We start from the raw sequence: 1,153,433 nt of genomic DNA, 5'->3' as shown, positions 1-1,153,433 counted from the left end.
GTCAACATTGTTAAGTCCGCCACGAAAACATCTGGGAAACTGGTGTCCAAATATGAAGACACCATGTCAGAGAATCATATCTTACAAGTATGAAGGGCTTTACACCAAAACATCGACTGCACTCTTTTTCATAAATGCTGCCTGGTCTGCTGAGTTCCTCCAGCATTTTGTGTGTGCTACTTGGATTTGCAGCATCTGCAGATTTTCTCTTGTTTATAAGTAAAGTGCCAGATACCTCCATAACAATTCCTGTGTACATCTTGAACCTCTAGCAGGCCACAATCTCCAGAAGGAGGAAGGGGAAGTCTTCAGAATTGCAACATTGATTCTGGATTCCGTTAAGTTTCATGGAATGTCATCAAACATGGTCCAAGATGCCTCCAGTAAAAATAGGAAATGCTGGAAACATTTAGAGATCAGGCAGCATCTGAGAAAAAAAATCAGTTAAATTCTCAGGTTAAACCAATATTTGTCAGATCGGTCAAACAAAGATCAAAGACCTGAATTACAGAGATGAGATGGGAGTGACTGTTTTGATGACAAAGCAGCTTTGGATTGAGTGCAGCATCAAGGCATCCTGGTAAAAATGATCAATGGTCATCAAAGTGGTAGAATCTCCAGAACAAAGAAGGTGATTGTAGGAGTCAGAGGTCATTCATCCCAGGCCCAGTTGTGTACATACATCTACTGATGCCTCTGGACACATCTTCAGTGGTGTTTCTGGAATCATCGGGTGTTTCAGGTCTTTCAGCATCATACACCCTCCTCCAGGTGACCCAGCCGGGGCGGATCAGACTCCAGCTTTTGTCCAGATGGCTAGCTACTTATGACTCCATCCTCTCTTTTATGCCACAGCCATCTTGAGGCCCTCTCTGCCGCATCGGTGGTACTGCGGGTGGCTCTCCTCTTCCTCTCTCCCTCGATGCCCAAATTGCTGAAGGCTCTAGCTAAGGAATGGGCTACGAACCCCCTACAACCAACCTCCACTGGGAGACACCTCGCTCTCCATCCAGCCTGCTGACAGTTGCTGACCAGTCCTGTGTACTTGGAGAGCTTCCTTTCAAAGGCCTCTTCCAAGCGATCTTCCATGGGACTGTCAGCTCCAGCAGCACCACTTGCTTAGTAAACTCAGACACTAGGACAATGTCTGGTCGCGGAGTGGTGGCTGCGATATGGTTGGGGAACTTCAGTTGCCGTTCGAGGTCCACCAACAGCTGCCAGTCCCTTGCAGAGGTCAGGATGCCTACAGATGTTCTTTTGGCAGGTATTGGCTGCTCCCCAGCTCTGACAAAGGCAATGGTCTGCTTGGATGGTTGGGACCGCTTCGCCCACTCAACTCCTGTGCTGATGGCTTCGGCGATGGTCTTCAGGACCTGATCATGCCTCCATCAGTACCGTCCCTCACCAGGTGCCCTTGCGCAGCCGCTGAGGATGTGCTCCAGGGTTCCTCTCTTGGAGCACAGTGGGTACGCAGATGACTCTGCCTTGCCCCATGTGTGCAGGTTTGGTGGGCTTGGAAGCACATCGTACACTGCCTGGATGAGAAATTGGATGCGGTGTGGTTCGGCTTTCCAAAGATCAGGCTTGGTCACTTTCCTCCCAACCACATTATCCCAACTTGTCCAAGCTCCCTGTTGCTTCTTTCCCACTGCCTTACAGATTCTCATATCCTCCACTACTGCTCTCACCTCCTCCTGAACTAGACGACACCTTTCCTTCCCTCTGGTGTCCATTTGGGGAGTTGGAAAGGATCCTAGTCCAGCTCGGCCTCGTGTGACCACTCCCACCATCCTCCTGTGACGCAGCCTTGCCTCTGCTTCCTGAACAGTTTCCTCTGCCCTCCACTTCCTGCTAGTCCTCACTTGGATCCCTGCTCTAGCCACCTTCAGATCACTTGAGTCCATATACTGCACCACTTCTCTGGCCAGAATATAATTGTAGGAGTTCCTCAGAGCAGTATCCTTGGCTGCAGCTATGCAGCGAAGACCTTTTGATTTTGCACATAGGTGTGAATTTGGGATATTTGCACAATATACACTTAGAGTTGCAATTTGTCAACAAATAGAGCAGACTATGCAAGCATACAGAGAGACCTGGACGATGGCAGGTGTGGACCAGTGACATTTATATCTCAAAGATCCAAACAATGGCCCCTTCCATCAAAAGAGAGTCTGAACACCCACTCTTGAAATAACCACTAATGAATCCACCTCCACCAATGTCCTGGGGATTGCTATTGACCAGAAAATCATCTGGACCAAAACATAAATATCACAGCTGCAAGAGCAGGTCTGAGGCTGTATACCTTATGGCAAGTGACTCACCTCTTGATGTCTAAATCCTTTCCATCATCTACAAAGCACAAGTCAAGAACATGATGAAATAATGTTCACTTACCTGGGTAAGTGTAAAGCCAATAACTCTCAAAAATCTTGATATTATCCAAGATGAAGTAGCCCACTTGACTGGAACCCTATCAACAACAAGAAATATTTATTTCCTCCACTAATAGCTCACAGTTGCTGCAGTCTAAGAACCTACTAAAATACATTGCAGTTATTTGCCCATATTATTCCAACTAAACCTCTCAAATCATTGATCTGTACCACCAAAGATGACAAGAGCAGGAGGTGGTTCTGAACATCACAACTTTTTTCTCCCTTCCAAGTCACACACCTTTCTGACTTGAAAATACTTCATTGCTAGATCTAAATCCTGGAACACCCTCCCCAACAGTACTGTGGGAGTATCTTCACCAGATGTCCTAGAGTGGTTCAAGAAGGCAGATTGCCACCATTTCCTCAAAGGCAATTAGGGATGGACTACAAGTACCGACCTTGCCAGCTGAGTCTGGAGCACAGAAATTAACATTTAAAAAAACAATGAATATACTTGTTTCATCTTGGAATGAAATGCATTGGGTAGTTGAAAGCACTCAATTGGAATAGTTTGTCCTCATAAAAATCTTTTGCCATTAAATATTTGACAGTCACAACAGTGAAACACCTGCATACATTTCAACAGCCATTACACAATTACACTTCAAAGGAAAGTCCCTTGTTGGCTGCAAACTCTAAAGTCATTCTGAGGTCATGAAATAAATGCAAGTCTTCCTTTTCTTCTTTTACTTTTAGTACTTTTACATATCACGTTGTCGCTTTTGCGTACTATTTTAAATTCTGACAGAACTTCATCTAATTGGAATGCCACAAATTAAAATTTTAACTGGGTCACGTGAATTAAGGTTGACAACATTTCTAAGGCAGAATCAAATATTTCAGTAAGGCCATCTTATGGTTAATTAGTAAGAACTTAAAATATACCGAAGTGTTCCAGGAGAACCATTGCTCTGAATGTATTCCACTAACAGACTTGCAATGAATTCAGTTCAATCAATTCATTTCTTATCCATGCTCCTGAAAATGATGGGTAATTTTAGTACAGATTTATTTCTGTATACTTCTGTTATACTATTACTGAAAGCATGAAACCATTCAAAAAATCAATGCATTACATTGCAAGCATCAATACTACTTTATAGTAAATGCAGCACAGAAATGTGCTAAGTATTATAAAGTAAAAATTCCATAGAGTGCTCTTGATTTCTTGCCAAAACACTGTGGAAATCCACCAGAAATCACATAAACAGCTGAGTTTCCTACAATCATCCAATATTTCATTTCTATCAGGAGAATTGTTATGAAACTTCCTGCTCTTGTGATACTACATATTAATGTGCTCACTGTGAGGTGGGTTACATTGTTTTTTAAGGTATAGTCCTTTCAAAATTATCTTCTTCTTCATGCGTCATCATCCATCAAGGTCTCTTAAATGTCAACTGCTAGGGACATGTACACGGAAATCCCTACTGGCATCTGGGGATTTATTCCCTTCAGTAAATGCCGATGTCCTGTCCTTTGGCTCTTCAGTGCAAACGAGCATTCATTGGCAATGCAAATGTAAAGAAAAATTAATGCGAACCTATTTCTCAACATACATTAATAGAGCATTAGTACTCATGGCACTAACAGTTAATCTAATGCTTTCTTTTTATCATTTTCTGATATGTTTGGCCGAAATTCCACACCGGAAAGTAACTGGCTGCAAACAGGCATTGCGAAGACCAAACTTTGACAGAAATTTTTGATTTGAGCTGTTACTTTATACATTGCTAAATGATTGTTCTGTATGTATCCTAAGCTTTTTTATAGGCATCTGTTAGTCTCGTGAGACCATGGATTTGCACCTTGGAAGGTTTCCAGGGCGCAGGCCTGGGCAAGGTTGTATGGAAGACCGGCAGTTGCCCATGCTGCAAGTCTCCCCTCTCCACGCCTGATGTTGTCCAAGGGAAGGGCACTAGGGCCGATACAGCTTGGCACCGGTGTCGTCGCAGAGCAATATGTGGTTAAGTGTCTCGCTCAAGGACACAACACGCTGCCTCAGCTGAGGCTCGAACTAGCAACTTTCAGATCACTAGACGAATGCCTTAACCACTTGGCCATGCACCAACCTTTATTGTAAAATATTAATTATGGAGCAGAGGTAATGTATTTGCATTAAAATATTAATGGATGTGAATGTGCACTACAACTTAAAGGCGGACTGACAAACTGTAAGCTATATTCCTACTGTGATTCAAAAGCTAAATTGCCAGGTTATATAAGCCCACCCACCCCCTACCTTATTAAAGGTAGTCTTTACTTGGTTGAATGTTCTTTTCTAATGAGGTGTAGTAACATTCACTATTCGTTTTGTACCACTGTTCGTTTTACATTAACTGTAAAACTGCGCCAGAGTAGGTTTACAGTATACACCATCAATGGTGCATGGCTAACAATAGGGGCCAACACAATGGTGGATCTCATAGTTCCAGTGATCTGGGTTTGATCCTAACCCATGGTGCCGTCTGTGTGGAGTTTGCAAGTTCTCCCTAAGATTATGTGATGTTCCCTCCCCCATGTGCTTTGGTTTCCTCCCACATCCCAAACACTGTGCAGAGTGGTAGGTTAACTGGCCACTATACATTGTGCTGAGTGTATAGGTGAGAGGTAGAATCTGGGAAGAATAAAATGGGTTAGGATTAGTGGTTGGTAGTGGTGCACACTCTATGAACCAAAGGGTCTATTTCCATGCTTGCTGATTCTGCCTGAATAAATACTTCGTCAATTGCTGTAAAAAAAATTCACGTTAATATACCAGTTTAAAATAATCAACAATTTGCTCAAAAGTCTGCCTATTCACAGCCGGTTGAGGCCTAGATACTGTCCAATCCCAGTTCCTTAGTCTGAATAAACTTCCAAACAATGAATTTCACTATCCTATTGTTTCAATTACCTCTGAAATTGTTTGTATATTACTTGTCAGAGTCTTGGATCCAGGGACTGTTGAAATGTGACCTCTATTTTGTCAGCTGAAATCTTGAATGTTCTAAACTAGAGCACAGAACAGGCAGCAAAAGAACAGGCCCTTCAGCCCACAATCTTGTGCTGAACCAGCTAAAAAGTACATCAATCCCCCCACAAAGCTAATCCCTCCTACCTACACAATGCCCATACCCCTCCATCTTCCTCACATTCATGTGCCTATCTAAACGTCTCTTAAAAGCCTCTAATGTATTTTCCTCTACCACCACACCAGACAGCGCATTCTAGGCATCCATAAATCTCTGAATAAAAAACTTACCCTTCACATCTCTCTTGAACCTACCCCCTCTCACCCTTAATGCATGTCCTCTGGTATTAGATATTTCTATCCTTGGAAAAATATACTTGCTGTTTATTCTATTTCTGCCTCACATAATCTTATAAACCTCTATCAGATCTCCCCTCAGCCTCTGCTGCTCCAGAGAAAACAACCCAAGTTTGTCCAGCCTCTCATGATAGCACGTGCCTTCTAAACCAGGCAGCATCCTGGTGAACCTCTTCTGCATTCTCTCCAAAGCCTAAACATCCTTTCTAGAGTGGAGCGACCGGAACTGTATGCAATACTCCAGATATGGTCTAACCAGAGTTTTACAAAGTTGCAACATAACCTTTTGACTTTTGAACTCAGTGCCCTGACTAATAAAAACAAGCATTCCATCAGCCTTCTTAGCCACCCGATCGACCTGTGTAGCCACTTTCATGGAGCTATGAATTTGGACCTCAAGATCTCTCTGCTCAACAACACTGTTAAAGATCTTACATTTGACCTACCAAGGTGCAACAGCTCTCATTTATCTGGGTTAATCTCCATCTGTCATTTCTTTGTCCATATCTGCAACTGATTTATATTGCACTGTATTATTTGCCAGTCTTCTACACAATCCAGATCTCCACCATTCTTGGTATCATCCACAAACTTACTAGCCCACCCATCTACATTTTCATCCAGGTCATTTATATACATCACAAACAGCAGAGGTCCCAGCACATATCTCTGCAGAACTCCACTAATTACAGACCTCCAGCTTGAGTAAGTCCATTCACCACTACCTCTGCCTTCTATGCACAAGCCAGTTTTGAATACAAACAGCCAATGTGCCATAGACCTCACGCATCTTAGTCCTCTGGATTAGCCTCCCATGAGGGACTTTGTCAAACTCTTACTAAAATCCATGAAGACAGCATCCACTGCCCTACCCTCAATCTCTCTCATCCCCGGTCAAAAAATTCAATCAAGTTGATAAGACACAACCTGTCCCATACAAAGCCATGCTGGCTCTCCCTAATTAGATCATGGGTTTTCAGATGCTCATATATCCTATCCCTAAGAATTTTCTCCAGCAACTTCCTTACAACTGATGTGAGACCCACTAGTCTATAGTTCCCAGAGTTTTCCTTTGTTCCAATCTTAAATAGTGGTATAACATTGGCCACTTGCCAGTCCTCCAGGACCTCACCTGTGCCTACAGAGGACACAAAAATACTGGTCAAGGCCCCAGCAATCTCATCACTTGCCTCCTTCAGTAACCTGGGGTAAATCCCATCAGGCCCTGGCGACTTGCCTGCATTAATACTCATTAGGAGTCCAATACTTCCTCCTCCTTGTCCTCTAGGTATCCTAATACTTGTATACACTCAACACTGATCTCCTGGTCCTCCATGTCCTTTTCCTTGGGAAACACTGGAGGAAAGTACTCATTAAGTATCTCCACATCCAAGCAAATGTTCCCCTCTTTATTCTTGTGGTCCTACCTTCTCCATAGCTATCCTCTTGCTCTTGACGTATGTATAGAATGCCTTGGGATTCATCTTAATTATACTTGCCAAGGATTTTACATGGCCCCTCCTAATCCCCTTCTTTAATTCTTTTCTGGCTTCTTTATAATCTTCAGGTGCTCCATTTGACCCTGACGTCTGAAGCTTAACATACTTTTCCTTTTTCTTCTTGACTAAATTCATTATCTCTCAGGATATCCAAGCTTCTTCTATCTTTCCATCTTTGTCCTTCCTTCTAACAGGAACATAATTTTCCTGTACTCTGAGCAAATGATCTTTAAGCACCCTCCACATGTCTGAAGTGGACTTGCCAGGAAAAAAGGTATTCACAATTAATTCTTCTTATTTCCTGCTTAATGCCCTTGTAATTTGCCCTACTCCAATTTAAAACTCTCCTGCAAGGACTAGACCTATCCTTATCGATAGCTATCCTGAAAGATAAGGAGTCGTAGTGACTGTTCCCTAACTGCTTAGCCACAGTATGAGTGACAGCCACTGCCATGGCAGTAGCTAACTGACCTCCTTTCACCAGTATGCTTTGGACTTGGTTTAGTAGCCTTGGATATTGTTACTGCTTTCAGACCGTGGATAAAATTCTGAAGCATCGTTGGATGTCATTTCTGTTAACACAGCAATTTTATGTGTAGGTTCAAACAATCAATACTTCTTGACTGAATTTACTTGTTTATTTTTACACGTGGAAAACAGCACGTAATGGGTAAAGTTAAACAATCTCATAGCCAAAGGAATCAGATTGGAACTTCACTGTGCTATTACGTGAGTTGTAGTGGAGACAAAGCAGCTAGTAGAAGGAGGTGGAAGAAAATTTCCATACTCAAGAATAGCCCTTCATTTAGCAATGGCAGTGCCCAGAATGTGACTGCTGGAGACAAGGCTGAGCATTTACAATTGTGTTCAACCATGGATGTTCCATCTCGGTGTCCTCCTGGGATCTCATTCTCACCGAAGGCAATAGCAAAGAGTATTGGATACAGTAAAGACTTCAGGACAAGAAAATAACCTGCTTGTGTGGATGACGGTTTGGGCAGCAGAGGTAGAACTTGATGATAATTATGCAACATTGATTCTGTTCATAACTCCTCAGCAAATAAAGCAGTTCATTACTTGTGTACGACCAGATCCAGGCAACACTAACTCATGGGCTGATTTGGAAGTACATCCAGAAGTGGGGGGATCCTTTATTGCAATACACCTTAGGTGCTGGGTCTAAATACTCAAACTCCTTCCCCAACAGCATTTTAGAATTATTTTCACCAGAGGGGCTACAATGTTTCAAGAAGGTAACACCTTCTCAAGTGCAGTTAGGGATGGACAATATACCTCCCGGCAATGCCTTGATCCTAGAAAATTGCAAAACGCAATCTAAAAAGGCACCTAAATTACAGCGCAAGAATAAGTTCTTTAACAAAACACGGTGCTCAATAACTATATCACACAGCTTTGGGTAAAAGTAATCTCTAAGTTTCCATACAATACCTTTATGCACAGCATTCTTTGCAAATATTAAATCAGACACCATATGATTCTATTCCATTCTCCATCATCACTCCCTCCTTTTTATTCCCATATATCACATCATTACAAGTTCTTCTCCTTCAACCCCCATGATGCTGTTCATTTTAAAAAATTGTGCTCATTTGTTCAATATATAATGGTTCACAAACACAGCCATAAGTTGTCCACAAGGCAACCTTGTTGACTCTTTCTATTCAATAGCCAACTGAGGTGCGAGCAAAGTCTTGGCTTTCAACACCAATATTCCTTGCAACGTGACTTTCATGCCATGCAATCTCATTGGATGTCTTAGACAAAGTTCTACTAACTGCTCGCCAGATAGTTATATAGAAAATTAGTTTTGATATGACAAACTCAATGTGAGAGTCACCATTCCTGAAAAAACAGCATTCATTAATTTAAAATGTCTTAGCATTGGTATTAAGGCAGAGATTACATAGTACATATTTATCAAAGTTAGTGATTATCTGAAAGGCCAGTCTCTTAAACTGGCCTAAAACGTTGAGCCTTTCTGTTTCAACAGATTGAATGTCTGCACCAGGTTGTCCAATATGTTCACTGATGACAGGAAACTCGTGCGGTAGAGTTTTTAAAGTGGAAAAGTCGTTGTACTGGGGCAGTTCCATTCTCTCGACCTCAGAAGTCCAAGTCCTGTGGTACGAACAAGCATCACAAACTGGGGTCTTCCTTGGTGCAGTAGAAGACCAGGTCATCTTCTGAGTCTTGTCATGCCCTTCACTGTCCACAGCGCAGTACGGTACCATTTTCCTGGCAGTTGGATCTCACTGTAGATCTCATTTGCCCAGTCCGCCAGAGCTGACTTTGCATGCTAGGATGGGCACATCCGTATTGCACTGGGGTATGTAGCCTGCCAGCTACCCTCATCCTCACCTGGTTTAGCCCACCTATCAAGGCAGTGTACCGGGGTATGGCTGCTGTCATATGCAAACAGCTACAGATGAGAGATGAGTGTGTGATAGGGACCAAAGGTGAATGAGCTGCCCCAGAATGGACACAACAAGCCCCTTCAACATAGGCCAGGGTTTCTCAACTGGGGTTCCGCAGAACCCTAGGGCCAGTGAGAGGTTGCTAAGGATTCCACGAAAGGTCGTGACGAAAAAATAATAAACATTATTTTTTGAATTTCACGCAATGTGCTCACAGGGGTGAGCAGTGGCCAAGCAGCCCTGTTAGCAATCTCAGCCTAGTCTGGCAGAGCACAGTCAGACCGTGTTTATTTGGTTGGATCCATTCTCAGTTTTTGATGCAAGCTGGGGAAGGCTGGTGATAATTGGTGAGCACTGTATTGCATGGAGGGGGAGGACAGCAGGCTGATAATTGGTGAGTGCTGTATTGCACAGAGGTGAGGATGGTAGGCTGTTGAGGAGCGTGAAGAAAGTTTTCTGAGCATTGAATGGACTCACCCAACTTGGGCTGTGATGTCAGCCTCTCCCTCCTGAAGTTCCTCCCTTTACATGCTGTCAACTGACTTAAGGGAGTGAACAAACTTCCAGTGTGGTAGGAAATTGGAGGGAAACTTTCATTTTTGAAGAGGAGGTGAGAAATGGAAGAGCAGGGTTCTAGGTCTAGGCCTACAGGCAATACTGATAAGGTTAATGATGAAGAATTATAATCTTCTGAGTCATTTCACTGCACTAGCGCAACAACAGACACAAGAAAGTCTATCTTTACAATGAAAGCTACTCATCAATGGGTTTTACATGGACTGGTGATCCAAGTTGTCCTATTCCATTGTGCCTAGTCTGTGGCACAATTGAATAATTGGCTCCAGCAAAATTGAAAAGACACTGAATCACAGTCATATGACATGTAAAGGTCATGTTTGTTTTAAATGACTCTTGGAATCTCAAAAGAAACAGATTAAAGTTTTTGAAAATAAAGTCGCAGTCAGTAAAAAAAATTCAGGAAGCAAGTTATTTAGCAGCTTTAAGACCAGTTCCCTCGAGAACGTTTAAAAAACTGTGAAAACCTGGACAAAGCACTCCAATCCCCTGCTGTGTACAGAAATCGGCAGCTTAACAGAGGAAGAATTCTTAACAGGGTGTTTGTGCTGAAAAGTGAATTGCAGGAGTACTTCCAAGAAAATAGTAGGCCAGATTTTGCTAAGTATTTTGATTATGAAGAATGGCTGCAGAAATTAGCCAACTTAACTGGTTCAACTGGACCAGTTGAATTGGATAAAATGCTTTGATTTCAAGTGACAAGATTCTTGCATTTAAAAGGAAACTGAATCTTTGGAAAAACCATGATGCAAAAGGAAATCCTGAAATGTTTCCACTGTTGCTTGGGCTTAAGAGTGAGGAAGAATATCAGAAAATCTCAAGTCTTATTGAAAACCACCTGGAAAAACTGTAGAACACAATTGAACTGTAATTTTCCTCCCTTTCAACACAAGTGTATGATTTGGTGAGGGACCTTTTCTCTGAATCTTCTGCTCAGCCTGAAAACTTGACTTTAAGAGAAGAGGAAGAACTTTGTGAGCTGTGCTCTGATCATGCACTCAAGATGAGATTTACTGACCTGCCCCGGACAAGTTCTGGATTTCTGTGAAAGAAGAGCATCCTGCCATTCATAGGAAAGCAGTTTTCAACTTCTTACATGCATGAGCAAGCTTTTTCTTGTTTAACAAGCACCAGGAGCAAGGATAGAAATTGTCTCATTTCAGTTGAAGGTGAAATCTGTGTGTGCTTATTTCAAGTTCGACCCCGTATTGAGAAATTTATTATGTTTGGCTTCTGAGTTTTTAAAATTTATGAAAGGGAAAGAAATACATTCTCTACTCAAAAGAGCAATGACAAGTATTTTCGGATTGTTCTATCTACAGCTTACTGATCACATTAATGCCATGAGCTCTAGATATAATAATTTTTATGCAGAGGCTCCTTGAGACCTGAAAATTATTTCAAGCAGTCCTCCAGGACAAAAGGGCTGCTATAGGTGCTAACATTATTACACTGTCAAAAGCAGGCACACCTCATGTCTGCCATGGCCATCTGGAGCTCGCAGTTACAAACCATCTGAATGCTCCTTCCCACTCCCACACCACCTGTCCGTCCTTGGCCTCCTCCACTGTTAGGATGTGGCCTGATGCAAACTAGAGGAAAGCACTTCATATTCTGCCTGCAAATCAACAGCATGAACCTTGAATGTTCCAATTTCAGGTAAGAAGCTCCCCCTCTATCTCTGTCTCTCTCCTTCTACCTCGCCAGACCTTCCTTTGAATAGCCATCTTTCTAACCTCCAGTCCCTTACCATCTAGTTTCTTTCCTGTCCCTCATCAAATCCATTTGCCTGTCATCTACACACACACTCTCTGTTGGGTTTCCCTCCCTCCAGTGTTGCCACCTGACCACCTTATTTAGATCCATACACCACCTACCTTTCCTAACAGATTCTGACATCTGCAACACCTCATTGCCTATACCTATCATCTCGCAGCCTCTCCACCCTTCCCTTCCCCTCCTGAATCCACCTGACAATCAACCATTCTTCACCTAGATCCATCTATTGCTCCAACCCTCCCCTCTCCCCTCACCTTTTTATGTTGGCAATCTCCCTTCTACTCTTTTGGTCCAGATGAAGAATCTCAGTCTGAAATGTCGACTGTCTCTTTCCTTCTACAGATGCTGCCCGACCTGCTGAGTTCCTCCAGCAGTTCATTTATGGCTCCAGTTTCCAGCATCTACATTCTCTTGTGTCTCCTGTGACCCCACATTGATGCACATAGATAAACAAATACAGCATGTCCATGCCACCAATAATGCCAATTGTTTAGTTTGGTGTCACTGTTACAGAGTTAGATGATAACCTCATCATTCTCAACCTGCAAAACCACTGACCTGCTCTTGAATCAGATTATATCTAGTAAAGAATGAAGTTTCCTATCCTGCAGTTCTGCAGTAAGATTTCAACAGTCTCCTTCAAAGAGCAAGTGTCCTGGGAAGCCACTGCTTTGCTCCCAGCTTCTGTTGTTTAACCATTAAAATAAAATTGGTTGCCCTTTCAAACTGCTGCAGATCTTATCGTGCAAGTATTGAATATGAGCCGATCACTTCACATCCCTTTGTCACACTAATAAGTTGAATCAGGAAATACAGCCTTTAATTCAGCTTGTGCAAATCTTTACTGGGACATGTGGGACATATAAAGATTGATCCATGGATGGAAGATTAATTCGAGAGGGAATCATTATAACCAGAATCTGATTATTATGTTAGGGCAAATATCGTCAGTAATAAAAACTCTGGTTTGCAAGATTTGTAGCACAGTCCGCTCCATGAGGATAGGAAATTGAATTTTCATTTTCTTAACAATACAGAATATGCATCAAAACTAGTGCTTTTCTCTTCAATAAATTGTCACTTTCCGATATCAGGCCCTGTTTTGGTTTCAATTTTCAGCTTAGTATTGAAACTAATAAGCTTTGAAACCTTGAAAAAATTGACATTTATCTACTCAAAGATAGGAAATGATAGAAATGGAAAACCCAAGAGTCATATGTAGTCTTAGTCTCTGTTTGTCTGAGGTAATAGACTTCAAGTACCAATTAGACCCAGATACTTGCCCACCATCTTCATTTGTGGGAATAAAATGAATACAATTGTGTACTGGAGGCAAAACATGAAGGTCAACTTCCATAATTATACATAAAAGAGCTTTGTCTTCTTTCGGTCTTGAACTACTATCATCAGAATTAATCATATCAACGAAGTACTTGGATTATCTATTTGCTGTCTGTAGATAGTTATCGTAAGAATTATTTAGTGGCTTAATATCTAAAAACAGCAACAACCGCAAATTATATTTGCTATATGGGTGGAGCTTGTCTATTTTATCAGCTTTGCTACCAACATCCCCCATACCACAATTTCACTGGGCCCATCTCCAACACTTCTCTCCTCTTTTTTTATCTACCTGCCTCTATCTTGGAAGACAGACTATCTACTGATATGTTCTGTAAACATACTGATTTCCATGGTTATAAACACAAGAGATTCTGCAGATGTTGGAAATCTAGTATAAAGCACACAAGATGATGGAGGAACTGAACAGGTCAGGCAGCATAATGGAGGGGAATAAACAGTCGATGTTTCAGGCTGAGTCTATTCATCAGGACTGGAAATGAAGGGGACAGATGCCAGAAGCCCCCTTCCTTTCTAGTTTTGATGATGGGTCTCAGTCCAAAATACTGACTATTTATTCCCTTCCACAGATGCTGCCTGACTTACTGAGTTCCTCCAGCATTTTGTAACTGACTTCCACAATTACCTTGCCTACACCTCTTCCCAACCTATCACTTAAATGCTAGGGATACAATTTCCTTCTTTCAGTTCCTCTGCCTCTGCTGTATTTGTTCTCATGATGAGGTTTTCCATTACAGGTCATCCAAGATGGCCTCTTTTTTCAGAAAACCGTGTTCCCTTACCCACTGCTAATGGTGTAGCCCTCACTCCATCCCAGACATAACAGGGATACAGTTCCCCTTGGCCTCACCTACCATCCCACAAGCATTGGCATCCAACATATCATTGTCCACAACTTTCACCATCTCCAAAGTGATCCCGCCACTAGCCTTATCTTCTCCTCCTCTGCCCACTTTCCACAAGGATCGCTCTCTCTGTGACTCCCTTGTCCACTCATCGCTCCCCACCAATCCTGCTCCGGGCACTTATTCCTGCAACCGTGCTAAGTGTCAGACCTGCTCCTACACCTCCTTCCTCATCACCATTTCAGGGCCTTAAACAGTGATCATTCAGCAATTTATATTTATATTGCATTTTCAGTGTGGGTGCTTCAGAGGTGTAATTATAATATAAATATAGGCAAAGGTATGGCAAATCAGACATAGCTTAGTCACAGTGGTGAGCTTTAAATGAGAGAATAGTGACAGTGCTTGATGTCAGCCAAGAATTTCAGAATGTGGACCCATTCAGCAGAAGGCATGGCTGCATTTGTGGAGTCTATGAAAGTAAAACACACAAGAATCGTGGGACAGGAAGAGATTATAGAGACATGAGAATATGCCATTGAGGATTAAAATTTTAAATTTGAGGCTGTGGATGATGAATGAGAAACATATGAAAAGAGTCAGGATATAAGTTACAGAATTTTGAAAGAAGAAGTTGATAGAGTGAAGGACAGAGCTAAGTTGGTTCGGTCCAAATCAGTGATATTTTTTCCAATCGTACAAAGGAAAACTTCTCAAGTTGGAGTAGCTACTTTATTCTTTATTCAATATTTAATATGATTATTTTAGCTATAAAACCCAATAAATAGCTAGATACTCCTTTATATTGATGCCTATATCAGCAACACAGCATGTGGTAGGAAGGTTTTAAAATGTGGGAAATATCTCAGGGTTTTTAAATTCTAAACATATTGAACTGCAGTAGCGGTTTTCAACTCCCCCAATTCTCTACTAAACCTACAAATCACTTTGTCTTAGATCCAGATATATTAGTTCCATTAATTATTTGTCTACTTAGTAATTTATACAACATATTGGGCAGGTACATTTTATTTCTCTTCCTTCATTAATGCTAATAACTCCGTGTTTATAATTTAGAACTCAGAGTGAATCATTTGACTTACACTTAAGAAAATCTTGAGTTGAGTCCTAAAGGCTATTAACAGCCTAATGGAAATTCAGAATAAATCTTTAGTCATTACTGCTTGGCACTCTTAAATTAAATAGGTTTGGACTGCAAATCCTTTTATTCTGTAAATCTTCCTACTTCCCTTGGACTGTAAAAAAAACTTCAAAAGGCCTAAAACAGTACTTTTTAAGGCTATAAGATAATGTAAAGAGAGGATAATGGATTCTTCCATGAATTGTAAGGCAGTAATCCAATTTTAGGATTCAGATGATGCCATAAATCACAAGGTTTTTCCCTTACTGGGGGGTCGAAAATGGAAGTATTTCATCAATAGTTTTTGAGCTAACTATTAAGTGCATCTCTTAGTTTGGACAGCTGTCAAGCATGGCCTAATGCAACTTGTTCCACAACACAGTATAGCCCTAGGGAAATTTAACAGCTGCTGTATCCGTTCATGTTCCAATCGAGGCTATGTATTTCCAGCGAGGACTGGCTGGAGCACAGCTGCCATCTACCCTAATCATAATCTCAGAATTTGGAGGGAGAAGTCCAGGGATGTTTGCATTCCTGTACATAGGTGACAGATGCAGAATGATTGAATAAAAAATGGTTTTGATGCCATGCAACTAAAAACATTGGCACTCTATCTCAAATATATCCAATTCAACCCTATTCATCCCTCTTCCACTAAACCTTGCTGGCAGGGTGGACCCAAGATATAGTGGACTTTTGGACCTATAAGTTAGTTTTCATTTCTATGCTTCCTCCATAGTGTATTAGACAAAAGCTCACCAAGTCAATATTGCCAATTGTTCTTAGACCCGTGTAATTTGGGAAAATGAGTCCCAGGCACAAATAATAGGGTAGGTTTTTAAGAACCATAATAATTTCATCAAGACAACTACGTCATGAATATGATGGCAGAATATAGCATTAATGGTAAGACTCTTGGCAGCGTGGAGGATCAGAGGGATCTTGAGGTCCAAGTCCATAGGACACTCAAAGCTGCTGCGCAGGTTGACTCTGTGGTTAAGAAGGCATACAGTGCATTGACTTTCATCAATCGTGGGATTGAGTTTAAGAGCCGAGAGGTAATGTTGCAGCTATATAGGACCCTGGTCAGACCCCACTTGGAGTACAGTGCTCAATTCTGGTCACCTCACTACAGGAAGGATGTGGAAACCATAGAAAGGGTGCAGAGGAGACTTACAAGGATGTTGCCTGGATTGGGGAGCATGCCTTATAAGAATAGGTTGAGTGAACTCGGCCTTTTCGCCTTGGAGTGACGGAGGATGACAGGTGACCTGATAGAGGTGTACAAGATAATGAGGCATTGAGCGTGTGGATGGTCAGAGGCTTTTCCCCAGGACTGAAATGGCTAGCATAAGAGGGCATAGTTTTAAGGTGCTTGGAAGTAGGTACAGAGGAGATGTCAGGGGTAAGTTTTTTATGCAGAGAGTGGTGAATGCGTGGAATGGGCTGCCGGTGGTGGTGTTGGAAGCGGAAACAATAGGGTCTTTTAAGATACTCCTGAATGGCTACATGGAGCTTGGAAAAATAGAGGGCTATGGGTAAAGCCTAGGTAGTTCTAAGGTAAGGACATGTTCGGCACAGCTTTGTGGGCCAAAGGGCCTGTATTGTGCTGTTTTCTATGTTTCTATGAACAACATTGGCCACATAACACTGTTACATATTGACGTGCTTTATGTTTATGGTAAGCAATTGATCATTCATTGAAGAATTGACTAATCATACAATTTGACTCACCAAAGCAGAGACTGTAGAGGTTGTTTCCATCATCTGAACCCTCTAGGCCATTACCATTAAAATCAATGAATGGATGGGTGAAAAATCCTTGGCAAAGGTCCAGGATGCACTCCATATGTGCTCTACTCCCTGCAGGCAGAGGTTAATTTCTGAAGAACCCTCCATGTTTCGAAGATTTTGGAGACATGGGGAAAAGGAATTATTGACACTGACCAATAATGGTTTTGAGACAGTGTACAAAAACCTACATAATATAAAACAGATTACAAGTTACATTCTAGCTGTTAATACTTCCAAGATTTCCATCTAATCCTTCAAAGATCTGTAAAATGAAAGCCAATTTAAAAAAGACTTATTTCTCTGATTTGCATTTTAAGCCCATGATGAATTTTTGACAAGTGAGTGCTTCTGCTTACTGCTATAAATAACTTTGGTGGTATAACTGCTCCAAAGATGCATGGCATGATTACTGTTAATTGCTGTCTAACACACAATTAAAATATCTAAGATATTGGTTAATTTTGAGTATTGTTATCACAACTTTTGAAACTTGTTACGAGAATACACATAAAATTAAGATGTTTGCTGGCCTGGGCTAGCATCAGTGGCATCAGCAGTTGGTCTGCCACCTGCCCTCAGGGGAAGGAGAGATAAGGAACAATGGAGCAGCGTCTGGAGATGTGTAATGAAGGGATGTGGGAGGAAGAGCTGTCTGGAGCGGCTCCCCCCTTTGAACCCTGAACTGTTTGAAGTGATGGACAGGCGATACCCCAGCAGGGGGATAAAAAGGGACAGGTTCGCTAAGACAGACACACACGCCACCCGAGGTAACGAGACCCTGGAAGCGGTACGCTTCTCACGAGTGGTGAGAAGTACCGGACAACGACAAGGGTGGAAAGGTACGATCAGCGGGAACCCGGTGTGTGTCCGCCCTTGCCTGGGTGCCGGGTTCACTGCAGAGGATCGACCGCATCTGGAGGAGGGGTCACAGTCGGTGACCTCAGGTGACATCACCAAGGACCCGCCCAAAAGCTGTTTGTGAGCCATCTCGCTGGTCTGTGAGCCATCTTGCTGGTCTGTGAGTGAAGCCGTTCTGAATGATGAGTTGTTCCTATTCTATCTCTCTCTTCCCCCACGTTGTCCACCGCCATGGCAACGATTACTGCGAACTGAACTACTAAACTGGACTGAACTTTGAGTCATTTTGAAATTGGTCATTTACCCCTAGACAACGATAGAGCTTGATTGATGCTGTTATCTTAATTCTGTGCACATGTGTGGTTATCATTGTTGAATTGTTGCATTTATTATCCTTTCGATTACTGTGTTGCTTGTTTCTTTAATAAAACTTTCTTAGTTCTAGTACTCCAGACTCCAACTGAGTGATCCATTTCTGCTGGTTTGGCAACCCAGTTACGGGGTACGTAACAAACTTCAGAAACTATGTCTTTGCAGATTTCTCACTGAATTATCCTGCTTAGATTTTGAAATGTACATAAATCATACAGTAAATTATATTTCAAAGAACTCAAACACTTAGCCTCAAGATTCGGGGGAATAGATTTAGGACAATGATTAGGAGAAACTGCTTTTCCCAGAAAGTGGTGAATCTGTGAATTCTCTGCCCAATGAAGCAGTGGAGGTTACCTCAGTAAACATACTTAAGACAAAGTTGGATAGATTTTTACATAGTAGCAGAATTAAGGATTATGGCGAAAAAGCAGGTAGGTGAAGATGAGTCCATCGCCAGATCAGACATGATCCTGTTGGATGATGGAGCAGGCTTGATAGGCCAGATGGCCTACTCCAGCTCCCATTTCTTATGTTCTTATATGTTCTTAGACAAAGCCTCTCCCTGGAGAGAAAAATCAACCACTGGAGCCCTCACCAGAAGATGTTAGAAGCTTTTTAAAAAAACAGGAACCTATTTCTATCACGATACGATATTTAATGCAATAATTTAATGTAAATAATTTAATTTTAATGTAATATATTTAGAACTCTTTGGGTCCAGATGTAGACATCTGAGTTAGCACCACAAGTGCAGGTTAGCACAGTTCACAACAACGATACTGGTCCAAATTGTTTCTGCCAGGTTGGAAAGGGAGGAATTAATATACACAAAATGCTGGAGGAACTCAGCAATGGAAAAGACTAAACAGTCAACATTTTGGGCCAAGATCCTTCATCAAGACTGTAAAGAAACACTCCCTAAAAGTAATCTATTTCTTGAAATTCATGCACAAGTATAAGAAGAGCATAGTTAATTAATTGATATTTAAATTATTTTTAAATACGAGGTAATTGCTGTACTCACTGTACACCCATGATTGTGTAGCCAAGTTTCCATCAAACTCAATATATAAGTTTGCTGATGACACAGCAATTGTAGGCCGCATCTCGGGTAATGATGTGTTTGAGTACAGAGAGGAAATTAAAAACCTGGTGGCATGGTGCAAAGACAATAACCTATCCCTTAACGTCAGCGAGACGAAGGAATTAGTTGTTAACTTCAGAAGCAGTACGGACCGCACGACCCAATTTACATTGGTGGTGCGCAAGTGGAACAGGTCAAAAGCTTTAAGTTCCTCGGGGTCAATATCACAAGTGACCTGACTTGGTCCAACCAAGCAGAGTCCACTGCCAAGAAGGCCCACCAGCGCCTTTACTTCCTGAGAAAACTAAACAAATTTGGCCTGTCCCCTAAAACCCTCACTAATGTTTATAGATGCACCATAGAAAGCATTCTTCTGGGGTGCATCACAACCTGGTATGGAAGTTGTCCTGTCCAAGACCGGGAGAAGCTGCAGAAGATCATGAACACGGCGCAGCACATCACACAAACCAATCTTCCGTCCGTGGACTCACTTTACACTGCACGCTGTTGGAGCAGTGCTGCCAGGATAATCAAGGACACGACCCACTCAGCCAACACACTTTTCGTCCCTCTTCCCTCCAGGAGAAGGCTCAGGAGCTTGAAGACTCGTACAGCCAGATTTGGGAATAGCTTCTTTCCAACTGTGATAAGACTGCTGAACGGATCCTGACCCGGATCTGGGCCGTACCCTCCAAATATCCGGACCTGCTTCTCAGTTTTTTTGCACTACCTTACTTCCCATTTTTCTATTTTCTATTTATGATTTATAATTTAAGTTTTTAATGTTTTTAATATTTACTATAGATTTGTAATCCAGGGAGCGGGAAGAGCAGAATCAAATATCGCTGTGATGATTGTACGTTCTAGTATCAATTGTTTAATGACAATAAAGTATAAAGTAAAGACAAGGGAACACAAAGCAATCCTCATAGAGTAATCAGAAATGGGGAGAATGAGTAATTTCATCTTTCTGTGTGTTAATATCTTTGAGGACCTAACCTGGATGCAACATATAGCAGCTATAAAGAAGGCAAGACAGCTACTATATTTTATTAGAAGCTTGAGGAGATTTGGTTTGTCAATGAAAACACTCGAAATTGTCTACAAATGGACCATAGAGAGCATTCTAACTGGCTGCATCACCATCTGGTATACGGGTGGGGGGGGGTTTGGTTTATTACTGCACAAGATCAAAATAAGTTGCAGAAACTTAGTTAGCTCCATCATGAAGCACAAAACATCGACTGTTTACTCTTTTCCATAGATGCTGCCTGGCCTGTTCCTCCAGCATTTTGTGTGTATTACTTTGATTTCCATCATCTGCAGATTTTCTCTTGTTTGTGGAAAGGGAACAGCTGCTATCACTGAGCTCCTTTCACCTTATCTCCAACTTTTGTGCTGGTATTCTTGGTTGTGTCAGAAGGAGCTTTGTCCTACCAAGACCCATCAGAAACATGGGTGAAGTTCTGTTCACTTGGCTTGGAATTTTTTTGTGATCTTTGTATTCCATCCTGTACCTCAAGCATAGCATCAGAATAATTACCAGAGTATAAGAAGGCCATATTGCAAAGTTGGGTTGTCTGGTCATTCTGTATATAACTTTGCCCAATAGTTGGCAAATCTCCCATTCACAATTAATTATATAGTCATTGAGTCTTCTGCAGCTGTTTGATGGCCTAATTCCATTTAGTTGATCTCAACCGTAAATAGCAAAACATAAGCCTCAGCTGTAGGCTTACCGATTGTAACCACAAAGGATTATAATGTTTTTGAATATTTCTGGCAAAAGCATAAAAAGAATTAAACATTCCCTTAATCTAAAACAAAAATTCTTAAACTTATCATTTAATATCATCTATATTTTGTTAGAAGAAATAAATTCTCATTGACAATCACATTGCTTTTGAGGAATGCTCAACATAGAATTCATCTGCAGAAATGCTAGCAGCTTTGTAAAGGATTGCTGGCACTTACCTGAAACTCTGTAATTCCTGGCAAGCATGGAAGTCCTCAATATTCATATATACATATCTGATTATCAAGAAGTTCCTGATTGCATTTAGCATGAAATCCTACGATGAAGCACAAACTTCAGCAGTTCTCCTAGGATTGAGAAGAGAGGATAAATATTTTTATTGAATTTTTTTTTGATATTTACTGATTTTTGCATTTTTATCCTTAAGACTTTCTGTTCTAAATTAAGGGAATATTTAATTCCTTTTATGTTTGTGCCAGAAATATTCCAAAGTACTCTAATTAATTGGTAAGCCTGCAGTTGAGGCTTATGCCTTGCTATTTACAGCTAAGAATCAACTACACACACTATCACAATATATTACCTCATATCAATAAGCTCCTAGGCAACATGTATGTGACATATCAACTGCAAAATTAAAACTGAAACAAATTTTTTTGATCAAAAAGAAATTCAAAGAAAAAGAAATGTCCACTAGTGACTTTAAGATGTCAGATTTTGCTTGTTTTTATCTCTGATCATTCTTAGAGTTGTTCCCTTGAAGTTTGCTATGCCGAAAATTGCTTGACTCTTTCATTGCTTTGCAATTGACTGTCAGCGATCCACTGTTGATTGCTTATTATATACTGGTGTAATTTTAACTGTCCATTGGGATGTTAAGTCATTATGAAAATATTAGACATGAAAGTAAGATAAATGATCAAGGGTCACATATTGTACTTTAAGTTCTCACACAAAAGATCTCTCCTAAAGGATGTCAGGTCAGAAATAGCAGAGCAGGTGGCCTAACCATTGTGATCAATGCCAACAAAAATCCTACTCTGCAACCAACATTCAAAAATATACGGTTTAATATAACAAAAGGCTATAAGAAATGTAAAACTGTGTGTCAATGGGAGAGAGTATAGACAGCTCCTACCCCACTGTTACTAGACTCTTGAATGAACCTCTCATCGGCTAAAAGATGAACGCTTGATTTTCCAACCTACCTTCCTGTGATCCTTGCACCTTATTTGTCTAACTGCAATACACTTCTCTGCAACAGCAACATTATAATCTACATTCTCTTTTCTTTTTACTACCTTGATGTAATTATGTCTGGCATGATCTGCCTGGATGGCGTGCAAAACAAAAGCTATCTTGGTTTACTCTATCTTGGTTTATGTGACAATACAATAACAAGCCAATACCAATTTCATTCAGAGAAATAGCTCGCAATCCAGGAAAGAAATACTCCCTCAAAGTAATAGAAACATTGAAACATAGAAAACCTACAGCACAATACAGGCCCTTCGTCCCACAAAGTTGTGCCGAACATGCCCCTACCTTAGAAATTACTATGCTTGCCCATAGCCCTCTATTTTTCTAAGCTCCATGTACCTATCCAAAAGTCTCTTAAAAGACCCTATTTTATCCACGATTTCTTGAAATTGATGCACAAATATAAGAAGAGCATAATTAATTTATTGATAGCTAAATTATTTTAAATACGAGGGTAAGTTGAGGGAACACAAACCAATCCTCATAAAGGGATCAGAAGTGGAGAGTGTGAGCAATTTCAAATTCCTGGGTGTCAATAATTCAGAGGAGCTAACCTGGACGCAACATATTGAAGCAGCTATAAAGAAGGTAAGACAGCAGCTATATGTCATTAGCAGTTTGAGGAGATCTGGTTTGTCAACTAAACACTCAAAAACTTCTACAACTGTACCGTGGAGAGCATTCTGACTGGCTGCATCACCATCTGGTATGGGGGGGGGGGGGGTGCTACTGCCAAGATTTAAATAAGTTGTTGAAAGTTGTAAAATTAGCCAGCTCTATTAAGGCACTAGCCTCCATAGTATCCAAGACATCTTCAAGGAGCGGTACCTTAGGAAAACAGCGTCCATCATTAAGGATCCCCACCACCCAGGCCATGCCCTCTTCGCACTGTTACCATCAGGAAGGAGGTACAGAAGCCTGAAGGCACACTCTCAGCGATTCAGGAACAGCTTCTTCCCCTCTGCCATCCGATTTCTAAATGAACACTGATCCCATGAACATACCTCACTACTTTTTTATCTCTTTTTTTGCACGACTTATTTTAACTTAACTATTTAATAGACATCTATATACTTAATGTAACTCAGTTTTTTTTCTTCTGTATTTATATAGTTCTTCTATATTTCATGTACTACCGCCATGAAGTTAATAAATTTCATGACATATGCCGGGGATATTAAATCTGATTCTGATTAATAGTCATGACAAAAATACAGGATTTTTTCAGTATTTATATCTGTTTTTGTAATATTCTGGTTATATGACTTTGGACAGATTAAATAGGAAATTAAACAGTTATGCAGGATTTTAAGTGAATGTTAATTTTGGACTAGCCTGCCACTTGTCCTATCCAAATAATGTTAGGATCTTAAGAACATACAAATTAGGAGCAAAGGCAAATCACTGACCACTCAAACCAGCTCCACCAGTCAATAAGATAATAGATGATTTTATTATAACCTCAACTCCAAATTCATGTCCATTTAAATCACCTTTCACCCCTGTTTATCAAGAACCTATCTACCTCTGCCCTTAAAAAAAAATTCAAAGATTCTGGCTCCACATGAGATGAGGGAAGTTGGAAATAGAAAACACGAACACTGGAATACAGAAGCTATAAAAGCAAAGTTGTAGGAAATGCTTGGCAGGACAGGCCAAAGTACTGCCCAAAGTGCAAGGTTTATTCTTTTAGGCTATGTCACAGTAAAGGGAGGGAAAGGAATACCCAGTTAAACTGCATTTATTTTGATGCATGAGGTTTAACAGACGAAATCAGAGCATGGATTGGCCCCTGGGACTGGGCTGTTACAGTATACCCATAACAGAAATATGGCTGAAAGAAGGGCAGGGCTGATGCAGCTGATTTGAGTGGTCAGTGATACAAATTCTATTCCAGTATTCCAGGATACAATGCTACAGGCGTGTCAGAGGTACAGGTAAGTGGGGAGGGATTGTTTCCTTTCTGATAAGTGAGGACATAACGGCAGTTCTTAGAGATGACATTCTTTGGAGATTGTCCAGTGAGGCCATGCTGAGTAGAACTTAGAGCAAGAAAGGAAGATTCACTCCAGACCCCACCCCCAATATTCAGAGGGAGCATGAGGATTAGATGGGTAGAGAAACTGCTCATAGCTGAAAGAATAATTGGATTATAGTAATTTTAATTTCCCCAGTATTAACTGGACTACCTAGAATGTTAGGGGCCTTGGTAAGGTGGAATTTGTGAAATGTGTCCAGGAAAGTTTCCTGAGTCAATATATCAAGGGCCCTATTTGGAAAGGTGTAGTACAGGGCATGTGCAGTGAAGGAACAAGGCAGGACAGGTCAGTCAGGGAACACTGCTTAGAGTGAACATTAATTTTATGATTATAATTCTATTAATTTTAAGATGGTAATGGATAAGGATAGGACAAGTCCAGAGATTAGGGTCCTAAATTGAAGCTGGACTAACTTAGGAGGAATTAGGCAGGATCTAGCAAAGGTCAATTGGGTAGCCTGTTTGGCTGAAAGGAATTAATTTCAAGTGTGATATTAAGCATCCAGGAGTAGTATATTCCTGTTTGGGTGAATGGTAAACCTGGAAAGTTTAGGGAACCTTATCTGATGAGAGATATTGAGCTCTGGTGAAGAGACAGGAAGAAACATTCATTGATTTTAAGATGTCAGGGACAATAACTATAAAAAAAGATTAAGAATACTCTTAAGAAGGAAATTTGGAGGGAAAAGAGAGGGTTTGAGATGGATCTGCCAGATAAGGTTAAAGAAAATAGCAAGGGGTTCTATAGCTATATTAAAGGGTAGCTAGGGAAAGAGTAGGTCCTGTTAGAGTTCAGCAGGGCTTCCTATATCTTGGGGGATTTTAAATGAATATTCCTTCCCATTATTTACTGAGGAGAAAGTCATAGTTGCTCAAGTGATAAGGGAAACAAGTGGGGATGTTTTGGAGAATATTTGTATTACTAGGGAGGAGGTATTTATGACCATAAGACCATTTGGCCCATTGTACCTGCTCTGCCATTTCATCATGGCTGATCCAATTTTCCTCTTAGCCCCAGTCTCCTGTCTTCTCCCCATATCTCTTCATGCCCTGGCTATTCAACGATCTATCAACCTCTGCCTTAAACCTACATAAATTCTTGGCCTCCACAACTGCCTGTGGCAAAGAATTCCAAGGTTCACTACTCTGGCTAAATTCCTCCTCATCTCTGTTCTAAAGGGCACCCCTCTATTCTGAGTGCTACACCTATCCCTACACCTCCTCTCTTGCCACCATTCAGGGCCCCAAACAATCCTTCCGAGTGAGGCAACACTTCACTTGTGGAGTCTGTTGGGGTCATCTATTGCATCCGGTGCTCCCGGTGTGGCCTCCTCTACATTGGTGAAGCCCGACACAGATTGGGGGACCACTTCGCTGAGCACCTCCGCTCCGTCCGCCAAAACAAACAGGATCTCCCAGTAGCCACCTACTTCAACGCTGCTTCCCACTTCCATTCAGATATGTCCATACAGGGCCTCCTCTACTGCCATGATGAGGCTAAACTCAGGTTGGAGGAGCAACACCTCATATACCGTCTAGGTAGTCTCCAGCTCCTTGGTATGAACATAGAATTCTCCAACTTCTGGTAATTCCCTCCTCCTCCCTTCCCCTATCCCTATGTCACTCTGTCCCCTCCCCCAGCTGCCTATCACCTGCCCCATGGTTCCGCCTCCTTCTACTCCCCATTGTATTTTCCCCTATTCTTTCTTCACCTTTCCTGCCTATCACCTCCCTGCCTCCCCTCCCCCACCCCTTTATCTTTCCCCTTACTGGTTTTTCACCTGGAACTTACCAGCCTTCTCCTTCCCACCTTCTTGTACAGAGCCTCTGCCTCTTCCCTCTACAGTCCTGATGAAGGGTTCCAGCCCGAAATGTCGACCGATCTTTTCCACGGATGCTGCCCGACCTGCTGAGTTCCTCCAGCGTGTCGTGAGTGTTGCTTTGACCCCAGCATCTGCAGATTATTTTGTGTTTTCTATTCTGAGGCTGTGTCCTCTGGTCTTAAACTCTCCCATCACAGGAAACATCCTCTCCACATCCACTCTATCAAGGCCTTTAACCATTTGATAGGTTTCAATAAGGTCACCCCTCATTCTTCTGAATTCTACTGAATACAGGCCTAGAGCCTGTACACTCTTCATATGATGAGCTATTCAATTCTGGAATCATTTTCATGAACTCCTTTGAACCCCCTTCAACTTCAACACATCCTTTCTAAGATAAGGTGCTCAGAACTGCTCACAATACCCCAAGTAAGGCCTCACCAAATCCTTGATTTTATATTCTAGTCCTCTTGAAATGAATGCTAACATTGCATTTACCTTCCTCACCACAGACTCAACCTACAAGTTAACCTTCAGGGAACCCTGCACAAGGACTCTGAAGTCCCTTTACACCTCAGTGTTTTGTATTTTCTCACCATTTAGAAAATAGTCAACCCTTCCATTTCTTCTACCAAAGTTCATAACCATACACTTCCCAACACTGTATTCCATCTGCCATTTCTTTGCCCATTCTCTTAATCTGTCTATGTCCTCTGTAACCTCTCTGCTTCCTCAAAACTACCTGCCCCTCCTCCTATCTTCATATTGTCTGCAAACTTTGCAACAAAGCCATCAATTCCATCATCCAAATCACTGACATATAATGCAGAAAAAATGGGTCCTAAAACAGACCCCTGTGGAGCACCACTAGTCACTGGCAGCCAGCCAGAAAAGGCTCCCTTCGGTCCAATTCTCTGCCTCCGGCCAATCTCATACTGGACAAAATGGATGCAGTTTAATTATGGATGAATATGACCATTTTCTAAAGCAATCCAATTTAGTCCCCATACTGGAGCACAGTTTCTTGAAACCAACTTCAGGATCAAAGTAAATGTCAAGAAACCATGGCTGTGAACTTTTAGGTTACTGATTTGTTTTGTAAAATAGGACAGCAGCTATTTAAATTTTTAAATTGGTCACCTCTAAAGTAACCTTGCCTCAAGTCTTCAGTTCATTAACTTAACTGAGATTTTTGAATCTACAATATTAAGCAAAACAGACTAATTGTTGAAATAATTAATTATTTTCTGCTTTTATGAGTATAATAAGTCTGATGTTCTGTTTTACTCCATTAAAATTATTAGTAACCATATGATTAAAAACAAATTATTAAATTCTGTTCAGAGAGCAAGTGGGACACTTGTTCCTTGGGCTTCCATCAATGCTGTTCTGCAAATTAATGTTTGGGGTGATTAAAAGCAGCTTGAGATGACTCACTCTGCTAAGAATATACAACTGCAAAAAAAAACAGGTTGAAATGAAAACAAAACCCATATTGGGAAATACCTTGTTCTCAGAATCCTGTAACTAATTCATATTCAGTGTTAGCTCACAAAGCAATGATGGTTATATTTGTAAGGAAAAATTTACAATTCCCTGAGGCCAATAACACTAACAATTACATTAGGGTGGAAATTCATTTATTTTTGTTGGTAGTACTTGAACAGGTTAAAGTCCTAAATGGATTGCAATGGGAACCCAATACACAATAGACCCAATGATCTACTTATGAGCTACCATTTTACTTCATTTGGTTTCTTTTTCTTTCTCAGTTTATTTCAGAAGACAGGAAGGCTCTACCAAACGTATCAACACCGCCAGCATACCCACCATCAAGGACATACTGTATATACAGTAAGGTGCCAGAAAAGGGCCAATAACATCATAAAGGATCCCACCCACCCTGCTCATGGATTGTTTGTCTCAGTCCCACACGGGAGGAGGCTACATAGCATCCACACCAGGACCACCAAACTCAAAAATAGTTACTTTCCTCAAGCAGTAAGGCTGATCAACACCTCTACCCACCACCACCATTTCCTGTCAGTCACCTTATGTACAGGCATTCCTGTGCCTAGCATCACTTTATGGACTATAATCAATCTACTTATATAAACTATCAAATGTATTTATATTTATTATCTTTTTTAATTATTGTGTTCTTTATCTTATTGTGTTTTTGTGGATTTTTTGTGCTGCATTGGATCCAGGGTAATAATTATTTTGTTTTCCTTTACACTTGTGTACTGGAAATGATATTAAATAATCTTGAATCTTGATCTTGAACATTGCTATAACCAGCGCACTCATCGTGAGTTAGAGAGCTCCGAGAGAGAAGGCGGTGCACAGGGCCAGGAGTGAAGTTTAAAAGGAGAAAGCTTCACGGGAACTCAGCTATAACCAGCACACCGATCATGTGTTGGAGAGCAGGGGAGGTTCAGGCATAAAAGGGAGACACTGCCTAGCAGAGCAGTCATCAAAGGAGTGGTCTGAGGCAGAGTGGTAGGACTTCAGCGAGGTAAGTGGACTTTGCTTTTTCCTTGCAATTTTTTTTTTGGAGGAATAGAGAGCATGTCTGTAGGGTTAGAACTTTGCCCTGGGTGTCAGATGTGGGAATCTTGGGAATCTTCCAGTCTCCCAGATGGCCCCATCTGTGCCAGGTGCACCAAGATGCACCTTCTGAGAGACCGTGTTAGGGATCTGGAGCTGTGGCCTGATGACCTACAGCTTATTAGGGAAAGTGAGCAGGAGATAGATAGGAGCTACAAGGAGTTAGTCACCACAAGGCTGCAGGAGTTAAATAAGTGGGTGTCTGTCAGGAAAGGGATGGGAAGATCTCAGATAGTACAGAGCACCCCTATGGGCATCCCTCTCAGTAATCGTTATCTCGTTTTGGATGCTGTTGCGGGTTGGGGAGGGTGACCTGACAGAGGACGACCATGGTGATCGGGTCTCTGGCACTGAGCCTGGTTCCATGGTGCAGAAGTGAAAGAGGAAGATGAGGAATGTGGTGGTCATAGGGGATTCCATAGTGAGGGGAACAGGCAGGAGGTTCTGTCTGCCTGATAGAGATACCCACATGGTATGTTGCCTCCCTGGTGCCAGGGTACGGGACGTCTCAGATCGAATGCAGAGAATTCTGAAGGGAGAGGGTGAACAGCCAGGAGTCTTGGTACACGTTGGTACCAATGACATAGGTAGAAAAAGAGAGGAGGTCCTGAAGAGAGAATTCAGGGAGTTGGGTAGGAAGCTGAAAAGCAGGACCTCCAGGATAGTAATCTCAGGATTGCAGTCTGTGCCATGTGCTAACGAGTGCAAAAGTAGCATGATCAGGCATATTAATGCGTGGTTGAGAGACTGGTGTAGGGGGCAGGGGTTCAGATTCCTGGATTATTGGGGCCTCTTCTGGGGAAGGTACAACCTTGTACAAAAAGGACGGTGTACACCTAAACCCAAAGGGGTCCAATATCCCAGCAAGCAGGTTCAGTAAAGCTGTTAGGGAGGGTTTAAATGAATTTGGCAGGGGGATGGGAACCAGAGTGATAGGGCTGAAGAAGGGGAGAACAGAAATAAATAAAAGATAGTGTGGAACAGAGATGATAGAAAGGGCAGGCAGGAGATGAGGCATAATCACAGCCAGTGGGATGAGTTACAACAGAAAGCAACAAATACTGGACTGTAAGTGTTATATTTGAATGCACACAGCATAAGAAATAAAATCGATGATCTTGAAATTCAGCTACAGATTGGCAAGTATGACTTTGTGGCCAGCTCTGAAACTTGGCTGAAGGGTGGCTGCCATTGGGAGCTGAACATCCAAGGCTATACGATGTATCGGAAAGGTAAGTGAGTAGGCGGATGGGGTGGTGTGGCCCTATATTTAAGAAATAATATTAAATAATTAGAAAGGGATGACATAGGATCGGAAGGTATAGAGATTCTATGGGTTGAGTTAAGAAACGGCAAGGGTAAAAGGAGCCTAATGGCAATTGTATACAAAACTCCAAACAGCAGCTAGGATGTGGATTACAAATTACAGCAGGAGATAGAAAAGGCATGTCAGAAGGGCAATGTCATGATAATCAATGGAGATTTTAACATGAAAGTGGATTAGGAAAACCAGGCCAGAACAGGACCTCGAGAGAGAATTTGCAGAATGTCTAGGGGATGGCTTTTTAGAACAGCTTGTTGTTGAATCCACTAGGGGATTGGCTGTGCTGAATTGGGTGTTGTGCAATAATCTGGAGGTGGTAAGAGAGTTTAAGGTTAAGGAACCCTTAGGGAACAGTGATCACAATATGATCGAGTTCACTTTGAAATTGAAGAAGGAGAAACTAAATTCCAGTGTGTCGGTATTTCACTGGAATAAAGGAAATTACAATGGCATGAGAGGGGAAATGGCCAGTGTTGACTGGAAAGAGACACCAGCAGGAAGGACAGCATATAGAGAGGCTTTGAGGAAAGAGAAGCAGAATAAAGGGTGTAAAGGTAGTAAGGCAGAAGGGCTGAAGTGTGTGTACCTCAATGCAAGACGCATCAGGAACAAAGGTGATGAACTGAGAGCCTGGATACATACATGGAATTATGATGTAGTGGCCATTACAGAGACTTGGCTGGCACCAGGGCAGGAATGGATGCTCAATATTCCTGGATTTCAGTGCTTTAAAAGGGATGGGGGCGGGGGAAGGGGAGGAGGGGTGGCATTACTGGTCACGGATGCTATTACAGCTACAGAAAGGGTGGGTAATGCAGCAGGATCCTCTTTTGAGTCAGTATGGGTGGAAGTCAGGAACAGGAAGGGAGCAGTTACTCTATTGGGAGTATTCTATAGGCCCCCTGGTAGCAGCAGAGATACAGAGGAGCAGATTGGGAGGCAGATTTTGGAAAGGTGCAAAAATAACAGGGTTGTTATCATGGGTGACTTCAACTTCCCTAATATTGATTGGCACCTGATTAGTTCCAAGGGTTTAGATGGGGCAGAGTTTGTTAACTGTGTCCAGGACAGATTCCTGTCACAGTATGTGGACAGGCTGACTAAGGGGAATGCCATACTAGATCTAGTACTAGGTAATGAGCCGGGTCAGGTCACAGATCTCTCAGTGGGTGAGCATCTGGAGGACAGTGACCACCACTCCCTGGCCTTCAGCATTATCATGGAAAAGGATAGAATCAGAGGGGACAGGAAAAATTTTAATTAGGGAAGGGCAAATTATGAGGCGATAAGGCTAGAACTTGCAGGTGTGAATTGGGATGATGTTTTTGCAGGGAAATGTACTATGGACATGTGGTCGATGTTTAGAGATCTCTTGCAGGATGTTAGGGATAAATTTGTCCCAGTGATGAAGATAAAGAATGGTAGGGTGAAGGAACCATGGGTGACAAGTGAGGTGGAAAATCTAGTCAGGTGGAAGAAGGCAGCATACATGAGGTTTAGGAAGCAAGGATCAGATGGGTCTATTGAGGAATATAGGGAAGCAAGAAAGGAGCTTAAGAAGGGGCTGAGAAGAGCAAGAAGGGGGCATGAGAAGGCCTTGGCATGTAAGGTAAAGGAAAACCCCAAGGCATTCTTCAATTATGTGAACAAAAGGATGACAGGAGTGAAGGTAGGACCAATTAGAGATAAAGGTGGGAAGATGTGCCTGGAGGCTGTGGAAATGAGCGAGATCCTCAATGAATAGTTCTCTTCAGTATTCACCAATGAGAGGGAACTTGATGATGGTGAGGACAATATGAGTGAAGTTGATGTTCTGGAGCATGTTGATATTAAGGGAGAGGAGGTGTTGGAGTTGTTAAAATACATTAGGACAGATAAGTCCCCGGGGCCTGACGGAATATTCCCCAGGCTGCTCCATGAGGCGAGGGAAGAGATTGCTGAGCCTCTGGCTAGGATCTCTATGTCCTCGTTGTCCACGGGAATGGTACCGGAGGATTGGAGGGAATGTTGTCCCCTTGTTCAAAAAAGGTAATAGGGATAGTCCGGGTAATTATAGACCAATGAGCCTTACGTCTGTGGTGGGAAAGCTGTTGGAAAAGATTCTTAGATATAGGAGCTCTGGGCATTTAGAGAATCATGGTCTGATCAGGGACAGTCAGCATGGCTCTGTGAAGGGCAGATCGTGTCTAACAAGCCTGATAGAGGTCTTTAAGGAGGTGACCAGGCATATAGATGAGGTAGTGCAGTGGATGTGATCTATATGGATTTTAGTAAGGCATTTGACAAGGTTCCACACGGTAGGCTTATTCAGAAAGTCAGAAGGCACGGGATCCAGGGACGTTTGGCCAGGTGGTTTCAGAATTGGCTTGCCTGCTGAAGGCAGAGGGTCATGGTGGAGGGAGTCCATTCAGATTGGAGGATTGTGACTACCAGAGTCCCACAAGGATCTGTTCTGGGACCTCTACTTTTCATGATTTTTATTAATGACCTGGATGTGGGGTAGAGGGGTGGGTTGGCAAGTTTGCAGTCGACACAAAGGTTGGTGGTGTTGTAGATCGTGTAGAGGATTGTCGAAGATTGAAGAGAGACATTGATAGGATACAGAAGTGGGCTGAGAAGTGGCCAATGGAGTTCAACCGGGAGAAGTGTGAGGTGGTACACTTTGGAAGGACAAACTCCAAGGCAGAGAACAAAGTAAATGGCAGGATACTTGGTAGTGTGGAGGAGCAGAGGGATCTCAAGGTACATGTCCACAGATCCAGGAAAGTTGCCTCACAGGTGGATAGGGTAATTAAGAAAGCTTATGGGGTGTTAGCTTTCATAAGTCGAGGGATAGAGTTTAAGAGTTGCGATGTAATGATGCAGCTCTATAAAACTCTGGTTAGGCCACAATTGGAGTACTGTGTCCAGTTCTGGTCGCCTCACTATAGGAAGGATGTGGAAGCACTGGAAATGGTACAGAGGAGATTTACCAGGATGCTGCCTGGTTTAGAGAGTATGCATTATGATCAGAGATTAAGGGAGCTAGGACTTTACTCTTTGGAGAGGAGGAGGATGAAAGGAGACATGATAGAGGTGTACAAGATAATAAGAGGAATAGATAGAGTGGATAGCCAGCACCTCTTCCCCAGGGCACCACTGCTCAATACAAGAGGACATGGCTTTAAGGTAAGGGGTGGGAAGTTAAAGGGGGATATTAGAGGAAGGTCTTTTACTCAGAGAGTAGTTGGTGCGTGGAATGCACTGCCTGAGTCAGTGGTGGAGGCAGGTACGCTCGTGAAGTTTAAGAGACTACTAGACAGGTATATGGAGGAATTTAATGTGGGGGGCTTATATGGGAGGCAGGGTTTGAGGGTCGGCACAATATTGTGGGCCGAAGGGCCTGTAATGTGCTGTACTATTCTATGTTCTATGTTCTATGTTCAAAGCCGGAACGGCTGGAGTTTCTGTGAAAAATGAGGGAAGTGTAAGACAGATTTATTCCAAATAAGAAGAAATTTTCGAATGTAAGAAGGACACTACAGTGGCTGACAAGTGAAGTCAGAGCCAAAGTAAAAGCAAAAAAGAGGACATACGAGGAAGCCAAAGCTAGTGGAAAGATGGAGGATTAGTAAGCTTTTAAAAATTTTCAGAAGGAATCTAAGAAGGTCATTAGGAAGGAAAAGATGAATTATGAAAGGAAGCTGGCAACTAATATCAAAGAAGATACTAAAAGCTTTTTTAAGTATATAAAGGGTAAAAGAGACTCAAGGGTAGATATAGGACCAATAGAAAATGAACCTGAAGATATTGTAATGAGATACGCAGAGATGGCAGAGGAACTAAATGTGTATATTACATCAGTCCTCACAGTGGAAGACATCTGCAGTATACTGAACATTCAAGAGTGTCAGGGAAGTGAAGTGGGTGCAGTGAAAATTATGACTGTGAAGGTGCTCAGGAAGCTTAATAGTCTGAGGGTGGGAAAATCTCCTAGAGCTGATGGAATGCATCCTCGGGTTCTGAAGGAAGTAGCTGGAAAGATTGCGGAGGCATTAACAATGATCTTTCAAGAATCGATAGATTCTGGCATTGTACCGTATGACTGGAAAATTGCAAATGTTACTCCGCTATTTAAGAAGGGTGGGAGGCAGAAGAAAGGAAACTATAGACCTGTCAGCCTGACATCAGTGGTTGGGAAGTTGTTGGAATCAATTGTTAGGGATGAGATTACAGAATACCTAGAGGCACATGACAAGATAAAAGCCAGCATGGTTTCCTGAAAGGAAAATCCTGCCTGACTAGCCTACTCCAATTTTTTGAGAAAATTACAAGCAGGGTAGACAAAAGAGATGCAGTAGATGTGGTGTACTGGGATTTTGAGAAGGCCTTTGACAAGGTGCCACACATGAGAATGCTTAGCAAAATAAGAACCCATGAAATTACAGGGGAGTACCAGCATGGGTGGAGCATTGGCTGGTCGGCAGAAAACAGCGAGTGGGAATAAAGGGATCCTATTCTGGTTGGCTGCCAGTTGCCAGTGGAGTTCCACAAGGGTCGGTGTCGGGACCACTGCTTTTTACGATGTATGTCAATGATTTGGACTATGGGATTAATGGATTTGTGGCTAAATTTGCCAATGATACAAAGATAGGTGGAGGAGTGGGTAGTGTTGAGGAAACAGGGAGCCATCAGAGAGACTTAGATAGGTTAGAGGAATGGGCAAAGAAGTGGCAAATGAAATACAATGTTGGAAGGTGTATGGTCATGCACTTTGGTGGAAGAAATAAACAGGCAGACCATTATTTAGATGGGGAGAGAATTCAAAATGCAAAGATGCAAGGGGACTTGGGAGTCCTTGTGCAGGATACCCTGAAGGTTAACCTCCAAGTTGAGTCGGTGGTGAAGAAGGCGAATGCAATGCTGGCATTCATTTCTAGATGTATAGAATATAAGAGCAGGGATGTGATGTTGAGGCTCTATAAGGTACTTGTGAGACCACACTTGGAGTATTGTGTACAGTTTTGGGCTCCTTATTTTAGAAAGGATATACTGACATTGGAGAGGGTTGAGAGAAGATTCACAAGAATGATTCCAGCAATGAAAGGGTTACCATATGAGGAACGTCTCGCAGCTCTTGGGCTGTATTCCTTGGAGTTCAGAAGAATGAGGGGGGGATCTGATAGAAACATTCCAAATGATAAAATGCCTGAAAAGATTAGATATGGCAAAGTTATTTCCCATGGTAGGGGAGTCTAGGACAAGAGGGGACGACTTCAGGATTGAAGGACGTCCATTTAGAACAGAGATGTGGAGAAATTGCTTTAGTCAGAGGGTGGTAAATCTGTGGAATTTGTTGCCACGAGCAGCTGTGGAGGCCAAGTCAGCTGGGTGCATTTAAGGCAGAGATAGATAGATTCTTGATTTGCCAGGGCATCAACAGGTATGGGGAGAAGGCAGGGGAGTGAGGATAACTGGAAGAATTGGATCAACCCAAGATTGAATGGTGGCACAGACTCGATGGGCCGAATGGCCTACTTCTGCTTCTATATCTTATGGTCTTATGGCCTTATTTACATCGATTACTACCCTTGCAAAGGTGGATTCATTTTTTTGTTTTGCTATGTTGTTACAACAGTCATTTAGGGGTTCCGTAAGACTGGGACTGACAAATTCCTTCAGAAAATCCTTTCAATTAGAAGACTGTACTCTGTCAAATTGTTGTGGCAGCATGCAAAACATCCATCATTTCAAACCCTAAATATGCTTGAGATTTTCACAATCAGGTTATACGCAAAATGGGATATCCCCAACTCCCACCCCCTGCTCAATAATCATTTGGAAAATATATTTTAATATGAGTTTATGGATATGATTGCACAACCTATAACATTTAAGGATGCATGATCTTGCAATATTAAAATCCCATACATTCATTCTTCAAAATTTGTCGCTGCCTGATTTCTTTGGTGAAGGAATCATGTTCATAGGTGGATTACCAATAATGAAACATAGCCTCAGATGAAAATCCAAAAGCTTACCCAAGTGGGCAACAAAAGAATGCTCAGTGAAGGTCAAGCCTCGGACAGAGATGGGCCTTTGTAGAAAAACACTTTCATTGTACGGACACACTGCTGCAGATCTTCATTCTCCTGCAGCTATTCTTTCAGGTAAAGAAGTAAAGTTGCAGTTCAAAGGACAGGCACCAAGAGTATACAGAAGATAACTAGCTGTTCTTTGAATGGTATTCAGTGTAGCTTTTGCAAGGTGGCTAGATAATATGAAGGTCAGTGCCAGGGGGAAGACATAGAATGCCAAATGAATTGTTTATGGATTGTCCAGGCAAAACAGCCTGTCTCTCCTCTTTTCACTCTTCTCCATCCCCTCCCATTGGAACATACTTGGTAATGGGCTTTTAAAGCATATGACAAATCACCATGAATATTGAAACCCATTATGTTGAGTATAACAGGCTAGAATAAGCAGAGAAGTCATTATTTGTGTGGCATCATGACATTTGCATAATGTGTAGTGTCCATTTGACGATATTTGATAGTTTGCATACCATTTCCAACCCCTTCTGGTTTGTTATGATGGTTCCAATGCTAATCAAACAGTAAAGCACTACAGAATAAACACAATATAATTGGTACTCATCAATGTGATGCATAATGTATGGTCTCACAGTGGTTCGACAGTTAGGGAGTGGAATCACTTTTGTTTGCATTGCATGTGTTACGTGCCCACAGTTTCGTTTTCCTGGGAGTCCATAGTTTCGTTTACTGTGGGCATCATGTGTCCCCAGTTTGGTTTTACTTTGAGTCCACAGCTTTGCTTCTGTGAGCATTACCTTATGACGTATGCCGATGGTATAAAAGAAATGTGGGCATAGTGCTGAGAAGGAGTCAAAGGAAAGAGAGAGAGAGTGAAGATCGCAGGCTTCGAGCTGTCCGGGAACGGCTCACGATCGAGAAGGGTAAAGTCTAATGCTTATCCAAACCCAAAGGATTGGGTTAATCAGCGACACACTGTGCATTGTGGAGACGCGTCTGTCCTCCGTATGATCCATGGGCATGAATTTCGTGACTGTCACTTTGTGAAATCGCTCTTCATGGACTTTTGAACAGTATTCCTCGGCTGGGATCTTCAGTAACCGTTTCTTAATTCACCAGCCGTGGAATCTTTGGAATTCGTCGTGATCGCCTTGTCACTGCATTGTGAATCCACAAGTCTCTCCTCACACCTCTTTCGTGAATTACTGGGATTCTCTGAACTGCCACTTTACGACAATACATGAGTAAGATTTGTTAAGAACGTTTGACTGTAAGGGCGCTATAGACGCATAACACTGTTAACTTCTGTTTAAGAAAGTCGTTTACTTAATTTTCTATATTTTTGAGTAGATGTAAATAAATATGGTGGTTTTAATATTAAAACCTGACTCAATTTGTCATCTCTTGCTGCTAGTACATTACGAAATCGTGACACATTTCAGTGATTAAAAGTTGCAAATTGATGTGCGAGCAGTCAATGGCATCAGGCAACACTAGAAAACAAATTACTTGTGAAATTGCTAGTTGGAAGATCAAAGTAAATTTATTATCAAGATATGTATACATCACCATATACAGGTTGTCCAGAATTCCAAAATCCAAGAACCTCTGAAATCTGAAATGTTTTTTGAGCGCTGACATGACATCACAAATGAAAAATTCCACAAGGCACTGGGAAGGTTCCCAGGTGATGCGTAGGTCTCTGCACACCACAGACATATAATGTCTGAGAAGTGACCTCACACATGTAATGAACAGAAGTTAATGAAAAATAGAAAAACACTGCAAAAAGTGAAAAATTAAGATCTTGATGATGTATTGAAAGAGTGGATTTGTCAGCATCGGAGTGAACATATCCTGCTTAACAGTATTCAGAAAGGATGTGCTGAAACTAGAGAGGGTTCAAAGAAGGTTCACAAAAATGATTCCAGGATTGAATGGCTTGTCATTTGAAGAGTGTTTGATGGCTCTGGGCCAGTAGAATTTGGAAGAATGAGGGATGACGACATTGAAACCTATCAAATGGTGAAAGGCCTTGATAGAGTGGATATGGAGTGGATGTTTTCTATGATGGGACCAGAGGACAGAGCATCCAAATAGAGGGGTGCCCTTTTAGAACAGAGATGAGGAGCAATTTCTTTAGCCAGAGGATGATGAATCTGTGGAATTCTTTGCCACAGGCAGCTGTGGAGGCTAAGGCTTTATGTATATTTAAGGCAGAGGTTGATGGATTCTTGATTTGTCTAATTCTGCTCCTATATCTTTTGGTTTTATACTCTTATTATATAGATGCAAATATTCCAAAATCCGAAACACTTCTGATCCTAACCATTTCAGATAAGGAATGCTTAACCTGTGCTACCTTGAGATTTATTTTCTTGCAGTAAAACAAAGAAATACATCAGAATCAGAATCAGGTTTATTATCACTGGCACGTGTCGTGAAATTTGTTAACTTAGCAGCAGCAGTTCAATGCAATATATAATCTAGCAGAGAGAGAAACATAATAATGATAATAATAAATAAAATAAAACATAATAAAAATAAACAAGTAAATCAAATATGTATATTCAATAGATTTTTTAAAATGTGCAAAAACAGAAATACGATATATTAAAAAAGTGAGGTAGTACCCAAAGCTTCAATGTCCATTTAGGAATCAGATGGCAGAGGGGAAGAAGCTGTTCATGAATCATTGAGTGTGTCCCTAAAGCTGTCCTGGGTACTTTGTAGGCCCAAGATGGAGCTGACTAAATTTACAACCTTCTGCAGCTTCTTTCAGTCCTGTGCAGTAGCCCCTCCATACCAGACAGTGATGCAGCCTGTCAGAATGCTCTCCACGGTACAACTATAGAAGTTCTTGAGTGTATTTGTTGACATGTATCGTCAGCAAATTTGTGGATGGTATTTGAGCTATGCCCAGCCGCACAGCCATGTGTATACAGAGAGTAGAGCAGTGGGCTAAGCACACACCCCTGAGGTGCGCCAGTGTTGATCGTCAGCGAGGAGGTTATGTTATCATCAATCCACACAGATTGTGGTCTTCCGGTTAGGAAGTCGAGGATCCAATTGCAGAGGGAGGTACAGAGGCCCAGGTTCTGCAACCTCTCAATCAGGATTGTGGGAATGATGGTATTAAATGCTGAGCAGCATCCTGACGATGAGCAGCATCCTGATGTAGGTGTTTTTGTTGTCTAGGTGGTCTAAATCAATGAAAAATTATCCAGAAATAAAGACTGACAAACAATCAATGTGCAAAAGAAGGCAAACTCTGCAAAATAAATAAATAAAATAATGCTGAAAACTCGAGTTGTAGAGTCCATAGGTTATAGAATCAATTCATAATTGAGCTGAGTGAAGTTATCCACACTGGTTCAGGAACCTGATAGTTGAAGGGTAATGACTGTTCTTGAACCTGGTGGTTTGGGACCTATGGCTCCAATACCATCTTTATTTATACTATTTATTTATTTAGGGGTACAATACAGAACAGGCCCTTCTGACCCAATGAGTCACGCCACCCAGCAACTCACCTATTTAAACCATCTTAATCATATGACTATTTACAATGACTAATTAACCTAATAACCGGTACGCCTTTGAACTGTGGGAGGAGACCAGAGCACCTGGAGGAAACACATGCAGTCACGGGGGAAATGTACAAGGTCCTCATAGGCGCTGCTGGAATTGAACTCTGAACCTGGGACCATGGCACCATGAAGCAAGAAGAGTGTATGGCCTGGATGGTGGAGTCCTTGATGATGGTTGCTGCTTTCTTGTAGCAGTGTTCCTTGTAGATGTGCTTAGTGGTGGGGAGGGCTTTGCCTGTAATGGACTGGGCTGTTTTCAGTGTTCCTTCTAAGTTGTAATGACCATTCTGGGCAAAAGTCTGCTGCTGTGCAATTCTTTGCCCAGTGATAACAACATGTGTGCACTGAATTTTATATACTTTATACTTTATACTTTATTGTCGCCAAACAATTGGTACTAGAACGTATAATCATCACGGTGATATTTGATTCTGCGCTTCACACTCCCTGGATTACAAATATTAAATATTAAAAATAGTTAAAATTAGTAAATATTAAAAATTTAAATTGTAAATCATAAATAGAAAATAGAAAAATGGAAAGTAAGGTGATGCAGAAAAACTGAGAGGCAGGTCCGGATATTTAGAGGGTACGGCCCAGATCCGGGTCAGGATTCGTTCAGCAGTCTTATTACAGTTGAAAAGAAGCTGTTCCCAAATCTGGACATATGAGTCTTCAAGCTCCTGAACCTTCTCCCGGAGGGAAGAGGGATGAAAAGTGTGTTGGCTGGGTGGGTCGTGTCCTTAATTATCCTGGCAGCACTGCTCCGGCAGCGTGTGGTGTAAAGTGAGTCCATGGACTGAAGATTGGTTTGTGTGACGTGCTGCGCCATGTTCACGATCTTCTGCAGCTTCTTTCAGTCTTGGACAGGACAACTTCCATACCAGGTTGTGATGCACCCTAGAAGAATGCTTTCTACAGTGCATCTATAAATATTAGTGAGGGTTTTAGAGGACAGGCCAAGTTTCTTTTCTCAGGAAGTAAAGGCGCTGGTGGGCCTTCTTGGCAGTGAACTCTGCTTGGTTGGACTAAGTCAGGTCACTTGTGATATTGACCCCGAGGAACTTAAAGCTTTTGACCTGTTCCACTTGCGCACCACCGATGTAAATTGGGTTGTGCGGTCCGCTACTCCTTCTGAAGTCAACAACCAATTCCTTCATCTTGCTGATATTGAGGGATAGGTTATTGTCTTCGCACCATGCCACCAAGTTCTTAATTTCCTCTCTGTACTCAAACTCATCATTATTCGAGATACGGTCTACAATTGTTGTGTCATCTGCAAACTTATATATTGAGTTTGATGGAAACTTGGTTACACAATCCTGGGTGTACAGTGAGTACAGCAGGGAGCTGAGTACACAGCCTTGTGGGGCACCGGTGCTCAGAGTGATTGTAGAGGAGAGCTTGTCCCCTATTTTTACAGCCTGGGTCCTGTCTGTGAGGAAGTTGAAGATTCAGCTGCAGATCTGAGTGCTAAAGCCCAGGTTCCGGAGCTTAGAAATCAGTTTCTTTGGAATGATGGTATTAAAGGCAGAGCTGTAGTCAATGAAAAGGAGCCTTATGTATGCATCTTTATTCTCCAGGTGTTCTAAGGAGGAATGTAGGGCCAGAGAGATGGCATCTGCCATTGACCTGCTGCTCCGGTAGGCGAATTGCAAAGCGTCAAGGTTGACCGGTAGGCTGTGGTTGATGTGTGCCATAACCAATCGCTCGAAGCATTTCATAGCAATTGATGTCAGAGCCACAGGTCGATAGTCATTCAGGCATGCCACCTTGCTCTTCTTCGGCACCGGGATTATCGTTGCCTTCTTAAAACACGAGGGGATCTTAGACCGAAGCAAGGAGCAGTTGAAGATGTCAGCAAACACTCCAGCTAGCTCGCTTGCACCGGCCTGGAGAACCCGTCCTGGGACGCCATCTGGGCCCATCGCCTTCCTTTGATTTATTTTCAGGAAGACCCTTCTAACGTCCTCTTTGGTGACGATGAATCTCGATGCCACCAGGTCCGGTTCATCTGGAGGGAGCGGGACGCTCCTCTTCTGTTCGAGTCTTACGTAGAATACGTTAAGTTCGTCAGGAAGAGAAGCGCCGAAGTTATTGATATTCCCAGCCTTTTCTTTGTGCCCAGTGATCTCATTTAGACCCTGCCATAGTCTACTGGCATCCCTCTGGTTAGCCTGGGCTTCCAACTTGGCTCGATATTGCCTCTTGGCACCCTTAATGGCTTTCCGGAGTTCATGCCTGGATTCCGTGTAGCAACTGATATCCCCGGACCCAAAAGCCGCAGCTCTAGCCTTTAAAAAGGACTTGACCTCATAATTCATCCAAGGTTTCCAGTTAGGGAATACCCAGATCATCTTGCGAGACACACAGTCCTCTGTGAATTTCCAAATAAAGTCCGTGACAGCTGAGGCATACTCATCGAGGTTAGCTGCCGAGTCCTTGAATACTAACCAGTCCACCAATTCAAAGCAGTCACGGAGGACCTCATCCGTTTCCTCCAACCAACGCGACACTACTTTTGACACCGTGACCTCCCGCTTCAGTTTCTGTTTGTAAGCCGGGAGGAGGAGTACGGCCTGATGGTCCGATTTTCAGAAGTGAGGTTGTGGGACGGAATGGTAAGCATCCTTGACTGCTGTGTAGCAGTGGTCAAGTATATTCAGGCCTCTAGTGGGGCAGGAGACATGTTGGTTTAACTTTGGCAGGGCCTTTCTGAGTTTGGCCTGGTTAAAGTCCACGGCTGTAATGAGCAAAGCCTCCGGATACTATTGGAAAATGTAAACGCATACATTGTATTTTCTATGTATTACAGTATTTACAATATTTACTCAACAGTATTTCAGTATTCACTCAAATGCACACATTATATTTTCTATATTTACTATGTAACCACTGCTAGCTGAATAGAGGGTATTCACTATGTAGCCATGACTTTTGACCTAATCACTATTAATTCAGGAAGAGAACTAGAATGAAACCAAGTAGGAAGATAACGGTGGCGAGTAAGGTAATGAAGTATGAAGCAGTATGTCAAAACAAGACCAATTAAGAAATAACTGTGGTTAGGGATGAGGGGACACCTGGTCTAAAAAGTAAACTAGGACATAATTAAATTGGGGAGTAAAACAATAGTGGAAGGTCGAGAGCGGATGTATTGATGATACGTGATCACAGGCCGTCTGGATATGATAATATAGCTAAGATAGGAGATTGCTATAAAAAATGCTGTGTACAAGCCTCGATGGGCAGTCAGCTACTAGCTTTCTGATTGTCTCAGCTTTGATTTGCAAATTAAAGTTTAAAACGTCTTGAAGGATTTTCTGCGTCTCCTTGTTGTTTGTAAGAAACGAGAAACCACGACAAAATTGGCGTCACGATCAGGATCGGATAGAGACCCGCGAGGAAGGGAACGGCAGATTGGGATGCTTCCCGGTCCCTCGGGGACCCTCACGACGCTAACAGAATTAAGGGTGCACCCAAAGAAAAAAGTGAGCGCTTTTTGCGATAATTCGGACTAAGAATTCTGTTGGTTTTGCGGGGTCTCGGGGACTCAGAAGTGTGAAGCCACTGCTGAAAGGTCTCTCCGATCCAAAGAATCTGGCAGAATCGGGGATAAAAGGAGGCTCAGAGGATTAATCAAGAGCACGGCAGTGGGGGTAAGTACAAGTTAAGTAAGAAAATTCCACGTGGTGTTGGTAAGTCCTTGTGGATACCGCTTCGCACGAAACGAAGGTCTGAACAGGCAGAGAAGGAGAATTAAAAATCCTCGTGAATACCGCCTTAAGAAGTGTAAGGGTCTGCATAGGCGAGGTGCAAATTAAAAATCCTCGTGAATACCGCCTTAAGAAGTGTAAGGGTCTGCATAGGCGAGGTGCAAATTAAAAATCCTCGTGAATACCGCCTTAAGAAGTGTAAGGGTCTGCATAGGTGAGGTGTAAAAGGTTCTGTGGATACCGCCCTAAGTAGGGGTCTGCACGGGCAGAACGTAGTAAGAGACAAAGATAGTTTAATAGAGAATTCAGACGCTGGTGAGATAAACCATAAGGCTAGGCATAGAAATAGAGTTAGAAAAATAGTACTATTAACTAGGCAAGTAGTGAGATTCTAAAAATACCATAATAGAAAAAGGAAAAAGAGAGCAACATGACAGAGAAAGGAACAGCAGTAGAAATATTGAGCAGAAAATTCCCGGTGTGTCAAGATAAGATCGCGGAAATTTCAGAGAAATGGGAAAAAAGAACTAAAGAACTGGTCACGAAATGGCCAAGAGAAGGAACGTTTGATGTAAGCTTATGTGAGGAAATGGAAGTGCTAATTAAAAATCACAAACCCAAAGATAAATCTAAGAAAAGAGAAGGAAAAAGGGAACAAGAAATGGAAGTGTTAAAACTCTTTAGGATGGAGGGAGAAAGGTTAAGAAAGACGGGAGGTATATTAATAGTAAGTAAAAAAGACACTGAGAAACGAAACAACCAGTATACCTACACTAGAATGCCTTAAGGATTTAAACATTCACCACACGTATTTAATCAAGTGTTAAAGGCGGACTTAGAGGGCATATCGTTGGAAAGTACATTGATACAGTATGTGGAAGATTTGTTGATTTGCTCCGAAAGTGAGGGACAGTGTGAATAGGATACCATAGCCCTTTTAGAGAGACTGGCGCATGGAGGGCATAAGGTATCTAGAAAGAAGCTGCAATTTTGCAAGCAACAGGTAGAATACCTAGGTAGAGTGATATCCAAGGGAGTGAAGGCGATAGCGCCGGATCAAATTGAGGCTATAACTAAAGCTCCCAAGCCCCAGACAGTGAGACAGATGATGACGTTTCTGGGACTGACAGGATATAGTTCAGATTGGATTGGGGAATATGCTGAAATTGTAACGCCACTAAGGAAAATAATGAAGGAAGCAGGACATACAAGCTTGAAGAGTAATGTACAGTGTGGAAACAGAGAGGTTTTAAAAAGAGCAATGGAGATCCCATACAGCACTGTCAGCAGATTTTAGATCTAATAAAAGCGCTGATGAAACCTAAAGCACTGGCTATAGTAAAATGCCAGGCACATAAAAAAGGAAACAATGCAGTAACAAAGGGAAATCAAGCTGCAGATGAAGCAGCCAGGAAAGCGTCTGGGTGTACATCCGCTGTTATTGCACCCCAGGTAAGTCTAGAGCCGGAACCTATGGTAGTGGACCTAATTGAAATACAGGGAAAGGCAACTTTGGCAGAACAAACTCTGTGGAGACGAAGGGGGGCCAAGCAGAACCCAGACGGCCTATGGACCACGGAAGATGGCCTACTGGTAGCTCCCACCCCTTTACTGACTATCCTGATCTCAGAAGCACATGGGATGGATCATTGTGCAAGGGGGGAAGTAATAAGGAAAATAAAAAAGGATGGATTTTGGTCGCCTTATTTACAGGCTTCAGTAGACCATGTGTTGTCACAGTGCGAGGTATGTGTGCAGAATAATGTTTGGAAAGGAATTACAACCCCAATAGGTCATATACCCGTACCTGAAGGGCCATTTAAGCACCTAGTGATTGACTATGTAGACATGATAAAAACAGTAAGAGGGAAAAGATACATGTTGGTGGTAATCGACAGATTCAGCAGATGGGTAGAGGCAGTACCCTCGAAAGACCAAGGGGCAGGAACAGTGGTGAAATTCCTGACAAACGAAGTGATCCCAAGGTTTGGGATACCGACAGAAATTAGCTCAGACAATGGTTCAGCTTTCACTCAAAAAGTGGTCAAGTTAGTTCTGCGAGCACTGAGAATAAAGCAGAGATTTGGATGTGTGTATCACCCTCAGTCGCAGAGTATGGTGGAAAGAATTAACGGGACCTTTAAAGCCAAACTAAACAAAATCTGTACAGATACTAAACTCAACTGGGTCCATGCACTACCGTTAGCATTAATGAGTTACCGCATGCAGACTAATCAGATGACGTGTCTAACACCACATGAAATGCTAACCGGAAGGCCCATGCCAGTGCCCCGGTGGAGAGAACCATATAAAGGGCCTAGTTTGGAACAATTGGAATTGGAATTAAAACAATACATGCAACAATTAACTATGATACTTAAGTCTATTTATGCACAGGAAAAACAGAAAGAGCCAGAGATTGATCAAGGGGAAGGACCAATCAAGCCAGGCGATCAGGTCTACGTGCGAGCGTTTCGAAGAAAGTGGAACGAACCCAGAAGGGAAGGGCCCTTTACAGTGACCAAAGCATCACCCACCGCAGTTCAAGTGGAAGGACGCTCCACCTGGTATCATCTCAATCACTGCACTAGAGCAATCCCGCAGGTACAGTCCGGTGTGCCAACCGAGGTAAGTGGTGAAGAGGAACAAACAGTGGGGGACAGGCAAGAGCAACAAGAAGCTGACACTGAACCGCAGGAACTTGACCAAGTAATAAGGGAAATTTTTGGTCCTGAGGACAGGCCCGAAGACCCTAAGGATGGGGTTATGGATGGTAGTACTCTTTCAGATAATGGGGACGACTTGGGGGTGACCAGTCCCGCCCCCCCCCCCCCCGGGAGGATACACTCAGATACTCTTGTGCAGATTTGGAGACCATTAATTTGGCAGATGTGGCATGGGACTGTTAGGATCCCACCAAATCTGAGAGAAAGGAGTAAGAGGAGCACAACGGTTACCTCCGTACCATGGTACCCGAACATGTGGTACCAATGGGCAAATTATATAGCAGGAATGATGAAGAGACAGAATTGTTATCTATGCTCAAGGGCAAATCCAGTGCAATACGTAGCCCCCATGCCTTATAACTCTTCCACCTGCACGCAATGGCGAAAGGAGCGAAGGGGGCAGTGTGCGCAGCAGTGTCCAAGTATAGTCAAGACCTGCAGTATGGGGATTTGTAGCGGGATAGATCCTCGTTATCGGAAATGTATTGATAACACACCAATGTGCCCTTATTGGTGTATGTTATACCAGGCTTCCTCGCAGTATGATCAAAACAAGCTTGCCTCTAACTGTAATTACAGCAGACCGTGGGCTATGAATAAAAGAAGCCAGACACCCACTTTGGGAAAGCTCAAAGTGCAGGAGCATTTGAGTTATGAATGTTTCACACGGACGGGTGATCTCTTGGTTGCACATTTCAGTGGTAACTGTGCTGAGACTTGGGATGTAACCCCAGGCCAGAGATACAAGACAGGTACCCCTCCGCCCGATGGTGCACTGGATGCCCAGACCATCCCGTTAGCAGATACCTGGTGGCTCTGTGGGAAGGAGGGAAGTCTGAGATCCACGCTCCCCCTCGGTTGGACAGGTACATGTACACGAGTTATGCTGATTCAAGAAGTTGTAGTATCCCCTGAAGTACAATTTGAAGCTCCGAAGCAGCAGATACTGCGGCGGAAGAGGCGAAAATATGAACCTGATCGAACAGTCCAAATCGACAGTATAGGACAGCCGAGGGGTATACCTAACGAGTTTAAGGCAAGAAATGAGATTGCTGCGGGCTGGGAGGCACTTACACCTGTAATAGGGGTTAGTAAAAATGTTGAATGGATAAATTATATATATTATAATCAACAGAGATTCATTAACTACACTGATGATGCACTAGAGGCTTTGGGACAGCAGCTAGATGCAACCAGTAGAGTGGCGTGGCAGAATAGACAGGTACGAGACTGGCTATTGTCAGAGAAAGGAGGAGTTTGTGTAATGTTTGGGGAACAGTGCTGTACTTTTATACCGAATAACACTAGTCTGGAGGGATCATTTACCAGAGCAATGAATAAACTGAAAAATTTAAGAAAGGAAGTTAAACAAAATGCAGGGTTTGGACATCAGTTCTTTGACTGGTTAAATAGTAAACTAGGAGGATGGGGAGCATGGCTGATCAAGATTGCAGTAACCATTGGTGTTGTATTGCTAAGCTGTGCGGTCATTCTGTGCTGTTTTCTTCCATGCCTCAAGTCGCTTGTAGTGCGTGCTGCAATGAAACGGTTTCCGATGCTCCTGGAAATTGTTGGGTCGAGCCCTATGGAGAAGGAGACACCGATGATATATTCGTACAGTTTACGAGACACACAGGACAAACAGGAGAGAGATGAAATATGTGGGGATTAGGCTGTGAAGGCTCCTGAGTCTTTTTCCCTGTCTCAGATACGAAGGGACGGGTTTTTGGCTCAGCGGCCTAGGGAGTTAGGGAGAGAACACTTTGAGTTTTAAGCACAGGAAACTATAGTTTAACCCAAATTTGGGAGTAAATGCGTGGCTTTATTTGAGCTTTTGTGCATAGACTCTCAGTCCTCTCTCTCTCTGTATGAGACCCTGTGGGTCTCAAAAGGAGGATTATATTGGAAAATGTAAATGCATACATTGTATTTTCTATGTATTACAGTATTTACAATATTTACTCAACAGTATTTCAGTATTCACTCAAATGCACACATTATATTTTCTATATTTACTATGTAACCACTGCTAGCTGAATAGAGGGTATTCACTATGTAGCCATGACTTTTGACCTAATCACTATTAATTCAGGAAGAGAACTAGAATGAAACCAAGTAGGAAGATAACGGTGGCGAGTAAGGTAATGAAATATGTGGCAGTATGTCAAAACAAGACCAATTAAGAAATAACTGTGGTTAGGGATGAGGGGACACCTGGTCTAAAAAGTAAACTAGGACATAATTAAATTGGGGAGTAAAACAATAGTGGAAGGTCGAGAGCGGATGTATTGATGATATGTGATCACAGGCCGTCTGGATATGATAATGTAGCTAAGATAGGAGATTGCTATAAAAAATGCTGTGTACAAGCCTCGATGGGCAGTCAGCTACTAGCTTTCTGATTGTCTCAGCTTTGATTTGCAAATTAAAGTTTAAAACGTCTTGAAGGATTTTCTGCGTCTCCTTGTTGTTTGTAAGAAACGAGAAACCACGACAATACCTGGTCTCAAGTTCACTGATGTTGGCATACAGTATGTTCAGAGCACACACCACGTCTGCTTGGGGGGGAATGTAGACCACTGTCAGTATGACCGAGGTGAATTCCCGTGGCAGATAGTAGGGACGATACTTCACCAACAGGTGTTACAGGTTCGGGCTGCAGGAGCTTGTCAGTGCCACTGTGTCTGAGCACCACACAGTGTTGATCAGTAGGCAGACACCACCTCCCCTCATCTTGCCCGAAGACACCGTGCGGTCCATCCAATGGATCGAAAATCCCTCCAGTCGGATGGCACAGTCGGGGGTGGCAGGGGAGAGCCAGGTCTCGGTGAAACAGAATACACAGCAGTTCTGCATCTCCCTGCAGTAGGTGAGTCTCCTTTTAAGATCATCCACCTTGTTCTCTATGGCTTGCACATTAGCTAGTAGGATGGTGGGCATAGGGACCCTGAAGCCCCTCAGCTTCAATCTGACCAGCAGCCCAGTTCTTTTCCCATGCTTCCTCAGTAAGTAGTGCATCTTTCCAGGTTTCCATCGATGCAGCGTGTTGTTGTCAGCTCTTTGAGGTTGGTGGACGCGTCCCGCGGGAATCGATCGGCTAGTCCTGTCGTCGTGCGCTCCGAGTCGGGCCGAGTAACGGGGAGGCTCCGCTGCCACTTCCAGCTGCCGGGGGCCCGGGCTGCCAATTGGGTCGGGCCCCGAAGCTGACACTTAATCCCAGATGGCTGGGCCCCTTACTGAAACAAGTCCTCTATATCTAGGCGTATTTATTTTAACAGCAAGCAAAACACTGTCAATAAGAAATTTGATCTCTTCTGGGTTTGATCGATTTTGCTTTTGCTCATCTGCACGCTCACAAAACATATTGTAGCAGGCCTGTAGCAGGTAATGAAGGTTTTTCTCACCAGAGCTTTTGCACACTGTCCATATGCGATTTGCTTGCTAAATGGTGCTTTAAAAAGTCAAGTTCCCAAATATCTCTCCGCTTCTTCCCACTTGCAAATTCATCAGCAACTTTTGCATTGCGACAATACAGGCAGGTAACACCAGTTTCAGTATTGTACAGAATTGTTTCTGATAGCTGCACATACCTGACCTCATGAGTTTTTGGTGTTACAGTTTCTTCTGTTTCATTAAGCCATCCTGCTTTAAATGAACTAGCACTTCTTTTAGGTTTTACGTCCTTTGCTTCTTTGGAATTTGACATAGTGAAACAAGAATTTCTTCAATAAAAACAGTATTAATAAGCCAGTTCTAAAATCTGCAGACAAAGCTTCGCAAACTCCATATTGTCAGCACCGTCAGCATCAGAACCCAGAAAAGAAAATGTGATTTTGTACGATCGTGAAATATACTTAACATGCCAATAAGGTAGGGGTTGACAACCTTTAGTGCGCTAGAGGCAACAGATGTGTGCGCGGGCATACACACACACACACACACACACACACACACATGCGCGCGCACCTTAGTTGGAACATTGGCTGTTTCCATCACCTCTTGTAGATTTTCCTGATCTTTGGCACTGGTGTTGTTATGTTTTGTAACTCCAAAATCTAATTGAAAGAAAAACAGGAACCATAAAACGTGTCTATTTAGCTTTTCTCCATTCAGGCGCTCACATACGTTGTGATGTAATGATGCACGCCATTCATGTACTTCTTGTGTATAACCCATAATAAATTACATAAACTAATGCTTAATCAGACAAAATATTGTGGCGAGCATTTGGTCCATAATGACAGACGAGGAAGCTCTTTAACTCAACGACAGTTTTATTGTGATAGACACAAAACAGACCAGGCACCATGACCCGGAGAGTGAACCCAACCTGTCTCACACTGATGGGGGAGGTGACCATCACACACCCCGGTTACAGTTAGGGTGACCCACAAATAAACAAGCAGATAACTGTATAACCCAAGCTAAAATGTAACAATAAATGAACTGGAACGTCCCACCATAATCCCACAAAAGTATTTTAACACAAGAACAATAAAAACTACTGGCCATTAGAAATGCAGGAGCAGGCTGTTGACTATGCTCCCACCCAGAATGTCACACTGCTCCCACCCAAGGGGTCAGCCATCCCCGGCAACCCCAGAGTCCATAGCAAGGTCCAAAAGTTCCGGTGGGCGTAGACACTGCCACCTGTTTATGTGACGCAAGGGGAAGGGCAGTCAGAGTGTCATTTCCTTCCTTCAGCCTCACTGGGTTAATGGTGGCCAAAGGCTGACACGGTGCCAGCTCGTTCCAGTGCAGCACGACTGCCTTCCGCAGCTCAGGCAACCGCACCCGATATACCACATTGAAGATGCGGTCGAGCACCTCTCCCGGCCCCTTCCAGTGGCTTCCAAGCCTAGGGGGTAGTCCCTTCTTCCGGGAGGGGCTGTAGACCCATACTGGGGCCCCCACTGTGCACTGCTGCATTGGCACCGCAGACTGTCGGCCTGGCCCCTTCTGGGACTTGCAAGTGTCGCAGCGGTGCACAAACACATCCATGTCCTGCCTGTACCCATGTTCACGCAGCCTACCCAACGCCTCTGCAACTCCGAGATGGCCAGCCCGCGCACCGACCGCAGCACCAATGTGCGGAGCCCCCGGGGGACCACCAGCTGCAGGAGTCTGTCACCATCGGACAACTGCCACCGCCTGAAGAGCAACCCATTGCAGACCTCCAGCGTTCCCAACTGTGAATGTAGGGCTTTGGTCGCTGGGTCCAGGGTGGAGACCTCTGCCCACTCCGGCCGTCATGCCACACTCAGCCATTCCCTCACTCGGCCCAACACGGCATCGCTCACCTGTTCACTGCGCAGCTGCAGGTCCATGGTGGGGAGGTCATCGCTGGCTGTCACTGTCACTTGCCCGTGGTTCAGCTGTGTGGTGTTGGGCTGTTGCGAGGTGTGCAGCACTGCCGCGGTCCGCTGTGAAACTGGCGGTGGTTGCTGCCCCCGCTGGGACCGCCTCCTGGAGCTGCCCTGCTGGAGAGCCATGGCTTCAGCACCGAGGTAGAGTGTTGCCCCTGACACATCCACATGGGCTCCCCAAAAGGACAGCAGATCCAGGCCAAGGATGCAGGACTCACGAATGTCAGCGAGCCACACCTCGGGCTCCACTGCATTTCTCCCCACTGTGATGCGCAGCCTCCTCTTCCCTCGCATCGCTGCACGGTCACCGGTGACCATCACCAGTTGGACTGCCGTCGTTGTCCACCCAGGCGGGGATGGCTGGTCTGTGTTGGGGAGAACACCGGGAAGCACGATGGTGATGGTTAGCCCTGTGTCCACCAACACACAGCATCCAATGCCCTCCACGTTGCAGTCCACGTATAAGCCTTGCTCTTCACCCAAACAGCCCACTCAGAGGGGCGACAACGGAAGGGTTCTGCTGGAGGATTCGGGCAGCGCTGCCCACTTGGCGTTTCCCTTTGGCAGTGCTGGGCTGTGGCGTGGTGCTGGTATGGGGCGGTCCCTGGCCAAATGACCTGCCTCACCACACAGGTAGCAGAGGTCATTTCATGGCTGACAGTGGGGTCGGCGCAGCGTTGGTTGGAACTGTCTCATGGGCTCCTCCTCTTCAGTTTCCTCCTCCACCTAGGTGACACAAGCCTAGATTCATTACATGTGGGGCAATGCTGGAACACTTTGGGGCGGGGGGCTATGATCGCTTCTGCTCTCCCTGCCTCGGCCAGTGCCTCGTCCAGCGATGATGGCGACATCAGGCAAGCATGCTGCCAAAGGCGCTCTGGTGTCACCATCTTTACAAAGACAAGGAGGGCAAACTCCTTCTGGGCCATGGGAGGGAACTCAGGGTAGCCATGCCAAGCACAGTGGTGGAGATCTGCTGCAAGCGTCCCCAATTTTTCTCCCATACTGCGCCGTCTGCTGCACAACTCTTCCCTCATTGCTTCCGTCCACTACCTCTGCTTAAAATGTCGCTTGAGCACCACGACAAGGGCCCTGCAGTCACGCTGCTCTGCTGGCATTAGGTCGAGGAGGGCCCACAGGGCATCTCCCTCCAGTGACAAGGCAAGGTGCACCGCCATCTCGGTGGGGCTCCACCCATTGTGTCATGCAGCAAGTTTGACTTGCGCTGGGTAAGGCTCCAGGCGACTGGTACCATCGTATCTGGGAGCTTCAGGATAGACCAGGAGGCGCAAATAATCAAGGCCTTTTGATCTTCCTGTTGCTCTGGCGGCGTCTGCCATCGTGCCCATCCTCCCATGGTTGTGGCATCTTGGGTTCTCCGGTGTGGGTCACTACACGGTTCCCAGGTCCTCCCTCCAGGTCCTGTCTTCACAAGCCCTACCCATGGGTGCAGGGGAGGCATACTGCTCAGTCCCTCATCTTATTCCCCAGGTCTTAAGGCACTCTATCCAATGTTGTAGCTCTTCAATCTCATTGTCTATCTCACATCCCAATCCTGACACCAATGGGCAAGCATTTGGTCCATAATGACAGACGAGGAAACTCTTTAACTCAACAAACGTTTTATTGTGATAGACACAAAACAGACCAGGCACTATGACCCAGAGAGTGAACCCAACCAGTCTCATACAGGTGGGGGAATTGACCATCACACACTGCAGTTACAGGTAGGGTAATCCACAAATACACAAACAAATAACTGTATAACCCAAGCTAAAATGTAACAATAAATGAACTGGAACTTTCCACCATAATCCCACAAAAGCATCCACCATAATCCCACAAAAGCACTTTAACACAAGAACAATATACAGTACTGGTCATTAGAAATGCAGGGGCAGGCTGTCAACCACGGCCCCACCCAGAACGTCACAATATTTATAATATCACTCTTCCCTGTTTAGATGTAAGCTTGTGGTTGTGAAACAATCTTCTGGGGTCTCCTCCTCCCTCATGGTGGTTGTAGGAGTCGACGCTGGACCTGCAACAAGTGGTTCTGACAGATCAGGACACTTTTCTTCTCTAACAATTGACAATTAACTATTGACCAAGGTGCCGTCTCCAGATGACATCAGACACAATTTCCACTGCATAGGTTCAGTTCTGTAGAGAGGCACTTCAGCTCTCAACTTGGATGATACAACTCTTAATCCCCATAAAAGGCAATCTCCATCAAGGGCAAGTTCATCCCGGTATTGAGAGAAGTGGGGGAACTGGAATTTCTTCTGCACATTCCAGTCATTCTGGGTTGCCATGTAGACCTGAGAAAGTGTGGGGTCTTCCCTGGTTTCCCTTTGTATCATGTTTGTCGGAAAAGGGAGAATTCGTCGAGGAGAGTCCTCTTTTCTAAATTTTTCAGTTATTTCCTTTTCCAAGGGTAAAGGGACGATCCATCAACAATTCCATGATTAGTTGTCCTCTAGAATTCAGTCTTGTATTTGTGAATTCCAAGAAACGGAGCCCACCTCTGCATTCACACTGCTGCTGTGAGTGGAACACTCTCCTGGGGATTGAAAATGGACACTAGTGGTGGATGATCAGTAATGAAGGAACACTCTCCATACAGGTACTGGTTGAAATCCTTTACACCCCAAACCAGACTCAAGGACTCTCTGTCAATTTGTGCATACTTTTTCTGCAGCAGTAAGGGAATATGATCGGCATTCACTCATGACATGTGACACAGCTGCACCGACACCATAAGGTGAGGCATCACAGGCAAGCTTCACTGTACAATGTGGATCATAATGTGTGAGTACAGTGTCTGACATCACCATTTCCTTTGCCTTTTGGAAAGACACCACACTGCTTTGTCTATTGCCATTTCTTCCTGATCTGTAGTAATGGGTTCAAGGGGAGGAGCATAATAGCCAAGTTTGGCAGGAACCTGTTATAGTAATTGACAAATCCTGAAAAGGACCACAACTGTGACATGTACTTTGGCCTTGGGCCATCCTACACTGCTTGAATTTTCTCAGCACATTTGTGTAAATCTTGTGTGTCAAAGGTGTGACCACAGTAAGCGATGCTTGGTTTAAAGACATCTCACATGTTGTGCCATGCTCCGAGCTGATAATCTTCTAATCATTTTAACACTGTCTTGAGATTTTGGAGATGTTCCTTGTCATCTTCACTGATAACAATGATGTCATCCAGGTAAAACTGAGCGCCTGGACAGCATTGCAACTCCTGGTCCATAGCTTTCTGCCAGAGTGCTGATGCAGATGCTACTCCAAAAATAAGCCGATTATAATGATAAAGCCCTTTGTAAGTGTTTATGGTGAGAAATACTTTGGAGTCTTCTTCCATGTCCATCTGTAGGTAGGCTTCAGCTAAAATATTTGAGTTTTCTAATGCCATCCTTGAACACTGCTATGGCATCATCCAATACCTTTCTTAATTCACTTTCAGTTGACTCTATTGCAGAGGATGTCACATGCAAATGGTGGATGAATCTCAAAGGATTCAAAGGTTCAAAGGTCCAATTTAATGTCAGAGAAATGTATACAATATACATCCTGAAATGCTTTTTCTTCACAAACATCCACAAAAACAGAGGAGTGCCCCAAAGAATGAACGACAGTTAAATGTTAGAACCCCAAAGTCCTCCCCCAGCTCCCCTCCCTCCCGCGCGTTAAGTGGCAGCAAGCAACAATCCTCCCTCCCCCCACTGGCAAAAAAAAGCATTGGCACCTGCCACCGAGCACTCAAGCATGAGCAAAGCAACAGCAAAGATACAGACTTGCAGTTACCCCAAAGACGTCGCACTTCACCTGGTATACAACATACCACAGGCTCCCTCTCTCCCTAATAAGGGAGAAAGAGGTGTCTCCATTTTCCCAGCGTGCAGGGAGACATAACAAACAACTCACTGGTTTACGATGTTAAAAGTCTGTTACGTCGCTTTTTTTGAGCTCTGTGCTCAAAGGTCTCAAAGATCTCGGGTCTCTGGGCACACAGCCGTAGATATTTCGACTCCCCCGATGACACACGGATCTCCTGCCGTGACACAGATCAAGTTGTAGTTGTCTCAGCCAATCATATCCCCAAAATGCTGCCCCTCTTGTTTTTGCCACATACAAGCCCGATGTGGCTTGTTGGTTGATTTATCTCACTGTTACAATGTCATTCCCACAGGAGTTACCTTTTCCAGTGTAAATTCTTAGTTGGATATCTGCAAGCTTCAGTTCAATATCTTTGAAATGTCATTCAAACTAATTTTGTGGAAGGACTGAAACAGTCAAGTCAGTGTCCAAATCCATTTTAGTTAATTGGCCATTCACTTCTGGTATAAGTCTTATTGCTTGTCTATTATTAGTTTTAACAATTTATATTTAAAGCCTACCCAGTCCTGTGTCACTCTCATCATTATCAGGTTTTTCATTAACTGCTCAATTTTTCTCTTCCCTGTGCAGCCTATTTATTTTTGTCTGCCCAACATGCTCATTGTATGTGACAAACACAAAATGCTGGAGGAACTCAGCAGGCCAGGCAGAATCTATGGTAAAAAGTAGAGTTGACGTCTTGGGATGAGGACTATATTTAAATCTTTTTTTCTCCAGTACTGCCGAAGGGTCTCAGTCAGAAACCTCAACTATACATTTTCCATAGATGCTGCCTGGCCTGCTGAGTTCCTCTAGCATTTTGTATGTGCTGCTTTGATTTCCAGCATCTGCAGATTTTCTCTTGTTTGTCATTGTATGTGTCCTACTTTGTTGCATTTTCTGCAAGTTTCTCCTTTGAACCTGCATTGGTCTGATGTATTTGAGCCCCAGCCACAATGGTCAGTCAATTTGTTTGACCAGGCAGGTTTCTAATTAGACATTGCAATTATGTTCACACTTACATTCGTTCCTGACTGAAACTCAATTGCATCTTTGGCTGCTGTTTTTTTATTGATATAGTGATTTCAACTGCTCTTTTAAATGTGAGTTGTGTTTCAGTTAGGAACCATTTTTTAATGTTTTTTCTGTAAGATCCCTCAAACTAAACAATCTCTCAGTAATCATTAAGTCCATCACTGAATTGACAATACCCGAACAATTTCTTCAGTTTAGCCATGTAACCTGAAATGGAATCCCCTTCCATTTGATTCCGCTTATGAAAACTAAAGCGTTCTGAAATCAACAGTGGCTTTGGTTCTAAATGTTTCTGCATTAACTCACGATATCAGCAAAGCTCATTTCAGCTGGTTTAGTTGGAATAGTCAAACCTCTAAGCAAACTTTTTGCTTTTCCACCCATTACACTCAGTAACACTGGCACTCATTTTTCATTGGCTGTTTCATTTGCTTCAAAATACTGCTCAATTTGTTCAGTACAAATCATCCAGTTATCTGTTATGCAATCAAATGCGTCTGTCTTTCCGATGTAGCCAGCCATTTCTGCTTTTTAAAATTTATCATTATTATCACTCATTATTCACTGTTTATGAACCCACAACCATACCTAAATTTTGTCCACGTTATTTATTTTTTAATTTCGACTGTCTCTCTCCCCTCCTGAAGATACGCGTGCTGCTCTTTTTTTTTAAACTAGAATGTCTTTCTTCCCCTTCAGAAGAAAAATGTTCTGCACTTCAACAGGTTGGTAGTTGTCTTGGGCTCATTTTAAAACTACTTCGTTGTCACTGTTATGTTTTGTAACTCTAAAAACTAATCGAAGGAAAAACACAAGATCCAGAAAAATGTGTCTACTTAGCTTTTCTGTAGTGAGGTGATCAGATTTGATGTGGTGGTGTAATGACATATGTCATTCATGTACTTCTTACATATAACCAATCACAAATTATGTAAATGAACAAATAATGCTTACTTAAACAGTATATTTACAATATTACTGAAATATTAAATATATATATTTTTATTAAGTGCAATCGTGAACAATAGCCAGATCAGAAATGCTGATCAAGTCTACCAATTCCCAAAAAGAACTCTGATAGGCCAATCAGATGGTTCACTGCTGCTCAGCGATAGAACACAATAAAATCTTATGTCAAGTACATAGAACAGGCACAAGGGTCGCTAGCCCCTGTACCCCAGAAACACACCTGAGCAGTGCGGCGGAGGTATGTGCTATGCATGACCTGATCTGAAAGTATCATGTCGACTCATCACAGATCATGCTCACAATGGAACAGCTTAGTCAAGGATAGGGTGATCAGCACAGATGGACAAATTATACCTCCACTACCCCGAAAACCCCGTGATATTTAATATCTAATTTAATTTATATATGTTTCCATTCCAGGGCCGTGATGCAACCTGTCAGTTTATGCTCCACTGTGCATCTATAGAAGTTTGTCAAAGTTTTAGATGACATGCTGAATGCATGCAAACGTCTAAAAATGTAGAGGCATGTCATGGCTTCTTTGTCATGGCACAAGTGCTATCACAAAGAAGGATTCAATCCAGTCCATTGCAGGCAGGTTGCTGACTCGCTCCACCTCTAATTTATGCTATGAAATACCAACTTTAATGCAAATGCTATACTGTTAACATATGACTTGCCTTGGTCAAGAAATTGCCATTGATTTCAGAATGTGATGCTGTAGCATTGGTTTAGAAAGCACTACTGTTGCAGTGATTGAATAGTTGCCTTACATTGCCACCTTGTGAAATGTCGGGCTCCTCCATTAATAAAAACAATTTTTACTTAAGGGTAGTATACAGGTGATCACTGATTACAAAAGCTATCTATTACAACCCCAATACACATTTCAAAATATCATTTTACATTTCTTGCATCTTCTCCAAACAACCTAAATATTAAAACAAAATTAGTCCATCCAGGGGTTCCCAACCTGGAATCCACAGACCCCTTGCTTAATGGTATTGATCCATGGCATAAGAAAGGTTGGGAACCCCAAATGTGGCAAAGCTATTCAGTAGTACTTTTTTCATCTAAAAAATTAGGCAGATGTAAAGATAATTATTCTTGAGACAAGGTTCCTTTTAGTGGCATCACAAAACTAGTTTCAATCTACATAAATAAATGAAGATTTCAACCAGATATTATTGTTTGCAAGATCAAATTTAGCTAGGTGGAATAATTATATTATTTTACAAAACAGGCAAGAAAAGTAGAAACAAAATACCTTTAAATGTCATAGTCCGGTCCGTGAAGTCCCCATTCCTGTTCACGGTCTGGTCCGTGGACTCAGGACTCCGGGTCTTCCAGCTGACCCTTGTTGGAATTAATCATAAGCACCTGATTCCCATCTTTGGGCTTGCAATATAAGTAGCCTTGGGGTTGAGTGTCGGCTGCTGGTTTGTCTTGTCAGTCCCCCTTGGTGCAACTTGCTGATGGAAGGCTAGTGAAACCATTTGTGATCTCTAGACTTGGATGTAGGACCACTGCTTCATGGAGCCTTGTTGCCACTTGTTGGAGTAGTCTTTGTGGTATGGATTTGGCTGTTTCCCGGGCCAGCTGAGTGGAGCCTGCCGGCCCCGACGCTAGCAGGCATGAACTTTCAATTGCGGCCCCTGCCATTGATCTCGGCGGCTCCAACACCTCAGGACATATTCAAAACCCGGACTCCAGCAACGACCATGGACACATTCGAAATGATTACGCAACCACCAACTGCGACTCCAGCCTTGAACTCCAGGCCGGGTCTTTATGTGCTGCTGTTGTGACTCCCGTCTCCCCTTCCCCCACCACCACTCTGCAACCCCGTCTTCCTCAGATCCCACCGTCAACTCCTGGGCCCTCAGAGGCTCCATCTTCCTCTCACCCCAACCCTCCCCTCTCCATTGACACCCCCAGCCTCCCCCCTCCCCCCTCTGATCCCAGCTCTCATCTGTGCCGGGTCTTTACCATCCCCTCCGACCTTCAACTGTCGGAGGCAGAACGCTCTGTTCTCAGTAAGGGCCTCACGTTTGTCCCCCTTCGCCCACACCTCAGCGAGTTCCGTGTTCACCACGATGCGGAACTTTTCTTCCGCCGTCTCCGTCTCCGAGCCTACTTCTTCGGCAAAGACTCTTCCACCCCCACCGATGACTCCTTCTCCCGTCTTCAACCCTCCTCTTCTTCATGGACACCCCGCTCTGGTCTTCTGCCTGCTCTGGATCTCTTTATTGCTAACTGCTGACGGAACATCAACCGTCTCGACTTCACCGCACCTTGTCCCCATTCCAACCTCACTCCTTCGGAACGCTCTGCTCTCCACTCCCTCCGCACTAATCCTAACCTTATTATTAAACCCGCTGATAAAGGGGGTGCTGTTGTAGTCTGGTGTACTGACTTCTACCTTGCCGAGGCACAGCGACAACTCGCGGATACCTCCTCTTATTTACCCCTCGATCGTGACCCCACCAAGGCCTTATTATTAAACCCGCTGATAAGGGGGGTGCTGTTGTAGTCTGGCGTACTGACCTCTACCTTGCCGAGGCACAGCGACAACTCGCGGATACCTCCTCTTATTTACCCCTCGATCGTGACCCCACCAAGGAGCACCTGGCCATTGTCTCCCACACTATCAACGACTTTATCCGCTCAGGGGATCTCCCATCCACTGCTACCAACCTTATAGTTCCCACACCCCGCACTTCCCGTTTCTACCTCCTACCCAAGATCCACAAACCTGCCTGTCCTGGCCGACCTATTGTCTCAGCTTGCTCCTGCCCCACCGAACTCGTTTCTGCATACCTCGACACTGTTTTATCACCCCTTGTTCAATCCCTTCCGACCTATGTTCGTGGCACTTCTCACGCTCTTAAACTTTTCGATAAGTTCCCTGGCCCCCACCGCTTTATTTTCACCATGGATGTCCAGTCCTTATATACTTCCATCCCCCATCAGGAAGGTCTCAAAGCTCTACGCTTCTTTTTGGATTCCAGACCTAATCAGTTCCCCTCTACCACCACTCTGCTCCGTCTAGCGGAATTAGTCCTTACTCTTAATAATTTCTCCTTTTGCTCCTCCCATTTCCTCCAAACTAAAGGTGTAGCTATGGGCACCCGTATGGGTCCTAGCTATGCCTGCCTTTTTGTTGGGTTTGTGGAACAATCTATGTTCCGTGCCTATTCTGGTATCTGTCCCCCACTTTTCCTTCGCTATATCGACGACTACATTGGCGCTGCTTCCTGCACGCATGCAGAACTCGTTGACTTTATTAACTTTGCCTCCAACTTTCACCCTGCCCTCAAGTTTACCTGGTCTATTTCCGACACCTCCCTCCCCTTTCTAGATCTTTCTGTCTCTGTCTCTGGAGACAGCTTATCCACTGATGTCTACTATAAGCCTACTGACTCTCACAGCTATCTGGACTATTCCTCTTCTCACCCTGTCTCTTGCAAAAACGCCATCCCCTTCTCGCAATTCCTCCGTCTCCGCCGTATCTGCTCTCAGGATGAGGCTTTTCATTCTAGGACGAGGGAGATGTCTTCATTTTTTAAAGAAAGGGGCTTCCCTTCCTCCACTATCAACTCTGCTCTTAAACGCATCTCCTCCATTTCACGTACATCTGCTCTCACTCCATCCTCCCACCACCCCACTAGGAATAGGGTTCCCCTGGTCCTCACCTACCACCCCACCAGCCTCCGGGTCCAACATATTATTCTCCGTAACTTCCGCCACCTCCAACGGGATCCCACCACTAAGCACATCTTTCCCTCCCCCCCTCTCTGCATTCCGCAGGGATCGCTCCCTACACAACTCCCTTGTCCATTCGTCCCCCCCATCCCTCCCCACTGATCTCCCTCCTGGCACTTATCCGTGTAAGCGGAACAAGTGCTACACATGCCCTTACACTTCCTCCCTTACCACCATTCAGGGCCCCAAACAGTCCTTCCAGGTGAGGCATCACTTCACCTGTGAGTCGACTGGGGTGATATACTGCGTCCGGTGCTCCCGATGTGGCCTTTTATATATTGGTGAGACCCGACGCAGACTGGGAGACCGCTTTGCTGAACATCTACGCTCTGTCCGCCAGAGAAAGCAGGATCTCCCAGTGGCCACACATTTTAATTCCACATCCCATTCCCATTCTGACATGTCTATCCACGGCCTCCTCTACTGTAAAGATGAAGCCACACTCAGGTTGGAGGAACAACACCTTATATTCCGTCTGGGTAGCCTCCAACCTGATGGCATGAACATTGACTTCTCTAACTTCCGCTAGGCCCCACCTCCCCCTCGTACCCCAGCTGTTACTCATTTTTATGCACACATTCTTTCTCTCACTCTCCTTTTTCTCCCTCTGTCCCTCTGAATATACCTCTTGCCCATCCTCTGGGTCGCCCCCCCCCCGTCTTTCTCCCTAGGCCTCCTGTCCCATGATCCTCTCGTATCCCCTTTTGCCTATCACCTGTCCAGCTCTCGGCTCTATCCCTCCCCCTCCTGTCTTCTCCTATCATTTTGCATCTCCCCCTCCCCCTCCAGCTTTCAAATCCCTTACTCACTCTTCCTTCAGTTAGTCCTGACGAAGGGTCCCGGCCTGAAACGTCGACTGCGCCTCTTCCTATAGATGCTGCTTGGCCTGCTGCGTTCACCAGCAACTTTGATGTAGGTAGGGAGCTGGCTGTTTCCTTAGCCAGCTGAGGTTGCTGGCCGAACTGAGACTTGGAGCTTCCCCGGAGCAGAGATGGAGCTGTTTGTCGTTCTTTGGTGTTTGTCTCTTCTTGTCCTTGCCTCTGTGGGGTAAGCCAGGCTGTTTTGCCATTGTCCTGTGGGGGGACCTGTCTTGTCTTGTCCTTGCTTCTGTTGGGTAAGTCCGGCCATTCTGCCATTACCTGACAGAAACCTGTCCCACCTTGGTGTGGAGGTAAAGTTGAGTCCTGGCTTGTCGTAGGATAAGTCCCGGCTCTATGTCTGTGTTCTGTCCTGTCTCATGTTTGTGTTGTGTTAAAGATGAGTCCTGGCTTGTCGAAGGGTAAGTCCCAGCTCTATGTTGATGTTCAGTTCCCAGTATGTCTCTCAGCTCCACGTCTCTGAGTTATCAGCCTCCGCATTTCAAGACGAAGATCCCAAGCCAAGCTCCAAGAACCCAAGCCTCGAGGATCCCAAACCAAGCTCCAAGAACCCAAGCCTCAAGAATCCCAAGCCAAACTCCTGGAACCAAAGCCTCAAGGATCCCAAGCCAGGCTCAAGACCCAAGACCCCAGCCTCAAGCCATGTCATGTCCTTGCCTCGGTTCTGGGGTCCGAGCCCAAGGCAAGACCTAGGTTCTGGGTCCTTGTCCAGTCGGGCTCGGAGTCCAAGCCTTGTCTTGTCTCCAAGCTCAGGCCTCTAGACCCCAGCCACGTCCTGTCCTGAAGCCATGTCATGTCCTTGCCTGGTTCCGGGGTCCGAGCCCGAGGCAAGACCCAGGTTCTGGGTCCTTGTCCACTCTTGGGCTCGGAGTCCAAGCCTTGTCTCCTAGTCCATGGTTCCTGGTCCTGGTCCCGCTTTCCCTAGCCCAACTCTGCGTTCTTGTCCCTGCTCCTTGCCTGAATCCTGGCACATCCCTACTCGAGTCCTGTTCCTTGTACTTCAGTGTCTGTGTCTCGCATTTGGGTCTGTTTCCAGCACCCCATTGTGACATTAAAATATTCAACAGGAGAGGCAGCATCCAGTAAAGCAGCTGGTTCAGACAACATTCCTGGAGAAGATCACAGAGCAGACCTGGACACTACAGTAGAGATGCTGTATCTTCTCTTTCAGAAGATCTGGGAAGAAGAGTAAGTACCAACAGACTGGAAAGAGGAAGATCTTGTCAAGATTCCAAACAAGGGAGTCTCAGCATCTGCTCTAACTACAGAGGCATCAAACTCTTTTCAGTCCCAAGGAAAGTTTTCTACAGGATAATACTAGAGAGGATGGAAGATGGTATAGACATTAAACTAAGAGATGAACAAGCAGGTTTCCACAAGAACAGATCATGCACTGACCAAAAAGCACACTACACAACATAGTTGAGCAGTCACTTGAATGGAGTTCATCCCTGTATGTTGACTTTGTCAATTATGAAAAAGCCTTCAATAGTGTTGGCAGAGAGATCCAGAGGAGAATATAGAGTACCAGGCAAGATGGTCAGACTGTCAAGAATTCGTATGAGGGCATGCCCTGCAAAGTCAAGCATGGTGGACAGCTCACCAGTAGCTTTCAGATGAAGACAGGAGTCAGACACGGGTGCTTGATGTCCCCTTTCCTGTCCCTTCTAGTCATAGACTGGATCATGAAGACATCTACAGCACAGAAAAGGAAAGGGGTCCAGAGGATCCTATGAAAACAACTGGATAACCTGTACTTTGCTGATGTTATAGCTCTCCTGTCTCTTAACCTCAAGCAGATGTAGGAAAAAATAACAGACCTGGCAACCACATTAGTGCAAGTCAGCCTTAACACCAATAAAAAGAAAACTAAAGTCCTCAAGATCAACTCAACCTTCATTGACCGAGTCACTCTCGAGGGAAATCCACTTGAAGAGGTGGAAGCCTTACTTGAGTAGTGTCATGACAGACAGAATGACACTGATGCAGATGTCAAGGCAAGGACTGGCAAAGCTAAAGCAGCCATCATCCAACACTAGAACATCTGGTGCTTCAAGGAAGCATCACACTGCTGTTTAATTCCAACATGAAGTCAGTTCTTCTGTACAGGGCGGAGCCTTGGAGGACAACAAAGACTACCGTCAGGAAAGTGCAGACCTTTATTAATAGCTGTCTGAGAAAAATCCTCAGGATCCACCGGCTAGTAGTCATCAGCAACACCAATCTATGGCAAAGAACACACCAGCTACCAGCAGAAAAAGGAGTAAGGAAAAGAAAATGGGGACGGACAGGACACACGTTGTAACCCAAGTACCAACAAGCGCTGATGTGGAATCCCCAGGGAAAGTGGAAGAGAAGCTTGCCAAAGAATACTCGGCAATGCAACCTTGAAGCTGACACCAAGAAGATGGGCTACATCTGGGAACAAATTGAAAGACTGACCCAGGACAGAGGACTCTGGCAAGCTGCTGTCAGTGGACTTCGCTCTGGTCAGGGTGATGGGCTTAGCTAACTAACAGGCAGCGTCCATCGAGAAAATCAAAATTAATGACAAATAGTATCTAGTGCTTTCCTGGCATGTGTGACAAATAAACTTTTCTCTGGCTTCCAGCCGGGTATAAACATTCATTATAACCAATGTTTTGGTGACAAACTCTGTCATCTTTATCAGCGATAATGCTTGGACATGTCCAGTTGCTGGTATTTATACCCCTGTTGTCTGTCCCTCCTGATTGGTTAGACCTCATCCAATCAGGTTTCTGCTCTCCCACGTCGTTTACTGGAATTCAATTGTATAACCTTGTACAACAAATGATGCCGGTATTAATTATGATTTTAGTCTATAATATTTTATGTAATTATATAATAAATTGAAAGAGTTAAAATCTTAATGGGATGTGTTTATTTAAAAAGAACACCTGCTAATACAATGATAAATTCAAGTCCAATAAATGAACTACTCAGACTGTCACATATTAGTGTCATATTTACTCAGGGTTTTGCCTGTCATTAGGTTTGACAGTGCAACTGGTTAAAACTACAACTTATGTCATGAATACATTTGCAGTTTCTGAAACTAATTAAATTCCTAGCCATTAGTGAGAGAATTTGGCAGTGCATCTCTGCTCACTGCCTATATTAATCTCAGTTCTTACTCAGCCCAGAGAAACTGAGTCAGGGAATATAGCTTACTGCTGTGCAAATATCCTTTGTGGAATGTAATAGAGCTTACAAAACTTAGCATTAGTCTTCCCAAGAGTACTTATTACTATTGTTGCTGCCTGCAGCAGTAAAATAATGCACTATTTTCTGAAAGTATCATTTCTCGCCATTATTGACACAGAAGTAGCAGAGCTTCTTCAAATGCAAATGAGCTATTTGTGCTTTAATTCAATATTGGTTTCAATAATATCATGTACTATATGTTTTGCTGTGGATCCACTGAAAAAGGCAAATCGTGGTACAGTATATGCGCCTCAATAAGTTCTAGATCCTGTCAGATGCATTATTATCTTTTAAGCAACTTTTCTCAAAACATTTAAAATAAAAATAAGAAAACATTTTCAAATACTTATAATTCATATTGAAAACTTCAGGTGGGAATTAAGTAGCTTGTGATTACAATGGACAACAAAGATTTTGCTTCCTGAATACTTTTGGGTTCATCTTAGGGATTTGGGGCTGCTGATCGTGAAAATCACCATGAAACTTCCCTATCATGAACCATGTTTTTGAAATTGTCTGTATATGTTATTTCAATTCATAATTCAAGTCAATTAAAATGTTGCCCATATAGTAATCTGAAAAGTATTCTATCTTGTCCAGGTATGCTTAGGCAGGGCGGATGCTGGATGGCAGAACAAGGTTTAGAAAGACTATAAAAGCATCACGCACACACTGTTCTATGCATTGCATTTACATGTATATTAGTTTGCAATAATGTTGATGTGCATGCTCTACACACGTAGCATATTGTGTGCACTCATAAAAAAGTAATTGTATTTTCGGGAGTATTTGTGATAGCAAAATGTCTCACCAATGTTGCAATACTTTCTGTTAAATTTGTGATGAGTATTTGCTTAAATCTCAAAGACAGAGCATGACTCTGCTTATTAAGAAAGCCTATGAGCTCTACTTTGGGTGTAAAATTGGCGACCAAGACAAAGCCTGGACTTCTCACATTTGTTGCACAACATGTATTGTCAATCTTAGAGCTTGGCTCAGAGGTATTTGAAGTCAATTCTGTTCACTCTCCCGATGATATGGCAAGAGCAGAGGATCATGTGACAGATTGCTACTTTTGTCTGACCTGTGTGTCTGGTTCCTCTGCTAAAACAAGAAATCCATAGAATACCCCAATCACCCTTCAGCCATGAGACCTGTGCCACATGACAATAGTCTTCCAGTACTGAAGCCACCGGAGACATGGAGTCTAGAGGAGGCAGACAAACATACCAGGATGCGCAAGCCAGCGATGGAAAATGACACTGATGCGAATACAGATTTTGAACACTTTATGTCGCATGAACTTCATCTGATAAACTAATCTGAGTTGAATGACCTGGTCAGAGACTTCGGTTTGTCAAAGGCAAAAGCAGAATTACTGGGTTCAAGACTGCAAGGATAGAATCTGTTGTCGCCAAGCAGAAACCTTATCAATACAATCATCCACCCTAGGGATAGGGTAAGCATCTGTCCTTGTCACTGCATTTATTTTCCTGTAATTGGTACAACATCTCACACTACCATCAGGCTTAGGCACAATAACAAGGAAGAGGCCCAATCAGATGTTGACGGCGTAATAATACCATTTTTCAGCATGTATTCAATCTCTTGCTCAACCAATTTACTCTTTTCTAAATTCATCCGGTAGGGGTGCTGCTTAATTCAGTCAGCTTGGCCTACATTCACATCATACACAGCGGCGGTGGTTTGTTTGGGCACATTGGGAAATAAATTCTCTTACTCAAGAAGTAACCTTTTCAATTGTTTTTGCTGCTCCGGCTCCAGATGGCTTAATTTGGTATCTCGTCGGTGGTGGGGAAACTGCTGGAGTCAGTTATCAAGGATGTGATAACAGCACATTTGGAAGGCGGTGAAATGGTCGGACAAAGTGTTTGTGAAAGGAAAATCATGTCTGACGAATCTCATAGAATTTTTTGAGGATGTAACTAGTAGAGTGGATAGGGGAGAACCAGTGGATGTGGTATATTTGGATTTTCAAAAGGCTTTTGACAAGGTCCCACACAGGAGATTAGTGTGCAAACTTAAAGCACACGGTATTGGGGGTAAGGTATTGGTGTGGGTGGAGAATTAGTTAGCAGACAAGAAGCAAAGAGTGGGAATAAACGGGACTTTTTCAGAATGGCAGGCGGTGACTAGTGGGGTACCGCAAGGCTCAGTGCTGGGACCCCAGTTGTTTACCATATATATTAATGACTTGGATGAGGGAATTAAATGCAGCATCTCCAAGTTTGAGGATGACACAAAGCTGGGTGGCAGTGTTAGCTGTGAGGAGGATGCTAAGAGGATGCAGGGTGACTTGGATAGGTTGGGTGAGTGGGCAAATTCATGGCAGATGCAATTTAATGTGGATAAATGTGAAGTTATCCACTTTGGTGGCAAAAATAGGAAAACAGATTATTATCTGAATGGTGGCTGATTAGGAAAAGGGGAGGTGCAACGAGACCTGGGTGTCATTATACACCAGTCATTGAAAGTGGGCATGCAGGTACAGCAGGCGGTGAAAAAGGTGAATGGTATGCTGGCATTTATAGCGAGAGGATTTGAGTACAGGAGCAGGGAGGTACTACTGCAGTTGTACAAGGCTTTGGTGAGACCACACCTGGAGTATTGTGTGCAGTTTTGGTCCCCTAATCTGAGGAAAGACATCCTTGCCATAGAGGGAGTACAAAGAAGGTTCACCAGATTGATTCCTGGGATGGCAGGACTTTCATATGAAGAAAGACTGGATGAACTAGGCTTGTACTCGTTGGAATTTAGAAGATTGAGGGGGGATCTGATTGAAACGTATAAGATCCTAAAGGGATTGGACAGGCTAGATGCAGGAAGATTGTTCCCGATGTTGGGGAAGTCCAGAACGAGGGGCCACAGTTTGAGGATAGAGGGGAAGCCTTTTAGGACCAAGATTAGGAAAAACTTCTTCACACAGAGAGTGGTGAATCTGTGGAATTCTCTGCCACAGGAAACAGTTGAGGCCAGTTCATTGGCTATATTTAAGAGGGAGTTAGATATGGCCCTTGTGGCTACGGGGGTCAGGGGGTATGGAGGGAAAGCTGGGGCGGGGTTCTGAGTTGGAGGATCAGCCATGATCATAATAAATGGCGGTGCAGGCTCGAAGGGCCAAATGGCCTACTCCTGCACCTATTTTCTATGTTTCTATGTTTCTAAGATAACGGAATTTATGAGCCGCACTGGGACTATATTTAGCTTGCCGCACTGGGACTATATTTAGCTTGTTACAGTTCTCTGATACATCAACTACCACTTTCTCAAGCTCTCCAGTTTCGTGTCTTCCCACAACAATACTCACAGGTGCTGGTTCTGAGTCATAATAACGTTTTATCATATTGACGTGTACTACTTGAGTGGGCTTCCTACGGTCGAGTGTTCTAATTACTGTTACGTACCCCGTAACTGGGTTGCCAAACCAGCAGAAATGGATCACTCAGTTGTAGTCTGGAGTACTAGAACTAAGAAAGTTTTATTAAAGAAACAAGCAACACATTAATCGAAAGGATAATAAATGCAACAGTTCAGCGATGATAAACACACATGTGCACAGAATTAAGATAACAGCATCAATCAAGCTCTATCGTTGTCTAGGGGTAAATGACCAAATTTCAAAGTGACTCAAAGTTCAGTCCAGTTGAGTAGTTCAGTTTGCAGTAATCGTTGCCATGGCGATGGACAACGTGGGGGGGAGAGAGAGATAGAACAGGGACAACTGATCATTCAGACACTGCTTCACTCACAGACCGGCGAAATGGCTCACAAACAGCTTTTGGGCGGGTCCTTGGTGATGTCACCTGAGGTCACCGACTGTGACCCCTCCTCCAGATGCGGTCGATCCTCTGCAGTGAACCCGGCACCCAGGCAAGGGCGGACACACACCGGGTTCCCGCTGATCGTACCTTTCCACCCCGGGCGTTGTCTGGTACTTCTCACCGACTCGTGAGAGGCGTACCGCTTCCAGGGTCTCGTTACCTCGGGTGTCGTGTGTGTCTGCCTTAGCGAACCTGTCCCTTTTTATCCCCCTGCTGGGGCATCGCCTGTCCACCACTTCAAACAGTTCAGGGTTCAAAGGGGGAGCCGCTCCAGACAGCTCTCTCTCCCACGTCCCTTCATTACACATCTCCAGACGCTGCTCCATTGTTCCTTATCTCTCCTTCCCCTGAGGGCAGGTGGTAGACCACTTGCTGATGTCACTGATGCTAACCCAGGCCAGCAAACATCTTAATTTTATGTGTATTCTCGTCACATTACATAATTCAAAGAATCAACTTTAGAGATTATTTGGTACAGCCCGCTAAACTTTGCTTGAAGCAGGTTGGTCAACATTGGAAACAGCACCAACACTTTGTCTCCCACGTGATATGTCTGTTCTCAAGCTCATCTATCATACCAGACCTTCATTTTGTTTTGAGAACTCTGTAGGTTCTGTTTTGCAAGATTACAAACCCTGTTGAGTCTATCCTTGAATTCCAAAACATAACTGAACAGCTGACATGCACCTTCTCATCAGACCACTGCTCTCTGAGCAGGGTCAAATGTCCTCTCGCTCTGTGACCAAATACAAATTCAAATGGACTAAACCCCAACAACTTGCTGGTACAGCAGGCGGTGAAAAAGGCGAATGGTATGCTGGCATTCATAGCAGGAGGATTCGAGTACGGGAGCAGAGAGGTACTACTGCAGTTGTACAAGGCCTTGGTGAGACCACACCTGAAGTATTGTGTGCAGTTTTGGTCCCCTAATCTGAGGAAAGACATCCTTGCCATAGAGGGAGTACAAAGAAGGTTCACCAGATTGATTCCTGGGATGGCAGGACTTTCATATGATGAAAGACTGGATCGACTAGGCTTATACTCGTTGGAATTTAGAAGATTGAAGGGGGATCTTATTGAAACATATAAAATCCTGAAGGGATTGGATAGGCTAGATGCAGAAAGATTGTTCCCGATGTTGGGGAAGTCCAGAATGAGGGGTCACAGTTTGAGGATAAAGGGGAAGCCTTTTAGGACCAAGATTAGGAAAAACTTCTTCACACAGAGAGTGGTGAATCTGTGGAATTCTCTGCCACAGGAAACAGTTGAGGCCAGTTCATTGGCTATATTTAAGAGGGAGTTAGATATGGCCCTTGTGGCTAAAGGGATCGGGGGTATGGGGGGAAGGCTGGTACAGGGTTCTGAGTTGGATGATCAGCCATGATCATACTGAATGGCGGTGCAGGCTCGAAGGGCCGAATGGCCTACTCCTGCACCTATTTTCTATGTTTCTATGTTTCTATGACTCCTGCACTGAGTCTCTTATGGCAAACAAGAGCAAATGTACCCCCTCATCCCATTCTTTCCCATTCTCAACACAGTATGTCCTAACTATTGTTTTAAGGGTAGAATGAAATCTCTCCAACTCTCCTTGGGATTCCGGGTGATAGGCAGACGACGTAATTTGTTTAGCTTCCAGTTCATAAACTATCTGTTGGAATAATCCTGATGTAAAATTGCTGCCTTGGTCAGATTGAATCTCTTCGGGCAGACCAACCAAAGTAAAAACCCTAATGAGAGCTTTCACAACAGTTTTAGCCTTAATATTCCTGAGAGGGATCGCTTTGGGGAACCTAGATGCAATGCACATAATGTTTAACAGATACTGATGGCCAGCTGCAGTCTTTGGCAATGGGCCAACACAATCTACTATGACTCCGGAAAAAGGTTCTCCAAAAGCTGATATCGGCCAAAGTGGGGCCACTGGGATGGCCTGGTTGGGTTTACTGACAACTTGACACTTGCGACAGGTCCTGCAAAAGGTCACATCTTTCCTTAAATTAGGCCAGTAAAATTCCTTCAAAACCCTTTTTACAGTCTTATTCACTCCAAAATGTCCACCTAAAGGCATACTATGGGCCATGTTTAAAATTTCAGTGCTGTAAACCTTCGGGACCACAACTTGGAGTACAATTGCCCAGTCCTCACTCACAGGCACAGTAGGTGGTCTCCACTTTCTCATTAACACCCTGTCCTTGAGATAACAGCCGACTAGCACATTCTGAATCTCATCATCTGAGAGAGCTGTTTCTTTTAAAGCTTCAATCTCAGAATCTTGATTCTGTTCTGCTAGAAATTCCTTCCTAGACAAAGATAAATGTTTCCCATCAGACTTACTACTCACATCCTGTTGAAACATAGAGGGTAGAAAAGTCTTTGATAAATCATAATAACTTGAACCCCAATTTTGGCTATCATGGGCATCAGAATCAACCTGCCCAGAACTGTCTGTGTCAGTAGACCTTCCAGACATGCTTCACATTGCTGCGCAGGCGGGATTAATATCAGTATCCTTGCATGGATCGTCTGTGGCAGGCTTGCTTGTTGGCTGCACTGCTGGATAAACATCATCACCTGCAAGGTCACTGCCCAACAACAAAGAAACATTCTTCAGCAGTAGTTCAGGTTGTACCCCTATCTTAACCTGTCCTGATACCAATCCAGACTCCAAAATCACCTTATGCAAAGGCACGTAAACTGTCCCTTTCCTAATCCCTCTAACATTGTTGACTTCATCAATTTTTGTCTCGTCACCAAACTTCAGAACACTGTCCAATATAAGGGACTGAGAAGCCTCAGTATCTTGAAAAATCCTCACTGGGACTAGGGTTGACCCCTCGTTTATGGACACAAACCCATCTGAAATGAAACGGTCGAATCCCTCCTTAACTTGGTCAGTCCCCTCAGTTCTTAGCAGTGCCACAACAGACAGAACACAGGCATTTGAGACTGCCTCCTTTTCCTTTTCCTTTTTCTTCTTCAGAATGAAACAATTAGTCATCATATGACCAGGTTTCTTACAATAATAACAAGTAAGACTGGAAGATTTCTCCCTCAACTGCTTCCCTTCATCCTTACTTTTGTCACTAGTCCCTGATTTAATTTCTGATTTACCCTGCGGGTTATCGCTGTTATTCCTTTGGAAGCTCCTATGCAGGGTAAACCTAACCTTATGGGTTAAAGCATACTCATCTGCTAGTTTAGCAGACTCTTGCCAAGTGGTAGCATCCTTTTCATCTAAATATGTCCTTATCTCATCAGAGACACACTTCTTGAATTCCTCAATCAAAACTAACTCTTTCAAGCTGTTAAAATCATCATTTACATTTTTAGATGCGCACCAACGATCAAAATACACAAACTTTTCATAAGCAAATTCCACATACGTTTGGTTCATAGACTTCCTCAAATTTCTAAACCTTTGCCTATAAGCTAAAGGAGGGAGGAGAAAATGGCAACGCAATGCAGCGTGCGCGGCCATTCCGAATGAATATCGATATGTGTACCTCGGGGTGCCGTGCACAATCCGGAATTGATGGGGACAGTCGTGAAAATGCATGGGAACATCTGGAGTAACTTCTGAAATGCCTGCTTCGTTGCCACTGCTACTGTGCAATCGAGAATCTCCGGAGCCGAAGGCACCAAATCCTCGGCTTTGTGTATGGCCTGTTGCCGGGGCCAGGGCCGGGGTCGAAACGCTCGGCAGAGATGGTGCTCGGTGCTCGGTGTCGAATAGGCGGTCAGAAGCTCGGAGTTTTTCGGACGGACTCGGGGTCGGACTGTGGTCGGATGCTTCCGGGATGCTGCATCAGCAAGTTGACGGCACTGGAGGTTTACCGCCTGCGTGAGATGATGGGACTGTGCCATGGTCTGTTCTTATCAAATTACAGTATTGCTTTGCACTGTTGTAACTATATGTTATAATTATGTGGTTTTTGTTAGTTTTTAAGTCAGTTTGAGATGTGTTTTCGTGATATCATTCTGGAAAAACATTTTTATCATTTCTTAATGCATGCATTACTAAATGTCAATAAAAGCAGACTGTGTGTCCTCATAATCATCATCATAAGCTTCCGGAACCAACTCATAAGCTTTAAGCACTGCCCGTTTCACAGTGTCATGATCAGCTACATCTTTAAGTGATAGGGCCGAATAAGTTTGTTGGGCTTTACCCTTAAGTACACTTTGTAACAACACAGGCCATTCGTCTCTCAGCCACTTTCGATTTGGAGCCATTTTTTCAAAATGCAGGAAGTATTTATCAGCTTCTGCTTCATCAAGTGGAGGTACCAACTTAACCTCTCAACTGGCACTAAACCTATCACCATGGTTTAGCGCTAGACCTCCTTGCTTCAATCTCTCCATCTTTTCCAGCTTGAACTCCCTCTTTTTTCTTTCTCCTCAGCTTCATGCTTCCTCTTTCTCTCTGCTTCCTCCCTCTGCTTTTCTGCTTCTGCAGCCTCAAGTTCTTTTACTCGTAACTCAAACTCTAACTATTGCTGTCTTCAACTATCCTCAGCCTCCATCTTTACTTTTTCTGCCTGAAACTGAAGCTCAGCCTCAGTAGGTTTACTTTCAGCAAACATCTCCAACACATCTCTCTCAAACTCTCCCTTGGATACATAATACTCCGCTATTAACGTCTGTATCTGAGCTTTCCTCATTCTAGTGTTCACCATAAATTTTAACTTTTGAGCAATTTCGAACAACACAGCCCTCTTAGCATTATCCAATGCTTCAGGAGTTGGCTTTGCCAGAAACCTATTAACCTCCATTGCTGCCGATCTTCTATTCTAACAAATCAAAAGGGATTTCCCCAATCAGATCGATTTTTGATTAATCAATAAGCCCCCAAATTTCTTCATATCCCGGATGCAGGCCCCAATTATGTTACGTACACACAATGGTTTAAAAGAACCAGCAGCAATAGAACACACCTGGAGTCTGGTTTTGATGTTAAAAACCACTATTTATTAGTAACTACTTAATATAGTAATTTAAACCAGGTAAATCAAAAGTTAGCAGTGTTATACATGCATATGTGTGTAAATATAATTCCCAATCTCATTCAAGCTCAGGTGGCAAGATTTAAAGTCTTACGATGGTAATGTAAGAAAGTTCAGTTCAATGCACGGAGTTGTTATTATTGTGAGAGAGAGGTATTTGTAAATCAAGGTGAAATCCACGATAGGAGAAGAACAAATAAACAGGTGCCATTGGGTCCTCCATCGTCAGCTCTGAATTCACTCTTGAGTTAACCAAACGTAGCTTATCACAAAGGGTACCGTCTTCAAGGGAAAACTACCACCCAAGCATGGGTAAACACACTGGTAGCCTCCACAGGGTCACCCCTTTTACACTCCGTGATAGCCACTGATCGATTCTCCCCATCGATCCTCAACTCACCCTTGTGGGCACTCGAAAGTTTCATCCAGTGACTCTTCTGTCACTGGCTTCCTTTTCGTTGACCGGTCCTTAACCGGTGCTCCACTGTGTCTCTGTCTGTGAGAGCCATCTGCCTTGCTTAAATAAATATGCTGCGAAGCAACCATAACATCAAACTGTCGATCAAATAACTCCACCACTTTCTTCACCATGGCAACCCAGAAGCAGTCAGCTGTACTGTAGTCAGCTTCTCTCTCTCTCTTAAAGGCACAGTCCATATCCTGACATGGTCCAACCAAGCAGAGTCCACTGCCAAGAAGGCCCACCAGCACCTTTACTTCCTGAGAAAACTGAAGAAATTTGGCCAGTCCCCTAAAACCCTCACTAATTTTTATAGATGCACCATAGAAAGTATTCTTCTAGGGTGCATCACAACCTGGTATGGAAGTTGTCCTGTCCAAGACCGGAAGAAGCTGCAGAAGATCGTGAACACGGTGCAGCACATCACACAAACCAATCTTCCGTCCTTGGACTCACTTTACACCGCACGCTGTCGGAGCAGTGCTGCCAGGATAATCAAGGACACGACCCACCTAGCCAAAACACTTTTCGTCCCTTTTCCCTCCGGAAGAAGGCTCAGGAGCTTGAAGACTTGTACGGCCAGATTTGGGAACAGCTTCCTTCCAACTGTGATAAGACCGCTGAACGGATCCTGACCCAGATCTGGGCCGTACCCTTCAAATATCTGGACCTGCATCTCGGTTTTTTTGCACTACCTTACTTTCCATTTTTCTATTTTCTATTTATAATTTATAATTTAAATTTTTAATATTTACTATCGATTTGTAATCCAGGGAGCGGGAAGCGCAGAATCGAATATCATTATGATGATTGTACGTTCTAGTATCAATTGCTTGGTGACAATAAAATATAAAGTAAGAAGTATAAAGTATATCCATCAGAACAATACAGGCCCTTTGGCCAACAATACAGTGCCGAACATGTACTTACTTTAGAAATTACCTAAGGTTACCCATAGCCCTCTGTTTTTCTAAGCTCCATGTACCTATCCAGGAGTCTCTTAAAAGACCCTATCGTATCCACCTCCACCACCGTTACTGGCAGCCCATTCCACGCACTCACCACTTTCTGCATAAAAAACTTACCCCTGACATCTCCTCTGTACTCCTATTTCCAAGCACGTTAAAACTGCGCCGTCATATGTTAGCCATTTCAGCCCTGGCAAAGCCTCACACTATCCACACGATCAATGCTTCTCATCATCTTGTACACCTCTATCAGGTCACCTCCCATCCTCCGCCACTCCAAGGCGAAAAGGCCAAATTCACTCAACCTATTCTCATAAGGCATGCTTCCCAATCCAGGCAACAACCTTGTAAGTCTCCTCTGCACCATTTCTATAGTTTCCACATCCTTCCTGTAGTGTGGTAACCAGAACTGAACACAGTACTCTAAGTGGGGTCTGACCAGGGTCCTACATAGCTGTAAAATTACCTCTTGGCTCTTGAACTCATTCCCGCGGTTGACGAAGGCCAATGCTCCGTATGCCTTCTTAACCACAGAGTCAACCTGCGCAGCAACTTTGAATGTCCTATGGACTCAGACTCCAAGATCCCTCTGATCCTCCATACTGTCAAGAGTCTTACCATCAATACTATACTCTGCCATCATATTTGACCTACAAAAATGAACCACCTCACACTTATCATAGAAACCATAAAAACTACAGCACAGAAACAGGCCTTTTGGCCCTTCTTGGCTGTGCCGAACCATTTTCTGCCTAGTCCCACTGACCTGCACAAGGACCATATCCCTCCATACACCTCCCATCCATGTATCTGTCCAATTTATTCTTAAATGTTAAAAAAGAACCCACATTTACCACCTCGTCTGACAACTCATTTCATACTCCCAACACTCTCTGTGTGAAGAAGCCCCCCCTAATGTTCCCTTTAAACTTTTCCCCCCTCACCCTTAACCCATGTCCTCTGGTTTTTTTCTCCCCTTGCCTCAGTGGAAAAAGCCTGCTTGCATTCACTCTATCAATACCCATCATAATTTTATATACCTCTATCAAATCTCCCCCCATTCTTCTACGCTCCAGGGAATAAAGTCCTAACCTATTCAATCTTTCTCTGTAACTGAGTTTCTCAAGTCCCGGCAACATCCTTGAAAACCTTCTCTGCACTCTTTCAACCTTATTTATATCCTTCCTGTAACTTGGTGACCAAAACTGAACACAATACTCCAGATTCAGCCTCACCAATGCCTTATACAACCTCATCATAACATTCCAGCTCTTATACTCAATACTTTGATTAATAAAGGCCAATATACCAAAGCTCTCTTTACGACCCTATCTACCTGTGATGCCACTTTTAGGGAATTTTGTATCTGTATTCCCAGATCCCTCTGTTCCACTGCACTCCTCAGTCCCTTACCATTAACCCTGTATGTTCTACCTTGGTTTGTCCTTCCCACATGCAATATCTCACACTTGTCTGTATTAAACTCCATCTGCCATTTTTCAGCCCATTTTTCCAGCTGGTCCAAGTCCCTCTGCAGGCTCTGAAAACCTTCCTCACTGTCTACTACACCTCCAATCTTTGTATCATCAGCAAATTTGCTGATCCAATTTACCACATTATCATCCTGATCATTGATATAGATGACAAATAACAATGGACCCAGCACTGATCCCTGTGGCACACCACTAGTCACAGGCCTCCACTCGGAGAAGCAATTCTCTACTACCACTCTTTGGCTTCTTCCATTGAGCCAATGTCTAATCCAATTTACCACCTCTCCATGTATAACTAGCGACTGAATTTTCCTAACTAACCTCCCATGCGGGACCTTGTCAAAGGCCTTACTGAAGTCCATGTAGACAATATCCACTGCCTTCCCTTCATGCACTTTCCTGGTAATCTCCTCGAAAAACTCCAACAGATTGGTCAATCATGACCTACCACGCATAAAGCCATGTTGACTCTCCCTAATAAGTCCCTGTCTATGCAAATGCTTGTAGCTCCTGTCTCTTAGTACTCCCTGTAGATCTTGTCTCTTAGTACTCCCTTATCTGGATTGAACTCCATCTGCCACTTCTCAGCCCAGTTTTGCATCTTATCGATATCCCACTGTAACCTCTGACAGCCCTCCACTCTATCCACAACACCCCCAACCTTTGTGTCATCAGCAAATTTACTAAACCATACCCCCACTTACTCATTAAGGTCATTTATAAAAACCACAAATAGTAGGGGTCCCAGAACAGATCCCTGAGGCACACCACTGGTCACTAACCTCTATGCAGAATATGACCCGTCTACAACCACTCGTTGCCTTCTGTGAGCAAGCCAATTCCTTGGATCCCATGCCTCCTTACTTTCTCAATAAGTTTTGCATGGGGTACCTTATCAAATGCCTTGCTGAAATCCATATACACTACATCAACTGCTCTACCTTCATCAATGTGTTTAGTCACATCCTCAAAAAATTCAATCAGGCTCGTAAGGCATGACCTGCCTTTAAAAAGCCATGCTGACTATTCCTAATCATATTATGCCTCTGGGGTATATGGGGTGTCAGAGAGGGGTAGCACCTCTGGTGGGGGAACATGTCGTGTCCTTTTCAGGGTGGTTAGTCCACCCTTGGTCCCCACCTGGCACTCATCTCTCACCTGTGGCTCCCCGTAGCTGTTTGCATGCGACAGCGGCCACACCTCGGGCAACGGTTTCGACAAGCCGGCTAAACCAGGTGAGGGTAGCCGACGGGTCTCAAACCCTCGGTGAGATAGGGAGTTGTCTATCCCAGCATGTGAAGACAGACTCCGGCGGATTGAGCGGGCGAGACCAATGGAAGGCCCAACGGTCAAGAAGGCGGTCTCTGCAAATGTCGTGGAACGTGTAGAGCAGGACAAGACACAGAAGATGTCCTGGTCATCCACTGCGCCTAGTCCCATCTCCAGCCGTCTAGACTCTGTCTTGCCACTGGACCCAGATGGGAATTGGGAAGAGAGAGTGAGGCTGACGCTGCGCAACTCTCCCTCACTTAAATCCAAATCACGCGCTAGTCTCGACACCATCATTATGGTGTCGAGGTCCTCATCGACGTCAACGATGGACGAACAACAACATATTATGCCTCTCCAAATGTTCATAAATCCTGCCTCTCAGGATCTTTTTTATCAACTTACCAACCACTGAAGTGAGACTCAGTGGTCTATAATCTCCTGGGCTATTTCTACTCCCTTCCTTGAATAACGAAACAACATCTGCAACCCTCCAATCCTCTGGAACCTCTCCTGTCCCCAGTGATGATGCAAAGATCATTGACAGAGGCTCAGCAATCTCCTCCCTCGCTTTCCACAGTAACCTGGGGTACATCTCCTCTGGTCCTGGAGACTTATCCAACTTGATGCTTTCCAAAAGCTCCAGCACATCCTCTTTATCAATGTCTATATGCTCAAGCTTTTCAATCCGCTGTAAGTCATCCCTACAATCGCCAAGATCCTTTTCTACAGTGAATACTGAAGCAAAGTATTCATTAAGTATCCCTGCTAGCTCTTCCAGTTCCATACACACTTTTTCACTGTCACACTTGAATGGTCCTATTCTCTCACGTTTTATCCTCTTGCTCTTCACGTACTTGTAGAATGCCTTGGGGTTTTCCTTAATCCTGCTCGCCAAAGCCTTCTCATGGCCCCTTCTGGCTCTCCTAATGTCATTCTTAAGCTGTTTCCTGCTAGATTTATAATCTTCTAGATCTCTATCATCACCTAGATTTTTGAACCTTCCGTAAGCTTTTCTTTTCTCCTTGACTAGATTTTCAACAGCCTTTGTACACCATGGCTCCTGTTCCCTACCATCCTTTCCCTGTCTCATTGGAACGTACCTATACAGAACCCCACGCAAATATCCCCTCAACATTTACCACATTTCTGCCGTACATTTCCCTGAGGACATCTGTTCCCAATTTATGCTTCCAAGTTCCTGCCTGTTAACTTCATATTTCCCCTTATTCCAATTAAACGCTTTCCTAATTTGTCTGTTCCTATCCCTCTCCAATGCTATGGTAAAGGAGATAGAACTGTAATCACCAGCTCCAAAATGGTCTCCCACTGATAGACCTGACACCTGAACAGGTTCATTTCCCAATACCAGATCAAGTTCAGCCTCTCCTCTTGTAGCTTATCTACATATTGTGTCAGGAAACTTTCCTGAACACACCTAACAAACTAAACACACCCATCTAAACCCCTCGCTCTAGGGAAATGCCAATCAAGGCATCTCAGCAAGGTACTTGACAAGGTACCCCATGCAAGGCTTATTGAGAAAGTAGGGTGGTGTGGGATCCAAAGGAACATTGCTTTGTGGATCCAGAACTGGCTTGCCCACAGAAGGCAAAGAGTCATTGTAGACGGGTCATATTCTGCATGGAGGTCAGTCACTAGTGGTGTGTCTCAGGGATCTGTTCTGGGACCCCTTCTCTTTGTGATTTTTAAAAATGACCTGAGTGAATAACTGGTTTAGTAAATTTGCTAATAACAGGAATTCTGCAGATGCTGGAAATTCAAGCAACACACATAAAAGTTGCTGGTGAACGCAGCAGGCCAGGCAGCATTTCTAGGAAGAGGTGCAGTCAACGTTTCAGGCCGAGAAAGGTTGGAGGTGCTGTGGATTGTGTGGAGGGCTGTCAGAGGTTACAGCGGGACATTGATAGGTTGTAAAACTGGGCTGAGAAGTGGCAGATGGAGTTCAACCCAGATAAGTGTGAGGTGCTTCATTTTGGTAGGTCAAATATGATGGCAGAATATAGTATTAATGGTAAGACTCTTGGCAGTGTGGACGATCAGAGGGATCTTGGGGTCCGAGTTCATAGGACACTCAAAGCTGTTGCACGGGTTAACTCTGTGGTTAAGAAAGCATACGGTGCATTGGCCATCATCAATCGTGGGATTGAGTTTAGGAGCAGAGAGGTAATGTTGCGGCTATATAGGACCCTGGTCAGACCCCACTTGGAGTACTGTGCTCAGTTCTGGTCACCTATCTATAGGAAGGATGTGGAAACTATAGAAAGGGTGCAGAGGAGATTTACAAGGATGTTGCCTGGATTGGGGAGCATGCCTTATGAGAACAGGTTGAGTGAATTTGGCCTTTTCTCCTTGGAGCGACAGAGGATGAGAGGTGACCTGACGGAGGTGTATAAGATGATGAGAGGCATTGATCGTGTGGATAGTCAGAGGCTTTTTCCCGGGCTGAAATGGCTAGCAGGAGAGGACACAGTTTTAATGTGCTTTGAAGTAGGTACAGAGGAGATGTCAGGGGTAAGTTTTTTATGCAGAGAGTGGTGAGTGCATGGAACAGGCTGCCGGCGACGGTGGTAGAGGTGGATACAATGGGGTCTTTTAAGAGACTCCTGGACAGGAATATGGAGCTCAGAAAAATAGAGGGCTATGGGTAACCCTAGGTAATTTCTCAGGTAAGGACATGTTCAGCACAGCTTTGTGGGCCTAAGGGCCTGTATTGTGCTGTAGGTTTTCTATTTTTCTAGTATTTGGGAAACTAAAATCGCCCACCACAACAACCCTGTTATTATTACACCTTTCCAGAATCTGCCTCCCTAACTGCTCCTCAATGTCCCTGTTACTATTGGGTGGTCTATAGTAGAGTTATTGACCCCTTCTTGTTTCTAACTTCCACCCACAGGGACTCAGTAGACAATCCCTCCATAATTTCCTCTTTTTCTGCATCCATGACACTATCTCTGATCAGCAGTACCACGCCCCCACCTTTTTTGCCCCCCTTGCTGTCCTTTCTGAAACATCTAAAGCCTGGCACTGAGCCATCCAAGTCTCTTTAAAGACCACAACCTCATAGCTCCAAGTACTGATCCATGCTCTAAGTTCATCCACTTTGTTCATGAAGCTTCTTGCATTAAAATAGACACATCTTCAACCATCGGTCTGAGCACGTCGCTTCTCTATCATCTGCCTATCCTCCCTCTCACACTGTCTACAAGCTTTCTCTATTTGTGAGCCAACAGACCCTTCCTCTGTCTCTTCAATTTGGTTCCCACCCCACAGCAATTCTAGTTAAAACTCTCCACAATGGCCTTAGCAAAGCTCCCCACCAGGATATTGGTCCCCCTCAGATTCAAGTACAACCTGTCCTTTTTGTACGGGTCATTCCTGCCCCTAAAGAGGTCCCAATGATCCAGAAATCTGAATCCCTGCTCCCTGCTCCAATCCCTCAGCCATGCATTTATCCTCCATCTCACTCTGTTCCGATACTTACAGTCGCATGGCAGAGGCAGTAATCCCAAGATTACTACCTTGGAGGTCCTGCTTCTCAACTTCCTTCCTAACTCCCTGTAGTCTGTTTTCAGGACCTTCTCCCTTTTCCTACCTATGTCATTGGTACCAATATGTACTATGGCCTCTGGTTGTTTACTTTCCCACTTCAGGATATTGTGGACGCGATCAGAAACATCCCCGACCCTGGCACCTGGGAGGCAAACAATCATCTGTGTTTCTTTCCCAAGTCCACAGAATCGCCCGTCTGACCCACGAACTATAGAGTCCCCTATTACTGCTGCTTTCTTCCTTTCCCTATCTTTCTGAACCACAGGGCCAGACCCTGTGCCAGAAGTGCGGCCACTGTTGCTTCCCCCAGGTAGGCTGCCCCCCCCCCCCAACAGTACTCAAACAGGAGTACTTATTGTTAAGTGGGACAGCTATAGTCGCTCTCCTCGAAGGGGCCGCTGGTTTTGAGTTGCTCTCCTTGAAGGGGTGGCTGGGTTTGAGTTGCTCTCTTCGGAGGGGCCGTTGGGTTCAAGTTGCTCCCCTCAGAGGGGCCACTCCGTTTGAGCTGCTCTTCACAGACAGGCCGCTGGGTTTGAGTCGCTCTCCTCGGAGGGGCCGCTAAATTCCAGCTTTCGCTCTCCTTGGAAAGGTCACTGGGTTTGAGCAGTTGCATGCAAAGATGTTATTGAAACACTGAGATTTATGGATTGGACTGTAGTTCATATTAGTCTCCTTCAGTTCTATGTTTTTTTTCCTGAGCTTTCACCCATTCTTTCTTGTTGCCGATTAGCAGGCTGGGGGTTTAGAGTTTGATGTTCTTGTTGCTGTTTCTCCGTGTGGTCAATATGTTAATTTTTTTGTGTGCAAGAAAGGAGATTGAGGCTTTTATGTTATTGTTGCTGTTTTTCCAAGTTCGAAGATTCATTTATTATCAAAGTATACAACTCTGAAATTGTCATAAGGAGGTGGCTGGGAACGGACCCAAGTGCAAGACACAGACACTGAAGTACTAGGGACAGGACTAGGATACAGGGTGAGGGCTAGGACATGGATACGAAAACCGGGAACCCAGAACTGGACTGGACAAGAGAGCTAGGAGCCCGGGCTTGGACTCTGAGCCAGAGACTGGACAAGGACCCAGAACCTGGGTCTTGCCTCTGGCTCGGACCCCAGAACTAGGCAAGGACATGACTTGGCTGGCAGACAGGACGAGGCTGGAGTCTTCAGACTTGAAGCGAGGCTGGAGACCAGAGGCTTGAGACCAGAGACTTGAGGCGAGGCTTGAGACCAGAGACTTGAGGCGAGGCTTGAGACCAGAGACTTGAAGCAAGGCTTGAGGTCTTGAAGCTTGGCTTGGGGCAAGGCTTGAGGCTTGGGGTCTTGAAGCTCCTCCTGGGTAGGGTGTGGTACTCCTGGGCAGGGCGCGGTACTCCACCTGACAGAGGCAAGGGACAGGAGGGGACAGAACCAACCGCGGGATAACGGCAAGACAGCCTGACTTACCCAGTGGAGGCAAGGGACAGGAATGGACAGAACCAACCACAGGTAACAGCAAGACGGCCTGGCTTACCCGACGGAGGCAAGGGACAGGAAGGGAGCTAGGTACAGGGTGGCTCCAAGACGAGACTACAGGAGAAGCGAGGTGAGAGTTACTGGCAAGACAAGGCAGGGCTTCAGGTGAGGAAACAGAAGGCAGCGGAAGGGATACAAGGAGACAAGGAGTAAGGACAAGAACAATCCAGCAGCCACGCCCTGGTCTCGGGAGGTATTTATGCAGCCAGCCCCAACGAGAATCAGCTGCCTCAATTAGTGCTCAACAGGAACAGAAACAGGGTAGACAGGAAAACCTGGACCGGACCATGAACCGGAATGCAGACTTCACGAACCGGACCATGACAGAAATTCTTCTTCTCCAGATAGCCATAAAACCAAGAAAGAAAAGAATGGCAGCACAATCATCAACCCCCAAATCCCTCCCCCTCGCACAAAAAAGAGAACAAAAATAGAACAGGCACATCAACCCTTCAAATCTCCCTCCCCTTCACACACAAAAAAATGAGAAAGATTGGGTGAAGAATACAGAATACAAAAAAATCCCATAAGAATGAAAAAAGGTTCATAGTCCAAGTCCACATCCAAAATGCAGAAAACCTGGGCAACATTCTCCCTCTTCATAGCAGAGCGATCTCACCAGTGATAAAAAGTCAGTCTCCCATCTTCGTGCAGAGCAATCTCACCAGCAATAAAAAGGAAGTCTCCCCTCTCAATGCAGAGTGATCTCACCAGTGATCAAAAGGCAGTCGCCCCTCTCTGGCAGTAGAGTGATCCCCCTGCAATAAAAGCAGGCAAAGGGCATTTCAATCTTCCTCACCACTTTAATTGGTGAAATGGAGTCCAATATCGGCTCACAGCCTCCTCGCCATGAGGTTCCTGCATGTTACCTATGCCTTCCGGAATCCTCTCAGAGACTGCAGAGTGCTGAAACACCCAAACGATCTCCAAACTGAAAATCACAGGTTCTAACAGTTCCAGGATCACAGTCAAGATAAAAAATAAACATTAAAGGCATAAAGGAGTGAAATATATGGTTTCATGATCTATTTAGAAGAATTCAACCAAAGGAGTGTTGTACGCATGCACCATCTTGACCAGACCAGACTAATCTGTAGGTGTTCTGTTAATTTTTTGTGTATGAGAGAGGGAGCTGGGGGTTTGTTGTTATTGTCACTTTTTTTTCCCTTGTGGGTGATACATGTTAGGTTTTTTTGCAAGGGAGGAGGTTCGGGTTTTGGAGTTTGATGTTCTGGCTGCCGTTTTCCAGGTGGGTGATCTGTTAGTTTTTCTGCGAGGGAGGGGTTGGAGGGGTTGGGGTTTGCAAGCTTTTGTTCCTTTTCTATTCATGTAGGGAAGATTGAATAGGGAAGACTGCCCATTTAGACTTCTTCCCCGCAAATCTTGGCACTGTTAGTGACGAGTGTGGTAAAAGGTTTCCCTAGGGCATTGTAGTCATGGAGAAATGGTATCAGAGCAACTGGAATCCATCAATGCTGGCTGATTATTGTTAGACACTGAAACGAGAAGCCTCAGACACTGAGTACAAATAAAAATCATCAACAAAATATTTTTGGTTTAGTTGAACAATTGCAAAGCGTCAGCACTGTTGTGCAATTAAACGCATTATATTCAATATAAATTCATTTCTTATTTCTCCAAATTCCTACATGATACAAGTAGTCTGGATTCTCAAGGACGCGCTCATGGAGTGAAGTTACTTCTTGGCTTCGCTCCATTACCGTTTCATTTTATATTCATGAGCACCTTTATTTAATCTACTTTTATCTACACTAAAAGACTCATACAATAGAATTTTTTTCCTTCTCTTTTGTGTTAGTTTGGATTCTGAATCTTGAAGATATGAGTAAAGAACCAAGTACAAAATCTAAATTTCAAGACCCTAAACCTGCAAAAGATGCCGATGACAACGGGAAAAGGAAACCTGATCCCAAACTACCTGAATTAACCTACAAGATATTGATGAATCTGCTCCGTGAACTATCGGAAGAAATACGCCAATATGTCAGAGAAGAAATTAAATCAATTATGGATTCGATTAATGTTCTGGATCAAGCAGTTACATGTCAAAAAAACAAGATTACCAATTTGGAGGAGGAAGCGCAGAGCAGAGATCGAAAAATTGAGAGTTTGGAATTATAAGTCTCTTCGAAAGACAAACAGCTGGAGAGTCTTAAATCTAAGATTATTGATCTTGAAAACCGATCCAGACGACAGAACTTACGTTTAATTGGTCTTCCTGAGGATGTCGAGAATGGAGATCCTACAGTATTCTTTTCTAAACTTCTAAAGGCTGCGTTCAGCTCTGAATTTCCGGATGATCCTCCATTGCTCAATCGTGCTCATCGTACTTCACATCAAAAACCAGTTTCTTGGATGAACTTGAATCAGATGCCACAGTCTAATTTTTGCTCAATTCATGCAATATTGGGTTTCGATTCTTCTGTTTCTTTTCCAAACCTATAATTCATTTATGAAGATTGATCTTTATAAGTTTAAGTTTTCTGGTTTTGATTGGTAGTGTTGGTATTTTTTTCATATTTTACCAAAATTTTCCCTTATTGGAGGATTCGTTCTTTTTTCTTTTCCTTTTAATTTCTGAATTTATAAATTTATGATTTCCAAAACTGTTACTATCGGTCGGATTTTTAAATCTCTTATTTTATGAGGGGGAATATTAAGTTTTTTTTGTATAACCATCATGGCATTTTGTCTTCTTCTTCCCACAATACCTTTTGTTTTTTTTTATTATTCTGCCTTTTTTTTTGGATTCTTCTTCCTATAATACTTTTACTTTTCCGGATGACCTTTTTTTTTCATTTAACTATTGTACTCTCCCTTAGAAATATTCAATATTCAATATTTTATAACATGTACTGGTATCTTTTTTTCCTATTATTATTTCAGAAAATACTTGTATAATACGTAGGTTTTTTTACTGTATTTGTTAAATTTTTGACTTTCTTGTTGTCATAGTGTAGTTTTTTTTCTTTTGTTTTGGATCTTTGGTGCTCTTCTTAACAACAAATATTTTGTGAGCTGCCTTCTTGAGAAATGGGGGTAGAATTAGTGTTAGTTAGCTTTCTGGCTTTTTCTTGGCCTAGTTTGAGGTTTTTCGGGTCGTTGGTGAGGGGGACTTTTACCATTACTATTAGTTTTTTCAATTGGGCTAATCTAGAACTACAAAAATGTCTGCAGTGTCGTAACCTCCGTTTCCTTTCCAAACGCTGGTTCCTCCTCCGCATATTATTTTTGCTCAAGAAACTCATGAGGAGAGTGGATAATCAGCGCTTTTTTTTAAGTTTTAGAAGGAATAACAATATCATTCAAACTTCCAAGCTAAAGTGAAAGGAGTTTCAATTTTTATAGATTCCTCAATGGCATTTGTGCATCAGAATACTCTCTCTAATCTGAATGACAGATTTTTAACAATTACTGGTTTACTTTTTAACAGAAAAGTTGTTATGGTTAATGTTTATGCCCCAAATGTCGATTATCCAGAAATTTTAAGCAATTATTCACCTCCTTTCCTAATCTAAATGATCATATGTTGATAATGGGTGGTGATTTTAATAACACACATCAAAATTGCTTGTGAACACATGGTCAGTCCTGACGAAGGGTCTCAGCCCGAAACATCGACTGTACCTCTTCCTAGAGATGCTGCCTGGCCTGCTGTGTTCACCAGCAACTTTGATGTGTGTTGCTTGAATTTCCAGTCTGCAGAATTCCTCGTGTTTACATGGTGATTTTAATTGTTGTTTAAATCCTTCGATGGATAAATCTATATCTACTCAGGCTTTACCGAGCAATTCAGCTACTCTTAGCAACTTGTTCCTGATTGATTCGGGAATTTCAGAGATCTAGAGATTTCTGCATTCTCAGGATAAAGAATTTTCATTCTTCTCACACGTACATCATACTTATTCTAGAACTGGCTATTTTTTATAGACTTTCGTTTAATTCCTTCCGTGATTGATTGTAACTATGACATTATTGCTATTTCTGATCACGCACCTTTGAATCTCTCTATCAAGTTAACAGGCATACCCTCTAATGCTAGACAATGGCGTTTTAATTCTACTTTGCTTCAAGACTCAGTTTTTGTAAAATTTATTAAAGATCAAATTGATTTCTTTTTCTTAACTAATGATACAGATGAAATTTCCAGTGGAGTTATATGGGATACGTTTAAAGCATATCTTCATGGTCAGATTATTTCTTACTCTGCTGGATTGAAAAATCATATTAAGAATGAAATACGTCTGTTGATTGATAAGATCAAAGATATTGATAAAAAATATGCCATTGCTCCCAATGAGGAGCTTTACAAACAGAGAGTCGAACTTCAAATGGAGCATAGTTTACTCTTAACATCGTTAATTGGAAACCAACTAATGAAAACAAGAGCTGAGTTTTATATACACAGTGATAAATCTGGTAAATTATTAGCTAATTAATTAAAAACAGCTTTGGCCAAACATCAAATTACTAAAATTCGTAAATCTGATCACACTCTGACAGTTGATCATGACGAGATAAACAAATCTTTTCAAGAATTTTTTACATATTTATATCAGTCAGAATTTCCTCAAGATCCCAATGAGATGTATGACTTTTTAAGGAAATAGAACTTTCCAAAATTGACGTCTGAAGAACGTTTAAAATTATAAACACCTATTATGGATGAAGAAATAAAGAGTGCTATTTCTTCAATGAATTCTGATAAATCACCCAGTCCAGATGGTTATACAGTAGAATTTTTTATGTCTTTTACTTCCATTCTTTCTCCTTGGTTGTGCAGAATTTTTAAAGATGCAATTAGTACAGGCAAACTACTACAATCATTTTATGGAGCCTCTATTGCCCTAATTTAAAAAAAAAGGATCCTATTGATTGTGCATCATATAGACCAATATCCTTGCTGAAAGTAGATTCTAAGATTTTTTGTAAAATAGTAGCATCTAGGTTAGAAAAGGTATTACCTCAAATTATTTCTGAGGATCAAACTGGATTTATTAAAAATTGTTATTCATCTTTTAATATTAGGAGATTATTGAATATTGTTTATACTCCTTCACTTAGAACTCCAGAATGTGTCATTTCATTAGATGCTGAGAAAGCCTTTGATAGAGTTGAATGGCCATATTTATTCAGTACGTTTGAGATGTTTAACTTCAGTCCAATATTTATATCTTGGATTAAATTGATATATCATACCCCTCTAGCTTCGGTTTTACTAATAATCAAAGTTCTCCATTTTTTCGATTATTTTGTGGTACTATACAGGGTTGTCCTTTAAGACCTTTATTATTTGATGTCGCTTTAGAACCCCTAGCAATTGCTATCTGAGATTCACTAAATATTTTAGGTATTGCTCGTGGGAATGAGATACATAAGCTATCATTATATGCTGATGATTTATTACTATATATTTCTGACCCAGAGAAATCCATTCCTGCAATTTTATCTTTGTTGGCCAAGTTTAGTAAATTTTCTGTCTATAAACTGAATCTTAATAAGAGTGAACTTTTTCCGTTGAACATGCAGGTTCCAAATTATGAATCCTTACCATTTAGATTGGTTACTGATTATTTTACTTATTTAGGAGTAAAAATCAACAAGAAGCATAAGGATTTATTTAAGGCTAATTTTTTTCCTTTATTTGATCAGGTTAAATGTTTGTTTACCAAATGGTCACCAATGACGCTGTCTTTAATTGGTCGGATCAACACCGTCAAGATGATGATTTTACCTAAGTTTTTATATTTATTTCGAGCATTGTATTCCGAAATCCTTTTTTGATAATGTTGTTTCAAAAATTTCTTCATATATATGGCAGAATAAAAATCCTAGACTAGGTAAAAGATACTTACAGAAGCCCAAAACAGGGTTTTCATTAGGTTCTATGTTAGGGTCTCCGCTTCCTTTTGATTTTTCTAAAGTGAACAAACATATGGATAACCCAATAGTTAAATATACTCCTCAAATATGGTTTCAGTTTTGAAAATTTTTTGGATTGAATTAATTTATTTTAGTAAGCCCTATTCTACTTAATTTTCTTTTTCAACCCTCTTTTTTGGATCAAGCCTATCTAGTCTGGAAAACTCAAGGTATAGTATGTTTTTCTGATTTATTTTTAGATAATTGTTTCATGTCTTTTGAACAATTATCTAATAAATATAATTTACCTAGATCTCATTTCTTTCGGTACTTTCAGATTAGAAACTTTTTAAATACTGTTCTTACTACCTTTCCGATTTCATACTCATCAGATATAATGGAAAGAATTTTAGATTTAAATCCTTCTCAGAAAGGTTCAATAGCAATTATTTATAATATGATTATGAAAATAAATCCAGATGTATCGAATTCAATCAAGAACAACTGGGAAAGGGAACTTAAGCTTACTTTACCTATTGAGAAATGGCAAAAAATTCTTCAATTAGTTAATTCTTCTATATGCGCTAAATACACGTTGATACAGTTTAAAGTAGTACGTAGAGCTCATATGTCCAAGGATAAATTAGCTCGCTATTGCTCTCCTATAAATCCTGTATGTGACAGATGTCATTCTGAGCCAGCTTCGTTAACTCACATGTTTTGGTCATGCCCTTTGCTGAAAAAATACTGGGATGATATCTTTGATATTATTTCAACTGTTTTGAATATTGATTTACAACTCCATCCTATTACTGCAATCTTTGGTTTACCAATGATAGAACAACATCATCTGACTCCTTCAGCTTTTCGGATGATTGCTTTTGTTACACTAATGGCTAGAAGATCCATACCATTTAATTGGAAAGAGATTAATCCTCCTATTATATTTCAATGTTTTCGCAAACTATGGCTTGTTTAAATTTAGAAAAAATTAGAAGCGTCATTTACGACCCTGCTATTAAATTTGGAGACCATTTATTCAATACTTTCATATGATATAATTTGACCCTTTCCAATTCTACTTTGTTATTTTATATACGGGGAGAGGAGCGGAGTTAACAACACTAATGGTCTTATCTGAGGTATCGTAATAGCTTATTGTTTTTCTTTTTCTTAGTTTTTCTTTAGTTGGTTTAGATTTTTTTTTCTTTTTTGGGGGTAATTTTTTTTTCTTTTTTTCCTCTTTTTTCATGATATTTATAGATAGATTATAGATTATGAGGACACACAGTCCTCTTTTATTGTCATTTAGTAATGCATTCATTAAGAAATGATACAATGTTTTTCCAGAATGATATCACAGAAACACATGACAAACCGACTTAAAAACTGACAAAAACCACATAATTATAACATATAGTTACAACAATGCAAAGCAATACTGTAATTTGATAAGAACAGACCATGGGCACAGTAAAAGTCTCAAAGTCTCTCGGAAGTCCCATCATCTCACACAGACGGTGAACCTCCAGCGCCGCAGACTTGCCGACGCAGCATCCGAACACAGTCCGACTCCGGGTCCGTCCGAAAACTCCAACCCTCCGACCAGCTCTCTGACACCGAGCACCATCTCTGCCGAGCACTTTGACCACGGCCCCAGCAACAGGCAATAGGCAAAGCCGAGGATTTGCGACCTTCTCCTCTGGAGATTCTCGATTGCACAGTAGCAGCAGCAGCGAAGCGGGCATTTCAGAAGTATCTCCAGGTGTTCCTCTGTGCTTTTCACGACTGTCTCCATCAAATCCGGATTGTGCACGGTCCCCTAGTTAACACATACGATATCATTCGGAACGGCTGCGCGCGCTGTGTCGCACCGCCATCTTCACCTCCCTCTTTTTCCATTTTTACCTTATATTTCCCTATATTAGAGCTGTACTTTTTGAGATTTTGGGAGGCTCATGAATTATGTGTCAATTGAGGTTATGTACGTATAAACTGTTTTTTCAATAATGTAATCCCATTTCTCTGTTATCTATTTTTCTGTAATGTATATGATGCTGAAACTAATAAAAAGATTGAAAAGATACAAGTAGTCTGAAATTACATTTGTGTTCAGTTTCAAGTTTGGCATCTGACCAGTCTTGGAATAGCATTTATGTTTTGTAAGGTAATATGAAAAATCTTTAATTTAAACTTGACAGCAGAAGTCCAATTTTATGTGCAAGAGAGAGAAATTGGACACTTTACTGGGTGCTATTATTCCTTTCAATGTTGTTACACCTAAGCACAGTCCTGACACATATTGGACCTGATATGCCTGAAATATATTTTGGGTTTGCATCTGGTGACTGCTGCAACCATGCAAAACAGGCAGACACTAATGTAATAACAACACAACCAATTTTGTGCTCAATATGTTACGTTAATCTTGTGCAACTAAACATGATCAGAGTTGCACATATTAACCTCCAAACGAAAGGGATCTGATTGGTCAATTATTTGTCTCAGCAGTTCTGCTTCAGGAATTTTACCTTAATAAGGAGTTGCACTAACAGCGATGGGAAATAATCCATTGATATTGAAACTTTCCAAACTACCAAGGTTCGATAGCCTACTTTAGATGACCTGCTGGAACGTTGATGAAACACCATAAATACTAGAAACTAAATATTCTCCATCATCATTCTTACATTATCTGTTCAATAACATCAGCAATATATTTTGTAAATTCTATATTGAGGTGAGGAACATTTTTGGAATAATTACAATACACCATTCATTAGTTATCTCAAAAAATTGGAGATGTGTTTCTGCTAAAGATAGCACCACAAATATTGAGGTTATTGTTTGAAAACAAAAATGCAACAAAGATCAAGCTACTTCAGTCAGGTGTATGTTTGAGACCCGAATTTACGAACTGTAGATGAAATTGAGACTGCACTCCCCAGAACTGCCCAACTAAATGATTTTTCTTTAAAGTTCCTTCTTTGTCTTATCTCTCCTCTTATGATCCTGATCAGTGTGAGGTGAGGCATTTTGGAAGGACATACACTTTGAATGACAGGATCCTAGTATGTAATGAAAAAGAGGGGATCCCTCAAACGGCAACACAGTTAGGGAGATAAAGAAGGCACATGAAACACTTGGCTCCTTTAACTGGGGCAAAAATATAATCTGATAACTTCACCTGCAAGAAGTGCATCTAGCAGCAGCTTCTAATACTCCACGCTAAGGAATTGGAGCTGGAACTGGATGAATTCTGAATCATTCAGGAGGCTGACGGGATGATAGACAGAATGTATAGAGAGGTAGTTACACCCAAATTGCAAGACTAAGGAAACTGAGTGTCAGGACAGGAGTGTGAAAGGGGTTAAATGGCCAGTGAAGAAGACCCTGTGGCCATTCCCTTCAACAACAGGAATACCACTTTGGATACTGATGGTGGGGTGGGGGTAACATAGCAGAGAAAATCCACAACGCTTGGTCTCTTGGCACTGAGTCTGACTCTGTGGCTTAGAAAAGAGGGAGAAGAGGCAAACTGTGGTGATAGGACAACAGAAAGGAGGTTCTGTAGATGAGAACAAGATTCCCAGATGGCATGTTGACACCCCACCCCAGTGGCCAAGGTCCAGGACATAGAATAGTACATCACAGTACAGGCCCTTCGGCCCACAATGTTGTGCCGACCCTCAAACCCTGCCTCCCATATAAGCCCCCACCTTAAATTCCTCCATATACCTGTCTAGTAGTCTCTTAAACTTCACGAGTGTATCTGCCTCCACCACTGACTCAGGCAGTGCATTCCATGCACCAACCACTCTCTGAGTAAAAAACCTTCCTCTAATATCCCCCTTGAACTTCCCACCCCTTACCTTAAAGCCATGTCCCCTTGTATTGAGCAGTGGTGCCCTGGGGAAGAGGCGCTGGCTATCCACTCTATCTATTCCTCTTATTATCTTGTACAGCTCTATCATGTCTCCTCTCATCCTCCTTCTTTCCAAAGAGTAAAACCTAGCTCCCTTAATCTCTGATCACAATGCATACTCTCTAAACCAGGCAGCATCCTGGTAAATCTCCTCTGTACCATTTCCAGTGCTTCCACATCCTTCCTATAGTGAGGCGACCAGAACTGGACACAGTACTCCAAGTGTGGCCGAACCAGAGTTTTATAGAGCTGCATCATTACATCGCAACTCTTAAACTCTATCCCTCGACTTATGAAAGCTAACATCCCATAAGCTTTCTTAACTACCCTATCCACCTGTGAGGCAACTTTCAGGGATCTGTGGACATGTACCCCGAGATCCCTCTGTTCCTCCACACTACCAAGTATCCTGCCATTTACTTTGTACTCTGCCTTGGAGTTTGTCCTTCCAAAGTGTACCACCTCACACTTCTCCAGGTTGAACTCCATCTGCCACTTCTCAGTCCACTTCTGCATCCTATCAATGTCTCTCTGCAATCTTCAACAATCCTCTACACTATCTACAACACCACCAACCTTTGTGTCGACTGCAAACTTGCCAACCCACCCTTCTACCCCCACATCCAGGTCGTTAATAAAAATCACGAAAAGTAGAGGTCCCAGAACAGATCCTTGTGGGAAACCACTAGTCACAATCCTCCAATCTGAATGTACTCCCTCCACCACCACCCTCTGCCTTCTGCAGGCAAGCCAATTCTGAATCCACCTGGCCAAACTTCCCTGGATCCCATGCCTTCTGACTTTCTGAATAAGCCTACTATGTGGAACCTTGTCAAATGCCTTACTAAAATCCATATAGATCACATCCACTGCACTACCCTCATCTATATGCCCGGTCACTTCCTCAAAGAACTCTATCAGGCTTGTTAGACACGATCGGCCCTTCACAAAGCCATGCTGACTGTCCCTGATCAGACCATGATTCTCTAAATGCCCATAGATCTTATCTCTAATAATCTTTTCCAACAGCTTTCCCACCACAGATGTAAGGCTCACTGGTCTATAATTACCCGGACTATCCCTACTACCTTTTTTGAACAAGGGGACAACATTCGCCTCCCTCCAATCCTCCGGTACCATTCCTGTGGACAACGAGGACATAAAGATCCTAGCCAGAGGCTCAGCAATCTCTTCCCTCGCCTCGTGGAGCAGCCTGGGGAATATTCCGTCAGGCCCCGGGGACTTAATGTATTTTAACAACTCCAACACCTCCTCTCCCTTAATATCAACATGCTCCAGAACATCAACCTCACTTGTTCATATTGTCCTTACCTTCATTAAGTTCCCTCTCACTGGTGAATACCGAAGAGAAGCATTCATTGAGGACCTCGCTCACTTCCACAGCCTCCAGGCACATCTTCCCACCTTTATCTCTAATCGGTCCTACCTTCACTCCTGTCATCCTTTTTTTCTTCATGTAATTGAAGAATGCCTTGGGGTTTTCCTTTACCCTACTCCCCAAGGCCTTCTCATGCCTTGGATTGAGTTCAATTCAGCATATTGAATGAGAGGGTGAAAAGCCAATGGTCATGACATTTTCCCTGACTAGTAACCCCACCCCTCCCCCTTTAATTCCTCTCACTCTGTCTAAATGGTCCATTTAGGTAACAATGATATAGGGGCAAAGTTCTGCAAGGTAAATTCAAAGAGTTAGATGCTACGTTAAAGGACAGGATCTCCAGGATTGTGACCTGTGCTACATGCTAATGAGGCCATAAATGGGGAGATCATATAGTTTAACATGTGGCTAAGGTTTTTGTACAGGAGGGAGGGATTCAAATTTTTGAATCATTGGGCTCTCTTCTAGGGAATGTGTGACAGTTTGCTCCTAGACTGGAGGGGGACTAATATCCTAGCAGAAAGGTTTGCTATTACTGCGTGGTGGTGTTTAAACTAGAGTTGCAGGGGCTGGGAACCAGAGTGCCAGAACAGTTAGTGGAGTGGAGATGTTGTTTTGACCTCAGAAAAAAGTCATAAATCAAAAGGTTGAGCATGCTGGGACTAATGTTCTGAGTTGCATATATTTCAATGCAACAAATATTGTAGGAAAGGCACATGAGTTCAGAGCATGGATCAACATATATTGAAGCCACTATTGAGACTTAGTTGCGGGAGGGGCAGGACTGGCAGCTCAATATTCCAGGTTTTTGTTGTTTTAGATACGACAGAGTAGGAGGGACTAAAAGGGGAGGGGTGGGGTTACTAGTCAGGGAAAATGTCATGCAAGTGCTTACTCAGGACAGACTGGAGAACTCATCCAGTTAGGCTTTAGACCATAAGATCATAAAACATAGGAGCAGAATTAGGACATTTGGCTCCACCATTCAATCATAGCTGATCCTTTTCTCCACTCCTCAGCCCCACTTTCCAGCCTTCTCTCTGTAACCTTTGATCAATAACCCATCAAGCTCTGTCTTAAATACACCCAGTGATCTGGCCTCCACAGCTGCCTGTGGTAATAAGTCCCACAAATTCACCACCTTCCGCCTAAGAAATTTCTCCGCAGGGTGGAACTGATGAATAAGAAAGGTATGACCATGTTAATGGGTCTATATTATAGACCATCAATGGTCTGTGGGAATTAGAGGAACAAATTTGTAGTGAGATCACAGACTGTTGCAAGAAACATAAAGTTGTGATAGTAGGTGATTTTAACTTTCCACACATTCACTGACACTCCTGTATTGTTAAAGGACTAGATGGATATAGTTTGTCAAATGTGTCCAGGAAAATTTCCTTAATCAGTATACAGAAGTACCTACAAAAGAGAGTGCAATACTTGATCTCCTATTAGGGAATGAGAACAGGGCAGATGACAAAAGCTTGTGTAGGGGAACACTTTGCTTCCACTGAGTTTCAAGATAATTATGGAAGAGGACAGGTCTGGTCCTCGAGTTAAGATTCTAAATAGCAAAAAGGCCAATTTAGGTGGTATCAGAAAGGATCTGGCAAGTTTGGATTGGGACAGGCTATTTTCTGGCAAAGGTGTACTTAGTAAGTTGGAGGTCTTCAAAAGTGAAATTTTGAGAATACAATGTTTGTATATTGTGTATTAGAATCAAAGGTGTAGGGAATCATGATTTTTGAGAGATACTGAGGCCCTGGTTAAGAAAAAAATAGGAGGTGCATAGCAGGTATAGGCAGGTAGATAAAAATGAGGTACATGAGGAGTATAAGAAATACAAGAAATACAAGAAAAAAATCAGAAGGGCTAAGGTTGCTCCAGCAGACTAAATGATGGAGAATCCTCATGGATTCTATAGATAGGTTAAGAGCAAAAGTATTGCAAGGGACAAAATTGGTCCTCTAGAAGATCAGAAATGTAGTCTATGCATGGAGCCAAAGGAATAGGGGGAGATCCTAAATGGATTTTTTGCATCTGTATTTTCTTGGGAGATGGACACAGAGTCTATAGAAGTGAGGCAAAGCGGCAGCTAGGTCAAAGACCCTATACAGTTTACAGAAGAGGAGGTGCTTGCTGTCTTGAGGCAAATTAGGGTGGACAAGTCCCAGGGACGGACAAAGTGTTCCCTCAGACCCTGTGGGAAGCAAGTGCAGAAATTGCAGAGGGCCCTATCAGAGATATCTAAATCATTCTTGGTGACAGGTGAGTACCAGAGGATTAGAGGATAGCTAAAGTTGTTCTGCTGTTTAAGAAAGGCTTATTATAGGCTGGTGAGCCTGACATCAGTAGTAGGAAAGTTATTGGAATGTATTCTAAGGAAAGAGATATATAAGTATTTGGATAGACAAAGCTAGATTAGGTAGAGTCAGCATGGCTTTGTGCGTGATAGGTCGTGTCTCACCAATGTTACAGAGTTTTTCGAGGAAGTTACCAGGAAAATTCATGAAGGCATTTCACAAGGTTCTGCTTGTTGGTCAAGAAGGTTCAGTCACTTGGTCTTCAAAGTGAGGCTGTAAATTGGATTAGACATTGGCTTTGTGGGAGAAGCTAGAGTGGTTGTAGATGGCCTGTGACTAGTGGAGTGCTGCAGAGATCGGTGCTGGGTCCTTTGTTGTCTGTTATATCAACAACCTGGATGATACTGAGGTTACCTGGATCAGCAAATTTGTGATAACATCAAGGTTAGGGGTATAGTGGACAGCGAGGAAGACTATCAAAGCTTGCAGCAGGATCTGGATCATCTGGAAAAATAGGCTGTAAACTGGCAGTTGGAGTTTAATGCAGTAAGGTGTGAGGTGTTGCTCTTTGGGAGGACCAGCCGGGGTAGGCCTTACACAGGAAGGGCACTGAGGAGTCTGGTAGAACAAAGGGATCTGGGAAAACAGGTCCATAATTCACTGCAAGTGGCGTCACAGTAGAGATGGTTGCAAAGAAAACTTTTGGCACATTGGCCTTCATATATCAAAGTATTGAGTACAGGAGTTGGAAAGTTATGTTGAAGTTGTACAAGACGTTGGTGTGGCCGAATTTGGAATATTGTGTGCAGTTTTGGTCACCTACCTACAGGAAATAAGTAAATAAGATTTAAAGGATACAGAGAAAATTTACAAGGATATTCCTGGGACTGGAGGACCTGAGTTATAAGAAAAGATAGAATAAGTTAGAACTATATTTTCTAGAATGTAGAAAATTGAGGGAAGATTTGATAGAGGTATACAAAATTATGAGGGGTATAGATAGAGTAAATGCAAGTAGATTATGTCCACTGAGTTTGGGTGAGACTACAACTGGAGATCATGGGTTAAAGGTGAAAGGTGAAATATTTAAGGGAAACATGAGAGGAAACCTCTTCCTCTCCACTGAGAGGGTGGTGAGAGTGTGGAGTGATCTGCTCACGCAAGATTTTGATTTCAACGTTTAAGTGGTTTGGATAGGTACTTGGATGGGAGGGATATGTAGGGCTATGATTTGGGTGCTGGTCAATGGGACTAGGCAGTTTAAATGGTTTGGCATCAATTAGATGGGCTGAATGGCCTCTTTTATGCTATAGTTTTTTTTTATGGTTCTAACCTCACATTTGTTCCAATGTAATTTTATAGAATATTATCTGGAGTTTTGTGCAATTCTGGTCACTCACTATTGCTATGGGTGGGATATGATTGCACTGAAGACGGTTTAGAAGAAATTCATTAGGACGTTGCCTGGAGTGGAAAATTTCATTGTAAAAAGAGACTGGAGAGGATGGATAGGGACAGGGTGAACATGGAATAGAAGAGGCCACAAGGCAACCTGATAAACAGAATTATGAAGTACATACAGTATACTATTTATGACAGAAAGCAGGAACAATTTCCCCATTACAAAGGAGTCTAAAACTGGAAGGCATAGATTTTGGTAGTCAAGTCAAGGTTCACGGGATAGGAGGGTGAAATACAAAGCTCTAGAACATACTGAAGGCAGGTACTCTGACAACATTTAGGTTTCAAAGCAAGCATTTGAATTACCAAGCACAGAAAGCTACTGACTAAGTGCTGGTAAATCGGTGTAGATGGGTACTCAGTGGGCCAAAAGAACTGTTTTCATATTGTATAATGTTCATGGAGAATTCTACAATCCAAAAATCTACCTCAATATTGAATCAGCTTGATAACTATATCTACTGCCCAGTAGAACTGAGACTTCCAATGATTCATACTTTCAAAAAGAATTCTGAGATTTCATATTGGCCATTTATCCTGATATGCTGTCTCCTACTTCAAGATCCTCCTATCTGGGGTAGTATCTTCAACACATTGAAGCACCTTCAATTACTCCAAAAGACTGAGGTTTGGTAAAATACTGAAAGGCTTTTATTCGCTGTACAATACGACCTCCACAGTGAGTGTCTGCCCCCGGACTGAGGGGGAGGGGCAAGGCGAACACCTTTATACAGGACTCTGTGGGAGGAGCTACAGGGGCAGTCAGCAGAGGGGTGTGTCCAGACAGGCAACCGAGTTACAACATATATACATGGTTTACCACATTCACCCCTCCTTTTTCTAAAAAGAGTCCCACGGGGTGAAGTGACTGACAATATTTACAAGAAGTATATTTACAGGTTAAGTCTATCAGGCGGTCGAGTCCGTCGCTGTGATCTACGTAGCACCGGCGATGGCGGTTGTGCTGGCTCCGGCCTGACTTCAGGTGCCAGCACGTTAGGCGTCGGTAATCCCTCGTGCGTGTGCGTCGCGCCTGGTATGGGGGTGTCGTGTGGTGTCTGTATAGGGTTTGGGATGCACGGTGTCTCGTAGGTACATACATTGGTGGGTACGGGGTCAATAGTCACCACTGAGTGTTCAGGGTAGGGGCCCGGAGCTCCTGCGGGCGCCAGGTCCCGGATGGAGACCATGTCCTCCCGCCCATCAGGTAAAACCACGTAGGTGTACTGGGGGTTCGCATGAAGTAAGTGAACCCTCTCGACCATCGGGGAGTATTTATGGCTCCTCGCATGCTTCTGGAGCAGCACTGGCCCGGGGATGTCAGCCAAGTTGGTAGGGTGGTTCCAGTGGTCGATTTTCTGGGAAAAGAAAAGAGCCACTCATGAGGGGTGGCATTGGTGGCTGTGCAGAACAGGGAGCGGATGGAATGGAGTGCCTCGGGAAGGACCTCCTGCCAGCGGGAGACCGGCAGTCCCTTTGACCTGAGGGCTAAGAGTGTGGCTTTCCACACTGTGCCATTCTCCTTCTCTACCTGTCCATTCACCCGGGGATTATAGCTCGTGGTCCTACTGGTTGCAATTCCCCTAGCCAGTAGATATTGGCGCAGCTCGTCACTCATAAACGAGGACCCTCTGTCACTGTGGATATAGCATGGGTATCCGAACAGAGTGAAGAGCTTGCGCAGGGCTTTTATAACTGACGTGATAGTGGTGTCGGGGCAGGGGATGGCGAAGGGGAACGGCGAGTACTCGTCAATTATGTTAAGAAAGTACACATTGCGGTCGGTGGAGGGAAGGGGGTCCTTGAAGTCAACACTCAGTCGCTCAAAGGGGCAGGTGGCCTTGATGAGTGGTGCCTTTTCGGGTCGGTAGAAGTGCGGTTTGCACTCTGCGCAGACTTGGCAGTCCCTGGTCATCATCCTGATCTCCTCAAGGGAGTAAGGCAGGTTCCGGGCTTTCACGAAGTGGAAAAGCTGGGTGACTCCCGGCTGGCAAAGGTCTACATGTAGGGCGTATAGCCGGTCGATCTGCGCGCTGGCACATGTTCCCCGGGATAGGGCATCGGAGGGCTCATTGAGCTTCCCAGGCCTGTACATGATGTCATAGTTGTAGGTGGAGAGTTCGATTCTCCACCTCAGAATTTTATCATTTTTGATTTTGCTCCGCTGCTGATTATTAAACATGGACGTGACTGAGCGCTGGTCAGTTAGCAGGGTGAACCTTTTGCCGGCAAGATTGTGCCTCCAGTGCCTTATAGCTTCCACTATGGCCTGGGCCTCTTTCTCTACCGCAGAGTGCCGAATTTCAGGGCCTTGAAGGGTACGGGAGAAGAATGCCACTGGTCTTCCTGCCTGGTTGAGGGTAGCAGCCAGCGCAAAGTCGGAGGCGTCACTCTCTACTTGGAAGGGAATGGCCTCATCCACCGCATGCATTGCTGCTTTGGCAATGTCCCCTTTTATGCAGTTGAAGGCCGTGTGGGCCTCGGCAGAGAGGGGGAATGTGGTGGATTTGACCGGGGGCGGGCCTTGTCTGCATAGTTAGAGACCCATTGGGCGTAATATGAAAAGAAGCCCAGGCACCTTTTGAGGGCTCTGAGGGTATTGGGAAGAGGGAGTTCCAACAGGGGGCGCATACGGTCGGGGTCAGGGCCAATGACTCCATTCTCCACGACACACCCAAGGATAGCAAGTCGGGTGGTCCCAAATACACAATTGTCCTTGTTATAGGTGAGGTTGAAAGATTTGGCCGTTTGGAGAAATTTTTGGAGGTTGTTGTTGTGATCCTGCTGGTCGTGACCGCAGATGGTGATGTTATCCAGATATGGGAACGTGGCCTTCAGTTGGCACTGGTCCACCATCTGGTCCATTGCCCTCTGGAAGACAGATACACCATTCGTGACGCCAAAGGGGACGCGCAGGAATTGATAAAGCCTGCCGTCCGCCTCGAAGGCAGTGTAAGGGCGGTCCTCCCGGCGGATGGGGAGCTGATGGTAAGCGGATTTTAGGTCTATGGTCGAGTACACCTTGTACTGTGCTATCTGATTGACCATATCCGCGATGCGGGGTAGAGGGTACGCGTCGAGCTGCGTGAACCTATTGATGGTCTGGCTATAGTCCATGACCATCCTATTCTTCTCCCTGTTCCGAACAACAACCACCTGTGCCCTCCAAGGACTTGTGCTTGCCTCAATGACCCACTCCCTGAGCAGCCGCTGCACCTCCGACTTAATGAAAGCTCTGTCCCTCGCGCTGTACCTCCTGCTTTTAGTTGCCACAGGTTTACAGTTGGGGATCAGGTTGGCGAACAGCGGTGGGGAAGGGATCCTGAGGGTGGAGAGGCTGCAAGTGGTGTCGGTAGTGTGGCAGTTGGCATGATGTTGGGTGGGATGCGCGGGTCGGTGTGTGTGTGTGTGTGGTCAGTAGCGGGGTACGTGACATATCTCTACAAAACAGGGGATTTATGACAGTAATTGGTGGGAGGGGCCCATCATACTTCATTGTCACGCTTTTCAGGTGGCTCCGGAAGTCCAACCCCAACAGCACAGGGGCACACAGTTGAGGCAAGACCAGTAACTTAAAGTCCCAATATTCTGTGCCCTGCACCACTAGCGTCGCTGTACAACCCCACCGGATGTCTGTTGTATGTGACCCGGAGGCCATGGTGACCCTCTGACTTACCGGCCGTATCATGAGTCCACAATGCTGCACCGTGGCCGGGTGGATAAAACTCCCCATGCTACCTGTGTCAAACAGGCAGCTTGTCCTGTGCCCCTCCACCAGGATGTCCATCATTGACCTTGCGAGCTGGTGGGGAGCGCTTTGGTCGAGGGTCACGGAAGCCAGGGTGGGGTCGCTATCTTGGTCCAGCGCGGTGGGGTGGCCCGTGAGCACCCATTGGTCGTAGGCAGTGGGAGGTGGCGCCGACCAAGATGGCCGCCCCCATGTCTCGCACGTGGTGGCGGCGTGCAGGGAAGATGGCGACCCCCATGTCTCGCACGTGGTGGCAGTGTGCAGGGAAGATGGCGACCCCCACGTCTTGCACGTGGCGCTGCCCGATCCCGCTCGCGGTTTTGACTTACAGACCTTGGCGAAGTGGCCCCTCTTTCCGCAACTGGAACAGGTAGCTTGTTGGGCCGCGCAGCGTTTCCGGGGGTGCTTCTCCAGTCCGCAGAAGTAGCACTTCGCGGACTCACGACTGGCTGCAGCCGAGGTCAATTCACCGGCGGGTTGCGGGGTCTGCGGCACCCATGAGGCCATCGGGGGATCGCGTGCCTGGAGAGCCTCGGAGTTATGCAGAGCAGCCTCCAACGTATCAGCCAGCTCGATCGCTGAACTTAGGGTAAGATCAGCTTTTTCCAGCAGCCACTGGCGCACGTACACTGACCTGGTCCCCGTAACGAAGGCGTCTCTCACTAGGAGTTCTGCATGCTGCGCCACCGTCAGCTCCTGGCAATTGCAGGCCCGCACGAGTGTCTGTAGGGCCCGGACAAACTCAGCACTCGATTCCCTGGACCGTTGTTGCCGTGTCGCTAAGCAATGCCGGGCATAGACGCTGTTTATCGGCCGCAGGTATTGTCTTTTGAGTGCGTTCATCGCGCCGTCGTAGTTCGGCTGGTCTCTGATCAGCGAATAAACCCGTGGACTGACCCTGGAGAGTAGAACTCTGCGCTTCGCTACGGGGTCGGTCGCTTTAATCTCCTCTAGATACGCTTTGAAGCAGGCCAGCCAGAGTTCGAAAGCGTTTCCAGCGTCAGGCATTTGCGGATCGAGATCTAATTTGTCTGGTCTCAGGGCCTGTTCCATGTTTTAAAATGTACAGCGAATAAAATTGAAGCACCTTCAATTACTCCAAAAGACTGAGGTTTGGTAAAATACTGAAAGGCTTTTATTTGCTGTACAATACGACCTCCACAGTGAGTGTCTGCCCCCGGACTGAGGGGGAGGGGCAAGGTGAACACCTTTATACAGGACTCTGTGGGAGGAGCCACAGGGGCAGTCAGCAGAGGGGTGTGTCCAGACAGGCAACCGAATTACAACATATATACCTGGTTTATCACACACATTGATCGTCAATTTCCCTTAATTCATCTAATTTTTCTACACTTCAGAAGATTAAGCCTCATCCTTTCCTCCCAGCCGCTCCCCATTCTCAGAATCAATCTGGTGAACCTTTTCTACATTTCCTCTAAGGAAAGTAGATACATTCATCCACCAGTGCGCTAGATGTATAACTTCCACAGCCTTTAGTACTAAAAGAACTCAAAAAAATCATTCTCATACAGCATGGGAGATAAAAGTTTTGTACAGTTATGATAAGACTTTATTACTCTTACAATATTGGCTAGCTTTTATGCTATATGTTGTTAAACTTTACATGCCTTCACAATTTCTTATACAAAAAACGATTGTTTTCCTCCCAGTGTCCACATTTAATAGTTTTACAATTTTGACAAATACTTCGCTTTTCTATTCCGTTTGCCTCAGTGAATAATCTCGTATTTCCTCACATTTCATCTTATTCATTTATCTTCCTCACTCAACTCGCCTGCTTTTCTAGTTCTAAACTCTGGGGTTTTCTTTCATTCTCCTTCCCACTCTAATCGCAGGGCTACAATCCCCCGTTTTCCAGCTCGTACGCTCCTTGTTGTTGCAAACACACTTTCAGGGTCGGGCGGAAGTGTCGTGCGGAGCCACTCCTTACTCCTGGTGCGGCGACGTCAGTGTGAACCGAGCGTTTGCGATTTGAAAGGTACTGTGGTTGCAGCATTCATCCCATTATTTAATTTTAATTACGCTTTCAAACATTGCAATGGGAACTAAAGGCCTCTCAGGCTTTCTCCGTTAGAACCCGCTGCCCGTGCACAGGGCGCAAGAAAGCGAATCCATGAATCGCCGCTTGTGCTTAGCTTTTGGATATTGTGGAGGAGGCGGGTTCCTTGTTCACGCCATTTTTTATTGAAAGGACTTTTAAAAAAATAAATATGTGATTTGAAGCAATATTATTTGTACCATATGGGATCTTTGTCAGATGAGAGCTGGGAATAGAAAAGACACACGCTCTCGTCTTTTTTTTGGGGAAAAAAATTATGCTTTTCAACCTTGAAAATAGATTTTTTTAAATTACCTCTTGGACTGAGAAGATCAGTGGTTCTTTTTGATTGAAAGCTGCTTCCCCCTCCATAACCTGCATTGTGTCCATGTGAGTGTGTTTGTGCAGGAGCTGGGCAGACCTGTTTGTCGTTATTCACCACGTTTGATCAAATTTGTGCATCTCCTATTGTTGGGGGGGGGGAGGAGGACAAGCAAAATTCCTAACGGGACTCTTATGAGATGGTCGTTATTGAAGTTTGTCTTCCAAAATTAGGATATTTAAAAGTTTAAAAGCTTCAGTATTAATATTGCAGTGAATAGCCTGTCAGTGGCCAATTCTGTAGGCCAGATGTGCTGATACTGCTTTTAAAGTGGCTGTTATCTGTATACTCTGAGGAGGAGGAGTATGGCTCTTTTTGTGTTTCTAAATAGGGATTGCTGCATACGGTTGCATACGGTTGAGAAGAACAAGCCGATTCCTCTGCGGTAAATTTACAACAGATTGTTTTGCATCAAGGTGTTTTATTTCAGGAAATGTTACCAGATCTTATGATTTCTTTTGCCATCTAGACTTGTTGATGATTACTCTTTTACTGTCTGCATTTTTTGAGCTCACAAAGTACAATTGTCATTCTTTAGCTCTGCAACCAACGACTTGTTGCCGAAGTTTTTTTCTGATAAATGTTAGCCTTCATTGGAAAGAGTAACGCAGCTAGTAGAGCTGTTGCTTCATGGCTTCAGAGACATAGGTTCACTCCTGATCTTGGGTACTGCCTGTGTGGAGTTTACGAATTCTCTCTGTCATTGCTTGTGTTTCCTGAGGGTACTCCTGCTTCCCCTCACATTCCAAAAACCTGGGGTTGGTGGTAACTGTTGAGAATATAAGAGTTTGCATAAATAGTTGATGGTCAGCTTGGATTCAGTGGGCAGATGAGCCTGCTTCCATGTTTGTTTATTTATTGAGATACAGTGCTGTTCTGAAGAAATTGAAATGCAAAAATAAGATGGGAGTATGTTTTGTTTGCATGTAGTATTAACGTGAATAGTGGTGTGAAGGAATAAAAGGGTTTTATAGCCTGCAAGTTCTTCATAATTTATAGTTCATGATCTGAATCCACTGTAAAGAAATTCATAGAAAGGAAATGACTTATCTGGTAGTAGAAGAGTGACTTGGGGAAAGCAAATTGTGTGCACCCAAGAAGTTGTTGTTCGTCCATCGCGTCGATGAAGACTTCGACACCATTAGTGTCGGGACTAGCGCGTGATTTGGATTTAAGTGAGGGAGAGCTGCGCAGCGTCAGCCTCACTCTCTCTTCCCAATTCCCATCTGGATCCAGTGGCAAGACAAGTCGAGACGGCTGGAGATGGGACTAGGTGCAGTGGATGACCAGGACATCTTCTGTGTCTTATCGTGTTCTACACGTTCCACGACGCTTGCAGAGATCGCCTTCTTGACTGTTGGACCTTCCATTGGTCTTGTCCACTCAATCCGAAGGAGTCTTCGCATGATGGGATAGACAACTCCCTATCTCACCGAGGGTTTGAGACCCGTCGGCTACCCTCACCTGGTTTAGCCGGCTTATCGAAGCCGTTGCCCGGGGTGTGGCCGCTGTCGCATGCAAACAGCTACAGGGAGCCACAGGTGAGAGCTGAGTGCCAGCTGGGGACCAAAGATGGACTAACTGCCTTAAAAGGATGTGACATGTTCCCCCTGACACTCCATACACCCCACCCAAGAAGTAGAGGTGTCATGTCAGCAGGATGATACCAATGACTTCTAGGAGGGAAAATAGTTGAAAATATGCATAGCAATCAACAGAAACTAAGTCTGTTGATGATTAGTTTTAGAATAAAAAATATAAAAAGCTATGAGCAAAAGATCAATATTTAAGATCAGCGTTATTTTTCTCATGTACCCCAGAACATCAAACATACAGTGAAATGTATTGTTTGTGCTGAGAATATGCAGGGCAGCCCATAAATGTCACCATGCTCTGGCACAAACAAAACATAGCATGCCCACAGCTCACTAATCCTGACCTGTATACCTTTAAATTGTGGAAAGAAACAAGGGCACCCAGAGGAAACCCACACAGTCACAGAGAGAACATACAAACTCCTTACATATAGCATTGGGAATTGAAACCTTATCTTACAGCTGGTGCTGTAAAGCATTACTCTAACTGCTACGCTGCATAGGCCTTAAAAAAAGGTGAATACTTCAAAGTGCTGATCTTTAAAGCAGTCAAAACTACATAAAGAATGAATTATATATTCTCAATGGGAATAGTTGTCAAACAAAATATAAATAAAACAACTTGAAAAGAGAATGACCAAGCTTTTGGTCTTTTGTCCCAAAGTAATACCTTTTTTAGGGCTTTGGATCTGGAGGCATCACTGTCAGTGATAGAACATTAAGTTTGTTGTTGGTTGATTGGCTAGCCACAGGGTGTAATTTCACAGCGCCAGAAGGGGTGTAAAAGATGTAGAAGAATCAGAAAGCAAGGAACAATTTTTAAATTGAGTTGCTTGATATGAAGTGACAAAAATCTGGGTGCTCAGGATGATGGGTGAATGGTGACTTTATGTGAGTTAAGACTGCAGTGTTTGTATCATCTCAGGTTTATAAATGGTGCAATACAGGAGTACATCAGTCAACTTAAATCTTGATGAGGTTTGCAGAACCAGATGAAGGTAGGCATGGATATGAGAGTGATGGAAATTGGTAACTTTAGTCATGTGTGGCCCTAAAGTCATTTGGAATCAAATGCCCCACATGTGTCAATGAGGATTTTTGACAAGCAGAATAGAGAAAATGTGATTTTTAAAAATTATTAGACTTTAGTGTTTTGAAGTTTTTTTATGAATGTGATAACAAAACTGTTAAAATGCTTTATCACTTTGACACAAGGCAAAACTGAAATTCCATCTTTGCTTTCTGGAGGTGGCTCATCAAGACTGCTTTACTTGGAACCTACTATCCTACATGAGTGTGTGCTGGCTGTCCTTATCCGGCATAGGTGAGCAGAGGCAGGTAGGGACAACAGATGATGGTCCAGAAAAAAAAAGGGTGGTTACAGCTGGTGGGCCTGATCCAGGAAGGTACAAATCAGTGGCTTTGCTTTTCCAAATACATGGTTTCTCCTTCCTTTCCCTCTCCTCATCGCCACTCTTGAGAGATTGAGCAGGTTGGGACTGTTTTCATTGGAGCATCAGGGAATGCGGGTGATACTATTGAGGTGTATAAAATCATGAGGGCATAGATAGGGTTGAATGCACATGGTCATTTACCCAGGGTTTGGGATTCAGGAAGGAGGGAGGGAAAAGGTTTAATAGGAGTCTGAGTAATTTTTTCACCTGGGACGGGGTCAGTATATGGAATGAGCTGCCAGAGAAAGTGGTAGCAGCAGGTACATTATCAAAATTTGAAAGGCACATGAACAGGAAAAGTTTTGAAGAATTAGTTTAGAGGAAGTGGGGGAGGATCTCATTGAAACCTACCGAATATTGAAATAACCAGTTAAGAGTAGAAGTACAGAGGATGTTTTGAATAGTGGGAGAGTCTAACCTAGGGCACAGCCTCAGAATAGAAGGATTTCCCTTTAGAACAGAGATGAGAAATTTCTTTCTTTAGCCAGAAGGTGGTGAGTCTGTGAAACTCATTACCACAGTGACAGTGTAGTCCAATCAGATGGTACATTTACATGAGCCAAATGGCCTAATTTTGCTCCAATGTTTATGGTCTTTATGGTCAACACAGGTTAAGAGATGTGTGTCATCAACATATGGAAATTGAAGGTGTTTGCAAGTGATCTTTCCCAAAGGGCAGAATCTAGATGAGAATTTATCCAAAAATAAATTTTCAGGAAACAGATGTACCATTTGGAGTATGGGAAGGAAAGTCTTTGCAAGTGATCAAATACTTGTGTCTAAATGGGGTCAGAATTAATTCTAGTGTGGTTCCCTGCTGGAATAGAGTAGAAAATGTTTATTGAAGGGAGATACAGTTTTCACCAATGTTGAAGGCTGCAGGTGGACCAAGATGAAGGATTAATCATTTTTGTTACGATCATCTTTGCCTGTCAGAGCCAGTTTGGTATTGTAGCAGAATGGGAACACTGATGAATAATTCTGAAGAGTTGCAGAAAAATAGGTACCAGTGTAAGAGGGCATGGTGTTGCAGTCAAAAAACAGTAGTACAGACAAAGAAACATGCAGAAAAAGTATGAGTAAACAGTGCTGGAATTGAAATAATACTCAAAGTAAATGGAAACAATGTTACATAGAATTTCAAGGGAAAACCAAATAGAGAACTAATCAAAAGTAGAACCTGAGGGCAGAATTGTTCTAAAAACTGGAGCTCAGTGGGAAGCAAATTAAGAAACCGTGCGGTGAAGATAATGAGTGAACGAAGAGAGCAAATAATCTACTTTGAGTGTGCAATTTTCTTTATATCAAAAATCAGTTCATACAGAGGAAATTAAGGGAACTAGACAAAATTACAATATCTACCATTAATGATTTGTTTTAGCAGTAAAAAGTGAATGTTCTAATTTCAAAAGTACTTTGAAAGCAGTATCAGCACATGTTCTGTTTATTAATGCTGTGCCTCTCTTAACACTTCACGTGTGTTCTTTATTTTCAGTAATTGAATTTTTAAAATACTGTGGAGACACATGCTAGTATTGTTACTGTTGAACAACTGAGGAATTGCCAAAAGACCTGGTTTTAAATTTTAAAAAAGTGATATAGTTTAGTATCTTTCCAGCTCTATCCTCAATCCTTTTTATTAAGTTTGTTTCTCATAAAATATACATCTCTTTAGAACAGAGATGAAGAGGATTTTTTTTAACCAGAGGGCAGTGAATCTGAGGAATTCATTGCCACAGGCAGCTGTGGAGGCCTAGTTATTGGGTATATTTAAAGCAGAGGTTGGTAAGTTCTTGATTAGTAAAGGTGTCAAGGATTCCAGGGAGAAAGCAGGAGAACAGGATTGAGAAGGTTAATAAATCAGCCATGATGGAATAGAGGAGCAGATTTGATGGGCTGAATGGCCTAATTCTGCTCGTATGTCTTATAATATTAGTCAAAACCTTTTGGCTCTGTCATAAACATCAAAACATCAAAGGTGTGAACTGAAGTCTTGAAGGGGCAGGGCGGTTGTGGCGAAGCATGTACAACTGAGTTTTGATTGATTTAAGCATCGGGCTGAATTGGAAAGGTTGGGCCGAATCGAGGTGACAAGGGCCCAGGCCTGAGAGCATATCGAAGTAGTTGGGCCTGGGTCTGAGAGTGAGGAACAACCTGAGATTTGGACAATTTAAGTGCTGAGCCAGGTTAAAAAGGTCAGGGTGTTGGGGGCAGAGACTAAGGATGGGCCAGTTCAAGTCGCTGCTTTGCGAAGTTTACTCGTCTTTGAGCTAAACTAAGACTACAGTGATGACTGACCTCCTGGTTGTGGACACACCTTCATAAACCGCAGTTGATTGCTTGCTTTTATTCTTTGCACAATTTGTTTTTTTCCTGTACATTGGATGTTTTTCTAATGGGTTCTATTGGGTTCCTTTGTTTTGTGACTGCCTGTAAGGAGACGAATCTCAAAGTTGTATGCAGTGTGCGTACTTTGATAATAGATAAGACTTTGAAAATGCTCTTGTTATGCAATAGAGCTATTGTAATAACTTATAAGTGGTTCTTTCCAAGCATTACTGCACTATTTATTTTAATAACATATCAAAATTTAGTCTCCAAAGCAATGCATTTGGTTTGGTGATTGTCTTCCCTCTTTCTGCCAGATTCCCATTGCCTAAATACGTGCATTTCTCTGGAGAGTACATGTTGATTGGCCTCAGTGAAGCTTTTATTCATAAGAATCTAAACAATGAACCTTTTATATCAGGAGAGAGATGTGGGACATCTCGCAACAGTTTGAGGAGATTTGGTATGCCACAGAAGTTACTCGCAAATTTCTACAGGTGTACCATGGAGAGCATTCTAACTGACTGCATTATTGTCTGGTATGGGAGACCATGGAACAGGATTGAAAGAAGCTGCAGAGGATTGTAAGCTTAATCAGCTCCATCATGGGCACTACTAGCTTCTCCAGCATCCAGGAAATTTTCAAGGAGTGATGCCTCTAAAAGGCGGCATCCATCATAAAGAACCCTCATCACCCAGGTCATGCCTTGTTATTGCTACCATCAGGAAGGTGGTACAAAAACTTGAAGGCACGCATACAGTGATTCAGGAACAGCTTCTTCCCTTCTGCCATCCCGTTTCTGAATGGACATTGAACCCATAAACATTACCTCACTGCTTTTTTATTTCTATTTTTGCACTAATTTAACTACACACACTGTAATTCACAGTTTTTTTCTATTATTATGTATTGCTTTGTACTGCTGCCGAAATTTCATGACATATCCCGGTGATATTAAACCTGATTCTGATTCTGACATCAGTTCCAACTTTGTTCCTTTGTTCACTTGGCATCCACCATTGATGAACTTTATTTTAGGATTGGGAGTAAAAGCTGGCCAGTGCCAACAACACACATTTAAAAAAAAGAATAAAGGAAATCTATTGTGATCTATGACCTGCATAATTTGGCTACTCGGCAATAATGGGTAATAATTTTGGATTTCTGTATCCCTTGTAATTGCTACTGTTGCAGGAAGGAACTATGACCTTTTCTTTGGTTTTTTGGGTAAAGAAAACAGGAAGATGAATTCTGGTGGTTTTGCTTTTATTTGTGCATGTGCGATATTTGTTCTTTGATCATTTGCTAAAACTGTCATGTCTATAAAATATCATTTGATGTCTTGAAGTTCTTGTAAACTGTAATGCTGATTAACATGTATTAGTCGTGTTTGTGGGCACTGGATTACAATGTGTATTGTCTTGTGGACCTAGCACTGAGTTCTGTTTTTTAAAAAAAACTTACTTTCAGTGCTTTTTATTAATGTAACTTGTGATACTCTCATGTAGAAATCAGGAGGAATGTAGGTATGTATGATCCCTGGGCAAAGTGCTGTAAGGTATGTTAGCTGGAGTACGGTGGATTCTGGTTAATTGGGGCAGCCTCTTATTTGGAACGACTCTTAAAGAACAAAAATTAATGGAGAAAATAGCCAGGATTTACTTCATTTATGTGGGACACTATGCCACAGGAGACTGTTGCCAAACAGTGTTAGTTTAAACAGTTGCGTGCACTTGCGTGGCCATTAGACACTACACTGTGCTTCGAGCAAAGAGTTTTTAAATAGCATTAGGTGCGTGTGTTTGTGTTCAAAAAGCAATGATTTTTGTCACTGATAATTAGCAAGAAATAAGAATTCAGACAATTCAGAATTGTTTTGCGCACTGTCGCTTCAAGCATTCAGGTTTAGAGATGTGAGAAATGGCCAGGAGTGAAAATGAAATGATTTCACTACTTTAGCAAGTTAGGAACTACAACGAATGTGAAGGTGTCAACATTCATCTTGAATGTTACAATGGAAATGAAGATTTGGAGGATGTAATTTTTGAAAGCATTGTGTGAAAGCAGTTCATTATCTGCACTAGGTGCCTGCACTGATTTTGTTCATTTACAGTCAATCATAAAAATACAGAATGTACACTGTATGAATTCCTCCATCGAGAACTATTAAGAAACAATACATAGTTTTATGGTACTTGTTTTGAGACAAGTTTCCATGAAACTTCAGCTAATTTGGGCAGCTCCTTAATTGGGCCAAAATGTACTGTTCCTGATGTGTCCCAATTAACTGGAATCCACTGTACTTAATTTCACTGAAAACCACAAGTACAGTACTTGTCAGGTAAGGTTTGAATTGGAAACATGAGAAAATCTGCAGATGCTGGAAATCCAAAGTAACACACATAAATGCTGGAGGAACTCAGCAGGTCAGGCAGCATCTATGGAAAAGAGTAAACTGTTGATGTTACAGGCCGAGACCCTGGAATGGAAAGCAGAAGTCCTGACCTGCTGAGTTCCTCCAGCATTTTTAGTGTGTGTTGCGAAGGTTAGAAGCTGGCTCAGAAAAATCACTGAAATCTACACTGTTTGTCAACTGTAAGCTGAAACAAAATAGTGGAAATGCCATCATGAATAAAAAGCACATGATGTACTAGGGCAGAAGAAAATTGCCAAAGGAGTGGAATAATGTTGTTAGAGAAAGGGCATAATGCATTAATCATTGATAACATCTGCTTGTAAATCTATCTTTTGTGCCATGCAGAAGTTATTTTTGTTTTGTTTTTATTAATCATTTCTTTGAAGAATGAAAATGTTAATTCTCTAGTCTCCCTTGATTTAATGCTTAATTTTACTTTTGGTATTTAGGTGAACTGATTATAATGGCTTCAATTATAACAGCAGTGTTTTATTTCATACCCTAATAACCCTAGAGGGGAAAAAATCCTTCAGATATTCCAATGGTGTTTCGAGAACTGGTCCTATAATAAAACCAAACAACAGAATTAGGACATTTGGCCCATTGAGTCAGCTCCTGCTTTGGATCATGGTTGATTTATTTTCCCTCTCAACCCTAGTCTCCTTTCTCCCTGTAACCTTTGATGCTGTTAATAATGAGAACTTGTAGACCTCCACTGTAGATATATCCAGTGTCTTGCCTCAACAGCCGCCTGTAGCCATCAATCCCTTATAAAAGAGTTTCAGATCATAATATCATTTTTTTGTTCTAGCAATTCCTTGCATAACCATGAACAGCTGTTAAATTCATCCATTAATATTCCTTGAACCTGAAAATGTAGCCATTTGCATTATATTCTTATTGTTTGTGGTTCCTTTTCAGCTTCTTGTGATGGCACAAAAGAACAAGATAAGCTCTGCTGTAGAGATTTCAAGCAAGAAGTTGTTGAAATCAAAACACAAGACAAAAACACAAGGTAAATTACAAATGTGATCTTCATAGATGTGGCTTTATTAGTGACTGGGTTTTAAACTCTGTTACTCACTTCAAAGAAAATTATTTGAGTTGATTGGAATCTAGCAATAAAGCTGCATTTTAGAAATGAAGTACAGTACAATGAGTTGATACTACTGTGTTGTATGTTTAACTGTTCATACTGTTCAACTAAGAACAAATCTGGTCTTGAATACTAAAAACAAATTTAATTTGTAGTGTCCTATGAGACTTTTTGGCTTATTTGGTATATATAACATAAAGACGTAAGACACAAGAGGTTCTGCAGGTGCTAGAAATCTAGAGCAATGCACACAAAATGGAGGAGGAACTCCGGAGGTCAGGCAACACCTTTGGAGGGAAATGAACAGTTGACATTTTGGGCCGAGACCCTTCATCAGTATTGCACTTACAGTTATACATAAAGATGCAATTATAGTTTTGAAATAAGTAAACTACTATCAAACAAATTACTTTGCAAGTTTGCCCCAGTTACAGACTCCACCGTATAATGTTGACTTGGGGAGTTATAGATTTTAATGCTCCATATTGTAAGGATACATCTCAGCCATGAGAAACCAAAACGTGTGATTTACTGAGTTTGACAGGGTTAATGGGGTTATAATTAACTGAACTGTTAAAAGAAACATCTTTTCAAAGTGTGATCTGACACACATACTTGTTGTCACTAGATATAACTACTACCTATCCAGCCTGTGGAGGTTGCAGAACCTAATATAAAACTCCCACAAGACAGTGCCCCACCTTTGATCAGACACAAATCATTAATTGTTGCTCACTGGGTTTTCTAGATATTTAAGCGAGGATATTTCAGTGTGTGAGTGGGCCAGTGAAGGAGTGGAGCTTTGAGGCTTCGACGAGAAGAGACGGAGGACGAGCTTGTTCCCAGTTAGTTTTTACAATGTCTCCTGAGATGGTGATGTGCCTCTCATGTGAGATGTGGCAGTCTTGGGGAAACTCCCCTCTCCCGCAGAGTCACATCTGCCAGAAGTGCATATGGCTGGGTGATCTGGAAGACCGTGTAAGGAATCTGGAGCAGCAGCTGGATGACCTTCGACTCATAAGGGAGAATGAGGCAGTCATAGATGAGAGCTACCGGGAGGTAGTCACACCTAGGCTGTCGGAAGCAGGTTGTTGGGTGACAGTCAGAGGGGGGAAAGCGAAGGTGAGTAGACAGGTAGTGCAGAGCACCCCTGTAGCCATTCCCCTGAATAATAAGTTTACCTTCCTGGATACTGTTGGCGGGGACGACCGACCAGGTGTGAGCCACGGTGGCAGGGCCTCTGGCACTGAGTCTGACCCTGTGGTGCAGAAGGGTGGGACGGAGAAGAGGAGAGCTGTCGTCATTGGAGACTCTATAGTTAGGGGAGCAGACAGGAGATTTTGTGGACGTGAGAAGGACACCCGCATGGTTTGTTGCCTCCCGGATGCCAGGGTCCAGGATGTCTCTGACCGGGTGCACGACATCCTGGTACGAGAGGGAAAGCAACCAGAAGTCGTGATACATGTTGGAACCAACGACATAGGCAGGAAGAGGGATGAGGTCCTGAAGTGTGAGTTTCGGGAACTAGGCAGAAGGCTGAAGAATAGGACCTCAAGGGTGGCGTTCTCAGGATTGCTGCCAGTGCTACGTGACAGTGATGGTAAAAATTGGAGGAGATGGCAGTTGAATGCGTGGCTGAGGAGTTAGTGCAGGGAGCAGGGTTTTAGATTTTTAGATCATTGGGATCTCTTCTGGGGAAGGTGGGACCTGTACAGATTGGGTGGGTTGCACCTGAACTCGAGGGGGAGCAATATCCTTGCAGGTAGGTTTGCTAGCGTGGTTCGGGAGGGTTTAAACTAATTTGCGAGGGGGATGGGACCCAGAGTGATAGAGCAGTGAAAGAAGTGCATGGAGTAAAGCCAGATCTAACATATAGAGAGGCTTTGAGGAAAGAGAAGCAGAATAAACGGTGTAAAGACAGTAAGGTAGAAGGGCTGAAATGTGTGTACCTCAATGCAAGAAGCATCAGGAACAAAGGTGATGAACTGAGAGCTTGGATACATACATGGAATTATGATGTAGTGGCCATTACAGAGACTTGGCTGGCACCAGGGCAGGAATGGATTCTCAATATTCCTGGATTTCAGTGCTTTAAAAGGGATAGGGAGGATGGAAAAAGGGGAGGAGGGGTGGCATTACCGGTCAGGGATACTATTACAGCTACAGAAAGGGTGGGTAATGTAGCAGGATCCTCTTTTGAGTCAATATGGGTGGAAGTCAGGAACAGGAAGGGAGCAGTTACTCTATTGGGGGTATTCTGTAGGCCCCCTGGTAGCAGAGATACAGAGGAGCAGATTGGGAGGCAGATCTTGGAAAGGTGCAAAAATAACAGGGTTGTTATCATGGGTGACTTTAACTTCCCTAATATTGATTGGCACCTGATTAGTTCCAAGGGTTTAGATGGGGCAGAGTTTGTTAAGTGTGTCCAGGACGGATTCCTGTCACAGTATGTGGACAGGCCAACCAGGAGGAATGCCATACTAGATCTAGTACTAGGTAATGAACCGGGTCAGGTCACAGATCTCTCAGTAGGTGAGCATCTGGGGGACAGTGACCACCGCTCCCTGGCCTTCAGCATTATCATGGAAAAGGATAGAATCAGAGAGCAAAGGAAAATTTTTAATTGGGGAAAGGCAAATTATGAGGCTATAAGGCTAGAACTTCGGGTGTGAATTGGGATGATGTTTTTGCAGCGAAATGTACTATGGACATGTGGTCAATGTTTAGAGATCTCTTGCGAGATGTTAGGGATAAATTTGTCCCGGTGAGGAAGATTAAGAATGGTAGGGTGAGGGAACCATGGGTGACAAGTGAGATGGAAAATCTAGTCAGGTGGAAGAAGGCAGCATACATGAGGTTTAGGAAGCAAGGATCAGATGGGTCTATTGAGGAATATAGGGAAGCAAGAAAGGAGCTTAAGAAGGGGCTGAGAAGAGCAAGAAGGGGGCATGAGAAGGCCTTGGCAAGTAGGGTAAAGGAAAACCCCAAGGCATTCTTCAATTATGTGAAGAAAAAAAGGATGACAGGAGTGAAGGTAGGACCAATTAGAGATAAAGGTGGGAATATGTGCCTGGAGGCTGTGGAAGTGAGCGAGGTCCTCAATGAATACTTCTTTTCGGTATTCACCAATGAGAGGGAACTTGATGATGGTGAGGACAATATGAGTGAGGTTGATGTTCTGGAGCATGTTGATATTAAGGGAGAGGAGGTGTTGGGAGTTGTTAAAATACATTAGGACAGTTAAGTTCCCAGGGCCTGATGGAATATTCCCCAGGCTGCTCCACGAGGCGAGAGAAGAGATTGCTGAGCCTCTGGCTAGGATCTTTATGTCCTCGTTGTCCACGGGAATGGTACCGGAGGATTGGAGGGAGGCGAATGTTATCCCCTTGTTCAAAAAAGGTAGTAGGGATAGTCCGGGTAATTATAGACCAGTGAGTCTTACGTCTGTGGTGGGAAAGCTGTTGGAAAAGATTCTTAGAGATAGGATCTGTAGGCATTTAGAGAATCATGGTCTGATCAGGGACAGTCAGCATGGCTTTGTGAAGGGCAGATCGTGTCTTACAAGCCTGATAGAGTTCTTTGAGGAGGTGACCAGGCATATAGATGAGGGTAGTGCAGTGGATGTGATCTATATGGATTTTAGTAAGGCATTTGACAAGGTTCCACATGATAGGCTTATTCAGAAAGTTAGAAGGCATGGGATCCAGGGAAGTTTGGCCAGGTGGATTCAGAATTGGCTTGCCTGCAGAAGGCAGAGGGTGGTGGTGGAGGGAGTACATTCAGATTGGAGGATTGTGACTAGTGGTGTCCCACAAGGATCTGTTCTGGGACCTTTACTTTTCGTGATTTTTATTAACGACCTGGATGTGGGGGTAGAAGGGTGGGTTGGCAAGTTTGCAGATGACACAAAGATTGGTGGTGTTGTACATAGTGTAGAGGATTGTCAAAGATTGCAGAGAGACATTGATGGGATGCAGAAGTGGGCTGAGAAGTGGCAGATGGAGTTCAACCCAGAGAAGTGTGAGGTGGTACACTTTGGAAGGACAAACTGCAAGGTAGAGTACAAAGTAAATGGCAGGATACTTGGTAGTGTGGAGGAGCAGAGGGATCTCGGGGTACATGTCCACAGATCGCTGAAAGTTGCCTCACAGGTGGATAGGGTAGTTAAGAAAGCTTATGGGATGTTAGCTTTCATAAGTGGAGGGATAGAGTTTAAGAGTCGCGATGTAATGATGCAGCTGTATAAAACTCTGGTTAGGCCACACTTGGGAGTACTGTGTCCAGTTCTGGTCACCTCACTATAGGAAGGATGTGGAAGCATTGGAAAGGGTACAGAGGAGATTTACCAGGATGCTGCCTGGTTTAGAAAGTATGCATTATGATCAGAGATTAAGGGAGCTAGAGCTTTACTCTTTGGAGAGAAGGAGGATGAGAGGAGACATGATAGAGGTGTACAAGATAATAAGAGGAATAGATAGAGTGGATAGCCAGCGCTTCTTTTCCAGGGCACACAAGAGGACATGGCTTTAAGGTAAGGGGTGGGAAGTTCAAGGGGGATATTAGGGGAAGGTTTTTTACTAAGAGAGTGGTTGGTGCGTGGAATGCACTGCCTGAGTCAGTGGTGGAGGCAGATACACTCGTGAAGTTTAAGAGACTACTAGACAGGTATATGGAGGAATTTAAGGCGGAGGCTTATATGGGAGGCAGGGTTTAAGGGTCGGCACAACATTGTGGGCTGAAGGGCCTGTACTGTGCTGTACTATTCTATGTATGTTCTATGATTTTTTTTAAGAATGTTGAACAAACACATGGCAGAATTTCTTTCCACGGAGATCTTTTCTCAAGTCAGCCAGAGCATGCTGGAAGTGATTATGAATTTCATTATTAATGTCTGCCTATGTTGACAAAAGTGATCCAAGTTTTCCAGCATCTTACAGCGTATTAATGCTGGGGGCAGTGTTGTGCAATGGAGGTAAAAGATCACTGCCTTCACTGCCTGTCTAGTGTAAGGCTCATCATCCTGTGCAAGAGTTGACTTGAGAGTTCAACGTCCGGATGTGATCATATACTATAAATTTATGGCAAACCTTGGGGTGGTCTTTCTTCTGGAGTGGAATTGACAAAGGGCTACAAGCTTAGAGGGAGGGGGTTGATGGGAAGGGTGGGGTATTTTGGAAGGAATAGGCAGTCAGCAAAACTATGAACATTGTGTGTCCATCTGTCTATGAGAGTGGAGAATGTGCAAGTTGAGTATATGCGGATGTTGCCCACAGTTACATGTTGCACAGCCCTGGGACAAGGCCTGGTCTCCAATTGCCTTACACTTCCTTGCGATAATTTTAAGACCTTGCTCTAACAAGTGCATGTTGCAGATGATGTGTAACAATGTGTAACAATCAACCTAGGTTATAAGCATTTTGCTAAAGGAATTGTGCATTCTTCAAGCTCAGCTCTATTTTGAACTCATTTACAATTGCATGAACTTCAATTGAATGTAACCCAGAGTATGAGCATGTGCTACTGTACAGAGTGCAATAAATAGCAGTCATAGAACTTGTGTTTAAAAGTTAGACAATGTTGGACAGATATATAAGCAACTGAGGGAGAATTTACTCTGTAATCCTAGGTGTATTTTGCAGCCTACGACATAAACATTTTTATAACCCTTTATCCTAGAAACACTTATTATGATGGGTCTTATACTAGATAGAGGCAATTTGAAGTTCCGCTCATAATATTTTATAGCCTTAAGCCTTGGAAGTGTAGCTGCTGTCTTTGGAGTGCCCCAGCTAAACAAAGCGAGTCCAAAATATGGCCTTTCTGTTGAAGATTGTTCCATGGCCTTTTTTTTTGGCTTTTTCATTTCAGTCACTTGGAGGTTCTGACTTGTATAAAGTAACATAGAACAGTACAGCACAGTACAGGCCCTTCGGCCCACAATGTTGTGCCGACCCTTAAACCCTGCTTCCCATATAACCCCCCACCTTAAATTCCTCCATATACCTGTCTAATAGTCTCTTAAATCTCACTAGTGTATCTGCCTCCACCACTGACTCAGGCAGTGCATTCCACGCACCAACCACTCTCTGAGTAAAAAACCTTCCTCTAATATCCTCCTTGAACTTCCCACCCCTTACCTGAAAGCCATGTCCTCTTGCATTGAGCAGTGGTGCCCTGGGGAAGAGGCGCTGGCTATCCACTCTATCTATTCCTCTTATTATCTTGTACACCTCTATCATGTCTCCCCTCATCCTCCTTCTCTCCAGAGAGTAAAGCCCTAGCTCCCTTAATCTCTGATCATAATGCATACTCTCTAAACCAGGCAACATCCTGGTAAATCTCCTCTGTACCCTTTCCAATGCTTCCACATCCTTCCTATAGTGAGGCGACCAGAAATGGACAATTTCTTCAAAGATCCTTGCCATTACCCAGTATCAGAGTTATCCCCATCTCAGTCCATAAGGATGTTGTTTTTTGCCATAATAATATTAGAGTAGATAAAATTTGCATATTGTTAGTGCATTTCACAAACTTTTAAGGAAATGTCAATGAAACAGAAGGATGAAAACATTTTAATTTTTTTGAAGAGTTGCTAAAAAAAAGAATCAAATGAGTGTATCACGTTACAATACATACATGCATCACTACTGCATAAGGAATGAATATAGCTTAAAGTGTAAATCATCCTTTTTGAAGAACTGTGCAGTATGTGCATCAGACCATAAGACATAGCAGAATTAGGCCATTTGTCTCATTGAGTCTGTGCCACCATTCAATCACGGCTGATCCCTTTTCCCCTCCTCAGTACCACTCCCCGACCTTCTCCCTAAAACCTTTGATGCCATGGCCAATCAAGAATCTATCAGTCTCCATCTTGAATATACGCAACGAACTGTGGTAACAATTTCCTTAAATTCACCACCCTCTGGCTAAAGGAATTTCTCCACATCTGTTTTAAATGGATGCCTTTCTATCCTAAGGCTGGGCCCTCTTGTCCTAGACTTCCCCACCATGGGAAACATCCTTTCCACATCTACTCTGTCTAGGCCTTTCAGCATTCAAAAAGTTTCGATGAGATTACCCCCCCCCCACCCCCACTACCTTCTAAATTCCAGCGAGGATAGGCCCAGAGCCATCAAACATACCATATATGATAACCCTTTCATTCACAGATCATCCTTGTGAACCTCTTCTGAACCCTCTCCAATGCTAGCACATCTTTTCTAAGATAAGGAGCCCAAAACTGTTCACAGTACTCAAGGAGAGGCCTCACCAGTACCTCATAAAGCCTCAGCATCACATCCCTGCTCTTATATTCTAGACCTCTTGAAATGAATGCTAATATTGTACTTGCCTTCCTTACCAACTCAACCATTAGTTTGCATTGTTAATTATTTATCAGGTCATTTTTAGTTTTTGCTATTTCAGTCCTTATTTTTCATGTTAGCAATTGCAGGTGGAAAAATGTGAATATAAAAAGTATGAAATTCCTATTCCATCAATTCAGATTTTAAAACTTAGTTTTTACTTGTTTATCAGCAGGAACTATAAAAGAGACTAGGAGTGAAGCAAAAGTGACAACAAAAAATACAAACAATTTGGAATTTCAGGTAAGAGTCCATTTTCTCTTCATTTTCAGTCACGTAAATCAATACTCCTTGGCCACACTAATCAAATTGCAGCAAAAGGCCAGAGCAATTGTTCATTGTTGTCTTTTATTTAGAGCTTTTCCATGTCATGGCAAAGCCAAAACAATAATACTTTTAGAAAGGATTATACCACATGTAGCTAGTTTCATATACCTGGCTTTTACAATTTGTATCCAACACGTTAAAGTTTAGTAATTACTATTTACACATTTTATATTTTACCCTCTGAGGGTGGAAATTTGTTTCCTTAAGTAATTGTGAGGCTCACATCGGCTCGAATAGTGATTGTAAGTGGGTTAATGCAGCTGATTTTCTGAGCTGCACTTTTTGTTACTGTTGATTTTCAGCAGCGCTGGTGTAGACTTTTAGCATGTCCTTCTCTTAGATATTGCACTGCCTGTGTATGCATGGCTTGTTTTAAATTCACCCGCTCCACGTTCCAAGTAGTAAAAGAATTACTGGAGTACATGTGAAAAATCACATTTACAGTCCTACTGTAGCTTCGAGAATTAATCCCACAGATTCAGTAGGTTACACTAGGTACAGAAGATTACAATTACAAATGTACCTTTTGTCTGTTTTCCATCTAGTCGTAGCTGTTTTTACCTAGAACCATAGAAACTACAGCACAGAACAGGCCTTTTGGCCCTTCTTGGCTGTGCTGAACCATTTTCTGCCTAGTCCCACTGACCTGCACACGGACCATATCCCTCCATACACCTCCCATCCATGTATCTGCCCAATTTATTCTTAAATGTTAAAAAAGAACCCGCATTTACCACCTTGTCTGGCAGCTCATTCCATACCCCCACCACTCTCTGTGTGAAGAAGCCCCCCCCAATGTTCCCTTTAAACTTTTCCCCCCTCACCCTTAACCATGTCTTCTGGTTTTTTTCTCCCCTTGCCTCAGTGGAAAAAGCCTGCTTGCATTCACTCTATCTATACCCATCATAATTTTATATACCTCTATCAAATCTCCCCTCATTCTTCTATGCTCCAGGGAATAAAGTCCTAACCTATTCAACCTTTCTCTGTAACTGAGTTTCTCAAGTCCCGGCAACATCCTTGTAAACCTTCTCTGCACTCTTTCAACCTTATTTATATCCTTCCTGTAATTTGGTGACCAAAACTGAACACAATACTCCAGATTCGGCCTCACCAATGCCTTATACAACCTCATCATAACATTCCAGCTCTTATACTCAATACTTTGACTAATAAAGGCCAATGTACCAAAAGCTCTCTTTACGACCCTATCTACCTGTGACGCTACTTTTAGGGAATTTTGTATCTGTATTCCCAGATCCCTCTGGTCCACTGCACTCCTCAGTGCCTTACCATTAACCCTGTATGTTCTATGTTGGTTTGTCCTTTCAACGTGCAATACCTCACACTTGTCTGTATTAAACTCCATCTGCCATTTTTCAGCCCATTTTTCCAGCTGGTCCTAGCTATATATTTTTCCATCAATCTAGCTTTTGTCAACCTGAGAATCAAGTTGACACTTTGATATGAATTGCAACTTTTCATTACATACAATTACATGGATTGCATTGAAAATGTAGAGTAGAAATGTTTACTTCAGCTGATCCATACCTGTTCATGATTCCAACACTTAATGGCATAAACCACTTTTTTCACCTATTTTACCTATCTTCCTCTTACGCTTTGCTTTAATCTCTCAGGTTGTTCTGTGTAAGTACATTAACCTACCTGGGAAAAGGCATACCTGTAAGGATGAAATAGCCCAAAGTCATATATAGGATTTTCTTAATGTATCAGTGCTGCTTCTCCTTAGGCCATTTTTAGATTCGGAGAAGGCCTGCTTCGGTTCCTACAGATTTCCTCCAGGTGCATCTATTGAATGCAGTGTCTTCCCGTTTTTTAGATGTTATGCTGAAGTGTTTTGACCATCGGGCTCACTGACCTTCCTTCAAGTGGGTGCAAAGGATCTGTTTGGGGAGACATGAGATAGGCATCCAGATGACATGACTATCCCTCGGAGCTGTTGTTGCTTTATTGTGGTAGAGATGTTCATGTTGGCCTCCTCCAGTAAGCTGCTGTTAGTGCAGATGATCCTCAGAGTCTTTCATAAGGATCTTTGGTGGTACTGTTTCTGAGCTTTCAAGTGCCTACTGTAGATTGTCTCATGATTCAGCTCCATGTAATAACGTAGGAAGGAAGACTACTCTATAGACCAAAAGGTTTGCTTGGACCTTAGATTATGGTCTTCAAAGACTCTCTTCCTTAATCTTGCATAGGGTCCAGTAACATTATTCGGGTGGTGGTTGATCTGAATCAATGTCTGCTTTTGAGGAAAGAATACTGCCAAGGTTGTGAAGGTGGTCTGCATTTTCAAGGACAATTATATCAACTTTTATGGAAGGCTGGATGAACTTGATGTAGTAGAAGTGGAGGTAATGCACTCCTTCCACTGTTTTCAAAGTAAAAAATTATTATCAGAGTACATACATATCACCACATGCAATGCTGAGATTTTTTTTCCTGTGGGCATACTTAGCAAATCTATAGAGCAGTAACTGTAAATAGGATCAATGAATAAAGAATCTTTCAAATGAGATCATTGGTTTTGGGAACACCAGAAATAGAATGTTTGTAGTTATCCCTTTTTGTTTAGGAGTCTGATGGTTGAGGGGTAGTAACTGTTCTTGAATCTGGTGGTGCGAGTCCTGGGGCACTTGTACCTTCTATCTGATAGCAGTGAGAAAAAGAACATGGCCTGAGTGGTGAGGATCTTTGTTGATGGATGCTGCATTTCTACGGTGTTTCATGTAGATGTTGGGAGGGCTTTACCCACGATGAACTGGGCTGATTCCACTACCTTTTATAAGACTTTCCACTCAAAGGCATTGGTGTTCCTATGCCAGGCTATAATGTAGCAGTCAGCACACTTTCCACAAACATCTATAGAAGTTTGCCAAGGTTTTTGATGACATGCCAAATCTCTGTAGACACCTGATGACGTAGAGGCGCTGTTGTGCTTTCTTTGCAATTATATGATGGATGCAGGACAGTCGTCTAAGATAGTGACCTGCAGGATTTTAAAGTTTCTGATCCTCTGATGAGTGCTGGCTCATGGACCTCTGGTTTCCCTCTCCTGAAGTCCACAATTGGTTCCTTAGTCTTGCTGACATTGAGTGAGAGGTTGTTGTTATGACACCACTCAATCAAATTTTCAATCTCCCTCTTGTATGCTGATTCATCACCACCTTTGATATGACCCATAACAATTATACCATCAGCGAACTTGTAAATAATGTTGAGCTGTATTTAATCACACAGTTGTAGGTGTAAAGCGAATAGAGCAGGGGGCTAAGCACACATCTTTGTGGTGCTCCTGTGCTGATGGGGTTGTGGTGGTGATGTTTTTGCCGATCCAAACTGACTGTGGTCTGCAGTTGAGAAAATCCAGGATTTAATTACACAAGGAGGTATTAAGGCTCAGGTCTTGAGTTTACTGATTAGTTTTGAGGGGATGATGGTGTTAAAATGCATAAATTTCATCCTGATGAAATGCATCTTTGCTATCCAGATGTTCCAGGGTTGTGTGAAGAGCCAATGAGATCAAGTCAAATCAAGTGGTTTATTGTCATTTAACTATATACATGTACATAACCATATAAAGTATATAGAAATGAGACGTTTCTCCAAACCAAGGTGTAAAGCACAGTAGTACACACAACACAAATAACACAGGATAACTTAAAAAGATAAGGATAAAATTTATAGATGGATCACACAGGAATAACAAGCTAAAGTGCATTAATATTAAATATTGTAAGGTATGGAATAGATTAACCAGTGACATTTTGAACACAATGTGGCGGGGAGTTCAGAAGCCTAATGGACTGGGGAAAGAAACTGTTTCCCATCATGACCAGTCTTGTTTTTATGCATCAGAGTCTCCTGCCTGATAGTAGAAGTCATAGAGGATACTGGATGGATGGGTGGAATTCTTAATAATACTAAGGGCCCTGCGTATGCGGCACTCCTGATAAATGCCCCAATGGATGTTAGGGAGACCACTATTATCCTCTCAGCTGTTATCATAGTCCTTTGTAGGGACTTCTGGTCCGATGGCTCGACTGCTCCCATACCGGATGGAAATGCAAATGCAACTTGTCAGGATACTCTCAACGATGCTCCTGTAAAACACAGTTAAGATGGCGGGGTAGGTCTTACTTGCCTCAATCTTCCTGGGAAGTGGAAGCGTTGCTGTGTCTTCTTGTTCAGGGAGGTGATATTAAGGGACCAGATGAAGTCATCCGTGATAGGAACTCCCAGGAGCTTGGTGCACTTTACTCTCTATACAGAGGAGACATGTATTCGCGGGGGGGGGGGGGGTGGTTCATCTACACCTTTCTTAAGTCTACAATGATTTCCTGTATCTTCTCCACGTTCAGGCACAGGTTGTTCTTCTCACACCAATCCACCAGCCACTCCACTTCCTCTCTATACTCCGTCTCATCATTGCTCTTGATAAGGCCAACTACTGTTATGTCATCTGCAAACTTGATGACACAATTTGAGTTGGATCCCGTCATACGTCAGCAGTGCGAACAGCAACGGACTGAGCACACAACCCGGAGAAGCACCAGTGCTCAGTGTATTGGGACGAGAGACATTGCTGCCCACATGAACTTTCTGTGGCCTTACTGTTAAGAAGTCCAGTATTCAATTGCAGAGGGAGATGTCGAGATGCAGTTTCACCACCAGTGTCTGGGGTATGATGGTATTGAATGCCAACTGAAGTTGAAAAACAGCAGATGGCATCTGCTGTAGACCTGTTGCTTTGGGAGGCAAATTGGACCGGATCCAAGTCGCCACTCAAGACAGGAACTGATATGATCATATGATCATAAGACCAGAAGGTATAGGAGCAGAAGTAGGCTATTCGGCCCATTGAGTCTGCTCCGCAATTCATTCATGGGCTGATTCAATTCTTTCAGTCATCCCCACTCACCTGCTTTCACCCCATACCCTTTGATGCCCTGGCTGATCAAGACCCTATCTATCTCTGCCTTAAATACACCCAATTACTTGGCCTCCACAGCCAACAAATTCCACAGAATTACCACCCTCTGACTAAAGTAATTTCTCCGCAGCTCAGTTCTAAAAGGACGTTCTTTAATCCTGAAGGTGTGCCCTCTTGTCCTAGAATCCCCTACCATGGGAAATAACTTTGTCATATCTAATCTTTTCAGGCCTTTTAACATTCCAAATTTTTCTATGAGATCCCCCCTCATTCTCCTGAGCTCCAGGGAATACAGTCCAAGAGCTGCCAGACGTTCCTCATACGGTAACCCTTTTATTCCTGGAATCATTCTCGTGAATCATCTCTAAATCATCTCCAATGTCGGTATATCCTTTCTAAAATAAGGAGCCCAAAACTGCACACAATACTCCAAGTGTGGTCTCATGAGTGCCTAATAGAGCCTCAACATCACATCCTTGCTCTTATATTCTATACCTTTAGAAGTGAATGCCAACACTGCATTCGCCTTCTTCACAACTGACTCAACCTGGAAGTTAACCTTTAGGGGACTTTGCATGAGGACTCTCTGTTTCCTCTACCTATCTTTGTATCGTCAGCAAATTTAACCATAAATCCATTAATACCGTCGTTCAAATCATTGACATACATCGTAAAAAGCAGCGGTACCAACACAAACCTCTGTGGAACTCCACTGGTAACTGGCAGCCAGCCAGAATATGATCCCTTTATTCCCACTCGCTGTTTTCTGTTGACCAGCCAACGCTCCACTCATGCTGGTAACTTCCAGGTAATTCCATGGGCTCTTATCTTGCTGAACAGCCTCATGTGTGGCACCTTGTCAAAGGCCTTCTGAAAATCCAAGTACACCACATCTACGGCATCTCCTTTGTCTACCCTGCTTGTAATTTCCTCAAAGAATTGCAGTAGGTTTGTCAGGCAGGTTTTCCTTTCAGAAAACCGTGCTGGCTTTGGCTTATCTTGTCATGTGCCTCCAGGTACTCCGTAATCTCATCCCTAACTATCAATTCCAACAACTTCCCAACCACTAATGTCAGGCTAATAGGTCTATAGTTTCCTTTCTGTTGACTCCCACCCTTCTTAAATAGCGGAGTAACATTTGCAATTTTCCAGTCATCCGGTCCAATGCCAGAATCTATTGATTCTTGAAAGATCATCGTCAATGCCTCCACAATCTCTCCAGCTACTTCCTTCAAACCCGAGGGTGCATTCCATCAGGTCCAGGAGATTTATCCACCCTCAGACCATTAAGCTTCCTGAGCACCTTCTCAGTCGTAATTTTCAATGCACCTACTTCAGTTCCCTGACACTCTTGAATGTCCGGTTTACAGGTGTCCCCTGCTTTACGAACGTTCGCTTTACGCCACTTTGCTTTTACGAAAGACCTACATTAGTACCTGCTTTCACTAACCGAAAGAGGATTTTCGCCTTTACGAAAAAAGACACCTGCTTTAAACTTGTGTTTACCCCGAGAAAGAATACCATGACTGTGAAGCCTTGCGTGGGCAGGTGTGTGCGCATGCGTGTGCGTGCCGATATTTTTGTACAAATCGGTTTTGACTAAATCTTCCCGATTCTGTTAAGTGAAACTACACTGTACATACATTATTTCTACTTTATATAGGCTGTGTATTTTATCATATCATTCCTGCTTTTACTATATGTTAGTGTTATTTCAGTTTTATGTGCTATTTGATATGATTTGTAAGGTTATTTTTTGGGTCTGGGAACGCTCAAAAATTTTTCCATATAAATTTATTGTAATTGCTTCTTCGCTTTATGCCATTTTGGCTTACGAACGGTTTCATAGAAACACTCTAACTTCGGATAGTGGGGGAAACCTGTACTGCAGACATCTTCCACTGTGAAGACTGATGCAAAATATGCATTCAGTTCCTCTGCCATCTCTGCATCTCTCATTACAATATCTCCAGCATCATTTTGTATTGGTCCTAAATCTTCCCTCGACTTTCTTTTACCATTTATATATTTAAAAAAGCTTTTTGTATCTTCTTTGATATTAGTCACCACCTTCCTCTCATAATTCATCTTTTCCTTCTGAATGACCTTCTTAAGTTTCCTTCTGAAAGTTTTTAAAGGCTCCCTAATCCTCTATGTTCCCACTAGCTCTGGCTTCCTTGTATGCCCTCTCTTTTGCTTTTACTTTGGCTCTGACTTCACTTGTCAGCCATGGTAGTATCCTTCTTCCCTTTGAAAATTTCTTCTTATTTAGAATATATCTGTCTTGCACTTCCTTCATTTTTTGCAGAAACTCCAGCCATTGCTGCTCCGCTGTCTTTCCTGCAAATGTCCTTTTCCAGTCAATTTTGGCCAGTTCCCCTTTCATGTCATTGTAATTTCCTTTATTCTGCTGAAATACTGACATATTGGATTTTATTTTTTCCCTCTCAGATTTCAATGTGAACTCGATCATATTGTGATCACTGTTCCCTAAGGGTTCCTTAACCTTCAGCTCTCTTATCACCTCTGGATCATTGCACAACACCCAATCCAGCACAGCTGATCCCCTAGTGGGCTGAACAACAACCTGTTCTAAAAGCCATCCCTTAGACATGCTACAGATTCTCTCTCTTCAGGTCCAGTACTAACCTGGTTCTCCCAATCCACTTTCATGTTAAAATCCCCAACATTTATCATGACACACATCAAAGTTGCTGGTGAACGCAGCAGGCCATCATGACATTGCCTTTCTGACACGCCTTTTCTATCTCCTGCTATAATTTGTAATCCACATCCCGGCTGCTATTTGGAGGCCTGTATACAACTGCCATTAGGGTTCTTTTACCCTTGTCATTTCTTAACTCAACCCATAGAGACTCTACACCTTCCAATCCTATGTCATCTCTTTCCACTGATTTAATATTATTTCTTATGCACAGAGCCACACCACCCCCTTTGCCTAATAACCTATCTCCCATATACCCTTGGACGTTCAGCTCCCAATGGCAGCCATCCTTTAGCCAAGTTTCAGAGATGGCCACAACATCATATTTGCCAATCTGTAGCTGAATTTCGAGATCGTCCATTTTATTCCTTATGCTGCCTGCAGTCAAATACAGCATTCTCAGTCCAGTATTTGTTGCTTTCTGTTTTAACTGCACAATATCTCTATTGCCCTGTAATTCATGCCACTGGCTTTGATTAAGCCTCATTTCCTGCCTGTTCTTTCTATAATCTCTGTTGCACGCAATCTTCGATTATTTCTGTTTTCCTCTTCCTCAGCCCTATCACTCCATTTCCCATCCCCCTGCCAAATTAGTTTAAACCCTCCCTAACAGCTCCATTAAATGTTCCCGCTGTCCTTTTTGTACAGGCCATATCTCCCCCAGAAGAGACTGCAATAATCCAGGAATCTGAATCCTTGCCCCCTACACCAGTCTCTCAGCCACACATTAATATGCCTGATCATGCTATTCTTGCACTCGCTAGCACGTGGCACAGGCAGCAATCCTGAGATTACTGCTCTAGAGGTCCTGCCTTTCAGCTTCCTACCTAATTCCCTGAATTCTCTCCTACCTTTTTCTACCTAGGTCATTGGTCCCAACGTGTATCAAGACTTCTGGCTGTTCACTCTCTCCCTTCAGAATACTCTGCACCCGATCTGAGGTATCCCGTACCCTGGCACCTGGGAGGCAACACACCATGCGGGTATTTCTATCAGGCTGACAGAACCTCCTGTCTGTTCCCCTCACTATGGAACCCCCTATGACTACTGCATTCCTCATCTTCCTCTTTCCCTTTTGCACCATGGAACCAGGCTCAGTGCCAGAAAGCCAGCACCAGCCTCTCGAAACACTTCACCACTGTGGATATAAGTGACAATGGGCGATAGTCATTGAGGCAGGTTTCCACGCAATTCTTGGGCATCAGTACGATTGAACCTGCTTGAAGCAGGTGGGTACCACCCACTGCCTGATCGAGAGGTTGAAGATATCCTTGAACACACCAACCAGTAGGTCAGCACAGGTCTTCGGTACTCAATCAGGTGTTCCATCCGACTGGATGCTTTCCTTGGATTCACTCTCTCGAAGGCAGCCTGCATGTCATCTTCAGATATGAAGATCAAAGGATCATTGGGAGACATGGGGGTTCCTCCCTGTTTTGGTGATCGAATCGAGCATAGAAGGCATTAAGCTCATCTGGAAGCAAAGCTCTGCTGTCCCCTATCTCTCAAGATTTAACTTTGTACGAGGTTATGGTATTCAAGCCCTGTCACAGCTGTCGAGCATCCCTCATTGATTCCAGTCTAGTCCAGGATCTCCACTTCACCCGTGAGATAGCTGTTCAGAAATCATACCTGCACCTCTTGTAACATTCTTGATCTCCAGACTTGAATGCCTCTGATCTAGCTCTCAGCAAATTCCGTATTTCTTGGTTCATGTGGGGTTTCTGATTGGGATAAACCCTGAATGATCTTGTGGATACTCGCTCATCTATAGCTATTTTAATAAAGTCTGTTTCAACCCTGGGGTAGTCATTCAGATGCTCAGATGGGTGCTTGAACACTGCCCAGTCCACTGATTCAAGGCAATCTTGTAACTGTTCCTCTGCCTCCCATGACCACCTCTTAGTTGTCTGATCTCTAGAGCCTTGCTTTTTAGGCTCTGTCTGTATGTGGGTAGTAGGAGTAGAGCCAAATGGTTCGATTTGCCAAATACAGTCTTGGGAAGGAACTTATCGTAGCATAGCAGTGGTCTGCTGTGTTGGGACCTCTGGTGCAGCAAGTTGCATGCTGGTGATAATTGGGCAGGGTTTTCATCAAACAGGCCTGGTTAAAGTTGCCGACTATAATTTGAAATGCGTCGGGATAGGCTGTTTCTTGACTGCAGATGATATCATGCAGTTTTGCGAGTGCTTGCTTATAATTGGCCACTGGTGGTTTTCAAACTGGTGATATATTCACATGTTCCTTATGAAGAGACTCTGTTCTCAATAAAAACCTGGAAGTTGCTCTTCAACTTTAGGTGGACATGGACCACAATAGACACATCTGTGATAATAACAGCTGTGAACTCCCTAAGCAGCCAGTAAGGTCTACACAGCAGCACCAGGGTACTCCAAATCCAGGGAACAAAAGGATTTGAGAGCATGCACGTTCTGGGGGTTGCACCAGGCATTATTAACCATGAAGCATACCCTACCTCCTAGGGCACTAAGGCTCTGAATTTGCCATCCTCAGCGGTCTTATTTTCTCTTCCTTGGGTTTTGTAGTTTTACTGTTGAGGGATGTTTTTTCCCAATATCCTGACAGCCTGGACCAGTGATGAGGCTGGAGTGCATAGTTGCTGTGGAATAGAGTCAAGGACTTTAGGATAGAGGACAAGATCTAGACTGAGAACTCTGGTTCTTTCTACAAACACGGGTTACCTTTCTCTTCTTGATGGGCCCTCCTTATCGGGGTAGGCCTTTCAGTGTTGGGGCTTCATATGGTCTTGACTATACTTGGAACATTTATATTTTTTGCAGTTATCAGTAGCTGCTTGATCTCCAAGATTTTTTCCACTCTGTTCGTTTATTTTGATCACATCTTTTTTGGACTTTAGCTTTGGTTTAATAAATTGATATAGTGATCATCTAGTAGAAATTATCCATCAATTCACAAAATGTTGAGAAAGTGGAAGGTAATCGCCATTCTGCAAACTTAGGGGAGCCCATGGTCTCCTTGTAAATAATTTTGAGGAGTAAATGTCACCTGTAGAATGTGTCTTGCTCACAACAAAGCACGTTACAGAAACCAGTATTCCACTGCATGGACTCTGTCTAAACTTTGTGCTGCCTCCGTAAAGCAGCCAGCATAATCAAAGACCGCATCCATCCACAATATTCTCTCTTCTTCACCCTCTCAATGAACAGACAATGGTCAAAGGCAGCATCTAGTCCACTGTTATAAGTCTATTGAGCAATGCTGTTTCATTTCGTTGTAGTATGTACAGTCAGATGAAATAAACTTGAACTTGAATGGTTCCCCAGTACGATAAGATGGATGCTCAATCTCACAATCTACCTCATTATGATCGTGCACCTTAATGCCTAACATTGCTGCACTTTCTCTGTGGTTGTTGCATTTTATTCTGCGTTCTTTTATGGTGTTGCCTCAATGCCCTATGTAATGATTTAATCTGTATGAATGGTTTGCAAGACAAGCTTTTTACTCAGTATATGTGACAACAATAAACCATTTCCAATTCCTAAAAAAAAACAGAAAACTGAGTGATGGCATACAGAGATAAAAATATTAATACAGCAGCATCATTTTCTTTTCCCTGTGAAGTGGCAGATCTGCACCGTCAGTAACTGGAAAATATGATTTATATTATTTATGAATGTAGTGTTCACCCTGTTTTATGGGAGATAAAGTTGCCTATCTCTTGGGATACTGATTAAAATCTTAGACCACAGGAGTGATGGTGAATACCCAAGTTAAATTAGTACCTTGAAGCCAGCTACGAAAACATTATTTATTTGGCACAGTTTGGGCGGTCGGTATATTATCTGCATAATTATGTTAATGAGGTTCTTTACAGATCCTGCCTGCAGATGCCAAGCTCAAACATTTATGCCTGGATACACAACTTGATTCCCAATCTGAAAGTAGTTTTTTTACAATGTTGTGCAGTTAAATAGATCTCCCTTCTTCTATGTTCCTGCATTTCCAAATCTCTGTGTCCTGTTCTTTCTTTTTCCACTGATCGTATCTCCTTTCAAATGTGCAATTATTTGAGCATTTGTAAGCTTGCACCAGCTCAGAATACTGTAATATCGTTGTTATTATTAAGCATTGAGAAGTGAAAAAGTGACTAACATCAACTTGTATGATGTGGACAGAATTATACAGAGAAGGCATGTTTTAAGGTACATATTTCTAGTTGCTAAACTAAAGATAACTTGAACTTAATAGATCATAGAAGATTACTTTCAGCATCACCCACTGAGAGATAACCTGCCTAAATGAGTTTTCAGCCTGATACATGGATTATGTAGAAAGAATATAATGTTAGAAGCTCTGCTCTTGGTCATTGTTTCAGTTCTTCAATAATATGTTGGAAAATTTTAGAAAACTCATCTGGCTCTTCAGAAAATTTTAAACGTGGTATATGTTATGGTAGTGAAAAATTAACTGCAAGGCCAACATACTTTTTGACTTTGGAATTATGAATTTAGAAAGAAAAGGTGTACTGATTCCTTGAACTAATATTCATTCATGAACTATAGAAATCTAATGGAGTTTGAATAACATGTTATGAAGAATAATACAATTTGTTTTGGAGAGTACCTAGCCAATTTGATTTTTATCTCTGTGAAGTATACTACAACTGGGTGTGCATTCCACGATCACTTAATAAAAATTTGAGGATTTTCTTTTCAGACTACTGAATCTCCTGAAAAAGACTTGGAACCAAGAATTCAAAAGATAAAGATCACTTTGGGAGATGAAAAGTACGTATAGTTTAAGAGATTGAATAATTTTGTTTTTGTTTAAAATTCTGAAATAGGAAGTTTTATATTTGTTTTTCAATAGAGTATTTCCCTTCAAATCATTAGTTAGCTATCTTGCAGATTTTTATGTTTAGTCTTTAATGAAATTTTTTACTTTCCTGTTGAATTTTGGCAAAAGAATCAGGAGTGACGTAAGAAAGTATTTTATAAATCAGTGTGTTGTTCTTATCAGGACTGTCCTTCCTGAAAGGGGGGGTGGAAGCACTGAAAATAGTAAAATTGAAAATAGTAGCAAAGTGAGATTATTTGGAGAAATCAACCACAGCTAGCAAAGGCAAAATAAGGTGAATAGCTCCTCCTTTTATACTGTAATAACTTGCACTTATGTGGTCTCCTTTCAAGCAGAACCAGCACTTTTTAAAGTATTTGGGACATAGACATAGACCTGAACTCCACATTGACATCTTCCAATCTCTTTGTTCTTAACCCCAAAAGCAAATCCATTTACGTTCTTTTCTCGCTGGCTTCCCGCTAAATGCATCTAGGTTTTTATTACCTTAACTGCCTATAGTAATCAATTAACTTTCTAACCATGGTCCAGATAAAAGTTTCTCTTTAATTCCCTATTTGATTTACCAGTTTTTTTTAATATTCATCCTAGTTTTAGTTTTACCAGAAAATGGGAATTTCATTTTGAAATACACAGTGAGGATTCCAAATAGTGTGTTTAATAATTTGTTCCAAATAAATTGTCCAGAGCAATTAGTTATCTCTTTAGTATTTCTTTCCACTATTTAAATGTGCTTGTATCATAAACCAATCACAAAGTTTACTTGAACTTTTTTTTCTTATTAGGGACAAACAATACAAAAGTAACTTTGTTCCCAAAGATAGCCAAGAGGAATCTTTCAGTGATGCTTCATCTTCAGCCTCAGAAGATAAAGCTAATGGAGAGGATGATGGACAACTGGCAATTCGCAAGCCAAGATACTGGTTAGAGATGAAGGGAATGGAGGCTTATGTAGAAAATTGTAAGCAGAAAGGGAAAGGTAAATTGTGTAGTTTGTGCAGAATCTCTGATCTTCATAAACTTGAAAATGGGTAGATTACTTTGCATCAGAATTGACTCTGTAAATTATTTAACTGCAGGAAAGATTTACATTTCTATCACCAGCATTCTTAATTCTCAAAGAATGATTTTAGTACAGTTGGAAATTGATTTTATATAAATTAGCTAAAAAGTATTTGCATAATATCAATTGATATTTCAAAGATTCTCTATTGTACTCCAAATCCCAAACAAAACAGCATTTTTGGGCAGTATACAAAATATATTTGAATTTACTCTCTGGATATGAGAATGCTGAGCTCTTTTTTAAATATTCCTCCTTTGAATTGAATTTTCTTAGAACTTAATACATTCTGGAAACATGTTTAATAGGTGAAATGTGTAAAGAAAGCACACATATATACTAATGTAGTAGTTAAATTACTGAATTAGCATCCAGAGGTATGAACCATTGATCAGAAGATGAAAGTTCATAGATTTACATTCAGTTTTTTATTATTAATTCAAAACTAAAAGGTCTATATACTGTTGATAGCTATGACGCTACCAGACTGCTGTGAAAATTCAAGTGCTTCGATGATGTCTTTCAGGAAAGGAAGTCTACCAAGGTAGTACTATAATGTGTACTACAGATCCACTAACATTGTTATTCTTGGCTTTCCTCTAAGTGACCCAGCAAATGCTAAGTACAGCTTTGCTAATAGAATTTTTGGAGTAGGTCAGGGGAACTACTACAGCAGATAATTATTTAGTTTAATTCATACTGTTTAAATGTTCTAAAAAATTTTCTTTGTTATTCTGCAGACTACTTCTTTAATTTGTTTAAAACAACTGTGATGAAAAGCAAAATGGTTATTGTATTTCCCCGTATCTGTTTGGTTCTGATTGTTATAAGAGTTGTATTTACAGTTGCAAGAAAAAGTTTGTGAACTCGTTGCAATTACCTGGTTTTCTGCACTAATTACTCATAAAATGTGATCTGATCTTCATCTAGGTCACAAACACAATCTGCCTAAATTAATAACACACAAGCAATTGTATTTTTCACGTCTTTATTGAACGCATTGTTTAATCATTTGTAGTCCAGGCTGAGAAAGTATGTGAACCCTTGTATTTAATAACTGGTGGAACCTCCTTTAGCAGCAATAACCTCCACCAAACATTTTCTGTAGCTGCTAATCAGACTTGGACAACAGCGAGGAGGAGTTTTAGATCATTCCTCCATACAAAACTATTTCAATTCGTCAATATTTCTGGTAAGCTTGCATGAACAGCCCTCTTCAGGTTATGCCACAGCATGTCAATTGGGTTAAGGTCTGGACTTTGACTTGGCTATTACAAAACACAGATGTTCTTCTTTTTAAACCATTCTGTTGTTGATTTACTCTTATGTTTTGGATCATCGCCTTGTTACATCATCCAACTTCTATTAAGCTTCAGGTGACGAACCACTACCCTGACATTCTCCTGTAAAATGTCTTGATACAATTTTGAATTGTAATGACTGCAGACTGCCCAGGCCCTAAGGCAGCAAAGCAGTCTCAAACCTTGATGTTCCTTTCACCATGCTTCACAGTTGGGATGAGATTTTGGTGTTGCCAAAAAGTTCAACTTTTGTCTCATCTGTCCACAGAACCTTCTCCCATAAACTTGTGTTGGTCTTTTGTAAACTTGAGGTATGCAACAATGTTATTTTTGGAGACCAGTAGTTTCCTTTGTGGGGTCTTTCCATGACTCCATTCTTGTTCAGTATTTTTCTTATAGTGAACACATGAACAGAGACTTTAGCAAGTTCTAGAGATCGTTGCAGGTATTTTGCTGTTACCCTTTGGTCCTTTTTCACCTCCTCCAGCATTGCACAATGTGCTCTTGGTGCGATCTTTGCAGGATGCCCACTCCCATGGAGAGTTGCAACGGTACTGAATTTTTTTCCATTTGTAGGTCATTTCTGACTGTGGTCTGATGAACACTCAGATCTTTAGAAATGCTTTTGTAGCCTTTTCCAGCTTCGTGCATCTCTACAATTCTTCTAAGGTCCAGTGAAAGTTGTTTTGATCGCAGCATGGTGCACATAAACAGATCTTTCTTGAGAAGAGCAGGCTCTGTCAGTCACCTGACTCTGTGTCTTTTATAGGGCAGGACACTTCTACATCCCACACCTCCAATCTCATCTCAATGATTGGAGCACCTACTCCAAATAGCTTTCGTAGAAGACATTACCCCAGAGGTTCACATACCTTTTTAAACTAGACTGTGATTATTTAAATGGTGTGCACAGTATTGACGAGAAGTACAATTGTTCGTGTGTTAGTAGCTTAGGCAGATTGTGCTTCTCTATTATCATGACTTAAATGAAGATCAGGCCACATTTTATGAGTAAATAATGCAGAAAACCAGATAGTTGCAAAGGGTTCACAAATTCTTTCTTGCGACTGTGTTATGTAGTATTTTAACAAATCCATACATTTGTCATATTCCTAAAGCTAAAACGTACTTTTAAAAGTTAAACTAGGTACTTTTATAACAGAGAGCAAAGCCATGCAGAAGAAAAGAAAAATGAGAAGTACTGATAGTGAAGATGATGATGACGATGTATCTTCTCATAAAGGAAGAAAGCTAACAGGTATAAAATGCGAACAGATTTAAAACATTCAATTAACAGTTATTTCGGATGCTTCATTCAAGCTTAACTATGCTTTAACATGTGTGGAGCAGCAAAGGGCAGTTAGTTAGATTTATATATGAATTTTGAAGCTTAGATTTGCTGTCACTGGGGGCCAATTGGATTGTGACCCTCTAGAGGGTGTACATAACTTATGAGTGATCATGTTGAAGAACCTCATTAAACCAAGAAATATAAATCAGGGAACTTACAGCAAAAAAAAATCTTGTAGACAAGGTGGAAATTATTTTTAAAAAACGGAGTCAAGAAGAAGAAAAAATACCTCAAAAACGGATTCAAAATCTGGAGAAATGAAAGTTCAGATTTGTAAAAGTATATTATGAGCTGCAGAATGATATTCAGCCAAGTAATGATTAATCAATAAATAGTCATCCATTAGAATTTGCCATTCCTGGCTCCTTCAAGAGCAATTAATTTGTTAATATTGTGCAAGTTACTTACTTCTGCACCCCATAATAGTCATTCAAAGCTCATGTTCCTTTGTTCACTGGTATATTGAGCATATGGGAGAAAGAGAACTGGTGTAACTTAAAATTCACAACTCATGGCCAGTACCATCCAATGCTCCTGTTGCCCATCATAGATGTCTATTTTCTTGCCAATATACAAATGTTTAGCTATCACTACCTGAGAAATCCAAGTTAGATCCATGCTCCTGATCAGTCAGTATCTGATCACAGTGAATTCAATCAATATCACATCTCTCCTTTAGGCCATTTATACTCATCAGGTCTGTTATTTGTAGCTACATTTCTTCTGTTGATCATTTGTGTTAGCAAACCTATTGCCTGTTGTTTCACTCCTGCGACCTAAGTTGTTTCAGGAGTAAGCCCATGGCCCCTTTATCTTTTTTTCCATCCTGCAGCTGTTCTATACTCTGCCGATCCAAAGTTAATGAGTCAGATTAGTCTTCCGTCCCTAAGTTCTGTATCTTTATCTGGGTTGCCTTGCTTAACCTATTCTTAATAGTGACCTGCAGCCCCTAATTGCCATGAATATTATTGCAAAGACTGCAACAATCCAGTGAATTGTTTATCTTCAGGAAGATGTTCCAGTGGACTCCTTATTACTTATGGTTTACTGTAATCAGTAAATAATCAATAGGATGGATATTTGTTCTACTGAAACGTACTTTATACCTGCAGCATCAGGACCCAAGTACCAAAAAATAAGTCTAAAATATTTGGTAAAGCTATAGTAAAGAAGGAATAAATGAAAGATTTCTATAGTTATGTTAATTTTTGCAACCTTAGGGTATCCAGAGTGCCATTGAAATCCTTCTGAAATGCTGTCTCTGTTGTATTAAAAAATGTACAACAGCCAGTTTGTGTGCAGCAAACTTGCAAACAGTGAAAAAGATGGGAAAATTTTTCGGTGGCCAGATTGACGGATAGATAGTGAGCACTGGTAATGTCCCCTACCCCACCAAAGAGTAATGGTTTAAGACCTTTTATTCCCATCTGGGAAAACTGACAAGCCATTACTTTTGCATCAAATAGTGTGACTATGAGAATGGAACACCCTTGCCTGCTTCGAACATCTATATAAAGCATCTGTGTGAATTTAATATGTTGCATCCATCGGTTACTTAGAATGTTGAGCCTGATACAGGTTGTTTGTTCATTTAAAACTCTTCTTTCATTTACAGTAACAAATACATTTTCTAAAAAACAAAAGTCCTTTAAAGTCAATGCCAAAGTGCAGAGTCAAAAATCTGGAAATCGTTCTCGGTATGTGCGAAAGGAACTTCCTTCGTATCCAGCAGGTAGGAGGTAAATGCTAGCTGTGTTGAAATTAACATTGTTGCAGGGTTTCCCCTTTTATCGAGATATTCCTCCCAGGTGTTACCTTTGTAGATAAAGGAACTGGTTGTAATATTTGAACAGGTCAGTGCAAAATATGTTATGAGGTAATATGCTTGTCCTGTGATTAATGTTGAAGCACCTCCTAAAATTTGTAACAGTAGGCTTGTTCAATTCAGTCAATTTTTATTGTAAGCTCAACTACAGGGAATGTATTTGAAAACTTCATTTTCAACCAGATAATTCTGATTAATCTATTATGGAAATTTAGATATACAAAAAGATTCAAGTTGCCTGTGCTGCTTTATACCATTAGTTTCAAAATGCATCCTACTGCTCTTTGATCTCTTTGCTCTGCACCTTATAATCTTTACTTTTTATAAACTTTCAACAGCTCTCAGCTCTCTGCACTCTTTATAATCATTTTAGTTTGATGATCATTCTTAACCAACTCCCCAGCCAGATGAGATAGTGAAAATTCATTTTATTTGACCAAATGTTTCAGATTTCTGCTCAGAATTTCCACTCATACTGATGAGTTAATGCTGAATAAGCTGATACAGATTTATTGCAGAGCTGGTACATTAAATAATGCAATGGTGGTGAGATTCATCACTTGGTTTGCTTTGTTGCTGGACTCCATGTGGACTTTAGCAGCGAGCTAGAGTGAATCTCCTTTTAGATTCTATGGTACAGGATCTGAGACTTCATTGAATATTTTAGAGAAATATTGGTCTGCAGGATGTGGTTAATCCCTCTGCATCCAGCCGAGTAAGTGTGAAAATGGATAGCCTTGGAGCAGCAATTCAGGCCTTTATGAAGCGGCCAGTTATTGTCTATGTACTTTTGAATATCTTTTTCCCTGTCAGATGTTCTTGGAAGGGGCCCTGGAGTGTATATTCTTGCCACTTCTTTTTCATTACCCAAAGAGATTTAACTTTCATATTTACAGCAACCCAGCGGGACTTACATACAGTGGTATACCAGAGGACAGGAGGAAACTTCCTCTGTCTGTAACTACCTCAGTATAGCCAAATACAGAGAAAGACTCTCACACTATGCTTGAAACTCAAGGTGACAGAGACTGTTGTTATCATTCTTAAACGTCAGACACTGTAAAACCCAACTCTACAAACTTTATTCTGCATTGTCTATTGAGTTAGTAAACTGAACAGTTTTCATTTGTGAGCTGCAAGACCCTTCATATAAAAATAAAACTATTTTTAAAAACTGGTATAGTTTAAGATTCCCAAAAAATTATAACCTTATATTACTGCTTGCAACTGGATCAACTAGTTCCACTGTGTTTTTATAAATTTATCTGTATTTGAACTTCATATCCATACCTAAAATTTTCAAATTATGAGATAAAAGTATAACTATCCTTTATTTAATCTCTTCCTCATAATATTTTGCATTACATTTCTCCATGTTAAGTTTCATGTCTATTTATAAGCCACAATAAACTTGCTAAACCATCTGTCACTTATTTTTGATTTTGTGTCATGCTTGACTTTTATATACTAAGCCTTATACCTAAGCGCTAACATCCATTGAACACTTTAATGAACCCCTGGCTCCCATAATGCGTTTGGTATCACACACTTCAATTTTCCTGAACAAATCACCTATGCCGAATATTTTCAATGTCTTTTGAAATTTATAGATTTGGATATCTGTATTTACCTAATTAATAGACCCATTGTTGCTTCAAAAATGAGTTGTGTTGGCTGATGTTAATTATGACCTCCCAAAGCTTATCCCTATCAACGTAATAAGAAGTCAATATTATATATTCCTTTCTGAACTGCAGTACCTCTTATCAATGCTGTATGAGTGTTTCTGGACAGAGATTTTAACTTATTTTCTCTGGGATGCACATTAGAGGAAACTGCTGCAGCTTTCACATACAGAAAGCATGAGGAGTTTTCTTACCACATGATAGATGAACCGCTTTTTATTCGCCCAGGTGTGGGTTTATTTTCACCAGCACACTCTTCTGTGAATTTCTCTTCTGTATCTCTATGATATTTTCTTTGATTTTATTTGAACCTCGAGTAAGCTGCCTATACCTCTATTTTTGGCACTCTTTAAGTTCCTTTTTTATTTTTGATATATTCTGACATTCTTCATGTTCTCTTGTTGGTCTATTGCTTTCGTTTCATTCCTTCTTTCATCTGTATTCCAATTGAATTTATTGCCACAAGATCTGTTATTTGTTTTTTTTTACTTATCTAATTTATTAAAGTCATTCAAATTAATTTCCAACTCTTACCATATTCATTTGTGTAGGAAGGAAGGGGACTTGAAATGAATTTTAATTTAAGGTAAGGAATTTCTATATTAGTTCTATTGATATTTAAATATGATTGGATTAAATTGGCAGGAAGTCAGGAGGAACACTGGTATCTGGAAATTCTGGAAAAGGGAAAGATTACGTGCCCTACGTGTAAGGCTGTAATGAGGAAGACAGTGGAAGGGCTGAAGAAACACATGGCCAACTGCAAAGAGGTGCTTATAAGTTTTACTGTGTAACATGAAACCTAGAGAGAGTTGTGCTACAGGCTGATCAAATAATTCAAGTCTTTAATTGATTGTCATCTATATCACAATATAACTGCAGGCAGTTTGTCTGTGGATTGATAAACGTAGCTACCATTTGGAGTTCTAAGCTCTTACTAAGGTTGAAAGCTCTGGCAAATTAGAGTATATTTAGATTAAATCTTCATAGAATTAAAAAGATAAATTATAACATTTATACATCTTATCACTTGTATTTTGTATAACCATCGATTTGCTCTTTTTTAAAATACTGCTTTTTCCATTCTGATTCTTTTGACTTCTGTCAAAAAGAATATTGGAACCAGTACTTAATGTAACAGTGGAACTTCAGGATGGATGATTCATTTCCCACAGAATCTTCCAGGGCTCCAACAGTAAATTAGCTTTGCTGCCACTTGGAGGTGTATTAGGAGCAAGAGAGAAGACCATTCTGTGAAAGCAAATTTTCTTCATTTCAAACCTTTTCTTTCTGTGGTTTTCCATTTGCTGCTGACATTAGTGTCAATTGGAGCTTTTGAATAAAACTGTATCAGTATGTGATTACAATGTAAAACACTGGTAATTCAGTTTGTTCTAAAACTGTTGACCAGTGGATTTTCTGTAACAGCATTTTAACAAAGACAGTGAGATCCCAGTAAAAATATAACAAAGAATAATAGATAAGAAGAGTTTGTGCCTGACTGTAATGGTTTTGGAAAAGTAAAAGCTGGTTAGCACTAATTGTGATGTTGAATGACTGTAAGGTACAATTCAAACAATCAGATACCAAATAATTTATAATTAATTGCTTGTTCTGATTTGTATGCCAAAGGTGTGTGAAAATCATTGCAGTTTTTATCTGCTAAGCATTTGACAAATGTTATTGCCTAAAATTGTATTGTAAAGAACACTTTAAAAAGTTGTCATCTTTCTGTTTTACACTGACATACTCTACTTGCATTAATAACAATAAAATAAAGTAACAGAAATCTGGGATTCCATTCTAAGACTGACTTCTTTTCATCTAGGAACCATTTGTATGCCAACACTGTGGAAAACAGTTGAAATCTTTAGCAGGGCTCAAGTATCATTTAATGGCAGACCATAACAATATGGTAAGATAGTTAAAATCTAAACTGAACTTTGTTTGCTGTGGCAACGCATCACAGAGCCAAAAGGCTCTCCTGTTCCTTTTTCTTGGAATAGAATTATATTTGTGGGTTATGATCAGGAGATGTTGCTGGACATCTGAGATGTTCCTATCTATTTGTCAGAAAAGCACATATTCAAGCTAGCCATTTCTGCCAGTTCATATTCTGGATCTTGATCTGGTAGCAGGTGATTAATTTTAAACACTTAAAGAAATGAATAGCAGAGTGTTGAAGTTTGAAAACTTGTGAAAGTCAGCCTCATGAGTTTTAAAAAAAATCATTATGTCAGAGTTTGTCATTTATGGTAGTCATCTTTCAATCCATCGCTCACCATATAATCTCCCTGTGGTGTGAGCTCCATGTACTCTTTGCACAGTTTTGATTTGGTGGTTGACGCCTGTATGTATGTAGTGGTATGATGGCATTTTGTCATTGCTGGGCAAACTAGTGGCATCCAGGATTCTGCCTGGATCGTTATTTGACATCAACAAAGTTTGCAAATATACTTACAATTTTTTTCAATTTCTTTTCAGCCACTTTTGAAAGATGGGGATGTGGTTGATGAGCAGACTGATAGAGAAAGACTTCGAAAGGTTTTGAGGAGAATGGGGAGATTGAAGTGTCTTCGTGAGGTAAGGGTAGAAAATGAACTTACTGATTTTGACTTCTTGGAAGTTGATTTAAGAAGAAAATGTGAATACACTAAAAATATTGCTTAAGGGATTACATTTAAAACAAATATAATGTATTATGAAGTATTTTATTTCTGTATGAGAGCAATGGGTCTTTGTATCAGGTTGTCCCACTGGTATATAGTAGCATTGTGATTATGCTACTGCTTTAATATCCAGGAGTCAGTTGATCTGCAGACTCAAATTGAAATCCCATCCTCTGGGTAATTTAAATTTAAACGGAAATTAAACAGCCTAAAGTAGGAATGCTAACCGTGAAGGTAGCACACTGCAATATTGGCTTACTTATGTCCTTCACTTTGGTCTGCATCTAGCTCTCAACATACCGATTTAATTGATTCTTACTAGCCCAACAAAAACAGTTATGAATAGAAAATAAACGCAACCCTTGCCAGCAATGGAATGAATAAATAAAAAGTAATGATTCAGATCTCTTTATGTTCAGCCCAACATATAAATATTTAAAGTGTCATTACTTATTTGTGTATGAACTTGTAAACTAGTTAGCTGTGGCGTTATAGCTACAGATAGAACTTACTTTTAGTGGAAGGGTAAGAAAATTACCAGAAGGTATTTTAAGAAGTTTGTTTTGCTCAGCCCTTTTTACTGTGCCTGTAAGATATTTTACTTTTGATCAAACTATGATACTGCATCTGAAATGAGATGCAACTGATTTGTAATGTTTAAAAATCAATGTACCTGATGGAATAGAGGCCATTATGGATAAGTTTCTCAAGTAGCTTTGTTCTTTGCAGATGTGTCTTGAAATCTGGAATAGTTTTCATACTTTGTATATTGAGATTTTGAATAAAGTATGTTGAATATAATGTGATCTCTTGAAGTGACATCAGTCTTAATTGAGTGTGCGTGAAATGACTGACAGAATAATGAATGAGTTGGACACATTTCTTCAAGTTCTATGGTAACCTGAGGTGTATAAGATGATGAGGGGCATTGATCGTGTGGATAGCCAGAGGCTTTTTCCCAGGGCTGAAATGGCTAACATGAGGGGGCATAGTTTTAAGGTGCTTGGAAATAGGTACAGAAGGGATGTCAGGGGTAGGTTTTTCACACAGAGAGTAGTGGGTGCGTGGAATGCACAGCCAGTGGCGGTGATGGAAGTGGATACAATAGGGGCCTTTAAGAGCCTCTTAGATAGGTACATGGAGCTTAGAAGAACAGAGGGCAACGTGCTATGGAAATTCTAGATTAGGTTACATGATCGGCACAACATTGTGGGCCGAAGGTCCTGTAACGTGCTGTAAATTTCTATGTTCTAATGATGCCGTCTTCTTTCATTGAGCTCCACTAAATTACTAATGTTGTATCTTTATGATATTCAGGATTGTTCTGCCAGCTTTACTAGTATAATGGGTTACCTCTATCATTTGAAAAAGTGTGGCAAAGAAGAATCAGAATTATTGAAACAATTATTTAAATGCCAACACTGTGGAAAGCTGTACAAGTCGAAGGCAGGTCTGGATTATCACTTGAAATCAGAGCATGCACCGGTAATCAAAATTTCTACAAAAGCTATTCTCATGTTTGCATAGTTGCCAGTCTTGGACCATAGACTTGCATTGCTATTACCATTTCTGCAAAAATACTAAAAATGTTTATTAGATACCTAATCATTACCTCATTGGTAGTTCAGATTGATGGTGATTAATAAAATCTACACAATACTGTGCTAAAGTCTTAGGCACATATAGCTAGGGTGCCCAAGACTTTTGCACAGTACTGAACTTGATATTTTCTCTCTCCCTTTTTGCCATTTTCATCTTGCATTTGTGTGGATTTAAATTAACTGGTACAAGATATCATTTGCACATTGTTAGTAATGTGCCATAACACACAATTTTGAATTTCATCTGGACTTTATAGTGCACAGAACGGTACATCACAGAAACAAGTCTTTCAATTGACCAAGTCTGCACAGAACACAATGCCAAATTAAACACAATCTCTTCTACCTGTACGTGATCCATATCCTTCCATTCTCTGCATATTCATGTATCTATCAAATAATCTCTTTAAAATGTCATTATCATATGTTTCTTCCACCACCACTGATGGTCCATTCCAGGCAACTACTACTACTGTGTGTATAAAACCAAACTTGCATCAGACACCTCCTTTAAACTATCCCTTTCTCACCTTAAATATATGTCCTCTGTACGACGTTTTGTACCCTGGGAAAAAGATTCTGACTGTCTGTACTAGTATAATCAATGCCTCTCATGAACTTTTATCAAGTCTGCTCTCAGCCTCCAACACTGCAGATAAAACAATCCAAGTTTGTCCAATCTCTCCTTGTAACTGATCCTCTAACCCAGGTAACATCCAAGTAAACCTCCTTTGCACCTTTTCCGAAGTCCCCACATCCTTCCTGAAATGGGGCAACCAGAAATGTGCTGTTTAACCAAGGTGCAACATGACTTCCTTAATGCCTGAACTAATGATGTCAAATATGACATATTTCTTCTTTCCCATTCTATCTACTTGCATGGACACTTTTCAGTGAGTTATATGTTTGCACCCAAGATCTCTTGTTTGATATTAGAAATACTGAGTTAAAGGCATTCCCTTCATAATTCCCATCACTGTTACCTACCTAGCTGGGCAATTAGATTCACTATAGGCTAATTTGCTCTAACCAAGATTTGCAGTCCAGTTGTTATGAAATATGATTTCTTTAGTACAGTGTTGACAACTGTTAGAATCCACAATCTCTGGTGGTCAACCATTGCATGCGTTTGTGTCTCATTGACTAGTCTCCAGAAACTACAGATGATGAGGCTGCTGAAAAAGAAAGTGAACCAGAAGTGGAAAGAACGTCCACTGGAAGAGTACGAAGGAGCTCTGCCAAGCTAGCTGCATACCACCTGCATGAAATCGTGGCAGACGAACTTGCTCGGGAGTCACCTCGGAGGAAAATCCAACGTGACCTGGTACCAGATGACGATAAGGTAAAAATGATACAGCAAAGGCAAATATCCCTGCAGCTAACCATTTTGTTTTTTCTTTTAGGCAAGTGGGCCCATAGATACCCGGATCATTTACTCCTCAAGTCACATAACTAATTGTCTGTGTCAGTGGATGCATTGGTCATGATCTTTCAAGAATCACTTGATTCTGGCATTGGTCCCAGAGGACTGGAAGATTGCAAATGTCACTCCACTCTTTAAGAAGGGAGGAGGGCAAAATAAAGGAAATTATAGGCCAGTTAGCCTAACCTCAGTGGTTGGGAAAGTGTTGGGAGTCCATTTCTAAGCATGAGGTTTTGGAGTACTTGGAGACTAATGAAAGTCAGTTTCTGTAAAGGGATATCTTACCTGACAAATCGGTTAGAGTTCTTTGAGGAAGTAACAAGCAGAGTAGACAAAGGAGAACTAGTGGATGCCATTTACTTGGATTTTCAGAAGGCACTTGATAAAGGTGCCACACATGAAGCTGCTTAACAAGATAAAATCCTATGCTGTTACAGGAAAGATACCGGCATGGATAGAGGAATGGCTGACAGGCAGGAAGCGGCGAGTAGGAATAAAAGGGGCTTTTTCTGGTTGGTTGCTCATGACTAGTGGTGTTTTTCAGGTATTGTGTACTTTTCACATTGTTTGTCAATGATTTGGTAATGGAATTGATGGCTTTGTAATGCTTTGCAGCAGGACTTGGACGAATTGGAAGAATGGACAAAAAAGTGGCAGATGGAATACAGTGTGTGATAATGCATTTTGGTAAAAGGAACAGTAGTGCAGATTATTATCTAAATGGGGAGAAGGGGTGCAGAGTGACTTAGGAGTCCTCTTGCAGGACTCCCAGAAGGTTAATTTGCAGGTTGAGTCTATGGTAAAGAAGGCAAATGCAATATTGGCATTTATTTCAAGGGGAATAGAATATAAAAGCAAGGAGATAATGCTGAACCTTTATAAGACACTAGTCAGGCCACACTTGGAGTATTGTCAACAGTTTTGGGTCCTATTTCTGAGAAAGGATGTGTTGTCATTGGAGGGAGTCCAGAGGAGGTTCACAAGGAGATTCTGGGAATGAATGGGGTTAACATATGAGGAGTGTTTGACAGCTTTAGGCCTGTACTCACTGGAATTTAGAAGAATGCATGGGGATCTCATTGAAACCTACCGAATGTTAAAAGGACTAGATAGGGTGGATTGGAGAGGATGTTTCCTATGGTGTGGGTATCCAGAACTAGGGGCACAGTCTCAAAATTGAGGGACAATCTTTTAGAACAGAGGTAAGGAGGAATTTTGTTAACCAAAGAGTAATGAATCTGTGGAATTCTCTTGCCACAGACTGTGATGGAGGCCAAGTTCGTGGGTATATTTAAGATGGAAATTGATCATTTTCTGATCGGTCAGGGCATCAAAGGATATGGCAAGAATGCAGGTGTTGGAGTAGGGTAGGATCTGGGATCAGCCATGATGGAATGGTGGAGCAGACTCAATGGGCTGAGTGGCCTAATTCTGTTCCTATGTCTTATTGTCCCAGTTAGACCACATGTTTTGATGAGCCACTGGTAAAGAATTGGAATAAAATACCATCATCCACACTGAGTTGCAGCGGCCACGTAGTTCAGAATAAATAATAGTATATTTTACATTTTTATTCCTGTGAATTGTGACTTGTTGAATTAGATTTGAAAATGTATAGGCATAATTTTATATGACAGTAAAATGTTTGGTTTGTAGATGTGCCTTATTTTCACATATATTAAGTTTTGCTTAACATTAGTGTACTTGAGTCTTAACTTCTTTTTTTTAAACAAGTAATATTGTTTCCTGCTAAATTGTACATTCTGTCTGTTCACAATTTTGTTTTAAAGTTTCTCCAGTATTTTTCAGAACAAAATTCTGGGAAAATGTGAGATAGAAGGTTACGATCTAGCTGCCTGTATGACAGTTGTGTTATAGTACCATACTGTATGTATATTGAAATTTGGCTCAATTATAATCATAGGAATCTCCATTATCAAAACAAAATTCGCAACTTAGGAAAAATTTCTACCCTATGTGCGTTCGTAATTTTTGGCTTTTCTTTAGTTGAAGTACACACGGCCTGGCTTGCCTACGTTCAGTCATGAAGTGCTTTGCAAGTGGAAGAATGAAATGAAAACCTATAAGAGAGTGCAATGCCCAAACAAGGTAAAAACAGCAACTACTTGTATACTTCAGTGTTGCCAGTTATGAAGAAATCACATTCTGACTTCATCGCACTTGTACCATTGGTATTAAAACTAAAATTCCTCCCCTACCCTCCTCCCTCACCCATGTTATCCACAATACAAACAGCTGTGCTTCTCATTTCAATTAATTAATGCATTTACTAAAGATAAAATACTAATTTAGTGGAATAAACTAGTTTACCAAACTATAGTCAACAGTTGTTTCTTTCACACATTTTGCCCGGTCATTTTGTTTCTTTGGACAACACTTCCTCATTTGATATTCTTAGTATTGATTGGAATGAGTTACTATTCAAAATTAGTGCATAAGAATTCATTTTCAATGCATTTGGAATTATTGTGAGTTACGTCTATGCTGTGGCTGTTTTATCTAGCAGTTCCCTCACAAGAATTCTATCATTTTCCTGGTAATATAAAAATTATTCCATTTATTTATAATTGAGCAGTTACGATTTCTTTCAAGCTATTAACTTCTAAAATGATTTGTATCTGCAAATCAGTTTGGTAGAACATGAATTTGTAAAAATGAATGTTCTTTGTAATATATGTCCTGACAAACACATAATGCTATATTAGGTCAGAATGGATTCTGCTGCAAAGAGCTGGCTTTCTTGGTAAGTTTGTTTGTTTTACGCTCTGATTTAGTAATGGAATACAGAGTAGCCTGATTTAATTGATCTGCGTCCACAAACTTACGTACAATGGAAATGTTTCCCTTAATATTTATGTCCCTCTCTGGTAGTCTTAATCACGAAACAAGGAAATACTTGTCCATACCTCCTACTCGATAATAAATGGTCTTAGCAATGTTGAGTACAAATAAGGGACCACTTTGTTGAGTAAACAATTTCAGTTAAGTGGCATAACCTTATACTGTGCATCTTTTTTGGTAGATGTGATCTTGTTGATAATTTTAACATTTATTCCAATCTAAGAGAAGTATTATACTAAGATTATACAATTTCCACCCCAATAAATTTCTGTTAACAAATTTAAAAATAAACTACTAGGCATGCTACAGCATCATAATTTACTTTTTAGCAATTCATTCATGTAGGATGGTAGCTGTCCTGGAGAAGAGCAAGAAAACTTGAGAAAGGCTACTGCTTCAGTTCAGCTGATTGTTAAGTTTAACACAGGTGCATTGTTGGAATATATAGTTAAGCATTAAGGTCACAGGTGGGGCATAAATTGTATTCAGGGTCTAAAGTAATACTTGTCTGCTTAGTGCTGTACTTTGTGGCTTCTTAGAGAAGGGGAGAATGCCACTTTGAGGAAAAAGTATAGTTTAACTTTAATTTGTTTGTTTACCATCTGGTGACTGATTCTTGAAGCAGAAAATTTGTGAACAGACAATCCCTTTACATTAGTCAACTATTGTAGTAAACAAATAATGGAACTGAAATAAAATCATTATAGATGCAACATTTCTGAGCTAAACTGAGTTTAGATCAGAAATTTCATATAGCCTGACACTTTCATTTCAGGAATGTATTTCTTGGGCATCCTTTGTGTTAACAGTGTACTTAAATCACAGAAAATTTAGATTACGTGGAACAGAAATTATCAAGCTTAGCAACATCATATGTAATTGTATTTAACAGCTAATCTCTCTTTAGGATTGTGCTTCTTATTATACCAGCGTATCAGGATTGAAGGCTCATCTTGGTTCTTGTACAAGGGTAAGAACAACTTTCGATTTGATATCCACAGTAGGATTTTAATCTCTTAGAGTTGGATGATCACTTACCAAAATGGTAAAGTGGAACACGAGCATTTTATTTTTTTAGAAAAAGGAGTGCAGTCAAACAAATTTTAAGTGAAGTTTGTTGTTCTCATCCACAATTCAGTTTTAACATCTTGAAAAGTTTTATTTTTTTAGAAAAAGAAGTGCAGTCAAACAAATTTTAAGTGAACAACAGGAATTTTGCAGATGCTGGAAATTCAAGCAACACACATCAAAGTTGCTGGTGAACGCAGCAGGCCAGGCAGCATCTCTAGGAAGAGATACAGTCGATGTTTCAGGCCGAGACCCTTCGTCAGGACTAACTGAAGGAAGAGTGAGTAAGAGATTTGAAAGTGGGAAGGGGAGGGGGAGATCCAAAATGATAGAAGACAGGAGGGGGAGGGATGGAGCCAAGAGCTGGACAGGTGATTGGCAAAGGGGATATGAGAGGATCATGGGACAGGAGGCCCAGGGAGAAGACGGGGGGGGTGGTGGGAACAGAGGATGCAAGGGGTATAGTCAGAGGGACAGAGGGAGAAAAAGGAGAGTGAGAGAAAGAATGTGTGTATAAAAATAAGTAACAGATGGGGTACGAGGGGGAGGTGGGGCATTAGTGGAAGTTAGAGAAGTCAATGTTCATGCCATCCGGTTGGAGGCTACCCAGACGGAATATAAGGTGTTGTTCCTCCAACCTGAGTGTGGCTTCATCTTTACAGTAGAGGAGGCCGTGGATAGACATGTCAGAATGGGAATGGGATGTGGAATTAAAATGTGTGGCTACTGGGAGATCCTGCTTTCTCTGGCGGACAGAGTGTAGGTGTTCAGCAAAGCAGTCTCCCAGTCTGCCTTGAATTTCACCAATATATAGAAGGCCACATCGGGAGCACCGGACACAGTATATCACCCCAGCCGACAAGTGCTACACTGCCCTTACACTTCCTCCCTTACCACCATTCAGGGCCCCAGACAGTCCTTCCAGGTGAGGTGACAGTTCACCTGTGAGTCGGCTGGGGTGATATACTGCGTTTGGTGCTCCCGATGTGGCCTTTTATATATTGGCGAGACCCGACGCAGACTGGGAGACCGCTTTACTGAACACCTACGCTCTGTCTGCCAGAGAAAGCAGGATCTCACAGTGGCCACACATTTTAATTCCACATCCCATTCCCATTCTGACATGTCTATCCACGGCCTCCTCTACTGTAAAGATGAAGCCACACTCAGGTTGGAGGAACAACACCTTATATTCCGTCTGGGTAGCCTCCAACCTGATGGCATGAACATTGACTTCTCTTAACTTCCGCTAATGCCCCACCTCCCCCTCGTACCCCATCCGTTATTTATTTTTATACACACATTCTTTCTCTCACACTCCTTTTTCTCCCTCTGTTCCTCTGACTATACCCCTTGCCCATCCTCCGTTCCCCCCCAGCCTCCCCCTTGTCTTTCTCCTTGGGCCTCCTGTCCCATGATCCTCTCGTATCCCTTTTGCCAATCACCTGTCTAGCTCTTGGCTCCATCCCTCCCCCTCCTGTCTTCTATCATTTTGGATCTCACCCTCCCCCTCCCACTTTCAAATCTCTTACTCACTCTTCCTTCAGTTAGTCCTGACGAAGGGTCTCGGCCTGAAACGTCGACTGTAGCTCTTCCTAGAAATTTTAAGTGAAGTTTATTGTTCTCATCCACAATGCAGTTTTAACAACTTGGAAGTCACATGACAAGGGAGTTCGTAGACAGACACACTCAGTGATGACAGAGTGAGCTTAGCTTTAGGCTGGTTAAATAATGGATCGAAGAAACTTTTCTCCCTCTGCAACTATCTGTGTTGATGCCACTTCTGGTCCATTGATGCTACCTTCAACCTCATCAGTCTGCCCTGCTCTCTCTTAAGTAGCTGTCCTACAAGGACAGGGTTTAATTTTTTTTTTTGCTGACTAAGTCAAATTCAATTGACATCATTCTACCCTCTTTAGTCTCATGTCTCATCCTTAGGGACAAAGCAGATTGTACTAAATCCCTCATTGGGATGTTTCAGGTCAGGACACTTGTTCATTAACTACTTGGTTGTTTCTTTAAACCACCAGGGGGAGTATGTGGCTGGAAAGTACAAATGCCTGATATGTGAAAAGGAATTCAGCTCTGAGAGTGGAGTAAAGTATCATATTAACAATGTACACTTTGAGGTAAAAAGAACTTACCATCGTCTGAATTGTTTTGATAACCAGCATTTTCTTCACCTAAATTGTCAATTTCTGAATAGCCCAGGGATTTGTATTAAGTAATAATACATGTATGTGCATAATGCAGGATAACAGTATAATTCCAGTTTCAAAAATAAATGCTAACATAACTGAGGACTTGGAAGAGTTTTCTTTTCATCCCTTCCTTCAGGATGAGTGGTAGAGCTATATTTATATTCAGTGCTCAACCATGTTTGAATTTATGTTTCAAAGCAAAATATTGTAGTAATTGGAAATCTTAAAAAAATGTTAGAAACAGTGGTGTATATATATTGGAATGTGTTGGTGGAGAGAGAAACAGTTAATTGGAGACGGCAAATGTTTTAATGTGGATTTTAGGGATGTGATGATTTTAGAGGATAAGTACAAGGTTTTTTAAATTATTTTGGCTTTATTTTAAATCTTTTATTTAGTTCTAGTTAATATCTTTTAAAATGTTTAATTCTCGTTTTCAAACTATTTGCTTAAATTTTAATATTTTTATAGATGTCTGAATGACATTTTAAGACAACTAAATCAAATGTACATTTTATGGACAGCTTTGCTGCGTACTAGCTTTAAGAGATGAATTATACCGACCCAACATTTTAAGCCAGTATTCATTTTGCAGAAATAGTAAAGCTGAACAGGCTTTAATCAAGAACTGTCAAAATCCTTCAGCAATTATGAAGAAAGTTAATTGACATGACGATGAACCTGATCCTCAGTTTAAAACCCCTAAATTCATTCGGAAGTACTGCCTTTTATCTATTTAACTGGCCAGAAACTATAGACTCTTAAACATGGGATGAAATCCAACCTGCTGCTTCATTTAAGTATTGGCTGCAGGGCACCTCTGCAGTGCTATGGTCTGATCCTAGGGCCGAACAATGGAACACTAACTTTCTTGGATTGCATAACACTTGGGCACAGAAAATATATTCCCATTCTAAGTACATAAATTTAACAGGAAGAAACAGTTGGCCACATAAATGTACATAGAAGTTAATACTTCTTTTAAATTCAGCTAATTTAAATACATTTATTTAAGGTGTGTTTATAAAATTCTGGTGGTTTAATAAACTTAATTTTAATTTGTAAATTAGTTTTTATTTTTCTATACTGTTTCAATGTTTGGAATACCTGTAAATAACATTGACCTTTGCAAGATTCAGTTAACATTCCAGCTTTGACAGTCCTGATTCTGAATGCAGGGCCTCATCTACTATCAGTCTCCTGGGTAAACATGACTTTTCTGCTTGGAGAGGATCTACTTTGTCTTGGGCCTCTCGGATCAGCTGAGTAATGGCCTCTCAGTGGAAAACGATACCCGAGAGATTGATGCAAAAAGAGCTTGCATAGAGGGTCAGTGGAAGATTACATCCAACTATCCCCCCAACTCTTAGATTTGTTTCTCTTTTCACATGGTGTCTGAACTGCTGATATTGCTGTATTTTCAATTTTTATTCTGGATTTTATATTCTGTTTTAAAAGTTTTCTTTCACAGCTGAATAATTCCTTCAAGCCTGTATCTGAAATATGGAAATTATATCCAGAAATGAGATAAAGGATGTGAATTATAATTTAACTCTTACAAATGAATCTTTTTGGAGGAGTTGCATTGAATAGCAGAATACTAATAATTTTTGATGGTGAATCAAAAGATTGTAAAAACTAGTGAATTTATTTCATGATTTATGTACAATTGATGGTCAGTAAATTGATGATTATTAATATTTTGGTGCTTACCACGTTCTGCTGATTTATTTCCACATTCAGGACTGGTTTCTTCCTACTTCCAAGGCGGCTAAAGAATTCAAACCCTTGATGAAAGTAACCAAAAAACAACCTGCAACATCAAACAAGAAAAAATCATCTGCAAAAGTTAGCAAGAAACAAAGTGCCCAGATAGTATCAGTGAATGAAGTTTCTTATCTCAAAAAGGTGTGTGAACCTTCAAGAGAATCTGATCAGTACAGGTTCACTGATAGTGAAGAAGATGAGGACGAGCAAGAAAATATAGGGAGCTGGCGCCTTAAAAGGCCGAGTGCAAAAGCTGAATTAAAGACCGATCTTTCCAGGAAATAAGCAAAACTGGAAATTAAGATACTGAACAATTTGTGTAGCTTTACAGTAAGAAACAAGTGAAGGGCATTGATTAAAACCTAGCAAGTCTTTAGGTATAATTTGAAGTTTTTTGTCTACAATGTTTTTTTAATTTTTAAATTGTGCCCTTATCCCCATTATTGGATAATAAGCAATTAGTTTGTACCAGATCAATTTTTATTGGGCACAAGATCAGAAAAAGAAACTAAAAATACTTCCAAATTGTAAATGTAGACTTAGTAAATAATGTTAATGTGGCTTTCTGTAAAGTAGATTTCCTCCTTGGATGTCCTTAATAGTTGTAGTTTAATGTCCACGTAATGGAATATAGTGCTATTTTTTTGGAAGGGAAAAAAATTATCACAAGGTTATCTTCACCTTTGTATAATTATGAACGAAGTTTGTTGGTTTAAAAAAATACAGTGGGTTATGTGTTCAGCATTTGTCCACTAATGGCATAGAAAGAGCTAAGTGTCACTGGTGCTGTGTTTTAGCAAAGGTGAGGTTACTTTGTAAATTGCTGCTTTGTGCAAGGGAAGAATTCAGGCTAGATATTCCAGTTTGACTGAACACCACTTATTTAGACAGAGATGGGGGTTGGGGTGGCTAATAGTGGAGAAATTTGTGTTTATTCGTTAGCGCTAAGCATGTGTATGGTCATCAGTCCTCCCTACATATGGGTCCATATGTCGTGAATGTGTCAAGGTGAGCTGTCAGATGTGTTTAACGCTACCGACCAAAGCCAGATTTCTTATCAACATCTCTATTTAATAAAAAGCATTTTTGTGATAAATTTTAAATTTTAGAAATGTCTTCTTGCAGTGATTAGTTACTAAATTTGTGCTCATTGTAATGCCTTAAGTCTTCAGGGTTCATGATGGGGAAGAAATAGATCAACGTGTTTTTATTTTGACATATTTTCCTACAAGAAGAAATTGTTGATTTTCAGTAGTTTTGTTGGGTCACTGGTAACGTTTCAAAAAAAGCAAGAAAATATTACAACCTTGAAAGTAGTAATACATACACTATACTAAATGCATTAATTTGGCCTGCTTTATCCAGTTGTCATCTATGAGGGTATATAAAATTATCAGTATTACAATATCCTCTTTATTTCACTTGACATGTATACCTCAAAACTCCTGATTAATGATGAATAAAACTTCTTATTTCACTGTTCTCTGCTATTTTTAGGATAAGTAGATGTAAGATACATCGTTTTCTTAAAAAAAACTGAAGTTGTTCCATTTAGTGTGTATGATATTGAAACAGTGGTAGTTTAAGCTGTATTGAGTTCTGAGGAATCAAATATGACATACAGATAATTGGATCACAAAAGAATATGCTTTTTGATATGAAATGGTGTTCATTATTTACAGTGTGGAATCTTCACATCACATGGCAAAGCAGGTGTTTCTAGTAAAAATCCTTTTTACCAAATTCTCAATTTTAGTGTTAGCTTTGGCGATGCCAAGAGAAAAAATTAAACAATGTTGTTAAATTCATATTAAAAGTGGATCTTTAACATACCTGCATTTCTAGTGTCAAAATAAATATATTTCATTGCCTTGATAATTCCTTACTGACTTCAGTGACTTTTTTTTCATTAAGGGACCTCATTAAAGTACACCAACCTATTACCTATGCTCATTTTTCTTTTGCACTCTATTAATGCAGTTTTTTAAGATTTGAGAGGAGAACTGTTAACACCATGTTCTTGAGTGTTGGCAGAGATGATGCAATCTGTTAAAGCAAAAATTAATTTTATGGTGCTGAATTAGACTGAATTTTTTATGGTTGTTTACATGACCCTCAAAAGCAAAACAAAAAGCAACATTTGATTACATGCATTAAAATTAGTTTTTAAATCTTTGTATTCTGATTGAGTTTTATCATTTACAATGTTGAAACCATAATAAACAGGTATGATATGGAAATGTATGTTTAAGGTCTCCAATCGTAATTCTTACTTCCCTTCGAAGCTGCCGAGACAATAATTTGCTGTTAAATATAATCTTCTAACATAACACATATGGGCCACTGTATCCATGCTGTTCAGCACCTCTCCTGCACTGATCTGCTGCCCACTTACACGCAAGGGCATTAACAGTAACCAATTAACCTACCAACTAGCACATGTTTGGGAACTACAGCATGAGGGAAACCCACATGATCATCAAATATGCAAACTCCATGCCATTTGGCACCCAAGGTCAGGACCCTGTTTGGACCATTGGAGCTGCATTTGGACAAACACTCACAAGGTAAGTAGTAGACTTTAAGGAGCACATTGAAAAGGTAGGGATGAATTTTGAGAGCCAGTATTGGTGAGAAAGGAGAGTTCTAAAGTCATGGTCCAATTTCATGAAGACAAAGCTAAAAATGATGGCATTTTGGAAATTGAGTGTAATCACAACTTTTAAATTGGTATCATTGTAATCTGGACAGTAGTGTTCCTTTTTGATTGACCTTTCTTAACCTAGAAGCTGTATATTATTTTGTGGTACCAGTGCTGTGAGTAAGCACTCAGAGTGTATTGGGTGTATTTAAGGCAGAGATAGATAGGTTCTTGATTAGCCAGGGCATCAAAGGGTATGGGGTGAAAGCAGGGGAGTGGGGATAACTGGAAGAATTGGATCAGCCCATGATTGAATGGTGAAGCAGACTCAATGGGCCAAATGGCCTACTTCTGCTCCTATATCTTATGGTCCAATTCAGCACATTTGCAGGTAAGCATCTCCTTTTAAAATATAGTAGTATTCAAAGGTTCGGTACTATCAGTGCTCCAAGCTACATTTTTTAAAAAAAATGTGGCTAATGCACAAATACAAATGACAGCAAATCGATTATTTTAGACATGTTCACTCAGCAATGTGAATATGAAATTCTCAACCTAAGACATTAATTGTTGAGCCTCAGTCTTGGATGTACTCAGTTTTTAGAAACCAGATAAACCAGTAATTTGTGGGAATAGAATGGGGAAATCCTGTTTGGGTAAAAGTTTGGCAATGATTTTATTGAACTGCCTAATCACACTGAATTTCTTACAGACATGTCTTCAGTTACTCATTCTTTCTAAGTTAACAGAGGTAAATGAATGCAAAATTTTGTGATGTAGCTTTAACTGAATGCTAACCTTGGAACGGGTGTAGTATTTTTATTGTTACTTTTTTTTTATTTTGGTAAAGCCAATAAATACAAAGTTAAATTAGTTATGAGTTGGTGCTTTTTTACATAAGATAAAAGCCACATTAAAAGCTCTTCCTGCCCATTTTGTTTTAAGCACAATATTTTATCTAGAATCAGTTTAATTTCAGTTATTGCATTTTATTCTTTGATGCTAAAAGCACTATACTACAATCTTAAATGACATTGAAGGTACTAATGTTATTTTCCGTCTCAACAATCTGCTTCCATTGAGCTTATGTACATATAATCTCATATAAATATAGGTTTACAATTTAACATATTTTATTTTCATTTCTTTATTGAAAAAGACAAATTTTACTTTTTTATTTTGCTGATATTGTTTTTGATCATCTCAGTGATGGGGACAGTTTCATTTAAGTAATAATGATTCTGAAAATATATGCTTTGGTGCATGTAGCAATCAACGTACCCGTGACAGCTTGGGTGCTGTTGCTAGCATGTTCATACATTTACTCCCAAGCCCAGGATTCATTCCCTTATTGCCCGAATTTATTACCACACTATTTTTACCCACCAAATAGTTTCTATCGATTTTACAAGGATTATCTGATTCTGTGGAACTGCATTCACACCTATATGCTAATGACAATTAAAAATTTGACTGTAACCACAAAATGTGAAAGTGAGTTTGTTTCAGAGAGTTCTGATTTTGTATGGGTGAAGTAGAGGCAAGAGCAGATATTCAATGAAAAACTTGTACTGAATATAAAGTATTCAAAATGTGATAAGCAGAGCAGAAGTATTGAACAGTATTTCAGCTCCAACTATTCAGTATCTTATTTTTTTAATTTCCCTACTTTGTTCTCAACTACATTTCCTATCCTTAGAATTCTTCAGTGCACTAAATAAAAATGGCACCAACTCATGGTCATTCTCAAAGATAACATGTAAGGTTTGAACCTTTAGCTACAGTTAATTCCAGACTTGGTTCAAAAATGTGCTCTCGTTTCTAAGAAAACTTGTTGCATTCACGCAGGAGCAAAATGAAGACATAAAATTGATTGAAATTAAATTGTAATTTGATTGCAGATGTTACATTTTTTTAAACCAGAAGTGACAATTGATGAAATTACTTGCCAGCAAATTACTAAGCTCTGAAATAAGAATGTAAAATTGAGTGGTATAGTCAGTCTTTTTCTGTGAGTAGAAATATCAAATGCTAGAGGGCAAGCTTTAAAGTGAGAGAGGAAATGTTTAAGGGAGATTTTATGAGGCATCTTTTTTATTTTACGCAGAGAATGGTAGGTGCCTGGAACATACTGCTAGGGGGAGTGGTGGAAGTAGAAGCAATGGCAATAAGAGGCATTTAGTAAAACACAAGAATGGGCAGGGATTGGAGAACATAGACCATGTGCTGGCAGATGGGATTAGTTTGGACTGGCATCTTGGTCAGCACAGACATTGTGGGCCTGATCTTGTACTATTCTGTTCTATGCTTTATCTATTCCATGAAATGATTCAGTGGGCTCTCGGACCTTCATCTGAAATTTCTGCCTTCACGAATTTAACAATGAGATTAACACATTCCCAAATGATAGGTTAAAAGGCTAGTGGAGAATTTCCATTGATACAACAGAAAGGTTATTTATTTACTGTGTTATTGCTAAATAAGTAACAATTAAACAAAAATCAATAAAGTTTCAAACAAGTACATTGTAATGGCAATGTTTATCATCGTATGTGAAGTAAACTTCCGGCTTAGAATAAAGGATCTTATGAGCTTAAGTTGAATAGTTATGTTAACTCTCTGACTGCATTTTCTAGAAGTTATTTTTAGAGATTTCCTTAATTCTTCGACACTATGTCATTCAGCCAATCAAAACCATGCTGGCTCATGGGACATAACAATCAATCTAATTTGCCTCCATTTAGCTCTCGGTAATGTATCTATTTCTAATGCCTATGTATGCCTGATACTTCCGCTGCCCACCTAAACAAGAGGCAATCTTCCATTGTCAGTTAGCCCATCAGTATGTCTAGGAAATCAGAGCACCTGGTAACAAGTCGACAAAGGAAGAATATGCAAGTTCCATAAATGCACCACTTTATAACAAATCACCTGCAGCTTCTGATAAGTGCTGTAATTAAGACATTCGTTTGTAATTTGTACAGGGAGGATGAGAGTAAGATTGTAGGATGAGGAAGTGAACACTTCTGGAATACTTCAAGAGCAAATCTCTTTTTGGAGAATGCTGTATTTATGTTACGTTCCACTTCTTGGTAGTAAAAGCCAAGTATGAAGTTGCCTGGAGCTGCTTTAGAAATTGTTGGCTTTGATTTTTGCAAGCTTCTTGATTAAACATTGATGTCTGATCACTTGTTTATGTATAACTTTATTGTCGCCAAACAATTGATACTAGAGCGTACAATCATCACAGCGATATTTGATTCTGTGCTTCGCGCTCCCTGGAGTACAAATAGATAGTAAATACAATAAAAATTTAAATTATAAATCATAAATAAAAAATAGAAAAGGGAAAGTAAGGTAATGCAAAAAAAACCGAGAGGCGGGTCCAAATACTTGGATGGTACGACCCAGATCCGGGTCAGGATCTGTTCAGCAGTCTTATCACAGTTGGAAAGAAGCTGTTCTCAAATCTGGCCGTACGAGTCTTCAAGCTCCTGAACCTTGCCCGGAGGGAAGAGGGACGAAAAGTGTGTTGGCTGGGTGGGTCGTGTCCTTGATTATCCTGGCAGCACTGCTCCGACAGCGTGCGGTGTAAAGAGTCCAAGGACGGAAGATTGGTTTGTGTGATGTGCTGTACCGTGTTCACGACCTTCTGCAGCTTCTTCCGGTCTTGGACAGGGCAACGTCCATACCAGGTTGTGATGCACTCTATAAGAACGCTTTCTACAGTGCATCTATAAAAAATTAGTGAGGGTTTTAGGAGACAGGCCAAATTTTTTTAGCTTTCTCAGGAAGTAAAGGTGCTGGTGGGCCTTCTTGCCAATGGACTCTGCTTGGTTGGACCAAGTCAGGTCGTTTGTGATATTGACCCCGAGGAACTTAAAGCTTCTGACCTGTTCCACCTACGCACCACCGATGTAGATGGGATTGTGCGGTCCGCTACTCCTTCTGAAGTCAACAATCAATTCTTTCGTCTTGCTGACGTTGACGGATAGGTTATTGTCTTCGCACCATGCCGCCAGGTTCCTAACTTCCTCTCTGTACTCAAAATCATCATTACCCGAGATACGACCTACAATTGTGTCATCAGCAAACTTATATATCGAGTTCAATGGAAACTTGGCTACACAATCATGGGTGTACAGTGTACAGCAGGGGGCTGAGTACACAGCCTTGTGGGGCACCGGTGCTCAGAGTGATTGTAGAGGAGAGCTTGTCCCCTATTTTTACAGCCTGGGTCCCGTCTGTGAGAAAGTTGAAGATCCAGCTGCAGATCTGAATGCTAAGGCCCAGGTTCCGGAGCTTAGGAATCAGTTTCTTTGGAATGATGGTACTAAAGGCAGAGCTGTAGTCGATGAAAAGGGGGCTTACGTATGTGTCTTTATTCTCCAGGTGTTCTAAGGAGGAATGTAGGGCCAGAGAGATGGCATCTGCCATTGACCTGCTGCTCCGGTAGGCGAATTGCAAAGCGTCAAGGTTGACCGGTAGGCTGTGGTTGATGTGTGCCATAACCAATCGCTCGAAGCACTTCATAGCAATTGATGTCAGAGCCACAGGTCGATAGTCATTCAGGCATGCCACCTTGCTCTTCTTCGGCACTGGGATTATCGTTGCCTTCTTAAAACACTAGGGGATGTTAGACTGAAGCAGGGAGCAGTTGAAGATGTCAGCAAACATTCCAGCTAGCTCGCTTGCACAGGCCCGGAGAACCCGTCCCGGGACACCATCTGGGACTTTTTAGAGGAATATGTTTTTACGTACAGAATTAACAATCTGTGGATTCTGTAAATCTGAAATAAAAGCAGAAAATATTCAGTGGTTGAGATATCATTTGTGTAGTGAGAAAATAAATTATTTGCCTGTGAGTGATATAGTATGTAGTTTGTTCTACAAGGGCAGCAGTCTGAATGCCTATCAATTTTCAGACTGTAGTCCCTTGCCGGACTCACCATAGAACTCAGTGGTATCCAATAATAGAATTCCCTAAGTGGAAAATTTACTCCAGATCCTGCCTGTTTTTATCACCCATGAACTTATTTGAAGGGACATCTACAACTGCGAAGAAGAAAGATGTCTTCCACGATATTGTAAACCCTTGAATTCAATGGGTAGCAAAGCTAGGTATGAAGATGCGCCTTAAACAGGTTTTAATGAAGTCAGTAACAACTGTGGTGTACTCATTCAGACTCAAAGATGAATCCTTGAATACGACGCGAGTCCTGTAAGCTCTCCTGCGCCGTCCTCGCCCATACCTTCTTGGTCCTCACTATTGGTGCTGCGGTCTTCAGTCTCGGGGAGTAGTAGTGTAGCCAGGTGATCAGATTTTACAAAATGTGGGCATGGGATGGCATAGTAAGCGCTTTAATGGTAGTAGAACAGTGGTCCAGTGTGTTCGCTCCTCTTGTCCCACAAGTGATATGTTGGTAATAATTGTTCAGATACTTTTTCAAGCTGACCTGGTTAAAATTCCCCCAAATGATGGGGAGGGCATCAGCGTGTGCTGCTTCATGCCTGTTGACTAAGTTGCTCAGTTCGGCTAGAGCCTGTTTGACACTGGCTTGAGGCGGGACGAGATGATCACTGAAATCTTCCGCGGCGGATAAAATTGGTGACATTTAATTGCGAGTTGTTCCAGTCCAGATCGGATGAGCAGGACTGGGATAGCACCAGCACACCACCATAAGAAGTTGTTTATAAAGTATACTCCACTTCCTTTGACTTTGAAAGACCCAGCAATCCAATCTTGGCAGTGAATTGTGAAACCATCGAGCTGTAGACTGCATCCGGAATGGCGGGCGACATCCAAGTCTCCGTAAAACAAAAAAAACCGCAACAGCTTTTAATATCCTTCCAATATAGCTATCTCGTAGATCATCGTCTTTGTTTATCAGAGCCTGTACAGTTCCCATCAGGATGGTCTGTATTGGAAGACGAAAGCCGCGTTTCCTTAAACAAACTTAAACCAATATGGAAACAACAGGAATTCTGCAGATGCTGGAAATTGAAGCAACACACATCAAAGTTGCTGGTGAAAGCAGCAGGCCAGGCAGCATCTCTAGGAACAGGTACAGTCAACGTTTCAGGCCGAGACCCTTCGTCAGGACTAACTGAAGGAAGAGTTAGTAAGAGATTTGAAAGTGGGAGGGGGAGGGGGAGATCCAAAATGATAGAAGACAGGAGGGGGAGGGATGGAGCCAAGAGCTGGACAGATGATTGGCAAAGGGGATATGAGAGGATCATGGGACAGGAGGCCCAGGGAGAAAGACAAGGTGGGAGGGGGAACTCAGAGGATGGGCAAGGGGTATAGTCAGAGGGACAGAAGGAGAGAGAGAGAGAAAGAATGTGTGTATAAAAATAAATAATGGATGGGGTACGAGGGGGAGGTGGGGCATTAGCGCAAGTTAGAGAAGTCAATGTTCATGCCATCTGGTTGGAGGCTACCCAGACGGAATATAAGGTGTTGTTCCTCCAACCTGAGTGTGGCTTCATCTTTACAGTAGAGGAGGCCATGGATAGACATGTCAGAATGGAAATGGGATGTGGAATTAAAATGTGTGGCCACTGTGAGATCCTGCTTTCTCTGGCGGACAGAGCGTAGGTGTTCAGCAAAGCGGTCTCCCAGTCTGCGTCGGGTCTCGCCAATATATAGAAGGCCACATCGGGAGCACCGGACGCAGTATATCACCCCAGCCGACTCACAGTTGAAGTGTCGCCTCACCTGGAAGGACTGTCTGGGGCCCTGAATGGGAGTACTTCCTCCCTTAAGTGCTACACATGCCCTTACACTTCCTCCCTTATCACCATTCAGGGCGCCGGACAGTTCTTCCAGGTGAGGCGACACTTCACCTGTGAGTTGGCTGGGGTGATATACTGCGTCCGGTGCTCCTGATGTGGCCTTCTATATATTGGCGAGACCCGACGCAGACTGGGAGACCGCTTTGCTGAACACCTACGCTCTGTCCGCCAGAGAAAACAGGATCTCCCAGTGGCCACATTTTTTAATTCCACATCCCATTCCCATTCTGACATGTCTATCCACGGCCTCCTCTACTGTAAAGATGAAGCCACACTCAGGTTGGAGGAACAACACCTTATATTCCATCTGGGTAGCCTCCAACCTGATGGCATGAACATTGACTTCTCTAACTTACGCTAATGCCCCACCTCCCCCTCGTACCCCATCCATTATTTTTATACACACATTCTTTCTCTCACTCTCCTTTTTCTCCCTCTGTCCCTCTCACTATACCCCTTGCCCATCCTCTGGGTTCCCCCCCCTTGTCTTTCTCCCTGGGCCTCCTGTCCCATGATCCTCTCATATCCCCTTTGCCAATCACCTGTCCAGCTCTTGGCTCCATCCCTCCCCCTCCTGTCTTCTATCATTTTGGATCTCCCCCTCCCCCTCCCACTTTCAAATCTCTTACTAACTCTTCCTTCAGTTAGTCCTGACGAAGGGTCTCGGCCTGAAACATCGACTGTACCTCTTCCTAGAGATGCTGCCTGGCCTGTTGCGTTCACCAGAAACTTTGATGTGTGTTGCTTAAACCAATATGGCATCCTCGCTTCCACTCTTTGAAGGGGAACAGCACCAGTGACCAGAATCTGTTCAAGATTCGTCATTTTTGAGTTGCGATAGAGATTCTAATCGCCTTTAAACCATGCCACGTTACTTACTATATAGTCCATATATGTAGCTGTGTACTTCAGCTGTAGTAGTTCAAAACAGGAATATCTTATGATTTCCTATCAGAGCTGGTCACACGAGTCACTTTAATGATGCCTCAGAAGTGCAACCACTACACCATAGTCCTATATAATAATAGAGTATCTTTGCTCTTGTACTATTGTGACAAGAATACACATAGATTAAGATGTTAGCTGTCCTGTGTGACCAGCAGTTGGTCTGCCACCTGTCTTCAGGAGAGAGAGAGATAAGGAAAACAATGAAGCAGCATTTGGAGATGTCTAATGAAGGGACGGGAGAGAGAGTAACAGAAGGAGGGAGCTGTCAAGAGCGGCTCCCCCTTTGAACCCTGAACTGTTTGAAGTGATGGACAGGCGATACCCCCGCAGGGGGATAAAAAGGGACAGGTTCGCTAAGGCAACACACACACGACACCCGAGGTAACGAGACCCTGGAAGCGGTGCGCCTCTCACAAGTCGGTGGGAAGCTTTTAGACGGCTGATCGCGGGATCAAGCCATAGACGCTCAGGGTGGAAAGGCACGATCAGCGGGAACCTGGTGTGTGTCCACCCTTGCCTGGGTGCCAGGTTCACCGCAGGGAAACGATCCGTATATGGAAACGGAGGGGTCACAGTTGGTGACCTCAGATTACATCACAAAGGGCTCGCACGAAAGCTGACTGCGAAGGTCTGTGTGTGGAAGCCGTTTGAATATTCATTCGTTTTGCTCTCTCTCCTTCCCCCCCACTGTCTGCGAACTGAACTGAACTAAATTGAACTGAACTTTGCGTCACTTTGAAATTGGTCATTTACCCCTAGACAACGATAGAGCTTGATTGATCCTGTTATCTTAATTCTGTGTACATGTATGTTTATCATTGCTGAACTGTTGCATTTATTATCCTTTTGATTAGAATACTGTGTTGCTTGTTTCTTTAATAAAACTTTCTTAGTTCTAGTAATCCAGACTCCAACTGAGTGATCCATTTCTGCTGGTTTGGCAACCCAGTTACGGGGTACGTAACACTATCTATAAAATCATAAAGTTTTTTTTTCTTTTTGATTGATTGCTGTGCCTTCATGTTAATTTTTAGAGGTTCATTCAGAACACTAAGGTCCCTCTGAACACCATCACTTTTCAATGCTTCACCACACCATTTAAAAGAACAACTTGTTCTTCATTTCTTTCTAACAGTGAGTCACTCCACAATTTTTACACATTTATTTCACCTGTCATCACTTCATCCATTCAGCATTCCCTCTTTTGCATCCACCTCACAACTCTCACTGCCAGTAACAGAATCAGAATCAGGTTTATTATCCCCGGCATGTGTTGTGAAATGTGTTAAGTCAGCAGTAGCAGTTCAATGGAATACATAATATAGAAGAAAAAAAATAAGTAAATTACAATAATATTGAATAGATTAAAAATCGTACAAAAAACAGAAATAACATGTATTTTAAAAGTGAGGTAGTGTTCAAGGGTTCAACAACCAATCTGCTGGAGGAACTCAGCAGATCAATCAGCATCTGTGGGAGGGTTGGAGGGGGGGAGGGAGGAATTGTTGACATTTCAGGTCCAAACCCTGCATCATATTCCTTAATTTATCACCAAGTACCGATAAAGTTGATACATTTCAGCTTGAAACATCCAGAAATCTGCTCCTCTCACAGATGCTGCTTGACCCACTGTATTCATCTGATAGATTGTTCTAGATTCCAGCATCTGCAATCTCTTTTGTCCCCCTGCAATCAGCTTTGATTGAACAAACTGAATATATCACAAATCAATAAAAATCATAGATACAGATTGAGAACAGTTGCAAACATTGATTTCCATTAACTGTACATGCAAACTGAAAATGACCAATTTATTCCTTCCAGTTTTTTGTTAATTAACCAATTACTGATGTCTCACAAATCTCTTTATTATGTTCCTGAACAAAGTTCAAAGTAAATTTATTATCGAAGTACATCTCTCTCTCTCTCTTTCTCTCTCTCTATCTATCTATCTATCTATATATATATCACCATATACAACCCTGAGATTCATTATATATATATATATATCTCACCATATACAACCGAGAGATTCATTTTTTCACAGGCATACACAATAAATCCAAGAAACACAATGGAATCAATAAAAGACTGCACCAAATAAGATGAACAAACAACCAATTACAAAAGACAACATAATATGCAAATACAAAAGAAAAATACTAATAAATAAGCAATAAACATCAAGACCTGAACTTTCCTAATATTGATTGGCACCTGATTAGTTCCAATGGTTTAGATGGGGCAAAATTTGTTATGTGTGTCCAGGACAGATTCCTGTCACAGTATGTGGACAGGCCGACTCGGGGGAATGCCATACTAGATCTAGTATTAGGTTATGAACTGGGTCAGGTCACAGATCTCTCAGTGGGTGAGCATCTGGGGGACAGTGACCACCACTCCCTGGCATTTAGCATTATCATGGAAAAGGATAGAATCAGAGAGGACAGGATAATTTTTAATTGGGGAAGGGCAAATTATGAGGCTATAAGGCTAGAACTTGCGGGTGTGAATTGGGATGATGTTTTTGCAGGGAAATGTACTATGGACATGTGGTCGATGTTTAGGGATCTTGTGCAGGATGTTAGGGATAAAGTTGTCCTGGTGAGGAAGATAAAGAATGGTAGGGTGAAGGAACCATGGGTGACAAATGAGGTGCAGAATCTAGTCAGGTGGAAGGCGGCAGCATACATGAGGTTTAGGAAGCAAGGATCAGATGGGTCTATTGAGGAATATAGGGTAGCAAGAAAGGTACTTAAGAAGGGGCTGAAGAGAGCAAGAAGGGGGCATGAGAAGGCCTTGGCGAGTAGGGTAAAGGAAAACCCCAAGGTATTCTTCAATTATGTGAAGAACAAAAAGATGACAGGAGTGAAGGTAGGACCAAGGTGGGAAGATAAAGGTGGGAAGATGTGACTGGAGGCTGTGGAAGTGAGCGAGGTCCTCAATGAATACTTCTCTTCAGTATTCACCAATGAGAGGGAACTTGATGACGGTGAGGACAATATGAGTGAGGTTGATGTTCTGGAGCATGTTGATATTAAGGGAGAGCAGGTGTTGGAGTTGTTAAAATACATTAGGACGGATAAGTCCCCGGGGCCTGACGGAATATTCCCCAGGCTGCTCCACGAGGCGAGGGAAGAGATTGCTGAGCCTCTGTCTAGGATCTTCATGTCCTCCTTGTCCATGGGAATGGTACCAGAGGATTGGAGGGAGGCGAATGTTATCCCCTTGTTCAAAAAAAAGGTAGTAGGGATGGTCCAGGTAATTATAGACCAGTGAGCCTTACGTCTGTGGTGGGGAAGCTGTTGGAAAAGATTCTTAGAGATAGGATCTATGGGCATTTAGAGAATCATGGTCTGATCAGGGACAGTCAGCATGGCTTTGTGAAGGGCAGATTATGTCTAACAAGCCTGATAAGAGTTCTTTGAGGAGGTGACCAGGTATATAGATGAGGGTAGTGCAGTGGATGTGATCTACATGGATTTTAGTAAGGCATTTGACAAGGTTCTATGCAGTAGGCTTATTCAGAAAGTCAGAAGGCATGGGATCCAGGGAAGTTTGGCCAGGTGGATTCAGAATTGGCTTGCCTGCAGAAAGCAGAGGGTCATGGTGGAGGAAGTACATTCAGATTGGAGGATTATGACTAGTGGTGTCCCACAAGGATCTGTACTGGGACCTCTACTTTTCGTGATTTTTATTAACAACCTGGATGTGGGGGTAGAAGGGTGGGTTGGCAAGTTTGCAGACAACACAAAGGTTGGTGGTGTTGTGGATAGTGTAGAGGTTTATCAAAGATTGCAGAGAGACATTGATGGGATGCAGAAGTGGTCTGAGAAGTGGCAGATGGAGTTCAACCCAGAGAAGTGTGAGGTGGTACACTTTGGAAGGACAAACTCCAAGGCAGAGTACAAAGTAAATGGCAGGATACTTGGTAGTGTGGAGGAGCAAAGGAATCTGGGTGTACATGTCCACAGATCCCTGAAAGTTGCCTCACAGGTAGATAGGGTAGTTAAACATAGAAACATAGAATAGTACAGCACAGTACAGGCCCTTCGGCCCACAATGTTGTGCTGACCCTCAAACCCTGCCTCCCATAATATAAGCCCCCACCTTAGATTCCTCCATATACCTGTCTAGTAGTCTCTTAAACGTCACTAGTGTATCTGCCTCCACCACTGACTCAGGCAGTGCATTCCACACACCAACCACTCTCTGAGTAAAAAACCTTACTCTAATATCCCCCTTGAACTTCCCACCCCTTACCTTAAAGCCATGTCCTCTTGTATTGAGCTGTGGTGCCCTGGGGAAGAGGCACTGGCTATCCAGTCTATCTATTCCTCTTATTATCTTGTACACCTCTATCACGTCTCCTCTCATCCTCCTTCTCTCCAAAGAGTAAAGCCCTAGCTCCCTTAATCTCTGATCATAATGCATACTTTCTAAACCAGGCAGAATCCTGGTAAATCTCCTCTGTACCCTTTCCAATGCTTCCACATCCTTCCTATAGTGAGGTGACCAGAACTGGACACAATACTCCAAGTGTGGCCTAACCAGAGTTAGGGAAATCTGGTCCATAAACCAGTCCTGATCAGGGGATCAGAGGTGGAGAGGGTCAGCAACTTTAAATTCCTCAGTGTTACCATTTCAGAGGATCTTCTGGGTTCAACAAGTAAAAGCAGGGCAGTGCTTATGGAGAAATCTTATGGAGTGTTAGCCTTCATAAGTCAAGGGATAGCGTTTAAGAGTTACGGGGTAATGATGCAGCTCTATAAAACTCTGGTTGGGCCACACTTGGAGTACTGTGTCCAGTTCTGGTTGCCTCACTATAGGAAGGATGTGGAAGCATTGGAAAGGGTACAGAGGAGATCCACCAGGATGCTGCCTTGTTTGGAGAGTATGCATTATGATCAGAGATTAAGGGAGCCAGGGCTTTGGAAAGAAGGAAGATGAGAGGAGACATGATAGAGGTATACAAGATATTAAGAGGAATAGATAGAGTGGACAGCCAGCGCCTCTTCCCCAGGGCACCATTGCTCAGTACAAGAGGACATGGCTTTAAGGCAAGGGGTGGGAAGGGGTGGTGCTGTACTATTCTATGTTCTATCTTGGGATGAAGAATTCTTCAAAGCAAATCCATAGGTTGTGGGAGCATTTCAATGATGGGGCAAGGGAAGTTTAGTGAAGTTATCCCCTTTGGTTCAAGAGCCTGATAGCTCTGGGGTAATAACTGTTCCTGAACCTGGTGGTGTGGGTCCTGAGGCTCCTGTACCACCACCTTCATGGCAGCAAAAAGAGAACATGGCCAGGGTGGTGGGGTGCTTGATGATGGATGCTGCCTTCTTGCAACAGCGCTCTGTGTAGATGTGCTCAGTGGTGGGGAGTGCTTTACCTGTGATAGAGTGGGCCATATCCACTACTTTTTGTAGGATTTTCCATTCAAGGGCAATGGTATTTTCATACCAGGCCATGGTGCATCCAGTCAATACACTCCCTATCACATACCTATAGAAGTTTGCAAAAGTTTTAGATGTCACAAATTTCTAAGTAAGTAGAGGCGCTGCCCTGCTTTGACTTGTTGAACCCAGAAGATCCTCTGAAATGGTAACACTGAGGAATTTAAAGTTGCTGACCCTCTCCACCTCTGATCCCCTGATCAGGACTGGTTTATGGACCAATGGTTTCCTCCACCTGAAGTCAATAATCAGCTCCTTGGTCCTGATGACATTGAGTAAGAAGTTGTTGTGGCACAACTCAGCCAGATTTACTCTGGGCACCATGGTAGTGCAGTGGTTAGCTGCAATGCTATTACAGCTCGGGGCGTTGTGGAATTTGACATTTGATTCCAGCACCGTTCTGTAAGGAGTCAATGTATGTCTTCCCTGTAGAATAGGTGGGCTTTCCCCAGCTGCTCCAGTTTCCTCCCAGTCATTGTAAATTTTCCTGTGATTAGATGAGTGTTAATTGGGGTTGTGGGGTTGCCGGGGCGGCATGGCTGAAAGGGCCACTCTACGCTGTATCGCTAAGTAAATATATAAATTTTCATTCTCCTTCCTGTATACTGATTCATCACCACCTTTGATTCAGCTAACAATAGCGGTGTCTTCAGCAAACTTAAATATGGCACTAAAGCTGTATAAAGCAGTAGAGTATCCTCACAGTCGTTAGTATTGGGGTGTATGAGGGTGTCAGGGATGGGCAGCACCTCTGGTGTGGGAACACGTCACGTCCTTTTCAAGGTGATTTGTCCACCTTTGGTCCCCACCTGGCACTCAGCTCTCACCTGTGGCTCCCCATAGCAGTTTGCATGCGACAGAGGCCACACCCCAGGCAACGGCTTCAACAAGCTGGCTAAACCAGGTGAGGGTAGCCGACGGGTCTCAAACCCTCGGTGAGATGGGGAGTTGTCTATTCCAGCATGTGAAGACAGACTCTGGCAGATTGAGCGGACAAGACCAACGGAAGGTCCAACAGTCGAGAAGGCGATCTCTGTAAGTGTCATGGAACGTGTACAGCATGACTAGACACAAGATGTCCTGTTCATCCACTGCACCTAGTCCCATCTCCAGCGGTCTAGACTCTGTCTTGCCACTTGATCCAGATAGGAATTGGGAAGAGAGAGTGAGGCTGACGCTGCGCAACTCTCCCTCACTTAAATCCAAATCATGCGCTAGTCTCGACACCATCAATTGGTGTCGAGGTCTTCATCGACAACAATGGACAAACACAAAGTATAAAACGAGTAGAGCAGGGGACTAAGCACACAGCCATGTGATGTACCTGTCCACCATGGTATCCATTTGATTACATAGTATCAAAAGGACAAAGAGGAAGGCAGAGGGGGAGCATTGCTCTGTTATATTAAAAAAATCAAATCCTTAGTAAGAACTGAGATAGAATTGGAAGGAGTAGAATCCTTGTGGGTTGAGTTAAGAAACTACAAGGGTGAAAAGACCATGTTGGGAGTTATAAAAAGTCCTCCAAAGAGCAGCGAAGATATGCAAGACAAATTACAACAGGAGTTAGAAAAGGCATGTCAAAAGGGCAATGTTATGATAGTCATAGGAGATTTCAATAAGTAGGTAGATTGGGAAAATCAGGTTAGGCTGGATCCCAATAGGGCAAATTTGTAGAATGCCTACAAGATGGCTTTTTAGAGCAGTTCCTGGTTGAGCCCATGAGGGGATCAGCTATCCTCGATTGAGTGTTGTGCAATGAACTAGAATTGATTAGAGACCTTGAGTTAAAGAAACTTTTAAGTGACAGTGAGCATAATATGATACAATTCACCCTGCAATTTGAGAGGGAGGTGATAAAGTCAGATCCATCTATATTACAGTGAATAAAGGAATTATAGAGGCACAAGATAGGAGCTGGTCAAAGTTGACGCATTTTGTTGAAGAGGATGCTAGCAGGGATGATGGCAGAGCAGCAATGGCTGCAATTTCTTCGAGCAATTTGGAAGGCACAGGACAGGTACATCCCAAAGACAATGAACCATTCTAAAGGCAGGAAGAGGGAAGTCAAAGCCAAAGAGAGGGCATATATTAGAGCAGTGGTCCCCAACCAAGGAAACGATACGATTTGGTGATATGAAATATGAGTCAGCTGCACCTTTCCTCATTCCCTGTCATGCACTGTTGAACTTGAACACCACTTCCCCCCACCGGTTGGCCGGTCCGTTTAATATTGTCAATATTAAACTGGTCTACGGTGCAAAAAAAAGTTGGGGACTCCTGTATAGAGCAAAAATTAGTGGAAAGATAGAGGATTAGGAAGCTTTCAAAAACCAAAAAAGAAACTAAAAAAGTCAAAAAGAGGTAAAAAAAAAAATGGAATACGAAGGTAAGCTAGCCAATAATATTAAAGAGCATACCAAAACTTTCTTCAGATATGTTAGAAGAGAAAAAGCAAGCGTGATGGAAAATGATGCTGGAGAGGTTGTAATGGGGGACATAGAAATGGCAAACGAACTGAATAAGTATTTTGCATTAGTTTTCACTGTGGAGGGCACTAGCAGTAAGCTGGAAGTTTGAAAGTGTCAGGGGACATAAGTGAGTGAAGTTGCCATTACTTGGGAGAAAGTGCTTGGGAAACTGAAAGGTCTGAAGGTAGATAAGTCACCTGGACCACACCCAGGGTTCAGAAAGAGGAGGTGGAAGAGATTGTGAAGGCATTAGTAACGATTTTTCAAAATTCAATAGATGCTGACATGGTTCCGGAGGACTGGAAAATTACAAATGTCACACCACTCTTCAAGAAGGGAAAGAGGAGAGACTTCCGGCGTCGAGTATGGAGTGAGTTGGTGCGTGTGAGTGTGGCTCCCGATTTTTATTGAAAATCTACCTGTTTATCTTTGCCATATGCTCGAGATAACTGGATACTTACCATTGTGAACAACGCGGGACATAGCTGGACATTGAAATGGCAAGTAGAATGTACCTTCGAAGTAAAGCTGGGGAAAAAGATAGCGAAGCCTCGAGCAAGCAGACTGATGTTACAGTAATGGCGCCGTTGCACGCTGCTGGAGCTGGTCCCGGACCTGCCCTACCCGATGACTTGGAGAGGCTTCGTTTAGTGCTTATTACTGACATGACGCAAGCGGTGCATTCTGCCCTAAAAAGGGAACTTGAAGATGCTTTATCACCAGTGACTGCTAACATGGAACAAATTATGTCTGCTTACGAGACACACGACGAACGCATTCGTGAGGTTGAAGACGGCCTGAATGATTACAGTGACCGACTGGTGAGCGCCGAAGCCGCCATTGCAGCGTTGCAGAGCGAAAACGCAGTTCTGAAGGGAAAGCTTGATGACCTCGAAAATCGGTCGCGGAGATCTAATTTGAGAGTGGTCGGCATTCCTGAAAATTTGGAAGGTTCGGACCCTGTTAAATTTATGACCGAGTTTTTTGACGAAGTGCTGGGGGCAGATTTTTTCCCAAGTCCTCTCGTACTTTCGCGTGCTCACCGAGTCGGACGTAAACCATCCGGTGTCTCTGGAGCCAAGCGAACGAGACCAAGAATGTTCCTGGTTTGCTTTCACTCCTTTCAAGATAAGCAACGCATCATCAACAGACGGAAGCAGGAGCTGTATTTCCGCGGACACCGCGTGCTTTTTTATGAAGATTTTAGTGCGGAGCTGGGTAAAAAACGAGCAGCTTTCAAGGAGGTGAAATCCCTGCTTTACGGGAAAGGGGTCAGGTTCGGCCTCTTGTATCCTGCCCAGCTCCGGGTCATGCATGAAGGTAAAAAGCATTATTTCCATACACCAGAGGCGGCCAAAGAGTTTTACCATTCACGCTGGGGAGAACAAGAACGAGAAGAGCAATGACTTTTTTTTTAGGTTATTCGTGCAGCATTGAAGGGGCCTCATGCCGAAGCAAACTGTTAATTTTCACAATCCACTTCTTTGTTCATTTTTTCCAGTTTAATTTGTGGAACGCGATCGGGTCGAACTGCTATGCTGCCGAAACTGATTAACAAAAACTTTCAACCAGCAAAATGTAAATATTTGGGATTTATATCTCGGGTGTTTAAGTTGCCCAGTGTGTTTTTTTTTGTTTTTAATGCTTAGCTTGACCTGTATTATCTTTAGCCTATATGTTATATTAAAGGTAGTATAAGTGATAGGATAAATTTTAGGGAGGGGAGCCACCCTAGATTAGATTGAAAGTTGGGTTGTATGGGGGACGCCTTGGAAGTTTTTTGTTGGGTACTGCCTGCGATCATCCTCAATTGGGGAGGTAGATCTAGGCTTCGGGGGTTAATTGGGTTTTTTTGTTTGTGTAAAGGGGTGGGGGGAGTGTTTTGGGGGATTACCATGGCAGTTTATTCTTTTGTGTGTTACGGATTGATCAGACTTTCTTTTTATTGTGCGTTATTGTGTGCAACTTATACCCTCGCACTGTTTTGGATTGTAGGCCCTGTGTGTCTTGATATGGTTAACATGAGTGCAGCTGATGGAGGCCACCCTGTGAGGTTTATTTCTTGGAATGTAAAGGGGCTTAATGGTCCGGTTAAAAGAGCTAAAGTTTTCTCACATCTGAAACAATTAAAAGCTGATATACTATTTCTACAAGAGACACATTTAAGAGTGGAGGACCATAATAGACTTCGTAAAGCATGGATTAGTCAGGTTTTTCATTCCAGATTTAATAGTAGGTCCAGGGGGGTGGCAATATTAATCACCAAAAGAATGCAGTTCACACCATCTGATGTAATCAGTGACCCTAATGGTCGCTTTATTATAGTCTCTGGCTCTCTCTTTCAGATACCTGTTATTTTGGTAAATGTTTATGCTCCTAATTGGGACGATGTCCAATTTGCAAATAGGGTTTTGTCATTAATACCTAACCTGAATACACATAAGCTAATCTTTTCCGGAGATTTGAACTGTGCTATTGACCCACTGCTTGATAGGTCTTGCCCTAGGGGAACATTTTCTGGTATGGCAAAGGCCTTCTCGATGTTTATGCAACAAAATGGTTATATGGATCCTTGGGAGATTTTTGAATCCATCAGTTGGGCAATTCTCTTTCTTCTCTCATGTTCACCACTCCTATTCCAGGCTAGACTATTTCTTTATAGATAATTCCTTGATACCTATGATTAGACAAATCGAATACACTGCTATAGTTATATCTGATCACTCGCCTGTGAAACTGGACCTATGTTTTCCCTTAAACGTTAGAGAACGGCCTCTGTGGAGACTTAACCCCCTTTTGCTTTCTAATGAGAAATTTTGTAGTTATATATCGGCTAACATTGACACATTCTTCGAGACTAACAAAACTGAGTCGGTATCGTACTCTTTACTTTGGGAAACTTTAAAAGCTTACTTGAGGGGTCAAATAATATCTTATACTTCACATGCCAATAAAGAGCGTAGGAAGGAAATGCAAGTGTTATTGAAATCTATTTGGGACCTGGATAGAAAATACTCTGAGGCACCCACTGCGGAATTATATAAAAGCCGGGTTGATTTGCAAGCGAAGTTTAATCTTCTATCTACAAACCTATCAGAACAATTAATTCTTAAGACACGTGGCCTCTATTATGAATATGGTGACAAGGCGAGCCGGCTTATGGCTCATCAGTTGAAACGTCAGGCTGCATCACGACTTATTCCTCAGGTAAGAGACATGCACCAGAACTTGACAAGCAATCCAAAAGAGATTAATAACATCTTTGCAACTTTTTATTCCTCTCTGTATGCCTCAGAGTTCCCCTCAGATAAAACAAATATGGATCGTTTTTTAGATAATTTGGAAATACCAACTCTTGAACCAGAGGAAGTGGAGAACCTAGATCGGGCTCCTGGGCAGGAAGAGATTAATAATGCCATTATGGCTATGCAGAGTGGTAAGTCCCCAGGTCCTGATGGTTATCCAATAGAATTTTATAAGAAATTTAAGGATAAGCTCACACCGGTCCTTCTAGAAGTGTTTCAGGAATCTTTGGAGAATGGCTCCTTACCCCCTTCTCTTTCACAGGCAGCTATTTCACTACTTCTTAAAAAGGATAAGGACCCGACTCAATGTGGATCATATCGCCCCATTTCACTTTTGAATGTAGATGTGAAAATTTTGGCTAAAGTGCTTGCATGTCGTTTAGAACATCCCCTTCCCAAGATAATTTCAGATGATCAAACAGGTTTTATTAAAAATCGCTATTCTTTTTTTAATATCCGTCGACTGGCTGATGTGGTTTATTCACTGAGTGATTCTCCAAGTCCAGAGGTTGTTATCGCCTTGGACGCGGAGAAGGCATTTGATAGAGTGGAATGGGTATATTTATTTAGTGTTTTGGAGAAATTTGGATTTGGCAGAATATTTATAGCTTGGGTTAAGCTATTATACCACTCGCCTTCAGCGTGTATACAGACAAATTATTTTCGATCTGGCTATTTCCCATTAAAACGTGGCACTCGCCAAGGCTGCCCACTGTCCCCTCTTCTTTTTGCAATTGCAATTGAGCCTCTTTCTATTGCAATTAGGTCAACTACATTATTTCAAGGTGTTATAAGAGGGGACATGGAACACCGTGTTTCCCTATATGCTGATGACCTCTTACTTTATGTTAACGACCCTATAGGTAGTAGTCCTGCTATTGTGTCATTATTAGGTCAATTTGGAGCCTTCTCTGGCTATTAGCTGAACTTTCAAAAAAGCAAATGCTTTCCCATTAATAACTTGGCCCTACAGATCCGACAGGAATCCTTGCCCTTTCCTTTATCTCAAGATGGTTTTGTATACCTAGGAATACATATTACTCGCTCTTTTACATCTCTGTTTGAAGCTAACTACAGGCCTCAGGTTAGCCAAATGAAGGCTGATTTCGAGAGATGGCGCAGTTTACCCCTTACTATAGCTGGGAGAATTCAGTCAGTGAAAATGACTATACTTCCTAGATTTCTCTATTTGTTTCAGTGTTTGCCAGTTTTCTTATCTAAGTTATTTTTTAAATCAGTTGATCAAGCTATAACCTCCTTTATTTGGGAAAATAAGGTCCCAAGGGTTAATAAGCGCATTCTTCAAAGAGGTCGTGACATAGGTGGAATGGGTCTTCCCAGCTTTATTCATTATTACTGGGCATCGAACATTCAAAAAGTATTATTTTGGCTTCACCAGCCAGATATAATCTGGTGCCTGCTTGAGTCACGGTCTTGCCACTCCTCGTCTCTCCCAGCTTTGGTGTATTCTTCCTTACCATTGAAATCCTCTCAATTCACATCTAACCCGATCGTGCTCTCTACCCTCAAAATTTTTAATCAGTTTCGCTGCCACTATAAGTTCCTGTCAGCTTCAGTTTTGGGCCCCATTCATAAAAACCATTTATTTCCTCCCTCCACATTCGATTCAGCTTTTAGACAATGGGGTTTGAATGGTCTTATGCGCATTAAGGATTTGTATACTGATAACATATTTGATAGTTTTGATAACCTGCGCGGTAAGTATGGCCTTCCGCATAATCATTTTTTTAAATACCTGCAGATTCGCCACTTTGTCAAGGAAAAATTTCCCTCTTTTCCTGTTCTACCACCTGCTATGTTATGGGAAAAATTCACTCTTAGCTTTAACAATAAGGGGCTGATTTCTGAACTGTACTCTCAGCTGATGTCTTTGGGAGTTCAAGATCTAAACAAAACTAAGAGTAGGTGGGAGGACGACCTCGGTATGGACCTTGCGGAAGAATATTGGGCAAAAGTATTGAATAGGGTTCATTTCTCATCATCATGTGCTAGACTGGGGCTCATACAATTCAAAGTTTTACACAGGGTACATTTAAGTAAAGCCAGACTGGCAGACATATACCCTGGGACAGACGCTGGCTGTGACAGGTGTTCCTTCTCTCCGGCTGGTTTAATACATGCATTTTGGTCATGCCCTTGGCTTGATGACTATTGGGCACTGGTTTTTAAAATTATCAGTGAGGTTTTGGGGGTGACACTGAGACCTTGCCCACTTATAGCTGTATTTGGTGTGGCAGATGATGATTTGGGTTTAAATGCAAGCCAGTCGGATATCATTGCATTTACATCGCTATTGGCCCGTAGGAGAATTTTGCTGGTTTGGAAATCTGCCACTCCCCCAACTGCTGCTGCTTGGTTAGAAGATGTAATGTTTTTTCTGAAATTAGAAAAGATTAAATTCACTTTGAGGGGGTCTGTGAAAAAGTTCTATTCAAAATGGGGACCTTTCTTATCATATTTTGGGAGTCTTAAGGAATTACCTACTAGTTGAGGGCATTTGATTGTACTTAGGAAGTTGCCTCCCATTTAACACACTTATAATTTACCTCACAGGGTGGTTGATGAATTGTAAATATGAGTGTATTTTGGATCATCTGACATGTTGCAGATGTGTATGAGCTGTCGTATTGAAGTAGTGTGGGGGTACGGTTGTGAAATGTCCATACTTGTATTTGTGAATTGTTGTGTTGTAGATATATTAGCTGCCATGATATGTTCGGGGAGGGTAGGTGGGGGGGAGGTTTGTTTTGGGGGTACGATACTAAAGCAAAATGGAGGAAAATGTAATCCATTATATATTCTGTATTTTTTATTTTAAAAAAGAGAAAAAAAAAAGGGAAAGAGGCAGAAGAAAGAAAATTATAGGCCAGTTAGTCTGATCTCAGTGGTTGGTAAGATGTTAGATGTGGAGGCACATGATAAAATAGGCTGAAAGAAGTCCACCATGGTTTCCTTAAGGAAATCTCGTCTGACAAATCTGTAGGAATTCTTTAAAGAAATAACTACTCATGAGGCTGCTTTACAAGTTAGGAGCCCATGGTATTTTATTACAGGAAATAAAACAAATAAAAAGAACCTTTTCTGCTTGGCTGCCAGAGACTAGTGGTGTTCCACAGGGGTCTGTGTTGGGACCACTTCTTTTTCCGTAATTGTCAATGATTTGGATGTTGAATGGATGACTCTGTAGCCAAGATAGGTAAAGGGACAAGTAGTGTTGAGGAAGCAGAGATTACAGAAGGACTTAGATTAGGAGAATAGGAAAATAAGCAGATGGAATACAGTGTTAGGAAGTGTATAGTCATGCACTTTGGCAAAAGAAATGGAAGCATGTACTATTTTCTAAATGGAGTAAAAAATTCAAAACTGAGGTGCAAAGGGACTAGGGAGTCTTCATGCAGGATTCCCTAAAGGTTAACTTACAGGTTAAGTTGGTGGTGAGGGAGGCAAATGCAATAATGCATATTTAAATCGATCCTTTATTGATCCCAAAGGAAATTACAGTGTCACAGTAGCATTACAAGTGCACAGATAAACAAATATTAGAAGTGAAGTAAGAAAGACTAAAAAAATTAGTTATCTTAAAAATAAGATGCATAAGATTTAAAAAATCAAAGATTACAAGATTTCCAAGATCACACTGAAAAGATGGTAGTGCAAGAATTACCATAATATACAGTAATGGGTGCACGTTCACACTGACCAGATAAGAAGTGTTGGCAGTATTGCACAGGGTGTCCACAATAGCAAGGTGTGGTCAACAGAGCTAAACAGAACTTAAACAGACCTCTGGTAATCAGAAGTTAATAACAGTCTAGCAGGTCATCACTTCCCCATCTATAGGTTGACTCATTAAAGAGTCTAATGGCCAAGGGTAAAAATGACCTCATATGGTGCTCTTTGGAACAGCACAGTTGTCTTAGTCTATTACTGAAAATGCTTCTCTGTTCATGTTGGCATGCAAAGGGTGAAAAACATTGTCCAGAGTTGCTAGGATTTTCCAGAGTCCTTTCTTCTACCACAGCCTCCAGTATGTCCAGTTTGACTCCTATAACAGAGCCAGCCTTTCTAATGAGTTTATTGAGTCTGTTGGCATCAACCGTGTTGATGCCATTGCCCCAGCACACTACTGCATAGAAAATTGTACTGGTGACAATCACTGGTAGAACATGTGAAGGAGAGACCTGCACACTCCAAAGGGCTTCAGTCTCCTTAGGAAGTAGAGGTGACACTGGCCCTTTTTGTATGCTGCTTCTGTGTTGGTGCTCCACTCAAGTCCGTCATCCAGGTGCACCATCAGGTACCTCTAGGTCCTCACCACATCCACATCTTCAATAGTAACAGGGAGCAGTGCAGGCTTGGTCTACCTAAAGTCCACCACCATCTCTTTTGTCTTACTGATGTAGAGCTGCAGATGATGCAGCTTGCACCATTCGACAAAGTCCTTCACCACGTGTCCTGTATTCATCCTTTCTTTCCTTTATACATGCAGCTATTGCAGAGTCATCAGAGAATGTCTGCAGATGACATGGCTCAGTGTTGTATCTAAAGCCTAAAGTATTCAGAGTAAACAGGAAGGGAGCCTGTGGGACCCCAGCGCTGTTTATAGCCATGTCTGACACACAGCTCTGAACCCATACAAACTGCTCTTCCACTCAGGTAGTCCATTATTCAGGATACAGTAGAAGTGCCAACCTGCATTGAACAGAGCTTTTCCCCCAGCAATGAGGGTTGTATGGTCTTCATGATGTATGAGGTCAAGGCCCACTAGACAGTAGTCACTTAAGACTTTTGGTTGGCCCTTCTTGGGTACTGGGACACACACCACACAGTCGGGACCCTTTCCAAGCTGTGACTCAGATTAACTGCAGGGAAAGAAGGGGGTGTAGACGTTGGAGCCTGTTGTTCATCCACGTGTTGAACGGCCGGGGGGGGGGGGTAGGAGAGAGAAAAGGAGGTGTTGGTGCTGAGGGAGCATTAAGTGCCTCAGCAACTGGGCTGGTGTGCTGAGGGGGGTGTGAACAGGAGGACAATTGTCAAATCTATTGAAGAATTGGTTTAACTCATTAGCCCACTCATGACTGCATTCCAAGGCTCTGCACCTGGGCTGATTAAAGCCAGTGATGTTCTTCATGTCTCTTCACACCTCCTGTGTACTACTCTGCCTAAGCTTAATCTCCAGCTAGTTCCTACATTCTGCTTTAGCCACCTTGATCTCCTTTAGCTCCCTCCGCATGTTTCAATTCCTTCCTGTCTCCTGATTTCAAGGCTCTCTTTTTGCAATGTTAGCATTCATTTCAAGAGGACTAGAATATGAAAGCAAGGATGTAACGTTAAGGCACTCGTGAGACCTCACTTGGAGTACTATGGGCATTTCGGGGCCCCTTATCTAGGAAATCGTGTGTTGACATTGGAGCGGGTTCAAAGGAGCATGAAATTGATTCAGTGATTGAAAGGCTCATCATATGAGGAGTGTTTGATGGCTTTGGGCCTCACTGGAATTCAGAAGTATGAGGAAGGATCTCATTGAAACCTACTGAATGTTGAAAGGCCTCGATGGAATGGATGTTTCCTATGGTGGGGAAGACCAGAGGACACAATCTCTTAAGAGTGACAGGTGTCCTTTTAGAACAGAGATGAGGAATTTCTTCAGCCAGAGAGTGGTGTATCTGACGGCTGCGCAAGCCAAGTCACTGGGTATACTCGGGGCAGGGGCTGATTGATTTTTGGTTAGTCAGGGCATGAAGGGATACAGAGAGACGGCAGGAGATTGAGGCTGAGAGGGAAATGGCTCGGAGCAGACTCGATGGGCCAAATGGCTTATTCCTGTTCCTATACTTTATCTTATGATAGGCGCTTTGATTTAGTGCGTAAGGCTTTAGAATTCTGTACCTGAGGGCAGAAGCAGCGGGCGAAGCGCGCAACACCTACACGCACCACGTGCGCCGCAGCGCATGCGCAGTTTTGCTGCGAGGCAATGCGCATGCTTGGGGTGCATTCGGCCGGTTTCGGAGGGTGGGCATGGCTGTTTAAACTCGCACCACCCACCCCACCCACCCCGCGCGCACCCTGAGGTACCCTTCTGGTTACGCGCGTCTGATTTCCCTACGTCATCAACTGCTCCAATCCGGATGTGAATCTCCGTGTCGGTCCTTGCCTCAGGACGGTGGCTCGTTTGGTACCTTCGCTGGTGCTGGCAGCGATCGCAGCGTTGAATGGCCCGTCAGGAAGGCGGGGGGGAAGCATACGCAATATAACGACGGGTAGCTGAAAGCTCCACGTGTATCCGACACTAAGCCGTTGTTTCGTCCTCGTCCGTTCAGTGAGGGAGCCTGCGGACGCGGGGTGCGATGAGACAAGGTATTAAAGCTTACCGTTTGTCTGGACAGAGCTGATTGAGGCGGTTGGAGTGGGCCTGTCACTCCCTCCGGCACCGAGTGGTGAGTTTCCTCGGTGCCTGCTGTGGAGGAGATTACATCGTCTGTTTCTCCACCCAAACGAGCCATCCTGCCTGCCTGTCTCTCTCCATTTGTTTAATATATTGCTGCCAAAACCTGAGAAGGCCGCAGTAAAACTGCACACAGTACCTATGTGCATTGTGTGCAATTCAACCATGATTTGAGCAAGTAGCCGACTGACTGGACTATTGAAATGAATCCGTCCCGTTTTCCCTTTCCTTCGCTATTTTACTACCCCCCCCCCCCCCGGCTATTTAATGTTTTCCCCTTGCAATTCGTTTGTATAGAGCGTGATTGCTACAGTCGGGAATTCGGTTATTGGATGTCCCTTGGGTGGTGTTTTCAGACATAACTGATACTTCATAGCTACGTGCAAATTGAAACTCTTTACGGGCATTCTGAAAAGAACAACACCAGCCGATTTCATTTTTCCTGCTTTGGACTGTCCAACTGAGGGAAAATGAGTCAACTTTTCATAAACGTAGATTTTAAGCAATTTTGATTGCATAGGCTGCAAGAACATCAGAAGTAAGCGCAGAAGCATGTTCTCTTGCCCTTCAAGATTGCTCTGCCATCTAGCAGAATAATGGTTATGGTCTATAAAGAGATGCATAAAAATTGGAACAAAGCAATCTGCATCAATGGCTGTGCAGCTGGATTTAACCCCACAATTTGTTAGTGAATTGACAGGTACCACTTACTAATTGTTAATAGAAGGATTTCTTCTGATGCTGCCAGGTTATGGATCTGTGGTAGGCACCCATGTTTATTTGATGGGCCATGGGGTTGTATTATTCAATGTTCACATTGGGAGGTGGGTGGTGTGAGTACTGATCGCCACATTTCAGCCTGTTCTGAACCTGGTCACCACTGTGCTAGGCTGCCCACAATTATCAGCAAAGTTATGGAAGCACCTTTGACCATCTCATCAAGCAATATTCATGCATTAATTAAATAACTGCTGCTCAGTCTCAATTCCACATAATTCTGATCCTTTTTGCTGATAATTGTGGGCAGCCTGGCACAGTGGTGGCTGGACTCTTTCTGTCCTGATTTATGGACAGGACAAAATCTGACAAACTTTCACTTTGGATGTTAGTATTACAACTGCACTGGAAAACTTTGGGGCGCATTTAGTTTCGGGCTGTCATTCCAGACAGCGATGACTTGTTGCTATGGCTCACAATCCTTGCTGTTAGCATTCATTTCAAGGGGTCTAGAATACAAGAGCAAGGGTTTGATGCTGAGGCTTTATTAGGGACTAGTGAGGCCTCGCGTTGAGTATTGTGAACAGTTCTGTGCTCCTCATCTTGGAGGAGGTGTGCTGGCATTGGAGATGGTTGAGAGGAGGTTCACAGGGATGATTCCAGGAATGAAAGGGTTATCATATGAGCAGCATTTGAAGGCTTTCTCTCTGGTCGCTGGAATTCAGAAGGATTGGTGGGGGGGGGGGGAAATCTCATTGAAACCTTTCAAATGTAGAAAGGCCCAGACAGAGTAGATATGGAAAGGATGTTTCCCATGATGGGAGAGTTTAACACAAGAGTGCACAGCCTCAGGATAGAGGGGCGCCCTCTCAAAACAGATGCAGAGAAATTTCTTTCGCCAAAGGGTGATTAATTTGTGGTATTTGTTGCCACATGCAGCTGTGGAGGCCAGGTCATTGGGCGTATTTAAGGCAGAGATTGACAAGTTCTTGTTTGGATGTGGCATCAGAGATTACAGGGAAAAGGCCAAGAAATGGGGTTGAGGAGGAGGAGGAGGAGGAGGAGAAAAAAAAGATCAGCCATGATGAAATGGCAGAGCAGACTCAATGGGCCAAATGGCCTAATTCTGCTCCTGTGTCTTATGGTCAATATCAAGTATGCTTATTCCTTTCTCTTTATTATCTTGCATTAATTGATTTGGGTGAAAAATTGGATGGTGTTGCATTCAGGAGGACTGAGATCAATCATCTATTCAAAACTTTTCTGTGCATTTTAGGATTTATTATTGAGAATTAATTTGTTGATGAAGCATTTTTCTTCTCTCCTTTGTTCTCCTGTGCTGCTGATAGATACCCAGTTTTGAACTATTAGCGTAGCAGTTAGTGTGACTCTACTACAGCTCGGGACATTCCGGACTCTGGGGTTCAATTCCCGACCCTGTCTGTAAGGAGTTTATACATTATCCCCGTCCACTGTTTCCTTCAGGTGCTCCGGTTTCCTCCCACAGTCCAAAGACGTACAGGTTGGTGCTTTAATTGGTCGTTGTAAATTGTCTTGTGATTAGGCTGGGTTTAAATAGATGGGTTACTGGACAGTGCGGTTCAGTAGGCCAGAAGGCCCTTTTCTAATTTGTATCTCCAAATAAAAATGAGCTAAATCAACCCCACTTTATGCAATGCTGGCACCACACAGTCAAACAATGTTCTCTGTGAAAATACGGGTCTTCATCTCTATGTAAACAGGGTGTTCAGTCCACTGTGTCTATACTGATCGGTGGACATTCTTCCTTATTAATCCCATCTTGCAGCTCCTAGCTGTGGCCCATAGCCTGGGTGATTCAATTACTTGCCTAGACGTTACTTAAATGCAGTCAGTGCTGTAAAAGGAGTGGATTCAAACTACCAGATCACACCTATTGAATTCTCAAGTTGTTGCTATTTCAAAAAAGTTTTTGATCACTGCTAAAATCAAAAAGTCAATAATAAGTACTATTCGGAAACTATCTGTGAATTTGATGCAATTAGTTACTGCTAGCCCGCTTAATGTGAAAGTTGGAATTCAGATGTTAAGATGCAAAACCAAAAAATAAGCTAAAGTTATTGTGCAATAATGCTGTACATACTGCAGATTTAAATTCTGATTTTTTCTATTTTTTTTTAGATTTTAATGAAATTGCTGAGCCTGAGGTGATCAATTGCCTGAAGTGTACAAAGAGGAAAATACATTTATGGAACCAAATCTTCAGGAAACCTGTGAGGCTGATACAGAAGAAGCACAAAAAAAAGTTGCATCCCTAGAAACGGCACAAAGTTCTGCAGACAGCACATCTCGTGTGAATACCAATGGACTGGAACCTTTATCCAGTGCTTTTGAATTGGGCATTGCGGACAAGAGCGGTCTCCATTTGGGAAAACGTTGTATGAGTACTTGTGGTATTACAGAAGTAGGCTGTAAGCACTTAAAAATAGGGGGCAATAAAAATGAGGATATTTCGACTGAACCTGAAATAACCAAATATGTTGCAAAATCATTGCTTGCTCTTAAGACATCAGTGCAGCCTCTAATGGGTGATATAAACGAGAGTTCAGAAAAGGATTCTGAAACCATTTTGCCACAAAGCAATAACAGAGAAAGATGCAAACCTGTACATCACTCTTTTGGACATGCCCATTCCGCAATAGTTAAGGGTACCATGACGCAAGCAGAGATCTCTTCAAATGATACCAATATCCTACCTAATTCTCTGCTGGTTTCACAACAAAACACATGTCAGATAGAAAGGCATTCAAATAAAGGACATTTGTCTGATCATTTAAAATGTTCTGATGCGGACAAGAGTAGTGCAGCCCCAAGTAAATTGGAACACGAGTCTCAGTTCACTCCTGTTACATTACCTTTACAACAAAATATTGGCAAAAAAAGGGGGAGATGCAAAGAAACTCAAAGTAACGTGATGAGTAGTCCAGCAGTAGATCTTTCTAACCTTTCTACCAATGGTAGTTCCAGTGAAATAGATTCAGTTCCAGGATTAGTTCCTGTGAAAATCCCTAGGAAACCGGGAAGGAAGTCTAAAAGTGCCACAGTTGTACCTGTGAAAGAAATTCTAAGTCAGAGTAACATTGAAAATGGAGGTGAGAGAGAGGCAGAATGTCCTCAACAAATGGAAATTGCAAAGAGACAAAGAAGGAAGCCTAAGAACGCAAAAGCAGAGCCTGTGGAAGAAGCAGTGACTCAAACACCATCAACGGAGAATTGTACAAGTGCTGAAAATGGTGGCGACAGTGAGATGGGAATGCATGATTTAATGAAGATTCCAAAGAAGCAAGGAAGGAAACCCAAATATGTAAAAGCAGCATCTGTTGAAGGAGATGTGCCGCAAACACCATCAACCAGGACTTGTCATAATGCTGGGAATGGAAGTGACAGTGACTTTGAAGTGTCTCAATCAATGAAGATCCCAAAGAAACGAGGAAGAAAACCTAAGAATGCAAAACCGGTATCTTCTGAAGGAGTTGGGCTGAAAATTTCCTCAATAGAGGTGTGCATTGATACTGAGAATGGTGAAACCAGTGAGAAAAGAATGTCTGAACCAGTGAAGATTCCGAAGAAACGGGGAAGAAAACCTAAGAGTGAAATGGTAGCCCCAGAAGCGAACACAGATACTCATGGGCTTTTGAAACCACTTGTGCAAACGTTATTGGAGCAAAGAGATGCAGACGAAGACCTAAAAGCAAGTGGACGACCAAAGAGAAGGGCAGCTAGAGCGTAAGGACTTGTATTTTTTGCTGTGCATGTGTGCTTGTATTGTTGTTCCATGTGAGCATGACTCCCAGCAAGGGTCATAGTCATACTTTATTGATCCCGGGGGAAATTGGTTTTTGTTACAGTTGCACCATAAATAATAAATAGTAATAAAACCATAAACAGTTAAATAGTAATATGTAAATTCTGAAATAAGTCCAGCACCAGCCTATTGGCTCAAGGAGTGCAGAGTTTGAAAATTAAACTTTCAGTCTTGCCATGAACAGTATATTTATAAAATGAATTAAACCTTGCAACACTTAAATCAATTTGCAGAAAGTCTGTAGCAACTAGAATGCATCTCTGTCCTTAATTGCCCTGATAACATAGTAGTTCAGGGCCGTTTGGTCCCTTGTGCCGACATACCCATTCAATAAGATCTTGGCAGGTCTTTTACCTGAGAACCACTTTTCTGTACAAATAGCTTATCTGTTGTTTCTTATAATATCTGAAAATAATCAGCAACTGGACCTCCTTGCCCCCCCCCCCCCCCGCCGATAGAGAATTTGAAAGATTCATTATGTTTTTATGAAGAAATTTCTTCTATACTGAGTAGCTCAGTTTATTTTGAGTACCCCTGGTCAGGGTACTCCAGTTCGGGAAACCTCAACTCCACATATACCTTATCAATTATGTCACTCATTAATGGGTTCTTCCCCCACCCCACCCAGGTTACATCAGGCTGAGAAAATTGCTCCCAGAGTCACTCAATTATTAAGGATGAGGTCTCAGGGTACTTGGAATCATATGGTAAAATAGGCCAAAGTCAGCATGTTTTCTGGAGGGAAAATCTTGCTTGACAAATCTGTTGGAATTCTTTGAAGGAATGACAAGCAGGATAGACAAAGGAGATTGGTTGATGTTTTGTTTTCAGAAGGCCTTTGACAAGGTGCCACACATGAGGCTGCTTAAGCTACAAGCCCATGGTATGACAGGAAAGATTCTAGCATGGATAGAACAGTGACTGATTGGCATGAGGCACAGAGTGGGAGTAAAGGGAGCCTTTACTGGCTGGCTACCTGTGACTAGTGGTGTTCCACAGGGATCTAAGTTGGGACTGATTCTTCTTTTTGTTCTATATGTTAGTAATTTGGCCAATGGAATTAATGGCTTTGTTGCAAAGTTTCAGATGATATGAAGTTAGGAGGGGCAGGTAGTTTTGAGGAAGTAGAGGCGCTACAAAAGGACTTGGACAGATTAGGAGAATGGGCAAAGAAATGGCAGATGGAATACAGTGTTGGGAAATGTATGGTCATGCAGTTTGGTAGAAGAAATGAAAGGGTTGACTATTTTCTAAATGGAGAGAAAATACAAAAACCTGAGGTGGAAAGGTGTCCTTGTGCAGGATTCCCCTAAAAGTTAATTTGTAGATTGAGTCAGTGGTGAGGAAGGCAAATGCAGTGTATGCATTCATTTCAAGAGGACTAGAATATAAAAGCAGGGACGTAATGTTGAGACTTCATAAAGTACTGGCGAGGCCTCAATTAGAGTATTGTGAGCAGTTTTGGGCCCTTTTCTTAGGGAGGATGTGCTGAAAATAGAGGGATCAAGGGAGGTTCAGGGAAATGATTCCAGGACTGAATGGCTTGTCATACGAAGATAGTTTGATGGGTTTGTGCCTGTACTCACTGGAATTCAGAAAAATGAGGGATGACCTCATTGAAACTTATTGAATGTTGAAAGGCCATGCTAGAGTGGATGTGGAGAGAATGTTTCCTATGGTGGGAGAGTCTAACACCAGAGGACATAGCCTCAGAATAGAGGTTTGTTCTTTTAGAAATGAGGAATTCCTTGAGCCAGAAACATTAGAACATAAGAAATAGGAGCAGGAGTAGGCTATCTAGCCTGTTGAGTCAGCTCTGCCATTCAATAAGATCATGGCTGATCTGGCCATGGACTCATCTCCACCTCCCTGCCGTTTCCCCATAACCTTTAGTTCCCCTACTATACAAAAATCTATCTATTCTTGTCTTAAATATTTACTGAGGTAGCCTCCACTGCTTTATTGGTAGAGAATTCCACAGATTCACCGCTCTGGGAAAAGCAGTTCCTCCTCATCTCCATCCTAAATCTACACCCCTGAATCTTGAGGTTATGTCCCCGAGTTCTAGTCTCACCACCAGTGGAAACAATTTTCCTGTCTCTATCTTGCCTATCCCTTTCATAATTTTATATGTTCCTATAAGGTCTCTCATTCTTAATTCCTGTGAGTATGGTCCCAGGCAACTCAATCTCTCCTCTTAGTCTAACCTCGTCATCTCTGGAATCAACCTGGTAAACCAACTCTGCACTGCCTCCAAAGCCAATATATCCTTCAAATAAGGAGACCAGAACTGCACACAGTACTCCTGGTGCGGCCTCACCAATACCCTGTACAGTTGCAGCATAACCTCCCTGCTGTTGAATTCAATCCCTCTAGCAATGAAGGACAACATTCCATTTGCCTTCTTGATAGCCTGCTGCACCTGCAAACCAACATTTTGTGATTCATGCACAAGCCCTCTGAAGTCCCTCTGCACAGCAGCATGCTGCAATTTTTTACCATTTAAATAACATTTATTTTTCCTTTCAAGTTGGATGAGCTTGCATTGACCAACATTGTACTCCATCTGCCAGACCCTTGCTCATTCACTTAACCTCTCTGCAGATTCTCCATATCTTCTGCACAATTTACTTTTCCACTCAATTTGGTGTCATCAACGAACTTGGATTCACTACCCTCAGTCCCCTCTTCTGGATCCAAATTACTACCTCTTCAATGCCCAGCAACTGAATCTTCATGACTGACCTCCCATGTGGGACCTTGTCAAAGGCCTTGCTGAAGTCAATGTAGACATCAGTATTTCTGGTAAATTCCTCAGACAACTCTGTTAAGATCGGTTAGACACAAGTTGCCACACACAAAGCTATGTTGACTGTCCTTAATCAGTCTCTGTCTATCCATACGGTTGTGTATACAGTCCCTTGGTATACCTTCCAAGGTATACTAAGTGATGTGGAGAGGGGGAGCCCGCTGCGTGGGCAACAGCCGTTTCCTCAAATCTTCCCACCCAGGCTTATGCCCTGGAGAGGACACAGTCCACCAGAGGCGCAACCCATGATCCCCTGGGATTGGTGGCTGCCTATTACTAACACAACAAAAACCACTTCTTTTGTAATGGTGGTTGGTTTTAGGGCAACACTGTTCTCTTCCTTGTATTCCCTTGCTTCTATGACCTTTGCCATGAAAAATACAGGTGAGAGGTAGTCAAGACCTCACCCATTACCTGTGGCTGCAAACATACCAGACTGATCCTTGAGGAGATCAGTTCTCTCACTTGTTAACCTTTTGCTCTTAATATCTTGTAGGATTCTATTTTGCCATATCTGCGAAGGATATTTCATATACCCTTATTGCCCTCCTGATTTCTTATTTAAATATACTCTTATATCCCTCAAGCAATTCACTTGATCAGGATGTATAACTCCTTTTTCCTGACCAGAGCCTCAGTATCCCTCACCAATCTTATCAGAGCAACATACACACAATGATGGCAGAAACTTGCCAGGCTTGCCCTGTGCTTTAACAGGAAGGTGCTGGTCCTGAAATCTCCCTACTTTTTTAAAAAAAACACTTGCCTAACATTAATTTACTTGCCAACAGCCTCTCCATTCTTCCCTATCAGTAGAGTAACCCCTTTACCTCCCCCATCACATCTAAAATAACGAAGCTCTGATGGCAACAACATTGTAATTCCAAGTACTGATACTCAGTGTTGAGATGAACACTTAACAGCCCATTAATTTCGCCATATTTATTCGTCTGTCCCTTGTTGTCCATCCTTTCAGTCTTATTTGTCATACCATCTTTCTTGATCTTGATCCTACCACACCAGCCCTGCTGCTATGGTTACCATACCCCTGCCACTCTAGTTTAAATTTACTCCTCTAATCCCTACTGATTATTGCTGGCAGTGTGGGGGGGTCTGTAGTACAACCCCATCAAGAGATCACCTGTTCCTATTGAGAACAATGTTGCAGTCCTAATACAAACAAAAGAAAATCTGCAGATGCTGGAAATCCAAGCAACACACGCAAAATGCTGGAGGAACACAGTAGCCTTGGCAGCATCTATGGAAAAGCGTATAATCCACATTTCAGGCCCAGACCCTTCAGGAGGACTGGAGTTAAAAAAAGAGTTAGAAGGTGCGGAGAAGAAACACAAGGTGATAGGTGAAACTGGGAAAGAGGGAGGGGTGAGGTATAGAGCTGGGAAGTTGATTGGTGAAAGAGATACAGAGCTGGAGAAAGGGGAATCTGAGAGGAGAGAACAGAAGGTCATGGAAGAAAGAAAACAGGGAGGAGCACCAGAGGGAGGTGATGGGCAGGTAAGGAAATAAGCAGAGAAAAGGGAATGGGGGTGGGGCCTTACTGGAAGTTAGAGAAATCGATGTTCATGCCATCAGGTTGGAGGCTATCCAGATGGAATATGAGGTGTTGCTCCTTCAACCTGACTGGCTTCATCATGACAGCAGAAAAGGCTGTTGACTGGCATGCCGATATGGGAATGTGAAGTGGAATTAAAATTGGTGTCCACTGGGAGATCCCTCTTTTTTTTCTGGTGGATGGAGCATGGGTACTCGGCAAAGTGATCTACTGATCTCGGTCGGGTCTCAACGATTAATATACAGGAAGCCACACCAGGAGCACTGGACACATTATATGATCCCAACAGACTTACAGGTGAAGTAAAGCCTCACCTGGAAGGACTGTTTGGGGCCCTGAATGGTAGTGAGGTGGAAGGCTTGGGGAAGGTGTAGCGCTTCTTCCATTTCTGTGGAGAAGTGTCAGGAGGAAGATCAGTGGCGAAGGACGAATGACAAGGGAGTCGCGTAGGGAGCTGTCCCTGCAGAAAGCGGGGTGGAGGGAAAGGTGTGCTTGGTGGTGGGATCCCGCTGGAGATGACAGAAGTTATAGAGAAATAGGTGCTGGACACAGAGGCTGGTAGGGTGGTTAGTGAGGACAAGAGGAACCCTATCCCTGGATGGGGTGAGGGCAGATGTGTGCAAAATGGAAGAGATACAGTTGAGGGCAGCATTGATGGTGGAGGAATGGAAGCCCCTTTCTTGGAAGGAGGAGGATATTCCTTCGTCCTGGAATGAAAAGGCTCATCCTGAGAGCAGATGCGACGGAGGTGGAGGAATTGAGGGAAGGTGGGGTGGCATTTTTACAAGTAACAGGGTGGGAGGAGGTATAGTCCAGGTAGCTGTGAGAATCAGTGGGTTTATAATAGACATCAGTAGATAAGCTGTCTCCAGAGATAGAGACAGAGAGATCAAGAAAGGGGAAGAGGTGTCGGAAATGGATCAGGTAAATTTGAGGAAGGGTGGAAGTTGGAGGCAAAGTTGATGAAATCGCGGAGCTCTACATGGGTGCAAGAAGCTGCACCAATGCAGCTGTAATGCATGTATTTTCATGCAGACTGTAAGGCAACTGAAAAGTGAGAGTGCCCAAATTCCTAAACTGTCAGTTTTGGAAGGCATGCTTTGGTTTATTATGTTCAATCTAATTGTGGCAGAGGACTGTTGCTGGTTGTGGTTCCATTTGGCTATTGTGGTAGATGGGTTACATTCCATTGTCTAAAGCAGCCTACTTTTGTTACTGTTACAATTTAGTTTTAAACCTCAGTGGGTTATGCTGCATTGTTCTTTCTTTCAGTGCGTTGCTTTACTTGCGTGAAATAGTTGAGGAGATAAAGTCACCTTCTAATAAAGCTGATGATGTGGCTGCCAATACGAATAGTGAACCGGACCAGTCCCAGTACAGGCTGTTGACAGAGCCTCAGTCATCCCCTACGGAAAGAAGAAGAAGGAGGAAGAAAAAATCCAGTGATGATGATGTCTTTGATGATTTGTCAGATGACAAAGATTTCGTGGTTTCTGATGCAGTAACTGATGAGGAAGAGGAAGAAGATGACCTTGACGTACCTGGTGCTATCTCTGAATCTGATCTAGATGATCCTTTGAATGAGGAATGTCAAAAACCAAGAAAGACGCCAACAAATGTAAGTTATTTGCTCTGTGGTCCTTCGCTGCATCATTTGTATGTAACTATTTGCTGGGTGGTTATTCGCATTTTTCCTTCGTGCAGAATCTTACAAAATTGCTTTCGTAGTGTCTGCACTTGTATTTTTATTATTTTGGGACCATCAACAAAACGTGAATTGAAATCTAATAAATTTGGTAAACAGAATGAATGTGAATATGAATTTAAGACTGTATGGCAAGAAAGTAGATGAGCATAGTTTATAATTGTTTTTGTGCCCTGTGATGTTCAACTTGTGCCAAATTCAAATTGAATGTACTACTGTGAAGCAGTGTCAAAGATACCGACCTCATTTGGGAGGCCCACCTTTATGATGCTGAATGGAGCCTTGTGATTTCATCGATCCCTGATTAAATAATAAATCTGGCCTGAGCAATGGAAACTCTGGGAATTTCCTAACGAGGAAAAAAAAACAAAGATTTTTTCCTATTTGTTAAGTTTAAGATTCTTTTATGTGTAGCACAAGGACAAATAGGATTTAACTTTTAAGTTCTAAGGAGGAAATTTAGGATTACTTTCTCTGAAATACTTCCTTAGCTCGTTGCACAACTCCCATTTGGACAGGCAGCTAATTAAATGTGCACAGATCAGTTTCTGGGATCAATTTGTTAGGGTTGGGAAGGAATTGCCACCACTTAACTGCATTGCATGCTGGTTATGATTGAAACTGTCATCTCTAAATCAAAGTTCAAAAGTTCGAAGTAAATTTGTTATCAAAGTACATATGTCACCACAAAATACTCTGCAGATGCTGGGGTCAAAGCAACACTCACAACACGCTGGAGGAACTCAGCAGGTCGGGCAGCATCCATGGAAATGATCAGTTAACGTTTCGGGCCGGGACCCTGACAAAGGGTTGACAGTTGACTGTTCATTTCCATGGATGCTGCCCAACCTGCTGAGTTCCTCCAGGGTGTTGTGAGTGTTACATATATCACCATATGCTATGCTGAGATTTATTTTCTCATGGGCGTTTGCAGTAAATACAAAGAAACACAATGAAAAGAAGGGCAAACAACCAATGTGCCAAAGACAACAAACTGCAAATGCAAAAGGAAAAAAGCAAATGAAGTAATAATAAATAAATAAGCAATAAATATTGAGAATATGAGATGAAGAGTCTTTGAAATTGGGATCAGTTCAGTGTTGGGATTAGTGCTGCTATCCTTTCTGCTTCAAAAACCTGATGGTTGAGGAATACTTGTTCCTGGTGGTGTGAATCCTGAGGCTGCTGTACCTCTGTCCTGATGACAGCAGCGAGAAGAGATCATTGCCTAGATGGTGTGAGGTCCGTGATGGTGAATGCTGCTTTCCTGCGACCGGTCCTTGTAGATGTGCTCACTGGTGAGGAGGGCTTTAACCGTGATGGTCCGGGCTATATCCTTTACTTTTTCTAGGCTTTTCCATTCAATGGCATTGGTGTTTCTATACCAGGCTGTGTTAAGCCACTAAGTTTACTCTCCACTGCACATCTATAGAAGTGTGTCAAAGTGATGAGGATTGGTTCATGGACCTCTGGTTTCCTCCTGTAGTCAAATATCAGCTCTTTGGTTTTGCTGACGTTGAGTGAGAGGTTGCTGTTGTGACACCATTCATTCAGATTTTCAGTCTCTGTCCTGTATGCTGATTCGTCACAATGGTGTAATATCAATGCAATGTGTTTGCGCGTTAAGGATAGGCTAGAGAAGTGTTTTGGGTCTGTTTAATAATTGGTGATTTTTAAACTAGTTTCACTTGCGTTGAGTTTATTTGACTGGCATGGTTATAAAGAAATAACTTACAAATATTTTATTTTCAGAAGCAAGCTCGTAGTGCAAAACGGCGATTATGTGGGAATTTCGCAAATGGCCTACCTAACAATATAATGGTACCAGTATGGGAAGCCACAACAATTACAATAAAGCAGTAAGCCTCTGAGTTTCTTTTTCATTGGGGAGAAAAAAACAAAGCTGTTTAATCCAGTCAATTTATTGATTACATTTTGTATTTAAATAGTATTTTACATTATATTACTAATTGGCTTTGCTGTGTATGGCATCCTGAAAGTTGAAGACTGCTGGCTGTATATATGAGTTAAGGTTAGATTGTGTGGTCCTTGAAGAACATCTACAGCAGACTTGTGATTGGGGCAAGGATAAGTAAAAATCTTCAGAAGAATCTATATGCTGGACTTCAGAATGACTGATCAGACTTTTATTTGCACAGCATTAGGCCTTCTGAAGTCCTGCATCTATCTGAATTGTGCCAGTCATCTGTAGCAACATTAGCACAAAGGATTTTTTTCACAATTTCTAAATATGCAGGTGATGTCGAAATAGGTAGAGATAGGAATGCATCAAATTAGAGGAAGAGATTAATTAACTTCGTGAAACAGGCAAAAACTGCAATGTAACACCTGTTGGTAAGAAGAATATTTATGTCAGTTATTATTAGAATTGCAGTTCTGATTGCTGTATTATGGTGATAAAGAAGAACTGAAGAATGCAGAGAGATTGAGGATGTACAGTTCAGGAAAGATACACAGGTTCACCTCAGAAATAAAGATGAGTGCTATCTAATTGGGAACTTTAAAATGTTTGAAAAATGGGTAGTGAGAGAATGTACTTTCCCCACGTGGAAACCTAACTAGAGGTCATCAATGTCATGTCACCAAGAAGTAGTAATTCGGAGGAAGTTCTTTACCCGAGGAGAAGCAGATCCAAAAATGTAACCGCGAAAGGAATAGAGGATTATGCTGCTCGATTTAGATAAGCAAAGACGGAAGTAAGCTTGAATAGGGTGTAAATGCCACACTACGTTGACCAATTAGGTCAACTGCTTTATGTCTGTGACATTTGTCAATCCTCCATCAAATTGTTTCAAAATCCCAGTGGTTTGGCATGAGACTCATTGGATGCTGATTCCCTCATCCTCAACATACCAGTCCCCCTCCTCCAATGCTCCCTCTGGCTGAGTCCCTGGTTCCTGTGTTCCATTGAAATGTACAAAATTAAGTGGAAAATCTTATTGTACTGCTGTATTGTGTAACATTGCTTTTTTAAAAAAAAAGTGTTAAAGGAGCAATGGAAAAGCATTCAGTAATTCAGAAAATATGCCAGTCAGGCACCACAGAGTCCGAGTTGTGGTAGAACTGTGTACTCTTTGTATGTAAATTAATGTAAAATTGTGTCATTTCATGTCATTCCACATGCTCATATGTATCATATTATATGTAGGCTTCAGAACTAGTTTTGAATCTTGCATAACCTGAGTAATCAGTAGTCATTTGGATTGTGTTGCATGTGGAAAAATTCTACCAATCTTGCACTGCAGTTGAGAATTCTTAAATATAGAGGAAATAGGTGATAGCTTAGAATATTCACAAGACCCAAATGACATAGGAACTTTTGTTTCTCATTGTTTCTCATGCTGGATGTACTCAATAGATGAAGCAGTATCTGTATAGAGCAGGGGTTTCTATCTTTTTGTTATGCCATGGACCAATTACCAATAAGCAAGGAGTCCTTGGTCCCAGGTTGGGAATCCCTGTTATAGTAGGAAAAAGATTTAAATTTTCATAACTTGAAAGTTCTGATGAAAGATCTTTTACCTGAAACATTAACTCTATTTCCTTCTCCATCTGTCTGACCTGCTAATTGTTTTCAGTATTGAAGAAAAGTGTTTTGTCAAGCTAGTTAAGCAGATAGCTAAATGTTGGCATGTTTTTAAATCCTTTGGTTGCCTAATTTATTAAATTAATAATGCTGATATAAATAAAAGTAATTTAGACAAAAAAATTCCATTTTGTTCATAGTCGAGAAGAGCATCACTCCCCTTGGGTATTTCCAGATTGGATTCCTTCATCTCAGGAATGGAGTTTTCTTTCTCAAAGGTAAGAGCTGATCTACTTTTGAGCTGTACTTCCTTGTCTATAAGGTGCTATCAAAGCAGTGTGGAACTTACTCTGAAGACCCTTGCTGTTTTATGAGCAAATAATAATTGAATTTTGTACATTTTAATTCTTTGTGAATTGCAGTATTTGATTTGGAAATGTATTAGAAAATTCCAAGCCTATCATCAATTTCTAAGGTTTGGTGTTCAAAACAGAATTATTGAATGGGATTTGACTAGGTATTATGTAATTGAAAAGTCTCACTATTTGCCAATTTCATCCCCTCTAAGATAATTGTACATTTTGGCACAGATGCTAAGGGAACTTTATTACTGGGAGATTAACTACAAAAAGATCTAAACAAATTTAATTATGCTTGCATTAATCTGCAAAGATTTTACTATCTCCATTCTGTGACAAAGAATGCCTGTATTCCTTGAATAAATCAATGGGCACTTGTACTGTCTTTGTCAATCCCAAACCCATACTTCTCTTGCACCATTGGGTACTGAAGCTCAGCTATTTAAGGCTTCATGGCCTTGCTTTGAAAACTTTGACTCCTAGTGTATCGTGCCTTGTGAAACTAATAACCTTTCAGCTTCAATTCTATTGGAGTTACTATAAAGCACTCCAGAAGATTTCGTTTCCATGTGTAAAATCACTATTTCGTACTTGCCGCCTTTAAGTTTTAATTTTTTGATTGTGATGATAGAAATGGTGCTCTTGTCTGCATTCATCTGTATGTCCCATATTAAATCTCAGTTATGCAAATTAGGGAGTGCTCAGCTATATTTTAAAAAGATTTTGTCGTATTTTATCTTGCCAATGCTCAAACTGAAATTACTGCAGCTATCCACAAGAAGGCAAAAGGAAGGATTAATCAAAGACAATTCATTCTTTTGTATCACTTATCAGGTAATGCCACTTGCCTTTGTTTATGATCTAATTTCCAGTCATTATATTACAAAAAGAATGTAGATGTGCTAAACAATTGATAAGGTTGATGCCAGAATCCAGAATGTCCAACAGTCAAGCAAAACTGAATAAATTGGGACAATTTACCATCTTGTTAACCAAGATGTTGCCAAGCTGCAAACTCCATTGAGTTGTGGCCCAGATGTAGTTGTTTATTAGGTTTGTAAGTATGGTTTTGAGAACAGACAGGTGTTGAGGGTTAGCTTAGGGTTTTAGGAAAGGGATTAGGTTAGGGTTTTAGGCTGGAGTCTGAGTCTAGCTTCATGTCCAAGGTCAGCAATGCGAATGTGGGATATCAGTGGTCGGATGTCTGATGTTGGCCGGCAGAAAACTGAGCTGTCAGCAGGTTCCAGAGTCGGAGTCCCAAGCAGGCAGGAGGAACAATTTCCAGTGACTTCCTGGGTTAACGAATTGGTGAGATCGGAGTTCGAGGCCTAGTGTTTGGAGTTCCATCATCAGAGAGTGCAGGGTTCAAGGCCTAGTGTTTGGTGTTCAGCCTGTCGTGGGATCAGTGTCGAGGATCAGGGCCCAAGAGTCAAATTGGAAGTCTGGAAGTCAGGACTCAGGCCAGTGGACCAAGTTTGTGAATCTCTGGAAGTCTGCTGGGAAGTCAAAGTCCAATGTCTGAAAGTGTAACTCAGAGCCCTCTGGAGGCTGAATGCCAAATAAGACGGCCTGCCCCAAGGGTGTGTGTAAGAGGAAGGAATGGGGGTTTATTTTGCCGTTGTTGGTTTTTGTATTCTGAGTTGTTCTGCGGAGCATTGTGAGCATGGTAGGCTGGTGCCTGAATGTGTGGCAACAGTTGTGGGCTGCCCCAAGCACATCCTTGTTAACACAGACGATGCCTTTCACTATCTTCCAGTGTACATGAGTGAACTTGGATCTTGACATGTGATTCTTGTGGGCATGCAACACACCAATTTTACCCCCCCCCCTTCTTCTCCCCCCACACCACAATTTTCTGCATGGAAAATGCAGAACATAACAATATTTAAGCAAGAAGAAGCCATTTAGATCTTTGTGCCATTCAGTAAGATTCTGGCTGATCTTTTACTTCAGTGCCATTTTCTTGCATTAGACCCATTACCCTTAATATCCAAAGATGTATTGATCCCACTGATTGCACCTCTAGGAGTGGATTCAATATCCTGCAGAGGGAGGAGCTTTTTCTCATTTCAATCATGAATGGCTAAACACTTATCTGAAGTTTTTGTACTGTACATCCCAGCTATGAAAGCATTATCAAATAGCACATGAATTTACTATATCTTAGTAAGATCGTTTCTAATTGCTTTTGTATTCTGGAGAATACAGACCACTCTGGCCAAGCTTCTTGTAGGATAATTCCTCCCACCCCAGGAAGTAACCTCATGAACCTCTGATGTATACATTGCCTTCCTTTAGTATGGAGATCTGATTGATATACAGTATTTTAAGGGCATTCTCACAAAGTGTTTGTCTTGCAGTTGTTATTACCCTTGTATTCAATTCTTTTTGCAGTAAAAATGAACCTACTGTTTGCCTTCTGGATTGCTTGTTATCCCAGATGTTAACTTTCAATGATTCATGTGTAAAGACCATCGAGTCCCTCTAAATACCAGCTCATTTTTGTGTGTTTTCCTACTTTTTTCCTCTAGGTGGCAGGAAAATTGTCTTCGGTGACAATTCACTCACAACTTATGACATGCCTTTCTTTTTCCTTTAGTGAATCACTGAAATATTTGCCAAGTGAAACAACTTCACCTTCTTTTAAAATTAAAAGGGAAGGTCTTAGAGAGGACCTCACAATTCAGAACCTGAACAGGTAACATAAATTTTCATTAAGTGAAAAATGTTGATTTGTTACCTGAAACAAAAAAAAACTAATTGTATGAAACAACTTTATTTCAAGCTGCTTCCCAGTTAATTTGGTGTTTGATAGTTTCCATAGCATTTAAACAGTTGCCCTCAAAATCCTTGACTTGGGGTGTAATGGAGGTCCAGTAGTTTCACTTACTTGCAGTTTCCAGAAAATGGTGCAAGTTATTTCCTGAACTCCTTGTCTGTTAAAGAAGGGAACATCTTGTTAAGTCTCTTGTATAATCTTCTATATTAAAGCTCCTGCATGTGTTCAAGTTGTTAAATAAGAATTAATTAAAATAAAATTAAACATTTATTGTCATTAGATCCTTCTGATAGAACATAACTTCAGGACTTATCAGAATTTTACAGTTATCTTATTATATGGATATATTTCATTTTGCAGGTTCCAGTCATTACCTGCTCACACAGAACGTTGGGATGTAAACTTTTTTGTAGGTGGTCCAGTATGGTGTCTAGAATGGTGTCCAACTCCAGAGGGTTCAGCTGCCTGTCAGTATGCTGCTATTTATTGCAACAAAGGAATGAACGATAGACATAAACTAATGTGCCAGCACCTAGAGCCGACGTTGCTTCAGATATGGCAGCTGGGTGATCTCCAGCAGGAAAAATGGTAAGCAAGTAGCAATGACTTTTTGATTTCTGGTTGGAAGCAGTGATGCAAGGAATTTGTGAGTAGTGTCAAACTGCAATAGAAGAATCTAATTTCTACCAGATGTGTAAGTGCATTTACTATCATTGGCTTTTGGATTTATAAGAACAATCATTTTCCTAAGTATTTATCTGTGAGACTAAAATCAGAATGAGAATCAAAATCAGAACCAGGTTTACTATCACTGGCATGTGACATGAAATTTGTTAACTCAGCAGCAACAGTTCAATGCAATACATAATCTAGCAGAGAGAGAAAAAAAAATGAATAAAATAAAACATAATAGATAAACAAGCAAATCAATTATGTATATTGAATAGATTATTAAAAAATGTGCGAAAACAGATATACTGTATATTAAAGAAGTGAGGTAGTGTCCAAAGCTTCAAAGTCCATTTAGAAATCAGATTGCAGAGGGGAAGAAAATTCCTGCAAAGCTAATGATTATACTACTTTAAAATAAACACAGGAAATCTCAAAAAGAAGGATGTGAAGTCAAAGCTTGTTAGGTAAGATTTGATCAGCTGGTAGTTAGAGTAATTTATTAACTTTTTTTTTAAAAAAAGTCACTCAGAGAAAAGTCATCTCCATCTTTTCAAGAAGCATTTGGGAATGGCCAGTAAATGTTAGTCCTGTTGAGGAAGGGCCAGTGATGCCCAGATGTAGAACGATAAGTTTTGAAAAATTTGTAAGGTGCCACCTGGACTGCCCTTGACTTTGCCAGCGGAGTAAATGATTTGTCCTTTTAGTCACCTACATCTTTTTTACATCATTTACTAAAGCCCTTTATGTAACAGTGACATCTGCAGAGGTTTTACCTTCAATACCCACTTGATTAGGTGCACCTGTACACCTGCCCATTAACGCAAGTAATCTAATCAACCAATCATGTGGTAGCAACTCAATGCATAAGAGCATGCAGACATGGTCAAGAGGTTCATTTGTTGTTCATACCAAACATCAGAGTGGGGAAGAAAAATGATCTAAGTGACTTTGACTATGGAATGGTTGTTGGTGTTAGACGGGGTGGTTTGAGTATTTTGGAAACTGATGTATCAAAATGAAAAGATTCTGAACTTGATTCGTTGGACAAATTAACTTTGTCGGAGACATTGAATGAACAAAACTTGCTCTTTGTTTGCATTTTGTGTTCAGCTTAAATCAGAGTGAGTTTATTGTATGTTTGAAAGAAACAAAGTATATTCTGTAACTTTTATAGCCCTCAAATGAATGCTGCATTAGCTTATGGCATTGCAACAGATTATGGATGTATCTGGGATATGAAGTGGTGTCCCAGTGGGACTTGGGAACTGCCAGAAACCACTAGAAAGGTAAGTAACTTGTTCACTTTCAAATTTATGTAAACTTTTTTTTACAGAATTGTTCTAAAATACATTAAGAGATTAATCTGTGATTTTAACAAGGTTACAAAAGTGGCATTGAATTTTCAACTGATTCAGAATGAAAATTGGCTTTGTGATATCTACATATGCTTATGGTAAAACATTCAAAATCTAACTTAACAAAACTTTTTATTATTATTATTTTTTAAAAATCTACCCCCACTACCAAAATGAGCTGGTTGGTAAAAAAAAAAGAAGAAAAAAGAAAAATACCTTACCATATGATATTATAATAATGGCTCAGATCCATACTTTAATAACAGTTCAAAGATTATGAAAATAATTTAGAAAGGGTCCCCATAACATTAGAAAATCATGTTTAGAATCAGAAATGGAACAATGAATCTTCTCTAGATCAAGGCACAACATAACCATTGAACATGAGTGGGCGGGGTAGCCTCTTTCCACTTGAGCAAGATCGTCCTCATGGCCATATGAGACATAAAGGCCAATAACAAAACTTAAGGTAATATTGGATGTGTGATTGAGCATTATCTCTGAAATCAAGTTTTGTTTACAGTGCAGCCTACAATCTTGTACTTGCTCGTGTAATTTCTGTAACTACAATCATCCAGCAATAATTCCATTGTCCTAATGGCTGCTTCAATATCTTTGGAATTTAGTAGCAATGCTGTTTGAAATGTTCTTTTCACGAAAGCTGTATTGCAACCTGAAATATCCTTGTGTAGACCGTACTCGTCCCCAAGCAAAACTTCCACTGCCGGCACCATTTTGGAGCAGTTCTGCAGGATGTCTCCAAATCTGTGAATAAATGCTAGATATCCTTGGGACTCAGAGACCTGTCCTTGCCACCAAATGAACAAGAAGTTTTAAAAAAAAAACACTCCATCTATCATACAAATGAAACGATTTTACTTAAATTATCCATTTCGTTCCTGAGATGCAGTCCCTTTTCTATTTTCCTTGTAACTTAGTCTTAATGCCTTCCTCCAGTTCAGCTTTATAGTGCCATCTTTTGATTGATTACAAATATTAGTTGTTAAACAAAATCAACATTTTGTAGCAACTCAGTTCATAGCCATGTAATCTTTAAAATGTGAAAATAATAGAAACATAGAAAACTTACAGCACAATACAGGCCCTTCGGCCCACAAAGTTGTGCCGAACATGTCCCCACCTTAGAAATTACCAGGGTTACCCATACCCCTCTGTTTTTCTAAGCTCCATGTACCTATCCAAAAGTCTCTTAAAAGACCCTGTCGTATCCGCCTCCACCACTGTTGCCAGCAGCCCTGGCTTCTAATCTTCCTCTGGCATTAGTGGTTGTAACTTGAAATTTTCTGTAGATTCCTGCAAGAAATCGAATCTCAAGGTGGTATGGTAACATATTTAGAACTTCAGCTATGAAATTGTGTTACATTGAGGCCACCATCTGTCTCTGTGGTTAATTTTAAGGAGCTCTTGGTTATGAGGGTTTCCCTACGCATTGCAACCTTTTTGATGGGAGCTAGAACATTTTGGCTCAGCTGACAATGTGGCACTAACAAGATGTAAGTGATAAGGCCAAAGATATGTTGACAGTTTGAAGTCTATATGAAAATGGTTTATCTGAAATGTCTGTGACTTGCAAGGCAACATTATCTTACCCAGAAAATATATTTATATTTTTGGTTTCTAAGGTTTATCATAATCATACTTTGAAAACATGCTCTTCCCCTTAAAACTATTTTTAAGGACAAGGTATAGTCTCCACACAGACAGGAAGGAGGAGGGGTACAGAGAAAAAATATTTGCAGGCATAAATGTGTGATCTTTGTTAAGGTAGAATAAGCAGTTCTTGTGGGGAAAACATTCTCAATTTTACAATATAGAGGAAGTACCCTTAATATGCTGAAGAGCCATATCATCATCATGATCAGATGGATAGATGTACTTTATTAATCCCGAGGGAAATTTGGTTTTGTTACAGCTGCACCAACCAATAGAGCGTAAATATAGCAATACAAAAAAACCCTAACAAATAAACAACAAAATGCAAACTATGTCAGATGGAAAATAAGTCCAGGACCAGTCTATTGGCTCAGGGTGTCTGACCCTCCATGGGAGGAGCTGCATGTTCGATGGCCCCAGGCAGGAACGACCTCCCGTGCCGCCAAGTGTTGTATCACGGTGGAATGTGGCCAAAGTCCAACAGTAAAAAGTTCAATATCCAGTCTGCAAACACGTTCCTCGATCGTAATATGCCCTGGATTGCACCATCCGTTGTTAGCCAGATCAGTAAGCACCCAACTTCTTTACGCTTACCGCTCTCAGTGCACTTCCGGTCAGCCGGAATGGTATTACCCACCGAACTCCTCTTCTCCAAAAGTCTCTGTTATCTCGACTCGATCCTCTTTCCTCGATTTTGTGATCCCCTCTGCATCCTCTGTGTTTTCCTTCGGATTTCAGCAGGGGTGTCCGCCGCTCTGCTCGCTAAACCGGCCAGCATTTGCTGGTCCGTGGAATACACAATGCGACCTTGCTTCTGTCCCACGTGTCGGGATGTAACCATTTCCAGCGCTAAAGAAAACCCAAATAAAACTCTCTCTACCAGCATGTTAGAGAGGGTGCAGGTTCGACGTGTTACCGTGAGGGGAAAAAAATACAAAAAATAATATAAATTAAAAAGTAAGAAGAAGAAAGTAAGAATAGATTGGAACGGCTGTACCAGGCTGCATGCACGACTGGCGCATGCGCAGAATGCCACCATTTTTTAAATGTTTATTCCTAATCATACTCACAACTGTCCTGTTTCTTGATTTTTATCTTCTTTGAATTAGATGCTTTATCCTTTTCAAGGTCATCTGGAAAAAAGAAGAAAGGAAGAACAAAAAAAAGCTGTGTAATAATCATTGATACAACAATAAGAAAGAATGTTCATGGAGCCTTTCAGAGCCACTTGACCCCTTAACCAATTTCCCCTGGGATCAATAAAGTATGACTATGACTATGAAATGCTGAGAAGAGCAGTAATCAACAAATTTCCGTAACACAGTGATAGGATAAATTATTAGTTAACATATGTTAGTGGTGTTGATTCGCCATTAGAAGAGTTCATCTCTTCTTGGAATAGTTCCTGTGAAGTTTTTTTTTCCACCCATTTGTACCACCTGGCCTAGCCTCAGTTTTAATTCTTATCCAAAAGACAACACATTGACAGCCTTAGTAATACCCAGGAGCACTTGCGTTACTTGCATGCTCAAGTCTCTGAAGTAAGGTTTGAATCTACATCTTTTACCCCAGATCCATAGATTAGAAATAGAAGTAATATCTATTATTAAAATCTTGTAAATTTTTTTTGTAGCTTCCTCAGATGGCAAGACTTGGTATTCTAGCAGCTGCATTTTCCTCTGGAAAGGTTGTTGTCTACAGTTTGCCACATCCAGAATCCCTAAACATGTATAAAATGAAACTTCTAAAAGGTATGTAATCAGCAAACTCAGCTCAGGTGAACATTTGAAGTGCCTTTCTCCATGTAGAACAATGACATTTTTCCACTGTTACAATGATTGGTTACTCTGGAGAGAACTGGGAATTGTTACATTTCTACCAAACGCGTATTAATGTGCACTACATTTTAAACAAGGCTGGAAAGTTACAAATGTAAGTTAAGGAGAATGAAACTCAAAATTGTCTGCATCAGAAATGATGGTGGTTAATTAATCCACTTTGTCATCCCCACACCCATGGTCCCTTGCTCCTTCGCTGCATTCTGAAAATATGCCACCAGAGGGCAGCAAATAATTAAATTCACTTTTTATTTATCACATGTGCATCAAAACATACAGTGAGATGTGTTATTTGTGTTAAGAGCCAACATGAACTAGAGGTGTGCAGGGGGTAGCCTGTAAGGGTATTACTATACAAAACAGGCCCCTTTCCTCCCTCCAAACGATCCACCCACACACACACTCTCTCACACTCTCGTGCCTCTCACCCCTGAACAGGCTGCCTCTGAGCCTTGAGCCTCCATCCTCCAACGGGCCACCATTGGGCTCACAGATAATGGACCCTTCAAGACATACTGAGCCAGGGCTTCAAACATTGGGTCTCCAATTCTGGACTTGCTGACTTCGGTCTTTGATCTCAGGCTTCAGTCTTGGGTATCAATTCCAAGACTTGCCAATCACCAGACTCTGAATTCCAGGCCTCAAACTCCAGATGTGCACAGACCTCCAACCCTAGGCGTTGCCAATGTGGAGGGTCGCCAGTCCTCATCCACAATGCCCATCTAGCTCAGTTGTTGATTACATCTGACCCAACATCAATCCATGGGGATCACTAGCCTTTGACCATGGAGCACTCCAATCAATATGGGACCTGACCTCTAACTCTCCTCATCCCTGTGCCTGACCCCTTCCTTCCCAAGCTATCCCCAAAACCATCCCTGCAAACCTAAAAAAAAAACAAGTCTGAGCCATGACCTGGATGGGTGTTCCAGCTCAGTACCATCTTGGCCAGAGGTAAAGGCCTGAAGGTCAAAGCCCCTAGGTCGACTTGAATAATTATTCCACAGACAATAATTATTCTGAGTAAGTTGAGCAGAAGATTAGTAAAATGGGAATGAAATGGATTTGCAAGTGGGGCTCAGAGAGCAGTTCATTTTTGAAATCTTCACATTTTACATGCAGAACAATATCTCTAATGGTTGTGATTTTTGATGACTGATACTGCATTGGTCTCCAAACCTTGGAAGCTCGGGCAGTTTGGAATTGTCAGGTGGACAAGTTGCCCAGTGACTTTGGCATTATACGTGTTATAAGACCGAAGAGCTTGGAAGATGATAGGAAATGGAAGTCTGGGAAGTTTGGAGGCTGTTGGTTGGGATTTGTGAGAGAGAAGAAATGGGATCTGGAAGGTGAAGCAATGGAAGGGAAGTTCAGAGATGAGAGCTCTGGTGAGAGGAGAGAAAGGAAATGAAGGAAAGCGTGCCATATGCCTTTTTCACCACCTATCTACCAGTGTCATCGATTCATACCTGCATTCCAGGTCTCTCTGTTCTGTAACATATCCCAGGGTCCTGCGATTTATGTGTTAAGATTTGCTTTGGTTTAATCTACCAAATGCAACAGTTCACCCTTATCTGAGTTGAATCCTAGCTGCAATTCCTTTGTTCACTTCCCTAATTCATTTATATTCTGTTGGAATCTTAGATAATCTTCACTAACAGAAAATCTGCAGATGCTGGAAATCCAAGCAACACACAAAATGCTGGGGGAACTCAGCAGGCCAGGCAACATTTATGGAAAAGAGTACAGTCAACGTTTCAGGCAGAGACCCTGCATCGGAACTGGCCTGCTGAGTGTCACCAGCATTTTGTGAGTCTTGCTTAACCGCTTTCACTGTCTGCTACACAACCAATTTTGGTGTCACTCACAAACTTACTAACCACTTTAGATGATAAACAGCAGTAGATCCAGCACTGATCCCAGTGGTACGCCATTGGTCATTGACTTCCAATCAGAAGAACAACCATCCACTACCGCTGTCTCCTTCCACCAAGCCAATTTTGTATCCACTTGACTAGCGCAACCTGTATCGTACGTGATGTAACCTTTCAGACTAGCATTCCATGTGGAACCTAGTCAAAGGCATTGCTAATGTCCATTGAAACAAAGTGTACTGCTCTGCCCTCAGTCCTGTCTGAGGATATGTTTGACTAGGTCCTGGGGACTTATCCACTGTATAGGCCTTAAGTTTGCCACCCCACCTCTATTCTAATGTGGATATGTTCCAAAACATCATTATTTCCATTCATTTCTTAGCTTCCATGACTTTACTGTGGAGAAGGTCATATGTAACTTCTCAAATGTTGAATAAACTTTTCTCGGGCTTCCAGTTAGGTACAGGTATTGATTATAACCATTTCAATGGCAAACTCTGCCATCTTCATCAGGGAATGTCTTAATAGTTATCCTTTAATTGTGTCAGCTATTTATTCACTTGTGCATCAATCTCAAGCTTTAACTGAATTCTTGCACATGGACAAATTACTCAGGGGTGCTCATCCTATTTAATTGTGTTTGTAGACTCTCATTGGTTTCTTATCTGCAAAGAGCTCTCTTATTAATATATTTTTTATAAGGTCATTTGAGCTATCGCTTCTGTGCTCGCCTCTCAGTTATTTCCTGCAACATCTTCTACCCCCCGCCCATCTGTTCCACATGTGTGCTCACACAAAATCATCTATAGTTCACGATTGACCTATTAACCAGCATATCTTTCGGATCTGGAGGGAACACTAACATTTGGAGAATTGAATTGACTTTATTTCTTACATCCTTCATGTACACGAGGAGTAAAAATCTTTGTTACGTCTCTGTCTAAATGTGCAATCATAGTAATTTATAATAAATAGAACAGTCAATGTAACATGAAATACACTCAAAACGACATGAGTTCATCAGTCTGATGGCCTGATGGAATAAGCTGTCCTGGAGCCTGGTGGTCCTGGCTTTTATGCTGCGGTACCATTTCTCAGATGGTAGTAGCTGGAATAGATTGTGGTTTGGGTGACTCAGGACCCAGTGATCCTTCAGGCCTTTTTTTTTTTAACACACCTTTCCTTGTAAACGTCCTGAATCATGGGAAGCTCACAACTCCAATGCGCTGGGCTGCCCACACCACTCTCTGCAGAGTCCTGCAATTAAGGAAGGTACAGTTCCCATACCAGGCAGTGATGCAGTCAGTCAGGATGCTCTCCATTGTGCCCCTGTAGAAAGTTCTTAGGATTTGGGGGCCCATACCAAACTTCCTCAACCATCTGAGGTGAAAGAGGTGCTATTATGCCTCTTTTACCACACAGCTGGTGTTTACAGACCATGTGAGGTCCTTGGTGATGTGGATGCTGAGGAACTTAAAGCTGTTTACCCTCTCAACCCCAGATCCATTGATGTCAATAGGGGTTAGCTTATCTCCATTTCTCCTGTAATCCACAACCAGATCTTTTGTTTTTACAGCATTGAGGGAGAGGTTGTTTTCTTGACACCACTGTGTCAGACAGATGACTTCTTCCCTGTAGGCCACCTTGTTATTGTTTGAGATCAGGCTAATCAATGTAGTGTTGACAGCAAATTTAAATAGCAGATTAGAGCTGTGGGTGGCAACACAGTCATGTGTATACAGGGAGTAAAGGAGGGGACAGTACACAGCCCAGAGGGGCTCCTGTATTGAGAGTCAGAGGGGTGGAGGTGAGGGAGCCCACTCTTACCACCTGCCGGTGATCTGACAAGAAGTCAGGATCCAGCTGCACAAGGCTGAGGTCTAAGAGCTTCCTGTCGAATCTGGATGGAATTGTGGTGTTGAATGCTGAACTGTCGTCAAAGAACAGTATCCTCACATAAGCATCCTTCTCCAGATGTGTAAGGACGGTATGTAGAGCAGTGGCTATTGTGTTGGTAGGTGAATTGTAGGGGGTCCAGTTTGGGTGGTATCATGCTGCAGATGTAGTCCTTGACCAGCCTCTCAAAACGTTTGCTTATTGTTGAGGTGAGTGTGACAGGATGCAAGTTGTTCAGGCATGTTACCTTGGTCTTTCTTGGTACAGGGGCAATGGTGAATACTTTGAAGCAGGAGGGCACTCTACACTGGGAGAGGGAGAGATTAAAAACGTCTGTAAACACACCTCCCAGTTGTGCTGCGCCCATCCTGAGTTCTTGCCCTGGGATGTGGTCCGGTCCTGCAGCCTTGAGACTGTCCGCTCGTTGGAAACATTTGCGTACCTCAGCCTCAGATAACCAGGTTGCAGCGGTGGCTTTCCTCAGTGGCTCAGAGTTAGCAACATCAAACCAAGCGTAAAAGCAATTGAGTTCATCTGGGAGAGAGGCTGCGATGTTGGCAGCACCACTACGGTTGGAGTCTGCGATGGTATGCAACCCTCGCCAGAAGTCACGTGTGCTATTCGTTGTGAATCTTGACTCAATCTTGTCCCTGTACTGTTTCGCAGCCTTGATAGCTTTGCTCAGATCATAGCTGCTTTTCTTGAGCTCCTGCTGATTGCCGACAGCGTAAGCTCTGTGTGGTGCGTTAAGTACTGCTCTCATGGAACTATTGATCCAGGGTTTCTGGTTCGGGAAGACCCTGACCGACTTCTGAGGGACACCATCGTCGATGCACTTCCGGATGAAGCATGTGACTCCACTCGCGAACTTGGGAGACATCCTCATCATGGAAGACGTTCCATTCGACGTCATCGAAGCAGCCTCAGGTAGAACATGTAAAGTCTACGCTGACTGCATCAGAGGTCAGGAACAAAGCCAGGACGCTCCATCTTTGAAGAAGTAGCACTATCTGCCACGCCATAGTGTTGCTCTTAATTTGAACCCTCTTGCGTATATCCACTAATGGTCTTGTTCTTCATTCTGTTTCAGTTAGGTAGAATTCTGAGTCACCATTTCGCCTCAAAGTTTTAAAGGTTAGGCTCGCTCAAAATCTCCCAAACCAGAAATTGAGGGTTTGAAATAACAAGTATTATGGTGCTGCAACAGATGCAAGGGGGATGTATAGTGCTCACTTGTTATGACTTGAAGCAGAACTATGCTATCCAATTGATTACTCAAAAAGTCTTATTTAAGCAGCTTGTAATTCATTTTTCTAAAAAGTTTTGAAACTTGTAATTTGAAAACACCTGTTTAGAAGTTTTCCATAAGTATCAGTAATCAAGACAAGTATCACTGTCTTGTTTGATATTTGCAGTGTTTCAACTAGTTAAAGAGTATATTTTACATCCTTGGTTTAATTTCCTTTAGTTTGCAAATCAGTTTTGCATTCAAAAATGCTATTACTGTAATGTTTCTTTGCCATATTTGAGCTCCAAAGATGGTTGATCTGTATATGCATGCTTTGCTGGTTGCATGGTAATTTATTTGGGATTTCAATTGGTATAAGAAATTGTTCATTTCTTTATATATTGCCAACTACACTCTGTTTTTATCAGGACCTTTCAAAATCAGTTTTCCATTTTTATTATTTTTATACTTTCATTAAATAATTTAGTTGGATTGTTTTCTGCCTTGTTTCTTTCCTAAAGTATATTTTCAAGACTATTGTGAAGTTTCAGAGTTTAAATATCAGGGAGTGGCAGCTGAGACGTAAATTCAGATAATCCTGACCTCTTGCAATTGAAAAGGAATGAGTAACTTTTTTCACTTTGATGCTGCTGCATAAGTTCCACTCAACTTGAAAATATCAATGTCATCTTTTCAAAATTTATTTCCTTGCATTTAATAGACTTAATGATGGCTTCATGGCAAATTATCATAAAAATGAACTTAGTGGGACAGATTTTTCAGAAGTCACATATTTAATCAACATCCTCCTTTTAAGTTTTTTTAAACTTCATCTGATATTTTGCCAATTTTGAACTGGATTTGATTGGCTTTTTGTGATAAATGGAGACAGTGAGTACAATGGGACAATATACCAAAGAATCCATTTCTGTCAAACAAATTGTGATTGGTGCAAACTGAAGTTAGTTGACCATGATGATTTGAGGAAATAAAATAAATTCAATTTTGTAGGTCACACAGAATCAATCATGGGTCAATGGTTTTTGGATGCAAGAATAAAATTAGAAATAGATTTAGTTTTTTCTCCCCAATTTAATTGTACGATATATCAAAGCTCTTTTTGAGCTGTGTCTGTCTGATAAAGCTGTTCATTTATTCTTGGTGATTCATACCTTCATATTAAATCACCCTTTGGATACATGAGGAGATTGATGATAAACTGCAGTATGACATTGTCCAAGAACAAAAATGTAAGAGCCGTGATAAATATACATTGTCAGGTTGTGGTAGATATGCCTGTGCAGTACACATTCCCGAGTAACCAGGTGAATAGTTCTTGGTCCGTTAGGGAGGGTTTAAACTAGTTTGACAGGGGGATGAGAACCGGAATGATAGAGCGGAAGAAGGAGAAAACAGAGATAAATCTGAGTGAGCAATAAAGATGTCAGGAAAGACAGGCAGGAGATGGGGCAAATTTGTAGCCATTGGGATGAGTTGCAGTGCAATCAAAGCAAAAAGTACCAAATACTGGTCTTAAGGTGTTATACTTAAATGCACGCAGCATAAGGAATAAGGTGGATGATCTTGTCATACAGCTACAGATTGGCAAGTATGATATTGTGGCCATCACTGAGATGTGGCTAAAGGGTGCATGTCTCTGGGAGCTGAATGTCCAAGGATACACGGTGTATCGGAAGGATAGGAAGGTAGCCAGAGGGGTGGGGTGGCTTTACTGGTAAGAAATGATATTAAATCATTAGAAAGAGGTGACATAGGATCGGAAGGTGCAGAATCTTTATGGGTTGAGCTAAGAAATAGCAGGGGTAAAAGGACCCTGATGGCAGTTATATTCAGGCCTTCAAACAGCTGCAGTGATGTGGACTACAAATTACAACAGGAAATAGAAAAGGCTTGTCAGAAGGGCAGTGTTATGATAATTGTGGGGGATTTTAACATGCGAGTGGATTGGGAAAATCAGGTCGGCACTGGATCTCAAGAGAGAGAATTTGTAGAATGTCTGCGAGATGGCTCTTTAGAACAGCTTGTTGTTGAGCCCACTAGGGGATCGGCTGTACTGGATTGGGTATTGTGTAATGAACCGGAGGTGATTAGAGAGATTGAGGTGAAGGAACCCTTAGGAGACAGTGTCCATAACATGATAGAGTTCACTGTGAAAATTGGAAAAAAAGAAGCCGAAATCCGATGTGTTGGTATTTCAGTGGAGTAAAGGAAACTACAGTGGCATGAGAGAGGAACTGGCCAAAGTTGACTGGAAAGGGACACTGGCGGGTAGGACGACAGAGCAGCAGTGGCTGGAGTTTATGCGAAAAATGAGAAATGTGCAAGACAGGTATATTCCAAAAAAGAAAAAATTTTCGAATGGAAAGAGGATGCAACAGTGACTGACAAAAGAAGTCAAAGCCAGAGTTAAAGCAAAGGAGAGGGCATACTCGGAAGCAAAAATTAGTGGGAAGACAGAGGATTGGGAAGTTTTTAGAAGCTTACAAAAGGAACCTAAGAAGGTCATTAAGAGGGAAAAGATGAACTATGAAAGGAAGCTAGCAAATAATATCAAAGAGGATACTAAAGGCTTTTTCAAGTATATAAAGAGTAAAAGACAGGTGAGAGTAGATATAGGACCGATAGAAAATGATGCTAGGGAAATTGTAATGGGAGATAAGGAGATGGCGGAGGAACTGAACGAGTATTTTGCATCAGACTTCACTGAGGAAGACTGCTGTATACCGGACACTTGAGGTTGGCAGGGAAGAGAAGTGTGCGCAGTCACAATTACGTCAGAGAAAGTACTCAGGAAGCTGATTAGTCTAAAGGTAGATAAACCTCCCGGACCAGATGGACTGCATACTCGTGTTCTGAAGGAAGTAGCTGTGGAGATTGCGGAGGCATTAGCGATGATCTTTCAAATGTCGATAGATTCTGGCATGGTTCCGGAGGACTGGAAGATTGCAAATATCACTCCGCTATTTAAGAAGGGGGCAAGGAAGCAAAGAGGAAATTATAGACCTGTTAGCTTGACATCGGTGGTTGGGAAGTTGTTGGAGTCGATTGTCAAGGATGAGGTTACAGAGTACCTAGAGGCATATGACAAGATAGGCAGAACTCAGCATGGATTCCTTAAAGGAAAATCCTGCCTGACAAACCTATTACAATTTCTTTGAGGAAATTACCAGTAGGCTAGACAAGGGAGATGCAGTGGATGTTGTATATTTGGATTTTCAGAAGGCCTTTGATAAGGTGCCACACATGAGGCTGCTTAACAAGATAAGAGCCCATGGAATTACGGGAAAGTTACATACGTGGATAAAGTGTTGGCTGATTGGCAGGAAACAGAGTGGGAATAAAGGGATCCTATCCTGGTTGGCTTGCCGTTACCAGTGGTGTTCCACAGGGGTCCGTGTTGGGGCCACTTCTTTTTACGTTGTACATCAACAATTTGGGTTATGAAATAGATAGCTTTGTGGCTAAGTTTGCTGACGATACGAAGATAGGTGGAGGGGCCGGTAGTGCTGAGGAAACAGAGTCTGCAGAGAGACTTGGATAGATTGGAAGAATGGGCAAAGAAGTGGCAAATAAAATACAGTGTTGGAAAGTGTATGGTTATGCACTTTGGCAGAAGAAATAAATGGGCAGATTATTATTTAAATGGGGAGAGAATTCAGAGTTCTGAGATGCAATGGGACTTGGGAGTCCTCGTGCAGGATACCCTTAAGGTTACCCTCCAGGTTGAGTCGGTGGTGAAGAAGGCGAATGCAATGTTGGCATTCATTTCTAGAGGAATAGAGTATAGGAACAGGGATGTGATGTTGAGGCTCTATAAGGCGTTGGTGAGACCTCACTTGGAGTACTGTGGGCAGTTTTTGCCTCCTTATTTAAGAAAGGATGTGCTGACGTTGGAGAGGGTACAGAGAAGATTCACTAGAATGATTCCGGGAATGAGAGGGTTAACATATGAGGAACGTTTGTCTGCTCTTGGACTGTATTCCTTGGAGATTAGAAAAATGAGAGGACACCTCATAGAAACATCTTGAATGTTGAAAGGCATGGACAGAGTGGATGTGGCAAAGTTGTTTCTCATGATGGGGGAGTCTAGTACGAGGGGGCATGACTTAAGGATTGAAGGGCACCCATTCAGAACAGAGATGCGAAGAAATTTTTATAGCCAGAGGATGGTGAATCTATGAAATTTGTTGCTACAGGTGGCAGCGGAGGTAAGTCATTGGGTGTATTTAAAGCAGAGATTGATAGGTATCTGAGTAGCCAGGGCATCAAAGGTTATGGTGAGAAGGTGGGGGAGTGGGACTAAATGGGAGAATGGATCAGCTCCTGATAAAATGGCAGAGCAGACTCGATGGGCTGAATGGCCGACTTCTGCTCCTTTGTCTTATGGTCAAAGGGGATCTAGTTCATCAATTGTCAACATTTTCTCATTTTTACCTCATTGCAGAAGAACAGCTCTAACTGAGTAGCTGTAGTAGAAATCAACAACAACCTAAATAAGATTTTCTACATTATTAGCTCTTTTATAAATACTCAAGCACATCTTCATTTCAGTTTATTTTCATCTTGTGCAGCAGTATAATAAATGTTTCAGTCAGCCTAGTGCATTCAAAGGGAGTGGGAAATATACAAGTACTTTGGATCCCAGCTTCAGCCACAAATCTACCCATTCTCCTGAACCCTGGTATACAGGACACCAATCCATGCTCTGGCTTTATACCCAGCCCACAATCCTGGCAGCTCTCTGGAACTATTGGCTCTGGACCCAGTAGCCATCAGGATTTCTGAGCAAATTCTTATCAGAATGCCACTAAATGGGGATTCAGAATTAGGTGTTTAATTTAAGAAAAAAGCTTTTTCCTATGTATAACATGGTAACAATGGATTTATCCAATAATTATATTGGGCAGCACATCAGAATTGCAGAATTTTGTGTTGTATTGATACATATACAGTGTAAAGAAGCGGATTTCTGATGTTGGGTAATTAGTGTCCATGCTCCTTTCATTTTGTGCACTTCATTGAAGCATTGAGCACACTTCAATATCTGCAGTGGTACGGAGTGCCAGCCAAAAATAGCTTTATAATGTTCAGCTACTTTATGCAATCCTGTTTTGTCTAAGGCAAGTGCAATCATACTTCATATTTCCTTAGTACCTAAAAGGGCATTCAGTCTGTTAAGTTTGTTGGCTCACTGAGCATTTCAACATACTATTAACTTTCTTGTTAATCTGGTATCCATACCGTCTGTCAGTACCCTCCCCAAAACTTATGACTTGCCCATGGATTAGAGGCCATTTTGATAGGGCTGTTGATCTACTACCCAACATTTCTTTGTGATGTGGGAGGAAACCAGAGCATCTGGAGGAAATTCTGCAGTCAAACATAACACATGCAAGCTGAGCACACAGGTTTGGGATTGAATCTGGATTACTACCTCTTCTAGCTGCGCTGCTGTGCCTCATTATTATCAGGCTCATATTACTAGTAGGCAGAGTTCAATCACTAGTGATGAGCCAAAACAGGTGTAGCCTCCTGGTAAGCTCAGCTCGCTTTTGTCTAGGGGGAGCAGCCTGTGGCCCTGCCAAACTGGGTAATCAAGTTTGTGTGAATGCTGTGGGATGTACCCCACACCGCCAATTAACAGACATCACACAATGTACGATTTACAGATTCCACTTTATAGATCTTACTGGAATGCTAATTAATAGAGATACAATCTAAAAGGAAAGTAAAAAGCACCAAACTTACTAGAGTTCAACCACTTTATGCACAACCATTGGAGCTCATTGACGGAATCTTCTTTCCACCATTCGATCTACTCCGACCTCCTCGACCCGCTGCCTGGGACCAACCACGGTGGTCGACTGGAGTGCGTCTAGCACGTCCTTCCTCTTCGGTTCTCCTCCCGAAAAGCCCTGGGCCTCAGACTCCCTCTTGGGTTCAATCCTCGCCCAGCTTACAGCATCTCTCTCATCGCGTCTCCTCTCTCTGTCCCTATCACACCTTCTGCCCAAAGCCCGCGAAAACAATAGCTTACAGACACACAAGAAAGAATAACATCTATCCCAATTGGTTAGCAAATGAATACAATTCCTGTTATCACTAATTATAACCCAAACAAGCTGCTACCGTTAACTCAGCAGTTAACATTACAGAGAAGCCAATTTATTATAATACAACAAAGAAGCCATTTTATTAGCCTTAGTAAATAACATGAAAGAAGAAACCCCTTACACAGGAATATGCATATTTGAAATCAAGCGCATACTCATTCTTGTACAATAATTGTATACCACGTATTGAAAAAATATAGGTGATCTGTGGGCAAGAATAGAATAGTCTCATGTTGCAATTAAAGCTGTCTGTGGGAGATCGGCTGATTTCAAAGGAACAGCAGGAAGGAAGTTTTAGTGTGTAGCTATACTCTGTGCAAGGAAGTAGAATTACGTGAACTATTCCTGTTTGGTGAGTGGTGTGTGCAGATGTCAATCATAATTTCAGCTTACCTGTTATTGATCCACAACTAAATAGTCTTTCAATATATACAGTGGTATGCAAAAGTTTGGGTGTCTTTGGTCAAAATTTCTGTTACTGTGAATAGCTAAGCAAGTTACAGATGACCTGATTTCCAATAGGCATAAAGTTAAAGATGACACATTTCTTTAATATTTTAAGCAAGATTACTTTTTTATTTCCATCTTTTACAGTTTCAAAATAACAAAAAAGAAAAAGGGCGTGGGTACCCTGCATGGTCAGTACTTCGTTAAGTAACCCCCCCTTTGGCAAGTATCACAGCTTGTAAACGCTTTCGGTAGCCAGCTGAGAGTCTGTCATTTCTTGTTTGGGTGATTTTCGCCCATTCTTCCTTGCAAAAGGCTTCTAGTTCTGTGAGATTCTTAGGCCGTCTTGCATGCACTGCTCTTTTGGGGTCTATCCACAGATTTTCGATGATGTTTAGGTCGGGGGACTGTGAGGGCCATGGTAAAACCTTCAGCTTGCACCTCTTGAGGTTGTCCATTGTGGATTTTGAGGTGTGTTTAGGATCATTATCTTGTTGTAGAAGCCATCCTCTTCTCGTCTTCAGCTTTTTTACAGACGGTGTAATTTTTGCTTCCAGAATTCACTGGTATTTAATTGACTTCATTCTTCCCTCTACCAGTGAAAGTTCCCTGTGCCACTGGCTGCAACACAAGCCCAAAGCATGATCGATCCATCCCCATGCTTAACAGTTGGAGAGATGTTCTTTTCATGAAATTCTGTACCATTTTTTCTCCAAACATACCTTTGCTCATTGCGGCCAAAAAGTTCTATTTTAACTTCATCATTCTACAGGACTTGTTTCCAAAATGCATCAGACTTGTTTAGATGTTCCTTCTGATGCTGGATTTTGTGGTGAGGATGCAGGAAGGGTTTTCTTCTGATGACTCTTCCATGAAGGTCATATCTGTGCAGGTTTCGCTGCACAGTAGAACAGAGCACCACCACTCCAGAGTCTGCTAAATCTTCCTGAAGCTCTTTTGCAGTCAAATAGGGGTGTTGATTTGCCTTTCTAGCAATCCTACGAGCAGTTCTCTCGGAAGGTTTTCTTGGTCTTCCAGACCTCAACTTGACCTCCACTGTTCCTGTTAACTGCCATTTCTTAATTACATTACAAACTGAGGAAATGGCTATCTGAAAATGCTTTGCTATCTTCTTATAGCCTTCTCCTGCTTTGTGGACATCATTTATTTTAATTTTCAGAGTGCTAAGCAGCTGCTTAGAGGAGCCCATGGCTGCTGATTGTTGGGACAAGGTTTGAGGAGTTCAGGGTATTTATAAAGCTTTGAAATTTGCATCACCTGGCCTTTCCACACGATGACTGTGAACAAGCCATAGCCCTAACAAGCTAATTAAGGTCTGAGACCTTGGTAAAAGTTATCTGAGAGCTCAAATCTCTTGGGGTGCCCAAACTTTTGCATGGCGCTCATTTCCTTTTTTTTTTACTCTAAATTTGTACAAAACAAAAATAATACACTAATCTTGCTTAAAATGTTGAAAAGAATATTTCATCTTTAACTTTGACTTTTGGAGATCAGTTCATCTTCTGTTCACTTAACTATTTACAGTAACAGAAATTTTGACCGGGGTGCCCAAACCTTTGCATGCTACTGTATGGATACAGCTTATAAATGAATTTTGTATAAAAGACACTAGTGAGTGACCAATAGAAAAGACTGGGTATCAGCAAAGAATTGGTACCTTCAAGAGGAAATGCTTTTTAAAAGATGAACTGCTCAGCTAAGATCAGGTATGATCTACAGGAGGCCATCATGATAGTGAAAAGGCAATTCAGGGTGAAATTAGAGACACAGTTGGATACAGGACAGCCGTTAGCGGGGTTTAAATAGCATTGCTCCCAAAAGGCAGACCCTAACAGCATAAATGACACTGATGCTTCACTCCCCAATGAGCTGAACACCTTTTATGCACACTTTGAAGGGAGAATAACCCTATACCTGTGCAAACCCCTACAGATCCTGTGATCTCTGAGGCTGATGTCAGAACATCCTTCAAGAGGGAGGACCCAGTGATGTCCCTGGCCAGGTAGTGAAAACCATTGCTGATCAAATGGCTAGAGTGTTCAAGAACCCTGGTGCTGCTGCAGTATGAAATTTCAAAAGACAGTGATTATACTGGTCCCCATTATCAGGGTGAGCTAGCTGAAGGACTATTGACTAGCACTCATATCTACCATTATGAAGTGTCTCAAGAGATTTGTTATGGCAGGAACCAAATCCTTCCTGCCTCTGCAAGGATGTACTGTATACAATTAACATTTTTTATATAGCCTTTAGTTAATTATTTAAATGAATAGGAATACTTAATCGAGCGGTGTATATATATGTATGTGTGTGTGTGTATGTATGTATGTATGTATATATATATATATATTTATTATTGAAATATTAAATACACAATAGTCCTCCCCTAACTAAAACCACCTACTCAATATAGAGTGCATTTAATTTACATACACAGCATACTATATAATACAACTACTATATACAGACATCCACAGCATAAAATGGTCCTATTCAGGCCTAAAGATTTAATTGCTGTGGAGGATTTTGTACTCTTGTGCGATAACTGCTTTCTTGACAAGGGAGATCACCCTGCTTGGCGGATGAGACTTGTGGCTGTAAAAACAATCTCAGGTTCTGGGACCTCCTCTGTGGTAGTTGTAGGGGTTGACTCTGAGTCTGCTGGAAGTGGTTCTGACAGCTCTGGACACCTTTCTTCACCTTCCCTTTTCTTCTCACTTGTGCATCTTGACCTTGGGGAGGAGCATTTCGCACTGGAGTATTCTCTTATTAATACTTCTATTGCTCCTTTTATGATCTGATCGCTCCTCTTGGTTTCTTCATCCACAACGTCATCTGACAAATCTCGTGTTTTTGTATCTCCATTGACTCCTTTCTTTTTGGCCTTCCATTCATCCAGCTGGGCTTTGATCTTTGCATCTACTTTTATAAGTAGCTTTTTGTCTCCCACTTGAAGTTCATGCAATATCCTTAATGCGTGCAGAGTATATTCTGGTTCTTTATAATCATAAAAACTGAATGCTCACAACTTTCCTGAAGCTCCTTGAACTCTTTCAGCTTAAAACCAAGCCACATTTTGTAAGTAACTGCCTAATTAACCTATCAGAAGCTTTCTCAGCTACATTGCCTACAAAAACAGTTGTAATTGGACCACTGCTTTCATCACTTCCACACTTCCTCTGTGCAGCATGGTCCTTCCTTCTTCCAACTAGAGGCATCAACACCTGTTTGTCGTCTTGAGCAGCAGTTCATGCGGTTCAGCATGGAGACAGTTGCGGCATCATCCAGTACCTTTTCTTAATTCACTTCCAGTTGGCTTTATTGCAGGGAATATAACAAACCCCACTCCCCACCCCCCACCTTTATACTCTGACCTCATCTTTTTTTCTTGGCCCAAAATGTTGACTGTTTGCTCTTTTCCATAGATGCTGCTTGACCTGCTGAGTTCCTCCGGTATTTTGTGTGTCTGTCGCTTAGATTTCCAGCATCTGCAGATTTCCTCTTGTTTTTGCTTGTCTGTTGTTAGCTTTCACATTGAAAATCTCAAAGCTACACAGTCCTGTGTCACTCTCATCAACAGATTTTTTTATCAATAACATGCAAATTAGTTCTGTTTTTGAAACTGCAACTTGACTTCTTAGCTTTTTTCCTTTCCCTGTGCAGTCTATTTTTGTCTGCCTGACATGCTCTTTATATCTTGTTGCATTTTCTGCAAGTTTTGCCTTTAAATCTGCATTTATTTGGTGTATGTGGGCCCCTGCCACAATGATAACACAATTTGTTTGCCCGGGCAGGTTTCTGTTTCGACATTACAATTTTGTTCATGCTCACTTTCATTCTTGACTGCAACTCATTTGTGTCTCTGTCTGCGGTTTCCATTGATACAGTAATTTCATAATTTCAACTGCTCTTTTAAATGTGAATTGTGCTTCAGGAGCTGTTTTTGAATGCTTTTTAAAGATTCTACAAATAAACTATCTCCTGGTTTATCATTAAGCCCAATGACAAACTGATTGTGTGTGTGTGTGTGTGTGTGTGTAAACTGATTGTGGACTTCAGCGAGGGAACTCGCCTCAACTGGCCCTCATTGAGAGGTCAGCGTTGGAAGTGGTGAACAGCTTCAAATTTCTGGGTATCAACGTCTTGCAGGTGCAACACATTGATGTAATCATGAAGAAAGCATCCCAGCAGTTCTACTTCGTTAGGAATTTGAGAAGATTTAGTATGGCACCAAAGATTCTTGCAAATCTCCAAAGATGACTGGCAGTAAACATTTTTTAGATTATGAGAACACTCAGTCCTCTTTTATTGTCATTTAGAAATGCATACATGCATTAAGAAAAGATGCAATGTTTCTCCAGAGTGATATCACAGAAAACAAGACAGACCAAAGACTAACACTGACAGAACCACATAATTATAACATATAGTTACAGCAGTGCAAAGCAATACCATAATTTGATAAAGAACAGACCATAGGCACAGTAAAATAAAAAGTTCTCAAAGTCCCGAGTCGATCGACTCCCGAGTCTTCCGACAGCAGGCGGCAAAAGGGAGAAACTCCCTGCCATAATCCTCCAGGCACCGTCAATTTGCTGATGCTTTGGAAGCAGCCGACCCTGAGTCCATCCATCCAGAAACTCTGAGCTTCTGAACTGTCTCTCCAATACAGCCTCCTGAGCGCTGAAACACGCAAAGCCGAGGATTTCGGGGCCTTCAGCTCCAGAGATTCCGGTTACCACACAGTAGCAGCGGTAGCAAAGCAGTCATTTCAGAAGTTTTCCAGATGTTCCGCTGTGCTCTCACATCTGTCTCCATCAAATCAGGATTGTGCACGGTCCCCTACTTGACAGATAACAGATATTCATCACCGAAGTGGCCGCGCGCGCTGTCGTCGCGCCGCCATCTTCTCCCCCCTCCCCGGGGATTTTGACTACTATCACAACCCAATATGGAGGCTCCAGTGCACAGGATTAAAAAAAAGGCTGCAGAGGGTTGAGACTCAGCCAGCTCCATCTCCTCAATATTGAGGATATTTTCAAGAAGTGGCACCTCAAGAAGGTGGCATTCATCACAAAGGAACCTCACCACTTGGAGCATGCACTCTTGTTACTACCATCGGGGAAGAAGTACAGGAGCCTGAAGACCAACCTCAATGATTCAGATACAGTTTCTTCCCCTTGCCGTCAGATTTCTAAACAGTCCATGAACACTGCATCGTTATTACTCTTCTTTTGCACCATTTATTTACTTTGTAGTATGTAGTAATTTTATGTCTATACACTATTGCTGCAGCAAAACTACAAATTTCACATATACCGTAAGACAATGATAATAAACCTGATTCTGAGCTGCTGGAGCTCACGTTCCCTTTTCCACCAAGTCTTACTTTTTAACTAAAGTAAGTCTGTTTTAAGAACAGTATGCACATCATTAATGTAACAATTTAATTTAAAAGAATTAAAACACTTATGAACACTAGAGAACAAAAAAGAATTTCAGTCCATTAATTCAACATTGTAAATTACCTACGGCTTTTCTTTGACATCTGCTGTTTTCCATTGAGATGAAACAAAAGGCTGGACTGGGGTTGTGCACAGTCACAATGACAGTGGTCAGGAAGTTGCTGCCTATTCAGAAATTCCAAATTTCCTGAGATTTATCTGGGCAAATTCAGACAGTTCAATGTGGATATATTGTTATTTCTGAAGAAATATGTGTCTTTTTACCTTTTTAGTGCCTTCTGCATCGTTTTTATTTTCCTCATCATTTACTACCAAAATCTGTGGCAGTGCTATTTTGTAAAGTGAGTTGTGGCTTAGAAGATCAGAGCTCCTGAAGGGGGCCCTGGAAGGTTATTTAATGCTAAGAATCTTCTGTCATCGATTTGGCAGGCAGTTTTTATCTTGAGGTTTGCAATGCAACTGTAATTACAAACTCATGCCAGCCTCAAAATGATATAAGGAGCAACATAAATTCTCTTGATATTTATTTACTTGTGGCTTTATTTAGGAAACTCTAATAAATATAAATTTGACACTAGAGAGAGTTTACCTTTTGCTGTTGGGAAGTGATGGGCCTAAATAAATTAATTGTACAATTGCCTCATTTAATCACGTTCCCAGTGAAAATGTATGCTTGGGTAAAAAGACAATGCAATACACTGTATTTTCTTTTTATCATGTTAATCTCAAAAGGAAAGTGCAAGACTTGAAAATTCAGTATTCTAAAATTGTCAACTTGTTATTTCTTCAGATTGCCAGATAATCAGCAGTTATAGCTTTCTTTCCAGTGTCCTTGAATTACTTCTGGTAATAATCAAAGATACTTAATTACTTATTTTTTATTTTAATTTACCCACTACCATTGGAAGCTCTGTGTCACTCTTTCTTTTGTTCCTTAAAATCTACCACATTGACCAAGCTTTATACCTTGTATGGTTTTTTCTAGTCTTTGGAAAGGTGACTCTGAAAATACCTTGGGATTTTTGTCTTTCTACTTTAAAGATACTACGTAAATGGATATCAGGATTGTAAGTCGTAGTCCCAAACTTTGCATATTATATATATTTCACAATCTATTGATTTTAGCTGCTTGGGTGATATCAAGGCAAGTACATATATCTGCATCTCCTGTATTTTTGTCCACTGTTATTAATTTACAGTATGCAGTTGCAAAAACAGGTAATTTTTTGAACTTTTCTAAGAAGGAATCTTCATTAATGGTGAAACAATGGAAGGAGTAGAAAATGGACCTCATTCCAATCGAATTTTTTTTTCCTTGTTGGGATTTGGAGTAGTTGGGGGGAATGGTTTGTAGTATGACGTGCTATATGTAATATATGGTCAGAACAGCCGTAGGGAAGAATTATTTTCAAATCCTAGCCCAGACTTTTTATTTGGGCTGAAGAATTATGTTCTAGACTATTCTGGGGAAAGGGTTAAAAAAAAAAGTGGGGTGGGCAGGGAATTAGTTTGTGGATGCAATACATTTGGCCTTCCTTATCTGCGGGGGATTGGTTCCAGGACCCCCCCCGCGGATACCAAAATTTGCGGATGTTCAAGTCCCTTATATAAAAGCCAAAGAGAGCTCGTAAGGGTGTTACGAAAAGTAAAAATAGCGTTCAGCGTTTGTTTTGCAGCGAGCCGTTATAGGGGCAGTGTGCACCCTGAGCTGCGAGAGTGCTTTATCTCGATTTATTTTGTACATCCATTAGCAAGATGTGTCCTAAGGTATCAGAAAAGCCTAAGAGAGCTCGTAAGGGTGTTACGCTTAGCATAAAACTGGACATAATTAAGCGTTTTGATCGTGGTGAACGAAATAAAGACATTGTGCATGCATTGAACTTGCCTGCGTCCACCATTTGTACTACGTATTTGCATGCAGAGAGAAAGAATCTTGAAAGCGGCCAATGTTAACTGTGGTTCTGCTAGTAGCATATCATTCCTGCTTTTACTATATGTTAGTGTTATTTTAGGTTTTATGTGTTATTTGGTATGATTTGGTAGGTTATTTTTTGGGTCTGGGAACGCTGAAAAGATTTTTCCCATATAACCCGAATGAGACGCGAGGCAAACAATGCTCAAACATCAAGTGCTGGAGAGAGAACTTCCGGGTTTTCCCGATCCGCGGTTGGTTGAATCCGCGGATGCGGAGGGCCAACTGTATAGATATTGATGCACATTTGGAAGGAATCGGAATAGCACAGGCCATTGCCAACCCCATTCTCAATGGTGGCACTCAAGTAATTGGCAGTGGCACAGCAGTTGTCATAGGGGACTTGCACATAGATTGGGTGAGTCAAGTTGGTTAAGGCAGTCCTGAGGACTTCATAGAGTGCATCCATTACGGCTTTCTTGAACAGCACGTTACGGCTGCTTACCAAGTTAAAAGCCCATGATATTACAGGAAAGTTAGTAACATGGTTAGAGCAATGAGTGGGAATAAAAGGATCCCTTTCTGGCTGGCTGCCAGTGACTAGTGATGTTCCACAGGGGCCGGTGTTGGGACCACTTCTTTTTATGCTGTATATAAATGATTTCGATGATGGAATAGATGGCTTTGTTGCCAAGTTTGCAGATGATACAAAGATTGGTGATGGGGCAGGTAGTGTTGAGGAAACATTAAGGGTGCAAAAGGACTTAGACAGATTAGGAGAGTTGGCAAGGAAGTGACAAATGAAATACAAGGTTGGAAAATGCATGGTCATGCACTTTGGTAGTAGAAATAAATGCGCAGACTATTTTCTAAATGGGGAGAAAATCCAGGAATCTGAGATGCAGAGGGACTTGGGAGTACTTGTGCAGAATACCCTGAAGGTTAACTTGCAGGCTGGGTTGGTGGTGAGGAAGGCAAATGCCAAGTTAGCATTCATTCCAAGAGGTCTAGAATACAGCAGCAAGGATGCATTGCTGAGGCTTTATAAGGTACTGGTGAGGCCTCACCTTGAGTATTGTGAACAATACTCAAGAAAAGATGTGCTGACATTGGAGAGGGTCCAGAGGAGGTTCACAAGGGTGATTCCAGGAATGAAAGGGTTATCATACAAGGAACGTTTGATGGCTCTGGGTCTGTAATCGCTGGAATTTAGAAGGATGCGGGGGCGGGGGGGGGGATCTCATTGAAACCTTTCGAATGTTGAAAGGCCTAGACAGAGTAGATGTAGAAAGGATGTTTCCCATGGTGGGAGAGTCTAGGACTAGAGGATGTAGCCTGAGGATAGAGGGGCACCCTTTCAAAACAGTTGCGGAGAAATTTCTTTAGCCAAAGGGTGGTGAATTTGTGGAATTTGTTGCCACATGCATCTGTGGAGGTAGATCATTGGCTGTATTTAAGGCAGAGATTGATAGGTTCTTGATTGGACATGGCATCAAAGGTTACAGGGAGAAGGCCGGGAACTGGGATTAAGGAGGAGATAAGAAAAAAGGATCAGCCATGATTGAATGGCGGAGCAGACTTGATGGGCCTGATGGCTTAATTCTGCTGCTATGTCTTATGGTTACTGAACCTACAAGGGAATGTGCTATCTTAGATCTGGTCCTGTACAATGAAACAAGTAAATTAGTGATCTTGTAGTTAAGGATCCTCTTGGAAAGAGTGATCACAGTATGACTGAATTTCTCATACAAATGGATGGTGCAATCGTTCAATCTAAAACCAGTGTATTATGCTTAAACAATGGAAACTACAATGGGATGAGGGAGGATTTGGCTAGTGTAGACTGAGAAAACAGGCTATTTGGTGTGGCAGCTGAGGAACAGTGGAAGACTTCCACAGATTTTTCACGGTACTCAACAAAATTATATTCCAGTTAAAAATAAGGACGGTAAGGGTCAGGAGAGCCATCCATTGATAGCTAAGGAGATAAACGAAGGCATCAAACTGAAACCTCGTGCACACAAAGTCGCCAGAAATAGTGGGAAACTGGAAGATTGGGAAAACTTTAAAAAGCAACGAAGTACCACTGAGCGAGCAATAAATAAAGAGAAGCTAGATTATGAAAATAAACTGGCACAAAACATAAAAGCAGATTGTAAAAGATTTTATTGTATAAAGTAGAAAAGAGTGGCTAAAGTGAACTTAGATCCCTTGGATGACAAGAAGGAGGAATTGATATTGGGTAATAAGGAAATGGCCGAGGCTTTGAAAGACTATCTTGTGTTGGTCTTCATGGTGGAGGACATATCTAACATGCCAAAGAGAGATGTTATGGATGCGATGGGAGGTGAGGACCTCTATACAATACCTATCACTAAAGAGGTGGTGCTGAGCAAACTAATGGGCCTGAAGATAGATAAGTCTCCTGGTCCCGATGGAATGCATCCCAGGGTAGTAGAAGAAATAGCAGAAGTTGTAGTAGAGTCTTTGGTGACGATTTACCAAAATTCTCTGGGCAGGTCCCAGCAGATTGGAAGATGGTGAATGTCATGCCCTATTCAAAAAAGGATGTAGGCAAAAGGCAGGCAATTTAGTTTAATATCTGTAGTTGGGAAAATTTTTGAAGCTATCAAATAGCGAGGCATTGGGAAACAAATGGATCCATGAGGCAGACACAGCATGGATTCTGGCAAGTCCTGTTTGACAAACTATTGGAGTTCTTTGAGGATATAACGAGCGCAGTGGATAGAGGGGAACAGGTGGACATTATTTTCTTGAATTTCCAGAAGGCGTTCGATAAGGTGCTGTATAAAAGACTTATCCATAAGATAAGGATGCATAAGAGTTGGGGGTGATGTATTAGCATAGATAGAAGATTGGTTAACCAAGAGAAAGCAGAGAGTTGGGATACCTGGGTGTTACTCTGGTTGGAAAGCGGTGGTGAGCGGTGTGCCACAGGGTCAGTGCTGGGCCCACAACTGTTCACCATATACATTGTTCATCTGGAAGAGGGGACCGAGTGTAGTGTATCTGAGTTTGTTGATGATACTAAATTGAATGGAAAAGCAAACTCTGCAGAAGATACGGAGAGTCTGCAGAGAGAGATAGATAGGTTAAGTGAGTGGGCAAGGGTTTGGCAGGTGGAGTACGATGTTGGTAAATGCAAGGTCATCCGCTGGAAAGAAAAATGAAGGCAGATTATTATTTAAATGGTAAAAAAATTGCAGCATGCTGCTATGCAGAGGGACTTCAGAGTGTTTGTGCATGAATCACAAAAAATTGGTTTGTTTGTGCATCAGGCTATCAAGAAGACAAATGGAATGTTGGCCTTCATTGCTAGAGGGATTGAATTCAAGAGCAGGGAGGTTATGCTGCAACTGTACAGGGTACTACTGGTGAGGCTGCATCTGGAGTACTGCATGCAATTCTGGCCTCCTTACTTGAGGAAGGATAATACAGGCTTTGGAGGCGGTGCAAAGGAGGCTCACCAGGTTGATTCCAGAGATGAGGGGGTAAGCTATGAGGAGAGATTGAGTCGCCTAGGACTCTACTCGCTGGAATTCAGAAGAATGAGAGGAGATCTTATAGAAACATAAAATTGAAAGAGGTAGTTAAGATAGAGGCAGGAAAGTTGCTTCTACTGGTAGATGAGATTAGAACTAGGGGACATAGCCTCAAGATTTGGGGGAGTAGATTTAGGAGCAATTGCTTTTCTCAGAGAGTGGTGAATCTGTGGAATTATCTGCCCAGTGAGGTTACCTCTGTAAATATATTTCAGACAAGGTTGGATAGATTTTTGCATATTAGGGGAATTAAGGGTTATGGGGAAAAGGCAGGTAGGGGGAGATGAGTCAATGGCCAGATCAGCCGTGATCTTATTGAATGGCGGAGTAGGCTCAACTCCTGCTCCTATTTCTTATGTTCTAATCTGCAGCATGCTCTTCACCATCTTCCCCTTAAAATGGGAAACAGATGTTTAGCAAATACCAGTTGAATTTAGATGGAACCTGATATTTCTGGATATGGATATGGTAGCTCTGGTTTGTTGAGTGATAAGTATTGAATTATTCTAATCTATGGTGTGCAATGATAATTCATTAATCTAGTTAATCAGATACATCACTGCTTGTCCTTTTTTCACAGATTTCAAATCCTCTTTCTTGATGTTATATTTCTACTATTTTCACATATTATTTGATGCCTTCTGAGTTTAGAAATCTATCTCCTAAAATATACTTAGCAACGTGGCCTCCACAGCATTCTGAAGGTACATGTTCACCATTTTTCACTCCAGTCCTAAGTATTCTAGGATTACGTCTCTGATCCTAGACCTCCACAGCTAGAGGAAACGTCCCCTCTCCATCCAGCCTGCCAAGCCTTAATAGAACTTTGCATGCTTCCATAAGAATTCCTCTCATACTGCTAAACTTTAGTGAACATGGACCGAATTGATCCAATTTCCCCTTGAATTACAGTCCTGCCGTGACAAGAATCAGTCTGGTGAACCTTGGTTGCATTCGTTCTACGACATGTACATCATTTCTTTGCTAAACAGACCACGAGTGCATACCATGCCATTTGCTTTCCTAACTGCTTGCTGCATCTGAATGTCACTCCCTGCCAACCAGCTTTGAGTCTTTGTCATTATAATAACGCCAATCCCATGTTCTTCTGTTCTGCACACTTGTATCTCGTGGGACTTCCAACTACTACTACGTCGACTCAGGCCTAGGACTTAAAAGGCTTTTTGAAACTCTACGTCCACTGTTTCTCCACATCTATTCTACCAATTATATCCTCAAAAAAAAAACTCCAGTAGGTTTATCAAATGCTATTTCCATTTCATAAATACATGTTTTCTAATTCTGTTGGTATTTTGTAAGTGCCCTGTTACGATATCCTTTGCATTTTCCCTAACACTGATAGCCTGTCATAGGTGTAAACCCAAACTGAACAGAAGTTTCAAAGAGTAATTTGAACATTCCATGAAGCCATGAAGTATAATTTAAGTATAGGTCTAAAAGTAACTGTTTACAATAGAAAAGTGGAGAAACTTCTAAATTTTACCAAAGAATATTAGAGATGTTAGTGATGGCCAAGTCTAAACTAATGTGAATTACAACAATTAAAGACTTGATATTTTCTGTATTAAAATATAAAGAATGACATATTTTAAATGTTGATGTTTCAGGAACAAAAATCCAAAAATGCAGTTATGATGTATGTAAGTTTTTCCAACATTATTTACTAAGGTGTCTTATTTTATGGTTACAGCTTCATCTATACAAGGACCAATCATATGCAAGGCAAGTTCACTTAATTGGATTTACAACTACATGCCGAAAAAAAAATATATCACTGTTTATATGATTTCTAATGTTAAGATTTAACAATATGTGAAATTATTTTTATGTAGGTGCAATGTACGGTAATTCTGGAAATTGGATCCATTCAGTATAGTGGGTCTTCTCAATGTGGACAGTGTTTTTGCCTTGACTGGATGCCCTCTGAGGAACATCAATGTTTGGCAGCAGGTTTTTATGATGGTATGTATCAATATGAGCTATGAAGCTTAATATTATCTTCTTTGCCTCAGCAACGAGTTCTGAGCTCGAGTGCTGCTGGTTCCTTTATTGTTTTGCTCTAAGTTAAGCAATTGCATTTTGTTTAAGTACTAGCAACTTTCATTTTCTGGCCACCTTCGGTCTCAGTTGTGCATACACCATGTCACATTTTACAACACCATGTACTGTACATAGGGAATTACATAAGGTAATGCTATATTTTAATAATTGAACTTGCACCATACTACATCCAAGTTACTTTCCACTTAAAAGTAGTAAAAGTTTCAAAACTGAAGTAAGCAACAAAAATCCAATCTGTTTTCACCATCTGCATTGAACTGCTTTGTAGGCAAGGCATATTGCATGGTTAGAATCATACTAATATTTTCATGTACAGTGACTGCTTTTTAAAGACCAAATTTTGTGATGGCCAAGTCTAAACGAATGCTTCTTTTGACTCTGCAGCTGACCATCTAAAATCACTTTTATCTTCAGTTTTTAATTCCTTATTTTATTACCATTAACCCAAAGTAAAAGCAACATTTAAAATTTAAACTATATATGCTATGCAATGTTATTTCCTTCTAAAGCCTTTAGGAATTATGATCATTAACCTAGCAGTCCAAAAAGGAGAACATCTTAAAGCTTTCTCACTGAAAGTGTGTATCTTTATCATAAAATTTCCTACATTTATAGATTAACTTTTGTAACTGTTACTTCAGCTAGCCCCTCCTGGCCCAGCCAAGCTTAAGAAATCTTGTTTGGGTGGATGCTGCGTGGTGTCCCCTGTTACAAATCAGTACCACGAAATGACAAACAGTACACAATATGAGATTAAACGATTGAGCTTTATAATTCTTAATTTGACTATAAGGTTAGTAAAGAAAACAAAAAAGAAAAAGGGGCCATTCTCATGAAACAGTCTAATGCTCAACATTGGAGCTCACTGATAAGGCCGTTCGTCCACCATCGACCTCCTCTGATCGTCGCTGACCTTCAGACCCTCGCTCCAAGTCCACTCCGTCTGAGGTCTGCCAACACTCTCCATTCCTGTCTTCTGTCCTCATCTTTCCCCAGCAAAAGACCACGAATTCACAGCTCCCAGACACACAAGAAAGAACAACGTCCTGCTCATTGGCTAGCATACCCCGTTATCTCTAGTCATAACCCAAACTTTTCTGCTCCAGAGAAACCATTACCTCTGCAGTGGAACATTACAGAGAAGCCATTACATTAGTAGTGAAACCTTATAGTGTGTTATGCTCTTCCCCACCAAATTTAGTCACGTCCTCATGACATTGAGGTAATTAGCCAACCCTACCTGCAAAACACAAAGTCCAATCTAGATGCATAAGGCAGTGACATATCTCCCCAAAACGGTAGGGTTTACACTCTGCTCCCCTGGTGCTATGTAGGCCAGCCTATCCGGTGGTCTCCTAATTCTCTGAGACCTCCGCACCCCCTCACCTAACTCTTCAGGTTCAGACACTACTGGGGATACTTCTGGTCTACCTAGCGAGGCCTTCCCCGACCTATCACTCATGCCCACTTGCAACTCAGACCCCTCTGTCCAGTGGCTAAGCCCCACTTCCTCAAAAGCAGCTCGAAACACCGGGCGCACGGACAATGTTCCCAGAAAGCTCTCACCAGCCTTCTCCTTGCAGGCCCCCATGAGCCTCTTCACAAGAGGGGTGTTGGTCCCCACTAGAATTGAAAAGCCGCCCTTCTCAACAGGGTCCAGACAAACTGGCACCAATGTATCAAGGACCTCAGACACTTTCACATAGGCCTCCGAGAACTCCCAACTTCACTGACAATAATCGTTGTACGGTAATCATTAGCACTAAGCCCTCAGATCTCCAGTACCCTGAATGGTGTCAATGGTAAATGCTTCAGATACCGGTTGTAAAACGAATGGTACAATGACATGACCTGCGACCCAGTGTCGAGTATGGCTTTGGCATAAATACCCTCTATCCATAGTGATACACTGGAGCATGGTCCCATTAAGCCTTCAGGAATTGGGCTTTTGCTTTCGGGGGTTCATTGTACATTGCTGGGAATGTGCTCCCCCAGAGACGCCAGGCTGTTCCCTCACTGGATCTCCTCTGAGTTTTCCCAACGACTCTCTCTGCTGAGGTACCCGGGGGCTCATTCTCCTTCTGGCGTGACACCTACTGCCAACAGCCCTCCACATTGTTCGGCCCCTTGGGGGATCTGCCCCCCCCCATCATATGAGGGGGGGCCACACCCAGCTGATAACAGCTGACATATCTCCATTCTCAACTCTGCCACAGTCTCCTCTAGTGCTGCCCGGGGAAGTCCATCCGTGGTCACTTCACCACAGGGACCACTACCAAGGACTGTACCCTGCTAACGGAGTCCTCCCACGCCTCCACCACCATACCTTTCTGATCAGCTCAACAAAATATGGAGGGGGGGGTGCATCTTATGAGAAGTTCAGAGATCCCAAGCAATCAGGTCATGGGACTGGGCGCCCCTGGCTATCTGGTCCATTCTTAACTGATCCACCTCAGCGGCCTGAATGACCCCTCTGCGCTGCAAGCAATTTAGATGCCTCTCTAGCTGAAAAATAAAAGTAGAAAGCTTCTCCCCCTTCTCCTGATGCACGTTCTGAAACCCCACCATGAGCTCCATTGGGCTTCCTGTCGGGCCAAAAGCACTGTCCAGTGTTTGCATGTAATTGACAGCTGTTGGTATGGGACATATTAACCTAACAGCTCTCAGTGTCATCGGCCCGCCCATTCAAACTTTCAACCAATCTCTGTCGCGTTATGTCATCAGTGCACTGCCACTCATCTAACAACTCGGAGGTCCGCTCCACCCAAGTCTCAGACTCCTCCTCCCCTTTAGGGGTGGGCATTATTCCAGAGAATAGGCTGAGCCTGTCACAGCTGGGACTTTGAACCTGACTTTTCCATTTATTCACCAGAGAGGTAAGGGTGGATACTAACTCAGAATTGCTGCTACAGAGAAACTATTACCTCAGCAGTGGAACATTGCAGAGAAGCCATTACATTAGCAGTGAAACCTTACAGTGTGTTATGCTTGCATTGTCAGGTACCTCCAGATAATTGAGAAATATGCATTAAGTAGCAGAATTTGGGCAGATAGTCATACAACACCATGTTCCTGCTGAACATCTAGCATCCATCTATAATAATCCCACCTACCAGCACTTCGTCTCTAGCTTTCTATGCTTGGAGATTAAAGGACTAGTGTTAATACATCATAAATGTTTTGAAAAGACGTGTCTCCAGAACCCCTCAGTGTTTCCAGCATTAGTAGGTGCAACCCTGGTATCTAACTTGAACAGAAGTCTTATTCTGCCCATCATAGAACAAATTATTGATCTGGCATCAATTCACCTATTGAATACCATTAGATTTGCATATGATTATTTGTATTAGAAATGTGGCAACGTGCAAGTCCAGATACAACCACTGCAGCTGGGAATTAAAATCTGGTCAATTAAATAAATCTGGAATAAAATGGATTGCCATAAGAACAATTTTGAATCACAAATGTCATTTAGAAAAGGAAGTATGCTCTCTGCTCAATCTGTCCAAAATATGACTGATCCATCAGCAATGTAATTACTTTCTGACTGCCCACTGAAATTAGATAACTCATCATGTGGTTTAATAATGTTCAAAGTAAATTTATTCTCACCATATACTGAGATACATTTTTTGCAGACATAGTCAATAAAGCCAATAATCATAATAGAATCAATGAAAGACTACACCAACAGGGTGGACAACCACTGTGCAAATACAAAAAAAAGGGAAATAAAGAAATAACAATAAATAGGCAATAAATATTGAGATCATAAAATGAAGGGAAGAATAGTTTGTGGCAAGTGTAGTTATCCTCTCTGATTCAAGAGCCTGATGGTTGAGGGGTAATAACTGTTCCTGAGCCTGGTGGTGTGAGGCTCCTGTACCACCTTCCTGACAGCAGCAACAAGAAGAAAACGTGACCTGGATGGTGGGACTCCCAGATAATGGATGCTGCTTTCCTGAGACAACACTCCCCGTAGATGTGCTAATATCTGTGATGGGCTGGGCCATTTCTACTACTTTTTGTAGGAGTTTCCTTTCAAGAACTTTAATGTTTCTATACCAAGCTGTGATGCAGCCAGCCAGTATACTCTCCACCACGCGTCTACAGAAGTTAGTCAAAGTTATGGATGGCATAAAGTTCCATAGTAAGTCGAGGTACTGCCATGCTTTTTTTGTAATTGCACTTGCATGCTGGGCCAGGACAGGTCCTCTGAAATGATAATACCCAAGAATTTAAAGTTGCTAACTCTCTCCACCTCCGATCCCCTGATGAGGACCGGCTCATAGACTTCTAGTTTTTTCCCTCCTGAATTCAATAACTGTCTCCTTAGTAATAGTAATATTGAGTAAGAAGTTGTTGTGCGACCACTCAGCAGGATTTTCAATCTCTGTATACTATATGTTGATTCATCACCACCTTTCATTTGGCCTACACAATGGTGTTGTCTACAAACTTGAATATGGCATTTGAGCTGTGCTCAGCCTCACGCTCATAACTGTAAAGTGAGTAGTGCAGGGGCTAAGCACACAGCCTTGTGGTGCACCTGTGCTGGTGGACATTCTGAAGGAGCTATTGTTGCCAATTGCAACAGACTGGGGTCTGCAAATGTGTAAATCAAGGATCCAATTGCACAAGGAGGTAATGAGGCCAAGGTCTTGAAGCTTATTGATTAATTTTGACGGGAGGATAGTATTGAGCGCCGGGCTGTAGTCGATAAAGAACATTCTGATGTATGCATCTTTGCTGTCCAGTTGTTCCAGGGTTGAGTGAAGAGCCAAAGAAATGACATCTGTGAACGTGTTGTGCCAGTAGGCAAATTGGAGCAAATCCAAGTCACTTCTCAGGCAGGTGATGTTTCATCACCAACCTCTCAAAATACTTCATCACAGTGGATGTAAGTAGTACTGGCTGATGGTCATTGAGGCTGGTTACACACCAGTATAATTGAAGCCCGCTGAAAGCAGATGGGTACTTCAGACTGCCGAAGCAAGAGGTGAAAGATCTCAGTAAACACTTCAGCCAGTTGATCAGCATGGGACTTTAGTACTCGGCCAAGTAACCCCCATTTGGGCCAGCTGCTTCCCATGGGTTCACCTTTCCAAAGGATGCAGTCACATCTGCTTCAGAGACTGAAATCACAAGATTGCAACTGACTGGGGTCTGCAAGTGAGTAAATCAAGGATCCAATTGCACAAAGAGGTAATGAGGCCAAGGTCTTGAAGGTGTGGGAGTTCATGATGGTTCCTCCATGTTTTGACGGTCAAACTGAGCACAGAAGGTATTGAGTTTATCTGGAAGCGAAGCCCTGTTGTCACTTACATCGCTTGATTTTGCTTTATTAGAGGTGATAGCATTCAAGCCCTGCCATAGCTGTTGAGCAATCTTCATTGATTCATGTTTAGTCCAAAATTGCCACTTCACCTATGAGATAGTTTCCTGGAGGTCATACCTGCCTGATCTCTTGTAACTTTCTTGGTTGCCAGACTTGAATGCCTCTGATCTGGCCTTTAGCAGGTCATGGATCTCATGATTCATCCAAGGCTTCTGCTTGGGGAAGACTGAATGATTTTCTAGGGACACATTTGTCTGCAACTGATTTTGTAAAGTCTGTGACAACAGTGGTCCCCAGATGTGTCCTTGAACATGGCCCAGTTCACCGACTTGAGGTGCTCCAGCAACTGCTCGCTCCTCTGCCTCCCATGACCATCTTTTTGTTGTCCTAATATCTGGAAACTTGCTCTTTAGCCACTGCTTGTATGCAGATAGGACAGCCAGGGGGTCAAATTTCCCAAAGTGCAGTCTGGGTATGGAAGAGTAGGCATTCCTTATCTTAGTATAGCAAAGTAGTTTAGTGTGTCCTCTGGTGCTACAAGTTGTACACTGATGGTAATTTGGTAGGGATTTCTTAAGACAAGCCTGACTGAAATCCCCGTCTGTGATTTGGACTGCGTCATGGTAAACTGTTTCTTGTTTGGTGATGGCATCATGCCATAGCATTGGTGGATCAGCAATGAATGCTTCCTTTGCCAGTCATCACCTTGTCAAAGGAAATGAAATTCTAGATTTGGCTATTGCTGTGCTCTCCTGATCACCTTTGTATCAGTTCCCTAAACTTTGCTGCTGTAGATAACGATCAAGTATATTATCACATAAGTATCAAGTCTCACTTGGCAGCATTGCTTTACTTGCTGATCTATAAGTTTCAGACCACCATTACCTCAGATTTAAAATTCTCAATAGGCTTTGCTTTTCAAGCTTCTGCAACCTCGCAGTTTCCTAGAAATTTTTCTTTCATCTTTACTTCTTTGCATATCTATAAATTTGTGGATGATACAATCATTGTTGGTAGAATCTCAGATGGAGATGAGGGCATACAGGAGCGAGATATACCAGCTAGTTGAGTGGTGTCATAGCAACGACCTTGCACTCAATGTCAGTAAGACCGAAGAGCTCTTTGTGAATTTGTCAATGGGTAGGGCAAGGGAACATGAACCAATCCTTGGAGGGATCAGAAGTGGAGAGAGTGAGCGATTTCAGATTCTTCAGTGTCAAGATCTCTGAGGATCTAACCTGGTCCCAACATATCAATGCAGCTATAAAGAAGGCAAGACAGCGGCTATATTTCATTAGGAGTTTGAAAAGGTTTGGTTTGTCACCCAAAAGACTCAAAAACTCCTATAGATATACCTTGGAGAGCTACTGCACAGCACCAAAAGAAGCTACAGAAAGTTGTAAAATTAGCTCCATCACGGGTACTAGCCTCCATAGTATCCAAGACATCTTCAAGGAGCAGTGCCTGAGAAAAGTGGCATCCATTATTAAGGAGTCACATCACCCAAGACATGCCCTCTTCTCATTGTTATCATGCAAGAGCTTAAAGGCACACACATGGCAATTCAGGAACAGCTTCTTCCCCTCTGCCGTCTGGACATTGAACCCGTGAACAGTACCTCACTTTTATTATTTCTGTTTTTGCACCATTTTTAATTTAACTATTATATACCTGTATGTGTAAGTGTAAGGAAAATGCATGGTCATGCACTTTGGTAGTAGAAATAAATGTGTGGGCTATTTTCTAAATGGGGAGAAAATCCAGGAATCTGAGATGCAGAAGGACTTGGGAATTCTTGTGCAGAACACCCTGAAGGTTAACTTGCAGGTTGTGTCAGTGGTGAGGAAGGCAAATGCCATGTTGGCATTCATTTCAGGCAGTCTAGAATACAAGAGCAAGGATGTGATGCTGAGCCTTTGTAAGGCACTGGTGAGGCCACACCTGGAGTATTGTGTACAGTTTTGGGCTCCCCCTCAAAAGATGTGCTGGCGTTAAAGAGGGTCCAGAGGAGGTTCACAAGGATGATTCCAGGAATGAAAGGATTATCATACGAGGAGTGTTTGATGGCTCTGGGTCTGTACTCACTGGAATTCAGAAGGATGTGGGGGGAGATCTCATTGAAACCTTTCGAATGTTGAAAGACCTAGACAGAATAGATGTGGAAAGGATGTCTCCCATGATGGGAGAGTCTAGGACAAGAGGGCACAGCCTCAGGATAGAGGGGCGCCCTCTCAAAACAGATGTGGAGAAATTTCTTTAGTCAAAGGTTGGTGAATTTGTGGAATTTGATGCCACATGCAGCTGTGGAGGCCAGGTCATTGGGTGTATTTAAGGCAGAGATTGCTAGGTTCTCGATTGGACATGACATCAAAAGTTACAGGGAGAAGGCCGGGAACTGGGGTTGAGGAAGAGATAGAAAAGAAGGATCAGCCATGATTGAATGGTGGAGCAGACTCAATGGGCCAGTTGGCCTAATTCTACTCCTATGTCTTATGGTCTTGTATGTATATGTATATATGTGTAGATGTGTGTGTATATATATATATGTATATCTCAATTGATTTGTTTATTTTTAATCTATATTACGTATTGCATTGTACTGATATCATTAAGTTAACAAATTTCACAATGTATGCCGATGATATTAAACATGATTCTTATCTCAATTCTACTAATTCAGTTGTCAGGGATTAGAAGTTTTAAAAGGGTTGGGAGGAAAGGTGAAGAGATGAGGGAGGAGCAATGCTAATCAGGAATAGTATCACAGCTGCAGAAACAGGGTGTGTGGGGGAATCATCTTCTGAGTCAGGGTGGGTGGAAGTCAGAAACAGGAAAGGAACAATCACCCTGTTGGGAATACAGTGGGCTCCAGTTAATTGGGATATATGGGGACCACTATATTTTGGTCCAATTAAACTGCTGCCCCAATTAGCTCAAGTTTCATGAAGATAGTTAAAAAGTTGTAAAAAAGACAAAGAAGTCTAAGTAACAAGTTATGCTTTTAAATGAAATGCAGAACAAATTAGAACACTGCCAATACTACTGCAGTACTGTAAAACTATTTGTTCCTAATAGTTATCGACAGAAGAATTCATCTAATGTACATGGCCATGTTTTTTGACTGTAAGTAAGCAAGATCCACACAGGCACCCAGGCCGGATAATGGACTGCCTCCATTGCCTTCCTCCATACAGTAATGTCATAATCCAACATCCTGTGTAGTAACTAGCTCAAATTCAGATGTGTCCTCACTTTCCTCGTCTTCATATTGGTGTTTCGAACAATGATTTTGACGATTTTGTCCTCCAAATCTTCACTGCCTTTTGAATTGACATCTGTCGGCCCGAATTGAAAACAGTACACGAGCATATGCAATTAACACTATTTAAAAGCTGTTTGCTGTAAGCACGGGTGTAGTGTCCACACAAGGGCACACAACTGACACTAGTTAGGAACTGTTTGGCAACGATCTCCTGTTCTAATTAAGTAGCATAGTGTTCCAATTAAACAAAGGGAATCCTGGTTATTTTTTCAATTAAATTTTTGTTCTTTAAGTGTTATCCCATATAACGGCTGCCCTGATTAACCGATGGCCCAATTAACGTGAATCCACTTATTTTATAGGCATCTCAATAGCCACCAGGACACGGGGGCAAATAAATAGGCAAATTTTGGAAAGGTGCAGAAATAAGTTTTTAATGGATGACTTAAACTTCCCTAATATTGATGGCACCTCCTTCATGCAGGAAGTTTAGATGGGGCAGAATTTGTTACTGTGTCCAGCAAGAATTCCTGACACACTATATGAGTAGGCTGACCGGAGGAACGGTTATGCTGGACCTAGTACTAGGCAATAAGCCTTGTCAGGTTTCACACCTCTCAGTAGGTGTACAATTCAGAGATAAGAACCACAACTCCCTGATCTTTACCATAGCTATACATAAGGATAGGAGCAGATGATATGAGAAAGCATTTTATTGGGAGAGCTAATTACAATGGTATTAGGCAGGAACTTGGGAATGTAAATTGGGAACAGATGTTCTCATGAATATTCACAGCAGAAATGCGGGGGCTGTTCAGGGAATACTTGCATGGGGTTTGGATAGGTTTGTCCCACTGAGACAGGGAAAGGATGTAATGGTAAAGGAACCATGGTTGGACAAGACAGGTGGACCATTTAGGCAAGAGGAAGGAAGCATACTTGAGGTTTAGGAAGTAAAAATCAGGGAGGATTCTTGGGAAGATCTTAAGAAAGATAGAAGGGGACATGAGAAGGCCTTGGCGAGTCAGATTAAGGAAATCCCCAAGGTGTTCGATTATGTACTGTACGTGAAGAACAGGATGACTAGAGTGAGGGCAGGACTGCAGGTAGAGGAGGAAGTAGGGAAGGTCCCTAATGAATACTTCATTGTTCACCAGGGAGAGAGACTTTGACAAATGTGAGATCAGCTTGGAGCAGACTAATGTGTTGTAGCATGCTGAGGTTAAAAAGGAAGCAGTGTTGGGGATTCTGGAAACGTCCCTGGGGCTAGGTGGGATATATCCCAGGTTGTTACGGAAAGTGAGGAAAGAGATTTCTAGGATATTGGCAATGATCTTTGTGTCCTCTGTGGCTATAGAAGGGATTGGAGGATGGAAGATGTTCTTCAAGAAAAGTAATAGGCACAATCCTGGGAATTTACAGACCAGTGAGTCTTGCGTGAGTGGTGGGCAAACTATTGGAGAGAATTCTCAGGGACAGGATTTATGAGCATTTGGAGAATCGGGTCGTACTTTAGAAGCCTAATTGAGTTTTTCAAATAGGTGACAAAACAAATCAATGAAGCTAGCGTAGTGGATGTAATGCATATGGATTTTAGTAAGGCATTTGACAAGTTTCCCCATTTTAAGCACATCCAGAGAGTCATGAAGTATGGGATCCTTGGAAACTTGGCTGCATGGATTCAGAACTGTCTTGCCAACAGAAAGCAGAAGGTAGTAGTAAATGGAGCATATTCTACCTGGAGGTTCATGACTCTAGCAGTGTTCTACAGGAATCTGTTCTGGGACCGTTGGTTTTTGTGATTTTTTTTTTAATTATCAATGATTTCATCGAGGAAGTGGAGGAGTGGGTTAGTAAGTTTGCAGATGACACAAAGGATAGCATAGGAGGTTATAGAAGGTTGCAACAGGATTTGGACAGGATACACAGCTGGTCAAAAATGTGAAATGATACACTTCAGAAGATGGAACTTGAAGGTGAGTACAGGTTTCCCCCGCCATCCGAAGGTAGAGTGTTCCTATGAAACAATTCGTAAGCCAGAATGTCGTAAAGCGAAGAAGCAATTACCACTTATTTATATGGGAGAATTTTGTGAGCGTTTGCAGACCCAAAAATAACCTACCAAATCATGCCAAGTAACACATAAAACCTAAGATAACAGTAACATATAGTAAAAGCAGGAATGATATGATGAACACACAACCTATATAAAGTAGAAATACTTTTCCACAATAATTGCCTGCACTGTTCTCTGTAGCAAAAATCTCACGCAAGCGCTCTCCGGTAACGTTTAAGCTATGAAGCTGCCAAATCGTACCAAATAATGCATAAAAATACACAGCCGATATAAAGTAGAAATAATGTATGTATAGTGTAGTATCACTTACCGGAATTGGGACAGCGCCGAGCACACTGAGTGTTAGACTGAGTTGTCGGAGGTTGGGGTGGTGCAGTGGCCCCCACCCTCTGGGCAGCGACCCGATACCGATTCGTGAAGCATGCAGCGGTACAGCAGTTGCCGGGACGCATCCAGCACATCTTTAAGAAAAAAGCCAAAATAAACAAGCTAATTAATTAGGTGCCGCCCGGCACGTAAATGTTGGCCCAGATCAGAGGTGATGCAATCGTCTCTGATCTGAGCTGACATTTATGTGCCGGGCGGCACCTAATTAATTAGCTTGTTTATTTCGGCTTCTTTTCTTAAAGATGTGCTGGGTGCCTCAAGGCTACCGCTACATTCTCCGAGGATCGGTATCTGTCCGCGGCCTGGGGTTTGGGGTGGTGGAACACTGGGGTGTCATCTCGTCGTCTGTTTCCATGAGGGTGGACAGGTCATCTTTTTCTATATCTGCCTGCCTCGATGTCGAAGGTCGAGGTTCGTCGTCTGCTGTGGCTGATGTGGAAGGTTGCTTAGCCTCGCGCATTTTTAGATCATACAGTTCTTTGTAAGCACTCAAACCATCCTGCAAATATGCCCTAAACCGACGTACCCTTTGAAAATTAAAGTCGTACTTTATCATTGCAGTGAAAATCTCATGCAGGTGCTTCACGTTCAGTTCCTGGATGACTTCACTTTCGGTCCATTCGCTACTGCATTCAGTTTTGATTGCTATCCTTTCCTCTTCCAATTGCATCAGCTCTTCATCTATCAGTTCTTGGTAATGGGCTGCCAAAACCTCTTCAACATCATCTTCGTCAACTTCCACAAGCCAAACTCACTTTGTCCTTACTTGGTTCACCACGATCAAAACGCTTAATTATGTCTAGTTTTACCGTAAGTGTAATACCCTTACGAGCTCTTTCAGGCTTTTCCAATACCTTGGAACTCATCTCGCAAACGGCTACTCACAGGCACCTGTTTAAACAATGCCGGCGAGAATGCTGTTCCGAATCCAGGGGAGAGCGGCTGCTCGGGGCGTGCGCTGCTTTTTTCCGCGCACTGCCTTTTTTCGTAACAGTGAAAACACCTTCTGTTAGCGAAAACAGGTAACTAATGTAGGTCTTTCATAACAGTGAGGTTTCATAAAGCGAACATTCGAAAAGCGGGGGACACCTGTATATAGTTAATGGCAGAATCCTTGGCAATGTGAAAGAACAGAAAGATCCTGGGATCCAAGTCCATAGATCCTCAAAGTTACTGAACGAGTTGATAACAGGGTTAAGAAGGTGTATGGTGTGCTGGTGTTCATTAGTCTGAGAACTGAGTTCAAGAGCCACGAGGTAATATTGCAGCTTTAAAACTCTGGTTTGACCACACTTGGTGTATTGTGCTCAGTTCTGATCATTTTATTATAGGAGGATGTAGAAGCTTTCTAGAGGGTACAAAGGAGGTGTACCAGGATGCTGCCTGTTATTTTGAGGAAAGGTTGAGTGAGCAAGGGTTTTCCTCTTTGGAGCGATGGAGGTTGTGAGGTGATTTGTTAGAAGCGTATAGAATTATGGGAGGCATAGATAGAGTAGGCACCCAACACCTTACTCCTGGGGCGACACTGACCAATATCAGACAACATCCATTTACAGTGAGTGGAGGAAAGTTTAGGAGAGATGTCAGAGGTAGGCTTTTTACATAGAAAATGATGCATACCTGAAATGCACTGCCAGGAGTGGTGGTAGAAGCTGATGCAATAGTCTTCTAAGGACTCTCAAATAAGCACATGAATGTATGAAAAATGAACTCCTGGAATAGGTTTATATTGGTCGGGACAATATCTAGGACCTTTGAAATTTCCTCCATAAACTACTGTTCCCATTTCCTATCATGACCCAAATTAAATCTTGGCATTTTCAACAACTTTTAAGTTTATTGTATTTGAACATAATAGGAGGTCTTAAAGCTACAGAGATCTTGATTGCAAACTGCATTAAGCCCAAGGAAGAAATCAAATTGATATTGCCATAATTCAGTTCCTGTGTAACACTGCACCTTGCAGTAGCTATTATACGAGGCTAATATTTGTTAAATTTCCATGTTTGATTCTGCCCTTAGCTATTCTGTTCATCCATGAAAGGCTGCTAATTCTATAAAATTCAGTCCCAATCGTATATGCCTACCATACAATTATGTTCAAGTTTATCTACTGTTACACAATGATATGAGCCTTAAGGAAATGCTGCATGGCCAAGATCTCGCATGTCTTTGTTGTCTTAGTACCTTCATGCGATAGTGTGATTCTAGTCAATTCCTTTTAATGGACCATGATAACTCTGTAACTTGTAAGAGGAATGCATAAAAAGTAATTATGTAATGACTTTCAACTGTAATGAATGTAAGTAAACTGATATTAGAATATGCATAATTTTTTAATAATCATTTTATTAAATAGGTACAGTTGCTCTCTGGAATCTGAATTCAAAATCATTACTGTTGCGAGTCCAGCAAGGTGACGGAAGTTTGAAAATCTATCCCTTCCATTCCTTTGTTGCACATGACCATGCAGTCAAAGCCATTGCTTGGAGTAAAGCCCACAGGTAAGTTCTTAAAGAGAAATGTGGGAAATCAACTACAGTTAGGACAGACATGAGATTGTAAGTTAAGATTCCATTGCAATATGGGTTCCTGGAACTAATTGTTAGATTGCATTAAATAAGATATTTACTTCAACAGTTCTGCTGGAGCTAAACAGCCTTTTTTTTAATGTAGGTAACTTAATCTATGGCAGATCAAATTTGGGGATAATGATTTTTCAAGACATATTGTCAGGACAGGAAAAAGAGCTTAACTCTACATGTGGCATTACCCAGTGAGGAAAGCATGAGGTAGATACAGAAATTTGGTAGAAATTCAATTTTTCACACAACTGATATACAATATAAAATGAAAACAAAACACAGTTGTATTTTTCCAAAGATCATTTTTAAGTAGGCAATGAATCAAATTAATTGACAAAATAATATACCTCAGATGCTGGGAATCAGAAACAAAAATAGAAAATGCTAGAAGTATTCTGCAGGATTATTGGCAATGTTTTAATTGCAATGTGCAACTTCCAGGTGGTCTGTGGAAAGGGGGAATGTTTGGAGAGTAAAATAATTTTGTCACATTTTCTCTCCTTGTGTTCTGAGCCATGAATAATTAGCATTTGTAGAATTTGTCACGTTCTGAGCCAAATTCTGTAATGCATGCACCAAAAACAAACAGCAGATTGAATCCTTTTTCCTCTCCATCTCACCACTCATTATGTACATTTCTCACCAGCACAGCTGCAGCTTGTGCTGTCCTACTTTTACAGATCGTGAAAACCATCTGCCTCTGAATTTTAGTCCATATTCTTCAATTTAATGCAAACCCCTGCTTTATGTCGGCAAACTATGCATTCACTGGTACACAAGCCAGCTAGTGTCTTGTATATATGATCACCCAATTACCAGTGAGAGAGTTTAGAAACTGCACTCCTTCACTTTTTAGTGTTTTCTGCTTCTCTCTTGATGCTGTGTCTTACGCCGTGAGATTTAGCTTGACAGTTGAGTTCATAGAACTTGGTTCTACTTTACTCCTGCCAATTTCAGTTCTAAATTTGTTGTTATGGTAACTGAAGCCAAATTCAATATCAACTAATTAATGAGCCAAAGATTCCTTCAGCTCGATATCAAGAACCCACATCAATTTTTTAATCTTAAAAATATATGTGCCTATCCATCTCCCAAGTGAGCTCATACAGAATAGGATCGTGTGCGAACCCACTATTCTCAGCTGACCTTGCTGACCCACATCCTATTAATTATTTTCCCAGCTGTTCCACATTGACCATTTAGATCTCTGTCTCCCCCTCAAGCTAACACTCTAAATGATACCTTTTGCCTGTTTTACAATAGACTTTTTCCAAGTGATCTCATCAATTCTGGCAGCTTTCCCTACCACTCCCCCTCTCCCCCAATTCTCCATTTTCTGCAGGGATCACTCCCTTTGTGATTCCTGTGCCCATTCGTTCCTTCCCACTAATCTCCCTCATGGCACTTATCCATGCAAGCAGTCTAAATGCTACACCTGCCCATTCACCACCTCCCTCACCTCCGTTCAGGGCTCCAAACAGTGAGGCAACACTTCATCTGTGAACCTGCTGGGGTTGTCTATTGCATCCAGTACTCCTGATGCAGCCTCCCCTGCGTTGGTGAGACTTGTCATAAATTGGGGATCATTCATCGAGCACCTCCGTTCCATCTGCAAAAAGCGGAACTTCCCAGTGGCCCTATGTTTTAATTTCAATTCCCACTCCCATTCTGACACGTCAGTCTGTGGCCTCCTCTTGCGCCACGATGAGGTCACCCTCAGAGTGGAGAAGCAACAACTTGTATTTCATCTGGGTGGACTCCAATCTCAGTTTCAATATCAAATTCTCTTTCCGGTTTATATGTCTTTCTGGTTTAAGTCCCTCCCCCCTTCTCTTCAAATCCCTACTCTGGCCTCTTACCTCTTCTCACCTGCCTGTCGCCTTCCCCTACGTCCCCTCTTCCTTCCTCTTTTCTTATGGTCAACCCTCCTCTCCTATCAGATTCCTTTATCTCCAGCCCTTTATCTTTTCCATGCACCTGCTGTCACCTATCCTTCTTCCCCTCGCCGAACCTTTTTATTCTGGCGTCTTGCCCCTTCCTTTCCAGTCCTGAAGAAGGGTCTTGGGTGGAAATGTCGACTACTAGTTCATTTCCATGGATGCTGCCTAATCTGCTGAGTATCTCCAGCATTTTACGTATGTTGCTTTGGACTTCCAGCATCTGTAGAATTTATAGTGTTTATCTTCCAGAAGAGATGAGGTCAGCATGGACCAGCGTGATCCTATTAAATGATGGGGCACGTTTGCTGAACCTGGAGGCCTAGTCTTGTTCTTATTTTCTTGTGATCTTCCAAGTATTTTGTTCACCCATAGCACAGTACACAGAGTCCCACATTTTCCTTTTCACTGCTTATGTGAATTTCTGCTACATATTCTGTCCAGCTGGCTACATGGCAACTTGTAGATCATTTATTTCAAATCATTCTTGATGCATTCTAAGTGAGACATTATCTTAGTCATTTTTTTTAACCTCTATCTGAACTCTTGAAATACTACTTTTTGTGTTCCTGTTTGGACCAGTTCATTGTAAATGGACGTTGAATTAACTTTTCTTGGGCTTCCCAGTGGAGTACAGGTATCGATTATTTTCGATGTTTCAATAACAAACTCTGCTATCCCCGTAGTCCATCCTTTCTGATGCAGGTTTCCACCGGATTAATACCATCCACAACCTGAAAAGGAGCTCGAATCACAGCTTGATGACCTGGGACTCAGGTTGGCTGGCGTTTACAGGATTCCCTGTGAATGCGGAGCAGTGTATATCAGCCAGATGGGACATACGGTGGAAACCCGCATCAAGGAGCACAGGAGATGTATCTATTTGGGTTATCCAGATAAATCGGCAGTAGCACAGCATTGCATTCTCAATGGTCATAGGACTGACTTCAGCACAAACTACTGTGCTACACCAATGGCTTTTGGGACCGCCTGGTAAAGGAGGCCATTGAAATAAAACTAGAGGAAAAGAATTTTAACAAAGACAAAGGTCTCGCTCTAAGTTAGAATTGGAATTCGATTGTAAAGAAGGTGGGAGAAAGGAAACCTGATTGGATGAGAACTAACATCAGGAGGAATGGACTTCAGGGGTATTAATAGCACCGGATTAGACATGCCCAAGCATTGTCCCTGATGAAGATGTCAGAGTTTGTCTTTGAGGCGTCGGTTATAATCAATACCTGTACCCAGTTGGAAGCTGGGAAAGCACTAAATCCTTTTTCGTATGTGGATGTTGTACTATGTTTGTAGGTTCAGCGGCAATAAAGGTTGGGAAATAATTGAAAGGAAATGCTCACTTTTCAAAACTCTTCCAAGACCATTTTGTACAAATTTACTATCCCTCTCACCCATTTTCCATACTACCTGCCTTGTTGCTTTGTATGAATTTCTGAATACATACACATGTCCATTGTACTCCTTATGCCTCTGTCTTATTGTCCAATACAACCAACTCTGCTGTGTCTCATTTGCCACTTGGGAATACATAGCCTTTCAATAATAAGGTGTTTTACACTTCCCAAACTGCTTTATAGCAGTGCACTACTCTTTGTGTTTAATAAAAGAAGTGCAACAGCCAATCTGCACAGAAGCAAGCTGCCATAAAGAGCAGGTTATAGTTTCTAAGTAAATACATAATGTTGATCAGGGTAAAAAGTGGCCAGGACACTCCCTCATTTTCTTTGAAGTTGTGTTACTTGTATATACACTTCTGTCCACCTCAGAAAAACCTTTGGTATTTCATAGACATTGTATCTTCCAGTTCATCAATTTTAATTAACACAAAGGAGTCGGTCTAGATTCTTCTGATGCCTTATTGAATCTCTTTGTTACCTCAACACTCAACTAGTCCCATGTTCTTGTGATTGCACCTTCTGTGACTTCAGCTCCTCAATAATTCTGTTGCCTGTATTCAAGTCTGGCCACCTGCTGTCTGTCTGGTAGCAACTCAATTGTCTCTTGATTTCACCATGATGTCATGATTTTTAACATTCACATCTTGGTTTTAAATCTTTTGTCTTTAAAGTACAGGACTTCCTTCAATTAAAGGTATGACAGGGGAGCTCAGTCCCATGTATTATAAGGCCTGCAACATGTGGGAACTCCAAGCAAATTTTCAAATTCTGCAATGCCATGTCTGCAGGAATTGCCATCATTCTGACCAGCTTGAATGCTGGGTTTCAGAGCTTGAGGATCAACTAGAGGTACTATTGAGGCTGAGAGTTATGCAAAGGACCAATTTTTTAGAACTGGTCCTGCTCCAGCTAAGGAATTGCAGAAAGAGTGAATGAGTAAACACCAGATCTAGGAAGGGAGGCAAGCAGATAGATGGGGAAGCCTTAGAGTGCTAGTCATTCCATGACTGTTTATTGGAAAATTTTGGGAATGGTGAATGTGGATGTTGCTCTGGAAATGTAGCCAGATCCAATGGCTAGCTCTGCTGCTCAATGGGTAGGAACCAGTGTCCGGGGCAATTGTAAATGGAATAGATGGGTGCTTTTGCAGTCTTGGTGGCAGATTCTGGATGGTGTGTTGCTTCCAAGGGTAAGGATGTCATTGAATGACTGTTTACCATTCCGTTTGTACCACCTTGCAATCAAAGGTTCCAGTTCACATTGGTATAAATAGAGCAAAAATTAGTGATGAGATTCTGCAACTTGCTTTTGTATCTGCTACTCAGCTTCCTAAATTCAGGATTATGAACTTGTAATCTCTCTATTACTTTCAGAGCCAAATGCTAACCAGTGCAGAATTAGGAGTAGGTCAACAGGTAAAATGAATGTGACTGAGGAAATGGTGCAAGCGGGATAAGTTATTTTTTTAGATTATTGAAAAAGTGGGACCTGTACAAGTAAAGCAGATTATACCTGGACATGATGGAGTCAATGTCCTTGGAAGAAGGAGGAGTAGTGTTACTAGGACTGTTGGGGAGGATTTAAATTAATTTTACAGGGGGAAAGGTATGTCAGGGAGTGAGTAACAGCCAAACATAGAAGGAAAGGCAAGGCTGCAGGCACATGGAAGGAATGTAATGCAAGTCTATTTTAGTATTTGGATACTGATAAATAAGGTTGCTGAACAAAGGGTGATGGTCGTTGTGTGGAAATATATTGTTGCTTCATGGAAACTTTGAAAGACTAATTACATGGCATTCCAGAGTCTTCAGGTGGGATAGGACGGAGGTGGGGATTGGAATGTAAAAGAGGTGGCATTGCAATATTAGTTAAGGCATCCATCACTGTAGTAAGGAGGGACAATATCCTAAATGTTCTACAGATAAGGCCACATGGTGAGACCTTGGAGGCAAAAACGAAGTCATCGGTTTGCTGCCACTGTCTCAAAGACCTCCAAGTAATTAGCTAGTGATAAAGAAACAGTTATGTAGGCAAATCAGAAAGAAGTGTTAAAATGAAGCCCTGCATTGGTCGGAGTCCACCATGTATGTTGCGTCCCAGCTGCCTAAATGATATGCAAGTCAGAGAGCAAGCTGTTGCCCAAGTAGCAGACTTACCCTCTCCACGCAGCTGATGGATTCAAACGAATGGCAGAGACTGATACTGATTGGCACCAGTGACATTTCAGGAGTTGCCACTCAACGTAGAACTCAATGGCCTTAAGGACGCCATTTCTGGAGTTTTCCTCAGGGTTTACTTCTGAAGCCTTCCCCATGAGTGGATATAGTTGCAGGGCAGCATAGGTTGAGATTAGAGTTTTCCTTTCCTAGATGAGCTGCCAAACATGACGGAAGAGCCCCATCTGCCTAAAGTGGCTGGTTTTAAGGTGCCAATGACCCGCTTTTGCCCCTTGTCAGTAGAAACAGTTCCACCAGCCTTAGTATCTAAGACACACATGAAGGAAAGGAGCTGAACTTGGTTGTCGGAAGCTATTTGAGTCACGCATCATATGGAGCATTTAATAGGTAGTGGGAGCTTATCCCACTGCCATCGCCAGCTATAACAACCATAAGGAACCACTGTTAAAATAATACTGCAATAATAGTATTGTATCTTAACGTCCCCAATATTAATTGGGATCACCTTAATGTAAAGATTGGAAGGGGTGGAATTTTTTAGAGTGCATCTAGGAGATCTTTTGAGATACTGGAGCAAGTTTCAGTGGGAGAACATTTTGGAAGTGATGACAGTAAATGTTAAGTTTTAAGAATATAAAGAAGGACAAGGATTGTTAAGTTAACTTCCCGAACTGGGTAAGTCTGGTTTTAATATAATAAAATAACTTGGAAGAAGTGGGTTCGGAGCAGCTACTTACAGTTTGGCCTACAGGCCATAAATTGGGGCGGGGGGGGGTGCAATCAAAAGAAAAATAGAGTTCTGGGACAACTGCTTCCCTAAGGATGAACGGTAAAGCCAGCAAATCTAAAAATTTCTGGATATCAAAGGTTAAAGTTTGTGGCAGGTTTGGAGATCTCAACGTTGGTGAGGCCTTACAGGACTCTTGTGTGTTTGTCTCTCTGTGTTTTGGGGTGGAGGGGAGTATGTGGGTTGGGGATTATTTTTAAAACAAATAGTTAAGGGAGGAAGAGGGGGTGTGAAATGGCTGACAGTCAAATTAATGAAAATTGAGGAAAATCCCAAAGCATGTTAAGGGCATGCGCGTAACGAGGATAAAGATAAACCCATTAGGGGCCAAAGTTCCAACTTGTGCATTTGAGGTTGTAAGTGAGATAGAAACATAGAAAATCTACAGCACAATACAGGCCCTTTGGCCCACTGAGTTGTGCCAAACATGTCCCTACCTTAGAAATTACTAGGCTTACCTATAGCCCTCTATTTTTCTAAGCTCCATGTACCTATCTAAAAGTCTCTTAAAAGACCCTATTGTATCCGCCTCCACCACCGTTGCCGGCAGCCCATTCCACGCACTCACCACTCTGCGTAAAAAAAAAACTTACCCCTGACATCTCCTCTGTACCTACTCTCAAGCACCTTAAACCTGTGTCTTCTTGTTGCAACCATTTCAGGCCTTGGAAAAGGCCTCTGACTATCCACATGATCAATGTCTCTCATCATCTTATACACCTCTATCAGGTCACCTCTCATCCTCCATCGCTCCAAGCAAAAAAGGCCGAATTCACTCAACCTATTCTCATAAGGTATGCTCCCCAATCCAGGCAACATCCTTGTAAATCTCCTTTGCACCCTTTCTATGGTTTCCACATCCTTCCTGTAGTAAGGCGACCAGAACTGCACACAGTACTCCAAGTGGGGTTTGACCAGGGTCCTATATAGCTACAACATTACCTCTCGGCTCCTGAATTCAATTCCACGATTGTTGAACGCCAATACACCGTATACCTTCTTAACCACAGAGTCAATCTACGCAGCTGCTTTGAGTGTCCTATGGACTCAGACCCCAAGATCCTTCTGATCCTCCAGACTGCTAAGAGTCTTACCATTAATACTATATTCTGCCATCATATCGTACGCTCTAGTATCAATTGTTTGGCAACAATAAAAATATAAAGTATTTGACCTACCAAAATGAATGACTTCACACTTATCTGGGTTGAACTCCATCTGCCACTTCTCAGCCCAGTTTTGCATCCTACCAATGTCCCGCTGTAACTTCTGACAGCCCTCCACACTATCCACAACACCTCCAACCTTTGTGTCATCAGCAAATTTACTAACTCATCCCTCTACTTCCTCATCCCGGTCATTTATAAAAATCACAAAGAGTAAGGGTCCCAGAACAGATCCCTGAGGCACTCCACTGGTGACCAACCTCCATGCAGAATATGACCCGTCTACAACCACTCTTTGCCTTTTGTGAGCAAGCCAGTTCTGGATCCACAAGGCAATGTCCCCTTGGATCCCATGCTGCCTTACTTTCTCAATAAGGCTTGCATGGGGTATCTTATCAAATGCCTTGCTAAAATCCATATACATTAAATCTACTGCTCTTCCTTCATCAATGCGTTTAGTCACATCCTCAAAAAATTCAATCAGGCTCGTAAGACATGACCTGCCCTTGACAAAGCCATGCTGACTACTCCTAATCATACCTCTCCAAATGTTCATAAATCCTGCCTCTCAGGATCTTCTCCAATAACTTACCAACCACTGAGGTAAGACTCACTGGTCTATAATTTCCTGGGCTATCTCTACTCCCTTTCTTGAATAAAGGAACAAAATCCACAACCCTCCAGTCCTCCGGAACCTCTCATGTCCCCATTGATGATGCAAAGATCATTGCCAGAGGCTCAGCAATCTCCTTCCTCGCCTCCCACAGTAGCCTAGGGTACATCTTTCTTTCTTTTTTCTTTATTAATCTTTTTATTGATTTAAAAGGAACATAAATGCAAACAAGAGGAAAATTATCTCAAATATATATATCAATAACAATGCAAACCGTGATTAAGATAGACATTATCAAAATCATACATATTATTAAGCTAGTATAAAATATATAATAAAAAAAAAGAAAACAGCAATTTTCTTATCGGTTCATGAAAAGGAAAGAAAAAACATTGAATTTTAAATGAAGAAAAAACCCTACTACATTATATATTGGAAAAAAAAGAAACAAAAAAGAAGGGACTGGACTGTCCATTTTGAGGATACGACCAAAAAGAAAGAAAGACTTTCTGATCAAATCTAAAACTTCGGGAAAAAAAATTGGAAGAGTAATAAATCAAATTAAATGAAAATATTGAATAAAAGGTCGCCAAATTTGCTCAAATTTAAAGGATGTATCAAATGTCCGACAACTTATTTTCTCTAAACTTAAACAGGACAATGGAGGAGAGCCAATAAAAGACCGTAGGTGGATTAGCAGGTACATCTTATCCAGTCCCGGCGACTTATCCAACTTGATGCTTTCTGAAAGCTCCAGCACATCCTCTTTCTTAATATCTACATGCTCAAGCTTTTCAGTCTGCTGCAAGTCATCACTACAGTCACCAAGATCTTTTCCATAGTGAATACTGAAGTAAAGTATTCATTAAGTACCTCTGCTATTTCCTCCGGTTCCATACATACTTTCCCACTGTCACACTTGATAGGTCCTATTCTTTCACGTCTTATCCTCTTGCTCTTCACATACTTGTAGAATGCCTTGTGGTTTTCCTTAATCTTGCCCGCCAAGGCCTTCTCATGGCCCCTTCTGGCTCTCCTGATTTTCTTCTTAAGCTCCTTCCTGTTAGCCTTATAATCTTCTAGATCTCTAACATTACCTAGCTCTCTCAACCTTTTGTAAGCTTTTCTTCTTGACTAGATTTATTACAGCCTTTGTACACCACGGTTCCTGTACCCTACCATAACTTCCCTGTCTCATTGGAACGTACCTATGCAGAACTCCACACAAATATCCCCTGAATATTTGCCACATTTCTTCCTTACTTTTCCTTGAGAACATCTGTTTCCAATTTAAGCCTTCAATTTCCTGCCTGATAGCCTCATAATTCCCTTTACTCCAATTAAATGCTTTTCTAACTTGTCTGTTCCTATCTCTCTCCAATGCTGTTGTAAAGGAGATAGAATTATGATCACTATCTCCAAAATGCTCTTCCACTGAAATCTAACACCTGACCAGGTTCATTTCCCAATACCAAATCAAGTACAGCCTCTCCTCTTGTAGGCTTATCTACATATTGTGTCAAGAAACCTTCCTGAACACACCTAACAAACTCCACCCCATCTAAACCCCTTGCTCTAGGGAGATGCCAATCGATATTTGGGAAATTAAAATCTCCCATCACAACAACTCTGTTATTATTACACCTTTCCACGATCTATATCCCTACCTGCTCCTCGATATCCTTGCTACTATTGGGCAGCCTATAAAAAAACAACCAGTAAAGTTATTGACGCCTTCCTGTTCCTAACCTTCACCCACAGAGACTCCGTAGACAATTCCTCCATGGTGTCCACCTTTTCTGCAGCCGTGACACTATCTCTGATCAACAGTGCCACGCCCCCACCTCTTTTTCCTCCCTCCCTGTCCTTTCTGAAACATCTAAAACCCAGCACTTGAAGTAACCATTCCTGTCTCTATAATGGCCATCACATCATATCTCCAAGTACTGATCCACACTCTAAGCTCATCTGCTTTGTTCACAACACTGCTTGCGTTAAAATAGACACATCTCAAGCCTTCGGTCTGAGCGCGTCCCTTCTCTATCACCTGCCTATCCTCTCTCTGGCACTGTCTACAAGCTTTCTCTATTTGTGAGCCAACAACCTCTTCCCCAGTCTCTTCAGTTCGGTTCCCACCCCCCAACAATTCTAGTTTAAACTCTCCCCAGTAGCCTTAACAAACCTTCCCGCCAGGATATTGGTCCCACTGGGATTCAAGTGCAACCCGTCCTTTTTGTACAGGTCACACCTGCTCCAAAAGAGGTCCCAATGATCCAGAAATCTGAATCCCTGCCCCCTGCTCCAATCCCTCAGCCACGCATTTATCCTCCACCCCATTCTATTCCTATTCTCACTGTCGCGTGGCACAGGCAGTAATCCCGTGATTACTACCTTTGTGGTCCTGCTTCTCAACTTCCTTCCTAACTCCCTGTAGTTTTCCTTTCAGGACCTCTTCCCTTTTAGTATAGTATAGTCATACTTTATTGATCCCGGGGGAAATTGGTTTTCATTATAGTTGCACCATAAATAATAATAGAATTATAAATAGTTAAATAGTAATATGTAAATTATGCCAGGAAATAAGTCCAGGACCAGCCTATTGGCTCAGGGTGTCTGACCCTCCTAGGGAGGAGTTGTAAAATTTGATGGCCACAGGCAGGAATGACTTCCTATGACACTCTGTGCTGCATCTCGGTGGAATGAGTCTCTGGCTGAATGTACTCCTGTGCCCACCCAGTACATTACGTAGTGGATGGGAAACATTGACCAAGATGGCATGCAACTTAGACAGCATCCTCTTTTCAGACACCACCGTGAGAGAGTCCAGTTCCATCCCCGCAACATCACTGGCCTTATGGATGAGTTTGTTGATTCTGTTGGTGTCTGCCACCCTCAGCCTGCTGCCCCAGCACACAACAGCAAACATGGTTTCTATCAGATACATGGATGGGAGGTGTATGGAGGGATATGGTCCGTGTGCAGGTCAGTGGGACTAGGCAAAAAATGGTTCGGCACAGCCAAGAAGGGCCAAAAGGCCTGTTTCTGTGCTGTAGTTTCTATGGTTTCTATGATAGCACTGGCCACCACAGACTCATAGAACATCCTCAGTATCGTCCGGCAGATGTTAAAGGACCTCAGTCTCCTCAGGACATAGAGACGGCTCTGACCCTTCTTGTAGACAGCCTTGGTGTTCTTTGATCAGTCCAGTTTATTGTCAGTTCGTATCCCCAGGTATTTGTAATCCTCCACCATGTCCACACTGACCCCCTGGATGGAAACAGGGGTCACTGGTACCTTAGCTCTCCTCAGGTCTACCACCAGCTCCTTAGTCTTTTTCACATTAAGCTGCAGGTAATTCTGCTCACACCATGTGACAAAGTTTCCTACCGTAGCCCTGTACTCGGCCTTATCTCCCTTGCTGATGCATCCAACTGTGGCAGAGTCATCAGAAAACTTCTGAAGATGACAAGACTCTGTGCAGTAGTGGAAGTCTGAGGTGTAAATGGTGAAGAGAAAGGGAGACAAGACAGTCCCCTGTGGAGCCCCAGTGCTGCTGATCACTCTGTCGGACACCAGTGTTGCAAGCACACGTCCTGTGGTCTGCCAGTCAGGTAATCAAGAATCCATGACACCAGGGAAGCATCCACCTGCTTCGCTGTCAGCTTCTCCCCCAGCAGAGCAGGACGGATGGTGTTGAACGCACTGGAGAAAAAACATGACCCTCACAATGCTCGCTGGCTTGTCCAGGTGGGCATAGACACAGTTCAGCAGGTAGACAATGGCATCCTCAACTCCTAGTCGGGCCTGGTAGGCGAACTGGAGGGGATCTAAGTGTGGCCTGACCATTGGCCGGAGCAGCTCCAGAACAAGTCTCTCCAGGGTCTTCATGATGTGGGAGGTCAATACCACCAGTCTGTAGTCATTGAGGCCGCTGGGGCGCGGCGTCTTCGGCACAGGTTTCGTACCTATGTCATTGCTACCAATATGTACCATGACCTCTGGCTGTTCTACCTCCCACTGAAGTGAATACTGTTTTATCTGTATTTAACGTGGAAATAATACTATTGGATAATTCAGGGAGGTGGACAGTGGAATTATAATCATGCATATTTAACCTCTACATGAACAAGTCCTTTGGCTCACCTGAAAAATAGGATATTAGCTACCTCAGCAAGTTTAAAGGTGGATAATTCCCTGCTGAGCTGAATTCCAGGTTGTTGTGGAAATCAAGGGAGGAGAAATTTTCAGATCTTCTCTGGCCACTTAAGAGGTACCAGATGAATGGAGCATAGTAGATGTCGTAACTTTGTTCAGGAACGGAAGTATGAATAAGCCAAGTACAGCTCTCAAGCTGGTGAGTTGAAGATCAGTGGTAGGGAGATTATTGGGAAAAAGTTATATAATCTGCACTTAGAAAGGCAAGAATAGTCATTATGGATCTTTAGAGGCACTACCCTGAATGCCTATTTCATTGAATTTTTTGAGAATATAAAATATGGTGGTGAGAATAATATTGCTTATTATGTCCATATTGACATCAGTACTGCTTATAATCAGGTCCCAAATGGGAGACTGGTTCTATGGATCCAGGGCTGTTTGGAAATTTAGATCCAAAATCGGCTTTATGATAGGAGGCAGAAGGTGGTTGAGGGTTGCTTCTCTGAAAAGCCCTTTCAGTGCTTTGCTTGAGGGTTTGGTGCTTGGAACCCATGCTGTTTTTTGTATACATTAATAACTTGGATGTGAATACAGAAGGCAATATTAGAGAACATGCAGACAACATGAGAACTGAGGGTAGTATTTGGCATCTGAACAATATAATTTTTTATTTATTTTATGTGAAGATACAGCACGGGAACAGAACCTTGTGGCCCATTGACCCAGTGCTGCCCAAATACACCCATGTGACTAATTAACCTACTGTCCCGCGCATGTCTTTGGAATGTGGGAGGCACCCAAAGAAAATCCACGTTGTCACAGGGAGAACATACAGACAGTGGTGGGAAATGAACAGTGGTTGCTGGCACTTAAAGCATTATGGTAACCACTGCGTTACTGTCCCATCCCAGTTACTTAGTAACATTGGCTGAGAAATTCCTTGGTCTTAATGATGTTGAGTACAAGGTTGTTGTTGCGAGCCTACTCAACCAGCCAATCTGTCTCACTCCTACAGTATATGCCTCATGGTCACCGTATACAATAGATAACTCCTGATATCTATACTAATTGTACATGCATATAAATCTATAACATAAATTTATGGTAATTTCTTCCAACTTCAGCAATTTCCATATTTTAAGTAGAATTTAAATCCTTAATGCCCCAATTTTAAACTTGAGCTAAACTGAATTATTTGTCTTGCAAATTAGTTTCATTGAAGTTTCTTGACTTTTGCATTGTTAGTATTTGAATGAAAGTTTAAGGTAATATAAAGTGTCACACAGCATCTTAGCATTGTTAAAATATTAAACTGTTAATGCTTCACACCAGTACTCCTGAATATCTATTTTTGAGTAGTTATGGAATATATTTCTGCCGGCTTTAATATGGTGCAAAGTACCATATTTAAGAGATCATTCATTTCTCAACAGTTTGTGAAATTAATTTTTCTGTCTTTCAGTATTAAATTTGCAACTAGGTAGCTGTTATCTTTGAACTAGAAAAGTACCTTTCGAATGTTTTGCTTGTATGTCAGAAATTAGTTCTTCTTGTTAAAGAAATTTGGGACCAGTTGATTCTTAAATTACTGGTTTCATAAGATATAATACGTTGAAGCTGGCAATAAATAGAACAAGTTAAGGATTTATTATCACATTCATTATCTTCATTGCTCACATAGACTAACTTGTACTGTTAATAGCAGCTTCCATAGCTAACCCTATGTCATTCAATCTATATTAAATTATCTACTGTTTCCATGGACAAAGTAGGGTTCATTTAGAAATGTTCAGTCCTTGCACCTTCATTGTTATGTAGCAGAATTGTTGTGAAATACCAACTTTGATGAAGAAAAATGCAGCTTGGTATTAGGTTATGTAGGTCAGATTAAGTAAACGATGCATTTACTTCCTTTGTTCAAAAAAAAAGAGAAAAATTGCTAATAATCAGGTATTAAAATTTTATAGCAATATTTTGAAACTTAGTAAAAGTAGGATTTAGTGAAAGGGCTGAAAATTTTTACTTTTTTTAAGTTTTTATTTGGAACATACCTTGCCTCCAGCAATGATCAAGAAACACTGTTCAAATCAAAGAATGGAAGAGATGTCACCAAGAAAATACAAAAGCTGTTCGTTAATAAGTCCTGGGTGGAAAACTGTCAGTCAACTTGACAGGGTGGTAGGGGTGATGTTTATGTACCCTATAGTTGAGCAATTAATTCTTTGTTTCCACCGAGGAATTGGTGCCCACGTGCCTCTTTTTCCAGCACTCACATTCATCCAAATATACATTTTATTTTAGACTTGTTCAAACCAAAGCATTTAATAACAATTTCAACATTTATGATAGAATTTTGTATGGTGTTTGTCTCCACATTTCTCAAGTGATACTGTATGAATGAGCTTAAATTATTTAAATGTGTTGGTGTGGAACTCAAACTATATATTCAGAAAGATCTGCCTTTTCTATTTTTATAATGCTCACATTTGTATTTCAAGACTACATTTCAGTAGTGTCTTAGAATAGATTGAATAGAAATACTGTCTTAAGCAGAAAGTATATATAGTGGATTGCAGTTAATTGTGCCAAGGGTTAATCAGAATAGCCATTTATTTGGGACAACTCTAAAAGAATGAAAACTAATTTTTTTTAAAAAAAGCCACAATTCCCTTTGTTTATTAGGGACACTTCCAAAGTTTCTACTTGGCATCAGTTGTGTGCACTTCTTTAAAAGCCACACACTACACTGTGCTTAGAGTGAACAGTTTTTAAGTAATGTCAGTTGAGTGTGTGTGTTATCAAAAAGCAGTGAATTTTCTCACTCGTAGTTGGTAGAAAAATAGGCAGTAAGACAATTTGGAGCAATTTTGCTCACTGCAGTTTCAAGCATTCAGGCTTGGAGATGCTAAAGCCAGCAGGAGTGAAAGTGAAACAATTTCACTACTGCAAGTTAGGTGAAGAATTTGAAGGTATCAGTGATCATCTTGAATGTTACAATGAAAATGGAGATTTGGAGGATGCAACCATCGAAAGCTTTGTATGCAGGCAGTACATTAAGTGCACTAGGTGTCTGCATTGATTTTGTTCATTTACAATCAATCAAAAGAACATGGCAGTGTACACTGGATGAATTCCTCTGACAGTAAATTACTAGGAACTACACTTTAACAATACTACAGTACTGTAAGTGTTATAATTTGTTCTGTATTTCACTTAAGTACGTAATTTGTTACTCAGTTAAATGTTAGCTTGGCTTTTTTATGTTTTTAACTATTTCCATGAACCTTTGCCTAATTGGGGCAGCTGCTTAATTGGCCAAAATGTTCTGGTCCCTAGGTGAGCCAATTAACTGGAATCTACTGTATATGAAGTCACTGAATCTTACTTTATAAATGATTCTGCAGGAACTGAATGAGGTATTATGAGGAATATTTAAGAATATAAATTCAGAATCAAAAGGTATTTTTCTTGCATGTCAAAATGGGATTGAATGCAGTCAATATCAACAGTAAATTCACAGAGCATTATCTATTGCAGCAGTATTTATGCTGAATGAAAATAAGGGGATAAGTTTAACAGTAGGTTTTGCTTTTTGTTAAAGTGTCATTTATGTGACATTAATGTCACATAATTGTCATTAATGTGTAACTTGTATTTTTATCCATGTTAGTTAATTTTCATTTATCTTCTCTCAAATTGTCTACAAAAAGCAATTTTCTAGTGACAGCTAGCCCTGACAGGAAAATCAAGTTTTGGGATCTCAGGAGAACATACCAACCTGTCAATGATATCAAGCGATACTTAAACACTGAAGTTGCTTGGTTATTGCCCTGGTGCGGAGTTATGGTGGCGCAAGAAAATTGCTATGCAGCGTAAGTTTTAATTCTGGTGACAAATCGAATCATGTAATTAAAGTGCAAATTAACACCCTCATATGTTACTAGTGAATTATACTTCTAAACTTTAGAGTAATGTTGAAAAAGATAGGAATACACAATAAGACAGGCAGTATCTGCGGTAAGCAAAACTGAATTAATTCTTCATGTCACAGCTCCATTACCAGTTGTAGTTTTCTCCTTACTTTCACTACCCTAATATACTCATTTTGGTCCATTGAGATCCACCTTCATTCTTCTTCTAAGTTACCTGCCCTGATTATTAAATATAAAAGACTGGGGGTCCATCTAATGTTAAGCATGCTATTGGACCTTTTCCTTGCTATTTTATTATTTCAGGAGTAGCATTAAAATCAAGTATTTAATTTTTTGTTTTTCTGAACACTTACAGAACCAAGCTTGTGAACACAAAGAGATGATAGATTTTGTTTTGAGGTGTACTATTCTTGGGAAGTAGTAATTATGGTTAGACCCTGTAAGGAGATAAATGTTGAGAATAATGGGCCAATTTATTTGTTTACACCACAAATGATGATAGTTAAGGAAACATCCATGCTGGATCAATGACATGTTTTTCTTGTAGGTTTGGCCTCAGTGGAATTCACTATTTGGATGCTGGTTTTCTAGGATTTAAGCCTTATTTTGCTGCTCCAAGAGCAGGAACTGTGTGGGTAGGTTTGTTTTTCCTTTGATGCTATTTAAAAATTACATTGACTGCTTTGCTATAGAAATATATTTCCTTATACCAGCAGGGAGAATGCCATCATTTTGCAATCTAATGAAGCATTTCCGTAGTGGTTCAAGCAATTTAGACTAACTTGATACTGAGGACTTTTTCTGAAAGACATAATTTGTTAATTATACTCACAGTTGTAACGTGGTAACATCAGTTGCTCATTTACAGAGTTTAAAATGCCTGTGGGCTTTTAACCAAAAAATACCCACTTCCTCTTCCTAATTTTATCATCTTATTGGTTCACCTACTGCTATTCCATTCAAGATGACAAGATTTTCACAAGTTGCTTAGATACAAGTTGCCCAAAAAAAGAACTTAAGGATCTAGGACATGTATCACAATATTCCAACCTAATCATAACATGATTCAGGTTGCTGATGTCGTAAATAGGGGTATAAGCCTGCATTTTTTTAATTGGAACATTGTCGTCTTGTTCATTATTATAATATTGGACAAGTGATCAATTTTTGCAATGCACGCCCTTTATTACAAAAAATGCTGATCATAAATTTGCTTATAGCAATTTCTGTTATTTTAATAAGAATAAAAGCAGAAGGATTATTTCTTCAATTATTTTCAGTGTATGATGTACAGATGGGGACAGAATGTAAGGCTGGTACCATGAAAACAAGTTAAATTTATTGTCATTTAACTATATACAAGTATATAGCATATATAACCATATAACTGTAATACCCTGGTTCACATCTTTACTGTCATGCTGTAGGTATTTCATATAACTGCTCTGTAAGAGCAGTCTGTTCTGCTTTCAGCCTGTTTGGGTTATTGTTGAAGATAAGGGATGATGTAGAATGTGTGCCATCCAATTAGTGGGAGGTTTTCTTGGTGAGGGGCAATAAGGTTGTTCTTGGGTTTTTGTTCGGGGGGAGATGAAGAGGGAAGATGCTGGGGAGAACTGGTTGTAGCATACGATCCAGTGGGAGACCTGTTTGAGATGGATTGCAGACGATGTTCGGAAGGTGGTGTGGGCTTTCACACAGACCGAGAGCTCAGCGCGTGAATGACATAGAAGTTCAAGATGAGCTCCAACATGTGCACATTTGACTTTTTAATTAGAATGGGCTCTTTTCTTTTTGTTTTCTTTATGAACCCTTAAGTTAAGATTCATAAATATAATTCCTTTAATCTTTTGCAGTGTGCTGTGTTATTTCATGGCAGTAATTTGTAACAAGGTAGCAAATTACACAGCATGCACACAAACCGAGGGTTGGGATGGGAGAGCCGTCTCAACCTCATAGGTTTGACGGGACCACAGAGTGTTTTCCCTAGACCAGTGGGTTTCATATCGTATATGGAAATGAGACATTTCTCTGAACCAGGGTGCAAAGCACACTAGTACACATAACTTATGAAGGCAAGTATAAAATCTACAGATGAATATGCATAAATAACAAACTAAAGTGCATAAATTACCACAAGAGCCTACAGAGTTGTGGGCACAGCTCAGCACATGAAAACCAGCCTCCTCTCATGAACTCAGCATAATCAAAAACCCCATGCATGCTGTACAGTCTGTCATCTTCTCTCCTATCATCAGAAAGTTACAAAAACTTTAAAGCGAGGGCCGCCAGGCTCAAGGGCAACCAGTATGACGAGATGTTTTGAACTCACAATCTACCTCATCATGGACTTTCACCTTGTCTGCCTGTGCTACACTTTCTCTTGCGTTCTGTTATTGTTTTCCCTTGCACTACCTCTGTTGTAATAAAATGATAGCATCCAAAACAAGATTTTCAATGTACCTTGGTACATGTGACAATTAAAAATCAATCTATAGTACTACAGGGTGTTAGCGAGGCCGCACCTGGAAAACTGCACAGTTTTGCTCCCTGACCTAGGAAAGGATATGATCATATTAGTGGCAGTTCAAAGGAAATTCACAAGGCCTGTTGCTGGGATGAGTGTTGTCTGATCTGAAAAATTAAACATTTTGGACCTGTATTTTTTTTTTGGAGCCTGAGTGAATGATAAATGACCTTATTGAGAGAAACAAGACCATAAATGATCATGATAGAACACATTTTTGAGATGCTTTCACTTGTGGGGAAAGTCCTAATTGAAGTTTCAAGATCATTTAGAACTCAGATAGGTAGAGATTTCTTTTCAAAGATGGCAGTGAGTCTTTGGAATTCTACACCCCAGATAGTTGTGAAAGATCGATACAGTGGTTTCAGTTAATTGTGACACAGCGGGACCAATATGTTTTGGCTCAATTAAGTGGCTGTCCCAATTAGCAGAAGTTTCATGGAAATAGTAAAAAGGTATATAAAAAAGACCAACTACTGTTTAACTAAGAAACAAATTGTATATTTAAATGAAATGCACAACAAATTAGAACACTGTCAATACTACTACAGTACTATAAAACTGCATATTACTTCCTAATAATTATGAATGGAGGAATTCAGTGTGCTCTGACACATTCTTTTGTTTAACAAAATAATCGCAGACATCTCGTGCAGCCTTCGTACAATCTGTCAATGATTGCGTCCTCCAAATCTTCCTTTTCATTATAAATTTCAAGATGATTGTCAATACCTTCAGATTCTTCGTAGTGCTTAACTTGTTGAAACAGTGATTATCATTTTATTTTCACTCTCAGCCATTCCTGGCACCTCCAAGCCTGAGTGCTTGAAAGCACTGAGCAATACGGTTCTGATTGTCTTACTGCTTATATCTTGCCAACTATCAGTGACAGAAATAACTGATTGTTGAGCACAGGCACACACAACTAACGCTATTTAAAAACTTTGTAGAGTCTAATGGCTACAAGTGCACTTGTCTGGCACTAGTTAAAAACTGTTCAGCAGCAGTTTTCTGCCCCAATTAAGTGGCATAGTGTTCCAAATGAGCAAAGAGAATCCCATCTATTTTCTCAGTTAGGTTTTGTTCTTTAAGAATTGACCCAAATAATTGGCTGGCCCAATTAACTGGGATCCACTGTGTTTTAAAAATCAGGGAATCGAAAGTGATAGGAAACCAGCACAGAGGAGTTGAGGCTTGGGTTTCATCAGGACCGTGTTCATATTGAATGGAAGAGCAGGCTTTAAGGGGTCAAGTAGCCTACTCTTGCTTCTATTTTCTGTTATTTGCTTAACTTCCCCCACCTCCTCCCTTAATTTGAGTTATATTTGTCTGTTTCCTTACTAGTTGTCTTGTATCTGGCTTATAGAGTATTTCTGGGTCTGATTGGCTAAATACCTGTGTGTCAGGAGACAATACAGGAGAAGTGATAGCTGTGATCCTTCCAGACTGTATGAACAATACCATGAATATCAAGCGACCTAATGAGCGTCGATTTGTGAGTATGCTGCGAGGTGTTGACATGAAAAACAGTCAGTTTGGTAAAATGTATGAACATGCCAAGTATATATTTAAAGTTATGTAGTACTCATGAAAATACCAATGCATTAAAGTAGAAATTATCAAGCAGTTGTATTTAATCAAAATCTGTAGGATATTTGACTTTATTTGTGTGGTAAGCGTAATGACTTTGGTTTTGTATTGCAATCATTCTGGTCAGTAGAACAGGGGAATGTTCGAAGTAAATTTATTTTCAAAGTACATATATGTCACCATCTGCAACTCTGAGATTCATTTTTGTGTGGGCATCCACAGTAAATACATGAAACACAATAGAATCAATGAAAGACCACCCCCAACAGGGTGGACAACAATCATTGTGCAAAAGATTGCAAACTGCAAATACAAAAAGAAATAATAATAATGATAATAAATAAGCAATAAATAAGACCGTAAGATATAGGAGCAGAAGTAGGCCATTCGACCCGTTGAGTCTGCTCCGCCATTCAATCATGGCTGATCCAATTCTTCCAGTCCTCCCCACTCCCCTGCCTTCTCCCCATACCCTTTGATGGAATGAAGTCCTTGTGAGTCCATAGGTTGTGGGAACAGTTCAGTGATGGCGTGAGTGAAGTTATACCCTCTAGTTCAAGAGCCAGTTAGTTCTGTTCATATTTTTAAGTTGCTGATATAGAAATTTTGCTTGGTGGAGGTTTCCAAATAATATTTAATCATCAAATATACACTTATTTAATGTGATTTCACATCTGTTGCGTACTCCCCCCCCCCAAAAAAAAAAGAATTCATTTTAGAGCTATTTAAGGTTGGGCTGTATCATCATAATCTCCAGAGCAAGTTGTTATACCGTAAATTTTCAGTTGGCCAGTCTAAATTGTCAGAAAATGTCATTGAAAAAGTCTGAGAAATATGGTCATTCGGCATTACCCTGAAATTTACACTATTCAGTCAGCAAGCATCAAAAAAGTTCTGCAAATTTCTTATGGTATATTAGAAATAGAAGTTCTTTGGACTAAATTAACATAAATCAATGTAAAATTATTTTATAATGTGTCGGAATTTTAAATTTCATTAGGTCCATCAGTCCTTGTGATTTTCACAAACGAATAATTTCTACGTGTATGAGACCATAGTATACGGAATACTTTACTAGGACCAGTGTGTAAGTTATATTGTGCAAATATTAACAGATAAGAAATGCAAAAAAGAAAAACAAGTTAAATATTCATTTTTTTTCTTGCATTTTATATAGCCTTAAAATTTAAATTATATTTTGAGATATGCTTCTTTGTTTTCTAAGGGCAATTGTGTTTTACACTTAGATCCTTGATATTGATCCTTAATTCCAGGATTGAATGATTTGTCATATGAAGAGAGTCTGATAGATCTGGGCCTGTATTCACTAAAATTCAGAAGAATAAAGGGTGACCTCATTGAAACCTATCAAATGGTGAATGGCCTTGTTAGATTGGACGTGGGGAGTATATTTCCTATTGTGGGAGAGTCTAAGACCACTGGACACAGCCTCAGAATAGAACGGAGATGAGGAATTTCTTCAACCAGAGAGTGGTGAATCCGTGGAATACTTTGCCACAGGCAGATGTGGAGGCCAAGTCTTTATGTATATTTAAGGTAGAGGTTGATAGATTCTTGATTGGTCAGGGTATGGAGGGTTGCAGAGAGAAGGCAGGAGACTGGGGCTAAGAGGAAAGTTGGATCAACAATGATAAAAAGCAGATGTGATGGGCCAAATGGCTTAATTCTGCTCCGGTGTCTTATGGTCTTGTATGTGAATGTTAGTTGGGCAGTAAAATACGATTGTCCATACAAGTGCTTTCTAGTAAGTAAGGATAATTTTGAAATAGTGCTATATTTAATATGCACAGGTAACAATGATCCCAAGTTTCCTACTTGTCCTCACTGGTACATGCTCTAAGTGAAGACCTGTGAGGAATTATTTTAAGATTATAAATAGTTTTACAAAGACCTCTTACAGCCAACAGTAGGAAAAAAGACACCATCCATTCACTCAGGATTGGATTTGGAAATTAAAGATACTCCAAATTCATATGCAATTTTAAAAACATACTTAAGAACACTCTTGATTCCTTATTTTGCTGTACTCTTGCTTAATGACCATTATCTTTGTGCAGCCTATTTATAAAGCTGACCTTGTTGATCACAATGCTGTCAGCAGCATTTCAACTGGAAGTTCAAATCAAGAAGAGAAGGAGACCAAAATCCATAAAAAATCTTCCACGAAGGAGAAAGATCTAAATTCAAGCTGTGTCGCTGAACCAAAGACTTATAGTGAGGCAGTGAAGAAATATTACCTAATGTTTGATGACACTGACCTGGTGAGTGAAAGGATTTGAACCTTGTTTATTTTGTGCTACTCTTGATCTTATGCAATGTTACGGTTAGGTCTGGCCAAATATAAACTCTAATGTATAAACACACAGAGCAACACACACACACACACACAATGCTAGAGGAACTCAGCAGGCCAGGCAGCATCTATGGAGAGGTATGAAACAGTCAGTATTCCAAATGAAGGGTCTCAGATCAAAATGTCAATTGTTTGTTCCTCTCCATAGATACTACCTGACCTGCTGAGTTCCTCCAACATTTAGTGTGTGTTGCTCTAAACTCTGAAGTGTTTGGATGTGTTTTCATCCCCTCTCCGTCCCACATACTTGCACCCTATGAATATCTCTCTGCCAATAGTTTCTCCATCACCTATTCTGCCCACCACCTCCTATCCCAATTTAAGTCTCAATAGATCAACTCTCTCCTCCCCATATATCTCCATCCATTCCCAATATGCCACCTAATGTTCTTGTAGAATGGACTTTGCATAGGTAAGGGTAAGGTTCCTATCTAGCAGAGTATGGTGGACTAAATTCTTCCACGACTGGCCCCATCCATTGCTATTTTAATGCATGTTGAGTGCATTGCAATTTCTAGAACTTTATCTCAGCGGTGGAGTTAAAGCCACATCTCTAATTATCAAAAGGGGGAGAAAATATGAAGCAAAGAGTGAATGACACACATGAGATGAAGTGAATGAAATACAAAATAGGTAATAAAAAAAATGAGAATTTATCAATAGTTAATATTGAAATTGAGTGGTTACTAAGGACAGCTATGACCAACTAGAGACCAAGCAAGTAACCTGACCCATAACGGTAGAGGCAAGAGTGAAGAAATTAGACAGCTAACATGTACTCGATAAGGAGTACAAGGAAGAGCATGTTCCCAATCTTCCCATAGAAGTGGGTGTAAAACAGATAAAAATATGAGATGGATATTGTTCAGTAAGTATTAGAAGGCCTGTATTAGTAGACTTAATGTAAATAGGTCACCTAATCTAATTGGGATGCATCCTAGGATGCTGTGGGAGGTGTGGCTGGTAATTGTAGAACAGCTTGCCTTCATTTTCTTGTTCTCCCTAGGTACATGGTAGGTTCCAGAAGACACCCTTGGCACCCTTGTTCAACATGAGTATAAGAGCATGGTTAACGACCACAAATGTTGAACTCTGGGGATGAGGAAACATTTAGAAACAATAACTGAAAAAAATTATATGCAATTAATAAAGGACAACAAACAAGCATTTATTAAAAGTAAATTTTGTGGGACAACCCAGATTTTCTTTTTGATGAAGTTGCAGAAGATTATGCATTAAGTGTAAGTGTGTAGATTTTCAGAAGTAACTTAATAAATTTTAAAGATGTTAAAGGTTGGTTCATAAAATTGAGGTCTGTTGGCAGCATGGATTAACGAAAGATTTCTCTCAAAAACAGCAGGATATAATATGGTAAATTACTGTTTTATGTATTAGTGAATAGCTGGCCAGTGGTGTAGTGACATTCACACTTCCCATCCGTGCTGGGTTGAGCGTCAAGTTAGCAACTTGGCCTCATAAAAAAAAAAGCAGACAAAAATCCCAAAGAAACAGCAAGGTTGCCACCCAATGCGCCACAGGGCGAGGAAAGGAACAACAACATTCGAAAATGGTAGACAAAAGTATTCCACAGGAATTGATATTAGGATCATAGCCTTTTGTGTTACATGTAAATGATTTGGATGTGAGTATATTTTTTTCAGGCAGTATGAAACTTGGGGCTGTTGTGATCAATAAGTAGGGGTGTTAAAGATTACAAGAGGATATAGATGGGCTAAAAGGATTGGCAAGTGGCAGGTGAAATTTATGCAAAACAGTGTTAGGTGTTAAGTTTTGGCATAAACAACACTACTAAATGGCACTGTTCTGTAGCTCATGCAGAAACCAAAGGGCCTCTGTGTACCTATGCATAAACCTTCGAAAGTGGCAGTATGTGCTTCATAAATAAGGCACAGAATTTTAAAGCAGAATCACTGAAGTATTATGTCTTTTTTGACCAAAGTGCGGTAGGAACGTTGTGAAGGTCCCAGAGAGATTACAAAAGAGATTACTAGAATATTTCCAGAAACTAGGGACTTTAGCTATAAAGTTAGATGAGAAGTTGACTGGTCCTCTTGGAGAATGCAGCATTATGAAGGGGTTTGAGAGAGCTTTGCAAGATCATGACAAGTTTAGGTAGAATAACTAGAAGCTGTTGCTAGATGGTTTGCTGAACAAGGAGCAATGAATAAAAAGCACTGTGGGGCTATAAGAGAAACGAGTGTGAAAACAGATATGATCTCCTCTCGACATTCTATTCTCCAAGAGAAACGGTCTCAACTTCATCCGTCCAACTTTATGGCCAAAATTCCTTATCCCTGGAAATATTCTAGTATATCACTTAATAGACTTGCTCACTGAATGTCCAGCCTTGTGCAGCACCAGTATAGAGGAAATATAGTGACAGAGGTATATAAAGAGGACTTCAAGAAAGTACAATAAGGGAGAAAATGAACAATGGGAATTACGTTAATTAAATTTGGATTGGTCTGTATCACTTTTACACTATGTTTGCTTTTAATGAGGCTGTTCTTTCAAGATATTGATTTGCATTTTAACCTTCACTATCTTCAAGCATCTATGTGTAACTCTTGCTTCGGCTAGCAGCTTAATATAGGGGGTGATAGCCCCTGGCCCGGCCAAACGTAAAAAATTTTGTTTCGGTGGATGCTGCGCAATGTGTCCCTGTTACAAATCAGTACCCCGAAATAACGAACAGTACACAATATGCAATTAAACGATTAAGCTTTATAATTCTTACTTTAACTATAGGGTTACTAAAGAAAACAAAAAAAAAAGAAAAAGGGCCCGATCTTATTCAACAGTCTGTTGCGCAAAGTTGGAGCTCACTGATAAGCCGGTCATCCACCATCGACCTCCTCCGATCGTCACTGCCCTTCGGATCCTCGCTCTAAGTCCATCCCATCCGGCAATCTACCAACTCTCTCCATTTGTGTCTTCTCTCCTCATCTCTCCCCAGCAAAAGACCACGAAAATTTCTCTTCCAGACTCACAAGAAAGAACAACAGCATTCCAAACCCTGTTATCTCTGGTCATAATCTCTTGCTGCTATAGAGAAACCTAGCATGTTACACTCTTTCCCCCCCACCAAATTTAGTCATGTCCTCATGACGTTGAGATAATTTGCCATCCCTTCCTACAAAACACAAAGCCCAATCCAGGTGTAAAAGGCAGTGACATATCTCCCCAACACAGTAGGGGTCACACTCTGTTCCCCTGGTGCTATGTAGGCCAACCTATCTGGTGGTCTCCTAATTCTCTGAGACCTCCGCACCCCCTCACCTAACTCTTCAGCTTCTGATACTGCTGGGGATACTTCTGGTCTACCTGGCAAGGCCTCCCCCAACCTATCCCTCGTGCCCACCTGCAACTCGGAGCCCTCTGTCCCATAATTAAACCCCGCTTCCTCCCCTGCAGAGTCCCACTGCATCCCAGGCTGCCCACAGATAGCACCCCCCCCTCCCCCGACTTCACCTGCCTCAATGGGAGAAGGGCCGGGAGTCTCTTCCTCAATCAATGGAGAGTTAGCAAAAGGCAGCATATACCACACATCCAGGTCCTCACCCTCTGAATCAGTATCCCTCTCGGGTGGGGGCCAGCCTAACCTCGCATGTTGGGGGCCCAGTAGTCACCACATGTTTCCACAGAGTCCTCTTACTAGGTGTAGGCTCCAAGTCGGCTCTGGGTTTACCTTTTGTCCCAGGGGCAATCGAGTGGTTCTGATGAAGAATCTTGACAGGCCCATTTCCATCCTCTGGTTTCATCCGGAAAACTGGAAGCTTGGGCATCTGACTCGGCGTAGCCGCCCAGCGGTCAGCCAACTTATGCTTTCCAGGTAACCCCAAATTTCTTATGAGGACTCTGTCTCCCAGCTTGAGTTGGGAGAACCTCCCCTTTTGATCATACCTCTTCTTATTCCCTTGATTCTGCTTGGCACCCGCAACCCCGGCTAATTCAAAAGCCCTTTTCAGCTCTCTTCTCATGTCAGACCCATACTTCAGATAAGTCTTCGATGGTAAGTCACCCTTGTCAGTCCCAAGGCAAAGTTCAATGGGTAACCTTGCCTCGTGCCCAAACATCAGATAATATGGCAAGTACCAGTAGCTTCATTTCGTACCAATATGTTGACTCCACCTGCTCTTGCTGATCTCCAGGGTCCCAAGCATGTCTAGCAAGGTCCAATTAAAGCTCTCTGGCTGGGGATCACCTTGCGGGTAATAGGGTGTGGTCCTCGACTCCAAGCATGCCCAGTATCTCATGGATGAGTCTGCTCTTGAAACCCCATCCCTGATCACTATGTATTCGCCTGGGAAGGCCATAATAAATGAAATACTTCTCCTATAACACTTTTGCCACCGTAGACACCCTCTGGTCCTTGGTAGGAAAAGCCTGAGCATATCTGGTGTAGTGGTCCATGATGACTAAGACATTTGCCGTGTTGCTGGCATCGGGTTCTATTGACAGGAAATACACACACACACCAGGTCCAGAGGTTCCGCATTCTGCAGGTGGGACAAGGGAGCTGCCCGCGTAGGCAGTATCTTCCGCCGTATGCATTGAATATAGATTTGCAGTATTCTTTGACCTCCGACTTCATTCAGGGCCAGTAAAATCGGTCTCTGAGCAATCCATAAGTCTTTTCCACCCCCAAATGTCCCTTTCTTCCCCAAGGGAAGTAAACGCATAGAAGCTGATTCAAAGGGTGACTCACTTTCGCGTAACCTTTCACAGACCTCCGATAGTAACCACAGAACCCGAGGAACGAGCGCAGAGCGCTCACAGTCTGGGGTCTTGGCCAAATGGTAACCGCCTCGATCTTAGCTGGGTCTGTAGCTACCCCAATCCGTGAGACTATGTGCCCAACATAGCTAACAGACATTTGGCAGAACTGGCACTTCAGCTTTCAGGCAGCCCAGCACCTTCAGCAGCCTCGCTTCATGTTCTTCCAAGGTGGATCCAAATACTGTGAGGTCATCCAGATATACCAATACCTCAGGCAAGTTCATATTCCCCACCCTCTTCTCCATGACCCACTGGAAGGTTGCAGGAGCTCCTGAGATGCCCTGGGCCCTTTCACACTGGAAAAATCCCAGGGGACATATAAATGTTGTTTTCTCTTTGTCAGCCTCACTGATGGGGATCTGGTAATATCCACCCCTCAAGTCCAGCACACTGAACCACTTCGCACCACTCAGACAGGCCAGCATGTCTTCAATCCTTGGGACAGTATACTGGTCAGGGATGGTGTGCCTGTTCAGAGTCCTATAGTCCACACACATCCGTACCTTCCCATTCTTCTTTTGGGCCACTACTATTGGAGACGCATAGGGGCTTCGGGACTCTGTGATGACCCCAGCTTCCTTCAACTTTCACAAATGCTGCCGAACTTCCTCCACCTCTGCAGGGGCCAGTCGCCACGACCTTTCTCTGAACAGGGTACCCTCAGTCACCTGGATAGTGTGACGCATGCTCTTGGAACAACCCACATCAAACTCATCAGTGGAAAAGACACCTTCCAGCTTCAACATCTTCTCTACCAATTTCTTCTTCCAACCCACAGGAACCAGGGAGTCCCTGAAGTTGAATGACTCAGCGGTCAACTTTCCCCCCCGCTTTTTCCAGTAGTTTCTCCTTGGCGTGTCTCACAGGGACACTAGACATTACCGTCACTGGAACAAATGCACCAGGGGCATCCCCCGCTAGAAGGTGACCTTCCTCTTCGTAGTGTTCCTGACAATCACTGCCATCCTGCTTGCCTGTACAACCGAGGGCTTCTGTAATTCGAGCCTTACCAGTACCCCAGCAGGAAATTCCGACTCCTCCTTGTGGTCTCAGGCACTCCGGGAAATTTGGGGATCCCCATCACTCCCGCCAGTTCCCTGGGCCGTACTACCGTTGGCTTCGATGGGGTGAACCACACAGTCCCTCATCTAAATTTGGTATCCAGCCTGATGCAGCCACGCACTTCCTCAAAAGCATCTTGAAACACCGGGCGCATGGACAGTGTTCCCAGAAAGCTCTCGCCAGCCTTCTCCTTGCAGGCCCCCGTGAGCCTCTTCACAAGAGGGGTGTTGGTCCCCACCAGAACTGAAACGCTGCCCTTCTCAACTGGGTCCGGACATCCCAGCACCAATGTATCAAGGACCTCAGATGCTCCCACATCGGCCTCCGAGAACTTAACTGACAAATAACTGTCGTATGGATAATCACTAGCACTAAGCCCCCAGAACTCCAGTGCCCTGAATGGTGTCAATGGTAAATGCTTCAGATACTGGTTGTAAAACAAACGGTACAACAACGTGACCTGCGATCCGGTGTCAAGTATGGCTTCAGCATAAGTACCCCCTATTCATAGCGACACACTGGAGCATGGACCTACTAAGCCTTCAGGATTGGGGCCTTTCGCTTTCGGGGGTTCCTTAGTACATTGCTGGGAACATGTTCCCCCAGGGACACCAGGCCATTCCCTCACTGGATCTCCTCTAAGTTTTCCCAACGACTCCCTCTGCTGAGGTACCCAGGAGCTCACTCTCCTTCTGGCGTGATAGCTGTTGCCAGCAACCCTCCGCATTGTTCGTCCCCTTGGGGAATCCCCCCCCCCCCCATCAGCTCCATCATATGGGGAGGGTCACACCCACTGATAACAGCCGACATATTTGCATTCTCAACTCTGCCACAATCTCCTCTACTGCTCCCCGGGATAGGCTACCCGTGGTCACTTCACCACGGGACGACTACCGAGGACTGTACCCTGCTGATGGAGTCTTCCCGCGCCTCCTCCACGTTCTGCTCTTCCTGTACCTCTCTGATCAGCTCAACAAAAGATGGAAGGGGGCATATCTTATGAGAAATTCAGAGACCCCAAGCAATTAGGTCATGGGACTGGGCGCCCCTGGCTATCTGGCCCATTCTTAACTGATCCTCCTCAGCCGCCTGAATGACCCCTCTGCGCTGCAAGCAATTTAGCTGCCTCTCTAGCTGAAAAATAAAAGCAGAAAGTTTCTCCCCCTTCACCTGACGCATGTTCTGAAACCCCACCATGAGCTCCATTGGCATTGTCCAGTGCTTGCACGTAATTGACAGCTGTCGCTAACGGATATTTCATCCTGATAGCTCTCACAATGTCATCGGCCTGCCCATGCAAACTTCCAACCAATCTCTGTCACTTAATGTCATCAGTGCACTGCCACTCATCTAACAACTTGGAGGTCTGGTCCGCCCAAGTCTCATACTCCTCCTCCCCTTTGGGGGTGGGCGTTATTCCAGAGAATAGGCAGAGCCTGCCATAGCTGGGACTTTGAATCTGATTTTTCCATTTATTCGCCAGAGAAGCAAGGGCGGATGCTAACTCAGAATTCTCACTCTTCACTGGGGGACGTGGACGAATTAGACATTCCAAATCCAACCACTCTTTCCCCTCTCTCCTTTGAAATCTCCACCCCCAGCTACCGCTACCTCAGCGCTAGTCTGCATTAAAACGAAAGCTGCAGCACCATTTTATCAAACCTGCGCCCACAATCGCAATTTTAACAGTACTTAACAGGCAAACTAACAATTCATCCGGTGTACAAATATCTGCCCCACTAGTTCATTTCTCAGGGTAATCACACAGCATCCAGCGGAATCAATCCCGAACGTAGCCCCCACAATTGTAACTCTCGCTTTTACTAGCGGCTTAATATAGAGGGTGACAGCCCCTGGCCCGGCCAAACTTAAGAATCTCGTTTGGGTGGATGCTGCGCAATGTGTCCCATGTAACAAATCAGTATCCTGAAATAACAGATAGTACACAATATTCGACTAAACAATTAAGCTTTATAATTCTTACTTTAACTATAGGGTTAGTAAAGAAAACGGGAAAAAAGAAAAAAGGGCCCAATCTTATGAAACGGTCTATTGCGCAATGTTGGAGCTCACTGATAAGCCGGTCATCCACCATCGACCTCCTCTGGTCGTTGCTGCCCTTCGGACCCTCGCTCCAAGTCCACCCCATCCAGCGGTCTACCAACTCTCTCCATTTGCGTCTTCTCTCTTCATCTCTCCCCGGCAAAAGACCCCGAAAATCTCTCTTCCAGACTCACAAGAAAGAACAATAGCATTCTAAACCCCATTATCTCTAGTCATAACCCAAACATTGCTGCTACAGAGAAACCATTACATTATCAGTGAAACCTTACAGCATGTTACATATAGAACTGGATTTGGGTAGAGGCTACCTCAAAAACTAAGATCCTGCAGAACCAGCTGAAAGCTTAAATACTGAGGGCAATCTTTTCTTGAGTAAAGTTCATTCCACTGAAGAACATGTTGGTATAACTTGGCTGCTTCTATGTAGTTAAATGGTTATGCGATGCAAGTTAACCTGCTTTTAACAGAGAACAGTATGCTACCATAAAGAACATTATTCCCAATGAATAGTAATTATAAAAGATATCTAATAGTCTTACATGCACTGATATATGAAATATAAATGGGGTACAGTGTAGTCTCATAATGGACATGCTGATGTTATCAAATTAGTTGATTTTAATCAATTATATTGTTGCTGTTTATAATTTGTATTTTCCACCATTTAAAATATTGTTTGTGTGGTGTATGACTCCTAAGGCATAGAAGTCTTGCTAACTACATTGAAAATTTATTATAAATACAAACTCTTAAAACTTAGTTTATTTATGTTAAGGCAGACTGACATCTGGCTGGCTCCATCACTAAAACTGGTAAATCACATTTCCTTATCTCACACAGAATCAGAAAGCCATAAGAATGAATTTGTGTTAAAATAATAGCAGGTGTTTATTTACAGTGAACATTGCTAAGGAATGGTAAGCAGTGCCAGTTCTCCGAATTCAAGAATAACATGTAAAAATGTTGAAGAAGCTTCCCTGATTTTTTTAAATTACAGTCACAGTGCCTATCAAGCCCTATAGTAGTTTAGTGAAGTTCTAAGTTAAATAATGAACAGAAGAACATTAAAGACTTCAATCTATTGACTTCAAAGGAATATTTAATTAACTACAGAAGCTGATGCAATAGAGTATGCTTTTAAATCAAAGCTGTGAAATGCTCATCAGAAGGTACCAGAGTTGTAAAGGAGAGTCAAGGTGTCCCTTGATTCTATAATTATACTTCAGTCAGTGGTAGTGTAAAAAAGTTGTAGTCTGGAGAGGCAGTGGTAGTTGGCAGGGAGTGTTTATGTGTGACGCACATTTCTCTTAATTTCACAGTTATACTTGCCAATCCCAGTGACCTCATGAACAGCAAAGGCCTTGTTCAGGGATGAGCAAGCATTCCACAGACTGACATGAGGAGAGGGGATTTGTGGTCTGGTTGGGCACAGGGTGGTGCCCTACCTAAATACGCATTCGGAACATATGAAAACCTAATCTGGTGTAATTTCCTGTGATGCGTATTGATGCAATAATCAGAAATTGCTCTTTTTTTAAACAAAACAAGGAAATTTTGTGTAATAATGTTGGTACAAGTACGTTTGTAATTGTGAGAAGCCAAAATGTGCCAAAATTATTTTATAAATGTATATGCAACTATTTATTTGTGACTTCTAGCTACAAATGTACAATATAGCTACATTAAAACAGAAGGTGAAACAAGTTTGAAATGTATTGATTATAGCCTGAGAATAATATTGGCTTCTGAGATATAGAAGAAAAAGCATCTTCTCTTCACTGTGTTGCAGTCAACAGGAAGCTGGTGGCCTGAATAGAACATAACAGATGGCATACCCTGGGCAGAGTGAGAGGGATTAATTTTTAAGTTAATGAAGGATGAGGCATTTAATCAACAGAGTCCCTGTAAAATCAGCTGTTTAAGGCCATTGTTGGTGCCTGTTGAAATTGCTGGCTTTTTAATGGCACTTCCTTGAAAATGTCATAATTTCTCTCTGAAGTATATTGCAAATATGACCAAAATAATAAACTCTATTGTTTTCAAAGATGCCTAATTGCAGTAGTAAATCCAAGGACAATTTGGAGAGCTTCATATTTCAGAAGCAAATTTCCACAAGCGGCCCTTATCATTAAGTTGAATTTTGCAGGCATTTGGTAGATAAGTTTGAACATGGAGCTATCTCCTACACAGATTCTTCAGGAATATCCAGTAGTTTATCATCCTTCCAAGAATTCTGATTATCTGTTTTGCAACTGGGATGTAGTATATGCCCAGGGCTATTTCTCTTTGCCCTTTGGTAGCTAGCTTCATGGCCAAAAGTGAAGGTGTAATTTTTGGAACTGTCTTGGATCATTAAATCTACAGATGTCATGGAGATTTGATGTGATATAATTTGCATGTCAGCAACAGAGCCAATAGATTCATAGATTTTAAACAGATAATGAACTGTACATTTTGAGCCTCTGTTGGTCTAGCTCAATAGATCAGAAAAGGTTAGTTGGCGCAAATAAAGAGGAAGCTTTATTATTGCTCTTGATTTACTCAAAGAAATAATTTGCATTCCAAGTTTCCCATCCAAGGGAATCAAAGAGGAAGTCAGCTATAGGAACTAGGGTGACAACAGAGAAATAAAATTATGCATCATTGACATACATTTGTGTAGACAGCACTATAGTTGGAATGTACCTGTCTCCAGATTATTTAGGTTGCATGTTCAAATGACAAAACTAGAGAAACAAATTTTTAAACTTAAGATAATATGTTTTGCAATTTTAGATTCAAAAATCATCAGAAAAAAGATTTTTCACACTTCCATAAGACTCATTTGACATAAATCTTTTTTTTTAATTCATAAAATCAGCACTAAACCCATTAGCATCTACCTTTGCACCTGCATCTAAGTTAGAGATTCTAGTCCAGTCACAAGTCCCAAACTTCTGACAGCCAGTTGTCATGAACAGAGCTACTACATTTGATGCAATAATATCTTGGGGAGTAGTGCAAACTTCCATATTTCTCACTTGTCCTAAGGAATTCCTCTGCAGGAACACTAGGCTTATTCACCTGAATGGAGGCAAACAGTAGCAAGAATCAGAAGATAGCTAAATTAAAATTAATTTAAAGGAATTTAATACATTTAAATTGTGTATTGCTGAGTGTTTTGTGTTATAATAATTTGTAATATGTAAATGTTAATTATGTTGAATTTTGTAAAAACAGGCAGTCTCTTTAAAATTAAAACAGAAAATACTGGAAAACAGTATAAATCAATATCAGTGGAGTGATGTTTCATAAGACATAGGAGTAGAATTAGGCTATTCAGCCTATTGAGAAATTCCTCCTAGTATTTGTTCTAAATGGACGTCCCTCTATTTTGAGGCAGTGCCCTCTTGTCCTAGGCTCCCCCACCATCAGAAACATTCTTTCCACTGTATCTCGGCCTTTCACTGAGATCCCGCCCCCCCCCAAACTCCTACGAGTACAGACACTCCTCATATGTTAACCCTTTCATTCCTTGAATTGTTCTCATGAACCTCCTCTGGACACTCTCCAATGCCAGCACATATTTTCCTAGATAAGGGGCTAACACTGCTCACAATACTCCCAAGTGTGATCTGGCCAATGCCTTATAGAGCCTCAGCATTACATCCATTTATACTCTAGAGACCTCTAGAAGATAAATGCTAACATTGCATTTGACTTCCATACCACCAACTCAACCTGTAAGTTAACAAGGACTCCAAAGTCCCTTTGGACATCTGATTTTTTTTTGTTTGAATTTTCTCCTCATTTAGAAAATTGTCTACACCTTTATTCCTTCTACCAGAGTGCATGACCATACACTTCCCTGCACTATATTCCATCTATCTTTGCCAATTCTTCTAATCTGTTTTAAGTCCCTTTGCGGACTCCCTGCATCCTCAACGCTACCTGCCCCTCCACCTATCTTTGTGTCATCCATAAACTTAGCCATAAAGCCATCAATCTGTCAGCCAAACCATTGTATAGAATGTGAAAAGAAGCAGTAGTCCCAGCACCAATCCCTGCAAAACACCACTAGACACTGGCAGTCAATGAGAAATGGGTCATTTTCTTCCCACTCTTTCCCTCCTCCCAGTCAGCCAATTTTCTGTCCATGCAGGTTTCAGGTTAATATTTCAAAAGAAATCTAAAAGTGAGAAAGCAAGCTTGTTTTAAGTTGCAGAGAGAAGAGCTTGAGACAACATATGAAACTGAGATTATCCATGTGACACACAGACAGCCTTTCCTGTTTATGTCTGAACTGACATGTTCTGATGTCAGATCATCCACCTGTTGGGTTAATTCAGCTTACCTAACTCCTCAATTTTATGGCATCTTTCATTTCCAGTGTGTTTGTCTCCCTCTGTGCTGTTCTCTTTCATTTCCCTCTATTTTGTCTTCTCCATACACATCACCTTATTTAATAAGCATTCAACATCTTCTGTAAGACAACGGCAACATAATTTTTATAATCTTGGTTTTTACCCTTTCGTAGCAATTCGATGACGAATTCTCCCTTGTTTTTTCATTGCTGACTCTCCCTGCAATTTAAAATCATACTTATTCTTCACTTTTCCAGTACTGATAAAAGATTATTAGCCTGAAATCTCTGCACAGATGCCATCTTATCTGCTGAGTATCACTGACATTTACTATTTTTATTTCAGATTTTCCAGCATCAACATTTCTTGCTTCTCAATTTATTCCTATCCATTGTGTTGTCAGCTGGTAAGGATGGGGATCTAGTTGGTTTAGCTAGTTTTCAAAGCAACTTTAATCATGTGGATTGGATAAATCAAATTGACATGAGTACCATTGAGGATAAGTTCATAGAACATTGGGGGAAACAACCAATGAGTAATTATTTTTGTTATTATGCAGCTGGATATAATTAATTGATAGTTGCATAGTAAACTGCCCTAGGAAAGAGTGAGCATAGCATGATAGAATTTCAAGTTCAATATGAGGATGACAAATGTGTGTCTGAAACTGTTGTCTAAATTTAAATGAAAGGAGTTTCAACTGTATGAGCACAGGAAATATTTCATAAATGTCAGCAAAATAAATTTCAGTAAGAAAGAGAGGCTCAACAAAAAAGGATGCACATTCTGTCTCTAACTGAAATAGAAATGATGCCAAATTTGGGAAAAATGTTTATAATACAAAGAATACCAATAGGCCACAGAATTGTGAAATTTTTAGAAAGTAAAAAATGATTAAGAAATGATTCTGAAGAAGGAATAGATGGAGAATGAGAGCAAATTAGTAAACAATACAACCTAAGAGCTTCTGGTATATAAAATGGAAGAGATTGGTCATATAAAAATTGCTTATAATTAAAACATAAGAGCTAATAAATTAAAGTTTATTTTAGGAAGATTATGCTTGAATTGGAGGTTGTGCAGAGATGATTGACAAAGTTGGCTCCTGGGAAGAAATTAATTAGATTGGGCCTTTGTTCATTGAACTTTTCAGGGTGGGTGCTGAAAAGCTGTTCACCTGAGTAGATATACAGTGGCATGCAAAAGTTTGGGCACCCCGGTCAAAATTTCTGTTACTGTGAATGGTTAAGTGAGTAGAAGATGAACTGATCTCCAAAAGTCATGAAGTTAAAGATGAAACATTCTTTTCAACATTTTAAGCAAGATTAGTGTATTATTTTTGTTTTGTACAATTTTAAAGTGAAAAAAAGGAGCACCAATCAAAAGTTTGGGCACCCCAAGAGATTTGAGCTCTCAGATAACTTTTACCAAGGTCTCAGACCTTAATTAGCTTGTTAGGGCTATGGCTTGTTCACAGTCCTCATTAGGAAAGGCCAGGTGATGCAAATTTCAAAGCTTTATAAATACCCTGAACTCCTCAAACCTTGTCCCAACAATCAGCAGCCATGGGCTCCTCTAAGCAGCTGCCTAGCACTCTGAAAGTTAAAATAAATGATGCCCACAAAGCAGGAGAAGGCTATAAGAAGATAGCAAAGCATTTTCAGGTAGCCGTTTTCAGTTCATAATGTAATCAAGAAATGGCAGTTAACAGGAACAGTGGAGGTCAAGTTGCGGTCTGGAAGACCAAGGAAACTTTCCGAGAGAACTGCTCATAGGATTGCTAGAAAGGCAAATCAAAATCCCCGTTTGACTGCAAACGACCTTCAGGAAGACTTAGCAGACTCTGGAGTGGTGGTGCACTGTTCTACTGTGCAGCGACACCTGCACAAATATGACCTTCATGGAAGAGTCATCAGAAGAAAACCTTTCCTGCGTCTTCACCACAAAATTCAGTGTCAAAAGTTTGCAAAGGAACATCTAAACAAGCCTGATGCATTTTGGAAACAAGTCCTGTGGACTGATGAAGTTAAAATAGAACTTTTTGGCGGCTATGAGGAAAGGTATGTTTGGAGAAAAAAGGGTGCAGAATTTCATGAAAAGAACACCTCTCCTGTTAAGCGGGGGGGGGGGGTTGATCGATCATGCTTTGGGCTTGTGTTGCAGCCAGTGGCATGGGGAACATTTCACTGGAAGAGGGAAGAATGAATTCAATTAAATACCAGCAATTTCTGGAAGCAAACATCACACCATCCGTAAAAAAGCTGAAGATGAAAAGAGGATGGCTTCTACAACAGGATAATGATCCTAAACACACCTCAGAATCCACAATGGACTACCTCAAGAGGCGCAAGCTGAAGGTTTTGCCATGGCCCTCATAGTCCCCCGACCTAAACATCATCGAAAATCTGTAGATAGACCTCAAAAGAGCCCATGCAAGATGGCCCAAGAATCTCACAGAACTAGAAGCCTTTTGCAAGGAAGAATGGGCAAAAATCCCCCAAATAAGAATTGAAAGACACTTAGCTGGCTACAGAAGGTGTTTACAAGCTGTGATACTTGCCAAAGGGGGTGTCACTAAGTACTGACCATGCAGAGTGCCCAAACTTTTGCTTCGGGCTCTTTTCCTTTTTTGTTACTTTGAAACTGTAAAAGATGGAAATAAAAGTAATCTTGCTTAAAATATTAAAGAAATGTGTCATCTTTAACTTTATGCCTTTTGGAAATCAGTTCATCTTTTGCTCGCTTAGCTATTCACAGTAACAGAAGTTTTGACTGGGGTGCCCAAACTTTTGCATGCCACTGTATCTAAAACCAATAGCATACTTTCAGAATAAGGATTGCCCCTGCATGAGAAATGAGAAGGAATTTCTTCTTCAAAGTTTGTGACTCTTTGGAATTCCATATGCTTAGAGCTGCATAGATAGAGTTATTGAATATGTTCACAATGGAGCTTGGAATAGGAACTGCTCTGCCCAAAACAGCAAGAAATTTTATGAATGCAGCCCAGCACTCAAAATACACTTAAACCCGCCTCTCCTCTACAAACCCTGTCTGCACTTCTTGCTGCTTTGGGAAAGCAATCAACATAACTAAGTGCACCTCCCAGTCATTCTCTTTATCTCCCCTCCCATCAGGCAACGCTTAAAAGGATGGACCACAAGACTTAAGGACAGCTTAAATCCCACTATTAGCAGATCTTGAACAAACCTCTCAAATGCTAAAAGCTGAACTGTTGACTTTCCAATCTAATTTGTGTGGCCCTTACACTTTGTCTACTTCATTGCCTTTCTCTGTAACAATATATTGCCTTCTGTTTTTAATTTTACTACTTCTATGTGCTTGTAGGGGACTAAACCAGGGAGGATAAAACTGAGTCAAGGTATGCAGATATGTGTTTGGTGGGGCAGGAACAAGCTGAAACAGTGGATCTACCTGGATAAGCAAGTTTGTGGATCTTGGGTAGGAGGTAGAAACAGGAGGTGTGGGATACGGAAACTATGAAGTTGGTGGCAGTGGATGGGAGATCCCCAGAGTTAATAAGGTCAGTGATAGTGTGGGAGACAATGACCTGGTGCTCCTTACTGGGATCCTGTTTGAGAGGTAAGTAAGAGGAGGTGTCTGACAGTTGCCGCTGGGACTCAGCAAGGTGGATGTCAGTCTGCCAGACTACAGTACCCCCCACCCCCTTGTCTGCAGGTTCTCGAACTTCTGGTAATGTGCCCCCCCCCCCACCATTCCCCATCCCCTTTTTCCTCTCTCACCTTGTCTCCTTGCCTGCTCATCGCCTCCCTCTGGTGCTTCTCCCCTTTTCTTTTTTCCATGGCCTTATAACCTCTCCTACTTCACCCCTTCCCCCCAGTTTCATCTATCACCTTGTGTTTCTCCATCCCCTCCCCACTTCCTAACTGATTCAAAATCTTATTTTCTCCAGCCCTGCTGAAGGGTCTTGCTGAAGTTTCCCTTCTAGCAAACTTGTTTGTTTTGATTTTAAAGAGTGGATAAACATGCATACACTCTTATTTAAATTGTTAATCTATGCTACCACCTTTAAAACCAGATTTAGGATGCATGTTTATATCAGTTGACATTTACAAGTGGTTCATTAGTCCTTTCCTCGCCCCTTTGTGATGGTTTCCTTTAAATTATGCAATTATTGAAAAGTTCACTGGTAACTTTACTTGGATGTTAAGTATCTGATGTCGATGTCTGGTCTGATCCTGCATTTTAGGTGTATTACTCTATTTTAAAACTTATTTAAAATATTTTTTAGAGGAGTTTCAAGAACTTGTTTTCCAGAGGACCTTTTAAGAGAATGCAGACTGTTGACAAAGAAAAAACTTATCCTGACAGAATGCCACTGGAATCTGTATACAAGGTAAACCGAACATCAATATTGCCGTGAAAAATGGGATCATTATACAAAATTTTCTCAAAACTTTCACATTCAAAATGTTATATAAAATGTGAAAAGTGTTTTCAATCTACATTTTAATGTCAGTGCTCAGCTAAATTTCACTGGCCCAGCATTGCTCCCTTCTAATTTTATTTGCTACTAAAATCATATTGTGGATCACCATAATACTAAGTCACGTACGAGGTTGTATGTGAGGTCACAGGAAGTAAAAGATCGTATTACAATCATGGATTTGCTTCCCTTAACCCCATTTCTCCTAACTTTGTGTGATTTTATAAAACCTGGTGGTTTCACACACTGTTGCTTTCCAAGCAAGTGAGGTTGCAAATCTCCCAGTGGATAAATTTTGGATTTTCCATTCCTGTTCACATCATAGGTAGTTTTGCACTAGTGAAAGGTAAGTCCTACAAAAACAAAAATCTTGGCAAAATATTAGATGAATTTCTGAAAGGCTGCCAGAGTATCCAGAATTTTTTTCTATTCTGGATTAATTTAATAGCACACCTTTTTTTGTTTGGAGTGTTGTCAACAAATTTGTAAATAATTTTCTTCATTAGAGCTGGTTCATACAGTCAAATTCTGATGCAGGACTTGAGAATCAGAGACCATTACTTTGTGATTCTGTGATATTTCTATTAGATTACACTGATAGACAGAGGAGGGGGGTTAGGTATGTTTGCATCAGGTAGATTTCCTGTTTCTGTTATTATTTAATTGCTGTGGACAGTGATAATGACAGATTATCCAGGTGTGAAACCATTGCCAATAATAACTTCCACAATTTAAAAAAAAAAGGGATTTTGGTTGTCATAAGTGGAGGGCAGTGCAGGTGGTTAAGATGAATTTATACGCAGTAGTGATTAAATCTTTATGCTTATTAAATGGGCACTGAGGTTGTATATAGTTACTAGGCTGTCATTGCTAAAATAAAAGACCAGGAGGAGATTTAATGAGTTTTAAGTAATGAAAAGGTGAATTGGTATGGATTATTTTGTTTAGAGAGTTTATAAGTTGTTTTAAGGAAAAGTGGTTAGTTTTATTTATTGAAGGAAATCATTTAAAAAAAAGGATATCTTTCCATATTAAATGTTTGAGGCAGGGACCACGGTTTTATAACGGAGTACAGATATTGTCAGAATCAAAGTGGAAAATAAGTATCAGAAGGGAATTTAAAAACGCAAACACGAGGAAATCTGCAGATGCTGGAAATCCAAGCAATACACGCAAAATGCTGGTGGAATGCAGCAGGCCAGGCAGCATCTATAGGAAGAAGTACAGTCGACGTTTCGGGCCAAGACCCTTCGTCAGTACGAGGGGTGATTGATAAGTTTGTGGCCTAAGGTAGGAGGAGTCAATTTTAGAAAACCTAGCACATTTATTTTTCAACATAAGACCATAAGACAAAGGAGCAGAAGTAAGCCATTCGGCCCATCGAGTCTGCTCCGCCATTTTATCATGAGCTGATCCATTTTATCCTATTTAGTCCTGCTGCCCCGCCTTCTCACCATAACCTTTGATGCCCTGGCTAATCAGATACCTATCAATCTCTGCCTTAAATACACCCAATGACTTGGCCTCCACTGCTGCCCGTGGCAACAAATTCCATAGATTCACCACACTCTGACTAAAAAAATTTCTTCGCATTTCTGTTCTGAATGGGCACCCTTCAATCCTGAAGTCATGCCCTCTCATGCTAGACTCCCCCATCATGGGAAGCAACTTTGCCACATCCACTCTGTCCATGCCTTTTAACATTCGAAATGTTTCTATGAGGTCTCCCCTCATTCTTCTAAACTCCAAGGAATACAGTCCAAGAGCGGACAAACGTTCCTCATATGTTAACCCTCTCATTCCCGGAATCATTCTAGTGAATCTTCTCTGTACCCTCTCCAACGTCAGCACATCCTTTCTTAAATAAGGAGACCAAAACTGCCCACAGTACTCCAAGTGAGGTCTCACCAGCGCCTTATAGAGCCTCAACATCACATTCCTGCTCCTATACTCTATTCCTCTAGAAATGAATGCCAACATTGCATTCGCCTTCTTCACTACCGACTCAACCTGGAGGTTAACTTTAAGGGAATCCTGTATGAGGACTCCCAAGTCCCGTTGCATCTCAGAACTTCGAATTCTTTCCCCATTTAAATAATAGTCTGCCTGTTTATTTTTTCTTCCAAAGTGCATAACCATACACTTTCCAACATTGTACTTCATTTGCCACTTCTCTGCCCATTCTTCCAATCTATCCAAGTCTCTCTGCAGACTCTCCGTTTCCTCAGCACTACCGGCCCCTCCGCCTATCTTCGTATCGTCAGCAAACTTAGCCACAAAGCCATCTATTCCATAATCCAAATCGTTGATGTACAATATAAAGAAGCGGCCCCAACACTGATCCCTGTGGAACACCACTGGTAACCGGCAGCCAACCAGAATAGGATCCCTTTATTCCCACTCTCTGTTTCCTGCCAATCAGCCAACGCTCTATCCACGTATGTAACCTTCCTGTAATTCCATGGGCTCTTGTCTTGTTAAGCAGCCTCATGTGTGGCATCTTGTCAAAGGCCTTCTGAAAATCCAAATATACAACATCCACTGCATCTCCCTTGTCTAGCCTACTGGTAATTTCCTCAAAAAATTGTAATAGGTTTGTCAGGCAGGATTTTCCTTTAAGGAATCCATGCTGAGTTCTGCCTATCTTGTCATATGCCTCCAGGTACTCTGTAACCTCATCCTTGACAATCAACTCCAATAACTTCCCAACCACTGACGTCAAGCTAACAGGTCTATAATTTCCTTTTTGCTTCCTTGCCCCCTTCTTAAATAGCGGAGTGATATTTGCAATCTTCCAGTCTTCCTGAACCATGCCAGAATCTATCGACTTTTGAAAGATCATCGCTAATGCCTCCGCAATCTCCACAGCTACTTCCTTCAGAACACGAGGGTGCATTCCATCTGGTCCAGGAGATTTATCGACCTTTAGCCTATTCAGCTTCCTGAGTACTTTCTCTGTCGTAATTGTGACTGCACACACTTCTCTTCCCTGCCACCCTTGAGTGTCCGGTATCCTGCTGTCTTCCTCAGTGAAGACTGATGCAAAATACTTGTTCAGTTCCTCTGCCATCTCCTCATCTCCCATTACAATTTCTCCAGTATCATTTTCTATCGGTCCTATATCTACTCTCACCTGTCTTTTACTCTTTATATACTTGAAAAAGCTTTTAGTATCCTCTTTGATATTATTTGATAGTTTCCTTTCATAGTTAATCTTTTCTCTCTTAATGACCTTCTTGGTTTCCTTTTGTAAGGTTTTAAAGACTTCCCAATCCTCTGTCTTCCCACTAATTTTTGCTTCCTTGTATGCCCTCTCCTTAGCTTTAACTTTGGCTTTGACTTCTTGTCAACCACGGTTGCATCCTTTTTCCACTCGAAAATTTCTTCTTTTTTGGAATATACCTGTCTTGCACATTCCTCATTTCTCGCATAAACTCCAGCCACTGCTGCTCTGCCGTCTTTCCCGCCAGTGTCTCTTTCCAGTCAACTTTGGCCAGTTCCTCTCTCATGCCACTGTAGTTTCCTTTACTCCACTGAAACACTGACACATCAGATTTCGGCTTCTCTTTTTCTAATTTCACAGTGAACTCAATCATGTTATGATCACTGCCTCCTAAGGGTTCCTTCACCTCAATCTCTCCAATCACCTCCGGTTCATTACCCAATACCCAATCCAGTACAGCCGATCCCCTAGTGGGCTCAACAACAAGCTGTTCTAAAAAGCCATCTTGCAGACATTCTACAAATTCTCTCTCTTGAGATCCCGTGCCAACCTGATTTTTCCAATCTACTCACATGTTAAAATCCCCCACAATTATCATAACACTGCCCTTCTGACAAGCCTTTTCTATATCCAGTTGTAATTTGTAGTCCACATCCCTGCAGCTGTTTGGAGGTCTATAAATAACTGCCATCAGGGTCCTTTTACCCCTGCTATTCCTTAGCTCAACCCATAAAGATTCTGCACCTTCCAATCCTATGTCACCTCTTTCTAATGATTTAATATCATTTCTTACCAATAAAGCCACACCTCCCCCTCTGCCTACCTTCCTATTCTTCCGATACACCGTGTATCCTTGGACGTTCAGCTCCCAGAGACATGCATCCTTTAGCCAGGTCTCAGTGATGGTCACAATATCATACCTGCCAATCTGTAGCTGTACAACAAGATCATCCACCTTATTTCTTATGCTGCGTGCATTTAAGTACAACACCTTAAGACCAGTATTTGATACTTTTTGCTTTGATTTCACTGCAACATTATTGCACTGCAACTCATCCCAATGGCTACACATTTGCCCCATCACCTGCCTGTCTTTCCTGACATCTTTACTGCTCACTATCTTAGATTTATTTCTGTTTTCCCCTTCCTCCGCTCTATCATTCTGGTTCCCATCCCCTTGCCAAATTAGTTTAAACCCTCCCTAACAGCTCTATTAAACTTTCCCGCCAGGATATTGGTCCCCTTCGGGTTCAGGTGTAACCTGTCCTTTTTGAACAGGTCATACTTCCCCCAGAAGAGATCCCAATTATCCAAGAATCTGAAGCCCTGCCCCCTACACCAGTCTCTCAGCCGGGCATTCATCTGCCTGATCCGACTACTCTTGCCCTCGCTAGCACGTGGCACAGGTAGCAATCCCGAGATTACTACCCTGGAGGTCCTGCTTCTCAGCTTCCTTCCTAACTCCTGGAAGTCTCTCTTCAGGACCTCCTCCTTTGTCCTATCTATGTCATTGGTACCAACATGTACCAAGACAACTGGCTGCTCACCCTCCCCCTTTAGAATATTCAGGACCCGATCCGAGACATCCCGTACCCTGGCACCTGGGAGGCAACACACCATGTGGGTATCTCTGTCAGGCTCACAGAATCTCCTGTCTGTTCCCCTGACTATGGAATCCCCCACGACTACCACATTTCTCTTCACCCTCCTTCTCTCCTGCACAACAGCGCCAGGCTCAGTGCCAGAGACCCGGTCACCGTGGGCGTCCCCTGTCAGGTCATCCCCCTCAACAGCATCCAGAACAAGATATTTGTTGCTGAGGGGGACAGCCACAGGTGTGCTCTCCACTATCCAGGCATTTCCCTTCCCTCTCTTGACAGTGACCCAGTGTTCTGACTCCTGTAGCCTAGGGATGACTACCTCCCTGTAGCTCCTGTCTATCACCTCTTCACTTTCCCTGATAAGCAGTAGGTCATCAAGCTGCAGCTCCAGATCCCTAACGCGGTTTCTGAGGAGCTGCAACTCGGTGCACCTGGCACAGATGTGGCCATCAGAGAGGCTGGAAGTCTCCCAGGATTCCCACATCTGACACCCTGAACAAAGCACATAGTCCCCTCCTACATGTACACACTTAGTCCAGCGGTCGTGGAGCATACAGATCCCTTCTTTGTAGAAGTGGTCCACAGCAGGGGTGATTGATAAGTTGATGGCTTAAGGTAGAAGGAGATAAGTTATTAACTTCAAACTTCCTGTATTATCAGTCAAAGAGTTGAACTGCACGTGCATGTAACAAGAGTGTCTTGTACCTCCAGGTGGTCCACAGCAGAGGTGATTGATAAGTTCGTGCCCTAGGGTAAAAGGAGATGAGTTATACAGCTCTGGTTACATGCACGTGCAGTTCAACTTTTTTTTCGTGTGTGTCGCACCAGACAGCCATTCTTGTCTGGCGCGTGCTGTCTGCTTTCGGATTAACTGGGTCACGATATGAATGTTCTTGACTCGACCCTTTTTTTTTACGAGGCCGAGTGGCTAGCTCGACGCTCAACCCAGCACGGGTGGAAAGCATGCTCGGGGGGGTGGCCCGACTTGGATTTGAACTCGGGCACCTTCGCTCCGGAGTCTGGCGCTGATGCCATTGCACCACCAGCCGGGCAACTCTTTGAGTGGAAATGCAGAAAATTTGAAGTTAATAACTCATCTCCTTCTACCTTAGGCAACGAACTTATCAATCACCCGTGCTGTGGACCACTTCTGGAGGTCCAAGACACTGACTTCTACAAAGAAGGGATCAGTGTGCTCCACGACCGCTGGATTAAGTGTGTACATATAGGAAAAATAAATGTGCCTAGGTTTTCTAAAATTGACTCCTTCTACCTTAGGCCATGAAATTATCAATCGGCCCTTGTTAGGATCCCTTACTGGCAGCAGTGGTAATTGATCCTGGGTCACTGGCACTATAATAGCAATATGCTAACTGCTACACTAACGTGCAGCCAGTAACACATCCTTGGATACCTGCTCCCTGATTTCTTGCCCACCATTTTCAGCAAGGCCTTCTATCCTTTGTGAGTCTGTGCACTGGTTTCCATACCCTGCCCAGGCGACCTTAAACTACTTTAAATCCTGCCCAAATGAACTGCCAAATCTTTGGTGTAGCGATATTGAGTCTAACAATATAATTCAATGTAAAAGTGTTCTTGCTGGTCAGCTGGGACTCTGGCACAAAGCACGTAGAAGATGAGAATGAGACTGAGCAATAACACTATTGATTTATGGAAGGGGATTAATATTTGACAAAACTTGTTTTTGAGGTTATAATTACCAAAATAGATGATGGTGAACCAGTTGCTGTGATGCATTTGATGAGCGGCTACAAGAGATATTTGAGCAAAATCTGAATGTAGAGTATTGGTGTTAATGTACTGTAATGAATAGAGGATTGGTTAATGGACGGAAAATAATGTAGGAGTAAACGGGTCACTTTTGGTTTTGGTGGCTGGTTCTAGCAGGATCAATGCTATAGCTCCAGCTGTTTGCAATCGACATCAGTAATTTGAGTGAGGGTTTTATGTGTGCTAAAATCGTAATTATTTCCTCCTTACCTGACCCTCTCCACTTTACTATTTCTCTCTGTTACTTTCATTATCCTTTTGAAAATTTGGAAGTCTATCACTTGTAGATCAGGGAGTATGTCTCCTTGTGAAAGGCTGAAGTAAGGATTCACCAGAATAATTCCTGCAAGGAGTGTTTGTCCTTTTAAGCAGTCTGGGCCTATCTCTTGAGCATGGAAGAGTTGGATCATGTTGGAATAGACAGAGTTCCTACGGGTTTTAGCTAGTGCTGGAATCAGGATGAGCTGTCTGGAAGCATGGCTCCCAGTCTCAAAATAAGCGGTTAACAATTTAGCTTGGAAATTAAAAGAAATTTCTTCACCCAAGACGTAGTGGAACTTGATAGCTCAATTATTGAGTAGATAATTGGAGTTCAGAATTGTAAGGAAGTCAAGGGAAGTATGGTTTGTGCAGGAAAGTCAGGAAAGTAGCACTGAGGATACGCTTCACCTGTCAATCTGTTTAGGTCATCTACTGTATCCGGTGCTTCCAATGTGGCCTCCTCTACATTGCTGAGAACCGGCGAAAATTGAGGAACTGTTTTATTGAGCACCTCTCTTCTATCCACAAAAAGCAGAATTTCCCGGTTGTAACCCATTTTAATTCCTGTCCCATTCCCTTTCTGACATGTCAATCCATGGCCTCCTCTTTTTGCCACAATGAGGCCACTCTCGAGTTGGAGGAACAACATCTCATAACACATCTAGGTAGCCTCCAACCTAATGACATGAACATTGATTTCTCCAATTTCTGGTAATTTTTTCCCATCCCCCTTCCCTCTTCTAATCCCTACTCTGGCCTCCTGCCACTTCTTCTCACCTGCCTATCGCCTCCCCCGGTGCCCCTGTTCCTACCCTCTCTCCTCTTTGTCAGATTCCTTCTTTACTAGCCCATTGCCTTTTCCACATATTACCTCTCAGCATCTAACTTCCCATCCTCCCCACCTTCTTATTCTGGCATCTTTCCCTTTCCTTTCCAGTTCTGATGAACAGCCAGAAAAGCTGACTGTTCCATAGATTCTGCCTAACCTGAGTTCCTCCAGCATTTTGTGTGTGTTGCTCAGGATTTCTAGCGTCTGCAGAATTTCTTCTGTTTCTGAGGAAAAGTGGCCATGAAAATTAAATGAAGGGTCATTCACATCAGCCAAACAGATTTCTACATTAGCCTTCTCTAACTTCTTTTTCTCATGGTTTTGTAGCTTCCCTGTTGTGTTCACTTTCTTTCAGTTCCAGGTTATATGGTTTAGGTCTCTTTAAAGCCACACACCATCAAATTGTCTGTTGTATATGTTTACTGAGTGGCACATACTCTTAAGTTCTGAATGTCAGAGAATGCAGTTAAGCTCCATTTGGCATTCTGGTGCAGTATTGTGTCTCAGTTGCCTTTATATATTAAAAGATGGACAAGAACAAATGATGTGTAAAATGAAGAAAATTTAATTTTACAGTCCAGTGTCTGGAACTGTAATAGCAACATTGGAAGCTTATCCTCTAAGCCTGATGATCTAGCACGTCTAACATACTTGTTATTTGTGGCTCTCTGTGTACAGCTAAATTGAAGATACAAAAAGTTATCCAAAGGCCTAAATTCTTTTTCAGATGTCACACTTCCAAAGAGTCCATCAGATTTCTTGGATCAAAACAAGGAACTTCCAATTGTTATTAAATGTGGAGTTCTACTCATACTGCCAAGAACAGTTATCAATAATAAACTATAAATATTTTTGCAGGGTGTATTAAATCAATTTAGTAAGAAATGTTATCCTCTTCTTCTGTTCCTATAAAGCCTGCTTATGATTTCACTTATGAATTTTTATCATCCACTTGTTTTACCTTCCTAATTTCCTTTTTTAATTTCACACCTACATTTTCTGTTCTCTGGCCATTTGCTTCTGATTAAGGGGGATTGATCAGAACTCTTAACTTCGTTTCCTTCCCTCTCCACAGATACTGCCTGACATGCAAAGTATTTTGAGCATTTTTTGCTTTGTTTCAGATTTATAGTTCAAAGTAAAATTTATTATCAGAACCCATATAACTACATACAACCCTGAGAATCTTTTTCTGTGGGCATACTTAGCAAATCCATAGAACATTAACTGAAAACTATAAACATCAGGAACTGTTAACTGTAAACAAACTGTTGCTTCTAACATGTTGCTTTTTAGCTCTTAGTATTTGGCATCAATTTTTTTGTCTTGTTTTGCCCTTTTTTAAAAAATAAACTATTGTGGTTATTCCTACCAGAATGCTGTCCCCATTTTTAAGTACTTTTTTAAAATTGGTTTTCCTACATTATTGTTGCTCTTAACAAGTATGTTGCCTTCAGATTTCATGTATGGATCTAACATTTAATATTTCTTGCAGTTTGGAAAGTCATTTTTTTAAAAATAATAAAGCTTGTCTATCTAATTTAGCTGTCTTTTTCTACCAGGTCCGTTTCAATCCCAATCTGGATGCCCATGGATGGGTTCTGTCTGCTGGGCAATCTGGCATTGTTCGAGCCCACTGTGTACGGAGCCTTAACACACATGTCAGCAGGAAGTTGATCAAGGAATACCAAGCACAATTCAGTTCTATGTTCCAGCCTACAGTAACAACCAATTGAGAGTCCCATTGTCTCTAACATCATGCACAGTGTAGAAACAGTGATGCAAACAATAATATGAAGCCACCATTCTTGGGTTGACATACCGCTACTTTGAATTTTCCAAGCAACAAATGGAGTTGTAACATAGCTCACACCTACTGGATCCTGTTGGGGCACAATAATTGAATGAGACACAGCTATTCCTGCCTGCTAGGTTCAGCTGTGTATTTTTTTTTAAAGTTTGTTGTATAGAATAATGTCTTATTTAAATGTATTACTGGAGTTCAATCAAATGAATCAGACACATTGGGGTAGAAAGTTGCCTTTGATCACAGACTCTAAAGTAGCGCAGTGATATCAGTCACCATTTATATTCGTCCCACCCATTTATTGGCTTCAGTGGATATGAATATGGAGAGAGGAGTACAAGTGTCAATGTTATAGACCCTGTTTAGCGCTGCTGATCAAAACAAATTCTGCCACCGGATTTTCAAATGAAGTAGTCAAAAAGTTTCACTTTGGTTGTTATGATTTTCCTGAATCTTATTTAGATGTTGTGAGTGAGGAGTAGCATTGGCCTTTAATCAACAAAAGAAAAGCTTTGAGACAAAAGTGAACGTGTCTGATTTCACAGGATTGACAGGTTTTTAGCTGCTAGGAACAATTTTACAAAACCAATGTTAAAATCATGAAATGTCATGCAATTTTTTTGCAAACTTTTTTAAAGAAATTGAATTGGAAATAGTTTTCCCAGGTTTTCTGCCATCTTGCTAAGCACCCTTGCTAGCATTTGGTTATATAATAGAAAATCATATCTTTGCATGAAAATATCGTTTGAGAATTGGTGTATTGGTTGGTGTCTTACTGAGGCAGGTAAAAACAGGTCACATTTATTTTTAAGAGAAACAATGAGATTATCTAAAGTATGAATGGACTGAATTAACTTTTTTAGTTTATGTGCAGTAAATAGTTCAGGATTTTATAATTGTACATATAAAGCAAAATTTATATTTGCATGGCAATAACTTTATTCCTGGTCTTAACTGTAATTAGCCTTATAAAGTAAGAGTTTGCAAGACTCTCAAAAATTTGATTCATTCTTGTTCTATGATTGTGTCACTTCATTGGTACAGTGAAGTTATAAAAGGTTGGTCTCACTCTGGATGTATCCAGAAGCTTCCCTTTCATTTTGGATCGAAGTCTAATTTTCCCCAGATTCCATTGCTTTTCCTTTGGTAGATCATTAGTCCAAAGTCTGTGTGCTGTTGGCGTTGTGACCTGTAGTGCATGCTAGTGAAGAGCTACACTAGCTATCAACATAAATGGTTATTCTTAGAAGTATGGAATTTAGGAAGCAATTTCCTCTGAATACATTATTGCTGAAAACTGACTCCCTTTTGTATTTTGAATGGCATTTCATGATTTTTTTAACATGGCTATTTGTAAAACAGGCAATGATCAATTGCTCACACTGAGCATTGCTGTCATTTCCATATTGCTTTTTCAAGTTAAATATGCACTATGTGTAACATTTGGCTTTTTGGCTGTGAACCTTTCTAAAGAATGCTTTGAACAGTTCATGCTCTCCCTTTATTCCATCTTGCAACTCCCTCCTCCCGCCCAAAAAAATCCTGTAAAATTGATTCAGAATTTGTAGTTTTTCAAGTTGTTTTCTACAAGTGATGTTTGTTTTATAATAATTATAATACAACCAGTGATATAATTGCCTTTCTAATTTCTCTTGAATTTCTGTTTTATGTTGTGTGTATTTCATTTATTTGCTGTTGCATGTAGGTTGGGCATTTAAAGATCTGTAAATCTGAACCTAGCTGATGTAGTTGGATGCACCTTGTAATACAACTACCTCAAAACAAAACAATAGACTCTCTGTAAGGTTTCGTAGTCACTTTGTTGTGAATGGTCAGTGCAAATTAGAGAACTACATAACGTCAGTACATTTATAGTCTTTGTTGTTTCATATTACTACCTTTACCCCAGTTCAAACATTGTTTTCCATGTGCATTTATGACACATTTGCACACTGGAATTGGGTGCAAATAGAATGACCTTTACCATTTTGTGGCTGAAATACATCACTCCCACATCACTTGCACAGGAATTGCCTTCTGTATTGAAATTCTTAATTCCCTACGACCAGCAAGAATTAATAACTGCCTTCCCTGCTATGGCAAAATCACAACTCAGTTATTTTTTATTATAGGTACAGAAGTTGATAGTGATATTAGCACTTTCAATGTAGATGCATTTAAGCTACCAGTTGAGCTTTTTTTCCCCTTCATGTAAAGTATAGGAAATTAAAAATTGCTCTATTTTTAAAGGTACTGCCTAACCTAGTGAGTGATTCTGGGTGAGCAATGTCATGCAACATTTTATCCTTGTTATATGAATCCCACATCAAAAGACATTTGGCTTCATTCCTGTTTGTAAACCATTGTAAAAGGGAGAGAAAGCACTGTTAAAATGTAGCATGTTCCGAAGAGTGTGGTGCAATGGATGTTTCCATACCAGTGCTTTGTCCTCAAATGTTGTATCACTTATATTCATGAATTGATTTCTTTGTCTTTTAATCTTGAATGGAAATGTATTCAAGATGTGCTGTATTTTAGGTTGCATATAAATAACTTATTTTAATGCAATTCCCACACTTTGCTTTTTCTTTTACATCTGACCAAAACTGCGGGAAAGTGGTTCATTTCCAAATCTTTGACAATGCTGCCATGAAATGATACTCTTCATCATTATTCCATTTAAGGGGTGCCTTCCTTGAATAACATAATTGATTTTTTTTTTGCTTGGCATATGTAACTGGATACCAAATTTTACCATTCTGAGTGCAGTGTATCAGTATTTAACACAGCAATGCATCGATGTACTAAATGTCTTAGTTTAGATTAATGTACAGTATTTAGATTAGTGCACTGTGTTTATCTGCACTTTCCATTTTATAAATTTCTTTTCCCAAGTCAGCCCCTAAATTCAGAAAACTCACCTGAAAGTTCAATCAACAAAAAGTTCACTTTTCATGATAATTTAATTACCTCTTGCATTAATGCAGCTTAAGTCTTGTTTAACTATACTATAAAGCACTATCATTTCCCTTCCTTGCACCATTATTTTTGATCAAGCACAAAGAGTACTTTCCTCTCTGACATGGCTGAACTGCTTTGAGGGAAATGCTAAATTTTGTTTCTTTAATGCATTCCATGTTGCTCTTACCCCCACCCATAAGCTGTTATTTCTGTATTAATATCATAATCAAGACTTGTTTTCCTGTTGGTCATCCCTTGCAAGTAATATGATTTTTTTTTAAGAGTTCCCTGAAAAGTTTAAATATTATAATTACACAGTTATCATCATGTAACATTAGTGAATTTGATTGTTCAAGGCAAAGAGTGGAATGAAACTCAGCTTTAGAACATGAATTTAAAACACTTGACAGAGTGTACAGTTGCTAATAAGAGTTTGTTAATTATTTCTTAGAAATTAAAGCTGTGAATGTGGCACAGAGATTAAAATGTTGCCTTTTGTATAAAATGTTTCATTTTAGTTTCACCATTCTCTGATCCATCATGTATGTTCATGCTTCAGAAAGCCATAGCCATTGGTGCACTGGCCTGTTGAGTATGCCAAGGTAGTTTGCATCCTTGGGTAACTGACTTTAATCAATCAGGAAAATTTGGCTTTTGTAAAAATTATTTGGGCAATTAGTTTTGCAGCGCATGTTCTACTATGCTTCTGCAAATTCATTAGCTTTGGAAGCGGACTAGAACATGCGAGAGCTATTATGCAGCTTGATTAAAATAGAGCAGGGTCGAATTTCTTGACACTAATGTCTTAAATATTTATACATAATTATTGTAAAAATCTCAAGTTAGTTCTATATAGAAATCTCTGCATAGTTAGCAAATGTCTAACTTGAGAACATTCATAATTTAGAAAGTTTGACACACTGTTTTCATGCAGTAATTTCCCAGATTTTTATTATTGATTTTATATGTTGTCGTGCACAAGTTCACATGCTGATGATTAAAGTTTAAAATGGTTACCATTAGCCATGTAGTCTTTGTAGCTGCCTCTTTTCAAGAGCCTGGTGAACCCTTCATATTCATTCCAACTATTTATAACACAGCAAGTCATTTATTAAAATGTCTTAGTGATACTATATTTATTTAGAAAGAAGTGTTGTTGAATTATCGCAAAATGGATGCCTTTTAAGAAAAGTACCGCATTCTGATGTCATATTGCCTGATTTAGTAGGCTTCTCTCCTGACCATATCATTCTACAGTGCACCTTGTATATAACATCTGATAAGAAAAGGACACTATGTGGCAAGAATTGTTGCTTCTTATCCACCAGTACATTTTGTAGAAGGGAAGGAAGGCTTCTGGCTGGCTCGAGCCAAAGTAGATGCCTGTTTATTTTGCAGTAATTACTAATCCATAAGGATGTAACCCAAGGTCAGTTTATATATCCATTCCAATTAATCTTTCACCTTGCTTAATGTTATCTCAGTTTTTGATCTTTGTGTCTATATGTATTTGGAGTATGACTAATACTCTGGTATTCTCGGGTTTCAAGTCTGAGTGTCATTTTATATTTAAATGTTACTTTGGTCATAATATGCAATTAAAACATTTTAATTTTTTACTTGTTTTCTTCCTATGCTTGGATATTATTCCAACAACTTAGTAAATAAAGTTATGATTATTTTAATTACAGCAATTGTGACAGAGACCGTGCAATAAGTAAAGTGGGCACTGGAGATCATAAGTAAACATTGTCAGCTTTCTTGGATTGTTCTACAGATTGCAAAAATTTGAAGCCTGCCTCCTGAAAGAAAGTTTCGGGGTGGTGGGTTGTCTAGTCTTAGACTGTTCTGAACTACTATAAAGTTCCATACAGTAATACTTCCGTCAGTTCCAACTTCAGGGAAAGGATGAGATGGTTTTGTGACTAATCGTCACAGTCCTGCCAGAAGAGTGATGTCTGGATCACTTGTGAGATGATAACCAAGTTTTGTAGCAACATTTCTGGTCAGCTAACTTACCTTGCCTTATTTTTAATCGGCTGGGTTGTAACATTCATGCAAACTCATCACAAGAAATGCATACAAACCTTGTTTGTCCAATGTCACTTTGAAGACCATTGTCATTAATTGGAATTGATATAAGACTAGTATACTAACTGTGCTTGGGACATCTTTAGAGTTAAAACAATGGAAACAAGGAAGGTGACTCATTCAGATGATCCCACTTTTCCTGAGTAATTGAAATTCAAGAAACTGCTGGAAATGTTTATAATGTCTGTCAGCATCTGTGAAAAGAAAAGCAACTGATAATTCTGGTTAGGGATCCTTCATTATAGCTGACAGCCCTTAGAGTTTCCAGCATTTTCTAATTTTCTTTGTTTCCAAAATGTTAGCTTGCAGTGTTACCTGAAGATCGTTGGAAAAGGTCTTTTCCTGTCACTGGCATGATTTGTGTTCAAGGGCTATGCAATTAATTTTGATACTGCATCGGCATCATTTCTTCCATTTTGTGCATCTCATGATGGATCATACTTGAATATCCTCCCAGAAAATGATTCATAGTTGTGTACTGGGTAATAAGTGTATATTCACCATGATTCTGTATTTCTTCCAGGATTCTGATGAAAACAAAATATATTCATAGTTCACAGTCCTTTCTACAATTTTCTTTTTTATGCAAATCCTCTTAAAAGTTTAGTTGTGAATCCTGCATATGTGGGAAGAGGAAGCCTTCTTGGTGCATATCTATCAATTAAGAGCCATGCAACAAACTAGATGCTCAAAGCTTAATGATCTTTCAGATTATTATATACTTGGGAGTAGGCTTCCTACTTTGCACATATGTACTTGATATAGGTTTCATCAGGAGGCCCAGTATATAGTGTTATCATGGTCCAAGTATGCATAGTTGGAAAAGCATTCTTTATTTTTAGGTTCACACATAGAATGATGAATTATTCTCAGTAGTTATTGCTGCTGTTAATGTACCTCATCTGGCATCTAGAGAGACCCAACTAAATTGTAACATGTAGGCACAATTCAGATTCAATCCTTATCAGGCACAATGAGAAAAGGGCTGTATCACAGCTTGGAATGTTGTTGAGTTGTCCCATGAAGTGCTTTAATGTGTCACTTCTATTAAAAGTTATATTAAACAATTGATCATCTGGCTTTTCATATCCTCTGTAAAAACGATAAATGTTGGGTTTAATTTCACTTCATGCACTTTTTTTCCTCAAAGATATTTGATAAATTGCAATTTGAAAAGTACATGTTTGGTGAAAATTGTTCAAAAAATGCTAGTGAAAACATCGAGAAATTAAGTCTTTATTGTAACAACAATCTATTGAAAATTCATGACCAACACATAAAAAGTCAATCTGAATTGCTCAAGAATGGTCTCATCGTGGATTGCAAGACTAATAAGTAATGACGGGAAAAGTTTTCTGTTTGCAGTCATTTTTATTGACATGAAAATATTTCAAAAGTACACAACATCTGATGTTCAACACTCCTGTGTACATGTTCACCCACATATAAAACAAGAACATTTACCTCTATTTACAAAACAGTACAACAAAGAACATTGGCTCCTGTAGAGCTTGACACTTTATTACAGGGAAATCTCTGTACCTCAAATATGTTACACACAACACAGCACACATAAAATTCACACCATAATTTTCATATGAGCATTCACAAAGGCCAGCTATAAACTATGATTCAATCTAACTTCTGAACCCATGTTTTTACCTTCAACCTGTTTTTATGTGAGTAAATTCTAACCATCCCAAAATTTGTTATATTGTGTGACATGATATGAAAGGTTTATTTCACAGGCTTCTAACAGCTTCTATTTAGAGAAATTACACTTTCATTTGAAGGGTCAGTAGGTTTTTAAAGTAGTGTTTTGTAGTAATACTGCGTTTTGCAGCTCAATAACATCCAAGTACAATTCAGGTTCAATGCTTATCAGGCATTATGGGAAAAGAGCTGTATCACAGCTTAGAATATTGTTGAGCTGTCCCATGAGGTGCTTTAATGTGGACTTGCACATTACAGGTGTATGATCGGGGATCTTGACTCACAACACAATGGACTATTATTTTGTGTCTGTGATCCTGCTGCTGACTATATGCTCTGTTCTTAATGATAGCAGAGTCAAGGGACATGGGGAGAAGGCAGGAGCAGGGTACTGATTGTGGATGATTAGCCATGATCACAGTGAATGGCGGTGCTGGCTTGAAGGGCTGAATGGCCTACTCCTGCACCTATTGTCTATATGATGTTTATGACATTTCACACTTTTCATAATCAATCTTTAAATGGATTAGCTATCAATTTATGGAAGAGATTATCCTCGTCTTCAGTCTGAGAGAAGTAAGAAATTGGGATCTTTGTCATATGGCATGATTAAGACAAATGTACTGTATGTGCACTTGAGGGAGGCTGGAAAAGGAATGTATATTAGTGGAGATGATGAATTGTGGAGAGTCTCAAAGCATATAGGGGTAAACTTGTTTGCTGTCAATTCTTTGTAATATTTCCAAGTGCTGAAGATTTTATTTTAGTTCTGTAAATGATCAGGACATAATAATCCCTTAATTTAGTGAGTTTGACCAGCTATCTCTACTGAGCTAATGTACGATGACACTCGGCTTCATCTGAACATGAATGATTGCTCGAATCTGAAGAGAATTATTCTTCATCCATTCAAAGTAGATTTCTTCCACATTTTTAAAAACAATTCACCTTTTCTTCTAATAAACTCTAGAATAGGCAATATGATACCAGATGTGAACTTGGCACATTCTGCAACATGTATTCTATCTTGGGTACGATCTGCATCTCCTGTAAAATAGCAGCAAATATCCCTTGCTTTTCTTTTACAACTCCACCGCCACTTTTCTACATTACCATTTTGATCGGTCTTGGTACATGGAGCTTAGAAAAACAGAGGGCTAGGCGCAAGGGAAAATACATAGTCTCTCGAGTTGGCCAAAGGATCTGTAATGTGCTTTAAATTTTTATGTTCTAAGTTGTGAATAGTTGAAAATTTAACAATTCTATCCTGGGTAACCACATTTAATTATCATTTTAATGAAATTGAGATGTGAAATCAAAATTTGGAAAAGATTAATTGAGATTTGTAAGAAAGAATAAGCAACTTTTGTTAAGTACGTAAACACGAGGAATTCTGCAGATGCTGGAAATTCAAGCAACACACATCAAAGTTGCTGGTGAACGCAGCAGCCAGGCAGCATCTCTAGGAAGAAGTACAGTCGACGTTTCAGGCCGAGCCCCTTCGTCCTGACATTCACCAGCAACTTTGATGTGTGTAACTTTTTTTTAAGTGTCTTTTTTTTTCCTTAACTAACCTGGTTTGGTGGATTAACATGAACAACTTCGACTCTTAATATTTAGTTTAAAATGGGGTATTTGTTGTCTTATTATACTTAAATAACATCACATATTGCAATCTTTAGCATCAATTAAGACGGTTTATTTCACTGAAAAATGATTTATTTCTATATTGGACAAGAAGCCTTGATTGTTGAAATTTACAAGTACTTTTACCAGGCATCTCTTGTATGGAGGTCTCAATGCATTATGCCGGCAATTAATATTGAGTACACTGTGTTTTAACAAAAAAGTTAGGTGTATGTAATTCAATTAATAGGAACTTGTTCCTGATTTCTTTCAAATGTGAGCATAACTATTGTATAGCATACAGGAAATGGTGCATCTTAACTGATCTAAATACTGTACAGTACAGTAAAATTATTGGTCTGTTTAAATGTAGTGTAACTGGATTAAATAGTGCACATTAATAAACAATAGCCAATTATAAATATTATAATGATCATACTAGATAAGGCAGGCCACGAGATGCAATTTGCCAAGATATTTTGCACATTGCTATGTGTACTTCAAGGAAGATCTCAGCAGCTTCCACCATTGCGGTTGTCTAACATGCATTGATGACTAGTTCATACTTATGCTACCATCCTTCTCCATCCTCCTGTTTAACTCTTGTTAACACCAATTTCCATATGTCCAGATTTCAGGATCCATTTTGCCTTGTTTCAGAAGCTTCTTAAAGAGTGGCAGTCACTTTTAATTGTTTCCTCAACCACTTCATTCTACTGTAGGCACAGAAGCTAATCCACAATCACATGCAGGATACTGCTGCTACTCAATTTTTACCGCACTCAGTAGTTGAAATTGTATCAATTATCAGTTGACATGGTAAACATGATTGAAATTTCATGCTGTACAGTACCTTTATTAATTGACTAAGTGTATCTCACCATGTTCTAGGCCAAGTAGGTCAGCTTTGTTGCTCCAGTCCTAAACATGTCCTGAGTATGCAGTGCAAGTATGTAAGGCTAGACTAGTTGTTCTGTCTTAGCATCTCATCATTAGAAATCCTGAATTTATGATGAACAGTTTTGTGATCAAAACCTTTTAGCTTTCTAGGAAGGTAAGCATATGCTTTTGAAATGTCATGGATGCATCCATTTTCCATTCGGATTAGAAGTAGTGCACCACTACCCATGTAGACATAAGATAAAAACAGCAACCCCCACACATGTAGCTATTCCCCACAGAAAAACCTTGCCAATTTTTCCTTCAGTATTTCTGAGGTGTTTCCGAACATCCAAGAAATTGCACGGAGTTTGGTTTAGTGTCAGTCTCCAGCCATGGAATGCATTTAACTCAGTGGTAACACTCGGGCTTCTAAGCTTAACAACTCTGCAAGCAAGTCCCAATATTCAGTTGCACATAAAGTCTAAGATGACTGTTTAAAATGGTGCTAAATGATTGCAACACTTCTGGCAGTAGTATTTCAAATAAGATGTAAAACAAAGGCTTCCCTCTCTTCCTTCACATATTAATGGACTATTCTTAGAAGTACAGATTGTTCTTACTAATGTATTGATTAGCATACCTCCCACTGCCAACAAGAACAACCACCAAGCAATCTCATTTATTGTTTATGTTAATATTTGCAATCTGTAATTTTGCTGTGTTTGTCAACACCAGTGATTACATTGTGATTAGGTTGCACAATTTTGGGACCTCCAGAGAATCTGAAACCTTTTCTGTTGTTGTTCCAGCATCTCATTTGGCCTCATTGCCAGTTCATTAAAACACTGTAGGTTGTGGATCAAGCCAGTGCTCCCTCTGTAGTCAATATTGGGAATGAATAGTTTAATCTTTCATACAAATAAAGTACTGATGGAAGAACTTCTTTCCATTCACAATAAAGGTCATTTTTTTTATTATGAGTTTTTTCCATTTGAGGAAATAAACTGTGAACCTTTGCTTATCATAGATTAACATTGAACAGTTTGACCTTGGTTTCTTTGACGCTATAATTAATCCCTTCAGGACTTAAAAACTTCATTCATTTCCACTCCAGCACTGCCACAATCTCATTCTTGCTTCACAATTTATTGCAAGTGTCTGGATGAAAGTAAGCAGAACTGGATTGCATATTAGATGAATGCTATGGTCTAATGAACAATATCTGTTGTTGGTTAGATTTTCACAAAATGGGGGGTGGGGTGGAGCAGCTGCAAATTAGGCCACTGGTGTGTGGCTCATATTTAACTGTAATAGATGGGAAATAATTGATACTAAAGCAGCAAAATGCTTTGATATTCTGCTTTGATATTCTGCTCTGATCTGATGCAAAAACCTGGTGTCTTCTGCCAGTACTTTACTGCAATAGATGTATGGTTGTAATACAAAATTCTTACATATCTGAATTATATATTCATATACATTTGAATTATAATAATGATTAACCTATCATAGATTGCACATTGGCAATTCAATCTAGAACTAATAACTAGCTATGGAATTTATCAACCATTTGTAGACAAAAAATTCAATGATTGTCATCTAACAGGAACTAAATATGAAAAACTTTAAAAGGTAATTTTGTTAAAATCCAGGCATCTATTATCCTCAGAATTGCTTTATACTTTAGTATACTTTGCTATAGTAAAAGCTGCTTTTAAATTTAAAATCACTTGGTTTAAATATTCTTACTATGGATCATCATAGTTCAGTGTGTATAGTAATGCTGTTTCATGGATCGTGGATTGGATTCAGAGGCACAATTATATGCAAAACTTAACATTCTTGGCCGTGCAAATGCAACGCTTATTGCAAATAGCAGCAAACCTGTTTCTCACTGAGAAGAAATGAAAAATGAAGCCACTGATATACCCAACAAGTGCTCTCATTGGCTGATGGTAGAGTGGCTTTCTTGGGAGAAGAATGAGGTCTCAGCTGGAAATAGTGAACGGTAAGGTAGCCTTATCAAAAGAGGGACGATGAAATAATATTTTTACAGAGGCTTTATTGTGAATGTGTTCCTCAAAGCTTTAAATAAATCTTTCAGTGTAGATAGTTTCCAAACAATTCTGAAGTAGTTTATGAACTAGACGTCCTGAGGTTGTGAAATGTTGTATATAAATCTAAGTGCTTCTATTTATATCGTCATCAATAAATCATTGGTGGGCAGGATCTAAGTGAAGTTTTTTGTGATATTTCATCTTTAAAACTCACGGCCCAGTTATGGCTCATGTACGGTTAGATTACTTCAACTGGAAGTAATTTGAAAAATGGACGTACAATTCATTTTGTTTCATCTAAAATAAGGTGCAGTCAGGGGACTTGGCTCAATCACACTCATGCACACATTACAGGCACACAAGCGTCAGAAATAAGTTACTGTGGACAAGAAGCTGGACAAGGAATATAAAGATGTTTGATAATCATAAATCACAAACTCTTCTATCAATTCTTAACCTTATCTTCATAGTTTTTTATATACAGTTCTTTAAATCTATTTTATAGTCTACTGAGCACAAATATCTTTTGCAATGGTTTATCACCAGGAGGTATATGAAAATCCACAGGTATACAAAGGCACAACAGTACATGCATTATTACAAGGATTCATCTGAAGAGCTGGATTTCAAAAATATGTGCAGTACATGGCTAAAATTTCAGTGACCATCCATTCAAGTAAGAAGCTGCCCAGACCTTATTGAAAACGGAGTTGCATAAAGCTCTATTCATATAAATATTATTACGACTGCTGCAGTTGTTCTGAAACCCATAGATTTCCATTGTGGCTACCCTTAAGGCACTTTTACATTTTGGCACTTTAGTAGTTTGGACTGTGAAGGAGTCTTGTTCTTGAACCAGCCTCTTCTTTCCCCCCCACCCCAGCATCTATTCCCAACCCAACTTTCAATAATAAAGTGATCTCTGTAAATGAGGTTTCATGTGCATTGAGGCCAGCTGATGTAAGGTGACATCCCTCAGGGTTCTCAAACTATTTATCCTGGATGAGGATTTTTATCTTGTGTGTTAATGGTCACTTAAGCGTTGCTGCAAACTGGAAACCTACCAGTATAACTGCACTCTTAAATTCAATATTCCTTTAAATAAAACATATTGTCAAAGTGCATCCTTAAATTCCTATTTTGGTCCACTATTCTCAACTAAACACCACAGAATAATTAGCCTTGGTAAGGCAATAACTGGAGGTAAATTGTCAAAGGTTATTTTTCTATATTCAGTATTAGATCATTCAATCACTAACCATATTCTTCGTGGATTTGGGATGAAAAACAGTGTTATCTGTTTATAAATAGACTTCTAAATGAGTACAGACTTTTGGCAGATCATTATTGGAACAAGGAGGTGGGAAAGGGCTTAATACCCTGAGGAACATCGGTGTCAATCACATTTGTGTGATGCAGTGATCCGTTGCCAACAGCTTTGCTGTCAGAACAGGTAAAATTCAGGCTGGTTTGCTCCATTATTTGGTAAGTCAATTTCATGAAGCTTATTTTAAAGTACAGCTTGGATTATTCATTCTTTTTTTGAACCAAGAAGTATAATCATAGTAAATTCTATGGTGAATCTGATTTGGTAAACAAAGAAAAATATATACATCTTGATCTTCTTTCAGAAAACTTACCAGGAGCCTGATGAAATTTTACAATACAGTTTACAGTGTCCTGTTTCTCCCCCTTGCAAATAACTGAGTAGACCCAGTATGTGCTGTACCCACAACGAAGTGGGATAGGTAGCAGAGCTACTGCCTCTCAGCACCAGACACCTGAGCTTGGGTGCTGTCTGTGTAGCATTCGCATGTTCTCCCTGTGGCCACAAGGGTATTCCCTGGGTAATCAGATTTCCTCCCACATCCCGTAAACCCGTAGACGAGCAGGCTGGTAGTTCAACTGGCTGCTCTAAACAGCCCCGCACGTGTCAATGAGTGGTAGGGGGCGGGGGGAGAGGAGGTGAGGAAGGCTGTTGAAGGAAAATGGGGAGAATAAAAAAAATGGGATCAGTATAAACGGGTGGTTGATGGTCAGCATGGAGGACACAGAGAGCTGATGAGCCAGTTTCCAAGTTCCAAGGCCACTCTGTGTAATTATTAAAAACATACAATTTTATGGTATGACAGATATGACAGAAGAGAAAAAAGAAAACCTTCCTCACTTAATGAAAATCATCTCCTTCAGTTTTGTCTCCAAAGAGTTTGCAGGTTATCAGGAGCAAAGCTGGTTTAGGTTTGATTTTAGATTGCAGATGTGTTGACTTGGGTTTGACTGAAAATGGTATTTAGATTGCAGATGTGTATTGTGCCAAAACTGAGTTGAAAATCCACATTGTGCAGGATCAGGAAGACAATTTTAGTTTTCATCACTGTTTGTGTTTGAATCCACTAGGATGACATAGGTTAAAATAATGGGTGAGAAAAGAAGGGAGAAGTAGTTCAGAGCAATGAACACAGACTGCTGGTTCAACGCAGCAGGTCACGAACCGTCAATGGAAGGAAATGAACAGTTGAAGCTTTGGGCCGAGACCATTCATCAGGAATGGAAAAGAAGGAGGAAAAAAGCAAAATAAGGAAGTGGGAGAGGAAGGAGTACAAGCTGGAGGTGATAGGTGGAAGTCTAGATTCTGTTTGCTCCAAAACAGTGTGTGGACACTGATGAGAAAGGGAGCAAACTTGCTGTGAAGATTAAGACTGAGTTCTGGCATTAATTGCAGGATTTCATATTAACACATATTTGGAAAAGGTAATACTGTAAAAAAAAAGAGCTCTTGAATGAAATGTTTAAAAGAATTGGACAGAGAGAAAAGGAGAACGATATTATGGCTGATTTAAGGAATTCCTTCAAATTGCAGACTTACTGGTTGTCTTATTTTGTTGTGAAACTTGAATGTGGCTTAACTACAGTAATTTTCAGATTTGTTTACGTTAGACTGGTTTCTGATCTACCACTAATTAGACTTCATATGATCCTGCCCAAAGGCAAAAAAGTTTGCAGGTTCAGGTGCATCATTTAGGTTACTTCAGAGACCTATCAGCAGCCTATGACCTGTAATGACATCCACTGTGCAAGTGGCAAGTACGTGTAGCCATCCAGGTCAGCACCTGGCCATTCAAGATCTGATGCGTTGTCATAAAAACCGAAAACCATTTTCTGTAAGGAAAAATGGACCATGAATGTGCCACTTTTGAGACTGCGTCCATTTCCTCAAAGGTGAGCAGAAGTCATGTGATTTAAATGGGTAATTCCTCCACTCTCGTTTGGCTCCCAAAAACAGACGCCATGCTCTTTTCAGATGTTAATCGGTAGGCTAACTCCTGTCACAGGAATCCTTCTTGGGGCTGGGCTACTCTGAGAAGTCTAGGAAATGGCTTCCTGCTGTTCAAGGCTCCTTGGCCTAGTCTCCATCAGTAAAAGGTGGACTGCCATTTGTGTGAACAATAATCCTTGCTGTCCCACCTATTGCTTGTACATATATTCTATTTCTGTAATCTACAACTTGCCCAAGCTGCCTTCCTCTAACCTTTCACTACGTACCTACCACTGCACCTATTCTATGTGCTTTTGAGAATCTTACACAAGAAACATTTGGGATCACGCCAGAAATCTCCTTTTACCAACTTGTAAACCTTTGAATCCATGAAAAACAATCCTTTTTAAATTTATACTTGCTCACTTTAATCTCTCAGTTGAAAAGAGATTGGAAGATAATATTCTTCAAAATGAAGTTATCTATTTAAACCTCTCCCCTTACCTCTTTTCATTATTCAAAATTTCCATGAGGACTTAATGACAACAAAATTGGTGCTCCATACTTCAAATAACACAAGTTTACTGTGAAGGCACCACAGACAACAAAACCTCTCCCTATTGTAATGGATAACACAAGGTCCAATTCTAACCATTCCCTACACCCAGTTCCCATTGCTGTAGGTCAGAATCGAATTCCCACCCAAAAAAAATGTATTTAAAGCTAACTGTATCCAATACAAGTCTACAATGTATGTTTTTAAGATGATCAAACTCAATAAGATTCTAGTTATGTAAGAGAATACTACAAAAGGTGAATCGTGAACAAAACAAGAACCTTTGAGTCTCTTTGTTTTGAATATTGCTCTTTAGTTCAGGTAACTAACTTTCTTTTACTTTTGACTATTGGGACACCTATGGCCTGGAATTTCTGGGCAGCAGCAAGTTGCCCACGCTCATCACACCAATCTGTGGTGTGTTTATGCTTACTGTGAGTTGATCTTGAAGCAGCAGCTTCCAGATAAGACCAGTTCCAGACTGGTTAGACCCAGTGTAGCACAAAGAATAATGGCTGTAAATGTCTAGGTGTGGTAAGGCTGCAACAAGTTTTCTTCACAAAAACCTAGACAAATGGGTTAAGTTATGTCGTCCCTTGGCTTTCCCAACTGTCAGTTTAAAAAATCCTGCGACATTCCACTTTAGAAGTATTAAAATTATTAACAACATTAAAAAATGAAATTATATAAAATGAAAATTAAGTTAAACCAAACCAAATACAAACGTTTGTAGTTCAAAGGAAATAAAGCACCTGAAATGTTCCTTACTCTGTTGTAGCCATTCCTTTCTGAAATACATGGTGTTGGAAAATTGTACACTTGGTTAGTCCCAGCACAGACCTGGAAGTGGTTTTCTCAATGTAATTGCTGAAAGAGTAGTGGAAATTTCAATTCTACCACTGGATTCCCCAACTTCAGAGCTCCATTGGAAACTGCTGATGAACAAATCTCAGGAGGTCAAGACAGATGTGTGCACACAGGGTTCCAAGTTGGTCCTGTGTTTTCTGATACTTGGGGAGGGAATGACTGTTGCTGCACACAGAGCAACAAGTGCTTTTCAGGAAAGCCCAGGCCAAATATTACTTACCAAGAATTATTAAACTTCAATTAGTTCTGTATTGAGCCCCCACTCCTGAAATATCAAAAGTAAACTAGTTTGGTCTCTGGCCAGGGAGGTTTCTACTCAATCAGGAATAATTCGGCCTAACTGTCCATTCTCTTGATGCACTTCCATTGAGTTTTTGCTTTGCAGAGAGTGTTTAAGTCCTATACTCAAATTGTCAATTTCAATGCTCTTGGAAGCTATCCTAGATTTTTGGAAATCATGTAAAATACAGAGACAAATGTACAACACAACAACGAATGGCACCTCCTGGGATCTGGAATTTGAAAATCTCAGTCTTTTGGATCTCGACACTGGCTGCAGTCTAACATATCCTCTGAGAACTTTTCAACTTGGATTGTTGTGGTGTGGAAGGAAAACTTGCTTCGAAGGATTTCAGTGGCATCCTTCAGCACAGCTTGAGCATCTGCATTCTCTTCTGTAATAGCAACAGTATAATTACCAGAAAACCATTGTGAAGATGGTCCACAGAATTAGAAATCTATTTGTTACTTGTTTATTTGATTTTCGTTTTTTTTTAAAAAACTGCAGTGTTAGTTTTGCCCACTGCTGGTACAAAAAAGCCATCTTTTTGGTACTAAATAGTTTCTTTAATTCACCAGTCAGTTGGGAGAAATTTTGAGTTAGACCATTGCTTTACACACATTTGCCTCAAGCCTCTTTGCCTCATTTTACACAATCTGATGTTGACTTCTAGAACATTCCGTTGATCTGAATTTGCATCTCTTTGGAAGTCACATATGTAAGAAAAATAAATAATATGATTAATGGTAGTAATGAACACTAAAAATATCTCACAATGAAAAATGTTTCAGATCTAAATAGAAACATATTTTGCAAGTGCAAGGGATAGGCATGACATCGGTAATGCAGGAGTTCAAGGTGGCTAAGTGTAGGGTTGTGTTAACACGGAGGGGCTTTGATGACAAACTAGTAAACCAGTCCGGAGTCACAAGAAGATCGAGCCAAAAGATGGCTGCCAACTTGGCCAAAGACCAGCAGTGAACTCCCTGCAGTTGAGAGACATTGGCGGTAACTCATGCCTGGGATGGTAAGGCCTCGGCTCGGCATATTTCCAATGACGGGGGAGTGCCAGTGCAAGGGATAGGCGTGACATGATCCAGGCAGAGGTGTGGAATTGTGAGGACGAAAGGCGGTTATTGGAGGTAATGGAGTTGGGGGGGTGGTGTCACAGGGTGCCTGGATGAAATGGGATCTTCCCAAGCACAATATCGTTTGGGCAGAGCTTTGAAGGCTAGAGCCCCTCCACATTTCTTTCCTCCTGTAGCCCGTGTATAACACTCCCCTTGCACCATCACAACTACACACATCGGGGATGAGAGAGGACCCTAACAGCAAGGTTTGTGGTCAGCGGGGTTCACTGGCACAAATACTGTCAGGATGCAAAACAGCTTTAACACAAGGAGGGTAAAGGTGACACCACGACAAGGTCCTGCTGTCCCTTCCTGACACACTGGGGTGGGAGAGGTGTAAAGAGAGTCCAGCTGGCAGAGAGGCAAACAGGGCAGTCATTGTCATCAAGGAGAGGGCCACACCAGTCATATCAACAAGGCCTAAATCCAATCTGCTGCAAAGTGCCAAATCATGGGAGATGAGGGTCGATGTGGGGAGGAAGCTGCAGTTTTCAGAGGTGGTGCAAACCACACTTCGACCAGACATCATACTGTGGTCCACTGAAGACAAGGAAATCATCCTGGTGGAGCTCACAGTACCATGGGAGGAAGGATGCGAGGAGACTCACGAGAGGATGGCCCTGACGTACCAGCCCTTAGTCTAGGAGTTATAGACAATAGACAATAGGTGCAGGAGTAGGCCATTCGGCCCTTCGAGCCAGCACCGCCATTCGCTGTGATCATGGCTGATCATCCACAATCAGTACCCCATTCCTGCCTTCTCCCCATATCCCTCAACTCCACTATCTTTAAGAGCTCTATCTAACTCTTTCTTGAAAGCATCCAGAGAATTGGCCTCCACTGCCTTCTGAGGCAGAGCATTCCACAGATTCACAGCTTCGGAGTGCGAGGACAAAGGATGGCAGGCGTGTCTATTCCCCGTGGAGATCAGCTGCAGAGGGATCCCAGCAAGGTTGGCATGGAGGTTGCTGTCTGCGCTGGGCCTTGATGAAAAGATCAAGAACCAAGCAGCTCGCAGGATGGGGGAGGAAGCAGAAAGAGCCTTTTGCTGGAAAGGGAGCAGGTGTGGGGAGTTGAGCTGGAAGTCAGGAGCAGATGGGCAGTGACTTAGCCACCATTGCTGACCTGCTAACTGGGGAGTGTAGTGGTTAAAGGTTGAAACACTCAGTGAAGGTTGTGCACCACCTGACAACATCTGCTCCTGGCCAAAGGCTACGGTTACCTCATCAGGAAACTGAAGAGAGCATCCCAGTGCATGATGCAAGCAAATATTAAATGATGCTTAGTAAATATGATTATTGCTTCACTCACCTATAGCAATATGAACAGATAGCAGAGGCTGGTTCAGTGTCAGAGCCCAGAGCTGGAGATTGTGAACAGCTTTCACTCCTCTAACAGAAAGAAGAACTTCCTTCACTGAATTAAAGTCCAGACCTTTAGGGGTACCTACGAGTGAACAACAGGTTTAGCTTTATTGTGTTATTTTAAAGCATAAGAACAAAGATTATTCAAATTGGCAGCAATAAGAAATTCCCTACTGTAATTTTTCATGAGGCAAGTAAAACAAAAAGTTCTTTATTCTTCTGAAACTGCAGTTGAGAAAAAGCAATTTCTGCCTGCAGCAGGTTCTACAATTTGGCACAATAGCAATCTCATGATAAACCAGCCACTAGCTTAAAATAGAATTCTATTGTTCCTCTCAATTTTGACAGCTTTAGAGTTTGTGGCGATATAGTGTGAGATATTCTTTTATTTCAGCTGTCAGTGCTTGGACTCTGAATCTGAATCCTGGATCACCCCACCCATCAGCACTGTGGGAGTAACTACACCAGGAGGGCAGCTGTCCAAGAAACCAATTCATTACTACATTGTCAAGGGCAGAGACGGGCAACAGATTTGTTTCAATATCGGCATTTAAAAGAATTCTGTTAATTTCCTAGTTTATGCTCATCTCTAGTAAGCCAGGTTTGAGTGGTACTCTCAAAAGTAGGTAAATAACTGTAGTCTATTTTTACATGGTAAACACTATACACTAATACTACATAGAATAAATGTTTTGAATGGTGGCTGAAGAGCCAATCAATTAGGCTTTGTCCTGGATGCTCTTCAACTTCTTATCAGTTGCTGGAGTCGCATTCATCAAGGTAGGGAACGACCATTCCATCACACAGGATGTCCTCAAAGGTGAAGGGGGAACGGCAATTATTTAGACCCAATCCTAATTGCCCTTCACAAGGCGATGATGAGCCTCTTTCATCAACCACTACTGTGCTCCTTACAGAGTGACCTCCACAGAGGGAGGGGTTGACCTGTACAAGAGGGAGGGGTTTGCACCTGTACAAGAGGGAGGGGTTGCACCTGAACTGGAGGGGTACCAAAATCCCGGCCAGGCAGTTTTCTGATGCTACTTCAGAGAGTTTAAGCTAGTCTTGCAGGGGGCTGGGAACTGGAGCACCAGCTCAGGAAGGGAAGGATCAAACTGGAAGGTAGCTGTCAGGAAAAGTATTGAAAGGCAAAATTCAAATAACAGGGTATGATGGGTCAGATAGTTTGCAGTGTCTGTATTTTAATGCAAGGAGCATTATGGGTAAACACAGTGAGCTTAGAGCATGGATCAGTACATGGAACTATGATGTTGTAGACATGACTGAAACTTGGTTGAGAGAGGAGGAAGAACGAGTGATTAATATACCAGGCTTTTGAAGTTTTAGAAAAGATAGAGGTGGAGGTAAAAGAGGGGGTGGAGTTGCACTACTAATCAGGGACAATGTCACACTGCACCCAGAGGAAACAATAGAGAGGTCAGACACAATTTGGGTGGAACTCAGGAATAGGAACGGTGCAATCAACTGATGGGATTGTACTGCAGACCCCCTAATAGCCACCAAGACACTGAGCAACAGACATGTAATGCAATTAAGGGAATTTTGTGAAAATAGGACTGTTGTCATGGGAGATTTCAACCACCCAAATAAAAATAGAGACCACCTTAGTGTAAGAGGCTTAGACGGGGCTGAATTTGTTAAGTGTATCCAGGAAGTTTTCTTAAATCAATATGTAGACGGTCCAATGAGAGGAGGGGCCATACTGGACCTAGTGTTGGGTAATGAGCCTGGCCAGGAGATTGACTTTTCAGTGGGTGAACAGTTAGGGAACAGTGACCATAACTCTTTATCTTTTAGGATAGACATAGATAAGGATAGATACATTCTTTGGGGGAAGAGTTTTAAATTGGAGTAGGGCAAAATATGAGGGAATTTGGCAGGAACTAAGAAGAGTTGATGGGGAACACCTTTTCTCTGGCAAATCCACATCAGATATATAGAGGGTACTTAAAGAACAATTGTACAGAGTACAGGTAAGTTTCCTGTTAGAGGGAAGGATGGGGATGGAAAGATAAGAGAACTTGAATGTCCAGAGAGGTGATGAATTTAGGATTAAGGTGAATCCCAAGGCATTCTATACATACATCAAGAGTAAATGGATAACTAGAGAGAGAGTGAGACCACTTAAGGATAAAGGGGGGCAACATTTGCTTGGATGCAGAGAAGTACTTTGGTTCAGTATTGACCAAACGAAAGAATCTGGAGGACCAGGAGATCAGTGCTGAGTGTATAAACATGTTAGGGCGTTTAGAGGTCAAAGAGAAGGAAGAGCTGGGCCTCTTAGGGAGTATTAAGGTGGATAAATCCCCAGGGCTTAATGGGATTTACCCCAGATTACTGAAGGAGGGAAGAGACCATATTTCTGGGCCCTTGACCAGTATCTTAATGTCCTCTCTAGCCGCAGGCAAGGTCCTGGAGGACTGGTGATTGATTAATGTTGTACCTCTGTTTAAGAAGAGAACAAGGGGAAATCCTGCAAATATAGACCGGTGAGTCTCACGTCAGTTGTAGGGAAACTGCAGGAGAAACTTCTTGGGGGTAGGATACATGAATATTTGGAAACCCATGGCCTAATTAGGAGAGCCAGCATCGCTTTGTGTGTGGCAGGTTGTGCTTTACCAACCTGATGGAGTTTTTGGACAAGGTGATGAGAGAGATTGATGACGGTAGGGCAGTGGATGTTGTCTACATGGATTTTAGGAAGGCATTTGACAAAGTCCCTCATGGGAGGCTAATCCAGAAGATTAAGCAGCATAGGATCCATGGCGAATTGGCTGCCTTGTGCAAAGAAGACAGTTGGTAATGGTTGAAGGGACTTATTCTAGCTGGAGATCTGGAATTAATGGAGTTCCGCAGTGATCTGTGCTGGGACCTCTGCTATCTGCAATGTATATAAATGACCTGGATTAAAATTTAGATGGGTGGGTTAGTAAATTTGCAGATGATACCAAGATCGGTGGAGTTATGGATAGTGTAGAAGACTGGCAAAGAATACAGCACGATATTGACCAGTTCCAGATATGGGCTGAAAGAGGCAGATGGAGTCTAACCCAGATAAATGTGAGGTATTGCACCTCAGTAGGGCAATTGCAAGGAGATAGTACACTGTTAAGGGCAGGGTCCCTAAAAGTGTTGCTGAGCAGAGGGATCTGGGGATCCAAGTTCAGAGCTCCTTGAAAGTGGCTGCACAGGTCAATAAGGTGATTAAGAAGGCTTATGGAATGCTTGTTTTTATTAGTCGAAGCATTGAGTTCAAACGTCAGGAGTTCAAATGTTGCAACTTAGTAAAACTCAGGTTAGGCTACATCTGGAGTATTGTGTACAGTTCTGGTCTCCCTATTGAAAGGATGTTGGGGCTTTGGAGAGGGTGCAGAAGAGGTTTACCAGGATGCTGCCTGGTTTAGAGGGCATGTGCCCTCACGTGAGGCTGAATAAACTTGAGTTGTTTTCTCTGGAGCTGAGGGGAGATCTGCTAGATGTTTACAAGATTATGTGAGGCATAGGTAGAGTGGGCAGAGTATCTGTTTCCCAGGGTTAGAATGTCGAATAGCAGAGGGCATGTACCGAAGGGAAGAGGGGGTAGGTTCGGGGGAGGGAGGGTGAGGTGTAAGTTTTTTTTAAACCAGAGAGTGGTGGATGCCTGGAATGTGCTGCCTGATATGGTGGAAGAGGCAAATACATTAGAGGCTTTTAAGAGACATTTGGATAGGCACATGGATATAAGGAGGGTAAAGGGGTACGGACATGGCGTAGGTAGGAGGGATTACTGCTCGAGTGTTTTTGATTTGTGTCTTAGCTGGTTCAGCACAACACTGTGAGCCGAATGATTTGTTCCTAAGCTGTACTGTTCTATGTTCTATGGTCTTGGGGTGTCAGTTTTCACAAGGAACCACAGACCTGCTCTTGCTACTATAGTATATGTCTGGTCAAGTTGTGTTTCCGGTCATTTGTGACCCCCAGAAAGTAATGGTGAACAGTTACACTAAGAACAGCATTTGGGGTAACACTACAGGTTATTGAAATTACTAGGATGCTATGCAGAGAGGCTCAGACCAGTGAACTGGAAATGCGTGAAGTCCACAAATAACAGCTGAAGAGTTAAATTCAAAAAACTAATAAAACTTGCATGACAAGCTACTGTCAGTAATGAAAACCAGAGAAATAATGGATTGTCACAAAAAATCATCTGGTTCAACAATCACCTTGGAAAGGAAATCTGTGTTCCACACTCAGTCTGCCCTATAGATGACCCAGAATCACAGCACTGCGGCCAGACTTCTATCTGTCAGGCATTCAGTTCAGGGTATTAAGGTAGACAATAAATAGTGGCCAAGCCAGAGATCTATACAGCCCTTGAATAACGCTCCAATTTGGAAGCAAATGATACTCTAAGCTTTTGTGCTTGTAATCCATTAGCAGACTTCCATACACATATTATTCAATGAGGTGAATACAAATGACAGCAATATTTCAAAAATAAATAGATAATTGATGGTATATTTTATGTTTCATTTTCAAAGATATGATGTGGTTAATGAATAAATTATATATTTTGAAGCAAAGAGTATTGAAATAGGTCCTACCTTCCATCAGTACACGGAACACATCCTTTAAGATAGTGATAGTCGTACCCAGAACGAAAATAGAAAAGAAGAATGTAGAGATAGGATCTGCAATTTTATAAGCGGGCTGCAAACAGGAAAGAACACAGCTTGAACATAGTGCATGCATGGAAATATTGAGAAAGTAAATTTTATTTCACTCCGCTTCACGATTAAAAAGTTAAATTTGTCAGACGTTAATTCCTGTTATAAAACCACTTGGGTTCTGTCTAATCATATTGTTTATCAATTGTTCGACAGTTTCTTCCTTGGTAATTAATTCCAGCATTTTTTTATACAACTAGCAAGAGTCTAAGTGATTTGTTTAACTATTTCCCAAGACTCTCATTTTCTCTAAAATGCTATTACATTTGTTCGTTGATCGTCCACAGGCCAAAATCAAGATGATTTTGATAAGTATTACAGATGCATTCTCTATCTGTACAACTGCCTAAGCTAAAAGGGAGTTTGTCTGTAGTCTTCTGTTATCTAGGTCTTTCCCTTCCAATCAACAAAAATCTCCACACGTGGTTATCATTTTACTTTAAAATGGATTCAAATTAGTAGTGAAGTCAGAACAACCAGCCCAATCACTTGGAGCCCAAACAACACCACTTGGTAAGTTTGCCTCTGTTTTACTCTCTGGAACTCTCTTACCCCATTTTTGGACTGTAAATCTATGCGATTACAAGCTAATCCTTTGGACAAATACCAGTGGTGTTACTCAGTTCCTAGCTCACATGCCTTCTTGATGGTTCAACTAAATCTGGGTGTTAGTTCAGCCTTGCAGCTCTGCCTCTGGTTGTTCTATTGTTTATTTTCTCCTCTCCCTTGACCAGAAGACCATAAGACAAAGAAGCATAATTAGGCTATTTAGCCCATCGAGGCTGCTCCACCATTCCATCATGGCTGATCCCCCATACACCTGGCTTCTCGCCATATCCTTTGATGCCCTGACTGATCAGGAAATTATCATCTTCCGCCTTAAATATTCCCATGGACTTGTCTTCCACCGCAGCCTATGACAGAGCATTCCACAGATTCACTACTCTGTGGCTAAAACAATTCTTCCTTACTTCTGTTCTAAAAGGTCATCCCTCAGTTTCGAGGCTGTAACCTCTAGTTCTCGATACCCCCACCAGAGGAAACATCCTCTCCACACCCACCCTATCCAGTCCTTTCAACGTTTGGCAGGTCTTTGCTTTCATTCCCGGAATCATCCTCATGAATCTCCTCTGGACTCTCTCCAATGACAACACATCCTTTCTGAGATATGGCACCCAAAACTGTTTAACAATACTCCAAATGCAGCCTGACTAGTGTCTTACAAAGCTTCAGCATTATCTTCTTGCTTTTATATTCTATTCCCCTTGAAATAAGTTACCAACATTGCATTTGCTTTCTTTACCACCGGCCCAACCTCTGAATTAACCTTCTGGGAGTCTTGCACGAGGACTCCAAAGTCCCTCTGCACCTCTGATGTTTGAACCTTCTCCCCATTTAGAAAATAGTCCACTCTATTGTTCCTCTTACCAAAATGCATTATCATACATTTCCCAACACTGTATTCCATCTTCCACTTTTTTTGCCCATTCTTCCAATTTGTCTAAGTCCTGCTGCAATTGCATTACTTCCACAGCACCATCTGCCCCTCCACTTATCTTCGTATCATCTGCAAACTTTGTCACAAAGTCATCAATTCCATTATCCAAATCATTGATTAACAATGTGAAAAGTAGCGGTCCCAATACTGACCCCTGAGGAACACCACTAGCCATTGGCAGCCAACCAGAAAAGGGCCCTGTTATTCCCTCTCGCTGCCTCCTGCCTGTCAGACATTCCTCTATCCATGCCAGTATCTTTACTGTAACACTATAGGATTTTTTATTTATTTTTTATTTTTTTATTTAAATAGGTGCAGGAGTAGGCCATTCGGCCCTTCGAGCCTGCACCGCCATTTATTATGATCATGGCTGATCATCCAACTCAGAACCCAGCCTTCCCTCCATACCCCCTGACCCCTGTAGCCACAAGGGCCATATCTAACTTCCTTTTAAACATAGCTAATGAACTGGCCTCAACAGTTTGCTGTGGCAGAGAATTCCACAGATTCACCACTCTCTGTGTGAAGAAGTTTTTCCTAACCTCGGTCCTAAAAGGCTTCCCCTCTATCCTCAAACTGTGACCCCTCGTTCTAGACCTCCCCAACATCGGGAACAATCTTCCTGCATCTAGCCTGTCCAATCCCTTTAGGATCTTATACGTTTCAATCAGATCCCCCCTCAATCTTCTAAATTCCAACGAGTACAAGCCCAGTTCATCCAGTCTTTCTTCATATGAAAGACCTGCCATCCCAGGAATCAATCTGGTGAACCTTCTTTGTACTCCCTCTATGGCAAAGATGTCTTTCCTCAGATTAGGGGACCAAAACTGCACACAATACTCCAGGTGTGGTCTCACCAAGGCCTTGTACAACTGCAGTAGTACCTCCCTGCTCCTGTACTCGAATCCTCTCGCTATAAATGCCAGCATACCGTTCGCCTTTTTCACCGCCTGCTGTACCTGCATGCCCACTTTCAATGACTGGTGTATAATGACACCCAGGTCTCGTTGCACCTCCCCTTTTCCTAATCGGCCACCATTCAGATAATAATCTGTTTTCCTATTTTTGCCACCAAAGTGGATAACTTCACATTTATCCACATTAAATTGCATCTGCCATGAGTTTGCCCACTCACCCAACCTATCCAAGTCACCCTGCATCCTCTTAGCATCCTCCTCACTGCTAACACTGCCACCCAGCTTCGTGTCATCCGCAAACTTGGAGATGCTGCATTTAATTCCCTCATCCAAGTCATTAATATATATTGTAAACAACTGGGGTCCCAGCACTGAGCCTTGCGGTACCCCACTAGTCACCGCCTGCCATTCTGAAAAGGTCCCGTTTATTCCCACTCTTTGCTTCCTGTCTGCTAACCAATTCTCCACCCACACCAATACCTTACCCCCAATACCGTGTGCTTTAAGTTTGCACACTAATCTCCTATGTGGGACCTTGTCAAAAGCCTTTAAACAGCCTTATGCGCAGCACCTTATCAAATGCATTCTGAAAATCCAAGTAAATGACATCCACTACCTCTCCTTTGTCTACCCTGCTTGTTACTTCCTCAAAGAACTCTAACAGATTTGGCAGACAAGATTTCTCTTTACGGAAACCATGCTGATTTTGACTTATTTTATCATTAGTCTCCAAGTACCCTGAAACCTCATCCTGAATAATAGACTCCAACACTTTTCCAACCACTGAACTTAGGCTAAATGGCCTACAATTTCCTTTTTTTCCATTTTCCTCCCTTCTTAAAGAATGGAATGACGCAATTTTCCAGTCCTCTGGAACCATGCCAGAATCAAGCGATTCTTGAAAGATCATGACCAATGCATCCGTTATCTCTTCAGCAACCTCTCTCAGGACCCTGGGATGTAGTCCATCTGGTCCAGATGACTTATCCACCTTTCAGTTTGCCTAGCACTTTTTCCTTTGTCATAGCAATGGCACTCACTCATGCTCCCTGATACTCACGGACCTCTGGCACACTGCTTGTGTCTTCCACAGTGAAGATTGATGCAAAGTACCCATTAAATTCATCTGCTGTTTCTTTGTCCCCCATTACTACCTCACGAGCATCATTTTCCAGTCGTCCAGTATCAACTTTCACCTCCCTTTTACTCCTTATATAACTGAAAAAAACTTTTAGTATCCTGCTTTATATTATTGGCTAGTTTGACCTCATATTTCATCTTCTCCCTTCTTTTTTAATTGCATTTTGATGATTTTAAAAGCTTCCCAATCATTCAACTTCCTGCTCACTCTTGCTACCGTATATTCCCTTTCCTTGGCTTTTATGCAGTCCTTAGCTTCCCTTGCTCGTGAGGTAGCAATGGGGGACATAGAAATGGCAGATGAACTTAATGAGTGGTTGCCTATTGTCCTGTGTATGATATTGATATTATCAGATTGCTATAAGACAAGTGACAAGAACATAATTATTTAATTCCCCAAAATTCCTGATTTTAACGTGTTAATCTTTGAGGTTCCCCAGCCTCAGTATTTGTATTTGTCATATGGTACTACTCTTAAATTCTAGCCCCCTTCAGATAAGGTCAGCTAATTCACTGATCCTTTTGATAAATTAGTTTTTAAACCTGTACAACAATCTTGACTAATTGACAGGGGAATGCCAAAAAATAAATGCTATTCTCTAGATAAATTTAGCATTGAAAGAATTAACAAGTTGCAATTCACTTGCTGTGATGCAAGTGCAAGTACAATTTGATCACTGAAATTTTGTGGGTAACATCAAAATGTAGGAGTGGCAAGGCGGTCTAAACTGAGAATTGCATAACTCAAAGAGAAAGTGTACCTGTTTATTCCCAGAGATGTAGAACAGAAAAATTGAGAAGTTATACTAAAATGATCTTAAGGGGACACTGTGCATAATATTATTTGCTACATAATAAAAAAGCATATTGAGAGAAAGCAAAAAATGAATTTACACAGATATTTTTGGAAATCTGAGATTTTTTTTGTAGATTTTATTGGGAAAAACAGGCTGGCTCTGTCTTCTGATTGACAGGTGATCACACCGGAACTCTTCAGAATTCCCAAATGTTAAGCTAAGAATGGGCAGAGGTTTTCTGCTTGTAGCATTAGTTACACTAAGAGGCCAAAATTAATGACCAAGAAATCAAAACTGGAATTCAGAAATAAATTCTTGACCAAAAACAAGCCTAGATACATAAAAGATAGTAACACTTGAATAGTCAAGGCAAAAAAAAGCAGAGAAGAACTGAAGGGCTGGATACGAGAGGAAGAAACAGATAAGCTGAGTGGAGATGTGTCCACGTGACAGGTTGGGCTGAGTGGCTTGTTTCCGTGTCGGATATTATATAATTATATGGAAATTCTTTGCAGTGCAAGTTTGAGGAAGGCACCAATGATTAAAATCAGTGATTAACTATTAAAATAGCGCAGATGAATCTGAACTGAATGCAATCATTATTACATTATCTTTTTGAACTACATTTACCATCAAATATTATTATTTTGTGGCATTTTTCACAATGTATGATTTATCACAGTGGAATAATCGCAGAATTAATGTCCAATATTAAAACAATATGTTAAAAAAAGAAGAGACCTTAAAGAAGATGACAGTGGCTGCCACAAACACTCCGATGCTCTGGAACAAATCTCCAATGACATGTATGAAGGCTGCTCGCACACTGGTGTTTCCCAGCTGGTTTGCCTGAGAAGAGTTTTCATCAACTCTGTTGTTTTCTAACTCCTCATAACCAGCTGCATAGTGACGGCTATGGCTGTGGAAAGGGTTTGATTGATGGAGTATGACAGCCATTCTGCAACGTAAATGATTGGAAGAAACCTTATCAGATTCATTTTGTCTTCAAGGACTGCAGTGGATTAAATTTTGAGTTATTTCGGCTCTTGAAGTTTTTCCACATCCCACAAATAATCTCGATGATGTGTCAAATTCAAAGGTTATTGTGTTGTGCATACATCAGCCTATTTGAGTGATATAGTTCATGATTTTGAGTCACTTTGAGCAACTTATCATGTTAGCTCAGCATTTTTAGCAAGTCAGAAGGTTCCAGAGCCCCACTCCAGAGCACGAAAATAACATTCCCACAACAGCCTATGATTGAGTGAGTCACATTTTTCTGATGAGATGTTAAGCTAAAGGCTGATCCATTCTCTCAAGTGAACATGAAAAAATCCCACATTACTATTTTGAAGAGGAGCTAGTGAATTATTGCCTGCCTTCATGCCAATATTTATCCCTCTATCAACATCATTAAGATGCATCATCTGGTCATGTTTGTAGGAAGCAGATGTATTCAAATCAGCAACAGTATTTCATACACCTCAAGGCATTGATGTAATATACCTTATTGGTGATCAGGCACTTTTGAGCACACTGTACAGAAGTGTGCTCAAAATATACTGCAAGTATCTCTTTTTTCTATTTTACTCCCCAAAAGTATTTTTACTCCCCATTTTATCCCCATGCCCTGCAAGCTTTTCCTTTGATCTGAATACATTTTTATAATTAAGAGTTGCAATTCAGATTATAGCACCTTGCTATATTTAAACATTACCCATGATTTTGTTTTTTTGCCAAACATCTTAAGTGTCCCTGATTATCTGTACATCGGAACCCCTTTGTACCCCTCACCAACTGTGCTCTTCTCATGCATTACACAGACAAGGCAAACATTTTGGGTGTTAATGTATTCTTCAAGTGAAAAAGAAAGATGAACTGTGATTAAAAGATATTTCTTCTAGTTAATGGTTTTTTTCTAGTTGACACACTCAAACCTGTTGCCTTCCAAATAATTGCACACCACATCTAAAACTGCGGCTCTAAAGTGCTAAATCATTTTCAGAAAATAAGTTTTGTTGTAGAGTTTTTTCCTGCGGTTCACTGGGAAGATTATGACAAGATGTCACTATTTTTAAAATATTGTCTCAGGTACCTAGTGTAAACATCCTAGCCCTTGACCAACCATGTAGACACTGTGGCCAAGAAAACACAACGTACCTCTGCCTCCTCAGAAGGCTAAGGAAATTTGGTACATCCAATTGACATCACCCATTCTTATAGGTAGATCATAGCTTAGTACAGCAACTGCTCTGCCCGAGATCCCAAAATGTCTACCCTTTCGCTGCCTCAGGAAAGCAGGCAACATACTTAAAGCCCCCTTCCACCCTAGACATTCTCTTTTCTCCCTCCATCAACTCTCATCGGGCATGAGATTCAAAAGCTTGAAAACATGTACCAACTGGCTCAAGAACAGCTTCTATTCCTCTGTTATTGGACTATTGAATGGACCTCTTGTAAGTTAAAGATGGACTCCTGGCTTCACAATCTACATCGTCTTGGCCCCTGCACTGCACTTTCTCTGTAACTGTAACACTTTATTCTTTTTCCCTTGTGCTACCTCAAAGTTCTTGTGTTTTGAAATGATCTTTTTGGTTGGGTTTCAAAACTTATATGTTTACTCTATCTTGGCACGGTCTGACAATAATGAACCGACAGCGACACCAACATGGTTTCATTTCATCTGTAAAAGAGGTGAAATACCAGAAGCCTTTGCAATGCTGCAGCAATTTCCCCCATGACTTTGTGAAGCAAGAATGCATAAAGATGCATTTGTTCAGCAAGGCAAAAATCAGAAAATGTACAGACAAAGGGTTTTTGACATGAAACATTAATTCTTTTTCTCTTTCATAGACTCTGTCAGACCTGCTGATTGTTTCCAGCATTTTCTGTTTCCCGTCTGATTTTCAGCATCTGCAGTTCCTTTCAGATTAATATTTATTAACTGACATGTTGTCTTAATTAATATTGAATTACAACTGGTTACTGTTTTCATTGAGAGACACCTTCTTGATGTGTTAATTTTTAAAAATGGGCAAAGAGACGAGTGAATGTAAAAACAAATGTATGTGAAAGAAAAGCCATTAAATTTCACCTTTTTATATTATGATTTGCATTTACTCTCAGCAACATTTTAATGCATTTTTCTTGGAACTCAGAAATCAAATATTGTGTGATTAAAATGTTCAAGTAAAGATCAAGGTTGCTTACACGATATTGACTCCTATGGCACACCCAGATGTGATAAGCATTACATGGCTTTCAATTTCAAAGTCTTTGCTGATCAGTCGCTGTATAGCAAGGTAGACCAACACTGCTGTCACTGCCCAGATTGACAGCACAGAGAGAAAAGCTCCTAGAATCTCTGTGACACAAAGCAAACAAAGATACCGACATTAGAACAAAGCAGTCCTTTGTGTTTTACTGATCCTTGATTTTCTTTCCCAGGTTTTGCAGTCAAAATGTAGAATATTATCAAATAATGTAAAACTGTGACAATCAAATGACTTGTCTATCCTCTCAAATATTTATAATGAAATATTTTGAAAACAATAGGTGAATTATTTTAGGAGAGATGCCACTATAATTTTTAAAATAAGTGAAGAGAATTTCATACAAGCAAGATAATATGTTCACATGGTAACAGTGCAGCAATTTCACCCACCTGAGGTTCCAGTTATCAGAGAGGCCCAATTTTACCTGAACATGCTGAACAAAAGTTAGAGCAGTATTGAATAGGATGTAATGGAGTTGGGCCTCAGTGCTGAGGATATCAGTCAAGGAGAAGACAATAAGGTTCTCATCCTGCCAATTTATTTAGAAGATATTTTTGAGACAGGATTGCTGGTAACTCTCCAGGGTTCTGAGATGCACATCACTGAAACACCAGAGTAACACGTTCCTGACGATAGCACCATTTATGAAAATGTTGCTTCTCTTCTGTTTACATTTCCAGCCCCTTCCTCCTTTTAAACAGAAGGAAATAGGTACTTCACCACCTACCCCACCCTGCCAAACTCCAGTGCAACTGAACCCACAGTCACCACTGATCAGTCTTCCTGAGAATGAACCTATGGATGGTGACCCCATCTGTGTTCTTAGACCCTGTGCCAATCAGCTGGCGGGCATACTTGCAGACATTTTTAACCTCTCCCTGCTTCAATCTGTGGTTCCTACTTGCTTTTTCTAATTATCATTCCGGTACCTAAGAAAAACAAGATATTGAGCTTTAACAACTGCCTGGTTCTGACATCTGCCCTCATGAAATGCGTTGAGAGGCTTGTCGTGGCGTGCATTAACTCCAGCCTTCCAGACAACCTCGATCCACTGCAATTCGTCTACCACCAAAACAAGATATGGTGGTTGGCACCCCCCTACCCGGGGGCCCCTACACTCATCTCTGGACAGCGAAGATGCCTACATCAGACTATTGTCTATTGACTCAGCTCTCCTTTCAGTACCATAATTGAATGAAAGGTTGCTGTCATAACCCAAACATCACTGAACCCCAGACCCTGAGAATCAACACTTTCCTTTGTGTGGTTCTTTGACTCCTTGACCAACAGAGCAGAATCAGTGAGGAAGCAACACCTCCCCCATGATTATTCTAAACACTGGTGCTCCACAAGGTTGTGTCTTCAGCCCCCTTCTCCACTGCATGGACAGATTCTGCAGTAACTCCATCTACAAGTCTGCAAATGATAGTGGGCCGTATCTCAATTAATGATGAGTCAGACTACCGGAAGGAGATAAAAGCTTAGTAACATGCTGTCATGACAACAGCCATTCCATAAGAGTCAGCAAAACAAAAGAGCTCGTCACTGACTTCAGGAATGAGGTGCTTCACATGCTCCTGTCTACATCAACGGGAGTTTGAGAGAGTTGACACCCTGAAGTTCCTAGATGTGAGCATCACCAACAGCCTTCCCTGGTCCAATCATGTAGATACCACAGACAAGAAAGCTCACCAACAGCTCTACTTCTTCAGCAGGCTAAAGGAATTTGGCATGACCTATTGACCCTTGCCGATTTTTTTCAATTCACCGTAGAATGCATTCTTTCTGGACGTATAACGGCTTGGTATGAAACTGCTTTGGCCGTTACCACAAACATTAGCTGAGTTGTGGCACAGCTCAGCACATCATGGAAACCAGCTTTGTCTCTATGGATTCTATTCATACTTCTCACTGACCCAGTACAGAAGCCAGCATAATCAAGGACTCTACCCACCCCAGTAATTTTTTCTCCCCTCTTCTATTAGGCAGAAAATACAAAGGCCTGAAAGTACCTCAAATCAGGCTCACGGGCACTGATACCCCAATGCTATAAATGGTTTCCTAGTATGATAAAATAGATTCTTGACCTTGTATGATCTTACATCTTACTGTTTACTTGCACTACTCTTTCTCTGTACTCTACTGTGCACAGTTAACTTTTAAGCTTGTTCTACCTCAATGCACCGTGTAATAATTTGATCTGCGTGAACAGTATACAAGACAAGCTCTTCACTGTATCTCAGTACACCTGACGAAAACAAACCAATTCCGATTTGAGCTGGCCTTCTCCTGCCTGGTGTCTCTCTCTCAAAGCAGTGTTGCCGTTGTCAAAGCATCTAAGTTTCTGGGCTACAGTGGGTGAGGGGCATTCAGGTCTTTCACTCTGTTGGAACTGCCCAGGTCCCAAACGTCATGTTGAAAAGAACAAATTGCTTTTGTGTGGGTTCTTTTAAAGGTGAATAATATCACTCACCAGCTACCGTATAGACTTGACAGAGTGAGATCTTAATCCAGTGACAAACTGGATTCTGCTGAAAGGTTTCTGAGTACACATACTTACGATGAAAACTCATTGACATGAAACACCAACTCTTTCTCCTTCAATGACTCCTGCCTTAGTTACTAGATATTTAGAGCGTTTTCTGTTTTTATTTTGTATTTCCAACATCTACAGTTTTTTTAGCTTTAATTATTAGAAATATTATACATGTTTCTTTCATCCAAGTTATATGGATAGTGAACATCCAGTGCCCCAGCATCAATCCCTGTGACAATCCAAGTGCCATATCCTCCTGGTTGGAAAATAAACAATTTACTCCAAATCTGGTCTTCGTTAGTTAACCAAACCTTAAAACACATCAGTAACTTGCCTCCACCACTGTGCACTAACATTTTAATTAATCTTTTTTTGTGGTGGCTTACCAGAAGTCTTATAAAGGTCCAAATACTGAAGATCTATTCTATTTGTTACAATCTTCAAAGGTTCCAACAGCTTTGTTAAACCTGATTCCCCTTCATAAATCCATATTGACCATGACCAGCCCTATTGTTATTTTATAAAGGTCCTTTTATTCCTTCCTTGATATAAATTTTAACATCTCTGAGTCACTGATTTCCATTTACTCTCAGCCAGAAACTGCCAGAAACACTCAGCAGGTCAAGCAGCATCTGTGAGAGGAACAAATTGTTGACATTTTGATCAAAACCTTACACCATTTTCTTTCTCACCTTCCTTTCCTAAATAGTAAGATTAACACATTTGGAGTTATCATAATGTTGTTGCTACAGGCTCCCTTGAAGAAAATGAGCATGTGTTGTATATCCAGTAACAAAGCTATTGCTCTGTCGGAGATATTTAGCTACTGGCGAGTGCCTGGTTGACACATTGTTGTAACAATTGCCTCATTAGTTCAATTCCAGCTGTGAATAAATTCAAATGAGCAATGGAATTTGTAATAAGACTGACAGAATTCTCAGTCCCCTCTTCAAACTTGAGCTTTACGATCTTAGTTCAGTGCTTTAGAGAAAAGAAATTCTCTTTCTCTCTGTGACAGTGTGTCTGAAGTTGCTGTTACTCGGAAGAAGGTTTTTGGTAAACTGAAAGGTCTGAAGGTAGACAAGTCACCTGGACCAGATGGCGTACAACCCAGGGTTCTGAAAGAGGTGGCTGAAGATCCTTGGCCTCGGCCTAAAACATTGACTGTACTCTTCTCCGTAGATGCTGCCTGGCCTGCTGAGTTCCTCCAGCATTTTGTGTGTGTTACTTGGATTTCCAGCATCTGCAGATTTTCTTTATTGTGATATTTCCAAGTCTGACTGCTGGCTAAACAGCAGAGATTCAATTTGATTGGACTCAGAATTCTATGGTTCATTCTTGGCCACTTCTGAGATTTCTTTGGTTTGTCTTCCAGATTGCTTGTCTCAAAGCATTTAAGAAAGACCTATATCTCCACGGGTTATAGAATGCGAGTTGTTATCACTGCAGGAAAATGTGTATTCAGATCACAAGTTTAATGAACACATTAACATCTGTGTTATTGCCATCATACAGTGAGAGAAACCATAAAGACTGTTAGAAATTAGAACATTTAAGTAGTAAGTTGACTTTCCAAGGTGGGGTTCAGAGGACAGGCTGCCTCAAATCCAAAGCCAAATTTTAACTGGGTGTCAAGCCACAATAAGCATCAGCAAGGATGGATCTCTAAATTAAATGCTTCAGTCCAATTTGGAAGTGGACACAGAAAAGGCTTGTCATACTAATTTTTGCCTCAAATTTTGTCCACACTACCAGATTCAGGAACAATTATTACCCTTCAACCATCAGATTCCTGAACCAGCATGGATAATTTCACTCACCTCAACACTGAACTGATAACTGAACACAACCTATAGACTCACTTTCAAGGCCTCTGCAACTCATGTTCTCAGTATTATTTATTTTTTTATATTTGCAGTTTGTCTTCTTTTGCACATTTTCAGTCTTTTTAATTAATTCTACTGTATTTCTTTGTTCTATTGTGAATACCTGCAAGAAAATAAATCTGAGGGTGGTATGCCGTTGAACTATTGAACTTCCAGTATTTTCAGACAATACAAAATTTTGTTTTAAAAACATCAAAAGCATAAATGGCACAGGAACAATTCAGTGCTGTGCATTAAGAATATATCTTAATATTATCTACTGTGTTTATGGATGTTCTTGCAGAAAAATGGTGTCAATTTTTAGATTTCTAGGCTGTAGTATAGCCCCCTTACTAAAATTCTAGTACATGCCCCAATTGCAATAGTGACATTTAATGTTCCTGTATTTCTCATTCTATACCAGTCATCCTTAAGCCTGCCTGAATGACAGAGCCAATTAGTGTAGAATAACTAGTTACTGTGGGTGAGAACTTGAGAAGTCAGCCCTTACATAATTATGTAAATTTTTCAACTACATTTTCCCGAATATTGTAATTTCTTTGCCAATTCAAGATAATAATCAAATTATTTTCCATTAACTTCCATGTTTGTGATGAACTACCAACATCTAGAAAGCAAAATGCATTAGAAAATAAATTCAAAGTTCCCAGGTTAATTGGTTTACCTGCACAACAAAATAACTGAATTAAAATTCCATTAATTTTGTCTTAAAATGTAATTCAAGAGGATGACATTGTAATCTACATTTTACCAAATATATGCTTATAAAAAAAGGATTGCCTTTTTTTCTTTCAAAATAATAAACCTCAGAGATCAGGACTTTGTTGAAAAAACTAGCTAATGGGCATTGCCATACTACTAACAAACACTACAGGAACACTCAATGCGAGTCTGGTGACCTATATAAATTGACATCTCTAGTTTTCCTCGTTCATGGTGAATGCAGAGCTGGTTTACAAGAAATGTGACACTCAAAATATGACTCAAGCAGCAACTAAAAATAACAATTCAGAAATATACATCACGTGGTCTACCAAACCACTAATTGTGTAATGTAATCTTAATGAAAATCAACAGAACTCTGTGGAAGAAATATTTCACACAAATGGGTAACTGGCAAACTGCCTCAAGGTGAAAGGTGAGCAGTGGTGTTAAGTTAATTGGGCCAAAAATCTACAGATTGCAACAGCAGTAATTTCACAAGATCACGTCCATGGGCAACAGCCATTAAATCTTGAGCAATCAATGGCCATTAGTACCAACTGCAGTCTATTTTTTCATAGCCACTCCAGAGGTGACTATTATTAAAATTCTGCAAGAATATTGTGTCAATTTAAATTAACTGACTAACTTATTTATAGAAAGTAAATGGTTATTAAACATGTGGGATCTATAAAAAGGTAATACAACACTCTGCAATAATGGGAATAAAATTTAAATCTATTATACGGAAGGAGAAGATGCAAGAAATTATCATCTCCAAAGTCTCCTTCAAAGCTCACCTCATTCTGAACTGGGGATGCATTATGATTATTACAATATCATTGGATCAAAACCCCAAAATATTCCTACCTAATAGTACCTATTGCACATGGGATTATAACAAAAAGACAATGAATCACCAACATCTCAGATCATTTATAAATGAGATATACAAGTGCCCTTCCCAATAAAGCCCACATGTTCTGTCAAGATAAACTTATGTTTAAAAGTCACCACTAAGTCATTCTTTAAGGCCTATTAGTACCAGTCTGTAAATGATATTGGTTACATAAAGCACATTGCAACTTCTACATCACTCTCACTGATTCCAGCATCACATGTTTCATGGCTGCCTGGAGAAGACAAATCTCAGAGTTGTATACTGCACAACTGCTTATGTACTTAGATGATAAATGTACCTTGAACCCTGAACCCTAATCTTGAACATTCTGGAGGTAACAACTGATCAGACATATGATGCCGAGTTACATCCTAGGATGTGCTGAGACACATCATCAGTGATGTAACCTGGGGTTATTGGATGTTTCAGGTCTTTCAACATCGGACACCCTCGCCCAGGCGACCCAGCCTGGGTTGATTAGGCCCTGGCTTGTCTCCCAGCGGCACTGGTCCATGGCTATTTAGAGGCTCACTCAGCAGTCTTTGAAATGGTCCTGATGGCTCTTTTCTTTCCAGCCCCCTTAATGCCCCATATGTTCTACACAGAAAGCAGCAGCTAATCCTCCACACCTCACCTCTATAGGCTCGCATTGTGCCCTCCACCCCGTCTCTGCACTGCTCTACCAGCTCCTGGTATTAGGCCTAATAATATTCAAACACCACCACAATCTGGTCTTTCCAAGGCACAGTCAGTTCTACCATGACCACCCGTTTTGAGATTCCTGTCAGAATGATCCTGTCAGGCCTCAGCGATGATGATGCAGTGAAATCAGGGAACTTTATTTGCTTGCCAAGATTGACCAGTCAGACGCTGGGGTGAGCAAGCCTGCTCGTGATCTGTGTTGAGGCCGTGGCTGGTCTCCAGCTTCGACAAAGGCTATGGGCTTTCTGGTTCGGCAGAGGAGCCTACTGGTGTTACTTGGGAAAATAATTCCTGCCACTGTCTTCAGCACCTGGTCATGGCTGTACGAGCAAGTCAGAAGTTGGGTGCACTGCTGCAAGTGACTTACCTTCTGATAACCCAAAGACATTTGATTATCTACAAGCACAACTCAGAAATATAAAAGTGTGCTCTTTCACACGTCTAGATGAATAGAGGTCTAGCATCCCTTTGGAAGCTCACTACATCCTAGACAACGCAATCTCCTTTTTGCTACACCTGAACATGAATTATTTCCACTACCAGCACACAGTAACTGCAGCATTTAGCCGCTGCCAAGTGTATTGCCACCATTTCGCCCAGGCTACTCCAACAGCACCTAAAAAATGATCAGAAGCAGAAACTGAGAAAGCTCTGCAACACACACAAAATGCTGGAGGAGCTCAGCAGGCCAGGCAGCATCTACAGAAAAGAGTAAACAGTCGACTTTTCGAGCCGAGACCCTTCATCAGGACCAGAAAAAAAGGTGAGAAATTAGAGCAAGAAGGTGGGGGGGGGTGGGTGCAGAGGGGAGGAAGAAGTACAAGGTGGTTGGTGATAGGTGAGACCAGGAGAGGGGGGAGGGGTGAAGTAAAGAGATGAGAAGCTAGGAGGTGGAGAGATAAAGGGCTGGAGAAGGGGGAAGAAAGCTTCCCCTTCACCCGTCCCCCTCTCCCAGTTTCACCTATCACATAGAAGGGGAATGCAGTGGATGCACAGAAACTTTCCCAGGACCTCTCGCGTGGAAACCCCACCACCTTCAGCCTTCCCGGATCCTCTCGCACATCAGCCCAAACATGTCCCTGGGCGAGAATTATACCCTTAGACCAACGAGCTAAATTAAAGAATAGGAGATGCCTGGTTAATTTTTAATTCCTTAACAACATTTAATCTTCTAAACTTTAGCTAATCTAATCTTCTCAAAAAACAGATTAGGTGGCCGGTTTCATATTACTGCCTGTGGGTGTTGCCTATACACGAATTGGCCTTTGGGATCTTACATTACAACGTTGAGAACATTTCAAAAATACTTCATTGACTGTAAAGCTTTTGAAACATCCTGAAAGAGACACAGAAGCAGGCACAAAAACACAACTCTGCTGTATATATTTAGAAAAGGCAATTTCATCCTGTAACATACCACATTTAGAAATGAACTCTGACAGTGTTGATATAGTGTTATATGTAACTTAGATTTGGTTTTACATTTCTATTACATGATGTATTTGTATTTATATGTATGACCCATAAACAGTTCAAATGTGGCAACTAAAGTTAAAATACATCTCGTCACTTGTAATAGTGTATTCAATAAAATCTTTAGCCAAAATATTTGACCAAAGGTGATCTTCTAAACCTATTGGGCTGTATTTTCTTGGGATTTTGATGGTCAACCTTCATTGCATGCTACAGTTTCTGACCCCCTGTGACGGGGTCCTGAATTACCCCTATGAACTGTGCTTTTGAAAAAAAAGAGAGAGAGTATTTAACACCAACATCTTGTTTTTAAGAGAGAGAGAGAGAGAGAGAGGAAGATTGCTCACAGAATGTTTACATTTCCCAAGGACATCGCCTGCTTGTATATTCTTACACAGAGAAGGGAGGAATTATTTGAGAGACAGTTAGTATGGTGAGATAAATAGAAGGTCAGATGGTAGACCTCAGACACATGATTTTGAACACTGAATGAGCTTTGTTGTGCCCTCAGAAAAGGTGGTTTTGGAGGATCGATCAGTGGCTCTTGCAGTGTGAACAGGGCGTGACTGGTGGGGAATTATTTGTGTGTTCAACCCTCGCCTGGGTTGATAGCTCCACCACAGAAGAACCTTTGTTGTGGTCACAGTCGGTGACTTCTAAAGGATTTCGGAGGACAGCGGGAAGATCGAAGGCGTCAGCTCATCTGAAGACTCAAATCTCTCCCTCTCTCTCTCTATTACTACTCAACTCAATACCACGAACTGAACTGAACTTTACTCATCATTGTAAGACTGTATCTATTTACCCCTAGACTTGAAGAAGCTTGATTTTCATACATTTCCACACTTACTGATACACTTACTTATATATAATCATTGTTAACCCGTTTGATTTATCTTCATTTATATTACTGTATTGCATAGTTACTAATAAATATTATTAGTTAATAGCAATACTGGACTCCAAAGTGTTTTTCATCTCTGCTGGTTCTTTTAGCCTGTCGCGGGGTACGTGACACACTAATGAATGCCAGATTAGACCTTCAGCAGGAATGGAAAGGCATGACTCAAAGTGATAACTGTAATAGTGCTAGTTAAGCCTTTGGGCAATTTAAATATTTTTGAATTAATAGAGTTTACTTAACCAATTGTAATTATTTGGTAGTATTTATTAATGTTTTAGTTTGTGTTTATTTTTCTAATTATCTATATTGTTCTTTTGTTTGAGTTCAGTTGGATATGAACATTTATGAATATTCAAAAACATCTAAAACTTTTCACAGAACTGACAACCAGCTGTTTCGTTTAGAATTTCCATCTGCTTTCCTGATGTAATGTTTTATATTGTGTAAGGCTCTGTATAGGTTAACTAAATGAATTTGCAAAACATAGAAACATGGAAAACCTACAGCACAATACAGGCCCTTCAGCCCATAAAGCTGTGCCAAACATGTCCTTACTTTAGAACTACCTAGGCTTACCCATAGCCCTCTATTCTTCTAAGCTCTGTGTATCAATCCAGGAGTCTCTTAAAAGACCCTATTGATTCCGCCTCCACCACCGCTGCCGGCAGCCCATTCCACGCACTCGCCACTCTCTGCGTAAAAAACTTATCCTGACATCTCCTCTGTACCTACTTCCAAGCACCTTAAAACTATGCCCTCTCATGCTAGCCATTTCAGCCCTCAGGAAAAACCTCTGACTATGCCTCTCATTATCTTGAGCACCTCTATCAGGTCACCTCTCATCCTCCGTCACTACAAGGAGAAAAGGCCAAGTTCACTCAACCTATTCTCATAAGGCATGCTCCCCAATCCAGGCAGCATCCTTGTAAATCTCCTCTGCACCCTTTCTATGCTTCCACATCCTTCCTGTAGTGAGGCAACCAGAATTGAGCACAGTACTCCAAGTGGGGTCTGACCAGGGTCCTATATAGCTGCAACATTACCTTTTGGCTCTTAAACTCAATCCCCATGATTGATAAAGGCCAATGCACCATATGCCTTCTTAACCACACAGTCAACCTGCACAGCAGCTTTGAGTGTCCTATGGACTCAGACCTCAAGATCCCTCTGATCCTCCACACTGCCAAGAGTCTTACCATTAATACTATATTCTGCCATCACATTTGACCGGCCAAAATGAACCACCTCACACTTGTCTGGGTTGAATTCCATCTGCCACTTCTCAGCCCAGTTTTGCATCCTATCAATGTCCCACTGTAACCTCTGACAGCCCTCCACACTATCCACAACACCCCCAACCTTTGTGTCATCAGCAAGTTTACTAACCCATCCCTCCACTTTCCTCATCCAGGTCATTTATAAAAATCACAAATAGTAAGGGTCCCAGAACAGATCCCTGAGACACACCACTGGTCACCGACCTCCATGTCCCATATGACCCATCTACAACCACTCTGCCTTCTGTGGGTAAGCCAGTTCTGGATTCACAAAGCAAGGTCCCCTTGTATGTCATGCCTCCTTACTTTCTCAATAAGCCTTGCATGGGGTACTTTATCAAATGCCTTGCTGAAATCCATATACACTACATCTACGATTCTACCTTCATCAATGTATTTAGTCACATCCTCAAAAAATTTAATCAGGCTCGTAAGGCACAACTTGCCTTTGACAAAGCCATGCTGACTATTCCTAATCATATTATACCTCTCCAAATGTTCATAAATCCTGCCTCTCAGGATCTTCTGCATCAATTTACCAACCACGAAAGTAAGACTCGCTGGTCTATAATTTCTTGGGCTATCTCTACTCCCTTTCTTGAATAAGGGAACAACATCCGCAGCCCTCCAATCCTCCAGCAACCTCATACTTACCTTTTAGATCAGAAGCTCTCTGCTGGCAGGCAAGTTTTGGCCCACAACTTTAAGAAACAGATATTAGCGAAAAATATGACCATAAATATTAGATTGAGATTTTTCAGCACGGAATGGGAGTATTGTGATCTTATGACATGGATCAGCATGTGGAATTAATTATGTCATTGTAGCCACGTGGGCAAGTGGTTAAGGCATTCGACTAGTGACCTGAAAGTCGTGAGTTCGAGCCCCAGTCAAGGCAGCATGTTGTGTCCTTGAGCAAGGCACTTAACCACACATTGCTCTGCGACGACACTGGTGCCAAGCTGTATCGGCCCTTGCCCTTCCCTTGGACAACATCGGTGTTGTGGAGAGGGGAGACTTGCAGCATGGGCAACTGCTGGTCTTCCATACAACCTTGCCCAGGCCTGCGCCCTGGAGAGTGAAGACTTTCCAGGCGCAGATCCTTGGTCTCGCAAGACTAACGGATGCCTTATTGTAGCCATTAATGAGACTTGATTGCAAGAGGGGCAGGACTGGCAGCTCAATGTTCCAGGATTCCGTTGTTCTAGACGTGATAGAATGGGAGGGATTTAGATTATGAGAACACTCAGTCCTCTTTTATTGCCATTTAGAAATGCATACATGCATTAAGAAATGATACAATGTTCCTCCAGAGTGATATCACAGAAAACAGGACAAACCAAAGACCAACACTGACAGAACCACATAATTATAACATATAGTTACAGCAGTGCAAAACAATACCATAATTTGATACAGAACAGACCATGGGCATGGTAAAAAAAAAGTCTCAAGTCCCAATCGGCTCCCGAGTCCCAGGTAGCAGGTGGAAAAAGGGAGAAACTCCCTGCCATAAACCTCCAAGGCACCGTCAACTTGCCGATACCTTGGAAGCAGCTGACCACAGCCGACACCGAGTCCGTCCATCTGAAAACTTCGAGTCTCCGATCAGCCCCTCCAATACAGCTTCCCGAGCGCCATCCTCTGCCGAGCACCTTCGACCTAGCCCCGGCCGCCGAAACAAGCAAAGCCGAGGATTCGGGGCCTACTGGTCCGGAGATTCTGGTTACCACACAGTAGCAGCGGCAGCGAAGTGGGCATTTCAGAAGTTTCTCCAGATGTTCCTCTATACTCTCATGTCTATCTCCATCAAATCAGAATTGTGCACGGTCCCCTACTTGACAGATTACAGATATCATTCACTGGAGAGGCCGCGCGTGCTCTCCGATGAATATTATCTGGAAGCTTTTGTCCGGGATTGGATTCAGTGGTGTGTTGTGTGGTTGCACTGTTTAAATCAGTAATGTGTGACTCTGTGGGTTATTTGCTCGTTATTGTGATGCGCGGGTTTAGGGGAAGAAGGCGCGAGAGAGAGAGAGAGAGAGGCGCTGTGAGTCGGCTAACGGGGTCGGACCCCGAGCAGGAGTCTGAGGTCCAGGGTGTTCGGCGAGGAGAGGAGACGGAGACGGACTCGTGTGGAGCGTCTGGTCGACCACCGTTGTTGGTCCCAGGCAGCAGGTCGGGGTGGTCTGAGGGGATCGCAGGGTGAAGAAGGAAGGTCCCAAGCTCCAACTGTTTGTGCACCAAGAGATTGAACTTTGATAAGTGTGGCGCCTTTTATATCTCTATTAATTGTATAGTTCCAGTAATATCTATAAACTGTAATTCATTTAATCGTATCTGGTATATTGTCTGTTATTTGGCGGGGTGGGGTACATTACACAGCATCCACGCAAACTAATTACCCAGTTTAGCGGGGCCGAGGGTTGTTTCCCTAGACGACAGCGAGCTGAGCGACCCTGAGGCTTGCCAGGGGGCTACATTTGATATCTTTAAAGGGAAGGGGTTAAAGGGGATGGGGTCTCATGACTAGTCAGGGAAAGTGTCACAGCAGTGCTCAGTCAGGACAGTCTGAAGAACTCTTCCAGTGAGGCTTCATGGGGAAGAAAAAAAGTATGACCACATTAATGGGATTATATCATAGACCACCTAACAGAAAGCAAGATTTAGAGGAGCTAATTTGTAGAGGTGGAATGCTGTTGCAAGAAACATAAGGTTGTGATAGCAGGTGATTTTAAATTGTTCACATTTTGACTGGGACTCCCATACTGTAAAAGTACTGGATGAGAAAGAGTTTGCCAAATGTATTTAGGAAAGTTTCCTTAACAATGACATAGAAGTCCCAACTTGAGAGAGTGCAGACATCCCACCTCTCCCAGGAGTTCCGGGAGTCTCCTGCATATCAATAGCGGCTCCCTGATGCCCACAAATTATATACAATATCCCGGAAATCGATTTTTTAGCGAGGGAGAGGGAGAGGGAGAGGGAAAAAAAGAAAATGAATGAATCCTGCTTGATCTCTCTTTGTGCTAAGTAGACCTATCAGTTTTCTCTGTGGGCGGGCTTTACAGTTGACCTCTCTCTCTCTTCCATATTCCATCAGTTCAGTTACTGCCGTCTGTAATGACGCTGAAATAATCCAGACCACTGTTGGTGATGAAGTACAAAAGCCTGGCGATGAAATTCCCAAGGCTGGCGGTGACAACCTGACTATGCGAGGCGTCGTTTTGCGGGCTGTGGAGTGAGCCGGGAGCAGAGTGAAGGCTTAAGGGCTTTGGCTCAACGGGCAAGGCAAAGGAGATTTGGTTTTCAATTTTCCCTGTTATTTGAGGAAAGGGGGAAGTATGAGTGAGAGGGCAGCTTGTTGTTCTCGGTGCCGGATGTGGGAGCTCCTGGAGTCTCCAGGCCTCCCGGACGCCCACACCTGCGCCAGGTGCTCTGAGATGCAGCTCCTAAGAGACTATGTTAGGGAACTGGAGCTGCAGCTCAACGACCTTCGTCTGGTCAGGGAGAGTGAGGAGTTGGTAGAGAGGAGTTACAGGCAGGTGGTCACACTGGGGCCACGGGAGGCAGACAAGTGGGTCACGGTTAGGAGGGGGAAGGGGAAGTGTCAGGTATTAGAGAGTACCCCTGTGGCTGTGCCCCTTGACAATAAGTACTCCTGTTTGAGTACTGTTGGGGGGGAGGAGACAGCTTACCAGGGGGAAGCAACAGTGGCCGTGCCTCCCGCACAGAGTCCGGCCCTGTAGCTCAGAAGGGTAGGGAAAGGAAGAGGAGGGCAGTAGTAATAGGGGACTCAATAGTAAGGGGGTCAGATAGGCGATTCTGTGGACGCAGTCCAGAGACCCGGATGGTAGTTTGCCTCCCTGGTGCCAGGGTCCGAGATGTTTCTGATTGCGTCCAAGATATCCTGAAGTGGGAGGGTGAGGAGCCAGAGGTCGTGGTACAGATAGGTACTGATAACATAGATAGGAAAAGGGAAGAGGTCCTGAAAGGAGAATATAGGGAGTTAGGAAGGGAGTTGAGAAAAAGGACCGCAAAGGTAGTAATCTCGGGATTACTGCCTGTGCCATGCAACAGTGAGATTAGGAATGGAATGAGGTGGAGGATAAATGCGTGGCTGAAGGATTGGAGCAGGGGGCAGGGATTCAAGTTTCTGGATCATTGGGACCTCTTTTGGTGCAGGTGTGACCTGTACTAAAAGGACGGGTTGCATTTGAATCCCAGGGGGATCAATATCCTGGCGGAGAGATTTGCAAAGGCTACTGGGGAGACTTTAAAATAGAACGGTTGGGGGGTCAACTTGGATTTGTGTGTGGAAAGTCATGTTTGACAAATCTTACTGAATTTTTTGAAGCGGTTGACAAGGGTAAAGCAGTGGATGTTGTCTATATGGACTTCAGTAAGGCCTTTGGCAAGGTTCCACATGGAAGGTTAGTTAGGAAGGTTCAATCGTTAGGCATTAATATCGAAGTAGTAAAATGGATTGAACAGTGGCTGGATGGGAGACGCCAGAGAGTAGTGGTGGATAACTGTGTGTCAGATTGGAGGCAGGTGTCTGGTGGTGTGCCTCAGGGATCTGTACTGGGTCCAATGTTGTTTGTCATATATATTAATGATCTGGATGATGGAGTGGTAAATTGGATTAGTAAGTATGCAGATGATACTAAAACAGGTGGCGTTGTGGATAATGAAGTAGGTTTTCAAAGCTTGCAGAGAGATTTAGGCCAGTTAGAAGAGTGGGCTGAAAGATGGCAGATGGAGTTTAATGCTGTTAAATGTGAGGTGCTACATTTTGGTAGGACTAATCAAAATAGGACATACATGGTAAATGAAGAATGCTGTAGAACAGAGGGATCTAGGAATAATGGTGCATAGTTCCCTGAAGGTGGATTCTGATGTGGATAGGGTGGTGAAGAAAGCTTTTGGTATGCTAGCCTTTATAAATCAGAGCATTGAGTATAGGAGTCGGGATGTAATGTTGAAATTGTACAAGGCATTGGTAAGGCCAAATTTGGAGTATTGTGTACAGTTCTGGTCACCGAGTTATAGGAAAGATGCCAAAATAGAGAGAGTACAGAGAAGGTTTACTAGAATGTTACCTGGGTTTCATCTCCTAAGTTATAGAGAAAGGTTGAACTTTATTCTTTGGAGTGTAGAAGGTTGAGCGGGGACTTGATAGAGGTATTTAAAATTATGATGGGGATAGATAGAGTTGACGTGGATAGGCTTTTTCCATTGAGAGTGGGGGAGATTCGAACAAGAGGACATGAGTTGAGAGTTAAAGGCCAAAAGTTTAGGGGTAACATGAGGGGGAACTTCTTTACTCAGAGAGTGGTAGCTGTGTCGGAGGGGATGGTCAGAGGCTCGAAGTTTTCGGACGGATGGACTCAGTGTCGGCTGTGGTCGGCTGCTTCCAAGGCATCGGCAAGTTGTCAGTGCCTGGAGGTTTATGGCAGGGAGTTTCTCCCTTTTGCCGTCTGCTATCGGGGACTCGGGAGTCAATTGACTCAGAGACTTCGAGACATTTTTATGCCGTGCCCATGGTTTGTTCTTCATCAAATTATGGTATTGCTTTGCACTGCTGTAACTATATGTTATAATCATGTGGATCTGTCAGTGTTAGTCTTTGGTTTGTCCTGTTTTCTGTGATATCACTCTGGAGAAACATTGTATCATTTCTTAATGCATGTATGCATTTCTAAATGACAATAAAAGACTGAGTGTTCTCATAATCTAATTAAAACAGAATTCAGAAGTCAGCTGTCTCACAAACCATTTGTGAATCTGATGTCTTGCAAAATTAACAAATTCCTTGACACAGACTGCTATGAGGTTTAGACTTCCGGCTGAGACCTCCCTGAAATGAGTTTTTGCAGGATGGGATGTCTGAACATGTGATACTAGATCTCCTTTTAGGGAATGAGACAGGGCAGATGACAGAAGTTGGTGGAGGTTGTGTCTACTGATCATAATGCCATTAGTTTCAAGGTAATTATGGAAGTGGATAGGTCTGGTCCTCAGATTAAGACTCCAAATTGGAGAAAGGCCAATTTTGACATTCGTGGAAAGAATCCAGTAAATGTAGATTGGGAGAGGTTGTTTTCTGGCAAAGGTGTACTTGGTAAGTGGGAGGCCTTCAGAAATGAAATTTTCAAAGTACAGAGTTTATATGTTCCTGTCAGAATAAAAGGCAAAGATAATAGGTTTTCGAGAGATATTGAGTTAAAATATAGTTACTTGGTTTTCAAGAGATGTTGAGGCCCTGGCTAAGAAAAAGAAGGAGGTGCTTAGCAGGTATAGGCAGGTAGGACCAAATGAGGTACCTGAAGTGTATAAGAAATGCAAGAGAACAATTAAGAAGGAAATCAGAGGGGCTAAAAGAAGACCGAAAGTTTCTATAGCAGATAAGGTGAAATAGAATCCTAATGGCATCTACAGATATATTGAGAGCAAAAGGATAGCAGGGAACAAAGTTGGTCCTCTGCAGGATCAAAGTGGAGCCAAAAGAGATGGAGATTTCAAATGGATTTTATTTGCATCTATATATATTGATGAACACAGAGTCCATAGATGTGAGACAATGAAGCATTAAGGTCATGGACCCTAACAGATTACAGAGGAGGACGCAAACAACAGGAATTCTGCAGATGCTGGAAATTCAAGCAACACACATCAAAGTTGCTGGTGAACGCAGCAGGCCAAGCAGCATCTGTAGGAAGAGGTGCAGTCGACGTTTCAGGCCGAGACCCTTCGTCAGGACCTCCTGACGAAGGGTCTCAGCCTGAAACGTCGACTGCACCTCTTCCTACAGATGCTGCTTGGCCTGCTGCGTTCACCAGCAACTTTGATGTGTGTTACAGAGGAGGAGGTGTATTAGGGTGGATAATCCCCAGGGCCTGACAATATGTTCCCTCTGTCCCTGTGGGAGGCTAGTGCAAAAATTGTATTGGCCCTAGCAAGATATACTTAAAACATTCTTAGCCACAGGTGAGGTGCTGAAGTACTGGAGGATGGCTAATATTGTTCCATTGGTTAAGAAAGGCTCTAAGAATAAGACAGGAAAGTATAGGCTGGTGAGCCTGACGTCAGTAATGGGAAAGTTATTGGACAGTATTCTAAGGGACCAGACATACAAATATTTGAATGGACAGAAACTGATTAGGGATAGTCAAGATGACTTTGTGCATGGTAACTCATGTCTAATCAATCATATAGAGTTTTTCAAGGAAGTTACCTCGAAAGTTGATGAATACAATGCAGTGGATGTTGTCTACATGGCCTTCAACAAGGCCTTTGACAAGGTCCCGCATGGGATATTGGTCAAGAAGGCTTAGCCGCTTGGCATTCAAGATGAGGTAGTAAATTGGATTGGACGTTGGCTTCACAGGAGAAGACAGAGAATGGTAGTAGATGGCTGCACCTCCAACTGGAAGCATGTGACTAGTGATATGCCACAGGGGTTGCTGCTGGGTCTGTTGTTGTTGGTCATCTATATTGATGACCTGGAATACAATGTCATAACCTGGGTCAGCAAATTTGCCAACGACACCAAGGTTGGGGGTGTAGTGGAGAGTAAGGAAGACTATCAAAGCTTGCAGTAGGATCTGGCCCAGCTGGAAAAATGGGCAGATAAATGGCAGATAGAGTTTAATGCAGACAAATGAGAGGTGTTGCACTTTGGGAGGACCAACCAGGGTAGGTCATACATGGTGAGTAGTAGGGCACAGAGGAGTGTGGTAGAAGAGAGGGACCTGGGAATACAAATCCATAATTCTTTGAAAGTGGGGTCACAGGTAGATACGGTCATAAAGAAAGCTTTTGGCACATTGGCCTTCATAAGTCAATGAACTGAGTACAGAAGTTGGGATGTTACGTTGAAATTATTTTAAATGTTGACAAGGCCAAATCTTGAGTGCCATGTCACCTATCTACAGGAAAAATATAAATAAGATTGAAAGAATGCAAAGAAAATTTATAAGGATGTTGCCGGGACTTGAGGACCAGAGTTATTGGGAAAGGTTGAACAGATTACGATTTTATTTCCTCGAAAGTAGAAAATTGAGGGGAAATTTGATAGAGGTATACAAAATTATGAGCAGTATAGATAGGGCAAATGCAAGCAGACTTTTTCCACTGAGGTTGGGTGAGGCAACTAGAGGTCATGGGTTAAGGGTAAAAGGTGAAATGTTTAAGGGGAACACGAGGGGGAACTTCTTTACTCAGAAGGGGGTGAGAGTGTGGAATGAGCTGCCAGCATAAGTGGTAGATGCAGGGTCCATTTCAACATCTAAGAGAAATTTGGATTGGTACATGGAAGGGAAATGTATGGAGGGCTATGGTCTGGACACAGGGCGATGGTACTAGAGAGATTAATGATTTGGCATGGACTAGGAGGGCCACAGAGCCTGGTTCTGTGCTGTATTGTTGTATGACTCTAATAAATAGATTCAATAAACACTGCCAAAGCAGAGAGCATAGTTTGAGGAACTAACTACATAAAGAAAAGCAATGCAGACATCATGCAAGTATTTAACAAGCTTAAGTAGTCATATAATTATCAAACCTGATCTTTGTTCTTCCATTGCATTACTTATCTATTTTAAGATTCCATAAATATCTACCAAATTCAAATATATGGTGAAGAAAAATTCTCCTACCTGACCTATGCCAACCAAAGTTCATAGATTTTGTTGCTGGTCGTGTAGAAATCCAGAGAGAAAAAAGGCTAACTAGCATGCTGCCAAAATCTGTCAGTAAATGAGCTGCATCCGTCATGATGGCCAAACTGTGAGCAAGGTAGCCACCTGAAAGAGAAGTAAGCAAGGCAAACCTGTAACTCATTATCATTTAGGAAGCCACGTACAAGCCAGGATAAATGTGGCATCCATTAAACCAGATTTGGTCTCTGTTATATCATGGACTTGGAGAGGCAAGTCATTCTCGGGAGTAGCATAACCATCTGCAAATTGGTTAAATCTAAATATTGATGGTGCTAAAAGCTTCAAATCATGTGATTGTTGGAAGATATTACCCTAATTACTGCAATTGCCAGAAATCTGAAATAAAAGCAAAAGAAAATGTTCTAAGTATTCAGAAAGTCAGGTAGCATATGCAGGGAATGATGCTGAGGTAATCTTTCAAGTGTAAAACATTTTTTCTCCCTCCACAGAACGTGCATGATCTGGTAAATATCCCTACTATTTCCTGTGCCTACAGACTAAATGTGCATTTTTGCAATCAAATGTAAATCTCCAACATTTTAGCAGGTTTTTAAAAAGCCCGTCATTTCAAGTCATTGTTCACAGTGGAGTATTTTCCAGCTACTGTTTTTTCCAATCCATTGAGTGTTTAACACAGAACATGCCGGTTAAGAAAAATCATGCAACATATATGTATTTATTTTTAGTTGAATGAATAAGGAATGTTCTTTAAAAATATTTTAAGCTAGCATATGGTGATGTAAAAATTCAATAAAATTCATAAAAAATTAGAACTAGGAGCAAGCTAGACCATTGAGACCCTCAGACCTGTTCTGCTATTCAACGGTATCACAGCTGATCATCCACCTCATTTTATTGCCGTATCCTTTCTGTTACAAATATATGAAATAGAAGCATGAGTAGGTCATTTGGCCTCTCTTGTCTGCACTACCCTTCAGAAAGATCATCTGATTTAATCCCAACTGTATTTATGTTTAACCATAATAACCTTTCAACCATTTATCAAGAGTCTTTCAGTCACTGCCTTATAAATATTCTCTCCACATATCTCAAGACCCCTTATCTTCAATCAAGATCCTTCCCGCTCTCCCAAATTTCAGTGGATACAAACCCACCCTGACTAAACTTTCCTCGGACGGCAATCTGCCTAGTCTAGGTAGCAGTAAATCTTCACTGAACAGTTTCAAATAGTCGAATTCCTTCCATAAATGAGGGGATCAATACTGTTCTTGAAATGTGTCTGACATCCCTGATGAATAACTTCCCTACTTTTGAATTTAATTCCTCAGCAATAAACAATAGTTTTCCTACTTATTAATACACCTACTTGTTAGCTTTCCCTACTTATTAATACACCTGCTTACAACCTTCAGTGAATCATGAGAGCTTTGTAAGCTTCATTATTCAGGTTGTTTTCTTTTATTTTTTCCTGCCAAGATGGACAATTTCACAGTTCCTCACATCATCCTCCATTTGTATGATCTTTGCCCACTTACTTAACATGTCCATTACATCTTTTCACTTATCCCATTATATTCTTCTCATCTTCTTCATGAACTACTTCCCCACCCACCTTTGTATCATCGGCAAATTAAGCGACCATACCTTCTTCAATCCTTTCATTCAACTCTGAGGGCACAGTATTAATCCCTGTGGCACATCACTCATTACATGTTGCCAAACAAAACAAAAGTAGACAATTTAGACATACATATTTTTTGTTCTCTGTTAGTCAACTAATCTTCTATCAATGTCAATATATTAGCTTTCCTTACTGCAGTGATCTATGATGTGGACCTCATCAAATGCCTTCTGGATATTCAAATAATCTACTTTCATTGGTTCCTCTTTCTCTACAGCATGTATTGACTTATTCAAAGAACAGTAGCTTAGTCAAACATGATTTGTCTTTCATAAAACTGTTGAATTTGCCTGAACATCTTGGAGATTTTTAAATTCCTTGCTGTAATATCTTTTAGAATTATTTCTAACCTTCATTTATGACAGATATTCTCCTTTAATTCTCCATCTCACTCTACTGTGACCTATTCGTCTATAGCCTCAAAAACTGTCCTAATGAAGACCAGCATAATCTTGAGGAACATCTCATTTTCTACCCAGGCAAACTGAATCATCAGAGGCTTAATACTGAACTCAGCAATCCAGATAATGCTTCCCCTGCTTGTATCACAACCAGTCTATTCCCCTGTAAGGTTATTCACCTGTAATAATACCTCATTTTTTTCTCCCATAACAGCAACTGCTTAATAAACTGAATGTTTCCAGGTGTTACCCAAGGCTCTGACTTTCATTTCACAGCTTTAAAATGCCCTTATGCCTTCATTAGTCTATCAGCTGGATGGCTCTGTAAATATTGGACATGTAAATTATTTTTTTGTTAATTATACATAGAAGCTCTTACTATCTGACTTCTACATTTCCGGTTTGCTTTATCAAGATATTTTACTTTTTCTTATAAACTTTAGTCATTTTTTATATATTCTGTTTAATCTTCTTACTTGCAACCCATCTTCACACAATTATATGACTTTTCTTTAAGTTTGATACTGTCTCTACATTTTTAGATACTCACTCCTGTATGCTTCTCCCTCTCATTGGTGTGTATATATTCCATGTATTCTTAAAGATCCCCTTATGCCTAACCTCTGCGACTCAAGTGACTGTTCTGTAAGCTAATTTGCCATTTCACTGCTTTCATTCCTCATAATTGCCATTATTTATTTAAAACACGAGTCTTGGACCCTTTCTTCAGCTTTCCAAACTGAATAAAATATTCAGTGACATTGTGATTTCTACCACTTAAGAGAACCTTCAACGTGAGGTCATTATATAATCCTGTCTCATTGCACTATGCAGGTCAAGTGTTATCTGTCCTCTGGCTGGCCCTACGACATGTCGATCTAAGAAAACTTCATAATGATCTTTCAAGTATCAATACTGTTACGTACCCCGTAACTGGGTTGCCAAACCAGCAGAAATGGATCACTCAGTTGGAGTCTGGAGTACTAGAACTAAGAAAGTTTTATTAAAGAAATAAGCAACACAGTAATCGAAAGGATAATAAATGCAACAGTTCAGCAATGATAAAGACACATGTGCACAGAATTAAGATAACAGCATCAATCAAGCTCTATCGTTGTCTAGGGGTAAATGACCAAACTTCAAAGTGACTCAAAGTTCAGTCCAGTTTAGTAGTTCAGTTCGCAGTAATCGTTGCCATGGCGATGGACAACGTGGGAGGAGAGAGAGAGGGAACAGGAACAACTGATCATTCAGACACGGCTTCACTCACAGACCGGCGATATGGCTCACAAGCAGCTTTTGGGCAGGTCCTTGGTGATGTCACCTGAGGTCACCGACTGTGACCCCTCCTCCAGATGCGGTCGATCCTCTGCAGTGAACCCGGCACCCAGGCAAGGGCGGACACACACCGGGTTCCCGCTGATCGTACCTCTCCATCCTGGCCGTTGTCTGATACTTCCCACCGACTCGTGAGAGGCGTACCGCTTCCAGGGTCTCGTTACCTCGGGTGGCGTGTGTGTCCTGCCTTAGCGAACCTGTCCCTTTTTATCCCCCTGCTGGGGTATCGCCTGTCCATCACTTCAAACAGTTCAGGGTTCAAAGGGGAAGCCGCTCCAGACAGCTCTCTCTCCCCCGTCCCTTCATTACACATCTCCAGACGCTGCTCCATTGTTCCTTATCTCTCCTTCCCCTGAGGGCAGGTGGCCACTTGCTGATGTCACTGATGCTAACCCAGGCCAGCAAACATCTTTCATCAAAGTTGCTGGTGAACGCAGCAGGCCAAGCAGCATCCATAGGAAGAGGCGCAGTCGACGTTTCAGGCCGAGACCCTTCGTCAGGACTAACTGAAGGAAGAGTGAGTAAGGGATTTGAAAGCTGGAGGGGGAGGGGGAGATGCAAAATGATAGGAGAAGACAGGAGGGGGAGGGATAGAGCCGAGAGCTGGACAGGTAATAGGCAAAAGGGGATACGAGAGGATCATGGGACAGGAGGTCCGGGAAGAACGACGGGGGGGGGGGGTTGACCCAGAGGATGGGCAAGAGGTATATTCAGAGGGACAGAGGGAGAAAAAGGAGAGTGAGAGAAAGAATGTGTGCATAAAAATGAGTAACAGCTGGGGTACGAGGGGGAGGTGGGGCCTAGCGGAAGTTAGAGAAGTCAATGTTCATGCCATCAGGTTGGAGGCTACCCAGACGGAATATAAGGTGTTGTTCCTCCAACCTGAGTGTGGCTTCATCTTTACAGTAGAGGAGGCCGTGGATAGACATGTCAGAATGGGAATGGGATGTGGAATTAAAATGTGTGGCCACTGGGAGATCCTGCTTTCTCTGGCGGACAGAGCGTAGATGTTCAGCAAAGCGGTCTCCCAGTCTGCGTCGGGTCTCACCAATATATAAAAGGCCACATCGGGAGCACCGGACGCAGTATATCACCCCAGTCGACTCACAGGTGAAGTGATGCCTCACCTGGAAGGACTGTTTGGGGCCCTGAATGGTGGTAAGGGAGGAAGTGTAAGGGCATGTGTAGCACTTGTTCCGCTTACACGGATAAGTGCCAGGAGGGAGATCAGTGGGGAGGGATGGGGGGGACGAATGGACAAGGGAGTTGTGTAGGGAGCGATCCCTGCGGAATGCAGAGAGAGGGGGGGAGGGAAAGATGTGCTTAGTGGTGGGATCCCGTTGGAGGTGGCGGAAGTTACGGAGAATAATATGTTGGACCCGGAGGCTGGTGGGGTGGTAGGTGAGGACCAGGGGAACCCTATTCCTAGTGGGGTGGTGGGAGGATGGAGTGAGAGCAGATGTACATGAAATGGAGGAGATGCGTTTAAGAGCAGAGTTGATAGTGGAGGAAGGGAAGCCCCTTTCTTTAAAAAATGAAGACATCTCCCTCGTCCTAGAATGAAAAGCCTCATCCTGAGAGCAGATGCGGTGGAGACGGAGGAATTGCGAGAGGGGATGGCGTTTTTGCAAGAGACAGGGTGAGAAGAGGAATAGTCCAGATAGCTGTGAGAGTCAGTAGGCTTATAGTAGACATCAGTGGATAAGCTGTCTCCAGAGACAGAGACAGAAAGATCTAGAAAGGGGAGGGAGGTGTCGGAAATAGACCAGGTAAACTTGAGGGCAGGGTGAAAGTTGGAGGCAAAGTTAATAAAGTCAACGAGTTCTGCATGCGTGCAGGAAGCAGCGCCAATGCAGTCGTCGATATAGCGAAGGAAAAGTGGGGGACAGATACCAGAATAGGCACGGAACATAGATTGTTCCACAAACCCAACAAAAAGGCAGGCATAGCTAGGACCCATACGGGTGCCCATAGCTACACCTTTAGTTTGGAGGAAATGGGAGGAGCAAAAGGAGAAATTATTAAGAGTGAGGACTAATTCCGCTAGACGGAGCAGAGTGGTGGTAGAGGGGAACTGATTAGGTCTGGAATCCAAAAAGAAGCATAGAGCTTTGAGACCTTCCTGATGGGGGATGGAAGTATATAAGGACTGGACATCCATGGTGAAAATAAAGCGGTGGGGGCCAGGGAACTTAAAATCATCGAAAAGTTTAAGAGCGTGAGAAGTGTCACGAACATAGGTCGGAAGGGATTGAACAAGGGGGAATAAAACCGTGTCGAGGTATGCAGAAACGAGTTCGGTGGGGCAGGAGCAAGCTGAGACAATAGGTCGGCCAGGACAGGCAGGTTTGTGGATCTTGGGTAGGAGGTAGAAACGGGAAGTGCGGGGTGTGGGAACTATAAGGTTGGTAGCAGTGGATGGGAGATCCCCTGAGCGGATAAAGTCGTTGATAGTGTGGGAGACAATGGCCAGGTGCTCCTTGGTGGGGTCACGATCGAGGGGTAAATAAGAGGAGGTATCCGCAAGTTGTCGCTGTGCCTCGGCAAGGTAGAGGTCAGTATGCCAGACTACAACAGCACCCCCCTTATCAGCGGGTTTAATAATAAGGCCTTGGTGGGGTCACGATCGAGGGGTAAATAAGAGGAGGTGTCCGCGAGTTGTCGCTGTGCCTCGGCAAGGTAGAGGTCAGTACGCCAGACTACAACAGCACCCCCCTTATCAGCGGGTTTAATAATAAGGCCTTGGTGGGGTCACGATCGAGGGGTAAATAAGAAGAGGTATCCGCGAGTTGTCGCTGTGCCTCAGCAAGGTAGAGGTCAGTACGCCAGACTACAACAGCACCCCCCTTATCAGTGGGTTTAATAATTTTATGTGTATTCTCGTCACAATACATTCTGAATGGTTCCAGGAGTGGAAAATTCCAAATATCACTCCACTCTTTAAAAAGGGAGGGAGGCAGAAGATAGGATATTATGGGCCAGTTAGTCTGACTTCAGTGGTTGGAAAGATGTTCGGTCCATTATTAAGGATGAGGCACATGACAAATACGCCAAAGTCAGCATGGTTTCCTTAAAGGGAAATCTTGCCCGACAAATCTTTTGGAATGCTTTGAGTAAATAACAAGCATGATAGATAAAGGAGCGTCAGTGGATGTTGTTTATTTGGACTTTCAGAAGGTCTTTGACAAAATGTTACACATGAGGCTGTTTAACAAGATAAAAGCCCATGGTATAAAAGGAAAGACACTAGCATGGATAGAAGATAGGCTGACTGGCAGGGGGCCAAGTGACAGAATAAAGGAGACTTATTTTGACAATAGACAATAGGTGCAGGAGTAGGCCATTCGGCCCTTTGAGCTAGACCGCCATTCACTGTGATCATGGCTGATCATCCACAATCAGTACCCCGTTCCTGCCTTCTCCCCATATTCCTTGACTCCACTATCTTTAAGAGCTCTATCTAACTCTTTCTTGAAAGCATCCAGAGAATTGGCCTCCACTGCCTTCTGAGGCAGAGCATTCCACAGATCCACAACTCTCTGGGTGAAAAAGTTTTTCCTCAACTCCGTTCTAAATGGCCTATCCCTTATTCTTAAACTGTGGCCTCTGGTTCTGGACTCCACCAACATCGGGAACATGTTTCCTGCCTCTAACGTGTCCAATCCCTTAATAATCTTATATGTTTCAATCAGATCCCCTCTCATCCTTCTAAATTCCAGTGTATACAAGCCCAGTCACTCCAATCTTTCAACATATGACAGTCCTGCCATCCCGGGGATTAACCTCGTGAACCTAGGCTGCACTCCCTCAATAGCAAGAATGTCCTTCCTCAAATTTGGAGACCAAAACTGCACACAATAGTCCAGGTGTGGTCTCATCAGGGCCCTGTACAACTGCAGAAGGACCTCTTTGCTCCTATACTCAACTCCCCTTGTTATGAAGGCCAACATGCCATTAGCTTTTTTCACTGCCTGCTCTACCTGCATGCTTACTTTCAGTGACTGATGAACAAGGACACCAAGATCTCGTTGTACTTCCCCTTTTCCTAACTTGACACCATTCAGATAGTAATCTGGCTTCCAGTTCTTGCCACCAAAATGGATAACCTCACATTTATCCACATTAAACTGCATCTGCCATGCATCTGCCCACTCACCCAACCTGCCCAAGTCACCCTGCATTCTCATAACATCCTCTTCACATTTCACACTGCCACCAAGCTTTGTGTCATCTGCAAATTTGCTAATGTTACTTTTAATCCCTTCATCTAAATCATTAATGTATATTGTAAATAGCTGCGGTCCCAGCACTGAACCCTGCGGTACCCCACTAGTCACTGCTTGCCATTCTGAAAAGGACCCATTAATCCCTACTCTTCGTTTCCTGTCTGCCAACCAATTTTCTATCCATGTCAGTACCCTACCCCCAATACCATGTGCTCCAATTTTGCCCACTAGTCTCCTATGTGGGACCTTATCAAAGGCTTTCTGAAAGTCCAGGTACACTACATCCACTGGCTCTCCCTTGTCCATTTTCATAGTTACATCCTCAAAAAATTCCAGAAGATTAGTCACACATGATGTCCCCTTCGTAAATCCATACTGACTCGGACCGATCCTGTTACTGCTATCCAAATGTGCCGCTATTTCATCTTTTATAATTGACTCCAGCATCTTCCCCACTACTGATGTCAGGCTAATTGGTCTATAATTGCCTGTTTTCTCTCTCCCTCCTTTCTTAAAAAGTGGGATAACATTAGCTACCCTGCAATCTACAGGAGCTGATCCTGAATCTATGGAACATTGGAAAATGATTACCAATGCGTCCACGATTTCTAGAGCCACCTCCTTGAGTACCCTGAGATGCAGACCATCAGGCCCTGGGGATTTATCAGCCTTCAGTCCCATCAGTCTATCCAACACCATTTTCTGCCTAATGTGAATTTCCTTCAGTTCCTCCGTTACCCTAGGTCCTCCGGCCACTATTACATCTGGGAGATTCTTCGTGTCTTCCCTAGTGAAGACAGATCCAAAGTACCTGTTCAACTCACTTGCTATTTCTTTGTTCCCCATAATAAGTCACCCGTTTCTGTCTTCAAGGGCCCAACTTTGGCCTTAACTAGTTTTTTCCTTTTCACATACCTAAAGAAGCTTTTACTATTCTCCTTTATATTCTTGGCTAGCTTACCTTCGTACCTCATCTTTTCTCCCTGTATTGCCTTTTTAGTTATCTTCTGTTGCTCTTTAAGAGTTTCCCAATCCTCTGGCTTCCCGCTCATCTTTGCTATGTTATACTTCTTTTTGGTTGGTTTACCGGTGACTCGTGGTGATCTGCAGGGGTCATTATTGGTTTCACTTCTTTTCACGCTATATGTCAACAATTTGGATTACAGTATTGATGGCTTTGTGGTGAAGTTTGCAAACAGTACAAAAATAGGTGGAAGGACAGATAGTATTGAGGAATCAGGGAGTCTGCAGAAGGATGGCATGTTGCCTCCCAGGTGCCAAGGCCAGGGACATCTCAGATCGAGTGAGAGGGCATGGTCCATATTGGTACCAATTACATGGGTAGGACAATTGAAGAGGTTCTGCATTGGGAGTTCAGGGAGTTAGGTGTTAAGTTAAAGGGAAGGGCCTCCAGGGTTGTGAACAAGGAAGATTATAACATTTAATACATGGCTAAGGATTTTGGTGTAGGAGGGAGAGCATAAGAATTTTGGATCATTGGGCTCTCTTCCTGGGAAGGTGGGACCTGTACAGAAGGGACGGTTTGGAGGGGGACTAATATCCTAGTGGGAAGGTTTGTTAATGCTGCATGGTGGGGTTTAAACTAGAGTTAAAGGGGGATGGGAACAAGAATGCCAGAACATTTAGAGGACAGGTTGAGGAGGCAGCTGTTAGTAAGACCTCAGACAAAGTCAGGAATGAAAAGGTTGAGCGTGGTGCAACTAGTATCCTGAGTTGCCTATATTTCAATGCAATAAGTATCGTAGGAAATGCAGATGAGCTCAAGGCATGGATCAACACCTGGAATTATGACTTTGCAGCCCTTAGAAAGAGGAGGCGCAGGACTGGAAGCTCAGTATTCCCGGGTTTGAGCAACACACACAAAATGCTGGAGGAACTCAGCAGGCCAGGCAGCAGCTATCTAAAAGAGTACAGTCGACATTTCGGTTGATTAGTGAAAGAGACAGAAGGCCATGGAAGAAAGAAAAGTGGAGAGGAGCAGCAGAGGGAGGCAGTGGGTGGGCAAGGAGATAAGGTGAGAGAGGGAAAAGGATGGGGAATGGTTAAGGAGAGAGATGGTGAGGGATATTACTGGAAATTTGAGAAATTGATGCCAACAGGTTGGAGGCTACCCAGATGGAATACAAGTTGTTGTTCCTCCAACCTAAGTGAGGCCTCATCACGACAGTGAAGGAGGCCATGTATAGACATATCGGAATGGGTATGGGAAATGTAATTAAAATGGGTGGCCACTGGAAGATCACGCTTTTTCTGGCGGACAGAGTGTAGGTGCTCAGCGAAGCGGTCTCCCAATCCACATTGGGTCTTACCGATGTACAGGAGGCCACACCAGGAGCACTGGACACAGTATGTAACCCCAACAGACTCACAGGTGAAGTGTTGCCTCACCTGGAAGGACTGTTTAAGGCCCTGAATGGTAGTGAGGGAGGAGGTGTCGGGTCAGGTGTAGCACTTGTTCCACTTGCAAGGATAAGTGCCAGGAGGGAGATCAGTGGGGAGGGATGAACGACAAGGGAGTTGCTTAGGGAGCGATCCCTGCGGAAAGCAGAAATTAGGGGGCAGAGAAAGTTGTGCTTGGTGATGGGGTCCCATTGGAGATGGCAAAAGTTTTGGAGAATTATGTGCTAGACACGGAGCCTGGTGGGGTGATATCTGAGGACAAGAGGAAACCTATCCCTGGTAGGGTGGTGGAAGGATGGGGTTTTATCGCATACGTGATTGAAATGGAAGAGATGTGGTTGAGGGCAGCATTGACGGTGAAGGAAGGGAAACCCTATTCTTTGAAAAATGAGGACATCTTTATTCTAGAATGAAAAGCCTCATCCTGAGAGCAGATGTGGCAGAGACGGAGGAACTGAGAGAAGGGGATGGCATTTTTACAAGTAACAGGGTGGGAAGAGCTACAGCCTGTGTAGCTGTGAGAGTCCGTGGGTTTATTATAGACATCAGTGATTAAGTTGTCTCCAGAGATAAAGACAGTGAGATTGAGAAAGGTGAGGGAGTTGTCGTAAATGGACCGGGTAAATTTGAGGGCAGGGAGGATACTGAAGGCCAAGTGGATGAAGTCGGTGAGTTCAGCATGGGTGCAGGAAGCATAACTAATGCAGTTGTAGCACAGGAAAAGTGCGGGACAGTCACCAGTGTAGGCTTGGAACATAGACTGTTCCACGAAGCCGACAAACAGGCAGGCATAGCTGGGACCATGGAAGTGCCCAAAGTTAACTCTTTTGTTTGAAGGAAGTGGGAGGAGCCAAATGAGAAATTATTTAAAGTGAGGGCAAGTTCCGCTAGGCAGAGAAGAGTGGTGGTGTAGGGGAACTGGTTAGGTCTGGTGTCCAGAAAAAAATGGAGAGCTTTGAGGCCTCCCTGGTGGGGGATGGAGGTATATAGGGACTGGACATACATAGTGAAAATAAGATGATGAGGGCCAGGGAAACTGAAAACACCGAAAAAATCCGGTGCACGTGAATTGTCATGGATGTAGATGGGAAGGGACTGAACTTGGGGAGATAAAGCAGAGTCGAGGTCTGCAGACATGAGTTCAGTGAGGCAGAAACAAGCTAAAAAAAATGGGTCTACCTGGACAGGCAGGTTTGTAGATCTTGAGTAGGAGGTAGAAATGGGAGATGTGGGGTATGGGAACTATGAGCTTGGTAGCAGTGGATGGGAGATCCCCAGAGTCAGTAAGGTTGGTGATAGTGGGGGAGACAATGGCCTGGTGTTTCTTAGTGGGGTCCTGTTCGAGGGGTAAGTAAGAGGAGGTGTCTGAGAGTTGGCGCTGGGCGTCAGTAAGGTAGAGGTAAGTATGCCAGACTACTACAGCAGCTCCCTTATCTACCGGTTTCATGGTGAGGTTAGGACTGATGCGGAGGGAGTGGAGAGCTGAGCATTTGGAAGGAGTGAGGTTCCAGGGTTCTGTTATTTTAGAAGCGACAGAGTGGGAGGTATTAAAGGAGGAGGTGTGGTGTTACTAGTCAAGGAAAACGTCATGGCAGTGCTCAGTAAGGACAGGCTGGAGAACTCGATTAGTGAGGCGTTAAGGGTATGACCACGTTAATTGGGCTATAGTACAGACCACCCAATAGTCCTAGGGATTTAGAGGAACAAATTTGTAAAGAGATCACGGACTGTTCCAAGAAACATAAGGTTGTTATTGCAGGTGAATTTAACTTTCCATATATTGACTAGTACTCCCATACTGTAAAGGGACTGGATGGGATATAGTTTGTCAAATGTGTTCTGGAAAGCTTCCTTAATCCATATATAGAAGTCCCAATGAGAGAGTGTGTGATACTGGATCTGCTATTAGGAAATGAGACAGGGCAGGTAACAGAAATTTGTGTAGAGGAACACTTTGTATCCAGTGATCACAATGCCATTAGTTTTAAAGTAAATATGCAAAAAGACGGGTCCAAGCCATGGGTTGAGATTCTGATTTGAGAAAGGCCAATTTTGACGGCATCAGAAATGATCTGGTAAGTACGGATTGGGACAGACTGTTTTCTGGTAAAATATACTTGGTAAGTGGGAGACCTTTGAAAATGAAATACTGAGAGTACAAAGCTTGTATGTGCCTGTAAGAATAAAAGGTAATGATAACAAGTGTTGGGAACCTTGGCTTTCAAGAGATGTCGAGGCCCTGGTTAAGAGAAAAAAAGGAGATATCTGGCAGGCATAGGCAGGTCGAACAAATAAAGTGATTATGGAGTATAAGAAATGCAAACAAACACTTGAGAAAGAAATCAGGAGGGCTAAAAGAAGTCGTGAAGTTGCTTTAGCAGACAAGGTGGAGGAGAATCCTAAGAGATTCTACAGATATGTTAAGAGCAAAAGGATTGCAAGGGACAAAATTGGTCCACTGGAAGACCAGAATGTTAATAAATAAACAATGTGTGAAGCCAAAATAGATGGGGGCAATCTTAAATGAATTCTTTGCATCTGTATTTACTGGAGAGAGGGATACAGAGTCTATAGAAGTGAGGCAAAGTGGCATCGATCGACTTCATGGACCCTATTCAGATTACAGAGGAGGAGGTGTTTGCTACCCTGAGGCAATCCAGGGAGGATAACTCCCCAGGGCCTGACAAGGTCTTCCCTTGGACCCTACAGGAGGCAAGTGCAGAAATTGCTGAGGCCCTAGCAGAGATATTTAAAACATCTTTTGCAACAGGAGAAGTACCAGAGGATTGGAGGATAGCCAATGTTGTTCTGCTGTTTAACAAAGGCTCTAAACAGAAACCAGGAAATTATAGGCCAATGGGTTTGGCGTCAGCAGTGGTAAAGTGATGGGAAGGTATTCTAAGGGACCGGATATATCAGTATATGGATAGACATGGACTGATTAAGGATCGTCAGCATGGTTTCATGCGTGGTAGGTCATGTCTAACCAACCTTATAGAGTGTTTCAAGGAAGTTACCAGGAAAGTGGACGAAGGCAAAGCAGTAGATGTTTTTGATTTTAGAAAGGTATTTGACAAGGTCCTGCATGGCATTCAGGATGAGGTAGTAAATTGGTTTAGATGTTGGCTTTGTGGGTGAAGCCAGAGAGTGGTCATAGCGGGTTGCCTCTCGGACTGGAGCCCTGCAGGGATTGGTGTTTGGGTCCTTTGTTGTTTGTCATCTATATTAATGATCTGGATGAGAATGTGGTTAACTAGATCGCAAATTTGTGGCTGACACCAAGATATGCAGTGTACTGGACAGGGAGGAAAGCTATCATAGCTTGCAGTGGGATCTGCATCAGCTGGAAAAATGGGCTGAAAAATGGCAGATGGAATTTAATGCAGACAAGTGCCAGATTTTGCATTTCTGTAGGACCAATCAGGGTTGGTCTTGCACAGTGAACATTAGAGCTCTGAGGAGTGTGGTAGAACAAAGGGATCTGGGAATACAGGTACATAATTAGTTGAAAGTGACATCACATGTAGGTAGAGTCATAAAGAAAGTTTTTAGCACCTTGGCCTTCATAAATCAATGTATTAAGTGTGGAAGATGAGATGTTATATTGAAGTTGTATAAAATGTTGGTGAGGCCTAATTTGGAATATTGTGTGCAGTTTTTGTCACCTGCCTGCAGGAAAAAATGTAAACAAGGTGCAGAGAAAATTTACAAGGATGTTACCGGGTCTGTAGGACCTGATTTATAAGAAAAGATTGAATAGGTTAGGACTGTATTCTTTAAAACACAGAAGATTGACAGGAAATTTGATAGAGGTATACAAAATTATGAGGGGTACAGATAGGGTAAATGAAGCACCTTTTTCCACTGAGGTCAGGTGGGACTACAACCAGAGGTCATGGGTTGAGGGTGAAAGGCAAAAAGTTTAAGGGGAACATGAGGAAAAACTTCTTCACTCAGAGGGCCATGAGAGTGTGGAATGAGCTGCCAGCACAAGTGGTGCAAGTGAGCTCAATCTCAGCGTTTAAGAGAAGTTTAGATTGGTACATAGATAGTAGGGATATGGAGGGCTATGGTCCTGGTGCAAGTCATTGGGAGTAGGCAATTTAAATGTTTTTCCAGAATTAACTAGATGGCCAAAGGGCTTTTTTCTGTGCTTTAGTTCTCAATGACTCTATGACTATGACTAATTGGGAGAATGGACAAAGAAGTGGCAGATGGAATATCGTGCAGACAAGCGTATGGTCATGCACTTTAGTGGATGGGATAAAGTCATAGTCATTTTTCTAAATAGATAGGTGGATGTGGAGAGGATGTTTCCTACAGTATGTCAGTCTAGCACCAGAAGGCACAACCTCAGAATAGAGGGACGTCCACATCCATTTAGAACAGAGATGAGAAGGATTTTTTTTTAGCAAGAGGGTGGTGAACATGTGGATTCATTGCCATGGATGGCTGGGGAGGCCAAGTCATTGAGTATATTTAAAACAGAGGTTGATAGGTTCTTGGTTAGTCACAGTGTCAAAGGTTACGGGAAGAAGGCAGGAAGAATATGGTTAAGTAGGATAATAAATCAGTTATGATGGAATGGTGGAGCAGGCTTGATAGGTTGTATAGTCTAAATCTGCTCTTAAATTTTATGGTCTAACACTCTATGAACAGTGCAGGTGTTGCAGGCCAAAGGACCTGTCCCTGTGCAGTACAGCTCTATGTTCTATGTTCCATAGCTCCTCGTCTGGGATACCTATGTCCGTCTGAGTTTTCTGGTTTATATGTAGATAAAATTCTCCCACCATGATCATTGCACATTTCCAGTCATCAATTATTTTACTCTTTATACATTGTCCTACCATAGTGGTTACTGGTGGCTTGTACACCACTCCTACAATGTCACGTATCTTTAGTTTTTTCTTATCTCCACCAAAAATATTTCCACATCCTGCTTTCCTGAACTTCGAGCATACTTCTTTATTGTGTTAATTAACAAAGTTTTTCTTCCACCTTTTCCTATCCTTCCTAAAGATCTTGTGTTATTCAATGTTCAGATCCTTTCAGCACTCAGTGCCTCCTGTACCTAATAAAGTGGCAACTAAGTGCGTGTTCGTGGCCTTTGGCTGCTGAAGCCTATTCCCTTCAAGGTTTGACGTGTTGTGTGTTCAGAGATGCTCTTTTGTACAACACTGTTGTAATGCATGGTTATTTGAGTTATGGTCAACTTTCTGTCAGTTTGAAACAGTCTCGCCATTCTTCTCTGACCTCTCATTAACAAAACGTTTTCACCCACAGAATGCTGCTCACTGGATTTTGTTTTGTTTATTGCACCATTCTAGAGACTGCTGTGTGTGAAAATCCCAGGAGACTGGCAGTTTCTGTGATACTCAAACCACCCCACCCGGCTCCACAACTGCTTCACGGTAAGTTACTTAGATCACATTTCTTCCCCATTCTGCTGTGTGGTCTGGACAAGGTCTGAACCTCTTGGCCATGTCTGCATGCTTCTATGCATTGCGTTGATCGACTGATTGGATATTTGCATTTACAAGGTGTACAGGTGTACATAATAAATTGGCTACTGAGAATCTGTTATCATGATGCATTATCTTGGAATTAAACGCAATTATTCCTGTTTGTGCTCTCAGTTCATCTATTATGTTTTGCTTGTTTTATGTATTCCGATACATGATATTTAGTTTTGTTCTTCTAATACTTTTGTAACATCTAGCCTTATCTATTGATTTCTTCTTGGATTTGTACTCTCTGTCCCTTCCTGTCACAGTCTGCTTATCATTTCCCTTATTTATACCCTACTCTTTAGCCTTGTTTCTATTCCATTTACAACACTTCCAGAACTTTGATCCCTCACACCCATTATTTAGTTCCTTTTGATTCCTTTAACATCCAGCAATTTATTGATCTCTGTTTTGAATGCCATCAATGACAGGAGTTCCAAAGCCTTCCAGGATAAATTGTTTTGAATAGTGGTCACGTCTTGAGCGATGAAACTTCTCCTTGTTTCAGTGTTAAATGGTCTACCCATTATTTTGAGACTTTAACACCTAATCCTAAATATTTAAGTGAAACCTGAGGGGAAACTTCTTCACTCAGAGTGTGGTGAGGGTGGTGGATGCGGGTTTGATTGCAACATTTAAGAGAAGTTTGGATAAGTATATGGATGGTAGGGATATGGAGGACTTTGATCCAGCTGTCGGTCGATGGAACTAGGCAGCATAACTGTTCAGATTAGATGCACCGAAACGCCTGTTTCTTTGCTGTGGTGCTCTATAAATCTATGACTCAATGTCATTTTGAATTTGAGAATGTAAGATTAAAATGTTGCCCAAAATCAGAAAGAGAACTACCCAACAATACAGTTATTAGTGATTTCAGTATACCAATACAGTATTGCCCATTTCATCCATGATTCACTAAAGATAATGACATTATCTTCATTGTTAAACAAGCTCCTTCTCATTGTGTCAGCATGCAGCACAAGAACAATATGTACGTTGCAATAATACCAGAACACTTACCTATAACTTCTCCAACCATAAATATCAGACAAATAATAGCAGCAATGTAAAGTTTCCTCCTTGCTTGTAGCTTTTCTCTGTTTTCAGTGTCTGATGTGGATCTGCTGTGGCAGTGTTGACTTACATATCTTTCCAATTCGATAGAGTTGGTGTTGGTTCCATTGTCAAATGGGTAATTTGGGTAGGCTTCTTTTGAACTGGAAAAGGGGCTACAATGCAAGGGATGAAACTTGATTAACTGAGGTACAGTCATATAACGAGCATTTTACATTTTAAATTATTTCATGCAAGTTAATTAAATTTTAAAAACCTGCTCAGCAATTCAGTTTAACAGTATAGATAGATAGATAGATAGACATAACTTTATTGATCCCGAGGGAAATTGGGTTTTGTTACAGTTGCACCAACCAAGAATAGAGTATAAATATAGCAAAATAAAACCATAAATAATTAAATAATAATAGGTAAATTATGTCAGATGGAAATAAGTCCAGGACCAGCCTATTGGCTCAGGGTGTCTGACCCTCCAAGGGAAGAGTTGTAAAGTTTGATAGCCACAGGCAGGAATGACTTCCTATGACGCTCAGTGTTGCATCTCGGTGGAATGAGTATCTAGACAGACGTACTATTTCCACAAAATAGTTGATAATTCCATGCTACCAATATGCACCAATTTACAATGGATCTAATCAATATATTTATGCTTGCAAATATACCTACATACTTACAATTAAAGATGAGTGAAAGCTAGCCATGTTATGATGGCACACCATGCAACTGTCTCATAACTTGTGTAGCGTACCCGAATTGGTCACTTTGCCTCAATTCACCAAGGGGAAAATTCATCAAGGACTTTATTCTTGATCACCCTTTAACTAAATCCACTGGATGTGCAATTGCTGACATGACAAAGAAGAGGATCTGTTACACTAACCCACATAATCATAAACCTTGTCGAGATTTATGTGTGAGTGACGAAAACTGCAGAAGATGTTGAAGTGCAACCAAGCTGCAAATCCGATTCAATCAGTTTTCCTATCAGGTGGGAGATGTTAAAATTAACTTGATAAATCCTACAGTTTTGTGCATTGAATCATAATGAATGGGAATAGGTTGATTGCATCCTCTTGACTACTTTATATATCACTGAAAACAGACCTATTAAGATTTAAAGAGGATTTGGTAGTTATGTGTGAGGAGAAAAGCAGGGTTTTTTTTAAACGTTGATATAAGAAAGTAGTCTTAAAGGAATAATTTTCACTTCCTTAATGTATTATCAGGTTGGGGTGGAATTGGATAACATGTTGTGGGATGGAATCAATAACACTCTAGTGAACAACTGTGCCTGGGATGAACTGTCCCTCAGAGAGCTTCCAGCTTCTTTTTTTGTTGTTAAGGAACTCTCTTCTATTTTTGACTGTCAGCTGGATGAATAGCTGGAGTTTTCATTCCACACTGATATTTAGAGTTCTTTTATGAGATGGTTGCTTGATCAAGATTGCAGATACCCAAGTTTGTAACATTTGCACCTAATAGTACTTGACATTGGGAAAGACAAATTTCATACTCCAAAATGGCCTAGGAACTTCTAGGCAGTTACTTTCAAAGTCAATGGAAAATCCATTGCTTCTCTGCTGAATTCCCTGGATTCTCAAAATGTTGCAGAAACAGCTACAAAACATAACTATATTCTCTACAAAATGTGTAGGACAGATCTGACCAAATGCAAGTGAATTTATGTAAAGATTTCTTCATATTTTGGTATAAAACATGAGTGAGGCCTCCATCGGTCACAGTCAACCATGGATCCTAGATACACAAGACTAGGCAGTAAGATATGGAGAGCAAGCTGTTGCCCATGTAACAAGCTCCCCCTCTCCACACATTTGATTAACTCAAAGGAATGACAGAGATCGACATAGTTTGGTACCAGCAGTGTCGCAAGAGTCGTCAGTCAGCATTGAACTCAATGTAGGATTGCCTAAGGGACTCCAGCTCAGGGCTTTTCCATCAGGGTTTATTCCCGAAGCTTTCCCCATGAGTAGGTGTAGCAGCAAAGCAGAGGAGTTTGAAATCAGAGTTTTCTTTCTCCTAGATCAGCTGCCAACCACAGCTGATGAGCCCCATCTGCCAGAAGCAACTGGTTTTAAGGTGCCAGTAACCTGCTTTTGCCCCTTCTCCTGTCAGTAGAAACGGTTTTGCTGGGCTTAGAAGCGAAGCCACACGTGAAGGCTAGGAGCCAGACTTGGTTGTCAGTGGCTATCTGAGGCGCAAGCCATTGGGAGCATTTAATAGGCAGTGGGAGCTTGTCCCCATTACCACTCCCAGCTATGACAACCTTAAAATATAAAGCGTATTCATTAATATTCAACATTTGTTTTAAATCCTTACCTCTTTCATCAAATGTGATAAAATATGCACGGAAACATTAGCAACATAGAATCTCACTGCACAGAAGGCTGTTATCTGACCCACTGTTCCCGCGTAGTCTTTTTGAAAACTGTTGAATTAGTCCTACTTTTCCTGACACTCTGCATTTTGTTTTCCTTTTCAAGTTATGTATCCATTTGCTTTTTCAAAGTTAACACAGAATCTGCGTTACAGCTGCTACAGCTTAGATCATCGTTACTCAAAGCATACAAACAAACCATTCAGCTTTAAGCTTCACACTCCCAGGTGTCAACATCTCCGATGGTCTATCCTGAGCCCAACAGACGGATGCAATTCCAAAGAGGGCACAACAGCAGCTATATTTTATTAGGAGTTTGAGGAGATTTGGTAGACCTCCAAGACTCTGGCAGATTTCTACAGATGGGCCATGCACAGCATTCTAACTGGTTGCATCACTGTCTGGTATGGAGGGCGCACTGCTACAAACTCAGCCAGTTGTGGGCACTAGCTTCTGCGGCATCGAGGACATCTTCAAAAGGTGATGCCTCAAAAAGGCCCTCTTCTCGTTGCTATCCTAATGCAGGAGGTACAGGAGCATGAAGCCACACACTCAATGTTTTAGCAGAAGCTTCTTCCCCTCCGCCATCAGATTTCTGAAGGGACAATGAACACCGTACACTACCTCAATATTTTTCCCTCAATGATCGCAGATTTCCAGCCTTTCCATGTACTGAAATCTCTATGCTCAGTGCCACCCAGCTTCACCAACACTTCAATTGTGCCATATTGAGGTACCCAAACTGCACACAATGGTTTCCCTACTTTTGCATCATTTGCTTCTGTTATAAAAAAAAAGCTCAGGATCGTACATTGATTTTTTATAACCTAATCATGTATTACCATCCTCAATAGATTTGTCTTTATCAATGAACCCTATTTTGAGACAGCTTTTACATGCATGGTAAACACTGGGGCTAATTACATACTACAAATGATTGGTTAATCTCATTCAGAAATCTGTTTTAGATTAATTTGTGTGAGTTCATATTTCTGAGATAATATGTTATACTAAGGCCATGGTTATATTTTGGAGGCGTTCCACATGTTCACAAATAGAGCTTTAACTCTGTTATTTGTCCCTAGTGTCTTTATTCTTCTCCGAGGATTGTTACCTTGTCATGGTGGAGAGGCTTGTGAGTTCTTGAGATCCCAAGAGTGATGTCGTCTCGAACCTAGCTCCTGGTAGGGTCTCCCATAGGGGTAAGGTCAAGGAGGAGATTCCAGACAAAGAGCAATCCAACCAAGACCTCAACAGTGGAGCTGGTGGTAGATGATGACACATCACAACAGAGAGAGATGATGAGAATTAATCTAAGGGAATTGGGGGTGCAGGAATTCACATTAAAAGGGCTGCTGGGCATGGGTGAGAGAGCACAGGTCAGGGTATTTTTAGCTTTCTTAAGGGGTACAGGGTTTTTTTTTAATAGGATGTGATGGATAAGCAATCCAACCAAGACCTCAACAGTGAAGCTGGTGGGAGATGATGGCACAACACAACAGCAGTGAAGGCGGAGGAAGGCTGCAGCAGTGAATGCTCCCCAGATGTCCTGCATTCCATGTCACTGGACCCTGACTGCGATCTGTCAAAAATCTTGTGATGGCTGCCCTTGCATCAGTGTCTCCACATTAAACCAAGTCACACACAGATATTCTCCATTACAGGAGTAATCCCTCAGGAAAACATCATACTCAACTCAAGTGACTGCATACTACGTGTCCTTATTGGTGTATTTAATTCCTATTAATGCTTGTGCAACTATTTGTGGTTGAGTGCAACATCACAAATCTCCTTCAGGGTGTCCCATCATAATATCAGCAGAGGGTCAATGTAATCAAGGAAGATCGTCTCTGGATGTGAGAAATGAAGAATAAAAGATGGCAGCACACATGGACGCAGCAGCAGCAGCAAACAACCATGAAATTTCTTGTCCTGTTCATGATCGAAAAAACACTGTTGAACATTAAGAACACTAAAATCGTTGCATCTCCCTTGCTAGCTAGCGGAACGAACAAAACGCTGTGCAGTTACAGACTGATGTGGGGAGCGGGCTTTTGCTCCATGCTGTGGTCTCCTACAGCTACTCAGGGAAGCTGCCATCACAAGCTGTGTGGTCTAACGCAGAAGGATGATAAGCATATTGAGAGACTTGGAGCGGATCCCTGCAGGCCTGTGCTCCCATCAATTCTACTCACTAGCGTCTGATCACTGGAAAATAAACTGGATTAACTGTGTCTGCATCTGAACCATGAGGGAGATGAGGGACTGTTGCACACTCATTCTGACAGAAACATGGCTTCAAGACACCATTCCAGACTCAGTCCTCCAGCTAAAAGGCCTAATCTCCTTTCAGGAAGACAAAAAAGCTGCGACCTCTGGCAAGACCCATGGTGGAGGGCTATGTGTCTATATCAGTTAGAACAGGCGTGTGAAAGCCTTGGTAGTAATGGCTGCTGTTCACCAGAGAGAGAGAATTATTATTGGTGAAGTGTGGGCCCTTCTACTTACCAAGGAAGTTCACTTCCATTATGTTTGTTGCTGTTTACATCCCCGCTCCCCCCCCCACCACCACCGCCGTGCTAGTGCTGGGGAAGTTTTGCAGGAGATCTATGGTACTATCAGCTCCCTCAAAGCCACTCACCCCACTGGTATCTTCATTGTTGCTGGTGACTTCAATCATGACAACTTAAAAACAGTCCTGCCAAAGTTCTACCAGCACGTCAACTTTGCAACCAGAGGACAGAGTATATTGGACCTGGTTTATACCAACGTTCAGGGAGCCTAAAAGGTTCTGCTCTGCCCTCACCTCGGTTACTTGGAAGATGTATCCATTTTGCTAATCCCTGCATACAGACCACTGGCTACATGAATCAAACCAGTTCACAGGGAGATCAGGACCTGGCCAGAAGGTGCCACCTTCAATGTTGAAAGCACAGACCAGAGCATATTCATGGAGGTGACTACCGACAATCATCACATCAACATTGATGAACAAATGGAATCGGTGAATGGCTACAGAGGAAAGTGCATCGAGGACATTACCGTAATTAAACACCACACTGCCAGGACAAACCAGAAATCATGTCTGACTGCAGAGGTCTGAGCAACACTTAGGAACTGGAACACTGTCTTTAGATCAGGGGACAAGTCAAGAGTAAGGTCGGCAAGAGCTATGCCATCGGGAAAACAAACATGGACACGCACAGAAAATCCACAGACACCTTTCTGACACCAGGAACACATGGCGCATGTGGCAATATATACAAACCACAACTGATGTACAGTCCACCCTGCACGTCAATGACAGCAATGCCCCGCTTCCTGGTAGGGAGAATGCTTTCTATCCAATTGAATGATGCAACATCAAGGAAAGCCCCCTCTCTTCCTGAGGAACAAGCACCCTGTCTGGCCACAGCCGAGCCAAGGGGGACCCTAGTGAGGGTAAACCCACAAAAGCTGCAGGGCTGGACAACAGACCTGGTCAGACACTGAGGGACTGTGCGGCCCAGCTAACAGAGGTCTTAACATACATCTTTAATATCTCTCTGAAACAGTCCACTATCCCAGCAGGTTTCAAGGCAGCCACCATCATTCCAGTACCGAAGAAAACAATAGCAACCGGTCTAAATGATCACTGCCCAGTGGCACTGACTCTCAACAATCATGAAGTGCTTTGAGCGGCTGGTAATGGATAAAATCCCACCTTCCAGCTACATTAGACACTTTCCAGTTTGGCTACCGTTCAAACCAGTCCACCGATGATGCCATAGCTACAGCCCTCTACTCCATCCTGTCCCACCTAAAAAACGATGCCTCAGACACGAGGATGTTGTTCATCGACTTCAGCTCGGCGTTCAACACGATCATCCCTCAGAGGCTGGTGGGTAAAACTGACCTTGTTGGCACTCATCTAGACTGTAACTAGATTTTGGATTTCTTGATGGGAAAACCCCAGTCAGTCTGAATTGGCAGCAACATCTCAAGCTCCATCCCACTGAACACTGGCTCCCCCCAGGGTTGTGTGGTCAGTTTGCTGCTGACTCACAACTGTTACACTGCCGGGTCCAGCTCAAACCGCATCAATAAGTTCACTGACAATACCACAGTAGTTGGCATTATCAGCAACAATAATGAGCCGTCGTACAGAGAAGAGGCTTGTCAAATTAGTGCAAGAACAACTAGTCTCAACGTGGACAAGACAAAAGAGATGATTGTGGACTTCAGGAAGGCACAGGTCAACCTCTTCCCATTGCACATCAATAGCTCTGCCATAGAGAGAGTGAAGAGTGCAAGGTTCCTTGGTGTGCACATAATAGATGATCCAACCTAGACCCACAATATCTCCTCACTACTCAAGAAGGTACAGCAGCGTCTACACTTTTTGAGGAGGTTAAGGCGTGCAGGACGCTCCACCCCCATTCTAACAACTTTCTACAGGAGCATCATTAAGAATGTCCTGTCTGGCAGTGTCATTGTGTTTTACAGAAACTGCAAGACGTCGGACTGTAAGGCCCTACAGAGGACAGTAAGAACTGCTAAGAGCATCATTGGGGTCTTCCTTCTGCTTATTTTTCATATTTACTGGGAGTGTTGTGGATGAAAAGCCCAAAGCATTTTTGAGGATCCCTACCATCAAATGACATTTTCTTTGAAGGTGAAGCATCAGTACCAGGACTGCCAGACTGGGTAAGAGCTTAAAATGCTGGAGGAACTCAGCAGGTCAGGCAGCATCTATAGAAATGAATAAATAATCGACATTTCCTGTCGAGACCCTTCATCAGGACTGGAAAAAAAAGATGAAAAGTCTGAGCAAGAAGGTGGGGGGAGGGGAGGAAGAAGCACAAGGTGGCCGGTGAGATCACAGAGGGGGAGCAGTGAGAGGGGCTTCACTGAACTCCCGTTGAAGAGAAGATTTAAACTTCTTCAGAGTGGGCATTCCTAGGAGAGACTTCGCAGAATTACAAATGCAAGAGTTTTCCAGCATCTGCAGATTTCCTCGTGTTTGGGTAACAGATTCTTCCCTCTGGTTGTGAGACGAATGAATACTCTGCCACCATTGAGGTCTTGTCACTAGGACAGTGAACTGTGTACTGTACTCCTTACCTGTGCTGCACTTTACTACATGCATTTTGAATTACATTTTATTATGGTAACTTACTCATAATATACTACTTTGGTTTATATGCTGTGTGTAATATACGCTGTAGTTGCACCATGGCCTGGAGGAACTTTGTTTCATTTGATTGCAAACATGTACAGTCAGATGATAATAAATTTGAACTTGAACTTAATGGTAAAATCCTACCAAGGTTACTGTGGGAGAAGGATAGTGCTACACAATTTGAGAGACAGCAACAAAAGCTGATAACAGAAGACTGAAAATGAATTAGTACTTCATACCAACCAATGTCAAGAAAGGTGTTCTGCTCATTGTGAATTTAGGATCAAATCTGTAGATGGTAGGACAGAAGGATGGAATTACATGCAAGGTATTAATGGCAGCAATTTGGACTGGTAGAAAATATGATGCATTAGCAAGCAATATTTCAGAGTAGCTGTTTATTACAGAAAACTACTGAATTACATTTCCATTATTGTTATTGGAAATGAACATTGTTATTTTTACATCAGGTAGAAACTGCAGAATACCAATTTCACATCTAGAGTGCAAGGTCAAAATTTAGCCCCATGTCAACATTTGGCGATAGAATATTTGGGGATTTAAAGGAAAGGGAAATAAAGGGAACTCTGTTTCAAGTTAAGATTACCAGTGGGAATGTCTGATTTTATATCTATTGTTTTTAACTATTCAGTGCTTCAGTACTTTGTTTTCCACTACTTAATCTGTAAATAAGTAATTCAAATCTATATGTACTTGTCTTGGTTTTCAGTAGAAAATTCTCTAGTTAGTACCAGACAGACCCAAAGGTATCAGCTACCAGTTATATCCATCTTAATAAAGCTAAAGGTGAAAGAGGTAAGTACAAGCCGATGCCCATACATTTGTACACACTTTAGTGAAAAAGACAATTTTTACCACACTTATTTACACATTTATTTTTTTTAAATGTGCAAATAAAAATTAATTGTGGAAGCTCATTCCAAGTTTTTAAAAAAATGGAGGTTTTGTTTTATAGGAGATATGGCTCACTTCTGGAAACTCAAACCAACGAACAATGGACATCAATATTGAGAAATTGGACTATGTGACCTCACAATAATTTTATCTATATATCTCTGACTCAATGAACTTTGATGTTAGGTGCAGTTGTTTGTAAAGAAAAATACTACATTTTGGAACTTCTTGAGGCAAACTCCATACAGCGAACACTGAATGTGCCTGAAAAGGTAGGTCAAAGCCCAGCTGATCCTCAGGCCTCATCTTAGTGTCTGCTGAGCTGTCAATATCTAATGCAGCTAGATAGGTACAAAGATCTAAATGTAAATTTCAAACTGTTGGAGGCCCTATGAAAGGAAAGGCGGATGGAAGGGAAGTTGATCAAGAGAAACAATACTCCAAGAGTTGTGGAGAAAAGAATAACATACCCAACGCTCTCTGGTCCTGCAGAAAGGCAAGCTAGCCTCTGTTAAGTATGTCACTAGTAAATCCAGGACATTACACAGAACAGCCCTACTCCTACTTTACTCACACCAGAAAATTTTCATGAAGGGTTTTTTGGATTTCATTAACATATTAATAGACCCAATATCTCTTAAAGGCATCTGCTAAAGATGCCTTGAAAGCCACTTTTAATAATATGGCAGCTCCCACGAAACAGACTAAGAGTTCGTCCACTGGGATTCATTTCTGTCCCTTCAATCTCAATCAGGAAAACTGAAGCAATAAAGCCCAAATTCCAACTTTATGAGTCAAACTCTAAATTTAGAACCAATTCAAATGTTTCTCCTTGCTCATGTCAACATTCAATTTAAAAGCCTGCCACTTTTCTTAAAAATCGTTAACTGCAATTACAAAAAAGTGTGAACGTATAAAGTATCAATAAATGTCTGGGGAAAGTGCAGATTCAGATCACAGAACAAAGAAAGTGTACTGCATTTTGAACAACTTGTAAAAAAGGCATTGAAAAACATTAGACTCAGTGTGAATGCAGAGATTATGTTTTAGCCAGAGAGTGTTTATATAGTTAGGTTCATTTTATTATACGTTGTTGTTTTGTGTTCTGAGAAAGGAAGTAGAAAGGGGAGAAAATGTGATTAACTGTGGGTGACTTCTCTTCCATTAAAATTTCACCTGATTTTGCAACAGAAATATTTGAATATATTGATTTATGTTGATCTGATGCAGTGATGCTGCCTGACATCAGTCTTTGTTGCTAATTGTTGGTTCTTTACAATAGTATATGCAATAATTCTCAGAACTGAACAGAGAAAATTAAACAGCACCCTAAAATGCATCATTACTTGTTTTGAAAAATTGAATCTAATGGAAATAAATATTACTTTCTGCGTACAATGTGATTGCTGAATTTCAGCCTTTGTCTAGCTCCAGGTTTATTGGCTCTTGCACCCTTCCTGGATACAGTCTTGATGAAGCTGCAGACTAGCCCTTTATATTGGCTCTGACAGGTCATCACTTGCAGCATTGTGTCAGTTTATCTCCTCACTGAAGCTTGCCGTGGTGCTGAGCATTTTCTGTATTTATTTGAAGAATCCCAGCATTCGCAGTACTTTATCTTCATCTGTGACTTCAGCGAAGCCGCTTGCTTGCTGCTACATTAATGAAATAACTCTCATACTTCAAAACCTGCTGCTTTGCAGACAATGCTTCTGTTACAGAGGGTTGTGTGGTATAATCACGTGAAATGAAGAGTAGTGTGTGTAATTGTAAAGGCTCGTTTTTCCCTCGGCATTTGTTTTCACATCTGGACATTGATATGCTCTGCTTGCTGGCATATGCTTCATTTGGAACTACTGCAGGTAATTAGTGGTTTTGGAGAAGATTGTAAACTCCACTGACTTTTGCCAGAACCCAAGGAAAAGCGCATGAATGTTAAAGGCGGCAAGAATAACAGAATGTTAGAGTCTGCATCAGGCATCCAGCTGTGTAAAATAGAAATGCCTGATAAACGTCTTATCTTTCCTTCCACCGTTATACAGTCAATGGGAACAGTAATTCATCAGTAGTTCATTCATGCTTTTACACCAAGAGCGGTAATTCATCAATCACCCTGACAGCTTGTTGAACTATATTTATGGATGCACACTTCTGGTCCTCAGACTGCTGTTTCATAAATACCAAAGCACAAGTCACAACATCAATGCTGCTGTTCATAGGACTTCATTGTAAAGCTTACCAGCACTTAATCTGCTTGCCAGTGTCAGAATTTTATTAGGATTGCTAGCTCCAAACATGGACTAAAGAGTGAAATTCCAAAGGCAAGTGAGAGTAATTGCTCTAGACTTCAAAACTGTGTTATTATGTGTGGACATAACAAAGAACTTCAGTTCCCAATGTGCAATGAGGGCAGTTCACCCGAAACCGGAAGTGGCGTTGGGGAGCTGGTCGCAACCGCTCACGTGGAACTGAAGCCATTACTAGAGCGTTCTGCAAATAAATATATATTCGTTTTACCCACGCAAGTTTGACTTTTATCAAAAATAAACATAATAGATGTAATTGGGAATCATGAAAAAACTCCACTGGCTGGAATCATACCTTGCTCAAGTAGAGAGCAGTGGTTGTCCAAGTCCCTAATCATCACTGAAGGAGATTCTCAGGGTAGAGAATTAAGTCCAAATATTTTCAAACACTTCATAACTTCACTGATGATTGTATGATGCTAATTTCTCATTAACTGATGAATGGCTCCTTGAAGCAAGACCAAGGCAATGTTCAGGCATTGGCTGGCAAGTGGTAGACAATAGTTGACACCAAATGCGAGGCAATGATCATCTTCCACATGACAGTCGAGTGCCCATTTGGTGGCATTAAGCTTCATCATGCTGATAACCCAAAAACTCCACTAAATCAGCCACAAATGCAGAAACTGCAAGAGCTGCATATCTATCTGATGACATGCCTTAGTTCCACATTCTCCAAAGTATTCCCGATGTCTGCAAGGCTTATGTCAGTAGTGTGATGGAGTGTCCTTCACTTGGCCACATGCCTGCAGATCAAATAGCATTCTATAACCTTGACACTATCCAATATAATATAGCCTGCTTGACTACTATTGCATCTTCTAACATTCATTCCTTTCACAAATGGAGCCATGTGGTTACAGAATATGCCACCTAGAAAAAACACTGCAGTCACTCACCTAGGTTACTTCAACACACCTTCCAAATCTACAAACTCTACTGTTAAAGAGGACAGATACAGAAGGTTCATGGAATGTCAATGTCTGAATTCTCTTTCCAAATTACATACTATCTTGATCTGGAAATATATCACTGTTCCTTTGTAAGTGCAAAGACATAATTCAGGAACTTCCTATTCATCATCACTATGGAACAACTTTCACCAGAAGGACTGCATAGGTTCATTCACTACAATTTTATTATTGACGCCTACGGACGGATAGAAAATACTGTCCTTACCAACCACACATTCATGGCAATAAATAAATAAAATAGAAATGGCCTTTGCACCAGTTATCTTAATAGAGCTTAATAGCTTCACTTGCCCAAACAGGAGAGATCATTAAGCAAGGAAGTGCATAAAGTCCTCACGGGATGGAACATCAAGCCATTTATAATTTCAAACATAAAATTTAATTGAATGATAATTTGAATAAAATAGGAAATGCTGTAAATACACAACAGATCAAAAGTATTGAGTACTAGAGTTGGGATATAATGTTGAAGTTGTATAAGACATTGGTGAAGCCTAATTTGGAGTATTGTGTGCAGTTCTGGTCACCTACCTACAGGAAAGCTATTAATAAGATTGAAAGCCTGCAGAAAAATTTACAAGGATGCTGCCAGACTTGAAGACCTCAGTTATCAGGAAAGGTTGAATAGGTTAGGACTATTTCTTCCCAGGGCATAGGAAAATGAAGGGATATTTGACAGAGATATATAAAATTATGAGGTGTATAGGTAAGGTAAATGCAAGCAGGCCTTTTCCACTGTGGTTGGGTGAGACTACAACTATAAGTTATGGGTTAAGGGTGAAAGGAGAAATGTTTAAAGGAAACATTTCACTCAGAAGGTGGAGAGAGTGTGGATTGAACTGCCAGGGGAAATAGTGGATGCGGGTTCGATATTAACATTTAAGAGAAATTTGGATGGCTGGGGTAGCATGGGCTATGGCCCAAATGCAGGTCACTAGGACTAGGCAGGTTCATAGTTCAGCACAGACTAATTGGGCTGAAGGGCATGTTGCTGTGCTGTAGTTTTCTAAGAATCTATGGTTCTTTAACTCTTTCTGAAAAGAGGAATGTTTATTAATATTTAGGGAGAAACCCTCATGACCTGTGCACTGTGTTTCTTCAACCAGCACTGAGCAACAGTTAAAAGTTCACGAGTTAAAGAAGTAGACATGGGGGAAGTGCTCCCAGTTTTCCAGTGATTAAGTCAATCACCTCATGGAATTTTTCCCTTTTAATCATTTTCCTATGGATGAAGAGGTTGTACCTGCCATTTTCCGTCTTTCCAATGTTAATGCATTTCTTTGTGTTTTCTTGTTTTCCAGTTTTTCACATTTGTACTTTTTTTGTTACAAATGCCAGTGGAGATATTTTGATGTTTAAAACTGTGTCCAATTTTCTTTTGTATAATGACTTAGTTATAATATTCTACAAATCATGATATCAATGACGCACTTCTATGCAGTGGGAAATTAATTTGCTTCAATTAAATGGATAAATTTGTTGCTAGCGAGCTCCATGTTCAATTTAATTTGCTCAAAATTCCTCCATTCAGCTTGCATACATGATTCTCCAAATATAAATTACAAAGCCCCAGGTTAAATCTGCAAATGGGAAATATTCAGCTCATCAAATCTCAGCCATCTGATTCAATGATTTAAAAAGCGGCTGAACTACCAGCCTGTGCTTGATGGATGTCATATGAACCATTCCTTTTCTTTCTACACAAAGCTCTTTGCCCAACATAAGCAGCGGGTCTATTTGCATTGAAACAGACTATTTGCATTGAATTGTCATACTGCATATTCTGAATGGATAATTAGGAAGCAGTTGGAATTATATAAAATTGCCACGGTGCAGACATATTAGTGGTTACAAGGCTCAGAACATAACAGAATATCTTATGTAGAAGAACATTGAGGGAGTATAAGACTTCAGGTTAAAAAGAAGAGGGTCAAATACAGATCTTCAATTTGTATTTCAAATTTGGCTTCAGTGCTGGTGTGATGTAAAAATGAAGACAGTGGAGATAATTATTTTATAAAAATCAAATACCAATGGACACACACAATATTTGAGGTTATATTTAAAATAATAGAAAGATATTTAAGAACAGAATTTTCTCTGAGGTTATAAAACCTTACATAACCTCTGCTACATTAATAGTAGAAGTGGCATAATAATCATGTTATATGATGAGTACAACAGAGACCTAGACTAATGATGCAGAGTTGTGAGTTCAAATCCCATCACAGCAGCTGGGAAATTTAAATTCAGTTAATTAAATAAATCAGTAATGTGGCAAGCTACCAAAATGACATAAAACCCATCTGTTCCACTAATATCCTTTAGGGAAGAAATGTTCTACCTTACCTGGTACAGTTTTTAGTCTGACTCCAGTCCTAAAGCAATGTGAGCAATTGGGGAGGAGGCACGAGATTGGGGTAGGGAGGGAAATCAGCCATGATGGAACGCTGTAGGCACACTTGATGGGCCAAAAGGCCTAAGACTTAGGAGCAGAATTACGGTTTTAATGTGGTTGACTCTTAACTATACTCCGTAATTATTGGGGTAAAAAGTGATGGCCTTGTCAGTGATGCGCACATCTTATGAGTGAATAAAATCTTAAAAAGTAAATAAAACTTATACGCCAATAACTCATTTAACTTTGAGCAATGCAGTCGGAGCCAGAGTGGGAGAGGGTTTCATTAGAGGAAAATGTGTATTTCTTTGGGGCTTCTAAACATGCTATGTCATTTAGGTTTGAATCTATTTGTGAGAATCCAAATGCAGAGAAAGCAACACTAGGAACACAGAAAGCCTACAGCACAATACAGGCCCTTCGGCCCACAAAGCTGTGCTGAACATGCACTTACTTTAAAAATTACCTAGGGTTACCCATAGCCTCTATTTTTCTGAGCTCCATGTACCTATCCAGGAGTCCCTTAAAAGGCCCTACTGTATCCGCCTCCATTACCATGGCCGGCAGCCCATCCCACACACTCACCACTCTTTGCGTAAAAAAACTGACCCTTGACATCTCCTCTGTACCTGCTTCCAAGCATCTTAAAACTATGCCCCCTCATGTTAGCCATTTCAGCCCAGGGAAAAAGCCTCTGACTATTCACGCCATCAATGCCTCTCATCATCTTATACACCTCTATCCGGTCATCTCTCATCCTCCGCTGCTCCAAGGAGAAAAGGCCGAGTTCACTCAACCTATTCTCATTAGGCATGCTCCCCAATCCAGGCAACATCCTTGTAAATCTCCTCTGCACCATGTCCTTCCTGTAGTGAGGTGACCAGAACTGAGCACAGTACTCCAAGTGGGGTCTGACCAGGGTCCTATATTGAGTTCAGCTCTTGAACTCAATCCCACAGTTGATAAAGGCCAATGCATCGTATGCCTTCTTAACCACACAGTCAACCTGCGCAGCAGCTTTGAGCGTCCTATGGACTCGGACCCCAAGATCCCTCTGATCCTCCACACTGCCAAGAGAATTACCATTAATACTATATTCTGTCATCATATTTGACCTACCAAAATGAACCACCTCACACTTTGAACTCCATCTGCTACTTCTCAGCCCAATTTTACATCCTATCAATGTCCTGCTGTAACCTCTGACAGCCCTCCACACTAACTACAAACCCCCAATCTTTGTGTCATCGGCAAATTTATTAACCCATCCCTCTACTTCCTCATCCAGGTCATTTATAAAAATCACAAAGAGAAGGGGTCCCAAAAAAGATCCCTGAGGCACACCACTGGTCACCAACCTCCATGCAGAATATGACCCATCTACAAACACTCTTTGCCTTCATCAAAGTTGCTGGTGAATGCAGCAGGCCGGGCAGCATCTCTAGGAAGAGGTACAGTCAACGTTTCGGGCCGAGACGTCGACTGTACCTCTTCCTAGAGATGCTGCCTGGCCTGCTGCGTTCACCAGCAACTTTGATGTGTGTTGCTTGAATTTCCAGCATCTGCACATTTCTTCGTGTTTGACTCTTTGCCTTCTGTGGGCAAGCCAATTCTGGATCCACAAAGCAAGGTCCCCATGGATCCCATGCCTCCTTACTTTCTCAATAAGCCTTGCATGGGGTACCTTATCAAATGCCTTGCTGAAATCCATATACACTATATCTACGGCTCTACCTTCATCAATGTGTTTAGTCACATCCTCAAAAAATTCAATCAGGCTCATAAGGCACAACCTGCCTTTGACTATTCCTAATCATATTATGCCTCTCCAATATGTTCATAAATCCTGCCTCTCAAGATCTTTTCCATCAACATACCAACCACTGAAGTACGACTCACTGGTCTATAACTTTATGGGCTATCTCTACTCCCTTTCTTGAATAAGGGAACAACGCCTGCCCCAAAAGAGGTCCCAATGATCCAGAAATCTGAATCCGTGCCCATTGCTTCAATTCTTCAGCCACGCATTTATCCACCACCTCACTCTACTGTCATACTCACTGTCACATGGCACAGGCAATAATCCTGAAATTACTACCTTTGAGGTCCTGCTTTTCAACTTCCTTCCTAACTCCCTGTAGTCTGTTTTCAGGACCTCCTCCCTTTTTGTAGCAATACGTACCATGATCTCTGGCTGTTCACCTTCCCACTTCAGGATGTCGTGGACGCGATCAGAAACATCCTGGACCCTGGCACCTAGGAGGCAAACTACCATCCGTGTTTCCTTCCTGCGTCCACTGAATCGCCTGTCTGACCCCCTAACTATAGAGTCCCCGTATTATTACTATGAGGTTGCCTAACACTGCCATCCTGAAGACAGCTTCACCTCACTGTGTTTATGTCACTAAGGCAATTATCAAATTGTACCATCAGCCGACAGTGTAGAAAAGTACAACACAGGAGCAGCCCATTCAGCCCACAATGTTGTGCCAAAACAGCTAAAAGGCAAATCAGAAACACCCAAACACTAATCCCTCCGACCTACACCATGTCCATGTATCTCCATCTTCCTTACATCCATGTGCCTATCCAAACATCCCTTAACAGCCTCCAATGTATTTGCCTCTACTACCTGGAAGGTGGCATGATTTATCCACCATCTTTATTTTTAATTTATCTTCTCAGGTACTTCAGCCAATTGTATTTTCATACACCGTTCCCTCTAAGCTGCATGGGTGAGTGTCCGTGCAGTATCTAAAATGCTACTGCACACAGCCTTTGTTGCCACGCAGCCGGGTTTTTTTTAAATATACAAACTACAACAAAAGTGTTGCAACAAAGATATCATAGCAATACTGTGATCTCAAATTGCTCCTTTCTGAGAAATTTAAGACTAGTTCAATTAAGTTGTTCGCTGATATGTTGAACTATGTGCTTAGAAATGAAGAGTTTGAAGAACTGTCAATTCTTGTTGACATCACTGGACCATTTCAAGTTCCTAGTGCTGACTGCAAATGTGGATTCAGTCTTATGAATTCAATCAAATGTAAGCCCAGAAACAGGCTAGAAGTGGAACATCTGGATGATCTAATGATTACATATATGTATATATTAATACTCACCTTTCATCTGGATGCAAAACTAATCTGGACTGTGTTGGTAGATAATGAATTTGTAATAAAGACAGACGAGAAAAAATTTACAAAACATGAACGATTTTCTTTGTTGTGTTCTATTTCATTATACCCTTCAAGTAATAAAATCAAAAGTGTGTGATTTTTCAATTTTCATTCCGAGTATTCATTGTATGCATATTACACAAAAAAAAATTAAAGTGCCACACAGTTTCAGGCCATGTAAAAATTTCCTGCTCAGAATAATGGTTAGTCCATGCAGCTGTAAAAAAAAAATTAGAGAGAATGTTGCTTTCATACCTTTGGAATTGCCTGTATTTCAATTTTAAGATGTCAGTTTAAGACCCAAGTTTCTTATTCTCAAACTAAGAACTGAAAAGTTATGATCACTCTTCTCCAGAGGATCCTCTGATATGCAATCATTAAATATGACCAAATAAAAAAATAATCTATTCTTTTGATGGTATTCCAATGTTTTGTTTAAAAACTATACTAAACAGACTCTACAAACTCATCCCCAAAACTATCATTATCTATTCGATTTGCCTAATACAAATGAAAATTAAAGTCACCTATGATTACTGGAGTACTTTCTTCCCAGTATTTCTGAATTTATACACTGTCCTCCTGCACAATGTTTGGAGGTCTTTTGACCATTCTCAACAATAACTTACTTCCTTTGCCATTCAAACAGAATCACTGAGTCAAGTTCATTTTTTTCTTTTTGCCCATGTTTCTGAAATCTCCAGTAACACTCAATTCTCATTGAACAACCATCTCTTTGAAAAATAGATTAAATCTCTTTTTAAATCAAACTGATTCAATCTATTAAAGCTATCAAATCAAACTAATTTATTTCTATTTGTGCCATCAATCCAGTAACCCAAATGCCTAGATGATCCAGAAATCTGCATTAAAACCTTACCTTGAAATCTGTCAAGTTTAATTTGTTTATAATCTAAGTAATGATCTAAGTATAGTTCAAGTAATGATGACCATAGAATAACCATATCTTCATAAAGCTCCATATGGTTCACTAATGTTCTGCAGGGCACAACATCTGTATCTTTTTAGTCTATTTTCCCAGTCCACTTAATCCAACTCAGCCTTCATAATTATAAAATTATTTCTTGCTGCAGACTCTGGCACTTGCCTTTGTACTTACATACAAGCCTAAGCCCAGGACAATTAATTTCAAACAGCTGTAGATAACTTCAGACTTTCAGCAATATGATTAATTCTCAATTGCCCTCTTAAATGGACTGGCAGATCATTATATTGTAACTATCATAGTAAAGTAAAAAACAAATACTGTATGGATAAAATCACATAGTCTATCGGAAAAAAGGACTCAAGCAAAATTGATATGTTATAGCAACATGTCAGACATGTTGATCATAATCCCCAGGTTTGTCCAGTCACACAGGTAGGATGGAACTACCAGAGGTGGAGATGTAGTGGAGCACAAGTAGGAATGACTAGTTCAAACAGTCCTCATTGATTCCAGACTCTGTGAGCTCTCATGGCACCAGGTCAAACACAGGTCAGGAGATCTCTTCCTGGTTATTATCTAGTCTCCTCCTGAGCTAGTGAATCTGTGATGGAAGATGTAAAAGTAGCAACCATCTCTGGGTGGGGGACTTCACCACTGTCTGAGCCTACCAAGTCCTGAAGGACATAGCTGTCAGTCTGAATCTGCAGTAGATAGCTGAGAAACCAACATGAGGGATAATCTTCCCGACCTTGTCCTCATCACTCTGGCTATGACAAGCGTATCTTTCCATAACAGGGTTGGTAGAAGTCACCAGTAAACAATCCTTGCAGAGACAAAATACTACCTTCACAATTTGTGCATTTGTCACAATATTCTGAGAAATTATAGTTGTATTAACTGGGATATACTCAGGAGGTCAGCACTGGCAATCTTACAGTACAATAGACAATCATCAGCATCATAATCTGCATTGGAAACACTACACACATAACTCACTCTACCTTTACAATAAAGCCAGGGGATCAGCCTGGGTTCAATGAGATGTGCAGAAGGGCATGCAACGGGCAGCACTCTGCCTACCTTAAAATAAGGGTTAGTTTAATGATGATGCAGCATGGGAGCACTTGAATGCTAAACAGCAAAATGGGGAGGAATATGTGATTCCACAATTATCAAACATCAGTAAAATTCTACAGACCTGCCTGCCACATGTAATTACAAATGGTGATAGGCAATCAAACAACCAAAAGGAAATGGAGGCCCCAAGAATAACCCAAACCTCAATTGCGCACCTGAATTTGAATGCTAAAGACACAGCGAAAAGTTTGAAATGACCTTTAGTGAGAAGTTCCTGGTTTAAGATCCATTTTGGCTTTGTCTGTCACAGAAGTCAGTCATCAATGAACTTGATTCACTGTACAAGAGGTCAAGACCAACAACAATGGACAAAGCCAAGGCTATGGGGATCACACAACTATGTGTGTAGTTCTGAGGATTTGCACTCTAAAGTTGGCTGGGCCTCTGACTGAGAGGTTGCATTAAAGTTACAATATTGCGAACTACCTAGTATTGTAGAAAGTTGCCCAGATATGTCCTGATCACCAAAAAAAAAATTAGGACAATTCCATTCCAGCTAACGACTGCCCAATCAATCAAGAGGAGAGTAATGGAAGCTGTTGCCAGCTGTAGCATCACGTGATACTTATTCACCAATAATCTGCTCAGTGATATTCAGCTCAGGTTTTTCTAGGGCCTCTCTGCTCAAACCCTCATTAGAGCATTGGTCCACGCACATATCAAGAACCTTGGTATTTCAATGAAGAGGTACAGTCGACGTTTTGGGCCGAGACCCTTCGTCAGGACTAACTGAAAGAACAGCTAGTAAGAGATTTGAAAGTGGGGGGGGGGGGGAGATCCAAAATGATAGGGGAAGACAGGAGGGGGAAGGATGGAGCCAAGAACTGGACAGGTGATTGGCAAAAGGGATATGAGAGGATCATGGGACAGGAGGCCCAGGGAGAAGGAAAAGGGGGAGGGGGAAGCCCAGAGGATGGGCAAGGGGTATAGTGAGAGGGACAGAGGGAGAAAAAGAACGTGTGCATATAAATAAATAAATAACGGATGGGGTACAAGGGGGAAGTGGGGTATAAATAAATAACAGATAGGGTATGAGGGATTTATTTATTTATATACACATTCTTTTTCTCTCTCTCCTTTTTCTCCCTCTGTCCCTCTCACTATACCCCTTGCCCATCCTCTGGGCTTCCCCCCTCCCCCTTTTCTTTCTCCCTAGGCCTCCTGTCCCATGATCCTCTCATATTCCTTTTGCCAATCAACTGTCCAGCTCTTGGCTCCATCCCTCCCCCTCCGGTCTTCTCCTATCATTTCGGATCTCCCCCTCGCCCTCCCACTTTCAAATCTCTTACTAGCTCTTCTTTCAGTTAGTCCTGACAAAGGGTCTCAGCCCAAAACGTCGACTGTACCTCTTCCGAGAGATGCTGCCTGGCCTGTTGCGTTCACCAGCAACTTGTATGTGTGTTGCTTGAAATTCCAGCATCTGCAGATTTTCTCATGTTTGCCTTGGTATTTCAATGATTGCTCTTGATCTCAAAGTGGCATTTAACTAAATGTGGTATAAAAGAGCCCTGATTAAACTTAAATCGATGGCTGTTTAGGGGAGATCATTCCAATGATTTGACCCTTAACTTGCACATGGAAGGTGGTTATGGTTGGAGGAAGTCAATCATCCCACTATATCACTGCTATAATTCCTCAGGGCAGTGTTTGAGGCCCAATCATCTTCAATTGCTTGATCAATGATATTTCTTTGTCATAAGTGAGAATGTTCACTGATGACTCCACAATGCCCAACTCCATTTATTCAACAAATAAAGCAGCCAATTCCTGATCAAGGCAACATACAAGGGCTAGAAAAAAAGCAGAAAACAATGAAAACCCCTCAGCAAGTCAAGGAGTATTGAACAAAATGTTTCCCGTTTCTCCTTCCACCAACATTGTCTGATTTCCTGAGTTCTTCCACCAATTTCTGATTTTTATTTCAGAACTAGAAAGACCAGAGCTGCATCAGGACTAAATTCTGGATCCTCTTGCTGGCTGCATTTGTAGTCACACCCTCCTATTCCAGCCCATTGTTCAAAGACAGTACACGTTTAACCTAAAGGATGTAACTGCTCCCGGAAACTAAACGTCAATAGACGTCCCTCCCTAATGCAAGCCACCTCCTCAGATCTGAGCTGAGTTCCTCGAAATTGAGATTTGCTGCAGATGTGGCTACTCTGCATAACATCCGTATCCTCCAGATGTCTTTAACTATAGTCACAAGATATCACCTGTCCTGCAACATCCAATATAATTTAAATGATTTAACTAATACATTTTCAACTATTTATAATTTTAATAACATTTTAGTCTAGTTAATAGAATCTTTAAAGGTACTCACATAACACTTTTGGTTACATTGTCATACTATTTTCCCACTGCATTATAATTTGGAGTAATCCCCTTTTAGAGAAAACAAACTGGGATGGCAGGTCTTTCATATGAAGAAAGACTGGATGAACTGGGCTTGTACTCGTTGGAATTTAGAAGATTGAGGGGGGATCTGATTGAAACGTATAAGATCCTAAAGGGATTGGACAGGCTAGATGCGGGAAGATTGTTCCCGATGTTGGGGAGGTCTAGAACGAGGGGTCACAGTTTGAGGATAGAGGGGAAGCCTTTTAGGACCGACGTTAGGAAAAACTTCTTCACACAGAGAGTGGTGAATCTGTGGAATTCTCTGCCACAGCAAACTGTTGAGGCCAGTTCATTAGCTATGTTTAAAAGGAAGTTAGATATGGCCCTTGTGGCTACAGGGGTCACGGGGTATGGAGGGAAGGCTGGGTTCTGAGTTGGATGATCAGCCATGATCATAATAAATGGCGGTGCAGGCTCGAAGGGCCGAATGGCCTACTCCTGCACCTATTTTCTATGTTTCTATGTTTCTAACTGCAATACTTATTAACCAATTACATTCTTGTGACATCACAGCTTGATTATTTCTCCTACTTCTTGAATTTTTAATTTGGGTTACTGCCACTGGTGCTGCTTAATAGATCAATTCTTGCATTACTTTATATACAAACACAACATCTCACTGCCTTGCCTCTAATGACTTCCCCCACTCATCAAATTCCATATTTAGTGCTTGGCTGGAGCTTTGGTCTTTACAAATGAATGTTGTACAACGCATCAAACCTGATCACTAGCTGACAATGTAGAGAAAAAGCTAAAAATTTCTTCTTCTTCTGTTCAAATAGTTGAAATTTTAAGTATTGTGATCAGACAAGTTTATCATATGTATACAGTGAAGAAAGAACTCCAGTTTGTGAGGAGCATATTGTATTTGACTAGAGTAGGTAAGCACCAGAAGATGCTTGATTTTGGTTCCAATCCCTCATGGAAGCTTATTTAGTCATATCAATGACAGAAAAGGTACGGTATGACAGGAACAAAATGCTGCAGGTTGATAATTGATTAATGTAACGTGGACTGATTAACTTGAATTGATATTTTTTATGGATCAAGTTATTTGTTGTGTATATATCTTGAGTTTTAATTTTTTTATTAAAGGATAACTCAGGAGTGAATTGATCTCTCAGTGCTGTGAAAGAGAATACAGAATTTGTAAAAGTTATTATTTTTAAATGTAAGGTCAATAGTTTATAGATGATTTTTTAATGGTTAATGCTGATTTAAGGACAAACCTGTAACTGCTTTGATATTGTATTATTTGTATCGACATGCAATAGAGCACACAGTAGAAGTAATATCTTTTTTTTAGATACAGAATTTTGCAGCCTACCTACATGACTGCATATCAAGGGTTCATTTTGTTGTCAAATACAACTCTGATATTCACCAATACTGAGACATTGACGCTTAGGATGTTGTGGTTCTCCCAAATGGTAAATCTATTACAAAATCAGGCAATTGGGTGTCTGATTGGATTCTGCTCTCTACATGGAATTCAGCATTTCACGTTAAAAATAAACCTGCAAAAGCAAAACATTATAGATACAAATCTATTGCAGGGATTTTAAAATCCTATTTCTGTTATCGGGATTTTTTTTTTCTTCAGGAGAATAGGGTGCTTAACAAGAAATGTCCTTATTGGATACTCAGCATCCTTTGAAATATCTCTTTCAGGGAAAAGATTATTTTGAAACATCCGTATGAGCTTATAAACAAAATTTTCCGACTACAGTCACAGGGAATCTCTCTTTAACTGGGCTTGCTTTGCAACGGTTTATTTATTGATGTGTTAATTTTTTCCCTGTGGTGAAGATTATGTTTTAAATTGCACTTTTATCAATTGTGTTCGCGCTCCTTATCACAGAACGTCATCTGGAAAATGTTAATCTCTTACAATGAATTTTACATTTTAAAATATGATTTTTAAAAATTATGGGATCCACTGGATAAACGAGCTTTTTAACATACGGGCGAACAACAGGCTGTTCTACGCAGACTGATTCATAGAAGGCGAATAGCGTATTTAACTAGCATTTTTTTAACTTTACCATGATTTTTGTTCACTTTATCAGCGGACGGATCTATCTTTAAAACGTCCCATATGTTTGCTGCAGTATATCTACAACTACGCCCTCCAAGCTCGAAAGTTAGCCATTTGACAATTTTTGTTCACATACTACAGTCGGCTGAAATCTGAAATAGGATGATATTTCAATGTTGTTTTGCGTGTGTGGAAATCATTGAGCGAAGAGGAACGAGGTGACCAAGCTATTATGGTAGAATAGGAAATAATGCCTGAACAATTAGGCCCCGTTCAAATAACTGCGGGGTTCACAACACGCTTGTTGTGCTCTTCAAACACCTCCTGGTCGTTGTCTTGATGGGAGTTTAAACGGCGTGCTGTGGTTCCATTCAGGATGCTTTTCAAGTCCGAATTTAAACCCATAACCGTCGTTTCTTAATTTACTTGCATCGTGTTTATTTACCGCACAGGGGTAATCTCAACACCACGAAGCCAGCCGTAAATAAATTAGATATTGATTTGTCCCAACCCTGATGCGCCTGGCTTCACTCAACTGCTTCGGTCCATTTCGCGGTTGTGCCACAGCCTCCGCATCTGGGTTCACTACAAGTCTATATATTGAGGTGTGCATATTTTCATTTAGAAATCACGCCTGTTAACCCAATCTGACCCAATATGGAACTCTCCCAGACCGATCAGGGAAAACTATAGATATGAAATACGGCAGATAGTCTTTTGCCCAAACTAATAATATACATATTTTTATATCAGGGACCGAAATCCAGGTGCAGGCCAAGGTACACGTATTTTACTCTTGTCGTGAACAAGAACTGACATCGAGGACCCTGAAAGTGTGTCTGCGGCTTTTGTACACACAAAATGTTGATAACAAATCGTGAGCGCACACCGTGTCCCAAAAATAAATCACTGCCCACTGCCGCAGTTTCTGGAATTTCATCGACCGGTGTCGTGGCACTCGTTGGCGTTACACTAGGATACCGACCACCTCCCGAGTCCTCAGTGAGATACAGGAATATCTTTTTTTCACTTTATGTGGCATTTTCGAATTAGAACGTGGCGCGAGAATTTCTGGTTCATGGTCCCTGCTGCTCCTTCGCAAAATAATACACCACTGTAAGTTTGGCAACTATCCCGATACGTTTACTATTTTAAACCATGGACAGAATAAATGGTCCCCGTGCAAGCTGCCATTTTTAGGAATATTTTTGGCACACATTACAGAGACACCCGGTGCAGCTAAAGAATGCGAGTCAAAATCATTGGTCAAACAGACATAACAGGTAATGGCTATAGTTAAACATCGGTCCTTTCATCTGCCCCACAGAGGGAAATAAAGATCCAGCAGGTACACGTCCGAGTCGGTGTCTAGTGCTTTAATTTGCTCGTTTCAATGCCATGTTCGGCGTTCATCTACCGTATGGAATTGAAATTGTGAGCAATGTTTTCACCCCTCTATTTAAATAAAAGTGCTTAACTTCCTCTGAATAGGTGAACATCTTGAAAGTGGTGCTCTTTCCATGCATTTCTGCAACTGGAAATTTAAAACAAAATCCATCAAAAGTTATCAGTGAATCCATATTAACAGACAGGTTTTATACATTTGGCGATTTAACTACATAACATCATGGATGGTAAGCGTGAAACGAATTTTTAATGCCCTGATAAAATAGCATCAATCATTAATATTGCCTTTTGCATTATCTACTGAGTGATCAGTTCGCGTGGCTATTAATCACAGATTGTCTGAAATGAAATCAGGCGTGAAAATGAATTTCTTCACACAAACTGCTCTCGCGGCCATGTGTTCTGGCGATAGATTTTAGCCTCAAATCACAAACCGGCTAGAGAAAAAAAGAGCCAAATTCCACATTTACGTTCGTCGCTTTGAACAAAAGATCGTAAAACCAGAAACGGAGCCTGTGAATTGTGCGCGCAAGTTACATTAAAGCAAGCGGCTAGGTGTTGGCGGATTAATTATGTCAAAGGTAATGACTAATATTAAATGATATGCACGTTTTACAGCGCCGATAATCTACCGTAAATAGTTAGCATTTGAAATTCCTTCAGACGAACTGTCCGCGGTTCTCCCGCTAGCGCACCATTTCTGACTGCAGGGTGTGATAGCGCTGCTAGGGAGATACATCAACTGGTTCTAAAACCTTCCCAGCATGTTTCCTTCCAAACTACATTTAATTCAGTTATGTCAAAAGTAGGTGAAGCAAGAGAATGCAAACTGAGGACCGCAACGTTTTAAGCAACCTTCTTACTTGAAACGTGATTATTAGTCATTTGTATCACATATTACCTGTACTCTTTTGTATGTTTGGTAAATACCCAATTTACTGAATAACGAAGTAGTCAAATTTTCACAGCACTGCCTCAACGTAATGCTCGTCCATTTAGAACACGGTGGTTTAAAATGCAAAATAAAATCGCAGTATTCTAGATAATAAAAGAACATTCCACATTCTTGCACCTGGTTGCCGTAGCCTACAGGGTGCAATTTAATTTGCATTAATTAATCTAGTGTTAATTGCATATAAATTCAGCAGTGGGTTGCAATCTAACAATGCAAGCGCGCGACCTGTTTCATTATTTTACCTTTTCAGGCGCAATGTGTACATCCTCGCCTTATTTTCGGTTATCAGATTTGCTCTTTCTGAATCCACAAACTGATCCATATTTCCAAAAGCTACTCTTGAACTTGGAAAGCACTAACCAGATATCCCTCTTATTAACTTAAATCACTTTAGTGAAGATGCTCCTTGTTTTGAGATCCTCAAAACGTCACGTTTTTCGCCAAGGCGATCTGCATGGTGCGGTTCCGACCACCCAAAGTTTCTGCTGCTAGGCTGAATCTCCTTTGACTGAGTGATCGTTCGCGCTGTGCTATTTGTTAATAGAAGAGAGTCGTGTGCAAAGGGCAATCGGAGCTGCGTTGACTGGAAGCAGCTCTGCCCCTGCTCAATGCGCGACGTGTGCCGACACCGCTGTCACATCTTTCAGAACAAAAAGCGAGCGAAGCGTAGTCTGCTTCACCGAGGGCTGGGAATGGCGCTTGCTATCTGCCGCCTTCTAAATACCACAGTGCAAGACTATTCCTGGTATAAATAGAGATTTTCTTTTTAAAAAAAGTGCGAGCTCAGGTGATTTTGGAATACCTGAACGATTTCGTTAAGGGCATTCCTGCGGCTCAGATGTAAACTTCTCAGCGCATTAAAGGGGGCCGAACAACACACTAAGTTTTCACGGGTACACAAAGGAGATTCCAAATGTGGTGTATCATACAAATGAATTTCACCAGGGCGTGCGAGGATTCCAACAAGTTTCAGAAGATTTACTCATGGGTGGGAAATCGATTGCGAAAGCACTGTTCGATCCAACTTATTTCCATTTTTGTGCGATGAACTCGACGGGCGCTTCCTCGGATCGTCCTTCAATCACTGGGATCTCCAGGAGGAGCCAATTGTCGCTGAGGCTTCTGTCTCTGCAGTAGTCTTCGCTTGTCGGATTTCAGTTCCGAGCTCCCACTGAAAGATATCACTTCACCTTTGTGTCTGCCCAAACTCTCTTAGTGTACATTCACTCCGCATTCCTTTATTTCAACATCAACCTGTTACCGAAGATGCAATATTTTTAAAAACATATTGTTTACTGTTTGTTCCCGATTGGTTGGCGGGAGTTTTTCTGTCCTTTTGCTTGCTGAAGAAGCCATATTTTTGTCCAAGTTCTCATCAAAGACTACCTGTCAGTATCAGGAATTAATGTCACTGGACACTAGCCTAAAGGTTTCTCTAATCATTCCAGCTGAAGCAATGCAACTCGTAAACCTCCCCTCATGGGGTGTACAACCTGATTAAGCAGGAAATAATCCCACTTTAAAATAGTCCAGTTTTTTAATACTTTATTTACAATTTTCAGTTTTACAAAGACGGAACATATTGAAGACGTACAAAACAATACAAAGGAAACACAGCTCCAATTGGAGCACAGACAAGACAAGAACAAAAAAAAACAAAAAGGCTGCCAGACAATTTACAAGATTACGTAAATAAACTTTCAGATAAAGAGTTGACACAATAGTGACATCGCGAAAGCAATGTAAAGTAAAATGAATAAAGAAATCCGGTTAGGCACCACACCCACTCATGAGACTAGACAGGTCAAGGTCACTATGTATGTGAGGTAATGTGACACTGAGGCAATAAGGGTCCCCATATTCTCTCAAATGTATTCTGTGTACTGGGTTTGTGCAGACGCAATCTTTCCATTTCCTTGAGCCAGTGTGGGAAGGCAGGTGGATATTCCAGTTCTTTTGCATATCTGTACCATGAAATGAAAGAGGGTGACAAAGGTGTTGGTGTTTCAAATGGCCAGTTATATCAAACCTGACGTGAAGGATATTATAGTCAATCTGCAAATGTGAGCTGCTATTTATAGAGAGGCATAGTTCTGCACAATACTGAAAAGGGTAACACAGTGTAACCATTAATGAAATCTATTTAAAATGTTGATATAATTTGCAGTTTTCTATATTTTGGTTTTTCTCCCTCAAGAACCAAAGCAGAACTACCATAAACATTCTCGCCAAACTTTATTTCTTGGCAGCAGTGCTCAAATTACTTGAAATGCAAATTTACTTTCCCTCTTATTTTTCAAAACCTTTCTTGTCAGGTATAACATTATACCTCAACTCCCTCTAGTTTTTCAGTGGCTTTGTAATTCAGCATCAAAACAGCCCAAAAATAGTTGCATCGAATGTACCAAAACATAACAAGTCTGTGATCTATTGTATGATTCATCTGTATCCACAATCATCTTGAAAGTACTGTGAAGCAAATGAGAACAGTTCCTAGACTAGTAGCACAAAATTAAATGTAAACATATTGAAAGGTTAAAGTCATAGAGGAAGGTAATAATGTAGAATAACTTGTTGGAGGGCAATAAAATTTGTGATCTTGACAGGGAATTTTCAGGACATGCATATTTTTGGCAGGGTCAGTATTGCTCCCCAGTGTTAGTGGGCCTTTTGAACTTAGTACGTAAGGAGAAGGCACTAGTTAGAGAGGTCTGACTCCACTGCTTTTTTATGACACTTCAGTTTCAAAGTTCAAAGTAAATGTTGTTATCAAAGTACATATGTGTCACCAAATATTACCCTGAGATTTACTTTCTTGCAGACATTCACAGTTGAACAAAGTACAGTAGGATCAAAGAAAATCTACACACAAAGACTGAAAAATTGTGCAAATACACAAAGAAACATGCAATAATAACAACAAATAGATAAATAAATAATAGTGAGAACATGAAATGTAGTGTCCTTGAAAGTGAGTTCATAAGTTGCATTCAGTCTTGTGGTAAGTGAAGATGTCCATGCTGATTTAGGAGCCTGATGGTTGAGGGGTAATCACTGTTCTCAAATCTGGAGATGAGGGACCGGAGGCTCCGGTACCACTGATGGTAGCAGTGAGAAGGGAGCATAGCATGAATGGCGGGGGTCCTTGATGGTGGATGCCCAATGTGGGAAGGGCTTTTCCTGTGATGAACTGTGTTGTGTACTTTTTGTAGGCTTTTCTATTTTTGGGCATTGGTGTTTCCATACCAGACCATGGTGCAACCTGTGAGGATACTCTCCACTGTGCATCTATACAAGTTAATCAAAGTTTTAGATTTCATACATAATCTGTCAAACTTCTCAGAAAGTAAAGGTACTGCCATGGATTCTTTGAAATGACACTGAAGTGCTGGTCCCTAGACAGATCCTCTGATATGATAATCCCAGGAATTATTGACCCTCTCCACCTCCACCTCTGATCTGCTAATGAGGACTGCCTCATGGACCCTCCATTTCTTCCCCCTGTAGTCAATAATCAGTTCCTTGGTTTTGTTGACATTGAGTGAGAAGGTGTTGAGGCACCACTTAACCAGATTTTCAATCTCCCTCCTATATATATAGGCGAGAGGAGAAGATGGCGGCGCGCCTGTGTGTGCACAGCCCTCCGGTGAAAAATGATATCATATCTGTTAAATAGGGCCGTAGACAATTCTGATTTGATGGAGAATGGACGTGAAAGCACAGAGGAACTGGAGAAATTTCTGAAACACTCGTTCGCTGCTGTCGTTACTGTGTGGTCGGGAATCTTTCGGAGGGTAGGCCTCAAAATCCCTGGCCTTGCCTGCTTTTGGCGACTGAAAAGGGGGTCGAATTGTTCGGACAGAGATGGCGCTCAGTACTGGGTGTCGGAGAGCTGATCAGAGCTCGGAGTTTTCGGATAGTGGTCGGCGTGGCAGGGAGAGTTTTTCTTCCTTCTCCCGTCTGCGTGAGATGTGGTACATTTGAGAAACTTTGAACTTTACTGTGTTCATGGACTTCTTCATCAAGTTGTTGCACTGTTGTAACTATATGTTATAATTATGTGGTTCTGACAGTTTATTCAGTCTTGGTCTGTCCTGTGTTTTGTGATAGCACACCGGAGGAAATAATGTATCATTTCTTAATGCATGCATTACTAAATGACAATAAAAGAGGACTACGTGTCTTCATAATCATATATCAGTTAGTGTTGGTGTGAAGGAGCATCATACACTTGCAGCAAGATTTCTGATTGTTTTTATTAATGACTTTTACTTAAGCATGTGTTGGCTTTTTATTTCCAGATTTTGAAAACTTCCAAAGTAGGATATAAGCTCTTGTTCATTGAAATATTAAGCTAGATCTCTATTCTAGTTCAGGAACATAACCACTATGGTATCATAAAAATATTGATCTTGTGCAGTCAGGGTATGCCACCTTTCAGAGCAGCCATATGAGTTAGTTTCCATAGTTTTAAAAAGAGTCAAAGCGGGGACTAGATCTCAAGGTTCTGAAAACTAGCAATTGTGGTGCATGATAAATCTACATACTTGTCTCCTTCTATTCCTGCAGCATCCAGTCACCAATAACCATGCAAATTATTGTTTGAATGCGTCAAGAGGGGAACAAAGTTGTGAGTCATTACGTCCAGTTAAAGATTGCACCTCTTAAAAAGGAAATGTATGATGGCCAGTGCAGTACCTGACAGTTGTACTTCTTCTGAATTTAACTATAAAGAGAGATTAGCTGTATTTCTCAGATTTACATTGAAACATACAGTGAAATGCATCATTTGTGTCAAGTCAAATCAGCAAGGATTGAGCTGAGCGGCCTGTAAGCGTCGCCACACTTCTGTTGCCTACATCGTATGCCACAACTCACTAATCCTACCCATGCATCTTTTTAGAATGTGCAGGAAATTCAAAGCACTTGAAGTAAACTCATGCAGCCACGGACAGAGTGTACAAACTACAAACTCCTTACAGACAGCGGTAAGAATTGAGCCTCAGGTGGAAATCACCAGCGCTGTAATAGCGTTATACAATCGCTACGCTACCATGCCACCCACACTACTCTGAAACATACAAACAACATAGAGAGGGTGTCCTCCAGGTGTTTGGGCATGATAGAAATAAGGAGGGATTTCCTGTAAATGCAGAGAATAAAGAGGCTTTTAACACAAATACGGAACAGGTTGTGGAAACAGATACCAGTGGAGATCAATGGCAAGGGTATAGTCCTAAAGAATCTTAATCCATCGACAAAGCTCAATAGCCTCACAATAGAAGCCAAGGTCAGGGAACACATCTTCAAATTACATGTCCCTCCAGGTGCACTAGTAGTTGCAACACTGCTGACTCCTTCTACCATTCAATTATCAATCGCCTTTATTGATCAGGACTTGTATCTAATGTTCATCCATTCCATTCACGCACGTAATACTTTTGCTAGCTTCAGATCTACCTCAAAAGTTTACGCACAGTATTAACCGTTTGACAATACCCCCATATCACCCAAACATATTACATAACACTGACGCACTCAGTCTTTCTTGTAGGACCACGAATTGCACATTCACACACACTGGGAGCTAACCAGTGCGACCTATATGGACTGAGTGGATGGTAATAGTAACATTTATTGATCATGATCAAAGATGAAGCTAAAGTTATTAAAAATACCTGTAATAGTGTTCCCATACCAAATCATCCTCCTCCTCACATTTTACCAGAGGGAATCTTCAAATGGTAAAAATCTGGCACAAGTGACTCACAGCTAGGGAGAGATCACACAAGTTTCAATGAGGAGGACTTTGTTAAAAAGCCAAAGACATAAACTACAGTAGAGGACTGGAAGGACAAAATCATCTGCATTTTTACATCTTTAACAACCACCAACAATGTGGTCCTTAGCTTGTTCGAGCGCTTTGTTGTTCCTGCAGCAGGTGATATATTTCAGAGAGCAATCACTTACTGAAGTATTAATATCGCAAACATCATTTATCATCAAGGTTCAGGTAGATTAATTGCTTTAAGATTCTCTCTTGTTGAAAGCCCCCATTCTTCTCTTTGTCCAACTGTCTGTTCTGCTCAGTAACAACAATCTCTCATCAGCAAGACCAAATAACTGATTATTGTGAACTTTGGGAAGAAGTCAGGAAAACACACCTCAGTACTCAATGAGGGTTCCGCAGTGGAAAGAGTAAGCAGCTGGGCATTAACACCTCAGAGAATCTATTCTGGGCCCAACATATTGGTGCAATCACGAAGAACACGTAGGGTTTAGCTCATTAGGAGTTTGAGGAGATTTAGTACGTCACCAAAGACTGGCAAATTTCTCATGGAGAGCATTCTGAGTAGCAGCACCACTGCATGATATAGAGGCTCCAATATGTTGGATTGAAAAAGGCGAAAAGGTTTGTAGACTCAGCCAGCTCCATAATGGGCACAACCTTCCCCCACCCCACCCCCGCCATCATCAAGGACTGTTTCAAGAGGCGGTGCGTCAAGAAGGTGGCATCTTTTCCGGTCTTGACAAAGAGTCTCGATTTGAAACGTCAAACTGTCTGTTTCATTTCATAGATGCTGCCTGACCTGCTGGGTTCTTCCAACCTTTAGTGTGTTGCTCCAGATTTCCAGCATCCACAGTCTCCCCCTTGTCTGTGAAATAGCATTAGTAGCCAAAAGATGTCAACCAGTAATTAAACTTTATGTAGTTTATAAACACAATAGATTCTGCAGACACAGTAAATCTTGAGCAACACAAACAAAATGCTGGAGGAATTCAGCAAGTCACATAACAACTAGGGAGTGGAATAAACCACCGGCAGTACATCTGTAGAAGTTTGTTAGAGTGTTTGGTGACACGCTGAACTTCCTTAATCTTCTAAGAAAGTAAAGAGTCTGGCATGCCTTTCTTGTGACTGCATTCATGTGTAAGGCCCAGGGCAGGTTGTCTCATATGTTAACATCCAGAAATTTAAAACTGCTGACCTCTCCACTGCTGATCCACCCAGGCAGACAGGTTATTCCTCTCCAGAAACGCTGCCTGATTTGCTGAGTTCCTCCAACATTTCGTGTGTGCTGTATGTAAGTTCACAAACCTTTTAAATTATCCTTGTAAAAGGCTAGGAGGAATTATGGTGGGTCATACAAGCCAATTGATAATATAATCTACCAAATCCAAAAGCTGAGCAGTAACGATGTCTATAAAATAGAATTCAACAAGATTTCAAAATCATATTTATTGTCGTATGCACAAGTACATGTACAACGGAAAACTTATTTGAAGTAGCATCTCAGGCGCACAGCATCAGATACACAATATTCACAAAAAATATATAAATTGAATATAAATTGTATACAATTTTCACAAGGAAGAATGCAACTAGAACAAATATAAAGTTCACCGCAGTGCAAAATGGTCAAAGTATTCTTGTACTGAGTAGTGATTAGGATTGTTCAAGAGCCTAATGGCTGAAGGAAAGCAGCTGTGCTTGAACCAGGTGGTGTGGGGCTTCAGGCTTCTGTGCTTGCTGCCCAATGGTAGCTGCAAGAAAAGGACATGGGCTGGGTGGCTGAGATCTTTGATAACACATGTTGCCTTCTTGAGGAATTGTCTCATATGGGTGCCACCAGAGGTGGGAAGGCAGGTGCCCATGATGTATTGGGCTCAGTCCACTTCTCTGCAACTTTCTATGCTTGTGCGCATTTGAAGTGCTGCAGCAGACTGTCATTCAACAAGATGCACTTTCAATTGGACATCTGTAGAAGTTTGTTAGTGATGGCAGGCAAACATGTGCAAGGTCCCGGGGCAGGTCATCTAAAACAGTATGTTAACATCCAGGAATTTAAAACTGGGTGCCCTTCTCCACCGCTGATCCACCTATGTAGACCGCCGCCAGTTGTCCTCTTTGCCCTTCCTGAAGTCAATGGTCTTCGGTTTTATCCACATTAACTGAGAGGTTGTTGTTGCAGCACCACTCAACCAGGTGTCCCATCTTGTTCCTGTGCACTGACTCATCACTACTCGTGAGTCATCTAACAGACAACAACATCTGCCCTACAAATACAGCATGCCTGTGCAGGATGGATGCCATCTTAGGGCTATGTGAATCAATTGTAGTGCCCAAAAAGTTGGATGAAATCTGAAAAAAAGTCTGATTTTCAAAATCTGACAACTACATGGACAAATGAACAGCTACAATAGTGACATGAGCAAATTAGAAGGGATGTAGTAGAGTAAGCAAGACTTCTCTGCTTATACCAATAAGCCAAGGCTTTCATTATACAGTATTCACAACCTTTCTGCAGCCCCTGTATTCCATTGCCACATTTGAAATCTGGTTCAAGTAGACCTTAGGATTTACAGATTGCATAATCTATATCAAATTGTAATGTGACTTGGAGTTTGAAGCAAGAGTTTCTCATTATATTTAATTTTCATCAAATATGCAATGTCTCAAAATGCAATTAGGCTTGGGAATCATTACGCTTTATGGGAATAATAATTAGGCATTTTAATTTTAGAATTTGTGTAACAGGTTAAGAATAAATACAGTTCTTATATGTGCTTGACTGGGGTTATTCAAGTCATAATCATTAGTTATTCAAAGATTCAAAGTACATTTATTTTCACAGTAAGTGTGCAGTATACAACCCTGAGATTCGTCTTTCCCTCAGACAGCCACGAAACAAAGAAAACCATTGAACCAGCTCAAAGAAAAACATCACCCCACCATGTGCAAAACAACTATGCAAATGGCAACAAAAGAAAATGAGCGAGAAAGACAGAATATGAAACACAAAAACCAAAGAGTCCAGGCATAATTCAGTTCAACTCAGTGTTTATTATCTGCAGGCCACCCCGATTCAAAAATTGCTCAAAATAGCAACAGAAAAAGGAGTGGTCAGAAACCAGAAAACACATCATAACGTGAACTCCAGTCCAATCCACATTGTGAGCACTTGTATGTTTTCTCTGTCGTTGATTGCTTTCAACTCAAATTGACATAGATTCTTTTTATTTAGCAATACAGCGTGGAGCAGGCCCTTCTGGTTCTTTGAACCAACAACCCTAATTAACCACAACTTAATCACTGAACAATTTACAAAGACCAATTAACCTACATGGTACATCTTTGGAATGTGGGAGGAAACCAGAGCACCAAAGGAAAACCTATGCATCCCATGAGGAAACGTACAGAGACTCCTTTCAGATGGTAGCAGAATTGAGTTCCAAACTCCAACACCGTGAGCTGTAATAGCAATGTGCTAACTGCTACGTTACCGTGGCACCCACGGTAAGATTTCTTACTAAGATCTTAGTGTCTGGCTCACTCACTGACATGCTTAGTTAAGTGACAACAATGATTTGTACAGAATGCATGAGAAGCAGGTGACTGATAATAAGATGCACATTTCTGATGCAAAGTCTTAAACAGATCATTCTCTCCACCCTAACATGCAGGGTAGATTGACAAAATAGCTCAAGCATGCTATATTCTGACAGTATTACAAGTGAAAGAGGCAAATTAGCATTGCTGATAAAATTTTGCAGAGGACATAATAGGAGGAGAGTGATGGAAAATGTTAAGCCTCCTGCAGTTATTCAGCCAGTGGCACAGTTGCAAAAGAGGCCACCAATTATTTCCTTCTGTTTGAGATTTAGGTGAGGCATTTCCACAAAGATAATATACGTCTGGAAATTACAAAATAATCACTTTATTTATTCTTTTATACAGAACTATTTTACATAATTATTTCATAAAAAGTAATGGTTGCCATGTTTATTAATCTAACGATATATAGGTGTAATCTGAAAAGAGTCTTAAAAGCGCCTGCTTAAAATTTTATTAGCTGTTAACATCTTATAAATTTGCATGTATATCACAAATAGCCATAAGACAGAGGAGTGGAATTAGGCCATTCAGCCCATTGAGTCTGCATTGCCATTCAATATGGCTGATCCTTTTTTCCCCTTCCTCAGCCCCACTCCTCTTCTCCCTGTAACCTTTGATGCCCTGCCTGGCCAGTCTAGAATCTATCAATCTCTGCCTTAAATACACCCAACAATATGGCCTCCACAGCTGCCTGCGGTAATAAATTCCACAAATTCACCAGCCTCTGGCTAAAGAAATTTCTCTGCATCTCTGTTTTAAATGGACGCCCCTCTGTTCTGAGGCTGTGCCCTCTTGTACCAGACTCCCGCAACTGGGAAACATCCTTTCCACATCTACTCTGTCTAGGCCTTATAACACTTGAAAGATTTCAATGAGATCCAGCCTCATCCGTCTATACAGAGCCATTAAAACGTTCCTCGTATGATAACCCTTTCATTCCCTGAATCATCCGTGTGAACCTTCTCTGAACCCTCTCCAATGCTAGCATATCTTTTCTTAGATAAGGAGCCCAAAATATTCACAATACTCAAGCAACACACACAAAATGCTGGAGGACCTCAGGAGGCCAGGCAGCATCAATGGAAAAGAGTACAATTGACGTTTTGGGCTGAGACCCTGCAGCAGGACTGGAGAAAAAAGAACTCTTTTCCATAGATGCTGCCTGTCCTGCTGAGTTCCTCCTGCATTCTTGTGTGTTTCTTGGATTTCCAGCATCTGCAGATTTTCTCTTGTTCACAATACTCAAAGTGAGGCCTCAGCAGTGTCTTATAAAGCCTCAGCATCACAACCCTGCTCTTATATTCTAGACCTCTTGAAATGAATGCTACACTGCATTTACCTTCCTCACCACCAACTCGACCTACAAGTTAACCTTTAGGGTGTTCTGCCCTTTGCATCTCGGATTTTTGGATTTTCTCTGTTTAGGAAATAGTCTGCACATTTATTTCTACTACCAAAGTGCATGACTTTACTTTATACTTTATTGTCACCAAACAAATGATATTAGGACGTACAATCATCACGGCGATATTTGATTCTGCGCTTCCGGCTCCCTGGATTCAAATCGATAGTAAATATTAAAAATTTAAATTATACATCATAAATAGAAAATAGAAAAATGGAAAGTAAGGTAGTGCAAAAAAACCGAGAGGCAGGTCTGGATATTTGGAGGGTACGGCCCAGATCAGGGTCAGGATCCGTTCAGCAGTCTTATCACAGTTGGAAAGAAGCTGTTCCCAAATCTGGCCGTACGAGTCTTCAAGCTCCTGAGCCTTCTCCCGGAGGGAAGAAGGACGAAAAGTGTGTTGGCTGGGTGGATCGTGTCCTTGATTATCCTGACCATGCATTTTCCAACATTGTATTTCATTTGCCACTCTCTTGCCTGTTCTCCTAATCTGTCTAAATTTTTCTGCAACCTGTCTGTGTCCTCAACACTGCCTGCCCCTCCACCAATCTTCATATCATCTACAAACTTGCCAACAAAACCATCTATTTCATCATCTAAATCACTGTTATACAGCATAAAATGAAGTGGTCCCAACACCAACCCCTGTGGAGCACCACTTGTCACTGGCAGCCAACCAGAAAAGGATCCTTTCATTCCCACTCACTGCCTCCTACCAATCAGCTAATGCTCTAACCATGCTAGTAACTTTCCTGCAATACCACGGGATCATAACTTGGTAAGCAAGCTCATGTGTGGCACCTTGTCAAAGGCCTTCTAAAGTCCAAATATACAATATCCACTGCACCCCTTTTCAATCCTACTTGTAATCTCCACAAAAAATTCCAACAGGTTCATCAGGCAAGTTTTCCCTTAAGGAAACCATGCTGATTTTGTCTCATCTTGTCCTGTGTCATCAAGTACACTATAACTTCACCCTTAACAACTGACTTCATCATCTTTCCAACCACTGTGGTCAGGTTAACTGGTCTATAATTTCCTTTCTTCTGCCTTCCTCCTTTCTTAAAGTGTGGAGTGACATTTTTCGGCCCTCTGGCACCATGCCAGAGTCCAATTATTTTTAAAGATTGTTACTAATGCCTCCACAATATCTACCACTACCTCTTTCAGAAACCTAGGGTGCCGTTCATCTGGTCCAGGTGACTTATGTACTACTAGGTCTTTCAGTTCTTTGAGCACCTTTTCCTTTGTAATAGTAACTGCACACATTTCCCTTCCCTCACACACTTCAACATCTGGCACACTGCTAGTGTCTTCCACAGTGAAGACTGGTGCAAAATACTCTTTTAGTTTATCTGCCATCTCCTTGACCCTGTTATTATTTCTCCTGCCTCATTTTCTAGTGGTCCTATATCCACTCTCATCTCTCTTTTATTTTTTTACATACTTGAAAAAGCTTTTACTGTCCACCTTGATATTGTTGGCTAGCTTGCTTTCATATTTCATCTTTTGCCTCCTAATGGTTCTTTCAGTTGCTCTCTTTTAAAAGCTTCCCAATCCTCCATCTTCCCGCTAATTTTTGCTTTGTTGGATGCCTTCCGTTTTGGAAGAGCTCACCCTCTTCCATCTGTGGGAGAGTCAATGATGAGGTGTTGTCAATTTAGAGTTAAGTGAATATAAGTACTCAAAGAAATTTCTTTACATAATTTTACTGGAGGTTGGAATAAATTGATAGAGAAAATTACCTTTTTTAAGTAAATAAATACCAGAGTTATCAGGAAAGTGCAGCACTGTTTGGTCTAATAAATATATGTCAGGATTTACACTGCACAGAAATCTCTTCCTATATCTTCATATTTCACTCTCTTGCTCACTTACTCATTCATATTAACTATATCTGTGCTATTTACCCCAGTTAGTTCAACAACAAACTGTATGCTTATAACTACTTCATTTGAAATAATCTTTCCATCAAAAAATTCTTCCTGATTTCATGATTAGATTTTTTATGATCCAATTATGTTTATATTATTCATTTTTAGAATTTATGACTTTAAATCCTTCATTTGATTGAGATGTTTTGCTTCACAGTTCTTGACATTATCTGTGCCTGTGAGCCCTTGCAAACTGTTCTACGTCTTTCTGCATTCTTTGTTTCATTGAATGGTACCACGTAGCACGGGCCCTTTCATCCCATGATGTCTATAAACCCACTCCATGAAAAATCTAACCTTTACTTCCTAAATCTCCTATAACTCTCCATTTCTCTTACAACCATAAGAGTCACTTAAATAACCCTTCTGTATTTGCCAATACCGCCACCTCACTCAGTGTGTTTCAGGCGCCTACCACACTCTTTATGTAAAAACCTACCCCTAATATTTCCTCTAAATTTCCTCCACTCACCTTAAATAATGCCCTCTGGAATTGATCATTACTTCCCTGGACAAAAAGACGCTGGCTGTCCACTCTAACTATGTCTCTCATAATCTTATACACCTCTACCAAGTTGCCTTTCATCCTCCTTTGCTCCAAAGAGAAAAGCTGCAGCTTGCTCAATCTTTTTACACCTTTTTAATAGTTTTACTCTCCTATTTGTTAGTTATCAATAAAATTTTAATTCTGTATATATAGAAACCAGTTTGACAAATAAAAAAAAAAGGAGTGATCTGAGGTAAACCACAATCTGCAAGCTACCAACCTGAAAGACATCTCTTCAGGTTTATCCTTCTGTTTCTACCGAGTCATCTATTGTGGAACTGTGTTTTTCATTATAGAGATGAAATCTCTACAAAAATCACTTTATGTAGCAGCTTATCAAAAAAAATGCTTCAGGTAACTACTTTACAGCTAAGACCCACATACTCAAGGAATATATTTGAGGAGAATTAAAATAAACATCAATATCTCTCAATAATGCATCAGCCCATATCATTATTTATCAACATGACAATTTGAATGTCCAAAAGGAACTATGATGTGCAAGCAAAAACTGACTGCATTAAAACATATTTTGTATGAGCCATATTAGCAGCAATTTGAGAAGTTATTGATAAAGTCAACATTTTCCAAAAATGAGACAATTCAAAACAAAAGCAAGTTAGACAAATAAATGAATCACAGGGCATTACAGGGCCACAGGGTAAAGGAAATGGGCCATATGATTAGTTTTTGATTATTGTAGTGTAAACACAATGCTGATGTGATGGGCTAATATGACCCTTTTTGCACTATAAATTTCCAGGGTTCTACTGTTCAAATACTCTGTTCTGTTTGTGTGTAAAGATAGTAGACAAATCTCACCAGCTCAAGCAGCATCTGTTGGGGGACAGGTAAGAAGACAGGTACAACCTCTCTGCCATCTTACATCCCCTCAGTCCACTAATCGCTTCAGATTCCAGTCTCACCGCTCTTTGTATTGGCAGTCTGGCCTCTCCATTCTCAGACCTGAAACATCAACTATTCCTTTCCCCCTACAGATGCTGCTCGACCCACTAAATTCCTCCAGCACATTGTCCACTGGTCCAGATACGGCATCGGCAGGATCTTGTCCCTCTAAACCGCACCAGATAGTCAGCCCGACTGCTTTTGACCCCATGCAATAACTCTGAAATATCCTCATTACTTCTTTGTGACATTCTGTTTTAAGATACTGATTAAATTCTGTTTTACTGTACTCTTGTTGAACTCTTCTTTCTTAAGGCTGAGACATGCAAATCTTGAGATAGATATTTCAATCAATATGAGATTTTTGCACCCTAAAAGGAGTTTAAAATAACTAACACTCATCCTCATTGCTTACCTTGACATTTTTCTTCAAATTCGACATCTTCTTTCATAGGCTGTTTTAAATGGAGCAGGTTATTGCATATGTAGTGCTTTGGCATGCAATTATCTTTTGGTTTCACGCCATACACAATAATCTTCATTAAAAGCTGTGTATAAGATGATGAGAGGCATTGATCATGTGGATTGTCAGAGGCTTTTTCTCAGGGCTGAAATGGTTGCCACAAGAGGACACAGGTTTAAGGTGCTGGGGAGTAGGTACAGAGGAAATGTCAGGGGTAAGTTTTTTTTTAAATTAACGCAGAGAGTGGTGAGTGCGTGGAATGGGCTGCCGGCAACGGTGGTGGAGGTGAATATGATGGGGTCTTTTAAGAGACTTTTGGATAGGTACATGGAGCTTAGAAAAATAGAGGGCTATGGGTAAGCCTAGTAATTTCTAAGGTAGGGACATGTTTGGCACAACTTTGTGGGCCGAAGGGCCTGTATTGTGCTGTAGGTTTTCTATGTTTCTAAAATAACCTTTGTATTCCTTAAACAAAGCCTAGTATGGGGTTAACATGCAATTTTCTGATTGATTGCTCAGCTCAGTTCTGCATTATTAAAATGCAAAGCTAAAAAATCCATACAACACATCCATGAAGTTATGTTGACCCACTAAAATAAAAGATGAAACACAAACCACAATCTTATGACAGCAGGCAAGGAAATAGTAAGAAGCAAAATATGGGAAAATAAAAATATTTGAAGGAACAACAGCAATCGCTGGAAACACTAAGCAGGTGAGGAAATGTCTTTGCAAAAAGGAAGGTAAAGTGGAGGTTCCATGCCAATGGCTTTTCAACAGAATCAATTGAATAGCTTAAAAGAGGGAAAAAAATCAGACAGAAAAATAAAGTATTGCTGATGAACCTTTAAGCGGTCAAGATGAAAATATTATTGTCGCTTGGCCACTGTCATATTTGCACATCATCTGCTTTCTAGAAGCAGAAGCAGTCCATCAGAAAAGGAAACACGGATGGTAGTTTGCCTCCCAGGTGCCAGGGTCCGCCAAGTTTCTGAACATGTCCACAATATCCTGAAAAGGAGGGTGAGCAGCCAGAGGTGGTGATACATATTGGTACCAATGACATAGGTAGAAAAAGGGAGGAGGTCCTGGAAACAGAATACAGGGAGTTAGGAAGGAAGCTGAGGAGCAGAACCTCAAGGGTAGAAATCTCATGATTGCTGCCTGTGCCACATGACAGTGAAGACAGGAATAGAATGAGGTGGTAGATAAATGCGTGGCTGAAGAATTGGAGCAGGAGACAGGGATTCAGATTTCTAGATAATTGGCACCTCTTCTGGGGCAGGTGAGACCTATACAAGAGGGATGAGTTACACTTGAATCCAAGGGGGACCAATATTCTTGCAGGCAGGTTTCTAGAGCTATTGAGAGTGGTTTAAACTAATATGACAGGGGGATGGGAACCAGTATGATAGAGCTGAGAATGAGCCAGCAGGTTTACACGGAGATGATGGGTGTAATATAGAAACATAGAAACATAGAAAATAGGTGCAGGAGTAGGCCATTCGGCCCTTCGAGCCTGCACCGCCATTTATTATGATCATGGCTGATCATCCAACTCAGAACCCAGCCTTCCCTCCATACCCCCTGACCCCTGTAGCCACAAGGGCCATATCTAACTTCCTTTTAAACATAGCTAATGAACTGGCCTCAACAGTTTGCTGTGGCAGAGAATTCCACAGATTCACCACTCTCTGTGTGAAGAAGTTTTTCCTAACCTCGGTCCTAAAAGGCTTCCCCTCTATCCTCAAACTGTGACCCCTCGTTCTAGACCTCCCCAACATCGGGAACAATCTTCCCGCATCTAGCCTGTCCAATCCCTTTAGGATCTTATACGTTTCAATCAGATCCCCCCTCAATCTTCTAAATTCCAACGAGTACAAGCCCAGTTCATCCAGTCTTTCTTCATATGAAAGACCTGCCATCCCAGGAATCAATCTGGTGAACCTTCTTTGTACTCCCTCTATGGCAAAGATGTCTTTCCTCAGATTAGGGGACCAAAACTGCACACAATACTCCAGGTGTGGTCTCACCAAGGCCTTGTACAACTGCAGTAGTACCTCCCTGCTCCTGTACTCGAATCCTCTCGCTATAAATGCCAGCATACCGTTCGCCTTTTTCACCGCCTGCTGTACCTGCATGCCCACTTTCAATGACTGGTGTATAATGACACCCAGGTCTCGTTGCACCTCCCCTTTTCCTAATCGGCCACCATTCAGATAATAATCTGTTTTCCTATTTTTGCCACCAAAGTGGATAACTTCACATTTATCCACATTAAATTGCATCTGCCATGAGTTTGCCCACTCACCCAACCTATCCAAGTCACCCTGCATCCTCTTAGCATCCTCCTCACTGCTAACACTGCCACCCAGCTTTGTGTCATCCGCAAACTTGGAGATGCTGCATTTAATTCCCTCATCCAAGTCATTAATATATATTGTAAACAACTGGGGTCCCAGCACTGAGCCTTGCGGTACCCCACTAGTCACCGCCTGCCATTCTGAAAAGGTCCCGTTTATTCCCACTCTTTGCTTCCTGTCTGCTAACCAATTCTCCACCCACACCAATACCTTACCCCCAATACCGTGTGCTTTAAGTTTGCACACTAATCTCCTATGTGGGACCTTGTCAAAAGCCTTTTGAAAATCCAAATATACCACATCCACTGGTTCTCCCCTATCCACTCTACTAGTTACATCCTCAAAAAATTCTATGAGATTCGTCAGACATGATTTTCCTTTCACAAATCCATGCTGACTTTGTCCGATCATTTCACCGCTTTCCAAATGTGCTGTTATCACATCCTTGATAACTGACTCCAGCAGTTTCCCCACCACCGACGTTAGGCTGACCGGCCTATAATTCCCCGGTTTCTCTCTCCCTCCTTTTTTAAAAAGTGGGGTTACATTAGCCACCCTCCAATCCTCAGGAACTAGTCCAGAATCTAACGAGTTTTGAAAAATTATCACTAATGCATCCACTATTTCTTGGGCCACTTCCTTAAGCACTCTGGGATGCAGACCATCTGGCCCTGGGGATTTATCTGCCTTCAATCCCTTCAATTTACCTAACACCACTTCCCTACTAACATGTATTTCGCTCAGTTCCTCCATCTCACTGGACCCTCTGTCCCTTACTATTTCTGGAAGATTATTTATGTCCTCCTTAGTGAAGACAGAACCAAAGTAATTATTCAATTGGTCTGCCATGTCCTTGCTCCCCATAATCAATTCACCTGTTTCTGTTTGCAGGGGACCTACATTTGTCTTTATCAGTCTTTTCCTTTTTACATATCTATAAAAGCTTTTACAGTCCGTTTTTATGTTCTCTGCCAGTTTTCTCTCATAATCTTTTTTCCCCTTCCTAATTAAGCCCTTTGTCCTCCTCTGCTGAACTCTGAATTTCTCCCAGTCCTCAGGTGAGCCACTTTCTCTGGCTAATTTGTATGCTACTTCTTTGGAATTGATACTATCCCTAATTTCTCTTGTCAGCCACGGGTGCACTACCTTCCTTGATTTATTCTTTTGCCAAACTGGGATGAACAATTGTTGTAGTTCATCCATGCAACCTTTAAATGCCTGCCATTGCATATCCACCGTCAATCCTTGAAGTGTATGAATGTAAGAATGTAAGTGTATGAATGTATGAAATATGAATGTAAGAAAGGACAAGCAAATGATTGGTGCAAATGCAGACAGAGCAAAGAGTTAAATTGTACCACAGAGGCAAAATTCAAAAGGGCGAGGAATGCAGAACTGAAGGTGCTGTATTTAAATGTGCCTAGCATTCAGAATAGGCGGACGAACTCGAGGCGCAGTTAGAGATTGGTCAGTATGACATTGTGGGCATCACTGAGTCATGGCTGAAAGAAGGCCAAAGTTGGGAGCTTAACATCAAAGGATATACTTTGTATCAAAAGGACAGGCACAGGCAGTGGTGTGGTTCTGTAGGTAAGAGATGGAATTACATCTTTAGGAAGAGGTGACATGGGGTCAGAGAATGTTGAGTATTTGTGTGTGAAGTTAAGAAACTGCAAGGGTAAACAAACCATTATGGCAATCATATATAGGCCACCAAATAGCAGCCAAGATATAGGGTTGAGATTGCAAAGAGAACAGGAAAAAGTATAAGGGTAATGACACAATTGTAATTGGGGGCTTCAATATGCAAGGGGATTGGGAAAATCAGGTTGGTGTAGGATCGCAAGAGAGGGAATTTGTTGAATGCCTATAAGATGGCTTTTTAGAGCAGCTTGTGCTTGAGCCTACTTGGGGAAAAGCCATCTTAGTTTGGGTGTTGTGTAATAACCCAGATCTTATTAGGGAACTTAATGTAAGGTACCCTTAGGAGGCAGTGATCATAATATGATTGACTTCATCCTACAATTTGAGAGGGAGAAGCATAAGTCACATGTATCAGTATTGCAATGGAATAAGGGGAATTACAGAGGCATGAGAGAGGAGCTTGCCTAGATGGATTGAAGGAGGATACTGGTGGAGGTGGCAGCAGAGCAGAGATGGCTGAAGTTTCTAGGAATAGTTCACAAGGCGCTGGAATCACAACCACGAGAAAATCTGTAGATGCTGGAAATCTGAGCAACACACAAAATACTAGAGGAACTCAGCAGGCCAGGCAGTATCTATGGAAAAAAGTACAGCTGACATTTTGGGCTGAAACCCTTTGGCAGGACATGATAGAGGAATGGCTGACAGGCAGGAGACAGCAAGTAGTAATAAAAAGGGCCTTTTCTGGTTGGCTGCCAGTGACTAATGGTGTTCCTCAGGGGTCAGTATTGGGACCACTACTTTTCATATTGTTTTTCAGTGATTTAGATAATGGAATTGATGGCTTTGTGGCAAAATTTGCAGTTGATACGAAGATAGGTGGAGGAGTAGGTCGTGCTGAAGAAGCAATGAGATGACAGCAGGACTTAGACAAATTGGAAGAATGGGCAAAAAAGTGGCAGATGGGATACAGTGTTGGGAAATGTATGATAATACATTTTGGTAAAAGGAAGAATTAAACAGACTATTATCTAAATGGGGTGAAGGTTCAAACATCATAGGTGCAGAAGGACCTAGGAGTCACCGAGCAAGACTTCCAGAAGGTTAATTTACAGGTTGAGTCTGTGGTAAAGAAGGCAAATGCAATGTTGGCATTTATTTCAAGGAGAATAGAATATAAAAGCAAGGAGATAATGCAGAGGCTTTGTAAGACACTAGTCAGGCCACACTTGGAGTATTGTCAACAGTTTTGGGCCTCATATCTCAGAAAGGATGTGTTGTCATTGGAGAGAGCCCAGAGGAGGTTCACAAGGATGATTCCACGAATGAAGAGCTTAACATATGAGCAGAGTTTGGCAGCTTTGGGTCTGTGCTCACTGGAATTTAGAAGAATGCTGGAGAGGGGATCTCATTGCAACCTACCAAATGTTGAAAGGACTAGATAGAGTGGATGTTTCCTTTGGTGAGGGTATCCAGAACTAGAGGACACAGCCTCAAGATTGAGGGACAACCTTTTAGAACAAAGGTAAGTATGAATTTTTTTGAGCGAGAGAGTGGTGAATCTGTGAAATACTCTGCCTTAGACTGCGTGGAGGCCAAGTCCGTGGGTATATTTAAGGCAGAAATTGATAGTTTCCTGATCGGTCAGGGCACCAAAGGATATGGCGAAAAGGCGGGTATATGAGGTTGAATGGGATTCGGGATCAGCCTTGATGGAATGGTGGAGCAGACTTGATGGGCTGAATGGCCTAATTCTGCTCCGATGTGTTATGGTCTAAGCAGTTATACTCTAGTGCCAATATAATTCCAGACAATTACAGGACAATTTCAATCAGCTGAGAAGCATTTACCAGAGCACAGATACTATACAGGTGATCACTTCTCAAATGGCAATTCTCAACTGCTCTTCTCTTAATATATACTTTCCTGCTAGATTATGCTTTTCAAATTTACTATTTGTATGTAGAATTACATGCCTACATTAGACACTTATCATGTAAGTTAATCTGGTTTGGTAATACTGACTCAGTTGTGAGGTTGATTGCTGGTCTTTACTAATAGCTATTGTGTAGTTATTGGAAATCTTCACCCTAAAGTTCCTCATGAAATCTATTGAACACCTTTACTTGAAGACCCTACAATTAGATATGCACTGCTGTTGCTGGGGTTCTGTGCTGTCCAGGCACCACTGGAGATTTTAACATCATAACCAATTACTGGCTGTCACATTTGCCTGAGTGAGAATGGTCCCAACAGAGTCCAGGAGACTCAGTGAAGTTTGCAGAACGAGAGCAGGTAAGCAATGACACATCCAATTTTTATTCAACCTGAGCACATATTATTGTTTTCACATGTTCCTGGATTCTCAAGTGAACAACAAATACTCTCACTGCTCATCACTGCTGCACACTAGAGTGTAAGGGGAACTACATGGGTACAATCTATCATATTTTGGAAGAAACAAAATTGTAGTGGCACTGTTTTTTTCCCTTAATGTCACTGCTGCTTTGAAAGGGGCTTGGATTTAAATGGCTGTGTGTGAAAAAACAGCATCTGTCACATCCTTGATTGCACCACAAATTAAACCAGATACATCCCCAAGGGAGACTGGAATGGTTATGCTGCGTAGAAATTCAGCACTGTTATTTTAACTGCCAGTGGAACAGCAATACCAATTATTGAGCGCATTTGCAGGTATTGTTTTAGTTGGAAGCATATGTCACTGACAACCTCCTTACTTGGCCTCAGCTTTCTATGGTACTGATTCTTTGCACGTCCAGTTTAACAAACCATGTAACATGCAAGGCACTCTCTGTCTGACCTTCAAAATGCCTCTTCTTTCTTTATGTGCTTACTGTCCTGCCTATGCTAATGTCACCAGGAAAAAAAACTAACTCTTCCAAGTTGTGCTGCTAAGAACAGCATATCATTTGTAAATTACAAAAATGCAAAACCAACTCCTATCTGGAAAGGAACACAGAATTAATACAACACACACAAAAGTTGCTGGTGAACGCAGCAGGCCAGGCAGCATCTCTAGGAAGAGGTACAGTCGACGTTTCGGGTCTCGGCCCGAAACGTCGACTGTACCTCTTCCTAGAGATGCTGCCTGGCCTGCTGCGTTCACCAGCAACTTTTATGTGTGTTGCTTGAAATTCCAGCATCTGCAGATTTCCTCGTGTTTACAGAATTAATACATCAGGGTATGTCTGCTAAACTAAACCAGGTCTCACTCTTTCTTACTCTTTTGCTGGATTCAGTTTTTAAAGCCTCATTGGATTAGTTAGATACAGCAAGTGCTGAAATAATGACACATAACATTGAATGATTTTCTGCCAATGATCCTCTCTAGGTTAAATATCCCATAACGTCAACGTTTTGGTGATAAATTCAAATCAGAAGCCATGAAAAATGTGTGGAGGAGTACAGCAAAATGTGTATAAATTAGCAGCATAGTCCAAAGTTCTTATCACTATATTATGATACAGCAGAAAAATATCAAACAACAACATAGGAATAGAAACAGAAGGAACAGGGCCTCTGGGTCACCATGCCTGGTCTCCCTTCAATAGATTGTGGCTAATTTACTGTTTACCTTAGTGCCTCTCTCCTGTATTAACCTCAACGCCCAGAAATCTATTGATCTCTGGCGTGAATAAACTCATTGACCCACTCTGAAGCTCTGTGGGTAAAGATATTTCTCCTCATTTCAGCCCTGGATGGCCAAGCCTTTGTTCTGATTCCGTCACACAGGGCAAACATCATCTTTGCAATCTCCTCTGTCAAGCTTCATAAGAATTGTGTTTATTGACTTGTTTATTCCAGTTCTCTGTTTTCTGACCTTGAACTAATCCTACAGCCTTTTCAATGTATTTATGACTCCGTAAATTTGCTTATGTAGAACCTTATTAAGGGGGCTGCAAAACGTCCTGTCACAGGTGTGATTAATGTGAATGTGTGCACACTGGTTAGTGTGGTGCTGATGGGCCGAATGGCCAGTTTCCCTATTGTATGACCCTGACAGTAACACTATCTCCATTATTTCTAATTATCTGTTCTGCTAATCACAACCTCAAAAATAAACATTTATCAGACATGATTTTCCTTTCAAAAATCTATATTAAAACCGCCCACTCCTATTACAAACTAAGTTCTCTATTTCAACTTCTTCAATTATAGACTCAAGCATTTTTCTTAATTGTTGGTCTGGCAATTTCTCTTTCTCTTCTTCCCTCCTTTCTGAAATAATGGGTTATTTTTGCTCTCTTCCAGTCTGTGTGAGCTATTCTCAAATTTTTGGAATTTGGGATGATGAAAATCAGTGCCTCCATTCTCTTCATTTTTACCTCCAAATCCCTTTGACAGCAGGCTTCGGTGCACTGAAGATTTAGCAATTTTCAGTCCTGTTCATTTCTCCAATAATAGTTTTGTCCTCACTCATTCTAGATCTGCAGTTCTCCACTATACCTAGAAAGTTTATTTAATTTATCCCATAAATAATATGACTGTATAAATGTGTCAAAAATTAAACACATTAAACTGTACCGTTTTTATGTATCTATACAGTTTTTATAGTCTAGCCGAATGTCTCATGCTACTGTACTCCTATCTCATCGTCTCCATTTACTTACCAATATATATTGGTTCATATTTGCTGAATTCTGAAATTATCCCGATTCTCAGGCTTACCCCTCTCCTGACAACATTAAATACCCTTTATGTGATCTATTCATATCTTGAATTTCTCCTGTCAATCATAATAAGGCCACTTTTCCTGCAGGAATTTTGTCCTTATATATTTGTTGTAGGTGATGTATTCATTATTTAGCTGGTAGTTATTACCATCTTATCTGCATTCAAGTACTTCTTGATTTTCTGAGTTAGGATCATTTCCCTCTGCTTACCTTTTTAATTTTGCTTATCACTTCTACAAGTAGCCTGGAATGTTTCATTCACAACTTCATTCACTTTGCAACCACATCACTGTAATTGCTATTGGATTCTATTCATCAATTTGTCAATCTTCTTGTGAATGCTCTGTATATTCAGATAAAGAGTCTTCAATTTTGACTTTTTAACCATATATCTCTACTCCTGCTCTAATTGTGGGCATCCTCTTATGTTTGACTGCTCTGTCACTTCACGATATACTCCATGTAACAATCGGGTAAGTTTTGCCTGGAAGTAAGATTATCAACAGTATGTTCAAACTTAATCTTACCATATTGGGTGAGAGGAGCATAAGAACACAACCACCTTGTGAATTAATCATCGCGTCCTTCATGTGTCCCTACATACACCTCACACAGGCAGATTCAAAACATTTTAGTGAGTCAGTCTCAGATTTAAATTGTTAAACTGTTTTATTTTACAGATAGCATCTGAACAATGTTATGCAATGGATGAATGATTTGTCTATGTAAAATTATGCTCAATAAAAAAAAACCTGAACTAAATGGATTTGATCAAAAGGATAAGAAATAACCTTGAAATTGGACTCCAAGAGTGATGTTTGGCAAACTTTTAATAAATATATGCAGTAACACTGGTATCCAGATCCTACTTAATTCATTGGATTTTATCCATTGGAAACTAATTAAAATTGTTGTCTTGCCTAGAGGGCTAACTGATATTTAGCGATATTGTTTTTGCAAGGGAAGAAGCCCTTTTGCATCAATGACTAAATATGTGAGGTATCATCCATGAATGGGCAACAGTGAGCCATTGGTAGATAAAACAGGATGGATGAAGCAAGTGGAGGGGAATTGTGGGCCAAGACCCTCATCAGGACTCCAGCATTTGGGTTTCTCTGGTATTTTGTGCGTGTTGCTCAAGATTACCAACATCTGAAGAATTTCTTGAAGTAAATGACCTTTCCTTCGTTCCATCCTGTATGCTTATTTTTATCAGTATTCACTTCACAAAGTGATTCAAAATGCCCTTAATGATTTATTGTCAGATAATTGAATTGTGTTAAAAAGTCAATCAATTAAAATCTAGCTAAAACCAGCTGCCATACAGCAAAAGTACTCTCTGAATGGTTTTCCATATTTATAATCACACACACTCTATGCTTTACAAGTAATGCTTTCTCCTACATTAGGTGAAGATCTTTCAAAACAACTCTATTCGATTTGCATAAAGGTCTGAGCTCTCAGTTGCCTTTTATTTAATTCTCTATATCACTCTCACTTGGCTTCCACAGTTCGACACTGTTTCAACAGTGCTCAAAGTAAATTGAAGGAACTGTACCACATTTTCATAGAAACATAGAAAAACTACAGCGCAATACAGGCCCTTCAGCCCACAAAGCTGTGCTGAACGTGTCCTTACCTTAGAAATTACCTAGGGTTACCCATCGGTCTCTATTTTTATAAGCTCCATATACCTATTCAAAAGTCTCTTAAGAGACCCTGTTGTATCCGTCTCCACCACCATCGCCGGCAGCCCATTCCATGCACTCACCATTCTCTGTGTAAAAAACTTATTCCTGACATCCCCTCTGTACTTACTTCCAAGCACCTCAAAACTGTGCCCTCTCATGCTAGCCATTTCAGCCATGGGGAACAGCCTCTGACAATCCACATGATCAATGCCTCTCATCATCTTATACACCTCTATCAGGTCACCTCTCATCCTCTGTCGCTCTAATGAAAAAAAACCAAGTTCAGTCAACCTATGCTCATAAGGCATGCTCTCCAATCCAGGCAGCATACTTGTAAATCTCCTCTGCACCCTCTCTATGGTTTTCACATCCTTCCTGTAGTGAGGCAACCAGAACTGAGCACAGTACTCTAAGTGGGGTCTGACCAGGGTCCTATATAGCTGCAACATTACCTCTCAGCTCCTAAACTCAATCCCACGATTGATGAAGGCCAATGCACCGTATGCCACAGACTCTTAACCACAGAGTCAACCTGCGCAGCAGCTTCCAGTGTCCTATGGACCTGGACCCCAAGATCCCTCTGATTCCTCCACCCTGCCATTAATACTATATTCTGCCATCATATTTGACCTACCAAAATGAACCAGCTCACACTTACCTGGGTTGAACTCCATCTGCCACTTCTCAGCCCAGTTTTGCATCCTATCAATGTCCCGCTGTAACCTCTGACAGTCCTCCACACATTCCACAATACCCCCAACCTTTGTGTCATCAGCAAATTTACTAACCCATCCCTCCACTTCCTCATCCAGGTCATTTATAAAAAATCGCAAAGAGTAGGGGCTCCAGAACAGATCCCTGAGGCACACCACTGGTGACCGACTTCCATGCAGAATATGACCCATCAACAACCACTCTTTGCCTTCTGTGGGCAAGCCAGTTCTGGATCCACAAAGCAATGTCCCCTTGGATCCCATGTCTCCTTACTTTCTCAATAAGCCTTGCATTGGGCACCTTGTCAAATGCCTTGCTGAAATCCATATACATCACATCTACTGCTCTACCTTCATCAATGTGTTCAGTCACATCCTCAAAAAATCCAATCAGGCTTGTAAGGCACAACCTGCCTTTAACAAAGCCATGCTGACTATTCCTGATCATATTATGCCTCTCCAAATGTTCATAAACCCTGCCTCTCAGGATCTTCTCCATCAACTTACAAACCACTGAAGTACGACTATAATTTCCTGGGCTATCCCTACTCCATTTTTTGAATAAGGGAACAACATCTGCAACCCTCCAATGCTCCGGAACCTCTCCTGTCCCCATTGATAATGCAAAGATCATCACCAGAGGCTCAACAATCTCCTCCCTCACCTCCCACAGTAGCCTGGGGTACATCTCATCTGGTCCCAGTGACTTATCCAAGCTCGATGCTTTCCAAAAGCTCCAGCACATCCTCTTTCTTAATATCTACATGCTCAAGCTTTTCAGTCCACTGCAAGTCATCTCTACAATCGCCAAGATCCTTTTCCATAGTGAATACTGAAGCAAAGTACTCATTAAGTACCTATGTTATCTCCACTGGTTCCATACACAATTTTCCACTGTCACATTTGATTGGTCCTATTCTCTCACATCTTATCCTCTTGCTCTTCACATACTTGTAGAATGCCTTGGGGTTTTCCTTGGGTCTGCTAAGGCCTTCTCATGGCCCCTTCTGGCTCTCCTAATTTCATTCTTAAGCTCCTTCCTGCTAGCCTTATAATCTTCTAGAACTCTATCATTACCTAGTTTTTTTGAACCTTTCGTAAGCTTTTCTTTTCTTCTTGACTAGATTTACAACAGCCTTTGTACACCACGGTTCCTGTACCCTACCATCCTTTCCCTGTCTCATTGGAATGTACCTATGCAGAACGCCACACAAATATCCCCTGAACATTTACCACATTTCTTCCATACACTTCCCTGAGAACAGCTGTTCCCAATTTATGCTTCCAAGTTCCTGCCTGGTAGCCTCATATTTCCCCTTACTCCAATTAAGCGCTTTCCTAACTTGTCTGTTCCTATCCCTCTCCAATGCTATGCAAAGGAGATAGAATTGTGATCACTATCTCCAAAATGCTCTCCCACTAAGAGGTCTGACACCTGACCAGGATCATTTCACCAATACCAGATCAAGTATAGGCTTATCTACATGTTGTGTCAAGAAACATAGTCGGCATTTTTCTGCGTTTTGGGTGATTTCAAATATTAGGCATTTTCAGTTTTTTATTTCTAATTTTGACATCCACTCCACATTTCGCTGGTAATTTCAGTTAATTATTCTATTCGTTTTTCATTCACACCTACTCCAGTACGACCTTTGTTTCCTTTACTGATTATCACTCTTTTTACCTTGCACTGTCTTCCTTTAATCTCTTCTGTTTTCCACATTTCAGAAATCTCCCCTCATGATCTCTCATCCTTTTCAGACTTATTCTAACTTTTCACCCATTGTGATTAAAGATCACCATCAAGAAAAGTTAATTCTTTCACTCACTACAAAGATCCTATCTGATCCACTGAATGTTTTCAAAACTTGCTGTTTTTTATGTCATAAATGTATGATATAGTTTACCAGGGATCCTTATTATAAGTGGATTAATATAGGGAGTGAATATGGGGATTTAGACAGAAGCTTAAAAAGCAGGACCTCAGGAGGAGTTCTAATCTCTGGCTTACTCTCAGTGCCAGATGCTAGTGAGGGAAGGAACAGAAGGATAGGGCAGAATAATGTGTAGTTGAGGAGATGGTACAGGAGGGAGGGATCCAGGTTCTTGGACCATCGGGATCTCTCTGAGGCAGAAGTGACCTATACAAGAACTGGAAGGGGATTTACCACAGTGGGAGTTGCAGGTGCTACTTGGAAGGTTTTAAAATAGTCTGGTGGAGGAGGGTGGGGTTGGAAAGAAAGGAGAAGTGGGACTTGAAGCATTAGTTTTGGCAGTTGAGAAGCTAAAAGTGAGCAAATTTACTAGGCAGGAGAGGGAGTGAGGAAGGACTGATAGGCATTTATTTTAATGCTAGAAGCCTGACAAATACGGTAAATGCTACAGACGGGTTAGGAGGTGAGTAAGAGGAGACAAATTGCTTTTTGGAGTAGAGAAATGTCACAGTAGTGGTACTTAGAGGGAGTATTTCTAGGGGAATTATCCATTGGGTGGAAATCAAAAACAAGAAGGGGATGATCATTTTGATGGGATTGTATTACGGCCGCCCCCCCCCCACCCCCGCATAGTTAGTGGGAATTAAAAGAGCAAATATATTGAGACTTCACAGATAACCGTTTGAATAGTAGGGCTGTAATAGCAGCTACGTTTAACTTCTTCATATTGATTGGGACTGTTGTGATTCTAAGGGCTTGGATGGAGTGGGAATTTTTGAGCGTATCCAGGAAAGTTTTCCCAAGCAATCTGCGGAAGGACCACTTGATCTCCTTTTGGGAAATGAGGCAAGACGAGTACCTAATGTGCCAGTGGTGAAAGCACTTTGGAATCAATAACTATAATTCTATTAATTTAAAAATAGATAATGTAATGTATGGATTTATTTCTTTTTGTGCCATGAATCCCTTTATGACTACTAATTCACTGATAACTTACCAATGCACATTGATCTGCTGTGTTCTCTCTCTGCAAGTGAATATACCAGTTACCCTCACCTCCGCATGCATGCTTTTATTTAATTGATATGTAGTTGTACAGACACAGCAGTTAAGGGAAACACAGGACTGGTCCTAAAGATAAAATCCTAATTTTGGGCATGGCTAATGTTGAATTTGCAAAGGTTGATTGCAAAAGTCTATTGTCAGGCAAAGTATAAGGCTTTTAAGGGTGAGATAAGAGGGAGTTCAGGGTCAACATGTTCCTTTTAGGGCGACAGACGAGGCAGGAAGGATTAGCGAACCCTGGTTAATGAAAGATACTGGTCAAGGAAAGGAAGGCATTATTCAGGTACAGGGAGCTGGGATCAAGTGAGTCCCTGAGCAATACAATGGATGTAGAAGTTCACTTGAGGGAAATCAGGAAAACAAAAGGCAGAAATTAGTTAGCTTTGGCAGACAAAGTAAAGAATAATCCTAATAGATTCTGTATGTAGATTAAATGTAAAAGGGTAATGAGGGAGAGAGTAAGGCTCCTTAAGGACCAATGTGTTTCGTCTATATGTAAACCTACAGTAGTTGGGCGAGATCTTAAATGACTGTTTCTCCTCTGTATTTACAGTAGGGAAGGACATAGAAGCAAGGGGATTCAGGAAAGAGAGAAATTATGTCTTAAAGTATTATATTACAAAAGAGGAGGTGCTGGTGCTCTTAAGGCACGGTGCATCCTAGGACATTGTGGAAGTTAGCAAAGAAATTGCCGAGGCCCTGGCAGAGATATTTGTATTATCATTAGTTATGGGTCAGGTGGAATATGCTAAGGGTGGTTAATTTGTGCCTTTATTAAAGAAAGGCTGCAAAGGCAAGTCAGGGAAGAACAGGCTAGTGAGTGATAGGAAGGTTTCAGAGGGGACACTAAGAAATACGACCTACATGAATTTGAAAAGGTAAGGATTAATTAAAGGTAGTCAGTATGACTTTGTGGGCAGGAAATTGTATCTCATGAATTTGAGTGAGGTTTTCGAAGAAGTGACCGAGGATTAATAAGGGCATCGTCTGCTTGGACTCAGCAAGTCCTTTGGCAAGATCCTGCATAGTAGGCTGGCTCACGAGGTTAGAGCACATGAGGACCAGGGTGAACTATCCAATTGGACACAAACCTGGCTTGGTTGTAAGAGTCAGAGGGTGGTAGAGGAGGCTTGTGACCATCAGCGTGCCGCTGGGTCTACTGCTATTCAGCATCTGTATTAATAACTGCAAGAGAATGCATTTGGTATGAATATAGTTATGAAGTTTGCAGATGACACCAAAATTGATGGGAGTTAATAGTGCAGAAGGTTTTTTAAGATTACAACAAGATGAAGATCATCTGGGAAAATAGTTCAAGGTATTGCAGATGAAATTTTACATGGAAAAATGTGAAATGTTGCAGTTAGACCATAAGACTATAAAATACAGGAGCAGAATTAGGCCACTTGGCTAATCGAGTCTGCTCCAGCATTTCATCATGGCTGATCCAATTTTCCTCTCAGCCCCAAACTCATGCCTTCTCCCTGTATCTCTTCATGCCCTGACCAATCAAGCATCTATCAACCTCTGCCTTAAATATACATAAAGACTTGGCCTCCACAGCTGCCTGTGGCACCAAATTCCACAGGTTTACCACTCTGGCTAAACTCTCTCTTCACTACAGAAAAGGATCTTGGCGAATGTAGAGATGACTTGCAGTGGACTGAAAAGATTGAGCATGTAGATATTAAGGAAGACGATGTGCTGGAGCTTTTGGAAATAATGAAGTTGGATAAGTCACCGGGACCGGACGGGATGTACCCCAGGCTACTTTGGGAAGTGAGGGAGGAGATTGCTGAGCCTCTGGTGATGATCTTTGCATCATCAATGAGGACGGGAGAGGTTCCAGAGGATTGAGGGTTGCAGGTGTTGTTCCCTTATTCGAGAAAGGGAGTAGGGATAGCCCAGGAAATTATAGGCCAGTGAGCCATACTTCAGTGGTTGGTAAGTTGATGGAGAAGATTCTGAGAGGCAGGATTTATGAACATTTGGAGAGGCATAATACGATTAGGGATAGTCAGCATAGCTTTATCAGGGCAGGTTGTAACTTACAAGCCTGATTGAATTTTTTTGAGGATGTGACTAAACACATTGATGAGGGTAGGGCCATAGATGTAGTGTATATGGATTTTAGCAAGGCATTTGATAAGGTACCCCACGCAAGGCTTATTAAGAAAGTAAAGAGGTATGGGAGCCAAGGGGACATTGCTTTGTGGATGCAGAACTGGCTTGCCCACAGAAGGCAAAGAGTGGTTGTAGATAGGTCATATTCTGCATGGAGATCGGTCACCAGTTTTGTGCCTCAGGGATCTGTTCTGGGACCCCTACTCTTTGTGATTTTTATAAATGAGCTGGATGAGGAAGTGGAGGGATGGGTTAGTAAATTTGCTGATGACACAAAGGTTGGGGGTGTTGTGGAATGTGTGGAGGACTGTCAGAGGTTACAGCGGGACATTGATAGGATGCAAAACTGGGCTGAGAAGTGGCAGATGGAGTTCAACCCAGATAAGTGTGAGGTGGTTCATTTTGGTAGGTCAAATACGATGGCAGAATATAGCATTAATGGCAAGACTCTTGGCATTGTGGAGGATCAGAGGGATTTTGGGGTCCAAATCCATAGGACACTCAAAGCTGCTATGCAGGTTGGCTGTGTGGTTAAGAAGGGATACGGTGCATTGGCCTTCATCAATCGTGGGATTGAGTTTAAGAGCCAAGAGGTAATGTTGTAGCTATATAGGACCCTGGGGTCAGACCCCACTTGGAGTTCTGTGCTCAGTTCTGGTCGCCTCACTACAGGAAGGACGTGGAAACCATGGAAAGGGTACAGAGGAGATTTACAAGGACGTTGCCTGGATTGGAGAGTATGCCTTATGAGAATAGGTTGAGTGAACTCAGCCATTTCTCCTTGGAGCGATGGAGGGTGAGGGGTGAACTGATAGACAAGTACAAGATAATGAGAGGCGTTGATCACGTGGATAGTCAGAGGCTTTTCCCCATGGCTGAAATGGCTAGCACGAGAGGGCATAGTTTTAAGGTGCTTGGAAGTAGGTACAGAGGAGATGTCAGGGGTAAGTTGTTTTTTTTAAAAAACTCAGACAGTGGTGAGTGCATGGAATGGGCTGCCACCGGCGGTGGTGGAGGCGGAAACAATAGGGTCTTTTAAGATGCTCCTGGATAGATACATGGAGCTTAGAAAAATAGAGGGCTATGGGTAAGCCTAGGTAGTTCTAAGGTAAGGACACGTTCAGAACAGCTTTGTGGGCCAAAGGGCCTGTATTGTGCTGTAGGTTTTCTGTGTTTCTACGTTTCTAAAGAAATTCCTCTTCATCTCCTCTCTAAAAGGAGGCCCCTCTATTTTCAGACTGTGTTCTCAACATTACATCCTTGCTTAGACAATATTCTACTGAAATTCCAGTGAGGTAGTATTGGGTAGGACTTATAAAGTAAATGTCAGAGCTCTGTAAAGTACTTTAGAACAGAAACATCTAGGGATACAACTTCATAGTTCTGCAAAAGTGGCAACACTGTAGACAAGATGGTAAAAAAGGCACTTGGCATGCTTGAATTAATCAAATTAGGACATTGAGTACAAGAGCTGGAATTTCATGCTGTAATGTACCTGATGTGGGTGAGACCACACTAGCCAATAGTACAATCCCACTAGCTCTAGAAAAGATATCATTAAGCTTCTAAGAGAGCAAAAAAGATTCACAAGTATGATCCAGGATCAGGAGAGTTTGAGTTATAAGGAGAGACTGGATAGATTTGGGAATTTTTTTCTCCTGGAGTATGGAGGCTGAGGGGTGATGATCACAGTTTTTCTCAGGGTTGAAGAATCTAAAACTAGAGGACACAGGTTTAAGGTGAGAGGGGAAATATTCAAAGGGAACTTGAGGACAACTTTTTTCACTCAAGTGGCAGTGGGTATGTGGAGTGAGCATCCAGTGGAAATGGTAGAAGCTGTACAACTGAAACATTTGAAAGATATTTGGACATGTAAGTGAATAGAAATGTCCAAACACAAAATAATCTGCAGATGCTGGGGTCAAAGCAACACTCACAACACGCTGGAGGAACACAGCAGGTCGGGCAGCATCCGTGGAAAAGATCGGTCAACGTTTTGGGCCGGAACCCTTCGTGACGAATGCTGCCACGGATGCTGCCTGACCTGCTGAGTTCCTCCAGCGTGTTGTGAGTGTTGCCTAGAAATGTCCAAATACATTTTAGGCCAAATGCAGGCAAATGGGTCTAGCTCAGGTAGGCATCTTGGTTGCATGGACAAATCAGCAGGAGAGCCCATTTCTGTGATGTATAACTCTATGTCTCTAATTTTATGTGTTTACACAGACATTAATTTCAAATTGATATCTAATTCCTTTGCAGTGCTCAGAATGTGAAGTATGACCTATGCTAACGCAGAGCAAGGTTACCAGGGCATTGATACAGCATATTGTGTTCATTATTGTACTCATTAACAAAGGAACAAAGATGTTCAGTTTTCATTATTTATGATGGTTGCATTGTCATACAAATGATCTGACTGGCATATTATATATAAATAGTATAGATCACACCAAGTTATATGCTGATTCATTTCTTCCTCTGCTCAAATATTTATTTCTCTCTGTGGCTTTTCTCACTTTACATTTGGCAGCAGTTTGAAAATGACTGTAAACAAAAATGTGTTATATTAACAACGTTTCTACAAAGAAAACAGTATGTTTCATACCAGGTCACCTTGCTACAGAATGATTGATGCATGGTTGCATCCATTATCAACAGAATAAAAGAATCCTTGTTATTAATGCCTACTTGACTTCTGATACATCATTCTCTCCATCATTTTATGTCTTCTACAGTTGAACTGAAGCCTGACAATTGATATCTCCATATTTTAAACTTGTCATTCTTTGGTTTGAGCATACCTGAATGATGATTAATTCTTTTCCTGTCATGTTACTTTAAGCATTATGATGTCACTCTGTCCATGGTCAACCTTGTCTTCTTTGCCAGGACTGGAGAAGAATCTCATATTGTTTTTTTCTAGATCCGAGTTATCAACATAATTGCTTTGTTTAGGTAAAGTATATGAAACATTATTCACCTCCATCCTTGCCTCAATCCACCTTTAAGAACCTCAGTTATTCATAAATTCTCTCTATGTCTGATTATCCCAATGATAATTGGTAGCCCCATGAGCAATCTTCCTTTAAAACTACTGAAGTGTTGGCCAGTATCCTGTCCTACACAAAGACCATTGGCTCCTCATCTAACAACGTATCAGCTTTGGTGTCACGTATGTAGTCCTTGAGAGCCACAGTATGGAAATTGACTTATCAAGTCCATAGCAACCACCAAGCATCTATAAACACTAATGCCACGTTAATCTCATTTCTCATTCTTCCCATATTCTCATCAACCCTCCTGATCCTATCACTCATTTACGCACTGGGGGCAATTTCCTGCGGCTAATTAACCTGTCACTCGGCACATCCTGGGAAAATGGGAGAAAACCAGAGCACCAATATGAAACCCATGCAGCCACATTGAGAAAGTGCAATCTCCATGCAGACAGGACCCAAAGTCAGGATTGAACCAGTCATTAAAATCAGAGAATCAGACAGTCTGGAAATAGGCCATTCAGCTCACCTCATCCATGCCAACCAGTGGGTACCAGTCCATATTAATCCTATCAACTGGTACTTGGTCCATAGCCTTCTACACACAAGCAATTCAAGTCCTTATCTAAACATTTCTTAACAGATTGTGGATTTCAGAAAGGGCAAGATGAGGGAACACTCATCAGTCCTCAGAGAGGGATCAAAACTGGATGAACTGAGTCATTCGGGACGCTGGGGGTTGACAGGCAGGACATATAGACAGATAGTTACACCAAAGGTGCAAGATACCGGAAACTGGGTGACCCTCGGGATGGGGAAAAGGGGATAGGCAGCCAATGCAAAATACCCATATGGCCATCTCCCTCAACAATATGTATACCACTTTGGATACTGCTGGAAGAATGACCAAGCAAAGGAAAGCCACAGTGGTCAGATCTCTGGCGCTGGTGCTCAGAAGGGAAGGGAGGAGAAGAGGCAAACGGTAGTGATAGGGGACTCATTGGTTACGAGAACAGAAAAGAGGCTCTATCAATGAGAATGAGATTTCTGGATGGTGTGTTGACTCCCGGGTGCCAGGGTCAGGGACATCTCAGATCAAGTACACAGCATTTTTAAGTTGAGCAGCCAGCGGTCATAGTCCACGTCGGTACCAATGACATGGGTAAGGAGGAGGGGCTAGGTCCTGCAAAGTGAGTTCAGGGAGTTGAGCGCTAAGTTAAAGGACAGGACCTCTAGCGTTGGGATCTCAGGATTGCTACCCATTTCACATGCTAGTGAGGCCTGAAATAGGAATATATCGTTAAGGAGGTGATGCAAGAGGGAGGGCTTCAGATTTTTGGATCATTAGGTTCTCTTCCAGGGATGATGAGACCTGTACAGAGAGATGGTTTGCATCTGAACTGGAGGGGACTCCTATCCTTGCAGGGAGATTTGCTAGTGCTGCATGGGGGGTTTTAAACTCGAGTTATAGGGGGATAGGAACCAGTGAGCCAGAACAGATAGTGGAGATTGTGGAGAAAGATGTTGTTAAGCCGACATAGAAAGTCAGGAATCGAAAGGTTGAGCATGGTGCGACTAATGTTCTGAGCTGGGCATATTTCAATGCAAAGGGTATTGCAGGAAAGGCAGACAAGGTTAGGGCATGGACCAGCATGTGGAATTATGACATTGTACTGTTAGTGAGACATGCTTGCAGGAGGGGTTGAAATGGCAGCTCAATGTTCTGGAGTTCTGATGATTTAGACATGATAGAGCGGGAGGGATTAAAGGGGGAAGGGTAGAATACTAGTCAGGGTAAATGTCACAGCCGTGCTCAGTCAGGACAGACTGGAGAGCTCGTCTAGTGAGACTTTATGGGTAGAAATGATGAAGAAGAAAGGTATGATCACGTTAATAGGGCTATATTATAGACGATCCAACAGACCACAGGATTTAAAGGATCAAATTTGTTGAGAGACACAGGCTATTGCAAGAAACAGAAGGTTGTGATAGCAGGTGATTTTAACTTTCCATGTTTTGATAGAGACTGCCATATGGTAAAAGGGCTGGATGTGAAAGAGTTTGTAAAATGTGTTCTAGAAACTTTCCTTAATCAGTGCATAGAAGTCCAAACTAGAGAGAGTGTGATACTAGATCTCCTATTAGGGAACAAGACAGAGGAGGTGACAGAAGTTTGTGTAGGAAAACACTTTGCACCTAGTAATCATAATGCCATTTAGTTTCAAGGCAATTATGGAAAAGGATAGGTCTGGTCCTTGGTTGAGATTCTAAATTGGAGAAAGACCAATCTTAATGTGAAATCCCCCTGTTTCCTAGGTTGCATAAGTCAAGGGAATACACACTCTGGTCCCACCAAACCCATGAGATTCGGACAGCTCTCCCACCCCAAACCATGGTTTGTGTAGGTGCTGTGTAATTTGCTACCCTGTAACAACTCAGTGTCAAGAAATAACAGACAGCACACTGCAGACAATTAAAGGAATTATATTTATGAATCTTAACTAATGGGTTAGTAAAGAAAGAAAAAAGCAAAAAGGGCCCATTAAAATTAAACAGTCAAATGTGCACAATTTGGAACTCAACTCTTTCAAAAGTCACACATATTCACTGATCCTCAGTAGACTCCGGCACCTTGCTCCATCAAATCACGGTCCCCCACCAAGTCGAATCCTGCAACCGGTTCTCTCCAGTGTCTTCTCTCTTCATCTCCCACCAAACAAAGGACCCCAGATCACACTGGTGTTAGGCACACAACAGAAAAACCCGCTCCCCTGATTGGATGGCTTACATTTCAAAGCACCTGTTATCTCTAATCATAACCCAAACACTGCTTCTACATCCTCAAGCAACACACAAAGTTGCTGGTGAATGCAGCAGGCCGGGCAGCATCTCTAGGAAGAGGTACAGTTGATGTTTCAGGCCGAGACCCTTTGTCAGGACTAACTGAAGGAAGTGCTAGTAAGAGATTTGAAAGTGGGAGGGAGAGGGGGAGGTCCAAAATGATAGGAGAAGACAGGAGGGGGAGGGATGGAGCCAAGAGCTGGACAGGTGATTGGCAAAAGGGATATGAGAGGATCATGGGACAGGAAGCCCAGGGAGAAGGAAAAGGGGAAGGGGGGAGAAACCCAGAGGATGGGCAAGGGGTATAGTGAGAGGGACAGAGGGAGAAAAAGGAGAGAGAGAGAAAGAATGTGTGTATATAAATAAATAACTGATGGGGTACGAGGGGGAGGTGGGGCATTAGCGGAAGTTAGAGAAGTCAATGTTCATGCCATCAGGTTAGAGGCTACCCAGACGGAATATAAGGTGTTGTTCCTCCAACCTGAGTGTGGCTTCATCTTTACAGTAGAGGAGACCGTGGATAGACATGTCAGAATGGGAATGGGATGTGTTCTGACATGTCTATCCACGGCCTCCTCTACTGTAAAGATGAAGCCACACTCAGGTTGGAGGAACAACACCTTATATTCCGTCTGGGTAGCCTCCAACCTGATGGCATGAACATCGACTTCTCTAACTTCCAGTAATGCCCCACCTCCCCCTCGTACCCCATCCGTTATATATTTATATACACATATTCTTTCTCTCTCTCTCCTTTTTCTCCCTCTGTCCCTCTCACTATACCCCTTGCCCATCCTCTGGGTTTCTCCCCCCCCCCCTTTTCCTTCTCCCTGGGCCTCCTGTCCCATGATCCTCCCATGCCCCTTTTGCCAATCACCTGTCCAGCTCTTGGCTCCATCCCTCCCCCTCCTGTCTTCTCCTATCATTTTGGACCTCCCCCTCTCCCTCCCACTTTTAAATCTCTTTCTTCAGTTAGTCCTGACGAAGGGTCTCGGCCTGAAACGTCGACTGTACCTCTTCCTAGAGATGCTGCCTGGCCTGCTGCGTTCACCAGCAACTTTGATGTGTGTTGCTTGAATTTCCAGCACCTGCAGAATTCCTCGTGTTTGCGTTCTACATCTTCATCCACATCCCAGTTATTCACGTATATTACAAAGAGCAAACATCCCAACACTGAACCTTGTGGAAGACAACTGATCACCAAAAAAACAACTCTTTGCTACCACTTCCTGCAACCTAACCAATTTGCACAACTTGCACTGGATTTCAAAGGTCTTAATATTTAGAACCAGTCTCCCACACGGGACATTGCCAGACGCTTTACTGAAATCCATGTTTATGACATCTGTTGTCCTGCCTTCATCGGTACACTTTATTATCTTGTACAAGAATTCGATCAAATTGGGCAGATAGAATCTATCCTTGAAAAAGCCATGTTGGCTGCCTTTGATTAATCCCTGCCTTTTCAAGTGATCAATTATCCCTCAGACTTTTTCTCCAGTATTGTTTCCATCTCTGATCTTACACTCATATTAGTGTCATAGGAGATGTGAGGCCGAGACTCTGCCAGCAGCAGCACTTGTTCCTTTGCAGCGTCAAACCCACTTACTTTCAAAACGTCTTTGAATTACATTGTAGTAGATCTCACAATCTGCAGCTTGTCAGGTTTTCCTCCACCTGTAATGTGCATTGTTTGACACATCCACACTAACCTTACTAAATTCCCAATGCGATTGGGCAGGCTGTCGCATTATGGAATTACGCACCAAATGGATATTGTTTGCACAGGCAAAAGTCAGGACATGCAATTGTTCTTCTCACCCTCATCTATATTCCTCCACCTTACAGGGGACTGTCACGAAGTGACCGGTTTTGGTCGCTTGGTGACTGCTGGGGGTGTGACCCATCAGCAGCAGCTAGGCCAGTGGCATTGTGGCCGGCTCTGAGGCTCTGCAGGGAAGAGGAAAGTCAGGCAGAGTGGCAGTGATAAGAGACTCGATAATTAGAGGAACAGACAGCATATCCTGTAAGCACGAAAAGAAGCCAGGATGGTGTGTTGTCTCCCAGGTGCTAGGGTCCAGGATGTCTCAAGAGTGGCTGCAAAAGGTTCTCGGGGGGGGGGGCGGGGTGAACAGCCAGAGGCGCACGTTGAAATAGGGAAGAGGTCCTGCGCAGTGGATATACGCAAGAAGTTAACAAAGTGTTAAAGAGCAGGACCTCCCAGGTAGTAATTATCCTAATTACTCCCAGTACCATGAAGTAGGCAGCGAAGGGATAGGATTATAGTACAGGTGAACAAGTGACTGAGGAAGTGGTGCAGATAGCAGGGCTTCAGATTTCTGTATCACTTCTGGGAACAGTGTGACCTGTACAAAAGGCGCAGGTTACACCTGAACCCAAGGGGGAACAACATCCTTGTGGGCAGGTTTGCTAGAGCTGTTGGGGAGGGTTTAAACTAAGTTGGCAGGGGGATGGGAACCAGAGTGATAGGGCTAAAGATGGGGCAGTTGGTATACAAGCAGTGTGTAGTGAGACTGTGAGGAAGGACAGGCAGAGGGCAAAATTGCAGTCAGTGTGATGAAGTGTAACATGGGGAGAAATCGAAAAGGGTGATGAACACGAGACTGAAAGCACACAGTATACGGAATAAGATAGATGATCTTGTAGAGCAGTTGGAGATTGACAGGGGTGACATTATGTGCATCACTGAGTCGTGGGTGAAAGAAGATCATAGTTGGGAGCTTAACATCCAAAGGTACACATTCTATCAAAAAGACGGGCAGGTAGGCAGAGAGGGTGGTGTGGCTCTGTTGGTAAAAAATGAAATCAGATCCTTAGAAAGAGGTAACATAAGATCGGAAGATTAGAATCCTTGTGTGCAGAGTTAAGAAGCTGCAAGGATAAAGAGATGCTGATGGGAGTTATATACAGGCCCCCAAACAGTAACCAGGATGTGGGATATAAATTTCAACGTGAAATAGAAAAGGGAAATGTTACAATAGTCATGGGGGATTTCAATATGCAGGTAATTTGGAAAAATCAGGTTGGTACTGGATCCCAAGAGAAGGAATTTGTAGAGTGCCTACAAGATGGCTTTTTAGAGTTTCTTGTGGTTGAGCCCACTAGAGGAAAGGCAATTCCTACAGGAAAGGATTGCTGTGTAATGAATCAGGTTTAATTAATGATCTTATGGTAAAGGAATACTTCGGAGGCAGTGTTCATACTATGATGGAATTCACCCTGCAGTTTGAGATGGAGGTGATAAAGTCTGATCTGGAATATTCTACTGACTGAGAGATGCTCGGCTAGTGCTGTGGAATGTTTCGAAAGACAATAAGACCATTAGACATAGGAGCGAATTAGGCCATTCAGCCCATCAAATTTGTGTCGTCATTTCATCATGACTGATCCATTTCTCACTTAACCCCATTCTCCTGCCTTCTCCCCATAACTTTTTATGCCTGACTAATCAAAAGCCTATCAATCTCCACCTTAAATGCACTCAGTGACCTGGCCTCCACAGCTGCTTGTGGCAACAAATTCCATCGATTTACCACCCTCTAGCTGGAGAAATTCCTCCTCATCTCTGTTCTAAATGGACATCCCTCTATTTTGAGGCTGTGCCCTCTGATCCTAGACTCCTGCACCAAAGCAAGTATCCTCATCACATCCACTCCCTCTGGCCCTTTCAACATTCAATGGATTTCAATGAGATCCTCCTCTCATTCTTTGAAACTCCAGCGAGTATAGGCCCAGAGCCTCCAATCGCTGCTCATGATACTCTTTCATTACCAGAATCATTCTCGTGAACCTCCTCTGAACCCTCTCCAATGTCAGCAATTTCTTTCTTAAATAAGGGCCCAAAACTGCTCACAATACTCCAAGTGAGGCCACACCAGTGCTTTATACAGCCTTAGCATTACACCCTCGCATGTCCTCTTGAAATGAATGCTAACACTGCCTTTGCCTTCCTCATCATTAATTCAACCGGCAAATTAACCCTTAGGGAATCCTGCATTAGGACTCCCAAATACCTTTCCACATCTGATTTTTGAACTTTCTCCCCCTTTATTAAATAGTCCATGCTTTTACTACTTTATCAAAGTGCATGGCCATATACTTTCTGACATCGTATTCCATCTACCACCTCTTTGCCTGTTCTCCTAATCTGTCGAGGTCCTTCTACAACCTCTGTTTCCTCCACACTACTTGCCCCTCTACCTATCTTCGTACCATCTGCAAATTTGCCACAAAGCCATCAATTTCATCATCCAAATCATTGACATACAACGTAATAAGAAGTGGTCCCAACACAGATCCCTGTGGAACACCTCTAGTCATCGGCAGCCAATCCAGAAAGAATCCCTTTATTCTGACTCTTTGTCTCCTGCCACTTAGCCAATGCTCTATCTATGCTAGTACCTTTCCTGCAATACCATGGGCTCTTAGCGTGTTTAGCAGCCTCCTGTGCGGCATTTTGTCAAAGGCCTTCTGAAAATCCAAGTACACAACATCCACTGATTCTCCCTTTGCCTATCCTGTTCGTTATTTCTTCAAATAATTCCATCAGATTTGTCAAGCAAGGTTTTCCCTTAGGGAAACCATGCTGCCTTTCGCCTATTTTGTCATATGCCTCCAAGTACCTCAAAACCACATCCTCTACAATCGACTCCAGCATCTTCCCAACCACTGAGATCAGGCTAACTGGCCTATAATTTCCTTTCTTCTGCCTTCCTCCATTCTATGAAGAGGGAAGTGTCCATTATTAAGGTTTCAGGGTACTTGGAGGCATATGATAAAGTAAGCTAAAGTCAGCATGGCTTTCTTTAGGGAAAATCTTGCATGAGAAATCTGCTGCAATTCTTTGAGCAAATAACAGACAGGATAAACAAAGGAGAGTCAGTTGATGCTATTTAGCCGGATTTTCAGAAGGCCTTTGAAAAGGTGGCATACATGACATTGCTTAAGATAAGAGCCATGGTATTACAGGAAAGGTATTAGCATGGCTAGAAAACTAACTGACTGGCAGGAGGCGAAGTGTCAGAATAAAAGGGGCCTGTTCTGGTTGGCTGCCAGTGAAAATCAGAGTTCTGCAAGCATTGGTATTGGAACCGCTTTTTTTCACATTATCTGTCAATGTCTTGGATGATAGAATTGATGGCTCCATGGCCAAGTTTGCAGATGATACAAAGACAGGTGGAGGGGCAGGTACTGCTGAGGAAGCAGGATTCTGCAGAAGGGCATGGACAGATTGGGAAGATTGGCAAATAAGTAGCAGATGGAGTACAGTGTAGGGAAGTGTACAGTCATGCACATTGGTCGAAGGAATAAAGGCATAGACTATTTTCAAAATGGGGAGTAAATTCAAAAATCAGAGTTGCAAAGAGACTTGGGGGATTCTTGTGCAGGATTCCCTAAAGTTTAACTTGCAGGTTGAGTTGGTGGTAAGGATGCAATGTTGGCATTCATTTCGAGAGGACTAGAATATAAGAGCAAAACTGTGATGCAGAAGCTTTGTAAGACATTGCTCAGACCCCACGGAGTATTATGAGCAGTTTTTGGCTCCTCATCGAAGAAAATATGTGCTGGCATTGGAGAGGGTCCAGAGGGGGTTCGTGAGAATGATTTCAGGAATGAAAGTGTTAAGGTACGACAAGTGTTTAACAGTTCTGGGTTTGTACTCACTGAAGCTTAGAAGAATGGGGAGACGGGGTGAATCTCATTGAAACCTATTGAATATTGAAAGGCCTAGACAGAGTGGATGTGGAGAGGATGTTTCCTATGGTGGGTGAGTCTAGCGCCAGAGGGCACAGCCTCAAAATAGAGGGACATCCACTTAAAACAGAGATGAGAAGGAATTTCTTTAGCCAGAGGGTGGTGAATCTGGGGAATTCCTTCCCACAGTCAGCTGTGGAGGCCAAGTCATTGACTATATTTAAAGCAGAAGTTAATACGTTCTTGGTTAGTCAGGGTGTCAGAGGTTTTGGGGAGCAGGCAGGAGAATATGGTTGAAAGGGATAATAAATCAGCCATGTTGGAATGGCGGAGCAGATTCGAGGGCCAAATGGCCTAATTCTGCTCCCATGTCTTATGGTTTGTTTTATTTTGCAGGATAAGGGTTGGATATGACTCAAATTATTAAGCCCCCCTCAGTACAATACCCCAGCAGAGTAAGTAAAGCATAGTGCAAACCAAAGGTTGCTGTCCATAATGGGGAGGAAAGGAAGATATAAAAAGCAACAGAAAATAGATCTAGAGATTAGAGGCCCGAAGTAAAATATGGTCACTACCAGTACAGGTTTCTTGAATGATTAGAAAGAAACTGTCTGGAAATTTAGTCAACAATGTATCACTTCTCCCAACTCCACACCCCCTGCAATCCCAGACTGAGCCAGAGATCTCATTCCTTCCTGAGGTTTCAGGTGGCAAGAGGCTTCCAGCCATTTCAGTGTCGGGATTGATGAAAAATCTCTGCACTGCCTGGATGTCTGGTGGTGAAGGGGCTATCCATCAGTATAAAGGCTGTTCTCAGGGTGTCTAAAGTGTACTGGTGCACCGAGGAACCTTAAACTGGATGGATGGTTGGGAGTTCAAAGTAAATTTATTATCAAAGTACATAATATATCACCATACACAACCCTGAGATCCATTTTCTTGTGGGTATATTCAATAAATCCAATAGTCATAATAAAGGAAGTTAAAAATTGCACGAACGGGGTGCATGAATGGTGTGCAAAAGTGTGTGGGGAGGGCTTTATCCATGATGGACTGAGCCATTTCCACTATGTTTTGTATGATTTTCCATTCAAGGGCATTGGTGTTTCCATACTAGGCTGTGAAGCAGGCAGTCAATACACTATACATCTATAGAAGTTTGTCAAAGTTGTAGATGTCAGCAATCAGCAAGCACCTCTGCTACAGTGTACAGCTCCCAATTCAAAAAACAGGTAATCTGGAATAGTTACTTCAGGAGCTATTGGTTAGTGGTTTAGGTAATCTGGTCATTGTCCCCATTTCCTTCAGCAGTACCACAATCTTATGGTGTCTTGGAGGCTTGCATGCTTCAGTGACCTGGAGAACTATGCCAGCTGGAGTCAAGGCCTTATGCTTTGGTCCTTGGTAGGGTCACCTATGCCAAACAGGTCAAAGTGTTGAGGCCAGATTAAGAGTGGTCCACCAGCCCTCCAGATTTGGGGGTTCCACTCAGCGCTAACAAGCCTGACTGGCCCAACAAAATCATTAACAGAAACAGCAATGAAGAATTCTTCTACAACTATGTGCAACGGTATGGCAGATAGGCAATGAGATCCCTGAACCATACCTGAGCACAATAGAGAAGGTGGGCAAGACACACAGAGATGAAGGAGCTTCATTGCTCTCCTAAATGCCAGTGGTATAACAGGCAGTAAGTATATTGTCTCCATTCTCCTGCTTCTGATGCATTTTGATTACTCATTCTGTAATACTTGGGTGTTAAAGATGATAACACATCCATCCTCCACTGGTGTCATGAGACCTGTCACTTTCAGATGCCTACTTAAAAACTAGTGTTTAGCTCACATAATCAAAAACAATACTTGAGCATCCTTTATTGATATTAAATGTGTAAAAAATGTAAGCTAAATTTTCAATATTAATATTTCCTTGAGGATATATACGAGCAAGCTCACCACGACACCATGATTTGGGGATCCGTTCAAGAGAGTAGAGAGAAGAGAAATGTAGTTGTAATTGGGGATAGTACAGTCAGGGGAATTCTTTGTCACAAGGATCGAGAGCCCCAAAGACTGTGTTCCCTGCATGGTGCCCAAATCCAGGACATTTCATCTGAACTGTAGGGGGAATTTAAGGGTGGAGAGGACTATCAGCTGATGTTGCCCATGTGGGTATCAAAAATGTACGAAAGAGATTCTGCTGTGGGAATATAAGCTGTTAGGGACTAAATTAAAAAACAGAATGAAACAGTGTGACGAAGGCCAGTCACTAACTACAGATGGCACATGGCGCACTCGGTAAAACACTCATCCCCAGCAGTAATAGTGACTGCGTCTGAACCAGAGCTGCTGCATGGAGCTGTCTCATGGCAGCAGCAACCTGCACAGGTGTGCTGATGGTGGAGGATACCGTCTTGAATTGGATAATTGAGTTAATTAGCTTTTGGTTGGTCTAGGGGGAGGGGCTTAGCAGTTATAAGCCTCAGGTTACCAAGGCTTTGGGGTTAGTTTTCTTTTGTGTTTAGTCTGAGGGTGGTGTATATATAGTAAGGTTTAGAAAAAGATAAGAATTTTTCAGACAACATGGAGATAAATTTGAGAAGAAGGGTAGTTAATACAAGCCTTAAGGTATTATATTTGAACACACACGGTATTAAAAAAAAGGTAGATGAGCTTGTAGCACAGTTGGAAATTGGCAGATACAATGCTGTGGCAACACTGAGTCCTAGATAGAATAAGATCAAAGCAAGGAGCTTAATATCCAAGGTTACACATCATATTGAAAGGATGGGGAGGTGTGCAGAGAGGATGAGGTGGCGCTGTGGAAAAACAATAAAATAAAATCCTTAGCAAGAAGTGACATAGGATCAAAAGATATGGAAGCTCTGTGGGTAAAGTTAAGGAACTGCCAGTGTGAAAAAAAGACTCTGATGGGGCTTATAAACATGCCTCCACATAGTAAACAAAATGTTAGATACAAACTCTCACAACAGATAGAAAATGCATGTAAGAAAGGCAATGTTGCAGTGGTCATGGGGGATTTCAATATGCAGACAGACTGGGAAAATCAGGTTGGCACTGAATCCTAACGGAAGGAACTTGTAGAATGCTGACGAAATGGCTTTTTTGGACAGCTTGTGTTTGAAAACTAGGAAAAAGGCAATTCTTGATTTGATGTTGTCCAATGAACCAGCTTTGGTTAGGGAGCTTAAGGTAAGAGAATGCCTAGGAAACAGTGATCATAATGATAGAATTCCCCTGCTGTTTGAGAGGAAGAGGTAAAATTGGATGTATCGGTATTACAGTTGAGTAAAGTTAACTAAAGAGGCATGAGAGATGAGCTGCCCAAAGATGATTGTAAGGTGACTAAAAAAGCAAAAAGGAGCGAAGAGATGAAATAATGAAGGTAAGCTAGCCCATAATATAAGAGAGCCATAAATGCTTTCAAATATACCTATATAAAGAGTAAAAGAGAGGCAAATGTGGATATTGGACTGCTAGAATATTACACTGGAGAAGTAGTAATAGGGAATAAAGAAATGACAACCGAACTGAATTCTGCATCAGTCTTCATTGTGGAAGACACCAACAACATGCCAGAAATTCAAGAGAGCGGGGGGGGGGGCGAAGTGAATGTAGTCACTATCACTAAGGAGAAGGTGTTTGGGAAACAAAGGTCTGAAGGTGGATAAGTCACCTGGATTAGAAACCCATTCCTCAGTGTGGAAGCATTAGCAGTGATCTTCTGAGAATCACTACAGTCCGAAACCATTCCAGAGGACTGGAAAATCACCAGTGTCATTCCACTGTTTAAGATGGGAGACAGGCAAAAGATAGGAAATTATAGGCTGGTAGACTGACTTCAGTGGTTAGTAAGATTACAGAGTGCATTATTAAAGATGAGGTTACAGGGTTCTTGGAAACACAAGATAAAATATACTAAAGTCAGTATGGTTTCCTTGAACATAGAACAGTACAGCTCAGGAACAGGCCATTTGACCCATAGTGTTGTGCTGAACTTGCGAGAAAGCAAATCAAAAACACCTCCCCTACCATGTCTATATCCCTCCATCTTCCTTCTATCCATGTGCCTATTCAAATATTGCTTAAAAGCCTCTAATGTATTTGCCTTGACCACCATACCAGGCAGCGCATACCAGACATACACCACTGTCTGAGTAAAAACCTTACCCCTCACACCCTTGAACCTACCCCACTCACCCTCAATGCATGCCCTCTGGTATTGGACATTTCAACAATGGTGAACAGATACTCTCTGCCCACTCTAGCTATGCCTTTTATAATCTTATAAACCTCTATCTGATCTTACCTCAGCCTCAGCTGCTCCAGAGAAAACAACCCAAGTTTACCTAGCCTCTCATGATAGCACATGCCCTCTAAACCAGGCAGCATCCTGGTGAACCTCTTCCGCACCCTCTCCAAAACCTCAACATCCTTCCTATAGGAGGGGCAACCAGAACTGTAGACAATACTGCAGATGTGGCCTAACCAGAGTTTTATAAAGTTGCAACATAACCTCCTGACTTTTGAACTCAATGCCTCGACTAATAAAAACAAGCATTCCATAAGCCTTCTTAATGTATTGATCTGATCAGCCACTTTCAAGGAGCTATGAACTTGGATCCCAAGATCTCTCTGCTCATCAACACTGTTAAGGATCTTGCCCTTAAAAGTGTACTGTCTCCTTGCATTTTCCCTACCAAGGTGCAACATCCCACATACATATTAAGTAGGAGCAGATTTAGGCTATTTGGAGGCTAAAGAGGAGGTCTTTCCTAACATGCCTGTTGAAATCTTTGAGGAAGAAACAAGCAGAATAGATAAAATCAATGGATGTTGTTTACTTGGATTTTCAGAAGGCCTTTGACAAGTTACCACCCGAGAGGCTGCTAAACAAGAAAGGAGTCATGGGCAGACAGAATATGGCACAGGGAATTGTACAATTGTGCACTTTGAGAGATGAAATAAAAGTATAGACTATTTTCTAAACAGGGAGAGAATTCAAAAGTGGGAGGTGTAAGTGTACTTGGGAGTCCTAATGCAGGATCCCCTAAAGGTTAACTTGCAGATTGATTGTTAGTAAGGAAGGCAAATATAATTTCAGCATTCATTTCAAGAGAACTAGAATATAAAAGCAAGGATGTATTGCTGAGGCTTTATAAGGCAATGGTCAGACCATATTTGGAATATTGTGAGTAGGTTTGGGCCCCATGTTTAAGGATGGATGTGCTGGCATTGAGGAAGATCCAAAGGAGTTTGACAAGAATGATCCCAGGGATGAAAAGTATGAGAAGTGTTTCATGACGCTTGACCTGTACTCGTTGGAGTTTAGAAGGTTGACTGGGGATCTCATTTGAAACTGACAAATATTGAAAGGCCTGGATTGAGTGGACATATGACAATGTTTACAGTAGCAGGAGAATCTAGGACCAGAGGACACAGCCTTAAAATAAAAGCCTTAGAACAGAGATAAGAAGGAATTCCTTTAGCCAGAGGGTGATAAATTTGTGGAATTCACTGCCACAGATGACCATGGAGACCAAGTCATTGTGTAAGTTGCAGAAGTTGAAAGATTCCTGATTAGTAAGGGTATCACAGGCTACTGGGATAAGGCAGGAGAATGGGGTCAAGAGGAAATAATAAATCAGCCATGATCGAATGGTGGAGCAGACTCGATGAGTCAAACAGCCTAACTTTGCTCCTATGTATGTATGTATGTATTTATTTATTTATTTATACGGTGTGGAACAAGCCCTTCTGACCCAGTGAGCCGCACTCTCCAGCAACTCACCCATTTAACACTAGCCTAATCATAGGACAATTTACAATGACTAATTAACCAACTAACTTTTGGACTGTGGGAGGAAACTGGAGCACCCGGAGGAAACCCACATGGTCACGGGGAGAACCTACAAATGCCTTACAGAATGCGCAAGAATTGAACTCCAAACTCCGAACACCCCATACTGTAATAGCATCACACTAACTGCTACACTACCATGATGCCCATGTGGTCTTATAATCTTGCAAAAGTACGGCAAATAGGAATGGGAGAAAGAAAGAAAAATCCCCAATATGCACTTCCTGCTCTGTTTTTAAAGCATGATTCTGCTAAATTATATTTTTAAGTATGACTAACAAATGATTTAACAACATTATTGGAGGTTTTTCTGTCTGCTTGTTAATTAAGAAACATTCTGAATAAAGTCCTTTCCTGTCAATGTTCTATAAAAATGGGATACAAAAATCTCCCTCAACGTAGGAGGAATTTCATTATAAAACTTATTAACATCACCTTCTGGAGACTTGCTATTCTATATCCCAAACCTGGCATAAAGTCCCTTAGTAAATACCACATTTTAAATAACTTGGTTTGCATTTTGCAGATTACATGAGCATCTCTATCTTTTTAGTCCAGTATTGTGAATGGATGGCTTTAGACAGAAAAAAAATTTGGACGCCAAAGCAGTAGGTCTTGTTATGCTTTATAACTCCAAAGCATAAAAGTAATCAGCAGAAAAACACAGAGCCAGGAGATGTGTGTGTACTTCATTTCTTACTTTAATAGGCACGCACTTGTGACGTGGTGGCATATTGACATACTTTTAAGTATAACCCGTAATGAATTATTTAAATAAATAAATACCGCCAAATCAAACAATATATTTAAATTTTTTTCAAATATTACTGAAATATTAAAGACACAACAGATCTGCTGCCAGACAGTTCTAGAGACGTGTGTACAATCCTGGCTTCTGATGTCTGTGTGGACCTTGCTACATAGGTTTCCCCTTAGGTCCATGGTTTTCTCCTACAATCCAAAGATATGGAGTTGATTGGTTAATTGACCACTGTAGTTTGTGAGTGGGTGGTAGAATATGAGAATAGAGAGAGTTGACTGGGGTTGATGGAAAGTAAGGAGAAAGAAGCAGCCCTGGAATACAAGGGTGACATGAACTCAATGCACAAAAGGGACTATTCCTATGATGAATAACTCTCAAAATGCCCAATAGTGTGTGCCCTATGTATTAGGTATTCTTTAAGGTATTGGATTGATTGTTTTATTTCCCCTCAAATCCAACTCCATGGAACTAATTCTACCAAAAAGTAGTATTTTTATCCGTTACAAGGTATATATTTTAATATTATTTTTCTCAATGAAAAACAATATTTTAGGTTTAACTTCAGTAGAGATATTAGGAATGGTTCAATAACTGGAGCTATGCCCGGAGTCAATTAATTAAATTAATGTGCTTCTCCTCCTTTGATGGTTCTTCAGGATCAAAAAGATGAATTGCTTCCGCTACAGTTCTGTGGATTCTGGAACAGCAGGCGCTTGACAGGGCAGCCAGATGAGTAGTTCGCGTGGTACCCACACTCTTTCTGGTCTTCAATCTAATTAGTGAGACAAGATTTCTCCTGCACAAGATCATGTTGATGATGGAACACATGTTCCACAAGAGTGAAATTTTGGACCATTATTATTCATAATTTACAGTAAAGATCTGTGGTTAGGAATACATAATTCAGCACCGAAATGTGGCGGTGACAGCAAACTGAGAAGGGATGCTACAAAATAAATATTTGGACGCTGTGCCAATGACTAGTGGATGCAATTCAGTAGGAGAATTAGAAATATCACTTACATCAAAGAACATAGTTACAAAACAGCATTGCATGTTAGTATGGCAATTAAAAGTTCAGGTTATACAGAGGTACTTACAATATGCCATAATAAGTGTTGCTAGAAGTGTCGGTATGGTACAGGTTACAAGAGAGTAATAATAATAATGCTGATTAACACTGGGACTCAGCAGAAGAAAATCTATATTTGGGAGAAGCAACACTGACATCGCAGACACTGAGCATTTTAACTTAAAGTCTGCAAAGGGAATTGACAATGCATTTTGACAATTATTTTGGGAAGTCATAAGTATTTATTTTTTCACATCAACATCTTTTCTGTTGAATATTTTTGTGCTTCATTCATTATTTGGCTTGTTAAAAATGATTAACCGACAGGGTCTATTGTTTAGTTAGTAGGTTGGTCTTGTCTCCCATAAAGAACTCTTTCAAACCCATCCGTTGTTTGCGTCAAACCACAAGGCCTCCAGAAAACTTTTTTTAATGAATTATCTTTCAGTTTCATAAGTGCTGAATTATGAAATTCAGTTTCATAAAAGTTAATTATGTGTGAGTTCTAGTTATGCATTAATTATAAAGAACCCAATCTTGTAAAAAGCATAATTTCCAAACCTGCTTAGTTTATTACTCCAACTTGTCAATTCATTTTGTGTAGGATTCTGACTTCTTGACCAGTTTACTAACAGGGATGACAATGTGATCTTTCGTGTCTGTAGCATTTCTGTGCTTTGAGCTCTGTTATGGATAGTTGCCAATGATCCACATTCTATGTAGACTGTCAGGTTTTTTGAAGTCGGCACTAGCTGGCATTAATTAACTTTTCCATATCCGTAACATCTCAGAATAACTTCCTGAACCTACATTTCAATGTCACTAGATGAGAGGGCTGAGTGAATTTTAAGTGGGAATAAAAATACTTAAAACTTTGGAAATTTAAAATTATTTATGAGGTGTTATTGTTGGAGAAATTTCAAACTTTGCAAACAAGCATTTCAAACTCTAAACTTGCACATGACTTTTTATATATTGAAATCTATATTCAACCCGAGGAGTTGAAATTGTGGATATGCAAGAACAAGGATTGTGTTAAATATAGAACATAGAGCAATACAGCACAGGAACAGACTATTTGGTCCACCATGTTATGCTGATCTAACTATATTAGTAATCATATGCCCAACTAAGTTCATCTCTTCTACCAACAAATTGTCCACATCCTTCCATTTCCTGCACATTGTGCCCATCTGAGAGTCTTTTCAATGTTTCTGTCATATTTGCCTCCACTACACTTCCTGGCACCCACCACTCTCTATGTAAAACAACTGCACCTGTACATCCCCTGTGACCATAACCCCTCTCAGCTTAAATGCGTGGCCTCTGGTATTAGACATTTCAAACCTGGGAAAAAGATAAAAGCCCTCTACTCTTACCTGTGCCTCTCATAATCTCTATCAGATCTCCCCTCAGCCTCTTCTGTACCAGAGAACAGCCCAAGCATGCTCTCTAATCCAGGCAGCATCCTGGTAAGCCTCTTCTGCACTCTCTAAAGCCTTCACATCCTTCCTATAATGTAGCCACAAGAACTGAGTGCAATACTTCAAAGGCTACCTAACTGGAGTTTTATAAAGCTACAACATAACTTCCTGACTCTTGAACTCAAGTCCACAACTAATAAAAGTAAGTATGCCATATGCCCTTTTTACCATGCTATCAAACCGCGCAGCCACTTTTGGAGAGCTATAGACTTGGACCCCAAGATTCTCTGCACATCAACACTGCTAAGGGTCTTTCCATTAACAGTGCACACTGTCCATTTACACTTGATTTCCCAAAGTGCAACATTTCAAATGTGCCCAGGTTTAAATACATCTGCCATTTCTCTATATAATGATATATACACTTATCAGAATACAGATCAATTGCAGATTATATATATACATACACACACAGCATATATCTCAAACAGCAGTGATCCCAGTGTGGATCCCTGCACAGCTTCATTAGTCACAGACCTCCAGCCAGAATAAGTCCCATCAACCACGTTTTTCTGGGTAAGACAATTCTGAATCCAAACAGCCAATTCTCCATGGATCCCATACATTCTAGTTTTCTGAAAAGTATCTCATTATCAGGAAAGATAGAACAGGCTTGACCCAAAAGCAGAGTAGCAGAAACATTATTTTAGTAATAAGCTGCAAAACAACAAGCTTTGAGGGGCCACAAAACAAAAGCAAACGAAGAGTAAACATGACAAAGCAACAAGGTAACTGAAGACTAGAGGAAAACTTACTGAAGCTGGCTGGTTTAATGGGTGAACAAAAGACTGTGGCTGTGACCTGGGTTTAAATAGGCTGCAGCTGGTGAGCTGGAAACGAGTAGCAGGTGACTCCTTTTAGCTGGGTGGAGACCAGCTAAAAGATAGGGTAGATAGGAAAGGTTATGGAGTGGTAGCTTTCATAAGACGAGGGATAGAGTTTAAGAGTCATGGGGTAATGATGCAGCTCTATAAAACTCTGGCTAGGCCACACTTGGAGTACTGTGTCCAGTTCTGGTTGCCTCACTATAGGAAGGATCTGGAAGCATTGGAAAGGGTACAGGGGGCTGGCTGGTGGTGCAATGACATCGATGCTGGACCAGGAGCGGAGGTTCCCGGGTTCGAAACCAGTCGGGTCCACTCCCGAGTACGCTTTCTATCCGTGCTGGCTTGAGTGTCGAGATCACAAAGATGTCTGTGTGGGGAGTGGCACGCCACACAGTCCCTCTCTCTCTCTCTCTCTCTCTCTCTCTCTCATTCTGCGCCTTGTAAAAAGCCATGAAAAAGACATTATCACGGACGCACGCACGCACACACAGACTCGCATGCACGCAGGCACACGCCAAAAAAAAAAGGAAAAGGTACAAAGGAGATTTACCAGGATGCTGCCTGGTTTAGAAGTTATGCATTATGATCAGAGATTAAAAGAGCTGGGGCTTTACTCTCTGGAGAGAAAAAGGATGAGAGGAGACATGATAGAGGTGTACAAGATATTAAGGGGAATAGATAGAGTGGACAGCCAGTGCCTCTTCCCCAGGGCACCACTGCTCAATACAAGAGGACATGACTTTAAGGTAAGGGATGGGAAGTTCAAGGGGAATATTAAGGGAAGGTTTTTTACTCAGAGAGTGGTGGCTGTGTGGAATGCACTGCCTGAGTCAGTGGTGGAGGCAGATACACTAGTGTAATTTAAGAGATTACTAGACAGGTATATGGAGAAATTTAAGGTGGGGGGTTATATGGGAGGCAGGGTTTAAGGGTCGGCACAACATTGCAGGCCGAAGGGCCTGTACTATGCTGTACTGTTCGATGTTCTATGAGACAGGGAGGTGCCTGTGCAGGTTTCACAGGACCCCTCCCCCTATGGCCCATGATTCTGGAGGTGCAGGTTCAGGTGGATTGAGTGGTCCTTGGACAAAGAGCTTGAGGTAGGACACGTGGAAGGTAGGTGTGATGCTGAGGGATGGTGACAGCTGGAGATGTCAAGTGACTGGGCTGATGCGATGGATAATCTTAAAGGGTTGGGAGCTTGTGGGAATCAGAGCATGGGCAGATCTCGGATGTACAACCAGACATAGCCCACAGAGGAAGAAGTTCTCAAATAGAAGGGGTAGGAAACTGTGATTGACAAAGGAAGTTAAAGACTGCATAAAACCAAGGAAAGGGTGTATAAGGTAGCAAAGGTGGGTAGGAAGTTAGATGATTGGGATGCTTTTAAAATCCAACCAAAGGCAACTAAAAGAGCTGTAAGAAGGGAAAAGATGAAATATGAGGGCAGACTAGTCAATAATATAAAGCAAAATACCAAAAGCTTCTGAAGTTATATAAAGAGTAAAAGGCGGGGGGTGAGAGATGATATTGGACCACTGGAAAATGATGCTGGTGAAGTAATATGGTGGACAAAGAAATAGTAAATGAACTTAATGTGTACGTTGCATCTGTCTTCACTGCGGAAGGTTTAGCAGTGTGCCAGAGTGTCAGGGAGCAGGAGTGAGTACCATTGCAATTACAAAGGGAAAAAGTCCCAGGCAAACTCAAAGGTTTTAAGGTGGATGTCACCTGGGCCAGATGGGCTACATCCCTGTGAGAGGTTGCTGAAGAGATAGTGGATGCATTGATCATGATCTCTCAAGAATCACTTGATTCTGACATGGTCCCAGCGGACTGGAAGATTGCAAATGTTACTCTACTCTGCTGGAAGGGAGGAAGGCAAAAGGAAGGAAATTATAGGCCAGTTAGCCTAACCTCAGTGGTTGGGAAAGTGTTAGAGTCATTAAGGATGAAATTTCAGGGTACTTGCAGACCAATGGTAAAATAAGTCAAAGTCAGCATGGTTGCTGTAAAGGGAATCTTCCCTGACAAAGAGTTCTTCAAGAAGTAACGAGCAGGGTGGACAAAGGAGCAGTAGTGGATGTCATTTACTTGGATTTTCAGAAGGCATTTGATAAGGTGCCATACATGAGGCTGTTTAACAAGATGATATCCTATGGCATGACAAGAAATATACTGGCATGGATAAAAGGGGGAATAAAAGGGGCCTTCTTTGGTTGGCTGCCCTCAGAGGTCAGTATTGGGACTGCTACCTTTCACATTGTTTGTCAGTGATTTAGATAGTGGAATTGATGACTTTGTGGCAAAGTTTGTGTATGATATGAAGATAGCTGAAGGGGTAGGTAATGCTGAGGAAGCAATGTGATTGCAGCAGGACTTAGACAAATTGGGAGAATGGGCAAAAAAGTGGCAGATGGAATACAGTTTCAAACATCAGAAGTGCAGAGGGACTTGGGAGTCCTCATGCTGGGTTCCCAGATGACCTCGGGTAGAGTGTTGCCCTTAAGTGTGATCTGTGAGGCAACAGGGTGCTGGCTTCCTTTTGACTGAAGGCGATGACTGTCGTGATATTCCTGTGGGAGTTTAGTGGTCGAGAATTTCCTCTACCTCCACGGATTTGCAGGTAGAGTCAGCTGGATTGCAGGGAGGTGATCCAGCAAATGTGTTCCCAACTCGACAGTGAACTGGATGACCAGCTGAAGTGAGGGTCATGAGTGGAGAGCCAGGGGTAACCCAAGATGAGAGGAGTGTTTGGTGAGTCAATAAGGAGGAATTTGAACTTGTACATGGTGTTGGAGCTGTAATTAGCCACACAGTCATAGGTGTAAAGTGAATAGAGCAGGGGACTAAGTACACATCCCTGTGGTGCACTTATGCTGATGGAGAGTGTGGAGGAGATGCTTCTGCCGATCCAAACTGACTAGGGCCTACAAGTGAGGAAATGCCGGAATCCAATTGCACAAGTTGGTATTGAGACCCAGGTCTTAGAGTTTACTGATTAGTTTTGAGGGGATGATGGTATTAAATGCTGAGCTGTAATTGATAAAGAGCATCCTGATGTATTCACCTTTGCTGTCCAGATGTTCCAGGGTTGTGTGAAGAGCCAATAAGATGGCATTTACTGTGGATTTGTTGCTTCAGTAGGTTAATTGGAGTGGATCCAAGTCGCCATAGACAGCAGCTGATATGCTTCAATACCAGCCTCTCGAAACATTTCATCACTGTGGATGTAAATGCCACTGGGTGATAGTTATTAAGGCAGATTACCACACTCTTCTTGGGCACCTGTACGATTGAAGGCTGCTTGAAGTAGGTGGGTACCGCACACTTTCGTACTGAGAGGCTGAAGATGTCCGTGAACACACCACCCAGTTGGTCAGCACAGGTCTTCAGTACTCAGCCAGGCACTCCATCCGGACTGCATACTTTCCTTGGATTCGCTCTCCTGAAGGCAGCCCATGCATCATCTTCAGATACTGAGGCCAAAAGGATCATCAGGAGACATGGGGGTATGCGATGGTTCCTCCCTGGCAGTCAAACTTAGCATAGGAGACATTGAGCTCATCTGGAAGCAAAGCTCTGCTGTCCCCCCGTGGCTAGATTTAACTTCGTAGGAGGTTACGGCATTCAAACAATCATCAAGTATCCCTCATTGATTCCAGTCTAATCCAGAATCTCCACTTTGCCAATGAGATGGCTTTCCAGAGATCGTACCTGCACCTCTTGCAGCATTCTTGATCTTCAGACTTGAATGCCTCTGATCTGGCTCTCAGCAAATTCTGGATTTCATGGTTCATCCAGGGCCTCTGATTGGGAAAAACCCTGAATGATTCTGTTGGGACTCACTCATCTGTTTTAATAAAGTCTGTTACAACCCTGGGGTAGTCATTCAGATCTTCAGATGAGTGCTTGAGCACGACATAGTCAACTGACTTAAGGTAATCCTGTAACCGTTCCTCTGCCTCCCGTGATCACCTCTTAATTGCTTGATCGCTAGAGCCTTGCTTTTTAGGCCCTGTCTGTATGCGGGTAAGGAGTACAGCCAAATGGTCCAATTTGTCAAAATGCAGTCTCGAAAAGAAACGATAGACATTTGACGCATGGGTGAATGGTGGCTCTGCAGTTAGCACACAAGTTATGCTCCACCGATGCTTATGCTCTTTGAGGGGGGTTAAGGGAGCTCTCCCAAACTGTGTGGGTTCTGGAGCCATTAATGTTGAGGATCCTGCAGTGTGAAATAGTTCTGGGAATGAATCTTCGGCTCTGGCTGATGATCTGGAGGGTTGTTCCATAAGACACTGGTCAACTCGGAGGGCCAGAGTGACGAGTCCTTCAAGATCAGTGGCCATTTCCCAGGTAGACAGCCCGTCTGTCAAGTGCTCCGAGAAGCCATGATGGTACTGGGCCAGCAGCTGAATTCTGCAGCAAGGGTCCTGAATTCCACTGTGTCATCCAGCACCAAGCGTGAGCCTTGATGCAGGCGAAATATCTGATCCACTGCCCATTCTACTTCCCAGATTGTTGAAAACTGCATCTCAGCAGTGAATTCCTCTTATTTACTGCAAATGGTGGTTTTATTGTCCCAGTTAGTGGTGGCCCAGGTCAGAGCTGCCCAGTCAGGAGAGAGATGATGAAAGCAATCTTGGCTCAGTCCAGAGATACAAAAATGGCTGAACCCTAATGCGAAATGAGAAACGCACTGCGACAGGAAGTTGCGGCACTGGGTTGGGAATCCATCCAAGCATTCAGGCACCGGAACCGGGGGCTCCAAGGGAGGAGGTTGACTGGCACGGGGTTGCTAAATGGAAAAGGAGGGTTGGTTGAGAGCGGTGAACGCATAGTCAATGGTCTTCTGTTGCTTCTGGGTCGCGTGGTTGTGTCGACAGATTCCCTGCTGAGTCACTCATTGGTTCACTATCCTGCCAGGAAATGTGGAGGAGGATTGGCCCAAAAAGCAGGACAGTGGAGATGATTTAGCAGTAAATGATATTTTACTAATAAACTGCAAAATAACAAGCCATGAGGGCCCACAAAACAAGAGAGAACAGATACTTAACATGACAAGGCAACAAGGTAACTGAAAGCTAGAAGCAACTAGTTGAGGTTGGCTGGTTCAATGGGTGAACAGACAACCATGCATGAGAGCTGGGTTTAAACAGACTGCCGGTGATGAGTTGGAAACAAGTGGCAGATGACCCTTATTAGCTGGGTGGAGATAAGGAGACGCCTGCCTGCGTAGGCCTGACACCCATGAGGGACATTTTCTAACATATTTTTAAAATCCATGTTGACAACATCTACAGTTCTACCTTCATTAATCACCTTCCTTCACCTCTTTGATAAAAACAATCAAGACAATTTTCCCTTCATAAAGTCATGTTGACTGTCTCTAATTGAGCCATGGTTTTCCAAATGCTCATAAGAATACTCCCTACCACTGATGTGACAGTCATTAGCCTATAGCTTCCAGGATTATCCTTATATCCCTTCTTGAATAATGGAACAAAATTAGCTACAATCCCACCAGTCCTCTGGGACCTTGCCTGGGGCTGGAGAGGACATGAGGATATTGGCCAAGGCCCCAGCCATATCATCTCTTGCCTTTCTCAATAACCTAAGGTATATCAATGGGGACTTGTACATATTAATATTCTTTAAGATATCTAACACCACCTCTTCTTTATCTTGAAATGTCCTAGCAAATTATCATGCTCCATGCTGATCCCTCTATCCTCCATCTTCATCTCCTACGTAAATACTGATGCAAGTTACTCATTTAGGATCTCACCCATATTCCTCACCTCCAAACATATGTCCTTTCCTTTATCTTTGAGTGGTTTTACCCACTTCCTAGCTCCACAATCTTGCTCTTGATGTACTGTGCAAAAGTCTTCAGCACATATATATAGCTAGGGTGCCTTAGACCTTTGCACAGTACTGTACAAGCCCAGTCTTGGAAGCTAGCAAGTACTGCAAGTTATTTTTTATGCATGGTCCACCTACAGTCCTTGCTTGGTGATTCATCATATATAGAACACATCTCATTCACTACACAAATTACCACACATTGAGTTATTGATGTGCCTCGGATGTCGTGACTCAATATCTTCTTTCTCCTTTCACTTTTGTAGCTCCGCTTCAGAGAAAGAAAGGTGGTAGGATGAAAGTACCTTCTGTGCATGGACAACTTTGTCAGGATTACTCACAGACATTAAATTTAAGATTTGCCTAATTTAGGAGTTAATCATTGTACAATTACGTTTTTTCCCTTATTTCTAGAGAAATAGATACTATAGAGCCATAAAGAGTAATTGTATCTAAAAGATCAGGAGTATCTACTAGTAGTCCTTTTGAGGACTTCTCTTGCAAACTTTCTAAATAATGTTCACTTCTAGGTTAGAAGTTATAAAGAGCTTGAAGAAGATTCTAAGGTGCCATTAGTAATCTTCTGTTTTAAATTTAAAAAAAGCTTCTTAAGTGATATTTGTGGCAATAAAATTGGTTCCTACGATCACTTCTCCAATAGTACATCCTATTTATTCCCTCAGAAGAGTTGATATTTTATTTTCTAACATTACATTCAAATTGAAAAGATTCTCATTAGGATTATTCATCACAAGACTGAAATCTTTCTGAAGTATGAGTCTATACAGAAGGAATCTAAATATGCCACTGACAGAAATACATCATTTAATGAGAAATATGCAGATCATTCCACAAATTATGAATTCCTTTTTGGCAAAAATATCTATGATAAATATATTACCCAGACATGTTGTTTGAATAAATTACACAATTTTAGACAGCACATTGTTTGCTTTGATGTAAAATCATTACTGCCAATGAATAATTAATTAATATGCTCTGTCACCCAAGTAATACATTGTATTGTGGAAGTGTGTCATAAGGAAGATAATTTTCACACATGGTTTATGTGAAGAGTTAATCTCTAAGCATAGCTAGACATATACAAATAGATACACCGTGGTGCCCCAGTCACTCAAACACTCCAGTCTCTTTGACACCAATCCACTACGGATATTCTGCATCATGCTCCCACACCCCTTAACTTCCCCCACCATGAGCTCCAGGCTCCAAAGGTGAAAAATGGAAAAAAAAATGCTTGTCTCCGAATTAGGTTAAGACAGTGAAAGTAGAAGGAAGACTACTTTCTTCAGAGGGGCACGGGCCCTCATAACTTCAGTAAGTTACCAGACTCAACGAGACCACTTTCCTCCTTAAGTGACCACAGATGCCCAAATCTCAAGGGCAAAGGCTATTAGAAATCTACCAGTCAGATTTTTAATTATTAACGGACTCAAGAAATATTTTACTTACTCATTTTCAAGATCTGAGTGTGGCTGACAAGGTCAGTATTTATAGTCCAAGCCTAATTGCCCTTGAGAAAGTGGTGGCAAGCCATCTTCTTAAACTGCAGTAGTCCTTTTGGAAAAGATAGTCTTCCATTGCAGGAAGTTCTAGACCCTGCAAAGATGAAGAAGCAGCCTTGTATTTTCAAATCAGATCAGTACGTGACTGAGTGGAACTCACCAGTGGTGATGGTCTCACATGTCCACTGCCTTTCTCCTTCTGGGTAGCAGAGGTTTTGGGCTGGGGAGGAGTCGCCTGGCTGCATAGTTGTAGCATGTTTTGTAGAGAATACACATTACATTCCGAAGAATGAGAGGGGATCTTATATGAACATAAAAAAGTTTGAAAGGGATAGATAAGATAGAGGTAGGAAAGTTGTTTCCATTGGTAGGTGAGTCTAGAACTAGGGGGCATTCAGGGGAGAAGACTTAGGACGGAGATGAGGAGAAACTGTTTTTCCCAGAGCGTGGTGAATCTGTGGAATTCTCTGCCCAGAGAAGCAGTTGAGGCTTCTTCACTAAATATATTTAAGATACAGTTAGATAGATTTTTACATAGTAGGAGAATTAAGGGTTATGGGGAAAAGGCAGGTAGATGGAGCTGAGTTTACGGACAGATCAGCCATGACCTTATCGAATGGCGGGGGAGGCTCGATGGGCTGGATGATCTACTCCTGCTCCTATTTCTTACGTTATGTTCTTATGTATTACAGTCACTGTGCGCAGGTGGAGAAAGCACAGCAGTTCCTCAACTCGGCATTTGGCATGACATCTAACACTTTGACAACCTTCTGTAGATGTGTAGCGGTGAGTATGTTGACTGGCTGCATCACAGCCTGATATGGAAACACCAATGCCCATGAATGGGAAATCCTACAAAAAGTAGTGTGTACAGCCCAGTCCATCATGGGTAAAGCCCTCCCAACCATTGAGCACATCTACATAAAACATCCATTATATGGGACCCTCACCACCCAGGACATACTCTTTTCTCACTCCTTCCATCAGGAAGAAGGCACAAGAGCCTCAGGATTCACACCACCAGGTTCATGAACAGTTATTATTCCTCAATTATCAGGCTCTTGAACCAAATGGGATAACTTCACCTGCTCCATCATTGAAATGTTCCACAACCAATGGACTCACTTTCAAGGACTCTTCATCTCATGTTCTCGATATTTATTGTTTATTTATTTAATATTATTATTTGTTCTTTTTGTATTTGCACAGTTTGTTGTCTTCTGCACCTGGTTGAACGCCCTAATTGGGCTGCCTTTCATTGATTATTATTCTATAGATTTATTAAGTATGCCCACAAGAAAATGAAGCTCAGGGTTGTATATGGTGACAAATATGTACTTTGATAATAAAATTCACTTTGAATTTTGGAGCAGCAAATGGATATTTAGGATGGATGACAAGGTGCTTATTGCGTGGGTTGTGTTGGCCCAGATTGGACTGAGCATCTTGAGAACAGCTAGCACTGCACTCGTATCCAAGCATGTGATATTATTCCATTGCACATCTATCATGAAAAAGTAGATTTGATGATTTCAGGAAGTAAACACTCAAACACATACCCAGCCTCTGACCTCATCTTAGACTCCCTCCTATTGGAGATAGTCATTGCCTGGCATTTGGTGGTATGAGGGTTACTTCCATGTCTGAGTATTGATTTGTTCTTGCTGCATGCAGGAAGGGGCTGTATCATTGTTGAAGAATTGAGAATGGAATGAAACACCGTGCTGTCATCTGATCTCAGAATGGAAGGAGATGGTTGATAAAGCAACTGAAGGTGGTTCCCATGACAAATGCCTCAGTGATCTTCTGGGCTGGGATGTTTGATCTCCAACAGCCACAACTACCTTCCTTTGTGTGAGATAGCTTTATCACCACCAGAGTTTTCCATTTGATGCCCACCGACTTCAGCTCTTGCAGGGCACTATGATGGACACTTGCTTAAATGCTATCTTAATGTCACCTCTAGAATTCAACTTAATGGCTCACGACTATGATTGAGATCTGGAGCTCAATGGTCCTTGAAAAATCCAAACTGGGCATTAGTAGTATGTTCTGGTTGAGTAAGTGCTATTTGATAGTACTGTTAACAACAGTTTCCATCCATCCACTGATGATTGAGAGGAGCATGTTTGGGTGGAATTTAGCTATACTAGATTTGTCCTACACTTGTGGACAGGGAAAACAGAAAATCTTCCATATTGTCAAGTAAATGCCAGTGTACAGGAGCACAGGTCCTCAGCACTACAGCTGAGGTATCATTTGGTCCCATAGCCTTCATGATCTCAGCTGTTTCTTGACATCATGTGGTGAATCAAATTGTCTAGAGACTGTGATAGGGGGATCTCAGGAGGAAACCAATATGAATGCACATAGATGTGAATGCCTCGGGCTTTTTATAAACACTCACATACTGGGCTCAGAAAAGTGGGGGGGGGGTTATTCTTGGCACTCACTTCCCCTGTTAGTCATTTTATTTGCCAGTATACACAACTGGATGTGTTGGGATTGTATAGTTTCAATCTGATCCATTGGTTGTAGAATCACTTTGTTCTGTTGATTGCATCCTGTATTACAGGAGTGCTGAGATAAAAATATCTGCCACAATCTTATTGTATGGTGGAGAACCCACAAGGAGCCAAATGACCTACTCCTGCATTATATGTAATTTTAATACAAGTCATGAGTTTGAACTGGACCTTTATCCTTTTATTTTGTTTATGCTTAATGCAGTGCTAAAATTGCATAATGAAGGTTTTCCAAAAGGTATTATAATACAAATTGAATTTTTCATACTTCCAACATTTTTTAAAAATCCCTTATCCTCCTACAGTCCCAGATGCTTTGAAGGCTTTAAATTTTTCATTAAGCCCTAGGCAATTCTAAAGTTGGCGACTCAAGGATCAAAGTCCAGAACTTTCTGAATTCTCCTACGCACAACTGTACTGTTTTACTTTGGTGAGAATCGGAAGAGTACAATGATGCCTGCACCCCAGTTCTGTTCAAAGTTCAAAGTAGAATTTATTATCAGAATACATACATGTCACCACCTAAAACACTGAAATTCTCTTTCCTGTGGGCACACTTAGCAAAACTTTAGAACAGTAACTGTAATCAGGATCAGTGAACAACAAACTGTGCAACTGCAAATATAAATTAATAGCCGTAAATAACGAGAGCATGAAATAACAAGACAAAGAGTCCTTAAAGTGAGATCATCGGTTGTGGGAACACCAGAAATAGAATGTGTGTGGTTAAACCCTTTTGTTCAAGAGCCTGATGGTTGACGGGAAGCAACTATTCTTGAACCTGGTGGTGCAAGCACTTGTAGCTTCTACTTGATGGCAGCAGTGAGAAAAGAGCATGGCCTGGGTGATAAGGATCTTTGATAATGGATACTGCTTTTCTACGGCAACGTTTCATGCAGATGTGCTGAATGGTTTGGAGGGCTTTACCCTTGATGTACTGGGCCAAATCTATTTCTGCTCCATGGTATTGGTGTTCCCGTACTAGGCCGTAGTGTAGCCAGTTAGTACAATTTCCACCATATATCTATAGAAGTTTATCAAGGTTTTTGATGACATGCCGAATCTCTGCAGAGTCCTGAGGAAATAAAGGCGCTGGCCTGCCTTCTTTGTAATTATATTTATATGATGTGTCCACGACAGGACAGATAGTGACACTCAGGAATTTAAAGTTATTGACACTCTCCATCTCCGATCCTCTGATGAGTGCTGGCTCATGGACCTCTGGTTTTCCTCTCCTGAAGTCAACAATTAGTTCCTCGGTCTTTCTTGTAAGCCTCATGTCTGGTGAGAATTATAAGGCCACATTGTAATTTCTGTCTGGTGTACTTCTTGGTGGGCCTCGGGTTAGAATCTTTGCCCGTGAAATTTACTTGAAAATCCCAGTGAAGTTGAAGGAAAGGAGTCAAAGTCTTACATCTGGGGGTAATTAATAAGAATCTCTATATTAAGTGACCAAACAGCATATTGCAACATTTTGTCTTCCACTGGAATAAACAGTTCTATTCCAACATCAAGTCATATACAGTTGCTCTGAACTTTTGAAATAAAAATGATTTCCCTCCTGAATTCGCTATTGAATTCTTATCTATAATGCCCAGTTTTACATTCACTTATAAGTGACACTTACCCTGGAATTGCCTTTTCATAGTCTTAAAACCTTCTATTAGGTCACCTCTCTCTTCTCTTCTACACATTATAGAACTTTCTTGATTCTTCGCCTCTCACCAAAATAGTCTTGCAAGCTGCCCAGTTGCATCAACTGCTACAGCAAACATAACAATAAAATTGGATGGACTACACCGTGAGCTTTTGAGAGTTACACATCACAAAGGCTCACCAGTTCCAAGTAAGTGTATAAACTCTGTCTCATGATATTTCAACACAAATACCTTATCTGGGAAAGCTATCAAGCAGGCATCTCAAGCACAAGATCTGCAGATGCTGGAATTCCAGAGCAACACACACAGATTGCTGGAGGAACTCAGCAGGCCAGGCAGCATCTGTGGAAAAGCGTACAGTCGACGTTTCAAGCCGAGACTCTTCAAGAGTCCCGATGAATTGTCTTGGCCTGAAACATTGACTGTTTACTCTTTTCCATAGCTGCTGCCTGACCTGCAAAATTCCTCCAGCATTTTGCATATGTTGCTTTAGGCTACTCAAGCAACAACCTGACAATCATACAGAGAGTAACAATCTTTCAGATGATGCCCGAGATGCCTCTTTATCATTTACCTTTTTATTTGCACAGTTTGTCTTTGTTTATATCTTAGTCGTTTCTCAGTCTTTGTCTATTTATCTAGTTTTTCATAGATTCTATTGTATTTTTTCTGTAAATATCTGCAAGAAAATCAATCTTAAGGTAGTATACACTAATACACATGAACTTTACTGATAAATTTACTTTGAACTTTCAACTCTATTATAATGTTTAACGCTCATGATAAATGTGATGTTTTTTTGGATTTTCAGAAGGTCTTTGACAAGGTGCCACACATGAGGCTGCTTCACAAGATATGACAGGAGAGATACTAACATAGATAAAGGATTGGCTGACTGGCAGTAGACAAAGAGTGGGAATAAGGGAAACCTTTTCTGGTTGGCTGCTGGTAACCAGTGATGTTGGGACAGCTTATTTTCGCATTGTACATCTATGATTTGGATGAAAGAATTGATGGCTTTGTGGCCAAGTTTGTGGTCGATGCGAAGGTAGACCATAAAACATAGGAGCAGAATTAGGCAATTCAGCCCAGAAGGATTTAGACAAATTGGGGAGTAGGCAAAAAAATGGCAAATGTGGTATGGGAAGTGTATGGTTGTGCACTTTGGTAGAAAGAATAAAGGGGAGAAAATTCAAAAATCAGAGGTGCACAGGGACTTGGGAGTACTTGTGCAGGATTCTCTAAAGGTTAACTTGTAGGTTGAGTCTGTGGTAAGGAAGGCAAATGCAATGGTAGCATTCATTTCAAGAGGATATAATGCTGAGGCTTTATAAGGCATTGGTCAGACCACACTTGAACTATTGTGAGCAATTTTGGACCATTTATCTAAGATAATAAACTCTGATGGCATCTGATTAAACAAGGGCATGAAAATCTCTAGCTCATCACACTCTAGAATCGCCCACCTCAGCTGAAAAAGTAGTATTCCTCCATGTTGAAAACCACATAGAAAAACAAGAAAACAGAATCTAGTTTATGTAGGGGGGAAGGGGTGGGGCTTTAATTCAAAGTTTATTGTAGAGGTACTCAATAGCATCATTACTGATGAAGCTCTTAAGGAGAGCACAGCCAGATTGAGTCTGTGGCAGATGGTGAGAAAACCAACAGGAAGGATAAACATAATTCATACATGTTCTCATCAATCTACTGTTAACAACGTATCTGTCTATGATAGCATTGTTATTACATAGTCTTCTACTGTCATGTCAAGGACTCATGATGTCCTGCAGCTCCACCTTTGTGTTATACTGAATAAATTCAGAAAGGAATTTATTCATCAGATACTAAGCCATCAGTAGCAGCAGTCGAAATATATTTCAGCACAATCTGTAACCCCATGTCTTGGCATATTGCTCACATTTCAACTACCAGCAAGCCAAGGGAACAAATTATGTCATCGTAGGAGTAGTACCAGGCTTGGGCAGGTCTAACAAAGTTGCACACTGGATTACATGCACTTTAAACACAAAAACAGCCTTCAATAGACAATTTGTGTCACTTTTCCATGCAAGCACAAGATTTGCAACTTCTCTTCATTCATCTCTTTCCTTCCCGCCATTCAATATCCCATCTTTCTGGGTGGGACTGATTTCCTTTCATTCTAATCTAGAATCCCCATTCAGTGTTCATACTGTGGTCCCTTTTAAATTGGAGAAATCCAACACAGCTTGCTGATAGTTTTACAGAGCACCGGAACTTCTTGTTGCCAGACCCTTCAATACATCCTCACACATCTATTCATACCTATAGTCTCCTGCTCTTTTATAAAGGGGCCCAACACAAGCTTGAAGAACAAAACCTCATCTTTCACCTGGCCACATTTAGCCTACAGGACTCAATATAGTCTTTTCAAATTTACAAATTTGCTCTTTCTTTCAGTTTGTATTAGAACTGACAACATCACTGTCGTTGGCTGAATCAAACATGGTGACAAATCAGCATATAGGAGGGAGATTGAAAATCTAGCCGACTGTATCATGGCAACAACTTCTCACACAATGTCAGCAAGACCAAGTAAATGATTATTGACTTCAGGAGGAGGAAACTAAAGGTCCATGAGCCAGCACTCATTGGAGAAATCAGAGGTGGATAGTGTCAGCAACCTTAAATTCATTGATGTTATCTTTTCAGAGGATCTGTCCTGGGTCCAGCACGTGAGTGCCATTATGAAGAAAGCCTGGTAGTATCTCTTCTTTCTTAAAGTCTGCAAAAGTTCGGCATGTCATCTAAAACTTTTTGACAAATTTCTACAGATATACTCTGGAGAGTGTATAGACTGGTTGCATCCATGTCCTGTTGTGGAAATACCAATGTTCTTGTACAGAAAAGCCTACAAAAAGTAGTGGATACAGTCCAGTCCATCACAGGTATAGCCCTCCCCACCACTGAGCACATCTATAGGGTGTGCTTTCACAGGAAAGCAGAATCCATCATCAGGGACCCCCTCCACCACCCGGGCCATGCTCTCTTCTCTCAGCTGCCATCAAAAAGAAAGCGCAGCAGCCTCAGAACACTTGCCACGAGGTTCCGGAACAGTTTTGCCCCTCAACCATCAGGCTCTTGAATCAGTGGGGATAACTTCACTCAGCTTCACTTGGCACCGTGTTAACTGGCAGTTTGTACAAAACAGATGATGTAACTCTTATGATAAAGAGCCATAGAAAACAAAAGAATTATCCTATGGAAGTCAGCAGGGTACAAAAGACTTTGGCTGAGAATATGAAAAATTCTAAACCAACATCAGAGGTCGTATGAAAAGCATTTAATGGCTCTGGGCCTGTATTCACTGGAATTCAGAAGTATGAGGGGTGATCTCATTAAATCCTATCAAATGGTGAAAGTCCTTGATAGAGTGGATGTGGAGAGGATGTTTCCTATGGTGGGAGAATTGAATTGAATTAAATTTATTACTCACATCCTTCATATACATGAGGAGAAAAAATCTTTACCTTACGTCTCCGTCTAAATGTGCAATGTGCAATTTATAGTAATTTGTAATAAATAATATGTACAACAGGGCAGCCGGTATAACATAGAAGTACAATTGTACAAACGTGAATTAATCAGTCTGATGGCCTGGTAGAAGAAGCTGTCCAGAACCTGTTGGTTCTAGCTTTTATGTTGTGGTAATGTTTCCCGAGGGTAGCAGCTGAAACAGTTTGTGGTTGGGGTGACTCGGGTCCCCAATCCTTCGGACCCTTTTTATACACCTGTGTTCATAAATGTCCTGAATAGTGGGAAGTTCACATCTACAGATGCACTGGGCTGTTTGCACCACTCTCTGCAGAGTCCTGCGATTGAGGGAAGTACCGTTCCCATACCAGGCAGTGATGCAGCCAGTCAGGATGTTCTCAATTGTGCCCCTATAGAAAGTTCTTAGGATTTGGGAACCCATACCAAACTTCCTCAACCATCTGAGGTAATAGAGGCGCTGTTGTGCTTTCTTCACCACACGTGAGATCTGTACATCCTCTCAACCCCAGATCCATTGCTGTCAATAGGGGTTGGCCTGTCTCCATTCCTCCTGTAGTCCACAACCAGCTCCTTTGTTTTTGCAACACTGAGGGACAGATTGTTTTCTTGACACCAGTGTGTCAGGGTGATGACTTCTTCTCTGTTATTATTTGAGATTCGGCCAATCAATAAAATCTACGGCCAGAGGGCACAGCCTCAGAATAGAAGGGTGTCCTTTTAGAAAAGAGATGAGGAGGAACTTCTTTAGCCAGAAGGTGGTGATTCTGTGGAATTCTTTGCCACAGCCTGCTGTGGAGGCCAAGTCTTTATGTATATTTAAGGCAAAGGTTAATAGATTGGGTAGGGCATGAAGGGATACGGGAAGAAGGCAGGAATTTGGGGCTGAGAGGAAAATTGGAACAGCCTAATTCTGTTCCTATGTCTTGAGATCTTATGGTCTTATTTCCTACAGATCAGCAAGATGACAAAAGAACTGCTTGTCCAAGCACAGGAAAATTCAATCAAATAAATACAACATAAAAGTTGCATTTATATAGTACCTTTAGCTTAGTTTTTTTTCCTGAGGATAGGCTTCATTCATTAATTCTTTCTGCCATCTCCAACTAAACTACTGTGGCTTTGTTCTGAATCTGAGAAAGTAGGTCCCTCCTCGATTCCTTTTCTATCTCCTACAGATTCTCTCCAAAGCACCATTATCTTATCTCTGTGTCTAATTTCCTCTTAGCTTTGACATTTTCTATTAGTGTCCCTTTCAGGATATTCAGCAGTTCTACACTGGTGCTAAACAACAGATTTCTAATTCCTCTGTGTTTTCAATGAAAATGCATTCAGGGGAATAGAAACCATTTTTTGTAATGATTTCGCCTCTCATTATAGCACAAGGTTGCTTTAGTGGTTGTGCAGCCACATACAGAGTTCACAGTGAAGGGCTCATTACTTTGGAAAGTGTCACCTAAGCACAATAAACAGATGAAGGATACAAATCTTGTGAATACCTTGCAGATTATTTGTGCCTAAATGGCAGTTTCAAGAGATAAAAAGCTCTGTTTGTCATTCTCACGTAGATCAATGGTGGTAAACAATGATTTCTCATTTATAGTGAAAATAATAATAGGCATCCGTTAGTCTCATGAGACCATGGATTTGCGCCTTGAAAGGTTTCCAGGGCGCAGGCCTGGGCAAGGTTGTATGGAAGACAGGCAGTTGCCCATGCTGCAAGTCTCCCCTCTCCACGCCACCGATGTTGTCCAAGGGAAGGGCACTAGGGCTGATATAGGTTGGCACTGGTGTCGTCGCAGGGCAATGTGTGGTTGAGTGCCTTGCTCAAGAACACAACACGCTGTCTCAGCTGAGGCTCGAACTAACAACCTTCAGATCACTAGACCGACGCCTTAACCACTTGGCCATGTGCCAACAATGTAACTGCAATCATAATATTCACTGGGTGTTTCATGCTCATAAAATTGAGTGCCAATTCCTTGAGTTTAACAAAATCAGATCATGTTATTTAATCTACTCCCTGTACATTTTCTGCACATAAAATAAAGAACTTGTATCATTGATATAATATCTTCCATCCTAAATGCATTTGCAGCCAATTTGACTGCTTTTAAACTATCACTATTGTAACAGAGGGAAACATGCAATATGCCTGCAAATTAATGGACAGCAAGGACTCAGATTAATAAAAACAAATTATCTGTTTCAGTATAATGAAATTCCAGAATTCCTATTTTTTGCATGCATTTTTAAACCTTTCATTTGAGGTAATAATGTAACCAAAGAAGTTGTCTTTACAGTAGAACAGCACTCCTTTGCTACTGCATCGTGGTGAAAGCCTTGATAAAACACTTAAATCTATGAACGGACAATTGCCTTCTCTAAGATGTTGTATGGTGGTTTGATGTTTTCCAGAAGTTGAAATTGGAATTGGTTTATTCGTATCACATTAACCATGATACAGTGAAAAGCTTGACCTGCATTCTGTTTAAACAGATCCAAACATTACACAGCACATTGAGGTTGAACAAGGTAAAACAATGCAGAATAAAGTGTAATAGCTACAAAGAAAGTGCAGTGCAGGTAGACAATAAGGTACAAGGCCATAATCAGGTAGATTGTGAGTACTACTACATCAACTCAGGCCTAGGGGGCCGGCGTCGGGCACGATGACGGACTCTCCACTTCTCCCTCTCCCTCATCAGTGTGTTCATTTCATCTACATCAGCTGCGCCACTGTCTTCTAGGAGCATGTTGACCATAGTCTTGGGAGGGCGCCCAGGGTTCATCCTCCCATGCTTGGGCTCCCATATGATGACTAGGCTAGCAGTTAGCTCAGGGTGGCGTAGACAGTGCCCCACTAGTTGCAGTCTTCTCATCTCGATTTTAGCGGTGAGCATTGGTAGGTCGTTACAGAGCTCAACGTTGGTCATGTGCTGTTGCCAACTCATGTCAAGAGCCATTCGGAGCATTCATGCGTAGCAACCATCTAGAGACTTTCACATAGTCTTGGTGAGTGTCCACGTCTCACATCCATATGTGAGAATGGACTCTATGACTGCTATGAAAATCCTCTTTTTAAGCCCTCTGGTCAGGTTCAACTTCCAGATTTCCTTCATGTTGTTCATAGCCCTCCATGCTAGCGCCTTCCGTATCTTTATGTCCTTCTCCGAACTCATCATTCTTATAGTCAAAGACTTTCTTAACAGTGTCATTCTTTACGGTCTTGAGATTACCTTCGTCGCAGTTAAACACCATGTACTCTGTCTTTTTAGCGTTTAGGTGAAGGCCAACTTTATTGCACTCAATTTCCACTTTTGTCAGTAGCTGCTGTGCTTCCTCCATCTGGTCAGAGAGCAGGACTATGTCATCTGCAAAATCGAGATCTGTGAGTGTAACTGGTCTGACCCTTTTGGTTCGTCCTGGTTTTATGGTAAAACCAAGCTTGTCATGATCTTTGGTAGCTTGATGCAGAGCGTAATCAAGGACGATTATAAAGATGTAGGGTGCCAGAGTGTCTCCTTGCAGCACACCAACTAGGAGCTCGATTGTGAAGTTAAGAGTCATTTTACCGTACTAGTGAACTGTCTTATTACAGCAGGGTAGAATCTATCCTTGAGCTTGGTGGTACATGCTTTCAGACTTTAAACTTGATGAGATTAAAGGGACATGGGAAATATAGTCTGCCAAATTCTAAGGGAGCATAGGCATTGGAATCCCTCTGAGTTTCTGTGGAGGGTGGCGAATGGATCCTAGTGTGAATAAAGGGAGTGTGCTGTTGGCCAGAAGAATCTACAGTCTAATCAAGAACTGGGGAAGCAGACAAACCAATTCTCTTTGTCCCCACCCTCCCTCCCCCCATTTTATGGACTCTGAACTGATTCTGGCTCTTGGATAATCTAATCAGAGCAACTGAATGTGGACAGAGGAAGTTTCAGGAAACGACCTGCTGAACCTGAGACCATTCTCAAACAAGTAGCCACTTGTTATGTAAAGGGTGTGGACTCGGAACTGATTCTCGACTCTGGGACAATCTAATCAGAACAATGAACTGTTGCAATGACTACTGTATTCTCAGAGGAGTAGCTACTTGTTATGTAAAATGCCAAACCTACAAAAGAAGCAACCTGTAACCTTGTTAGACTCTGTCTGGGTTATCTCATTTAACTGGTTTGGACCAGTCAGGGTGTAAAGAAACAAATACACAAGGCTGGGGTGGGCAGGGCCATGAAACAATGTCAGTTGTAGCCCTGTACAATGACAGTAAAAAGGTGACCCAGGTAGGTCAGGTGACCTTGAGCCAATGGGATGGAGATCCAACAGTTCAATTGATGAGGAACTGTATAAGACTCAGGAGCTCCAAATAACTCTCCAGCAGCCAGAGACCAACCATCGCGGATAAGGGGACCCCATGGACACTTGGAGATCAGCACCACAAGGAACACCTGGCCGGCGTGGGCTACTTTCCTGGGTAATACTGTTTCTCTTCATTGACTGTACATGGAGTGTCAGGGAATTCCAGCAGGGTGCACACAGGGAGATAGTTTGAGAACCCATGTGCTTTTTAATTGAAACAATAAAAGTTACTGGTCAGTAAATACAGATTCTCTGTACCTCACTGATCATTATTACAAGGGATGATTCTTGTAACAGGGCAAACTGGGCCCTAGTGATTATAAAAGGAGCGCAGGAGCTAAGGACCCATGGAGTTTTGAGAGAATGTTGAAATGGAGGTCCTGGTAAGTTTAAAAGGAGCAATGGACTGGAGTGAAGTGGGAATGGGAACAGAGGCTTGAATCTTGCTTGCATTATCTGACGGTTTTCAGATTACTTGCTGAATGAAGTGAGGTAAGCTTGTGTGCAGCTCTTGCTGGTGGACATTCAAATAGTCAATACTACATATTCTTAGGTTTCCAAAAACATTCCTACAACTTTTATTGTCCTAGAAGTCACATTCTTCATCAATGTTCTCTCTTGCACTGCAACTTCAAGTCCAACTGATTCACCTTTCCATTTATTATTGTGCAATCCCATTTAAACCATCAGCTCTATACTGTTGGATCTTTTAGCAACCATTTTATGCATTGTCCTAAACTCTAAGTATTCTGATCAAAACTGATTCAGCTTTATCAATATCCTTTCTACACTTGACAATTCTTCTCTTTACCACAACGCTCAGATCCAGTCATGAAACAGTTTTGCTTGAATATTCCACACACCTTAGATAATACTCAATTTTAAAATGCACTAAAATTGCACTGTTCTTTGAAAGGCATAAGCTCACAATAAATACTGCAAATCTGATAATTTATGTACTATTCCAGCACATAAACAAGCAATTCCTCCATTTTCCACATATTTGGAACTCTGTAAACTTAATCTCCAGTACTTCTCAGCTTTGGTTCTGTTGCTCAGCTTCCTACCTTATGCCACTTTTCAGCTTCTGAATTGCTCACTTGGATGCTTTTCAAGCATTCGCTGTGCTTCTCGTCTTCTAGTGCTATCCCTGATTAATTTCTTTGTTTCACCGATTTAACTCACAATCCCTACTCCCATCACTGTCAAGAATCAGACTAGTTGGGTGTAGATTTCATTTCTCCAACTCGTTTGTGACTGGAGTTCTCTTATCCAGTTCCCTTTCTCTCCACCAGTTCTCAGGTCCCTCGTATTCATCTCTAAATCCAATAATATTCCCTTCTCATGCATTCTCCACAATATGACAAAAACAAGACTTGTGTCCATCAGTAAAGGCTCGTAAGTAAGAATAATGAAACAATAAGAAGCTATATACTATAGGAGAAAGAAAGGGAATGAGCGTTAGACACATGAATGTCGATGGTGTGGAAAGAAGGATGCATAAAAAATAGAAAGGAAAGAAAAATCTGAGAGCAAGAGAACCTGAGGAAGAAAAAAATGGTGCAGGAAGAAAGAACACACATTTTCTTTACCAGGGACATCACAGGAAATCAATTGCTGGATGGAAAAGAAAAGAGAAAACCCCAATTTGATAATGAAATCTAGTGGCTCAGAATTTTGGCCAGCAGTGTGTTGTCTACAATCCCCAACGATTTTGAAAAAAAAAATCACTTGCCTTGTCCAGTTTCCCCAAAGAGGAATTTCTGTACGGAATTGGAAAGTTCCCCGGCATCAAAACCTTATTCTCCGCTGCAGCAGGTGCTTTCCTTCAAAAATACCATGATGTTGAAGAAAGAGAGCAGAACAATCACAAGCAGGTATCAATTTCTTTTAGGAGTTAAATAACACGCACTGGTTTAACCAAGTGTCAAAGCAGTCAAGGCTTCAAATTTGAGATTCAAAACATTCCAAAAACTGTAACAAGTTTTAAATAATTACTTAATCAATTAAAAATCTAAAACAAAAACACTTTTAAAACATTTAACTAAAAACAAGTAAAAAACTATTTATACCAACACTTTCCTTCCTGGCAAGAACTCCCTGCTCCAGCATAAATCTGGTGCAAGCTGTTTAGCTGTATTCTCTGCCATAAATACTGGGGAATTGCTGCAATTTTGCATTCTGCGGATCGACTCCATAAAAGGCTCCAACATTGTAATGTAGTCAGGAGACCACTGCCAGACACTTTTGACCTCTTACAGATTTGCATTTGTTCAGAAAATCCTAGCAGTTACTTAAGGAAATGCCAGCTATGTATGAAACTATAGACAATTCCTACAGAGTCCAGACATAGAGAAACAACTCCAAATTGTTCGTAAATAGTTCTTTTCATTCTCAAGTGATCATCAACTGCAATTAAATGCTGTCTCAGCCTGAAAAACCCACATCTTTTGAATGAACAATAATACAAAAGCATAATCAGTAATGTGAAAGGTATCACTTTTGTTCTTTTTTATGTGGCACATAACCAACAATAAGAACTGCACAAAACAACCCTCCGTGTTTGTTTCTTTTAAAAGATATACAGCACAGTACACTTACGTCCCCACTAAATCTTTTATCCATTACGTTAACATAAAACTTAGCTTTCAATTTATTGTCACAGTTGCAATTACGATTCATTACCCAAAATTTACTGTAATCTTACAAGTTAAATGTTCTATAAGAGAAAACTTTGGCTGCAGCAACTGTATTGTAAAGGCAGAATAAAATAAGTGAAGCCACTGAATTTCTTTCATTGTCACTTCCCACTCTTTGCCATTTGTCACTGTCACTTCCTACATATTGCCATTTATTTCTCATCCACTTCCCACACATTGCTTTTTTTTTGCCTCTTCCCACTTACCACCAAAAGCACAGGAAAGAGAAATTGTATTACAACCTTTGAAATGTGCATTAAGAATGTTTTAACCCAAGCTGATTTATTTTATTAAGGGAGGTGAATAAGCAAACTTAATCACCTCAGGAAAATAAATTTAAGTTTTATTGCATTGTAAAATGCATCTTCATACTGTCTGTCAAGTACCTCCTACTCCATATTAAAAGAAACCATTCACCAGCTACTTCCAGTCCACAGAATGAAGTATGGGACACGGAATAAGGATGCTCATTGACAATCCCAAGGGATAGTTCTAAAATAGCTCACAGACTAGTTACTTTGACATCCTCCACTACACCGAGTGACACACAACAGGCAGGAGAAGGCCAGTTTAAGGAACAAGATCATTGATACATCTTCTTTTGGTGGAACAAACCAGAAGATAAACATCTTATTAGCGGGGTAAAATTAGCTATCAAGAATGAGCTAGTTATCTTTTCCAAGCTCTATAATGGAATGAGATTACCAGGCAGGCAAAGGAAGTGCTTAAGATCACCTTGGAAAACACAGTCCTACAGTTTCTATGAATTCCTGGCCAGAACTGCTCAAATTCCCGGCCAGGCATCACAAGCACTCAGTGGCCCAGCATATATGGCAGATGAAGCACACCAGCTCAGAAGCTACCTATTGCCTCATTTGTGACAGAGTCTGTAATTCACACGTTGTTCTCATTAGTCACCTTAGAAGCAAAGCAAGTCATCCTCAATCTCAGGGCTTCTCAAGAAGATTGAAAGATTCCTTCCGAGTTGATCATTTGTGTGAGGTATAATTTCAATATTGCTTACCTGTATATCAACTATATAAATGCAAACAGGATAATGAAACAGGCTACTTATCAATCACAAGAAACACACACAAAATACTGGACGAAATCAGCAGGTCAGACAGCATCTATAGAAATGAATAAACAGTCAATGTTTTGGCCTGAAACACTTCATCAGGGCTGGAAAGGAAGGGGGAAGAAGCCAAAATAAAGTGGGGGGAGGGTAAGGAGTACACGCTAGAAAGAGATAGGTGAAGCCGGGTGGGGTGAGGGAGAGGGGATGAAGAAGTTGTGAGGTGATTGGTGGAAAAGGTAAAGGGCTGGAGAAGGAATCTGCCAGGAGAAGAGAGTCTTCAGGCTTCTGTACCTCTTACCTGATAGTAACAGTGAGAAAAGGGCATGTCCTGGGTGCTGGAGGTAGATATTCATTGACGATTACATAATTTTCAATTCCATTCACAACTCTGTTACAAGTGAAACAACTCACACCTGCATGTAGTAGAGGTGCATTCACTTGGGTTGAGTATGATGCTCTCCAAATGGGCTATCAATTGGTGAGCCCACAAATGGCTGTAGAGGCCGATCCAAAATCCACCTGTTGGTGTGGGCACAAATAAGTGGTGGGGCTGTGGTTAGTGGATGGGTCTTTCAGTTGTTCAGTCTCCCCCTTTATTTCTTCAGGCTGATTTTGACATTATCTTTGAACTATTTCCTTTGTCCACCAAGGGCTTGCTGACCTGCCTTCAACTGGGAGTAAAGGATCTGTTTAGGGACACACGAATATTCGAATGACATGACCTATCCATTGGAGTTGGTGTTGCTTTATTGTTGTGGAATTCTATTCATATCAGCCTCCTCCAGTACACTGATGTTAGTTTCATCTGTCCCGCCAGATGATCCTCAAAATCTGCCATAAGGCTCTTAGATGGTACATATCCAGGCACATGCTGGTAAGTGGCAAGTAATATTTGAGCCACAGAGATGCTGGACAATGATCACTTTCAACAAGAGAGTTTCCAATCAGCTACGTATGACAAAACGGCCACTTAATGGCATCTCTATCTCTAAGGCCCCGGCCATCAACATTCTAGGGATCATCGTTTTTCAGAAATTCAGCTAGTCCAGGCACATAATGAGTATGACTAAAAGAGCATATCAAAGGCTAGGCAGGACTCATCTTGCAAAATCCTAACATCTTTCCACCACCTGCAAGGCACAAATCAGGAGCGCGATAAAAGATTCTCCACTTGCCAGATTGAGTGCAAACATTAGTACATTCGGACAAAGTATACACTGACTGTTGAATTCACAACCTATATAACCATATAACAATTACAGCACGGAAACAGGTAATCTCGGCCCTTCTAGTCCATGCTGAACTCTTACTCTCACCTAGTCCCACCGACCTGCACTCAGCCCATAACCCTCCATTCCTTTCTTGTTCATCTATCTATCCAATTTAACTTTAAACGACAACATAGAAGCTGCCTCAACCACCTCTGCTGGAAGCTCGTTCCACACAGCTACCACTCTCTGAGTAAAGAAGTTCCCCCTCATGTTACCCCTAAACTTTTGTCCTCTAACTCTCAAGTCATGTCCTCTTGTTTGAATCTTCCCCACTCTCAATAGAAAAAGTCTAACCACGTCTACTCTATCAATCCCCCTCATAATTTTAAACACCTCTATCAAGTCCCCCCTCAACCTTCTACGCTCCAAAGAATAAAGACCTAACTTGTTCAACCCTTCTCTGGAACTTAGGAGATGAAACCCCGGCAACATTTTAGTAAACCTCCTCTGTACTCTCTCAATTTTATTGACATCTTTCCTATAATTCGGTGACCAGAACTGTACACAATAAAACCTACTTGATCGTACACCATTTATCAGCCAATCATTCACCCCCATAATCTACACAGTGTAAGTATAATGTGTACTGTTTACAAATTGCAGGATATTTCCATAGCACCTCCCAAACTCACAATCTTTATCACCTAAGGGGACAAGTGGTAGATGCATTAGGACAACACCACCTAAAGGTTCCCTTGAAGTTGCATCCTGACTTTGAAATATACTCAGATCGCTTCTCTGAAAATCTAGATCCAGATACTGAAAAATCCAAATAGATTATTGGAGCATCTTCACCAGAAGAGTTGGAGTAACAAATTCCTGATTCTGTCCTGGTAAAGATTGCTCCCTATCATCAGTGTTACTTGGAAATTAATCTCCAGAGGCAAGCTTCCACAAATAAATCCAATAGATAAGTGACTGTGAAAAGCAACATCTCCTCAGCTCTTTGCTGTGCTGATGGAACTCCTATGTTAAGAGAGCAAAGAAACAATTGCCAAATAATACGTAAAAAATCATAAATGATAAGGCCAGTTTTACAGAGGGCTAGTAAGACAGTATCGATATTGGATACTACTGTATATATACATGGATGTCAGTGGTTCTTCCGTACTTCATTTAAGTGGCTCTCTGAGTACAAGTATCTGTCAATCAGGATAAAGCTTTTCTTCTCTTCTCTTCATGACTACAAATAAGCACTTCTATCACCATCGTCAAAAAAATAAAAAAGTGAATTGAAATCTTGCAAGATTCCTGCCGCTGCTGAACCCCATTGCTAAGCCTCCATCGTTTCTGGATTTGTAAAATCTGGAAGCTGACGAAGACAATTGCAATTAGGACAGTAGAATGGCACAGCTAGTAGCTGTCTCACAGCTCCAGTGACTTGGTTCAAACCTGATGTCCAGTGCTCCCTGTGTGGAGTTTATACATGTCCCTGTGGCCACATGGCTTCCTCCCACATCTCACATGGAGTTTGACTGGTTTACTGATTAGTCTATATTGTTCCTATTGTGTTGATGTCAGTAGAAGCTTGGGGGAGTTCATGGGAATGACAGGAGAATAGGTTACAGGGAAATTAGTGGGGAATGGCATTATTCTGTAAGTCAGCAGACTCAATGGCTTAAAATAGCCTCCTTCCTTGCCATAAGGAAACACTAAATATTAAGATATATTTGTAGCTGTTGCTTTAAATATACACCCACAACTCAATAGACCCATCTGTATTTAAGCATTGATACTTCCAATCGAAAATCACTTTCTTCCATAATATCATCTGTGCTAGCTTAAGTATTTATACAGTGTCACAAGTATTAATGGAAATGCCATTCTGTGTTGTTGCTTGCAGTTGTAGCGATTACATGTGGTAGAGCTGAATTGCATGGTTTGTGTTTTAAGTCCAGATGGCAAAAATTCATGGGTAGGAAAATATTAAATTAAGAATATATCAACCACCTACATAAGCATATGTTCAATGAAGAAAAAATATGCTTCATAGCAAGAAATTTCTACATCAAGGAATGGGTAAAACGTGAAATCTATATTCACTGAATTTTGTTTACAGGTCACAATCTTTTGATGTTGATTTATATTCTGCAACTTTGACCGTTTCTGTAATGTGAATTCAAACTTGGGTTTTTGTTGATTCTAGAGATGCTAAGCATTGACTGCAGAATCTTTACCAGCCTTCTTCCCTGAATGAGAAATTACTTCCTTTTCTGATTCTCTTTTCAATCATAAAACTAATCATTGGTTAGCAAGGAGTCAAAGCAATTTGCCAGAGAGAAGGATATCTTTCAGATATTCATATTAATAAACTTTAGGTTAACCCCATTTCTAGCTCTTTATCCATGTCCCTTCACATTTGGCTTTTAATTGCTAATCCAGGTACGATTAAGAAAGAGTTTAATTATTTCTGGCAATAACTTCCAATTTTTGATCAACTGCACTCTAATCCATCCACCAACGAATTCAAAATCATGGCTCGTAGCAACTAACCTCTTTGCTAAAGGAAGCACAGTCCTGCTACTTACCCTGTCTAGGTCTCTCATGATTATATACACTTCAATTAAGTATTCCCTTTGCTCTTAAGAAAGTGACCACAGCCTAGATGCTATCTCCATAGAACTATAACTCTTTAACCTCTCGCAACATGTCTATAAATCTTTCCTACAGGCTCCTTCCTTAGAGTAGCATATGGAACTGTGTTGTGAGTATAAACATATAGTAATATCTGTCGTCCTAAAAGAAGTAGAGAGCCTTAAGTCCATCCCAATGGACAATGGAAGTGTACAGGGAATTTCATCAGATTTCGGCTCTAAACATCAACTGTTTATTTCTCTCCATAGATGCCACCTGACTTGCTGAGTTCCTCCACCATTTTGAGTGTGTTTAAGATTCTTGAACACTTCTTGAAGATTCCTCCACCATTTTGAGTGTGTTTAAGCATCTGCAGAATCTCTTGTGTCTCAAAGAAGATCAGCAGTTGCACACATTTAAAGAGATATTTCAGAAATCTAAGCAAGGGTATATTCCGGTGAGAAAGAAAGATCCTATGAGAAAGGTGTACTATCTGTGATTAACTATGGAAATTAAGGATGGCATTAAATTGAAAGAAAAGACATATAGGCAATCCCCACATTATGACCATGCAGGAAACAGAAATTTAACCTTACAGAATTCACAAATCGTTACTCAAAGATACGGAATAAAATTCTCTCTCACAGAATTTATATGCAAAAAAAACCAAAATGAACAAACACAATTTTTTTCAGCTCACATTTCTTAACACGTGCTCAGCTGAAGTGACTTTATGGTAAATTGCAATATGGAACTTTTTCTAGGGAAGCAACTCCCCCACCCTCCGCCCCCTGTAAGGTGCAAGTCACCTGTACAGTGTTGCAAAGATTATCAGTAGACCAGAGGATTGGAAAATTTTTAGAAACCAGCAAAGGATGATTAAAAACTATATTAAAAAGAATAGAGTATGACAGTAGGCTAGAAAATAATATAAAGATAAGCAATAAGAGCTTCTTCATGTATATAAAAAAAAGAAGAGCGAGTCAAAGTAAATGTCACTCAAAGGCTGAATCTGGAGATAATGGGAATAAGGGGATAACGGGAAATTGAAAAATGACAGTAATTTTAAGTAACTACAATGGATTGGCTTCATGATAGAAGGTACTGAAAGCACATCCCAACAATATTAGTTTATCAACATGCCAATGGAATGAAGGAACTTAAAAGCACTTCACTGACTGCAAGTACCATTCAAATTATGGAGCTAAAGGAAGACAGGTCCCCCGACCCGATGGCCTACATCCTGGACTCTAAACCAGAGCTCCTTGGATTCTGGAGAGTTTGCAGAGAGTTGAAAAGCTGTAATTATAATCCCAGAATTCAGCAAAAGAGACAGAAAGTATGAATCTATCGGCCTGTTGGCCTCATATCAGTCATTGGGAAAACTGCCATCCATTAGGTAGGTGGCATCCGTTAGACTCGTGAGACCATGGATCTGTGCCTGGAAAGTCTTGCTTCAGTCTGGGTTGGTACAGCAGCGTCTGTTGTGGCTGTGGAGGCCCACACGGGAGTGACAGTCTCAGCTGCAACGACTGCACTTGATGGCGCTGGCCTCCAGTGTTGTCTTGGTGCTGTTTTATCGGTGAGTGCGCTTTTCTTCAGCAGCAAGCCTCAGCTTCCCTTCTCCTCTTTTTAGACCTCTGCGTAGTTCCAGCCTCCAGCAAGAGCAATCCCTTGCAATGTCCTCCCACCTCTCAGAGATCACGTTCAGTGACTTCATGTCTCTCTTGTAGACATCTTTGAAACCAAGATGGGGCTGCCCTTGTGCTCTCTTGCTGGAGGCCAATTCCCCGTACAGCAGGTCTTTCAGGATCCTCCCGTCTGACATGCGGTGTACGTGGCCCAGCCAGCGGAGACGGCATTGTTGGAGCAGGGTGAAGAGGCTGGGTATCTGGGTGCGGGCCAGGACCTCATTGTTGGTGACTCAGTCAATCCACTTGATGTTCAGGATGCGTCCCAGGCTGCGAAGGTGGAAGGTATTGAGACGCCGCTCTTGTCTGGAGTAGAGGCTCCAGGTCTCTCTGCCATAAAGCAGTGTGCTGAGGATGCAGGCCCTGTAGACTGCAACCTTGGTGTGCGTCATCAGCTTTCTGTTCTCCCAGACTCTCTTTGTCAGCCTGGCGAATGTTGAGGCTGCTCGTCCGATCCGTCTGTTGATCTCGGGGTCTATGGAGAGGCTGTCTTGTTATAAAGGCAATAAAAGCAAATAATTTATAAAATCACAAGACAATTAAATAGAGTCAACATTTATTTATGAAATGGAAATTAGGTTTGAAAAACCTGATAGAGTTTTTTGAGGATGTAATAAATAGGGTGAATAAAGGGGTTATTGTAGAAAGAGAAGTTGAGTTGGTTCATCTATAGTTTTATTGGAATTCCAAGAATGAGAGATGATATTTAAACATAAAAGATTCTGAGGTTGATTGACAGGGTAGATGGAGACAGCATATTTCTCCCAGATGTCTAGTGTAAGGGGTACAGAAAAAGGGGATAAGGCAGAAATGAGGAAGAATATTTCTTTCTCAGTGGATCTTGAACCTTTGGAAATTGCAACCAATTGATGCCGTGGAGGGGAATTCATGCAATATATCCAATGCAGTGACTGATAATTTGAACTACAAGGAAGTAGAGGGCACGAGAAAGATAGCAAAACAGGAGAACGGACCAGGCATGATCTTACTGAATGGAGAAGTAGGCTCAAGGGCCATCTGGTCTACTTCTGCTATTGTTTCTAATACACACATGCTTCTTTTTACCAGAGCCCAACTCATGGAGGAAGTGCCAGTATATTCTCTTACAAGAATTTTTACACCTCCGAAAATTCTGGGAACATTTTCATCAAAAACAATTCTCAAATCCAAGTGTATGCAGATGACATTCCAATTAGTCTCAGATGACTGTGATATTCTGTTTCAGTTTTGACACAGCGTTATTTCTTCACACATATTGGAGTCAACACTTGCTCCACTAATCATTAAGTAAAGGTTGCCTAACCTCAGTTTTTATGTTGTGTGTATAAACACAATTCCCAAAAGGATGATGTTAAATGAAATTGAAGCTGTAGAAATCTGTGTGCAACGATAATGAAATTTCAAAGACGGGAAGGGTTAAAGTAAATGCACCCTGTTACAATGTCACAAGTACACAACAAGATCTACACAAATTTAGAATTAAGCTTAAGACTACACCTACCTCAAATATTGGGTGATTAAGAAAATGGATTGTTTTGATGCAAATTTTGGACTATCAATGTTGCTCACAGACCAACAAGGAATTGTACAGAACCATAAGTTGTGGTTTGGGCCCAGATAGTTTGGTTAAGCACAAAATCGATAATGTCTCTCTTTCAAGCAACCACATGGTGAAATCAACAAGAACCAAAACCTCCCTCCCCTCTCTATTCCTCTAATTCCACACTCCGGCCTTTTACCTCTTTTCATCTGCCGATCACTTCCCTTCTCTTCCTTCCCTTTCTCCTATAGTCCAAACTCCTCTCTCGTAAAATTCCTTTTCTTCAGACCTTTACCTTTCCCACCCACTTGGCTTCACCTATCACCTTCCAACTGGCCTCGTTCCCCTACACCCCACCTTTTTATTCTGGTACCCTCACCCTTCTGTTTCAGTCCTGAAGAAGGATCTCGGCCTGAAAAGTCAGAAGCCTGACCTGCTGAGTTCCTCCAGAATTTTTGTGTGTTGCTTTGGATGTCCAACATCTGCGGACTCTCTTGTCCTAACAATGATAGTAGATACCCTGCGGTGGAAGTTATAGTTTGAAAGCTTGACTGTACCCTTGCATTGTTTGGTGTGTACTTCACTGGGCACGCCAATGGTAAACATCAGAATCAGAAGCAAATTGGTCTCCATGACTGCTTAGCCACTCAGTAAGATCCTTTACATCGCAATATTTTATTGCAATAAGCCATAAGATATAGCAGCAGAATTAGGCCATTTGGCCCATCGAGTCTGCTCCACCACTTCATCATGGCTGATCCAATTTTCCTCTCAGCCCCAATCTCCTGCCTTCTCCATGAATCCCTTCCTGCTCTGAATACATCAACCTCTGCCTTAAATATACATAAAGCCTTGGCCTCCACTGCTGCCTGTGGCAAAGAATTCCACAGATTCACCACTCTCTGGCTAAAGAAATTCTTCCTCATTTCTGTTCTAAAAGGACACCCTTCTATTCTGAGGCTGTGTCCTCTGGTCTTAGACTCTCCCACTATGGGAAATATCCTCTCTACATCTACTCTATCAAGGCCTTTCACCCATCATAGGTTTCAATGAGGTCACCCATCATTCTTCTGAATTCCAGTGAATACAGGCCCAGAGCCATCAAATATTCTTCATATGACCTCTACTTGCTTGTAGTTCAAATTATTAGTCACTGCATTGGATATATTGCAGGAATTCCCCTCCACGGCATCAATTGGTTGCGATTTCCAAAGGTTCAAGATCCAATGGGAAAGAAATATTCTTCCTCATTTCCCTCATTCTGTACCCCTTACACTAGACATCTGGGAGAAATATGCTCTCTACATCTACCCTGTCAATCAACCTCAGAATCTTTTATGTTTAAGTAATATCATCTCTCATTCTTGGAATTCCAATAAAACTATAGAGGAACCAACTCAACTTCTCTTTCTACAATAACCCCTTTATTCACCCTATTTATTATATCCTCAAAGAACTCTATCATGTTTTTCAAACCTAATTTCCATTTCATAAATAAATGTTGGCTCTATTTAATTGTCTTGTGATTTTATAAATTATTTTCCTTTATCGCCTTTATAACAGACAGCCTCTCCCTAGACCCCTAGATCAACAGACAGATCGGACGAGCAGCCTCAACGTTCGCCAGGCTGACAAAGAGAGTCTGGGAGAACAGAAAGCTGACAACGCACACCAAAGTTGCAGTCTACAGGGCCTGCATCCTCAGCACACTGCTTTACGGCAGCGAGACCTGGAGCTTCTACTCCAGACAAGAGCGGCGTCTCAATGCCTTCCATCTTTGCAGCCTGAGACGCATCCTGGACATCAAGTGGGTTGATCGAGTCACCAACAATGAGATCCTGGCCCGCACCCAGATACCCAGCCTCTTCACCCTGCTCCAACAACGCCGTCACCGCTGGCTGGGCCACGTACACCGCATGTCAGACGGGAGCATCCTGAAAGACCTGCTGTACAGGGAACTGGCCTCCGGCAAGAGAGCACAAGGGCGGCCCCATCTTCGTATCTTCATATGACAAGCCATTCAATCCTAGAATAATTTCCGTGAACCTCCTTTGAACCTTCTCCAGTTTAAGCACATCCTTTCTAAGACAAGGGGCCCAAAACTGCTCATGATACTCCAAATGGGATCGGGAGGAGAAGATGGCGGCACGACGCAGCTCGCAGCGGGCACTCAGTGGTGATGTCTGTAATTTGTCAAGTAGGGTGCCATGCACAATCCTGATTTGATGGAGGCGGATGTGAGAGCACGGATGAACATCTGGAGAAACTTCTGAAATCACAAGATCACAAGACAAAGGAGCAGAAGTAGGCCATTCGGCCTATCGAGTCTGCTCCGCAGCTCCCTCATGTGCTAAACTATTCACCCATCTAGTTCCAATTTCTGGCTTTTTCTCCATATCCCTTGATACCCTGACTAATTAGATACCTGTCAATCTCCTCCTTAAACACCCTCAATGATCGGGCCTCCACAGCTGTATGTGGCAACGAATTCCACAAAACCACGACCCTCTGGCTAAAAAAATTTCTCCTCATCTCTGTTTTAACTGGGTACCCTCTGATTCTAAGACTATGGCCTCTTGTCCTGGACTCACCCACCAAGGGAAACAACCTTTCCACATCTACTCTGTCCAACCCTTTCAACATTCTAAATGTTTCTATGAGATCCCCTCTCATTCTTCTATTCTGTAATGAATACAGTCCAAGAGCCGACAAACACCCCTCATATGTTAGCCCCTGCAGTCCAGGAATCATCCTCGTAAATCTTCTCTGAACTCTCTCCAACATCAATACATCCTTTCTAAGCTTTACATTCTTTTAGTCAACCAATTCTGTATTAGAATCACAAATAAAAATTTCTGGAGTTTATTTTTCTGATGGTGGGTAGTTGTCTTGCTCCCAATCCTCTGCCAGAACAATTCCAGAATCTAGTGATTATTGAAAGATTATTACTAATGCCTCCACGATCTCTTCAGCCACCTCTTTCAGAACCCCGGGGGTGTACACCATCTGATCCAGGTGACTTATCTACCTTCAGAACTTTCAGTTTCCCAAGAAACTTCTCCCTAGAAATGCTCCCTGACACCTGGAAATTCCACCATATTGCTAGTGTTGTCAACAATGAAGACTGATGCAAAATGCTTACTCAGTTCATCAGCCATTTCCTTGTCCCCCATTACTATCTCTCCAGCATCATTTTCTAGTGGTCCAATATCCACTCTCGCCTCTCTTTTACACTTTATGTATCTGAAGGAACTTTTGGTGTCCTCTTTAACATTACTGGTTAGCTAACTTTTGTATTCCATCTTTACCTTAATGACTTTTTAGTTGCCTTCCATTGGTTTTTAAGACTTTCTGAATCCTCTAATTTTGCACTTATTTTTGTTGTATTATATGCCCTCTTTGGCTTTTATGTTGGCTTTGACTTCTCGTTAGCCACAGTTATGTCATCTTGCCTTTAGAATACTTCTTCCATATTATAAATATCCTGTGCCTTCCATATTGCTTCCAAAAATTCCAGCCATTGCTGCCCTGCCATCATCCTTGCCAGCGTTCTCTTCCAATCAATTCTGGCCAACTCCTCTCTCATGCCTCTCAAATTCCCTTTACTCCACTGTAATAATGATACATCTGACTTTAGCTTCTCCTTCTCAAATGTCAGGATGAATCACTTACCCCTGAGGGTTCTTTTACCTTAAGCTCTCTAATCAATTCTGGTTCATTGCACAACACCTAACCCAGAATAGTTGATCCTCTAGTGGGCTCAAACAAAGCCATTTAAGAGGCACTCTAGAAATTTCCCCCACCTGGAATCCAGAACCAATCTGCCTGCATATTGAAGTCCCCCATGTCTATTGTAATATTACCCTTTTGGTATGCATTTTCGATCTCCCGTTGTAATTTGCAGACCCCATCCTTACTACTGTCTGGGGTCAGTCTACACCTTTCTTCAGGGTCTTTTTACTCTTGCAGTTCCTTAGCTCTATCCACAATGATTTAACACCTTCTGGCCCTATGTCACATCTTTTTAATGATTTGATTTGATTTTTTATCAACAGAGCAACGCTGGCCCCTCTACCTTCCTGCCTATCCTTTTGATACATTGTGTGTCCTTGGGCATTAAGCTCCCAGCTATAATCTTCCAGCCTTGACTCAGTGATGCCTACAACATCATACCTGCCAATCTGCCACTGTGCTAAAGCCTCAAGATCACCACTCTGACTCTGTCCACTCCAACAACGATAGCCCTGCCTTCCTTTAATTTGCTCTTGCTAATCAATCACAAACACTGATTGGTTGCTGGTCAAAGCTCTTTCTCGCTGTAGTAACCCGCTGCTAGTTTTCCTACTCAGGCAGTGGACCTGAGTGAAATTCCCTCCTCTCAGAAGTTCCAATGTCCAGACTGGTCGCTGGTCAAAGCTCTTTTTCAATAATCCTATATGCTTTGATTCCAAAATCCTATTGACCTCTGGCTTGATTAGAACCCTCTTGGATGGGGAAATACGGAATTCTGTTACATTCTGTTGTAAGATTAATTGGCACAGAAATTTTTCAATACTCATGCATATTTGCACCTATTCCTTTGAAGTATCACCACACAATTTTAAACAATGTTTCTGATTACACTATAAACTACATGAGACCCTTGAGGCCAAATGATTGCACTGAACAAGAAAAAGCAGATCAAAGGCAGTTTTGAACTAATTCCAAAATTCAACAAGAGAGAAAAGTGGAACACAAGATAGTCCAAATAAATAATTTTTACTGCACATTTTAAAAACTATGATTTGAATTTTACTGGGTGAACAGACCTATTTCTATATATAAATGCACATTTCCTTTTAACCATAAATGAATTCTACCTCAAAATACCTGTATTGCTCAGATATGGCTGATATAATCTGCTACAATTTAAAAATTTTGCTATTTACATAAAGAACATTTCTGCGCACCGCAGTTTCCAAGGAGACTTTGGATTACATAGAGGGAGAGATAGTTTAAAAGAAGCAAGCGGGGGCAGGCGGCAGATTTTGCACACCACATTTCCCAAGGAGACATTGCATTACATAGAGGAGAGACAGAAGGTTTAAAAGAAGCAAACAGGGGCAGTTGGCACATCTTGCATGCCACAATACCCGGGAGACATTGGATTCCATAGAGGGAGAGAGAGTGGAAAATGAGCAACTGGGGGTAGTCAGCATACTCTATGCACCATAGTTCCCGAGGAGACATTGGATTGTGTACAATTAGGCACTTGGCAAGGTCCAATACAAACAAAATGTTAGGTTTAAGCGGAATGATCTCTGTGGGAGCGGCCATTGTGTGAGTGAGCCATTGTTAAGAGTGGGAAGCTGAGGCTTTAGTGATTACATACTTTCATCAAGTCTATGCCCTTCATGATGTTTTTATACCTCTTTCAAATATAATCTTTTCTGTTCTATTTTAGGAGATTCTCCAGTCTCCTATGTTCCAGGAATAAAGTCCTAGTATACATGAACTCTCCTTATAACTTGGACCCCATGACTCTCACTTTTCTTGATTAGTAACATCTTTTCTATATCAGGGCAATCAAAACTGCACACAATACTACAAGGGGGGCCTCATGTATATCTTATATAATTGCAACATAATTTCACAACTTTTACATTCAGTGCCCTGAATGATGAAGGCTGATGTTCCATACACCTTCTTCACCACCTACCTACCTGCAAAGCTGCTTTCAGCCTAGTACTCAATAAATGAAATAAAATAAATAAACAAGTAAATCAGTTACGTACATTGAATAGATTTAAAAAACATGCAAAAACAGAAATACTGTATATTAAAAAGTGAGGTAGTGTCCAAAGATTCAATGTCCATTTAGGAATCGTATGGCAGAGGGGAAGAAGCTGTTCCTGAATCGCCGAGTGTGTGCCTTCAGGCTTCTGTACCTCCTTCCTGATGGTAACAGTGAGAAAAGGGCATGCCCTGGGTGCTGGAGGTCCTTAATAATGGACACTGCCTTTTTGAGACACCGCTCCTTAAGGCTGTCCTGGGTACTTTCCAGGCTAGTACCCAAGATGGAGCTGACTAGATTTACAACCTTCTGCAGCTTCTTTCAGTCATGTGCAATAGCCCCTCCATACCAGACAGTGATGCAGCCTGTCAGAATGCTCTCCACAGTACAATTATAGAAGTTGGAGTGTATTTGTTGAAGTACCAAATCTTTTCAAACTCCTAACGAAGTATAGACGCTGTCTTGCCTTCTTTATAACTACATCAATATGTTGGGACCAGGTTAGATCCTCAGAGATATTGACACCCAGGAACTTGAAGCTGCTCACTTTTATGTACACACAACCCTGGGGAAAGTACCGGTTACATGCACGCAACACTAAAAGTATCAGCAGCAATAGAACACACCTGGAGCCTGGTTTTCCTGTTAACAAACACTATTTTATTAGTAACTACGTCATATAGTAACTTAACCAGGTAATCCAAAAGTTAGCAGTGTTATGCATATATAGGTGTATAAATAAAGTTCCCAAACTTATTCAAGCTCAGGTGGCAAGAGTTACAGTCTTACGATGGTATGTAAGAAAGTTCAGTTCAGTTCAAATGCACAGAGTTGTTATTGTTGTTATGAGGGAGATATTTGTAATCCAAGGCGAAATCCACAATAGGAGAAAAACAAATAATCAGGTGTCATCGATCTTCTTGTTGTCCTCCGAATCCTCACATGAAGTATCACCAACAGTAGCTTATCACAAAAGGACCCTCTTCCAGGGAAAACTACCACCCAGGCGAGGGTAGACACTCCGGTAGATTCCACATGGTTACCCCAAACATACAACGAGATAGCCACTTATCCAGTTCTACAACATACGAAATAACTCCAACAGTGATTTGCCACAGGGGTGCCGTCTTCCAGTGAACTACCACACCCAGACAAAGAGTAAACACACACGTGGTATTCACAAAGGCTTCCCCTCACCAGAGAACCCACTCCTGTGGATTAACTATGTGACAATCACACTTTGGTATTCGAATGGAATCAAACTCACCCTTACCTGCTACTTGGACACAGTCCAAACAGTGACCTTTTTGTCACTAGGTTTCTTCTGTTTCAAACCTTTCTCTCCCTTCCCCTCTGCAAACTTCTTCTATTTGCAGCACTTGTGAGAGTCGTTTATCAATACTCTGGATCTATCTCAACTCACCCTTTTTGGGCTACTGAAAGCTTAAACCAGCGACCCCACTCACTTGTATCTTTCCATGATTGAAACCATCTTGACTCTGAACTGTGTGTGTCTGTAAGAGGATCAGCTGACCTTGCTTATTCAAAACAAGCTGCGAGAAATCATAAACATTTATTGTCCATCAAACAACTCCACCTCTCTCACCATAGTAACCAAGCAATTTTGCAGTCAGTAGAAATCCAACAGTGTCCCAAAAGTCAGTCTCATTCTCTCGGTGTTTTAAAGTGACAGTCCACAGAAAAAATGAACCCTAGGGGTACATAACACTCACTCTCTCCACTTCTGATCCCTCTATGAGGATTGGTATGTGTTCCTTCGTCTTACCCTTCTTGAAGTCCACAATCAGCTCCTTCGTCTTACAGACGTTGAGTGCCAGGTTGTTGCTGCGGCACCACTCCACTAGTTCGCAAATCTCACTCCTGTACGCCCTCTCGTCACCACCTGAGATTCTACCAACAATGGTTGTATCATTAGCAAATTTATAAATGGTATTTGAGCTATGCCTAGCCACATAGTCATGAGTATATAGAGAGTAGAGCAGTTGGCTAAGCACACACACCCCTGAGGTGTGCCTGTGTTGATCATCAGCGAGCAGATGTTATTACCAATCCGCACAGATTGTGGTCTTCTGGTTACAAAGGGAGGTACAGAGGCCCAGGTTCTGCAACTTCTTAGTCAGGATTGTGGGAATGATGGCATTAAATACTGAGCTATAGTCGACGAACAGCATCCTAACGTAGGTGTTTGTGTTGTCCAGGTGGTCCAAAGCCGTGTGGAGAGCCATTGAGATTGTGTCTGCCATTGACTATTGTGGCAAAAGGCAAATTGCCATGGGTCCAGGTCCTTGCTGAGGCAGGAGTTCAGTCTGGTCATGACCAAGCTCTCAAAGCATTTCATCACTGTCGATGTGAGTGCTACCAGGCAATAGTCATTAAGGCAGACCACGTTATTCTTCTTTGGCACTGGTATAACTGTTGCCTTTTTGAAGCAAGTGGGACCTTCCACCCGTAGCAGTGAGAGGTTGAAAATGTCCCTGAATACTCCCACTAGTTGGCTGGCACAGGTTTTCAGAGCTTTATCAGGTACCCCCATCCGCCATGCAAGGGTTCACTCTCTTTAAAGACAGCCTAACATCGGCCTCAGAGATGGAGATCACAGGGTCATCAGGTGCAGCAGGGATCTTCACAGCTGTAGTTGTGTTCTCCCCTTCAAAGCGGGCATAGAAGGCATTGAGTTCATCTGGTAGTGAAACATCGCTGCCATTCATGCTGTTGGGTTTTGCTTTGTAGGAAGTAATACCTTGCAGACCCTGCCAGAGTTGCTGTGCATCCGATGTCACCTCCAACCTCGTTCAAAATAGTCTCTTCACCCTTGAAATAGCCCTCCGCAAATCATACCTGGTTTTCTGGTACAGGCCTGGGTTGCCAGACTTGAATGCCACAGATCTAGCCTTCAGCAGACGACATACCTCCTGGTTTATCCACGGCTTTTGGTTTGGGAATGTACAGTAAGTCTTTGTGGGCACACACTCATCCACACAGGTTTTACTGAAGTTGGTAACAACTGCAGCATACTCATCCAGGTTCGAAGATGAATCCCTGAATACAGTCCAGTCCACTGATCCAAAGCAGTCCTGTAGGCACTCTTGTGCTTCCCTTGTCCATACTTTCTTGGTCCTTACTACTGGTGCTGCAGACTTCAGTCTCTGCCTATACTCGGGGAGTAGAAGTACAGCCAGGTGATCAGACTTCCCGAAGTGAGGGCGTGGAATAGCACAGTAAGCATTCTTGATGGTGCAGTAGCAATGGTCCAGTGTGTTGTTTCCTCTGGTATTGCAAGTGATCTGTTGATGGTAATTGCTTAGTGATTTTTTTCAGACTGACCTGGTTAAAATCTCCCAAAACGATGGTGAAGGTGTTAGGGTGCACTGTTTCGTGCATGTTGATCCCATTACTCAGATCATCTAATGCCAGAACACTCCCCGGGTACGACCATTCATTGTGTAAGTCCGACCCTGGTTGGATCTCACAAACTGCAATATCTCACATTTAGCTGGATTGAACGCGAACGCCACTTTTTATAATTCCGAGCCCACATGTCTCGCTGATCAAGATCCCTCTGTAATTTTGCATAACCTTCTACACTATCAGCAACACCTATTTTAGTCTCACCTGCAAATTGACTAAGTATGTCTTGTACATTCACATCCAATTTATTTATACTGTTTACTACCATCATCACAGGTCCCAGCACCAAGCCCTGTGGCACTCCTCTGGACACAGGCTTCTAGTCTGAAAATCAAGTCATGACCATCAGCCTCTGCTTCCTACCACTGAGCCAACTATGAATCCAATCCACTATCTACCCTGGATTCCATGCAAACTAACCTAGTTTAGATGAGTACATTACCAAAGTTGTGGACTTTATTAAGTGTGTAGAGGACTGTGTAGTAAATATGTCAATCCAGGTTTTCACAAACTGAAAACGATGGCTGAACCAGGAGATCCACTCCTGACTAAATTCCCTCCAGGGTCTGGTGTACAGATCAGGTGACCCTGAACCATGCAAGAAATCAAGACACCATTTCCATAAAACTTTCAGTGATGTTAAGACACAATATTAATCGAAAATAAAGTCCCAGACAAGACTCTGATTCTGATTGTGATGCTATAGCAGACTACAAAACGAAGTCAGGCAGTATCACCAACAACAGTATATGTTTTCCTGATGATCTTGCACATTTTATCCACGTTTTGAACAGAAGTTAAATGGTATGTCATCACCCAGCTCGACAGCCTCCAAGGTGCCTGAACCCACAGTCACTGCTGCAGACACCAGAGAGTGAACTCATGGAAAACATTTGGCCCAAATGATGTCCCTGTCCATGTCCTTAGAACCTTGAGCAGATCAAATGGTGGGAGTATTTGCAGAATTTTTAACCTCTCCCTGCTTCAATCTGAGGTACCTGCTTGCTTTAAGAAGACCACTATCATTCTGATACCCAAGAAAAACAAGGTCACATGCCTTAATGACTACTGCCTGGTGGCTCTGATATCCACTATTATGAAGTGCTTCGAGAAACTGGTCATGGCACACTCCAGCCTTCCAAACCACCTTGACCCACTGCCTTTCTCAAGCCATCCCAGCAGGTTTATGGAACACACCATCTCTCGTGACATACATTCATCTCAGGAGCATCTGGATGTTAAAGACACCTACATTATACTGTTATTTATTGACTACTGCTCCACCTTAAATACTATAAATTTAAGCAAACTCTTTGCCAATTACTTTCTCTTGGGACTCAACACCTCCCCTTGCAACAGGATCCTTGACTTCCTGACTAACAGACTGCAAGGACAGGCAACAACACCTCCACGAACACTGGTTCCCCACAAGGCTGTGTCCTCACCCTCCTACGCTACTCCTCACGTACTCACAACTGAGTGTCTGGTTTCTGTTCTAACTCTGTCTACAGGTCTGCAGATGATATCACCGTAGATGGCTGAATCTCAAAAAATTATGAATCGGAGCAATTGGAAGGAGAGAGCCTGGTGACATGGTTTCATGGAAACTATCTTTTGCTCAATCTCAACAAAACAAAGGAGTTGGCCATTGACTTCAGGAAGGGAGATGGTATAATGCACATGATATTTTTACATCAATGGTACATATGTACCTGTTCATAGATGGTATTTGAGCTGTGCCTAACCACACATGAAATGTTTCGAGAGGCTCGTCATGAAGTACATAAAGACCCTGCTGCCCCCCTCACTGGACCCCCTGTAGTTCACATATCGACCCAACCACTCAACAGACGATGTCATCGCCACCAACCTCCACCTGGCCCTCATCCACTTGGAAAAAAAGACACATACGTTCGAATGCTGTTCATAGACTTCAGTTCAGCATTCAACACAATCATTCCTCAGCACCTGATTGGAAAGCTGAAACTGCTGGACCTGAACACCTCCCTCTGCAACTGGATCCTAGACTTCCTGACTGGGAGACCTCAGTCAGTCCGGATCATGAGCAGCATCTCCAAAACCATCACACTGAGCATGGAGGCCCCCCAGGGCTGTGTGCTCAGTCCACTACTGTTCACTCTACTGACCCAGGACTGCACTGCAATACACAGCTCAAACCACATCATCAAGTTCACCGATGACACGACCGTGGAGGGTCTGATCAGCAAGAACGATGAGTCAGCATACAGAGAGGAGGTGCAGTGGCTAACAAACTGGTGCAGAGCCAACAACCTGTCTCTAAATGTGAACAAAACAAAAGAGATGGTTGTTGACTTCAGAAGAGCCCGGAGCGACCACTCTCCGCTGGACATTGATGGCTCCTCCGTTGAGATCATTAAGAGCACCAAATTTCTTGGTGTTCACCTGACGGAGAATCTCACCTGAACACCAGCTGCATAGCAAAGAAAGCCCAGCAGCATCTCTACTTTCTGCGAAGGCTGAGAAAAGTCCATCTCCCACCCCCATCCTCACCACATTCAACAAAGGATGTATCGAGAGCATCCTGAGCAACTGCATCACTGCCTGGTTCGGGAATTGCACCATCTCGAATCGCAAGACCCTGCAGCGGATAGTGAGGTCAGCTGAGAAGATCATCGGGGTCTCTCTTCCCGCTATTATAGCCATTTACACCACACGCTGCACCCGCAAAGCTAACAGTATTGTGAAGGACCCCATGCACCCCTCATACAAACTTTTCTCCCTCCTGCCATCTGGCAAAAGGTACCAAAGCATTTGCGCTCCCACTGCCAGACTGTGCAACAGTTTCTTCCCCCAAGCCATCAGACTCCTGAATACTCAGCGTCTAGACTGACATCTACTTCATTTATTATTATATTGTAATTTGTCCTCTACTGTGCCCATTGTCTTGTTTATTAATTATTGTACTGCCCTGCTCTGCACTGTTTAGTCCTGTGCAGGTCCGTAGTCTAGTGCAGTTTTTATGTTGTTTTACATAGTCTAGTGTAGCCTTGTGCTGTCTCACATAGTCTAGTGTAGTTTTGTGCTGTTTCATGTAGCACCGGGGTCCTGGAGGAACATTGTTTCGTTTTTACTGTGTACTGTACCAGCAGCTTATGGTCGAAATGGCAATAAACTTGACTTGACTTGACTTGACAGCCAAGATTGTAGAGAGAATAGAGAAGTGGGCTAAGCATGCCTCCCTGAGGTTCACCGATGTAAGGAGGAAATGTTATACTGGTCTGCACGGATTGTGGTCTCCCAATGAGAAAGTCACGGATCCAGTTGCAGGCAGAGGTACAGAGGACCAGGTTTTGAAGCTTGTTGATTGATAGTGAGAGGACGATGGTGTTGAATGCAGAGCTGTAATTGATAAGCCGCAGCCTGACATATGTTTTCCGTTGTCTAGGTTTTCAAAGCCGAGTGACGAACCAGTGAGATTGTGGCTGTGGTAAACCGTTTCTGTCGATGGGCAAATTGCAGCAGGTCCACGAGTTAATTCTAGCATGACTAACCTCTCAAAGCCGCTCATCACAGGAGGTGTAAGTATTGTCAAGGGGTAGTCATTGAAGCACCTCGGGCACTGGTATGATTGATGCCTTTCTGAAGCAGGAGGGTATCTCAAATCGCAGCAGTGAGAGGTTGAAGATGTCCTTGAACACTCCAGTCAGCTGGTTGGCTTTCAGTACATTGTGAGCTACACATCAAGGATCGACGCCTTGTGAGGGTTCATCCTCTTTAAGGATGTTCTTACGTCGACTTCAGAAACAGAGATCAGATGCAATGGGGATTTGCGTAGGTCTAGTGTTATTCTTTCTTTTAAAGCACACATAAAAGGCATTGAGTTCATTGGTGGGAGGGGAATGCAGAGGGTATGAAGCTTCACTGCGATTTATGCTGTTAAGTTTCATCGTACAGGAAGAAATGGTATGCAAACTCTACCGCAGCTGTTGTGCCTCCTACAGTGTCTCTAGCTTCACACAGAATTATTTTTATGCTCGCACAATGGCATTCTTAGGCCATACCTAGACTTTGTGTAGGGTCCTGGCTCGCCAGTCTTGAATGGCAGAGGTCTAGCTCTCAGCAGACGACAAATGTCTTGGTTCATCCAGGGCTTCCAGCTTGGGAAGACTCATTATGTTATTGAAGGCACATAGGCCTTGATGAAGTCGGTGAAGGTCATGGCATATTCAGTCACATCCAAAGATGAATCTCTGAATATGGTCCAGTCCGCTGATTCAAAGCAGTCTTGTAAACGCTCTTCTGTCTTCCTTGAGGACACCTTTGCAATCCTTACCACTGGTGCTGTGGTCCTCATTCTCTGCCTCTGTGCCAGAAGTGGAAATAAAGCAGGTGATCGGACCGGCCAAAGTGCAGGCAAGGAATAGCACGGTAAGTTTTCCTGATGGTGCTGTATAAGCGATTGATGCCTTTTTGAAGCAGGAGGGTATCTTTCCTGCTTCTCTGGTTCTGCAGGTGACCTGTTGGTGGTAGCTTGTCAGAGACTTCTTCAATCCCTGCTAATTGGTATGTGATCCAAGGCTATATCACTTGTTCTCCCCATTTCAGTAAAAACTGAAGGGAAAAGTCCTGACGAAGGGTCTCCACCCAAAATGACGACTCTTTATTCCTTTCCGTGGATGCTGCCTGACCTGCTGCGTTCCTCCAACATTTTGTGTGTGTTACTCTGGATTTCCAGCATCTGCAGAATCCTTTGTGTTAGGAAAAAGTTCATTAAAAATATCTCCCATTTCCTTTGGTTTGATATACAGATGGCCATGCTGATCTTTAAGAAGTCCTATTCTCCCCCGGCCACTCTTTTACTCTTAATATACTGATAGAATCTCTTGGTATTTTGCCTCACCTTGCCTACCTGAACCTTCTCATACCCTCTTTTTGTCCTTCTAACTTCTCTTTAAAGTGCAGCCTTACACTTGTAGTCATTTCACTAATTCCCAATCACTTTTGTGAGGTGTATGCATCCTTCGTTCTCTTAACCAGAGCTTCCATATCTGTTATCAACCCGGTTTTCCAAAACCTGCCAACGTAGCAGGGACATGCAGGCCCTGAACGCTAAAGGTGTCCTGCTTGGCAGATGTTTCTACACCTGCAAACAATCTTACCCAACACCCCCTGAAAGATCCCACCTAATGGTTCCAAAATTTTCTGTGCCACACTTCAAGAACCTTAACCTGTGAACCAGTTACTGTATATCATTCTCCATGACTGTTTTAAAACAGCAATATCATAGGCATTGGACCCAATGTGCTCTCTGGCAGACACTTTCGTTATTTCTCCAACCTCAGTTACCAGGAGAAAGCCCAGTGTTGCAGCCTCTCTAATACTTACTGATATTGATAAAGGTTGCTTTCTTTGGCTCATTTCACAATTCAATAGGTACATTTAATGTCAGAGAAACGTATGCAATTTACATCCCGAAATTCTTTTTCTTCGTAAACATCCAGGAAAACAGAGGAGTGCCCTAAAGTATAAATGACAGTTAAATGTTAGAACGCCAAATCCCCCCCCCACTCACCCCTCCCATGCATAAGCAGCAGGAAAGCAATGACCCCCCCCACCGGCAAGAAGCACAGGCAACCCCCACCGAGCACTCAAGCATCAATGAAGACACAGACTTGCAGTACCCCAAAGATTACTCGCTCACCCGGTAATTCAGCATACCACTGGCTCTCTCTCTCTCCCCCTATTAAGGGAAAAAGAGGTGTCCCCGTTTCACACTCCCATCCAAGTCTTTCACACAATGGTTGCCTCAGTGAATATTAGGGAAGTTAAAGTCTCCCTTTAGTGCCACCCTAATATGTTTACAAGCTGCAGTCTCCCTTCACATCTGCTCATCCCATCAGATTAACCATCCCCTTCTTGTTTCTTAGTTCTACCCATAAGACCATAAGCCCATCAAGTCTGCTCTGCCATTCCATCTTGGCTGATCCCTGATCCCATTCAACCCCATACACTTGCTTTCTCGCCATATTCTTTGATGCCTGATCAATCAGGAAATGATCAACTTCCACCTTAAATATACCCATGGACTTGGCCTTCACCGCAGTCTGTGGCAGAGCATTCCACAGATTTACTATGCTCTGGCTAAAAAAAAAATGCCTCCTTACCTCTATTCTAAAGGGTCGCCCCTCAATTTTGAGGTTGTGCCCTCTAGTTCTTGATACCCCCGTCATAGGAAACATCTTATCCCCATCCATCCTATCCAGTCCTTTCAACAATCGGTAGGTTTCAATGAGATCCCCCTGCATTCTTACAAATTCCAGTAAGTACAGGCCCAAAGCTGCCAAACACTCCTCATAGCTTAACCCCCTCATTTCCGGAATCATCCTTGTGAACTTCCTCTAGACTCTCTCCAATGACAACACATCCTTTCTGAAATATGGGGCCCAAAACTGTTGACAATACTCCAAGGGCAGCCTGACCAGGACTTAGACTTAGCATTATCTCCTTGCCTTTATATTCTATTCCCCTTGAAATAAGACCCATAAACCCATACAGACTCACTGGATGATCCCCCAAGGATATCCTCTTCAATGACTGTTATGTCCTCTTCCTTTGACACGACAACTCTCCAGTCTCTGAATACCTGTAGTGTCTGTATCCATGACAATCCTGCCTTTCTCTATTCTTGAATAGTTTACATTTCTACATCGTGCCAACATCAGTGGCTATTCCAGATGCAAAACTGTTTTGCTAACACCTCATTAGCTCCTCTTTAAGATATTTATTCAGAAAATTATCCAAAGTGCTCATGCCAAAAGAGAAATTATGGTAAGAAACATTTTATAGGTTTTTATGAAACTGCACTACAATCTGACACTTAACAACATGAATACTGCCAGCTATACAGTCTTTGCATGACTAATACATACTTGTCTTCTAGAGTTACCCTGTGAGGTACACCAGTACATCATATCTACTTCAGAGAAACAAAGCCAGAATCAACACCATGAAAGCTAATAATGGCAAAATGGTCACACACTGTGATTGGTCTCCTCAATACTGAAGTGACTGTTTTGTGGATAATAAAAGGAGAGTATTAAATTGAAAAATTACATCTGTATTTCATATGCAGAGTCTATGAAGTGGGAAAGAAGTAGTGCCTGGTGTCACGGAGTAGCTGTGGAGGTAAATTGAACAGAGAATGGCTGGTCTTTTAGGGGAACTAAAAGAGTAAAGTGTGTTTCATAGTGGCTCTGGCTATGTACCACTGAAACGTCATTGTGGCCACAGAATCACGACCAAAGTTGTCAGGTAATATTCGTGCAGGAATGCTGACCTCAAATATTTTATTCCTGGGAAAATGTTTCAACATAGCTAAATACTTGCCTATCTTTAAAAAAATAATGAAATGTAAGATCAAAGACAGTGAAGCAAAGGCCTTAAGGGAAGCTGCCCAAGATTTCCTAGAATGTTTGGAAAGAATGGGTTACTCAATTTACAGCACAGGAGATTAAAAGGGGATCTGGGAAAGGTGCTTTTAATTATAAAGGTTCCAGAACTAGATAAAGGAAAACGGTGGCCCCTGTCAAAAGGGTCGAAAACAGAGGAAACCAAATGATTGGCAAAAAAACTAAAGTAGTATTGGTATCTAATTTCATAATGCCAGAGAAGAATATCCAAAATCCAATTGAAAAAAATAGCATAAAATATTGCATGGGTTATGGGGAGGGAGCCTAACTAGACAGATCTTGCAGGGACTTGACAATGACTTTATAGGCCGAATAACTCTTCGGTGAAGAAAGCTAATGGCATGCTGGCCTCCATAACAAGGGTCAGATTTGGGAACAGCTTCTTTCCAACTGTGATAAGACTGCTGAACAGATCCTGACCCGGATCTGGGCCGTACCCTCCAAATATCTAGACTTGCCTCTTGGTTTTTTTTGCACTACCTTACTTTCCATTTTTCTATTTTCTATTTATGATTTATAATTTAAATTTTTAATATTTACTATTTTAATATTTAATATTTGTAATCCAGGGAGCGGGAAGTACAGAATCAAATATCGCTGTGATGATTGTACATTCCAGTATCAATTGTTTGGCAACAATAAAGTATAATTGAGTATAGGAGCAAAGAGGTCCTTCTGCAGTTGTACAGGGCCCTGGTGAGTGCACACCTGGAGTATTGTGTGCAGTTTTGGTCTCCAAATTTGAGGAAGGCCAGTCTTGCTATCGAGGGAGTGCAGCGTAAGTTCACAAGGTTAATTCCCAGGATGGCGGGACTGTCATATGTTGAGAGATTGGAGCGACTGGGCTTGTATACACTGGAATTGAGAAGGATAAGAGGGGATCTTATTGAAACATATAAGGTTATTAAGGGATTGGACACGCTGGAGGCAGGAAGCATGTTCCCGCTGATGGGTGAGTCCAGAACCAGAGGCCACAGTTTAAGAATAAGGCGTAGGCCATTTAGAACGGAGTTGAGGAAAAACTTTTTCACCCAGAGAGTGGTGGATATGTGGAATGCTCTGCTCCAGAAGGCAGTGGATGCTTTCAAGAAAGAGATGGATAGAGCTCTTAAAGACAGCGGAATCAAAGGTTATGGGGATAAGGCAGGAACTGGATACTGATTGTGGATGATCAGCCATGATCACAGTGAATGGCGTATTCCTGCACCTATTGTCTATTGTGTTAAACCCTTTATGTGATTCAAATATTACCAACACAGTCCATCCCTGAGCCGAATAATTAAACACTGCGATTCAGAGATTACCACCACAGTCCATCCCGGGGCAGAAACCAAGAACTACAACTCCACTTCGCGTTCGCGCCGAAATGACGTGCGTCCTCGCGTCATCCACACACGGCGGCGCGCTCTCAGTAAGCGCTGAAGGAGCGGAGCAATGGCTGGGACCGTGGATCAGATCGCCCCGGTGGGAGAGGACCAGGAGCGGGTCATCTCCAGGTCAGACAGGTACAAGCAAAACGACACGGTGGCCGTTGCGAGGAGACGGGGACTTGCTGGAGTGGTCGGTGCTGGAAATTCACTGGTTCGCCTGGGGCTGGGAGCGTGGCGCGTAGCGGAAAGGAGCAGGCCTGGGGCACTGAACATGGGCTGGCTGCCCGGTTGCCATGGGGCAGCCCGGCAACGAGGCCTCGTCCTCCCCGGTACGGTGTGCGTGAGGGACCACGCGTGCTGCTGTGAAGTACCGGCGTATTAGTGAGTGAGCTGAGCATCATCGTAGGCCCTTCCACATGTTGCCTAACTCACTTCACATTTACTTCACTCTCCGAGCCTGTGACAGGCTAAACAATATTTCAAATAACCTAAAATCAAGTCCGTCATTGCAGACGTAAGTGTGAGTTACAAGGAGTTGCATTATTTATCATAATTAAATCAGCCAGGAGCATATGAAAGATCCAATTATCGCAGTAAAATATTGGAAACTTTTTTTAAAAAAATACGAATTTGCCATGAAGCCGCGTTGCCGGAAATAGCCACACGATGTTTTAAACGGAAAGAAAGAAGATTGAATTTGTTACTGCGAATCGGTACTAAATTAACTAAATTTAAAATATTCTCTACATAAACGGGCAACTATTCTGATATTCCTTGAATCCTTCCAGTTGACAGATTGATTGATGCTACACCTTGTTGGAGGGCTGGTGGATTCCAAATGTTAGAACCACATTTTTTCAAAAAAAAATCTCCAGTCAGTTTCCATATGGTCATGCTATAGTATTTATTTTTCAAGATTTGGAAATCAGTGGCAAAGCCAGCAGTTATGTCCATCCATAATTGCTGGGGGACTGCCTTTTTGAATAGCTGAAATGCTTCAGACGTGGGGAATTCCACAGTGTGTCAAATAGGAGGTGATAGGATTTAGGTTTAGTGACGATGAAGTAACACCAACATAAGTGGAGGGGCTTGGTTGGGGTGGCCTGGATTTGGGTAAAGAAAGGGAGAATGCCTGCTGCATTTATTCTTTGTTTTAGAGTGTTGTATTGGAGTATGCACACTCTGCATTTTGCAGATGGTAGACAATGCAGTCATTGAAATGGAAGGGATGAATGTTTCTGATGGTGAATGACTGCCAGTCATGCAAGCTGATCTGTCCTGGATGATGTTAGGCTTCTTGAGTATTGTTGGAGATGTTTTTGTCCAGGAAAGTGGAGAGTATTCTACTATGCACCTGACTGTTGCCTGGTAGATGATGGAAGGTGTGTCAGGAGGTGCATCATTTGTTACTGGATGCCCAGTTTGACAGGTTCCCTGTTCTTGTAGCATTTATCTGGTTGGTCCAATTGAGTTCCTCATGGATAGAGTCTACAAAATAATAAAGCCACTGAATATAAAGAGAGGTTTGTTAGTTTTGTTCTATTGGTGGTGATTGTTATCTGGCATTTGTATGGCGTTAATGCTTCCATCCATGGAGAATCAGTAACCAGAATATTTGGATTTAAGGTGTTTTGTGAAAAAGATGCAGTTGACTTTTTAATTGATATGTTTGTTCTGTAGATTCAGTAGCAGGAATGAAAAAGAATTGTTTCAGGTATTTGAAAGTGCATGGAGAAATTTACAGGCTATGGGGAAAGATTGGCCTTTTACTGCCAATACTCTTATCCATGTTTTTACTTCCTTAAAATTTTTTATATTTCCTTCTTGTTGGCCTCTCGATTTTTTTTAATAGGCATCCATTAGACTCACGAGACCATGGATTTCTGCCTTGGAATGTTTCCAGGGCACAGGCCTGGGCAAGGTTGTATGGAAGACCGGCAGTTGCCCATGTTGCAAGTCTCCCCTCTCCACGCCACCGATGTTATCCAAGGGAAGGGCACTGGGGCAGATACAGCTTGGCACCGGTGGCGTCGCAGAGCAATGTGTGGTTAAGTGCCTCGCTCAAGGACACAACACGCTGCCTCAGCTGAGGCTCGAACTAGCAACCTTCAGATCACTAGACCAACGCCTTAACCACTTGGCCAATTTAAAGCTTCCAAAAAGTCCAAATTTCTGCTGAATACCTGTTGCTGTTCTCTTGGTCTAAATGATTCATATTTGATCCCTATTCCCTCCCACAGCGCATTTGAAATCAACAGCTGATTCCTTGAAAACATTTTACTTAATTCTGCTCTTAATTGAAATAGTCCTTCCCTTATGTTTTCCCTGTAAATTGTTAATATTAGAATTTGGGAGGTATGGAAAAATTGATCTTTAGCAATTTTGAGTTGAATAGGTGAAACAGCATACAAAATTCTGTTGTGGAAATAAATATTTAAGCCTCAAGTTTCTTTCCATCAAATTCAAACATGTGAATGACCAAATTGTTGTACCATGAGCTTCCAAAGGGATGCTTTTGCTCCAGGAATCCAATTTATTTGTTGGAATTTTGAGCCTTTCAATCAAAAACCAATCCTTTGAACTGCAGTCCCTCTTCTGAATTCCTGTAAATGCCCCAGTTTCTACTTTTCTCTCTAGCATTAAAGCATTGCAGGCATTACGTCCTACAAGGTGAAACCTAATATGAATGGCTGTGATGTTTTACTCCCAGATGAGCTGAACACCTTTTTATGTTTGCTCTGAAGGGGAGAGTGAAGCTACACCTGAGCAAATCCCTTCAGTGTCTGGTGATCCTGTGATCTCTGTCTCAGCCAATGTAACATCTTTCATGAAGGTGAACCCTTGTAAGGCATCAGGTGTTGATGGTGCACCTGGTAGGCCACTGAAAACCTTTGCCAGTCAGCTGGCTGGAGTATTCAAGGACATCTTCCATCTCTCACTGCTGCAGTCGGAGGTTCCCACTGTAAACTTAACTTTGCTGGATCAAATAACGACAGCACATAAAGATCGTTACTTATCTTTTTACCAGTTTATTTCTTCAAGCTCAGCCGGCGAGTGAACTTGGACCCGTCATCAGGGAAAGAACCTTTCTCATCTCCCCGGCGGTTCTACAAGTTCACTGCCCGATATCAGAATTGTCAGAAGTTATAAGGCCACCGATACAAAAGAACAATCAGTTTGATAACTATTCCGGCCAAGTCAATGGACTACTGATACAAAAGTACAATCAATTTGTTAGACACTCCAGCCACCTTAATTAAAGAAAGGAATGTCCTACCTGGTTTGCTGGAGCCACAACTTAATTACAAAGATAAGAACATCCGTCACATTTAGGCTTTAATTAAGAAAGGAATGTTCTGTCTAATTTCCATCAGGTACTGCTTTTTGTCAAAATCAAAAGGTGTGAAAAGCCCAGAGACATCTGGTGTGGATCTGGGCAAACTTTAATTATCTTGCTCCAAAGAAGGCAGCTGTGAGACATTATTCAAACACACTGCAGTCACAGACATGGTCAGTACTGAATCCATTGTTTACAGGGATCTGAGAATCCCCCCATTCCCTTAAACTTTATCACCACCTGCTTCAAAATGGTGACAATCATACCAGTGGCCGAGGCAGGGTGACTGGTTGCATCACCGCCTGGAAAGGACCAATGTCCTTGAACAGAAAATCCTACAAAAAGTAGTGGATGTGACCCAGTCCATTACGGGTAAAGCCCTCCCCACCATTGAGCACATTTCCATGGAGCGCCATCGCAGGAAAGTAGTATAGACTTATAAGGTCATATATCATAGCAGAGCATATTATTGATAAACATACCAATATATAGTTAGTACTTATTGATCAATCTGAGATGGAATCTTGTCCCTGTTGGTATCTAATCCAATTTGCATCACTCTAAATGTCACTTGTACTCAACAGGTAGGTCTGTTAATGCTGGCTACATATTATCTGCTGATAATGAACTTGGGGCCTTGTTTATAAATCTTACTGTTGTCAACCAAATTTGGGATCTGCTCTAGCTTATTCATTTTTTTTCCAAGTGTGGAAGTTGAAGTCCCATTGGTTTGATAGTTGTCCAGAACTTGTTCTGTTATCTGAAGAGCTGGAAATGGAGCTAAAAATTACATCCACAAGCTACATTCTCTCTTCTGAAACATACAGTAAATTATTATTTGGCCTAAGGGTGCCATGCTGAAGACATGTATGAAACTACAGTAACCACATCCATTTTCCATCCATGAGCAAGAATAATTACAGGCTGCCGATTTTTAACAACACACATGAAATACTGGAGGAACTCAGCAGGTCAGGCAGCATCAGTGGAAGCAAGTGAGCAGTTAGTGTTTTGGGCCAATACCCTTCAGGACTGGAAGGAAGAGGGCAGAAGCCAGAATAAGAAAGTGGGGGTGTGGGGAGGAGTAGGCAGGTGACAGGTGAGACTAGGTGAGAAGCTGAGGGATAGTTGGAAGAGGTAAGGGGCTGAAGAAGGAAGAATCTAATAGGAGAGGGTAGTGGACAATGGGAGAAAGGAAACTAGAAGCAAGTGATATGTATGTGGCAAGGGAGGAGAAGAGAAGGGGTGAGAGGATAATCAGAATTGGGATGGAAATATGGAGAAGGTACGGGGAAACTAGAGGGGATTGATTACTGGAGGTTGGAGAAGTCAATGCTTATGCTACCAGGTTGGAGGTTATCCAGACAATATGAAGTATTGTTCCTCCAACCTGAATTTGGCTTCATTATGACAGTGGATCAAACATTTCTGTATGGGAATGGGAAGTTGAATTGAAGTGGGTAGCACCAGGAGATCTTGGCAGTTGCAGTGGATGGAGCATAAGTGCTCAACAAAGCAGTCTCTGCATCTGCACTGGATTTCAGTAATATAGAGAAGGCCACACCAGGGTGCAGCACATACAGTAGATTACCCCAACAGACTTGCAGGTGAAGCATCGCCTGTTTGGGACCCTGAATGGTGGCGAGGGAGGAGGTGTAGCACTTGTCATGCTTACAGGGATAAGTGCCAGGAGGGAGATCCAGGAGGAAGGATGAGTAGACAATGGAGTCATGTAGAGAGTGATCCCTATGAAAACCAGGGTAGGGAAGGAAGATGTGCCTCGTGGTAGGATCCCGTTGGAGATGATGGAAGTTACAGAGAATGATGTGCTGGATACGGAGGCTCTTGGAGTGGTGGGTGAGAACAAGGGGAACCCTAACCCTGATAGGACAGTAGTGGGTAAGGGCAAAGGCAGATGTGTGGAAAATGGCAGACTTACGAGTGAGGGCAGCATTCACTATCCCATTTCCATTCCATTTAAGAGAAACTTCAGTGCTGATTTTCTAGTAGTTTCATTTCTGTTAAAAGCGTATTTATCTAAAATGTACTTGGTGAATTGCATTGGAACATGAATTGACGGTTGGCCACAAAGCTCTGGATGCAATGTTAATGGTAAATCTCAAGCCTGCTTGCTAGCTCTACCTTCCCAACACTTGCTCTCTGGTAGCATCCTATTTCTGCTTGGGATCTTTAGTCAGTGATCCCACTTTCAGGATTTTCTTGTCAATGCTAATAATTGACCTAGATTTCTATCTTTGTTAGCAGTTGCAATGGCAAACTTGCAGACAGAGATTTAGTGCTTCCTTGATTCTTTGTGGCGGATAAAACAATCTGTTGGTGGGAAGAGATGAATTTGCCATGACTAAATCAGCTGCTGGTGGATTTTGTTCTAATGTCCATCAACTTGATTTAAACTTGCAAGGTAATTTTGTATTTGTATGCTATTTATATAAGCTTGTCGAAATAATTTTCTGTGGAAACATCACCAGAGTAGTTGGATAGCTTAATTTATTTAGAGCCGCGTGAAAGCTCCTATATCTCAATGAATGCAGAAGCTTTAATTTGTTGTATTGCAATAACATTTTTATGTCATTACTGAATATTAAGTTAATAGTTATAAAAATGATGAGTCTAACTTAATTCTTGTAAATGTTATATTGCAGTACAGTTCTTGGATCCAAATGAGATTTCATTTTCCAAATTGGAATATATTATACATGTAACTTTTAGGGCAATGACATTTCTGTCAATAGTTTTGCATATTAAGGTTTGTACTCTTTGATTTAAAGTTCTATGCAACAATGGTTCTAGATAGCACATGAAATGTTATCAGAAAAAATCTGAATTGGTTTATTATCATCACATGATCTGAAATACAGTGAAAATATTGTGTGCCATCCAGACAGATCATGCCATACATAAGTACATTAAGGTAGAAAGAAGGAAAACAGAATGCAAAATATAGTATTACAGTTACAAAGTAAGTTGTAGAGCTTTGATGTGGTAGATTGGGAGATCAAGAGTTTGCCTTTTGGCATGAGAGAGGCTCCAGTGAATTTAAATTAGATACAAGGGGGGAGAGGAACCAGAGTGTAGGAACAGATGTAGGGGAGAAGGAAGAAAAAGAAAATAGTAAGGTTGTTTGCACCATTAGTGATAAACAGAGAGTAAGAGGGGGAAAATTTCTTAAATGCATCTATTTTAATGCTAGGAGCATTATAAGAAAAGTGGATGAGTTTAAAGCATGGATTGGTACCTGGAAGTATGATGTGGTAGCTATTAGTGAAACATGGTTACAGGAGGGGTGTGATTGGCAACTAAATATTCCTGGATTTCATTGCTTCAGGTATGATAGAATCGGAGGGACAAGAGGGGGAGGCGTTGCTTGTCAGAGAAAATATTACAGCGGTACTCTGGCAAGATAGATTAGAGGGCTCATCTAGGGAGGCTATTTGGGTGGAATTGAGGAATGGGAAAGGTGCAGTAACACTTATAGGGGTGTACTATAGACCACCAAATGGGGAGTGAGAATTGAAATAGCAAATTTATAAGGAGATAGCAGATATTTGTAGTAAGCCCAAGGTTGTGATTGTGGGAGATTCTTATTTTCCACACATAGACTGAGAAGCCCATACTGTAAAAGGGCTGGATGGTTTAGAGTTTGTAAAATGTGTGCCGGATAGTTTTTTGCAGCAATACATAGAGGTGCCAACTAGAGAAGGGGCAGTGTTAGATCTCTTGTTAGGGAATGAGATAGGTCAGGTGACGGAGGTTTGTGTTGGGGAGCACTTCGGGATACATTTAAAAATTTGCATAGACAAGCATAATCTGTAATACAGGTCAAAGGTCGATGTTGGGAAAAGAGATGACTGAATAGAAGTCAGTTTTTTAGAATCTGCTGCAACTTGGCACTCTTACTTTGAATTTGGAATAGTAGAACTGCCTTGGAGAAAGTGCAGCTTCAGAGAGTTCTATCCAGATTTGTTTTCGTATAATCCAGGATATTTTGGGTACCTTTGTGGCAAATTGTCTTTCAGAATTTAGAAACGTCTAGATCTACTTCTGCTATTTAAAAGCCAGAGATGGGACTCAGTAATATTTCCTATCAAATTTCAATGAGGAAAGAGTGCCAAAGGCTTGATTTTTTTTATCATAATATTTAGCATAAGCAGAATTTGACATTAATTTCATGATTATTCAGTAGGATTATTGACCTGAAACATTAATTGCTTCTCTCTCCACAGATGATGCCCGACCCACTGGATGTCCCTAGTACTACTTGTTTTTCTTTGAGGTTGCCAGAGTCTGCAGTCTCTTTTGTTTACTTTTAACTTTGATATTATCTTTGCTACTGTAATTTGAATATCTTGGAATAATTAGATAATTTAGTAAAGTGGGAGTGAGGTAAAAGATCAGTCATGATCTTATTGAATGCCGGGCAGGCGTGAAAGGCTGTTTGGCTTACATCACTCATATGAACACAAAAAATAAATGGGGATAGTAAATATTTTAAGGAGAAAGCGTGTGCCTTAGTGTATGTATTCTATCCTAGTGGCAGCGGTGAGGATTCCTTGGATGGTTTGTTCTCCCGACTACCGTTAACTCCATCTCTTTCTCCACGGAAGCGAACAACTAGTCAAAGCAAGTCCGAACCACCACTTCTGAGGACTAGCAAGCGAACCATCTACACTGCAGGACGACCTCCCTGGTACACGGAATCAGGAACTCCTTTTAAAGAAGCCTTTGTCATTGGTGAATGATACTTTTTTTTAACGACTTTCCTAATAACAGTAATGCTTATTAAAACCTGCAGTCATCTCCTACAGTACTGGAGAACATAAGGATAGACTGCTTTGCATGGTTAATTATATCTATTAGTCCACTTTGTTCTGTATTCTAATTGATTTCATGTTAGAAATTTTCCAAGGTACAAATATAATTTAAGGATCTAATGGAATGTCAGCTTTAACTTTAAAGTAGAAAGGAGTGTTACTTATACTGAAATTGAGTAAAGGAACGGAGTTCTAATTTTCTACTAGTATATATGAGGAACTGCTTCCTGGCATCACCTTTAAATGGTCTGACTCCGTTTTGTTTAAAAAGTTACACCCCTTAGTTCTGAACTTCCCTCTTCGGAGAAAATCAATTTGTCTCCACCTTTAATTGTTATTTGGGTAAATCTGCTATGCACTTTCCAGGACCAATGTATCCCTTTTGTGAAGCAATGTCTAGTAAACCAAATGTGGTTAGCCTGACTACTCAATTTCAGTTTAAGTACCACTCCTTTGTATTTCTTCAAAGTGGAGGCTGACATTCCATTAGACTCTTAAATTATATTTGTACCTTCCCATTAACCTTTAGTCATTTCTGTACAGGGAAATTTAAATTGTGCTTTTTCACAGTTCTGGTTCTTGCCAGTTAGAAAATAGTCGCTCTCTTTTAGGTCTAAATTCAATGGGCTCAAATCTCTATATGAAACTTAATCTCCGTTTACTTTGCTAATTGGGTCAGTGCCGTTATTATTTCCAGCCTATTTGCATATCTGAAGCCAAGAAATAAATTGCATAATTCAGTGTCAGTTCTATTACTTGGATTTTACACAATTAATTAGTTACTCCTTTTGAACTTGACTTATAATTTTATCCTGAGTGCTTCTCTTGCACAGCATCTTTTCTGGGCGATCTGTTTTCGCCTACATTTCAAAAACAGTCGGGGTTAGTGAGTTGTGGGCATGCTATTTTGGTGCCAGCAGCCCGGCATAATCCTCACTGATTTGACGCGAACAACTCTTTTCACTGCTTTTTTTGATGTACATGTGACAAATAAAACTAATCTAATCTTTATTCTTTTTTTGAATTATAACTACTAAATCAGAATAATGGATAGTTTTTTTTATTCTCTTTAACAGAAGAGGATGATTCTTTTTGAAGATTGAATTAAGTAAAGCCTTTCCTATAAATGTGAAAGTTCCAAAAACGAATCCCCCAAATGATTCCTACTTTCAGGGTTGTAAGAATGACAAAACAAAATTGATTGCTTCAGGCTGTGCAAAATAAATTTTGCATTCTTTTGACCTGATTTAAGATTTTTAAAATTTGAATTTGAAAAACAATACAAGTTTCCCCCGCCATCTGAAGGTAGAGCGTTCCTATGAAACGGTTTGTAGGCTGGAAGGTCGTAAAGCGAAGAAGCAATTACCATTTATTTATATGGGAAAAATTTGTGAGCGTTCACAGACCCAAAAATAACCTACCAAATCATGCCAAATAACACATAAAACCTAAAATAACAGTAACATATAGTAAAAGCAGGAATGATATGATAAATACACAGCCTATATAAAGTAGAAATACTTGCCTGCACTGTTCTCCGTAGCGAAAATCTCACGCAAGTGCTCTCGGCAAAAACACGACGTAAGCGCTCTCCAGTAACCTTTAAGCTATGAAACTGCCAAATCATACCAAGTAACGCATAAAAATACACAGCCGATATAAAGTAGAAATAATGTATGTACAGTGTAGAATCACTTACAGGAATTGAGAAGACAGCTTGCCGAGCACACTGATGATGGTGTGTTTGGCTGAGTCCTCGGAGGCTGGAGTGGTGTAGTGGCCCCCACCCTCCAGGCTGCCGACCGATACCGATCCGCGAAGAATGCAGGGGTACAGCGGTGGCCGGGAGGCACCCAGCACATCTTTAAGAAAAAACCCGAAATAAACAAGCTAATTAATTAGGTGCCGGGCGGCACCTAATTAATTAGCTTGTTTATTTCGGCTTTTTTTCTTAAAGATGTGCTGGGTGTGTCCTGGCTACCGCTGCATTCTCTGCGGCGATGTATCGGTTCACGGCCCGGGGTTTGGGGTGGTGGGACACTGGGGTGTCATCTCATCGTCGATCAGGGCAGGCAGGTCATCTTCTATGTTTGCCTGCCTCGATGTCGAAGGTCGACGTTCGTCATCTGCTATGGCTGATTGGAAGGTTTGCTTGACTGCTAGCCTCACACATTTTTCTATCATACAGTTCTTTGTAAGCAGTCAAACCATCTTGCAAATATGCCCTAAACCGACGTACCCTTTCAAAATTAAACTCGTACTTTTCTGCAATCATTGCAGCGAAAATCTCACGCAGTTGCTTCACGTTCAGTTCCTGGACGACTTCACTTTCGGTCCGTTCGCTACTGCATTCGGTTTCGATTGTTACCCTTTCCTCTTCCAATTGCATCAGCTCTTCATCTATCAGTTCTTGGTCATGGGATGCCAAAACCTTTTCAACATCATCTTCGTCAGCTTCCACAAGCCAAGCTCACTTTGTCCTTGCTTCATTCACCATGATTGAAACACTTAATTATGTCTAGTTTTATGCTAAGTGTAACCATATAACAATTACAGCACGGAAACAGGCCACCTCGGCCCTTCTAGTCCATGCCGAACGCTTACTCTCACCTAGTCCCACCGACCTGCACTCAGCCCATAACCCTCCATTCCTTTCCTGTCCATATAGCTATCCAATTTTATTTTAAATGACAATATCGAACTTGTCTCTACCACTTCTGCTGGAAGCTCGTTTCACACAGCTACCACTCTCTGAGTAAGGAAGTTTGGCACTCCCCAAATAGTCCCAATTCCAGTCTTTTGTAACAGCTAATATAAAAATAGTGCCTCCAGTATAATTTCAGGTCACTGCAGGTGGGTACTGTAGTTTTTTGAACTGGCTTTTTGCCAGGTAGGTATGGTATCACCAGAGAGTGCTGCTGTTGGCTTTGGTGATCATTGATCATTGTCTTCGCAGCTTGATCAAGCACAGAACCCTGGCAGTTGAGCTTGAAACCAAGATGCTTTAGCCAATGCTGGCCAACCTTTCTGCTATCTGGAGAAATTATCCCTTCTGTACCGTTCAATACAATGATAGCCACAAGATCCGTACATGTCACCTGAACACCCCAAGGCTTTTGAAGGGGAAAATTGGGGAAAGCAAAGAGCAACAAACTCTGGGAGGTAAAGAGAAACACAAAGGGGAGGGGAGGAGGAAGAAGAGAGAAAGAGAAAAAAAGCAGACAGAAATGAATCTTCTACTTTCTCCCACCATTACATCAGTAAAATAGGAGCATCACCATTATTTTGTAGACATCTTTCTCCTTAAACAAAGAACGTTCAAAGTACACTTATTATAAAAGTTTGTATACATTATACAACCTTGAGATTTGTCTGTTTACAGGCAGGCACAAAGCAAGAACCTGAAAGAACTGAAAAAAAATGGCTAATAAGTTTTTTAAGGTTCGGAGACTCAAGAGATTGCAGAGCTTGCAATAAACACTGCTGAATGAACTCAGCAGGTCAAACAGCGTCTGTGGGGTTGGGGGGGTGGTGGTGGATGGTCAGAACCCTGCTGAAACATCGACAATTGCTCCTTCCCTCCCCAATTCCCCTTACACCCTTACGAGCTCTTTTAGGCTTTTCCGATACCTTAGAACTCATCTTGCTAACGGATGCTCACAGGCACGTGTTTAAGCAATGCCAGCTAGAATGCAGTTCCGAATCCGGAGGAGGAGCGGCTGCTCGGGGTGCACGCTGCTTTTTTTCACGTGCTGCCTTTTTTCGTAACAGTGAAAACACCTTCTGTTAGCTAAAACGGAACTAATGTAGGTCTTTCATAACAGTGAGATTTCGTAAAGCGAACGTTTGAAAAGCGGGTGACACCTGTATAAAAATATTTTGGGACAATTTCTAAATGAGCACCATTGTAATTAATTTATGAATTTGCTGTTAAGGATGGGTATTGCATCCTTCCCATCCACCATTAAACTCCAAAATGTGCTTTTATTTTTGTAGGTTTGTGTGGAGGAAGTTCTTCTGGCAAAACTACTGTGGCTAACAAGATCATTGAGGCTTTGGATGTTCCTTGGGTGGTTCTGCTTTCTATGGATTCCTTTTATAAGGTAAAATGGTTTTATTTGTAGTGGGTTATTTTAAGGGTATTGTGTGGTATATTAGTATGAAAATTTGTAGGTATTCTATGGAACTGTTAATGATTAGTTGAAGCTGTTCCATTTGTGTATTGCTATTTAATGCTGCTTCATTTCATTATTGCATAGTTACAAGAAGGTTTTAACAAGATAAGAAATGGATTGTTATCGAGCAAATGTCATTTTACATTGATTTCAAATTGGGCTGTCTCCACATGCATTTCTGTTTCTTCCACTGTATGTTTTTCTCCAAAACTTTTTATTCTTCTTGCTTTACATAGCAGATTAATCCACTTGAAGTATGAATCTGAATTCCCTGTTTGTTCACCTTCAAAAATTTTTTGAACTTGTCATCAAAATAAACAATTCAGAGGATTTAAAGTTTTGAAGCTAATTATGTCGGGTTGCCCGTATATGAAAGAATTTATAAGCGTACTCATAACCATAGAAAGCCGTGGAGTGTGATACAGATAAATTTTGTAGGCATGTTAAAAATTATGGAGAGCTACAGGGAAATAGTACTGAATCGAAGTTTGGATCCACCATGGTTATATTGAATGTTATCGGAGGCCAAGAAGTTCGGGGCTTCTACTACTTACACTCTTGTATTCTTCTGTAAGATGACATTAAAGTTTTCTATAACTAAATATCCTTCCTAATCTTACATTAATTTTGATTAAGATCTGTGATCAGCTACCAATTAGATTGTTCTTAGTGGTGTGGTGACCAAGCATGCTGTACACTCAATATCTTAAGAACATTTTATTATTGGTAGCCTATTTTCTATTTGTTTTCTAATCCAATCTCGCACCAGTGTGCTTTTATTTTCACAACAAGTAAGCTGATCATTTACATGATTTTTTTTCCTAAAAGCCCTCTTCTGGACTCGTGTTTGGACTGCTGCAGTTCCGCTTTACGTTAGCTCAATTTTTTCACTGTAAAGCTATAGCACTTCTGAATCAGCTTACTTTCACTTGCTCCATTATCTGCACTCTAATACCCATGTTTAATTTGTATGATTTGCAATTACCAGATTCCAAGATCTTTGTTGCTGAATTAATTACTAGCACTTGCATTATGTTGCTGTAATTTTTGGCACTTTATTGTTGTTATTTGTCCAGCTATTATCTTCATATCAGTATCTGTGTTTCTGACATTTGTTGTTTCTCTGAAACTCTTGGAGCAATAATGGCTTTAAATAATTTGAAAAAAATAACTTCCTTGCAATGTTCCATATTGTCTATGGCTTGTTGTTCTGTGAATAAAGGCTAAAGCTGTAATCTTAAAATTTGTATGGAATTAGATTAATTATTTTCTTCCCATTGACAGGTCTTAAACAAGGAGGAACAAGAACTAGCTGCCAAAAGTGAATACAATTTTGACCATCCTGATGCCTTTGATTTTGACCTAATCATACATACATTGAGGAAGCTGAAGAAAGGGAAAAGTGTGAAAGTTCCAGTTTATGATTTCACCACACACAGTCGAAGAAAGGATTGGGTAGGCTTAAGAATTTTGATGCTTTTTGTTTGAAAAGACATATGAATTGAGAGCAGGAATAGCTGTACACCATTGAATAAGATAACAGCTGGGCTGATCTGATCTTAGCCACAGTTCCATTTCCCAACCTATTCAAGTTCATTTATTTATTTATCATATGTACATGTACAAATTCTTAGGCACATGTATATAGCTAGGGTGCCTAAGACTTTTGCGCTGTACTGTAGTAATTTTATTGCACTGTACTGCAAAAAAAAACAAATTTCATTATTCTGTTACTGTACATGATTCAGTACTGTAAATCTGACTCTGTTTTGGGTCTCTATTGTGGACTGAGAATGGGAAGGGGGCAGGGAGAGGAGAATCATGGTTGCGAAAAGGGGAAGGGGGAGGTGAGGGAGCAGGAAGCACCAGAGAGACATTCTGTAATAATCCATAAACCAATTGTTTGAAATTAAATGACCTTGCCTGATGATTCAGGACTGGGTGTGTCTGCACCCGCTCCTTCCTCCTTCCTCACCCCTACCTGTGGCACTCCTTCTCTGCCACCTGTCCCACACCCCTCCTGCAGCGCTCCACCCACACCATATCCTTTGCTCCTGTCAGATTTACGAACTCGCTTCTAAAGCCAAAGTAGCATACCCACAATGTTCAGCAGAACAACACAAGCAAGAACATAGCAGCCAAACAAGCCTGCTTCCCCTCTCTCTCAAACACACGTACACACAAACCCAATACAGGCTGCCTCCAGCCGTCTAGCCTTGTGTGCACTCACAGACATTGGGCATCTGACTTTCCCAGAGGACTCTCAATTTGCAGACACGGTGCCTCACCAATGATTGCAACCTGAAATCCAGGCCTAGGGAGTCACCAGCCCTCGTGCTTCCTGCCCGATCAGAACTTCGATCCTGGGACCCTGTTGGGGGTGGGGGGGTACCAGCTGTCATTCTCACTGGTCTTTGTCCACAGTGCTATGACTCCCTTGTAGTCCAAAAGTAGTATTATCACTTATGAAGGTGTTCAGTGATTCAGCCTTCACAGCTCTTTGGGAGAAGAATTCAAAAGATTCACAATTTTTAAGAAGAAATTCCTTCTCAACTTTTTTTAATAAAGTGATCTCTCATTTTGTACCTAACTCTCTAATTCTAGACTCCTCACATAATGAAGTATCCTCTCAGTACCTGTTAAACTCCCTTTGTATCTTCAATAAGATCAACTCATATTCATCCATTCAGTATAGTCCCAAAATACTCGATTTTTCCTTGTAATATCCTTTAATCTCTGGATTCAAAGTAATGAAATAACCTTGATCTGTGACAACGCAGGTGTATCTCCTTACATTGAAGAACAGAACAGTGCACAATAGTCCAGGTGCGGTGTTACCATTATCCTATTTGGTTGTGGCAAGTCTTCTTTACATTTTATTCCACCCTCTTTGTAATGGATGTTATCATTTATTGGGTGGGAGGGGGGAGTGAATCTACTTCTATCTTGTCTTCTAATCTCTTCTCGCACCTAGTGTACTTTTGTTTTTCACTACAAGTAGGCTAATCATTTACCTCAGTAATTGCAGCTTGCAACTAAATTCTGTTCATTACTTTTTTCTCAATTCTAAGACCATAGGATATAGGAGCAGAATTAGACCATTTGCCCCATCAGGTCTGCTATGCTGTTTCATCATGGCTGATCCATTTTTCCTCTCAGCTCTGATCTCCTGCCTTCTCCCCATATTCCTTCATGCTCTGACAAATCAGTAATCAATCAACCTCTGACTTAAGTACAGATAAAGATTTGGCCTCCACAGCTACCTGTGGCAAAGAATTCCACAGATTCACCACTCTTTAGCTAAAGAGATTCCTCCTCATCTCTGTTCTAAAGGGACCCCCCCCCCCATTCTGAGGCTGTGCCCTTTGGTCTTAGACTCTCCCACCATAGTATGTCAAGAATGTTTTTTCTTTCATGAAACCATGTTGATTATCTTTGTTATGATTTGGTATATGGTACTGCTGCTTCTTTCTTAATTAATTTCTAAATGTAGAAGTCTTAAACACTTTTGGTCACTGTGCATCAGCCAATTGTATGACTTAACCTTTATATTTGACATGGTCCGTTGTTGGAGAAATTATTGAATGACTTGGAGGAATGGTGGATAAAACACACCACCAAGTAATGATATTTTTGAAGCTGACATAGAGGACTATTCCTAGGGAAAATTAGGCAGTCTCAAGAGTAGGTTACTTGGTTGGCTCAATATTGTGGGCTGAAGGGCCTGCAATGTGCTGTAAATTTCTGTGTTCTATGTATACCAGTATATGGTAATGTTTGGAAGAGGAATTCAGAATCAAAACCATTAAAAGGAGTTACTAAAGAAATGAAGAAAAGTGCTTACGAGAATTGGTTATAAATGGTGAGGATTTTGAAATCTACGCTGAAGATCAAGTGACCAAGGACCAGTCTGGTGTTTGAATGGGCTTTTTTTTTGAGATCATGTAGCTGAATCTTTCAATGTTGTTATGGAAGATGGGTGAATTTACAATCAAGTGGAATTAAATGCTAAAATGAATTTGCACTTCACTGTTGGTGTGCTGGACTTGTGCTCTGTTATAGTGTATGTAAAATTCATTGGCTTCACAACGTGTATACTTTGTGTTTGAGGCCCGATTTATCTATAGCCCAGAATTTAGAATTGGGTGTATTATCACTGATGTACGAGTGTTTATGTCATGAAAATAGTTGTTTTGTGGCAGTTTGATTAAGATTCTTCGTATAAACGCACTGCATCTTTTTTTTTAAATGGAGATTTTCTGGGTCCCTGTATGCAACAATGTTTTCCTGCCTTCTTTTAGTTTAGACAATATTGTTCTCTAGTCCATGAATTGTGTGAAATTTTAATTATTAGGAAAGTTCATAAATGTAATGCCTAAAACAGTTTGCAAAAGGCTATTTTAATTAGTTAATCATTGATGCCTGCTTTTTGATGACATTGTAATAGTCCTAAATTGATGGCATTTCTCACCTGGCTGCAGAAACACAATAAAACTAAAGACTTACAATTAACATTACCAACAATTCAAGCAGATACCACCATCATTTTTAGCTTCTGGCTATTTCTCCCTGCATACAATTAAGTGGTTTCCCTCTTTTTATAGTTTTGCATTTAAATTTAATGCTCCACAACCAAATCACAGATTTTATTGGATAGGGACTCGTGACTGAAATTTGCTATTGCTTGAATTTTTTTGTTAGTAAGGACTGCAACAGGGGCTGAGAGGGCAGTGGTAAGCCTTCAAGGCATAATATATAAAAAAAAACCTTGCGGTGATTTTTCTTTCTTGCGTTCAGTATTGTCTATCTAAGTTTAAACAGCATAACTATGACATTGCCAGATGCAGTCAAATTAAAATGTTAGTTTGTAGCTTTGTTTGAAATTTCAGAATTTTGATCTGGAGATACTGAATAAATCAAATTCTGTTTCATTGTATAGTAATTCATTCATTCACAGTATGTGCTAGCATAAATGGCCTAATTTTTTAATAGGTGACAGTTGTATTCTGAATGCTTGCTTGTTTGTGTTTACCTGTTCCCGATGGCTTCATCTTACAACTGAGTATGATTAATTCTTATTTTATCATTCAATTCAAGTTTAATTGTTATTCAACCATACATAAATACTCATGAATACAGCCAAATGAGACTGCATTACTATGGGGTCAAGACGCTAAAACACATTACCAACAGTCACACACACACAAGAACACATTCACTGAATAAATGAGTCCCGATGCACTATATTTTTAAAAATTGAGATTACCTTGGTCCCTGTATGCAGCAATCTTTTCCTGCTGCCTTTTGGTTGAGACAATAATGTTCCCTATTCCATGAATTATGTGAGATTCTAATAATCTAATGACTGAATTTCACACTCTGCAGAACTGAAAAGCTATTTAAAAGCCTAATGGCAAGTTAACCGCATATAATACTAAAAAAGATTTTGGTGCTGTTTCCCAACAAAAGTCCCAAGAGTGAAGGCAGAACATTTATTATAATAATAATAATACTTTATTGATCCTGAGTTGGAAATTCTTTTCTGAGTGTTATTGACAATATCCCAGCAAATGAATTCCAGTTTATTGTAAAGGGTTTCCTCTGTGTTCAGGTTTCCTCCTACATTCCAAGATTACCAGTTAGTAGGTTAATTGGACATTGTAAATTGTTCTGTGATTAGGTGAGGATTAAATCGGTGGTTTGCTGGGTGGCATAGCTCAAAGGGTCTGTTCCACACTGTATCTCTAAATAATAAATAAATTCTAACAAATTTATTCCAGTTCTGGTATTTCAAAATGAGATTTAATTTTTGACTTGTAAAATTAATCTTTTATTCCTTGCTGAATCTGGTAAGGCGGCGGCGTGCTTGGACACAGTGGCCTCCCTGGCTTCAATCAAAGGTGTAATTGTTTGTCTTTTAAATATTTCATACAATTGCGGGACTCTGGATTTTAAGAACATCAAGTACTGCAGATCTAACCCATTAGTGAGTTGCTCGATAGCTTTGGAGCTGGAATTGTGTACTGTTGTTATTTAGTCACCCGGCTTTTTGCATGCATTCGTTGTGCCGAGGCAGCAAGCAATCCAACAAATGGTGCGAGTGATTGTCTTGGACGTTTTTATTGTGGTCGCATGCCCTGTTGGGCATTGGTTATGTGGAATTTTGACGTCGGGTTCTCTGATTCATTGTTGAGACCCATGGCATAGGGCTACTTGCCTTAGTGGTGGCGCAGACTAGGCCCTCATGCCACAAGATTGCCTGTTGCAGCTGCCCAGGGGAGGAGATGCTGGAGGCAGTGCGGGAGAAAGCAGAGGCCTCTTTGGGCACACCAGTCTGTACAGGGTTGGGGCAATGCTGCTCTCTGGTGTTTACTCAGTGGAAGAAAAAGCTGGACCAAGACAAAGTCCCATGCACCATCAATCTATAGGCCATGCTCCTCAGGGACTAGGGCTTTTTCTTTGTATTATAACCACATGTGTTGTGTGCTGCGGTAATGGGTTTTTCACCCTGGCCCTGGAGGAATGCTGTTTAGTTATCACTATATTCATGTACGGTTGAATGATAATTAAACTTGAACTTGAATTAAGCTTCTGTAGCAGCCTAACAAGCCATTCTGTTTAAGAGGCTAATTGCGCTGGGCAATAATTTTGCCTTGGCGATGATAATGGCTACAATCTCTGAGGGGAAGAGGAACAGAATCATTTGTTAACAGAGAAAGGAACAAGATGATAGCTAACAGAAAAAATTGAACCCTGCAGTTCCTATGAAATGATAGTACAGCTGTACTTCCTAAAGGACAGTGAGCTCAGTGTACACCATGAAATGAAAAGCTGATCTGTCAAGCTCTGTGCATATTCATGTACGAAAACTCTGAAATGTGAAAGAACCACCATTCTCACAGAATATTTCTTTCCAATTAGCAATATATTAAACTTTGTTTCAAATCTAATTCACACACACAACAATAGGGACAAATTCCAATGAAATGAATTCAGGTGGTTCTGCAGAATAGTTCATACTGCTGTTTAGGACAAATCTCTGGAGTTGGAAGATTCATAGTTATAGTGAGGATCATAGTTTTCAATTTTGTTATCAAAGAGTTGTACAACATGGAAAAGGGCTTTTGACCCGGTTCATCCATGTCACCCAAGATATGTGAATTTATCCTATTTGCCTGTATTTAGCCTATAACCCTCTGGATCCTTTCTATCCATTTATCTGCCCAAAATTACATTGAGCAGTGTAATTGTACCTGCCTCTACAGCTTCCTCTGACAGCTTGTTCCACATATCCACGTCCATTGTGTGGTGGGGAAACTATGTCCCTCAAGTCCCTTTTTATATCATTCCCCTCTCAGCTTAATTCTATTCCCTCTAGATTTAGACTCCCCTATCCAGGAATAAAAGACCATTCACTTTAACTATGCCCCTCGTGATTTTATAAACCTCTATAAAGTTGCCGCTTAACATCCTGTGCTTCAGGGGAAAAAAGTCCCAGCCTATCCAGCCTCTTGTTACTCAAGTCTTCCATTCCTCATAAACTCGTGAATCTGTCCTGCCTAATGGCATCCTTCCTATAGCTGGGCATCCTGAATGGTCCAAGTGTGGCCTTGTCAACTATTTATACAATTGTACCATAATATCTCAACTCTTGTATTCAGTGCCTTGTCCAATGAAGATAAGTGTGCCAAACACTCACCTTCGCCATCCTCTCTACCTGTGCCACCACTTTCAGGAAACTATATACCTGTATACCTCTGAATCCCATTTTTTTTGAAAATCAAAATTAGTTGATTCAAAAAACCGTGCAGCTTAATAACATGTTTTCTTATGTTGCTAATACCCAAACAATTACTTTTTTAAATGAAGGAATACCCACCCACTAATTACTACATTGCATCTAACAAATTAATTCCTAAAATAGGGTTGAATAGGTGAAATGATTAAATATAAGTACTAAATAGTAAACTGCTATTGTACATACATTTTTGCAGGCTGTAATTTTTCCTCTGTAAGCTGAATGTTAATTAATAGGATATTTTTGGCAATTTTATTTAATTTTTATGATCCAAAATGGCTTTACTAATTTTAATTAATTCAATGCTAATTTCCACCCCCACCCCCCAAATAATGTTAAATTTATATTGATCACAGTGTTAATATCAGCTCTGGAGTTCATTGCACAGTTTTGTACTTCCGCGATTTTATTTACAGAAAGTTAGTCTTGTAATTAAATTTTAACTTGAGTACCTACTTGTGAATTTTGTATATTCAATCAAAAACTGACAGATTATTATGGGTTTTAGGCTCCAAGGAAGTATTTCTAAAAATGATGGCATGTAACTTATGAGAAGACATTACTGAAAACATTACTATGAGTGATAATAGCATTTACATTTATGAATAGTACATGTGACAGAAATTCAGAATTTGATTTGCTTCTCAAGCTATCCCATAAATGTTGAAGTCCTGCATTGTGTATTCACGTTTAGGGGACTGGAAACTAAGAAAAGTAGCTGTGCATTTGCAGTTCATGTTTTAATCAATAATCCAAGTGTTGTCTTGTCTGTCCATTTCCATTAGGTATAATTAAATTGGAAAGTTGATTTTCCAATCTGTCTCTGTCCATCACAGATGGTGCTGATTTGGTTTTAAATCTGAATTGGGTACCTCAGAGGTAATTTTTCTTGAGCATTGAAACTAGTTAGTAACTGCAATATTTTTAAATTTATTTTTACAGAAAACTGTGTATGGAGCAAATGTTGTCATCTTTGAAGGAATTCTTGCATTTGCCAACAAGGAGCTTCTAAAGGTGCAGTGGATTTTCTTTTTGCTACGGTGCTTGAACAAAAACTTGTGAAACATCATTAATTGTTACAAAATTATTTTTCCAAATTCTAGTGGTAACATGATGCATTTAATAATGTGATCTACAAAAGAATTGTGCTCAGTACCATCTATGGTGTGTTTCATGCCAAATAGATTGGCTGCACTAAAGCCCCACACAGCAGTCAGTTCATCTCTATACTAACACTGGTAGATTTGCAGCAAGCCTTGATGTAAAATTGTTGAAAAAAAATTTTTCACTATGAAGCCCCCTCACCGGGCTCATATGGAGAATTGGCTAAAAGCCAGGGATTCTGCGATGAGCAGGCCAACTTCCATAAACAATAGGTGTCTTGGGTCAATATGATTTGGGGTTCAACGAAATAGGACCATCGTGATACTCCAGTTAAAGAAGTGTCGATTTGAGCAAATGCTGCATACATACTGCTCATACACAATTGTTGGTCAGCAAGAAATAACAAATCATACGCTGCATAAAATTATAAAGAAAGTGTGTATTTACAAATTTCAGCTTTATCGAACAGTTAGACCATAAGACATAGGAGCAGGATTAGGCCATTCAGCCCATTGAGTCTGATCCACCATTCCATCATGGCTGATCCCTGATCCCACTCAACCCTATACACTTGCCTTCTCGCCATATCCTTCGATGTCCTGACCAATCAGGAAACGATGAACTTCTGCCTTAAATTTACCCAAGGACTTATCCTCCACTGCAGTCTGTGGGAAAGCATTCCACGGATTCACTACTGTCTGGCTAGAAAAATTCCTCCTTACCTAAAAGATCACCCCTCTAGTTCTGGATACCCCCATCATAGGAAACATCCTCTCCACATCCACCTTAGCTAGTCCTTTCAACAATTGGTAGATTTCAATGAGATCCCCCCCACATCCTTCTAAATTCCGGTGAGTAAAGGCCCAAAGCTGCCAAATGCTCCTCATACATTAACCCCTTCATTCCCAGAATCATCCTTGTGAACCTCCTCTGGACTCTCCAATGACAACAGGCCCTTACTGAGATAAGGGACCCACAACTGTTGACAATATTCTAAGTGCAGCCGGACTAGTGTCTTATAAAGACTCGGCATTATCTCTTTGTTTTTATATTCTATTCCCCTTGAAATAAATGCCAACATTGCAGTTGCCTTCTTTACCACAGACTCAACATGTAAATTAACCTTCTGGGAATATGGCATGAGGTAGATCATAGAAATCTACAGCACATTACAGGCCCTTTGGCCCACAATGTTGTGCTGACCATGTAACCTACTCTAAAAACTGCCTAGAATTTCCCTAGCATGTAGCCCTCTATTTTTCTAAGCTCCAGGTACCTACCTAAGAGGCTCATAAAAGACCCTATGGTATCCGCTTCCACCATCACCACTGGCAGTGCATTACAAGCACCCACCACTCTCTGTGTGGAAAAACTTACCCCCGACATCCCCTTGGTACCTATTTCCAAGCACCTTAAAACTAATGCCCCCTCATGTTAGCCATTTCAGCCCTGGGAAAAAGCCTCTGCCTATATACATGATCAATGCCCCTCATCATCTTATACCCTTATCAGGTCACCTCACATCCTCCAACACTCCAAGGAGAAAAGGCCAAGTACACTAAACGTATTCTCATAAGGTATGCCCTCCAATCCAGGCAACATCCCTGTGAATCTCCTCTGCACTCTCTGTAGTATCCATATCCTTCCTGTAGTGAGGTGACCAGAACTGAACACAGTACTCCGTGGGGTCAGACCAAGGTCTTGTATAGTTGTAACATCACCTCACGTTTAGATAATATTCTGCACTATTGTTCCTTTTACCAAAATGCATTATCATACATTTCTCAACATTCTATCTGCCACTTTTTTGCTCATTCTTCCAATTTTTCCAAGTCCTGCCGTGATTGTATTGCTTCCTCAGCACTACTTACCCCTCCACCTATCTTGGTATCATCGGCAAACTTTGCCACAAAGCCATCAATCCCATTATCCAAATCGCTGACAAACAACGCGAAAAGTAGCGGTTCCAGTACTAACCCCTGAAGAACACCACTAGTCAGTGGCAGCAAACCAGAAAATTTTATTCCCATTCGCTTTCTCCTGCCTGTGAGCCATTCCTCTATCCATACCAGTATCTTTCCTGTAACGCCATAGGATTTTATCTTGTTAAGCAGCCTCATGTGGCACCTTATCAAGTGCCTTCTGAAAATCCAAGTAAATGACCTCCACTGCCTCTCCTTTGTCCACTGCTTGTTACTTCCTTGAAGAACTTTAACAGATTTATCAGGCAAAATCTCCCTTTACAGAAACCACGCTGATTTTGACTTGTTTTATCATTAGTTTCGAAGTACTCTGAAACCTCATCCTTAACAATAGACTCCAGTACTTTCCCAACCATCGAGGTTAGGCTAACTGGCCTATAATTTCCTTTCTTTTGCCTTCCTCCTTCTTAAAGAATGGACTTAGTAGGAAAAAGAAAAAAAGGGGGGGGAAAAAACAGCCCATTACAGTTAAACCAATCTAAATGTTGGAGCTCATCTTGAACGCAAACACGAGGAAATCTGCAGATTCTGGAATTTCAAGCAACACATATAAAAGTTGCTGGTGAACACTGCAGGCCAGGCAGCGTCTCTAGGAAGAGGTACAGTTGACATTTCAGGCCGAGACCCTTCTTCAGGACTAACTGAAAGAAGAGCTAGTAAGAGATTTGAGAGGGGGAGGGGGAGATCCAAAATGATAGGAGAAGACAGGAGGGGGAAGGGATGGAGCCAAGAACTGGACAATTAATTGGCAAAAGGGATATGAGAGGAACGTGGGACGGGAGGCCTAGGGAGAAAGAAAGTGGGAGGGGGTAAGCCCAGAGGATGGGCAAGGAGTATAGTGAGACAGACAGAGGGAGAAAAAGAAAACACATGTTTTATAATTATGTAAGTAACGGATGGGCCATGAGGAGGAAGTGGGGCATTAACGGAAGTTAGAGAAGTCAATGTTCATGCCGTCAGGTTGGAGGCTACCCAGACAGAATATAAGGTGTTGTTCCTCCAACCTGAGTGTGGCTTCATCTTTACAGTAGAGGAGGCCGTGGATAGACATATCAGAATGGGAATGGGACGTGGAATTAAAATTCCACCTATGCTCTGTCCACCAGAGAAAGCAGGATCTCCCAGTAGCCACACATTTTAATGTTGAAAGGGAAAGGGAACTTAAGATTACTTTACTTATTGAAAAATGGGGAAAAATTCTTCAATTAGTTAACTCATCCTCTATATGTGCTAAACGTGCATTGATACAGTTTAAAGTAGTGCATAGGGCCCATATGTCTAAGGATAAATTAGCTCGTTATTACTCTCGTATTAAACCTGTATGTGATAGATGTCACTCTGAGATAGCTTCTTTAACTCGTATGTTTTGGTCATGTCCTTTTTTGAAAAAAATACTGGAAAGATATCTTTGATATTATTTCAACTGTTCTGAGTTTACAACCTCACCCTATTACCACAATTTTTAGGTTACCAATGATAGAACTAAATCATTTAACCTCTTCAGCTTGTCGGATGATTGCGTTTCTTACATTAATGTCTAGAAGATCCTTTTTGCTGAATTGGAAAGAGATCAATCCTCCCACCACATTTCATTGGTTTTCTCAAACATGTTGTGTTTAAACTTAGAAAAAACTAGAAGTGTTATTTATGATCCCTCGATTAAATTGGAAAAGACTTGGAGGCCATTTATTCAACATTTCTATATGATGTAATTTGACCTTTTCCAAACCTATTGTATTTCTTATTAATATATGTCAAGAGGAGTGGAGTCAACGACACTAATGGTTCTTTTTCTTTGACGTTACACAACAGCCCAGGTCTTTTTCTTTCTTTAGTTTAGTTGGTTAGCATTCTTTAGATTAGTTTTTCTTTTGGGTTTTTTTTGAACCTTTCTTTTTTTTTTGTATATTTGTATCTTGTATGATTGGGAGGTTTAATACCCGTGTGCCAACTGGGTTTATATTTAAATATGTTAATTACAATGATGTAATCCCAATAACTTTGTATTAATTCTATGTTATGTTTATCATTATGAAACTAATAAAAAGATTGAAAAAGAAAGAAATCCATCTCAAACCAATGGGCTCTTCCTCCTTGGAGCCATTCATCTGCACAAAGCACCTTGTGCAACGGGGACACTCTTTTCCACGGCATCCTTGGCCATCTTCTCTCCTGTCCTCTTTGCAGCTCCCGCCAAAACAAAAAAAAACACCCTCCAACCACACTGTCCGTCACAAATCTCTCTCTGCCCCACTCTCTCGAACTTTCTGCCAATTCCACCATCCAGATTGGCTGACACTACATTCCCAAGTTGAATATCATAGCCCCCTATCTTGAAGCTGAAACCAAAACTTCCTAAAAGCTTTTGCAGAACTGCTAAAATAAAATACCTACAGCATAGCAGTAAAAATCTTAAACAGGGTATTACAACTGGAACTCAGTTTAGTCAAATATGAAAGTTCTGAAAAGTTTAGCTTGTTCTTGCATTCAAGTTATTGAAAGCATTTCAATTTTTCATATTGCAAAAATCATTAGGTCTTAAAACTTAAATCACTTAATCTTTAAAAGATCTCAATTTTAAAATCTATTGATACCAATATATCCCTTAGTCACTCAGTCATTCTGCTCTGTTGAATAAATGATAATGAGTAATGCAGCGTAAATGTATATAATGAGTGTTATTGAATACTCGTATTGTTCTCGGTATATGTATTTGATGAACATTTGTATGGGCTGCATTATAGCCTAAGGATTGGAATAAGTTAGAATAATAAAGGAGGACATATTGGAGAAGTGAAAAAAATATTAGGTAACTGATTGTGCCCCAAAGTGTTTTTAGGTGTGCATAATGACAAAGATTAGATTAGTAGGTACTTGAAGCGATAAAGAATGGTTCTGCATCCGTGGAACGAATTTTAATCAGGTCCAGGCTAATATTTCACTCAATCATTGGCAAAGTGTAAGATGATTAAAAGATGTATGAATGGAAAATTGGACATTTTGAAGTGGTTAGAAAGATTGCTTTTTGGCTGAGTCAAAGAAATAAGAGTTCATTATTTGAGTTGGATGATTGTTGGCTTGGTGAGGTTAGTTGCCAGTAGACACTACGCAAACACTTAGCAAGAGAGGATGGAGGAAGAGTTGGGTTGTTGATCATGAAACTAAAGAAACAGGTAGCTAGATGAGTCCTTTTCGAGAATTTTGAAGCATTCAGAAGAAACTGGGCTTTGATGAAATCTGAAGAAGGAAGATACCAGTTGGTGCAGAGTTTGGTATGGGTTGGGATCATCAAGAACCTGGAACTGGAAGTGTTAGAACTAAGTGGCTGGAGAAGGAAATGGTGCCTGGTGGTGTGATCAGCAATAGAAAGAGTACAAAACGGGAGAAAAGAGAGATGGAGGGAGATGGCAGCTGTAAAGGGGTCTTTAAAAAATAATGTATAGATATAATGCATTCTGATTTGGAGAAGATACCAAAACCTAAGTGAATTAACAGAGGAAATTAGACTTGTATCAAAATCTGTGTTTTCTGTACAGTACTATATTTTGAATTGAATTGACTTTATTACTTACATCCTTCATATACAAGGAGTAAAAATCTTTTACGTTACATAATTTGCAATTTATAGTAATTTATAATAAATATGTACAGCCAAATAGTCAATATAACATAGAAATACAGTCGTGCCAGCATGAATTAAGCAGTCTGATGGCCTGGTGGATGAAGCTGTCCCAGAGCCTGTTGATCCTGGCTTTTATGCTGTGGTACCATTTCCTGGGTGGTAGCAGCTGGAACAGTTTGTGGTTGGGGTGACTCGGGTCCCGAATGATCCTCCTGGCCCTTTTTACACACCTGTCTTTATAAGTGTCCTGAATAGTAGGAAGTTCACATCTACAGATGCGCTGGGCTGTCCACACAACTCTGCAGAGACCTGTGAATGAGGAAAGTACATTTCCCATAACAGGTAGTGATGCAGCCAGTCACTATGCTCTCAATTGTGCCCCTGTAGAAAGTTCTTATGAACTGGGGGCAGATACCAAACTTCTTCAACAGTCTGAGATGAAAGAGGCGTTGTTGTGCCTTTTTCACCATACAGCCGCTATGTACAGACCAAGTGAGATCCTTGGTGATGTGGATGCCAAGGAGCTTGAAGCTATTCACCCTCTCAACCCCAGATCCATTAACGTCAATAGGGGCTAGCCTGTCTCCATTCCTTCTGTAGTCCACAACCAGCTCCTTTGTTTTTGCGACATTGAGGGAGAGGTTGTTTTCTTGACACCACTATGTCAGTGAGATGACTTCTTCTCTGTAGGCTCCCTCATCATTATTTCCTGAATATGGGGGAAATGTACTGTATTGTTAATTTGAACGTGTGATGGTTATTACTTTGTATTGCAATGGGCACCTTTCTGAGGACATTCGCTAATCAGTTCCTTTAAATTCATTGTCCCTGATATTAAACAGGAACTGGAAGGTTGCAAGGATGGAAATTTTCTGCCCAAAAAAAAACAAGTAGGTGTTTCCCGCAGCTGAGAGGAATTGATTGACAAGATTTATGAGTGGTGCTCAAAGGCTGGCACCAATTTGATAGGAAAGTGTTTGAGTGTGAGGATACATTTCAAGGCCAAAAGGAAGAAACTGATGTTGAGGAACTAGAAACCAAAGCTATTCAGCCAAAATTAGTTTGTTTTACATTGAATATGAAGTCATGAAGTTGACTTGGAATCTAATATCTTGCTTTTTGATATGCCTTCAAGATGATGGCAAACACGAGGAAAGAAACGAGGTGTTTAAGCAGAGTATGTGGTGGGAGTAGATGATAGCTTTAGTATTCCCAATGGTTTCATGGGGGTGGTTGTAAAACAATTTGAGAGCACAGAGCAGAGAAGGTCTGAGAGCCATCGTAGAGAGGAGGAACTAAATTTGATACTTATGGTTGCAGCTGACATTGATAATAATGGAAGATGATTGCTGTTTTGGTAAGTGGTGGAGCTACTACAGGTTAGAAAAATCCTAGAGAACTGAGTAGTGGAGAGGCATTAGAAACAGGGTTATTGTTAGAAACAAAAAAAAATCTCATAGAAGTTGAGGATCAGGGAGTGGCAATGGCAGTAGTCACAAGAAAAGTAATGTGTGACAGGGTTGTTTTGACAGAAGCCGTGTGTGGAAACTGGTGCTTCAGATTGAGCAGATTCATCAGCTATGAAGAGGCTATGCTTGGAGAGAGCCGTGTGAAATGTCAATCTCCCTTAACCTATAAAGGAAAGCTGGATAATCATGTTTAGTGGGAATAGAGACAAGGGATAATCTCATCGAAATTATTTTGAAGAATGTGGGAGAGGAACTAGAAAGAAGTGAATTTAGGGTTTAAGTCTTTTCCACAAGACAAACTTCTGGAAAATCATCCAATAACCAGGCATCAGTTAGCACATCATAAATATAAGGGATTCTGCAGATGCTGGAAATCAAGAGCAATACATATAATGGTTGGAGAAACTCAGCAGGCTAGGAAGCATCCATGGAAATGAATAAACAGTCAACATTTCGGGCCAAGACCCCCCTTAAGGACTGGAAAGGAAGGGGAAAGACACCCTATCGGTTTATTTAGCCCTTGAGCTATCCTGATAGCTTTCAGGTTCCCCTCTTGTTTTGTTGCTGCAATTATTTCTAAATTATCAGGCTGTTCAGCATGTTATGGATGAACAGAAATTTACACTATCATGATGATATTTTACATTACCATAAGATGGTTTCTACTGACATTTACAGTCAGTAGAAACCATTTCATGATAATATGAAATAAAAATGCTTTAATTCATACATTCAAAATAATGGAATTCTATGTTTTTTAGCTTCTAGATATGAAGGTTTTTGTGGACACTGACTCTGATATCAGACTTGTTCGACGTTTAAAAAGAGATATATCTGAGAGAGGTCGTGACATTGTTGGTGTCATCAAGCAGTACAACAAGTTTGTCAAGCCTGCGTTTGAGCAGTACATAGAGCCAACAGTACAGCTTTCAGATATTGTGGTCCCTCGAGGTAAGAATTCTTTAAACATCTATCTGTGTTTAAATAGGCACAATGGCTAAATACAAAACTGCAAAAATTTTGAAAAATGTAGTTTCCATTATTAATGTTAATACTTTTGAGATTATTATAGTACTGATCTGCAGGTTATAATTAGGGCTCAAGAAAAGAGTGGAATTTCAACCATGGTATATATGAACTAAAATTAAATGTACGATGACATTTGTAATGGGTGAAATTTAACTTCAGAAGTACTGCAATATCTGTAATAGGAAATTCTGTTGGAATAGTTTCTCTATAATGACTCAATTTAGAACATGGAGCAGTCCAGCACAAAATGTTAAGCCAACCAACTCAATGATAAACCTAACCCTTCCTTCCCTCAAAGCCCATAACCCTCCATTTATTTTACATCCATGTGCCTAGCTTAAGTGTCCCTGTTGTATCAGAATCAGGTTTAATGCCAGTGGTGTATGCCGTGACTTGTTTTGCAGCAGCAGTACATATTTTTTTAAAAAGGCCCAAATGAATAACATAACAGAAGTACATGCAACTGATACTAGTTAAAACTGTTCAGGAACAGTCTGCTGTCCCAATTAAGCAGCTGTCCAAGTAAACGATGAGAATCGCGGCTATTGATTAGTTTTTCTTCTTTGTGTGTGTATGCATGTTTATGTGTATGTGTGATGCTGGGAAGGCTACTGTCCATGATGGAGCTGGCTAAGTTGGCAACTTTTTGCAGCTTAATCCAATCCTGTGCAGTGCTGTTCCATCAATGAGGACTGGTGTGTGTTCCTTTGACTTCCCCTTCCGAATTATTACTATCCATTACACCACTCGTCTTTAGAGTAGCAATGGAGTCCTCCATTTCAGGCAATGTTCAGAGCTGCTTTTGTTGTCAGTAACTTTCTCTCAGATTTTATTAGTCATGCAAGTCCCAAGTGGAGACACAGGAATAGCATTTCACTTGTATGTAAAACGATTCTTCATTGCTCTTTCCATAACAATCTTGTTGTACCTGTCAGGGTTGTTAGCCCTGAGCTGAATACCCTTACCTGGAAGACTGGTGGACCACTCTTAGTCTGTCCTCTGCCATTTGACCTGTTTGGCATGGGTGACCGTACCAAGTGCCAAAGCATATAAAGCCCTGACTCCCAGCCAACATATCTCTCTGGGTCACTGAGCCATGCAAGCTTCCAAACCATGACAAGGTTGTGGTCCTCCCTTTCCTGAAGTCCATAATTAATTCCCTGGTCTTACTGACATTGAGTGCGAGGTTGTTGTTGTAACACCACTCAACCATCTGATCTGGCTCCGCCTCTTCCACCACCCCGGCAGTGTACTTCAATCATCGACCACTCTCAGAGTAGATAATATATATAAAAAAAACAAACACTTACATCTTTCCTCCACTTTCTTCTATGCATCTTAAACACATGTTGTCTGGTATAGGCCATTGCCACTCTGGAAAAAAGGTGCTGGCTATCCACTCTACCAATGCCTCTTATAATCTTGTACACCTTTATCAGATCCTCCAATGACAAATACCCTAGCTTGCTCAATCATTCCTCATTAAATATTTCTCCAATCTAGAAAGCATTCTGGTAAAACAAATCACAACCAAGAGAAAATCTGCAGATGCTGGAAAATCTGGTAAATTTCTGGTAAATCTCCTCCGCATCCACTCCTTCCTAAATGATGAAACCAAAACTGAACACTATTTTAAGTGTGACCTAACAAGAATTTTATGGAGCACAGTATTACCTTGTGGCCACTGAACTCAATATCCCAACTAACGAAGGCCAACACACCATATGCTTTCTTAACCACCCTGTCAAGTTGCACGGCAACTTGGGACTTGGACCCCAAGATCCTTTTGTTGCTCCATGCTACTAACAATCTTGCCATTAACTATGTACTCTGCCTTCAAGTTCAATCTTCCAAAATGTATCATTCCGCATATTTCTAGATTGGACTCCCCTCTACCATTTTCCACCCAACTGTATCCTGTCTTTATATCGTTGTAAAGTACAACAGCCTTCTACACTATCCACGGCGCCTCCAATCTTTGTGTCATCTGCAAACTTGCTAACTCACCCCTTTACTTCTTCATCCAAGTTATTTATAAAACTCACGATGACCACGGGTTCCAGAACTAATCCCTGCGGAATACCACCAGTCATTGACCTCCAGGTAGAGAATGCTCCATCTAGTACTACCCTCTGGCTTCTGTAGGCATACCAGTTCTGAATCCACCCAGCCAACCTTTCATGAATCTCATGCCTCATGAATTTCTGGGTGAGTCTGCAATGGGGAACCTTGTCAAGTACCTAACTAAAAACCATAGATGCTACATCCACTGCTCTAACTTCATACAATTGTTTTCTCAACTATTAATTTTTTTTTTGGTTTGTGGCAATGCCACTCATTTTGTACCAGTAAGTTAGCTCTGCATGGCTAAAGTTCTGGAATGTGATCTCCAAATTACTTGAGGAAAAAATTCCCACAATATAAGAGGAAGTGATTATGTATTTGTTATTAATTTTATGTTGCACAACACAGGGAATTGAATCACCTTAGTCAACATTTAACCACCCAAGCTCACCATTCACCTATCTAAGTTCTTGATCAAAGAGGCCCATTAGAGTGTAGGCCTTCAAATTGCATACGGAAAGCCCATCCCTTCCACTGGAATTTCCTTGATAGTCAGTAAAACCATGCCTTCAGGATTACTGAATGTCAAAATTTAGAAAACTTGTCCTGAAATTGAAAGATATGAAGTCTATTTAAAAACAACACACTTAAATTTTAACTATAAAATTTTAAAACTTAAAATGCCAGAAAACAATGCAATTAAATATATTTATTAACAATTAAATTATTTTAAAATTATGAACACTATCTGGAACTCAGTCCTCTCCCCTCCTTTAAAATGTCTGGTGCAGGTATGCCAACACAACTACATAGAAATAGGCAGTGGGCGCAGTCAAACAAAAAGATTGTGTGGCTGCAATACTTAGTGAGCATGAAGATTTCCTTTTAGTTTAAAACAATCACTGTACTTACAGTACCTATTTACCCATTCTGAATTTACGTGAGTGCTTTCAGGTATTGCAGATTGCTGAAATTATGAGAGTGACCTTTTGAAATGAAGGCGCAATTTCAGCCTGAACCTGCTTCACTCTGTCAGTCCAGTTCTTTATCCAATTGAGATTCTCATTTAAATAATTATAATGCAAATACTCTCCAAGCAGTGTTTAAACTCCAGTATATTTTGCTATTGACCTGTGGGGTTCTGAAGCTAATCACAATTTATGGTAATGACTATAAATTTATAGTAAAAAGCAAAATGTAGCATATTTAGGGTTGCTAATAGTAAAAATAAACTAATTGGGGAAAATGAGCTGTCTAAAAGTGTGAGGGAGTCTTGAACAAAGTGGCAAATACAGAACAATGTGAACTACATTTCCTACAATAATATGAAGAAAAATAATTTTTAAACAATAAACTAGTAATGTTAGTATAATGGTTCATGAATAATTAAGCATTCGTATTATTATATTTTTATAAATAGGGGTGTGGATATCATCAGCAAACGAGTGTTTAGTTTCTATCTCAAGGAAGATGTGGTGCGGAACTCTAAATTTAAAAACGGAAAATGCTGAAAATACTTAGCTGTAATGTTCTATGGTTCTATTAGTATGTCTGTGGGGGAAAAAAAAACAGAGCTGACATTTCAGGTTCAAAGTAAATTTATTATCATAGTACATATGATTATCATAGTACCATATACAACCCTGAGATTAATTTTTTTGTGGGCATTCTCAGTAAATATAAAGAAAATAAGAAAAAAAACATAATAGCCAGTAAATAAATAAATAAATAAATAAATAAATAAGCAAGCAAGCAGTAAATATTGAGAACATGAGATGAAGGCTCCTTGTAAGTGAATCCATAGGTTGAGGGAATAGTTAACTGATGGGACAAGTAAATTTGAGTGAAACTATCCAGGCTCCCTCTCCTAGTTTCATCTGCCTTGTATTGAAATAAACACATTTCACTCCATCTTTCTCATTGTGTTCTGTAACCTGCCCTTCCTTTCAACCTATGTGGCATAGCTCGTGCCTTCCCATCAATCCCAACTTCTTTAAGCTTAAGGTAAATTTTGGAATTCTCTATCTCCAGAATTATGAATGTTCAGTAATAATATTTTAAAAACCGAGGTTGGTAATTTATTAGATATCAGGGAAATTAGAAGATGTGAGGATCAGCTGCCAAATTGGAGAAGCACAGAATTTGTCTGAAAATGAATTGTAAAGTGAAGGATTTTTTTTACAGGTTTATAGAATCAATATCCACATAGCTTATATGCAGTGCCCTGACAATATTTTTCTTTGTAGCATCACATTGGTTATATCATACTTATTAAGGTAGACAGTACTTCTTGCTTGTGTGGAGGATAAATTGATAGAACAAACATGAGGAAGTCTGCAGACGCTGGAATTTCAAGCAACACACATAAAAGTTGCTGGTGAATGCAGCAGGCCAAGCAGCATCTATTGGAAGAGGTACAGTCAACGTTTTGGGCCGAGACCCTTTGTCAGGACTAACTGAAAGAAGAGCTGGTAAGAGATTTGTAAGTGGGAGGGGAGGGGGGAGATCTGAAATGATAGGACAAGACAGGAGGGGGAGGGATGGAGCCAAGAGCTGGACAGTTGATTGGCACAAGGGAAATGAGAGGATCATGAGGATCACTGAACACCTATGCTCTGTCCGCCAGAGAAAGCAGGATCTCCCAGTGGCCACATATTTTAATTCCACGTCCCATTCCCATTCTGATATGTCTATCCATGGCCTCCTCTACTGTAAAGATGAAGCCACACTCAGGTTGGAGGAACAACACCTTATATTCTGTCTGGGTAGCCTCCAACCTGATGGCATGAACATTGACTTCTCAAACTTCTGCTAATGCCCCAACTCTCCCTCATGCCCTGTCCGTTATTTGTTTATATACACACATTCTTTTTCTCTCTCTCCTTTTTCTCCCTCTGTCCCTCTCACTATACCCCTTGCCCAGCCTCTGGGCTCCCCCCTCCCCCTTTTCTTTCTCCCTAGGCCTCCAGTCCCATGATCCTGTCATTTCCCTTGTGCCAACCAACTGTCCAGCTCTTGGCTCCATCCCTCCCCCTCCTGTCTTCTATCATTTTGGATCTCCCCCTCCCCTTCCCACTTTCAAATCTCTTACTAGCTCTGCTTTCAGTTAGTCCTGACGAAGGGTCTCGGCCCGAAACGTTGACTGTACCTCTTCCAATAGATGCTGCCTGGCCTGCTGCATTCACCAGCAACTTTTAAATTAATAGGGCACTTTGTTTTTAACAGAAACTTCATTTGAACTAGATTTACCTGCTGAAAGATCAGATTCATGGATATTTATTGTCACCATATTACAACATATTTCAGAATCAGGTTCAGTATCACCAGCATATGTCATGACATTTGTTAACCTTTGGCAACAGTACAATGAAATAGATGATAAATATAGCGGGGTGGGGGGAGAGGAACTAAATTACAGTAAATAAATACGTATATTAAATAATTAAATTAAAATAAAGTGTAAAAAATAAATTTTTAAAAAGGTAGTAAGGTGGTGTTTATGGGTTCAATGTCCATTTAAGAATCGGATGGCGGAAGGGAAGACACTGTTTCTGAATCACTGAGTGTGTGCCTTTAGGCTTCTGTACCTCCTTCCCAATGGTAACAATGAAAAGGTTGCATGTCTCGGGTGATGGGTGTCCTTGGTGATGGATGCCTCCTTCATGGGGCACCACCTCTTGAAGATGTTTTGGATACTAAGGACACTAAGGAAGCTGATTAATTTTACAACTTCCTGCAACTTACTTCAATCTTGTGCAGTAGCCCACCATGTATCAGATGGTAATGCAGCCTGACAGTATGTTGCAACTAGGTTGGGTGTTTACCATAAGATGCGAGAGCAGAATTGGGCCACACACTCAAAATACGGGAGGAACTCAGCAGATCTAGGCAGTATCAATGGGGGGAAAAAAGTATAGTTGACATTTCAGGATGAAACCCTTCGGCAGTGGGTCTCGTCCCAAAATGTCAACTGTACTTTTTTCCATAGATGCTACCTGGCCTACTGAGTTCCTCCAGAATTTTGTATGTGTAGCTTGGATCTCCAGTATCTGCAGATTTTCTCTTCTTTGTGAGCAGAATTAGGCCATTCAGCCTGTCAAGTCTGCTCCACCATTCAATCATGGATGATCCTATTTTCCCCTCTTCAACCCCATTCCATGGCCTGCTCCCCATAACCTTTGATGTTGTGTCTGTTCAAGAACCTATCAATCTCTGCCTTAAATACACTCAATGACCTGGCCTCCACAGCTGCCTATGGTAACAAATTCCACAAATTCACCACTGTTTGGCTAAAGAAATTTCTCCGTATCTTTGTTTTAAATGGACACCTTCCTATCCTGAGGCTGTGCCTACTATGTTTCAGTTTCAAAAGGTTACAGTAAGATTTACAGTCTCAATCCTTCCAACATATGAGATCAGAGATCTGATATATCACTGAGTCTTTGTAAAAGTTTAACATTTGAATCTCTGTATACTTATTAGGTGGAGAGAACTTTGTTGCTCTTGATCTGATTGTCCAACATGTTCATAGTCAACTGGAAAAGGTAGGCAAGAGTCAGGATTATATTACAATGTATTTGTATTAATTTTGTTTACCTTCCTTATGTGTATATACTTAATAAAAATTTTCTTGCATGTTTTTATTTTGAAAAGTGCATTACATTTTTCATTATTATTTGTTTTAAATTGTATCGTAGCCATTCATATATTTGCCATGAGTATGTGCTCTTTCACTATTCCAAGCTTGCCCAGCACGGAGGTTGGGGGGCGGGTGCAGGAGAGACACCTAACATTCTTATGCAATACTTGCATTTGACTATCTGATCTGCGATTACAAATAAGATGCATTTCACCTCTCAAAGTAAACGACTGAAATGTTAATTATCCAAAAGATACAGGAATAGATCTTTTGTGTCCCTGCACTGATAGGCTGAAGTACTTGGGCATATTAAATTTTCAAATAAAGCAAAGCTCTGGGAACAATTGAGCAGTAAATTTTGTTACTGAAGTTATTTTGTTTAGATCTTACACACAGCATGACTTGATTCCCTTAGAGCAGATATCCTCTTAAATATCCACAAGGTAGTAAAGAACATTAAAATCTGCAAAGCAATTTTGAGGCCAGGCTGCAGCTCATACAGTCTGTCCCTTCCTTAAGTTCTGATTGCTGCAGCTTTCCTCTTCCAAACCTAAAGATATTCTGGAGTTTCTCTCTCTTTTCCTCTTGCGCTTCTCATCATGTGTTTGAAAGTTGCTTCCCAACACCTCCACTCAAGTACTGTGCTAAAATAACTTAATCTTATTTAGCTCAACGACATGATCAGTAACTTGTCTCTACTCTTGCCTCCACAAGTTGACAGCAACTTCGTAACTTGTCTGTGTGTCATCCCATGGAGCCATCGCCTGCTAGCACACTTTCCAAATGCGGAATAGTACTCTTGCTTCTTTAATCCAGTGTAACTTGTGTTGCTAAACCTGAATGTGCTTCACAATATCAATATTTTTCCCATAATTCCATACTGTGGCTCCTTCGTCTCACTGCCTCAACTGTAGAGGTGGTACCCAGTAGCAAGCAAAGTTAAAAATTGGCTGGGTTTCAGCCTTCTGTCTTTTCAATTTCCAAAAATGTTTATTCACACCTATAGGAGGGCTCTGTTCTGACTTTGCTTCATTCCATAGCTGCTGTTGAAACTGAACCGCAGTTTTTGCTAGTCACTTTTTATTGATGACCTCATTTCTCCATCTCAACGTGTGGAATTAAAAGTTGTTATTTGGTCCCTTGGGCTTTGTATAGAGATCTTTTTTGATGCGTTTTTCCTAGGTGCAATTGTAAAATAATGAACTAGCCCAGCTGTTGTGAAACTACACATGTTGTACAGATGAAGAGCGCTGCTTGTAGTGTCATGAATCAAAGTTTTTTTTTCTCCAATGACTTTTAAAATCCCAGGTGCAATACATTATCTTTCATTTTGTGGAGGATGTCTTTTTTTCTGAGAATCCTGTCATCAGAGATAATCTTGCTATTTTTGAAGGCACATTTGCACCAGATGCTTTGCCAATTATCACTATTTAAATGAGATTGTTAATTTTTTTTTAACTTGCAGAACCACACGTCACTCAGCTTTACTTTCCTTTAATCCTGATTTTTCTTTTTTGGTTTCTTATGACAATGAATGATCAGCATGCCTTTTGGAATGCTTATTTGAAATGTTTGATCTATGCTATATGCATTTTTCACCATTATTAGCATAAGTGTAAATGTTAACACTAATAAAGTAGAATTGTGGGGAAATTAAATAATTTTAGGATACATTATAGTTTGTGTTCCAGGAGAAGGCTTTTATTTGAGACACATATTCAGGATCCATTCAAACATGCAATAATTTGGGGACAAAAGGCCTTTTACCATCATAAAACATTAAAGTGTTAATGGGCTTTTATTCATGGCAAAATGTGAGGGAATGCTTTTTTTGTACTTGAACAGTTGCAGCTTGATATCGAATGATCCCACTAATGAGAATGACTTTCATTTTTATTTCTTTCCTCCCATATGTGGTAATGAAATACTTGATAAATCCTGAACGAATTTACTGTAATCACCACAGCGTGAAATCACTGTAAGGTATGACACAAAGAGTAATGTCTTTTGCCTGCAAAAAGGAAAAGGGAACATGATGAAGCTATGGCACCACTGATGGCCTTTCAGAAGGATCAAAATTTAATCTGCCTCAAGGGTCTCTGAGCCTCAGTCTGTCTATGTTTCACATATCTCCTGGTTCCTTTTTAATAACGTGTTACAATGTTTAAGTATATTGAGCCAGACACAGATGCTGGTTATTTCAATGGTATTTTTTTTATGACAAATTTCATCTCAAATTTAATCAATTGGCTATATAATCTTAAAGCCATACTCTCCCTAGTTGACTAAAAATTGTGTTAAATCTGCTCTTTTGAATAAAATTGGTACTGTTTTCAAATAATTGTTTAATTGAATATTTAGTGAATAAATTGAATGTTTCAAGCTAAGATTTTACCGAGTATTTAAACCTTGTATTCACCAAATAAAATAGAATGGAATTATACTATTGACTGGTACAGAAATACCAGTCTTCAAATATCAAATACTATTTAATTTGGATACAAAGACTAATACAGCCTGTCCGTGTTATGACAAATACCATCTTAATAACTACAACTTGGGCAAGTCCAAAAATCATTTAGGGAAATGTTGTATTGTTTTTAAAAAGAAAACTATTGTGAAGTAGATGTTTTTATAACTCGTAAAATAACATTATTCATTTATAACTGGCTCCGTATAGTAGTTTCCAACTATTGAGTTTGAGTGAAACTAAATGTATATAAAATATTTTGCATCAGGGTTCAGCCCTTGAAAGATTTTGTGATTTCCTTTAATCTGATTGGATGGGTGAGGGAAGAGATGTAAAGTGACTAAATTTTGTAAAAAAATCACAAAATTATATGAGCTATTGTCAAGAAATTATGTTCTTACTCCTTCCAGCAAAACAGCTTCATTAATGAATTTTGGACTGCACCCTAATGCTTTCTCAGTACACATCTGCTTTCCTTTGTGCTTGTGCCTAATATAGATGTCTTCTCTTTCTGTCTATGACTATTTCTTCAATTGTCTCGCATTGAATAATTCTGAACTGAACAGAGGAAACTACGCTGGGATATGTGAGGACAACTTGTGTATTTTGAGCTTGGATTTCAACTTTTAACATGATATTGCAGTTAACTTTATTTTTCTTTTTTGGCTTTTCACATATTCACTTGCACCTCATGTTGGCCTTTGTTTACTCGACTCTTTAATTTCAAAAGTTCAGTGTACAAATTTTATGTATACTAAATTTGGATTTTTTTTATATTGATTTGTGTTTTTAAAACGTACATAGAGATTGGTATTGTATTTTTTTACTTTAAAATCCAGTATTAATTTACTATTTTGCCTTCTAAAAATGACTGAGCATGGTCATAGTCATAGAAACGTACATCATGGGAACAGTCCGTTTGGTCCACCACATCAATATTGACTAGTGGGCACCCATACTGTTTTATGCCTAAACAATTCAAGTGGTCATCTAGAAACGTAAATTTTGTCAGTGACAATGCTTCAACCATTCACTTAGCACATTCTAGGTACTCGCCTCCCTCAAGGTGAAAAAGAACCCCCTCATATTCTCTCTGGATCACTTCCCCCTTTCCTCAATCTATCTGTCCATGTCCGATATGGGAAAAGGTTTTCTATCTATACCCAAAAAAATTTACATACCTAAGTTGTGTCCTCTCAAGAAAAAATCCTTCTAGGGAGAACATACCTGTAAAACTCTCTTCATAACTGAAACAATCCATCCTGACTGAAATGTCCTAATGAATTTCCTCTGCACTCTTTTCAGCATTATCACTTCCTTCCTATATTGTGACACTCTGAACCATGCACATTTCAGACCTAACGAAAGTTTTCTAAGGTTGGATCACAACATATCTGCTTTTGTATTCAATGACCAAATACTGAAGGCCACTATCTGCCACCTTCAATGATCTCTGAAATTGTAGTTCATGCTCCCTAAAAATCCTATCATTCGTGGTATATGTCGTAGCCTCAGTCATTCTCCCAAAATGCATTACCTCACCTCACCTCACCTCACATTTATCAGGCTTGCCATTTGTCAGCCTATTTCACAAACATGTTGATTATCATTCTGTAGTTTAAGGCTACTCTGCATATTCATTGTGTCATTTGGAACTTGCTGATCATGCCTCCCACTTTCACATCCAAGTCACTCATGTATATTACAAACAGCAAGGGGCTCGGCATCGATCCTTGTAAGCATGCAGTTGCAAAACAACCCCTCACCACCACCCCGTCTCTAATTGCCAAGCCAGGTTTGGATCCACTTTGCCAAAGGTTTTACTGAAGTCCATGTAAACCATATCTACTGCTCTGCCTTCATGAATAAAATGTGTTACTTTATCAAGAAAATTCAGTCAGATTTGTGGGGATCTGCCCTTAAAGCTATCTTGGCTATCTCTGACTAGACTCTTGTCTGCACAAAATATTCTGCAGATGCTGAGGTCAAAGCAACACGCACAACACGCTGGAGGAATTCAGCAAGTTAGGCAGCATCCGTGGAAACGAACAGTCAACGTTTGGGCCGAGACCTGAGGTTCTGACAAACGGTCTCAGCCAGAATTGTTGACTGTTCGTTCCCACAGATGCTGCCCGACCTGCTGAGTTTCTCCAGCATGTTGTGTGTGTAGACTCTTCTCTATCTCTGACTAGACTTGTCATTGCAAATGATCATTAATCTTGTCCCTCAGTATTTTCCCCATTAACTTTCCTGCTACTAATACTGGGTTCACCGGTTTATAACTACCAAGCTATTCCCTACTGTCTCGCTTGTGAAGGAAGACCACATGAGTTGTTCTGCAGTCAACGGGTGCCTTCCTTGTCATCAGCAAGGATGTCAAAATTTTTTAATCATAGTGATTGGGATCTACAAGTGATTAGATTTGCAGCTATAATAAGAACATATTAAAATGTTTTTTTCCCCTTTTAAAATCCTTATTTTAAAGATTTATATAAAGCGATTACAAAATTACTCTGACTATAAAATGCAGAGGATAAACTAGGTTTGGAATTGGCTAGTTTGCTAAGTGAACAATTATGGCAAATTGTGCTATTAAAACATCACTAAGAACTTGTATTTTGTAATATCTACAATTTTCAGAATATTTTACAACAGCACATAGTTCATAAAACTTTGAAGTTTGTGGCAGTTCTGATGATTACCTTTGATTTTGTTGGAGAAAGCTACAGTGTGGATGGCGATGGTCTACTGCATCAATGACTGCAAAACTCCCAAAACTATTTGTTTCATGCATTTGGCACAGGATTTGACTGGTAAATTGCCCTAGAAAGACTTGGAACAGGGACAAAAGATTACAGCTACATAGTTCGCTGAAAGTAGCACCAAAGGTAAACAGGGTTGTGAAGAAGACGTTTGACATGCCGATTTTCATCAGTCGAGAATTTTGAATATAGGAATTGGGATATCATGTCACAGTTGTAAAAGACGTTACTGAGGTTACACTTGGAGTACCGTGTACAGGTTTGGTAACCGTGTTATAGGAAAGGCGTCATTTAATTTGAATTGTATTGCTCTCCTTTACACCTGTGTACTGGGAAAGTCATTAAATAATCTTGAATCTTGAGAGAGTGTAGAGTAGATTAATGAGGATGCTGCCAGCATTCAAGGGCTTATGTTATAGGGAGAGGTTGGTCAGGTTAGGACTTTATTGTTTGCAAATAAGGTGACCTTAGATAAAATCATGCGGGGGATAGGTAAAGAGTAAGCACATAGTGAAGTGTTGCCAAAGAAAGTGGTTGAGCTGGTATAGAAACAGCATTTAAAAACATTAGGATAAGCACATAGGAGTGACACACAGAAAAATGCTGGAGGAACTCAGTAGGTCAGGTAGCACCTATGAAACAGTCAGTGTTTCAGGCAGAGATCTTTCAGGACTGGAAAGGACGGGGGAAGAAGTCAGACTAAGAAGGTGGGGGTAGGGGAAGGAGTACAGGCTAGATGGTGATAGGTGAAACCAGTGTGGGTAGGAAAGGTAAAGGGCTGGAGAAGAAGGAATCTGATTTAAGGAGACTGGGCCGTGGAGGAAAGGGAAGAAGGAGGGACACTTGGGGGGGAGGTGATAGGCGGGTGAGGAGAAGATGTAATAAGCCAGAGTGGGAAATAGAAAAAGGGACAAAGAAAAAAATTACTAAAAGGAGAAATCGATGTTCATGCCATCAGGTTGGAGGCTACCTTAACAGAATATACGGTGTTGCTCCTCCACCCTGAGAGAGGCCTCATCATGTCAAAAGAAGAAGCATTGGAATGGGAATAGGAATTAAAATATTTGGTTATCAAGAAACTGCGTTTTTGGCAGATGGAGTGGGATGCTCAACAAAGTGACCCCCACTCCCAATTTACATTGGGTCTCAGTAGTGTGGAGGAGGCTTCATCAGGAGCACCAGGTAGAGTAGACAACCCTAACAGATTCGCAGATGAAGTGTTGCCTCACCCGGAAGGACTCAGTGGAAGTAAGGGAAAAAGTGAATGGACATGTGTAGCATTTCTGTCACTTAAAGGATATTTGTTGGGAGGGAGGATAGTGCAGAGGGATGAATGGATGGGGAATCATGGAGGGAGTGATCAATGGAGAGTGGTGGGGGGTAGGTAAAGATGTGTTTAGTGGTACGATCCCATTTAAGGTGCCAGAAGTTGTGGAGACTGATGTGTTGCATGTAGAAGCTTATGGGGTGGTATAAGAGGAACTCTATCCCTGTTAAGGCAGTGGAAAGATAGGGTGAGGACAGATGTCTGGGAAATGGAAGAGATCCGGGTGAGTGCAGCATCCATGGTGGAGGAAGGGAAACCCTGCTCTTTGAAGAAGGAGGACATCACTGATATCCTGGAAAGGAAATCCTCATCCTTGGAACACACGGCAGAGACGAAGAAACACTATGGTAGCGTAGCAGTTAGCGTGACTCTATTATGGCCCAGGGCGTTCTGGAGTTCAGAGCTTAATTCCAGCACAACTCCGCAAGGAGTCTCTGTCCATCCTCCACGTGAACTGATCATTGTAAATTGTCCCATGACTAGGTTAGGGTTAATCGGGATTGTGTGGTTGCTGTGGCGACAGGCTCAAAGGGTCGGAAGGGCCTACTCTGCGCTGTATTGCTAAATATATAAATGATAAACTGAGAAAAGGGTTAGCATTTCTACAGGAGACAGGGTGGGAAGGGCTATAGTCAAGTTAAGCTGTGGAAATTGGTAGGTTTATAAAAGATGTCAGCAGACGGTGTGTCTCTGGAGATGGAGACAGAGGAAACAAGAAAGGGGAGAGAGGTGTTAGAAATGGACCAAGTGAATTTAAGGGCAGGGCGGAAGTTGAAGGCAAAGTTGATGAAATTGACAAGTTCGGCATGTGTGCATGAAGCAGCACCAATGCATTTGTGAATGTAGCACAGGAAGAGTTGGGGAGCATTCAGAGGAGAAGACTTGGAACAGGGACTGTTCCACATGACCAACCAATGCAGGCATAGCTGGGGCCCACGCGAGTACCCATGGCTACCCTTTGGAGTTTGGAGAAAGCAGGAGGAGCCGAAGGAGAAATTGTTGAAGTGAGGACCAGTGCCAGATGGAGGAGGCTGGTGGTGGAGGGATGCTGGTTGGGTCTGTTGTAGAGAAAGAAGCAGAGAGCTTTAAGGCTTTCTTTTTAGTGCATAGGGACTGGAGGTCCATGGTGAAAATGAGCAGTCAGAGCTAGGGAATTGAATAGATAGAAGTGGTTTTGAGGAATATGAGCCAAGTGCAGCCAAATGGATCTAAATGGATGGGCACTTTGCTCGGCTTGGACAAATTGGGTCAAAAGGCCTGTTTCCATGCTGTGCTACCCTATGACGATGACAGTCACAAAGGGTTGCTGCTCCAATTTTGGTGGTATTAAGAGCTAGTCTCCTATCAAGCATAGTCAATCCGAATGGTTACTCAACCCACCAAAGCTTTGTTGTTAAAGAATATGTTCCAATGTTTGGCCCATTATGGGCATATGGCACCTTATTTTTCTTCTTCCACAAGTGATTCTTTTCATTTTTGCTGCATGCTTTTAACTCAAACTGTTCTCTTCATCCCTTCTCTCCCACCCACCCTGTCTCCTTGAATATCCAAGCAATTAATAATACCTTTTAAAATTATTTTTATGAGAAGAATCTGACTAGTTAATACATATTGAAGAAAATATTGTTTTGTACAATTATATATGTGCAGGCTGTTCCTATGTAATGATCCATAATTGATTTTGTCTGTAAGTCAGAAAATTCACTGGATATGGTAACCATAGCTCCACAGTATTATAGTGAATAGTATTAGAAGCAAATAGGACTGATAAGAAAGAACAATTACTGGAAGTATGGGGGGGGGGGGACTTGTTCTGTTTATAGTAAAGAACATATGAAAATGCATCAGATTTCTGAATTTGATAATATCGTGAGTTTGTCCATATACAGGTATCCATTAGTCAGCATTCATCACCCAGAAGCTACATGCAAGAAAGCTGCATGACAAATTGCAATTGGGTGTAGCACCTTAAGTTTCAAATGTCTAAGAAGGGGAAAACAAAGCCAAAAGTACTGGAGATGACCAGGGGCTTGATCGTAGTCATAGTCATTCTGCCATTTGTTTATTTATGCGACATGGACTTCAGTGGTGATGATGCAAAGATTTAGAGTCTGTCCTTAATATTGCCTGAACTGGGGTTATTTTTGAGATTTATTCATAGGTTAGATCACATAAAAATAGCAGAGTTCCTTCTGAAGAATATAAGAGAATCAGATGGCTAGTTAGGTCAGTCCGGTGGGTACATTGTTACCTTTACTGATTCTGGCTTTTTTTATTCTAGATTTATTAAGTTACTTGAATATAAATTCCCCAGTTGCCTTGGTGGGATTTGAACTCCATAATGGAATTCAGGCCTCTGGTGCTATTGGAGTAACTTCATGACTAGCCAACATTAAAGATGAAGGTGAATGTAGGTGTTGTTTAGTGAGGCGCATCTGTCAATGTGCTCAAGCATTGGCAGAGAAGACACAGGAAGTGCATGAGGCAGGGTAAAGGAATCTGGAAATTATAGAAAATGTGTTTGTAGGACTAAAGAAAATTAGAGATTGAGATGGTTTAGGCAATGCTTGCAAATCAAAAAGAATATCAGAATTTTAACTTTAGGAGATCACCCCTCATTCTTCTGAATTCTAGTCAATACAGGCCCAGAAACATCAAACGCTCTTCATATAACAAGCCATTCAATACTGGAATCATTTTCAAGAATCTCCTTTGAGCCCTCTCCAGTTTCCATACATCGCTTCTCAGATAAATGGCCCACAACTGCTCACAATAGTCCAAGTGAGGCCTCACTGGTGCTTTATGAAGTCTCAACACTACATCCTTGCCTTTGTATTCTAGTCCTCTTGAAATGAGTGCTAACATTGTATTTGCCTTCCTTACCACAGGCTCGACCTGCAAAGTAACCTTTAGGGAATCTTGCACAAGGACTCCCAAGTCCTTTTGCACCTCTGTTTTTTGTATTTTCCCTCCATTTAGAAACTAGTCAACTTTTTCATTTCCTCTACCAAAGTGCGTGACCATATACTTCCTGACACTGTTTTCCATCTGTAACCTCTCTATTTCCTCAAAACTACCTGCCGCTTCACCTATCTTCATATTAGATTTAGATTGAGAACACTCAGTCCTCTTTTATTGTCATTTAGAAATTCATACATGCATTAAGAAATGATACAATGTTTCTCCAGAGTTATATCACAGAAAACAGGACAGACCAAAGACTAACACTGACAGAACCACATAATTATAACATATAGTTACAGCAGTGCAAAGCAATACCATAATTTGATGAAGAACAGACCATGGGCACAGTAAAAAAAAAAAGTCTCAAAGTCCCGAGTGGATCGACTCCCGAGTCCCCGATAGCAGGCGGCAAAAGGGAGAAACTCCCTGCCATAAACCTCCAGGCACCGTCAACTTGCCGATGCCTTGGAAGCAGCCGACCACAGCCGACACTGAGTCCATCCGTCCGAAAACTCCGAGCTTCCGACCAGCCTCTCCAATACAGCCTCCTGAGCACCATCCTCTGCCGAGCGCCTTCGACCTCTCCCCGGCCGCTGAAACACGCAAAGCCGAGGATTTCAGGGCCATAAGCTTCCGGTTATCACACAGTAGCAGCGGCAGCGAAGGGGGCATTTCAGAATTATTATCTGCAAACCATCAATTCTATCGTCCAAATCATTGGCATATAACGTAAAAAGAATTGGTCCCAACTAAGACTCCTGTGGAACACCACTGGTTACTGGCAGCCAGCCAGAAAAGACTCCCTTTATTCCCATTCTTTGCCTTCTGCCAATCAGCCACTGCTTTATCCATGCTAGAATCTTTCCTGTAATACCATGGTCTCGTAGTTTGTTGAGCAGCCTTGTGTGGCACCTTGTCAAAGGCCTTCTGAAAATCCAAGTACACAACATCAACCGATTTCTCCTTTGTCTAACCTGCTTGTTGTTTCTTAAAAGAATTCCAACAGATTTGTTCAGCAAGATTTTCCCTTGAGGAAACAATGCTGACCACGGCCTATTTTATCATGTGGCTCCAAGTACCCTGAGACTCCATCCTTAATAATCAACTCCGACATCTTCCCAACCCTGAGGTCAGACTAACTGGCCTTTAGTTTCCTTTCTTATGCTTCTCTCCCTTCTTGAAGTGTAGAGTGACATTTGAAATGTTCCAGTCTTCCAAAACCATTCCAGAATTTAGTGATTCATAAAAGATGCCTCCACAATTTCTTCAGTCATCTCCTTCAGAACCCTGGGGTGTACACCACCTGGAACGTCCACCATATTGCTAGCGTTCTTCCACAGGGAAGACTGATGCAAAATACTTATTCAGTCCATCTGCCATTTCCTTGTCCCCCATCACTACCTCTCCAGCATCTTTTTCCAGTGGTTGGATATCCACTCTCGACTCTCTTACACTTTATGTAGTTGAAGAAAATTTTTGGTATCCTCTTTAATATTATAGACTAGCTTACTTTCGTATTCCGTCTTTATCTTCCCCCTAATTTTGGCTTATTATATACCTTCTCTTTGGTTTTTATGTTGGCTTTGACTTCTCTTGTTAGCCGCAGTTGTGTCATCTTTCCTTTAGAATGCTTCTTAATCTTTGGGATGTATATATCCTGTGCCTTCCAAATTGCTTCCATAAATTCCAGTCATTGCTCCTCTGCCGTAATCCCAGCCAATGTTCTTTTCCAGTCAATTCTGACCAACTTCTCTCGTGTGCCTCTAATTTTCTTTACTCCATTATAATAGTGATGCATCTGACTGTAGCTTCTCCATCTCCAATTTCAGGGTGAATTTGATTATATTATGATCACTTACCCCTTAGGGTTCTTTTACATGAAGGGCTTTAATCAATTCTGGTTCATTACTCAACACCCAATCCAGAATAGCAGATCCCCTAGTGGGCTCAACCTCGAGCTGCCCTAAAAAGCCATCTTTTAGGCATTCTAGAAATTCCCCCTCCTGGAGTCCAGCACCAACCTGATTTTCCCAGTCTGCCTGCATATTGAAATTTCCTGTGACAATTGTAACATTGCCCTTTTGGCATGCATTTTCTATCTCCTGTTGTAATTTGTAGACCACATCCATACTACTGTTTGGGTATCTGTATACAACTCCCAACAGGGTCATTTTATGCTTGCAGTTTCTTAGCTCTATCCACAATGATTCAACATCTTCTGACTCTGTGTGTCCCAGGACATTAAGCTCCCAGCTATAATTTTCTTTCAGCCATGCTGCAGTGATGCCTACAACAACATACCAGCCAATCTGCAACTGTCTAGCAAGTTCATTTACCTTATTCCATATACTGCGCGCATTCAAATATAACACCATCAGTCCTGTATTCATCCTTTACAATTTTGTCCGCCTGTTACGCTGCAACTCATCCTATCAACAGCCTTTCTTCACTACACATTGCCTCTGTTTATAAACCAGCTAGCTCATCTTAAGCACTATCATCCACCTTTCCTACGATACTTCTTGCCTTGAAATATACACAGCTCAGGACACTAGTTGCACCGTGCTCAACCTTTCAATCCCTAACTTTGTCTGAGGTTTTACCAACATCTGCCTCCACAACCACTTCACTAACTGTTCTGACACTCTGGTTTCCATCCCCCTGCAACTCATGTTTAAACCCCACTGTGCCGCATTAACAAGTCTTCCTGCTGGAATATTAGTCTTCCTCCATTTCAGGTGCAAACCGTTTTTACTGTACATGTCCCACTATCCCTGGAAGAGAGCCCAATGACCCAAAAATCTTGTGCTCTCCCTCCTTTACCAACTCTTTAGCCACATATTAAACTGTATAATCTTCCTATTTGTGGCTTCACTAGCAAGTGGCACGGATAGCAATTCTGAGGTCACAACCCTGGGGGTCCTGCCATTTAATTAGCACCCCCTAAACTCCCTATGCAGAGCCTCGTCACTTGTCCTACCCATGTCATTGGTACCTACATAGACCGTGACTTCTGGCTGTTCACCCTCCTGCTTAAGAATGCTGAGGACTCGATCCGAGATATCCTCGGCCCTGCCACCTGGGAGTCAACGTACCATCCAGGAATCTCGTTCTTGCCCCACAGAACTTCCTGTCCATTCACCTAACCGACGAATCCCCTATCACAGTAGCGTGCCTCATCTCCCCCTTTCCCTTCTGCGTCATAGAGGCAGACTCAGTGCCAGAGACCTGACCACTGTGACTTTCCTCTATTGGGTCAACCCCCACTCCCCACCCCCAACAGTACCCAAAGTGACGTAACTGTTGTTGAGGGGGATGGCCACGGGGGTATCTTCACTGACTCCTTAATCCCTTTCCCCTTCTTGACTGTCACCCAGTTTCCTATGTCCTGCACCTTGGGTATAACTACCTCCCTATATGGCCTGTCTATCACCCCCTCATCCTCCCAAATGATGCAGAGTTCATACAGTTCCAACTCCAACAACAATGTGGATTGTTAGAAGCTGCAGCTAGATGCACTTCTCACTGTTGTAATTGTCAGGGACCCCGGACATCTTCCTGCCTTCCCACATCCTGCAAGAGGAGCATTAAGAGGGAGAAGAGGGTGGATGTGGAGTGTGATGTATTCTGTCTGTCAACTTTAGATTGTGTTACATACCCCGTAATGGGTTAAAAAACCAGCAGAAGTGGAAAACACCTTGGAGTCTGGTATTGCTGTTAACTAATGCTCGTTTATTAGTAACCACGCAATACAGTAATATAAATTCAGATATATCAAACAGGTTAGCAACATTCATGCATATATAAGTGTGGAAATATATTAAAACCAAGCTTCTTCAAGCTTAGGGGTAAATGGGTACAGTCTTACAGTGATGGGTAAATGAAATCAGTTCAGTTCTTAGTATTGAGTTGAGTAGTGATGAAGAGAGAGAGAGGTGCCTAGTTCTTCAGTTGAGCTGATGCCACCAATCTTCCCGTTGTCCTCCAAGACTTCCAAGTTAGCCAAACTTGACCAACATAAGAGCACCGTCTTCAAGTGATAGTCTGCCAACCCAGGCAAAGGATAGACACTGGTAGATGCCACAGGGTCGCTCTTTCATGCACTCATAATCACTTGTGGGCACCTGAACAGGATAGTGGTAACTTCGCCACACCTTAGTGTGTCTGCGTGTCCTATGAAACAAGCAACTATGCTGGTTTAAATACTGTTGTGCTGAGCACCAGCTGTCCAAGTAGCTCCTCCTTTCTCTCTCTGTAGGAACTCAGAAGCTGGCAGTGTCCTTGCAGAAATCCCAAACAAACTGTGAGCAGTCTTCGCCCCTCTCTCTTTCTGTAACAAATTGTTTGTGCTGTACAGCTGCACGCTCTCTCTCTCTTTTTAAAAGCACAGTCCATAATGAATAACTCAGGATATCGTCACAATCGTGGTGTTTGACACAATTTGCCCTGGATCCTATAGGCCATAATTTTTTAAACCAGTTTCCCATGTGGTACCTTGCCAAAGGCTTTACTGAATTCCATGTGAAACACATCTACTGCACTGCCCTCATGAATAGAATTTGTTACTTCTTGAAGAAAATTTCAGTCAGATTTGTCAGATTGGATCTGCCCTTAACAAAGCTATCTTGGCTCTCTGACAAGACACTAATTCCAAGCGATTGTTACTCTTGCCCCTTTGTATATTCTCTAGTAACTTCCCTGCTACTAATATTGGGCGCATGGATTTATAATTGCCCTACTACCCTGTTTTGCAAGGGGGTCACATTTGTTGTTCTGCAGTCAACAGGATACTATCCTGTCATGTGCAAAGATTTCAAAAAAGTTAAAACGTTTAAGATTAGGATGTGCAAGTGATTAGACACTGAGGAAAGCAGCCTATAGTGCGTTGCTTGAATTTCCAGCATCTGCAGAACTCCTCGTGTTTGCTATAGTGAAACCTGCAGTATTTCCTTTGGAGTTTGAATTTGGCCAAGCCTAATTTATTGGAAATAAAATACACAAAAGTTACTCAGATCTAAAATCATTAATGCTTTACTTCATAATGATTGATTTTGCTTGATTAATCCCACAATCATAAGAAAACCATTACAATATTTAAATCACTGTAATTATATTAGGAATGTACAATAGAAGATAAATTATTTTCATTTAAAAGACGATTCAAATTAATGGATTGCCAGTAGGTCCAAGTGTATAGTGCCCTCTGCTGACTGCTACCAACAAATCTGTTCTGTATCATGAAAACGTAACCTGAAAAAAAATTAAACAATAATTTTGGGTAATTGTGTAGCTCCTGCACACCAAAATTTAATGTTATATGTTTCCATTCTGTTCCCAAAAGGATTACAAGTCCCAGCAAAAATGTTTTTTTTTAACCACACACACTGCTATCCTGTTTTTTCTTTGTTGAACTGTCTACAATGTGTGTAGTAGTGGTCCGCTCAAGTATAAAATTAAAATCTGATCTGGCCAATATGAGAATAAGAACCTGTGTTGTTCAGTTCAGTACATTGTCAAAATGTATTAATCTTAAAAAGATATCCAAAATATGGTCCCAGCTCACAGTGCATGTCCACTCCACCCACTATTGCACAGCGCTCCAGTGCCTTCTAAAGCCAAGATGTAACTCCTTGAATCACTCTGCTTTCAGTAACTTTATTTTTGTAAGTGTCAGGTAGTTCATCTGTCCCAAGGGAGAAAAAACAGTCTTGGAGAACTTGGGTTTTGATGAAGTTCTTGGTTCCAGGCTAAAACCAGAGGACTTTATATTTTCATATGTAAACTTAAACCAACTCATAATTGAGTGACATTGAGTTCATAAGGTAAAGTTGGAGATTAAGAGGCAGGTGAACCATATACATACATTGCCAGAACCCAATTTGGTCTCTTGATATCAGTTTGTGAGTACTTTGATGAAGTACTTTCAGCTTTTTCCTCCTTTTCTTGCCTAAGAATGGTAAGATGAATTCCAGACAAATTTCAGGACCTCTGTCACATCACAGATTGGTTAACACTTCAGATTTAGGACTGTTATGGACTTGATTGGTCTTTAACACCTGCAATTCATTTTATTAATACAGTGGCGATTAGATTTACAAAAAGACTTGTCAAGCTTAATCTATTTGGAAAAAACATGCAAAATTTCACACGTGAATTGGGTGTAGGAGTAGGTCTCTTAAACTTGCTCCGCCATTTAATATGGTTACAGTTAATCACTTCAACTTCATAATCCTTCCACGTGTGGTAACTTTTACCTTCCTGCCTGCTCAACTAATTATGAATGTCTGCCTTAAAAATATTACTTTTGCCACACCCCCAGAGTTCCAAGGACTTAAAACATAGAATAGTACAGCACAGTACAGTACAGGCTCTTCAGCCCACAATGTTGTGCTGACCCTCAAATCCTGCCTCCCATATAACCCCCACCTTAAATTCCTCGATATACCTGTCTAGTAGTCTCTTAAATTTCACTAGTGTATCTGCCTCCACCACTGACTCAGGCAGTGCATTCCATGCACCAACCACTCTCTGAGTAAAAAAAACCTTCCTTTAATATCCCTCTTGAACTTCCCACCCCTTACCTTAAAGCCATATCCTCTTGTATTGAACAGTGGTGCCCTGGGGAAGAGGTGCTGGCTATCCACTTTATCTATTCCTCTTAATATCTTGTATACCTCTATCGTGTCTCCTCTCATCCTGCTTTTCTCCAAAGAGTAAAGCCCTAGCTCCCTTAATCTCTGATCATAATGCATACTCTCTAAACCAGTCAGCATCCTGGTAAATCTCCTCTGTACCCTTTCCAATGCTTCCACATCCTTCCTATAGTGGGGCAACCAGAACTGGGCACAGTACTCCAAGTGTGGCCTAACCAGAGTTTTATAGAGCTGCATCATTACCTTGTGACTCTTAAACTCTATCCCTCGACTTATGAAAGCTTAACACCCCATAAGCTTTCTTAACTACCCCATCTACCTGTGAGGCAACTTTCAGGGATCTGTGGACATGTACCCCCAGATCTCTCTGCTCCTCCACACTACCAAGTATCCTGCCATTTACTTTGTACTCTGCCTTGGAGTTTGTCCTTCCAAAGTGTACCACCTCACACTTCTCCGGGCTGAACCCCATCTGCCACTTTTCAGCCCACTTCTGCATCCTATCAATGTCTCTCTGCAATCTTCGACAATCCTCTGCACTATCTACAACACCACCAACCTTTGTGTTGTCTGCAAACTTGCCAACCCTTCTACCCCCCACATCCAGGTCGTTAATAAAAACCATGAAAAGTAGAGGTCCCAGAACCGATCCTTGTGGGACACCACTAGTCACAACCCTCCAATCCGAATGTACTCCCTCCACCATGACCCTCTGCCTTCTGCAGGCAAGCCAATTCTGAATCCACCTGGCCAAACTTCCCTGGATCCCATGCCTTCTGACTTTCTGAATAAGCCTACAGTGTGGAACCTTGTCAAATGCCTTACTAAAATCCATATAGATCACATCCACTGCACTACCCTCATCTATGTGCCTGGTCACATCCTCAAAGAACTCTATCAGGCTTGTTAGACATGATCTGCCCTTCACAAAGCCATGCTGACTGTCCCTGATCAGACCATGATTCTCTAAATGCCCATAGATCCTATCTCTAAGAATCTTTTCCAATAGCTTTCCCACCACAGGTGTAAGGCTCACTGGTCTATGATTACCTGGACTATCCCTACTACCTTTTTTTGAACAAGGGGACAACATTTGCTTCCCTTCAATCCTCCAGTACCATTCCCGTAGACAACGAGGACATAAAGATCCTAACCAGAGGCTCGCCAATCTCTTCCCTCGCCTCGTGGAGCAACCTGGGGAATATTCCGTCAGGACCCGTGGACTTTTCCATCCTAACGTATTTTAACAACTCCAACACCTCCTCTCCTGTAATATCAACATGCCCCAGAACATCAACCTCACTCACATTGTCCTTACCGTCATCAAGTTCCCTCTCATTGGTGAATACTGAAGAGAGGTATTCATTGAGGACCTCGCTCACTTCCACAGCCTCCAGGCACATCTTCCCACCTTTCTCTCTAATCAGTCCTACCTTCACTCCTGTCATCCTTTTGTTCTTCACATAATTGAAGAATGCCTTGGGGTTTTCCTTTACCCTACTCACCAAGGCCTTCTCATAGAAACATAGAAAATAGGTGCAGGAGTAGGCCATTCGGCCCTTCGAGCCTGCACCGCCATTTATTATGATCATGGCTGATCATCCAACTCAGAACCCTGCCCCAGCCTTCCCTCCATACCCCCTGATCCCCGTAGCCACAAGGGCCATATCTAACTCCCTCTTAAATATAGCCAATGAACTGGCCTCAACTGTTTCCTGTGGCAGAGAATTCCACAGATTCACCACTCTCTGTGTGAAGAAGTTTTTCCTAATATCGGTCCTAAAAGGCTTCCCCTTTATCCTCAAACTGTGACCCCTCGTTCTGGACTTCCCCCAACATCGGGAACAATCTTCCTGCATCTAGCCTGTCCAATCCCTTTAGGATTTTATACGTTTCAATCAGATCCCCCCTCAATCTTCTAAATTCCAACGAGTACAAGCCCAGTTCATCCAGTCTTTCTTCATATGAAAGTCCTGCCATCCCAGGAATCAATCTGGTGAACCTTCTTTGTACTCCCTCTATGGCAAGGATGTCTTTCCTCAGATTAGGGGACCAAAACTGCACACAATACTCCAGGTGTGGTCTCACCAAGGCCTTGTACAACTGCAGTAGTACCTCCCTGCTCCTGTACTCAAATCCTCTTGCTATAAATGCCAGCATACCATTCGCCTTTTTCACCACCTGCTGTACCTGCATGCCCACTTTCAATGACTGGTGTATAATGACACCCAGGTCTCGTTGCACCTCCCCTTTTCCTAATCTGCCACCATTCAGATAATAATCTGTTTTCCTATTTTTGCCACCAAAGTGGATAACTTCACATTTATCCACATTGAATTGCATCTGCCATGAATTTGCCCACTCACCCAACCTATCCAAGTTACTCTGCATCCTCTTAGCATCCTCCTCACAGCTAACACTGCCACCCAGCTTCGTGTCATCCACAAACTTGGAGATGCTGCATTTAATTCCCTCATCCAAGTCATTAATATATATTGTAAACAACTGGGGTCCCAGCACTGAGCCTTGCGGTACCCCACTAGTCACCGCCTGCCATTCTGAAAAGGTCCCGTTTATTCCCACTCTTTGCTTCCTGTCTGCTAACCAATTCTCTATCCACATCAATACCTTACCCCCAATACCGTGTGCTTTAAGTTTGCACACTAATCTCCTGTGTGGGACCTTGTCAAAAGCCTTTTGAAAATCCAAATATACCACATCCACTGGTTCTCCCCATCCACTCTACTAGTTACATCCTCAAAAAATTCTATGAGATTCGTCAGACATGATTTTCCTTTCACAAATCCATGCTGACTTTGTCCGATGATTTCACCGCTTTCCAAATGTGCTGTTATCACATCTTTGATAACTGACTCCAGCAGTTTCCCCACCACCGACGTTAAGCTAACCGGTCTATAATTCCCCAGTTTCTCTCTCCCTCCTTTTTTAAAAAGTGGGGTTACATTAGCCACCCTCCAATCCTCAGGAACTAGTCCAGAATCTAACGAGTTTTGAAAAATTATCACTAATGCATCCACTATTTCTTGGGCTACTTCCTTAAGCACTCTGGGATGCAGACCATCTGGCCCTGGGGATTTATCTGCCTTCAATCCCTTCAATTTACCTAACACCACTTCCCTACTAACATGTATTTCGCTCAGTTCCTCCAGCTCACTGGACCCTCTGTCCCCTACTATTTCTGGAAGATTACTTATGTTCTCCTTAGTGAAGACAGAACCAAAGTAATTATTCAATTGGTCTGCCATGTCCTTGTTCCCCATAATCAATTCACCTGTTTCTGTCTGTAGGGGACCTACATTTGTCTTTCCCAGTCTTTTCCTTTTTACATATCTATAAAAGCTTTTACAGTCAGTTTTTACGTTCCCTGTCAGTTTTCTCTCATAATCTTTTTTCCCCTTCCTAATTAAGCCCTTTGTCCTCCTCTGCTGAACTCTGAATTTCTCCCAGTCCTCAGGTGAGCCACTTTTTCTGGCTAATTTGTATGCTTCTTCTTTGGAATTGATACTATCCCTAATTTCCCTTGTCAGCCACGGGTGCACTACCTTCCTTGATTTATTCTTTTGCCATACTGGGATGAACAATTGTTGTAGTTCATCCATGCAACCTTTAAATGCTTGCCATTGCATATCCACTGTCAATCCTTTAAGTGTCATTTGCCAGTCTATCTTAGCTAATTCACGTCTCATACCTTCAAAGTTACCCCTCTTTAAGTTCAGAACCTTTGTTTCTGAATTAACTATGTCACTCTCCATCTCAATGAAGAAATCCACCATATTATGGTCACTCTTACCCAAGGGGCCTCTCACGACAAGATGGCTAATTAACCCTTCCTCATTGCTCAAAACCCTGTCCAGAATAGCCTGCTCTCTAGTTGGTTCCTCGACATGTTGGTTCAAAAAACCATCCCGCATACATTCCAAGAAATCCTCTTCCTCAGCACCTTTACCATCATGCCCCCTTCTTGCTCTTCTCAGCCCCTTCTTAAGCTCCTTTCTTGCTACCCTATATTCCTCAATAGACCCATCTGATCCTTGCTCCCTAATCCTCATGTATGCTAGATTTTCCACCTCACTTGTCACCCATGGTTCCTTCACCCTACCATTCTTTATCTTCCTCACTGGGACAAATTTATCCCTAACATCCTGCAAGGGATCGCTAAACATCGACCACATGTCTATAGTACATTTCCCTGCAAAAACATCATCCCAATTCACACCCACAAGTTCTAGCCTTGTAGCCTCATAATTTGCCCTTCCCCTTCCCCAAATAAAAATTTTCCTGTCCTCTCTGATTCTGTCCTTTTCCATGATAATGCTGAAGGCCTGGGAGCAGTGGTCACTGTCCCCCACATGCTCACCCACTGAGAGACCTTTGACCTGACCCGGTTCGTTACCTCTGACACTTTGACTTGACTTGTAACACTTTGAGAGAATATGTTGCATCTCAACTCTTTAAATAGATGAGCCTTATTTTTATGTACTGGTCTTTAGTTCTGGACTCTTCCCACACGAAAGAGCATCATCCCCTTCACATCTACCCTGTCAAGACCCCTCAAATTTCAATCAAGGCCACTTTCACTTTTCTGAATTCCAGTAGATGCACACTTAGCCTGATCAAATTCTCTCATGACGAAACTTGCCTATTCCTGATATTAATCCAGTAAACCTTTGAGCTGTTTCCAAGACAAACATTCTCGCTTAAATGAGACTAAACAGCTTGTTTTTTACCCATGCATACTTATTTCCCCTTATAATAGTAAATGATAGCATTCTGATAGCTTTTCTAATTAACTATAATACTAGCTATTTGTAATTCATATACTTATTAAGTCTGTGTCACAGGCATCTATAGTCTCTCCCCATTTTGATTGTTTTTTTTCCTGCTGATATGGACAGTTTTGTATTTTTCCATATTATATTTCATTTAATATATCAGTGCCTGTTCATTGAACCTATCCATACATATTTGTGAATCCTTATCTCTGCTTCACAACATACTTGTCAATCTGGCTTTGCTTACTTTGAAATTATTTATATAAATCATATGAAGTTGAGGTTCTAGCACCAACCCCCTGAGGCACATCAGTATCTGCTCCTTGCCAATCTGAAGACACATTTATGCGTACCCTCTGTTTCCTGTTGGCTAGCTTGTGTTCAGTTCTTGCCAATGTGTTATCTGCTAACCATGGTCTTTAGTTGACTCATCACAGTATTTGAAATTAAAAACAGCAAACTTGCGAACTTTTTTTTAGATAATTCAAATTAGATTATCATAATGAAAGATAATAAGTTTAGAATGCCAACAAAATAAATTATCTCATAGTTTTGCTATATATTATTTGAAGGCTACAGTACCTACTTCAAATGGATGATGAATCTTGCTATATTATCCAAAATATTGCCAACAGAGAGAAAATTAGATTATTATACTTGCTTCAGGGTTTATTTGCAGGTAACAATTTTCACTTGGTGTTATCTTTAATCCCTCACAGAGCAGCCCTTGCATCTGCCCACCAAGGTCAACCACTGCCAGATAAGTTAAGTGTCCTTGAAAGCACTCCACAAGTTAGAGGAATGCATACAATTATCAGGTAATTATAGATCTTGCTTTAAAGTTTTTATTTTATTAAGTGTATAATTACAAGAGTAGAGATTCTTACCAAGAAGGGGAAGAATTGTAGTGTTCCTTCCATGCAGGGAATGAGGACACAATAAAGGAGAGAAAAGTCTGGTATGTTATTACCAAGGCTGGGGCACAATAAACTACTATTTAAGACCTTGAAGGTTTAAAAGATATAAATCAGAATTTAAAGAAATGAAGGTAAACGGATGTCATGTTTCTAGCCCCTGTAGCATGAAATCACTTTCTCTTTCTTTTGAACTCATGAGGCTAAGGTTCATAAAAGAATCAACTTATCCTGTAGCTGTATGTCATGGACAGGGGACCTGGTATATAGAATAAAGTCTGGATATCTGAATTTTACACATTATTGGTACCATTGTGCTGAAAAGTAATGTTGCTCATATTTATAAAGTTTAAGGTGTATTTGTTGGGAAATTTGAGATCAGGAATGCACTGTCCTGGATTATAATTGCCGACTGCTATAATTGACTAGAAGAGACATAAATAAACACTCTTAAAATTTGCCTTCTGAACTGATGGAGCCTCTCTTCAGTGGAATGTTTTTATTCACTTTGATAGGGAAACTTTTGCTTAGTTATTGTGTGTTGTACTAGTCTTCATTTCTCATGAGGAGATCAGATTTCCACAGTTCACTGCCAAGGGAACTTAGGTTTCAAGATGTCCTAAAGGAAGAATCATACTTGCGCGTTTCCTCCTGAGGTCCACAAGAGTTGATGTATGTTTAAGTGAGATCATCACTCATTCTACTAAACTGAATGGGAGGGTTTTTTCCCCTTTCCAGGGATATATCTGTGAATCTTTGCTGCACTTTCAGTTTATATATTTTGTTTAGAGATACATCACGGAATAGGCCCTTTGAGCCACGCCTTCCCACAAACCCCAATTAACCCCAGCCTATTCACGGAACAATTTACAATGACCAGTTAACCTACCCAGTACGCCTTTTGGACTGTGAGAGGAAACTAGAGCACCCAGAGAAAATCCATACATTCCTCGGGGACTCCTAACAAAGGATACCAGAATTGAACTCCGAACCCTGACGCTCTGAGCTGTACTTTTATTTATTTAGCAATACCGCGTGGAGTAGGCCCTTCTGGCCCTTCGTGCCACGCCGCCCCAGCAACTCTGACAAATGCGATTTACCCTAACCTAATCACGGGACAATTTAGAATGACCAATTCACCTAACCAGTACGTCTTTGGACTGTGGGAGGAAACCAGAGGACCCAGAGATAACGCATGCATTCCATGGGGTGAACATACAGAGACTCCTTACAGAACGGCACTGGAATCGAACTCTGAGCTCCAGAACACCCTGAGCTGATATAGCATCAAGCTAACATACTGATTGCCTTCCTAATCGGTTGTTCTATTTCATGTGTTAACTTTAAATGATTAGTGTACAAGATCACTCTGGATTTAAAAATAAAATAGAAACCTGAAAAACCCTTAAAAAAAAATAGAAACATGAGGTTTCAAGTTTCAGAGAAATTGGTAGGTGTTTTCAAAGTGGATGACCTTACATTTTTCCATATAATGTTTCACCATTCCTCATCCTCAAATGTTCAATTAATCAGTCTACATCTCCTTGAAACCTCCTCACAACTCGCACTGCCGTGAACTCGTGTTCACTGGTTGTTTTGCAGTCATGTCTTGTGAATGTTATTCAATCCTTGTAGCTTTCCAGTGGCCATGGCCTTCCAATCTGAAAATTAACTGTTCATTCCCAGTCTCTGTTTCCTGTCCTGTAACCATTTCTCAGTCTATATCGGTATATTGTCCCTGATCTCGTTTCCTGTAAATTTGTTCATGTGTGTATAATTTGCAAACGGTATAGTTAACCAGGCCCTTTAAGCCTTCAGTGCTGTTTAATAAGAACATTGTTGTTCTTATTGGGAATTGTAATCCCAACTCTCTTTCTCTTGTCCTTACCTACCACGCCATGAGCTTCTACAACTTCGCCATCTTTTATTTATTTATTTGTTGAGATACAGTATAGAATAGGCCTTTCTGCCCGTTTGAGCCACATCATTTGGCAATCCCCCGATTTAATCCTTGCCAAATCATGGGAAAATTTACAATGATCAATTAACCTCCCAACCAGTAAGCCTTTGGACTGTGGGAAGAGACCGGAGCACCTGGAGGAAATCCATAGTCACGGAGAACCTGCAAGCTCCTCACAGGCAGCACTGGGAATTGAACCCAGATCACCTGTACTGTAAAGCGTTGTGCTGACCACCACCCTACCTTGCCGCCTTTGATGGGATCCTACTACCAAACAGATGTTTATCTTCTTGCTGCTCTCTGCTTTCTGCAGGGATTACTCCCTCTGTGATTCCCTTCTCCATTCATCCTTCCCCACTAATCTCCCTCCTGACACTTATCCCTGCAAGCAGCAAGTGTGCTAAAGCTGCCCATTCACCTCTTCCCTCACCTGCATTCAGGAGCTCAAGTTGTCTTTCCAGGTGAGGCAACATTTCTCCTGTGAATCTGTTGAGGTCATCTACTATATCTGATTCTCTTGATGCAGCCTCCTCTACATTAGTGAGACCTGATATAGACTGGGGGAACGCTTTGTTGAGCACCTTCACTCCATCTGCAAAAAGTAGCGTTTCCCAGTGGCCAACAATTCCCATTCCAATCTACATTCCCATTCCAACATGTTGGTCCACGGCCTCCTCTTCTGCCACAATGAGGCCACTCCCAGGTTGGAGGAACACAACCTTTATGTTCTCCCTCAGTAGCCTCCAACCTGATGGCATGAACATCTATTTCTCCAACTTCCGGTAATTTTATCTTTCATCTCCCTTCCCCCACCCCCCAACTACTCTTCACCTTCCCCTAATGCCTCTCCTCTTTCCTTTTCTTTCTCCCATGGTCCACATTCTCTCCTATGATATTCCTTGATCTTTTCCATTGATCACTCCCAACTACAGTTGCAATAAAATGTTTGTGAGCCCTTTGCAATAACCTGGTTTTCTGCATTAATTACTCATAAAATGTGGTCTGATCTTCATCTAAGTCACAATAGACAAACACAATCTGCATAAACTAATAATACACAAACAATTGTACTTTTTTATGTCCTTGTAGAACACGTTGTTTAATTATTCACAGTCCAGACTGGAGAAAGTATGTGAACCTCTTTTAGCAGCAGTAGCTTCCACCAAATTCCTATTGCTGCTGATCAGACTTGCACAATGGTGAGGAGGAATTTTAGACCATTCCTCCATACAAAACGGTTTCTGTTCATCAATATTTCTGCGCTACCTTTCATCAACAGCCCTCTTTAGGTCATCCCACAGCATCTCAATTGGGTTAAGGTCTGGACTCTGACATGCCCATTCTAAGACACAAATTTTCTTACTTTTAAGCCATTCTGTTGTTGATCTACTCGTGTATCAGATCTTTGTAATGTTGCATTGTCCAACTTGTATTAAGCTTCAGGTGTCAGACCACTACCCTGACATTCTCCTGTAAAATGTCTTGATACAGTTTTGAATTCATTGTTCCTTCAACAATCGCAAACTGTCCAGGCCCTGAGGCAGCAAAGCAGCCCCAAACCGTGATGCTCCTTCCACCATGCTTCACAGTTGGGATGAGGTTTTGATGTTGGTGTGCAGTACCCTTTTTCCTCCAAACATAGCGGTGGACATTTCTGACAAAAAGTTCAACTTTTGTCTCATCTGTCCACAGGCCATTGTCCCAGAAATGTTTTGTAACATCAGGTGGTCTTTTGCAAACTTGACATGCAATGGTGATTTTATTTTGAGAGCACTGGTGTCCTTCCATGAACACCATTCTTGTTCAGTGTTTTTCTTATAGTGGACACATGAGCATACTTGTTTTAATAAGAATCTTAATATATGTTACATAGTTTTCAATTAATGTTTACAACAGGGTTTCTCGAGGGATTGAGAGGTCGCTAGCGGCTCCACAAGAGATCATGATTTAAAAAAAAATTTTTTTTTTTGAACTTGGCGCAAGATACGATGCTAACACTCACAGTGGTGGGCAGCAGGACCGTGCTTATTTGGTTGTGTCCATTCTTAGTTTTTGACGCAAAATAGGGGAGGCCATTGATAACTGGTGTGCGCTGTATTCCACGGTGGAGAGGGTGGTAAGCTGATAATTGGTGGGTGCTGTATTGCAAGGAGGGGAGGGTGGCAGGCTGATGGTGAGTGCAGTATTGCACTGAGGGGAGGGTAGTAGGCTGATGAGCTTTGTGCGTTTTCAGAGCATTAAATGGACTCTCCCAACTTGAGCTGTGACGTCAGCCTCTCCCTCCCAAATTACTTCCCTCAACTTCCCCTTGGGCACCTCTGACTGACTTGTGGGAGCAAACAAACCCTACCGGTATGGCAGAAAATTAAATCTACTGAGTCTACCTTAAGAAAAATTAAGTCCCATTTTGGCTTAAGCCAGTTATTTAACAGAAATTTATTATGTTTGCCTCATGAGTTTTTAAAATTTATGAAAGGGAAAGAAAGATAAGCTAAGTTTAACTACCTTTTTTTTAAAGTAAGGTTGCCTAAAAATTAATTCTCTACTTAAAAGAGCATTGACGATTATTTTATCTACAACTTACTGATTACAGTAACATACCATAAGTTGTAAATATAATAATCTTTAAGGGTTCCTCCATGACAAAAGGTTGAGAAGGGCTGGTTTACAGGATACTTTTAAAAATAATATCATTTGATTAAATCTGACATGCAATAGAAGGAACTTAAGCTAATTTTAATAATTTCTTTCATTGCACAGAAATAAAGAAACAAGTCGAGATGAGTTCATCTTCTATTCAAAAAGGTTAATGAGGTTACTGATTGAGCATGCCCTTTCCTTTCTGCCACTCAAGGTGAGTTTACTGAGTGTGCATGTCAGTGGTAAAATAGGAAGCCTGTTTTAGGCTAGTAGTCCATTAATGTATAAATTAGTATTTACAGTCAAAATAATAAAGCAAAAATGTTCTTTAAATGTTTTCTGATTTCCTTCTGGAATGAATTTTCACAGCCTGTTACAGTGGAAACGCCTCAAGGAGAACTGTACGAAGGAAAACGATTTGATGGAAAAAGGGTGAGTATCATGCCATTATTGTCTACAATGTTTTCATAATTTACTGATTCCTAATGTTCATTTCAAATTACCAGAGTAAAATTTCACTGCAGAACAAGAATCTGTTAATAAGAATCTGTAAATCACATTTGGCTAGATCTGTGAATTACGGCACTTTTTTTTAAGAAAAAGCCTAATGTTTAGTTTGCATTAAGTGTTCCTGAAATACAATATTACTTTAGTTGAGGAATTCTACAAATTATGTGAGGTTTAATGCTTTTCTAATAAGGTTTTAGTTCAGCATTGCTTAATATTTTGTATTAGGTATTTATAGGATGAAAATACTTATATTTTTTAAGTAAAACATGATCAGGAATTTATGGGGCAAGTTACTTAGACAAATAGAATTTTGACATATTTAATTACCTAATTACAAGATTGTAAAGATAATGGAAGGAATAAATCCAGACAAATTGTGTACTATGGACAGGCTTAAATAACGGAGGATGTGGGTTTTCTGTTTCAGCTCCAGGATTAATTTCTAAATAAGGAAGAACGTTAAAAGGATTTTATTTTATCCATAGAACAGTTACTAGCCAGCTGATGATGTAGTGGCATCTGCACCAGACTTTGAGGCGTGTGGTTCCAGGTTCAAATCCAGCCGGCTCCCTGTACGCTTTCCATCCATGTCAAGCTGGCAACTCGGCCTTGTGGGAAAAAAAACAGATGAAAATGCTAAAGAAATGGCAGGGTTGCCACCTGATGCATGGAAAGGAACAACAAAAAAAGTTATGGAATAGGTTATATCATAAAATAAGATAATTAAAAACATTAATATAAATGGGTAATGCCCACAAAATGCTGGAGGAACTCAGCAGGCCAGGCAGCATATCTGGAAAAGAGTACAGTCGATATTTCAAACCGAGACCCTTTATCGTGACTGGAGAAAAAAAAATGAGGAGTCAGGATAAGAAGATGGTATGAGGAGAGAAAGAAACACAAGGTAGTAGGTGATAGGTGAAACCCAAGGCGGGGTGGGGGGGCGGAGGTGGGAAGGGACGAGCTGGGAAGCTTACTGGTGAAAGAGATGCAGGGCTGGAGAAGGGGGAATCTGATAGGAGAGGACAGAAGGCCATGGAAGAAAGAAAAGATGGAGTGATGGGCAGCTACTGAAAGTTTGAGATATCCATGTACATGCCATCAGGTTGAAGGCTACCCAGACGGAATAGAGAGCGTTCCCCTTCCGACTGAGTGTGGCCTCATTGTGACAATAGAGGAGGCCATGGATTGATATATCGGAATTTGAATGAGAAGTGGAATTAAAATGGTGGCCACTGGGAGATCCCACTTTTTCTGGCAGATGGAGTATAGGTGCTCAGCAAAGCAGTCTCCCAATCTACGTCTGGTCTCACCAATATACAGGAGACCACAGTGGGAGCATTAGATACAGTAGATGACCCCAACAGACTCATAGGTGAAGTGTAGCCTCACCTGGAAGGACTGTTTGAGGCCCTGAATGGTCATGAGGGAGGAGGTGTCGCACTTGTTCTTAACCAGACATCTGTGATAAGACGTCTGACTTCAGTTCATTTCTGACTTACATATTGCAGTATCAGACTTGTTGATTGGAGACATACAGAATAATGATTGGAAAATGACCAATATTCCTCTGCAAAACTGCAGGAGGGATTTGGCTTGTTGGTTCCTTTAAATCTCATTTGATCCTTAAAATGCAAATAAGTTTCTATCATAAACCTAAACCAAATAGCCTAATACTCTCTTGCATATACAGACTGTACCTGTTACTACTATATAACTGTTAGGTGTGATTGGATGTTATAATGAATTATGAGCAGTTACTGAAGATGACTTGGTAATGTTTAAATGAAAATGTGTGATTAGAGATTGAATTGGAGAGAGCAGAAATAATAAAAAAGGACAGCTTACTACAGGCTGTCCCTGAGTTACAAACACCTGACTTGTGAACGTTCCTGTATATGACTAAGCTGTAACTATAAACTATTCCTTGTTCTTCAGATAACAGGAGTTTCCATTCTCCGTGCTGGTGAAACAATGGAGCAGGCACTAACAGCAGTGTGCAAGGATATCAGATTAGGAAAGATTCTTATTCAGACAAATCATGACACAGGAGAGCCTGAGGTACCGACTGCTGGTCAATTCTAGAACGTTTTTCTTAGGGAATCTTGGAATAATTGCCATGCCTTGATTATGATATAATATGATTTAACATTTCAAATTGTAGATGAAGCAAGCATGGTTAACATACTAGACTATATACTCTTCTAACCATGCAAGTTCTTCTAATTAATCTTTAACCTCTGATAGATCAGCTGTTAAGGCACTGGTTACAAAATAAAAACATTTCTAGACATGGAATACATTATCTGATTATTCATTGCCCCAATATAAGTAGCAATATCCCTGATGGCTTTACTTTTCTGTAAGACCATAATTGATTTCTAATTCTTTGATAGTTGTCAGTTGATGTAACTGCATTCCCTACAAGATGAAAGCTGTCTTTTAATGGCTGTGAATTGATTAATTTCTTGCTTTTGTGTAGCTACATTATCTTCGATTACCTAAGGATATCAGTGAAGATTATGTAATTTTGATGGACAGTACAGTGTCAACAGGTGCTGCTGCTATGATGGCAGTTCGAGTCCTTTTGGTGAGTATCCATTTAGTTAGTTAGGTATAGACTGCTGTAGAATTTATGCACTGATGTGAATTGCAGTCTCTGGTAAATTAATGTTTAAGTGTAAGTTACGTTTTAAGAAGGGAACATCTAATTCTACTATACATTAAAATATTTTGCTTGTTAATTTTTTTACATGGCCTTGGTAAATTTAAGTTTCTTTATTGTTTGAAATAGTTATGGAGTAAAATTTTGGTATAAAATACCAGGAGTTGTCATCTGCAGTAATATTTCTTTACATTCGTTAATAATTTGGAACTTGTAACTTCGAAGTTTTGATTGTGGAAGACAAGTGCAAGTCTTAACAAGTTTTGTGCAAACTGGTTGTTCAATAAATCATAAAGTGCAAGCAGTAGTTTATGATTCATTGAACAACCAGTTTGGAAAAAACTTCTTTGGTAAATGACCTATTTTGAATCATACAATTCGAAGAAAGAAATAGGTTTAATGTGTTGACAAGGGTTAACAATATAGGGTATTTCACACCTCTATGAATTTCTGTGAGTACCGTAAATCAGGTCTCTATTAGCATACCTGTTTTCTCGTGAAAGGGCTCAGTAGTTTCTGAAGTTCTTGAGGCAGATTTGGGGGAGTGGAACACAATCTAAAAGCGATAAATGCTGATTCTGGAAATGTTCAACAGATCAGACAGCAATCTCAGAGAGGGAAGCAATTGTTTCTAGTTGGTGACGTTTCATCAGAATGGCAAAATGTTAAAATGAAACAAATTTAAGTTGCAGAGACTGGTTAGGCCACATCTGGAGTATTGCATTTAGTTCTGGTCACCCCACTATAGGAAAGGAGGATGCTGCATTAGAGGGCATGTCTATGTGGAGTTGGGCAGGTATTTCTTAATAAATTGTACAAACTTTGTTTTCTTTGGAGCAGCAAACCTGAGAGAGGTTTATAAGATTGAGAGGCCTAGGTAGGGTAGACAGGTGGTATCTCTTTCCCATGGTCAAAATGTTTAATACTGGCGTACATACATTTAAGGTGGAGGGGATAAGCTCAAAAGAGATGGGTGAGGCAAGCTTTTTTTTACACAGTGGTGAGTGCTTAGAATACTTTGCTGGGGGTTGTAGTAGAGGCAAAGATGAGAGAGAGATTTTCAGAGGCTCTTACATAGTTACATAAATGGGTAGAGAATGGAGGGATATGGACATTGTGTGGGCAGAAAGGATTAGTTTAGATAAGGCATTTAATTAGTTTGGTACAATATCATAAGCCGAAAGGCCTGTTCCTGTTCTGTTGTGTTCTAATATACTTAAAGTGCTTTGGGATATGCATAAATCTTTATATGAAAATGTTAAAGAAATGCATAGTAGTCATCAGTGAATATGCTAAAACTTTCTTAACAGAATTCACTAATTTTGTCATATCCTATCTAATTTAAAATAGTAAGATAAAATGTGATCATTAGTCAGTGGTTTTCAATTCAATTGGTATATCTCAGTTGGCACGTTTCAGTTTAGTGAGACTGAGTCTGCATGTGACAACTATTGGGTTTGGCCATAAATCAGTTTGAAGTGTTAATTGCCTACACAGTGAATTGGAGATTTATTTTTAAGATATTAGAGTTGTATATCAATCAGTGAAAATTTTGATATTCAGAATGTTTTGATAAGACTAAGCTTATCCCTTTTAGGTAAACTTGGTCTTGTCATAATATGCATATTAAACAATAGTATTTTTTAAAGAATTATTTTTGTAATCACCTTTTCTCCTTTCTCAATATTTGATGTAATGTGACAGTAATTGAGGTATCTGAATTTATTTCCTTGCCTCACCCAAAGCTCAGGGCCCAGAATTAAATCGCATTGGTTAATAAGGCAGACAGGCTTTTGGTACATTGGGTGTAATATAATGTATAGTCATTTGTAGTTTAGATTCTCATAGAGCCAAATGGTTATCTGAAAATATTGTAAATGACCTATTTCTGATTTACTGTATGAAGTTGACTTCCAGCTATCTTAAAATTGTTATCTATTCTCTGAAAATTTGAATGGTCTCTGAAAATTTTGAAAAGTAACTTTAGTTTGCAGAAAAGTTTGCTTTGTCAATTTGTACCTGGCAACATATTTGGTGTTATAGCATTTAAAATGCACACTGCATAAAATTACTCTGACTTATTTTAGGATCATGATGTGCAGGAAGATAAAATTTTTCTACTCTCATTATTGATGGCTGAAATGGGAGTGCATTCAGTGGCTTATGCCTTTCCCAAGGTTAACATCATAACCACGGCAGTAGACAAGAAAGTAAATGATGAATTCCACATTATTCCTGGAATAGGTAAGGTTATATATCAATTCAAATGTAACCAAATGGTATTCTTCTGCCCCCACCCCACTCCCTTACCATTTAATGTATTTGTAACCACTCAGATTTTGAGTTGTTCATATATTTGAAAAAAAGTTTACAGAAGTTGCTTGATCAAGTACCATGTGAAGGATTTGATAAAGACTTAAAAACTTAACAGGAGACTGGCTGTGGTACGTATGCATTTGCAAGGTGTGAGAGGTTGACTTTCTAGAATTTTTTGTACATTGGCATTCCTTGATAGTTATTAGTTACCTTTTCTTGCATAAAAGATAACATGGACCAAACGTAACATTGACATTTGCAAAGCAGATGAAGCTCAGGAATACTGTAAACAGTGAGGAAAATGGGAGCACAGCAGGAGATTAGAAGTTGTCTGGTGACGTAGGCCATCCTCTTGTTAAAATTTCATGTAAGTTGTGAATTGGTGTACATGTACCATGGTATAGTGAGAAACTCATCTTGCGTACAGTTAATACAGATCAAATCATTACAACAGGAATGAATTGAGGAAAAAGAAAACAAATGTTAAGGTTGCACAGAGAAAGTGCACTGCAAGGAGACAATTGGGTGCAATATAGTGAGGTACACTGAAGTCAAGGGTGCATCTAGGGAACCATTCGATAGTCTTAACAGCAGGATAGAAACTGTCATTGAACCTGTTGGTATGTGCTTTCAGCCTTTTCTATTTTCTATCTACTGCCTGAAGGGAGGGGAAGAAGAGAGAATAACCAGAGTGCATGGAACCTTTGATCGTGCTTAGCTGAGAGAGCAAGAAGTGTAGACAGGGTACAGGTTTCTGTGATAAGCTGAGCTGTGTCCACTATTGGGCAGTTTTTTTTTGTCTCCACAGATGGAATAGTTGGTATACCAAGCCATGATGCATCCAGATAGGATGTTTTCTATGCTGCATCGATTTAAAAATTAGTGAGGGTCAAAGGGACATGCCAAATTTCTTTAGCCTCCGAAGAAAGCACTGGTGAACATTCTTGGCCATAGTATCAATGTGATTGGACCAGGACAGGTCATTCCTAGGATCTTGAAGCTTGCAACCTCAGCTCCAATTGATATAATCAAGCATGTGCACCATCCCAATTCCTTAAGTCAGTGACACTGAGGGAAAGGTTGCTTTCATGGCACCATGTCACTAGACTCTCTATCTCCTTCCTAGAGTGTCTATAAAAAGTATTCACCCCCCCCCAAAAGTTTTAATGTTTTATTGTTTTGCAACATTGAATCAAGTTGGATTTAATTTTGCTTTTTTTCTTGACACTGCTCAACAGGAGACACTTGTGTCAAAATGAAAATAAACTTCTACAGATTGGTCTAAATTTATTACCATTATTAAACACAAAATAATTGATTGCATAATTACTCACCCCCTTCAAGGCAGTATTTAGTCGATGCACATTTGGCAGCAATTACTGCCTTGAGTCTTTGTGGACTTGTGCTTTGCATATCTGGACACTGCAATTTTTCCCATTCTTCTTTACAAAACTGCTCAAGCTCTGTCAGATTGCATGGGGATCATGAGTAAACAGCCCCTTTCACATCCAGCCGCAAAATTCTCAATTGGATTGAGGTCTGGACTCTGACTTGGCCACTCCAGGACATTAATTTTGTTGTTCTTAAATCATTCCCGTGGAGCTTTGGTTTTATATTTGTGGTCATTGTCTCACTAGAAAACAAATCTTCTCCCAAGTTGCAGTTCCCTTGCAAAACTGCTTCAGGTTTTCCTCCAGGATTTCTCTGTATTTTGCAGCATTCATTTTACCCTCTTTACCAGGCTTGCTGCTGAGAAGCATCCCCTCAGCTTAATGCAGTCACCACCATGCTTCACGGTAGAGATGGTGTGTTTTTGATGTGCATTGTTTGGCTCGTGTCAAACATAGTGTTTAGTCTGGTGGCCAAAAAGCTCTGTTTGAGTTTCATCAGACATTAGGACCTTCTCCCAGCTGACTTCCGAGCCTCCCACGTGCCTTCTGGCAATCTGTAGCCAAGATTTCATGTCAGTTTTTTTCAACAGTCACTTTCTCTTTGCCGCTCTCCCATAAAGCTGCGACTAGTGAAGCACCTGGGCAACAGTTGTTTTATGTGCAGCCTCTCCTATCTCAGCCACTGAAGCTTGTAACTCCTCCAGTGTTGTCATAGATCTCTTGATGGCCTCCCTCACTAGTCCCGTTCTTGCTCCGTCAGTCAGTTTTTGAGGATGACCTGCTCTAGACAGATTTACAGCTGTGCCATATTCTTTCCCTTTCTTGATGATTGACTTATCTGTACTCCAAAAGAGATTCAGTGACTTGGAAATTTTCTAGTATCAATCTCCTGACTTGTGTTTATCAATAACCTTTTTGAGGAGTTGTTTGAACTGTTTTTTTTTGCCTTTATGGTGTAGTTTTTGCCAGGATACTGACTTGCCACCTGTTGGACCTTCCAGATACAGGTGTATTTTTACTACAGTCAATTGAAACAGCTTGACTGCACCAGTGATAATTTGGTGTGTCATATTAAAGGAGGTGAATACTTAAGCAATCAACTGTTTGTGTTTTATAATTGTAATTAATTTAGATCACTTTGTAGAGATCTGCTTTCCTGTTTTCACTTTGACACGTAAGCGTCTTTTTCTCTTGATCATTGGCAAAAAGTCAAATTAAATCCACTGTTAATGTTGTAAAACAATAAAACATGACAACTTCTGGGGGGGGTGAATACTTTTTATAGACACCATATACTCCAATTTTCTTTGTTATTTGAGATGCACCCTATTAAGGTGGTATCATCTGCAAATTTCTTTGGCCATACGGTTATGAGTGTCTAGGGAGCTGAGAATGAAGCCTTGTGGGACACAAAGTTTACTAAGTTTTACACTACAGTTGTAAGATTGAAGAGAGGCAATATGAATTGTTAGAATTTTTAAAGGGTGCAGTAGCAGAATGGATGAGTGAATCTACACATTTTTTTGAAGACATGGGACAAGTTTGGAGGCTGTTTAAAACAAAATATAGGATCCATGGACTTGCAAGGAATATACTAAAGATTTACAGGATGCTCATTAGTCATCCGTTGGAGTTGTGTCCAGTTCTGGACACCGTACTATGGGAGAAAGCTCAGAATATGTCAGGCCTTGGAAGGAAGAAGATGAGATTTAGCATAATGTTAGTGGGGAGCTTCAGTTATGTGAAGGATTATTCTCAAGACCTGAAAAGAATGTGGAAATTTTATTCAAGTATTCAATATAATGAGTGACAGTAAAAACAAATTATTTTTGGTGCTAATTACCTAGAGGACACTGGTATGATCACAAACAAGCGAAAATGTGCAGATGCTGGAAATCCAAGCAACACACACAAAATGCTGGAGGAACTCAGCAGGCCAGGCAGCATCTATGGAGTGTCTGTATGAAGGGTCTCAGCCCAAAACGTCAACTGTACTGTTTTCCATGGATGCTACCTGTACACTTGTATAAGACAGTTGTCAAAACAACCAAATAAAGAAGTACAGGAACCTGAGAAATAAAAGCAGGAATTGATTACCTGGCTCTTTTTGCCTGCTTTGTGCTTCAAAATGATCATAGTTGATGTTTTACTGCAGTGCCATTTTCCAGTGCTGACATAATCCTTGATTCTCTCAGCACCTAAAAGTTATCTGTTGTTGCCTTTGCACAGTTGTGCTGCAGGTAGGATAGCTATCTGGTAGCTCCAATGACTGGCACAGTCTATGTAGACATTGCATGTTTCCCCAATAATCACATGGGTTTCCTTTCATGCTCTAGTTTCCTCCCAAGTACGAAAGACATTCTGGTTGTTGAATTGACTGGCTACTGTAAATTATACCCTATTCAGGTGGGTAATGGGGGAAGTCAGTCATATGTAACAGAAAAGGTTTCAGGACAATCTTGGATGAATGTAATAATAGGATTGATCTGAGAGATTGCATTGAATTGGTGGGGAGAATAGCTTCCACCTCGGTTACAAAAAAATGTTCTCAATATATTCAATGACTGAACCTCTACGGCCCTCTTGTGGACAAAAGTCCATAAATTCACCACTCTCAGGGTGGGAACAATGTGGGAAATATTAGGTTATCCCCGTACAAGTGTAGGAGGCAAATAGGAAGGCAAATGAAGTAAAATTGCTCTATCGGGCCTTGGCAAGCCAGCAAAATTTTTTTTTTTTAAATGGTTATCTTAATTTTTTTTTAAATAGAGTTAAGTGCAGAGAAAGGAAGATTCAACATATTGGTCTTGGGTTCCTGTGTCTGTTATGTAAGAAGATGTTGAGTAGACTGGGCCTCTCCTTTACAGTTTATAAGAATTAGAGAACATTTTAGAGAAACTTGATTAAACTCAAAGAGCTAAAAAGCCTACCCATGTTCCTTTTTGTTATGTTCTTATCACTGACCTGAATTATCATCACCTTTGGCACTCTTGACTTCTGGTTCTAGACATCCCAGCCATGGAAAACATCCCATTTAGCCATGTAAGAAATATACACATTTTAGTGTCATAATCTCTCAACTCTTTTAAGCTTGATTGTATAGGTCTATATTTTTTAAATTCTCATTAAACAGGGTTTGAGGAGAATGGAGACCCATATAATCTAGTGAATCTTCACAGCATAATCTGATGAATCTTCACTGCTGTCCTTCTATGGCGACTATCCTTACTTGGAAGAAAGGCCAAATATGTACACAATTCCAAATATGGTCTTAGTTGAATACATTTGAAGCAAGATCCCTTAATACTTCTAATCAAATCCTTTTGCAATAAAGCTGATATAGATGTTATGTTCCTAATGGTGGAGAAAGGTTCCCATCCACAGGGATATAGTCAAGGATTTCCATTACAAATCACCTTTGAAACAAAGGAAGTAATATCATTGGCATGCAAGAGGGGTTAGTGCTCACCACCAACAGCATCACACCAATCAACAGAGTATGTGTTCACTTGTAGTGATCACTTACTGGTAAATGATGTTAGATGTCAACTCAGTTGGCATTTTTTTTCTGCTTTTATGCATGTCTATTTTTAAATTATAATTCTTCTGAAGCAAACATTAAAAGATTTATTTGCTTGTAATTGTTAGTGCTTATGAGATATGATAGTGAGAGAAGTTTTATTTTTCCAAGTTTATTTTGAAATGCATACATGTTAAGGTTAAGCCAATGAAAGAATGAGGGGAGAAAATGACCAAACTAATTAAAGAACTTTCACCTCAGGAAATTAGATTTAAAGAGGAATTTTATAAGACATTCATTATTCAGAACATAAATTGGTACCCAATATTTCCAGTTTGGAAGATCTCATGAGCTATTTATGTGAAGCATGGAAGAATAATTGTTACCCTAAAGGTATGTGACAAAGCAGAGCACATATGAACGTTAGAAATGTATTTACAAATTTTAGAAGTCCTGTCAGTACTTTTAAGCTGAGAAAATGTTTGACATTTATTTTGTGATTCATTTTTAGTATATCTGACTGTTGTCATTTATGGTCTGTTTTTGCATCTTTATTCACAATTTTTATCTATATTAATAAACTAAATGAAAGTTAAGGAAAGGAGTGTAAAGCCTGCAGCTAACTTCTTTGTATGAACTAAAATGTGCACTGAAAGCATTGGCAATAAAATATTGAAATTTTAATGTTGGTCTTTTAATGAAAATTCAAAAAAAACATTAATTTCAGGTAACTTTGGAGATCGATACTTTGGCACTGATGCACCGTCTGATTGGTATGAGAGTGATGAGGGCATGGACTACTGATTTCTCATCTGGGATTCCAAGGGACTTGGGAAGGCAGTGAGGCTGTGAATAGTTTGCAACTGCGAAGAAAAAAGAAAGAAGAAAGAACATCTTAGAACAAGTACCAGAACAAGTTGAACAATTCAGATGCTTTCAGTTTAGATGTTTTGGTTTATCATTGATTGATCCTACTCTAAACCAAAAACTACTGTGTATTTTAAGGTTAAGGTTTTTGCATCCAGAATTTGCATTTCTCAAGTAAACTTTGTCTGATTCTACATAATCTAATAATCCTGACTGCTTATCGGTGACGTGGGGAATTAGTGGATAGCCTCAATTTGAAAATGTAAGTTTGAACCTTTTTGAAAGCAGGCCTGTAGATATCAAAGAATAAACTAAATATTCAGGGAGTTGTAAATTGTAATTTCCTGGCTGTCTTTATCATGGCATTTATTCAACCAATAAATTTCTTTTTGGGTAAATTTTTGACTTAAAGATTTTACTTGGGATCAAATTCAGCAAATGATGTGGCATATTCCCCAGATTAAATGAAGATACTAATGTTGTGCTTAAAAAACAAAAATAATTCACTACCATTTTTGAGATGCTGCATGAAATTGGAAATTTTTGTTAATTACATAAATCATTTCCTAAGTAGTTATCAGTACTCTAATAGAACACTTAAGTGCACAATTACTGCTTATTTTAATGATGTTTCAGATCTCAGGAGTTGGCTAGAAAAAAATGTACAAAACTTTCACCAGTTTCCAGTTAGAGACTAGATAGGATAAACAGAATAAATTTATTTTCAAACAACAGGAATTCTGCAGATGCTGGAAATTCAAGCAACACACATCAAAGTTGCTGGTGAACGCAGCAGGCCAGGCAGCATCTGTAGGAAGAGGTGCAGTCGACGTTTCAGGCCGAGACCCTTCGTTAGTCCTGACGAAGGGTCTCGGCCTGAAACGTCGACTGCACCTCTTCCTACAGATGCTGCCTGGCCTGCTACGTTCACCAGCAACTTTGATGTGTGTTGCTTGAATTTATTTTGATTTGATTATGCTAAGATACAAACAAGTTCATTTTAATAGACGGAGATAAGGTTATTTGCAAGTAATACAGATCATATAGGATACTTCAGTAGTTCAAAGCCTCAGAATTATGCCTGTGTTCTGGTACTGTAAGAAAAAGTGTTCAAAAACACTGCAGATCCTGAAAATATTAAATAAAAATGCTGGAAGTTCTCAACAGGTGAAAAGAGAGCAGGTGAATTTCAGCTCAATGTTCTTTCATGTCCTCAAGACATGCCAATAAAATATTCCTGATACTTTATTTTGTATCCATTGGACCATTAGATACTTAATAATGTTGAACTTGTAATCTGTTTTAACTAATTCAGTTTGTTCAAATAAATTTAATCGTATTCCTTAGGAAATAGGTGTGAATCTGTCAGGACTGAACTTTACTTGAAAACGATGGACCCAAAGTATTGTGCACTATGAATTATTGCTTAACTGGATGTTGATATGTACTGATAAAGATTTATTGATAAAAACATAATCAATTTTGTCCATAGGTTATTTGAAATTAATTGTTTAGCAGTTTGGAGTTGATGTTTTTAAAGTCCAAGGATGCTGCTGTTAATATATTCATCTGAAAGGCAACAGCACCTAGTCTTAGACTGTGTTCGGTTAGAGGAGGATGTGCGGTAAAGGAGGGAGATTGTATGATAAAGTTATTAATGTGCAGAACTCCTAGATTGTTTATGATGTCTTAAGATACCTTAAATATGAAAATGTTCAAATGTCAAAAGTTTTGTGTGCGTGATATGCATAAATATGTGCCTGTATTATAACTCTACACTACTTCTGTATCATAAAGTTCATAGTACATGTGCAGTGCATTAAATGAATGATAGATATAATTCATTCTCATTCCAGTAAGGTGACTTGCACAACACAGATGGATGAGCACACAGAATAAGATCTAGATGGAAATCTGAATGAAGCATTTTATGGTGCTTAACTGTACCAGAACCTGTAACATAATGTACTTGGTTGAAAATTTTTATAATAGTTTATTGATGTATAGCAAATATTACAAGGATTTGATTTTTGACATTTATTAAATAATTTTGAAGTAGTAAATTTTACTGAGGTGCAGACTCTTAAATTCCATAGAACTAAAGTGCACTCTAAAAAATTTTTTTAAAAACCCATTTTACAATTTTTTTTGAAATGACCTTTATGGTGTTTTCATGTTGTATTATTTTGTATTCTGTGTTACAACTGTGAGTTTAGTTGGATAAATTTCAAAGATGCTTCCCTTTTTAAAGACCTTGTTTTTCCATCAAGCAATTATCTGTATTTTAATTTCCCTAACCCTCACTGACATTGTTTTTCTGTGATCCTTGTTATATTTATATTTTGTTATGATGCAAAGGCTACCCATGTATCTGTTTTTGGTCTGTGTGAAATGAATCCCAACAGAATAAATTCAATATTGTGTTTTGTATCAATCAATTTACAAAATCACTTAATGACAGGAAATCTCACATTTGACCAACAATTGTTTGTCAGCTGCAGCTGTGTCTTTCTGCAAAAAAGTTCAAGTTGTGCTATAGCTTTATAGAGTGGCGGTAGTAGCGTTACTGATGCCTGATTTTTAATTCTGATTTCTACCGTGGTATGTGAGAAATTTTCACATCCTCTTCGCCCCCTGGGTATTCTCGTTTCCTTCCACATCCCAAAGTACAGTTTGTTATTCTAATTGTGAACTACAAAGTTTCCCGGTGTGTGAGTGGTAGAGTGGCGAGAGTTGATGGGAAAGAGGATATAATGTGATTAGTGTAGTTTTCATGTAAGTGGGTGTATGTTTCTAAGAAAAGTTTCTTTTGCATAAGAGGAGCTTGTGAATCCGTGGAAGCAAACACCGTATTAATTAAAAAGCAATAAAATGTACACCTGAAGTTAACTGGTTGTTAGGCTTGGGGGTGGGTAGGAGGAGGAAACTGCTCCACTTCGAACATAAGGAATTGGAGTAGGTAGACTATCTGAACGGTTGAGCCTGCTCCTCCATTCATTAAGATTATGGCTGACGTGACCCTGGCCTCAGCAGCTCTACCTATCTGCCTTCTATTACTATTTATTATTTATGGTGCAACTGTAACGAAAACCAATTTCCCCCGGGATCAGTAAAGTATGACTATGACTCATGAACTTTTATTCCCCTGCTGTGCTTTGATTTCAGACAAAGCTTTGAGGACCAAGTTGAATTAATAATTAAAACAACCTCAGACTACTAATGGCATGAAAACTTGAGGAATCTAGTGGTGGTGATATGGACGAGCTGGTTTCCAGCCAGCCTACCTCTAGCAGTATTACCTGTACCTCCGACAGCATTCTGAGCAGAGTGCCGGCGGAAGTGACGCGCGGAACAGGAAATTGTGAGCTGTCAAGCGCGCTGCGCGTGCTCCGGGGCTGCTGTTGGTGCCGGAGCCGTGAACGTAACCGCAGCTGAATTGGTGTGGAAACTACCCCGAGCATCACTGGACACGCGTGGCGTGGCGTGGCTTTGTCTATCTTTAAAAATCTGAATGCGAGTGGTGGTGTGGCCGAGAACCATCCCGAAGGAACGTTTACTCTTAGCTTCCCCCTTCACCTCTCAGCCATAAAGTGGGAACAATGTGAGGTTTAATTGTCTGAAGAAAAATAAGTAGATTATCCGAGGCTGAAGCGAACATTTAGCCCAGTCAGTTGTATTTTTCAAACGCCACTTTGATATGGAAAGTAGTAATATTATAGCGCTGGTTTTAAAGGGAGTTACCTATATTTTACAATGAATCGGTGTCTATCTTAGATTATGTAAAAGTTGAATGTAACTTCGTCCATAATAGTTTTTTTTCTAGAAGGGGAAATTTTGTTTTTATTGCTTTCATTTACATTAGGAATGTGGCATAAACGTTTTTCGCAATGACTTTTTAAAAGCAGGTACCTTAGATAGGGTTTCCAATAAAGTTTTGAGTAACATGTAAGGACCTTGACAAGAAGGAACAGAGTTAAAATTTCAGGGTGATGGTCTTTGATGAAAATCCGAAAAAACGTTCCTAATGGTTCATCGACCCGAAAAGTTTTTTTTTCTGTCCGTACGCTTGCCAGACCACAATATCCTTACCATTTTCTGATTTTATTTCAGGCTCCATCACTTGCAGTTTTTGTTTTTGCTTTTGCTTTTTAGTGAAATTGACAAACCCGGAATTGCTTTGATGTTGTCTGTTGATGTCAGTTTATCAGTTGATGTTGTCTGGAAATCTTGTTACATGTAAAATCTGTTGCATCTTCGGAGAAGCTACAAAAATGTATATCCCTGTTTGAGAAATGCATCTCAAATTAACTACAATAGAGCTACCTGAAATATTTTAACAACTGCATAAAAGTTTATCAAAAACAATGAAAGTGGAATACAGCTTGAACTCTTTATCATAATAAAATACACGCTTAAGCATAATTTTTTCTACATCCCATTTACCAAGCTTAATAAGGGGTTTGTGTAGAATACTATATTGCTTCCTGTATAGATAATTAATCCTACTTATTTACAAATTCAGAATTACAGTAAGATGTGGAAAAAGTCACTATCTTAAAAGTCATTTGCAAATCCTCTTTCTAGGTTTTTTCCCCTCGTTTTTAATACCTTCAGTGTTTTGCTTTTTATTTTGAAGTAGAGGATTCAGTGGTGTTTAAGTCACTCTCTTCATCTTGCTTAGACATAATTGGAAATATTCAAAATTGTAGAAAATAAAACTTGTGTAGTTTCATATCAATATTGACTGGAGAGATATTATTTTAGAATTATTAATGCTGCCCTGTATTTAGAGGTTCCATTAAAAATGCTTTTTTTTAACTACCTGTGCAAAGCTGACTCTGAATTGAATGGCAGAAAATATGGAAACTGTGCAAGTCTGTGTGGTATGTGCACGGTTTAGAAAAAAAATGTTTGTTATACTGTATATAATATTGATATGTCTCTTATTATTCTGCACAGGTTTGAAAGAGTAAAATTCGCATGGAGAACCTATCAGATGTTGATGATTAAACATCCATGGAAGCTCCAAATTCTGACTTCCGGTAATGAATTATTGTTGTTGATGCTGGGCTAATTTCAGTTTCAGTAGAATAATACAAGATTTCATAGTCATATGGCACAGAAACATACCCTTCAGGCCATTATATCTGTGCTAACCGTAATTCTTACCTACACTCAGTGGCCGCTTTATTAGGAACAATGTGATCTCCTGCTGTGGTAATACATCCATTTCAAGGTTCGACATGTGTGTTCAGAGATGTTCTTCTGCACGCCACCATTGTAATATGTGGTTATTTGAGTTAGTCTTTTCCTGTCAGCTTGAACCATTCTCCTCTGACCTCTCTCATTAACAATGCATTTTCGCCCACAGAACTGCCACGCACTAGATTTTTTTTTTGTTTTACACAACATGCTCTGAAAATTCTAGACTTGTGTGTGAAAATCCCAGGAAATCAGCAGTTTCTGCAATACTCAATGCACTCCATCTGGCATCAGCAATCATTCTAAGGTCAAAGCATTTAGATCACATTTCTTCCCTATTCTGATGTTGTATCTGAACAACAGCAATGTCTTGATCATGTCTGCATGATATTGAGTTGCTGCCAGGATGGCTGATTAGATATTTGCATTAACAAGAAGTGTACTGGTATATCTAATAACGTGGCCACTGAGTTCTGTAGTGGCATGCAAAACTTTGGGCACACCTGGTGAAAATTTCTGTTACTGTGAATAGCTAAGCAAGTAAAAGATGAGCTGATTTCCAAAAGGCATAAAGTTAAAGATGACACATTTCTTTAATATTTTAAGCAAGAAAACTTGTTTATTTCCATCTTTTACAGTTTCAAAATAACAAAAAAGGAAAAGGGCCCAGAGCAAAAGTTTGGGCACCCTGCATGACAGTATTTAGTAACACCCCCTTTGGCAAGTATCACAGCTCATAAACCCTTTTTTCGCCAAGCATACCTTTGCTCATTGCGGCTGAAAAAGTTCTATTTTAACTTCATCAGTCCACAGGACTTGTTTCCAAAATGCATCAGGCTTGTTTAGATGTTTGAACCTTTTGAATAGAATTTTTTTGGCTGCAATGAGCAAAGGTATGTTTGGAGAAAAAAGGGTGCAGAATTTCATGAAAAGAACCCCTCTCTGTTAAGCACGGGGTTGGATCGATCATGCTTTGGGCTTGTGTTGCAGCCAGTGGCATGGGGAACATTTACTGGTAGAGGGAAGAATGAATTCGATCAAATACCAGCAAATTCTGGAAGCAAACATCACACCATCTGTAAAAAAGCCGAAGATGAGAAGAAGATGGCTTCTACAACGGGATAATGAACCTAGACACACCTCAAAATCCACAATGGACTACCTCAAGAGGCGCAAGCTGAAGGTTTTGCCATGGCCCTCACAGTCCCCCGACCTAAACATCATTGAAAATCAGTGGATAGACCTCAAAAGAGCAGTGTATGCAAGATGGCCCAAGAATCTCACAGAAGTAGAAGCCTTTTGCAAGAAGAATGGGTGAAAATCCTCCAAACAAGAATTGAAAGACTCTTAGCTGGCTACAAAAAGCGTTTACAAGCTGTGATACTTGCCAAAGGGGGTGTTACTAAGTACTGCCATGCAGGGTGCCCAAACTTTTGCTTCGGGCCCTTTTCCTTTTTTGTTATTTTGAAACTGTAAAAGATGGACATAAAAAAAGTTTTCTTGCTTAAAATATTAAAGAAATGTGTCATCTTTAACTTTATGCCTTTTGGAAATCAGTTCATCATTTACTCGCTTAGCTATTCACAGTAACAGAAATTTTGACCAGGGATGCCCAAACTTCTGCATGCCACTATATATTGGTCCCATTTAACCACATTTGTTTCATGGCCGCCTATGCCTCCGTGTTTCAAATGTTTATCCAGATACTGATTAAGTGTTTTGAGAGTACCTCAGGCAGTGTTTCCATAATTTAAACATTCTCTGATGAAATCTCTCAAATTCATGTTGTCTTTCTTGTGATAGATATCCCTTCAATGAGAAAAAAGCTTCTTGCCAGTGTGTTTCCCCTCTTTAATTTTCTATACCTCTCTCAGATCACTGCTCAGCCTTTCCAATCTGTCTTTATAACTGAAATGCTTGTGCGAATTTCCTCTGCACCCTCGCCGGTGTAATCGCGTTCTTCATGCAACGTAATAACCAAAAGTGTGCACAATACTCTTTGTGGTCTAAACCATGTTTTATTAAGTTGTAACAGGATGTTGTAGCTAATGAAGGCAAACATCTGCATGTTCCTTCTTCACCACCCTATTTGCCTGTGCTTCTGCTTTTGGAGACGTTCAACAGGTTGGGCAACATCTGTGGATTGAGAAAAATAGAGTTAAATTCTCACATCAATAAATTAATATCACTGATGGAAAGTCATTAAGCTGACAGATGTTTGCTGATTTTCTTTCTTCACAAATGCTATGTTATCAATATAATATTGAAACCTTTTTGCACACTTGGTAGAATTTACTGCCTGAAAAGTTAGTAAAAGTTGTTACCTTACATGTTTTTAAGGAAATTGGATATATACTTGGAAGGTTAGGTACAGACCTACAGGAAAAGTTAACAGATGGTCAATGAATTGTATGGCACGGCCAAAGGTAGACTCTTAACATATTGGACTAATGGGTCTCTTGTGATATAATCTTTCTGAGGGCTTTGTGAAATATTTATTTGTGCTGCATCCTTCTAAGGCAGGGGTTCACAACTTTTTTTATGCCATGAACCCTTGCCATTAACCATGTGGTCCATGGACACCAGGTTGGGAACCCCTGTCCTAACGTATTTGTTAAGATAACTATTATATCAATAATTGTTATATTTGATTGTTTTTTCATTAGGCATGCTTTTAGTTTGAGTTTGGCAATTTTGGAAGTTATATTAGCATCCTGTTTTGTGCATGATTAAAAAATCATGATCAGTTTTCATTTTTTCTTCATTAGTCGCCATTCAGGGGTTACCATGCTTAAACAGCCTGAATCATTGAGAAAATCAGGAGTGAACTGAAACTACTTAATTTGTTTACACTGGAGGGCAGTTGAACAGGTATTCAGTTGAGAACTGGAAATACTCTGTGCTTATTATTTGTAGAGGTATAATTTGACCCCACCCTTTATTACAGAGAGGTATGGTTGTTAGCAAGCTAAGGTCTGATTATGTTGAACTTTTGATTTTTTTTAAAGTTTTAGAATCAATCAGAAGCCTTCTGTTTTCCCAAGGCAATACTTTATACTAAATAGTTTAACTAGCTCTCATTTTTGCACCTCTTTTGTGCCAGGAGTTGTGTAGGCCTACAATGTGAGCCTTTAAACTTGCAGAAAACCCTTTTGGTCCACAAGATCCAGAGTTACTATAAGCATACTGAATTCTACAGATTACTATAAGGGAACTTCATCGGATAATTTATTCAGTAGTCAACAGCAGGCACAAGCAACTGATCATCAACCACAGATTCTGGGCTAACAGCTATGGAGCATTACCAGCTTACTGACATGACTGTTTTCTTTTTTTAAAATATATACAGTTGCAAGAAAACATTTGTGAACCCTTTGCAATTACCTGGTTTTCTGCATTAATTTCTCATAAAATGTGGTCTGATCTTCATTTCAGTCACAATAATAGACAAACACAATCTGCCTAAGCTAATAATACACAAACAATTGTACTACCTCTCATCAATACTGAGTACACCACTTAAACAATCACAATCTAGGTTCAAAAAAGTATGTGAGCCTTCTACAAAAGCTATTCAAGTCAGGTGTTCCAGTCAATGAGATGAGGTTAGAGGTGTGGGTTGTAGACGTGCCCTGCCCTATAAAAAGACACACAAAGTTGTGTTACTGACAAAGCCTGCTCTTCTCAAGAAAGATCTGTTTGTGTATCATGCCTCAATCAAAACAACTTTCAGAAGACCTTAAAAGAAGAATTGTGGAGATGCATGAAGCTGGAAAAGGCTGCAAAAGCATTTCTAAAGACCTGAGAGTTCATCAGTCCATCATAAGAGAAATTTTCAACAAATGGAGTCCACAGTAAGAGAAATTATCGACAAACTCAGTATTGTTGTCTCCCTAGGAGTGGGCATCCTGGAAAGATCGCATCAAGAGCGCGATGTGCAAAGTTGAACATAAAAGTTGAGGTGAAATAAAACCCAAGGTTAACAGCAAGAGTCCTGCAGAAATCTCTAGAACTTGCTAAAGTCTCTGCTCACGTATTCACTATAAAGAAAAGCACTGAACAAGAAGGACACCACGGAGGAAACCACTGCTCGCCAAAAAAACATTGCTGCACGTCTCAAGTTTGCAGAAGACCACATGGATGTTCCACGACACTTTTGGGAGAATGTTCTATGGACAGATGAGACGAAAGTTAAACTTTTTGGCAGAAGTGTTTGGAGGAAGAAAGGGCACTGCACACTAACACCATAATCTCGTCCCAATTGTGAAGCATGATGGAAGAGGCATCATGTTTTGGGCTGCTTTGCTGCCTCAGGGTCTGGATAGCCTGCAATCATTGAGGGAACATTGAATTCAAAATTATGTCAAGAGATTTTACAGGACAATGTCAGGGTAGTGGTCTGTCACCTGAAGCTTAATAGAAGTTGGATAATGCAACAAGACAATGATCTGAAACACGAGTAAATCAACAACAGAGTTTAAAAAGAAGAAAATTTGTGTTTTGGAATGGCCATGTCAGAGTCCAGACCTTAACCCAGTCAAGGTGCTGTGGCATGACCTTGTTCATGCAAGGTATCTCAGAAATATTGATAAACAAACAGTTTTGTATGGAGGAATGGTTTAAAATTCCTCTTCGCCATTGTGCAAGTCTGATCAACAGCTACAGGAAATGTTTGGTGGAGGTTATTGCTGCTAAAGGAGGTTCTACCAGTTATTAAATACATGGGTTCATGTACTGCTACCAGCCTGGACTGTGAATAATTAAATAATATGTTCAATAAAGACATAAAAAGTACAAATGTTTGTGTGTAATTAGTTTAGGCAGATTTTGTTTGTCTATTATTGTGACTTAGATGAAGATAAGACCATGTTTTATGAGTAATTAATGCGGAAAAGCAGATAATTGCAAAGGGTTCACAAACTTTTTCTTGCAACTGTCGTAAAAAGTTGTAAAACTTTCATTATTAAACTCTAAAGTCTGAACATTTTGGGAAGCTAGAGAAGAAATCTATATAAATAACTCGGACGAGAATGTGCAAGGTATGGTTAGTAAGTTTGTAGACAACCCTAAAATAGATGGTCATCACGATTTACAGAAGGATCTTGCTCAGATGGATAAGTAAATGGAGCTTAAGTGCAAAGAGACAATTTTAGGAAGACAGATTGGGTAGAACATACGGTAAATAGGAGTGTTGTAGAGCAGAGGAACAAGTACATGCTTTCCTTAAAATGGTGTTGCAGGTATACAGGGTGATGATGAAGGCTATTGGCATGCTGGCCTTCACTAATCAGAGCGCTGAGTGTAGCAGTTGTACAAGACATTGGTGAGGCCAAATTTGGAATGTTGTGTTTGGTTTTGAAAGATGGCATTAAGCTGGAAAGAATGCAGATGACGTTTACAAGGATATTGCCAGGCCGGGAAAGGTTGAGTTTTGGAGAGAGGTTGAGCAGGTTAGAACTTTATTCATTGGAGTGTCAGAGAATGAGGGACCATCGTGTAGATAGGTATAAAATCATAAGGAGCATATTTAGGTTGAATGTGCATGGTCTTTTTCCCAGAATTAGGGAATCAAGAATAAAAGGGCATAGTTTAAAGGTAAGAGGAAGATATTCAAAAGGAGCCTGAGTGGCATCCTTTTCACTCCAGATAATGGTCTATACATGGTTTGAGCTTGCTGCTGAGGATGTGGTTGAGACAGGTACCTTAACAAATACTTGGACAAAGAGATGGATAGGAAGGCCTGTTCTTAAGAACAGGCAAATAGCTTGGGTGGAAATTTTGTTCCTCATTGACCAGTTGGGTTAAAAGGCCTGTTTCCATGGCCTAAGACTATGCTGGAGTGCAACAAAATGCTGTAGCAAGTTTGCTGCATCTTGTGAATTTCTTTTCTACTTCCTCCTATGTCAGTATTTAAACATGTGCATCGCATCCCAGCCATTTCCTTAACTGTACCTTGCGCAATTAAAAAAATCCGTATTTCTGAATTCCATCTCTTTTGCAATAAAAGTCAATTTGCCATTTGCCTTCCTAACTACTCATGTGCTTACCTTTTGCAGATCATGCATAAGAACACCTACGTCCTTTGGTACTTCACTCATCCAAAGTCTTTCTCCATTTAGAAAAGTCAGCCTTTATATTCTTCTGAATTAAGTACAACACTCAACCTATCTACTGTATATACAGTTACAGATAGTTGTAGAGTGTTAATACCTCCATTTCATATGCCCCTCCCCCATGCATAATCTTTTTGTGTCGTGTTATAAGAAAATCAGCAGGTTCCAAGCATCCTGAACTTGCCACAATTCTTCTGCCTCACTTGCTTCTGTCTTTCAAGGTAATCCCAGACAGTTTGACGATGTTGAGATCAGGGCTCTTTGGAGGCCATACCATCTGTTGCAGAACTCCTTGATCTTCTTTTCACTGGAGATAGTTCTTTATGACGTTGATCTTGTGCTTGGGGTCATTGTCCTGCAGCAGAATGAAGTTGGGAACAATCAAAAGCTTCCCTGTTGGTATTGCATGATGGATGAGAATCTGTATTGAGGATTCCATTAATTCTGACCAGATCACCAAATACATTTGCAGCAATGCAGCCCCAAACCTGCAGAGAACCTTCACCGTGCTTCACTGTTGGCTGCAGATGTTCATCCATGTAGAGCTGTCCAGCTCTTCTACAGACAAACCACCTCCTGTTTGAGCCAAAAAATTCAAATTTTGACTTGCCAGTCCAGAACACTTGCTGCCATTGTTCAGCAAACCAGTCCTTGAGTTTTGGTGTGTAGGTGGGGCTCTTGGCTTTGTTTCTACTTTGGAGGAATGGCTTTTTGGCAGCAATTCTTCCATGAAGACCACAAGACCTCTCCAGATTGTAAGGGGATGTACTTGGGTTCCAGTGCCTTCTGTGAGTTCAGAGCTGATAGCAGTGCTGGATGACTTCTGATTTAGAAGAGATGACAGTTTGATATATCCCTTGTCTGCTGCATTCCATTTCCATGGCTGACCACTGCATTTCTGGTCCTCAATCTTGCCCATTTCTTTATGCTTCTTCAGAAAAGCTTGGACAGCACATCTTGAAACTCCTGGTATGAACGTGAAGTTTCAATAGGTACATTTAATGTATATAATATTCAGACTGAAATTCTTTTTCTTCGCAAACATCCACAAAAGCGGGGGAATGCCCCAAAGAAGGAATGACAGTTAAATGTTAGAACAGCAAAGCCCCCCACCCATGCACAAGCAGCAGCAAGGCAACGACCCCCCTTCCCCCACCAGCAAAAAAGCATCAGCACCCCCCACCGAGCACTCAAGCGTGCAGCAAAGCATCGATAATGACAGAAACTTGCTACTAGCTACTCGTTCACCTGGTAATTCAACAATTCAACTTACCACAGGCTCGCTCTCCCTATAAGGGAAAAAGAGGTGTCCCCATTTCATAGCGAGAGGGGAGACATGACAAACAACTCGCTGATTTACGATATTAAAAGTCTGTTGTGTGGCTTTTTCCGAGCTGTGTGCCCAGAGAGTCGGCCCCAGAAAGGCGCAGGTCTCTGGACACACAGCCTATGGCAGCTAACCTGATGTTCTGTGTTCTCCCACAACGCCTCAGTCAGGGGCACCTACCCTGAATCAGCCCGTCTCCAGAGCCACAAAAATCCAGCACCCTTTCTACTTTGGAGAGACTTTGCTAATGCAGAATGACCTCCTTGTGTCTTGTTGCTAAGCTCTCTCTTACTGTGGTGTAAGAATTGATGATTTGAAGGTTAAACTGTCATGTTGGTGATGTCAGGGGTAAGTTTTTTTTACTCAGAGTGGTGAGTGTGTGGAATGGGCTGCCAGCAATGGTGGTGGAGGCAGATACAACAGGGTCTTTTAAAAGACTTTTGGATAGGTATATGGAGCTAAGAAAAATAGAGGGCTATGGGGAAGTCTAGGAATTTCTAAGGTTCGGCACAACTTTGTAGGCTGAAGGGCCTGTATTGTGCTGTAGGTTTTCTATGTTTTTCTATCTGCCACATCCTCGCCTTTAAGTTTGGCTGTCCTTTGCCCACTTTGATTCCTTCTACACCGGTTTCTATTTAGTTCATTCAGCTCATGTTATTGATTATTAGCTTGTTATCTTTTATTTTATTGTGCAATGGGCTATGTACCTACGAAGTAATCAAGATCCATCTAACAACCATGCAAACACACATCTTTTACTACATTTTCTCTTACCTTATGCATCCGTCTTTTATGTGGCACTTTGTCAGCAATTGCTTTATGAACATAATTTTCCTGTGTGATAGTCATTCTTTGCTGTTGATGCATCTTACAGACCTCAAGTTAATTTGCTCTATTTGTAGCGTTTTTTTTTATTAAATATTGTCTGCTGATAAGAAAGCTATTGCCATTTTTAACTTGAATGTAGTTAAAAGGCACTTCTGACCAAAGGTTAGTATTTCATTTCCACAAGGAGATACATAATTTTTATAAACTTGCCATAAAGTACTTTTTACTGGCGTATTCAGCTATTGCCATTGCTTCTTTATTTTCATTTTTATATCTGTTAAATTATTTAGCAGAGGGTTAAAAATCATTTATGGAGCAGTTAAGTTTGCAGTGTATTACAACACAATGCATTGGGTTGCCAAATTACTTAATGGAACAAATGGAAGTAGATTTAATGTTCCCTCCTCTTTGAATGCTTGGGTTCTGAGATGCCAGAAAAAGAGATTCCAACTTTTACAAGGCTGTTTTAGTGCAAGTGAAGCTGAATGTAACCTTAACTACAGGAGGAACATAAGTTGCTGAAACTATTTTACCACTGTGCACAAATAGAATAAAAGGAAATAGAACTTAGCGTAGCTCCCTTGGAGATGCCATTCCTTTCATCAGTCCTTTTGAAAATGCTCGTTGTTTAACAGATCACACACACATTCATTTACCAGATGTCCTTTATTCCACTCTCTATTCACACAGCATATGTAATAATTGTTATTATAGTCTCCCTCCTTGATGGTTTAGATAAGGTTTGCACAAGGTAGGAATTGTAAACTATCCCAATTTATTTTCTCATTTTGCATTATTTAGTCACATTGGGTATAGTATATTTTCTTAGAAGCCATCAGGGTATGTCGGGAGGATTTTGTTTGCTGAGTGTTTTTAGTGATATTTATTTTGGGCTTGGTAATTTGAAATAAAATTAATTGTGCTCATAGTTTGTTTTATTCAATTAAGTACATTAAGTTAATTTGTCAAAAAACTATCTTTTGATGACCATGTTTAATATTGCTAATATATTTGCAGTTTTATTGACGGTGCAGACTGATACATTTGGTTGAAGAGATTAGACATAGACATACTTTATTGATCCCAAGGGAAATTGAGTTTCGTTACAGCTGCACCAACCAAGAATAGAGCATAAATATAGAAATACAAAAACCACAAACAATCAAACAACAATATGCAAACTATGCCAGATGGAAATAAGTCCAGGACCAGCCTATTGGCTCAGAGTTTCTGACCCTCCACGGGAGGAGCTGCAAAGTTCGATGGCCACAGGCAGGAACAACCTCCCATGACGCCCAGTGTTGTATCTCGGTGGAATATGGCTGGAGTCCAACAGCAAAAAGTTCAATATCCGGTCTACAAACATGTTCCTCGATTGTAATATGACCAGGATTGCACCATCTGTTGTTAACCAGAACAGCAAGCCCCCAACTCCTTTACCCTTACCGCTCTCAGTGCACTTCCGGTCAGCCCGAACAGTCTGGAAGCCCTCCATGGAAAAGTTTTGGTCGGGTATGACCACGTGCAGTCCAAGTGGAGAACTCCTCTTCTCCATAATTCTCTGTTATCTGGACCCGGTCCTCTTTCCTCGCCTTTTTGATCCCTCTCTGCATCCTCTGTGTGTTTTCCTCCAGATTTCAGCAGGGGTGTCCGCCGCTCTGTTCGCTAAACTGGCCGGCATAAGCGCAATCAGCTGGTCCCTGGAATAAACAATGCGACCATACTGCTGCCTCGCTAATGAGACGTGTTCGAATGTAACTATTTCCAGCGCTAAAAACCCAAATAAAATCCAGAGTCACTGAATGATTAATGTTCATTTATAAAATATCAGCACTATGTCACTAATAAGTTGCAACTTGAGCCTGAGTTTACCGAAGGATCTTCTATATTTTGATCATTCCTTTAATAGATAGTTTCCTGCCAGTTCTAAATTTACTTTTGAGCAATTTGTTGTATTCGGGATGTAATTTTCATTCACCATTTACTTTCTTAATATGACATTTTGATCTTGTATTAATTTAGCAGCATACAATAGTTGGCCCACCTGATAGAAGCCATTCCATTCATTATACCTGTTCCACCATACAGTAAGATTGCAGCTTATTTTTTTTAATCTTGCCATCACTTTCCTGCACTAGCCCCGTATCCTGTGATCTAGGAAAACAATCTGTCGATCCCTGTCTTAAATGAACTTGCTGACTGAGACTCTACGACCTTCAAGTGCTACTGCATCTTTTAATTTGCTATTCAGTCTCATTCTTGGAGGTGGTGCAGTGGTGGAACAGCTAGTGCATTTGACTTGGGTTTGATCCAGACCATGGTTGCTGTGTGCATGAAGTTCGCATGTTCTCACCGTGACTAAATGGGTTTCCTCCTGTTGGTAGTAGTAGATTAACTGACTTTTTTAAATAACCTTTTGGTGTAGGGTAAAGGCAAAAGAATAAAAGGGAATTTTTTGAACAACTCAAACAAAGTGCTGCAGGAACACAGCAAATCAGGCAGCATCTGTGGAGGGGAACAGATGGTCGATGTTTTGGGCTGATTCCCTCTTAGGAATGCCTGGCCCATATCCATTTAAGTTGGAAGGGTCTCAGCCTGAAACATCAACTGTTTAATCTCCTCCTTAGATGATTCCTGACTTTCTGAGTTACCCCAGCACTTTGTATTGTTGAAGGATTCCACCATGTGCAAAATCTTGTGTTCATCAAAGGTGAATTGATGGTCGTGTATGAGTGACAATAAGTTGCAGAGTACAGGAAAGGGGGAGTACAAGAGGTGGACAAATAAGATTTCTCTTAGTACTGGCATGAACCATAAAATGAGAACCAATGCCTTCTAGCACCTGAACTTTACTTTGCATATTCTTATTTTTTGTATATGCATTTTGTGTAGAATATCCTATTTTGGAGATTTTTGGTTCTTTGAATACTTCTTACCTCACTGTTATTTAGCCTGGAAATGAAATAATTTGGATTCAGACTTGCAATTAATTATACAAAAAATTCTTTGTAGATCCACCCATCTCTAAACAAGCAACAGGTGTTGGCGACAGCTCACCACTTACAAAAAGCTTTAAGCTATAAACAGCTTATGACATTTTCTTCCATTATGCTGTTATTTATAACTATTAGACTTTCCAATCAAACTCTTGTGTGTCAGATCTGGCTGTAAAATTTTTGAAATGTGACATCCTGTAGTGACTAAAGTCAAGATAAATTATATAATTTTTATAAATAGGGTAAGTCCAAATGTCAGGTACTAGGTCTAAATCTCTAGAAAATACAGATACAAGCAGGTTTAAAACAGAGGTTGTGGGGCTTCAAATCATAAATCGTGTCAGAAATAAAAGTACTTAAATTCCAAATAAATTAACTATTACTCAAAATATTTGCCAGGATATTTTATAAGTTTACAGAATGGAAAACCTGTTAATGTATTGTTTACAGTATTTGATCATAAGAAAAGGAAATGTGGAAAGTATTTTTTATTCAGAACAGCAAAGGTAAATTAGTTCAGAAAACCTTGAGGAGAAAATATAGCAATAGTTTCAAACCTTATGCAGAAGTTTTTCCATTGTAACTTTTTAAAAAGTACAAGTCTTGTATTCAAGCAAACTGTTTAGGGATTTAGTTTTGTGGTATTACTGTGGCCTCTGAAATATAGGGAACTTTCATAAGCTAACTTTCTGATATTTAGATTTTGTACAAGAAGGAGAATTATATTAAGTATATGTAAATATCCTCTTTCAGCTCTGGTCTTAACTTTAAACATGTAAACATAAGTCTTAAAAATGAAAACTCATTAATATATTTGCTCTTTCTATAACCTCTTTTATACCTAGATGTATATGTAGAACCATCACCGTAGAGTCACACTAAGGAACTCTTGGCAGCAATCCAGTAGCATTTTACAACTTCCTTTCTTCAACATGCAGTGGTTCCTTTTGCTAATGTTACTCATTTGCTGGAATATCCACTTTTAGTTGTATGGAGCTGATAAAATGCATTTCTCTTCCATAGCCAGTGTCCGTCATTTCATCCTATCCCATTACATAAAAGGTTATCAGTTCAGCTGAATTTTTAACTTCTGATAACTTTTAAATCCCTTCCCATCCACTTACACTCTCATCCACATGGCAGAACTTGTCCTTAGCCCCATTTCCTCCCACATTCTACAGATCAAGGGTGTAGCCATGGCCACTTTCTTGCCTATGTGAAACAGTCCCTACACAGACCTATTCCAAGACTGCCTTCCCACTATCCCCTGAAACCCAGCAATAATTTTCCCTCTACTTTGACCACTGTCTCTTGCTGCCTCCTGCTCTCGTGCACAAGTCATCAATTTTATCACTTTCTCCAGTGACAGGATCATAACGCCATTAGTTTCAATTTGATCATGGGCAAGGATAGATCTGGTCCTAGGGTTGAGGTTCTGAACTGGAAGAAAGCCAAATTTGAAGAAATGAGAAAGGATCTAAAAAGCGTGGATTGGGACAGGTTGTTCTCTGGCAAAGATGTGATTGGTAGGTGGGAAACCTTCAAAGGGGAAATTTTGAGAGTGCAGAGTTTGTATATTCCTGTCAGGATTAAAGGCAAATTTAATAGGAAAAAGGAACCTTGGTTCTCAAGGGATATTGCAACTCTGATAAAGAAGAAGAGGGAGTTGTATGAAATGTATAGGAAACAGGGGGTAAATCAGGTGCTTGAGGAGTATAAGAAGTGCAAGAAAATACTTAAGAAAGAAATCAGGGGGGCAAAAAGAAGACATGAGGTTGCCTTGGCAGTCAAAGTGAAGGATAATCCAAAGAGCTTTTACAAGTATATTAAGAGCAAAAGGATTGTAAGGGATAAAATTGGTCCTCTTGAAGATCAGAGTGGTCGGCTTTGTGCGGAACCAAAGGAAATGGGGGAGATCTTAAATAGGTTTTTTGCGTCTGTATTTACTAAGGAAGCTGGCATGAAATCTATGGAATTGAGGGAATCAAGTAGTGAGACCATGGAAACTGTACAGATTGAAAAGGAGGAGGTGTTTGCTGTCTTGAGGAAAATTAAAGTGGATAAATCCCTGGGACCTGACAGGGTGTTCCCTCGGACCTTGAAGGAGACTAGTGTTGAAATTGCGGGGGCCCTGGCAGAAATATTTAAAATGTCGCTGTCTACGGGTGAAGTGCCGGAGGATTGGAGAGTGGCTCATGTTGTTCCGTTGTTTAAAACAGGATCGAAAAGTAATCCGGGAAATTATAGGCCGGTGAGTTTAACGTCAGTAGTAGGTAAGTTATTGGAGGGAGTACTAAGAGACAGAATCTACAAGCACTTGGATAGACAGGGGCTTATTAGGGAGAGTCAACATGGCTTTATGCGTGGTAGGTCATGTTTGACCAATCTGTTGGAGTTTTTCGAGGAGGTTACCAGGAAAGTGGATGAAGGGAAGGCAGTGGATATTGTCTACATGGACTTCAGTAAGGCCTTTGACAAGGTCCCGCATGGGAGGTTAGTTAGGAAAATTCAGTCGCTAGGTATACATGGAGAGGTGGTAAATTGGATTAGGCATTGGCTCAATGGAAGAAGCCAAAGAGTGGTGGTAGAGAATTGCTTCTCTGAGTGGAGGCCTGTGACTTGCCGTGTGCCACAGGGATCAGTGCTGGGTCCATTGTTATTTGTCATCTATATCAATGATCTGGATGACAATGTGGTAAATTGGATCGGCAAGTTTGCTGATGATACAAAGATTGGAGGTGTAGTAGACAGTGAGGAAGGTTTTCAGAGCCTGCAGAAGGACTTGGACCAGCTGGAAAAATGGGCTGAAAAATGGCAGATGGAGTTTAATGCTGACAAGTGTGAGGTATTGCTCGTTGGAAGGACAAACCAACGTAGAACATACAGGGTTAATGGTAAGGCACTGAGGAGTGCAGTGAAACAGAGGGATCTGGGAATACAGATACAAAATTCCCTAAAAGTGTCATCACAGGTAGATAGGGTCATTAAGAGAGCTTTTGGTACATTGGCCTTTATTAATCAAAGTATTGAATATAAGAGCTGGAATGTTATGATGAGGTTGTATAAGGCTGAATCTGGAGTATTGTGTTCAGTTTTGGTCACCAAATTACAGGAAGGATATAAATAAGGTTGAAAGAGTGCAGAGAAGGTTTACAAGGATGTTGCCGGGACTTGAGAAGCTCAGTTACAGAGAAAGGTTGAATAGGTTAGGACTTTATTCCCTGGAGCGTAGAAGAATGAGGGGAGATTTGATAGAGGTATATAAAATTATGATGGGTATAGATAGAGTGAATGCAAGCAGGCTTTTTCCACTGAGGCAAGGGGAGAAAAAAACCAGAGGACATGGGTTCTAGTGAGGGGGGAAAAGTTTAAAGGGAACATTAGGGGGAGCTTCTTCATACAGAGGGTGGTGGGAGTATGGAATGAGCTGCCAGACGAGGTGGTAAATGCGGGTTCTTTTTTAACATTTAAGAATAAATTGGACAGATACATGGATGGGAGGTGTATGGAGGGATATGGTCCATGTGCAGGTCAGTGTGACTGGGCAGAAAATGGTTTGGCACAGCCAAGAAGGGCCAAAGGGCCTGTTTCTGTGCTGTAGTTTCTATGGTTCTATGGACTTCCACCCTGCCCTCAATTTCACCTGGATTACCTCAGACACTTTTTTCTTTAGATCTCTCTGTCTTTATCTCAGGAGATAGACTTACCACTGACATCTTCTATAAATCCACTGACTCCCACAGCTACCTTGACTGTACCTTCTCCACCCTGTCTTCTGTAAGGATGCCACCCCTTTTTCTCAATCTCTCTGTCTCTGCCACATCTGTCCACCAAATGAGGACTTATGAGCCCTCACGCATATTTCCTCTAGTTGCTGCATGTCTGGTCCGACCCCTGCCTTGCCCTGTCACCAGGCAGAACAGCAGTAGAGTTCCCTTGTTCCTCACCTTTCACCCCACCAACTATTGCATCCAATACATCATCCTTCACCATTTCTGCCAGTCCCAACTCCTTCACTGATCACCTTCCTCGCTCTCTGTAGGGACCACTCTCCTGGGAACTAACTGGTCCGCTCATTCCTTTCCACCCACCCCTCTCTGTCCCACTATACTTTCCTCTGTAACTGTAGTAGTAAGATTTGTCCCCTCACCTCCCTGTTCTCCACCATCCTGTGGCCTAAGCAGCTCTTGCAGAGATTTACTGGCTCCTCCTCCAACCTGGTCAACTCATTTGGTGCTCACATTGTGCGCTTCTCTAATAAGTGAAATCAAGTATAAACTAGATTTTGCAGAATACCTACACTCTGTCTACAATGACCATCTCAAGCTTGGTGCATGTCATTCTATTTCCCACTCCCACAACTTGCCCATCCTCTGCCTTCTCCATGACCATAGAGAGACTAAAAACAAATTAGTTGAACAACACTCTACTTGGATCGCTTACAGCCCAGTGGTATGAACATTGTATTTCCTAGTTTGAGGTGACCCACACCCCCATGCTACCTGCCCACACATATGCACACACCTATCCACCTAGTGTCTTTAACCCTTTTCATCCGTGCCATTCCCTTCTCCTACATGGTTTCATCTCATCATTCTCTTCCTCGGGGGCATGTATATTACTTCGTATGGTAAGAAAGTCAAAATTGCATGCAGTATTCTAGGTGTGGTCTTTTCCCTATGTAATTGTAACAAGACACTTGTGCTCAAATGCTCTTTCTTTGAAGACCAAGATAGTCATAGAGCATAGAAATAGGCTCTTCAGACCACCGCATCCATGCTGACCAGCATGTTCTCATCTACTGTAAAGTAATTCCATGTATCAGCAGTTGGTCTGAGCCTTGACAATTCAAATGCTCATCAACATATTTGTTACATATAAGAATGCCTGTCTTCACCACCCCAAGCAATGTGTTGCAGATTTCAATTACCTTTGGGGGAAATTAACTTTCCTCAGAACCCCTTTAACATCATATACTTTACCTTAAACCTAAGGATGCTTTATGGGGAAAAGTTTCTCCTAAACTTCCCTATCCATGCCTCTCATAACTGTGTATACCCCCTTTCAGGAGTCCCCTCTACTCCCCTGATCCAGGTAAAACGTACCCAGTCGCATCACGATTAAAATGTTCCATCTCAGGAAAATATCTATACCCCTTCTAGTGCCTTTCATGTAGTTGGTGAATGGAACTGCATTCAGTTCTCGAAAGATTTATAAAATTGTTTCATGCTCTTCCGTTGTAGGCCCTGGCAAATAAGATCATAAGAGATAGGAGCAGAATTAAGCCATTTGGCCCATCAAGTTGACTCTGGATCAGCCATGATGAAATGACATTTTCCCTCTCAATTTCATTCTGCCTTCTCCCCATAATCTTGCACGCCCTGACTAATCAAGAGTCTATCAATCTCTGTCTTAAGTACGCCTAATGACCTGGCCTCCACAACCACCTGTGGCAACGAATTCCACAGATTCACCACCCTCTGGTGAATGAAATTGCTTCTCATCTCCGTTCTAAATGGACGTCCCTTTATTCTGAGACTGTGCCCTCTGGTTCTAGACTCCCCACTATAGAAAACATCTTCTCTATCTAGGCCTTTCAACATTCGATCTCTCTCTTCTCCCCCCCCCTCTACCCCTCCCCCCATTCTTCTAAATTCTAGCAAGTACAGGCCCAGAACCATCAAACATATAATAACGCTGTCGTTTCTGGAGTCATTCTCATGAACCACCTTAGTACCTTCTGCAACATCAGCACATCTTTCCTTAGATAAGGTGCCCAAAACCGTTCACGATACCCAAGTGAGGCCTGACCAATGCTTCATAAAGCCTCAGTATTACATCCTTATGAGTACCTGGATGCTGCCTTCACCACCTTTCTCTTGCTGCCACCTGTAAGGATTTATAGACTGGTGTACTCTGTTTTCCCGTTCCTCATTATTGCCTAGGGTCCTACTGTATGTGATGTATGCCCTAGCCTTATGAAAGCTCCCATGCCATTGGCCTTCTTAACTTCAATCTGCACCTGCATGAAAATAATAAACCTAAATGCTGGAAATATAACATAAAACCAGAAAATGCTGGAAACGCTCCGCAGATCTGCAGGTATCTATTGGAAAGTCCCTTGGACCTGAAGCATTAATTCTTTCTCTGTCCACACATGTTAGCTGACTTGCTGATTTTTTCCAACATTTTCTAGTTTTATTGCTGCCCCTGTACATTTGCTTCAGTAACTGGTGTAGAATGACACTCACATTTCATCGTACATCAAAACATTCTAGTCTACACGATTTAAATAGAACATCACTTTTCCGTTTTTCCCACCAACATGGAAAAGTGTGGCATGTAAGAACCAAGACTAGAGGTATCTTTTGTCAGAACCTGTGACAGTCTGATATTCAGATAATTTAAGTGTTTGGAAAAATTAATTTAGATAATTCATATAATTAAATGCAGAAAAATAATAACTAAGTATGTAAAAAGAAATAATAAAATTAGTTAGAGTAGAGCAAAGTCCAGCAGATAAAGAATCTCCATTGAAATGAGTGGGTCACTGTTCCTATTCCAGATCTGGTTAATTTAGCTTGACATAAGATTACAGTCTAAGACTGATTTATCTGAGAGCAGCTGTAGGCCAGTCATAGCCCCTTGATTCAACTCTCTATACAGAATAAAATTGGTTTCATCACTGATAATCTTCAATGTCTCTGTTTCTTATGCTGAAAGAAATTTGATTTCTCGATGTTATGCTGTTCCCTCCAACTGAGACTGAAGTATATTGATGGTCATGTTAAAGTATTCTATGGAAGTAAATTCAATGGCATCGAGAAAAGAAGAAATTCCAAATCTTGGATAATATTTAATATTTTCTTGTTGGCATCATGGTTTGTGTGGTGGGATACAGCATTCAGATTAAGAGCGGTTGTGAGCCATTTAGACCTTTAAGCCTACTGTGCATTTAATAAAATCAGGTTGATCAGGCTGTAACCTTGGCTTTTATGCATACTCTTGATGACCTTTCATCCCTGCTTTCCTATCAAGAATTTTATCTGCATTAAAAATATTAAGTCATTAAAATGCTAAACATTAAAAATATTTAAACACTAACTTCACTGCCTTTTGAAGAAGAAGTTCCAAAGACTCTCAAGCCTCTGAGAACTTCTTGCATGGGAGACCCTTATTTTTAAGGAGTGATCCCTGCTTCTAAATTCTCCCACAAGAGGAAACATACATTCTACACCTATCCTGTCAAAATCCTTCAGGAAATTTGGTCCATTCATGTCCTCCTAAGCCCAGCCTGCTCAATGTCTTCTTAGTAATTTACCCTATTCAAGTTTCAGTCTTGTAAACATTCTCCAAACTGCTTCTACACATCTTTTCTTAAATAGGGAGACCACTGCTGTTCCCAGATGTCGTCTCACCAATATAACTGAGGTGTAACCTCCCTACTTTTACATTCCATTGTCCTAACAATAAGCAATAACAGCTATCTATGTACCTTTGTAGATTCCTTAGGTCCTTTTCATAATTACCTTCCAACCAACCTAATTGTCATCAGCCAAGTGAACACTGTCTTCATTCATCTAAATCATTTAATAACTTGTAAAATGAAAGAGATTTCAAAATTAATTAATGTTGTTTCTGTTTTTTCATCATTATGTTGGGCCTGTTTTATCAGTACCTAGCACACTATAATGTTATCATAAAACAATTGCTTTTAAAATCTGTTCCTTGTGTTATAAAGTTTCAGCAATTTATACATAATACATGCAGATTATCTGCCACCCACCCCCAATTACAGTGTTGCTGTACTTAGGTAGATGTTCAAGGAGCTACATTTTGTCTGAAGATAAGGCCCTTCCTTGTTGCCAGAAAAGCTGAATGGTTAGCTGTTGTAATTTCCATTAAATTTACATTTAAAATTTACATTACAACAGTTTTGATTGATAAATGTTATTTGCTCTGATAGTTACAAGTCTTTCTTGTCAAGCGTGCCATTGGACTCATCAAACACTGATGAATAGTACACTCCTAAATTGCACTGATAATTGGCAGGGCCAGTTGCTTGTAGCATACATTTTTAGTAGATGTCCATGATATAGTTAGACGATTCTGACAACTACACATTGAATATTAAGATTGACAATGACCTTCCCTCCTTTAGATAATTACTTGACCTGGACATACACCTTGCATGTTATTGTTTATGAGCATGTCAGAACGACTTGTCCAAATGATTACAATGGCATGCAAAAGTTTGGGCACCCCTGGTCAAAATCTCTGTTACTGTGAGTAGCTAAGCGAGTAAAAGATCACCTGATTTCTAAAAGGCATAAAGTTAAAGATGACACAATTCTTTAATATTTTAAGTAAGATTACTTTTTTATTTCCATTGTTTACAGTTTCAAAATAACAAAAAAGGAAAAGAGCCTGAAGCAAAAGTTTGGACACCCTGCATGGCCAATACTTAGTAACGCCCCCTTTGGCAAGTATCACAGCTTGTAGACACTTCCTGTAGCCAGCTAAGAGTCTTTCAATTCTTGTTTGGGGGCTTTTTGCCCATTCTTCCTTGCAAAAGGCCCAAATTCAGCGTCAGAAGTTTGCAAAGGAACATTTAAACATTTTGGAAACAAGTCCTGTGGCCTGATGAAGTTAAAATAAAACTTTTTGGCCGCAATGAGCAAAGGTATGTTTGGAGAAAAAAATGGTGCAGAATTTCATGAGAAGAACACCTCTCCAACTGTTAAGCATGGGGGTGGATAGATCGTGCTTTGGGCTTGTGTTGCAGCCAGTGGCACAGGGAACATTTACTGGTAGAGGGAAGAATGAATTCAATTAAATATCAGCAAATTCTGGAAGCAAACATCACACTGTCTGTAACAAAAAAAGCCGAAGATGAAAAGAGGATGGCTTCTACAGCAGGATAATGATCCTAAACACAACTCAAAATCCACAATGGACTACCTCAAGAGGTGCAAACTGAAGGTTTTGCCATGGCCCTCATAGTCCCCTGACCTAAACATCATTGAGAATCTGTGGATAGACCTCAAAAGAGCAGTGCATGCAAGACGGCCCAAGAATCTCACAGAACTCGAAGCCTTTTGCAAGGAAGAATGGGCGAAAATCCCCCAAACAAGATAGTGAAAGACTCTTAACTGGCTACAAAAAGTGTTTACAAGCTATGATACTTGCCAAAGGGGGTGTTACTAAGTACTGCCATGCAGGGTGCCCAAACTTTTGCTTGGGGCCCTTTTCCTTTTTTGTTATTTTGAAACTATAAAAGATGGAAATAAAGAAGTTTTCTTGCTTTAAAATATTGAAGAAATGTGTCATCTTTAACTTCATGCCTTTTGGAAATCAGTTTATCTTTTACTCACTTAGCTATTCACAGTAACAGAAATTTTGACCAGGGGTGCCCAAACTTTTGCATGTCACTGTACCTGAGAGCTCAAATCTCTTGGGGTGCCCAAACTTCTGCATGGTGCTGCTTTCCTTTTCTTCACTCTAAAACTGTACAAAACAAAAATAATACACTAATCTTGCTTAAAATGTTGAAAAGAATGTTTCATCTTTAACTTTATGACTTTTGGAGATCAGTTCATCTTCTATTCACTTAACTATTCACAGTAACAGAAATTTTGACCAGGGTGCCCAAACTTTTGCATGCCACTGTATATAGTGAATATGGAGCAGTTGTATTGAATTTTTAAATAATATAAAACACTTGCATTGTGTTGTATATTGTGTCACATTATTTGTTGTTGCAGTGTATATTAAGTGCATGTTTCCTGTAGTGTCTTTGTAGTAGTTTTCAGAATTGAGTGAACAGTATGATTAGTCTGATACTTAATTACAAAAAACAAGTTTGCTATAATTCCCTCAATCAGTTCAATCCATGCTAGGCTGACCTGTCAGCTCTTTTTACTTTTTGCAGTTTCTGCACAGAATTTCAGGTAATTTGTCGATGTATAAAATGGCTGTTTCCTTCAGTACACTTACGTAAGTGCATTCATTCAATTGCTTAAAGTTGGTGCTGACAATCTATGTGGATTTCATTGTTGAGATTCTGTGCTTTCAGCTGCCTAACAGAAATCTATTAAAAGTAATGAATCTATAAATATTAGACTTCTGAAAAGATTTGGTCTAGAATTGATTAACAAGCAGATCACCCTTTTTATTTCTGGGGTTTGGCTCAAATTTAACCTATGCTAATGGGAAGTACAGTATATAAAATTAATTTGAACAATACGAGTCTCAGTTCAGCTATCATCTGTGGCAGGACTTACATACTATAATAGATTACAAAACAAAGTCAGACAGCATCACCAAAAGCAGCATATATCTTTCTGATGAGCCGAACACATTCTATGTAGGTTTTGAATAGTAGGGAATGGGTATGTCACCACACACCTTGACAGTCTCCAGTGCATCTGAATTTACAGTCATGGACAAAAGTTTGGTCTTCCAGAGTGTGAACCCGCGGATAGCATCGTGCCCAGATGGCGTCCCTGCCCATATCCTTAGATTCTCTGTGGGTCAATTAGCAGGGATATTTGCAGACATTTTTAACCATTCCCTGCTTCTACTGCTTCAAGAAGACCACTATGATCTGTGATGATAGTGGGTTTGCTGACTGTAATGTTTGAAACTCTAGCAAAGACCTTAATCTCCATCCAATATAGATAGCTGTGGATACCCTCCATAAGGGGAGATTATAGTGTAACTACCAACTCTTTAAAGACTATTTACCCTCTATGGTGAGTTTAGTTGCCAATACCCACTATTTGAGTGGTGGGTCCCCAGCAGTAATTTAAACACAGTTAATTTATTTTCAGTGATACATGTTTAAATTCAAACATTCTTAAAACACTTTTAAAACTCACAGAGGATTTCTATCTTATATAAGACTTAGAAATTACAAACCATTTCTAAAACACACAGGATTTCTGAGACACAGTTAGAATTCCTATAAGCTAAAAAAAAGACATACCAACAAACTGCAGATGAACTAGTCATCTGTCACAGGAGTTGAAGGTGGAGATATGGATTCTAGTTCACCCCATGATTCTGTCATTCTTCTTGATGTTCCTGGACCATTCCTAAAATGCCTCCTTGACTACTTTCTACATATATACTGTTTCTTTGCCACTTGGGTGACTTCACACACATGTGATTTTCTTTTCAGATAATTTCTAACACAAATGGTCTAAAAACTTCTGGAGACAGTGTTCCCGGATACCCACAATTAATGCTGTGAAGCTGACTGTCTTGAGTATACAAACCTTCCAACCATTAGCAGATCAGCTGTTTAGTATGCTAAGTGATATTATCAATCTGGTCTGCAAGCTTCCTTGAACTTTACAATTTAGCCAGCATTGTCTAGTTTGAAACAAGCCCAATTAACATAACCCCATTGTCTTGCACTGCACCTCTTGAGCAAAAAGCTCAGGTGCTGTGGGGCCAGCAGGTCTTCTCTATAGACAGTACTTAATTGCAAAGTACTTTAACTGCAAACTGATTACTGCTTTCCATTTACATTAAGAACTGCAGAGAGTTGTGAATATAGCTCAGCACATCACAGGAACCACTCTACGCTCTATCGACTCTGTCTATATTTCTTGCTGCCTCAGTAAAGCAACCGGCATTATCAGAAATCTTACCCACTCTGAACATATTCTTTTCTCCTCTTCCCCCATTGGGTAGAAAATTTCCAAAAGCCTGAAATGCACATGCTGCCAGGCTCAAGGACAGCTTCTAACCCAGCTTCTGGACCTCTTTACGATAAGATGGACTCTTGCCCTCACAATCTACCTGGTTATGATCTTGCACTTTATTGTTTTACTGTACTCTAATGATTTTACCTATATAAACAGTATGCAGACAAACTTTTCACTATATCTTGATACATGTGGCAGTTATCAATATCAATACCAAATACATCTTCTGTCCTTTAACTTCATATCTCAGCATATGGTTGGTCATAGCACACCACAATTGGCACTGAGTTTATAGAAGTGGAACAAGAAGAGGTGATATAGTATTGAAAGCTAAGCTATCTTTCAGTAAGATGGTGACCAATCTTTCAACCTTATTCTCTAATAAGTAGACTATATAGAGTTGGGTATCAACTGGTTTCTTATAACGTAAGGTATTTGTGAATCGTTTTTTGGAAAATAATAGTCCACTTCTGGTATACATAGGTATTAAATAATTACATAATTGAATTAGCCAAACTTATCGAATTTTGCTATTAGCAGTTGAATCAGTTTTTAAACTAAAATATATTGATGCACTTCAATTTTGTAGGTGGATTGGTTGGCTTAAGTGACATCGTTTCGCAACAACTGGTTGAACGCAGAGGTTTAACTAATCACAATTTAAAGAGGACAGCAAAGATGGCGACTGTTGGGTTAATTTATGTGGTGAGTCTGCAAGTTATGAGGTAAATATTGAATTAGAGAGTGCAGGAAGCATGTTATTTCTGACATAGTGGCACAGAAGGAAAAAGCTAACAGCTAACAATATCAATAATATCAAGGGATACTGCAACTCTGATAAAGAAGAAGAGGGAGTTGTATGAAATGTATAGGAAACAGGGAGTAAATAAGGTGCTTGAGGAGTATAAGAAGTGCAAGAAAATATTTAAGAAAGAAATCAGGAGGGCTAAAAGAAGACATGAGGTTGCATTGGCAGTCAAAGTGAAGGATAATCCAAAGAGCTTTTACAGGTATATTAAGAGCAAAAGGATTGTAAGGGATAAAACTGGTCCTCTTGAAGATCAGAGTGGTCAGCTATGTGCGGAACCAAAGGAAATGGGGGAGATCTTAAATAGGTTTTTTGCGTCTGTATTTACTAAGGAAATTGGCATGGTCTATGGAATTAAGGGAAACAAGTAGTGAAATCATGGAAACTGTACAGATTGAAAAGGAGGAGGTGCTTGCTGTCTTGAGGAAAATTAAAGTGGATAAATCCCCGGGACCTGACAGGGTGTTCCCTCGGACCTTGAAGGAGACTAGTGTTGAAATTGCAGGGGCCCTGGCAGAAATATTTAAAATATTGCTGTCTGCAGGTGAGGTGCCGGAGGATTGGAGAGTGGCTCATGTTGTTCCGTTGTTTAAAAAAGGATGGAAAAGTAATCCGGGAAATTATAGGCCGGTAAGTTTAACTTCAGTAGTAGGTAAGTTATTGGAGGGAGTACTAAGAGACAGAATCTACAAGCATTTGGATAGACAGGGACTTATTAGGGAGAGCCAACATGGCTTTGTGCGTGGTAGGTCATGTTTGACCAATCTATTGGAGTTTTTCGAGGAGGTTACCAGGGAAGTGGATGAAGGGAAGGCAGTGGATATTGTCTACATGGACTTCAGTAAGGCCTTTGACAAGGTCTCGCATGGGAGGTTAGTTAGGAAAATTCAGTTGCTAGGTATACATGGAGAGGTGGTAAATTGGATTAGACATTGGCTCAATGGAAGAAGCCAAAGAGTGGTAGTAGAGAATTGCTTCTGTGAGTGGAGGCCTTTGACTAGTGGTGTGCCACAGGGATCAGTGCTGGGTCCATTGTTATTTGTCATCTATATCAATGATCTGGATGATAATGTGGTAAATTGGATCGGCAAGTTTGCTGATGATACAAAGATTGGAGGTGTAGTAGACAGTGAGGAAGGTTTTCAGAGCCTGCAGAGGGACTTGGACCAGCTGGAAAAATGGGCTGAAAAATGGCAGATGGAGTTTAATACTGACAAGTGTGAGGTATTGCACGTTGGAAGGACAAACCAAGGTAGAACATACAGGGTTAATGGTAAGGCACTGAGGAGTGCAGATGAACAGAGGGATCTGGGAATACAGATACAAAATTCCCTAAAAGTGGCGTCACAGGTAGATAGGGTCGTTAAGAGAGCTTTTAGTACATTGGCCTTTATTAATTAAAGTATTGAGTATGAGCTGGAATCTTATGATGAGGTTGTATAAGGCATTGGTGAGGCTGAATCTGGAGTATTGTGTTCAGTTTTGGTCACCAAATTACAGGAAGGATATAAATAAGGTTGAAAGAGTGCAGAGAAGGTTTACAAGGATGTTGCCGGGACTTGAGAAACTCAGTTACAGAGGAAGGTTGAATAGGTTAGGACTTCATTCCCTGGAGCGTAGAAGAATGAGGGGAGATTTGATAGAGGTATATAAAATTATGATGGGTGTAGATAGAGTGAATGCAAGCAGGCTTTTTCCACTGAGGCAAGGGGAGAAAAAAACCAGAGGACATGGGTTAAGGGTGAGGGGGGAAAAGTTTAAAGGGAACATTAGGGGGGGCTTCTTCACACAGAGTGGTGGGAGTATGGAATGAGCTGCCAGACGAGATGGTAAATGCAGATTCTTTTTTAACATTTAAGAATAAATTGGACAGATACATGGATGGGAGGTGTATGGAGGGATATGGTCCGTGTGCAGGTCAGTGGGACTAGACAGAAAATGGTTTGGCATAGCCAAGAAGGGCCAAAAGGCCTGTTTCTGTGCTGTAGTTTTTCTATGGTTTAAATGACTCAAATCCTAAACTAAGGGTAAGGTAATTGAGCAATTAAAATAAGATTAAAATTTGAGTTGATTAGGAAGATCAATATGAAATTGTAGTGTCAAACAAACTTGTTTCTTTAAGAACAAGTAATATACTAGATAGGGCTATGTCTGTGATACAGTTTGTGTAAACTTTCAGAAGTCATTTGGTAAGGTTTTGCACAAGCCTAAGATAAAAATTAGGCCCATAGAACTGGTAAATTATTAATAGGGTATCATCAACAGGGAAACATTAACCCTCCTTCCTCTCTGCATAGTTTTATCTAATCAGCTAAATAAATATTTTTAGCATTTTGAACTTTATCTGCAGTGTTTTGCTTTTGTCAAATTCCTGATTTTTTTTTAGAGAGTAATTTGATTGCAGAAGATAAGGAAGGGATGATAGTTTTGTGGATACTTTAATTAGGGTAAAGTGATTTTTGACTCTCACAAGGATCTATATTGTGAGCTTGTAATAGTTAAGGACTGGCTGACCAATACAGAGCCATATACAAGCTTGCTGATCGTGCTAAGTTTAGTGGCAGGGCTTATGGTGTAAATGAGCACAGAAATGCAAAGAAACATAATAGATTGTGAATCAGAATCAGATGTATTATCATTGACTATTTAGGGTAAACGCTATTGTTTTGCGCCAGCAGTACACCGGTTCAACAGGTGGGATAAACCAGGTGACGGTAGTTGGCAGCCTCATACCCCGGTGAGACAGGGTCATGGTATGTGAAGTCAACTCCAGCTGACTGGGCAGATGAGATTTACAATGAGATCCAACAACTAGGAAGGCAGTACTGCAACACTCCATGTAGAGTGAAAGGCATGACAAGGCATCCACTGCAACCAAGGAAGACCCCAGTTTGTGATGCTTGGTCGTACCACTGGACCCAGACTTCTGAGGTTGAGAGAGTAGAACTGCCCCAGTGCGATGGCTTTTCCACTTTAAAAACTCTTCTGCCCAGGTTCCTGTCATCAGTGGACACAATAGACATCCACAACAGTCCAAAGGCACAAAAAATTACTCTAACTTACAAAAAGTAATAGTTGATGGTTTCATCAACCTGATGGTGGAGAATAAGAAGCTATTCTTGAATCACTGTGTGTAGGCTCCAGTACTTCCTTTCCAATTATAGTAATGAGAAGAGGGCATGTCCCAGATGCTGAGGTTCCTTGGTGATAGAGCTGACTGAGATAACAACCTTCTAAATGGCCACAATTCTGTTAGATCACTTGAACCCTAAATAAGCATAGTATGTCTAAGCAGTTAAAACAAATATTAGGAACTGTAAGTAGGGATTTGTACTTACTGATTTTTTTTTTAAGAACAATTAACTGTAGTAGATAGTGACATGGAAATTGCATTGTTTGTAACATTTGCTTGTTGTAATCCTTTCCTATAGGGTCCTGTTCTTGGTGTATGGTACAGGTTGCTTGATCGACTGGTAGTTGGACAAAGCAAAACTGCAGCTTTTAAGAAAATGTTATTTGATCAGGTCAGTTGGGGAAAATTAAAGTGGAAAGTACCTTAAAGTGCTTTTTAGGAAGAATGTAGTGCATTGCTCCAAGACCTAGTGACAAAAGTGGAATTTGGGAACAGTTTAGCACAGGAATCACTGAGATTACAGCCTGATCTGCCAAATGCTGGTGTAATGGTGACATTAGAGATGTGTAGCCCCCAGTTTTAGAGAAAAGGATTCAGAAGCAAAAGAAAATATAACATGTAAACTTCTGGTTGAACTTACAGAATGAGATTTCAGGTCATTGAATATATTTAAAGCAGAGGCTGATAGATTCTTTTTAGTCAGGGCATCAAAGGTTACAGGAGAATGGGGTTGAGAGGGATAATAAATCAGCCATGATGGATCAAAGGCAGATCAGACTTGATAGACTGAATGGCCTAATTCTGCCCCTATGTCTTATTGTCTTATTTAGAGAACCACAAATTGTGTGTGCTAGCTTTAATATTTCAAATTGTATATCATTTTGAAGCAGAAAAATGCCACTTTATCCCCTCAAACTTGCTTCATCATTCAATAAGTTTGTGGCTGATCACATATGTGTCTACCCCAGTCATCAATTTGCTTATCAATTATCTGTCTACCTCTGACTTAAAATGTTCACACTCTGCTTGCTTTACCCTTGGAAGAAGAAAATTCCAATCCCTCAGACCTTTGAGAAAGTATTCCACTTCGTGTCTGAAATGAGCAACATTTTTTTAACGGAGACGACTTCTTGATTCTCTCACATGATGAAGCATTCTCACTGCATTCACCTTCATACTATTGTATTTTTCAATCAAGTCACCTCTCAATCTTTCAGGCTTCAGCCTGGCCTATCCTACTTTTTGCAGAAAACAATAAACCTTCTCTGAATTTCTTCCAATGTTTTTACAATCTTAATATGATTCTGTTATTGAAAGGCTTATCATAGAAGGAGTGTTTGGTGCCTGTACTCACTGGAATTCAGAAGAATGAGGGGGAATCTCATTAAAGCCTATCTAATGTTCAAAGGAGTGGCTGAGTGTGGGTGTTTCCTATGGTGGGAGAACCTGAGACCAGAGGACACTGCCTCTGAATAGAGGGACCTCCATTTAGAACAGAGATGAGGAGGAATTTCTTTAGCCAGAGAATGGTGTATCTATGGAAGGCCAATGCTGTGGCTGTGGAGATCAAGGCATTGGGTATACTTAAGGCAGAGGTTGATAGATTCTGGACCATTCAGGGTGTGAAAGAATACGGGAAGGAAATGGGTCAGCCATGACGAAATGGCTGAGCAGACCGATGAACCAAATAGTCTTAATTCTTTTCCTATATCTTATGGTCTTATGAAAGCCAGCAGTGAATACCACTCCAGTATGGGCTCACCAATGCCCTATGCAGCTGAAACAGACTCCCCTATTTTTGTATTCAATTCCCTTAGGAATAAACAGGTAACATTTTGTGAGCTTTCTGAATTACTTATTGTACCTGCATATTAGTTTTTTAGTTGAGCCTTATCCAGACTTTGGATCCCCCTTTTCTTAGAACTTTGCGGTCTCTAACAATTTTGATGATGTTTTTTAAAATTTCCTTACCATGGTGGACAACTCATTTGCCCACATACACTCTTTTTGACAAAACTTTGCATAATCACTTAGCCTGTCTATATTTATTTGCAGCCATACTTCTGTCCTCTTCACAGCTTACTTTCCAACCTATCTTTGTGAAAACAAAGGTTTGCCATAGCAAGCATAGATTTTCTTATACTTCCTGGGCTACAGAATCTACTCTGTTCAACGCAGTTTCTCAACTGAACCATGCAAGTTTTTGTTGTAATATCCTTTGTACTTCTCACAGTACTGCAGAAGACTGTAGAAAAGTTTCTAAGATTTTTTTTCCCCCAGCTTGCTGTTGCTCCTTGTTTCTTGGCTGGTTTCATTGCAGTAACTGGGTTCCTTGGCGGACTTTCTCGGGAAAAAATATGGTTGAAATTTCAGAAGGTGAGTAATATTAACTTTATTTTTAAAATGTTGAATTAACTTTTAAATACTGATTTGGAACTATGTTAATCAACAAAAACCAGCATATTAAGAACAAAAACATGAGGAATTCTGCAGATGCTGGAAATTCAAGCAACACACATCAAAGTTGCTGGTGAACACAGCAGGCTGGGCGGCATCTCTAGGAAGAGGTACAGTCGACGTTTCAGGCCGAGACCCTTCGTCAGGACTAATTGAAGGAAGAGCTAGTAAGAGATTTGAAAGTGGGAGGGGAAGGGGGAGATCCAAAATGATAGGAGAAGACAGGAGGGGGAGGGATGGAGCCAAGAGCTGGACAGGTGATTGGCACAAGGGAAATGAGAGGATCATGGGACAGGAGGCCCAGGGAGAAGGAAAAGGGGGAGTGGGGGGGAAGACCCAGAGGATGGGCAAGGGGTATAGTCAGAGGGACAGAGGGAGAAAAAGGAGAGAGAGAGAGAGAGAGAATGTGTGTAAATAAATAAATAACGGATGGGGTACGAGGGAGAGGTGGGGCACTAGCGGAAGTTAGAGAAGTCAATGTTCATGCCATCAGGTTGGAGGCTACCCAGGCGGAATATAAGGTGGTGTTCTTCCAACCTGAGTATGGCTTCATCTTTACAGTAGAGGAGACCGTGGATAGACATATCAGAATGGGAATGGGATGTGGAATTAAAATGTGTGGCCACTGGGAGATCTTGCTTTCTCTGGCGGACATGGGGGATGGCGGGGACGAATGGACAAGGGAGTCGCGTAGGGAGCGATCCTGTGGAAAGCAGAGGGGGGGGAGGGAAAGACGTGCTTAGTGGTGGGATCGCGTTGGAGGTGGCGGAAGTTATGGAGAATAATATGTTGGACCCGGAGGCTGGTGGGGTGGTAGGTGAGGACCAGGGGAACCCTATTCCTAGTGGGGTGACGGGAGGATGGAGTGAGAGCAGATGTGCGTGAAATGGGGGAGATGCGTTTGAGAGCAGAGTTGATGGTGGAGGAAGGGAAGCCCCTTTCTTTAAAAAAGGAGGACATCTCCCTCGTCCTGGAATGAAAAGCCTCATCCTGAGAGCAGATGCGGCGGAGACGGAGGAATTGCGAGAAGGGGATGGCATTTTTGCAAGAGACAGGGTGAAAAGAGGAATAGTCCAGATAGCTGTGAGAGTCAGTAGGCTTATAGTAGACATCAGTAGATAAGCTGTCTCCAGAGATAGAGACAGAAAGATCTAGAAAGGGGAGGGAGGTGTCGGAAATGGACCAGGTAAACTTGAGGGCCGGGTGAAAGTTGGAGACAAAGTTAATGAAGTCAACGAGCTCAGCATGCGTGCAGGAAGCAGCGCCAATGCAGTTGTCGATGTAGCGAAGGAAAAGTGGGGGACAGATACCAGAATAGGTTGTTCCAGTAAGCCAACAAGAAGACAGGCATAGCTAGGACCCATACGGGTGCCCATAGCTACACCTTCAGTTTGGAGGAAGTGGGAGGAGCCAAAGGAGAAATTATTAAGAGTAAGGACTAATTCCGCTAGACGGAGCAGAGTGGTGGTAGAGGGGAACTGATTAGCTCTGGAATCCAAAAAGTAGCGGAGAGCTTTGTGACCTTCCTGATGGGGGATGGAAGTATATAGGGACTGGACATCCATGGTGAAAATAAAGCGGTGGGGGCCAGGGAACTTAAAATCATCGAAAAGTTTAAGAGCGTGAGAAGTGTCACAAACATCGGTAGGAAGGGATTGAACAAGGGGGGACAAAACCGTGTCGAGGTATGCAGAAACGAGTTCAGTGGGGCAGGAGCAAGCTGAGACAATAGGTCGGCCAGGACAGGCAGGTTTGTGGATCTTGGGTAGGAGGTAGAAACGGGAAGTGCAGGGTGTGGGAACTAGAAGGTTGATAGCAGTGGATGGGAGATCCCCTGAGCGGATAAAGTCGATGATGGTGTGGGAGATAATGGCCTGGTGCTCCTTAGTGGGGTCACGGTTGAGGGGTAAATAAAAAGAGGTATCCGCGAGTTGTCGCTGTGCCTCGGCAAGGTAGAGGTCAGTATGCCAGACTCCCTTTTGCCAGTCACCTGTCCAGCTCTTGGCTCCATCCCTCCCCCTCCTGTCTTCTCCTATCATTTTGGATCTCCCCCTCCCACTCCCACTTTCAAATCTCTTACTAGCTCTTCCTTCAGTTAGTCCTGACGAAGGGTCTCGGCCCAAAACGTCGACTGTACCTCTTCCTAGAGATGCTGCCTGGCCTGCTGTGTTCACCAGCAACTTTGATGTGTGTTGTTATTAAGAACAAAATCTGTATACTGCAGCAGCATTTGTGGAGGCAAGAATGATACAAGTCTACCTTTCATGTCGACACCCTGCATTAGTACTGAGAGGAAACAGGAAAGGTTGCAAGTGTACAGCAATAAGAGGGAGCTGGAGAAGAACAGAAGTTGGTTAGGTGATAGGTGGAACCAGATTGGGGACTGGGTGGGCGGGACAGAGGCTTGTAAGTGAAAGGAGGATTCAGATAAGAAGGGAAGAGATAATACGCAATTAGAACCAGATTTGAGAGGAGTGGGAATGTGAGGGATGAATATATCAATCACAGCATTGGAGTATAAGTTATCCAAGATGTACACATCTCTTTTGCCCTTAAAAAGTTTTAAAAAGTATGAAAATTGAATTTTGTGCATGCGCACACGTACCTTGTTTTCTTCTCCCTTAGTTCCTCTCTCCTGTCCCCTCCCCAGTTGGTTTCATTTGTCCATCATCCCCTGCCCTTCTGGAACATAGAATTGTACAGCACAGGAACAGGCCCTTCAGCCCACAATGTTGTGCCCCACCAATTAAATGAATAATCAAATGGCCAACTAAACTAATCCCTTCTGCCTGCACAATATCCATATCCATCCATTTCCATCACATTCAACTACCTATCTAAACGTCTCTTATAAGTCCCTAATGTATCTGCCTCTACCACCAACCCTGGCAGTGCATTCCTCCAGTTCAGGCAGTATCTTGGTAAACCTCTTTGGCGTCCTCTTCAAAACCTCGATTTCTATAATGGGTCGACCAGAGCTGTATGCAATACTCCAGATACAGCCTAACTAGAGTTTCATAAAGCTGCCACATACTGTCCTGACTTTTGAACTCAATACCTCGACTAATAAAGGCACACATATCATGTGCCGCCTTAACCACCCTGTGTAGCCGCTTTCAGAGAGCTAAGATCCCTTAGCTCATCTTGTACTTTCTCTTTTCATTTGACGTACCAAGCTAAAATAATATGGTTCAACGTATCTCTCCTTCCTATCTACTGCTACATACCAATCATCTTTCTTGTTCCTTCTCAGTCCTGTTGCAAGGTCTCAACCAGAAAGTTGACTTGCACCTTTTTGCCTCTGTAGACCCTGCTTGATCCACCAAGTACTTCGCGGGTTCTGTTTTTGTTCTAGATTCCAGCATATAAGACATAGCAATATTAGGCCATCTGGCCTATCGTGTCTACTCCGCCATTCAAGCATCTCTGTTTTGAAAGGGCGCCCCTCTATCCTGAAACTGTTCTCTCTTGCCCTAGACTCTTCCACCATGGAAAACATCCTTTCCACATCTACTCTGTCTAAGCCTTTCAACATTTGAAAGGTTTCAATGAGATATCCTCCCCCCCCCCATCCTTCTGAATTCTAGCGAGTACAGATCCAGAGCCATCAAATGTTTCTCATAATGATAACCTTTTCATTCCTGGAATTATCCTTGTGAACCTCCTCTGGACCCTCTCCAATGCCAGCACATCTTTTCTTAGATGAGGGGCCCAAAACTGTTCACAATACTCAAGGTGAGGCCTCACCAGTGCCTTATAAAGCCTCATCATCACATCCTTGCTCTTGTATTCTAGACCTCTTGAAATGAATGCTAACATGGCATTTGCCTTCCTCACCAGCGACTCGACCTGCAAGATAACCTTCAGGGTGTTCTGCACAAGGACTCCCAAGTTCCTTTGCGTCCCAGATCTTTGGATTTTCTCCCTGTTTAGAAAATAGTCCACACATTTATTTCTACTACCAAAGTACATGACTGTGCATTTTCCAACATTGTATTTCATTTGCCACTTTCTTGCCCATTCTCCTAATCTAAGTCCTTTTGCATCCTACCTGTTTCCTCAACACTACCTGCCCCTCCACCAATCTTCATGTCATCTGCAAACTTGGCAACAAAGCCACCTATTCCATCAACTAAATCATTTAAGTACAGCATTAAAAGAAATAATCCCAACACCGACCCCTGCGAAACACCATTAGTCACTGGCAGCCAACCAGGAAGGGATCCTTTTATTCCCACTTGCTGCCTCCTACCAATCAACCAGTGCTCTAACCATGTTAATAACTTTCCTGTAATACCATGAACTCTTAACTTGGTAAGCAGCCTTATGTGTGGCACCTTGTCAAACGCCTTCTGAAAGTCCAAATATACGACATCCACTGCATCCCCTTTATCTATTCTATCTCTAATCTCTTTAAAGCATTCCAACAGATTCATCAGGCAGGATTTTCCCTTAAGAAGACCATGCTGATTTTGTCCTGTGTCACCAAGTACTCCATCATCTCATCCTCAACAATTGACTCTTCACATCTTCCCAACCACTGAGGTCAGGCTAACTGGTCTGTAACTTTCTTTCTGCTGCCTTCCTCCTTTCTTAAAGAGTGGAGTGACATTTGCAATTTTCCAGTCCTCTGGCACTATGCTGGAGTCCAATGATTTTTGAAAGATCATTTCTAATGCCACGATGCTATGTCTTAACGCTACCTCTTTTAGAACCCTAGGGTGCAATTCATCTGATCTGGGTGACTTAGGTACATTTAGGTCTTTTAGCTTTTTGCTTTTAGCTTTTTCTCTCTTGTAATAGTAACTGCACACACTTCTCTTCCTTCACACACTACAACATCAGGCATACTGATAGTGTCTTCCACAGTGAAGACTGATGCAAAATACTCATTAGTTCATCAGCCATCTCATTGTCCCCCATTATTATTTCTCCTGTCTCATCTTCTAGCGGTTCTATGTCCACTCTTATTTCTCTTTTATTTTTAACATACTTGAAAAATCTTTTACTATCCACTTTGATATTATTTGCTTTCTTGCTTACATATTTCATCTTTTCCCTTCTAATGATTTTTTTAGTTGCTCTCTGTAGGTTTTGAAAACCTTCCCACTAATTTTTGCTTTGTTGTATACCCTTTCTTACTCTTTTACAATAGCTTTGGCTTCCCTTGTCAGCCATGGTTGTACTATTTTACCGTTTGAGAATTTATTCATTTTTAGAATACATAGGTCCTGTACCTTCCTCATTTTCCCCAGAAATGCATGCCATTGCTGCTCTGCTAACATCCCTGCCAGCAGCTCCTGCCAATTTACTTTGGCCAACTCCTCTCTCATACCACTGTAATTTCCCTTACTCCACTGAAATACTGCTACATCAAACTTTACTTTCTCCCTATCAGATTTCAAGTTGAACTCAGTCATATTGTGATCACTGGTCCCTAAGGGTTCTTTTACTTTAAGCTCCCTAATCACCTCCGGTTCGTTACATAACACCCAATCCAGCATAGCTGATCCCCTAGTAGGCTCAACAACAAACTGCTCTAAAAAGCTATTTCTTAGGCATTCAGCAAACTCACTCTCTTGAGATCCATTACCAACCTGATTTTCCCAATCAACCTGCATGTTAAAATCTCACATGACTACCATTGCCCTTTTAACTCGCCTTATCTATTTCCTGTTGTAATCTGTGGTCCACCTCCCAGACACTGTTGGGAGGCCTGTATCTAACTGCCATCAACGTCCTTTTGCCCTTGCTTCTGAACCCAAAAGGATCCAACATCTTTCGATCCTATGTCACATCTTTCTTCTGATTTGATGCCATTCTTTACCAGTAGAACCACACCACCCCCTTCGCCCACCTTCCTATCCCTTCGATATTTAACGTGTAACCTTGGACATTCAGCTCCCAACTACAACCATCCTTCAGCCACGATTCGGTGATGGCCACAGCATCATGCCTGGCAATCTGTAATAGTGCACAAGATCATCCACCTTATTTCTTAAACTATGCGCATTAAGATACAACACCTTGAGTATCGTATTTGCTATCCTTCCTGATTCTGCATCCCTAATGTTTTGATCTCAGCCTGTTGGCAGCAACTAAGTCCCATCACCTGCCTGCCCTTTCTGATAGTCTGGCTGCACTAGCACCATCAAGTACTAGGGAGAAAATTGTGAAGAAGAATGACTCATGAGACAAATGCTGAGTGATCTACTGTGTTTCATGATTTTGTTTGTTTTTTAACTAATGATTTTTTTAAGAAGGCATCATAATACCCACAAACTCCACTCCACATGCAAAATTGTTAAAAGTTTAGTTTCTTTAATAACGGAACTGTTTCTCCTTCATTCAGATGATGGCTGATCTGTGATCTCACTTCATATCCTATTCCCATTAATGTACTTTTAATTAAAAAGCACAAACTTCAGATTTAAAGTTGGCAATTGTCCTTGCATCAATTGCCATTCATGGAAGGGAGCTTGAAACTTGCACCATCTCCTGACTGTAGAAGTATTTTATAGCTTCACTCCTGAAAATCCCGTTCTAATTTGTGAACCCTGTCCTCTAAATCTAGGTTACCTAGACTGGATCTCCCCCTCCCCCTCCCACTTTCAAATCTCTTACTAACTCTTCCTTCAGTTAGTCCTGACGAAGGGTCTCGGCCTGAAACGTCAACTGTACCTCTTCCTAGAGATGCTGCCTGGCCTGCTGCGTTCACCAGCAACTTTGATGTGTGTTGCTTGAATTTCCAGCATCTGCAGAATTCCTGTTGTTTACCTAGACTGTACCCCATTCTACCCCACTCCATCAGTTCTCATCAGTATTTTAAATTTTTTTATCAGTGTTATAAATTTCTGTCTACAACCCCCATAATCTCCATCTCCTTTCTTTCTCAGCATGTTCAGAACTGAACACGATGTACCATCTTGGGAAAAATCTATGTTTCTATAGGATTAGTAGATCTCCCTTACTGTGTTTCTATTGTGATAAAGTTGTGACTCTTGTGCAGGATTCCATTTATACTTTATACTTTATTGTCGCCAAACAATTGATACTAGAATGTACAATCACCACAGCGATATTTGTTTCTGCACTTTCGGCTCCCTGGATTACAAATATTAAATATTAAAAATAGTAAAAATTAGTAAATATTAAAAATTTAAATTATAAATCATAAATAGAAAAATGGAAAGTAAGGTAGTGCAAAAAAACCGAGAGGCAGGTCTGGATATTTGGAGGGTACAGCCCAGATCCGGGTCGGGATCCGTTCAGCAGTCTTATCACAGTTGGAAAGAAGCTGTTCCCAAATCTGGCCATACGGTTTCAAGCTCTTGAGCCTTCTCCCAGAGGGAAGAGGGACGAGAAGTCTGTTGGCTGGGTGGGTCGTGTCCTTGATTATCCTGGCAGCACTGCTCCGACAGTGTGCGGTGTAAAGTGAGTCCAAGGACAGGAGATTGGTTTGTGTGATGTGCTGCGCTGTGTTCACGATCTTCTGCAGCTTCTTTTGGTCTTGGACAGGACAACTTCCATACCAGGTTGTGATGCACCCCAGAAGAATGCTTTCTACGGTGCATCTATAAAAATTAGTGAGGGTTTTAGGGGACAGGCCAAATTTCTTTAGTTTCCTCAGGAAGTAAAGGCACTGGTGGGCCTTCTTGGCAGTGAACTCTGCTTGGTTGGACCAACTCAGGTCATTTGTGATATTGACCCTGAGGAACTTAAAGCTCTGGACCTGTTCCACTTGCGCACCACCTATGTAAATTGGGTCATGCGGTCCGCTACTCCTTCTGAAGTCAACAACCAATTCCTTCGTCTTGCTGACGTTGAGGGATAGGTTATTGTCTTTGCACCATGCCACCAGGTTCTTACTCAAACTCATCATTACCCGAGATATGGCCTACAATTGTTGTGTCATCAAACTTATATATTGAGTTTGATGGAAACTTGGCTACACAATCACGGGTGTACAGTGAATACAGCAGGGGGCTGAGTACACAGCCTTGTGGGGCACTGGTGCTCAGAGTGATTGTAGAGGAGAGCATGTCCCCTATTTTTACAGCCTGGGTGTAAGGAAATTGAAGATCCAGCTGCAGATCTGAGTGCTAAGGCCCCGGTACCAGAGCTTAGGAATCAGTTTATTTGGAATGATGGTATTAAAGGCAGAGCTGTAGTCAATGAAAAGGAACCTTACGTATGCGTCTTTATTCTCCAGGTGTTCTAAGGAGGAATGTAGGGCCAGAGAGGTGGCATCTACCGTTGACCTGTTGCTCCGGTAGGCGAATTGCAAAGCGCTGAGGTTGACCGGTAGGCTGTGGTTGATGTGTGCCATAACCAATCTCTCGAAGCACTTCATAGCAATTGATGTCAGAGCCACAGGTTGATAGTCATTCAGGCATGCCACCTTGCTCTTCTTCGGCACTGGGATTATCGTTGCCTTCTTAAAACACGAGGGGACTGAAGCAAGGAGCAGCAGACGATATCAGCAAACACTCCAGCTAGCTCGCTTGCACAGGCCCGGAGAACCCGTCCCGGGACATCATCTGGGCCTGTCGCCTTCCTTGGACTTATCTTCAGGAAGGCCCTTCTAACGTCCTCCTCGGTGACGATGAATCTCGATGCCACCAGGTCCGGTTCATCCGGAGGGAATGGGATGCTCCTCTTCTGTTCGAATCTTGCATAGAATACGTTAAGTTCGTCAGGAAGAGAAGTGCCACAGTTATTGATATTCCCAGCCTTTTCTTTGTGCCCAGTGATCTCATTTAGACCCTGCCATGGTCTACTGGCATCCCTCTGGTTAGCCTGGGCTTCCAACTTGACTCGATATTGCCTCTTGGTGCCCTTAATGGCTTTCCGGAGTTCATGCCTGGATTCCGTGTAGCGACTGGTATCCCCGGACTTAAAAACCGCAGCTCTAGCCTTTAAAAGGGACTTGATCTCATAATTCATCCAAGGTTTCCGGTTAGTTTATACCCGGATCGTCTTGCGAGACACACAGTCCTCCGTGCATTTCCAAATAAAGTCCGTGACAGCTGAGGCATACTCATCAAGGTTAGCTGCTGAGTCCTTGAATACTAACCAGTCCACCGATTCAAAGTAGTCACGGAGGACCTCATCCGTTTCCTCTGTCCAACGCGACACTACTTTTGACACCGTGACCTCCTGCTTCAGTTTCTGTTTGTAAGCCGGGAGGAGGAGTACGGCCCGATGGTCCGATTTTCCTAACTGAGGTCGTGGGACGGAACGGTAGGCATCCTTGACTGCTGTGTAGCAGTGGTCAAGTATATTCAGACCTCTAGTGGGGCAGGAGACATGTTGGTATAACTTTGGCAGCGCCGTTCTGAGGTTGGCCTGGTTAAAGTCCCCGGCTGTAATGAGCAAAGCCTCCGGATACCTGGTCTCAAGTTCACTGATGTTGGCATGCAGTATGTTCAGAGCACACTCCACGTCCGCCTGGGGGGGAATGTAGACTGCTGTCAGTATGACCAAGGTGAATTCCCGTGGCAGCTAGTAGAGACGACACTTCACCGACAGGTGTTCCAGGTCCAGGTGTTGCAGGAGCTTGTCAGTGCCACTGTGTCTGAGCACCACACAGTGTTGATCAGTAGGCAGACACCACCTCCCCTTGTCTTGCCCGAAGAGGCCGTACGGTCCATCCGATGGATCGAAAATCCCTCCGGTCGGATGGCACAGTCGGGGGTGGCAGGTTAGAGCCAGGTCTCGGTGAAACAGAATACACAGCAGTTTTGCATCTCCCTGCAGTAGGTGAGTCTCCCTTTAAGATCATCCACCTTGTTCTGTATGGTTTGCACATTAGCTGGTAGGATGGTGGGCATAGGGACCCTGAAGCCCCTCAGCTTCAATCTGACCAGCAGCCCAGCTCTTTTCCCATGCTTCCTCGGTAAATAGTGCATCTTTCCAAGTTTCCATCGATGCAGTGTGTTGTCAGCTCTTTGAGGTTGGTGGATGCATCCCATGGGGATCGATCGGCAGGTCGTGTCGTCGGGTGCTCCGGGTGGGGCCAAGTGACAGGGGAGGCTCTGCTGCCACTTCCAGCTGCCAGGGGCCCGGGCTGTCGATTGGGTCAGGCCCCGAAGCCAACACTTAATCCTGGATGGCCGGGCTCCTGGCTGAAACAAGTCCGTAAACCGAGTCACGGTTGCGGAGGCCTCTGCTCCAGCCGAGCCTTGGGCTCGATTTCCGAGGTCGGTGGTGGAGGCCTCACTTCCAGCAGCTGTGGATGGCCACCAACAGGGCTTTACGGTGATCGCTCTGGGGCACCTTGAGGTCTCCACTGTCACTTTTTTGTGGTCGTCTGCTCTGGAGAGGTGCTGGTCGGAATGGGCCGTGTCTCCAAGCGCTTCGGCATGGTAGCAGACCACAGGTCTCCGTGAATATGGTGGGCCTCGCTGGTCGGGTCCGGGTGCGATCCGGAGTTTAAGAAGCAATTCTGACGCGGTGGTCTCCAGCTGGGTCAGTAGCTTCTCCAGGGTGCTGTTGATCTTGCTAGATGTAGCAGAGTGGAGGTTTAGAAGGGTTTCTCGGGTATAGGATAGTGGAGAGGGCAGTTTGCTCGGGAGAGCACGCACAAAGTCGCCAGTTACTGGTGCCATCTTATTCCCTGAAGGTTAATTTGCAAGTTGAGTTGGTGGTGAGGAAGGCAAAGGCGAAGTTAGCATTCATTACAAGAGGACTAGAATAGTAAAGTAAGAATGCAATGTTGAGACTTTATAAAGCACTGGTGAGACCTCACTGGAGTATTGTGAGCAGTTTTGGCCCCTACCTCAGAAAGGATTTGTTGATACTGGAGAGGGTTCAAAGGAGGTTCACAAAAATGATTTTAGGATTGAACAACTTGTCATATGAAAAGCATTTGGTGGCTGTAGGCCAGCAGTCCTCAACCACCAGGCCGCGGACCGGTACCAGGCCGTAAAACATGTGCTACTGGGCCGCGAGGAAACGATATGATTTGGCGATATGAGTCAGCTGGACCTTTTCTCATTCCCTGTGACGCTCTGTTGAGCTAGTACGCATGCGAGGTCATTACCTGCACGTCATCCATGTCAGCACGGGAAGGAGATCAACTCCTTAAGCTTTCAATTGACGGAGGGCTGAAAAGTATGTTTGACATAATATCTCTGCCGGCATTCTGGATCAAAGGCAAGGCTGAATATCCTGAGATAGCCACGAAAGCACTGAAAACGTTGCTTCCATTTCCAACATCATATCTCTGCGAAGTGGAGTTTTCTGCAATGAATGCAACGAAAACTAAATGCGGAATAGACTGGACATAAGGAACCCCCTTCAAGTATCACTGTCTCCCGTCACCCCTCGATAGGACCGTCTTGTTGCAGGAAAACAAGCCCAGGGCTCCCACTGATTCAGCGAAATTGGTGTGTTGCAATGATTTTGTATGTTCATAACGGGGAAAATATGTGCTGTGTGTTTAATATCCAAACATTACTTAAAATGTTATGATGCTATTGACTTATAATATAACCATGTAACAATTACAGCACGGAAACAGGCCATCTCTGCCCTTCTAGACTGTGCCGAACGCTACTGTCACCTAGTCCCACCGACCTGCACTCAGCCCACAACCCTCCATTCCTTTCCTGTCCATATACCTATCGAATTTTTCTTTAAATGATAATATCGAACCTGCTTCTGCCACTTCTACTGGAAGTTCGTTCAACACTTCAAGCTCCCCGTCCTCCCCTGATAATTGACTTATCACTATATTCATGCGAGGAAAATATGCGCTGTGTGTTTAATATTAAATTTGTTAGATAAACCCTTTTAGAAACGAAATTGAGTGTGTTAGCCACTTATCACCGATATTCTGGTTGTAATTAATACCGCATTTGCAGAAAAAAATTGGCAGGTACACGCATGCGCAATGGTGCCCGCGCAAGGCTTCATGGTCATTGTAGTCTTTCTCTGGGTAAACACAACGTATTTGACTGCTACTCTTGGCCGTTGGCAACCCTACCCCCCCCCCCGGTCCACAAGAATATTGTCAATATTAAACCAGTCCGCAGTGCAAAAAAGGTTGGGGACCCCTGCTCTAGGCCTGTATTCATTAAAATTCAGAAGAATGAGGAGTGACCTATTTGAAACCTGTCGATACAGTGGATTTTGAGAGGATGTTTCTTATGGTGGAAGAGTCTAACACCACAGTCTCAGAAAAGAGGGGTGTCTTTTTTAGAATGAAGATGAGGAAATTCTTTAGCCATAGAGTGGTGAATCTGTGGAATTCGTTGCCACAGACAGCTGTGGAGGCCAAGTCTTTACGTATATTTAAGCAGAGGTTGATAGATTCTTGATATGTCAGGGCATGAAGAGATATGGGGAGAAGGTAGGAGATTGGGGCTGAGAGGAAAATCGGATCAGCCATGATGAAATGGCCTAATTCTGCTCCTATATGTTGTGGTCTTATGGTCTGTAGTTGTGCAGCACAGAGGTGGGTTCTTCAGTCCACTATGGCCATTCCCTTTTGCCCAATTAGGTCCATATCCTTCTGCACCTTGTCTATTTGAGTGCCTGTCTAAGTTTCTTAATATCAGAGTACATTTTTAATTTAAATTATTATAGTTGCTCTGCAAAATGCAGTTTGGGAAAAGAGTGATTATTGCAACATATATGTTGAACCAGTTTTCTGACAGCAACTTATATTCTACTTATTACAGAGATACTAAATAGATATGAAATTTTAATTTTTTTGCCTTGATTTTACACATGTATTTGTATGTTTATTTTTCCCTTTTGTAGCTGCATACATTTGTACAACTTGATAACTGAGTTAGAGTAACTTGAATTCAATCTTTTTTATCAATGACAAACCTTGCTTGATGCCCTTTTTTTCAGGATTATAAAAGTACTTTGATATCAAACTACGCAGTAAGTAAAGGATCCCTTTACTAATAATTCGTGAAGCATTTAAGTAGCTTTAGTGCCACCTCATTGGAGCTGGGTTGAAATTTGCAACCATGCCAGACTTGGTTACTACTCTTTCTAGCATAAATCTGGAATTCCAATATTGCTTGGAACATGTAAGGAAGGAGATTGTTTTCCTGTGAAATTCAGTGTAAGGTTCTGTTGTTTCTATTTGAATTTCTTCTGCTAAGTTCATTTCAAATACTCTGATGTGAAATGTGAAAGGCAAAATTCAACATATATTTTTGTGGGCCTAACTACAATCAGCATTATTTTTTTCATTTATTCAATATATTTTTTGTAATTGTCCTAAGAACTACTCTCTCTTTTAAAGATCTGGCCAGCTGCACAATTGCTGAATTTCTACTTTATACCACTGGAACACAGGTAAAAACAAAAATATTCACTGAGTTTATTCATCCGAAAAATGTCTTTTATGTACTTTGTCACGGTGTTCCATGAAGGGTGTCTGGCCACAGGATTACTGATAAGATTTTGTATATTGTTGTAAATCCACTTTGGAAATAATCTGCCTGTATGTTGGAGTTGTAGCTCATCTGCCTCTGAAGTTGTCTTCATATTCAGAATCAGAATCAGGTTTATTATCACCAGCATGTGACGTCAAATTTGTTAACTTAGCAGCAGCAGTTCAATGCAATACATAATCTAGCAGAGAGAGAAAAAATAATAAATAAAATAAAACATAATAATTAAACAAGTAAATCAATTACATATATTGAATAGATTTTTTAAATGTGCAAAAACAGAAATACTGCATAATTTTAAAAAGTGAGGTAGTGTCCAAAGCTTCAATGTCAATTTAGGAATCAGATGGCAGAGAGGAAGAATCTGTTCCTGAATCACTGAGTGTGTGCCTTCAGGCTTCTGTATCTCCTACCTGATGGTAACAGTGAGAAAAGGGCATGCCCTGGGTGCTGGAGGTCCTTCATTATCGACACTGCCTATTCTGTGTTCCTCTCTTTCCTATTGAACACCATGCCATCCCACATAAGAAATAGTAGACATTTCCTTGGGAGTGACCATTGCCAAGTTCTATCAACTGAAAAAGTAAGTGGAGTCAATAAGTAAAATTCATCCTGTGAAAATAGTGTGAAAACTATTGCCTGCTGATACTTTATCCATCAGTAAATGAAATTTATTTTAGATGGAGATGCATTATGAGGAAGAAGCACAGGAAATTGTGCATATTATTTACTTTGATATAAAAAAGAAAATTTGGTCCATCGACCCTGCTCTGCCATTCAATATGACTGAATATTATCTACATGAGCACATTCGTACCCTTAACTCCATTTTCACTGGTTCCCTTAGTACACCAAATTATACTCAGCTTAGTTTTGAAAACAGACAGTAACTTTCCACAGCCCACGCCTCTCGAATTGAAAAAAAATACTTCTCAGCAAGTTTATCTTCACCAGATATGTCCCTTGCTTTCAACTCAATATCCGCGTGGAAATCAAGCAACTATTATGCTCCAGATTTTTATTAAGTAACAAGTTAATCTCCCAAGCAATTTTTTAATCTTTTCTAAACAGAGTTTTTGTTTTAAGTTGAAAAATCAAAAAATAAAACTTTTAATCTCAGTTGCTATTTCTTTACCACAGGTTGGCAGTTGTCCAGCTTGTCGCCCTGATGTGGAATACTTACCTCTCCTGGATGGCAAACAAAACGTGAATGATATATTTGAATTATCTATAAATTCTCTCAGTCCTGTAGCAAAACACTGAATTTTCTTAACCATTTGACATGATCTTTTACCATAAGTTAACGTTGTAGAGTTAAACTGTTATATTTGTTGAACACGTGTTGGGAGGTAAATATTTCACTGTATTTGTTTGTGTTAGATCTCCTTTGTCCCAGGTTGAAACAGTATGTCCTCTTTCCATCTCAGTTATGAGGACATTAGTTCCTAAAGTAAATGAAGTTGGAAGAGGAAAAGGTGACCAGCAGTACTGTTACTGAACTTCCTGAAAAAAACTTGAGCAACTGTTTATTGTACTAAACATGTATAAAGTTATTTTGTAATACTAGATTTCAGTTCATTTTTAGGATAAATTATATGTTTCACATGTCTAGGTGTCTTTTGGAACACTACATTATCTTGTGTAGTACTCTCAATTAACTCCTATTCGTGAGAAGTAGATAGCATTGGATTAAATTTAACTGATCATCAAATTCTGATAATTGTTGCACTGAGAATTTGTGCATTGTAACAAATTCACTATGGGGGGGGGGGTTGTAAAACTAAAGTACAGTAATGCACATAGATGAAATTACCCTAAGTGTCAATGAGAAGAATAGCAACTGAACAAACTGGAGAATAAAGAAAATTGCATAATATTAATTAAAATAAATTTTAACTTCTGATAAAGTGAAAGTGTGAATAAAATATTTGCATTTTAAGAAAAATGCATGTTAGTCATTTGTGCTCAACAGTTGTTAGAAGTTGTAAAAATGTCCTTATACGTTTTTGTAATCTGAGTGTTCTTTCTGTACTGTTTACGCCCAATTAATAACTCGTTGTAACATCAGAAACAAACCTTTATATTGAAAATGCCATTCTTGGAGAAGGTGAGCTACATGTTTGCCTTTTGAGGCCCAAGTAGCAAAACTGAGCAAAAAAAAACAATTAGGTTATAGAGGTTTACTAGGCACACTGATAACATTGTAACCTGACTACATGAAGACTATAATAGAAATACACAATGGATAATGTTGGAAAAATAGGATAAAACAAAACACTGGTGTTTATAAAATGTTTCCTCTTTTTAAAATGAAGCCTTAATATATGCTGAACTCTATGCTACCATTACACAATCGTCTTTGATGTATTTGGTCATTCAGCCACACCATTATCATTCCTCCTTACTGACCTAACATTATGCCACAAAGGCTATTTTCAACTGGTCAAAATCTGGTGGATCTCATTTTATTGAAGTGTAAGGCAAATATTACAGCTAAATTTTGATTATTCCTAAAGTTAGAATTTTACTAATTTTTTACCTTTATTTCTGAATGTATTTGTTTAGAATTTTAATGTGGTGGTGTTCTAATGGATTTTTTTCTTTTAAATTAGAATCAAACATTTCCCAAATATTGTAAAACTAATTTATGTTGCTAGTCTATTTAAATTTAGTTTTTATTCTTAAGTATTAGTACAACTGTATAAATTAACTTACTGCGAAGATAAATAAGAAAATCTGAGCATGAAGAAATGTTAACTTGTGGATTGTAATTCATCAAGATTTAAAGGTACCTGCTTTATCTACACTAGGTCAAAAGGCCAGCACAGTGCTAAATCACCACTGTATGCAAGTTTGTGCATCACAAAAATAAACACCACCTGTTTGTTCTGAGCCTTTCATTTATTCTTTATCATTCTTTCCATATGAGTCTCGGGCTGGGCGTATTAGAAGATTGATCATAGAACCATAGAACATTACAGCACAGAAACAGGCCTTTTGGCCCTTCTTGGCTGTGCCAAACCATTCTTCTGCCAAGTCCCACTGACCTGCACCTGGACCATATCCCTCCATACCCCTCTCATCCATGTACCTGTCCAAGTTTTTCTTAAATGTTAAAAGTGAGCCCGAATTTACCACTTCATCTGGCAGCTCATTCCACACTCCCACCACTCTCTGTGTGAAGAAGCCCCCCCCCCCGCCCCCCCAATGTTTGTGGAATCCCAGTAAGTTTCTGTAAATTACCAATGACTGGAAGTGGAAAATGCAAAAAAAATTAAAGGGATATTCTGTTTATTTTAAAAAGCTACTTTAAAGATGGAGGAATGAGTAGTTAATTTATAGATAATTATTTTTATTGTTGTTTAGTATAATAAGCTGTGTATATATACTGCTCAGAAGCATTCACTGTCCTGTTTCACATTTCCTTATACTGCCTCTGATACCTATTGTACCTTCTGTATTGTTAGTTTGATATTCAACTCTTTAGAAATCAGTCTGAAATTGAGACAATTTATTACAAATCATTATTAGTTTTAATGATTACGGTTTGGGAAGCAAAATTGAATTTGTTTTATTCTGAAAATTGTCATTCCAGTTTGGAATTGTGATGAGCAGAAAATACTTTCAGGGCAATATAGTTACAATTTAAGATGTCATTGTAAACTGTAAATGAACTTTTACAGTGAAATTGTTCCTTTGAACCAGATGACAATATTTGTACTTGAAAGTAAACGTGTCCTGCTTTAAGTACAGAATGTTACTGATATTTGGATTTACTTTAATATATATTTGGCATTGACGCAACTTCCTGCACCCATGCTGAGCTTGTCAATTTCATCAACTTTGCCTCCAAATTCCACCCTGCCCTCAAATTCAGTTGATTCATTTCTGACACCTCCCTCCCCTTTTCCGATCTCTCTGCCTCCTTCTCTGGAGATAGTCTATCTACAGATGCCACTGGCTCACAGCTATCTTGACTATACCTCTTCCCACCCTATTATTTGTAAAAATGCCATTCCCTGTTCTCAATTCTTTGCCACGTCTCTTAGGGTAAGTCTTTTCATTCCAGAAAATTGAGATGTCCTCCTTCTTCAAAGAAAGGAGCCTCCTTTCCAAACTAAGCAAAAGAGCACAATTTAAGTAATATTTTAAGTATTTAATAGTTTGTGAAATTTACATTAGAACATGTACACAATTAGGGTGAAATGTCAAGTCAAAGTTCTAAGTAAATTTATTATTAAAGTAACACACATCAAAGTTGCTGGTGAACGCAGCAGGCCAGGCAGCATCTCTAGGAAGAGGTACAGTCAACTGTACCTCTTCCTAGAGATGCTGCCTGGCCTGCTGCGTTCACCAGAAACTTTGATGTGTGTTGCTTGAATTTCCAGCATCTGCAGAATTCCTGTTGTTTGCGTTATTATTAAAGTACATATGTTACCATACCATATATTAAGATTCATTTTCTTACAAGCATTTACATATTTAAAAAAACTTCGCCTGAACAAAGACCGACAACCGGCCAATGTGCAAAAGGAAAGAAGATATGTAAATAAAAATAATACTGTAAACATGAGTTGTAAAATGTCCTTGAAAGTGAGTCTGTGGTTTGTAAAAACAGTTCAGACTAGTGGTAATTGAAGTTAACAATGCAGGCTCAGGAACTGGCTGATAGTAGGGTATAAGTATTCCTGAATCTGGTTGTGTGGCACCTGCCACCTGATGGTAGTAGCGAGAAGAGTGCTTGGTCTGGATGGTAGGAGTTTTTAATGATGGATGCAGCTTTCTTGTGCCAGTGGTCCATGTAAATGTACTCAATGGTGAGGAGGACTTTACCTGTATTGCACTGGGCTGTATCCACCAATTTCTGTGGTCTTTTCCATTACTGGGCATTGGTATTTCCATACTATACTGTGATGCCACCAATTAGAATACTCTCCACTGTGCATCTTTTGAAGTTTGTCAAAGTTTTTGGTGAATGTATGCAAACTTATAAGAACATAGAAGCACTGTTGTGACTTCCTAGTGCTGATTCCAGAAAAGATAATGCAATATGTTAATGTCAAGAAATTTAAAGCAACTAACTTCACCATCTCCATTCCTCTAATGAGGATGAATCATGGACCTCTGGCTTCTTCCTCCTGTGATCAATAATCAGCTCTTTGGTTTATTTAATTTAACAATTAATTTGACATATAGGGAAGCACAATTCACGTGCATAATATTTATTTCTTGGGCCAGAAAGAATGCCAAGCTGCTCAATGTTATTAACAGTCTATTTACACCTTATGTACCAACATGTAAATACTTCTGGTCATTTTATAGTCTTTGCTGAGATGGCTTTTTAGCGCTGCTTTGAGCAATGATCCTCTCTAAAGATCTGGAATTGGTTGACAGCAACTTTTGGGATTTTCATGTTTAAATGTGTATGTGTACTTCAGAAAGTCACTGCTATTTTCACAGAATAAAGATCAACGACAGTGTTGGTTTTGTTCCCATTTTAGTAGTTAACTAGGCACCATATAGAAATGCTGATTTAATTTATGCAGTACAGTTGTATTCATTGGAAAGCAAGGGTTAGTTTTTTGTGAGTTTAAATGGTAGATTATATAACCCAATGAGAGTAAAATATGTTGATATTTTGGAAGAACTTTCTATAATTCTTAACAGCATGGAACCCAAGCCACTTCAAGAAGCTCTAGAAATAAAAATGACACTCAACTGGTCAGTCAGGCAGCATTTGTGGAAAGAAAAACTCAGAACTGAGAAATGAAAAAAATATTTAAGAACTAGCTGCAACTTCATTTTACAATAAACCTGCAGTGCAGTCCAGATCCTGACAACTTGCTATGTAAAATAAGACCATAAGACAAAGGAGCAGAAGTAGGCCATTCGGCCCATCAAGTCTGCTCTGCCATTTTATCATGAGCTGATCCATTTTATCCTATTTTGTCCCACTCCCCTGCCTTTTCACCATAACCTTTGATGCCCTGGCTACTCAGATACCTATCAATCTCTGCCTTAAATACACCCAATGACTTGGCCTCCACTGCTGCCCGTGGCAACAAATTCCATAGATTCATCGCCCTCTGACTAAAAAAATTTCTTCACATTTCTGTTCTGACAGGGCACCCTTCAATCCTTAAGTCATGCCTTCTCGTACTAGACTCCCCCATCATGGGAAACAACTTTGCCACATCCACTCTGTCCATGCCTTTTAACATTCGAAATGTTTCTATGAGGTCTCCCATCATTCTTCTAAACTCCAAGGAATACAGTCCAAGAGCGGACAAACGTTCAAACGGACAAACAAGTTTAGTTTTTCTCATGAGTTCTTTTGCTAATCACCATCATTGTTTGATCTCTGGTCCTTGAGCCTTTTGCGACTGGAAACAGTTTCTACCTACTCTGCCTAGATCCATGTTGAATTTAAGTCTATGAAATTCCCCTCAAAACCCCTGTTTCCCCAGTCCATTCACATTACAAAAGTTGCATAAACGTTACCGGCCAATTTATTATCAAAGTACGTACATATACTACCTTGAGATCAATTTTCTTCCAGGCACTTACAGGAAAGTAAATGCGACAGAACTTATGAAAAACTATACATAAAGAAAGACTGACAAACAACCAATGTCCAATTGAAGACAAATTGTGGAAGTTTTAAAGTAAATAAATAATACTGAGTAGTAGAGTCCTTGAAAGTGAGTTTAATGGTTATGGGGTCAGTTCAGCATTGAAATGAGTGAAGTTATCCATGCTGGTTCAGGATACTGATGATTGTAGAGTAATAACTTACTGAACCTGGTGGTAGGAGAGGAGAGCATGGCCTGGATGATGGGGCTCCTTGATGATGAATGCTACTTCCCTGTGGCAGTGCTCCTTGTAATTGTGCTCAATGATGGGCGCATTTGATAACCCTTCCTTAAGCATTGCCGTGTTATGCTACATACAAGCATGAAGAGTTGTGAACAGAACTGAACGTTGCTCAGTCATCAGGGCACATCCACTCTGCTGGTCTTTTAATGGAAGGAAAGTCATTGAAGAAGCAGCTAAACATGATAGACCATCTCTGTCTGTGCAAGGTATGTGTCTAGCCAAAGGAATTTTTGGTCTGTTCAATTTATCAATTGGAAAGCGAAGTTCATGTTTCTTACTCATTGATATTTGTATTAACAGTCATTGAACTATGAAGTAATAATTTTGATTTATATATCCAGTGCCAATTTTACAGGTTTGGATATTCAGATAATAAAAATAGCAATAAACTTACAGGAAATAAGTCTGTCAGGTATTATGTTGATAAGAATTGATAATGTACAATGCGAACAGTTAAGATTAAAACCTTAGTTAAAACTGAAATCTGTTGGTTATTCCATAAAACAATGTTATTACAGAGCTGTACTCAAAGAGGACAAACTCATCCATGGAGGCAATTTGGCAGAGCTCAGAAATAAGATTAATGCAATTATGCTGATGGTACCCCAATAGCCTTTGAGAGGTGGCAAAACAGGCACTTCATATTTGCATTAAGAAAAAGAGGCTAACTAAAGAGAGGGTAGGCCCATTCAAGGACCTGTGTTCAGATTCCAATTAAATGCTAAATGAGTATTTCGGGAAGAATTTGGTGGAAACAGATCAGGCCATGCTAATGTGCTAGGACATTTTGAGATTAAGGAGAAGGTAGTGGTGGGTCTTTTGAAAAGCATTAACTGTGTGCAGGGTCAGATGGCTCATATCCCCGAATATTGAAAGAAGCAAGCAAGGAGGTTGCTGGGGCTTTGACAAAAAACTTTGTGTCTCCCTAGCAACAGAGAAGGTCCCAGAGGACTGGAGAGTAGCAAATATGCCCAAGAAGGGAAATAAGGATAATCCAAACAAGTGAACCTTACTTCAGTGGGAGGGAAACTATTGGAGAGAGGATAATAAGGGATATGATTTATGCACATTTGCAAAGCTGTGGCCTGCTTAGGGATAGTCAGCATGGCTTTGTGCGGGGCAGGTCATGTCTTATGAACTTGCTTGAGCTTTTTGAGAAGCTGACAAAGCAGCTTGATGAAATTAAAGTAGTGGACATTACCTACATGGACTGTAGTAAGGTATTTGATAAGGTCCCTCATGGTAAGTTAATTCGGACAATGAAGAAGCATGGGATCTAGGGTGAATTACAAGTTAGGATTCAGAACTGGCTTGCCTATAGAAGACCAAAAGATATTGAAACAGAATTAGGCCATTTGGCCCATTAAGTCTGCTCTTCCATCTGACCACAACTGATCCATTCCCTTTCAACCCCATCCTCCTGTCACCTCCCCATAACCTTACATGCCCTGACTTATCAAGAATCTATCTACCTCCACTTTAAATACACTCAATGACCTAACATCCACAGCCACCTGTGGCAATGAATTCCACAGATTCACCACTCTGGCTAAAGAAATTTATCCTCGTCTCATCTCTGTTCTAAATGGATGTCCCTTTATTCTGCGGTCATGCCCTTTGGTTCTAGACTCCCCCACCACAGGAAACATCCTTTCCACATTCACTCTATCTAGGCCTTTCAACATTCAATAGATTTCAATGAGACCACCTAACTGTCAGTGAGCACAGGCCCAGAGCCATCAAATACTCTTCATATGATAAGCCAGAATCAATTTTGTAAACTTCCTTTGACCCTCTCAAATGTCAGCACATCATTTCTTGGATAAAGGGCTGAAAGCAGCTCACAATACTCCCAAGTGAGGCCTCACCAGTGCCTCATAAAGCTTCGCATCACATCCTCGTTTTTATATTCTAGTCCTCTGGAAATGAATGCTAAAATTGTGTTTGCCTTCCTCACCACCGACTCAACCTGCAAGTTAACCTTTAGGGAATCCTGCACAAGGACTCTGAAATTCCTTCGCACCTCAGATTTTTGAGTTTTTTCCCTGTTTAATAAAATAGTCTACACTTTTATTCCTTCTGTGAAAGTGCATGACCATACACTTCCAACACTGTATTCCATCTTTGACAATTTTCATAATCTGTCTAAGTCCTTCTCTAACCTCCTTGCATCCTCAACACTATCTACCCCTCCACCAATCTTTGTACCATCTGCAAATTTAGCCATAATGCCATTAATTCTGTCATGCAAATCATTGACATACAAAGTGAAAAGAAGCAGTTCCAACACCAATGCCTGCAGAAAACAAGTAGTACCAGCAGCCAATCAGAAAAGGCTCCCTTTATTTCCATTCTTTGCTTCCTGCCAATCAATTAATGTTCTATCCATGCGGGTAACTTTACTTTACTGTAATATCATTGGTTCTAATCTTGCTAAGCTGCCTCATGTTTGGCACATTGTTAAAGGCCTTAAAATCAAAGTACACAACATCCACTGATTCTTCTTTGTCTATCCTACTTGTTACTTACTCATGGAATTCCGATAGATTTGGCAGGCAAAATTTCCTCTCAAGGAAACCATGCTGACTTTGATCTACATTTTATCATGTGCTTCCAAGTACCCTGAAACCTCATCCTTAACAATCACCTCCAACATCTTCCCAACCACTGAGGTCAGGCTAACTAGCCTATAATTTCCTTCTTCTGACTCTCTCTCCATTTGAAGAGTGGAGCAGCATTTGCAATTTTCCAGTCTTCCAGAAGCATACTTGAATCTACTGATTCTTGAAAGATCATTATTAATGCCTCCTCAATTTCTTTAGCTACCTCTTTCAGAACCCTCAGGTGTAGTCCAGCTGGTGCAGGTGACTTATCTACCTTCAGACCTTTCAGCTTCCCAAGCACTTTCTCCCTAGTAATAGCAACTGCACTCACTTCTGCCCTGACACTCTTGACCATCTGACATACAGCTAGTGTCTTCCATAGTGAAGGCTGATTCAAAATACTTATTCATTCATCCACCATTTCCTTATCCCCTATTACTACCTCCCCCTCATAATTTTCCAACAGTCTGATATCTCATTTCACCTCTCTTTTACTCTTTTCAGAATGGCAGGCGGTGACTAGTGGGGTACCGCAAGGCTCAGTGCTGGGACCCCAGTTGTTTACAATATATATTAATGACTTGGATGAGGGAATTAAATGCAGCATCTCCAAGTTTGCGGATGACACGAAGCTGGGTGGCAGTGTTAGCAGTGAGGAGGATGCTAAGAGGATGCAGGGTGACTTGGATAGGTTGGGTGAGTGGGCAAATTCATGGCAGATGCAATTTAATGTGGATAAATGTGAAGTTATCCACTTTGGTGGCAAAAATAGGAAAACAGATTATTATCTGAATGGTGGCTGATTAGGAAAAGGGGAGGTGCAACGAGACCTGAGTGTCATTATACACCAGTCATTGAAAGTGGGCATGCAGGTACAGCAGGCGGTGAAAAAGGCGAATGGTATGCTGGCATTTAAAGTGAGAGGATTCGAGTACAGGAGCAGGGAGGTACTACTGCAGTTGTACAAGGCCTTGGTGAGACCACACCTGGAGTATTGTGTGCAGTTTTGGTCCCCTAATCTGAGGAAAGACATCTTTGCCATAGAGGGAGTACAAAGAAGGTTCACCAGATTGATTCCTGGGATGGCAGGACTTTCATATGAAGAAAGACTGGATGAATTGGGCTTGTACTCGTTGGAATTTAGAAGATTGAGGGGGGATCTGATTGAAACATATAAGATCCTAAAGGGATTGGACAGGCTAGATGCGGGAAGATTGTTCCCGATGTTGGGGAAGTCCAGAACAAGGGGTCACAAGTCCATCCCATTGTACAGGACGTCCATTCAAGACACCGATGGCAGTGGGGATAGAAGTTGTCCTTGATCTTGATAGTACATGCGTTTAGACATTTGTTTTACATTTTTAATTCCCTGATTCTTACAACATTAAAAAGCATATTAATAGCAGGTCAGTTTAAATCTATTGGTTCATTTCTCTTTTTGGATTTAATTCACAGTTCTCAATGAAATTTATTTCCACTTATTGATTACTGTAGTCTTTTCTGATACTTCCAGCACCACAGAATCACTTATCCAGATTATGCATAACTGAACTCTGGGTACTTGTACAACTTTGGAAAACACGTAAGAACATTCCAATTTAGTTGAATTTATTGCAGAGTGAGACTGCTATACTTTTTTAAAAATCTAAGATCAGGAAATTACCATGTCCCAATTATTGTTGTGACTGTACATGGTAAATATTGGTTTTAGCAAGAGATGGAACAAGAGAAGAGGGCCCCTTAGATCCTGTATACAGTCAAAGCCAAGATGGTTGAAGTTTAGAAACATAGAAAAGAAAAACCCTACAGCACAATACAGGCCTTTCGGCCCACAAAGCTGTGCCAAACATATCCCTAACTTAGAACTACCTAGGCTTTATCCATAGCCCTCTATTTTTCTAAGCTCCATGTAGCCATACAGGAGTCTCTTAAAAGACCCTATCATTTCCGCCTCCACTACCATCACCAGCAGCCCATTCCACGCACTCACCACTCTCTGCATTTTAAAAAAAACTTACCTCCTTACATCTCCTCTGTACCTACTTCCAAGCACCTTAAAACTACACCCTCTCGTGCTAGCCATTTCAACCCTGGGGAAAAGCCGCTGACTATCCACATGATCAATGCCTCTCATTATCTTGAACACCTCTATCAGGTCACCTCTCATCCTCCGTCACTCCAAGGAGAAAAGGGCGAGTTCGCTCAACCTATTCTCATAAGGCATGCTCCCCAATCCAGGCAACATCCTTGTAAATCTCCTCTGCACCCTTTCTATGGTTTCCATGTCCTTTCTGTAGTAAGGTGACCAGAATTGAGCACAGTACTCCAAGTGAGGACTGACCAGGTCCTATATAGCTGCAACATTACCTCTCGGCTCTTAAACTCAGTCCCATGATTGATGAATGCCAATGAACCGCATTACTGCTTAACCACAGAGTCAACCTGTGTAGCAGTTTTGAGTGTCCTATGGACTCGGACCCCAAGATCCCTCTGATTCTCCACACTGCCAAGAGTTTTTCCATTAATGCTATATTCTGCCGTCATATTTGACCAACCAAACTGAACCACCTCACACTTGGGTTAAACTCCATCTGCCACTTCTCAGCCCAGTTTTGCATCCTATCAATGTCCTGTTGTAACATCTGACAGCCCTCCACACTATCCACAACACCCCCAACCTTTGTGTCATCAGCAAATTTACTAACCCATCCCTCCACAAAGAGTAGGAGTCCCAGAACAGATCCCTGAGGCACACCACTGGTCACTGACCTCCTTGAAGAATATGACCCATCTACATTTGCCTTCTGCGGACAAGCCAGTTTTGGATCCACAAAGCAATGTCCCCTTGGATCCCGTGCCTCCTTACTTTCTCAATAAGCCTTGCATGGGGTACCTTATCAAATGCCTTGCTAAAATCCATATACACTACATCAACAGCTCTACCTTCATCAATGTGTTTAGTCACATCCTCAAAAAATTCAATCAGGCCCGTAAGGCACGACCTGCCTTTGACAAAGCCATGCTGATTGTTCCTAATCATATTGTGCCTCTCCAAATGTTCATAAATCCTGCCTCTCAGAATCTTCTCCATCAACTTACCAACCACTGAAGTAAGACTCACTGGTCTATAATTTCCTGGGCTATCCCTACTCCCTTTCTTGAATAAGGGAATAACATCTGCAACCCTCCAATCCTCTGGAACCTTTCCTGTTCTCATTGGTGATACAAAGATCACTGCCAGAGGCTCAGCAATCTCCTCCCTCACTTCCCACAGTAGCCTGGGGTACATCCCGACTGGTCCCGGTGACTTACCCAACTTGATGCTTTCCAAAAGCTCCATCACATCCTCTTGCTTAATATCTACATGCTGAAGTGTTTCAGTCCCCTGCAAGTCATCCCTACAATCGCCAAGATCCTTTTCTGTAGTGAATACTGAAGCAAAGTATTCATTAAGTACTCCTGCTATTTCCTCCAGTTCCATACACACTTTTCCACAGTCACACTTGATTGGTTCTATTCTCTCACGTCTTATCCTCTTGCTCTTCACATACTTGTAAAATGCCTTGGGGTTTTCCTTAACCCTGTCCACCAAGGCTTTCTCATGGCCCTTCTGGCTCTTCTAATTTCATTCTTAAGCTCCTTCCTGCTAGCCTTATAATCTTCTAGATTCCTATCATTACCTAGTTTTTTGAACCTTTCATAAGCTCTTCTTTTTGTCTTGACTAGATTTACAACAGCCTTTGTACACCACAGATCTTGTACCCTACCATTTTTTTCCATGTCTCATTGGAACGTACCTACTCAGAACCCCACACAAATATCCCCTGAACATTTGCCACATTTCTTCTGTACATTTCCCTGAGAACATCTGTTTCCAATTTATGTTTCCAAGTTCCTGCCTGAGAGCCTCATAATTCCCCTTACTCCAATTAAACATTTCCCTGAATTGTCTGTTCCTATCCCTCTCCAATGTTATGGTAAAGGAGATCGAATTGTGATCACTATCTCCAAAATTCTCTCCCATTGAGAGATCTGACAGCTGACCAGGTTCATTTCCCAGTACTAGATCAAGTACAGCCTCTCCTCTTGTAGGCTTATCTACATATGTCAAGAAACCTTCCTGAACACATCTAACAAACTCTACCCCACCTAAACCTATTTAAAACATTTGCATTGTTACCATTTTATTTAATTCTGCTAAATTTCAAATACTGGAAAAACCAGTTGAAATAGCTCTTAGCATTTTAGGTGATTTGTAGCATAACAAGGTACAGATACAGGAAGAGTGTAAACAACTTACAAAGACTTCCGTACTGATAAAAATAGGGTCAAACTCAATGACCAACTCTACCAATTGAAGAGTTATTTTTGGATACTTTCAAAGATGTAACTTCTTTACATATGTTTATAAATTTATTTGTATGTATGACGTGTTCAGTCACTAGGCTAACATTTTATAGCTGTCATTTAAACCCTGCTCTCAAAGTTCAATTGAAATTCATTATCATGTATATGTCACCATATACAACCGAGATTCATTTCCTTGTGGGCATACTCAATAAATCCATATAGAACAATAATCATATTGGAATCAATGAAATACACATCAACTTAGATGTTCAACCAGTGTTCAAAAGTCAACAAACTGTGCACATATAAAAATAAACAAACAATAAATATCGAGAACATGAGATGAAGAGTCCATAAGTTGTGGGAACATTTCAATGATAAGTGAAGTAAGCGAATTTATCCCTTTTGATTCAGAACTGCTGATTGAGGGATAATAACTGTTCCTGGACCTGGTGGTGTGAGTTCAGAGGCTCCTGGACATTTTTCCCGATGACAGCGGTGAGAAGAGATCATGAGGGTCTCTGATGGTGGATGTTGCTTCCCTGCAACAACGCCTCGTGTAGATGTTAAATGCTGGGGAGGGCTTTACCCGTGACGGACTGGGCCATATCCACGCTTTGTAGGATTTGCCGTTCAAGGGCATTTGTGTTTCCTTACCAAGCTGTGATGCAGCCAAATCAATATACTCTCCACTACTCGTGGAGAAGTTTGTCAAAGTTTTATTATGTCATGCCGGATCTTCGCAAACTTTTAAGGAAATAGTGGTGCTGTCATGTTTTCTTCGTAATTGCACTTCCTAGGTGGGTCCAGGATAGGTCCTCTGAAAATGATAACACAATGATATCTAAAAGTGCTGACCCTCTCCGTCTCTGATCCCCCAACGAACACTTCCTCCTTCTCCAAAAGTCAATTGTCAGGTCCTTGGTTTTGCTGCCGTTAAAGTAAGAGATTGTAATTGCGGCACCGCTCAGCCCGATTTTCAATCTCCCGCCTATATGCCGATTCGTCACCAGCTTTGATTCGGCCAACGCCAATGGTGTCGCCAGCAAACTTAGAAATGGCATTGGAGCTGTGCTTAGCCACCTAGTCGTAAGTCTAAAGCGAGTAGAGCAGGGGGCTAAGCACACAGTCTTGGGGTGCGTCTGTGCTGAAGGAGATACCTTGTTTGATCCCATCCAACCTGCTCATTGCCTCACATCCCATTCCAAACAACACACCCATTAACACTCACCATCCCACATAATTGCCCCACCCCATGCACCGCCTCACACGAATCTCCTATCCTGTCGATCACGCCGCCCATACCATCGGCCTGACGCCGTTCCACCTCCACCGCACCTGCAATGAGTTTACTAGCCTCAGCCACGGAAGTAAACAACCTGTAAAACTATCTAGAACCATCTAGATCTCGTCTCTGTTCTACACGTGAAATATAACATGAAAAGATAAAGAAATTGGGTTGAAGATCTCATTTGCCCATTTGTTCAAAGTACACAAAGTACATCACGTAAAACAGGTGAATTATTGATGTTTCGCTTAAACCGACCCGTCAGGACTTGTCCCGTTAAGTTTTATTAGACGTGCTTTAGAAGTGTTGTCATTCACTGTATATTTTACTGCAGCAGCTGACCGACCACTGATGTTTTGTGGAACATCTTTCGTGCATTTACAAGCAGATACATTGACGTCAACTCGACTCCTTAGATGTGATATAAAGCTGGGAGAGATCCCATGGAACTGAAGTGCCAACCAACCCCCGCAGCCAGTGATCCATCCCCTGCAACTCTAGACGTTTTATACCTACAGCGCCAGGACAGGCAGGTGAGTAGGCAAGCATTTCTCTCCACTCCTACACTGAGAACAGCCGCTGTACCTATTCTGATCCGGCAGAAGTAGGTTCGTACCTGAAGCAGTTCGGTGCTCGAGTGCGTTCACAATCGTCCGAAAGGAGCAGACAAGTGGGCTAACATCGACTCCGCTCCTGCACTTTGGATGAATTAGATAACACTGGGAAAGACGCTAGGCATGGGGATTTCGATCAAAGGTACACCCTCACCATCCGTCAATCCAAACGGGTGACATTGATTTAAAAATAAAAGGTAATTTAGCCATGGTGTACTTAAAACTGTTCTCTGTTATAGAGGCAGAGAGGATAAACTGGTCTGAGCACGTTGCTTATATTTCTATTGAATTTTAAGTTGCAAAAATAATCTGGACAGGAAATTTAGTCAGTAGAAACTGATTTGAGCAGAAATGATTTGTAAAAATTGTAGCTATTTTGATAACATTACACTAATGGACAGTTGAATTACAAAAACTGCTTCAATATTTGACTTAATTGTCTCAAATTTTATTTTGCTCCAACTTACAACTATAAATCTGCAGGATCCAAAATGGTAAAGCGCAGGACAGAGTGAGCACCTCTGCAACTGGTGGAGTCTTTGCCAGTTCTTTCTAAAAGCAATGAGGTTAATTCCACCTTGGGTACTAACCTTTTAACGGAAATTAGCTCATTTTTTAGTTAATCGGCAACTCTCCTGCAAATGGCAATTAAAACTAGGTCAATTGTTAGTGTGACTCAGGAATAGAGCTTGGAAGAAAAGATACTGTTGGTACATGGAATTAGGTCTCTAATAAGTACAAATGTCTTTGGAGGGTAATGATCTGGTAAAAGGCTTACCCCAATATTCTTTTATAACCAGATTTCTAAATCCTTCAATCTAAACATAAATAGTAGTGATCAGGTACATGACTCGATCGGATGAGGGTGACGAAGAGACTGATGGAACTGTTGCCTTTCAGTTCCGGTGACTTGGTTTCATTCTCCAGTGCTGTCTGCATGAAATTTGCACATTTTCTCTGTGGTCTAGATGCTCTGGCTCCTCCCATATTTCAAAGAGGTGCAGGTTGTAGGATTAATTGGGCTCTAAAAGTTGGTCCTATTGTGCAGTGGTGGTTTGCTGGCGAATTTGATGGGAATATGGGGGGGAGAACATTAGCATAGAAATTGGCTAATCATTCTATTAGCTAATTCTATATTAATTCTACACTGGGTGCTTGATAGTTGGAGCAGACTCACTGGGCTAATTCATTCCATTTCTGTTTCATTTTCCATTGGAAAATTAATTAAATAGTAGGATTTTTAAGTGTTCAAATTACAACTACATTCGTGATTTTAAAGAAACTCTAAACCTTTAATATTAGTGCTTGGACAGAGGAGATGTGAGGGGTAAGTTTTTTACGCAGAGAGTGGTGAGTGTGTGGAATGGGCTGCCGGCAGCTGTGGTGGAGGCGGAAACGATAGGGTCTTTTAAAAGACTCCTGGATGGCTACATGGAGCTTAGAAAAATAGAGAGCTATGAGTAAAGCCTTGGTAGTTCTAAGGTAAGGACATGTTTGGCACAGCTTTGTGGGCTGAAGAGCCTGTATTGTGCTGTATGTTTTCCATGTTTCTATTAGTGATTAAAAATAATAGCTTTGTCAGATTAACTCAAGACATTTTGTATCAATGCTTTTGATTCTTTTGTTATTGTTAAATTTTACAATATTCAAAAAACATTTACTTCAGGTAGCATAGCTTAGTACTTTGCAAAATTTGAATAGATATTACGTGACTGATTTTAAAACTGCAGATATTTATGATATTTAAGAAAAAATATGTATTTTGGGAAGTAAAATAATACATGCTAATGTATCAAAATGATGAACTCCTAGATTATTTTCCTGATATGACATTGGATACAGAGAAAGATTATTAGTGGAAAGATTTTAAGTATTTGAGAAAACTCAATTGATTTCTGGCTTTCTCATGAACTACAGCATATATGCAGTTTCATGAACTATAGCATATATGCAGTTTCCTAAACTGCAGCATATATGCAGTTTCATAAGAGCAATACTTAACTTAACAACAGCCTCAAAAGGACCCTGATTTCCAAATTAAAAGTCCTGAGCTAAAATTTCCAAAGTCTGCTTTGGTGCAACCAGAGTTCTAACTTTAATGGAAATGTATCAACATTATCATTAAGACTTCCTTCAGTTTTAGATCATTTGCATCATTTGCTTTGCAAACGGTGTCATCTATTATACTAAGTGTTTAAATACTTTCTGTTCACCTGAAAATCTCTATATTAGTATACACAGTTTCTTTATAAACATAAATGATTCTGTTTGGAAATGTTTTCATGAAAAATAGACTTTGGATCAGTTCAGAAAATAGTATAGAAGTGCTAGAGAGTACAATATCAATATTATTTAGTGTCATCTCTCTGCTTAATCTGAATTGTCAGTGAAAAAGCCAAGTTGGTCACTTTGTATAGAACATAGAATACTACAGCACAGTACAGGCCCTCTGATCCACAATATTGTGCCGACCCTTAAACCCTGCCTCCCATATAACCCCCCACCTTAAATTCCTCCATCTACCTGTCTGGTAATCTCTTAAATTTCACTAGAGTAGCTGCTTCCACCACTGACTCGGGCAGTGCATTCCACGCACCAACCACTCTCTGAGTAAAAAACCTTCCTCTAATATCCCCCTTGAACTTTGCACCCCTTACCTTAAAGCCATGTCCTCTTGTATTGAGCAGTGGTGCCCTCGGGAAGAGGCACTAGCTGTCCACTCTATCTATTCCTCTTAATATCTTGTATACCTCTATCATGTCTCATCTCATCCTCCTTTCCAAAGAGTAAAGTTCTAACTCCCTTAATCTCTGATCATAATGCATACTTTCTAAACCAGGCAGCATCCTGGTAAATCTCCTCTGTACTCTTTCTAATGCTTCCACATCCTTCCCATAGTGAGGTGACCAGAACTGGACGCAGTACCCCAAGTGTGGCCTGACCAGAGTTTTATAGAGCTGCATCATTACATCGCAACTCTTAAACTTTATCCCTCGACTTATGAAAGCTAACACCCCATAAGCTTTCTTAACTACCCTATCTACCTGTGAGGCAACTTTCAGGGATCTGTGGACATGTACCCCCAGATCCCTCTGCTCCTCCACACTGCCAAGTATCCTGCCATTTACCTTGTACTCTGCCTTGGAGTTTGTCCTTCCAAAGTGTACCACCTCACACTTCTCCATCTGCCTCTTCTCAGCCAACTTCTGCATCCCATCAATGTCTCTCTGCAATCTTTGACAATCCTCTACACTATCCACAACACCACCAACCTTTGTGTTGTCTGCAAACTTGCCAACCCACCCCTCTACCCCCACATCCAGGTCGTTAATAAAAATCACAAAAAGTAGAGGTCCCAGAACAGATCCTTGTGGGACACCACTAGTCACAATCCTCCAATCTGAATGTACTCCCTCCACCACCACCCTCTGCTTTCTGCAAGTGAGACAATTCTGAATCCACCTGGCCAAACTTCCCTGGATCGCATGCCTTCTGACTTTCTGAATAAGCCTACCGTGTGGAACCTTGTTAAAAATCCATGTAGATCACATCCACTGCACTACCCTCATCTATATGCCTGGTCACCTCCTCAAAGAACACTATCAGGCTTGTTAGACACGATCTGCCCTTCACAAAGCCATGCTGACTGTCCCTGATCAGACCATAATTCTCTAAATGCCCAGAGATCCTATCTCTAAGAATCTTTTCCAACAGCTTTCCCACCACAGACGTAAGGCTCACTGGTCTATAATTACCCGGACTATCCCTACTACCTTTTTTGAACAATGGGGCAATATTTGCCTCCCTCCAATCCTCCGGTACCATTCCCGTGGACAAGGAGGACATGAAGATCCTAGCCAGAGGCTCAGTAATCTCTTCCCTCGCCTTGTGGAACAGCCTGGGGAATATTCCGGCAGGCCCCGAGGACTTATCTGTCCTAATGTATTTTAACAACTCCAACACCTCCTCTCTCTTAATACCAACATGCTCCGGAACATCAATCTCACTCATATTGTCCTCAGCTTCATCAAGTTCCCTCTCACTGGTGAATACCGAAGAGAAATATTCATTGAGGACCTCGCTCACTTCCACAGCCTCCAGGCACATCTTCCCACCTTTATTTCTAATTGGTCCTACCTTCACTCTTGCTATCATTTTGTTCTTCACATAATTGAAGAATGCCTTGGGGTTTTCCTTTACCCTACTCGCCAAGGCCTTCTCATGCCCCCTTCTTGCTCTTCTCAGCCCCTTAAGCTCCTTTCTTGCTACCCTATATTCCTCAATAGACCCATCTGATCCTTGCTTCCTAAACCTCATGTATGCTGCCTTCTTCCACCTGACTAGATTTTCCACCTCACTAGTCACCCATGGATATAAAATGTATGTAAAAGTACATTTTAAAGAATGAGAAACCATAATCCAAAAGTACCCAAATTAAAGGGTTTATAGCAAGTAATCAAAAAAGTTTTTTTAAATTGTCTTTTATATTCCATGGATTCAACTATCAGAGTAAAGTTAAGTTAAACCACTCAAAGGCGATGAAAATGCATCACTTAAAAATAACTTTTCTAGGAATTGAGCATCACTGGTAAGGCCAGCATTTATTTAGCACCCTTAATTGTATTAATGCATTGATGGTGAACTGCTCCTAGAGTGTACAATCACCATCTGCCTAGGTAGGTAAGTGACAGATGCAATTTTATGTGGAGAAGTATGTGGTGTATTTTGGGCAAAATCATTGGAAATGTGCTGAAGGCTGTGTAGGAAGTGGAAGATCTAAGTGTGCAAATGCATTATTTAAATGTAAAGTATATTTGAAGTTATATTTAGATTTATAAAGAGAGACAGAGCAACGGGGGGTAGGTATCCGTTTGCCAACCTCTCGTTTCAGCAGGTTTTCTGTAGACAGCAGTCTGATTAATCGCTCAGAGTTTGCTTCAGCAGTGAACAAACAGTACGTGGTTTCCAGCTTCAAACAGGACGTCAGGCTTTCTTTCACAATATCAGTTTGAATTTTATGCATTCTATATGGGATCTGAGGAGTCTTTTTCAACAACAATGATCAGGCAATCTGGCCGTTTCCCCCCCCCCCCCATTACAATGTTCTAAAATTACATTCTCATTGTACGACAGCAAAGACTAGATCAGATGCACGGGATTAGAGGAGAATTTTAAATAGAAAGTAAAAGCTTTAGAATTTTTTAATCTAGCATTTTTCTGAGGGAGAAAGTGGCTCCACATTTTGAAAAGTACTGCTCAGTTATTACTTTAAAAAAAAAGTGACTCTTGCTTGTAAAAGGACTTGAACTTTCTCATAATCCCAAAGAGGCAATTTCTATGATCATTCCAATTAAAGAGTATTACTGACGGCAGCCTTTTGATTACGCATTTACCTATTCTGCAGTGTGCTGTCAGTTTTCCCAGCAGTAGAAGCAAGACAACCTTGCCATTATTACAGTAGTATTAAAGACCTCAAGTTCAATCTTTTGTTAATTTGGAAAACCTAAAGACAGTAAACTAATGAGATTTAATACTGAAAAGAGCTGTTAGTCATTAACGCAGCACAGTAGACAGGTAATTAAAATAAGTTATTTTAGTGAATAAAAGCAGTCAGAGGAGTCTTTGAGGTGACAATTAATCTGAGCACTTTTCCTCCCATACTCTACAATGAATTGGAGCAGCTTAATTATGACCAGTATTCTGAGTCTAGTTATCCTGAGTTTGCATGGAATCAATGTCCTTGGTCTCACAGCACCATATTAGGTGGCCTTCTAAGAGCCAACCAGCAACTCTCTGTATCTGAGTGTTCATTGACACTGTTGGAGCAGTGAAACAACGACTGCCACTACAAACTTGATGTCGACTCACACCCAGCTTTGCCGCCGTGAAAGGCCGCCAGCGATTTCAAACTTTAAATGCATCTGGTGGTTAGAGACGTTTAAAATTTGAAATACCAATGTTAAAATATGAAACATTTTTAATTAATAAGAATACAGTTAAAACATTAAAGCAAAATTACTTTTAAAAGTCGTGCCTGCAAAAGTGTCCTCTGGAATATGACCTTAAAACAAGGCCTTGCCTAAGTACACCTCTCGAGAATGCAAAAGGTAGCATCCAAAACTGATCAGCAGTTAAAAGTTTCTTCTGCAATCATATTGACACTTGGCTCCAACCAATAATATCAGAAAGAGATTACCTTTTACTTTACAGCCTTGCATTGGCACAGTTTGGTAGTTCCTCGCTACTTCAATAATTAATCCACAGAAGTGCATAATTGCTTTTTAAAAGGCAGACTAATGGTGAATGTAGTGCTATGTAATGATATGGGTTCGGGAGAATGAGAGGCTTCTTAATGAAACTCCTGTAAATGCATTAGATGTGACCAGTCCTCCGTGAATTGCTGACGGTTCACTGTCAAATCTGTCATTTCCCTACAAACAACAGGTGACATTTGCATATATCCCTTGCTCCATATGTTCTTCAATGTGCCATGTGTGCTACTTTCCAATGCATTTCTAAAAGGATGAGAAGTGAGGACCTTTGTAACTAATTACATGGAACTTCAATTCTGAACAATCAGTCATGGAAAAATACAGAACAGAAACAGACCCTTTGGCCCATCTAGGCCCTGCCAAGCCATTTAAACCGCCTACTCACATCGACCGGCAGTGAGACCACAGCCCTCCATCCCCCTGACATCCATGTTCCGATCCAACCTTCCCTTCGGTGTTGAAATCGAGTTTGCATGCGCCACGTGTGCTGGCAGCTCAGCCTACACCCTCACGACCCTCTGAGTGAAGACATTTCCTGTCATGTTCCTGTTAAACTTTTCACCTTTTGCCCTTAACCCATGACCTCTAGTTGTAGTTCCACCCAGCCTCAGTGGAAAAAGCCTGCTTGTATTTACCTTATCTATACCCCTCATAATCTTGTTTACCTCTATCAAATTTCCCCTCAGTCTTTTGCATTCTAAGGAATAAAGTCCTAACCTATCCAATCTTTCCCTATAACTCAGTTCCTCCAGACCCGGCCACATCCTTGTAAATTTTCTCTGTAATCTTTTAACCTTATTTACATCTTTCCTGTAGGTAGGTGGCTAAAGCTGCAAACAATACTCCAAATTAGGCCTCACCAGTGTCTTGTATAATTTCAACATAACATCCCACCTCCTGTAATCAGTACTTTGATTTATAAAGGCCAATGTACCAAAATCTGTCTTTATGATCCTATCTACCTATGATGGCACTTCCAATGAATTATGGACCTGTATTCTCATCGCTTTGTTCTATTGCAGTCTTCAGCGCCCTAATGTGTAATTCACGCACTGGTTGGTCCTAACGAAGTGCAACAGCTCACAATTGTCTGCATTAAATTCCATCTGCCATTTTTCAGCCCATTTTTCCAGCTGCAAGCTCTGATAGTCTTCCTTGCTGTCCACTACCCCACCAAACTTGGTGTCATCCACACATTTGCTGATCCAGTGAACCACATTATTATCCAGATCATTGGTATAGATGACAAACAACAAAGGACCAGACCAGCATCGATCCCTACGGCCCTCCACTAGTCACAGGCTATGCATCAGAGAGGCAACCATCTACTACAGTCTCTGGCTTCTCCCTCAAAGCCAGTGTCTCATCCAATTTGCTACCTCATCCTGAATGCTGAGCAACTGAATCTCCCATGTGGGACCTTGTCAAATGTCTTGCTAAATTCCATATAGACAACATCCACTGCATTGCCTTCATCCACTTTCCTGATAACTTTCAAAAAACTCTAAAAGATTGGTTAGATATGACCTATCATGCACAAAGCCATGCTGACTATCCTTAATCAGTCCATGTCTATCCAAATACTCATATATCCGGTTCCTTAGAATACATTCCAATAACTTTCCCACTACTGATGTCAGACTCGCTGGCCTATAATATCCTGGTTTATATTTAGAGCCTTTCTTAAACAATGGAGCAACATTAACTATACTCCAAACCTTCAGCACCTCACTTGGGCCCCTGCAGTTTCTGCACTTGCCTCCCACAGGGTCCAAGGGAACACCTTGTCAGAACCAGGGGATTTATCCACACTAATTTGCTTCAAGACAGCAAACACCTCCATAACCTGTGTAGGGTCCAGGACCTCACAGTTGTTTTGCCTCACTTCTATAGCCTCTGTGTCTGTCTACCAAGTAAATACAGATGCAAGAAATCCATTCAATATCTCCCCTGTCTCTTTTGGCTCCACGCTGTGGTGGAAACACTAACTAAGGACACCCAGAGTGACTTCGAGTTTCGTTTTAAGAGTTTATTGACATGATATCATGAGAGTCCGCAGCAGTCTCCACCACCACCAGAACTCTGAATTCTAAGTTATACAGAGCTCATATTTATACAGCAAGACAAACAACTTCACATAACTTTGTTTGGTATCCCACGGTCAGTACATGATCAATCGCTAAAAAGAGATGTCAATTATTCTCTCAGCTTTATTATCCAAGGTTATTCTCGACACGCATCAGCAGTCTTAAGCCCAGCTGTTCCAGAATGGTCAAGTATCCTATCAGACATTAGATTTAACTACTTCTACCACACACACATAGATTACTATTCTGATCTCCGATGTTGTCCCTTGAAATCCTTCTGCTCTTAAAATATCTGTAGAATCCCTTGGGATTCTCCTACAGCTTGTCTGCTAAAACAACCTACTGTCTTCCTTTAGCTCTCCTGATTTCTTTCGTAAGTGTTCTCTTATATTTCTTATTCTCCTTAAGTACCTCGGTTGACCCTGCCTGCCAAACCCGCTATGAACCTCCTTTTTTGTAACCAGGGCCTCAATATTTCTTGAAAATCAAGATTCCCTAATCCTGTTATCCTTGCCTTTTATTCTGACAGGAACATACAAATTCTGTACTCTCAAAGTTTCACTTAACAAGTACACCTTTGCCAGAAAATAGCTGTCCCAATCCACACACGCCAGATTATTTCTGATACCATCAAAATTAGCCTTTCTCCAATCTAGAATCTCAAACCATGGATCAGATCTATCTCTTTCCATATTTACTTTGAAACTAATAGGATTGTGTCCACTAGATACAGTGTTCCCCCTGCACAGACCTCTGTCACCTGGCCTGTCCATTCCCTAATAGCAGATCCAGTATCGCAGGCTGTCTCGTTGGGACTTGTATGTACTGATGAAGGAAACTTTTCTCAATACATTTGACAAACTCCATCCATCTTGTCCTTTTACAGTGTGGGAGTGCCGGTCAATGTGTGGAAAGTTAAAATCACCTACTTCCACAACCTTATGTTTCTTGCAATAATCTGTGATATCGCTACAGCTTTGTTCCTCTATGTCCCATGGATTGTTGAGTGGTCTATAATATAGCCCCCCATTAACGTGGTCATTCCTTTCTTATTCCTCCATTCAGTTCCACCCATAAAGCCTCACTAGACGAGTTCTTCCGTCTGTCCCGATGGAATACTGCCATACCATTTTCCCTGATGAGTAATGCCACCCCTCCCCCTTTAACACCTCCCACTCTGTTGCATCTCAAACAGCGGCACCCCGGAATATTGAGCTGCCAGTCCTGCCCCTCCTGCAGCCAAGTCTCACGACAATGTCATAATTCCATGTGTTAATCCATGTTCTGAGCTCATAATCCTTCTATCCTCCAGCTTTCCGGGCTGAAATGTCCCATTGTGGCCAATTCATTTGTAGTTGAGATATTGCAATAATGGTGAAGCTGTTTTTATTGCCAGTCTCTTGTGGGTGGCATTTCAGAAGGCTTTTGATAAGGTGCCATACACGAGGTTGCTTAACAAGATTAAAATCTTATGGCATTACAGAGATATACTGGCATGGACAGAGGAATGGCTGACAGGCAAGAGGCAGCAAGTGGGAGTAAAAGGGGCCTTTTCTGGCTGGCTGCCAGTGACTGGTGGTGTTCCTCAGGGGTTAGTGATGGGACCGCTACTTTACACATCGTTTGTCAATGATTTAGATAATGGAATTGAGGGCTTTGTGGCAAATTTTGCGGAGGATACAAACATAGGTGGAGGGGTAGGTACTGCGATTGCAGCAGGAATTAGACAAACTGGAAGAGTGGACAAAAAAGTGGTAGATGGAATACAGTGTTGGGAAATGTATGATAATGCATTTTGGTAAAAGGAACAATAGTGCAGGCTATTATCTAAATGGGGGGAAGATTCAAACATCAGAGGTGCAGAGGGACTTAGGAGTCCTTGTGCAAGACTCCCAGAAGGTTAATTTACAGGTTGAGTCTGCGGTAAAGAAGGCAAATGCGAAGTAGCCATTTATTTCAAGGGGAATAGAATATAAAAGCAAGGAGATAATGCTGAGGCTTTATAAGACACTGGTCAGACTGCACTGAGAGTATTGTCTACAGTTTTGGGCCCCATATCTCAGAAAGGGTGTGCGTCATTGGAGAGAGTCCAGAGGAGGTTCAGAAGGATGATTCCAGGAACAAAGGGGTTAACATATGAGGAGCATTTGGCAGCTTTAGACCGATACTCACTGGAATTTAGAAGAATGCAGGGGGATATCATTGATAGGACTAGATGGCTGGATATGGAGAGGATGTTTCCTCTGGTGGGGTATCCAGGACTGGAGGGTGCAGCCTCAAAATTGAGGAGCAACCCTTTAGAACTTTTTAACTTCAGAACCCTTAAAGGAGGATTTTTTTTTTTAGCCAGAGAGCAGTGAATCTGTGGAATGCTCTGCCACAGACTGCAATGGAGGCAAAGTCCGTGAGTATATTTAAGGCAGAAGTTGTTCGTTTCCTGTTCAGTCATGGCATCAAAGGATATGGCGAGAAGACAGGTGTATGGGGTTGAGTGAGATCTGGGATTAGCCATACTGGAATGGTGGAGCAGACTCGATGGGCTGAATGGTCTAATTCTGCCCCTGTGTCTTATGGTGTTGACATTGTGTTTCAGCACCTCAGTCCTCATGGGGATAATGATTCCACAGTACTGATTGGCCAGGATTTCCAGAATGCCAGCAGATTAATTACTTTAGAGGTCACAGGTTCTCTGTCTTGCAATACCTTCATGAACTGGCCCTACATTTGATGAGAATGTAAAGCTTTTCATGAATGGTTTTATTGTGATGGCTCACTTGATGTAGTGAGTTCAAATGTATAACTTCGATGAGTTCGGTCTCTAGGCTTCACGCACCATTTGACTACTGTTCTTGGTTTGTCTCTCCTTGCATTCTTAATTCTTCGAGCAACTCCTATGGCTGGAATATTTCCTGCGTCGATAACATAGAAACGAATCAGCGAAACTTGACCAGAGAACTTAACAATCCATTTATCCATAATTGTACAGATCCCCTTCCCAATTCATAGCATAAACAAAATGTATAATTGACATTGATTTCATCTTTGCAGATGTAGTAAATTGCATTTGACTTTAGAGGAAGCATTTACCACATTTAAAGATATGTAATGTAATTTCTCTGTGGAGTCCTAGTTATTTTCTTTAACTTAAATCTGGTAAGGAGAGTGATGATGTTCAATATCTGAAAATTTATCTAGATTGGTATAATTGAGCTGAAGGAAGGATTCTGGTCTTTCTTGTACAACTTCTGTTTTATCTTCTTATTAATGAATAGGCCCCCATGACCTGTCTTCAATGCCATGAGAGAACAAGTACATCTTTACTACTAACGTTGTGACTTAGTCCCTGAGCGCAGCAAAAACTTTTGTAAACATCCAGTGAGCTGTGCAATCTCAAGTGTGTCAAATAGTTAAATTCCAATCTAGGAAACAGGCGAAGGTACCCATAGTGCCAATACATTAAATGCTACATTACACAATTTAACGGCATTGAATTTTGACCATAGGTTGTCCTTGATCTGCAGTGTAAAACATTTATTCAGGATATGTAGATATGGAAAGAGTTGAGATTTAGCACAGGTTTTCACAAATCTATCCCTTTGTCAGTGCTAATTTGCTATTAGATTTGATATAGTGCATGTACAGCAAGTAGGATGTATGACATCGGTGCTATTTACCCTGAAAGGTTTGTCTGTCACTGAGCACAGTTCAGATCTGTTCCTAATTTTAAAATATGAAAAGTTAAAACAAGGATAACTTTTCTCAAATGTTCCTCACATTAGATTTTCCATCTTTCATAACAACTGCTTAATTTGGACTGCAGCTCATTATTGCTAGAAATATTCTGTAACTCTCTGAAATATTCCTTTTTTTAAAAAAACTTGCTAGTTGTATGGGTGTTCGTCATTTATGATGTGAGAAACCTGTCAGCACAAGAATAATTAAGAAAATTGAAAACTTAATGTTAAAGTGTATTTGGAATTATCTAAATTGCATTCAGCAGGTAAATTCACATTTCCAGTCTGAGAATGTGAGCAGCTGCTTTGTAAACAGATGCTATGACTATCTTGTTCTATGTTAAAGGATGGGGAGGTTATTGGTCAAAAATAAATGTATGGGTCTTCAATTCCAATGCCTGCTGCTGGCCTTGGCTTCTTTTGGGGACAGGAGTTCATCAGTAATCTGTCTGAGGCTAACGAGTAACAGAGACTGGCCGCCTGTCATCCAGATGCAGAGGGAAAACAAGATCATTCTGTGCTCTAGACTGGATGGTGGACGAGGAAGATGTGGCCAAACTGATGTGCAAGTTAGTGCAGCCATTGGTAGTAATTGTTACGTAAAACTGTTTTGAATTCTAATATAAGGTGCAATTTAAATACCAGCCTTAAAATAATCTCACAAGTTTGCAGAAACCAATTAAGGGAGAATGTAAGACACAAGTTGTGAATTGAAATTCCCTTTTCCACAGTGAATGAGGTTTGATTTTGGCTTTTAAAATGACACACAGTTCAAGAAGCTGTACGTTCAATGCCAAAAATTAGCAAACAGAATTCTGCTCGAATTTGTATAATTTCATTAAAAGGAGTGGCATCTCATTGCAAATCATTTGTGGGCCATACCTGGTGAGGTTGGATTTTACTGTGACTCTTGTCTTTGCTTTCAGATCTCCAGTCAGCATGACAACAACACCACTGATTTTCATTGCAACCTGTTTGCTACTTGTCAGCCATATCTCCCCTGCTGTGTGTCGCGCTGCAGATCTGAGTATTTTCAACAGGCTGGCTTCCAATGTCAGCATAGCCAGTGGTGAAGATAATGATCAAGTTCTTGCCTACATTCTGAGGGAAAAGTTACTCCAACTTTTGGAGCAGAATCCAAACTACTTGAAGATTCACTCTCAGTCATCCTTGGATCAGATTCTGAGTGAGATCCTTGAAGCCAGTCACCTCCTGCATGAACTTTTCCCAAACACGGAAACACCAGTGTCCACTCAAGAAGCAGAACTTGACATGGTGCCAGCTTTTTCTGAACGCTCAAAGAGATCTGCTGACCCAGTCAACTCCCTGGATCTCACATTTCACCTTTTGAAGGAAATGATTAAGATGGGAAAGAATAAGAATCAATTGATACAGGCAGAGAAAAATCGGAAAATTATGGATGCCATTGGCAAATGATGTAACTTGTAGCAGTGTAACTTATCAAATTAGAGGTTTAATTTTTTCCCAAATATTTATCATATGGATCCAAAGTTATTAATGAAACTGCTAACCAAATCTGTCTTTTGAACTTGTGTAATTCCAAAAGATATTCTATTCAAAAATTTATCAAATAAATAAATATTCATGAAATTGTGCAGCATCAAATAGTTGTCATTTTATAAAAGCATCATTTTGACTAACACATTATTCAGAGGGGATGGTTGGACAGAAAACAGCAGTAGTCTGGGACTGATTCATGAATTGAAACATATTTCATAATAGATGATCACAGATGAGCTAATTAGTACTTGAATTTGGATGTATGCAATAGAGAAAAAAAATTGCAAGTTAGAAAATCATATCTTGTAGAAATTTAATCAATATTAAAAATAGTATTATTCAATCAGTTGCATCATGGATTCAAAGAGATATTGTCAGTCAATTGTCATCGCTTGTTAGTCTTCATCAAATGAAGAACACTTTGGATGTCTTAGAAATTAATATAGAGATAGAATTTTTGAAATAAAGCATCCACATTCCATATCCAATACAAACATGATCTTACTGGGTAACAGTCCGAATGATTTATTCTTATGTTCTTAGCATAATTTTGCAAAGTATCTATTAAAGAGAATTGGCTAACTTCAAAAAGAGATGTAAACTAAGTGGCTAAGCTGGATGATTAACGCAATAAGCCTGCTGAGCAATCTGCAGGAAATGAAAATGCCAATTGCGCTTTGTACAGATGCTCTCATATATTACCTAATCCAATTTCATTCTGTTCCTTGCCATTACCTGTATATACATCCATCAGAAATTTACAAACCCAGTCACGTCTCTGTGAATACTTCCCTACTTGCCTTTTAACCAACTAGCTGACAAGATTCATTAGTTTCGTTTCAAAATAATGTCTCAGGATATTAAGGTCTCTTACACATTTCCTTTTCACGAGGCCTGGTCTCAATTCTCTCTTCATTAACTCCTACCACTCAGTCCCTTTCTTTAGTAAATAGTTTGACATTTGATTTTTGTAGACCAAGACTTCAGTTCCTCCAAAGTCTCTTATGACAAAGAGAACCCACAAGGATGAGACAGTTTGGGTGAAACAAATAAATTATGATGCAAACACATTTCCGGTGACTACCAAGATGCATGGCTGAAAAAATGAATGGGTTACAAATACAAGAATATTGAATATAACCCATAGATAATACAGTTACTTAGATATGCATTCTTGGAAAACAATTCATTGAACAGAATTTTGTAAATTAAAAACTGGACGATATATTTAATGGATAGTTCAATACAGCAATCAAAGACTTGTGCCCCCAAAAGCCAAGGGCATTATAGCAAAGATGCTTACATTGAAGAATTACTGTATGTCTTTCAGACCTTAACTGATGCATTGATTACTTCCAGCACATGGCTTATATTTTCATTTCAGATTTACACACAAGATTGTTAAACTAAAAATCTGTGGAAATTGGTAAAATAGCAGATTATATGGACCTCCTTTCTAAATTTACTTCATCTAGAAATACAATTGCTTGAAAATTCTAAACGAACAAAATGCAGAAGTATCCAAGTGTTGCTTTTTTTAAAAAGGGAGATTCAATATTGCAAAGTTAATATTACCCTAATGTTTATTGGAGTGTTTAACATTTTTAGTGTTTTAATTATTTGGTCTAATTGAGAAATCACAGTGCTGTATTAATTATTCACATCGCTGTGATTGGTGAGCTAAAGAAATCATTTTGCAAGCTTGTCTAATCATCAACAGTCATTCAGTACTACAATGTGTGTGAACCTTAGTCCCAATGCAAATCAGCAGACTACTTCATGGGTTCAGTCCTCATTCTCTTCACGTGACTTCAGTGTTGACCTGAGGGGAACAATCGAGTTATTACATAGTTATCTGTGGTTCTGAATAAGAATCCAGAATCATAGAGTCATAGAACACTACGGCACAGAAGCAGGCTCTTCGGCCCATCTAGTCCAGGTCAGAGTATTAATCTGCCTGCACCTGGACCATAGACCTCCATAAACCTCCCATCCGTGTACCTAGTCAAACTTCTCATAAATGTAGAACTAGAACCCAAATCCACCACTTCCACTGGCACAATCTCACCACCCTCTGAGTGAAAAAGTTCCCCCTCATGTTCCAATTAAACTTTTCACCTTTCACCTTAACCCATGACCTCTAGTTCTAGTCTCACCCAGCCTCAGTGGAAAAATGGGCTTGCATTTACCCTATCTATAACCCTCATAATTTTGTATACCTCTTTCAGGTCTCCCTCATTCTTTTATTGTCTAGGGAATAATGTCCAAACCTATTTAAGTTTTCAGTATAACTGGTCCTCAAGTCCTGGCAAAATCCTTGTAAGTTTTCTATGCACTCTCCATCATATTGACATCTCTCTGTAGGTAGGTGACCAAAACTGCAAACAATACTCCAAATTAGGCCTCAACAATGTCTTATACAACTTCATCGAAACATTCCAACTCCTGTACTCAAAACTTTTATTTATGAAGGCCAATGTGCAAAAAACTTTCCTTAATGACCCTAACTACCTGTAGCACACTTTCAAGGAATAATAGACCTGTATTCCCAGATCCCTTTGTTCTACCACACTCCTCAGTGTCCTACCATTCTCTTTGTAAGACCTACTCTGGTTGGTCCTCCCAAAGTGCAATACCTCCATTAAAGTCCATCCACCATTTTTCAGCCCATTTCTCCAGCTGGTTCAAATCCCGCTGCAAGCTTTGATAGTTTTACTCACTGTCCACTACACCACCAATCTCGGTGTCACATGCAAATTTGCTGATCGTTGATATAAATGACTAACGTTAATGGACCCAGCATCGATCCCTGAAGCACTCCACTAGTCACAGATCTCCAGTTAGAAAGACAACTATCTACAATCTACTCTGTCTTCTTCCACAAAGCAAATGTCAAATCCATCTTGAATGTCAAGCAAATTGGAGACTTTCCCTTAAAGTTAATAAATTTAGGAGATGTTTTGATAGATCATGAACCTATGCTGTAGGTTTGACATCTATTAACATATATTTCAATATTAAAACCATATGGAAAAAGCTCACTGTAATACAGATGTAGTCTTTAGTGCACTGTTGAAAAAATATCATGCATAATTATACACAGTTGAAATAATTGACCTATTTATTTATATAGGAATCTAAATGGGAAACAAAGCAACTACGATTTTTGTTCCCTTATTTAATGACCAGAGAAGAATGCTATTCGAATCTTATGAAATACTTTCCAATTTCAGTATTTGTAAGAGAAGTTCACTGCCAGGCCTGCAACGTAGACCAGGATCAAATCAAACATGAGGTTTCAACTGTTTCAAATTTACTTACTTTAGAGAAATAAAAAGGACAGTATAAAATAAACAAGACCAGTTAAGCTCAAAAAAGCTAGATTTGGCCACATCAAATGACACTCAAACATCTTGCATTCCTAAAACCTTCAACTAACAATCTAAAATAAAGATGAGTGCAGGAGTTAGTTCACATCGTTCATTAAAACACACAGCTTCAAGTTGTATGACTGTGATGAGCTGAAGGCAATCAACTCTTTGGAGTGAGGGAGGATGACAGGTGATTTGATAGAGATGTACAAGATGATAAGAGGTAAAGATAGCCAGAGTCTTCTTCCCAGAGCGGAAATGGCTAATTCAAGAGGGCATAATTTTAAGGTGATTGAAGGGGGAATGTCAGAGGCAAGTTATTGACATAGAGAGTGGTGTATGTGTGTGTGGAACGCCCTACCAGGGGTGGTGGTAGAGGCAGATACATTAGGAACATTTAAGAAATTCTTAGATAGGCACATGGATAACAGAAAATTGGAGGGCTATGTTGGAGGCAAGGGTTAGATAGATCTTAGAGTAGGCTAAAAGGTCAGCACAAAATCGTGGCTGAAGGGCCTGTACTGGGCTGTAGTGTTCTATGTTCTGATTCCAATGATGAATGAAACAGTTGGACTTATCTGAGAGTGATTACCTTCCAATTTCTGTCAACAACACAAGGGTCAGAAGTCATTTTGAATCTTATACACAATTAAATATCTTGTGAACAATGACATTTACAAAGAGCGATGAGACAAGTTGACAATCAAAGTCTGTGAATGGTCGGATTTAATTTGTTTCCCAGATGTGTCAGTGGATGAAGAATCTCACAAGGTTATCACCAGTTAGGGATTAGGACAGGGTTTTACTTCACCTAAGTGTAGGCCTTGAAAGAACATGGTTATAATGGAATGAATTTTTTGGTTCTCATTCAAGGCAGTGCTGGGATAGAAACTGACAATGTGGCCCACTTCAGGACCGAACCACACCATGATGGCAAAGATTTATTATTGTAAATCCATCTGATATACGCATACCTTTCAGAGAACAAAGTGTCACACAACTATCCTACATCTCCTGCATGACATTCTCAAATGAAACGGCCTACCAGGCCTCTCAGTTGAGGAAAAGTAGGGATGGACAACAATCACTAAATCTCCAGAGATGCCCACTTCTCATGAAACAATGAGTTAAAAAAAAGTAGTTGTTGTACCTCCCACACTGACATCATCTTCCCCATTGCAGAAGGAAGAGATCAACATCCACTTTTGATTTAAGGAAAATATGTATGACAAGATAAGTAGACAAAATTCCCTTTTTTCCATTTCTCTTTCACTGTAACCTAAAACAGCCTTGACAACCAATGTTTGTTGATGTTCCTGATACCTAATAATTGGGTAATCAGAATGGAGATACCACCTAGTCATAAGGATCAGAGGTCCAGATTCAGTTCCAAATTTGTGCAAAATTAATTTATCTGCAATTTGCCCCAAAATTGGGGTAGGAAGCGAAAAATAAATTACCTAGAGTACTCCTTTTTGATTAAAGTATTATTTGGACAAAGTTAAAAATATTTAAGCTCAAGCAACTCCCTCTGCAATCAAATATCTACGCGCTCACTCAGGTTACATACACAAGGAAAATGGTTGAAGATCAGCAATCTAGAACCCTACAAGAAGTTTGGGTAGGACCCATGGAAGGCCATCACAATAGCGAAAAGACAGCTCCGTGTGAAGTTAGAGACACAACGGGATGCACAACAGCAGTGGCAGGGATTACATACCTTTACTTCCTATAAGGCAAAATCTAACAGCAGAATCAACTGTGATGCTTCACTTCCCAGTAAGAGCTTCCTCAATGACTACCACCTGGTAGCACTCATATCTACTGAGATGAAGTGCTTTGAGAGGTTAGTCATGGCTAGAATTAACTCCTGCCCGAGGAAGGACACAGACTTGCTGCAATTTTCCTACTGCCACAACAATTCTACAGCAGGTGCCATTTCAGTGGCTCCCCATTCGGCCTTGGACTACCTGAACAAAAACAATACCTGTGTCAGGCTGCTGTTTATGGATGATAACTCAGCACTCAACGTCATCATCCTGTCTGTGGTGAGCAACAAGCTTCAAATCCTGGGCCTCCATACCTCACTGTGCCACTGGATTCCTGACTTCCTCATCGGGCGACCACAGATTCAGAGGTAATAACATCTCTCCTTCGCTGACAATCAACACAGCAGTACCTCAAGGATGTGTGCTTAGCCCACTATACCCCCTGTTCACTCACGACTGGGTAGCTAAACACAGCTCAAACGCTATTTATAAATACTGTTGTTGGCAGTATCTCAGATGGCGACAAGGTGGTATACTGGAGTCAGGTAGATTGGTGTCTTGAGTGGCATCACAACTTTGTATTCAACGACAGCAAGATGAAGGAATTAATTGTGGACTTCAGAAAGGGCACGTCTTCATTGAGGGGCCAGTGGTGAAAAGGGTGAGCATCTTCAAGTGACTGGGTATCAACACGTCAGAGTTACCCCAGAGGCTGTACTTGACTAGGAGTTTGAGGAAATCTGGTATGTCACCTAAGATGTCATCAAATTTCTACAGGTGTACTGTGGAGAGCATTCTAACTAGTTTCATTGTCGCCTAGCTGTTCCACCCTGATAAAAACTCCCAGAATGTTTCAATCAGTTTGGTGTGGCCTTCTTCCTAATGACTCGGATTACTATGTTCTCTCCACGTACTGTCTACAGGCACAGGATTGAAAGGGGATAGAGGGTTGCAGACCCAGCCATCTCAATCATGGGCTCAACCCTCCCCACCATCGAGGAGACCTTCAAAAGGTATAGTTTTAAGAAGACTGCATCCATCATTAAGGACCCTCTCTGTCTGGGATATGTCCTCTTCTCATTCCCATCTCCATCAGGGAGAAGGTATAGGAGTCTGAAGTCCCACACTCAGTGCTTTAGGAACAGCTTCTTTCCCCTCTGCAATCAGAATACTGAATGACCCACATGGGTACACTACCTCACTATTCCTCTTTTCCACGATATATTTATTTCACTGTAACTTAGTGATTTTTTAACATCTTGCACAGCACTCCTGTCACAAATCAACAAATTGCACAGTATATGCCAGTAAAAATATACCTGACTCTGATTGTGAGAATCTGTGGAATCATAACAAAGCCACACAGTATGAAGTGATTGAAGATGACAAAATATGCACAAAATAATGATCTCTACTTCTGCAATTAATTTTAAAAATCCTGGTTGTACTGACAATTGACTTGGCAATAGGAATAGCCATTGAGTTCAATTTCAGTCTCCCATTATCTGCAATGGGCTGGCATGTAGTGATATTAAAATATTAGCTAAAATTACGTTAGCATTCATTTCAAGAGGACTAGAATATAAAAGCAGAGATGTAATGTTGAGACTTTGTAAAGCACTGGTGAGGCCTCACTTGCAATATTTTGAGGAGCTTTGTGCCCCTTGTCTTAGAGAGGATGTGCTGAAACTAGAGAGGGTTCAAAGGAGGTTCACGAAAATGATCCCAGGATTGAATGGCTTGTCATGTGAAGAGTGTTTGATGGCTTTGGGCCTGTATTCACCAGAAATGAGGGATGACCTCATTGAAACCTATCGAGTAGTGAAAGGCTTTGATAGAGTGGATGTGGAGAGGATGATTCATGTGGTGGGAGAGTCTATGGCCAGAGGACAGAGCATCAGAACAGAGGGGCCTCCTTTTAGAATGGAGATGAGGAGGAATTTATTTAGCCAGAGACTAGTGAATCTGTGGAATTTGTTGACCCAGGCAGCTGTGGGGGCCAAGCCTTTATGTATATTTAAGGCAGATGTTGATAGATTCTTGATTGGTCAGGGCATGAAGGGATACAGGCAGAAGGTAGGAGATTGGTGCTGAGAGGAAAATTGGATCAGCCATGATGAAATGGTGGAGCAGATTCAATGGGCCAACGGGCCTAATTTTGCACCTATCTTATGGTCTTAACAACTTAATTTGATTGAGAATGGTGACAAAGAACTAGGTAAAAAGATAGAATTATGGATTTCAGCAATTCCTAAGGATTCAAATTTCTTTTAAATACTGCTCCAGAAATAAAAAGGATTCTTCAAAGCTGTGAGCCTGAATTTAAATCTCATGCTGTCACTCATTTTTAATTTCACTGGATAATATCCAAATCTTACATAGATATGAACAGATGCTTTCTTCTATATCATGAGGAACAGGGAAGTAAACAAGATTAGAAAAAGAAATTGTGCTAGTTCAACTATGAGTCAATACACACACATATGCGTTGTCGCAGCTGAAGCAGCAGGAACCCACCATTACACTTCAAGCAGGTGCCTGAAGAAGCAGGTCCTTGTTCAAAATAGTCACTTCATTTCAAAGCAATTATTTGCAAAACAAGTTAAGGTGCTTCTGAGACCTGCTGGGGAATAAAAATCAGTCTTTCCTTGCATTTTGTTGGAAAAATATAATGTATGCTCAACACACTTCCACTGAGGCAAGAAGAGCAACTTCTCTAAAAAGTAGACAGTACGTAGACACAACGTTCTCTCTAAGGTGTGTGTGCGCACAAAGGAATTTAAACTGCGCACACAAGGTGTCATCCTCTAACTCGTTGTTATGTTAGGTATATTTCACGATCGTACACAATCACATATCCTTTTCCAGTTTCTGATGCAATTTTATTTCTTTTAAACAATGAACAACAGACTGGACATGCTAGTCTATTATCCTTAGAATAGCTTCAAGTTTATTTCCACTCAAAACTTCAGTGTGCACTTGTTGTTGTCACTGGGCAAAGAATTGCACAGCACAAGATTTTTGCGCACACTGGTCATTACAACTTAGAGGGAACATTGCATGGACACTACATTATCTTCTGTCCAATTAGAAGACTACACCAAACTGGACTAAACATTCTAAGAGTTTTTGTCAGGATGGGAGCAGCCACATTGACAGATATATTGTAAGCAGACTTGAGGGACAAAAAGAGGGTGCAGAAAATTCTGAGAAATTAGTGTTTTTATTATGATATTAAGAAAAATGAGTTTTGTAAAATGAAAATAATGATGAAAAAAACAAAAAACCTTCAGCAGATCTTAGTTTTGATTGCTCACCATCTACAATTTCCCCTTCCTCTTCAATCGCAGCACCTTCTTCTATTTCTTCTTCTTCTACCTCTTCTTCTTCTTCTCCTTGGTACTCTATGAGGAGGAGAAATCATTAGAAACTGTAGACAAGATTCATACATATGCTTGGTACCAACTTCCTGATCAGATAGATACTCAGCAAAATTATCAGTTATCTAGAGTCATAAATCACTAGCAGTTGTCAAGGGTCTGAACATCACCAGATAGATGTGTTGGAAAATCCAGGAGCATTTTGAAATATACTTGAATGTTTTCTTCTCTATTAGTCCAACCTTGCTACGGGTCTTAGAAAATTTGGCAGGGAACTTAAATTTCCTGCAATTACTAACATTCAAACTCAATGCCTGCTATGAAAATAAACTAGCCTTGTAAATCTCCTTTAATCTTCCACACTCTCATCTCACAGCTATGCCTTCTATCTAGTAACTTTATTTACTCCTACAGGCTGCTCCTCATCCTCTGACACTCCAGGGGAAACAATCCAATTGCATTTGACCTTTTCGTATAGCTAATACCCTCTAATCCAGATGACTTTCCACTGCATCTTCTCCAAAGCCTCCAAATCCTTCCTGTAGTGAAGTGGCCAGAATTGCACACAGTATTCCAAGTGTGGCCAAACTATACAGCTGCAAGTCCCCTTCCTGAGCCTGATCCATTGGCCTTCTTTACTTGTGAAGCCACTCTTATACACCATTGCATCTAATAGTCCTGGTATTGAATATGTATTTTCTTTTAAAAATTTGCTCCAAAAGTTGAGCAGAAAAATGGCAGATGGAGTTTAATTCACACTTGTCCAGATTAAACTCCATCTGCTGTATCTCCATCCAAATTTCCAACCAGCATGTTTCCTGCTATATCCTTTGACAACCTTCCACAGTACTCATAGCTCCACCAAGTTTGCAAATATTACTAATCAGCCCAATAATTTCATCCAAATCATTTAAATATATCACAAAAAACAGAGGTCCCAACATTGATCCCTGCAGAATACCACTGGTTTCTGGTCCAGTCAGAAGAACATCCTTCCACTACTACACTGTCTTCAATGAGCAAGCCAGTTTTGATTCAAAACTACAAAGTTACTGTAAATAGATCTTTTTTGCTTTAATCTTTTGCATCAGCCTACCACCAAGGACCTCGCCAAAAGCTTTATGAAAGTTCATATACACACCATCCACTCCCCAACTTCTCCAATGAAAATCAATAATTTTCAACTCCTCAAAAAAGCTCAGTCAAGTTTGTTCGTTACCACGAGGAATTCTGCAGATGCTGGAAATTCAAGCACACAGCTATCTGGACTATTCCTCTTCTCACCCTGTCTCTTGCAAAAATGCCATCCCCTTCTCGCAATTCCTCCGTCTCCACCACATCTGCTCTCAAGATGAGGCTTTTCATTCCAGGACGAGGGAGATGTCCTCCTTTTTTAAAGAAAGGGGCTTCCCTTCCTCCACCATCAACTCTGCTCTCAAACGCAACTCCCCCATTTCACGTACATCTGCTCTCACTCCATCCTCCCATCACCCCACTAGGAATAGGGTTCCCCTTGTCCTTACCTACCACCCCACCAGCCTCCGGGTCCAACATAATATTCTCTGTAACTTCCACCACCTCCAACGGGATCCCACCACTAAGCACATCTTCCCCTCCCCCCCCCTCTGCATTCCGCAGAGGTCGCTCCCTACGTGACTCCTTTGTCCATTCGTCCCCCCCATCCCTCCCCACCGATCTCCCTCCTGGCACTTATCCTTGTAAGCGGAACAAGTGCTACACATGCCCTTACACTTCCTCCCTTACCACCATTCAGGGCCCCAGACAGTCCTTCCAGGTGAGGTGACGCTTCACCTGTGAGTCGGCTGGGGTGATATACTGCGTCTGGTGCTCCCGATGTGGCCTTCTATACATTGGTGAGACCGGACACAGACTGGGAGATCATTTCTCTGAACACCTATGCTCTGTCCGCCAAAGAAAGCAGGATCTCCCAGTAGCCGCACATTTTAATTCCACGTCCCATTCCCATTCTGATATGTCGATCCATGGCCTCCTCTACTGTAAAGATGAAGCCACACTCAGGTTGGAGGAACAACACCTTATATTCCGTCTGGGTAGCCTCCAACCTGATGGCATGAACATTGACTTCTCTAACTTCCGTTAATGCCCCTCCTCCCGTTCTTACCCCATCCCTTATTTATTTATATACACACATTCTTTCTCTCTCTCTCCTTTTTCTCCCTCTGTCCCTCTGACTATACCCCTTGCCCATCCTCTGGGTTCCCCCCCCCTTTCTTTCTCCCTGGGCCTCCTGTCCCATGACCCTCTCATATCCCTTTTGCCAATCAACTGTCCACCTCTTGGCTCCATTCCTCCCCTTCCGGTCTTCTCCTATCATTTTGGATCTCCCCCTCCCCCTCCACTTTCAAATCTCTTACTAACTCTTCCTTCAGTTAGTCCTGATGAAGGGTCTTGGCCCGAAACGTCGACTGTACCTCTTCCTAGAGATGCTGCCTGGCCTGCTGCATTCACCAGCAACTTTGATGTGTGTTGCTTGAATTTCCAGCATCTACAGAATTCCTCATGTTTGTATTAAGGACTGGACAACTTGGTTGACATGGACAAGTTAGATGCAAGGGTCTGTTTCTGTGCTGTGTAACTCTATGCCTCTAACCTCCTTAAGTATTCAATCCAACTTGTACACTGGGGCAACATCTTGATTGCGGTTTAAATTCCAAAAGTGCAATGGTGCGCATGGCCGAGGGACAAGTGTTTTTAAATTTTTATATTTTTGAGATCAAGACGCAGAAGCTCTCCTGTGGGCAGCATAAACCCATGAACTCTCCAACAGTCTGTACCACCACACCACCTCTACCATCCTACGCTCCTCAGACATTAATCTGTTGACTAGTTCAGGGCATAAGCTAATTCATCAGCTGTCCAGGAAGAAAACCCACTCCCACCACCTCCAAGAACCAACTATAGATGAGTGATAAACACCAACAGAAATTGTAATACTATTAATGTGAAATTATATTACACTTTCAGATTCACAGTTGATTAACATGTATTTTTGTTTTCTGAAATATATCCTTCAGTTCTTACTGAAAGGACAAATCATGACTAGACTTGGAATCTTGACCATCGCAGCAACAACCTGGCACTCAACGTCAGTAAGACCAAAGAGATGATTGTGGGCTTCAGGAAGGGTAAGACGAAGGAACACATACCAATCCTCATAGAGGGATCAGAAGTGAAGAGAGTGAGCAGCTTCAAGTTCCTGGCTGTCAAGATCTCTGAGGATCTAACCTGGTCCCAACATATTGATGCAGTTATAAAGAAGGCAAAACAGCAGCTAAATTTCATTAAGAGTTTGAGGAGTTTTGGTCTGTCACCTAAAACACTCGAAAACCTCTATAGATGTACTGTGGAGAGCATTCTGACAGGCTGCATCACTGTCTGGTATGGGGGGGGACCGAAATGTGGTATAGAAATCTGTAAAATTAGTTCCATCTTGGGTACTAGCCTCCATAGTATCCATGACATCTTCAAGGAGCGGTGTTTCAGAAAGGTGCCTGACACCCTGGACACGCCCTCTTCTCATTGCTACCATCAGAGAGGATTAAAATTCCACTAATCCCATCATGTTTAAGTTCATTGCCATAGGCATACATACAAAGAGCATCAATGCCATGAAAATCAACTTTTTTTGCAGCTGCAGCACAATACATCATAAACAGGACAAATACAAATTAACATAAATATACATTAATGTAAATTACATGAAAAATAAACTTATTGACATGAGTGCAAGATCAGATAAATCTCCAGGGTCAGACAACATACGTTTATCCAAGGGTACTTAAAGAGGTTTGTGATTATATATACCAATCCCTAACACATATTTTTCAAAAGTCAGTGAAGACTGGTGAAATCTCTAAGGACTGGCTAATGTTGTCCCGGTATATAAGAAAGGTAACAACTAATCCTGGTAACTATAAGCAAGCTTAACGTGAATCATAGGTAAGATAATGGAAACATTAATAAAGGATGAGATGATAAAGCAGCTAATAAGAACAGGCATGTTAGCTGAAAGCCAGCATAGGTTCAGAAAGGCAAAATCATGTTTTAGTAATATGCTGAAGTTCTATGAAGAGGCAACCAAAATTTATGATAGCAATAGAGTAGTTGATATCATTTACTTGGTCTTTCAGAAGGCTTTTGACAAGGTATCCCATAAGAGGTTAATAATCAAATTACAAGAGGTAGGCATGCAGGGTAAGGTGTGCGAATGGGTGCAGAATTGGCTCAAAAACAGAAAACAATGAGTTGTGATGAGAGGATCATTTTCACACCTAGATGATGTTAAAAGTGGGGTTCTGCAGGGTTGAGTTTTGAGGCCACTGCTGCTTCTAATTTATATTAATGATTTGGATAAGCACATAATAAATAAACTAGTAAAGTTTGCTGATGACACAAAATTAAGGGGACGGGCTGATAACATTCGGGCAGTAGAATCAATACAGGTAGATCAAAACAAAATCCAGATGTGGGCAGATGAAATTTAATGTAAGTGAATGTAAAATATTACACATAGGAAGTAGAAATACTAGATATAAATATACAATGGGGAGTTTTGAGTTAGAAAGTGTATTGTGTGAGAAGGATTTGGGCATCCTGGTAGACTCATCACTATCAACATCTAGACAATGCACAGAAGCAATCAGGAAGGCTAAGAGAATGTTGGGCTATATAATGCGCTCAGTGGAGTTCAAGTCTGGAGGCATTCTCCTTAAGCTTAATGTGCTTGTGAGGGACAGCTTAAGTACTGTACAATTTTGGTCTCCATATTGTGTGAGGGATGTGAAGGCGTGGAGAGAGTTCAAAGAAGGGCAACTAGACTCGTTCCTGGCCTTCCTGTTGCTCCATCTGTGATATTCTTTGCACTGGCTGCTAAACCCTTGTTGCTTGCCAAACAAACTGTAGCTATGAAGAAAGATTGAAAGAATTAAATCTTTTTAGCCTAAGTAGATATAGAATGAGAGGAGACATGATAGAAGTGTTCAAAATCATTAAAGGTATAAGTAAGGAGGGTGCCAGCAACTAGGACACGGGGCCACAGATGGAGACTAGTTAAAGGGAGATTTCAGACTAACATCAGGAAGCATAGAAACATAGAAACATAGAAAATAGGTGCAGGAGTAGGCCATTCGGCCCTTCGAGCCTGCACCGCCATTTATTATGATCATGGCTGATCATCCAACTCAGAACCCAGCCTTCCCTCCATACCCCCTGACCCCTGTAGCCACAAGGGCCATATCTAACTTCCTTTTAAACATAGCTAATGAACTGGCCTCAACAGTTTGCTGTGGCAGAGAATTCCACAGATTCACCACTCTCTGTGTGAAGAAGTTTTTCCTAACCTCGGTCCTAAAAGGCTTCCCCTCTATCCTCAAACTGTGACCCCTCGTTCTAGACCTCCCCAACATCGGGAACAATCTTCCCGCATCTAGCCTGTCCAATCCCTTTAGGATCTTATACGTTTCAATCAGATCCCCCCTCAATCTTCTAAATTCCAACGAGTACAAGCCCAGTTCATCCAGTCTTTCTTCATATGAAAGACCTGCCATCCCAGGAATCAATCTGGTGAACCTTCTTTGTACTCCCTCTATGGCAAAGATGTCTTTCCTCAGATTAGGGGACCAAAACTGCACACAATACTCCAGGTGTGGTCTCACCAAGGCCTTGTACAACTGCAGTAGTACCTCCCTGCTCCTGTACTCGAATCCTCTCGCTATAAATGCCAGCATACCGTTCGCCTTTTTCACCGCCTGCTGTACCTGCATGCCCACTTTCAATGACTGGTGTATAATGACACCCAGGTCTCGTTGCACCTCCCCTTTTCCTAATCGGACACCATTCAGATAATAATCTGTTTTCCTATTTTTGCCACCAAAGTGGATAACTTCACATTTATCCACATTAAATTGCATCTGCCATGAGTTTGCCCACTCACCCAACCTATCCAAGTCACCCTGCATCCTCTTAGCATCCTCCTCACTGCTAACACTGCCACCCAGCTTCGTGTCATCCGCAAACTTGGAGATGCTGCATTTAATTCCCTCATCCAAGTCATTAATATATATTGTAAACAACTGGGGTCCCAGCACTGAGCCTTGCGGTACCCCACTAGTCACCGCCTGCCATTCTGAAAAGGTCCCGTTTATTCCCACTCTTTGCTTCCTGTCTGCTAACCAATTCTCCACCCACACCAATACCTTACCCCCAATACCGTGTGCTTTAAGTTTGCACACTAATCTCCTGTGTGGGACCTTGTCAAAAGCCTTTTGAAAATCCAAATATACCACATCCACTGGTTCTCCCCTATCCACTCTACTAGTTACATCCTCAAAAAATTCTATGAGATTCGTCAGACATGATTTTCCTTTCACAAATCCATGCTGACTTTGTCCGATCATTTCACCGCTTTCCAAATGTGCTGTTATCACATCCTTGATAACTGACTCCAGCAGTTTCCCCACCACCGACGTTAGGCTAACTGGCCTATAATTCCCCGGTTTCTCTCTCCCTCCTTTTTTAAAAAGTGGGGTTACATTAGCCACCCTCCAATCCTCAGGAACTAGTCCAGAATCTAACGAGTTTTGAAAAATTATCACTAATGCATCCACTATTTCTTGGGCCACTTCCTTAAGCACTCTGGGATGCAGACCATCTGGCCCTGGGGATTTATCTGCCTTCAATCCCTTCAATTTACCTAACACCACTTCCCTACTAACATGTATTTCGCTCAGTTCCTCCATCTCACTGGACCCTCTGTCCCTTACTATTTCTGGAAGATTATTTATGTCCTCCTTAGTGAAGACAGAACCAAAGTAATTATTCAATTGGTCTGCCATGTCCTTGCTCCCCATAATCAATTCACCTGTTTCTGTTTGCAGGGGACCTACATTTGTCTTTATCAGTCTTTTCCTTTTTACATATCTATAAAAGCTTTTACAGTCCGTTTTTATGTTCTCTGCCAGTTTTCTCTCATAATCTTTTTTCCCCTTCCTAATTAAGCCCTTTGTCCTCCTCTGCTGAACTCTGAATTTCTCCCAGTCCTCAGGTGAGCCACTTTCTCTGGCTAATTTGTATGCTACTTCTTTGGAATTGATACTATCCCTAATTTCTCTTGTCAGCCACGGGTGCACTACCTTCCTTGATTTATTCTTTTGCCAAACTGGGATGAACAATTGTTGTAGTTCATCCATGCAACCTTTAAATGCCTGCCATTGCATATCCACCGTCAATCCTTGAAGTGTCATTTGCCAGTCTATCTTAGCTAATTCACGTCTCATACCTTCAAAGTTACCCCTCTTTAAGTTCAGAACCTTTGTTTCTGAATTAACTACGTCACTCTCCATGTTAATGAAGAATTCCACCATATTATGGTCACTCTTACCCAAGGGGCCTCTCACGACAAGATCGCTAATTAACCCTTCCTCATTGCTCAAAACCCAGTCCAGAATAGCCTGCTCTCTAGTCGGTTCCTTGACATGTTGGTTCAAAAAACCATCCCGCATACATTCCAAGAAATCCTCTTCCTCAGCACCTTCTTTACACAGCGACTCATGGACACATGGAACACACTACCTAGTTGTGTAGTTGAGAGGAGTACTGTAGAGACTCTGAAATCTAAACTCAATAGTTATTTCAACACACCATGTGAATAGGAATTTGGCAAGCTTTGTTGGGCTGAATTGCCTGTTCTTGTCAAAAACTTTCTAATGTTCTAGAGAAAAAAGATATAGTCTAATGTGGTGTTAGGGGTTTGCATTCTGGTTCTAGAACCCACGTACCTTATTCTCTCTAGCACACACTTGAGCTACCGACTGCCTGCTGATTCTGCTACCTCTCACCTTCCTGTGGGACAGCTTACAGTAATTACCTGCACGTCTTTGGAAATGGTGGAAAACGCTCATGGTTTCCAGGAGAATATGCAAAATCCACCCAGACTGCAAGGGAAGATAAGGATCAAATCTGGTTGCTGGAACCATGGAGTGACAGCAGTAAGGACTGTGCTACTGTGCTGCCCTGATAGAAAGCAACCTCTCACTGAGTATTCAGTGATGGTTCTCCAGTCTATAATCTAATTGTGCTGCTCAGATGTGCCCTGCAGATTGTCTCTACCTACAGGTGGTAACAGAGAAACAAAAACACATATGTGTTTGTGCTGTCAAACATTTTTTCTTTCTGTTGCTCCATCTGTGATATCCTTTCCACTGGCTGCTAAATGCTTGCTGCTTGCCAGACAAACTGTAGCTGTTGACTTCTGTAATAATACTGACCTTTCCTGCTCCCCACCCCCCAAACCCCACCATCCCACAAAGAAACTGGAGTAAAATAGACAAGTTAATCATTAATAACTTCACAAATAAGATTCAACTTGTAAACTTGTTCACTCACTTTTCATCAAGATTCATTACCGTATAGATTACGAATATTTTCAGAGCAGTGATAAACGGCTTGTTCATGTTATCTAATCATTTGATACCACTATTTTCCCCCCCCAGAGTAACACACAGAAAATGCTGGATGAACTCTGCAGGTCAGGCAGCATCTCTGGAAAGGAATAACCAATCGACGTTTCAAAATCAAAGTAAATTTATTATTAAAGTACATATATGTCACCATATACTACCCTGAGATTCATTTTCCTGCAGGTGTACTCTGCAAATCTATTGAAGAGTAACTATACAGGATCAATGAAAGATCAAACAGAATGCAGAAGACAACAATCTGTGCAAATGCAAATATAAATAAATGGCAATAAATAATGAGAACATGAAATAACAAGATAAAGAGCCCTTAAAGTGAGACCATTGGTTGTGGGAAGATCTCATTGTCGGTCAAGTGAGTGAAGTTATCCCCTTTGTTCAAGACCCTGATGGTTGAAGGGTAACTGTTCTTGAACTCGGCAATGCGAGTCCTGAGGCACCTGTACCTTCTACCTGATGGCAGCAGCAAGAAAAGAGCATGGTCCAGGTGGTGGAGATCTCTCATGATGGATGCTAATTTCCTATGACAGTGTTTCATGTAGATGTGCTCGGTGGTTGGGAGGGTTTTACCTGTGATGTGCTGGGCCATATCCACTATCTGCTGTAGGATTTTCCATTCAAAGTTTCCATACCAGACCATGAGGCAGCCAGTAAATACACCCTCCACTACACACCTATAGACGTTTGTAAAGTTTTAGATGTCATGTTGAATCTGCAAAGTGAAGACTCCTAAGGAAGTGGAGACGCTACCAAGCTTTCTTCACAATTGCACTTATGTGTTGGGTTCAGGACAGGTCCTCTGAAATAGTAACATCCAGGAATTTAAAGTTGCTAGCCCTCTCTACCTCTGTTCCTCCAATGAGGACAGGCTCATGGACCTCTGGTTTCTCTCTCCTGAAGTCTACAATCTGTTCCTTGGTCTTGCTGACATTGAGTGATAGTTGTTGTTATGACACCGCTCAGCCAAATTTTCAATCTCCCTCCTGTATGCTGATTTATCACCACCCTTGATACGGCCCACGACAGTGGTGTCATCAGCAAACTCGAACATGGTGTTGGAGCTGTATTTATCCACACAGTCATAGGTGTAAAGGGAGTGGAACAGGGGGCGAAGCACACAGCCTTGTGGTTCACCTGCGCTGGTGGAGATGATGGAGGAGATGTTGCTGATCTGAACTTTCTGGGACCTACAAGTGAGGATCCAGTTGCTCAGTGAGGTATTGAGGTCAAGCTCTTGGAGTTTATTGACTAGTTTTGAAGCTCAACGCCTTGGGTCTTAGATGTTGCTTGACATGCTACAGCATCTTATATAAGTTACACTGCTTTTCCAACATGTGCAGAATCTCTTGTGCTTCCACTCCATCCCCCAAAAGTAGAACTTCACGGTGGTCAAACATTTTAATGCTAATTCCCATTCTGACATGTCAGTCTATGGCCTCCTCTTGTGCCCCAATGAGGCCACCCTCAGGGTGGAGGAGCAACACCTTATATTCCTTCAGGGTAGCCTCCAACCTGATGGCATGAATATCAACTTCTCCCTCCGGTAAATAAAAAAATCTCTCTCCCTCCCCTCTTCTTCTATTCCCCACACTGACCTCTTATCTTTTCTCACCTGCCCATCACCTCCCTCTGGGTCCCTTCCTCCTCCCTTTTCTCCTATGGTCCACTCTCCCCTCCTATCAAGTTCCTTCCTCTCCAGCCCTTTATCTTTCCTATGCAGCTGGCTTCACCTGTCTCCTTCTGACCATCCTCCTTCCCTTTCCCCCAACTTTTTATTCTGGAATCTTCCTCCTTCCTATCCAGTCCTGAAGAAAGCTTTTGGCCCAAAATGTCAACTGTTTGTTCCTTTCCATGAATGTTGCCTGATCTACAGAGATCCTCCAGGATTTCGTGTGTATCTCTTGTGTTTACTTTTTTCCCCACTCTACATTTTCAGTAAAAATATTCAAAAGAAATATCCTTTAAAGAGCAAAATACCAGGATACTAAATCAAAGGAAATAAAAAAAGAAAATTCTGGAATGACTCAGCAGGTCAGGCAGTATCCATGGAGAGGGGATGAGAATTAATCTTTCATGCCGAAGACCCTTTGTTAGTCTTTCCAGAGTTTGCTGTTTTTGTTTCAGATTTCCAGCGCCTGCATGGTTTGATTTCCATTAAGTCCAATATTGTTTCCTTAATACCTGTTTGGAAATTTATCCTTTGCAATATCTGTTCCGCCCTTCCAAAGTTGACCACAAAATGATCCATGTTTTCATATCCAGGTTCTGTTCTCTCCATCTGGGCAGCTTTTGATGTATCGATAATCCTAAGAGAGTCAGCACATTAGCATTATTCCAGATAGGTTGGCACATGCAGAAAGGAATGAATATTAATCCACATTCTGTAGGTTCCTTTACACACACACACACACACACATATCTCTTATTAAATGGAGTTGAGGTTAATAAATTTCCACCTTGCAATATTATTAAGCAAAGCTTGAGATAATGTTTGCAATAGAATTTTTTTTACAAACCTAGAGCAATTTTCAGCTGTGGTATGGTTACCATTTAATTGTTTACATTAATACATAGCCAATTTGATTCTGACTGAGTTGGCAACAGGACAAATAAGCTGCCCTCTTTTACCTTAGTTTTTAATATACAATCTCAATGTTGTGTTATAATACAAATAGCCTTTAGTTGTTTTAAACCCAGTCACAGTAACAGCCAGTTCTAACAAGAGAATCTTACCCCAGTGTAAAGCTGATTAGTATTTAATTATATGTAATTATACATTATACAGTCTGCTGAAGGTATTTTCTATTGTTAGGTAATACTGTTGATCAAATGTTTGCGGAGTCAACATTCTGATAGGGTGGCCATAGGCAGTGTGATGAGTCTAATGCCCTGGCTGTGCAATTGCACCTGAACTTCGCAGTACCTTTCAATAGACCCCCTTCTTTTCAAGTATTCACATCATTTTCAAATATAGAACTAGCAGTTAACACCTTATCAGACTGGGGAAGATAACTAATTTAAGATTCATTATTTCTGTGCAATACCTTATTTCCTTTGCTTATACCATTTTTCGTTGTAGGATAATGGCAATTATGTCAGAAAGTCATCAGTTTTAGTTTAACATCCTAAAAGAGGCAAGATTTTTTTTCCATATGTACATTTATGACTCGTTCATTCGTTCATTATGTGCCACATTGTATGACATGGGCGTTCATGGTCTTTCCATGACCATGATTGTTCTTGGCAACTTTTTTCTACAGAAGTGGTTTTCCATTGTCTTCTTCTGGGCAGTGTCTCTACAAGATGGGCAACCCCAGCTATTATCAATACTCTTCCTGGAGTCAGTGGTCACATAACCAGGACCATATGCACCAGCTGCTCATATGACCATCTGCCACCTGCTTCCACGGCTTCATGTGACCTTGACTGAAGGGCTAAGCAGGTGCTACAGCTTGCCTGAGGGTGACCTACCTGCAGGTTAGCAGAGGGAAGGAGCGGTTTACACCTCCTTTAGTAGAAACTCATCTCCAACCCCACCACCCAAACATTGACGGTACTTAACATAAATGGTGCTTATTCCATCAAGGCAGAGTCAGCAGGGATTGCACAGGAAGTTAAATTTTATCACTATTTTAAACAAGTGCATATTATGGATGTATCCTGCACAACATATGATTATCAAGACAGTGACTGTGCCTCTTCTTGCCCCACATCCCTGCAAATGCTTCAAAAATTTGTGAGTGATGTTAAAAAATTATAGTAGTACCAGCAAAGTTTACTTAAATGAAAAATGTACTTCAGTTTATTAGTAAGAATGTTCAGACATAACCACTGTTATCCTACAGTCAGAAACCATATTAAATAGCAAAAGAAATTAGAACACGGGAATAATTCTGTGTCTGCATCACTGAAGAGCCATGCCTGTTTCCACATTGTAAAATGTTATTGATGTGCTGAGACATCAGCAACTTATTTCTTCACCCTCACTTGGAAGAGAAAGCAGCCAAGATTTATGAGGTAAATACTGACAGACAGAGGCACTGCATGTGTGTCAGCTGCAGACTGCCAGAAGGAGAATAACGCCTAGGTAACACCAGCCAGCGTGCAGGTTTCAGCAGAAGCCTGAGGTTGGGTTAAAGTCTGGCAAAGTTACAGAAGTGAAAATACACACTCATAACTCTCCCTAAAGATTAGATTGGTTTACGTAAATATTAGCAAAGAATTATTACAGCAGAAACAACGGTGTTTTGAAACCATTCTTCAGAAGCTGACTTACTTTTTGATCAGTTGTTTTGTATTCTGTGAAGAGAAGAAATGCACTAAAATGAATTGCACTGCAAATTACTGTAAAAACAACCCACAATAATATTGTATATCCACAGCAGGGAAACATATTGGCCAAGTGATAGACCAACCTGCAGGAACACTGCCATCTGTGGTTCCTCCATAGATTGCAAGGCCGTTTCTACCAGCTTGCTGGCTCCTTCCAGGTGATCTCCATACTGCCTCATCAACGATCTGACATACTGTACTTTCTCCTCCTGTTCGCGGGTTATAGATTGAAGCATTTCCTTTTTCCTCTCTTCTAGAATAGCATACAGAGCATCAAATTTTTCACAAAGGAGTTGTTTTTGTCTTCTGCTGTTATCCTGCGAAAGGTATGAAAATCTGTTTGTGGCACGCATGGGATAGACCAGTAGAGTCAAACACTTGCGTTTTACGATGGACAGAAAATCAAAAGCTGCACCACTGATACCCAATTTCCTGATGCTTACAATGCATTCCCTTCCCAAGCATGACAACCAACCCATCCAGAGATGATACTATATTGGAAGCTCTTAAAGGCAGCTTTTTTTGTTCTGTTCAGTGCACATAGAGAGAGGTTCATTTCTCAAACGTCTATTGATCTGCCATCAATAGAAGCAATAATCTAACTCTTCAATAGTAAATAGATAGTACACTATACAGAGGAGCATGTGAAGGTCAGGGTAACTCAGGCTGGTAGTTGGTCTGCTCCAAACCAGCTTACAAATGGTACATTGCCAATAGTGACTTTAAAAGCACGTCCTTAGTGGTAAAGGTCCTTGGACAAGAGGTTGAGAGGGAAACTACGCAGATCCTACTAACGCAAGGACATTTCTCAGGGAATGTCCAGTTTCCAGTGCTGGCAGGGCCCTAAACCAATGGTGGTATCTGCTTCCATGTCACCTTTGCCTTACAGGTGTATATCCCATGAAGTCCTGAAGAAGGGTCTCTGCGTGAAACGTCAACTGTTTGTCCCTCAGAATCAGGTTCATTATCACCGCCAGGTGTCGTGAAATGTGTTAACTTAGCAGCAGCAGTTCAATGCAATACATAATATAGAAGAGAAAAAAATAAAATAATAATAATAAATAAATAAATGAATAAATAAATCTGGCTGACCTGCTGAGTTCCTTCAGCATTTTGTGTGTTATTCTGTCTTTAAAGTGTTTTATTTGACAATATTAAAATAAAAGATGCAGCTTTTGACTTGTTCAAAACTCGGTTTTTCAATTTGAATATGGGTGTGGGTATGTGGAAGCGCACACGGAGCAAACCCCACAGTCAGAGGGAGGAAGATGCAAAGTCGACACAGACAGCACCTGAAGTGAGGATTGAACCTGGGCCTCTGGTGTTGTTGGGCAGTAGCTCAACAGCTGAACAACTTAATTTGGCCACAAGAGCGTGACTCAGGCTTTCAAGACAAGGAAGCAAGTGTGCTAATCTCTGAAGTTACAGATGACCTCAACAAAAGTACAATACAGAATAACCACTCGCATTTTTGGTAGCTAATTATGATTTTATGTGACATGAGTTCATATGGTAAATTGGGAAATTACATGAAAAGGGATTACAATTGAAAATCGTTAAAAAGATTAATACAAAGACTATATCAAAGCTATATCTGATGCAGTGTTTTGATCTGAAACATTGACAATTCAAAGCCAAAGTTGAGTTTATCATTTGCAAAAACATATGCACAGGTGCAATGAAAAACTTGCTGGCAGAGAAATTGCATTCCTCTCCAAAGCACATTTTAGATTTATTCTAATTGTGTTATAATAATTTATTGAAATTAATTCAAATTCCACGACCTTGGCCAAATATTGTCAAAGCAATAATGTCTTTGCGGCTGCTAACCAATGACCTAGCTGGGAGGGTCAACATGAATATCTAACAAGGTCAAGATTTTGTTTCCTTATGATGTTCCAACTTTCTCCTCTTTGGCCCTCACAGAAAAATTGGACAAAGAGCTTGGGGAGCTTTTGTTTTATTATCATCCCTTCATAATGCTTCTCATCTTCATAAGTAGAAAGTGCCTTAACATCATTTGCCACTCTAACCCTTCTTCTATGACAGGTACTTCTTGATACTAAGGATCAACTGCTCGTGCAAGGCAGATTACCGTGGCTTATGCACCGAGTATTCTAGATTTACCTGGAACACTTTCTTCAAACACACTTCAATTAATCATTTTCAGCAAAAATGAATTTGCAATCAGGAACCCATTCAACCTGCAACGAGTGGTGCCTTTCAATCATTACCTACACGGTCAGCTCATCATCTATCATGTTGAACAATGACTTCTGTGTTCAATGCCAGGCGTGGCAGGGAAATTTATCACAAGCTTACAATGTAATTTGTTCGTATTTCAGAAGCGCATACACTTCAGAAGACTTTATTGCTGTGAAGTGTTTTGGACATCCTGCTGCAAAAGAACTATAAAAGAAACAACTTTCACCATTCCACCCCCAATAATAATAACAGACTCTGGGGTTTGGCATATCTTCAACCACTGGCTGAAGATTATAAAATTCAAACACAACATAAAGAAACCATGTTAAGTACTGATCATGATCAACATGCCAGAACCTTTTTAGAGAAATCTATTTTTTTAAATTCATGAGCTTATGTTAGAATAACCGTCACAGCAAATTGATGGATGTGGTTGACTTGTTTACATTAGAGTATTAATTAATCTATAGCAACCACATTCTGTGAATACAACATTGCAAATATTGCATAAAACATCAATTCCAAAAAAGGGAGACCAGAAACATTATTCATATTAAAATGTGTTTTTAAGATGTGGCCAACTTGGCCGAGGGAAGTAACATTTTCAATCTACTGATGAAACTAAAACAGACTGCAAGCATAGATGTTGTGAGAATGCAAACAGACTTCAAGGGGATGTGTACAAGCTGAGAATGAGGACAACAGCATAGCAGATGGAGTACTGTGTGGGAAAAGTCTACACTAGAAACCCTGAGACTTGTTTATATGACAAGAGTCTGGGAAATAATGATGTCCAAAAGGATCTGCATTTTGTTGTACTCAAGCCACTGTAAACAAATATGGTTAGAAGGAGATTAAGAAGGTAAATAGTATGCCTGCCTTCAATGCAATCGAACTTACATGGAGTAGCAGAGACAAGACACTCTAATTGCATAGAGCCTTTGGGAGACCATACCTGGAACACAGTGATCAGTTTTGGCCTCCTCGTCCAACAAACATGTACACTAGCTATAGAGTGATTGTGCTGAAAACTCATCGGACTGGTTCTTGGGATGGTAAATAAAGAGAAATTGGATAGATTGCAGAAGGATGGGAAGAAACCTCACTTAAACAAACAAAATTCTTAGTTTCTAATTAGGGTTGTTTGCATTAGTGAAGAACCAGGGGCTGTGGTCTCAAACTTCTACAGATGTGTGGAGGAAAGTACATCACACATACCTGGTTGCTTTGCAGCCTGGTATGGAAGTACCAATGTCCTTGAATGGAAAATCCAACAAAAAGTAGTGAATGTCCCAGTACAGCACGGATAAAGCCCTCCCCACCGGTGAGCACATCTACACAGAGTACTGTACTGTCGCAGGAAAGCAGCATGCATCATCATGGACCCCCACCACCCAGGTCATGCTCTCTTCTCGCTGCTGTCATCAGGAAGAAGGTACAGGAGCATCAGGACTCACACCATCAGGTTCAGGAACAGTTATTACCCCTCAGACAACTGGCTCCTGAACCAGAAGGGATAACTTCATTCAACTTCACTTGCCCATCGCTGAACTGTTCCCACAACCTATTGAATCACTTTCAAGGACTCTTCATCTCATGTTCTCAATATTTAGTGCTTATTTATTTATTATTACTTCTTTCTTGTTGTATTTGAACAGTTTGTTGTCATTTTCACACTGGTTGTATGCCCTCTTGGTGCAGTCTTTCATTGATTCTATGATGGTTATTTGATTTATTGAGTATGGATGCAAGAAAATGAATCTCAGGGTTGTATATGGTCAGATATACTGTATGTACTTTGATAATAAATTTACTTTGAACTTTAATTCATAGTGTCACAGATAAATGCAGAAGTAGGTAGTGTTTTAAATTTGAACATTATAAGACCATAAGATGTAGGAGTAGAAGTAGGCCATTCAGCCCATCGAGTCTGCTCCACCATTCAATCATGGGCTGATCCATTGTTTACATTATTGTTTACAAATGCAAAGGGAAAAATACCTTTCCAATATTTGAATCTTGGTAGCTACACATTAACTGCAGAACACAAAGTGAGAAGTCAGAACTAGGAATTCAATTCCCTGTCCTTACAAAATTAGTAGTGACTAGTAATTACTGCCTGTTGCACTACTGGCACTTAGGCCAGCAATGAAAGTCCTCCATCTCTTTCCATCCTTGGCCATCTTCTCTATTGTACCACAAGCGTGGTTCATGGTCATCATTTCTGCTTCGTCAAGTAGTCTTTGTCCTCCGCTCTTCAGGGGTCCAATGAAGTGCTGTCTTGATGATGGAGTTGGTCTCTCTTCTCATCATGTGCCCAATCCGTCTCCAACATTTCTTCATGATGATTGTGGCCATGTCCTCTTGGGTGGCACTGAATGAGAAGGGTGTGGCTGGAGATACTCCTTGGCCAGAAAATGTAGAGGAACTTAGTGTGGAATAACGACAGCTTGGCAAGGCCAGCATTCTGACCGGTAAAGAGTGTGGACAGAATGCAGCTCTGGTACAGCTTCACTCTGGTGTGGACACTGTACTTGGTTGATCTCCATATGTTGCTCATTGATCTGAAGAGGTTTCTAACTTTGAGTCTGCACTGGATGTCGTCCTTGTTCCCTCATCCTGCTGAATGATGGTGCCCAGGTAGGTGAATCTGCTGGTGCTGGGTAAGTAGACGCCTGATGGGAGGAGGAGACCCTACACTGAGAGTCATGGTCTCAGTTGTTCCCGGGCTGACTCTGAGTCTAACCTGTCCACCAAAGGTACAGAGATGTTGAGTTTTCTCTTACATGTAAGTGATAGGAATGCGAGGTTATCCGTAAAGTCAAGGTCTTCCAAAGCATGGAATAGAGTCCACCTAATGCCTTTCTGCTTACCTTTCATTGTTTGCCTCATAACCCAGTTAAATAATATCGCCAGCATCACACAGCCTTGCCTGACTCTTGTCTTGACTTCAAAGCTCAAATTGCAGTCCCCAACTGTGCAGGTGAAATTAGTACAGAAACTCTGGATAAGCTGGACAATTTTGGAAAGGATCCCACATGGTCTGAGAATTCGCCAGAGACTCTCCCTGTAGATGCTATCAAAAGCCTTTGCAAAGTCCACAAAATTTACATACAGTTGTCTCTGCCACTCTGTGCATTGTCCTATGATGTTACACAGGCTGAAGATCTGATCTACACAGCCTCTGTTTTCTCTTGAATCCAGTTTGCTCTTTCCTCAAGCACACACTGACAGCATCTATAATCCACTGGGCAATGACTCTGGTGAGAATCTTGCTGGGCACGGACAGAAGTGTGATGCCACACCAGCTGTCGCAATCACTTAGTGCTCCTTTCTTGGGGATCGTCACAATAACTCCCTTTGACTAGTTCTTGGGTACTTGCCAAATCCGCGGTACCCAGAGGAATAATAAGTATTTCCTCTATAGTACGAATATCCACATTTTTTTGTTCATGTCAATGATTTTTATGCAAGCCAAATACAATCTCGTACAATTCCAATGGGACTATAAAAGTGGTATGAGAAGTCAAATTGCTTTGGCCTTTTGATCTATAGATTGGATCACTCACCTTCCTGTAAGATGATGACACGTGTAGTCTCAGCAGCCTCCCGGGAAACAACCAAAGGTGCTACTTTCTTTGTTAAATTTGTTTTTTTTTCATGTAAGACTATGCTGGCCTCCAATAACTATGAGTACAGCAGGCTTACCGCATCAGTGAGCTGCTCATAGTTCAGAGTAGCCGGCTGGGGTGTCATAGGGGCCAGCTGGCAGTTCAGAGAAGCAGAGGCCAGCTGTCAAGCTGCAGGAGGAGAGCCAGACCACTGGGCCATGGGAGAGGCCGTACTGAGTTCAGTTTGGCTGACCCGGGCACAGGCCGTGCTGCTGCCTGCCACTCACAGGCTCTGGAGTTGGTGCACGAAGCCAGCGTGCAGTGAAACAGCGAGTGACTGGCTTGGACCTTTCTTTGCTGCAGGCCTGCTTCCCTTGTTCGGTGGCGAGACAGGAGGCGAGGCAGTAGTATTGGCTCTGTTGTAGCAAGGACTAGGCCTCAAACTGCGGGCTTGCCCGCTGCTGCAGTGAGGGGAGGAGGTAGTGCTTCAGGTGGTGTCGCTTGGTCTCTGTGCTCAGTTGGGGGTGGCCTCTCCCCTTGGTGCTGCCCTCCAGTGCTGGACCAGTGGAATTACAGGCTGGACTGTCACACAAGGTCTTGGACTAAAAATGTGTTTTCTTGCATGATTATGTTCTTTACTTTTCTCTCTCTCATTATTTTGAATGCATGTGTACGTTTTTGCACCTTGGCCCCGAGGAATGCTGTCTCGATCGGTTATATCTATGTATGGTTTGAATGATAATTAAACTTGATTTAATTTGAATTATATTAAATAATGTAGTTTTGGGAATCTTGGCTTGGTAAAACTCAATTCATACGCAAGTGGATTTGAACAAAGTATAAAGTAAAAAGCAAATTAATTATATATATGTCACCATATACAACCCTCGTTAACCAACGTTAAGGTGTCGGTCTAGTGACCTGAAGGTCACTAGTTCGAGCCTCAGCTGAGGCAACGTGTTGTGTCCTTGAGCAAGGCACTGAACCACACATTGCTCTGCGACGACACCGGTGCCAAGCTGTATCGGCCCTAGTGCCCTTCCCTTGGACAACATCAGTGGCATGGAGAGGGGAGACTTGCAGCATGGGCAACTGCTGGTCTTCCATACAACCTTGCCCAGGCCTGCGCCCTGGAAACCTTCCAAGGCGCAAATCCATGGTCTCAAGAGACTAACGGATGCCTATTTATATACAACCCTGAGTTTCATTTCCTGGCATACCCAGTAAATCCAAGAAACACAATGGAATCACTGAAAGACCACACCCAGCAAAGTGCAAAAGACAACAAGCCATGCACACACAAAAGAAAGAAATTAAATAAATAATATCAAGGACATGAGATGAAGAGCTCTTGAAAGTGAGTCGATAGGTGTGGGTACAGTTCGGTGATGGGGCAAGTGAAGTTATCCCCACTGGTTCATGAGCCTGATGGTTGAAGAGAGCAGTAAATATTCCAGAACCTGGTGGTGTGGGTGCTGAAACCCCTGTAGTAAGAAGAGAGCATGGTCTGGGTGGTGGGGGTCCCTGATGATGGATGCGGCTTTCCTGAGACAGCGTTCCATGTAGATGTGCACAGTGGTGTACTTCAAGATGTAAAGTTAATTTTGTTGAAGATATTTCTGCCACTGATATCATACAGCAAAATAAAACCTCATAGTCGATAAATAACTTAGTCCTTATTTGTTCTCAATTCTAACAATGCTAATGGTTTTCAGGTACTATCATGACAGGTGGCAAGCTCCACCTCTGAGTTCATGGTCCACATTGAGATAATTGAGTAAATCTTCCGGGCAAGATGTGATTGTACAATGGAGCAACTTGCATCACTAAGTTCTTGTTTTCTGCACAATGACTTGCTTGTCATCTGATTGTACAGGCCTTCTCCTGGCAGCATAGTTTTCACTTACGTTTTGCTTGCTTTGCGTTCAAAGTTTTTCCCAAGGTCTGATTCCGAGGAAGCATAGTTAGTCCAGTACCATCTGAATTTGTGCTTCTGACAACAAATCGAGTACCATCTGAATTTGTGATAATACTAATAATAAATAAATAAGCAATAAGTATTGAGAACATGAGACGCAGAGTCCTTGAAAGTGAGTCTATTGGTTGTGGAAACATTTCAATGATGTGGCAAGTGATGTTGAGTGAAGTTATCCCTCTGGTTGAGGGGTAGCACAAATCAGCATTGTGCCTTTAACCATTGCAGGGCCAGCTCACACAAAATCAACTTTGTTATCTGGACCAGATAAACTTCCAGTTGATTGGAGATAGCTGATTCCAGTTAACTGGAACACATCGGTACCTGTCCATTTTGGCTCAGTTAAGTGACTGCCTCAATTAGCCAAAGTTTTATGGAAATAATTAAAAGGGTGTGAAAAAGACAAACTACCATTTAGCTGAGTAACACATTATGTATTTAAATGAAAAACAGAACAAATTAGAACACTACCAATACTACATCAGTACAAAAAACTATGCATTAGTTCAAAGTAATTTTATTATCAAAGTACATATATGTCACTATATACAACCCTGAGATTCATTTTCAATACTCAATACATCCATAGAATAATAACCACAACAGAATCAATGAAAGATCACCCAACTTGGTCATTCAACCAGAGTGCAGAAGACAACAAATTGTGCAAATAAAAATAGAAAGAGATAATACTAATAATAAATAAATAAGCAATAAATATTGAGAACATGAGACGCAGAGTCCTTGAAAGTGAGTCTATTGGTTGTGGAAACATTTCAATGATGTGGCAAGTGATGTTGAGTGAAGTTATCCCTCTGGTTGAGGGATAGTAATTGTTTCTGAACCTGGTGGGGTGAGTCCTGAGGCTCCTGTACCTTCTGCATGATGGTACAGAGAGAAGAGAGCATGTCCTGGGTGGTGGAGGTCCGTGATGATGGAAGCTGTTTTCCTGTGACAACATTTCATGCAGATGTGCTCAGTGGTGTTGGAGGGCTTCATCCGCGATGGACTGGACCATATCCACTACTTTTTGTAGGATTTTTTGTTCAGGGACATTGGTGCTTCCAAACCAGGCTGTGATGCAATCGGTCAATATACTCTCCACCACACATCTATGGAAGTTTGTCAAAGCTTTAGATGTCCTGCTGAATCTCTGCAAACTCCAAGAAAGTGCTGCTGTGCTTTCTCCATAACTGCACTTACCCTGGACATGCCCTCCAAAATAAGAACACCAAGGAATTTAAAGTTAAAGTTTAAATTTAAAGTTCCTAATACTTATCAACAGAAAAATTAACCCAGTGTATGCTGCGCATTACTCTTGATTGACAGTAAATGAAACAGTCCTTCTGTTTCATGTTGTCACCTCCCGGCAGTTCTGTAGCATCTGCTGGATCCTAAACCGAGCCGATTCGCTTGGGCTGGCTTTATGGCCTTTTCTGCCGTATGCACTGGAATATCCCATTTCTTTAGTAATGGAGGTGTGTAAATGTATGTATTGGTTTATATACTGTTTATTTTGTAATATGATTGTAATTACCTTATAGGGCATCACATTCTATTTCACGTGTTAACTTTGTTGATAATTAAAGATGGCACATCCCAGTGCCCATAAAAGGAGCTCATTATGGGGGAGAGACAGGGGCTGCGAGAGTTCACACTGGACAAGAATAAGTATGGAACGATTATTGTGTTTCTTGTAGATATCTCTTTGTAGATATTGGCAATTTTTCACTAATGTTTGCAAGTTTGATTTTAAAGGCATCTAATAAACACTCTTGTGCTAAAGTGCTAAGTGACTCCAGCCATTTTTTTTCTTTCGTAAAATTAAAGGTCAAAACCCACGTTCATAACAAAGATGATTGTTGATACCTTCAAATTCTTCTTCGTTCTTAACTTGATTAAGTAGTGAAATAGTTTCATTTTCACTCCTGGCCATTTCTGGCATCTCCAAGTCTGACGCTTGAAAAAGCAGTGAGCAAAACAGTTCTGAATTATCTTATTTCTCACCACCCTTCAGCAACAAAAATCATTGCTTTTTGAACACATGCAACTGGTACTATTTAAAAACTGTTCATTTCAGTGTCTAACGGTCACGCAAGTGCTCTCGTCTGACACTAGTTAGAAACTGTCTGGCACCAATCTCATGTCCCCAATTAAGCAGCATGATGTCCCAAAAAAACAAAGGAAATCCTGGGTATTTTCTCGATAAGTTTTTGTTCTTTCAGAGTTGGCCCAAGTAAGAGGCTGCACTGATGAACCAATGGTCCAATTAACTGGAATCCACTGTATTATCTAAGGTGAGGTCTCCCTCTATTGGTAGATTCTTAATTCTGATTCTACACTACTGCCAAGAACATAAAGAATCACTTACAGACATGGAAAACTGCTAGAACAAGTTATCTGGGCCGTTCCATCATTTCAAGTACTCTGCAAATGTACAGACACATTACAAATATTACCCATCTATATCACACTGCTGTCCCCTTTTATTGAAACTGAGATTCACACATTTGCAGATAAAATTTTCCCTCAGACCTTTCTCAAGGTTGTAAGGTTGATGTTTGTCATTGTTTTTACGCAAGATAGATACCATTTCCTGACTCAGTTCAGTAGAATCTTGTGATGCTTTCTCCACGGTTTCCAATGGACCCACTATGGAAGACATTCATGATCACATGACTATGGTATTTTCTTCAACCTCTCTTACAAAAATTGAGTTATGTGTACGCTTCTGTTTCTAGTTCCAAAAGATATCTCCTTTCATGACAAATACTTCAACTATCTGTCCATAATCTCACTTCTATCAGATTTTTTTTACTATATGTGAGTAAGCAAAGTACACTTTGTTTCACATTTCTCTCTCCTGGCTTCAATCATTCTGTAGTATTTTGCATCAGCCTGTCACTTTGTGCTTGCCGCTGTATTTATTGTTATTTTTACTGCCAAATGAGCTTCTCCCGAAAAACATAAACTCTTGAATATCTATTCTACTTCATTGTGGCTCTTGCACATAATCTGTCGACCCTCACTTCGCTTTCTCCGTAACTACAACACTATATCTCCATTCTGCTTTCTTTTTACTACACAATAGAGTCATTAAACACCACAGCACAGAAACAGGCTCTTCGGCCCATCTGGTCCATGATGAACTATTGCGGGTTTGTGCCAGTGGTGTGTGGAGCTGTGCCCACATCTTCGAATTAACATACAGTCTATCTCACAGCTGGGGCCTTCAGATGGAGACTGTCACCAGGGGTTCAATTCTTTAAAAGCCGGGAAGGTTTCAACTGAAGACCGGATATGAAGTTACCCTTTAGGGTCATTGTACACTACAGCACCGAAATAAGCCCTCATCTCTATTCTAAATGGATGTCCCTCAATTCTGAGGCAGTGCCCTCAGGTCCTAGGTTCCCCCACTATCCCACTATAGGAACCATCCTCTCCACATCCACGCTTTCTAGGCTTTTCAATATTTGATAGGTTTCAGTGAGATCCCACTACACCGCCCCGTCCACCATTCTTCTGAACTCGAGTGAGTACTTGCCCAGAGCCATCAAACGATCCTTATATGTTAACCCTTTCTTTCCTGAGATCATTCTCATGAACCTCCTCTGGACCCTCTCCAATACCAGCACATCACTTCTTAGGTGAGAGGCCCAAAACTGCTCACAATACTCCAAGTGAGGTCTGACAAATGTCTTATAAAGCCTCAGCGTTACATCCTTATTTTTATATTCTACTCCTCTCGGAATGAATGCTAACATTTCCTTACCACTGACTCAACTTCAAGTTAAGCTTTAGAGAGTCCAGCATAAGGACTCTCAAATTCCTTTGTCCTTCTGATTTTTTAAATTTTCTCCCCATTTAGAGAATAGTCCATTCCTTTATTAATTGAGAGCAGTTTGGGCCTCTTATCGAGGAAACGACGTGACTATGCACTTCCCTGCACTAGATTCCATCTGCCACTTCTTTGCCTATTCCATTAATCTGTCTGAATCCTTCTGCAGACACTGTTTCCTCACCACAACCTGCTCCTCCATCTATCTTCATATTGTCCGCAAAGCCATCAATTCCTTCATCCAAATCATTGGCATATAATGTGAAAAGAAGCAGTGCCAATACCATCTCCTGTGGCACACCACTGGTCACCAGCAGCTGACCAGTATAGGACCCCTTTACTCCCATTCTCCTCCTGCCAGTCAGCCAATCTTTTATCCGTGCTCGTACCTTTCGGGAAATACCATGGGCTCTATGTGCACTGTCTTGTCAAAGGCCTTCTGAAAATCCAAATAAACAACATCCACTGACTCTCCTTTGTCTATCTTACCTGTTACTTCCTCAAACAATTCCAAAAGATTTGTCAAACAATAATTCTCCTTTAGAAAACCATGCCTGTTTTATCATGTGCCTCCAATACCCCAAACCCTCATCCTTAATAATAGACTCCAGGTTCTGGTGATGTCATCGTTCAGAATGGCAGCTTAAATCAACAGCTCCTCTGGAAAAACGCATATTTTGCCCCGTTAATCCATCAAGTATAAGATCTTTCAAAAACATCTGAATTGATAAGGGGGGCAAGAACGAGGAGAAAGAATGGAGATAAAAAGCATCACTGCGGAGCTTATGGAAGAGAGACGATACAGCGCGCGGCTCTCCTACACATGTGCGTGGTGGCGAGGCTGACGCTGGGCCTCGTTCAGGCAAAGCAGCAAATACGATAAAGATTCTGGAAGAGATAAGGGAAGTCCAAAAAGAGATAAAGCAACAACTCAATGATATAAAGTCAGAGCTCACCAACGTCAATCAGAAAATAGCAGTGGCAGAGACTCGAATTGAGAAGGTGGAAGATCGCGTGATATATAGAGGGACCTTCTCCCCAACAGAAGGGATTACACTCATTATTCTGCCCTCCCCCAATTCCGTATATACAAGAATAGACTATTTCATAACATTTGGAAAAGATAGAGATAAAATAATCACCGGTGGAATTGGGACAATAGATGTAAGTGACCATGCACCCATATATTTATCTGTTGATTTTGACCTACAACCAAAGAATACTATTTGGAAACTAAATTCAAGTCTACTCAATGATCCCTATTTTAAGGAACAAATTAAAAAAGAAATTAGTCTTTACTTAGAATTCAATGATAATGGAGAGGTTTCACCTCCCATTCTATGGGATACTCTGAAGGCTATCTTAAGAGGGAAGATTATAGCGATATCTCCATATAAGAAAAAAATAAGGAATAAAACATTAGAGGAATTACAAAATAAGCTGAAGGAACTAGAAAAAAAACAAATTGAGTTTGGCACAGGATACACAAGAGGAAATTTTAAAAATTAGGAATGAAATTAATAGTTTGGCTACACAGAAAATAGAAAAAAATTAATGTTTCTGAAACAGAGACACTATGAAAGTGGATCTAAATTTATGAAAATACTGGCATGGAAACTGAAAAAAAAGATAGCAGAAAATACAATTCATAGAATAAGGGATCCAAGAACAAAAGTGATTAAAAAATAAACTAAGTGAAATTCAAGAAGCTTTTGAAATGTTTTACAAAACTCTATTTTCCAAAGTTCCAGGGGAAGCATAACCCAAATTGACACCTTCCTGAATTCTCTAGAGTTACCCACTTTAAGCAAAGAACAAAATAGAACGATGACTGCTGACATAACTGAAGCTGAACTCAAAACTACAATTAGTAGGTTTAAATTAAGCAAGTCACCAGGATCAGATGGATATACTGCAGAGTGGTATAAAGAGTTTAGAAGTGAGTTAATTCCTGTTTTGCTCCCCACACTGAACTGGGCTCTAAGAAAGTCGCAAATGCCACCCAGCTGGAAGGAGGCAATAATCTCAGCTATTCCGAAAGAAGGCAAGGATAAAATGGAATGTGGGTCGTTTAGACCAATATCTGTTCTTAATGTGGATTATAGAATATTTACCTCCATCATGGCCAAACGATTAGAAGAGTTTCTACCCACACTGATACATAATGATCAGACAGGTTTTATACAACAACGCCAAACACAAGACAATATACGAAGGACACTTCACATTATGGATCATATATTTAAAAAATGAAATTGAAGTAATAGTGATAAGCGTGGACACTGAAAAGGCATTTGATTCGGTTAATTGAAATTTTCTTTACAGAGTTTTACATAGATTTGGTCTACATGACACAATTATTAAAACTATGCAGGCACTGTACAACAATCCTACTGCCAGGATTAAAATCAATGGATATTTATCTAATAGTTTTACCCTAGAAAGGGGCATGAGACAGGGTTGTGCATGGTTACTGCTACTCTTCGCATTATATCTGGAACCATCAGCTCAACACATCAGACAGAATGAAGATATCAGGGGAATTACTATTAAAGGGACAGAGCATAAATTGGCTTGTTATGCGGATGACATTTTGATCTGTCTAGGCCAACTAACATACTCTTTACCTAAATTGATGCAATCCTTTGAACAATATGGCCAATTATCAGGATACAAGATCAACGTAGATAAAACCCAACTGCTTTCGCCCACACCTCAGTGAGTTCCACGTTCGCCATGATGCAGAACTCTTCTTCTGCCGTCTCCATCTCCGAGCCTACTTCTTCGGCAAGGACTCTTCCACCCCCACCGATGACCCCTTCCCCCGTCTTCAACCCTTCTCCTCTTCATGGACACCCCTCTCTGGTCTTCTGCCTGCTCTGGATCTCTTTATTGCTAACTGCCGATGGGACATCGACCGTCTCAACTTCACCGCACCTTGTTCCCATTCCAACCTCACTCCTTCGGAACGCTCTGCTCTCTACTCCCTCCGCACTAATCCTAACCTTATTATTAAACCCGCCGATAAGGGGGTGCTATTGTAGTCTGGCGTACTGACCCCTACCTTGCCGAGGCACAGCAACAACTCGCGGATACCTCCTCTTATTTACCCCTCGACTGTGACCCCACTAAGGAGCACCAGGCCATTGTCTCACACACCATCACCGACTTTATCCACTCAGGGGATCTCCCATCCACTGCTACCAACCTTATAGTTCCCACACCTCGCACTTCCCGTTTCTACCTCCTACCCAAGATCTACAAACCTGCCTGTCCTGGCAGACCTATTATCTCAGCTTGCTCCTGCCCCACCAAACTCATTTCTGCATACCTCAAAACAGTTTTATCCCCCCTTGTTCAATCCCTTCCTACCTATGTTCGTGACACTTCTCACGCTCTTAAACTTTTCGATGATTTTAAGTTCCCTGGTCGCCACCACTTTATTTTCACCATGGATCTCCGGACCCTATATACTTCCATCCCCCATCAGGAAGGTCTCAAAGCTCTCCGCTTCTTTTTGGATTCCAGACCTAATCAGTTCCCCTCTACCACCACTCTGCTCCGTCTAGCGGAATTAGTCCCTACTCTTAATAATTTCTCCTTTGGCTCCTCCCACTTCCTCCAAACTAAAGGTGTAGCTATGGGCACCCGTATGGGTCCTAGCTATGCCTGTCTTTTTGTTGGCTTTGTGGAACGATCTATGTTCCAAACCTATTCTGGTATCTGTCCCCCACTTTTCCTTCGCTACATTGACGACTGCATTGGTGCTGCTTCCTGCACGCATGCTGAGCTCGTTGACTTCATTAACTTTGCCTCCAACTTTCACCCTGCCCTCAAGTTTACCTGGTCCATTTCCGACACCTTCCTCCTCTTTCTAGATCCTTCTGTCTCTATCTCTGGAAACAGCTTATCCACTGATGTCTACTATAAGCCTACTGACTCTCACAGCTATCTGGACTATTCCTCTTCTCACCCTGTCTCTTGCAAAAATGCCATCCCCTTTTCGCAATTCCTCCGTCTCCGCCGCATCTGCTCTCAGGATGAGGCTTTTCACTCCAGGACAAGGGAGATGTCCTCCTTTTTTAAAGAAAGGGGCTTCCCTTCCTTTGCCATCAACTCTGCTCTCAAACGCATCTCCCCCATTTCACGCACATCTGCTCTCACTCCATCTTCCTGTCACCCCACTAGGAATAGGGTTCCCCTGGTCCTCACCTACCACCCCACCAGCCTCCAGGTCAAACATATTATTCTCCGTAACCTCCGCCACCTCCAACGGGATCTCACCACAAGCACATCTTTCCCTCCCTCCCTCCTGGCACTTATCCTTGTAAGCAGAACAAGTGCTACACTTGCCCTTACACTTCCTCCCTTACCACCATTCAGGGCCCCAGACAGTCCTTCCAGGTGAGGCGATGCTTCACCTGTGAGTCGGCTGGGGTGATATACTGCATCCGGTGCTCCCAATGTGGCCTTCTATATATTGGCGAGACCCGACGCAGACTGGGAGATCGTTTTGCTGAACACCTGCGCTCTGTCCACCAGAGAAAGTAGGATCTCCCAGTGGTCATACATTTTAATTCCACATCCCATTCTGATATGTCTATCCACGGCCCCCTCTACTGTAAAGATGAAGCCACACTCAGGTTGGAGGAACAACACCTTATATTCCGTCTGGGTCGCCTCCAACCTGATGGCATGAACATTGACTTCTCTAACTTCCACTAATGCCCCACCTCCCCCTCGTACCCCATCCGTTATTTATTTATTTATATACACACATTCTTTTTCTCTCTCTCCTTTTTCTCCCTCTGTCCCTCTCACTATACCCCTTGCCCATCCTCTGGGTTTTCCCCCCCTCCCCCTTTTCCTTCTCCCTGGGCCTCCTGTCCCATGATCCTCTCATATCCCCTTTGCCAATCACCTGTCCAGCTCTTGGCTCCATCCCTCCCCCTCCTGTCTTCTATCATTTTGGATCTCGCCCTCCCCCTCCCACTTTTGAAATCTCTTACGAGCTCTTCCTTCAGTTAGTCCTGACGAAGGGTCTCGGCCCGAAATGTCGACTGTACCTCTTCCTAGAGATGCTCTCTGGCCTGCTGCGTTCACCAGCAACTTTGATGTGTGTTACTTTCATATAACTATAGCCCACCAAGAGAAATTGAAAGTAGATATCCTCGGGCATGGCAAACAGAGTCCGTCAAATATTTGGGCTCATTATGCCAAAAGATTTGGCAAAATTATCAGAATGCAATTATCAGCCTATATATAAAAAATTAAGGAAGATATAACAAGATGGAACCTAATTCCTTTTCTTGGTCTCAGTTCAAGGATTGAATCTATTAAAATGAATATACTGCCCAGACTACTACATCTCTTTCAGACCCTACCAATAGAGATTAACCAAAATCAATTCAATGACTGGAACAAGATGCTATCAAGATATATATGGCAAGGTAAAAGACCTTGGGTTCATCTCAAAACTTTGCAATTAGCCAAGGAAAAGGGGGGATGGGGCCTACCTTCTCTTAGAGATTATTATTTTTCAGCACAGTTGAGAGCTGTGATATGCTGGTGCAACCCATCATATGGCACTCAATGGAAAAACATTGAGGAGAGGATACTTTCCATCCCCATACAGACAATTTTGGCTAATAACAACCTACAAAGTTACATAAATAATATTGACAACCCGTGGGTGAAATGGACTCTTAAAATATGGAAAACTATTATAGAAGAATATAAACTAGAGAGAGACATTGCAATTCTTAAATGGTGTGCATATGACACGGATTTTACACCGAATAAACTAGATGCTAGATTGAAGGACTGGACAGCTAAAGGAATAACAGCTATTTGCAATAGAATGAAAGAAGGAACACTGTTCAGTTTTGAAATGCTCAAAGAGAAACACTTATTAGAAAAACAAGACTTTTACCGGTATTTACAACAGTATGTTAATAAGACGGTTAAAAATGTAACCAGGGCAAGTACATGTTTGATAGAGCTATTTAGCAAACCATATAATTCAGACAATGGTAGTAGAATTATTTCAAGTGCGTATAAGGGTTTGTCAAATCTTAAAACACATTCGACTTCATACATTAAAACAAAATGGGAGAAGGAAGGAGGGACAATAATATCTGAGGAAGAATGGACAATAATATGTCGGAATCAATGGAAGTGTACCAGTTCACAGAAATGGGAGGGAGTTCGGGTGGAAAAACTTGATAAGATATTTTATTACACCCTCTCAGGAATCCCATTATAATAGTAAACCCCCTGTTTGCTGGGGAAATTGTGGAAATCAAAATGCAAACCATTATCATATTTTCTGGGAATGCCCCGTTATCAAAGTCTATTGGAGTGGGATACATAATGCCCTACAAGACATCTTTAAATGTGAAATACCCTTAGAGAGTAAGACCATATATTTTGGGTATATACCTCAAGAATGGTTGAAAAGAGATAAATCTTTAATGAATGTACTGCCGGTGGCTGGTAAAAAGACCCTTACCAGGAAATAGTTATCACAGGAGAGCCCAACTTTAAATGTATGGATGAAAATTACAATGGACTCTTGGCAGTGTGGAGGATCAGAGGGATCTTGGGGTCCGAGGTCATAGGACACTCAAAGCTGCTGCGCAGGTTGACTCTGTGGTTAAGAAGGCATACAGTGCATTGGCCTTCATCAATCATGGGATTGAGTTTAAGAGCCGAGAGGTAATGTTACAGATTTATAGGACCCTGGTCAGACTTCACCTGGAGTACTGTGCTTAGTTCTGGTCACCTCACTACAGGAAGGATGTGGAAACTATAGAAAGGGTGCAGAGGAGATTTACAAGGATGTTGTCTGGATTGGGGAGCATGCCTTATGAGAATAGGTTGAGCGACCTGATAGAGGTGTATAGGATGATGAGAGGACTTGATCATGTGGATAGTCAGAGGCTTTTCCCCAGGGCTGAAATGGCTAACACGAGAGGGCACAGTTTTAAGGTACTTAGAAGTAGGTACAGAGGAGATGTCAGGCGTAAGTTTTTTTACAGAGAGACTGGTGAGTGCGTGGAATGGGCTGCCAGCGACGATGGTGGAGGCAGAAACCGATAGGGTCTTTTAAGAGACTCCTGGATAGGTACATAGAGCTTAGAAATACAGAGGGCTATGGGTAACCTGAGGTATTTTCTAAAATAAATACATGTTCGGCACGGCATTGTGGGCCAAAGGGTCTGTATTGTGCTGTTTCTATGTTTCTAACCCCCATCATGATCTTTTTTTACCCTTGCAGTTTTATTAGCTCTATCCACAAAGATTCTACATCTTTCAAATTTATGTCACTTCCTTCTAAGGATTTGATTTCAGTTTTACCAGCAGAGCCACCTCACCCCCTCTGCCTACCTGCCTGTACTTTCAATACAATGTGTATCCTTGGATGTTAAGCTCCCAGCTATGATCTTCTTTCATCCACGACTCAGAGGTGCCCACAACATCATACCTGCCAACCTCTAACTGCACCACAAGATCATCTACCTTGTTCTGCATATTGCGTACATTTAAATATAACACCTTCATTCCTGCATTCATCACCCTTTCTGATTTAAGCCCCTTGTTATATTTTAACTCATCACACTGACTGTAATTTTGCCCTATCATCTGCCTGCTCTTCCTCACAGTTTCACCACACACTGCATCTAGTTGTATAGCAACTGCCCCATCCTCAGCCCTATCACTCCGGTTCCCATCCCCCTGCCTAATTAATTTAAACCCCCCCCCACCCCCACCCCCACCCCCCAGCAGTTCTGGCAAACCTACTCACAAGGATAATGGTTCCCCTCAGGGTCAGGTATAACTAGCCCTTTTTGTACAGGTCATAATTCACCCCCCTCCTTTAGGATGTCGCGTACCCGATCCGACACATCCTTGACCCTGGCACCTGAGAGGCAACGTGCCATCTGGGTGTCTCTTTCACATTCACAGTATCTGCTTCCTGCTTATAGAATCCCCTATCACTGCCAACCTCCCCTTCTCCCCACTTCCCTTCTGAGACACAGAGCCAGACTCAGTGCTGGAGACGTGGTCACTGCAGATTCCCCTTGATAGGTTCCCCCACCTCACCCCACAACACTATCCAAAGTGAATATAGTTACTACTAATGGGAACGGCCACTGGGGTACTCTGCACTGGCTGCCTATTTCCTTTCCCTCTCCACACAGTGGCCTCCCGCAACAGGGGTGACGACCTCCTCATTGTGAGTATGAGCTGAAGGTCATCGAACTGCAGCTCCAGTTCCTTAACAGGGTCTGCAAGGAGCTGCAGCTTTTCATGTAGATGGAATTATCAGGGGGACTGGAGATCTCCCAAAGTTCCCACATCTCACACAAAGAACATAGTACTACACACAGACCCATTCTCAGCACACTACCTATGTACTAACAGAAAAAGTACTTTCTAGAAACTCACTTCCTGTGGATAGATGACTAGAACTGCACACACAATACTCCAAATTTGGCCTTATCAATGTCTTATACAATTTCAATATAACATCACAACTCCTGTACTTAAAACTTTGATTTATGAAGGCCAATGAACCAGATGCTTTCTTTACGACCTCACCTACCTGTGACACCACTTTAAAGGAATTATGGACCTGTATTCCCAGATCACTCTGTTCTGCCGCACCCCTCACTGTCCTACCCCTCACCATGCAAGTCCTACCTGATTTGTCCTCCCACAGTGCAACATCTCACACTTGTCTGCATTATATTTGCTATTTTTCAGCCCAATTGCCACCTGGCTCAGGATCTGCTGCAAGCACTGGTAGTCTTCCTTGCTGTCCACTACACCCCTAATCTTGGCGTCATCCACAAAATTGTTGATCCAGTTTTTCTCATTATCTTCCAGATCATTGATATAGATGACAAACAATAATGGACCCAGCACCGATCCCTGCAGCACTCCACTAGTCACAGACTTCCGATCAGAGAGGTAACTATGTTCAACCACTCTCTGGCCTCTTCCATAAATCCAATGTCAAATCCTATTTCCTACTCCATCCTGATGCCAACTGTCTGAACCTTCTTGACCAGCCTCTCATGCGGGACTTGGCAAAGACTTTGCTGAAGCCCATGTAGACACGTCCACTCACAAGCAAAAGAGAATCTGCAGATGCTAGAAATCCAAGCAACACCCACAAAATGTCGGAGGAACACAGCAGGACAGGCAGCGTCTATAGAGAAGAGCACAGTTGACATTTTGTGCCGAAACCTCTCACAACACTGGAGAAAAAAAAAGATGAGGAGTAGAGTCAAAAGGTGGGGGGAGGGGAGGGAGAAACACGGGGTGAAAGGTGAAACCAGGAGGTGGAGGGGGAGGGGGAGGGGTGAAGTAAAGAGCTGGGAAGTTGAAGAGATACAGGGCTGGAGAAGGATTCTAATAGGAGAGGTCAGGAGGCCATGAAAGAAAGAAAAGGGGGGAGGGAGCATGAGAGGGAGGTGATCAGCAGGCAAGGCGATAAGGCAAGAGAAGGAAGAGGGGAATGGGGAGTGGTGAAGGGGGGCACTACTGGAATTTTGAGAAATTGATGTTCATGCCATCAGGCTGGAGGCTACCCAGATGGAATATAAGGTGTGGTTCCTCCAACCTGAGTGTGGTCTCACCACGACAGTAGAGGAAGCCATTAATAGACGTATCAGATTTGGAATGGAAAGTGGAATTAAAATGGGTGGCCACTGGGAGATCCTGCTTTTTCTGGCGGGAAGAGTGTAGGTACTCGGCAAAGTGGTCTCCCAATCTACGTTGGGTCTCACAGGTATACAGGAGGCCATGCCAGGAGCACCAGACATAGTATACGACGCCCAACAGACTCACAGGTGAAGTTTCACCTCACCTGGAAGGACTGTTTGGGACCCTGAATGGTAGTGAGGGAGGAGGTGGAGGGTCCGATGTAGCACTTGTTCTGCTTGCAAGGATAAGTGGCAGGAGGAAGATCAGTGGGGAGGGATGAATGGACAAAGGAGTCACATGGGGAGCGATCCCTGTGGAAAGCAGAAATTGGGGGGTGGGGGGGAGGGAAAGATGTGCTTGGCCGTGGGATCCTGTTGGAGATGGCGGAAGTTACGGAGAATTATGTGCTGGACGCAAGGGCTGGTGGGGTGGTAGGTGAGGACAAAAGGAACCATATCCCTGGTTGGGCGGCAGGAGGATGGGGTGAGAGCAGACATGTGTGAAATGGAAGAGATGCGATTGAGGGCAGCATTGAAGGTGAAGGAAGGGAAGCCCCTTTTTTTGAAGAAGAAGGACATCTCCTTCATTCTGGAATGAAAAGCCTCCCCTGAGAGCAGATGCAGCAGAAATGAAGGAATCAAGAGAAGGGAATGGTAATGAACTGAGAGCTTGGATACATACATGAAATTATGATGTAGCGGCCATAACAGAAACTTGGCTGGCACCAGGGCAGGAATGGATTCTCAATATTCCTGGATTTCAGTGCTTTAAAAGGAATAGAGAGGGTGGAAAAAGGGGAGGAGGGGTGGCATTACTGGTCAGGGATACTATTACAGCTACAGAAAGGGTGGGTAATGTAGCAGGATCCTCTTTTGAGTCAGTATGGGTGGAAGTCAGGAACAGGAAGGGAGCAGTTACTCTATTGGGAGCATTCTATAGGCCCCCTGGTAGCAGCAGAGATACCGAGGAGCAGATGGGGAGGCAGATTTTGGAAGGGTGCAAAAATAATAGGGTTGTTATCATGGGTGACTTTAACTTCCCTAATATTGATTGGCACCTGATTAGTTCCAAGGGTTTGGATGGGGCAGAGTTTGTTAAGTGTGTCCAGGATGGATTCCTGTCACAGTATATTGACAGGCCGACTGCCATACTAGTATGGGAATGCCATACTAGATCTAGTATTAGGTAACGAACTGGGTCAGGTCACAGATCTCTCAGTTGGTGAGCATCTGGGGGACAGTGACCACTCCCTGGCCTTCAGCATTATCATGGAAAAGGATAGAATCAGAGAGGACAGGAAAATTTTTAATTGGGGAAGGGCAAATTATGAGGCTATAAGGCTAGAACTTGCGGGTGTGAATTGGGATGATGTTTTTGCGGGGAAATGTACTATGGACATGTGGTCGATGTTTCGGGATCTCTTGCAGGATGTTAGGGATAAATTTGTCCTGGTGAGGAAGATAAAGAATGGTAGGGTGAAGGAACCATGGGTGACAAGTGAGGTGGAGAATCTAGTCAGGTGGAAGAAGGCAGCATACGTGAGGTTTAGGAAGCAAGGATCAGATGGGTCTATTGAGGAATATAGGGTAGCAAGAAAGGAGCTTAAGAAGGGGCTGAGAAGAGCAAGAGGGGGGCATGAGAAGGCCTTGGCGAGTAGGATAAAGGAAAACCCCAAGGCATTCTTCAATTATGTGAAGAACAAAAGGATAACAGGATTGAAGGTAGGACTGATTAGAGATAAAGGTGGGAAGATATGTGCCTGGAGGCTGTGGAAGTGAGCGAGATCCTCAAAGAATACTTCTCTTCAGTATTCACCAATGAGAGGGAACTTGATGACGGTGAGGACGATATGAGTGAGGTTGATGTTCTGGAGCATTTTGATATTAAGGGAGAGGAGGTGTTGGAGTTGTTAAAATACATTAGGACGGATAAGTCCGCGGGGCCTGACAGAATATTCCCCAGGCTGCTCCATGAGGTGAGGGAAGAGATTGCTGAGCCTCTGGCTAGGATCTTCATGTCCTCGTTGTCCACGGGAATGGTACCGGATGATTGGAGGGAGGCGAATGTTGTCCCCTTGTTCAAAACAGGTAGTAGAGATAGTCCAGGTAATTATAGACCAGTGAGTCTTATGTCTGTGGTGGGAAAGCTGTTGGAAAAGATTGTTAGAGATAGGATCTCTGGGCATTTAGAGAATCATGGTCTGATCAGGGACAGTCAGCATGGCTTTGTGAAGGGCAGATCGTGTCTAACAAGCCTGATAGAGTTCTTTGAGGAGGTGAGCAGGCATATAGATGAGGGTAGTGCAGTGGATGTGATCTATATGGATTTTAGTAAGGCATTTGACAAGGTTCCACACGCTAGGCTTATTCAGAAAGTCAGAAGGAATGGGATCCAGGGAAGTTTGGCCAGGTGGATTCAGAATTGGCTTGCCTGCAGAAGGCAGAGGATCGTGGTGGAGAGAGTACCTTCGGATTGGAGGGTTGTGACTAGTGGTGTCCCACAAGGATATGTTCTGGGACCTCTACTTTTAGTGATTTCTATTAACGACCTGGATGTGGGTGTAGAAGGGTGGGTTGGCAAGTTTGCAGATGACACAAAGGTAGGTGGTGTCGTAGATAGTGTAGAGGATTGTTGAAGATTGCAGAGAGACATTGATAGGTTGTAGAAGTGGGCTGAGAAGTGGCAGATGGAGTTCAAACACCAGAAGTGTGAGGAGGTACACTTTGAAAGGACAAACTCAAAGGCAGAGTACAAAGTAAATGGCAGGATACTTTGTAGCGTGGAGGAGCAGAGGGATCTGGGGGTACATGTCTACAGATCCCTGAAAGTTGCCTCACAGGTGGATAGGGTAGTTAAGAAAGCTTATGGGGTGTTAACTTTCATAAGTCGAGGGATAGAGTTTAAGAGTCGCGATGTAATGATGCAGCTCTATAAAACTCTGGTTAGGCCACACTTGGAGTACTGTGCCCAGTTCTGGTCGCTTCACTATAGGAAGGTTGTGGAAGCACTGGAAAAGGTACAGAGGAGATTTACCAGGATGCTGCTTGGTTTAGAGAGTATGCATTATGATCAGAGATTAAGGGAGCTAGGGCTTTACTCTTTGGAGAGAAGGAGGATGAGAGGAGACATGATAGAGGTGTACAAGATATTAAGAGGAATAGATAGAGTGGATAGCCAGCGCCTCTTCCCCAGGGCACCACTGCTCAATACAAGGGGACATGGCTTTAAGGTAAGGGGTGGGAAGTTCAAGGGGGATATTAGAGGAAGGTTTTTTACTCAGAGAGTGGTTGGTGCGTGGAATGCTCTGCCTGAGTCAGTGGTGGAGGCAGGTACACTAGTGAAATTTAAGAGACTACTAGACAGGTATATGGAGGAATTTAAGATAGGGGGTTATATGGGAGGCAGGGTTTGAGGGTCGGCACAACAATGTGGGCCGAAGGGCCTGTACTGTGCTGTACTATTCTATGTTCTATGTAACAAGTAACAAGGTGAGAAGAGGTATAGTCCAGGTACCTGTGAGAGTCTGTGGGTTTATAATGGACACAAAACCATTAGAAATCGGAGCAGAATGAGGCCATTCAGCCCATTGAATCTGCTCCATCATTCCATCATGGCTGATCCCGGATCCCACTCAACCCCAGACACCTGCCTTCTCGTCAGATCCTTTGATGGCTTGACTGATCAAGAAACAATCAATTTCTGCCCTAAATGTTTGCTGCAAATTCATTGAACTTCTGATTGCCTTTACCTCTTGATGCAACTCCCCATCTGTTGAATCCAGAGCATTTAATATTATATAAACATAGTATAAGGTTAGACTGGCCAAAGAGTCACTTTTGGCTTTTAAACTTTTATGCTAATAGCAGCCAGTTGTTCCCAACCTAGGGGTCCACGGCATAAAAATGGTTGGGAGCCCTGTTTTTATACATTTTATGCAATTATGAACCCCTGTTCATAACTCTTATGCATTTCAGCAGTGTTACCTGCTATGGCAACACTGATTAAACGCATATGGGAGTTTGATATTATAACACACAGAACCAGTAGAGAAGGACAAACATTCAATTTAGGGTATATTGGATTGGGGAGAATAATGGCAGCGTTGGAAACTATGTTAATTTCCTCAGTACAAAATCAAACATAAATATATTTTTCACGATAATTAGAAGTTGTTGCAGTTTAACTGAGGAAATTGACAAGTTCAAATGCAGCAATGCCACTTGGGAAAATTGCAAGACAAATTTGCTGCATACATTGTAGCAATAACATTGAATAACATCCAATAATATTCATATCAGATCTGTTATAATGAATTTGTTCAGCTTCTATTTGTTTCCTATTTTGTGTTTTAGTCAAAATGTTAACCATTGGTTTGCATTTTTGTAGGATGATAACAGCCAATCCAGCAGGTGATGCATTTAACTATGTTGTAACCTGCCTTCTTATCAAATCACTAAACCCAGGGTTGAAATTTTTGGAGATCAGTTTCCTGTTTCTTCTAAGCCTCACCATTCTATAAATAGACTGCTTTTATTACCCAAGTAAAGTCTGAAGTAAATTCAGGAATTCCAATACTATCTCAAATTTCTTTTATGGTCCTATGGTTTTATGCTCTAATGGTTTTATAACCATATAACAATTACAGCACAGAAACAGGCCATCTCGGCCCTTCTAGTCTGTGCCGAATGCTTACTCTCACCTAGTCCCATCTACCTGCACTCAGCCCATAACCCTCCATTCCTTTCCTGTCCATATGCCTATCCAATTTTTTTTAAATGACAAAATCGAACCTGCCTCTACCACTTCTACTGGAAGCTCGTTCCACACAGCTACCACTCTCTGAATAAAGAAATTCCCCCTCGTGTTACCCCTAACATTTGCCCTTTAGCTCTCAACTCATGTCCTCTTGTTTGAACCTCTCCTATTCTCAATGGAAAAAGCCTATCCACGTCAATTCTATCTATCCCCCTCATAATTTTAAATACCTCTATCAAGTCCGCCCTCAACCTTCTACGCTCCAAAGAATAAAGACTTATTTTAAGACTTCACATTTTACAGAATCTTGTTGAAATTATTAGCTCTGTTTCAAGATGGTGAAAACAATCACATTTTTATTATGACCCCAATTGTATTTGCCTTTATTCTCTTTTTATAACATTAATCCATAATCCTGTGAAACCTGAGAATATGAATAAGCCATCTCGAAATGTTGTACCATGGATGACCACATAAGGTTTGTCAAGTTCAAAAATGTCTTGATGAAAATATCTACAACAACGAGGTTCAAATTGGCATGCAGAATACCAAAGGCATTTATGACATTCGTTTGATGTTAAAATTAAAGTCCTAGAGTCTGTCACAATGATGATAGATGGGGACCAGTGACCAAGCTATAGGACATGGGGTAAAAGAGGCATGAGGAACAAAGGCAAACTTATACAGCAGGCCATTTGGTCCATCAATTCTAGGCTGACTATTAAGCATCCCATTTACTGAGTATTACCCAAGTAAAGTCCGAGTTCCATTTTACTCTGCCCGCATTCTCCTCAACTGCTCTCATATCCTGCCATCGCCCAAGCATCGGGGCAATTTACAGTGGGCACTTAATCTATCAACTTGCACATCTTTGGGATGTGGAGGGAAACCAAAGCATTCAAGGGAAATCCACTTGTCCACAGGGGGAAATACACAACATACAGATAGGCAGCACTGGAACACGGTCTGTGAGCAGACTGAAGCCATCGTGAGACAACAGTACTGTTAGCTGTACCACAGCACCATGGAACACAACTAATAAACAGAGAGTTTTGACTGATGTTTCCCCTCTGAAAGGGAGAAAAGAATGAATAGTTAAAATTATTTATGAAGAATAGAGGCATAATATGTTGCAGAGCAGGAGGTAAGCAATTAGCGGTAGACAAGATGTGGGGTTTGAAGAACCATGCAGGATCAAATTTCATTGTCTGAATCTGATAGGATGAGGATGAATTCAATGGCCGTGGCACAGAACTTACTTTGAGTCCTGGTAGAAGTAATGGTTTTCCTAATAATCCCCGTAAGGAAATAATGACATCTACCATGGACACCGAGAAACATGAGACAGCTCCACTCCTGTCAAGGGCAGTTGATAGCTCACTGGGTCTCTGAACTGATCTTTTATTTTTGGTTATGGAATTCAGTGCAAGAGTGAACAAACCACTCCAAGCAGGAGAAAAGCTGATATAATCTATTTGTCTGCAGGAGATCAGGAATCAGGCTCCAGCCCTAAATTCTTGACCTTATTTGTGATATTTTTCAAGTCATCAAACACAAGCCTAGTTTAAGGTAGGAGAATGGGCAAAAACAAAACCAAACAGGCCACACCACATCCAAGTGATCAGATGTACAGTGCAGAAGCAGGTTGTTTGGCCTAGCTGGTTCATACGAACTAAGATTCCCATCTAAGCTAGTCCCCTCTGCTAGTGTTTGGCCCATATTTCTTTAGACTTTGCCCATCCATGTACCATCCAAGCACCTTTTAACTGCTGTTAATAGGCCAGCCTCCACCACTTCCTCTGGGATCTCAATTCATACACAGGTCACTCTCTGGGTAAAAAATTACCCCCCTAGGTTCCTACTAAATTTTACCCCTCTTACCTTAATCCCATGCCCTCTGGTTCATGATACCCCAATCCTGGGGAAAAGACTGTGTATATTCACCCTTCTATGCCTACCATAACTTTACTCACCTCATTAGCATCTTCCCTAATTAGACCATAAGACATGGGAGCAGAATTAGGCCATTCAGCCCATTGAGTCTACTCCGCCATTCCATCATGGCTGATCCCGGATCCCAATCAACTCCAAACACCTGCCTTCACACCATATCCTTTGATGCCTTGTCTGATTAGGAAACTATCAGCTTCCACCTTAAATATATGCAGAGACTTGGCCTCCATTGCAGTCTGTGGCAGAGCATTCCACAGATTCACCACTCTCTAAAAAAACTCCTCCTTACCCCTGTTCTAAAAGGTCACCCCTCAATTTTGAGGCTGTTCCCTCTAGATCTGGATGTCCACATGCACCCTATCTAGTTCTTTCAACATGGGTAGACTTCAATGAGATCTCCACGCATTCTTCTAAATTCCAGTGAGTACAGGCCCAAAGCTGCCAAATGTTCTTCATATGTTAACTCCTTCAGTCCTGGAATCATCCTTGCGAACCTCCTCTGGACTCTCTCCAATGATTCAAGATTCAAAAAACTTTATTGTCATTCTAACCATACATCAGCTCTGCAGGGCAGAATGAGACAGCGTTTCCCAGGAGCAGTGCAATCATAACATAACAAACACAACACTAAATAATAAACATAACAATATATAGTAAAACACAACAGCCACATGTCAGTTAAAATCAAATTATAAGTGTCCAGTGCAAGTTAAAAGTGTCCAAAACAGAGTCAGGTGGAGCAGCTATTTAGCAGTCTGACTGCCTGTGGGAGGAAGCTGTTTAGTAGTCTTGTGGTTTTAGTTTTGATGCTCCTGTAACGTTTGCCTGATGGCAGAAGAACAAACAGTTCATGGAGAGGGTGTGAGGGGTCTTTAATGATGTATCGTGTCTTCTGGAGGCATCGACTCTGAAAGAGGTCTTGGACAGAAGGTAGGGAGACCCCAATAACCTTCTCTGCTCCCCTAACCTCTGCAAGGCTTTTTTGTCGACAGCATTGCAGCTGGAGTACCAGGTTATGATGCAAAAGGTCAGCACACTCTCAACCACGTCTCTGTAGAATGTAGTTAAGATGTTAGTAGGGAGTGATGCTTGTTTAAGCTTCCTCAAAAAGTGCAATCTCTGCTGGGCCCTTTTCACAATACCAGTGGTGTTCTGGACCAGGTGAGATTGTCCGAGATCTGCACCCCAAGGAACTTGACATCTCCTTTCTGAGATACGGGGCCCAAAACTGTTGACAGTACTCCAAATGCAGCCTGACTAGTGTCATATAAAGCCTCAGCACTATCTCCTTGCTTTTATACTTTATTCCTCTTGAAATAAATTCCAACATTGCATTTTCCTTCTTTACCACAGACTCAACCAGTAAATTAACCTTCTGGAAGTCTTGCACGAAGACTCCTAAGTCCCTTCACACCTCTGTTTGAACCTTCTCCCCATTTAGATAATATTCCACACTTATCTTCCTTTTTTCCAAAATGCATTATCATACATTTCTCAACACTGTATTCCACCTGCCACTTTTTTTGCCCATTCTTCCAATCTATCTAAGTCCTGCTGCAATTGCATTGCTTCCTCAGCACTACCTACCCCTCCACCTATCTTTACATCATCCTCAAACTTTGCCACAAAGCCATCAATTCCACTATCCAAATCATTGACAAACATTGTGAAAAGTAGTTGTCCCAATACTGACCCTGAGGAACACCACTAGTCACTGGCAGCCAACCAGAAAAGGCCTCTTTTATTTATACTTGCTACCTCCTGGCTGTAGGCCATTCCTCCATCCATGCCAGTATCTTTACTGTAACACCATAGGATGCTAGCTTGTTAAACACCCTAACAAATGCCCTCTGAAAATCCAAATAAATTGCATCCACTGTCCCTCCTTTGTCCACCCTACTTGTTACTTCCTTTAAGAACTCTTTAACAGATTTGGCATGCAAGATTTCCCTTTACAGAAGCCATGTTGACCTTGACTTATTTTATCATTAGTCTCCAAGTACCCCGAAACCTCATCCTTACTAATAGACTCCCAACATTTTCCCAACCACTGAGGTTAAGCTAACTGGCCTACGATTTCCTTTCTTTTGCCTTCCTCCCTTCTTAAAGAGCGGAGTGACGTTTGCAATCTTCCAGTCCTCCAGGACCATGCCAGAATCAAGTGATTCTTGAAAGATCATGACCAATGCATCCGTTATCTCTTCAGTAACCTATCTCAGGACACTGGAATATAGTCCAGTTTTCCTATGCTAAAATGTAAAAAGTCCCAACCTGCTCAGTCTCTTTCCATAACTCAGTCCCACGAGTCACAACATTCTCTTAAATCTCTTGAGCACTCTTTCCAGCTTAATTGCATCTTTCCTACAGCAAAGTGACCAGAACTGAACACAATATTGCCAATGCGACATCCTGTTCAACTGCAGCATAACATTGCAAGTTCTACACTCAATGCCCTGTCTGAAGGTGTGGACCATGACAAAAGCTTCCTTCATCACCCTGTCTTCCTGTGATGCCTCTTTCAGGAAAATATATACTTGTTCCCTGTAGGCTACAACACTCCCCAGAGCCCTACTGTTTACTGTGAAAGTCCTCAGCTCATTTGTCTTCCCGAAATGTAACACCTCACACTTACTGAAATTAAAATTCTGCCAATCCTTGCAGAAACGCCTGTAGATGCTGGAAATCCAAGCAACACAGACAAAATGCTGGAGGAACCCAGCAAGTCAGCCAGCATCCTGAGAAAACAGCACAGTCAACACCTTGAGCTGAGACCCCTCCGCAGGACTGGAGAAAAAGGCCAATCCTTGGTCCATTTACCCAGCTGATCATGTTCGCTCTGTAAATCCTGATAATCAAACCCTTATTATTCTTATTTAAATCACTGATATAGATGGCAAGCAGTAATGGGCCTAGCACTAAACCCTGGTGAACAACAATAGTCACTGTCCTCCAATCTGAAAAACAACCTTCCTAAGACAATTCTTTTTCCAGTTGACTACCTCTCCTTGGATTCTGTGTGATCCAACTTTCCATTGCTCCCTACCATATGGAACCTATACAATGATAGTGGTAGAAACTCACATAGAATACTCAATTAAAATATAAGTTGCGCCTTCTTCACACAATGAAGTATTTTGGCTGCATTAGATGTATGGCATTATTTTGAGTTTCATATAACCATATAGCAATTACAGCACGGAAACAGGCCATCTCGGCCTTTCTAGTCCCTGCCAAACTCTTACTCTCACCTAGTCCCACCGACCTGCACTCAGCCCATAACCCTCCATTCCTTTCCTGTCCATATAGCTGTCCAATTTAATTTTGTCTAACAATGTCCAATTTCATGTTGGAATTTCATAGTGGAAAACAAAATACTTTGTTGAAGAAATAATTAAAGTAAAGCTGAATTATTGTGTAATAATTATTATTAGCAATTTGGTTTAATTATGTTTTTGCAGAAATCAGAGGCTAATGCACAAATTTTGGGGTTCAAAAGTTTCCTGTCATTCATTCTTTGGGATTTCTTTTCTGCTTTGTGGATGTCTGCAAAGAGTAAGAATTTCAGTTTGTATACTGTATACATTTTCTGATATTAAATTGAACTATTAAACTTTATTTCCTTAAGCAACTGAAGATACCCAGTTTTGTTGAAGCATGAAGTCCTCCTGAAGTGAACCATATAAAAGCCAGAACATTTCAACTCCATCCATGCTTCGTGTTTCATTTAGAAAACTTCCAACCTAAAAGCACATTTAAGATTTTCAGAGGTGAAATATAGCCTCTGAACGAAGTCAAACACGTTCTCAAGTTGACATTAACTTTATTAGTCTCAAGTACATTGGAACATACAGTGAAATGCAACATCCGCGTCAATGACCAACACTATCCGAGGATGTGTCGGGGTAGCGCACAAGTGTCGCTGTGCTTCTGGAGCTAACATAGCATGCCCAGAACTTACTAATCCTAACCTATACATCTCTGGAATGGTGGGGGAACGCCAGAACACCCGGAGGAAGCCCACATAGTCAGAGGGAAAACGTACAAACTCCTTACAGACAGCAGCAGGAAATGAACCCTGATCCTCTGATCACTTACAGCTGGCGGTATCACGAAACCTACTAGTGAGCAGCTGACACTGACGCAATAACATTAAACAAGGCTATCCTTTGCTTTCAGGAGTGGTTTAAAAATGGATTTCTGAAATTACTGGATCACTTTTCAGAACCTACACCAGCAATCCAAGGAAAGAGTAGTATAAAAAAAAGCCAGGATGGCTGTTTGACACAGTTTTTTTCTTGCTGAAGTATATACTGTAGCCTGTGCTTTACTGAGACAGTTATAATCATGTGTTGTTCTATGCGGATTATACAACATTTAAATTTATTTGTCGCACATCGTCCAAATAAGACCTATCTGACCTCGAGAAAATATTAGTGAAATAGAAACTCAGGTGTTGGTAGGTGCCATGTTCATTGGCAATCAATAAAAAATGAGACACATTGATCTGTTGCAATGCTGGATTATCATAACTCGTTCTTTAGAGAGGTTAAAGTACTAACTAGTAAAAGAAAAATGTAAACAAAAACACGAGCTCCATTTCTGGATTCAAGGAACTACACTGCTTAAATGCTATTAGCCTATAACCAGGTTGTTAAAGTAATGATGTCATTCTCTTGGCTGGAACCTCAGTGTGGACTGACATTTCATATTAATGAAAGGTACACCAAACTTATTTATAGACTATCCCATGTCATCCATTATTTTCAAACAGCATACATTCTGGGGAAAAATAGATAGCATAAACTCCATTAATCACTTCAACAGAACATTACTGTAACAGAGTTTGCATCAATGCGACTGTCTCCACTCTATTGTGATAGACTACAGTATGTAATGAATTTTACCTAAAGCAACACTTCTAGTTTCTAGCAAAAAAAAAAGCATGTTTCTGAAAGAATAAGAAATATTCATCAGATTTACAGATTATAAGTGCAATCTGCAGGTAGCTTATTTTTTTAGGTAAAATTCATTACAAGCTCCATCATATTTTTTAAACTGTGCAAACTAAGAGATAAAGAAAGTACATGGAGACCATGCAAGTGTGCTTGCAAGCTAGAGACATATAAAAACCCAGTTTAGGTCCCGTGTATCTCATTGTGTCAACTGAAATGCAGCAATATGTTTTTATGTACCTTATTACATTAAGATTACATGAAGGTAGAGCAGTGGATGTAGTGTATATGGATTTCAGTAAGGCACTTGATAAGGTTCCCCATGCAAGGCTCTTTCAGAAAGTAAGGAGGCATGGGATCCAAGAAGATCTTGCTTTGTGGACCAAAATTGGTTTACCCACAGAAGGCAAAGCATGGTTGTAGATGGTTCATAGTCTGTATCGAGGACAGTGACCAGGGGTGTTCTGCAAGGATCTGTCCTGGGATCCCTTCTCTTTGTGATTTTTATAAATGACCTGGATGAGGAAGTAGAAGGGTGGGTTAATAAGTTTGATGATGACACAAAAGTTGGGGGTGTTGTGGATAATCTGGAGGTTGTCAGAGGTTCAGTGGGACCTCGATAGGATGCAGAACTGTGCTGAGAAGTGGCAGATGGAGTTCAACCCAGATGAGTGTGAAGTGGTTCATTTTGGTAGGTCAAATTTGAAGACAGAATATAGTATTAATGGTAGAACTCTTGGCAGTGTGGAGGATCTGAGAGATCTTGGGATCCAAATCCATAGAACACTCAAAGCTGCTGTTCAGGTTGACTCTGTGGTTAAGAAGGCATACGGTGTATTGGCCTTCATCAACCATGGGATTGAGTTTAAGAGCCATGAGTAATATCAAAGCTATGTAAGTCCTTAGTTAGACTCCACTTGGAATACTGTGTTCAGTTCTGGTCACCTCATTACAGAAAGGATGTGGATACTATAGAGAGAGTGCAGAGGAGGTTTACAAGGATGTTGCCTGGATTGGGGAGCATGCCTTATGAGAATAGGTTGAGTGAACTTGGCCTTTTCTCCTTGGAGCGACGGAGGATGAGAGGTGACCTGATAGAGGTGTATAAAATGATGAGAGGCATTGATTGTGTGGATAGCCAGAGGCTTTTTCCCAGGGCTGAAATGGCTAACACGAGGGGGCATAGTTTTAAAGTGCCTGGAATTAGGTACAAGGGGAATGTCAGAGGTAAGTTTTTTTTACACAGAAGGAGGTGGCTGTGTGGAATGCACTGCTAGCAACAGTGATAGAGGTGGATACAATAGGGTCTTTTAAGTGGCTCTTAGATACTTAGAAAAAGTAGCTCTTAAATACTTAGATAGCTTAGAAAAATAGAGGGTTACATGGTAGGGTAATTCTAGGCAGTTTCTAGAGTAGGTTACATAGTCAGCACAGCATTGTGGGCTGAAGGGCCTGTAATGTGCTGATTCTATGATAAGATTACACTGTGAAACTCCAGGGATGTTAAAGTCATGAATGAATTGTCTGAAATAATCCATGTGATCCAAAATTACACACTGTAATCAAAATGTACTTATCTTTATTCCTTGACAGTGACGCATTTACCTGAGATTTCCTTGCCTTTTAAACTTATTAACTTTGTTGCTTCACAGAGGCCTTAAGGCAAGATAGCTTTTGCCATATCATCTGTCTGTGAGGTCTAGAGGTGTTCCACTGAAGACAATGGAGGATCTTGGAGTAGCGTGGGCCCTGTAAGCTTGATACCGAACTGATATTCTCAGGCTTATGGTGTGATATCTCAAGCATGTATCTGGGCTGTGTTCACACTGTGCCTCCTACTATTTGCAGTGTTGGCAAACAAGATATCTGATGACTCATTTACCCACGCACCCAGTCCCGAGTAGCAACAAATTCTTCTCAAGCGTCTCCAAGTGGCAATATAAACACAACAGAATCTTAGAAGTATATTTAGGAACCTCTTTAAGTAGACAAAATTAGATTGGATTTCTCCTACCACTATTGAAAGATCTGAGATGGACGGAGGAACTAAATGCCTCACCCACTTTTAACCTTAGACCTGTTTTGTATACACTGTTTAAAAAGAAATGAAAGAATTTGAATATAGGTGGGGCCTTTCATATCTCTCTGAGAGCGTAACCCTTCTTCAAGCAGCAAACTTATACAAACAAAAAAATACAATAATTTGTTTTAGTAATGCTGATTGTGAGGTAAATGTGAGAGAAGAGCCAGTTCAACAATTCTTTTGTGAAAGGTGTAATTGTGTTCGAATGGGCAGGTGGAGGCTTGGTTTAACATTTCACACAAAAGGCCGCACCTCCTGTGTTGCAGTGCTCCCCCGGCTCTGCACGGAGCAGCAGCCGCAGCCTGGTTTTCTGTGGCCTGGTCTCCAGTGGGATTTGATGCCAGAATTTTGTAACCCAGAGGCTACAGCTTTGCAGGTGGGGCTGGGTGTTAGACAATTGGCAACAGAAACAGCTGCAAGTGGCAGAACCCCGCAATGCAGAGAAGGAAGGAGGCGAATCGTCCCTCCAACGAAAAGGGGCAACTGAATTCAAAAGTAAGTGGAGCAATTAATTAAACTTAAGGAATTAAAACTACATGGAGGGTCTTAACATTAAGGGCATTCTAAACACATTAAACAAAAATATAGCAATACATACTGTATAAATAATTGAATAAATGAAGATATTAAGGAAGTGTAAAACTATACAAAACCAGAAAAAAATCAGTGCACAGAGGAGTAAAGCACAGGAAGAAGCCTTCAGTCCTCGATGTTGTGCTGAACTGTTTAAGCTAATCACAGCTAATCCCTCCTGCCTGCGCACAATCCATATCCCTCTATTCGCTGTATGATCACGTGCCGCAGAGCCTCAAACACCTCAGATGTGCCTGCCTCCACAACCACCTCTGGCAGCACATTCCAGGCACCCAACATTCTGGGTAAAAATCCATCTCCCTCTCCACCCCACTGTAAATGCACACTCTCTGCTATTAGACGTTTTGACCCTGGGATAGAGATGCTGGCTGTCCGCTCATCTGCGATACTGGCCTCTCATAATTTTATAAAATTCTGTCAGATCTCCTCTCAGCTTCTGTTGCTCCAGAGAAAAAAATAATAATTCTGTCGCACTTCTCATTAAAGCACAGGTCCTCTAGTCCAGGCAGCATGCTAGTAAATCTCTTCTACACCAACTTCATAGCCTCCACATCTTTCCTGTAATGGGATGACTTGAACTAATTGACCAATAGGCAGATATAAATAAAAGTGAGATACAGTCTGCCATTTCTTTTTGAATTCCAAGAGGCTTTATTTGACTTACTTAGCCACAGTCAGAGGTATTGCCTGTTGTTCGCTGAGCTAGAGAAGTATGGCTGAGAGTTTCTATTCCACGACTGCACTTAAGACCATAAGACCATAAGATATAGGAGCAGAGTGAGGCCATTCAGCCCATCGAGTCCACTCACCATTTCATCATGGCTGATCCCGCATCCCACTCATTCCCATACAGCTGTCTTCTAGCCATATCCCTTGATACCCTGACTGATCAACTTCCACCTTAAATATACCCATGGATTTGGCCTACACCACAGTCTGTGGCAGTCCACAGATTCACTACTCTCTGACTAACAAAAATTTCTCCTCGTCTCCATTCTAAAAGGTCGTCCCTCAATTTTGAGTCTATGCCCTCTAGTTCTGGATACCCCCACCACAGGAAACATCCTCTCCATATCCACCCTATCTAGTCCTTTCAACATTCAGTAGGTTTCAATGAGATCCCCCTGCATTCTTCTAAATTCCAGTGAGTTACAGGCCTAAAGCTACCAAATGCTCCTCATCTGTTAACCCCTTCATTCCCAAAATCATCCTCGTGAACCTCCTCTGGACTCTCTCCAATGACAACACATCCTTTCTGAGATATGGGGCACAAAACTGTTGAATATTCTATTCCCCTTGAAATAAGTGCCAACAATGCCAACATTGCATTTGCTGCATTTACTTAACTTGTAAACTACCCTTCCGGGAGCCTTGCACTTGAACTCCTAAGTCCCTCTGCACCTCTGATGTTTGAACCTTCTCCCCATTTAGATAATAGTCTGCACTACTGTCCCTTTTACCAAAATATTGTATTGTACATTTTCCAAAACTGTATTCCATCTGCCACTTTTTTGCCCATTCTTCCAATTTGTCTAAATCCTGCTGCAATCGCATTGCTTCCTCAGCCCTACCTACCCCTCCACCTATCTTGGTATTATCTACAAACTTTGCCACAAAGCCAACAGCTCCATTATCCAAATCATTGACAAACGATGTGAAAAATAGCAGTCCCAATACTGATCCCAGAGGAATACCACTGGTCACCAGCAACCAACCAGAAAAAGCCACTTTCATTCCCACTCGCTGCTTCCTGGCTGTCAGCCATTCCTCTATCCATAGGATTTTAACTAGTTAAGCAGCCTCATGTGTGGCACTTCTGAAAATTCAAGTAAATGGCATCCATTGCCTCTCCTCTGTCCACTCCGCTTGTTACTTCCTTAAAAGCACTCTAACAGATATGTCTGTCAAGATTTCCCTTGATAGAAACCATGTTGACTTTGACTTATTTTATCATTAGTCTCCAAGTACCCCAAAACCTCATCCTTAGTAATTGACTTCAACACTTTCTCAACCACTGAGGTTAGGCTAACTGGTCTATAATTTCATTTCTTTTGCCCTCCTCCCTTCTGAAAGAGTGGAGTGACATTTGCAATCTTTCAGTCCTCCGGGACCATGCCTGAACCAAGTGATTCCTGAAAGATCATTACCAATGCATCCGTTATCTCTTCAGCAACCTCTCTCAGGATTCTGGGATGTAGTCCATCTGGTCCAGGTGACTGATCCACCTTAAGACCTTTTTCCTTTGTAATAGAAATGGTGCTCTCTCCTGCTCCCTGACAATCATGGACTTCTGGCACATTGCTAGTGTCTTCCACTGTAAATACTGAAGCAAAGTACTTATTAAGTTCATCTGCCATTTCTAGGTTCCCCATTACTATATCACCAGCATCATTTTCCAGTGATCCAATATCAACTTCCACCTCCCTTTTATTCTTTATATAACTGAAAAAACTTCTGGTATCTTGCTTTATATTATCAGCTAGTCTGCCCTCATATTTCATCTTTTCCCTTCTTATAGCTTTTTTAGTCTTATTTTGATGATTTTATACTTATACTTTATAGTCACCAAACAATTGATACTAGAACATACAATCGTCACAGCGATATTTGTTTCTGTGCTTCCCGCTCCCTGGAGTACAAATCGATAGTAAATATTAAAAATTTAAATTATAAATCATAAATAGAAAATAGAAAATGGAAAGTAAGGTAGTGTAAAAAAAACCGAGAGGCAGGTCTGGATATTTGGAGGGTACGACCTAGATCCAGGTCAGAATCAGTTCAGCAGTCTTATCACAGTTGGAAAGAAGCTGTTCCCAAATCTGGCCTTACGAATTTTCAAGCTCCTGAGCCTTCTCCCGGAGGGAAGAGGGACGAAAAGTGTGTTGGCTGGGTGGGTTGTGTCCTTGATTATCCTGGCAGCACTGCTTTGACAGCGTGCAGTGTAAAGTGAGTCCAAGGACGGAAGATTGGTTTGTGTGATGTGCTGGGCTGTGTTCACGATCTTCTGCAGCTTCTTCCGGTCTTGGACAGGACAACTTCCATACCAGGTTGTGATGCACCCTAGAAGAATGCTTTCTACGGTGCATCTATAAAAATTAGTGAGGGTTTTAGGGGACAGGCCAAATCCATTTTAAAAACTTTCCAATCATCCAACTTTCCCCACTCACTTTTGCTACCTTACATGTCCTTTCCTTGGTTTTATGCAGTCCTTCCCTTTCTTTGTCAGCCACAGTCGTCTAGCCCTGCCATTTGAGAACATCTTCCTCTGTGGGACACATCTATCCTGCGCCTTGTGAACTATTCCCAGAAACTTCGGCCATCTCTGTTCAGCTGTCATTCTCAGCAGTATCATCCTCCAATCCACCTGGGCAAGCTCCTCTCTCGTTCTTCTGTATTTGCCTTTATTCCATTGCAGTACTAACCCATTTGAGTTATGCTTCTCCCTCTCAAATTGCAGTATGAATCCAATCATACTATGATCGCTGTCTCCTAAGGGTTCCTTTACATTAAGCTCCTTCTTGGTTATTACTCAACTCCCAATGTAGGAGAGCCTTTCCTCGAGACAGCTCAAGCACAACCTGCTCTATGAAGCTATCCCATAGGTTTTAACAAACTCCCTCTCTTGTGATCTGACACCAACCTGATTTTCCCAATTCTCTTGCATATTGAAGTCCCCCATTACTATTGTGACATTACCCTTATTACATGCCCTTTTCCAGCTCCCTTTGCAATCTCAACCCCACATCTTGGCTACAATTTGGAGGCCTATATTTGATCACCATAATGTTCTTTTTTACCCTTACAGTTTCTTAATTCCACCCACAGAGATTCAAAATTCTCTGACCCTATGTCACCTCTTTCTAAAGATGTGATTCTATCTCTTACCAACAAAGCCACACCAGCACCTATGCCTTCCTGCCTCTGCTTTGGATGCAAAGTGTCTTTTGATGTTGAGCTCCCAACTATGTCCTTCTTTCAGCCACAACTCAGTGATGCCCACAATATTATACTGACCAATCTCCAATTGCCAAGAGTTCATCCACCTAATTCCAAATGCCACAAGCATTTAAACACAGCACCTTCAGTCCTGCATTCTTTCGTCTTTTGAATTTTGCCTCTGTGGTACGATTTAACTCATTGCCCTTTCTGCATTTGTACCCAATCATTGGCTTGTCCTTCCTTACATTCATGTTACCCCATCATCTACTTGTAAACCTGCTGACTCATCCTTGGCTCTATCATACTGGTTCCCATCCCCCTGCCATATGAGTTTAAAGCCATTGCAACAGCACTAGTAAACCTGCCCACAAGAGTATTGGTCCCGCTCGGATTCAAGTGCAACCTGTCCCTTTTGTACAGGTCCCACCTGCTGCAGAAGAGGTCTCAATTATCCAGAAATCTGAATTCCTGCCTCTTGTTCCATTTCTCCAGCCACACATTTATCTGCCACCTCATTCTATTCCTATCTTCACTGTTGGGTGGCACGGGCAGCAATCCTGAGATTACTACCTTTGAGGTCCTGCTTCTCAGCTTCCTTCCTAACTCCCTGTATTCTTTTTTTCAGACCTTCCTCCCTTTTTCTGTCTAGGTCATTGGTACCACTATGTACCATGGCTTCCGGCTGCTCACCCTCCCTTTTCAGGATATTGAACAATTCTATCAAATTTGTCAAGCAAGATTTCCCATTGCAGAAATCATGCTAACTTTGACTTATTTTACCATTAGTCTCCAAGTACCCCGAAACTTCATCCTTAATAAGCTTCTTTACATTAAGCTCCCTAATCTAAGATAGTCTTTCCCTGAGTAGGCTCAAGCACAAGCTGCTCTAAAGAGCCATCTCAGAAGCATTCCACAAATTCCCTCTTTTATGATCAGACCGCAACCTGATTTTCCCAATCCCCTTGCATAATTGAAGTCCCCCATTACAATTGTGCCATTATCCTTATTACATGCCTTTTCCAGCTCCCTTTGCAATCTCAATCCCACATTTTGGCTACTATTTGGAGGCTTATATATGATTCTCATCACGGTTTTTTAACCCTTGTAGTTTCTTAACTCCACCCACAAAGATTCAACATCCTCTGACCCTATGTCACCTCTTTCTATAGATGTAATCCCATCTTTTACCAACAGAGCCACACCTCCACCTATGCCTTCCTGCTCAACCTTTTGATACAAAATATATCATTTGATACACTTTGATATCCTTTGCAGAGGGTGCAGGAGTTGAGGGAGTGGGTGCCCTGCACTGGGATAGAAAGAGGCTGGTAATGACAGCAATCTCCAGGGGAAAGTATTCCCAAAATAATTTTCAGTGTCACAGTCCAGCAAGCGTGACAAATCCTTGAGGAATTTCAGCTAAGAACACACATGGGACCATGAGTCAAAACAACAGAATGAGATAGAAATATTTTGGTTCATAAGGAATAAGAATTTATAAAGATGTCCTTCTCTTAACAGCACAATTTTAAAACAGTAGCCAGAACAAACTTAATTATATATTCAAAATCACGTGACGGTGGGGGAAGAGTTTCCAACAGGAAGTGTTAACTCTATCAGTCTACCCACAGATAGAACTTGATCTACTCTATACATACAGCATTTTCTGTTTTTGTTTTAATTGTATGTAGAATTTGGAGTGAAGGATGTGTATTTCGTTTAAAAATTGAAGGGAATACTTTCGCTATTTGCATGCTAATGCCAACATAATTTGACCTACTTAACCAAGTGAAAGATTCTTAAATCCTCATTCTCTAGAAACCAACATGTCTTCCAGTTCTCTTGGTGCACACCTCCCCTTGCACAATCATTCAAACTTCCCACTGGTTAATCTCCCCATTCAGACAGGTTCCACTGCTGCTATAATTCACCGATTCTTCAAAACATACACCGTATACCAGAAAGTGACTATTTTCCTCTTCACATGAACAGCCACACAATTATCGCCTTAACATGTCTGTTATTGTAATATACAATAACCATCCTTGTCTGTCAGTCACCCAATTTGTTCTTACACAGGTTAATTGCACTGGTAGCTCTCAATATTCAAGAATTAAATAATTAGTTTTGTTATAATTGTACTTTTTTATAAGGTGGCTAATTGTTTGTGTGGAACAACAAATCAATAATGACAAACTGAGTATTAAAGGATTGTTGGCAACAAATTCCCTATTACCTCTAGGTTATTATCCAGAGGTCAAACATAATTTTAACAAACTCATTCTCAGATCATAGCTGCACAGCTTTTGAAAAAAATCACAGTTAACGAGAAACAGACATTATTGCATTTTTTAACGAACATATTCTACCATTCAGCCCATGAGTTCAAAGAACAGTTACTTAGGCAATACCCCGAAGTCAGATTTATTTAATTTCCACTAAAGCATTTTCTTTCCAGTCAGATTTTCTTTTCTTATTCTTTTTCCTTCCTCCCCACACACACTCTCCTCTTCACCGTGTGAACAGTGTCTTAAGAACATTGGGGGGCGGGGGACAAAATTTAATGTTTAAAGCAGGAATGATAAGGGTCAAGGATTCAGTTTAGAAAATCCTCTCTATCACCTTGCAACTTGGAGATGTTAGCAAAGCAATTTTATAATATGATATGAGAGATTGGTATTTACTAAAGGTCTTTCTTTAAACACATTTTTGCCAGATACTATGACACAAAATAACACATGTTCACAGAGGAAAAATATATTAATCTACATCCTTTAATGACAAGAAACTTCATGCTACTTTGCTGCAGATCTGCCACACACTGTAAGGAGTTGTCATTGTCGAAAAGGCACAGCTCACCAGCTACTTGCTCTCATTGCTATTTTCGGCATTTTTGTTGTCAAATTTCTGGTAGCTGAAGACAGGCTAAAAATTTCCTATAGTTCCTCATTTGATGTTCTTATACAGCAACAGCAACGTGTATTCCAGAAGAGTCTTTAACATGCAAAACAAATGCTTCCCAAGACCAGATCTGACAGCCAATCAGATATTAGGATAAACAAGCAAGAGCTGGATCAAAGGAATGTCTAATGATAGGAAAGATGGAGAGATTGAAGAAGAAAATTACAGACCTAAGGACCTTGGTAGCTGAAGATATGGTCACATCTGAGGGAATGAGTTGCTCATTAAAGTCAGAGTGGAGAAGAACTTCAGAGCTGGAGCAGAATGCAAATGCAGAGGCAAGTCCAGGAAATGAAAACGAGAAAGGCTTTTAACCTGGGCTTTTGTCTGAGTGGAAGTGAATGCACACTGGCAGACACAGGAACAATCAGTGTGATGAAGAACTATTGTAAACATGGAACGTTTGATCAGTTGAACAGATAATACACTACAAGACAAAGAGTAGTTATTCCGTGAGCTAAGTAACAGATATTTTTGACATGCAGTTGCTTACCTCAATGGTTTTACAGATTTCTTCCAGCTGGGTAATAATTGCCTGGATTCTGTCATTTCCGGCCACAAGCATTGCAATTCCATCACTGAGCTCAGTCTGTGAAGAATAGGAATAATTGTCAGACCATTCCAGGCAGCAGCAGTGACATGTTTGTCCATGGCTTGAACATTTTCTCTGACATCTTAACAACTCCTTTAAGATAAGTTAGTGGCATTTTTTTTAAAAGATACAATAGCAAAACACTAGCTAGGGATACCGATTTTTGTTAAAGAACTCCAACATACCTTTTGACGTTTGTAGACATTTTGCAGAGGTGCCACTTCACAATCTTTATGAGCACCAAAGACTTTGCACATTGAGCAGGTTGGAACCTCGCAGGTTAGGCAGTAGATATTAATCTTTTCATCTTCATGCTCTTCACACATTAACTGCTGGTCTGGCTTGGTGTGCAGAGGCCTGAAGAAAATTATTAGTGAAAAGTGCAAAGTGCCACAATGGGAAATATTGGGAACTAAAAGAACGAGTCATTTCATTTCTCTTGAGATGATTGCCTCCCCCACCTTTAGGTAATGTCTTCTCACCTCCATGAACAGATACTCCTCCTCCCACATCACCTCACCCACTTATCCTCGGCCGTCCCCTCTGACATCCACTGCCTCTCCATCACCCCAGCCCCACACACCTAACACCAGAACCTTTATTGGGAGGTGCTCAATGCAATGAATTGCCAAGGCCATTGCAATTTCCTGTGCTAACTCTTGGTCACCTAGGAAGGAAATTTGATTATTTAGCCTCCTTCATGATCTTTCTTTTAGGCTCATCTCTCAGATAAGGAGGAAGAATTTAAAAAATGGAGGAAGTATAGAAAGCATGTTGTCAAGATGCAGCAGCGAGTGATTCATATAGTTCCGCTGTTTTGAGTTGGGAGAAGCAAAAAGATCCCTAGAGTGAGGAGGAAGAAATAGAGTTAGAATTGATATTAACAATAAACCTCAAGGAATTAAGCCATAGTGAAAGTCAAATTAAAGTATGTATAACGATATACTAACTTGAGATCCAATTTCTTGCAGGCATTTATAGGAAAATAAAGAAATTCAATATAATTTTTGAGAAACTATACGTAAACAAAGACTGATAATCAATGTGCAAAAGACAAGTTATACAAATAAAGAAATGAGTAATACTGAGAACATGAGTGGTGGAGACCTTGAAAGTGAGTCAGTAGTTTGTGGAATCAGTTCAGATTTGAGATGAATGAAGATATTCACACTGGTTCAGGAGCCTGATGATTGAAGGTAATAACTGTCCCTAAACCTGGTGGAGTAGGACTTAGGGCTCTTGTACCTCCCGCTTGATCGTAGTAGCAAGAAGAAATCATGCCCTGGATGATGGGGCTCCTTGATGGAAGAAGATGGCGCGGGGAACAATGCTATCACGAGCAACATCCTCAAGTTGGCCCGCAAAACTACTTCTTTCACTTCCTTTTCTTTCAAATATAGTTCTGCAATGTTGGAGCCTGTGATCTACAGTTTGATGGTGTACTTTCAGGCCAATTGAGTCATTTGGTGGTTTGCTGTCTTTGAGAGTGTTCTGGGAGGTAAGCGGCCTCCTCGAGGCCTAAAGGTTTGGAGACTGGGCACGAGCCCATGATCGACCCCATTTCTCACCGATCTCGCCAATTAAAGCATCGAGGAAAATTGAAAACTCTGAGGCGAATGCAGAAGATGAATGGGTGTCCAACCTCTCGCTCGCTGCTGCCAGAGAAGATGTCTTCATGCGACGGTCTCTCTCACTGCTCCCAAAGGAAGGTCCCTGCATTCAAATGGTCTCTCTCTCCCGATGCTGTCGGAGGATGGTCCCAGAGCAAGGTACAATCAATGCGGTTGTAGATTGGACTGTAGTTCACATTATGTTGTGTCTTCTGGTTTCCCGTCGTTCCCCTTTTCTGTTGCTATCTTTGAGCAACTTTGAATCAGGGCGGCCTGCAGATAATGAATACTGAGCTGAACTTAATATGGACTCTTTAGTTTTTGTGCTTTATATTCTGTGTATTTGCCCATTCTTTTTTGTCGCTGTGCAGGATTTGTTTTCTGCGCATGAAGTGGGGTACGGGGAGCAGGGGTGGAGCAGTGGGGGGGGGGAGTTGATGCTTTTCTCTGAATGGGTTCCATGGCCTTCTTTCATTTCCATTTTTAAATTTTTTATTAATTATTATTGAAGATCAACAAAAAACATTAAAGTAATCAAGTCAACATGTCAATTTGTACAATGAGGAATTAAATTACCAAATAACCGATTAACAAAGCTAAACAATACATCAATAATAAGAAGAAAAAATAAAGTGTTAAGAATTTTTTTTAGGAAAAAAAGAACCCCTACTAACTAAAACAAAAAAAACGTCCCTGCTAACAAAAAAAAACAAAAAAAACCATTGGGAGGACAACCCCAGAGCTATACGCCATACAAGCTTCCATAAAAGAAAAACATCAATCCACCAACTCAAATTCATTTAAACAAGAATCAGAAGGAAACCATCTTAATTAACTCAAATCAAGTGATAGTAGCGGGCAAAAGAACCCCACCTTTTCTCTGAGGCCTCCGTCGGTCAGAGTCAACCATGGATGTTGCATCCCAGCTGTCTAGATACACAAGCCTGGGCAGTACGATAAGGATAGCAAGCTGTTGCCCATGTAGCAAGCTCACCCTCTCCATGCATCCGATGAACTCAAAGGGCCGGCAGACACCCATACGGTTTGGTACCAGCAGCATCGCAAGAGTTGCCAGTCAGCATTGAGCTCAATGGTGGGACTGCCTTAGGGACTCCAGCTCCGGATTTTTCCCTCGGGATTTACTCCCAAAGCCTTCCCCAACTGGACTCCCTAAGGCAGTCCTACATTGAGCTTGCTACATGGGCAACAGCTTGCTCTCCATATCGTACTGCCCAGGCTGGTGTATCTAGACAGCTGGGATGCAATATCAATAGTCAACTCTGACCGACGGAGGCCTCAGAGCTTTAAGTGAAATAATGGTTAAACAATTTTAATATCCCAGGCTTGATTCATCCATCCATCCAGCATTCTCTTTGACTTTCTACCATCAGGCAGGAGACTATGATGCATAAAGACAAGAACAATCAGGATGAAAACAACCTCTTCCCCCAGGCCACTGGGCTTCTGAACTCCCAGCTGCATTGTATTTGAAGTGTCACTGGTTAATCTGCCCCATACCTTACGGTTTGTTATTCATCTGTAGATTTTTATCCTTATCTTCATAAGTTATTGTCTGTTATGTGTACTACTGTGCTTTACACCCTGGTTCGGAGAAACGTCATCTCGTTTCTATATGGTTTGATACGTTACATATGTGTATATAGTTGAATGACAATAAACTTGAATTGATGCTCAACTCACTTCACCTCCTTCATGACTTTCAATCTTGTTGCTTTCTACATTTTTAACCATTCTTATTTGGATTCCCATATTGCAGAATATTTTACTTCTGATTTCCCATTCACAAGGGTCAGTGCTATTTCCCCTTTCCCACTAATTATTGAATCATGGAATGGCACTGCTGGAAAAATACCTTTTTATGTTAATCTTTCCTCCCACCTCCCCCCAGCTCTGCTGGCAAGACTATGGCTTTAAGATGATGGTACAGTTCATGAGAGGGCAAATGAGAAAACAAAAGGCAAACTCAAACAAAACCATGTTTCATATAAATATATTTTCAAAACATTCACTGAAGTATTTTGACTCTGTTTGCCCGACTGCCTCTATAAATAAAGTACGTTGTGCAACCTGGATGATTCTTGTTTGTAGATGTCAATGATATTTTCCACCAGGAGGTTTCTCTGCAGGCCGTAAACCCCATGGCGATCCAACACGACCTCATGCCGGCAGGAAGGGCAGCGAAAGCGGCCTCCTGAAGGTACTGTTGTGGAACCCCTCGACTGCCAGAAGGGGTTGGATGCCTAGGAACGAGATATCATATGGTTATGTCAATTAACCCCAATAATCAGTTCACTAAATGATTCAGCTATTGTTCTCAGAACACATATCCTTTCTCAAGATTTCTGTTTTGATAACTTTCTTCCATTTCACAAACATCCACTTCAATGGTAGTAATATCTTACACAAGAATGTTTCTATTTTTAAACAGCTGATCTATATTTGATTGTTATTTCTTCCACTTCTCTGGCCATGTTAGTGTCCTGAGTGTATTTCCTTTGTTATTTTCTTTTCCTCATTATGCAGTTTTGTTTCCTTAAAGCTCAAATCGAAAATGTCAGTAAAGCTGTCTTTTCAGATATTGAAGTGCAGTGCAAACATGTCTTGTTTGATCAAAAAGTTCACTCATCTTACTGAAAGTATAAATGCTGTTAACGTTCATCTGTTCAAAATAAATTAACAATTACACCACATCCAATTAATAACAATCAATGAAACACATACCTGGAAAATATCATTGGCACATTTTCTGCATAAATTATGCTGGCATGGTAAAATTACTACTGGCTTTGTGAACATTTCCAGACAGATAGGACAAATAAGTTGTTTCTCCAAACTGTCCATTGTCTGTGCATCTCCGAGCATCGGCTTGAAGCCCACTGCGAGGTTCATCCCCGAAAAGACTTATCGGTAAAGTAATAATTAAATTTCTTCCTCTTTTCAGAGCTCTCTTTTCTTCTTCCTTTCTCTCTTAACTCACAGGCTAACTGATGGACAAACAGTTAAATTTAGAACAGCTTGTCAGAGGATTGCAACAAGTCACATGGCCCAACGGTTAAGTGCTCGGCATTCCACGCTCCATATTTATCTCATGAAATGAGAGACTGGGATGTGGAAGAGCCATTTGTTCAGCAGTTCGTTTCACTGTCAACTGACCATTACTCATGAAGTATGCTACAGATTAAATATAAACTCTTCAAACTGAGTTCATTCCATATGCTTTTGAATCAATGCCTTAAATTTAAATCGAATCTTAAATCATGAAATTAAATCCATAGAGGAAAAAAAGCTAATTGTTCCTAACACCTAACAGGCATTTCAAATAGATACTGTCTATTGCACGTGTCATTCTCCACAACAATTTGTCATCATTAAATCAATACTTCTAACTTTACTTGATAACAATCAATGTGCGAACAATCCAATATAATTAATTGCCACATCCCACACAATGATGCAGTGTGCCTTAATTAGAACCATAGAATACTACAGCACAAAAATAGGCTCTTCAGCCCATCTAGTCCATGCCAAAATGTTGTTTGACCTAGTCCTATCAATTGTGTCTGGAGCATAGCCCTCCATAACCCTCCCAACCATGTACTTATCTAATCTTCTCGTAACAGTTCTAATTTAATTTGCATCCACTACTTCAGCTGGCAGCTTGTTCCAGACATGCACCACTGACTGAGTGAAGAAGTTCTCCCTCAGGTTCCCTTTAAATATTTCACCATTCATCTTTAAACTATCACCTCTCGTTCGAGTCTCACCCAACTTCAGCAGAAAACAATCTGCTTACATTTTCCCTATCTATATCCAGAATTTTGTATACCTCTATCAACTCTACCCTTATTTTCCTACACTCCAGGGAATAAAGTCCTAACTATTCAGCTTTTCCCCTCTCACTCAACTCCGGGCACATCCTTGTACATTTTCTCCGAACTCCTTCAAACTTACTGAGGTAGATGACCAGAACTGCACACAATAGTCCAAATTTGGCTTCACCAACATCTTATACAACTTCAACATTCCATCCGATTCCTATACTCAGTACTCTGATTTACAGAAACCAATGTGCCAAAAGCTCTCTTTACCACCCTATCTGCATGTGACACCGCTTTCAAGGAATTATGGGTCTGTTTTCCCAAATCCCTTTGTTCTACCACACACCTCAGTGCCCAACCATTCACCATGTCCCGTCTGCATTAAACTCCATCTGCCATTTCTCAGCCCATTTTTCCAGCTGGTTCAGATCCCACTGCAAGTTTGATAGCCTTCCTCTTTGTCCACTACACCCCCAATCTTTGTTTCATCTGCAAACTTGCTGAGTTAGTTTACTGCATTATCATTCAAATCATTAATAAACATGACAAATAACAATGGACCAGCACCAGTCTACAACACACCCAGAGTCACAGGCCTCCAGTCAGAGAGGCAACCATCTACTGGCACTCTCTGGCTCCTCAGCATTTCCTTCATTGTTGTAGCAGCTGGCCGGCGGTTCAGAGGAGAGGCCATTGGACGCGCCGTCAGGCCGCGCAAGGAGGCGGATTGGAGGAGCCGACGTGAGTGCAGACCTTACTGCTGCCTGTCATTCGAAGGCACCAGAGTTGGTGTGCAAAGGTGGCATGCAGTGAAATAGTGAGTGACTGTCTGTCGTGGACATTCCTTTTGCGATCGCAAGACCCTGTTGGATATTGATTGCCACGGCCTGTTTTCCTTGTTTGGTAGTGAAATGTAGTGTGGCTTCTGTGCCCAGTTGTGGGTGGTCTCGCCTGCCAGTGCTGCCCTCCTTTGTTGGATTGGTGGAATTACAGACCGGACTATTCACAACCATCAATTTGTGGGACTTGTTGCTCAGGGTCTTGGATTAAAAATGTGTGTCCTTGTGTGACTAAGTTCTTTTTCTCTTTTTTGTTATCTTGAATGCGTGTGTACGGTTATGCACCTTGGCCCCAGAGGGACGCTGTCTCGTTTAACTGTATCAATGTATGGTTTAAATGATGATTAAATCACAGACAAGAGAAAATCTGCAGATGCTGGAAATCCAAGCAATACACACACACAAATGCTGGAGGAACTCAGCAGGCCAGGCAGCATCTATGGAAAAGAGTACAGTCGACGTTTCAGGTCGAAACTCTTCGGCAGAACTGGAGGAAAAAAGCTGAGGGGTAGGGTTGGGGTTAGGGGTTGGGGGTTGGGGAGTAGGAGTAGGAGTAGGAGTAGGAGTAAATCTGCTCCTCAGCTTTTTCCTCCAGTTCTGCCGAAGGGTTTCAGCCTCAAATGTCGACTGCACTTTAGTGGTGGGATCCCGGGTCCAATATATTATTCTCCGTAACTTCCGCCACCTCCAGCGGGATCCCACCACTAAGCACATCTTTCCCTCCCCACCTCTCTCTGCTTTCCGCAGGGATCACTCCCTACGCGACTCCCTTGTCCATTCGTCCCCCCCATCCCTCCCCACTGATCTCCCTCCTGGCACTTATCCGTGTAAGCGGAACAAGTGCTACACATGCCTTTACACTTCCTCCCTTACCACCATTCAGGGCCCCAAACAGTCCTTCCAGGTGAGGCATCACTTCACCTGTGAGTCGACTGGGGTGATATACTGCGTCCGGTGCTCCCGATGTGGCCTTTTATATATTGGTGAGACCCGACGCAGACTGGGAGACCGCTTCGCTGAACATCTACGCTCTGTCCGCCAGAGAAAGCAGGATCTCCCAGTGGCCACACATTTTAATTCCACATCCCATTCCCATTCTGACATGTCTATCCACGGCCTCCTCTACTGTAAAGATGAAGCCACACTCAGGTTGGAGGAACAACACCTTATATTCCGTCTGGGTAGCCTCCAACCTGATGACATGAACATCGACTTCTCTAACTTCCGCTAGGCCCCACCTCCCCCTCGTACCCCATCTGTTACTCATTTTTATGCACACATTCTTTCTCTCACTCTCCTTTTTCTCCCTCTGTCCCTCTGAATATATCTCTTGCCCATCCTCTGGGTCACCCCCCCCCCGTCTTTCTTCCCGGACCTCCTGTCCCATGATCCTCTCGTATCCCCTTTTGCCTATCACCTGTCCAGCTCTCGGCTCTATCCCTCCCCCTCCTGTCTTCTCCTATCATTTTGCATCTCCCCCTCCCCCTCCAACTTTCAAATCTCTTACTCACTCTTCCTTCAGTTAGTCCTGACGAAGGGTCTCGGCCTGAAACGTCGACTGCGCCTCTTCCTATAGATGCTGCTTGGCCTGCTGCGTTCATAAGCAACACATATATTTTTGAACTATTCATTTTTGTAATTAATAATAAGTTTTGTTTTTGCAGCCTACTGCTGCTGCAAGACAATAAAAGCTAGAGATATTAGAACTCATTCTGACTGCAGAGTTTGCATTTGCAATGCTGGCCTTGTTAAGCCAGAATGCTCAACACCAGAGTGGAAGCAAGTCATCCCCAGTCCAAAGGGATTACTTATGTAGTCATGAAAACTCAATATTAAAGCTTGTGGATTAAATTCATGAACATATAACTTAGCAATGATTTATGTAAATTATAATTACATCCCTAGCTGTAAACATGGTGATTTCTGCAAATCATTCTTCAATCTGCCTGGAGAATTCTCCCCTTTAGAGTTTTTTTTAATATGACTAAGCTTTTACAAATAACATGAATTACCATATTTAACAACAATTAAAAGACAAGCCATTAAGATCCCAGTGTTCAAGGTTGCTTTACATTCTGAATGCTAAATCTCGTTGCATCTCAACACATTTGAAAAAAATCTATCTACCCAAGTACAAAACAGTTAATGGTTTACATTGATACATAACATTATTATGACTAGGGTTAACGATTCACTTATGTCCAGTGCTGATCTCAGACAAACATGTATTAAAATGCAGACAAATGTGAACCAAAAGGGGAGAAAGGAGAAGTGGTGGAATTTCAAAAGAGATAGTCAAAACAAAAGTTGATAGGGGTGGGCCATGCTTGGTAATGGGTAAATAAGGAAACAAAAGACAATCGGCCTTCAATAGGAAGAGCACAATCGTTACCTGAAGTATGTAAACAATGATGTTAAGTGTGATTTTTAGAGTCACAAGGCCCTGGTCCCACAACAGGAAGGAGGCTTCTTTGGAATAGTACGTTATGTGGTGGATTAAAGTCAAAGTGATAAAGAATCAGTGTGGCAAGTGATCAGAAGTTTGAAGACTGAATGGAAATGTTCAACAAACTTGCTACGACATAATATGGCTTTGATTCCAAAATACTGTAACATTAAGGCTGATTTATACTTGTGCGTCAAATGTACGCCGTAGGTACTGCGTACCCTACGCCGTAGGGTGATGTGCACCTCCCCAAAAATGTAACTCATGTGTCGCGGCGACGCAGACCGTAACAACTGTGATTGGTCCGCTTGGTAGCATCGCATTTCCTCATACGCATTTCCAGTTGCTTTTCTCCGCTATGTCTGTACACTGATTTGAAATAAATGGTCAGAGACAACGAACCAAATCGTCAAATCTACCTACCTACGTCCGAAAATATTTGAAATGCATTTCCTCGTCCATGTCTCTCACGAAGAAACTCAACACAGTGGCATAGAAACCCCACCGCCAACTAGCATCTTGGCGGTGAATTGCAGAGCAACACAGACACAACTACGCATGCTCGTTACGGCATAGGGCTACGCAAAAGTATAAATCAGGTGTAGGATACGTCGTAGCCCATATGCACAAGTATAAATCAGCCTTTAGTTTTGACCGTTAAAAATACATTAGAAAAGAAAGTTTGGACATGCATAAACATCAGTTAAAATATACACAATGTAAAACAAAACACTTCAGGAAGGGAGGTGGTACACATGTTCCTGCTTACACCAATGGTACAGAGTTCATAGGGTTGAGAGCTTCAAGTTCCTAGCAGTCACCAAAAGCCTGCCCTACTATGATAACATAAGTCAAGAAAGTTTACCAGCACCTCTACTTCCTCAGGAGGCATGTCTCCTTTGACCCTCACCAATTCTTATCGATGCACCATAGAAAATATCCTATCCGGACACATCAAGGATTGGCATGTGAAGTACTCTGACCATGATGACAGGAAACTGCAGAGAAACATCACCAAAACTAGTCCTGAAGAAGGGCCTTGGTCAGAATCATCTATTGTTTGTTTCTCTCCAGAGATGCTGCCTGACCTGTAAATTTCTCCAGCATTGTGTACGAGTTACACTAATTTCCAGCACCTGCAGAAACTCTTGTCTTTTTTGTACTCTTCATACTGTCTTGGTAAAGTCAAGAACCGCACTCACACCGGGCGTACTCTCTTCTCCCATCTCTAATTGGACAGACTATACAAAAGCTAAAACCACGCATCACCAGTTTCTGTTTCCCAGTTCTAAGGTGATTGAATGGATCTCTAGTACAGTAAAAAGGACTCATGATTTCACAGTCTACCTTGTTATGGTCTTGCACCATATTGTCTACCTGCATTAAACTTTCTCTGTAACACTCTTCTCTATTACTGTTTTATCTTGAACTAACTCAAGGCACTCAATATCTGTATGAATGGTATGAAAGAAGAGTACCTCAGTACGTGACAATAATGAATCAATTCACCAAAATTTATCTATTTAATACATCACAGATCATGCCAGTAAATAGCAATTACCTAATTAAAGGCCTAGCAAAATTCTTCAATAATACTAAACTGAAGCCTACTAATTACGAAAAGTTATCAATTCCTGCCAAGCTGAAGATTATAGTTGTGGTATCTGTAAAATACAAAAATAAAACTACATGGGATTCCATATTACATTTTCTGCCTCAATGTCTTCTTGCAATTCCATGAAAATGCGTGCACATACAACTAAGATTTCTTAATATGCTATTGTGAATTTTATCTTTGAAAGTATACAACCTTTTGCCAACCACTCAAGTATATATACTTTCTCTGTATTTGGCTGTACTTATCCGGTAAATTGTTGCAGAGCAATAGTATCACTGAAACCTCCATTCTCAGGCAAACATAGATGCATTTCTCCCCAATGGATTTTTCACATTAGGAGAGAGAGGCTCATTTACTTTAACCAATGTGCTCCACTCTCTCTCTTTCTCCAGTTGTACTAGGGCCTTGCAAGTGACATTGAGTTAATCTTTGCACTCCATTCTGGTTTGATGCACAATTGCAAATACAACACCATCACATCTTCAGTATACACATGAATAAGGACTAACCCATGGATCAGATTACAAAGGACAAATTATTGGAAGGATAAACAAAAACGATCAAGCTTTCAAAAATGCTTAAAATTTTGATGTTCATTCTTCCGCAGGATCTCTTGACAAAATCTTTAATTTTTGAAAAAGCAATGAGTTAGCCTAACATGTTGAAGCCAAATGTGACTGCAGTGGCCAAAAGTGAGCACTGGAATCAGCTGGGGAAGGGAGAGGGAGAGCAGAGTCAGAGGCTGGGAAGATGTATGTGCAGAGAAGAAAGAGATGATGGTCAGATGGAACCAGCTAGGAGAGGAGGGAAATATATGAAAGGTGAACCAAGGGAGAAGAATCTCAGGTAGATATTATGTCAAAGTAATACATTTTCTTAGTCTAGACCTGCATAACATTTGAGGTTTCACCATACAGATATATATATATTTTGGGCCTAAAATAACAGGTCCATTTCTGTTCATTTGGTAAAACTGACTCCAGATGAACACATCACACATCAGGAACAAATTCAAACCTATCTGTATAGTATCTATGTGCTCCCAAACCACCAAGTTTTAGAAGGCTGAATCCTTCCCATTCACAACTGCTCTTTTATCATGCATTGACACATTTGCTTTTCTCTTACTCATCCATAATCCCAGGCATAATTGCCATCTTTAAAGTTGGTCTCAAACCCATCTCAAGCTTCCATCCTACCTTTTCTATATCACTGATCTGTATGCGATACATCCTTGCATAAGATCCCCAGCCAGCTGCACCCCCGGTTTCATACCATACTAGTGCTTTATAATTACCTCAAAAATGACCATGCACCCTCTGTTCCACATTATTTGGTCTCTTAGTCATAACCCTTCTTTGTGTTTGTGGGCATCAACTTCCTTTTGCACTTCACAATCTTTACATTCACTACCTGCTGGAATATTTCCTCCCTACATGTTAGGAAGTTAACTGACCCTGACAATCATCTCTAGCTCAGGGGCATTGAGAAAAAATGTAATCCTAAATGTTCAACAGATCAAAGTACAGCACACATCCTTTTAGCAATCTCATGATTAAACATTTATATGCTCCTAAATTCTATGTGATTCAAACCAACTCTCTCCTATAAATTGCTTTTGTTTTCACCAAAAGAGATGGAACAGACATCACAGAAGATTACAGATAACATCCTGAAATTGTTTAACATTGGATGTTATGGTTTTGGATAAATGTTTTGGAGGTTGCTGTAAAAATTCCTATTTTGATGACTAAAGTTAATTTTATCATCTATTTGAACTTGAAACATTTCACACCATAAACGCAACATTCCAGCCTGTGTCTTTTCAATTCACATTTATTGTCATGTAGTTCAAGAAGCAAAATTGTACAAAATATAATTTCATCACATTAACTACATATACAGCCTAGTCGAGATTAATATTACAAGGTCACACAGCCCCTTATAAAATGTACCTTTATGTAGTAAATTTTAAAAAACAATGCCCCGATTTATTAAATATACCCAGACTTCATGACAATGCATCTTTTTCATTACGACACAGACATATTAAAAGTTAGAAGCTAAGTAAGCTCGAGATAGGAAAAGGATACATAATTATGAAAGCAGAGTGGAAATAAGCTTCATAACAAAAGCTTCATTATATATCTCCTGTTACCAGAACAGTCCCATATTTTCATAATAACTTTTGAAATATGCTGTTTCAAAAACAGTATGCAGACATAATATTTTTGTTATTAATGCCAACTCATTTGAATTTTGTTTTGTAAAGTTTAGTTTCAAAGATTTCTAACTAGGAAAAAGCTTCACTAATATTATGCCAATTTATGAGTGTCAATCTACATGTTCGGCAGCAGGTAAACAAGCTCGTAACAATCTTCACAAACAAGAGAAAATCTGCAGATGCTGGAAACCCGAACAACTCACACAAAATGCTGGAGGAACTCAGCAGGTCAGGCAGCATCTATGGAAAAGAGTATAGTCGACATTTCGAAACGTTGATTGTACTCTTTTCCATAGATGCTGCCTGGCCTGCTGAGTTCCTCCAGCATTTTGTGTGTATAGCTCCAAACAGTCTTCAGTTGGCATTAATGTCTGGCAGAAATATTATAGATAAATGCAAAAACTTGATTCCCAAATATGTACCATTACTAGTTATATTTCAAATCTACAATTTGAAGGACATAAAATCACAAATAAAATCTATAATTTTTCCAATAACGTGGCACATGCTCAGTTACATTAAGATTGAAGATCAAAGTAATATTGCATAGTGTTATATTTGTAATTCAAAACAATTAAATTCATTTCTTTAAAAAACAAGTTTCAAAATTGCATATACAAGTTTATTAAATAGTCATCTTTTCGTGAATTATTCAGAGTAAAGTCCCAGAAATGCTATGCTTATATTCAATTTGTCTGAAGTAATTCAGATGGTAAGATTGTAGGCAGTAATTTAAAAGACAAATTTCTATCTACGTTCATGCATCTATTCCTCACTTACTGTCCAGAATGCAAGGCCCCAGGTAATTGCTCCCTAGATGAATAATTTCACGTTAGACTTGAAAACACAAATTGTTGTAAATATTCAATACAAACAGCATCTATGAACAGAGAAACAGTTGACATTTCAAGTCAATTAGCTTTCACCAGAACTGGAAAAAGTTACAGATAATCAAATTTTAGGAGCAGAATAAACAATAGATCTGTAACAGGGTATAAAGGAGAAGTGGTGAAATGACAAAGGTGGGGATGATGAAAGGCAAAAACCCTTAAGGGAACAGGACAAATAATGAAACTAAGGATTGATCTAGAGCTGCTGAGAATGAAAATGGAACTATTCTGAAATTGATAACTGGATGTTGGGTTCAGAAGTCCAAAAGGTGAGTCAAAAGATGAGTTTGTTCTGAGTTTACATATTCCCTTTGAAGCAATGTAGTGGACTGAAATCAAAATGGAAGAGGAATGGAAAATTAGTGACAGGTGACTAACCAGAAACTTAAAGAGTCATCATTATATAATAGAAATGGATCAAATATTCCAGATCCAAAACGTGTGCCCAAGCTCCCAGTCACTTCTCTTCATTCTTCCTCAATCTTCTCAATGAAGATTAAAAATTAGAGATGTAGTGCAGAACAAGCCTTCCCAACCCAACCACCTGCGCTGCCCAGCAACCCACCTATTTAACCCTAGCCTAATCACAGGACAATTTATAATGACCAATTAACCTACTAACCAATGCTGAACATCACTGGAATGACATACAGTACTTCATCTTCTGAAGAAACAAAATACATGTTTATAACTCAAAATGTTATGTCCCAACAATTTCAGATGATGATTCAACATATTCAGTCAATCCATTGTATGTTTCAGTTACTGAACACTGGCCCTTTCGCTTTGCATCATCAATCCATTGGTCACTTAATGAGTCCCACCTTCTAACCCACTGCAGATCAATTTCTTTCTGCATCATGGTACAACTTACTTCTAACTTTATCCACTTCCAATGCAAGGGAGTTGACATGAAACACCCAGCTGTTTCTCCTAATGCTGCTGGGCCTAAGGAATAACAACATTTTTGACTTCTTAAATTCCTCGGAGGAGTTTTATTTGTACTATAATTCAGGTCACTTTCATCCTTTTTGTTGGTTATCTTTCAAAAGGTGCTAAGACCAAAATCAACTGATCATTATCACAGTTGCATAAAACGTCAAAGGCAATAGGCTTTTTTTTGGAGAAGCTTACTTTGTGTCACAATCTACATAACCAGCAAATTTCTTTTTACAAATTCTGGAGTTCTACTGTGGCTATAGGACAGTAAAGGCATGCTGTTTGTTTTCACACTCCATTTCTCATGACCAAGAAAAAGTTCAATGCCCATGTACCAGGTATTCAGTTACATGCAGTTGTGATTCTAAGTGTTAGGTTTTTAAAATGCTGATTGTAAAGGACCCCAGAACTAAAAAAAACACTATTAGAGTTATGTTTGAATTTAGCCCCGAGCTTGTGCCTTCTCCGCTTGATATTATACCTGCCAGCTGTGGGATTTGGGGGGGGGGGGGGTGTCAGTGGTGAGGATACATATCTGGAATTGATGAATCTCTAGTCTGATCATTTTAGTAAGCAAAAGCTAGATCATTCTTCGGAATATGCTTGTGTCCTGAGACAACATCAGGTTGTTGTTGTAACAGACACATAACACAGTTCATTCTTGAAAATGCGCTAAAGTACAAGAACATGTTAAATGAAAAGTCTTTAATGCTGTGAGTACACAAGGATATATGACCACCATCTCCCACGTGTGACGTGGGCATTTAAAACAAGGAGGCATTTTTCTTAAGAATTGACTTATCCAATATGCTATAACCTCAATTTCTAAATAACAATTTTTCCCCTGCTGCTAATTTGCACAAGCAAAGCAGAAACCATTCCTGAAGCTGAAAACAGTGCAAAAACAGAAATTAAATTTAATTTTATAAAACTAAAATTACAAACTAAAGTTTAATTGCAGTGCAATTTATATAATTTGTATATTTGATATTTTTAAAAATCACATGTAAAAATAGCAAGTTTCCTAGAAAATCATACTTATAAATGTTCTGATGGATGGACTAATAATTATTACACAGATGAGGGAACCTGTATTCCTCTCGTGTTATAGTTGGAGACAACGAAAAAAGGCATGCATTTTCGGATTGACCTTCGTAATTTCAAAGAATCCATGAATTGAAAATAAATTGTCAACAGGAAATATAGATTTTTTGAAGCAAATAGTTTGAAGGGAGTTAATTGATTTTGTTTGTAAAATTTTGTTCTTCATTCTACGTGCTTTCTCATACTAAACAAACCAAAGTTGTTTTGTTTGGATTTAGCTTGGCTAGTACTGAATGCATTTTTTAAATTATAATTGCTCAAGACCTTTATCAATTTAATTTGCTTTGAATCTACTGATAAGATATGATGCACCTTCTAAACGTTCAAGGTTACAGCAAAAATACTGATTGCAAAGTGTGTTAAGACTGTGTTTGTCGTAAGTAAGCGAAGTAGTCTGTACATTTTCTATGAGCAATAAAATAGCACCAAGTTCAAAACTCCACTTTGCTACAGCAATTCGATCTTCAACAAAAATCAAATACAAAGAACTGTGGTTTGATACCTTCTCATTTAAACACAAGTTGGGATTATCCAAAGTTATGCAGAGCAGAGGACAAGAACCTCATTATCAAATTAACTCATTAAATACATTAACCACAGAAGATTTTACCCATGGTGGAAAAAAAATGTGCAGAAGGCATGAACCTTGTCAAAGAATAAATTATTCCTGATTTAAAACATTACAATCCTAGGGAAGATGGAACAAATATGTGGAGCCAGATCACAGATGATCACTGAAAAGACTCAAGATACTAAACAGCACCCTCTGTCCTTAGATTGTACTGAAAAATCAGTTGTGTTCATTATCTGACAAAATATGGGCGTCAAATGTAACCCTATTTTAACAATACCTCGGATTATAAGCTTGAGTGTTAGAAATTCAAACCACTGTATTAAAGAATGGCAAACATTAAAGCTACAAACATAATAGAAAACTAACGAATAAGAAATGTTAGCCAAGATATTTTGATTAATTTCCAGTTAAATACCATGCATTTTACAAAACCTATTTACATTTCAGCTATTCTCTTTCACTACAGTATACAACCTTGAAGTGATTAATGCCCAAAATAAGGTTAAGTGAAGAGATGTCCAGACATTATTTGTTGGACCATCAAACTCTCAGTGTGGTCCTTACAAGGACAATGCAACTGTTATGGACAAAAATAATATTGTATGTTTGAATGACCCTCACGTTCCAGTATCTGGACAGGAACAGGAATGATAAGATATTTAGAGATTTTACTTAAACTGGCTAAATCTATTGTTCAAGTTTACATTTTATACTATATGGGATACTAGAAACTTGGATAACTCAGTGATATTATTTCAAACAATTAAATTTTTTCTTTAGCAACTGCAGCATTGACACAGTAACACACTGCAGCTTCTTCTGAGACTTGTTCTACCAGTAGGTCAACATAACTTCTATTGTTTAGGTTTGTCAGCTGTAAACATATACATTAAAATATGCACATACCCTTTATACACAATAACTTCATACATAGCAAAATGAACTGTTTATAAATTCATTATAAATGAAGCATACATTCCATTTTTTACTATTACTCTGACAAAAAATAACCAGTTCTAAAGTTTTTTTTTCAAATACAGTATTTTGTTTGCATTGATTAATATTTTACAATTCTTGTAAAAATACTTTAGTTGGTATGACAATTTTATTATACTTAGTGGCAGATCAAAACTTGCTTAACAAGGCTAAATTGCTGAACTTAAAAACTATGATCAAAGTCCACAAGCAGCGTGAAGACTTGGTTGTTTATGACCAGAAATGGGAGGAAAATATCAGTTTCAGGCAATAAAATAGCCCAATTCCATACAAAGAGCAGTTGGTAATTCCGATTAAACAAAAGTGAACACATTGAAGCTATTTGTTTTATAAAATCACCATAAATTCCAGTGCTTTATTTTCTTTTAAATGACCACTGTAGAAAATTTAAACAATCCAGATAAATGTGCAGTTATATTTACATAAATGGCATTTGTAAAATCTGATCTAGCTATAAAAGTTAGTTAACTGTGCACGAAGTCCAGGTCAAAGGATCACAGAGTTAGTGGTCCATCAAATTGCATTTTCTCACTCAGTTGCTAACTTAATATATTATAGAAACTCGCTTTCAATTGCTAAGAATCAGATTAAAAATAAAAAGATTTTATAAAGCAACTCAGCTGGTCACTCCAAGCAAACGCAAACAATGGTTGACTTTTCAATAGGTTACAAGGGACACAATGAAATAGTTTTGCAGTACACATCAGCATCTAAGAGTTAAAGAATCCTAATATATAACTAACAAGTTTTATTTCCTGTGGTATTTGCAACTCTATGATTGATCTGCCAATTAAAAATGAATCCATGTTGTCCCACTACAACATTTATTTGGAGAAATAGTAAAGGGAGGGAAATAATGACTTACAGAAAATTAAAATCCTGACAATAGATAGCAGCACTGAATTCACAACTAACATTCATCTTCTACACTTAAGTGACAGAATTTTTTGGTCAGACTACCTTATCAAGAGGAGTCAAATGGCAACTTTACATTTTCAATATAGCTGATAAAAGTGTACAGAGATTTTAGATATTTTACAAAATCAATCTTTTCACAAACATTTCCAGTCTATTAACTATTTGGCACAGATTTCAATCAGTAATAAAAGTGCTGTGCTGAACAGGCCTATTAGGCCAAACAGATGCTTTTAAGATGAACACAGCTTGACAGAGACACCAACCCATCAAATGTAAAAAAAATAATTTTGTTAAAACATTAATTCTAATAATTTGTGTCATTCAAATAAAAACATCTACATGGTCAATCAAAAGCTGCTGCACATTTTTCATATTTCCAAACTTGCAGGCTTAAATATTCTTGCACATTAAATTAACTTATTTTTAAATTCTAAATCAGAAATATTAAAGACATACTTTTATTCCCAAACAAAATTTGATATAACTACCAACTAGTGGTGTTTATACTGCTATATAAACAGCGGATGCACTTTGACTGGCTCTCCACTTGGTCTTGACAACAGCAATGTGTGTGTCAGGATGCTGCTTATTGGCTACAGCTCAGCATTCAACACAATCACACCCCGGTACTAATCAATAAGCTTTAAAAAAACTGGGCCTCTATACTTCCCTCTGCAACTGGATCCTTGACTTCCTCATCAGGAGACCACAGTAAGTGCAGATCAGAAATAAATCTCCCTAATGGCACACCTCAAGTTGGGTGCTAAGCTCACTGCACTACTCTCCCTACACCTACGACTATGTGGCTAAGCACAACACAAACAACATCTATAAATTCGCCAATAACACAACTGTTGCAGGCATCGTCTCAGATGGTGCTGAGGAAACATACAGGAGTGAGATAGAATGACTCATTGAGTCATGTTGCAACAACCTTGCACTCAACATCAGTAAGATTAAGGAATTGATTGTGGACTTCAGGAAGGGGAAGTCGAGGAAACACACACCAGTCCTTATTGAAAGGTCAGCAGTGGAGAAGATGAGCAGTTTCAAGCTCCTGGTTGACAACATCTAAGATGATCTATCCTAGGACCAACATATTGATGTAATTATGACGAGGGCACACCAGCAACGATATTTCATTGGGAATTTGAGAAGATTTGGTATGTCACCAAAGACTCCAACAAAGTTTTACATATATATCATGGAGAGTATTCTAACTGATGAACGGAGGGGCTACTACACAGGATCAGAAAAGACTGCAGAGGGTTGTAAACTCAGCCAGCTCCATCACAGGCACTAGCCTCCCCACCATCAGGATACCTTCAAAAGGTGATGCCTCAAGAAGGCAGCATCCATTACTATAGACCCCCTGTCATTGTTACCATCAGAGAGGTGGTACAGGAGCCTGAAGACCATTTTAGGAACAGCATTTTCCCTCCACCATCAGATTTCTGAATGGACAATAAACCCATGAACAGTAACTCACAACTTTTCTGCTCTTTTTTGCACTACTTTTTTTTATATGTTTCTTATAATTGATAGCATACTATGTATTGCACTGTACTGCTGCCGCAAAACAAATTTCACGACATATGTCAGTGATAAGAAACCTGATTCTGATTATACACCTTGAACAAGACAAGCTTTGGTGATAAACACAGCAAAAGTATACAACAGCCAAAACTGCATTTTATAACTTACACTGAGCTGTGCTTTACAAGCAGCTTCTCATTTTGAAGCCTAAAATCAGTGCAAGTTGAAATTCCTTACCATTTCTACTCGGTTATAAATTCAGTGGAATGAAGTATAAAGTTATGATTTCAGTTCAACTATTTAAAAAAAAACTAAGCACAATGAGTCCTTTGTTTAAAACAAGTTATTTCCTATAAGAATGATTCAGTTGATTTGCAGATGAATTTATCAACATAAAAGTAGAGTTTACAAAAATTTTCAATGCATTGGTTGTGAGAGAGAGATCCCTCAGGAAACTGCCATATCTTGGTTACATACATATTTAAAATTAAATGTTTGGCTGAAATAAATTCTGGATCCTCCTTTTCTAGTTATCACTTCTGCAGCCATATTTTTTGTCTGATAACAGCTGGGTTAATCAAGATTCCAATGATTCAGACTGTGGCTGAACGCTGGAGACATTTACACCTAAAGAGGTAAACAAATCAAAATGAGTAACTACTCCAATGCAATATTCTATGCAATATAAAATACAGGTAAAAATACATTCAGCAGCTGCTGATGAATGAGTAGGCTGAAGATTGACAAAGAAGGATGGGAAACAACTAAAATATTGAGGAAACCTATGAGAGTATGTTTTAGAGATGATAATATTGCTGTGCATTTTCAATGCAAGCATGGTGGACATTTTGGAGCACAACTGGATCCAGAATTCCACACTTAGCAGAAATTTGAGGATGGCCCCAGATAAAGTTTGGGAAGGTATCCAATGAATTACACTGGAATAAAAACAGACCACCACAGCTTGTTCTAGCATGATCCAGGAGGAAAATCAAGAATGTATTTTAAGTTCTAAGGACAGAATACAAGCTGAAAAGTCTTCCAGGCATGAAACATAATTTAAAAGCCAGACCAGAAATACAAAAGTCTCCACATGTAACTCAAATGTGAAAATCTGTCACAGAGAATTGATTGGCATACCATAAACTATTTACTTTGAGAAATAGATTTGAATTTAATACACAAGTATTTAAATTCAAAATGAGATTGATTACTAGTAAAAGAGTTCAAACACTTAAAGCATGACTTAAGCGGACACAAGAGACAAAATTTTAATAAGTTAAAGAATTGCCGCTTTTAAGGCATCATTGTAAATCCACCTGCTTAACCATTTTGATTTAGTTACAAGGGAATAGTAACAAAATATACAAGTCTAGTGTGAAATCAATATAAATTTGCTCAATTTCTGGTCTGATCTTAAGAATATGATGTATTCTTGTTAAATAACATTTACAATCTACTGAGATTTTTGTAATAATAAATGGGTAGGCTGTTAATTAATGTGCTAGAGATATCAGTTTAATCACAAAATCATTAAAATGGAAACAATTTATTCAACTTTTAAAGCATTGGTATAATCTACAGCATTCATTAGCCCTAAGTCAGACATTCATAATGAAAAGAAATGATGAACCTTAATTCTCTGATGCCTCATGTCGTTCATCTGCCTTTACAGAGGCCGAATTAGATGTTGGTTGAGTGATAATGATCTTTTCCCCTAATGAACAAAAGAAAAGACAATCTCAGAAAAATGTTCCAAATTCTATTAATCAATACACTGAAGGTCTTTACTATTGATAAAACAGCTTTGCATTTGACATTTAACCAGTAAGCCACAAGTGTATCCTTTAATCCCGTGAGCCACTGGAGATGAACATTCAGGAAAAATAAATTTCAGAGATTTTAGACAATTGGAAATGGGAATTATAGGCATACGTTTCCACATGTTAGTTTTTAAGCAGTTCCGTGTGTAAGACCGCAAGTAGCAAACTATTCTGTTTAACACCACCATTTAAAAAAAAAGATCAACTATGCTATAGATAACTTATTGACAAAGTATGGCACTAGTTTCATATAATCCACCTTTTTAAAACATTCATCCACAATGATCAGTAGATGTACTGTGTTTAAGTATTTAAAATGAGACACTGCACATCCCTGGAGTACTTGAGATATCAGGTGAGATCTAAAGTAGTTTTGGCATTCCAAAATAGTGCATGTATCATAAGACCATAAGACATAGGAACAGAATTCGTCTATTCAGTCCATCAAGTCTGCTCATTCCATTATGGCTGATTTATTATCCTTCTCAAACCCATTTTCCTGTCTTCTCCCCATCAATATTTACACCCTTACTAAACAAGAATGTATCAAACTTTATTTTAAATATACCCAAATGACTTGGCCTCTTTAGTCATCCTTGGTTTGAATTCCCTTTAGTAACAGAGATGAGGAGGAATTCCTTTAGCAAAAGGGCAATGAATTTATGGAAGTCTTTCTATTCTGAGGCTCTGTCCTCTGGTACTCGACCACTTCACCATCAGTAACATCCTTGCCACATCCACTCTATCTAGGCCTTTCAATATTCTATAGGTTTCAATGAGATCACCCCCCCATCCCCCAATTCTTCTCAACTCCAGTGCGTACAGGCCCAAAACATCAAGCAGGCCGGGGGGGGGGGGGGGGTAGAAAACTTGCACAGCATGCTTGCCTTCATCAGTCAGAGCACTAAGTATACATGTTGGGAAGTCATGTTGCAGTTGCAGTTGTTTAAAATGTTGGTTAGCCACATTCTGAGTTTCACTGACACGACGAAAAGGATGTAGTCACTTTGGAGAATGTGAAGAGGTTGCGTGAATTGAAATGGATTAAATAAAAGGAGGGTTTGGACAAATTGCTCCCTTTCAAGCAAAGGCTGAGAGACAACCTACTAGAAATGTGTAAACTTAAGAATAGATAAGACAGGTAATTTTCTGTGGTTATGATAAACGGCTTGAAGCTGAACACAATTTCAGATTACTTGTATCACGCAGGAATTTGGAAAAACAAATAAACTTTTATTGAATATAATGTGTTTAATTGCATAATGGTACTGATGCTTTGCAAAAGTTCAACTAAGCTAAATATATTTTGTTGATGACTTTCATTTGGACTCAAGTGTCTGAGGCTTCTCGCATAAGTGTCCAACAATAATCAGGCAGCATTGATGGATTCCAGTTGCCCATGAATACAACATCCAGGTGAGACCTTTCACCATGCTCGTCATTGGCAGCGCCAAGATTTGCAGGGAAGTAGTCTCAATGGGAATGCAGAAAGTGAATCTTCAGAGACATGTTGCACTTCATAGTTTTGTATGCTTGAAGCATGTTGTCAACCAGCTGCACAGAGCTTGGTGCTCTGTAGTTGCCAAGAAAATTTTCAGTAGCATCTTTGAATGCCTTCCTTGTGACTTTCTCCAGTCTCACTAGAAGTTCATTGAATTGCCTGTCATTGATGACCTGTTTGATTTGTGGATCAACAAAAATGTCTTCCTCAAACTTGGTATCAGTTATTGTAGGAAATATCTGTCTCAAATATCGAAATCCTTCATCTTCCTTGTCCATCTCTTTCACAAGAAATTTCATAAGCCTCAGTTTTATGTTAAGAGGAAGCAAAAATATCTTTGGTTTTATAAGTGGCTTATGTGCTACATTTTTCTGCCCTGGAACCAACTGCTTATGGAGTGGTCAATTGTTTTTAATTTAATGAGATTCTTTAGCATGGCTGTCCAACCTGCAAATGAATCAATCAGCACATGGTGTATCTGAGCTGTATTCCTAGTAGTAGCGAATCGTAAACACAAAATAATCTGCAGATGCTGGGGTCAAAGCAACACTCACAACACGCTGGAGGAACTCAGCAGGTCAGGCAGCATCCATGGAAAAGATAGGTCCACGTTTCGGTCCTGACAAAGGGTTCCGGCCTGAAACGTCAACTGATCTTTTCCATGAATGCTGCCCGACCTGCTGAGTTCCTCCAGCGTGCTGTGAGTGTTCCTAGTAGTAGCACTTCTACTTTCAGATCACCACAGATGTTCCAATTGTAGTTGCTGTACTGTATGCATTTCTACAAGACTTCCAACTTTCAGTAGTTTTCTTTCATCTGTACTGCACAGTCGATTGGCATTGAAAGGCAGACATTGCTGTTGTGTAGCAGCTCAGCTTTCAGGCTTAAACCATTCTCGTGGGTCATGCTGCCAACCCAAAGCAATCAAAAGCCCATTATGTCAATGCAGAAACACAGATCATCAACCTGACCAGAGAATTGTGTCAAATCTTCTTGTCAGCTGTGAAAGACAGATATTTTCGTGTCTGGTGACAGCAGATTCCATCCTTGTAGTCTTGAACCCAGTAATTCTGCTTTTGCCTTTGACAAACCCAAATCTCCGATCAGGTCATTTAACTCAGATTGAGTTATCAGATGAGGCCCATTCAACATGAAGAGTTCAAAATCTATATCATTATCAATGTCGTTTCCCATTCCTGGCTCGTGCATCACGGCATCTTCATCTGCATACTCTAGACTCCATGTCTCTAGTGGCTTTGATACTGGAAGACTATTGTCATGGCTGAAGGGAGATTAGGGTATTCGATCTTTTTTTTTAAATTTTTTTTTTTTAAACGCAGAAACCAGACACACTGGTCAGACAGAAGTAGCAGTCTGTCACATGATCCTTCTGCTCTCCCCATATTATCGGGACAGCAAACTGCATTGAGTTCCGAGTACCTCTGAGCCAAGCTCTAAGATCAACAGCACATATTGTGCAACAAACGTGAGGACCTCAGGCTTTATCTTGGTCGCCAATTTCAGAATCAGAATCAGGTTTAATATCACCAGCATATGTCATGAAATCGTTAACTATGCAGCAACAGTATAATGCAATATATGAAAAATATAGGAAAAAACTAAATTACAGTTAAAATAAGTAGTGTAAAGATCAAAATAAAAAAAAGTGAGGCAGTGTTCATAGGTTCAATGTCCATTTAGAAATTGGAAGCCAGTAGGGAAGAAGCTGTTCCTGAATTGTTGAATGTGTGCCTTCAGACTTAAGTACCTCCTTCCTAACGGTAATAATGAGAAGAGGGTATTTTACCCCCAAGTAGAGTTCACACTCATTCTTAGTAAGAGGAGTCATGCTCCAACTTTGAGATTTAAGCGTATACGCACCACAAATATAACAGAAAGTTTCGTGACTGTTGCAACATTGGCAAGACATTTGTCTATCACAAATAACTCCGAAAACGCAATTACTTTATTATAATGAGTACACGCAATATACTATGCATGTACAGCATGTACATCAACTTGACCACAAACTGATATACTCTACATGTAAATGCAATGTACAGAACGGTGTGTGCATGATATTTTATGAAGAAGAAGAAAGCCCTCAACTCCGAGTGGCGTCATCAGGACGCCGTCATGACGGCGTTTTTTTAGCAGGCTTTCTGATTTTTACGAAGCCGAGTTGCTAGCTCGACGCTCAACCCAGCACGGATGGAAAGTGTGCAAGGGAGCCAGCTGGATTCGAACTCAGGAGCCTTCACTCCGAAGTATGGCACTGATGCTACTTCGCCAAAGAAATCATCATTTCTTCATGATCTTTTATAGCCTTTCTAAAACCTGTTCTGCCATGCAGCATTCACCCTACCTAAGTATGCTCAGGCATACCTGGACAAGATAGGAAACTTTTCAGCTTACATTTGGGCAACATTTTAAATGACTTGAATTATTCATTGAAATAACAAAGATAGGGGACTTCAAAAAAATGGTACAGTATGTGATAGCGACGTGCTGATTTTCATGATCGGCAGCCTAAAATCAATAACATACATACAAAAGTATACAGGAAGCATATATCTTTGTTTTCCAGAGTAATCACTCGTCTCCAAAGTGGAAATGTCAAAGTCTAGAGGACATGGTTTTAAGCGAGGTTGCACCAATTAGCTGCAACTTCATGCTGTTAGGTGAGGTTGTGGCTGATGGAATAGCGATGTTTAAGATATATACAGAAATAGACAGAACAGAGGAATTGAAGTACCATGCACAAAATGATGGGATTAGTTTAATTTACTGGCAATATCTAAATGTAGTGGGCCAGTAGGCTTACTCCTGTGCTACAATTTTCTATGTACTATGTTTACTAAAATTACTACTAGCCCCAAGCTTCTTGTTATTCTTCTACGTTACTAATTTATTCTTGTCCAATTACCATCCTTTTATCTATGGAGGTTTCATTTTGCTAATACCTGCTATTTGGAAATATTTTTTCAAAAGCCAGATGTACATTGATCTCAATGCACTGGGACATTTTTTTACTCCATTGTGAACCACAATTAACAATCAGAACAAATCAGTGCTGACTTTCATTTACTAACCTACTCCAAATGCCAAAAAAATTAAATTATAATCCCCAAAAATTTGCCCATCACCACAGTTAGGCTGACTGATCTTCTGTTACTGAGTCTACCACTTTTTAAAAACATAAAAACAGATTTACAACTTCATGGTGTTGAAAAAGAATGGATATTGAAATAACACATTGCAAAATTTTCTGCAATCTACCCATGAATTTGTTTAGTTAATGTCACAGTCCAAAGCCAATTTAGAGCAACTATGATGATCAGTGATCAAAATCAATCATTAATTTCATGAGCAGTAGCTTGATAACGGTCAGGGATCCCCTGCTGACCAGAATCAACTGTACCAAGCAAAGCATCTTCAGAATTGTCTTGAAGCTCCCTTGACGCTGTTGTTGTGTGATATATTTTGTGAGTTTGACAATGGTTTTCTTAGAAATAGATTCTAGGAAACCTAGTATCTAGCAACGGTGGTTTGCTATTGCCTACCATTGGGCGAACTAAAGAAATCGCCATTTCTCTTCCTAAATGTTCATCTGAGGACAGAATGTCAGAATATATGGTGATATCTAAAAAGGAGAGTCCTATCTGCATGCTGAGAATAAACAGGGAAGACATAAAACAAGTACAGAACTTTTGCTAGTTAGGAAGCTGGGTGACATCAGATGACAGGTGTGACATGGGCATCAAAAGAAGAATAGGGATGGCAAAAGACACCTTTACGAGAATGAACAGTATACTGACCAATACCAAACTAGGCATGACAATCCGCCTCAGGTTCCCAAATTAGCAATCATATAAAATATATTCAAGAAGGACAAATCAGATACAAATTAATTTGTCACTCTTCATCTTCCATTTTATGTTGATTAAATAGACAAGTATTCCACTTACGACCAGACCTACATATTGCCTTAAACCAAAGTATGCACATTAAAAGGTGTTCCACATCCAGTATTAGTAGTACCTGGACACCAACTTTTTATTTGCACATAAAATCTAATATACTTGTTCTACACTACATTTCTCAGAACAAATATTGAATGCCAATGATCTCAATCTACAACGGTTTGTTTCCTAATGGATCAGCTATTGATATGCAGCTTAAGGTTCAACAAAATTTATATAGAACCAACACCACAAAAACAGGCCACCCAAACGGATGTTCTTTTAGAAATATCAGATAATTACTTCTTCCTGCCTTTCACATCCACTTAACTGCTTTCAATAGCAAACTGCATTAGCACTGCCCTTAAATGTATTAACAGTAATATAATGTTTAATAGCACCACAACTATTCTACATGGTTCCAAGGACCACATTCCATAAGGCACAGAAAACAATTCAAACTCTTATCAAATTATACCTCCCATTTCTGGCCCCACAACAATTGAAGTTCTTTTCCCCCATTCCATCCTCCAGATACCACCAAGATACGCCCTCTTCTCTTTGTTACCAGAGAGGAGGTAAAGAAGCCTGTAGGCACCTACTCAATGATTCAGGTACAGCTTCTTCCCCTCTGCCATCCAATTTCTGAATGGACATTGAACCCATGACACTACTTTTCTTTATTTTACACATTACTGTAATTCACTCTTTTTTCCTCTATTTGTTGTCTTTGCATTGTACAGCTTCTGCAAAGACAACAAATTTCACAACATATGCCAATGATATTAAACCTGATTCTGAGGCCCAGTTAGATCAATCCCTGCTGACAATAATCTTTCTCAACTTTCTCAGCATCCAGGTAAGCATTTATTGCACATATTTCCAGTGCACCAGAACCCTTTTAGAGATCATAAATCTACATTCAGACTTCGCTGTTCTTTTTTTATTCTGAAAAATAAACACCAAAGTTGAAAATCTTCATGGACTTATCAACTGTTTTATTAATGAATTTGAAAAAAAAACCTCATTATACTCCATACTATTTAATGCATTTCCTTTAAGAATTAACTCAAAGCACATCTCATACACAGCTACATTAAATTTAATGCAACTTTTCCATCCTGCTGAAACATTTTGAAGTTCTTCCTATCAACAATTTGAATGAAAATAAATGGCATGATTAGCAAGACTGATACCAAAACTGGTGCAAAGGACAGTAAAAGTGGTAGTATAAGGTTACAATAGCTGAGAAAATAGATAAAGGAAGAGTTGTTTCATCAGCTGAAGTACAAAGTGATGCTTGTTGAGTTAAACCAGGGCAGTAGATGCACACCTGCCTACATAGGGTACAAGAGTTAGAACATAATGCTACAGTGTACAAGACTGACGAGGTGGTACCTGGAATATTGTGTGTGGTTCCAGTTGCCATACTATAAGGATTTGATTAAATTGGGGCAGGGTGTTGGGAGAAAGGGGTGCGGAAAAGATTTGTAATGGTGTTGCTAGGACTCGAGAGCTTCAGTTACAAGAGTCTGAATAGGCTGGGACCATTTTTCTTGAAGCAAGGCGGCTGCTGGAAGTGGAAGGGGGAAGATGGGTGGTGTGACCTGATAAAGTGAGACAATTGTTACAGAAGGCTGGTCGGTCTTTTACCCAGCCTGGTAGGGTCCAAAACAAGAAGCCATAAATTTAAGGTGAAAAGCGCATGCATATGCAGTAATGCATACAGCACACAGGTGATCGTGGATATATGGAATGAGCTGCCCGAGGTACAGGGAGAGGCATGTACAATTGCAACACTTAAGGACATTTTGGGGAAAAAAAATATTGATAGCAAAGGTCTAGATGATTTTGAGTTACATCAGACTAACTCAGGAGGACACCGGAGCCAAATATCCATGCTCTGGGCTTCGTGTCTGCGGGCTCTACAACATTTACTCCGCTCTAGGCTAAACTGAGGAACTGAGGTCTGCTCTGGGCTTCGTGTCTGCGGGCTCTACGACATTTACTCTGCTCTACTCTGAACTGAGGTCTGCTCTGGGCTTCGTGTCTGCGGGCTCTACGACATTTACTCTGCTCTACTCTGAACTGAGGTCTGTTCTGGGCTTCGTGTCTGCAGGCTCTACAACATTTACTCCGCTCTATACTGAACTGAGGTTGAGGTTCGCTCCAAGGTTAGTGTCTGAGGACTCACTTTCGTCTAAATGTTATTTGCTTACTTTTATTGTTTGCACGATTCGTTAATCCCTCTCTGCACAGATTATTTGTCATTTTTTCTGTGTTATTTTGGGTTTCTTTGTTTCGTGGCTGCCTGTAAGGAGGCAACCATCATGGTTGCATTATGTACACATATCTTGATAATAAATATTCCATGAATTAGGTGAGCATAGATGAACTGGGTCTCTTTTCATGCTGTATAACTCCACAACTCTAAGGTATGGTCTGCCACTTGATAGCATTTCAAACTTCAAAGAAAGATTTATGGCATTAATGCAAAGTAATTAAAAAAAACCAATGGTGTTCACCACTGTTCATAAAAGATTATGTTAAATTCTATATGCAGCCACCTTTCAGCTAACTTTCACATTTCCTGATATTATGTTGCATTTATGCTAGACTCTCACATGTATAATTATCCTAAGTTTCCAACTGTCCTTTAACATTGTAATTGCACCTGCTCCTACCATTTCCTCTGGCAGCCATCCAACTTCCACCCCAAGTAGAAACACTTACCTTTCAGGTCATCTTTCTACTTTTAATACTTCACCAAATTCAATAAAGTTAAATATTTAGAAATTCATGTAAAGTATATTCTCAATTGTATTTTATTACTTGATGTTTTAGCAAAGGTTTTGGTATGCTTCTGCCATCTAAATTAACTTAATGGGCCAATAAATGAGCTGTCAGAGTTGATCAATTATATCAATTACAATGGATTCCGGTTAATAGGGACACATCAAGACCAATGCATTTTGATCCAATTTTGACCCTAACCAGCTGCCCAATAAACTGAAGTTTCATGGAAATAGTTAAAAAGATATATACAAATTAATTCTAACTGTATACAAATTATATATTTAAATGAAATACAGAACAAATTAGCACACTACAAATCTAGTTATGTATAACTATTAGTTCCTAATTATGAGGAATTCATTCAGTGCATGCTGTTGTGTTCTTTTGATTGACTAAATTAGCACGAACACCTAGTGCAGACAATGAACTGCTTTTGTAAAATACTTTGACAATTGCATCCCAAGAATCTTCATTTTCATTATAATATTCATGATTGTTGATACTTTCAAATTATTCATAGTTCCTAACTTGAAGTCATGAAATTATTTCATTTTCACTCCCACCATTTCTCATATTGCCAAGCCTGAATGCTTGAAACTGCAGGGAGCAAAAAATCACTGCTATTTGAACATGAACACATGTAACTGATGGCATTTTAAAGCTGTTTGCTCTAAGCATGCTGTAGTGTCTAATAGCCACACAAGTACACATGACTGACGCTAATTTAAAAACTGTTTTGCCACAGCATCTTGCCCAAATTAAGTGTCAGTGTCCCAAATAAATAAAGGGAATCCTGGCTATTTTCTCAATTTGTCCTTTAAGAGTTGTCCCAAATAAGTGGCTGCACCAATTAACCAAATCCACTGCATTTTATTTCCTGAACCAACAAATCTCAATTGAGTTATTCAGAGAACATTAAGTATTTAATATTGATCATATTTTACGGGTTGGTTTTAAAATGTTTTCTCATACTAAAGAGGTCTTAATGAAACACCATCCTAACTTTATACATGCACTAATCCACATTTAAATTATTTAACAATTCTACACAAACTGGGAATGTAACTGCATTTATTATTCCTGCAGATCACCTGTCAGGAAACTGCAAGCATGCATTGGGCAATTTTCCAAATGTCTAAATGAATGAATAGAAAATTAAGCAGACAAGTTGTGCACCCTGGATTGCATTCAGAGTCCTGTAACACATGCAATGCCCATTTATGGAATTGCCTTTTTTAAATACTGTATACTGTCCTGGTCTCTGACCAGTTCAACAATTACTAAACCATCTGGGGCTTGAGATACAAAGCAAAACATCTTCTCAAGAGGCCGAACATCTTTGAGACACTCCGCACATGCCGATGTATGGACCCGACTACCAACTAAATGTGACATTTTTCAAGTGCCAAGGAAAGGAATATAATGAAATTTAGTTTGTGCATAAAATGTAAATTTTTCAACTGACTATTCATGTAACTCAGTTGTCATAGGATAGCAAACAACAGGAATTCTGCAGATGCTGGAAATTCAAGCAACACACATCAAAATTGCTGGTGAACGCAGGAGGCCAGGCAGCATGGAAGAGGTACAGTCGACGTTTCAGGCCGAGACCCTTCTGCCCTATGCTGCCTGGCCTGCTGCGTTCACCAGCAACTTTGATGTGTGTCACAGGATAGGTTTTGTTGCCTTATTTTGAAGTTACTCAACTCCAGTCTGAGCACATCAAAAAATGTAGGATTGCAACACACCTCCATTTCAGATTGGACTATTGTCTGGGGAGTATTATGGTGGCAGTGATGATGCAAACCTGTTCATATTGTTCTAGATTCAGAGTTGGCAGCTTTGGAAAAGAGCCAAGCCACAAAGTATTTAAAAGTTATAACACTTAAAAAAATCTTTTCAATAAACTGATTAGCTTAGCATTTCTACAATAAAAGTCTGAAAACAATATATACTCAGTGGCCACTTTATTAGGTACATCTACTCATTAATGCAAATATCTAATCAGCCAGTCGTGTGGTAGCAACTCAATGCACAAAAGAATGCAGACATGGTCCAGAAGAGTTAGCTGTTGTTCACCAGAATGGAGAAAAAAATGTGATTGACTTAAACTGTAGAATGCTTGTTGTGCTAGACCAGGTGGTTTGAGTAGCTCTGCAGATCTGGGATTTTGAGAATGGTGCCAAAAAAAAAAGCAATGCACAGTTCTGTGTGTAAAAATGCCTTATTAATGAGAGGTCAGGGAGAACGGCCAGACCTGGTTCAAGCCGACAGGAAAGTGACAGTAACTCACATGACCACGTTACAGTTGTGGCATGCAGAAAAGCATCTCTGAATGCACAACACACTAAACTTTGGAGTGGATGGACTACAGAAGATCACAAGCATACCTCCTGAAACTAATAAAGTGGCCACTGAGTGTATCTTTAAAGTAGTCACCAAGTGTAAACCATACATCAGTACAGTGCTGAAACAGGCCTCTCAATCTTATAACCCTTTCAGGTCTCCCCTCAGCCTCCACTATCTCAAAGAAAACAACCTGTTTGTCCAGCCTCACCTTTTAGCCCATGCCCTCTAATCGAGGCATCATCATAGTAAACCTCCTCTACACCCTCTCCAAAGCCTCATCATTCTTATTATGTGACTAGAACTGAAAATATCACTAATAATAGTGGAATGGAGCTACAATGTCTGTAAGACTGGTTATCACACAATCTTCATTTTGTTTGATCACCACATGAAGAATGAAGTGTAGACTACAGTCCTACTTGTGAGATGGATATTCTCAATATCTCAAATGGTGTCAAAGCATTGAGAAATACTTACACTTTAACACAATTCATTATCAAAGTTTGTATTTTGCAATGTCACATGGAATCTATTGCAGGAAGCCTTTAATTTCTTTAGCTAAGTGTGCAAAATAGTCGTGTAGGTGAGAATGCACTGTAGACATGAGTAACAAATACTTTCAGAAGGGTAAAACCTCAAGGGATAACATTCCTCCTTAAATTATACAATTCTACTTGAATCCTTCGTAATGACACAATTGTAGTAATCAAAGAGCCATTACTTGGTTAAATGACTTTTAATGCTTTAGATATTCAATAATGGTCAAAAATTCAGGTTTTTGGATACAGTGAGGTGTACAAATGTTATTTCCTTATAACTCAATAGAACACATTAGGCATAGTTTGCATTTTAAACAACCAATAAACACTTGAAGTCAAAATGGTTCAATATTATGATAAAAATTGGAACCCAAACTTGGGTCCATAACAAGTCAATTCAAGTGCAATCAAAAACTTACACCAAAAACTATTTTTCCTCATTACGTACTCACTACATGCACTTATGTACCCATTTTGCTTTGTACTGGTGACCAAGCATTTCTTCCGCTGGGGGCTTTCAAACTAGAATTGTAAAGTTCATTTGATTAATCATTTTCCATTGTTCTAAAAGTATCCAGTGTCAAAGAAGCATTAATTTATTCCTTGTCTTCCCAAAGTTGGTCTTCAATAATATGTAGCAAATGGTGGCAAATGATAAAGAACCTGAATCCAATATTTCCTTCCTAGTTAATTCCCAATTATATTGAAGTTTAACAATTTTAAGACAATATCGCTCCTTGCTCCTGTACTATTTAGTTTAAATTTGTACATTACAAATGTTGGCTGGTAATTGAAACAGATTCCAATTGTATTGACTTATCAACACTAGAGTGTTCTGCTTTAGTCTGTGCCTCCAAGTCAGGATTTATAATAACAATCTTCCATTTCTCCTGATAGTTTCATTTTCCACAGCAAAAGCAGCAACAGGCAGTGATGATTCCACATAATGATTCGATACAACACCAAAGAGCAGAATTTAACAAACTATTTTTGCAACATCTTTTTCCACTTTGTCATAAAATATGGATAAAATGAATTACAGCTCACTTATGGCAGTGTCAAACACAACTTGACCATTTCAACTTTTCACACCAGCACATGAAAATGCAAAATGAATAAACTGAATCTTCCATCAAGCTTCAGAATAAAATCAGTTCACAATTAACAAAGCAGAACACATTGTTGGAGCATTCCAAACACTAAAGCTGCACAACTGCAACTATTTTAGTATCTTAAATGACAATTTCAGAATTTAGTTATACAGGATGGAAAATCTTCTGAATAATGCCTTTTACTCAATTTCAAAAGTGTATTTTCCACTATAAATCCTATAAATCACAACTAGTGAAATTAAAGCTTACACATTTTGGCTGGTAATTGAAACAGATTCCATTTGTATTGACTTACCATCTTCACTAGTGTGTTCTGCTTTAATCTGTGCCTCCAAGTCATCAGGATTTATAATATCATAATCTTCCATTTCTCCTGATGGTTTGCATTTTCCACAACAAAAGCAGCAACAACAACAACAGCAGCACCCAGTGATGACTCCACAGAATACAACTAGAGCCTGCAACGTAAAAGAAGATTAATATGCAAGGGAATAGTTTTCTATACTCATTAAGCAAGAATATGCACAGAGCAGCCTTTAAAAATTACTACTAGAGTCTTATTTTAAACCCACAAAATCTTCTGCAATCAGTGAGCTTCTCAGACCAAATATCGTCCATGCCATGTCATTAGATATCAAGATGTAGTTAAAATTCACATAAGGTGGTCATATTTGAATTAAGGTGGTAAAGTTTAAAGTTGAACGCTAATTGAAGCATTCCAATTTTTTCTAAAAATAACCAAAATGAAATTGCTTGTATGAAAATAGAATGTTTAAACTGAACTTTCAAAAAAAAACAAATTGTCAGCACCCAGAATTCATAGTATTAACAGCATTTGAAAATCCAAGCCAGAAAGAAACTTTTGCCATTGTTTACAGACTCACAGTTAAAATGTTTTAAGGTATGTTCTATAAAAAGTTGATACACAAGGCAGAAAAAGCTGGAAGTACTCAGGTTAGGGTGCATTGCTGAGTAAAGCTGAGTCAATCTTTTAGGTCACAGATGTGAGCTGATCTGCTGATTAAATGCAGCATTTCCTCCTTTTTGTTTTAAATTTTCAGTATCTGCAGTTTAAGTTCAGATTGCTTTTTCCAAAGACATATATATACATGTTGATAAATGATACTTTATTATAGATTAATATGTTGTTAGAATGTTGAAAAGATGACTATTTTCTCTACTCAGCTCAATCCCTGTTTCACATTTTCTATACTCTAATCAACTCTAATATCTTTAGCTAACACCTATCCTACTGTACATTTTCTTAAACTTTTTGGTATTATTGTAGAAACTGTAGGCAAGACAGTTGAGAACACGCAATTCCCATTACATTCTTCAAAACAAAACATTCTTAGAAAATACAACGTACATCATATAGACTGAGAGCACAACGAGAGTAGTGGTGGTCCTATCACTTACATTCCATGATTCAGCATACATCACTTGTTAGACCACAACTTAAGAGCTGTACTCAGTTCAGCTCACTATATTTGTGACTGTCTGAGAGGGGATGAGAGGAGTTTCACTCTGCAAATTCCAGGTCTCTCTTAATGGAATTTGCAGGAATGAGGGATCATAGTTATTAGGTTAGCCTGGAAAGGCTGGGGTTGTTCTCTTTGAAGCAATGCTGAGAGGAGATTTGATAGATTACAGTGATAAAATTGAGGAGAGCTGTTCCTAAAAGACCCAGGACTGCAGGTGGACAAAAATGGTGGACAAAATATGTGAGGAGTATGTGAGTAAATACATTTTACTCAGCAGTAATAATCTAGAAGGCAATGATTTTGGAAACAAAGTTGATCAATGACTACCCTTGGGAAGATGGGGATTTACTATTTTGTCAAGAGTCATGGATAATGGAGGTCAGATATCATCTTCAATCCATTCTTATTCCTCCCTCTTCTGGCCCCTTCCCAAAGTGCTCTTCTTTTATTTTCCCTGCACTCTTACTGCTCCAACTACTATTAATTTTCAGAAAAAGTAAAAGCCTGAAGTCAAAGGAGGGGGGAAGAGCAATGCAAGTGTAGCAATGGAGAAAGATGAAAATGGCAAAGAAGATGGGAATCAGTAAATTCAAAGCTAATGACAATAATTAAAAAGGCCAGTAATAACTATACCACCATCCACATTAAGAGGCAGAGGCAAATCAGCTTGAGCTAGGCCTGACACTAAACCACAAAGGACAGGCGTCCATCGGTGTATAAAACTAGTGAATACCCTTAAAATTGGGTGGAAACTTTCCAAATCAGAGTTAGAAACATGGCAGAGGGTCAGGAAGTGGAAGGAATGATGGAAGAAAAAAAACTGGGTGACTTCAAGTAAAGAGAAATAAAATCCATAAGCACTATAGATTAAGTTTCCACTAAACATTACCTACCTTAAACCAACACTTGTTCATCAGAAAGTAGTATTTGACACTCTCTTCTCCAAACTGTTCAGCCACATACAGTCCCATTGAGCCATACTCATCGTAGATGCGTTTCTTATTTTCATCATTCAGAATTGCATTTGCATTGTTTATTTCTTTAAACTTTTCCGATGCATCAGGGTTGTCTGGATTTTTGTCTGGATGATACTTGAGTGCAAGCTTTCTAATTGGAAAACAAAAGTAACAAACTTCAGAACTACAATCTGGGTACAAATAATGCTGTATCTAGAGCTAATTAAAAATTTAAAATTAAATTAATCTCCTTCAATCAAATTAAACTATTACCAGGAACACCAGTGCTAATTTTTAAACAATGTTTTTATCATAGTAGGAAGAGACAAGATTTCAAGAAAATACAGGTGGTTTCTGGATTTCCATTTCAACTTTTGTCATATGCTGCAAACCTTAAAAAACATCTCATTAGTTACCCAAATGTGTGCAAATTTAACTGCAGCAATTGCAAAACCAGTTATTCTACTATTGAGTGAATTATTGGCCCTTTCCACAGGTGTTTCAATGAAGCTTAAAAAATATTGCTCGTCACAATGTCAGTGCTCAGCCAGCACAAATATCCTTATAAGTAGATTTAAGCAAAATGCACACCAAGGTGACCTGCAGTTCATTTAGCATGCCCAGCCTAAACTCCTGTAGCAGCATGCTTTACGTGCAACGTTAAACACTGCTGGACTCCATCACTGCAGAACTGGGTGCTCTACACAGCCTGATACAGAAATATTTCAGATGCTGAGTGCACAGGCAGCAACCATGCAGCATGTACCTGTTGTTTCATGAAATCTGGTTTCACCTCCATTGATCCATTGAAAGATCTCATGTAGTACTGACAATCTCTCTACATTTGTAAGACAGCAGTAAATATGTCAAGATGGCAATAGCTGGAATGTGACGTTTGATTCTTAACCTGTCGTGCAATAGCTAGCTCAGTTCAGTCACAGAAGCAATGATGCAACGACTGTCCTATACCTGCCAGTGACTGAAACTATTAAACCTGGGTTTCTAAACACAACATTGCAGTACTTGTGAAAATTGCACAAATCCCCAGTGTGCCAACAATAGTCAGTCTAGGACAAGACCAGACAAAATGAGAGCAGAAGAGTCAGATACACAAGGATCTGGGAATGAGACAGAGCTTGAGGGATAAGAATAGAAGCTGGCACATTGAAGAGCTCAGTAACACCACAGACAGCTATAACATGTGCAAACAAAAGGGGATACCACACAAGTACAGGATACGTTCAGCAAAGGATGAAGTGAAAGTGAAGAGTCAGTGAAAGAAATATCCAAAATGGAAGAAAGCATGTGAGTAAAAGAGAAACATATGGGGATAGAAGGAAGAGTGTTTGGTGCACTTGCTTTGACTGCAATCTGTATGTAAAACCAGCTTACAAGGTAGCCAGGAGATCAATTGGGTTGTGAAATCTGAACATAAACTGTAGAAGCTGGAAATCTAAAAAAAGGAATTGCTTGAAACACTCAGCAGACAGACAGCTTTTGTGGAATGAAAACCATAAGATATTGGAGCAGACTTAGGCCATTTGGCTCATTGAGTCTGCTCTACCATTTCATCACAGCTGATCCATTTTCCTTATCAGCCCCAACCTCCTGCCTTCCCCCCTATATCCATGCCCTGACCAATCAACAATCTATTAACCTCCGCCTTAAATATACATACAGATTTGGTTTCCACAGGTGTCTGTGGCAATAAATTCCACAGATTCACCACTCTCTGGCTAAAAGGACGCCCCTCTATCTTAAGGCTGTGTCCTCTGGTCTTAGACTCCCCCACCACTGGAAACATCCATTCCACATCCACTCTATAGAGGCCTTTCAACATTCAATAGGTTTCTTCATTCTTCTGAGTTCCAGTGAGTAGAGACCAGAAGACATCCAACGCTCCTTATATGACAAGGCTTTCAATCCCAGAATCATTTTCGTGAACCTCCTTTGAACCACCTCCAATATATCAAACCCAAGAAAGAAAACTAGTTATTTTTAAACTGAAAGAATATGGAAGAACAATGAACAGAAACAAGAGGAACCTTTCTTTTATGGCAAGGCCAGGATTGTCTTTGGGATAAGTTGTAAAGCTCACCCCATATAACCATATAAACCATATAACAATTACAGCACGGAAACAGGCCATCTCGGCCCTTCTAGTCCGTGCTGAATGCTTACTCTCACCTAGTCTGATCTACCTGCACTCAGCCCACAACTCTCCATTCCTTTCCTGTCCATATATCTATCCAATTTTTTTTAAATGACAAAATGACAGTAGAACCTGCCTCTACCACTTCTACTGGAAGCTTGTTCCACAAAGCTACCACTCTCTGAGTAAAGAAGATCCCCCTCGTGTTACCCCTAAACTTTTGCCCCCTAACTCTCAACTCATGTCCTCTTGTTTGAATCTCCCCTACTCTCAATGGAAAAAGCCTATCCACGTCAACTCTATCTATCCCCCTAATTCTAAATACCTCTATTAAGTCCCCCCTCAACCTTCTACGCTCCAAAGAATAAAGACCTAACTTGTTCAACCTTTCTCTATAACTTAGGTGCTGAAACCCAGGTAACATTCTAGTAAATCTTCTCTGTACTCTCTATTTTGTTGACATCTTTCCTATAATTTGGTGACCAGAACTGTACACAATACTCCAAATTTGGCCTCACCAATGTCTTCTACAATTTTAACATTATATCCCAACTCCTGTACTCAATGCTCTGATTTATAGAAACATAGAAAATAAGTGCAGGAATAGGCCATTCGGCCCTTCGAGCCTGCACCGCCATTCAGTATGATCATGGCTAATCATCCAACTTAGAACCCTGTACCTGCTTTCTCTCCATACCCCCTGATCCTTTCAGCCATAAGGGCCATACCTAACTCCGTCTTAAAGGCCAGCATACCAAAAGCTTTCTTCACCACTCTATCCATATGAGATTCCACCTTCAGGGAACTATGCACCATTACTCCTAGATCACTCTGTTATACTGCATTCCTCAGTGCCCTACCATTTACCATGCATGTTCCATTTTGATTAGTCCTGAATGGCCCAAAATGTAGCTCTTCACACTTAACAGCATTAAACTCCATCTCCCATCTTTCAGCCCATTCTTCTAACTGGCCCAAATCCCTCTGCAAGCTTTGAAAACCTACTTCATTTTCCACAACACCACCTATCTTAGTATCATCTGCATACTTACTAATCCAATTTACCACTCCATCATCCAGATCATTAATGTATATGACAAGCAACACTGGACCCAGTACAGATCCCTGCGGCACACCACTAGTCACCGGTCTCCAACCTGACACACAGTTATCCACCACTACTCTCTGGCATCTCCCATCCAGCCACTGTTGAATCCATTTTACTACTTCAATATTAATACCTAATGATTGAACCTTCCTAACTAACCTTCCATGTGGAACCTTGTCAAAGGCCTTACTGAAATCCATATAGACAACATCCACCCCTTTACCCTCATCAATTGTCCTAGTAATCTCTTCAAAAAATTCAATAAGATTTGTCAAACATGACCTTCCATGCACAAATCCATGTTGACTGTTCCTAATCACACCCTGTCTATCCAGATAATTATATATACCACCTCTAAGAATACTTTCCATTAATTTACCCACCACTGACGTCAAACTTACAGGCCGATAATTGCTAGGTTTACTTTTAGAACCCTTTTTAAACAATGGAACAACATGAGCAGTACGCCAATCCTCCTGCACCATCCCTGCTTCTAATGACATTTGAAATATTTCTGTCAGAGCCCCTGCTATTTCTACACTAACTTCCCTCAAGATCCTAGGGAATATCCTGTCAGGACCCGGAGACCTATCCACTTTTATATTCCTTAAAAGTGCCAGTACTTCCTCTTCTTTAATCGTCATATTTTCCATAACTACCCTTCTTGTTTCCTTTACCTTACACAATTCAATATCCTTCTCCTTAGTGAATACTGAAGAGAAGAAATTGTTCAACATCTCCCCCATCTCTTTTGGCTCCGCACATAGCTGTCCACTCTAATTCTCTAAGGGACCAACTTTATCCCTCACTATCCTTTTGCTATTAATAACTGTAGAAACCCTTGGGATTTATTTTCACCTTACTTGCCAAAGCTACCTCATATCTTCTTTTAGCTTTTCTAATTTCTTTCTTAAGATTCTTTTTACATTCTTTATATTCCTCTAGCACCTCATTTACTCCAAGCTGCCTGTATTTATTGTAGATCTCTCTCTTTTTCTGAACCAAGTTTCCAATATCCCTTGCAAACCATGGCTCTCTCAAACTTTTAACCTTTCCTTTCAACCTAACAGGAACATAAAGATTCTGTACCCTCAAAATTTCACCTTTAAATGACCTCCACTTCTCTATTACATCCTTACCATAAAACAAATTGTCCCAATCCACTCCTTCTAAATCCTTTCACATCTCCTCAAAGTTAGCCTTTCTCCAATCAAAAATCTCAACCCTGGGTCCAGTCCTATTCTTCTCCATAATTATATTGAAACTAATGGCATTGTGATCACTGGACCCGAAGTGCTCTCCAACACATAACTCCGTCACCTGACTTATCTCATTCCCTAACAGGAGATCCAACACTGCCCCTTCTCTAGTTGGTACCTCTATGTATTGCTGCTAAAAACTATCCTGCACACATTTTACAAACTCCAAACCATCCAGCCCTTTTACAGAATGTGCTTCCCAGTCTATGTGTGGAAAATTAAAATCTCCCACAATCACAACCTTGTGCTTACTACAAATATTGCTATCTCCTTATAAATTTGCTCCTCCAATTCTCGCTCCCCATTAGGTGGTCTATAATACACCCCAATAAGCATTACTGCACCTTTCCCATTCCTCAATTCCACCCAAATAGCCTCCCTAGACGAGCCCTCTAATCTATCCTGTCAAAGCACCGCTGTAATATTTTCTCTGACAAGCAATGCAACACCTCCCCCTCTTGCCCCAATTCTATCACACCTGAAGCAACGATATCCAGGAATATTAGTTGCCAATGACACCCCTCCTGCAACCATGTTTCACTAATAGCTACAACATCATATTTCCAGGTATCAATCCATGCTCTAAGCTCATCCACCTTTCTTACAATGCTCCTAGTATTAAAATAAATGTATTTAAGAAACTCTCCACCTCTTACTCTGTTTATCCCTAAAGGTGCAAACAATTTATTATCTTTTTCTTCCTTCTCCCCTACATCTTCGGGCTGAGCGCTCCCCTTCTCTGTCACTGGCCAATCCTCCCTCACACACTGTCTACTAGCTTTTTCTGTTTGTGAACTAACCTCCTCCCTCTTAGTCTCTTCAATTTGATTCCCAGCCCCCCAACCATTCTAGTTTAAAGTCTCCCCAGCAGCCTTCGCAAATCTTCCTGCCAGGATATTAGTCCCCCTAGGATTCAAGTGCAACCCGTCCTTTTTGTACAGGTCACACCTGCCCCAAAAGAGGTCCCAATGATCCAGAAACTTGAATCCCTGCCCCCTGCTCCAATCCCTCAGCCATACATTTATCCTCCATCTCATTCCATTCCTACTCTCAATGTCGCGTGGAACAGGCAGTAATCCCGAGATTACTACCTTTGCGGTTCTTCTTCTCAACTCCCTTCCTGACTCCCTATATTCTCCTTTCAGAACCTCTTCCCTTTTCCTACCCATGTCATTGGTACCTATATGTACCATCTGGCTACCTATCTGGCTCCTCACCCTCCCACTTCTGGATATCTTGGACGCGATCAGAAACATCTCGGACCCTGGCACCAGGGAGGCAAACTACCATCCGGGTCTCTTGACTGAGTCCACAGAATCGCCTATCTGACCCCCTAACTATCAAGACCCCTATGACTACTGCCCTCCTCTTCCTTTCCCTACCCTTCTGAGCTACAGCGCTGGACTCTGTTGCTTCCCCCAGGTAAGCTGTCTCCACCACCCCCCCCCCCCAACAGTACTCAAACAGGAGTACTTATTGTCAAGGGGCACAGCCACCGGGGTACTCTCTAATACCTGACACTTCCCCTTCCCCCTCCTAACCGTGACCCACTTGTCTGCCTCCCGTGGCCCCAGTGTGACCACCTGCCTGTAACTCCTCTCTACTAACTCCTCACTCTCCCTGACCAGATGAAGGTCATCGAGCTGCAGCTCCAGTTCCCCAATATGGTCGCTTAGGAGCTGCAGCTCAGCGCACCTAGCGCAGATGTGGACGTTCAGGAGGCTAGGAGACTCCAGGACCTCCCACATCCAACACCAAGAACAACAAGCTGCCCTCACCCTCATACTTCCCCCTTTCCTCAAATAACAGGAAAAATTGAAAACCAAACCTACTTTGCCTCGCCCGCTTCAGCCAAAGCCCTTAAGCCTTCACTCTGTTCCCGGCTCACTTTGCTACCCGCAAACCAGCGCTGCCCGCTGTATAAGGCTATGTTCCTTTTAAATCTTCTGCGCTTCACTGCCCGTCACATGCCTGCGTGGTCCCACCTCTCACCTCCGATGAAAAGAAAAAATCAAAATGGCTCCCGCCACACTCCCACTCCAATTCTCAGACTTCCTTCTCCAAATTAAACCCGAATCAGGATTTCTGACCTTTTAAATCTTCCGCGCTTCACTGCCCAACATCATACGCCTGCGCAGTCCCACCACTCTTAACTCCGATGAGAAGAAGAAAAAATCAAAATGGCTCCTGCCTCACTCCCGCTCCGATTCTCAGACTTTCTTCTCCAAATTAAACCCGAATCAGGATTTCTGACCTTTTAAATCTTCCGCGTTTCACTGCCCGATGTCACACGCCTGCGCAGTCCCGCCTCTCTTAACTCCGATGAGAAGCAAAAATCAAAATGGCTCCCGCCGCACTCCCGCTCCAATTCTCAGACTTCCTTCTCCAAATTGATCAGTTGATGGGGGCAGTTGGAGAGGAAAAACGAAAAGTTATGAATTAAGGGCAGTTTGAAGAATGCACAGAAACACTGTAGCTGTGTGGAATGAATGTATATGAACTGCAATGCAGTCACCCAATTAGCATTTGATTTCTTTAATGGAAATCACTTGTTGAGCTGCAAAAGTAGCACACAAGATTGGAGAAAGTAGGAGGGCTGTTTGGATTGCTAGAAAGGGAATAGATAGAAGAACAAGTGTCACATCTCCATTGGTTTCATAGAAAAATGTGAAAGGGAGCGGTTGGAATCAGTGGTGGCATTTTAGAAGCTGCCATAAAGCATGCTCATATTTTTAAAATTCTGAATGATAATATTCTGAACTATTCCAAGGGAATAATTTTACATAATTATTGGAACATTAAGAATGAATAGATTTCAAATTAGATTTAACAATATTTCATACCTATATGCCTTTTTGATCTCCTCTGGTGTAGCTCCTTTCTCTAATCCCAATGCCTTATACAAACTTTCACCTGTTCGAGACATCGACCGCTGAAGTCGTGGTGCAGACATGTTGGCAGGTAGCTGTAAGAAATGAACAGGTTTTTAAATCTAATGTAAGGGCATTTTCACTGATCTGTGTAAAAAAAAATCCCTCAGACAGCCGCAGCTCATTCAGAACGCTCCTCCTAGAGTCCTCACTAAGATAAAGAAAGTAGAACCTATCAGTCCAGTTCTCAGATCACTACACTGGCTTCCTGTCCAGAGAACTGACTTTAAAATAATGCTACTGGTTTATAAAATTTAAACGGTCTAGGGTCAAAATACATCTCTGATCTCTTGCTGCATTACGAACCTTCCCAAGTTCTCAGGTCATCTGAGGCAGGTCTGCTACAGTCCCCAAGGTCAAAACTAAATGTAGTTACTATGCTCCACGTATCTGAAAACCTTCCAGAGGATCTGAAGTCTGCCTCAACTTTAAGCTCTTAAATCAAGGCTTAGTACTTTCCTTTTTGCTGTAGCTTTTAATTAGAAGCTCCTGCACTGCAACTTCAATTTATCATATCTATTTGTGATTTTATTCTTATATATTGTTTGAAATTTGATATTCGATTTCTGTGTAAAGCACTTTGAACTGCCCTGAGCTTGAAAAATGCTATACAAATAAACTTGCTTGCTTAAAATGGACTGGTTCTCTTCACCCACTCCCCACAATATGCATTTTTTGAAAGCTAGAGGAAAAATTATTTATACAGCATAGAAAACATGTATACATACAAGCAGGCCTGCCAAAGGCACCTCCCTGAGCCAGTCCCATTTTGCTACAATTATTCCATATCACTCTAAATCTTTCCTATCCAGCCACCTGTCTAAATATCCCATAAACATTGTAAAATTGTTTACTTTTTTTTGGCAGCTTGTTTCACATACCCACCACTCTGTGTGAAAAGCTTGCCGTCAAGTCTCCTTTAAATCTTTCCCCTCCCACCCTAAGTCCATGCCCTCTATTATCCTGGGGCTGGGGGGTGGGGGGGACCATCTATGCCCCTCATATCTCTGTAATGTCACCCTTTGGCCTCCTACACTCCAGAGAAAATAGCCCCAGCCTTTTCAGCCTCTCCTTACAATTTAAGCTGTCTAGACTCTTTCACCACCGTCTGCCTACATTATGCCACACGTTTAGGGAATTGTGTAATTATACCCCCCTCTCCTATCACCAGAACCCTGCCATTTAATATGCATGTCCAGCTGAGGTTTACCTTTCCAAGATGTGACACTTTAAGTTAAATTCTATCTGCCATTCATAGGCCCACTTTCCCAGTTCTCAGGTAACCATCTCCACTGTTCACCGTATCATCAATTTGTGTCATGCAGAAATTTACCAACCACATCAGCTACATTCTCATCCAAATTAACATGGATGACAAACAACCATCAAGCCAATTCTGCATTCAACTGGTTAGCTCATATCTGATCTAACTATTCAGAACTGGCTACCATGCAGAACATTACCTGCAACCTAACACCCTGTCCTCACCAATCCTCTTGGTCACTTCTCTAAAATAAAAACAACTTTGTGAGAATTTCCCATTCACAAAGTCATGCTGACAAATCAACCCTCATCTTTTCAATTGCAAGGATTCTGGTTCCTCAGTCTCCTCTGGTTACTTTCTCATTACTGGTGTTAGGCTCATCAGCTTTAGCTCCCTGGCTTGTCTACGTAGCTCCTCTTAAAAGCCCAACATTGCCACCTCTTAACCACCAGGCTCTTGAACCAAAGGGGATAACGTCACTCAATTTGACTTCTTCATTTAAATGTCTGAAGTTCTCAGTCATCCAGGTCATTGCATATCGAGCAGTAGTAAATCAAGACAAGTGGACTTGCTGTGTTGTCCAGAAGGTGTTTCATCACTCATCTGAGAGGCTTCATCCGTTCTGATCCATGGTGGGTAGTTTCCCAGCTTATGAAGTCTGAGTTATTTAAAGGTACAGCAATTGCATGAGTGTCATTCAGAGTCGTAAAAGTGATGAGAGGTTTATTAGTCTGATCTTTACATCAATGGAGGTATGAACTGTTGTAGAGACACCGGGGTACAGATGTTAGGACTACATTACAAGTAGCTGAAGGGTGGTGTCGTACTTTATCCCCTTCTGTTCAGGGATGGATTTTCTAGTTTGACAAAAATGGCTTCTATAACCCCTCTTTAAAACCACCCATTTTCCCTGTACCAGCAAATTGTCCAGGAAAATGTCAGGGTATCCGTCCGTGAAATGAAGCTCATGAGAAAGTGGGTCATGCACCAAGACAACGACCCTAAACGCACAAGTCACTTTACCAAAGAATGGTTAAAGAAGAAGAAATTTCATATTTTGGATTGGCTGAAACAAAGTCCTGACATTAGAAATGTTGTGGAAGGACCTGAAACAAGCAGTTCAGAATCAGGTTTATTATCACCGGCATGTATCGTGAAATTTGTTAACTTAGCAAGGAAGTCCACCAACATCCCAGAGTTGAAGCAGTTTTGTAAGGTGGAATGGCCTTAAATTCCTCCAAGCCGATATGCAGGACTGGAAATATTTGGTTGAAGTTACTGTTGTACAAGGAGGGTCACACCAGTTACTGAAAGCAAAGGTTTACATACTTTTTCCAACAAATACATGTAATATTGGACCCTTTTTTTCCAATAAATAAATGAACAAGTATAATGTTTGTGTTTTTTTTAATTAGATTAGATTATGAAGACACATAGTCCTCTTTTATTGTCATTTAGTACTGCATGCATTAAGAAATGATACATTATTTCCTCCGGTGTGATATCACAAAACACAGGACAGACCAAGACTGAAAAAACTGACAAAACCACATAATTATAACATATACTTACAAACAGTGTAACAATACCATAACTTGATGAAGAAGTCCATGAGCACAGTAAAGTTCAAAGTTTCTCAAATGTACCACATCTCACGCAAACGAGTGAAGGAAGAAAAACTCTCCCTGCCGTGCCAACCACAATCCGACTCTGAGTCATCTGAAAACTTCGAGCTCTGATCAGCTGTCCGACACCGAGTACTGAGCGCCATCTCTGTCCGAACGATTCGACCTCCTTCTCGGTCGCCAAAAGCAGGCAAGGCCGGGGGGATTTTGAGGCCTACCCTCCGAAAGATTCCAGACCACACAGTAACGACAGCAGCGAATGGGCGTTTCAGAAATTTCTCCAGATGTTCCTCTGTGCTTTCAAGTCCATTCTCCATCAAATCAGAATTGTCCATGGCCCCTATTTAACAGATACAACATCATTTTTCACCGGAGGGCTACGCACACGCAGGCGTGCTGCCATCTTCTCCATTTACATGGGTTGTCTTTATCTAGTTTTAGGACTTGCATGAAGATCTGATCACATTTTAGGTCATATTTATGCAGAAAAAGAAAGTTCTAAAGGGTTCACAAATTTTCTAGCACCACTGTATATGTAGTTTGATAATAAATTTACTTTGAACATTAGCCAACCTCCAGCTTTCTAGTACCTCTCTTGCGGCTAATGGCAATTCAAATATTTCTACCAGGGTCCCAGCAATTTCTTCCCAGATTTCTTCACTATTCTTAGGATACATTTGGTCAGGCACCAAGGCTTGGCAACTTTGTGGTTTAAGACTATTATCATTTCCTCTTGTAATGTGGATATGTTTCAGGAAATCATTTCTCTTCTCAGCTTCCATGACCTGCACCTCAGTAAATACAGAGGTATTCATGCAAGACTTGACCCACCTCACGTTGTTCCACATACTTAAAGGATGCCCATTTTCTCCCAAGTTACCTTCTAATCCTTGATATTCTTGCAGAATTTCTGATTCTCCATTACCTACTCTGCCAAGACGTTATTTCCCCTTCTTGTCCTCCTACTTCCCTTATGCCGGCTGGTGGCATAGTGGCATCAGCGCTGGACTTCGGGGCTGTTCGGGGAATTGTGATATCCTCCATGAAACATCGTTCGCTAATCGTGCCAGCCTTGCCCTTCATTTGAACAGAAACACTTGATCCACAACTATCTCACTGTTGAAGGACTCCCATTTGCCACACATCATTTTATTAATACCCTCTCCTACTCTTTTTTCAAGGTCCTGTCTAATGCCATCAAAATTAGCCTTCCTCATTATGGACTTTCTTGTGCATGCAGGTAAGGAGGACAGCCAAGTGATCAGATTTACCAAAAATATGGTCTGGGCATGGAACAGTAGCCATTCCTCATCTTAGTATAACAATGATCGAGTCACTAGTGTGTTGGGACCTCTGGCTCTATACATTATGTGCTGATGGTAATTGGGCATAGACTTCTTCAAAAAAGCCTGGTTAAGGTCCCCGACTATGATTTGAAATGCGTCAGAATGAACTTTCTTGTTTGGAGATGGCATCATGCAGTGTCTCAGGCGCTTCATTATAGTCAGCCGCTGGTTGTATGTAACGTATGATCAGGATAATGGAGAACTTCCAAGATAAATAGAATGGATAGCATTTGATTATTAGGTGTTCAAGGTTGTGGGAATGACTTCGACAAAACCACCACATCAGAGCACCAAAGAGAGTTTATATGAAACACATCTTCATCTCTTGTCTTTGTTGAATCAGCATTTTGGTCCATCCTGTGACTCAAGAAGCCTTCGAGTCTGATTGCTCTATCTGGTATGCTGGGAGTAAGCAATGTCCCAGTTGCACATAGAATACAACAATCTCACATTTCCCTCTGATACAGGTCCTCAATTTTGTTTTCCAGCGACTGCTCATTTGCGAACGAGATGCCAGGTAGAGGGTGTCCCATTCCCCTGATTCAGCCTGGCTTGGAGTCTCCTCCTACTCCCTTCCTTACTTCCACCTATAGCAAAGAACCTTCATCTGTTGAAAGATGCCGTACCTGCTTAAGAGTTAAGTACGCCAAGCCCATTAGGAAACTGAGAAATCTGTAGTTCATTAAGTTGATTTAAAAGTACATTGCTTAAAAAAATTACATGCTGCAGATTGCAGTGAGAGTAGTTCAAAAGACGTATGTAGCCAGCAAAACGTTGCCATGGTTCTTGCTTAATTCATAATGATTAGAATTATTCAAACTGGATTTCTTCAGAATCAAATTTGGCAGTATATGGAACAGGAGAAAATCATTGAATGAAAATCAAAATGTGCAAGAGAGGTGTTATTCACCAAGGGACAATTTGTAAAATTAAAAAATGGTAGCCAACAGATAAAGGAGAGGAAGTTTGGTTGACCATGTCATTGATTATAAGAATTTGAAGGAGTTTCATTAAAGACAGCATTTATGATTAGTCTGGTATCTTGACAGGGTTGTTTACCTGGTAAGAGAATTTAAAAGGTAACTGCAGAAACATAAGCAGCTGCAAGATTTAAAGACTGGAAAAGAAAGCAATGTTGAAATTGGGTCAGTATTAGTTTTGAAAAGACACAATGACCCAAAAAAGATATTACCTTATGTTCGTCCTTTAAAATTGCAATGCTTTCCAGATTGTACTGTGCATTAGAAATCAGGGTCAAAAATTTGTAGGATCAGAATCTTCAACAGAAGAATTTCAGTCTATACAGCTGAACAATGGATTATATTTGTTGGATTGTATCAAAATGGACTGCTGTGTATAACTGTGCTTGAAAAAAAAAATCAGTTCTAACAACCACACCTAACATGTCACCCAGCGCCTAACATATCACCCTAGCACATGAAGCCTTTGGACTTTTTTAATGGAGCAACCATACAATGATGTGCAAACATCAGCATTTCAGGCAATTCATCTGATCATACTATGAAGGACTTGCTGAGCTATAGAAGTTTTGGGGTAGTGCTACATACAAAATGAACTATTCTTCAGAACTCCAAATTTAAATTGATTTCTCCAATTACCTCCACAATTATTACTGAAATATACAAAACCAATAATAATTGCTCCAATGTACAAAAACAATTTCGTGTAAGTTTTGAAACTCAGTTCCCACAATGTCACTCATTCAGCCTCTAAAAAAATTACTTCCTAAATACTGACCAAGTTCGAGATACTTAAGAGGTTTGACTCTGCATCTTATTACATACATCAAAGTTGAATGCAATTAAGGTTTAACAGTTTTCACTGGTGCTGCTCTTTAACAGGGTTAATTAGTCTCATTCCCATACAATTACAAGTTCTCTCCCCCTCTCCAAGTGCTATCTACATTACATTCCAGTTCACAATTAATTGACATGACAGTTCTTGTCAACTTGCTATGCAAGTCAAAATATTCTTTTCTCTTCCCTCTGGCTCCACCAACAATCATATTCTGTGCCTCTGGCTGTCTGCCAACGGAAATACTTTTTATTACTTACTCTAACAGTCAATTCTGAACACTGCTTTCTTATTTTACTGATCATCAGCTATCCATGCAAATGGTAAAAGTTTAAAAAAGGAAATTATCCCCTTCGGAAAACATTTGGTCAAACATCCAAAATGTTACTGTTTATGCACTTTGACTCCCCACTGATAATACCAGACTTGGAGAATTTGCAGACCTTTTACTTCCAACGTGCTTTGTCACTCATTTTTTTCTTTAGACATCACAAAATGTGTTTCTGATATAATTCAATTGTCCAAATTTATTCTCCTACAAACATAATGGCATCTTCAAGGACTCCTGCACTTCAAAACACTGGAGAGACACCAAGTTTGTCTCCAAAGAAAGCAGTACAATGGGCAGGCCTCATTAGTCACATGCCTTAACAGGAAACACCAAAATGAGCCACAATAATCAAAACTCTCATAATAACAAATAGCCAGGCAGACTGAAGAAGAGTCAAGGATACTCTCAAAGGCTCTTTTCAAAATTGGGTTTCATGGTAGTTGAGTGGTAGCATAGCAAAATTAAAGCTCAAGGCATTCCGGAGTTTGGAATTCAATCCTGGGGCCACTCTTTAAGAAATCTCTGAATATCCTGCGTGGGTTTCCCCCCGGGTGCTCCAGTTTCCTCTTAGGTAGTAATCCTTGTCAATTATCCCATCATTAAATTAGGTTTGTGCGGCAGTGTAATTCAAAGGGTTGGAGGGGCCTACTCCAAACTATATCACTAAATTTTTAAAAAATGCAATACTCCCACCAACTGTTGGGAATTGCTAACCCATGGCCATTCTGCATTCTCTGAAAACACCATGTCTAAGCATCAGAACCAACTCAAAACATCCACTCTCACCATGCACTTCCAGCCCCACGTACTTTATCTCAACTCACATTGCCAAAGTGGCCTAATCAGTCATCATACTATTGTTTATGGTACTTTGTTGCATACCACAGTCATATTACCTTCATTACAACAGTGACTGATTCTTTGGCTGTAAAGGACATTAGGGTATTGAGAAGTCATGAAAGCTACCAAATAAACACCATTTGCAACATTAATTACATTGTACTCCAGTATAAAGCTACCAAATTCAAGTGTACCATCTTTCTTCTTTCATCCATTCCTTCCTGTCTTCCATTAAACTAACAAATTTTTGTTTGACCATAGTTAATTCATTTTGTTTACGTTAGCTAAATTGGCAAGAAGATTAGTGACGATTAACCAGATGATCTAAACAGGAGTACAATTGTATTAGACAGCTTTTGTTATACATACACCAATTGGAAATGTACACCTAACATTACACCAAAGTTGCACTGAAACACTATAAGTGGTTACAAGCTCAGTAGAAGAGAAATTGCTGGAAATATGCACCAAGTCACACAGCATTTGCAGACAGAACACTTAATATTTCTGTTGACATTAACTTGAAAAAGTTAAGAGGAAATGAAGAGAACAAAAGATGTGTCTGTGATGGAGTGGATACACAGAGTAATAAAAGGTTAGAAAAGTGATAAAAGGGTAGCAGATCAGAGCAAGAGTTTGTCCAATGGATACAGGAGAGGAGGGGAACAAAAGCAATGCTAAATTACAGCAAACAGAACACTACATTTGGAAATCCAGGCAGGAACTGTGGAGGGACTTAAGCAGTTAACATTGATGACCTTACTTTAGGCTGGTTATCTGAAATTATACAATTAAATACCAAGGGCTACAACATGGCAGCTGAAGGATAAGATGGTGTCCAGACACCTACGAGGGGCCTTGATTGGAACAGTGTGAAATACCAGCTAACAGGGCAAGTTGGGTGGAGAATTTAACATGACAGGCAATAGTATAATTCTTCCAAATATTCCGCAAAACGGACACCAAAACTGTATTTAGTTGTTCCAGTGATAAGAGAAGGTTAAATCCCGGGATGGCGAGACTGTCATATGTTGAAAGATTGGAGTAACTGGGCTTGTATAGACTGGAATTTAGAAGGATCAGAGGGGATCTGATTGAAACAAATAAGATTATTAAGGGATTGGACACGCTGGAGGCAGGAAGCATGTTCCCGCTGATGGGTGAGTCCAGAACCAGAGGCCACAGTTTAAGAATAAGGGGTAGGCCATTTAGAACGGAGTTGAGGAAAAACTTTTTCACCCAGAGAGTGGTGGATATGTGGAATGCTCTGCCCCAGAAGGCAGTGGAGGCCAAGTCTTTGGATGCTTTCAAGAAAGAGATGGATAGAGCTCTTAAAGATAGCGGAATCATAGGTTATGGGGATAAGGCAGGAACTGGATACTGATTGTGGATGATCAGCCATGATCACAGTGAATGGTGGTGCTGGCTCAAAGGGCCGAATGGCCTACTCCTGCATCTATTGTCTATTAAGAGCATCGCTACAGCACAACTACAGCTGCCTTATCTGGACCAAGTGCGGAAGTTCCTGGGTGATGGGAATTGAGGAAGTAAAAGATAGCATTACATTTCCTGTTATTGCAGGTGCAGGTGACATGCAAAGGAGGGTGGATGTTGGGAGAAACAGAAGAGTGAACCAAGCAATTGCTGAGGAAGCTGCCCCTTCGTGATGCTGGGGCATGTACCTGATATCAAAATCACACTGAAAGTGGCAGATGGATAGGGTGCAACCTTACTCTGAGTGGGAGAAGAAGCACGACCAAAAGTATGAAAAATGGAACAGATGCATGTGGTGCCGTAGCAACTGTGGTGCAAAGGAAAGAGGAAGACATCTGAAAACTGTTACTGTGGGGAAATAGCGTCAGAACTGGTAGGACAAGGACACTGAAAGTCAGAAGACAGAAACAGCGAGAAGATAAATGAGCTTTTCAAAACTCTTTGACAGATGACAGCAAATCGCATTTTACTCCACCACTCAGCCCCTCCTCCGCGGAAGCCACTCCACCGCCTCCAACGCACCCCGCCAAAGAAGCCCTTTCCCCGGGAAACTACTCTACTGCCTCCCACCCCAACTCATCCCATCTCCCAGAAAGCTGCTCCGCTGTTTCTCTCCCCTCCCCGTCCCACAAACTCTCTTCATCTTTCCAACCTACCCCTTCTCCCGAAGTGCCGCTGTCCAACTCCCCACTCCCTCCTTCTCCCACAGAGGTGCTTCAACAACGCCCCTCATCCACAGAAAGTTGCCCCGCACAGCCATCCACCAGACTCCAACATCACTCAAGCCGCCGCCGACACGGACTGAGGTGCTACAGGTGACGTTTGCTTTCCCGAGGGCCACAGCCCGGGCTCCTGCACGCTTTTCAAGTTGGCGGCCTCCCCGCTTGGGGACCGTCTTCCCGACGCAGCCGGATATCCACTCGGGCAGCCGCCTCGCAGCTCCGCGCACGACGCTTACCTCCGGTCGGACTGGCGGTGACGAGCAGCACCGCTCGGTTCCTCGCTTCCACCGCTCCCTCCAGTCACGACGCCGTCCCCAGAGCGCAAGCGCGGGCCGACAGGACGTGACGCGCCGGAACAGGGCTCTGAAGTCACATGGACAGCGCCGCGACCTGAGTTATTGTGGGACGGTAGTCGGACAACGTTGGGAAGTTTCTACTCATCCGGAGACGAAATAAAACTGTATAAACTAAAGATTTTATTGATGGAGTGGTGTGAATCTGGAAATCAATGCCTGAGTCGATAGGGCCGGCGCAGGGCTCATTGAAAAAGTGGCTGAGCGAGGTTTGACGGTTTTACCTGCAGAGTGCTGGACCTTGAGTTGGAAGTACGATCTTTGCTGCCATACAGATTCTCGGGCTAATGCTCTGCAATAAGATAATCGTCTTTCTGATGCTAGTCCTATGTTTGAGCTCAGCTCTCCGCAGTTTGGTTAGAGCTATCGGAAGCGCAGCACTGGGAGACTGGCGGAGCATTTGCGGTCGGCAAGAGTAAGGCTGGTTCTCGGTTGCTTTAGCGAAAGAATAGATGGCTTTGAACTAAGTTTAGAGCCTAGAGTAAAGGATTCAGACAATCCCTGTAAATTCTTGCGTTGTGGTAAATCTGAATTATTTTTATGGTCAATAGTGCCTTCTGGTGATGGTGCTTGTGGCTGCCTGTGCCTCCAGATAACCAAGTCATAGTAACATCAGAACTGGAAACGGGAATACACCATTTGGTTCCTCGCAGCAGCTTAATCATTCGTAAAATGGCAGGTGGAATTTATCCTGATAAATTCATTTAGAGAGGACTTTTAAGAATAGAATATATACAATGAATGTGCAACTCTGTCCAGTAATACCTGAAGGTGGCAGCACAGATGGATAAGACGAGAAGAAGACGACATGGGAGATACTTGTCTTCGTTAGAGTGTGAGAGCAAAGTTGTGAAACAACTTTATGAAACATTGACAAGGCCACAATTGGAGTACTGTGTATAATTCTGATCACCATATAGTAGGAAAGAGATCTTACTAAACTAGAAAGAGTGCAAAAAAGATTTACCAGTATTTTGCCTGAACTTGGGTGGGGGGCTGAATTATAAAAGAAGTTGCATAGACTAGGGTATTAAGTTCAAATTAAATTTATTATCTAAATACGTAAATGTCACTATGCTTCTGAGATTCATTTTCTTGCATTTACAATAGAACTGAGCAATACAATCAAATCAGTGAAAAACTACATACAGAGACTGACAAACAACCAATGCGCAAAAGACAAACTTATACAAATACAAAAAAAAAGCACTGAGAGCATGAGTTATAAGGCCACAGTTCAGTTTTGAGGTGAGTGAAATTATCTGTGCTGACTCTGGAGCATAATGGTTGAAGAGTAACCTGGACCTCTTTCCTGATGGCAGCAGTGAAAAGAGGGCATCTGGTCTGGAAGCTGGAGGCCCTTGATGATGGATGATGCTTTCTTGTAGATATGCTAAATGGTGCCCTGGAACATAAGAGATTGAGGGTGATATGATAGAGCTATGTAAGGTCATGAAGAGTATAGAAAGGATGAAAGCAGTCTTTCTTCCCCAGGGAGACGGTGCTAAAACGAGAGGGCATAGGTTTAAGACCAGGGCAACTTGTCCGCACAAAGGGTGATGTGTATTTGGATAGGCTGCCTATTCCAAATTGGCAGGTTTGGATTGATTGAAAGGGGCACAATTTTAAAACTATTTAGATAAGTACATAGATCAAAGAGGTTTAGAGAGTTATGGGATTATCTCTCCAGGTGACGCAGCACAGACACACTGGGCCAAATGGCCTGTTTCCATGCTGTGATACCTATGAAGTGATGCACTGCCGAGGACGCAGTAGAGATTCACTGGGATGAAGCTTTTCAATTATGAAGAGAGATGAGAAAGACTTTGTTTAACATAGAGGCTGAGAGGACTACTTATGCAAATATTTACAGAGCAGAGGTACCTTAATCTGGAGGGTATTGATCTATGGCATAAAAGGTTTAGAGAAAATCTGACAAGGGACTTTTGTACCCTAAGGGTGGCTGGGGTCTGAAATGTACTGCTTGTGTGGTGATGGAGGGTGAAACTGCTTGAGTATCCAGACAAGCACTTGAATCACCAGAGCATAGAAGGCTACACATCAAATGCTAGTAAGTGGGATTTAAATAGATAGAATGCCCCCCCCTTCACCATTCCTCTGTCCCCTTTTCCCTCTCTCACCTTATCTCCTGGTCTGCCCATCACCTCCCTCTGGTGCTCCTGCCCCCCCCCTTCCATGGCCTTCTGTCGTCTCCTATTAGATTTCCCCCTTCTCCAGCCCTGTTTCCCTTTCACCCATCAACTTCCTAGCTCTTCACTTTACCCCTCCCGGTTTCACCGATCACCTAAAGAGGAAATCTGCAGATGCTGGAAATCCAAGCAACACACACAATGCTGGAGGACCTCAGCAGGCCTCAGCATCTATGGAAAAGAGCACAGTTGATGTTTCAGGCCAAGACTCTTCAGCAAGACTGGAGAAAAAAAAGACAAGTAGAGTTAAAAGGTGAGGGGAGGGAAAAACACAAGGTGATAGGTGAAAGCAGGAGGGGGAGGGGTGAAGTAAAGAGCTGGGAAGTCGATCGGTCAAAGGGATACAGGGCTGGAGAAGGGGGAATCTAATAGAAGAGGACAGAAGGCCATGGAAAAAAGAGAAGGTGGGGAGGAGCATCAGAGGGAGGTGATGGGCAGGCCAGGAGATAAGATGAGAGAGGGAAAAGGGGATGGGGAATGGTGAAGGGGTGGTGGAGGGCATGACTGGAAGTTCGAGAAATCAACGTTCATGCCTTCAGGTTGGAGGCTTCCCAGATGGAATACAAGGTGTTGCTGCTCCTGAGTGTGGCCTCATTGTGACTGTGGAGGAGGCCCTGGATAGACATACTGGAATAGGAATCTATCACTTACTACCTTGTGTTTCTCCCTCTCCCCCCCCCCCCAACCTTTCAACACCTTTTTCCTCCTTTTTTTCTCCAATCCTGCTGAAGGGGCTCAGCTAAAAGGACTGTTTACTCTCTTCCATAGATGCTGCCTGACCTGCTGAGTTCCTCCAGCATTTTGTGTGTGTTGCTTGGATTTCTTGCATCTGCAGATTTTCTCTTGTTTGTATAGAAAGGTAATTGATAGATAGATAGATATACTTTATTGATCCCAAGGGAAATTGGGTTTTGTTACAGCTGCACCAACCAAGCATAGAGCATAAATATAGCAATACAAAAACCACAAACAATCAAACAACAAAATGCTGGAAAATAAGTGCAGATCCAGTCTATTGGCTCAGGGTGCCTGACCCTCCATGGGAGGAGCTGCAAGTTTGATGGCCACAGGCAGGAACAACCTCCAGTGCCGCCCAGTGTTGTATCTCGGTGGAATATGGCCGAAGTCCAACAGTAAACCAGTCTTGTATCTCGGTGGAATATGGCCGAAGTCCAACAGTAAAAAGTTCAATATCCGGGCTACAAACACGTTCCTCAATCGTAATATGACCTGGATTGCACCATCTGTTGTTAACCAGAACAGTAAGCACCCAAATCCTTTACGCTTACCGCTCTCAGTGCACTTCTGGTCAGCCCGAACCGTCTGGAAGCTGTCCATGGAGAAGTTTTGATCGGGTATGTCCTCGTGCAGCCCCCGTTCCAGTGAAACACATAACACTACACTCCCGAAATGTTCTCTGATGCTGGCTAGCGCCATGAACTCGTCCATTTTGTTACTCACCGAACTCCTCTTCTCCATAAGTCTCTGTTGTCTCGACCCGGTGGTGCAACAAAGTTCCTGTGTTCTGACTTTGATTATTCTGATCTTTTTTGCCTCAGCCCCACTTTCCTAAGCCAAGTCCATGCCTTTGATTAATTTCTGAATATATTCATGACCAAATTGATTGATCTTGGCCATGAATGTATATAACAACTTCAGCTTCCATCATTCTCTTCAGTGGAAAATTTTAAATGTTTACTTCCTCTATATAAATAAATTTGTTCTCTTCTTAATCCTGCCTAAACTATTACCTCTTCTTCTTGACACTTAGCCAAGCAACATATCATCCCTGCATCTTCTTTAACAAGCCTGATTAGAATTTTGTATGTTTCAATAAGATCATCAGTGATTTTTCTAAACTCAAAAGATTATGGGACCAGTCTGTTTAATTTCTCCTGTTCTGGTCAATTATATTTAAGGAATGATATGGCTGCACTGGAGAAGAACCTGAGGAAAATTAGAAATATATCGTCAAGGCTAGAAAATTGAAGACATGAGCCGAAAGAGAAAGTCCTGCTTCTCTTCTCATCTAAGATTTTCTTGGGAGCATCAAGGACTCTGGATTTATAGAAATGATGAGTGGCAAAGATAGAATAAACGGGAATAATAGAAAAAAAACACACAAAATACAGGAGGAACTCAGCAGGCCAGGCAGCACATATGGAGAAGAGTAAAGGCCGCTGTTTTGGAGTGAGTCCCTTCATCAGGACTTAACTGCATCTATTTTACTTTGGCAGGGGTATAGGGAGGAGTGGGGACAATGCTGGTCAAAAACCACAAGGCATGGATTTAAAGAGAATGTTGAAGGGATTAGACAAGAAATGAGGAAAAACTTTCTTTCCCCAAAGATACTCAATCCCTGAAAGGATAATAGAAGCAAATACCTCATCACATTTAAGGAATGCTTGGATGTATATTTAAAGAGCCAAAGCCTGCAAAGCTATGGCCATAGCAACGAAAGTGGGAATAAGCTGGTGGTGGTTTTTAATTGGCAGACAATAAACTAATGGCTTCCTGTGTTGTAGATTTTCTGGAACCATGATTTCTGCCTTATTCTCATCCCAGGAATCAATCTGATGCACCTCTCCTCCCTTTCCAAGTATATCCTTCCTTAGAAGCAGAAATCAAATACAGTATTTCCAGGTCTGATATTAGAAGGCCCTTTATTACTTCTATAAACCATCGCCCCTGCTGGGTTTATAGGGCACCAACAGCAGCTTGCCAGAGCCCTCTATCCTGGGCTGAAGGTTGATAGGCCCAGTGGCTTCCACTTTCACCATACAACTTCATACATCATCTAGGTGAAGGCCCTTCCTCTCCCGGGGATGAAGTCTTTGGAGCTTCCGTGGGCATTTCTGTAGCTCTGGGTTTTTATGGGATGGGTTTGCTAGCCTCGTGCCCAATCCTTTTGCAGTCAGGCTTGGTAGAGTTCTTTTATTATTTCAGATTTGTTTCACCACCATCAATTACCTATCTATACGAACAAGAGAAAATTTGTAATTTCAGATTTATTTTACTGAATCCTTCTGCAAAAAGATCAACATAATCTTCTAAGTAGTAGAGTTCATATGTTTGGAAGGCGTTTTAGAAATGGCACACCCTGCAGTCAATGATGGAACTGGAAGGAATGAATATACAGACTGGGGAAAATCAAAGCTGTTGTCTTGTCCTGTGATGTGAGTGAGGTGGGGGTCTCTGCCAGTCAGAGTTGACCATGTATTTCGTCCTAGCTGTCGAAATATGCAAGCCTGGGTTGTATGATATGGAGAGCAAGCCTCCCCCCACACCCCCCATGCATCTGAAGGAACAACAGCATCACAGGAGTTGTCAGTCAGCATTGAACTCAGTGTAGGACTGCCTTAGGGACTCCAGCTCTGAATTTTTCCTTTGGAAAAATTCCCCATGAGTGGATATAGCTGCAGGCCAATGGAGGTTGGAGATCAGAGTTTTCATTCTCCTAGATGACCTGCCAACCATGGCTGACAAGCCCCATCTGCCCAAAGCAACTGGTTTTAAGGTGCTGTATGGTGTTGAGACCTTAGATGTTGGAGCTATGGTCATCTTAGCAGGTAGACTATTCCTTTGCACTCTGATTTGTGCTTTGTATATGATGGACTAGCCTTTGGATACTAAGTGCATAGGTTGACATAGGATAGACAATCCCAGATTTGATCTTGAGCTGAAATTATCACATCTCTGCAGCTGAGTTTTTGGCCATTATCACCCCACCAAGCTATTGCTGGTGGAGCTCAGAGGAGGTGGAGATTATGATTATTTGGCACTCATACCATGAATGCCACTTCATCAGCCCACAAAAGAACATTGTCCCAGTCTTGCTGCACCCAGGTATGGACTGTTTCATTTGCTGATAACTAAACATCAGGTAACCATCACGTAACCCAGGTGAACTAAACCCAAAAATGTAATGTTAGAAAGCTCCACCTGTGAAGGGATGAAGAAGACAATTTGGAAAAAAAAACTATGCAAGAACGAGGTGTGGCTGATGCAGGGTGGACAAGGAGAGAAACACAGTAACGATTAGAAGCTGAAGACATGAACTGTTAAGAATGGAATTAGTGAATATCTTTACCCTACTAACTTGAAAACCTCAAGGTTAAACCCCTAGAGGGGAGACAACAGCGATCGGTTTTATTGAAGCTATGGCTATAAACATACAGCAGCTATAATGAGACAGTATTGGCAGAGACCAGTGTCCAAAATCCCTACTGTTTAATCAGGAGTCAGTTCTGTAAAATCATACCAAAGCATTTGCTCAAGTTTTTTTGTACAAGTCTGAATTGACTTGCTATAGATGATAAACTATTTCAATCCAATGAACCAAGAAACAAAATGGCAAGCTATTCAAATTCAATGTAATGAAGCAGAGGAATTAATATGGTTGTATGTACAAGTTTATTTTCATTTGAAGAATCAGAATTTGATTTTTGGCAAGAACTGATTATTTTTGCAATGACTTTGATAAGTTTCTTAATGAGATTTACTTTAAAAGTTTTGATGTTGGAGAATTGTGAACGGAGTTAAATTGTGTGGATACAATTTTTGAATTTAAACTTGTAGATGTACTGCCTGGAACTGAAAATGAAGTTAACTATAATACTTAAGAATTTGGTTTTCTATCTAACTAGGGATAAGTAAAAAGGAAAGTTTAGTCTGTAAACTTTTAAATAGGGAATAATTCTAGATCTAATTACTTAAGAGAGTAGAGTAATAAATGAATCTCACTGATTCTAATTAAAAAGGAATTTGTTGTGCTTTGATATCTAAGATGTGGAGCCTAAACAGAATGTTGGAATTTTGAATTGTTCTTGCTCACTCAAATATTTTGTACATTGTTTTTTTTTCTTATAAGCAAACCTTATTTTCAGAAGTGTGTGGTTTCTATTCACTGCCTCCTTCTGACACCTAGAATCTTCTGATAGCCTACCAGCACTTAGTGTAATTTGATTTTCTCAAAGAGTGCGGCAACGAGTCACACGCGATAAGACTGGTGCTAGACAAATTTTACATATCAGCACACAACACCTCTGCTGAACTTACAGAGGAAGGAAGGTTATTGATTAAAGAGCTGAAAGTGGTGGAGCCACAGGATCTCCTGTGATGTCCTGGGCTCAGATGACAGCTTTCTGACAAGCACAACCATTCTTTATGCCAGTACAACTCAAAGTGGAGCACCTCAAACAAAAGTCACATTCAAACAAGTGTTGCCCTTAATATCAAATATAATCACACTCTGCTCACCTCTGATCAACATTTGGGTCAAAGCTGATGAGGGTTGGAACCTTATGATCCTCAAAATGAACAAAAGCAACGTGGCTACTGATAGGTAAATACCACTTTGTGGGACTCAAAGTAGTGAACAACCCAATAATTTCTCGAATACTTTAAAAAAAGCAATTTTCTTTCAGCTTCCCATTGCCGCTTCCTCAGCACCTTGCCATTTCCAAGGGAACTCAATTAGAAACCTTGCGGGCTGTGCCCAGTTTATCTTTGGGTTGTGTTGGCTGTTAATGCAAGCACTGCATTTCATTGTTTTGATGTGCATGTGATAAATAAATGACACTCATTCTGTGCCTTACTAAATGTCTTTAGAGCCAAACTTTGGTGGGGGCCACAGGACGGTGGGGGGGGGGCACAATAAGAATTCAAGTCAGCAGCAAACACTTGTACATTAGAATTTCCTTTCTTTTCAGATTCTCATTATCAAAGTATGTATACATTATACAACCTTGAGATTTGTCTCCTTACAGGCAGCCACAAAGAAACCCAAAACTACTCATTTAAAAAACTGTCAAACGCCCAAAGCGCAGAGGGCAAAAAAGTCTAAATTGTGCAAACAATAAAAAGTAAGCAAGTAGCCTCGGAATTGAAGTTTTACGAAAGACATGGAGCCAGGCATCACTGCAGCTGGAGAAGGCCCCAGCCCCAGTTCAGCGTGGAGCTGAGTAAACATTTGGGAGCAGCAAGCAGAACTGGCCCTCACCCTTGGTCCTAACACCCTGACCTTTTCCTTCTGGCCTGGCACTAGAATTGTCCAGACACTGGGTCATTCAGAGTTCTCAGACCGCAATGGGGACTGATCCCTACCACCACGATTCAGTCCATACCCAGCCTTTCCAATTCAGCCCAGAGCTCAAGCTGATCGGGACTTTCCTCACTCTCAGGGATGATGCGACTCTGTCTTCACTCTGCTTCAACCCTGCCTCAGCCATTTCTTGCCTGCACCTCTGCTTGCCTCTCCAGTTAGCATTGATCATTATTAATAAAGTGTTTAGTCGTTTTGTTTTTTGCCAAGAAGATGCCGAGCATTTTAAACCAGATTCTGCTCGTACTACAAAATGTTTGTAGCTTTTTTAAAAAAACTACAAAACACACTAAACCAGATTATAAACACAAGGGATTCTGCAGGTGTTGGAAATCCAGAGTAAACCAGATTCCAGAGTGTGAAACATCCTAAAAGCCAGAGTACGTAGCTTCATCCTAAAAAAGATTGAAAACATCAATCCTCAAATGGTGCAGAATTACTCAATAAATTTTAAACAAAACGAACTGACTACTGGTCAGACTTGTTTGATATAGATGCAAAAGTCGTAGTAGATCCACATTAACAGTGGGTGACTCAGATTTCCCTTTTAATTGTTACTGTTTCCCCCTCATTCTCCCTTTATTCCTTAGGTTTAAGTCCCAGTTTTCTGAAGGTGGGAAAAACTACTTTGAAGAAAGAAAGCCTTTAGTTTGAAGAGATTTCCAGAAAACAAATCAAACTGGACACTAGATTTAGTACAATAAACTTTATTGGAGACTATTCAGTTAAAAAAATAAGCTGTTAACAATTATCAGAATGTTTTCTGCGAATAAAACATTCACAACAGATAGCAAAAAAAAAAGTTAATCCTACAGAAAATGTTTTCTTTTAAAAGCAAGTCCTGCAATCAATAACAATTTGCTACATAATGTTTCAGCAGGTTCGTATTTTGTACGTCCAGATGATCTTTTCAGATAATGTGTCAATAAAACCATGAATTTGTCTCAGGTAAATCAGTCAGTTGTAAATCTACTGGTAGAAGATTAATGTTTTTTTTTTAAAAGCCATGAATCTGTAGGTTTGTAATTGACTGATTTACCTGAAACAAAAATCTTGTTATTGGTCTGGCAGCCACATTATTACAGTAAGATGCTACACTTAAAAGTTTATCAGAAGATGCAGTCAGCTGCCAAACCATCCCCTTTCCAGTTAATACAGGGGAGCAGTAAATGGATTTACACATTTCCCAGCATATTAATAGATTGAGAAATAGTTATGTAGTTATATAATAGTAATAAGGGTCACTTTGCAGTACATTAAAACTCAAAAGCAAATCTGAAGTTTCAAGCTTCACAAGGTAAAATAATTGTGCTTTGTAACCATATTGTGAGTATAGGCATTTTTACAGGTTGACAATTAAGTAATCTCCAGAAGTGGTCTCATTTTGAATAAAAAGGGAGATCTTCATAAAGGATACTTTTCTTGGTTTGACAGCTTTAAACTCAGCAACTTTAAAAGTACAGTGCAACACTTGGTGTATATACCATATTCCAATTTGTTTTATCTTTCACCAAGTACAACCAGGTACATTACTCCAATAAAGTAACAGAAAAACCATACAAGTTTACAGTCTTGAATATTTACAGTCATAAATAGCAAGTTCACTCTATTAGCTTTACTGTCAAACAGTTTTGTTTTAATTTTAAACAGCTGCAATTTCAAGGACATGAGTAATGTTAAAAGCAAGTTGCTTTGAAATATGGAGAATGCTCTATAAAAAACACACACAAAACAAAACAAAGATCCAAAGTATCCACTACCTTAGGGACTATAGCACTTGTGCCTCTGCAAGTAACAAAACTTTATATTTTTGGAGAAGTGAAAATTACTCTAGCCCACTAAACGATAGCAGCAGTAAAACAGAAAATCTGAAACCGTACAAAATTGTCTTGGTGAAGAAATAATTGGACTGTTTTTCTTTCAGGAACATAGGCAAAAATGCTGAGATAATTTAAGGCAGCAAATCCATGGTTTGAAATTCGTCTTGTACATTTGGACATTTCAAGTCGATAGCCCAGAGCTCAAAATTGACCTATGGTCACCCAGGAAACATCACATCTTATAATCAATACGCTTTTGGATTTTCTCTTATATACAATCTTTTTCTTGCTGTCTCAGTTGGTCTATGGTTTCAAAATTTGCCAAGAACTGTTGCAAGTAGAGCCATCCTTACATACATGCCATTTTCAGCCTGGCGGAAGTAAGCTGCCCGTGGATCAGAATCAACTTCCACACTGAAAGAAACACAGCGACATTAACAAAAATTATGAATATATGCACATTTATTTATTGTGTTTTAAAGGGAAAGAACAAGTTTAAATCCAACTCTTCTCATGTCTGAGTCAATCTGATCAAGAGGGAGTAACAAAGGGCAGAGGAGAAATTCCTAACAATATCAACTAGTGCTATCTTTTAATATTTAAAAAAAAGAAATGGAAACAATTAAGTGGATTAAACTTAGATAGCCGGTATTTGCAATGTACAATACCGTACTCCAATATCTACCCTTATCAAATGCAATTGTTTTTCTAACAGAAATGGTCTAGAAAGAAAAAAAAAACTACACTGAAATGTGGATGCAAAAAATGCTCTTTAGAGCATTTGTATATGTTAATATATTAAATGAAATTAAAAACTACAGATCATGGAAATTTGAAACAAAAAAACAAAATGCTGAAAATACTCAGCAAATCAGACAAAGTTTAGAAAGAAAAGCAAATTCAATGTTTCAGGTCAAAGGTACTTCAGAACTGGAAACAAGAAAACAAATGAAAAGTGATGAGGAAACTGTAAAGAGGGATTGATAGGACAGAGTAAATCTGAGAAAGATTGAGCTACCAAGCCAAGTTTTATTTTTGCTTCTTCAAGACAATAAATACTAAGCAATTTGTTAGCTATTCTCAGTAATTATTAGGTAGAAAACCTCTTGCATCTCTTGAGCTGGAAAGCTTATGAATTTAAATTACCAGCAGGGTGTTCAGTTTGTCTAACCACTCGTCCCATCACAAAACTGGTTTAGTTCCAGGTATAGTCCCAGGAACAAGTTCATCTTTGTTCCAACTACCCTGGGGCTTCTGAAACAAATTTCCTTTGCTACTTTTGTCTTCACAGTCAATTAGTTCCCAGAGCACACACACTTCTCCCTCTGCTTCAGTCAGTCCTTCAATTTTCTGTTATTTCTCTGTTCCACTTACCCAGTGTGCTTAGTCTCTACATCCACACTTAATCAGGAACCTATGATTTTCTCTAGTTGATTTCCAACCTCCAGTTTCCTTGATCTAATTTCCATAATAGCTGTGCCCCTCTGTTCCCCCAGTCCTTCATAAAAGTCATGTTTGACCTCATTCTGTCTCATTTTTCATGCCCTGTCACAACCCTTCTCTCCAAATGACTCAAAATGCATTTTTCAAATCCATGTCCATACTCAATGGGTACATCCCAATCAGGTTTTTGGCTTTGTACAGGACAAAAACAAACAAATCTGATGATAGCGGACTACACTCATTTCCTGTACCAACTGGCCCATCACATCATCTTCCTCAAATGCCTTTTTCATTCATGCCCCAATACGGACAGAATAAATCCCACCTGTGGTAAAATTATGGACAGATGGAATAACTTGTCTGTCTCAAGGTAACTAAAATGTATCATGGGGCAGGAGATGAAGGCATGTCATTCAGGGACTAAGTTCACCTTAGACTGTTCTTTCACATACCGTGCTTTGCTTCAGCAGTGCAAGTAGTACGATATTCACTACTTTGACACAGTAATCTATTTTACTTTTGTTTTATGACAAATATACACGTTCTTCCATTAAATTAAATTTGGTCCAATTTTATTGGGGGGGGGCAGCAAAGGAGAGATTCTTCTCCTCAAAATGCATCATTCCTTCACTGAATGTAGAGTCTCAACACAATATCTAATGTGATATCAGCTTCCACATATGTAGCAGAGCCTTGCCTTTTTAATAGCCCAATATTTCCGCCATCCAATCCTGCTCTTGTTTAAGATGCTCGATAATAATGAGTGGAGAGAAACAACGAAATATTTGAAATATTGCGGAATATTGGTAGCTTGGGTTGGCTATTGGAAGTTTGGTTGGTTGCCGAGCTTGACAAAACGTCTGCAGATATTTCAGCTCCAATCCAGAAGCCATCATCAGTGCGCAATTGAGGGTGTTGATATCCATTTGGACCCGGGAGGAGACCACAAGTCAGCATTCAGAGGAGACAACACCCTCAACTGCACACTGATGGCTTCTCAATCGGAGCCTGAGCATTCACAAAATTTTTACCAAGCTCGGCAACCAATCAAATTTCCAAATAATGAAGTATGTTCAGATGGATGTTTTAAGCATATCTTCGGCTTCTGACTATATCAGAAGATGTAGGTAGAAAAGTAGTGCGGGGGAGAAGTTAGAAAGGATAGCTCCTGAGTGGCTCTGTAGGGTACCCTATGCTATGATAACATGCATCAGTTAAATTAAGAACATACAATAGATTATGCAATTATTTTACCATGTAAATACTGACAAATTCCAATGTGACTCAGTGTTACCAAACATTACATTATAATTTTGATTTGAGAGCAGATGGCCAAAATAAGTCAATATAACCACACATAAACACACAAATAAACAAATGATTGCAAGTTCTTACCTAATTTCATTCACTCGCGGTAGAGGATGCATAACTACCATCTTTTTCTTGGCTCTGGTCATAATGTGAGGAGTGAGAATAAATTGTCCAAAGCACTAGAAAAGAAGTTAATTTACAAATAACTATAATCATTTAGAGGTAAAAGAATCTGAGTATATTTAATTTTACGAAGTCTTAAGATTGCTGTAGATAGTGATAGCAATTTAATACTAGAGAAAAACACTTCAACTGAAAGTGATTTTTAAAATAAATGCTAAAGAAATCTGATTCTGGATGGGTCACGTGATGCAGTGACAGAAATGGCTGCTTAGAACAGTACTCCGCGCCAGTGGTATATAATTATTCTTTTAAAATTCGCTTTCACAGTCTATTTTATCACTGTTGCAGCTCTAAAGTGTTACTGTTCGTGTAAGTTGCCAAAACAACTTGAAACGAAGGCTTCCGGAGATATTACGAGGTATTTGAGGTCACAGTGCTCTGATCAGAATGTTGGAGGACCATCGCCGGAGGGAGGCCAACATGAGGTGAGTCATGGCTTGGCTGACATATATGCGGCTTTGCGAAGAAATCTCAGACGACCTGGTAGGCCTTGAGGTTATACGCCGATCTATAGAGTTAGTGGAATCAAAGCTGTTATCGCTGATAACCAGGTTTACAGGTGTTGAGAAGCGGGTTGACTACCCAGAAGTGACAGATAGGGAACAAGAAGTCAACCCATTAGCTTCCAAAGCGGATATTGACCAGCTAGCAGATAAACTGGAGGACATAGAGAACCGTAATCTGCTTAACAATCTCCGATTCATCGGCATTCCAGAGGGAAAAGAGGGGCAGGATATCACCGCGTTCATGGATAAAGTAGTCTCGGAGCCTGTTGGCGGTCAAGAGGAAAAGGTTGAAATAGAACATGCACACAGAGCGCTGGGCCCTAGACCCAATACCGGAGATAGGCCTCGGCCTATCCTCGCAAGGTTCCTCAGGTCAAAGGATCGAGATTTTGTGCTGCGAGCGGTGAGGGTCAAGGTCAAGTTTTCCTGGGACAACAATCATGTTATGATCTTCCTGGACTTCTCCAGACCCACGCAAGTAAAACAAGGAAAGTTTAAAGAATGTAAAGATGCTTCAGGGGTGGAATGTGAGCTTTGCGCTGCTTTAACCAGCCAAGCTAAGAATAGAGACAAAGGACGGTTTCAAGTTTTTTGTGTGCCCACGTAAACCAAGAAAATTTATTGAGGAGATGGGGGAGTTTAACTATGCTAGTTAAATTGAGCAAGATGTGAGTCGGGTTGTGTTTGTTATTTTTTAAAATCTTGCCAGATTGCATTGTACTGAAGCTACCTTAATCTCACTAGGGCTGGCATACTGTTAGTGTGCTGTGTTGACTGTGAAATTGCACCGGCATTGTTTCTGAGCAGATAAAACTGGTCTGGGCGTTTCATGGACCATAATCCTTTGTGGAAGGGAGGTTTGGCCGTGTTCTGTGGCCACTGTTGTGTGCGGGAGAGTTTTACGCGCCATTTTGTTACTTTTCAGTTTAAACGGGGGTTTACGAGTGTCAAGATATTGTAGTGTATTTGTTTGTTTGTCCGAATAATGACTTCTCCTAATTCACATAAAATATGTTTCACCACATGGAATGTTAACGGTCTGGGGAATCCTATAAAAAGGAGAAAAGTAATGAATAAGAGACAAAAATGGGATGTGGTATTTCTACAGGAAACATTTATCAGCAGAGGAATCAGTAAAGCTACTGGGGGGTTTTACAGATCATGTTTTTTACAGTGCAGGGTCAACTAAGAGCGGGGCGTTATAATACTTATCAATAGGCGGCTGCAGTTTAGATGTGAGAAACAGATCAAAGATGAAGCAGGGAGAATTCTTATTATCTTGGCAGAAGTACAGAAGCAACATATTATTTTACCAAACATATATGCACCTAATATAGAAGATGCAGGATTTTTTGTTGATCTTGAAAGTTACATTCTATTGGAGCTTATGATATCATACTTGGGGGAGATTTTAATTTGGTAATGGATCCAATCATCGACCATAGTAAGATGTTGTCATATAGAACCTGAAAACTCACTGTGACAGTGCAAAAAATGTGTAAAGCCCTCGGGCTTGTGGATGTTTGGCGCCTTATGTATTCCAATAGGAGGGATTACACATCTTTTTCTGCAGTTCATAAAATATACACAGGATTGATCTCTTCCTTATTCAGTCTGTGTCTCAATGTGCAAGTAGTAAAATTATAATATCAGATCATGCTTGGGTTTGTCTAGAGACAACACCTCAGTACAGGAGAATGCAGTCACAAAGATGGAGATTTAATTCATCCTTGTTACAAGATTCAATACTTAGGCAAGCTATGAAACAACAAATCAAGGAGTATTTAGAGATAAATATACCTCCGGCCTCCTCGGCAGGGACTAACTGGGAAGCCCTGAAGGCAGTTTTGAGGGGATATACTATTCAACATACCTCTTATATAAAAAAACAGAATTAGAAAATTATAAACCTAGAAAATAAAATCAAAGAGATTGAGACAGAAGTGAAGCAGCGGATGTCATCCAAAGATTTGAGAGAACTAATACGGCTGAAATATCAATACAATCCAATATTATCCCAGAAAGTAGAATTTTGGCTTTTCAGGGCAAGAAAAAGGCAATTTGAATCAGAGGAGAAAGCTGGCAAGGTGTATAAAACAGAGAGAATCAATAGCTATCATCCCAGCTATCAGATCAGCAACAGGTGATACTTTGATGACACCTAAAGATATTAATGATGCATTCCAAGAGTTTTATAAGGACCTATATACATCAACCCCCAACTCTAGTGAGGAAGAAATTGATAGCTTTCTAAGGCCATTAAGGTTACCTAAGTTGATGAAAGAACAACAATACCTTGATTTCGCTATAACATTGGAAGAAATTATATGAGTGAGTAAGACCTTACCCACTGGGAAAGCTCCTGGCCCAGACGGATTTACAGTGGAATTTTTTAAATGCTATACGGAGGAGCTAGCTCCTCTACTGCTGAATATGTACAATGAGTCTAATTTACCCTCTACTTTATCACAAGCGCTAGTTACATTGATTCTGAAAGAGGGTAAAGACCCGTGTAAATGTAAGAATCATAGACCAATTTCCCTAATCCCAACAGATGTGAAAATTTTATCAAAGATCCTTGCAAACCGTTTATAGACACAGTAATGACATGGTTGATACATAGTGATCAGGTGGGATTTATCAGGGGCCGCAGCACACCTGATAACATCAGGTGTCTGGTGAATATTATGTGGTCGGTGGCCGATAGCTATAGCAGCTATCTCACTCGATGCTGAAAAAGCATTTGATCGAGTGGAATGGGGCTATCGGTTTAAGATTCTTCAATTTTTGGGATTTGGACCCATCTTTTTAAAATGGATTAGACTGTTATATAATAACCCTAAAGCAGCAGTTCAAACTAGTGGTTACATTTCACCTTACTTCTCTCTCAGAAGGGGTACCCACCAGGGTTCCCCACTTTCTCCAATGTTGTTCTCTCTAGCTCTGGAGCCCCTGGCAGCAGCTGTCAGAGAGAATGAGAACTTTATAGGGATATCTGTAGGAGGACAGGCTCATAAACTGATGCGTTATGCGGATGATATTTTATTATTTGTGTTGGACCCTAGTCGATCGGCGCCATATCTTTTTAACATTATAAAGGCTTACTCTAGATTATCAGGTTATAAGGTTAATTGGACAAAATCAGAAGCACTACCGTTGACTGCATATTGCCCTGCATCTGCTTTTTACCCAGGCCAATTTCACAGGCCAAAGAAGGGTATACGATATTTAGGTATTAATCTTCCCCCTCAGCTGAAGGATTTAGTAAAGGTAAATGTTGATCCATTATTGCAGAGAATTTCATGTGATGTAGACAGATGGTCATCATTGTATTTGTCAATGTCGGGAAAAGTAAATGCCTTGAAGATGAATAGCATTCCAAAGGTTAATTATCTGTTCCAATCGTTACCAGTTCAAATCCCATTAACATATTTTAAGCAATTTGATAAAATAATTAAGGCTTTTATTTGGAATGGGAAATGCCCACGCTTAAACTTTAACAAATTACAACTGCCAGTTGAAAGGGGGGGCTTAGGTTTGCCAAAGTTAATATAATATTACTATGCCTTTATCCTTAATAAGCATTTAGCACATTGGTCTCTCCCTCCGGAGAGAGCACCTCCTTGGCATCGTATTGAGTGCTCTGCTCTTCCTCCCATCCCTCCATTACAGTGTTTGTCTATCAAGTTACCTCCCGAGGCCAGGTCTCACCCAATTATATCGCATATGCATTTGTTTTGGAATTAGCTAGCCAGATTATTTAAATTTAATCCATATTTGAATGAAGCCTCGAGTATCTCGATGAATCCAAACTTGTGTATTGATAAGTCCCCTTTCCTCTGGAGGGAAAGGTATAATTAAATTGGGAGACCTTTATAATGATGATAGTTTAAAATCTTTTAATCAATTAACCCAACAGTACGATATTTCTAGGTCACAATTTTGGAGATATCTTCAACTGCGTCATTTGCTACATACAACTTTTGGTTCTACACAGCAACCCCCACAAGTTGCTACGATACTGTCTACTGTACTGGCTGCATATGGTAAAGGTCACGAAGCCTCAACTTATTATTCAGCTTTAACACAAATCTCCGGGGACAAATTTCTGTTGGGTCTTAAAAGAGCATGGGAAAAAGACCTGAGTGTGACTTTTGAGACAAGGGAGTGGGACAAAATTTGCAAAAATGTCAAAACAATGTCAAGAGACCTGAGAGTGTGCCTTATTCAGTTTAAGATCCTACACTGTCTCTATTGGACTCCAGCAAGGTTACATAGATTAGGGTTGAAAACACCCCTGAATGCTGGCGCTGTGAGGCAGATAAAGGGGACTCAGTACATGCTCTCTGGTCCTGTCCCAGAATTCAAGAATTTTGGATTGTGATACATAAGTATATTGGTGAAGTTTCGGGTATTCAACTCCCTTTCTGCCCCAGACTTTTTGTCTTGGGAGACACACTTGGGTTACTTGGGGATAAACACTCTCAAAATTGGATCCAGACAAGTATAATGGTAGGAAGACAAATTATACTTAGAGGCTGGCAGAACTTGGGGGGACCATCATTTCAGGAGTGGGCCACAGAAATAGCCAAAGTGGCAGCCTTTGAACACATGTCTTACAAACAGTTTGATAGACTGGACATCTATACACAAAAATGGGGGCAAATATTTAGGTTTCCTGGGGGGAAATAGTGGTGAATGTGTGGTGAAACGTATTGCTGAATGGCAGTCTTTTACGTTATTAGCGATCTAAATAGACACACATGGTTATTATACTGATATTTATTCCTACCATGTTTGTTTTTCATTGAATGGATAACTTTATGTTTCATAAGCTATGCTACATAATTTCAACACTGACTCAAGGGTTCGGGGAAAAATTTGTAAAAGAATTCAATAAAATTTAAATCATTAGAAAAAAAAGAAATCTGATTCTGTATAATATAAAAAATAACCCTTATGAAGTATTAAAACAACACACATCAAAGTTGCTGGTGAACGCAGCAGGCCAGGCAGCATCTCTAGGAAGAAGTACAGTCGACGTTTCGGGCCGAGACCTTTCATCGGGACTAACTGAAGGAAGAGTTAGTAAGAGATTTGAAAGTGGGAGGGGGAGGGGGGTTTCCAAAATGATAGGAGAAGACAGGACGGGGAAGGATGGAGCCAAGAGCTGGACAGGTGATTGGCAAAAGGGATATGAGAGGATCATGGGACAGGAGGCCCAGGGAGAAGGGAAGGGAGGGGGAGGAGAACCCAGAGGATGGGCAAGGGGTATAGTTTCTCTTATCTTAAATCTCTTACTAGCTCTTCCTTCAGTTAGTCCTGACCAAGGGTCTCCGCCTGAAATCTCTTCCTAGAGATGTTGCCTGGCCTGCTGCATTCACCAGCAATTTTGATGCGCGTTGCTTGAATTTCCAGCATCTGCAGAATTCCTCATGTTTGAAGTATTAGAAGTAAGATTCTAAATTGCAGAATATCAAGCATTTAAATAATTACCGTGTTACTTTAATACCCTCACCAGGTGATACAAGGAACAATATTATTGACTCTAGCTTGGAGTGCTAGTTGATATGGATGAAAAAAAAACACAATGCTTAACCAATTTAAGTGTCTTTCCTTAAATGCAGCAAATGAGGTCCCTGGGTGAGTTTAGGCTCAGGTTTGGCTGAAGCACCTTCTTTAAATCGGAAGGTTGCCAACAGAATTGGCAAGTAATCTGTTATTTAAGGATCACTGATTTCTCTGGACAATTAATCAAATCTTACAAAGAGACAATGTTTTAACTAACAGTGCAGGAAACTGTTTTTTCAACCAATTTCTGCTCTCCTACTGTGCAGAATTGTGTGCCTGGCGCATCAGGTGCTGTTTTCCATGCTTCTTTAAAACTCCTTGGGGCCTCTTTCTTGTGACCTCTTAAACTCACTGGGGCCCTTTGCCCACCTCTGGGGAAAGCATATTTGAAATCATTATTGAAAATTGTTTTCAGGCCTGGAAGGCAAATGGCTTACTGCCTAGTTTTCCATCCCTAGCCAGAAATGTTCTACAGGTTTTTTGGGACAATCACAAAATGACTTCAGGTTCTAATGTGTACTCATTCAGCTGTGATTACTGAAATTAGTTCCTCAGTAATAAGGCACTGCACCTTGCAACTAAAAACAAAAAAAAAGAATACACAGCAAAAAAAAATCAATAGAATTACATAGAACAGTGAGCAAATCAAAATAAAGTCACAAACATATCAAGGAATACTGCAATGGGAAAGTTAACAAAAGTTAATTGAGACATATATCTTAATTCCAAAATACTTAAAATTGATTCAAATAAGCCGAAATGTAATGGTTAACTTAATTTTTAAACAAAGGTGCATTGCTGGAAAGATTCCTGATTTCATTTAGTATACATTTTTCATTACCGCTTCATATTCTTCTTCAGAGGCAAATCTTTCTTTCTGAATCCTAGTCATGTACAATACATCAGTGTCTAGTAGGGCCTCTTCCAAACTGTCAAATTCCTCCTGTAAATACAAACAGGTGTTATATACAAAAAGACATTAGAAAACAAAAACTGCTGATCTGTCCAAGAATATAAGAGTACCACAGTATTCTACATCTGTAAGCAAACAGCATAACTCCCATTTCCTCAAACATGCTTATATTATGAATTTGCAGGTTTTGTAACGTTTCAGCTTCAAGTGCAGATTACTTGTGCTCACCTGCTTAATTCCTCTGGATTCAAGAAAATGAACGATATTATGGGGCATCCGAAGATTTTTGGGAGTAACATATCGGAGATTCACTCGATATAATGTGAGAAGGTAGGCAAGAGAATGTACGGTTCGTCCATGCTTCAGGTCTCCAACCATTGTAATCTACAGATATATTACAATGACAATTGGTGAAAACTTAGTTTAATCATACTTGGCACAAATTCAAAAGCACAAAGCTCATTAATCTGTGATGTATTATGATGCAATGAGAAAATAGAAATTGCCTTTCAGTGCAGAATTATACAACTATTTTACAAGATTTGGTATGTGACGATGACCGGCACTGTGTATATTATACATTGAAAATAACTCAATTCCAATAATTATCAGAAATCTGGTTGTGAAGAGCCAGAGATGCTTTGAAGTTAAAGAGATAGGCTAGACAATTACTATATTACAACTGGGGATTTTGATCAATTTAACTGAGAATTTTTGTGAATCACGTTTCTTTTTTCACAATAGAGCCCAAAACACATGGAGAATTGTAAAGCATGAAAAGCTGAAAATTCAAAACCTGAAATGTCAGCAGTTCAAAAGTATTCACCCCCATTTTCTCAGTACTTAGTTGAACGACTTCTCACAGCTATTACAGCCAGTGGTCTTTTTGACTAAGTCTCTATTAGTTTTGCACAGTGTGATGGAGCAAGATTTGCCTATTCCTCCTTGCAAAATTGCTTAAGCTGCAACAGGACTGTGGACAGCAATCCTGAGGTCTTGCCAGAAATATTCGATTAGGTTAAGATCAAGACTTTGACTGGGCCACTCAAGGACATCAATTTTCTTCATTAGAAGCCAGTCCACGGTTGCTCTGGCAGTGTGCTTTGGATTGCTGTCCTGCTGAAAGGTGAGCCTCCTCCAGTTTAGGCTTTCTGACTGAGGCTAGCAAGTTTTTATCCAGGATCTCTGTGAGACCATTCATCTTCCCATCAATCCTGACCAGATTTCCTGTCCCTGGTGCAGAAAAGCATCCCCATAGCTGCCTTCTCCATCCTCCAGTGGGGATCGTGTTACCTGCCTGATGAGCAGATTTACGCCACACGTATGTGTCAAGGCCAAAACGTTCCACTTTAGTCTCATCTGACCACAAGACTTTCTACCACATCTTTACAGTATCTTCCAATTTAGTCTTTGCAAAGTCTTTATGGGCAAAGATATGCTTTTAGTTAAGCCACACTTCCATAATTACCCTTTACCCTTTTTGTGCAAGGCCTTAGAGATTGTGAATTGAATTGAATTGACTTTCTTACTTACATCCTTCACATAAATGGAGTAGAAATCTTTATGTTACGTCTGTCTAAGAGTGCAATGGGCAATTTATAGTCATTTGTAATAAATAGTATGTACAACAAGACAGTCAGTATAGCATAGAAATACAATTGTATCAGCGTAAATTAATCTGTCTGATGGCCTGGTGGAAGAAGCTATCCCGGAGCCTGTGGCTTTTATGCTGCGGTACTGTTTCCCGGATGGTAGCAGCTGGAACAGTTTGTGGTTGGGGTGACCTGGGTCCCCAGTGATCCTTCGGGCCCTTTTCACATACCCGTCTCTGTAAATGTCCTGAGTAGTGGGAAGTTCACATCTACAGATTTGTTGGGCTGTCCACACCACTCTCTGCAGATTGAGGGAAGTACAGTTCCCATACTAGGCAGGGAAAATCACACTGAACTAACAGATCAGCCACAATCTTTGCAGACTTGATCTGATTGTTAAAGAGTCCTGCTTCTATTTATGTTCAAATTTGCAATAGTAATAGTAAGACACGACATTCAAACCTCTACTTAAGCCATCATAAATAGTATGCAATTATGAATCAAATACTGGCATTCAGGACTCGCTGGATTTAAGGTGGTTTAAGTTAGTAAATTTAGTGAAATCCACTGGTCATTATACTGTAGCATTATTTACTATAAAACTGAAGGATTCCTGTGCAGGAGTACGAAGGGCAGGTCGATGGGACTAGGCAGTTTTGACTCCAAATCTGCTCAGTAATTCTGCTTTACGAAGATAATTTCTAAAATTATGCTTTTTAGGTACAGATAAATATTGTAAAATAAAATGAATTTCACAATGTCTATATTATGTTACAAAGTTAAGCATTCCTTAATGAGACTGGCTGCTCAGATAATAATAGCTGAGTAACAGGGATCCAATTTCGACTAATGTACAGTTACCATCGGAAAAGACTGCTGTGCCACAAAAAAAAACTGCTTTGAAGACAATTTTCAGTAAGGTCCATGATGAGCACAAATGGCAGGGTGACATCTTAGATTGGTATCAAATCAATAAAAAGAATATTTTTGTTACAAAAATGCAGCAAGAATGACTTGAAAAATTAACTTTCTCTCTCCACATGGTTATTGCCTTACCTGCTGAATATTTCCATCGAGTTCTCACCTATAAATCTTGTTAATTCTTAACGTAGGATTTAGTATTTTTGAAGATTAGGGTGGAAATGGTACAAACTGAAGCACTGCCAATGTATTAGATTAAAAGGGATAGTTTGCTCAGAGCAGTGCAGCAAACTATGCTGAAAAGTTATTACAGAAACCAACTAAAAGAATATCTATCTCACCGTCATTCCGTTGACTGTCCCCAGCTCCTCACGAATAGTGAAAATATCAAGCAGAGCTTGAGTTGGATGCTCACCCACACCATCTCCAGCATTAATAATAGGCTTTCGGCAATTTTTAGCAGCAAGCTGAAAAATAAAGTGACTGGATTCAAGTTTTTCAGTATTGGACTTCCAACTTGAAGCTAAATGCATGTATAATCATAATAACATAAAACTAATGTAATATGAATTAACAGGCCAGCCTACTATAACCAAAATTATTGTTTAAAGTTTCTTCAAATGAAAGTTAAAGGAATCTGCTTCAAAACTTTTTATTAGAAAATTTCTTAATTGGTAGCAAAGCTCAAAACAATTTTTATTTTGCAACATAGAAATTAAAATCTTAAGCAGCCCCTTCAATTCCCACTTAACAATCATGAGTGTAAGTTTTCACTTAAACTACTGGCAACTAGCTATTAACATCAGCTTTTCAATAGTGCAGATTCCACTGTATAAATAGGGTAACACAGATGTAGCAGTTCAACAAAACTGAACACAAGTTTTCTGTGATACTGCAAGTGATGCCGTATAAAATGGTAAATTGGTTTATTATGCTACATGCACTGAGGTACAGTTAAAAAAAAACAACTTTGATCTGCATGCCATCCATTTCATTGCATCAGTGCTTCAAAGTGGAACAAGGGAAAAGCAATATCAAAATGCAGAATGTAGTACTAATACAGGGGAAAGTGTAACATAGACATACAATAAGGTGCACGGCCATGAGGTTCAGAGTCCATTCATTGTACAAGAGGTTTGTTTATCAGTCTTATAACAGCAGGATAAAAGCTGACCTTGAGCATGGTATGTGGCTTCAGGCTTTTGTATCTTTTGCCCAATGAGAGAGAATATTTAGGGTGGGACAGGTCTTTGGTTATTTTGGCTGCTTTAATCAAGGCAGTAGGAAATGTAGGCCACATCCATGGAGGGAAGCTGGTTTCAATGATGTGCTGAACTGTGCCCAGAGCTCTGTAGTCTCTTGCATTCTTGGCAGAGCAGTTACCATACCAAGCCATGACACACCCAGACAGAATACTTCCTGTGTACAAAGTTGGACCAGGATAGGAACTTGAGGCAAATATATCTCTCTACCTCAACACCATTGATGACACCAGGAGCACGTGCACTGTCCCCCTTTCCCTAAAGACATTGACTTTTTTTTTGGTTTCCTGACAGTGAGAGGGAAAGGTTGTTCTCATGACAGCACATCACTAACTCTTCCTGTACTCACTCACCATCTGAAATTCAGCTCACTAGGGTGGTGTCATCTGCAAACCTGTAATGAAGCCAGAGGAGAATGTGACCACACAGTCACGAGTCTCTGTGCAGCAAAGTAGGGGGTTGAAGTAACTTAACCTGGGGTACAACAACACCAGTTTCATTCATCTCTTAAGTTAAACAACTAGCTGAGAAAAGAACATTTTCTTATGCTGAATGCCTGATATTTATCTTAAAAAAATTATAAGTATAGAACAATCTGCAAACATTAGGGTTAGAAATGCTTTCTCAAACATGGAAAATAGCATTTCCAGATTAAGGCATTGTTCTGCAGCAACTTACGGCACACAAACAAGTAGTGTGATAGCTTAATATAAACTGAGTGCATACAAAGAATCCAGTCTGACAACGTTTCCTTCTCTACTGAATCATCCTGCCTCAACTTTATTATTGCCAAATTCACTTAATGATGTTATTCAAGCAACAGTTACTGTAACACATTCATAGTTCTGAAAGATCCTTGCTGAATTGCTGCAAGGTAGTATTTTTTTCCTTGAAATTCCTCAGGACACTGGAGACATTCCTGTTGGTGCCACCGAGCCCGCACAGAAACTCATCACCTGATGGGTTGGCTCCTTAGGAATTTCAACACTCAATGAGGTTTGCACTTTGACACATAACTGACCAACCTACATGAACTCAGATCAAACAACACACCCACTTGGCAGGGGAAAGTCCACCAACCTTGTCAGACAAAGTGAAGACTAACAGCGGAGACAATGGTTGGTGTATAGTGGAGGGGAAACCAACTTAGACTAGTATTACAGTAAATGCCTTATCTACTCTAGACTAGCTAATAAAACCTCACGCTAGTGTGCATTGGCAGTACAGTTTGAATTGGCAGTACAGTTTGAAAATACTGATTTGTAAAAACAAAAAAATTGGAACTTAATAGAACTTATAATTAGCAGCTTGTTTGAATGCTCATGGTTAACCTCTGCAGTATCCATAAAAGTAAAAAGTGTAGCCATTGGGCCAAAGTTTGTTCAATGTGCTTCTCTTTATGCTACCAGCAGCTCCCTCCCCCACTTCCAGCCTACCCCGTGACTGATCTAACCTTTTGTCGTACTCTCTGGTGAGATGTCTTGGCCTCATTGCCACAGGCATCCAAGTGCAGCGGCCTGTGAACCTCAAGATGTTCAAAAAAGGACTTTTGAACCGTTTTGAAATGTCACCGACATTTTAAAACAATTGAAAGATTTAAATCATTTGAAAACTGCAACATGTGAACAATACACTGATTTAAGCATTTAACTTATAAAATAATTGAAAGCATTAAGGCAGTAAAATTTCAAAAAAGTAATAGTCTTTCAGTCAAGAATGGTGAATCCATTCAAGTGAAAGGGATCGCAATAACATGCATCAGCCATCAAGCGTAACGCTATTAAGCCAAGTACGAAGTTTATCCAGCCTCTCAGCTCAACACAGCTCGGCCTGGACTTGTTAACCGGCATTTGATCTTTAGTGCCTTTCTGTTTTGCAATACCAGAGGTCAGGATTATGCTGTCCAGAGTGCTCTTGCTACTCAACAATCCACTACATAATGCAGCCCATTGTTCAAATATGATATTTTAAATGGATTTTTTCCTAATGACACAACTCTAATTTTGATGGTCTTAATGAATTGTTTAAAAATGGCTACAATGGACAAACTTACCTTTGTTACATAAATTATTGCTGCTAAATGTAATAAGCAAACATTTCCAAAACAAGTCTGTATTTTGTATATATTAGAAGTATTGTAAGTATGAAAAGCAATAAAATTGCATCATTTTTGTTAAAAAACAAAGCAATGCTTGTTTCTATACATCTGTTCAAATGTATGAATTGTTGACAAATGGACAACTTAAGGAGTATATTGCAACACCATAAATTCTCTGACAGTGAAACTCAAAGTTAAACAATGCAGTAATATTCTGTACCTAAATGACTCATACCTCAACTGCACCCGGTTCAGGATGGCGAAGAACAACCACATCCACATAGCAACTCATAGTCTGTACAGTGTCTAAGAGCGACTCCCCTTTCTGCACAGATGAAGTTGCCTCAGAAAAGTGAACTACAGAACCACCAAGCCGTTGCATAGCAGCTGCAAATGAGCTACTGGTTCTTGTGCTGACCTCATAAAACATGGAAGCCATAACCTTACCCTGTTGGGAGTAAAAGGACAGATTGAGAATGCCTGCTTTTGACATTTATACACCTTGAGGCTGTACTTCATGCTGAACTATGACCATTGTAATTTACATAGTTGATGTGAGCATGAGTAGTGCAGTTTTTCATTATTTTCATTTTACAACCACCTCTGGAAGACGTACCAGTCTCCCACAGTATTGCTGTCACACTAAAGTCTTGGTGAAATGTGTAAACAGAACCAAGACACAATTAAATATCCCCTTCTCGCAAATTTCTTAATTTGAGACACCCCGTCTACATTTTTCAACATTAACTCCAGCTTCATCATTTATTGTGAGATCAGGAAACCTGGCAAGCATTCACTGCCTGTTTCTAATTTTCCTTAAGGTGGTATTTGATGGCCTTCACTTGGCATTTTTATGGTGTACATTATTTACCGGCGGTTTTTTTAGCAGGCCTTATTTTTACGAGGCCGTGTTGCTAGCTCAACGCTCAACCCAGCACGGATGGAAAGCGTGCAAGGGAGCCGGCTGGATTCGAACTCGGGAGCCTCGAAGTTAGGCTATTCAGCATGCTTGTTTGCACTGCAATTCTGCATAGACCAAAAATAAAGATATATACTGAACTGTTTAATAAATTAACCAATGTTAAATTACAAGTTATCCAATGCAAACATCATATTTTTGGGTAGAATTTAAACAAGAAATATATCTTTATTTATTTTCAAGACACTGGAGATTTATCAATACTTTATCTGAGCAATATCACAAGTATTGAAGTTGGATGAATTAAGTTTCTAGGATAATTATAAATTAAATATCATTATTAGACAAACCTTTAGAATATCCAGGCTACGATCTTTCTGCACTGTTAAACGCAGGTTATGAGCAACATTGAATAAATGTGACAACTGCAAAAAAGAACAGAAAATCACTATCTACAAGTTAACTCAGACTTCTACATACAAACCCCATTTCCAGAAAAGTTGGGATATTTTCTAAATTTGCATATTTGCAGAGAAGTTAGGTCTTTCAACATCTACAGTACGTAATATTGTGAAAAGATTCAGAGAATTCAGCGACATCTCAGTGCGTAAAGGGCAAGGTTGGAAACTACTGTTCAATGCGCGTGATCTTTGAGCTCTCAGGCGGCACTGCCTAAGAAACCGTCATGCTACTGTGACAATTATAGCCACCTGGGCTCGGGAGTACTTCAGAAAACCATTGACATTCAACACAGTCCGTCGCTGCATCCAGAAATGCAACTTGAAACTGTATTACGCAAGGAGGAAGTCATACATCAACTCTATGCAGAAACGCTGGCGAGTTCTCTGGGTCCGAGCTCATCTCAGATGGACCAGAAGACTGTGGAACCGTCTGCTGTGGTCAGATGAGTCCACATTTCAGCTAGTTTTCCGAAAAAACGGGCGTCGAGTTCTCCGTGCCAAAGATGAAAACGACCATCCAGATTGTTATCAGCGAAAGGTGCAAAAGTCAGTATCTGTGATGGTATGGGGGTGTATCAGTGCCCATAGCATGGGTGAGTTGCATGTTTATGAAGGTACCATTGATGCTGAGGTGTATATTAGGATTCTAGAGAGACATATGTTGCCATCAAGGCGACTTCTCTTCCCGGGACATCCATGCTTATTTCAGCAGGACAATGCCAGACCACATTCTGCACGGGCTACAAAAGCGTGGCTTTGTAGACACAGAGTGCGTGTGCTTGACTGGCCTGCTGCCAGTCCAGATCTATCTCCTATTGAAAATGTATGGCACATCATGAAGAGAAGAATCAGACAATGGAGACCACGGACTGTTGAGCAGCTGAAGACTTATATCAAGCAAGAGTGGACAAAATTTCCAATTGCAAATCCACTACAATTAGTATCCTCAGTTCCAAAATGATTAAAAAGTATTATTAAAAGGAAAGGTGATGTAACACAATGGTAAACATGCCTCTGTCCCAACTTTTGTTGAGTGTGTTGCAGCCATCAAATTCTAAATTTGCGTATGTTTACAAAATACAATTAAGTTGGTCAGTAAAACTATTGAAAATCTTTTCTTTGTACTTTTGTCAGTTAAATAAAGGTTCACGTGAATTAACAGATCACAGATTTTTGTTTTTATTGCATCTTGAAAAATATCCCAACTTTTCTGGAAATGGGGTTTGTACACAAAAATTAGCAGTGGCACTTTTATTAGTGACAGTTTCCATACAGTTGCAACATTACAGCAACCTTCACATGTCTTTACAAAGAGATCAAAATGTTCTTACTGGCCTCAGGGCTAGCCTCTTTTGGATATTTCCAGCTCACTTAGTTAATTCAATGTCATGATATTCTGTCGATATTCTGGTGCTTAGTCTTTGAAAACAGAGTTTGTGTTAAACAATTTTTAGCCTGTAAATTCTTTAAATTTACCCATGGAATATTTACTGTGATTTGCTTTTTTGGTAAATATTTAAGCAGCTGTCAAGTGTTCCAAATTATCCACAAATTGACAATGTCTAGAATTTTCCAACTCATGGGAGAGATCAAAGTCCCAGTTGTAAGAAACACAGACACAAACCAAAACCTTTTCAGGCACTGTGCCATAACATTGGACAACACATCATCAGCCAACTATCAAGCCTTTCATCTCATCTTAAACTGGTGCACATCAGCATCCACTTCATGATACACCTGAGATTCGCACCAGGGCAGAAACTACACATCTTCAAAACTACAAATTAAAGTACATTAATGAAAGAAAATTATCACCTGGTCTTTCGTAAACTGTCTAACTGACAGAACATGCTGTCCAACAAAAGAATGTAAAAGAGGAGAATATGGATGAGGGACAGCTTGTGCTGCAAGATTCTGTGGTGACAGAAGCCTTGACACTGGAGGAGGATAAACATAACCATCCTGGCTCATGGTATCTTTCAACAAAAGAAAAAAAATAGATGTTCAGAATTATTTGAAATGACAGACTTTCTGCTGTTATGCAAATATGCAGCATATCACACAAAATTTTTTATAGTTTCATGAAATTTTGAACTTATCCTTAGAAAACTGATTAAGCTTCTCCAGTTTAAAAAGCAAACGATTCACTAAACAATGAAAAGCCTAAACTTTAATTGAAAAATGACACATGTTCAAATCAACCAGCAATTTTGTTCAGTGGGGTTCATAATCAAGTGCTTTAGCAATCTTCAACTATACAATCAAAGCCTATGCTATTACAAATGTCACTGTACAATCCACCACTTGTACTTGCACAGTAATTATAAGCCTCAACATCAAATCTCAATTTGCACACTAAGCAGCCCAAATCTTTAATCAGTATTAACAAAATGACCCAAATACAGTATTATTAAATGAACTATACACATCTCAGTAGGCACATTTCTGTAAGGCTTCAATGCTATGCAGTACAGTGAGTGACATGCAAACATCTGAATACCAAAATAGGCACACAAGCAGCACATTCAATACAATTCCACAAAATGCTTGCAAATCTACAATATCTGCAAAGCAACAAAACATTCCTTTCAGAGGGAAAAAGATGGGATTATCTGTAGCCAGAATAATCATCTTTAAACAACTGCAAACACTGCAGATTATTGTAATTTTACACCTGAAACTGCAATTCACACCTTGTTCGATGAATTTCTTGACAGATTTTTCCTTGAATTCTCCTTCAGCTGTTCAGATCAGAGCAAGCAGAATCAGCAAGAAGTCATTAATTGAATCAAGCAATCCTGATTAAAAAGATAAGCATGCTCTGCAATTTATAAAACATTTCTCCATTTGATGATCAGTGGAATAGGCAGATCTCTGCAAGCGTCTACGTGATCCACGATTAACATCAGATTTTTAAAAAATAGTTAAAACCTCCTTTATAAAATGGCATTAAATAATGAGATTATTAAGATGATGAAATGTTTTCAGAGAGACTCTTAGCCGAGATGATTATATCAAAAACAAAGGTGTTAAATGTGGTTAATGTGCACGTTGCAATCAAGCCAGGAGGAAGTAACTGAGTGGGGTACAACAATATACTTGGATAGGTGCATGGAGAGGTGGGACTTGGAGAGATTTGGCTAAAATGAGGGAAACTGGGACTAGTTGGGCAGGCACTGTGGTTCGCATGGATTAACTGAATTCTACCTTACTATTTTTTTTGCACTACCTACTTACTTAGGGGCTGTATCCATACTGTGTCGCTCGATCACTCTAAAACTCAGGCCATCTAACAATGCCAAAGGCCAATCCATATACAAATTATGTTACACAAGACCATGTTAAATCATAAACGAAGGAAGAAATACAAAGAACACTACCATTTAGCAGTCCAGGATCAGAAGAGCGATGGATTCTTGGAGGCAGATGGAATCTAGCATCCACAGCAGCGCCACTACTTGCCAATCTGCGCGGGCTTGCTGGCCTGGCTCGGATTGTTTCAGTCGCAGCAGAATGTTTTGAATGCTCTGGAGTCTTAAGAGAAAAGTTAATTTACTTTGAGCAGACATATTATAAGTAATTACCCAGATTTGTATGACAAGGAAAATGCAAAACCTGTTATGAAAACCTTTGGAAAACTATTTGCATGCCTGCTGTATATTTTTTAAAAAGTAATGTGTCATGTTGAAGACTTCAATGCAAAATTGAGGGGGTGCTGCTTTGACAGACTGACTTCCAAAGGAGATACTCAAAAAAAGCTATCATATTATGGAACAAGAGATAGTTGATTCCATTAGATTGTGCCTATTCACAGCAGAATAATTCCATTAGCCCCAATTTGCTCTGAAGTCATTTAACTTATTCCTTCTTTCATACCCATCAACTCCCCATCAAATCTTATCCACCTACACAAGGAGTAATTAACAGTAACTAATTTGCCCACAAGTACACCTCTAGGATACTGAAGGAAACTGGGGCACTATCTGAAATAGTGACAACATGCAAACTCCACGGATGCTTGTGCTTGGCAGCATCTTTAACACAAGGAAGCTCTGGCATTCTAGCAGCACATACAAAATGCTGGAGGAACTCAGCACGTCAGGCAACATCTATAGACGGGAATAAACAGTCAGCACCCTGGTCTAAAACATCAACTGCTTACTCCCCTCCATAGATGCTGCTTGACTTGCTGAGTTCCTCTAGCATTTTGTGTGTGTTGGCCAAGATTTTCCAGCATTTGAAAAATCTCCTGAGTTTCCGGTATTCTGGTAATTCTCCTGGCTTCCTTCAATTGAAACCCATCAGCACTTCATTTTCTCCCAATTTTGGCTGCTTTTTTTTAAAAAACCCAATCCTCATTATAATCATCACACCCAAAAGTTGTTCCAACTTTCAAATCAGGAGACTGCCTCTTTTCCTTCTCCAGCACAGAATAACTCTTTGGCCTCAGGTGATGACAGTCACAATTTACCGAGTTCACAGCCATTCATCTGACTGTGTTACCTCAAGTGGTGCCTCTACGATGATAAAAGTAAAAGTTTTGACAACATCGAAGCCATCTTTAATAAGTTCCTACACCCCTAATACAACCCATTGCCACTTTCTCTGCTGCCTCTGGAAGAAATCTACTCATCAGTTGTCAAATGGCAATTTGAATACACTGTTTTTCTGAAGGACAGAATTTAAATCCTCTAAATTACAGAGAATCCAATTAATACTGCACAGAAACAGTGCCCCAAAACTATTGCAAAGGTAATTAGAGTACTTGAGTGACAAGAAATAAATCAATGTAAAATATCCCTCATACAAAACCCAGACATTCTGTTTACTTGTGAACATATCACACTTCAATTGAACGAAGCTTCAGAAAAGATTGAAAGGAACATCACTTCAGTTTCCTCGAGGTTAAAAGTCATTCATCATAAATGCTCGAGTAAACTAGGTAGGTTAGTTCCAGAAATTTCTAACCCTAGTAGACATATCTATGCTCAAAATGATGAAGTGAGAAAAAAACTAACATAACATGAACACGAACTGTGCAAGATTCACTGTCACCAAATTTCCTTTACTGGTCTATGTCACAAGTACAGAGTTATTGCAACTGTTGAAGTGGCAAATCATTGTCTCACTAACCTTCACAATTACCCAAGAGTAAGCTTGACTTCCCATTTATTGGAAAGTTATTTTCTAGATCGTTATCGAACAAGCACGAACACACACTATTTTTATTTCTGGATAGGCTCAGAACATTAAGTCAGAGGCAAATTGGGAGGCAAAATGTTCACCAGCATTGACTGATCCAAGAAAACAACTTGCTTTTCCTCAATGTGTTCTTATGACTAATCTGCTGAAATAACACTGAGACATGAAATCAAGCTATTTAGGGCAACTTCACACTTCCATCTCATTTAAATTCTGGCCATTAACTATGTTAACCGATACCTGTCAGCTTGAAATGGTCTAAAACATGAGATCAGAAGCTGCTGCATTGTTCAATTTCAAACATTATTTCTTTTTGAATCAGAATAGCCTGTGGTGGAACTGAAACCTTACCTTTACTGCACTAGGTGGTGGTGGTGGTGGAGGCAACGAGACGCCCATAGGCCAGGCCCTCACATCTTGTCCATAGCCTGGGGGAACCAGCACCTGTAATCACAGGTTACAGTCCAGTACATTTCCATATAGTGGATCAGTTGTTTCATAGCTAAGCACAAAAATGACGACAAAACAATGATCAATACCATCTCAAAACTGTTATTTGAAAGGAAGCCGTAGAAACATTACAGCAACACTCGCAACACGCTGGAGGAACTCAGGAGGTCGGGCAGCATCCATGGAAATGATCAGTCAACGTTTTGGGCTGGAACCCTTTGGCCCGAAACATTGACTGATCGTTTCCACGGACGCTGCCCGACCTGCTGAGTTCTTCCAGCGTGTTGTGAGTGTTGCTTTGTCCACAGCATCTGCAGAATATTTTGTGTTTATGAAACATTACAGCAATCAGGAAGACTTCATTTAATTTTAATGCTGTTTAATTAAAAAAAAATATACAGTGCAAATGGAGGAAAAGCTGCAAAGTATCTTTTTATTTGAGAAAATAAATGTGTTGCTGATGCCATCCAGAGTCAATCAGAAGAGAACATCCAAATCAGTGTCTACCACATCTTCAGAGAAGGGAAGAGAGCAACTGCAACACAATCAGCTCATAAATGGCACAGAGAAAGTACAGACTAAGAGCAACAACAGAAGCATGGTTGCAAGATGACCAAAGCTAGGAGATAAATATTTCCTGATACTCAACTTTAAGTAAAATAGCAATGGAAAAGAAAGTGAATAGTGCTGGTAATTCAAATATGGATTAAAGCAGTGGACAGAAAAGATTTTGGTTCAGGAAAATCTAGTAGTATCACTGGAGGGGAACATTGTACACTGGGCCACACGGAGTTTTCGTCAAGTGAAGGTAGTGTATATCCAGGAAATAAGAGGTACATTAAATCAGCAGAATTCTTAAGGTTGTTATAGCCGGGGCTGGTAATGGGGGCAAGCTCCCACTACCTATTAAATGCTCCCAATGGCATGCGCCTCAAATGGCCTCTGACAACTGTCCAGCTCCTGGCCTTCACATGTGGCTTAGCTACTAAGCCCGGTGGAACAGTTTCTACTGACAGAAAGGCAAAGGTGGGTTACTGGTACCTTAAAACCAGTTGCTTTGGGTAGATGGGGCTAGTCAGCCATGGTTGACAGCTCATCTAGGAGAAGGAAAACTCTGATCTCAAACCTCTGCTGCCTTGCGGCTATACCGACTCATGGAGGAGGCTTCAGAAGTAGGCCCCGAGGGAAAAATCCGGGGTTGGAGTCCCTAAGGCAGTCCTACATTGAGTTCAATGCTGACTGGCAACTCCTGCGATTGTCTGCTACCAAACTGTATCGGTCTCTGCTGTTCCTTTCAGTTCATCCGATCCGTGGAGAGGGGGAGCTTGCTACATGGGCAACAGCTTGGTCTCCGTGTCATACTGCCCAGACTTGCATATCTAGGCAGCTAGGATGCAATATCTGTGGTCATCTCTGACCGACGGAGGCCTCAGCTCAACTCATAAGCAGAATCAAATTTAAATGTCGTGAAATCTGTTTCTGTGGTGGTAATGTAGTGAGACAGAATAATTACAAGCTACAAAAATAAGTTTTGGAAATAATGAACAATGAGGTAGTGTTCATGGACCTTTCAGACATCTTTTGGCAGAGGGGAAAAGGTTTTGGGGCTTTTGTACCTGCTCCCTGATGGTTGTAACACAGAGGGAAGGTCCCAGATGGAGCACAAAAGAATGAAGGATTATTTTGTGGTATACAAATGTGTTTTTAAAAATCATTTTGCTGAGATGCTAATGATGGAACAACCTACAGTATTGTTCAAAAGACTTAGACACATGTAAAACATTCTGTAAAGCAAAAATGCTTTCAAAAAGAATGAAAAGTTTCTAGATATCAAAAAAGTTACTAAAAAGAGCCGTAAACAGAGAGAGAAGAAAAATCAAATCAATATTTGGTGCAACGATCATTTGCCTTTAAATCTGCATCAGTTCTCTTAGGTACACTGTTGTGCAGTTTTATAAGAAAATCCAAACATCTTGGAGAATTTGTCACAGTTCTGCAGATTCTGGCTGTCTCACTTTCCTCTGTCTCTCCAGGTAATCCCAGACAGCCTGGATGATGTTGAGATCAGGCTCTGTGGTGACCATACCATCTGTTGGAGAACTCCTTGTTCTTTTTTCCACTGAAGATAGTTCTTTATGACCTTGGCAATGTGCTCGGCATTACTGTTTAGCTGCAGAATAAAGTTGGGACCGATCAGATGCCTTCTGATGGTATTGCATGATGAGATGAGAATCTGCTTGTACTTCTCAGCTTTGAGGATTCTTTCCATTAATTCTAACCATCCCATTTGCAAAAATGCAGCCACAAACCTGCAAGGAACCTCCTCTGTGCTTCACTGTTGGCTGCAGACACTCATCCAGCTCTTCTGACAAACTGCCTCCTGTTTGAGCCAAAAATTAAGTTTTGACTCATCAGTCCAGAGCATTTGCTGCCGTTGTTCAGCACTCCAGTCTTTGTGTTTTTGTGCATAGTTGAGTCGCTTGGCTTTGTTTTCATTCAGAAGAATGGCGTTTTGGTAGCAACTCTTGCACGAAGACCACTTCTGACAAGACGTCTTCAGACTGCAGAGAGGTTCCAGTGGTTTCTGTGTGTTCAGCGCCAATAGCAATGCTGGACTTCTTCCGATTTTGAAGGTACGTCAGTTTGATGTATTTTCCACGTCCAACCTCTGCATTTCTAGTCCCCAGCCATGCCCATTTCTTTCAGCTTCTTCAGAAGAGCTTGGACAGCACATCTTGAAAATTTCTGCTTGGGAGAGACCTTGCTGATATTGGATGGCCACCTTGTGTCTTGTTGCTATGTTCACTCTTGCCATGGTGTAAGAATTGATGATTTGAAGGTTAAACTGTCACATCTGCCACACCCTCACCTTTTAGTTTGGCTGGCTTTCACCCAGTTTGATTCCTTCTACATCTGTTTCTGTTTCAGTCAATCAGTTTAGTTCATTTAACTCATTACGTCATTGGTTATTAGCATCCTGCTTGTTGGGCTAAATACCTACAAAGTAAACAATTTTTTATTTGAAAAGTAGTCTATTAATTAATATATTACTTTCTTTAATGAAATACAAAAAATAATTTAATTTTTAAAATTTAATTTTTTCAAAAATGAATGTTTTGAAATCTAATATGTGCTCTTTTCTACTGACACACTAATGCAGAAGAGAAAAAAAAATCTAAAGCAAAAATTTATTTAAAAATCTGGAGCACCAGACTTTTGCACAGTACTGTAGTTTAGTTCAAGTTCTGTGTAATTTTTTTAAAAAAGGGGGTATTGGTAGGTATGGACTCCTTAGGGAGCAGTGATAAGTGGATGAAATTTGCATAAAATGTGATTTTCCTCAATCTGAATCAGGTCTTAAATCAGAACTATGATATCCTACATGATATATTTCAGTGTCACTTTATTAGGTACCACCTATACCGAATGAAGTGTCCATTGAGTGTCCATTCTTCGTCTTGCCCTGCTGTAGTCCATCCACTTCAAGGAGACAACGTGTTGTGCATTTAGAGACGCTCTTCTACACACCATTGTTGTAACGTGTGCTTATCTGAGATACTGTCACATTTTAGTCAGTTTAAAGCAGATTGGCCATTGACCTCTGATCTCTCACGGAACTGTTGCTCACTGGATGTGTTTTTGTTTTCACACCATTCTCTGTAAATTCCAGATCCCAGATCAGCAGTTTTGAGATACTGGCACCAACGATTATTCTGTCTGGCACCAATGATTATTCCACAGTCAAAGTCACTCACATCACATTTCTTGCCCACTCTGATGTTTAGTTTGAACAACTGAACTTCTTGACCATGTTCTGACCTTTGTGCATTGAGTTGCTGTCACATGATTGGCTGATTATATATTTGCATTAATGAGTACATAATAAAGTGAATATGATTTAAAATGTAAGATTATCTTATTTCTTAATTGTTGACTACAAAAGCTCAGTGTTCAACACCAATATCCCTTCAGTACAAATTAAGCTTCAAAACCTGGGCCTCTGTATCTCCCTCGGCAACTGGATCCTTGACTTCCTGAACAGGAGACCACTGTCAGTGTGGATTGAAAATAACATCTCCTCCTGGCTGGCAATCAACAAAAGGTGCACTTAGCCCACTGCTCTATCCTCTCTACAATCAGGACTGTATGGTCAGGCCAAACTCAAATGTTATCTATAAATTTGCTGGTGACACAACTGTTGTGGCGGAATCTCAGATGGTGACGAGGAGGTGGACAGGAATGAGAGCAATCGGGTGGTTGAGTGATGTTGCAAAAACAACCTTGCACTCAACGCCAGTAAGAATGAGGAACTGATTGTGGACTTCAGGAAGGGGAAGTCAGGAGAAACGACACCCCCCAGTCTTTGTTGAGCAGCCACGAGTGGAAGGAGTAAGCCAGTTTAACGTTTCAGGGCCACAATATCTCAGAGGATCTGTCCTGGGCCTGACATATGGATGTAACCACCAAGAAGACATGCCAGCTTCATTAGGAGTTTGAGGAGATTTGGTACATCAAAGATTTCTACAAATGTATAGTGGACAGTATATTGACTGGCTGCATCACCATCTAGTATGAAGGCTCCAATGCACAGGACTGAAAAAAAAAAAGTACTTGTAGACTCCATCATGGGCATTAGCCTCCCCACCACCAAGGTCATCTTCAAAAGTACTACAGGGATATCTACAGCGAAGACTTGAAGACATCAAGAGCAATATACCAGTTTGCCTATGGTACAAATCCGGGTAACAATATGGGTTCAAGGTGCAGACAGGCTTTGTGGAGATTTATAAAGGGTAAATGTATGGGAAAGGATTTGGAAGATGGAATGCCAATACAGGAAAAAAAAATCCCACTTTGGTCAAAAAAAAATAACGACAATGGACAAGTTAAAGGAGAGAGCTTGAAAGGTTTGTTTTTTGGAGGAACACAAATCACTGAAGGTTTGTACAGGTTCAGCAGCCACTTAGAAAGGCTAGTGGTACGCAGGCACTTTTGAAATAGGATTTGAGTACAAGTAGAGATAACATTCTCCAATTAGATGGGACAACATGTAGAGTATTGTGTAAAGAAAGGGCCCACAAACAAAATTGAATACAGTCAAGATTCAGATTTGTGAAAGATATGTTTGACTTAAAGACAAGAAATTCAGCAGATTGAGCCGATAATTTTGAGTTTAGAAATCTGATCTCATTTAAACATACAAAATGGTTGGAGACTTTGACAAGGTGGAGAGATGCTTCCTCCTACTAGAAAATGATACTCAGTCTCAAGGAATCAGCCATTCACGACAGATAAAAATAATTTTTTTTTCAACCAGTTAGTGATGAATCTTTGGAATTCTAAAGGGATTGGACAGGCTAGATGCAGGAAGATTGTTCCCGATGTTGGGGAAGTCCAGAACGAGGGGTCACAGTTTGAGGATAAAGGGGAAGCCTTTTAGGACCGAGATTAGGAAAAACTTCTTCATACAGAGAGCGGTGAATCTGTGGAATTCTCTGCCACAGGAAACAGTTGAGGCCAGTTCATTGGCTATATTTAAGAGGGAGTAAGATAAGGCCCTTGTGGCTAAAGGGATCAGGGGGTATGGAGAGAAGGCAGGTACAGGGTTCCGAGTTGGATGATCAGCCATGATCGTAATGAATGGCGGTGCAGGCTCGAAGGGCAGAAAGGCCTACTCCTGCACCTATTTTCTATGTTTCTATCCAACGAAGAGAGCTGGCCAAAAGGAATTGTTGATACTAGAAGTACAATAATTTCTTGGACATCCTGTTTTGAATCTTTATAAAGAAGCTTTTATGACCAACATATATTAGTAAAGAGTTTACTTTTTTTAAATCCTAAATTTATTAATTTGAGCCTCTCAATAAAATTAAGCAATTCTTCATAAAAATCCTACTGGAAACAAGTCTAATGAAGGCATTTCTGATAGAGGAATGCAATATAGGCACTTATGGTTTAAGAAAACTTTGGTTCTGGAGAATTTCTGGGTGGAGAAGATATGTGGAATTTAGTCCCAAATTTTTGGAGGTCTTTTCGGGGTAGGACATACACCAGGAACACTAGGGTCCAAGAGAGTACTGAGGAACTGAGGGACCTTAGGTCCATAGATACTCAAAGGTGATCAGACTTGCAGGTAAGGTATTGAAAATGTACAGCATGCTGGCACAGAATACAACAGCACAGAGGTCATGGGACAACTTTATAAAATTTTGATTATGTCACAGATTGATGTTTTGGGTGTAATTCAGGTCCCCAGGGCATGATTATACTGGATAGCGTGCAGAGGACATTCACAAAGATGATGCCTGGAAAGGAATACTTCGATAATGAGGAGAAATTGGATGGACTGGGTATTCCTGAGGAAAAGAAGCCACAGAACCACCCCTCACCATCCCCACCCCCAATGAGATATACTAAATTATGAGGGACATAGAGTGGATTGTGAAAATGAAACTTTTACAAAAAAAAGAGATACTAAAATCAAGAAGGCATAAGTTTACATGAAGTAAGAAGTTCAAAGGGCAATAAGTATTCCCCTCTCCCCCAGTAAAGGGAAGTTGCAGTCTAGAACACATGTAAATGGGATTAATATGATGTGCATGCATGGACTGAAGGACCTGCTTCTGTGTTATCAGACATCTGGTTCCTCAAAGACATTGAATCAGGTTACATTCTTCTCATAGCAATCCATCTGCCAGCAACGGCTCACTGAACCAGCACTAAAACCAGATGCTTACGATGAGATATTGCACAGTGACCAGTGTTACATCCCAACATCAATCATATCACTGGAGTCCCACTGAGCAAAAAGAGTACAGATTGATGACAGGAGCATGTAGTGCACTGGGCAAAATGATATTTCTAAAAATATATATAATTGAACCACAAAACATGACTGTCAAGATAGGTGGATTCAATGGATTTATACGTTCCAAGCAGAAGACATTCGGTGAGCTCATATCTGAAGTAGGCCAATCAATGGAATGTGCAGCTGAGTGAGTACAACAATGGCATTTCCCCATTGTTTGCTGCAAAACTGGATCTAAATAGTTTAAGTTTATGAAGAAGCCAAGCAGCTGTTGAGTACGTTTCTTATCAGTTATAATTTAAATGAATACCATTGTTAACTTGCTATTTACTTTTGATACAGACTGAAAAATGCTGAAGGTTAATGGTGTAACAGTGATGCATGAAGATCACCACCAGAGATAAAATAGTGCTCCAGCACCAACAAAGAAAGACTTAACTATAGTTTTGCGTGTCAAAGGTTGGAAACATCTTCATACTCAATTCAAAGCAGCATGGAAGAAGACACGAAATCGTATTTACAAAAACAAATGCTTACACCAGAAACAGCATGGAATTCATCCATACAAACAGTACGAGAAAGTTCAGTACATTGATCCTGTAACAGTAACCAAAAACAAAATCCAGGAAGTGAACAATGAGACGCATCACCAATTTACATGAACTTTCAATCTCCTGTACTAAACAGCAATAACAGACCAAACTCAGTCAAGCAACATTGTCACTGGTAGCATTCTGCATGTCAAAATACAGCTGACCACAAAGACAAATACTGGTTTAAAAAAAAGGCCTTCCCTAAACTGCAAGATTGTTTTTATTGTAATTGAGTTGCAAGCAAAATTGCAAGTTTTTTTAACAATAAAATTTACTTCAATTAAACATCAGCAAGTGAAAACATTTCAGGGCCAATGGGAACAACACAAATCCCAAAGACTACATTTTTAAAAATCATTCCAGAAAATTGCTCTCGTTATAGTGAAATTCACTGTTTCAGTTCAGGGATGTGAATTGCTTGGTTTGCAAATTCTGCGGTAAGAGCCAAATTTGAGATTTGGAGAATGGATAGGCAAATGGAGATCCCTGGGAGTGGGCCAGCTGATAACCAGTGACACCAAATTTGCTATTTCAACAACCTTGCAATTTAGGTAAGACCTCAATAAAATTGAAAACACTGCAGGGTCCAGACGTTACCTGTCCATCAATGTAGGCCACTTCACCTCTCAATACAACTCTCCTGACTCTTCCCTTCACTTTCTTTCCTTCAAATGGTGTCCATTTAGACTTTGTGAACTGCATGTGTGCTGGAATAATCCATTCTTGCTCCAGATCAACCTAAAAGTACCAAAACACTGACTCAATTTTATTTCAATGACATTAGAATACCAACATGTTTAGTCCCATTAATTTGTAATATTAATCCACATTCTCTTGCAGAAGTATTAACTTCCATTTTCCAGGGTCCTAGACACACACTCCACCTGCATGTGGTCACTGTTCCTGACAATGTTTCTGCCTCAAAGCATTTTGAGGGTAATCCACAGCAGATGGAATAATCATCATTCTGTTAGCAAGAGAGTGCCACCCTGACCAGTCTGGTAGCTGGTAGCATTGTTGCCACAATCCCAGTTTCAATCCTGACTACCAATAGGGATTTTGTATGTACTCCTTGTGATTGTGTGGGTCAGGGGAATTGAAACATACAAGAGAAAATAGGTTAAAGGGAATTAAGTAAAGGGAACAGATGGGTATGCTCTGAAAAGCAAAAAGGTTAAGAAGAAGCCTTCACGTGTCCTATGAAAATATGGGCTTAGTACTGTGCCTGAAAAGTTTACTTCTGTACCTGGAGCCAGACTTTCAATGGGATTTCCCACTTACCCATCACAACCCCTGGTTTAAATGAGAGTGAGCTGCATACATAATAGCCTTCTCTCTTCAGCAGGATAGTCTGACTACACATTGTTTATTCCCCTCCCCCAACAGTGACAAGAGGAAGATGAGGACGAGATGGAGCAATGAGGGACAGGGAAACTCACTGATCACACTGTGTCAATCTCGACTCTGCTCTGTGATATCTACGCTGCTCTGTTTTAAATTCTCCAGCCCATCTTCTGAAACTGTCAACTGTTTGTGCTCTCTGCATCAACTGTTTCTATGCATACGGTTCTTTTTACGTCTTCTACCTTTGCCATGGTATTGACATTAAGCCAATTAACCAATTGTACCATTACTAACCAGTACATGGGGATGGTGTGAGCAGAAGAGTGTCTGAATGCCTGTATATCAGGGGAATTGTATCAATTAATTAATCTAACAAGACAAACTTTCCTGATATAGCCAACCAATTAGATATTTTACTTCTATTAGGGCTTAAAGATCAGATAAATAGGACACTTTCTAATATTACAAACTTGCCAATATTCATAAAGAAGGAGGACAAAAGATTGAATGGCTTGAATGAACATGTCACATACACCAAAAATAAAAAATAAATTTTGCAAATCATAAACACAAGTTATGGTCAAAAAATGCTGGAGGAACTCGGCAAGTCAGGCAGTATCTATGGAGGGGAGTTAAGAGTCAATATTTCACCCTGAGTTCCTCCAGCATTTGACAGTGTTGTTTATTTTGCAATACAGTTTCAGACAAACTTCTCAAGACTCCTCTACCTCAACATAAGTGTTTTCCTGAACTGGCAATGAGAAGATTTTCCGGGGATTTTCATACAGCCTTTTAATTAGATCATCAATGGTGAGTCTTCCCTCACTGATGGCTGTGAGGAGTAGTGGCAACATGGTCTCTAAACCAGGATAACCTGGTGGTGGCGTGTCGCTATTCTTCTCTTCAACAGAGTGTGGAGCTGAAGAAAAGAAGATAAAATGATTAATGAACACTTTCCAAGAACACAATTACTCTGCCCAGATGAATTTGTAGCACGTTACTACAAATTAGGTTAGCATGTACTACTTCATTGAGTCTTGGGTGAAAGAAGATCATAGTTGGGAGCTTAACAACCAAAGATGCATGTTGTGTCAAAAGGACAGGCAAAAAGGCATAGAGGGTGGGGTGGCTTTTTTGCTTAAACAAAAATGAAATCAAATCCCGAGAACAAGGTGACAGAGGATCAGACGATGTAGAGCCCTTGTGGGCAGAGTTAAGAAACTGCAAGGGTAAGACGACCATAATAGGAGTGCTATTCAGACCTCTGTACAGAAGCTAGGATGTGAGATATGAATTATGAGAGAGATAGAAAAGGAATGTCAAAAGGGCAATGTAATGATAGTCATGGGGGATTTCAATATCCAGACAGATTACGAAAATCAAGTTGGTGCTAGATCCCAAGAGAGGGAATTTGTAGAATGCCTATGAGAAACCTTTTCAGAGCAGCTTGTAGTTGAGCTCACTAGGGAAAAGGCAATTCTGGATTGAATGTGGTGTAATGAACCAGATTTGATTAGAGAGCTTAAGGTAAAAGAACCCTTAGGAGACAGTGATCAGAATACGATAGAATATGAGGGGGAGAAGGTGAAGTCAGATGTACAGTATTACAGTGGAGTAAAGGGAATTACAGAGGCATGAGAAAAGAGTTGGCCAAAGTTGATTGGAAGAGAATGCTAGGAGGGATGACAGTAGAACAGCAATAGCTGGTGTTTCTGGAGGCAAGCTGGAAGGCGCATCCCAAAGACAAAGTACTCTAAAGGGAGGACAAGGTAACCATGGCTGACAAGAGGCATCATAAAAGGAAAAGATAGGATATCTTTTCTAGCAAAAATTAGTGGGGAGGTAGAGAATTGGGAAGCTTTTAAAAACCAACAGAAGGCAACTAAGAGGTGAGAAAAGGTGAAACTGGGAGGATAAGCTAGTCAATAAGAGGATCCCAAAAGTTATAAAGGGTAAAAGAGAGGCAAGAGTGGATAAGCTGGAAATGATGCTGGAGAGGTAGTAAATGGCACACAAACTCAATAAGGATTTTGCATCGGTCTTCAATGTGTAAGACGGTAGCATTACGCTAGAAACTGGGAGGAAGTGCTTGGAAAGTTGAAAGGTTTGAAGGCAGGTAAGTCATCTGGACCAGATGGACTACATCACAGGGTTCTGAAAGAGGTGGTTAAAGAGACTGTGCAGACATTAGCAATGATCTTTCAGGAATCACTAGATCTGGAACGGTTCTGGAGAACTGGAAAATAACAAATGTCACCCCAAGAAGGGAGGGAGGGCAGAAGAAAGGAAATTATAAGCCTGTTAACCTGACTTTAGTGGTTGGAAAGATGTTGGAGTCTATTATTAAGGATGAGGATTTGGGACTTGGAAACACATGATCAAAAAGGCCAAAGGATGGTTTCCTTCAGAGTACATCTTGCCTGATAAATCTGCTGGAATTCTCTAAGGAAATGATTGGCATTATAGACAAAGGAGACTATGGATGCTTGGATTTTCAGAGGGCTTTGACAAGGTGTCGCACGCCAGGCTGCTTCACAAGAGCCCATGGTATACAGGAATGATACTAGCATGGATAGAAGACTAGCTGACCAGCAGGAGGCAAAGAGTGGGAATAAAGGGGGCTTTTTCTAAATGGCTGCTGGTGACTAGTGGTGTTCCAAAGGGTTCGGTATTGGGACTGCTTCTTATCACGTTATATATCAATGATTCGAATGGCAGAATTAATGGCTTTGTGGCCAAGTTTGTGGACGATATGGAGATAGGTGGTGGGGCGGGTAGTGTTGAGGAAGCAGGGAGTGTGCAGAAAGACGCAAACCGGGAGAATGGGCGAAGTAGCAGCAAATGGAATATGGTGCAGGGAAGTGTATGTCATCTACTTTGGTAGAAGGAATAAAGGCACAGACTATTTTCTAAATGGGAAGAAAATTCAAAAGTCAGGGATGCAAAAGGACTTGGGAGTCGTTGTGCAGATTTCCTAAAGGTTAACTTGCAGGTTGAATTGGTGGTAAGGAAAGCAAATGTAATGTTGGCATTCATTTTAAGAGGACTACAATACGGGGCAGGGTTGTTATGTTAAGTCTTTACAATGCAGGGTGAAGCCTCACTCGGGACTATTATGAGCAGTTTTGGGCCCCTTATCTATGAAAAGACGTAACGGCATTGTGTAATAACCCAGATCTTATTAGGGAGCTTAATGAAAAGGAACAGTTAGGAGGCAGTGATCATAATACCATTGAATTCCCACTGCAATTTGAGAGGGAGAAGCACAAGTCACATGTATCAAGTATCGCAGTGAAATAAAGGGAAATTAAAGAAGCCTGAGAGAGAAGCTTGTCTGGGTGGATTGGAGAAGGATACTGCCAGGGATGACGGCAGAGCAGAGATGGCTGAAGTTCTGGGAATGGTTTACAAAGCACTGGACAGATATGTCCCACAGAAAAAGAAGTTTTCAAATGGCAGGGCTAGGCATGGCTAACAAAGGAAGTTAAGGACTGCATAAAAGCCAAGGACATACAAGGTAGCAAAAGTGAGTGAGAAGATAGATGATTGGGAAGCTTTTAAAATCCAACAAAAGGCAGCTAAAAGAGCCAAAGAAGGGATAACGATTAAATATGAGGGCAAGCTAGCCTATAATATAAAGCAGGATACCAAGTTTTTCTCAGTTATATAAAGAATAAAAAGGAGATGAGAGTTGATATTGGACCACTGGAAATGATGCTGGTGAGGTAGTAATGGGGGATAAAGAAATGGAAGATGAACTTAATGGGTACTTTGTATCCATCTTCACTGTGGAAGACACTAGCAGTGTGCCAGAGGTCCATGAGTGCCAGGGAGCAGGAGTGAGAGCCATTACTATTACAAAGGAAAAAGTGCTGGGCAAACTCCAAGTTCTTGAGGTGGACATAGTCACCTGGACCAGATGGACTACGTCCCAAAGTTCTGAAAGAGTTTGCTGAAGAGATAGCAGATGGATTGGTTATAATCTTTGAAGAATCACTTGATTCTGGCATGGTTCTGGAGGACTGCAAAATTGTAAATGTCACTCCACTCTTTAGGAAGGAAGGAAGGTAAAAGAAAGGAAATTATAGGCCAGTTAGCCTAACCACAGTGGTTGGGAAAGTGTTGCAGTCCATTGTTAAAGATGATAATGATAAAATAAGCCAAAGTCAGCATGGTTTCCATAAAGGGAAATCTTGCCTGACAAATCTGTTAAGAGTTCTTCAAGGAAGTAACTAGCAAGGTGGACAAAGAAGAGGCAGTGAATGTCATTTACTTGGATTTTCAGAAGGCATTTGATAAGATGCCACATGAGGCTGCTTAACAAGATAAAATTCTATGACATGACAGGAAAGATACTGGCATAGATAGCAGAATGGCTGACAAACAGGAGGCAGCTAGTGGGAATAAAAGGGGCTTTTTCTGGTTGACTGCCAGTGACTAGTGGTGTTCCTCTGAGGCCAGTATTAGAACTGCTACTTTTCATATTGTTTGTCAATGATTTGGATAATGGAATTGATGGCTTTGTGGCAAAGTTTGCAGATGATACAAAGATAGGTAAAGGGGTTGGTTGTGCTGAGGAAGCAATGCGACTTGGAAAAAATAGGCAAAAAAGTGGCAGATGGAATAATGTTGGGAAATGTATGATAATACATTTTGGTAAAAGGAACAATAGTGTGGACTATTATCTAAATGAGGAGAAGGTTCAAATATCATAGATTCAGATGGACATAGGAGTCCTTGTGCAAGACTCCCAGAATCTCATTGAAACCTATCAAATATTGAAAGGCCTAGATACCGCTGACGTGGAGAGGTTGTTTCCAATAGTGGGTGAGTCTAGGCCTCAGATTAGAGGGACACCCACTTGGAACAGAGATGAGGAGTAATTTCTTTAGCCAGAGGGTAACAAACCTGTGGAATTAATTTCCACAGACAGCTGTGGAGGCCTAGTCATCAAGTACATTTAAAGCAGAGGTTCAGCCCCGAAGAAGGATCCTGTCCTGAAATGTTGACTACTAATTCATTTCCATTGATGGTGCCTGACCTGCTGTATTCTTCCAGCAGTTTGCACGTGTTGCTTTGGATTTCCAGAATCTGAAGAATTTCTTATCTTTATAAAGGTTGATAGATTCCTGATTGGTCAGTGTCAAAGGTCACGGGGGGAATGCAAGGGAATGGTGTTGAGAGGGAGAGTGGATCAGCCATGATGGAGTGGCAGAGCAGACTCAATGGGCCTAATTCTGCTGCTATGCCTTATGGCCTCACTGCCACAGGATGTTCATCAAAACGCTGTTTATAAAAGGTAGCAACTATGACAACCCTCTATTCAAACGCCTTTACTGCATATGCAGTTAACAAATACAAATGATCACAGCGCCACCATCAATTAAACTATACGTCAAAGAGCGGTATATGTTGGCCAATATGAAGTCAAATTTAAGCTTTTGCTCCAATTAAGTAATTGTTAGTTCTTCAACAGGAAAACAAAATTACTATTGCAATTTTATTATGCTCTGTGGAAAAGCAGCTTCATGCAAAAAAAAAGATATGGCAGCAAAAAACACTTCTCATCTCATTTACTACATACTGCCTGCCAGATGTGTGGTTACTTGCTGTAGCTTGAACCCATTCTGCACAGCTACACCCACAGGGATCTTGAGACTGGAATTACAGCAAATAAAACTGTTGGTTGCAGATTACAAAGATGTTTCACATCACTAAGGCAGATAAAATATTGAAGATTTTTCTAAAAGAATCCCTTACTGCTTCACCCCATGACCCAAATTATAAAAATAAAAGCAGAGCTTGCTGATTTAATTACATACCATGATCAGTCGCGAAACAGTCAATTACATCCATATTTTCCCAGAGAGCCTTGACATCCTCTTTAGTGCCAAGCATTGGTCTAACCTGGCCCTTGCCATGGCCAATACTTTCAAGGTCTTCTTCACTTAAGAAAAGATGGTGAGGAGCCACTTCACAGGTTACCTGTACACCTTTCTGCTTTGCAGCTCGTATAATCTGGATCTGGTAGAGGTAACAAAATGGCATTATCCATTAAACGTATTCTCACTGCCTCAATCATTTTTAGATTTGGAGATGACACAAGTCTATTTGACCAGAAATTCAAGGGGAAAAAAACATTTATAATATCAAATCAACTGAATAGAAATATTCAGGATTCATCTTTTCAATAGATATCCAGCAGAATAGCTACATGAATGGGTTGAGGGCTGAATGGTCGACTGCTCCCAATAATAGTATTCTTCTTTCTCCCAACAATCTAATAACGATGTTACAGAATTCTGTGTCACACCTAAGTCTCAAATACCCCATAGCAAGAATTTGATTTCGATTTTGATGCACTATTTCTCATACACAACATAGTTAATTTAGCTGTATGAAATCATTAAGCTTTTGCTGCAATTAAGTAACTATTTTTAGTGAGGACATTTTAGTACTTTAACAGAAAAGCAAAAGTAAATACTAATGCCAAACCAGCAGAATGTCTAAATTTTAAGGTCCCATTGAAAGCCAATCTTCTACATCACTTTAAAAGCATGGGAGTAGCACCCACTTGTGCTACTGTCAAAAAAAAACACACACAAAATTCAAGCATTTGCAGCTTACACAAATGACCAATTTTCATTTCTCTTTTATTTCCCGAAATTTGCTGACAACACTACACTGACTGGCCTCATCTCAGATAATAATGAGGCAGCCTACAGAGAGGAAGTCATCACCCTGACACAGTGGCGTCAAGAAAACAACTTTTCCCCCAATGTTGCAAAAAAACAAAGGAGCTGGTTGTGGACTACAGGAGTAATAGAGACAGGCTAACCCCTATTGACATCAATGGATCTGGGGTTAAGAAGCATACACATCAACACGGATCTCATGTGGTCTGTACATACCAGCTGTGTGATGAAAAAGGCACAACAGCACCTCTTTCACCTCAGACGGTTGAAGAAGTTTGGTATGGCCCCCCAAATTCTAAGAACTTTCTACAGGGGCATGATTGAGAGCATCCTGACTGGCTGCATCACTGCCTGATATGAGAACTGTACCCCCCTCAATCACAGAACTTCGCAGAGAGTGGTGCAGACAGCCCAGCGCATCTGCAGGTGTGAACTTCCCACTATTCAGGACATTTACAAAGACAGATGTGTAGGAAGAGACAAGAAACCCGAGTCACCCCAACCACAAACTGTTCCAGCTGCGACCATCCAGGAAACGGTACCGCAGCATAAAAGCCAGAACCAACAGGCTCCAGGAGAGCTTCTTCCACCAGGCCATCAGACTGCTTAATTCATGCTGATGCAACTATATTTCTATGTTATATTGACTATCTTGTTGTACATAATATTTGTTATAAATTACTATAATTGCACATTTGAACGGAGACGTAAGATTTTTACTCCTCATGTATATGAAGGATGTAAGTAATAAAGTCAATTCAATTCAAAAGGGGCCCTTGGATAGGCACATGGATGAAAGAAAAAAAAATGGAGGGACATGCGAGAGGGAAGAGTTAGACTGATCTTTGAGTAGGTACAGCATTGTGGGCCTTTTCTGTGCTATTCTGTTCTATAAAACTTTGAAAAAAGATTCTTCACTATGCTTATTTTGCAAATAGCGAGATGTGGCTTTGATATAAATAATAAGCTAAATTTTACTTCAAACTATGAAGTTTGAAACTCCTCTTTTTTTATCAAAACTTTTAAAAATATAGGATTTGAAAACGTATGGCTTATTTGACACAAGTACAGTTAGACAAGTTTGCTTACCTCCTCCTTCCGAGCTACATGGCAAATGTGAACAGGTCGCTGATATAGCTGAGCAACCATTAAAATAGCTGCTACAGTCTGTCTTTCTGCATGTACAACTATAGGCAGATGTTTAGGCCACTTCTCAAAATGCTGAAAATGACAAGTAATTGTATTTAAAATTCATAATTAGGCAACAAAAATATGTTAGTAGGGATACTTGCTATTCTTATAAACATGAGCAAACTGAGCGATTTCATTTAAAATGTGCTTTAATTATACCCCAAACCCCTTATCTAAATAGAATAAAAGCGAATTGTTGGGCTTATTTAGAGCTGTTTGAAACATTCATCTCACATGACTCTATTTGCAAAGTAGAAAAGCAAGAAAATTTGATAGACAAGACCAATTACAAGCATCTTTTAAAAAAAAGCACGATGAGTGCTCGGGCAAGGTAGAGGATCTGAAGACAATTGGAAATTCCACGATATGACAAAAAATTTGAATGCCACAAAGATTATGACATGGCATTGAACAACTTCAAAATTCCAGGAATAATAGTGAATAATTAGCTCCTAAATAGAGAATAAAATTACTGCACTACACTATTTAAACAACAAAGCACCTTTCTCCAATTAGTGTAGAACATTATTAAATAATAATAATGTTCCTGAGCCAAACAGGAAGGTTTACATATCAAGTCAGTGCATCTTCCAAAATTCCATGCTTAATTTGAAAATGGGACTTCTCCTTTACACTGAGTTCTATTTAAGTCATAAAAGAAAGGGAACAACAGAATCCATTTCTTGTAATACTGGAAAAAAAATATTTACTATACCTCCATCCATAAGGATACATTATCCATTTTGAGTGTTGAAAAAGTGTCATTTAAGTACATCTTTAACCCAGCAGCTGAATTGCTTATCAATGGTAAAACATCAGCATTGTCCAAAGATGCTCCCAGAAACAATGCAAAGTCACACCGAGCACCAGCAGTTGCTAACTGGAAGGAAAATTTTGTCATTTAAAACAAGTTATCCACGATCTACAACATTACATTAGCAAAAGAGAAATCTAATTTATTTTTTTATATAAGTAGTCCACACCTCACTAGACTACATACATCATTTTTGCCAAAAAAGGACGGAAGATTTAATAATTCTTCTTGTATCATGTGGAACTAATACCATTAAGCAATTGCACAATTTGCTCAAGGTATGTGGAAGAAAACATTTGGCCAATAATTTGACAATGTACCATTAAAACACCATAATCAGAAAACATGGCCATTTTTAATATCCACAATATTTCTCCTTAAATGTGACTGCATACAAAAAAAGTACATAACCTACACTAAAAAACATTTTTTTTAAAAATCAAGGTAATAATTTTACCTTCTGTACAAGTGCAAATGAGTTCTGATCTGTGACTGGAGGGTTTGTGTTGGGCATAGCACACACCATAGTAATACCTCCTGCCAAAGCCGCAGCAGTGCCGGAAGCAAAATCCTCTTTGTATGTCCCACCGGGCTCCCGGAGGTGGACATGGACATCGATCAGACCTTAAAGTACAAAGCACACCAGCAACAGATAAAACTTACTTTTAAACTCTTGCTGTATGCACGGTTTTACACTTTTCCAAAATCTATTCTCAAATATGTATTAGTAGCCAAAATTAGCAACTCTTTATACACTTTGCCCAAAAGCTCTAATCCCAACTAAAACATTTAAAAAGCAGAGTAGTGATTGCCATTACCTGGTAAGCGAATTAACTTGAGAGATGTCATGGAGTCTACATGAGTCTTCACTGGAGGAGTAATACCGACCAGTCGCAAAGCCTAGAGCAAAAAGATACATTTTAAAAACCTTGTGTTTCCCCTTGAATAAAGCTGAAAGAATACGAAAAGAATTGCACTTTCACAACTCAAACTCTATCTAAGAACTTGCCTCAACAAACAGTTTAGTGCACTTGATGTCAGTAATTAATGGAACAGAACAATCTATGGCTAATCGCCTGGTACGGTAGCCCTTCGTAACAAATGAAGAAAGACGTCTTCCTCCAGAGTTCCTCATGGAGAGATTTATAACCAAGTCAAAGTGATTTTCTTCCAAGTAGTCCACAATACTTCTTTGCCTCTCTTTCAAAGGACAACCATTATCACAATCTTCAAATGGCCAATCCACAGCCTTAATCTGCAAAAAAACATCAATTACTCCCATAAAATCTTCAAGCACTGATAAATTAATAAAAGAGAATTTTAACATTAGGACCAGAATCAGGAAGACTTCCCTCTACTGGTCGCAAGTAATGAACACCATAAGATGCAAGAGTAGAATTGGGCCATTTGGCCCATCGAGTCTGCTCCGATCTATTTCCCTCTCAGTCCCAGACTCCTGCCTTCTCCTCATATTCTTCACGCCCTGACTAATAAAGAATCAATCAACCTTTGCCTTCAACATACTCAATTAACTTGGCCTCCACAGCCGCCTGTGGCAACAAATTCCAGAGTCACCACCCTCTGGCTAAAGATCACCTGTCTCTAAGGTATCATGCCCTGAATTAAGATAACTGGGGAAAATAATGCTGCATTGTAAACGGGAATACTACTTAACAAGATCAAAAACACTATGAAATTTCACAAAAATATACAGTTTTCTGGCAATTTAACATGCAAGGTTCTTAAAATTTTAATATATGTTTATATAAAAACTATTGCCCTAATACAAGTTTTATTTTAAACTAAAATCAATGTCTTAAACCACCCAGAACCAGGGTACACAGGTCAGAGAAAAAAGACAAGTTACGCCAGACTTGTCTATGTTGCCAGATTTAATAATATTATCAGCTGCTCACTGTTTCCCCAAAACTAGTTATTACACATCAAGTTTTCAATTTTCAGGGTGAATGTTATTTGAGTAATTAACGCATTTCATTCCAAGAGAACCATAACCTTGTCAATGGGTTTAGCTGGCTGTGTGCCTCAATGACCCAGAAAGCTACGCTGGGTTAGGGCTTTATGCTTGGTAGGGTCACCCATGCTAAACAGGTCAAAGGGTAGAGACTAAGAGTAGTCTACTGGTCCTCCAGGTTTGAGGGTTCAGTTCAAGGCTAACAACCCTAACTGGTAAGACACAATCGTTGCAGAAACAGCAATGAAGAATCCTTTTACATCTGAAGAGCCACGGGAAGAGGAGGAGGGCCTTCATTGCTACCCTAAATGCCAGCTGCGTAACGGACGGCAAGTAATTTCAAATATTATGCAAACGGTCCATTCTTAACCAGAGATATAGTCATGTCTTCTGCACAGATATAGTGGACATTTCCTCTCTCTCACTCTCAAACACATAGGTGCATACAATCCTTACCTTAATGCCGTGCTCAGTGTAAAAATCTGCTGTGCCCAGACTTGCATACAGGCTGTACCCAAGTTGTTCTAAAGACTGGACTGTACTTAGCAGTTCACTCTTATTCTGGAGTTCGAAAAAGAAACCATCAAATCTTCAAATTACAGATTCTGTAAATTCCAGCTCAATTTACAAGTCAGGTTCAATACAAAATAGTTGTAATAATTAAATTTAGAACTACAGACATCAGAAAGACTAATTATCAAAAAAAGCTTAATGAAAAATAAAATGAGACAAGTGTTTATTATAGAGATAAATATATTCCTCAAAAACTGCACAAATACCGATAAACTTTCATAACCACAGGATGTCAAAGTGGTTCTTGGGAAATATTGCTGTGTGATTATATAGGAACACGCAGTGTAAACTTGTCTCTCACAAATAGATACGAGATAATTAACCATTTTGATGACACAGGAGGCTCCTCGTGCTGGAATCTGGAGCAAAACTCAGCTGACCGAAGTGAATAAAACAATTGATATTTCGCATCAAATTCCTGCATCAGAACTGGTGATATGGTGATCCTAGCTGAAGGACTGGTTCCTGCCGGAATCCTACTTTTGTTTCCCTTACACGGTGCGCCCATTGCAAAGGGAATAAATACTGCAGCACCCCAACCTTTTGACATGCCAGCCTAGAGAATGCAATCAGAACAGAGCAACAACCAACTGTCCAACTCTGTGCAGAATACTACCACTCACTCTAGGCCAGGGGTTCCTAACCTGGGGCTCACTGACCCCTCAGTTAAAGATAAGGGTCCATGGCATAAAAAAAGTTGAAACCCTTGCTCTAGGCTAAACGTTTTCTCATGTGACGCCAAACCTAAGTTATCAGACGATTGATACTAATGAGAGAGATAAGGGAGACAATGGAGAAACGTTCAAAATGTTAATGAGAGAGGAGAGAGAGAGAGATAACGGAAAAGAAACACAATTCAGAATACTGACAACAGGAATTCTGCAGATGCTGGAAATTCAAGCAAGGGTCTCGGCCTGAAACGTCGACTGCACCTCTTCCTACAGATGCTGCCTGGCTGCTGCATTCACCAGCAACTTTGATGTGTGCTGTCAGAATACTGACAGACCGGTTGCTTTGAACCGGAACTGTTTGAAGTTTGATGGACAGGCAATATCCCAGCAGGGGGATAAAAAGAACAGGTTTGCTAAGGCACGGGACACCACGAGATCACAAGATAACGAGACCCTGGAAGAACGGTGTGCCCCCACAAGTTGGTGGGAGTTTGGAGGTCCAGTTCACGGGAACCGACCATAGACACACAGGGTGCAAAGGTACGATCGGTGGGAACCTGATGTGTCAGCCCTTGCCTGGGTGCCGGGTTCACCGCAGAAGAACGGTCGTATCCGGAACGGAGGGATCACAGTTGGTGACCACAGCAGGATAGAAGACATAAAAAGGGTCCGCCCGAAACCAACTGTGAAGAACATCAAAGGTCTGCCTGAATCAAATTTGCGTCTCTCTCTCTCCCTCCCTCCAACGGCACAACAGCAATTACTGCAAACTGTACTAAGCAGAACTGAACTCTGTGTCACTTGAGACTGATCATTTTACCCCTAGACTGCGATAGAGCTTGGTTGATTCCTATTACCCTAGTTCTGTGTACATGTGTGTATTATCATTGCTAACCTGTTGCATTTATATCCTTACAATTTGAGTACTGTGTTACTTATTTCTTTAATAAAACTTTATTAGCTCCTAGTAATCCAGACTCCAACGAGTGGTCCATTTCTGCTGGCTTGGCAACCCAGTTACGGAGTACGTAACACTCAATATCAAAGTAATCCATGTCTGCTGTTCCATATATCCTCATTACCAAAAGTGAGGAAACTTACAAAAAAACAACTGGCACACAGGATTCATTTCAGTAATGTACAGTAAAACTCCTGTAAACCAGTATGTTCAAGAGTCAGGTGGTGTTGAACTTCCAAATTCTGATTTTATTTCATTACTACTCCAAAACAAAATTTAAATTCACTTTCTTAATATATAAAAGATTAATTATTTTATTATACAGTAGAATAATAAATTTTGCAATTAACCCAGTAAAGGAAATATGGGAACAGGAATTCCAGCAAGGAGGCAGGCAGCACAGGAACCATCACTAGATGCTGAAGCCTTAGTATTTCTGAAGTTAGATAGCAGATTATCAGAACTCTTTCCACCCCACCCCCAACCAAAGAAATGCTTGTTATTTTCAAAAACCAAAGAAAAAATTTAACATCTGCAGTGCATTTGTCAAAAAACACTTCTAAGCTGTACTTACTTTGTAGCTGCCGATTGAAAGCAAGATATTCTTTTTTGGTATTTTAAAGCCTGTGCTCAACATGGCCTTGAGATAAGCTTCATAACGATTTTCTCCAAAGCAAGCCACTTCTCCAGTACTTGTCATTTCTACCCCTAATACCACATCTGCCCCAGCTAGGCGAGAAAATGAAAACTGGGGCACCTGCAAATGAGATCACACAGAGCAAAATCAGACTTCACCACAGATCATCAAAAAAAAATTACATATTCAAAGGAACACAAACATGTTTTCAAAAAGCTACCTTACTAAATGGCCTTCCTTAATTTTACTCACTTTGTATTCACTTAATAAAAGATGTGCATACTTTGGCAGTAGAAACCATGTCACCTTTCATTAAATGTTATCAATCTACACGTTCAGGCTGCTTCTCTATCCACAGTTGTTACCAGATTTACTGAATATGCTTAGCACCTTGTTTTTATTTCAGGATTACCTGAAGTACAACCCTTTCCCTTTGTTTAGATCAAAGCAGGGCTTTCCATCAGGATCTTTATAACAAATGCTTCTTGATTACAACCTAGCAATCTTGGTTTCAAAGGCCAAGCCCTCACAGCGAGTCCCATAAATTCTTCTGTTGGTCTGCGGTGTGTGTGTTTTTTTTACATCCAGCAACATTTCAAGCTTGGCCTGCCAATGAACTAGTGTTTCAGTTTCATGATTTCTGTATTATTACTAAAAGCAATTGAACTTCATAATTTACACAATCTGGTGTCGCCAAGATTGTTATTTTTAAAACAGTGCTTAAAAGTAATTTGTTAAATACTGCATAGTGCAGCAGAAGTTTTTCCAATGTAAATTTACCATCTAAGCAAAGCTACTGTTCTTTAAGTCAAATGTCATAACGAGCATTTTAGTATTTTGTTCAAGGGAATTGCCAGACTGCACAGAGCAATATTTCCACTTTCCAATTCAATCACCATTAACAGAAGTTTACCTTTACTCCAACGATCCCTGAGCCACTCATTAGTCCTACAGGCTCAACTTCTTCACCCATGATGACTTGTGTCGCCAAAGCTATCATATCCACTCCAAGTGTCTTCGACACAAACGGGAAGGAACGTGAAACTCTCACGTTACATTCTATGACCTTGAGCTGATTATCCTGCAGAGGGGATAAACGAAAAATAGCTAAGTAATCAGAATGTCACATGCATGTGCATACCCCAGTGCTACAGTAACAGAGTGGTGAAGAGTCCATTCATGACCCCACAGACACTCTTCCAGAGCAACGTTCCTGTTCCACCCCTGGTTTTCAATGTAAATTTCTTCTCCACAACACGTTTTTTTTAAAATCCAAGTTCCCCTTCAAAGCCACATCAAATGGATTATGCTCAGAAACTCAGATGTATCAGGATCCTGACTGGATTAGAGGGCACATTCTAAAAGAGGCTGGACAAATCTGGGTTGTTTTCTTTGGAATGACAGAGGCCAAGGAGCAATCTGATTAACATCTATATTATCATCAAAGGCATTGACAGAGTGGTTAAACAGTATCTTCCCCCACCCGCCCCCCGCCAGGATCAAAATGTCTAACACTGGAGAGCATGCATTTAAGGTGAGAGGTGGCAAGTTCCGAAGAGATGTGTGGGGCAAGTTTTATTCTTCCCCTTTTATACAGAGAATGGTGGGTGCCTGGAATGCACTGCCTGGGGTGATGCAGGAAAATTATGATAAAGTCTTTCAAGAGGCCCTTAGACAGGCACAGGAATATGCAGAGAATGGAAGGATAAGGACACCGTGTAGGCAGAAGGGATTAGTTTAGTTTGGCATTGAATTGTTAGCTGGGTAACTTGGCACAATCTTGTGGGCCGAAGCTCTTGTTCCTGTACTGTATTGTTCTAAGGTCTATCTCTATCCATAACTTTTATATGGTCATAAAATTATCAAGATTAAAAATTTCAATGCTCCAATGTCAAATTATATAATACAGCCTCAACTACTGGACTGATACCAGAAAACAGAAACTATAGGCCAAGACATGGTTAACCTTGAAAATGCTCTAGGCTTGATGCTGTGACAGGTGAAAGGGACCCACATTTCTCATGAAAGACAAATCGTGCGGAGTTACTTCAGTGTCATCTCTCAAACAGCAACTTTTATCAATAAGGAGCAATCATTATAAGATACGCAGGAGCAGTCAGTCATCAGCAAACTCCATTCCAAGCTGATATATTGCCACTTTAAAATGGTGTGGCGTGCAGTGTTCTATCAATGTCGTTATGTCTCCACTCAGGAACTCCTTACTCAATAGCACAGAAAGACTGCAGTGGCTTAAGAGGGCAGCTCTCCATCACCCTCTCAAAGACAAGTAGAGATGGGAAATAAATGCTGGCTTTGGAAGCTACACACAGATCACAAAAAATATTTCACCATCTTTTCGTGATTTATTTCTATAATCTCTTATGAACTTGTGCAAGCTTGTTTATCGGTTTCACTCACGAACTTCTACGTTTTGCTTTTCTGATCCACAGAAAAGTGTCAGTTCACATAAGCAATTCCTATAGGAAAGCTATTTTCTGATCATGAATCCAAATGACTTGCTGCTGCAGTAAGGAAAGGGAGGGTTAGGAAGAGAGGGAGAAAGAAGAGTGAACCTGGAATCTTGCTGAAACTCGAGGTTTAGCTGGAAACCAAACTTAAAAAGTAATGCGTCAAGAGAACTCAGAATTCCATCTACTACAAAGGAAACTCAAAAGTTAAATTTTACATTTGACCACTGATGCAATATTTTCACATTACAAAAGTAAGCACAAAGTGACGGGGTGGTGCACTAACCAAAAATATTTGCCCAGCACTAGCCTAATCTGCCTGGAAAGATCTTTGCAAATTGGCTTTGCACTGATCAGTGCAGCTTCTGTGGTGCTCCAGGGACTGTCAAATTGGCTGGTGAGTAATGTTAGAAAAATTAAACCGACGCAGCACAGACCACTTCTGCAAAATTGGGATTGAAGCTCACTGGAGACACGTTATGGTATCCAGACACATGTCACGGAGTGCTCAAAGTGAACAATATATCCCAAAGTGCAAGTTACCATGTAAAATATTGAATGCAATTAACCAAGCATTTCCAGCAAAGATGTCTTTCACTTTGACAAAAAAAAAACACTGCTGCTTTTGTGATTTAAGTTCAATACCTTCAGGAGTCAATTATATTCAATTACATCAGAAAATAATAGGATTAAGGATACTTGGCTTTTATTTAATTCAAACTATTCAAATAATAGTTTATTAAATGCGGATCTAACCTTTGCAATGAGCTGAAGATTGAAAGGTCCAGTGGCTTGTAGTTCCTGCCCAATTGCACAAACAATGGCTTTGATTCGTTCCGTTGTTTTCTGATTTAGGTCCTGCGGTGGAGTTACCAGTGTAGCATCGCCAGAGTGGACCCCTGCATTTTCAACATGCTCTGAAATAGCTACTGCTATCACTACTCCGTCACAGGCCACCGCATCCACATCAATCTCCTGTATCAGACACAAATTATGCATCTTGATTATCATAAATATCTGCACGACTCTTCGAGACTCAGCTCCAAATGATTACAACTTCACTACGCTATGCCAGTTCACCACCACTAAGTACATACCAGACTATAATGAAACTGAGACAAGAAACTATAGACGTTACGAGTCTGGAGCAAACAAACTGCCGGACGAACTCAACAAGTTAAGGTGTATTTGACCATCATTCCACCCCTACCGACAATGGTTCTACCCATCAACCTACCAGCCTGTTGCACCCTTCCTTCTCAATTCTAATGCACGTACTGGCTTCCTTCCTTCTACACTCAAGTCCTGATGCAGGGTTCTAACCCAAAAAGTCACAAATCGTGACCTGCTGAGTACTTTCAACAAATTTTCACAACTGAAACTGAATTTAATTAGGCAATAAAGAACCAGCTGCATTAATTCATTACGATAGGATGATATTAATTCCTGCGATTCACCCCACTAACATAGCTTAAAGCTTATATTTAGCTTGTTACTTATTTAGAGATACAGTGGGGATCAAGCCCTTCCAGCTCAATGAGCTCAGCAACCTGCCTATTCAACCCTAGCTGAAACATGACCATTTATTTATAACCTAACTGGTACATCTCTGGAAGGTGGGAGGAAACCAGAGCATACGGTCATGGTGAGAATGTGCAAACTCCTCACAGAGGGTACCGGAGCTGAATTCTGACCTGCGACGCCCCGAGCTGTAATAGCGTTGCGCAAACTGCTGCAGGACCGTGGTTATTGGCTTTCACAATATTTCCAAAATGCAGGCTTCCAAGTCAGAAATCAGATTCAGTCCAAAACTGATGAACTTGGGACAGCTGACAAGTGTAAATGAACACACATTATCAAAAGTTTCCAGAAATCATCAGCTAATGTGAGCACTAATACTCTTCGAATGGAAATCACACCCTTTTAAAATAAAAGATTCTTAGAAAATGCATTTCTGTTGAATTTATAGAAGGGATATCACTGCATGTGCAAGACCTCTTGATAAAGAATAAATATAATCTAAAACACAGGATACTTGATTAATTATTCTGATTTATTGTTTTCATTCACTATTTCAAGCAGAATTCTTCTCTAGACTAGGGAGGAATTCTGCTTCACGTACAATGCATGAAAACAATAAATTAGGATAATCACAAAGTACCAGCAACACATTTGAGGTGCAAAGTAATTTAGAATCACAAAAAGACAGACTTTTTAACCTTGGCCTCCTGAATGAATTTGGAAATGACAACAGGGTGTTCCTTTGAAACAGCGACTGCGCTACTGAGGAACTTCTCTAGGTCGCTGTCAGAATAAGCAACATTCATAGCAACCCCGCTCAGCACGTAGGACGGGCGGATGAGACATGGATAGCCGACTTTTGAGCAAAACTTCTTGGAGGACTACAGAAAGAAAAGAGACATTTTAAGTTTTGCAATTCAATTTTATAGGTTAGAAGACAAGACAACTTAGAACGCCTCAAATGCTTATGTCGATAGTGAAGTGAACTAACTTGTACACTTTATATGGATTAACTGCTTGCAAGCACAGTATTGGACACACACCTCTGTATCTGACAGTTCCTTCCACCGTGGCTGGCTGATACCAATTGTATCCAGCATTCGGGAGAATTTGAAGCGATTTTCAGCGGTATCAATGGATTCTGGTGACGTACCCAAGATTCGGCATTGCTGACGGTGAAGATCCATTGCAATATTGTTTGGCAACTGCCCACCCATTGACAAGATGATACCCTCTGGATTTTCCAGTTCATAAATATCCATCACTACCTGGAAAAAAAATGTACAGTCAGACAAGTATTTCAGCAAAAGTGAAACTTACTAAATATTGCCTCCACCACCACCCTCGCCCACACAAGTTGAACAGCCCCTTGACAAAGTCTTCTGTCAAAACCCTTTGCACGAATGGCCAGATTAAGAAATTGATAACATGATGCCCAGCACAAAGCAATCGACTTGAGCTTTCTGAGACAAGGTACGCTGTTAACTGTCATAGTTAAGGCCTGAAAAATTGGCCATCTTCTAAACAAGCGTTGGGGGAAAAAAATAACAATCAGAATTTAAGACAACCTGGGAAAGGTATCAGGGTTCCAGATATAGAGATACAAAAGAATCAACTATTATTCAGTTGTGGACAAACAAGCAACTGCATGAGCGGAACCACTTCTTAATGTTTTATAGCACCATTTCATTTTGAACCAGGATAATTCTGGAAGGACAATGTTCCCTTACCCCTAAAGAAAACTCAATATGAAATGTGATTTTATGAAAACCACAAAATGTTTTGCCTGTAAACACGAGTCTTCATATCTAAAACTGCAGCAGGTTAAAAATACATTTTGTTGCATAGCATTGCTCAATCCTGTGATTAGTAGCTTCGATTTTCAATTGCCAGCATGGTATATAAAGTCCATATCCTGAAGCCCTGCATGCATGAAGATGACATCACTCAAGTTAATGCGGGCAAAGATGTTTGTTCTGAATGGCTCAGCACCTCACCACACGATGTATCCGAGTCGGTAGGATTGCAGAATGTTTAAAAAGGGGCATTCAAGTTCAAGCAGCAACGTACAGGTCCCTCCACATCTTACAAATACCCATTTCTGTACAACTTGCACGTGAACAAGTGTCTGAGAGCCCTGCGTGATGGATATGCCAGCTGCTGCAGGGCTGGGGCCATCTTCTGCCAGTGAGGAATCTGACCGGTGACCTGTTTGGGTAACGAACAGTCCACAGAAACAGAACTCTGACCTAATCTGGGGAGGACCTGGACTTATTGTTACAGAAAAGCATATCCTCCATTTCAGCTCACAATAAATGCATCTCATCGTCATTGGAATAACATTTGCACTTTGTGTCAGCAAGCTAGATGGAAGAATGCGATGGAAAAACGATTTCTATCACAGAGGTGAGGAAATATATGCAGAATTAAAAGGGCTAAAACCTAACTGACTTATTAGCAGCTTGACAAATCGTGCTGTGAAAATAATGGATGAACAAAGAAGTGTTGGTTCCATGAGAAGCTTCTCGGTCTACCCTTATCAAAATATGTGATAACAATGTATATCAACAGCTCGAAGCAGTATTCTGGGCTCACTTGGCTGCAGATTTTCCCAAGCTTGGTGAGCAGGGACTCGGTTTTGCTAACTGAGAATGCAAGCTTGCTAATAAACACTATGTACTTTTAAGTAAAATGTGTTTACGACAGTTATTCCCTGGGGCTGAACCTGAAGACCTCTGGTAGAGAGGTAGATCGAGAAAAATTGCTCCACATTATTTGTCATAAAGAGACTGGGAAGTTTACAGTGTAAAGTCTGAATATTGGCTTTCTAAAAAAAAATAAAAACAAAAACCACAAGACCAGGAATGATTTAAAGTTATAGAAGTTATGTCAGCCCATTTTATACACATTACAGAAAGTACTATAACAAATAAAGCTCAAACTCAAATATGAACTATTGAAATCAAATGAAGCACCTCAAAAAGGAATAATTTTTAGCATTAATTTATTACATGAGTATTTTCTCTGCATGTACAATTATAAATGTAACAACAGGAACAAAATCTGAATCATAGGATGTACACTACTTTGAAAAGAAACTTACTTCAAAAGAAATTTCATCAAAGTAAAGCCGGTCACACATATCATAATCTGTACTGACTGTTTCTGGGTTGTAGTTCACCATGATTGTCTTGTAACCCATCTGTATGGGGGATAAAAAACACAATTTAAAGGCATTTCATTTTCAAGAATGCTGAAATCCACTGAAATACATCTGCTGTTTAATCAAGTAAGGAAATCTTTGTTTTTATAGTTCAGTTGATTGTACAAAATCTAAACATTAGAAATTAAAAATAACCTATTAATTCATTACATATGAAGAAGTATATCAACAGCTAGATTTTTTCCCCATACTTATGGAAGAGTTGGGATGAATTGGACGTTCATTCTTCAAAATCATTCTAATTACATGGGGGAAGCAAACTGATGGCAGGAAAGTTGATCTGTCAGCTAATATGCAAACTGAAAATCCCTATGTCCTTCCCTGCTACTCTTATGAAGGAGAATTTCTTAATTACCCATCAGCTTTAAAATGAAGCAACTCCCAAAATGTGGTACTTACCGCACCCTACCTGTAACATTATAAGCCCAAGCTACATTTCCCATTTAGTTCCTTTAACATATTATTTGCCAATAAAGCAGCTTTGAAGGCTGACCTTGCGTAATTGCTTGATACATCCAACAGCACACCAATCGAACTCGACACTGCTTCCTATCCTGTATACGCCAGAACCGATCACCATCACATGCGATTTGGTAAAGTCAAGGTCATGTTCTTCACCATTGTATGTCAAATAGAGATAGTTGGTTTGAGCAGGCCACTCTGCTGCTACGGTATCAATCTGCTTCACCACAGGAAAGATCTGCCATTCCTGTCTCAATCGTCTCACTGCCAGTTCAGTACTAAGGAGAGACAATCAAAGCGTTTTACGACCATTATAGTGAAGACACAGAGATCTTGAACACGTCATTACTCAAGGAGAAAGAAGAGGCTGAAAAAAATTTTTCACCTCCCCAATCTTTCAGCAAAAGTAAGCAAAGGTAATAAGCCAATCTGAATGTTGGATTCTGATTTTTCTTTAAAACCAGTGGCTTTATTAGACAAGGTCTGCCAATCTACATTATAATTAAATCTTAAGCCAAAAGCAATCTTCAGGTCTTCCAGTACAGACCAAGCTAGTGAACAGCACACTCAGAAAGTCATCATTCAAACAATGCAGGTGCAGCTTGCCTCAATTTTCCTACACCACTGCTGGAAAAACTTACAACACTGCATAGAACATGATTAACTTTGGAATTTTGAGAGATTGGACAAAAGGTCAAGGTGACTAGCTACTGAAGTGTGGTTAAGACCACATTTAAACAATCGCAACTTTAATCCAGAGGTTTATAAACGTTATAAAATCAATGCAAATTGTTTAGTTACTGACCTTTGAATGGCCATTGCAATCTGCTTGTCAGAGAAACCAAGACGTTTAGCTTTCAGAAGAATAGGACGAGGCATTTCATCCTTCGTGTACAACTCAAGCTTCTTTGAGTATTCCACAATATTCTTCATTTTATGAAGAAACCACTTGTCAATTCGAGTCAACTCATAGAGACGATTAATTGTATAACCTGCCTTCAATGCTGCAGCCAGGACAAAAATTCTTTTATCCGTTGGAGTTTCAAGATCCTAGGAGCAAAATCATTAAATGGGCAAGTATTAATCAGAAATTAAGACAATGTACAAGAAGATTATTTTGAATGTTGGACCACTTAAAGGAATAAGTAGGTATCAAAGTAAAAGCTTAAACAACCCAAGGATAATATAAACACAAAAGATTCTGCAGATGCTGGAAATCTTGAGCAACTGACACAAAATGCTGGAGGAACTCAGCAAATCAGGAGTATTGTAGAAAAGGAGTAAATTTTCGACATTTCAGGCCGAGACTCTACATCAGGTTCTCAATATTTATTTGTTCCTTTCTTTATGATTTGCAGTTTGTTGTCTTTTGTACATGGAACACCTAAGATGGTGTGGTCTTTCATTGATTCTAATATGGTTATTATTCTACAATGGATGAATTGAGTATGCCCACAAGAGAATCTCAGGGTTGTACATGGTGACATATATATGTCTGCTGATAATAAATATACTTTGAACTGTACCCTATTTTCTATCGGTGAGCCAATCCTCTCATCATGTTGACTTCCTTTCTGTGCCTCGTGGCGCATCGGGTGGCAAGCCTGCTGTTTCTTTAGCATTTGTCTGTTGTTCTTTTAAAACGAGGCTGACTTGCTAGCTCAACCTTCAACCCAACACAGACAGCAAGCGTGCAAGGAGCCGGCCAGATTCGAACCCAGGACCACGGTGCAGATGCCACTACACCACCGGCCAGCCACTCCTGGTACATACTTCTCAATTATCTACTCTCAATACATTCAGAATTTTAATAAGTCTGTCAAACATTTTCTTCCCATGAGAATCATGTAATAGTATTTTTTTAAATAATTATTTTCTAGCTGATAACAGATACTGGCTGGCCAATCCATTTTGTCTCACTCTTTACTTGAATCAGTGCATTTGATCTGTGGATTTTTTTTTCCCAGGCCTTTCCAGAATAAGAATAATTTTGGAAGAACAGAACCAATGCATTTGTTAACTCCACAAGTGGTTTATATTAAGACCATAGTTAGCAAGCTAATTTAGACTCCAGAACTTCTTTCAATGGTCTTCCAAGTGATGTTTTCCTTAAGTTTTTCTTTACTTTGACATTAGTTAATAATTTCAGAAGCTCTGGAGAGAGTAATCATAATACAGAATTTTACATTTGAACAGCATGATCAGTGGAATCTCACTGGAAGCAGTGCTGGAATCTCACCTGTTTACAGTTTATATTAATAATTAAGACAAATGAACTGAGGGCATTGCAGGTAACAAAGTTACATAGGGCAAAAGAGTCTGCAGAGAAATATAGACAGCTTAAACAACTGGGCGAAAATTTTAAACACAAGAGATTCTGCAGATGCTAGAAATCCAGAGCAACATATACAAAATGCTGGAGGAACTCAGCAGGTCAGGCACCTTCTATGAAGATGAACAAACAGACGACCTTTCAGGCCGAGACGCTTCATCAGGACTGGAAAGGAAGGGGGAAAGATGCCGGAATAAAAAGGTGAGGGGAAGGGAAAGAGGACAAACCAGAAAGTGACAGGTGAAGTCAGACGGTAAAGGTAAAGGGCTGGTGAGAAAGGAATTTCAGGAGAGAGTGAACCATGGAAGAAAGGGAAGGAGAAAGGGCACCAGGGACAGGGGTTAGGCAGATGAGAAGTGATAGAGGCCAGGATGGGAAACCGAAGAGGGAAGGAGAGGGGAAAAAGAGAGAGAAAAAAAAATTACCAGAAGGAGAAATCAATGTTCATGCCATCAGGTTCAGGTTGGAGGCTACCCTGACTGAATATTAGATGTTGCTCCTCCACACTGAGGATGGCCTCATCATGGCAGAAGAGGCAGCCACGGACCATCATACTGAAGTGCGAATGGGAATCGGAATTGAAATGGCTGAACACGGAAATTCCACTTTTTGTGGATGAACTGGAGATGCTTGACAAAGCAGGACCCCAATTTATGTTGGGTCTCACCAAAGTAGAGAAGGCCACATCGGGAGCACCAGATGCAATAGATGACCCCAACAGATACGTGGATGAAATGTTGCCTCACATGGATGGACTGATGGGGCCCTGAATGGAGCTAAGGGAGATGGTGAATGGGCAGGTGTAGCATCTCTTTCGCCTATGGGCCAGGAGAGAGATTAGCAGGAAGGGACAAGCGGACAAGGGAATCACAGAGAGCACGATCCTGTGTTAAGTGGGGAGTGGGAGTGATTGGTGGTAGGATCCCATTGAAGATGGCAGATGTTGCAGAGAATATGTAGACCCGAGGGGTGGCTGGTGAGGACAAGAGGAACTCCATCTGTCAAGGCAGCAGGATGGTGAGCAAGCACAGATGTCCGGGAAATGAAGGAGTTAGGGTGAGGGCAGCATCAATGGTGGAAGAAGGGAAATCCCATTCTTTGAAGAGAAGGACATCCTGAAAAGGAAAGCTTCACCCTGGAAACAGATGTGGAGAAGATGAGGCACTGAGAAAAGGGAGTAGCATTTTTACAGGAGAAAGGGTGGGAAAAAGTATAGTCAAGATAGCTGTGGGAATAGGTAGGATTATAAAAGATATCCATAGACAGTTTGTATCCAAAGATAGAGAGACACACAGAGAGACAGGGATTGAGAAAGGGAGAGAGGTGTGAGAAATGGACCAAGTGAATTTAAGGGCAGGGGGAAGTTGGTGGCAAAGTTGATAAAAGTAACCAATGCAGTCATCGATGTGATGCAGGAAGAGTTGAGCATTACCAGGGAAGTCTTGGAACATGGATTGTTCCACATGGCCAATGAAAAGACACCCATAGCTGGGGCCTACGCGGGTGCCAGTGGCTACCCCTCTTGAGTTTGGAGGAAGTGAAGTGGGAAGAGCCAAAGGAAAAATTGTTGAGGGGGAGGACCAGTTCTGCCAGACGAAGGAAGGTGGTGATGGAGGGGAGCTGGTTGGGTCTTTTGTCAAGAAAGAAGCGGACAGCTTTAAAGCCTTCTTGATGGGAGATAGAAGTATACAAGGACTGGTCATCCACGGTGAAAATGAGGTGGTCAGGGCCAGGAAATTGAAAGTTGTTAAGGTGATCGAGGGCACGTGAAGTGTCACAGATGTAGGCGAGAAGGGACTGAACCAAGGGGGATAGAATGGGTATGAGCCATGCAGACACTAGTTCATTGACGCAGGAGCAGACAAAGACAATGGCCAACCCAGACAGTCAAGTTTATGTATCTTGGGTAGGATGTAGAAACAAGCAGTGCAGGGTAAAGGCAAATATTTCAAAAGTTCAGCTCAATGGAAAATAACGCGAGATAACCCATTTAGGTAGAAAGGAGAGAAAAGCAGAATATTCACATGCAGGAAGTACATAGGGAACTGGATATTCTCAAATGAAATACAGGAAGATAGCAGACTCATAAAGCAAATAATTTGGGATGCAGCTGGAACGTTAATCCTCAATAGCCCGGAACGACAACAGTGAGAATGGACCAGATTGAGCAGCAATATGTGCAGCATTTCTAAGGGGAATCTTTGCACTCACCATTGAGCCCAGTAGTAGGTCGAACTAGGCTGAGAGAATGGATTTTAAATTGCCAGAATTTCGGCAACATCGTACATTTGAAGAGGGTCATTATTAAAAGGGCAAGCTCAGGTTAATTCTTTCTCTTTGTTTTGTTGTATTTTTAATTAATTTACAATATACTGAAGATGTGCCAAATGTCATTTTCTGCAGCTAGCTCAGAGCAAAGTGAATTAGCTAAAAATGACCATTTATGTTCCCCTCCCTCTGATTTTCCAATACTTCTGGGATACCTTTAGCCTTTTATTAACCATGAAGATAGAAATGTGTGTTTGGAACCTCTGGCATTTTATTTCCTCCTTTTAATTTCCAAATCCACTTTTCCCCTCTATTCCTTCAAAGTTTTTAATAAACAAAAGTTTCAGACATTAGTGTCACTCAAAGTTTCTTCCTCAATCTAGAAAATAATACATTATGATTACTGTTCCTCAGAGGATCCTTTAAGATTATTAATTCTATCTCATTACAAGAGATCAGATTCGAAAGTACTCATTTTTAGTTCTACAATGCATTGCTCAAAAAGCTCACACAAACTGAAAATTAAAGCTCAAGACTACCTTTGGCAATTTTATTTGCCCAATTTACAGCAAATCTTTAACCATCTGGAGACTTGTGTAAAAATAAAAGCTGACTGCAAGCATTGTTCTAATATTACTTGGATGCGCCAAACTATACATGAGCTAGATTCACTGAGGTTCCTGTCATGATTTCGGAAAAAAATTAAGACACCTCCATTTGTAATGAGTATGGATTGCAATGCCTCCCATGAAAATGCAATGGCAACCAACTCCTGCCAAAAGTGATGTTCATTTTAGGTTCTCAATAAAGTTCAAGCTTGCTTGTTTTTTTGTGATCACAAATACCAAACCTTTCTCCCCATCCAGATCTGCATCTGTATTGATTTTGACATACAACTTTATCATTAACAGAGCAAAATCTCAACTTAATTTCTATCAGAAAGACATCAACTGATAAAGAAAAACTATCAGAAAGTTAGGAATAAAACCTTTGTGATAACTTATGAGTTAATTACAGGCTATCCCAAGATAACAAATGGATTTCATCCTTACAGATAACCTGAAATGATTTTCTCTACAAGTCAGAAAACAAAAATCGTTCAATGTGATTACACACTATTGTAATGCATGGCATATAAAACTGATAAAAACAATTACTAAGAGGAGAGAATAAAAGAAACAGCTGCCATCCGTGGGAGCCACTGAATGCATGCACAGAAATACTGAATTGAATAATATTACGGAAACTTGTTGTATGTAATAGCACCCATAAGATGGGCATTTGTAACCAGGGGACAGCCTGTAACTATCAGGGCTTTTATCTAGAGGAGGCCGAGATGAAATAGCTTCTGACATACTTCATCAGAAGCCAGCTTCAAAGTATGATCAAACCCAACACAGTTTTCGTCCACCATTCTCAGTGCTTTCTGGAAAGCTTCTTCAAAATTACGACCAATGGCCATCACCTCACCTGTTTTGAAACAAGATTGTGCAGATGAGATTCTCAGTTTAGAAGGTTCTGAAGATTGAACTGATACTTATTTTCACTGTTTTCTGTTCTTATTGTCCTTTAGTTACGAAGGCAGCTCCGTGCTGCAGGCTGTGACTCATGGCTCCAGCAACACAGATTCAATCTGGACCTCCACTGCTGTTCATTTATCATTTACACGTTCTTCCCGTGGCCAATTAAACTGGCTTCCTCCCGTGCTCAAACATTATAGGTTTAACATGTTAACTGATTTCTTTGAGGTTGATTCCAGTGCAGTTGATAGGAAAATCTTGTGGGAGATTATGGGCATGAGAGGGTAGGCGGCAGGGAATTTACTGTGGGAAGGGGATTGATGCCACTGCTCTGAGAGTTGGCAATGTCACAATGACCTCCTCCACTGCCACAAGGAAATCTGAAATATGGATTCCCTTACACCACAAGTGGAAAAGAGTCCTTATTAAAACACTTCAACAAATATACTTAATACCTATATAAATACCGAAATCTTTTCATAAACTAAATTACTAATTTTCAAACCACCTGGCCACCTTGCATCTTGAGAAACAAAAGGTCAACTTGCTCTAAGCGGCCTTTGTTAACTGCTATGAGATTTTTTTTAAACTTCAGTTCTTTCAGCAAAGGGAGATTTTCTTAATCTAAACTGTACTAAATAATCTAACTAAATTCTCATTTTCTGACTTTCAATCATAAAGATTGTATCACATTGCAGCTCCCTATACCCAGAATCATAACATTAATGGCTAATGGAAAGAGCAGCTTTTATGCAGATGATGACTGGCAACTAGGTAAAGTTTAACAGTCTTTGTTTTGCTGCATTCTGCTTTCATCATAACCACAGTTTAGAAAATGAATAATTTTCAGCCTACCCAAGTCCAAAAACCTGATTATGACAACTGCAATTAGCTCGAAACAATACTTACCAACACTTTTCATGGAGCTTCCAATTTTTGTGCTCACACGCAAGAACTTGCTGAGATCCCACCGGGGTACTTTCACAACACAATAATCCAGACTAGGCTCAAAGTTTGCAGTTGTAGAATTTGTCACAGAATTTCTGCACCAAGTGTACGCAAAGGTGGAGATCAGCAAAGTAATGCAAATGACCTTCTTCTAAGTTTAAATTGATTCTACAAAATTTATTCGTTATGCCACATATCTCCATATTAATAAATGGTTACCTATTTCAACTGAACAAGAGAACATTGAACCACCATGACATTTGTTTTTGCTATAGAGTTCTTTATCATCATTCCTAATACGACGACAAACATTAAATAAATAAAGCATGTTGAAACCTCTGTCCCTATGCACTTATCACAAATGCACTTTTTTTCCCAATCCACAAGGTTATCTTACCAGACTCAGAGAATGAGAAACAGAGTTCAAAGTTGAAGAAAATTGATTTTCACTAATTCCTGAATGCACTTTATTTCAAGTGCTCATGACACGCTAACCAGACACATTCCATAGACATTTAACAGAGTTGAAAGTACTATTCAGCAATACTAATTGTGATTTAAACCGATGGCTTACTTATTTTTGCTGTTAAAAGACAGAATTACCTTAGGACAGGCAAAGGAATTCCAAGACCAAGTTTAGCTGCAACATAAGCTAAGGGATAACCAGTTGCCTTACTGGCCAAAGCAGAGCTTCTAGAAAGACGAGCATTCACTTCAATGATAAAATACTGGAAAACAAAGCAGGATGCCGTATTAAATGTCAGCGAGATTAACCTCAATGGAATGCATCTAAAATTGACAACAAAAGCTAACTCCGGCATACTTATAAATTTGATTACATGCATAATACTTAAAAACTAAAATTTAGGAATAAATACATAATCATTCTAACTTTACAGTTGGAAGACCATTTCACCTGAATAATAAACATCATAGCCTGTTGGCTTTATATTCTTTTATCTACATGAGAAACTCCTTTATAATCAACAGAGGCAACTACTCTAAAATTGAAATGGAACATACCAGGCCAGCTCTGCTCCTTGACTTTGGATGAATTCAAAATAGCTGCTTGCAACAAAATAATCCCATGCTGCTATCACTTTAATTTGAAAGAAGAGGATGCTACAATTAATTCCCCAAACCATATAAAATCTAGTAAAACTTTTCTGCAGGTTTACACTTCCTCCACTGTTTCCGTACAGACACTGAATATAATACACAAGCCCAAATACCTGTTCAGATTCAGGGCTCAGCGCATACTGAATATTACACTCTCCCACAATGCCCAAGTGTCGTATCACTTTTATTGCAGCTGTTCTCAGCATGTTATATTCCTTATCATTTAGAGTCTGACTTGGTGCAACAACAATCGATTCGCCTGTGTGAATTCCTAGTGGATCCACATTTTCCATGTTGCAGACCTGCAGGGGTACAGGATGCACAGTTTGTGTAAATCCCTACTGAAAGAGCTCCAAGATAAACAAAAATGTTTAACTGAGTGAAGGGACCAAAGTGATTTGCTTTGCCAGACTTACTGTGATACAATTATCATAAGCATCCCTGACGACTTCATATTCGATTTCCTTCCAGCCTTTCAGAGACTTGTCAATCAGAATCTGAGATGTGTGTGCAAATGCTTGCGTCACTAAAGTCACCAACTCCTCTTTGTTCTGAGCGAATCCTGAGCCCAGTCCACCCAGAGCAAAGGCAGCCCGCACCAAAACGGGGTAACCCAAGCGTTCTGCTGCAGCTTGAGCCTAAATAGAGAAGTTAAACTATATAATCCAATAATAGACAGAAACATAACATAATCTATTAGGCAAATTATAGTATAATATCACCTTCATTTATAACAATCCCCGCAAGTTCAAAGCAACTAGTAAAAAATTAAAGCAATATTAAACGATACATTAAAAATTACCTCTACTGAAGACTTCAGATTAAAAAAATGCTTCTAAGACACTTTTCCAGGTACATACACTGCAACAAACCCATCACAATAGTTAAAATAAAATTATTATGAAATCAGAGTGCTACCTGGTCCAATGAGAATGCAGCTTCGCTAGGTACAACATATTCATTAATTTCTGCCATCTTCTCCACAAAGATTTTCCTATCTTCCGTCATCTCAATAGAAGCAACTGGAGTCCCCAAAACTCTGACGTTGTACTTTTCCAAAACCCCCCTTTTCTGAAGCTCGACTCCACAGTTTAATGCTGTCTGTCCACCAAATGTTAGGAGGATTCCATCTGGTCGTTCATTCATTATGACCTGAATATGAAATGTAAAAATGTTCTAAATACCAGATAACTGAAACTGAATACAAAAAAAAGCACTCAGACGTTTGTATATTAATGTATACACAAATGTTATACGAGCTACCAATTAACTCTCCACTGTTCAGTCCAGTCCACAGGATTGCAGACAACAAGGAAGAAATCAGCAGCAAGAAACAAAGCTAAAACGGATTTGTTTGACTTACTCTGAATGTTTTCTTTGTTTTGAAAGAGGGATAAGTGAGAAAAGTACGTTTTACTTTAAAAATGAATAATTTTTTAATTCTATATTAATGTTGACGTAGATAAATTTGACAGATCCCATGCTATTGTGATGGCCTGCCAATGTCAAACCATCAAAATTATTCAATTTAAATAGCACGTTTGACAGCCGGAAAGTGGTTTCTCAATGTAGAATACAGGGACCATGCTGAAAGAAACAGGGATGCAGACAATTGGTAAATCCAGTGTAGTGGAAGACAGATTCCATCTGATGTCTGTTTAACATAGCACATATCCCAACTATTACCTATGTCCTTGTAGCTTCCTATTCTATGCATCCGTGTACTCATGTAACAAGTGATAATCCCAGGCACAAACTGTCCAGTATAAATAGGTGCTAAATATCAGTACGATCGTTTTGAAATAAACTATTACCTGTGTAACATATTCTGGGGTAATCGGTAGAAAATAGACTTTGTCTGCAAGTCCTTTAGACGTCTGCACAGTCGCAATATTTGGATTGATAAGGACCGACTGAACATTCTCCTCTTTCAGAGCTTTAATTGCCTGAAATAAACCATAACTTAGATACACAAAATAGACTGGGAAAATTGAAGCATCTACTTTGAGACAAAACAGATCTTAAGCCAAAAAGGCAAATACTGTACTTAAGCCAAAACTCAACTTAGTAATTTATTGTAGCACGGTCAACTTCCTTGAAATTTCATATGAATCCTTGTGACTACCGAAGAACTAAAGAATGTAAAGAAAGGCATCATGTTCTGCAGACATTTATTGTAGCTGTCCTAACTCATTTTAATTTAGTGCAATCCTGTTTCAAATCAAACCATTACAAGAATGCCTTCAAGTTCATTTTACTTCAACTCACCTGAGAACCTGAGTAATCAAATTCCCCTGCCTGACCAATAGACAGCCCACCTGATCCAAGGATAAGGACCTTCCGAGGTCGCAGCCTTCCAGATGGAGGGATGCTTTGCCCAGTTCCATTTTTGAAAGTATAATGGGAAATAATACGTTCTTTAACTGGAAAAAAAAAGGGCAGAGTGCTTTTTTTTGCAATTGATACATTCATTTTGAGTATTAGTTACGAGATGGAATTAAATATATAGCAGCTTGGATACAAAACTAGCTTTGGAACAAAATTTGGTGTGGTGGTACACAGTTGTAAAGTAAACAGTGATGTCTCCTGTGTACTTAGACTACCACATAAAATTATATGTCAAAGTAAAATTGTGTAATCACAAAGCTAAGTTTACTCTATGACAAGCCATAAAGAAGTGAAATCCCTGCTGCATAAAGTACATTCCCATGATACAAGTACAAATGATTTGCAATTTGACCAGCATTAACCTATTATTTAGTGGTTAAGGAAACACTGATTCTGAATCCACTGCAATATTCAGTGCCCTCAGCTGCCTGAATCAAGTTACTCACCAGTTACATCTAAATTAATGCCCATCTTTGTGTCACGCACACATTCCAAAAAGATATCGAACAGATCCACCAGGTCTGTTGGTCCAGCCATATGCTCTGGGTGAAACTGGATGCTGAAAGCAGGAAGTAACTTATATTATTAACAAACAACAAGGCATTTTTGTTTCTTTACCTATTGCATACCTGGCCACATACAACAATATCAGCACATTAAATGATTTGCAAGATACTGATGAGCATTTACAGAAAAGTGAAATAATTGGGAAGAAGTTAACTTTTCCAAAAAGGGAGTTAGTTAAAAGTGCCAGTACCATCAGCAGATTACCAAACACACTGAATGAGTAATACTGTGTTGTAAATCAGGTCGTATGTTACAGCAAAGAATGCATTATCAGTGAATCAGTTCTACCTCTAACCCTGACTACGCCATTAAACTGTCCCATATGATTCTAGAGCTCTCAAAAGGTACAGTATGTTCCTGCTTCTTCCATCAAGTTTGATTTCTTTCACTCAAATTCTGTGCATTTTGAGAATATAAACTCAACGCGAGAAGCAGAGTTCTACCGATGTACGTTGCAACAAATCCTGACAGTTTTCCAACTTCCACAGAGCTCTGTATGCTCCCAATGCATGGACTTGAAGTCTTCTCAACACCACCCCAATGATCCTCCTCTACTCTGAGATGCTATGGCCAAGATTTCCAGAAGTCAATGGGGATATTCAGTTTCTTCAAAAAGACTCAGCGCATCCTCACATCTTTTCTTCTGTGCCAAGTAATCGCTTCCTCCTGCAGCTCAGAATCACGTATCAGGTATCCCAATGAATCCAATAGGATGAAAAATTGAGCCTCAAAGCTCAGGAAATCGGTTTGGGAGAAAACACTGATGCTGGCATTGGACATGGTATTGGTGGCACTTTTCCAGTACCTGTTGAACATCTCAAAAAGGCGTAGGACATAATTTACACAGACATCAATTTCATAGTTGCCTTCTCTGAGAGGTGGCTGCCGAGCTGGGAGGTGGTCCCGTTTTCTAGAGCATTACCGAGAGCTGTTGAAAGTCAGTGGTCAAGTGGAAAAAGATTGACAGTGGATCCTTTTCTTACAGATGTTGAGTGCAAGGATTATCTCTTGGTATGCTTCAGGAACCTGTATTATCTTGGCGCTTGGCCTTGGAGCAGAGATGAACACCAGTGGTCAAGTTGTAGCATGCAAACAGAAGTTTGGTTATCTTTAGTTCTGAAGTGTGGTTGCTGTAGGTTCAAAGGTTTCCTTTCAATTCTTTAGATTAGCTCCATTCCTGCAGTTTAAAGTAAGATGCAGTACTGTGGTGAAGAACACTGAGGAAAGTGTCATGACATTAATGCAGTCAGTCTTCACCGAGCTTGGAGATGTAAACCCATTAGTTATCATTGTGACCTGCATGCCTGCATGCCAAGGCAAGTTTCTGTGGGCAACCAAATTCAATATTATTCAAAGTGAGGGTGAAAAAGGCTACATTTGGTGCCTGACGCTACTCTCTGCAATTTTCTTAGAGCTGTCACACCAGGAAGATCCTGTGAAAGTGCCAAATCCATACTGAATCAGGGGAACAGCAATTTTTTAAGATTTTTTAGATTAGATTATAAGAATACAGTCCTTTTTGTCATTTAGAAATGACATGCATTAAGAAATGATACAATATTCCTCCAGAGTGTTATCACAGAAAAACAGGACAAACCAAAGACTAACACTGACAGAACCACATAATTGTAACATATAGGTACAGCAGTGCAAAGCAATACCATAAATTTGAAGAAGAGCAGACCATGGGCACCGTAAAAAAAAGTCTCAAAGTCCCGATCAACTCCCAAGTCCCCGATAGCAGGCGGCAAAAGGGTGAAACTTCCTGCCATAAACCTCCAGGCACCGACAACGGCCGATGCATTGGAAGCACCTGACAACAGCCGACACTGAGTCCGTCCATCCAAAAACTTCGAGCCTCCGACCAGCCCCTCCGATACCGCCTCCCAAGTGCCATCCTCTGCCGAGCGCCTTCCACCTCGCCCCAGTCGCTGAAACACGCAAAGCCGAGGCTTCGGGGCCTTCTGCTCCGGAGATTCCGGTTACTACACAGTAGCAGCGGGCACGGTCCCCTACTTGACAGATTACAGATATCATTCACCGGAGTGGCTGCGCGCACTGCGTCGCGCCGCCATCTTCTCCTCCTCCCGAGGAATTGCTTCAGAAGAACAATGATGATGACTTTAGCTGCAGCAAACAGAAAACTAGACCCATCTATGATTACCACAGACAGGTGCCTCCTTTATTAAAGGTGAATACTATTGCAACATCTCTCAGGTCCCCTGAAGCAATCCCCTTTTCTGAGACGGAGACGAAGATGATGAGATTAAAGATTCCTGAAGCTCTTCACTGATGAGTTTTAGGATGTCAACAGGGACAGGTGCCTTGTTATTTGTCAGCTGGGATCGAGCCTTCTCGAACTTCTTGTCAGTTAGGAATAGCAACAAGACTGGTTGGAATAGCCAGCTATGATGGAGCCCAGGCACTCACAGCGAAGTGTTGTAGATAACGGGCTCTTTAAAATAATTCTTCGAACAGGTGTTGTCTACCTATCACTGAAGTTGCCGTCCCTTCTTGTACAATGGCATGGCATGTGTACTTCTTACACAGTGAACGACAGGACCACCCGAGGAGTGTTGGAGAATACTCCAACATGTACATAGGGTACAAGTACATAGTTCCTGAAAGTGGTGACATGGTTAGACAGTGATGTAGATATGGCATACCTGCTGTCATAGGTTGGCATATTGAGTGCAAGATTTAGGATGTTATGTTACAGTTGTACGAGACATTGATGAGACTACACCTGAATATTGAGTGCAGTTCTGGTCAACATATTATAGAACGGAGGTGATTCAGCTAGAGCTGGTGGAAAAGAGACTCACAAGATGTTCACATGACGAATCTATCAAAGAACTGAAAAGCCAATAAGTGTTCAGCAGCTCCTCATCAGAAGACAAAGGGTTAACATTTTAGCTCAACGAACTTCCATCAGAATTGGTAATGCCTGCAGAGTATATTTTATGCATTTTTTAACTATTCAACTAGCACAGTTGTGTGATCTTACTTAAAGGAACTCAAGATTTTTTTTAAAATTTTGTACTACAAAAGAAAAATGCTTTATTAGTCATGTATTAGAACATTCAAATCTTCTGTCACAATTCCTATTTTAGACAAAGGAATTCAACATAACTTCATACTTTCAACAAGTGATATTCAACAATCAGACCAGATGAACTGCACCATAGGGTTCTAAAAGAGGTAACGTTCGAGATTATGGTGGCATAAGAAATGATCTTACAAAAATCATTGGACTCTGGCTTGGTGCCAGAGGACTGGAAAATTGCAAACGTCACTCCACTCTTTAAGAAAGGAGGAAGCAGCAGAAAGGAAATTATAGACCAATTAGCCTGACCTCAGTGGTTGTTGCCACATGCAGCTGTGGAGGCCAGATCGTTGGGTGTATTTAAGGCAGAGGTTCTTGATTGGACATGACGTCAAAGGTTATGGGGAAGAAGGCCGGGAACTGGGGTTGAGGAGAAAAAAAGGATCAGCCATGATTGATTGGAGGAGCAGACTCGATGGGCCAGGTGGCCTAATTCTGCTCCCATGTCTTGTGGTTTAAGCTGTCAAGGTGTCAACAAGTGGTTGTTGTGATGCATCTGGTGTGGTAGTGCTTGTCACTCCCACTTTCAGCTTCCACCACTGGCCAGCAGTGAAATGGAGAGCTGAATGTTTAAGTCTCTTCCTGCCAGTACATAGCCTCTCCAACAGTAAGCCTCATGTACTGCCTCCTTGCTGGCAACACATGGAAACCGAACTCCTTTCCGTCTCAGGCTGAACTAGAGGACAGGGAGGAGGTCTGGCCCCTGCACACAGAGCATGCAGGCCCACTGGTATGTGGACACACCCTGGAGCTCATGAGCCAGATCCCCAAATATGGATAAGTAGCCTCCCTGCCTTGTGGGCAGCCTTGGGAGAGACAAAGGCTACGGGATTAAACCCAGACAGCAAATCTGGAGTGGAGCTTCTAAGGCAGCTGGACATAATTGAACATCCTTCCGGCAACTCCTGCAGCCAAGCTGGTGCCAAACTTATTGCTTCATAAGCTTTCTTCTGGACTACACTAGTGAGGCCGAGAAGGGGATCTTGACAACTGGGCATCTCAGGATGTCCATACCTTCCACCCAGACTTGTGATGATGATGACAGGCGGATGCCAACCAACCAACGTTAATCAATTCAAATAACTTTCACAAAATTTGGATTAGAGAAGTTCAAACCCATCAACACCACAAAGACCACTTTCTTCTACTTCTCTGTCAGGGCCCAGCCTGTCTGCTGCTCATATTCTTAATAATTTCTTTGGACAATAACATCTCATCAGAACTCCTCTCTCTCCCCCCCACCTCCACCCCCATGTTTAATTAGAGGATGATTCATTTGAAATTCCCTCTGAAATACCTTGAGATAATTGACATTAAAAGCACAATATGAATGGCACTCTGTCATTGAAAAAGACAGAAGATTAATTAGTGTTGTCTTTCAAAATACTCACCTGAAAATTGGTTTAGTATTATGAATGATTCCTTCATTAGACTGGTCATTAGCATTGGTGAACAGAACAGACCAATCCTCTGGAAGATGGTTTGGGTCTACAGCAAAGCCGTGATTCTGGGACGTAATGAAGCAACGCTGTGCATCTTCATGAATACAAGGCTGGTTATGCCCACGATTCCCATACCTGTCAGAAAGGAAAAAACAAACCATGTGATTTCCAGCGTACACACAAACTCCAAAATAATAGCTCTAAGATTAAATCCAGATAATTGGAGTTGTGAGGCCGCAGCACTGACTGCTGGGTCACTGAGCAAGCTGATAAAGGACCTTGGTTTGCAAAACTGTTTAACTGCGTTGGTAGAGTGAGAAATTTTCAGTGTACGTGCAACATCGGTAAATGAATAATCAAAACAATGCTGAAGAAACCAGCTTTTCACAAGTGTCAAATCCCCAAAACACCAATTCTGTGGGAAAGCTACAAGAATGATAAACTATTTTTTCAGATGATGTAAACATTCTTATAAATACCAGACAAATTACAGTAAACAGCACCATGAGCCAAATCTTTTCTTTTTGCATGATGCCAGTCAACACAAATTCACTGTACACTAAAATGAAAATATGTCTGTGGAAGTCACCAGCATAATTCATAATTAAAACCAGATTTCAAGATTGAAAGGAAAGACATTTTGAAATTTCTTAGAAGAACCCAGATAGCTGCAAGTTCCTATTCTCCACAAACACAATTCCAACAAAACAGCACGAGTCAAGGCTGTACTGGCGTTATTCTTAACTGGGAGTTAAACCAGGACAATTACCAGCCTGTTTTAGCAGTGTGGGACTATTAGTAGTTACCAGCGGAACTCAGGCTTCTATTTCTTATCACTATGCACCTTTGAGACAACATAATAAATTTTCGTGGAAGGCACTGTTCACTGACTACACTTCTTTAAAAAAATTAAGCATGTAGCTGTTTTGTAGCCTAACAGAGTGGTAAAGACTCATCTCAAAAGACAGAGAACCATGTTACTCACGAAACGTCACACAAAAAACACATGTACTCTGTCAATTCTCCTGCAATTTTTAATTCGAGTGGTTTACATTTATAGCTGCAATTTGAACAAATGGGTTAATATGTGGATTATCCATATGGAAGCCAAATTAAATTAACAGAATATATACAGTGGCTGGCAAAACTCTGGGCACCCTGGTCAAAATTTCTGTTACTATGAATAGCTAAGCAAGTAAAAGATGAACTGATTTCTAAAAGGCATAAAGTTAAAGATGACATATTTCTTTAATATTTTATGAAAGAAAACTTTTTTATTCCCATCTTATACAGTTTCAAAATAACAAAAAAGGAAAAGGGCCCAAAGCAAAAGTTTGGGCACCCTGTATGGTCAGTACTTAGTAACACCCCCTTTGGCAAGTCTCACAGCTTGTAAACGCTTTCTGTAGCCAGCTAAGCGTCTTTCAATTCCTGTTTGGGAGATTTTCGCTCATTCTTCCTTGCAAAAGGCTTCCAGTTCTGTGAGATTCTTGGGCCATCTTGCATGCACTGCTCGAGGTCTATCCACAGATTCTCAATGATGTTTAGGTCAGGGGACTGTGAGGGCCATGGCAAAACCTTCAGCTTGCACCTCTTGAGGTAGTCCATCATGGATTTTGAGGTGTGTTTAGGATCATTATGCTGTTGTAGAAGCCATCCTCTTTTCATCTTCAGCTTTTTTACAGACGGTGTGATGTTTGCTTCCAGAATTTGCTGGTATTTAATTGAATTCATTCTTCCCTCCACCAGTAAATGTTCCCTATGCCACTGGTTGCAACACAAGCCCAAAGCATGATCGATCCACCCCCGTGCTTAACAGTTGCAGAGGTGTAATTTTCATGAAATTCTGCACTCTTTTTTCTCCAAACATACCTTTGCTCATTGTGGCCAAAAAGTTCTATTTTAACTTCATCATTCCACAGGACTTGTTTCCAAAATGCATCAGGCTTGTTTAGATGTTCCTTTGCAAACTTCTGGTGCTGAATTTTGGCCGCAATGAGCAAAGGTACGTTTGGAGAAAAAAAAAAGATGCAGAATTTTTTTTTAACTCTATTTTTATTTGGATAAGGTATTCACAAGTAATACACAAACTTTTTTTTTACATATATAACCTTTTCCCTCTTTTATGTGAGTAAATCTATATTAATTTGCAAGTGCACATTGAGATAATATAGAAAATAATTAGGCACTTAAATAGATGTTTATGTGCAATTGTAATTCTACTCTAATAAATTAAATAATGATAATAGTTGTTATAAAAAATAATAATAATAGTGGTTGAAAACTAATTTGTATGCATCTCTTTTGGTCTATTTCTTTCTGGTCCAAAATTTCCCCAGATCTTTTCTTTACTTGTGTTAATTCCACATTTTCCAAAAAAAAACAGTCATCTAAAGGAGAGTCATCTAAAGTCTGCTCGCTCTGGGGTTATAAATTCAATCCATTTATTCCAAATTTGATAAAATTTTTCCTTTTGAATTCTCAGAGAGTAGGTCATCTTTTCCATTTTAAATATTTCCAAAATGATTTCATGCCAATCTTCTAATGTAGGTGATGTTGGATTTAACCACTTTCTGGTGACTGATTTCTTACTTGCCACTAAAAGGGCCTGCAGCAGCTTTATATCTTTCTTCTGTTCCAAAAACAATACATGCCCCAAGTAGAGTGTCTCAAAGTTCAGAGGTATCTGAGTCTTAAATACCTTAACTAATTTTCTGTGAATACCTTCCCAATATAAACTTAATTTAGGGCAATCCCAAAAAATATGGAAATGATTTGCCTCCTTGGAGCCACACCTTCTCCAACACACCACGTTTGTGTCTTTATATTTTTCCTGGTATGGGGTCTTGAAGTATCTTATAATATTTTTGCAACAATGTTCTCTCCAAATCAAAGAATTAGTCGAAGACCACTGGAAGCTGCATATTTTCCCCCAAGCCTCCGCTGAAAGTACCAACCCTGCTTCTTTCTCTCACTTCTCTTTAATATACAATGTGTTTTCATTTTTGGCATGAGAGAGGGCACTATATAATCGAGTAATTGATTTACTTGGTATTGAATGGTAAGCCAAATTCAGAATCTTGAAAAATTCTAATTCTACTGTTGATAAGTCTGTATATCTACGACTCTGGTTAACATGATGTCGTACTTGAAGGTACCTAAAAAAAGTCATTGTGTTCTAGGCCACGTTTCTCCTGCAGGGATTGAAAACTTTGTAACACACTTTTATGTGTGAATGAGAGGTAGGTTGCAAGATCTTTCTTTATCCACAGTTCAAATCTTTTATCTCCTCTGCTGGGAAGAAATTCGGTATCATAAGCACACCATCTGAAAAGTTTTAACATGTTATTGATTCCACATGAATTAGCTGCCTTCTGCAATACTTCTAATGTGAGATTTAGGGTGCAGAATTTCTTTTTTTCTTAATTTTATTTTTATTTGGATAAGGAATTCACAATTATCATGTACTTTTTTCACACATATAACCTTTTCCATTTTTTTATATGTATAAAACTACAATTATTTATACATTCTTAAGTACACATTGAGATGATATAAAAGGAAAATAAACATTTAAATAGATAATTATGTACTGTGGTAAATCTAACCTATTAGACTAAGTAATGAAATTAGTTGTTAAGAAAAATGGTAATAATAGTTTCCATACAACCCTTCTGGACCATTTCCACTGGTCCAAAATGTTGCATACAAGCCTATATACCAACCATTGTAGGTGTTTATATCCCAATTTGTTCGTGCTTGTTCCTGCCCGCAGACATAATTATCCAATCCCTATGTACTTATTTACTTAATTTTTTCATTTTTTTTTTATCCCTTTCCCAAATCTTTCCCTTTACTTGTGTTAATTCTCTATTTTCCAAAAAAAAACAACAAACATTTAGACTAGGGGTGCTTACATTAGCAATATTACTGTGTTGATGAGAAGAGTAATATAAATCATTAGGAGAGTCATCTAAAGTCTGCTCGCATTGGGGTTATATATTCAATCCATTTATTCCAGATTTGATAAAATGTTTCTTTTTGAGTTCTCAGGGAGTAAGTCAACTTTTCCATTTTAAATATTTCCAAGATAATTTCGTACCAATCTTCTAATGTAGGTGGTATTGAATTTAGCCATTTTCTAGTGATTGATTTCTTACTTGCCGCTAAGAGGGCCTGCAGCAACTTTATATCTTCCTTCTGTTCAAGGAACAATACATGCCCCAAATAGAGCGTCTCAAAGTTCAGAGGTATCTGGGACCTAAGTACCTTAACTAATGTTCTATGAATACCTTCCCAAAATAGACTTAATTTAGGGCAATCCCAGAAAATATGAAAATGATTTGCCTCCTTGGAGCCGCACCTTCTCCAACACATCACATTTGTATCTTTATATTTTTCCTGATATGGGGTCTTGAAGTATCTTATAATGTTTTTCCAACAATGTTCTCTCCAAGTCAAAGAATTAGTCGAGGACCATTGAAAGCTGCAGATTTTCCCCCAAGCCTCCTCTGAAAGTACCAACCCCGCTTCTTTCTCCCACTTCTCTTTAATATACAGTGTATTTACATTTTTAGCATGGGAGAGTGCATTATATAGGCGAGAAACTGATTTACTAGGTATTGAACTGCAAGCCGAATTCAGAATCTTGAAAAATTCTAATTCTACTGTTGATAGGTCTGTATATCTACAACTCTGGTTAACATAGTTTCGTATTTGAAGGTACCTAAAAAAGTCATTATGTTCTAGGCCATGTTTGTCCTGCAGGATTTGGAAACTTTGTAATACTCTTTTATCTATAAATGAGAGGTAGGTTGTAAGACCTTTCTTTATCCATAGCTCAAATCTTTTATCTCCTCTGTTGGGAAGGAATTCGGTATCATATGCACACCATCTAAAGAGTTTTAGCATGTTATTAATTCCACATGAATTAACCACCTTCCGCCATACTTTTAATGTAAGATTTATCCAAGCATTATTAAATTTTTCCAACTGGGCCATCAATCCTTTGTCAGCTATTGAGGCCTGAAGAGGAAAACTGTCAACTAATCCAAATTCTATTTCCTTCCATCTAGCCTTATATTCCCTATTACACCAATATAACAGAGGGGTTATCTGTGAGGCATAAAAATAATTTCTCAGGCAAGGAAGAACCATACCTCCTCTTTCCTTCCCTAACTGTAAGGTGTTATATCGAATTCTAGGTTTCCTTCCTTGCCAAATGAAGCGGGAAATCCATTTGTCCCATTCCCTGAATTGATTATCATCCACTTCCACTGGTAAAGTACGGAAAAGATATAATAACCGAGGAAGAATATTCATTTTTATAGTATTTATCCTTGAATTTAAACTTAAAAAGGGGATAAGATTCCATCTATGCATATCTACTTTTATCTCTGAGATTAATGGCCCATAATTTACCTGTGACAGTGTTGAAAGATCCTTCGGCAGGGTTATTCCTAAATATTTTAATGATTTAGCTTCCCACTTAAGATCGTATGTATCCTGCAATTTTTTGGATGGTGTATAATTTAGGGACATAACCTGCGTTTTCTTTACATTTATTTTATAACCTGATATTTTCCCAAAGTCATCCAACAGTGTAAACAATCCTATAAATGATTTTTCTGGTTCACTCAGATAGACCAAAACATCATCTGCGAATAACGCCACTTTCTGTTCAATCCCTGCCACCTTGATACCTTTTACGATTTCGCTCTGTCTTATTAGTTGGGCAAGTGGTTCAATATATAGCGCAAAAAGGAGAGGAGAAATTGGGCATCCCTGTCTAGTGCCTCTCTCTAAAAGGAGTCAGAGAGGTCCCCATTTATCTTAATTCGGGCTGTAGGGCTGTCATATAGAGTCTGAATTACTTTAATAAACCTTTCTTGAAAGCTGAATCTTCCTAACACTCTGTATAGGAATGCCCAACTAACCGAATCAAAAGCTTTCTCAGCGTCCAATCCTACTACCATTGTCTCTGTCTCGTTCTTATTAACCTGTTCTAATATGTGCAGAGTTCTCCTTATGTTGTCCTGTGTTTGTCTTTGTTGAATAAATCCAGTCTGGTCTAAATGGATTAGGCCAGGTAAAAGCTTTTCCAATCTGCGTGCTAATATAGATGTAAATAGTTTGTAATCTAAATTAAGAACACTAATTGGCCGATAATTGCCACATTCTAGTTTATCTTTACCCTCTTTAGGAATAACTGAAATAATCACTTCTCTCCAGGAAGGTGGAGTTTCTCCTCTCTGCAAGATCCAATTAAAGGTGTTAAGTAGTAATGGGGCTAACTGTGTCTTCAGGGACTTGTACCACTCTGAGGTAAACCCATCAGAACCCGGGGACTTTCCAGCCTTTAACCTAGAGATGGCCACGTTCAGTTCTTTGACAATTACTGGTTCTAATAAACTTTCATTTTGTAAATCTGTAAGTTTAGGTAGATCTAAAAAATTCAATACACTGTCTATATAGGGCTCATTGGGGGCCCGGGGTTGGGAGTACAGCTCTCGATAATACGTTTCAAAACTCTCTTGAATTTTCCCTATTGTACTCTCCACAAGCTTTGTCTTTGGATTCTTTATTTTATGAATTGTATTGTCTGCTTGTTGTTTTCGTAATTTATATGCTAATAATCTAGCTGATTTACCTCCTACTTCATAATTCTTTTGTCTCAGGTAAAGAAAATTTCTTTGAGTTTCCAACGTATAAATATCATCAATTTCACTTTGCAATTTCCTAATTTCCTGTTTTCGATTTGAATTACTTTTGTTGCTATCTACAACTTGAAGTTGTTTTAATTTTCCTTGAAGGTCTGCTAATTTTTGTGCATTGATTTTTTTTCATGTGAGTAGTAATGGAAATAATTTTCCCTCTCAGTACAGCTTTCAATGTATCCCATAAAATCACTGGTGATGCTTCTCCCGTGTCATTAAGGTCTAGGGTGCAGAATTTCATGAACAGTACCCCTCTCCAACTGTTAAGCACGGAGGTGGAACGATCATGCTTTCAGCTTGTGTCACAGCCAGTGGCACAGGGAACATTTACTGGTAGAGGGAAGAATGAATTCAATTAAATGCCAGCAAATTCTGGAAGCAAACATCACACCATCTGTAAAAAAAGCCGAAGATGAAAAGAGGATGGCTTCTACAGCAGGATAATGATCCTAGACACACCTCAAGATCCACAATGGACTACCTCAAGAGGCGCAAGCTGAAAGTTTTGCCATGGCCCTCACAGTCCCCCGACCTAAGCATCATCGAGAATCTGTGGATAGACCTCAAAAGAGCAGTGCATGAAAGACGGTCCAAGAATCTCACAGAACTAGAACTAGAAGCAAGGAAGAATGGGCGAAAATCCCCCAAACAAGAACTGAAAGACTCTTAACTGGCTACAAAAAGCGTTGACAAGCTGTGATACTTGCCAAAGGGGGTGTTACTAAGTACTGCCATGCAGGGCGCCCAAACTTTTGCTTCGGGCCCTTTTCCTTTTTTGTTATTTTGAAAATGTAAAAGATGGAAATAAAAAAGTTTTCTTGCTTAAAATATTAAAGAAATGTGTCATCTTTAACTTTATGCCTTTTGGAAATCAGTTCATTTTTTACTCGCTCAGCTATTAACAGTAACAGAAATTTTGACCAGGGATGCCCAAACTTTTCCATACCACTGTAACTGTGAGAAATATAGATTATATATTTTTGTAGCCTCGCGGTTAGCATAACACTATTACAGTGCCAGTGACCCGGGTTCAATTCCCGCCACTGTCTGCAAGGAGTTTGTACGTTCTCCCTCTGACTGCGTGGACTTCCTCTGGGTGCTCCATTTTCCTCCCACAGTCCCAAAGCACAAAGGTCAACTGGACACATGGGTAAAACTGGGTGGCAAGGACCCGTTGGGCCGGAAGAGCATGTTACCATGTTGAATCTCTAAAATAAATAAAAAGATGCTCAATCTGTCAGGAAAAAACATTTAATGTTGCAGATAAAAGAAGATGGCAGCGCGACGGCAGCGTGCGCGGCCTCTCCGGTGATGAATATCTGTAATCTGTCAAGTAGGGGACCGTGCACAATTCTGATTTGATGGAGACGGACGTGAGAGTACAGAGGAACATCTGGAAAACTTCTGAAATGCCCGCTTCACTGCCGCTGCTACTGTGTGGTAACCGGAATCTCCAGAGCAGAAGGCCCTGAATCCTCAGCTTTACGTGTTTCAGTGACTGGGGCGAGGTCGAAGGCGCTCAGCAGAGGATGGTGCTCGGGAGGCTGTATCGGAGGGGCTGGTCGGAGGCTTGAAGTTTTCGGACAGACAGACTCAGTGTCGCCTGTGGTCGGCTGCTTCCAAGGCATTGGCAAGTTGACAGTGCCTGGAGGTTTATAGCAGGGAGTTTCTCCCTTTTGCTGCCTGCTATCGGGGACTCAGGAGTCAATCGACTCGGGGACTTTGAGACTTTTTTTTTTACTCTGCCAATGGTTTGTTCTTCATCAAATTATGGTATTGCTTTGCACTGCTGTAACTATATGTTATAATTATGTGGTTCTGTCAGTGTTAGTCTTTGGTTTGTCCTGTTTTCTGTGATATCACTCCGGAGAAACATTGTATCATTTCTTAATGCATGTATGCATTTCTAAATGACAATAAAAGAGGACTGAGTGTTCTCATAATCTAAATCAAAATAATGTTTTGGCCAGAATTGGAATTATAACATTCATGTGGGAACAAAAACCGACTTTGTTGTGTACACTTGGACTCCACATTCAGCACCTTTCTTGTTCTTACTGAATAGAGTCATGCTTTAAATATCTATAAACATGCACAATGCACTTCTTTTGCTGCTTTCAATAACACCTTTTCTCACTTTGTACTAACTTGAATACCTCCAAGGTACTTTGGCCAATGCTTTATTGAATTTGCACTTTGAGTCACTTTTCTTTCCAATCATTGTTAAGAAAGACAGTAAATATTGAGACACACAGGAGGTCAGAAAGCAGCTGCAAAGTTAATTAGGACTTCAAGTGAATGACCTGTCATTAAGACTGGAAAAGTTTTCCGACTGCCTAAAGTTTTAAACACCTATCAAAACGAGGAAGGAAGAATGGGAAGGTAGCAAAAGCAAAATCACAAAAGTCCAAGGTAAAATAGGATGGTAATCAAACAGGTCGGAAGCATTACGAGCGAGTATTGCCCAATGAAGAGATGTTTGTCAAGCTTACCAGTGGTTCAATGACGAAAGGCCAAGGACAGTAGATTAACACAAGTACAGAAAGAATTGAAAACTGAATGCTAGAAGTTTGGGAATTTGGAACAGGAATACAAAAGGAATCAAGATGCTCTGCTGATCAATGAGCCAGCCAACACTTGGTCTCCTTGGTGCACAAAATCCTTTGTGAACAGTGAATACTAAAGTGAAAACAACAAATTGGTAGCACACTTGGAATATTTAGGGCTCTGGATATTGAAAAAGCAAGTAATAAAAGCAAAGGTATTACTTCTACACATGAAGCACAACACTAGAGAAAGATGTGGGATATTCCACATGCACTTGCTGCTGGTTAAGAATGGGACCTTTGCCTCTAAACCCCTGTCCATTACAGCAAAGTTAACAGACAGTAGTTAGCCCAAAGGGTATTAGCCAATTCAATGTAGATTAAGAATCAAAACTGGGCTTTATTGATCAGAGTGCTGATTCAGACAATACCTTCACTAGCACAGTCATTGAGGAAGGTAAACAGAGTTTATACACCACCACAAAATACCAAAAAGGTGCATACGCATCTCATTTGCAGCCTACTCACTTCATTTTGTAAACTTTGGCTCCAACTGCCAATGAAAGGATCTGATGTCCCATACAAATTCCAAATAAAGGCTTAGGCTTTTCTTCAGAAATGATCTTTTTCACATTGGTAATCGTCTGTTGACAATGCTCTGGATCTCCTGGTCCATTGCTGATAAATAACCCATCAAATTCTAAAATAGAAAAATAATTACTACTGTACATTTTCAACAATTATCACTTTCTAAAACAGAATATAGACATAGCAATCACTAATTATGTATCGAGCTCTTGCTTTTTTTTTTAAAAAACAGCAATCATTAGTACTTGGTTTGGAACTTTACTTTGAACTTTCATGTAATTGTGAAAAGAATAAGTACGTGTATTTCAGAGGGGAAAAAAAATCTCATTCGTGAACACTTAAATTCAGCTACAAACACTACAGATTTTCTTGCTAAGAAAATTTTTCAAGCTTCCAAGTTTAAGGGAGCCAAAATCCCAGCATAAGTGATGAAAACCCATTTCAAACTGGTAATTAGATTTTCAGTGTATGAATGCTTAAAAGTATTTTCAAAATTGCAACAAGATATGATTGTCCTGTTGAGGCAGGGAAAGGATGGTAGCATGAAGAAATCATAGCTCAGAAGAGAGGTGGAACATTTAGTCAAGAGGAAAAAAATATATATAAGGCTTAGGAAGCAAAGATCAGGTAGTGCCCTGAGAGTTATAAGGTAGCCAGGAAGCAGCCTAAGTGACTGAGGACAGCTAGAAAGGGGACATGAGAAAGCCTTGGCAAGTAGGATTAGGGAAAACCCCAAGGGGCTCTACACATGCGTGAAGAACAGAAGGATGACTAGAGTGAGGATGGGACTGATCAGGGATTTTAAAAAAATAAGGAAACATGTGCCTAGGGTCAGAGAGGAAGGGAAGGTCCTTAACGAATACATTGCTTCAGTATTCACCAGTAACAGGGACCTTGACAAATGCGAGACCAGTGTGGAACAACCTACTGTGCTGGAACATGTTGAGGTTAAGAATATAGAAGTGCTGGAACTTCTGGGAAACATTCGGATATACAGATCCCTGGGGCAGGATGAGACATGCCCAGGTTATGACTGGAAGGGAAGAGACAGCTGCACCTTGGCGATGATCAATGCATCAACACACATCAGGGTTGCAGCAGGCCAGGCAGCATCTCTAGGAAGAGGTACAGTCGACGTTTCAGGCCGAGACCCTTCGTCAGGTGTCCTGGCCTGCTGCAATCACCAGCAACCTTGATGTGTGTTGCTTGAATTTCCAGCATCTGCAGAATTCCTGTTGTTTGATGATCATTGCATCCCCACTTGCCACAGGAGTGGTACCAGAAGATCTGACGATGGCAGATGTTATTCCTTTGTTCAAGAAATTACAACCCTCGGAAATACAGACCAGTGAGCCTCGCGCCAGTGGTGGGCAAATTATTAGAGAGGATTCTTAGAGACAGGATTTACAAGTAAATGGAGCATAGTCTGATCAGGAATAGTTTTGCAAGGGTCAGGTCAGGCTGATTGAATTATTTGAGGAAAATGACAAAACAATTTGATGAAGTGTATATTGATTTTGATAAGGTGTTCGACAAGACTCCCCTTGATAGGCTGACTCAAAGTCAGAGCGTGTCATCTGTGGAAACTTGGCTGTGTGGATTTAGAATAGGCTTGCCCACAGAAGGCAGAGGGTGAGAGATGGGGTGTTTTCTGCCTGCAGGTCCTTGTCTAGTGAAGCTCCACAGGGATCCGTCCTAGGACCCCTGCTTATTGTGGTTTTTATAAATGACATAGGAGGAAGTAGAAAGGAAGGTTAGTAGGTTTGCATATGACATGGTTTGATGGCATTGTGGATAGTGTAGAAGGTTGCTGTAGGTTACAATGGCACGTTGACAGAATGCAGAGCTGGGTTGAGAAGCAGTAGATGAAGTTCAAACAGGAAAAGTGTGAAGTGATCAGTGTTTCCCTCTTATTTTAAAGATTAAGCAGAATGGCCATTGCGTAAGTGTGCCAGTGTTAGAGTTAGGAGTTGAAGCTCTGGTTCATCAAGGCTTCAGCAAGGAGAGCTATAGGCCGTCAGTAGATTTTTTTCCTCATTGTTTATTCTTTCTTTCTTATTGCACATTTATAGCAGTGGGGATACCAGGCAGAAAAATGGAATGCTCCCCTTTTGCCATGAGGGAAGGCAGGGAGACTTCCAGACCACATTTTATGAATTAATGTAAAAAACCAGATAATTGCAAGGGGTTCACAAACTGTTTCTTGCAACTGCATAGTGGGAGGGGATGCTGGGATGTTTTTTTTTTAAAACTACATAAAAGGAAGGGTGAGTGCATGGAACACACTCCTAGGGGTGGTGGTACAGGCAGATACATAGGAGCATTTAAGAGACTCTTCGATAGGTACATGGGTGCAAGTAAAATGGAGAGTATGTGGGAGGGAAGGATTAGATTGATCTTGAGAGTAGATAAAAGGTTGATGCAACATCACGAACTGGAAGGCCTCAACTGTGCTATACAGTTCTGTGTTCTACTGGAGTATCATTTCCTGTTGCAACCAAATTTTAAAATGCTTAATTCTCGACTTCCCCTCACCTTCACTCTTCAAAGGATAATCCCACGGTACTACAGTTACAGAAGCTCCTCTCTTACACAAGCATCTGATCTGGTTATACTTCATTCCACAGTCCACAGCCAAGATTTTCACACTTCCAGAGGGATTGTATACCTTGGGTTCCTGAAAGTGAAATAAAGTGAATTTATAAATCCCCTTTGCCAGACACATTATGTTTATTCACATTTCTTTTAACTGCACAACTTTAACAAAACTGTACAAATATTTCATCTTTCGATGACGTACCTTGGTATTTTTTCATTTCATACATGCACATAAATAAATTTATGGAACAGAGTAGAAATCCACAAGTATTAATGAATGAGTGACACATGGGGGACAGTTAAAAATAAAAGCAAAACTTTTATCTTGTACACTGCCCTCGTGTTTTAAGATTTTTGTTTCAAATGCAGAGACTCGTTAGTTGTATTGTGATCAAAAAACAGGGCAAAAATGCAAAGTCACATACACACTCCCAGCAGCAGATATCATAAAAACTACTTAATCTATTATTTTTTGCCATCGCCATTTCTCCTCCCACTCCCCCTCACCAAGCTCCCGAAAATCAGTTTCTAACCACTGAGGCACATGCAACCCTCACAAGTTTAACAGTGTAGGGATATCTCCAGTAGCATGAATCCTAGAGAATTTCACAACATAAGAAACCATGGCAGCTCTCCGTACAACAATCTAGTCAGTTCCAATTCCCTTGCTCGATCCTCTATCCTACATGTGCATCCAATATCCTTTCAAATTAATTGCCCAGCTAATCAATAATCTTGCTGCTGACTTCAGGAAGGTGGTACAAGAGCCTCAGGACTTACATCACCAGGTTCAGGAACAGTTATTACCCCTCAAACATCAGACTCTGGAACCAAAGGGGATAACTTCACTCAACTTCATTTGCCCCTGACACTGAACTGTTCCCACAACCTATGGACTCACTTTCAAGGATCTCATGTTCTCCATATTTATTTATTATTATTATTTATTTCCCTTCTGTATTTGCACAGTTTGTCTTTTGCACACATTGGTCGCTTATCCACCATGTTGGGTGCAGTCTTTCTTTGATTCTACTATGAATTTTGGATTTACTGAGTATGCCCCTAAGAAAACAAATTTCAGGGTTGTACTGTATATGGTGACATACATGTATTTTGGTATTAAATTTACTTTGAACTTCGATCTTACTACCACCCACTATATAAAATGGTACTTCAGAAAGGCTAATTTAACAGCCCACTGTTGTGATAGATCAGCTACCCTTGCCTATCCTAATTTGTTTGGCAAAGCAAATCCCAGCTTGATGAATCCCACTGAAATGTGGAAAATCAGCTGGCAGCTCGGCTGGTAGAAGTTATTTTCTAGGGGGCGGGGGAGAGGGGGGGAGAGGGGGGGAGAGGGGGGGAGAGGGGGGGGAGGGGGGAGGGGGGAGAGGGGGGGAGAGGGGGGGAGAGGGGGTGAGAGGGGAGAGAGAGAGAGAGAGAGAGAGACAGACAGACAGACAACGAGAGAGCAAAAAAAAGAAAATTTATTCAAATAAAGTTCCTCCCGCCCTCATTTGGCACATCGGGGGAGGCAACTTTGCTGTTTCTTTAGTGTTGGTCTGTTTAGAGTTAACTGTTGAGTTGTTAGATTGATGGTCAACCCAGTACAGGTAGAACTTGCGCAAGAAGCCAGCTGATTCAAACCTGGGATCCGGGACCTCTCGCCCCAAAGTCCAGATCCGGATGCCACTACACCACCAGTGCAGATAATTCAAATAAACAGCCGATCAAAAAAATTAAAAATAGTGAGTGAGTGCATGCAATAAGATATGATGCTGGATAAACTCAGCAGGTTAGGCAGCAGTTTTGGAAGAAGGATCAGCAGTAATATTTGCTGACTGATGAATTGAGGAACACAAGTGAATCATGCTGCAAATAATTTAGTCCACAATGAAGTACTTGATAATAAACAAATAAGATTAGTTTCCTCAATTGATCACATTTGTAAAGCAGCAACAGGGAGAATGGAACTACTACAGCAAATAAAAATAATAATGTGCATATCTAGAAGTCACACTTCTGATGTTTACCTTGATGGAAACTTCCTTCACCAGATTTAGTTTATTTGGATCATGAAAAGGAAGAGTATTTGGATCTATCCCATTTATCACAATCTTCCCCAACATTGTGCCTTTCTCCCGAATCTTCTTTGTTAGGCGTCTTGTATCAATTCCTGCAAATTCAAGAACTATTGTTAGTTTAGGTGGTGCCTTACAGGCCAATGTGTGGGTTCATCCCTATTGTCAGAGAATTAGTTAGTGCTGGCCTTTTTCAAACAAGCAAACAAGCCTTCTACGAACACTAACATGTTGAGGAAATGTAATCACATTACTGAATTCACCTTCAGCAACATTCTTTGCCAAAAAACTACAAAACATCACTGCCTCACAGTATCTAATTGGTAGAAGTAAGTACTTGTTTTAAACTGTACCAATGCAAAAATATCAGGCCAAGGTTGATGCATGCACCTGGCAATTCCAAAAGGGACCACCAGCATTCAGCTGCTCCTTTGTTGGTCCCAGACTTCCACAGATCTGCTTTAAGTCTGGGACAATTTCCTGTCAAATGGCAAAAATTCTATCACTGTGCTCCTTCATTCATCAATAGGGATATATATACTCATACTACAATAGGGAATCTCCACCACTCTGATCCACACCAGTCAGTCCTAGGCACAGGGAGGAATTCCTATTACTTTGGAGATTCCAAGCTTGGATATTGAGAAAGTTAATTACTTGATTTTGATTTAGTGTTTTATGAATTTCTACATGTTCTGTGCCTTTAATTAAACTGCTTTTTAGGAAATTTTAAAACTTATTTATATTCAATATAATTTTTATAGTATTTGAAAGTTTAAAAAGTCTCACAAGCTTAGATGCAAGACAAAGTTCTAGCCACAGCTTTGCCCTGTGAAGTACGGTCAGTGTGGGGCCTCAGCACATCAGCAGTGGCTACACTTTACCTTCTTGATTCCCAAAAGAGCAAACCCAGCCCCTCACATTGATGCGACACTGTGTGGGGTGACCGTGCACCAAAGTGTAGGCTCAGGGAGCTATAATCCTTTACCTGCTCTAGCTCCCATGATCAGCATGAACATTTATACTTTATTGTCGCCAAACAATTGATACTAGAACGTACAATCATCACGGCGATATTTGATTCGGTGCTTCCCGCTCCCTGAACATTTTGATGTGCTTGTCAACAGCTGCTGACCAGCTGAGAGACCAAAAAAAAATCTGAATTGTTGCACAAGTCAATCGATCACAGCAAATTGACTGCAGCTGCAAAGTCATTACAGGATGAGCCATTAAGAGTTTAGGTATAATATGCTCCACTTGAACTTTTTTGTTTTGCAAACTGAGAAATCCATTTCAAATGCCATGAGATACTGAGTACAGACGATCACAAAGGCTGAAAAAGAAACAAGGCAAATCAAAGATTGAAAAAGATAACAAAGTTACAGCAGCATTAAACAAATAAATCCTTGTGCACCTTATCTCAGCCCAAGTCAGCTCATTACATTAAAAGTCACCACATTAAAAGTTTTTTTTCCCCAGTTTTTCCTATACCAACAGAGGTTACACGTTGACAACCTCTCCCTTCAGTGATGTATTCTGGTTCGGTACCGCAGCCATTTCCCCACTTAACCCCAAACTCTGTGAATCAGTTTCCTCCTCGCAAGCTCTTTCACCCCTGCCAGTTCCTCCATGTATACAGACCACTCAGCATCTAATTCCTATCCTCCCTCTGTCCACAACAACCATCCCACTCTTCTCATTCCTCTTCTATCTTAGTTTAATCCTTCCTGCAATTCAGAAATTGCATGCAGAGATTCCATACGCACCCTCCAATGCAGGAATTCCTTGGTCTTTCAACCATTGGCCCAGCGAGCAGACTGAACTCCAGTGACTTGGGTTCTCTGAATGTTCGCCGATCACCAGTGCTGCAGCATAAATTTTGGACGATTCAAACCACTATGAAAATAAAACATGAATTAAATAATTAGTCAAATGGACAAATTATTAAAATATTGACAAGAGAATGCAATAAAAAAAATTAAAATACACACCCATTTTCCCAACACTTTTTTACCACAAATTTCAGCATTACGTAAAAGAACACGTCAATGAGAATAAAATAAAGGGACCATTCTCTCTACATCTTTTCCTTCATATCACCAATGAAGAGTTTAAGCAATATATTTATCGCCAGAGGCAAAGGAAAACCTACTTGATGAATGTACTATGATACGCAATGAAAATTACTATACTTTTGCTGGTTAAGACAGAAATTTTGTTTTTGGAAACTTCTTCTGGACAGACTTAACTTCATGGTCAGAAGTAATGCAGACAATTTACTTAATGATACAGCGCAGAGTAGGCTCTTCTGGCCCTTTGAACTGCGCTGCCCCTGTAACACCCGGCAAACTTAATTTAACCCCAACCTAACCACGGAACAATTTACAAAGACCAATTAACCTACCCGGCATGTCCTTGGACTGTAGGAGAAGAACCAAGCATTCCACGGGCGGACATAGAGACTCCTTACTGAACAACGCTGGAATCGAACTCTGAAACACCCCAAATTCTAATAGCGTTGCACTAACCGATACACTACCGTGATGCCCGAGTGGAGAACTTACTACCAGCCCCATCTCTAATCTTGTGAAAGAAAAACAGATTATTATATCCAATATTCAAATTGAGTGAGATGGCTAGAGACCAGCATTTACTAACACATTTTAAGCATCAGTATAGAAAAGTTTATTCCACATCATGTACCTTACTAAGCCCATGTTCATCATCTTCATCCTTTGGTACACCATAGTTCCCAATTAGCGGATAGGTAAGGACAAGTATTTGGGAATAATATGATGGATCCGTCAAGGCCTCAGGGTAACCCACCATTCCAGTCTGGAAAACTAACAAGAAAATACATTGATGTAAATATAAATTGTTCATTTTTTTTGTTCCAGGCACATTCAGATTTTATTCAAGCTTGCACCAATCTGCAGCTCTACAACCGATAAATAATGTTTGCAAGAAAACTTCCTACAACAACTTTTTAATAGACCAAGAGAGAGAAAATACTGAAAATCATTTCCCACGCAAGAAAACATACTGATGGCCTGAGTTTAACAAAACACCAGGGCAAAACAATCAAAATGCAAAATATGCACGTCCTTTTATAAGACATTGCAAATATGAAATACTGCTGCAGTTCCCATACATACCATCTCAAAATTGTTTTAACTTTCTCAGACCAGGAAGTTTATAGAAAAAGATTTGAATTAAAATCCAGATAGCCTAATTAATACGCTTGCAGGCACCACAAAAATTGGCTGGTGAGGAAAGTTATCCAAGCATAGAGAACGCTATAGATCATCAGTTAGGAATTTGGGCAGAGATATGGTAAATGAAGTTCAATCAGAACTGGTGTTCTGTTTGGGGAGATCAAATGCAAGAGGGAATAATACAGCAAGTGGCAGACCCCTTTGGAGCAGTGATCTTGGTATACAGGTCCATAACTTCCTGAAAGTGGAGAAATGTTTGAGGCAACACACATAAAAAAGATCCCAAATGATAGGAGAAGACAGGAGGGGGATGGATCTCCCCCTCTCCCTTTCAAATATCTTACTATCTCTTCTTTCAGTTAGTCCTGACGAAAGGTCTCGGCCCGAAATGTCGACTGTACCTCTTCCTATAGATGCTGCCTGGCCTGCTGCGTTCACCAGAAATTTTTTATGTGTGTTGCTTGAAATTCCAACATCTGCAGATTTCCTCATGTAAACATTTGAGGCAATCTAAAAGAATGCCTATTTGCAGAGATGAAGGGAGAGATAAGAACAAAGGGAATGCTTGTGATGGGGTGGATACAAACAGTATACTATTGACTCAGTGTCCACTGTATCAGGATGTAGGTTGTAAATCATTACTCTATTATCCATTCTATTTTTTTCAGTCAGAACTCCACACTGTACATCACTGCTTTCAGCGTTCTCCCATTTATATTTATAATCGCCCAATATCTGATCTACCATTAAAAAGTGGAACTGGTGACTACACTCACTAGATGATGGAGGAACTTGGCAAGAAATGAGTAGATAGTTGACATTTCAGGCCAAGACCCTTCATCAGGATTGGAAAGGAAGGAGAAGATGCCAGAATAAGGTGGTGGGGGAGGGGAAGGAGGACAAATAAGGAAATAGATGAAGCCAGATGGTTAGGGAAGAGTGGGAATGAAGTAGGAAACTGGGAGGTGATAGGTGGAAAAGGTAAAGGGCTGGAGAAGGAGGAACCTGATGGGACAGTGAATGATAGGAGAAGGGAAGGAGGAGGAGGAGGAGGAGGAGGAGGAGTACCAGAGGGAGATGAGAGGCAGATGATGAGAAGAAGTGAGAGATGAGAATGGGGAATTGAAGAGGGAAGGGGAGGGGGAAAAAAATTACAAGTTGTAGAAATCAATGCTCATGCCATCTGGTTGAAGGCTACCTGGACAGAATTTGAGGAGCTGATCCTCCAACCTGAGAGTGGCCTCATCATGGCAGAAGTGGAGGCCGTGGACCGACATGTCGGACCGGAATGGGGATAGGAATTAAAATGGCTGGCCACCAGGAAATCAAGCTTTTGGTGGATGGAGCAGAGATGCTCAATAAAATGGTCCCTCCAATTTACGTTGGGTCTCACCAGTGTAGAGGAGGCTGCACTGGGAGCACCGGATACAACAGACAACTCCAACAGATTCACAGATAAGGTGTTGCCTCACCTGGTAGGACTGTTTGGGACCCTGAGTGAGATGAGGGAGGAAGTGAATGGGCAGGTGTAGCACTTTTGCTGCTTGGAGGGATATATGCCGGGAGGGACGAACAGACAAGGAAATCACAGAGGGAGTGATCCCTGCGAAAAGCAGAGTGGGAGAGGAGTTAAGATGCGTTTGGTGGTGCGTCCCGTTGAAGATGCTGGAAACTGCAGAGAACGATGTGTCAGATACGGGCGCTGGGGTAAAGTGAGGACAAGAGGAACTCTATCACTGTTAAGGTAGCAGGAAGATGGAGTGAGTGCAGATGTTCAGGTAATAGAGGAGATTCAGGTGAGGGCAGCATCAATGGTGGAGGAAGAGAAACCCCATTCTTTGAGGACACAGAAGAGTACAGCACAGGTCCAGGCCATTCGGCCCACAATGCTGTGCCAAACCAGCTAAAAAGCAAATCAAAAACACCAAAACACTAATCCCTCCTACCTATACAATGTCCATATCAGTCCATCTTCCTTGCATCCATGTGCCTATCCAAACATCTCTTAAAGGCCTCTAATGTATTTGCCTCTACCACCATACCAGATATGCATTCCAGGCATCCATCACTCTGAGTTTAAAAAAATTTACCTCTCATCCTCCTTGAACCTCCCCCCCCCACCCCCTCCAACACATGTCCTCTGGTATTAGACATTTCAACCCCGGGAAACAGATACTCCCTGCCCACTCTGTCTATGGCTCTCATAATCTTATAAACCTCTATCAGATCTCCCCTCAGTCTCTGGCACTCCAAAGAAGACAACCCAAGCTCATCCAGCCTCTCATGACAGCACATGCCCTCTAAACCAGGCATCACCCTGGTAAACCTCTTCTGCACCCTCTCCAAAACCTCCACATCCGCCCTATAGTGGAGCAACCAGAACTGTATGCAATACTGCAGGTGTGGCCGAATCAGGACTTTATAAAGTTGCAACATAACCTCCTGACTTTTGAATTCAATGCCTTGACTAATCAAAGCAAGCAGTCCTTAAGCCTTCTTAACACATCAACCTGTGTAGCCACTTTCAAGGAACTATGAACTTGAATCCCAAGATATCTCTGCTCAGCACACTGTTAAGGATCTTGGACTTAAAAGGATACTGTCTCCTTGCATTTCCCCTACCAAAGTGCAACACCTTACATTTCTCTGGGTTAAACTCCATCTGCCATTTCTCTGCCCAGTGATCTAAATCATGCTGTATTATTTGCCAATCTTCTACACTGTCCACAACTCCAATCTTGGTATAATCCACAAACTTACTATCAATATTTTCAGCCAGGTCATTTATACACATTACAAACAGCAGAGGTCCCAGCACAGATCCACGAGGAACACTATTAAATACAGACCTCTAGCTCGACTAATTCCCTTCAACCACTACCCTCTGTCTTCTATGCGCAAGCCATTTCTGAATCCAAACAGCCAATTCACCACGAACCTCATGCCTTAATCTTCTGGATTAGCCTCCCACGAGGAACTTCGTCAAATATCTTACTAAAATCCATGTAAACAATATCCACTGCCTTACCCTCATCAATCTCTTTCGTCACCTAGTCAAAAATTCAAGCAAGTTGGTAAGACATGACCTGCCCTGCAAAAAGCCATGCTGGCTCTCCCTAATTTGGCCATGGTTTCCAAATGCTCATACATCCTATCCCTAAGAATTTTCTCCAGCAAACTCCCTACAAGTGACATGAGACTCACCGGTCTATAGCTCCTCATGTGCTTCATTTGATCTTAAGTTCCAAAGCTTTAAATAATTTTGCTTTTTCTTCTTGACTAAATTCATCACCTTTTTGGACATCCATGGTTCTCTTATCTTTCCATCCCTCTCCTTCCTTCTGACAGGAACATACCTTTCCTGTATTCTGTGCAATTGATCTTCAAACACCCTCCATGTCTGATGTGGACATGCCAGAAAACAAAGGTGGTCCCAACTCTTCTTAGTTCCTGTCTGACACCCTCTCGTAAATTGCCCTACTCCAATTTAAAACTCTCCTGCAAGGACCATACCTATCCTTATTTCTAGCTGTCCTGAAAGTTAAGGAGTTGGGGTCACTGTTCACCCACTGACAGGTCAGTCACCAGGCTGGGCTCATGGCCCACCAGGTCCAGTATGGCCCCTCCTCTCGTTGGACTGTCCACATATTGATTTAAGAAACCTTCCTGGATACACTAACAAATTCTGCCCTATCTAAACCCCTTCCACTAAGGTGGTCCCAGATTATATTAGGGAAATTGAAATCCTCCATGACAACAACCATATTATTGTTACACATTTCCTTAGTCTGATTGCATATCTGTTCCTCATTGTCTCGGTGGCTTTTGGGGGGGGGGTGGAATCTGTAGTACAATCTCAGAGTGATTGCACCCTTCCTATTCTTGAGTTCTACCCAAATTGACCCCCCCCATTACATCTCCCACGAGTGCAGCTGTGATATTGTCCCGATTAGTGGTGCAACTCCCCTCCCAACTTTTTTTAAACCACTACCTCTATCTTTTCTAAAACTTCAAAAGCCTGTTACATTAATCACCCATTCCTGCCCCTCTCTCAACCAAGTTTCAGAAATGGCTACATCATAGTTCCATGTATGATCCATGCTCAAAGTTCACGAGCCTTACCCATAATACTCCGAGCATTAAAGTATACACACTTCAAACTATCCGATCCATCATACTGGTTATTTCAATTTTGCCTGAATATATTATCTCAAGTAGTACTGAAATTGAAAGCCTCATTCTGAGAACAGATGTGGTGGAGACGAAGGAACTGAGAAAAGGGAATGGCATTTTTACAGGAGACAGGTTAGTAAGAGGTATAGTCAAGATCCCCATGGGAATAGGCAAGTGTATAAAAGATGTCTGCAGACCATGAGTCTCCAGAGATTGAGAAACGGGAGAGAGGTGTCAGAAATGGATGAAGTTAATTTAAGGGCAGGGTGGAAGATGGAGGCAGTTTATGAAATTGATGAGCTCAGCATAGATGCATAAAGCAGCACCAATGCAGTCGTCAATGTAGCCCAGAAAGAGTTGGGGAGCATTACCAGGGAGAATGCTTGGAACATGGACTGTTCCATGTAGCCAGCGAAAAGGCAGGCATAGCTGGGGCCCATGTCTACAAGTTTGGAGAAAGCAGGAGGAGCCGAAAGAGAAACTGTTGAGGGCGAGGACCAGCGCCACCAGATGGAGGTTGATGGTGAATGGGAACTGGTTGGGCCTGTTGTAGAGAAAGAAGCAGAGAACTTTAAGATCTTCTTGATGGGGGGATAGAAATGTAAAGAAACTGGACATGTATGATGAAAATGAGGGAATCAGGGCCAAGAAATTCGAAGTTGTTGAAGAGATCAAGAACAACTCTGTTCTAGTCCATGCTAAGCAACGTCCAATTGCTGGGCAGATATCAAGCAACAACCTTTATATTTCACCCTATGTAGAAAAATCAGAATGTTTTTACCACCATTTGAGAGAATAACTGGGTGCAGTACCTATCCTTTTAACATTGGTACCTTGCTGCTCTGCTGCACTTAATAGTTTAGAATTTTCTCCACCACCTCCTTTGCAATTGAGGATTTTTTCCTGTCCAGTTCTGTAAAATAACTAATGATATAAATGTATGATCTGTACTCTGCCAAAGGTTATGTTCGCTTTACAAAACCTCACTGTTACGAAAGACCTACATTAGTTCCCTGTTTTCGCTAACAGAAGGTGTTTTCACTGTTACAAAAAAAGGCAGCGCGCGATAAAAAATCAGCACGCGCCCCAAGCAGCCGCTCTCCCCCGATTCGGAACTGCATTCTCGCCGGCATTGCTTAAACACATGCCAGTGAGCATACGTTAGCAAGATCAGTTCTAAGGTATCGGAAAAGCCTAAAAGAGCTTATACACTTAGCATAAAACTAGACATAATTAAGCGTTTCGATCGTGGTGAACGAAGTAAGGACAAAGTGAGTTTGGCTTGTGGAAGCTGACGAAGATGATGTTGAAGAGGTTTTGGCATCCCATGACCTAGAACTGATAGATGAAGAGCTGATGCAATTGGAAGAGGAAAGGATAATAATCGAAACCAAATGCAGTAGCCAACGGACTGAAAGTGAAGTTGTCCAGGAACTGAACGTGAAGCAACTGCATGAGATTTTCTCTGCAATGATAAAGTACGACTTTAATTTTGAAAGGGTACGTCGGTTTAGGGCATATTTGCAGGATGGTTTGAGTCCTTACAAGGAGCCGTATGATCTAAAAATGCGCAAGGCTAAGCAGTCAAGCAAGCCTTCCACATCAGCCACAGCAGACGACGGACCTCGACCTTCGACATCGAGGCAGGCAGTCATAGGAGAAGATTACCTGCCTGCCTTGATGGAAACAGACGACACTCCAGTGTCCCACCACCCCAAACCCCGGGCTGCGGACAGATACCAATCTGCGAAAAACGCAGCGATAGCCGGGAGGCACCCAGCACATCTATAAGAAAAAAAGCCGAAATAAACAAGCTAATTAATTAGGTGCCGCCCGGCACGTAAATGTCAGCCCAGATCAGAGGCAATGGTAGGAATTGGAAAGACCATACAAAAGGAGAAATGGCTTTTGGCCCACCATCAACTCCAAATTGTAATTCTGAATATTGATTACTGCTTTTCACTGGCCCTGAAGTGGTTCAGTACAAATTTTGGAGAGGAAGCATTTTTAAAAAAAATCAAATTGTTGCAACAATGCAAAGTGCTCAGCCATTGTTTCATCCTTTGAACAGGTGACAACATGCACTTACCAACTGACCCAAGCATAGGTTCACTTGCGTGGAAAAATGACTCACCATCCCAATGCTAACAAAACTTTTTTTTTAAAAAGATGCTAAATAAAAACTTGTTTTTTGAGATTTGAGAGTCACTGGCAATGACATTGGTCTGGAATTGCTCTGGAGTAGATTGTGATAATGCTGTGGCCTTTTGAACCAAGCAAATCCTCCCGGAATGCTGTTCGGTAGTTCCAGCATTGCACACAAAGTGCTAGAGGAACTCAGCTGGCCAGGCAGCATTAGTCCATAAGATATAGGAGCAGAAGTAGGCCATTCGGCCCATCAAGTCTGCTCCGCCATTTAATCATGGGCTGATCCTATTCTTCCAGTCATCCCCACTCCTCTGCTTTCACCCCATACCCTCTGATGCTCTGACTAATCTAGCTCTGCCTTAAATACACCCAATGACTCGGCCTCCACAGCCGCTCGTGGCAACAAATTCCACAGATGTACCACCCTCTGATTAAAGTAATTTCTCTGCATTTCAGTTCTAAAAGGACATCCTGCAATCCTGAAGTCGTACCCTCTTGTCCTAGACTCCCCTACCATGGGAAATAACTTTTCTATCTCTAATCTGTTCAGGCGCTTTAACATTTAGAATGTTTCTGTGAGATCCTCCCTCATTCTCCTGCACTCCAGGGAATACAGCCCAGGAGCTGCCAGACGTTCCTCATACAGTAACCCTTTCATTCCTGGAATCATTCTCGTAATGCATCTACGGCAGAGCAGAGAGCCGACGTGTCAGGCCGAGACCCTTTATCAGGACTGCATATCTCTATTCTTCCAGCAGTTATGCACAGCCGAGCATTACAATCCCCTCCAAAAACACTTCAGTTTTCAAATGAAAACAATTTAGCTCCATTCCATTTTCCATTTTTGCACAGAAAGATCAAAGCTCAAAGGAGAATCAAACTATTAACTAGAAAGCTACAATCTCATCATCTGACCCTTGGTTGAAATTGTTTATGTGTGTGTGCGCTTTACTGACGTAATTAGGCTTCTGGGGTGAAAGAAAAACTGTTATGATCGCTGATGCATAAATCTCAGATCACAAATAAAATCATGAGGTGTATACAGGCGTAATAAATACAAGTATTTACAGCTGCACACGAGGTATTTTCCAAAACAGCACAACGCAGTCCTAAAAGGAGCAAAATCCTCCTTATTATCGCGTACAAAATGCTGCAGCAACTCAGCAGATCAGGCAGCATCTAAGGAAATTAATGTTGTTTCGGGCCGAGACCCTACAGGCCTTCCCAATCCTTTTATATGCCATGGGCGAATACTGTGAAGCAAGGGGTTCGTGGACCCTAGGCTGGGAACCACTGCTTCTTCAAGATCCTCCCTCTCGAATCGTTATTTTAGCCTCAATGTATTTAATTGACTGACAAATCACAGTTGAAAGAATGAAAACTCTTATAAAGCGAAGCTAAGTCTGAAATCCCTACGCGAGATTTCATTACAAATCCTGCCGCTTAACCTGGTACTGTACAGGTCAGTCCTGCAGCACCGACTCATCCACGTTGTTACAGTGGGCACGCAGGGGCAGGGAATAAAAGCGGGCAATCTCTCAACTCCGACCAAACTTACCCACTTCACCAGAGACGCCGGTATCTGCGCCGAAAAGCCTGCCTTCAAATGAAGAGCCGTCTTCCAAATAAAGCCGGGCCATTTCCTCAACAGCAAGTTTGCCTGGCATCTTCGGCGGCGCGGCGTGCAACTTTCTCCCTGCCGCTTGCGCTGGGCCCACCACGTGAATCCCAAATACAACAGAAGCTTCTGCCTCGGACAAAAGACCTGTCCCAAGCTGCTGTCAATCAAAGCCCGCCGCTCCCCAACAACTCGCAGTTTTAGCGCTAAGCACTGCAGCACCCTCCAAAATCGAGTATGCAAAAGGGACTTGTTCCCATCCACGTTGAACGGGAGTAGGCGCCACAGAAACTCCCTACCCTCTGCCGCTTAGCAAAGGAAATGACGTGTCCTCTATTGCTTCTCTGGATGAATATGCAGTAAGAGTACCGGAGCTGTAATTGGGATTGATCCGAATGGCTTGCTATATAATTACAAGGTTATAGGCACCTTATATATTGAAGGAGGAATTTAATTTTTCTGGCGATTTACTTGGGCGAAGCAGTATGGTGCAGTATAATTATTCTTATCAGCCATACTCAAGACATCAGAAGGATCTGCAGGAGGTTTGACAGGGAGGGAGAAACTTGATATTTACATTGAAACATATTTTATTCTTTGTACACAACTGCAAAGAAATACTCGAAATAGTTTAACATAGAAGAAGGGAGCCAGCCTACTCTTCACAAGACCATAGCAGAGCCTTCTCTTCCATTCACAAGGCCACCGCTGATCTTCTACCTCAACACCATTTTCCTGCACTATCTCCATTTCAGGAACAGGAGTCAAGTCTTTCGCCACAAGATTTCAAACTACTGAATTGCCAAATAGTAACCATGTGGCATGAACTTTTCTCGGGATTCCAGCTGGGTACAGGTGTTGATTTTAACAGACGTTTCAATAACAAACTCTGCCATCTTCATCAGGAATGATGCAAAGGCACATCTAGTCGAGTGATATATATATATACTCAATTCCCATCGTCTAGTCTGGAACTAGGTGTCTAGTTCAGACGTTTCTGGTTAGTGTTCATAGAATTCTGAGAATATTAAAATTCAATGTCCAAAGTAAATTTATTATCAAAGTACATATATGTCACCATATACAACCCTGAGATTCATTGTCTTGCGGGCGTACTAGTAAATCCATAATAGAGTAATAACCATACCAGAATCAATGAAAGACCACACCAGCCTCCGGATCCAGTACATTATCCTCTGCAACTTCCGCCACCTTCAACAGGACCCCACCACTAAGCACATCTTTCCCTCTCCACCCCTCTCCGCTTTCCGCAGGGATTGGTCCCTCCACAACTCCCTGGTCCACACCTCCCTCCCCACGGATCTCCCACCTGGCACTTATCCCAGTAAGCGTAAGTGTTACACCTGTCCCTACACCTCCTCTCTTACCACCGTTCAGAGCCCCAAACAGACCTTCCAAGTGAGGCAACACTTCACTTGTGAGTCTGTTGGGGTCCTCTACTGCATCCAGAGCTCCCAGTGTGGCCTCCTCTACATCAGTGAAACCCGACGCAGATTGGGGGACCGCTTCGTCGAGCACCTCCGCTCCATCCGCCACAACAGACAGGATCTCCCAGTAGCCATCCACTTCAACTCTGTTTCCCACTCCCATTCAGATATGTCCATACATGGCCTCCTCTACTGCCATGATGAGGCTAAACTCAGGTTGGAGGAGCAACACCTCATATACTGTCTAGGTAGTCTCCAGCCCCTTGGTATGAACATAGAATTCTCCAACTTCTGGTAATTCCCTCCCCCTCCCTTCCTCTATCCCTATGTCACTCTGCCCCCTCCCCCAGCTGCCTATCACCTCCCTCATGGTTCTGCCTCCTTCTACTACACATTGTGTTTTCCCCAATTCCTTCTTCACCTTTCCTGCCTATCACCTCCCTGCTTCCCCTCCCCCACCCCTTTATCTTTCCCCTTACTGGTTTTTCACCTGGAACCTTTCAGCCTTCTCCTTCCCACCCTCCCCCCACCTTCTTTATAGGGCCTCTGCCCCTTCCCTCTTCAGTCCTGATGAAGGGTTCCGGCCTGAAACGTCGACTCATCGTTTCCACGGATGCTGACCGACCTGCTGATTTCCTCCAGCGTGTTGTGAGTGTTGCTTTGACCCCAGCATCTGCAGATTATTTTGTGTTTAAAGACCACACCAACTTGGGTGATCAACCAAATGTGCAAAAGACAATAAACTGTGCAAACACAAAAAGAAAAATATATATAATAAATAAATAAGCAATAAATGTCAACACCATGAGATGAAGATTCTCTGAAAGTGAGTCCTTGGGTTGTAGGAATGTTTCAATGATGGGGCAAGTGAAGTTGAATTAAGTTGTTCCCTTTGGTTCAAGAGCCTGATGATTGAGGGGTAGTAACTGTTCCTGAACCTGGTGGTGTGAGTCCTGAGGCTCCTGTACCTTCTTGCTGATGGCAGCAGCGAGAAAAGAGCATGACCTGGATGGTGGGGTCCTTGATGATGGATGCTGTTTTCCTGTGACAATGTTTCATGCAGAGGTACTCAATGGAGGGATGGCTTTACCTATAATGGACTAGGCTGTATCCACTACCTTTTGTAGGATTTTCCGTTCAAGAGCATTGGTGTTTCCGTAGCAGACTGTAATGCAGCCGGTCAATATATTCTCCACCACACATCTATAGAAGTTTGTCAAAGTTTTAGATGTCACGCTGAATCCTCGCAAACTCCTCAGGAAATAGCGGTGCTGGCCTCAGGACAGGTCCTCCAAAATAACACCGATGAATTTAAAGTTGCTACTGTCAAATAATAATAATTAATAGTAATGTTAAACGGAGAAAGGGCCTCCTATCATCATCATCATTATCATTTTATCCCTTGATGTTCCTCCCTTTGACTTTTACTCCTTCTTTCCAGTTTATTCTGTTCCTGCCCTTGACATTAAGGGCTCGACCGATGCATGCCATATTTCCTAATGATATACAGTAGAAAAGGACTATTTGGTATATCAAATCGATCACATCTACCTTCAACTCCATTTCCTAATTTATTTCCTGTCACCTATTAATTCACACACGCCCATTTATACCCTCCCAAATCTCCCAGCCACCCTACTCTGGGGGTAATTTACAGTAGCCAATTAACTTACCCACCACCATGACATTAGTGTGTGGGAGATGACCAGAGAACCCAGAGAAATCTACACAGTCAAAGCAAAATGTGCAAACTCCACACAGCGTCAGAGTCAAATGTGGATCACTGGAACCATAAGACAGCTAGGGATATGGAGGGCTATGGTCCCAGTGCAAGTCGTTGGGAGTAGGCAGTTTACATAGTTTTGGCATGGACTAGAAGGGCCGAAGGGCCAGTTACTGTGCTGTACTTCTCTATGACCCTATGACAGCTGGGCTACAAGCAGCCCCCGCTTCCAACAGAAGATGCAAACCACAGTGAAGATGTCCTCTTTAAGTTATTTTGGAGAGCTCTTCTAGATGAGACCACAATGCAGATTGTTATTTCAGAAATCCTACGATGTTTTCCATCATATTTCTGGCGTTTGTATGGCTCAAATTTTAACAGTGCTCTGCTTTCCTTTATGGATCCTCAGTATGCAGATATGTAAGTTTCAGTCTTGAACTGCCACCCAGCAAAGAGCCATTTATTGATCTGAGATGGAGGCAGACAAATTCCTACCACAGCATAAAGGAGTCATGAATGCCATGAGCTGAGTTTCTGGATACGAATGGGGAGTGTGGGGAGTGAAATAACTTGATATTCTGGTAAAGATCTGTGTGGTTATGTGCAGCTTGGAATACAATATTGGTGTATTTTATCTCCCCTATACAATGGATGAGTTGTTAACCCTGCTACCACCCTTTCCCATGTTGTTTGCTTCTCAAACAATAGAAAGGAAGCAGACAAATTTTACTCTACTTGAAAAGAGAACTTTGGTCACATCTCTACGGCATGCAGCAATATGAAAACATCACAGATGTCTTCGGATCCTACCTGGATAAAAATTAAGACCGGTTTCAGAATTGGCCCCAGCTATAAGACTGTTGCTCTGCCTATAGCATGACCAGCTCCTTCGAAACCCTTCCTTCAAAAGCATTTTTCCTGGGAAAGGTATTCATAAGATTCTCAGAAGACTGGCAGAAAATGCTGCCCAGGCCTAAGCCACATAGCTTTAGGGCTGCTTTCTCCTTCTCCTCCAGAGAATGTGCTGCACGGTCTGCTGACCGCATCTAATGCATAATGCTTCACTGCTTCCTCATTAGCAAAACCTGTATCTCGCCATGCCATCGGAAGCAAGAGTCTCTGAGCCTTAAAGCAAACCATGACCATGGCTGAGTGAGATCCCTGCAAAACCAGGATCTCGGGAGCTGATCGTAGGGATGAAGTGAATTTGGTGAATATTGTTTACCAAAAATATAAGCCAACAACTTAAAGGTATTCGGGGTAAAAAATTACTTGAATGCAAAAGGTGGCTCTAATATATTTTTCAATTTCTCTCTTCCTTCCAGATGATAAACATGAAAATGTCAGTGTCATATCTTATTAATAGTGTTTTACATGGGTTGGGGATAGGTATGAAGCCACTGCCTACTCAAGAAGACATACAATAAATGTCTCTGAGGATCTTAATGTAAACGACCTTTGAAGCAAAGGAAGCAATGCAAGAAACATGCATGAAAGGCAGTAACAAGGAATCAGCTGGGGAATTCAGTGGCTTGAGTGACAGCTGTGGGCGGAGAGGAATTGTGGGCATTTCAGGTTGAAACCCTGGTTCTGGGGTTCCTCCAGCAGACTAGTTGTTCCTTCAGATTCCAGCATCTGCAGTCCCTCGTGTTCCCCATGCGCACACAGGTCTGTCTTCGGGTGTAAGCATTCAATCCAAGCGGGGTGCTCATCAAGCATGATACTATATTGATTCCCAATCTAGTACTGGGCAGCTGAGAGGATTATCATGCCGAGGTTCACTTCAGTTCATTGTGAGACATGCAGCTAACACACATCACTGTGAATTTACATTTTTCAGAATACCAATGAGCTATCTTCTTCCTCTTAATTCATTTTAACACAGAATGCATTGTGGATTGAACTTGTGACAGTGACTGAATCACTATCATAACAATATTTTTAAAAATAAAATAGTCATAGTCATACTTTATTGATCCCGGGGGAAATTGGTTAAATTGTGGAGATGCCGGGTATTGAACCCGGGGCCTCATACATGCAAAGCATGCGCTCTACCACTGAGCTACATCCCCAGCATTTTAGTCATATTTTTACCCTAAAATCTATGACTGAAAAATAGGGCACAAAATGCCATATTTCACCAGTGCCAATTTGGACAAATTTTGAGCACAAATCCTTTGCGTGACCCCTGTTACTCAGTGAATTAGGTGGTACGTCAACTATTGTGTCTCTTATATGCATGTTAGAAGTAGCCTTGTACAATGTTTATCAAATAACCAGGCTGTGTCTTGATGATCCCGATCCCACTGGATCTCAGAGCTCAGCAATTTCTCACCATTTGTATAATATGCTTTTTCTTCTTTCCTCCCAGAGTAGACAATATTGAATTTTCCCTACCATAATTCATTTTCCAGAGCTCTGTGCACTCACAGCCTATCTATATCTTTTGGTCCAGTGCTGTCTGTGTGAAGCTTGCATGTTCCCTTTGTGACTTGATGGGTTTCATTCAGGCACTCTAGTTTCCTCCTACATCACAACAACAGAAAGGTTGGTTGGTTAAAAGGCCACTGTAAATTTCCCTTTGTGTGTAAGTGAATGACAGAATCTGGTGGTGGTGGTGGGGGGGGGGGGGGTGCAGAGTTGATGGGAAAGAGGGGAGAATAAAATGGAACGAGGATAAGGTGAGTGTAAATAGGTGCTTTGTGGTCAGTGTTATTTTACAGGGCTAAAAGGTCTCTTTCTGTCCTGTATGACCCTGTGTTTCCATAACATCTTTCATTATAGCTTCTCTTATTGTCGCTATAACAGATGTTAAACTATATGGCCTGTCATTTCCTCCATTCCTTTTTTGAATAAAGATGTTACAAATGCATTTTCCAATCCTTCTCCCATTCTCAAGAATGTCCATCCTGCCACTTCTTTTAAGACCCCAGGATGAAGTCCACTAGGGCCCAAAGACTTGTTTGGCTGCAGATCCAACAATGGACTTGTTCTTCACTAGTTCCAATGTATCTCAAAATAGTCAGCTATTCAAATGTCTGTGAAACTATCTAACTTGATCTTAAATATGTATACGCTTGTTAATATTGTATCAAACAATATTGTTTGTTTTGGCACATAGTTTTAATGCATTGGTTCTTTCTAAACTTGACACATTCTAAACTTCTAAACTTTAACATATGATCCACAGGGTATAAAGATGTAAAATAGTTTCTCGGAAATAAGAAACATTGTGCAGATATATTTTGATTATGGCTTTCTTTTGAACAACATACAGTTAGAAACTTAAACATAAAAAAAACAATAGAAGTATTCTTTGAACAGATATGAGGTAATTGTTCTGATAAGAAATCAAACAATGTTTGGCAATGTTTGGCAATATTTGGCTTGAGCAAGTTTGCTGTCCAGCCAAAAGTGTTGATAGTGAAATACCTCACCTTTATAAAACCAATGAACCTCTCAACCAAAAGGAGCTAAGAGAAGTATAAAATTTATCTTTTGACAGATAATCTTTACCAAAGATTAGATTAGAAATCCAGTCAACATTTGTATTAATTATATATTAAACCAAAATATATTAAAAAGAAAGCTCAGAGGTGGAAGATATACTGACATCACAACATGATACAACTAATTTGGCAGGTGGATGGGAACTGGGAACTGGGCTGAGGATAGGGCTGTTGGTTTATAAGAGGCAGTGTATAGTGAGACTGTGAGGAAGGACAGGTAGATGATAGGACAAAATTGCAGTCAGTAGAATGATTGGAGTGTAAAGGAAGGAGAAAACCAAAAAGGGTGATAGATACAGGACTGAAGGTGTTATATTTGAATGCACGCAGTATATTCAATAAGGTAGACGATCTTGTAGAGATTAGCAGGTATGATGTTGTGGGCATCACTGAGTTGTGGCTGAAAGAATATAATAGTTGGGAGCTTAACATCCAAGGATACACTTTGCATCAAAAGGAAAGGCAGGTAGGAAGGTGGTTCTGTTGGTAAAAAAATGAAATCAGATCCTTAGAAAGACATGACATAGGATCGGAAGATATAGAATCCTTCTGGTAGAGTTCAGAACTGCAGGAGTTAAAAGACCCTGATGGGAGTTATATACAAGCCTCTGAACAGTAACCAGGACGTGGGCTACAAATTATAATAGGAGATAGAAAAGGCATGTCAAGAGGGCAATATTACGATAGTAATGGGGGACTTTAATATGCAGGCAGATTGGGAAGATCAGGTTGGTGCTGGATTCCAAGAGAGAGAACTTGTAGAATGCATACAAGGTGGCTTTTCAGAGAAGCCTGTGGCTGACCTCACTAGCGAATCAGCTATTTTGGATTACATGTTGTGCTTGATTAGGGAGCTTAAGGTAAAGGAACCTTTAAGAAACAGTGATCATAATATGAAAGAATCCAACCTACAATTTGAGAGGGAGAAACTAAAGTCAGATGTATCAGTATTACAGAGGAGTAAAAGGAATTACAGTGGAATGAGGGAGGAGCTGGCCAAAGTTGACTGGAAGGCGACATTAGCAGGGATGACGACAGAGCAGCAATAGTAATTCAGAAGGCACAGGATAGGTACTTCACAAATAACAAGAAGTATTCTAAAGGCAGGATGACAACATAAGTAAAAGCCAACATAAAAGCAAAAGAAGGGGCATATAATAAATCAAAGTGGGAAGTTAGAGGATTAGGAAACTTTTAAAAACTAACAGAAGGCAACAGAAAAAGCCATAATGGGGAAATCTAGCCAACGAAGACCAAATCTAGCCAATGATACCAAAGGTTTTTCAGAAATATAAAGAGTAAAAGAGAGGTGAGAGTAGATATTGGAATGCTGGAAAATGATGCTGGAGAGGTAGTAATGGGGGACAAGAAAATGGTAGATGACCTGAACAAGTATTTTGCAACAGCCTTCACTGTGGAGGAAACTAGCAGTATGCCAAAAGTTCAAGAGTGTCGGGGGCAAAAGTGAATGCCGTTGCTATTACTAGGAAGAAGGCACTTGGGAAGCTGAAAAATCTGGAAGTAGTTAAATCACCTGGAACAGGTGGACTATACTTCAGACGAAAGAGGTGGCTGAAGAGATTGGGGATGCATTAGTAATGATCTTTCAAGAATTAGTTGCTTCTGGTATGGTTCTGGAGGGCAGGAATATTGCAAATGTTATTCCATTCTTGAAGAAGGGAGGGAAGCAGAAGAAAGGAAATTATAGGCCAGTTAGCCTTACCTCAGTGGTTGGCAAGATATTGTATCAATTGCTAAGGATGTGGTTTTGTGATACTTGGAGGCACATGATAAAACAGGCCATAGTCAGCATAGTTTCCTTGAGGGAAAATCTTGCCTGACATATCTGTTGGAATTCTTTGAGGAAATAACAAGCAGGATGGACAAGGAAGAATCAGTGGATGTTGTATATTTTGATTTTCAGAAGGTCATTGGCAAGGTGCTGCGTGAGGCGGCTTAGCAAGCTAATAGCCCATGGTATTACTTGAAAGATACTAACATGGCAAGAGCATTGGCTGATTGACAGGAGACAAAGAGTAAGAATAAAAGGAGCCTTTTCTGATTGGCTGTAGGTGTAGTGTTCCACAGGAGTCGGTGTTGGGAATACTTCTTTTTACGTTGTATGTCAATGGTTTGTCAGGACTGAGATATGCCAACTAGTGGAATGGTGCCGCAGCAACCAGTCCTTCAAGGTTAGTTAAGACACTAAACTGAACTGATGGACAATGAAAGAGAGAGAGAGGTAGACTGTAAAGCCTGCCCACAGAGAAAATTGATATGTCTACTTAGCACAAAGAGTGACCAATCAGGATGCTCTCTCTGTCACTTTCTCACTATGTCTGTCACTCGCGCGCTCTCTCTCTCTCTCTCTTTCTCGCTCGCTCACTCTCAAAAAAATCAATTTCCGGGATATTGTACATAATTTGCGGGGGTCAGGGAGCCACTATCAATATGCAGGATACTCCCGGAACTTCCAGGAGAGGTGGGATGTCTGCAGATGAACTCTCTCGTAGGGCCAACGGCCATCTAGCAAACACATGCCAAGAAGCGCGGAGAGGGCATCCCTTGTATCGAAGCTTGGTCTGGCCTTTCACTTCAACAGAACTTCCCCCAGCTGCCTTGGACCCCACCATGCTGCTGGATCCGGGAGGGAATGTCGAGAAGGTGGGTCTGGACCTGTGCAACCTCCTACCCCACCTAAAATCCATTCACGCACACACTGTTCCTTTCTGAGGAGTGGGGTCACCCCACTAACTGACTGAAAGGAACCATCATCATCCTATGGGATGGATGGCCAGAGACAGAGAGAGAGATAGAGCATTGTATGGATTCTCTGTCACTTATCCCTGACAGTAAAGTTTCACAGCAAGGTGAAATCAGACACAGAAAAGTAACCCACACTCCTTGTTTTAACAATTTTATTGTAGCATCATATCACAAAGTTAACTGTTGAAAATTCATGATTCATCTTTTACCTCAGTGCTACTTTCCTGCATGTTCCTTGATACCTTAATATCTAAATATCTAAGAATCTCTTGAACAGACCTCATTCTGTCTCCAGACTTCTGGGTAAATCATTCCAAAGATAACCTACTTTCTGGATTAATAATATTATTTCTTATCTCCTTCCTGAATGACTGATCCCTTATTTTAAGACTATGACCACAGATTATAGACACCCTTGGGGAAAGAAAGAGAGAAAGGGAGAAAGAGAGAAAGAGAGAGAGGGAGAGATAAAATGCTGGAGGAACTCTGGGGTGAAGCAGGATCTGTGGAGGGAAGAGGATCTACATGACCTGCTGAGTTCCTTCAGCAGCCTCTCCTTATAAAACAAGCCTGCCACCCCAGAGATCAATCTGCTGAAGCTGCTGCAGACTCTCTATTGAAAGTATACCTTTCTTTTAAGTAGGGACACCAGAGCGGTACACAATATTCTAGATTTGATCGCACGAAGTTTTTCATATAATAGGAGCAAGGTGTCTCATCTCTTGTAATCAACTTCTTGAATGAAGACCAGCTTTCGAAACTGCCTCCTGTACCTACAAGATAACTTCCATTATTATTGACACCAGGACTACGATACGGCCGCCTCCAGCACTGATCCCTGTGGCTCCGGCGCGCATTTACCACAAATTTAATACCAATGTATAAATGTATACAGCAAACATGATCTGAATCACCACAGTCGTAAAAATAATCAAGTTTCGGCAATAGCTGGATTTTACAATTGCAAAATTATTACATCGAATTCCATTTCCCAAGGTTGGAAGGCTAAATTTAAACTAGTATTTCAGTAGTAGATTTCTAAACCAGGTTTCTGTCATATAGACATTGATACTATAAACTTTCTGTTATAGTATAAAATCATGTGCCTTCTGGTGGACTTGTATATCACCCTGGTGGATCCCGAAGGAAAATCTTTATACTTTATTGTCGCCAAACGATTGATACTAGAACGTACAATCATCATAGCGATATTTGATTCTGCGCTTCCCGCTCCCCGGATTACCAATCGATAGTAAATATTAAAATAATAAATTAAAAATCATATAAAATATAAAAATGAAAAGTACTTTTTTTCCCCAGTGGCTTTTCTTCCCACCCGAAAAAAAATTATACTTAATTGTTTCTATTGATTTGAATTTCTGGTTAGTATTCAGAATTTTAAGCTGAAATTCAGATGAATAATTTAACATTCCGTTGGCACATTGAGAAATGTAAACTAAATTGTAGTATTTAAACGAAGATTCAGGAACAAAGACATATCCGAGGGTACGTGCATTAATTTTCGAAAGTGGCGCGACGGTCTGAGGGGATGAGGACGCAAAGATGCGGGATCCTGGGTTTCATGGAATTAAACAGAACAAACGTGGTGGAAACCAACTCAAACCAGAGCGAAACGGAACAATGAATCAGCCGGGTATGCAGGAGACAGGAGCAGAGCTGTGTTCAGCGGTGGGGATGTAGCTCAGTGGTAGAGCGCATGCTTTGCATGTATGAGGCCCCGGGTTCAATCCCCGGCATCTCCACAATTTTATATCTTTCTCTAAAATAGTCCAAATAGTCTTTCCCTGTCAACGAGCGCTTATGGAACTCAAACGACGTTAAAAGAAACGGAAACGTCTGCAAATTCAGAACACTTTTCCTCCTCCAGGACGTTTTAAATTCTCAGTTTTTGTCATGATTTATTTTCCTTCAATGAACCGCAGGGAAAAAAAACCCCACAAAATATGAAAGAAGCCCTGTCCTGCCTTGATTTTGAGCACGTTCGCTAAACTTGCGTCACCGGTGGCGGCGCCCATTTTGAAAGCAGGTTACGTGACGCTGGATGTCGGAAATGGGCGGGAATTCTCCACCAGAGCAAATGGGATGGAGGCTCGTAACCAAGGGCAACGGCGAACGAATGGGACGGGAGCTTGTAACTAGGGCAACGGCGGCTGGCGGCTCCGCGACAGGGAGGAAACAAAGTGGGGTTGCGGAATGCAGCTGAAGCACCTGAAAACCCTGTTGACGCCGCAGGTACAATGGGGTGGGGGTGTTGCGTGGAGCGGGGCTGGGACCGGCCTGGAGGAGCAGGCCGCATGGAGATATCTGGGCCTACAGTATCACTCGGGGCCGACGTTTCTTTTCCGCACTGCATTCTAGCTTTAACTTGGGTTGGACTGTAGCCTCTCGGGTCGTCGCAAATAACTTTATAATTACAGTGCAGCCTGTTGTAATGTAGTCAGATGCAAGATCTGCATCCAACTCGATCTTTCTGTAACCCCCGATCACCGCTGGACCAGTTCTGTTGGAGAGAGATGAGCGGTAGCTCACACCGTTGTGGTGATGTTTATCATCTTCATATCAAAGTGTCAACTCAGTAATAGCATTCATACCATGAAATTCCGCTCCTGTTCTTCTATGGAAACGACCCCTCCGTATTTATGCTCGAACTCTAGTCACAGGACCCTAATAGTTTTACAGTTGATGCAAGATCAACCATCTTGAGTCTCCTTAGCTTCGCTCACTGCTCACCAGACATTAATCGCATTTCTAAGTGTAAAAAATAAGAAAAAGAATTGGAACCTGAAAGGGTGGTGTCATGTAGACCCTAAATATATTAGTTATTCTGAAATGATCAGATGTTTTGGGTGATGAAGATGACAGAGAATTTTGATTTTATTCAGTAGATTGTATTGTTTTCAGAATTTAGTTCTTTATCCAGTGGGCAATTATCATCATCATCACCTGCCGTTTGAGCTTTGACTGCCATTGTCCACACACTCCTGTTTCGGGTCAAGTGGATCAATTCATTGGTATTCATTTTCTCTGGCTGCTGTCTCCATCATCATTTGACTTCGTCTTCCTCTTGCTTTCTTCCCTTCAATCTTTCCCATAATTACCATGCATTCTAACTCCTCTTTCCTAATCACATGTCCAATGAAGTTACGTTGCCTTTTCATGATCTCATACATTAATATTAATATTAAAATTAATACATTAATCTCTTTTTGTGTTTGCTCCGTTCATGACATCCTCGTTAGATATTTATTTCGTCCATGATATTCTTTGCATCCTCCTCAGAAACCACATCTCTGCTGCTTCAATTCATTTCCTCATGTCACTAGATATTGCCCAACATTCTGAGCCATATAACATAACTGGATAAATGTAACATTTCAGTACTCTTAAGGTGGGTTGTCTTGCCTAGTTTAGTATTGGTCAGTATACTCTTCATTCTCGTAAAGGTGTCTTTTGCCATCCCTAAATGGCAATGGGATGTTTTTTTCCCCTTCTACATTGAATGCAATTTTAAAGTAAATTAAGCTATTTTTTTCCTTTAAGGATGGTGCTGCAAAAGTTACATGTATGTCATGGGCACCCAACAACAACAAGTTTGCAGTCTGCACAGTAGACCGAGTTGTTCTTCTCTATGATGAAAATGGAGAAAGAAGAGATAAATTCTCCACTAAACCTGCTGATTCTAAGGTAATCACAACTTGTAGTCTTAAATATAAATAATAATGTGCACAGATATCATTTATTTACAGGGAAGTTCCATAATCAAATTATTGTATAGTTGAGTGCACTGTAGACGACTTTAAGTAATAGACCAGTTGTAAGGAAGGGCATAAAGGCCTTTCAAAGGAATAGATAGTGAAGTCTTGAGCAAGAAGTAAGCAGATGAAGTAGAATGTGATGATATTCACTTTGGCAGGAGGAATGAGAAATCAAGCCATTATTTAAATTGAATAGGACTACAGAAATATTATCTAGGTTCGGGAAAGTCCAAATACATTTCGCGCAAAAGGTTAGCATGCCAGTACTAATAGTTAGGAAGATTAATTTAACATTGACGTTTATAGAAAGAAGAATGGAATACAAAAGTAGAAACATTTTGAAGAAAATTTACAGGGTGCTGTGAGCCCACATCTGGAGTATTGTGTACATATTTAATCTATGTTTAAGGATTGAAATACTTAGCATTGGAGAGAGTGCAGGAAAGGTCAATTTCTGTGACAGATTGACATTAGTTGAACAGATTGGTCTTGTGCTCATTGCACTTTAATGAAATGTGAACATTGATGCACGGAACATTCTGAGGAGGATTGACAAGGTGGATTCTAAGAAGAGATTTCCAAACATCCCACCTCTCCCGGAAGTTCCAGGAGTCTCCTGCATATCAATAGTGGTTCCCTGATGCCCGGAAATTATATACAATATTCCGGAAATGGACTTTTTTGAGGGGGAGAGGGAGAGGAAGAGCGAGCATCCTGGTTGGTCTCTCTTCGTGCTGAGTGGTCCCCAACCACGCAAGGAAACAATACGATTTGGCGATATGAAATGATATGAGTCAGCTGCACCTTTCCTCATTCCCTGTCACGCACTGTTGAATTTTAACGCACATGAAGTCATCAGTCACCCAAGACGTGCAAAGGAAAGGGTCTGTGACCTGTTTGTGAACATCCCCGGTGAATTATCCATGTCAGCGTGGGAAGAAGATCAACTCCTCGAGCTTGCAAATGACGGCGGGCTGAAAAGTATGTTTGACATAACATCTCTGCCGCCATTCCGGATCAAAGTCAAGGCTGAATATCCTGAGACAGCCATGAAAGCACTGAAAACGTTGCTTCCATTTCCAACATATTTCTGCGAAGCGGAGTTTTCTGCGATGAATGCAATGAAAACTAAATTGTAGAATAACACTCACAACACGCTGGAGGAACTCAGCAGGTTGGGCAGCATCTGTGGAAACGATCAGTCGACGTTTCGGGCTGGAACCCTTCGTCAGGACTGTAGAGGGAAGGGGCAGAGGCCCTATAAAGAAGGTGGGGGGAGGGTGGGAAGGAGAAGGCTGGTAGGTTCCAGGTGAAAAACCAGTAAGGGGAAAGATAAAGGGGTGAGGGATGGGAAGCGGGGAGGTGATAGGCAGGAAAGGTGAAGAAGGAATAGGGGAAAACACAATGGGTAGTAGAAGGAGGCGGACCCACGAGGGAGGTGGTAGGCCGCTGAGGGAGGGGGCAGAGTGACATAGGGATAGGGGAAGGGAGGGGGAGGGAATTACCGGAAGTTGGAGAATTCTATGTTCATATCAAGGGGCTGAAGACTACCTGGACGGTATATGAGGTGTTGCTTCTCCAACCTGAGTTTAGCCTCATCATGGCAGTAGAGGAGGCCATGTATGGACATATCTGAATGGAAGTGGGAAGCAGAGTTGAAGTGGGTGGCTACTGGGAGATCCTGTCTGTTGTGGCGGACGGAGCGGAGGTGCTCGACAAAGCGGTCCCCCAATCTGCATCGGGTTTCGCTGATGTAGAGGAGGCCGCACCGGGAGCACTGGATGCAATAGATGACCCCAACAGACTCACAAATGAAGTGTTGCCTCACTTGGAAGGACTGCTTGGGGCCCTGAATGGTGGCAAGAGAGGAGGTGTAGGGACAGGTGTAGCACTTGCGCTTACAGGGATAAGTGCCAGGTGGGAGGGACGTGTGGACCAGGGAGTCGTGGAGGGACCGATCCCTGCAACCTGAGTCAAGTAGGGTACCGTACACAATTCTGATTTGATGGAGTCAGACGTGAGAGTACGGAGGAACATCTGGAGAAACTTCTGAAATGCCCGCTTCGCTGCCGCTGTTACTGTGTGGTCTGGAATCTCTGGAGCAGAAGGCCCCGAATCCTCAGCTTTGCTTGTTTCGGCGGCCGGGGTGAGGTTGAAGGCACTTGGCAGGGGATAGCGTTCAGGAGGTGGTATTGGAGGGGCTGGTCAGAGGCTCAAGGTTTTCAGACGGTCGGACTCAGTGTCGGCTGTTGTCAGGTGCTTCCAATGCATCGGCAGTTGTCGGTGCCTGGAGGTTTATGGCAGGAAGTTTCTTCCTTTTGCCGCCTGCTATCGGGGACTTGGGAGTCGATCAGGACTTGAGAATTTTTTTTTACCGTGCCCATGGTCTGTTCTTTATCAAATTGTGGTATTGCTTTGCACTGCTGTAACTATATGTTATAATTATGTGGTTCTGTCAGTGTTGTCTTTGGTTTGTCCTGTTTTTCTGTGATATCACTCTGGAGGAACATTGTATCATTTCTTAATGCATGTATGCATTTCTAAATGACAATAAAAGAGGACTAAATGTTCTCATAATCTAATTTAATCAGTAATTTGGCTCTTGATGGCTCCTGTGGCCATCAAACTTTACAACTCCTCCCTTGGAGGGTCGGACACCCTGAGACAATAGGCCGGTCCTGGACTTATTTCCTGGCATAATTTACATATTACTATTTAATTATTTATGGTTTATTACTATTTAATTATTTATGGTGCAACTGTAACGAAAACCAATTTCCCCCAGGATCAAAAAAGTATGACTATGACTATGACTAACCTAAGGGGTTCAACTTCACTTCATCATAGCAATGATCCCACAACCTATTGACTCACTTTCAAGGACACTTCATCTCGTGTTCTCAATATTTATTGCTTATTTATTTATTTACTGTTATTCTTTCTTTCTTTTTGTATTTGCAAGTGGTTGAATGCCCAAGTTGGTGCAGTCTTTCATTGATTCTATTATGGTTATTTTTTGATTATGGATTTACTGAGTATTCCCACAAGAAAATGAATCTCAGGGTTGTATATGGTGACATATATGTACTTTGATAATAAATTTACTTTGAACCTTTAGTAGTTTAGTGCAATATTGCAGGCCAAAGGGCCGGTTCCTGTGTTCTACTGTTCTATGTTCAATGAGGGGTGATCGATAAGTTCATGGCCTAAGGCAGAAGGAGTCAATTTTAGAAAACCTAGCACATTTATTTTTCAACATAGTCCCCTCCTACATATACACACTTAGTCCAGTGGTCATGGACCCTTCTTTGTAGAAGTTGGCGTCTTGGACCTCCAGAAGTGGTCCACAGCAGGGGCGATTGATAAGTTTGTGGCCTAAGGTGAAAGAAGACGAGTTATTAACTTCAAACTTTCTGCATAATCACTCAGAGTTGAACTGCACGTGCATGTAATGAGAGCTGTATAACTCATCTCCTTCTACCTTAGGCCACAAACTTATCAATCAGCCCTGCTGTGGACCACTTTCTGGAGGTCCAAGATGCCAACTTCTACAAAGATCCACAACTGTTGGACTAAGTGTGCAAATGTAGGAGGGGACTATGTTGAAAAATAAACGTGCTAGGTTTTCTAAACAACACACATAAGAGTTGCTGGTGAACGCAGCGGGCCAGGCGGCATCTTTGGGAAGAGGTACAGTCAACGTTTCGGGCCAAGACCCTTCGTCGGGACTAATTGAAAGAAAAGCTAGTAAGAGATTTGAAAGTGGGAGGGGGAGGGGGAGATCCAAAACGATAGGAGAAGACAGGAGGGGGAGGGATGGAGCCAAGAGCTGGACAGTTGATTGGTAAAAGGGATATGAGAGGATCATGGGACAGGAGGTCTAGGGAGAAAGAAAGGGGGAGGGGGGATCCCAAAGGATGGGCAAGGGGTATAGTGAGAGGGACAGAGGGAGAAAAAGGAGAGAGAGAAAAATAATGTGTGTATATAAATCAATAAATAATGGATGGGGTACAAGGGGGAGGTGGGGCATTAGCGGAAATTTGAGAAGTCAATGTTCTGCCATCAGGAAGGTCTCAAAGCTCTCCGCTTCTTTTTGGACTCCAGACCCTCTACCACCACTCTGCTCCGTCTAGTGGAATTAGTCCTTACTCTTAATAATTTCTCCTTTGGCTCCTCCCACTTCCTCCAAACTAAAGGTGTAGCTATGGGCACCCGTATGGGTCCTAGCTATGCCTGCCTTTTTGTTGGCTTTGTGGAACAATCTATGTTCCGTACCTATTCTGGTATCTGTCCCCCACTTTTCCTTCGCTACATTGACGACTGCATTGGCGCTGCTTCCTGCACGCATGCTGAACTTATTGACTTCATTAACTTTGCCTCCAACTTTCACCCTGCCCTCAAGTTTACCTGGTCCATTTCCGACACCTCCCTTCCCTTTCTTGATCTTTCTGTCTCTGTCTCTGGAGACAGAGATACTGATGTCTACTATAAGCCTACTGACTCTCACAGCTATCTGGACTATTCCTCTTCTCACCCTGTCTCTTGCAAAAACGCCATCCCCTTCTCGCAATTCCTCCGTCTCCGCCGCATCTGCTCTCAGGATGAGGCTTTTCATTCTAGGACGAGGGAGATGTCTTCCTTTTTTAAAGAAAGGGACTTCCCTTCCTCCACTATCAACTCTGCTCTTAAACGCATCTCCCCCATTTCACGTACATCTGCTCTCACTCCATCCTCCTGCCACCCCACTAGGAATAGGGTTCCCCTGGTCCTCACCTACCACCCCACCAGCCTCCGGGTCCAACATATTACTCTCCGTAACTCCGCCACCTCCAATGGGATCCCACCACTAACCTCATCTTCCCCCCCCCCCACTTTCCACAGGGATCGCTGCCTACGCGACTCCCTTGTCCATTTGTCTGTCCGTCCGTCCCCCCCATCCCTCCCCACCGATCTCCCTCCTGGCACTTATCCTTGTAAGCGGAACAAGTGCTACACATGCCCTTACACTTCCTCCCTTACCACCATTCAGGGCCCCAGACAGTCCTTCTAGGTGAGACGACACTTCACCTGTGAGTCGGCTGGGGTGATATACTGCGTCCGGTGCTCCCGATGTGGCCTTCTATATATTGGCGAGACCTGACGCAGACTGGGAGATCGCTTCGCTGAACACCTACGCTCTGTTCGCCAGAGAAAGCAGGATCTCCCAGTGGACATTTTAATTCCACATCACATTCCCATTCTGATATGTCTATCCACAGCCTCTTCTACTGCAAAGAGGAAGCCACACTCAGGTTGGAAGAGCAACACCTTATATTCCGTCTGGGTAGCCTCCAACCTGATGGCATGAACATTGACTTCTCAAACTTCTGCTAATGCCCCACTTCCCCCTCGTACCCCATCCGTAATTTATTTATTTATTTGTATATACACATTCTTTTTCTCTCTCTCCTTTTTCTCCCTCTGTCCCTCTGACTATACCCCTTGCCCATCCTTTGGGTTCCCCCCTCCCCCTTTCTTTCTCCCTAGGCCTCCTGTCCCATGATCCTCTCATTTCCCTTTTGCCAATCAACTGTCCAGCTCTTGGCTCCATCCCTCCCCCTCCTGTCTTCTCCTATCATTTCAGATCTCCCCCTCCCCCTCCCACTTTCAAATCTCTTACTAGCTTTTCTTTCAGTTAGTCCTGACGAAGGGTCTCAGCCCGAAACGTCGACTGTACCTCTTCCTGGAGATGCTGCCTGACCTGCTGCGTTCACCAGCAACTTTTATGTGTGTTGCTTGAAATTCCAGCATCTGCAGATTTCCTCGTGTTTGGGTTTTCTAAAATTGACTTCTTCTACGTTAGGCCACAAACTTATCAATCACCCCTCGTATTAACAATAATCTCAGAAATCTTTAGGACCTTTGATGCATTTGTACTCAGCTCAATAATAGCTACTAAAATGGAAGATTCTCACTACCAGCTATTTGCATTGAAAAGGTAGAGCAAGGAAACTTGTCTTGCACAGACTTTTGTTTATAAATTCCTTTAATTTTGAATTTTGAGGTTTATCTTGTAATGACACAGTGAAGTATTTTACCCACTATCAGAGGAGAAATAATATTGATTCACTTTCCCTCCCTGCTCCTAATTTCCACATATCATTGCATTTACTCTCTTTTACCCTCTCCTGCAATTGCCTTAATATTACTCGAGGAGTAATTTAAATTAATGAACCAGAGCTCTTTAGGATAATGGGAGTAAACCAAAGCATCTGTAGGAAACCCACACAGTCACTGACAGAATGTGCAACCTCCACACAGACAGTGCACAAGGACAGGATCAAATCTGGGTTCCGGTATCTGTGTATCAGCAACAGTAACTGCAGAGCCACTAAATCACTCCTAGCGATAGATGAATGTGAGATTTTTTTAAAATATAGATCATGAATGAACCATTTTGTTATTTAATCCTATTTAGCAAAATATATTTTCTTGAATTATATATGGCTTTGTGCACTGGTAATAATAAATAATTAATTTGTTTTCTACAACTTCTGCTTATTGTAGAGCTCTGATCACAAATCTAATATTAATCCTCCGAATTTGTATCTTCAAGAAGATGTGTTCTTTAAAAAAATAAAAAAACATTCCAAATATTATTTAAGGAGGTAGATGTCTTTTCTAGCATTTAGCCACTTGTGAAACAAGATTAGCTGTGGAGTACAATTTAGGCTCTTTTCATTTAGATGGTTGCAATTAAAAATTATATCATTGTTTTTTTTTCAGTATGGCAAGAAAAGCTATGTGGTCAAAGGGATGGCCTTTTCCCCAGATTCCACCAAAATAGCTATTGGGCAGACGGACAGTATCATTTATGTTTATAAAATTGGAGAAGAATGGTAAGTCTTTCACTGAGTGGAATTTGTTGAATGATAGTTAGATTAGCATGATATTCAGCACAGACGTAATGGCCTCAAGGGCCTGTACCTGTACTGTACTGTTTTATGTTCTATGTTTGCAGCCAAACTTAGATAATTAGATTAGATTCATAAGCTTCAATAACTGCTACTTAAAAATCTTCACCAGCCTGTGGGATTTCACTTTGCTGTAGCCTGGAGAGTTTGGGCAATGTTTACTGTATAGAGATGTTCTGCTGGAGTTCAGCTAATGAATAGTATGCAGTTTGTAAGTCCATATCATTCTTCAATATTTCTCTGCTTATCCACCTGCAAAGTCCCTTCCCATATGGGGGATTTGAATCCACATTTATTTAAAACAAAAATCTATTTTTCCAATGAGAGATATAAAGTTGTTGTAATAAGCCTGGAGGATCATCGGGCACACCAGTCACCCCAGCCATAAACTGTTTCAGCTGCTTCTGTCTGGCAAATGGTACCGTAGCATTAAAGCCAGGGCCAACAGGCTACAGGACAGCTTCTTTCTACAAGCCATTAGACTTTTAAATTCACATGTCTGTACATTGCCATGGAGTCATAACACAAAGATTTTTACTCCATCATGTTGTGGGATGAATGTAAGATTTAAATAAATACTAAATTCTAAATACATTTGATCAGTATAATTATGTAAAAAAAAGTAGAGTGGCAAAAACAATTATGGAATGCATGCAAAATTTGATAGGAAAAATTATAATAAGGAATAAAAAACATTTGTGCAAATAAATGATTACTTTGTTCCCTGCAATGGAAACAGTATACGTAAAGAAAAGATGAACCTCAGGAACTTCAAATTGTTAATATCATGAAAGAGAACGTACTGGACCAATTGGGAGAGTCTGGAACTGGATGTATGAACCTGCATCCCAAAGTTCAAAAAGTCATGATCTCTGAGAAAGCAGATACATTAGTGATGATTTTCCAAATCGTCCTCACTTCTGGAACATTCCCAATTGATTAAATAATAACAAAAATAACACGGTAATTAAAGATAGAAGGAGGGAATAAGAACTGTGGATCAATTGTCTAGATATCTTTTACCAATAAAATCATGATATCTGCATAAGGGACATTGGAATATGACATTCAAAAAAATTGTTAAAGGCAGATATAGCATGATTTTCTAAGACGAACATTGTGTTCGACAAATGTAATAGAGTTATACTATATAAACATTGTTGAATAACATAGTTAGCTTAGAAAGAAGATTTATTAAAGGTCAAAAATCAGGGAGTAGGAATAAATGGGTCCTTTTAGCTTGTTAAGCTGTTATTGATGGGGCAGCTTGGGGCTCAATCATGAGCCCTCAGTTGTTCAGTTTGTGTTAAGTGATTTAAAATAGGAGAATAAACATAATTAGTCAAAGGTTGAGAAGCTTCAAAGGTTCATTTATTATCAAAGTATGTAACTCTATAATTTCTTCTCTGGGTAGCTATGAAACCAAGGAAGAAAAGAAAACATAGCACGATTATCAACCCCCAAATCCTCCCTCCCAGCACAAACAAGGGAACAAAAACTGAACAGGCGCATCAACCCCCCAAATACCCCTTCCCCGCATTAAAAAAAATGATCAAAATGGAACATGCACATCAACACTCACAACACGCTGGAGGAACTCAGCAGGTCGGGCAGCATCCGTGGAAATCCCCAAATTCAACCCCCCCACCAAAAAAAATGAGAAAGATAGGGCCAAAAACAAAAAAAAACTACATGACTGAGAAAACTTAATAATGTAAAACTAGTTGACAAAACCAGTTGTGGGGAAAATGCAAGGAATACAGATTAGGTTAAGCAAGTGGGTCAGGGATGCCAACTGAAATATAAACTGGGAAAATACAATACTTGTACAAGAACATGAGAAATTCAGCCAGAGACTCATTCCACTGAGGTGCAACACAGAGTGTCATAGGAAGTCATTCCTGCCTGTGGCCATCAAACTTTACAACTCCTCCCTTGGAGGTCAGACACCCTGAGCCAATAGGCTGGTCCTGGACTTATTTCCTGGCATAATTTACATATTACTATTTAACTATTTATGGTTTTATTACTATTTAATTATTTATGGTGCAACTGTAACGAAAACCAATTTCCCCCGGGATCAATAAAGTATGACTATGACTATATGTTTCTATAAGATCTCCTCTCATTCTTTGGTTGGGAACATAGAAAGACAGAAATATTTTTAAATTGTTGTGATTACAAGTGAACATTGATGGGCAGATGGATCTTGATTTACTGGTTCATGAAATGCAAAATTAAACATACAACAAATGACTAAGAAGGTTAATGATATGCTGGCCTTCATTGAATTTGTGTTGGAATTCAAAAGTAATTGTTGTCAAGATTGTGTAGACCTGAAATAAGTTTTTAGTGTTGAATCTCAGTAATTTTCGATCCCTGGCCTCTTTTAGGAATTCATGAATGAGCGAGACTCTTTGATTTTCATGATCTTTTGTTTTAAGGTTTAGACAAAGATACAGAACAATTGAAACTTAAGTGAGGAGCTGAGGAGTAAACCAGAGATTTAAAAAAAAGAGGAAGATGGCATCTTCGAAAAATCTACCACCTTTATACTCGAGATAACAGAAATTCTTCGGATAGAAATAATCCAGATAATAGGCTACATAATTAAAACAATTATAACACAAGTATAATGTACACCAATCAATTTAAAAATGAAAAGATATATGTAACTGCTGGACCACCTGATGCCAGTAAGTAGGAATGAACCACCACATACTGTGAAAATACAAGTTTATTAAAGAAACAATTTGTTAAAAATGTAAATTATGTCACAAAAAACTGATTAAAACTATGATTTTTAGTCTTGCACTAATTCAATAATTCAAAAAAAATCGATTCCAACAATAGGATTGTGAGAGTCAAAGACAGAGTAGACAGCCTTGGTTTAAAATGTCTCTTATAAAGGGCATGAATTTAAACTTGCCCTGTCGTCCAAAGAAGATCTATAGGGCAAGTATTTCACTCTGAGAATGGTGGGTGCCTGGAATGACCTGTCAGCAGTGGTTGTAGAAGTAAATATGACAGAGCTGTTTAAGAGGCTCTTAGATAGGCACATGTATCTGCAGAGAATAGAAAGATATAGACATTTTGGAGGCAGAAGGGATTAGTTTAGTTACTAGTTTAATTATATTGGCACAACATTGTGGGCAAAAGGGCCTGTGCCTATGTTGTATGGTTCTACACTATTATTTAGGGTTTTGGTGAGTCTTCATTTAGAGAACTGGGTGCTGTTTTGATCTCTTTTCCTCTGAGCCTTAGTTAATTCATAAGATTGATTCCTGGGATGAGTGTACTTAAAACTATAGTTTGATAATGATTGGATGATATTCTCTCGTGTTTATAAGAATGCAAGACGTTCTCAGGGAAATGCATGGAAGAAATGTGGCAAATGCTCAGGGGGTATTTGCGTGGGGTTCTGCCATAGATACGTTCCAATGAGACAAGATGGTAGCGTACAGGAACTGTGGTGTACAAAGGCTGTTGTCAATCTAGTCAAGAAGAAAAGAAGAGCTTACAAAAGGTTCAAAAAACTAGGTAATGATAGAGATCTAGAAGATTATAAGGCTAGCAGGAAGGAGTTTAAGAATGAAATTAGGAGAGCCAGAAGGGGCCATGAGAAGGCCTTGGCAGACAGGATTAAGGAAAACCCCAAGGAATTCTACAAGCATGTGAAGAACAAGAGGATAAGGTGTGAGAGAATAGGACCAATCAAGTGAGACAGTGGAAAAGTGTGTATGGAACCGGAGGAGATGGCAGAGGTACTTAATGAATACTTTGCTTCAATATTCACTACGGAAAAGGATCTTGGTGATTGTAGGGATGACTTGCAGCAGACTGAAAAGCTTGAGCATGTAGATATTAAGGAAGAGGATGTGCTGGAGCTTTTGGAAAGCATCAGGTTGGATAAGTCACCGGGACCAGACAGGATGTACCCCAGACTACTGTGGGAAGCGAGGGAGGAGATTGCTGAGCCTCTGGCAATGATCTTTGCATCTTCAATGGGGATGGGAGAAGTTCCGGAGGACTGGAGGGTTGTGGATGTTATTCCCTTATTCAAGAAAGGGAGTAGGGATAGCCCAGGAAATTATAGACCAGTGAGTCTTACTTTAGTAGTTGGTAAATTGATGGAGAAGATCCTGAGAGGCAGGATTTATGAACATTTGGAGAAGCATAATATGATTAGGAATAGTCAGCATGGCTTTGACAAAGGCAGGTTGTGCCTTACGAGCCTGATTGAATTTTTTGAGGATGTGACTAAACACACTGATGAAGGTAGAGCCGTAAATGTAGTGTATATAAATTTTAGCAAGGCATTTGATAAGGTACCCCGTGCAAGGCTTATTGAGAAAGTAAGGAGGCATGGGATCCAAGGGGATATTGCTTTGTGGATGCAGAACTGGCTTGCCCACAGAAGGCAAAGAGTAGTTGTAGACAGGTCATATTCTGCATTGAGGCCGATGACCAGTGGTGTACCTCAGGGATCTGTTCTGGGACCCCTACTCTTTGTGATTTTTATAAATGACCTGGATGAGGAAGAGGAGGGATGGGTTAGTAAACTTGCTGATGACACGAAGGTTGGGGTGTTGTAGATAGTGTGGAGGGCTGTCAGACGTTACAGTGGAACATTGATAGGATGCAAAACTGGGCTGAGAAGTGGCAGATGGAGTTCAACCCAAATAAGTGTGAAGTGGTTCGTTTTGGTAGGTCAAATATGAGGCAGAATATAGCATTAATGGCAAGACTCTTGGCAGTGTGGAGGATCAGAGGGATCTTGGGGTCCGAGTCCATAGGACACTAAAAGCTGCTGCGCAGGTTGATTCTGTGGCATACGGCGCATTGGCCTTCATCAATCGTGGGATTGAGTTTAGGAGCCGAGAGGTAATGTTGCAGCTATATAGGACCCTGGTCAGACCCCACTTGGAGTACCGTGCTCATTTCTGGTCACCTCACTATAGGAAGGACGTGGAAACCATAGAAAGGGTGCAGAGGAGATTTACAAGGATGTTGCCTGTATTGGGGAGTATGCCGTATGAGAATAGTTTGTGTGAACTCGGCCTTTTCTCCTTGGAGCGACGGAGGATGAGAGGTGACCTGACAGAGGTGTACAAGATAATGAGAGGCATTGATCTTGTGGTTAGTCAGAGGCTTTCTCCCAGGGCTGAAATGGCTAGCATGAGAGGGCATAGTTTTAAGGTGCTTGGCAGTAGGTACAGAGTAGATGTCAGGAGTAAGTTTTTTACGCAGAGAGTGGTGACTGCGTGGAATGGGCTGCCGGCGGCGGCGGTGGAAGCGGAAACAATAGGGTCTTTTAAGAGACTCCTGGATAGGTACATGGAACTTAGAAAAATAGAGGGCTATGTGTAAGCTTAGGTAGTTCTAAGGTAAAGACATGTTCAGCACAGCTTTGTGGGCTGAAGGGCCTGTATTGTGCTGTAGGCCTTTTATGTTTCTATGGTCTCTTTCTGTGTAAAAGGTTCTGAGAGGAACTGATGAATGGTGAAAAGCTGTTTCCTCTAATAGGGGGAAAGGACTTAGGGTAAGAGGTGGTCAGGTGCTTGCGGGTTCAAAATCCAGGATTCTTTGGAATTGTTTTACTGGATTGTGAATGATGGGTGATTGAGCATATTAATGAGGTTGATAGATGGGAATCAGGATCAGATATGAGAATCAGATATTGGAAGTCTACAATGGACTTGTAACCCAAGCTATAACTATAACCAGCGACTAATCCAGACATTGGAAGTTTTGAGACGAGGGGAATTTCACTCGGGTACACTGTCTAAGTAGAAGAGGGAGTGGCGGGTCGCTGCAACGAAATAGAGCTTTGACCAGTGACCAATATGGACATCAGAAGTTTGGAGAGGAGGGGATTTCAGTCAGGTCCCCTGCCCAAGTAGAAAAGGGAGCAGTGGGTCGCTGCAGCAAAATAGAGTTTTGACCTGTGACCAATGGGTATCTGAGTAGCCAGGGCATCAAAGATTATGGTGAGAAGGCGGGGCAGTGGGACTAAATAGGAGAATGGATCAGCTCTTGATAAAATGGCAGAGCAGACTCGATGGGTCAAATGGCCGACTTCTGCTCCTTTGTCTTATGGTCTAATCTGCATTTGGGATTGATAAGTAAGAGCAAATTAAAGGAAGGTAGGGACGAGTGCAACAGCCATCGTCTAAGTGGACAGAGCCACGAGTGGTGATTTCGAGGCTTTACCTCATAATCAGAATCAGGTTTATTATCTCCGGCATGTGTTGTGAAATTTGTTAGCTTAGTGGTAGCAGTTCAATGCATTACATAATATAGAAGAAAGAGAAAATAAATAAAGATTCAAAGATTCTAAGATTCAAAGATTCAAAAGATTCAAAAAACTTTATTGTCATTCTAACTGTACATCAGCTCTGCAGGGCAGAATGAGACAGCGTTTCTCAGGAGCAGTGCAATCATAACATAACAAACACAACACTAAATAATAAACATAACAATAAATAGTAAAACGCAACAGCCACATGTCAGTTAAAATCAAGTTATAAGTGTCCAGTGCAAGTTAAAAGTGTCCAAAGAGAGTCAGGTAGAGCAGCTATTTAGCAGTCTGACTGCCTGTGGGAGGAAGCTGTAATAATAAATAAGTTACAGTATACGTCTATTGAATAGATTAAAATCATGCAAAAAAACAGAAATAATATATATTAAAAAAGTAAGGTAGTGTTCAAGGATACAATGTCTATTTAGGAATCGCATGGCACAGGGGAAGAAGCTGTTCCTGAATTGCTGAGTGTGTGCCTTCAGGCTTCTGTACCTCCTACCTGATGGTAACAGTGAGAAAAGGGCATGCCCTGGATGCTAGGGGTCCTTAATAATGGACGCTGCCTTTCTGAAACACCGCTCCTTGAAGATGTCCTGGTACTTTGTAGGCTCGTACCCAAGATGGAGCGGACTAAATTTACGACAAATTTACAACTCTCTGTAGCTTCTTTCGGTCCTGTGCAGTAACCCTCACCGCGCCCCCGCCCCCCCATACCAGACGGTGATGCAGCCTGTCAGAATGCTTTCCACGGTACATCTATAGAAGTTTTTGAGTGTACTTATTGACATAACAAATCTCTTCAAACTCCTAATGAAGTATAGTCACTGTCTTGCCTTCTTTATAACTGCGTCAATATATTGGGACCAGGTTAGGCCCTCAGAGATCTTGACATCCAGGAACTTGAAACTGCTCACTCTCTCCACTTCTGATCCCTCTTTGAGGATTGGTATGTGTTCCTTCAGCCTACCCTTCCTGAAGTCCACAATCAGCTCTTTCGTCTTACTGACATTGAGTGCCAAGTTGTTGCTGCGACACCACTCCAATAGTTGGCATATCTCACCTCCTGTAGGCCCACTTGTCGCCATCTGGGATTCTACCAACAACAGTTGTATCATCAGCAAATTTATAGATGGTATTTGAGCTATGCCTAACCACACGGTCATGAGTATAGAGAGAGTAGAACAGTCGGCTAAGTACACACCCCTGAGATGCACCAGTGTTGATCGTCAGCAAGGAGGAGATATTATCACCAATCTGCACAGATTGTGGTCTTCCGGTTAGGAGGTTGAGGATCCAATTGCAGTGGAAGGTACAGAGGCCCAGGTTCTGTAACTTTTCAATCAGGATTGTGGGAATGATGGTATTAAATGCTGAGCTATAGTCGATGAACAGTATCCTGACATAGGTGTTTGTGTTGTCCAGGTGGTCTAAAACCGTGTGGAGAGCCATTGAGATTGTGTCTGCCATTGACCTATTGTGGCAATAGGCAAATTGCAATAGGTCCAGGTCCTTGCTGAGGCAGGAGTTCAGTCTGGTCATGACCAACCTCTCAAAGCATTTCATCACTGTAGATGTGAGTGTTACCAGGCAAAATTAAGGCAACTCACATGATTCTTCTTAGTCACTGGTATAATTATTTCCTTTTTAAAGCAAATGGAAACTTCTGCCTGTAACAGTGAGAGGTTGAAAATGTCCTTGAATACTCCTGCCAGTTGGTTGGCACAGGTTTTTGGAGCCTTACCAGGTACTCCTTCTTCAAAGACAGCCTAACATCGGCCTCAGAGAGAGATCACAGTGTCATCGGGTGCAGCAGGGGTCTTTGCAGCTGTAGTTATATTCTCCCTTTCCAAGCGGGCATAGAAGGCGTTGAGTTCATCTGGCAGAGGAGCATCGCTGCCATTCATGCTATTGGGCTTCGTTTTGTAGGAAGTAATCTCTTACAAACCCTGCCAGAGTTGTCGTATATCCGATGTCACCTCCAACCTCGTTCAAAATTGTCTCTTTGCCTTTGAAATAGCCCTCCGCAAATTATACCTGCTTTTCTGGTACAGGTGTCCCCCGCTTTTCGAACGTTCGCTTTACGAAACCTCACTGTTACAAAAGACCTACATTAGTTCCCTGTTTTCGTTAACAGAAGGTGTTTTCACTGTTACGAAAAAAGGCAGTGTGCGCAAAAAAGCAGCGCGCACCCCGAGCAGCTGCTCCTGCCCCGGATTCGGAACAGCATTCTCGCCGGCATTGCTTAAGCACGTGCCTGTGAGCAGCCATTTGCATGATGAGTTCTAAGGTATCGGAAAAGCCTAAAAGAGCTCGTAAGGGTGTTAAACATAGCGTAAAACTAGACATAATTAAGCGTTTCGATCATGGTGAACGAAGTAAGGACAACGTGAGTTTGGCTTGTGGAAGTTGATGAAGATGATGTTGAAGAGGTTTTGGCATCCCATGACCAAGAACTGATAGATGAAGAGCTGATGCAATTGGAAGAGGAAAGGATAACAATCAAAATCGAATGCAGTAGCGAAGGGACCGAAAGTGAAGTTGTCCAGGAACTGAACGTGAAGCAACTGCGTGAGATTTTCGCTGCAATGATAAAGTACTGTAGCGGTGTGCTACACACAGCGCTAAAATAACCACACGGAGTCGGTGAGTTGGAGTTGCGATAAAAGAGATTTATTCAAACTTCGTGGCCTGCTTTAAAACCTTCCCGTTCCCGCCCTCCCTGAGCGGGACTGCTGTGGGGAATGCATAATCGCAGACCCTTTCCGTGCGTGGGATTTTCCCACTGCTGGTGAAGATGGCCTGGCGCCCTTTTTGGGGCCGGCCTCTCTACCGGCGCGCGCTGGTTCATGTGTGCTAGAAAGTGGGTCGCCACATAACCCCCCTCAGAACCGGCGATACCTCCCCCAATGTCCACAGTCTGGATCGGCCTCTGTTTGGGAGGTCTGCCCCTGCGCCACGGTGCCTGAGCCCGGACCGGCTGCGCTAAGTCCACATGGGCCGGTTTGAGTCGGTCCACCGTGAAAACCTCCTCTCCCCCCCCCAATGTCCAGCACGAACGTGGACCCGTTGTTCCTGATCACCTTAAACGGCCCCTCGTAGGGCCACTGCAGTGGTGCCCTGTGTCTGCCCCGTTGTACAAAAAGAAACTTGCAGTTCTGTAGGTCTTTGGGTACGCAAGTCCGGCTCTGTCCGTGCTGTGAAGTGGGTATGGGGGCCAGGTTACCGAGCCTCTCACGTAGTCTGTCCAGGACTGCTGTGGGTTCTTCCTCTTGCCCCCTTGGGGCTGGTATGAACTCTTCTGGGACTACCAGGGGTGCGCTGTACACCAACTCAGCTGACGAGGTGTGCAGATCTTCCTTGGGCGCGGTGTGGATTCCGAGCAGGACCTAGGGAAGCTCGTCCACCCAGTTCGGCCCTTTCAGGCGGGCCATGAGAGCTGATTTCAGGTGAAGGTGGAAACGCTCAACTAGTCCGTTCGACTGTGGGTGGTAGGCAGTTGTGTGGTGTAGCTGTGATCCTAAAAGGTTGGCCATAGCTGACCACAGGCTGGAGGTGAACTGGGCGCCCCTGTCGCAGGTAATGTGGGCTGGTACCCCGAAGCGGGCTACCCAGGTTGCAATCAGTGTTCGGGCGCAGGATTCGGAGGTAGTGTCGGTGAGCGGGACCGCCTCTGGCCATCTGGTGAACCGGTCTACGATAGTTAGGAGGTACCGCGCTCCTCGTGACACTGGCAGGGGCCCCCTGATATCCACATGGATGTGGTTGAACCTCCGGCGGGTGGGTTCGAACCGCTGCGGTGGAGCCTTGGTGTGCCGCTGCACCTTGGCTGTTTGGCACTGCGTGCACATTTTGGCCCATTCACTGACCTGCTTACGCAGCCCATGCCACACGAACCTGTTGGCGACCAGCCGGACGGTTGTCCTGATGGAGGGGTGCGCTAAGTTGTGAATGGATTCGAACACCCGCCGGCGCCAGGCTGCTGGGATGACGGGGCGGGGTTGGCCAATAGCTACGTCACACAGTAGGGTCCTCTCACCTGAACCTACGGGGAGGTCTTGGAGCTGCAATCCGGAGACCGCAGTCCTGTAACTGGGGATCTCAGCGTCTGCCTGCTGTGCCTCTGCCAGCGCTGCATAGTCCACCCCCTGGGACAGGGCCTGTATGGTCGGTCTGGAAAGTGCGTCCGCCACGATGTTGTCCTTTCCAGAGACATGCCGGATGTCCGTCGTGTACTCGGAGATGTAGGACAGATGTCGCTGCTGGTGGGATGACCAGGGGCGGACACTTTCGTGAATGCAAAGGTAAGTGGTTTGTGGTCAGTGAACGCGGTGAAGGGCCTACCTTCTAAAAGCTATCTGAAATGCCGGATTGCCAGGTATAGTGCCAATAGCTCCCAGTCGAAAGTACTGTATTTGAGTTCGGGTGGTCGTAGGTGTTTGCTGAAGAACGCCAGGGGTTGCCAGCGACCCTCGATGAGTTATTCCAGCACTCCACCGACTGCTGTGTTGGATGTGTCCACTGTGAGGGCAGTAGGAACGTCCGTTCTAGGGTGCACTAGCATCGCGGCGTTTGCCAAGGCTTCTTTGGTTTTAACGAAAGCGGCTGCGGCCTCTTCGTCCCAGGTAATGAGCTTGCCCTTACCCGACATCAGAGTGAACAGGGGGCGCATGATTCGGGCTGCCGAGGGGAGGAAACGGTGGTAGAAATTCACCATACCCACGAATTCCTGCAGGCCTTTGATTGTGTTGGGTTGGGGGAAGTGGCGGACCGCGTCTACCTTGGTGGGCAGCAGAGTTGCCCCGTCTTTAGTAATCCTGTGGCCCAGGAAGTCGATGGTGTCGAGTCCGAACTGGCATTTGGCCGGGTTGATTGTAAGGCCGAATTCGCTCAGGCGGGAGTAGAGCTGGCGGAGGTGGGACAGATGCTCCTGCCGACTACTGCTGGCTATGAGGATGTCGTCCAAATAGATGAATGCAAAGTCCAGGTTGCATCCCACCACATCCATTAGCCGCTGGAACGTCTGTGCGGCATTCTTTAGATCGAATGGCATTCAGAGGAATTCGAAAAGGCCGAATGGGGTGATGAGTGCTGTTTTGGGGATGTCGTCCAGATGTACCGGGATTTGATGGTATCCCCGGATGAGGTCGACCTTGGAGAAGATCCTTGCGCCGTGCAGGTTTGCTGCGAAGTCTTGAATGTGCGGCACCGGGTAGTGGTCTGGTGTTGTAGCCTCGTTCAGTCTGTGGTAGTCACCGCGTGGTCTCCAGCCCCCCGTTGCCTTGGGCACCATGTGCAGGGGGGAGGCCCATGGACTGTCGGACCGTCGTGTGATCCCCAATTCCTCCATCTTCTTGAAGTCCTCCTTCTCCAGTCGGAGCTTGTCTGGGGGAAGCCTTCAAGCATGAGCGTGGAGGGGTGGTCCCTGGGTTGGGATGTGGTGCTGTACTCCGTGTCTGGGCATGGCTGCCGTGAACTGCGGTGTCAGTACTGATGGGAAATCCACCAGGACCCTGGTGAATTCGTTGTCAGACAGCGTGATGGAGTCCAGGTGTGGGGCTGGCAACTTTGCTTCATCCAGGGAGAATGTTTGAAAAGTCTTGGCGTGGACTAATCGCTTCCCTTGCAGGTCGACCAGCAGGCTGTGGGCTCGCAGAAAATCCGCCCCCAGGAGTGGTTGTGCCACGGCGGCCAGTGTGAAGTCCTACGTGAACCGGCTGGAGCTGAACTGTAGCCGCACCATGCGGGTGCCGTAGGTTCGTATTGTGCTGCCATTTGCGGCCCTCAGGGTGGGTCCCGGTTCTCTGTTGCAGGTGTCGTAACTCGTTGGAGGTAAGACACTGATCTCCGCTCCGGTGTCGACCAAATAACGGCGTCCCAACTGCTTGTCCCAGACGTACAGGAGGCTGTCCTGATGGCCAGCTGCCGTAGCCATCAGCGGCGGCTGGCCCTGGTGTTTCCCGGGAATTTTCAGGGTGATCTACAGCAGCGGGCCTCTGTGCCCCACCGCTGGTGGTAGAAGCACCATTGTTCGTTGGGCTGCTCACTCCCGTTGCTGGGTTTTGTAGGCTCTGCTGCCGAGCCTCGTCTGGTCTAGTGTTGGGCACGCGGCTTGGTGATCTGTGCGACGGACGCCCCTCTCTCCTTCCTGGCATTCCACAGCACATCTGCTCGGGCCGCCACCTCCCGGGGGTTGCTGAAATCTGCGTTGGACAGCAGCAGGCATATGTCCTCAGGCAGTTGCTCTAGGAACGCCTGCTCAAACATGAGGCAGGGTTTGTGTCCTTCAGCCAGGGCCAGCATCTCGTTTATTAATGCCGACGGCGGCCTGTCTCCCAAACCATCCAGGTGCATTAAGCGGCGTGCTCGTTCACACCATGAGAGTCCGAAAGTCCTTATGAGCAGGGCTTTGAATGCTGTGTACTTGCCATCCTCCGGGGGCGACTGTATAAACTCCTCAACTTGTGCAGCTGTCTCCTGGTCGAGGGAGCTCAGCACTTAGTAGTAACGAGTGGACTCTGAGGTTATCTGCCGAATGTGGAATTGTGCTTCTGCTTGTTCGAACCATAAATGGGGTCGCAGCATCCAGAAGCTTGGCAGTTTTAATGAAACTGCGTGAACAGATGCGGCGTCGGTCATCTTTGGTCCAAATATCATTTGGGCCGTCAGGGTCACCAATTGTAGTGGTGTGCTACACACAGCGCTAAAATAACCACATGTAGTCGGTGAGTTAGAGTTGCGATAAAAGAGATCTATTCAAACTTCGTGGCCTGCTTTAAAGCCTTCCCATTCCCACCCTCCCTGGGCGGGACTGCTGTGGGGAATGCATAATCGCAGACCCTTTCCGCGCGCGGGATTTTCCCCCTGCTGGTGAAGATGGCCTGGTGCCCTTTTTGGGGCCGGCCTCTCTGCTGGTGCGCGCTGGTTTGTGTGTGCTAGAAAGTGGGTCGCCACAGTACGACTTTAATTTTGAAAGGGTATGTCGGTTTCGGGCAAATTTGCAAGATGGTTTGAGTGCTTACAAAGAACTGTATGATAGAAAAATGTGTGAGGCTAAGCAGTCAAGCAAACCTTCCACATCAGCCACAGCAGACAACGAACCTCGACCTTCGACATCGAGGCAGGCAGACATAGAAGAAAATGACCTGCCTGCCCTGATGGAAACAGACGATGATAAGATGACACCCCAGTGTCCCACCACCCTAACCCCCGGGCTGCGGACCGATACATTGCTGCGGAGATTGCAGCGGTAGCCGGGACGCACCCAGCACATCTTTAAGAAAAAAGCCGAAATAAACAAGCTAATTAATTAGGCGCCTCCCGGCACGTAAATGTCGGCCCAGATCAGAGGTGATTGCAATTGTGTTGCCTCTGATCTAGGCCGACATTTACGTGCTGGGCGGCACCTAATTAATTAGCTTGTTTATTTTGGCTTTTTTCTTAAAGATGTGCTGGATGCGTCCTGGCTACCGCTGTACCGCTGCATGCTTTGCGGATCGGTATCGGTTCACTGCCGAGAGGATGGGGGCCACACTGCACCACCCCATCCTCCGACGACTCAGCCTAAAATACCATCATCAGTGTGCTTGGCGCTGTCCCAATTCCGGTAAGTGATACTACATTGTATATACATTATTTCTACAGAGATACAGAGGAGCAGATTGGGAGGCAGATTTTGGAAAGGTGCAAAAATAACAGGGTTGTTATCGTGGGTGACTTTAACTTCCCTAATATTGATTGGCACCTGATTAGTTCCAAGGGTTTAGATGGGGCAGAGTTTGTTAAGTGTGTCCAGGATGGATTCCTGTCACAGTATGTGGACAGGCCGACTAGGGGGAATGCCATACTAGATCTAGTACTAGGTAATGAACCGGGTCAGGTCACGGATCTCTCAGTGGGCGAACATCTGGGGGACAGCGACCACCGCTCCCTGGCCTTCAGCATTATCATGGAAAAGGATAGAATCAGAGAGGACAGGAAAATTTTTAATTGGGGAGAGGCAAATTATGAGGCTATAAGGCTAGAACTTGCGGGTGTGAATTGGGATGATGTTTTTGCAGGGAAATGTACTATGGACATGTGGTCGATGTTTAGAGATCTCTTGCAGGATGTTAGGGATAAATTTGTCCCAGTGAGGAAGATAAAGAATGGTAGGGTGAAGGAACCATGGGCGACAAGGGAGATGGAAAACCTAGTCAGGTGGAAGGCAGCATACATGAGGTTTAGGAAGCAAGGATCAGATGGGTCTGTTGAGGAATATAGGGAAACAAGAAAGGAGCTTAAGAAGGAGCTGAGAAGAGCAAAAAGAGGGCATGAGAAGGCCTTGGCAAGTAGGGTAAAAGAAAACCCCAAGGCATTCTTCAATTATGTGAAGAACAAAAAGATGACAGGAGTGAAGGTAGGACCAATTAGAGATAAAGGTGGGAAGATGTGCCTGGAGGCTGTGGAAGTGAGCGAGGTCCTCAATGAATACTTCTCTTCGGTATTCACCAATGAGAGGAAACTTGATGATGGTGAGGACAATATGAGTGAGGTTGATGTTCTGGAGCATGTTGATATTAAGGGAGAGGAGGTGTTGGAATTGTTAAAATACATTAGGACGAATAAGTCCCCGGGGCCTGACGGAATATTCCCCAGGCTGCTCCATGAGGCGAGGGAAGAGATTGCTGAGCCTCTGTCTAGGATCTTTATGTCCTCGTTGTCCATGGGAATGGTACCGGAGGATTGGAGGGAGGTGAATGTCCCCTTGTTCAAAAAAGGTAGTAGGGATAGTCCGGGTAATTATAGACCAGTGAGCCTTACGTCTGTGGTGGGAAAGCTATTGGAAAAGATTCTTAGAGATAGGATCTATGGGCATTTAAAGAATCATGGTCTGATCAGGGACAGTCAGCATTGCTTTGTGAAGGGCAGATTGTGTCTAACAAGCCTGATAGAGTTCTTCGAGGAGATGACCAGGCATATAGATGAGGGTAGTGTAGTGGATGTGATCTATATGGATTTTAGTAAGGGGTTTGACAAGGTTCCACACGGTAGGCTTATTCAGGAAGTCAGAAGGCATGGGACCCAGGGAAATTTGGCCAGGTGGATTCAGAATTGGCTTGCCTGCAGAAGGCAGAGGGTGGTGGTGGAGGGAGTACATTCAGATTGGAGGATTGTGACTAGTGGTGTCCCACAAGGATCTGTTCTGGGACCTCTACTTTTGGTGATTTTTATTAACGACCTGGATGTGGGGGTAGAAGGGTGGGTTGGCAAGTTTGCAGACGACACAAAGGTTGGTGGTGTTGTAGATAGTGCAGAGGATTGCCAAAGATTGCAGAGAGACATTGATAGGATGCAGAAGTGGGCTGAGAAGTGGCAGATAGAGTTCAACCCGGAAAAATGTGAGGAGGTACACTTTGGAAGGACAAACTCCAAGGCAGAGTATAAAGTAAATGGCAGGATACTTGGTAGTGTGGAGGAGCAGGGGAATCTGGGGGTACATGTCCACAGATTCCTGAAAGTTGCCTCACAGGTAGATAAGGTAGTTAAGAAAGCTTATGGGGTGTTAGCTTTCATAAGTCGAGGGATAAAGTTTAAGAGTTGCGATGTAATGATGCAGCTCTATAAAACTCTGGTTAGGCCACAATTGGAGTACTGTGTCCAGTTCTGGTCACCTCACTATAGGAAGGATGTGGAAGCATTGGAAAGGGTACAGAGGAGATTTACCAGGATGCTGCCTGGTTTGGAGAGTATGTATTATGATCAGAGATTAAGGGAGCTAGGGCTTTACTCTTTGGAGAGAAGGAGGATGAGAGGAGACATGATAGAGGTGTACAAGATAATAAGAGGAATAGATAGAGTGAATAGTCAGCGCCTCTTCCCCAGGGCACCACTGCTCAATACAAAAGGACATGGCTTTAAGGTAAGGGGTGGGAAGTTCAAGGGGGATATTAGAGGAAGGTTTTTTACTCAGAGAGTGGTTGGTGCATGGAATGCACTGCCTGAGTCAGTGGTGGAGGCAGATACACTCGTGAAGTTTAAGAGACTACTAGACAGGTATATGGAGGAATTTAAGGTGGGGGGGGTTGTATGGGAGGCAGGGTTTGAGGGTTGGCACAACATTGTGGGCCAAAGGGCCTGTACTGTGCTGTACTATTCTATGTTCTATATAGGCTGTGTATTTTTATGCGTTATTTGGTATGATTTGGCTGCTTCATAGCTTAAAGGTTACTGGAGAGAGTGTTTCTGCCGACAGGACTTGCGTGAGATTTTCGCTACCAAGAACAGTGTGGCAATGATTGTAGAGAAGTATTCCTACTTTATATAGGCTGTGTATTTATCATATCATTCCTGTTCTTACTATATGTTAGTGTTATTTTAGGTTTTATGTGTTATTTGGCATGATTTGGTAGGTCTGCGAACGCTCACAAATTTTTCCATTATAAATAAATGGTAATTGCTTCTTCGCTTTACGACATTCCGGCTTACGAACCGTTTCATAGGAACGCTCTACCTTCGGATGGCGGGGGAAACCTGTATGGACCTGAGTCTCCAGACTTGAATGCCACAGATCTAGCCTTCAGCAGACGACATACCTCCTAGTTCATCCACAGCTTTTGGTTTAGGAATGTACATGAAGTCTTTGTAGGCAAACACTCATCCACACAGGTTTTAATGAAGTCGGTAACAACTGCAGCATATTCATCCAGATTCGAAGATGAATCCCTGAATACAGTCCAGTCCACCGATTCAAAGCACTCCTGTGCTTCCTTTGTCCATACCTTCTTGGTCCTCACTACTGGTGCTGCAGTCTTCAGTCTCTGCCTATACTCAGGGAATCGAAGTACAGACTTCTACCGTAGAGTACAGTAGAAGTACAGGTGATCAGACTTCCGGAAGTGAGGGCGTGGAATAGCTTCAACGAAGAGAGCCTTCAGTCGAGAAAGAAAAGGAAAACTCTATGCTAAGTTTTTTTCCTCCTTCCCTTCTTTATATCTGCTCAGCTTGGATTGTAGAGATGCCAGGCAGATTAGTGGAATGCCCCTCTTGCGGGATGTGGGAAGGCAGGGAGACCTCCAGTGTCCCTGACGACTACAGCCACGAGAAGTGCATTCAGCTGCAGCTTCTAACACTCCACGTTAAGAAGTTGGAGCTGGAACTGGATGAACTCCAGATCATTCGGAAGACTGAAGGGGTGATATATAGGACATACAAGGAGGTAGTTACACCCATGGTGTAGGACACAGGAAACTGGGTGACTGTCAAGAAGGGGAAAGGTGTTAAGGAGACAGTGCAGAGTACCGTTGTGCCCACCCCCTTAACAACAGGTATATCACTTTGGATACTGTTGAGAAATTGACCTATCAGAGGAAAGTCACAGTGGTCAGGTCTCTGGTATTGAGTCCAGCTTTGTGACTCAGAAGGGAAAGGGAGAGAAGAGGCACGTTGTGGTGAAAGGAGATTCGTTAGTTAGAGGAATGGACAGGAGGTTCTGTGGGTGAGAACGGGATTCTCGGATGGTATGTTGCCTCCTGGGTGCCAGGGTCTGGGATAGCTCAGACTGAGTCCTCAGCATTCTTAAGTAGGAGGGTGAACAGCCAGAGGTCATGGTCCACTTACGTACCAACGACATGGGTAGGATGAGTGACGAGGTTCTGCATGGTAGTTCAGGGAGTTAGGTGCTAAGTTAAAGGGTAGGACCTCTAGGGTTGTGATCTCAGGATTGCTAACCATGCTACATGCTGGTGAGGCCAGGACTAGGAAGATTAGTTTGCACCTGAACTGGAGGAGGTGTAATATCCTAGTGGGAAGGTTTGTTACTGCTGTACAGTGGGGTTTAAACTAGAGTTGCAAGGGGATGAGAACCAGAGTGCCAGAAGAGCTGTTGGAGAGGTTGTGGAGGCAGATGTTGGTAAGACCTCAGACAAAGTCAGGAATCAAACATGTGACTAGTGTCCTGAGCTGTGTATATTTCAAAGCAAGAAGTATCGTAGGAAATGCAGATAAAGATGCAGATGAGGTAGCTGGTTTACAAACAGAGGCAGTGTGTATTGAGGAGAGGCTGTTGATAGGACAAAATTGCAGTCAACAGGATGAGATCCAACGTAAAAGGCGGTCAAAATAAAAAAGGGTGAATACGGGACTGAATGTGCGCGATATATAGAATAAGGTAGGTAAACTTAGAGCACAGTTGCAGATTGGCATGTATGATGTTGTAGACATCACAGAATCAAGGCTGAAAGAAGGTTATATTTGGAGCTTAATGTCCAAGGATACACATTGTATTGAAATGACAGGCAAAAAGGTAGACGGGTGGTGTTGCTCTGTGAAATGAAATCAAATCATTAGGAAGAGATGACATAGGGTCGGAAGGTGTTGAATCATTGTGGATAGAGCTAAGGAACTCATTCATCAACCATGGGATTGAGTTCAAGATAGTGTTACAGCTATATAAAGTGTTGGATGGCATAAAACCTCTTACAGCTGAATGAAGGAAAGTCTGAAGTTGTCCTATTTGGCCCCCTGACTCCATCAAAGTGATTACCAACAGTCTTGGTAACTTGTCCACCCTTGTCAAACCCCATGTTAAATCCCTTGGTGTGATGTTTGATTCCACCTTTAAGTTTGACAAGCAAGTTAATGCAGTAGTAAAAGCCAGTTTTTTCCAGCTTTGTGCTATTGCCAAAATCAAGCAGTTTCTCTTTTTCAAAGATCTTGAAAGTCATCCATGCCCTTATATCCTCCCGCTTGGACTACTCCAACTCCCTGTATACTGGGATTAGTCAGTCCCTGTCCCATCTGCAACTGGTCCAGAATGCCGCAGCCAGGCTCCTGACAGGTGCCTGGGACCATATTACTCCTATCCTGGCCTCTCTCCACTGGCTGCCAGTACGGTTCAGAATTGATTTTAAGATTCTCCCGTTTGTTTATAAGGCCCTAAATGGGCTGGACCCCCCCCCCCCCACCATATCACAGACCTTCTAACCCGTTATTCTATTTCCAGGTCCCTCAGGTCGACTGACTTGGGGCTTCTGGGTGTCCCGCGATCTAAACTTAAGCTCAGAGGTGACCGTACCTTTGCTATTTTAGCCCCTAGACTGTGGAACAGCATTCCCCTCCCTATCAGATCTGCCCCCTCCATCGACTCTTTTAAATCCAGGCACAAAACTTACTGTTATTCACTAGTGTTTGAATCCTCCTGATGTGGCTGATTTTTGGCTTGTGCCTAGGCCCTTGTGTTTCTTTTGTGCCTATAAGCTGTTTGCCTTGTTGGTTATGTCTGTGTTTCTTGTATTTGTGATTTTAGCTATCCGCTCTGATCTGTACAGCACTTTGGACAACATGGGTTGTTTTTAAATGTGCTATATAAATAAATTCAACTTGACTTGACTTGACTATATAAGACCTTGGTCAGACCCCACTTGGAGTACTGTGTTCAGTTTTGGTCATCTTACTACAGGAAGGATGTGGATACTATAGAGAGAGTGCAATGGAGACTTATAGGGATGTTGCCTGGATTGGAGGGCATACATTATGAGAATAGGTTGAGTGAACTTGGCCTTTTCTCCTTGGAGAACAAAGGATGAGAGGTGACCTGATAGAGGTATACAAGATGATGAGGGGCATTGATCGTGTGGCTAGCCAGAGGCTTTTTCCCAGGGCTGAAATGACTAACACGAGGGAGCATAGTTTTAAGGTGCTTGGAAATAGGTGCCGAGGGGATGTCAGGGGTAAGTTTTTCACATGGAGAGTGGTGTGTGCGTGGAATGCACTGCTGGTGGCAGTGGTGGAAGTGGATACAATAGGGTCTTCTAAGAACCTCTTAGATAGGTACATGGAACTTAGAAAAATAGAGGGTTATGCGCTAGGGAAATTCTAGGCAGTCTCTAGAGTAGGTTACATGGCACGACACTGTGGGCTGAAGGGCTTGTAATGTGCTGTAAATTTCTATGTTTGTTCTATGAGCTGCAAGGGTATAAAGACCCTAATGGGAGTTGTGTACAGACCCCTAAGCAGTGGTATGGATGTGTTCTACAAATTAGAATGGGAAATAGAAAATGCATGCCAAAAGGGCAATGTTACAATTCTCATAGGGGATTTTGATATGCTGGTAGATTGGGAAAATCAGGTTGGTGCTGGATTCCGAGAGGGGAAATTTATAGAATGCCTACGGATGGCTTTTTAGAGCAGCTCATGACTCTAGGAGATCAACTATTCTGGATTGAGTGTTGTGCAATAAACCAGAATTGATTAGAGTGCTCAAGGTAAGAGAATCATTAGGGGTAACTGATCATAATATGATTGAATTCACCCTGAAATTTGGGAAGAAGCAGTTAATGTCAGGGGTATCAATTTTAAAGTGAAGTGAAGGGATTTACAGAGGCATGAGAGAGCAGTTGGCCAGAATTGATTGGAAAAGAACATTGGCAGGGATGACGGCAGAGCAGCAATAGCTGGAATTTCTGTAAGCAATTTGGAAGGCACAACATATATACATCTCAAAGAGGAAGAAATATTCTAAGGGCAGCAAGATGACACAACAATGGCTAACAAGGGAAGTCAAAGCGAACATAAAAGCCAAAAAGAGGGCGTATAATAGCAAAAAGTAGTGAGAAGTTAGAGGATTGGGAAGCTTTTTAAAAACAAACAGAAGGTAACTAAAAAAGTAGTTGAGAAGGTAAAGATAGAATACAAACGTAAATTAGCCAATAATATTAAAGAGAATACCACTGTTTCTTCAGACACATGAAGTGTAAAAGAGAGGCGAAAGTGGATATCTTACCGCCAGAAAACGATGCTGGAGAGGTAGGAAGGGGGGACAAGGAAATGGCGGATGTACTGAATCAGTATTTTACATCTGTTTTCACTGTGGAAAGCACTTGCAGTATGGAGAAAGTTCCAGATGTCAAGGGTCATGAAGTTTGTGAAGTTACCGTTACTAGAGAGAATGTTCTTAGGAAACTGAAAGATCTGAAGGTAGATATACCCAGGGTTCTGAAAGAGGTGTTTGAAGAGATTGTGAAGGCATTAGTAATGATCTTTCAAGAATCACTAGATTCTGGAGTGGTTCTGGAAGACTGGAAAATTCCATATGTCACTCCACTCTTCAAGAAGGGAGACGGGCCAGTTCGTCTGACCTCAGTGGTTGGGAAGATGTTGGAGTCAATTATTAAGGTTGAGGTTTCAGGGTACTTGGAGGCACATGATAAAATAGGCCGTAGTCATCATGGTTTCCTCAAGGAAAAGTCTTGCCTGACATACCTGTTGGAATTTTTGGAAGAAATAACAAGCAGAATAGTCAAAGTAGAATCAGTTGATGTTGTATACTTGGATTTTCAGAAGGCCTTTGAGAAGGTGCCAAACAATGAGGCTGCTTAACAAGCTACGAGCCCATGGTAATACAGGAAAGATTCTAGCATGGATAAAACAGTGGCTGACTGGCAGGAGGCAACGAGTAGGAATAAAGGGAGACTTTTCTGGTTGGCTACCGGTGACTAGTGGTATTCCACAGGGGTCTTTGTTCGCACTGATTATTTTTATGTTATATGTTAATGATTTGGATGAAGGAATTGATGGCTTTGTTGCAAAGTTTGAGGAAGTAGAAAGGCTACAGAAGGACTTAAACAGATTAGGAGAATGGGCAAAGAAATGGCATTTGGAATACAGTGTTGGGAAGTGTATGGTCATGCACTTTGGGCAAAGAAATGACAGAGTTGACTATTTTCTAAATGGAGAGAAAATGCAAAAAACTGAGGGACAAAGAGACTTGGGAGTCCTTGTGCAGGGTTCCCTAAAGGTTAATTTGCAGGTTGAATCTGTGGTGAGGAAGGCAAATGCAGTGTTAGCATTCATTTCAAGAGGACTGGAATATAAAAGCAAGGATGTAATGTTCGAGACTTTATAAATCACTGGCGAGGCCTCACTTGGAGTATTGTGAGCAGTTTTGGGTCCCTTATTTTAGAAAGAATTTGCTGGAACAGGAGAGGATTCATAAGAGGTTCACAAAAATGATTCCAGGATTGAATGGCTTGTCATGTGAAGAGTGTTTAATGGCTCTGGACTTGTATTCACTAGAATTCAGAAGAATGAGAGGTGTTCTTATTGAAACCTATCAAATGGTGAAAGGCCTTGATAGAGTGGATGTGAAGAGGATATATCCTATGGTGGGAGAGTCTAGGGCTTGACACAGCCTCAGAGTAGTCTTTTTGAATGGAGATGAGGAATTTCTTTAGCTAGAGAGTGGTGAATCTGTGGAATTGTTTGCCACAGGCAGCTGTGGAGGCCATTTTTATTTGTAGTTAAGGCAGAGGTTGATGGATTCTTGATTGTTCAGGGCATGAAGGGATACAGGGAGAAGGCAGGAGATTGGGGCTACAAGGAAAATTGGATCAGCCATAAGAACCAGTGGAGCAGACTCAATGGGCCAAATGGCCTAATTCTGCTCCTATATCTTGTGGTCTGATATCCTACTAAATGATGAAGCAGGCTTCTGCTCATATAAGTTTCTACTTGTATCTGGAGTTTGGATTGTTAAGACTGGCATATAGTACTTCCATTGTGCCTACTCATCTATCTGGGCCTTTAACCAAGGCAAACATACCTTCCCCAACTATGACCTTGTAACCTTGCTAGACACATAGCACAAAGAAAATATACTTCATAAACAGGAACTTACCATTAATCATATTGTCACCGTCTCCTGATCAGAGTAGGGATGTGCACCAAAGTTCATTCAGTGATAATTCTACCAGTTCAGTGTGAAATTTTGACAGTTTGTTGCTTTTGAATTTAGCCAAATCCGATTGTATTTCCTCCAATATTGCATCTGGATTTTTATCATTCTTACTGTTAAAGCTTTCTCATCAGAGATGCAACAGACTTCTGCCTTTGCTATTATGAAATAGCTGTTCAGGGAGTTTCTGTTGTTCCAGTTACTTTGATCTTCCAATTCCATTTATGGTTCCAATTCCACTTGTGATTAATATCCCTCCTTATAGCTTCCATTTCTTATCAGATTCTCATGCAGGTAGTCTTTGTGTTCCAGCCTATTCCCCTGCAGCAGCTGTCCCCATCTTGCTCTGTCTGCCTCCCCTTTTCTGCCTCCATCCATCATCCATCTGCCTCTGTCTCCCTACCCAACCCCTACCTAGCTTGACCTGTCCATCAATCTTCTCCTCTCCCAAGTCCACCAGTCCACCTTGGGCTCCTGTCCCACCATTCCCCTTATCCTCCATGTTTTGGCTGTCTGCTCTCTCCACTGTCTGTCCTGATACACTGTTTTAACTTGAAACATCAACAATTATTTTCCCCTGCTGATAGTGCTTCATCTGCTGAGTTCCTCAAGCAGATTGTTACTCTCAGTTCCAGCATCGACAATCACTTGTGTCTCCTTGCACTGATAAATTTGTCCTTTAAGTTTACACAAATTTTGTCCTTTAAACATGAACACTGATTATTGATTTTGTATTTTATTTTCTAGGGGAGACAAGAAGGTTATTTGTAACAAGTTTGTGCAAACGGTAAGAAAATCTTTTAGTGCAGACTATCTGGAGATTTTAATAATTTATACAGTCAATTTTTATCATGAATCAGCACATTTGAACTTGTCTAATTTTATGTGTGGCATGAGAATGTATGCATTTTATCAAGAGTAGAAATTATGAGGATGAAATGAAACTTAGTCTCCCGATTCTACATTTTTGTTTGAAATATTCATGAATTTCATTAATCTTTACAGCAGCACTCATGTTACTACAATCTAGTCAAGGACTTTTTTGTTGAATTTACCTCTTCTACACACTTATGAGCAGTGTTCAGTGCCATTGCACTGAAATGACTAATACCTAGTGGTTTTCAACATGAAGATTAAGCTTTCAGCCCCAGGGATGTTGTTTGGAAGTGACTAAGTAATATCAAATTATTAAATATTGAAAAGTACAGGAAATAAATAGACTACCAGGAAGAATCAAGGAACAAATGAGGCACTTGAGGAGTAGAGGGTTAAAAGGTGGTTGCTCTGGCAGATAAAGTGAAGGAGAATCCCAAGGGCTTCTACAGATATATTAAGAGCAAAAGGATAGCAATGGACAAAATTGGACCACTTGGAGGTCACTGTGGTCATCTATGCATCGAGCCAAAAGAGATAGGGGAAATATTAAGTGTTTTTTTTGCATTTCTTTTTACTCAGGAGATAGATAAAGCGTCTATAGAACTGAGGCAAAACAGTAATAAGATCATAGCTTACAAAAGAGGAGGTGCTTTCTGTCTTGAGACAAATTCAGGTGGATAAGTCCCCATGACTGTCCCCAGGAACAGTGTGTTCCTTTGACTTTGTGGGAGGCCAGTGCATTTTGGCCCAATTAAGTGGCTGCTTCAATTAGCTGAAATTTCATGGAAATAGTTAAAATGGCATAAAAAAGACAAACTGCTGTTTAACTGAGTAACAATGGTATATTTAAATGAAATACGGAACAAATTAGAACACTGCTGATACTATTACTTACTATGAAACTGTATTAGTTCCTAAAAGTTATCAATGGGGGATTTCATCCAGTGTACACTGCCGTGTTTTTTGATTGACTGCAAATGAACAAAATCAGCATAGACACCTAGTGCAGCTAATGAACTGCCTACTTGCAATCTTTTCAACGACTGCACTCTCCAACCCTTCATTTTCATTGTAACTTTCAAGATGATTGCTGATACCTTCAAATTCTTCATAGTCCTAACTTGTTGAAGTAGTGAAATTGTTTCATTTTCTGTTCCGGCTGTTTCTGGCATCTCTAAGCCTGAATGCTTGAAATCACAGTGAGCAAGAATTCTGCATTGTCTTGCTGCTTACTTCTTGCCAACTTTCAGTGACAAAAATCACTGCTTTTTGAACACAAGTGCTCGCAATGGATGCTGTTAAAAACAGTTCGCTCTAAGCACAGTGTAGTGTCAAATGGCCACACAAGTGTATACAACTGACTCTGGTTGGAAACTGTTTGTTAACAGTCTCCTGTCCCAATTAAGTGGCATACTGTTCCAAGTAAACAAAGGTAATCCTGGCTATTTTCTTGATTAGTTTTTGTTCCTTACCAGTTGTCCCAAATAAGCAGCTACCCTGGTTAACCGATGGCTTAATTAACTGGAATCCACTGTATATGGATATACCCAATATTTAAAATAGCCTTTGCCAAGAGACATTGTCCATTACTGCTATCAGTCAGCTATTTTTTGTCTGCTATTCAATAAGGTCATGATTGACCTTTTATCTCAGCACCACTTTCCTACACTATTCCTTGTTCCCTTTATTCCCTTAGTATCTAAAATCTATTGATCTCATTATTGAAGTTCAAGAATAGCTAAATTCTCCAAAGAATATTTTGAAACAATGTAAAGGATTCACCATCTTCAAGGTACCAGTTGAAAATACAGAAATGAAAGAGAATCTTTAGAAGTTGAATTACTTTGCTTAATCAGAGAATTATGAATGAGTTGATAGGTGTATTAAAATGATAAAAAGTTGGAAGAAAATTAACATGGTCTGTTTCCTATGCTCCAGAATCTAGCACAATGAAAAATAAATTTAGGATTAAACATGAGCAGTATAGGAGCCTGAGAAGTATTACACAGAGAAAAGTAAACTATATAATGCAATAATGAGTTAGCATTTTAGGTGGTGGCTATGTAATCTTCTAGGAATACATTAGGAACATATAAAAGCATGGGAATAGGTTTGAGCACAGGCAAATGTGAACAATAAGAAACCAGTATCAACCAGCCAATTTCCAAATTGTGTTTTATGTATATATCTGTATGACCGGGTTTCTCATGCACAGAAACATCTTGGTTGTTCTCAATAATCTAACAATGCAATTTGTACTGAAATGTTGCTAGCCATTACCTTTGTTGTTTTGGTTCTAAATGAAGCAAAGAACGTTATAAATGCATTTGTATTTCAGAGTGCTGTTACATGTCTGATTTGGCCAGCAGATCAAGCAATTGTTTTTGGATTGGCAGAAGGAAAGGTATGTTCCTGTATTTCACTGCCCTAATCACTTCAATAATAAAGAAGTTATTATGCATGGCAAGATAATTCATAGGAAAGAAGGAAAGGAATAATGGAATTACAGGGTAGATACTTAGCATTTTTTGTTATATAAACACAACCATACTCTTGTATATTGGAATATTTGCATGGATTGTTTATGTATTGTGACATAACTTTAAGATGTTTGGAAGAGAGTATAGGGGAGAAATCAGAGGTATGGTAGGTGCTCAGAACAGGGGTCCCCAACCTTTTTTGCACTGCGGACCGGCCGACCAGGGTGGGGTAGGGTTGCCAATGGACAAGAGTAGCAGTCAAATACGTTGTTTACCCCGAGAGACTACAATGACCATGAAGCCTTACGCGGGCACCAGTGCGCATGCATGATTTGCGCATGCATGTACGTGCCGATTTTTTCTAGAAATCGTTTTTGGCGATTCTGTACGGGGGTGGGGGTGGGGGTGGGTTTAATCATGACCGGAATATAGGTGATAAGTGGCTAATACACTGAATATCGTTTCTAAAAGGGTTTATCTAACGAATTTAATATTAAACACACAGCGCATATTTTCCTCGCATGAATATAGTGATAAGTCAATTATCAGGGGAGGACAGGGGAGCTTGAAGTAAGTGTTGAACGAACTTCCAGTAGAAGTGGTGGAGGCAGGTTTGATATTATCATTTAAAGAAAAATTGGATAGGTATATGGACAGGAAAGGAATGGAGGGTTATGGGCTGAGTGCAGGTCGGTGGGACTAGGTGAGAGTAATGTTCGGCACGGACTAGAAGGGCAGAGATGGCCTGTTTCCGTGCTGTGATTGTTATATGGTTATATAAGTAAGTCAACAGCATCATAACATTTTAAATAACATTTGGATATTAAACACACAGCACATATTTTCCCCGTATGAACATATAAAATTATTGCAACACACCAATATCGCTAAATCAGTAGGAGCCCTGGGCTTGTTTCCCTGCAACAAGATGGTGCCATCGAGGGGTGATGGGAGACAGCGATACTCGAAGGGGGTTCCTTATGTCTAGTCTATTCCGCAATTTAGTTTTCGTTGCATTCATTGCAGAGATATGTTGGAAATGGAAGCAACATTTTCAGTGCTTTCCTGGCTATCTCAGGACATTTAGCCTTGACTTTGATCCAGAATGCCGGCAGAGATGTTATGTCAAACATACTTTTCAACCCGCTGTCATTGGCAAGCTCGAGGAGTTGATCTTCTTCCCACGCTGACATGGATGACGCGCGGGTAATGACCTCGCATGCGTAATGGCTCAACAGTGCATGACAGGGAATGAGGAAAGGTGCAGCTGACTCATATCACCAAATCATATCGTTTCCTCGCGGCCTGGTAGCGCATGCTTTGTGGCCCGGTGGTTGGGGACTGCTGGCTTAGAATGTGTTGCCAGAGGTTGTGTAAAGACAGATACATTGGGGACATTTAAAAGACTCTAAGATAGGCACATGGGTGAAAGGAAAATGGAGGACTATGTGGGAAGGAAGGGTTAGATTGTTGTTAGAGTAGATAAAAGAGTCAGCACAACATCATGGACTGAAGGGCTTGTACTACGCTACGCTGTTCTATGTTCCAATTGTACATTTGTGTGGTTGTGGAGAAGTTCACAGGAGTATAGGACTGAGAATAAACTGTCTCATACCTTGCACTATATTAGTACTGTATCTTCCTTATTTTCTTACTTTAGTGATGCAATTTATAAAACTGAAAATCAGAATGGCAGTGAAATGATCATGAAAATAATTGAAAAATCATTTAAGTATGGAGGTGCATTTGGTTATTTGTCATTTTGTATTTAACTGTATTAATGTATTTTCCCAGAATGTTTGCAGATTTCAATACTCGCTTTGACAAATTCTGATTTGTCTTAGGAATTCACTAGTTTGAAACACATTGTCAGAAGCAATCTCATTGCTTTACAGTTTGACATACAATAATTTGAATAATGTTCTACTTTGCTGTTAAACCAAGATTATTTGGCCTTCTGGGTATTTAATGAAATTAAGTTCTATAGATGTGAAGTTGAAGAACTGTGATCTGTAACACTATGGATCTAACACTCAAAAGTGTGATTAAATTGTACAGTGCTTTTGTACAGAGACAATGGGCCAAATGGCCTCCTGTATTTTAAAATTCTTTGTATTTTTCTATGAAGATTTTTTTTTAAGGTTTTGAAATTATCATCTGAATTTTTTTCTGTTAAAAAATTGATGAAGAGCTTGAAAGAGAGTTTAGCGAATTTATGGCAGTGGAGCTCTAAACACTTTACAGCTACTGTCTCAGACTTGCCATTCTCTATATCTGTATCTTTCTTACTTCTTTACTCTAGTAACATAATTTGCAATACTGAAAATCGCAATGGCAGTGAAGGGATCAGGAAATTAATTGAAAAATCATTGAAGTACTGAGCTTGATTTGGTTATTTGCCATTTGCCATTTTTTTATATTTAACTGTATTAATGTACTTCCTAGAATGCTTATAGATTTCTATATGGTCGGCCCTCCTTATCCGCAAGGGATTGGTTCCGAGACCCCCCACGGATACCAAAAAACACAGATGCTCAAGTCCCTTATTTAACCTGTCTCAGTGCGGGTAGACTTTAGGACCCAGGCCAGCACTGGACCCGCCGCCCGCAGTGTTTCTGTTCCGTTGACTTATAATACCTAATACAATGTAAATGCTATGTAAATAGTTGTTATACTGTATTGTTTAGGGAATAATGACAAGAAAAAAGTCTGTACATGTTCAGTACAGACACAACCATCGTAGCTCTTCTGGGAACGCTGACGCTGCCTCGGCATCAACCATGCCGATTCTCCCGTGATCTTTAAGTTCTTGAGTCTGTAGCGCTTTATGTAGCCAGCCAGCCATCCCTAACACTGACACTTCCATGAATTTCAGCCTCTTTCAGCTTTATTGTACGAATGCTTGATTCGTTCTTAATGACCTTACGGCCCACTTCGGAATGCAACATGCCACTTTTTAAAAGATCTAATATTTCTAATTTCTCGGCAAGAGATAGCACTTTACGCTCCCTCTTAGCCTTTGGGGAATTGCTTTGATCACGTAATTGCTTTTTAGGAGCCATTTTTTCACAGAAACAAAGTAGCGACCGAATGCTCGAATAACGAGTGCTGGAGAGAGAACTTCCGGGTTTTCCCGGTTCGCAGTTGGTTGAATTCGCACAAGCGGAACTTGCGGATAAGGAGGGCCGACTGTACTAAATCTTAAAGTATTAACTATTTCTATAGAATGAGAAACAAATTGAATTGAAATAACTGGTCAGTTAACTGAGTTGCATATGTCTTATAAAAAAATTGCAATTTATAGTTTTACTATCCTAAATTGTTTGCAAGAGTGTTATTTAATACAATTTAACACAAGCCACATAAGTGAGTATGAATGCAGATAATCAGAAGCTGTCAAAGCAGTAAATTTTAATGATCATCTTGAAGGAGGAAAGTGACGTAGAAAAGTGGAAATTCAGGAAAGGAGCCAATGTAGAGTGGACCAACTGCGTGGAGCTCTTCCATTCTTTCCTTGAGGCTGAGGCAGTAAGACTGCTGCAGCCGCTGTGCGCTTCGTGTTTGCGAGCTTAATGGCGATTTGCCCTGCTATACGATGAACTGAGACTAAGGCAATGGGCCTACTGTGGCTGCTCTGGGATTTGGTGGACTCAATTTGGTTCAGAATGCTGTTGCTTGCTTTTATTGTTTGCATGATGTGTTTCTTTTCCCTTTCTCTGTATTCAGTGTTGGTCTCTTTTTATAATTGAATTCTTTCGGGTAGCATTAATTTGGCAGAACAATGATTATTTTGATCACCATCTATAGAGCTTGTAACTTTTATGTACATCTTTGCATTCTGTTGTGCTGCCTAGGCTCTGGGCTTTATTGGGCCTAAGGTAGGAAGTTGAGTGTTGTAGTGTAGGGTATGCAGTACAAGCCTTGGATCAACATTTTGTAATTGGCAACACTGTCTTCTTGTGGTTGGGATGGTAGGGAGCACTCATTGTGTTCTTCTTAGAATAACAAAGAAAGGTTGGTTGGCATGTGTTTTGTTGGGAAGGGGAAGTCAGCCTGACATTTGGAAAGTGTGGGATTGGAATGGGGGACAGCCCAGCATTTGTGCTTGTGAAGTCATGGAGTGGGAACATAACAATATTTTGATGTGACAATCAACCCAGGATTTTGGATGGAAGGTGGGTGAGATTGGCAAGTTAGCAGCAGCATCAAGTCAGTGGCCATTCAACAAAAGTTGTCATCCTGGGGATTTGGGATAGAGATCAGCATCAAGATGTGGGATAGGTGCAGTTGGCTAAATTGGCAAAGAAAGGTAATTTGTGGGGAAGGTTGGATGCGAGATTGGAGATGTTATGTGGACTGAAGATTGTGACGGTAATTCAAAGCAGAGCTGGGTGTAAATTAAGCTTTACCTTTTAACAGCATGTATCCTTGATTGGCGTTGTTATATGATTGGGATTGGAATTGGTTTATTATTGATTATATATATTGTGGTACAGTGAAAAGCTTGTCTTGCATACTATTCATGCAGATTGATTCATTACACAGAGCATTGGGGTAGTCCAGGGGAAAACAATAACAATGCAGAATAAACTGCAACAGCTGCAGAGAATATGCAGAGCAGATGGATAATAAGGTACAAGGTCATAACAGGGTAGATTGTGATAGCGAGTTCATCTTTTATACTAGGGCACTATTCAAAAATCTTATAACAGAAGCTATTCTCGATGCCTTCATGGACATTTTTCACACTTCACTAATCCAGGCAGCTGTCTTCACATAGTTCGAATCAGCCACCATCATCCCTCTACCAAAGACACCTTCAACACCTTCAGCACCCTCAGGACTAAATGATGACCACCCAGTGGCACTGATGCTAATTATCATACAGTGTTTTGAAGGGCTGGTAATGGCACATATCAAAAACTCTATTCCCACCACATCAGACACTCATCAATATGCTTACTGACAAAACACTCTACAACAGATGCCTTGGCATCTGTCGTACATCTGGATCTGACACATCTAGAAAGCAAAGATACCTATGTCAGAATGCTGTTTCTGGATTTCAGTTTGGCATTCAACTCTACTGTCCCAACACTACAGACCTTGCTAAACAAATTCCCATTCCTCGGTTGAAAAACGCCTCTGTTGAAAAACGCCTCTGTTGGAATTTCTAACCAACAGACCTCAGATAGTTAGGACACACAACTGCTCCTCCCTTATCATTATCTTCAACACAGGTGACCCCCAGGGCTGTGTGCAGAGCCCATTGCTGTACACTCTGCTCACGCGTGACTGCATAGCAAAACACCTGAATAATTTTTATTATGTTTTGTTTTATAGAGATACAGTGCAGAATAGGTCCTTCCAGTCTTTCAAGCCATGCTGCCTAGCAATCCCTGATTTAATCCTAATCATATCATAGGACAATTTGCAATGACCAATTAGCTTACCGACAGGTATTCTGAAAAGAAAATGCAATCTCTGTACTTTCTAAATTTCACTTTTGAAGGCCTCCCACTCGCCAAATACACCTTTGTTGGAAAACAACCTGTCCCAGTCCACACTTGCCAGATCCTTTCTGATACCATCGTAGTTGGCCTTTCTCCAATTTATAATCTCAACCCAAGAACCAGATTTATCCTTTTCCATAATTACCTTGAAGCTAATGGTATTATAGTCACTAAATGCAAAGTGTTCCCCTGCACACACTTCTGTCTCATTCCCTGTTTCATTCCAAATACAAGATGGAGTATCACACTCTCTTTAGTTAGGACATCTATGCATTGATTAAGGAAACTTTCCTGAACACATTTTTCAACATCTTTCCCATGTAGTATGGGAGTTCTAGTCAACATATGGAAAGTTTAAAATCACCTGCTATCACAATCTTATGTCACTCGCAACAGTCCACAAGTTTGTTTATTAAAATCCTGTGGACTTTTGCGTGATCTATAATCTAACCTTTCTTATTCTTCAGTTCCACACATAAAGCTTCACTAGATGAGCTCGCCAGTATGTCCTGATTCAGTACTGCAGTGCCATTTTCCCTGACTAGTTATGCCACTCCTCCTGCTTTATCATGTCTCAAACAACGGGACCCGGGATATTGAGCTGCAAGTCCTTCCCCTCCTTGCATTGAAATATTATTCTCACTATGCTCAGTGTTTTGGTTCCTGACATTGCATGTAGGCTTAACAACATACTTCTTCACAACTATTCCACTATATTTTCTGGCACGCTGGTTCCTATCGCCCTGCAACTCTAGATTAAACCCCCCAACCCATCAACCTTCCCGCTACAAAGTTAATTCCCCTCCAGTTCAGATGTAAACTGAAACCTTCCACCTTCTCTGGAAGAAAGCCCAATGACCCTAAAATCTGAAGCCCTCTCTCTCAAACCATTTCCATATTAAACCTTATGATCTTCCTAATACTGGCTTTGCTAGCAAAATGGCATGAGTAGCAATCACATGATCAGAATCCTGGAGCTCCTTCCTTTAACTCAGGGGTCACCAACCTTTTTTGCACTGCAGATCGGTTTAATATTGACAATATTCTTGCGGACTGGCTGACCGGGGGTGGGGGGGGGGTGTTCAAGTAGGGTTACCAACTTTCTCACTCCCAAATAAGGGACATTTGTGTTTACCCTGAGAAAGACTACCATGACCATAAAGCCTTGTGCGAGCACCTGTGTGCGCATGCGTGTACGTGCTGGTTTTTTCTACAAATTGGTTTTGGCTAAATCTTCCCGATTCTGATAAGTGAAACTACACTGTACATACATTATTTCTACTTTATATAGGCTGTGTTTTTATATCATTCCTGCTTTTACTATATGTTAGTGTTATTTTAGGTTTTATGTGTTATTTGGTATGATTTGGTAGGTTATTTTGGGTCGGGGAACGCTCAAAAATTTTTCCCATATAAATTAATGGTAATTGCTTCTTCACTTTACGCCATTTCAGCTTACGAACGGTTTCATAGGAATGCTCTACCTCAGCGGGGGAAATACGGAACAAGGGCGGTCCTGTATGGGACAAACCAATTTAGCCCAATGTATGGGATGTTCCGGCTAATACGGGACAGTTGGCAACCCTATGTTCAAGTTCAACAGTGTGTGACGGGGAATGAGGAAAGGTGCAGCTGACTCATATCGTTTCATATCGCCAAATCATATTGTTTCCTCGCGGCCCGGTAGCGGTCCGCAGTCCACTGTGTTTAACTCAGTATCTAACTTTCTGACCTCACTTTGCAGGACCTCATTACCCCTCCTACCCATGTCATTGGTACCGATGTGAACGATGACTTCCGGCTGCTCACCTTCCCACTTAAGAATGCTGCGGACTTGATCTGAGATGTCCCTGACCCTGACCCTGGCACTCAGGAGGCAATATGGCATCTAGGAATCTTGTTCTCATTTACAGAACCTCCTTCCTGTTCTCCTAACCAATGAATCCCCTATCACTACAGCTTACCTCTTTTCCCCATCTGAGCCACAGAGCCAGTCTGAATGCCAGAGACCTGTCCACTGTGGCTTTCCTCTGCCTAGTCATCCCCCTCCAACAGTATCCAACCATATATCTGTTGTTGAAAGGAATGACCAGAGGGGTACTATGCACTGACTTGCTGTCCATTTTTTCCCCTTGTGACAGTGACTCAGTTACCCATGTCCTGTACATTGGGTGTAACCACCTCTCTGCATGTCCTGTCTATCAAGCCCTCAGCCTTCCAAGTGATTTGGAATTCATCCAGTTCCAGTTTCAACTCCTTAACATAGTCTGTTGGAAGCTGCCCTGGATGACTTCTTGCAGATGTCAGTCAGGGATACTGGAGGTCTCCCTACCTTTCCACATCGTAAAAAGAGGAGCATTCCACTATCCTACCTGGTATCCCCACTGCTATAAATGTGCAATAAGAAAGAAAGAATAAACAACGAAAAAAACTCTTAACTATGGTCTACACCTCGCCTTGCTGAAGCTTTGATGAACCAAAACTTCAACTTCCAACTCTTAACACTGGCTGCTTCCACAATGGCTGCTCCGTTTAAATCTAACAACTTTTTAATGTATCTTGCCAAGTGCCAAATGATGCACAATCCAATGTCTCCTTGGGAACTGTGGTGCGCAAAACGTGCTGACTGCCCCTGCTTCTTAAGGTGCAGCTGACTAATAAGAGGAATAGATAGAGTGGATAGCCAGCGCCTCTTCCCCAGGGCACCACTGCTCAATACAAGAGGACATGGCTTTAAGGTAAGGGGTGGGAAGTTCAAGGGGGATATTAGAGGAAGGTTTTTTACTCAGAGAGTGGTTGGTGCGTGGAATGCACTGCCTGAGTCAGTGGTGGAGGCAGATACACTCGTGAAGTTTAAGAGACTACTAGACAGGTATATGGAGGAATTTAAAGTGGGGGGGTTATATGGGAGGCAGGGTTTGAGGGTCAGCACAACATTGTGGGCCGAAGGGCCTGTACTGTGCTGTATTATTCTATGTTCTGTGTTCTTTTGAACTCACTCTCCCTCCACGTAATCCAGTGTCTCCTCGGGAACTGTGGCGCACAAAATCTCAAAGCAGGGAATGCTAATATTTTTGTTGCAAGATGTTAATTTGCAATGTTGGTTGTTTAACATTATTTAAGCGTCCCTTCCCTTACTGCTTGATTTCTTTTATTTTTGTTTATGTTTAAAAGCATCCATTTGGTCTAGACTCTTCCAGTAAATACGTTGAATTATATATGACACAATAAGTTTTAAATAGTGTAGAATTACATTCACTGAGATGCATCGGTTACTTTGGCGTTATGATTGTCTTCCTGGATTAGCAACTCCTAATGTCAAAATCTAACCAGTTTACTTCTATTGTATTGAACATTTACACATTCTGGTAATTTTGGTACAAATGATGAATACAAATCACTCATCTATACAAGTAATTGCTGTGAAGCATTTTGGGATTTGTATGATTGATTGATGTAATGCACTTGATTTTACTGCTGACCCTTCAAGGAAGACTGGTGTGTCGTGTGTTCTCCCGACTTCCCCCTCTAACTCCTGTAACCATCCTCACAGCCATCTGAAATTCTACCAACAACGGTGGTGTCATGGCAAATTTAGAGATAACATTTGGGCTATGCTTAGACACACAGTCATGAGAGGAGAGCAGTGGGCTATCCATGCATCTTTGAGGTGCACCTGTGTTTATAGTAAGCAAGGAGGAGATGTTATTACTGATCTGCACTGACTGTGGTCTCCCAATAAAGAAATAGATCCTCTTGCAGACATTGTGGGTCAAAGGGCCTGTTCTCAAGATGTATTCTGCGATTATTCCAGTGATTTGTTTCCTTGATGCCTGTTGACCAGACTTACTGGAGATCTTTGATGGCATACTCAAATCAAATGCTGCCTTTAATTGAGCACAATCACTCTCTGAAATTCAGAGCTCTAAGATTCAGGTCATGACCAGGGCTCTGATGAGATCTTAAACTGAAGGATTCTCATTAAAACCAAATTAAGCACCAGTGAGCAATTATTTAGAAGGAAGGTTAGCTGTTTGATAGCATATTGTCAGTACTGCATCGCTCTGCTGATGATTAACAGTAAGCTGACTAGGCAGTAATCAGATTGGAACTGTCCTGCTTTCTTGGGATGTGCATATACAGTATCTTAAAAAAAAGGCCATTGTTGTGAAATTATGCCACCAAGTGGTACTTTAATATAGGTATTTTTCTGATCCAGCTTCATATTAAACAATTTATAAGGACATCCCTATAATTATTCATGTTGTTAAAATTAATATTTTATGTTGATTTTGATGTTCTCTGATATTGTTTCTGTTCAATATAGGTTCGCTTAGCTAACACAAAAACAAACAAGTCATCAACCATTTATGGAACAGATTCTTATGTGGTTTCACTAACTTCAAAGTAAGTTTTTTGTAAATGGCTGTTATTCTCATTGTAGGGCAACTTCTTCATAAATGGGTTAACACACAAAAAACTGGAGGAAGTCAGCAGATCAAGCAGCATAAAAGAAGGGAAATGGACAGTCAATGTTTCTGGTCAAGACCCTTCATCAGGACTGATGGTGATAGCCAGTACAGAAAGAGGGCGATAGCCAGTATAATAACTTCAGGATATGGGTGGAGGAAGAGCAGGCGGGTGGTCGATAAATCCAACTGAGAGGGATGATAGGCAGGTAAAGGAGGTGGAGAATGGAAATGATGCAAGGCACTGGTAGGTGGAAGTGACAAAGGGCTGAAGAAGAAGGAATTTGCTAAGAAAGGACAGTGGACCATGGAATACAGGGAAGGATATGAGGAAGGGAACCGGATGGAGGAATGTGTAGCTTATAGGAAGATTGGGAGGATGGGGGAGAGGAAAGCGAGGAGTTGATGGAGTCAGTGGGATAAAACAAAACAAATGGGGGGGGAACAGAGGGGAATGTTTACTAGAAGTTAGAGAAATCAATGTTTTTTGATATATGGAGCACTCTTTTGAATACCAAGGTCCTTATTTCAACTTTGATGTACTGGGGTATGTTTATCTTTCATAACAGCATCAAATGAGAATCATGACTTGGCAAACATTTTTTACAAGCTATTTATCGTCTTTTTTCAGTATCTTTATTCAGAAGATTGGGCAAAGTGCAAAATAGGCCACTGGTTGTTACAGATCATCTATTGGCTCTTTTACATTCATGAACAAAATGGGTTTTCACCTTTTGATTTCTTTTGGCTAACATGTACTTCTCAGATACAAGTTTTGTGTTTCACGAATTTCAGAATTTTAATTTTAATGTTGTTTTTGGAAGTCTTCAGCTTTTTGCCATTTTCATATCCTCTCTTCACAGCTCTTCTGGCAAAGGGATTCTGTCTGGCCACGCAGATGGCACTATTGTGCGTTACTATTTTGATGATGAAGGATCAGGTGATTCACAGGTATGACAATAAATTAAACAACAAGTAGTAATTAAGAAAAATGATCAGCAAATGACCTATACCAATCTCTTATAAAATTGTCCAGGGTATGGTTGTTTGTGTTAAAGTCCATTAAAACATTTGTGGATTTTTGATACATTGTACGGTAAGGTATTGTGGAATAGAGATAATTCCCCAATATCATTTTTTTATCATTTGTATCATCTTTGTTGCTGATGACTTCAATCATGCGAGCTTAAAATGAATCCTTTCAAAGTTCTTCCAGCCTGTCAGCTTCACAAACAGAGGATAGGATATACTAGAGCTGACCTCTACCAATGCCTGTGCAGCCTACAAGGCTGCCTCCTGCCCCCACCTCAGATACTCCCACCTCAGATACTCAGACCATATATCCATTTTGCTAATTTCTGCATACAGACCATTGGTTACACGGGTCAGATCGGTCTGCACGGAGATGAGGACCTAGCTGAAGTGTTGTGGTGGTGGGGAGGGGGGGTGTGGTGGTGGATGACCTAGCAGAGGAAAGCCACAGCAGTCAGGAATCTGGCACTGAGTCTGGCTTTGTGACTCAGAAAGGAAAGGGGGAGAAGAGGTGAGCTGTAGTGATAGGGGATTCACTAGTTAGGGGAACAGAAAGGAGGTTCTGTGGAAGAGAACAAGATTCCTGGATGGTATGTTGCCTTCTGGGTGCCAAGGTCAGGGACATCTTGGATTGAGTTTACAGCATTCTTAAGTTGGAGGGTGAGTTGGTCATGGTCCACGTTGGTAACAATGGTTCAATTTAGAGAATGTATACAATCTGAAATCCTTACTCTTCGCAGACATCCAGAGGAGAAAAAAAAGAATGAATGACAGAAAAAAGTTAGAACTCCAAAGACCCCTTCCCATACACAAACAGTAGCAAAGCATCAATCCTCCCCCACCTCCCTTCCCCTCACTTGTTCTAGCAAAAAACATCAGCCCCCACCACCCACCATACAAGCAATAGCAATCCCGCAGAGACCATGATCTATCGTCCATGAAGACCTATTGGAGAGCTTGTCTAGTGAGGCCTAATGAGAAGAACTGAGGAATAAGAATGGTATGACCATGTTAATGGGGTTATATAGATCATTCAACAGCCCACATGATTTAGAGGAGCAAATTTGTAGCGAGATTGCAGACTTGCAAGAAACATAAGGTGATTTTTAACTTTCCATATATTGACTGCGACTGCCATACTGTAAAAAGTCTGTTGCGAAAGAGATTGATAAATTTCTTCAGTAAAGTTTCCTTAATCAGATCATAGATGTTCCTTCTAAAGAGAGTGATACTAGATCTCCCATTAGGGAAGGAGACAGAGCAGGAGTTTCTACAGGGGAACATTTTGCACTTAGTGATCATAATGCCATTAGTTTCAAAGTACATATAGAAAAAGATAAGTCTGGTCTTTCGGTTGAGATTCTGAATTTGAAAAAGGCCAGTTTTGATTGCATCAGAAAGGATCTGGCAGATCTGGATTAGGACAAGCTGTTTCCTGACAATAGTGTACTGTATTTGGTAGGTGGGAGGCCTTCAAAAGTGAAATGTAGAGAGTACAGAGTTTGCATGCTCCTGTCAGAATAACAGATAAGGATAACAGATTTATAGAACCTTGCTTTTTGAGAGATATTGAGGCTCTGGTGAAGAAAAAGAATAAGGTGCATAGCAGGTATAGGCAGGTGGGAACGTGAGAGACTTGAGTATAAGAAATGCAAGAGAACATTAAGGAAATCAGGAGTGCTAAAAGAAGGCATGAGGTTGCTCTAGCAGACAAGATGAAGGAGAATCCTCAGGATTTCTACAGAAATATTAGGAGCAAAAGGATTGCAAGGGGCAATATTGGTCCACTGGAAGATCAGAGTGGTAATCTATTCATAGAGCCAAGAGAGATGGGAAAGATCTTAAATGTATTTTTTGACATCAGTATTTACTGAGGAGACTGATGCTTCTATAGAATGGGGCAAAGCAGCGCAAGGTCATGGACACTATACAGATTACTGAGGAGGATGTGTTCACCGTCTTGAGGCAAATTAGGATGAACAAATCCCCAGGGCCTGGCAGTGTGTTCCCTTGGACTCTGTGGGATGCCAGTGCAGAAATTGCAGGGGCACTGGCAGAGGTATTTGAAACATCCTTAACCACAGGTGAGCTGCCAGAGAATTGGAGGATAGTTAATGTTGTCCTATTGCTTAAGAAAAAAACATCAAATTATAGGCTGGTGAGCCTGGTGTCAGTAGTTGTAAAGTAATTGGAAGGTACTCTAAAGGACTGGATATATGAGTATTTGGATAGACAAGGACTGTTTAGGGATAGTCAACATGGCTCTGTGTGTGGTAGGTCATGTCTAACCAATTTTATAGAGTTTTTCAAGGAAGTTGCCAGGAAAATTGATGAAAGCAAGGCAGTGGATGTTGCCCACATGGACTTTATAAAGGCCTTTGACAAGGTCCCATATGGGAGGTTGGTCAAGAAGGTTCAGTCGCTTAACATTCAAGATGAGGTAGTAAATTGGATTAAGTATTGGCTTCATGGAAGGAGCCAGACTGGTTGACTTTCTGACTGGATGCCTGTGCCTAGTGGTGTGCAGCTGGAATCGGTCGGTGCTGGGTCCATTGTTATTTGTCATCTATATCAACAACCTGGATGATAATGTGGTTAATTGAATCGGCAGATTTACAGATGACACCAAGATTGGGGGTGTGGTGGACAGTGAGGAAGGATTTCATGGTTAGCAGCGGGATATGGATCAGCTGGAAAAATGGGCTGCAACCTGGCTGATACATTTAATGCAGAGAAGTGTGAAGTGTTGCACTTTGGGAGGACCAACCAGGGTAGGTCTTCAGGAGGGATCTGAAATCTGGAGGGATTTCAGAATACAGATCCATAATTTCTTGAAAGTGGCGTCACAGGTAGATAGTGTCATGAAGAAAGCTTCTGGGACATTTGCCTTCATAAGTTAATGTATTGTGTATAGGAGCTAGGGTGTTATGTTGAAATTGTATAAGTCATTGGTGAAGACTAACTTGGAGTATTGTATGCTGTTTTGATCACCTACCTACAGGAAGAATGTTCATAAGACTGAAAGGGAGCAGAGAAAATTTACAAGGCCGTTGTCAGGACCTGAGGACCTGAGTTACAGAGAAAGGTTGAATAGGTTAGAACTTTGTTCCCTAGAATGTAGAAGACTGAGGGGAGATTTAATAGAGGTACAGTATACAAAATTATGAGGGGAGATTTGATGTACAGTATACAAAATTATGAGGGGTATAGATAAGGTAAATGCAAGCAGGCTTTTCCCATGTGGTTGGGTGAGATTACAACCAGAGGTCACGGTATAAGGGCGAAAGGGAAAAGGTTTAAGAACTTGTTCACTCAGAGGGTGGGGAGAGTGTGGAACGAGCTGCCAGTGCAAGTCCTGAATGCGGGGTCAGTTTCAACATTTAAGAACATTTGGATAGGTACATGGATGCGAGAGGTGTGAAGGGTTATGGTCTGGGTGCGAGTGAAGGGAGATTAATGGTTTGGCACAGACTAGATAGGCTGAAGGGCCTATTTCTATGCTGTAGTGTTCTATGACTTTATGAAAACATATTGAGGACTTTACCCTTATTAAACACTACATTGCCAGGGCAAATTAGAAACCATGACTGACTGCAGAGGTTCGTGCACTGCTTAGGAGTCAGGACGCTGCCTTCAGGTAAGATGACTGTATGGTCAGCAGGAACCACACTCTCCCATGCCATCAGGATGGTAAAGTGAGAGTACTCACAGAAAATTCACAGCCATTTCAGTGACACCAGGGATGTGCGGTACATATGGCAAGGTATACAAATCCTAACTGATTACACGTCCAGCCGCACGTCAACGACAGTGACACCTCCCTGAATGCCTTCTATGCACAATTTGACACCACGAATCTAACAACTTTCTACAAGAGTGTCTTGTCTGGCTGCATCATTGATGCAGTGTGGAAACTGCAAGGCATCGGCCCACAAGACATCACCGAGGATTATAAAACCACCAAGAGGATCACTGGGGTCTCCGTATGCCTATTTGTGACACTTACCAGGAGTGCTGTATATGAAAGGCCCAAAGCATTGTTGAAGATTCCTGCCAACCATCTCATAATCTCTTTGATTTACTACCGTCGGGAAGGACATGCAGGAACATCAGGACTAGCGCTGCTAGACTGAGTAACAGCTTCTTCCCGCAAGCTGTGAAACTAATGAATACTTTGCCACCACCGAGGGCTTGTCATTAAGACAGCTGGTGTTTATGTTTACTGTGCTGTTTACTGTTTACCTATGTTGTGCACTACACATGCATTTTGGATTATGTTTTATTAATTTGTGGTAATATTTTGTTCTATGTGCTGTGAGTTATATATGTGTATTGTGGGTGCACCATGGTCTGAATTAACATTATTTTGAGTGGTTGTATCTGTACAGTCAAATGATAATGAACTTGTACGATACCTTGTCACTTGTCTTCATCTGCTTCCCACACCTTAAAAGCTCTATAATTCTCCATTACTGCTCCTTTCTGTATGTCACTGAAATAGCCTGGTGCTCATGTTATGTTAAAGACTTGATGTAAATAAAGATCAAGCAGCATGTACAGATGGAGTAAAAAGCTGCCCTTTTGACTTGGGAGATAGAAAGATCTGTTAAATTGTGGAGACTGAGTGAAGGGTTTCAGAAAATGTTTTTAAACAGATATGAGGGAAGAAAGCAAGAACAATAGTCTTATTTGTGTTCAGATGAGTGGAGACAATGAGGTAAAGCTTGTTGCATATGGAATAGTTGGGTTAAAAGGGACAATTGTCAGGATTACAAGGATGTATTACCATAGAACCATAGAAACTACAGCACAGAAACAGGCTCTTTGGCCCTTCTTGGCTGTGCCGAACCATTTTCTGCCTAGTCCCACTGACCTGCACACGGACCATATCCCTCCATACACCTCCCATCCATGTATCTGTCCAATTTATTCTTAAATGTTAAAAAAGATCCTGCATTTACCACCTCGTCTGGCAGCTCATTCCATACTCCCACCACTCTGTGTGAAGAAGCCCCCCCTAATGTTCCCTCTAAACTTTTCCCCCCTCACCCTTAACCCATGTCCTCTGGTTTTTTTCTCCCCTTGCCTCAGTGGAAAAAGCCTGCTTGCATTCACTCTATCTATACCCATCATAATTTTATATACCTCTATCAAATCTCCCCTCATTCTTCTATGCTCCAGGGAATAAAGTCCTAACCTATTCAACCTTTCTCTGTAACTAAGTTTCTCAAGTCCTGGCAACATCCTTGTAAACCTTCTCTGCACTCTTTCAACCTTATTTATATCCTTCCTGTAATTTGGTGACCAAAACTGAACACAATACTCCAGATTCGGCCTCACCAATGCCTTATACAACCTCATCATAACATTCCATTACTTATACTCAATACTTCGATTAATAAAGGCCAATGTACCAAAAGATCTCTTTACGACCCTATCTACCTGTGATGCCACTTTTAGGGAATTTTGTATCTGTATTCCCAGATCCCTCTGTTCCACTGCACTCCTCAGTGCTTTACCATTAACCCTGTATGTTCTACCTTGGTTTGTCCTTCCAACGTGCAATACCTCACACTTGTCTGTATTAAACTCCATCTGCCATTTTTCAGCCCATTTTTCCAGCTGGTCCAAGTCCCTCTGCAGGCTCTGAAAACCTTCCTCACTGTCTACTACACCTCCAATCTTTGTATCATCAGCAAACTTGCTGATCCAATTTACCACATTATCATCCAGATCATTGATATAGATGACAAATAACAATGGACCCAGCACTGATCCCTGTGGCACACCGCTAGTCACAGGCCTCCACTCAGAGAAGCAATTCTCTACCACCGCTCTTTGGCTTCTTCCATCGAGCCAATGTCCAATCCAATTTACCACCTCTCCATGTATACCTAGCGACTGAATTTTCCTAACTAACCTCCCATGTGGGACCTTGTCAAAGGCCTTACTGAAGTCCATGTAGACAATATCCACTGCCTTCCCTTCATCCACTTTCCTGGTAACCTCCTCGAAAAACTCCAACAGATTGGTCAAACATGACCTACCACGCACAAAGCCATGTTGACTCTCCCTAACAAGCCCCTGTCTATCCAAATGCTTGTAGATTCTGTCTCTTAGTACTCCCTCCAATAATTTACCTACTACCAACGTTAAACTCACCGGCCTATAATTTCCCAGATTACTTTTCGATCCTTTTTTAATCAACGGAACAACATGAGCCACTCTCCAATCCTCGGGCACTTCACCCGTAGACAGCGACATTTTAAATATTTCTGCCAGGGCCCCCGCAATTTCGACACTAGTCTCCTTCAAAATATATTATAAATATATTTTTCATCTCAAGAAAAACATAGTTTTAAAATGTGTAAAATGGAATATAATGAACACACATTTTCATATGTAAATTTGAGACCATTTCAGAATGTGGTTTTAAATGGCTCATTTTATGCTTTCCTGGTTTATGAAACATCTTGAGATGTGAAGCCTTTCCTTGGCATGCAGTATTGTGAACTTAAAATGAATTGTTCATTTTATTGTGAAGTGACCAAATTTTTGTGTTCATTTATTTCTTTTAAGTGGGTTATTTTAATTTCTTTGATGTAATTAATGGATCCAGGTAAATAACAATATGTCTGAGCATTACGGGCTAATATTAGACCATGGTAACATATGAGGCTCAAATCTATATCCTTATAATAAAAAAATCAAGGATAAACTTTATTTGCCATATACATGTATTAAGGATTTGCTGTGGTGTGTTGGCATGACATGCAACAAAAACAACATTCAGCAATTATAAGCAATAAAAAATGACAAAGCAATTGACTTTAAAGCATGGATATGGATTAAAATGTGCATAAATATATAAGTACCAGCATGTATTTATAATGTAACCAGCATTATATTAAGTGATTTTGAAGTATTTACAGTGCAGTGTCTGATGTAATAAATAGAGTCAGGGGTGGGGGGAGGGGAATTGCTAACTGGAATTAACTGATCACCTTAACTGCCTGGACGAAGAAACTTTTAATTTTTTTTCGTTGTTTTAGTAGCTCTATAGTGTTTTCCAGAGGAAGCCTTTTTATTAATGAAAGAGATACGCTGGGCTGATGCCTTCATCGGTCAGAGTTGACCGTGGATATTGCACCCTAGCTGTCTAGATTACAAGCATGGGCAGTGTGGTATGGAGAGCAAGCCTGTGTAGCAAACTCTTCCTCTCCGTGCATCTAATGAACCCAAAGGAATTGGCAGAGACCGATACAGTTTGGTACCAGCAGTGTCACAGGAGTTGCTGGTCAGCGTTGACCTCAATGTAGGACTGTCTTTGGGACTCCAGCTCTGGATTTTTCCCTCAGGGTTTACTCCTGAAGCCTTCCCCATGAGTGGGTGTAGCTGGAAGGCAACAGTGGTTTGAGATCAGTCTTCCTTGTCCTAAATGAGCTGTCACCCACGGCTGATGAGCCCCATCTGCCCAAAGCAACTGGTTTCAAGGTACCAGTAACCCGCCTTTGCCCTTTCTCCTGTCAGTAGAAAAGGTTCTGGCCGGCTTAGCTAAGCCACACGTGAGGACCAGGAGCTGGACTTGGTTATCAGAGTCTATTTGAGGTGCACGCCATTGGGAGCTTTTTATTGGGAGTTTGTCCCCATTACCACCCCCACTATAAAAACCTTAAGGAACCAAAAGAGATATAAAGGAGATTTTTAAAAAAATACATCATGGCTTAAAGTACCCATTTGCCTTGAAAAATAATATTTAAAAAACTGCAGGTTGTAGAATCTGAAGTTAAAACATAAAATACTGTATTCACAGAGCAGATCAGTGAGCATCTGTGGAAAGAGAAGCAGAGTTAGTGTTTCAAGTTGAAAGCCCTTTATCAGGCCTTCCATTCTGGACACAGCGACACAGCTTGATGGGTTCACAATACACCACCGAGATAGGACTGCTGAATCTTTCCAAGGCAGAGGAGGTGGAGTACGCTTCATGATCAACTCCTTGTGGTGTACAGACGCTGTGGTACTGTGTCAGTCCTGTTCACCCGACCTGGAACATCTCACGAACAAGTGTCATCCATTTTATCTGCTGGAGGAGATTTCAGTGATCTCCAGGCGTGCATCCCACGACAAGCTCTAAACAAACTGAGTGATATAATCAACAGGCATGAAACAGTGCATCCTGATCCCTTCTCCCTCATTTTGATTTTGACCAAGTCAGCTTGAAAAAGTCTCTAATTAATTATTACGAACAAATCACTCCTAGTACCAGAGGAACCAACATACTGGACCATTGTTAGACCACCATCAAGAGTGCTTACTGTGCTATCCAATGCCCACACTTAGGAAAGTCTGATCACCTGGCTGTACTTCTACTCCCTGAGTATAGGCAGAGACTGAAGACTGCAGCTCCAGTAGTGAGGACCAAGAAGGTGTGGACAAGGGAGGCACAGGAGCACTTGCAGGATTGCTTTGAACCGGTAGGAGAATGTGTTCAGGGATTCATCTTCGAGTCTCAATGAGTATGCTACATTTGTCACTAACTTCATTAAAACTTGTGTGGATAAGTGTGTGCCTGCGGGAACTTACTGTGCACACCCAAATCAAAGGCCTTGGATAAACTAGGGGGTTTGTAGTCTGCTGAGGGCTAGATCTGTGGTGACCCAGGTCTGTACGAGAAAACCGGGTACGACTTGCAAAGGACTATATGAAGAGCAAAGGAACAATTCCGAATCAGATTGGAGGTGGAATTGGATGCACGGCAGGGTTTGCAGGCCATTACTTCCTACAAAGCAAAACCTAATATCATTAATGGCAGTGATGCTTCACTTCCAGATGAGTTCAACACCCTTAATGCTTGCTTTGAAAGGGAGTATAAAACTACAGCTATAAGATCCCTGCAGCACCCGGTGACCCTGTGATCTCAGTCTTGGAGGCCAACATCAGGCTGTCTTTCAAGAGGGTGTACCCTTGGAGGTGACAGACCCTGATGGATTACCTGGTTGGGCTCTGAAAGCCGGTACCACTCTACTGGCAGGGGTGTTGAAGACATTTTTTAATCTCTCATTGCTATGGTCCGAAGTTCCCACCTGCTACATAAGGGCAACAATTATGCCAGTGCCCAAGAAGAGCCTCAGTGACTATCATTCAGTAGCACTCACATCTACGTCCAGTGGCACTAGCATCTGAAGTGTTTTGAGGTTGGCTACGGGTAGAACTAACTCCTGTCTCAGCAAGAACCTGGACCCACTGCACTTTGCCTATCAGCACAGTAGGCCTACAGTAGACACAATCTCATTGGCTCTTCACATAGCCTTGAACCTAACACATTGATGCAGCTATAAAGAAGGCATGATAGCAGCTATATTTCATTAGGAGTTTAAGGAGATTTGCTCTGTCACCAAAGATACCCTCAAATTTCTACAGATGTACAGTGGAGAGCATTCTGTCTGCATTACTGTCTGGTATGAGGTGGGGGGGGGGGAAGCGGCTACAGCACAGGATTGAAGTAAGCTGCAGAGAGTTGTAAACTTAGTCAGCTCCATCATTTCATTTCATACACACATGCTTTTTTTCCTATTACATTTGCCGGTGATATTAAACCTGATTCTGCGTTGTTAGTACTCAACTGCCTTATTTCATGATCTACATTTTGTTATCTCTGAAACCATGTTCCTGCCCAGTGCATTTTATGTGATGTAAGTTATAGTATTACTCAAAAGCTTCACTTATTTGCAATTTACAATTTCAAAAATTGTAATGTAGAAAATTGATAGAGGGATGCTGTGCATGTTCGGCACAGCATTGTGGGCAGAAGGGCCTGTATTGTGCTGTAGTTTTTCTGTGTTTCTATGATTTATAATTAATTTATTTTGTGATATCTGATTTTTGTACCACAAATGAATGCTTATGAAATATTCTAATTAAACTGTAAATTGGATTTTTTTTTTGTTTCAGGGTAAACTAGCTACTCACAGTTGTCCACCTTATGCCTTAGCCTGGGCTTTAAACAGCATTGTAGCTGCTGGATGTGATAAGAAAATCATCGCCTATGGAAAGGAAGGCCACATTATCCAACAGTTTGATTATGGCCGAGATTCTACAGAGAAAGAGTTCACAGTAGCTGTCACCAGCCCCAGTGGACAGTCTGTTGTCATTGGAAGCTATGACAGGTAACATTGCGTTATTGAGTCTGAGAAAGGCACAACACAGAAGCAGGCCTTTCAGCCCATCCATTCATGCTGAAACACCTAATCTGCCTACTCCCTATCAACCTACACTGTGGCCATAGCCCTCCATATACTGTATACCTAACAAAACTTCTTTTAAATGTTGAAATTGACCCCACATCCAACACTTGCACTGGTAGCTTGTTCCATGTTCTCACCAGGAGTGAAGAAGCTCCTGTCTATTCCCCTTAAACATTTTACCTTTCACCCTTATACCACGACCTCTAGTTGCAGTCCAATCCAACCTCAGAGGAAAAAACCTACTTGCATTGCCCTAACTATATCCCTCATAATTTTGTATACTGTACCTCTACCAAATCTCCTCTTAATCTTCCACAGTCTTCACACTTGCCTGCATTAAATTCCATCTGCCAGTTTTTAGCCCATTCTTCCAACTGATCCAGATCCCGCTGCAAGCCATGATAGCCTTCCTTACTGTCCACTCCACCCACAAACACACAATCTTGATGTCACCAACAAATTTGCTGATCCAGTTAACCACGTTATCATCCAGATTGTTGATATAGATGACAAACAACGAAGGACCCAGCAACGATTCCCACAGCACTCCACTAGTCACAGGCCTCCAGTTAAAAGGGGAGCCATCTACTGCCACTGTCTGGCTTTTCCCACAAAGTCAATGTCTAATCCAGTTCACTACTTCATCTTGAATGCCAAACGACTAAACCGTCTTGACCAACCTGCCATGTGGGACCTTGCTAATGTCCATTTAGACAATGTCTACTGCCTTGCCTTCATTCACTTTCCTGGTTACTTCCTCAAAAAACTCTAAGGTTGTTTAGCCATGACCTACCATGTATGAAGCCATGTTGATTATCCTTTATCAGTCCATGTCTATCCAAATATTCATATATTCAATACTCTGGAATACCTTCCAGTAAATTTCCCACTACTGATGTCAGGCTCACTGGCCTATAATTTCCTGGTTTCTATTTAGAGCCTTTCTTAACCAATGGAACAATATCGGCTGTCCTCCAATACTCTGGTGTATCATCTGTTGCTTAGGAGGATTTAAATATCTCTGCTTGCACCCTGGCAGCTTCTGCACTTGCCTCCCACAAGGTGTGAGGGAACATCTTGTCAGGCCTTAGGGATTCATCCACCCTAATTTTGCCCAGGACGGCAAACTCCTCCTCCTCTGTAATCTGTATAGGGTCCAGCAAGTTGATGCTGCAACCCAAGGACCAGACCTATCTTTTTGCATATTTACTTTGAATCTAATGGCATTGTGGTCTCTGGATGTAAAGTGTTCCCCTACACAAACTTCTGTCACCTGCCCTGTCTCATTCCATAATAGCAGATCCAGTATCGCATGCTCTCTCATTGGGACTTGTACGTACGGATGAAGGAATCTTTCCTGAACATTATAAACAAAGTACATTTACTGATGAAGTGCTTTGGCATTTTGTTGAGCAAGCCTACAGTGCCCTGAGAGAATTTAAATAAATTAAAACTCACTTCAGAAATTACAGAAAAACACTGAACATGACCAAGAATTGACCCAAGTACTTTTCATTGGGCATTTTTCAAAAGTTTATTCTGGTGTGGCAATCAGTACTGTTGTCTGATGTCTCCAGAGACCTAGATTTGATTTTGACCTTGTTTGCGTGTAGTCTGCATGCTCTCCCTGGGCTCCTATGTGCTGTGGTTTCATCCCAATACTGTGCTGGCAGATCACTTGAATATTACTTGCAAGTGATTTGGATGACAATGTAGTTGGATGAAAATTGGTGGATTCATAGAGACGTTTTCTAAGGATACAGCACAAATGGAAAGATAGCGAGAGTGGTAGTAGATGGAATTTAATCCAGGCAAGTGTGTGTTAATGACCTTTGGGAAGTCAAATTCAGGCAGGAGGTACAATGGTCCCTGCAATTTACTCTGCATTACTGACGTACAGAGAGAATCCGGGGTGAAAGTCTACAGCTCCTTGAAAATGGCAGCACTTGTGGACAAAGTAGTGCAAAGACTTTTCGTACGTCTGGCTTCATGAGGCAAAGTATTGAGTATAAGAGTTGGGATATAAAGTTACAGCTGTACAAAACATTGTTTAGACCTCACTTTGAGCATTCTGTATGATTTTGGTTGGGACACTACAGGAAGGTTGTGCTTGCATTAGACAGAGTGTGGAAATGATGCATCATGATGTTGTCTGGTACGGAGGGCTGTAGTTATAAGGAGAGGTTGGAGAAGCTGGACTTATTCTTCTCAGAATCTTGGGGTCTGAGGTGTGACCTCATAGTTTATGAATTAATGAGGTGCATAAATAGAATCAATAGTTGCAGCCTTTTAATAAGGGGAGGGAATCAAACGGCACAGGTTTCAGAAGAGAGGGGAGAAACTTGGCGATTTGAGGATAGGTTTTGCATACAGAAGGTGCTGGTTAATTGCTTTCTTTATTAATCTTTTTATTGATTTAAAAAGAACATAAATACGAACAAGAGGAGAATGATCTCAAATATATATATCAATAACAATACAAACCGAGATTAAGATAGACATGATCAAAATCATACATAGTATTAAACTAGTATATAAGAAAAAAAAGAAAACAGCTATTCTCCCTTTATCAGTTCATGAAGAGGAAAGAAAAAAATTTTGAATTTTAAATGAAGAAAAAAAACCCCCACTACACTCTACAAAAAAAAGGACTGAGCAGTCCATTCTGAGGATACGGCCAAAAAAAAAGACTTTATGATCAAATCTAAAACTTTGGAAAAAAAAATTGGAAGAGTAATAAATCAAATTAAATGAAAATATTGAATAAAAGGTCGCCAGATTTGCTCAAATTTAAAGGATGTATCAAATGTCCAACTTATTTTCTCTAAACTTAAACAGGACATAATGGAGGAGAGCCAATAAAAGGCAGTAGGTGGATTAGAATCCTTCCACTTCAATAAAATAGCTCTCCTAGCCAATAAAGTTGAAAAGGCTATCATACGTTGAGTGGAAACAGGAATGCTTCCTGCTTCCGATGGGATAATCCCAAAAATTGCCGTAAGCAAATTAGGTTGTAGATCCAGAGCCGAGACTTTTGATAGTGTTTTAAAAACATCTCTCCAAGAGTTATCTAGCTTTATACAAGACCAATACATATGAGTTAAAGTGGCCACCTCAATATTACATCTGTCGCAAATAGGATTGATATTGGAAAAAATACGCTCTAATTTATCCTTTGACATACGGGCCAGATGCACGACCTTGAACTGTATCAAGGAATGACGGGCACAAATAGATGAGTTATTAACCAAATGAAAAATTTTACTCCATTGATTATCTGAAAATGACTCTGATATTCCGATTCCCAATCACGTTTAATTTTATCATTAGATATCATTCATGAGTTCAATAATCATTTGTAGATTATAGCTATCAACCCTTTTTGAAATGGTTTAAACTGAAAGAGAGCATCTGTCGTATTAGGTGGATAAGCAGAAGGGTAATTTGGCAACAAACCACGTAAAAAATTCCTAATTTGTAAACATCTAAAAAAGTGTACATTAGATTAATCATATTTATCCACTAACTGAGAAAAAGACATTAAACAGTTCCCTAAAAGCAAATCTGAACAAGTTATTATTCCCTTGGTTTTTCAAATTAAAAAGGCCTTATCCAAAATTGATGGTTTAAAAAATAATTGAGATGGATATTATTAGAAAGAATAAAATTATTTTACTCAAAAAATCTACGAAACTGAAACCAAATTCTTAATATATGTTTAATAATGGAATTAAAATCTTGTCTACTAATCTTAGAAAACAAAAAGGGAAGAGGAGCTCTCAGTAAAGAGGTCAAAGAGAATCCTTTCACCGAGTTTTCCTCCAAATCCAACCATGAAGGACATTCATGTATATCTGAATAGTGAATAGTGAATCCAAAAAGTAATATATTGAATATTAATTGCCCAATAGTACATTCTAAAATTTGGGAAAGCCATACCACCATCCTTTTTTAATTTCTGCAATAAGGGTTTACTCAATCTAGGACTTTTATTGTTCCAAATATAAGATAAGATTATAGAATCTATTCTGTCAAAGAACTTTTTAGGAACAAAGGAAGGAACTGCCTGAAATAGAAATAAGAATTTTGGTAAAACTATCATTTTAATAGCCTTAATTCGACCTATTAATGATAATATGGTGGTTAATTGCAATGAACTCTCAGAAGAGGTGGTGGATTGTGCCATTTTCTGTTTGTTTAATCTAATTGATTAAGTAGTTCCATATAACGAAATTGAATACACTGAACTTACTCTTCGTTGGTTTGCTACTAATTTTATTTTGATTTTTAAAAAATATGATGAAGTTTACTTCCTATTTTGGATGTTACATGTGACCAGTTTGTTTCCAATGAATGGTTGAAATTAAATGTTTTCTTGCAGGCTCAGGGTTTTAAATTGGAGTCCTCGTAGAAGTGCTTGGGATGAGTCTCGACCAAAGGAGATCCCAAACCTTTACACTATTACTGCCTTAGCTTGGAAAAAGGATGGTTCTAGACTTTGTGCGGTTGGTACTCAAAGAATACATATACTTTATCAAAAGTTATTTTTGTGCTTTGAAAGTAAATTTGTCATCATATCTGTTTTTACGTATGGAACAACTGCAATGACTTATTTCTGCCTTTAGGGTAGATTGAAAAAATGTGTAATTTCTTCCCATATGCTACATTTAGAATGGGATACATAATAGTTTTGTTTACAGAAAATTTGAATGACAATAGTGTTTCCCATCTTATATTTAATTAAGTACTTTTGTTAAAATTATTGAGGAGGAGCATATTAGAAATCCACATCTTAATTTGCAGGGCACACTTTGTGGAGGAGTTGAACAGTTTGATTGCTGCCTACGTCGGTCTATTTATAAGAACAAATTTGAAATGACATATGTTGGCCTCAGTCAGGTTGGTAGAAAGACTTCTCTTTTTAATCATTTATGCTATAAAGAAATCATGATAATTTTAGTTTGTATTTATTAGTGTATAGTCAAAAATAGCTGTTCATTACCAACACTATCAAGCCTGTCTCCTTACTTACAGCAACCCGTGACAAGGACAAGAATATGTTTTGTTGCTAAGGTTGATTGAGGAAATCTCAGTCACTCCCATGCTTCACCAAGCCTACCTTCCACTATTATTCTCATATTGAACCCAAAACTTGAAATTGGTATATTAATGTATTTATTTTAGTCCTGAAGTTAGACATTTATAATAAAAGATAGAGTCAAATCTTCTGTATGCTTATTGTTACTTTAAAATGTATTTTTATGTTCAATCTATTGGCAATGGAAATATCCCATAATTAATTTTAATGCAATCTAAGCTGTTCTCTGCATAGGGTTAATCAATAGGTCCTGTAGATCATAACTTGGATGTTAAGTAATGTCCAAATAAATGACAAAACACATACAGTTCATCATGTTACTATGTCCTGTGGCGGATCTTGGTTATTTTCCATCTTTGGCTTCTTTTAGGAGTTCAAGAATGAGTGAGAAACATTGATTCTTCATGATCATTTATTTTAAAGTTTAAACAAAGGACAAATCCTAAGTAAACAAAAAAACAGTGACACAAAGCAGATGGAAGACGAGAAATTAAAGATATTCAATATGGCGCTTTTGAAAAATATATCACCTTTATATTCTAGATAACAGAACTTCCTTAGATAACATAATCCAATCAAAAGGCTAGATAATTATAACACATGTATAATAAGCTAATACTTAGCTAATTAAAGAATGAAAAGTTGTCAAACTATTAAGTAAGTGCTAAACTGCCTCCTACCAGTAAGTGCAGACGACCACCACATGCTATGAAAAATACATGGGTTTGTTAGAGATACAAATTGTTAAAAATACAAGTTAGCTCAGGAAGAAGGAAACTACAATTAAAACTATGATTTTAGTCTTGCATTAATTCAACTTGTTATCTTTTAAGAAATATAAAAAAAACTGATTCCAAAACCTGTAAAGGTAGTTAATTATTTCAAACATTCCTTTAAAGTAAACTGAATAAATTCAGAGCAGGTAATGCTGTCTTTCTTTTCTATTCAGGTTATAGTAAGGAATCTTTCCACTGGTACCAGGGTGGTGCTGAAATCCCATTATGGATATGAAATTGATGAAGTGAAGATCATGGGAAAAGACCGATTCTTGGTGGCTCATACTACAGACACATTACTTCTAGGCGATTTGGCCACCAATAAACTTAGTGAGGTGAGAATTCAAATATCTGTCTTTGCATGAGATTTATCAATTACTTTGAAGCTTGGGCGGGTATATTCCCTTTTTTTAATCTACATCTTGTTTATGTAATAATGCACATCAAGAAAAGATTGTTAAGTCCATTCATACCAAAGAGGTGAGCCATTTACTTGTTTCTGTTCTGTTGAATGTCCAATCAAGAAGTGAATATACACTAGTGATGCTCTAATATCCTGGAATGACCTTCCGACTTTCTGTGAGGCTCCTGAGATGGACTTTAATGTCTCCTAAGTTCTTTAATCGAAAGATATACTTCCACTTCTGCTGATTCTAGATTCAGTGATATAGATCCTTGGGGAGAAAATGTACTTCATTATCCAACTTATGTGAAGCAATATGATAGTGCCAGGATATTTAAATGTATAACAACTGAGCACAATTCTGCTCTTCTTCGAAGAGAATGGGAAAAAACATCAAGAATGGACACAGTCACCAAATAAAATCACCCTCTATATAACTGCATTTTTTTTTAGCAGTGTTAAGATTAACTATTAGTATTTTAAGAACAAACTTTTTGTTTCTGATGAGATTATTATTTCAATAGAGTATGTTCACTGATATTATTGGATTTGTATCTGTGATTTCCATTGCTAGAAATATGATTTCAATTAAGGCATCAGTTTGATAGGAAGGCAACCTTATCATGGTGGTTATAAGGAGAGTAACACCAGTTGTGAGCTGGACCAGGTAAGTTATCTGCCGCCTAAGTCTTAGAATGATGTTGTAGGGAAGGAAGAGAAAAAATAAATTACATTATTTAACTACTTGGAATTCAAAATTATGCAATGCAATTTGTCAGTAAAATGCTTATTTGGTTTGAAGTTCCTGTTCAATTTATCAAATATGTCATTAACATTTTTAATAAGCAACTGTGTGATCTATTTATGTACAAATAATGTACATTAAGTGCTAGTTCTAAGACAGGAATTCAATTTCTTTTTGAGATTTTGTGAACTCTCATTTCTACAAATGCAAAACAATCATGTTCCCATTGAGAAAATTTGTAATAAGCTAATTTCAGGTCATAGCATTCCTACACCACAGGGATGTGTGCTTAGCCCCCTGCTCTACTCACTTCACATCTACGTCTGTGTGGCAAAGTACAGCTCCAACATCATATGCATGTTTGATGACGCCACCACTCTTGCGGGTGGTGATGAATCTGCATACAGCAGGGAGATTGAAAATTTGGCTGAATGGTGTTATAATAACACCCCCTCACTCAATGTCAATAAGACCAACGAACTAATTGTAGACTTCAGGAGAGGGAAACCAGAAGTCCATGATCCAGTACTCACTGGAGTATCAGAGGTGGAGAGTGTCAGTAACTTTAAATTCCTGGATGTCACTATCTCAGAGGACCTGTCCTGGACCCATCATGTAAGTATAATTGCAAAGAAAGCACAACAGTGCCTCTACTTCTTCAGGAGTCTGCAGAGATTTGGCATGCCATCAAAAACCTTGGCAAACTTCTGTAGATGTGTGGTGGAAAGGCATTGACTGGCTGCATTATGGGCTGGTATGGGAACATGGTATGGGATGGACCTTTGAGCAGAAAATCCCACAAAAGGTAGTGGATTCAGCCAGTGCATCATGGGTAAAGCCCTCCCAACCATTGAGCACATCCAGATGAAACATTGCCATAGAAAAGCAGCATCCACCGTCAATGATACTCACCACCCAGGACATGCTCCTTTCTCCCTGCTGCAATCAAGTAGAAGGTACAAGTGACTCAGGACTCACACCAACGGGTTCACGAACAGTTACTACCCCATCAGACTGTTGAACAAAAGGGGATAACTACGCTCATTTTATTTCTGGTGTTCCCACAACCGATGGTCTCACTTTAAGGACTTTCTATCTTGTTATTTCATGCGCTTTCATTTCACGTTATTTCATAGTCATTATTTATTGCTATTTATTTATTTTTGCATTTGCACTGTTTGTGTTCATTGATCCTGTTTACTGTTACTGGTCTATAGATTTGCTGAGTATGCCCGCAGGAAAAAGAATCTCAGAGTTGTATGTGGTGACATGTATGCACTCTGATAATAAATTTTACACTGAACTTTGAACTTTTCTACTTTGTTTTAGGTTGCTTGGCAAGGGTCTGGTGGAAATGAGAAGCTTTACTTTGACAATGAAAATGTAAGTTTGTTTTGATTTTGAAAATTTTATGTTGAATTTATGTTTGGGCACAAAACATTTAGATTAGATTATGAGGACACTCAGTCCTCGTTTATTGTCATTTAGAAATGCATGTATTAAAATGATACAATGTTCTTTTATTTACATTTGTTCTTTTATATAAATAAGTACATGTCATTCTCGATAACATGTTGAAATAGCATGCTATTTTCTATTGTAAAGAAGTGGACTATTATCATGAATATAATTTCAATTTACTCCAGCGCTGTATTGTACATTCAGGCAAAATACCACCTGCAAATCTATCTCACCTATATTAAATAGCACCACAGTAGCGTTGAGGTTAATACAACACTATTACAGCTCAGGGTGTTGGAAGTTCAGTGTTTAATTCTGGTGCCATCTGTAAGGAGTTTGCATGTTCTCCCCATGACTGAATGGGTTTCCTTTGGGTGCTCTGGTTTCCACCCACAGTCTGAAGATGTTTCGGTTAGTAGGTTAATTGGTCATTGTATATTGTCCTGTGATTAGGCTGGTGTTAAATAGGTGGGTTGTGAGCTGGTGCAGCTTGTTGGCCCGGAAGGGCCTGTTCTGCACTGTATCTCAATAAATTAAAAAAATAAATAAATAAAATGAAATGGCAATTGGTAGAAATCTGGGAACCTGGTTGGTTGAATTATTTCTTTTATGAGTTTGTCATGCTAGTTTCCCTACTTGAGCAATGTTACAGTCATTGGAAATCATCTCAGGCCTAAGATTTCACTGAGGATGTTTCTTACACAGTGTCTTAAGTGCAACTATCTCCATGTGTTTAATGATCTGTTTCGTAACTCCCCTGTAAATAAAGACCATGTCAGCCAGTAGCAAGGGCTGATGAGTGAAAGTAACATTTGGCAATGGCAATAACAATGGACAATAGGTGCAGGAGTAGGCCATTCAGCCCTTCGAGCCAGCACCACCGTTCACTATGATCATGGCTGATCATCTACAGTCACTACCCTTTTCCTGCCTTCTCTCCATATCCCTTCACTCCGCTATCTTTAAGAGCTCTATCTAACTCTTTTCTGAAAGAATCCAGAGAAATGGCCTCCATTTCCTTCTGAGGCAGAGCATTCCACAGAACCACAACCCTCTGTGAGAAAAAGTTTTTCCTCAACTCCGTTCTAAATTGTCTACCCCTTATTCTTAAACTGTGGCCTCTGGTTCTGGATTCCCCCAACACTGGGAACATGTTTCCTGCCTCTAGCGTGTCCAATCCCTTAATAATCTTATATGTTTCAATCAGATCCTCTCTCATCCTCCTAAATTCCACTATATACAACCCCAGTCGCTCCAATCTTTCAACATATGACTGTCCTGCCATCCCGGGAATTAACCTCGTGAACCTGCGCTGCACTCCCTCAATAGCTAGAATGTCCTTCCTCAAATTTGGAGACCAAAACTGCACTCAATACTCCAGGTGTGGTCTCACCAGGGCCCTGTACAACTGCAGAAGGACCTCTTTGCTCCTATACTTAATTCCCCTTGTTATGAAGGCCAGCATGCCATCAACTTTCTTCACTGCCTGCTGTACCTGCATGCTTACTTTCAGTGACTGATGAACAAGGACACCTATATCTCGTTGTACTTTCCCTTTTCCTAACTTGATACCATTCAAATAGTAATCTGCCTTCCTGTTCTTGCCACCAAAGTGGATAGCCTCACATTTATCCACATTAAACTGCATCTGCCATGCATCTGCCCACTCACCCAACCTACCCAAGTCATCCTGCATTCTCATAACATCCTCCTCACATTTCACACTGCCACCCAGCTTTGTGTCATCTGCAAATTTGCTAATGTTACTTTTAATCCCTTCATCTAAATCATTAATGTATATTGTAAATAACTACAGTCCCAGCACCGAGCCTTGCAGTACCCCACTAGTCACTGCCTGTCATTCTGAAAAGGACCCATTAATCCCTACTCTTTGTTTCCTGTCTGCCAACCAATTTTCTATCCATGTCAGTACCCTATCCCCAATACCATTTGGTCTAATTTTGCACACTAACCTCCTATGTGGGACCTTATCAAAGGCTTTCTGAAAGTCCATGTACACTACATCCACTGGCTTTCCCATGTCCATTTTCATAGTTACATTCTCAAAAAATTCCAGAAGATTAGTCAAGCATGATTTCCCCTTCGTAAATCCATGCTGATTCAGACCTATCCTGCCACTGCTATTCAAATATGCCATTACATCTTTTATAATTGATTCCAGCATCTTCCCCACCACTGATGTCAGACTAACTGATCTATAATTGCCTGTTTTCTCTCTCCCTCCTTTCTTAAAAAGTGGGATAACATTAGCTACCCTCCAATCCGCAGGAACTGATCCTGAGTCTATAGAACATTGGAAAATGAAAACCAATGCGTCCACGATTTCTAGAGCCACCTCCTTAAATACCCTGGGATGCAGACCATCAGGCCCTGGGCATTCATCAATCTTCAGTCCCATCAATTTACCCAACACCATTTTGTGCCTAATGCGAATTTCCTTCAGTTCCTCTGTTACCCTAGGTCCTCTGGCCACTATTACATCTGGGAGATTGTTTATGTCTTCCCTAGTGAAGACAGATCCAAAGTACCTGTTCAGCTGGTCTGCCATTTTCTTGTTCACCATAATAATTTCACCCGTTTCTGTCTTCAAGGGCCCAACTTTGGTCTTAACTAATTTTTTCCTCTTCACATACCTAAAGAAGCTTTTACTATCCTCCTTTATATTTTTGGCTAGCTTACCTTCATACCTCATCTTTTCCCCCCGTATTGCCTTTTTAGTTATCTTCTGTTGTTCCTTAAAAGTCTCCCAATCCTTTGGCTTCCCACTCATCCTTGCTATGTTATACTTCCTCTCTTTTATTTTTTTACTGTCCTTGACTTCCCTTGTCATCCACGGTCGCCCCTTACTCCCCTTAGAACCTTTCTTCCTCTTTGGAATGAACTGATCCTGCACCTTCTGTATTATTCCCAGAAATACCTGCCATTGTTGTTCCACTGTCATCCCTGCTAGGGTATCTTTCCAGTCAACTTTTGCCAGCTCCTCCCTCATGTGTCCATAGTCCCCTTTGTTCAACTGTAATACTGACACTTCCGATCTTCCCTTCTCCCTCTCAAATTGTAGATTAAAACTTATCATATTATGGTCACTACCTCCTAATGGCTCCTTTATCTCGAGTTCCCTTATCAAATCTGGCTCATTACACAACACTAAATCCAGAATTGTCTTCTCCCTGGTAGGCCCTACAGGGAATAATAACCATCTACAGCAAGAGAGATGTAGATGCTGCCTTTGATATTTAATACCATTACCACAAATAAGTCCATTAACCTCCTGTAGGTCACTATTGACTAGAAACTTGGTTGGACTCTGCATGAGCAGATCAAATGTTGGGCATGCTGTGATATGTAACTCACCTTTTTGCTATTTGCAAGGCACGTCAGAGAGTGACTCTTCATTTGTCTGGATGTGTGCTGCACCAACAACACCTGAGAAACTCAACACCGTCCAATTCAAAGTAACCCAACTGAGGAGAACTCCATCTGTCCTTTACATCCATCCATCTAAACATCCATCCATCCCTTCACAACCATCCATCATCTACAAAATGCACAGAGGTTACTCGGTTTGGCCACTTTGGTAGTATCTTCTAAACCTGTCAACTCTATATCGAGTATCTAAATAAGTAAACAGGAATGCAATCTCTTGTATGTGCTGCTTCAGTTACACATCATCAAGGAGGTGGAAGATGTTGATCAGATGTACATGACCCTTCATTGTGCTGGGTTTAAAATTCTTTGTCTATGCATTGTGAAAGTACTTCACCAAGAGTACTACAGTTCTTCAATGTGTGGCTCATCAGTACCTTCTTAAGGGCATTTAAAGATGGCAATAAATGCTGGGCATATAATGGAATATGAGTAAAGAAAATACAAGTTTGCTAGGTCTTCTGGCACATGTTTATTAAATTAATTTCTTTTAATTAACTTTATCGTTATTTCATTTGCTATTGTCCCTAAATTAGAGGCATTTACAAATATGTTACTGTTGTAATAGTAAACTAGATCAGACGCCCTACTATGTGAAACATTTTTAAAAATGGTGTGCGGATAAAATATGTTCTTAGGAAAACTTTATTAATCGACATTTGGAGTATAAAAGTTCTTTTTATTGAACCCTTCACAGGGTGTACCTGAGACCACACCTGCAGTATGTCTATAATTTTGGTTTCCATACTTAAAGATGTATAAACTTGTATTGAACACAGTGATTCCTGGGATGAAGAAGTTGATGAATGAAGAAGTGTTGAAGAGGTTGAACCTATATTCTTTGGACTGTATGGAAAAGTGAGAAGTGAACTTGTTGAGGTTAATCTGGAAAGAATAAAAGAAGGTTCAATGTAGGATTAGTGTAAATGGATGATTGATGGTCAGTGTGGACTGAGTGGGCCAAATGACCATTGTATAGTTTTGTGATTCTATGACTCTAATAGGGTGCAAGTTGAATGGAGGTTTCTCCTAACGAGGATATATTGAACTATAAGGCATAGTTTAAGAATGTGGTTCAGGTGGGAATAGAAGTATTGGAAAGATGTGGGAGGGTTGCAACGTGGTGTGTACAGGCCAAATTGAGGCAGTGAGGCCCGGGCCTCAAGGAATGAGGCAACGTTTTCCCATTGCTAGAGCAGACCAGGCCAGGGGCCGATTCAAAGTTGCAGGTCCAAGGTGAGGCAGAGTTGAGGCGGTGGGGCCAGAGTCTAAAAGCAAGGAATGAGCTAATGTTTGACTGATTTAAGTGCTGGGCCAGATTGGGACAGTTGGGTATGGGACTAATCAAATTGGTGGGGCCCAGGCCTGAGAGCGAGGAACAAGTGGAGATTTGACCAATTTAAGCATTGTGCCAAATTGGAAAGGTTGGATATGGGCTAAATTGAGGTGGTGGGTCCTGGGCCTGAGAGCGTATTGAAGTGGCAGGGCCCAGGTCCAAGAGTGAGGCACAATCTGCTGTTTGGCTGGTTTAAGTACCAGGCCTGATTGATAAAGGTCAGGGTGTTGGTGCTGGAGGCAAGGTACAGGCCAGCGTTCAGCTCACGGCTCCTCAAGGTTTACTTGTCTCTGTGCTGAACTGGGGCTATGGCCTGCAACTAACAGGCTCCTAGACCAGCTGCAGTGATGTACCGGCTTTGTGGCTGTGAACTCACTTCTAGAACACAGAATGGCCCACAATGTTGTGCTGACCCTTAAACCCTGCCTCCCATATAACCCCCCCACCTTAAATTCCTCCATATACCTGTCTAGTAGTCTCTTAAATTTCACTAGTGTTTTGTGAACTTTAGTTCTGAATGTTGTTTGCTTTCTTTCTAATCTTTGCAGAATTTGTTTGTTTTAGTAGATTGGGTGTTTGAAGTTCTTTTTTAATAGTTCTATTGGGTTTCTTTGTTTTGTGGCTGCTTTTATGGAGACAAATCTCAAGGTTTTATATAGTATACACGCTTTGATAATAAATGTACTTTGAACTTTTAAACTTTAGTTTCTTCTCAGTGTGTTGTGAATCTTGGACTTCTGTAGCCTCAAGAACTTTGGGGATAAAGATCTTGAATGTATTCAAGGGACAGACTGACAAACATTTAAATTATGCGAGTAAATGGGTATGGTAAGAGAGGGAAAGTGGTCTTGAGACATAAGTTAGAGGCCTCAGTTATGATCATGCTGAATGACAGAGTGGGCTCGAGACTACGTCTGCCCCTGTTGTTATGTTCCTATTACTTCCCTTTTTATGGCACGCTGCGTTCTTCTAGGCCAGTGTTCTGCCACATTGCTGCACCAGTCATGTAAGGGATGCTGCTTGTCTTTGTGGAACGATCCTCTTGGAGTGTTGTGAGGAAATGTAGACTGATTTGTTGTGGTAGTGACCATTATTGGAACAGCTGTAAGGTAATTTCTAACTTTTGTTGGAACACCACTCTCAGTCCACTGATGTCACTGCTAGCCTATGTTGATCCACCAAGACTCTGATAGCTTCTCAGCCAGTCAACCATTCCACTCACTCTCTGGCTGATCAACTGCCCCATGCTACTGACTTGTCTATTTTCCATAGGTCTCAACCTAAGTCATTGAAGACCATTTCAGACCACTTAATATCCTTGGCAATCTGATCATCTTGTCTCATTTCTAGTTTCTAGTCACAGTGGGAGGCCATAAACACTTCTGAAATTTGCAGCAGAGGATTAGTCTCTCTATATCTATATTTTCATGTAATGTTGGAAGATGTGTTGATGGGCTTTCTAATGAATAGTTAATTTTTTTTGTTTTTAGGTCTGCATGATCTTCAATGTTGGTGAATTGACACTTGTTGAATATGGTAACAATGACACTTTGGGGTCTGTTAGAACTGAGTTCATGAATCCTCACTTAATTAGGTATGAGTTACATAAATTTTTCAATCTGTTTTTGTGATTTTTTTCTTTAAACTACCTTACTAAGCCTTTCATAGTTCATATTTCCTTATGATGCAGAAGGCCATTCAGCCAAGTGAATCTATGCTACCTCTCAGAGCAAACCCAACAACTTTCTTCCGTGACTTGCTTTCCATCACATATTACCCACAACATTAAGGGTAATTTGCAGTAACCAATTAACCCAATGACCAGTGTATGCTTGGAGTATGAGAGAAAGTTGAAGTAACCAGAAGGAACCCACATAGTCACAAGTTAAATATAGAGACTCCACTGAGATGGCACGAGAGTTCAGAAGGAAATTGTGAGGAAGTAGCACTACCAGCATTATGCACCAACTGTCCAACTATAGCATTATGGATTGCTACCAATGAAACTATGATTATGAATATTTAGGTCAAGTAATATTTTGAGAGGATTTTATATTCTCCAAATCTTTTGCAATCAATCAAAGGAAGATCCTCACAATGTAAGCTAATTATGATTGAGTAGGGACCTTGCCTTTTTTTTATTGACCGTCTTACTCCATGCTGATAGATAGATTTTGCCATCTTTGGAAAGCAGTAATGACTTGAAGACTATGATATATTTTTGAACTATTAGGAGTTTGGGTGAATGGCTCTTTGGATGCCACTAACTGTTGATAATTTGTATTGTGAGTTTGTGAGTATTAATGGAATTGACAAGAGAAGAGACATATTTGTGATTTTGGTTTTGAGATGGAGCTGTATTTATCTCCTTTATTTTACAGTGTTCGCTTGAATGAACGCAAACAAAGAGGGGTAGAAGACAATAAGAAATTGGCATATCTAGTTGACATTAAAACAATAGCAATTGGTAAGTCTTATCTAAAATAATGCATGAAATGATTAATCAACAATAATTTATTGCAGAATAATTTTATATTTATTTCAGCAAATAAAATTTGTTTATAACTCAATGCATGATGCTTTTTAAAGATACTGTTTATTTAAAATAATGGAAATAGTCTCTGTGTATTTAATATACAAGTAATATTTGAGTAATTGTACATATATTGGTTGATTAAGCATTCTGGTTCATTTAAATATTTCATTATGGTTTATATGTTAAAGTATGTACACTAAATACATCATCACGCCATCACATGATATGTGCATGCATTGCTTAAAGTAAACATGAAGTTAGACCCGCATTTTGGACTCCTATGTCTTGTTTAAATCAGTTTAATGATTTAAAGTTACAAAACATAACACTGGCGACAAGTAATTTTTATAATGAACCTGAGATGGCTACCGACCCATTCAAATGCAGCAAGACTTTTAAGTAAAAAAAACGCAGTGAGGAACAGTTGAATTTTTAAAAAATGCGGTACTGCATATACAGAGAGATGATTGAGTTTTAAAAAAAGGAGCACAGATGTGTTCTTCAGAAGGGAAGACATGATCGAGCTTTTTAAAAAAAAAGACAGAAAACAGAAGAATTCACGAGTTCATAAAGAGAAAAGAAGGTTTCATGGGTTCATAAAGAGTGAGTTCCGGGTGATAATAATCAGTAAAAAAAGGGCAGAAATTGGTGGCTACATTGGAAAGATTGACATGTTTGATTACACAATGGATAATTTGATTTTATATACTGAGCAAATTGAACAGTATTTTGAAGCAAATGAAATAGCCAATGAAAAGCAAGTGCCAAATATATTGTAAACACGAGGAATTCTGCAGATGCTGGAAATTCAAGCAACACACATCAAAGTTGCTGGTGAACTGCTAATCAGGACTAACAGTTAGTCCCCTGATGAAGGGTCTCGGCCCGAAACGTCGACTGTACCTCTTCCTAGAGATGCTGCCTGGCCTGCTGCGTTCACCAGCAACTTTGATGTGTTTGCCAAATATATTGGGTGCATTGGGTTTAAAAGCATACAGTTTGCTTCATAGTTTGACTGCTCCAACCAAACCATCAGAAATGCCCTTTTCTAATATTGGTAAAATAATGCAGGAACATTTAGAACTGAAGCCATTGTTAATTGCAGAACACTTTAGGCCCCATAAGTAGAATCAAAAAGATGGGGAGTCTATTTCAGCGTACATGGCTGAATTGAAGAGATTGTTTGAGCATTGTCAGTTCAATAATAGGCTGAATGATGCACTGATAGATCATTTAGTTTGTGGAATTTTAAAGAGAGCATTCAAAAATGGCTCCTAACTGAAGGACAACTTGCATTAAAAAAAACAATTGAAATTGCTGTTTCAATGGGAATCGTAGAGAGAGGTGCAATTGAGTTGCAGTAGTAATGAAAGTGAGATGAATAAAATTGCAACATCTAAGCAGAAACCAGCTTGGCCAAACATAGTGTGTTACCATTCTCACAGGGGCTCACATTCACCAAACAAATGCAGGTTTAAAGACAAAACATGTAGAAAATGCAACAAGGTAAGACACATACATAGAATATATTGAGCAGACTAAAATAAATGGACTGCTTAGGGAAGAGAGAAAGATAAAAAGTCAAATTGCGGTTTCAAAAAGAGCACTAATCTGAATGCTGTTGATGAAAAATCTGATAACGATGAGAGTGAGGCAGGACTGTGTAGCCTTGCGATTTCTAGTGTGAAAATTAACGATAGACAGGCTGTTTCAGTTATCCCACAAAATGAATTTGAATGGCATTTCAAAGACACCAAACTGAAGTCTGCAGAAATGCAACTAAGATCTTGTACTGGAGAAAAGATACCTCCTGTGGGAATGACATTTGTATCTGTAAAGTACAACAACCAACAAACCATGTTGAATTTGCATGGGGTAAAAACAGGAAGATCAGCATTGTGGGGCTGTGATTGACTGAGCAACTGCAACTTGATTGGAGATCCATCCACAATTTCCATGCCACATCCCTGCAATGAAGCCAACTGAAAGTGAATTAAGAAAGGCACTGAATGATGCCACAACTGTCTCCATGCCAAATACCATGAACCCTTGTCCAACAGAGGACAAACACGTGTTGGTGTCAACCTCAATGCCTCTGGTTGAAAAGCATATTGGACCAAAGAAAGGCCATGCTGCTTAGAAGAATTGTGAAAGTGATGAAAGCAGTGGTCCAAGTACAACAGTTTTTATAGCAACGTGTCTGAGAAAGCAACTGATATATTAATCAGGCAGTTACATACAAAATATGGCTTGGTTCTGAGCTGGAAGAGAATTCAAGGAGCTTCAGAAAAGTTGCAAGCATTCAGTTTTTGTGACTGTAAAGAATCAGAATTTACTCTGTGTGCATTGTTTATTACATGAACTTCAAATGGGAGAAAAAAAGCTGCAAGTAAAAGTAGATGCAAAGACCAAAGCTCAGTGGGATGAATAGAATGCCAAAAAGAATGAAGTCAATGGAGATGCGAAAGTAGAGGATTTGCCAGATGATGTTGTGAATGCGGAAACCAAGAGAAGAGATCAGTTCATAAAGGGAGCAATAGAAGGATTAATAAGAGAATACGCCAATGAATTAAATTGACCTACCCAACATCAAGGTGCACAAACTAGAAGAAGAGAGAGGAGGGGAGAGATGGAGAGAAAGAATGTGAATGAAAAAGAGAATGGTGTGAAGGAGAGAAGGAACATGAGAAAGAAAAAGAAAGGGCTTGAAGTAGATTCGGGGGGAGCAAAGGAGATGAAGGGTGTCCAGAGCTGTCAGAGTCACTTCCTGCAGTCTGAGTCAACTCCTACAGCCACCATGCAGGAGGCCCCAGAATATGAGATTGTTTCATAGCCACAAGTCTCTCCTGCTCAGCAGAGTGATTCCCCTTATCAGGAAAGATGTTATCCCGCAAGAGTAAGAAATCCTCCACAGCAATTAAATCTTTAAGCCTGAATGGGACAATTGAAAATTGATTATACTGTGGATGTTTATATATAGTAGTTGTATTTAGTACATTGTGTATATAGTTGAGATGCATTCTACATTGAGTTGGAGTTTATAGCTAAGCAGGGAGGAATGTTATGTATTTAATATTTAAATAATATTTGAGTAATCTTGCATATATATTGGTTGATTAAACATTCTTGTTCGTTTAAATAACTCATTACAGGTTATATGTAAAAATATGTGAATTACAGATGTTATCATGCTACCACGTGATGCATGCGCACCTTGCTTAAAGTAAACATGAAGTTAGACCTGCATTTCAGACTAATGTGTCTTCCTTTGAATTAGTTTAATGTTTTGAAGTTACAAAACATAACAGTCTCCCAAGAATTTAACGCCTGGCCCACCAGGTTCATTCCTTCCACAGATTTTGTCGCCACCCTAGATCCAAACAATAAAATTAGAATTCTGAGGAAGGCAACCAAACATGCACAAGTAAAATTATAGACCAAATAAAACACAGCACACCTTTTCTTCTCACCTGCTTGTCACCTTCCCCTGGTGCCCCTCCTCCTTCCCTTTCTCCCATTACACACTCTCCTTTGTTGACAGGCTTCTTCTTCTCTAGCACAATGCCTTTTCCACTTCTCACTTCCCAACTTCTCACTTCGTGTCTCTTCCCCACCCACCTGGCTTCACCTGTCAGCTTCTAGCTCGTCTTCCTCCCCTTGCCACATTCTTATTCTGGCTTCTTCCCCTTCCTTTCCAGTCCTGATGGTTTTAGCCCAAAATATCAACTGTTTATTCATTTTCGTAGATGCTGTCTGACCTCCTGAGTTATGCCAGCATTTTGTGTGTACTGTCTAATGAATGGTGCCACGCTGGAGTGAATGCTGCATAATTTTTTGCAGATTGCCTCTACCACTCAAAAGTGATTTTTTAAACAATATGAGTGCAAATGATGTACTTGAAGCTTTTTTTAAACAAATCTCCATTTGTTTTCATTTGATCCTTTCCATTATTTCTTAAGGCCAGTTGTAGAATCCCAATTAGTGGTACAAATGAGACATTTCGTTTGTAACTACATGCTGCTTTTGCCTTCTTATGAAAAGCACTGAGCAATTAAATGTCCCTGTACTTTCATAATGGGTGAGAATTAAAACTATCATAGGAAGTTTTAAGGCACTTATCTTTAGCACTGAGTATTAACTCTTCTTTCAGAACTTTAACTATTGAAGATGCTGTAAAGTGTACTTTGCTTATTTTTTTTCCCGTCAGTTTTTGTTTCTTTGCTTGTAATTTTCTTTTATTTATTTTCCTGTACCACTCTAAATTGCCTTACCTTCTTGGGTAGAGTGGATTGGAAAGTATATTTTCCTTAGCAAAGTGGTCAGTTTTCGAAGGGGCATAAATTTCAGATAACTGATAGGAATAGAGGACAAGTTGAGAAGAGTTGGGTTATTTTCATGCTAAATAAGAATTACTAATTACTATTTATTATTTAAGAGTATTTTGATGAAGAAATGTCAGGACTCTCTTGAAGCACTAGATGGAGTAAGTCGCACTTGACTTTGCTCCATTCTTTTTTTCATTTATTTACCACCTGTTTATTATTCACATTGAAGTGTTTACAATATTTTTGTATGCTGGAATTTTGACTTTTAATTTTTGGAAATGACAACCAGAGGGGAAAAAGGCACTAACCCAGAGTGAGGAAGCCAACAGTGGAAATGGAGGAGAAGGAGGTGCCTCGAAACAGTCTAAACAGCCTGAACAGGCACAACTGACTTTGGAAGTTGTATCCAAGCTTTTAGATGACAAACTTGATAAATTTGATGAAAGATTTTCTAATCTCGAGATAAAGTTAAATAATATTGAAGACCAACTTGGAAAAATTAAACATGAGAATGAAAAGCAACAACTAATTTTGGATCTTGATGAAAATGGCAGACAAAGAGACCGCAGATTGAGCTCATTGGAGAAGAAAGTAATCTCGACCACTCAAACGCTGGAATGATATAAAGCCAAGATCATTGACCTGGAAAATCGCAGTCGCAGACAGAATCTACGGATTACAGGTTTCCCCCGCCATCCGAAGGTAGAGCGTTCCTATGAAACGGTTCGTAAGCCGGAATGTCGTAAAGTGAAGAAGCAATTACCATTTATTTATATGGGAAAAATTTGTGAGCATTCGCAGACCCAAAAAATAACCTACCAAATCATACCAAATAACACATAAAACCTAAAATAACAGTAACATATAGTAAAAGCAGGATTGATATGATAAATACACAGCCTATATAAAGTAGAATTACTTTTCTACAATCATTGCCTCACTGTTCTCCGCAACGAAAATCTCACGAAAGCGCTCTCGGCAGAAACACTCTCTACAGTAACCTTTAAGCTATGAAGCTGCCAAATCGTATCAAATAACACATAAAAATACACAGCCTATATAAAGTAGAAATAGTGTTTATGTACAGTGTGGTATCACTTACCGGAATTGGGAAGACAGTGCCCAGCACACTGATGACAGTGTGTTAGGCTGAGTGGTCGGAGGTTGAGGTGGTGCAGTGGCCCCCACCCTCCGGGCAGCGACCGATACCGATCTGCAAAGCATGCAGCGGTACAGCGGTAGCCAGGACGCACCCAGCACATCTTTAAGAAAAAAGCCGAAATAAACAAGCTAATGAATTACGTGCCAGGCGGCACCTAATTAATTAGCTTGTTTATTTCGGCTTTTTTCTTAAAGATGCGATGGGTGTGTCCCGGCTACCGCTGCATTCTCCGCGGCAATGTACCGGTCCGCGGTCCGGAGGTTGGGGTGGTGGGACACTGGGGTGTCATCTCATCATCATCTGTTTCCATCAGGGCAGGCAGGTCATCTTCTTCTATGACTGCCTGCCTCGATGTCGAAGGTCGAGGTTCGTTGTCTGCTATGGCTGATGTGGAAGGCTTGAAAAACGACAGTATGCTTGACTGCTTAGCCTCGCGCATTTTTTTTATCATTTCATGCAGTTACTTCACGTTCAGTTCCTGGACGACTTCACTTTCGGTCCATTCACTACTGCATTTGGTTTCGATTGTTATCCTTTCCTCTTCCAATTGCATCAGCTCTTCATCTATCAGTTCTTGGTCATAGGATGCCAAAACCTATTCAACATCATCTTTGTCAACTTCCACTAGCCAAACTCACTTTGTCCTTACTTGGTTTACCACGATTGAAACGCTTAATTATGTGTAGTTTTATGCTAAGCGTAACACCCCTACGAGCTCTTTTAGGCTTTTCCAATACCTTAGAACTCATCTTGCTAACGGCTGCTTACAGGCACATGTTCAAGCAAAGCTGGCTAGAATGCAGTTCCGGGGCAGGAGCTTGGCTGCTCGGGGCGCGCACTGCCATTTTTTGTAACAGTGAAAACACCTTCTGTTAGCGAAAACAGGTAACTAATGTAGGTCTTTCATAACAGCGAGTTTTCGTAAAGCGAACGTTTTAAAAGCGGGGGATACCTGTATAGGACTTCATGAGGATATTGAAAGTGGTGATCCCACTATGCTTTTTGCTCAATTTTTAATGGAGGTGTTCGGTACTGAAGTGTTTTCTAACCCCCCCCCCATACTAGATCGTGCTCATCGCTCGTTAAGGTAAACCTCTGGAAGATTTAAAACCCAGAGCCGTTGTTCTACGATTCCACTACGTTTAATTCGAGTTGCACGTTGGAAAGGGGTGATTGAGTATGGGGATCTCAAGTTTTGTTTGGTGGAAGATTTTTGTCCAGAGTTGTTACAAAAGAGGTCTCTTTTTAAGTCGGTGATGTCAGAATTATACCAAAAGAAATTATACCCTGTGTTGTTATATCCTGTGCGTTTAAGGGTTGTTTCGCCAGATAAATCACGTAAGTGGTTTAAATCAGTGACAGAGACACATCGATTTCTTGAAGAGCTTGACTAATTTTCAACTGTTTAATAAATAAACTGCTTTCTCATGTTTGAATGTAGTTGTCTATTAGTTTAAAACTAATGTGTACATTTCCCTTTAAAGTTTGGGAATTCTCATTCTTGGTTGGATCATACCTGTATTTTTTTCTGGAGTATAGATGTTTATTATGCTTTTATGTTAAGATTTCTCTTTTATTATTTTGTGTAAGTATTTTTAACTGTTCATTTAACATTTTGACTTGGCGATTGATTGTTTTTTAAAATATTATAAGATTGTATTTTGTTTCATTTCTCAAGATTTCGCCTTTCAAAATGTCTTGCAATGACTGGGTTCTTTTTTTCAATATTTGTTTTGTCCTTTTCTTGGTATTTCTCTCATAATGTTGTCTGTGGGTGGTTTATTACGTCCTTTCCACTTGGAGTTATGTCTTCATGAGAGTTGGGGGTAATGTATTTGGGATTAGTTAGTGTACTGGCTGGCTATTGGCCAGTTTTTTTTGGGCTTGGTGGGTGGGGGATGGTATTTCTTTTAGTTTAGTATTTTCCAATTGGGATGTTCTGAAACTACAAATATGTCTGAATTGTCGTAGGTTCCGGTTCCTCTTTAAACTTTTTCCTCCTCCTGAATCATGGGTTTCCCGTGCAGTAAGGTTAACCCTTTGCACACCATTTGGCTTATTGTAGTAAAATGGATAATGTTATTAATGTTGTTTCATGGAATGTAAATAGTTTGAATCATCCGATTAAATCGAAGAAGATTTTTAAAGTCTTTCATAGCCTGAATGCTGAGATTATCTTTGCTCATGTGAGGAGGGTGGATAATCAGCTTTTTTTTAGATTTTTGAAGGACTAACAGTTTCATTCTAATTCACAATCTAAGGTAAAAGGAGTCTGTATTTTTATAGACTCCTCACTTTCATTTGATAATTATGAAACAATTACAGACCCGAATGGTAGATTTTTGTTATACTGGCTTACTTTATAATCAAAAAGTTGTTTTGGTTAATATTTATGCACCAAATACTGACTATCCTGAATTTTTTAAGCATTTATTTGCACCTTTTCCTAATTTAAATGAATATAAATTGATAATGGGTGGAGACTTTAATTGTTGCTTGAACCCTTTGATGGATAGGTCTGCCCCTAATCAAATATCTCCAAACAAATCCACTATTTTTATTAACTCCTTTTTAGTTGATTCCAGAATCTTAGATGTTTGGAGGCTTTTTTATATCATAGTTATTCGAGAATTGATTCTTTTTTTATTGATTCTTGATTAGCTTCGTCTGTTATTGCATGTGAATATGATGCAATTACTATTTCTGATCATGCACCTCTGAAACTATCAATTAAATTCACTGACATAACTTCTAGTGCTAGACAATGGAGGTTCAATTCCTCTTTGCTTCAGGATTCAAACTTTGCCAATTTTGTTAAAGAACAGATTGATTTTTTCTTTTCAACCAATTCTACGGATGAAATTTCCAGTGGAATATTGTGGGATACTTTTAAAGTATATATTCGTGGGCAAATTATTTCATATTTTGCTGGATTGAAAAAACAAATTAATAATGAAATACGTGCATTGGTTGATAATATTAAAGAAATTGATAAAAAAACTGTTGCTCCTAATCTAGAACTCTATAAAAAGAGGGTTGAACTTCATATGCAACATAATTTGTTATTAACTTCCCTGACTGAAAAGCAATTACTTAAGATTAAGAGTCAATTTTATATACATGGTGATAAAACGGGTAAATTATTGACAGACCAACTGAAAGCTGCTTCGGCTAAACGTTTGATTAGTAAAGTTTCTAAATGGGATGGTACCATGACGGTTCATCATGACGAAATTAATAAAACTTTTCAAGAATTTTACTCCTCTCTATATCAATCGGAATTTCCTGAAGAGTGTACCATAATGCATGAATTTTTAAGGAAATTGAACATTCTGAAATTACCACTTAATAAATGCTTAGAACTAGATGCATCCATTACGGAAGATGATATTAAGAAAGCAATTTTTGTGATGAATACCAGAAAAGCACCAGGTTTGGATGAATTTAGAGTAGAATTTTATAAATCTTTTTCAAATTCACTTTCACCATGGCTATGTAAAATTTTTAAGGATGCCTTACTTGTAGGTAAATTACCACAATCCTTTTATGAACTGCCCATTTCTTTAATTCCTAAAAAAGATAAAGACCTTACTGATTGTGCATCATATAGACCTACAAATGTTTGTATATCTTTGTTGAATGTAGATTCCAAAATTTTTTCTAAAAATAACAGCAAATAGATTGGAAAAGATACTACCACAAATTATTTCTGATGATCAGACAGGATTTGTTAAAAATCGCTTTTCGTATTTCAATGTTAGGAGATTAATGAACATTGTATATACTCCTTCATCTAAAGTTCCGGAATATGTTATTTTGCTTGACGCCGAGAAGGCATTTGACAGAGTTGAATGGAAATATTTATTTAGTGTGCTTGAGAGATTCAACTTTAGCCCAAAATTTATTTCTTGGATTGAATTGATAGATCATTCACCTTTGGCTTCTGTAGTTACCAATAATCAGAGATCCCTCTTTTTTTTAGGCTTTTCAGAGGTGCTAAACAGGGTTGCCTGTTAAGTCCTTTGTTATTTGATATAGCTTTGGAACCCTTGGCAATTGCCTTTCGTGATTCACCCAATATATTTGGAATTACTCATGGGAAGGAGACGCATAAGGTATCATTTGTATGCAGATGACTTGTTACTATTTATCTATAACCCAGGGAAATCCATCCTGGCAGTTTTATCACTACTAGCTCAGTTTGGTAGTTTTTCTGTTTATAAACTAAATCTTAATAATGAGTGAGCTTTTTCCATTAAATATACAAGTTCCAATTTATAGACATTACCATTTGAATTAATTACTGATTATTTCACTTATTTGGGTGTCAAAATTACTAAAAAAAATAAAGATCTATTTAAAGTTAACTTTCTACCCTTAATTGACCATGTTAAACAATTATTAACTAAATGGTCCCCACAGTCCTTATCATTGATTGGTCGAATTAATGTTATTAAAATGACTGTTTTACCTAAGTTTCTGTATTTATTTCAAATGGTACCAATTTTTATCTCTAAATCCTTCTTTGATATTGTTGATTTTAAAATTTCTTCATATATATGGCAGAATAAAAATCCTAGATTGAGTAAGAAATATCTACAGAAATCAAAAATGGATGGTGGTTTAGCATTGCCGAGTTTTAGATTTTATTATTGGGCAATTAATATCTGATATTTAATGTTTTGGACGCAAGATTGGGACGAAATTCATTGTCCATGATGGGTGAACCTGGAGGGTGAGTCTGTGCAGGGATTCTTATTAGCTTCTATTTTAGGAGCTTTGCTCCCCTTTGCATTAACCAAACTGAATAAACAAATAATTAATCCAATAAATAAGCATACAATACGAATATGGTTTCAATTTTGCAAATTTTTTGGATTGAGCAAATTTATTTTATCTAGTCCTATTATATCTAATTTTTTCTTTCAACCTTCTAGAATTGATTAAGCTTTTTCCTTATGGAAAACGAGGGGAAAAGCATGCTTTCGTGATTTATCTATGGATAATTGTTTCATGTCATTTGAACAATTATCTAATAAATATAAGTTGCCTAGTTCACATTTTTTCAGATATCTGCAGATTAGAAGTTTTTTGAATGGTATTTTACCTAATTTTCCAATATTCCATCCAACTAATATTACAGAAAAAATTTTAGGTTTAAATCCCTATCAGAAGCGCTTAATAGCAGTTTTGTATGATTTAATTATGAAAATACATCTAGGTACATCTGATAAAGTAAAAAGTGAATGGGAAAGAGAACTTCAGGTATCTTTACCCGTAGAGAAATGGGAGAAAATTCTTCAACTAGTTAATACTTCCTCAATGTGTGCTAGACATACACTGATACAATTTAAAATAGTCCATAGGGCTCATATGTCTAAGGATAAATTAGCTCTCTTTTACCGACATATAAATCCTGTGTGTGACAGATGTAACTCTGAGATGGCCTCTCTGACACATATGTTTTGGTCTTGCCCTCTTTTAGATAAATATTGGAAAGATATTTTTGATATTATTTCAACAGTTTTGTGTATCAATTTAAAACCTCACCCTATTATTACAATTTTTGGATTAACAGTGACAGATGCTTGTCATTTATCCTTTTCAGCTTGCTGTTTGATTGCATTTGTTACACTAATAGCTAAAAGATCCATCTTACTTAAATGGAAAGATTCTGATCCCACTACTACTTTTCCATGGTTTTCTCAAACTATATGATGTTCAAACCTGGAAAAAATTAGGTGTGGTATGGTTGATTCTTCAGTTAAAATTGAAGAAACCTGGAGACTATTTATTCAACATTTTCATATGATGTAAGCTGTCCCTTTCAGAACCTTTTTATTTTTTAATAATCTTTTGTTTATCTATGGAGGAGCGGAGTTAATGACAAATAATGTTCTTATCCGAAGGAATAGGTAATCCCAGTTTTTGATTTTTTTTTTTAGTTTAGGGGGTTCTTTATAAAATTCTTTTTTCATGTTCAATTACTCCGAGATTGGGAGGCTTGAATTATATATTTTACTCAAATTATGTTTGTATATGTTAACCATTATCAGTGTTACAGCGATCTCTTTGTATCATTAGTATTGTTAGGTATATTAATCTGAAATTTAATAAAAAGATTGAAAAAGAAAAAAAAAGAAATGTTGGAAAGTTGAATTAGCTCAAGTCAAGTTGAACTTATATGCACAAGCACACATTTATAGAGATGCAATGATAAAATGAATTTGCAACAGCATCACAGGCACATAGCATTAGAGACACAACATTAACAAGGGAAGCATAAGTTAAGCTTAATTATACAAAAGAAGCACAATTAGAACAAAACGTCCATCTTAGTGCAAAGCAGTCACTGTGTTGCTTTTAGCTAGCGATTAGCGTTGTGCAGCTTGATTCAGAAATTGAATGGTTGAAGGGAAATAGCTGTTCTTGAATGTACTGGTGAAACTTGAGGCTTCCGTAATTTCTGCCAAAGGGAGCTGTGAGAAGATAGAATGGCGCAGATAATGGCTATTTTTGATGGTAGATGCAGCCTTCTTGATGCAGCACCCCTTTCAATAGTAGGAAGGGATGTACCAGGATATATTGGGCTGAGTCCACTGTTCTCTGTAGCTTCCTACGTTCGCACATTCAAATTGCCATACCAGACAAGTGGGGATATTTTCAACAGTACATTGCCTGAATACATTGGGCCATGTGGCCTTCTGTGTCTTGCATTTCTAAATTCATTATGATGTAGAATGATTATACAATATATTGCAGTAAACCTTGTTATTGCATTATTTATGTTAAAATTAACGTGTAATTTCTTTAAGGAAGGTTGTCCTTACTGGTAATTTGGACGTATTGATAAGGTCTTTTTAAAATAAAACAACTCTGCTCTTCTCACCTGATCTTCAGTCCTGATGAAGGATCTCAGCCCAAAATGTCAACTGTTTATTCCCATCCATAGATGCTGCCTGACTTGCTGAGCTTCTCTATCACATTGCGTAAATTGCTCTAGATCTCCAGCATCTTGGGTTGCAATCTCACCTAAATTCTTTGACATTTGATGTCCTCTACATAATCGCCTGGAGTTTCCTCCAGGTGCTGCAGTTTCCTCCCACATACTGTGCTGTATCTCTAAATAAATAAATAAATAAAATAAAATAAATTGAAGAGAATCTTATCAGGTAGAATATGTTGATCCAAAATCTGAAATGTATAAAAGTAAGGCTTGCAATTACTGTTATAACTAATGAAAAAATCATCCTTGGTCACTTGTGCGTTGTGTGCAATATTGTGGCAGCTCTGCCTTGTAATCTGTTTCCAAAATATTTTTCTGTTGATTTTGCTGGAACTAAATTTGGGAAGTGGACAACGCGCAGCCACTCCATGTAATATAAGAGATGAGGAATAATTTTTCCCCAGTATAAGATTCCAGTATAATTTTAAGAAGCAGATGTTGTACTTTTGATGCTAGGAACCTGACAATCTTCACAACAGTGACATTAAAGGTGTGTGTACTTACATTAGAACAAGTTCTTATTTGTTTCAATATTCTGCATAGATCAAGTAACATTTTCAGCAACATTAGCCAATGAACTGATTATTTTAAGATTTTACAGCTATTGGGCATTCAAATTTGTACAAACTCCAGCTGAAAATTGATATAGATAATTAAGCCCATCTCGTCTGATTCAAGATTTATCTTCACAAACAAGATGTTGTTATTATTCATTAGCAAGCAAATTATACAATTTACTATTTGAGTTCTTTACTTGGATGTTGTTAATTATGTGCAAATCCCACAAAGTTTTATGTAAGGCTAATCCAAAATTACTAAATATCACCGAGGAATCGGAAAACCTAGGGTTGCATATATTAAACTCTGTTTATCCTATTCTCTCTTGGCATGCATTAGTATAATGGATACGTAGTATCATTTTTAGCTAAGCTAATTTGTCTAGGTTACTTAGTTTATGTAACTAATAACAGTAAGTATTCAATCTCAAGCAACACACATAAAAGTTGCTGGTGAACGCAGCAGGCCAGGCAGCATCTCTAGGAAGAGGTGCAGTCGACATTTCAGGCCGAGACCCTTCGTCAGGACTAACTGAAGGAAGAGTGAGTAAGGGATTTGAGAGGGGGAGGGGGAGATCCAAAATGATAGGAGAAGACAGGAGGGGGAGGGATGGAGCCAAGAGCTGGACAGGTGATAGGCAAAAGGGATACGAGAGGATCATGGGACAGGAGGTCTGGGAAGAAAGACGGGTGGGGGGAGGTGACCCAGAGGATGGGCAAGGGGTATATTCAGAGGGACAGAGGGAGAAAAAGGAGAGTGAGAGAAAGAATGTGTGTATAAAAATAAGTAACAGATGGGGTATGAGGGGGAGGTGGGGCATTAGCGGAAGTTAGAGAAGTCGATGTACATGCCATCAGGTTGGAGGCTACCCAGACGGAATATAAGGTGTTGTTCCTCCAACCTGAGTGTGGCTTCATCTTTACAGTAGAGGAGGCCGTGGATAGACATGTCAGAATGGGAATGGGATGTGGAATTAAAATGTGTGGCCACTGGGAGATCCTGCTTTCTCTGGCGGACAGAGTGTAGGTGTTCAGCAAAGCGGTCTCCCAGTCTGCGTCGGGTCTCGCCAATATATAAAAGGCCACATCGGGAGCACCGGACGCAGTATATCACCCCAGCCGACTCACAGGTGAAGTGTTGCCTCACCTGGAAGGACTGTTTGGGGCCCTGAATGGTGGTAAGGGAGGAAGTGTAAGGAACAAGTTCCGCTTAAGCGGAACAAGTGCTACACATGCCCTTACACTTAGAGAAATCAATGTTCATGCCATTAGGTTGGAGTTATGTTCTCAAATGGAATATAAGGTGTTGTTCCTCCACCCTAAGTGTGGCCTTATCCCGAAAGTGGAGGAGGCCATGGCTGGATATATTGGAATGGGAATGGGAATGAGTGGAATTAAAATAGGTGGCCACTGGGAGATCCCGCTTGTTCTGGCAGACAGAGCATAGATGCTCGGCAAAGCGGTCTCCCAATCTATGTTGGGTCCTACCGATATACTAGGGACCACACTGGGAGCAGCAATCACAGTATATGACCCCAACAGACTCACAGGTGAAGTGTTGCCTCACCTGGAAGGACTGTTTGGGGCCCTGAATGGTCCTGAGGGAGGAGGTGTAGGAGCAGGTAAAGCACCTGTTCCGCTTGCAAGGGTAAGTTCCAGGAGGGAGATCAGTGGGGAGGGATGAATGGACAAGGGAGTCGCGTAGGGAGCGATCCTTGCGGAAAGCAGAAAGTGGGGGGGGGGAGGGGGGGAGGGTAAGATGCGTTTGGTGGTGGGATCCAGTCGGAAGTGGCAGAGGTTTCAGAGAATTGTGTGCTGGACGCAGAGGCTGGTGGGGTGGTAGGTGAGGACAAGAGAAACCCTGTCTCTGGTAGGGTGGCTGGAGGATCGGGTAAGAGCAGACGTGTTGTTGAGGGCAGTGTTGATGGTGAAGGAAGGGAAGCCCTTTTCTTTGAAAAAGGAGGACATCTAGAATGAGAAACCTCATCCTGAAAGCAGATGCGGTGGAGACAGAGGAATTGAGAGAAGGGGATAGCATTTTTACAAGTAGCAGGGTGGGATACGGTTTAGTCCAGGTAGCTGTGAGAGTCCGTTGGTTTATAATAGTCGTCGGTGGATAAGCTGTCTTCGGAGATAGAGACAGTGAGATCAAGAAAGGGAAGGGAGGTGTTGGAATGGACCAGGTGAATTTGAGGGCCGGGTGGAAGTTGGAGGCAAAGTGGATGAAATCAACAAGTTCAGCACGGGTGCAGGAAGCAGCACCAATGCAGTCGTCGATTAGCATAGGAAAAGTGCAGGACGGTTACCAGTGTAGGCTTGCAACATAGGCTGTTCCATGTAGCAGACAAACAGGCAGACATTCCTGGGACTCATGCAAGTGCCTATGGCTAACCCTTTTGTTTGAAGAAGTGGGAAGACCCAAAGGAGAAATTATTTAGAGTGAGGGCAAATTCCATTAGGCTGAGGGAGTGGTGGTGGAGGGCAACTGGTTAGGTCTGGTGTCCAGAAAGAAACGGAGAGCTTTGAGGCCTTCCTGGTGGGGGATGGAGGTGTATAGGGCCTGGACATCCAAAATAAAAATAAGATGATGGGGACCACGGAACCTGAAATCCTTGAGAAAATCGAGAGTGTGAAGTGTTATGGATGTAGATGGGAAGGGACTGAACCAGGGTGGATAAAACAGAGCTGAGATATGCAGTTATGAGTTCAGTGAGGCAGGAACAAGCTGAAACAATGGGTCTACCTGGACAAGCAGGTTTGTGGATTTTTGGTAGGAAGTTGAAACGGGAGGTGTGGGGTGTGGGAACTATGAGGTTGGTAGCAGTGGATGGGAGATTCCTCAGAGTCAATAAGGTTGGTGATGGCGTGGGAGACAATGGCCTGGTGTTTCTTAGTGGGGTCCTGTTCGAGGGGTAAGTAAGAGGAGGTGTCTGAGAGTTGGCGCTGGGCATTGGCAAGGTAGAGGTCAGTTTGCCAGACGACTGTAGCACCTCCCTATCTGCGGGTTTGATGGTGAGGTTAGGATTAGTGCATAGGGAGGGGAGAGCCGAGCGTTTGGAAGGAGTGAGGTTGGAATAGGAGAGAGGTGTGTTAATTCCAGACAGTTAATGTCCTGTCCGCAGTTGGCAATGAAAAGGTCTAGAGCAGGGAGAAGATCAGGGCGGGGTGTCCAGGAAGAGGAGGAAGGTTGAAGACGGGAGAAGGGGTCAACGGTGTGGATCTGGGCAATAGTTTGCCACAACTGAGTTCAAGAGGAAGGGTGATGCAATGCAAGGCAAAAGCTCTTGAAGCAGTTGTGTAGCAATGTTTTCTTCAGCATTGTGCATCTGAAAATTATTCCTGTCCACAGAGGATAATAGTATTTCTGAGTTAACCTGCCCTACTTTAACCAGACATTTCCATGCACAAATTGACAATGATGTTATTTGTGCATCAGTTGCATGTAAGTTGACATCATCCCACATGCTCTTTGCCCAGGAAATTAAGTTATGTTGCGCCAGGGAGCGGCCATCATTGGCCATTCTTGGAACTAATGCCTTCAGAGTGTTCTTGACTTGTGCAGTATGATTTGAAGGTGCAGATTCCAGCCTACCCTTTGGTAGCCAATGCAGGAGAGTCCACTGTAATTTTTCTGTAAACTGTACTTGTCCGTTAGCCATCATCTACTCCCCAGCCACTGAGTTCACACACATAATCCATTCTGCACAATCTATCCCACCCCACTTCTGTTGCCTGTGCTTTTCTCCCTACCACTATTTCCATGCCATGAAGGAAGGTGTACAGCAGACGTTCAGGAAAGTTAAGTCATTAGTCTTAAGGTGATACTGAATTTAGCAGTGATAGGCCTAGAAGCGGTATATGTCCGTTTGTTTGCAATGACCCTTTAGCACCCCCTTTTGGTCCCAAATTGTTCGTAGTCCTAGCTTTTGCACTAAATGATGAAAAGAAATATTTCAGCAATTAGGTGCTGCAGGTCTATAATTTTTGCAAATTAAAGATGTATCGAAGAAAGCAATTAAAAACAGAAATAATACTGGGTGATGGCAGGTGGAATATGTCTTTTTAAAATATTCCAACACATTTTCTGGTTCTTTTCTTCCCAGTTGATCTGTTATCTGGATATAACTTGGGTGCTGTAAGTCATGATACAAAAATTGACTGGTTGGAGCTGAATGAAACTGGACGCAAGCTGCTTTTCAGAGATAAAAAACTTGGTGTAAGTTCTGCTACTTGGTTTTGCAGAATGTAAAATAAGTTAATATCTGCAAGCTTTATATTTGTACAGGAGGCACTGTTGCAAGAATTTGAATAATCAATTTGAATTAAATGTTGGCTTTTATGAATATAAAGCTACTGCATGATAGTCTTTGCTCTGCCTCTTCTATCCAAAAATTATTTGCATTAAATTGAATTTGTGATGTTGCAGAGAAGGAATTTGGATTTTTTTTAAAATGAGAGACTGACTGTGACGGAGTGTCTTGACATTGATGTGATGCATCTGTGAGGGTAGTGAAATAAGGACAGGCATTCCTTAGAATTCTGTTGCTTAAAAAAATTGCACATCCTAGAAATAGCAGTGTGAGTGAGGCAAATAATCACTCTTTGAATGCACACCACATAACTAAAATTAAAATCAAAACACAAAACTTGAGAAGAGACAGCTGCTTCATGTTTCAAAAAACATAAATTTGAGAATATAAAATCATTCTCTTTTCTATCTCACAGCTGCACCTGTTTGATATAGAAGACAATACAAAGACAACGATCTTGACTTATTGCACCTATGTTCAATGGGTACCTGGCAGTGATGTGGTAGTGGCCCAAAATCGTGGTAATCTTTGTGTCTGGTATAATATTGATTCTCCTGAGCGAATTACAATGTTTCCACTTAAGGTAATTAAAAATTAAATCTTAAAGACAAATCTCAGCAATTTATGATGCTAACATAAGACTTACTACAGGACTGTCTACCTGTAGACATTACAAAACTATGAAATGTTATGAAAATCAAGAAGCTGCAGATGCTGGATACTTGAAACATAAGCAAATGGTGGAGACGCTTAGCAGATCAGATAATATCTGTGAGAAGAAAGCAGAGTCAACATTACTTGCTGAATGCTTCTAGAGTTTACTGTTTTTATGTGAAATCTTATTATTTTCCACAACATTCATTTGTTGAAAAATATCTGCCAAATTAATTATTTTTATTTTACACTGTCAAAATTTTAGATTGCCTTTATTTCACTCTGGGTATATGCTGGGTGTACCTGGGTGCCGTGGTAGTGTAGCGGTTAGCACAACACTATTACAGCTCAGGGCTTTCAGGAGTTCAGAGTACAATTCCAGCGCTGTTCTGTAAGAAGCCTCTGTATATCCTCCCTGTGGAATGTGTGGGTTTTCCCCGGGTGCTCTGGTTTCCTCCCACAGTCCAAAGACGTACCAGGTAGGTTAATTGGTCACCGTAAAAATTGTCCCTTGATTAGGTTATGGTTAATCAGGTTTGTCGGGGGTTGCTGGGGCGGCATGGCTGCAAGGGGCAGCTCTGTGTGGTATCATTAAAAAAAATAAAAAAAAATTGCTTGTCCTCCAGCAATTTATCTTTGCTCCAGATTCCAGCATCTGTAGTTTCTTCTGTCTCCTTTATACCAGTTTCATTCCTAAGATGGAGGGACTGTTGTATGAGGAGATTGGCTGGATTAGGCCTATCATCACTCAAATTCAAAAGAGGGAATAGAGATACTATTTAAACATTTAAAATTCTGACAGGCTCGAGAGACTGGATTCAGAGAAGATCTTTCTTATGAATAGATCAGTTTAGAACCAAGGGTCCCATGTTTCCTTGTTCTGTCACATATTTAACCCAATTTTTCTTTCTTTCTAATTACTGGCATTTTTCTCATCATGTCCGAATATATAAAATGCCTTCATAGTTTCAAAGGTGAAGAGGTATGTGCCTAGAAATACAGTGTTATAGCATTCTTTTTCAGTTATCATGCAATTGAAAATTGATCTTTATGTTTTTCCAAAGAGAACAATGTTAACTATTTCCTGGTTATTTTGCTTTCCATTGTAAATTCATTCTAGCATTTGCACATGTTGCAACATTTTGCTTCAATATGATATGTGTATCGGGGGAAATGAGATAATGTCTCCATATAAATTGCTGGTCATTCCCAAAATAACTAGACTGGATCCAGGTCAAGTAAATCCCTTACAAATTTTTTTTTAACTATTCTGTCTCCCTCACCTAAATGTACACTGCTACCTTCCCCTAAGCAGTGACACTGTTTTCATTTATTGTTAATTTTTTTTTGTCTACAGGGTGATATTGTAGATCTGGAGCGGAGTAATGGTAAAACAGAAGTCATTGTCACTGAGGGAGTGAACACTATCTCTTATACTCTGGACGAAGGACTGATTGAATTTGGCACAGCAATTGATGATGGAGATTACAGTAGGTTAGTGCAGAATGTTAACATTCTGGTATATCGGATAAAGGCTTTCTGTATTTATTGCCTCTTGGGTTATATTCAGATTGAAATGAATTGCTATTATATTAAACAATTTACTGCAGCTATAAGGAAATGATTCAGATGTAATCTTAGCTAAAGAAAAATATTTGAATTCAAATAGTTTATTTTGTATGAAGTAGTTTTAATAGTAGTACTTTAATACATTGAGCTGCAGCACAAAATAATTTAGATTGAACAGCAGAAATGATTAATTATGCATACTGTACATCATAGACATGCTTTTGAAAACATGAAAAGTATCAAATAATTTTAAAGAATATTTGGACTGAATTCCTTTATTTAATCCTTACAAAATAACCAATGAGCATAACTCAAGTATGTCCAAAATATGGCCACATCTTCCTATTGTTCAGTTTTATTGCTCTTAAATATACCACATTATAGTTTTGTATTTGTGATAAACTAATACAGGTAATCCATGCAGGGATCATCTGAGGTTTTAACTTTGTGATGAATCTTGCTCTCTCATCTAGAGCCACGATTTCCTCAAACAGTGTGATTTGAGATGCAAGCTCCTTTCACTTATTCTGATGTTCTTCATCTTTTGCACACTAATGTGCAATGCAGACTTTCAGCTTTAGCTCTTTACTACAAGGTACCCAATACCAACACCCTGCTAACTGCTGAGTTGGAATTGGTGTGGGATATGTCTCACTGCAAAGAGTCTTCTAATTGTCAACTAGTTATTTTAACAGCAGATGAGGTAAATGAGTAACCTCTTACATTAACAAAATGATTTCTTCAGAAAAATTAAGTCAATGAAGGATAGTTACATATAATCTGTGTATAAAATCTATATTGGTCTCTTACAATTGGTTGATAGAAGAATTAATCAATCATTTCTGCCATTGTTGGCAAGAACACATGAACCAGGCAATTTCCAGAGCAGAGATTGAATCTTTATAATATGTAGATCATGCAGCTAATATCTTGGACTTTGACAGAGGACACAAAGTAACAGAAGACACAAAGAAAGGGATGTTGGTTACATCAACAGTGGTATTGATAGACTTGGATGAAAATAAAAGTAATCAATCAGTTGAATAACGTGGATCAAAACTGTGAATAGCAGAAGCGATAAGGGGCAGGGATTCTTTATGTAAATTGGCTTAGATAGTAAGCCTTTATGAAAGACTTGGAAATTTTTGATAGGAGCAGCTCAACCTTTTAGTTATGAATGCTACAAACGTTTTGTTATTTAGTTTACAATCTATTTTTGCCTGGTATTAGGCTATAGTAAATGGATGAAGATGTTTGTACAATAAATTACATATCCTTATAAGCAGATTGAAGTAAGTAATTTGGGAAAAGAACAATCATTACTACTCCATGTACAAAAGGGCAGAATTCCATATTATTCCTTTTTTCCTTTCAATCTGAAATAAGTGGGTTTCATGTTTTTGATATCAGTTTCACTCTAGAACTCATAAAGGGATGATATTCCCCACTCAAGGATGTATCTTTTAAAGACTATTGGAAGTAGCATTAGCAAAGGCATTAGTGATGATCTTTAAAAAGTTGATAGATTCTGGCATGGTTCCGGAGGACTGGAAGATTGCAAATGTCACTCCGCTATTTAAGAAGGGGGCAAGGAAGCAAAAAGGAAATTATAGACTTGTTAGCTTGACATCGGTGGTTGGGAAGTTGTTGGAGTCGATTGTCAAGGATGAGGTTACGGAGTACCTGGAGGCATATGACAAGATAGGCAGAACTCAGCATGGATTCCTTAAAGGAAAATCCTGCCTGACAAACCTATTATAATTTTTTGAGGAAATTACAAGTAGGCTAGACAAAGGAGATGCAGTGGATGTTGTGTATTTGGATTTTCAGAAGGCCTTTGACAAGGTGCCACACATGAGGCTGCTTAACAAGATAAGAGCCCATGGAATTACGGGAAAGTTACATACGTGGATAGAGCATTGGCTGATTGGCAGGAAACAGAGAGTGGGAATAAAGGGATCCTATTCTGGTTGGCTGCCGGTTACGAGTGGTGTTCCAGAGGGGTCCGTGTTGGGGCCACTTCTCTTTACATTGTACATCAACGATTTGGGTTATGGAGTAGATGGCTTTGTGGCTAAGTTTGCTGACGATACGAAGATAGGTGGAGGGGCCAGTAGTGCTGAGGAAACGGAGAGTCTGCAGAAAGACTTGGATAGATTGGAAGAATGGGCAGAGAAGTGGCAAATGAAGTACAATGTTGGAAAGTGTATGGTTATGCACTTTGGCAAGAGAAATAAATGGGCAGACTATTATTTAAACGGGGAAAGAATTCAAAGTTCTGAGATGCGACAAGACTTGGAAGTCCTCATACAGGATACCCTTAAGGTTAACCTCCAGGTTGAGTTGGTGGTGAAGAAGGCGAATGCAGTGTTGGTGTTCATTTCTAGAGGGATAGAGTATAGGAGCAGGGATGTGATGTTGAGGCTCTATAAGGCGCTGGTGAGACCTCACTTGGAGTACTGTGGGCAGTTTTGGTCTCCTTTTTTAAGAAAGGATGTGCTGACGGAGAGGGTACGGAGAAGATTCACTAGAATGATTCCGGGAATGAGCGGGTTAACATATGAGGAACGTTTGTTCGCTCTTGGACTGTATTCCTTGGAGTTTAGAAGAATGAGGGGAGACCTCATAGAAACATTTTGAATGTTGAAAGGCATGGACAGAGTGGACATGGCAAAGTTGTTTCCCATGATGGGGGAGTCTAGTACGAGAGGGCATGACTTAAGGATTGAAGGGCGCCCATTCAGAACAGAAATGTGAAGAAATTTTTTTAGTCAGAGGGTAGTGAATCTATGGAATTTGTTGCCACAGGCAGCAGTGGAGGCCAAGTCATTGGGTGTATTTAAGGCAGAGATTGATAGGTATCTGAGTAGCCAGGGCATCAAAGGTTATGGTGAGAAGGCGAGGGAGTGGGACTAAATGGGAGAATGGATCAGCTCATGATAAAATGGCGGAGCAGACTCGATGGACCGAATGGCCGACTTCTGCTCCTTTGTCTTATGGTCTTATAGTAGTAGAGAAAGTGAGTGTCTAGTAATTAATTTATTGATAATCTGCTTGAGTAAAAATTAAGGGTAAAGTGTCATTGTTTGGGAAAATTAGCATGATGAGTTTTAAGTGTAAGTGTTAATTTTTTTTCCAGGGCTACTGCTTTTCTGGAAACATTGGAGATGTCATCAGAGACTGAAGCCATGTGGAAAACATTAAGCAAACTTTCTTTAGAAGCACAGCAATTACATATTGCAGAGAGGTAATAGCTGGTGTTTTAATTAGGGAACCATAGAGGAATTTAATTTTCTGAGATATATAATGAAATACTCCAAGAGATATGATTCATGGCTGTTCGTAAGAATTACATGCTCATGCCTTTGTCTTTGCTTCCCAAGAATTTGTCTCCTTTACTACTATATCACGGCAAGATATCAGAAACCTAAAAACATAGAAAACCTACAGCACAATACAGGCCCTTTTTGGCCCACAAAGCTGTGCCAAATATGTCCTTACCTTTGAAATTACTTAGAGTTACCCATAGCCCTCTATTTTAATAAGCTCCATGTACCTATCCAGGAGTCTCTTAAAAGACCCTACTGTATCCGCCTCCACCACCGTCGCCGGGGGCCCATTCCACACACCCACCACTTTCTGCATTAAAAAAAACAACAACTTACCCCTGACATCTCTTCTGTACCTACTTCCAAGCACCTTAAAACTGTGCCCTGTCGTGCTAGCCATTTCAGCCCTGGGAAAAAGCCTCTGACTATCCACACAATCAATGCCTCTCATCATCTTAATGCCTCTATCAGGTCACTTCTCACCCTCGGTCGCTCCAAGGAGAAAAGGCTGAGTTCACTCAATCTGTTCTCATAAGGCATGTTCCCCAATCCAGGCAACATCCTTGTAAATCTCCTGTGCACCCTTTCGATGGTTTCCACATCCTTCCTGTGGTGAGGTGACCAGAACTGAGCACAGTACCCCAAGTGGGGACTGAACAGGGTGCTATATAGCTGCAGCATTACCTCTTAGCTCCTAAACTCAATCCCACGATTGATGAGGGCCAATGCCTTCTTAATCACAGAGTCAACCTGCGCAGCAGCTTTGGAGTGGCCCCTGGTCTCAGACCCCAAGATCCCTCTGAACCTCCACACTGCCAAGAGTCTTACCTATTCTGCCATCATACTTGACCTACCAAAGTGGACCACCTCACATTTTATCTGGGTTGAACTCCATCTGCCACTTCTCAGCCCAGCTTTGCATCCTGTCAATGTCCAGCTGTATCCTCTGAACAGCTCTTTTCAGAACCTTACCAGGTACTCCATCGGGACCCTCTGCCATTTCATTGCTCATTGCTAAATCTGGAAGGTCCCATACAATTGGAGAAGAACTGATTCTGCTAGCAGTAAGGGAGGTTCTGAGTATAGTTTTACATAAGTCACCAGACCAAATAGTTAATGCAATTCTGCCTATTGACAACTCTGTTCAAAGATGAATAGATGAAATGTCGGAGAATGTTGAAGACACATTGTGCTACATACTTAGGACAACATAATTTGTTCTGCAGTTTAATGAGTCTACTTTGCCAGGCACCAAATGTTCACGTCATAAAAGATGGAAGCATGGTTCAAGAGTTGGTATTTGCAAAAGGACTAGAAACAGGTATGAAGGGAGAGTCAGTATTTTAGGTTGTTAAGCAGTTTTCAAAGAGAAGGACATTATGCTCACCAACGTTCTTGCTTGTACAACAGATGGGGCACCATCAGTGACAGGCCATTAGCGAGGGGGTATTACTTTCTTGAAAAAGGCTGTATCTAATACATTCACAGATAACATTTGGTTGCCAGAAACCTAACTGCTGGGCTGCAGATATCATTAAATACTATTATCAATGCGGTGAATAAAATGAAGTCCCGTGCTCTCAATTCTGGACTGTTTATAGAGCTTTGTATTGAGAACACTGAACAGTTTGAGTGGTTGTCGTTGCATACAGAAGTCAGATGGCTGTCCTAAGCAGGGTGCCTGAGACGCTCTTGCACTTTTTGAAACTTATTGAAAATTCTTTGAAGACTCGAATGCTTCATTCAGTAATCAACTCAAGAATATTGGGCATGACATTGCTTATTTGTCAGAATTATTTGCATAGTTTAATGAAACCAATCTTCAATCGCAAGGAGATTATGTGAAATTTATCAAAGTCAAATAGGTCATCTTCACATTTCTATCCAAGTTAACTGTATTTAAGTGCAACATTGGCCATTGTGACCTTTTCCAATTTCCAAGCATCTCTGAGTTGGAAGAGAAAGAAAGAATGCCAGATGATGATCTTCAAGTATACTGTGCCCAACTGGATGAGCTACATAAAGACATGTCAAAGAGATTTCAGAATATTCTCTCAATCCAAATTCCAGATTGAGTAATAAAACCATTCCTGAATATTTGTAATAAGGAATTAACAGGAAGAATGGAGGAAGAAGTGATCTCACTACAAAATACCTTTAAGCTGATGCCAAGGTTCAAAAAATTATATCGAGATTTTTGGTTGCAGAAAGCAATCACTGAATGCTATCCTGTGCTGAGAAAAAGGTCAAGATGTTCTTTATTGCCTTTCCAACATGATATTTAGTGGAGCGCCGTTTCAGTGCATTCACCCAGCTTCTTTCAGAGCAATGAAACAGACTGCAAATTACTGAACATGGGATCTGAAACATCTTCTGAGTGACATTCAATCTGACGTAGAGAAGCTGATGTAGCTGCAACAGGTCTATCCATCTCATTGAAAGGTGAAAAATTAATAGAGTAGTGAATAGTTGGGCTACTAATGTATGCTCTAAAATTGTTGATGAAAATTGTTTTGACTGTAATTAAAGAAATTTTATTTGTAGCTGTAAATAGATTTGAACAATTTTTGTAATTGTTTGTCACTGGTTTGAATTCAGCAGTTCCTATTTTCTTTTACTGTGCACCATAAATCAAAATTCTTTATAGTTTTAATATAATAGACAGAAAGGGAGGGGGCACTGGGGATGCGGTCTGGGAGCCAAGGGGCCAGTAATCCAAAAAAGTTTGGGAATTATTGGTCTAGAGCCAGGTGTTCTCTGTGTGGCAAAGGCTGTCTCATTATTGAGAATTTGTGAACACTGTAGAATAATCACCAAGCAATTCCGTTTTATGGAAAGGAAAGGATCATTAATAAAGTGGCTAAAAATAGTTGAGCAATGCATTTTGCCAGTAGCATCTCTCAGCTGCTTTGACCATTAGGCTTCAGCAACCACAACTGCCTTCCTGCTTCATGTTGGGATTGTTCTGGCTAGTGGAGGATTTTGTCAATTGGTACCAGCTCTGTCAGAAGATGCATTTATGTTGAGAGCATTTAATCTCACTGTGTGTCATTTCACCTTTTACCTTTTGTTTCGGTCCTAATCAGGATAATCTGATAGATTAGATTGAATGGTTGTAGAGAAATCCAAAAAGAGTGCCAGTAATAGATATGGTTATTAATAGATGTGGTTATTTGTTCATAAAGATTAATTTAATAGTCCGATAATTATAAGGAACTTGATGACATCATCATTATAGCTTGTCACACCAGACAGCCAGGCACTCTAGTGTTGTTTGATTGATGTTGAGCAGGTCAGTGTCAGCTAAATCAGGTGAGAGTGGGCAGTTGCGCAGAACTTGTTCAATGTTCTGCACCCTTTCGCCACGCTCACAGGATTCGCTGGTCTCTAAACCCCACTTCACCATGTTGTCTCCCGTCCTACAAACTCCCGCTCTCGCTCTGTTGAGAGTGCACCACTTCCGTCTGTCAAGCAGTGCCCCGTCTGGCAATATTTCTGTGGGGTCTTGCACTGTATTGTTTGGTGGGGTTCTGGCTCCTGTTTGTTGCCAGAGGTCAATCCTGTATGTTTGGGGGGATGTTCTGAGTGGTAGTTCCTCTACTGTCCTCGATTTTAGGCGGTTGGAAACTGGCACATGATGAGATAAAAACAGGTTGATTATCTGCTTTTAATTTCATTGCAACAGTAGCATTCAGAAGCGACACTTCATCTGTGTGTCTGTTGTAGTCACCTAGTGTGTCCAGTACTCCTGGTTTGCCCTACTGTATGTCAGTGAGACTGATGTAGTTTGGGAGATGGCTTCGCTGAGCACCTATGTTCCATCCACCGAAAAAAGCGGGATCTCCCAGTGGCCACCCATTTTAATTCCACTTCCTATTCCCATTCCGACATGACAGTTCATGGCTTTCTCTACTTTGACGATGAGGCCACACCTTATATTCCATCTGGGTAGCCTCCAGCCTGATGGCATGGACATTGATTTCACAAGCTTCCAGTAATATCCCCCTCGCCTTTCACCATTCTCCATTCCTTTTTCCTTCCCTCACCTTTTCTCCTTACCTGCCCATCACCTCCCTCTGGTGCTCTGCCCCCTTTTCCTTTTCTTCCATGGCCTTCTATCCTCTCTTATCAGATTCCCCCTTCTTCAGCCCTGTGTTTCTTTCACCGATCGACTTCCCAGCTCTTTACTTCACCCTTCCCCCCTCCCGATTTCACCTTTCACCTTATAGTCCTTCCTTCCCTCCCCCACCTTCTAACTCTGACTCCTCATCTTTTTTTCTCCAGTCGTGCTGAAGGGTCGTGGCCCAAAACATTGACTGTACTCTTTTCCATAGATGTAGTCTGGCCTGCAGAGTTCCTCCAGCATTTTGTGTGTGTTGCTTGGATTTCCAGCATCTGCAGATTTTCTCTTGTTTTTAATTTTTAGTTTTAATAACCCAGTTTTTACTTTGTCAGGTCAATGCTGATGTCATAGATTCACTGGACCAGCTTATTGTGCAGTAAGATCTTAATTTTGCTGAGCCTAACTTCAGCAGAGTATCGTCAGGTCTCAGAGCTATGTTCATTATACTTAATTTTGAATTATTATTATCCAGAACAATTTAATGTAGAAGAATCAAAATAACCTAAAGTTCTAGAATTGGCCCAAATATATCAAAGCAAACAAAAACATATTGGGGATTGAATCTGCATTTAAAAGACTTAATGCATGTTCCTTTTTTTAAAGATGCTTTGCTGCCCTGGGGGACGTGGCTAAAGCTCAGTTTCTTTGTGAGACTAACCGGATTGCAGACCAAGCAGCAAAAGAATATGTAAGTCATAACTGGGGCAATTAAACAACAACAAAAAACTAATTGTCAGTTGAAAAACTTAAATATATCTGATAATTTTATACACTATAAAACATTAAAATGTTTCATTAATTTGTGTTGCATATAAATTATAAAACAGTGTTGTGCAATAATTGTTCTTTTGGGAAATGTTAAATTTGTTATCTTTTGACAAATTGAAGTTGATTTGGGACAAGGTGAAATTTGCAAGATTAATTTCACTTATGGCCTCTGGCCATATGTCTAATGTTATTCAGAAAAGTGCTTTCCGCCCCTCTGCCAAAATATATTTACATATATAATGACCACGGGCAATGTGAGGGGTCACACTCCACAGATGTGTCATATTATCTAGGAGGGGAAAGATGTGGAGCATGAATAAATATATGAATTACAGTTTGTAGATGGTTCTATTGATGTTTCGTGGGTCATGGTTATGTTATGGGACCAGTATCCAGAGGTCTGAACCTTTTTGTGTAATGGCAGGTAAGTTATGGTAGGAAGGCATAATGTTATTGATGAAGCCAGACCATTTTTAAGAGAACCAGGAAAATGATTTTATGCAAAGGTAGGAAAAACAGGAATTATCCCAAAATAGCCTGTGGACTCTGAAATTTTCAAGGTAAAGATTGACATATTTCTGCCAAGTATTGATATCAGGGAATATAGAATTTTGGTGGTAAATATCATTGAGGTACAGATCAGCTAAACAGAGCATGAACATGTGGCCCAATTTCCTCCTCGTATCTATCACACAGTAAAATGTGGAATTGAATGAATTTTATACTTAAGCCAGTAGATGGCAGACTTTATTCGTTGTAGTTTATAGATTTATTCCAGCATCAACGGCATGAAAAATAAGAAAACAAAGAAGGGTAAGGTCAGCTACCTCAACAAATATCAAATGATAGCATTCACATCTATCATTATGAATTGTTTTGAGAGGTTGGTTCTGGCTAGAATTAACTCCTGCCTGAGCAAGGACCTGGACCTACTTCAGTTCACTTACTACCAAATCAGGTCACAGTAAACCATATCTTACTGGCTGTCCACTCTCCTTTGGAACACCTGGACAATAGCAAAAGCATGTGTCATGCTGCTACTTATTGATGAGCACTCGATATTTAATACCATCATAATCCTCTCTGTATTACCCACCAAGCTTCTAAACCTGGGTCTCTGAACCTTTCTCTGCAACTGCTTCCTTGATGTCCTCATCTGAAGGCCACAGTTGGTATGGATCAGTATTAACATCTTCTCCTTTCTAGCAATCAACACATGCATATCACAAGAATGTGTACTTCTACTCTCTCTATACTCGTATCACCGATAAGTGCAGATCCAATGGGACTCATCAAATATTCCCAGTTAGGACTGAAATCCAGAGTCACAGCCATGGGTACTTCAATAAGCAGCATTGTTTTAAGGTGTTTAAAAAATTTATCGATACTCAAAATCAACGTATCCTGGACTTCAGGCTCAGGTCACGAGTATAGTTCCCCTTTAAGTAAGTGGAAGTGCGGAAGCTGCGTTATTCGATGGGCACGATTGAGACTCCAAGGCCTGAGTTCCCCACTCCAGATTATCCCGCTAGTGAATGTACAGTCTCTGGAAAATAAAACTGAAGACCTCAGAGTAAGATTGCTTTACCAGTGGGACATCAGGGGCTGCTGTGTACTTTGCTTCATGGAAACATGGCTATGCCCTGCCATTTCAGATACAGCATTACAGACCGTTGGCTTCATGTGGCCAATGCAGAGAATTGCAGAAAAGCTGCAGAGGGTTGTAAACTCAGCCAGTTCCATCATGGGTGCCAGCCTCCCCAGCATCGAGGATATCTTCAAAAGGTGATGTCTCAAAATGGCGTCATCCGTCATTAAGGACCTACACCACCCAAAACATGCCTTCTTCTCATTATTATAATCAAGGAGGAGGTAGAAGCACATGAAGACTCATACAGAACATTGTAAGAATAGCTTCTATTTAGATTTATGGATTCCAGCTAATTGGGGCACATTTTGGCCCAATTAGGTGGCTACCCCAATAAGCCGAAGTTTCATGAAAATAGAGAAAAAAAGACAAACTACTGTTTAACTGAGTAAGAAATTATGTATTTAAATAAAATACAGAATAAATTTGAACATTACCAATACTACTGCAGTACTGTGAAACTGTGTACTAGTTCCTAATAGTTACCGAGGGAGGAATTCATCCAGTGTTCTGTTGATTGACTTAAGTGAACAAAATCAGCGCAGACACCTAGTGCAGATAATGGATTGCCTTTATACAATTCTATCGCTGACTGCATTCTTGAAATTGTCATTTTCATTGTAATCTTCAAGATGAGTTTTGATACCTTGAGATTCTTCATAGTGCCTAACTTGTTGAAGTAATGAAATAGTTTCTTTTTCACTCCTGGTGGTTTTTGGCATCTCCAAGCCTACTCTGGACTGCTTGAAACTGCAGTGAGCAAAATTGTCTTAGTTTCTTGCCAACAATCAGTGATATCAATCACTGCCTTTTGAACACAAACACACGCAACTAATGCTATTTAAAAACTGTTCACTGTAAGCACGGTGTCAAAAGCACTGAAAGCAGAAGTGCATGCATCTGACTCTGTGCCATTTAATTTCCTGTTCCAATTAGTAAGCGGCACAGTGTCCCAATTAAACAAAGGGAATCCCAGCTGCTTTCTATATTAAGTTTTCTTCTTTAAGAGTTGTCCCAGATAAGCGGCTGCCCCAATTAACCGATGGCCCAATTTACAAGAATCCACTGTATACACTGTATGTATAGCACTGTACTGCTGCCACAGAACCACACATTTCATGACATACAGTATGTCAGTGATAATAAACCTTATTCTGATTCTTTTTTCCACTTGTCGTACTGACTGTCACTGGCTTGTCAATGCTTTAATGCCTCATTATATTTATTGTTATTGTTATTATCATCATTATCACACATATTTTGGCATAAAGTGAGAAGCTTATCTTGCATTCTGTTCATACCAATTCATATCACAGTGCATTGAGGTAGTGTAAGGTAAAACAATGAAAGAATGCAGAATAAAGTGTAACAGCTACAGAGAAAGTGCAGTGCAGATAGATAATAAGATGCAAGGTCATTACGAGATAGATTATGAAGTCAATAGTCCACCTTGCCATACTGGGGAGCCATTTAACAGTCTTATAATAGGGAGGGGGTATAGAAGCTATCCTTGAGTCTGGTAATCCATGCTTTCAGGCTTTTGTATCTTCTTCCTGATGGGAGATGGGAACAGAGAGAATATCCAGAGTAGGTTGGGGTGTGTCTTTGATTATGTTGGGTGCTTTATTGAGGCATTGAGAAGTGCAAATAGTTAGATTTTTCTCTACTATACTGTCTCCATGGCTATGTAGAATTTTTAGGGATGCAGTATCTATAGGTAAATTACGACAATCTTTTTATGGAGCCACTATTTCTCTAATGCTCAAAAAAGATAAGGATCCTACTGAATGTGCATCTTATAGGCCTATATCTTTGCTGAATGTGGGTTCTATGATTTTTTCTAAAATATTGGCAACGAGATTGGAGAATGTATTGCCTCAAATTATTTCTGTTGATCAGACTGGATTTGTTAAAAATCATTACTCTTTCTTTAATATTAGGAGATTAATGAATATTGTTTATACTCCTTCACCTCGAACTCCAGAATGCGTCATTTCATTGGACGCTGAGAAAGCCTTTGATAGAGTCGAATGGACATATTTGTTTAACACGCTTGAGAAGTTTAATTTTAGTCCGATATTCATATCTTGGATTAAATTGATATATCTTACTCCTTTGGCTTCGGTATTTACCAATAATCAAAGATCTCTCTTTTTTCAATTATTCTGTGGTACTAGGCAGGGTTGCCCTCGTAGTCCACTATTATTCGACATTGCCCTGGAACCGTTAGCTATTGCTATTCGTGACTCTCCTAATATATTTGGTATTACCCGTGGAAATGAGATACATAAATTATCACTATATGCAGATGATTTACTGTTATATATTTCTAACCCGGAGAAATCCATTCCGGCAGTATTAACTCTGCTTGCTCAGTTCAGTAGTTTTTCTGGTTACAAACTGAATCTTGGTAAGAGTGAACTTTTTCTATTAAATATGCAGGTTCCCATTTATAGATGTTCACCATTCAGAGTGATTACTGACTATTTTACTTATTTGGGAGTTAAAATTGCTAAGAGACATAAGGACTTATTCAAGCTCAATCTTTTTCTGTTAATTAGTCAGGTTAAACAACTGATTACGAAGTGGTCCCCGTTGTCTCTATCACTGATTGGCCGAATTAATGCTATTAAAATGATTATTCTACCTAAATTTTTATATCTACTCCAAGCGATACCAATTTTTATTCCTAAATCTTTTTTTGATACTATTGATTCTACAATTTCCACCTATATATGGCAGAATAAAAATCCCAGGTTAAGTAAAAAATATTTACAGAAGTCCAAGAAAGATGGTGGTTTAGCATTGCTGAATCTAAGATTCTATTATTGGGCAATTAATATTTAATATTTAATATTTTGGACACAAGATTGGAATATAATTCCAAATCCACAATGGGTAAACCTTAAAGGTTACTCTGTACAAGGGTTCTCTTTGGCTTCCATTTTAGGAACTTCATTTCCTTTTGTATTATCTAAATTGAATAAACAAATGGTTAATCCAATAATTAAACGTACACTACGAATATAGTTTCAATTTCATAAACTTTTTGGTTTGAACAAATTTATATTATCAAGCCCTGTTATATCTAATTATTTTTCCAACCCTCTGTTATGGATCAAGCCTTTTTGATATGGAAAATGAAAGGTATAACATGTTTCCGTGACTTATTTCTGAATAACTGTTTCATGTCTTTTGAACAGTTATTTAATAAATTTAATTTGCCCAGATCCCACTTTTTTTAGATATTTACAAATAAGAAACTTTTTAAATACCACGCTGCCTACCTTCCCAATTTCACACTCTACTGATATCATCGATAAAATTTTAGGTTTAAACCCCTTTCAGAAGGATAAATAGCAACTATTTATGATATAATTATGAAATTACAGCCAGGTATATCCGATGAGATTAAAAATGAATGGGAAAGGGAACTTCAACTTTGCCTACCTATAGAGAAATGGAATAAAATTTTTCAATTAGTCAGTTCTTCCTCTATATGTGCCAAACATACGCTAATGCAATTTAAAGTAGTGCATAGGGCCCAAATGTCTAAAGATAAACTAGCCCGTTTTTATTCCCATATAAACCCTATTTATGACAGATGTCACTCTGAGGTGGCTTCCTTAACTCATATGTTTTGGTCCTGCCCTCTTTTGAAAAAATTCTGGAAAGATATTTTTGATATTATTTCAACAGTTTTGCATTTTGACTTACAACCCCATCCTCTTATGGCAATTTTTGGTTTGCCAATGATGGAACATAGATTTTTATCCTCTTCAGCCTGTCGGATGATCACATTTGTTACTTTAATGACCAGAAGATCCATTTTATTGAACTAGAAGGAGACCAACCCTCCTACCACATTTCAATGGTTTTCCCAAACAATATCATGTTTAAATTTAGAAAAAACCAGGTGACATTTTTGATCCTTCGCTTAAATTTGAAGAGACTTGGAAACCATTTATTCAATGTTTCATATGATGTAACTTGACCTTTTCCAAATCCTTCTTATTAACTTAAAATATATGAATAGAGGAGCGGAGTTGATGACATTATTGAATGTATTCGATTAAGATATTGGTCCAGCCTTGTTTTGTTCCGTTTTCTTTTTTTTGGATTTAGTATTTAGTTTTATTCTTTTGTTTTTTTTGGGGTGGGGTTTTTTCCATTTTTTTCCTTTTTATTCCTTTTTTCTCTATGATTAACTATATTAAGAGTTTCGAAGTCTATTACACCTGTATTATTTGAAGTCTTTTTTGTACATGTTTATCAACAATGAGATTATTCCAATCTCTCTGTATCAATTTTGTTATTCTGTTTATAATTTTGGAAAATTAATAAAAAGATTTAAAAAGAAAGAGAAGTACAAATAGAGTCCATGGAGGAGAGATTGGTTTCTGTGATGTACTGAGCTATGTTCACAAATCTCTGCAATTTCTTACATTGATGGGCTTTCTTGGCTGTGATGCCTATATGGTCCGACCATATAGTTGGAATTTTTAAGTCTTTATCTGAAATATCATTTAACAGAAAATGGTTGAGTAGGATTTTTTAATATATGAACTATAGTGTGTCTCAAGTATTGACTGTACATTATCAGTGTTATCAGTTAGATACTGAATGTCAACGGAGAAACTAATGTCAACCAAGGAATGAAGAAAATACACTTGCCTGGTGGACATTGAGTTTACGTAACCTACATAAACTGCTGTGCTGATTAAATTATCTTTGATCATTCTGTTTTTGCAATACAAGCTAAAAAGTTGCATATGATTAAAAAAGAAGAATGTCTGAAAATGTTGGAAAAGCTCAGTCAAGCGACATCTGTGGCAAAAGCAGAAGAATGTGAGAGAGACTATTAACAGAAGAGGGTCAGCCAGCCATTGCTGTATTCTGCTGATGTAAAACTATGTTCCTGCTTTTTCTCCCCATACCTCTTGACTCCCTTGTGGTTTTAATGTCTGCCTTGAATGTATTCAATGGCTCCACCCCCACTGTCATCTGGAGTAAAAAAAAATTCCAAAGCTCCACCACCCTGCTCAAAGAAGAATGTCCTCCTTGTCTCTTTCTAAATGGAAAATCACTTCTTCTGAAACCACCTCTCTAGTTCTTGATGCTGCAAATAGAAGAAACATTTTCTTAGCATCTGCCCCATTCATCCTTCAGAATCTTTGGGTTTCTTATGGGAATCTTATGACCTCTCAATCTTCTATACCCCAACCTGTTCCACTGATCCTCATTTGATAAAATCTTAATACCAGGAATCAGCTAAGTAAATCTTCACTGCACTTGGAACTCATTTTGCAGTTTCATTAGCACTCTGTAAAACTGTGTCAAAATTTCCATTATTTTATACTCCATAAAGGTTAATATTTCACAAGCATTCCTAATTGTATGTTGTACCTGCATATTAACTTGTTGAGCTTCATGTCTAGGACTTTGAGATCCTTTTATACCAGATATTTTGTAGATCCTCTGCATTTAAGTTTTTAAAAGTTGCTCTTTCATGCGTTCATTCTTTCAGAGTGGATAGCCTCACTTTTTCCAATATTAAACTTCATTTGGCACCTTCTTAACCGGTCACTTAATCTATATATATATGCTTTCTCTGGGTCTTTGTGTCCTTTCACATCTTGCTATCCCATATATTTTTATATCATCAAGAAATTTGGCTATTGTATACTTGTTTTGCTCATCCAAGTCATCAACAAAAATCATAAATAGTTGAGGGCCCAGCTCCTATAGCATCCTACCAGTTACTGGTTCCAATTCAAAAATTACCCACAAATGCCATTTCCTTGTTTCCTGTCAACTCACCAATATCCTCTCCATGCCAATATATTATCTGACTCCTATGCACGCTGGCATCTTACCCAATATATTATAGAAATCCAGAAACTGTACATCTACTGGTTCTCATTTATCTACCATGTTTATTACATCATCAAACAAACTTGTCAAACACAATCTAATTTTTGTAAATCTATATTGACTCTATAAAATTTTTGAAATGTTCTACTATTAACTCCGTATAAAGACAGATGTTGTGCTAATAACCCAGTAATGTCTTAAATTCCTTTTCAGTTCTTGAAAGGCGACATTATAATTGTAGTGTTAGGATTTTTAAAAGTTCTTTCCTCCCTATAGATACTTACATTTTTTAGTATTATTTTGATATTTTAATATATTCTACAATGAAGACCAACCAAAATTAATTTAGAATTTTCTCATTTCTCTGCTCCTTATTATCTATTAGTCAGACTCATGCCCTAATGAACTACATTTACTTTTGCTACTCTCTTTTTAAAAAAGGGCTTCTTTGGATTCATATCAATTGTTAATTTACTGAAGCCTCTCCCTCTTTTTAAACTCATCCTCTGCTGGTTTTGAAAACTTCTTAGTTCTCTGGCTTACCACAAATGTTACTTACACCATCGTTCATTGTGTTTATTGTAATTTTTTTTTAATTGTACCTGTCTTTGTGGTCCACCCATTTATAGCTCCCTCAGTGAAGATTGAGGCCTAGTGTAGCTGCCAGTGCTGAGTACCTACAGACCATCTGACAGTGGAAAAATACTTTAAATAAATAAATAAATAAATAAATAGATAGATAATATTTGTATATATAAACAAACCTGTGACATGTAGATAGGAACAACTGCTGACAAGTTGTTTAGAAAAAAAACATGATTTATGGGACTTGCTAATATTCCTTCAAAATGTGAAGCTTTTTGAAACCAATGCTTATTAATACCACATGGCTGGAGGGAAAGTAAGACCTGATTCTGCTACAATTTCTCATGTTCTTTTGCCTCTCTTGGAATTGACTTGGCCATTAAATGCGGGCTCAGTTGGGGTGGGAATTTCTCAGTCCTTTGTCTACACCTCAATAAGGCAAGCTAGTGAAACCTTTAAGTTCATGGTTATGTAGGCCAATGGAAAAATGGCACATTGGCTCAACACCTCCAGCGTGATGCACACATAACTCTGTATTAGGAGATAAAAGTCAATCTTGGCACATATTAGGACAAATGAAATATTAAGAGAACTTAGAGATAGAAATACTGTTGCACGTGTTTGTGAACTGGCTGTTGCATAACTAAAAAGATTCTTTTGATAGTTTAGCCATATTCTTAAATCAATTGGACCAAATTCTTCATTTATTGCACAACATAGTAAAAAGAAACCAAGAAAATTCCTGTTCTTTGTTGCTTTTGGATCTGCTGAGTATTTATAGCATTTTCTCTTTATTTTTGTTTTTGCTAAATTGTATACAGGATGCTCTTTACTTGTTTTTTTTAAATGATACGATAAAATAATAGAATCTTGTTTTATTTCTTTTTAGGGAGGTGATGGCACAGACAATTACCTTGTTCGTGCACGATTGGCTATGTTGGAGAAAAATTACAAATTAGCAGAAAGTTATTATCTGGAGCAGGTATGTTTGCAAAATCACTACATAACTGACAACTATTAATTTTGCACAATTCCACTGTTGTACATGTGCTTCCTGGATTACGAAAAAGCTTTTGACTGGGTCAATTATGAACAGCTGGTCAATTGCCTGAACTTATTGGAGCTGGATGGGAAAGAAGTTCGACTGATTGTGAGTCTGTACTGGCTTCGGAAGGCAGTAATAAGAACTAGTGGTGGGAATTCACCGGAGGTTGAGATCCAAAAAGGGGTTCGCCAGGGCTGCATTATCTCCCCTTTATTATTTAACATTTACTTAGAGGTAGTCTTCAGGTGTTGAATGATGAAGCTGGTGTCCAAATTGGTCGAGTGACGGTGAACAACTTGAGGTATGCAGATGATTCAGTGTTGTTAGCCGAGACTGAGGACGAGTTACTCAGAATGGTAGATAAGATAAATGCTGAAGATGAACGATTTGGAATGAAAATAAATGCTGCAAAGACGAAGATGATGGTAGTATCACGGAAGAAAGAAGCCCCCAAAGTCAGTATCAGAATTAACGGCGTAGGCATAGAGCAAGTCAAGAAGTTTGTGTCCTTGGGACAGATGGTCACAGAAATGTGATACAGAAATTAGATGAAGAATTGAGACTGCAAGATCAACATTCTGGAGCCTGACGTGCTGTGTGGCAAGAGGTTGGACTTTGGGCTGCGTTGTAGAATTTGGAAATGCTACATCTGGAGCAGTCTGTTGTATGGAGTCGAATCGTGGACCTTATGCAAGGAAGCACAACGACGACTGGAGGCATTTGGAATGTGGTGTTTAAGGAGAATGCAGAAAATTAGATGGGTGATGAAGGTCAGTAATATGGAAGTGTTGAAGAGAGCGAGGAGAGAAAATGAGTTGCTGAAGAATGTGCAGAAAAGGAAGCTGGAATATGCCGGGCACTTGTTAAGAGGTGGTGGACTGCAGAAATTGTTATTGGAAGGGATGATAGAAGGAAAGAGGGAAAGAGGAAGGCAGCGAACCACTTGGTACGATAATGTGAGGCAATGGACTGGGTTGAGTTATGCTGAGGCCAGAAAAAGAGCGCAAGATCGAAGAAGATTGAGATGCATAGCCGCCAACCCCGGATTCGGGACGGCATCCACTGACTGACATCTATATGAATACTGAATGCAAATTTTAGTGTGGCTTTGTATTTCTTTTGGTCTAATCTCACAGGCAATTAATAGTATTCTATTTGCAGATTAGTAATTGATCATTGTACTAACTTTTTCTCTGAAAAATGTGACTTTTATTTGATTGATTGATTGATTTATTTATTTCACAATATAGTGCAGAGTGAGTCCCTTTGGCCCTTTGAGCCGTGCCGCCTCCGCAACCTCTGACAAGCCCGATTTAACCCTAACTTAATCACAGGACAATTTACAATGACCCCCCAATTAACCCACCTGGTACTTCTTTGGACTGTGGGAGGAAATCAGCACCTGGGGAAAACTCATGTATTCCACAGGGAGGACATACAGAGACTCCTTACGGAGGACTCTGGAATTGAACTCTGAACTCTGATGCCCCGAGCTCTAATAGCATCATGCTAACCCCTACATGGTGCTTTCTTTTTTATGCATCTGATATTCTCAAAAATTGTCAAGTGCTTTCAATTTATTTACTTCCATGTCATAAACTTTATTTTTTGTAAATGTGGAAGATTAAATGAGCTTCAGTGATAAAAATATGAAAAGACAAAATATTAAGGGACTTGGCTTTTTAAAAAGTAGATAAATTCCAGGTTTGGATGAAATATATCCAGATTTCTTTAAGTTAGCATTTGGATTCCACAGGGCTCAGTATTCTGTCCAATGTCTTGTTTTATATATTAATATTGCAGTCTTAAATGCAAAGGACATGTAAAAGAAGCTTGCAGGTAGTTATGTGGTTGATAGTGATGCAAAAACCTTTAGTTTGCCACGTTGTAGAAAAGTAGAAAAATTGAAACAGTACACAATTTGCCCTTTCAAGCAAAAATAGAAAATTCTGGAAAAACTTAGCAGGTTATGGAAAGAGAATGAGTCAACACTTTTGGTCTGCAACCCTTCATCAGAACTGGGTGTGAGAGAGATGCAAGTTGGTTTACAGTAGAAGAGTTCAGAGAAAGAAAAGGATGTGTCACAATCTGAAATATCCCAGCCATGCCCTCTGCCCTATTAAAAAATAAACTTTTGTTTCAGAATTCCAACATATGCAATTTATTTTTGTTTCTAATTTGAACCTGTTTTAACAGTCAGTGCTATCATGGCTGATCATCTACCTCAACATTTCCTGTAATGACCCCATATCTGTTGATGCCTTTTGCATCCAAAAGTTATTCTGCCTATAGTCAAATGCATTACCCCCCCCCCCCCCAAGGCCATGCATTTTAATCTTGCTCCAGCAGAGATAATGATTCACATCACCAGAGACCCAGGTTCAGTTTTGGCCTTCGGTCCTGACCCAGATCTGACCCGGATCTGGGCCATACCCTCCAAATATCCGGACCTGCCTCTTGGTTTTTTTGCACTACCTTATGTTCCCTTTTCTATTTTCTATTTATAATTTATAATTTATATTTTTAATATTGTTACGTACCCCGTAACTGGGTTGCCAAACCAGCAGAAATGGATCACTCAGTTGGAGTCTGGAGTACTAGAACTAAGAAAGTTTTATTAAAGAAACAAGCAACACAGTAATCGAAAGGATAATAAATGCAACAATTCAACAATGATAACCACACATGTGCACAGAATTAAGATAACAGCATCAATCAAGCTCTATCGTTGTCTAGGGGTAAATGACCAATTTCAAAATGACTCAAAGTTCAGTCCAGTTTGTAGTTCAGTTCGCAGTAATCGTTGCCATGGCGGTGGACAACGTGGGGGAAGAGAGAGATAGAATAGGAACAACTCATCATTCAGAACGGCTTCACTCACAGACCAGCAAGATGGCTCACAGACCAGCGAGATGGTTCACAAACAGCTTTTGGGCGGGTCCTTGGTGATGTCACCTGAGGTCACCGACTGTGACCCCTCCTCCAGATGCGGTCGATCCTCTGCAGTGAACCCGGCACCCAGGCAAGGGCGGACACACACCGGGTTCCCGCTGATCGTACCTTTCCACCCACTCGTGAGAAGCGTACCGCTTCCAGGGTCTCGTTACCTCGGGTGGCGTGTGTGTCTGTCTTAGCGAACCTGTCCCTTTTTATCCCCCTGCTGGGGTATCGCCTGTCCATCACTTCAAACAGTTCAGGGCTCAAAGGGGGGAGCCGCTCCAGACAGCTCTTCCTCCCACATCCCTTCATTACACATCTCCAGACGCTGCTCCATTGTTCCTTATCTCTCCTTCCCCTGAGGGCAGGTGGCAGACCAACTGCTGATGCCACTGATGCTAGCCCAGGCCAGCAAACATCTTAATTTTATGTGTATTCTCGTAACACTTCCCCCCTTTAAGGATTTTTACCGGGAGGTAAAAATTACAAACATGACTACATTATCTGATACATACACAATATACATCTTTAACAGTTATTTAGCTAATACAGAGAATTTGAAATTGTCAACACCTTGACAGACAGTCATCACATTTTCTGTTCCTTTTACACGTGTTATTAATAATCCCTTAGACCAGGCTCCAACTCAGCAAACTTCATAGTGGCCAAAAACACTGATGAATTGCGACCAATGTAACCTCTCATTTGGTTTTGTCCCGGACCACAACAACAAGGGTCGTCCCATTCCGACTCAATTTTCCCTCGCAAGGGCTTAGTAGGAGGGGGACGGGTATTGACCGCAGAGTTATTGCAAAACTTCCTGCAGTACCCCACCATCTCCAAAAGCCTTCTGAGGGCCCTCTTGTCTGTCGGGGTTGGGAGGTCAGCGATAGCCTGCACTGTAGCTTGCATCACTGCCAGCTGCCCCTGTGTCACCACAATTCCCAGGTAAGTGACATTCGCGTGGCCGAATTCATTTTTTCCAAGGTTCACTATCAAGCTGGCTTCAGACAGCCGTGTTAAATTGCCAATACACACCTCTGTGTTCATCAGCCCTTTAGTCACTGAATTACTCAAAAAATATGGGTGTTGTTTGCTTGGCTGCCCTATTGTAACCGACATAACCCAACGTCCCAGTTCTTTGCATTTCCTCGGGACAATCAAACACATGGGTGCGAGTCGTTTAATTACTCCTTCGGGGATTAAGGGAGAGACCTTATCAGTAGACCTGGCCAAAAGAATAGCCTTCTCCCATCTGACCGATCCCATCCTAATCTTTTCAAAATGGTTTTTTCCTCTTATCAAGGGGCCCCTAGCTTCATTGATTTCCACGCTAACACCGACTAGGTTTGTTAGCATATCAAAAGCCGGTGACCGTCTCAGTTCGCGTCGGTCATGATCAATAACATTTTTCCCCCTGGGCAGCCGGTAACTCTCTTTCATGATTCCACCAACTGTTTCCTCCAGCACCGCAAAATGTCCACCGGGGGGTACCTCGTGGGCCATGTTAAAAACCTCATCCCCATAACTCTTTTGCACCACCCCCCACTCCTCATCTGCGGATGCTGTACTTGATTTCCCTTTCTTCCTTAGCACTTCCTCATCCGCACAATAGCCTACTAGTTCCCTTGTCAAGGCTGTGTCAGAGAGAGCTGTCTCGGCCAAAACCATCAGCCCCTCGTCTCGCTCTTGCGTCTGCACAAATTCTTTCCTGGCTACTGCTACGTCCGTCCCAGCTCCCTCACTACCTCTTATCTCACTACACCCTGTCTCATACAAGGTTGGCAGAAATGTTTCAGCCAAATTCACCATCGCGGGCGGGGCCTCCATGCTGGCAGGCTGACCCGTCAATCTCACGACTGGGAACACGATTCCTCCGGCGATGTCATTACCGAGCAAGACTTCCACGTCTTTCATCGGTAATTCGGACCTCACCCCGATCGTGACTAGTCCAGAGACCAGGTTGCTCTGTAAATGTATCTGGTGCAAAGGGACTGACTCTGTCCCTTCCCCAACACCTTTGACCTCTACCTCCCCAGTCTGGGTCTCTGAGCTAAACTCTAATACACTCTTCAGTATTAGTGACTGACACGCTCCTGTGTCTCTCCAGATCCGTACTGGAACTGGTTTTAACCTCTCCTTCACTGACACCAGTCCGGCCGAGATAAACCTCTCGCGCCCTTCCTGGACTTTTTCAGACCTGTCCTTCCCTAGCGGTTCGCTTAACAGCTCAATACAGCCATTCAAAATTTCCGCTTTTCCTTTCCCCGTCTCCTTCCTTGGGGCAAAGCACCTGGACGCAAAGTGTCCGACTTTCCCACAATTATAACAGACGACCCCAGGAGACTTCCTACCAGACTGCTCCCGGTCTACCTTATCCTTTTCACTAGTCCCCGGCTTACTTTCTGACTTTTCCGGCGGACTCTCCCCGCCGTCCTGACTACCCTTCTGGTAGCCTTTACTCGGGGCAACCTTCATTTTATGCGTCAACGCATACTCATCCGCTAACTTAGCAGTTGCGGCTAACGTGGCTGCCTCTTTCTCATCGAGGTAGGGTCTCATACCCTCAGGGACACAACCTTTAAACTGCTCAATCAGAACCAGTTGCAGCAGTCTGTCATAATCCCCCTCTACCCCTTTCGAGGCGCACCAACGCTCACAATATGTTTGCATCTCACGAGCAAACTCCAAATACGTGCGGTCCCACCGCTTCCTCGCATTCCGGAACCTCTGCCGGTATGCCTCCGGGACCAACTCATAAATCCTGAGGATGGCCTCCTTCACCACCTCATACTTCTGGGCATCTTCCGGGGATAAAGCGGAGTAAGCTTGTTGGGCTTTCCCTTTCAGTACACTCTGAAGTAAGACAACCCACTTATCCCTCGGCCATTCCTGACTCATGGCCACTTTTTCGAAATGGAGAAAGTACCGATCCACATCGGTATCGTCAAATGGGGGAACCAGCCTAACCTCCTGGGTCGCCCGGAACCCTCCACCTTGGTTCGGCACGAGCCCCTGCTCGGCCCTTATCTTTAACTTCTCCAGCTCAAATTCCCTTTCCCTCTGTTTCTCCTCTCTCTCCAACTGTCTGTCCCTCTCTCTCTCTTCTCTCTCCAACTGTCTGTCCCTCTCTCTCTCTTCTCTCTCCAACTGTCTTTCTCTCTCTTGCCTTTCTACCTCTTTCTCTCTCTCCCGCCTTTCTAACTCTCTCTCTTTCTCCTGCCTTTCTAACTCTCTCTCTTTCTCCTGCCTTTCTAACTCTCTCTCTTTCTCCTGCCTTTCTAACTGCCGTACCCGGAACTCGTGCTCGAGTCTCAGTTTTTCAAGCTGTACCTGTACCGCGTCTCCAGCAGGTTTTTCAATAGACACCTCCCCCAGCTCACCTTGGGGAAACACACCTTTAGATACATAGTGCTCTACAATAGCTCTGTGTATCTCCTCTCTCCTCATTGTCGACTTCACCTTAGCAAGATTCACCCGTTTTGCCACAGCTATCAATTCCGATTTCCTGGCATCCTCTAATGCCTCCAAGGTCGGCGCCTTTATAAATTCCTCAACCTCCATTTCTGCTGTTTGTCTTTTCTTTCTTTCGGGAATTTTAACCCAATCAATTTACTCCGTCCCAAATTTAGCGTTCAAAATCGCGGACGAGAACCCCACTTATGTTACGTACCCCGTAACTGGGTTGCCAAACCAGCAGAAATGGATCACTCAGTTGGAGTCTGGAGTACTAGAACTAAGAAAGTTTTATTAAAGAAACAAGCAACACAGTAATCGAAAGGATAATAAATGCAACAATTCAACAATGATAACCACACATGTGCACAGAATTAAGATAACAGCATCAATCAAGCTCTATCGTTGTCTAGGGGTAAATGACCAATTTCAAAATGACTCAAAGTTCAGTCCAGTTTGTAGTTCAGTTCGCAGTAATCGTTGCCATGGCGGTGGACAACGTGGGGGAAGAGAGAGATAGAATAGGAACAACTCATCATTCAGAACGGCTTCACTCACAGACCAGCAAGATGGCTCACAGACCAGCGAGATGGTTCACAAACAGCTTTTGGGCGGGTCCTTGGTGATGTCACCTGAGGTCACCGACTGTGACCCCTCCTCCAGATGCGGTCGATCCTCTGCAGTGAACCCGGCACCCAGGCAAGGGCGGACACACACCGGGTTCCCGCTGATCGTACCTTTCCACCCACTCGTGAGAAGCGTACCGCTTCCAGGGTCTCGTTACCTCGGGTGGCGTGTGTGTCTGTCTTAGCGAACCTGTCCCTTTTTATCCCCCTGCTGGGGTATCGCCTGTCCATCACTTCAAACAGTTCAGGGCTCAAAGGGGGGAGCCGCTCCAGACAGCTCTTCCTCCCACATCCCTTCATTACACATCTCCAGACGCTGCTCCATTGTTCCTTATCTCTCCTTCCCCTGAGGGCAGGTGGCAGACCAACTGCTGATGCCACTGATGCTAGCCCAGGCCAGCAAACATCTTAATTTTATGTGTATTCTCGTAACAATATTTACTATGGATTTGTACTCCCGGGAGCATAAAGAGCAGAATCAAATATCGCTGTGATGATTGTACACTCTAGTATCAATTGTTTGGCGACTATAAAGTATAAAGTATCCCAGCTACTAGTTTGGTGAATCTTTGCTTCTTTCCTGAAACTATTTCCTTTCTTAGATAAGGAGGTCAAAAATTGACACAATATTGCAGGAGTGGTCTCACGTGGTCCCTGCATAAAGGCATCCTTGCTCTAGTATTTAAATCCTCTTACTGTGAAGGCCAGTGGATTATTTCTACCTTAAATTGCTTGCTGTATTTGCATATTTCTCTCTTGGTGACTGGCGTACTAGAACACCCATATCTCTTTGTGTATCAGTACTTAATATAATTGCATTTAAATAACACGTATCTTTTCTAGTTCTACTACCTTAATGGGTAACTCTATCTTTATCCTTGGTATTACAACATCTGCTAAGTTCTTGTCCAACTCACTCAATCTAAGTAATCTTAAAATATTTTTGTTTTGTCTTTGCAATTTGTAATCCCACATTATTTAGTCATTGGGAAATTTTGAAATATTGTCCTTTTCATCATTCAAATTACTGATGCCTGTTATGAATAGTCAAAGCCAAATAGTAATCCCTGAGCCTAGTTACTGTCCTGAAAATATTTCCAATCCTTGAGCATCAGACAATTTTCAGTCAATGCATTACCCCCAAGGCCGTGCATTTTAATCTTGCTCAGTTGTGCATCCAGCAGAGATGATGCTTCACATCACCAGACACCCAGGTTCAGTTTTGGCCTTGGGTGCTGTAAGTTGTGGAGTTGTATATTTTTCCTGTGATTATGTGAGTTCCTTCATGCAGTGGCGGCACTGAGATGGTGCTGATGCTATAGCACCACCAAGAAATTAACTGAAATTTGACATACAGATTGCAGCTGCTTTCTCTGTATAGATTTGAATACAGCTTGTTTTTCCAGTTGATCTAGTGAAACAGCGCCCCCAATTACCATAGCACCCACGCAGCAATAAAGTTATAAACTCTGTGCTGGTCGAAGGTCAGATCCACTCTGCACTTCTGCTTATTCGTTCGTTGTCAATGTCTTGCCGTGGCTGTCCTCAGATCAGTTAAGCTGATCTAAGATCACTTAAGGTGGTGATGTCACTCACTCTCACTCATGCGAGAGGCTGATAGTATACATACATTGTGCAGGATCCAGGCGCAGATCCATGGTCTCGGGAAACTAACGGATGCCACACACACACATTGTGCTTTTACAAGCTAGCGTGGGCCTGGCACGTGCATTATTTTGGCCGGTGTGAAAAATGGATCTATTGTTAGTGAGAAAATGACCTCATCCAGAGGAATCAATGGTGTCTCAGCCTGAGCCTGTCTTAATTGAAAGTGACATGCAGAAAGAAGTAAGTGGGGATAAAGATGACAGCAGTTCATCGAAGGAGTGTGAGGGCGAAGCAGAGGAACAAGAAATGGAGTAGGATTCGGAAGGGAACGTGGATGAAGCTGCTCTTAGTGCTAGTGGGAATACTGTTAGCGATGTTAGCCAGCAGCCTGAGGAAGGACCCTGTCGGCCAGCATTGAAAAAGTACCCTTCACAACAGTTTGGCAATCAGCAAAGGAGTTTTATTCGTTGCTGGTTTGACCTGTACTCCTGGCTAGAATATTCAATCACGAAAGATACTACGTTCTGCTTTGCGTGCAGGCATTTCCTGTGTGGAGGACATGAGTTCCATTCTGATTCTATCTTCACTGTCTCCGGTTACCGCAACTGGCGGAAAGCTACAACAGCTTTCAAAACCCACCATGTAAGTGTAGCTCATAAGTTTGCTATGGAGGCATGGGCCAAATTCAGATTGAGAAGATTGAGAAGGGTCAGAGCCGTCTCTATTTCCTGAGGACATTGAGGTCCTTTAACATCTGTCGGACGATGCTGAGGATGTTCTACGAGTCTGTGGTGGCCAGTACTATCATGTTTGCTGTTGTGTGCTGGGGCAGCAGGCTGAGGGTATCAGACACCAACAGAATCAACAAACTCATTCATAAGGCCAGTGATGTTGTGGGGATGGAACTGGACTCTCTCACGGTGGTGTCTGAAAAGAGGATGCTATCCAAGTTGCATGCCACCTTGGACAATGTCTCCCATCCACTACATAATGTACTGGTTGGGCACAGGAGTACATTCAGCCAGAGACTCATTTCACCGAGATGCAACACTGAGCGTCATAGGAAGTCATTCCTGCCTGTGGCCATCAAACTTTACAACTCCTCCCTTGGAGGGTCAGACACCCTGAGCCAATAGGCTGGTCCTGGACTTATTTCCATCTGGCATAATTTGCATGTTATTATTTAATTATTTATGGTTTTATATTACTATATTTATACTCTATTCTTGGTTGGTGCAACTGTATCGAAACCCAATTTCCCTCGGGATCAATGAAGTATGACTATGACTATGACTAGAAAATAAGACGGTTCAAGATTGGGAAATATGCTTGATAAAGGACATGCAAAGATTGTCCAAGAAAATCGTGAGTATATGAGACCAGTGGTTGAGTCTCTACGCTATACTGCGTGCCAAGGTGTTGCCCAGTGAGGACACCGTGAGGATGATGGATCTGGCAATAGGGGAAACTTTGTTGAGTCGCTCAGTGTAATTGGGCAGTTTGATAAGACTGTAGCTAAAAAAATAGAGGATAATCCTGGAAATGCAAAAAACACCCATCACGATATCCAATATGAAATTATGGGTCTTATGGCAGATATGGTCAGACGTCAAAGTGCAGAAATCAAGGAGGCTGGATATTTTGCCATGATGGTGGATGAAAGTAAAGACTTGAGTAAAAAGGAGCAAATATCGGTGGTGGTGCGGTACTTGAATAACGAAACAGTGCTTGAAGAATTCTTGCACTTCACTCCAGCAGAAGGGTTGGACGCAGAGTTGCTTCTTAAAAGCATTGAACAGACACTCCCCCAGTGTGTTATTGATAAGAACGCGTGTATAGGTCAGAGTTATGACGGGGCGGCAGTGATGTCCGGGTGCAATAACGGGGTACAAGAGAGGTTCAGGAAAGAAGTCCTGCAGGCATTATATATACACTGCCATGCTCACAGACTTAACCTTGTTTTAGTGGATGTTGTGAGCAATGTACAACAAGCGGGTGAGTTTTTTGAAACTGTACAGCTGCTTTACAACTTCTTTTCAAACTCTGTTGCCCAGGATCTTTTCATGAAGAAACAGAGAGAACTGGAATCAACTGCACAGCCCGTGGAATTGAAGAAATTGTCAGATACATGCTGGGCATGGCAGTATACAGCTTTGTGGGCTATAAGGAAATCACTCCCTGCCATTCTAGCTACACTACAGGATATTATGGATCAACCAAATGCACGGAGGAAAACGGAGGCTAGAGCTGTAAATATAGAAACGTAGAAAATAGGGGCAGGAGTAGGCCATTCGGCCCTTCGCACCTGCACCACCATTCAGTATGATCATGGCTGATCATCCAACTCAGAACCCTGTACCTGCCTTCCCTCCATACCCACTGATCCCTTTAGCCACAAGGGCCATAAATGGACTGATTGACGAGCAGTTTGCTTTACTTCTCACTCTGAAGATTTATTCCGAGTCACTTAGTTCATGTCAGACGAGCTACAGTCTCCCAGTTTGGAGCTTTCATCCGCTGTGGACTTTTTTTTTAGATTATGAGAACACTCAGTCCTCTTTTATTGTCGTTTAGAAATGCATACATGCATTTAGAAATGCTACAATGTTTCTCCGGCATGATATCATAGAAAACAGGACGGACCAAAGACTAACACTGACAGAACCACATAATTATAACATATAGTTACAGCAATTCAAAGCAATACCATAATTTGATAAAGGGCAGACCATAGGCACAGTAAAAAAAAAAGTCTCAAAGTCCCCGAGTCAATCGACTCCTGAGTCCCCGATAGCAGGCGGCAAAAGGGAGAAACTCCCTGCCATAAACCTCCAGGCACCGTCAACTTGCCGATACCTTGGAAGCAGCCGACGCCAGCCGACACTGAGTCCATCTGTCCGAAAACTCCGAGCTTCCGAGCAGCCTCTCCGATACAGCCTCCCGAGCACCATCCTCTGCTGAGTGCCTTCGACCTCTCCCCGGCTGCTGAAACACGCAAAGCCGAGGATTTCGAGGCCTACAGCTCCAGAGGTTCCGGTTACCACACAGTAACAGCGGTAGCAAAGCAGTTATTTCAGAAGTTTTCCAGATGTTCCGCTATGCATTCATGTCTGTCTCCATCAAATCAGAATTGTGCACGACTTGGCTCAGTCTGTTTCCAATGCACACTCAACAAAACAGGGAGAGGAATCATGGAGTGAAATTCAGGCAAGAGCTAGGGACCTGTGTGTCAAGGCCAGTATACAGAGCAGACCACGTAAAAGGAGACAGACCCAGCCACCCCGCCGCCTACAGGATTTTGTTGTTGAGGCCCAAACCGAATGCACACCTGTCACATCCTCTGATGACCTTCGCAAGCACTGTTTTTATCTGGTTATAGACAGACTTCTGACTGAAATGAAAAGACGGTTCTCAATTGAGACTGGGGGTGTTCTGACTGGAGTCTCAGCATTGAGTCCCAAACACAAGTTCTTCCTAGACAAGAATTGTCTTTGCCAATGGCCCAATACTATGGGGTGACTGAAGTGAACCTGACTGCAGAGCTACATCAGGTTCAGCGTCTGCTGGAAACAAAACAAAAGCAAGGACAGACAGTGAATGACACAGTGGAATTTCTAGCTTAATGAGACCCTACCACGATGCATTTATAGATTTATATAAACTAATCTGCATTTCACTGACTAGCTGTGACATCTGCCTCATGCAAACGGAGTTTCTCTTGCCTCAGACGCCTCAAAAACTCCCTAAGGAATAGCAGCGGCGATGCTCGGAACAGCAACTTGGCCCTGTTGGCCATAAACAGCCGGAGGACCAAGGCACTTGACATTCAGAAAATCATTGATGCTTTCACCACCAATCACAACAACAGACAGATTGTGCTTCTCTGAAAACATCAGTGGTGTGTGCAGTTGATTTTTTAAAAATTGGGCCTAGACTAATGCTGGTTATAATTATTATTTTGTGGTGGATACCCCATATTCCTTATGTTTCCTATCAAATCCTAAAATATTACATTTACTGCTACCAAGCCTACTGGCTTTGCTTAGACTTCCAAGTGGTGATTGTGTTGATTTTTGTTTTAAATTCAGTAGCCAAATTAATTGAGGTATTGCATGGTCAGAGTACGATTTGTCCAACTCCTGGTAAAGCCTTGCATCTGTTGTTTGCCTTATTTGACTTTAATAATGGTGTATCTTTTGGCATTGTCTGTCTATTTAATGCGAATAGCAGTGGACATTGTGGGTTAGTGTTGTGTTTTTCAGTTGAAAAGCACGCATTTGACGCTGATTGCGGGATTGGTACATGATTCATGTTGTGTGCTGTGGGTTGGGTGCTCTGTTGGTTTGTTTGTTTATGCTCTGTGTAGTCCGGTTGTCTCCGATGCTGTTGGCACTGTCACAGTTCACTTCTATATTAGATCTATCAATTGCTGTTGCTTGTGAATCAACAAAGGCATTTATAGTAGGCACATAATGCTTGAAACTGACTTTTGAACGCCACGCGTCTGGCCTTGTGAATACATATTACCATACAGTACATCCCTCTGCACCATCACTGAATAATTCAGCCCCACTTAGCACCAGCAAGAAAAAATCTCTGGTGCCGCCAGTGCCTTCATGTTATAATTTTCTCCTACATGCAAAAGACTCACAACAAACAATCTACTGGAGGAACTTAGCAAGTCGAGTAGCATCTGTGGGATGATAGAAACTGCTGACATTTTGGATTAAAACCATGTAGTGGGATGTGCAGAGTTTCGACCTGAAATCTCTGAAATTCCCTCCCTCCCACAGATGCTGCTCGACCTGCTGATTTCCACGAGCAGATTGTTTGATGTTCAGAATTCCAGTATCTGCAGTCTCTTATGTCTCTGAAGATTTGTAGGTTGGTTGCTAAATTTGCCACAGTAAATTGTTTTCATGTGTATGTGACTGGTAGAATCGGGCGGGGGGAAGCGGAAATTGATGAGAACATGTGGAGAATAAAAAATATGAGATTTATGCGGGATTAGTATAAGTGTGTGGTTGATGGTTGGCTCAATGTGCTGTAAAGCTTGTTTCCATGCTGTGTATTTCTAACTATGAAAGATGTGATTGTATGGATGCAGAGAAAGTGCTGAGGGTTATCTGTAGTGGAATAATGTTAAGAATTATGAGAGATTGGGTTGGGTGTTTTTTTTGGAACAGGAAAGGTTGCAGATATGGACAGATAACACTGGACAGCAATTTTTTTTTGAAAGTATTGCTTCCTCAGAATTTTTTTCTGTTATGATAGACTGCTTAAAGCTGAATGCAAATGTAATTTTAGACTACTTGTATCAGGTAGGAATTTGGAAGAAATTAACTTTTATTAAATATAAAGTGTTAATTTCATAACAATACTGATGTTTTGCAATAGTTCAACTTAAGCTAAACATATTGATGATTTTCATTTGCACTCAGTGTCTGAGGCTTCTCGCTTAAGTGTCTAACAATAATCAGCCAGCATTGATGGATTCCAGTTGCCCTTACACCATTTCTCCATGACCACAATGTCCTGGTGAAACCTTTCACCATGCTTGTCACTGAAGGCGCCAAGATTTACAGGGAAGAAGTCAAAATGTGAATGCAGAAAATGAATATTTAGTGGCATGTTCCTCTTCATGGTTTTGTATGCTTGAAATATGTCAGAATCAGGTTTATTATCACTGGCATGTGTTGTGAAATTTGTTAACTTAGCAGCAGCAGTACTTCAATACAACACATAATACAGATGTCCCCCGCTTTTCAAACGTTCGCTTTACGAAACCTTACTGTTACGAAAGACCTACATTAGTACCCTGTTTTCGCTAACAGAAGGTGTTTTCACTGTTACGAAAAAAGCAGCGCGCGCCCCGAGCAGCCGCTGTCCCCCGGATTCGGAACTGCAATCTCGCCGGCATTGCTTAAACATGTGCCTGTGAGCAGCCGTTTGCAAGATGAGTTCTATGGTATTGGAAAAGCCTGAAAGAGCTCGTAAGGGTGTTACACTTAGTGTAAAACTAGACATAATTAAGCGTTTTGATCGTGGTGAACGAAGTAAGGACTAAGTGAGTTTGGCTTGTGGAAGCTGCCGAAAATGATGTTGAAGAGGTTTTGGCATCCCATGACGAAGAACTGATAGATGAAGAGCTGATACAATTGGAAGAGGAAAGGATAACCATTGAAACCGAATGAGTCATGATAGAGTACAACTTTAATTTTGAAAGGGTACGTTGGCTTAGGGGCTATTTGCAGGATGGTTTGAGTGCTTACAAACTGTATGATAAAAAAATGCGCGAGGCTCAGCAGTCAAGCAAGCCTTCCACATCAGCCACAGCAGACGACGAACCTCGACCTTCGACACCGAGGCGGGCAGTCATAGGAGAAGATGAGCTGCCTGCTCTAATGGAAACAGATGACGATATGACACCCCAGTGACCCACCACCCCAACACCCAGGCTGCGGACAGACACCAATTCGCAGAGAATGCAGCAGTAGCTGGGAGACACACAGCACATCTTTAAGAAAAAAGCCGAAATAAACATGCTAATTAATTAGGTGCCACCCGACACGTAATTGTCGGCCCAGATCAGAGGCGATGCAATCGGCACTGATCTGGGCCGACGATTACGTGCCGGGCAGCACCTAATTAATTAGCATGTTTATTTTGGCTTTTTTCTTGAAGATGTGCTGTGTGCCTCCCGGCTACCACTGTATCCCTGCATGCTTCGCAGATCGGTATTGGTTCACTGGCCGGAGGGTGGGGGCCACTGCACCACCCAAACTCTGATGACTCAGTCTAACACACCATCATCAGTGTGCTCCGTGCTTTCCCAGTTCCGGTAAGTGATACTACACTGTACATACATTGTTTCTACTTTATATCGGCTGTGTACTTTTACGTGTTATTTGGTATGATTTGGCAGCTTCATAGCTTAAAGGTTACCAGAGAACGCTTGCACAGTGTTTTTGCCGACGGTGCTTGCATGAGATTTTCGCTACGGAGAACAGTTCAGGCAATGATTGTGGAAAAGTATTTCCACTTTATATAAGTTGTGTATTTATCATATCATTCCTTTTACTATATGTTACTGTTATTTTAGGTTTTATGTGTTATTTGGCATGATTTGGTAGGTTATTTTTTGGGTCTGCGAATGCTCACAAAATTTTCCCATATAAATAAATGGTAATTGCTTCTTTGCTTTACGACATTCCGGCTTATGAACTGTTACATAGGAACACTCCACCTTCGGATGGCGGGGGAAACCTGTATAGAAGAAAAAATTAAAATAATAATAAAAAAGTAAATCAATTACAGTATATGTACATTGAATAGATTAAAAATCGTGCAAAAAACAGAAATAATATATATTTAAAAAGTAAGGTAGTGTTCCAGGGCTCAATGTCTATTTAGGAATCGGATGGCGGAGGGGAAGAAGCCGTTCCAGCTGTACCAGTTGCATGTAGTTTAGTGTTCTGTGGTTGTCAAGAAAATTTTCAACATCCTTGAATGCCTTCCATGCAGTTTTCTCTGGTCCCACTCAAAGATCTTCGAATTGCCTGTCACCAGGTGACCTGTTTGATTTGTGAACCAACAAAAATGCCTGCCTTAATCTTGGTATCAGTTATTCTGGGAAACATTTGTCTCAAATATCGAAATTTTTCACAGAATTTTTTGTGCCTGGTGACGGCATCCTTGCAGTCTTAAACTCTGTAATTCTGCTTTTGCCTTTAACAAACCCAGGTTTCTGACCAGGTCATTTAACTCAGACTGAGTTATCAGATGAGGCTCACTCGATATAAAGGGTTCAAAATCAGTATCAGTATTGTTTTCCATTCCTGGCTCATGCATCATGGCATCTTTGTCTGTCTCCTGCAGACTCCATGTCTCTGGTGGCTTTGATACTGGAAGACTATCATCATATGGCACAGGTCTCATAGCTGAAGGGAGATTGGGGTATTGAATAGATTTCTTGTTTTAGCAGAGAAACCAGACACACAGGTCAGACAGAAGTAGCAATCTGTCACATGATCCTCTGCTCTTGCCATATCATTGGGAGAGTGAACAGAATAGACTTCAAATACCTCTGAGCCAAGCTGTAAGATTGACAATACATGTTGCGCAACAAATGTGAGGAGTCCAGGCTTTGTCTTGGTCGCCAATTTTACACCCAAAGTAGAGCTCATAGGCTTTCTTAATTAAGAGGAGTCATGCTCTGTCTTTGAGATTTAAGTGTATACTTGCCACAAATATAACAGAAAGTATGCAGCTGTTGCAACATTGGCGAGACATTTTACTAGCATAAATATGTCTGAAACTACAATTACTTTATTATAAATGCACACAATATGCTACATGTGTAGAGCATGCACATCAACATTATCGCAAACTAATATACATGTAAACGCAATGCATAGAACAGTGTGTGCGTGATGCTTTTATAGTCTTTCTAAAACCTGTCCTGCCGTCCATCATTTGCCCTGCCTAAGCATACTTGGACAAGACAGAATACAATAGACAATAGACAATAGGTGCAGGAGTAGGCCATTCGGCCCTTCGAGCCAGCACCGCCATTCACTGTGATCATGGCTGATCATCCACAATCAGTATCCAGTTCCTGCCTTATCCCCATAGCCTTTGATTCCGCTATCTTTAAGAGCTCTATCCATCTCTTTCTTGAAAGCATCCAGAGACTTAGCCTCCACAGCCTTCTGGGGCAGAGAATTTCACACATCCACTACTCTCTGGGTGAAAAAGTTTTTCCTCAACTCCGTTCTAAATGGCCTACCCCTTATTCTTAAACTGTGGCCTCTGGTTCTGGAGTCACGCATCAGCGGGAATATGCTTCCTGCCTCCAGCGTGTCCAATCCCTTAATAATCTTATATATTTCAATAAGATCCCCTCTCGGCCTTCTAAGTTCCAGAGTATACAAGCCCAGTCACTCCAATCTTTCGACATATGACAGTCCCGCCATCCCGGGAATTAACCTTGTGAACCTACGCTGCACTCCCTCAATAACAAGAATGTCCTTCCTCAAATTTGGAGACCAAAACTGCACACAGTACTCCAGGTGTGGTCTCACCAGGGCCCTGTACAGCTGCAGAAGGACCTCTTTGCTCTAAGACTCAATTCCCCTTGTTATGAAGGCCAGCATGCCATTAGCTTTCTTCACAGCCTGCTGTACTTGCATGCTTGCTTTCAGTGACTGATGTACAAGAACACCTAGATCTTGTTGTACTTCCCCTTTTCCTATCTTGACTCCATTCAGATAATAATCAGCCTTCCTGTTCTTACCAACAAAGTGGATAACCTCACATTTATCCACATTAAACTGCATCTGCCATGCATCTGCCCACTCACTCAGCCTGTCCAAGTCACCCTGCATTCTCATAACGTCCTCCTCACATTTCACACTGCCACCCAGCTTTGTGTCATTGGTAAATTTGGTAATGTTACTTTTAATCCCCTCACCTAAATCATAAATATATATTGTAAATAGCTGCGGTATCAGCACTGAACCCTGCGGTACCCAACTGGTCACCGCCTGCCATTCCGAAAGGGACCCATTAATCGCTACGCTTTGTTTTCTGTCAGCCAGCCAATTTTCAATCCATGTCAGTACTCTGCCCCCAATACCATGTGCCCTAATTTTGCCCACTAATCTCCTATGTGGGACTTTATCAAAGGCTTTCTGAAAGTCCAGGTACACTACATCCACTGGCTATCCCTTGTCCATTTTCATAGTTACATCCTCAAAAAATTCCAGAAGATTAGTCAAGCACGATTTCCCCTTCGTAAATCCTTGCTGACTCGGACCGATCCTGTTACTGCTATCCAGATGTGTCGTAATTTCATCTTTTATAATTGACTCCAGCATCTTTCCCACCACCGACGTCAGGCTAACCGGTCTATAATTCCCTGTTTTCTCTCTTCCTCCCTTCTTGAAGAGAGGGACAACATTAGCCACCCTCCAATCCACAGGAACTGATCCTGAATCTATAGAACATTGGAAAATTATTACCAATGCGTCCACGATTTCTAAAGCCACTTCCTTAAGTACCCTGGGATGCAGACCATCAGGTCCTGGGGACTTATCAGCCTTCAGACCCAATAGTCTATCCAACACCATTTCCTGCCTAATATAAATTTCCTTCGGTTCTTCCATTACCCTAGGTCCTTTGGCCACTATTACATCTGGGAGATTGTTTGTGTCTTCCCTAGCGAAGACAGATCCAAAGTACCTGTTCAACTCGTCTGCCATTTCCTTGTTCCCCATAATAAATTCACCCATTTCTGACTTCAAGGGCCCAATTTTGGTCTTAACTATTTTTTTCCTTTTCACATATCTAAAGAAGCTTTTACTATCCTCCTTTATATTCTTGGCTAGTTTACCTTCGTACCTCATTTTTTCTCCGTGTATTGCCTTTTTAGTTACCTTCTGTTGCTCTTTAAAAGTTTCCCAATCCTCCAGCTTCCCACCCGTCTTTGCTATTGTTATACTTCTTCTCTTTTATTTTTATACTGTCCATTACTTCCCTTGTCAGCCACGGCCTCCCCTTACTCCCCTTAGGATCTTTCTCCCTCTTTGGAACGAACTGATCCTGCACCTTCCACATTATTCCCAGAAACACTTGCCATTGCTGTTCCACTGTCATCCCTGCTAGGGTATTGTTCCATTGAACTTTGGCCAGCTCCTCCCTCATAGCACCATAGATCCCTTTGTTCAGCTGTAATACTGACACTTCCGAGTTTCCCTTCTCCCTCTCAAATTGTAGATTAAAACTTATCATTTTATGGTCACTACCTCCTAATGGCTCCTTTACCTCGAGGTTCCTGATCAAATCCGGTTCATTGCACAACACTAAATCTAGAATTGCGTTCTCTCTGGTAGGCTCCAGTACAAGCTGTTCTAAGAATCCATCTCGGAGGGACTCCACAAACTCCCTTTCTTGGGGTCCAGTACCAACCTGATTCCTCCAGTCTACCTGCATGTTGAAATCCCCCATAACAACTGTAGCATTACCTTTGCGACATGCCAATTTTAACTCTTGATTCAACTTACACCCTACATCCAGACTACTGTTTGGGGGCCTGTAGATAACTCCCATTAGGGTCTTTCTACCCTTAGAATTTCTCAGTTCTATCCATACTGACTCTACGTCTCCTGATTCTATGTCCCCCCTTGCAAGGGACTGAATATCATTCCTCACCAACAGAGCCACCCCACCCCCTCTGCCCATCAGTCTGTCCTTTCGATAGGACGTATACCCTTGAATATTCGTTTCCCAGGCCCTGTCCACTTGAAGCCATGTCTCTGTTATTCCCACAACATCATACTTACCAATTTCCAACTGAGCCTCAAGCTCATCTACTTTATTTCTTACACTCCGTGCATTCATATATAATACTTTTAATTCATTACTCCCCTCACCTCCCATATCAATTCCTATTTCACTTGGCCATACTGTACGACCCTTTCTTGAGCTTTCTGCTCTGTTGATTCTGCTGTCTTTCTTAACTTTTCTTATTCTCACTTTCCCTTTATCTCCATCCTTATATTTCCAGTTCGTCCCCTCCCCCCCACTACTTAGTTTAAACACACCCGTGCTGCAGAGGCAAACCTGCCTGCCAGAATGCTGGTGCTCCGCTTATTAAGGTGCAACCCGTCCCTTTTGTACAATTCATCCTTATCCCGAAACATACCCCAATGGTCCAAGAATGTAAATCCTTGCTTCCTGCACCAGTTCCTCAGCCACACATTCAGATCCATTATCTCCCTGTTCTTGCCAACTCCAGCACGAGGAACTGGAAGCAAACCGGAGATAACCACCCTGGAAGTCCTGCTTTTCAGCCTTCTTCCGAGTTCCCTGAAGTCACGCTGCAGAATGTAGAATACTTTTCAGATCATTATGTGGGCAACATTTTAATTGACTTGAATTATGAATTGAAATAACAAATATTGGTGATTTCAAAAAATGGTGCATGATAGGAAAATTTCATGGTGATTTACATTATCAGCAGCTCACAATCCATAAGATGAACCCAAAAGTATTCAGCAAGTGACATCTTTGTTCAGTGTAATTGGCAGGTTGATTTTATTCTGAGCGAGTGTGAGGTGTTGCACTTGGAGAGATCAAAACCTTTAAAAGCATTGATGTACAGAGGATTCATGGGGTCCACGTTCATAGCTATGACCATGCAAGTAGATACATGGAGGGGGCTTGCTTCCATTTATCAAGACATTGAGTGTAAGAGTAAGGGAGTCCATATTGCAGTTTAAAAAAAATTTGGTTCTGCTGCACTTAGAGTATTGTGTGCATTTCTGGTTCTTATTACGTGAACTATGTAGAGGCTTTGGGAAAGGCTCCAGAAAAGGTTGAGGGGGATGCTGAAAGATTTAAGAAGTTAGAAAACTTGGATTGGTTTCTCTGGAACATCAGAGGCTGAGGAAAGACCTGGTAGAGGTTTAAACACTTCTCAAGCTTCCAGCTGGGTACAGTTATCAATTATAACCAATGTTTCGATGACAAACTCTGCTATCTTCTTCAGGGATGATGCCAGAGTTTGTCATCGAAATGTTGGTTATAGTCAATACCTGTACTTGGCTGGAAGCCCGAGAAGAGTTTATTTAGATTGTGAGGACACGCAGTCCTCTTGTCATTTAGTAATGCATGCATTAAGAAATGATACAATGTTTTTCCAGAATGATATCACAGAGACACATGACAAACTGACTTAAAAACTGACAAAAACCACATAATTTTAACATATAGTTACAGCAGTGCAAAGCAATACTGTAATTTGATAAGAACAGACCATGGCACGGTAAAAGTCTCAAAGTCTCTTGAAAGTCCCATCATCTCACGCAGACGGTGAACCTCCAGCACCGCCAACTTGCCAATGCAGCATCCTGGAAGCATCTGACCACAGTTTGACTCTGAGTCCGTCCGAAAACTCCGAGCCTCCGACCAGCTCTCTGACACTGAGCACCATCTCTGCCGAGCGCTTCGACCCCGGCCCCGGCGACAGGCAATAGGCAAAGTAGAGGATTTGGGGCCTTCCCCTCCGGAGATTCTCAATCGCACAGTAGCAGCCGCAGCGAAGCAGGCATTTCAGAAGTTTCTCCAGGTGTTCCTCCGTGCTTCTCACGGCTGTCTCCATCAAATTACCAATTAACCAATTTCCCCCGGGATTAATAAAGTATGACTATGACTATGACTAAATCCGGATTGTGCACGGCCCCCTAGTTAACACATACGATATCATTTGGAATGGCCGCACGCGCTGCATTGCACTGTCATCTTCTCCTCCCTCCTCACATACACTGGGAAAGCACTGGATCCTTTTTCTGATAGAGGTTTATAAAATTAGGCTTTTTAGAATCTTTTTCCCAGGGTAGAAATGTCAAGTATTAGAGGACATGCATTTAAGGTAGGAGGGAGAACGTTTGAAAGGAGAATGTACAAGGCTGATTTTTTACATAGAGAATGTTGTGTTCCTAGAACAGGCTTTCCTGGAGCAGTGATGGTAACAGATACGATAGTAGCATTTAAGAAGCAGTAGATAGACAAAGTGAATATACACAGGCAATGTAGGAACATGGATCATGTGCTTGCAGAAGAAGGGTAGCTGAATTTAGCTGCATGTGAGGTGCAGTCATCATGGGCTGAAGGGTCTGTTCCTGTGCTGTACTTTTCTATCTGCCTTGTTCTATGTTAAGAGAGGCTTAATTATGACAAATAAAATTGTGTTGACAGTGTAAATAAGAAGGATCAAAAACTAGAAAACATTTAAAATATAGTGGATTCTGTTTAATTGGGATGACTCTTAAAGAACAAAAGCTAATTGAGAAAATAGCTGGGATTCCCTTAGTTTGTTTGAGACATTATGCCACTTAATTGGGGCAGGAGACTGTTGCCAAGCAGTTTATAACTAGAGTCAGCCACATGCATTTGTGTGGCCATTAGATACTACACCATACATACAGTGAAAAGTTTTTAAATAGCATCAGTTGCATATGCTTGTATTCAAAAAGTAGTGATTTTTGTCATTGATGGTAAGAAATAAGCAGTAAGGCAAGTCGGAATCATTTTGCTCACTGCCGTTTCAAGTGTTCAGGCTTGGAGATCTCGGAGATGGCTGGGAGGGAAAATGAAACTATTTCACTGCTTCAACAAGTTAGGAAATAGGAAGAATTTGAAGCTATTTACAATCATCTTGAATGTTACAATGAAAATGAAGATTGGAGAATGTAATTGTTGACAGTATTGTATGAAGGTGGTCCTGCAAGGTGTCTGCTGAATTTGTTCATTTACAGTCAATCCAAAGAACACGGCAGTGTATGCTGAATTTTTCCATCATTAACTATTAGGAACTAATACACAGTTTTATATTACTGTACTAGTATTTATAGTCTTCTAATTTGTTGTATATTTCATTGAAATACAGAACTTATTACTCAGTTAAACAGTAGTTTGTCTTTTTTATATGTTTTTAACTATTTCCATTACATTTCTGCTAATTGGGGCAGCTGCTTAATTGGGCCAAAAGGTATTGGTCCTGATGTGTCCCAATTAACATGTATTACATACACACACAGTAGATAATATATGTCATAAGTTATAAACAAAAATGGAAGTTAAATTTGCAACACATTTATTTACTGTAATTTTAAGTGATTAAATCTAACAAGGTGTAGCATTATTGCCTGTAAGGTAATAGTTTATTTTTGTGTTATCTCCACAGCATATTGAGGAACCTTCCTTTCAGGTTGCTGACAGTTTAGAATATTATTTTAAAATCTTTCTTTATAGAATGCTGTTGATAAAGCCATGGATATGTACCAGGAGCTACACATGTGGGATGAATGTATTAATGTTGCTGAAGCCAAGGTGAGTTGCTTTTCATTGTGACTAACACAGACGCTATTAAAGTACTGGATGAGGATTAGCTGAACATTTATCTGCTAAGAATTAAGACTCAAAGGGAAGAAGGCGGGGAAGAAAAATGAGTTTTGAAATGATTTATGGAGTTGGTATATATGGATCTCTGAAGGTATTAAGACAGGTGGTTGGAAAGATTTATAAAATAGTTGTCTTTTTTGGCCTTGGCATGAAACGGAGGAGAAAGGAGATGATGCTACTGCTGTATGAATAATAGTTGTAGTTCTGCTGCCCACGTCGGTTCAAAGATGCAATAGCTCTACTGAGAGAGCAAGGGGAATCTACCAATATGAAGAAATAACGTTTCATTAAAAGGTGAAGGCATAAACATAGAAACCTACAGCATCTTTCAGGCCCTTCGGCCCACAACGTTGTGCTGACCATGTAAGCTACTCTAGAAACTGCCTAGAATTTCCCCACCACAGAGCCCTCTATTTTTCTAAGCTCCGTGTAACTATCTAAGAGTCTCTTAAAAGACCCTATTGTATCTGCCTCTACCACCTTTGCTAGCAGTGCATTCCATGCACCCACCACTCTGTGAAAAACTTAGCTCTGACATCCCCCTTGTACCTACTTCCAAGCACCTTAAAGCTAGGCCCCCTCACGTTAGCCATTTCAGCCTTGGTGGCAGTGGGGGGCGGGGGAAGCCTCTGGCTGTCCACACGATCAATGCCTCTCATCATCTTGTACACCTCTATCAGGTCACCTCTCATCCTCTGTCGCTCCAAGGAGAAAAGGCCAAGTTCACTCAACCTATTCTCATAAGGCATGCTCTCCAATTAAGGCAACAACCTTGTAAATCTCCTCTGCACTCTGTCCACAGCATCCACACCCTTCCTGTAATGTGACCAGAACTGAATACTTCACTCCAAGTGGGGTCCAACTAAGGTCTTATATGGTTGTAACGTTACCTTATGGCTCTTGAACTCAGTCCCATGATTGATGAAGGCCAACACACCATATGCCTTCTTAACAACACTGTCAACCTGTGCAGCAGCTTTGAGTGTCCGATGGACACGGACCTCAAGATCTCTCAGATCCTCCACACTACCATGAGTCTTACCATTAATATTATATTCTGCCTTCAAAATTTGGCCTATCAGAATGAACCACTTCACACTTATCTGGTTTGAACTCCATCTGCCACTTCTCAACCCAGTTCTGCATCCTATCGATGTTGCGCTGTAACCTTTGACAACCCTCCAGACTATCTACAACACCTCCAACTTTTGTGTCATCAGCAAACTTAGTAACCCACCCTTCTAATTCCTCATCCAGGTCACTTATAAAAATCACAAAGAGGAGGGGACCTGAACAGATCCCTGTGGGACACCACTAGTCACTACCCTCCAGGCAGAATATGAACCATCCACAACCACCCTTTACCTTTTGTGGGCAAGCAAATTCTGGATCTACAAAGCAAGGCCTCCTTGGATCCCATGACTCATTACTTTCTGAATGAGCCTTGCATGGGGGACCTTATCAAATGCTTTGCTGAAATCCATGTACCCTACATCCACTGCTCTACCTTCATCAATGTGTTTTGTTACAGCCTCAGGTTCGTAATCAGGTTCATAAGGCATGACCTGCCCTTGACAAAGCCATACTGACTATCCCTAATTCAATTATGTCTCTCCAAATGCTCATAAATCCTGTCTCTCAGGATCGTCTCCAACAACTTGCCCATAACTGAAGTAAGACTCACTGATCTATAATTTCCTGGGTTATCTCTACTTCCTTTCTCGAACAAGGGAACAACATTTTCAACCTTCCAATCCTCTGGTACTTCTCCCGATCTTATTGATGATGCAAAGATCATCACCAGGGGATTAGTAATCCCTTTTAGAAAATTTCTACATTTTTAAGGTGAAGTGAGTAAGTACTTTCAGTAACAAGACATGCAGGTTTCAGGCTTAGAGCTGGGAAGTCCGATTTTATTTTGGCCAGCATGGTTGTTCTTTGTTTTAAATTTCATTATTTGCATGACTATAATATGCATATGAAAAAAGTTGTGCTGATATCATAAAATAAATATAAATAATTAAAAACTATAACAGATTTGGATAATAATTTTAATAATGGAGAAAATAAAAAAAATCAACTTTCAAAGTTTAGGAATCTTAAAAGCTGACATTCTTATAAACCTTGAAAAATATCTGCGAATATAATTTTCCTTACAAGAGATCAATGTTGTTACCAAATTTTAGCTGCCAGTCGGATTGTCCTTGACAAACTATTTGGAGAAAAATTATTGACACGTGGTAACATCATATTCCCACATTTAATCAGAACCTTCAAAGTTTCAATTCTTTTCACAAGAATTCTGAATGATTCTGACACTTTCAAAAGCATAATGTTAAAAGTGCTGAACTACTAACTATTCGTTTACTTTAAAAATCTTTTAAAAAGGGCCACTAGAAAAGTTAAAGACTTTTTAATATTCTTTAAAAATGATTGCAGCACAAAATCCTTAATATAAAATGGAATCAAGTTTTGAACTTTACCTGTCTCAACTGCAGGTATGGAGTGACAAATTCAGAAAATTTGCAACGGTTTAAATAGAAAGTATCAGCTGTTAGATTGAATGCTCTTTATCCAGTGTGATCTGCATTTACAATTGTAGGCATGTCAATGAAAACATAGCCCCTAAAAGTAAAGATTATGATAAGAATTATACTAATGTTTTGATCATGATTATTTTTCATACAAAGAAATGCATGTAATGTTTTCTTTTTTAAATCTTGCACAGAGCAATCTTGTGTAGAATGAACTACTGTTTTGATTTTTCCTCCAGAGTCACCCAGAATTGGACAATCTACGACGTAATTATTATCAGTGGCTGATGGAGACTAATCAGGAGGAAAAGGCAGGAGAAGTGAAAGAAAATGAAGGAGATTACACCGGGGCTGTCAATCTGTATCTGAAAGCTGGTCTCCCTGCAAAAGCTGCCCGATTAGTACTAAGTCGGAATGAACTGTTAGCAAACAATGATGTTATAAATCGAATTGCTGCTGCTCTGATTAAAGGAGATTTTTATGAAAGGGTTAGTATCAATAATGTCAGTATGTCTTAAGCATTTTTATTTATACATTGGTTGCAGCAAATTAAGTAAGATTAAAATTCTTTAAATGCCAAATTAAGGAAGTTTTAAAGTTAATTACTAAAATCTTTTTCAGAAAAGCAGTCTGTTACTTATTTACTTTCAAATAGTTCTATGATGATGAACAATGCAAAATATGTCATTATTATCTTACTTTCTTAATACTGATTGAGTGATTTTATAACTATTTTACAGAAGTGTTAGATTTGGAATATAACAGCAATCAATGTTGAATTACTTTTGTCCTGGTTATATGGAACGTACTGTAAATGAATGAGTGGTTATTAAAACATGTATTTTTATACACTGTCATTTATATATTGCAATAGCTGAGAATATTGTGAAATCTGTATGTTCTGTGGATTACTGGAGCAGATTCTTTGTATTTGGGAGGCAAGTGACAGAGGGTGGGAACAAAGAGACAGCCATGGGATCACAACTTTAGGGGAGGATAAGAACTTAAGTTTTGAAGTAGGGTAATTGGACTGAGAAAGGGAATCCTAGTATTGTTTTCAGAGTGTAAGGAGTGGTGTTAGGAAGGAAGACACAGAGAAGTGTAAATTTAAGCTGCTTTGAATGCTCTTCTCTAACTGAAGAAGTTTTCTTCTCTGATATTATCATCCGTTAATTCCTTACATTTAGGGTAAGTATCAAAGTACCAAAATTGTATTGGGTGAATATTCTTGTAGTAATTTTTAGAAAAATTTGTCTTTCAATAAAAGTATTTCACGAGCATATCAAACTGAGGAAAGGCCAGTATCATGGTTTTCTGTTGAGACTTACAATGTCTATTGCTTTCAAATTACCATTTTAAATTGTTCAGAATAATTTTGGATTTTGCCTAAAAAGTAAAATTAATTTTTTTTCTGAGAGTGCCCTCTGCTACAATGTCCAATCTGTTTAAACTTTAGTTTCTTTTATGAGTTAAAACTCTGGCATTGAGACATACTGAAGATTTGAAATACAAGTTTTAATGAAGTTATCAAAAGGATATTTCTGGTTCAATATGAAACAGAAAACACCTTTGAAAACTTGCATTTTTATTTAGTTACTAATAGTATTTGAAAATTTCAATTGAGCAAATGAGATGATGCAATTTTGTTGCATCTCCAAACTGGTAACAAAACCAATATCCTGCTGAAAGCTACTATCTGGAGAACTGTTGCACTGCATGTCATAAGTCAATGGTCAAGGCATTATGTCTACAGTTTTTGAAATGGTGATTCCTGATTTCAGTCATGCCTTTCTTAGCAAGGCATGTCACACAGACATCCCATCCTGCAAAAACTCATTTCAGGGAGGTAGCACCACCAATTTGCGGGAGACTCCCAGAACTTCCGGGAGAGGTGGGATGTCTGCAATAGAGTAGTTCCTTGGCAGCTAGCCAGCTAGTTTAAATAACGTTAGCTATGCTAATGAACGAATGACACCTGTTAACTCACCTCAACATGTCTTTTACAGTCACCATAGGCAATAGGAAAGTCACTGTTGCAAACAGTGCAGTGAGCAACTCTGTCATTATTTCTGATCCCTATTAGGCAGTGGTACACTTTAATATAGTCTGGGGTGACATACGTTTTATATTTTCTTTTTTTGGAACACTCTGCCATGGCGCATGCGTGCGCTCTCTCTCTCGCTTGCTCTTAAAAAAATTGATTTCCGGGATATTGTATATAATTTGCAGGCATCAAGGAGCCGCTATCAATATGCGGGAGACTCCCGGAACTTCCGGGAGACGTGGGATGTCTGTGTCACAGGAAGAAAAAATGAAAATAGATCCCATGTACTTGAACTGGAGAAATGAAGTTACCTGAATGTTTAATCTTTGTACAGTAAAACTGATACACAGTATTCAGCTGTTCAAAAGTCTTGATGACTTGACATCTGAGTTTCCTTCCAGCTTGCGAGGGCCCTTGTCCCTTGAACCTTCCAGCTTGCTGGGGTCTTGCTTTCCAGTTTTTGTATTCACTCTCGGTTACAAATCTCACACTTTATTCCACTCTCCAGGTCCTGGTTCCCATGTACCCTCTTGATTGGCCAGGGACCCGCTTCTGTACTTCCACATGACTTGCCAGAGTCCTGCTTCCCTCACTCCCTTCCAACATGCTACACTCAGTGTCCCATGCTCCAAATGGGTCTGAACCACTTACTAGGGCCTAGACTCCTATGATCCCATTGGCCCTACTATAACTCCATTTATCATGCTCTATTCAAATTGAGTCACAATTTCTGAACACCCTTTAAAGCAGGCATTTCCTTTCTTTTTCGGCGTGTGCACGCGTGCGAGTCTGTGCACTTGCGTGTGCGTGTGCGTGCATCCGTGATGATGTCTCTTCCATGGCTTTTTACAAGGCTCGGAATGAGAGAGCGAGAGAGAGAGACTGTGTGGTGCACCACTCCTCACACAGACATTTTCACAGTATTTTCCCTTTATTTTACAAGGTCGAGTTGTGATCTCGACACTCAACCTGGCACGGATGGAAAGCGTCCTCGGGAGCGGACCCGACTGGTTTCAAACCCGGGAACCTCCGCTCCTGGGTCTGGCACCAATGTCATTGCGCCACCAGCCGGCCCTAAAGCAGGCATTTCCAACCCTTTTATTGCCCTTATCATTAAACGATGGTTCCGCGGACCACACGTTGGAAACCCCCTGCTTTAATCTAACCAGGTTTAAGGTGAAAGTTATTGTCATGAAATATAATATCTAAGAAAAAATGAAATTAAAATGTGTTAGTGTATTATTATGAATAACTACTTTTTCTTTGAAAGTGGAAAATATTATAGTATGTACACAGTAGCGTTGAGTACTACAGTGGTGGTCCAGATACTATGAACAAGTTCATTGTATTTTGTAATAGAAAAAGAATTTCTTGTATATCATAACATTAACAATTTCTGAAAGTTCAGTAATCTGAGACTAACTTTCGCACTTGAATTTCTTTCCAGGCTGGAGATCTCTATGAAAAAGTTGGAAATTACCAAAGAGCATTGGATTGTTATCGCAAGGGAAATGCCTTTCGCAAAGGTATCTGGAGTCCTCAGTACAGGGATAGGTGCTTTTTGGTGTAGAAAGAGTTAATGGCCTAATGTAGTAAGACGAATTAAATGGGATAGGTATAATAATTGGTTTATAATTGGTATAATAATAATTGGTTTATTATTGTCTCATGTTCTGAGATACAGTGAAAACCATTGCATGATATCCATACCAATTACTGTATTTCAAAACGTAAGTATATTGAGTTAGCATAAAGGAAAAAAACAATAACAGAATGCAGAATATAGTGTTGCAGTTACAAAGAAAGTGCAGTGCAGGTTGAAAAGTAAGATGCAAGAGCCACAGTGAGGTAGATCGAGAGATCAAAAATTAATCTTTATTGGTTTCAGTCCATATTACAAGGAATTGCCGTAGAGCTGTTATTTAATTGTTTTAAGTTACTTAGTTAACTTCTAACTAGTCACGATTAGAGTTCCATAACAGTTTGACAGTGGTTTGCTGCCTGTGAAAGCTTTCAAGGGTTATTTGCAGGTCAGAGTTTCTTCAGTGTGCTGCTGAAATCATTGCTGCCGCTCAGCCCACATTGCTGAATATTGAACAGTTCAGGTCAGTAATGTAGGGCTTCCATATACGAACCAGAGATTTACAGATGTAGAAAGACCACCAACAACTATTCTAGTGGGCTCGGATAAGTAAGATTTAGTTGATTTATTTAATTTTGAAAGTTGCATTTGTCCTCTCAATATTAATCCATAAAAATAACATTGTGGGATCAATTTTCTTTGAACTTCCACACAAGCTTCCTCATATTCTTTCAACCTATTGCCATTGTCCTCTTTTTTAAAATCAAGAATATGTTTCTTCCTTAGGTACATCAGTCTGTCCATCCTGTCACCAAAACTTGCAATTACCTTACTACCTTAAAACAGTAGTTTACAAATATATTTTATATATTAATTCAAAGCTGTAAAATGATTATGACAAAAGTAAGCAAATTTTATGAATTGGAATGTTGTGCCTAATACAGTATTAATATAACTGTACTTTTATGACGTTTGTTAAGATGTGGAAGAGTGCATCGGAGAAAAATTGCTAAGATGAATTTTATAGCCACTGGTATGAAAGATATTTAAACATATGGATTTTTAGTTTTTGCTATTGAAAATTATTACTTTTTATAGCTGAAGTGACTGTTCAACATTCTTGGTTCATTTAATCAAAAAGAAAAATACAGCAAATGGCAGAAAGCAAAACCTAGTTGAAACATTAAATCTAGTTTCTTTCTTCACTGATTTAGCAAATAATTCCATTTTGGCTTTATTCACTTCATGGACTTTTAGACAACTTGTGCTATTGCTTTATAGTGTTCTTCTTAATCTACGTTTCAGCAGTGGAAATGTCCAGAACAGCTTTTCCTTCTGAGGTTGTGAAGTTAGAAGAGGCCTGGGGAGATTATCTTGTACAGCAGAAACAGTTGGATGCTTCAATTAATCATTTTATTGAAGCTGGGTAAGCTCACCTAAATAATCCAAAAGGATGCCTTTTGTACACAATCAGCAACAATGAATAGGCCATAGGATTTAAGGGTTGGAACTTGTTTCCCGTGGTGAAGTTACTTTAATCATATGCTGATTTGCTTTGGGAATTATATTAAAGTTTTCATTTGTTAATTTTTTTCCAGTTGTACAATAAAGGCAATTGAAGCAAGTATTGGAGCTCGACAGTGGAAAAAAGCAGTCCATATTTTGGAGCTTCAAGATGACAAAACAGCTTACAAATATTATCATAAAATAGCTCAACACTATGCCTCAGTTCAAGAATATGAGGTCAGGAATTTGCCATATGTGCAATTTTTTTATAGTTAACCTCTATATCATATACAGTATTGCCATGTTGGAATATTAATTTATAATTTATTTTTACTAGCTAATTCAAGCTTTCACTAAATTTTGAATTGATGAAGGTCTTATTTCTTTATTGTTTCTCTGGGATTTATTCTTCATTCAGGTTCCGTCCATGATAATTTTTTAATATTTATTACTTAGTCAACATGACTCAATAGAAGCCTCTTGCTTGATATTCTACAATTATATTGGTACAGGTCCGCTCTAGTTTATGAATGCCTGAATTACGTACAACAAGTGAGCATTTGAGCGACCAAGGCAATAGATGCGCCGTGGGCTGTGTTGCTGCAGGTATCATCTGTTGTATGGGAATTGTTTTCGCAGCTGAATTTCCAACTTATGAACTGTCCTGGTTACAAACAATTTATAGGAATGGAACCATGCCATAACCTGAGGAGGTCCTGTGCAGAATATATAGTAAAAGAAATCTGCAGGTTAGAGTATGACAATCAACACATCTAGCCCTGCTGACCTGTGGTGATTGCAAACAAAGTTAAATCCACAGCATTACTCTCCCTGGGTGACAAGACAGAAAAAATATATCAGGTAGAAATATAAAAAGCAGAAGAGGATTTCCTTTATCTTAGTGTTTTTCAAAATAACAGAATGTGCCAAATACCTAGCAATCAATCTCATAACAAGTTCTTATTAAACAGGTTTAGCCAACATTTAAAAAAAAAAGATGAAGCAGTTTAATTACTTAAAATGTTTTTCTTCCCTGTCTTAAAGATAGGTCTGTCTCAAAAGCCTATAGATTCATTTATTGGAATAGATGACAAATTTATGGCCACACTATATATTGAGAGCATTCGTAATTCCTAGATTTTCCAGTATATGTCCGATCCTCCTGTTGATTTAATAACTAATACTTCGAAAAATAAATTTAAGGCATTTCAAAAGGAACTTGAAATAAAGATGATTTGATTTATTTTCTGGATTATTTTAGCAAGCCAAAAGATGTTTGAATATCTGAATTCCTAATTTAAATGAACTGTGAACTTGGCAAGCATTGTTTTAAGTTTGTACTGCTGCAGAAATAACTTTCCTCTATACCTAGTAGGTCAAGTTGACTCAGTAATAGTTTTGAAGTTTTTAAATTGCATCAAGCATAGGAATAGAAGACCTGCTAATAATATTTAAAAGTAGAGAGCACACTTTCTGTGTGTTTCGTTTCCTTAGATATTACTAATAAAATTTTCCTTGCTTTATTCTAGGATATTAATAACCTAGAAATATTAATATCCAATGTCATTGGGGGTCTCTTTTTATCTAATATGAAACCTTAAATTGACTGCCAAACAATCTTTTACCTGGAATAATATATTAGTGCCAGTCACAACATTTGATTTAACTTAAAGCAAAACATACATATTTTCTTTGGCAGATGGAGTTCAGTCTGGAAAAATATGAAACTGTGGAAGGTCAAACTTGAAGGCAGAGTAGTGTGGAAGAACAGAGGGATCTTGGGATCCAGGGATCCAAGTCTATAAATCCCTTAAAGTTGCCATGCAAGTTGATAGGCTGGTTAAGAAGGTGCACAGTGTTTTGGCATCCTTTGATTGAGTTTAAGAGCTGCAAGACAACCTGCATGTTTATAAAACTCTGGTTAGACCACATTTGGAGTATTGTGTTCAATTCTGGTCTCCATAATTCTGTTCAAAAGGTTGGCACCACTCATGGGCCAAAGGGGTCCATACTGTGTTGTACTGTTCTCTGAGAGCAGGCAATTAATTTTTTTTCACGTTCCTGTCAAAGGTTCATGCACATTGTAAAAGTTAATAACTTCCAGAAATTTTAAAGTAATATATTGTATGTACGATATTGCAAGATAATTAAGATACAAAAATGCATTTGAACTAGCTAAGTGAATTTATTTAGAGAGACCTTAAACACTGAATTGCATTATTTCACTGTTGTTTTAAAAATTGAAATTGCCCCTGCTTTTCAAGTGTACTCTATAGTCTGATTTAAAGTAATATTGTAAGTATCTTTTCCATGCCATTTTCTAATTTGTGTACATTGCCATTTAAGGCCATAATTTGAATGCCAACTTCTCAGATCAAAAAGCATTAAATTAGTACGAAGCTGGATCATAATCCAGAGTTTTAGTTGTTTGATATAAGAGATTAGCATTGTGGTCTTCTGTACAATCCTACTTATCTTTCTTGTATAGTGAAGATGTTTGACCAAAGAATTTGATGACAGCATCTGCATTTGTATTGGATATTTTTGGCTCAACTATTTCTTGAATTTGTTGATTTCATTGTTAGTAGCTTGCAGGGTCAAATGTATATCTATTCTATGAACTTTTAGCACTGATATGATGTCCCTCATGTTTTGGTACCAACTACAAATTTGCAAAAACTTTTCTGAATACAGGTCATTGATGTAAATCAGAGGTAGTGATGGTTCCAACACTAAATCCCTGAGGCACCCCACCCTTTTCTTCCCTCCAGTTCAATGCAGATCGTTCCAATTAACTCAAACTAATTTCTTATGTATTCCCATCTATGGTCTTGTTTCATTAATTTTAACCTCTCTTTAGTTTATTTGATTATAAAATCAGTATATCACACACAAGTATATGACATCCCATATGATTTTTGATATTTGGAAAGCATTTTCATGACCACTGTTGCAAACTCATAATTTTTAGGATACATTATGGACTTTGCAATGTATGTATGACGACATAGTACAAGGTTAATCTACCTCCCCCTAGCTCCATCCCATTGTTCTGTGTAGTACAGATGGACATCAATTTCCTACATTGTGTTCAAATTTGTGAAGATTTGGCTAGACCATAGAGCTAAAAGTGGTTCTGCATCTATGAAATTAGTATTGCATGCCAATTATGATTTACCTGTATTGTTTTTTAGTAGATGTTTAATTGTGGCAGTGTTTATCATTATGATATCTAACACCCTTTGAACACGTACTGTAGATGCCATTTTGGAATATAGGAACTCTTCATAATGTTTAAAACATGCACTAACATGACCAATTTTAACCTTCACAACTTGAAATCAAATATTATTGAAGAATTCGTGTCTTTTATGGTTCTGTTAACCTAAATTGATGATTTTTGTTTTTATCACCTAGACCGCAGAAAAAATGTACATTAAAGCTGACCGAATCAAGGATGCCATTGACATGTATAAGCAAGTGGGATACTGGGAGAAAGCTCACAAGGTCCAGTGTTGAATTGTAATTAGAAATGAAATTGTTTAAGTAGCATTTCTCCATGTGAATATTGTTTAAGTGGTACTTCATTCTGTGTCACCTGGAACACAAATTGAAGTATAATTTAGTTTGGTGGGAAGGTGAAAAGAAACCAATGCATTTATGCTGGAACAGGCAACTTCTGCTAATGAATATTGTATGAATTAAGATTAACATCTAAGTTCACCCCTGATTTAATAGGAACATCATAGATATGGTGATCAATGGTACTATAGCTGACACTACGAAATCTAGTGATCATCATGCTTAACATCATGGGCATGTCTCCACACTTGCTACTGTATGTCCATATCTCATGGAGTTTGGCTGCAAAATGTCACTTATAAAGATAGCTTTGATATCTTCCCAACTTATCATTTTGATGTTCAATGTCTAGCTGAATGTTTCCAACAAACATTTTTTTAAATTATTCTATTGTTAATATTCATAGCATTATAAATCTTAAAATCCTGGCAGATAGTAGTTAGCCATTTAGTCATAGTCATAGTCATACTTTATTGATCCCGGGGGAAATTGGTTTTCATTACAGTTGCACCATAAATAATTAAATAATAATAAAACCATAAATAATTAAATAGTAATATGTAAATTATGCCAGGAAATAAGTCCAGGATCAGCCTATTAGCTCAGGGTGTCTGACCCTCCAAGGGAGGAGTTGTAAAGTTTGATGACCACAGGCAGGAATAACTTCCTGTGACGCTCTGTGTTGCATCTTGGGTGGAATGAGTCTCTGGCTGAATGTACTCCTGTGCCCAACTAGTAAATTATGTAGTGGATGGGAGACATTGACCAAGATGGCATGCAACTTGGACAGCATCCTCTTTTCAGACACCACCGTGAGAGAGTCCAGTTCCATCCCCACAACATCACTGGCCTTACGAATAAGTTTGTTGATTCTGTTGGTGTCTGCTACCCTCAGCCTGCTGCCTCAGCACACAACAGCAAACATGATAGCACTGGCCACCACAGACTCTAGAACATCCTCAGCATCGTCCGGCAGATGTTAAAGGACCTCCGTCTCCTCAGGAAATAGAGACGGCTCTGACCCTTCTCAGTGTTCTTTGACCAGTCCAGTTTATTGTCAATTCATATCTCCAGGTATCTGTAATCCTCCACCATGTCCACACTGACCCCCTGGATGGAAACGGGTCACTGGTACCTTAGCTCTCCTCAGGTCTACCACCAGCTCCTTAGTCTTTTTCACATTAAGCTGCAGATAATTCTGCTCACACCATATGACAAAGTTTCCTACCGTAGCCCTGTACTCAGCCTCATCTCCCTTGCTGATGCATCCAACTATGGCAGAGTCATCAGAAAACTTCTGAAGATGACAAGACTCTATGCAGTAGTTGAATTACTTCATAAATCAATCAACATGTATACTTCCAGTGGACATTTCGCCTTTGGATTGCCAGTTCCAACATTTAAATTAGCACATATATAAAAATGATAAGATATGCATTATTGTAGAGTCATACTGCATAAGAATAACTCTGTTGTCCCACCATGTCTGTATCTTGAAGGCAATGTGTTCCAGAATCCAAATGCTGTTCGGATGAAATATCCTTCCTCACTACTACTATGTCGACTCAGGCCTAGGGGGCTGGCGTCAGGCATGATGACAGACTCTCCACTTCTCCCTCTCCCTCATCAGTGTGTTCAGTTCATCTACATTAGCCATGCCGCTGTCTTTTAGGAGCGTGTTGACCATAGTCTTGGGAGGGTGCCCAGGGTTCATCCTTCCGTGCTTGGGCTCCCATATGATGACGAGGCTGGCAGGTAGCTCGGGGTGGCGTAGACAGTGCCCCGCTAGTTGCAGTCTTCTCGCCTCAATTTTAGTGGAGAGCATCGGTAGGTTGTTATAGAGCTCGACGTTCATCATGTGCTGTTGCCAACTCACATCAAGAGCCATCCGGAGCATTCATGTATAGCAACCATCTAGAGACTTTCGCATTGTCTTGGTGAGTGTCCACGTCTCGCATCCGTATGTGAGAATGGACTCTATGACTGCTATGAAAATCCTCTTTTTAAGCCCTCTGGTCAGGTTCGACCCAGATTTCCTTCATGTCGTTCATAGTCCTCCACGCCAGCGCCTTCCATATCTTTATGTCCTTCTCCGAACTCATCGTTCTTGAGGATCTTCCTCAGATCCTCTCTAAACCTCCTATCCTTTATCCTCTAATTTTGGACACATCTGCCATGTGGAATTTTATTTTACATCTAGCCTATCCATGCCCCTAGTTTTGTACTAGTGCTGTGGTAAATGCGGTGATACTTCTGCAGCTCTCATAAATTAATTATAATTCTAAAGTGAAAATTTCTTGAAATTTGTAGCTGGCTGTGAAGTGCATGAAGCAAGAAGATGTCACTACTCTGTATATAAATCAAGCACAAGAATTGGAAAAGAAAGGAAAATACAAAGAAGCTGAAAGGTAACATATGGAACGCAATACTGTTGACATTATTTGCAAAATGCAGCCTACCTGTTGCAGGCCAGTGACAACCAGGTAGCCTGCCAAACTCTCATCAGGTTTCCAGTTAACAAGATCGAGAAACAATGCTGTTTCATTTAGATTAATGGCAACTGGAGCTTGTACTGTACTGCTATATTTGCTGCTGGTATTCTGACCTAATTATAGTAGAATGATTGATCAATTTATTTAGAACTGGTCCAGTAATACCTTTTTATCTGTAGGTTGTACATTACTGTGGATGAACCTGATTTAGCAATCACAATGTATAAGAAGCTTAAAATGTACGATGACATGATTCGACTTGTGGCTAAGTATCATAAAGATCTACTTACAGACACTCACCTTCATCTTGCAAAGGTATGGGATAGTGAATAAATAGAGCTGTGTGCAAGATGTATCTTTTTATATGCCTGTATTATGCTTCTGCAGTAAAGTAGTACATCAGAGATGGGAAAATTATTGAAACAGATTCTGAGAGATGGGATTTATTTGTATTTGGAAAGGCAAGGACTAATTAGGGATAGTCATTGTGGGAAATCACGTCTCAGGGATTTGATTATCTTGAAGAGATGACCTCGAGGGCATGATGGTTGACTTAGTCTTTGATAAAGTCCTGCTTGATAGGCTGTTCGGAAGGTTAGAATAAATGGGATCCAGGGTGAGTTAACAGACTGGGTACAAAGTTGGCCTGGTAATGGGAAACAGAGGGTGGTTATGAACAGTTGATTTTAAGTGTTCAAAAATGTGTTGCAGGAATTAATGCATACATACATACTGATAATTTAGATAAGAATGTAGATGGTATGCCTAGTAAGTTTACAGATAACACCAAAATTGATGGTATAGTGAACACGTGGAGGAGGTTGTCTAAGGTTATACTGGATCTTGATCAATTGGGAAAGTGGGCAAGGGAATTGGCAATGGAATTTAGTTCAAACAAGTGTAAAGTGCTGCATTTTGGAAAGTTAAGCCAGGGCAGGACATGCACCGTGGCCTGGGGAATGTTGTAGAACAGAGGCACTTGCAGTACATGTAAATCGTTCATTGAAAGTAGCAATACAGGTAGACAGGATTGGTGTAAAAGGCATATGCCATGCTTTTCTTCATCAAGTGAGCACTGAGTACAGGAGTTGGGACATCATGTTAGTTGTACAAAACATTGTTTAGGCTGCACTTGGAGTGTAGTGTGCAGTTCTGGTCAACAAACTACAGGAGAAGCTCCATGAGAGATTTACAAGGATGTTAAATGAATTGAAGGGCTTGAATTATGAAGAGAGATTGGATAGGCTGGATCTTATCCCTGCATTAAGATTCAGATTAATTTATTGTCATATACATCAAGGTGCAATGAAATTACTTGCAAAAGTAACAGGATGAGTGCAAAATCAACAGGATGGTGCGAAGTATAATAATGAGAACTGAGGTAGTGCCAAACAAAATGCTAAAGTGACAGCAACAGAAGAGGTAGAATTAAAAATTTGAGAACGTGACAACATTACTGAGAAGGAATGTGAAGAGATGATTGATCCACAATTCTGAGCAATGATGAAGAAGCAGTTCTTGCATCTGGTCATCTGAGTCCCTGAATCTTCTCCAAGAAGGTGGAAAAGGAGGCTGAGAGGTGACATGGTAGAAGTATGTAAAACTATTTGAGGCATGGTAGGAGTATTTAAAACTTAGAGTGTTTATTATTTTAAGGTGAGAGGAAGGAGGTTTAAAAAGAGATTGGAGGAGTAAAATTTTCAGAGTAGTTGCTGTTGGAATGAACTGCTAGAGAAAGTGGAGGTAGTGGCAGGAACAGTAACAACATTTAAGAGGCATCTGGACAGGTACTTGAATGATCAAGGCACAAAGATATGGAATTAATTCAGGCAAATTGGATTAGTATAAATAGGCATGATGGTCAGCATAGATGTGCTGGGCTGAAGGGCCTACTTTTTTGTTTAATACTATGACTCCTATTGTTTGAAAATATTATGTCTAATATTACAAGACAGGAAATCATGCTGACATTGATTTTGAAATTCTATTCATAAAATATAAATTGGTATAACTAATCTAAATTTCTAATTTAATTTGGAACATTTTGATGACATGAATTTTCCTGCGTGCTGAGGCCATTCAAATACTCAATGTCCAGAACTTAACATATGAGATTCCATAAAGGTTGCTAGAGAAAAAAATCCTTGGGCCTTCTTGGCAAGTCTTCTCCCTGAGCCTTTTAAATAATATAAAACTTTACCACTAAAACACGTAATTAAAGAATTATTTTACTTTTCTTCCTCTCAACCACAAATGCATTGTCACATGAATGGGCTTGTGGATTCTATACTAGGCCTATCCTGCTGCTGAATCTGCAAGCAGAATCCATTTGCTTAAACACCAGGGAATTCAAACAATTTGATGCATGGTGATAGATTTACTATTGAGAAAATGTTAACAAATTCAGTGCTTCCATTTTTGATACAGATCGATTGAAGCTCAGAATCTGGTGGTACTTAAGTGGGCAATTGCAGGCAGTTCCGATGCAAAACTGCCATAAAACTCAGCACAATCTTGCCATTATATTTCTCAACTGAAATTGCAAGCTAAAGTCCATTACTCTGCCATTTATGTTGTTATCAATCAAATTACAGTATTGCTAATGCATTTCTTGCCATCATTTGGGTTTAAAAATGCTACCTGTGCTGATGAAAGTATGTTGCTATAGGAACTAGAAAGTGAAGGCCGTTTTCGAGAAGCTGAATACCATTACTTGGAAGCGAAAGAGTGGAAGGCAATTGTGAATATGTACCGTGTTAATGACATGTGGGATGAAGCATATAGGGTAAGATCTTGCTCGCCTGTATATTCTTATTTTCATCTTGGAATGGACATGAAATCCATTGTTTACAAAGGCCAAATGTGAATATTCAAAACATCTATCAAATGGCTCTAATTAGTTGAACATATGTGTATTTTAAATTACAGAACTATGTTTGGTGAAAGCTATTTCTCTATACACTTCCTTGTAAATAAACAGACCCTATTGAATTTTCTATTTTGGTGTCTACATCTGGATAATGTGAACCACAACTAGAACATAGATAAGAACATAGATAAGAACATGAAAAATTGGATTATGAAACAATTATATGGCCCCTAAATCAATTTTTCCCCATTCAGCAGATACTGGCTGATTTGATCTTACCTCAAATCTACTTTTTTACCTGTTCCTGTAACACATGCCTCCTTTATTGACCCAAAATCCGTTCCAGAATTTTATATATTTAAGAAAGAGGAGGCAACATAGTAATGTACCTAGAAGAACTGCATTCTCACGATTCCAGCGGCCTGGGTTCATTGTAGACCTCTGATGCTATCGGTGTGGAAACAACTTGTTCTCTTTGTAACCCTGTGGGATTTTCATCCAAATGCTCTAGTTCCTACTCGTGTCCCAAAGATGTGTTGGTTTTCATGCACGTTAACTGGTCACTGCAAATTGCACTGAAGCAAACTCCTATGATCTTGTTCCTTTACTACCATATTCCCAGTTGTTTTCTATCTTAGTTCTATCTTTGTTCACTCATCTCTGCAACCTCATCCCTTTTTATGAAATCTTCTTTCAGTTTTCTTCTCTTTGTTATCTTCCCTTTTTCCTTTTCTCTCTTTCTTCTTTTATTCTATCTTTCCTCCTAACATCCTTTCTGTCCTGGCTCCCTCTTTGCTGCATTCTTCCATCTTTCATTCAGTCTATGTCATTAAATCAAATTTTACAGTTTTTTTTCTGTAACCAAGTTTTTCTGCCCCACCCTCTAACCATCTTGCTACCTTCTGATGATTTTTTCTTAAACATATGGAGGATACTTAGTCATCCAAATTTGCCAGAAGAGGAGATGAATTATTATTAACAATTAGTAGTAATTAAGTAGCTTTGTATCCAACATAGTGTAATAGTTTTAGTTGGTTAAATCCATTTCTTTTTCCTCTTTATCATACACTTTGTGGTTATCTTTGCTTCTTATTTTGATTATCAGGCCTCAGTATTATTATTTTCACGTGGAGTCATTATTAGATGGGTAACAAAAATTTTGGAATGAAGACATATCGAAATACAGAATTGGATGCTTTTTAAAAGATTATAAGGGTGGGTGCATTTGCTTAGGCACTAACCAGAGAAATATTGGGAAATAATGCAACCCAGTCGATACTTACAGAATGCTTTCATCAAAATAATGGATGGTGGATCACTTAATGAGCTGTTTAGTTTTCTTCTATGGCATCCCAGTGTTTAAGTTCCAAACTGAAAAGTTCCTAACTAGTCTTTGTAAATTATTTTCTCTTTTGAGAAAATGTCAGTATCCACTTTTACATCGTAAGTTTCCATTTAAAATTGAATTTTATCCAATGTGAGAATAGATTTAAGCAAACTCCCCTGTGTTTTTTTTTGCAGGTTTCTAAAGCCCATGGGGGTGCAAATGCTCATAAACAGGTGGCCTATTTATGGGCTAAAAGTCTGGGAGGAGAGTCAGCAGTTAAATTGCTGAATAAATTTGGTCTTCTGGAAACAGCAATCGACTATGCAGCTGATAACTGGTAAGATCTACTTAAAATAAAATCATTACATATTGCTTTTTGTGTTATATGACTGTTTCACTTACCTTCCTTTGTTATTCAATGCTTTTTATTTGATTGAATAAATAACCTACTTATTTAGGATGGGCACACCTAATGAGCAAACTCCTGAAAGTTGGACTAAAATAAATCTATCTGGCAAATTGTTAAGTCCACTTTTGCGAACACAGTCCATTTTTCACAATAACCTCCTTTTAGAGTAGAGGATATTTGACCCACCATGTTCCTCCAGTTTCTTTGTGTATTGCTTCTTTAAGAACAAGACTAGTGAGGTCGCAAAGAAAAGGCTGAAAATGATAGATATGAGAGGAGAAAAAGGTGGAACATAGAATCAAGTGAAATAGGTATGGAGATCTTATGGGAACAGAAGGAGAGAGGAACCAGTGGGAGGAGTGTTTCGTGATGGACAGATGGAGTGGGTGAGTCCTTTATCTCTTCTTCCCTTCTCCTATGGCGGGAGGAGAAGATGGCGGTGTGACACAGCTCGCAGCGGCCACTCCAGTGGTGATGTCTGTTATTTGTCAAGTAGGGTGCCGTGCACAATCCTGATTTGATGGAGATGGACGTGAGAGCACGGAGGAACATCTGGTGAAACTTCTGAAATGCCTGCTTCGCTGCTGCTGCTACTGTGTGGTCCAGAATCTCCGGAGGAGAAGGCCCCGAGTCCTTGGCTTTGCTTGTTGCTCGGCGGCCGGGGTGGGGTCGAAGTGCTCGGCAGAGGATGGTGCTTGGAGGGGCTGTCGGAGGCTCGAAGTTTTCAGACGGACTCAGAGTCCACTGCGGTCGGGTGCTTCCAAAGGTGCTGAATCGGCAAGTTGGCGGCGCTTGGAGGTTCATAGCAGGGAGGGTTCCTCCCTTCTGCTGCCTGCGTGAGATGATGAGTCTATCGGGACTTTGAGACTTTTTTTACCGTGCCCATGGTCTGCTCTTTATCAAATTATGGTATTGCTTTGCACTGTTGTAACTATATGTTATAATTATGTGGTTTTGTCAGTTTTAGTCTTGGTTTGTCGTGTGTTTTCTTGTGATATCATTCTGGAGGAACATTGGATCATTTTTTAATGCATGCATTTCTAAATGACAATAAACGAGGACTGAGTGTCCTCATAATCTAATCTAATCTAATCTACCAGTTTCTGTCACTATTTCCACTGTCCCCTTCTCCATCATCTGGATTCACCTACCACTTGCCAGCTCTTGCTCCACCACTTCCTTTCACCTTTCTATACTAGCTATCATTCCTCTAACTTTTAGTCCAGATGAAGAATCTGTTGTCCATTTCTTTCTGTGGTTGATGCCTGACCTGCTGAGTTCCTCCAGCATTTTGTATATTGCAACAGACTTCCAAATCAAGGCTGTTTGTGAAATTGAGTGGAACATGAGTGTAGTGCTCTCATACGTCTGGTGCATTTCATGGCCTAAAGCATGGTTCTGGCATAGAGTTGAGGTAACCTTGGCAGGTAACTCTAACATATTTTCAGTCACATTCTGCTATTATTAGAAGAAGTGAATGTTAAGAGCGATGGCTTACGTGTTGTTAAGCAGGGGATTTTTGCTGGATTGTGCTGAGCTTCTTGGTTATTTATTGTTGGAGCAACACGCATCTAAGTAAGTAGAATTGGGAAGTCAAGAAGTGAGTCGTTTGCTGTAGAATACACACCCTTCAACATTTTTTTCACCAAAAAAAAATAGGCAATAGAGGGCATGGTAAGAATTGCAGTCTTACTTCTGGTGCAGAGTTCCATTGATTACATGTACATTTAGTTTGATAAATGCTGCTAGTCAACTCTGCTCCAATGGTTTGAGTTGGCTACTTGTTAACAATAAGAGCAGTGGTAGAGTTCCAGTGAAGTGAAGATGAAAGTTGCCTTCCTGAGGCGGGAAAATAATCCCATCATATCCTGGAGACCTCTGAAGAAAGAATATGATTTCCTTGCTTTCCACCTTCTTCACAAGGGCTGCAATGCAGCGCTAAAAAATAATTTAACCTGTTTCTCCCTTGATGGTGCTCATGGTTTTTCAGGTTGCAGTCAATGAATAACTGCTCTAGCTACAATGCTCCTCCCCCTTGAAAGTCCAGGTAAGATTCCGGGAACACCTGTTAGCTAACCTTGTTAGCGAGTCGTGATATTCCCATGCTGATTATTACAGTCATTGAATAGTAGTTGTGGTGGTTGGATCCAGAGGCCTTCAGTGGTCGTGCATAGCTAGTATTACACTCAATCGATATATGATAGTGTCAGCATTTTGTAAATCAAGCAGAACATTATGGTATATAGAATTACATCAATATGATATAAATTTAAGGCTGATGTACACCCTATCCTCATTATATGCGGATAATATATGATGGCGCCGGTAACTGGCGACTCTGTGCATGCTCTCTTGAGCAAACCGCCCTCTCCACTATCCTATACCCGAGAAACCCTTCTAAACCTCCAATTTAGCAAGATAAAGATAAACAACACCCTCTGGCGAAGCTACTGACCGAGCTGGAGACCACTGCGCCAGAACTGCTTCTCAAACTCTGGACCGCACCTGGACCCGACCAACGAGGCCCACCACATTCCCGGAGACCCGCGGTCTGTTACCGTGCTGGAGCACTTGGAGACACGGCCCATTCCGACCAGCACCTCTCCGGAGCAGACGACCACACAGAAGTGATGGCGGAGACCTCAAGGTGCCCCAGACGCTTCCCCAGAGCGACCACCGTAAAGCCCCGTTGGTGGCCATCCACAGTTGCCGGAAGTGAGGCCTCTGCCGCCGACCTCGGAAATCGAGCCCGAGGCTCGGCTGGAGCAGAGGCCTCCGCAACTGTGACTCGGCTTAAGGAAGGAGCCTGGCCATCCGGGATTAAGTGTCGGCTTCGGGGCCCGACCCAATCTACAGCCCGGGCCCCCAGCAGCTGGAAGTGGCAGCGGAGCCTCCCCCGTTATTTGGCCCGACCCAGAGTGCACGACGACGTGACTGGGCGATCGATTCCAGCGGGACACGTCCACCAACATCAAAGAGCCGACAATGACACACTGCATCGATGGAGACCTGGAAAGATGCACTACTTACCAAGGAAGCGTGGGAAAAGAGCTGGGCAGCTGGTCAGGTTGAAGCTGAGGGGCTTCAGGGTCCCTATGCCCACCATCCTACCAGCTAATGTGCAAACCATAGAGAACAAGGTGGATGATCTTAAAGGGAGACTCACCTACTGCAGGGAGATGCAGAACCGCTGTGTATTCTGTTTCACCGAGACCTGGCTCTAACCTGCCACCCCCGAGTGTGCCATCCGACTGGAGGGATTTTCGATCTATTGGATGGACCGCACGGCGTCTTCGGGCAAGATGAGGGGAGGTGGTGTCTGCCTACTGATCAACACTGGGTGGTGCTCAGACACAGTGGCACTGACAAGCTCCTGCAGCCCGGACCTGGAACACCTGTCGGTGAAGTGTCGTCCCTACTATCTGCCACGGGAATTCACCTCGGTCATACTGACAGTGGTCTACATTCCCCCCCATGCGGACGTGGAGTGTGCTCTGAACATACTGCATGCCAACATCAGTGAACTTGAGACCAAGTATCCGGAGGCTTTGCTCATTACAGCCGGGGACTTTAACCAGGCCAACCTCAGAACGGCGCTGCCAAAGTTATACCAACATGTCTCCTGCCCCACTAGAGGTCTGAATATACTTGACCACTGCTACACAGCAGTCAAGGATGCCTACCGTTCCGTCCCACGACCTCAGTTAGGAAAATCGGACCATCGGGCCGTACTCCTCCTCCCGGCTTACAAACAGAAACTGAAGCAGGAGGTCACGGTGTCAAAAGTAGTGTCGCGTTGGACAGAGGAAACGGATGAGGTCCTCCGTGACTACTTTGAATCGGTGGACTGGTTAGTATTCAAGGACTCAGCAGCTAACCTTGATGAGTATGCCTCAGCTGTCACGGACTTTATTTGGAAATGCACGGAGGACTGTGTGTCTCGCAAGACGATCCGGGTATAAACTAACCGGAAACCTTGGATGAATTATGAGATCAAGTCCCTTTTAAAGGCTAGAGCTGCGGTTTTTAAGTCCGGGGATACCAGTCGCTACACGGAATCCAGGCATGAACTCCGGAAAGCCATTAAGGGCACCAAGAGGCAATATCGAGTCAAGTTGGAAGCCCAGGCTAACCAGAGGGATGCCAGTAGACCATGGCAGGGTCTAAATGAGATCACTGGGCGCAAAGAAAAGGCTGGGAATATCAATAACTGTGGCGCTTCTCTTCCTGATGAACTTAACGTATTCTACGCAAGATTTGAACAGAAGAGGAGCGTCCCGCTCCCTCCGAATGAACCGGACCTGGTGGCATCGAGATTCATCGTCACCGAGGAGGACGTTAGAAGGGCATTCCTGAACATAAATCCAAGGAAGGTGACGGGTCCAGATGGCGTCCTGGGATGGGTTCTCCGGGCCTGTGTAAGCGAGCTAGCTGGAGTGTTTGCTGACATCTTCAACTGTTCCTTGCTTCAGTGTAAGATCCCCTCATATTTTAAAAAGGCAACGATAATCCCAGTGCCGAAGAAGAGCAAGGTGGCAAGCCTGAATGACTATCGACCTGTGGCTCTGACATCAATTGCTATGAAGCGCTTCGAGAGATTGGTTATGGCACACATCAACCACAGCCTACCGGTCAACCTTGACGCTTTGCAATTCGCCTACCGGAGCAACAGTTGGTCAACGGCAGATGCCATCTCTCAGGCCCTACATTCCTCCTTAGAACACCTGGAGAATAAAGACGCATACATAAGGCTCCTTTTCATTGACTACAGCTCTGCCTTTAATACCATCATTCCAAATGAACTGTTTCCTAAGCTCTGGTACCTGAGCCTTAGCACTCAGATCTGCAGCTGGATCTTCAACTTCCTCACAGACAGGACCCAGGCTGTAAAAATAGGGGACAAGCTCTCCTCTACAATCACTCTGAGCACTGGTGCCCCACAAGGCTGTGTACTCAGCCCCCTGCTGTACTCACTGTACACCCATGATTGTGTAGCCAAGTTTCCATCAAACTCAATATATAAGTTTGCTGATGACACAACAATTGTAGGCCGTATCTCGGGTAATGATGAGTTTGAGTACAGAGAGGAAATTAAGAACCTGGTGGCATGGTGTGAAGACAATAACCTATCCCTCAACGTCAGCAAGATGAAGGAATTGGTTGTTGACTTCAGAAGGAGTAGCAGACCACATGACCCAATTTACATCGGTGGTGCGCAAGTGGAACGGGTCCAAAGCTTTAAGTTCCTTGGGGTCAATATCACAAATGACCTGACTTGGTCCAACCAAGCAGAGTTCACTGACAAGGCCCACCAGTGCCTTTACTTCCTGAGAAAGCTGAAGAAATTTGGCCTGTCCCCTAAAACCCTCACTAATTTTTATAGATGCACAGTAGAAAGCATTCTCCCAGGGTGCATCACAACCTGGTATGGAAGTTGTCCTGTCCAAGACCGAAAGAAGCTGCAGAAGATCGTGAACACAGTGCAGCACATCACACAAACCAATCTTCCATCCGTGGACTCACTTTACACCGCACGCTGTCGGACCAGTGCTGCCAGGATAATCAAGGACACAACCCACCCAGCCAACAGACTTTTCCTCCCTCTTCCCTCCGGGAGAAGGTTCAGGAGCTTGAAGACTCATACGGCCAGATTTGGGAACAGCTTCTTTCCAACTGTGATGAGACTGCTGAATGGATCCTGACCCGGATCTGGGCCGTGCCCTCCAAATATCCAGACCTGCCTCTCGTTTTTTTTGCACTTCCCATTTTTCTATTTTCTATTTATGATTTATAATTTAAATTTTTAATATTTACCAATTGTAACTATTTTTAATATTTAATATTTGTTATCCAGGGAGTGTGAAGCACGGAATCAAATATCACTGTGATGATTGTATGTTCTAGTACCAATTGTTTGGTGACAATAAAGTATAAAGTATACATTCCTCGAAGTTGACGCATAATATGAAAATGCATAATGTGAATAATTATTTAAATGGAGAAAAAAGGGATACGTTCTGAACAGCTTCCTAAATATGTTTTATCTGTAATTTATTCACATTTTCATACCAATATGACACAAAAGCAATACCACAAGGCAACATTCGTATTATATTTCATCAATTTAAGGTAATATTCATCGTAATAAATCATAGAAAGTTAACATAGTAGGGTGTACAGTACTCACCAACAGTGGCAGGTGTGTTCACTCCGGGAGATGAGTGGTTGTTGTGGTGTCGGGCAGCTTTACATGGATGAGGTGGATGATTGTCTGTCGTCAGGATCAACAAGGACAGCAAGGGGTGAAAGAAGGCTCACAGAACTCTCAGAACTGCCGGCAGCAGGAGATGACACCGGTTTGAAGAAAGTGGTGAGGATTGTTTGCTTGGAAGCATTTTGTTTTTCAGCATAAATTTGCTTGTAGGGAAGAAGGCTTGGCTGCAGGGAACGACTAAAATGCTGACCCCGTTCTAAACTTGGGTCCATGTCCATCGCCATCTGTGCCAAGTGTTCCGAAGCCTTAAAAAATTCTGCCAGTTGCTTCACCGTAAAATCCTTCACCTGCAACTCAACAGTTTCTTCTTCATCGTTATCACCTTCAGTCTGAGTTAAATGCAGAAGGTCATCCACACTTAGTTCTTCATCATGAGAATCCAGGAGTTCTACCACATCAGCAGTCTCGAGATCTGAGAATCCTTTCCCACCAATTTTATGGCCCAGGGCCACACAGTCGTGGACAGCTGCAGTGAAGGCAGGAAATCCCTTGAGGGTGTGCACACACTCTGCCCAAATTGATTTCCATGCTCCACTGAGAGGCTTCTTACTCAAACCCTTAAGAGCACGGGGGTTTAGTGAATGGTAAACTAAGCGAGGCTTCATCTTACAGTCTCCTTCGGCATTGGAACACATGAGCAAAGTCAGTCTATCCTTTGCTGCCTTGAAACTTGATGCAGTTTATTCATCCTTACTTATGTAAATGCATTTCGGCATACGCTTCCAAAAAAGCCCGGTCTCATCTGCATTAAACACCTGCATTGATGTGATGCCTAACTCAGCTATCAGAGCCCACAACTGCACAGGGTAGCGTCCCAGAACTGTGTTACCTTCACCTGACGCCGCCCTGTTTATAATTTCCAACTTTTTTCAAGTGTTAAAAGCGGTTCTCTGCCGCTTGGCTGATGGCCCAGGACTTGACATCAGACGCTTAGGAGGCATAGTTAAATATTTCAAGCACAAAATCACTGCACCATAGGTAAAAACAATAAAAGTTTAAGAACACAAGATTGCACATCCATACATTGCCAAAATTAATGCGAGACTGGCGGGAGTGAAACTGTGAGGCGAGCACATGTGACTTGTATTGGCGGGAAAGCAGTGCTCCTCGCATAACTGTGAATCCACATTGTCTGAAGATACATATAACGAGGATAGGGTGTATAAAGGAATTCATGAGCTCTCTGGGAATAAACTAAATTTTCTCGAAATTCTTTTAAGGTGATTGCTGGATCTGGAGAACATAAACTATATTTAAATTGCCAGATTAAGGCTTACTGTAATTAAGTTGATGTTAAATAATCACTTAAACTATGATAAAATTTGCTTTCAGTTCTTTCGAGTTTGCCTTTGAATTGTCACGACTATCAATGAAAAATAAAATCCCAGATATTCATCTCAAATATGCCATGTATCTGGAAGATGAGGTAAACGTTTGTTTCTTTTTTGATGTTCAACTAGTATCAGTTGTATTACAAATCCTATATCTAATTTTATTTGTGTACTTATCAAGATAAAAATAGAGTACGATACAATTTATTCTAATACAGTAAATTTGATGGCAGAGCCCAATAGATAGCTAAGTACATAATGTTTTGTCTGTTCCAATCCTTAGTTTGTTGTTGTTATGTTCTCATTCAGAATTGGACATAAGTTATTATCAACATTAGATGTTTTTTGTTGTTTGTGAGAGCAAAAGAATATCTCTACGTTTTTAGAGCTGGGTTATGTCCAAATCTATAACCCCTAATTTATGGTTTCATTAGTTTTTAACTCACTGGTGCTTTTAACAATTTGTTGATAATATAACATTAGAAAATAAGTATAAGAAACAAGTGAAAATGTATGTAAGAAATATAGTTGGAGAAATATTAGGGAATAACGATATGATGGAAAGTCATCCTTGGTCAATGAATAAACTCTTCTCGGCCTTCCAGCCAGATACGGGTATCAATTATAACCGATGTTTTGATGACGAACTCTGCCATCTTCTTCAGAGATGATGCCTGGATATATCTAGACTGGTGGTATTTATACCCTATAGTCCACCGTCTAGACATACCCAGGCATCATCCCTGAAGAAGATGGAAGAGTTTGTCATCGAAACATCGGTTATAGTCGATACCTGTACCCGGCTCGAAGCCCGAGAAGAGTTTATTCATCATATATGCCGGGGAAGCACTAGATCCTCTTTCTTCCTTGGTTGTTCATTATAAAAGCAATTATATGAAATCAGTGGAGCCAACTTCTGTGAGGAACGCATGACATATGATTATTACATATATGCTCAAGTAGCACAAGTGGGTAGGAACAAATTTTATTCTCTGGTGGTATTTCCATGTGAGTTTACAAAACACCACTAGTCAATCAATAGATATTGTGATAAAGCATGACTTATAAATCTAGTATTAAAAATTGTTGCAAACCCTGTATGAATACAGGGAAACATATTAAATTAATCAAAGCAAAATGCAGGCACATTTTTGCAGATAGAAATATAATGTTCACTTCTAATTATTTCTCTTTTCTAAATTTATCATGTTTCACAATCTTAGGGTAAGTTTCAAGAGGCAGAAGTTGAATTCGTTAAAGCAGGGAAGTCTAAGGAGGCTGTCCTTATGTAAGTCTTTCAACTGCGAAGTCTTCCATTTTTTAAATGGATATGTACGTGTATAGCTTTGTGTAGCTTAACATTGTTTACTTTTTTTAAGGTATGTACATAACCAGGATTGGGATGCTGCCCAGAGAGTGGCAGAAGCTCATGACTCGGACAGTGTAGCTGATGTCCTGGTGGGTCAAGCACGATTTGCCTTTGACCAGAAAGAATATCAAAAGGCTGAGGCTTACCTCCTGAGGGCTCAAAGACCAGAACTGGCGGTTAAGTATTACAAGGTCAGTTTTTTTTGCCCACTTGGTTTTTGACAAGTTGATAGTTAACATATCATTTGCACATATTTGTTGTAGTGAGACGTGGTAGAGCATCAGTGTCAACGTGAGATAGTAATAGTAAGAAGTGATCTTTAGGGAGTAGTTTTCCAACATTTGTCTGTCAAGAAGCAAAGTACAAACAGATTTGTTTTGCCAGTGGTGATGCTAACAATGATGTCCAATTTCCACAGTTATCACAGCATTTATGGAACAAGAACGAAACCATGTTGCTAATGTCAGTGAAAATTACGGTAACCACAATTACTGGTACAGGGACATTAATCACATTTCTAATTTATTGTAACATTCCAGTGCATTGTAGATATGGTAGATGGTTGAGGTAACTCCACAGAAATTTGAGGTTATCCTACTTTCATGGATTAAAGCTATTTTTACTTGAAACCTTTTGCTGCAGGATGTTGGAATGTGGAGTGATGCAATTAAAATTTGTAAAGAGTACATCCCCAACAAGCTGGAACAACTTCAGGAGGAATATGAAAAGGAAACAATTAAGAAAGGAGCAAGGTGAGCATATGAGCTGTTTAATGCACATATGGTCAAAACCATGAAAATTATAAATTACAATGCCAGATATTGAATTAATAATATATAATGGATTTGAAGTTTTGGTAAAAATTTATATCTTGTTGTATATACCTTGTTTCTGCTTGTGTGTGCCTGTTTGCGTGTATTTTGTATTGAGAAAAGTGATAGTAATTTGGTGGAAAGCCTTTGCCAATGGAAGTCTCAAATTCCTGTAAGTTACGAACTCACTTAATCAAATAGTGCAACATTTGAAAATGTATTGGGAAGCAAAAAACTGATGCTGGAAATCTGAAAGAAAAATTAAACATGCAGAAAATACTTTATACTTTATTGTCGCCAAACAATTGGTACTAGAACGTACAATCATCACAGAAATATTTGATTCTGCACTTCGCGCTCCCTGGAGTACAAATCAATAGTAAATATTAAAAATTTAAATTATAAATCATAAATAGAAAATAGAAAATGGAAAGTAAGGTAGTGCAAAAAAACCGAGAGGCAGGTCCGGATATTTGGTGGATACGGCCAACTGTGGAGAGAGAAATAGTTGATATTTCAGGTCAGTGACTTCTCATCAAAACTAGAAAAGTTGAAAGATAAAACACGTTAAAATGCAGAATAGGGGATGGCTGATGGAAAAAAGACTGTCTCTCCTCTTTTTGTCTTCTCTACAGAGGTCTCCTCTATTTTCTTTAACTCTTTAACATCTGTTTTGATTAACATATTCTTAATCATGAGAAATTTTTCTGCTTAAGTGTCGTTTCCTCCTCCACCTTACTTGACAGGACCCTTGAATATGCCATTTCCATTTCCCAAAATTTTATTCTTGCCTCCTCTTTTTCCAACCAGAAGAAGAATATGATTTCCCTTCTCTTCCTTCCAACAGCTTCAGCATTAACAGATCATCCTCTATATATTTGTCATCCTTGATGTAATGCTACCATTGGGCATTTCTCCCTTTTCAGTATACTGAAGGGACAGTTCCCTCCATGGCTCCCTGGTTCACTCTCCAGATAGCCTTTCCCCTTCTCACAGGTGCAGGAGGTGCAGCAGATATACTTTTAACTCTATCCATCATCCAGGTACCCAAAATGCAAATCACTTGAACTATTCCTCCAATTTAGTATACTGTATTCCGTGCTGACAAACTGGCCCCCTCCTCGCTGGGGAAAGCAAATGATGCTGGATAACCGCATTACAGAATATCTCCATTCAGGCCCTTGCAAAGGTGACCCTGTGCTTTCAGTTGCCTGAAGTATATATTTTATATTCGTCATCCAATCCCTACTCTGCCTTTGGACTCCAACACTATGCCAATGACACCCAATATTAGATTGAAGAGCAGCATCTCATTTTTGCAGTAGGTATATTTCAGGATTCAAAACTGAATTCAATAACTTCATTTTATTAGTTTGTATCTGAACTCACTAGTCCTAATATAGAATGGTAACATTACTTTTTTGCCCTTTCTCCATTGATGCTGCCTAATCTCCTGAAAGCTTCCAGAATTCTATTTCATCTTTCCAATAATTGCAGTTTTGCATCCCATCATTCCATCATGGCTGATCCCGGATCCCACTCAACCCCTTCTCGCTTTCTGCCATGCTGCCTTCTCGCCATATCCTTTGATGCCCTAACCGATAAGGAAATCATCAACTTCTGCCTTAAATATACCCACGGACTTGGCCTCCTTAAATATACCCACCCACTTGGCCTCCACCGCAGTCTGTGGCAGAGCATTACATGGATTCACTATTCTCTGGCTAAAAAAATTCCTCCTTACCTCCGTTCAAAAAGGTCGCCCCTCAATTTTGAGGCTGTGTCCTCTCGTTCTGGATGCCCCCACCATAGGAAACATCCCCTCCGCATCCACCCTATTTCCTTTCAACATTTGGTAGATTTCAATGAGATCTGCCCGCATTCTTTTAAATTCGCCTGAAGCTGCCAAACGCTCCTCATATGTTAACCCCTTCCTTCCTGGAATCATCCACGTGAACTTCCTCTGGACTGTCTCCAATGACGACACGTCCTTTCTGAGATACGGGGCCCAAAATTGTTGATAATATTCCAAGTGTATCCTGACTAGTGTCTTGTAAAGGCTCAGCATTATCTCCTTGCTTTTATATTCTACTCCCCTTGAAATAAATGCCAACATTGCATTTGCCTTTTTTACCTGTAACTGTACCTGTACCTGTAAACCGTACTCCACCTGTAAATAAACCTACTGGGAGTCTTGCACGAGGACAAAAGACATGAAGTTGTTCTAGTACACAAGTTGAAGGAGAATCCTAAGGTATTCTACAGCTATGTTAAGAGCAAGAGGATTGCAAGGGACAAAATTGGTCCTCTGGAAGACCAGAATGGTAATCCATGTGTGGAGCCAAAACATTTGGGGGAGAGCTTAAATGAATTCTTTACGTCTGTATTTTCTCAAGAATCAGAATCAAGTCAAGTCAAGTCGGTTTTTATTGTCATTTCAAACATAAACTGCTGGTACAGTACACAGTAAAAACGAAACAATGTTCCTTCAGGACCATGGTGCTACATGAAACAACACAAAACTACACTAGACTACCTGAAACAACACAAGGCTACACGAGACTACGTAAAACAACACAAAAACTGCGCTAGACTACAGACCTGCACAGGACTACATAGTGCACAGTACAATAAATAATAAACAAGACAATAGGCATAGTAGAGGACAAATTACAATATAATAATAAATTATGTAGATGTCTGTCTACACTCTGGGTATTAAGGAGTCTGATGGCTTGGGGGAAGAAACAGTCTGGTCATGAGAGCCCGAATGCTTTGGTACTTTTGCCAGATGGCAGGAGGGAGAAGAGTTTGTATGAGGGGTGCGTGGGGTCCTTCACAATGCTGTTGGCTTTACAGGTGCAGCGTGTGGTGTAAATGTCTGTAATGGCGGGAAGAGAGACCCTGATGATCTTCTCAGCTGACCTCACTATCTGCTGCAGGGTCTTGCAATCTGAGACGGTGCAATTCCCGAACCAGGCAGTGATGCAGCTGTTCAGGATGCTCTCAATACAACCTCTGTAGAATGTGTTGAGGATGGGGGGGGGGGGGGTGGGAGATGGACTTTTCTCAATTTTCTCAGAAAGTAGAGACACTGCTGGGCTTTATTTGCTACGGAGCTGGTGTTGAGGGACCAGGTGAGATTCTCCACCAGGTGAACACCAAGAAATTTGGTGCTGTTAACGATCAATGTTCAGCGGAGAGTGGTCGCTCCGTGCTCTCCTGAAGTCAACAACCAGCTCTTTTGTTCTGTTCACATTCAGGGACATTGTTGGCTCTGCACCAGTCCGTTAGCCGCTGCACCTCCTCTCTGTATGCTGATGTCGTTCTTGCTGACAAGATCCACCATGGTCATGTCATCGGCGAACTTGATGATGTGATTCGAGCTGTGTATTGCTGCACAGTCGTGGGTCAGCAGAGTGAACAGCAGTGGACTGAGCACACAGCCCTGGGGGGCCCTGTGCTCAGTGTGATGGTGTTGGAGTTGCTGCTCACGATCCGGACTGACTGAGGTCTCCCAGTCAGGAAGGCTAGGATCCAGTTGCAGAGGGAGGTGTTCAGGTCCAGTAGTTTCAGCTTTCCATGAAATGATTGTGTTGAATGCTGAACTGAAATCTATGAACAGCATTCAAACATACGTGTCTTTTTTGTCCAGGTGGTGAGGGCCAGTTGGAGGGTGGTGGCAGTGGCGTCGTCTGTTGAGCAGTTAGGATGATACGCAAACTGCAGGGGGTCCAGTGAGAGGGACAGCAGGGTCTTGATGTGCTTCATGATGGGCCTCTCGAAACACTTCATGATGATGGATGTGAGTGCAACGGGATGGTTGTCGCTGAGGCAGGACACTGAAGACTTCTTCGGAACGGGGACGATGGTGGTGGCCTTGAAGCATGTTGGAACGATGGTGCTGCTCAGGGAGATGTTGAAAATGTCAGTGAGAACATCTGCCAGCTGGTCTGCACATCCTCTGAGCACTCTGCCAGGGATATTGTCTGGTCCAGCAGCCTTGTGTGGGTTGACCCTACACAGGGTTCTCCTCACATCGGCCACTGTAAGACCCAGCACCTGGTCATTAGGAGGAGGAGTGGTCTTCCTCGTCACCATGTCATTTTCCGCCTCGAAACGAGCGTAGAAATTATTCAGCCCATCTGGGAGGGAGGCATCACCAGCACAGGCAGGTGGTGTTGTCTTGTAGTTGGTGATGTCCTGAATGCCCTTCCACATACGCCGCGTGTCGCTGCTGTCCTGGAAATAACTCTGGATTCGCTGGGTGTGCGCACGCTTTGCCTCTGTGATGGCCCGGGACAGTTTGGCCCTTGCTGTTGTTAGGGTTGCCTTGTCGCCTGTTCTGATGGCAGAGTCTTAGATCCTCAGCAGTGCACGCACCTCTGCGGTCATCCATGGCTTCTGGTTGGAGCGTATAGTGATGGTCTTAAACACAGTGACATCATCAATGCACTTGCTGATGTAGCTAGTCACTGATGCCGTGTACTCCTCTAAGTTGTTGGTCGCCATCAGTTGCAGCGACCCTGAACGTGTGCCAGTCAGTGTGCTCAAAGCAGTCTTGAAGAGCAGAGATGGCTCCCGCTGGCCAGGTTTTCAACTGCTTCAGAACTGGTCTGAAGCGTCTGATGAACGATCTGTATACCGGGATTAGCATAACAGAGATGTGGCCTGAGTAGCCGAGGTGGGGGCGGGGCTCCACCCGGTACGGGTCGGGGATGTTTGTATAAACAAGGTCTAACGCGTTCGCCCCTCTCGTTGCAAAGTCCACATACTGATGGAATTTGGGGAGCGCTGACTTGAGGTTCACGTGGTTAAAATCTCCGGCGGGTGTGAATCAGGTTTAATATCACAAGCATCAGTTGTGAAATTTGCTAATTTAGGGGCAGCAGTATAATGCAATACATGATAATATAGAGAAAAAGTAAGTATGAATGAATGAATGAAATTTATTTCGGTCAGTACAAACATAACAAAAAGCATCAACGATGATTTCATAGGACAAAATTACAACAAAAAAACATAGATATTCTTTAAAAACAGATCGAAAGGGTGTAGGCTGAAGCTACAGCTTATTACGCCTACCCCTCTTACTTATACAACAACATATTTGGCGTCAATCATTACATCAAAACAAAAGATTTCATAATCCTTTAACACAAAGTTCAATTCCATGTATAATTTATTTACATTACCCCCATTCATTTTAAATCATGTATTTTATATTTGTTCATTAAATTATTTTAAAATAATTTTTTAAACTTGTTAAGTGTTGTGCATGTTTTTAAATTCTCACTACAACTGTTCCATAGATTCACCCCTCTGACTGAAATACAATGACTTTTTACATTTGTTCTTAAATCCTTTCTTTTTGAAATATACATGTTCCTCTCATCATGTTGACTTTCTCTCACTTTAAACAACCTTTGGATACTTTGTGGTAGCTGTCCATTTTTTACTTTATACATAATTTGTATTATTTTAAAATCTACAAAATCTCTGAATTTTAAAGTGCTTAGTTGAATAAATAGTGGATTGGCTCATAATAACTTGTCTTATTTACAATTCGTATGACTTTCTTTTGGAGTAGAAAAATTGAGTTTGTATTTGTAGGTATTTCCCCATACACTCTACACAGCAAGTCATGTATGGGACTATAAATGAACAGTATAACGTATACAAAGATTCCTGATTTAAGAAATCTTGCGCTTTGTACAGTATTGCAATAGATTTTGACGTTTTTGCTTTGACATAATTTATATGTGGTTCCAGCTTAATTTATTATCTATTACCACTCCTAAAAATTTTGTTTCAAATACCTTATCAATTTCAACATCATTTATTCTAAGTTTATGAGTTTGGTATGAATTTAGTTTTACCTAGATTCAGTGATAATTTGTTAGTATCAAACCTAGAGGCGGAGGCGGATACGATAGGGTCTTTTAAGAGACTCCTGGGTAGGTACATGGAGCTTAGATTAACCCTAGGTAATTTCTGAGGTAAGGACATGTTTGGCACAGCTTTGTGGGTCAAAGGGCCTGTATTGCTGTAGTTTTTCTATGTTTCTATGTTTCTATCTCTAGTTCTTAAGATTTGATAGAAAAATTGGAACTGAGGTCTCTGATCACATTTTCAGGATCTTTAGGTGAAACCACATGCTGTCAACATTGTGCATTATACATTAGTTTAGTCATTATGTAGTTTGATCTTTAGACAAATAACCATATAACAATTACAGCACAGAAACAGGCCATCTCGGCCCTTCTAGTCCATGCTGAACTCTTACTCTCACCTAGTCCCACCAACCTGCACTCAGCCCATAACCCTCCATTCCTTTCCTGTCCATATATCTATCCAATTTAACTTTAAATGACAACATCGAACCTGCCTCAACCACTTCTGCTGGAAGCTCTCTCTGAGTAAAGAAGTTCCCCCTCATGTTACCCCTAAACTTTTGCCCTCTAACTCTCAACTCATGTCCTCTTGTTTGAATCTCCCCCACCCTCAATGGAAAAAGCCTATACACGTCAATTCTATCTATCCCCTCATAATTTTAAATACCTCTATCAAGTCTCCCCTAACCTTCTACACTCCAAAGAATAAACCTAAATTGTTCAACCTTTCTCTGTAACTTAGGAGATGAAACCCAGGTAACATTTTAGTAAATCTCCTCTGTACTCTCTCAATTTTATTGACATCTTTCCTATAATTCGGAGACCAGAACTGTACACAATACTCCAAATTTGACCTCACCAATGCCTTATACAATTTCAACATTACATCCCAACTCCTATACTCAATGCTCTGATTTATAAAGGCCCGCATACCAAAAGCTTTCTTCACCACCCTATCCACATCAGAATCCATCTTCAGGGAACTATGCACCATAATTCCTAGATTCCTCTGTTCCACTGCATTCCTCAATGCCCTACCACTTACCATGTATGTCCTATTTTGATTAGTTCTACCAAAATGTAGCACCTCACATTTTTCAGCATTAAACTCCATCTGCCATCTTTCAACCTACTCTTCTAACTGGCCTAAATCTCTCTGCAAGCTTTGAAAACCTACTTCATTATCCACAACTCCACCTATCTTAGTATCATCTGCATACTTACTAATCCAATTTACCACCCCAATAATTATGAAAGAATTTAGGATGATATGTAATTGCTAACATTCTATGTAAAATTATAAATAATTTTTCAGTTAAAATCAGAATCAGGTTTAATATCATTGGCTTACATCATGAAATTTGGTGTCTTGCAGTCGCAGTACATTGCAATATGTAATGATAAAAAAACTAAATTACAATAACAAATGCTTAATTTATTTATATATGAAGTAGTGCAAAAAAGAAAGCAAAAAAGAAAGAAATATAGTGAGGTGTTGTACATCGGTTCATTGACCCTTCAGAAATCATAACAATGTTATACTAGAGGATAAAGATAATTTTTATGGTTCTTTGAAACAGAATACAGTTCTTTATTGATGAAGTATTGTACTTTTTAAATTTTAGTCTTTTAGCACTCAGTGATTTCATAATTTTATCCCACAGGGGAATTGAAGGAATAGTTGAACAAGCCAGAGAATGGGAGCTGTCAGGAGAATATATCAGGGCTGTGGAATGTTACCTTAAGGTCAAGGAGACAAATAACTTGGCTCTAATGGAGAAGTGCTGGATGAAGGTAAAATACGCTAATAATGAATTTGAGTGCACACATATCAATATTGTTGATGCTGAAACCCATTAACTTTCCAACTTCATCCAGAAAGTGCAAAAAGCTCACTCTTGGTCGATTGACTCCTTTTGGTAGGTAGTTTCCTGATGAAATATAATCTGTCAACATAAAACTATTTTTATTTCTAAATAATGAGCAGCACTCAAATGTATTCTCTTCTTCAGTAATTGTTCTTAAATATTACAATGTTAGGGGGAAATTAAAGATACATAATTCCACACATTGAAACTAAATTACTTATTCAATCTGCGTCAGAGTTGATCATGTCACTTCAAAAACGAAAAAGCAGCAAATGGTAGTAACTAAATATCTGAACTACATTTAAACTTGCAATATTTCATTAGAGTTCTCTATAACATGATTTTTCTCCATGGTGTAAATGAATCTGTTTGCTCTCCTAGTCGGTTCTGTTTTATTTCAGTCTTCTCGAATTTAAAGTTGTTTTCTGCTGGTTTTTGATTGTTCGTCTACTTTTCAGTTCCTAATTTATCTGCCTGCTTTTAGCAACATTTTTCATAGTTATTGCATCTTTACAGTCATAACTTTAAATACATCTGCTCCAGGTATATGTTTAAATGTTTTTGTCAACAATACCTCTCATACAAATATTCTTTGCATTAATGGATTCTCTGTTTTCTAGGCTGCTGAATTGTCCATCAAATTCTTAAACCAGGAAAAAGCTCTTGATGTTATTCAGACAGTTGGTCCTCGGTTAATTGAAATACAGAAATATAATTCGGTATGATTTATGTTATACTTTTATAGCTAACCATTAATTAAAACAAGGAATACTTGAAATATTCAGGAATATCTGAAAAAGATAATTGAATATTTTGGTTGAATACATCCTCTTTTAGATAACAAGAGAGGTTAGAGATCCAGATTTTTAAAAATTTCTGTTGAAGGTAATTCTTACTAGATTGTATGTTGATTATACTATTGTATAAATAATCCAGAATCTTAGAGAAATCTCACAGTTATATTTCTAGACATCCATTACTAATAAAGGAAATGTCAACTTTCCCTTTGCTTCCACCAATGTTGTCTGAACTACTGAGCTCATTCAGCCCTTTTTGTCTGTAGGGTTGTTTGCCGAGCTTGGAGGTTAGATCTGCTGGGTCCTGGCTAGCCGGATAGCTGAGTGATCTCTGTTGGCCCCTATCCCTGGTTATCTGTTATTGTGAGTGTTGGTTCCTAGGGTGTCTGCGGCTCACACTCGGCCTCAGTTCCGCAGGCACATAGGTTCGTAAATTGTGTCCACTTAATAGAATCTTCCATGGAGAAACATACCTCTAAGAATTCTCTGATTCCTTGTTTTGTGCCCCTGCCAAGATTTTTGTAGTTTCCCAGATGAACTTGTGCCTTTCTTCGTCTTCATGTACTGTGATGAGTGACAAAGGATCGTGTCTTCTTACGGCTCATTGATGTTCATGTAATTTCATGGATAGTTTTCTCCCCATCTGTCCAACCATGTGTTTGGGGCAGTCTCCACATTGGATTTCATAGTCTTAGTTATAGTCATAGTTATACTTTATTGATCCCGGGGGTAATTGGTTTTCATTACAGTTGCACCATAAATAATAAATTGTAATAGAACCATAAATAGTTAAATAGTAATATGTAAATTATGCCAGTAAATTATGAAATAAGTCCAGGACCAGCCTATTGGCTCAGGGTGTCTGACCCTCCAAGGGAGGAGTTGTACAGTTTGATGCCCACAGGCAGGAATGACTTCCTATGACGCTCTGTGTTGCATCTCGGTGGAATGAGTCTCTGGCTGAATGTACTCCTGTGCCCACCCAGTACATTATCTTGTGGATGGGAGACATTGACCAAGATGGCATGCAACTTGGACAGCATCCTCTTTTCAGACACCGCCATGAGAGAGTCCAGTTCCATCCCCACAACATCACTGGCCTTATGAATGAGCTTGTTGATTCTGTTGGTGTCTGCCACCCTCAGCCTGCTGCCCCAGCACACAACAGCAAACATGATAGCACTGGCCACCACAGACTCGTAGAACATCCTCAGCATCGCCCAGCAGATGTTCAAGGACCTCCGTCTCCTCAGGAAATAGAGACGGCTCTGACCCTTCTTGTAGACAGCCTCAGTGTTCTTTATTGTCCAGTTTATGTCAATTCGTATCCCCAGGTATTTGTAATCCTCCACCATGTCCACACTGACCCCCTGGATGGAAACAGGGGTCACCGGTACCTTAGCTCTCCTCAGGTCTACCACCAACTCCTTAGTCTTTTTCACATTAAGCTGCAGATAATTCTGCTCACACTATGTGACAAAGTTTCCTACTGTAGCCTTGTACTCAACCTCATCTCCCTTGCTGATGCATCCAACTATGGCAGAGTCATCCGAAAACTTCTGAAGATGACAAGACTCTGTGCAGTAATTGAAGTCTGAGGTGTAAATGGTTAAGAGAAAGGGAGACAAGACAGTTCCCTGTGGAGCCCCAGTGCTGCTGATCACTCTGTCGGACACACAGTGTTGCAAGCACACGTACTGTGGTCTGCCAGTCAGGTAATCAAGAACCCATGACACCAGGGAAGCATCCACCTGCATCGCTGTCAGCTTCTCCCCCAGCAGAGCAGGGCAGATGGTGTCGAACGCACTGGAGAAGTCAAAAAACATGACCCCCACAGTGCTTGCTGGCTTGTCCAGGTGGGCGTAGACACGGTCCAGCAGGTAGACGATGGCATCCTCAACTCCTAGTCGGGGCTGGTAGGCGAACTGGAGGGGATCTAAGTGTGGCCTGACCATAGGCCAGAGCAGCTCCAGAACAAGTCTCTCCAGGGTCTTCGTGATGTGGGAGGTCAATGCCACCGGTCTGTAGTCATTGAGGCCGCTGGGGCGTGGCGTCTTCAGCACAGGGACGAGGCAGGACGTCTTCCACAATACAGGAACCCTCCGGAGCCTCAGGCTCAGGTTGAATACATGGCGAAGTACTCCACATAGCTGAGGGGCACAGGCTTTGAGCACCCTGGTACTGACACCATCCGGTCCTGCAGCCTTGCTTGGGTTGAGACGTTTCAGCTGTCTTCTCACCTGTTCAGCCATGAAGCCCACCGTGGTGGTTTTGTGTGGGGAAGGGGTATAGTCATGAGAGCAGGGTCGGGGACTGTGAGGAGGGGTAGGAAGGGAGAGTGGAATATTACGCTTTTTCTCTCCATGTGGGCTGTCGGATCTTTGGGTCTTGAGATGAGTGTTCTGATGGTTGTGCTGGGTTTGTCTCTTACCAGTATTCTGTGTAGTTGAAGCAGTGTTGCAGTTACTCCAGAAATATTGCTGACATATGATAGGGTTAGCCTCTTTCTTGTCTGTTCAGTAGGAGTTAAAAGGTTGTTTCTCTGGTTGAGACACCTTCTGATGAAGTTTTTTGGATAGCCATTGCGTGTAAATACTTTGAAAAGGAGATTTTCTTCTTTCTTCTTAACAAGCATATTGAACTGTATGCAATTTATGAACCTATGCGTCTGCGGGATTGGGGCCAAAGGGTGAGCCATGGACACCCGAGGAACCAGGACTCACAATGACTGATAACTAAGGATGTGGGCCAGCGAAGGTCAGGACCTGTGGAGACTAGTGGCCAGGACCTGTGGAATCTAGCGGCCAGCGTGACAGCCAAACAATTACAGCAGCATCAGACCTATATAAATGCAAGCACTCACAGAAACGATACTCAGTTGTGCACAGATGATGTCACCTCAACTGGTGAAGAAACTTTTGTGACCCAACCTCCAGGCTTGGCAAGCAACCCAACAGACAAACAGCCAACTCAAGCTACCAATCTTCTCACGACTTCTGGCTGCTCACCCTCCCTTTTCAGGATATTGTGGAGGCATTCAGAAAGCGCGTGGGCCCTGGCACCTGTGAGGCAAACTACCATCCATGTTCCTTTTTCATGTCCACAGAATTGCCTGTCTGTCCTCCTAACTATAGAGTCCCCTATTGCTGCTGCCATCCTTTTCAATTCCCTACCCTTCTGAGCCAGACTCAGTGCCAAAGGCATGGCCACTGTTGCTTCCTCCAGGTAGGTCCTTTCCCCACCCCCAACACTACTCAAAATGGAGTAATTGTTGATGGGAATGGCCACAGGGGTGCTCTCCTCTATCTGACATTTTTCCTTCCCTCTCCTGACAGTGACCCATTTATCTGTCTCCTGTAGCTTGGGGTGACTACTTCCTTGCGACTCCTGTCTATCACCTCTTCACTTTCCCTAACAAGCGGAAGGTCACTGAGCTGCAGCTCCAGTTCTCTAACACGGTCTCTAAGAAGTTGCATCTCAATGCACCCGGTGCAGATGTGACCGCCAGGGAGGCTGGTAGTCTCCTGGAAATCCCATATCTGACACCCAGAACAGAACAGTAAACATAATGTTTCATAAAATAGGTTAACAATAATTTTTGAGAAATTTGTTTATATTTATGAATAGACTGATCTATGCTAAGTAGTGTGGACATAACACAAATGGTTTTCACAGTCTGTAGTGTATGTATGACCTTGGACCTGAACTTGCTGGGAAGTGTTGAAAGAGGTGTGTTGAATTATTAATATTTACTTTCTAAAAAGTGCCAGAATTTTTGTCCCAAACTTCCAAACTGAATCATGTTGCTAAATTTCCCACTGCCTCTGATGCTAGGGTCCATGGGGAGTCCAGAAGTAGAATATAAACTTGCTACAGGGAACTGAGTGCTCAGTGAACCCTTTTTGAACGGAGAGGAAAGATTCTAAGGGGGAACCATAACATAAAATGTAATTTACATTTATATTCCTCAATTGAATTTACTTCAATTATTAAAAAGCGATTTTAGGTGCATCTAACCCCATTTAATTTTTTATAAAGAATCTTAAGCATTTTAAATTCTAATTACTAAATTGATTTTAATAGTTTTGAATGGTTCTGAATGCCATGGACATTTGGTAATAGCTTTGATAGTTGGCAAAGCTTATACATGATCAGTGTCATACTGTGCCGTTTCTTGCATTATACTCGTGATTCCAAGCTTTTTATGAGTTTCCTTCAGTCCCTGTGCCAGTAATGTAGTTGGTTCAACTTGTTAAGTGTGAAATCTGCACTCTACCCTTTGGTATTATTGTGTTATGTTGACTAACCAAAAATAGATTTATGGTAAACCTATTCTAGATTATTATGATCATTATTTCCCAGGCAGCTGAATTATACCTCAATGTGGATCTCATAAAAGAAGCCATAGACTGCTTCATAGGAGGGGAAGAATGGAACAAAGCCAAGCGTGTGGCAAAGGAACTTGATCCAAGGTAACAAGTTGCTTTTGTTTGGCACAGTGTGTATTCCAGCATGATTGAAAGACAATAGAATCATGGTATATATGTAACAAACAGATCATTGTTTCTGTGCCAGTAGTCAATAAAGAGCCACTCAGCCTTCAAGTAACACACATAAAATAGCAGAGGAACTCAGCAAGTCAGGCAGTATCTATGGAGGGAAATAAACAGTTGATGTTTTGGGTCAATAACCTTCATCATGACTGGAAAGGAAGGGGCAGAAGCTAGAATAAGGTGGTGTGAGATGGAAGGGGAAACAGAACAAGCTGGCAGATATGGGGTGAGAACAGGCATGGGGGGAGGAGAGTGGGTAGTGGAGAAGTGCAGGGGCAGGTGTAGCATTTGTCATGCTTGCAAGGTTAAGTACTAGGTGGGAGATCAGTGGGGAGGGATGAGTGGACGAGGAAGTCATGTAGAGTGCGATCCCTATGGAAAGAGAAGAGGGGTGGGAGAAGGGAAAAGATATGCTTAGTGGTAGAATCCTGTTGCAGATGGTGGAAGTTACAGAGAATGTGCTGGGTATGGAGGATCATGGGGTGAGAGGTGAGGACAAGAGGAACCCTATCCCTATTGTGGCGGCAGGAGGCTGGGGTGAGGGCAGAAGTACAGAAAGCAGAGGAGGTGTGAGTAAGGGCAGCACTGATGGTCTGAAACAAGAAATGGTATCCTTTGAAAGAGAAGGACATCTCGGATTGCTCGGGTGCATGTTGCTCAAGATTCCCAGCATCCTAAGGATCTCTTGTGTTTATGATTTGCAGCCCTGAAGGTCACAGCTCTCCAAGTGCATATTCAAGTACTTTTTCAATGTAATGAGGGTTCCTGCCTGGCAAGTAGTGAGCTCTAAACCCCATGTTGAATGAAAAAGATGTTTCTCATCTCTAATTCTTCTACCAATTACTTTAAATTGATACCTCTGGTTTTGTCATCACTGCTAAAGAAAAAAAATACTCTCTCTAGGCTTCTCATAGTTTATGCACCTCTCCTCAGCCTTCTCTGTTATACTGTGTAATCTTTACCATTTATGAAAATGTTGAAATCCCAGCAACATCTAAGAAACCAACATTTCATCCAATCAAATACACTCTCTCCAGGCAAATCCCATCTTTCCAGAACTGTACTCAGAACTGTGATCCAGCGACTGCTTTATATATTTATATTATAACTGTCTGGCTCTTGTATTCTGTGCATTGAAAAAAATCTTTTATGCCTTTTAGGCAAGTGGTCCAACATCCTGCATCTCTCTCACCCTGTGTTCTGTATTCCAATGTTTATCCCATTCAATATTTCATATTTAATTTGACTTACTCTTTTATACTTAAGGCATCTAAAATGACATAGTGGAAGTTTTATAATATTAAAATCATCAAGGAATTAGAATAAAGAGACTGAAAAATTATTAAGATTTTTGGAGGACATCTGATATACAAGTAAAAGATTGAGATGCTAATCTCATCAAGAGATTCAGTTGTCATGAAATCAAGTATTGCCCCGGTCTTTTTTTCACTTAACTTTGAATGAAAAGTCTTTCTCTAGGAAAGCAAAATTTAGTTCAGATGGTTGAGATTAGAAATAGGAGTGCATCCCCTAGTATTTTAATCCATGGCTGTACCAATTAAAAAAGAATTAAGAATTCGGGGAAGTATGTCTGACATGCCATATGTACCTGCCCTCTTAAACAGCTGCTGTCATACTGATCTCTGCATCCTTGCTGTCTGACTAATTCTCCCACATATTGGACTTAGCTCTTTGTTTCCATAAGTCAGACTTACCTCTTCACTCCTGGTGTTGGACTAGCTGCCGAATGCACAGACTGCCATCTGGACTCCTGCTGCCTTATCATAACTTACACATTATCAGAATGAGCTCCATTCCTGTTTTTGGACTGCATCTTGATATCTGATGTTGATTTTGAAAACTAACTGAACTAATCTTCTCTGATGATATCCGTGAATTGCAAGCATGCATGGGCGTGGCTTTCAAGCTTTGCTTGGGAAGCCTTTGAAATCCAGGTATACATTGTACTGTTTACAAAGTCAACAGTTCTCACTCACACGGGCTTAGAACAGCTTGTGAAAAGCTGCTGGGGTATTGCATTGGTGCTACTTCCTGCACCCATGCTGAACTCGTCGATGTCATCTACTTTGCCTCCAACTTCCACCCGGCCCTCAAATTCACCTGGTCCATTTCTGACACCTCCCTTCCCTTTCTCAATCTCTCTGTCTCTATCTCCGGAGACAGCTTATCCACCGATGTCTATTACAAACCTATGGACTCTCTCAGCTACCTGGACTATACCTCGTCCCACCCTGTTACTTGTAAAAACGCCATTTCTTTCTTTGAATTCCACTGTCTCCACCGCACCTGTTCTCAGGATGAGGCTTTTCATTCTAGAACAAAGGAAATATCCTCCTTTTTCAAAGAGAGGAGCTTCCCTTCCGCCACTATCAATGCTGCCCTCTACCGCATCTCTTCCATTTCACGCACGTCTGCTCTTACCCCATCCTCTGGCCACCCTACCAGGGATAGGATTCCTCTTGTCCTCACCTACCACCCCACCAGCCTCTGCGTCCAGTACATGATTCTTTGAAACCTCCACCACCTCTAACGGGATCCCACCACCAAACACATCTTTCCTTCCGCATCACTTTCTGCTTTCCACAGGAATCGCTCCCTACGCAACTCCCTTGTCATCCCTCCCCACTGAACTCCCTCCTGGCCCATATCCTTGCAAGTGGAACAAGTGCTACACCTGGCCCTACACCTTCTCCCTCACTACCATTCAGGGCCCTAAACAGTCCTTCCAGGTGAGTGACACTTCACCTGTGAGTCTTTTGGGGTCATTTACTGGGTCCAGTGCTCCCAATGTGGCCTCCTGTATATCAGTGAGACCCAACATAGATTGGGAAACTGCTTCTCTGGGCATCTATACTCTGTCCGTCAGAACAAGCGGGATCTCCCAGTAGGCACCCACTTTAATTCCACTTCTCATTCCCATTAAACTATGTCCATCCCTGGCCTCCTCCACTGTCATGATGAGGCCACACTTCGAATGGAGGACTGCACCTCTTTTTCCACTTGGATTGCTTCCAACCTGATGGCATGAACATCGATTTCTCAAACTTCCAGTAATGCCTCCCACCCCCCCTTCCCTTCACCATTTCCCATTCTCTTTTCCTCTCACCCATCCCCTCTTATCTCCTTGCCCACCCATCGCCCCCTCTGGTGCTCCTCCCTCTCTTTTTCTTTCTACTATGGCCTTCTGTCTCTTTCACCAATCAACTTTCCAGCTTTTTACTTCATCCCTCCCCCTCCAAGTTTCACCTGTCACCTGGTGTTTCTCTCTCCCCTCCCCCACCTTTCAATTCTACTCCTCAGCTTTTTTTCTCCAGTTCTGCTGAAGGGTTTTGGCCTGAAATGCCAACTGTACTTTTTTCCATAGATGCTGCCTGGCCTGAGTTCCTCTAGCATTTTGTGTGTGTTGCTGGGGGCATTTCAAGAATGGTGTTTTCCTAGAATTGAAGGCCCAAAAGATGAATGTTGGAGGAAAATGACCTTTATAATGGATCTTAAGGTTTATGAAGCCTGTGTTGTATGTGGAAATGGTGGCTTTTTCCCAGAAATCATACTGTAGGGTCTGAAAGATCAGAATTTTTGCAAAGTGCATCAGGTATGTTTGTATCTTTTCCAATCACTATGTTTTATTGATTTGCAGACCATTACACAGACGTGTAATCAATCTGGGATATTCACGTGGGAGTACATTTGTTTTGATGTTTTTGAGTTCATGAATATATAATCATAATGAAGATGAACAAAAAGCACAGCTGATTATTGTGAATTATATTTTTTCCCGTTTCTTCCCATTGCCTTATATTTCCAAGAATTATTTCAGTGCCAACTATTGCTTATTTTGTTTAGCTCGTAGATTGTGTGTTTAATTTACCTTGTCAAATTTCAAAAGAATGTATAAAATACTATGTTTGTTTCTCTAAATTTGTTACTGTTTCTAGTGTATTGATTTTAAGCATCAGATGCTGTCATGCTAAACATGTTGTAACATGTAACAGGTTCCATGGTGTTTCTTTGTTTTACGGTTGGCTGTGGGAGGAGGAATCACAGTTGTAATCTGTGTACATACTTAGCTGATAAATGTATTTTGAATCATTGAATCTTTGAACATTGAAGCATGTCTAACATAGTAGTCTATACAGAAGTTCCATGCATTTTTGTATCAATACACAGACCTCCATCATTAAATTCAGTTCAAGGGTAAACCTTCTCAAAAAATGATAGATGCTCACTCTGTTACTAATAATTTCCAAGTAAGGAGAACAAATGTAATCAAAATAGCATGATTAAAATCATTACAGAATCTTAAGTCAATCCCGAAGAAGTTTAGTAATTATATTTGGTAGCTCAACTAATTAAAATAACTGTTGTTACATAAATCTTATTGCAAAAATGTTACTGGTTAAGTTGGACAACTACTGGCCCCAAATTGGAATATTATGAGTGCAAGTTTCACCCTAGGTTTTGAACATATGGGCCCAGGTTTTGCAGCCAATCCCCTATGTAACTTAAAATATTCCCAGATAAATGTCTAGAACTTAAGGATTTCGAAACTAATGTGGAAACTAAATGTTTTCGTTTGTTCGATAGTTTTTCAACTGCATTCCCATGTTAATCTCTTTCTGAAAATAGCAACATGGGACTTTGTTCTGGACAATTGTCCCCCTCAACCACATCACCAAACCTGTACTTGTTTCATTTCATTTATGAAGCTGCTGTGTGCAGGTTGATTATTGCATTTCCCTAGAACAAGCAATTATGATGTTCTTTCATTGGCAATGAAGCATAGGAGTTTGATAGGTGCTGGTTAAATGTTTTCATCCAATTTTCTTAATTATTTTCTCCAGATTTGAAGACTATGTAGATCAACGCTATAAAGAACATTTGAAAAATCACGGCAAAGTGGATTCAGTGAGAATTTGATTTTGTACTGAACTAACATGACATTATATGTAACCAGTTGGTCTCAAAATGATATGAAGCAAAAGATAACGTAGTAAAAGATGAACAATATTTTACAGTGCAGGCAACCCAGGTTCAATTCCTGCCGCGGCCTATAAGGAGTTTGTACACCTGTGAATGTGTGGGTTTTCTCCATAGCTTTAGTTTCCTCCCACAGTACAAAGACATACTGGTTAGTAGGTTAATTATTCATTGTAAATTGTCCGGTGATTAGGCTAGGATTAAATTGGGGGATTACTGGGTGGCAGTGTATTTGAATGTGAGCTGTAAAGACTGGTCAGTAAAGTGGCAAATGGAATGCAGTTCAAAGAAGTAAGTGTCAATGCATTCAGTAAGATGCATTCAGTAAGGTGCATCAAGGCAAGGGAGTAGACAATAAATGAGAGGATACTTAAGATGTTGATAACAACTTGAGTACAGTGTACAGTTCAGATCAACAAGGTACCGCAAAGAGTCCATTGCATTGGAGAGGAGAGGTGCAGAGAAAATTTATGGGGACATTACCAGGACAGGGAATTATGGCAATGAGGAAAGACTGAAAAGGCTGGTACTGTCTGCTTTGGACAGGGGAGGCAGAGGGGAGACTTCATTAAGTTATAAAAAAGTTATGAGGGGATGAGACAAACAAGAATATTACCTTTAGCAGAGGACTCAAAAAGCAGGGGCATAGATTTCAAGGAATTGGTAGAAGGATTGAAGGAGAGATGAGCAAAGGTCTTTACAACCACCTGGCATTAGGGGTACAAAAGGGTAATTGAGGTAAAAACCTTTAATACTTGGAAATGTACTTGAGGAGTCATGGAAGGTGAGATTTGGCTAGGTAGTTCTTTTTCAACTAGCACAAAGATGATATGCTAAATGACCTCTGTGCATCAGACTTTTATGTAATCTTATGCAAGATTACAATTTTACTTTGTAATCTCTTTGCTGTGAATCTGATTTTACAAAATTGTTATCCCAAAAAGAAACTGCACCTTCTATGAATAATATTTAACATTACTAAAATGTTATTTTTTAAGAAAATGATCATGCTGTTGCATGACCAGTAGGAAAATCTCCCTGCGGGTTTGTAGCTTTCTGACAAGGTGTGTATCCTGGAAATCTTCATTTGGGTCTCTGCCCATTTTTCACTACACCTAATGAAAATGCTGTGGCAAAGTGCATGGGTAGCAGCAGACAAGAGTCAGGCATTCAGAAGGCATTAAACTTTCAGTGGCTTTCTTGATTATGGTGCACCTGTCAAGGAACCAAATAATTGAACTGCTTTGTCAGATTTAAAATGTGGTCTGCACTGTAAAAGTTACATTGCTGAAGCTATGTTAATTTTAATTCATGAATAGAGCCATAGAGTGAACTAATTTTACTGGTACTTAAAGATGGATGTTCTATGCAAGGTGGTTCTGGGTTTTAAGCCTTTTGTAAATTCCCTTTGAAGAGAGCAATTGGCTTCATAAGTGAGATTAAGTCTGGTAAATTTACAATTGTCTCTTCCAGCTTTGGTAGTACATTCATATAACTCATGCATTTTTTCCCCAGCTGGTTGGAGTGGATGTGATAGCAGCACTTGATATGTATGTTGAACGAGGCCAATGGGAAAAATGCATAGAAACTGCCAATAAGCAGGTGAAGTAGAACTATTTAAATTGGTTATATTTTAATGCTAAAAAGCCATTTTAGCAAGGCTGAGGCCTCAGCTTTCGAGTATTATGGAACAAGTGCCAATATAGGATTTAAACATGCAGGCTTCAAGTATCATGAAAAGTTTTCAGCATTTTCCTGCGTAAATGTCAACAGCTTAAGGATTTTTGTGTGAACATGCAATTTCTGAAGCTGCAGTCTGCTATTTGCCAATGTCTTTCATAGTATTGGCCACAATTTCACATTTATTTAAATTATGTTATTCTTCCATCTTCAAATGGGATGTTTCTGATTGCGTTCAAGATATCCTGAAGTGGGAGGGAGAGGAGCCAGAAGTCGTGGTACATATAAGTACCAATGACATAGGTAGGAAAAGGGGAGAGGCCCTGAAAGGAGAATATAAGGAGGTAGGAAGTGAGTTGAGAAAAAGGACCGCAAAGGTGGTAATCTCGGGATTACTGCCTGTGCCACGCAACAGTGAGAGTAGGAATGCAATGAGGTGGAGGATAAATGTGTGGCTGTGGGATTGAAGCAGGGGGCAGAGATTCAAGTTTTTGGATCATTGGGACCTCTTTTGGCGCCAGTGTGACCTGTACAAAAAGGACAGTTTACACTTGAATCCTAGGGGGACCAATATCCTGGCAGGGAGATTTGCGAAGGCTACTGAGGTGACTTTAAATTAGAATGGTTGGGGGATGGGAATCAAATTGAAGAGACTAGGAGAGAGAAGGTTAGTTCACAAATAGAGAAAGCTAGTAGACAGTGTGTGAGGGAGGATAGGCAGGGGACAGAGATCGGGAGCACTCAGACCGAAGATGTAGGGAAGAAAGAAGAAAAAGATAACAAAGTTGTTTGCTGCATTAAGGGTAAACAGAGAGTAAGAGGTGGAGAGTTTCTTAAATGCATCTATTTTAATGCTAGGAGCATTGTAAGAAAGGTATATGAGCTTAGAGCATGGATTGATACCTGGAAATATGATGTTGTAGCTATTAGTGAAACGTGGTTCCAGGAGGGGTGTGATTGGCCACTAAATATTCCAGGATTTCGTTGCTTCAGGAGTGATAGAATAGGAGGGGCAAGAGGGGGAGGTGTTGCATTGCTTGTCAGAGAAAATATAACGGCAGTGCTCTGGCAGGATAGATTAGTGGACTCGTCTAGGGAGGCTATTTGGGTGGAACTGAGGAATGGGAAAGGTGTAGTGACGCTTTTGGGGGTGTATTATAGACCACCTAATGGGACCGAGATCTGGAGGAGCAAATTTGTAATGAGATAGCCGATATTGATTGTGATTGTGGGAGATTTTAGTTTTCCACACATAGACTGGGAAGCCCATTTTGTAAAAAGGCCGGATGGTTTGGAGTTTGTCAAATGTGTGCAAGATAGTTTTTTGCAGTAATACATAGAGTTACCAACTAGAGAAGGGGCAGTGTTGGATCTCCTGTTAGGGAATGAGATAGCGCAGGTGACGGAGGTATGTGTTGGGGAGCACTTCGGGTGCAGTGATCACAATACCATTAGTTTCAATACAATTATAGAGAAAGATAGGACTGGACCCAAGGTTGAGATTTTTGATTGGAGAAAGGCTGACTTTGAGGAGATGTGAAAGGATTTAGAAGGAGTGGATTGGGACAATTTGTTTTATGGGAAGGATGTAATAGAGAAATGGCGGTCATTTAAAGGTGAAATTTTGAGGGTTCAGGATCTTTATGTTCCTGTTAGGTTGAAAGGAAAGGTTAAAGGTTTGAGAGAGCCATGGTTTTCAAGGAATATTGGAAACTTGGTTCAGAAAAAGAGAGGGATCTACAATAAATATAGGCAGCTTGGAGTTAACGAGGTGCTCGAGGAATATAAAGAATGTAAAAAGAATCTTAAGAAAGAAATTAGAAAAGCTAAAAGAAGATACGAGGCTGCTTTGGCAAGTAAGGTGAAAATAAATCCAAAGGGTTTCTACAGTTATATTAATAGCAAAAGGATGGTGAGGGATAAAATTGGTCCCTTAGAGAATCAGAGTGGACGGCTATGTGCGGAGCCAAAAGAGGTGGGGGAGATTTTGAACATAGAACATAGAACATAGAATAGTACAGCACAGTACAGGCTCTTCGGCCCACAAAGTTGTGCCGACCCTCAAACCCTGCCTCCCATATAAGCCCCCAGCTTAAATTTCTTTTCTTCAGTATTCACGAAGGAGAAGGATATTGAATTGTGTAAGGTAAAGGAAACAAGAAGGGTAGTTATGGAAAGTATGACGATTAAAGAAGAGGAAGTACTGGTGCTTTTAAGGGATATAAAAGCGGATAAGTCTCCGGGTCCAGACAAGATATTCCCTAGGACCTTGAGGGAAGTTAGTGTGGAAATAGCAGGGGCTGTGACAGAAATATTTCAAATGTCATTAGAAACGGGGATGGTGCCAGAGGATTGGCATATTGCTCATGTGGTTCCATTGTTTAAAAAGGGTTCTAAGAGTAAACCTGGCAATTATCGGCCTGTGAGTTTGACGTCAGTGGTGGGTAAATTGATGGAAAGTATTCTTAGAGATGGTATATACAATTATCTGGATAGACAGGGTCTGATTAGGAACAGTCAACATGGATTGGTGCGTGGAAGGTCATGTTTGACAAATCTTATTGAATTTTTTGATGAGGTTACTAGGAAAGTTGACGTGGGTAAAGCAGTGGATGCTGTCTATATGGACTTCAGTAAGGCCTTTGACAAGGTTCCACACGGAAGGTTAGTTAGGAAGGTTCAATCGTTAGGCATTAATATCAAAGTAGTAAAATGGATTCAGCAGTGGCTGGATGGGAGACGCCAGAGAGTAGTGGTGGATAACTGTGTGTCAGATTGGAGGATGGTGTGTAGCGGTGTGCCTCAGGGATCTGTACTGGGTCCAATGTTGTTTGTCATATATATTAATGATCTGGATGATGGGGTGGTAAATTGGATTAGTAATATGCAGGTGATACTAAGATAGGTGGCGTTGTGAATAATGAAGTAGGTTTTCAAAGCATGCAAGGAGATTTAGACCAGTTAGAAGAGTGGGCTGAAAGATGGCAAATGGAGTTTAATGCTGAAAAATGTGAGGTGCTACATTTTGGTAGGACTAATCAAAATAGGACATACATGGTAAATGGTAGGGCATTGAAGAATGCTGTAGAGCAGAGGGATCTAGGAATAATGGTGCATAGTTCCCTGAAGGTGGAATCTGATGTGGATAGGGTGGTGAAGAAAGCTTTTGGTATGCTGGCCTATATTAATCAGAGCATTGAGTATAGGGGTTGGGATGTAATGTTGAAATTGTATAAGGCATTGGTGAGGCCAAATTTGGAGTATTGTGTACAGTTCTGGTCACCAAATTATAGGAAAGATGTCAATAAAATTGCTAGAGTACAGAGGAGATTTACTAAAATGTTACCTGGGTTTCATCTCCTAAGTTACAGAGAAAGGTTGAACAAGTTAGGTTTTTATTCTTTGGAGCGTAGAAGGTTGAGGGGGGACTTGATAGAATTGTTTAAAATTATGAGGGGAATAGATAGAGTTGACGTGGATAGGCTTTTTCCATCGAGACTGGGGGAGGTTCAAACAAGAAGACATGAGTTGAGAGTTAAAGGACAAAAGTTTAGGGGTAACATGAGGGGGAACTTCTTTACTCAGAGAGTGGTAGCTGTGTGGAACGAGCTTCCAGCAGAAGTGGTTGAGGCAGGTTTGATGTTGTCATTTAAAGTTAAATTGGATAGATATATGGACAGGAAAGGAATGGAGGGTTATGGGCTGAGTGCAGGTCGGTGGGACTAGGTGAGAGTAGGAGTTCGGCATGGACTAGAAGGGCCGAGATGGCCTATTTCTGTGCTGTAATTGTTATATGGTTATATGGTTAAATACCTTTGAAGTATTTTAAAATTTATATTCTTAATTTTCTGGGCTGTTTATACAATGCTAAATGTATTAAATAACCTTTAATATGAAGAGATTGTAAGGTAGCTTGCTGCTTAATGTTTCTTGTGAAATTTAATAGTTTTAATTTCTACAATATTCATGTTGGACATTGAATGAAAAATACAGTGCACTATCATGGAAGAGTGTCATTAATTTTTGAGTTTGAAGGTTATTTTAAAATGTAAGCAATGTATAATTTGTATCATCGTAATGCACAATGAAATAATTCTACTTATGACAACCTTTGTGATTTGCCAAGAATTTTACTTGTCTCATGTGTTTTTGAAATAATTTTCTTCCTTTCAGTAAGGTGATAACAGTGCAGTTAGCTGTTAATTGAACTATGAAATACCTGATAAGCTACTCAGTTGAAAGCAAGTAAAGATAGCAACAAATACTATGCACAATGTCAGTATAGGTATCTTTCAATCTGACTCAAGTTTTGGCATGATCTTTTCCACATGAGATCAGTGTACAGGGAGGCTCTTCAATCAATCAGACTGAAGAATCCAACCTGCAGTTTATGTGCTGCAAATTAGAATTATAAAGCAGGCAATATAAATTAGAACTAAATGCTCATCAGGAAGGGAAACAAAGATTGGGAAATGAAATTGGGATTAAGGGAGAGTGTTAGAGGAGATGAAAACAATGAGAAAGAAAACCATTTTATGTACTCCCCAGTAAACTTCTGAGGGAGTAAATCTCTTGTAAAATTAATTGTTCAAGATTAGAGAAGTGATTAAGCAGTAACCATTAGTTACTAGTTCAGTAAAAAAGAACTTACTGCTAAATGTACCTGCCATAATATTTCAGCCAATTTAATTGTAGAACTAGAGGGAGAATCAATAGCTTCTCGACGGGTTGTAGTATTAGCAAGGGTTGTTAAAGTGTGCCTTGTGGAATCAGACCAAGCTTTCTGATTGTGCAGAATTAACGATGTACATGCACAGCCCAGAAGCCTGTTAGATCCTATCTGTTGTAATACTGAATGCAAATAGGATCACTGTTTTTCTATTTTAAACTTGAGCCAACTTTAAATACTTTTATTAAGTTTGAATGTGATAAACTTGAAAATTATAATAACAGTTTAAAGTTGCTTCTCAGGAAACCACTGTTTGTACTTGCATTAGAGCAAAGTGGGGATGAGTGATTAGAGTGGCAGATATTCAAGATATGAATACTGAGCTGGAACATTTGCATCATGACTTGTTTCTATGATATAAATTCTTGCAATTCTTTACATAATCAGAAGCCAAAGAGTGAAATCCAGCAAATATATATTGAATATACAAATAACTTGGGTCTAGTTTTTGCTTATTGTGTTTTCAGCATTGATAATATATTCTAAAACTTGTATAATTGAACTGTGTGTTTCAGAACTATAAAATTCTTCACAAGTATGTAGCTTTGTATGTTACGCATCTTATCAAAGAAGGTCTTTCGGAAAAGGCATTAAGTCTATACGTTCAACATGGTGTTCCTGCTAATACACAGGTAAGTGAAATTCACAAGTCAATCTCCCTAGTAGTTCTTATATGTTTTAGTGAAGTATCAGTTCTTGGAGAATGATGTATGGTGTTAGATGGCTTTCCAGGTTGAACTAAGACATATTTAGGTACTTGAGATACCACATAAACAGTTTAAGGTCATACTTTCAAACCTGCTCTTCTCCATTGATGCTGCCTGGCCTCAGCGTTCCTCCAGCATTTTGTTTGTATTACTTTGATTTCCAGCATCTGTAGATTTCTTTTGTGAGTGCCTTTTATGCTCACTATGACCATCAAACTATGGAGGTACCTTCATACCACAGCCCCTTGCAACCTTGTGATTTCAGTTCTGTGGCCAATGTGAGCATCCTTCAGGAGGGTGAACCTATGGGGGTACCTGGTCGAGTACTAAAGCAGGCTTCAGTTATACTGGTGCTGGGAAGGATGTGGTAATCTGCCTCAATGATCATCTTCCAGTAGCACTCGCATCCACTGTGATGAAGTGCTTTGAGAGGTTGGTGATGAAATATATCAACTGAGGAGCAACTTGGATCTGCTCCAATTTGCCTACCATTACAGCAGGTCAACAGAGGATGCCATTGCATTGGCTCTTCACTCAACCCTGGAGTATCTGGACAGTGAAGATGCATACATGAGGATCTTCTTCGTTGACTACAGTTCATTCATTACTATCATCCCTTCAAAACTAATTAATAAGCTCCAAGCCCCAGGTCTCTATACCTCCTTGTGCAACTGGATCCTTGATTTCCTTATTTGCAGACCCCTGTCAGTTCGGATTGGCAACAAAATCTCCTCCATAATCACTCAATACAGAAGCATCACAAAGCTGTGTGCTTAGCCCCCTGCTATACTTGCTTTATACTTCCGACTGAGAGGCTAAGCACAGCTCAAATGCCATATTTAAGTTTGCTGACGACACCACTGTCATTGGCCGAATCAAAGATGGTAATGAATCAGCATATAGGAGGGAGATTGAAAATCTGGCTGAGTGGTGCCACAGCAACAACCTCTCACTCAATGTCAGCAAGACCAAGGTGCTCATTGTTGATTACAGGAGGAAGAAACCAGAGGTCCATGAGCCACTCCTCAATGGGAGATCAGGGGTGGTGAGAGGTCAGCAACTTCAAATTACTTGGTAATCATTTTAGATGATCTGGTCCGGGCCCAGCACGTAAGAAAGCATGGCTATATCTCTAATTTCTTAGAAGTTTGCAAAGATTCAGCATGTCATGTAAAACTTTGACAAACCTCTATAGATGTGTGGTGGAGAGTATATTGACTGGTTGCATCATGGCCTGGTATGCAAACACCAATGCCCTTGGATGGTAAAGCCTACAAAAAGTAGTGGCTATGGCCCAGTCCATCATGGGTGAAGTCCTCCCCACCAATGGCACAAATTTACGTAGAGCACGGTTGCAGGAAAGCAGCATCTATCATCAGGGACCTTCACCATCCAGGTCATGCTTTCTTATCACTGCTACCATAGGGAAGGAGGTACAGGAACCTCAAGATCCACACCACAAGGTTCAGGAACTGTTATTATCTCTCAGTTATCAAGCTATTGAAGGAGAGGGGATAACCTTATTCAACTTCAGTCACCCAACACTGAACTGTTCCCACAACCTATGGACTTACTTTCGAGGACTCTTCTTGTCATGTTCTCGATATTTATTGTTTATTTTTTTTTTGATTTTTCTAGTTTCTTTGTATTTACCCTGAATGCCCGCAAGAAAATGAATTTCAGGATTGTACAGTATATGGTGATATATGTATACTTCGATAATAAATTTACTTTGAACTTTAACCTTTTGAACTCTTTGACCTCTGTCAGACATTTTAATTTCTAACCTATTCTGATGTGGATATGGTCCAATGTAATGTCGAGGCCTGCTGGTTAAAACATCTAACATGGATTTACAGTTGGCAAAATCAGACAAGCAGCAGTTACTACTTCTGGAGAATTTGGTGGGCATGACTGATTTGGCATCTGCAGAATAGTTAGAATTTGTTATTTCCCTAGGCTCCTTTCATTAAACACCACCCGCTCCTAGTCTCCTAATCTATCAGCTGCCAGTTATTCTCCTTTCACAGAATTGCCAAAACATTGACATAATCAGCCCTAACGAAAGGACTTCCAAGGTCTCTGGAATTTGCCAACGAAAGGAAATCGCCCTATCTGAGGGAGTCTTGGCTGTTAATGTGTAGATGCTGATGTAAATGTGCTGGGCTGCAGTCAAAAGCCTTATGCTGGCAGAGTTAGGATTTACCTGTTGTATTTTTTTTTATTATTGAGAGCATGTGCTTCATGCAACAGATGAAAGTAGCCTTTCCTATTCCTGTCCATTCTTTGGGAAATGGGACTGTCACTAAAAAGGGAACATTTTTGTGTATTCTTTTTTTTTCAGGATCACTTTATTTTATTCTCTTTCAGAATTTCAACATATACAAACGGATTTTCATGGATGTAATTAACATGCCAGATATAAATAGTGCTGATGGCTATAGGACATGGGCTGATCTTCGCAATGTACTCTTCAATCTGGTAGGTATGGCATAAATCGAAACTTTTATGTGACGAGAAACCTCAGGCAAATAGAGATTATGACAATTATCTGAAAGTGAAAGAGTATTGACTCATTGTTTTGTATTCCCCTAAAATGGCGAAAGAAGTCCAAATGGATGCAGTTTTGATTTTGGTCGATAAATTCTATGAAGAGGTTTTGGATGGAAAGAATTTAAATGGCTTCAAATCAGTACTCTCTGCTCTGAGTCTTGGCGTGCAATTAATCTTCATTCTTACTTGGTCAGACAATCTTGTTATATTGGTTACAAGGATTCTCCACGGTGATGTGAGGATGATACCTTCTAGATTAGTCACTCCAAAGAAAAAAATTCATATTTTCTTGACTTGTTAACTTGTTATTGCGAAAAGAAATGTTGGTTTCTGTACATTTGCATTACCTGCATTTTGATTTGCCTTTATTTGAGGCAAGATAATAGTTTCCTCACATATTACAGTAATTCTGGACTATTTCAGAACATAATCTGAATCATGAAGTACTGCTTTAGTACTAAGCACAGCGTTGATCTGAAGAAATTATAGATGTTTTCAGAAAGATTAGCTTTACTGCATGAATAGAAATTATTTTGAGGATTTTTTTGCTTGTGGTAGAATGGAGCGTTTGCTTACTACAAATAATATTTGTAAAGTAACTTAGAATTTCCTCTTAATACCATAAATGTGTATGCTAACAATAGTGCACACGTCTTCAAATTTTCTACGGAAGAATAGGAAAATATAATTTAGTAGAAAGAAAATTAAGATTTTATGTGTCTCACATTGGTAGTCTTTTCCTATCTATACCAATTGATGTTCGACATTAATGTTTTTTATCAGTTTTTAAAATTATTGGCCAAGTATACTATTCTTTATATTTGTAGCATGGCACTCTGCAGTTTACTTCCAGGTTAAATTATCCAATTTTTTTTCCTCACGAGTTTCAAAGCTGATTTCTGATTTCCGTTTTTTTTTTCATTTGCAACTATAGTATTTTAAGTTTCCAAACCATAATCTTAAACATAAAAAACCTTAAAATGATTTGTTTCTCATTAATGTGATCAGAATAATCTATTAAATTATCTTTTATGCTTTTTAATGTATTTGAAACAGCTTTTAGCAGAAAATCTGAGCTCTGTTCTAAGAACACAATTTTAGACTTTTTACGTTGTGAACTAAATTTTGATCAAGTCATTTATGAATGAGTAGCATAATTATATTCTTAAATTATATCAGTCATCTACTTTTAGAGGATATTCTTCTTTAATTTCCAGAAGTTTTGACACCAAAGCTTTTTAAAATTAATTGGAAAGAAATTGTGAAGATCAAAATTCTAAAATGTTGTTGGAATAAAATGCCAAATTAGGAGAAACTAAGTTTCTAGAAGGGAAAAATACTAATATTTAAACTGAACTGCATACAGAAGTTAAAATAGGGACTAGGATTAGCAAGAGAGAAAGAGAGATTTTGGTTAGGGTTATTTGTAAAGAAAGGAAAAGAAATTATATTTTCTGGTGAAGTTTCTTTAGTTTCCAAAATTGTTGGACTTTGCGGCTAGTCGGTTGTGATTTTTAATGGTTAGCAAAATTCTGCCACAAGCAAAATTTTTATCTGACTGCTAGGATTGGAAAGAATTCTTTATTTTGAGACTACATCCTATATTTTCAATTTGAAATTTTTGCGATATGTTTTCACTTGAGGTCTCAGAGTCCAATGTAGATATAAATGGGGGTTCAATATACTTCTGTAAGGTATTTCATTATTACAACAATCTGAGATGTCAATTTACATCTTTTAAGAATTGGAAAAGATAATACCAATTGTGATTAATTTGTATCTCTACAATACAATTTAGTTTTTAGATTTTTTTTGTAATTTTCCAGTGTGAAAACCTGGTTAAATCTTCAGAGGCTAATTCTTCTGCTCATGAAGAATTTGAGCAAATGCTACTGATTGCACACTATTATGCCACTCGTGCGGCATCACTGGGAGTCAATCAACTGGTAAGTTTGGATAACCATCCCAAAGTGACCTATCAAAGGTTCATGTGTCAAAGATTCCAACATATTTTGGACGCAAACAACAGGAATTCTGCAGATGCTGGAAATTCAAGCAACACACATCAAAGTTACTGGTGAACGCAGCAGGCACCTCTTCCTACAGATGCTGCCTGGCCTACTGCGTTCACCAGCAACTTTGATGTGTGTTGCTAACATATTTTGGATATGTTTATGTAAAGATGTGTTTTCATTAATTCATCAGTTATTTACAAACTTCATGTATTAGGTAATACTGTCTTATCATAGTCATCGAATTATACAGCCCTAAAACATGCCTTTGGATTGAATGGTGCATCCCAACCCAAAATTTCTATCTAACTAACTGTTATTCCTGGCTTATCAGACAGAAAAGAATAAATCATAGTTGACACTATATTCTCAGAAAATTTCTCAACATATGTCAGTGATAATAAACCTGATACAGATTCCTTCCTGGGTAATAATAATCAATTTTTTTTTATGATTGCCTAACTAGAACTGTACTTCATAAAGTGTTTGAATCAAACCTTACATCGGAATGTTATAACCTGTCATCAGCAGAGAAGCATTTTCTGCCCTTTTTCAATACTTCCATTAGGACTTTCTAAGGTGTTCTTAGGGCAAAGATTTACTTTTTACTTTAAAAGTCGGTAAGTTTGAAAATCAATTTGGATACAGCAGTTCAAAGAATAGATAGGTTTATTGAGCTTCAATGCCCTTTAGTTAAGGATACTTGCTAGCCTTGGGTGCCTGACCTGTCTCTGACTCCAAGTGCCTTATTGCTGTTGATATACAGCTATTCCCTAAGATAGCCTCACAATTTTTATAGTTTAAGGAGAAAAGAAGGTGGGCAATTAATCCTGACCCTGAGATTCAGGTCCATATCCCATGAAAACAAAATAACATAGTAACGTGTTTGTGTTGAGGTTTGGTTTTTTCAAGTGAATGGAGCAGAATTTCATAAGCAGAGTTAAATGTTTTGATGTATTTAGCATATGTAATGGGTTAGGTTTCTACACAAGACACAGCATTCTTCCACATTATCTAAAACAAAGTGACATCTTGGAAAAACTGATAAAATAAAAGGGAAAAAATCCCAGGAGGAAGAACATTTGGACAATTCCTCTCCAACTGTTACTCTGATCAAAATTTCTTTCATACCCGATAAGTCCATGCAATACCTGCCCTTTTGCAGGGAATTTCTTGGACTCTCAATGGTATTCATTTCTTACAGTGTGAGCATCAATTACAAGGCCAGCATAAGTAATATTCCAGTGTTCTATGTATATATTCTTTAGCATTATAGTTTCTGTAATTTTTTTCAGTTAACCTTTTGTATATAGGCTAATAGTTCTTAACTACTTGGACAGATTATTAATACCAATAAATGATGTATTGTAGGTATGGTGTTCATAAGTCAATCAAGTATCCAATTAGCATTCTGGTATAATTGTCTTTTCATTAATGTAATTCAGCAGATTCAATGTTCTTCATGATAAACTTGAAACAGAAAATTGAAGTGTTTTCAGGAATAAAATGCATATAATTTTGTGTACAAAGTTAACTCACTAATATTGAGCTGGTGTCTTGTTTGGAGTAACAGAACTTATTAAAATGGTTTAACCTATTGCACATTTAAACTTAGCTGGCCGGCGGTGTAGTGGCATCCATAGCAGATTTCGAGGCAAGAGGTTCCAGATTCGAATCCTGCCGGCTCCTTTCATGCTTTCCATCCGTGATGGGTTGAGCATCAAGGCAACTTAGCCTCGTAAAAAAAACAAGGAAATGCTAAAGAAATGGCAAGGTTGCCACCCAATGTGCCACAAGGCACGGAGAGGTTTAAAAAACATTTACTAAATCACTAAATGATTCTTGATTTCAGGACATGATTGCAGCAAAATTATCCATCTCTTTGCTTCGGCATACAGACATCATTCCTGCTGACAAAGCGTTTTATGAGGCTGGCATAGCAGCAAAGGTATTAATTCCCTCTTTTGTGTTTTTATATTAGAAGGGATACTGCTAAGTTTGCTTCAAATAAACTTTGCTAGCAGGGATTTTGAAAAACAATGCTAGAAAATTGTAGATACATCATTGTATAAAATGTTTATTTTGGAGAAAGACATTGAGACATTGTCTTGAAGCAAAGCAAATTCCCTTAATTTTTAAGAAAAGAATGTAATGGTAATTGATGATTAAATTTAATCAGGATCTACATATTAAGAAATGGAGATTGATTTTAAAAGAAAGGTAAATTCAGACTGGGTTTGAAAACCTTTAGCCAAATATTTGTGCCTCCCATACATACATACATACATACATACATACATAACTATCTCAGATATATGTTTTAATTGTAAAGCACCCTGGAATATCCTGAGAACTTGAGAAAGCATTTCAAAGTTTGAAATTAAGTGAATTTATTATCAAAGTACATGTATGTCACCATATACTACCTAGAGATGCATTTTTTGCAGGCATTCACAATAGAATATTCACATTATCATTTATAAGAAACATAACCAAGACTAATCAGTTTAAATGCTATGATTTGGTTGAATTTGCATGATTTTAATATATTTAGAAATTCATTTGTATTTCAAACTAAACATTTGTAATACATTCTCAACACAGCTGTCTTGAATTAAGAATGAACAGTCTGTAATTACCTTTCAAATAGACATATTAGGTGCTAGAAACAATTTTGTATTGGTAAGATGAAAGGAGAACTGACATAACATTTGATCGAAGGAAAAGGAACAATTTTAGATTAAGATTACAGCTTGATTCTCAGTCATCAAAAGGTGCTTCATATTCAATAGATGGAAGCCTTCTTTATTTATACACAGAGTGTGAATGTGGTTAGTTTGCCGTTGTTTAAAAGCTCATCCCTTTTTGGCCTTGAGCAAGTGATGCAGAACTCCCTCCTTGAATTGCTACAGTGGAGTGACCAAGTTATTCTTGCTCTGCATTTAAATAAGAGGTTGCAGTGTTTGGTTGAATAATGATGATGGAAGATGAATTATTTCCAGGTCAGGTTGGTAGGTGACTTGGCTGCATCCAATGTCTTTGTCCTACACACGTGTGACATTGATAGTTTAGAAGAGTTGTACAAAATACCATTGCATGAAATACAACTCCATCAGTATATTAAAAAGAAAAGATGAGAAATTGGGCTTGATAGTGTTGGTATTTGGGTGCCATATCCAAATGGATTTTTGGAATAGTTGCCAAGGAGTGAAAGCTTATATTGTAAACCATGTTGAATGCTACTTTTGTAAAGGGCCAGTTAATATTACTGGAGGCTTGAAGCCAAGGCAGATCATAATATCAGTTAGAGTACAGCACTGCTTCGATGCCAACACTGAGTTCAGGGATCTAGCTTAAGCTTTTTCATAACATTGCACGGCTGAACATGCATTAATAGCACTAAGGACCATCCCCACTATCTCTGTAATTCTTTTTGCAGAGGGTATTGATTATTTAGTGAATTTCTGCTTCATTTGTTTTAAGTCATCACTACGATTCTTCACAAGTTGCAAAAATCTACAGGAATAGTATGATAAGTAGTCAGTGGTGTTTTGACAATGTCTAGGCCAATGCTCCTGGATATGGATGCACAAATAGGCCTTCCTTTTGGAACTATCCATAACAGGAGAAATGAGACAAGCTGCTAGAAAGTCTTATTCTGTGACTGACACCTAATAATGAGAGGACCTCCACTACAGGCATGGTGCCTAATGGCATGCAGCGTAGGCCTGGCAGCTACTTAGGTAGATTTCCTTTTATGTGTGGATAGCTTGCATACTTTCACCGCACCCTTGAACCCTGCTGCATTGTGACTGAGTAGGAGGCAGGACTATGCTGAAAACACTGTGCCCCCTTTCAGGTGAGTATTTAAATAACTCTCTTTCGGGTCCTCTACTCCCTGAAGAAACTCAGCCTAAACTTTCAACCCTCCCTTCACCTGACACTTTGATCTACCTAACTGTTGACATAACCCATCCCCTCATCCTCAACACCCCATCCCATCCAACCATCACAATAGCAGAGGCAACAGAGTTTTTAGTTCTTGTATGTTGCTGATTTTTCCCAGTAAGTCTTCCTCAAACTATACAAGCCAACTGCTTATCACATTTTGATTGGTGCCATTAGACTTCTGTTGCAAAGGTGGATATTTTACTGATTCAGGTTGGAACTTCAGTTAGGCTTTATCTGTACCTTATATTTCTGTTCTGCTAATGGAAATCAGTACTTGCTTTTTTTCCCCTTGAAATTCATAGCAATATACAGTAACTGATAATAGCACAAAACTCACTGATACAGAAAATTATTGTGAATTTAAAGGCAACCTGTCTGTGGGGAAGAGATTGTAAAAACTGAGCATCTGATGAAATAATAAAGCTCCCTTTTGAAGCTTTCTAATAATATCTGGATGTTATTATTCATGTGGTTTTGGTTATTTAGTAGTTAAGCTTTTGTAAAAAATCTTACTTTTGCAGGCAGTTGAATGGGAGAACATGGCTTTCATTTTCCTGAATCGTTTCCTGGATCTCAGTGATGTAAGTGCTTTAGTATCTTAATTTCAGATTTTTTTCAAGGAAAAACATTTTTTGTAACTCAGCATAGTTAAGAAAAATTTTGAATTAGAGCATTATTTTCAGAAACTTAATATTTGAATTCCAAACACTATTGACTGTTGGTGAACTCTGTTCAGCCAGTTCAATAGATCTGAGAAAGACTTCCTTCCATGAGTGATCCAGTAATTACATGATTAAAAGCCAACTAAACTTGAAGAGTGTAATGTAGAAAAACTAGATATCTTGGTCAAGTGGGTAAAATAATGAGGAGATTTCAACTCAGTGAAATGTTTTAAGTGGACCTGACTTGGTCAAGTTTGAGCACTGAATGATGCATTGCATGATTAAGGTTGGGGGTGGGGGTGGGTGATGATTAAACTATTTCCCCAATTGTTGTGAATGGTAGAGTTCCAAAACCAATGCCATCAAATCAAGTCCTGACGAAGGGTCTTGGCCTGAAACGTCGACTGCGCCTCTTCCTATAGATACTGCTTGGCCTGCTGTGTTCACCAGCAACTTTGATGTACGTTGCCATCAAATCATAATGGCCAGTGCCACACTAAGTTATAAAACCCTGGTCTTTACAGAAGTCACAATGTTAAAAGTGATTAGATATTTTAATTAATGAATACGCTAAATAAACAATTTATTTTGTGCAATCTGGTTAATCTGTTCTTTGCTACTTGCATATGTAAAGTGAATTACACTACTAATCATATATCTTTTTGCATTTGCTGCTTTCTCAATTCTCTTCCTCTTTTGAAGCACTGCCTATCATAAACACAAGAAAACCCGCAGATGCTGGAAATCCAAAGAAACACACACTAAGTCCGGGAGGAACTCAGCAGGCCAGGCAGCATCTATAGAAATTAATAAACAGTTGACATTTTGGGCCGAGACCCTTCTTCAGTCCTGCTGATTTCCTCCAGTATTTTGTGTGTGTTGCACAGCCTATCATCTCTGTACCACATGATAATACTGTTAAGAATGATCAGTTCTCTAATATAATGGACCTGTCTGCTGTTTACAATATGCTTTTGCTTCTAGGAAGCATGAAACCAAGGAAGTTTTTGTTTTGTATTCAGACAAGCAGACTGAATGCATCAGGTTGTCACAATTCATCTTGATCACTGCACTGTTGAATGAAAATATATTTAAGATTGGATCTTAAAGTAATTCTGGAACAAGGAGGACATTGCAGTGTATTTCACAGTACTGCTGCCGCAAAACCACTCATCTCACGACATGTCAGTGATGATAAACATGATTCTGATCTGTGATTTTTCTGGTCACCATTCTTTTATCTCATCTGCTTTTTGAGTTTATTTTTTAAATAAGCACTGTCAGGTTATGTTTAGGCTGAATGAGTCAAAGAAATGTTCAAAAAATTGCTTTGCTAATGCATTGATTTTATCTGGCTTTTTCCTTAAAGATTTATCACAAATAATGTACACAAAGTTTACTGGAGAATTTAATTGGGTAATGGTAAAATATACAAATGCAAAATCTTAAAAAGCAAACTGAAAATACAGAAAGCAATTAGAAGAGGGGAAGCAGATTTAAAATTTCAAGGTTGCAGAGAAAGTGGGAAAGTCCTTCATAGGGCAGAGACCAGGAGAGATTGAATGGTGGTGGTGTCAGAGATGGTAAGAGTAATCCAGAACATGTACAAATTTGGTGGAGATAAATGAGATCTGACTTACCTGAAGAGAAGCAAGGGCAAAATGATACTAAATGGTGGAAATGTTAGTGGCAAAACATGAGTGATTGATTATCTGATAGTGTTGAGTTAAGTCATGAAACATGAACTATGGTAAACGATCACCACAAACGATGCGGGTGAAGGTGAAGCTGAGGCAAGGGTTGAAGTGTGCAGGTGCAAAGTCGATGTGAAATCGGGGCAAGCAGAGCAGAGGAGAGGCAGATTCGAGGCCCGTCCATCTAAACTGAGATCGAGGTTTGATCGATCCATGCACCAGCCAATTTGGAAAGATTGGATAAGGGCTGAAACGTAGCTTTCTAATATCAAGCAGTAGTAAATCAAGGTAACTGGACTTGCTGGTTGTCTAGAAGATGATTTGCCACTCATCTGAGAGGCTTCTTCAGTTCTGATCCATGGTGGGTAGTTTTCTGGCTTATAAACTCTGTCAGTTGTTTAAAGGTATAGCAATCACATGAGGCTCATTCAGAGTCAGAGGTAATGAGAGAGTCATTAGTCTCATCTTTGCATGAATTGGAGGTGTGAACTGTTGTGGAGATGTTGGGGTAGAGATGTTAGGATTGCATTGTAAGTAGCTGATAGGTGGTGTTGTACCCACCCTGTTCCGGGATGGGTTTTCCAGTTTGACAAATGTGGCTTCTTTAACCCCTCTTTCAAACCACTGTCCAAAATGTGCACATTGTTATCAGTAAAGGACTGTCCCTTGTCCTTTAGGTGCAGATATACAGCCATGTCTTGACCTGTGGTGTTAGCCCTCCTATGTTGGGTCATCCATTTGTGAAATGCTTCTTTTGTCTCGTTGATATATAGATCTGTGCAGTTCTCATTGCATTGGATAGCATCTACAATATTGCTCCGTTTATGTTTGGGTGTAGGATCCTTGGTGTGGATGAGTTTCTGTCTGAGTGTGTTTGTAGGTTTGAAAAACACAGGGATTTTAGTGTTTGTTGAAAATCCTTCTGAGGTTCTCTGAAACTCCAGCTACATAAAGGATGACTATGTTTTTCGTCTGCTTTGCTCCTTACCTCTGTCTGTTAGGTTGATATGTCTGCTGGTTTCTGTTGCTGTTTTGATGAAGACATAGTCAGGACAGCCGCAAGCTTTCAAGGCTTCTCCCAGTACTTGCTCTCCTTGTTTTTAACTGTAATGTTGGTGGGCATATTCTCAGCATGGTGATGTAGTGCTCTGATATGAAGTCAAACTGTGGGGGTTGGTGTACTGTAAACTTCAATATCTAGATGTCTATTTTCTTTGATAAGTACTGCAGAGTCTAAAAAAGCCAGTCTATTGTTGTCAACATCTTCTTGTGTAAGTTTGATGTTACTATCCACTGAGTTGATGTGCTCTGTGAAGGTTGCACCTCATGGATTTTGGTCTTGACCCAGGTGTCATAGACATGGCTTTCTAATGATATTTGCTTACTTTTATTGCTTGCAGGATTTGTTTACCTTTTCTCTCTTCACATTGAGTGTTTGACCGGTATTTTTTATGGGTTCTTTTGGTTCTTAGTTTTGTGGCTGCCTGGAAGGAAACAAATCTCAAGGTTGTACAATGTACACATACTTTGTTAATAAATGTACTTTCAACTTTGAAATTTGGCTGTATGTATCAAATCACAAGATGAAGTACTGTTCCTTCCACACAGTTAACTTCATTGGAATGGTGTGAGGCCAAAAATAAAAGAGATCAGAACCGTTCCTGTGGAGCACTGAAAAAGGAAGGGATGATATATTGTCTGGTAGTGATATCAGAAATTACAATGAGTAACCCTATGAGTGTAGAAGATGGTCAAGTTGGAGGTGAACATAGGGGAAATTCTGCTCTTATTCTGGTTGGGTAGAGAGGGACGAATGTGGGCAATGAAACAAATATAGGTGCTACAGTAGTGTAGCAGTTAGCGTGACACTATTATAAACTGTAAAGAAAATTTATTATCAGAGGACATGTCTGTCACCATATATTACCCCGAGAATCATTTTCCTGCAGGCATATCAGTAAATCCAGGAAGTCAGTGAAAGACCGCACCCAACAGCATGGACAACCAACCAATGTGCAAAAGACAACAGATTGAGCAAATCCAAAAAAAAAGAAATAATAATAAATAAGTAAGCAATAACTATTGAGACCATGAGATCAACATAGAACATAGAAACCTATAGCACATTACTGGCCTTTCGGCCCACCATGTTGTACTGACCATGTAATATACTCTAGAAATTGCCTAGAATTATTCTACTGCATAGCCCTCTATTTTTCTAAGCTATCTAAGATTCTCTTAAAAGACCCTGTTGTATCTGCCTCTGTTGCCATGGCCTGCAGTGCATTCCACGCACCCATCACTCTTTGTGTCCTTGAGAGTGAGTCCATGGTTGTGGGAACAGTTCAGTGATAGGGCGAGGAAGCTGGAAGAAGACGAGTTAAGTTATCCCCACTGGTTCAAGAGTCTGATGATTGAGGGGTGATAACTATTCCTAAACCTGATGGTGTGCATCCTGGGGCTCCTGTACCACCTTCCTGATGGCAGAGAGGTGAGGTTCCTTGATGAAGGATGTTGCTTTCCTGCGAGAGTGCTCCATGTTGATATGCTCTAAGGTGGGAAGGGCTTTACCCATGATGGACTGGGCTGTATTCACAACTTTTTGGAGGATTTTCCATTCATTGGCACTGATGTTTCCATAGCAGGCTATGATGCAATCAGTCAATATACTCTCCACCACGTATCTATGGAAGTTTGTCCAAGTTTTATATGTCTTGCCGAGCCTTTGCAAAGTTCTAAGGGCTATCTTCGTGAATGCACTTACCAATGACAGATCCTCTGAAATGATAGCAACAAGGAATTGAAAGTTGCTGATCCTTTCCACCTCCAATTTCCTGATAAGGACTAGCTCAAAAACCTCTGGTTTCTTCCTCCTGAAGTGAAAAATCAGCTCCTTGGTCGTGCTGACATTGAGTGGGAGGTCGTTGTGGTACCACTCAGCCAGATTTTCAATCTCTTTCCTATATGTTGATTCATCATCACTTTTGATTCAGCCAATGATAATAATGTTGTCAGCAAACTTAAATATGGCATTGAAGCTGTGTTTAGCCATAAATCATAAATATAAAGCAACTGAGCAGGGGCTAAATATGCAGCCTTGCGGTGCACCTGTGCTGATGGAGATTGTGGAGGAGATGTTGCCAATCCGAACTGACTGGGGTCTGCAAGTGAGGAAATCAAGGATCCAATTGCACAAGGGGGTATTGAGGCCAAAGACTTGAAACATATTTTTAAGTTTTGAGGGGAAGATAGTATTGAATGCTGAATGGTAGTCGATAAAGAGCATCCTGACGTATGCATTTGTGCTGTCCAGATGTTCCAGGGTTAACTGAAGAGCTAATGAAATGGCATCTGCTGTGGACCTCTTGTGTCGGTAGGCAAATAGGAGTGGCTTCAAGTAGCTTCATCACAGTCAATGTGAGCGCTACTGGACAATAGTTATTGGGGAAGTTTACCACATTCTTCCTGGGTAAGTGGGAACCTCAGACTGCCGAAGTGAGGGTTAATGATATTGGTGCACATCTGGGGGCTGCATACTTTCTATGCGTTCACCCGCCTGAAGGATGCTCTCACATCGGCCTCAGTTTACTCATGGCATCAGAGTTCAATCCATAAGGAGTTCAGACATCATCCATAAGGAGTCTGTGTGATCCCTCCATGGAAGGCATAGGTTTTCTCTGCATGCTCCTGTTTCCTCCCACAGTCCAAAGATGTACCAGTTAGTAGGTTAATTGGTGATTGTAAATTGTTCTATGATTAGACTAGGGTTAATAGTGTGTTGCTGGGCCGTGCAGTTCGAAGGGTCGGAAGGATCTGTTTTGTGCTGTATCTCAATAAATAAATACATACAGTACTGTGCACTCTAGATTTGTTTTAGATGTATATTTTTTGTCTTCTGCATTAGTGTGTCAGAAAAAAAGAGCAAATTTTAGATTTCAAACATTAATTTCCCAAAAAATTAAATGTTACAGAGAAATGTTTGTATTTCAGTAAAGAAAGTAACGTATTAAGTAATAGACAATTTTTCAAATTATATAGCCCAGTGCCAAGTTCACAAACAGGTGCTAATGATCAATGACATAATGAGTTGAATGAACTAAGCTGATTAACTGGAACAGAAACAGGTGTAGAAGGAATAAAACTGGGTGAAGGACAACCAAACTAAAAGGTGAGGTTGTAGCAGATCTAACAATTTAACCTTCAAATCATCAATTCTTACACCAGGGCAAGAGTGAGCATTTCAACAAGACACAAGGTTGTCATCCTGCATCAACAAGGTCCCTCCTAAGCAGAAATTTTGCGGCAGACAGGAGTTTCAAGATGTGCTATCCAAACTCTTCTGAAGAAGCATAAAGAAATGGATGAGGACCAGAGATGTAGTGGTCGGCCATGGAAACTGAGTGCAGTGGATGAGAGCTACATCAAACTAACATGCCTTCTAAATCACAAGAAGTCCAGCACTGCTATCAGCTCTGAACTCAAAATGAAATCAAATTTAATTATCATTCAAACCATACATCGGGACAACTGAACAAGATAGTGTTTCTCTGGGGTCAAGGCACAAAAACACACACATGCGTTCAAAATAGCAGAGAGGAAAAGAGACATAATCATGCATGAAAACATATTTTCAGTCCAAGACCCTGAGTGACAAGTCCCACAAATTGATGGTTCTCGACAGTCCAGCCTGTAATTCCACCCATCCAACACTGAAGGGTGGCACAACAGGTGAGGCCTCAACTGAGTACGTACGCCATGCTACACCACCTCCAACGTATCCTCATCTGAACTAGAGCAGCAGGCAAACTCACAGCTTGAGGCCTCGTCCCTGTTACTACAGAGGCGACAGTGTTGCCTCCCTTTTTGTCTCGCCATCAAACAAGGGAAATAGGCCTGCGGTGCTCAATGTCCAACAGGGTATTGTGATCGCAAAAGAAACGTCCAGGACAGTTACTCACAGTTTCACTGCACCAACTCCGGTGCCTTTGAGTAGCAGGCAACAGCATGGTCTGCACCCAGGTCAACACCTCCAACCTGGCTCTTCCCGCTGTCTGGCTGCCCAGCTGCCTGACTGTGCTCCCACGACCCAGGGGGCCAGACTCTCCTCCTGCAGCCAGGCACACAGAAGCTGCTGGAACCCAAGTACTTGCCTCATCATTGAAATGTTCCCACAATCTATGGACTTACTTTCAAGAACTCTTCCTCTTATGTTCTCAATATTTATTGCTTTTTAAATTTTTTTTTGTCTTTTTATGTGCAGTTTGTTGTCTTTTACACACTGGTTAAATGCCCAGGTTGGTGCAGTCTTTCATTGATTCTATTATGGCTATTATCCTATGATGTATTTAATGAGTATGCGCACAAGTAGGTGAATCTCAGGGTTGTATATGGTGACATATATGTACTTTGGTAATACATTTACATTGAACTTTGAACAGCCCTCTACAGTCCAGAAAAGTCTTGTCAGAAGTGGAAACAAAGCCAAGAGACTCACCTACACAAGAATATAAGGACTGGGGTGCTGAACAATGGCAGCAAGTGACTGATGAGTCAACATTTTAATTTTTTGCCTCAAAGAGGAGGCAAATAGTCCATAGAAGAGCTGGAGAGCACTACGTGGATGCGTGTCTGCAGCCAACAGTGAAGCACGGTGGAGGTTCCCTGCAGGTTCGTGGCTGCATTTCTACAGATGGAGTTGGTGATCGGCCCAGGATTAATGGAATCCTCGATGCTGATTCTCATCCGTCACACAATGCCATCAGGGAGGTATCTGATCAGTCCCAACTTCATTCTGCAACAGGACAATCACCCCAAACACACGGCCAATATCATAAAGAACTATCCTCAGCAAAAAGAAGAGCAAGGGTTTCTGCAATAAATGATATGGCCTCCACAGAGCCCTGATTTCAACATCATCGAGGCTGTCTGGGATTACCTGGAGAGACAGAAGCAAGCGAGGCAGCCAAAACGGGAGCTGCATCATGTCGCCATCTTCTCATGGGAGGAGAAGATGGCAGCACGACACAGCTCGCAGTGGCTACTGTGGTGGTGATGTCTGTTATTTGTCAAGTAGGGTGCCGTGCACAATCCTGATTTGATGGAGATGGATGTGAGAGCACGGAGGAACATCTGGTGAAACTTCTGAAATGCCTGCTTCACTTGCCGCTGTTACTGTGTAGTCCAGAATCTCTAGAGGAGAAGGCCCCAAGTCCTTGGCTTTGCTTGTTGCTCAGTGGCCGGGGCGGGGTCGAAGCGCTCGGCAGAGGATGGTGCTTGGAGAGGCTGTGTCGGAGGGGCTGGTCAAGGCTCGAAGTTTTCAGATGGACTCAGAGTCTGCTGTGGTCGGGTGCTTCCAATGGTGCTGCATCAGCAAGTTTGTGGTGCTTGGAGGTTCATGGCAGGGAGAGTTTCTCCCTTCTGCCGACTGCGTGAGATGATGAGTCAATCGAGACTTTGAGACTTTTTTTTTAACGTGCCCATGGTCTGCTCTTTATCAAAATATGGTATTGCTTTGCATTGTTGTAACTATATGTTATAATTATGTGGTTTTGTCAGTTTTAGTCTTGGTTTGTCCTGGGTTTTCTTGTGGTATCATTCTGGAGGAACGTTGTATCATTTTTTCAATGAATGTATTTCTAAATGACAATAAGTGAGGACTGAGTGTCCTCATAATCTAAATCTAAAAAATCTGCAGAAGAACTGTGGCAAGTTCTCCCAAGATGTTTGGAACAACCTACTAGCTGATTTTCAGCCTCAAGACTTTTGCACAGTAATGTAAATAAATTTACCTGACAGCATTATCATCTATGCTGAAGGAGAAACATTGGTTGAAAGGACCACTGCTGGAAAATCTGCCATCATCACAACAGTGGAGATGGAGAAATGGGGTGGAAAGAAATGGCGTTCGTACTGGAAGCAAATTGAGAGAAGATATAATCCACCCCTATAGGTTTCGTTGTGGAGTAAAGCTTGTTTTAGTTCCAACTGTTCTCAATTTTATTTCATAATACAAGCATCTGCAGTATTTTATTTTGGACAGTAAATTCTAAAACATGTTCAGATTTTGAATCAGTGGAGAATGAAGGTGCATATTCTGAGTAACAAGCAAACATTCTTTATGCACAGATGTGAATGATCTTACATTTGTTGTCCCAGGTGCCACCACTGTTAAGAAGGCAATTTTCATTTTGAACCAACTGCCAGGACTAATTTTCTGTTTTTTTCCCCCTCATATTTGGCCTCCATTTGACTTCAGTTCTACAATGACATAATTAAGATTTGAAACTGACAAATGTAGGAAATGAATCTGCATACCTAATACCACAATTTTCTGTATCTGCCTGCCAACCAACTGTGATGTCTCATCACCCTGAATAATACTTAGCTTTAAATCCCCTTACAACTAGAGTACAATGATTACTTGTTTCTTTAGAAATGAGATACGTTAAAACCTGGTTTGTTCTGGAACATAAAACATCAGATTCCATTTGTCCTATGAGAATAATATTCTAAATGTTGACTCAAAATCACTCTGTTAACCTTGTGCATCTTTTGGTTCTAGGCAATCGAGGAAGGCAATCTCGATGGGCTGGATCATTCTGATTTTCAACAAACTGATATTCCATTTGAAATACCAGTCCCTGCAAAGCAACATGTTTTGGTAAATTCAAGGAAATATCATAAGCTTATCTATTTCCTCCTTAACAATACGTAATTCCAAACTTAAGAACCACAGCTAAATTTTAGATTTGATTTTTGTAATGGTAGGTGCTTTTTCTTTTTAAGTCTGGAAAATAGTTCTTTCCTGAGCATGGGTAAACTGGGGAATGAACAGCTTTACGGAGACCTGTTTAAGAAACAGTCCCTAGTCATTAATGAAAACTGTCTGTAGTGTCATTGAGACCATTTGTATTTTATTTTTAATTGTAGCAGTTTCCATGTTCTCATCAGTTCTGGTCTCCCTGGCAGCCCAGACAATGCCATGTCTGGGCTCCATCTGGACCTGGAAATGGAGAACATCAGATCCAGGACAAACTGAACCTGTGACCAAGCCTGCTCAGCTCTCTGGAACACAACTGGACCTGGCATCAGGAATCACACCAGCCCTGAATACAGGAACTGTTCTTAGTCTGGCACTTGATTGGCTCCTGTTGCAGTTTTTGGCTTTCTGTCCACATTCAGATGCATATAGCATAGGTGTATGGTACTGCTATCTTTGATAATGGAGGCATATTCTAATGTAGCCTTCAGAAGAGAACTGTATCTGAAATGAAAAGATTTGCAGGTGTGTGAAGAGAGAGTTCGACCAGTGCTTGCATGAAGCCAGTATGGAAAATAAAGACCAAATGGATGATTTCAATTCTAAACCACGCAGAATACAAGACTGAAGCTTCTTGCTGGCACTAAATGCAGTTTCAAAGAGTCATCTTTAAAGAGATGTTTCAGATAGGTTCTCTGAATCATTGTTTCTGCCACGGCAGATTTTACTCCTTTTGGAGAACAGGTTATTTGAACTGGAAGGACAATGATTATTGTGGGTAGACAGCGAGGAGATTTATGTACCTTCTGTAGTGAATTTGCTCTCAAAGATAAAAATGTGGAAAAATTTTAAAAATGTTTCTTCTGAGTGGCCCTTGGAGGTGCTTTAGATTATATGTTTGACTCCCTCACAATAAATTATGTACCACAGGCCTATGCAGTGAACCACAATGATCTAGACACAGGCACCAATACTGAATCAATCGTGGGAATGATTAACGGATTGGATACGGAGTAGTGCATGTAACTTGCAGGGTTTTAGGGCTGGGTGAGACTACAGAAATAGTAAACAATGAGCAGAATTTCAAAATGTTGTTTGGCCATAATTCCATATAGGGCATTAAACAAGGTGTGCAAATCTTACTGTGCGGACTTGGAGAACAGAGTTTTGGAGATCTTCAAGTAATGAAGAGGAGAAAGCAGAGGATCAGGCTGGAGAGCAGTGGTCGCAAAACTGTTGATAAGGATTTCAACCAGATGAATAGAAAGAAGGGTACAGTAGGATATTGTTGTAGAGATGGAAATGAGCAATCCACATGATGGATTTGAAACATAATCTGGATCTTTTGAAATTTCTCCGAAAACTCTCCAAAACTTGCACTACCTGCAACGGGATCCCACCACCAAGCACATCTTTCCCTTTCCCTGCGCCCCCGCCCCCCCCATTTTCTGCTTTCCACAGGGATCACTCTGTACGCAACTCCCTTGTCCATTTGACCCTCCCCACTGATCTCCCTCCTAGCACTTAGCCTTGCAAGCAGATATACTGCTACATCTGCCCCTACGCCTTCTCCCTCACTACCATTCAGGACCCTAAACAGTCTTTCCAGTTGAGACGACACTTCACCTGTGAGTCTGTTGGGGTCATTTACTGTGTTCTGTGCTCCCAGTGTGGTCATCTGTATATCGGTGAGACCCAACATAGATTGGGAGACCGTTTCACCGAGCACTGTGCTCTGTCCATCAGAACAAGCGGGACCCCCAGTGGCTTTACTTTCACTTCCCATTCCCATTCTGATATGTCCATCCATGGCCTCCTCTACTGTAAAGATGAGGCCACACTTATACACTTACGTTGGAGGAACAACACCTTGTATTCCGTTTGGGTAGCCTCCAACCTGATGGCATGAACATCAATTTCTCTACCTTCCAGTAATGCCTCCCACCCCCCTTCCCTTCACCAGTTCCTATCCCCTTTTCCCTCTCTCACCTTATCTCCTTGCCCACCCAATGCCTCCCTCTGGTACTCCTCCCCCATTTTTCTTTCTTCCATGGCCGTCTGTCTCTTTCACCAATCAACTTCCCAGTTCTTTACATCATCCCTCCCCCTTCAGGTTTCACCTATCACCTGGTGTTTCTCTCTCCCTTCCCTCAACCTTTTAAATCTACTCCTCAGCTTTTTTTCTCCAGTCCTGCCGAAAGCTTTGACCCAAAACGTCGACTGTACTTTTTTCCATAGATGCTGCCTGACCTGCTGAGTTCCTCTGGCATTTTGTGTATGTTACCTTGTATTCCGTCTGGGTAGCCTCCGACCTGATGACATGAACCTCCTCCCCTTTTCTTTCTTCCATGGCTTTCTGTCCTCTCCTATCAGATTCCCCCTTCTCCAGCCTTGTATCTCTTTTACCGATCAATTTCCCAGGTCTTCACCCCTCTAACTCCCCCCCACCACCACCTCGTGGTCCCTCCTCTTCTAACTCTGGCTCCTCATCCTTTTTCCTCCAGTCCTGATGAAGGGTCTCGGTCCAATTATACTCTTTTCCATAGAACTTGCTGAGATCCTCCAGCATTTTGTGTCTGTTGCCACCATCAAAGGGATGTTTTCATATGATTTTGTAAAGAGTAAGCTTAGATGAGGAGGCCCAAAGACTAGGTCCTTCAGGAACAACAGAGATAACACCACTGGAATAAGAAAAGAACCCAGTGCAGATGATTCAACACAAATTGTTTGGACTGCTGTTGCATTCTAACCAACCTGAGGAAAGCAGAACGTAAGTGGAAGAGTACTGTATGGTTAACCCTATCAAAGGTTGTAGGTAGGTCAAGAAGGTTGAGGAGGGGTTTGCATTGTAATAGTTACATGGATACTATTTGTTTGTTTCGATACTGTGGCAGGATCACATTCACTTCACCATCAATTTCAAAGCCAATGTGCAGTCTATGAGCTTCCATCACTTGATCTAAACTACTATGTTCTTGCTAGCTAGGCATTGATCTTCCTTAATACTGGTTAGTATGTTATTTCGAGTGCTACCAAAGATGCAGTTCTGGGCTCAGTTCTGTAACTTTTGGAGCAATACCTCAGCCATACAACACGCTAAAAGATTTAGCCATCTACTTTAATATATTTTCTTTCCGAGTTACACCAGAATTACTTGTTTTGGTGAGATGTAATTTTGCACAGATTTTCCATCAGTAAAAAAATTCTTTGTCAAATTAGTGTTCTTGGATAAAGAATCAATGGCTAAAGATTTCAGAATTCAGAAGAAAATTTATACCAGTTTAACCTATTTAGTTTTGCGGAGACTTGTATAGCAATGCTTCATAGTATTTTTTTAAATTTCAGGATGAGAGGAGGGAAGAGATTAGGGACTGGGTTCTCACTGTTTCGATGGACCAGCGAGTGGAGCAGGTCCTACCAGTTGATGAACGAGATACTTATGAAGCCTCCTTAATAGCTGTAAACACTGGCATCCGTTCTCTTCCTTGTGTCATAACAGGTGACGATTATTTCATGCTACATACATTTTTAATTATCTGTCCTATTTGGGTAAAAGATGGGAAAAAGTAATTCATGCTTTAATCACACCAGTTAATTAACGTCTGGGTCAAGTACATAATAAAATTTGTTACCTCAATAATGTCTTAATACTGCACCAATTAATAGACAGACTTTCTAGGAAATATAAATGTGGTGAAGTTGCTGGATTGCTCTCAGTTTCAATGAAAACTCATCAACTAATTTGTTTGGTAGAAATGGAAAGCGAACAGGGGTGGGGGGGGTGAAAGCCGGGTGAGAAAATTAAGAACAATTCTACCTAACTATTGCCGGCTGATAAGAGACCAATAATGCATCTATAATCTTCTTGTGCTGTGTGAGGCAATTATCAGACCACATGCTGCATTGTATCATGAAGGATTTATGTAAGAAATAATATTTATGACAAAAAGCCTATGATAATGTTTTGTTCCTTTGCACTCTATGCACATCACAATGTATCTCTAAACTGCTTCATAGAGGTAAAACAACCATTTCTTATACTGATTAACCATTTCTGCTATTATGACTCAGGTTATCCTGTACTTCGACACAAAATTGAATTCAAAAGGCCTGGAAAAGCAGCAAACAAAGATGACTGGAACAAGTTCCTCATGGCCGTGAAAGTAAGTAATTGTGCAAATTGCAAAAGCATTCATGTAAATTTAAAAATTATCCTGAAAGCAATAAGTACAAAATTAGGTTATTACAAATGGTTAAATCAGGAGAGAGAAAAAGGTTTAGCTAATTGTAGTTCTCATAAGAAGTACATATTCCTGGGTTGTGACTATTTGAGTTTCTTAGTCTGATTTTTTTCCCATTTGTACAACGATATGGACTGTATTGATTTAAAATGCTCAACTATGTTCATTTTGAAGTGAAAGCATGATTGCAGATGTTTTATGCAAAGGGTCACGTGAATATCTTAGTTATATGTAAATAAATTGGTCAATCCATTTATTTTCTAATAAATAAATATTTTATTTTCAGACAACTCACAGCCCAGAGTGTCAAGATGTTTTGAAGTTTATCAGTCAGTGGTGTGGAGGCCTTCCCAGTGCTAGTTTCTCCTTCCAGTGAAGAAGGTTAATAGATGATCACCTGTCATAAAACCATTTTCATGTGTACTTCAACTCAGTGTTGAGTGCTGAACTAGTCTGCTTCATTATTCTTTTCCATTCTGAAGACATATTTATTTGCCAAGTGATGTTGTTAATAATATTTCTTAACTAACACCATTGAATATTCAGAATCTCTGTAAATTCTTGGCATTACAATATACTTGTACATAATATTCCTTTGCTAACAGTTCAGTTTTAGAAAAAATTTAGGTGATATTTTAAGAGAAAGCCATAGGGAATGGGAATTTTCTGTTAACCTATTGAATTCCAAAATAACCCATCTTACGTCACCTGTTTGACACTTTGATTAATTCACTTCTGTGTTGTCGTAAGAATTGAAATGTAAAATTCTGGAACTATGTGGCACATGAACCTACATTTTTTGGAGGAGAAAGAAAAGTTAATATTTGTAGTTAATGGCTTTTCTCTTTCTCCCCAGGGTTACTGTCTGATCTGCTGTGTGTTCCCAGTTATTTTTCCTCTGTTTCCATATAAAACTACAGTATTTTGGTCTAAGATTATCTTCATGATTTTCTGAATAAGACTGAAGAATTGAACAGATGTGTACTTTGGGTCATATGTGTATCGAAGTTGGCCATGTCATGCCCTATGAGTGAGAAGAAATCATTTTAATTACACCACTCAAGATAGATTCAGAAATGTGGATAATGTTTTTCCTTAATCTATGATGTAAATTAAACTTATTTTTTTGTAGTTCATTATTTTAATGTTAAGTTCAATGTAAGCTGGAGGAATGCCATCCTGTATTCTTCAATTTGATGGCACTGGTGTCACAATGTAAGTAACTGATCATCCATGCTGCAAAACAACTGAACTTTGTAGCTTTAATTTCTGTGTAAAGTCGTGTTTCGTTGGGACGTTATTTTATTTCTGTGGATACGAACTGTAGAATAACATAAAATATAACACTATTAATTTTGGGGGTCACACATAAAATGAAATGACAAATGTGGCTAACTTCTACAAGCTGGTTATCATTAAAGTAAGAGTTTCTTGAAGTTATCCATGTAAGGATGTCCAAATCTTTGCTAATTCCACCGAGACCCCTGAATGCAACCATTATCTCTTTGAATGCAGGGTCCAAATGGTATAGTACTGTAATACCATTTGAGTTGTTTGAGGATATATTTAGATATTTGATACGATCAAAACTTATTTTCAATTAGCTTTATTGAGATTACCACCATTGTTACCTTGTTAATGGGTACCATTATGTACTTGTTTTCTTCTTATTTTTGTATTACAATTCATTTATTCCCATTAAATTTAATCTTACACTTCTTTGAACAATCTATGAACATTATTTAAAAGCAAATTGCCCTGATGCTCTTTATTTTTCTTCTGTGTTATGGATGGTATTCTAATATGAGAAATCAGATTTTAATCGAGAAAAAGAACACCTACTCAGATAAGTGATCTATCATTTCATTGCATTCTGAAATCGATTGCACAATTTAAAGTCTGGATGCTCCACAGAAATCCAAGGCTGGTGATTAGCTCAATTGTTAAACTTATTCTGCACTGTTACTCCTTTGGCGAAAACCTGCCTGAATCAAAAGTTATTCATAACTCCGGTCAGCTTCCCGGGCAACTTAAAAGATGTCAAAAAAGCTGCACTTTGTGTAAATGGGATAAATAGTGTCCATATCTTTACCTAACATTAATTCCTACTTTTCAAGTTATTCCCATATACTACCATGATGTAATCTGATGAATAATATGTTCCTGCTCTGAAAAGTTTTCTTCTAAGTTGTCACTTACATTTGATGATCAGTTATGATGCTGCTAGATTCATGGCTGTTCAACTTGTACTCCCACAACTCCCCAAAAAAGCACCTGTGTTATATTTGTTGGTTTTTCCACAAACTATACCATGTGTTTTCATAGTCTCTGAACATTAACTTGGAACATGAAAAGCAAATTTAAGCCACAAAGGACTTAGCTGCAGCTATGTTTTATAATACACTTCTAAATGACAGCAGAGAAAAGACACAAACAAGAGAAAGTCTGTTATTGTGGGAAAAAAAATCCAACTCATATAACAATAGAGTGCATGTGAAGTTGTGATAGTAACACAACAACTGGAAATTGCAGTTCCTGTCTGTTAATGGCACTACTTACACATTTTCAAAGTCCAAAATATGCTTCATAAGCTGGTGGAAACCTATAAATGAAACGTCCATGAAACAGGAGCATGGGAGATAAATTAAAGAAAGCTCAATGTTTATAAAGCCATTACTCATCCCAACTTTAAATCCAGATTGAAATAAGTGCTAAATACATCAGTAAGTTTGGCTTTAATCACATTTTCAATTTGAGAATGAAATGAACAAAAGTTTTTGATCGAGGCATGACTGAGCAGGTGCATGTATGTCAGCGAGTTAGACTGGCAGGAAGAATTTAAAAGGAGAGCATCTTTTCTTCAGTGGTTTGATCGAGGTGTGACTGCACGGGCGTGTGGACATCAGCGAGTTAGACTGGCGGGAAGAATTTAAAAAGAAGATATAGAGTGAGCATTTGAGTAGAGGGAGTCAGAGTAGGAAGGCTTTGGCTCTACAAGGCTTAGGCGATAACAGGTTGAGGTGAAGAAAGTTACTTGTGAAGAATGGGAATTGGAAGTATGTCTGAGAGGCCAGTGTTCTGTACTGGGTGTCGGATGTGGGATGTCTGGGAGAGTCAGCCTCTCAGACGGCCACATCTGTGCCAGGTGCGTCAAGCTGCAGCTCCTTAGGGACCGGATTAGAGAACTGGAGATGCAGCTCGATAACCTTTGTCTGGTCAGGGAGAGTGAGGAGGTATAGGCAAGTAGTCACACCGGGGCCTCGGGAGATAGATAAGTTGGTAACAGTCAGGAGAGGGAAGAGCAAGAGTCAAATACTACAGAGTACTCCTGTGGCTGTCACCCTTTAACAATAAGTACTCCTGTTTGAGTACTGTTAGGGGGGGGATGACCTACTTGGGGGAAGCAACAATAGCTGCGCATTTGGCACAGAGTCTGGCCCTGTGGCTCAGAAGGGCGGGGAAAGGAAGAGGATGGCAGCAGTGATAGGGGACTGTATAGTTAGGGGGTCAGACAGACGATTCTGTGGATGCAGGAAAGAAACACAGATGGTAGTTTGCCTCCCAGGTGCCAGGGTCTGAGATGTTTCTGATCGTGTCCATGATATCCTGAAGTGGGAAGGTAAACAGCCAGAGGTCGTGGTACATTTTTTTATTATTAAGTGCAATCGTGAACAATAGCCAGATCAGAAATGCTGATCTAGTCAACTAGTTCCCAAAGAGAACTCTGATAGGCCAATCAGATGGTTCACTGCTGCTCAGCGATAGAACACAAAAAAATCATATGTTTAATTAAGAAACATTAAAAAATAGTAAAAATACTGGAGTCATGATGAAGTCTGCTGGAGAGAGACATTTATACACATTCAGTCCTCCATAGTTCAAAGGGATTGAAGGATAAGGTTACAGGGTGACAAAACGTGGCAGGAGCACTTGGAACTAAAAATTAATCCCTACCGGGAGAAAACAGCACCTGTTCTTCCGCACTGTTCTCCAGCAGTTTAAGGACTAAATCCGGCTGGAACATAACTCACAAGTACTTTTGAAAGTCAGGTATTAACCCTACCTACCAACAACCAAGTATTGCCACCCTGGTCCCCTTCATGATAGCTTATGAAGAGGCATGTGACTTCCCTCTAGGAGATGATAGGTGTTTGTGAACTCGACTCTCGAAGGCTTGGACCCCATCATCGCAGATGTTTCCAGCCACAGCATCTGGAAGGCTGTTTCAAATTCTGATAGCACAGTGAAGGAAGCTTCCATCCAGTGTGTAGGCTCTCTCATCAGGCATAGAAACAGCATGAGCAGGCATAGATAAACGCAATCATGTGGTGTGCCGTCTCTAATAAGATTAAGGCCGCATGGTGCGAAGGTCTGCAGGTCTGTGGCTGGTGTGCATTTTGTATAGCACACATATTGGTACCAACGATATGGGTAGGAAAAGGCAGGAGGTCCTGGAAACAGATCACAGGGAGTTAGGAAAGAAGCTGAGAAGCAGGACCACAAGGGTAGTAGTCACAAAACCAAGATGGGGTCCAGCTTTCAGTTTAAGATGGCGCTAGCAAATGCGTGCTACAGCTCATGGGGAGTTGAAAAGGCAAGAAATTCGACTAAAAACATGACTAATAACACTTTTTCTGAAGTAAATTGTGATAAACTATCACTGCAAACAATGAAGAAGCAAGTGGAGATGAAGCTGATTCGAAGGATGGGCCGTGTGGGTGATCACAAAGCCAAGGCGCAACGTGTTCATGGAGTCGCAGACGGAGTTGGTATCAGTGTGGCTGTTGGAGTTGGAGTGAACAATTTGGAGAGGGGTCGATGTGGAACAGGTTCGATGCCTGTCTGCCTAACCCGGCTGTGAGGTTGGATTGCTCTAGTTTGGTGAGATTGAAAACAGCTATGAGCTGTGCAGTCCAAGCGTGTTGCTGTGCTGGGATCCGGGTCCTGGAGCGAGGCTTGGACAATTTAAATGCTGGTCCAGATGGGCTGGAAGCTGAGTGTTGGGTCCAGAGGTGAAGGTTGGGCTGATTTTGCGCGCTCTCCCGCAACGTTCATTCCTCTCTCTGCAGTGCTGAGGCTGTGTACTGCTCCAGTGGTGGTTGTCCCTGTGAGTTTTGTGGTGTTTATGCTAATTATGCTAATTTATGCCAGTATGAACTGAGACTGAGGCTTGGGCCTACTCCGGTTGCTTCAGAGAGTGGATTTAAGGACTCAGTCTGGTTTGGAATGCTATCTTCTGCTCCTGTTGTTTGCATGACATGAGTGTGTGTGTTTCCCCTCTTTCTCAGCACAGTTGTTATAGTCTTTCTTTTTTATTTAATTGGGTTTTTCGGGCTTCTTGCTTTGTGGCTGCCTGTAAGCAAACAAATCTCAAGGTTTGAATATATATTCTTTGAACCTTTGACTTATGTTATGCACCAGCTGCTCATACGACCGTCCACCAGTTGCTCCCTTGGCTTCAAGTGACCCTGATCGGAGGGCTAAGCAGGTGCTACACCTTGCCCAAGGGTAACCTGCAGGCAGGGGAAGGAGAGAGCACCTTACACCTCCTTATCTGCACCCCACTACCCATCATGCTTTGGGATCAAAATAACCCACAGCCAGCAAGAAATACGGCATGGAAATAGGCCCTTCAACAGCTGTAATCTGCACCAATCATCAGCCACCTATTTTAGACTTACCCTATTGTTATCCCATTTTTTTACTTTCTCACCACATTCCTATCAATTCCCCCAAGTTCTTTTGTTCAGTTGCACACTCCAGGCAAAGTTAGTGGCCAATTAACCCACCAGCCAACATGGCTTTGGATGGGGAAGGAAATTGGAGCACCCAGAGAAAATCCATATAGTCACGGGTACGACACATTAACTCCTCACAGACAGTATCTGAGGTCAGTTTTAACTCAAGGCTTTGGCACTGTGAGGCAGGGTTTCTACAACCACCAGCATTGTGCTGTCCAGCTATCTATCGCAAAGTGCTAAATGCAATGAAATGACAGAACAAATACTCGAATTAGGCCAATACTCTTTGAATTCTAGAAACTTTTACCATCATTATCAAACAATAATTGAAGACTTTTGTATTCAGACTCCTTTGAACTAGGACCTTTATATGAATAGCAACATACATCAAAGTTGCTGGTGAACGCAGCAGGCCAGGCAGCATCTATAGGAAGCGGCGCAGTCGACGTTTCAGGCCGAGACCCTTCGTCAGGACTAACTGAAGGAAGAGTGAGTAAGGGATTTGAAAGTAGGAGGGGGAGGGGGAGATGCAAAATGATAGGAGAAGACAGGAGGGGGAGGGATAGAGCCGAGAGCTGGACAGGTGATAGGCAAAAGGGGATACGAGAGGATCATGGGACAGGAGGTCCGGGAAGAAAGACGGGGGGGGGTGACCCAGAGGATGGGCAAGAGGTATATTCAGAGGGACAGAGGGAGAAAAAGGAGAGTGAGAGAAAGAATGTGTGTATAAAAATGAGTAATAGATGGGGTACGAGGGGGAGGTGGGGCCTAGCGGAAGTTAGAGAAGTTAATGTTCATGCCATCAGGCTGGAGGCTACCCAGACGGAATATAAGGTGTTGTTCCTCCAACCTGAGTGTGGCTTCATCTCTACAGTAGAGGAGGCCGTGGATAGACATGTCAGAATGGGAATGGGATGTGGAATTAAAATGTGTGCCACTGGGAGATCCTGCTTTCTCTGGCGGACAGAGCGTAGATGTTCAGCAAAGCGGTCTCCCAGTCTGCGTCGGGTCTCGCCAATATATAAAAGGCCACATCGGGAGCACCGGACGCAGTATATCACCCCAGTCGACTCACAGGTGAAGTGATGCCTCACCTGGAAGGACTGTTTGGGGCCCTGAATGGTGGTAAGGGAGGAAGTGTAAGGGCATGTGTAGCACTTGTTCCGCTTACACGGATAAGTGCCAGGAGGGAGATCAGTGGGGAGGGATGGGGGGGACGAATGGACAGGGGAGTTGTGTAGGGAGCGATCCCTGCGGAATGCAGAGAGAGGGGGGGAGGGAAAGATGTGCTTAGTGGTGGGATCCCGTTGGAGGTGGCAGAAATTACGGAGAATAATATGTTGGACCCGGAGGCTGGTGGGGTGGTAGGTGAGGACCAGGGGAACCCTATTCCTAGTGGGGTGGCGGGAGGATGGAGTGAGAGCAGATGTACGTGAAATGGGGGAGATGCGTTTAAGAGCAGAGTTGATAGTGGAGGAAGGGAAGCCCCTTTCTTTAAAAAAGGAAGACATCTCCCTCGTCCTAGAATGAAAAGCCTCATCCTGAGAGCCGATGCGGCAGAGACGGAGGAATTGCGAGAAGGGGATGGCGTTTTTGCAAGAGACAGGGTGAGAAGAGGAATAGTCCAGATAGCTGTGAGAGTCAGTGGGCTTATAGTAGACATCAGTGGATAAGCTGTCTCCAGAGACAGAGACAGAAAGATCTAGAAAGGGGAGGGAGGTGTCGGAAATGGACCAGGTTAACTTGAGGGCAGGGTGAAAGTTGGAGGCAAAGTTAATAAAGTCAACGAGTTCTGCATGCGTGCAGGAAGCAGCGCCAATGCAGTCGTCGATGTAGCGAAGGAAAAGTGGGGGACAGATACCAGAATAGGCACGGAACATAGATTGTTCCACAAACCCAACAAAAAGGCAGGCATAGCTAGGACCCATACGGGTGCCCATAGCTACACCTTTAGTTTGGAGGAAGTGGGAGGAGCCAAAGGAGAAATTATTAAGAGTAAGGACTAATTCCACTAGAAGCTCTACGCTTCTTTTTGGATTCCAGACCTAATCAGTTCCCCTCTACCACCACTCTGCTCCGTCTAGCGGAATTAGTCCTTACTCTTAATAATTTCTCCTTTGGCTCCTCCCACTTCCTCCAAACTAAAGGTGTAGCTATGGGCACCCGTATGGGTCCTAGCTATGCCTGCCTTTTTGTTGGGTTTGTGGAACAATCTACGTTCCGTGCCTATTCTGGTATCTGTCCCCCACTTTTCCTTCGCTACATCGACGACTGCATTGGCGCTGCTTCCTGCACGCATGCAGAACTCGTTGACTTTATTAACTTTGCCTCCAACTTTCACCCTGCCCTCAAGTTTACCTGGTCCATTTCCGACACCTCCCTCCCCTTTCTAGATCTTTCTGTCTCTGTCTCTGGAGACAGCTTATCCACTGATGTCTACTATAAGCCCACTGACTCTCACAGCTATCTGGACTATTCCTCTTCTCACCCTGTCTCTTGCAAAAACGCCATCCCCTTCTCGCAATTCCTCCGTCTCCGCCGCATCTGCTCTCAGGATGAGGCTTTTCATTCTAGGACGAGGGAGATGTCTTCCTTTTTTAAAGAAAGGGGCTTCCCTTCCTCCACTATCAACTCTGCTCTTAAACGCATCTCCCCCATTTCACGTACATCTGCTCTCACTCCATCCTCCCGCCATCCCACTAGGAATAGGGTTCCCCTGGTCCTCACCTACCACCCCACCAGCCTCCGGGTCCAACATATTATTCTCCGTAACTTCCGCCACCTCCAACGGGATCCCACAACTAAGCACATCTTTCCCTGCCCCCCTCTCTCTGCATTCCGCAGGGATCGCTCCCTACACAACTCCCTTGTCCATTCGTCCCCCCCATCCCTCCCCACTGATCTCCCTCCTGGCACTTATCCGTGTAAGCGGAACAAGTGCTACACATGCCCTTACACTTCCTCCCTTACCACCATTCAGGGCCCCAAACAGTCCTTCCAGGTGAGGCATCACTTCACCTGTGAGTCGACTGGGGTGATATACTGCGTCCGGTGCTCCCGATGTGGCCTTTTATATATTGGCGAGACCCGACGCAGACTGGGAGACCGCTTTGCTGAACACCTACGCTCTGTCCGCCAGAGAAAGCAGGATCTCCCAGTGGCCACACATTTTAATTCCACATTCCATTCCCATTCTGACATGTCTATCCACGGCCTCCTCTACTGTAAAGATGAAGCCACACTCAGGTTGGAGGAACAACACTTTATATTCCGTCTGGGTAGCCTCCAACCTGATGGCATGAACATCGACTTCTCTAACTTCCGCTAAGGCCCCACCTCCCCCTCGTACCCCATCTGTTACTCATTTTTATGCACACATTCTTTCTCTCACACTCCTTTTTCTCCCTCTGTCCCTCTGAATATACCTCTTGCCCATCCTCTGGGTCACCCCCCCCCCCTTGTCTTTCTTCCCGGACCTCCTGTCCCATGATCCTCTTGTATCCCCTTTTGCCTATCACCTGTCCAGCTCTCGGCTCCATCCCTCCCCCTCCTGTCTTCTCCTATCATTTTGGATCTCCCCCTCCCCCTCCTACTTTCAAATCCCTTACTCACTCTTCCTTCAGTTAGTCCTGATGAAGGGTCTCGGCCTGAAACGTCGACTGCACCTCTTCCTAGAGATGCTGCCTGGCCTGCTGCGTTCACCAGCAACTTTGATGTATGTTGCTTGAATTTCCAGCATCTGCAGAATTCCTGTTGTTGCCTTTATATGAATAATATCTTCCTGTTCACGATTTGTGGTTCCCATCCATGTAAGCATTGGAGAAGATTGCTATCTACATAGAGGTCACAGATCAGTGAATTTTTTTTTAACACGCTCTGTTTGCATTTTTGGAGTTCCCAATTTTTGCTAACAGTCTTGTCTAAAAGACCTTTCTAGAATTTCAGATTGTTCATACAAAACAAAGTAAGGATGATAATAGAAAAGACTGAACCAGAACTTCACCAATTCTTTCTCAAGAATTAAGCCATCATTTGAAAGAAGACAGGCCATTTTCTTTGTAGACTTAAGTGGTGATCAGAAGACATTGATGAAAGTCATGACAAGCAGATTAACCCTCCTAAGAACAAGAGAAGTTACAAGTTCTAAAGGAGTCATAGAAGATGTTGGAATCATTAACCTATAACGAGGAACCTTTTGTTAACATATACTTGTAATTATTTAGATTGCTCAAAATATCTCTGCTAGGTCTCAACGTTGGTTGCATTAAAACATTTCTTTCTTTTACAGTCATGAAGGAGGCCATTTGGCCAATCCATTCCCTGTTGACTCTCAGTAGAGAAATCCGAATAGATCATAAGACCATAAGATAAAGGAGCAGAATTAGGCCATTTGGCCCATTGAGTCTACTCCGCCATTTCATCATGGTTGATGCAATTTTCCTCTCAGTCCCATATCCCTTCATACTCTGACCAATCAAGAGTCTATCAGCCTCTGCCTTAAATACACATGAAGATTTGGCCTCCACAGCTGCCTGTGGCAAAGAATTGCACAGATCCATTCACTCTCTGGCTAATGAAGTTCCTTCTCACCTCCGTTCTAAAAGGATGCCCCTCTATTTTGAGGCTGTGTCCATAGGAAACATCCTCTCCACTTCCACTCTACCAAGGCCTTTCACCATTCGATAGGTTTTCAATGAGGTCACCCTTCATTCTTCTGAATTCTAGCGAATTAGTCCTAGTACTTACTGTATCTCCTTATTTCTCTATACACTTTTGCTGGTGCACCCATCAATTTTTAATCCTGAATACTCCAAACATGTTACTGTTAGCTCAAGTTAATTTTTTACTGCCCTGTGAAATAGAATATCAGAACTGTCTGGTGGGGAGTACTATAATAATGTAAATTATCTGATTAAATCATACAATTACAAGATGTCTTATCGACTGTAGCAGCCTATAAATTCCATTACCACTAAATATTTTAAACCAACAAAACACTGATCTTTTATTTTATTCATAAATATATGTTATAAAATCATATTAAAAATCCAGGAAATTAGGTTAAAATCCATTCCTTTAGAATAAGATTCAGGTTTATTATCATTGGCATACATGGTGAAATCTGTTATTCTATTGCGGCAGTACAGTGGAAGACATAAAGAGTTCCTATAAATTACAATAAAATAAATCAATATTGGAAAAGAGGAATAGTGAGGTAGTGTACCTACATGAATTCATGGACCTTTCAGAAATCTGATCACAGAGGGGAAGAAGCTGTTCCTAAAGCACTGCATGTGGTTTTTCAGGATCCTGTACCTCCTCCCTGATGTAGTAACAAGAAGAGGGCATGTCCTGAATGGTGAGGGTCCTTAATGATGGATTCCACCTTCCTGAGGCACTGCCTTTTGAGATGTCATTGATGATGGGAAAGCTTGTGCCTGTGATGGGGCTGGCTCAGCCTACAATCTTTTGCAACCTCTTTCAATCCTGTGCATTGCAGTTTTCAGACCAGACAGTGAAGCAACCAGTCAGAATGCTCTCATAATACTGTCGAAACTTGCTAGACATACCAAATCTCCTTTCCCTCCTAATGAAGTATGGCATGCCTTTTTCATGATTACATTAATGTTTAGGGCCCGGGATAGATTCTACGAGATGTTGGCACCCAGGAACTTGAAGCTGCTCACTCTTTTCACCACTGAGCTCTCAACGAGGACTGGTGTGTGTTCTGAAGACTTTCCTGAAATCCACAATCAATTCCCTGGTCTTCCTGACCTTGAGTCAACCAGCCTTGTGTGTCTCGTCATTGCCATTTGAGATTCCACCAACAACTGTAGTGTCATCGGCAAATTTATGCACGGTGTTTAAGCAGTGCCTGGCCACACAGTAATGAATGTAGAGAGAGCAGTTCAGTGGGCTAACGATATATTCCTAAGGTGCATCTGTGCTGATGGTCAGCATAAAGGAGATGTTGTTACCAATCTGCACTAACTGTGGTCTCCCAATGAGGAAGTCAAGGATCCAGTTTGAAGAAGGCACTGAGGGTCAGGTTTTGAAGATTGTTGATTTGTACTGAGGGGGTGATGGTGTTGAGTGCTGAGTTATAATCGATAAAGGTATTGCTGATGTCCAGGTAGTTCAATGGGGAGTGGGGGAATTGTGTACCCTGTAGACGTGGTGGTAAGTAAATTGCAACGAGCCCAGGCCCTTACCTAAAGAATGTTAATGGAGAGTCCCACATTATGTTAATTGCAGCTCTAAGACTGTCCAGCATTATGCATTAGTTGAGAGGATAAGATAAATGACTAGAGGGTAAGTTTGCAGAATCCTAGGTCCATAAAATAGTTTTCTTAGCTTCATATAAGAGTAAAAAATGATTGTTGATTCATTTGTCCCATGTGAGGGGCACATCAGCAATGTCTTTTGTTTTATGGGATCAACAAGAGCACACAACACAGATACAGACCCGTCAGTCCAACAAGACCATGCTGACCATATGTTGTTCAGCTAGCTAGTCCCAATTGCCTGCGTTTGACCAATAACCTTCCAGGCCCCACCTCTCCACACACCTATCCTAGTGCTTCTTCGACCATAATACGTATTCAGGTTGGCTAGTGACTTTAGAATCACTTGTCATCTTTATAAAAGCTGTCACATCTCGACAAAACCTTTTCTGTAAAGGAAGTATTCAGCTTTGAGTGTCTGAATTACTTCAATTTTTAAAATGCTCCATCTTGCAAAAGACAGACCAATGTAACAATTTGCTTACATTGTATTTATCATGATCACCTAACATCACATTAATGATTTGTTCCAGCAGTCAACGTGAAGGTACACACTTATAAAGACTATTTGATTCAGTGATCACTTCCTTCTACTGCCAATTTTTTATGATACTAAAGTTCTCGGAACAAAACTGGAAGGACATCATTTAAGATACAAGAGTTAACAGGATGTCTAATTACACGTTGTAATTAATGAACAAAATGGAATTCACTGTAAATGTTTGTACTTGAATTTATTATATAACTTTGCACTCAGTGTGGTAGGGTAATTCTAGGCAGCTCCTAGAGTAGATTACATGGTCATTGTGGGCTGAAGGGCCTGTAATGTGCTGTAGATTTTTTGTGTTCTATGTTCAATAGCATCTTTTCTATTCAGTGGAAATCTGCTGCTATTTCTTCAGCACACAAACATGGAAAGCAAAAACAAAAATTCAGTGAAGTTTTGCAAACTGGATTATGCATTATGAATGGAGAGAGAATGTTTGTATTTTTGCCTGGTATATTAGTGACCTGGAGCTCCCTCTTGTGGAAAAGGAGATTTTAACATGGGGGAAAAATAACCACTGATAAAACTGCTGATTGATATTGAAGCAAAACAGAAACTGCAGGACAAAGACTACATCCTGACTGGAAACATTAACCATTCTCTTGCCACTACAGGTAGTGTCCGACCTGCTGACTTCCTCTGGAAATTTGTTTTTTTGCTCCGAAGTACAGCATCTGCAGTCTCATGTGTTTCCTGCTGGTTGTTTTAATTTTTATAGTGCTCCAGAGCATTCTGCAGTTCCAACCATCTATAAATAGTTCATTTGCTTTATTATGACTAATTGAGAACTTAATATTTATGGAACTGAAGTCAAAATATTGACCTGGCTAAGAGAATGCTTTGTATGTAGAGGACCAAAGAGAAGTGATTATGACTGTCTTGAAATTACTGTGGAAGGTGGTGACCCAGATGAATCTCTACAAGGGCTACAAAGAATTACTGTACCCTTATTCTAAATTATGCAATATATGTTAATTTGTGTAAGGAATATAGACCGGAGCATGGAATTACAAGGGACAACGATCGGGTAAAACTATAGTCAATGCATTTCAACACAGGTTAATATGAGGTCAAGCAACACACATCAAAGTTGCTGGTGAACGCAGCAGGCCAGGCAGCATCTCTAGGAAGAGGTACAGTTGATGTTTCGGGCCGAGACCCTTCATCAGGACTAACTGAAAGAAGAGCTAGTAAGAGATTTGAAAGCGGAGGGGGAGGGAGAGATCCAAAATGATAGGAGAAGACAGGAGGGGGAGGGATGGAGCCAAGAGCTGGACAGGTGATGGCAAAAGGGATATGAGAGGATCATGGGACAGGAGGCCCAGGGAGAGGAAAAAGGGGGAGGGGGGAAAACCCAGAGGATGGGCAAGGGGTATAGTGAGAGGGACAGAGGGAGAAAAAGGAGAGAGTGAAAAAGAATGTGTGTATATAAATAAATAACGGATGGGGTACGAGGGGGAAGTGGGGCATTAGCGGAAGTTTGAGAAGTCAATGTTCATGCCATCAGGTTGGAGGCTACCCAGACGGAATATAAGGTGTTGTTCCTCCAACCTGAGTGTGGCTTCATCTTTACAGTAGAGGAGGCCGTGGATAGACGTATCAGAATGGGAATGGGATGTGGAATTAAAATGTGAGACCACTAGGGGATCCTGCTTTATCTGGCGGTAGAGCGTAGGTCCATGGGTTAATATGAGGTCATTTGTTTTCAGACCAAGAAGGGGTAAATTCTGTTTTTTTTTAATTTAAATGGTAAAAATCTAAGAACCAAGTGACATGGTTACATGTAAGTGATGACTAAAAATGTGGCCAGAGCAAAATTCCCTAATGGAATGTTATCATTATGTTCAAAGAGCTGGAAGAGAAAAGGGAGCAGTTCCACAGCTGTACAGAGACCCAGTTACCTTGCATTGGAAATGTGGTGTGTGGATTTGGACACCGTATCTGTGTAGGAAGTGTAGCACAATTCACCGGAATGTCATTGCCCCCACCCCATCCTCTGCCCCCAACACCCCTAGTCTATCATTTCTCTGTGGAGAGTTTGCCTGTCAGAGTTCATTTCACTCACATGTGGAGAATATTTATTCCTTCAAATAACCTTGCCATGTTGGTCATCAGGTGTCTCCCAGCTTTCATGGCTGCAATAAACTTCTTGTATTCTGACAACACTTTTAGATGGCAGCCTCTTTGATACGAACAGCAAAGTTGAAATGAAAAGCCTTGATGACCAGAAGGATTATTGTGTAAAATATACTGTTCTCTTTAGTCTTTGCCACCCAGAAGGAGAAAATGATAAACGTATTATTCTCGTCCATTGAACTGATCTGGCATATTTCATGAAGAAAATGGAGAAATAGCAGAACACTGTGTAAAAAAAACTCTTGGGATAGTGTGAAACAGCACATTAAATGAAGTGTCTGACCTACAAGGATCCTTAACCTTTCGAAGTCAGTGCTAAAAACCAAGTCATCCAAGTCATTTGCCCTCCTCAGAATAGACATATAGTGAAATGGGAGGGAAGACCACTCTTGATTTAATATTTTAGGACCTCAAACTGTGAAGGAGTAAGGTGCTTGAGGAAATGAGGCTTGTGTGGGACAATAACATGGGCTCATTCTTGTACTAAATTTTAATTGCAGGACAGAGTGCATAAAATTAGACACATAAACCTTCACATCAAAATCTCTAACCTGTACCTCCCCAATCACTTGCAATCTTTGCTCTAATGTATAAAAGGAATCTTAAAATTGTTATGAATGGAAGTTAAACTGATAAATTATACAATGTGATAAAACAAAAAAAAGTTTTGACATCTTAAATCATTTAAGGCATCCGTTAGTCTTGCGAGACCATGGATCAGCACATGGAAAGTCTTCACTCTCCAGGGCACAGGCCTGGGCAAAGTTGTATGGAAGACCAGCAGTTGCCCATGCTGCGAGTCTCCCCTCTCCACAACACCGATGTTGTCCAAGGGAAGGGCATTAGGACCCATACAGCTTGGCACCAGTGTCATCGCAGAGCACTGTGCGATTAAGTGCCTTGTTCAAGGACACAGCACGCTGCCTTGGCTGGGGCTCGAACTCACGACCTTCAGATCGCTATTCGAATGCCTTAACCACCTGGCCACGTGCCCACATCTTAAATCATATTCTGTGTGATATTGATCAGAAAATAAAATACCCTAGGTTTGTAACTCATTAACTTTAGATTTGGATTCAGAATTGGGATGCTGTTGTGTGGTGAAATACAAATCTCAGAACTTATTAACAAACTGTCAAGCAGAAGTGAAAGTGAAGAAGGTTGAATTGCACTTTAGCCCTTCCTTGATGTGGTTGATGCTGTTCATGATGCACAGAAAGAAGATTCTGGCTACAAAACCCAGACCAGTAACAGAAACAGCCCAGCAATACGGGGCAGCACACTAGTGTAGTAGTTAGTGTAAGGGGTTTCTTCTTTCATGTTACTTGCTAAGGCTAATAAAATGGCTTCTCTATTGTGTTATAATAAAATGGCTCCTTTGTAATGTTAACTGCTGATGAAAGGGGTTCTCTGTTGCAGCATGTTTGAGTTATAATTACTGATAACAGGACTTGTATTAATTTGCTAACCAATTGGGATAGATGTTATTCTTTCCTGTGTGTCTGTAAGCTGTTGTTTGCGTGGGATTTAGTCAGAATGTGCCATGGGGATGAAGAGAGAAGATGCACATGAAGGGATGCTGTGAGCTGGCTAGCGGAGTGGACCCTGAGCGGTGGGGCTCGGGACCCGCGGAGTTCGGAGGAAATCGAATGGTGGACCGAGGATATTGTGTGAGTTATTTGTGCACGAACTGTCTAATTATTATTCTTGGCACCTTTTTATTTTATATTTTGGTTCTCTACTAATCCCATAGTTCAAGTAAGAGTTATAAAATCTTAATTATTTAACCACATCCTGTGTACGGCTTGTCATTACGGGGTACTGATTTGAAACAGGGGACACATCGCACGGCATTCACCCAAATGAGAGTTCTAAGGTTTGGCTGGGCAGGGGGTTATCACCCTGAGATTATGCCACTAGGCAAAGCGAGTGTTACATTAGCATAAAGCTTCACAGTGCCATGATCAGAGTACAATTGCTGCTGCTATCCATAAGGAGTCAGTACGTTCCCTTGTGACTGTGCGATTCCTCCTGGTGCTCAGGTTTCCTCCCACACTCTTGGAGGGGAGGAGAAGATGGCGGCACGATGCAGCGCGCGTGGCCGCTCCAAAATGATATCGTATTTGTAAGTAGGATGCCGTGCACAATCCTGATTTGATGGAGACAGACGTGAGAAGCACGGAGGAACATCTGGAGAAACATCTGAAATGCCCGCTTTGCTGCCGCTGCTACTGTGCGATCAAGAATCTCCAGAAGGGAAGGCCCCAGATCCTCAGCTTTGCCTATTGCCTGTTGCCAGGGCCGGGGTCGAAGCGCTCGGCAGAGATGATGCTCGGTGCTCGGTGTTGGAGGGCTGGTCGGAGGCTTGAAGTTTTCGGACGGACTCAAGAGTCGGCTGTGGTCGGGTGCTTCCAGGATGCTTCATCGGCAAGTTTGCGGCGCTGGAAGCTCATGGCAGGGAGAGTTTCTCCCTTCAACCATCTGCGTGAGATGATGGGACTTTCGAGAGACTTTGAGACTTTTTTTTACTGTGCCCATGGTCTGTTCTTTATCAAATTACGGTATTGCTTTGCACTGTTATAACTACATGTTATAATTATGTGGTTTTTGTCAGTTTTTTTAGTCTTGGTTTGTCTTGTGTTTCTGTGATATCATTCTGGAGGAACATTGTATCATTTCTTAATGCATGCATTACTAAATGACAATAAAAGAGGACTGTGTGTCCTCATAATCTAATCTAATCTGATCTAACATTCCAAAGAACGGATTAGGGTCAACAAGTTGTGGGGACACTGTGTTGGTGCTGGTGAGCTGCCCTCAACACATCCTCAAACAACGTTGGTCGTTGATGCAAATGACTTATTTCACTTTACGTTTTGATGTACATGTGACACACTTAATCTTCAAATCTTTTATTTGGATCCTGTAACTGATAAAATGAAGATGTAAGCACATTTGGATTGGGAGATGACATGTTGGTGCGTGTGTAATCTCGAGCAATGGGAATGGAAGTGTAGGCAGTGGGGAAACCATCATGAATCCACATCCAAGCACCACACACAAAATGCTGGAGGAACTCAGCGTGTCAGGCAGCACCTATGGAAAACAGAATTGTCAACGTTTCAGACTGAAACCCTTCGGCAGGACAGAATCCACATGTAGTGCTGATTTGACACCAGCGCTATCAAATTTGTCTATCACTCCTAAACACATTCAACAGCATGGGGGGGGGCAAGTTCAAGTTCAATTTTAATCATCATTCAACCATACATGAATACCCATGGATACAGCCGAACGAAACAGCGTTTCACTGGGGCCAAGGTGCAAAACACAGCACCAAGAGTCATACACAGCACAAGGCTCATACAGCACATATAATTATGATAGAGGTAAACAGAGTTGCAAAGAGACATAATATAGCCCAAGTCCCTGACTGTCCTGTCCTGTGGATTGATGATGTTATCAGAAACAAACAAGCCCATAGCAATCCAATCACCGCACGTGAACGCAGTCCAGCTTGTCTTCCACTCAGTGAATGCTGGACAGAGGCACCAGTAGGAGTGTCCAGCCACCAACCGAATGTGGTGGACGCCTGCCGCGCCACACTGCCTCCGCATCTCCTCCCCTGGGCGGCTGCAATAGGCAACCCCGCGGCACGTGGGCCTGGTCCACACAACAACCAAAGTCAAGCAGAACCTGCTGTCAGTTTTGCCAATGAACCAGTGAAGCACACTTGTAGCATTCTGCATTACCAATGTCCAACAGGGTCTTGCGATCACTAGAAAAATGTCCAAGATAATCATTTGCACCATTTGTTGAACCATACAGCACCTATGATCCTTCCTGTAACAGGCAGCAACACCTTCCCCAACCCCACCACCACTACTTAAAGGCATCATTGACTAGTTGGAGTTTAGTTCCTGATTAATTACTACTATCTGATTCAACGAACTTGCTTAGTTGGAAATATATGGAATACTTTAAAGCTGAAAGTTGGTAACATCTAAAGGCAATGATGTATTGGTTACAATCCAATTGTCGAGGAGGCCTGATACACACTGTATTCCATTTCCTGAACCACAGCAGAAATGATTGTGCAAGATTTCTGACCTTCAGAAAATATGTCCTCCCTGAAATGTGCCCCCTTCTGCAGCCACTACTCCAACCCTAGGTCAGGATGGCGAGGTTTTGCTGGTTCTGTCAAGGTCACTAGGACCACAGAGAAGGGTCATTCCAGGTCGAAGCAGTAGATATTTGTGATTTCCCACAGTCTGCCTTCCACACTTGCAGAATGAAGATACAGTATATCTGTACTCTGTTCCAAAAGAGCTGCCTAATATCATTTCCTTTTGCCAGAGAGTCACTCATGGGCAACTTAGCGGTCTTCTTCATGAGGCAAGCTGTCATTAAAAGACCATACCTTGCTTAGCAGGGACCATCTCTGCAGCAGCAGAGATCTGTTGCCTTAGTTTCTTGTCCACTGTCATAAGACAGTGCCAGGCTTGCACCATGACTGGGCATCAGTGAAAGTCATGGCGCAAGCAAAAACATGGCATGCAAGATAATCCTAGAGGCATGGTTTTCCACAAACAATTCTGTAAACAGACGCGTAGACCTCGATCCTGCTTATGAGCCAATGTGGGCAAAATTCCAGATCACAACGCACAAAGTTTGCCACACAACCAATCAGCAACGAGATTAACTACCCACATCACAGTTGAGTTTCCGTAATGGCGACCAATCAGCTGATTGACATAAAGGCCAAGCAGTTGGAGGGCACCACAATTAACAGCCCACTGATAAAGTCTCCTCATATGGTGACGAAATGTTTGAAAGTAAATTGTCAAGATCAAAGAACAACTCAATCTAACAACTTGAGTGATTTTTGTGCGTGAAAATCTCAGGAAAGCAGCAATTTCTGAGATATTCAAACCACCCCGCCTGGCACCAATGATCATTCCACGGTCAAAGTCACTTAGATATTTCTTCCCCATTCTGAACAACAACTGAACCTCATGACCATGTCTGCATGCTTTTATGCAAAGAGATTGGCTGATGAGATATTTGCATTAACGAACACGCTTACAGGTGTAACAAATAAAGTGGCCACTGAGCATACATGTGATAAATAAATTAATCTGAATCTGAGGCTTCTGTGATTTCTGCTCTGCTGTGGTCACGACGATGGTGATAGACTGCTCTAGGGGTAAGTTTGTGCCAAAATGAAGTGTGGCAGTGATTGGGATATGTGTCTGACAAGGCTGAATGTCTCTCAGTGTGAGGAAAGCATGCACTGTGACGCCTGCAGCAATAGTGGGATATCACATCTGAAGATCCATTCATTGATCACAATGTGAAGTCATTGAATTAATTGTCATTTTACATCCAGGTCCTTGGGGCTTGACTACTGGCAGTGACTCTAATGTGAGTCCAGAAGGCCTCTGAATCTCTGTGGAAACATAGAAAAATAGGAACATAGAAAATAGGTGCAGGAGTAGGCCATTCAGCCCTTCGAGCCTGCACTGCCATTCAGTACGATCATGGCTGATCATCCAACTCGGAACCCTGTACCTGCCTTCTCTCCAAACCCCTGATCCCTTTAGCCACAAGGGCCATATCTAACTTCCTCTTAAATATAGCCAATGAACTGGCCTCAACTGTTTCCTCTGGCAGAGAATTCCACAGATTCACCACTCTCTGTGTGAAGAAGTTTTTCCTCATCTCAGTCCTAAAAGGCTTCCCCTTTATCCTCAGACTGTGACCCCTCGTTCTGGACTTCCCCAACATCGGGAACAATCTTCCTGCATCTAGCCTGTCCAATCCCTTTAGAATTTTATACGTTTCAATCAAATCCCCCCACTTCAATCTTCTAAATTCCAGAGAGTATAAGCCTAGTTGATCCAGTCTTTCATCATATGAAAGTCCTGCCATCCCAGGAATCAATCTGGTGAACCTTCTTTGTACTCCCTCTACAGCAAGAATGTCTTTCCTCAGATTAGGGGACCAAAACCGCACACAATACTCCAGGTGTGGTCTCACCAAGGCCTTGTACAACTGCAGTAGTATGTTCCCTGCCAGTTTTCTCTCGTAATCTTTTCTCCCTTTCCTAATTAAGCCCTTTGTCCTCCTCTGCTGGACTCTGAATTTCTCCCAGTCCTCAGGTGTGCCGCTTTTTCTGGCTAATTTGTATGTTTCTTCTTTGGAATTGATACTATCCCTAATTTCCCTTGTCAGCCACGGGTGCACTACCTTCCCTGGTTTATTCTTTTGCCAAACTGGGATGAACAATTGTTGTAGTTCATCCATGCGATCTTTAAATGCTTGCCATTTCATATCCACCATCAACCCTTTAAGTATCATTTGCCAGTCTATCTTAGCTAATTCACATCTCATACATTCAAAGATACCCTTCTTTAAGTTCAGAACCTTTGTTAATGAATTAACTATATCACTCTCCATCTTAATGAAGAATTCCACCATATTATGGTCACTCTTACCCAAGGGGCCTCACACGACAAGATTGCTAACTAACCCTTCCTCATTGCTCAATACCCAGTCTAGAATGGCCTGCTCTCTAGTTGGTTCCTCGACATGTTGGTTCAGAAAACTATCTTGCATACATTCCAAGAAATCCTTTTCCTCAGCACCCTTACCAATTTGGTTCACCCAATCTATATGTAGATTGAAGTCACCCATTATAACTGCTGTTCCTTTATTGCACGCATTTCTAATTTCCTGTTTAATGCCATCCCCAACCTCACTACTACTGTTAGGTGGCCTGTACACAACTTCCACCAGTGTTTTCTGCCCCTTAGTGTTATGCAGCTCTACCCAGATTGATTCCACATCCTCCCGGCTAATGTCCTTCCTTTCTATTGCGTTAATCTCCTCTCTAACCAGCAATGCCACCCCACCTCCTTTTCTTTCATGTCTATCCCTCCTGAATATTGAATATCCCTGAATGTTGAGCTCCCATCCTTGATCACCCTGGAGCCATGTCTCTGTGATCCCAACTATATCATATTCATTAATAACTATCTGCACATTCAGTTCATCCACCTTGTTACGAATGCTCTTTGCATTGACACACAAAACCTTCAGGCTTGCTTTTACAACACTCTTAGCCCTTATACAATTATGTTGAAAAGTGGCCCTTTTTGATTTTTGCCCTGGATTTGCTGGCCTGCCAATTTTACTTTTCACCTTACTACTTTTTGCTTCTACCCTCATTTTACTGGACATATCTCCCAAGTTTCCACTCCATCCACCAGTGCATTGTAAAACAAAAACGATGGAGTCTCCTATCTTCTGTGTTGAACATCTACAAGCCCCCACTTCAAGGACAATTTAACTTCGAGGAGATTTGAGCTCATAGACCAATAAATATCACAAGCAGCAGAGCCTGCCCATGAGGAGCACCATAATGAAATGAGCTTGGGCGTGCTTCCTCTATCACAGGAAGTGTCATGGGTAATCACACATTGGGATTATGAGTGCAATAATGGACACAGTGTAGCGATGTGCTACACACAGCGCTAGAATAACCACACGGAGTCGGTGAGTTAGAGTTGCGATGAAAGAGATTTATTCAAACTTCGCGGCCCGCTTTAAAGCCTTCCCGTTCCCGCCCTCCCTGGGCGGGACTACTGTGGGGAATGTTTATCCCCAGACCCTTTCTGCGCGCGGGATTTTCCCCCTGCTGGTGAAGATGGCCTGGCACCCTTTTTGCTGCCGGCCCTCTGCCGGCACGCGCTGTTGTGAGCCGGTTCGTGTGTGCCAGAAAGTGGGTCGCCACAACAGGCCCTCCTGAGTCAGAGGCTCTTTCAATGCATGGAATTCCTGAGAAGAGGGGCTTGAAATTAAACTATACACAATGGACACCGTATGTGCATTGCATTTCATACTTTGTATTTCATATTTTGTACTTCGCCCCAGGGCAATAGCATACTACAAAAGAAAATTTTAGTAGCAAATACAATTTCACAGATGATGGCCCAAACCTGAGTAGTAATGGATGTATTTGCAGCTAAACTATAACCTTTACCGAGTTCTTATTAGATTTGCTGCCTTTCTATTCTGATGGCAAATATATACCGTGATTTGCACCACAACTCCTACTGATCTTGGAACTCTGACAAAATGGATGATTATAGCCAAAGCACCAGAAGTATAAATAACACAGAATGAAAAATTAGCTGAGTGTTCCCGCATCAACAAGTTGATATAGTGGCTGTTGTTTTTTTAGCAATGACTATCGATTACCCATTCTTTTCTTAGTGTAGATTGTACCAAGTACTACACATATTAAAAGCCAGGTGATCCTGAAATTAATATTTCATTTCAAGAGAACCACTAATCCTTTCCCTTTTGAATTTCTTTGATGTTCTTCACTTCATAACACTTGATTTCAGCATAAACAGCTGTGCTTGGTAAAATGTGGTTAATTAATGAAGGGTAAGTTCAGAAGCTTGTAGTGTTGTGTTTTAGTAAGGCTTATCATCTTTGCTCATATCTGAAACTCTAGAAGAGACAGGATGGCAAGTGAAATGTTATAGTGTAGTACCTGGGTTGTACATAGTTTCCTCTGCTGAGGAGAATTATTTGGTAACTCATTACATTTAATAGCCATTGGCACCATATTAAAGTATATTGAGAATTGTGATATAAGGTTAAAGTTTAGAAATTTCCAGACAGCTCACTCCAAGTCCAGACTACCTCATTCCAATCAAATCCAAAGCAATTATATTATAGAGGTTTCATTTGGCATAGTCCCCTTGTTCTGGCCAATTTGAGGAGATGGTTTTGCACAGACTTATTTACTCAGTGGGTAAACTTTGAAACCCAGAATCTGTTCTCTAGTGTTCTACTAGTTTCGGAAATGTGTGGTCAACTTTCTGTTTTGCTGATGCCTGCTTCTAGTTAAGCACACAGGATCCCTGGGCAGCTCCTGCTGGAAAGGTTCTTTCAAATTTCTACTGCAGTATGGTGGAGAGCGTTCGGACCAGTTGCATCACAGCCTGGTGTGGAGGCTGTAGTTGTGCAGGGTTGTGTAGACAGTGGAGGGTCGTAGACTTAGCCAGCTCTATCACAGGTACAACTTTCCACATCATTGAGGACGTCGTCAAGAGATGGCGCTTTAAAAAGATGACATTTATTGTTAAAGACCGTCACCATCTGGGGAATGCCCTCTTTTCATTACTATCTTTGGGGCAGAGGTACAGGAACCAGAAGACCCACAGTCAATATTTTAGGAACAGCTTCTTCCTCTCTGCCATCATATTTCTGAAAGATCCATAAATGCATGAATGCTACCTCGTTATTCCTCTCACGCTAGCTATCCATCTATTTATTTATTCATTTGTAATTTGCAGTCATCTTATGCCTTGCATTGCACTGCTGCTACAAAACAGCATGGGAGACGTCAGTGAAAATAAACCTGATTCTGTTTCCAACATGACAAAACGCAACCGCAGGATGGTGTACTACAGAATCGTTCCTTTTATGTCCATGTTTATGAAGAACAAACAAGATAGGGGTCATTTCTTTCTGGAATATATTTTTAAAATTTAAAATCAAAACAAACGCCAAAGTTGTGGCAAGGTTTGATTGCTACAGAGTGAGTGAAATGAAATTTGATCAAGACTTCTTGTCACATCTCACTACAGAGAAAGTAGAGAGAAAGTACTTACCTGTTATTTTAAACTTTTATCTGAATGCACTAAAAATTTTAGCACTTTAATATAATCCCTTTCATGTTTTCTATTTAATTTAACCACATATTTTTCCACTGCTTAGATTTCCACATTTTACTATGCATTTAAAGTATAATCTGTTGAGAGCTGGTTTTGCATCTAGCAATGTGTGATCAGAGGAAATATACATTATATGCACACATGTGTGCCAATTTATGTGAAATTATTAAAGCATAGATATTTATTTCTGGTAATATATTATCCAGGATACAGTTCTTAAAATAGATCTTCAATGATGCGTCCAAAACACTCAGAAAGATTAATGATGACTGATTTTATCTTGAACAGTTGAATGGCAGGGATTATCTCATTTGATTTACAAAGGAGTTGTTGGATTCATATGGAAATCTAACATCTGTTGGTTTATGAACCAGTGAACTCAACTGATGCTGAGCTATTGCAGTTCTGCTGCTGGTGGTGGCCATGATTTCCGAACAAGCAGCAAACAATATCAAGGAATGAAGATCCTCGGCTCTTCCAGAGACAACAGAGCTGCTGGTGATCCATGTAATGGTGACTCAGACTTGTGGGCCTGGAACACACTGATGATGGACCTGAAGAGAACGTGCTTAGGTACGCGAGCAAATAGGAAGCTCAGGTTTTCTATCCCGTATCAGAGGCTCCATGAAGAGTCGTTTGCACATAAAACCAAACAGTGGTGCATATCTCAAGTGTTAATTCTGACAGACAGGACTGGAACTGAAGCTAAACCCCCCAGCTGGCCCAAGGAAGGAGAGCAGAGGTATGGTTCCAGACCTGTTGTCATACTAATGCCCCCGATATTTCTGATTGCAGTGTAGCCTCATGCAGATCTCTACCAGGTAGTTAAATATTCAGTAGCTGCTGCGGTTGGTTTCTCCGCACAGAAAGAGAACTTGTGAAGTGATATTGTAAGGTTGTGCAAGCATGTGATTTTGTTTGCATAAGAATTACATTGAGGGAATCTATCAGTGAAACGTGGACACAATGGAAGAATGGTCTCCTGCAATATTTTGATTCTCTAAACCCCTGAGGACTAACGAAAATAAATAGAACCTGGATGGGTGATCACCATTCAAAGATCACCATTCAAGCTTATTGTCATAAGCACTGTTACACACAGGAAGCAACAATTTATACACAGGTGCAACAAGACACTTAACCATTGCAACATCACAGGCACAGAGCATCACATTAGAAGTACTCACAAGAAAACATCAATTGAATATAAAGTATGCGCATGTCAGTTGGTTCAACAACTAAGTGATTAAAAGGATGTAACTGTTCTTGAACTGGGAGGTGTGGGACTTTGGGCTTCTGTACTTTCTGCCCAAAGGTGACTGCTAAAAGATGGCACGCCCTTGATGGCGGGGATCTTTGATCATTGATACACACACAACACATACAAAATGCTGGAGGAACTCAGCAGGCCAGGCAGCATTTATGGAAAAATGTACAGTCGATGTTTCGGGCCGAGACAATTTGATAATCGATGTTGACGTCTTGAGGCAGCACCTCTTGTAGATACTACCATTGGCAGGAAGGGATGTGTCCGTGAGCCTCTGAAATGACCCGTAAAATCAAGGCCAGAGACAATTAGAAGTCACGGGTTAGGGGTGAAAGGTGAAATGTTTAAGGGGAACATGAGGGGGAATTTCTTCATTCAGACGGTGGTGAGAGTGTGGAACGAGCTGCCAATGGAAGTGATGAATGCAGGTTCGATTTCAATATTTAAGAGAAATTTGACAATATATGGAGGGTTATGGTCCTGGTGCAAGTCGATGGGTCTAGGCAGATAGCTAGTCGTGGACTAGATGGGATGAAGGGCCTGTTTCTGTGCTGTAGTACTATGACTCTAACTGAAAAGTAAATTAATAGTAGTAGTTTTAAAAAATAATAATAATATACAGGACTAATGGCATTTAGTTTACTAAATATGTCAGTACGAGAAGCTTGACCCAGAGTCAGCACTGATAACGAGGACACTCAGTGGTGTCACAAGCCACAGTCCGCGGCAGGATTGAGGACTGAGGTATGACCAATTATTTCCCAGTGCCACGGTGGGGGAGCCTCGACAGCTGGAAGCCCAGGATACATGGAGACAGAACTCCATGGCAGCCTGGTGCACCGTCCAGTGTGAACACTTCAATTGTCCACATAATTTCAGGAAAAAACAGAACTCTCAGCAGTCCAGGCAGCATCTGTGGAAAGAGAAACAGGTTTAATGTTTCAAGATAAAGATCTTCAAAAATAGATATTTTTCTTTCCACATGTTCCCAACAGGTTGAGTGTTTCAAGCATTTTCTGGTTGTATTTTAGATTTCCAGTATCTTTTTTTATTATAATTGAAATATGCCTGTACTTGGCTGCAGGTCAATGACAGCAACTCAAAGTAAAAAAAAATTATTTTGCCAAGTCAATTGAGTTTGTCTAAAACTAGCACGATGTAAATGTTTCACACTCCGGTTAACCCACAGCTTGAATGCAATATTCATTCCTGATCACAATGCAGTTGTAAAAGCTCTGCAGAGGAAGCCTTGAGGTGGATCCCTGGAGAACTCAACTATGAAGAGAAGTATTCTTTCTTATTTTGTTTTTTTTTTAATTGATAGCAAGTTTTGAAATTGTTCCTAACTCAGTCTGCTGTGAGTTGTATGTGATGAATTATTGAATACTGCTGAGTACAGTCAGAATATTAGGAATTGGGACTATCAACAAAATTTCTCTTAAAGCTGAGCAAGAAGGCAAAAGTATAAATCAGAGATTTCCAAACATTTTTATAAATACTTAAATAAAGTTAAAGCCTGTAGTTAGCTCCATCGGATTTCCCGGTGACCAACCAATTTAATTCCAGTCTTCATTCCCATCCCATCACGATGGTCCATGCCTTGAGGCCACGTTGGAGGAGCAATACCTCAATTCCATTTAGGTAGCCTCCACCTCTCAGCATGAACATTGATTTCTCCAACTTTCGGGTAATTTCTCCACTACCCCCCCTCCTCTCCTTTCCCATTCCCCATTCTGGCTCCCTTCTTACTATAGTGTATTTAATATTTCAGGTAATATTGTAAATATATTGTTTGATTAAGCATTCTTTGTTGTTTACATGTTGTTGTTGTTCGTCCTTCGTAGTCGAAGATGACCATGGCTTCAAAGTCAAATGGGAGATTGGTGGCTGTGGGTCCGGAGGTGACTGATGAGGCCAATCCGGGCCCTGAAGGCTCGCCCACATGTGGGACACAAGTGGGTGGGTGCTGTCGTGGCAGTGGATGCTGCTCAGGCCTTGCGCACAGCACGCTTTCGTTGCGCCTCGATGATGCGCCTGACCTCAGCTGTACGGGCTCCTGTGGTGATCTTGCTGTGCCAAGCTGGACGGTCGAGGGCAAGCGTCTCCCACGTGTTGATGTCGACACCCAGGCCTTTGAGGGACGCTTTCAGGCAGTCTTTGTAACGTTTCTTCTGCCCTCCGACTGAGCGCTTGCCCTGACACAGTTCTCCGTACAGCAGCTGCTTAGGCAATCGGCTGTCTGGCATTCTGACCACATGTCCAGCCCACCTGGCTTGGGCTTTCAGCAGGAGGGTGTAGACGCTTCAGAGCCCAGCTCGTTCCAGGATTTCCGTGTCGGGGACTTTGTCCTGCCACCTGATGTGGAGGAGTCTGCGGAGACAGCTCAGGTGAAAATGGTTGAGCTGTTTGGCATGTCTGCTGTCGACAGTCCAGGTCTCGCTGGTGTAAAGGAGGGTGGTAAGGACCACTGCACAGTAGACCTTCAGTACATAATTCAGTATGGGTTATATATAAAAGTATGTGAATGGCATATGTCATTTCGCCACCACATCATATGTGAGAGCTGCACTAAAGCAGTGGTCCCCAACCTCCGGGCCGCAGACCGATACATTGCCGCGAAGAATGCAGCAGTGCAGCGGTACCCAGAACGCACCCAGCACATCTTTAAGAAAAAAGCCGAAATAAACAATCTAGTTAATTAGGTGGTGCCCGGCACGTAAATGTTGGCCCAGCTCAGAGGTGACGCAATCAGGAATTGCCTCTGATCTGGGCCGACATTTACGTGCCCGGCGGCACCTAATTAATTAGCTTGTTTATTTTGGCTTTTCTCTTAGAGATGTGCTGGGTGCGTCCCAGCTACCACTGCACCGCTGCATTCTTCATGGATTGGTATTGGTCCGCAGCCCAGAGGTTGGGGATCACTGCACTAAAGAAAAACTAAGTAGACAGGTATCCCAGCTCCTGTTTTTTCTCTTTCAATTAGTTTCTAGAATTACGAAACACAGCAGTCGTGATAAGAAAGTTTGAAAACATACTACCTATCTGTTGAAGCACAGCATGGTTTTCTTCAGAAGGTGAGAGAAAAAGAGATATTTGAGTGAAAAAAAAAAGGCAGGAAACGGATGACATTAACAAGCAGCTTATACAGCCACAGGTTCATAAACAGTGACTTCTTCTTCTTCATGTGCCTTGCGTGTTACACGCTTGGGCGATCATGGCTCTCCACATCGAATGGTGACTATTGGCTGATAATAACAATAAATTTTTAAAAGCTGAAATGGCTGGCTACTTTGGAAAGATAGATGCATTTGATTGCACAACAGATAACTGGATGATATATACTGAATGAAATAGCCAATGAAAAAATTAGTGCCGGTGTTGCTGAGTGTAATAGGTGGAAAAGCATATAGTTTGCTTAGATGCTTAACTGCTCAAACTAAACCAGCTGAAATGAGCTTTGCTGCTATCATGAATGTAATGCAGGAACACTTAGAACTGAAACAATTGTTAATTGCAGCATGCTTTCGGTTTCATAAGCACAATCAAAAGGAATGGGAATCCACTTATGCTTATGTGGTCAAATTGAAGAAATTGTCTGAGCATTGTCAGTTCTGTGATGGGTTAACCATGCACTGAGAGTTTGTTTAGTTTGTGGAATCTTACAAAAAAGCATTCAAACATGGTTCCTAATTGAAGCCCATCTTACAGTTAAAAGACCAGTTGAAATTGCTTTATCAATGGAATCAGCAGACAGAGATTCAATTGAGTTGCACAAGGTGAGTGTGAACAGAATTGCAACATCTAAATAGAAACTGGCCTGGCTGAACAAATTGTGTTTCCATTATGCAGGGACTCACATACACCACACTAATGCCGAAACTTGCAGAAAATGCAACAAAGTGGTAGTTGTCTCTCAGGGTCTGAGGAAGACTAAACATTGTGCAGTCATCTGTGGATATGTATGTGGCTTTGGAGGCCGAAGGCCGAAGCACACATGTGTTAATTGAAAGTTGGGAGATGAATGTTGCACAATGTAACCAGTGTGTGAAAGATATTAAAGTGGAAAAGCCTTGCACAGAGACGATCCCACTCTCTCGGCCTCAGAAGTCAGGATCCAATGGCACGAAGAATCATTACGTCTGGCAACTTCCTTGGCTGCATTGGATGGCCGTGTCTTCTTAAGTGCTCTGCCGTGCCCCACACACTCCACAATGCGCTGCTGCAACGCCTTCTCAGCCATTGAACCCCCGGGGTTTCCTCCACCTGATCCACCGAAGCAGTCTTCGCATGCTGGGATGAGCAAATTCCTATCTCACCAAGGGTTTCAGACCCGTCGGCTACCTTCACCTGGTTTAGCCAGCCTGTCGAAGCCGTTGCCCGGGGTCGCATGCAAACAGCTACGCGGAGCCACAGGTAAGAGCTGGGCGTTGGTGGGGATCAATAAATAACGAGCCACTCCAAGGAGTGCAACAAGCCCCCCTATCTAGAGGTGCTACCCCTCCCATGCACCCCAACAATGTAGGATACAAACAAAGTGCACGTCAGGCAGACAAAAATAAATGGACTGTCTGGGGAAGAGAAAAAAAATAAAAAGTCAAGTTGCAGTTTCAAAAAGAGTGCTAACCTGCATGCTGTTGATGAAAAATCTGATAATGATGAGAGTACACAGAACTGAGAAGCCTTGAGATTTATAATGTGAAAACTAACAATAGACAAGCAATATGACTTACACCCGAAGTGAATGGCAAATTAATTAAAATGGAATTGGACACTGACTTGGCAGTTTCATTCATTCCACAAAATGAGTTTGAATGGCATTTCAAAGATACTTAACTGAAGCCTGCAGATATCCAACTAAAAACTTATACGAGAGAAAATTTAACTCCTGTGTGAATGACATTTTTAACAGTGAAATACAACAATCAGCAAACCACATTGGGCTTGAATGTGGTAAAAACAGGAGCACCAGCATTGTGAGGTCATGATTGGCTGAGACAACTACAGTATAACTTGTGTGTCGATCCATCCACCATTTGCATGCCACATCCCCTGCAATAGAATCAACTGAAAGTGAATTAAGAAAGGTACTGGATGATGTCACAGCAACATTCCACGATGGGATTGGAAAACTCAAACATATCAAGAGTAAAATAATGCTAAATGAAAATGCCACACCCAAGTTTCACAAAGCCTGTCCAGTTCCTATACCATTCATGATAAAGTAACCAGTGAGCTAGATCACATGGAGGCCGAAGGAATTCTTTCAAAGGATGAGTAGAGCCATGGGCAACACCAGTGGGCTCAGTAGCCAAGGAAGATGGGTCTGTCAGGATCTGTGGTGATTTTAAGATCACATTCAACCCAGTACTGAAAGTAGATCAATACCCTCTTGCCCAGGAGAGAGGATATCTTTGCAAATCTTTCTGGATGGAAAAACTTCAGTAAAGTGAACTTAGTGGAGGACTTCCTATAGTTGGAGATGGAAGATTCCAAAGTATGTCTCACCATAAACACTCAGAAAGGGCTTTATAACTAAAGTAGGCTTATTTTTGGAGAAGCATCTGCACCTGCACTCTGGCAGAAAGCTATGGACCAGGTGCTACGAGGCTGACTAGGCACACAGGAGTAACCTGACATCATTGTTACCAGTAAAGATGATAAGGAACATCTCCAAAATCTCAAATTGTTAAAAAGATTAGAAGATTATGGGCTCAGATCACGACACAACAAGTGTGAATTCTTTAAACTGAGCATCACTTACTGTGGTTACGCCATTAACGCAGAAGATTTAAACAAGTGTGCTGAGAAAATTTAAGCAGTAGTGAATGTCCCAAAGCCAAAGGACGTGTCACAGTTGTGGTCCTTTTAGGATTTGTCAACTGCTATAACAGGTTCTTGCAAAACTTGGCTACTGTGCTCCACCGCTTGAACTCATTACTACAGATTGGGAAGAAATGGCAGTGGTTTAAGTTGTGTGAGGTGGCTTTCCAAAAGACAAAGAAAATGATGATGTCAGACACTGTACTCACACATTATGATTACATTGTACAGTGAAGCTTGTCTGTGATGCCTTGTCTTATGGTATAGGTGCAGTCATGTCATATGTTATGTGTGATGGAAGTCAACACCCAATAACGTTGACATCACATTCCCTTACTGCTGCAGATAAAAATTACGCATGGATTGACAGAGAGGCCATGAGTCTGGTTTGGGATGTAAAATGTTTCAACCAGCACTTGAATGGGAGAGAGTTTACCCTCATCACTGATCATCAACCACGAGTGTTCATTTTCAACCCACAGAAGGGTGTTCCACTAACAGCAGCAGCATGAATGCAGAGATGGGCTCTGTTTCTTGGAGGACACAATTACAAGATCAAATTCAAGAGGATGACTAATTATGGAAATGCTGATGGATTGTCGCACTTACCTGAGGTAAAGGAAGTACCTGAAAAATTTACAAAAGAAGACACTCCTCTTGACATATTCTTCTTACTGCAAATTGGAAGTCTCCCTGTTATGGAAGAGATCTTCCAAAGGGAAACCAGAAAAGACCCCACACTGTCTCAGGTCTATATAGCCACACAAAATGGCTGGAATTCGCAGATGCCCCATTTCTACCAATGCTGGGATGATGTTGGTGGCGGTTGCCTTATGTGGGGATTGAGAGTTGTTGTACCATTCAAGCTGAGAGCTGACGTGTTGGACGAGCTACATGCTGGTCATATAGGCATGTCAAAATGAGAGTGTTAGCTTGAAGCTTTGTCTGGTGCCCTGGGAGAGACCAGCAGATCAAGCAGCTTGCCATGCACTGTTCGGGGTGCCAACACATCCAGAAGATGCCAAGAACAGCACCTCTCCATCCTGGGAATGGCCTGCATTGCCCTGGCAAAGGATTCATGTGGACTTTGTAAGAACAAACATGGGGCACAAATTATTTGGTAGTAGAGGATGCAGCTACAAAGTGGTCAGAAGTGTTCCCAACAGTCTCCACTCCAGCCTCGCACATTGTTGATGTGTTGAGAAGCCTCTTCTCAAGGACTGGTGCTCCAGAACACTCAGTCAGTGACGATGGACCACAGCTTGTTTTGGAACAGTTTCTGTCGTTCCAGAAAATGAATGGAGTAAGACATACTACATCTGCACCATACCACCCAGCTCCAAATGTCTTGGTGGAAAGGTTTGTCCAGAGTCTAAAGAACGCACTGTGAGCAATGTCAGCGGAACACACTACACTGACAACGATTCCAAAGCTCTCTAATTTTCTCCTTGCATACTGCGATGCAGCACACTCCGCAACCAACAACGCACCAGCAATGCTGTTCCTGGGTTATCTCTTGCACTCATTCTCGGATCTCCTCAAGTCTAATCTCAGAAGGAGTATGTAGGACAAAGAGCCGAGACGAACTTAGGGTTCCTCAAGCGAGGCGGTTCAGTGCTTCACTCCTGGACCAGCAGTCCTGGCGAGGGACTACAGCGGTGATCAAAAGTGGTATTTGGAACAATTAAGGACAGAACTGGACCACTCTTCTACACGGTGGATTTTGTGTCTGATGTCATTTGGAGAAGACACATCAGATGTATACGTATAGGGTAACGTAATTGGGAGAAATGTACATAATTCACAACCAGCGATGTTGAGTTGGAGGTCACTTTAAGAGGCTGGTCTGACTTGATGACATTATTACATAAAGATTTTTAGCATGCTTTTTTGTTTAGGTTTTGGAATTCAATAAAATGTGTTACAAGTTTCATTAAACATAAAATGCCTCACTTTGTTTTATTTGTGAAAACCTACATTGGTGACCCTGGTGCTCTAGGACAGTGGCAGAGTTATTGAATGTGTTGGCCAACGCAGTTGCTTTGAAGCTGCCGAAGATTTGGGAGCAAAATGCCATCGCTTGGTTTGTACAAGCTGAGGCCCAGTTTGCTCTGCAAGAAATCACTGTCAACGACACCAAATTCTACTATGTGGTAGTGTCGCTCAGCAGTTCCATGGCTGAGAGAGTGCTGAGTCTGCTTGAACTCCTGCCTGAACACAATAAATACCCATCACTGAAAACTCACCTTTTACAGACTTTTGGACAATTGCAGTCTGAGGACATCGAACAATTCCTCTCCTTACGTAAGCCATTAGAGCTAGTGGACCACATGCTGTCTCTCCTGGGAAATCGCCACCTTTGCTTTATTTTTAAAGAACTCTTTTTGCAGTAAGTGCCTGATCAAGTTCACATAGCCCTCACTAATGCACCTGTGAAGGACTATAGGGAGCTTGCTAAAATGGCTGATAGTCCACACTCAGACAGGCAGCAGTGCATCATTCCTCCTCCTTTCTCTACTTCAGTAAGCCCAGTCAGCAAGGCCACCAACATAAGAATGCCCATGGCTGTGAAACCAACAATGCCGGGCCTGTGTCTTTACCACGCTCGCTTCGGTATGAATGCTAGGAAATACTGACTGGCTTGCAGCTTCGACAGGGCCAGCACGTCAGGACATCAGAGGTCTGTGAACACCGTGGGTTCCAGCTGCCAGGGTCGTCTACTGTTCGTTACAGACTCCCTTTCTGGGTGATGCTTCTTGTGTGACACAGGTGCTTAAGTGAGTGTGCTGCCAGCATCGCCTATTGACGAAAAGGCAAAGAGCGACAAAATCTCGCCGGAGACCACCAACGGCAGCAGGATCCAGACTTGTGGGACACGATGGGAGAGACACGATGCTCTGCTTCAGTGGGCGATGTTATGCGTGCAAACTCATCCTGCCAAGGGGTCTAGACCTCTGCTTGGTGCAGATTTCCTGTGTGCCCCAGCACTGTTAGTCGATCAAGAACCACCGGATTGAGAATGACAGGGACTTTGGGTTGTTACCCTGCTCCCACAGTAAGTTCCCCACGTTGACTCCGTCAAGCACGTGTACCTCCACATGTGAGTTCACTCGACTGCTGGGTGAATTCCCAAACCTCACCAAGCCCACGTTCTCCACTACAGTCACAAAAGATGAGATCAAGCAGCACATTCCCACAATTGGCCCGTCAGCCCATGCCTACACGCATAGGTGGACCCAGAAAAGCTGGTAACCACAAAGGCTGACTTTGCCAACATGGAAAAGTTCGGCATTGTATGCCGATCAAACAGCCCATGATCTTCAGCCCTCCACCAAATTCCATGGTGGTTGCCACACAATGTGGTGATTACCAACGCCTTAACAAGGCCACCACCCTCGATCATTACCCAGTCCCACAAATTCAAGGCTTTTTGGCTCATTTAGCCAGAAAGCTAATTTTTTCCAAAATCTGTCTAGCTAGGGGGCTACCATCAGGCGCCTGTGTGCTCAGAGGACATTCCCAAAGCAGCTGTCATAACCCTATTTGGCCTTTTTGAGTTTCTGCGCATGCTGTTTGGTCTGAAAAATGCAGCACAGACTTTCCAACGGCTGATGGTCTCTGTACTAACTGATGGACTCTGTAGTCCTGACGAAGGGTCTCGGCCTGAAACGTCGACTGCACCTCTTCCTACAGATGCTGCTTGGCCTGCTGCGTTCACCAGCAACTTTGATGTATGTTGCTTGAATTTCCAGCATCTGCAGAATTCCTGTTGTATTGAGTACAGGAGATGGAATGTTATGTTGAAGTTGTATAAGACATTTCTGAGGCCTAATTTGGAGTATTCTGTGCAGTTTTGGTCACCTACCTACAGGAAAGATGTAAATAAAGTTGTAAGAGTACAGAGAAAATTTATAAGAATTTTTCTGGGTCTGGAGGCCCTGAGTTATAAGGAAAGATTGAGTAGGTTAGGACTGTATTCTTTAGAACACAGAAGACTGAGAGGAGATTTGATAGAGGTATACAAAATTATGAGGGGTATAGATAGGGTAAATGCATGCAGGCTATTTCCACTGAGGTTGGGTGGGACTACAAACTGCGGTCATGGGTTAAGGGTGAAAGGTGAAATGTGTAAGAGGATCACGAGGGGAAATTTCACTCAAAGGGTCGTGAGAGTGTGGAAGGCACTGCCAATACAAGTGGTGCAAGCGAGCTCAATTTCAACATTCAAGGTAAGTTTGAATAGGTACATGGATGGCTGGGGTATAGAGGCTATGGTCCAGGAGCAGGTCGATGGGAGTAGGCAGTTTAAAAAGTTTTAGCATGGACTAGATGGGCCAAAGGGCCTTTTTCTGTGCTGTCCTTCTCTATGACTCCATGACATTGACCAGTTGAGGAGAGCAGAGTCCACTGTTGAAGAAGAAAGGTGGACAGAACTGTCAGAACCATTTCCTGCAGTCTCAGAGTCAATTCCAGCAATCACCATGAAGGCCCCAAAACCTAACATGGTTTCACAGCCACAAGTCTTACCTGCCAAGCAGAGTGACCCCGTTGCCAGGAAGGATGTTATTCCACAAGAGTAAGAAATCCTCCACACCGATTAAGCCTTTAGGCCTGAATGGGACAATTTAAAATTTATTATGCTGTGTATGTCAATGCAGTAGTTGCATGATATAGTAAACTGTGTATATAACAGTACTAGAAAGCAATACATGGGCTGGCTGGTGGCGCAATGACATCAGCGCCAGACTCTGGAACAGAGGTTCCTGGGTTCGAATCCGGTCGGATCCGCTCCCGGGTACGTTTTCCATCCGTGCCGGGTTGAGTGTCGAGATCACAACTCAACCTTGTAAAATAAAGGGAAAAATACTGCGAAATGCCTGTGTGGGAAGTGGCGCGCCACACAGTCTCTCTCTCTCTCTCTCTCTCTCTCACTCCGCACCTTGTAAAGGCATGAAAAAGACACCGTCCCGCCAACATCGCGCATGCACGGACACACACACGCAGATGCACACACCAAAAAAAAAGAAGGAAAGCAATACATTACTCATTTTATTTGAGATGCATTCTATACTGAGTTGGAGTTTATAGCTCAGCAGCAAGGAGTGTAGTGTATTTAACATTTCAGTAATACTTGAGTAATATTGTAAATATATTGTTTGATTAAGCATTCTTTGTTGTTTACAGAATTGATTATGGGCTATATGTAAGAAGTGCATGATTGACATACATCAATAAACCACCACGTCATATGTGAGGGCCTCACCAATCTATCAGAATCAGAATCAGGTTTATTATCACCGGCATGTGACGTAAAATTTGTTAACTTAGCAGCAGCAGTTCAATGCAACACATAATATAAAAGAAAAATAAATAAATAAATCACAGTATATGTATATTGAATAGATTAAAAATTGTGCAAAGAACCCAGAGATACTATATATTAAAAAAGTGACGTACTGTCTAAGCATTCAATATCCATTTGGGAATCGGATAGCAGAGGGGAAGAAGCTGTTCCTGAATCGCTGAGTGTGTGCCTTCAGGCTTCTGTACCTCCTACCTGATGGTAACAGTGAGAAAAGGGCATGCCCTGGGTGCTGGGGGTCCTTAATAATGGACGCTGCCCTTCTGAGACACCGCTCCCTGAAGTTGTCCTGGGTACTTTGTAGGCTAGTACCCAAGATGGAGCCGACTAAATTTACAACTCTCTGCAGCTTCTTTCCATCCTGTGCAGTAGCCCCTCCACACCAGACAGTAATGCAGCCTGTCAGAATGCTCTCCATGGTACATTTATAGAAGTTTTTGAGTGTATTTGTTGACATACTAAATCTCTTCAAACTCCTAATGAAGTATAGCCGCTGTCTTGTCTTCTTTATAACTGCATCGATATGTTGGGACCAGGTTAGATCCTCAGAGATCTTGACGCCCAGGAACTTGAAACTGCTCACTCTCTCCACTTCTGATCCCTCTATGAGGATTGGTATGTGTTCCTTCGTCTTACTCTTCTGAAAGTCCATAATCAGCTCTTTCGTCTTACTGACGTTAAGTGCCAGGTTGTTGCTGCGACACCACTTCACTAGTTGGCATATCTCACTCCTGTACGCCCTCTTGTCACCACCTGAGATTTTTAACCAACAATGGTTGTATTGTCAGCAAATTTATAGATGGTATTTAAGCTATGCCTAGCTAAGTAGGCAAGGATCCCCAGCTCCTGTATTTTTTCTTTTGATTAGTTTCTGGCATTACAAAACATAACACTCACCCATTACCTTCCCCTCACCTGGCTATCACCTTTCTCTGATCCTCCCCTCCTTCCCTTTCTCCCATGGTCCACTCTCCTCTCCTATAAAATTCCTTCTTCATCAGCCCTTTATCTTTTCCACCTATGACCTCCCAGCTTCTCACTTCATCCCCCTTCCCCCCCACCCTTCACCCATCTCCTTCCAGCTTGTAATCCTAACCCTCCCTCTACCTTCTTATTTTGGTTTTCTTCCCCCTTCCTTTGCAGTCCTGATGAAGTGCTTGGCCCAAAATATTGACTCTTTGCAATACTTTGGCAATATCCATAGTTGTTGCCTGACTTGCTAAGTTCCTCTAATGTTTGCTGTATTTTACTCTGGATTTCCAGCATCTGCAGAATCCCTTGTTTTTAAAACCTCTAGACTTATCATAAGGAAGAAATACTGGAAATAACCAGCAGGCTAGGCTGTACCCATGGAGAGAGAATTGAGTTAAATTTTCAGGTTGATAAGATGTCATCAGAAAGAGGAGAAGTTGGAAATCAAAGATGTTTCAGGTTGCAGAGCAGCTGAAGAGGTGGAGGGAACAAAGGGAATTCTGTGATTAGGTGGAGACCAAGAGAAGGTGAACAGAATAAAGGGGAAGCTGTTGAATGTGAGAAGCGATTAAGACAGGCTGGAGGTGGAAAATGGCAGTGGATGAAGTATAGTGGGATACCCTAGTGTGTCGTACAAAGCAAAACAGAACGGATTTGAGGCAATGCAGAAGGAAAATAGTCTTCTTCATCACCAAAGATGAGTTAAGTCCTGTGACAACTGTATAGAGTCTGGGTGAGCTGTTTTACTGTAGTTTGAGCTATGATGGTCTTTTTGCCTAAATTAAATTAGATTATGAGGACACTCAGTCCTCATTTACTGTCATTTAGAAATGCATGCATTAAGAAATGATACAATGTTCCTCCAGAGTGATATCACAAAAAAAATGACAAACCAAAGACTAATGCTACCAAAGACTACCAAAGACAAAGACTAACAAGACCACATAATTATAACATATAGTTACAGCACTGCAAAGCAATACCATAATTTGATAAAGAGCAGACCATGGGCACGGTAAAAAAAAGTCTCAAAGTTCCGGTCGACTCCCAATAGTCCCGATAGCAGGTGGCAAAAGGGAGAAACTCTACCTCCCATAAATCTCCAGGCGCCGACAACTGCCGATGCATTGGAAGCACCCGATCACAGCTGACTCTCTGAGTCCGTCTGAAAACCTCGAGCCTCCGACCAGCCTCTCCGATACGGCCTCTCGAGCACCATTCTCTGCAGAGCGCTTCGACCCTGCCCCGGCCGCCGAGCAACAAGCAAAGCCTAGGACTCAGGGCCTTCTCCTCTGGAGATCTGGACCACATAGTAGCAGCAGCAGTGAAGAAGGCATTTCAGAAGTTTCTCCAGGTGTTCCTCCATGCTCTCACATCTGTCTCCATCAAATCAGGATTGTGCATGGGACCCTACTTGACAGATTACAGATATCACCACTGGAGTGGCCGCTGCATTGCGCCGCCATCTTCTCCTCCTCCTCAATTCAGCATCATTATGTAAAATGATTCTGCAATGCAAGGTTTTCCTGTGAGGACAGATTGATTAAGGTCAGTCTGCACTTATTAGAATTGAGAATGAATGATGATCTCATTCAGAATATTAGATTCTGAGAGAGATAGACAAGGTAGATGAGGAGAAACTGTTCCTTTGGTTTGAGAAGTCTCAAACCAATGGGTGTTGAGAATTAGAGTGCACAGTACTGTGACTGAAACTGGTGATAGATAGAAAACAGAATAGAAACAAATCTGTAAGTTTTGGGTGAGCAGACTTACGAATGGGCTGCGCAATATATTTCTCTTTGATTATGATATCATGTTGGTGACAGAATGGATCATGTGATGAATGTGGAGAAGCTTCAGTGGAAATAAAAACATCGGGTGACTGGCGAGGTCATGGCATATAATGTTGAAAATTGTGACATCATCCACTCTGGTAGAAAAAAATAGATTATTTTATAAATGGTGAGAGACTGGAACAGGCTAAACTTTGGAGGAAGCTGGCTGCTCTCATACCTGATTCACACAAAGTCAACATGCAGGAATAAGCAATTAGGAAGGAAGTTGTACATTGGCCTTTACTGCAAGAGGATTTGAATCTAGGTGTAGAGGCATCTTTTTCCAATTATAAAGAATAAGAAAATTTGAATGCACCTCAAATGTTGTGTGCAGGTCTGGTTTCCCTAGCCAGGGAGTGATATATTTGTGACAGAGGGAGTGTGCTGAAGGCTGGATGCACCTATGATGGCAATCACCTCTCTGACTGAAGGCCAGTATGCAAATAGTAAATCTGTTAAGGCAAGCCACAAAGTAGTTTGGGGTTGGAGAAGTAACTTCCAGAGATTTTCCTATAGTTGGTATTTTATTTTCTGATTATTTAATTCTCCCAGTACATTACATAATTGAGTATGGGTATGCTGTGCATAGCTAAGGCATCACAGTTGGTTGACGAAGACATGCTGGAATGATGGCTCTTTTCCTGTTGATCAAATTTATTGATTCATATGTAAGATCATTATCCTCAAAGAAGCAGAGGGGCTCAAGACTGATGGAGCTAGTTCATCATGGTGATGGGATGGACACCCATCTCTATCCACATAGCCGGCCACATTAATCCCTCTCATCCAGCACTCCTCCACTGGTTGAAATGCATTAGAAGCTAATCCAGCAATTCCTCAACTGGAAAATTCCCAATGTGTTTTCAGATCCCTCGAACCTTTCCTTTTTTCCTGTAACCTTCTCCATCTCCTCCCTTTCTGGTCAATCCTCTTTCCAGTCAATGGTGATCACTTGCTTCTTTCCCTCCCCCCTGGACTGAATGTAATTTCTGGAGATCTCAGTAAAGGCAAGCTGTTGGGGATCATATAGAGGCGTTTGCTTTCTATGTTGAAACTGACAAAAGTGAGCAGTGCATGCATTGAACTTGCTATTTGCAGCCCAACCCTGCCTGCAACAAGTCTTGCAACATATTCTAATTTTGTTTAATATTCATATGCTGGGCAGCCAACAAATTGAAAGCAGCATAGGCCAAATGTCCATGTTCTTGGATAACTATTGAGAGCATAGCTATTAGGTCTTTTTTTCAGAAAATAGGTTCTGTTAAAGAGAGAAGAAATAGAATTTATGACATAAACTACAGCAAATTCTCCCAATAAAAGCAGGGTATGGAGAGTAGCTGTGTAAGTTATGTGCATAACTCACTTACAGTAATCTGCAGATTTGATTGACAAGAAAGTTGCTCAACCATTCCCACTCTTCCTGGGAATAATGTTATCAATAATTTTCTGTCTATCTGTGAACTTAATAGCAAAAAAAAATCTATATCCATTCAATAGATCCTGGCAACCATTAGTTGGACTTGCCAATACTCATTTAATCTCTGTGAAATTTGCATGGCATGTTGCTGGAAGTGCTAGTTGGAAATGACATAGAACTCTCAACAGGGATTCTAGGATCTAAATGAACAGGACAAGCAATTATGTATCTCCTTAATCAATCATGAAATGAACAGTACAGTAGAGGGTTTGAACAAGGAACTATAAATTACAGTGGATGATACTAATGTCACCTTGGGTCGAGAAAAAGAAACAGAGGAAAAAGAAAGATTGATTTTAAGAGAAAAATAGACAGAAAAGAAGTTAAAAAGCAATTTATAGAGAGTTCTCAACAACTACAACCTGAAGTTACGAGATTTCATGCTAGTGTTACTTAATTTCCAGTGCCAGAGAAGTTGACTGCTGAAATTAGCACTTTGCACATTGATAAGAGGCTACTTGGATTTGAATTAACTTTTAGTGGAGAGTTTACTTTATACAGTATTGGCAATGTGCGAACAAGATCTTCATCCTACTCGGTACAGTTCAGTGATGACTCACAGAGCAAGATGTTGTTTTGCAAAGCTAATAGTAGGGCAGTTTGTCTTTGACAGCAACTTCTTGATCAGTGATTAATGCTACATCTGCTTCTCCCTTATTTTGCTGAGGATTTTTCACTTATATAATGACAATAGCAATTAGCCTCACCAGTATTTTGACAACAGTTTTTGGGCCACAATCTTATTCCTGTAACATCAATCTACACCTTTGAATCTGCTTGAAGTCTGACAGGGCCTTCTGCTCTCTCTTATTATATAAAAAGTTTATAAATGGACACAACAAAGCTGATTCTATTTCCTTTGGTAACAGTATTGCACCATGGACATCATACCTTTATACCAATTGAACACCACTGCACGCAAGTCAAGTGCAGTGCAGAAACTTTAGGGATTGTAACATCCAGTCCTATTAATCAAACCAAAAACCAATTGATCACCTCGTATTTAGAATGATGATACATGGAAGGGTCCCCATGATGCAGCTGGCAGAGGTTGCAACTTTCTGATCCTGTGCAATGGCCTCTCCATACCAGTGATGTAACCAATTAGAATGCTCTCCATAGTACTTCTGCAGAAATTTGCTTGTCTTTGGTGACATTTCTGCCTCTTTTTGCATTGTCATTGTTGATTGACGTCTCTAGTGAGGAACTATTGAAAGCTAATGACATTTATTTTTAAAGTACAAAGAGTTTGTGTATGTTGTAACATTATAGGTTGGAATAGCTTCAGAAAAGCATACATTTTCCAGCTTTTTTGAATAAAATGCTCTTAAATGGGGACCAGACTTTATCCAATTGCTACTTATTGCCAATTGCCAAAAAATATTTTAAGTAATTTTCAAAAACATTGTTAAGAAATCCATAAATCCTTAAAATCTTTTGCATTTTGTTATCTATTTGATGAATTTACATTCTTAAGATCAGATTGTTCACATTGTATACACTTATATGACCTCATTTCTTGACTTAAGGTTGTTCATGTCCTTAAAATGCTAAGAATTAAAGGGAATAATTTGAACCTAGTAAACTTCAATCAACTGTAATTTTGCAAATTCATTGTTCCAGGCAGCTGTCAAACTACCTTGCTCATTGGCACCCCTCAGTGTCATTTAAATGTGGAATAAGGCATTCCAACCTAATGTATAGGCATCTGTTAGTCTCATGAGACCATGGATTTGTGCCTTGGAAGGTTTCCAGGGTGCAGGCCTGGGCAAGGTTGTACGGAAGACCAGCAGTTGCCCATGCTGCAAGTTTCCCTTCTCCACGCCACCGATGTTGTCCAAGGGAAGGGCATTAGGACCCATAGAGCTTGGCACCGGTGTTGTCGCAGAACAATGTGTGGTTAAGTGCCTTGCTCAAGGACACACACGCTGCCTCAGCCAAGGCTCGAACTAGCAACCTTCAAATCACTAGACAAACGCCTTAACCACTTGGCCACGTGCCAACCTAACGTAGCCCAAGAACAAATGGGATACTTTATAAATTATTTGATGATTCCATTGTTCAGCAATTTTATTGTGTACTTTTATTATATAAATAGTTTTATTGTGTAAAGTTGACCATGAAAGTGTAGTTTTTAACTGTGATATAGTGCACAACTTAGCAAGTTCATAATGAGTTCAAGAACATGAAAAATGACTTGGAAAGAACAGAAAGTAGTGCAAGTTATTGTCTGACACGGAGGCCCAAAGTGCGACAGCAAACATGATAACTGCGGATGCCTGATGAAATTCCAATGGAAAGTTGGGCAGTGATCCACACCCCCTGGAGAACAGTGATGTTTGTGTGAAAGCAAAAGCTGTAATAATTCCATCCTTTGGGGACAAGCAAAGGGAGGGTGAAATGGACAATGGTGAGAATTTGTGATCCAAATCAGAACGTTGGTTGCAGGCAGACCTGCTGATGAACAGTTATAAAGAAGTGCAACACAGGCTGATCAATGGAGACTTCAGCAGGGCTTTAATACAACAGAGCTTTGACTGTGCTTTGACAGCCCAGTGGTGAATGGCTCTACATATCCATAGCCTCATGCTGATAAACAGGATAATCCTAGTACTTCTAATCCTAACTATTTCTTTGTCTGGTTTTAATAAACTAATTGGAGGAAGGTTTGATTTGATGGGGAAATTGGAATCGTCAGGTTTATTGTCATTTAACTATATATATGTACTTTGTATAATGTACATAACCATTATATATACTGTATATAGAAATGAGATGTTCTTTTGAACCAGGGTGTAAAGCACAATAGTACACATAAAACGCAATAACTTATGAAGGTAAGGATAAAATCTACAGATGAATCACACATAAATAAAAAAACTAAAGTGCATTAATATTAACTATTGTAAGGTATGGAAGAGATTAACCAGTGACACTTCAAATATGATGCGGCAGGGAGTTCAGAAGCCTAATGGCCTGGGAGAAGAAACTGTTTCTCATTCTAACCATTCTTGTTTTTATGCATCGTAGTCTTTTGTCTGATGGTAGAAAGTCAAAGAGGATGCTGGATGGATGGGTGGGATACTCAATAATACTAAGGGCCCTGTGTATACCGCGTTCTTGATAAATGTCCCAGATCGATGGTGGAGAGACCCCGATGATCCTCTCAGCTGTTCTCACAGTTCTGCCTGGGGACTTCTGGTCTGATGCTCGACTGCTCCCATACCAGATGGAGATGCAACTTGTCAGGATGCTCTCATTGGTGGTCCTGTAAAACGCAGTGAAGATGGTGGAGTGGGAAGCTTGCTTGCTTCAATCTTCTTAGGAAGTGGAGGTGCTGCTGTGCCTTCTTATTCAGGGAGGTGATATTAAGGGGCCAGGTGAGGTCATACGTGATGTGAACTCCCAGGAATTTGGTGTACTTAACTCTCTCTACGGAGGAGTCATGTATTCGCAGAGGGGGATGGTTCATTTGCACCTTCCTGAAGTCCACAATGATTTCCTTTGTCTTCTCCACGTTCAGGCTTAGGTTGTTCTTCTCACACCAATCCACCAGCCGCTCCACTTCCTCTCTATACTCTGCCTTGTCATCCTTCTTGATAAGGCCAACCACCGTTATGTCATCTGCAAACTCAATGACATGGTTTGAGCTGGATCCTACAACACAGTCATGTGTCCGCAGTGTGAACAGCAGCGGGCTGAGCACACAAGCCTGGGAAGCACCAGTGCTCAGCGAAATGAACAAAAGACTTTGCTGCCCATCTGGGCTGATTGTGACCTTACTGTTAAGTATAAAGAATTATTATAAAGAGGGCATGGTGTGTAATGAAAAAGCTATAGAAAAGGTGAGGAGGGATTTTTATGATCACAACCACAAAAAATATCATTCATGACTTTGATTAATGCTGTTACAGCGCTTTACTGAGCTGAAACCTAATTGGAGAGAATTAAACAAACAGCATGGAATAACGGAGTTTTGGCAAAAGACATTTTTACGGACTTTGGAGAGTCTAAACATGAGGTATTGGTTTGAAAATATGAAGAGGCTGTGGATGGATTTTTGAGGAGGATATTAATGGCAGAAGAGCTCAATAGAATTGTGTCAGTATCAAACGGCATGAAGACCGGGAAGACAAGTTTGTTCAGCAGATTAGTTAATATCAGATTATTTGTGCAGGGGATGGGTTAGAGAGTGAAAAGATAAATTAGGGAACCCCTGGAAAGATATTTACTTGTTAGGTCAATAAAACAACAGAAGCAATGGATTGATTATTTCTATGCTGATAGAAAAGACTCAAGTCATATTTTCTTAGTAGCCGAGGTGGGAAGTTGGATTCATGTGATATTTATGTAGTGCAGGTTTTTCTTCATTGGGGCTTACCTTTTACATTCTTTGATGACCCGGGTGTAGTGAACTACTGTGATGGAAGATGGCAGACCCATTAGTACTCAGTGTGCTTCGGCCAGCTCTGTCAGTGGATTCTAAATTGGCATTCAGAATATCTGTGTGTAGGATGTGGAGAGGATGTTTCCTATAGTAGGGGAGCCTAGGATCAGACTTGAGAACATTTAAAAAGATTTGTGCATACAATAAAAGAACATCGTCATGTTATAATTGAGCCACTATGACCAAAACAAAACCAATTATCTACTTTTATTAGTTAAAAATCATTGGCAATTCATATATATTCTATGTTATTTTGATGCACACATTAATAAAACAAAAGGTAAAACTGCTCAAATAAAACTACAAAGCACCAGATATACTAGGCAAGTCAGACAGCATCTGCACAGAGAGAGAGAGATAAATCAATGGCTCTTCTTCAGAACTGATATAAGGCTTTGACATTTCAAGCTAGGTTGATATTTGAAGGATAATCTTTCTGAATGTATATTGTTGAAGTTATTTCTATCCTTAGTTGATACTTGGGTGATGGGGTGGAGATGCATCTCTACCAAAAGCGATAAGGCGCTCCTTCCCACCGCTAGCCTGCAGGTCACCCTTGGGCAAGGGTAGCACCTGTTTAGCCCCCCGATCAGGGTCACGTGAAGCCATGGGAGCAGGTGGTGGAAGGTGTGTAAAAAGGGGCCGAAGGATCATTGGGGACCCGAGTCACCCCCAACCACAAACTGTTCCAGCTGCTACCATCCAGGAAACGGTACCACAGCATAAAGGCCAGGACCAACAGGCTCCGGGACAGCTTCTTCCACCAGGCCATCAGACTGATTAATTCATGCTGACGCTACTGTATTCTATGTTATATTGACTGTCCTCTTGTACGTACTATTTATTATAAATTACTATAAATTGCACATTGTACATTTAGATGGAGATGTAACATAGAGATTTTTACTCCTCATGTATATGAAGGATGTAAGAAATAAAGTCAATTCAATTCAGTTAGTATGGGCAGCTGGTGCATATTATAGGTCCTGGTTATGTGACCACTGATGCCAGGCAGACAATCTATGATGTGTACTGATAATGGCTGGGGTTACCCATCTTGTAAAGACACTGCCCAGAAGAAGGCAATGGCAAACCACTTCTGTAGAAAAATTTCCAAGAACGATCATGGTCGTTGAAAGACCATGATTGCCCACATCGTAAGGCACAGTACTTAACGAATGAACAGGTCTGTATTGGGTTAACTAATCACAGTGGATTAGGAATCCCATTTCCAGCAAAAATGATTTCACAGTCAGCCAGTGAATGTTCTGAGTCATTTTTCCATTGTACCCCAGGAATACGAACATTAATTGTTGCACCCTTTCTCAAAATGTAGGCAATAAAGCCATCCTGGAACCTCCTAAGGCAAAATCTCTTTGAGTTTAGCAATCTCTCTTGCTATGGTTTTGTGTTACTTGTGAAAGACATGTGGAAATATTGCAATATATGAGTCAGCTGAGTAAGTTGTTTCATCTTCATGTGCCTATTTGCAAAAGCTGGTTTGCAGTACTTACTGTAAAAATAAAAAAATATGTAATTTGGCTCTGAGGGAAGGTACCACACAAACAAGAGTACAATGCTCTGAAGTTTATGATGAAGTTGTTTTGTTCCCAAGTAACTGTAGAACATATCAAACAAACAAACTGCATTACTTACATAAAAAAGTAAAATATTAAAATGTAAATCAATGTAATCAAGTCATTTTTCTAACAGTGCAGTTAATTACTTGAATAAAGTCTTAATATAAAAGGATTCGATTCCTAACCGGTTGGTGTCTTAGCTGAAATGTAACAGTACTTCCATGTGATCAAATTGTTGAGTGTTAGAAATACAGATAATGGGAGATCTTTGATCAGGATTATTTGTACAAGCATTGTTTTGGATCAGGAATTATGTATATAAAAGCTGTAACTATGAAGGGATTTTCCATTTTGTAATTAATGTACCATTCTTGTTTGACAAACAAAAACAAGATCGCAAGTTAATCAAGAAGTACTGTGATTTTGATATGCAGTATCAAAATAAAAACAACAGTTTTAATTGTTTGAATAAAAAGATAATGTCATATTTGTAGATTTACAAAGTTGTAAATCTAATATTAGAAAAAGAACTCAACACCATAGGGAATGTAGACTTGTCTAGCAGTAATGATTATTTGTTTTATAAAAAAATCATTTATAAATCCCATAAGTGATTCAGTGCTGTAAAATAGCTTTAATGCAGAGGCCTTAGAGACTTATCTTTAGTCTGAATTCTCTGATTAATCCAAAATCTGTTCAGAGAAAACGTATAATGTAATTTTCCTCAAATGCGCGAAGCATGTTTAATTTCTATATACATGCAAGCAAACAATGGAGGAAACTAAATGGTGTGCTCTTAGAGAAAGACAAATGTCCCTTGATTTAATATGCAATATATAGAATATAAAAAATAAACACACTTACACAGGAAATCAAGAATAAATCCGTATGTGTTGTAAAAGTGAATCAAATTGACCAACATCTGAAAAAATAAATCACTTCATTAGAAGTGAGAAATTAACTATCGATTTTATAGTTGACTGTCCAGCTTGTATTTCTGGAATCTCAGTTTTTATTTTCAAGAACAACATAATTTTGAGGAAGAATGTGATAAAATGATTTAATAGAATAGAGGATGAAGAGGTGGAAGAAAAAGATATGTAACTCCTTCATATTTAAAATTTTACATCATGGTCTAGATGAGTATAATTAGATTTTGTGTTAAATCAATTCATAGTCTACTACTGTTAGACTAAAAATTTAGCATTTGATTCAAAATACATTCAATGCAGCCTATTATTTATTAGCTGATCACCTTAAATGAAAAGCATTCATAAGTAACACACTCAAAAAAGACATTGTAACTTAAGTATGAAATAAAAAAACGCAGGAAGTTGTAAACTCAACCAGTTCCATCATGGGCTCTAGCCTCGCCACCATCAAGGACACATTCAAAAGATGGTGCCTCAAAAAGGTGGCATCAATCATTAAGGACCCCCATCACCCAGGACATGCTCTGTTCTCATTGCTACCATCAAGCAGGAGGTACAGGAGCCTGAAGACACACATGCAACTTTTCAGGAACAGCTTCTTCCCTTCTACCATCAGATTTCTGAATGGACATTGAACCCATGGACACTACCTCATTGTTTTTTCTTTCTTATTGCTCTATGTGTTTAATTTCTTTTTAAATATACATTTCTTATTGTAATTTATAGTTTTTATTATTCTATATTGCAATGCACTGCTGCTGCAAAACAACAAATTTTATCACAGGCCAGTGATATTAAACCTGATCCTGATTCTAAAATGATGGGTAATCAGATTTTTTTGAAATATAGCTCTTTCATGTTATAAATTCTTAATTTTTGAAAAATAACTTTGAAAGTCCCTTGTACAGCCAATGACAGAATATTAAATAAACATCACTAACTAACTAACTAACTGATTTTATAAAAAATCACAATAGTTTACAAATTTATTTGCCTCAGCATTGGCACTCCTTAATGGTTTTCGTTTGCTCTTGGACATAAAAACAAGTGATCAGTTTGTTGTTTTACAGAAATCATATTCAAAGAATACCAGCACATTTTGCTTAATTTTGTTCATTTCACTAGCATTCAATTTATTGATGGTAGATGTTGAGACATCTAGATATTTTAGTTTTCAAAATGAATTTTCACAATTTCAGCTTAGCATAAAACACAACTCAGACTTCTTTAACAATGTGTCAGCCATTGAATTCAGACTGTAAAGGGCACAACAGCCTATAATTATGGATCCATTAGCTTTCTGTGCACAGGAGCTCATGAAACGACAGCTAAACTTATTGCATATTACATGAAACTGTCTGCAAATGGTTCCATACATTTATTAGGCTAAAATACATGGTAGCTTTTTGTTTCTGGAATGTGAAAAAAATGAACTAAGGGGACTTGATTATGTCAGAACATGTGATCTGAAAATGTGTGCCAGTGTAAAGCAAATATTGGGTTTTATGTTCATCTTGTCTCTACAGAAATAAAATGCTTTGTTGAATGCTCAAATCTAATCTTATAGTGGAGTTCAGTTATATTCCTGAATATAATGGCATAGTGTTTTTCTCCTTGAGTCCCCTAGTGACGGCAGAAGAAATATGTTGGTTAAGGATAACATAATGTTTAAAGCTACAGATAAACAGGAGCTATTAAAGGGGTTAATCCTCTCACAACACTAACAATAATCTCCTGGTGAGGTGGATGACATTTTCCGTAGTAATAACCTAGCAGTGCAGGCAAAAGATGAAGGTGTTATTGCCAGTTGCCTTATTGGAACTATCTGTTTGATACGAAGAGTTTTTCCACATTGAGTCATCAGTCCATTAATTCTATTTAGGATAAAAATTAAATTAATTATTTGGTTTTCTAATAAATTTGTTTGAAACAATTTTCAGCCACCGGTCAAAATATTTTTGAAGAGCTATCCAGAAGATTTGACGTTAATTTGGGGCCAGAAAATTATTTACTTCATCTATAGAGCAAAGGTTTACACATTTAAAACCTGTTCTCTGCTAGCTTTAGGAACTACTACTACAAAAAAAGAGCTAGGTATGAAACAATTGATTCTGTGAATTGTTCTGACAGGAAAACTGTTCTCAACTAACGTACTTTAAGTCGACATAACCAAATTAGTTTATGCTGTACATCTTGTTGAATTTAAATGTGATCATATTTTGTTTGAAGTAGAAATGTCTTGGTGTACTTTAATCTCCATTTTAGCGGCAGAGCACAAAGAAAAATAGATTTATGCCCGGAGACAAATATTTCTGATGCCAGCAGAAAGATATAAAGCCTTGGGGAAGATGTGGATGATAATTAGGTCACATGCACATTTTGTCCTTGCTTAACAAAATTTAAAACAAACATATCAATCAGCACCACTTCAAATATTAATTATCCCAAAACATAGCTTCGGAACCAAACTGAATCTGATGTAAATGAACAGAATTCATTCTTGACAATAGAAAATATCGACGACTTCATACAAAACCGGCAAGAAGTGGTTGCAACCACTTGCTTAGATTTAATGTCACTCTGCGCCACTTGGTATTTTCTCGTATTTAATTTTAAACACTGTCCCTCTGGGCAAGACTAAATAAAACGGAGGTAAACTTCTTTTAAAATTTCAAATACATTGTAAATTATCATGTTTGGCAATTAATTAATTTACCCTGTAATAAACGTTATATTACTTAACCAGAATTAAGTGATTCGCTGTTTTAATTATCTTTGCTCCTATTACCGAAAAACTAGTTACCCAACTTCAAGATTAAGCATGCTGTTTACCGCCTTTGTGACAGGCTTCATAACTGTGAGTCGAGTACATTCGATCTATAACTAAAAATACCGTATTCAGATCATTAATAAGGGTTCAAATACGTTAGGCAGTGTGCTACTTCCAAGTTGTTTTGAAGGCGGTTATTAATTTCAGTATAAGCGATTTTTTTCTCCAAATTAATAGAATCATCGATTCACTGATAAGGTCTGATCGGAATTATATTGGTGAAAGAATATTAGTATGCATTTTTAACATCTGTGACCATCGGGTGGGAAAGCGTATTTTTTGTGTGGATCCTGTCCTATTGCAATATCGTTGATCGCATTTACAATATTGCCACGATTTACCTTTACGAACCAGAATTGTCTTCCCCTAAAAAGTACGTCATTTTAGATATAAAAAGAGTGGCAGAAACGATGTACAGACTTCGTGCAGTTGTGTGTTAATGAATATTGCATTAAATCTAAAATTCAAACTTTGATCTAAAGTTGGAGGAATCCAAACTAATGGGAAATGTAAAAAGCTGTAAAAACATCTGGTTTCTTCAGGACTTTTCAGAATAACGTGTCAACGATTGGAATATAGAGCTAGTTTAAATACTTACTTAATAAACGTATAACATACAGCTACATGTCATCGTGACATAACAAAAGCTGATCCACAAAAAGAGCCCAAACCCACATCGTTCATACCTAAAGCGAGACAGTGCATACACAAAAAAAAACTCGGGCGTTAATTAGACGAGAAAATGCAACGCTTCAGATCTGTTTAACCTCAGCAAATTGCACACGGTTACAATGCAATTCAATATCATTGTTAACAGTTCACATCTTGAAAGTTCATGATGAGACGTTCGATTCAATCCGCCCGAGATGGCAAGAATCATTGCAGACGACTGTACCTCATTGTAGGAAGGTACCTACCAACAAAGGGTTTATTTCAGTTGATTCTGCTCGGACAGGCATCTCCAAATTTCCCCTTTGGCAAATTAAGCCCTATAAACTTTTAGGGGGAATCTCAAGTCTGCAGTTTTCGGAAGCAAAAACGAATCTTTAAAATTCTTTTTGTGTTAATTTAAAAATCACCCCGCAATTAAACCACATACTTGTCTGAATAAAAAAAGCAGAATTGTACCAATAGATGATCAGAACCATCATTGCTGAAATCACACGGAAGTGCATGTTTAAATCTCCCTCTGGAAAAAATACAGATTATACGACGTTTCTCTTTGATATTGGGGAACGAACAAGTAATACTTATTGGAAGGCCGGTTATGCTCAATTCGGCCAGAATATCAATGTTAACATAAAATAACTGTTTCATGACATAATTCGCAAACTCCACGCTCAACCATGATGTATTGTCTCAGTAATAAAACGAATGTGATGCGGATGACCAAATGTCTGCGCTTTTCGACGGTAAGCATCCCCGATAAACAGCTCTGCTTCCTTCGGATAGGATGATTTCCATAATGTCTGTGTGTTAGTGAACATCATCTTCCGCAGATAACACAATCATGTCCATCACATGATTTTCAGTGAATTATTTAGTGACCCACCAAACTTGTTTATTGTTCCTTGGTCGCTTCAGCCCAGTTCTGCTTCGTCTAAAGCAGGTGAAGATGAATGGGTTGGGGGAACTGGTTTTAGGTGCGGGGTACTTCGGATTTGCTTTACACTTAGGTTGTCTTAATTCAATCTTTTAAAGACTGAGAACAGTCAGCCTCGTATCAGGCTGAGCGAATAACGCGCGGTATCCACAGATTCGCCGTAAGGTAGTTCGGATAACTGGGAGCTACAGGGTTTATTTTACAGACAGTTGTTTAGATGCATTCGCCGTTGAGAAGACAACAGACAGCGTAGTGTAATCTAAACCAATTATAGATTAAGAGGGGATCTTTAAGGAGAATAATTTACAATATTTATTTTAATCGAAAACCTTCTCTGAGCAGGAAAGGGTACCTGATGGAAATATTTTTCTACATGTGAACTTCTACCCCCAGTCTCTCCATGAGATATTAGATTTCTACTTGTTTTTCGCTGTCCAACACATAACATTAAAATAAATGATCCATTATTAAGAATTTCTTGGCTACTTCTCGCGGGGTTGGGGGCGGGGATGGAATAAGAATTTATGACCAGCACACGTCTAAATACAACACAATTGTCTGGCATAAAACGTTCACAAAAAGAAGCAATTACCTTAGTCAGCGGCACAGAGTAGAGCATGAATGAATTTATTTGTGATTCAGTGACAATTTCCAATTCAAATGGCGCCAGCATCTTAAATAGCAACAGCTCCTCCGTCAACTAGTCTTTTTCTCACAAAAAAAGGATATTGTGAGAGTACTGACAAGGTACAGTTGCCCCTTCCCCTCCCCCTCCAGAAAGCCACATCTATTGAGCCACTGCCCGCTAAGCAGGTGCATTATGTTTCCTTAGACCAGGGTCTAAGAATAAGATCCAAAGAGCTAACACTTCTAACCGAGAGCACAGTGTGCATATCCCTGCCTGTGCTAAAAGCGGCGTGAATTCAATCTCACCAGTGGTTGTATCGGGTTGGTTTCTGGACGATAAGCGGCTCCTCTCTTGGCATTCACCGCGTGCCTTAATTGTATAACATTAAATCAAGGTCCGCTGTGAACACGGAGAGTCGGGCCCGATCTCCATCCACTGCAAAGAGGCAACACAGCAACAATGGGGAAAAGACAGCTCTGTTCGACACAAAGCATTGCAATTTCTTCATCATCTGCTTTACCTCCTGGGCGATCTCCCCCAAAACATGTCCGCCCTGGACCACCAATTACACACAGTACGGTCTGATCAATGGCGGTGCCTACAAAAAAAGGGGGCTGGCAAAAAAAAGAAACCACGGTTAATGGGCAAAAATTGCCTTTTCCGACCCTCAGCCTCTCTGTATGGTTAGCCGGCACCACTGGGAAGGCCAAGAAACCGTGCTAGATTTGCGCAGTCTGCCCGGGTCCCAAGTGTGCAAAACGGCCCATCTGCTCCTCAGCTTTTTTTTGTCAAGTCTTGCATAAGCTAAAATGTTAATGACCAAATAGATCTCTCTCTCTCTCTCTCTCTCCCTCTCTCTCTCTCTCACACACACACACACAAAATGCGCGCATCAAACTTACTGCTTGCACCGCTTTTCATGGAGCCCGGGCCCTGGCAACTGGAGGTTTACAGGGGTAGGGAGAGGTCACAAAAGCACATCCACATCCAGCGAGTCCCACAACATACAAAGCCCGGCGCGCTTAATATCCAAATCCGAACAGCTGACTGAAAACAATCTGCCGGGGAGAGAGTGAGAGACCCGTACACACAGTCCAGCAATACACCCACAAGTGTAAATGCTATTCCTCCTACACGGAAACAGACGATCGGCGGCTCTTAGAAACAGAACACAACCAATGCAGAGAGGTAAAGAGGGAGGGAGAGAGAAAGAGGGAGAGGGAGAGAGAGGGAGAGGGAGAGAGAGAGAGAGAGAGAGAGAGAGAGGGAGGGAGGGAGGGAGGGAGGGAGGGAGGGGAGGGAGGGGAGAGAGAGCGAGAGGGAGGAAGAGGGGGAGAGAGAGAGAACGAGAAAGAGAAAGAGAGAGAGAGAGAGAGAGAGAGAGAGAGAGAGCACTGTAAGCCCAGAGACCCACGGTGCTGAGACGCCGCAGAGAGCTGCCGTTGTCTGTTTCACCAATGCGGGCAGCTCTGGGAGGGAAGGATGGGAGCCTCCTCAATTTATCATTAGCCGCTCTAATCGTGGTTAGTGTCCTAGCCCATCCAGTCACTCTGTGTGCACTTGATCCACTTTCTTTAAGGATTATTCAGCAAACTTCCCATCTGCTGATTTGGGTTCAACACAAGCCGATTACATGATGGGACCCACACGTCATCTACCCCATGTGCCCTCGGCTCTCAACGATGTATTGGGGGATGTCCTTGAATTAAAGAGATCTAACACGAGGACATCATTAACCACGGCTAGAAATAAAACCGTTTTGCCCATAGTGTAAAAGAAAGATTATTTTCTAAAACTCTTATTAAGCGAACCAGTGATGGAGCATTGCAAGGGTGCGGCACGCAGGCGCGCGTTTTGTTATTCATTACTGGATGATAAAACTGATGGATGCAATGTTTTCTCTTTCTTCCTATTTATATGGATTATCCCAGCCTCGCAGATTTGTTGAAGTGAGATAGCTGTGATTTACCAGGAACACATTTTATTTATCACAGCTCATGATGCTGAACACTCAGCTGGTCTGAAGGTTAGAGGTGACTAGCAAAGATTAGCATAAAAAGGGTTTACTGAACTCCCGAAGTCTCCCTCTCTCACGTACACTTCAATTCGACTTTTTTTTACTTTGAAGAAATAGCCATCTTCTATTGGGCTGCGGCGGATTTTGCTTGTACAAACATCACGTGAAAGATGAAGACACTTTTCTGTAGGATTCACTTCGCATAAACATATAAAATATCTCCTCAACGTACGAGCGAACAAGTGGCCTTGTGGGGCACAGCGTTTACCATTTCCACGCTGCACCATGTTTACCCCTCGACTATGCCTGACAGCTGTCACGTGTGTCCAAGAACGCGAGGCCCTCTCAAGTTTTACATGGAAATGTTTACAAATCTAATCGCAAACGTAATGTTTTTTAAACATTTAAAACAAGCCACCTTGCAGGCTTGGTACATAGTCGGGCGTAACGTCTAGAGTAACCTCAGATTTCTGGACCATTTCCCCCCACACACACACATGCACTGCTTTGTAGCGTTGCGGTTTCTCTCCAGGCCAGTTACTGTACCACCGAATAAGGAGTTACGGCCAGTTGTTCGCTGGGTGGGTGCAGCACCTGAAACGGTTCAGGGGAGGCTGGTATCGTCGTGACGGGAAAGAGTTCGAGGTCTACGTCCGAACGGCCAGGCAGTGGGCAAGTATGGAGGAAATGTCTCCAGGAGAAAAAAAATAATAGATTTGGAACTGAAGGATTAAGGGGCCACTGGATCTCCCATCTCGTTGAGCTGTTACAATGAAAATAATTACCCAAAGAAAAGGTCGAATCTTTGTGGTGACCGAGAGAGGAGAACATTGCTCCCCGTGGTAGAGGTTAAAGTGCAAGCAGTCCCGCCTGGTGATAAGGCCCACGTGATCTGCATCGCCGCTTTAAACTCCCTCTGTGTGGAATGAGACAACTCGAACCATTCACATCCACCTTTCATCAGCATATTAAGAAATTACATTTCAAAACTCTACAAATCGGATTCAGCCTAGCTCCCTGTTCCATCTGGCTCCGCATCTGTGATGATCATCTTTAAAGTTAGGCACGGTCGGCTCTCTTTTTCTGTGCCCCCCCCCACCCCAGCAATCCCTTCTCTATTCAATCTGAGAGGGTCCGTTCAATAGAGATCATTTCCTGGCCTGGACAGTGGCCCTCGTCCCCCTTTTAGGCCCCGCTTTCGTTTGCACTTGTCTTTTTAAAAAAATATTGTATGCAAGAGGATTTCCCATTGTCTGCGATGCTGGGCCGAGGTCAGGCAAGGTTCCCTGTGTCCGGGGCGAGACTCAGAGGATAATTCCTGTCGCTCGTCTCACGCGTGGCTTTATATAAACACGGCTGATAGATAGTGGGTACCAGATGGCTTGCTTTCTGGATTTAAGGCTGCGCCATCTCTTTTGTGTTGACCTACATATCCACCGCATTTCTATAATTTGGATACATTAATTTTGTAAAATCTATACAATCAATGCTTATCCCTTCAGTATTTAGTGAAATTCCGATTTTCATTTCATCTCTGCCTTCGCACTCTTTGAAGCAAGACGGGGAAAGTGCATTTTAATCACTCTGTTACTGGACAGAGAACTGCTGTTATTTCCATCTTTTACAGGTAAATTTAGCACCTGGAGCAGGGTCACGCCTCCACTTAGGAGTTTGTGAAGATTCAACATGACATCTAAAGCTTTGACAAACTTCTATAGATGTGTGGTGAAGAGTAAATTGACTGGTTGCATCGCTGGCCTGAGATGGAAACACCAATGACCTTGAACATAAAACCCTACAAAAAGTAGTGGATACAGCCCAGTCCATCATGACTAAACCCCTCCCCACTACTGAGCACTGTCACAATAAAGCAGCGTCTATCATCATGGGTCCCCACCATCCAGTCTGCTTTCTTCCTGCTGCTGCCACCAGGTATAGGAGTCTCAGGACTCACACCACCAGGTACAGGAACCTCAGGACTCACATCACCAGGTACAAGAGCCTCAGGACTCACACTGCCAGGTTCAGAAACATCTATTACCCCTCAACCATCAGGTTCTTGAACCAAAGGGGATAACTTCACTTGTCCCATTACTGAACTGTTCCCACAACCTGTGGACTTACATTCAGGGACTCTTCATCTCATGTTCTTGATATTTATTGATTATTTATTATTGTTATTTTTACTTTTTTTTTGTATTTGCATGGTTTGTTGTATTTTGCACATTGGTTGTTTGTCTGCCTTCTCTTAACCTTTCACACCCTGAATAATCAATCTTTCAACCTCCGCCTTAAATACACACAATTCCTCCACAGCTGCCTATGGCAATGTATTCCACAGATTCACACGTTCTCGATAAAGAAATTCCTCCAATCTAAATGGACATCCCTCTATTCTGTTGCTGTCCTAGACTCTCCCTCCAAAGGAAACATCCTCTCCACAACCACTCTTTCTAGGCCTTTCAACATTCGATAGGTTCCAACGAGATCACCCCTCATTCTTCTAAATTCCGGCAAGTAAACGCCCGGAGCCATCAATAGATCCTCATAAGATAAGCCTTTCATTCCCGGAATTATTCTTGTGAACCTCGTCTGAACTGTCTCCAATATCAGCACATCCTTCCTATACAAGGGGCCCAAAACTTAAGACCATAAGATATAGGAGCAGAAGTAGGCCATTTGGCCCATCAAGTCTGTTCCACCATTCAATCATGGGCTGATCCAATTCTTCCAGTCAACCCCACTCCCCTGCCTTCTCCCCATATCCTTTGATGCCCCAGCTAATCAAAAACCAATCTATCTCTGCCTTAAATGCACCCAGTGACTTGGCCTCCACAGCTGCCTGTGGCAACAAATTCCACAGATTTACCACCCTCTGACTAAAGTAATTTCTCCACATCTCTGTTCTAAATAGACATCCTTCAATCCTGAAGTTGTGCCCTCTTGTCCTAGACTCCCCTACCACGGGATATAACTTTGCCATGTCTAATCTGTTCAGGCCTTTTAACATTCGGAATGTTTCTATGAGATTCCCCCGTCATTCTCCTGAACTCCAGGGAATACAGCCCAAGAGCTGCCAGACGTTCCTCATACTGTAACCCTTTCATTCCAGGAATCATTCTCGTATTACTTCTCATAATACTCTAAATGAGGCTTCACCAGTGCCTTATAAAGCCTCAGCGTTACACCCTTGCTTTTATATCCTAGTGCTCTCAAAATAAATGCTAACATTGCATTTGCCTTACGACTAACTCAACCTGCAAATTAATCTTTAGGGAATCTTGCACGAGGACTCCCAAGTCCCTTTGCAGCTCAGATTTTTTAATTTTCTCCCTGTTTAGAAAATAGTCTATGTATTTATTCCTTCTATCAAAGTGCATGACCATACACTTCCCAACACTGTACTCAAATCTGCCACTTTGCCCATTCTCCTAATCTCTCTAAATTCTTCTGCAGCCTCCCAATTTCCTCAACACTATGTGCCCCTCCACCAATCTTCATATTTATGCACACTTGGCCACAAAGTTATTAATTCTGTCAGCCAATTCATTGACATACAATGTAAAAAGAAGCAGTCCCAACACCGATCCCTGCGGAACACCACTAAGTCACCAGCAGCCATTTACGAAGGCTCCCTTTATTCCCACTCTTTGCCTCTTGCTAGTCAGGCAATGCTTTATCCATGCTGGTATCTTTCCTGAAATAGCATGGGCACATATCTTGCTAATCATTTGCATGTGTGGCACCTTGTCAAAGGGCTTCTGAAAATCCAAGCACACAACATCCACTGATTCTTCCTTGCTTATCCTGCTTGTTGTTTCCTCAAATAAATTCAACAGATTTGTCAGGCAAGATTTTTCCTTAAGGAAGCCATGCTGACTATGGCCTATTTTATCATCTGTCTCCAAGTACCTCAAAATCGCATCCTTCACGGTTGACTCAACAACTTCCCCATCACTGAGGTCAGGCTAAATGGCCTATAATTTTCTTTTGCCTCCCTCCTTTCTTGAAGAGTGGAATGACATTTACATCTTCCAGTCTTTCAGAACCATGTTAGAATCTATTGAATGATCATCACTAATGCTACCACACTCTTTAGCTACCTCTTTCAGAACACTGGGCTGTAGTCTAAGGTGACTTATCTACCTTCAGACCTTTCAGTTTCCCAAGCACCTTCTCCCTAGTAATAGCAACTATACTCAGTTCTACCTCCTGACACTCTCGAACTTTTGGCATACTATGAGTGCCTTCCACAGTGATGACTGTTGCAAAATACTTAGTTCTGCTATTTCTTTGTTCCCCATTACTACCTCTTCAGTGTCATTTTCCAGCAATCCAATATCTACTCTTGCCTCTCTTGCCTCTTGGTGTTTTTAGTTGCCTTCTGTTGGTTTTTAAAAGTTTTGCAGTCCTCAAACGTTCCATTAATTATTGCTCTATTATATGCCTTCTCTTTGACTTTTATGTTGGCGTTGACTTCCCCAGTCAGCCATGGTTGTGTCGCCCTGCCTTTAAAATACTTTTTCTTTGGGACGAATCTATTCTGTGCTTTCTGAATTGCTCCTAGAAACTCCTGCCATTGCTGCTGTTTTGTCATCCTCGCTAGGCTAGTGTCCCTTACCAATCAACTTTGGCCAGCTCTTCTCTCAATCTTCTGTAATTCCCTTTACTCCACCATAATGCTGATATACCGAACTTTAGCTTCTCCTTCTCAAATTTCAGGGTGAATTCTATCATACTATGGTCACTGCAGACCACATACTAAGGGTTCCTTTACCTGTAACTCCCTAATCAAATCCAGTTCATTACACAAGGTTATTCCACTAGTGGAAAGATCTAGTTACAACAGAACTCTATTTTATTTGTTATGAATAGACACTGAGCAATTGGGAGGTTTTTATTATAAAGTGAACACTATATCTGTTCAGAGTCTGGAAGGAACTGTTTGGTCATTACTGTTAACAGATATTAAATTATCAGAAATATGTGCTTGGAAGCTTAAAAATTCTGTTAACTAATAAAGAGATGTATGTTCAATATCAACGATGACTGTAAACTGTATTTCCATTACAAAATGGAATTTGGAGATGGATCCAGACAACAAAATATCTTTAGTATAAAGATTACATCTTTAAATTTGTTCAAGAGCATCTTTACTATTAAGAAAATGTTATTTCAAATGCTGGTAGAAAATGGTGATTTCACTGGTCTAACTGTCAACACGATAACAGTTTGGCTTTATTGAGCTGCTTCCAGCATTGTGCATATTACCACCCACTCTCTCTGCTTGCTGAACACTTTACAAACATAATAGAGAATTATGTTTTAATATTTATTGCTTAGTTTGCTTTGACATTGAGTGTTTCTGCACAATTAAACGTGTTTTTGTGTGAACTAGAAATTTTTACTTTCCAGGTGTGAGTGAAAGATTGTAGTCACTGTATTGGGAATTCCAATTCTATCTTTCCCCACTGGCTTTGATTCTTTAGACAGTATATTGGCTCTCACCAGGGATTGCCATCTAAGTTTGCACGTCTATGGGTGAAAAGACAAAAATGATGATTGGGGAAATATCGCAAATTAAAAAACTGAAATAAAAGATAGAATTTGGTCAGATTGGGTAAGATTTTCATTAGCAAGATGTATTCCAGGATAATGGAACTATATTAAGATCTAATTTAATTAGAAATTTAAAAAAAGCTTTGGATTGCAGTTTTATCCTGTGGCTCTGTAATAGCTATTTTCCTTGCCATACCATGATAATGTTAATTAAATTATGGTGCAGTAGGACTTTCGTGGCCACAAATCAAACATTGAAATATTTAATCAAGTAACACTGGAAAATGAGTAAAATAAAGTTAGCTATTGTTTTCCTGCTACTGAGGTTTTAAAGGGTTAAAACTGCCCAACACAACATTGGCACCAACCATCAAGGACATGCATATAGAAAGGTACCAGAAAAGGGCCAGCAATATCATGATAGATCCCTCCACCCTGCTGATGGACTTTTTGTCCCACTCCCATCAGGGAAAAGGTTTTGCAGTGTCCATATCAGAAACACCAGATTCAGAAACAGTTACTTCCCCAAAGCCATCAGCCTGATCAACACCTCCACCCATTAACCCACTTCACCACACTCCCCACCACCAATACTTTATCATTCCTGTCAGAGCTTCCTTATGTATGGATACTCCTGTACCTGGTATCACTTTATGCACATACAATCAATCTAGGCATATACGCTAATCCTGTGCATTTATACTTCTTGTGTTCTTTATACTTACTGTGTTTTTCATACTGCATTAGATCCTCAGTAATAATTTTGTTCTCCTTTACAATTGTTTACTGATAAATGACAATAAGCATCTTGAATCTAAAAGGGAGATTTAGTCCTGGAGTATCAGGAGCATTGACACTTCAGGGCCCACTTTAAAGATAACCTGCACTGCCCGACTTAACCTCCAGGCATCGTGGACAATATCGCCAAAATAAAATGGTAATTCTGACCTTTAAGAACATATCGGAGTTACATTTTAATGCCAGTGCACTTAATTAACTGGATAAAAGCTTATTTACAATAAATAGATGTTGAAATTTCAGTGGCATGAATCCCAACTTAGGTATGTACGTGAAAGGAATATAATTTAAGATTCGATTTTCTAAATTCACTAAAGAAGAAGATGAATAAGAGGAAAGGGAGCAGGAGAACGGAAGGAAGATGGAGCAAAAGAAGAAAACAATAGGTGTAGCAGGACACAAAAATGTTTTAAAAGCTTTTGTTTTAAGCTGCAACTTTCAGAATGTATGAGGGTTATTTCCTGATAACCTGCCAAGATCAGATCAGTTACACCTTTTATATTCATTCAATTTTGCTTCAATTAGCCTCAGTGAAATCTTAAAACTAGTGGGTTATTGATTGGATGCTTGATCCCATCCAAAGTTGCCCATTTAGTGGGTTAGATTAAAATTACTTCAAAGTCAGTGTCAAAGTAAATTTGTTATCTTAGTACATATAGGGCATTATATACTACGGACTATACTAAAACTACCATTGATCCTAACTAGTAAAGATTGCCACTGTAACATGGGCAATATTTCATAACCAAATTGTTTTTTTTTAAAACAACAGATATTTCAAAGGAGTACAATAATTTTCAGAGCTGATGGTGGCTAAATGCACTAATTTTGCTCCCAGTGACTCTCTAAGCTTTGTTAATGAGCAAAATTTCCCAGCTTCCCAAATACGTATTCAAACAATTTAATGGTAAATGACTCCTGGAAATAATCATCCAAGCATGTACTTTTAGGAGTTAATCTCATTTTAAAAAAGTTCATTTAAAGTAAATTTATTATCAAAGTATGTCACCATATACAACCCTGAAATTCATATCTTGATATTCTTGTGTCAATAAATTCAATAACCATAATAAAATCAATGAAAGACCGCACTGTTAGGGTGGATAAACAGTGTGCAAAAGATAACAAACTGTGCAAGTACAAAAAGATAGAAAGAAAAGAAATAATGATAATAATAAATAAGCGATAAATATCAAGAACATGAGATGAAAGTGAGTCCATAGGTTGTTCAGATGGACCAAACAGAGCTGAGTGAAGTTATCTCCTGTGGTTCAAGAGCCTGATAGTTGAGGGGTAATAACTGTTCCTGAACCTGGTGTGAGTCCTGAGGCACCTGTACCTTCTTCCTGATGGCAGCTTCGAGAAGAGAGCATGACCTGGGTGGTGGGGGCCCCTGATGATAGATGCTACTTTCCTGTGACAACGCTCCATGTAGATATGCTCAATGGTGGGGGAGGCTTTACCTTTGATGGACTGTGTCATATCACCTACCTTTAGTAGGATTTTCTGTTCAAGGGCTTTGGTGTTTCCATACCAGACTCTAATATAGCCGGTCAATATACTCTGTGTTACACATCTATAGGAGTTTGTCACTTTTAGATGTCATGCTGAATCTTCTCAAACTCCTAAGGAAGTGGTGGGGTTGCAGTGTTTTCTTCATAATTGCACTTACGTGCCGTGCCCAGGATAGGCCCTCTGAAATGACAACACTGAGCAGTTTTAGAATTGCTGACTCTCTCCACCTCTGATCCCCTGATGAGGACTGACTCCTGGACCCCCGGTTTCCTTCTCCTGAAGTCAATAGTCAGCTCCTTGCTCTTGCTGACATTGAGTAAGTGGTTTGTAGTTGTGGTACTACTCAGCCAGATTTTCAGTGTTCATCCTATACCAGACATCTCACCTCTCCCGGAAGTTCCGGGAGTCTCCCGCATATTAATAGTGGCTCCCTGATGCCCACAAGTTATATACAATATCACGGAAATCAATTTTTTTGACAGCGAGCGAGAGAAAGCAAGAGAGCGCGCGTGCGAGAGAGAGCGAGAGCAAGCAAGCGAGCGAGAGAGAGAAAGCAAGCGAGAGCGCTTGAGAGTGCGCGAGCGACCACGAGAGAGAGAGAGAGCGAGAGCGCGACCATGAGAGAGAGAGCGAGAGAGAGAGAGAGCGAGCGACCACGAGAGAGAGAGAGAGAGAGAGAGAGTGAGAGCGAGAGAGAGAGAGAGCGCGCACCATGGCAGAGTGTTCCAAAAAATATGTAAGACGTACATCACCCCAGACTACACTAAAGTGTACCCCTGCCTAATAGGGGTCAAAATAATGACTGTTTGCAACAGTGACTTTTCTATTGCCAATGGTGGGTTAAGACTGTAAAAGACATGTTGAGGTGAGTTTAACAGGTGTCATTCGTTCATTAGCATAGCTAACGTTATTTAAACTAGCTGGCTAGCTGCTAAGGAGCTACTCTATTGCAGACATCCCAGCTCTCCCGGAGTCTCCCTGAAATGAGTTTTTGCAGGGTGGGATGTCTGCTATACGCTGATTTGTTAGCACTTTTGATTCGGCCTACAACAGTGGTGTCATCAGTGAACTTAAACATGGCATTGGAGCTGTACTTAACCACACAGTCATAAGTGTAAAGCGAGTAGAGCGGGGGACGAAGCACACAACCCTGTGGTGCACCTGTGCTGATGGACATTGTGGAGGAGCTGTTGTTGCCAATCCAAACTGACTGGGGTCTGCAAGTGAGGAAATCGAGGATCCAATTGCACAAGGTCTTGAAGCTTATTGATTAGTTTTGAGGGTATTGAATCCAGAGCTGGAGTTGATAAAGAGCATCCTGATGTTTGCATCTTTACTGTCCAGATGTTCCAGGGTTGAGTGAAGAACCAATGAAATAGCATCTGTTGTGGACCTGTTGTGCCAGTAGGCAAATTGGAGCAGATCCAAGCCACTTCTCAGGCAGGGGTTGATATGCTTCATCACCAGTCTCTCAAATTACTTTGTCACTGTGGGTGTAAGTGCTGCTGGACGATAGTCATTGAGGCTGTTTAGCACACTCTTCTTAGGCACCAGTATAATTGAAGACTGCTTGAAGCAGGTGGGTACCTCAGACTGCTGAGGGGAGAGGTTAAAGATCTCAGTGAACACTCCAGCCGGTTGATCAGCACAGGTCTTTAGTACTCAGCCAGTTACTCCATCCGGGCCGGACGCTTTCTGTGGGTTCACCCTCCTAAAGGGTGCTCTCACATCAGCCTCAGAAACTGAAAATATCCAATTCAACAAAAATGTTATTTTATCATTTCATTTTTATCCTCCCTTCAGCTCCTAAGCATATTTGAGAAGAAACTAATCCTACTCATGAGGATTTAGATGACTATGGTTGGGGTGGGAACTGGAACAACAGGTCAGCCGGTGGAATGAAAGTGAGTGTGTAGGTTGTGGGAACAGTTCAGATGGAGCAAATGATGCTGAGTGAGGTTATCTCCTGTGGTTCAATGTAGTTAGAGGGGCAGTCAGCAAAGTCTAATAGCAGTGATAGACGGGCAGGTTAAGGAACACGGTACGACTGACAGTTTGAAGTATAGTTATTTTAATGTGATTGTGTGGATAGTCAGAGGCTTTTTCCCAGGGCTGAAATGGCTAGCACGAGAGGCCAGTGTTTTAAGGTGCTTGGAAGCAGGCACAGGGGAGATGTCAGGGGTAAGTTTTTTATGCAGAGAGTGGTGAGTGCGTGGAATGGGCTGCCAGCGACGGTGGTGGAGGCGGATATGATAGGGTGTTTTAAGAGACACCTGGATAGCTACATGGAGCTCAGAAAAATAGAGGGCTATTGGTAACCCTTGGCAATTTCTAAGGTAGGGATATGTTCGGCACAGCTCTGTGGGCCGAAGGGCCTGTATTGTGCTGCAGGTTTTCTTGTTGGTGCGGCAGCAGGACATCGCAATACATAATAATAATAAAAACTGTAAATTACAGTAAGTAGATGTATATTAAAAAGTTAACTAAATAGTGCAAAAAGAGAAAAAGAAGTAGTAAGGTGTGTTCATGAGTTCATTGTCCATTCAGAAATCTGATGGCAGAGGGGAAGAAGCTATTCCTAAATCATTGAGTGTGTGCCTTCAGGCTCCTGTATCTCCTGCATGTCCCGGGTGTTGGGGGTCCTTAATGATGGATGCCGCCTTTTTGAGGCATTGCTCCTTGAAGATGTCCTGGATGCTGGGGAGGCTGGTGCCCATGATGGAGCTGATTGTGTTCACAACGTTCTGCAGCTGGTTTCAATCCTGTGCAGCGCCCTGCCCCTCATACTCAATGGTGACGCAGCCATTTAGAATGCTCTCCACCAAACATCTGTAGACATTTGTGTGTGTCTTTGGTGACATACATATCTCCTCAAATTCCTAATGAAATATAGCTGCTGTAATGCCTTCTTTGTAACTGCGTTGATATGCTGGCCCCAGGATAGATCCTTAGAGATGCTGACACCCAGGAACTTCATATCACTCTCCCTTTCCACAACTGATCCCTCAACGAGGACTGGTGCGAGAACAGATGTTTCCTGAAGTCCACAGTCAGTTCCTTGATCTTAATGACGTTGAATGCAAGGTTGTTGCTGCGACACCACTCAACCAGCTGATCTACCTTACTCCTGTACGCCTCCTCATCACCACCTGAAATTCTGCCAACAATAGTTGTGTCATCAGCAACTTTATAGATGGCATTTGAGCTGTGTCTAGACACACAGTCATGGATGTAGAGAGGGTAGAGCAGAGGCCCAGGCACCCATCCTTGAGGTGTGCCAGTGTTGATTATCAATGAGGTGGTGACGTTGTTTCCAATCCACACAGACTGTATTCTTCCAGTGAGGAAGTTGAGGATCCAGCTGTGTCATGCACACCACGTGTTTGATTGGCCTTCAAAAATCTAACAATTAAATGCAGCTGCAAAAAGGAACGCAGCAGGCCAGGCGGCATCTATAGGAAGAAGTACAGTCGTCGTTTCACGCCGAGACCCTTCGTCAAGACTAACTGAAAGAAGAGATATTAAGAGATTTGAAAGTGGGAGGGGGAGGGGGAGATCCGAAATGGTATAAGACAGGAGGGGGAGAGAAGGAGCTGAAAGCTGGGAAGTTGATTGGCAAAAGGGGTACAGAGTTGGAGAAGGGGGAGGATCATGGGACAGGAGACCTAGGGAGAAAGGAGGGGGGAGTGAAGCCCAGAGGAAGATGGAGAGCAGGCAAGGAGTGATTGTGAGAGGGACAGAGAGAGGAAAAAAAGGGGGAGGGAATAAAAAAATAAGGAATGGGGAGAGAAGGGGAAGAGGGGCATTAATGGAAGTTAGAGAAATCAATGTTCATGCCATCAGCTTGGAGGCTACCCAGACAGAATATAAGGTGTTGTTCCTGCAAATTGAGTGTGGCTTCATCTTGACAGTAGAGGAGGCCATGGATTGACATATCAGCATGGGACGTGGAATTAAAATGTGTGGCCACTGGGAGATCCTGCTTTCTCTGGTGGACAGAGCGTAGGTGTTCAGCGAAACGGTCTCCCAGCCTGCGTCGGGTGCCTGCTGTACATCTTCCTCTGGGCTCCCATCCCCCTTTCTTTCTCCCTAGGCCTCCTGTCCCATGACTTTCCCCCTTCTCCAACTCTGTATCCCTTTTGCCAATCAACTTTCCAGCTCTTACCTTCTTCCCTCCCCCTCCTGTCTTCTCCTATCATTTTGGATCTCCCCCCACCCCCTCCCACTTTCAAATCTCTTACTATCTCTTCTTCTAGTTAGTCCTGACGAAGGGTCGCAGCCCGGAACATCTACTGTATTTCTTCCTACAGATGCTGCCTGCCTTCTGCGTTCCACCAGCATTTTGTGTGTGTTGCTTGAATTTCCAGCATCTGCAGATTTTCTCGTGTTTGCATCAAATCTAATAAATTCACCTAAAGGGCAAATTCAAAGAAAAATCGGTAAGGCGAGACGTACACTGCAGTTTCATCGTCATGTAACAAGACGGATCAGGTGAATGTTTTAGGTTTAGATCCTCCAGCAGAAATCCTGGTTCAGTCATTTGGTGAGGCCTAGGGCAGGTGGCTGCAGCTCTCACTTCAAGAAACTGGGAACAGCTTTAAAATACAGTAAATGAGCCGGGGGGAAGCGCAGCGCACTTTCTTTCTCATAATAGTTCTATTGGATTGATTCCACACACCAGAAAGGGAGATCTCTGATAATGCAGCACCATGCAGAATATATCTGAGAATCCAGTGTACATCCGGAAACAGTGTTACATCTCCCTCACTGTAAAATATCCCTGCAGATACAGACCACCTTCCTCACTGAACTATATCTTTAAAAAATGCACCACATCTCCGCTAACACAACATATCTTTGGTAATCCAGAGGAACACAGACAAAAAGCTGGACAAACCCAGCAAGTCAGGCAGCATCTGTGGAGGGGAATAAACATTTCAGGCCAAGACCCTACATGAGGAGCTGCTGAGTTCCTCCACCATCTTCCACACTGTATTTTCAAACACAAAATGCTGGAAGAAACTAGCAGGTCCTGATGAAGGAACACGGCTTGAAACGTTGACTGGTTATTCCCCTCCATCGCCTGACCTGCAGAGTTCCAGCAGCACATTGTATGTGTTTATGTGCTTGATAATATCGCGTGGAGGATGCTGGAGAAACTCAGAAGCTTCTGAAGAAAGGGTCTTGGCCTGAAATGTTGACTGGTTATTCCCCTCCATAAGTGCTGCCTGACCTGCTGAGTTCATCCAGCTTTTTGTCTGTGTTTATGTGCTTGGTAATGCAGTGTGTCTTTGTCAATGTAGCATTTCTCAATCAATACCACACCTTTCACAGAATGCAGAATTCTTCTAAAAATGTAGAATATCTCTGAAAATACAGAAGGTCTGTGCATGACATTATAATCACAGCAACACAGGCACAATGACTCCGCATATCTCTCCCCGCAACATACTTTCAAATGCATCAAGTCCGTGTCTGTTTCAATACAGCACATCCAGTCAAAGCAGGACACCTTAGTCACTGCAAGTGTGTCTCTGCCAACATCTCTATCACTGCAGTGCCGTCACAGATAAGTGCACACCCACTGTCGCCCCTGTGCATCAGGCACTGCTGACAGTGCAGGATACATTAGCCAGGCTGCACACATATCCAGCATGCAGCACAACACCGTCACCGCAGCACACACTTGGCTGCATAGTGCCATCTCTGTCACTGTAGAATATCTCTCAAGATCTATAACATTTTGCGATAAAAGCACACTCAGCTTGAAGCGTTGACTGCTTTATTCCTCTCCGGAGATGCTGCCCGACTCACTGAGTTCTTCCAGCACTTTGCGAGTGACACCCAGAATCTCTTGTGTTTGTCTCAAAATGCAATAGACCTTTGCTAGTACAATATACAGTACTTGAAACCATAGAAATTTCCTGGCAATGCAAGGCTTGCAGTCCACTGATGCACATATTGTCAATGCGGAACCTCTCTGAAAAAACAGAGCACTTCTATGATCGCAGAAGGATGTCTGTCAGGGTAAGACATGCAGCACATCTTTATCACAGAAACAATTCTGTCGTTGCAGAAAGACCTCTGATAATGCAGCGACTCTATCAACCTGTATAAGACACTTCACAGCGATCAGCCAATGCACATTGAAGATGCAATGCTGCAGTAGATGTCGTAGATCTGCCACTGTAGTAGATCTCCATCAGTGCAGCACTTTTCTGAAACGGAGCTTATTTCTGCTATTGCGGTATGCCACTGCTGTAACAGCACTTCTGTGGTAAAGTACGTTACACATTTTTGTCCCCACAGCACACATACGAAATGTTTCAGGGTCAGTGCAGCTTGTATCTACCAGGCAGCTCGTCCGACAATGCAGCCCTGCAGCCCCATTTCACTGCAGTGCATGTCAAACAACGCTGCAGAATCCCTGTCAAATCGGCCCCACTAGAGCACGTCACTGAAGGTATAGTGCAATTTGGTTAGAGAGTGCACCTCTGAGAAGGCAGCAAAACAGAACTCTGACAAAAACAGAAGGCCTTCAATACAGAGAAATTCTTCCTGCAGCAATTGTCTGATAACAACACCCCACTGTCACTGCAGTGCACCCCTATCACTGACTCTGCAGTACACACTGCACTGCTGTACATTGCTGCCACTGCGGTGAATTCCTAACAATGCAGTACACCTTGGTCATGACAACACATCCAGATTTGATAATCCTGCTTACCTCAGCCTCTTCTCAACGTGTCATGTCTCAGACACGTCAGCATCTCTTTGTCAATACAGCATATCTTCGAGAGTGCAGAGCACCACATCGTATTTCACCTCTGTCTGTGCTGCAGACTTCCCTTAATGGAGCATTTACTGAAAATTCAGTCGATTATTGTAACGAAACGAGATGGGTTGTTTCCATTGGGGTGTTGTGGATGCTGAGCTGACTGAAGACGCTCTTGTCAGATCTATAAACAATGGTGGCTGGTGAGGCAGGCTGGAGGATGGTTTGTGAGGTAGTCAAATTCCTCTGCCACTTGCATGGAGCCTCCAAATCCTCCTGTTGACTGGCCTTAAGGTCTTCACTGCATCCTGAGTGTTCCTCCTCTATCAGCACAGAACCCCTCTGTCATTGCGGCACTGACAACTGCAGAATATTCCTGAAGGTGCCGGACACATACGTTGCTGTAGCTCCTCTGATTGATAATTGCACCCCCTCTCCGTAAATGCAGAGTGTTTCTGGAAATGCAGAGAGTGTTTGCCAGTTCACCACGTGCACAGAGCACACCATTTGTCATAGAAACAACTCTGTCAGCTTAGTACATCTTTGACAGTCTGGCAAACTCTGACAACGCATCGCAGGTCTGCCAATGCAAAACAACTCTGAAAATGCAGACCCCCACTGTTGGTGTGACTGCCCCTCACCGATACCGTCACACATCTCCTGTTGATGTAGAACACTTCTTGTATGGCCAAAGCTGGAGCTCACCTCGGAGCGTGCAACACCTCACAACTCTTGCGCCAACAACTTCCCGGCATACCTATGGCACACCAGGTTCAGACTGAGATTTATTTATCACGTGCATGTCACAACATGCAGTGAAACGCACTATTTGCATTAACAGCCTACACAGCTGAAGGTGTGCTGGGGTCAGCCTGCGAGTGTCACCATACATTCTGGCTCCACGTAGCTGTTCCTGCAGTGCTTCTCCGTCAATGCCGCACACCTCTGGGACCGTGGAATATTTATCTCGTTTGGTCACTGTCACATATCTCTGATGAAGCATCTCATACCCACCCAGTCAGCATAGCTCTGTCACGGCAGCTCATCGGTCACCACTTTCACTGCAGCAACTTTCTGTCATTGCCACAACTGCAGCAAACAATGCAGCTCATCTCCATCACTGTTGTACTTCTCTGCTAATGCAATATAACCATGAGTATGAAGTCTATCCCTGTTTCAGCAGCACAGCTCTGCTAACACTGCACTTCTCTGCCTGGGCGGCAAATCTCCATTACTGCAGCTGCTCTCTTATAATGCAGCAGTTGTCTGAAAATGCAGGATATCTCTCAGTGCAGCTGCAGCAATTCCCTGATAACTGTAAATCAAAAAAAAAGCAGCGCATTCCGATGATGCAGCGATTCACCAAAAATGCATGTCACTGCTGTTAATCCTCTATCACCTCTGTCAATGTTGGGCACCTCTGATTATGCAAAGTGTTGCAGAAAATGTCTGCCAGTGCAACACATGCAGTGATGCAGCACATCTCTTACAGCAGTGCATTCCTGACATTCTGCCTGTGAAGAACATCCCTGACAATGCAGCAAATTGCTGTTAACAGAGCACATCTCTAGCAGCGGAGTAATCTTTGCCAATGCAACACATCTCCGATAATGTAGACCATCTCTGTTGCGCTACCGAACATCCAGAAAAATGGAGAAAACCTCTGTCTGTGAAACAAGCCCCGATAACGCAGAACCCTTGTGAAACCAGAGACCTTGGCTCTAGGTGCTGCATATCCCTTTCACAGTTGCAAATCTCTTAAAATACAACATACCTCTGTCAACAGTCAACACTAGTGATAACGTAGAGCATCCCAGAAAATGCAGAACACGTCTGAATATGCAAACCATGTTTCCAAATGCTGCATGTCTTTTTCACTGTATCACATCTCTCTCACTGGGGCACTTTCCCATCAGTACATTTATAGTACATCTCTACAAATGCTGATCATTTCAATGCCGAAATGACAATTATTTCAACCCATCCTTATCCATACTGTACAATTCTGATATTGCAGAATACCACTGAAAATACAGGGTATCTCTGATAACGCACTCCTCTGTGAATGCAGCATACAGCATTTCTGGAAATATGGAGAATATCTGTCAGTGCGTCACATTGTTGTCAGAGCAGTATATCACTGCTATTGCAATGCATCTGACACGGTGGCACCTTGTCTCTGATTGCACAGCATACCTCTGAAAATGCAAAGCATTTATTGAAGTGTAGAACATCTACTTCACTGTTTCTCTGTAAATACAGCTCATCTCTCTATATAAAGAGCTCTTCACAAAATGTGTTCTGTCTTTATCAAGGCAGCACCTCACTGTTGTATCATCCAGGGCTTGCCATCAGATAGGAGGTACAGGAGCTTTAGGTCCCACAGTTCAGGAACAGTTATTACCCTGCAACCATCAGCTTCCTGAACCAGTGTGGATGACTTCACTCACCACAACTCGGAACAGATTCCACAACTTATGGACTCACTTTCCAGGACTCTGTGACTCAGGTTCTCAGTATTATTGACTTTTTTATCTGCAGTTTGTCTTCTTTCACACATTGGTGGTTTGTCAGTCTTTGTTCATGTATAGTGTTTTTTCACAATTCTATTGTATTTCTTTATTTTCCTGCAAAAGCCTGCAAGAAAACAAATATGCTAACATATACAGTGCCTACAAAAAGTATTCACCACCCCAGGAAGGTTTCATGTTTTATTGTTTTGCAACATTGAATCACAGTGGATTTAATTTGTTTTTTTTTGACACTGATCAATAGAAAAAGTCTATTTCGTATCAAGGTGAAAACAGATGTCTACAAAGTGATCTCAATTAACTACAAATATAAAGCACAAAATAATTGATTGCATTAGTATTCACCGCCTTTAATATGACACACCAAATCATCACTGGTGCAGGCAATTGGTTTTAGAAATCACATAGTTAGTTAAATGGAGATCTGCTTTTGGAGACCTGTGTGCAGTCAAGGTGTTTCAATTGATTGTAGTAAAACTACATCTGTATCTCGAAGGTCCTGGCAAAAACTATGCCATGAAGATAAAAGAACACTCCAAGCAACTCCACACAAATGTTACTGAAAAGCACAATCAGGAGGTGGATACAAGAAATTTTCCAAGTCACTGAATACAGTTGTCAATTATCAAGAAATGGAAAAAATATGGCACAGCTGTAAGTCTGCATAGAGCAGGCTGTCCTCAAAAACTGAGTGACCATGC

General features: G+C 41.1%; 12 protein-coding genes, 1 long non-coding RNA gene and 2 other non-coding genes across 30 annotated transcripts; 8 read left to right on the top strand and 7 right to left on the bottom strand.

Annotated features, from left to right (window-relative positions):
- The first annotated feature begins 104,225 nt into the window (after window positions 1-104,225).
- znf512 (zinc finger protein 512) lies at window positions 104,226-156,924 on the top strand. Of its 2 annotated transcripts, none has more exons than XM_063035881.1 (16): window positions 104,226-104,334; window positions 113,492-113,585; window positions 121,209-121,276; window positions 133,738-133,808; window positions 134,664-134,857; window positions 137,405-137,500; window positions 139,209-139,325; window positions 141,749-141,873; window positions 142,932-143,018; window positions 143,588-143,686; window positions 145,090-145,257; window positions 146,521-146,715; window positions 148,804-148,905; window positions 150,566-150,628; window positions 152,757-152,855; window positions 154,671-156,924. In XM_063035881.1, exons 2-16 carry the CDS (start codon window positions 113,501-113,503, stop codon window positions 154,977-154,979), a joined length of 1,878 nt encoding a protein of 625 aa, XP_062891951.1. In that variant the 5' UTR covers window positions 104,226-104,334; window positions 113,492-113,500; the 3' UTR covers window positions 154,980-156,924. The 2 variants fall into 2 exon arrangements, with proteins under 2 accessions (XP_062891951.1, XP_062891943.1); XM_063035873.1 differs by having other exon boundaries at window positions 104,228-104,334; window positions 121,206-121,276.
- Window positions 156,925-182,390: 25,466 nt separating this feature from the next.
- Window positions 182,391-297,501, top strand: gtf3c2 (general transcription factor IIIC, polypeptide 2, beta). Of its 2 annotated transcripts, XM_063035855.1 has the most exons (18): window positions 182,391-182,685; window positions 185,651-187,255; window positions 192,989-193,334; window positions 195,174-195,280; window positions 197,169-197,246; window positions 199,927-200,025; window positions 200,467-200,694; window positions 201,953-202,064; window positions 205,441-205,558; window positions 229,897-229,928; window positions 230,039-230,168; window positions 243,691-243,835; window positions 259,877-260,038; window positions 260,646-260,733; window positions 263,992-264,120; window positions 266,294-266,497; window positions 283,129-283,233; window positions 292,591-297,501. In XM_063035855.1, exons 2-18 carry the CDS (start codon window positions 185,718-185,720, stop codon window positions 292,762-292,764), a joined length of 3,795 nt encoding a protein of 1,264 aa, XP_062891925.1. In that variant the 5' UTR covers window positions 182,391-182,685; window positions 185,651-185,717; the 3' UTR covers window positions 292,765-297,501. The 2 variants fall into 2 exon arrangements, with proteins under 2 accessions (XP_062891925.1, XP_062891932.1); XM_063035862.1 differs by lacking the exons at window positions 266,294-266,497; window positions 283,129-283,233; window positions 292,591-297,501 and adding an exon at window positions 265,216-265,272.
- Window positions 297,502-299,220: 1,719 nt separating this feature from the next.
- slc30a2 (solute carrier family 30 member 2) lies at window positions 299,221-475,949 on the bottom strand. 4 transcript variants are annotated; one of them, XM_063035835.1, is made up of 8 exons: window positions 475,724-475,949; window positions 359,632-359,840; window positions 343,014-343,160; window positions 323,908-324,061; window positions 321,439-321,655; window positions 316,223-316,328; window positions 311,566-311,700; window positions 299,221-309,518 (listed from the first exon to the last, which is right to left on the bottom strand). In XM_063035835.1, the coding sequence occupies exons 2-8, from the start codon at window positions 359,648-359,650 to the stop codon at window positions 309,373-309,375; spliced, it is 924 nt and encodes a 307-aa protein (XP_062891905.1). In that variant the 5' UTR covers window positions 359,651-359,840; window positions 475,724-475,949; the 3' UTR covers window positions 299,221-309,372. The 4 variants fall into 4 exon arrangements, with proteins under 4 accessions (XP_062891905.1, XP_062891913.1, XP_062891887.1 ...); XM_063035843.1 differs by lacking the exon at window positions 475,724-475,949 and adding an exon at window positions 391,578-391,635; XM_063035817.1 differs by lacking the exon at window positions 475,724-475,949 and adding an exon at window positions 386,142-386,415.
- A 10,712-nt stretch (window positions 475,950-486,661) lies between these two features.
- On the top strand, window positions 486,662-561,300 carry si:ch211-243j20.2 (uridine-cytidine kinase-like 1). Of its 3 annotated transcripts, none has more exons than XM_063035809.1 (15): window positions 486,662-486,826; window positions 494,590-494,789; window positions 498,866-498,972; window positions 500,329-500,499; window positions 507,785-507,856; window positions 515,781-515,970; window positions 522,595-522,656; window positions 525,788-525,807; window positions 544,440-544,538; window positions 549,355-549,448; window positions 549,604-549,666; window positions 551,683-551,805; window positions 552,227-552,334; window positions 554,497-554,653; window positions 560,364-561,300. In XM_063035809.1, exons 1-15 carry the CDS (start codon window positions 486,765-486,767, stop codon window positions 560,438-560,440), a joined length of 1,605 nt encoding a protein of 534 aa, XP_062891879.1. In that variant the 5' UTR covers window positions 486,662-486,764; the 3' UTR covers window positions 560,441-561,300. The 3 variants fall into 3 exon arrangements, with proteins under 3 accessions (XP_062891879.1, XP_062891862.1, XP_062891871.1); XM_063035792.1 differs by having other exon boundaries at window positions 486,664-486,835; XM_063035801.1 differs by lacking the exon at window positions 525,788-525,807 and adding an exon at window positions 524,718-524,734 and having other exon boundaries at window positions 486,665-486,835.
- A 2,599-nt stretch (window positions 561,301-563,899) lies between these two features.
- Window positions 563,900-612,150, top strand: mpv17 (mitochondrial inner membrane protein MPV17). Of its 3 annotated transcripts, none has more exons than XM_063035734.1 (8): window positions 563,900-564,104; window positions 565,463-565,545; window positions 589,273-589,388; window positions 592,923-593,015; window positions 594,905-595,000; window positions 607,946-607,978; window positions 608,349-608,401; window positions 609,640-612,150. In XM_063035734.1, coding segments are annotated over exons 1-8 (546 nt in total). In that variant the 5' UTR covers window positions 563,900-564,102; the 3' UTR covers window positions 609,710-612,150. The 3 variants fall into 3 exon arrangements, with proteins under 3 accessions (XP_062891804.1, XP_062891812.1, XP_062891821.1); XM_063035751.1 differs by having other exon boundaries at window positions 563,906-563,942; XM_063035742.1 differs by lacking the exon at window positions 607,946-607,978.
- Window positions 597,474-624,320, bottom strand: LOC134339320 (uncharacterized). The gene is made up of 2 exons (XM_063035726.1): window positions 624,233-624,320; window positions 597,474-606,325 (listed from the first exon to the last, which is right to left on the bottom strand). The coding sequence occupies exon 2, from the start codon at window positions 605,689-605,691 to the stop codon at window positions 604,786-604,788; it is 906 nt and encodes a 301-aa protein (XP_062891796.1). The 5' UTR covers window positions 605,692-606,325; window positions 624,233-624,320; the 3' UTR covers window positions 597,474-604,785.
- Window positions 623,104-637,791, top strand: uts1 (urotensin 1). 3 transcript variants are annotated; one of them, XM_063035780.1, is made up of 3 exons: window positions 623,104-623,844; window positions 623,954-624,149; window positions 637,250-637,791. In XM_063035780.1, the coding sequence occupies exon 3, from the start codon at window positions 637,263-637,265 to the stop codon at window positions 637,758-637,760; it is 498 nt and encodes a 165-aa protein (XP_062891850.1). In that variant the 5' UTR covers window positions 623,104-623,844; window positions 623,954-624,149; window positions 637,250-637,262; the 3' UTR covers window positions 637,761-637,791. The 3 variants fall into 3 exon arrangements, with proteins under 3 accessions (XP_062891850.1, XP_062891832.1, XP_062891842.1); XM_063035762.1 differs by having other exon boundaries at window positions 623,951-624,149; XM_063035772.1 differs by lacking the exons at window positions 623,104-623,844; window positions 623,954-624,149 and adding an exon at window positions 624,290-624,427.
- A 383-nt stretch (window positions 637,792-638,174) lies between these two features.
- trim54 (tripartite motif containing 54) lies at window positions 638,175-710,448 on the bottom strand. Of its 2 annotated transcripts, none has more exons than XM_063035715.1 (9): window positions 710,184-710,448; window positions 706,083-706,255; window positions 702,570-702,741; window positions 702,286-702,381; window positions 659,296-659,529; window positions 659,157-659,179; window positions 657,062-657,186; window positions 646,302-646,388; window positions 638,175-639,666 (listed from the first exon to the last, which is right to left on the bottom strand). In XM_063035715.1, exons 1-9 carry the CDS (start codon window positions 710,301-710,303, stop codon window positions 639,656-639,658), a joined length of 1,041 nt encoding a protein of 346 aa, XP_062891785.1. In that variant the 5' UTR covers window positions 710,304-710,448; the 3' UTR covers window positions 638,175-639,655. The 2 variants fall into 2 exon arrangements, with proteins under 2 accessions (XP_062891785.1, XP_062891778.1); XM_063035708.1 differs by lacking the exon at window positions 710,184-710,448 and adding an exon at window positions 706,737-707,013 and having other exon boundaries at window positions 638,184-639,666.
- A 4,112-nt stretch (window positions 710,449-714,560) lies between these two features.
- Window positions 714,561-755,716, bottom strand: dnajc5ga (DnaJ (Hsp40) homolog, subfamily C, member 5 gamma a). Of its 2 annotated transcripts, none has more exons than XM_063035684.1 (6): window positions 755,562-755,716; window positions 745,802-745,923; window positions 738,377-738,590; window positions 736,295-736,457; window positions 723,551-723,634; window positions 714,561-722,544 (listed from the first exon to the last, which is right to left on the bottom strand). In XM_063035684.1, exons 2-5 carry the CDS (start codon window positions 745,909-745,911, stop codon window positions 723,552-723,554), a joined length of 570 nt encoding a protein of 189 aa, XP_062891754.1. In that variant the 5' UTR covers window positions 745,912-745,923; window positions 755,562-755,716; the 3' UTR covers window positions 714,561-722,544; window position 723,551. The 2 variants fall into 2 exon arrangements, with proteins under 2 accessions (XP_062891754.1, XP_062891763.1); XM_063035693.1 differs by lacking the exon at window positions 755,562-755,716 and adding an exon at window positions 755,260-755,538.
- A 1,142-nt stretch (window positions 755,717-756,858) lies between these two features.
- LOC134339293 (uncharacterized) lies at window positions 756,859-771,513 on the top strand. The gene is made up of 2 exons (XM_063035673.1): window positions 756,859-756,926; window positions 769,037-771,513. Exon 2 carries the CDS (start codon window positions 769,181-769,183, stop codon window positions 769,859-769,861), a length of 681 nt encoding a protein of 226 aa, XP_062891743.1. The 5' UTR covers window positions 756,859-756,926; window positions 769,037-769,180; the 3' UTR covers window positions 769,862-771,513.
- Window positions 764,703-860,236, bottom strand: cad (carbamoyl-phosphate synthetase 2, aspartate transcarbamylase, and dihydroorotase). 2 transcript variants are annotated; one of them, XM_063035657.1, is made up of 44 exons: window positions 859,887-860,236; window positions 851,496-851,635; window positions 850,559-850,688; window positions 848,745-848,887; window positions 846,649-846,790; window positions 844,054-844,225; window positions 834,213-834,398; window positions 829,595-829,707; window positions 829,029-829,183; window positions 828,575-828,706; window positions 827,679-827,912; window positions 827,177-827,398; window positions 826,874-827,062; window positions 826,245-826,369; window positions 825,603-825,736; window positions 824,531-824,643; window positions 819,379-819,623; window positions 818,605-818,851; window positions 817,992-818,090; window positions 815,932-816,156; window positions 815,587-815,769; window positions 814,124-814,342; window positions 811,813-811,980; window positions 810,837-811,019; window positions 808,517-808,621; window positions 807,098-807,343; window positions 806,907-806,988; window positions 806,546-806,712; window positions 805,990-806,154; window positions 805,173-805,304; window positions 803,211-803,412; window positions 798,117-798,307; window positions 796,642-796,782; window positions 788,545-788,637; window positions 786,372-786,525; window positions 785,685-785,732; window positions 784,807-784,967; window positions 782,881-782,955; window positions 781,847-782,059; window positions 778,593-778,718; window positions 775,967-776,122; window positions 775,667-775,768; window positions 768,650-768,744; window positions 764,703-766,225 (listed from the first exon to the last, which is right to left on the bottom strand). In XM_063035657.1, the coding sequence occupies exons 1-44, from the start codon at window positions 859,993-859,995 to the stop codon at window positions 766,123-766,125; spliced, it is 6,765 nt and encodes a 2,254-aa protein (XP_062891727.1). In that variant the 5' UTR covers window positions 859,996-860,236; the 3' UTR covers window positions 764,703-766,122. The 2 variants fall into 2 exon arrangements, with proteins under 2 accessions (XP_062891727.1, XP_062891733.1); XM_063035663.1 differs by lacking the exon at window positions 785,685-785,732.
- Window positions 860,237-865,117: 4,881 nt separating this feature from the next.
- Window positions 865,118-865,189, bottom strand: trnaa-ugc (transfer RNA alanine (anticodon UGC)). Its single transcript has one exon. It is a non-coding gene; the product is annotated as a tRNA-Ala (tRNA).
- Window positions 865,190-871,083: 5,894 nt separating this feature from the next.
- On the top strand, window positions 871,084-871,155 carry trnaa-ugc (transfer RNA alanine (anticodon UGC)). Its single transcript has one exon. It is a non-coding gene; the product is annotated as a tRNA-Ala (tRNA).
- Window positions 871,156-871,498: 343 nt separating this feature from the next.
- On the top strand, window positions 871,499-1,082,034 carry ift172 (intraflagellar transport 172). Of its 2 annotated transcripts, XM_063035641.1 has the most exons (49): window positions 871,499-871,645; window positions 872,954-873,097; window positions 879,934-880,046; window positions 903,881-903,920; window positions 906,348-906,413; window positions 916,330-916,409; window positions 917,335-917,422; window positions 927,455-927,669; window positions 932,129-932,252; window positions 932,551-932,646; window positions 933,795-933,956; window positions 936,099-936,152; window positions 942,504-942,607; window positions 943,395-943,480; window positions 960,703-960,815; window positions 961,325-961,492; window positions 962,921-963,057; window positions 966,272-966,379; window positions 971,188-971,272; window positions 980,349-980,441; window positions 1,003,946-1,004,023; window positions 1,006,869-1,007,117; window positions 1,010,121-1,010,199; window positions 1,011,561-1,011,681; window positions 1,011,854-1,011,998; window positions 1,015,179-1,015,268; window positions 1,017,654-1,017,751; window positions 1,018,015-1,018,150; window positions 1,020,504-1,020,620; window positions 1,022,226-1,022,368; window positions 1,030,047-1,030,140; window positions 1,031,269-1,031,333; window positions 1,031,425-1,031,605; window positions 1,032,057-1,032,166; window positions 1,039,785-1,039,914; window positions 1,040,609-1,040,707; window positions 1,045,148-1,045,257; window positions 1,050,201-1,050,264; window positions 1,051,852-1,051,938; window positions 1,057,261-1,057,377; window positions 1,059,823-1,059,933; window positions 1,061,832-1,061,951; window positions 1,063,870-1,063,965; window positions 1,066,490-1,066,549; window positions 1,075,886-1,075,984; window positions 1,079,429-1,079,582; window positions 1,080,155-1,080,246; window positions 1,080,611-1,080,705; window positions 1,081,181-1,082,034. In XM_063035641.1, exons 1-48 carry the CDS (start codon window positions 871,607-871,609, stop codon window positions 1,080,698-1,080,700), a joined length of 5,250 nt encoding a protein of 1,749 aa, XP_062891711.1. In that variant the 5' UTR covers window positions 871,499-871,606; the 3' UTR covers window positions 1,080,701-1,080,705; window positions 1,081,181-1,082,034. The 2 variants fall into 2 exon arrangements, with proteins under 2 accessions (XP_062891711.1, XP_062891715.1); XM_063035645.1 differs by lacking the exon at window positions 1,063,870-1,063,965.
- Window positions 1,082,035-1,106,890: 24,856 nt separating this feature from the next.
- On the bottom strand, window positions 1,106,891-1,134,725 carry LOC134358570 (uncharacterized). The gene is made up of 3 exons (XR_010020900.1): window positions 1,134,440-1,134,725; window positions 1,116,399-1,116,482; window positions 1,106,891-1,106,964 (listed from the first exon to the last, which is right to left on the bottom strand). It is a non-coding gene; the product is annotated as an uncharacterized LOC134358570 (long non-coding RNA).
- Between the last annotated feature and the right edge of the window lie 18,708 nt (window positions 1,134,726-1,153,433).

The sequence above is a fragment of the Mobula hypostoma genome, chromosome 2, assembly GCF_963921235.1.
Source record: "Mobula hypostoma chromosome 2, sMobHyp1.1, whole genome shotgun sequence".
In the NCBI taxonomy this organism is placed as follows: Eukaryota; Metazoa; Chordata; class Chondrichthyes; order Myliobatiformes; family Myliobatidae; genus Mobula; species Mobula hypostoma.
The sequence above is the reverse complement of the archived record's forward strand: the minus strand, read 5'-3'. Positions and strand labels throughout refer to the sequence as shown.

What these genes read in the sequence shown, in the direction of transcription:
- znf512 (XM_063035873.1), top strand. Translation starts at nt 113,501, where the DNA reads ATGGCACAAAAGAACAAGATAAGCTCTGCTGTAGAGATTTCAAGCAAG. An exon ending in TAAAGGAAGAAAGCTAACAG is followed by an intron (nt 137,501 to 139,208) that starts GTATAAAATGCG and finishes TTTCATTTACAG; the next exon opens with TAACAAATACATTTTCTAAA. An exon ending in ACTTCCTTCGTATCCAGCAG is followed by an intron (nt 139,326 to 141,748) that starts GTAGGAGGTAAA and finishes TTAAATTGGCAG; the next exon opens with GAAGTCAGGAGGAACACTGG.
- gtf3c2 (XM_063035855.1), top strand. Translation starts at nt 185,718, where the DNA reads ATGGAACCAAATCTTCAGGAAACCTGTGAGGCTGATACAGAAGAAGCA. An exon ending in TGGAGTTTTCTTTCTCAAAG is followed by an intron (nt 197,247 to 199,926) that starts GTAAGAGCTGAT and finishes TTTTTCCTTTAG; the next exon opens with TGAATCACTGAAATATTTGC. An exon ending in TAAAATGAAACTTCTAAAAG is followed by an intron (nt 205,559 to 229,896) that starts GTATGTAATCAG and finishes TTATGGTTACAG; the next exon opens with CTTCATCTATACAAGGACCA.
- slc30a2 (XM_063035817.1), bottom strand. Translation starts at nt 386,221, where the DNA reads ATGGATCAGTTTGTGGATTCAGAAAGAGCAAATCTGATAACCGAAAAT. An exon ending in TATGGTTGGAGAAGTTATAG is followed by an intron (nt 343,161 to 359,631) that starts GTAAGTGTTCTG and finishes CTTCTCTTTCAG; the next exon opens with GTGGCTACCTTGCTCACAGT. An exon ending in GCCATAGGAGTCAATATCGT is followed by an intron (nt 321,656 to 323,907) that starts GTAAGCAACCTT and finishes TTTACGTTGCAG; the next exon opens with AATGGCTGTCATACTCCATC.
- si:ch211-243j20.2 (XM_063035792.1), top strand. Translation starts at nt 486,765, where the DNA reads ATGGCTGGGACCGTGGATCAGATCGCCCCGGTGGGAGAGGACCAGGAG. An exon ending in CCAACAAGGAGCTTCTAAAG is followed by an intron (nt 507,857 to 515,780) that starts GTGCAGTGGATT and finishes TATGTTTTTTAG; the next exon opens with CTTCTAGATATGAAGGTTTT. An exon ending in TTTCCTTTCTGCCACTCAAG is followed by an intron (nt 549,449 to 549,603) that starts GTGAGTTTACTG and finishes GAATTTTCACAG; the next exon opens with CCTGTTACAGTGGAAACGCC.
- mpv17 (XM_063035734.1), top strand. An exon ending in GCTCCAAATTCTGACTTCCG is followed by an intron (nt 565,546 to 589,272) that starts GTAATGAATTAT and finishes TCAATTTTGTAG; the next exon opens with GTGGATTGGTTGGCTTAAGT. An exon ending in CTGTTGGGTTAATTTATGTG is followed by an intron (nt 589,389 to 592,922) that starts GTGAGTCTGCAA and finishes CCTTTCCTATAG; the next exon opens with GGTCCTGTTCTTGGTGTATG.
- LOC134339320 (XM_063035726.1), bottom strand. Translation starts at nt 605,691, where the DNA reads ATGGCACCAGTAACTGGCGACTTTGTGCGTGCTCTCCCGAGCAAACTG.
- uts1 (XM_063035780.1), top strand. Translation starts at nt 637,263, where the DNA reads ATGACAACAACACCACTGATTTTCATTGCAACCTGTTTGCTACTTGTC.
- trim54 (XM_063035708.1), bottom strand. Translation starts at nt 706,904, where the DNA reads ATGAACCTCGCAGTGGGCTTCAAGCCGATGCTCGGAGATGCACAGACA. An exon ending in GTGCCAATGATATTTTCCAG is followed by an intron (nt 706,256 to 706,736) that starts GTATGTGTTTCA and finishes TCTCGTTCCTAG; the next exon opens with GCATCCAACCCCTTCTGGCA. An exon ending in AGATGGCAGTGTTCCTGCAG is followed by an intron (nt 659,180 to 659,295) that starts GTTGGTCTATCA and finishes TTCTCTTCACAG; the next exon opens with AATACAAAACAACTGATCAA.
- dnajc5ga (XM_063035684.1), bottom strand. Translation starts at nt 745,911, where the DNA reads ATGTCTGCACCACGACTTCAGCGGTCGATGTCTCGAACAGGTGAAAGT. An exon ending in TGAACAAGTGTTGGTTTAAG is followed by an intron (nt 736,458 to 738,376) that starts GTAGGTAATGTT and finishes TTTACGTTGCAG; the next exon opens with GCTCTAGTTGTATTCTGTGG. An exon ending in AGAACACACTAGTGAAGATG is followed by an intron (nt 723,635 to 736,294) that starts GTAAGTCAATAC and finishes TTTGTTCATTAG; the next exon opens with GGGAAAAGATCATTATCACT.
- LOC134339293 (XM_063035673.1), top strand. Translation starts at nt 769,181, where the DNA reads ATGGCTTGGCTGACATATATGCGGCTTTGCGAAGAAATCTCAGACGAC.
- cad (XM_063035657.1), bottom strand. Translation starts at nt 859,995, where the DNA reads ATGCCAGGCAAACTTGCTGTTGAGGAAATGGCCCGGCTTTATTTGGAA. An exon ending in CTGCATTCTCATTGGACCAG is followed by an intron (nt 827,399 to 827,678) that starts GTAGCACTCTGA and finishes TTCTCTATTTAG; the next exon opens with GCTCAAGCTGCAGCAGAACG. An exon ending in ATGTAGCTCGGAAGGAGGAG is followed by an intron (nt 803,413 to 805,172) that starts GTAAGCAAACTT and finishes TACCTCTACCAG; the next exon opens with ATCCAGATTATACGAGCTGC.
- ift172 (XM_063035641.1), top strand. Translation starts at nt 871,607, where the DNA reads ATGCAGCTGAAGCACCTGAAAACCCTGTTGACGCCGCAG. An exon ending in GGGAAATGCCTTTCGCAAAG is followed by an intron (nt 1,010,200 to 1,011,560) that starts GTATCTGGAGTC and finishes TCTACGTTTCAG; the next exon opens with CAGTGGAAATGTCCAGAACA. An exon ending in ACAATTAAGAAAGGAGCAAG is followed by an intron (nt 1,032,167 to 1,039,784) that starts GTGAGCATATGA and finishes TTTATCCCACAG; the next exon opens with GGGAATTGAAGGAATAGTTG.